Source organism: Fusarium fujikuroi, chromosome FFUJ_chr08 (genome assembly GCF_900079805.1).
Source record: "Fusarium fujikuroi IMI 58289 draft genome, chromosome FFUJ_chr08".
Taxonomy (NCBI): Eukaryota; Fungi; Ascomycota; class Sordariomycetes; order Hypocreales; family Nectriaceae; genus Fusarium; species Fusarium fujikuroi.
In genome coordinates this window covers 293-1,072,699 of record NC_036629.1, presented here as the reverse complement: position 1 = coordinate 1,072,699, position 1,072,407 = coordinate 293, and the positions used below count along the sequence as shown (strand labels likewise).

Here is a 1,072,407-nt window from a genome sequence, read left to right as displayed (position 1 = left end):
GCTTCCACCATCACCGCTTTTGGGGTATCAACTTTCTGCCACGAAGCCAACGGGAGGGTCTGATTCAAGAATACAGGGAGCTCAGTGTATGAATTCAACTCTGAGCTCAAGACCGCACCTTGAATGTAACCAAAACGTCCACCGGAATGCTCATCGATGGCCAAGATTCAAGATTATAGGCGAAACGCTGCCCATCCCGTAGACATTTGTATGCAGGAAATAAGAAATAAGAAATAGATATAGTTCAAAAAACAAAAATGCATAACGCGCTTATCATCAACTTTGTCATCTCTCATAAGAAAAAAAAAATCATCAGTAAATGTAGTCGTCCATGGCAAAGGACGGATCATATGGTGCATGGTTTCCAGAATATCCACGATGATGTGAGTCAGAACGACTGGGGGTGTGTGGTCGGTAAGGGAGAGCCTTCTGTTCTACTCGGCTGCGGACATCTTCAAGCTGGTAGTAACTGCTAGCACGGTCGCTGCCAACTCTAGAGCTGCCGGTAGGTCTTGAAAATGTGATCTCGCCTCCATCGCCGCACTCAATCTCAGCACCCGACACTCGCACGACAGCCGAGCCTGACACTTTGATCGTGACATTGTCAGTGTCGCTTGAAGAAGAACGAGTGAGACCAGTGGTGTTGCTTCGCTTATACTCGCTATCATCATGGCTGCCGCTACTTCGACTGCTCCCGCCGCCAAGCCGAGGGTTGCTAGCTTTGCGTAGGGTTTCAGCAGTCAATGGCATGGCGGGACCGCCATTGATGTCGTCCTGGTATCGCATGGCGTCCAGGTACTTATCCTCATCCAAACTGACACCTCCACCACCAAGTGAACGATCTTCGTAGTAGGAATCTCGTCGAGTTCGGGCAGGCACAATGTCGATTCCACGCTGTTCATATGCAACAGAGCCTCGTCGAGTGCGAGCGGGTACAAGATCAGCACCATGATGCTCATAGGCGACAGAACTGCGTCGAGTACGGGCCAAAGCTGTACGACGATCGAAATTGGCTTCAGGAGAGTCCGCAAAAAGGCCGGGACTGTCATTGTAGTCTTCATCGTCATAGCCTTGATCAACGAACCCAACGCGGCTACGACCCGAAGGCGGTGGCCGCGAGGGAGTCCTCGTCTTTTGCCTTGTCAATGACTGAGGAGGGGGGCGGAATGGAGTGGTTGGAGGAGGCATCGCAGACTTGGGTCGTGGGATGCTGTCAGGAGGAGGCATACGCCGGCGATCCTCGTCATTCTGTTGAGGCCTCTTGGAGCGAGAGGCACGTCTAATGAGACGGGGATCAGGCTGTTCCTCCTCCTCAAAGTCATCCTGAGGATACCCAACGTTTGATGGTGAAGGCTGCTGTTGACGGAAACCCATGGATGAAGCTGGCCGCTCAAAACGGTTTCTGAGGTGGGCGCTGGCCTGCTGCGAAGGCATATCAAAGAACCCAGGTGTTCCAGCACCTGGGCCAGGCGAAGGCGGAACGCCGACCACTGAGGGAGACTGTCCTCCAGGGAAGTAAGGTGGTGGCGGGAATGATCCGACGGGGAAAGAAGGTTGAGAAGCTTGGGCATGGTGCCAGCCAGCATTGGAAATTGGGGGAGCGGTTTGTCCAGGGTAATAGCTATGAGGTCGAGTCTGAGCACGGGGGCGCATGCCAGAGACGGCAGGCTGCTGGACACCGTAACAGGAGGGATCCTCGACACGACCTCGGCGATATTGTTGAACAACAGGCTCAGTCTTGGTGTGAGTAAGTGATGTTGGGCGAGGTCTTCTCACAGGCTTGGGCTCACGTTCCTTGGGTGGTTTGGCTTCGGCTCGGACCCTCCGTTGTTGCTGCTCAGCAGCTTCCTTCTGCTTGCGCTCTTTACGACGTCGATCTTTGTCGCGCTGTTCGCGAGCTTCACGTTCGTAGTCTCGGCGGGGACGCTCTTCCCTGCGAGGGGGCTCTTCATCAGAGAGCCCTTCACTGGGAGGAGAAACGTGTCGCCTGCTGGAATATCTCCTGGTTTCACCTCGAGACTTTCCTGTGTTGGGACGTTCCTTAGGTGGACTAGCGGGGCCAGGAGCTTCAGAGACAGCATAGCGACGGGTGGATTGGATGCCCTCGAGGACAGAGCTGCCGGAATCCTCCTCGGCATCCTCGACGTAGCAGACGTGGTTGGACATGGTGTAGTTAGAAGATCGGAGAAACTTGAGAGCGAATTCGGCTCGAAAAAGAGTCAATTCGATGAGGGGGTTCCACGGGATCGAACAGGGACCACGCTAGGTGGGACGGCACAGTGAATGGATGAGATCGCAACTCCAGGCGGTGAGAGCGCCAGTGGCGTTGATGTTGATGGTATCTGCGATCGCGAACGCAATGCTTTAACGTCCCCTTTCGTGAAACCTAACAAGCGACATGTGAAGGAAGTCGAATTCGTTGACCAAGACAGCTGCAGCCGAAAAAAGTCGTGAGTAAAATGTCGCTGGTGAGTTGGATACAGAAGGCGGTGACGATAGTGGCATACACCAGGGCGCTTTTCGATGGAGACGCTAGTAGCGACGGATATGTAATGTTCGATGATTGGTAGATGCTGGTGCTATAATGTTGATCGAGGAGAATATAATGCTCGACTGGAAGCGAGAGCAGAGCGAGGAGGAATCGAAGAAATATGTTTGTTTTAAAAAGACAATATATCAAACTGTCGTGGGAGAAAGACAAGACAAGAAGGAGGGGAGGAGGGGGGAGAAGCGATGGGCATGGATGGACGGGATGGTCTGTTTTTAATAAAAGTGCCCAGGTGGTGGTAATTTCAGGGCCTGGGGGGGTTCAGCATTTTCTGAAGCAGACCTACCTCGGAGTGTGGGGGGTGTGTAGGTATTCAGATCCATCTGTTACCGGTAGTTTTAGTTGTAATGTAGCACTATTACCGCCCAGGGCGGACAAGCAGCCACAGGACGTTGTGGCCGTTGACGTTTTGATAGAATGAGCCAGTGATGAGAGGCTATTTGATTTAAGCCCAACGAGGAGTCATGTGGACAACACGAATTGGATCGTACCATGGACGACTCGACACCTCGAGCTTGAGGTGATAGAAAACTCTACACAATTGACAGAGAAGGAGGAGGGAAATGAGAAAGAATGAGAGAGCGCAGGTGTGTGGATGGGCGTGTGAGTAAACCCACCTCAAGGTGCGACTCTAGAGGAAGCAAGGGAGGATCTCGTCAGTGAAAAGGGAGGGGTGGCTCTACACCACGGGACGATGGACGATCAATCAAGCGACTCAACGCTGGAGCCAGCACAGCAATGGAACTGCACACTGCAGTCAGTCAAATCAAATCAAATCAACCACGTCAAGTCGCTGAGAGCAATGACGAAGGCACTGACACAAAAGCAGAACAAGACGCAGATAGAGATTGGTTGTCGTCTGTTTTTACTCGTCCGTTTTACCCAAAATATCTTGATTCATCAGCACCAGAAAAAGTCAGCCAGTGAGACAGAGACAGACGCAGACACTCGCTCGCTCGCTCACTCGACCCTCGTTCATCCAGCAACGGATCACTACGTGCACTATTATTAACACAGCAGCCACAAACATAGACATCCGTCCGTTCGTTCATGCTTCCCGCCTCTTGCTTCCCGACTCATGTACGGATAGTGAGTGTCAATGACTCCTGAATGCGCTGTATTGTATTCGTCAGCATCTTTGTCTCTCACTCACCATGGACACTTCAGAGGTGGCAGGGGAGCCTTGAGGTGAGGGTCTCTCGCTCCGGCCCGCCTCACTCAATGCGTTGGCAGTTGGCATTTTCTCCTGCTCAGCTAAGCAACATAGTTGCCCCAGATTCTCTTTTCCACTCCAAATTCCCGTCTACCATTCCCTTCTGAATATTGAAAAACTCAAAATACCATGGAAAACAATCATGCCAGAAATTGAAGAGGTGGGGGTGGCTACTGTATTCAAACCCAGGGTCCTCACTTTTGCTGTTGTGCTTTGCTGGTCGTGGTGCTGAATGGAATGGATTATGGAGCCATCCCGCTCACGGCCACCAACAAGCAAGCGAGCTGGATGATGGAGTTTTCACTATCCGTAAGCTTCGAGTCACTCTCAAGACTAGGTATGCTGGGGTATGCCTGTATTGATTCAACGGCCAAAACGATTGTCAGTCGATATGGTCTTTCGGATGGAAAATCTCTTCTTTCTAGTCTTGCCGATTATTCTTAGCCGTTTATATGATCACGATATTGAAACTACAAGCGCATTATCGATGATGGCCAAAGGTGACCAGCCACCAAGCCCCCAAGATCTGGCTCATTTTCACCGACTTCAGCCATCAATTCAGAACAATCCATGTCAGGATTACACATGGATCCTGTTAACTCATTGAATTGTCATGTGAGTTGTCCCAAATTGAGAAACATTCGCGATACAAAAAACCAGCAAACAATCGATAAGCCATACACATACTCATCATCAAGTGAGGCGGTTAATCACTGGCTCGCTGTCGATAAAAGCTGCCCGCTAACTTAGACGCTTTCCAATCCCGAATCCTAGCGACCCAGAAACCCGACCCAGCCCTCGCCGCCGAGAATGGATCTGATCTGTCGACACGACCCCAGATGGTGCCCTGAAAGCCCGCATTTGAGGGATTGTTGAGAGACTTTCCAGCGGGCCTGGGTGTTATCTTACAGGGAATGCCTTTGCATGACTGGCGCCAGTCCCAAGCAGTCAGGCCCAACTGTGGATCTTGTTCAGAGCCTTTGATCCAACGATTCTTTTCGAATCTTCCTCGCCTTCGCTGTCTGCCAGTCACCAACGATATCCGGTGCCAAAACCCGCATTACACACCTGAACGAGGCTGATGACACACCCCTCCCAGAAGAAGAAGAGAAGGATTGTGGGTCGCCCTCGAGGAATTGTAGTTTCTTACCAGTGAACAGAACTGCTTTGAATGCTGCGCTCGGCACTGTAATGGCCATGTTGAGATAAATCACGGCTGGCTACAGATTTTGCTCCATCCAATACCTCGAGGGAACAAGAAGAAGCGTAACAGGTTTGTTCGCCGTTAGATGGACCGTTCCCGATAGGTGACAGGTAAATGACAGGCCTGAATCTCAACCGCTCTTCTAGGCAGATCGGGCTTGTGCACACATGGCACAAGGGCTCGACGAGGTAGGACAAGATACACAGAGTAGGATAGCCATGCCGAGCTCGCCAAACGGCTGTGCCTCTGCGAAGTCAATCATGAATATTGAACCCTCGTACTACAGAGCTGAGAGACGCCTGATTATCCTCAAGAGGCGCGTAAAACGCCATCACGATTTCTCATGTCTCCGTTGATCTACGCCTCCACCAAAGTGCCGTGTTTAGCCCGCCTCCGGAGCCTTCTTCACCTTCGTGCCTAACTGGGCGTAGACCTTTGCCCAAGCTGGCTCAACTCCTTTGCTCGGGTACCAACAATGAACCCGATCTACACCAAGTTAATGCCAGACGTGAGTGCAGCGCGGGGTACACGTGGGATATCGAAGCACCGCTGCTAAGCCTGGTCGTGACAAGCTGTCTACCATCCATGTCTGGGGCTTGTGACTGGTTGTCGCGATTGAATTGAGGCTCCGAGCTTGGCCGTCTAAGTTTTGAGGTTATTGTAAAGTTGACTCATAGCAGGAGCAAGAATGTGCTTTGTTTACTTGCGACAGTGCCTCTTCATTTCTTTAGGATTCCTCCTCAGAAGATAAAGAAAGAAATTGCTCAAGTGTGCTGTCACTTGTTTCATCGCGCTTGCGGCGCTGACGCTTCTATTTGACAGGTGCAATAGGTAGATAGCTTTGCCGCAATGACCATCCATGCTTGATGCTTGCACGGGCCCGGTGCCCAACCTCCAGCGGCCATATACAATGGCCTCGGAGTCTTTCCATGACCAAGTTCGGGCGGTTAGTCCCGCGCTCGGCGATGCTGCCGCCAATTCATCCCCTGCTGATTTCTGGCGATCCGGTCCAGCCTCCGTTCAAGCATCGTGTCGCACGATTCGTCACGGCATGAATACGTGTCCAACACAGCTTCCTGTCCGGCTTGGAATTGGTGGGTCTACTTCCGAGCCCGGAGTGAGCGACTCCACTCTCTCCGGCTTCACCTCCTTGTCCTTCCGCGCCCAGGCCGGAGATTGGCCTCCGCTTTCTCCGTCCTACCATCGACGAACAACAGGCACAAGATTGCTTCAAACATGTCATGTGAGTTGTTTTTGTTTCATACTCAACCCTAAATTCGGACGGTGGCTTCGAGAACAACAACACGTCCATGCAATTGTGACTCCGTCGCCATTTATGCTGTATCCGATTACCAAGCAGCCAGCGCTGTAGGGCAACTTACATCGAGGAATTCTAATACCGTAGTGATCGGTGACATCTCTATCAGCTGACTTCGATGAGTCGCAATCGAGGAGGAACACGCTTAATTCTTATTCGATCTACCTGTCTAACAATCGATATCTGTCGTCTCTGTCCACGCCCCTGCACGGCCATCACCTTGCACCCTCTAACCTCATGCTTACCCTTTCCTTTGCACATTCGCCCACCAACTTTCCCTGCCGATGTCTCGGATTTTAGACCACGATGCAATATTCGGTCAACTCGAGGTAGTTGATTGGCTTCTTGTCTGCTTAAACATGCCACGCTGACAGTTTGTGTTTCCCAAGATCTCTGGAACTGCTACGAGCTCGCTGCTGTGTTGCCCTCGCTCTGTCTTGACAGGCACAAAGACGATTAAGCATCTCCAGTTGTGAATTGCCGGGTTTGAAGCTGCTGCTCGCTAAGCCAGACGGGGATGCCTTTCAGCCAGGGTTCTCTCGGATGGCTTGCCTTGGCTTTTAGATTGTGTGGGGATAGGCTAGACGTGCATCCAAGGCATTGACGCAGCTCTACAGGGCCGTCAGCCGGCATGATTAGTTCACGATTCCGGCCATTCACTGAGGTTATGTCTAATCATGTGTGGTTACCATCAAAATATGCGTTTATGAATGCGGCTCCCGGTGGCCAGTTGAGACAGTTCTGTACAGATCATGTGGAAGCAACTTGACAGGTAGCGTATCGTGAATCTCAAGGCATCTCGTATACTGATGACTACCAGTTCTCCGTTTTCTCAACGAGTCAGACTAGTTCTGAACAACATTGGGTAGTGCAACTATATTAGTATTGTTGTTATGGATGACAAGCATACTTGCAACCATCAAAGGCACAGGCATCTGGTGCTAGAGCTCGGCCAGGTCTTCCTAGTATCTTATTCCTGGGGCCGCGTATAACGGCTCGCCTTGAATATCTTCAAGAACACACTTGAGACAACAATAGCTCCTTGTGGTTGCATATCGCTGCATGAAATCCCAGGTTGCATAGCACCGCTTGAAGATCAGTGGAGGCGACCGCTTCTTTGCCAAATCTACTGTTTTCGACTTGTGATCAAGTTAGTACACTCAGAGAACGACGGTATCTATCGTGTCCCCGAACTCAACCGTCGGTGCTGCTAGCCATCACAACGTGAAGTTGGAGAGCGCCCCAAACCCCTCTTCTCCTCCACCATCTTCCACACACCGCTTTTTGCGTTTTGCCCCTCAATCAATGCAAACATGGGGACCATATTCGTTTTTGCCGAGCAGAGCCTCATCTTCCGAAGGTTCCCATCTCGGACATGGCTCATTGGCATGGTGTCTCGCCCAGGCAGCCAGCCACGGTTACGTTGTTATGTCATTGATAGGTCGGTTTCCGAAGTTCGGCCAAGAAGATGTAAGTCTGCGATAGCGAGATGCGTATTACTCGCCGAGTTGCTATCTGTGCTTGGTGATGATCAACACCGTGATATCTATGGTTATGCATGTTTCCCGTTCTGCTAGCTTGCATGGCACTGCGGTTGAAAGGATGAATGTGAGAACGGGTAGCTACCCAATCGTATCAGCTGCAGTCGATGCAGTGGCTCTGCGATCGATGGCGTGGGATTCGAATGGTGGTGCTCCATCTCGTCATACATTGAGGGCGAGTTGCATGCTCACGGTGGCTGTTGACGGGCTTGTATAGCCGCTAGAGAATTGATGTGCAAAGATAACAGTCGAGGGCTCTTCATCCGACTATCAGTAATCAGATATGTTTCAAGTGTCTGTCAAATACCAAACTACAACGTGGGACACTTCTTAGTGTATGAGTATTCCAAAGACCACGACAACGGTGCTCAACTAATGTTTTGTTGGCATGTATGCAGTGAAGCCAGCGCCACAGCATCCTCATCAAACAAACATACATGCACCATAACGAAGTATTTAGCTATTAACACTCTGTAATTGTCTGAAGAAGCATATGTCAACTTATCACAGACTGCACTCACGTTGGGCACAGTACCACCCTGTGCCCGATCAAACCACAATGTCAATGTCTGACACGACAGGTCGGTGATCGGAAACACGAACGCCATCATCAAATACATTCGCTAGAACCCCAAAAGTCTTGACATGAGCTGTTCTCGGCTCTTGGATGAACAGGAAGTCGATACGCGAGGGTTCCCACCCCTCCCCGAAGCTCGTGTACGTCGTTTCGTTGCCGTAATGTTTATGCTTGGGCACCAGGTCCGACACGTCAGAGATGCCTGACCCAGACGCCGTGATTGTCTTGTACGCGCCATCCTCGGGCTCGCTGTTGAAGTCGCCGCCGATGAGTACGGCTGACGCCTTCTTGTCACCTGCTTGGCCCCATTCTTTGGCGAACTTGATGAGCAGCTCAGCACTGTGTTGGCGGGCCTTGACGCCGATGTGGTCGAAATGCGTGCTGAATACTACGACACGGGTACCCGTGACTCGGTGTTCGAATTCCCCCATCGTGACAATCCGGTTCAGGACTGCATCCCAACCGCGAGAGGGCTTCTCGGGTGTCTTGCTCAGCCATCGGACCTCTTTGCGTATGTTCTTCCATACATCGTTGCGATAGAAAATAGGAGAAAACTCTCCGTCCTCGGGTTTCTCTCCGCGTCCACGGCCAACATGTCTCCAATGAGAGCCCAGATCCTCCTGGATCTCGTTGACCTGGTGGTTGAGACATTCCTGGAGGCAAATGAAGGGGCTCTCATGGCCGGCGGTGACGAAGTTCAATTGATTGATGAGTTTGGGCCGGCGCACATTCCAGGGTTTCTCATTATGTTCACGATTGTTTGTTGCGTAACGAACGTTGAAGGTGAGGATACGCAGAGGCATTCTCTGGTGCTTGTTGAGGACTTCCATTCTCAGAGATGCGGTCGAGGGAATGTCGAGTTGAGTCATTGTGGGGTTTACAGTGATGATATTGGATGGAGGCTTATTAAGAAGTGTTACTCGTTCAGGAATCGAGGGAAAGATACGTGATATCTAGGAGTTTTAGGCCTGGGAGGACAAAGACGAAGCTGTCGCGATACTGAATGTTTACCATGAGCGTCGTAAGTCGGGTCCGAGCGGACCTATCCAATGAGGTCATCACGTGGGGATACGTGCTGCGATAGGCATGGCGTCTACAGATAGTCCGTATTTACCCCAGATTTGATGCCGCAGGGGTCCACAGCCACCAATTCTTCTGTCACTGATATTAAGCTTGGTGCGTTGATGTTTTCAAACCATGGCCATACTCTGGCCCCTCTTTTTTCTTTTCTTTTTCCCCCGAGGTTCTATATCATTCTTCTTCGATTTGCGACCTTTCATTAGCCAATACCTCTCCTTTCTGTGGCTAAATCGGACTTGCTAATGGAGATTGGAGGACTGCACTCCATAAAAGGAAAATCATCCAGTGCACTCAGGGTTATACAATTACAATATTTTTTAGCATGCTTGGTTCTATCGAATCTCGAGGGGAGTTCGGTGTGGGTCACCGTAAATCGGACAACACGCGAGTGTTGCTCGGGGAGCATGAGGCTATCGTTTTCCCTCATTATGTATATTAGGTTGTTCGCGTATAGGTAACCTTGTGTCAAATCTCAATGGTATCGCCAAAGTGTCACAGTAATACAGTGACATTTAACCAGGCACTTCCAATATTGTGCCCTCATTTCACTTGACCTCGGTGTCAAATACTTGAAAGGAACGGCGATTGATGTACGAATCATGGCCGATGTTACAAAAGCAACCTTCATGTAAAAGGTTTGCAAAAGCTTCTCGAAAAAGTACCTAAATCATCTGGCCATATCACGGTAACCAATTTTATTGTATAAGCAGTAATTCTTAACATAGGGAGAAGTTATCTTGTAAGGCTAGCCTCGTCAGACGAATCATTGGTAGCATCACCATCATTTTTATTGTGTCCTGTTATTTACTATTCGGCATGTCTGCTTCACAAGGCGCATACAAAACTCAGCACTTTGACTTATTCAATGGCCTACTGTGATTCATTATTGGTCGATACGGTGAAATGTTTGTATGGTCCAGTGTTGTGTGATGAAAAGCGTAAAGCTGGATACAGTACGCATCCATACATGAATGACACATCCAAAAACTGACCATTTGGATGGAAATGCAACATCTATTCAGCGTTGTGCTCTTATAATACAAGCAGATCTGTCTATAACTGTTGAATAGGACTTACGATAATCACTCAAGCTCGATGACCTGTCGTTGTCTTGAAGATCACCACCCTATACTAACCTCGTGGGCTTTGGCTTCATCGCGATCATGGCACATGAACTCCATGACCACATCTTAACAGTCCATCATACTAATATGACCGCTAAATAGCCATTTGCTCAGAACTTATAGCTTTTGATCTAGTTGTAAATAAAACAATTGCGAGATGCCTATGATACTACACTTATCCTTACTCTTACTCTACATAACTTATATTGCCAGTAAGTGACAAACGTCATTATCCAGCCTGAGTAATTAATGACTTATACAAATTTTGATCTCCTTCACTCTTCTGGTTTAAATGATGCCATGCCTCATCATTCTATGATTCGAATAACCTGACATGTCAAATTGCTATTGTTCAATAGTTTAAAGCCTCACACCACATGATTAAGATTGAACTGGATGTCGTGTTGAACTAATTCAAGCATATTTGAAAGTGTGGCATACAGATTTCCTGGCGATGATCAATCGTTGATCCTTAGTTTGTTCCGTCTTGGCACGGCGAAGCGCCATCTTGTCCATGGGCACACATTCATGGATTCTTAGTTTCACATATAAAGCTCACTTCGCTATTGATACCTCTGCTGTAAAGTGTAATCAGAGATAGGCTATGGGGACCCTCCTCTTTACCTAGGGCAGGTCAAGGACTCAAGGATGGCAGTCATGGGTGGTTATTACACATAAGGGTTAGAGATTCCGCTTATGATGCCGTCGAATAGGTGTTCACAGAAGTAAATATCTGTAATATGCAGAGCTATTACACCAAATACGGGCAATATCGTAATGCCCAATGGTTTATCTAGCCTTAAGAAGCAGAACTGAAGGCGTTTAAGCTGATGCAGTAGGGTATAGTCTTGTAATACAATTTCGGTCACAATCCCTACAAAGTGGAGTAGCTGTACGCCATTCCCGTATACAAGCAGCATTCAGTTGAGATCTATCACTAAAACGATAGCGAGTGGCTCGTTCAGAAACCATCGGAGCCAGCATAACTGGAGGTTTATCTCCCACTATCACGAAAGAGCTGTCAATCGAGTCCTAATCCCAGTCCAAGCGCCAATGTCATAAACAAACACTACACAAAGGCAACCTACTATTTTGAAATTATACTTCGACTACGATATCTGTTGTTTCAAGATAAAACTTGCTATAGAGACAGAATTATTATGGAAATGGTCCATAGCTCGAGGCCTTCATTTACACATCGACGAACATATCGCCATAAAAGGCGAATTACGGTCAGAGTCAGCTGTGTCACCACAAGGGCCTGCAAGCTTATCTTCGCTTATGGCATGGTCCAGGCGGTAGCCAGCCATAATTGATAGACCTTGATAACAAGTCAACTGCGGCTGAGATTAAGTGTGGCCTCCGAGAAATAGTGGATCATAACCGGGAGGGTCTCGGGGTCTAGACCCATAATTGCGGCCCGTGGTCGGGGTCTTCAACCTGAAAGGGCATATTCTTCGGTGGGTGGGCGTTTCAACTATTGCTTCTAGTCAAAGTTTGCTTGCAAGTATGTTTTTAATTAGTTACGGGACGCATCGACTCCGTTCGGAACGGCACATGCCCACTTGAATCCAGGTCTAACGAGAACAGACAAGGTCCCACATTATCATGCCGGGCTGAACTTGAAGTGATGATTCATGGCTTGGTACCATGTGGTCTCAGAACTGAAGAATCTACACGATAATGACGACCAAGTTTTGTAATGTTGCGAGAAGAATAGTGGGAGATAACCTCTTATCGCCGCGTGTCTATCAACTAGGAAGTATAAAAAAAAAGGCGGGCCTAGGCCTGTTGGTGGCTGGAGGGCATGGGTGAGGTGATCATAAGACCAGGGAGGACCACCAGATTGGATCAAAGCAGGATTGGACATTCGAGAATCTGGGGGAGGCTAGAGAAGGCTAGAGGGGCTGGCTGGGCTTTTGCTGATGGGACAATTGGAAATCCCTCTTTTCTTTTCGAGGCAGCCTACAGAGGACAGGCGCCCGCTCACCACACCCTTTTCTCACTCATGGCATCTCCGGACTTGCGTACTAATCCACGTAATCGTTGATGATCGTCGCAAGGGTCCAACATGAACATGGGGGAAATGCCCGCAACTTGTGGCTGTAAATATTGATAACTTGAATCAATAGAGGCGGTCCTCGTTTTTGACTCATCACTCTCACCTCACAACCGCGTATTACTTAACTCCGTCCTTGGCCGATGCAACCCCTCCAATTCGCGACGCCCAGCTTTCAACTTGATTGCCCTGCAAGTCCATGGAGAAGAAAAGTTGGCAGTAAAACAGTAGAAAGCCCCGCGTGCTTGACACCCGACTCAAGCGTGATGGCCCAAATATGGAGTCTTTGCGGATACGCTATCCAAGCTGCAAGGCACCATGCACAACAGACAGGTCCGGATGGCCTCAGTGCGATCGATCTTGCAGGAAATGCCCGATCGTGAATTTGAATCATTGTTAGTTCCTAAGGAGCTCAGCATGACTCCCTCGCCATAGTCCGGTAAGGCCGGTGGAGCTGAGAGAGACGTGAAGGCACAGTCAGATGAGATGAAATGGCCTAGTTGGTGGTGTCGACCATGTCTCACTTGATATAGCATTCTCCGGAGAGTGTCACCGCCCCCGCGACCGAGTTTGTCAAAGGAAATACCATCGCAAATGTCCATGACCAAGCCAACCTCCATGTTCTTGTGAGCGAATGAGATGCCATAATTCAAGCCGACTATGGAGGCATCTCACCATCCTTTTTGTTTCTGTCGATCACGGCAGATCGAGTTGGCTGCCCTTTTGTCGTTTTTACTGGCGGCTGCAGCGCTAGACCGTGGACCCTATGTGCATTGGAACCTGTTTATCACTACCAACTCGAGCCCGTGGCATCCAATGTTGTAGCCCAAAGAGCTGATTTATCGTCAGCCACCAACTTCTCTCAGCTCGTTTCTCTTGATTATCAACCCGCTAACTCAACCCATGACTTCCATTTTCAGACCGGGCGCCTCCCGATTATCCTATCGACGGGCCGCGTGGCGTCGTGCGCGCGAGACTCTACAGGTTCGTATTCATCTTGGCTGAATAGCTTCACGTGCGAAGATAGGCAGCTCCGCCTATTGGAGGCCGATGACCACCCATAGTGCTCAGAGTCCTCTGCCTACCACTCACAAGGCCCTCGGGGCTTACAAGAATTCCATGATATGACTGGGAGATGGTCCGCTTTGGAGATACAGCCCTGTTTTGGGTGTGGGTTCTTGCAGCCCTTTCTTCCTTGGCCCTATTTCGATGCCTTGAAAGGTACCGCACGGCTGATGCCTGTGTCTCAGATATTATGTGTGCAGTAGGCTATGGATTGGAATGTGAGCTCGTGAGGAGGCTTGTTTATCTGCCTGACTGACTGCTATATAGTTGAGGCGTGCTCGCCCGTTCATTGTAATGCCTCTCTGAGTCCTATACCGCCGGCCTTCTTCGTGTTCTGTTCAGTCCTCTTACACAAAGCACAAAGAAATACTTCTGCCTGCGGTGAGTGACTCCAAAGGGTCTTCCATGGAAAAGACGTCAGGGCATCCACTTCCCAGCCTTAAGACAACCGGTCTTTGTTTCGCCTGGTTCATACCTGTTTTTAACACCAAATCGCGGTGAAGCTTTCTAGCACCCACCCACTTCACTTACAAAGAGATCCCTGCATACATATATAGCTCGCAGGCCTCAGTAGACCCTTTGATCAAATCAACTTTACTTCACTTAACTCGAAATTCATTCTTACGAATCTCCACTATGCCGACCGAGTCTGAGATGCGGTCTCGTCGAGACTCTTGGCCACCTACCCAGATGCGCCTCAAGCCTACCCTCTCTACCAAGAACCGACCACTTCCATCTCTTGATGATATCGATGATGACCCTCTTACCTACTTTCTTACACCAGCTCCTCTTCTTGACGACGATGATATGGACGACGTCTTGCTAGACTTTGACGCGGGTATTGAGGATGCCAGTTCTCCTCGACCCTTTGTCCGCAGTGTAAGTCCATCAACACTCGATGGACTACGCAAGCCTGGTCTGCGTCCCATGTCACCTGATACCAGCTCTGAGATCTCAGAGTCCAACAACGAGGATGATTATGATGACGATGATGAGGACTATGTCAGCTTCTCACCCAGCAAGCACGGAGGACTCCTCTCTCTTAGGGACCTCTTTGCCAACAGCCGACCACCAGTCCGACCCAAGAGCCCTGCTTTCAACCAGTCGACCAACAACTCTCTCCTCTCACCTACTGCCCTCTCAAGCAGCCCAAAGCTACGTGGACGATCCAGGGGACGTGGACGCCACGGAGCCAGCTCTCGAGGGCACTCAGTAACACGCCGCCCAGGACAACTATGGCGGGAACCAAGCCCCGATGTGTGGTCTATTGAGGAAGAGACGGAGGAGGAGATGATGAGTGAGGTTGGAAGCAGTGTTGGTGCCCGCAGTGACACCAGCGATGATGAGGCTGAGAGTAAGAGGCGAAAGGGGAAGAAGGCCAAGTCGAACAAGAAGGTTCGCTTCGTCTTGCCTGCTCAGGAAGTTTAAGGGAGGTTGGATGGATACTGCATAACTCGGCGTTCAGGTCTGCATCTCTTTCATATTGATTTCTTATAGCATCACCGGGGGTTGTATCTGCATAGGCGGCGCTGGCTAGCATGGAGGGAGTGGTGGATCAAGAGTAATAATGGCTGGTCCAAGGAGGATACCTATTTTTCTGGCTTGCATTTATCGGGTGCATTCATTGGAGGAATATTGAAGCTGGGACACATAGCTGGCAGGCATTTTGCACACCATAGTTACATTTCTTCAGGAGCAATCCGCTTTCGATACCTATTTGGATTTGCAGGATCTCGCGATAAATTGACTTTAGTTTAAACAAACGATTTTCCTTGTGGTTTCTTTGAAGTTATAGTGGCTCGTGATACAGAGCGTCCGATCATGTGAGACAAAGACTGGTGATCAACGGTAAGCGTGCTGGCCTCGTAACTGACTGCTGATTGTGTCGCTAGGAAGACTACCTAAGGACGTAACCTCCCGTCTGAAAGAGTCACCAGGTACAACACTTAGGAAATAGTACGCTAAAATAGAATAAGAAAGGCCATCAGTGGCACGTTAAGTCTAATTAAAAACCCATACCAAGAACTTCCTTTGTCCTCCTTAGAGACATGGTGGTGATTACAAAGAGGTCGAATCATCTGGGGCTAACCTCTAAAGATACTGTACTCAAAAAGATGTCGTGATACCCACCCAACCAAAAGACATGTACACTAAAGTTCTCTCGAGAGTTTGCTCACCACAAGTCAGTAGGCAATACTCTTGTTAAGTGTTTAGATCTTTATCCCTCAGGGTAATCTAAACGTGGCAGACTGCTAGTTTTCCTCGATTGATACCGAACCATTTTAGGCGTATGAAAAGTTTATGCGAAGTAGATTAAGGCAAGTTTCGGCCTTTCCCAGACCTTCAGGATAATATATCCAGAGATTCATTCTGTTTTGGCATTGGTAGTCGATGAATCTAGCAAATATTCTCGTCACTGTGGCATATGGACCAGGACTTAACTCAATCTCCACACATAATTCGACTAAATGTGCCCTTTACTAGCCATAGAAACTGATACAACTTGGGTCTCGAGACGATAATATAGATATGATATTACTATGTACTGTAATTCGGGACAGGCACGCCGGGATCCCGACATTCATTCCTCTTTGTGTGATTGTTCATGTCGCTTCACACGACGTGACCACACAAATACGTAGATCATTCGCTTATATGCTTTCTATAGATTTACCAACCTATTAGCATGCTGCAACGGTAGTTTTCAATTTTGATTTAGATTAATCTATGCGTTTTCGACGATGTTCTTACCCCAATTGCATTTGATACAGGGTAAGTATCCCATGGCCCGTAGCGAGAGAACAGCCTGGCTACATGGCAAAGTTATCCAGGGCTTTCGGGCTCGTACAACTTAGCCCTTCAGTTGAAGGGATAGGAAATAGCAGCTTAGACAGTCTTGGGGTTGACTAAGCCAACATCTAGACCAGGTTCTTGGAACAACAACTGTCTATGGAAGCTGAAAATCATCGACAAGGTATGCGGGACCGTGAACGTTGAGATCTCGGCACGGTATTCGAGCGCCACGATTCCATAGAGTTCCAGGGTCAGTCATGAAACATCAATCGTTGATACCGAATATTGTGGGTCGATAAAAAGCGGTATACGAGGGTACTTGGCAAACAATCAAGGGCTCATGCTCTTCGCTTGCAAGCACGGGTGCAATCCTTGTTTTGTTTATTACTGGGCAGAGAGTAGCGAACCAGAACGGGATCAGATTCAAGGATGAATGGATGCCCAACGACATACCAGTACATAAGCAGGCTTGCCGCGTGTAACTGGACTTGTCCGCAGCCACGAAAAGTCTAAATGCATAAAAAACTTGGATGTTCGATACTGGCTTCAAGTCAATGGCTGAAACACATATGGCTGCAGCAGAAACCCATATTGGATGGCCTGCCTTTTGCTCTCGCTTGGGTGGTTGTCGTCAGCAACGAAGACAAGGCCGGACGGCGCATTGATACTAGCAGGTGTTTGGCCAAGAGAATGGAGGGTCACCCATGTCGACGTTGTGTTGTCCATTCTTGATATGCGTAATATGGTGGTAACGCAGCAGTCTTTGAGTCATCTATGGGATTCCAGATCTCGATATGCTGTCCAGCAGTCTTGGTGTAGTTATATGCTTGCTTGGCTGGCAAAAGCAAAGGCGAGGGGATAAATATAGAAGCATGAGACATCTCAACTCACAAAAAAGAAGCTTATCGAAGATCTTTCCACGTCGAGCCAGGAAAAGCGGCAGTCGGTTGGAGAAAATTGGCCGAGATACAGTAGCACCGGGAGATCGGGTTCAGCCAGGCTCGGGAGGCTTGGACTTTGTTATAGTGGGCTTGATTGACTCTGAAGAGGAGCTAGCCTATCACGCAACAGCCACCCGCCATATCCCACTCATCTGCAGCCATGGCCTTAAATGATTGACCCACTAAAGCACTGGAAGTGTCCCCTGTCAGTCGAGCGCCACATCCCTCTATCCCTGACCCTGATAGGTGGGATGGTCTCAGATGTTGTTTACACTGAGTTCTAGTGTGGATCCCATTTGGTTACTGGGACACCCGCACCTCAATAATGACCAAGTCCAAGGTCAACGACGCAACCTCCAAAAGGTCCCTCCAACGGCTTGAGACGTGGATGGCACAACAGTCTTAATCTTGCGGTGCGTTTCGCTTTTGGAGAACCCTCCACTTCCTATCATTTACACGAGGCTTTTGCCATTGTCTTTGTAATCACAAACCTTTTCGTTCTCCAGCATTTCGTTTCGCCCACCATCCAATTCATTCGTTCGTTCTTCTTGTTCAGTTGCATGTGCAACCTCCAACGGCAACTCCGCCCTCCCGCTGCTTCTCCAAAGCTTCCTGCAAAGCTTCCCGGACGGTCCGATAGCACATTTCAACGACGCATAATCGATTCGAACGGTAAATCGTCGCCAGCCATCAAGAGAGCGAGTTCGGCCTCGACTGGGACCCCACCGCTTCTCTGCTACTACAGCTGCACAGCATGTTACCGACCTTCAGGTATGAGTCTGACGTGCTCTCCCGTCTCCAGCGCATCGCACAATCATGTTTCCCCACCCCAACTGGGTTGCAAAAATAAGCTCACCAGTTTTGTCTTTTTAGGTAGCTGAGATCATGTCATCATCAAACCCCGCCTCTCCAGAGGAAGCAGTAGACGAAGCAGTGCTAGATCCTGAGCCTGAGCCCGAGACTCCTCTGAAGCCTTCCACACAAGACGAGAATGATGGAAAGGAAACGCCCAAGTCAGCGCCGCCAGTGGCACATCGTGGGCGACCGCGTGCCAAGTCGACCAGAGAGCCTACACTCCTCCATGACTTCCTCCTGGGCCGGCCCTCAGCCTCGCGACAGGCTGCCGAGCGTCAACGGCGAATGAGCTTGGAAGCAGTCAAGGCCGAATTGCGCCATGAAATGAAGCAGTCCCAAGTCAAGCGCATTCAACCCCCGAACGGTGTCCGAGATCGGGTCAAGAAATGGCAAAAGGCCAATGCTGCTGCTATGGAGAATACCCCTGACGACGCAGCGACAGAGCCCCCTGATATCGCGTTTGAAGATGAGGAGTTCCAGAGTGTAACAGAGGAGGATCGAGTTCGCATCAAAATGAGAAAGAAACTCAAGCGACCCAGCAACAAGACCAAGGAAAGTCTGGCCACAGGAGATGAGGCTACACCTGATGAAACACCGATGACACCTACACCGGCAGCAGCGAAACCACCGCCTAAGAAACGTGTTGTTAGCGACGAACATTGGCGGAAAAATCGTAAACATATACCAAAGAAGACCTCGCCTGCCAAAACACCTGCTCCAGCCAAAATACCGAAAGATTTTGTTTTGCGCACCGCCGCTAATCCTCGCGTCGCAAGCAGAGTCAAAGCATGGGCGGAAATGGTCGAGATTCCAGATCCACCTGCACCCAGAAGTCATAAGTCTTCCAAGTCGGTCGGAGCGAAACCGTGGACGGATGATACTGACAGCGAGTTCATGAGTGACAGCGAATTTACAGTAAGCAATGTCACTAGCAGTCGGTTCACAAAAGCGCGATCCGCCAAATCAACACCAGGACCTGATGATGGCATTCGCGTTAAACCAATCCGAAGGGGACGGAATAATGATGATGGTATTCGTGTGAAAGCCGTCAGGACAACACTTACGGACGACGAAGGAATCAGAGTTAGACCTATGAGCGATATCTCGTCCAACGCCGGAACTTCAGTGCGCACGGCAAGACTGCGGCTCAAATCTGCTCCTAGCTCGCGGAGACCTAGTATGAGTTCCGTGAAACGGGAAATGAAGAAGTCGCAGTCAGATAAATCCAAGATCGAAGTCATCGAGGATGCTTCGGAGGTATCGACAAACAAGTTTATCGAGGTCATTGAGGATGACTCGGAACTGTCTAAAACAACAAAGACAACCGACAAGTCAGGTTTATCTGGGACTGTTCCAATTGAAGTTGTGGAAGACGATTCGGCAATTGACACTCCTACCAAGAAGAGAAGCGTATCAGCACATAAGTCAAAACCTCGATCAAAGAGTTATCAGCCTCCCACGACAAAACAGAAGGGCAAAGAGACGTGGGTGCCCGAAGAAGAATCTGCAATGGAGCCCTCTCAACTCGACGGCTCAGATTTGTCTTCAAGTATTCTGGCAAAGTCAATAGCGGACATCCCTGGAGAAATCCCCTGGGGCAACTCTGCATTCACTGAACTTGATCTGCCACTGCGAGCGCGTGGAGGACCTCTTCGAAGTCGACCCATTCGCCCTGCTCGCCCTGCCAAGCCTGAAAGAAATACCAGCTTCAAGTCCATGCCCAAAGTCTTCAAAAAGGTGGTGGAAGGCGCCAACAAGATAATTCATGAGATGAACGAGCATCCTCCCCCAAGAGATACTGTTCCAAACAACCCTCGGAGCATTGAAAAGTGGCTCAACACAACGGTTGACCCCTTCGTTGAGGAGCCCAAGGCTGAGCCAGCTACAACACCTCTGAGTGAGCATGTCCCAGATAAGCCATCATCCCCTGAGACGATCAAGAGTCATCGCCGCTCGTCTCGCACCGAAAAACGAAGGGTGTCGTCCTCAACTATGAGTAAACCAGATACAGCCGACAGAACTGTATCGAGCGAAAAGTTGCCTCTTTCGCCGGAGTCCGTGAAGGAACGCGCCAAAGAGAAACCTACACCATCGCCTGTACCAAAACCCGGGCCTGTCAAAGAACCTGCCAAGGAGCCGTCCCCAGAGCCTGGGCCACCGAAGAAGTCAACCCCAAAACCTAAACCGGAGCCCGAGCCTGAAGCACAGCCCGAACCGGCTGCTGTGAAAGAGCCTGCACCAGAAGAGGTCTCGCCTCTTTCCTCACTAGCTCCGTCGCCGGAGCCTGAAGCCAAGACGAAACCAAAGCGGCAAGATACAAAGGCTCCAACCAAAGCTCCGGGCGGTTTGGGCCTCAAGAGAACCAAAGCAACACGAACTACATCTTCACCTGTCAAGTCGAGTCCCAAGAATTCGCTCTTTGGGATGCTCAAGGAAGCCTTTACTGGAGAATCAGGCAATTCTCTTCCCAAGGTGAAGCCTTATCAGAGTCGAGAGGAACGACCTTATGATGATGAGCCCGAATCCATGTATACCGATTCCAGATACAGTGATTCGCGTTATGATGACTCAAAATACGAAGGGTCAAAATATGATGATTATCACCATGAAGAGTCTCATTATGATGACGAGCTTACATACGATGACTCAACTGAAAACTGGACTGAAACAGAACTGTCAAAGACTGGAAGGCCGAGAACTGTGAGATCCCCGTCTCCCTTGGAAGAAAAGAAGAAGCCCCAAAGCCCAGAGCAACCACGGGAACCGACTCGGGAACCGGCGCGAGAACCAGAACAAAATCGTGATGACCGATCGGCTTTGCCGTCAGCACGTATGGCGGGCCCTCGTCTTCCACCGCCAACTCGAGGTCAATATGAGTTGTCTACAATTCTTTCTGAGGAAGCTTCCAGCGCTGTCGAATCGGATCTTACCACTGATGTCACGCAATCCACTCTTACGCAATCCACTGGCGTAACGAAAGAGACCAGACGTTCGAACTCTCGCTCGAATTCCAAGAGCCAAGGATCTGGGCTCAAGCGACGGCTTACTCGTCACTCTGATCTCGTCTCAGTCCTCTCGCTACCTGATGACAAGAACGTCCCCAGTGCTATCACAAGTAACCGCTCAAGACCCAGTATGCGGAAGAGCCGGGGTGGGGCCACAGATGTGACAAATGACGACTTGCTCAAAGAATTTACCGAAGATGAGAGTCTCTATCTTAGAGAGTTGAAGACACTGGTCGACGGTGTTATCCCAGTCCTACTATCACAGGTCGTCAATGGCGACAATGCTACTGATCTGTTCGGCACTAGCAACCCAGTGACCAAAGCTGATGCTCTCTCGAAGTCTGTGGTGAACATGGGTGTTGCCCTAGAGAAACTTCGCATGGCTCACCGTAAGGCTCCCATTCATGATATTCGTCGACTGGCTTCCTGGGGCCATGGTGTCGTACCCATCTACCATAAGTATCTCGATGCCTGGAGGCTGGGTTTCCAGGATCTCGTCGTCAATCTTGCCCCCGCCGCTGGATCCCCAGAAGATGAGGATTCTCTTGTCGGTGCCATGCCCAGGAATGAGTCTGGGGATATTGTTGATGCTACAGGAGAGCGTGTTGATGTGGCGCACCTTCTCAAGAGACCCCTCCTCCGACTCAAGCAAATCACAAAATTCTTTAAGTGTGTCGACTCTATTCTTGGGACTAATGATACTTATGATCTCCTGAGTGACTTTGAGGACCTTCAAGAAAAGGCTCGCCGTCGACATCGAGAAGAAATGGCTCGATTGACTGACGAAGACGCTATCAACACCGATACAACCAGATCGCGAGACCTTCGAACACTTGCTCCAATGGAGGCTGTGTACATTGAGCCTTCACGACAAGTCAGCGCCAAGGACTTCTTCTCTCTCGACTTGGCACATTCCAATGGTCAGCGCCTTGAGTGCCAGATTGAGTTGGTACACCGAGATAACCAGCGTTATCCTGAAGATAAGGGTGATATCCTGATCCGCGAAAATGGGGTCAAGGGTCGATCATACCTTCTATTCCCTCCTGTACCTATTGAGTTGATCTCAGCCAGGACAGGAGACGGCAACTTTGACATGGTTGTTATGATCCGAGGAACGCACAACGACAGGCCATGGCACGAGCTACTCACACTCACCACTGACAACGAAGACCAAATCTTGGACTGGCTAGATATCCTTCCAGTTTCACCTGTTCCTCCAAGAGAGCCAGAGCCAAGTATAATTGACGATGAAGAGCCATACTCACAATCTCGGATGCCTGATGTCCCAGTTGGCGTTCGAGGGTCCTCTCGCAAGTACTCTGCCCAATCTCTTCGGAACTCACACTCTCGCCGCTCATCTGCTGCTGAGTCTCCTCCAGCCAGCCCGACTACACCGAAGCGAGCGCTGCCAGCCAGATACCGCCCGCGATCAGCATCTCCAGTAACTCCTCCTCCTATCAAGTCGCCCGATCAGTACGATCTGCAGAGGACACCAACACAATACGACTATGGATATGAGGACAGACCAATGACATCGCAGAGCATGCAACCTGATCCCCTCAACATACGCAAGAGCCCAAGTAGTTCATCCTACAGAGACGATGGCGCGCCGCCACCCCCAGCTCATCGAACTTTCAGTCCCAGCCCTAGTCAGCAAGCTCCTTCGAAGCCAAGATTTTCCAAGCCACCACCCCTTGAGCCTCCTAACAGCAGCCGTGTCAAGCGCCGTACCTCATCTCCTCTCAAGCACGAATACCTACCTTCAGACCAGTCATCAATTTCTGGCACGGATATCACGGGCAGCTACGAAAACACCGAGGATGACTACACCGAATCAGACTACAGCTATGATTCCTCGGACGACGATATCGAGAGCGTTGATCTTCCAGAGACTGAGCTAGGAGTTAGTATCAGAGATGAAGACCCAGCTCGAGACATTATTAGAGAGGAGTTGGAACATCAACTTGAGACACTTGAAGAGGAAGGATCTCTTCACGACTACCACCAACGACATGAACTCCATGAATCCGTCGTATCTGGCTCAATTGATAGCCTGGCTCCATCAAACTCCGCCTCCCAGGCTGGCCTCCACGGACAAAAGGTCGCCCCGGAAGACAATGCCACAAGATATGTGGCTACTATTTCCAGATGGTCCGACAAGGGGATGTGGAAGGATATTTCTGGAGGCAACCTTGAAGTTATCGTCACTCCAGGCTTAATCGAGGCATATGTCGTACATAGCGGAGCTGAGCAAGGAGATAAGCCCATGCTCGCACTCGACCTCACCCCACTCGTGCTCATCCGTCAGAGCACAGCTCTCGACCTTGAAATCCGCTCGTCAGTCCGATCCGACTGCCAGCTTGCCAGCTCACACGGTGGAGGAAACTTCCGCTTCCGGTGCCACAACGGACCTGACTGCTATAACCTTTACATGTCAGTTCACCACGCTCGTCTCAACAACCAAAAGTTCATTGAGCTTGAGAATGAAGCACGGTTCAGAAGCTTTGGTGAACACAAGCCACCTCCCGATAACGATGACACAAGCAGTCGGCGAAGAAGCTGGTTCGGCCGTAAGAACAGCTACCGTGGTTCAGTTCGTGCGCCTGCCCAATCTCACGATGGTGCAAGCACTACTCCCTCATCTACTCTCTCCGCGTCAAGCTTCCTCAAGAGACTCACTGGTCGCGGGCTTCCTTTCAGTCTGGCTCGCTCCTCTGTTAACCGAAACAGCCGCTATGGTGGCACCAATACTCCTGGATCCTCATCTTATGGCGGCAACACACCTCGCTCGCCTTCCATCAGTGTTGAGAACAGCGGCCGCGGCCCCGCAAGCTTTGGTACTGAAGACCTCAAGATCCGCCTACATCTTCTCGTCGCAGCCGCCAAGTGGGAGGATTTTGGCAACTGCAGACTATCCATTCGACGACCTCCTCCAGGCTGGCGCCAGGCTCTTCGTGCCGACCACGGTCTGGAGAAACGTGTCACGGTCACCACGATTCCACGCAAGGACTCGGAGCAGCCAAAGATCTTGTTAGACGCAGTCCTGGGCAGTGGATGCTTCACAGCCATGGGTAGCCGTGGTATTGTATGCGGTGTCTGGGAGGAGATGAAGGGCAGCAATGGCGTTGTCGGCGTTGTTCCGGCTACGGGCCCTACAGGTGGCAACGTCAAGAAGTGGTGCTTCCAGTGCGCCAGCGTTGCAGAGGCAAGCTGGGTTCTGAGGCTTGTCCACCAGGAGGTCATGACAATCTGAGCGACTCTGCTGCCATCCCCTTCAACCGTTTATACCTTCTCTTGTATTTGATCACAAGCACATTCACAATCTGGCTCATCCCCAGACTCATTACATTAGTCAGTTTTCCTATTTTGATATCCCGGTGTTGCTCAGCACACCATCATCTTTACATTTGTTCTTATTACTCTCGATGCATGGCATACGGCGAGACCTAACGATACCACATTTCTTCAAACCTTTTAATACGATTGTATATACCAATCTCGTTTCTGCGTTCACGCATCTAGACATGGGCGGATGGCGTCTGGATGACAAAGGTCTGGGCTACTGGAGAAGTCTTGGGCCGGGAGGAGTACATCAGCATGCATTTTGCAAACCATCATGAGGAGGACGTTTGAGGTTTTGTTTTCGGTGAATATAGTAGGGGAGCGAAGAGAGAAGCATATAGTGGATGGCAATTGAATCATATTTGCACGACTCTGTCCGATGCGAACTGTTCAAGAAATTGAAAGTTATTGTCAACACCAGATTCAGGGCTGCTTGCGACCACTTCTGCCGAAATCATCATGGACCCCAATACTGTGAAAGAATGATATAGAATAAACCATGAAAATGAGTTCAAGACTCAAACGTAGTATTTAGTCGACCAAAACAACTCCGTTCCCCATCCCGAGACTATATAATGCCGTCGTTAACTCTGTTTGCTGTTGTATGCAATGTGAGGTGGGATATTTTAATTGTTATACAAGAAACCCCATGTTCAAACATGCTCCTTGATGTGGTCCCATGACCCGTCGTTTTTCAAAACGAAAAAGGGCCACACCGTTCTATAGACGCGTGGTAGCTAATCATCCCAAAACACGAATACAATAACTTCAGAAGGGGGACTTTGCCCCGTAAATGTAGAGTGTCGTAAGCTCATGAAATGGGAGTGATAGGTTGAGGTTTACCGCCATCGACGATAATCTGTTGGTGTATCCGGGCAGCTATGTCTCCGTACTCGAGACGTTTCCAAGTCTTGATACGAGCCTCGTTTGTATCGACTTCAAACAAGCGTACTCGGCGATGGTAACCACCGTAGCCGGCGTATCCGCCGAAGCCAGAACCACCAGCGTAGCACATCCACATGGCTGGGGCCTTGTTTTCGCCTTCACCCATCAGAGATAGGGAGCAGTAGTCATTGCAGTGATCACTAAAATATGAATGAGTATTTTTCAAGACAAGATAGAAATCCAAAACTTACTGTCCTGCGCTGACCATAAGGACACCCTGCTCTACAAGGGCATCGCGGAAGCCAGAGTTATATATTGGGGCAGTGACTCCTTCTTTCCAGTCGCCAACACGGGGTAGTTCCGGGTTAGCATACTCTGTCAAGGGAATATGGATGAAAGCGATGTCCATGTGGCGGCCAGTGAACTCATTGTGATTCTTCTTGAGACCAGCAGTAGTCTTCTTGAACCATTCTATTTGGTTAGGTTTAACCCAGTCGTAACCAGGAAAGTTGCGTTCATCGGGCGTGTAGGCGTGTGTATCGAGAAGATAGATGGTCAGAGCAGAATGATCCGTCTTTCCACGGGCCAGGACTTCGATATAGTAATTCCCAACACCCTCGATATCAGCTGGCCCAGCAATGGAAAGGGAATAAGGAAGAGTCTCCATAATGGCCATCTGAGCCTCGCGAGACATGGTTTGTTCGTCATCGTGGTTACCGAAAATGGCGGCGTAAGGGATCTTGCGCTCAATCAGTAGCGAGATGATCTTGAACATGGCCTAGATGATGTTAGAGGCGAACACTATAGTGTTAAGCCGGGCAACACTCACAGTAGGTGCATCTGGTGCTGTGTCACCGTTAACTTGGTCGCCACTCAAGATTACCAGATCGGGCTTTTCGTCGTCAAGGACTCGGCTAACAAAGTCCAGCGTCCTGGGATCGGCCTCGCATTTACCACCGTTGTAAGAATCGGGAACTGCCTCACGACAAACGCCAACTCCTGTACTTAGATGCAAATCACCGATCTGCATAATCTTGTATCGACCATCACTGTTGATCCTGGGCGTTGGCTTCTTAACCTCTCGTGGAGGACCTCGGCGCACGCTTAGCTGGACAGAGAGAAGGCTACCGCCCGTGTTGAGGAGCAAAGGTGTTCCCGTCACAGCATATCCATCTCTTGCCTCAACAGCATCATCTCCGAAAAGAACATCAAGATCCGTCACCGCCTGCTTCGAATCGCTGGCTTTCTTCTTGGCTGAGCGCTTGATCCAGATACCTGATGGACGAGATTCCCATGAGTCGTCCGTTTCTCCCTTGGGTTGAGGTTGGAGCCTGCCGACCGCGACATCCACAACAACACGATCGTCCGCAGTAAGATCCCCCTCATGCTTTCGCATGATGTACATGTATGCGCTCGTTGTCCATGTCTTGCCGAGATAGAGCTCCTTATCGATTCGGTGCCATTCTTTGCCGAGGTCGCATGAGGAGAAGGGGTTAACGCTCGAGCAAGTGACTATTGTGACATCGGTGACGACCAGTCCGGGGTGATGGGAGGGCATATAACTGTGGATCGAATTGGGGAGGACACGATAATTGCGGTCGAGAAATGCGATGACTAGAAAGGTGAAAATAGCAGCGCCAGCAAGCTGAGCAGCTGTTCGAACCTAGTGATGAGAATATGGTTAGTCAACAGCCTCCTCTGGATCAATACTGATCATGAATTTACAAAGAACGGCCACATACAATTCTTCGAGTCATGATGTGTTAATTGTGGGAGGATAACGGGCTGACAAGAATCGCTCTGAATGTATCCAAGTCTAATATTCAGGCCACTTCAAGTATGAACGGCCAGATAACAACGTTCGAAACGGGCATTCGGGAGTTTAATGGCAGGCCGAACTTTTCGCATCTTCTAAGGGGTCGGATCGGGGGTGCTATTGCATGATTCGTGGGGCCAAGTCGGTAATGGATATGATGGGAATAATGCGCGCGAGTCTCTCGGGCAGGTTGAAGCTATTGCAACGGTTGCGAGGGTGTTGTCTGCAAGTTGAGAGGTGATGGTTATAAATGTCGATATGAATTGAATCAGTGGTGATGATGCGATCGACAGACAAATCGTGGGGACGGGAGGGGACAGTCCGTTCGTGTTAACACTAACAATGTTGGTAGTTGTTGATGGAACAAGTGGCAAGGCAGAACTATTATACGAGAGAAGAAGTAGCGAGATAGGCAGAGTCAAGCAAAGCAAAGCACCTGACATTCACCGCAGCAGGGGAAAGAAGGAACCAAGCTATTCCGCACCTTCCTGACCGTAAAAAGGGCCAAAAGCCAAGAAATCATTCAATTGTGATACTCGATCTTTCCCCTGGCGAACCGTCAAAAAAAAAAAGGGTACTCTACCTAGGTAAGTAGGTAGGTACTTACCTACCTAATGGTACCCAGTCCATGAAGTGTGGAGCGCCCGGTTAAGGATCCGGATCTCGGGTTACAGGGGAGTATTTAAGTTGGTGGCTCTTGAATTTCTACATAATCTTTTACTTGAATATGGCTATTGCCATTTCTCTATGTTGATGATTCATTAATAGAAATGTATCAGGACGGCCGTTCATCTTGCAAATGCCTCTACTTGCATAGCTCTCCTGCGAGCACACCTGAAAATAACAGGCGTGCTCAGCTGTACAGGCCATTCTGGGGTTACATCAATAGATACACTCTCGATATGGCCACGTGAGGTGAGGCCCTCGATTACCATCCAATACTGGGATCATGTGGCATCCTAAGCAGCCCTTTCTCTGGCTGGTATTTGTCGTTGCAGGCCAGTCTATGATGCTGCAGAATGTGCGATACAACCCTCCACTGCTTGAGGTGCCGTTGCTCCATGAGTCGACTTGCATAAGTGAGGGTGTGATTGTCTCCGGCGTATCCTGCAATGTAATGAGACCTGATGATGCCAACGAATGTGTAGTCTAGGTACTAAGTAGAGGGACGAAGAGCTCTAAAAGCGGACAACAAGAGCTTTGTCGAGCTTCTTTCAGAGCTTCGCGGCCCGTGCACATCTCCCTGTGAACAGAGGCAAACACCGTTAAGCCAATAGAAAGCAAGATTGGTTTCATAATAGAGGCATCATTGGATATGGTACACGTTCAGTGAGATAATTGAAGTCTGATTCAGCGAGTCAAACACAAGAATCCATACCTTAGGTAGGCAGTCTTCAATATCGAGTCTCCCATTTATTGATTTCTTTGTTGGTTGGAGATAAGATAAAGAGTTTACCCTTGGCTGATTCTAGGGGATGACGCTTGTATCACTGTGGGTCGCTCCTATCCATTCTTTGTTTGAGGCGCGTACCTTGCTTCGCCCTCGTCCGCTCCATCGAAGCAACTCAAGCCTTTTCTCTTCTTTCATCAAAGCATCGCAGTCCAAGTCGCACTAATCGCATAACTAGCCGCGCTTCTTCTCCGATCCTGAAAAGTCTCCTAATCATTACTTAACGCGCTTCAATTGACTTGCGCAATATGGCCGAATATTCGTCACTCAAGGTGCCTGAGCTGAAGAAGTTGCTGGCCGAGAAGGGCCTGCCTCAGACGGGCAACAAGGCAGATCTTATTGCAAGGCTCCAAGAGAACGATCGAACCTCCGAAACCGTTGAGAAGCCCGGTACGTGACTCCATCAGATCTGCGATACAACCTCTCGCGCGTCGCATCGCATCGACAACATCGGCTAATTGGATCCTTCACAGCTGAGAACAAGGAGGATGAAATCAGCTACAGTGATGACGAGGCTCCTGCTGCACCGGCCGCTGCCGCTCCTGTAGCCGCCTCTGAGCCTGTTACTGAGGTTCCTTCCACCGAGGCTGCACCCGCCGAGGCTGACAAGGCCGAAGAGACGACAGCAGAGAAGCCCGCCGAGACAGCGGAGGCTCCTGCTGAGCCTGAGAAGTCTTATGCCATCGGTTTACAGTCCACCGCTGCTGATGACGAAGCCAAGAAGCGTGCCGAGCGTGCCAAGCGGTTCGGTATTGAGGAGGACGAGGACGCCAAGAAGCGCGCCGACCGTGCGAAGCGATTTGGTCTCGACGAAAAGGAGCTTGCTACTACTCTTGACTCAGCACTCCCAGAGCGCTCGCGAAAACGAGGTCGGGACCGCACCACTGAAGGTGAAGGAAACCGCCCTGGAAAGCGACAAAGCCTGGACCGAAGAAACGGTGGTGGCGGTCGACGACGCGGTCGTGGTGGTCGAGACGGCGGTCGTGATGGTGGCGCTCGAAAGGACAAGACGTCTACCAGAAGTGGTATTCTTGATGACCCAACAGAGAAGGCCAAGGCAGAGAAGCGTGCTGCTAGGTTCGCTGGGAACTAGTAGTTCTCATCATAACCAATACGACATGGAATTTGGCAAGTAAAAAGGTTTCAAATTGAGGATAGGCTGAAACTGGGCGGAGCAGGCAGACTTACGTGAATGGACCATTTCTACTTGTACAACATTTTTATTTTCATATTCAGGCGCAGACTATCAAGGATAAATGAATAAAGAGGAAATCGGCGTCTTTGGTTCGACCAATGCCCACTATCAATCAGAATCTTGAGGTCCATGGTAAGTTCTCTGTCTCCAGATCTAACCAGTTGTGATGAGCAGCCTTGGTAGCAGTCCCGAAGAAGACGACCTGAAGAAAGACAGCTGAATGGAAGAGCAATAAAAATCGTCAATCTGCGGTTTCTCAGACGGCTAGTCTTTGCATGTAGCTTGAACTGGCCGATATCGACCCAAGCGTCCAAGTATTCAGCTGTCTGATGGCATAACGCTCCTCTGTGAGAGCTCGGGGCCGTGAGGAAAAGCACAAAGGCTCGTCCGATCATACTTCGTCAATAGACACCTTACCCCTATCTTGATGTTGTGCGAACACGGTGGCCTTGTGTAGAGCAAGAGTCTACTAGGATCATCCTTCACGGTGGAAGGAATCCGCACGATCCGAATGGTTACACTTCAACTAAGGAGAAGCGGATCTTCAAGATTTTGCATCTTGTCAGACAGGAAGGGGCTCGATTAACTTTTGACTACTTTCTGTTAGTCTGGCCGCCGGAACGGCAAAGAGACTGGACTGTTCGGATACGAGCCGTAGATGGAGCCAAGCTGACTTGAAGCTTGACATGCATATCCACTAGCACTCAACACCATGACCTTGCCTAGGTCCCACTACATATACGGCGGAATTGAGCTTCCATCACGGGGAGGCCTTCCTTTGACTCTAGCTCCCGTGAGACTTGTGCGCTGTTGCACGACTGCCGGTGCTGCGGTCCTGGTCCTGCGATGCCCCTATCCTTTGAGGGCCACTTGTAGTGCAACTTACTTTTCTCCTTGTGGGCGGTTGAACTAAGAGGCTCTCATTGGGGAGTGGGAAACAACAGAAGAATTTTCAGTCCTCTTTCAGGAAAAGGCGCATCTCTGGTAACAGCTGAGAAGTTACAGCTAGTGGGCGAAAGCCGGGCAAGTGGGAGACCACGCTATCCAAGTTCAGCGTTGATGCTTCATATTGGACAGTCCGGCATGAGCGTCATATCTGCAGCAAAGCACGAGACTCTGTTTATCAGCCCTGCCAACATTCAGGGATGATCCGAGTACTGGCGATTCGTAGATATCTGCAGCCATTGAGCAGATCGACGTTAAAGATGAGTATAGGAGAAGGGGCACACCTTGATCGGAAGAATGACATGTCTGGCCAGCACTTCGGACCAAGGAAACACATTGTGAATGGCTCGAAAACGTCTGGAACCAACGAGAAACAAATACTCGCGGCTGCGCTAATCCCGCAATCCCAAAAGGGCTCATGGCTTCTTCAACGACGCAAGCCACGATCTCCGTTCTCGGACGATAGTTGCAGTCTCCGAAAGGACCCGGACAAAACGTGCAGTGGCTGCCATGCCTCAATGGCCAGTATTGGTGAGATGATGAGTAGAATAAAAGACACTATAAAGAAGAAGGAAGCGAGATAGGACCATCATCACCAACAGCTTTGATCGTGTGGTTGTCAACATTCCCAGACGCTAAGCTCGAGCCAAGTCTCAGACAACAAGCCAATCAAGGGGGCAAAACCCTTGCTCTCGCGATAAAGCAGCCCTGGTCGCCGAGCCGTCTGGCGGCTATGGTTGGTAGAGGCGTCTAATCAATTGGACCACTCCGACTCCAGCGACTCCAGTTGCCGTTGGACGCTTAGAGCCCATCGTTGTGCTCGAGTGTGTAGCCAGGCCCCGCTCGATCATCGCAAGCGAAGAAATGGCTTCACAACCGAGAGTGCTGGGCTTGCGCATCGTTTCACATCACGGGCTGGCAAATATTGCAGTTTGATGAGTTGTCAATGAGGCAAAGCTGCACATCGGGGCATTTGCATGCATTCACCGCTGCCCAAAGTAGAGAGTACTTTGATCTCGAATTCGAGTGACTTTGCAAGGGACAAGACAAGCATCACAGATGGCACCTCATTCGCTCGGCCGACTGACAAGCCACATGGACAGGGGGGACCTGGCCTGAGTAAGGCTTGAGGCTTCACCTCTGCCGGAGTGGCCAGCCACGAGCGATCTGCCACGTCAGTGAAGGCATCTCAACTCCTAGAAATCAGGGTCACCAGCCTCAAGGATCTGAGAACCTGTGGCGGATATGGGGAATTTTTTGCTGTGGCGGAGCTACATGCTGCATATGGGATGCCTCTCTTGTAGCCACTTTTGGAAACATGTTCCCCAAATCATGCCGGTCCTGCAGCAAGATCTAAGACTGATCCAGGTACGGCATGCAAACTAATGCCATAATTCATGGACAATCGGCGAGATGTCGACGTCAAGACGCGTTTGCCGCCTTGCCAGCGCATTAATGATTCTCGCCTTGCCACTATCCAAGCTGGACCGACTTGCACTACGACGTAGTCTTTCAGCTAGCCAAGCTTGCTCTAGAGACTGGGCCGAGGGCCTAGCCGCACACACCGATCTGGGTCCTATTTGGAGGCTCTAGAGGCTCAAACTCTCACCGAACGTTTGGGACCTGACCTCGTGATAAGGCTGCCAGCACGTATGAGATTCCAGAGAATGCCTTGTGTCTTGGAATGACGTCGAAAACACCAGGATCGTGCGTTTCTTATCGACTGCCGACCGTTTTGCCTGGGCTTGCTTTTTTGGTCTCGTGGTGTCTTATCTTGTCCAAAGTGCCTGTCACGAGACTAACAATGCATAGCGGTGAACTTTGGCTGTCTGCCTTAGTACCTATGTACGTTGGCCAATACGTAGGCCTATATCGCGCAATCGCCCTTCGCTTCGCTCGTGACTGAGCGATCTGTTCGACTAACAAGTTTTTGCTGTTGCTGGATACCAACTTTGAGCTCCCTCTTCGCCATCGCCTCTACCGAATTATAGTACCCCATGCCAATAGTTAAGTGCAGGGGTCTGAGCAAGACATAGTTTTTGCAGCGAGGATTGGCGAACGATGAGACGCATTGTGGATTAGTCGTTCACTCACCATAGACTTTTTGCAAGGAAAAGAAGACATGCAGGAGAGAGGGCTATCATTATCCTGGGGTCCATTCTGACGGGTCGTGGAATGAAACGAGAGGGTGCGAGTGCGCGTGATTCATTGGCAGAAAATCTTTGAACAGCAACCAATGGTATCGATGAGTCCTTTGGCGATTGACACTCCTGGGCGCTTTGCGTTGGGATTTTTAACGAATAGGAGGGAGGGCGAGAGACGAGACGTTCGTGTTCACGGGACAAAGCAAATTCGTAGAGCGGGATAAGGCGGGACGGGGATGGCTCTGAACGTTAAGGCTGTAGTTGTGAGTCCTGTCCTGAGTGTTGAGTATCATGCTCTAGCATCGTGAGAGTCGTGCACACTGCTGCTGCTGCTGCTGCTGCTGCTGCTATCCCAACATTCTCGCGTCTAGCATAGACGCCGCAAAGAATGGCCCCATAAAGACAGACTCCTCTCATGATGCTATTCTTGTACCAACTTGGCCGCTACCTTGGCTGCAGATGCAACTCATGCAGCTGGTCTGGGGCTTGGTGTTTGACCGACAGGGTGTATTTCGCCCCAGAATCTCTCACCCCCGGTCAGCGACTAACGACAACCAAGTCCTGTCACTGAAGGAGTTGATTTGAGGCCTTGGACTTCAAGTCATATTGCGAAAATGGAAAAAGGAGATATACAATTCGAGATGAATACTGTCAGATCATCCTACGAAGGATCCGATAATGATAGGCTTTCCCCAATGCGGGGCGATTTTATAACGGGACTCGCCCGTTGGGACGGTAAAAGCTTACCCTGAATTCTAAAAATGTGAACGCCAGCTCCACTCATCGCTGGATATGAAGGTCCATGCAGCACTACAGTCAGTCAAAGTTTTGTTATTACTCGCAAACGTGATTACTGTACTCGATGAGACCAGACGAGACGAGACGAGACGATAGGTGCCTGGTGTTTGCTTACGCTCATTATATTGATTAACGTATTTGGAAGGTGAGGCTGGCTGTGGGCAAGACATTCCAGAGACATGCAGACCAGATCAACCTGTGGGAGAGGAACAAAGTGAGACATTTGATATGCATGTCTAAGACATGCATATGCAACCAACGACGTTGAATACCTATTTGTGCTGAAGAACAAGAACAAGAAAAAGGCACAAGCGCCGTCATGTTTCTACCTCGGAGTCACGGACAGTATCCTACTCCCATCGAGATGGTAATACCCTGCTCCAAACTCTCAATGTCTTCACACCCACGGCTCTGTCCTTCGGCTCCGGACATAGATTCGTGACCCCTGACTATTGGAAATCGAGACGTCAAGAGAAAAGATAATCAGTCACTGGGAATACCATTCCTGCCCCCCCTCCATCACACAGCTTCATCATCTCCAACTCCAAAACGGGACGCAACCACCAAATGTCAGGACTATATACCCTGCACCCGCATCAGTTCTTGGTCAGGCTTTTTTCTTATGAGAGAGGTATTAGACCATGATTCGATGTTATCTTTTTGCTGATAACATTTTATCTTTCCATATCTGTGCCCTCCCTCTTATTGTTTACCCACCCTTTTGTCTCTCCTCCAACTTTGCCGTGTTATAGAGATCCAAGATTGGTCCATGATGAGCGGCCATCGGCCCATCCCTTTCTGGTCCACTCTACTAACTACTAACTACTTATTAACTAATGTCAACGGTCCAGCCCAGCCCAGTTCAAGGTTAACCAGTCGTTTAAAGATATCCTTCTCTCACGTTTCCGTCTCTGTCTCTCTCTTTGTGAAGCCCCACTATGGATAGCCCACACCAAGGGTCCTTCAAGGCGACCAGGGTTGGGAGTGCAAATCGCTACAAGGGTGTGATGCCCAATCACTGCGTCAAGATGCCATGAGGGCTTTCTCATAGGATAATATGGATATGCACCCCGAAGGAGGGAACGCGGCGCAGTAGTACGCTTGAGTTAATGTGCTCCGCAGCGATGGATACTACAGCTGCAGCAGTATTTTCTCTCGCTGACCAAACGGATGAGTCGAACTCGGGGGAGGGTTTTATCGCATCGCATCGCATTGCATGGGCGGACTCCACGCCCGAGATGCGATGCCTGGCAGGGCGATGCCTGCAACCTCCCACTCCCAGTCCCCGGCCAGACCAGGATTAGGAGAAACGCCACAGTCAGAGTCCTCCATCCTCTCTCTCCTCTACCAAGCATGTACCTCTGCCCATCCCTCAATGTATTCATGTACCAGATGTCGTCGTCCACTCATGATGATGGCCCCAGAAAGGTCGTCCATTGCCTAAATACTACCTCTTCCTAGTTATATGCTCCCGTTTCCGTCTCGGCCCTCCCCGCTGCTACCATCTCCTCTTTGACTTCCACTACTTACAGTACTTACTTTTCTTACCTTATCACATCTATACCCATTCGTTCGCTCTCTAGTGTTGCCACTGTCTTGTGTCTCCTTGTCTATTGCATTGTCTCTTCATCTCTTAAACTTCTTCAAGTCATCTAATTACCCTTTCCCTCTTCCTTGTCCTGTCTCACTTCCTCCACTTACACTCCAACCTTGAACGACACTACTACTGTACTAAAGCCCGCACCTCAAACACTCATCACATCAACCGAAGCGCCAGCTCTACCGTCCGTCAACCAAACTTTTAGACGCGGGTTCATCCCACAGCCCACACCATCACCCAACGAACTAGGCCTCTTCGAGCTGATAAATTTACCCACACCAATTCTTAGAGCAACGAATCCCCTCCACACTAATAACGACGACTCTACCTCGCTCTCCCGATTCACGGTCTCGGTTACTTTTCTTTCTTTTTTGACTTTCATATATATCGTACACCTACTCAGAATCTTCCCGGCGAAATATGGGATTAAGTATACGAAATCGATCCTGAAGAAGGTTGGAAGATGGAATCTTACAGATTGGGGTCTGGTATCCCGACCAGGCCCTCGGAGCCGTCTCGCATAAGACGGCCTGGTCCGGGAATGACAATGGGAACTGAACCTGGAGTTATCTCGAATGCTCCAAAGCCACTCAACAGATCAGGAAGGAGGGAAGAGATTCCACGGCCATTACCGAAGCCCTCTTCCATCTCACGTCCATCAGCAAGGCCCCCTCAACCTTCTACTACTCGACGACCGTCAATTCCTCAACCTGTACCACGACCTAGCCTTAATCAGCAGGCCCAATCGTGGGGTTCTTCTTCTACTTCAGCATCCACACGATCAACTGTCAACCATCGTGGAGGTTCCGGATCGTCATCGTCAGCCCAGTCTATGGACAACCCAAGGTCTAACCCAAACGTTCTGCGCAGGAAGAAGTCATCGTTATCTGGTGATGTCAAGACAACACGGACTGGCTCATCCCGGACAGACTCTTCTTCTTCTTCATCCCAGCACAAGCGCCAAGGCTCACTCGACCCTGCTTTCGGCTTCCATCTGGATAGAGAACTTACCAGCAGCCCTGCTGAGATTCAAATTGCTGAGGTTGTAGAGGTAAAGAAACCGTCCAAGTCACCAGTGATCTACCCCGAACTGGACCGCTATCGCAACATTCGACGTCCGTCTGACAGCTCGGATCACCGCATTGAGGTTCCGTTCCGGTTAGCGACACACGATCTCCCACCTCCAACTCCAGCCAGCCTACTGTTTTCTGGAACTAGTGGAAGCCCATCTACTAGGTTCTCCGAGTCACCTGGACCAGGTTCCTATAGTCGCGACACCACGCCAACCTCAATTGCTTCTCAGTCTCCTGGTCTTGTTGCACCTCTTCGCACTCAAAACAAGAACCGGCTACAAAGCCCCATCCTCAACAGACCTCCTGTGACACGAAGAGCTGGTGGAAGTTTCCCCAACGAGGTTGATGCCATCACCGTTGATCCTCATGGTCTTGCAGCTGTTAGAGAATCTCTGACTTCATCCTCGTCGAACTCCACCGTTCGAGAAGCCACCATCAAGAAGAAGACCAAGAACCTGCCTCCTCCCCCACCCAGTCCTCCACCACGAAAGTCATCACAATACTTTCGTGAGGAGACATCCTTGCCAAAGTCGGTGCGTAAGGTATCAAGACCTGTTCTGCGCTCCCCTTCCCCTGAGAGAAGTGCCCAATCCTCCGCCTCCCCAAGAGCTGTACCCCCGTCACGACCCAGCAGAGATGGCACCCCCGACATGCAATCTCAACTGTTCAACCCCATGCCAGTCATCCATAGCAATCTTTCCACCCAATCCCTCCCATCAACCGAAAGACGCGGAAGTGAATCTGCGAATACAACAGCTTTGTCCCCCCCAAAGCCACAGTACACTCATGGAGGCCGAACAGCATCAACTTCACAACTCCCCATCAGAGGCGAATTGTACGCTCAACCGGCAGCCAAGGCAACAGCCGAACCGAAGAAGGGCAAGGGCCTCGAGCCACCTCGAATGACACGCACACCGAGCCCTAACGTGGCAACCCCCTCTATCTCACGCTTCCCGTTCTTTAGTCGTAAGAAGCACGCCAACGGAGCACAAGCTGAGAAGAATGAGAAGGAAAAGAAGACTCTCCGCAAGGGCCCTGTAGCTGGCACAGGCCATGAAGGTTATGGACGCATTGGTGCTTCCAAGAGACGCAGTGGAAGTATCAGCAATATGACGCGCAACTCTCCTGGTAGTCAGACAACTCAGGAACCCCGTTCTAGCAATGATTCCTTCTTTGCAGACCGGGTCAACCCGGTGGTCATCGCTGGAGGTGCGGTTATCGAGAATAGAAATGCAAGCTCTGAAATCTCTCGGAGTGTTAGCTCCCAGAGCTTGGCGACCCAGGAGTCAAGATTTGGAAGCACGCAGTCATTGGCAGCATCTCAAGACCAGCCTCGAAACACTTTGTGGCCATCGCCCATGTTACGCACTCCACACCCAGCCTTTGGTGCTCGCCGCCCCTCCGAGAGCAGCGATTCTGAAGGCCCTACAATGAAGTCGACTTTGGCTTTCCGAAGATCTGTACATCGACTCCGATCTTCGCCTGATGACCCCCTGAAGCTGCCTCAGCCCATTAACACGTCAGGCTATGCATCTTCGCCCATGACAAGCTTTGATACTAGCGTCATGTCTGATGAGTCCCACTTCGAACTGCAACGGGAGATCTCCCACGAAGCCAAGTCTTCCCACCCTGCGCCCAAGAAGCTTGTCAAGAGGCCGCGGTCTCCTCGAAAGTGGAATTTGTTTGGAAGATCAACCCAGACGCAGCAGCCCAAGCAGAGCGAGAAAGTCTCGGCCACTGTCAAACCAGTGGAGAAGAAACCCCTTGCCTTTTACGCTATGATGGATTCTTCAGAACAAGAGGACAGCGAGCCCATGGACATTCAAGATGTTTTGAGGTTTGCCGAGGTTTATGGAAAGTCGCCTAGTGTTGGTGGTACTCCTGAGCTTTCGCAAGGCACACCAGAGATGCGGTCGTCGACCAATTCCCCAGTGCGACCTGCAGAGCCAACTCAACTCCCAAGGCGGGAGAGCGTCGAGATGAAGACCAAGCCTCGGCTGCCTGTACCCCAGCAGACTTTGATGTCCAAGAAGCCTACTTTACAGCCTCCGTCAACGAGCACTACTGCTAGCCGACGAAGCCGACTTCCTCAAGTTGGAAGAATCCCCAAGGTTGTGAGTAACCGTACTGAACATGTGTCGCCTATGAGCTTTTCTAGGCCTTTCAGAGCTAGCATGCAGTTGGCACCTGAGAACCTTGAGGTCTATGATCCGGAATCAATTGCCAAAGGGCCTTCACCTTCGAGGCCCTCGACTCCTGTTCCTGATCTGACTACCGATGGTTCAACAGCCGGAAGTACCAACAACCTCTCATCTAGAGACTCTAACCCTCCTGCTTTGAGCCGTGTTGAAAAGGAGTTTTTGGCCTTTTCGCCTCGCAAGGACTCCGAGGGAACCATTGGTACATCTAGCTCAAGCTGTTCTGGCATTCTTGCTTTCTCTGGGTCTACTGCCGTAATCCCACAGCCTTATGACCCCCCCGCAGAAGATGAGGTGTGGGATGAGTATGATGATCTCCTTGGAGAAGATGCTGGCAAAGCACTTCCCTCGGCAACTTCTTCACGAGGCACACCGTTTCATCTTGAGACTTACGAGTCGAAGCTGGCTAGCAAGGAGAAGCCCTTGGAGTCGCCGACGGTTGTCTTCGATAAGAAGGCAAGCCGACAATCCAAGGCAACAACCATCTCCAGCACTTGCAGTGCTGACATGACTGAACGCCTTCGGGCGGCTTTCCAACCTCACCCAAGCCCCAGCACTCCCTTCTCAGTCTCCAAGTTTGTTTCGGGATACGAGGACCGCAACACCAACACTGAGGTTCCTGCGGCTGGTGAGGTATCTCGACGAAGCAGTCGATCTTCCCGCAAGACGAGACGATCTGATGCCAGCTCCTCTTCCGAGGATGGGTCACCACTTGCACAAGTAAATCTCAGAGTTGGTTCAATGACGGTGAGCAAGTGGCTTACCTTCGGGCATGTTCTCTTCAGTGACGTTCGCCATGAACTGGTTCCTGTTGAGGGATCACTGAAGAGGCACTCAATCCTCGTAATTGATGGCCTTGGTAACGATGACTGGTCATTCTACGCTGCGGAAACATACCCAGCTGCTACCTTCTTTAACCTGTCTCCTCGCGCTCCCCTTCCTGAAGAACTCAAGAGTTCATCTTCGAGCTTCCCTCTCAGCCCTCCAAACCACCACCAGATCCAATACGTCTCTCACCTCGACAAGTTTCCGTTCGCCCCTCAGAGCTTTACGGCTGTTGTCTATCGCTTCCCTGTCGCAGCTCCTGAAGCATACTACCGCAGCATTCTCACCGAAGCTCGCCGTGTGTTGAAGCCAGGAGGCTTCATCGAGCTCTCTATTCTCGATGTTGACCTAAACAACATGGGCAACCGGGGCCGGCGTACAGTCCGCCGTCTCAAAGAGAGGATCAATGAGAAGACGCCTGATACTAGTCTCGGATCAACCGCGGATCTCATTGTTCGCCTCCTTGGCAAGGTTGGTTTCACTACCATTAAGGCCGCACGAGTGGGTGTGCCCGTGGCAAGTTCCGTCACTCGCTCAGACAGTAAGGCCGACAAGGGCAAAGCTATTACTGAGAAGAAGAAGGACCCGCCAAGTCTATCCGAGATGATGAGCGACAACAGCCCCTTGGCAGACGAGGGCATCACCAAGATGGTCAGTCGGGTTGGCCGATGGTGGTACACACGGTGCTACGAAAACGCAGCTGGGAACCCCTCTGGAAAGAGCCTCTGGAGCGATAAGTCTCTACTCTCTGAAGCTGAAGAGCTCGGTACAAGCCTGAAGCTCATGGTCTGCTGCGCTCGAGCTCCTCTTGAGCGCATCACCAGTGTTTAAGCACTTAACACAACACATCATTTTCTTCCTCTACTTTTCCTTATCGGTCACAACATTGCGCAAGATACGCAAGTTTAATTGGAAAGCATTACAGGTTGGAAGATTCCATGCGGCGCAAGCCCATTCCTCAGAAAAGAGGCTATACCACAAGATTGAGCCACGGAAAGCAATCTTTATTTCATTTCGTTCCTCTACAGCAGAGGCATAAGTTCTCTGTTACTTATTTGATTAATCTTCGGTGCCGCAGGTCGGGTTAGACCACGCACTGGATGCACTGGTATTCCAAACTACGGGGTCATTTTTTGGGGATTTTTAATATGGGGGAAATGCTGGACATTGCACTCCGCAGAATTTGGAAAAGGAGTGCAAAGAATTGGGGAAAAAAGAAAGACGGGATAGGGATGATTATGAAATCTTGATGATTGAATGTGAGGAGGGGATATGACTTGATATTTGAGCATGTTGCATAGAGATACCCATTCATGCTTTGAGGAGCCAGAACGAGATAGCAAGCGGCATTACTGTTCTTACACTCTTATTACATCCGTTACTTCGTCTATTGTTTGCTTTATAAATGTCCGGGCTCTATAGGTTTAAAAGTCTACTATACAGATTGTATTGTACAATATTTATAGATTGGTACGAGATTCATGAACATCATTCAGTCTTCGTTAGCTCAGCATCCGCCGTGCCCCCAACTTGAGTAGTTTCTTCACTTTCTGGGCTGCCTTCAGCTTCAGAGGCTCCCTTATTCTCGAATCCACACTCAACTTCAGAAGAACTCTCCTGTGTAGAAGACTCAACTTGTGAGCGTATCTGATCAACTGGCCATCGCCTGAGAACAGCAACAAACCCACCACCAGTGACTCGCTCACCCACCTTTGGTCGCATCACTTGCACTGCAGCGCCTTCAGGGTTTTCTCTAGGGATAACGGTTTTGACATCCCACTCCTTGCCACCGCCAGTATCAAGAACACCGTCAGCCGTTGTCGAAACCTCGAGCTCAATGACCCTCTCGGGGCGCATGGGCTGGCCTGTGCGAGCAACCCAAGTTTGGAAGTCGGCGATTTGGCTAATGGAGGGCGTGAAGATGACAAGAAGGCCGTTAGGGTGGAGGGCCTGAATAACCTGGGAAGCGTGGTCGTGAGCGGAAGGGAGGTCGAGAATTGCATGAGCAAGGAAAGGCTGGTTGTCCGTCTCAGCAAGACGGGATGAGATATACTCATCTACGGAGCCGACATGAAAGTCTATAGTAGGGAAGTACAAAGAGCGGCGGAAGTGGCGAATCAGTTTATGTGCTGCACGCGAGTGTTTAACGTTCCGGTCAAGGGTATGCAACACGGCGCGACGGCTGGACCGGTAAGAGTCGAGGGCAGCCTGGTCCTTGTCGGCGAGATCAAGACCAAACCCATCGGTCCTGTAGCGTGCCGTGCAGAGGGTGTTTCGCAGGCTTGGAGGTACAGCTGGATTCGCTGCATGAAGAGCACGAGCGAGGTGTAGCGTCAAGCTCCCCATTCCAGTACCAGCCTCAAATATCTCAAACGGCTGGGTTGGATGATTGGGATCTACGTCGTGTGCCTCTTCACCAGGCCGGGGAAGGTTTAAATCGAGGAGCGACACGATGGTATTCGCATGGTGGGGATAGATCTAAGAATCAATTCCATATCAGTAATATTTATCGAGCGCGCTTGGCACTGTATCGTACCGGTGTGGCTTGTCGAGGGCTGTTAATGATGTATGAAGCCAAGGTCGGCTCGTGAAGAGTGACAGGACGTCCGGAGCTATCATTCAGAACATCAAGCACCTGACGACCAATGAGTTCGGATGAACCAATCGAGGCACCATAACCAAGTCTTATTTTCGTATCGGCGCGAAGAGGGGACGTAAGATGCCATTTGGGAGCTTTGGTACCCTGTTGGCGCAGGAAGAGAACGTCATTCTCTGGGGCCGTGGGGTTAGCATCCATGATGAGACTTCGGGAGGGCGAAGGCGGGAATTTACTTACCTTGGATTGTGCGCGATGAAGAGTAGAATCGTCTCAGGGGGGTAGAAGAGATGCCCACGAGGGCTGAAGGGTGGGATAGGCGCATGATAGGGTCTTGAGCTGTGCAGAGGTTGCCATGATGAGGATTTGTAGAGGATTTCGTTTTGGGCCGGGGATAGCTCGGAAATAATTCGCAGGGATCATGGCTGCGGCGCCCATTGAACCACAGAATTGAAAGGTATAGATACTCAGTAATGTTGTTGGAACACATTGTGTAAAACATAGAATTTATGTTGTGTTAGTAGATAACTGTTGTAGATAAATGTCTATTTGTATTACCTGATTTCACTACCAAGGTATCGACTTGTAATTTTGGCCCAGGGTATCGCCTTCCCTCGTTGTGGAGGGGATTGTTCATATCCTTCTTTGCTTCCTTCCAACCTTAGGTCTCTCAAACCTTCGCGCCTGCCTTGCACCTTCTCCATGTAAACCCCTTCATTTCTCTTTAGAGCGCCGTCATTTTGAAGACTCCCCAAACTCCGCCATCATCCAACCTCGTCTTGTCTCATCAATACCCGGCGCGTCAGTTACTATTATACAATGGGGGATGTCATATCATAATCGACCAAAACCAAAATGTTCAAGCACGTTTCCCCCAAATCCTGCTGTGCTGTGCCGTGCTGGCTAACGCAAAACCCAAAGAACAAACGCCGGTCCATGAGACGTTAAAACCCACAAAGAAGATATGCTTGCTCGGTACCAGACTCCAGGCTGTGTACTCATCAATGGGATCATGATCGAATCCAAAGTTATCGGTGCCAAGATATGTACATATACTGGCGACACGTGTAGTAGTATATCGTGCAGTCGTTGAAGCCGCCTTCGTCACCAATACTTGTTGAAAACACCGGCTTCATCGAATTACATGCGTCGGATCCTGATACTACGCATCAGGACCAAGAACAATAAACGATCTGAGATCCTGCTCAGATGAACGAATATTTTGAGCTCGACATTTGCTGCCCCATCGCGGCCGCCCACGAGTCCTGTGCTTGGAGCTGTTGTGGGCGTTGCTGCTGTGGCTGCCGATGCTGATATTGCTGCTGGCGTTGCTGGTGCTGATGAGGAATATGTTCTGGTGCATGCTCCGTGGTATGGAAGTCCTCCTCGAAGTACACGACAACGCGAACCCCGACATGTTCTTCGAGGAATTGAACACCAGAATCGTATCGACGCCGACAACGCTTCGTCCAAGGATCGACCTTGACGGGACTATGATAGCAGAACATGTTCGGTTGCTGGCTACGAATAGGGAACAGAAGTCCCATGCCCCTCAGGTGATGCCAGAGGTCGATCGTTGCTTGCTTAGTCGCATCAGCTTGAGGGTGCGCCGCGAACATCAACTGGACAATTGTATATCGCAGAACGAGAACATCGACGCTTTCAGGACCTAGTCGTTGCTCCATTTGTCGCTGCAGCAGTCGCAGTTCTCCCACCAATTTCTCCAGTCGCTCTTGGTTCACATGATTATAAAACATGGCTAGGTCAACCCATGTTCGAGCCACATAAGGATGTTTGCGACCATAAATGGCCTCCAGCTCCTCAGCGATGGTTGGAATGCTTCCCCACAGCAGTTCCGATAGTGTGCCTGGTCCATGCTTCTGTTGCACCTCATATAAGCAGGAGAAGATCTGCCGGAGGGGATGTGACCTCTCGAAGTTAGTCGTCGAGTAAGCCGCTAGATACTTGCAGAGTGCCGTCATCATTCCTGGATCGCGATGAACCATACCCAGAAGCAACTCCTTGATTCCCTGAGGAGAAAGCTTCTTCAGATCTGATTCAAGCTGTTGGAAAGCCTTCATCAGAAAATGGCCACCCTGATCGTGGTCCTTCATCTCGAAATAGTGGTTAGCCTCGAGAAGAAGATCACTTGAACCCGCCCCCCACACCATGATAGTTTGCCATCCAATTTGGGCGTCAGTCTCGACTTCGAATTGTCGACATTGCAAGAATGCTTTTCTCATGTTGCTGATGATGATTTCCTGAGCCCGAAGGAGATCCGGTGATTGGAGATACCCTGGTGTTGGAGGCGGAGTTGGTGTTCTGCATCTGATATGTGCCGGCAAATCGGCAGGCAGTTCGAAATCAACCAAGTCGTACTCGGTAACACCCTTTCTCTTCAAGTAGGTGCCCAGGTTGACAACCTTGCCGTTACGAACGAATTCGGACACCTTACCCTCAGCGTCACGCTGGAATTTCATGGACAGCAGACGCTTTACTTCCTCTTCGGTATTGTTCTTCACAAAACCCCATTGCGAGAATCGAGTCTTGTACATTTTTGGCCTACAAAGGATGAGTTATGGCACTCAGTGGGAGATGAATAAGGACTTACGTTGCCTGGAAGCCATACTGGTCGGCCATGACAGACATGACCTCTTTAAGTGGTTTCCTTTCCTCAAGATACAGTTTACGGATTGTGTGCTTGAAGGATTCCCATGCCTCAGCCGGAACCTGTTCTCTTGAAGGACGACTTCCTGCTTGAGATCGTTGAGATACGGAAGTTCTTCGTTCATTCTAAGAAGAGTTAGCAATAGGTCATATCGATCTGAATTTCATGAAACATACCGGAGGCAGCATGGAGGAGGTAGAGGCTTGAGAAAGTTGTGGTGTAGAGGGTTCCTGTTTAATAGGAGGGCTAAAAGGTCCTGGTGTAGACATTGATGATCGGGAGGGTTGTCGAACAGGCCTGGGTGGTTTGACAGGAGGCTTCGCTGGGGCTTTGCCTTTAGCATTAAAGGTGGAATTGGTATTGAAATCCAAGACCAGCTGGCTTCCGGCGTTCATCACTGGTTTAGGTGTAGAGGGGATCGGGGGTTTTGCGAAATAGCCGGAGTTTGAGGAAGTACTGCTGCCTTGTGGTTGATCCAAGGAGGGTTTAGAAGTCATTGGTACTGGTGGCCGCCATATAGCAAATCCAGGTGTACCCGGCACACCTGGGGTAACTGGGCCGGGTGAGGTGATTTTGGCGTTCATGTTAGAATTTGGCATCATTGAAGGCCCAGCCATGGATGCTGTCTCCATCGGGGTCGTCACTCTATTGTTGTTGACCATGAAACTGTTCATACTCCCGAAAGGACCGGACGGCGAACCCACACCTGGACTGTGGACTGGTATATCATGAAATCCGCCAAAAGCGAGGGCGGGCGGCGGGCTAACGATTGGACTGGTGACTCTTGAATGACCACTCAAGAGTCCATAGTTGGGCTCTGCAGGACTGGCAAGAGGACTTGTAACGATAGGCGAGGTGACACTGAAGTTTCCGAACGGCGAGGAAACAGGAGGCTCTTGATGTACTGGGCTTGTTACGACGTTCGATGGTCTTGGAGGTAGAGGGGGCGCAAAAGATTTGTTCTCGAAATGCGCAACCAGGCGTCCAACGCCACCTCCTCCACCATGCGAAGAGCTCATGTTATCGAGTTCGACATCTTGAGATATGGGGTCGTGTTGATCGAATCGCAAGTCATATTCTGCCGATGGAGTTGGCGCCCAATCCATGCTGGATGAGTCGCCATAGGATGCGCCGCCATCGTGATATGATTGCGAATTTCCCGTCGAGAAACTATTTGTGTTGTTATTGTTCATGGTGAACCTGTGCCAGCCTTGGTCGGCGAAACCATACGACGGATCCTCATTGTTGTCGGAAGGGCGAGGCCCGCCTGCTGAATGGTTGAACATGTCGCCGGTGATGCCCAGGCCGGACGTGAGAGGCCCGGTCCGCTGGCTGAAAGGCAGTCAATGACGGACTGAGGCGAGTCGAAGGCCTCGGCTGTGTCCTCAGTCGCCAATGCGAGAATTCATCACTCGTTAATGTGGCGAGCGGGAGAGCTCAGATGGAGGTTCAAGAACGGGAGGATGAATAGGCGGGCAGAAACGCCCATGACTATCGGTACGTATAATAATAAGGAAGAACGCTCGAACGGACGGTACAGGCAAGAGCGAGCAGAACCAGATCAAGAACGACAACCCAGCGGACACTACCAGGACTGGGGTGTCTGCCGCCTGTAGGACAGTGCAGTGAGTCGCACCAAAGCAATGGCCTGCTAACGTTATCGTTCCCCAGACTTGACGCAGCAGCTAGACAAGATATGGGCGATGCTGTGATAGGACCATCAATACAATGGGAGCCAGAAAAAAGACGGGGAATGTCCACGGCCAGAACGCCAAGTAATGCGCGTGAGAGAGCGCCAGCAAAAGTTCCCTCGCCAAAGTTTCCCAGAAAGGCAACCCAATATGTTGTCTAGAGGAGGCTGGAGTGGGCTCTTTGAGGGAGATAAGAGGGAAACAGACATATCCTCGGTTCAGCAGTTCCGAGGGTTTATGGTTAAAACCAAACACGGTCAAAATCATCCAGGCACAGCTAAAACATGGCAGCAATGACTCTCAAAACCAACAACTCGAGTTACCAGGCAGTGCAGAGGCGACAAGAGAGAGAACGACCTCAAGAGGACGAATTATGAATTGGAGATTCAGCAGCACAGAGAAAGAAGGGCCGATAAGGCTGCACTAGAAACTTAGGAAGACAACGCCATCGCTGGGGTCGATGATACTCAACCAGTGAGATGAAAGCTTTCAGGGGTGCGCTTGTGAGAGCATGCGACCAAACGGCCCAAAGCAGAAGGTGGACAAGACGGAGACACCACCCTAACTTAGAAGCACCAATCATGTTAACTCGATACGGCTCTGGGGGCTCGTACCGACAGGGCAATCTGCCGAGGGGATGAGCATTCCAGCGTGTTATCCTGTGTTTATGCTCTGAGAACATTGAGTTCTGAGATATTCCAGAAGGCTTCGTTATCTTGGTTTTCTCTCTCAGCTCAGCTGAATCAAAGGCACCACGAGAGACAAGACGCAACTCTATTCCCCTGATATTGTCAGGTGCTGCAGGAGTGACAACACGATCGGCACGGCACATTCGGCGGATAAGAAGAAATGGGAATGGTTTCGGAGAAGCCTGGGATGGACTTGAACTTGGAAACTTTACTGGCTGTCCGATCGCTTCGGCCGTGGCGCACGCCACTGTCTGTTCGACCTGCTGTTTCTGAGGCCACACCGTGAGTTGGTTTGAGTGGCTAGTGACGAAGTTTGCAGGCGTTGTCACCCTGGAAGGATTGCTGCTTGAGCGCGAATCAGGGTACCGAGACACAGGCTCTGTTGCGAAGCTCAGTATCTCGACGCGAAGGAGCTCTATCGATCTTCAGTCAGTCTACTCCAATTGAATGAGGAGACTGCCCTTGGACAGTGGTTAATCTTGCAAATTAAGGAAGACACAATGTTGTGGGGGAGCGAGAGCCGTGCTTCTTACTGGCTCTGTAGCCAAGCCGGCTCCCGCCGATAGCCTAGAAATGAGCCTTCAAGGCTTTCCTGTCGTCCACATGGCGCCGTTGTCTTAGAAGTCTCGTTTTCCCGTAATTTGTTCCGAAGAGAAGGAAATTCCGAATGTTCATAAGAGGACTAACAACGCCTTACTGAACCCGAATAACGCAAGATCAACCTTGGGAAGTGTCGCTCGCTTGGATGATTCGACAACTGCAAAGTTTAGAGAGAAGTCATTTTGTCAGTTGTGATTGATTGTTCGTTTTTACGAGAGGGTGCGAATGGGCTGAAAATGGAACGTTCCATGTTGGCTGGAGCCATGACATGCCATGCCACACAGCCCCTGGTCCGGCAACGGCTCCCATAAGTCGAAATGAACTCGGCCGAGAGAGCGGCCGAGTTATCTCGAAGAACTGATGCGTGTCGTTGGAAGACAACGAGTTGCTTATTATTCTATGCAATACTCTTCAAAATATCACACGGATATGACCGTCAATGCAATTCATCAGAAGAGCAAGTCTTTGTCTCTAATTCAGGTTGCTATGATAGCGTCTGTTCTGTGCCCGAGTGTCCTGGGGATATGACCCAAGATAGCATAGTCAAGCCCATGCTTGCCTTGCCTCGCCTTGCCTTGCCTTGCATGTGCGTTGCTCGCTCGATGCCGGCACCCCCTGTCCCCTGCTCCCATTGAACGACGGAGATCATGCCGCAACTCCATCTCGCACGATCCAGTAAGCTCGTCATCGGGTCCCTGAAAGCAGTCACTGGAGTTTACTCCATAATATCACTCCAGACGTCGTGATGCTATTACGAGATTTACGGCGTCTTTCTCAGGGGTCCAATTGAAGCAGATTGATGAAGAGCAAGCCGCTGCCAAGTCTGAGATCAGCAGTAGGGTCAAGCCACATTGAACACGGTAATCTGGTCCGCGTCCGCCGCGACTCTAGCTAAATGCCCCGAGACATAGTCTGCGGCCCAGTCGGTTCATATCGCTGGATGTGGCACCACGTCTGACAACGTCTACAGCTAGCCTGCTTGAGGTCCCCCCTAAGTGTTCCATCCGTCCTTCTTTTCTTCCTTTCGAAGGACAGTGATAAGGGGGAAATTCAAGGCAGCAAGGGGGAGCTGAGTTCCTGTGCTGATACTGAACTGTGTGTTCATTGGATGGCTCCTAGTAGATTGAATCGACTCATGACTTCATGGTTCGTTGTCAGTTGTCCCCAGCAGATAAAAATAGCCACATCAATGGCCGGGCTTTGCAGATCTCTTAGCTGATACAGAGTACTCCGTACATACAGAGGGGCTCCAGCTGATAAGACAAATGTGACCTTGTGTTAAGCGACTGGTCAGTCATCAACGAGGGGGAACAACCCCCCCGAACAGGAGTTGGGCGTAAATATAAGCATATTTTGTAATGGGAGTTTGAGGCGTTAACTTAAAGCCATCAGTGAGTGGCATTACGACCCGAGATATGCTGTGCAGTGCAGTCGAACCTTGAGTCAAATTAACCTCTGCAAGAAACAATAAACGGGCCGGTAACTCTATCAACGTTGGCCGTTGTCAGACTCAGCCCATGAATGAAGAGTAGCATGTGACCAAGATAACTGAACATACATAGTAATTACCCTGTACTGTATGGGGGAATAGCTACAGAGCATTTTTTGAAAGCATGGAGAAGCTAGACATGTCTACGGGGAAGACAAACTAACTGGGCCTTTTGCGTTTTCAGAGACTGTTGTTCTTTTTGCAAGATGTGGAAGATAATAGAATGTTCATTGTTTGTATACCTTGAGAAGGTATTCTTGCACAGAATGACGTCGGTGGAATCAGACGATGCTGATAAGAATACGACAAATGGCTTTTCAATGCGACAAATACACAGCATTCAGACGAGAGGGGGTTCACGCAGCAACTGCCTCAAGTCGTGCTTTGGAAACCATCACCATATGCATTGCCTCATAAATGCGTAGCCACTCTTACCAAAGTGTATGTTATTCTAGACACAAGTCTGCGTAGTTGAAGCCGCGTAGGAACAAGTAAAGATTACCTTGTTGAGGGTTTCTCACAGATGAAAAGATCGCATTTGACATTTGGCACCAGAACATAACAGAGTATAAAAACACCTTTCTATCCATTTTGGTATAACCTTTTTCTACTCCTGAAAGCCTACGAGTGGTATGGTTTAATGTAAAAACGAAGAAACAAAGTGGGTAATCGAAGAATAAGAAGACAAGAAAGGATGTCAAGATAGAACGAACCGAACCCAAGACAGCCAAAGCACAAATGCCAAAACACAAACAAATGCTAGAATTACACAACCGAACCGCATCATACTAATACCCTGAAACAACACCTTCCGTCATTCTTCCTAGTTTGATCAATCCGTTACCCATGTGCCCCTTTGTCCCGTCATGTAGTCGTATAAAGATTCGTAGAAGGGGCGCGCAATAGATTGTAATGTAGTTGTAAGGGAGCCGCCGGCGTGTTGGCAGCAGCGCAACCGATGGTTTAAAAAACATCGAGTTGGTTATGGGCAATATTCGAGAACAGACCTCTGGTCCAAGTTGAATGAAGTCAAGATACTTGCTGTGACTTTAAAGTCGCACAAGTGAATGTCAGGAAACTTCCTCGCCGTCCTTCTCTTCGCGGAAACGTATTCCGCCTTCGACATTGATAGCACCCTGAACCCAGGGGGTCTTGGCCACCTTATCGACGGTCCAACGACCCCTGGCTCGCCTTAGCAACCCTTCTGTGATCTCCATAGCACCTAGGAGACCCTTCTGCTTGAACTTGGCTTCGTCGCCATCGTGATCAGTGTCATCGCCGTAGTATTCTACCCATTTCCATTCGACTCTCGCGATGCGGTGGCTAGTGCGACTGCGCATGCGATGCGCTTCACTCATACCTGGGTGAGGATCAAAGGGAAGTCGAGCCTCAAGAAGAGCGTACAGAAGAACACCGAGTGACCAAGCATCGGTTGCTCGTCCATCATAAGGTTGTCCCATGATGACCTCGGGAGCTGCATAGTCTTCTGATCCACATCGAGTTTCCAGTTTCTCATCATCGGCGATGCGTCTCGAAAGGCCCAGATCACTCAGAATTACCACTGAGTAAGGGTAGGTAGCCCAGTCGATCGATGGGTCGGCAAGCTCAGAAGGGGTGAGGTTGACGAGGACATTCTCGAGTTTGATATCTCGGTGAACAATTCTCCTTTCGTGGAGATAGCTTACAGCACCAACCATTTCGGCAAATATTCTTCGCAATAGAGGCTCCTTGAGCACGCCACGATGACTGGTCGCGATATCAAACATATCACCTCCAGGGCAATAGCTCAAGACAAGGATGGCCCGAGTAGGCTCAATGCTCCAAGCTTTTAGGTCGACAAGTGAGGGGTGGTGGATCGAAAGCATGATTTCAAGTTCACGTTTTAAACTCATCTCAACACGTTCCTCGCTGGCGCCACCCTTTGGACCATGCTCGCAGACCTTCACGGCAACTAAAGTCTTACGGTCAAGGCTTTGTTCCGGTTTTGGTGTCAGCCTTCCGTGGTCAACTTCGAATGAGTCTTCGTCGGGTTCAGTCTGGCTTGTAGCCAGCATGACCCTACTGAAGGTTCCCTGACCAAGCATCCGCAGGGCCCTCCATCGGCGCCGCTTCTTATCATTGCGTCCATTTGCTTCGAAATATTCGAATTGGGGTGCTTTGGGCTTGCCGGCGCCATCAGCAGAGTCTCGCGAAGACTCGCTTGGTGGAGGAGTTGGTGGCTGGACCACCGAAGGGGTAAGTCCCCGCGATTCTGCAAGGTTAAGCTCTCTTCGAAGCTGCGGTTCATGGGACCTTGCTGAAGCCTCGGCATTGGGTCGTACTGAAACGGATATTTGTCTCTTAGGAATACCCATAGGATCAGGAACGTATTCGCTCACGCTTCGGTTTCGTGTATGCTGTCGTGGCTGCTGGTTAGAAGGCGATTGTGTATGAACATGGTCGCCAGGCTCGAGGGTTGAATAGATTTTACGTTTGGCACCATTGGAAAGTGCTGCATCAATCGATTCACCTGTACTCGTAACCAGAACAGAGCCCTCTCCTACGCTTTTGAGGCGCTGTTGGGGAGGTGACGCAGAACCTGCGCTCAGCCTCTTCCAGGGTCCTGGGGAATCACCCGACATGAGCGGGCTTGGAAGAGGCGTCATATCCCCCATGGCAGAAATAATAGGACTAGGTACCAAACTGCTTGTGCCGCTGGCAGAACCAAGACTGTTAGTCAAGGCAGCTTTCAAACTTGGTGTCCGGGAGATGGGATGAAGGCTGTTGGACGAAGCCCTGTGGTTCAACGTCAACGAGCCGCGGGATGAACCACTGCCATTCCCGTTGCTGTTATTAAATGATTCACGGCGGTCTGGGGTTACGGGACGTGCAGCAAAGTCAGTTGAGATACGCAAGGATCCCACAGGACTGACGGAGCGTCTTGGAATAGCCGGTGATCCAATGGACAGTGTATTGGATTGTGGTTGCGGGAGTTCGCCCTCTTGTATGGAAATCGGTGCTATTGTATCCGCACGGAAATGAGCAAGCGGCGGCGTTGTGACAGAGACATCAGGAAGCGTGAAGGACGACAAGGGACTGGTGGATAATGTAGCGTAGGCGTGGTCGTGCCGACGGGAAGTTGGTGTAAGGGAGGCCCCAGCACGAGAAGGTGTATGTGCAGGAACTGGTATGGGACGAGAAGTTGAGCGAAGGGAGGTATCACGGCCTCTAAAAGAGTTGTTTCCTGTATCTTGAGAGTTGTCGTCGAGGGGCAGGGCCGTCGCAGTTCGGGGGGCGTGGGGCGTGTTCATGGCTCCGCGCTGTCGGGTCGTCGGAGTCGCTTAGAACCAGATTAAGGTCTAGCGAATTTGTAGGAGGGGGAAGGTTGAGCAATCGTCGTTTGTTTAGATCGCGAGACTGTTGAATTGGCTGTCAGCCTGCTGCGAATGAGATGAGTACGAAAATGGAATTGGCTAAGTCGCTGTATTCCGAAATTCAGGTGGGGTGACGAGTGTTGATATTCAGAGACAATGCAATTATGAGATCTTGAAGACCTTAGGAACGTACCTTGGCGCAAGGGAAACTCTGGGGGAATGAGAATGCGTCAAGGGAGCACGGTGCTAAGGAATGGGCTTGGCGATGCTAGTTGAGGGAGCGTTGATCGAGTTGAAGGAGTCCAAGGGGTTCGTTTATAAGGACGAGGAGAACGGCGGAAGGAAGAGGAAGAAATTGGCCAAAGGCTCTTCTATAACGCGAACATGAGAGGCGATTCGAAACGTCGTTCAGAGGAGGGAGGGTGAATGTGTCGACAGTGTCGCTTAAACAGAGCGAGAACAGGAGAAAGAGAAGAACAGAAAAGAAAGAAGAGGAGAAGTCAAAGGAGTCGAGATCGACGTGAACAGCCAAGATTTGGGTGGTTGATCGTTCGTGGGTCCGCACAGCACAGCACAGAACAGTACTACAGCAGTAGCATGGAAGGCCAGGCCTCTGAGCTTTGAATTGTGAGAAGCAAAAGACAAGCTCCCTAAGAGAAGGGATGGATGTCAGAAAACTGAAGAGCTGATCATGGGTGACAGAAACATCTGGGCAATGTCTGTGATAAAATAGGAGATGTTGATGACTGCCTTACCTGATTATTTTAGCCCCCTAATCCGAGGTCTTGGGTCTTTTGCACTCCGAGGGGCACCGCACTTGGAGGGCGTGACTGCCACTAGCTTCAAGGACTAGCTAGCCTCCACTAGCACAAGTGCAGGTGCGATGTGCTAGGTTAGCACCACCTAGAGATTGACCGGGGATCGGAGCGGGTCCTTCCTGTCTCTCGTTTGTCCCGTCTCTGTGACTCCTTCTGTCTGAACTCGTCTCGCTGTGTCGTCTTTTGTTCTTTTCTCGACTGTTTGTGTTTGAACTCGCTTTTAGATCAATCAGCTTCCCTTCTCCTTGTATTTTTCTTCCTAGAGTTCTACCTCATTGGGAGGGACTGACCTTGTTTATCACCGCGGGAGTTCATCTACTGGGCTCTGCTCGAAGCTTTAGCAGCGGGTGAGGAAAACTGGGGCCGTCACAGTGATAAGTCGATAGTAGCTTTAGGTAACCCTGCAGGGTTGAGCGCTTCCAAAGTTACTTGCACACGCTGGAATTCTTATTGCTAGGTAGATGGTAGGATGGATGTGCTCTGTTCGGAGACGAGTAGGAAAAGGAGGGGTTCGAGGTCGGGATTAAGTTAGATTTGCGTTGAAATCGGGTCCAGGTAAACTTTGTTTTGCTGAGTCGTTGACGCTCGTTGATGTTGTGCAGGCGATGGTGTACAATTGAAGTGACGGCACCTTTAATGAGGTGCAGGGAGCTACAGATACCTAAGTATGCGGCAACGGTAACTGTAGCAGTAGCAGTGGCCAAGACACACTCGAGAGCTGGGGAACCAGGACAATTGGTCTCGTGCAGGAACGTCAAATATTGCAATACGGTCACTTTTACGGATATGGTATGTTGTTGGGCGTGGCGTGGTGAAATTGGAGGTCACGCTGAGCTGAGCCGGGAGTGCATGGACTTGTAATTTCCTGGGTAGAAGATTTTGTCCTAGGGTCAAAGATTTCCCTCAATTGAAGATGCAAATTGAATGCAGATAAGGTAAGAAACAAAAGATCCGGTGGAAACAGAAGGTCAAAAAGGACTCTGCATCCCGTGTTGGAATGAGGAATGAATGGGTGGATGATTCATGAAATTGGTGTGGAGGTTGATGATATTAACGTTACGATATCTTAGATACCACCACCCAACAAATAAGCCAAATGCCCAACCACATGGAAGCGTTGACAGCTGACAGACTACACGAGTATATCATCTATAACACGAGCCTCAATATTAATTATTCCGTATTCTACTTATTCTGTGATTACTTCCACTAATTAGCAAGGACTATACGAGGGGGGGGATTACGGGAATTCAGTAGAGTTAGGCAATTAAGTTTAGGTCCCAAACAAATCCAACTTTCCGGGGAGGCAAGCTCAGACAGATCTGATAGCGAACTAATTGACTCACTTGAGACAGTGAACCCAGACGCAAATTACAGAGCATTTGTGATACTAATACAGTACACTTCAGTACTTTACCTTCAACTTACAGGGGCTTATCTGCAAAGTAACGTTTGGCGCTGTGTTGCTTCGTTACACCTGCATGCATTGCCCCATATTTCCTCGACCTTTGCTGTCTCTTTGTGGCATCCCGAGAGAGGGAACCAGGATTCAACATAAGCGAAACACAGATGGTCGCGCAGTAACGATGGTGACAAAAAGCGCCGGCTTCAGTTTTATGTGTATCACCCACCTGTCGCTTATGCATTACTTGCATTGGATCCTTTTGCTCTTGTATCGACGCTGGTATCAGGCAAACATTAAACCCTCACCAAAACACTCACCAAAACACTCTCTGGTCTCTCTCTCTTTCTATCTTGAAGCTCTCCAACTCTCTCCACTCTCAATCCCCACTGCCACGCCGCCCTATCCCACTGCCGCTGCAGAGAGCCCACCAAGGCGGCCACTAAGAGCCCTATAATCGCCCACCCGCTCCATTCCTACGCATTCCTGCGATCGTCCCTTGATTCCATTGCAAACTGGTCCCCTCACCCCTTGTCACTTTTTGTTCTGTCATGACGTCGATAACTGTAACTCCATGAGTCGTCACATGTACCGCTCTTCTATGTCATCGCCCGATCCCTCCGCTCCGGGCCACCGGTCTCTCGACTGCCGAAACCCTCCGGGTCCTTCGGCGTCCGTGAAATACTACCCTCGCCTCACTCACCGTGAGTAAACTCCACGAAATGTTCGCTTTGCCAAGTCTTGGTACACTCCGACCAACAACGCCTTTGATGTCACCCAAGGAAGCGTCTCAAATGAGTAAGACGATTGATTGCACCATGAACGAACATACTTGAATGCCGTGCCGCGCCGTAGATCCTTTCCGACCACTCGCGTCACCGAGCACACATCCATCATTTTTCGGTTCGAGCTTCGTTCACGCCTCCGAAATTCGTTACCCTTGGATCTGATCCTCTGCCTCGACCACATGGTCCATCCGCTGACATTATTGGCTTACTTGCAACGACACTACTTATAACTCTACTGACCATCTCAATGACAAATTATACCAGGCGCTGAAACACCGTGGTATCCGTCTGAAAAGGTTCAATACGGTTTTGGATAGGCCTTTATCCAATCGTCAGGGGACGCTATCACTTGCATATCTGTATGTTGAAGTTGGGACCACACTGTAAGTCAGCTTTATCGTGAGATGGAGGCAACTAGCCAGGGAACAACACATTTCACAGAATTGTTTCTGCTAGGCGGCATTCCATAAAGCTTACGCTCATTACATACTCTCTTGGACACTATTACACTACACTTATAAATGTCTGCCTCAGCATAAGACATAATAGGATAGATGTCTTATAAAAAAATACAAAAGATCTAGCTAGGCAAGGACAGGCAGGTAGAAAATCTCTATTTTATAATTATAAGGTAAATTATTAATTAAATTAATTAATTACTTTTTAGGCTTATTAAATTTCTCTTATTAATTAATAGTGATTAATAACTTTCGATATTGATAAATAAATATAAAAAAATTGTTATTATTATTATTAAAACAAGACAAAAGAGAAACTCCGGTACAGGGAATCGAACCCTGGGCTCCGCGGTTCTAATCCCTCAAGTTATGAGAGCGCGAAATGTTAGCCACTACACCATACCGGACATTTTTGAAAAATACAGCTGTAATTAGTCTATATGTGTATTGTTCAATAGTGGTTGAACTAGGTATTGACAGTTGGCTTGCAAAGAAGACGCTTAGACTAGAGTAATCGCTTCCATCAGGGCCTTTTCTACAATTATACTAGAATACTCGTGTTTATTAAAGTACTGTATAAGCTCTCTCATTACCTCTCAGAGGCACAACAACTTGTGTCTTACTCGAGATAGAGACTACGAGGTCGATGTTTCTGGCATATAGACTTCTCCTCATGCCGCTACTGTCGAGGTGCTACTACACTGAGCCAATGGCTTTGAAAAGGTCGCTGCTTACTGAACATATACGGTATACAGATAAATTGTCGTCATATCTCACTTCTGAATCCATTGCGTTGTTGCCTGCCTGCATTGTTCGTCAAGCATCCCCAAGAAGACCGGAAGCATGCAACCCAACACTCACAAGCATATGCCACAACGAACTCGACAACACAACAAAGAGCGATGTTCAACGGCCACTAATGCAGGGGTATTTTATTCAAGACATGCTGCCGTCAATGGCCACACAGTTGAGGTTGTTACCTCGCTGCAAACGCCAGACCTTATCCCCCGCGCAAAACATGATGCTACTCTGCCCTTACCTATTTAATATCATGAAAGAGAGAGTCAATAACAATAAAATAAGCTTTTATAAGATGGATCAAGTCTTTACAGATAGATGATAAGGTCCCGCTTCCCTAGACTGATGTACACAGCCCCGGGAGGTCGCCAGTTGTGGCCTCGAAAAATGATACCGCTTTCGTCCAAGATGCCCACCAGCTAGTCTTCTAGACTGATCCTTCTGTCAATCATCTGGATTCTCAGTACGAGCAGAGATTTTCCTCTTTGTCTCTTGAATTCATGCCTGATAGTGTCTTCGTTGTAATAAAATGTTTAGTCGTAAAAGCGTTAAACCCCCAAAAATCATCGCTCAATATATATACGCAAAGTCATATTTCATATCGTGTAGAACCCCCCTGTATGATGAAACACAATGCAGTAAGCAGATGCTGCAGGCATCATGTCAATCCCAAGGTAGGCATCGCACTACCGTGCCCATCCTCACTCCAGTGCCAATCAGACACTTGCTGAGCTTCCCAGCTGTAACTATCCCCCGGACTCACGGCCGCAGCGCAGGATTCAGGCAGATTTGCAAAGGTGCCAGTCTCCCTGGCAAAGTCTGATAATCGTGTGAGTCGTAGCTCATGCACCTGGGCTGCCTCGTCAGCCTCTCCGCTTTTGCGCAGCGCAGACTCGAGGTTTGCGAGACATGTGAGATGGATCCTCTCGTCGCCTTGGCTGGCGGTTATGAGGCGAGATGCTTCGCGGAAACAGTTGATTGCCAAGGAGAAGTCGCCCATTTGATAGCCGTAGTTGCCTAGTTGAATGTTCATACCGGCTTGTTGTTCTTCGTTCAGGTCCCAATCTTTTAGTGTTTGAAGACACTGCATTGCCTCTTCGATCTTGCCCTCGGCTGTTTTCGCATTGCACATGATGCCTGTTTGTAAGATTGCAAGTTCGCGGAGCCAAGGATGTCGTAATTGCGTGGCTTCTGCCCGTGTTCTGTATTGTGTAGCGACACTAAGTGACTCTGCTGTTTGGCCATGATGGACAAGGCAATCGATGTGATCGCAGTACAAAATTGTGGTCAGGGAGTTGGCGAACCCAATTCGCTCCTCAAAGAGGGGTACGAGAGAAGAGTAAAGCCTTGTGGAGAGTTCATAATGATCGGAGAAGTCCTGAGACCCAATAATTTTCCAGATCCGTGTCACCGGGTGATCGTGACCCAGTACAATAGGAACCAAGCCAGCGAGGTAGTTCATGACAATGTGAAGAAGGTCTTCCTTGTGAAAGCGATGGAGATACCACAAGAGGAAAGCTGTGCGTACTGCGAAGACTGGGCTCTCGGAGGCGATTATCTCCTTGAGCGACTCAAATGCTGGAGTGAGGAGAGTGCTTATTGAGATCTCGTCTTTTCTCATCATTGACCTGTTGACAAGACCAAAGCTGGCGACCACACGTTCAAACAGCTCAACGCTTCGGTCGCCAGGCCTTAGGCTGACACAGTCACCGTTATATTCATGGTTCCATATTCCATTGGTGAAAGAGGTATCGAAGTAATCCCTGAATAGATTGAGAACCTGTTCGACGTTGGAAATCTCCTTCGGTGGTGGCAACGAGTGACGACTCGGTGTTGGTGAGGGTGTTCGACATTGGACCTCGAGAGTCGTCTGGATGCTGGGCACAACACCCGCTCTGAAGCGCGCCACAAGGCCCGGATTCCGTCGGATGTATCTGTTTATGTTATCCAGATCGACTGGTTGGCCACGAATGGTAAACTCTGATATCTTTCCCTGCGCCTCACGTTCGGTCCTTAGGATAAGAATGGCGAGAACCTCATCACTCTTGAGCTTCTTATCAAGACCCCACTTCCAAATCCTCGATTTGTACATCTTGACACTGCAAAAAGAGTCAACACTCGAGACTTTAAGGAAGAGACGAAGAGGTTTACACACGTTGCAGTGAAGCCATGCTCACGCTCGAGGACTTCCATGACCTCTTTGAGCGGGCGCTTCTCTTCCTGGTAGAGCTTCGTGATTGCTGGGCGTATCTTCTCCCATTCCGAGCTGGGAATACGTCTTCCGGGTGCGCAGCGAGGGAAGCTCATATCGGTGTCGTCAGAGTCACCGGGTGACGTGCGACGCCGAGCGGAGAAGACGCTCGAGGTAGCCATCATAGCATTTCTGGTGGGTTACGGTCTGCGGTGGTAAGGCTGACTGAGGAAAGGATGTGGTGCTGACGCGGCAGTTGTGAATGAGTAATTGTTAACGGAGCGAGGTCCCATATGAAGATTTATGGGTGAGAGGATGAGGAAAGACGTCACATTAAAGATGAAGATGAAGCCGAGCGAGTAGAAATGGATTTAAGGCAGATAATTAATTAATGTTCAAGGTTTGACATGTTCAGGCCCAAACCCTGTCTGTTAATCCCCTCTCATCAGCGCAGCGCAGCGCAGCGCGGCACGGCACAGACTGGATGAGGCAGCCTTGAGGGATCACCCCAGTCTGTTCCATTCAGCCCAGCCCCGTAGGGCCAGTGAGAGTGTGACAGTACCCTACCTACTGACGGCGTAAGGTAAGACGATTTCAACATGGTGTCTTCCCCCTCCTAGAACTTATTTAGCGATATCTCACCTTGCATATGTGCTAATGTACTGTATTATCCATGCCAAATGCGTTTCTAGGGTGGGGGCCATTTCCTCGAGTCATCCATGTCGTAGGGAACCCAGAGTCACAAGTCATGGGATACCTACCTCGACGGATGGATGATGTGAGTATGCCTTGCGATAATCTTAGTCCTGGTGTCTTGTGCTTATCTATCGGCTCATTTTTGTTTTGTCAAATTCCTTCATTTATATAAGATAAATACGCATTTATTGCCATCATGGTAAATCATGTTAGTCTTTTGACATTCTACCTAGTAACATTTGTTGGTTTCCATCTCCTCTTCAGCCCTACAGAAATGAAAGCCACCTACCGCCCGCCCCTGTAAATGTACGTGCCCCATAAGCGCCCGGCTATCTCCACTTCTTCGGGAGCGAGAGGCGCTCTAGCAGCCGTTGCTCCCTCCTGTCGCATTCATCAGGGACCGACACCCACCTCTCAGCCCTCGGTCGAGTGGTCTAGATCTGGCAATCACTGCCTCTAGCTAACTGATTACGGAGACAGATCGATAGACAAAGGGTTCTTTGTCAGTGGAGGCCTGAAGAGCAGCATGTTTTGCATCAAGCTAAGATATCTACCTACGTCAACAAGCATCTACTAGACAGTTCTAACAAAGCTCAATCTTAGTAGGCATGAATAGTTGACAACGGGTAGATCTAAGCCTCGCGATGGCGATATACGTCACTACACAGAGGTACATGTTATAAGACTACACTTAGAATTATGCAGCAAAATGCTGCACGCTTATTGCAGTACCTACTCCCAAAGCTCATCAACCAGCAGCAAAACAAAAAGGAGCCGATCTATACTTCCGTGCAACGCATAACTCAGTACCATTCCGTGCAGTACAAAGAATATACCAAAAATGCACCCGCTGTGTTCTGAGGTCTGTTAAGGGAAGGGGGGATTGGTAATTATACAGGATGAAAAGTCGGGTCAAGGACTGAGTGGACTCTCTAAAAGTTTAGAAACGAGCGCATAATGGTGTTTGGAAGTTTTTACGTCTATGTGAAAGTTAATCACCGGACATCCACTGAGGCAAGAGGAATATGATGGCATCGCTTGTTTCTTCGCCTTCATCACAACTATGTTCCCTAATTACTCGAGGCCCATGAGTCTGTTTAACACCATTTCAGTGCGCAGTAGCGGTAATTGATCTATTATTTCGAGACCTATTATCTACTTAGATATGGTGTCGTATCTTGTAACTGAGAATTGGGCTGCTTCAGTTGTAGTGTTTGTATTAGCAATGCATAAGCTTGAGAACTTTGAACGTAACTTCTATTTCGGAGGTTTATGTTCGTTTATTTTCTCAAAAATGAAAGTTAAATGGTCATAAGAAATGCCCACCAAAAGTATATTCTTGTCGATATCACCTCCATCTTTTAACTTAGGTATTGGAACTATTGGACGTCTTTCAGGTAACAAATAGGGCACTGCTGTTTGACTCCGCGACTGAACCAATCAATACTAGGCTCCCGTCCATCTCGAGATACCACAGCAGGCTCGTTTCTCATTCGACGTTGCCACCATCCTCGTCTCGTCGGGAGATACCTACAGCAGTCCAGGCACCAACTCCATGCCCTACTTGGTCGACCACGGGCGTCCCTTGGCCGAAACCTTCGGAGTAAGTCGCCCATGTTCAAACATGAACATAAAACTACAGAGGTTGAAGAGTCTGGTCCATTCCAAGTAGCCATGTGCGATTCACGGAGAGGTACAGAAAGGCCGCACAGTCGCGAAGTGGCGAGTAAACTTTTGCAGGTCATCGCTAACATGATCTTGTCCACCTGTGGCGCTTGGTCGAAGATCATGGTGACAACCTCAGGAGGCAGCTTGGATAGAAGAGCTGAGCCTGAAATGTTCTCAACAGCAACCTGAAAGGATGAGTCGCTAATATACAATGGTTGGTTGAGGCTCGTCCACACTGTTGAGGGGACTCTGAATTGAGTTGTAGAGAAACAGGTCTTGGGTGCCGATGATCCAGGCCTTCTTCTGAGCTGAACCGGCATGGCTCAAGCTATGTGCAGGGCGTATGATGCAATATGTGTTGTTGATAAGCATGATACTTTACTTGTGAATGACGGGGAATTGGAACAATAGGTAGCTCCAACTGAGGTCATCGACTACCTCTTGAAGAGCATAGTGACAGGTCATTCAAGTACAAAATCGTTTCCGTTTTCGCGCTGAATATAATTTTAAATGACTTGATTATTGTAGATATTAATTGAATGTTTGAACGCTTGGGTTTTAAGAACAAAACCTTCTTTGTTAGTTAATTACATTGTTTGATTGATGGAGCCAAGTAAATCGTGGGCTTGTGCGCCAAAATCACCCGGGGAACACCTCGCGCGCTTCTGATTGGGCTGCTGGCTCTTAATTGCCAGCTCCACCCCGCGACGCCAGACGCGTAAAGTCGCGTCTCCCTCTCTATGCCTTTTGCTAACCAATTCCACTCCTTGTCCAATTTCCACTCCATCGATACAGACATTCAACAGACGGCGAAATCATGTTGCGGCAAGACTTTAACCGAATTGATCCCAAGAGGCGAAATGTCGTTGACCATCGCAAGAAGCAATTCGCGGCGCCTACATACAAAGATCTCGACTATCCCCATCGTCTCAACTTTTACACAGATCCTCCCACTGCGGATATCACCCTCGAGCAGTTTGAGCAATGGGCCATCGACAGACTTCGAGGTAGGCTACGGAAAATTGTGATAGTGGGCGTATCTAATACTCGGTAGTTCTCGCTGAACTCGAAGCATGCTCGTTCCGCAACAAGACTCCTGCCGAGACTGCAACACACATGAAGCCCATCCTCAAGAAGCACCTCCACCTCGAGGCCAACAGCTCAGGCTCCAAGAAGATCTTTGAGCAACGCCAAAAAGACCACTACAGTCATTTCATCCTCCGACTTGCGTTCTCGTCTACTGAAGATCTGCGCCGTCGCTTCACACGTGTCGAGACGATGCTTTTCCGCCTGCGACTCAATGATGACGATCTCGCCGAGCGATCTGCCTTTGTCAAGACTCTTGGCCTAGACTGGTGTGAAGACGTAACAGATGAGGATAGGAGGGAGTATGCTGCGGAGCTGGCTGCCTTTGCTAGCAACCGAAAGAGCGAGAATGACGACGATACATGGTTCAAGGTAGACTGGGAACGGGTTCCCGAGCTAATTGAGAGCCGAAGAGTGTTTTTGAAGGCCGGAAAGGCGTTTGTACCGGGCCGAGAACAGGCTGGTATGGTGGTTTCGGAGTTCAGCTCGCGACTGGAGCGACAACTTGAGGTACAGCAACTCAAAACCTGTTGCCAAGATCTGAACTGACAGCCCGTAGTTGACTGCCCGTGCTCTTCCTCGACTTGACGAGGACGACCGACTCACACCAATCCTCAACCATCTTTCCAAGAACTTCATCACCCCCGACGCATCCTACATTTCCAGCACCGCCGCTGTGCCCGGCGCCGAGATCAGCGCTGCCAACATCGACAACTTATCACAACACTTCCCAGCCTGCATGTCTCACTTGCACCGCTCACTACGCCGAGACGCTCATCTCAAACACTATGGTCGGCTACAGTACTCTCTCTTTCTCAAGGGGATTGGTCTCAACCTGGAGGAGTGTCTTGTGTTCTGGAGAAAGAGCTTCCACAAGATCACAGATGATAAGTTCAACAAGGAGTACAGATATAATATTCGTCACGTTTATGGTGATGTCGGTGGTGATTCCAACCGAAGAGGTGGTGGTTACAGTCCATTCAGTTGTCAGAAGATCCTCACCGAGCATCCTCCTGGTCCTGGTGAGGCCCACGGATGCCCATATCGGCATTTCAACATGGAGAACCTCTCAGCACTTGTTCAAGCTATGGGTGTTAATGATCGCTCTGTTGTTCAGGGCGTTAAAGAGGATAAGGATAAGCAAAAGTTCCACATGGCGTGCAATCGGTAAGTCTATGCTCATTCCTCGAACAGCCTATGTACTAATTGCGATCACAGTGTATTTGAGCATCTGCACAAGCAAGAGATCAAGAAGGCCAAGGATGAGGGTGTCATGACACAACAACAGCTCGAGACCATTGTCCACCCCAACGAGTACTTCAAGCGCAGTTTCCTGCTGAAAAATCTCGGAAGGGAGACGGATGTTAAAATGGAGGGCTGATTGCTTTACGGTCGTTGATTTACGGAAACATGATGTTCGCATATGAGACGTTTGCATGTCTGACTTTGTAATTATGGGCTGTAGGAACTGGGAGTAAGGCGTTGGAATAGCCTTGGTGTGAGCATGCATGAAAACACCTGGGTATGTGCTCGAGAAGACAATCTTGGCAATCAGAAATCGAATATTCTTAGAAGCAGCAAAGAAGCTTCGCCCCGTTGACCGCCGGTGCACACAACAGCCCTATAATGCTCAAAATAAGTCGAGTTACATGTACACCACAACCTCACCGTTTCGCTCATCGTAAGGGTTTTCTGACCTTCATGTACATCATCCTCACACACCTTAGTCTATTCCCGCTTGGTGACCGTTTCGCCAAAAGAACCCATGCCAAAAACCGCAAAAGCAAACCGTTTAGCAGTTTTTTCCCTCACAGGCGACGTCACGCACCCATGTCAGTGTTGTTTTTTATAGACCGCCCTGTTTTTGGGTCTGCTCGATAACGTAACGTCGGTGTCGTGGTGGCCTGCACGATGAGGTCAGAGGACGGGATGACGAAAGGGGGGTGGGTCATTTTGGAGTGAGGGCATTCGCAGGGTCTCTGCGGGAAGATGCATGTTTTGATGGTGTGTACGTGTCTGCGCAAGGGAATTGCACGGAAGGGAGAAAGAATCCCTTTAATCCATGTTCTTGTTGTTCTGTTTCTAAATACGTGTTTGTTTTTGCTATTTTTGAGTTTGGGATCTCGGGGGTCTTGAGCCTCAAATGGAGAATATCTGATCTTTTGTGATGATCTCCCGTGTGTTTAGTTCTCCACCAGAAAAACCCATGAGGTCCATTTCTTTTTTTTATTCTCCCCTTCCCACATTCAGGGCCATGGTTTAAGCACTCTTCTCTGGATTCTTTTTTTTTCATTTCGGTGTGGCTCTTGTCACCGCTCTGACCTTGTTAATAAAGGGAGCGGAGAAAACCCTTGACGCATGAGAAAACGTCATCCCTTGCGGCACTCGAGGTGAAGCTAACTCGCGCTGGAGTTGGCGCGCGGGGACCCTATGACATCTGGCTGCATAGCTCACGGGCGCAACCGTTTTCTGGTTAGATGGGTGAATGTGTATGGACCTGTCGGGGGTGTGTAAGACGGGTTAAGGAAAGACAAAGAAAAAAGCGCTCATTTGCTGCATGGGAAGACTGAGAATTGAGGACGGTGATAACATCGCGACGTTGCTGTGCATGGTGGTTCGATAATTAGACGGTTAAATCGGCATTAAGACGGAACTGCTCATAGTCTACTCCGTACGGAATCAACAAAAGTGTTATTTCCTTCGGACGGATCGGCCTCGGGATGTTTGTTGCTATAACCTTCAGATCCGTCGATGCCGCTTTTGCTTTAAACGGACGACATGCCGAGCGAACGCCTTGAATGAAGGTTCGGGGGGGGGGGGGTCGGATCTAGACCGGTGAGTTGAGTCTCACTATCTATCACGGATGAGAAGAACTCCGACGTTGATTGTCTTGTAGCCTTGTCAGAATGATCAATTGTCTCTGAGTATTGCTACTATCTTCTAAGACAAAGTGACATTCAGTGCATTCTACTCCCCGACTCCACCACTTGATCCAACGCAAGGCAAGACAAGGGGAACGTTCATTCTTTGTCTCACGTCTAATGCCAAGAAAAGGAAGAGGTCAGTGACATGACAGCCTCATAATTGCTGCATGTCAGCTTTTGGAGCGGGCGATACGATACCTAGATAGACCAGCAGGCTGGAACATGTTTTTCTCACTTCCATTTCCATTTCTGTATGTCGTAAAATACCTACCTACCCTGGCTTCACTGCAACCCCTGCGCGCCGATGAGGTGCTATTTCGAGCTTGGTCAAGAACGGGACTGAAACCCTGGACTGCAAGTTGAGCAAGGAAACGCAAGGCACACGAGCAGGAAATAAAGCTTGGCACGGGGACTTTGAAAAGGTGCGGTGCCTATCTTGGACCTGTAAGATAATAGTTAGTGCAGCTGCGAGGTCCTGAATCGCAGAGGAATCAAGAAATGGCCATTTCGAGCAATTCGTAGTCTCGGACTGTTAACCTTCCGGCATTTGAACCCGTCAAGCCACCGCCGCCATCTTATTTCCTTTATTTTTCGCTGCTGCCTTTGACGGAGCCGAGGATGGCGAGCGAGCGGGGAGTCGGGCTGCTCTTAAACAGAGTCTTGAGGAGTCTAGACCTGCATCTCCTCTATTTGAAGGATAACGGCAGATGCAGCTACACAAGCCAATGTTACATTCCAGTCCACTCCAGTCGACTACCGTAGCACTTTTGTAGACGCACGCATCCCCTCAACTGCCGCCCCAAAGTCAAAAGCTCTGTCTGTTGATGTTCCTCTCAATCTGCTACTGGCGCGTTGTGCGGCAGGAGGACAAGTCGTACATTAGCTCCTCCATGGTTATGTGCTTTTTTAGATCACATCCATCGTGTGGCTGGGATGTTCTGAAATGCCTATAACAGTTAAGCTCTTGGCTTGCAAGGCTTGCAGAAGCGTGACAACGGTGCTGGGTAACTTGCAGTTAGGCTATGAGCTATCTTGGTACCTTTTGCGGATAGTCCACGGCACTCAAGACTCCACTGTTTGCATCTGAGGTGCCGCACGCGAACTGACATTGACTTTTGATGGTTGGTTGGGCAAAACCTAAGCTGTGCAGTCGACAGCTGAAAGCTCCGGCTACGGTTTGTAAGGGCGAGCACAAGTGCAAGTGTGACTGAACTGATTGAGTTTCAAGTGTCATCGTGACACGGGTATAGGTAGATATTACATAGAGTTTATGCAATGATCGCAAGCCAATCTGCATGTGAGTGCGGCACCACTGCACTATTGGATCGATTGGTCTTGGCCTTGTTCTCAGGGCACTCATATCCATGTCACGTCGCGTCGTCGTAATCTCGACGCATCTCCGAGACGGCTCTAGACCACGACGAGTGGGACAGTGGGAATAGCCTCAAAAGAGAACGAGGCGGGAAGTAGAGGTAGGGGGAAAAATGCAGCTGCAGCTGCGGGTACGGGTGCAAGATATTGAATGGAACTTGATGACTCCACTAAATCTGCAGAAATAAGCAGGTAAACCGAAATAGTGGAGTTGCTCTGGGCTCTGTTAAAAACCCTAACCGAGGAGAATTGCCAAAGCCGGCATAAAACCTGGAGTGACAGGCGGAGAAGAGCAGAAAGGGGGAGGCGAAAAAGGAAAAGGACAGGTCTCAGAGTCTCAGAATAAAGTGAAATGAGTCGAAGCGAGACCGCCATGTCTCCATTCCCAACTCCGCTCTCATTCCTATCGATGAAGCCAGACTCAGACTCAGATTATGAGAACGGAGCTCTCTCTCTGGTCTGCATCAAGAGAAATGATTACGGAGAAGTTGGGGAGCGAGCCAAGACGTCAGCGGCTGGTATGTGACCTTTCGGCAGCCAGCATCGAGTCTGGAGTTGAAATTCCTCTTGGACAGTCTCTGATTGGTTCTGAGAGAGGGAGGGTAAAAATGGCAATCACCGTTTGGGAACGAAATAGCCAATGGCAGTGTTTCCGACCCTGGTCGGATGTAAATACGTGCTAGCAATGCGAGAGACGGCACGTAGCGCCGAGGACTGCTGCTGTAGCCTGTAGTTAGATAGGCACTGGGACTGTGAGAGGTCAGGTCAGGCGTCAATGACCACCAACTGACTACATGACCAACATGCAAGACACAGATGAGATTGGTGTGAGAGCACAATGCACGAGACACAATGATATGACGTGATATGATATGATATGGTAATTTTTGATAAATTGTTTAGGCAAGTATATAGATAAAATAGCCTGCCCATGAAGCTCAAGCCATGCCAGGCACCAGGCCGTGGTCTTGCGTGTATCTACCACGATGAAGAGAATCGAACAAGTAAAGCATTCAAATAACCCCAAAAATATCCGAAAGCGCGCGGCGGCAATAAACAGGGTATCCGTGGGTATACAAGAAGAAGAAGAAAACTGATAGTGTGACAAATGTTGTATATCCTATCCCAAAGAAAACTCCATACATGAAGGTCGTCGTCAAATACACAAAATGGTGGTCATGAAAATTGAGAAGACAGCGCCTCAGGGGTATCCATAACGCATGAGGCAGTGAATGCAGTCTTTCTCTTTTTGGAGGGGTTGATCACTCGCAGGCTGGGCTGGGCTGGGCTGAGCTGAGCCGAGCCTGACAAGTGCTGATCCGGAAGCTGACGGGGTACCCATACATTGATGCCGGACATGCCGCACCCAATCACTCGAATGCCCTGAACCTCAAAAAGATGGGAATTGGTCCCTGAGATTTGCAGGTGCTGAAAGGATGGGGTTTGACGGTATCGTTGGGGTTTGCTTCGGTTGTTGTTAAGAGGGTGCCAATTTAGGTCGTCCTCGCATGTTGATGTAGATGATCAACTATGCTCTTATGGCGATATATGGCTTTGCTCTTGGTGTTGATTGGGTATGCCAAATGCAAGAAATGGCTGGCTGACCCTAATGGCGGGAGGGGGATGTATTCATGCGGCACACTGGGGGGTTAAGAGCCGGATATCATATTTCCTTTGCGCCGAAAAGGTGGTTGTTGTGTGTTGGCTGGCTGGCTGGAAGAATCATTGAATGCTTTGGGGATTAACCGTCCATGTCGCAATGTGATTTGTTTCCCTCCACCAAGAAAGGAAAAAAAAAGCTGAAAGTAGTTGTGTGTTACTCGTGTTCAGGCCTTTAATTGTTGTGTGTTGGTTGATTCATTTATTTGTAGCCGACCATCTTTGCACAGCGTTCGCAGTAGTAGAGGTTGTGTGCGATGCGAACCATTCCCATGGTGCTGACGTCGTCGGTGGAAGTAGCCTCAACTGAGCGAGCGCATCGCATGCAGCGAAGAACCTCGACAGAGGCGATGGGGAGGGCGATTGAGTCCATGCTGTATCTGTGTCCTGAGCTGGAAGAGTCTGAGTCGGAGCCTGAAGAAGGTGTTGATGATGTTGAGCTTGTTGAACCAAAGTGGTGACTTGAAGGTCTGGCAGACATGATGATGGAGACGAGGTTGGTGAGGGCAGACAGGGCGGGTTATAATATAGATAAATTCTGAGGTGAGGTGATGTACCGCAAGGGTCAGGGCAAGGAATAAGAGGAAGAAAAAGAAGCTAAAGCCCTTTTTTTCTGTTTGTTTCAAGTGGATGGGGATGTGCTGGCGCCTTGGTAATGTAATTGCTATGCTGCTTTGTGCTCGCTCTTGCTTGAATGCTTCGCCCTCAAGGGGGACTGTGCTGGTTAAGAAGGATTGAAGACCGACCAGGGGCCTAGTCTCTTGAACTCTGGAGCCTTGAAAACAGGCCCGTCCGGGGGAGGGGGGTGTATCTTGTGTTTTGTCTTGACCTGTCTGAGCCTGAACGGGACTGGGCACTGGGGACCAGGGAGGGCTACGCTACGCACGCTACGTCGTGTACGTAGACGACAGACAGAGACAGATACGGTACGGTATGGGCGGACGGTACAGCTTGGAACTGTAGCACAGGTGGCTGAGGCTTAGTCCGGTCGATTGCAGCTGGGACGGACGAGTAGAAGGGGGCCCCTTGTGTGTTTATTTGAGTGTACAATCAATCAATCAATCGCTATCACTGAGAGAGCCTAGAATGTATTAGGTTATTGTATTGTATCGTATAGAGTCGTATCGAGTCGAGTCGTATCGTGAAATTCGTTTCATAAAAGGGATGGAGGTTCTGGTTCCAAGGCGCTTTTCTGGGGGGTGAGCAGGCCTTTTTATCAAAATGGCTTTATTCTTTTTCTTGAACCTGCTAGCAATTGGACGCAACACACACACGCACCAGAAGAGAAACAGGGCAGTCTCAGTATGTGGTTCTTGGGGGCTACGTAGGTTTTCCCCCTTGGTTGGTCTCCTTTAGCTGTTGATGCTGCTGCTGCTGCGGATCGACGATTTAACTGCTCATCCATGGAGGTGTCTTGCAAGACGGAGTGTCGCGGAGTAAAGATCGGCAGCGGGTCGAAGAGAAACAGCAGCAAGACATTGTGCCAAGCCCAAGACGAGCAAAACGGAGCATCCAAGTCCAAGCACACGCCCCTCTTCAAGGCACCAGCATTCAATTCGATTCAATTTGAGTCCTGGAAAAAGATACGTATATACATACTTTGCAACTGCGGCGGATGCCAGCATTAGACATAGCTGAGCTGTTATCTAACACTGCTCTCGGTGAGGGATAATTGTCTCAGCAACCACCAACTCTCGAGCTGTTGAGCCTTGGCTTGAAACTTGGCGTTCAATCAGTGTTCGACGGAGCAAGCTCAGGTTCAGTTCAGGCCCAGAGTCAAAAACGGAGGAGGCAGGGGAGTGAGAGGAGGGGCGTGGCTTGGCTCGAACCCAATACCAGAACAGGCCTGGCCGATGCAACGTCAGGTCTTGGGTCCTGACCAGGCGAAACCCGTCCATCTCCATCTTGTCCGTTTAGTTTACCTTTACCCCTGTCGAATTTCCTGAGATGCTCCGTTTTCTTTTGTGTTGGGCTTATGCGATCTATCGGGGCTTACGGATCACCACCAAAAATCTCGATACTTTTTTGTTTTGGCTTGTGATTGACCTGGCGGGTCGGGTCATGTTGGTGAGGCATCACGCTGTGTCTAATTGATTAACCGACTGTAGCTACGGAACTGTCCAGAATTTATCCTCTTACCATTCCCTGCAGCGCCCGAGATTTAACCTCACGCCCAAATTCATCCCGTTGTGAGGCTGGCTGATGTCTCGGATATGCCTGTATGTGCTGTACCTCTTACAGAACTGTAGGTAATATTCTCACGGCACGGGAGGAACCAGCTCAAAACTGCTTACGACGACAACGCGGCACAGCTTCAGAGACAAAAAGGTACAGCGCAACATATTCATGCATTGTTTTCTTTTTGGCAGCAATCTACGTATCTACCGCTGCCTTGTTTAACCCGGGCACGAAAAAGGAACAAAAATGCAAATGAAGATAAAGCTTGTTGCATCAGATGTCTTGTTGTCAATCGTTGCTCCGGGCTCCCGTAACGGGGGTCTTCCTTGCACAGTGGGAGCTTCCTGCAAATTAGATTGTAGAGTCTCATGTTTATGAAGCTTCTAGCTTCAGGGCCCAAAAGTCTGTGCAAAAAGACCCTGTGCCTGTGCTGGATGTACGGAGTATCACTCTAGCTTTTCACCTTCTACAGCTTGGACCAAGATGAGTTGTCCAGTGTTGCTCTGGCAAGATGACTCAAATGTACGGTAGACAGACGGTAGTACGACAATTCAACATGGTCCGCCTCATGAAATTGAGTTCACCGTTAAAATAACCCCGGATCGGCCAGCTCAGCCCAGCAAGGGCACAAAGCCACAGGGATCAATTAGGTAGTAAAAAGGACAAGGACATATCGAGCTGACTGTGTGCGCCCGTCTTCCGCGGGTGCCTGCTGCCTCTTGTCTCAACTGAATGTCCAAGTGACGGGCTTTTCGGCTTGTACGGCATGCCATGCCATGGTGATTGATAATGGATGGCGGCGCTTGAGCCGCGCCGAAAGGCCGCGCAATTGATACAATAAGCATCCATGACATCTGTCACATTTGAACAATGGCGTTCGCGTCGGGCGGCATGTACATTGCAATAGGTAGATGCGATGCAGTAATCAACCCTTGTTGTGCGACCAACATTATATGAAGGGCGGGCCTTTGGATGGAGTCTTGAATCCTAGGGCGGGTTTCACGCATATCGCGGGATCCGATGAGAGAGTTTGATTCTTTTCTCCATGCGCGGTCAACGCATGAATAACTTTGAGAGAAACAATCGGTATTATTGTTTCTCAACACATGAAAGAGTCGCTATTGGGCGCCCGCCAAGCTTCCATTGTGACAGGATTGTAATTTGCAAAGTTTTGTCCTCGTATGGAAAGGCGCTATTGGATGGCTGTCACTTACAAGCCTCAAACCTGATGCAACGTAGACAGCCCAGCATCACAGAACAGAACAACAGAGCCGCCCGCGACTACGGGCACCACCACGATCTAAGCACCGGGGTGATCCAATATCCACAGGGAGGAAGATGAGCAGAATGCTATGTGCGGATACAGCGCAGCACACCGCGTACCCGGGGATTCGGGTCGTTCAGTACTCAGGGCTGCAACGCTGGTCTTACGGCGGGCTCCAGTATTTTGAGGTTGAGCTTGAAAGGATGATACTCCATACAGACAGAAGAGATGATGGACCCCTAATAATTCTTTTTGAGGGCTGACTCTGACCGAGAGCGAGAGCGAGAACCCTGTCCTTGCATGATGAGCCTGAACCGTTGGATTGGGCTCTGGGCTAGCGTTTAGTGTACCCAGAAATAGAGCATTGTTGAAATGTGTAAATTGGCGCGTTGGGCTTGACAGTGAAAAGTCCGCTGCAGAAAATACAATGCTGTAGAGTTAAGTTTCATGATGTTCATGACCGCTTCTTCTTCCTCTTCTTTGCTGTCTCTTGTCTGTGGATCGTGTTGGGATGAATTGCTATTTCGGGTGCATCTTCCCGCCATTTGGCTTCTTTACAGGGCCCCTTGCCGTGACTCACAAGGGACCTTGCGAAGCCGTGTTGTTAACATGCAACTGAGCGAGGTGAAGAGGATGGCTAAAGAGATATCACAGTAAGCGGTAAACGGAGTTAGCGAACGGAGATCTTGGCAGGGCATTCCGTTCCGGCGTTTGGAGTCAGCCTTCAAAACAGTCCTAGCGCCATCGGCCACTCCTTTGATGACACAGCCAATTTCCGATCTTCAGGGCACAGAGACGAGAACCTTGGTCGGGGCCATTAGAACAGGATCGAAGGACATGAAGCTTCGGTTTTTTACTGTCTTGTTCTGTTTCTCCTGTCCCATGACCCAGATCCCACTAGTCGGAGATGATTCCGTTTCAATGACGATATGTCGTCGATTCGGTTCACGGGATGTGGGTAGAGTCCAGAGCATTCTAACGAGATATCTGAATGTTCTGGACGGGAATAACGACAGACGACTGGCTCTGGAGCTGTCACTCTGCTGATATGTACAAGTATGCCTTTTTGTTGAGCATGAAAAAGAAAGACATGGCATTGCATGGACACATTGCAACGGCCCTGAGCAATCTCGATGTCGTCCGTTACGGCTTCATTGGATTGGTCCTCAAAGTTGCAACGTGCTTTGCCAAGACCTTGAAACAGAGTGTCAATCAGCATTCACGTTCACGCTATCACACCCGGCCGAGTCGTGCCAGTCACATCCGGCACGGCACTCGAGACAGGCAAAAGCACCCCCATGAATCCGACTGCCATGGGCATCGTACTCTAGCATGCAATCGACATCGCGAGCTTCCTTCACAAGCACCGGAGCGTCTCCGTCGGCCTTGTTCTTGTCTAGGCTGTCTGCATGACCCCGTTGACGATGGGCAATACCCTGCATCTCATCATGATCCCTAAAAGCGAAATTGGTGACAGGGTCTGACTTATTCCCGATCGCAGTAAATTATCGTCGCCTAGCCAGCAGTTCCGAACATCGAGAACGCACTTGTGGTATTTGATGGAGCTGTGAATAACCGTCTGAATGATGCAATGTCCATAGCACGCGCGTAATTCATACCTCGAAACATGACACAAAGGAAGCGCTTATCGCAAAACTGACGTCGACAGCTACGCAGCACCCACGTGCGATCGAAACCCTCTCGATGCCCGGAACCAGACTTACATACTCATCGGATCAGCGAGTGAAACTGGAGACGTAGTTGATTGATCGTCGGATTGCCGGGACTGGGCTTGGGCGGGAACGCTTATCAGAACCCGCGATCGTCTATCATTTTTTTATTTTTTGCCTTTCGATGGTCCCGATGAGAAGTTGGAAGGAGGATAAATATGTGGGGTTTTAGACTAACGTACCTTGCGTACGTAGGTAGGGAGGATCCTGATTGATTCATCGAAAGATTATCAGCCAAGTCAGCTCAGGTGTGGGATGAGAATCTGTTTGATCTTCGTTACAGAGGAATTAATCATCGAGATGTGTTTTAAGTAGACTGGTTGAGTCGAGTCGAGTCGTAGATCAAGACACACTGACTGCATTTGTCTCATCCCGATCGATCACCAATACGAGTGGCGTCGCTCCGTTCAGCCCTTTGAAGAAACCGTTTTAAACTGGCAAGACTGGGTTGATGGGTCAGTCTCGAGTTTGAGATAGATAGAGCCATCCATATCATCCGGACACAAAACGGCCGCCATTCAGTGGTGGTTTTGAGCAAATGCCCATGGCCGTGCCGCCCACAATTCCACGACTAGATTACCAATTGCCCATGATATGGTATGGCATGGCGCGACACACAACAAACCCCCCCTCTGAGTTAGTCGTAATATCATCGAATGGAAACTCCCTCAGCGTGTTGCTTAGTTAGTGTAGAACTGTAGATGGGAAATGTTCCTGGGAGCTAGGCAAGACCCTTTGTTGTAGATCGATCTGGAACACGCTCTAAAAACCCGCCCTCATCAAGTGATGGAGCCACATCGAGATGGCGACGCCACCGGCTGAGATGCTCTACCAAACCTTCGATGGGCGTCCGTTTTCGTTATAAACAGTCATAGAGTGCTCCCGTTCGGAGCTGCTCCTGGGAACCAATGGCCAGGCCTCTTTGCACAGATATCGAGATCCTTGCTTTTTCCCACATCGACATACATATCCATATTCAAAGACAATTCTCGATCTCGCAGAATGAAAGATGGAGGAATGGAAATGTACATACACTCAGAGTAGCCTCGCCTCATCAATGCTGCAAGGGGATCGAGACGGAGATTCTCTAAATCGGGGATATGGATGACCCATTTCTTAATTCCCACCCCACGCCCTTTCCCCTCTGCTCCGTTTTCTCATTTTGCCTGTACTAGAGTAGGACAGAACCTTACGCGTGTCTGTTTTATCTGATGCGATAATGGCATCCGATGCATGCGCTGCGTTGCGTTGCTTTGCGATGCCGCGGCATTCTAACTCCTCCCATCTCCCATGGAGCCCGATGCATGGCGCTGTAATTAAGCTCCCCGACGGATGCGACGGATCAGTGTCTTCTTTGTCAGACGATCACGAATTGCTTGGCAAGCCGTGTCATGTCTAAAATCACTAACTGTCTCTAGCACTGGTCTTGAGGTTACTGCTGACTGATGGTGCTTTTTTTTTTCGTTGTTGTTTTCCGCTTGAATTGCTATTTCCGTCAAAAACGAGGAAATAATGCCGCTCACCATTTTAAAGTCAGAGTCAGAGTCAGACTGTTAGACTCAAGAGTCTAGAACACTGGCTTGGCAGGGTCGCCTTATTCTTGACCTTTCTCACTGGCGTTTTGAACTGGGGGTGGGCCCCAAAAGGTCCCTGAAAGCTGAAGTTTGATGAATGATCGACCCGCTTGGACATCCATCCAATGCTGAGCAACGTGTGTTTTGCATATCATTAAATTACAAAGCCATCCCAGCCAAACCATTCTAAGCAGTACACCTGTCACAGCCACGATCTTCTGACGAAGCCTTTTCTCTTCTATCCCTTCAAACCCCAGCAAGCGCTGACAAGAGCAAGACGGTGTTGCATTGCAGGACTGCAGTCCCATGCGGGCTAGAATTCGTCTTGGCGGTCTTCTGCGGGAAATTGCATGGCACTCAAGCGAGACGACGGAACCGTATTCCAGAATACGCCATCTTGCAGAGCTTGGATCTCAAAATGGACTTTCAAGCCACAGGCCCCAGTGATCCCAAGGCTGAAGAATTATGGAGCGGTGAATCCCTTTTTTTTGTCCTCACAAATTAAGGGTCCTTTTGAAAGGGTCCGTCTGGTCTTGCTTATCACACGAGGGAGGCTCTAGATCTGGGCCAGAAGCTCGGCCAATGTGACTGATATGTTTCGGCCTGACTCTAGAAAAACGTCCGTGGTCTGTGTTAGGTTCCTTGATGCGGCAATGGGTGCCTGTGCTTGATGCATTGTAACTGAGCACTATGCAGCTGATTGCTTTCGACCAGATTGCATCCCGGGTACTGTACTCACGGAAAACCTCGATGTTTTGAGTAAGCGAGTGTTTCCGCGTGATAAACCCTCAGGCATTGGTCATGTAATTTTATCAGTTATTCCATTTGACTCTTTTCTATCAGATCATGATGGAGTTCGGGCATGCCGATGCGGATCAGGCAGGGCTTGGCTTTATTGATTTTCAGGGCAGAGTCGCAGAGGGCAAGCCAACAAAGACATTTGAATCGGTGCTTTTACTGTAGCCTCAGCGTTTCTAGACCATGCTGCTATTCTTGTCTGGCCATTGACCTAAAGTGTTGTGTTCTGGCCAGTCGATAGACTCAATACTACGCCCCCCGGAAAAGACCGTTATCGATCTCCCGGCATTCATACAACGTTGCTTCAATTAAGCCCTTTTCCGCTCCTGCCGGGCTCCGAGCGTTCCTGGCTAATTCGAGAACATGTCCATCAATACGACGATACTGTACCCCAGCGTGCACTATGCCATTCTCTACTTCGGGGTCTCTCAATCGCCCTTCTCCGTTGCGCCCTGTCGTAGAACCAATAGCGAAGCGCAGTGGCACAGGAAACCTTCGCACAGCCATGGAGTCCTATTGGGTAGATTGGTTCTCAAGAGGGTGGGAACTCGTCGGGAATACCCAAGATCAGCACAGCGACGTTCTAGACCCTTTGGATCCATGGGTTGCGTGTCCTCGTGCCCTGAGCCACAGTTCTTGGCTTCGTAGGCTCTGCTCCGTTGGTCTAGAACGTGTTACGAGTGCTACTGTGGCGCCCTCTTTTTGCGGATGCGACGGGAGGGTAACTGACTTATAGCATAACGGTTTTGTTGTGAAGCCCGAGAGATCAGAATGACACGATAATGACAGGGGAGGGGGGCAAGTTGCCATGCGACGCGGGCGGTTAAAACGGCGTTTGTGATTGAGGTCACGCGTAGCCTGGCGCGAGTTAGTTTTTGTGTCTTGGGCGTTTAAGGCTGCGCAGAAATGACTGATTGCTCAATCTTGTGACCTTGGATCGTCCAGGGTATGTGTTTCGAGAGATGCTGTCGTGGCTGGGTTGGGTGGTTGTACTGATGCAGGGTCTTTGTCTCACACCCTATTCTTGCCCTGATATTGATGATTTGAGTTTGTTAGGACTTTGGTGTCTCGGTTTGTCTAACGGCGCGGTTGGTTACTGGCATTGGTTTGGTGTTGGGCCTTGTCTGCGAGTATCAGGCTGTCAAGGGCATGCATGGTCATTGATGAGACCATGGAATAGTTCCGTAAGATACGGTGCCAAACGCAGCAACGCGACATGAATAGATATTGTTTACATCTACAATACATACATATCTCCATGACTTACAAGTCAAGACGCTGGTGGCCGTCGCTCGCCAGCTGCCGAGCGAACGTCGATCATCTCCGTCTGGGGCAAGTCTGACTAGTTACCCTACGGCATTGCTCAGGTACCAGGGGCAAACCTGGAAGCTCTTTGTTCCTAGAAACCTGTTTTAACTAGTAAATGTTTTATACATAAATATTGCCACTGCCCGTAATTTTCTGATCTATGTTCGCCGTTGTATAGGACTGCTTGCTCCAGCGCTTCACTGTCAGGTGTTGAAGCGGCTGAGGGGGCATGGAAGGGCTGCTAAGATGCAGCAATCTCAGTGGTTGGTTGCTCTCTTGCAGCGCTGCCTGACGCATTACGTGGACATGCACTCAATCTCACTACCTCAACACTGCAACTCAATCACAATTATCTACAGTAAAATATCATCAGCATGAGTAAGGAAATGGATCTCATTGATACCATGTCCATGGCTTCCACTGTCGATGGCCAAGGCACGCCTACACACACAACGACAACCGAAACCTGCAGAGATTACACTGAATCCGTTCCCTACCCCGGAGCCATCTTCATCATTCGCCATCGCGACTCTGGCAAAGTCATCACAATCGTCAACGGCGACCTCCGACTTTGTGAGGGCTTCAACCCGAGAGGAGGCTTCCACTGGGAGTGTATCGAACGAGATAGATGGCTGGGCTTCCGAAACTGTGTTTCTGGGACTATCATCGGCCACAACGAGAGGAAGAAGTTCATCGCCCGAGTCGATAAGCATCAGTCGCATGAGTACTTTACACTTCGGCCAAGTCCACAGGGTGGCTATGAGCTTTTGATGAGACATGGCCAGGAGTTGTGGAGTATGGCTGTTGGAGATGATGGGAGTGAGTTGGTTGAAGTGAGAGGTGAAGGTGCTCTGTGGGACTTTCTCAAGACTTGATGGTGTTTATCTTTGGACCTGACGGAATACTTTTGTCTTATTTATGGTGTAGTGCCTCTGAGCTCTGACACATAGCCGCGAATACCGCCCTTTTCCTCATCGGAGAGAGATATCTGGAAATACTTCTCAAGAGCTTCTACACGCTCCCCTTCTGAGTTGCAAGTGGTGATGATCTGTGTCTTTCCGCCCAGATTCTCTTTAACAACCCCATTCACGAGCATTCTCTTTCCATAAATCTCCATCTCCCCTTCGAAGCTCGCCTCAATCTCCACAGGCCGAAGCAGAAACTTGATAGTCAATACATTGCGTGGCTGATGGCTATCTGGATGAGTGTTGATCCACCAGTTTACGACATCCCAATCCAAGGCAAAGAACTCGATGCCCGGAAACGAGTAGAAAGAGGTCCACTCTTTGTCTTGGCCGTTTCGATACTGATAGATCCAGAGTTTGGTCTCTTCTGTCTTGTGGACTTGATGAGGTATCCAATCTCTCTTGAGTCGGATTTGCTGGGTTCCAAGGTTCTTGTGTACTAAACCGTCAACGAGTGACATTGGCATCGTGGCGCCGTCACCTCCGAATGCTACATCGGAATGATATTTGCTACCATCCGGGAAAGTGATGATATTCACGATATGGTTCCTTAGTGTCTGGTCAGCGTTTGATTCATATTGCCAAACAGCTTAGGATGTCTAAAATGAACATGAGGTTATCTCTCCATTGAAAACTTTGTTTCTAGTTCCTCGATGGGTAGATTTGACTTCTTCGTCTGATCCCAACAGCTGAGATACAGTAGGCTACTTACCAGCCTGGATAGTCCCCTCTTGGAACACCTTCGAGTCTTCCTCGGGTTCGTACCCCAGCAGTATATGCATCGAACCCTATAGCCCGAAGAATGTGGTTGTACAAGATCGCAATTTCCATACAGAAACCGCCGCGGCCACGTCTATCTATCACCATCTTTCGAAAAAGATGTTGAGGATCGACGTCGATACTATGAGTGGCATTATAGTGCAGAGATAGGTTTTCATATGGGAACGTAGCGAGCGAGTGAGTGTGCAAGGCTTTCAAGAGCATCAAAGAAGGCCGGAGGTCTCCTCGCAGCCCTTTGGGAAGATCGATATAATCGAAGAACTGTGAAAGTTGCTCTTGACTATATGCGGAAGCCATTTTGTGAGACAATGTAGTTGGTAAAGACTTGCTATTGTTAAGATGATTCCAGTGCTTCTTTTAAAGCTAAAGTTGGCGGTGAGTCATTTCTGGTCCGACTTGATGCCGTGCTTCTGCTACACCAAACGCTTGCCAGGATGCCTTGAAAACCCAATTGGCCGCAAGACCTTTCCAGAATATTGAAAGTTTCCTGGACAACCGATACTGGCTCCTTTCTGTCAGTAAAACTCAATTCGAGCTGGCTGAGCTCCGTCCTAATCCTCTCAACTTCTTGGCCAGTCTGAAATTGATCCTAGATGCATCAAGGAAAGCATTTACGGTTCTTACATGCCTCTTATGTCCCAGGCCATGCTCTCTCTACCCATGAGAAAATAGTAGGTGAAAATTATGATCGACGTGGCACTTGTACTATAACTTGAACTCCGTTTTCAGAAGTAGATCTATCATAGATTCAATGATTTTGAAATCGACGCACGAGTTACAGACACTTCAGGAAAAATGAAAAGAGTTCCCGTAGTTCTTGAAAGCTTTGCAATTTGATTACGTTTCGTCCAGCCTCACTAGTAGTTTAGATATCTAACTCATGAAATAAACATTTCTAATATGTTGCTTCACATTCAGTCCTTCGCTCATTGTTCAATGACCGAAGACTCGATCTGAAATGCTCACGGAGTAAGAGTCCAGATGCTATCTCGTTCAACGTCTAAGTTTTTTGAACGACCAGCTTCAGCGTGAAGTGGCTCTAGGATATATATGGCCCTTGCAGATGATATATCCCGTTGCGTCACCCGTGCAACCAGTACCAGCGCCACATACTTAATATCTGTCTTTAGCGACCTAGTTTCGTCGAACTGCTCAACTTGATTCTCAGGTTCCCATAGCCAAACGAAAGACCTGTCTGAGTCTCTAGATTGAAATGCATGGTAATCAACACAGAGGAATGCATCTGATAGTAAGACTTTGGATCCAGCTCTATCAACTTGAATGGTGATGAAGCGGCCCTTTAGAGGTTTCGAATCACCGTACACTGCGATGCCCGAGGTAATGCGAAACTGTCCTTGACTCTTGATTTGACGTTGGACATGGAATTTAAGTCATGCCAGTTTCCACCTGCTCATTGAATACCGACCAGTCAAGATCTTTCGAATGGGAGATCACATGGCCAAAATCTGATAGGCTATAGCTACTGAAAACTATAACTTGCTCCTGTCATCGTGCACCGGATTGTGATTTCTAGCGCTCCTTTGGCATTTCGGCTTTGTTGATAGCGCTTCATACCTAAGCTGATTCGACGAGCAGCAAAGTCCTCTTCTGTCAAATCAGCTTGTACCGCATTATACATAAGACCTACATCAGTTCTACTCATTCGATATCTCTGTAGACCTAGATCAGGGTCCACGGTTGGGGTGATGATCAGGGATGCTTCAAAGTATGAGATGGATCTAGGATCTTGAATTGCTGTGCAATGATATCTGGCTAGACTAAGCCGCATCTTGTTCTTCTTGAGGTTACCATTGAGAGAACTTGCGCCGTTAGTAATCATTCAGTGAAGACGGGCCAATGGTGGCGCGCTCATAAAGAGCGCATAGTGTCGTACAGAAGGAGGTGAGATAGAGACCAGGGATAACCTTTCAGCCGGCCTGTTTGTGCTGCAGAGTACTGAAACGAGTTGGAAAAAGTAACGTCTATATAAGACGTGGCAAGGGAGACAAAATGCTCAATAAATTTTGCTACACAATTACTGCTGGATATTGGCCTCCACCTCGATCTCAACGATCATGCCAGGAATACCCAACTCCGTAACACCCACACAAGTCCAAGTTGGCTGATGGTCAGGCATCCACTTGCGAAACTGCTCAACCATGAGGTCAAAAGAGCCTGAGAGGGAGATGTGATAGCTTCTGACGGAGTGAACGTCTGTCCAACCCCTTGCGCCAACGTCTTTGAGGTTCTTCTCAACGTTCTTGAACGCAAGGTCAATTTGACCCTTGAGATCTTCTTTGTCGATGTTGCCTTCACTATCCCATCCTCCTTGGCCGGAGCATTTGATGGTGTTGCCGATGCGGACAGCTTGTGAGTAGGAGTATTCTTTGTTGTTGGTCTTTCCGACACCTTCGTAGTTGTAGTAGGTGAGATGAGACATGACGAAAGTCTATTTGTATAAGGCACCGAGATCAGACTGATAGGGAAGTTGGAGGCTTACGTAGAGATGGGGATTTGTGGCTGAGTGGTATAGATCTTTGAACAGTCGCTGTGCTTGATGCTCGTATCAGAGGCACAGTTACCCTTATGTACTACACGACATGATACGCAATCACCACCACCCAAGATCTTGGCGCATGGCCATGATGATCACAGAACCTATCATGAAGATTTCATCTCGGCCACCTCGTCATGCTACAATGACCGAGTGGTCACCCAACATTCCTATTCCAGTTTGACTCCCTCGCTCTTGGGAGCTGTATCTTACTTCCCCCGCAAAATTGCCCAGAAACATCCCAGATGCAGTATGAGATAAGACCTGCCTGGGGATTGCAAGAGGCCCAAAAAGTTACCCAAAGGAGAATAGCCCAGTTCCCCCGCATCGCGGCGTTGTAGATATCGTTAGTGTTCCTCCTCATTCTGGCCTGAATACTTTCCTGACTTGAACTGGGACATGATGAGAGACTGCATGAGGAAAGGTTTGGGGCCAATTGAAGCGTTATCAGCTGAATGTGCAGCGGAATTGTCATGATTGAGGGAACCCCGCAAACAGTGGATGGGCGCGATGGTGTCTTAGTTGTTGTTAGTTCATTGGGTGTATGAGTTCCGAGGACAGTCGCTGTCTTTTGATGCGTCGCACTCATTATAAAAGATGATACCCCATCCTTCGTCATTGTAATACCTTATTCTACATACAGACTCCTCTCGTCCAGTCTTCCCCGCCTGCGTCTCTTGCATATCTCACAATGGCATCAACTACGTCAATCACATTGCCCAACGGCAAGAAGTACGACCAACCCACTGGTCTCTTCATCAACAACGAGTATGTTGCTGCTTCAGGCGATGAGTTCACAGTGACAAATCCAGTGTAAGCTCCCAGCAGCCCCCAACTCTCCAATTGAACGGGAACTCACACGTCTCAGCACCGAGGAAGAGGTCATCAAGCTCAAGGGAGCTTCAAAAGAAGACGTCGACAAGGCCGTTCAAGTTGCGCGCAAAGCCTTTGAAGGTGAATGGTCAGAGCTCGCTGCTGTGGACCGCGGCGCGTTCCTCTACAAGCTTGCTGATCTCATTGATCGCGACCGTGAGCTCATCGCCGCTATTGACGCCTTTGACAATGGCAAGGTACGTATCCATGCTCCTCAGCCCAATTGCATCGCTGACACTGTCGCTAGCCTTTCAGCACTTGTCTCGCTGGCGATCTCGACGAGTCGTACAATGTCTTCCGATACTACGCTGGCGCCGCCGACAAGATCAGCGGCAAGACAATTGAGACATCTCCCGCCAAGCTCGCATATGTTCTCCAAGAGCCTCTTGGCGTCTGTGGACAGATCATCCCGTGGAACTTCCCTTTCATGATGCTCGCTTGGAAGGTCGCGCCAGCGCTGGCATGCGGTAACACAGTCATCCTCAAGCCTGCCGAGCAGACACCTCTGTCTGCTTTATACTTCGGTAACCTTGTCAAGGAGGCTGGCCTCCCTGCTGGCGTTGTCAATGTGCTGCCTGGTCTTGGTCCCCAGACTGGAAAGGCTATTGCTGGACACATGGACATTGACAAGGTTGCGTTCACAGGCAGCACCAATACTGGCAGGGCCATAATGAAGGATGCCGCGAACAACCTCAAGAACATCACGCTTGAGTGTGGTGGCAAGAGTCCTTCAATTGTCTTTGCGGATGCAGAGCTGGAACAGGCTGTTAAGTGGTGCCACTTTGGAATCATGGACAACAAGGGAGAGGTGAGTTTCATAGCCCAGAAAACAGCGGCATGGATACTGACAGTATGTCTCAGGTCTGCACATCCACCTCGAGAATCTACGTGCACGAGGACATCTACGACAAGTTCCTTGAGAAGTTCGTCGCTGTCACAAAGGAGAATGACAAGCTCGGCTCTCCCTTTGAAGAAGCAACAGTCCAAGGTCCTCAAGTCTCCAAGACCCAATTCGATCGAGTTATCTCATATATTGAGGAGGGACGCAAGTCTGGTGCTAGACTCCTATATGGTGGCAGCAAGCACGGGGACAAGGGCTACTATCTCCAGCCAACAGTCTTTGCAGACGTAAGTTTCCGCTCCAACATTACCAAAAGGTATTCTGAGTCAAGTAACAGACTACCGAGGACATGAAGATCATGAAGGAAGAGATCTTTGGTCCCGTTGTCTCCATCGCCAAGTTCTCGACAGACGAGGAAGCTATCGCCAAGGCTAACGATACATCCTACGGTCTTGCAGCTGCTCTATTCACCGAGAAGATCTCGCGGGCACACAAGGTCGCTCGCAAACTTCAGGCTGGCATGGTTTGGATCAACTCATCTGGCGATTCACACTTTGGTATCCCCTTTGGCGGATACAAGTCTTCTGGAATTGGTCGTGAATTGGGACAGTATGCGCTAGATGCCTACACTCAATCCAAGGCTATCCATGTGAACCTGGGATTTGAGCTGTAGGGGAATCTGTGTAGAGAATTTGATACGAGATACCCATAATGATATCATATATTACATGACTGATTGCTAGGTTCTGTTGACTACTTAGTGAGTGACTATTCTCCAGCTCGGTTATCTTCCGATGGATCCCCAACATATTTAGTTGGTATCTGAGAGAATGCGACCTTGGGCTCCTTATCAGCGCCCTTATCTTAAACACCCAGCCCCAAAAACAGGCAAGTCAGTGACTCGGAGAGTCTCAATCGCGCCGATGACCGGAGTCGGCATTATACTACCTTGTAACTAACAGCGCGAGACGAGCCAACACTCGGGTTCTGTTTCCTCTTTATCGCATCCGAGCCCCATGACCAGGTTTCGGACCGCCTTATCGGGCGCGCGATCTCCGCTTTATCATCGAAGCATGTAACCTAATTCGTTGGAAGCTTGTCAGTGGAGAATGACTACAAGCAAAAGGGCGTCCAGAAGATACCTGATAATATCGGCATTCGTGTCTCGTTGCCCGAAATGCTAGATATAAATGATAGTTTTCAGGCTTATCTGAGTTATACTCTAGATATGATAAGCCCAGTAACACATCTGAATTTAACATACTGCTCCTTACCGCGCGAATAGTCTCCCTTCTACACCAACAATATACCACAGTCACAATGACAGTCACAGACCCAGTCAGTCCAGATGCTATCAGGGCCATGTTTGCCTCTGCCCTTTCGAGCATGTATCGACGTGAAGTTCCCCAATACGGCACACTGCTCAAGCTTGTATCCGATATCAATCACCAAAAACATCAACCCATGGAGCCCCGTATCGAGGTTGAACGCCATGGAGCTATCAGACTTGGAACACCCGAAGAACTAGCAATGATGCGGCGATTATTCGCTGTGATGGGAATGCATCCTGTTGGCTACTACGACCTCACTGTCGCCAATCTCCTCACGCAACGTGCTTTCGACCTCTGACACAGGAAGCACTGGCATACAACCCTTTTCGGGTATTCACATCTTTATTGCGGCTTGAACTCATCGAGGACGAGACACTTCGGACCCAGGCTGCCGATGTTTTGCGAAAACGCAACATCTTTACAGGTCGATGTGTGGAATTGATCAAAATATTCGAATCACAAAAGTCTTTTTCCGAAGAGGTATCAAAAGAATTCATAAAAGAAGCCCTCGAAACATTTCGATGGCACAAAACATCAACAGTTGACATGAAAACATACAAAGCTCTTCGAGAAGCACATCCCTTGATCGCAGACGTCGTCTGTTTCAAAGGACCTCACATCAACCATCTCACGCCACGGGTCCTCGACATCGAAACAGCACAAGTTGAAATGCTTCGATATGGCCTCCAAGCCAAAGACGCTATAGAAGGACCTCCGCCAAGACTTTTCCCTATCCTCCTTCGCCAAACAAGTTTCTTAGCCCTTGATGAAGCGATTGCCTTTTCAGAAGGAGAAGAAACTGGAGGAAGCCACAAGGCGAGATTTGGAGAGATTGAGCAGCGGGGAATGGCCTTGACGCCCAAGGGAAGACGTCTATACGATGATCTTATCAACGAGTGGCGAGGGTCTGTGGCCGAGCTCACGTCTGATGCTAAATCTGGCTCGAAGGAGCAAATTCTTGCAAAGATTTTCCAGAAGTTCCCAGATGACTTGGAAACCATTCGAAAAGAGAATCTTGCATACTTCACATACAGTCCTGTTTCTCAGCTACCAATAGACCTCGATGCGAGCATCGACAGTCTTGTCAGCTCCGGGGCCGTTAAGGCTGAGCCGATTACATATGAGGATTTCTTGCCTGTCAGTGCAGCTGGAATCTTTCATTCAAATCTAGGAGAAGATGGCGGGTTGAGCCATGTCACAGAAGCGGATCAAGAGTCTTTCGAGAAGAGTCTTGGATGTCAGGTTAAGAGGGAATTTGAGTTGTACAGTGAAATGCAGGAAGTGTCGATTCAAGGATGTTTGGAGAGGTAATGGGTTATGAATGATGATTCTGGTTAATTTAGCGACTTATGGAAGGTAATAATGATATGAATATGGCTGTTCGATCTCAAAGAGTAGCTCTCGGAGTATATTGATATAGTTATCCAATGGTACAAATCATTCGATAAGGCTGATCGAGGTTAGATCTTTGCTGAAGACCCCCTTGAGTTCGAACTCTTAGCATCGACCTCGATTTCCAGCCTCATACCCGGCAGGGCCAACTTCGCAACGCCCAACACAACACCTCCAGGTCGGTTGTTAGGAATTCGCTTCTTAAGAGCCTCAGCTAGAGGAGATAGTGTGGCGTCAATATCGGTATGATAGCTGCGTATGTAGTAGACGTCTTCCCATCCACGAAGACCAGCTGCTTTGAGAACATCATCGACGTTTTGAATTGTCTGTTCAGTTTCCTTAGTGACGTCGGTGTATATTTCGCCTTTAGAATTCCAGCCGCCTTGGCCTGAGATTTTGAAGTGGCCGTTGCCGAGATCTACGGCTTGGGAGTAATGGACGGCGTCGGAGAGGGTTTGGGTGAAGCCGGGAGGAGTGGTGTATTTTACTGAGGACATATTGCAGGGATAAGAGCAGAGATATATTGAGGATTGTGAAATTTGAATTGATGTAACCGCGAAACCCTTGACTATTGTCGGAAGAAGGTAGTCTGAAACTTGCCCTGTCGTTCAAATGAGGTCGTCATAAGTTTATATACGCCCAGATCAGATAACGTTGAAATTAATACAGCCCTTTTCAATTAATAATTCAGGGCGCTTTTATTACAGCTCTTACACAGTAATTGTACGCTTGAGGACTTGTTATTGGTCTCGGCCCTCGGCCGGCTTGGATAACCGTGCATGCCGTGTCCGTGGCCCCAGCTTAGAAAGCTAAAAAGCAATATCTATCGACGGAAGCAGTAATTATGAGAGAGAAATTAGGTTGTTTATATTTAGTGTCTGCAAAGCCTATACTTGAAGCCGGCAAAGAGGTGCTTCAGACTCCGTAGCTCAACTCAGGATGAAGCTGTTGCCAGTACAGTCAAGTCTGGGCCTTTCTGGATGGTACCATCAACTATGTCCTCGACTAGTGTGAAAGAACACATGGAAATTTGGTCTCTTTTATAAACAGAAATTTGTACCAGCCAAGTGCTACAAATGACTTGTAATGATGGTGGTGAAATCTCATGCAGCCATGCTTCGTGTGTCGAAATTCAGATCTCGAGGTTGAGGTTGGGATGGGGCAACTGATTCAACTAGTCTATCTACGTATCTGTGCTAGTGAATCTACAAAACTAGCTCGAGAAGGATACTAGTAACCAAAGCAGTAAACACCGTCAAAAGCCCGCCTTTGCTACCAGCGAATGCTTGTGCACCATTATTATCCTTTCCACCTCCGTTGCTTTGACCAGAGGCCTCTCCAGTGCTAGATGGCACTAAGGCACCTTCTGTCCCAGTACCTGTTGCATCCATACCTGGATCGGTCGTTTTGCTGGGTATCGCGGTCAAGCTCGTGGTAGGTTTCACAACAGCCTCAGCAAGACTGCTGCGGGCCTTTTTGACATCCAAACCACAAAGCTTCGGTTTCGGTGAGGCGTCTTCGGCAAGAATGGGACAGCCAACCGTATGGTTGCGTTCAACCTTCACCGCAGTTCCCCCAATAGCGCAGCCATCGTACTCTGCGATAGCCTTGTGTGCAGTCTTTGCGCCAGGGCGAAGAGTAAAAGTTACATTGCCAGATCTTTCGAACTGATTGTTCTTCAAGAGGATACTGCCGTCTTTGCGTGGCTCGCAGACAGTGGTCCACCGCAAATCCCACTTGAGGATACAAGAATCTTCTTCGCCACGCCAGTACTGAAACTGGTCACCCTCGTCAGCATCAGCGATGGCTTTGCTCGTGTTGAGAAAGTAATAAGGCTCCGAGTCAGGTAAAAAGTCTAAGTATAGTCGACCGATGCCGAATAGAGTATATGCACAGTTAAGTTCCCAGTTGAGTGTGCCGCTGAAGGTGGTCAACACTGGGGCGTTTTGAAGGCCGAAGATGACGGGAAATGGGGCTTCGGCGGCGTATGTATCTTCCCTAGGAAACACGATGTCGACTTCGCCGATGGCGGGGAACGAAACAACATCTTCGTCGGAGGCAGCTGCCAGGACTGCGAGACCTAGGCTGATGAATGTCGACGAAAAGGCACGCATCTCAACGTCGCCGGATCAATAGAGCAAATAAGCTTGAATGAATAAACATCCACTTCCACTATTCACTGGGAGATAAGGAGGTACTTAAGCTTCTTGTGGGATCACGAGCGATAAAATGACCTAGTCAACCCTTTTCGAGCATGGATCCATCCCTGTTCATTGCATTCAAACCAGCACGATTTAGGGATCAGCTGAAAACCATGAAACAAGTCGGGCGTCTCGATTTTAATTGCGAAGGGCAATCTACGCCAATCATCCATGAAGTTATATTCGTCACAGGCACTTAGTCAGGAAAACGTGGCCATTTAATTGAGTTGCGAAAAATAGAAGGTACTCCTTCCTGGATCGTGAATCACGGTGTATGACTAATAACCTTATCTTCAACCTTATATCGAGTGTAAGTCGAGCTAATGAATTGCTGGACCGATACACCAATGACAATGGGTTCCTTGGCTTGAATTTCCCAAGGAATTTGCTGTGGTGATGAAGCATGCTGATTGCTGAAGATAGATGACACTGGAATACGGTACCATTCGTAGTCTTGCAAAAACTGCAGAGCTAGGTTGTTAGACCAGAATTTGATCGTCAGAAATGTCGAATAACCACTGGCAACGTGGCGGAGTGGTTAACGCGATTGACTCGAAGCGGTTTAAAAGACCCTGGCAATCAATTTCCTTCGGGAGCGCATGTTCGAATCATGCCGTTGTCGTTTCTTTTTTATTTCTTCTAGTATTTCTAGTTCCTGAGAGCACCACCACCACTGTAGGCTTGTTTGAGCGTAGAGATTAAATGCGATTATCTGAAATGGCCTAAATATTTCTCTCTTTACTTAACCATGATAGTGTCTGGCCGGTAGGGTCGGTGTCCTTCATCCGGCATCTTACATCCGGCAGGTCGCACAACAAACACCGATGTTCTGGGCAGGCTGATGTCGGAAGAAGTCGAAGACGCGAAAAGCGAGAATCTCGTGCGAACGCAAGAAAGACTTGTGCTTTGATAGCTTAGATCTTGTTTCTCGGACTGTCATCGAATGCGTAATCAACTCTTCTAAAAGTACTCTGGGATTGACGTTTATTGTCACTGGTTAGTCACCATGAGCATACAACGACTTGGTCTTGGTGCCATGAGAGGTAAAACACCTGAAACTAGAAGTGTAATCGCAATAGCTTTGTTGAAGCTCCTCAATAGGCATTGAACGACCGGGAGTCTTCATCAACCAGAGCGTCCCGAAGTTGGCTTTGGCCCGTCTGTTGTCCCAACAAGCAAGGTGAGTTCTCAATTTCAACTCCCTCCTGGTTTCTCTCTAACTCCCTTCAGATCTTCTTACAGAGAACGCCCAGAGATTGTTCACACGAGCCAGAAAGAAGCTCACGACATTCTTGTCAAACAACGCCTCAACCGCCCCGTCACTCCAAACCTCACAATCTACAAGGTTGGACAAGTCTGGTTCAGTGCATCAGCATGGACTCGAATAACAGGCCTTGCTGTAGGTGGTACAGCTTACCTGACCCTGTGCGCCCATGCTGTAGCTCCTTATCTTGGAATAGGATTTGACTCTGCTGCTTTGGTGTCGGCTTTTGGAGCGTTGCCTTTTGCTACCAAGGCCGCAATCAAATTTGGACTGCTAGGGTTTCCGTTCGCATATCATTTTATCAATGGTATTCGACACTTGGTGTTTGATCTGGGATTTGGATACAAGAAGGCGCAGTTTAAGAAGTCAGAGGCAGCTACGTGGATACTGAGTATTCTTGGTGGTCTTGTCTTGGCCTTCTGGATCTAGATGTTTAGCTATTTCACGATCGAGGATCAATTCGACGTCCATTAACTATTGATAAATAGCATTGTAGAGCCATTCCTATTCTCATCATCCATTCATCTGGTGGCAAGTGGCGTGGAGTTTGATCAACAAAAACGGTTTCTTTCTATGAGCTATAAACAGTTATGCAAAATTCTATATAGACAATGAACTTAGTTCCAGACCAAGCAGGCACTTCTCCAACAAATCGCAGATCGCTTGCCCAGACTCATCACAACATCTGCTAACTTCCCAGCGTCGTCGGGAAACTCGGGTATATCGGTAACACGGTATTCTAGCAGTATCCACTCCCATGGATCCAACCGGTCGCACCCCGGATTTAATTCACCGTAGGATTCTCTTACTCGTCAATCTTGGCCGGAGGTGTGCCTCCAGGAGCAGCACCAGAAGGAGCAGATCCGCCCATACCGCCACCGGAGTTCTCGTTGGCAACGCCTCCCTCCTTGTAGTAGTAGGCAGCCGGAGACACGGAGCTAGACTGGGTGGAGTTGATGCCGAAAGCAAGCCAAGCGAAAAGACCGTCGCTGATGCTGTCACCGAGAAGAGTGTACTCCATGAAGGGGTCAACACCATCGGTCTGTGTCTCTTCGCTCAGAATACCATCATCTTCGTTGAGGGTGAGTTCCTGGGTGTTGGAAGCATAAGGCTCGAGAGTTTCGACTTGCGAGATGAGGTCTTGGTCGAAGAAGGCTTGTCCAACATGGCTGGCGTAGTTGTCTCGGCCGAGGGTCTGGTTGGCGAGGAGAGTCGCGTTGGCATGGACCATGACGTGGATATGAGTAGCACGGCTGGTGTAGTGACCGGGGAAGATGGACTCGAACTGAGCAACACCATCAGAGTCGGTCTTCTGAATACCTCGAAGCCAAGTCTGGTCAATGTTGGTCTCATCAGAGCTATCGCCATTGCCGTTGGCAACGATACCAGAGTACACGCCAGTGGAGTTGCAGTGCCACATCTCCAGGTAGACATCGGGGACAGGGTCGCAGGTTTCGACGTCAATAACCTGGTAGTCGAGGACGATGTTGAGACCCTCTTGATCTTCAATGATGTTCTCACGAACGTATTCGCCGGCCACATCTGGATTATTTTAGCTAATGTCCCTGAAACAAAGAGGAAACGGAATTTACTTACAGTAAGGACCCTGAGTAACCTCGGGAGTCAAAACACAAGAGTTGATGCTGGCAAACAGAACCGAAGGGGCAGTGCAAGGGCTGAAGCCTTGAGAAGTCTTGTTGTGAGAAGTGTTCAGGGCGGTATCAGCATCGCGCTTCTTCAAGCTTCGCTTCTGGCGAGCCTTGTTAATCTGAGCCGAACGACGAGCGATGTTGCGAGCCTCAATACCACGAGCTCGAAGCTTGGGGGCGCAGTGGGCGAGGGAGGATCGCTTGACAGAATTGAGAAACTCGCGACGTTCGGCGGCCTCGTGAGCAATATCATGTCCTGGATGGGCCGAGGCGATGCTAGCCGCGAGGGCGAAGCTGGTGAGGAGGCTCTTGAAAGAAGGCATGTTGATGATTTCCAATGATAGTTTGTATTTGGGTAGAGAACGGTCTGGAAGAGGCTGATGCGAGTGATGAGGATATCGAGATTGTGATTAAATTGCAGAAAGTCATTCTTTATATCTATTGTAAGCTCCGAATCCACCGCCTCTCGACCTCAACAACAACCCACATACCGAGTGGCGCTGAGGCTGCATATTCGCATTGTCGAGAGGCGCATGGACACGCTGTGACGCGTTAATGTTACGGAAAACAACCAAACGGTCAATTTCTCCGAATAAAGCTGCCAAGCTAAGAATGAAGCATAGACGGCACCTAAAAAGCACTGCCGAGGTCGAGTTTAGGGCCAGCCTATAGCGGAGAATGTAAAACGAGTCAGGCAAAAGAGGTGACGACGATTGGCTCGCGAACGCGCAGCTCAATGGAGGACACCCGTGTTGTGGGGGCTCGTCGGGAGGTGGGAGCCCACATCGCGAGAGATCTTCACGATGTCATCTCAAAAGTCGAGATGGGGAAATGCGTGTGCGTATGTCGTATTTGAAATTGGGGTTTCTCATTGGTTGGAGGTTTGAAGGGTGTTTTCAAGCTTATACTCAAGTGGACGTAGTGGTTTTCTAGACTGATGCTGCACGTTTCAAGACTACTACGAGCAGGTGATAGGTGCTCGTAGACCGGGACAGGTTTCAATAGCTTCATAGATTCATGCGCAAGCCTAAGTTTTTGTATCTATGCACTGTCGTCACTTTATCATGGAAGTTGAGAGTAGAGTTAGAGCATTTCCGTGGCTTTCTAGGTCGTCTCCCGACCTATCATCAGATACACCAAGAAGGCATAGCCATCATGCTCTCGCATTATAGGATGTTGTTTTACTTACTCAGATACTTTTGCCGTTTTGATTTACGTGACTGTTATCGACAAGCAAGAGGCACCCTTTGCAATAGGTATCTTGAAGTTGAAAGTAATGCCCTTCCGACGCGCTGTTTGGGATAATTTACGGACCCCTATGGACTTTTTGTCGTGGTTAACTTCCTTTGGGTACAGTTTCCCAGACTTTTGGCCTGATTTTGCCAACTTTGGCTATAAAAGCGACCTTAATAAATGGGCGAAACACCCAGATATGAAGCGCACGATAGGCGGATGTCTTGGCCACTTTATGTTGAATTAAAGCCATTTGCGAAAGAGCAACTTATCAACGATGCATCAGAGTGTAGGAGCTATCCATTGGTAAAAGATAATACTTGTAGGATTTACGATCAATGCCCCCGACCAGTGAATCCATCAAGCCTCCGAGAAATGATCCTTCTCCAGGGTAGCCTTAAACTGAAGCCAGGGTTATGCTGTTCATTTATATTCCTATGTAATCCCCCCCACTTGCTGATATCGATTACAATAATGCGACATAAGGATGGCCAAGAACTTTAAGATGCCAGATAGGGCTGTCACAAACTCAATTCACTTAACTTTACTGGAGCCCTGTGCATTCAGGACATTGAACGAGTATACACTTATACCTCTCATACTTGTCAGATTCCAATCATCTAGACTCTAGAAAAGTCCCTTGGTGCAACACCCCGCTAGAACAAGGCCAAGCCAAATCCCACCCATTTGGCTACTGCACTGGAACTTTCCAGATGCGGCCTCTTGGATGGTTTTCCACAGACAATTCTTGCATCCTGCACCGCTTCAGTTCTAGTCCAGAGCTGCGAATGAGCCGCATTCTAGTCTGCCATTCATTACCCGCTTGTTGGGCCTTATCCGAGCTGTTGGCTCGTCTAGCCATGGTCCGGCCGAGAACGTGTTGTGGCGCTTGAGTTGACCCAGCGTGCCGGTCCGCCATCGCATTGGTACATAAGTAAGATTAGGGCGGTGTCTTTATGCATTTTATGCTGCAAGTCCCGGCGTGTTTTTGCGGGATTAACTAATCGTCGATTGGGTGTTGAGATGCAGGGGTAGCGATACGAAGGGGAGCGCCATCCTTTGTGTATCACCATCGCCAACAACCTTGCTACTGACCAGCTGCCTGAACCTCGCTGTATTATTGGATGTCCCGCTGGCCAGCGGGAGCATTCCAGAAGAACAATTCTCGTCGCACAGTCTTGACTCTGCGTTCACAATCCGCAAATGGGATCTGTGGTCTCCAAGTACAGAGTAGGTAACTTACCTTATCGCAAGCCACCAATTGTGTTGCCGGTTACGCGGGGAACGACCAAAAAACGCCGAACTATGGAATGGGGTGGCTTCTTGGCCCCTTGGGGTACGGAGTACTCTGTACAGTAGCATTCGTTGATCGGACCCCGGACATTATCGCTTGTGCTAATTTGCGACGAGGCAGGGTAGGCTGTCAGCTGTGCATGATCCCCTCTCCCACGAGGCTCAGACCCTTCTGAGACACTTCGGTTAGAGAAGATGGCAAATTAAAATCGCATTCGCGGACGTGACTAGAGAGTTCTCAGTCAAGCGGGTGAAACTATTCAATGGTGGAATACCCGCACCATCTGCAGCGGATCTACAGCCGAGTCCCCAGAAATCAGATCTAGTTAGTGGTACGAAGCCTGAAGCGAGGCCAAACTTGATGGTGCCTGATAAACTTTGGGGCTACGAGACTAGCGCATCTGCAGACCTCAGATCACCTTGGGCCTAGAACTAGTCAAAGCCAATATGTGATTACACATGCGAGAGACATGGCTTGCTCAGATTCCTCTTAAAGCCGCGTCTCCATCCCCATCCCGCGCTCCCTCTGCCGCTGTTTCTGAGACTCTCCATCTTATTCTGCGTTCCACGTGTTTTCGCTTTCGAGTATCTACCGCAAAAAATGGCGATCAACGAAGTCGACAAGTATCTGTGGCTGGCATACTGCAAGGCTGTGCAGAATGCTGTCGGTGGTCTGCCTGGACATAAGCCTGCTTTGTTCTTCACAAAGCATGCGCAAAAGGCACCAGTCGCATCACAAGATATCGACCCGGCCTATACGAACTACGGAATCAACAACATCATCAACAATTTCTTACAAACTAATGATCTCTTCTATGATCCGGCTCATCACAAAACCTATACTCAATGTTTGCTCGAGTAAGCACCTCGTCACCATACAGTGCGCATGAACTGACCAAGATTAGATATCTGATGACAGTCAAGATTGTACGTGAATTACATGTGCAACAAATTGCTTCTTCTAATAAGTCATAGGGTGAGGGTGATCAAGTCCGGGTAACGATGATGGGCCGAACCCTGGCAAGTGCACTTGACCAGGCCTTGCGCGAGAGGGATCGTGCCCTGGAGACCTTTGAAAAAGAAGAAGGCTACGGCCTCACGGGCGAGCAAGACTTTTCTCAATGGTGGCCATCGCATGCTCCTGCATACTCGGCAGCCAAGCAAAAGGTTGAGGCCGCAGCCGCAGACTATCAGGCTACGCTCCTCAGCATAGGCGGACCAACTGCTAGTTCGCTAGCCAGAGATTTCAATCGAATCGTCAAGGCCCTGATCGGCGGGCAGTCAGTCCCAGGGTGAGATATCATCTTCCGAAGCATTTTGGCCGATTTCTGAATCCTAACCTTGTTAGCATCACGATGCCTGCTTGTCACGCCTCAGCTGACATCACCCGTGAACTTCTTGAGAGAGACAGAACACCGCACGCCATCACATATGTCCCTGAATGGATGTCTCTTCAGTACACTGCCCAAGTTGAACACTGGATGAACGGCGTTGGCGACGGTGACTCTTCTACTCAGATCAACGTTGCTGATGGTAGAGAGATCAACGAATCCGACTTTGGCCATGCGTCCACAGACGCATTCTCCTATGGACCGTGGTTGTCTTTCTCTACCGGCAAAGGAAGTACCAACGAGAAGGGTGTGTCTTTCGGTTCTATGGACACCGATACTAACCTCGACGTGCAATTCTCGTATGATGAAATTCAAACCATTTGTGTTCCGGCTGGTGATTGGTAAGTTGTGCTTGTCCAACAAGATTCGTGTATGCTCATATCATCCTAGGAACGTTCCTAGCCCGGGACGACGCTATCAGTTGTCAGACACCGCCTCTGAAGAGTCCCGCAACCTTGCCTTCCCAGACTATCTCGTCGTCGTGAGGAACCTCGGCTTCAAGGTCTACATCCGAGATTACAAGGTTGCGGGACAGATCGACAACTTGTTTGAGGAAGCCAAGTCTTCTGGTGGTTCTGTCAGAGTTTTCGGTATTCCTGCTACGCCGGGTGGCAGCCCGGATAAGGCTACTGAGGAGAATGCCCATATCGCCGAGTGGGATCTCGGCGCTGGCATGCTTTCAATCAGGCCGACTACTGATGCCGGGTTTGCTTCTGTTGTGGCTCTTGTTGGTGAGCTGAACATCAGTTGACTCGTGTCGGGGCGAGTGTAGTCTTGGTTGCTGTTGTCTGGATTGTTTCACAATCATTAAGTCACTCAACAATGAAATGCATTTGTCCTGGATATCCATAGAACTCCATCAGTATCACTAGCAAGACATTAAGTCTTCTTTCAGAGAGCAAGTATGTAACAAGCCCTAAGATATATATATATACTTTCTCAAAGTTTATTATAGTTAATAATTAATAAATGTCTTAAATCCTAAGTGTCTTAGCCTATGCAAGGCCCCCACTCGCAAAAGGCATTGGGATTCACAACAGCAGAGATGCAAGGATTATATATATATAGAAAGACAAAAAGAACATCGACAACGGCAGGATTCGAACCTGCGCTCCCGAAGGAAACAGCTTAACGGTGATTCGAGGCTGTCGCGATAACCACTCCGCCACGTTGCCTAGACCTGATCGATGATATTTCCGTCACAAAGAGCTGCCATCACAGCGCGAGGTCACACAGGATATACTTAAATTAACAGAAAGATTATCGTTTGTTAAACAAAGTCATTCATGCCGAAATTAAAGTGGTTTGTCTGCCGCTCAAAGATGATATTTGCATAGTAGTAGTAAGAAGATCTACTAATTAAGATCATGTGACAGGCTGAATCCCGGGGCTATTAATAGAAACGTCGTTATCACTCGGCCAAACAGCGTCTGGAAGTACTTATGCCATTGCTTGGTTACCTTGAAGGCACCAAGAAGTTATCGCACTGTTGGTGGTGGGAAAGAAAGCTTCATTCGTGTCGATGCGAGATCACTACCTCTGGACCGTTGCCTGCATGATGGATGTGCTCGATGCGCATGAGCAGACTCGGTGGCCCAAACAGGAACTTCTTTGTGTTGTTTGTCCAAACTTTACGAGGGTTGGTGGTGATGATGATGATAACTGAACACCACCTCAGAGAACGGCGGAAGCGTCTTGGTATGCGCTAGTCGGAAAGAACATACATGAACACTGCATTTGTTTGTCTATAGACATACCATTTTGGGCAAAGGTTGTCGGTTCAATAGAGGGCCAAGTTGAACACCCTGGCTCAAACTTCCATTCAGAAGGGAGCCCCTCATTCTGGCAACATGGAAAATCATTTTTAGCAATGGAGCCGGTTGGCACGCCGGAGTCTCATGACTACATCAATAGCCGCATCAGGGACAACAAAGGCCAAAAAGAACAACCAAACTCAAAACGGTGGCTAAAGCATGTGCTGCCACAAATTGAGTTGGTTGTTTGTTTGAACAGTGAGCGGGTGTAAGATTGATCTCGGAATATGTTTACTGTATGAAGCTCAATCGTATGAGTATGAAATCAACACTTAAACCCACTACGATCCCAATCCTTACCACTCATTATCAAAACAACTCGAACCAAGATTTAACAAACAACTCAAGCAACTACTCATACACAAAGACATCAAGCATCATGTCCACTTCCCAAGATATCAACAATTTCCAATCACCATCAACCCCTCGACTCCCAATGGACGACCCCCAGATCACCCAGAAACCAGCCAATGGAGACATCAAGAAAGATGAAAATCATGTTGCAAAGGACGACATCAAGAAGCACACTGTCAAGGAATCTATCAAGGCTTTTCTGCAACGGAAGCAGCATCATGCGAGTGAGCGGTTGGCCGATCAAGTCAAGCACGATGTCGACTACGCTCAAACCCTCCTCACTAAGTCGAGAGATTTGGTTGCAAAGCATGATGGCATGCTTACCTGGATTTGCGGCACAATCTCCGAAATCCAGGACAATCTTGCCAGGTTTAACGGCTGTATCCCGATCCAGAATAATACAGGTGTAACTCTAAAGCGAAGTAAGAGACGGTGGGAAGAGCACAGTCGGGTTCTTGAAGCTAACCATTCTTCTCTCATGGCTGCTATTAATGTCATGCACCAACTCACGTTGACGCAGAGGAAGTCAGAGCCAGCATGGAGCAGTATGCCTCCGTCAGACTAGCTCTGATAAGCGAAGACCTACGGTGGAGGATGAGGTGGTTTACCGCCTGCGATTTTTAACTGGATCGTCCATTTTCTTGTCGTGTGCTTGCTCTCAAGGAGCGTATCATCTGCTTTTTCTCTTGTTCTTTTTGTTAGTTTCTTGCTTCTGCGTAGGATTAGCTTCGGCATGTCCAAGGCACTAGAGCTTTTCGTGCCCTGAAGAAAAGGGAAACATCCCGGATAGCACTCAGGTGGCATGAAGGAGTGGGAGATATGGTACTGGTTAATAGAAAGTTTCTGTCACTCGTTAATGTATTTTGCAACTCAAAACTAGACTGAACAGGATGTGGTTGTGACATGTTAGCCTCGGCCCGCCCCTACCGCAAGCCTCTTCTTTTCTCCCGCGACATTGGCTTCGGGTAGCACGCCTTCACCACAAGAAAAGCGTCAATAGTGAATTCACATCTGACCACTGGCCTTCATTCTATGTATTCAAGGTCAGTAAGCCAGCAGCTAGGCTCTGGTATATGAAAAGGCTCTTGTACATGGAAAAGCAGTACCGTGCCATCTTTAGCCACTCACTCCAGCGTTACCTAGTACTATGCAGTGAACTACACTACAGCGTTTAATCATGACCACTGGTGCAGTGGTTCAATTAAGATGGAGCTCGAGCCAAGACACCTAGTTCGCATGGTTCTGACCGGTTCTGACCATCCAAAACGGCGGATCATATACAACCTAATAAATGACTACACTATCATTCCATCCGTAAATTTGACCCAGCCAGCCAGCCCATTGATCCATGGTAGGCTCCAGCTGTGTTCCGCGGAACAAAATCAATCATCGGCTAAACGCTTGGACTTAAGGAAAAAGCGAAAAGAACAACACCAAAAGCTTCCGGTTCAGGTTTCCGCGTTTTACGGTTGCTATTTATGGCAGGGGTTCGTATCTTAGGTACCTTTTGATAAATTAGGTATACTTGGAACCTGACCGTAAACCTCGCTGATCAGAAGTACCCAACAACCGGCGGCCTAAGTGGCCCAGAGATGACTCTACCGCCTTGCTGTCCATTCGGCGTCAAGAGTGGCGTCTGGTGACCTACCGTAGCCTGGGGGCCTAGGTATTGTCGTCAGCTCATGCGTAGAAGAAAGCGATAGACTGCCGTTTTGAACATCGCCTTTAGGACCTGTCACTTGGCAGCCTGGGCGGTAATCCCCGTGGCAATTAGCCACTCTGTGAGCAACCCAGGGCCAGAATAGATGTTTTTCAACCACAGCGAGGTCTCAAATACTTCATGAAGAACATGATAAGCGTAGAAAAAGGGGTAGGATTTGCCACCATTTGTTAAACCTTTGGCCGAAACCACCATATCCTTTTACGTAGAGTTTGTCCCGCATTGCAGAGGCGTGATGTCCATTCTGATAACATGGCAGTGGCTTCTGCGATGGACATGGGATAGTTTCACCGGTTTTGTCTGGAGTTTCCAAATGAAGCCATAATACTAATGGCTGTCTTTATTTCTTTGTCCTTTGGCCACGCCGGCTGAGCTTCAAGCCAAAGCTAAACAGACGAAACTACGCTTAGAGCTGTGTTGTAAGGAGCACCTAGCTACGAATTGCCTGTCACTGGATGGTTAAAATGACTGGAATCTGCACTCTGACGATACCTTAAGGATAAGACCCCCCTCGCCAGTCTCTTCTTGTCAACCTCGACCCAATCTAACATCGCTTGCCCGACCCAGCTGGCAGAGTACTCTATACCATCATCATAACCACAACAGAAACCACCAACCACAATGTCAGGAGCCGAAGCCGCGCTTCCCATCGCCTGGGAGGTGTTGAAATTGACCAAAGCTCTGGTAGACATTGGGCTCTCTGCTAGCGACTTGAAGCAGGATGCCCAGGCGTGCGCAAGGCTGGTTGAGCTAATCAAGCATGACCTTCAATATGTCAAGAGGCTGAGAACATCTCTTTTCACTTTGGCTTCCGAGCACGATGACACTCTGGCCTGGATCAACGGCACAATCGACAGAACGGAAGCAGCCCTCGAGGAATACTCCAAGAATGTACCCAAGGAAGACATCGAAAAGGCAACTCTACGCACCCTCGTACAAAAGCTGCAAGATCAGAAACAATGGGAGGAGTGGGGTAAGACTCTTGGGGCCAGCCATTCATCTCTCGTCGCTGCGATCAATGTCATCCATCGAATTAAGCCGGGAAACGCGGCTGAAGTGACCAAGGAAAAGAAAGATCCGACACGGGCTTGCAGCATGCCTCCCAGAAGCTTGAAGCCCAAGTCAAAGGAGCTCCCATGAACGGAAGGGCAAGCCGGACTTGGCAATTGACAGGCTTGGGGGGGTTGTCAGCCCAGGATGGACTGAACGCTGGATGTTTGGTCAGTTGTCATGTATTTTGGTCAGATGGACCTTCTATTTTCCATCCATTTCCCGTCAACGGAGGTTTCGTCTTGGTCTATGTCACACAGAACGGGAAGAGTTTCAGTTGGGATTGCAGCATAGGCGGATGAGGCGGAGTCTTTTACGGACACTGTAATTTATCGAATGTGTTTTGCGACCGCAACCAGCCTACACAAATGCTTTTCCAATAAGCTCTAATTGCCTGAGCGCACGGTTCAAAGTCCTTCATCTAAGCCCAGCCCCTTCGTTTGTACGACACTCACAGTGCTTGGTGCAACACGTCTTTGGCACATGACAGTTGCCAACGGCGACTAACACATGATAACGCCGGCTGTGGCCCGCAAATTAAACCGTATGTTGTTGCATGAAGGATATACGTGGCGTACAGCCCCTTGACTCCGTGTACAGTCAAAGGCTGCAGGCGGTAATGTTCGCTCTGGGGTGACTGCTCTCCATGTTGCTTGACACCCGAAAATGACTGGATTATCTGTTACACTTCTGTTCTTGTACAAAGGGAATAAATTGGTTCGCAATAATTAGCTGAATACAAACTGTTGCAACAGATATCAGAAGTACTAAGTTCTCTCTGCAGATAAAGCTCGCAACTCCTCACGCGTCCAGATTCGGCCTCTTTAGTTTGGCTTAGGACGTGGCAAAATCTCACGCTCCACGATGCGAGCCCCCGGGGGGCCGTTGTACACGGTAGGAGGCCTGGTCCATTTGACCTGGCCATTCCACATGAACCTGATCCTAGGAGCAACGAGACGACCTGGGTCCGAATCCCAGTCGGCTTCCCACACAGAGGGTTGCCCGAAGAAGATTAGAGCACAGTTGGCTGCCTTGCCGAATATGCCGCTCAAATTCCTTTTTAAATCAGCACCTGAACGGCCACGAGCATCGAGGAGCTCCACATTCAGGACTTCAGCGACTTCAGAAGCCATAGAACCAATCCTCTCTCGCCGCGGGTCATCCTTATCGAGACTGGTCGCGGGTATGTATACCATTTTGTACCGACACATGAGCATCATGAACAGAATCTCTCTCCAGACCGAGATACAGTCCTCCCCTGAGATTATGTCAGTAGAGTCCACCGCAGCAGCGATATGAATATCGAACTTACTGTGCTCGAATTGCCGATGAGGGATGAACTGAAAACATGTCGAGACCTCAGGCGGCAACAGACAGTCTTCAACATTGCAGTCTGGATTCATTCGTCTGTACAGCAGTCGGATGAGGAAGTTCCATATGGCGTAGTATCGAGTGTCTCGATCGCATATCAACTCTGACCACGTGTCACCTTCGGGAGGGTTCCCGGCAAGGCGGGCAAGTTCATCGTCATTGAAAGAGGACCTCTCGATGGTTGGCACTGACGTGGTATGGACATTTCCGTGGCCATAAATAAGATTATCGCAAAAGCCTTCGATCAGGCACTCGAACCCAACATTCTCCTCGATTTCTTCGGGCCCCCAGACAGGTATAACACGGTGAGCCAACTCCCTGTGTGACTCCGTGATAGGATTTGGATTCATCTGACTGCGGATAACCTGGGTCTCTGGGACTTGCTGAGGAGTAGGAACATTCGTAGCTGCAGCCTTTTGTTTGGTAGAGGTTTCAGCAACATCAGGGTTGCGATTATTGCTTAGCCAAGAGAAGAAAGAGGCTCCACGTACAGTCCCTTTCAGAGCTAGGACGATGATTGCGACGACGAGGGAAATCGTGCAGATCCCAACAGCCCAGCCGATAAAGAACGACTCAACAAATGAACAAGCCATAGCTGCAGGAACAACTGATGTGAGATCTCAGTATGAACTATATGGAGTTGTTCCGGTGGTTGAAAGAAGAGGAGAGTTGAAAAACCCAAGCAAGAGAGGGATGGGCGGCCATAAGTGGAACTGGCAATTGGGTACTTAAGTCCAACTTGACAAACCAACAACAATACTCCACTGGCTCAAGAATGATCATCCCGTGAGTGAGCAAACATGTTTTTGGGCAAAGGAGTCATCTCAGTTGGTGGAGCAATGTGGCTGGCTTGGCATGAGTCTGGGCCTGCGCCAGGACCAGCTCGCCCTGTCGGGCTTAAGTCTATTGCCGTGTGACACAGCCCCAGTAATAACTCATTTATGATACCTTCTAAATGAAAGTGGGAAATGATGAAAGCGGGTGTAATGGTAGGAGGGACGGGATGGGACAGGATGGGACGGCACGCCGCTTGAATTGTGTATTCCTTGACTCAGCGGTGTAGAACACGCAGCACCGCGTCAAGAATTTCACTGTCCCCCTTAATTGTGGTAGAGGGCATTAATCGTTTCTCTTCCTCCTCCTTGCTCCATCTTCAATATTCCTCAGCCAAAATTGACCAATAAGCCGGAATTATGGCAGAAGATCTCGTTGTCGGGATTGATGTTGGAATGAGCGGTATGTGATCTGGTCCACCCCGACTAAAAGTCTGAATAACCACAGCGATAATGTGGGCTTCTGACCAAGACCACATTGAAAGGTACCGGTGTTGCGTACAGACGCAAAGGGTATGCCAAAGTGACTACCCTGGGATGGGGCAACGATATGAAGGATCCGAAAACGCCCACGCGTGTCTTTTACAATGTCCACCATCAGCCGCCGAAGCTTGTTGGATGGGGAATGGAGGTCCCCAACGACTCTGTCGATCATCCTCAACTAAAAGAATGGTTTAAAGTCGACCTTGGAGCAGTTAATGCTGATAGGGTTGAAGTTAAAAGGATTTATAAAGACTTTCTGACCTCTTTGTTTCGCGAACTAAGCACACAGCGGTTTACACCCGCTTTGCTAGGAGGCAAACAGTTCGAAGAGACCAGGGTTTTATTCCTTTTTAGTGTGCCCGCCCTATGGGACCCGGCTGTTGTCCATGATTTTACGCAGCTCGTTCGTGAATCTGGCTTCGAAAAGGAGGGCCTTCGCAGCGTTAGAGTCACCATGACAGAGCCCCAAGCGGTCGCTGCATATGAGATTTGTGTACCAAATCCTTCTTACCAACTCAAGGTCAGTGAGCCGAGGCCTTCAGGAACACCACAACTCATATGTACCTCACAGAACGGGCAAAATGTTTTGATCGTTGATGCTGGCGGTGGAACCACTGTAACTTTGCCCCTGCAGATGTGTTGACATTGCTAGCGCTAACCTCTGAAGGATTTCTGCCTCTTGAAGATGGACGGTAGCTATGAGAAACCGCCCCAAGCCATGGAACTGGCACCACCAGCAGGTAAGGCAGTCCCCTCTCTCCCTTAGTGGCATGAGCCAACCTTTTTAGCCTGTGCAACTGGCTCTACGTATATCGACCGAGGTTTTGAGGAAATGGTGACGACCTATCTTCAGGATAAGCGTGATTCTTTGGTAAGAGACATTGAGGATGTCAGTTGGGACATGCGAAACAGCAACCTATTCCACACGAGAAAACACGGATTTGACTCCGATACCTGGGACGACTTGAAATTCAAGATTCCTTCCAAGAACAGCGCTGTCGCTTCCTTTGTTCTGACTAGGTAAACTTCTGTCATGCCAAATCAAAGTTGAAATATGTTTCTCATTAGGTTTAGTGAATCTCTCGGTTCTTTGTTCGACCGCCAGATTGATGAAATCACCCAAAGAATTGGGCTTTTTGTCGGAGCATTCCAAACAGACAGCGAGACCGACTACAAAAACCGTCTTGTAAGTCACAAAACAGTCCAAATTTCCGTGACTGAGAGTTGTCTCTGATTACGCAGGACTATATTATCCTCGCCGGTGGACTTGGAAGCTCCCGCTATGTTCTACACAAGATAGAAGAATTTATCGCCAAATCGCAGTTCAAAATTGCAGCGAACCCCAAAGTCGTCATGTCAGCTGCTCCTCGACTGGCTGTTTGCATGGGCCTGGTCTACAATGCGGGCCGTAACCCAGAGCTTTTCCCACGACGCTTCAATCGAGTCTCAATCGGCGTGGCGTCGCAGCCATTGACAGGTGAAATTAAGCAGCGTCGCTTGCGCAATTTCCTTAAACGAGCATTCCTGCGCGTCCCCAAGGGCCAGAAGGATGGGGGAGAAGTGGAGTGGGTTCTCGTCAAGGTAAAATTCCACCATTGAGATTGATGTCATCGGGCTGCCTTTGCTGACGTGACGATACAAGGGGGAACTTGTCCCTGACCGAGTCGCCGTTCATGAACAAACAGCGTACTTCAGTGCGGATTTGCCATCCGACAAGCGGATCTGGGACCTCGCGGTTCTCCACAGCTTCGAGAGCGACATCGACCGGTTGACGCTTAGAGGTAAGCCTCTGACCCCTGATGGCGCATGTTAGATACTAACATACACAGATAACTGTCGCGTCTATTCAGTCCTCAGAGTGAATTTGTCGCATATTGGCGTACCTGAGAAGACTGGGACAGGAGACGCCCTAGCAAGACTCAATCTGGCTCCAAAGCCCAAAGTTCCGATCAAATTTGACCTTCGGATAGAAGTCGGACTAGCCACTGCCGAAATTCATTGCAGTATGAGTATCAGCCCATAGTAAAGAATAAGCTTGACACTGACACATAACTAGCTGATAAGAAGGGGCGGCTTTGCAGCGAACCCATGAGTATCGAGATAGACCAAGTATCTGAAAGCCTTCCATCCACCGGCCAGAGTGCCGTGTATGAATTGAGCTAGGTAAGATTGAAGACATTTGAATCAAGCTCGGCTAACGACTGCTAACTTGGTCAACAGAGGTCGTCTTTGAGAATGTGATGAGTCGGCACACATCGTAGGATTCCATTTGTGGTAATTGTCACGGTCCGTTTTATCATTCGTCGCTTATTCTTCACCGAAGATGCCTTTGTGGAAAGTATGTAGCTGGACACAAAACGGAACAATGTATTTGCTGCCTTTGTATTCTGGACCACGCGAACCTCTTTAATGTCAAGTCCATCGCCTAGCACATTTGATATCACTATGGTAGGTAGTTCTCACAGAGGAAAAGATAGTATGTAAGACTATATCCCAGTTAGTATTGGCCATTCTGCTATTGAGGTCACTCACAAGATCATGCCAAGCCACCCCAGCATATTCAGACTCGCTCTTCCCATAGTGCTCAAATCCAAGTCTCTGGTAGTACGGAACAAGACGGTCATACGTCAAGATAGATATGCGATCCGCAGAATTGAGTGACTTTGTTCTCTGGATATAAACGCGCATGATAGCCTTGCCCAGACCGGCCCTCTGGTAATCGGGTGCGACAGCAAGAGCATGGAGAGCAATCGTTCGTCCATTCTTGTTGTGACCCACGGCGTAGTCACCTTGGGGATCTTCCTTCCAGTTGCGGGGGTAGTCCATATCTTCATCTTTGACGGGTTTGTTGGCTGTTTTGGTAGAGATAACATGTGCGAGAAGCACGTCGTCGTCAGATGTCGATTCCTCCACGAACGGGATGTCATGAGGAATGGGAGACGGCAAGCTGGTGCCAGCACGAAGAAATAGGCCAATGCATATCTCGGGACAGACTGTTAAGCGATACTCAATCTAGATCGAGGTTAGATTCCAACCTCGGGTCTGTTATGGATCTCACCACCTTTTCACGAGTGGCGGCCTCGGCGGGAGGAAACGCGGCAGTTTCAACGGCCAGTGACCGCTCTAGGTCATTGATGTTGAGTTGCCGAGCATAGAGGGACATTTTGAAATAGAGTCAAGTAGTGGTGTATGATTGGCTCAACGTCGATAGGGATTGACTTTACTATAAATATCTATCCAAGGATGAATCATGAGAAACCTTGATGACAACGACAACGACAACGACAACGGCGACAAGGCGGGGTTGGGTGGGGCTGCAGAGTTAAACCATGGAAGGGCGCGCATTGAAAATGACAGTCTAAACTAACAAGGTACCTAGTCTAAACTAGACTGACTTGGCTCTGTCTCCATTCAATCCTGATCATGAGGGGCTGCCTCTACTGTAGCTATCTCCAGACCACGCCTTGGTTATGCTATGCATAAAAATGCATCGAACAGTTGAGGAGGACATCAATACGATACAGTTCAATCTCATTGTACAATCCAATTCACAACTAAACTAGGTAGATTTAGTGCATATATCGCCAGGTTACAGCCTTGTCCCCCTTGGCGGAAAGTTCCTCCTCAGAGATGGTCTCATGTTCACCAGCTGCCATTCTCCTATCACGACTCTTGTTGATGCGGCTATAGCTGAATATCAAGATGAGAGCCGCTATAATACCCCCGCCAATGAAACCCAGTTCCAAGGCGTGACCCAAAATGTAGCGAGGCCCATCCTTTTGTCGGTAAAAGTTCGACGCCATGGCCTAAGTTTGTTAACGAGAAGAGCCATGCTACCGGGAAAGGGTTATACCTACACCGCCGAGATTTCCAACTCCAATCTGAATGGCCATTCCAACACTGCGTTTGTAACTTCCTGACAAATTGTTGGCCAGCCAAGTGATAACTCCTGGGAACGCAGGGTAGATGGCGCACGCTGCGATGAAGACACCGGCGTAGACAACCTTGGGGTTGTGGGTAGAAATACACCTGAGATTGTTAGTATGCACTGGAGCAATGTGACTTTATGGACAACTTGCATCGTAAAGCCAACAACCATGACGCAGAGGAAAGACACAATGAATGGACTTCTCTTGCCAACTCGATCTGATGTCCAAGCGACAATCACAGCTAGGATAGCTGCAGTGATGTAAATAGGAACAGTCATAAGCTGGGCCTTGCTAGAACTATAGCCAAGGTTTCGAATGATGGTGGGCAAGAAAAGACTGATTCCGTAGAGTGGACAGACAATCTGCCATGGTCAGCAGTACTCATGCCATAGCAGCTCATACCTTGACTTACACCCCAGTAAACAAAGATGTTGACCCAAATCTGCCAGTCCTTAAACGCCGCCCAAATATACTCCCACTTGAACTCGTCGGCCTGTGCAACACGAGACTGACTCTGACCCGCAGCCTTCTGCTGACCCTGATACTTGAGCCTGAACACGACGAAAGCGCGCTCCTCTTCAGTCAAGAAGCTTGCAGTCTCAGGGAAGTCGTAAAGTGCCCAGAAGGCAAATATGGCAACAAGAACGGTAACGATTCCCTCGAGGATGAAGATCCAGCGCCATCCTTCAAGGCCACCAACACCATCCATCTTTGCGATACCAAAGGCCAGTAGACCACTGAAAGCACCAGCGATGGAAGCTGCAGAGAAGAAGAGGGCTTGTCGGAATTGGATTTCGTGACGACAATACCACATTGTGAGGTAGTACTTAAAACAGGTTAGTTTCCCGGCAAATATTTGAGAAGAGGCGCAGACGTACAGCGACACCAGGGAAGAGACCGGCCTCAGTGACACCAAGAAAAATGCGCGCAATGAGAAGACCGTGGTAGTTTTGAACAATGCCCATGAGTGTCATCACGATACCCCATGCAATCATGATGGTAGGAAGCCAAACGCTTGGGCGGAGCTTCTTGAGCAGGAGATTCGACGGGACTTCGAAGGCGGCGTATGTAAAGAAGAAGACGGTGAGACACCAGTTGTATTGGTCCGGGCTCATCTTGAGATCTTCCTGGAGACCCTCGATCTTTGCGTTTCCGATGTTTCCTCCTGTGGTTGCATGCTTAGTTGGGCGTCATAGCGAGGGCTGTGGTAAACTCACGGTCGAGAAAAGAGAGGAGGTAAAGGAGTGCGAGCATGGGGATCAATCGCATGTCCATCTGAGAGTCTTTCCTTAGTGATAAACTAGTAAGTATCGGTGACCAGAACAAACCTTGCGAAGAATCTTCTTCTCATCAAGATGAGAAAATGACTCGAGGGTTGTACCAGGTGCCGTAGCCATAGCGTCGATACGATCGACCTGCCCTCTACCAGCAGCCTCGGCCTCAAAGACCTCAGCCTTCTCATTTGGGGGAGTAGAAAAAGAAGCCATGATGATGACGAAGAATGTCTGTGTCTCTGATTTGGAAATGGCCAGAAAAGATGGGACGATCAGCGAACTTAAGTATGTCGCGTCACCCTTGTCTTCCCCATGATTTCCCCGCAATGTCTAATGTTGCTGATCTTGAGTGAAGGGATCGTAAGAGGCTTGCGAGGAACGCAAGCAACGGTAGATGGAGACGGGGGAGGGGGCGGACGGTAGAGGGCGGGAAACGCTTATCTGGAATAAGGAACTGAGAGACAGGCCATGGTCAGCAACGGATCCGATGGTTATGTAGAATGAGCGAGTCATTCTTGGTCATGCATGGTTCAATTGTGGGATACGAATCTCAGATCCATCTGTCACAACAGTGAGATGCTATCCTATTGCTCTTCATCCTGTACGAGCCTCTCTTGTTATTGGCGATTTCTCGTTGTTTCAACTTCCAGCTCTTCACTCCAAGATGGGGTTTCTGCAATGCAAAAGCTTGTACGTCATAGCAAAGAGTGTCATGGCCTCGGTTCCGAAGATCCCTGTCAACACAATGGCTCCCTTTTCTCTGCAGCGATCAGCGTTACCTAACAGAATGTGGCGGCGCCCGTCACAAACAAGCCAGACGAAGGAAGTTCAAGGAACAAGAGTTTCTCCAAAATTAAACTTTCAACCGTGTTTTCACCTTCTCCGCCTTTTACCAATCGAGCTCTGAAGAAATCATCTCCAAAGTGGTAAGAAACAAGACCATTGACCCCGTCAAAACGGTCTAACCTTGAATGTCAACCCCATACTAAACTGAACTGAACTGAACTGAACTGGGGGATCTACATTACCCCGCATCATCTGATGAAAGACTTCCCTGTTCTCTCTTCCAAATAAAGTGGACTCTCTTCATTCCCAACAAACATCGACCGGATCCGAGATTCACTCCTGAATCGCGAATTGCTACCACTGCAACGCTCACCTGTAGATTATAGTGGATCCGAGATGCCAGCGGGTCTCGTTACACGTCGTACTCAGTTCTCCAGCTGCGACGAATGTCGTAGGTCGCGTGTGGCTTGTGATGCCCAGAGCAGCGAAGGCACTTCTTCGTGTACACGCTGTCGGAACCGTCACCACGCGTGTACCTTTAAGGTATGTGATTATGGTTCCAGCCTTGCCGAGAGATGATTAAGGCCTTGCACAGTGGCTTCAGAATGCCAAGACGAGCAACGGAGGCGCAAAGCGTAGGTCTCGTCGAGGAACAATTCGACCTACAAGTGACACATCATCAACACGCGGCAGTCGAGTCACGAATACTTCCCATGAGTCGGGATTTGATCCAGGTTTTGTAAATGACCTAGGCCATGATATCTACAGAGATAGCCCAACCGTAACGGCAATGCCCGAGTCAGCATCTTTGCCATGGTGTCCAAGTCCGATAACAAATTCAGAAGAGGACTCTAGATGGCTTGATACTCTGTACAGAGAAGGCTTCGAGGCGGTCTTTGGCTCTTGGATGGGAAGATATGCTTGCCCTTTCTTGTACGTATCAGCCAAGAGTATCTACCGCTTATACTTACATGAGCAGGTTCGGTCACAACCTAGCAGACAAATACGTCAGCATATCTGATCTTTGTCGCCATCTCGACGGGTGTATAGTAGATACTGGAAACAGCCAGCTAGTCGGTCGAAGCAGAGACATTGAACAGTCTCTCCAGAGCACCATCTCAGCATTTGCAGCACGATGGCTCCCTGTTACATCCCCAGAGCCAAACTCCAACGAGGATCACTGCAGTCTTGTCCAGACTCTATGGAGGCATGCTAGAAGAGACATGCTACGTGTCATCAATAGACCGGCTTATCGGTCAATGCTATCTCTGCTTCTCTTCGCTCTCACGCCGATACCAGAAGGCATCTCAGAGGACGAAGAGACAGATGGGATTTCCGGTCAGGCTTGTGTTCATGCAGCCTTGCAGCAGATACAAACATTACGTGCACGTCAGAGAAACCTACAATTCAGCGGTTCCAAAGTTTCTCCATCTCTCAAGTCCCAAGCTATTGTCACAACACCAGAGTCGATCGAGACATCAGGCTTCATAAACGCCGAAAGTACGGTATACTGGGCTGCTTTGACATTCGACACCTCTGCATCTCTGACCCTCAACTGTCGCTCCCTCCTATCTTCAGGTCTTTTCGGCTTCGAGTCTGAACTCCCATGGCGTCTCGTCAAAACTTGTGCCAAGATGTTCGACGAGAACGCCCGCCAGTGGAAGCAAGGGAGCTCGGACATGACAGATGAAAGGGCGAACCAGATCATTGCTGCTGGGGCCTCTTGGAAGCTACTTGGATGGAAAGTCACTGCCATTTTCAAAGAAGCTCTGAGAGATGGTCATGAGGAGGCAGAAGTTCGGAGAGCATACCTGGCCGTAGTCGACTCTGTGAAACAATTTGGCATCATTTATCGTCCGCTTCTGGATGAGTGCCATAAACGCATGCCTTTTCTTGGGCAGCAGACAAAACTTCGATGGTGTAAGCTTGAGTGTTACTGCAAACAAAACCTCTGCTGACTACCCGTGCAGTTTCTCTCATGCTTCACTACCATCTCAGCATCCTGATGCTAGTAGACATCATCGAAGCCACGGACCGTCAAGACCTGCTATCAGATATAACCGACATATGCATCGATGCTGAGAACACGGTTATGAACACTCTAGCATTCGGCTTGCACAACACATTCACATTAAAACGACCTCTTGATACAATTGAGGGTGATGGTTTGAGTAGGAGGCAAACGGTATTCACAGTACCGATCGTGTCTATTGATCCATATCCGCACCATGCCGTCGCTGGGGTGCAGTTACTGAGGAAAGCCATTGATCGCGATTTCGGCATTGGAAAAATCACCGAAGAAACTTACCAGAGTTTATTGTCCACGTTGGAGAGGACGTTGAGGCATTTGCCGCAGAGCTCAAAGTCTGTGCGGGCAGCGATAGCAAAGTTCTCAACGGCGGCGAATGATAGTGCACATCCTAGTACTTTAGTCTAAATACAAAGCATTCCTATCGGCTGAATTAAAATGCGTGATTCAAATACTACGTCCGATTGCAGAAGGTGGTTGGGTTTGAAGTATGGACTTGGCGCTGTAAGTTTCCGCGATGCGGAATAAGGAAACAAATTACCCCAACTCAAGCGAACTCAGCCACTGACCTCAGAGTTCATTCTCGGCTGCAATTATCCTGATTTTGTCTCGGATCCGATGACGCTGGTGAGGTCGAAATGCAGTGGAGATATTCGCCACTCACTAAGTTAGTGAGTGTCTGGGGTATCATGGACCGGATCCGAAATGATGACGATCCATCAGAGAAAGATCTGCTGGAACATCTATTTCCATGCTTCTATTTCAACTTCTTCTCCTCAATCGGATAGATTCAAGTTTCCAAACATATTCATTCTCCTAATATTGTCAACATGGTTCTGACATCAGCTTCAAGGACGTCGGTCACTTTGATCGGAGCGGGTACGCAAGGAAGACGACTTGCGTTCATGGTATGTGTCGCCTCAATAATTATCTTGTCTTTCATGAATTCTTTGCCAATGCCATTGCCTCAGTGGTCGAGTAGAGGAAACGATGTCCATCTGGTCGACGGCCAAGAGGCACAACTTCAAGCTAGCATCAAAGCCATTGAGGAGTTTCGACAAAGTGCTAGTAACAGAAATGCTTCTTGGGGTAAAATCATCACGCATTCTCCCGAAAGCTTACGCGAGGCTCTTCAAGCTGCTTGGTTAGTGGTCGAGGTAAGCAACTCTGATATCACAAATGGCCAAATGCTGACTGAAAAGTGTGTACCTGAGCAAATCGAGCTCAAGACGAAGGTCATCTCAGAGCTTGATGCACTTGCTCCGCGAGATACTATCATTGCGTCAAACTCGAGTAGTTATTCCTGTTCGGAGATATTGAAGGGTCTTAACCTGAGAAATGAGACGCGTTTTCTGAGCGCTCATTCTTGTAAGTGTTCGACAGCTGGCAAAATACCCATACTGACTCAAATGATGTAGACTGGCCACCTGAGACACCCGGTAAGAGTCATACGTAAGACGAACTACAAACTGCGTTACTAACAAAGACTAGAAATCGAGATCATGGGCCATGAAACAACCAATCCTTCATACATCACACTGATGATGGAGCAATGCAAAGCCCACGGATTCTCACCGTTTCATGTGAAGTCACCCTCAATGGGATACATCTACAACAGGTAAGCTCTTGTAAAATTCGCTTTCTACGATATCTAATCCAATTCCATCAGGATATGGGCAGCCATCAAGAGAGAAGCCCTCCTGGCAGCCTCAGAAGGCGCTGCAACACCAGAAGAGATCGACAATATTTTCAAAGGAGTATTGAAAACACCCAAAGGGCCCTTCGAGCAGATGGATGTCGTTGGTTTAGATGTCGTCCTGGATATCGAGCAGCATTATGCGGATGCGAGAGGAAACATCCCGAGTGCGCCGCGAGAATATCTTCAGAAGTTTTTGGAGGAAGGTAATCTAGGCGTTAAGAGCGGGCGAGGATTTTATGATTATGGTAAATCTTAGATGGGTTAGAAGTACAATAGTTTTCGATATTTCGGAGTAACAAAGTTGTCTAAATCCATGCAAGGGTGCATAACGCCGAGCCGGCCACTTTACCCGAGAAGAAGAGAAACTAGGAAGCATTCCTCCGAGCAAACAAATCCAAAAGCCCGAACTTGGCAATACATAAGAGGACATCTATAGGGCCAGGTTGTAAAAGCCACGGCGGCTTGGTAGCATTTGCTGAATGCAGGGGAACGCCACAGGGGTAGCGAATACCACCCTCAAGGTTTTCGCGGGGAAAGGGTTGCATCAGCCCGTGGTCTCTTTCGGGATGGTAAATGGCATGATGCGCCACAGATGCTGGGGTATGACAGCATGTGCCAAGAACCAGTTGGCACTTTTCTTGACGATATGTTGTTTAGGGTTACATCCAGAACTGCTTGAGGAAGATGTCCCGGCAAGCGAGCTTATCACGGGGAACGGAGTGAACCCGTGGGTCTGGAACTTGAACGAGCTTCGCTTGAACGCTTACCCGGTGCCAAGAGACGGTTGCACGGTCATACCACCATACCCTGTTGCTAAGTGCCTCTCCAAAGTTAGCCGTATGAGACCCAAGACCCCGTCTTTGGTAGTATTGGTGTTACGGAAGATGCGGGTGAAGATCTTAGGGAAACGATGATGAACTACTGGGGTCCTGACATAACCCAGAAGACGATCACAGATAGAACTCAATGGACAGCATTAAATTCTATTTGTCTAATAATAAAAACGCTTAGCGGACGAAGACAAATACGTGCTATGTACAAGATATCATTCTGCTATTTTCTACAGGTAGACATAGCAGAATGGTCCGGAAAGTGTGCTCATCAGATCCTTGATCTGTCGCTCAGGTCCAACCCAACCAATATTGACATAGTCATCAAGTGTAGTCTCAGCACTGGGAGGCATGTTGAGGAAAGTGTTTGTGCCCTGCACGGCATTCTTGCCGTTGACACGCTCCTTGGGGTTAAGCATCTGCCAGATCCACCAGACACGGTCAATCATGGAGTGGTGCAGGTAGAAAGCAGGGTCACCGGGAGAAGTGAAGACATCTCGACCGGGATCACCGCCGAGAGAATAGTGGCCCCCTCCGTGGATACCAATGTCACCAGTGCCGGGAACACCCTGCATCTGCATCTGGAAGTCCAGAACAGTCTTGGGCTTGAGAATGTTGTTAAGAACAGATGTAGCGTTAGCGAAACGCTTGTTGACGGCGTCGCTGAGATCACGCTTCAAGCAGCGAGGGTTGTAGTCCAGAGGGTTGGGGTTGGCAGCGACACCGCCGCCGGGAAGGTCAAGAGCGGCAGGGCCCAGATTGACCTTCATGTCCTTGAAAGGACCGGACTTGACGCAGCCGCCACCAGAGCCAGCGGGAAGGTAGACGGGGGGGAGACCACTTGAGGCACCGAGGATAATATCGGGCTCGTTAGGGATGAATTCACCGTCACCAGAGAGGGACAAGTCACTGCCATCGAAGACAGGGGACTTGTTGAGGCCGCTGAGGGCAGTTAGAGCCCAGTCCCAGTACTACCAGAATATTAGTGAGAGTAGTTTGTAGTATGGTGAGTTTACTTACAGGCTGAGTTCCCTTATAGCCACACTCATTTCGAAGAGCCTCCTCATACAACCAAGTGAAGTATCGGTGCCATGTGAGGAAGTTGCCAGTGTAGTGGATCGTCTGAGTCTGGTTCAGATGAACAGCGACCCAGTCATCGAAGCGAGTCTTAGCACCAGCGGCGAAAGACGCAGGAGACTTGGAAGGCTTGGACTGGAGACACTTGACAGCGTCAATGTAAGACTTCTTCTCTGTCTTGGAGAGGGTGCCCCTGTAACAGATGTCAGAGAAGATGCTACTAGAAAAGGACGGGCCAGCTTACCATTCTCGTCGAACACGGACATTGCTCCAGTTGCAGGTGCTGGCACGCTTGGTCTTATCCCCAGCGAGGTCCTGGGCAGTCTCATATGCAGCAGCAGCGAGATCAGCGAGCTCATCGAGGTTGGTGACCTCGGGTGCAGAGGAGTCAACGGTGGTGGCTTGGGGGGCGGCCAAAACACCAGCGGCGTTAAGGGCCAGGAGGGAGATGAAACCAGCACGCATGATGGCAACCTTGACAAGAGAAAGAAGGGACGACAAGAAAGGGCAGGGATCTTCTTTGCAGCACCGGTATTTGGCTTGGAGGACCAGTGAGTGAAGACTGTCTTGGATGCAGAAATGTGATGAGCTATATACTACTGTATCATCCCCTTGGACATTTCCCCTTCTCCTGCATTTCAAGGTCAAGGATTACCACGCATAATCGTTCAGGGCCAGCCCATGGACCTTGACCTAGGGCCCCTCGATTAGGGTGAGTATGCTTACATCTCTAATGGGAATCTACCCCCGACGCGAAGGCAGGGCCATTGACTATACACCCTAGAACCAACGGCAGAAGAGAACTTTTATGTGGACTCGTAAAAGCCCGTCTCTTGTTGCCGAGGGGGAGGGGTTCGGTTCGTTCGGCCAGATGAGTTATAGCTTAGATCTAATCCGATTTAGGGACCCATCAGCGGGTTTGCATTAGTAGTGGAATTGCAGGGGTTGAACCAACTACGCCACCGGACGATTGTTAGTTCAGGGGAATAGAGTGCTTACGGCGGTAGGTCTTGTCTCGCGAAATGCATGATTCTGCAGCTGAAGCCATGAACCAACGTTCTTGTCACATTCCAGAGCCCTGGGTTTTCAGGAGAGTATACGATGCTGGAGTAATAGCGTAGGTGAGCGCTAGATTGACGCTGTGACGCTGGGAAGAACTAGGGTTGATGATCCGGAACAGTTCCGTGCTAAGATGAGTGGAGTTTTGGGATCCATAACATCTCGGACACGAACATTGACATTCCCGTTAGTGACGGGACCAAAGATTCGTGCTTTGACTACTGTGCTTTTCTCCGGCGACTAGACTAGTAAAATATTGTTGCTGATCGTTATGTCGATCTCCCTCGCGAATCACTCGATGTCACCCAGATGTTTCACTTGGAGAACAATGATAACCCACCCATTTTCGATCGCGGAGTTGCATCCGAGTACATGATCAAATAGGCAAGATCATGCAGTAGAGATTCATATCACACATATAATATATCCATCCTCAGGTCGAGATAATTATCCTCGCTCACCTCGTCAGGTGGGCCGCCAAGACCTGCACCGCATTGGTCGCTACGGATATTACTCGACCTTCTCTATTAGCCTCGGCTATAACCTGAAAGCAGAACAAGAGCGAGACCTGAGCGTTTCATAAGTCCTTTATCCAGAGGACCTGCAGATGTATCAATCCAATCCTGGTAAGGCCAATCACCTCCGGCCAGGGTCAGACTCCCCGTTAGGGAACTCGTATGATACACCTGAACGCCGTAGTCACAGTGGCAATGCAAGGGTCTTCTTTAGAGCAAGAATATTTGTAGAATCTTTGATTAGACTTGCTAGTCCAGCTGCGCCAAAGCAATGGCAGATGGCCTCTAGTGGACTCGCAGCCGAGGCAATATGCATACTCTTTGACTTGATCTCCTGGTCGGTGGAAATTTTGTGTTCTAGCTCGTTAAACACCCTGTAGAAAACGTGGTGCACTCGACGTAAAGGATCGAGAGACAAACCCCCTGGTTGCCCCCTCTCTCATGTGTGTTTCTTTTCTTATTATCCTGCCCCTTCTCCATCGTCCCAAGTTCTTGGGTCTTTGTACATCCTTCCCTCGGCCATCATGGATCCTCAGGTTAAGCTCCCTTCTAATCCCGACGAGAATGGAGCGGTCGATATTCTTGCTTCTACGGTTCTGGTGATCACCTTGGCGACTAGTGTTGTTTTGGCTCGCGTTTACGTGCGCTTGTTTATGATTCGCAACCTGGGCTGGGATGTAAGTTGCGCCAACACCTAGTCTCGTTTATTTCTCCCTTCCTTCACTCTTCCGGTCCCTGAATTCGTCTAATCGCCTACACTTAGGATGCCTTCATGATATTCACCATCGCACTCTCCTGGGCAGGCCAAGGCGTAATCTTTGCACAGCTTGCTTATGGTGGTGGAAAGCACATTGGCGATGTTGACCCAGATGTCTACATGACAGGAATGAAGTTGAACTTCATAAGTCAGCCCATTTTCTTGATAGCAATTTGCGTAGTCAAATTGTCCGTCGGGTGTGCCCTGCTTCGAATTGCGTCTACCAAGTTCTACAAATGGTTGATCCTGTCTATCATGATCTTTATGTCTATCTACACGATTGGATGTTTCTTTGTAAGTCGTGCATCTTCGACGACCTTTGGTTCAATAACTAATACTCTCTGCTGTAGACTGTCATCTTTCAATGTACAGACATCCGTGTCCTCTGGGATCCAACCGTTCCATCGAAATGCTGGTCACAAAAGACATTACAATCACTGTCGTACACGAACTCCGCGTTCAATATCTTGACTGATCTCCTCTTCGCTATTATCATTCCAACACCCATGCTTTGGAAACTCAACGTGCACTTCCGCACACGAGTAACTCTTATTGGAATTCTCAGTCTCGGTGTCTTTGCCTGTGCAGCTGCCTTTACCAAGCTTGGATACGTCACCAATTACGGCAAGCTTGGTGACTGGCTATGGGACTCTCGCAATATCACAATCTGGACCAGCGTTGAGCTCAACGTCGGTATCATCGCAGGCAGTCTACCATGTCTGCGGCCGTTGTTCCGAAGATTCCTTGGCAGCACCTATGGCAAGAATTCCAAGAAGACGCCAACAACAGGCAATACAAATTATGGTCGCGGTACTCTACGAAGCGGTACCATGCGCAGTGGCAAAAACTGGCACGTCTTGTCCAGTGGTAAAAGGGGTGATGATGAGACAAGCAGTCAAAAGGCCATCAATATTGGTCAACAGGAGTATGAGCTTCGAGATAGGATAGCGAGTCCCTCTGGAGTGATGAATAGGACGACAGTGCAGACAGAGATTGAGGGTAGGTCAAGTGATGAGAGTGCTGGCAATGCAGGATACAGGGGCCAGTTTCAAAGTGGTATCACAAAGACTATGATAACGACAGTCGAAGTTACCAAGACGGACTCTTCGCCGAGTCGATGATTTTTCTTTTCTATTTCCAATATCCTTCCCTTATTAATTACGCATAACTAGCGACAAATGTCATATCATGGTTTTTTAAATGGCGAGTGACTGTGAGAGTTTGCTTTATAGAGATTAGAGAATGCTTGTTTCCCGGGCTTCAAAAACTAGAATATGTCGCTCTTGAAGTTTGTTCTTTGCTCCTTCTATGTGTTTTATCAGGGCTCTACTCTAACTGATGAGTAATCATTTGCTGAAGCCATTGAAAACTATTCCAAGCCAATTACATCTGCTTTGCCTTTACCTTTGAGCAATCTTCCTATCCTCCACCTTATCGTTGACTTTCCCTCTTCCTCCTCTGGTGTAACCGATCCCTCCTCTACTAGAGTTGGCATGGCAACTTTCAAGTCCCTTCTGGGCTCGAGACGCTCCAACGACTGGAAATAATCATCCCACGGGCAATCTTCCCATGATAGCTCCCCATCCTCCAAAAGCCGGAGGAGATCATGAATTCCAGGCCCCAGAGCTGAAACTGTTTGGTCTTTTCTGTTCAGCGCTGCTGCTTTGAACCGTTGAAGTGAGCTTGAGCCTGACACTTGAGAAGACCGTGAAGACCGAGACGCCAAGGATCTTGCCAGAGTAGGGTTTCCATTCAACTCGTTCAGGTATATATGATGGGCAGATAGAGATGTTCTTAGATAAGAAGAGATACTAGAAGACCCGAAAGACGGGGGATAAAGGGCCTCTCCGACACGCATGATGGTATCTCTCTGGTCAGTAGAGGCTAGCTGCTCGTGCTGCTGTATCAGCCAGTCCAGAAACTCGTTATCAGTCGATGCACGCCGAGCTTTTCTGGGAATTTCTTTCAGAGCTGTCATCTCCTTTGATGTAGTAGAAGTAGGAGTTGATGGACGGCTGCGTCTAGTGGCCAAGACTGATTCGAGTGCTTCCATCTGATGTGCCTGAACTTCTCTAGCGAGGACACTTTTGCGAGCAGATGGTGGACACCATGAGTAATGCTCAACAAATTGGGTGGCAAACTCCCTTTTGGCATGTCCTGGTGTGAATGAGTTATCATAAAGAAGCGCTGGTATAATCTCACAATAGAGTGACACGTCTGAGGGCTGAAGTCCGAGTGAACCATTGTTGGTTTCAGAGACAAGAAGCGACCTTTGAACGATGATCCTACTCATAATCATCAAAAAGTGTGTCGCGGAAATCGTAGGAAGGCTTTGGCCCCAGGGAAGAGGAGATTCACGTTCCAGTTGGATGTGTTTCCAAAAGTGGGTAAATAGGAAACTCGATTTCCTCCAAAGATACATTGGCCTCTTTTGAAGAGCAAAATCACTCATCTTGGTCGGGTTCATTCCTTCAAGCCTCTCTCTGTCATAGCCTGGGAAGGGCTTTGGACATTGAGTATCTCTCAGCGTGCGCCAACAATGTGTAAGGCAACGCTCGATATCCGATGCGAACAATTTGTTGTCCCATTCGAGTGAGTTCAGCAGACCCTCTGGAATAACATGATGTTTCCGTTCTTGAAAATTGAGCAATGTCCAAAGGTCTATCGATTCTGGGCCAAGTGTGTCGAAAGCCTTTGTGAAGTTTCTGGCTTTGTCAAGATGTTTCTGTTCAAGACTGGTATCTCCACTATGCGCATAAATCTGCGCGAGATGGCGGTGGAATAGGAAGGACCGCATGGGACTCATCTCAACGCCATCGGAAGGGTAAGGGTTATGTTCTTCTCCAATCAGAGGGTCCTTGCTCCTCTTGAGCTCAGACTCCATCATCACCCTTACGATCTCACAAGATCTTTGTTTCTTGGCAGTCCTTGCCATATCGAGCATCCTGGCGCGTCGCTGTTTGGCCGAAGGCGTTTTGTATTGAAAAGGAATCGAGATCTTGAGGTAGTAGCCGAAAGCTTTGGTGTAGCGATAGCAACAAGAAAGGTATTCTGCCGACAGCTTGTCATCGTACGTGTACTGACAGCGTGGACTCGATTGTGCAGTCAATGGGGTAAAAACGAAATCTGAATCAGTAGAGAGATTGATTGGTGTGTCAGATGAGGTTTCTGCAGTGTAGTCGCCTGACTCGCTTCTGGGTTTCGGTCGCTTCACTGGACGACGAGGAAGAGGTGAGGATGGGCCGTGGGCTGTGATATCACTCCTGCGACTGGTGGAGCTTGTGCCGCTTCGGGGGCGTTTGCTTGACTCATTTATAAATATGAGACCTTGATCCATAGAGTGATCCACGGTGGTCGAGCACGATACATCGTTACTGGTAATTTCGCTAGGCGTGCTTTGACTGGTCGTCTCATTCGGCGTAGATTGAACAGAGAGACCCCCTCGAGGCTGCTTGTGAAAACCCCAGCGTCTCGTTGCTTTTGAGAATTGATCTCGGCTACAGACAACAACGTCAGAAGAGAAATTATATGGAGAACGACATACTCACGATATGGTGAAACTCAAATTTACTTGTAGGTAGTCGATAACCTGGTCTCGAGTATAATTCTGGGTCAAGTATAGATCGCCAATTAGATCTTTGTGCTCGTCCACTGCGTTGTCTGACAGCCCAGCAGCTCGGGGAGGACGGCTGTGGATAAAGGATAGCTCTCGTGGAATCATTATTGTATGACTAGGGAAACAAGCTATAAGTCTTGCAACGGGTACCCGCAGAGACTGGCTCTTGATGGGCAAAAGGTTAGAGTTACACTACACATCTGAATATGAAGTACTACCCAAGGGTAAATTAAGCTTACAGTCGTCCATTCCAGATACTATCCTCTTGCCTCAACAAAAAGCAATCAATCAACACGTCATTTCCCGCTAGTGGCATGTAGTCTAAGATTGGAGTGACCCTTGTCTTTGGCCATTAATTGGACACGAGGCCATGGCATTGTTGTGCTTTCAAACCCCCCGAATTGAACTAAGCCAAATATGGTAACTCCAAACTTTTGTCTCGAGTTTCTGCTTGGCCGTTGACAATGTTGATGAATGTGGCTTGGAAACGTCTTCAGCGGTTCATCTCAGCTCAGTGACAGTTGGCCAAAGTGGCAAACCGCACACCATGCCGTATCAGGTAATTCCAATGAAGCGTTGTCGCCTTTTTGACGGCCTTTTTTTTTTTTCTGTAAACAAGCCCCAGGTATTCAGGGGAAACACCTCGTAATCTGATTACTCGGGTCGATCAGCAGGACGAGCTCCTGCGCCTCTATCACATTTCGTCTCATTTTCCAGGAACTGAAGCTTGGAATTTCCGGATCTGGATCCTACCCAATATCATATGAGCTGGTGCTTGAGTAAGACAGAGACTGTGATGAGGCAGCCTAGTTTGGGGACAACCTATCAACCATCAATAGATCTCTTTGCCGCCTGATGGCCAAAGTTTGTTCTTTCCAGAATTGGCAATACCAAAGATCATGACAGGTGTATGAGCAGCGTTAGGGCTGCATTGTGGTTTCGTAACCAAGCGTAGGTGAGAGAGAGGCCTATAATCTAAAGAGTGGCTTCATGACATACTAGTTTCAATTGTTCACTATATAAGATGCCCATTCTTAAGACAAGCCTGAATAGAACTCTAGAAATTATCTTCTACTACTTGAGCCATTAAGACTACGAGTTTCTTATCAAATACACATCTTCGATTACGCCTTTTCTTTCAAAATGGCTCTAGATCCCATCAAGCACAACCATAAAAAAGCCCAGGATATCATGGTTGCCCATGCTGGTGCATGGACGCAAGAGGCCAACTCGTCTCCTTCGAAAAGTGTGGTATGTCTACGTAGTCTAATACGCAAGTCCTTTACTGACTGTGAAGATTTCTAAGATTGAGGAAAGGATCGAGGCGTCTAAGAAAACCTCTGGTAAGAAGGAGTGAGTCCTTCTACTTATGATCCGGAGTGCTTGAAGTTACGCCTTTTCTCGGAATGTCATTCGAAACTTGAAAAGGCTTCGTGTCTGCTTTGTTGCAAGTTTACGAGGATTGGTTTAAATCATTTACCCAGCACCAGCCTTGCAATAATTATAAATCATTGCTTAGATACTCCTACCTCTATCAAGACATAAATAATACGAATTGCGAGTGGTCATCTACTCTCAGTCATGAAGAATTTTAACATAGCTTAAAGTGTTGTACGCAATTTGAGAACAGTTGCAAGTTGGTAGAGAGGCATGCTAGATGACAAGACAAGGACTTTAGGGTAGAACAAAATGGGTCTACCTAAGTAAGCCTGTTACAAGTATATAACAGTAAGCCTAGGTATGTTCAACTATAATATAATTGCAGAGCACAAGACCACGGCGGGTTAATCACTTCACCCAATGTTAGAGCTGACTGATGAGTATGTTTTCGCCTACCCTGCACTTTATAGAACGAACCAATCAGAGACTTAACAATAAGGGTATGTTATTCTTGCAAGAAAGCAATATCCTGAACACTATCCTTAGGAATACCAATCTCCATCTTATCAATATCAATTAGAATTACTTCTCCTATCATCACCTCATCCTCTCCTTTTCGACCCCCCTTTAAACCCATGATCCGATTCTAGAACAGGGGTGTCCCTTTATCTCGCAGCCTTATCTGCCGAGAAATACGGGACAATGGAACCTAAAAATACGCCTCATGCCAGTTTTCCTAAGCTATTATTTACCGCTTCTGGTCTAGCCCATCATTTGATCAATTTCCCCCGCAACGCGGAGGCGGAGGCTCATTACCCGCTGATTGGGCGCCCGTCGCGAGTAAGTTAGCGACCAACGCGCGCGATAAGACCAACGTCCAGCTTTTTATATCAGGTCTGGTCTGGGGTAAAAGCTTAAACCTCGTCTCTGTTCCCTTTCGTCTGTACTCTACCGCAATTGACAGCAGCAAGTATGGCGAGCGGTGCACCGGCCCAGGAGGGTCACCTCCAGAAGAGGTTCTCAAAGATCACCATGATTGGCATGGCTTTTGCCATTCTCAAGTAAGGAGAACGGTGCCGTCGCGTCACATGAAAGTCGCAGACTAATTGAATGCAGTACATGGATTTCTCTTGCTGGATCAATAGGTCTAGTAATGCCGTCTGGTGGCTCTGTTAGTTTCGTCTATGGTTTTATTTTCTGCGTTCTTTGCAATATTTGCTTGGCTGCAAGTGTTGGAGAACTGGCCTCTCTATATCCTACAGCTGGAGGACAGTATCACTATTCCTTTGCCCTTTCATCCAAGAAATGGAAGAGTATCAATGTAAGATTTATGAAGACCGCCTTCTATGCATACCGCTAATTCTAACAGAGCTTCCTCGTCGGATGGACAAATATTGCTGGCTGGTTGACTCTCAACACAACTGCGGCCTACTTCGGAGGTATATAACTAACATCACCGACAAAACAATTGCTTACATACTATAGCTCGATTCCTCGCTGCGGCTGCTGTCGTTGGCTCTGGAGGTAGCTACGAAATTACCCAGTGGAGTACGTATTTGATGTTCGTCGCCGTGTCCATCGTTGGCGTGTTCCTCAACATCTTTGGCTATCCCATCCTGAACCGATGGAACGAAGGCGCTTGTAAGTCGAGCTACAGATGTGCCTCCATTTAAATTGACCTTTCTTAGTGTACTGGTCTTTGCTCAGCGTCGTCGTCATCAGTATCGTCCTTCTAGCTACCTCTCCAAAGACTGACGCAGAGTTCGTCTTCACCAACTTCTCCAATACCACTGGATGGAGTGATGGCACGGCTTGGATGCTTGGACTGTTACAGTCAGCTCTGAGCTTCATTGGGTAAGTAGTGCACTGACTCCTACCAGGCATAGCTGACATGCTGAAGTTGGGATGCTGTGGCACATATGACTGAAGAAATGCCTCGACCATCCAAGGATGCCCCCCAAGCCATGGTTGCCGCAGTCTTGGTAGGAGGCGTTACGTAAGTTTTGACCAACCCTCTAAAAGTCTCCGCCTAACTGTCCTCAGCGGAATATTCTTCATCATCGTCATGCTATTCTGCTTCGTCGACCTTGATCTGCTGCTCGCATCGCCTACACAAAGCCCTCTTACAGAGATGATACTGCAAGCAACCAACAGCCGAGCTGCTGCAACCGTACTCACTGTTGCCGTTGCCCTGTGTTTCGTCAACGGTGCCAATGGCTGTGTTACTTCCGGCAGTCGTCTTATCTGGGCTATGGCACGAGACGGTGGTACTCCTTTTTCCAGATAGTAAGCATCCTATCTCCATTCCTGTACAAACATGGTTAACTTTTGAAGTCTCTCGCATCTTCACCCCAAACTCAATGTTCCTGTTCGAGCTATTGTCGTGCAGGCTATATTCAATCTTCTCTTCGGACTTCTTTACCTGGGTATGTTTCTCTTCTGAACCATTTGCTTCTTACCACTAATGTACCGAAAGGCCCCGAGGTTGCTTTCAATGCTTATATTGCAAGCTGCACACTATTCCTCAATCTCTCATACGCAGCCCCTGTGCTTATCCTTCTGATTCGAGGTCGACATATGGTGCTTTCGCAGCCCCCTGAGTTTTCTCTTGGCCGTGTCAAAGGCTACATCGCGAACTACACAGCCGTCATTTTTGTGGCTGTAACCTCTATTGTAAGTATCTCACTTTGGCGGATTTGAGACCTGATGCTGATGTATTTTTAACAGTTCTTTTGCTTCCCTCCTGCAATTCCCGTCAATGTATCAACCATGAGTAAGTCACTCCAGGCAAACAAGTTGGCTACAAGCTAACAGCTTTAGACTATGTGATTGCAGTATTGGGCATTTTCGTCGTGTTTGTAGCGGCTCTTTGGCTGGGAAAGAGAAAATCTTATGAGGGACCTAAGCTTGAGTGCATTCTGGGGGAAGAATTGCCCGTGACAGATACAGTGTCACAGAGGGGCCCTAAAGAAATTTCCTCTAGCTCAACCTCGAAGCACGATGAATAAGCGTACTTCGCGGGATTACTGTATAGCGATGCTAGGATAGTGGGTAGCGATTTGATGTATTGGTATTGGTTTAGTTAAAGAGCGTGGGATTTTGTCATTCTATTAAAAGCTGTATCTTTCTCGAGGTTATTGCGACATGGACAGACTGTAATAATTTACCAATTTATTTATGAGACATCAAATGACTCCCCATCGGCCTAATGTTTAGTGATAGGAACGCAACAAGCGACGCCTCGGTCTTCAATGGAGTAATTATCAGCAACCTTGTCCACAAGCGATTGCATCTACGGAGAAGTTGAATTTCTAAGTACTAGATCTCTTGTCTGTGTATGGCTGCTTGGTTACATGCGAGAGGGGTTGAGATAGAACTGCACAATCTGACATTAAGTTACTAAGTAAGTATCAAGTATTACATCCTATAGCCTCGCGACCGTGTTCTTGAGGTAACCATAATGCCAATCATCCCTGGCCAAGTCCTGTCGGATCTGGTAATTACGTTCCGCAATGTCCACCGTCTTCATATCGACATCCAAGATACGCATAGCCTCCTCGCCATCGGTAAAGCTCCCAGGCACCGTTCCAACAATAGGGAGTGCAACTTGACTACAGCCAAAGAACCCCTCTCCCGCCGGTCCACCGGCATTGCAATAAATAACAGCGGCAGTGTTCTCGAATGCCCTGGTTACTAGAGCAGACTGTATAAACATCCTCTCGCAGTCGGCGTTATATGCAAGACCATCTTTGCACATATCAAGCGCCGTCCAGTATGAAGGGATTATAATGATCTTGGCGCCCGCCAGAACGAGCTGTCTGAAGGCTTCTGGGAAGGCAAGGTCCCAGCAGACGAGGATACCGACTCGGCCGAGAGGGGTGTCGATGACTTGATGGGGATTGGGGGCAGTGTAATCATCTTTGGATATGTTCTTAGCATGATCGACAAATGATGTTAAAGTGTGTCTCTCTGGTATCCAGAGGTTCGTCTTTGTGTAAGTGCCAAGGAGGTTTCCGTTATGATCGATGAAGTCCGACGTATTTAACAGCGTGGGTCTGGCATCAGCATTTTGTTGATCATCGGATTGGGGGGCCTGGGAAACAAATGTGCCAGCGCAAATGTTAATATGAAGCTCGGCGGCGAGGTCTTGGTATTTCTTTCGGTATTTACCAGCGTCCGCAGGGGAGAGTGCGAAAGATGGCTCTTCGGGGACCCATCCCGTAAGATGGTATTCTGGCAGTACCGCTAGTGCAGCACCCTGATCAGCAGCGATGCGGATCTGCTCGGCAGCATGTGCAAAGTTATGTTCAGCATCAAGGGGCTGTTTAGCATATAAGTGTCAGTCAAATAAAGGGATCATATGTTGGTGACTGACCTTTGGCTTCATCTGTACAAGAGCCACCTTGAATGAAGGACTTGGTATAGTAACAGCCATGATTGATAAGATTTCGATGCTGGAGCAACATCAAAGCGTGGGCTCCCTTGGTAAAAGATAGGTGAAGTGAAACCTGAGCCCCTCGGCAAACATGTCTTCAGATAACTAAGGCCAGGTGACAGTGGCCGTGATCCTGTGCCGTAGCCATAGCATAGCATTTGCTTAGGACTTCCGTTTATGGTATTGAATTCCTTCTCTAATTAGTACCGAGTTTGGTAAGGATTGGTGGAGCATCGTGAGTCTCGGGAACGATATGCGAAGGCGATTTCCTTGGGAATATTTTCCATTGCTTCGGATCGGATGTGAAATGAGATGGACAAGATAAGAGAAGCAATTCTTGATCAGTGAGTGTATGCTTTTAGTAATATTATCATGAGACAGGTTTGCTTGGGAAAGCCGAGATGTCTTGGAGACTTAGGGGGACGGATATATCTAGGCTAAGTTCCACTTTAGAACTAGTAGTTCATCGGGAAACATATATGCTGTTTTCTTGTCCCCTGGGTCGCCAAACCAACCCGTTACTCATAGACAGCATTATTAGGAACTAGTTCATAGCATTACAGTACACAATGGTTTACACGCTGGAATGTTACCTCGAGGCTGAAGCCGAGTCCCATATCCGGACACTAGTATCGTCACGTGATGGGAGCCCCTCTTAACTCCACATCACTCCATCTATCTGCACCTTGCCATCTCCACTCATCAACGCGGATACATCCAAACGGGTCGTCATGCTGTCCTCATCATATGCACCAGCACCAAAAACAATCACCAGATCGCGCACTGGCTGTGCCGTCTGCAAATCCAAGAGAGTATGGCTACCCCTCCCGCTCATCCGAGCCCTGCCTGACCCCTAAATAGCTCAAGTGCGATGAGTCCAAGCCCGCGTGTTCGCGCTGTGTGAGACTAGGTATCCCATGTCCTGGGTATCAAAAGCCGCTTCGATGGAAAGCTGGTTCCAAGTCTCCAAAGGATGTTGTGGAAACACCTAGGAGTGATGTCACTGCTGAGCCGCAGCCGAGCTCGGCATACGTGCCTTATCAGACTCAGCCGGCTGAGCAGTTCGTCAACAATTTCTATGACCCAGAACTTATGGATCAACTCAACGAGGCTATGAATCCCGGATGTGTCGATACGCAAGGCCAGGAAACACTAGATACAGCTTTGCCTCTCATGCAATTCCCGGATGACGTGTTACAGCTATATCCGGAACAGGCTCTTGGACAGACACCTGATACCATAGGCCAAGGGTCCACTGATGAGAGACTTTGGCCTGTCGCTACCATTAATCCGACACAGCAGTATCCACCAGCGCAAGCGACCTCACAAGCCTTGACTAGACATGAGCCTCAAAACCAAACCGTCGAGACTGTTGGTGAGATGCCTTTGGCGCATGCCCTTCAGGACTATTCGTCTGTCTTGGTAGAGTACTATTTCAAGGAAGTTTGCGGAATGATGTCTTGCTATGACAGTTCAATGAACCCATACCGAACTACCATCTCGAATATGTGGTCTGGATCTCAATCACTTTACTACATCACGCAAAGCATGGCAGCTGCTTGTCTATCCGAAGTATCGCCGAATTTCACACCAATCGGTCGCCAGCTTCGAGATCAAGCCATGATCTGTTTATCACGAGAAGCCAAGATTTCTCAACTTGAGACTTCATCTTTACTAGCTTTAGTCATGTTGGGGATGAGCCTTTCGTGGCATGATCCCGGTAGTCTTGGCCAAATGCAATTCGAAGTTCTATCTCGAATGGTTCAGTCCGCCGAAGCACGTGGCGACGCTCTTGCAATTGCCGACAAGAAGAAGGAATTCTTCTTCTATAACTCGCTTGTTTACTGGAAAATGCTGCTTTCCTTTGTCACGGACGTGGATTCAAGCACAAGACATGTTCAGCCTCAACCAGTACCTCCAGAATGTTTTGACTTGCAAGAACCGCGTATGCCTCACCCGCAGACAGGAATTGGCATCGAAGTTCAAGAGCTCGTCGCCAAAGTAGGAAGTCTTGTACGAAAGGAACGAAAGAGGATCCGTTCCCGGCGATTTGTTTCTCAGGAGGATATCCAGCGTGCTCAAGAAGCCATGATTGCCTCGGAACAGCTGCATTCTGAGTTGTGCGCAATTCGGCTACCCACAGAGAACGATATTGTCGATGCTGGTGACGACATGACTCCAGCTAACCATCTGGTCAGCATTGCTGAAGCTTATAGATGTACGGGCTTGCTTCAGTTGTATCGCAACTTTCCGGATCTTCTGGGACCTTACATACAATCTGGAAGCCCAAACAACCAGGCATTTCAGTCAGGATCTCCAGATGCTGCGAGCAGCTACCCTGATGATAGAACATTGGCAGATACGTGGCTGACTTGTCTAGCCCTGCACGTGCTGGACCTGGTCAAGGATATCCCGACTACGTCTAGAAGCCGGTCTATTCAACCACTGCTGTTCGTGAGTATCTGCAGCGAGATGTCTTTGAATAGATCATACTGCGGGATTTCGAATCTGCAGCAACCTCCCGTGGCAAGCATCGCGACTAGTACAAGGTTCAGAGCGCCTCTGGCTGGTCTTGATGTATTGCAAGCCAGAAAGACTATCATTTCACGTCTTTCTGCCTTTGAAAATATTTTAGCGGCAAAGCCTATTCGTCAGATGCTGACGCTTGTCAAGAAGACGTGGTCTTGCATGGACGAGGAGAAGCAGGATGTGTATTGGATGGACGTCATGATGGAGAATGGCTATGAGACTTTGATGGGATAGAATTTGCAGGTTGCGATTAGTTGTGACTTACATAATGATGATGTTTCGGGCTAATAGAGGCGCGACGGTATTATAATTGAACTTTGTTTATATCCAGAGTCGTAATTGTAATTGTTGATCGCGTGCGACAAAGTTTATGGAAGTTAGTGATGTCGTATTACGAGTGTCATTCACGTGGATCTACATACCCGCAACCTTAACTTATTGTTAACCTTAGATGTAGCCCAAACTCTACAACGCGCCTCACGACACATGGTACTCGAATCAATCATTCGCAAACGTCTAATATTCAAATCTAGACCCGTGAGAGTTTCCGCCACAGAGATCATATCGCGTACGACTATACTGTTCGCAGGTAATGAGTCGCAACATGAGTATCCCACCAGCACCATCTTATCGTCGTAAACAATGCAGCGAATCACGCAGAGGCAGTGGGATGAAAGGGATCAATAGTTTCTGAGGGATTTAGACCCTGCAGTAAGTGACTATTATAGATTCATTACTAACTATGGTCTGTTGGTGTCCACTTGTCTGTTTGGGGGCAAGCATCCGCTGGGCTTAGCCATTTCCAGGCGATGCAGCCGCCGGAATCACCACGATCTGCTGTAGTCCCTGCACCATGGAATTCGGTCTTCTGACCCTCTTTGGGCATGGAATATTACAGTGGTGTTCTAGCCGAACTCTCCGCTGGGAGACACCATGTTAGCTTGTAGTGCAGGGACCATTGAGTAATGTAGTACTTATACCAATGTTACGTCGCTCACGTCAGGCTCAATTGAAGGGGATCACCATCATCGACATCTTCAATCATGGCTCGTGGTCTTCTCATTCTCTGCGTCAGCGCACTCCTCGCTACGGCGAGCGCTGTAAAACCCGTCGTCAAGCCCGCAGATGTGGTCTTTGTCAATGGCGAGATCTACACCATGTGTCCGTCCAACGGACATGCACAAGCTCTCGCTGTGCGTGGTGGGAGGATTGAGTACGTCGGCAGCAAGAAATCCGCCGACAAGTACATTGGAAAGAACACAAAGGTCATCGATCTCAAGGGAAAGATGGCCATGCCTGGTCTTGTCGATTCGCACATGCATGTTCTCTCTGGTGGCCTGTTTCTTCTCAAGTGCGATCTGAGCTACCAGACACTGCCAATTGAGGATGTGATAGAGCACATCCAGGGCTGCATTGATGGCGAGACTGGCAAGAGGGATGATGATTGGCTTGAGGTTGTCAACATGGACTATGCTGGTCTTGTTGAGAAGAGCGGAAATGTTGGAAAGAAGCAGCTTGACAAGCTCAACACCAAGCGTCCCATCATCATCCGATCCAGCGACTACCATACCGTCCTCGCCAATTCGCGCGCCCTCGAGCTCTCCGACATCGACTCCAGCACCAAGGACCCCTCCGATGGCAAGATTGTTCGTCTTCCTGGTAGCCAGGAGCCCTCGGGCGCTCTCTCAGATGGCGCCTCTGCCCTCCTCGCTGGCCCTCCTCCTCCCACCGCCGAGGAGAACGTCCAGGCTGGTCGCGCAGCTCTCAAGCTTCTCCGTGAGGCTGGTATCACTACCTTCCAGGAAGCCGCTGCTGGTGAGGAGCATCACACTCTCTTCAGCACCATCAAGGCCGAGGATGGTCTCTCTGCGCGCGCGTACTTCGACTACCGCATTGAAGCACCCAAGTCAGTTGATGGTGTTCCTGCGCTCGTCAAGGACGTCGTCAAGAAGCTGACTCCTTGGCACGACAACAAGGCCATTGGCCCCAAGCCTACACTCAAGTGGCAGGCGATCAAGGCTTTCATCGACGGTGTCATCACATATCCTGCCAACACCGCTGCTCTGATTGATCCCTACTGGGCGCCCGTCAACAGCTCCAACCTCGATGGCAAATGGGCTCCCGATAAGAAGTCTCTCAATAACCCTTACTGGAACCCTGCTGTTCTCACCAAGACCCTCGAGCTTCTCTTCCTTGCCGGCTTTGACGCTCAATTGCACGTCGACGGTGATCTTGCTGTCCGTGTCGGTCTTAATGCTGCTGAGTCGTTCCGCAAGAAGTACCCCAGCAAGGATTTCCGCCTCGGCCTCGCTCACGATGAGTTGTCGCACGAGAAGGACTGGCCTCGCTTTGCTAAGCTCAAGGTTGATCCCATTGTCAGTTACCAGTGGGCGCAGCTCAGCTCATTCTACATCCCCAACACGTTCAAGTCTCTCGCCGACTACCGCAAGGACAATCTTCAGGCTTGGGCCGAGATTGAGAAGGCGGGTCGACCTCTTGTTTATGGAAGCGATTGGCCTGTAAGTATCGCCACTTTTCGCATCTGAGACATGTCTAACAGAAACAGATTGATCCTCTCGATGAGTTCCTCGCACTCAAGGTCGCCGTCACACGCTCCGGTGATCCTCAGAACCCCAACTCCCCCGCATCCCAAGGCCCTCCCTTTGACGGAAAGTTTCCCGGCAACGGAATCTCCCGCACATCTGCTCTTCAATCCATCACCATCAACGGCGCCCGTTTCCTCCGCGCCGACAAGCAGATCGGCTCTCTCGAGGTAGGCAAGCTCGCAGACATTATTATCCTCGAAAACAACTTCTTCAAGGTCCCCGAGTCCAAACTCGGCCGCCAGAAGGTTCTGCTTACCATGGTCGGCGGTGAGGTGGTTTATGTGGCTGACGGGCAGAACTTTGGCGTCAAGGCCAAGTTCCCTAACGATGACAAGGCCAGCGCTAAGCTCGCCCGTCGAACTATCGGCGGCTTCAACGCCAACGCGTTGTCAGAGAGAGCCAAGGCCGATGCGGCCAAGCTTCGAAAGCGCGGCACTTGCGTTCATAAGCATTAGGCCCGGGTTGGGCAGATGGGCTGATAGGGGATGTATACGAGTCACTCCATTACATATAGAACTTTTAATAATTGAAGCAATATACAATATGAACTGATGTGCTGATACAAAGCGTAACGATAGTCTTGTTGGCTGCAGAGTCTCGAAGAACAAAGCAAACACAAGATCGAGTCAGCCCCCTGGTTCCGCTGCACAAGCTATCGGCTGACTGCAACCGATCACAAGGATTCCTCTGCAGAACCAACAGGTACGCGAAATGGTTGCTCTCGTTTATGCTCGTTTAAGACTTCGGGCCTATCGGGGGTACGGGGAGACTGTTGGTGCGCATGCGATTGTCAGCCAATATTAACAAGCTAGACAAGGAGGACCCGGCACATATCTGCATCAACGGGTAGGATCCGCTGCATCCGCCTATCGGTCTATTCCAGTTCTGGAATACACCAACGCGGAATTTCACGACATTTGTAGGTGATGACAGCCCAGAAGTGAGCCGGCAATATTGCAACTGTGAGCAAGGGGTAGGGACTTCTGGTTAGACCATCTGTTCGTTTTAGTCGGAAAAAGACCAACAAGAGTTCCAATGATGAGACATTGTCCGTGGGGACTTTGCAAAATGGCCCTTTTGCCTAGACAAAGAGTGCCCCCTCTCATGATATTACTTTGCTGATTGGAGTTGCTCTTCAGCTCTGTTGGTTATGTGCTTTTTCGCTTCAGTTGTGGCTAGATCTACGACTCATGCAGATTCTTGGCAATAAACGTGGATGATCGACTGATATCACATCACATCAGGTCGACCGTCGATCCTTTTCTCGTCCCGACTCAGCTCAGCCCTACTCATCCTTCGGAATGAAGGCTCTTCGATCTCTAGGTTCCGCCGCAAGTCTGGACTAAAGCCAATGGTGCGACTTTCTCCCACTGAACAAACAGGGCTTGATGATTAGATGATATTGTGTTGAACTCGCGGCGGAACGAGATTCCAGTTCAAGTGAAGTGGCCCTTAGCGTGAACTCTAAAATGTTCAGCCTGAAGCCTCTAGCGGCGCCACTTGATAAGCTTACAGTCAAGCTCAAAAGAAGGGGGGAATTTCCGTTAGGTCCACGATTGCCGGGGTTAGCCTTGGGCTGAGCTATCGCCAGCATTATTTAGGGTTTTCATCGTCAGTGTCCCCCAGCAACTTTCGTGACGATCATTCTGCGTTTTCGTCTACTCTGTTACATTGCATTGCATGGTCCGAACCGGAAGCATAAACGCTCTTTATATGCTTGCTTTTTGTTTTGTTTTGTTTCTGTTTAATGCTGTAGTTTCGTCTGGAGTCTCACAATGGTCCCTGCGCCGTCGGGCGCCGCTGTGCTGGTAAGTCTCCCCTAGAACCCCCTAAATTAACCCATCGAATTAGCCTCTAACCGGTGGCACCACTTTAGGCAGTGAACTTCAGCCTTGTTGCGCTGGCTGCTGCCATCATCGGTGCTCGAATCTACCTGCGACTCGTCATACAGAAACAGAAGCTCGTCGCTGCAGATTGGGTACGGGTTGCAGCATGGATATCGGCTTTTGTTACGGCGTCGTTCGACATTATTTACATGAAGGAGGATGTGTTGAAGCCCGAGATCAACTACACCCTTGTTAATTGGGATGTCCCACCAGAGAAGCTATCAAGAGTGCTGCGGGTGAGTATCGTCCTCACGAATCGAAACAACATAAAGCTGATGATATTGCAGTACATGTGGGCCAGTGTCATTCCCTTCTTCGTGACCTTCTACCTCTGCAAGGCATCACTTCTCGTCGTATACCTCCAGCTGTTCCCACCGTTCATGACTAAGAGAAGGATCATTCTTTGGAGTGTAGTTGCCTATTGTGCATGCGCATTGATCGTGTCACTATGCTTGCAGCTATTCCTCTGTTTTCCGATTAAACGAAACTGGTACGCCGTATAACTCGTCCTTCATCAACCCTTCTAACCCACATGCAGGTCGATCTTGGGACCGGAGCCATTCTGTGACGATTTTGCCTTGGTCACTACATTTCAGGTTGCTTGGACGCTGCACTTTGTCGGAAGTCTCTTGCGTAAGTCCCGTGGCCTTTCAGGTGATGTCCAAGGTAGACTAACAGTTGTACAGTCTTTGCTCTGCCATGGCTCGTTCTGTATAAGCTCAACATGCGAAAGAGAGTCAAGATCGGTGTCTACTGCGTATTCCTTCTCGGAATAATCGACATTGCATTCTCGCTCACGCGCTTCTTGACAATTCAACTCACAAATGTCGGAGACTTCCGTTCCATTACAACGATTGGTGAGTTGTATCACTGTTCCAGGAAAGCTCATCTAACAAACGCTAGAACTTTGGAGTGGCCTAGATGTTTTCATCGGCCTGATCATCGCCTGCCTTCCGGCTCTCCGACCGTATCTTCGTAAAAAGGGCTCCAAGTACGATTACAACTACAACACATCCGGCCGACCAAACAACTCGTCTGGCGCACCAGTTCGCAGAGCAGCACAAAGTGGCTTCGAAGAAATCGACGAAACACCATCTCTGGAAGGCGACCCCGGTCCTGGGCCATGGACAGGATCACATTCGCCGGAGCTCACGGCAGGTTGGAGTGATAAGAAGAGCAACAGAAGCGATATCGAGCTTGTTAGTCTCGATGTAACGGCCAAGGATAGGACGATTGTATAAAATGAGATCATGTACATAGAAATCAACTAATAGCATCGTTGAACCCATGTTTAATTTGCAGACTTGAAATTCAGGGTGAGCTAAAATCTGCGAGTGAGAGACAAGAACGATGTTCGGTTAAAATGCAGGGGGGGAAGCATAAATTATCCAGAATCGACCAACATCCTTCACCCCCTGTGAAGGAATGCATTGGTTTGTCTTGGCAGTCATGGATATTGACTCGTAGGGCGGCCGTCCTCTGACAGATGATGCGATTGGTTAGGATAACAGAGAATGAGACGATGTAAAGAGAAGAGAAGACAAGTTGGAAACAGAAGACTGCACATATATTTCGCGGGTTTTAGTTATTAGAATCATATGTTAAAGATCGCAGTTTATGAATTGCGCTTATGGTTGAGGGCGCGTGTACTTTGCTCTACTACGGCATCTCACATGTTCCATTCCCTTATTCCCGAGCCGAATCGGGGAATTAAAATCCCGACATATCTAAACCTGCTTCCACAACAGACAATCAGAATGCAACCGACATCATCATCAGCAAAATGGAAGCTTCACTTCCATACCACGAGCCTTCTATAACTGTCATAGCCATTCTGTCAAGCTTTCTTCTTCTTTTGAGTTTAATTAATTATGGCCTCGATAAAATAGCTTATTGCGGTCTAATCGGCCAAATAGCGCTAGGCATAGCTTGGGGAACACCAGGTGCAAAATGGCTCTCACGGGAGGTTGAGGATGCTATAGTGCAGCTTGGATACCTTGGGCTCATCCTTCTTGTCTTTGAAGGTAAATGAAGTCCTCTTGATGCATAGACTGTTATTCTGATTTTTGTTCTAGGCGGTCTATCAACATCTTTTAGATCTCTCAAGGCTAATCTTGGTCTTTCATCCATCGTGGCCACGACTGGAATTGCTCTTCCAATCGGCCTCTCTTTTGCAGTTATGCCCATGCTTAATGCAACCTCATTGCAAGCCTTTGCCGCTGGTGCTGCCTTGTGCTCTACCAGTCTCGGTACGACGTTCACTATCCTAGGCACAAGCGGTCTTTCTGCAACGCGTCTCGGTGTTGTTTTGACCAGTGCTGCCATGATGGATGATGTCATAGGCCTAATCATGGTCCAGGTTATCTCAAACCTCGGTGGTGATACCTTTGATGCCATCACAGTCGTCAGACCTGTCGTCGTTTCTCTTGGTTTTGCTATCATCATTCCTGTTCTTTGCAGATTCATCGTTTTACCGCTTACTATTCGACTCAAGGCTTTCCGAAACGCGAATCCGACTTCTAGAATTTCAAATGTTTTTGCTATGAGCCAGACTGCTTTTGTCATCCATACTGGATACCTCCTCGGGATAGTCATTAGTGCGACTTTTGCAGGCACCTCAAGTCTCTTGGCTGCTTACATAGCTGGTGCAACTATCAGTTGGTGGGATTCCGATGTTCCTCATCTCGAAACTCGAGAGATCAGCGCCAATGCCACTGAAGCTACGGGAGAAAGTGTGATTACCGAAGAGTTGGCAACCCAGGACCCAGCTCCAGATAGTAACGTTCTCCCAAAGGTCATGGAAGGCGGTTCAGGTGCCGAGATCTTTCATCATTACTACGACCCTGCCCTTCAACACATTCTAAAGCCTTTCTTTTTCGTAAGTTCCCAACTCTTAATCCATTCCAAACAAATCTGACTTGGACCAGGCCTCTATTGGATTTTCCGTCCCCATCACAAAACTATTCACAGGTCCCATCGTATGGCGTGGCGTGATCTACTCTATCCTTATGATAATTGCTAAGCTTGCCTGCGGTCTTTGGCTTATGTCTTTCACGAATCCATTCCGGGCCCTTGTACAGCTTTCTCATAAGCTTACACCCAAGCTCAAAAGATCCTCTAAAGGATTGGTGCCTGGTGCTCAATGCGCAGAGAACTCATCGCCCAGCGATGGCGCTGGTGCCGCACAGGAAGGAGAAGGACGCGATGCTGTCCCTTTGGAACCCGTCACTGACGCAGATACGTCTCAGGTGCCTCCGCAAGTACGTAACTCGACACCTAAACCTGAAAAGGCTTTGTCTCTGTATCCAGCATGTATCGTTGGTATTGGCATGGTAGCTCGAGGTGAGATCGGATATTTGATCTCGGCACTGGCTGAAAGCAAAGGTATCTTTGGCGCAACGGCGGGTGGCCAGTCCTCAGATATCTTTCTGATCGTTACCTGGGCTATTACGCTCTGTACAATCATTGGGCCTATATATGTGGGATTGATCGTGAACAGAGTTAGAAAACTAGAGAATGGGAGTCTAAAGGAAAAGGGCGAAGGAAAGAAGAACGTTCTCGGGGCCTGGGGAGTGAGCTAGAGTTCTCGCGACCTGACCTCTGTAGTGAAAAGGATTTCACTTTATATATAGATGCATTCGAAGCATGGTGTTTAGGCTGTAGACCTGCATTCATGGCGTTATGGCTCGCTCAAACTCGGGGCATTATCCGTGAGGAAAGAGATTTATCGGCGCAATATCATTGACAGCATTTCACGGTGTACAGGACACCCAAATATAGTGAAATCATTCCTCATCTGCTAGTTTCAAGTGCCAAAACTAGGTGTTCTCTATCAATCCTGAGTAAAACCGCTATAGCGAAACGCGAGCAGACTGTGATGCGCCAACGCTCAGCGCCTCCTGACTCAAATCCACCCAAGGCGATGATTCTCGGGATCCAGCCACTGGCGTTTGATTTGAGCTTTGTCTCATTTTGTTCAGCGCTTGGAATCCACCTCTGATACTATCTGCCTCGTATCCTTTGACCCTCAAGACGCTGGTTGCAACTCGAGCACTATCACCATCGTAACATGTGAGAAGAACTCTTCTTCCGCTAAGAAGAGATTGTACTTCTGCTCCGGGAGCCTTGAAAGCACCTTCGAGGTTCTTCCATAGTGATTCCAATAGCTTGGCATCGGAGAATGGACTTGGGGTGCCGTCGTGTACAAAAGGCATATTGACCGCGCCTGGTAGATGGAACATGCTGAAATCGTCAGGTTGGCGTAGATCGATTATTGTAGTGTCCTGTTTAGATCTCAGAATGCTCTGTAAGTCAACGGTGTTGACAGATCCAATCTTTGGGTCGGCAAGAACCATGTCGAGTAGTGCTCCTCGGTCTACATCGAAGAATGCATCGAGGGCTTCTGATGCTGATCTTTCCCACTTCTCGTCGTATCGATACAAGTCGACTTTCAGAAGGTCCTGTACCGATGTTAGCTTGTTGGTAGTAAGACCTCAATATCACCTACCTCATTCTTGATAGAGGGGAAATAGCTCTCTCCAAGTTTGTCAAAGTACTCATTGATGTACTGGTATGGTAGGTCACAGCACAAGAACACACAGTTAATAGTTCCATCTGGTCCAGCCAGATCTGTGAGAGTACCTTCAGTCTTGCGCTTCTCTATAAGCTGATACAGACCCTTAAGGTTGAAACCAGAAGACGGCCCACAGACGATGCCGTTTCGGCAGAGATCTAAAGACAAGGAGAAAGAGTTGTGAGAGTCGACTTCTTCAATATGATCGACTGCCCGCTTCCAGGGGAACTGGACGGGGGCCATAAGAGCGAAGGATCGAGGGCCAGGGACTCGGTCACCGGGAGCTGTGCAAACTCTGAGTCATAGTTAGTATTGGTGGATGTTATCATGTGAATATTGGGTTTACTGACCCAAGTCGATATACTGTAGGCTTTGCGTCTTTGAAGTATGTGCCAAGTCCAGTCATAGTACCTATCTCTCATGAGTTAACAAAATCGATAAGGGAGCATGTTGGCGTACCTGAGGTTCCCATGCCAGCACAGATGACGTTGATTTCCGGTAACTGCTTATAGATTTGCGGGCCCGTCCACTTGACATGGGCATTCCAGTTCTGTGCTAATGTTAGCACTGGCTTCTCCTTGCGAATGACCAGAGACCTACAAGATCGTTTTCATATTGGTTTGGGTTGATGACAGCTGCATCTGATTCTTGTGCAAGTCTCTGAGCTGCTCTGATACCACCGCGTTCGTCAAGTGGCTCTGGCTGGGATGGGCCACCGAATAGTGTACTATAGGTACAAAGGGTTAGAGAAACCCTGTCCTGATAACAATGGGTGATCTGGTAACTTACATATCAATACCAAAGAACTGCATCAGCCTAAGCTTAGTGGAGCTCGTCTTGTTACTTAGGAATGCTCGAACGTCATCGACACCATGAATAGCTCGTGAAATCAATGACATCGACAGGACAGTCGATCCTGAGCTGTATTCAACCACCGCCTTGGTCTTGCCGGGTACTACACAATTTTGAAGAAGGTTCAGAGCTATCTACCAGTAAGCCGAGCATGGAAAATCCAGAATAAGACTACGTACCGGGCATCGCTTTGACGTTGTTCGCAGGATGCATAGTCATCATCTTGGCATAGATACGCACTCCATCTTGGCGATATGGATTAAGCGACTCCGGAATCTCAACAAGCGGTAGTGGCGGTGCTGATTCTGGATCGAAGTACTTCTGGATCGAGTCCTGTCCCTTGTACACGTTGAGAGGGTTGGGGCTGGCCATGTTGGAATAAGGTTATGGCTTGGAGACTGCAGAAGTAGAACTAACGGATCTTCTGGGTGCAAGCTCACTATATAAACCAGTGATCGTACGTCGCAGGCTTACTAGAGTTTTCGAACTGATCATTGGGCGGCAGCAGGCTTTGATCTGCCTCTGCATGAAGCGTGGGATGTCTGGCCGAACAACGCATCTTTTGCTCAAGTGTAACGGTATACCAATCAGAAGACCTGATATCCACAAGACTGCATGAGTCGTTTCTTGAGATCTTCGGCAGATCCAGTGACCATCGTGGATGGAGAAAATGGGGGTCACCAAGTGAAGTTACTCCAAAGGGAAGCTCGTTGAAGTGTTTTACTTGAATTTTCCTACTGATCGACAGATTTTCATCTCTAAATGGATTTGATCTGACGAATTGCTAATAGAGCTGCTTTAGTAAAGTAGGTCATTAAGGTTCTTGATGCTTGTTTCGATGATGCATTGGGGACTTGAGGTGGCGCATACCAGAAATTGACCATCAGGGTGGTGCTATTCATGGGATAGCATGCATATGTGCAAGATAATTGGTCAGATATTTCTCCCACAAGGAACTTTTACTCCTTCTCTTGAGTGTGGTTTGCAATAGCCTCGGTTATTCCCGCAAGCTTGTATCAGCCTTGGAGGAAAAGGACCCTGATAGATTTCCATCTACGCGGCTCAAGGTGGAGATGCTTAATATTATCCATAATTTGACTACTTCTAGAAACACCTTGATAGATTTTGTTTTGGCTCTTGTTTTCTTCTCCAAAATTTTGGTAATGCTCTTGTTTTTATTTCGCGAAGAAGCCTTTGTTATTGAGAGTGACCTGTGAGAAAGTCTGTTCAGCATCGTGAAAGCCTCAAGAGTCATCAATGAGCATGTTTCTCGCGAATTTTCGCAAACATGCTCAATTAGCTCGTATGAGAGAGTATAGTGGCGTGTTGAGAGCCGTATTTAGTCCGGATTGCAACATCATTTTGTGCAAAACCCGCGCTGTTGCAACCTGAGTTGCCGATCCCTAGCCCTAGCGATGACACCTTCGCGCCAGTTTAAGAGCCAATCGCACCAGACTTTCTTAGTCTACGACACTTTAATTTAATTAAGAGCCATTTAAAACGATAAAAGGGGCAATAATGGCTCAAGGTACACGACACGGTAGTTGACCGGTAGTCGAAGCGGTGTACGGGGGAAATAACCTTGTTTCAGCCAAAAGGGTTGCGCAATGTCGATCCCTGAGCAAGTTTGAGGGAGGTTGAACGCTGCCACAAAGAGACTCGCCAAGGTGGCTTCCATTCTGCCAACAGGATTAAAGGAACTCCCACTGCATTCTCGTCCACCTCGGCACTTAGACGGTGGGTTCGTCGCAACACCATACACAATGGCCGAAAATCGTGAACAAGACGCCAACGCGGTCATGAGCCGCCGCGATATGGGCTCAGCGAACACTATTGTTGTCGATTCAGGGGACAATGAAAAGGCCCACGAGTTCAATGAGCAGACAAACTATGTGCCAAAGCGAGCCATCATTACAGTAAGTCCCAAACAACAATGAGGACGATATGCTAATTGGATCAATAGATATTTCTCGCATGCGCAAGTGTAGATTTACTGGCGTTGATGGACCAGACTATGCTGGCAACCAGTTTATACATCATCGGAAATGCTTTGGGATCAACAGCCCAGGTCTCGTGGATAGCAAGCGGATATTTCATGTGAGCATCATCAGTACCGGCGCGGGACTATGCTAACAATACCAGAACTTCAACGGTCGGGCAGCTCATGTATGGGAGACTATCCGATATCTGGTCTCGTAAGATCATCCTACTACTAGGCCTCGCAATATTCTTTGTCGGATCACTGGCCTCATCCCTGGCGCGGTCTGTTTTGCAACTCACGATCTTCCGAGCCTTTACAGGTATTGGAGGAGGTGGACTTATGACTGTGGCGCAGCTCATAGTGAGCGACGTCGTCCCTCTTCGAGAGAGGGGGAAGTATCAAGGAATATTAGTGAGTTCGTTATAATCAAGGCTTGTATCATCAAGACTAACAATATTCCAAGGGTGCCGTCGTTGCTCTCGCAAATGGCATAGGCCCTGTCATCGGAGGTGCACTCTCGTCGAGTTCTGCGGACTCATGGCGATGGATCTTTAGGATGCAACTACCACTGACGCTTTTGACTACGCTTTGCGTACTGTTCTTCATGCCATTGAAGAAAGTCGAAGGAGACTGGAGACTGTGAGTCCCAGCAGGAAATGCCAGGCTCCCAACTGACGTAATGAATAGCAAGCTGAAAGCTGTTGACTTTCTGGGCATATTCCTTGCCTTAGCTGGAATGACCGTCGTTATTCTTGGATTGACCTGGGGAGGAAAAGAGTATTCCTGGAATTCCGCTCAGGTTATCGCAACATTGGTAGTGGGCACGGCTGCATCCGTTGCTTTCATGCTCTGGCAGTGGAAAGGCCCTCAATATCCATTGATACCATGTAAGAAGCTCCATGGTACAACATAAAACGTTCTCTGACATAGACTTAGTGCACATCTTCAAGTCGAAGATCGTCAACGGCGCATGCCTCACCATGGCTATCAACGGTTGGAACTTTGTCATGCAAGTTTACTATATCCCTTCTTTCTACCAACTCGTCTACGGCTACTCCGCCACCAAATCAGGAGTAATGCTTCTCCCCATCACACTGCTCCAGACAGCCAGTAGCACTTTTTCTGGACTCATTGTGCACTGGGTCGGTCGGTACCGTGAGTGTATCCTGTTTGGCTGGTTATGCTGGGCGATCGGTCTTGGCTTGATGTCAACTCTTGATGAGAATACGGGTGTTGGGAAACAAATTGGTTATTCGGTACTTATTGGAGTGGGTGTTGGTAATACGCTGCAGCCGTGAGTTGAAATTGTGGCCTCCAGATGGGCTTGACTGACTGTGATAGTGCACTCATTGCTACGCAAGCTGGCGTCGAGAGGCGTGATATGGCTGTTGTCACATCATTCCGCAAGTAAGTGACAAGGTCACAACGTAATCTGGAGATAAATCTGACCAAACATGATAGTTTTGTGAGAAACTTGGGAGCAACATTAGGACTTGCAGTTTGTGGGACAGTTCTGTATGTCGAGTCAAGAAATATTCTAACTAATATTCGCTAACGTTCCTTTAGGAACAACGTCTTAGCAGGCTCTCTATCCTCCCTAAACCTGAACGGACATGACTCAAAGACATTGCTCGGAAACCCTCAAACATTTCTAGATACAGTCTCACCAAGCGAAGCTGAAAGAATCCGCTCGGTTCTCATCCCAGCTTACAGACAAGGATTTCGCATAATATTCCTTATAGGCGCAGGCGTCGCAAGCCTTGCATTTGTGCTGGCGTTTTTTCTAATGCCACAGGTTGATCTCACTCGGCCGGATGACTCTCGGCTCAAGGAGGAAGGCCGTAAGGCTTATGAGAAGACAGAGAAAAACGAGGTGTAGTGGCTGTGATGATTGTGACTACATCTTGCGGAAGTATGTTATCTTCCGGGTTTTATAGACAAGGGAATTCCAATGAGTGTTTGAAAAAGAAACATCCAGGCCTGGTCAGCTGTAAACAGTTTGATTCTTCATTTTATCACAGCTACTGTATAACATATAATCATTGAAGAATTACTGCCTCTCCACCCAGCTTTGAATCAGACCTACTCTAGTTTCTGGGTACTCGACTAGAGACACGCTGTCACCCTCCAGTCTGGTATTTGCATGTGCAACATGTAATTCATGAATCAAAGCACCCAATGCAAACCGACCGACTGTTTCAATATTCTCCTTCGATATTACTATCTTGACGGGTTTGGGTTCTTCTATGTCGTGTTGAATGGTTGCAAAACCATGGCCAGCATTCAAGAAGCACTTTAAGAGTCCGAAACGGGCCTGTTCATGGACCTGTCGCTATTTCTACATCTGGTCAGCAATAGGCAAGCCGATTCATTTCTACACGAACCTTCATTCCAGGATTGTAGGACAAGAGACTACGGAGCCCCATACACGCAATGGAAAGATATCCACAATAAACCACTATGCTCAATCAGCCATGGGTGCTCAACGAGGTTTTTGATGGCAGGGCCCTGGCATCTTGGATCTCAACCGCGTGTGGTTCAACCCTGAAATTGGTCCTCGGCACGTCAGCAGAGACATTACCCGTTATCTCATACGGCTTGGTATCTTCCCACAGGGCCATCGGCGCGAGATAGTTCACAGTCGACTTGATAGCCATGGAGAAGTTAGGGCTAGTGCGTTGATTTGGGTGACATGTGACAGAGTTTCGACGTTTGACAATGAGAGTTGGAGTCTGGGCAGTTTGGGGAATGCCTTTAGTTTATACCACAAGAGCAAGTGACAACAAAGCATGCGGGAGAGCTAAAGGTGGTGCTATGAAAGCGTGTAAAGTAATTACATAAATCCCTTGTTATCAAATAATGAGGCACTCTTTTAGTTCTAGGCCTAATACAGTCAAATTTCACGTTTTCCTGGTATTTAAACTCGGTCAGACTGGCTGCCCGCTCCCGGTCAATCAGAGGGATTCCCCGATTTTCTCTGCTTTGTGAAGCGGCAACTGGATGTCAGACGAGACAATTGGAGGGACCTGGTCTCGAATCAAACAAGCCTGCTCAAAAGCATGAGCAGCTGCGATGAGGTTTGAGTCCGCCCATCGACGACCGATAAATAATCCACCAGAGCTTACCAGAATCAGCGACTTTCTACAAGAAGTTAATCTGAGAAGAATACTCACGGAACATTTGGCCCAGTCGTCGCAAGTCCGCTAGACTTGCGATGTGCAATGGGGTGGTCCTTTGGATAGTACCCCAGAGGAACGCCGATCGTAGGGCAACCTCCAACACTAGCACTTGTATCAATCGAGGGAGCTAAAATAAGATTGAACTCTGTGCGATCCAGAAGCTAGGCAACCTGCTTCCCAATGTTGTTTCGCAGTACTATCGAGCCTGCAAACTCTGGGGAGTCTGGCACTTACTTCAGGTCCAGTTCCTCGCATTTTAGCCACTCATCCATTCCCCAGTCGTCAGGCCGTTCTTCTGGATTCTCTAGAGTGTATTTAATCACATCTTCAAGTGTGTGAAGAGACTTTGGGTTGCTCTCGTAGCATGAAAGTGACTTTCTCATATATTGTGATAACATCAGTTCTGGGTATCATCAAAGATGGAATGCAAACATACTTTCGTGAATGGAAACTCGCAATCCAAAGGTCCAGTCTATATCTTCTGAGGAGGTGTAATTACTGTTGAACTCCGAAAAGCGGACATTATCAACAATGGTATCTCCCTGGGCTCTCATTATCGGGAGAGCCTTATCGAGAGCAGTGACCACAACCTCATCATTGGGAAAGAGATGGCGCGGAATCTAAATCCGCTGTTAGTTCTCAGCCCAAAAGGTTTACTCTTGGACTACATGCAGCAATTCCCTTGCCTTCAAGACCACTCTTTGTGCAGGCATGAGCAAAATTTGTATCCTGTCCAAGTTTTCTCGTATTCGAGTCATCCCGAGGATCAGAGATAGTAAAGGGATCATTGGGATCGGTGCCTAAGCGTTCTAGAGCGTGATCATTAGAGTATCGAAAGTCATCTATCACATACCGGCAATCGCTATGAGTACAGTTGCTGCGTCTTGAACGGTTCGAGCGAGGACACCAACAGTGTCTTGCCATTCGCTGACAAGATGGGCCCCATGCCGGGAAGGAAGCCCAACTGTGGGCTTGATGCTAATGACAGCGGACTTCTGGGCAGGGGAGTTCAGGGCTCCTGATGTCTGCCATTTTTAGTTTAGATGGTTGCTTGCGGATACAATGAAGACTGGTCTTGACCTCTGTACCTAGAGCTGCTGCTGCCAGGCCTAGGCACGCAGCGATAGCGTTTCCTGAGGAAGAACCTGAAGGATCCTGGTCTTGATGATAAGGCGCCAGGCACTGGCCTCCGACACCTGATCAACCTCCAGAAGCACGCCCTGGAGATCTATAATTCGCCCATTCTGCGGGTTGGTCTTGCCTAAAAGAACAGGAAACGATGGCAGGTTACCTCCACAAGTTCAGTGACTGTGAAATTTCCTTGTTCTAGTCCCGCTAGAAGTTACGCAATGGTTGCTTCCTCAAGCCTGATTGCCCTTGTTGTAGGGCTTGTTTTCCACAAGCCGCTTACCCAGATGAACGTCAAAGCCACAGCCTGTATGAGGTTCGATGTTAGCATAGCGAGTACTATGGCCATACCAGAAGTGATGTAAATGGTCCCATGGAGGGCCTTGGGCTTTAGAAAGCAGGAATTGATGATGAAATTAAGATTGGGGAGGGGGTGAAATAATGTCACCAAGGCAAGCATGTAGGTATCTACCTGGAGACTCATATGAATGTGTTGATATAAAATGCAGAATTGCCACCACGTTTTCTCTCTCGACGATACAATCTTTGCACTGAATTACTGAGACTGACAACCTTGGGATGCTCTTCGATAGATCTGCGTCAGATCGTTAGCCCAGAGGACTGAGAGTGATGGTACTATGGCAATATTCAATGGGCGCTAGGGGCTCGCGATGAAGGCTTCTGAATCCACAAGGAATGTCTCGAGCGCCGTCAGAAACTCTTTGGCGGCAACAGCCATTACACAACGGGTCTATCCTTGTATAAAGCTGGAAGCCTTGCCTTCGAGCTCGCTCAGTTGGATTATGTGCAGGAACAGCTGACTGAGGCAGAGGAAACATTTTCCGAGTATCGTGATGACCCTGAGTTATGGCCAAGAACCCTTCTCAAGCTTGGTCAAGTATTGTTGCGAATTGCATATCGCGATGGCAACCAGACTTTGGAGACGAAAGGGGAGGTAAAGCGGTCACAGAGCCTCAATGAAGCGAGGAAAGTGTTGAAAGACGAGTCGTTTCAAGCCAAATATGACGATGAGCTAGACTCCCTTGTACGACAGGTTTATCGATAGACACCATAGGTCTTTGTTTGAAATTGTTCAGGATTCATTGAACAGTCACTGCTGACCGTTTATCAGCTCTCCCCACATGATTGAAAATGCAGTGAGCCTTTGAATCACACTCCCCAAGCCATCCATCTCAAGCCGCCCTTACTTCGATACAGTGAGCTTCATCAACGTGGCAGTGTATATGCCTAAGGTACCGTCTTCTCGCGTTCCACCCATCAGTGTCATGTCGATAGAGAAGTCGTCGATACTTCGAAAGCCAAATTTCTCATACCAACTCAAGGATTCAGGTGTAGATACGGCATATATATCAAATCTTTGCTCTATGGCATACTCCTTTCCCCATTTAACATGTTGTGAGCCAGCTCCAGAGCTTTGATAATTTGGGTGAGTGGCTACGAGGGAAAGATCTGTGTGGCATTGATGGCTGGACATCTTTTCTGAGTTGGTGCTAAATTTGACGAACACAGACATGCTTTATCCCTAACTTTTCTCTTCTTCAATTTGTCAATTCCTTCATAGAAGGCTTTGGTCGCGTCAACATTCATGTCTTGAGACGAAAGCTCTTCGGGTGGATTAAAGGCGAAAGTCGCCCACCAAGCATCAAAGGCCTTGTCATGATCCCATGTATACCAACGTTCAAATGACAAGATTTTACCATCTTCAGTGACTGCTTTGATGTACCTGACATGGGGCGGGTGGAAACGTAGTTCTTTGTCTTCGATTGATACAATCAATGCATCTGTGGTCATGCCAGAAGGATATATCAGTTGCTCAATTCGAGTTGTTGGGAGTATAGCTTCGAATTGGATACTTGACGTAATTTCCAAATCAGAGATCAAAGCTGTATAAAGTGTGGTATACATGGCTTGAAATTTAAATGCAGGATGAGAATAGAAAGGCGATCTTCACAGCAGAAGATGACATGTTAAGTTACATAAAACACGTAATAATTGAGGTGGATAAATATGCAAGTAGACAGACTTAATATGCAATAATGCCTTTCTTTTGAAGGCTTCTAGATATATCATTTGTGTACGCATCTTACAGGGGACTCATCGGCTGGAAACTGTCTTCCCTGTGGTGCTCACTCCATGCTCAACATCAAGACTAAGGGCGAGCTTGGCAACTCTTAATCGTTTTTTTATAGCTTTTAACCACCATACAGAATCTGGGTACCTCTGCATCTCTCATCATTCTGACAGGGGGCGGTACAGTAACGGGCTGTACGGTGCATAACTGTTGAGCTGAAATGGAGCTCAACGCAACACAAACGGTCAAAAGTGTGGTCGTGCCGCACTCAAAGGAGCAAAGAGCAACTTGTCGTATTTCACTTTTATTTCTCAGGGTGATGTTGCGCGTACCATTTGCCTTGGAGTCCCATTTGACAGCCGCGGTCAGTCAACATGGTGTGCCGTATACCACTAGCGGCCCTCTCCCGAAAGCTCTCTGCACCAATAATATATCATCTTGACTCGTTCGTCCCACTATCTAAAGTGTATAACCCCTGGTAATATCAAGATAATCCGTTTTATGGTCATTATGTCGGATCCCTCCCACATTTTTAGGATATGCGGCTATTATGACGATCATTTTACAGTTTGACTAGCGAATGGCCCAATCATCTCTATCGGAGGGACAAAGCCCAAGGTTATACTATTGGTTACTCTAAAGATCATGCTGTAGGGGCAAGACTTTCATGCACTCTTCGGAGAAAAGACTGGGGTTGATATGCGGTCGTTGGCATGTTTCGGAGATGTTGAAATGATGACGGAGCGAGTAAGTGGCCAATTATGGGGTTTGAGGTCTCACATAAGTCCCTGCGGTCGGAAGGGGAAGTTGTCAGATTGTGTTGATATACCTCACATCCACCGAGCCGGGTATTTGTTTGACTTGATGTAGTTTCCCCAATATTCTCCGGAACAGATACCTTTTAGGGTAGAAAACATTAATCTTCCTCGAACTACGACTCCCGATAGTTGAGTCAATGGCTGGTTTGAGCCAAGGCCATCAACGTGCTCTCCTCCCTGCCACCGAATTTTCCCCTGCCCCTATACCCCGCGTCGTCCTCCCGCGCTACCCCAGAGTTGGCGTCACGACTGCCTGTGAAACCTGTCGAAAGCGAAAGATCAGGGTTAGTATCTCAGATCCGCGTACAAACTGGTATCTAACCGTTCATAGTGCAGTGGGAATCGACCAAGCTGTAAAGGCTGCATCCGCGCTGGGTCAGACTGCAACTATGCGCCCGTAAATAAAGATCACGAGTTACGGCAACGCTATGAGCATCTGCACACTGAAAAGACGGAATATAAAAGGCTTGTCGACTTGCTACGGTTACGAGACCACAAAGAAGCGGATGTCATTCTTGATATGCTACGCCAAAACACGAGCGTACACGAGGTTCTTCGTCAAGTTGAACACGGTGATATGCTGTGCGAACTGTCCCATGTGTCTGAAGACAGGTATACTACGTTATTTCTTATTTCTTGATCCCGTGGATTCCCCGAATTTTCTTGCCATGTGTAGAGGAAGGAACCTGTAACTGACCTGAGCTCAGAGCATGTAATGACTCGAGCTGGTTGCGGACTATCGACAGCCGTCGCCCGCTGTCAGCTGATAGCGACTGAGCCAGCTTCTCGAATACCCTTCCCAGACTTTGCCTTCAGCCATCTCAACAGGGCCCATCCTTTTGCATTGCTGCATTATCTCAGCTTCATCGCATGAAACTCTCCGAAAAGGGCAGAACGACAACTGGCAATCAAGTTTTTCTATTCAGGATGAAATATTCGGACAAATTTCAGTGAATGGTCTACTGAGATAGCTAGCTTACAAGGCGACGTATGGACTATGGCGGGCTTGCTAGAGACTTATAATCAACATCTTGGCCCGATACTGGTATCACCTTTGTGCTAAATTAGGCTCAAACTGCGAATCATTAGCAGCTAAGAAAAAAAGAACCATTTTTATAATGCTGAAGCTTTTTGCGATTATCAAAGCTAGTCTTGGGATTAACAGAATATAAATTCTGCTGTAAAGTCTAACCGTCCAAACGTTGTTAGATTGGGCACTGTCAGCAAACTCATGAAGAAGAAACTTATGCTTCGGTCCCTGTGCTTGGATCAACGACTTTATGGAGGTCTGTTTTTATACTTTGACGTGTATGCTAGGTCATTCTGTCGCTTACACCAAGTTTTGATGGTCGTTTGGTGTCCGGGGCCGAGAGTGGGGCCGGATCCGGCACCAATTCCGTTGTCCAGATACGCATTCATCTTGGGGAACCGAAAACCCGACGGTTGCACTGAAGACTGCAAAACAGCAATGATGGCTCTAAAAGTCTGTTACATATCGTTATAGTTTTGGCGCTAGTGGCAACACAGCGTACCGTTGAGGAATTAATCTGGTGAGCAGCTCAGGAACAAAATTCCGTGAAAAAGTTGTCTTCCTCCTCAGCCAATCAAAAGAGAGACCTAACGGGCAGTCTTGGGGCTCAGAGCAATGACATCAATGACCCTGGGCCTGGCCTGACAGTTCACTCAAAGTGCCGACGCTGATAACGATTTGCCAGCTAAGGCAATCTCATATCATCAGAGTAAGAGAGATAGTCCTTCAACATCATAAATAAAGCAATCGATACAGCAACAACTGGAGCATTTCCCCATGGAGAATTCGGAGACGGACTGATTACAAAGACTGTTGTAACAATCGCGCAATAATATCCCCCACCCAAAGACCGGCCACCCCTACAGACTGGCTACCTTAGCCAAAACATTAAAAACCTAATATTATAATTAATTAATAAATTATTATAATACTATATTTTTTATATTAAATAAAACTTTAATTAATAAATATTTATATAGAAATTAATATAAAGATCTTTAAGTTTTAATTTCTTAATTTTATTTACTATTCTTTTTAATTATAAAGTTTTCTATATCTATTTATAAGCTTTCTTTATTGCTAGAATCTTTATAAACTTTATATTTAGGTTATAAATAACTTTTTTATATTATTTTAATTAATTTTCTTTATTTTCTTACTATAAAATACTTATTTTTCTATTTTATTATTTAATATTAAAGTTATAACAGTTTAATTAACTATTAATCTTTTTAAAAAGTAGCCTAATAGTTAGATTTTATATTATAAAAGCTAGGATTTAGCTTAAAGCTTACTAAAGCTATATAGATAAATAAAAAGTCTTTAAGAGACTTAAATCCTACTCTTTTACTAGTAAATTTACTATAATAGTAAGAGAAGGTATTTTTATAACTATTAGGTTTATTAAGACCTTTATTAGGTTTATAGGCTACAGTTTAGTGGCTTTAAAGCCAGTAATTATATTAGACTTTATAATAGTTTCTTTTTAAGCTTTATTATAAGTATATAGAAATATAATCTTGCTAATATAACTGTTATTAAAGATAGAAGTAAGATCTAAAAGAAGATAATAATATACCCTCTTTAGAGAATTAAAAACTATAATATTTAATAGCTAAAGGATATAGGAAATATAAGTAAAAAGAAATAATAAATATATATTATTATTATAATATTTCTAGAGGAAATCTTCTATAATATAACTTCTATAGCTATTAAGAATAAAAAGTTAGGATTTATTCTTTTTCTTAAGTTATATTAATAGAATAAAGACTTTTTTTAATTAAATTAATATTAATTTATTACTTATCTAGCCTTTATTACTATATATAAATTTTTAGTCTTTTAGGAAATTTAAATTCTTAAGGAAATATTATTATTAGACTGTTTTCCTCTTAAAAATAACTATAAGTTTTAAGACCTTTCTGGTTATTAAGATATACTTAAGAATTATAATTTAAATATAAGAACTAGGCTAATAAATAAGTATTAACTTCTTTAATTAATAATTAAAAAATAGATTATTTATTTCTATTCTTTTTATTATTTTAACTTTATTAATATTATATCTATTTTCTTACTTAATTAGGTATATTATTAGTATTATAAGAAATATAAAGAATGCCTTTATTAATTTAGAAAAAGCTCTATAATATTAATTAAAGTTAATTTTTTTACCTTTTAATATTTTAATATTAGGATTTTATTTTAAAAAGCCCTATAATTAGTTCTTTTTAATACCTTTTAGGAAGCTATTATAGATAGTAATCTTACTAATAAACTCTTTAACTTACTAATATAATATAGGATATCTTAAATTAACTTAAATAATAATTTAGTCTTAAAGACTTTTTTCTTAAGTATTAAAGAGCTTTTAGTAAGGTTTTTAGGCTTCTTTTAGTATTATATTTCCTTTAATCTAACCTTAAAGCATAAAACAGTTAATATTATAAGCTTTAATTACTTTATTTATTAATATATTATTTATAACTATCTAAAGTGTAATATTTATATCTTTTTTAGTAAAAGAAGGCATTCTAAATTAATTAGCATTAGTTTAAAATTAATTAGAATTAAATTAATAGAGTTATAACTATTTAAAGTATATATAAATTGGGTAGCTGGGTTAAGAATGAGGTGGCCAGTTGTTAAACCCACTAAGATAAGAGGCAGTGCGTTATCTGATAAGGAACCTCATTTCCCTATAGAGAAGGTTATGTGACTAAATTACCCCGCTTTTCAAGTTAGCCAGAATAGCAAAAATAACCTCAATCAAGCACCAATTCAATCAGCGGTTCAACAATTAAGAGTCTCAGAGTCGTACACAACTGTACAGCTGTAACTACCAATAACGAGTCGCTAATCGACAAAACGAACCGCTTTCGAAAGAAACCAATAACATCTATCCAACATGCCTCCATCGACCGGAAAAGGATACCTTCTAAATGGACCCGCTGACTGGGACTCCTTTGAGCAATCATACATTATGAAAGTCTCCGCTGAACGCGTCTACGAACTGGGAAGGCTCAATACCCCTGCTCAGTTCATAGACAAAAGGATCACAGAGCCAAGGAGGCCTGAGTTCAGCGACTACCTCGCGCGAGAGCAAAACGAAGCTCGTTCCCGCTCCACGAATTCCTCTCAGTCTACAGTCAGATCGTCGGATCCAGCCACATCGTACGTCGAACTTGTGCCTGAGGATCAAGAGGCATACAAGGCATCGATGGCAATATATAAGAGCGATCTTGATAGATATAATAAGCAAGCGGATGGAATCAGGAATGTCCTTAATTGGATGATTGAAAAGATCAATCCACACTACGTCGAAACATGCTCCCCTGCGATGAACGAATCCACACAGCATGACAATATTTCGATGTTCTATACGAACCTGAAAGCTGCGTGTGGGATCGACGATGCGCTAAGGAGAAAACAAGCTCGAAAACAAGTATTTTGAGCTGCTAAAATTGGCTTCAAACAGTCGAACCAACTGGGAAGATTGGATTACCTCATGGGAAAAGGCAATGAGAATTGCAAAGCTCAGAGGGGTCGCAGAAGCACAACACTCAAATACATGGTTTGAGGATCTACAGCAGAATCTGGATGTTCAATTTAGGATATTCTTGCGAATTGAACAAGGACAGAATAAGGATGCAATTGAAGCAGGCACCTACCTTCCGCTAACTTTCTCTGCACAATTTCGCCAGGAAATTCAATCAATGAAGAGGAGAAGCGATCGCAATCCTAGAAATCAGGTGGCAAAAGGGAGCTTCAAAACCACGTTTCAAGACTCCTCCCCAGAAATAAGGAAGCGAAGCAGATCATCAACGGGAGAAACCAAGATAAGCCCAGGCAGAGAAGGATCAGCAAAACGACCTCGGGCTTCTATAGAGTTAGAATTGTGTATATTATGCGAGAAGAAGCACAAGAACGCCAACACGACATCTTGCTGGGTGGCGTTCCCTGAGAAGGCCCCAAAGAAATACCCTACATCACAACGTCAGCTTGATCTCTGGGAACAACGGCTTGAGGACAAGAAGGAAGTTCGAGAACTGTTTGAGAAACTCCAGCAGGAGAAACAAGACTCAAAAGAGAAGTCGGATTGACTATCGAGGTTTCAGCCAGTGATCTCAGAGAAGACAGCTGCATTCATGATAAAGAGCAGCGATTACCCGTTACAAACCTCGGCCATACTGGACTCAGGTACTACAATACATATCTTTTCAACAGTGCCAAAAGGTTCAAGAAACTAGGGATCGCAACAGCAGGGGATGGCGTCTTTGCAGGGTCAAGATGGCTACCAATCCTAGGATATGGGGAAGTACAACTAGAAGTATGCAACCTGGAAAATGAGCCTCAAAAGCTCGTTTTGAAGGGCGTTGCATACTGTCCAGAAATGGGCACTAACCTTATATCCCTGAGGAGGTTACGCCAAATTGGGTACTGGTGGGACCAGCGCAATAACTCAGATGTGATCAGACACATAGGTGGTCAGGCACTATGCAAATTAATGCTTAAACACGACCAATATGTAATGAGTTACATTCCCAAAACCGGGAAACAAGCCGCGTTTCCAACTAGGCACCTGCAATACAACTCATGGACTGCGAAAAAGCCAAACAACGCAAGGGCCATGACATGGCATCGCCGATTAGGACACCCAGGCCCTCGAAGTCTTGAACACCTTGTGAATCATACCATAGGAGCGAGAATCAAGGGACCGTCTACAATCGAATGTGACGTATGCGGATTGGGAAAGATGAAGAGGCAAGAGAGACGCGAACCTCGGATACGAAACTCGAATCCAGGAGAGAGAGTCTCAATTGACTTTCACGACTATCCTCCAGGATTACACCAGTACTCGTCATGCGGAATAATTACAGATCGTCAATCAGGTCTCTGTTGGGACTATTATTTCACCAATCGATATGATGAGAACCTTCTGTCAATGCTAAAACACTTTACCCAGATGCTTGAAACAATGTACAACATCAAACTACGAATCATCGAAACAGATAACGAGCTGCGAAAAGGCGGATTGACCCGCGCATGGCTCGAAAACAAGGGTATCCAAGTGGAAGAAAGTGCACCACGCACACAACAACAGAACGGCTCTGGCGAGCGTTCTGGGGGGGTATGAAAGAAAAAGTGCGGTTACTCATTATCGACAGCAAATTACCCTCTGGCCTATGGCCTGAAATTATGCGCACCGCAGTCTATCTCCTGAATCGAACCCCAAAACAAGGACTTCAATGGAAGACTCCGTACGAAAGCTTCTTTTCTGCGATTCAAAGCTCGCAAAACTACATCCAACCTCGTATTGGGCATATGAAAATGATTGGATGCAAAGCCTTTGCGATGACAAAGTCAGCTCAGCAGAAGGATAAACGCCTACAATCAAGAACAAACCCAAAAGCGTGGATCGGATACCTTGTGGGATATAACTCACAAAACATCTTTCGGATCTGGAACCCCCTGACTAATAAGATATATATCACTAGAGATGCTATCTTTAATGAGGAAGAATTCTTCAGCGCTAACGAGTTACAGGTGACAGAAACGATCGGGGAAGAAACCCTAGAAGAATTACAAGTGAGATTGCAATCACTTATGAACACTGAGCAAATCGATCAGGTCTTGGAACCTGTTCAGGGCCCAGACGAGCTTGAAAGCCAAGAATCGACTCTCGAAAATCTGATTGACGACTTGCCTACAGAAGAGGCAGAGCCAACAGAGGATCAAGAAGACGATGGTACAAAGTACACTCAAGCTCGATTCGAGCTCTTACCTACTCCTCCAGAAAGCCCATTTTCAAGCTTCTTAGCACAAATTGGAATACAGTCACCTGCAAGAAAAGAAGGACTTGACGTGGACCTGAAAATCCTCAATCAAGCCTTCAACGCCGGAACAATGGCTGTACCAATTGCAAAGCAAGAAGGAAAGCTGATAACAAAGGCAACGAGGAGCAGATACATCCGCGGAAGACTGAAGCCCAGATGGGAAGCGCAAAAGAGCCATATGAACCTCGTTCCAGACAAGGAGAGACTCCATCGGAGGAATCTGCCACCGGCTCCAAGCTCTTTTGGAAGTCTCACCGGTCACCGGTTCGAGGAGGAGTTCAAACAAGCGCAAAAGGACCATCTGGAGAGTCATAAGCAGATGCGATCATGGTCAGAGATTTCGAGGCTTGATCCCCGAATTGGAGACTCGCAAGTACTTGACTGTATGTGGGTCTTCACATATAAGTTTGACAAACATGGGTACCTGCGAAAATGCAAGGCAAGGCTTGTAGTTCGAGGAGACCAACAGTATAAGTCAAGCACAGATGATACATATGCTGCTACCCTTGCTGGAAAGTCATTCAGGACGCTTATAGCAATTGCTGCAAAATATGACCTAGAGCTCCTGCAGTACGATGCAGTGAATGCGTTTGTAAATGCAAAACTGCAAAGCAATGTATTCATGAAGCTGCCACCCGGTTACCGGAGTGGTGAGAAACAGGATCGAATACTGCTCCTACACAAAGCACTTTACGGTCTGCGCATCGCACCTCTTTTGTGGCAAATGGACCTCGGAGATACCCTCGAGGCTCAAGGCTGGAATCAAGTCCCAAATGAACCATGTTGCTATCGGAAGGAGAATATCCTTATGTTCTTCTACGTAGACGACATACGTATTTGCATATAAGAGAGAAGATGAGAAGAGTGCCTCTCAGGCTATTGAGCAACTCCAACGAAAGTATACACTTACTGGAGGAAAAGAGCTTCAATGGTTCCTTGGAATGGAAATCATTCGAGATCGAAGCTCAAGGCACATCTGGGTAACTCAAATCTCATACGTGGAAAAGATATGCGAACAGAGCACTTCAAAAACGCCAAACGCGTCTCCAATGTCAAAAGAAGAACTCCTCCCTAATGAAGGCACCGCCAGCTACAAGACAACTGCCTGGTATCGAAGGGCCATAGGGTCACTGCTCTACGCCAGTGTAATTACTCGGCCGGACATCGCATTTGCAGTATCAAGACTGGCACGTTTTATGACCAACCCAAGCGAAAAACATGTGGAGGCGGTGAACCGAGTTTTCAATTACCTAAACGACACTCGTTTCTATGCATTGGAGTTTGGTCCCGGAGAGGGGTTCGACGTTCACAGTGACGCATCTTTTGCAGACAATTCCCTAGACCGCAAAAGCTCTCAAGGCTATGCAATGAAACTCTTCGGAGGTCTAATAGGATGGCGAGCCAATAAACAAGACACTGTAACGACATCAACAACTGAAGCGGAGCTATTGGCACTCTCACAAGCAGCAAAGGAAGGTCTATTTCAGAAAAGGCTCCTCCAAGGACTACAACTCGAGCTGCCAATTGACCAAATGCACCTCGTCCTCTGCTCAAAAACTCGACAGATCGATCTCCAGCTGTTTTGTGACAATAAACAAACGATCGGCCTCTTGAAGAATCCACTACAAAAATTAAAGACGAAACTGAAGCATGTGGATGTACACAACCATTGGCTGCGCGAACAACTAAAACAAAAGACCCTATCTCTTCAGTATAAACAAAGTTCAGAATTGATTGCAGACGGGATGACCAAAGCACTCCAGGGCCACTCACAAAAGGAAAGCTGCAAGCAATTTGGACTTGTGAATATTGAAGAGAAAATCCGAATGAGGAGAGAAAAGGTTACTGCGGAAAGAACGATTGAGGAAATCCTAGAGGAGTTGAAAATTTAGGAAAACAAGAGTCCTCTTAGGAAAATGAAGGTCCTTTTCGGGAAACGAAACTCATTTTCGGGAAACGACACTTCTTACAGAAGACTGACAGAGTAACCACAACGTCACAAATTTACCTTGAAGGAAATAGACTGTCTCAAGTTTTACAAAAATTCACAAGTTCACAAAGAAAGGAAATGAGAGGCATTTCCCCGAAAAGACGTTCAATTCATGAAATGCCCGAAGGCAATACCTACGGCGCCTAGCGCCGCGACGAAAACGAGCCCCGAAACACAAAAACGAAACGCTTAACCCAAGTTCACCCCCGCCTCGCGAAGGCGAATGTCGTGCTTATCAGGAAAGGTGTTGTCGGCGATACCATCGAGGATAACCTTAGCCGCAATGCGGCGCTTCTCCTTGATCTTCTGCTCGTCCTACAAAATCACCTAAGTCAGAAAGAGTCTCAAAAGTAGAAAACAAAGCGCCAGCTTACTTTTTCAAGGTCCTTGGTAGGACCGGGGTGGGCGCGGCAGTAGTCGAGAAAGTAGAGAGCGACAGGCAAGGCAGGCTTGGGACTATACAAATAAGTTAGGAAAACGAGAGTCAAAACCAGGAAACAAGACTCGTACATCTTCTTGCAGGAGCCACCCTCAACGCAACGCTCGTAGCGACGTTGCCCAGGAACAGCATAACAAATCCCATCGCTGCGACCACCGGTCGCACTGTTCAAGCAAGGAAGGCAGGGCGGAAATCTCTCAACAGCATCGCTAGCACTAATTCGCAAGTCGTAACCTGAAAACAAAGCTCGAAAACTTCACTTGTTTTGCTGCGGCAGCAGCAGCCTTCTGCTTCTTCTCGCGGGCCTTACGGAGCTTGCGAGACGAGGGACCACGGCGACGACGACTAAATCAAATGTTTAGCACCTCGAAACCATGAAACGAACTGCGTTGATACTTACGGAGGTGCGTTTTCATCTCTCTCCTCCTCAGAGGACGAGGGAGGGTCGGAGAGCTCCGACGAACCTTCGTGGATCGTCAGGCATCGCGAACGGAGCACGGAGAAGAAAAGCGACGACGGGAGAATATATATCTGGAAATGCTGCTCAAAAGTCAGTAACGAGGCTCCTTTCAAAGAAAGCAAAATGGCGAAGCGCAAGCGCAGCGCGCGCGCAGATATCACATACCGATTGATGGTGGTGAAGCTTGAAGAGAAAAGAAGAGAAGGAAATTCACAACAAGAGATAAGATTCATTTCTACGAGCTGCATTTGCTTACTAAGGCAATGAATCATGGGGCAACAGTATGGTTATTATTCTCTGAGCTGCCAGTGCCAGACACCGCCAGCCTGAATCACCATCAAACCTCATTTTCAAAATTCTGGAGATTCATCTGGGAAACCTACCGACCAAGACTCAAAGTGGAATGACCGGCTACGAGTACATGATAACGAAAGGACACCTCATTTTCTTAAAACGACTCTCATTTTCCTAAAACGAGTATCGTTTTCAGGAAGGGACCTTTGTTTTCCTCCAAAGACTACTCGTTTTCATTCTAATTAAACGCAACTTCAGATCAGCCAAATTTGGCAAATCTGGGGGGGTATGTTAAACCCACTAAGATAAGAGGCAGTGCGTTATCTGATAAGGAACCTCATTTCCCTATAGAGAAGGTTATGTGACTAAATTACCCCGCTTTTCAAGTTAGCCAGAATAGCAAAAATAACCTCAATCAAGCACCAATTCAATCAGCGGTTCAACACCAGTCTGTGGGGGTGGCCGGTCTTTGGGTGGGGGACGTTATGCCTTGGTCCAATGTGGGTTCAACCTCTACCGACGTCGGATTACCAAGCCAAATTCAGCTGTACAATGAATAATCCATCCAATCCCCAGAAAAGGGAACCCCTCACTATGCCGTAGCTCTACAGATGTAGTATTTGTAACCTCATATCATCATATAAAGTGCCATTCCCCTCATCCAAGCTCAATCCTCGTATCTACACACTATCAATTAATGACATCGCGCATCACCCAATTGGGAAAACAACTCTTCACAATGGCTCAAAAGACCAAGACCGACATCACCCTCTACACCACCAACACGCCCAATGGCATCAAACCCTCTATCCTGCTCGAGGAGCTGAACCTCGAGTACAAGGTATTCAATCTCTCACTCTCCACACTTATGAGTACCACTAACAGTCTCAGGTGTATCCCATCAAGATGACCGAGAATGAGCAGAAGGAGGAGTGGTTCCTCAAGATCAACCCCAACGGTCGCATCCCTGCTCTCACTGACACTCTCGACGGCAAGCAGATCCGCGTTTTTGAGAGTGGTGCTATGTTGCAGTACCTCGTTGATCGCTACGATAAGGATCACAAGCTTTCGTTCCCTCATGGGTCTGCTGAGCATTGGGAGATGACCAGCTGGGTGAGTTTTCGCATTCGTACGTACAGTCAGATCATTGCTAACAGCTCGCAGCTCATGTGGCAGATGGGTGGCCTCGGTCCCATGCAGGGTCAAGCCAACCACTTCAAGCGCATGTTCTCACTCATCCATTCCATGGTACTATACTGACATATGCAGGCTACGCTCCTGAGAAGATTGAGTACGGCATCAACCGCTACACCAACGAGACCCGTCGTCTCTACCGCACCCTCGACACTCATCTCGCCCAGACAGAATCCGGCTACATCGTTGGCGACAAAGTCACCATCGCGGACATTTCCATCTGGGGCTGGGTCTCCAGCGCAAGTGAGTCTCACATCTCCCCTGCATCATCACCGTTCTCTAACACCCAACAGAATGGGCTGGCGTTGATCTCTCCGAGTTTCCCCACCTTGAGAAGTGGCTCTACAAGCTCCTCGAGCGTCCTGGTTTCGAGGCTGGTCGTCATGTTCCTACGCGCCACACAGCGTTTGAGCTGGCCAAGCTGAGTGAGGAAGAGCTTGAGGCTAAGGCTAGTGCGTCCAAGGCTTGGGTTCAGGCTGGTATGAAGGACGATGCCAAGAAATAAATAATGACAGCATAAATGAAGCGTAATACATTCTGTTTTGACTATCTCCCGACGTATCTGGAACTATCTTACTTCTTCACAACAGCCAGCTGGCTTCGGACTGGCACGTTCTCCTCCCTACCAACTTCGGGGAATCCCTCGACTTTGACACCCTTGCGGAAGATAACACAATGCGTCGAGCCTCCAAAGTGAAACATTCCCGTCTCCTGTCCTTTCTTGACGTGCTGTCCCTCCTTAACGGTAATCTCACATGTACTAACCTCATCCATACCAATACCAACGAACGCAATGAGTCCAATTGCCGGCTCATCAGCCTCGATCAGAATAATAGCCCTCGTCGCCAACGCACTCAGATATCCCTGACTCTGCGATAATCCCGCTGACGAGATCTCTGTGGATCCAGGTTCGCCTACACCTTCGAATAGAGGCTCGCTGAAATACGTACCGTCTTGGACGAAGGCACGCACAACCTTACCAGAGACGGGAGTGTGCCAGCGGTGATAGGAGAGGGCGGACAGGAAGGCTTGGTAAATCGTTCCGCCGGCGAATTTCTCAGCGAGAGGATCATGAGCCAGCATGTCGAGGATAGAATAAGGTTGGCCCTTGGCGAAGAAACGATCGCGAAGTTTCACGTCGCGTTCGATGTTGTAGACGCGTGATTCGCAACAGTTGGCGATGACGAGGTCGTCATCTGGTGAAGCGACGGGACGGGCACTGTCGCGAACCTTGCGAGTGAAAAAGTCTACCAATGTGAGCTATGGTTCATGGTGGTGAGGTTTTTGGCTTACCATCCCAGGACTTGAAGCCGTAGTATTTGGCTGATGGATCACACTCAAAGACCTCCTCAAACTTGAAGTTCGTTTTGTTGGGCTTGTTGGCGACCTCGACGAGGTCATTCAGACCTACTGGGCCGAACCAGCCTTGTTTGTGATCTCCAAGAACCTTGGCAGATTCAGGCGTCTATCTGTCGTCAGTATGACTCTCTCGATAAGTCATGTGGATCAACATACCAGGAGGAACTTGCCCCAGTGGTTGAGAACCTTCTTCAGCATCCGATTCACATCAGGGTCCAAAAACGCGGCATAACCACTATCTCACTCGTCAGAAATAACCTCTCAATCCCGTATCTCATTACACTCACCTAGGCGTTCCCATAGGATAGTCAAAGATGGCACAAAGCGGCACACCTACCATGCCCACACTCTCCGCCGCATCCGTCCACTCTGGCGCTGTGCTAAAAATGTGATTGAGCACCTGCAGCATATGCTCATAGTCTCTCAACTGAGGTGTTCCAGTAGGATCATTCTGATAAGGGTGTTTCTGGGGGATCTCCTCAAACATCTGGATGAAGTACATGTACACGCGGGGCGTCTTCTCGATGAAGTCCTTGAACTCTTGGAGAACGGGGGTGAGCTCTTTAGGGTTCTCATCGGCGTGCTTTGTGACGCGGCGCATGTACTCTCTGTGCACGCGATGGTCGGCGGGAAGCCATGCTCCAGGTCTGTAGTTGTTAGCACACGGTGATGCTGTGGTTTAGAATGTAGGTCCTACTTGTGAATCCGGTGCTTGGCGGGGATTTTATGATGATCTCCGTGTTGATGAACCATTGTCACTGATGCTATCTTGCACTGAAGCAAGTGTAAACATGTAAATGAATTCTAAATGCCAAGAAAGGTCCCATGAGATCTCCCGATCTATATATAAATACCCCATAGTATACCCAAACCCGGATCGAACTCGCTCACACACTCTCTCTACGTCAGCATCTCGATGATGCAAACTAACAAGCCAAACTCCACACGCGGGCATTACCGCATCGCATTAGATCCGAATTACCCGTTTCTGGAATGCCGTTATCCGTACGCAATTCCCTGATAATTCTTCGTTTTAATAATGAGAACTGCATGAATTCACGCGAAATTTAATGTGCCGATTTCCCGATTGAAACGCGTACAGCCGAAAGGTAATGATGACGTTGTGGGCTTTTTTGAGACCGGGTTTTCCGAAAAAGCTTCAGAGCTGAGGGGTAACTTGGTGATATTGGGGTGATGTCTCATTAGAATAACTTGTTTCGATGTGGAATACCTGATATTCAGCTCGAGATACTCAATCTTCATGCCAGACACAAACCTTTGCAACATCGTGACGAGCAATTGTTCAAGGTTTCTTGGCACATACCTCTGAACGCTCAAAGCAACAATAAGAGCGTGAGGTCATTCACAAAAACGACACAGTATCTAATAATTTAACGTCTTGTTATTGATTCACTCAACTTCGCTCTCCAAAAACCTCTAATAACAAGATAAATGAGCAGGTTCCAGTCGCTAGAACCAACTTACGCCAGTATCACCCAGACTCTCGCTCACTCAGTCAGAGCGCCCACCACGAGGCCCATCAAGTCTATCATCCCACTCCAGTTCATGTCCCCTCCTCCTTTGGCAAGAATATAACAAGAAGTACCATTTTAACGGCAAAACCACTCAACTATCAAAACGCAAAACAAGAAGCTCGAACGCCGATAATTAAATACAAATAATGAAGGACTCCGGGGAAGACGTGTATCTCTCACATCACCAGATCTCAGACAGCCTACCGCTTGAGCCTGTCAGGTCGGTGAATGCTTGACCTTTCCGCGAGTGAAGTGGTGTCAAGGTGACAAGGTCGCTATCTTTTGGTCCGGATGGGGTGGAACGGATCGCTAAAGTTGTGACAAAGGGAATGGCAGTTGCGTCGCTAAAGAGATAGCAGGCTGAGTTGGTATGATACGATTTAACACAATGGCTGAATGCAAGCAGATTGTAAAGGAAATTCGTTACGTCGTAAGTGTTATCAGACACGTAGGGAAGGGAATGGGTATCCTCGATATCGTGGTTCCGTCGACCATGGGCAGGCTGGGTGAAGACTAAGTCTTTACATGACCACACAGCATCCGCAGCCTCCCTTGCTGTCGTCTTCAGCAGCCTGTGGTTGTTGCGGGTGTTGCTGTACTGGTCGTTCAGTAGACGGTTCCGGCTTCGATTGTTCTTGCGCTTGCGCTTGGGGTGCGTTGGGTGCATTGGGCGAAAGAGGTGTTCTTGGGCTTGGAAGTGGGCTGTTCTGGGGCTTGTCCGAGATCTTGGGCATAGTAGAATATCCGCCAGCGCGTTGAGTTGGACTCTTTGTAGGCTCCAGCTTGAGTGGCCACTCGCCTTCTGGTGGTGATGCTTCTCGTTGCTTCTCGTCGGTCTCCTCAGACTTCTCTACCTGATCGGCTTGATCCGGCTTGCCGAACTCGTTGTCGTTCAGCGGTCGGAAATCTTTGTCATAGACATCTCCAAACTTTCCTTCCTTCTCCCACTTCTCCTGTTGTAGGCGTCGGGCGACAGTTGGGAGGAGTTGCTGATCAGGAGGGAGTCGAGGATCGGGCTTGTACGAGTTGATCATCCACGGGGGATCGCCTTCAGGTGCCTTGTTTCCTGGTGACAATTCCCCAGATCGGGTCGAAGGTCGAGTCGAGATACTATTTCCAATAGAGCCAGACCTCGTCTTTGGTCGTCCCGTAGCTGCCGTGCCGGTCTTGGAGGGACCAGACGTCTTTCTTGGGCCAGTCGTGGCCTTCTTGGGCGAAGTATCGGTGGCGGTTCGTTTCGGTGCGGGTAAACTATTGTTGTGGTTGCTATTGACCGACATAGCGTCGAATCCCTTCATCATGTGCGCGCTTCCAGGTCGAGTCTTTTCATTTGTCAAATTCCGTTCATCGTCGGGGCTCTCGCTCGTTTTCCTCGATGCTCGCTCGAAACGATCAACAGATATGGGCGCTGGACTAACCTTGGCAACAGGAATGCGAGAGCCTCCTTTGTGGCTGTTTGAAGTGAAATAGGCATTGCTTTCCTCCTCCGCAATCTCTTCTGGAGTACGTAAATCCCACGATTCGCCTGCGATCTCGGGGTTTCGTCCTTCGACAGCTGTCGAGTTCTTTCGGGATCTAGGGCCATTTTCCGACGCGTCAGTACCACGGCGCATAGCGCTGCGGCTTCGGTCCCGTCGTTGCTTGCTGTGGTTGCGGGTTCTCGGAACAAATATGCCAGCAGCTTGAAGCTCTTCACTCTCTATCCTTGCCAGTTTGTCGCGGTGAATCCACTTGGAGCCTTCATCAACAACTACTACTTCTCGATCGATAGGTACCGCATTGCGGCTGTATTCGTCTTCAGTTTGAGGGCCGAAGGTTTGTCCCCAAGAGTTACCGTTCAAAGCCGGGGTAGTTTTGGATTCACTGATGTAGCGCGCTCCCGCTCCGTCAACAGAGTTGTGGAGTTTGGCACTCGAAAGGTTATCGTGGGAGTTCACTTTTCGGCCAACTCGGTCCATGCCCGAGTGGTAAGAGTTCGAGTTACCGTTTTGGGTAGTAAAATGGTTCTTTTGAGGATAGTCATGGTTCGTGCCAGCGTTCATGTCATTATCAAAATCCTGCCAAATCATCAGCAATCTCGCCCTGACAAAAATTGGGGTAGCGGCCATCATGTGGCAACTCCCGTGCTTCGTACCTCCTTCTGGGGCATGTTGTATCCCCACGAGTCTGAATGACCATGACTGCTGCGAGGCGGAGTAATGTTCTCGGTTGAGGTCGGTGCGGGTGCCATTGTGGCCATATTGATGGCGCCCGCGACCTCTCGAAATAAGAGACTTGAGGATGCGTGGAGGGCGGCAAACGAATGGCGTTTGTTCTGAGATGTTGATGATCGAAAGTGGAATGATGTCGTTGTCAATGCTACCTGAATTTGGAGTAGCAACTATTGATTAAAGGAGAGGTATTGTTCATAGACGCAAGCGGCGGTGCGTATGCGGGTCGGGATAAGTAACGAAGGATCCGGTAATAAAGGGGCGGTTTAGATGGCGAAGAGAAGTCGCTAAGATAACTTTTGGTGGATGGAATAACGGGATAGACTTTGGGTCAGCCAACAATCAAGATATCGTCGTCACAGAGATATCATGGCTGGGACGATGAAGGCGCGTCGGGCTCCGAGAGAGCTGTGCAGAGAAGAGAGGGTAGAACAAGAAGACAAAGAAAGATGATCCATGGGAGATTTCCCTGAGGGGGGCTGGTTGGTTAGGCTGGCAGATTGAAATTGGCACTGTGTTGGCGGGCAGCACCTGGATGAAGCCTGCACCTGCGCCTGCACGGCCCCTCAGCCGGGCTAGATCCCCTGCAAGCCCCCCTGTACGGAATCAGCGAGCTCTAAGTGGGCTTTGACGGAAATACAGTTGTGATTTGACAAGGACAGGAAGAAGGAAAGCTCATGTGGCTACGGAGTAGGTTCAGATGGGATATGAGTTTGAATGATGGAGAGACATTTCCTACGAGGCAGGTTAGAGCTTGTTTGTGGGTGACTTGGAGAGGTGCACACAAATCTAGAACCATTCTCCAATACGAGCGAGGAGACATGATTACGCCACGCATGCACGCTTCATGTACAATCAATACAGACCATCCATTGATATCCATAGCATTGACAAAAGAAAAGCTCAGATAAAAGCATTCGTTCAATTATAGAAGACCCCCAGGCCATCATACATACAGTCTGCGGTAAGCCCGCCTCAGGGAGAAAGAAAACACCGGACCCTCATATAAGGTGTCAAAACAAACTCAGCAAAAGATATCCTGAATTTATGCAAATTTGCCCAAGTCTTTTTGTCATTTAGGATCAAGGTCCTGAGTTTTCTTTTCTCCCCTAGGCCCTGTCCCCTTAGTTGCCGCCGCCGGTTGTTTCATTCTGATTGCTCAATGGGCAAAAGGGAGAAGCTCGCGAGTGGAAGGGGAATAAATCAACGTTTCCCCTGATGAGAATAAGCCGCGCCAGGGTTGAGGAAGCCACTGACAGGGGCTCATTTGATGAGACCGGGTCTTTTGTTGCTTTTTCCACACCTGTGAAGCAAGGAATTGCTTGGTCACGCATCATGCGCTACAAACGAATCTCAACGTTGGGAATAGGCACGGATACACGCTTGTAACAAATTATCGAGCCCTCTTGTTATTATAATTCATCTGATATGGGGAGAAATCGGCCTCTCCTAACTCAATGAGTTGATACCGAGATTAGCTTCCCTCCAAAGCCTGGCCCGTTGCGCTGGGAATGGAACGTTGTCAGCTGGCCCTGTCGATGAATTGACAGGGAATGTATTAGCACCTACGAATCAATGCCTTGTGAAAGCTTTAAGTTTCTCATTAAGTACAAGGGGGGAAGAAGCAACGAAAACAACAATAACTGCCAAACGTCTCAATCTCCGTCCAATCCCCAAAGATGAAGTCATTGCGAGAGAACAAAGAATAAAAGCAAGAAAATGACAAGCAATGCCTAGGTACCTTAGACGAGACGGGAAGAAGTTGGCCGCCACAAGGTGAAGAGGTTGCCATTTAGGGTCCTTTTAGTGCTTCTAGTGCTCATTAGCGGGACACTGTCTGTGCACTGTACTCTGCTTTTGAGACGGTCCCACAGAACTCAACGGCACTTGTTTCTCCAACATCTCGGTTCATTATCGCAGCCTCCGTCACTATTAAAATTACGTAGCATTCTTTTTCCTTGCTGGCACCATCATCCCTTGTTGATTCCTGCGGCGTTGTCTGTGCTTTGACGTTGACAGTTACGGAGGTTCGTCTCAAAAGTCTTTGCCGAAGAAGACTGTGGCTAAGAGACCCACCTTTGATAAGATACCAGAAATACATCTAGCGAGATAATAGATGCTGATTCTAATTAAATTATAGCAGTTTTAACCAGTAAAATACTTAAAGATTCTCCCTAAATGCCCTATAACTATAGGGGTTTAATAGGGCAGTCCCTCTGTAAGCTGTCTTATCTCTTGTATACCTCTGTACCTGACAGGGATTAGCAATTGTGGCGTAAGTTATCTTAGGCAAATACTTTTGAGACGAACCTCCGTATCCGCTGCGATAATACTCTTCAGCCTTGATTTGGTGTTGAGTAGTGAGAGAGAGCCTCCATTCATTGATCCACCATCATCTGCGCTGCATCCTGCACATCATCCTCGCATTCCCGGGCACAAGCGAGACGTTGAACCTCAATTCAACTCAGGGACGACAAAGAAACTTCAAAGCGTGCTTTGGACGGACGCTCCCGTCTCGGAGCTACACTAATCTCCCCTGCAATTGGAATCTCAACAACTTGACATGGGTTTGTCTTCCATTTTCTCAAAGGGACCGAGAATTTGTCTTAGACAACTCCGCAATCGCATGGCTGATGGTCTCCATCAAAACTCATTCCTCACAACTCACAAACGCTAGCATTTACACTTTCGGTTCCTGAGTTTAGACAAAGTCAACCAAATCCTTGGGTTCAGTTCAACGTTGGAGTAAACGATTTCCATTTCCGTCGACGCCATGGCAGCTGTCGTGAGGAGAAGGACCAGAATTGTGTGTATCTCAGATACCCACAATTGCCAGGTCAAGCTCCCAAAGGGTGATGTTCTCATTCACGCTGGAGATTTGACCAACCAAGGGAGTCACGCAGAGGTCTGTAGTACTGGCCCATATGCTCCTGATGGTCATACAAAGCACCGAGGCTGATCTCTTTTCAGCTTGCCAAGACAGTTGCTTGGTTGGAGAAGCAGGACTTTGAGGCCAAAATCGTCATTGCTGGTATGCCTCCTCATGGGACAGTGTAGCAGCCTCTAACTGTGACCATCAGGAAATCATGACCTCACTCTAGACCCAAAGTTCTACGCTGAGCATGGTCTCTACTTTCACAACAAGAATCCGCAGTCTCATGACGAGTGTCTACAGCTGTTCACGTCTTCGCCTTCGATAACGTACCTCTCTCACGAATCAACCACTGTCCGCCTCAAATCTTCATCGGGGCCGCGTACGCAATTCAAAGTCTTTGGATCGCCATACTCTCCACGTTTCGGGTTATGGGCGTTTTACTATGATGCTCCTCAGAATCCCAGCCACTGGTCAGATCTGACGTCGCTTTGGCAGTCTATACCGCTTGACGCAGATATTGTGGTGACGCACACGCCAGCAAGGACGCATTGCGATGAGACGGATGAGCGTCGCGCTACCGGCTGTGAAGCTCTTCGACAGGCGCTTTGGCGAGTGAGACCACAGCTTGCTGTCTGTGGCCACATTCATGACGGAAGAGGTGCTGAGAGAGTGAGGTGGGATCTCAGCTGTCGAAATGTCGCCTATCAAGAAGAGAGTGTCGAACGCTGGCAAGACCCTGGCGAAGGCAACAACAAAACTTGCCTCATAGATCTGACAGGGAAGAAGGCCCCGTCTCTTGCTAACGATGGCTCCCATCCTGGTCGATATGGGTCAAGTATGAGAGAGCCTGACGTAACGGACGTCCGTCATTTCGTTGACTTATCAGAGAGCTCTCCATACACCTTAGGATCTGGCCCAGCTGATATACACGTCTCTCATGGCACTATCGGGTTGGGAGGGGATCCCGCCTCGCCACGGAGCGACCAGGCAGCTCTCGCTGGGAGGATGGGACGTCGAGAGACGTGTGTGGTGAACGCAGCGATCATGAAGAGTCGGTATCCCCACATAGGAGGGAAACAGTTCAACAAGCCCATCGTAGTAGACCTGGATCTCCCCATCTGGGAGGACGAGAGCCATATCGAAGCCCCGTGATTCGCTCTCGGCTTACCCTAGACTCAGGCTCGTGTTGATGCCCAACGAACCACGTTGGGAAAAGAGAGATGGCCTCAAAGAAAGACGAAGCGAGAGCTTTCTTGATAAGTTTATTGCAGACGGTTGTGGGCTACTGATATGTTTACTACGCTGTGACGCACCATCTGCATTATGCTGGATCGGGATGCAATTGATCGATGTGGTGGTATTCGTCGTGAACCAACATTGGGTAGCTTGGAGTCGTAGTCGGATCCAACGGATGAACTGTAATGCAGTCGTAGTACATGAACGTGGTCCCAATGGTTATTCGAGGTGCAGAGGGGTGAGAGCTAATTGAACCTTCAATCGAGTTAAAACCTTGTTCTCATCAATGTATTACAATGTCGCGTCATGTCTTTGCCATGTAGTGACTCGTCTGTAGATGGCTACCCTAGACTTGAGCTGAAGCCCACGATCAACTCTTAGACTTCAAGGAACAGGTCCCCAACATCAGGGGATGATCAACTGCATGAGCCAGTCACATACCTTTCCCACCAATGCTAAAGCTAGCATCTACTAGATCTTGCGGTGAAGCCATTCCCCTCCCATTGAGACGCCAAGGAGACAAAGAAATCTCATCCCTTGGGACATGAAACAAGACCAGTCCGACGATAATCCTCCGCGTGCCTATAGCATTGACATCAATCAAAACCCTTCAAGGCACAATCATGGTCGTCCGAGTTACAGAATCGAAAAAGGGATCCAATCCAAACAAACAAATAAACCAATTGAGCCTGATGCTGCAGGGAGCCAACGGGGCTCCGCCAAGAGGGGCGCCATATCCTCACATTTCATTCCTGCTCACCGCAAGTCTTTGTCGTGATACCCTCAGCCCAATAGCGTGGCTTGGGAGCCCCGTGTTTTTTCTATCTTGGGAGCGGCGAAGCCAAGCATTCTTGTCTCTTTTGAGCCTGAAGCCTGAAGACTTTACAAGAGCTAGATCAGGTACGGTAGTTCAACCCCGCGTTTACCGCTCGGGAAGAAGCAAAAGAATTTAAAACATGGCAGACGATGATCTGTCTAGGTACAGGCCCTTGAGGCATTTGACCGACGCGGGTGCAGGCGGGATGTTCCCTGGAGTTTGGGAGGTCGTTAACTAGACGCGTGCGAGGGGTCATGACATCGCCAATCGCGGGATCGCCAAAGGGTATCGGTATCGATCGAGCTGTAGAGTTGGTGTCAGATGGATCAAGTTTACAATAACTAAGGTATACTATGTAGAACATTCTTGGGCTCACATGGTGGATATCGTCAATGATCCAGCTTTGTCTCTTCAAAACTTGGAAACCTGATCTTGACACAACAAAAAAAGCCGGATCCAAGAATTTGACGTCTGGTTAAGAGCACACCCACGTGGTGCCTTACCCTCCATCGCAAGCTACCGAACAACGTCAAGGAACTCGTGCCGGGCCACACGCTTGGATTTTCTGGCCCTAACGTCAACCGTATGATCGTGGTACGTCTTGTATGTCATTGCGCTTGAGGGACGAGAACGACGGCGTGTCTCGCAATGACTGTCGTGGAACGGGAATTCAATGTTTGTATTCTCTGAAGCTTCAGAGGCAGAACTCTTCTAGAACCTTGCTGCCACTCAGGTTTCATCTCTCACTCAGCTTGTAGCTCTACGCAGCAAGCAGCGGCAAAGAGGTACTTTGGCGCTTCATCCCAGGGATAAGCCTAGAAGCCCAGGCCTGTGATCCCCAAAAGCCACATGCTGCGATCAGATTCAAGCACCGGCCTTGCCTCGAGACGGCTAGATAGCTCTCGTGAGGAGGGTCCTCTATCAATCGTTGCCGTCTGCTATACCTATCAGAGACGTGCACGCTCCACGCTCTTTACTCAGTTGGGAAGCAACCCCCTGGACAAAACTGTCGATGATCTTCCCTGACTTTCGCTCGTTCTGGCGGTGGCCCTGGGTTGGCTTTGTCTTTCCCCAGGTTGGTCTTCTGTTTGTTCAGATGTTCAGATGCCCGGCTGTAACCTGGCCAGATACGGAGACCTGAAGAGTCTTACGCGTGCTGAGCTGATCCTGATCTTACTGACATATGGAGGAATGTGTGATTTAGCCTAGAGCTGAACAGTCCATTTGGGAAAAAGCCCTCATTCAGAGACAGAGATGCTTATCTTGATTGGTCGGCGTATCACAGAGATGTGATCAGATGCAGAGCCCGTTGGCGGCCCCGCCCTCTCCCGAGATGGGGGAGAACTATCCAATCACGTACTAGACATCAGGCCTTCTTTTTCTGTCCTTGTTCAGCCCAACGGCTTCTGGGCCATGACGCTGATGACCACGAGTCTCTGATCTGGGGGAGCATCTGACTATTTGATCGTTCATCGGGAACGGAAAGAACATCATTAACTTTTGTAGTGGAAACAAGGTGATTTGTGGTTCGTTCACTCATCACAGCTCGTCACACAGGCGCTTATGAGTGGGAAAAAATAGGCGGGATGTGATGGATTTTGCAGCACCATAGGACTCGAGTCTTCTCTTGGATGGTGTCATGCAGAGAAACAGAATGCCCCTCACCACCATCTTTGGACATTTCCTCCCTGGTTAATTGGTCTTTGTCAGCTTGTGTCCACTGCCTCTCTGCAGGTCCATCTCCTATCGGATGAGGAGACCATAGAGAAGCCTTCTGCAGGAATGCTCGTGTGTCTGGCCGGTGTAGCATCGCATCATGATACTGCTCATGAAGCTATCACTCCACATGCGCTTCACCCGCCGTGGTTTGCTCATCGTGGGGGTATCTCACTAACTGTGGAGGCATCTCTCAGCGTTTCTTAACCCTTCACCGAGTATCTCGCTCTCTAATTCATCATTGTTTATTATCATGAGCCTCCAGGACATTGATCAAAAAGCCATAGCAACGAGATTCTTTTTCCACAGAGAGCGGGCTGCAGGGGGTGAAGCGAGACTCTAAGAACATCGTGCAACTTGGAAATGCAGGCCTCGTGATGCCATGGCCTGCGCCCACTACCACTATCCGGCACCACAAGGGGTCTCTATTCAGGGATGTCTGCTGCAGCAGGTCGCCTATTGCACTAGATTGATGAATAGAATCGCGCGCTACCAGAATTACAAACCCATCTTGGAGATGGTCTCCGTACCTTGCTGGAGCTTCTAGCTGCATCGTTTGATCAAGCGAGCTGAGCATCAAGCTAAAAAGCTCATGGGATGCTGTCGCTATAGTGATTACGTGCAAGTTTCTTGAAGCAATTGACCGCCGCATGTATTCTCCGAATATCACCAGGGGCACAGCTAGGGAGCTTGGCTTGTTCTTAGCTCCAGAGCTGTTGAGAGCTCAGGACGTCGATCCCTGGAGCTCTACACACCGAGTAATTGATCGACGATCTAAGTTTTTGTTCTCGTGGTGGGGGAATCATTTGCACTTCATGCCATCGTTCTCGGTGCAGGCATGATGCTGTCTTGCAATTCATGCCCAGATGGCCTCAGCGGTGTTCAGCCCAACAAGGAGCAAGCCAGTCAGCCCATAGATGTTGGTGATCCAATGGGATGGGGTGAGAGAACTTATCGACGGTTGAAAAGTGATAGGTCGTTGTTTGGGCTATGTATGTTTGCACTTTGGTCGTCCAATCTGAGAGAGGCTCAACACACACAGTAGCTTCACTTTGGTGTCGAGTTTGCCCTAGCATCGGTCCATTCTACTCTACTCTGCTTAGCCTCATGGAGACAGTTTTCAATCGTTAGATATTCAGCCTCGCTTCAAATGCTGAAATAGAAAATATCGTTCTCGCTCAGCACCGCCTCGTGTAAGCTATTCATTCAGCTGGCTTAGATACAGCTTTTGGTTGCTAAATTAGAGACGACACGCCAGTCATCAGCCTCACCGCCTCTGGCTTCGTCCCGCTCCCTCCCGCTGCCGTTCCCCTCCCGCTGGGCATCTTTCAGCTACCGATCGGGCTCCGTGATGACCGTCCGTCGTCTGCAGTTAGAGGACCCGTTTCATCACGGGGTTTGATGAACGCCTGAGGCGTATCATGGGAACCGATGTTGCTTTTGCTGGGCCGATTGCATTGTCAGGATGTTCCTGGGCTGATACTTACAGACAAAGAAAGTTTACGGAGTCGTCGGATTGAGCAATGAACGAGCCAACTTTGTAGTGACATCTCCACTCGGACCCTGAATTGACGATGGATGGATGATCTGGTGAGACCCGGAGCATCGGATGCCTCACCTCATCATACATGAACATTGTGGCTCATTCTTACGACGTTCGCACAAGCTATTCATCAGCTTTCATCAGCTACCGCGGGCTCCGAGGTAGTAGATTCACGTTGGATCTGAAGAGATTGATTCAGTTGAAGGGTCTTACTCGCCACTACCAGCCACTTCGATTAAAGAGGTACCTTGGTTGTATGCTTTATGCAACCGAAAAATCAGGTACCGAATTTTCGTACACCACTACGGAATCGCCTTCTACTAAGACTGATTGATTGATTATTCAAGGGGAACTACGGATGGATTCTTTCGGACATGGAGATTACTCAAATCCTGTAATTGATTGATCTAAAATCCGACACCGAATCTGACCCTGCATCCTTGAGAAGATGATCATAATCATGCTCAATCCGTTATTCGTTCTTCGGCTCACACTGATTTATCGCGCTCCGCGGCCGATTTCTCAGCCATTTCGCGCAGCGAAACAGTGACGCGGTACTTGAGCGATAACCTGACTCACCATACCTGGTACACTTAGCTCCGTAGACCTCGCCACTGAGACGCATGTACCTCGACGTGTCTCGACTCGTAAGACCGCGTACCTCTTGCAAACCGCGCCACAAGCCCACTTGTCATTGAATCAGGTCTGCCAGCGAGCCATTTCAGTGCAAAGGGGCCTAGGAGGCCGTACAATTGACCACTAACGGCCGGCGGACCTCTCACTAACCCGGTATACGTGCGGGCTGCCAGCAATTCCCGTCTGCTCTTGGCTGGACCGGGACTGGGACTCTCAGAGGCATTCGATGCCCTTCCATTGCCGGCTTTTCTAGCAGGATTCTCCATCGCTGCTACGCTACGCTATTCGCCCGAGGCCGCATTGCAGAGAGAAATCCCTTACCAAGCATTTCGCTCCGGCGTGTCAGTTCACTTGGAGAAGCTAGTCAGCTCATGATAAATCGCCATCGCCGCGTTCTCGAAAGGGGGCTAAGGGGGCGAGTTTTAAACCCCTGAAGTCTCTTTCAAGTCTCTTTACGGGCTTTAGAATCACAATTAAAGTAAAATCAACTCGCCACGTTCCTGATTCTTTGCCTTTTGGAGCAAGGGACGGAATCCCCTCACCCAATTGTTTTCCAACCTTCCATCGCAACTCGATTCTGCTCACTCCACCAAGAGATACGTACCATCGTTGCTCAAACAGGAACCTCAGGCAGGAAGTTCTTGGCACAGAAGAGGTACTTCCAGTTACAGCTTAGAAAACACCCAACCACCTCGTTACAAATACACGCCTCGCGAGTCAATCCATTTGTCTTGATTAGTAGACTTCAACTTGTCTGATTGACTCTTTTTTAAAACCAAGCTATTCAGAGTATTTCGGTCAAATTCATCAGACCAAGTGACTCTTCGAGTCCCATAACCAAGTCACGGCTCACAAACTCCACCACAGCGAGACCAGACCACGACGGGACCGACTCCATCTGAAAGAGGGACCAACAAGTACCTACCTACGCATCTACGGCCGCTTACACTCTACAGCACCCCTCGGGGGACCACCTTGGACCAGCAGCGACCACTCGCAGCAGCTCAGGGCCACGCACCACCAGACGACACAGGTGGACCGCTCTGACCGGCACCCCCAAAAACCAAAGGCGACCCTCCAGCAAGCCTGTCGTGGACCCCCTACTACCTGGCGTCTGATCGTCAACTCTTGTCTCTCTGTCCGCCGTCCTCTCACTATCGACCCTTGTACCAACGAATCACTCTCCCCTGTCGCTAGCCACGCTTTTGCCCGTGACCTCATCTGGCTCTTGTTCTTCAATAGTCAATACCCCAACGACTGCTGGTCTCCTTCTCCCGCATTGTTCCTCTGTTCCACTGTGGACGTGAACAACCAAACAACACCACCAAATACTCACATCGTCACTTTCTCTCGTGTTCAGCAGCCGGCTGCTCACGTAAATAAATTCTTCCTTTTCTTTCCCCCCTCGCCTGCCAACTCTGGTCATTCGTTTGATCCAGTACTACACTTGCAAGTATAGAGTACAAGTTTCTGCCTGGCTCTACGGTACCCTGCAAATCCGAGCACCCACTCACCTTGCTCTGGCGACGAGACTCACAAATACACCAACAACAACACCGCCCCCAAAGCCCAGACCACCTATCCTGCGACCGCCTCCTATCGCTGGACAACAACACCAATCCGGAGAATTCCCAACTTGGCCTAATATACATACAGCCATCCAGCCCTGCCTTATCCCTTGACAGCCTCACCAAGATCCGCCAAAGCCTCGCCCTTCCGACGACCTTCGGATCGATGCAATAACAGCCTCACGATTACCATTTGTTAACCTATATACCCGACTTCAGCCCAACCGGTAGTCGAAAGCAATTCGCCCAACATGTCTACATCAACTCCTGACCCTTACGAAATCTTGGGTGTTGCCAAGGATGCGCAACTGCCCGAGATTCGATCTGCGCACCGAAAGCTCGTTCTCAAGTGTCATCCTGACAAGGTTCAAGACCCAACATTAAAGGCCCAGAAGCAGGACGAGTTTCAAAGGGTTCAGACCGCCTACGAATTATTGGCCGACGAAAAGGCGCGAAAACGCTATGATGATCAGGCCCGGTTAGCAGAACTCCGCGAGCAGATGCGGGCAAAGGCTGCTGCGAGCGCATCAAGTCGCCCTTCTGCTTCAGCCACCGCGAGCCCCTCATCAAGTCGACCTACACCTACATCTACAACATATAAATACGAAATTCGCACTAATGACCGCACATACAAGACGGACCGACAGCCATCGCCCGTCAGAGGTTATTCCTCTTATTCTCGTTCTTACGAGGATGAGCATCCTCGCGCTGCTGATATATTCGAGGGAGTTCGAACTGTGAGAAGGGAAAAGTCTTATCAAGATAAGACCACAAAGCGCGAAGAGAGGGAGAGGGAGAAAGAGTTGGAACGAGCGCGAGAGAAGGAGTATGCTCGAGAACTCCGTGAGAAGGAGCGTGAGCGTGAGCGACGAAGAAGAGCCGACGAAGCCATTCGCCGTGCTGAGAAGGAGAACAAGGAGGCCGAGAAGGAAGCGCGACGTGCTGAGAAGAAGAGTCGCGATAAATCCCGCAAGCGAGATACTGAGGAGAAGAAGCGACATAAGCAGCCTTACATTGAGACCTTTGATGGCGAGCCCATCTCATCAAAGTCCGAGAAGAAGAAGTCCAGCAAGAAGCACGATGAGCGACGTGAGCGTGATCGGTCATCACATCGCGAGGAGGTCCCTCCCACGACAAGCTCAATGCACCCGCCACCCATTCCCGTGGAATACCAGGATAAGACCAACGCTGCACTCAACTACATCCAGGCCTCTAGAAGTAAAGGCTCATACGCTTCTCGACACATGGTTCAACCTCCCGCTCCTACCCCCCCTCCCGTCAGCTCTCCTTTCGCTGCTCCGGCTGATGATGACGATGCCCGTCGATCATCCGCCAAACCTAGACGCGGATCCACCGGCGAGAAGGCTTACAAGCCTGAGGTTGTCGATGATCCTATCGAGGCCACTCCTCCTACTGCTCGTCCTCATATGCAAAAGTCAGCCACAGCTACTGGCGCACCCACCACATCTCCTCCCAGACGGACGAATACTATGCCCAATGAGGGTTACAGTCGCCACGTTCCAGGCATCTCTCGAGCTCAAACCTTCAGTGGCGCGTATCCTGAGCCCGACCTCCGCGGCCGTGGCCGCACAAGGATGCAAGCTCAGGTCCCTGAGAGTGATGACGAGGATGAGTATGAACGTTACCGACGCGAACGGGAGCGTAAATCTCACCGCAGCAGCAAGAAGCACCGCTCTCCTGAGTCGCGTGGCGAACATGTGATGCAGTACCGAGTTAATGAAGGAGGCCGTACAACGCTACAAAACTCATACTCACGCGCCACCCCAGCCGAGGAAGCTTACGCATATTACCCCAGCCAACCCGGTATTCGCATTGTTGAGCGTCCCTCCATGCCTTCTCGCGATGCTAGCTACTCTGGTGGCTACTACCCCTCGAAGGTCAAGACTTCAAGTTACGGCGATGTGCAATTTAGCGAGTACCCATACCGCAACGAAGCCTATGCTGCCTAGACAGCTAAGTCGACTTCCCAGTGGATCGCACTCGGTCTTCATTTCACGGCGTTTGACGCATGTATTCCACCATATCTGGTTTTATTTATCCTCTCAGCCTTGGCATTGATATTTGTTGTTCTATTGTTTCATACACCTGACGAAACGAAACATGTCTTATGAAATACGAAATTTACCTCGATCGCAGAAAGGCGATTCGGGATGCGGGATGAACGGCGTGATGGGCAGTGTGGATGTTTTTGTTGTTTACTTTTACCATTAGCTCCCGGCATCTGGAAGGGATTAGGATCACAGTGGAAACCCAAGTTTGCATAATAGACTGTGTGTTCTTGGCTTTGTCGCCGTGTGGTCTTTGTGACCTCAGGGCCAAATCATTGTACGTCGTTTGGAGTGCGACATGCATGGCATCGGAAGGGATGGCTCTCAGTATTTTCTTTTTCTTACATATCATCATCGGCGTTGGGGATACCACACTCGCTCTGGATTCTCAGTTACTCGGGCTGAACGAGACATAGCAGATAGAGATGAAGCAGGCTGATACATGGCCTGGCTTGGTTAGAAATGAAGCTAATCCGCCTCACACTCTAATGTTCCTTGTGACTTGACGTGAATGTTACCTTGACCAAGCCTTATGGGAGCAAGGATTCTGGAGATCTGAAACTGGGTTGCACACAATGAATATTATTATTGTTGAATTGCAGGATTCATTTCATTGGATTCGGTCAGACTTAGACTGAGATTCCTGGCCCCAGCTTCGCTTGACCTTTGGAGCAAATAACCCCATCCATGGACGCAAACCACGTCTCATGACGGCTTCTCATAAGTCAAGCCTTGTCTTCAACCTAACCTATAGTCATGAAATGATCCACCAATGCAAAGCCATTGGTAGCATTGTCGACCCAGTCATACCCGCCGCCTCTGACAGCCTTTTGGCTGAGTTGAGACATGTGAAGTCCTCAGACTCACAGTGGCGACTTACAAGAAGGGGCACAAGCTGACAGTATTTCCGTGCCGTGAATTAATTAACGGTAATGATTGACTGTTTGTGATATCGCCACCAGCTTGAACGGGCGAGATCCGATACGTCAGGCCGCATGTTGAGTCATATGTCAAACGTCCTGAGCTGCAATGGGGCGTCGGTGAGAGCTATTGTCCCCGTCGAGGCGGCCAGTATCCGAACAATACCCCATCAGTCTACCTCAATAACAGATGCGGGTACTTGACCCAAACAAATGTACGCATCGGGGATAGATATGCGTGAAAAAAATGCAGTTGAGGCGGGATCGCGTTTGCTTGCCGAGACCTTGACGAGATCTTGACGAGAGAGAACCTCTCTGGGGAAATTTCCCCGAGTGATCAAGCGTCGACGGGATCTATTTTGAGTCTGGTACATGGATCGAGGGGACACGGTTTCGGAGTATTACAGAAGTGTGGAAATGGCACGCCGAGTCTCGAGTCCCGATGATGTAGGTACGCCTAAGAAAGTTGTTTGGCAGGATGAAGCTGGATAACGGTGCCGCGGAGGCATCCGGTGGACGGAGAGATGCATGGATAAGGGAACTGTGGTATCGGGACTGCGACTTACCGCTGAATATGGCATAATTAGGCCTTTGCTCCGGCGTCGTTCCGTTTACTTCCCCGAGAGAATGGCCGGAGAGTGTGTCATTGCGAGGCATTAACGGGAAGCGTTGTGAAACTGATGCCTGATATGAGGAGACGAGGGCCTATGTGATTGAGATATTGTAAAACGATGGCTGGATCGGCATCTCTGGCGATGTTGTGATGCCTGATCAGAGTGTCGAGTGAGTTGAGGTTGGCTATCTGTGGCAGCGAGACATCAGGCGAACGGACAGGCACACCGAGGAAGAGGCTGTTACCTTTGCATTCGAGCTACGAGTATTCAGTGCAAGTGATTTCTTATCTCGTATATAGACCTGAGCCCTTATTTATTTAGGAGAAAGGATTGTGATTGACACTGTCACGATGCCAAATGACTGGTGTTGACTCGGCGTTAGCTTTAGGAGAGGCAAATGACTCTCGAGTGACAATAAAACTCGGCTCGCAATAATTCAAGACTCTAATTGAGTACTGGGAGTATTCAGGTAAAACAAGTCTAGAGTGAATGTACAGTTGTGCATTGGTGATGTGTCTAGAACATCAGCAAACGCAAGTTATCATGCACGAAGCCGTGCCCGAGCTCAACATGCGGATCGTGCACATCATATTGGCTACTTTTCACACGTTGACGGATGCGCACGAGTAGTCTTTTCGGAGCAATATATATTGACCCGTAACGTGTATGTATCAGAGCATTCTTCCCGTTGTGACGGAGACAATGTCCATCTTCCGCAATTACTATGCCACAAACTAATCACTACCCGACCACCGACATCCGTATCTTTAGGAGTTGATGGACTTGGAATGAATTGTTATTCCAATCCCGTAAATCGAGTATACATACCGGATATTCATCTTCTTCCTTTCATTCTTCTCTTCAACTATCATAGTGCGGCCCCCCCTGGCCGTGCTGCTTTGTGTTATATTTGGGCCGTGAGGGGGCGGCCCAAGGAGCGCGTCAGATCAATTAGTGTAGCACTCTCTACATTCTTTGCAATGTTTATGGTATTGCATTGGTATGTACTTCATATTGAATGCGGTCAGCGCGACAACTGCCTAACAAAGAATGTCGGGAGTAGGAGGAACATGAGCAAGAGCTATGAACCCAACGGGCCCAAAGAACCCTTGGACCTGGAGGGCCGTATTTTTAGGCATGCTCAGACAGAAAACCAATTTGACGACGGTGTCCAAACCGCACCAACCCTCGATGGTATGGTCACTCTGAACACTTCGCCAAACACCAGAAGAAGGTACAGCATGAGTGTCAAGATTGCGGCAACAGATCACACGCGCCGGCAATTTGCGAACACATATCATCAAGTCCCACATGTGGGCTGGGCGAGCACAGTCTTGCTCACCTGCTCTGGTATGTGTAGGTATGCCCTCGGTCGCCAGTCTCATGAAGATAGTGGTCACATCAATGGGGTCTTTGACCCAACCGTTGACAAAGCCGTGAACTTGATAGACTCGGAAATGACTGTGGCCAGGGAACTGACAGAGGACTTCGTGACGGTGAGTAGTCTCCAGGCCGGATGGAAGTGAACCTCACTGATATGAGGATTTTGAGGTCATCGTGGCTGGAGTGGGAACAGGGTCCAATATCCTGCAAGCGACAGGCACGGTACCTGATCCTTCATCCTCGACAGACCATTTACATGCCGCAAGGCACGATCCGCTAATTCTTCCGCGAGCAGAGCGACCCGCCCCTGATCACAGGTGGGTTTGGCCTAGTGACACCCTGTTACATCGAGTTGAACATTCTGGATGATACTGGTCGTTATCGACCTTGAGTGGCGGCGTCACATGACATGGCCTACCAGCTGGTATAAAAGTCATCCGAACGAACAGCTTGTTTGTAGTCTCGGACTGCAAATGAGGTTAAGGCTTCGGATGTCCTGTCAGCTCGTTGGCTGTACGTGTCCCACTCAGCGCCATAGAACTGTCTCACTATGCATGTCGTCTCGCAATACACCATGATGATAACGTCAATCGCAAGAGCGACGTCACATCATTCTTCGAGATGAGTCTGGGTCAGATCCGGACGACAGGAGTACGAACTATACACTCTAGTGCTGATTCGACGAGCATGATGGTCCACAGTCGCCTTTCAGACCTCCATTGATAAGTACCAGTGTCGAAACCTGGAGTACCCGTTACCCCTCATGGGGAGCCCCGAGCCCCCTTCGTCAGTTCGAGAAGCATCAAGACGAACAGCTTGTTTGCCATGCAAATGAGGTTATCGTTCTTGGTGTCCCATTTCTAGACGATGCGTTGACCTCTCCATATCGCACCAGGTCGTTAGAGTGCTTTGAAGTCAGTGAAAACAGTTTGAAGGCGAGTAAAGGACATCAGTGTCCTCTCGCCATGATGGAAACTGCTGAGACAACTCCGTCAAGCGTGATTTCACCGTAGTAAGCTCTTTGAACTCGAGGAGTCCAAAGCTTATAACGGATCACTACTTCAGCCATCTCAATTGATGAGCTTGGCAGGGCAAGAGAGACTACAGTCATCCGTTCGTTCAATGTCCAGCTTTTCCACGCCCTTGCAGATCAGCTTCAATGTCTGCTGGCTGCCGCACCATTAGTGACATCTACGCAGCTGTAGGGTATCGCTATAACATACAAGTATTATCATGATCAATCTTTGGAGTTGAGCAGTCGGATTCCGGGCGTCGCTGTCTCAAACCCGGCGACGCTCGAAGACGACCTTGAGCCCGATCGATACTGCAACGACCAGGGCGAACTGCAGCGTTATGAGTGCTAGAATAAGCCATCTCAAGAGAGAACGTGCCCAGTAAAATGCTACGCCTAAGACCTAGGAGGAGGATCCGGATAAGGAAAAGCCCAAAAGGGAGGAGCTAGACTCTCAAATTCAGGCTAACCATGGCAGACTTGACGAGATCGCCGAAGATGGTGAAGACGAGGAAAAGGAACAGGCTTTAAGCTTAAACTATATCATTACAGAAGGACTTGTCGTGGCAGATGCAAGGCCTGCGTATCGGCATGATCTATCAAAGTTTGTCGAGGTGTCAATTTATGGCCTGCGCTCAGCAAGTCAGCTGCAGAAGAGAGAGCAGCAAAAGAGAAGGCTGCAAGACATCAAAGTATGGATTCGCCGTAAGGGAGATACCATGAGACTATGGGCTGTTACTAGAAAACATTGGTGAGTTGACAGCTGCGATATAGCGGTTCGTCATGCTTACCTGCTAATATCTCCATCATCTCAGGAATTCCTGCGAAGTCTCACTATCACGAGACGTCAAAGCCTCCAAACCCGGATCTCCCAGGATCGCAAGTCAGTCTCAACTCTGCAAATCACATAAAACGCTACATGCATATCTATGTCAGCAAATTGGCTTCCTACAGATCCGAAAACTGCAGTTCCCTCACTTTCTTGTGACGCTCGTTTTTGCCACAAGCTCCCAGGGTATTTAGCAGTTTCGATAAAAGTCTTGTCTGTGGTTAGAGATGTGTGAGATTAGTCGAATAGCGTTTTCGACGACCATTCAAGTCCAGAGTATATTCCCAGAGGAGACACAGAGCACGGCCTTTCCAGCCTGACCTCCGAAAAGAGATGGTTGGGATAGCTGCTGATGCAGTCCCCGAACACTCTTCGTGCCCCCATCACGCTCGAGGATACCTTAATGACGGGGATGATGCTTTAGTGTAGCTCCCACCTGCTCTGTATTATCAAAAGTACGAAAGCGCAGGTCAAAGATCGCGAGTTGATCAATGAAACAATGGCGAGGCGGGTTCTCTCTAAAACTAAGAGTTTTCCCAAGCAGCAGAACCTGAACTTCCAAACCATACAGGAAGCCCAACGCGGCACCCAAGACGAGAAATTGACACCTTTAAGTTCCTGACATCACATTTACAATAGGTCAATGGCATTCATACCTCAACCCCCGACCTACCACTTGCGAATCGAGCACCACGGGCTTCCCTGAAACTTTGAAAGGTCCAGAGCCCAGCTGTGGAGGCAGCGGGCCTTCCTAGGATAAGGCCTCCTCCGGAAAGTACCATATCATGGCTTAACATGAATAGGACTCAGTGGATCAGGGAATGTCTACAGCGGTATTGTCTACGTGCTCCGTGAGGAGTCGGTTGGCCGCAACTTCGCCATCCTTTATTGATTTCTGACCAATGCCAGCAGACAAAACGAGACGATTATCCCTACAGTACCAGAGTCATTTTCGCTTGAGATCTGTGACACGTGGCCGTCCTATATGCTCCGCGATGAAATCTCATTGGAGTTTGTAATGGGAACAGCTAGAAAAGCTCAAGGACATTAGGTGACGGCGCACGCTGGCTAACCTTGATATCTGGACCTCTACAGCTTCTTGCAATGACAATCACACCATTCATGTTCTGGCGCCTGGGTAATAAGACCATTGCGCTTCGAATAATTCTCCTCAGATCCATGAACATATCCTCTCTCTGTGGCAACAGCTACATCACGAACACATATAACTACTACTCTCTTCGGTTGTAGTCAATGCTCGGACATTTCTCCAGGGTTGTTGACCTCTACGTGCGAGCTTCTGTTCGCCATATCACCTTGGCTAGTCTGTCTCGGTATCGCCATTGAAAACGATCTTTACTCACTGGTCAAGTGTATAGAAGGGTATGATGCACCTAGAAATACATGTGGTGTCTTCTATACGGAAGAACACATTGGTAATAGTGAATGATTTCAATCAGCGTCCCGGGATATCATTCAGAAGCCTGAAATCTGGCAGACACCGGCACTCCACTAGAGGAAGCTCGTCACGACCCAACATTGAGATTGGCGTCTCCAAACCAGATCATGACGCCGTCTGCCGCAGGCTAGACCACGTTGCGACATGTTTACTACTAGCACGAGACCCATAGAACTGTCAACTGCCAGCGTGGTGAGAAACAGAGAGACGGTAAAACATGAGAGGGTATCATGAGCATAAAAGGTGCCGAAGAGCCCAATCGATTGGCTTGTAGTTCTCGTCGCAGTCAAATTCGCACCACAAGAGAGCGAACGGATATTCTCTCACATAATTATCCTCAGGGCGAGCTAGGCCTACACGTTGCGAGGGTGTGATATGCATCCACGCGACAGACGGTTTGGGAAACAAAGGGAAGATGAACCCCTCACCCCTGCACAGGAGTGATAACTTTGCCATTCAATGCAATTTGATGTTCTTCTCAGATCGATAGTAGCCTGAGGTGGCCAGTGCCGGGGCATATCTACAGATACAAGCAAACGATGACACTGCACGAGTGGATTGAAGTGAAGGCCCAGATGCACGAGGGAAAGGCCATCTTTTTTCAACAGATTCCTGTCTAAACCTCAATAGTGCCGAAGCTTTGCGTTGCTAACCTTCGAGAATGAAAAGAGTATCTGCTGCCTCGCTTCAGGAAGTTCGTTGACGGCTCCGACCCAGCACATGACGTTTCGCTTCAACCTAGTGGCGATGACTTTCCCTCCACAGAGGTATGAGTGTGAGGTCCAATTCTCGTAACTTCGTATGTCATCATCGAGGACTGTTCGACGATTCTTGCTGTCAACTTCGACACGGAAGGCAGGATGGAGCCATGTTGCCTTGGCAGGCCGCCCACTGTCAGTCACGGCAACATTGTCCACCGAGGCCCCTTGATCATAACATCTGTCTAATCACACACGAAAAAAACGCGATTTGGTCGATCATGGAGTCAAGTCAGAATATTCACGAAACATTGACGAACAGAGCTACATGTTCATGCTTTGGGCCTTTGTGTTGGACCCCAGCCTTGCCCTCTTCAACTTGTCACTCCCCCGCAATCTGGCGGCCAAGACCGATTATAACACATCAAACATCAATTGGAAGCTGAGAGAAACCACAAAGAATACTACAGAAAGGATTGTGTCCTTTCTAGGGTTGGGTCTGCACCCAAATAAGACAGCACGTTGAGGCATATCGCGCTGGTTTATCGCACCAGGTAATGTACTGGCTATCAAGAATGAGAAATCATTCCCGGAAAAGTTCCAGCCTATGTAAGACCTACTCTACCGGAATGCTACCAAGTGTACCCTTTCCAGTTTGGCCGTGAAGAACGTTGGGATAGCACCCCCTGAGACCATGTTGCAGTGAACTTGTGAATTCCTGGTGCAAGAGCTGGCTCGCCCAGAATCGCACGATGGAGATGAATGTGAACCTAATCACCTGTGAATTGATGTAAGCCGAGTTACTTATAGATGTTGGGCCTTGGTTCATCTTGGAATCCATATTGCAAAAGTAATAGGCTACCAAGAATGCGCAGTCACCCAATTGACTATCTCAAGAGCTGCTTCGCCAGTGACAGATCGAAGTGCCAACTGAGGACTTGATGAAAATTGGTTAGAGAATAGCCAAGCCATCAGCTTGTCCCCATTGACATGAGGGGATGGATTCTGATTCTGCATGCCAATGCTTAATCCAGAAGTCAGGCTAGCCGCGACAGACATGGTCAATATTTCTCAAGCCACATAGGCTCTTAAATCCAATATTATTCACTATATAGTGGCACGAACAAAAGTCCCTTTGCGACAGCGCCCAATTGAGCACGGGGGCGTACTCTCCACCCTATTCCATTCAGGTAGATGCAATCGAAGCCGATCTAGAACGAGCAGAAACTCAGTCGCATGCTTCTAAAGTTGGGCAAATCCAGAGTCCCAATGGGAGTGCACTGATCAGCATTTGCCTCTTATTTTTTTTTTTTTTTTTTTTAATTTCAGTGTACGAGGCTACCTGGACAAGAGCTGATCAGTTCTTCCAGCCGAGGCTGGTCAACACGCCTGTTCCAGATGTGTTACCTCTCCAGGCGGCTGTTAGGACATAAGGTATGACCGGTGGGTATTTATGATCCGGGGATGTGCCTTGTCTCCGAGGCTCAGTAGCCAAGAGAGTCCACCGCTGGCCGAGACATGAAACCTGTTCTCAAGGCCGCTTTGCAGGTCGATTTCGTATGGGACGGGCGGGGTGATGGAATTCTCACTGTTTTATGACGGTCTCCAACAGAGCTCAGTAGAGATTGAGCACTATTGGAATAGGTATCTGAGTGTAACGGAGACTGGAATGAAGTTGAAGACTCAAATGAGTATCATGAAATGACTTCGTCGTCTGAAGGACCATGGCCAAAAAAAAAAAAACATATACGCTCAGTAGAAGCGCGATATAGCGTCGTCCCCATTGCAGAGGCGTTAAACGGAATGCTTTACTGATATGGCAATCTTCGGGGTCGCCAAAAGCATGTACCACTTCAACAAAAGGTTTATGAGATGATACATTCGGTGCGGGAATTCCAACTATCCTTCAGATAAATAATCTGTTCAAATCCTCCTCATTCTACAAGTGAAAATGAGGGAGATGGGGCAATGCCTCGGATTCGAGTCGACGCCCTTTTAGAGGCTTGAGCATAATACTTTCGGGCATGCTGCAATAGAAGTGCAAGGGAGAGGGAGAACACCACTGACTTGAGGCTGCACTTCCCAACGGTGATGGCGGCTAAAGGTGCCAAATGAGGCCTGTTGGATCTCATATGAGTCCGAGCTTCAACAACAATATTCCTTTTGAGAATTGCTTCCTACAGCTTTAAAAGGAACATCCAACCATTTCCAGGTTTTATAGAGACCATACTCAACGAGCTCGTCGAGATCTGAGCCATGAGGTGAGGACTATAACTTCAAATGGGGTAATGAGCCATTACCTCTGCCACAGTAGCAAAAAGGATTGCAGCCTAGGCCCGTCATTTCATGAGCTGGCTCATGTCACATTAGCCAGTTAGTACGGCGGCTTTTTTCGACAGCAGCACAAGCACTATTGTTCTTCCTGATACGCGACTGGGAAGAAGAAGGGTGAAGCGTTGGCTCGCAACACATAAACCCGCCAAAGCATCGCTCTCCTCCTCTAAGCCCCAACTGCGCAAGGTCGGCGCCGGCGTTGGCATCGAATTTAACATCATCAATCAGCAGAGCTAGTAGGTTATTCGAAAGAAGCTGCTCTCGCGGCTGGATAATACCGTTATGCGCCTGAATCTACCGGGTCGCTATGATGCTGCAGTAAAATGCAAGCCAAAAACATGCCTTCCGCTGTCTTCAACTTGGAGCTCCCAAGACTTGGTGACTCACACAGCCAAATCCAGTCAGTTAAAACTCTCCTCGTAGCCTCGAGCCCTCTTGCTCCTCCAAATTGTCCCAGTAACCCAGCAGTATAGCACAGCGCAGCCACCGCTCACCCCTGAGTCATCGAGTGCTGCCTGAACTGTATTTTTGAGAGGCGCATTTTGAGTTGATAGACCTGATAGCTGATGCATAGATATGACAAAGTAGCCTATTATCTTTCTGTATATGTTTTGAGTTTTTATGTGTTGCCAGTAAAGTTTTGTGGTTATTGCTTTATGAGCCATCTTTTCAGTGTAGCCATCGTCTATGAAAGCTCTACCCATCACATCTGCAACAGATTCTTGCCATTGTTTCCCTAGATCGTCACAGACCTTTCCTCCACAATGTCTACTGCAGCCCCTCCCGACGCGCGAAGGACAGGCCTTTTAGGCCTTCCTTTGGAGCTGCGCGACCAAATCTATTACTACTACTTCAAAGCAGATGGCGGCTACGTCTCGGATGGCGATGAGAAGCGCCATCATTCAGTGTGATTTCACCCTTGAGCAGCCTTGGCAGTGGGGAAAAAACTACAATGAGTCCGGAGTATCGGGCATCTTAGATGTAGAGGAGTTATGCATCTCGAGCTTGGACTTTGGGTCTGACGACGACCTTCACGCCACTACCAATCTGCTTGATTGGGAAAGGGTCCAAAAGGATTGCTTTGAAATTGAAGAGCTTTCGGGAGATGTTTTTGCAGAGCCTTTTGACGGTCGCTACCAGGTATGAGGGATACCTAGGCAGTCAGTGGCATGTATTGTTCAGTCGAGGTGGTTGGAAAGTCTTCTGGGTCATAGCATGTTTATATTCTCTGTCCTCACACGTGTAATCTTTCTTGGATTGACACTATGCTTTGCACTGTTCCCCAAGTTCAGTATGCATGATCAACTTGTTGTCTCAGCAGCTTGCCATGATGCTTTCTTTGACGACTAACCATACATTTGTCGCTCTTACATGTCTTTAGTGGTAGATCAATACATAGCCCAACATTGTGATCAATGGAAAACGCTTCCACTTGAGGCTCGCAAGAGGTGCATCAGCTTTGATTCGCAAAACCCCTGTTATCTCCTCCAAACCGCGCCAGTGCTGTGTTAAAGGGGAAAATACCACTACGATGGTCTCCGTGTAATGTCGAAAAAACGCACGTCAAATTATGAAAGAACAAATCAATTGCAAGTCGTCAATCCTGATTTTCGCAAGCGTACCAAAACTAGCAACGCTTGCTTGCGGCGACTTGTTGTTTGACATCAATAATCTTGGCATTCGTTTGGGCATCAGCTCTGCCATCAGCTATGCTTTTTAGCTTTAGATGTATGTTTTCATAGCGGCTGTGACCTTTGAGGATCGAACTAACATGAGCGAAGATGTCACATAGTTACATAGAATAGGTATAGATCACCGGCTGGTTCCTTAACTCCTTTATCTCAACCTCCTTTACGACTATCACCCAAGCGACGGCTTGTATATACAGAGATACTGGCTCTCTTCAACCCAAGTTGATTGTAGCCTGCTCTTCGGGAAGTGAGGCCAATGTCAACATTCAAGAAGTGGAGTCTGAGTTCTTGTAACGATAAGGCATTGGCGTTAGTATTCGTCGACGCACGTTGTCTTCGAAACCGGTTTCCGGACTCTCACTTTGCTCTTGGCGTACCATGGCTCTTTAACCCTCTATATACCCATGACATAGCCGTTACACGATATTTGGACTCGAAGAGCATACAGTAAGCACTTCCAATAGAAGTATAGAAACAGGTTACTGTGACCGCTTAACGTGCTCACTTTTTGCCCACACCCCACGCAGGTGAACAAACCCCGAATCTGCTTTAGACTGAGTCACTGTTACTGCAATTCGCAATCATACTCCAAGATCATTGCTTGGCATTATCGCGATATGATTGGAGTCATGGCATTCTCTGTCTCGTCCGGCGTTTTAGTCGTTTTCCAGCAGATCGAGGACTGTTCTACTGAAGAACTACCTGAGACGGCTAAGACCGGCAAGTGGAAGCTTCGTGAGGCGTTCACGACCGCTTCGAAGAACATGAAACCTCGGAATCTTGGCTCAACTGATGCGAACCAGAGGTCACAACACACCATTGGAAAGATAAAGTTGACGCCAAAAGCAGAGACTACAATAACGACGCCAACATAGAGCCAAAGAAGAAGAACCCTCATAGCTACATAAGACTGATTCGGCTACAAAGGAGTTGGCTCCGGCTGCTTGTAGGTCCTTTTCAAGATATCAACCAGGTTTTGGGTACTCAAGAGTATGTCATGAGCAATAGGGGGTCACATAGCTTTCAGTTTCAAGTTCTGTGTGTTTCTGTTCTCTATTTCTTCATACGTCCCCAAGTGAGAGATTTGAAGGCATGTTAGTCTGGGAGGCCGACCATCATATGACGTTGCCCCTCACAAATATATGCAAAGGCCTCCAAACCTGCCAATGAGAAGCCATCCACGACTCATCCGTAAACTCGCCATCGATCAGCATAAATACCCAGTGCTTCTTCACTTTTTTCCTTCCCTCTCTTCTTCTTTTTCTTCTTCATCATCATCATCATCATCGAATTCGTTTTTGTGCTTTCGAGACCTGGTGTCCCGATAATAATTCCACGTGTTAGCACCGCCAGAAAACCCGCGGTCTGCCTGACAACAGGATGAGTAGCTACAGCTGTTGTTGGTTGGACCGCGGGTTTTCTGGCGGTGCTAGCGATCCTACAAACTCATCACGCATGATACTTGGTACCTGTCATGCGTGATGAGCTTGTAGGGCCTGCGCGCGAACGTGAGTTACTGCCAGGAATCTTTCAAGAGGAAGTCTAACATACGTTTCAGGCTGTATCCCCTAGCACACCAATTTTGGCTGGATCTTGAAGACCTACAGTCCCGCCATTGTGTTGCCACGACACATGCACCTGTAGATCTTCAAGATCCAGCCAGATGCCCGGAATGTGTATCAGCAACGCGCGCGATCGAACGCTCTCAAAAGGAGTTGTTTCATTGTTGTGTATTGCTTTTTCACTTTTTGCTTGGGTACGTCGGCTTCTTGCTCCCCTCGATGCGGCAGTGGACTTACAGTATCAGCCAACACGATTAATGGACCCGGATATGTCGTAAAAAGGTGTCCTATTACTTTCCTCCTTCGAAATCTTCTTCATCATAAAAAACCTCTAATTCTCGAATTGCCAACATATATCTCCTGGGCGTAGCCACTGGTGGCAGGCCCCGTACAACCCGACAGACAATGGAAGCTCGGGTCCCCGACGATGATTTGCTCTTCATGAGTGAAGAAGACTTCGTCGTAGACTTTGCAAGCCATGACCTGGATAACTTGCCATGGAATGCTCCATATAATACGAATGACGCAGCGTTTGCCGACGTACACCAGGGAACAGCCTTTGCAGATGCAATCGATTCAGTCAATACGAACTCATTTGGCATTTACTCCAATCATACCAATCCAATTTTATACAACACTCAAGAGCTACCAGCTCTAGATACTACTTATCTTGATATCTTACCTACGAACTGGGACTTCATGATGATGCCCACTGATCCCATCACTACTACCATTGCTGGTTCTATAACAACCACAGAGCAATCCGATTATTCCACTACCTACACAAATTCTTCCTCCCCGACGACTCAAAGCAGTCCAACAGGACTGTCACAATCACAAATATCCGACCCCTTATCGGCAAAAAATGCCGAAAACGCATCAAGCACATCAACCAGAAGACGAAGAACGAAGATGAAACCAGGCACTAGACCCTGTGACTTGAAGTAAGCCATCCTTACCAGATTTACATCAGTAATTCGCCCATACTAAAACTTCCTTCAAGAAGACAGAAGCGAAAAGAAGATAAGCCTGAGAAGTGTCACATCTGCGGAAAGGGGCACCAGTGGAGGCGCGATCTGGAGAGGCACTATTGGAGTAACCACCCAGACGAGGCAGTCAAGATGGGCCTTATTCGAAGCGAATCCAAATGTAGGCACTGTGGAGAGTATTTTGCGAGACGAGATCATCTGAAAAGGCATTTAAAGAGGAAGCATGGGGGTAGTTGAGCGTGTGAGCTGTTGGGTAAACCTACTAAGCTGTAGTCTCCTTTGTCATGAGTTTTAGTTTCCTTGTTTGCAATGAATAAGTACAAATGAACCTAGATGCTCTGTATAAGTGAGGTGCACAGCCAGCCCAAACAAGATTGTATATGTTCCTTCGGTGGTACAAGTCCTGTTAGTGAGGAGGCCAGTCTAAACTTAGGATCCCGGTCCTAACTTACAACAAGACTTAGGTAAATGAGTACAATCTTAGAAACGCTTTTTAATACCCTGGCTTCTTGCCTTGAAGTTGTTCTAGATTAAATAACTGCCTCCTCTTTAGTCACGCTCTTTTTACTTCTCGACTCCAACATCACAACAGCATCTCCCATAAATCCATGGCCGAAGGCAAAAGAGAAAGAACGCATACAACGTAGTCGACAAAAGACCCCAGAACAGCAAAAGATAAAAAAACTCCGGTACAGGGAATCGAACCCTGGGCTCCGCGGTACTGATCCCTCAGCTGAAGATGAGAGCGCGAAATGTTAGCCACTACACCATACCGGATGCAATTGCTTGAAAACGGAGCTCCAGTTGGTCTCTATGATTGCCATACAGCGAAGTGCAGCACTTACTCTTGACCCACCATGAATGGCAGGGTTACTTCCTCATTGTCATTATCATTGTTCTTCTTTAAAATAATAGGGGTTTTTTGCGTTGTGCGTGATAGAACAGCCTAGGTAAGCTGTGCCAAAGTCAGGTTGACAGTGACAGTGACAGTGACACAAGCCCATCAGTCACCCAGCAACGACCCTGGCGTACACAAACTGCCTTCTCCTTCTTGCTCTCCTCCTTCATGATGACCCCTCTTTCTCCGGTCACAACAGCAAACACAGCATCTTGTTTCATTTTATTCAAGTGAACTAGGCTGTTGAAAGGCTACTAGGGGACGGTAGTTTTGGAAGATATCGTATTCCTCGGCATCGCTTAAAGCTATAAAGCACATATACGTCCACCCCCTTGCATACTCTCACACAAACGCAGACTTCCGCGCTCGTGTCAACAACCTGTGCGACAATGTCTTCTACAAGTGAAGACACTCCTTCTATCATGTCACTCGATGACGAGCCTCTTTACCGAGCACCTGAAGGCTATTATGTCGGCGACGAGTGCCCAAATGAAGAGGAGCAGTTCACTTTCACTTGTCCCTACATTCACTGCGATGGCTGGATCTTTGCCTCTGCCGAAGAGTGCTAGAAGCACGACAAGAACTGGCACCAAGGTCCCTACGCGTGCGGGCAATGTCATGTGAACTTTGCTGCTTGGCCTGCACTCCAGCGACATGCAGAGGCAAGTGCGCATAACACCCAGTGGATTTGTGAGGATGAAGACTGCGAGATGGTCGGAGAAGCTTTTGACACAAATACCCTCTTTTGCGAGCATGTTCGAAACTCAAGTGGCCACAAACACTTGTTTGTGGATGAGATTGCAGATGATAACGACTCGGTTTTCACACCATCTCTCAACTCTGGTCACCAGAGCGCAGAAGATGATGTTTTTGGGCCCTTCGAACCAGATGGAAATATCTGTAACGAGCCCTGTTGTCGACATTACGGTACGGACTACAAGTGCAAGTCTGAGTTCAACCGTCACGCAGACACAGGTGCTCATCGAACTGCCGCGAATCTGAACAAAGTCTTGCTCTCGGGCATCCCAACTACCTCCGCGCTCCAGGCCGAGCAGGAAGGTCTTCGTTCATTCCGCTGCACTTCCCGCCGCTGCCACCGACACGGGGAAGTCTTTAGTACGGCAAAATCATTTTTCAACCACCTGAAAGACGAAGAACATCGTGATGGATGGTATGTCAAATTCGACGACGACGACCTCAATTACAGTAGCGATAGAGATGTCTTGCCCGGAATTCAGTTCTATGCCGGCGGCAAAAAGGGCAGATGCGTCAACGAGAAATGCCCCCGGTTTCGTTTCCAGTTTGACTCTTATGCCGCTATGAAGCAGCATAGCAGATCACTCGGTCACGCCCGGGCGGAAGAATACATGGGGTTTACAGACGCGGACGAATCAGGCGAAGAAGTCTGGAAGAAGAGCGCGGTACACGGCATGGAGGTTGCGGAGGATGGATTACTCTGGAAATGCACCAAGCAAGGCTGCAAGAAGTTCAATGTTGTCATCAAAGGGCTTGGAAATGCCAAGAGTCACTACAACTCTGATACTCACCTCATGGCTGCGGAGGAGGTCGCCACTTCATCTGATGAGTCCGTCGAACATATCGAAGGCATGGAGTCCTTGAAAGACGGCGACGGCTGGAGATGCCTCAAGCGCGGTTGCCGGAAATTCAACAAACTATTCTCGCATCTGGGCAATGCCAAGAAGCACGCCAGCGGTGACAGCCATGCCTTAGCCGAGGAGCCTGACTCTGCAGATGAGAATCTCGACGGGTTGGAGTACTCAATGGAGGAAGGTGTCTGGACCTGCGTTAAACCTGGCTGCAAGCGAATGAACTCCACCTACCAGCATCTGGCCAGCGCCCGAAAACACGCCAATGCTAACTTTCATGCTCTGGCTGAGGAACCTGCGGAGGAAATCGTGGAGGACATCGAGGGCATGATGGTTCTGGATGGGGTGAATGCTTACATGTGCATCAAGTTCGGCTGCAAAGGCTCAGGCAAAACCTACTCCAACGTCCGCTCAGCCAAGTTGCATGCGAACGCTAGACCTCACATGACGGCTGGCGAGGTTTCAGCTTTCATGCCCAGTCAGTTCAACATGGACTTGTTTGCAACCCCGACGCGAACTCCGAGGAACCTACTGCTCACGCCCATGGAGACTGAGGAGTCGACCATTGTTGTCACCCCGGGGAGCCCTTCTGCTGGTCGTGGAAGCAACCCTGCGGGCCATGCAACAGGCGCACGAAGCAATGCCTCTGCTCGGACTGCGAAGGCGATTCGACTACGAGGGCCTTCGATTAATAAGCAGGAAGAGCTTGAGAGAAAAAATCGAGAACTAGAAAGTCGTGTCGCCAAGCTAGAGATGCAGATTGGCCAGGTTCTTGGTTTGCAGAGTCCTCAAATCCAGAACAATGCGCACTATGAGAACTCTCAGATTCATCAGAGTTCCCAGATTCATCAGGGTCCCGAGATTCACCAGAGTTCCCGGGTATATCAGAGTGCAGAGTTGTTTCAGCAGATGCCTGAGGCTCCTCAGACTTCTGAGACTACATGCGCGCGTGTTGAAGGTTTATTCAAGTTCGTGCGGCCAGCGTACCGTCCTAAGATGTCAATGCCCGTTGACGAGGATGAACTGTGAGAGGTGTTATTGTTGAAATTACAGAAGGATGACGGAATGCTCTCAAGTGAATGAGATGGCATGTCGAAGGGAAAACCTGTTGAAGGAAACCCCTGATGAAGGGAAAGGAAGGTCGATGTTTCATGTTGTCATTTTACAGGACTGGTCGGGAAGTGTTGAAAATAATTGCTTTTAGATACTGGCTGTGCGTAAGGGTCTAGATACAAGACATGATCGAGAATCAAATCTATGCGAGTTCTGTCCCATTTTATCAGAAATGCCCATTTCCAGTCTTCCCGCGAAATACCAGTCTCAGCTTCGTGCTGAGAAATATGCGCTTCTGTCGCACTCCCGGTGTCTTCAAGACAGTCCTCAATCCTCGCCGCTCCCATTTCAGTCCTTTGCTTCCAATTGTTCGTCGTCGCTAGCCGTGAGTGACAAGACCTCCATGTCATCCGCCACATCCTCCAGTGTCATCTCCTGGTCCTCCTCAAAAAGCTCTCCGGTGCAGATGAGTCGACCTCCAACAACCTCAAGATCGATCGCTCCATCAGTTCCAAAGTAGTGTTCGTAGGACTCTTGATCGATAGCCAACTCCATCTGCGGAAGGTCTCGGACCTCGTCCTCGTCTTCGGCGAAGTAAACCTCGAGGTCAACGATGGAGTGCTGGGCTGGGACACCCATGACTTGAGCTCCGTGGAAAATGTTTGGTTCTTCGTCATTCGAATCATCTGAATCATACAAGGGTTCCGGGTTGAAAATGCTGGATGCTTCAATCTCGTCGTTGACGAGATTATTGTCATTTCCATGAACCGCAAACTCCATCTCGGAATCACTGTCGGAGTCGGTACTTTCGGCATCATCTGTGACCATGGGCGTGTCGTTGTCAGAGTCCTCGGTGTTGATGTTGACAAGAGTTCCCTCAGAAATGTCTGTATCGTCATGGATGCTGCCCTCAAGAGAACTGTGGTGTTCATCCTCTTCGTTATGTTCGAGCAGAAACGGGATCGCTTCTTCCGCTGCAGCACCCTAAACTGGCAGCAAGTTCAGTCCGATCTGAATGTCCTCCAGCGCAATACCAAGACCTCGCGCTTCCTCCAGCTTGCGGTTGCTCTTCTGGATGAGATCCCTGCGCACCATACTGCTAGCCTCCTGCGCTTCGAGAAGATTCAACGCATCTTCTTGAAGAGCATCGTGCAGAGACCCTGTAAAGGGGTTCCAAGTGCGGCCACTCCATGTAGCAAGGCAGTCGTCTCCGATAGAGATGTCGTTGAGGGTGATGCCCTTCTGTTTCGCTTCCTCGAGGCGGCGGTTGGAGTTGTAGAAGACGTGGTTTTTGAAGTCTGCGCTCATCAGATTAAGGAGCACGATTTCCGTTAATCGCTGAGTGACATTTTGTACAAATTCGGCAGACAATGAGGTGCTCATGTTGTGATGGGAGGGCGAGAGCGCTCCAAGTTGAGGTTTTGTGGATGTAAAGAAGAAGCTACTAGCTGCGAGAAGAGATAAGAAGAGATGTGGGTTAGCGCCTGGGTTGAAGAAATGCGATTTCGGTATTGATTTGGCGGGTTGTGGTGCGGTGATGAGGATAGAGATGAAGGTAGGTAGGTTCAAGATTGAAGATTGAAGATGGAGGTTGAGCTATTGAAAGAAGAGGTAAGTGAATCACGGCCGATCCAATATTCCAGAAGGACAGCCGCCAACTGTCTCTTGTCTCTGCATGATTGCAGCATAAATATCCATCCAGAAACTTCACAATGCAATTGTTACCATCATGGGTTCGGCAGACACAGTTGGAAGATTTATTATCAATTCAGTTGATCTTCAGATGATCTACGGTCTCCCTGCATATGTAACTTTGGGACCTCGACCTTTGGCCCTATGGAAGTTGAAGCGCAGATTCCTCCGTGCCATCTATAGCAGTTTTTCAGCCTCGTCCAGTCCTTCATCTCAGGTATGCCTTTCGTTCTGAAGGCTCGTTTTCGCCGCGAGGTTCGCCTCGTGGTAGAGTCTCTTCGCGAGCTGTTATCGTCGTTGCAACAGCTCCTCTTCGGAACTCTTTTTCATTTGTTGTTCATTTGTCGGTTTGTCTTCCTTTCCCCATCAACTTTCCCTCACTGAATGTCGCCCATCTCAACCTCCTCGGCCTTCTCGCCCTCACCCTCAACCTCCGGCGCATCTATTCAAGTCAGCACTCTGTTACTGACCTTCCAAGCAGACAACTTACCCTTCATCTCCGCCTCTCCCTCAGCTTCCATCTTTCTCTTCATAGCGTGCGCCAGTCTCTTCTCTATCTTGCGCGCCTTCTTGGCGCTCACCTTGGCTCTAGGTCCGCTCGTAGGCAAAAGCCCTGGCCTGGCGCCTCGTGTAGTATCGGCCTTTGCGACCTTATCCTTGGGTGCTTGTGATCGCTTGCGTCGCTCTTTGCGGGCGCTTGAAGCGCGCGCCGCAAGGCGGTTCTTGGAAGGGCCGTTGGGGTTGCCGACGGAAGGCATTGTGACTGTATGTGTTGGTTTTGGTGATGGAAGTTCTGCGTTAAGAGGCTCTCAACTTTTTTTTTACTGGGGTCGAAAAACTCGGTGGAGGTTCGGTAAGGAATGCGCTAAAGTGAGCCCCGCCGCGGGGATCGGCAGAGCTGCATGTTCCAGAACGCCTCCTCCAGAGACTCAACACGAGGAGACAAAATGTTATTCATGAATCCCAATCAATTGCGCCTCGAATGTCTAAGTAATACAATTCTGAAAATGCCGCTTCCCATGCCATCAAGTAGTCATTTAAACATCATACACATGCCATAAAATGACGCCAGATACCCCTATGAACAGTCTAGGTATGCACCATCCCCTCCCCAAATGTACGTCTCACAAGAGATCATATGTCCTCCCCTAAGCACGAGTCTGTTGGTTTCGTCCAACAGTAGCTGCGCTGTCTTCGCTGTTGGGTCCGAGCATTCTTCGACTAGGATCGTCATCGTCATCGCTCATCAACCCATCTAACTCGAATTCTTGGGCATCCCGCAGTTGACCGTCTTCCACCGCGAGCCCGTTGGCATAGTGGTTGTTGCCGAGCTCCTTGGTGTCCAGTACAGGGTGAGCAAGGCGGTCCCAGAGACCAATGAGCATATTGACGAAGAGGAACATGATCGAGGCGAGCGAGTAGGTAATAAGGATGTACGAAACGTGGTCCATAGCGGAGCCAGCCACAAGATTCATTTGCTCCTCTGTAGCGCCCATGAAAAGGAAGCCAGCGGCATACATGAACTGCAAGTGTTAGCTTAAGTTTTATTGTGAAATGCGGGCTGACTTACAAAAACTGGAACAAACTGGAAACTGTTGGCAGTTCGGCCATCTTCTGAGATGGAGTGAGCATCCCTGAGCACAAAAGCAATCTCAATGATACGAGTAATACCCACGACCATAAGGGTGTAGCCAAACATTGTATGCGTAGCTGCACTGACCATCAGCTCCTGAGGATGGGCAGACATGGCCCAGCCTGTAATGAAAATAACGAAGCCGGGGATGAAGTTGCGCTTGGGGTTTCCGTCGCGGTCCTTGCTCAGCCAGATACCAGCCAAACCAGCACACCACCAGATGATTCCCATTGTCGTATGTTGCCAATCGTTCTTGACCCAGTCGGTTCCCCAGCGATGCTCGGTAAATGTGTTAACGCAGCCCCATGCAGCAATCGCAACGCTATCGTAGAACTCCTGCGAGCGACCATGTCGTCGGATCCAGAGCTGGCCAACAACGAGGATAATGGTGAGAACAATTCCGTAGGCGATGAAAGCACCACCCATAATGAAATGAGCGGCGCATTGTCCAGTATGATCTCCCTGGCAAAAGCCAAGAGCTGTGATTCCACCAAAGATCATCTGCGTCCATGACAGGACTGGCATGAGCTTGCCGATGAAAGAATGACACGGGCGGATCAGCTTTCGAATTCTGCCATTGATGCCTTTCTCCCAATGTCCTTTGAGGTATAGTCCAAGAACAACCTGCGCGGCAAGGAGAAGCTGAAGAATGTGCGCAAATTTGCCATGAACGTGATTGGGAATGAACTCGCGGCCCTTATGCGCATGACCAAGGAAGAAGCCAAGAATGGCGAGAATGGTGCCAACGGCTTGGGTCGGAACGTGCCATCGATTCTTGGTCATCTAGTGGATGTCAGTGTGGTGCCAAGGCTGAGTAGGTTTGTTTACTTACACCCAAAACCATACCGACAGGGAAGATAACGCCGTACGCTAACATCTGAATGAAGATGTGAATCCATAATACCGTATCCTACTACTCGTCAGCCGCTGGTCCAGATTTCCAGGCCTGTTAAACGCACTAAGGGTTCCAAAGAGACTGTTTCGCCCTCAGGAATATGGCTTGCATCGTGGTCGTGGGCTTGCACAGCTGTGACGAGAAGCGCAACTGTCGCAACCTTGGATAGTGAAGGCGCCGCAATGGCCTTCGACTTATAACCGCCAATCATGGCCGTATCGTCCTCGGATTTCCGTCAATATCACGATTCAATGTCTCCGTGCAAATTGTGAGCAATCGCAGTTTCGGCTCCGTTCTTCCCGCCGTAACAACCGTCGGTGGGGGATCGTCGATGTCTAGCGGCGTCCAAATTATTCAATTGTAAGCAGCAATCGCTGGGGGATCGTGGCTCGATAAGCGAGTAGATAGCGAGATGTCGAGAGCGAAGCAAACAAAGGACTGCGTTTGTACTACGAGGCGGAATAAAACTCCTCTAGGGAGACCAAAGGTGACGAGGAAGAAGGAGATGAGGAAATTGGGCAAACTCAAAAGTTGTTTCCTGGTGTCGGTTCAAGTAAAAAGGCCGCCAACCTCTCCCACTTCCCACCTCGGGCCCTCCATACTTGAGGTTCCAGGGGGCTCCATCGATTGAGGGCGTCATTCCGGAGCATTCGGCAGCCTGTCATTACACAAAGCGCGATGGTGATTGGTTGCTTTTGATATCAGGCGTGGTGCTTTCCCACTAATTCCTGCAGCGCCAGGGGGGTTGCCGGAGCTTTATTGTCCGCTAATAGAGCAACGTGCGTCGACTGGGTCCGATATACCCGAATCCAAGAATGCCATGTTTGCAACCAAGTCTTGGTCCTCTTGGAGTCTGAAGTCAAGTGTTTTCATGAGCAGCTTATTAGACATATAGTCGCCCATTAACCAAAATATAAACAGAAGTCCTTGAAAATGCAGCTCATGCATTGGCCTCACCATCTCGTAGTAACGGGAATATACTGACTCTGGTAGATGAAGGCCATCGCTTGTTCGATGGTTGGAGTCGTCCCCAAGAATTAGAAGTCTTGGCATTAATGGACTCGAAGCTGATCACTGATTTATTGGACTCCATTTTACAAGTGCTGTGTTTAGATGTCCGTATATCCGTCCAATTCTTCTCTTAGCATCCACCAGTACGATACTACCTTGCCGTAGCTACCTACCCTAGGTGAGGTAGGTAGCTAGGGGAGGAAAGAAAACTTAGGGCCTTGATCTTAGATGACAAAAAGATTTAGATAGCTTAGTACAAATTTAGCCCAAGTTAAGGGTATCTTTTGCTGGGTTTATTAGACTCGGAACATGAAGTTCAATCGTCAATGGATTTGTATTGTGTAGCAAAGGTTTTGAAGGGTTGTTTCACCTGTAGTTTTATCAGGATGACCGGGAAGATAATGGTTCCTTTCTTAAACCTTCCAGCAACATTGTATGTACCACTCAGGCCAATCCCATCTATCGTGATCCCGACTCCAGCTTTGCTTCCTTCTCCTTCAGTATTTCCTTGGCCTTTCCCCAGAGCTCTGCCTCCATATCCCTCTCAACTCTTGTCCCTCGACTGTTCAGCCAACCTGCTCCGATGATGCCCACAGCTCCCACTCCGTTAGGCGTCGGTTGTGGGATAATGGGACCCGTCTTATTCAGACGAGGCGGTGGAGCAAGACTGATGATATTGGCTTCTTCGAGTGCCATGACCTGGCGTTTGATCTTGACGTCGACGGTGTGAAGGGCCCTGAAGAACTGATCTGTCGCAGAGGCGAAGGCTTCTTTTTGTGTACCAGGATCTAGTGATGGCTTCGTAGGTTCAGTTGATGGATCCACGCTCTGGTCGGTTTCTGTGGCTTTTGGTATTGTGAGTGCGTTGAGTGCTGTGGCAGTGTGTTTCATGAGCTGGATGATTTGTTGGTCGATGGCGTTGAGCTGGCGGATGTTCTCTTCAATAGTGAATGGCTCATTGCGTGATGATTCGGCACCAGCCATCTCGACATCATTTGGAGAAGCCATGACTGTGGCCCGCACTTTGAGAGCTATTCGTGGAAGTGCGATGAAGTTGACGATGCTGTGTCTTTGGATTTATGCTCAAACCCTCAATTTAACACAAGGCTCAGCTGGAACAAAGGGTTGTGATGGTTCAGTCCAAGAAAATACACAGGAGAGATAATCAGGCATTCAATCTTCAAAATCGCCCTACTTTGATGCAAGCAGATGAATGAAACCTAAGGGAGTTCTCTGTGATAATGAAGCTGAAGTGAGTTGAAGTGCAACCAAAACGGATCTCATTGAATGAAAGATCAAGTGAGAGGTACGTACCCGTCGTCACTGGCAGATGGCGGTGGCGGCCCGTGCGTGCATGCTCAATCAATTGTTTCAACAGCAGCACGATGAATTAGGAGGAACGATGGGAGAAGGCTCCCAAGATGCGAAACAACAAAAGAGAATTAATTATTGGACCTAAGTAGCTTGGATATTGTTGTGTGTGCCACCCTCTTATTGTCTCGCAGAGTTCAATATCATATTGCGCCGCTTAATCATCGGTTAACCTCCCGGCGCGCTCTGCTAAGCTTTGGCGCGTTTGATCATCCACGATTCACTTTAACTTTCAGCATTATTGAATCAAGGTTACAACTCACACAAACCTTGGGATCTCATCGTCTTCTTAGCTACAATCATTCTTCTTCGAACCATCTTAATTCACAGATAAAACCGACCCCAACTCTTTCGAATATCCGATAAAGAAGGACACTGCCACAGACTGGCGGTTTGTGACCTCTCATCTCATCACCTTGAAGAGCGACAGGAGCTGGTCCCCATCTGCAAGACACAGCTGGGTTATGACATATCGCTGAGGGACACTCGCTCTCTGTTCCAGCGTGTGGCGTAGATAGGCTGGCTCGAACACCTAGGCTCCAATCCAAACTCGCCTTCTTCTCTCACAGTCACTGCCCTTCACTATGTCTGGGCCAGCACAAACATCAGGCGCACCTCAAGCGCCAGGCTATCAAGGACCTGCACCAACACCCCCAGCTCCAACACACGCAGCAGCAACCGCCGCGACGGGCCAAAGTGGCTCATCTGGAGGCCCAATGTCGAATCAAAACCTCAACCAGATTGTAAGTCACTCTCTACTTGTTTGTTTGATGAATCTCCATGGTCGTCTCATTCCATTACACCACCAACATAACGGCGACCATTATATCATCTGCCCCTTAGCACTTTCCATGACAACACATATCAAGCATCGCCCATACTGCACATTGGCTTCATGTATCCTGTCTAGGGTGCTTATCTCAACTTCTCTTCATCTTGAGCCGCAGTAACGCAGGCCATCATACATCCATTACAAACACATATATTTGATCAGCTCGCGCACCATAATTATCATGGAACCTCCGCCGAAATGTGCAAACACTGAACTCAATGCACAGGTCACGGACTACTTGCTCAAAAGGGGGTTCAACCGAACCGAAGAGGTGTTTCGTCAGGAATCCAAACATCTCGGCCCCGATGGCAAGCCTATCTATCAACTGGCCAACCTCGGCCCCAAAAAGTACCAACGAGCCTTTGGACTTCTACGTGAGTGGGTCGAGAACAACTTGGACATATACAAGGTATGCCGTGGTGACCATCTTACTGTTTCCTTTGCTAACAACCCCAGTTCGAACTGTCCAAGCTGCTATGGCCCGTCTTCGTCTATTCTTTCCTGGAACTTGTCCAGCATGCCTACACTGAAGATGCTAAGGCTTTCCTCAGAGACATCGGGCCCAACTTCCAGCCGGTACACGCGGATGATCTCAAGACCCTTGGTACCATTACACTACCACAGCACATAAACGAGAACCCCATGACAAAGCTGTATCGGGAAAACAAGTACCGAATCCCCCTGAACCAACATGCCAGCGGTGATCTTTTTAACTTTCTGGAGCGTGAGTCTGATCAGGGTGGTTCCGTGATTCGCCAAGTCCTGGCAACCTACTGCCAGATTGATTCTACAGCTCGTGGACCTATTACCCCCTTCAGTTTCGAAGCTGTTTACAGAAGGTCAAGGAACATGGAGATAGAGAGCATAGATACTAACGAAGGTATCCCGGGCGTCAATATTGGCTTGTCGAACAAGGACGTTCTCGACCCAACTGCTCCCCTGAAGCTTGGACCACTTCCTATGGATGCCGACCTGCGCGACGATGTGCGAGCTGAGCTTGAGGAAGAGGAGCGACGAATTCCGCCCCCTCCCGGAAAAACATCGCTAGTGGATGAGTTCGACCAAAAAATCAAACGTGAGGAGAGTGCAGATGCCCCAAGCAGAGCAGAGTTACCCTTACCACCCTCAAGGCCGAGGGACATTATGCTAGAAATGCAAAAGCTTCGAGAGAATCGCGACCGTTTCAAGATCGACGGTGCGACGGGGGGCGTGGGAGTCCCTATCAGCGCATGCATGTTTACATTCCATAACACACTTGGAAGGTGAGTTTTGACAGCCCCGTGGGAACCGCTGATACTAACAAACTTCAGTGTTGCATGTATGGACTTCTCCAACGATGGACAATTAGTGGCAGCTGGTACCACGGAATCTTACATTCGTGTTTGGTCGCTGGATGGTAAAGCCTTACCCACGATGAACGCGCACGAGAAAGAAGCCAAGTTCAACAGCCGCAAATTGATCGGACATTCCGGACCCGTTTACGACGTGTCCTTCTCCGATGCTGTTTCTGGCCCTCCGCAGAAGCTCTTTGGCGACGAAGGGAAGTCGAACCCTGCCATGGACACGAGACCGAAGCTGCTGCTATCTGCATCTGCGGATGGCCAGATTCGTCTGTGGTCACTAGAGTCTTGGAGTTGCCTGTGTCTTTACAAGTCCCACGATGGACCTGCTTTCAGGACACTCTGGGGTCCCCATGGACACTATTTCATCAGTGGAGGATACGACAAAGCTGTTCGACTGTGGATGCAAGATCATGCTTCCCCTCAACGATTGTTGGTTGGGCATGACACGTCCATCTCAGCACTTGCATGGCACCCTAATGGCCTCTATGTCTTCTCCGCCTCTGACGAGACTGACAAGTCGATCCGTATGTGGTCTGTCGTAACTGGCGGTTGTGTCCGCGTGTTCACAGGCCACAACGAATATATCACCGCCTTGGAGTGCGCGCCAAATGGCAAGATCCTAGCAAGTGCCGATTGTGCAGGTAACATCTTCTTTTGGGACCTTGCGAAGGGAACACGCATCAAGCGGTCACGTGGCCACGGTAAGGGCGGAATTTGGTCACTCAGCTTCAGCGTTGAATCCAACGTGCTTGCTTCTGGTGGTCAAGATGGCACAGTCCGACTCTGGGATGTCGAGCTGCCTTCTGATCCCCAAAAGGCGAGCCAGCAACAGACAGGTCTCGATACGACAGCAACAGGGGCTGATGGCACAAGCGCAGGAGGCACTGCTGGTGAAGCTTCTCGCGTGACAGCCGGAGCTTCAGGACCAGCGGGTACCAGTGGCACCACCGGAACTCATAAGAAAAAGAATAAGGAGGTGATGATCACTCCCGATCAGATCAGCGCGTTCCCGACGAAGAAGACACCAGTGATGAAGGTCAAGTTTACACGGATGAACTTGGTAATTGTAGGCGGCTGTTACGACCCCGAACGTTAGGAGCGGGAGGCAGTCGACCCAGTTGCTCGCGAGAAACGGCGAAGGCAACAATTTGCCGCTAAGTTTGGAATAGATTTGGGGCTGACGGCGAGACCTCGCAAATAGTCGACGATGAAACTGGGCCAGACAATCAGGAGAGGCGCAATGGGCTACCTTCGTATAGCAGTCATGATCATAGGTATTAAGAATATACAGCGAGGGCAGGATGATTCCGATCGAGACTAGATAAAGAGACTGGTTTCAGTGAACAGGCTGGAATAGAGAGCAGTCCACAGGAAATCGTGTTGGGGCTGATGTCATTCTTTGCAACAGAGCATGGATGTCCTATAGTAATAGAATCTGAGTAATAACCACGGAATACTGTAACGATATGGCCATATTTAATTACTGGTTGTATGTGTGAGCATTCTATGGTAGGTAAGTACCTAGGCAGTCTAGGGGAGGAAAGAAAACTTAGAACCTTAATCTTAAGTAATAAAAAGATTTAGGGAAAGTTATATAAATTTAGGATATTTTTATTAAGCTTAAGATATCTTTTATTAGGTTTATTTTAATACCTGCTAATAATATCTGGTGTTTTCTTGCTCCCTAAGGGCAGTCTTTGGAGGAGTGTAAGTTGAAGCTGGCTGATATAACAATACGTACCTGCCTGGGGAAGAGTGGGGCCGTCTCCGCTGACGTCCGCATGCTCCCCAAGCTTCCAACCTCTACCTCTCAAGCCCATTCTATCAACCTCGACGACTTTAAATCCCAACAGAGTAGCGTCTCGCGATCGCATTAATTAGATATGGACGTCGAAGAATCGCCTTGGGCCGACTCATCACAGGCCGCATCGCAACAGGCATCGCAGCCTGAAACCGCGGCCTCGCAATCGTCCAATCCAGCTCCCTCCGCTTCCTCGTCGGCCCCTCGTCCATCGAGAGGACCTCGTCGCCTGGTCGCTCAACCCACACGTCTCGAAGCTGTCGATGATCCTCTCGGTCCTCTCGGCGCCGCCACCGAAGACAATGGCCCTGCCCAGGATGCCCCTCCGGTGCCTCCGCAAAAGGAGCAGATGGTAATTCGTACCACCATGCCGCAGCCCCAGCAGCAGCGACGACCTGCGGATCCTCACCATATCGACGATGACGAGAACGATGGGCCAAAAGCTCCTCGCGCACCTCCTCCCGTTGAGGCTGCCCAGCCCAGTGCCGTTAGGAGCAGCAATCAGCCGAGCGTTAGTGTTGAGCAGGCTGCCAAGCCGACGTTCCAGATTACGGTTGGAGATCCTCACAAAGTTGGCGATCTGACAAGTTCTCACATCGTCTATTCCGTTCGAACCAAGGTATGAAGAGTCGGTGTCCAATTAACTCAATCAAACACTTACGCAGAGAAACAGACCACTTCCAAAGGATACAAACAGCCCGAGTTCGAAGTCAAGCGCCGATATCGCGATTTCCTCTGGCTTTACACAACTCTCCATGGCAACAACCCTGGAATTGTGGTTCCACCTCCTCCTGAGAAGCAGGCTGTCGGTCGCTTCGACAGCAATTTTGTTGAGAGCCGACGAGCTGCTCTTGAGAAGATGCTTAATAAGACCGCGATACACCCTACGCTCCAGCACGATCCCGATCTGAAGCTTTTCTTGGAAAGTGAAACTTTCAATGTGGACGTTAAGCACAAGGAGAGGCGGGAACCCATTCCTACCGAGAGCAAGGGTGTGCTTGGGTCTCTGGGTATCAACGTCGGAGGCGGAAACAAGTTTGTGGAACAGGATGACTGGTTCCATGATCGCAAGGTCTATCTCGATGCTCTCGAGAATCAGCTCAAGGGACTTCTCAAGGCTATGGAGACCATGGTCGGCCAACGTAAGATGATGGCCGAGGCAGCTGGGGATTTCTCAGCTTCCCTCCACGCACTCTCCACCGTTGAATTGTCACCCTCACTATCAGGCCCTCTTGATGCTCTTTCCGAGCTCCAGCTTACTATCCGAGATGTGTACGACCGCCAGGCCCAGCAAGATGTTCTGACATTCGGCATTATTCTTGAGGAGTACATTCGCCTCATCGGTTCAGTTAAGCAGGCTTTTGGCCAGCGACAAAAGGCGTTCTATTCATGGCATGCTGCGGAATCGGAACTACAGAAGAAGAAGGCCACACAGGACAAGCTTTTGAGACAAGGAAAGAGTCAGCAAGACAGACTCAACCAGATGAGCGCTGAAGTGGGCGAGTCAGAGCGCAAGGTTCACCAAGCCAGACTTCTTTTCGAGGATATGGGCCGGTTGATGAGGAGCGAGCTTGATCGATTCGAGAAGGAGAAGGTGGAAGACTTCAAGAGTGGTGTTGAGACATTCCTTGAAAGCGCAGTTGAGGCGCAAAAGGAGGTGAGTACAGTGGAAGCGGTGAAGATGGAAGCTTGCTAACCTGTCACAGCTTATTGAGAAGTGGGAGACATTCTTGATGCAGCTTGACGCCGAGGACGATGAGTCAGTATTTTATAGACCACCAGTATATCAGCAGCAACAGCAGCAAAAGGGAGGCGATACTGCTGTTGACCGCGCTCGAGCGAGGATAGACGAAGACTCGGACTAGATGGACCGGGCGTCGGTTTCCCCTACGCATCTTGGCGGTTCTATCTGGTAGCGATGAGGTTGAGCTCCTGATAGGAGGAAGAATTATATTCACGTCCACAGCGATGTTTGACTATTGATCAGTTCCGAGAATCGGAGACACGTGTTTTTTATATCTTACAAGCCTCGGGGAGCTTTATAGCTGTTGTACATATCGAACCGCCCCTCATACTTCCAATTCTCGGATGCCCTCAATAGTAATTTATACAAGACTCATTTTCACCCACAAACTGACAATGGGTTGTGGTTTTTGTGGGGCTGTTCTTCCTCTATTATATCATTGATTACTTTCTCTTCTTTGCCTGCTTCTTGGGTCCCGAATCCCTCATAGCGTTCGCATCTTGTGTCGGCGCATATCCAGCGATAAGATCCGCGTAACCTTCGTCAGCTGCCTCAGCAGTGCCTTCGCCCTCCTCAGCATGAGAAGCATCATAGGCACGGCCGTAACGTTCTCGGAAAGCAGCCAATTTACCAGCCTCATCAAGCTCGACGTTCTTGAGTGACTTCTCAGATGGCTGCCACAGCAATGTGTTGCGTGTATCCTTTGTAGCGCGGTAAATGGGCAGTGGTGAAGTTGTTCGCATGGTGTATGCGGAGCCGTCGGATAGGGTGACGAGCTGAGTGAATGTGTATGGTCGGCGTGGTCGAGGAATGAATGTGGCATGACGGACTTGGCCGAGGGAGAGGCGGGTTGGTGAGCATGATGTTGAGAGTGTTGTTCGTAGAGGCGAGAGAGTCGCCGGCGACACTGAGAACTTAGCCATTGTGAATTTGAAGCGCTACTAAGAGCGAGGCCGGAAAAGACGAATTGATGGCCCTGGCAGCGATTGACGACCTAGATTGGTGGTGAAGGTTCGAATAGGTAGGCTTGAAGTCGATCGGTAAAATTTAGGATGCGAGGTCCGAGTGCGGGTACACCAAGCATGGCCTTCAGGGGGCAAGAAAACACCGGACCTAAATTTAATATGACAAAATAAACTTGGTAAGAGGTATCCTAAGTTCATATTAAACTTAGAATTAACTTATACTAACTGACCTAGGTCTTTTTGTCATCTAGGGTTAAGGTCCTAAGTTTTCATTCCTCCTGGGTTCGGGATCTTATCGATAAGAAAATGATCGTTCTTCGTCATTTCTAGACCGGCTCGGCCTCCGACTGCGAACAAGTGAAATAAAAAGGCGCCTTTTTACACAAGGCGATTTCACGTCCTCTTTGCGGTTTATTCGAGGCTATTTTCAGTGCATTTGTTGATAATGCGCTGTGGTGGTCAATGAAGAGCTCCCGAGCGTTGCGCAATGGCGCTGCGACAGTACTTGTCATGACGAGAGGCGGGACCAGAGGATTCAGTTCTTTGCGGAATACTGGGTGCCTCCAGCCTTCAATAAGAGGAATGGATGTTTGTGGAATATACATGGCTTCGATGTCAGGGTCTCGTTCGTCGCAATCGGCGCTACATCGTGAGTGGTTCTGCCATGGCCTGTTACTCTAGCTAATGCTATACTGTAGATAGAAGAAATCACACAACTGCGACTGCAACTACATGGCATACATCCCCAGCCAAACCTCCGACCGTCCAGCCAACGAAACAAGTCCCTCTCTCCGAACAGCTACGCTCTATCATGCGTCTCCTCCCCCACAGTGTCGTTGTCTGTACATCAAACCAACCTGGCGATGGCCCTCGCGCCATGACGATGTCGTCTTTTACATCATTGACACTCGCACCTACACCTCTCGTCACATTCAACATTGCCACGCCGAGCAGAACTCTAGATGCTATAAGAGCAAGCGGTGGTTTCAACGTACACGTCTTGTCAGGGGATGAACGAGGCGCAAATGTTGCGAGTCACTTCACAAGAGGCAATTTTGGAGGGAATGCATTTAAGGGACTGGAATATACCCAAGAAGATGACGAAGCGCCCATACTAAAAGAGGACGGTGTCATGTTTGCTCTTCGGTGTAGGGTACTCCAAGATGCGCCAGAGGGAGGACTCTTGAGAGTGAGAGATCATGTCATCGTGGTGGGAGAGGTAGTAGAGATGGTGAGGGTTGGGGAAGAGGAGGATGAGGATTTTGGGCTTGTCTATGCGGACAGAAAGTATAGAGAGGTCGGAGTAGTGTTGGAGATGTAAGTGATAGGGATTGTATCAAAAGCTGGATAGTGTATAGTACCCTGTATAACATGAGAATTCAAGGCTTGGCGAAGAACACAGGGTTGCCGTGGTTCTCGAAGGTTCACGATAAATGATAACAAATTACGGATAATCTGGAATAGAAACGAGCGATTTCATGCTGTTGGATTGTGTGTAAGTTTGGCTTCTGGCTTGATGTTTGAGGTGGATATCATGGTCACTTGATGCTCGATTGGCAAACCGCCAAAGAACAAACCAGAAGAATCACAAACAATATCCAATTTTAGCAGTTAAGCTGCCTACAGTTTGCCCAAGACTAATGGGTGCTGAGTATATTGCTTATCTCAGACAATCTAACTGCCTTTCGATCAACCTCGGCATGAAACATTTGTTACTTGTACAGGGACTCAGCCTTGCTCTCAATAATTGCATGTCATTGGTTTACACAAATTACAAAAGGGCTCAGCACAGCTACGCTTTGAACTTCGCCTGGGCTACTGGCAGATGGGTAGGCCTCAATTGAAACAGGTGGCCGTCGTAAGCAATGCCCAGGCAGCACACGCAACAGTCGATTTCTGTGGCTAGAAGATTCGATTCGATCGAGGGGTTGTTACTTTCGCTGGGGTAAGAAAGCGGAAGCGGTGGGACTCTGAAATGGAAAGCCTAGGAACTTGAACAAGGGTCTTTTTCAGCCTCGAATGAGGGGTCACTCAAAGATCCCTCCATGGCGATAAGGCTCTGGAGCAATTTGTCTACGCTAACAATGAATGGAGGTTTGCCGTCACGATTGAGTTTCTGTATGATTCATGTAGATCAATGAAATCTCTGTTTTTCACAATCACAGTGGCTCATTGTTTGACTCGGATAGCCTGATGGGGTTTGTGGTACCTTAATTCGCAAGAGATAGACATTTGGGGCGATGCACGTCGAGCTTGTGAAGGGCAACGTGGAAAGAGTCTAGCAAACAATGGCCAATCACACGAGCCTGATCCGATCCATTCATCTTGCCTCCCTCCTGGTCCATTTGTGCTTTTTTGGGGTAAGCAATGTTTGTATCTGCTCTGAGAACAAGAAAAACTCGAGGCTTTAGAGGAGATGCCAAAATAAACTCAGTAAAGAGTCTCCTAAGCTTAGCCTAAGTTACCTAAAGATTTTCGTCGCTTAGGATCGAGAAGCCTAAGGTTTATTGCGTCCCTTAGGCTCCTTAGGCTGACACGGCGGGCAAGATCGTTGGCAGACCGCAAAGGTGCAGGCGGAATCAGAGGCAAACTGAGCAGTGTTGGCCACCTCTTGCCGCCGTTGCTGGGCAAGGCCAGCAGGCAAGGTACGATGGAGCTAGCGGAAGGCGGGGGAGGGAGCTGTAGCGGCGCTAGGTAGGTGGGCTCTTCCACTTTGGCCCGTAGAATCTCATGGAACCCTTCACAATGGCGGCGGGCAGAAGCAGATGGAAGGAGGGGCCGACCGCGCCTACATATTATATTTTTCTTGCACCTACCTCTTCAACCTTCCTTTCCCTCCAAACCATTTTTCTTCCTTTTTTTCTCTCACATAGTCACGATTCCTTTGATACCCGACAAAATGTCTGAGACCTTCGAGTTCCAAGCTGAGATCTCTCAGCTTCTCTCCCTTATTATCAACACCGTCTACTCCAACAAGGAGATTTTCCTGCGAGAGCTTGTCTCCAACGCCTCAGATGCCCTAGACAAGATCCGATACAAGGCCCTTTCGGACCCTAGCCAGCTCGACTCTGGCAAGGACCTCCGAATTGACATCATTCCTGACAAGGCCAACAAGACCCTTACCATCCGGGATACCGGTATTGGTATGACCAAGGCTGTAAGTTGATCTGTCTATCAGATGCATATGCCACATACAGTACTAACATCATGCAGGACCTTGTCAACAACCTGGGTACTATCGCCCGATCCGGTACCAAGCAGTTCATGGAGGCCCTGACTGCTGGTGCTGATGTTTCCATGATTGGTCAGTTCGGTGTCGGTTTCTACTCTGCCTACCTCGTTGCCGACCAGGTCCGTGTCATCTCCAAGAACAACGATGACGAGCAGTACGTCTGGGAGTCCTCCGCTGGTGGTACTTTCTCCATCACTGAGGACACCGAGGGTGAGCCCCTCGGCCGTGGTACCGCTATCATCCTCCACCTCAAGGACGAGCAGACCGAGTACCTGAACGAGAGCAAGATCAAGGAGGTCATCAAGAAGCACTCCGAGTTCATCTCATACCCCATCTACCTCCACGTCGAGAAGGAGACCGAGAAGGAGGTCCCCGATGAGGAGGGCGAGGAGGTCACCGAGGAGGGTGATGACAAGAAGCCCAAGATCGAGGAGGTTGATGACGATGAGGAGGAGAAGAAGCCCAAGACCAAGAAGATCAAGGAGACCAAGATTGAGGAGGAGGAGCTCAACAAGCAGAAGCCCATCTGGACTCGCAACCCCCAGGACATCTCTCAAGAGGAGTATGCTTCTTTCTACAAGTCCCTTTCCAACGACTGGGAGGACCACCTCGCTGTCAAGCACTTCTCCGTTGAGGGTCAGCTCGAGTTCCGCGCTATTCTCTTCGTTCCCAAGCGCGCCCCCTTCGATCTCTTCGAGACCAAGAAGACCAAGAACAACATCAAGCTCTACGTCCGACGTGTCTTCATCACTGACGACGCTACCGACCTCATCCCTGAGTGGCTTGGCTTCGTAAAGGGTGTTGTCGACTCTGAGGATCTCCCCCTCAACCTGTCTCGTGAGACTCTTCAGCAGAACAAGATCATGAAGGTCATCAAGAAGAACATCGTCAAGAAGTCTCTTGAGCTCTTCCAGGAGATCGCTGAGGACAAGGAGCAGTTCGACAAGTTCTACAGCGCCTTCTCCAAGAACCTCAAGCTTGGTATCCACGAGGACTCCCAGAACCGCTCTATCCTCGCCAAGCTCCTCCGATTCAACTCCACCAAGTCTGGTGATGAGCTTACCTCCCTCTCCGACTACGTCACCCGCATGCCTGAGCACCAGAACAACATGTACTACATCACTGGTGAGTCCATCAAGGCTGTCTCTAAGTCTCCCTTCCTGGACGCTCTCCGCGAGAAGGGCTTCGAGGTTCTCTTCCTCGTTGACCCCATTGATGAGTACGCCATGACTCAGCTCAAGGAGTTCGAGGGCAAGAAGCTCGTCGACATCACCAAGGACTTCGAGCTTGAGGAGACCGAGGATGAGAAGAAGGCCCGTGAGACTGAGGAGAAGGAATACGAGAGCCTCGCCAAGGCCCTCAAGAATGTTCTCGGCGACAAGGTTGAGAAGGTTGTCGTCTCTCACAAGCTCGGCACCTCTCCTTGCGCTATCCGAACTGGCCAGTTCGGTTGGTCCGCCAACATGGAGCGTATCATGAAGGCCCAGGCTCTCCGTGACACTTCCATGTCCAGCTACATGTCTTCCAAGAAGACCTTCGAGATCTCCCCCAAGTCCCCTATCGTCCAGGAGCTCAAGAAGAAGGTTGAGACTGACGGCGAGAACGACCGCACTGTCAAGTCCATCGTCCAGCTTCTCTTCGAGACCTCTCTCCTTGTCTCTGGCTTCACCATTGACGAGCCCGCTGGTTTCGCCGACCGCATCCACAAGCTTGTCCAGCTTGGCCTCAACATTGAGGAGGATGACTCTGCCCCTGCTGAGGCTGATGCCGCCACCGATGCTCCTGCCGCCGCCACTGGTGACAGCGCCATGGAGGAGGTTGACTAAATGACCACGCACGCTAAACGGGATACCATAAAAAGTCAATGGAGTTGAAGGGTTTCGGTTTTTATGAGCAACATGGTCTTTTTTCTGTCTTCTGGTTTTTATGCGGGCTTATCGGATTTGAGCAGCCGCTTATTCTGCCATAATTCATTCCCCAGTCTTGAAAGGAGGACGGGGTGTAACTCTAGTTAGCTCTATGATTACGAGAGAGATGAAGTAGACGCGAAATGGAAATGGTATAGAACAATGTTGTCCTCGTCCTTAATGTGATGTCAATGTGTGAATTTATCGTAAATGACAAGATTCAGGTAGCTTAGTATAAGTTTAGAGTATATTTTGCTGAGCCAACTTAACTTAGTACAGGTTGAAGATATGTTTTACTGAGTTTCTTTAATTTAGTACCGGTTTAGGATATATTTTGCTGAATTTATTTCACACCCTGTATCAAGGTCTGATGTTTTGCTCACTGAGGACAGGTTACGCATTGAGGCAATGACTCAATCAAATTTACTATGGGGGTATATAATCTATCTTTGTAGGATGTCGAAGTAGTCCATTCCCTCTTGTACCTAGTCCGTTCCTCGTTTCCAATTCTAAAAGCCCATATGTACAGGATCGCAAGACGGAACTGAGATGGGGTATGTATCTAAAGTTGGTGTTGTACAGATGTTACATGCGATAAAGCGCTCAGTATGACCAGCATACTCTTCTAGAGCCTGGGCTGACTACACGAGAACGTAGAGAGCGCAGATCTGTGAAGTTGTTAGTTGCAGTTTGACATGATTGTTGGGGATTGCGACATACCATGCTGAGACCGAGAACCATTGATGCCCAGAAACAGACATTGTTCAGGGTCTTCTTACCACGGACCCATCGCGTACGTTGGAGCATCACGATGGGTAGTTGAAGCATCTGACACACAAAGCCGTAACCACGGAGCTTCTTGGTGATGCATGCCATGACGATCTCATGGCCAATAGCAGAGATGAGGAATGTCAACGCTGTGGCAGCTCCTCTGCCAATGCGAGGCCGAGAGGCGCTGTAGACATGACGACGAAGGAAACTATACACAGGGATGTTCCACTCGCGCGAGAACTCCATCCAGTCGGTTGAGTTCCACCAGTCAGAGTAGAAATGCCTATCAGCAAAGCAAGTGATCTCAGCGAATGCACCGAGGACATATTCGAAGATGACAAGGAAAACAAGGAGGAACGTAAGCATGAAGGGGAAGAGAAGCCACGAGATAGTCTCTGCCAGAATGAGAGACTTCTCCGAAAGCGATGATACTGCGGGAACGGCATCGAGGCGCTCTGAGGCATCGATAAGAACGGGAAGAATGAAATCTTCTGAGATGATTGTTAAGAGAAAGATGCAACCAAAAGTGGCAATGATCTTGGAAATGAGAGAAATCCAGTTGATTCGGGACATTCGAGGATATTCGATCTCATAGCAGAGTGTTGGACAGAGGAGATAGTCGATGTAGTTGGACCATGTGAGGTTGTTTGGATATGTGACGTTGCCAATGGGACTCGTAAGCTCACGGGCAAGATCCTCTCGCAACTCATCGACTTCGTCGGCACTGTTGTTACCGCTCGCGACAGGACTAGGTACCAAAAGGTTGTTGTTAACAGCATCCACCTCCTCGTTGCTCTTGTTTCCATCACTGTTGCTGCGTTTGGCTTGCTGTCGCTTCTTGCTACGGTTTCGACGACGCTTCTTGCTACCGGAAGCAGTAGCCTCGCCGTTAGCGACACTATCGGTGGATGGATATTGGTAGGCTGGTCGTCGATCGTGGGGCGAGAAGGGGTTGTCCAGAGCGTACAGTCGCTTCTCCGTCTGCGACAAATGTCCGTTGTAGAAGGCGTACGAGTGCATCTTCATCAGTAGTACCATGGTATGCAAGAGAAAGAAAACCTGCGACGTCCAGGTCCATTCAAAGTGAAAGGGCACAATGATCCAAAGCGAAAGCCAAGCGACCTGGTAGATGCTCTGAATAGCTATTCCACCCTTATCCCAAGACAAAAAGCTACCGGGCTTTGCACTTCGAGCTGCACGGTTCAATGGCAGACTGACAGCTGTCGTTGCGACCATAAGGAAATCGGCAATGGCAAGATGCCAGAGCTTGACTGTGAAGAGACCCCATATTTGCACTCTCAGAGGGAACCCAGTATCTTTGAGGTTGCGTAGCATTGAGGTGATGCCCATAATGGCGAGGCCAATCCAGAAGAGGTTGAAGAAGCCATGGAAGTCTCGGTAATCGCTTTCGGGGTCAAAATGACTAACACGCGATGCGAACTCGATCGTGGGAAATATACGGCGACGTTGCTCTGCGCGGGTTTGCTTTCGAACTGTCGAGAGGACTTTAACGGATGGAGGCGCATTCTCTGGGACAGGCGTGGAACGACCGCTGTACACAATTAGCTTGAGCGGATGGTTTGGAGGTTCAATCATACCTAGTCAACCCACTGGCAGTTCCTGTGCTCAAATTATCGGGCATGAGATGTCCTTCGCTATCTTCTGCTGTTGACATGCGAAGAACCTCCGAGACTTGTGAATGTTTGGGTTTGCGCGGTCGAGGGCGTATAACGTGGTCATGATCGCCAGCGTGACCATTCCCATTGGGAAGAGGATCTATTGAAGAGCTCATATTCGTAGATATGTGTAGTATATATTCGTATGATCGTCGTAGATGTCGTGGTAAATGGTGAGGATTTGTTCGACCTCGCCTTGGAGAGGAAGATAGAGTTTCGGCAGTAGTTGTCAACTCGGCGCCCGCGGAAGAAGACGAAACAATCGGAAACAGAAAGCGACAAAAATAGACGTGTCAAGTCGTGACGTTTTAGTCTGAGAATGTGAGACACGACAGCAAATGCCCTAAAGTGGTCTTGTCTTGAGCTGTCGCAGCTTCGTAGTCGACAAGACGATATGATAAGGCAAGGCAGAGAGGGGAGATAAGAAGAGGAGGGAGAGAATGCGGGTATAACCCTGAAATAAGGAGCGGAAGGGAAGTGAACGACGTAGGAGGAGCCAAGAGCTCTCGACTTGTTTCTTGTTTTCTTGTGGATGTAAGGTCGGTACTCAAATATGGTGCTACTGTACGGATGGATTCAGTGGTCAGCGGTTCTGGGGGCCGAATTGATGACAGCTCTTTAGGTAGCCTTTTTTAGGTGAATTGAACCCCTAACTCCAACTACAATAAAATGACGTAACGTCCATTCAGTGGATCGTCGGGTCCTTCGTCATTTCTGCGCGCACTTCACCTCAACCCTTACTCAATTTTCCAGGCTACAGTACAATACGATTATACGTACGTTATACTCGTATAGCAATCATTCCTAGGCAGAATTATTCAATGCGAATACTCTTATTGTTTAGTTGCTTGTTCAACCAATCAAGTCTATCCCTACTAGGCTTACCTGGCCTAACTGGACTGGAGACTGTCCGCGTATCACGTATCGTCATCCACCCTCGGTTTTCGCATTCGCGAGTCGTATCCTTTCTCGTTATTCGCCAAGAGCTCGCTTCTAGGGTTGACGCTGACTGGTTTGACATTCTTTTTGGATCATGATCCTTGTCATGGAGCTTGCCCCTCGTTCAGATGTTTCTTCATTCATCCATTATGTTGATGTTTTCCCTCTGTTCTGAGATATCAATATGGAGATGAGACTGGCTTACAGCATAACAACGTCAACTTATCAACCTCCATAGACTTACAACTTCTGGCAGCTGCCATTCTTCAGAACGCCCATTGCTCGAAACAGGATCATGCCTACGCTGAGCATCGCCACCGTATGCTTATCCGCCCTATGGAGAGTTTCCTCTCCCCAAATGATCAGTCCAAATTTTGATGCACATACTAAGTTAGATGTGCAAGCAGATTCCTGAAACCATATTCCAAAGGTCTTGAGACTGCTGAATGAGACGCCTCGTCTTACTACTATGCTGCATTCGAACAGAGTCAAAGTGACCACTTCTCTAGATTACACCTTTGGACCCTATCACAGCAAAACCAATAACACTCCTCACAGTATCGTGACCCAAACCTATGTACTTTAGCTTTAATACACAAAAGTTTACTTTGAAGAGCTTCTCCCCCAAATACTGGATTTTCCAGCTTGTCCTCTTGTTTCCTCCTTCATTACCTTCTCATCATGGCTAACCAAACAACCCAACATCACAAAATGAGGCTTCGCAGCTCAGGCTGCCTCGGGTGGTCGTATCTACCACAAGAGGTTCGTCGCAACATTCTAAACACGATAGTCGATCAGAGAAACCCTCGCTGGTCTGCTTTGGCCTCGGTTTCTAAAGAGTGGCAAAGCGTTATCGGAACGAGAAACATGGCCAAGTTGAAACTCCGACCATCGTGTCTAGAGGATTTTGAGCGAGCCGTGGTCCGACAGAGAGACCTTGTAAGGCATATCTATCTCAATATTGAGCTGGCAGAATACAAATGCACTGTTTGTAAGAGGGAGGAGCCAGTCAGCATACATTCGAAGAACATGACTCTTCTGGCTTCTGCGGTTAAAAGGATTCTGATAATTCTCAGTACTTGGGAAACGACAGGCCCCTTGACGTTGGAACTCAACGCGGCGTCTGCTAGTGATTCGAAGCACTGCTTTAAGAACTTTCGTTTCAACGACGAGCACGATGCTCCTGATGCCCGAGACCCAGTCATCCCCTCGGAAACAACGCATAGTGACTGGCACGACCCCAAGCATGGCTGGGAAAATGGTGTTCAGGTGCATCCTCCGTCTTTCGACGCAATGCAGCGGTTGTTTGGACTTGTCGACCTGGCTTACTCTTCGCTCGCTGTTCCCAAGGTCAACGCAATTACCTGTTTGATGATCCGTCGACAATTCCGCCATTGCTTCATACCTCGTCAACTTGACTCAATCCTGTCCAAATTGGATCGCCTGACGGATATAGTTTATGAACCATGGCTCCTAGACTATACAGATACCAGACTCCAAGGCCGTTATGAGCATCGAGGATCAAGTAAGTGAATCTTCTCATACTGGAAGCCTCTCTGGCCCGAAACGGCAGTTATGCTAATTAACTTGACCATAGAGCATCCGGGAGTGATCGGCATGCCTCTGCCCAGAACACTCGAAAGATTGACCCTATTCCGGGATTTCAAACAATGTCTTACACAAAGTGTTCACAAAGATCCAGTTTTCATTTTTGCCCGCGACTACCCAGGATACATGTCGATGGACAATACCCTTGGCAACAGTGAGAACCTCGCCCGAACGAGTCTGAGGCTCAGGGAACTAGCTGTTTCATTCATTATCGATGCAATAAACTTTTTCAGAGCTTGCAAGAGAGTGTGGGTGTGGAACGACCTGCAATCCCTATCCCTAACATCAAATCTTATCCTGCAAGATGGAAAAGAAAAGAAGCAGCGCATCGATGAACTTCTTATAGCCGCAGCCAAGCTCGTACTGCGAATGCCGAACCTGACTACCATGGTACTCTGGAATGGAGGGACGGGGAGAGCTTGTGCATTCATATACACCAGGGCAAAGCACTACGCGCATATTACCTGGCGAGGAACTTGGGACTTGGAGATCAGCCAACAAGTCTTGCAGGTATGGGAGGATGTTGCTAAGCTCCATTCGTTGGAGCTCAGAGCCAAGCATGAGCGGCTTCGGGAGACCATTAGATCTCATGGAGACGCCATTTTCCATCTCAACTTGCCTTGCCAGGTTATTGAGCCTACGTCGCTCTGGCAAATCCGGATGGAGGACGCGCAGGGACTTTAAAGTGTGTCCTTAGTACTTGAGGATGGAAATTTGCTCTTTATTTGGGGAGATGGTGAGGTTACGTTGGAGAAGATACCTTTCTTCAGAGTGCAAGAAAGCATCCGGCACCTTGGATCGAGGTAATATAAAGGTCTACTCAACTTGCCTCAATCTCCATTTTATTGGGATAGTCGTCCTAAGCTTTTGTCTCTTCTGGCCAGTGTTACAGGATATTTAGCACTCTTGGCGGTATCACAGCATCAAGATATGGCCTTCCAAATCATCAATTCAACTACTTTCATTAGCTCTTTCTTTCATCCCTCAACTGTTCATTCTCGTTCCATCATTGTAGCAAAACATCTCCCTCCGTCTTCATGTCAAGAATATCCTTTTCCCTATTTCCGTCCGCTTCGTAAACACAATTCGCGGATCCCATTTCCCTTGCCCTTCTTGCTCACTTCGAGCTCAGAGCCGCCAAAGCTTCATAATGTTTCTGGAACTCAATCATCTTATCGATAACCGCTTGGTTGTTTTGCGCGTCCATGAACTTCCGTAGCGAACGTAGGGACATGTCAGCCCATTGCCTGCGCTGGGTCTCATCTTTCGTCCTCTGCGCATTCATAACAGCCCTCTCGAAGGAGGCCATGGGGAGAACGTATCCGGGACAACTTGGTGGGTCGTCCTCTTGGGTTTGGATTCCGACCAGACGGTTCATCGCAGACTGGATCACTTTGTGTACAGAAGTCTGCCCGGAAGGTGTCTGGGTTGATTGCAGAAGCACCATGGGATTCCTTGAGCTTGCGCTCTCCCAGTACTTGATTTTATCCCGATCTTCAATGAAAGTATTGATTGCCTAGATCAAGCTTTCATTTATGACGGATGCATGAAGCTGCGGGCGCGAGTTGGCCAGCTTTTGCTGGACAACGCCCCATGCGATATGGGACTGCTGAGGCCTGTTTCTGAGACTGTTCAAAACTGTAGTGAGTGTTATCAGCGAATTCCTAGGGTCGCTGTTTGCCGCTTTCTGGATCATATATATTCTTCCTGTGTCGATCTGCTTCGTCAAAACTTCAGGCGGCATTCCGTAAAAGAATGGAAGCCCGTCAAACCCCTCGCGGAGCCTGACCCTCCCTAGGAGGCCTAGGTACTTGATCCAAGCGAGACGACACTCCTTTTGATATAGAAAGTACGAGTTCTGTTCTGATGACTGTTTTTGAGGGATGGCATCTGGTAGTAGAGCTTGCTCTCTTTTTACCAAAGGAGGAGGTATGCCTGCTAGACTATTTATTAGTTTAGGTATAGAAGAAAGCATTTAACTTACCTGTTGGTGGTGAGCCACCAGTCAAGTCAATGGACTGGGAAGACATATTGAAGTCTTAGGTGTGTTGCTTTTGAAAGAGGGTTAAGGTCGTTAAGTTGGTAGAATTCTCTGTGTGTTGAGATGTGTTTGTTGAGATATGTGAGGTGTAGAGGAAAGAAGGAAAAAGAAGTGGAAGAAGCGAATAAACACGGGCTTTTAAAATACCTCTATCCTAAACTTATCCTAAATTTATCCTAAGACCTATCTGACTAAGGCATACAACACAGTCCTTGGGCAACTTGAAAGGTATTGATGCACTTACATATAACTGTGAATGAATCACTGTTATCCAAGACCAACTCCAAATTAAATTGCCTACTACCTATATGTAAACTCAGCTGCTATTTCTTCGGCGCCCTTTATATCTCCTTGGATCGCCTGTCAGTGGTAACTTATCGACCAACGCACTTTACATCCTTGAATGATACATCCCCAACCGAGGCATCTCATATAAATTTCTTAATGAGTTTACAGTCTATCTCGTTCATTCACAGGACAGGTGTCTGCTGCTAGTAAGTCTTCCAAATGGCCTTTAGAGCACGGATCTTTGGTCCCAGGCCTTATTCGCCTCTGCCCTAAGTCCTTTTCTAGGTAATCTGATGACAATGTCATGGAAAAGATCGACGAGTCCAGTGTCTCAGTCTCGAGCAGGCAAAGACCCTGCTGAGCCGCTTACAGCTTCTTCGACATACCGGAGCTAGTGCTTCGAGGTCTAATCTGTTGACTAAGCCGCTCAGCTTCAGAGTTGTCGTTACATCCATTCAGGCGTTTAGTTGCGCCTGACCACGAATATGTATCCTGGGTTTCGTCGGTTCCACCATCATCTCCTTCTTGAATACTTCAATTTTTTCATCAAGCCTCTTCTCAAGACTCGCTGTTGCATTTGTCCTTATCGAAGGACTTCTGGATAGTTGTTGCAAAGCGATATTCGGACAAGTCCTCATACACAGCGCACATCCCATCCAGCGCCGGCTGTACTTGTGGCATCGCATGAAGGCCTTGTTTTTCATTTCCTCGCTGAACATCTTATTTATAGGACGAGATACCCACTGTTCAATTTGAGGAAGAAGGCTCTCCTGATTGAACCCTCAATGGCCGAGTTCCCGGTTAAGGTCACCCACCGGCTTACATCTTCTGGCACTGATTCAGCCAGCGGCGACGGATCTAGCCAGCGTTTCAGACCCCTGTATTATAAGCAGCATCATCCGGTATGGTGTAGTGGCTAACATTTCGCGCTCTCATAACCTGAGAGATCACGTACCGCGGAGCCCAGGGTTCGATTCCCTGTACCGGAGTCTCTTTTTGCTGTTTCCAGCAAGCTCGTCTTGGTGGGTGATAGTGTCAGAGGCCAGCGTCATGATCTAACTCTCTTTATTGATAGATAGCAATGATTCTGGTATGTGTGATCGAAGGAGATGGTAAGAGCCTGGTTGGCAATTGATGTTGTCGATATACACTGGATCGAGCAACAGACGGAGGAGCAGGCAGGTATGTCATGGGCAAGAAATAAGAGAGACTCTGTAGGTGAATCTCGCAATTACCTGTGAGGGGAACCTGCCGTTCTGAGCAGCGATGTTTCGGAGCGGATGAATTGAGTTCTTACCCCACTAGGCAACTCCGGACTCAATTCCAACTTCAACGTCACCACCATCAAGGACAGCTCATGCTGTTCTACCTCCCCTGTCCAAATGGGCTGAGAGGTTGACAGCAGTCTTCGCTGTCGCTCTACAACTCCGTTTAGACGCAAACATGGTATTCACCCCGACGAACAACTTGCAAGCGATATGCAAAACGTATCCGCGACGACCTGGTTGTACTCGCCTGCATGGTCTCCCTTGTTTATATAAGAGTCATTCTGGAAATTGCGTTCAACTCTGTCTTTCAATCTTGAGTTCTGTAGAGAAGGAACTCGTCTCTAAACTCGCCTCACAACGCCTGGCATTCAGCGCGCAGCATGAACAATGTTAGTCTTCTTGCTGTATTGACAGCAGCAAGCAGAATCTGCGTCCCACGACATTACTGAGCTGCAGGAGGCGGTGTTCCTCAGTCGACGTGGAATGCTGAGTTTATATACACTTGAACTTTCTCCTAAAATATACGGCATGTACGTCTATCACTGCGACATGAGATATTACAGCGTTGGTAGGGGCGACATATCTGTATCCTTAGATGTCTATGCCTGCGTTTCTTTATTCTCCTCCTATTTATTCCCCCTGCCCTTTCGTCGCTCCTTATCCCGATAATCCCTTTTCTACGAGCAAGTGCATAGACCAAATAAGGCCTGTCTGTGGCCAGATCTGTCTTTTGCTTTCTGAACAAGTGTGTCAGATAATACCTACACTACCTCCACTTTCACCACAGTTCTTCACACCCATGGCCAAAAAGATATCCCTCTTTCGCATCGCTGTAGGGACATCTCTCCAGGGAAGCAAAAAATCTAGGTCTCCGGTACAGGGAATCGAACCCTGGGCTCCGCGGAATTGATCCCTCAGGTTATGAGAGCGCGAAATGTTAGCCACTACACCATACCGGATGATGATTCGTTGAAGTTTCGGTCTCCAATCAGGCGAGAACAGCATGGTGTGCTGGGCTAGACGTAACGACTTGGTGTCATCTTCGTTGGCAGCTGGCACTCACGTCTCTGCTGGACTTAAGTGCAACATGCAGTTATCTGTCATCACATGCAAAGTTTCATGTGGATATTGGGCAGTTGCAGATAGTCACGTCCATGTGGGTGACACGCACAAGTTGTTACTCCTGAGATCCTGTTTCCGGTCAGGAGAGGTTGTCCCCTCATGATACAGGAGGGAGACTACATGAAAAGAGATTCATCTGACTTGTTTTTATTCTTGCTGGTCTTATCATTTGCGAGCTTGATATCATGCTCGCAGGAGGTGCCCTGGCCATGAACGATATCGGCAACTCACAGCATGTCTGTCTTTGGTCCGCAGAGCATGATTTCCTTGCGGTCATTCAACTGACACACATGCCCATCTGGTCTCAGCTGTAAGACTTCTAAAATTGGGGCAACGCGTTGTTCCCCTTGATTGAGCGATCGGTGATCAACGAGTGACAACGGGGAGGTCTGCTAGGTAAGCTCTCAGAAAGCTCAACACAACACGAATGGTGGAACACGTGAAGATGTATAACAGAGAGTGACATTATTTGAAGAGTTATATGTGCACCGCATTCACAGCCGTTGGCAGGCCCATATTGGTTACGTAGGTTAGTATAGGAGAGGAGACAGAATAACCCTGGGATAAGAGCTTGACTTGGGAAACAATAGCAACACCAGACCAGAGAACTATCTACACACAGCCAACCGCACCACTATCGCAAACAACCAATCCCGGTAATAAAGTGTTCTCTCTTTTAGTAGTTGTTATTTTCAGTATGTAATTCGCCCACACCCATCCTATTGCAGGCCCTCTCATTCTTGTTTCCTCAAGTTCATCCATCATCACCAAGTTTAGCCAACACAACCCTCAGACAATCCCATCTCTTGCCTCTGCTTTATTATGCCAGCATTACAAAAATAAATTATCAAACATAAGCAGCCAGCAGCAACAAGCCAGGTAAACAGCAACAGTCTGCTCATGGCTCCAGCACCCAAACCACCAGGTCTCCTCCATCTATCCTCATCAATTGCAGCAATCAATCAGCATCAGCAAAATAAAATTATCAACGCCAGCAAAAGATAATGACTCCGGTACAGGGAATCGAACCCTGGGCTCCGCGGTACTGATCCCTCAGCTTCGAAGATGAGAGCGCGAAATGTTAGCCACTACACCATACCGGATGACGAGGCTTGTGATTGCTGGAGTGGCCAGCCCTATTGCGAGTCATGCACACAGCACTGAGAGAAACGCCGACACACACACGACAGACACATATACTTTGTTACCCTCCGTCTATAGTAATAATACATGCCTTTGTTCCAAGACGATGCTTTGCTGCCCTGCTATAATTTATCGGCATTTTCACTTCCAACTCCCCCTATTGACGGTTCCTTCGCCATGACAACAGAAAAATGAAAAAAGTAACGTAGCAGATACATGAATAACTCCCTTCGTCTTCCCGTGAGCCCATGTGGCTCTAAAGTCTTGCGTTTGATATTACAAGCGTTGCTAGTTAACGCTGTCGACCTCCCTTACTCCATCATACCATCAGCAATCGCTAACCTTTGCTTCGCCGTCTTGGCTCGCTTTGTCCCCTTTCTACCCTTCTTGCCTTTGCTATCACTGTCACCAGGTGTGGCTGCGGTAGCTGGTGTTGCTGTACCAGATACGCCTTTGGAACCATCATCAAAGTTGCCCTCGCCTGATATGTGTTAGCTCGGAATCCACGAGTAAAGTTAGACTGTTTTGTTCACCTTCATGATACATCTCATCCAGACTAGCCGTGTTCTCGGCCTTACGTCGCTTGCCGCCCTTCTTCTTTTGCTGCTTCTCAAGCTCGCCTGACTCGAGGAGCTCTTTTTCACGGCGCTCGATCATCTCAGCTTGCTCATCATCGGCAAGCCACATAGCAATATCACGGTTGCGGTTCTCGGGAGCACGACGGCCTGAGAAATCAACGCTTGCACCGCCACCTTGGATGACGACACGTTGAACCTCTTCCTTCTGCATCGCTCTCTTACGGATGCGCTCTTCGATTGTGCCGCGCGTGATGAGACGATAGACTGTGACCTGCTTGGTCTGACCCAGACGATGTGCTCGATCCATGGCTTGCGAATCGATGGTGGGGTTCCAATCGGAGTCGTAGAAGATGACAGTATCGGCGGATGTAAGGTTGATACCAAGACCACCAGCACGAGTAGACAGAAGGAAGATGAAAATCTCGGGACGAGTCTGAAAGTCGTGCACGGTGTCTCGTCGATCCTCCAGCTTGGTAGAACCATCAAGTCGACAGTACTTGTAGTTGCGGTAAGTCAAGTACTCTTCCATCATATCGATCATGCGAGTCATCTGGAAGTAGAGAAGTACACGGTGGCCCTCGCTCTTAAGCTTAAACAGCAATTCATCAAGCTTAGCCAGCTTGCCACTGTCAGTAACGAAGCGCCGCATAGAAGGTACAGAGATGTTGGTGAAGCCCTTCTTCTCATGATCAGGCTTAGGCAGCATCTCGCGAGTGGGCCATAACTCCATGGGAAGCTTCTTCTCCACGAGAGCCTTCTCCTCAAAGAAGGTAGGGCCATAGAGAATCTTGCGGATTGGTGCGTTAAACAAGGCTTCGCTACGTTCGGCCTCAGAGCCCCAACTGCGGCAAGACACCTGGATTGGAGGTGCTGAAGCGCGAGGTCTACCAGCAGGTTCCAGACGGCCAAGACCAGACTCGTTGTAGTCTGATTGAGCGACATTCATCAACTGGGTCAAGACACCTTCGCTGGTAATGTCGGCTAGAGGCTTTCGGTTCTGTCGCGCCTGAATCTGGAAAAGGGCATGGGCGGGAGTGTAGTTCTTATCCTCAGTATCAGTGTAGGCCACATTCATGTATCCAAGTCTGTCGCGTTTCTGAAGCTCTTTGGCAGCTCGGACAATCAAGCTTTGGTGCGTGGCCTCATAAGCCTCGTAGGGAGAAGTGTCAGCAAACCTAAGCCACGAGAATGCCTTTGATCCATCACAGCTCTCGCGGATGTAGTCTGGGCTCCAGACATTCATCATGTGGTTCAATGCCTGGTTCTTCCAGCCTGCAACTTGACTATCCGGGCCCGCCTTGTTGATTCGGCCTCCCTTTCTCCAGATGAGGCGGGGGAGCTCGTATTCGATCAAGTTGCGACTTGAGTAACCCACGGCAACTTCGCTACCCTCACGGACAAACGATGCGGTCTCAGCAAAGTAGGCGCAAGCAAATGGCGAATTGACCTCGGCGCGCTCAAAGAGATCAGGATGGTTACAGACCTTTCGGAACTGCATGACCAAGTTCATCAGTGTGCCCGAATCCTGGTCGTCACCCATGGTAGCCTTTTCGACGAGATCCATAATGTTAATCTGGTTTCGAAGATTACTGTAATACGCGCGTTGTCTGTAAGTGAGATCACAGAAGATGTCCATCTCAATCTTGTCACCAAGCTCCTTCTGCACATGCTTCTTGACACGACGAAGCATGAAAGGTTTGAGAATCATGTGCAGACGCTTGAGCTGGTCCTCATTGAGCTTGGTATTACTCTGTGCGTGAGACTCAATATCCTTTGAGAACCATTCGCTGAACTCGTCGTGTGAGTCGAAGAGCGACGGCATGATGAAATGCAGAAGAGCCCAAAGTTCTTGCATGTTGTTCTGGATGGGTGTACCAGTGAGAAGCAAGCGGTTTCGGCAGTGGAAGTTGAGCAATGCCTTCCATCGAGAACTTTGAGAACTTTTGATGGCTTGGGCTTCATCAAGAATCATGTATTGCCATCTCATCTTCTGGAAGTAGGCCACATCAGAGACAACCAGCTGATACGAAGTAACACAAACGTGGAAAGGAGCGTCTTTTCGGTATGTCGTATGCTTACGATCCCAGAACTTTCGGAGAACTTTTCGATCGTTGGCGCCACCCCAGTAGGGGAGAATCTTGAATTCGGGGACGAACTTGGCGATTTCCTGCTGCCAGTTGTGTAGAGTAGAAGCAGGAGCGACAACAAGGAAGGGGCCCCAAATATCGTGCTTCTCAGCAAGGTAAGCCATGACGGAGATGGACTGTACAGTCTTTCCGAGACCCATTTCATCTGCCAAAATACCGTTGATACCCTGCTCATATAAATTGACAAGCCAGTTGAGGCCCTTGAGCTGGTATTCCTTGAGTTGGGCATTGATAAGCTTCGGTTGTTCGATCTCGACGTCGCCCAGGCCTGTGGGGTTCTGGAAGTTCATCTCGCCCTCTTCATCCATGTCAAGACCCTGGTTGTTGAAGTCACGGGCCTTCTTCTGGGCCTCGGCGATGGCATTCTGAGCGTTGGCCATAGCAGCAGCACGGAGAGCCTCTTCGCTGCCCTCCTCGAAGTCAAGGTTCTCAAAGTTGGTAACCTTGCCAGTGACTGGTCCTGTCGGCTCGTCGATATCGAGTTTCTGCTGGTCAATCTGGTGGGCGTCCTTGGCTACATCCGGGTTGTCGGTACTTCGTTCTACCTCATCAGTCTTAATCTTCTTGCCGATGAAGTGAGAGTACAGCTCAGTCTGCGAGATAAGGAAGTTAAGCTTTCTCTTTTGACGGGCAGCTTCACGGTCGGCTTCTTCTTTTCGGGCATTCTCGATCTCCTGCTTCTCAGCAGCCTTGCGGAGATCTCGTTCTTCTCGCTCGTTACGCTTCCAAAAGCCCATCATGTCACGCATAACACGCTTTGCACGAGCTTGGAGATCTTTGGTGCCCTTATTTGTCCGTAATTGCCAGCGCTTTGCTTCCTTCGATGCCAAGATGGCTGTCTTTTTAAGATTTGAGGCTTTTGTAGCATAAGAGTCCACAGCAAGCTTGAAGGTCTTGTTGACATCTTTGCGAGCCATGTCTCGCCAAATCTGGTCGTAAATCTGGTTGTAACCCTTGGACATGAACCGTTTCTCGTTGTCGGGGATGTCGTCGACCTTCTCCTTGTCTTTGTCTTTGCTCTTCTTGCTTTTCTTCTCGACAGGCTCGTCTTCGGTCTTATCGCCGTCGTCCTTGTCTTTCTCATTCTCAGCAGAAGGATCTTTCTTGGTTTTCTTGATCTTGATCCGAACGCGGTTCTCTTCTTTGGTTGGTAGCTCCTCTCCGGCATCAAGAGCAGCTTGAGCGGCTTCAGCAGAATCCTTTTCGGCTTGCTTTTGCTCCTTCGACTTTTTGAGGCGAGGTCCGCTACGGCCCTTGCCCTTTCGCTTGCCAGATGGTGTGCCGGCTTCCCCAGATTCCACATCAGAAGCCTGGAATGAAGACATGGTGCCACCCTCCAGGTTAAGCTCCAAATTACGGGCAGGACCCTTGATACCCTTTTGGAGAATGAGTTTCGTCTGCTGTGCCTTCTTACTGGCGCGTTCAGCATCTCGAAGATGTTTCTGCCGTTCGGTTTCGTCTTCAGCAGCCTCGGCGCGAGCCAGAGCTGCTTCTTTCTGCTCCATGGTAACAGCCATTGACTTCTCACGTCGTCGCTTGCGCTGCATATCCTTCTTACGCTCCTTTTCGGCGTAGACTTCTTGTTCGCGGACCTCATGGAGTGCTTCATCATAAAACACGTCGTCGTAGCGTCGTTTACCAAGCTCTGCATGGAGTACGAGCTTCTTGCCGGTTGAAGTCGCAAAGGCGGCGCGCCGGGAGAGACCATGTTCCAGGTCGAGTTGATTCATTACGCGTCGTCGCTTCTGAGCTCGCTCTTTGTATTGCTGCTGATCAAATTCATCCGGTTCCAGGTTTGAAGCCCTGTTGTCAATCTGTGTCTCGGCGCTCTGAATCTTCTTCTCCATCTCTGCTGACCAAGTTTTTGGCTTAGGGAGGCCATTTGCTTGTCGCTTAGCGGGAAGTCGAGGTGTTGGTGATTCCTTCTTAATCGATAGTCTGCGGCCATTCTTAGGCGTAGCGGCATCTCGAATATCAGAAGCACGGCCCTTTGTCGACTTTCGACCTCCTCGCTTCTTGGCAGGAGGCTCTCTTTCTTTGTCTCTACCAGGGAAAGGTTCAGGCTCAGTCTCGACATCTTTTTCAACCTCTGTGTCGTGATCGACTTCGGGCTCTAGGGAGCGTTTTGTCTGTTTTGGTTCCCGCGAGTCGCGCTTCGGTTCTCGATCACGTCTGGGATCTCGCTCTTGCTTGATATCAAGTTCGGCTTCTCGTGAAATTAAAGGCGATTGTTCTTTGGGTTTTCGAGCGGGCTCAGAGCTGGAAAGGATGCTGTCAAAAGACATCGGGTTTGCCCTTGATGTCTGCAATGGTATTAGTACAAATGAACATTCTGTATATTGGTTAGCACCTACGCTTGCCGGTGCCGGCTTTGGTGGTGATGGAGCTGCAAGATCAGACTTGTAAGGTGTAAGGGCAGAAGCCCCGTTAGTAGAAGTCATGTTGGCCGTAGCACCATGTCTCGCACTTGGAGAAGCTAGTAGAGATTGTCGCCCCGGAGGGCTGAGAGAACCAGCTGGAGGATTCTGATGCGAATGCGATGCTGGACTTCGCGGTCGACTATATGATGGACCTCGTGGAGATGTGTAAGAGCCGTTGTAATAAGAAGGAGTACTTTGTTCGGCAGATTGCGAATAAGGGTACGGGTCGCGAGCCTATTGTGTAAGAAGAGAAAAATTAGCTCCACGCCAGCAAGCTTTGTGGTTGTTTCGGTCTTGGTCGGAGCAGAGGGAGGTTGTGCGACGGAGTTAAGGGTGATGATGAAATTAAAAGGTGTTGCGATAGTGACAGTTTGATGGGAAATTAAGCTTGATAAGCGTAAGGGAAGAGAGCAGGCATTGATGGCCTGGACGTGATGGGTGAAGATCTCGATGATCAAGATAGAATTGAAGGATGATGATGATGGGGAAGAGGAAAATCAAGGGACGTCGGGTGCAATCAATGAAATCGAGTCCGGGCGAGACGAGACGAGAGTCAAAGACAAAAAAAGAGTGGATTTGCCCCCCTTACCTTTGGAGTGCCAACCGGGGGCGCGTTGGCGTTGGCGTTGGCGTTGTGCCAGGAGGCTCCAGGCGTCGCCGCGTCAGAAACTCGACGTTCCTTTGTTGTATCAGTTGTAGGGTCGTAAAAACCTCGCGATGCAGGTTTGGTTTCACGCGGTATATAAATGTCGTGGTTCGACCCGGGAGGGTAGTATGCAACAGGAGGGTGCAGCGGCGACACGGGCGGAGGACCAGCAGGCGGTTGTGCTGGAGGTTGGCGATGATGCTGCTGCTGATGAAGTCCTGCTGCTGACGATCCGGGTGATGATGAGTTGAGGCCTACAGGAGGTGGAAGTGATGGAGCGACGGGGCCGCCGGGTGCGCCCGTGGACGATGGCATGTAGGGATTGGGCAATGCTGGACGAGGCGGGGAGTGAAGGGAATGGCCGGCACTTGGAGTGTTTTGATGGCTGTGGCTATGACTATGGCTATGGCCGTTGGGAGATGTAAAGGGAGGAGGACGGTATTCTGACTTGGGTGAGCGCAGACTAAAGGTGGAGTGCTGATGCACATTCGCGCCGCCTGCATTCGATGAGGCTGTCGCCGGTTCTCCCACTATAGGCCCAGGTCCAGCTGAGTCACCGTCACGCCTATTGTTGTGGTGATGGTGATGATGGTGGTGATGATGATGGTGATGCGGACGGGAGTCTCGGTCATCATCTCCACCATCTTCTCTCTGTGGTGGCCGCTGCAGCACCGAGGAGTTATAGCCGTTCTGATCCATGGTGATTGATGGTCTAGCGCCTGAATGGCAGACAGAACAAAGCTAAACACCCGAGAGAGCAGGGAATGTGTTATAGTCGGACGGCCGGTGGTAATCAAGCTTGAGAACCCATGTGCTCGACAAGCAACGATGCGACGACGGTTTTTGGGGGGAAGTTAATGTGTCCGGTAAAAGATGCGCAGTCGATCAAACAGAGTTTCGCGATGCGCACGCGAGGCTGTGAGAGGAATCGTTACGTTGCGTTGTGTTGCAGGCTGAGTTGCGATGCGATGCGATTCGCAAGTCGCGATCGGTGATGCAGCGAACTGCGACAGAGGTACGTGTGGGATGAAAACGATGGACAGTGATGGATCGCGACAATGTCAGGTCTAGGTTGAGCCCCAATCCAAGGCAAGTCGAAAGAGGATGCCCTGGCTGGGGGGCAAAGTGTTTTGGTGTGGAGGTGTTGGTAGCGTGGCGCTGGGATACGGCGATGCAAGCGGCAGTCGAGATGGGGGAAGGGGATGCGAGACAGGGTTACTATACTGAAGTTTGGATGTTTACTGAGTCTCGAGAGATATGGGAGTTTTATAGGGGGGTAAGGGCCAATGGATTGACGAACAAAGCTACAGTAAAGTGTAAGAACAGCCGCGGGGGAAGGGATTATGACAATGTGAACAGTAAAGAGAATCAGAAGGATCGGGGAACAACAAAGTGGAGTGGAGTTTGTTCTAGAGCTGGAGGTTAACCAAAATGAGGTGGTGATGGCGGGAGCTGGAGTGACAGCCCCAGCCCAGTCAATCAACACTCAAGCAAGGTACGGATACCCGGTAAGGCAAAGCGAGCCCAGGCGAACCGAGTTTATAGTGATCCAATGGTTCAAGCAAAAGATAGGAGTGCTTGCTGAGGATAATTACAGCGTCTGTCTGCATTAATCAGGGCACATTCTGTGATGAACAATGACGACGGCGGTGGTGTGGGCGGCAGTGGAGAAAACAAAGCCTATTGACACAGCGGGAGAGACAACCAGGAAGAGAAGAGACAAGAGGAGGTGATGCAGAAGCTGATCGAGGCACGGCGATGGAATCGAGGAGCTGCACCAACGGGGGGGTTCTAGGGGGTTTGACGTGCTAAAATACCACCACTGAAATGAGAGTTGCTTGCACAACAAGATCGAGTCAACGATGAAGCAATCAGAGCGATTTTTTTTGTAATTGTGTATCACCGACCCGACCGAGGCACGATTCCCTAAAGAGGAATTGGCGATAGGTTCAATATGAATTTGGGGTTACAAGTCAGCACCTATCTATGGTCTGCCAGGTGTTGAGTCACTGAATGTGACAGTGTCCAGCTGCATCTGGAGCGTTGATCTGGCTGTTGTCTAAAAACCCTCATAGGAATCACGGCAAAATTCAAGTGCGTGCGTGCGTGTGAATACAGCTCCATCCAAATCAAGGCACACGCGAACACGATGTTCACTCAGATTCCGCGTCAGACTCGTTTCTCACTCTATTTTTTCAGGTCCCAAGTCTCGTTCCCCTGTCCCGTTGGCCCCCGTCCGATGTGGGTCTGACTCAACGCTAAACTCTACAGCGTTAACCCAGTTTTGGGTTCCCCATCAGCCCATCCCCAGTCACCGGCAGCGGGGATAGATTCCGGAGATCGCTTCGAGATGATATGTCTGTCATTTTGTGTAGGGTAGGGGAGAGGAATGCACATACATAGTAGGCGTTGGATAACCACATCATTCAGTATTACGATAATGCGCTTGTTTGTATTGATCTGCTGATGTAAAAAATACTTTGGCACAGCACTTACTTGGGTTTCTTTGACGACTACTGTCGGTAAGGCAAGCGTTGTAAGGCTGCAGTTAACTATTTAGCCGGCTTATTCTCAGCCTTGACGGTCTCGTCAAAAAACACCAACAGCAGATAGATAGCACTGGATTATGATGCAGACGAAACGGACTTACAAAGCCCTACTTTGATGTGAACACAAAAATAAGGAATCAAGTTTATTCTCAACACCATGGATGCTCACTTATTGACCACAGCTTTACCCATATGCGTTAACAGCCTTACGTCGGCCTCGAGTCTCGCCGAGTCTCGAATCACAAGCATCACACCTTCAAATAATATATATATATATTTTTTTAGCGAATATAAAAATCACACATATGCAAATAATTGTTATGGAATCCATTTATTCGTACTCAAGGCTTAAACAGCCAGACCTAAAGAAAAAGAAAATCTATCTGTGAACATTTCCACATCTTCATGAACGCTTCCGGGCCTCTCTACTGAGGCCATGCCCATGCGTCCTGTAGCGTCGTCCGTCGTGGCCGTCTCATTCCATCATAAGGTATCAAGTATCCTGATGGTCTAGCCACCCGCGCCGCCGCCGCTTTAAACCCATGAAAATACCCACATGACTGCCAATGGCAATCTCATCAACTTTTGTGGATTGAATATCCTCTCCTAGGGGGCAATAAAGCACCGAACCTTGATTTAGGGTGCCAAAATCAACCTAGTGAAGAGTCCCCTAAGTTTAGGCTATATTTACCTAAGCACTTTCATCGCTTAGGGTCAAGGTCCTTGAGTTTTCTTTGCTCCCCTAGCCTCTATAGTCAATTTCCTTTCATGCATTCGTGCCAGATAAAATCAAAATTCGTAAACTTTTCCGCCTTAGCATTAGACTGCTCCGGCGCTGATCATCTTCTTTCGGAGGTAGTTCTTGTACTCGGAGATGGAACCGTCCCATGTACGGATAGTCTGGTTCTCGCAGACGAGAATCTGCTTGGCAATCTTGTCGAGCAATCTATTATCGTTAGTCATCGTTCATCAGAAAAAATACAATGGTGCTTACCGGAAATCGTGAGAAACCACGATAACACCTCCGCTGAAGGCGTTGATGGCATCTGCCAAACTGTCGATGGTAGGAATATCCAGACCGTTGGTAGGCTCGTCAAGAAGCAACATGTTGGGGCTCTCAATGGCCAACAGAGCAAACACGATACGACTCTTCTGACCCTCAGACAGAGTGCCCATCAAGGCAGTCTGGGAGTCACCGCTGAGACCGTATTTGCCGAGCTGCTGACGCCAGTACTGGTAATCCTGTGACTTCTCAGCGTACTTGTCGCGAACGAAGTCGAGAGCAGACTTCGTCAAGTCAAGCTGCTCAGAACTGTGCTGAGAGTAGAGACCGAGCTTCAAGTGAGTGTGTCGGGTAACAACACCACCGGTGGGAGAAAGCTTGCCAGTCATGAGGCGGAGCAGAGTAGACTTGCCCACACCGTTGGGACCGACAAGGGCAGTTCGGGAGTCCATATCGAAACCAAGGTCGAGGTTGCGGTACAGATCATCCTCAGGCTTGCCAGAGTAAGAGAAGGTGACGTTATCGAATGACAGGACGGGAGGAGGGAGCTTATCAACATCGGCGAAACGGAAAGTGAAGACACGGTCCTGCTCGACAGGCTGGATGAAACCATCGGCCTCCATCTTGTCGAGAATCTTCTGTCGGGACTTGGCCTGTCGGACCAAGTTGGCGTAGGTACCAGCGCTAGCAATGAACTTCTTGATGTGAACAATTTCATCCTGCTGCTTCTGGTAGGCCTTCATCTGGTTGGTCTCGTTCTCGGTTCGAGTCTTGCTGTAAGAGTCGTAGTTACCACCATAGTAGATGAGCTGCTTGCCTCGCATGTCAATCATGTTGGAGCAGACACCGTTGAGGAAATCCATAGAGTGGGATACAAGGACAAGAGTTCGCTCCCACTTCTTGAGGTACTCCTCGAGCCACACACAGGCCTCCAAATCCAAATGGGCAGTGGGGTCATCGAGAAGGAGAACGGATGGCTTGACAAAGAGGGCCTTGGCAAGGGCGACACGCATACGCCAACCACCAGACATGTCCTTGGTCTTCTTGTGGATAGTCTTCTTGTTGAAACCGAGACCAGTCAGGATAAGGGAAGCACGGGTAGCGAATGTTGAGGGATCAAGCTTGTCCATGTGCTGTAAAATGTTAGTTTGGTACATTGGCACTATTGTGTATTGACTCACCTCGTAAAGATCAAGGAGAACAGGGCTCTCAGGGCCCTCGTCCTCGAGAAGCTTCTCAGCCTGGTGGTCGAGACGCTCCAGCTCCAGCTCAGCTTCTCGGACGACCCACTCAAGGGCACCGAGGTCACTGGGAGGAGCACCCTCGTTGAGAAGGTAGAGATCGAGGTGCTCAGGGATGGGGTACTCGCGGGCGGCGATGGCCTTGAGGAAAGTAGACTTTCCGCAACCGTTCTCACCGAGAAGACCGTATCGTCGACCGTAGGTGAGCTCTAGGGTGGAATCGGTGATAAGGACTCGACCGTGGAAGACCAGAGAGGTACTGGTGATCTTGACGTCCTTGCTGGTTTGAGTAGAGGCGAGGACACCGGTGGTGACACGGTCGGAGATACCGTGTTTGTCCATCTGCTCAGCGAGACGCTTCACCTCGTCGAGCTTTGCGCCTGAAGTCGCGGGAGCATCATCGTCCTTGATGGGGTTGCCGTGGGCGTCGAGCTCAGGCTCCTCAGTCTTCTTGCCCTTCTTACCCTTGAGCTTGCCCTCGGCAGCCTTCTTGGCAAGACGCTTCTCCTTGGATGAAGAGGGGGCCATAATGAAGATGTGTGTAGGAAAGGGGAAAAAAAAGACCGCGGGGTTGAAAGAACGGAAACTGTCGGCGGGGTGAGGATGTCCGTCTGAGAAATCAAGTCCAAACCGGGGTATATGAGTTGGTTTGGAAAATGACCGTTCGATGAAGAGGGAGGAAGAAGAGAGTGAGAGAGATGGAAAAGTTGAGTTGACCTGACCGACAAAGAAAAACCAGCCAAGCAAATAACAATGAGTGTGGCGGTTCCAGTCAGTTCCCGGTTCAACTTCTACAGTGGTTGTGTCCAGAGGAAGGCGGGGTGAATTTTTAATTTGGTGGGGCATACAGATTTTTTGACTGACGACAGAGTCAGGCACCAACTAAGGCATCAAGATGTATTATTTCCGATAAGCTGCGATTGTAATGAGTCCAATTTATAGAATATTCTTGATAACTGAGGTGGTACGCAAGGGAACCAACTTGCTCAGACTCTATTCTCAACTTGTTCTGCGCTTTTTGCGGTAAACTGCTGTTATCTTTCTCTATCAAACCCCAAATTTTAATATTTTTTTTCTGACCTGACGTCATCAATCCGCCCAATATGATTGGCTGTTGAGTTTCAGGATTTTCACACTGCCCGCCATCTTCTTCTTGTGCAGGCAACCTTGAAGGACGGCGAATCCGTGGCTTTGCATACAAACTCACAATTCTCGATTGGATGTATTGACTCGGACTTACCGGTCGAGTTTCTGAAAACCTACGAGTCAACTTTGCCTCTTTGCAGGAACTCACCACTATCTGAGGCGTTATCACCTGAAGATGAGACTGCCGCCTGTTGCGCCTGCAAATAGCACTTGGCTCAATCCTTGTGCTCGTGTATCAGGCATTTACACTGTCTGCAATCGAACTTGTAACTGATCATGATGAACTGAAGCTGATGCTCGCCTCGTTCGATGTAATGCTGCACACTTTTGATGCCACAGAGAGGGAAATAGCTCGATAGCCAAGCGACTACGTCCAAGTCTGCGAAGTTTGGTAGATATCCTCGGCATGATACCTCTAAAATCATGGCGATGTCATGTAGAATGAGTTCCTTTTCACAAACCATTACTTGGGCGACTTTTGGTCATTAACTAGATTGTGTAACAGACATAGGCCACTCTTAATTTCATAAAGTCATTTCATCATTGAACAGCCGCTATAGTATAGATATGATGATCTCCCAAATTAAGAGGAGGCCTCGTTTTTAAGAGCATCGAAAGGAGTCTTGCCCTCAAGCTCACTCTGCTTAGGGCCAGCATCCCGGCCAGCGGCAGTCTGGTTCTGTTGGAACTGTTGCTCAGCAAGTCTGCTAGGATCATCCTGGCTACCAGGCTCAGACTCCAAAGCCTTCTTGAGGCCATCCTTGGTGTTGGAATAGTCAATTCCCTCCTTCAGGTTCTTACCATGAGGACCAGATTCCTTGATATACTGATTGTCGACATAGCTGGGAGCGGTGCCGGCCAGAGACTTGGGAGCAGAGTCACTGGACTGTGAGGCAGTTCCGGAAGACTTGGAAGCAGAGCTGGAGGATTTGGCCTTGGCCTTGGAGTCAGAGCCGAAGCTGGGAGCAGAAGAGGTTTCGGTGTTGCGGCCAGCGCTGGTGTTCTCGGATCCGGAGGTGGGTTGGTTCTCGCCGTGGATGCCCTCGTTGGAGGCGAACTCGCCGCCCTCCTTCAAGGACTCGGCAGCGAGAGACTCATTGGGGACTGTGCCAGCACCTTCCTCCTTTACGGGAGCGTTCTGGCCGAGATCGACCTGATCTGTTAGTTCTGGTATAACCCGAGGCTTGCCAATGCTTACCTTTTGACCGTGGCTGGGGTTCTTGGTAGACATGATGTTTGATGTGTTGATGGAAAGATGAATGCGTTCACTTGATTTAATGGATTGGTATATAGAATATGATTGATGCAGATGCCAAAAGGTTCTTAAGCTCTTTGATATATACAGAGGATAGGCTCCATGACATCATGGTGGTGTTTCTTCACTAACGCCTCTAAGACTAAACATGACGCCAAATTACATCATGAAAGGCCCTAGCCACGAGGATTTGACCTGTAAAACAAGCAAAACAATATAAACCAAGGAGTTTCCCTCAATAAGCGAATGGGTTGGAAAGTTCCACGACAAAGCTTCCCCATAGACATCGAGATCTGAGCTGTAGGTGCCCGAGCCTCACCATGTTGGGTGTAAGACAGCTGCATCGCAACATCACACAGACGATGAGTGACGCTAAAATGGACGGTAGAAGAGGAGAAACTTTATATTTATAGAAAACCCGCCCTTACTGGTATTTCACTTTTGTGACAGCGGCATGTCGGTGTAGGTTGAACTTGATGTGTCTGGACGCCAGTCTAAAAGAGCATCTTGTCAGATGACATCAACAACACCAAAAGTCTTCCATGCAAGATGCCGGGAACCCTGCCTGTCTTTGAGATCTGAACTGGAGCTCCGGAGCTTTTGCACCTGGTTTCATTATTCCCCGGTGCATGGGAGACTATATATTGGCCACTCATGCATGTCTGTGTAATGCAGAACGTGGAGAATAGTCTTGGCATGATGAACTCCGAGCTTCACTTACTCTTATGAACTGAACGCACTCTATATCTAAAAGGAAGTTGAAGAAATAGAGCTTGTCTTCTAGATAGACCCGCATTGTGTTCTAATCCTAAATTGAAGTTCCGAGAATTGAAACACCGCTCGATGTCATAAAACAGGCTTATTCATTCACTTATATCGCTTGCGACACGGTAAGTGGAGACGGTATCAGATTGTGATACTTCGGTTTCGACAGGCGAAGCACGAGACCTTTCTTTTTGTGCTTATCTGTTTGTGCAGTACCATCTCTTGATAGATTATTATTCTTGAAATACGCAATTGAGAATAGATAATTGCTTTCTTTTCCAAATTAGCCGTACAACCTCTGTATAAGTGCGACCAGGCACCGATGTGATAATGATAAAGAATAGACTTCATGTAGCATTCAAGCGCGAGAACACATTGAGACAGTGTTTACCTTCCCTCTATTCATCTGATCTACCGCAACATGAGATTATAAGGTAGATTCACCATCCACCATCATGTAGGTATAACCTGCGCTACGAAGAGACGACTAAATTATCACCAACTCTCGACGAAAAGCGGATGTTGACGATCTAATAACAAGCAATTGCCTGTGAGTTGCCATGGTCACCTAAGAGGTGGACTTCGCATGATTGTTGTGACTCTCTCATTCGGTTCTGCCTATTACGACTTTCTTCTGTCTTGAGAGAACAACCAAGAGTACTAGGCCTTCTTCAGCAAAATGGCAGAAACATGTATTTACATTGTATCAGTGTAAGTTTTAAAATTGCACAATATGTCATGTGCAATTGAAGGCGCATCCATCGCGATATCATGTGATAGGAGTCGAGTGACACCTTGTTCGAACATGGCAAGTAGTGAGAGGCTTCACGCGAGGTTGACAGTTTCGGAATGATTAGTGGGTGAATCAAACGTATGGTGCATCGCATTAGGTCATTTCACTACCTTATGGAGGAACACTCAACAGCTGGGTACCTGAGCCATTGTCAATGATGGAACATCTCAGCCTCATACTCTTATCATCTGACACAAGACTTGAGTAAAATGGGTAATGATAAGTCACTTGCGGAAATAGATAACATGTCTTGATAGCGGGAAGTCTGCAGTAAATACATCTATCAAGGTTCGTTCTCATATATGACGAACTTAACGATCGTTACCAGGATCTGACGGTGCCAAGACGCGTGTAAGAGCAGAGTCATTCCTTACGTTCTTAAGGCTGAGTCTGCAGGAAATCACACGAAAAGAAGGGGAAGTTCATTTGCTCAGAAGCATGATCTATTTCCTTGTCTATCTTGCTACTGTATTCAATGGTCTTGGTGCGTTCTGCTCTTTGACCTTGTTACCAGCATCAGCATCCATCCTGCTACCACCACTTTAACGGTCCGCATTAAAGCAAGTTTGTTCTTCACACAGACAGACAACCACCACGAAACACTTTGTGATATTGAGCAAGATCTTCGCAAGGCTCTATTGCCAAGCCATGAGCCAAGGCTGAGATTTCATAGGCGTGACGCAAGTATGAAAGAAACTCAGCCGCGAAGGGTGATATTTGCCACCCTACAGCCGACCGAGACGGTGATTAAGTCGCATGATCGGCCAGTGTGGGACCCATTCAGCGGCGCCGGACCTTTTGGTGCATATGAGAGGTCAAATGTTGACGGCTCGTTGAGTTGAATGGCAAGTAATGGAAGATTTGATGCAATAATTGAGCAGGTGAAGTGTAATTAGAGTCATCGGTCTGGCATGCGCCTCACGAGGTTGACAACTATCAGATCGCCCTACGCTAAGGAGAATTATTTAAACAGGGCGAGGTCTCTAGCAAGGGCTCTGGGAATAGAAAACTTTCGGAACACGCAATTCACTTGAATCAAGTCCACAAATAATTAAAAATAACAACACATACGATAAACAATACGGATAACGATGCCGGGAGAACTCGTGTACCACGACGGCCACTATCACCGGACTTCGGCAGACCGGCCGGAACAACGGCATAACCAAAAACGCCCTCAACATGGATTGTTACAAAAGACTCACGATGCCTGGGGGCGAGTCCTTTATGGCGTTGGTAGCGTCTATTACAAGATTCGAGGACAATGAAGGATGGAATATGATGACGACGCATATACGAGAGAGGAATGGAATCGATGATCCAGAAGAATGACTGCAACTCGACCCGCCATCAACAGAACCGAACTCCACTGTTGATGTCCCGTCTATCCATCAACAACGCGATCAAGCTTCGAGTTGTCGTCTGAACCACTATATATGATGATGATAGACAGGTCACAGCGCTGATCAAAGAGAAATAACAAAGAACCCGACCAAAAATACCACAGTCAAGCTCATGCCAGAACGCAAGCTGGGTCAGGGATGGATATTATGGGCTCCATAGATGTACACAGGCGTCTATGCTCTGCTTTGCATTGGTTTCAGAGTACGATAGGTGGAGGGACCAACCAGGAAACAGGAGTGAGAGATACAGTGTCCCTGATAGGAATGACACGCGCCACTGAAAGGATTGACGAACCCTTTGAGACAAAGATACCAACCGGGCCGAGCGTACACATCCCGGAAGGGAAATCGAAATCAACGCAACACGAACACACGTAAGCTCTTTGTTCGACCCGTTGCACGCACCCAATTCACCCGCCGCTGTTGTCAGTCAACTTCCGAAAATTGTGAGCCAAGACGACAAGACATAGGCATTTAATATCATAATATTGCAATTCCGTATTCATCATGCCAAGTGAACGCGGTCAAGTCGTAGACAATGAGTCCCACCGCAAGCGACTCGAGACAATTTCCCGAGTGTCATTCAATGTCGTATACATGCTCAAGGCGAGATGCAGAATCAATGGCGGCTCAGACCAAACCCAGGTGAGACCCCTGATGTTTTGTCGTAGAACGGATATCCGGTGGAGATTGTCCCCTATTCTGTACAGTGCAATCTCGTGACGCACTAACAAACCATGCACCAGGCGAGGCCAAGCTTTTGCTAAGGCGAGATAGAGCTACGGTGTGCATTGACTCCAAGCACTATACCACCGTCAACAAGATGAGATCCCTCTGCAGCAACCCCTGATTGGCCACGGATGGCGCCGGACAAGACCAAAACAAGCTTCAATCTCTGAACTGCGCCTCGCAATCGACAGGGGTTCTTTGTCCCGTGGTTGGTTCATTTGTCAATCCTCGAGGGGATCTGCTTGTTTTCGGGGACCGACCTCTTCACCGTAGCAGGCACAGTGCCGCTCTTCCACTACAACACAGCCGCTGCCAACCCCTTGCCCGTACAATTAGCGGCTTGGGCAACTGAAGCTCAGGGGGGGGAGGGGGCCACTCCAGAAGCCCAGGGATGGTCCCGTAGCTAGACTGCTTTAGTGTCACTGCTAGCCACCCCATGCATTCCATTTTCCATTTACTTTTCAAATCGCCCCATCCCTCGAATTCCATCTTCCTTCTCTCCTCCTTCATCAAACCTTCGCTAACCTTTAATTCTTCAACGCCGTTTTTTCTTATCGGTTCTCGTTACTTTGAGGCCGATTTTTAACTTTTCCCGACACTCATTTACAAACGCTCTTGCTACTCGATCCGATCGCCTCTCTTCGGGCTCACTCGTCGCGAACTAAGGAAAAAGGGGTTTCAGCATTCCAACAACACTTTAGGCGCTGAATAAAACCATCGCCTCATTCTAGTCATTCATTACTCTCTGTTCTTTTTACTTGCCGTTTGATACACAACACAATGAAGTTTTCCGCTGCCATTGTCGCCGCGGCGGCCACGGCTGCCAGCGCCAAGCTGGAGCCTATCACCATGAAGGTATGCGCCATCCGTCAGGGTATCGCGATTCTATATTGACAATTCCCAGGGATCCAAGCTCTTCTACTCCAACGGAACCCAGTTCTTCATGAAGGGTGTTGCTTACCAACAGGATACTGCCGCCGCCGGTCAGACCAACACCAAGGAGACCAAGTACATCGATCCCCTCGCCGATGAAGATGCTTGCAAGCGTGATATCCCTCTCCTTAAGCAGCTCGGTACCAACATCATCCGAACTTACGCCATCAACCCTAAAGCCGACCACTCGGCCTGCATGAAGCTGCTCGACGATGCTGGAATCTACGTCATCTCTGATCTTTCTGAGCCCAGCGTCTCGATCAACCGTGATGACCCCAAGTGGGATGTTCAGCTGTATGAGCGCTACATCGGAGTCGTCGATGAGCTTGGTCAGTACGACAACGTTGTCGGTTTCTTTGCCGGTAACGAAGTCTCCAACAACGTCTCCAATACACAGGCTTCTGCTTTCGTCAAGGCCGCCGTCCGTGACACCAAGAAGCACATCAAGAGCAAGTTCTCTCGCTGGCTCGGTGTCGGTTACGCCTCCAACGACGATGTCGATATTCGTGAGCAGATTGCCGACTACTTCAACTGCGGTGAGGACGACTCCCGCATTGACTACTGGGGTTACAACATCTACTCTTGGTGCGGTAAGAGCAGCATGGAGGACTCTGGCTACACTGACCAGGCCAAGTTCTTTGAGAACTACTCTGTTCCTGTCTTCTTCGCTGAGTATGGTTGCAACGAGCCCGATGGTGCTGCTGGCCGTATTTTCGACGAGACCACCGCCTTGTACGGCGAGAAGGTCATGACTGAAGTCTTCAGCGGTGGTATCGTCTACATGTACTTCCAGGAGGCCAACGACTACGGTCTTGTCAAGATCAACAAGAACGATGATGCTGTCAAGCTCAAGGACTTTTCCCAGCTCCAGAGCAAGGTCAACGCCGCCAAGCCTTCCGGTGTCGAGGAGGACAGCTACAAGCCCACTGGCAAGGCCGCCACCTGCCCTGAGCAGTCCAAGAACTGGCAGGCCAACAGCGTCCTTCCCCCTGTCCCCGACTCCTCTCTCTGCGACTGCATGGTCAAGAGCCGAAGCTGTGTCCCTGCTGATAACCTGAAGTCCAAGGACATTACCGACATCTTTGGCTACATCTGCGGCCAGGACAAGAAGATCTGCAGTGCTATCACCGCCAACGCCACTGCCGGTATCTATGGTGCCTACAGCATGTGCTCTGACGAGGACAAGCTTGCTTACATCCTCGACGCCTACTACGTCTCCCAGAAGTCTGCTGCTGATGCCTGTGACTTCAAGGGCAAGGCCACCACCCAGAAGGCCGAGAGCCAGTCCTCTTGCTCGTCTGCTCTCGCCTCTGCCAGCAAGATCAACGAGGAGGTTGCCACTGCTACCCACGCCGTCGCCTCTGAATCCACCGGTGGTTCCAACAGCAGCAGCGAGGACGACGAGAACTTTGGTCTCCAGGCTGCCTCCATCGCCCGCGTCTTCTCCCTCGGTGACTTTGCCGTCGGCGCCTACATGGCCGTCGCCGGTATTGTCGGTGCCGGTATGGTCCTTCTGTAAAAAGGAGGTTCTTGGATGGGCCGATCTTGGTATGATTAAAGTTTCTTGCGGTGGCTTTTTAGGAACGTGCGCTTTTTACTAGTTGTGTTTTTTCCCTTTTGTGTATCTAGCATCGCCGGTGTTGCATGGCTTGTGATTAGAACGAGATAGATGTCTAATGCCATCTTGCGCGATTGCTATGCCAGTCTGTGAAGCGTTTGGGTGAAAATTATACATTCGTAATGTAATAGACTACCTTGATCTTGACTCGGGTGAGAATATGTCGTGCACATGGAGCCGTTCTCAACTTTGTGACTCAGTAGATGGTATGGTTCGGGCTCAGTAAATCACCCTTCTCTCAACGTCGAGCTTCTCAATGCATACTGGAATTATACTGACCATGTATCTGTACCGTCGAGACCAATACCGTGTTAAAGGCGTTTGAATGCCTAGCCGCAGTTTGCTACGGCAAGAGCACATCAAAGGGTTAGGAATTCAAGGCTTATGCTAGGTTTAGCCAACGATAAGTTCATCATAAGGTTTAGAATAATTGTAAAATTTAGAATAAGTTTATTATAAGGCTTTGGATATATTGTCATTCACACTGGTGGAAACAATTCCTTGAGTGACGGCGAATTAATCAACTACCCAACCGTGCAACTACTTCGAAAAACCGACAAAGGCATCGAGGCAGGATACGGAACGACTCTGCTTGAAGGCCGTGCTGGATTGTGCCAAGTGCCGCGAGAAAGCATTCAACTTGGAGCTTTCCTCACAGGGCCTGACAGGGTGGTGGGTTTGGTGCAAGATGCGATAACCCCTCCGCGACTACTATTCAGAAGCATATTCAAGGATTTCGACTGCTACATTCACGAACTGGAGTCCCCGTACTCGAGAAATATCTGGATCAGAACAAAGGCCCCCCCAACTGTCGGAATACCCGCCATCTGGAGCTTCCGAACACAGCGCCAGCTGATGCTTGATACCCGTCGTTCTCAACAACGCCGTCACCCGCGGGTCCAGTTCTTCGATACTCAGTGGAGTGAAGATTCAAAGATCAGTCTTTTTGAGGCATAAGTTCCACTAGAAAGTACTCCTCTCGAGGATGGGTCCGTTGTCAACGTTATTATCGAGATCACAATTGACCCTAAAGTCGAGCATCCTCACTCAGCCCCCTGGAGAACATTCTTTGACTCCCAGGAGTATAGCCTTTACCTGTTGGAGCCAAGCATTTCGCGTTGGGATACGTATCGAGTTCCAAGAGGGAGGGGTTTGGAAACACATGTACCTCCACTCTGCTCGATAATGTCCTGTTTTATCGCTGCACAAGTCGCTGAAAGTCGAAGACTTGGGCAATGAACTCAATCACATAGATCTTTGCTGGCTCTATTGCATGAAAACGCTTGCGACACTATTGAACTGGCGATGGAAGTCGGAGAACAACCCCGTCAGAGATAACCTCACCTAAGCCGTTTGGGCTCCTTATCGCATCAGGCTCCTCAGCATCGACTTCGACTTTCACAATCAGCGTCTTGTTATTGATGAACCACAGTCGGTGGAAATGGAATGCCCTTGGCTTCTGATCCTTCAAGAGACTTGAATGAGTTCCAATGGGAGTTCGACGAACAGGGACTCGGCAAGTCGTCAGGAGAGGTGTGTTCTTTGTTTGGTAGGTATTTCCTCCCTATCCAGTGTAATAAGAAAAGGGTGCAGAGGATGGAAATAAAGTGATCCAAGGCAGCCCGAGTTTATACTAAGTATCCTAAACTTCATAATAAAATATCCTAAACTTATCATTGCCCCCGTGTTTTCTGCCTGCGATGTTTTTTGGTTGGTCGGGCTGTCCATTAATAGGTAGTGGTCGACGGCCCCGCCCGGGCGTCTTCCAGCAAATAGTCATTTTCCTGCTAGGGCACACACGATGAGACCACTGGCTGCAAGTTTTTACCTCTTGCTGCAAAATTTCTTTACCTTCAAACATTCTCTACCTGGAATGCTGGTTTATGATGTTTGGCGTTCTCACCAGGCCTGCGTTGCGCACTGGTTGTTGCGAAACCTGGCTTGAAGTGAACGTCAAGACGACCGACAATGACAAAGGAGTTGAATTCTCACTTCATCTTGAATTGCCAGGAGAGGAAGTTTGTCACTCGAGACGGGCGATACATTGAGTGGTTTCCACTGCACAAGGGAAAGTGTGAGTGCCCAGAGCGCGTTCTACCACATATTGGGCCACCAAGTGGAATCTGCAAAGAGGGGAACTTGATAATAACACAGGTTATCGAGTTTCATGTATTATTTGCTCAGTTCCAGTTGGTTGGCCATGTGCAGCGCTGGAGTTGGATTGTTATGCTTTGAGGAGCAGGCAGGGTATATAGTTTGCAGATAAACACAAGCTCTCGCCAGCGGGCAACCGCTGGCACATTGGTCTATGTTAGTACACCCCCGGTTGACTTTGCATTTCCCTGCAAAGCTCGTCAGTTCGACTTATACTAATACCTCAGCAGTGAAACGATACAGAGAAGATTAGCATGGCCCCTGCACTAAGGATGACACGCTCAATCAAAGAGAAGCTACCAATTTTTTTCGTCTTTTTTACTATTAGTTATGTTTTATTATTATCGAGCTCTTGGTTTCGTGTTGTGGTGTTATGTGATGAATATCCTTGACCGTGTCTTCTCGCTCCGTATTGGGAAAATTCTATTTTTGGAACCACATCCTATTGGCCGGCCAAAAGTGGACCCTACTTTCACGCGTGCTCATTTAAGCATAAGTTGCGCTGGTATTGGGAAGCTGCACTGAAGCTCACGATCACCGATAATGCAGAAATATAATTGCGAATGGCTCTGTTCTCTTAAAACCAATACCCCAAAATCTGTTAATATGGAATTAATTCCCTGCGCTCGTCTTGCTACTCGAACCGTGATGCCTTGCACTGCTCTCAGTCAACGCCGCATACAGAACGGTTACTCGAGAATGCAATAGAGCGCGCCTTCCGGTTTTGTCTTTTCAGATCGATGGCGATAAGGCTTAGCAGCCGTTGAGATCTTCAGATGTTGGCCCCACGGGGTCTCTCCTCAAGCATGGAGATAGTTGAAAGATAAAGGCAAGAACCGATGTCAAGGAGAATGGTAGAACCTCAAGGCCATACCAGGCAGACGCATGCTTTACTTGAGTCGGCCAAAAGGGCCATTCTTTTCTTACAAGACATTTTCATATTGGTGCGCGACTACAGTAAGCACAGCCAGCCCTATCTCGAGAATGAAGCAAAGCGTTTGAATAAACGTCTTTCTAGAACAATAGACGAGAGTTGCGGCGCAGCGACGGATTTGTGAAGCCGTACACGTTCTCCAGGTGACAGATCTGAAAGCCAACTATCCCAGGTCTAGAAGTCGAATAGCAATCTTTTGTCCATTCAAGACAACGCCTCGGTCCCGAAAACATTCTCACAGTAAACAATTCACCTGCGCCCTGCCATATTGATCATTCCTCCAACGCCATCTCTTCAGCTGCCCACGCTAAAAAGCATGCTTACTCTGCAAGCTGAACGAAAACCCATCCAAACTCCGCAGAACAGAACAGACCCATTCGGACACGGAGACGATGCTTACATTTAACGGGGACTAGGACTCGGGACGATAAATGAGTGGCGCAGGGTGCGCCATACTCCCAGCTGAATACCCAAACAGACAGAACGAAGCCTTGTGGCGGTCTATTAAAAATAGACTAGGAAGCCGTTAGGCAGATTGGCGCGAACAGTTGTACAACGGTAGGATTTTCACGATGGAGTTGAAACGTACGAGTTGGCGCTTCGAGGGGATTCTTGAGAAGGGATCTACACCAAATTCCTGATCTCTTTATTCTCATTTGATAATGCTATCAAAAAAATAAATAAAAGAAAAAGCGACAGGCCTGCAGATAATTGTTTCCCGCTGACAGGTCCCGCCGTCAGCACAGCCTGTGGAACTACTGGTATAAGCAACGCCTTCAGCGCTAGCCCAAGTTCCGCCCAGCCACGATGCAGGACTCGGGTATGTTGGTCTTCAGGAACAAACTGCATATAAGGGCTGGAAGATGTCCAGAAAGATCTTCCAGCCCTATCACCCATACTCACAATAATCATGATCCCTTCAATTCTATTAGCCCTCGCTGGGGTTAGTTTCGCAGCCCTTGAGCCTAGACAGGTGATGCACCAGGCTCGAAACCAACCGTCTTTTATTTCATCGCGAGATCTTTCTGAAGCTGAAAGCGAGCCTTGCAAGTTCATAAGCCAGGCTTATGTGGAAGCTGAACCCGAGCCTGGCAAGCCTGTTATTCTGGCCATTCCTCCCTCTGTTGGTATTGCTTGTCTCAAGTCTGTTCCTCTGGATAAGAAGCGAGACCTCGAGTTGCTTGACTACCTCGAACCTCTGATTGGGTTTCAGAGTACGCTTGAGATTCTTGCTGATCCGCCGAAAGAGTATCTGTTTCCAGGTGTGGATGTTCTTGGGGGGTTTGATACGATTAGAAGCAAGTTGGAGAACAACAAGTACAAGACTCAATATGAAGTCATGACAGATCTGCGAAGCCTTGTAAGTTTTCCCAAGTCTTTGTACAATGATGTACTTACGATAATAGTTTGCCGCCGCAAATGATGGTCACTTTGACTATCCTCCCGCTCTTCTCAATGCCTTCTATTACGTCCGACGAGGCGTCGAGTTCGAATCTGTATCCGCCAACGGTCTTCGACTGCCATACATCTTCCATGTCATCGATACCAGTCGTGGCAACCAAGGCCTTCTCGACTACAACCCTTCAGCTGTCAAGTCCATTGATGGTACCCCAATCGCTGAGTGGCTCGAGGAGGACGCTTCTTTCGCGACATCAAACAGTCAGGATCCTGATGCTCAGTACAACGGCCTCTTTGCATCTATTCCTCGCAGTGCCGTTGGATCGTCTAGCAGCACACTCTTCACCCAGTTTGAGATTCCCGATACATATACCATCGAATTCCACAACGGTAGCACGTTGGAGATTGTCAACCAATTGGTCGTCCCTGCTACTGTTGACCTTTCTGGTATCGAGTCTGGCGAGGATTTTCACTACTACGTCGAAATCACTCCCACAAACACCACCACCGAAGAACCTTCTGCCAATGAGCGTCGTTCAACGCAAGAGACTGATGATGATCTTCCTGGCTACCCCAAGCCTCTCGTTAAACAATCTAGTAACGCTGTCTCTGCATATCTTCTCAACGGTGAAGACTACAAGGACACTGCTGTTCTCTCCATCTTGAGCTTTTTGCCTATCGGTATCGACATTAGCAACCCCCCTGCCGACTTTAGCATGACCAAGTTCATTCTTGAGGGACAAGCTGTCATCCTTCAGCTCATCAAGGCGGCCAAGGCTACTGGTCGTGACAAGCTCATCATCGACATGTCTGCCAACGGCGGTGGTTCAGTTATTCTCGCCCACTCCATCTATCGCCTTTTGTTTCCGGAGGGAGAGTTCACTGGCTGGGATCGATACCGCGCCAACCCTGCTCTTGAAGCTGCCTCCGAGGTTGACTATGATAACCTCGTCAAGTCCCTGATCACTAGATCTGAGTATTATCCCGTCGCTCCTGGTCACAAATACCTCGAGACAGGCAAGGAGTTTTATGGTCCCTACACCGTAAAGGGCCAGAACGTCACTGCAGCTTTCCAGACCGACAAGACTGTTCCCTGGGATGAGAGCATTCCTGCTTATATCAATGGCTTCGACCCCGAGAGGAAGCCTTTGGTTGCAGAAGCTCCCTGGAAGCCTGAGAACATTATTATTGTGACTGATGGCATTTGTGCCTCGGCCTGTGGTATCCTGACTGGTCTTCTCACCCGTAACCACGGCATCCGCACACTCGCACTTGGCGGTCGTCCTCTCAACCAAGCCATGCAAGCCATGGGCGGCGTCAAGGGAACTCTCCTCAACTTCAACGCTGACATCACCAGCGCAATCGCCAATGTTCGCGCCAACGCAAAGACCGACAAGGAGACGGCTGCTATCCTCAGCGACGCATCGTCCTCATTCCCCAGCTCGCAGAACCCACCTCTTCTTCCCCTCCCCGCAGGCGGTGTCGGCAAGGTCAACTCGCTGAACGGCTACACTGAGGATAACCTCGAGGGATACCCTGTGCACTTTAGGTATGAGGCTGCCAACTGTCGTCTGTTTTATACGCAGCGCATGATGGCTTCACCTATCGAGTCGTGGAGACGTGCTAGAGGTGTTGCATGGAATAATGAGCCTTGTGTGTCAGGCTCAACGACGAATAGCGATGGTACTATTGGCGATAAGACTCTCACGTATGACTCTCGAGTTCGCAGTCGCGCGAGTGGAATCAAGGGGCCTGGAGAGTTGAAGAAGTGATGATTCATTCATGGTAAACGGCGTTTGTATAGATGGTGACAAACTTAGCATGCGATGGAGTTGATTGTGTTTTACCTATAGATTATAATGGGCATACCAATATTTTATGTTTTATCTTATTATTTTGTGTCTTATTCAGTTTTGATGAGTGTCTGTGGCTTGCATCGTGAAGGTTTACGATCCCGATCGATTAAGCATGCATGCCATGACGTCAGACAACTCCAAGCAGGCACTGGCACGCGACAACCACAAGCTAGGCTCTGTCCTACGTATGCTCTTCCTCCTCTTCTCTCCATTTCTCTTCTTGACCTAATAATTAATTCTCTTGCGACGTTCTTTTTGCAAAGACAATATCTTTAACCCGAGGTCGTCATGCCTCTCCTCCCTAGAGTCAACTCGGCCGCGGCCAACAGGTCCCAGACCAAGAAGCAAAAGTTTAAGACGTTTATGCGACAATGGTTTCTTGTCAACTGGCGCGATTTACTTACCATGGCCGTAGTTGGAGCTGTGTCTTTTGGCGTATGTTTCTTCTCTGTGGTTTTGATCGTTGCTAATTTGTTAGATCTATCATTCTCCTGTCATCATCACACGAACGTTTCCCATCACCTTCAATGCGACCTCTGGAGATATTGTCTACCCGCAATGGGCGTACCCTGATCGCGGTTGGATTCTTCCCTCGTGGCTATCAGGTCTGATATCCATCGCTATACCTATCATTACCTATATCGTCGCCCAATTCCGGATCAAATCGGCCTGGGATGCGAGCAACGCCATCATTGGAACGAACTGGTCCGTCATTCTGGCGTCTCTCTTCCAGGTCACTCTCAAACAATTGGTCGGCGGTTTCAGACCTTACTTTCTCGACGTTTGTATGCCAGATATCTCTCTCGCTAAAACGCACAACAAGACTGGCTTGAATGGAGTTGGTTTCTACCAAATCATGTACACCACCGAAATCTGCACGCAGCCTGACAAGTCGAGGATCCAAAATGCCATCACTTCGTTCCCAAGCGGACACACGACAGCCGCTTTCGCCGGATTCGGATTCCTCTTCCTATGGCTCAACGCCAAACTCAAGGTCTGGGCAGACCACAAGCCCGCCTTCTGGAAACTCTTCCTCACATTCCTACCTCTCCTCGGAGCAGTCCTCATCGCTGGTTCACTCACCATTGACGCTGCGCACAACTGGTACGACATTCTAGGAGGTGGATTCATCGGCACGATCATGGCATTCGCATCATATCGGTCAACCTATGCTAGTGTCTGGGACTGGCGCTTCAACCACCTCCCACTTCAAGAGACGGAGGCTTTCCGGTATGGATTCGACGGGGACGTGGACTATGCTGCTCAGACCATATCTATGGCTGCTGGATGGGGAGGCAAGAAGGTTAGGTTGCCTGAAAGCGCGAGTGCCCCTGCTATCAGCTCCGAGTCTACGCTTCGAAGTGGCGCTGAGGAGATAGAGAACCTGGATGCGAATACTAGAAGGAAGCGAAGGGGACCGGTTGGAGATGAGGCTGTCTAATGAGGGGGCGTGGATGTACACAGGAATATTCGTAGTTGGAGTTGGAGCTTGACATAGATTTGCATATCGATCATAACGGTAATGGCAAATTTGGCAAGAATATATTTCTTCGACCTCGGCTAAGGATCCATCGATGCAAAACTAGTCTTGATGAGTTAACAACCAACGTTCGATCTGGTTGCTCTGTCTGCTCGACTTCTCTGCCGGAAACCCCGGAAACTTTGAGGAGACCTTTCTGCAATTCATATCGATTCCAAAAAAACATAATTCCAACTATACAATCTCTTTATACATATCGGATTGAATGAAAACATAATGATCAAATGCTTCGGAGAACTATTACAAGACCTAGGAGAAGAAAACTATTACCTAGGCCCAGATTGACAAAAAGCAACACCCAGTAAGCAAACATGCATGACCCCAAAAACTAGTATCCTGACGCAGCAAGCCTGGCCTTCTCCTCGTCCACAATCTTCTCCTCGTCGTCCTTCTTCACAACTTCATAGTCAGGAAGATCCTCCTTCACATCACGAGGAGTGACCACAGGCTGTGTTTGCTCTCGAGTCTCTTGCGCCTGAGGTTCATCGGTGTATCTCTCCTGCTTCTCAGATAAGATGCCATCCCCAGGAGGAGGGATCTGCCCAACTGCTTGCACAACAGTTTGGTTATAGTCAGTTCGGCCTTGGAGAGCCTGAAGAACCTCAAACAGTGGTTTGCCTGCCATAGGCCAAGCAACATCGCCGCATAAAATCTTCTCTGCCGTTATACCACGCTCATTATAGAAAGTAGCATTGGCATCTCCTCGCGTCACAACGATAGTACCGTCGATTTGAACACCCATCCACAAACCGCGGCTCTTCATGTAACTCCATATAGGTCGAGCAGTCTTGCTGAGCGCAGCCTCAACACTACCACCTGTTCCGATAGGTCCCAAAGCAACTGAGCCCTCGGCGCCGAATGACAACCGAGGTTTTGTGAAGGCAGCGACTTGCTCTGGGGTGTTGAGTACACAGACGCAGTCATAAACATCGAGTCCAAAGACGAAGCCAGCTCCGAGACTGCTTACGATGAAGGAGGAGGGAGGAGACCATGTACCGTCTGAGCGACGGGCGATGACTACGCCGGAGCCCCCTGAGAGAGAGTTATGACCTGCACCAGCACGAATGACGTTGAATATGGCGAGGCCGGCAGCGCTTTGGAGGACTGAAGGTGGAATTTTGACCATTGACTTGCGTGTAAGACCGGTTGGGTGGAGGGGTCCTTTTTCAGTGGGCGATGTAGAGGAGTTGAGGTCTAGATTTGTAAGTAAGGTGCTTTTTAGGATGTTTGTATAGACTTACTCGTGAAGGAGTGAAGGATACGGGCAGCCTTGCTGCATTCCTTGTCCATGGTAGAAGGCCACCATCCCTCGGCACCAAACAAATTGGCGGCCTTGTTCAATGGCGAACCAGCCTTGGCGCTGATCTTGTGGAACCTCTCGCCAGCTGTGGGCTTAGCGGTAGCAGACACATCGCGATCTTGAGGTTGGGGTTGGGGTTGTTGATACTCTGTGCTATTAGGCTGGATAGAGTAAGAGGGAAGTTGACCGGCTTGCTTAAGAGGATCAACGTCCTCGATGAACTTGTTGGATGTAGAGTAAAGAGTCATTGTGATGATTATCCGAAGTATACAAACGGTAGGTGAGTGAAAGTGACTGTATAAAAAGTGAAGATTGCTGATAGAATGGTTCTAATACACTCGGCCAGGCACTATTCATCCTTATATGTCCTTGCTCGCTGTATTATCCCGATTCCACACATCTCGCATTCTCTTAAGCCTACGCAATCCCGTCCAACCAAACAGTGTATTGCTGTTGCCTCCAGGCGCAGTAAACGCGGCCGCCTAGCTAAGATGGATGTGTAGTGCGTGGACTGAGGCGCAGCGTCGCCGCACGAGACGCGAGACAAGAGCGAATGACGATCGACCATGAGGAAGGAGTGACAGCTCAATCAAAGAGACGAGACTATATCCAGATAGAGTTCAGTTTCGTCAACGAACACCATAGGTGCAAAGCTTTCTTGGCTCAGTTGGTTAGAGCGTTGGTCTCATATCTGTATAGAGTGACTTAGCTTTAAGCTAGGGTTATCCAAAGGTCGTGAGTTCGAACCTCACAGAGAGCATTCTTTTTTGCTGATGGTGTTGTGAAGTTGTTGGAACCATTATGACCGGGCCCACTGTTTAAGCTTTACCGTGCGAGTGGGTTAAGCGGTGGCATATAAAGTGGGTCTAGACACTTGAGTGCCAATCAAAAGCATGGACCTTAGCCTTATACAGTCTCGATACATTATAATACTGTACCACCCATAACAATAGGCTTCGCTTCCATTGTACCTCACAATAGTTTACCAGTAGCTTTTTTATTATTTTATTTACTAGTCAACACGCTCGGCCAGCAATATGTACATGCGTATTTGCAAGGGGCAGACAGGCAAAAGCGTCGATTCTTGTAAATAAACAGGAGCGTCTAGCCAGAAGGTTTCCCTATATCCCTTCGATGACTCTTTGATGCTCTTGTGATCAAGAGGTGCCTTCAGAGTTTACGATCTTGCTAGTATCATCAAATTGTGAGTTTTTATTGCTTCCATCGAGCGCAAATGAAATTACTCATTATATATCAGTTCCTCCATTCTTGAAGAGTTTGGTTGGAGAACATAATCACCTAATACATGCTTCAATTTCGATTCAACAGCTTGACATCGATATCATGTAAAAAGCAATACCGGTCTTGGAACATTGTATTCAGCAATGATCCCTGGAACGAAGGGGTTCTACATACGGTACACCACCGTCAGCCGATCTCAGTCTATAGACACTCGACAATGCTTTGTATTGTGACCAGACATCTAGGGCAGGTGAAGAAAAGCCTGGCGCATACCAAACAACTCTGGTGGTTATAGCAAGACCATTGGCTATTGGCCTTGTCTAATGCTCCAGTTCAAGAATTCCATGGTTGTATCACATATGATACAGAAGGCACAACATCGCCCAACTAGTCACAACATTAACAATTACAGACGATAGAAATGAAGGGGGCAGCGGCGTCGTTCACCTAATATTGACACCTTGGGGCTCCTACACCCTCGAACAGTGTTAGGAGTGAACGGGCCGGATAGCAAACGCAACGATCGATGCAGATGGTACGACACCGGTTCACCGAAGTCAGGTCTATATGACCACCGGATCATGAAGAAGCTAGCGCAAGTCGTAGCCTATATGCACACGAGCGGTCAATCAAGCACAATGATATCAAGCCTGACAACATCTTGCTCCATGAACGGAATTCGCCAGACATCCGCCCTCTTGTTACTGATGGTGTGAGCGAGGTATTCGTCCGTGGAGTTTCAACCAAATTCGACGACTGCTCGTATATCTTACTAGATCCAGAGCAAGTCGCACATCTGGAGAGAAACCTCCGTGCCGATACATGGCAACTTGGATGCTGCTTTGCTCTGGTGCTCGGTGTAGCAATGAGAGGTACAGCTGGACGAGATGAGCTGTGAAAGAGCTTTTGCAGGACAAAGGATCGACGTTCGAGTCAAATTGCTTCAGAGTACGAGCACTCCAAGAAGAGTCTCAAGGCCTTGTGTGACGAGGGCTCATCTAAAGGCGAGGCTTTGAGCAACCAGCTGGCGTATGAGCTTGTATCAGGCATGTTGGACAAGAACCATGAAACAAGGCTGGAGATTCACCAAGTCTTGTCACAGATTGACCAGTTTGTTGCTCAGATGAATACAGCTGTAGTGGGAGATGTTGATATGAGCTACTTGTGAGGAACTGGAAGGCAGTGGATGGTTATATAGCGTTTGGATAACTCGGAGGAGCAGTTTCTAAATTTCTACGGGCAGGACTCGGATTGGTTGGGCGTCAAACGGTAATCTTGAAATGTCAAAAAGACCATAATTAAATATCAATTCGACTAATCTTTACACATCCCGTCGTTACAGTTGATGCATCGGCAGAATAATGATATCGTAGGCCAAGCAAGTGTAACATCTGATTGGCCGCTCCGTACCTCACTCCCCAGATCCCAATTGCCGTGTGTAGTGGGTACGTACCCAGCACATCCCCCACGTCATCTCAAAGGGAAGCTGACCTCAACCTCCCTGAAGAGGTATCTCAAGCACCTCCCATAATGACAATTGTACCACAAACACCATAAGCCAACTCCAACCATCCACGCTCCTTTCTCACTCCGCCCATCGCAGCAATGGCTCCCGCCGCTACAAACTCTTACAGCGAGACTGCTCGTGACAACGCATCAGGCTTCATCGCCTACGCGCGGAGCTCCGTGGATCGTGTTGTCCCGCCTAATTCTCGACAGAAAGCTTATGACAATACTGCTTCTTTTGCTTCATCGCGACCTATTCTCTTTGTACGTTTTCTCTCACCGCCTATCAACCATCACTAACAAGACAGTCCTTTATTGTATCACAACTTCTTCTCTCTTTCCTCCCTCTTCTGATCTTCCTCACATTCTCCCTCTCAACCATCGTGTTCGCCCTTGGTGCAGCAATCGTCTTTGCTCTTTTCTGGATTGGCGTTGCCCTTCTTGTTCTCGTGCCTGCACTGCTCGTCACTTCGTCCATTGCCGTCCTCGTCTGGGGCTGGGCCATTGGCAGCTTCATCATTGCACGATGGCTGTACAACCATTCGCCTGTTGGAGTGCAGAACAATGAGGTTGTGAAGAAGGAGAACGGCAATTAGTTTTACGCCTACACCGTCTGCCAGCTTGGTATTAGAAGCAACAACTGGGATCCTCATGATATGTCTGCATTTTGGGATCCGTGCATGGGTTATGGAGGATATCGGGATGGACAATAAAGTATCGGTTTGGTATGGAGTTTGTTTTGTGCACTGATCAAGGCCTAATGGTAATGGAGGCGGGATACGACCCGTTCACAAAAATTGCAGAAGCATTGCGCTGTCAACATGTAACATTACACTGAACATCAAGTCCTAGGCTATTGACAGCCTCAGCATCAACCCTAGTACAAAACGTTCCGCTCAAAGTGGCTGTTAAACCTCTATTTCTCATTAATAACCGAGACCCATCTATCTGTCCCAATCGCTCATGTACAAGTGCTTTACAGATACAGACCCTCTGGCTCACCCTCCTGCTTTGTACGGAGTACTCTCTCACGCGCTGATCGGAAGTCCGCCATTTGCACCCGCATTCGTCGTTCTCGGAGAGCGAGCAGACCGGCTTCGGAGCAGATGGCCTTGATATCGGCACCTGAAAGGTCGTCCTTTTGAGAGATGAATTCCTCAAGGTCGACATCATCGTTGAGGTTCATCTTTGAAGTGTGAAGGGTAAAGATCTTGCGCTTGGTGTTCTGGTCGGGGTTCTCGAAGAGAATCTTTCGATCGATACGCCCAGGTCGGATCAGAGCAGGATCCAGGGTATCAATCTTGTTTGTGGCCATGATGACCTTGACGTCTCCACGGTCATCGAAACCATCAAGCTGGTTGAGAAGCTCCAGCATAGTTCGCTGGACTTCACGCTCACCACCTGATGTTGAGTCGTATCGCTTCGTACCAATGGCATCGATTTCGTCGATAAAGACGATAGAAGGAGCGTTCTCACCAGCAACCTGACAGTGTTAGTAACAATCAAACACAAAAAAGAGACCACATACCTGGAAAAGCTGTCGCACAAGTCGGGGACCGTCACCAAGATACTTCTGAATAAGCTCACTACCCACGATACGTAGGAAAGTGGCGGAGGTCTGGTTGGCGACGGCCTTGGCCAGCAATGTCTTTCCAGTACCGGGAGCACCGTAGAGAATGACACCCTTGGGAGGCTTGATACCCATCTCCTCGTAAAGCTCCGGATGGAGCAGTGGCAACTCTACTGATTCTCTGACTTCCTGAATTTGCTGCTCCAGACCACCAATATCGGCGTATGACTCGGTAGGAGCTTTGTCGAGCTTCATGACACTGACGATAGGATCGGCATCATCTGTGAGCACGCCAACGATACTGACACTCTTATGGTGCAACAGAACACTGGCGCCAGGCTCTAGCAAGTCCTTGTCGACGAAGCTCATGATGCTAACGTAGTACTCAGGACCAGTAGTACTACTGACGATCGCATGATCATCATCGATCAACTCCTCTAGAGTTCCAACACCCATGGGGCTTCCTCGCATGTCATCGACACGGCCACGCTCGTCTGCTAATCGATCGACATCGGCATCCGTGCCAGCAGATTGACCCTCCTTGGCTGCCTTGGCCTTGCGTAGGCGTTCCTGGTTCTCGACGTACTCCTCCTCGAGCAAGAGATGATCGTGGATTCGCTGCATTCGCAAAAGTCGGAGCTTGCATCGGCTGGTAGGGTAGACGGCGGGAAGTTTCTGAGCGGCGCTGGTGCCGCCAGCCTTTCTCTTCTTGCGACCGACTCGTGTGGTAGGTCGAGGCGGAGGTTCGTACTTGGGCTTATCCTTCTATTGGGCTGTTAGAGTGCGAATGGAGGCTCCGGGCGGGTTTCTTGCCTTCTTGTCCTTCTCATCGCGTCCCCCTTCTCCCATGCCGGATTGACCTTGACCCTAGATAACGTCAATAGCTGTTAAGCTGCAGTATGACAGAAGTGTTTACCATTTTGTCAGGATCAGCTCTGGGAGCTATAGGTTATGTGATATGTGTTGTTTAGCGTGGCAGTGGTTTCAATGAGGTGAGTCGTGATGGTGGATGTGATTTGACGTGGAGGAGAGAGGTCGAGGCTCCCAAGCTTAGTGATGATGAAAGCGACCGCCAGGCGCCAGGGAAACACGACAGCAGCTCCAGCCTAGTCACGTGTATCACCAAGCTTAGTCACGTGCAGCTTCAAACATCAACATGAATGCAGGATGTCGGAATCGAGAGACAAAATGTTATTTGAACTTATAAAAACTAAAGTTTTGCATTGCGAGCTCCAATTACTTCTTACCATGTCCCTTCGTCTGTTTGGGGTGGATGTCAACATCTCATAGAAATGTCGCTATTGATAAACTCAACAAAAGCTATTCTACACCTACCTTAAGTTACTAAACTTATACTGAGTTGCCTAAATCTTTTTGGCATTTAGGATTGAGGTCCCGAGAATCCTTTCCTCCCCTAGGCGTGCAAACAAGTGAAGAAGGCTTCATATATTATCGTCAAGTATCGCCACCACCTATCTTGTGTCATTTATCGTGACCTACAACCCATATGAAGTGCAGACCCCGTACCCAGTCTATGTTAAGTTGGTAAAACAAACCGATGCAAACTCCCCATACCATGCTTAAAGAAATTGTGTTTCAGATCGCCCTTCCTTCTCTTGGTCCTCCATAGTCCACATTAGTTTTCGTGCAGTAGTCTGGAAACGACATCCCCCATGTAAGCCTCTTCCAGTTCGTAGTCTCGGCCTCCATTGCGATCTATGCCGAAGTGAATGAAGGCCTCGACAACATCATCCAATGCGAAGCCCATGTTCACGAAACGTTCGACAAGGTCTCTGTTGTATCCAGAAAGTCTACCTCATGTTAGCTAAATTCTCTCCATCTCCATATTTGACGTACCGAGCAACATCATCCTTGACCGGAGCAGCTGCGACGTCGTTTTGGTATTTAGTGACGTCAACGTCTTGTCGTGGAGCACCCGCGTATTTGACAGCCCATTCATGGGCCATGAGAGCGAAGCGCTTGGGGTCTTCTATCATCATCTTTGCAACCTCGGCATCTTGCGGGTCCTTGGGGTTTGGGCACTCGAGAAGCATTCGAAGGGAGAGAAGAGCAGTCTTGATGGTCTGGACGGGAGACCAGTTGGAGCTGAGAGTGTCGAGACAGATAGCGCCCTGAAAGCTGAGTTAATATCTTGAATTTCTTTCTTGCCATAGTCCGCCTCTTGCTGGCTGTCGCCAATCCATCAAGTTGACTGTTCTTGGGCACCATGTCCACTATTTTGAAGAAAGTTGACCTACCGTCTGACTGCTGATATTTGGATGCCAGATCTTGGTGTCAAATCTTATCATTGGCGCCTTGAAAGGATACTGATCCGGGATTTGTATGTCGACTGTGAAAGTGCCTCCAGCATAAGGGGTGTCGGGCGGCGCAGGGAATGTTCCTTTGAGATGCTTCAAGTCGTTGTTGACGAGAGTCGCGTTGACGCCTGAGTCGTCATGATCGGCTTCGATGTCCCTGAGCTCCTTGGCTACACGCCGGTCCCGAGACATGATGGTGATACTCTTGGAAGAAGCGGTGATGGAAGAGTCGAGGTTATTGAATAGAGCTGAATTAAAAAGGAGAATGGTTGGATCGACTGAGGAGACAAGAGATAACTTTGGGCCGTAAGACAGGCCTTCTGCAGGTCAGGTCGTGTCTTGTGCAGGCAAGGCAGGCTATTCGGTTGGTGATATTGGACGGAGAGGGAGGGGTCCTTGGATTTTGTCAGGCTGTGGCGTAGCTTAGAAGAAGGTGGCCGACGTCACTCCACTGAGAGACCGCTAAGAGTTAGCGTCCTGCGGGGGGTGTTACTCTTGGGTTGCAGTGTCCGGTTCAAAAATAGAATATCATGGATCAAGTCTGTGAAGAATGGTTGGATAGAAGTTCAATGTTCGTTTGTCTAAGTGCTTCAATGGAAGAGTAGGCGGTTGAACAATGCTGCTTTATGTGTATATCAGAAAAACTTTGTTTATTAAAAACTTTCTCTGACCAGCTGGCATTATTGCCTGGTTGACAGCCGAGGTGTTTTCAACCACCTCACTTTAGAGCTTATTCAATTTTGTAGAGCTCTGATTGCTTGGAGTTAAGAGGAGTATAGACTGAAGCTAATCATGTCATATGGGCTTTACTATTCACTTTCGATTTTCTCAGATGAAATTCTGGTCGTAAGAGCTAGCGCTTTCAAGGACTTCGAGGCCAACTTTAAACATTGGCTTAAATGGAAGTTTCTTTCAGTCTGCTCATCAAGGTCCAGTCCTTTTCGAATTTTCAACTTTGAACTATATGTCGACATCCTATGTCAAGGTCTCACGCCTACAAATTTCTCGTACAATTACACTGTCACATGTGCATGATCCAGCATGATAATATAGCTTGAAACACTTTTCGACATTAGATGGTTCATGTTGTAATGTGACATTGTTGGCGCATTGCGTGCTGAGGGTTATGGCACACTCGCCTGCGGAAAAGGAACACCAAAAGGCCTTTCCACAATCTAGCCTGCGCGCCAGCCAGACCATCCTTGCTCTATCAGGTACGTACGAAGAAATCATGCAGTATGATGCAAATAGCCCTCCATGAGCGAGTCCCCGGTCAATGAACTGGACTCTACCGACTCACTCCCCGACTCACACGTCTTGTCTCCTAAGGGTGAACCAAATAGTAGACGTATCTTAGTTAAAAAATTATAGCAGATCGCGGCGGACGAACTCGTTGTAGAGAGCCTTGCCCAGACCAGCGGGAGAGCGCTCGACAATGACACCAGCGTCCTCGAGAGCCTTGATCTTGGTGTCGGCACCACCCTTACCACCTGAAACGATAGCACCGGCGTGACCCATTCGTCGACCGGGAGGAGCAGAGATACCAGCGATGAAGCTGACAACGGGCTTACCGCCGTTGACAGTGTTGGCCTGCTTGAGGAACTCGGCGGCATCCTCCTCGGCAGAACCACCAATCTCACCAATCATGATGATACCGTCGGTGTCGGGGTCCTCAGTGAAGACCTTGAGGCAGTCGATGAAGTTGGTACCGGAGAAGGGGTCACCACCAATTCCGACAACGAGAGACTGACCAAGACCGGCCTGGGTGGTCTGGTTGACGGCCTCGTAGGTGAGGGTACCGGAACGAGAGACGATACCGATGCGGCCGCGCTTGTGGATGAAGCCAGGCATGATACCGATCTTGCACTGTTCGGGAGCAATGATACCGGGGCAGTTGGGTCCGACGAGACGGGTCTTGCTTTGGGTCTTGAGCATGTCGGTGATGCGAACCATGTCTAAGTGGGTCCCTTGTTAGAAACCTTCAAAACGTTCCATCGACGTTGCAAAAACCTACCGTGCTGGGGGATACCCTCAGTGATGCAGACAACGAGGGGGATCTCGGCCTCGAGGGCCTCCTCGATACCGGCGGCGGCCAGAGGAGGACTGAGAAAAATTGTTAGGGGTCGTTTTCGTTGGGGTGTGGTTGATTAGACGTACGGGACGAAGAGACCAGTAGCAGTGGCACCAGTCTCCTTGACGGCTTCACCAACGTTCTTGAAGACAGGGAGGCCGAGGTGAGTCTGACCAGCCTTCTTGGGGTTTGTTCCACCGACGACCTTGGTGCCTGTTTGTCGAGAGTCAGTTTTTGTCACATGTATCATCGTGACATCGATATAGCGAGGACCGTACCGTATTCGATAGCTTGTTGAGCGTGGAAACTACGTCATTCGTTAATTTTATATGCCCTCTCGAAATTCAAGAATTGCGCCAACTCACGTTCCCTGCTTTCCGGTGAAGCCCTGGTAGATGACCTTGGTGTCGGCGTTGATGCGCAGGTTGTTGATGGTCTGGGCATACTGCGACGAAGAATAGGCTCGACGGCCAACGTTTTGCAGCGCCGAGGCGCGAGTTGCTCTGGCGAAGGACTGCATGATGTCGGGGGGGTGGAGGGGAGAGGGAGTGAGAGAGAAAAAGAAATGTCGCTGTTTGTTGCAACGTCTAGAGGATTAACTTGAGGTTTTGGAATTGGAAGGGAAAAACCGTCGATACCAGGAGCTTTCGGGAGGTTCGTGGTTTCGTTCGTATCAAGATTATCCCGTGGCCAGGATTCAACGGCCTAAGCCCAAATGGGTCGACACACGCACTTTCCTCTCAAGGTCAGTTGGTGCTTGACCTTGCGCTACGGGTGGTCTCGGAGTCAGTATGCCGAGTGAGGGAGGACGGGAGATAGATGATCCGGGGTGAGAAGTAAAGGAGAGCCACTCACAAGAGCGCGTGGAGAATCTGTCGTGGTGAGCGTTTTGAGATACGGTTAATCGCGGGTTCTCGGTGAGGGCGAGACGACGGGAAGATGCGTCATTGGACGTGATGAGGACCTGAGACCCTCTTTTTGCTTCGGACTTATATCTCCAATGTTTGCATCTCCTCGAGTTTACGTTTAAAATCGCGGACATTGACAACCTGATCCCGTGGGAACGCAACATGTTACATTTGCAATTATTCAAAATGAGTGAATTCTATCTACTTATGATCAAAGAGCGGCTACAGTCAGCTCCTATCCAAGGCAATAATATCCAAGATGGACATCATTCTCCCATTCCTCATTTGTTACTCAGCAATTGAGCGGTAACATACAACTCCGAGGAGGCATCTTGAACAAAATCAGTTGATACCTCGGCCCCGGTAAAGATTATCGGCTGGTATAATACATCACCGGACCATCCATTCCCTGTCGCTCATACTCATCCAATTGAAGTCACTGCATCGCATGACGTTTCAGTTCATCGCGTGCATCTCCAAGGAAGAGCGGCATTTCCAATCGAGTCGTCTTAGTAGACGCTCTTGACGTCCCAGCCGACAGCCATCACCCTGGCAGCAAGGAAACAGGCGAGTGCCAGCACATACGACAGCCCATCAAATACAATGAGAGCAGTCCAGCCAGTGTCACCCTTGCCGCCAGCCTCGAGAATGGCACCAGCAATGGGCAAGCTGCTGAGGGTTCCAAAGCTAGCTACCATAAAAGCCGTCGAGATGAATCGTCCATAGTCGCGAGGATCGCAGAGCTGACCTACGCAAACTGGTGTGAGTCCAAGGTTACTACCACTTGCAAAACCAAACACGACAGCGAATGCGATGATCATAGCCTTGGAGTCTCCAGCTGGCAGCCAGAGAGCAAAGACCGATATGATGCAGAGTCCAAGCGTCAGTAGAATGACATTAAACCGCCCGATCTTGTCGGCCAAAAGACCGGGGAGAAAACGACCGAGCAATGAACCTGCATTGAGGATCGAAATCAGGGTGTAAGAGCTGTTGGCGTCGCCAGAGTGTCGTCCGGCATAAGACACGATGTACGTCAATGGCACGAAGAGTCCCCATTCCATAAAGAAGATTCCACATGCCGAAAATGTAAATTTCAGGTCTTTGAAGATGCTAAAGTCTGGCCAGACCGAGGACACCTTGTTTGATCGCGGGAGACGCGAGCGCATGAAGAGCGTGGCGGGAACGGTGAGTCCGAGGATGATGAAGCCCAGGATACGGGTCGTCCATGCAAAGCCAACGCTGGGAAGAAGTTTCTGTAGAAAGATGGGAAAGATGATGCCGCCGATTGATCCTGCAGTCATTGCAACTCCAGTTGCAAGACCTCGTTTCTGGTCGAACCAATGGGCAATAGATGCATAACACGGTGAATTGAGAAGGGCGCCTCCAAGGCCACCCACAACCGAGTATGAAAGAAGAATCTGGTAGAATTCCTCGCAAACGCTAAGAATGAACAAACTTGTCGCAATGAGTATACCTCCAGAGGCAACAATGAGTCGAGGACCGTATTTGTCAAAAACAGGCCCGACTTGGATACCGACAAGAAAGACGAGAAAGAGATAAAGACTGAAGATCCAGCCGATCTGCGAGGACGAGTAATCACGAAGCTGGTTCTCGGAAAAGTACGACTCAAAAACAGCAGAGGTGTTGATGAGGCCGTAGATCGAAAACATTCCACAAAAGGACCCAAAGACTACAAGCCAGGCCTGGAGTCCGCCCTCTGGAAATTCGAGGTTCGCTTCACTGTCGTCGGTGCTGGCTTCGCCGGGGTACGCTACACCTCCGGTCTCGAGGCCCGCATTGTCCGGGACCGGGACGGCATCGCCACGGGGGACATCGGGGTTAGTTTTGGGTATGGCCTGCTTTTCGTGCTGGTTTTTTAGGCAGCTGTCCTCTGCATTGTGTTCGTTAAATGTCATGTGTCAAAAACACGGTAGATCACAAAAAAGGGTCAGTTTTTCAATGCCTCAGGGTGTGAAGAGTGTAGTAGACATGAGATAACCGCTATGGATGGGGTTGAGATGGGTTGAGGGAAAGGTTAGTGGGGAGGAGGAGGAAGAATTTATAATCCCGGAAATAGGATCCGAATCGGTTAATAATTTGCATGTTCAATACTTGACAGTTGGGGTTGGGCGCTATTATTAACAAATGTCATGTTAGTGTTCGGTTCAAGGGCGCGGATGTGCAGGGCTTGGCATCAACTGTGAGTTCTATGACTCAATTACCACTGTCATGTTCTATCACAGACAAGTTATTCACTCCCTGTATTCCAATGCTCCATTTAATTGGACCTCAGAACATGGAATTGTTTCCAGTGATCAATTGAGAATCCTCGGTGGGACTCGGTCTCGTCTATCGGCAGTTATCCACATCGGATCCAAAGCCGCTCCGCATTTTGACACTGGGGATTTCACTTAAGCTTATTTCCTTGCACTGATGTTTAGTAACAGTGGTGATGCCTGTGAGATTGAGGATTCGCTTAGTTTGGCTCCAATTCTTTGTGTTGTGATGTCAGTGTGGGCTAACGACACTGACATCCACAAGTCGGCATCTTGTTCCGAGTACACTAACTACACCAACTCAAGGAGTAACCTGGATCAGATTGAAGACGATTTACAGAGATTTGATTGACGAATCAACATTATTCCCTCAATTTATATCTCTCCTCTGTCTCGTATGTGTGGTCATCACTGGTGATAAACAGCAATCATGCATCTGTCAGGTTATACTCCCAAGATATCGGAACAATTGGTTGAGGGCAGCATGTGGAACATCAGATAAAGGCCAAGAAAGCTATAATTTATACGTTCATCACTTTTCACGAACCTAAGGATGACGGCGAGTTGGCGTTGTGGCTTCATACACTGAAACAGTGACTCTCTACCACCAACAGATTGAACCTGGATGTGTGTGCTACATGACTCCGCGACTTTTGTTCAGATCTCCTTCCATAATTCATCTTTTATGGAGAGAACTGAGTACCGGGGAGCCAAGAAAAGCAAAATAGAAGCCATACATGATGAATCCTCTACAGCCAACAATCACCCACCTGTCGTCAACATCATATGCCCATCTATTATCTATAAATGCTAAACTAAATCCAAGCGCCAGATTAACATTTTACTTCAACTCAAAGCCCATTACTCTTGCATGAAAAGACACTGCTCACTTGTCCTGCACGGAATTGATCTATGATACCCTGCACACTGACGTATGTACCCAGCGTGAGGTACAAGGCACCAGTCAACATGATGACAACATTCAGAGCCACTGAAAGAGCGTCAAAAATGGGATTTCGTTTCCTTCCAACCTTACGATCTGCATTGCGCATGCGGAAATAGGCCAAAGCCCAGAAGATGAAGCCGAACCAGCAGTTAAACAGTGACGACATGACTGACAGCACTGAGAGTGTGTTAGCAATAATCCATGAGTTGAGGGTAGTCACTTACACGAAGAGAAGAATGGAATAATCTCAGCTATAAAGAATGAGGCGGCCCAGCTGATCAGCAACACCAATCCCCACCAGAACCAGCCCTTGAATGTGTGCGATGTGAGATGCTCGGAGTCCTTAAACATTCTGAAGAAGACAAATCGCCCTGTGACACTTGCATACAGGCACCCGACAAAGATAATGGTTGGAACCATGAAAGAATACGAGACCTTCTTGTAGGTATCAGTGAGGACGCCGAATGCCGGTGTGACCATGTACTGGTTGCCCGTGTAAACGTAGATGACAGACCCGACAACGCTGAATGTAACAATCTCAGCCATGGTGCAAGCCCACAATGCCTTGGGAAAGTCTCTGTTCTTTTGTCAGAATGGTCACGGCTGCATCGAATGACATAGCAACTTACCTCGGATCACGCATCTCAGCGATGAAGCTGGGAATTGTAGTCTGGCCAATAAATGTGTAGCTCATGTTCATGAAAGCCGACATGCCAGTAACGAGTGTCGTGGTCTTTGGTGTCCAGATTGAGATTATAGGTTCACCCATCTCAGGATAACCGGCGGGTTTACCCTGAGCGCCTGCAAATGCCGTTGCTAGGATGACGGAAATGAAGGTAAAAAACGTCGAGGCAAAGCCAAGCTTTGACAGCATGCTAAAGGTGCGAGGAAGCGACCCGATCCAGCTGATCACCGTGACTACTGCAGCGAATGCAACGGTTCTGCAGCCTGATATAGAGTCGGCCTCGGTCATTGTGTTGAGGTAGATTGCGCCGACCAAGACATGCAGAGCTTGGATAAAGGTATTGTTCAGGACAAACATAACTGCTGTCCACCACCACGCCCATCTCTTATTCCACCAGATCATCTGCCCAATGTCGCACACATCTCTAACCTCCGGATGGCGTAGACAAAACTCCCAGAGCACAAGACTCGTGTACAGAACAAGCCCAGCAATAACAGCCGTCAAGATCAGCCCAGGCACTAGACCCAGAAGACTATACGACCAAGGGAAACTCATAATAGAGAGCACAATATACTCGCTAAAGAGCAGCCCTGCAGTCTTTTGCCAAGAACATGTCCTGTACTGAATAGCATTTCCCGCTTCGGAAGCGACTTGCTTGTCGACGAGGTCCTCAGCTGCGGTGCTTTCGCTTTCGGACACATGCGCCAAGTGCTCGGCGAGGGGTTCGATTCGCGGGCCAATTGTGACGTTGGGCCCTCCGAAGGCTGATGCGAGCCAAGGCCGTCTGCTTGGCGTGCGGGATGTTTGAAGCTCTGAGTCTTCTAGTGTCGATGTTTTGTCCATGATAATGTACGCGCTATCACTGATCAATGCAGGCAGAAATTTGCAGAATGCTACAGTGGAGGAGTAGGATGTGAGAGAAGACAATGATGAGAATAATCACTCAAAGTAAAGAAACGGCTGGAGTAAAGTACCCGTCCAGGAAAGAGAGGCAGCAACGGTAGTACCAGACCTTGGACACTAACACAAGGAAGGCCGATCTGCAGTGAGCAAACTCCCCGACGGTGCATGATGAGGCGTCGGGTACATCGCAACAGGGAATGTCCTTGGCGATCAACGCTACCACCATTCAAACGGCATATGTGCTGATTGGTCCTGGTCCTGGTCCTGGGGCTGCGGAGATACCCTCACATCGGACACGGCGTCCCCAGCCATGCTCGATATGTACTGTAGCAATGTGCTCAGCCAGTGCGGCACTGCGATTGATAGATTGACTCCATCGCCTCTGGTGAAGCAGATGTGTATCTGTGGCATCCATCTCTCTCCTTCAGCAGGCAGGTCTTCTTCCAGCATGACGATGTGGCGGTGGGTAGCATGGGGGACTTAAAACTCACCGCAGATCGTATTAATTCTTGAAATCACGCAATGCACCAGTCGTCATTATTAAAAGTTCCTGCCACTCTTATTGCACAGACCGTAAGTGGGTGTGCAAGCTAGTGGGTTTGGGTTTTAAGCTTACTGCCCATAAGCTTGTTTTCCAGCACTCAGCTTCTACTGGTCAATCAACGGAAATAGGCCGGCGCCGCCGACACCAAACCTCATAGCAACCGAAGATCCTATTGCATGACAACCTATTGGGCGATATCTCTCCCAAGCTCGATGAATCAATTTGATCAATACATTTTATGATAGTATTGATGTAGAAATGCAGTAGCTTTTGTAGATTATCGAAACTTTACAAATAATCGCATTAGGGTATCACTAGCGGTCTATCAGACGATGCTCTCCGGTCAATGACCTGAAACTATCCCTGGAATAGGAAGGATACCATCACCCATATCGACTGAAATTACCTATGTAATCTCTTTCAATGCTATGGCACATAGTGGCTTGGTGCCTCTCATATCGAAGTCTACTGTCTTACACAAGATACCCTGCACGTCTAGCCTTCTTGAAGCACATTCTGGTGAGAGTATAGATCTTGGCCGATGAAGTGGTGATAATAGATAGACCTATATCGAGGTATACTTTGTCATCACATACACCCGTTTTCATTTAGGCATTCTAATCTCATTCAGTGTGTTGGCCTGATATACGCCGTCAATGTCATGACATTAACTCGCACGCGTTCGTTACGTTATATTTAGTCATCCTTGACATCCGAAATTTTGAATCCTCCAGGCACCAGCTTCTGGAAAACCTGCTCAGGATCATACTTGGCTGCCGCATCCTTCATCTTCCTAATGTTCTCAGCACCGTAACTACCAAGAGGATCCTGACTCTTATCCGCATAATTCAAATAAGTCCACTCAAGATTGCCCCCCTCGATAGTAGCAGCAAACTCTTGCACGTCCTTAATCCAAGCTTGGACCTTTGGTCGTGCAAAAGCCTCCTGCTCAGCAGTCTGTGCCATGACGACAGCGAGAAAAAGAATGCCGTTGGTCTTGTGACGGTCCATACCCATGATGTTGCCGCCTGCTTCAATGCCGCGTTGACCGAAGAGTGTAGGGAGGGGCTGGAAGAGACATTGAGTGATGAAGTTACCGTCAGGGATGAATGCCTTGAGTTCTTCAACAAGTTTGTCATGAAGTTCTGACGCTTTAGAGATGATTCGGGTATCGTTCTTGAAGCAACATGTGAACCAAGTGTCACTGAGAGGTTAGCTGGAAAGTGACGAGATAAATGAATCGACTTACTAGAAATTGGCGGGGATGTTGTACTCGAAAGCCATTTCGGTTAGAGTAGTGTTCTTGACAGTGCTCATGATCTCAGGAAGAGCTAGCCACTTCTCATATGCCGGAGGCTTCTCAATCCCTTCCATGTTGGCATATAGAGTAGCGATGACGACATCTTTGAAATCAGGCATATGCGTAAAAATGGTGACAAGATTGCTGTGAATATCATTGGGAACATTATCCGTGAAAGAGGAGAGAGCCTCAATGGCACCAGGGATGACCTGCTTGGGGAAGAAAGTCATTCCACCCCAGACCTTATCAGACTTGATAGCCTTCATCGTGAATCTGGTGACGATACCAAAGTTGTTGGATCCACCCTTGAGTACGCGGTACAAGTCGGTGTTGTTCTTCTCATCGGCGGTGATGATATCACCGTTAGCAAGAACAACTTGGTATGACACAACATTGTCACACCCAAAGCCTTGCCGAGCTGTGAAGAAAGCATTGCCACCTCCGAGAAGAAGACCTGCAACACCAACATTACCTTCACGGCCTCCAGCAACAGCACGGCCATGCTTGCTCAGCTCAGCATAAACCTCTCGCCATCGACAACCAGGTCCAATATCAGCTGTATCAGTAGCAGCATCAAAAGACACATGGTTCAGATGAACAAGATCTATAGTAACACCGCCCTCAATATTGTTCGACCCAGCCCAGTTTGTATGTCCACCACTGCGAACAGCAAACATCTGCCCAGCAGAAACAAGAGCCTTCACCACGGAAGCGACTTCTTCAGGGGTACGAGGCTGGACGATACAAGCGGGCTTAATCTTGGCACTGTTGGACCAGTATGACTCTTGGCGAGCCGAGAACTCGGCATCTGTAGGTGTGAGGATACGAGCCTCGAGACCAGCTGCAATGAGCCTTTCAGCCTGAGGGATCGACGGTTGAGGAGTAAGGGTAGTCATGATTGGATGCTTGTGGGCAAAGAAGAAACGAGAGGGAATTGAGTTTCTGACGCTTCTGAGGGGCACAAAATTAAGGCTGTCTATGTATGTGACTGAAGCTGATAGACTGTCGGAGTCCTGTTGTTCTCCATGGGGAATAGACAGATATCCAGGGTCCTGGTACCTGGCACTGTTTCGTAAATCATTTGCTCCTTTAGTGGGAGAAACCCTTTGACGTTACATTCTCCTGACACTTGCATCATGCTTGACAGGACTAATCAATGGGGCTGAAGAAGCCAAAAAGCAAGGGTCCTGGGATGGTCTCTTCCTGCACGAAAACAAAGACCTTGGTAAGGCATCTCGCTACCATGCTATTGGAAGAGGAGGTTGATAGCGTCCGGAACTAGAGAATCCGTTTCATCTTACGAGATAGCCATCTTCGGGCCCAATTACGAAAACTTGAAATTGTGAAGCTATTGAAGTTGGGCCTGAATATTCTGGTCGGAATTTTGGTACTCTCCGAAGCTAAGGTCTCGGATCCGCACCATGAATCCTTCGTTGAATTCGGATTTGATAACCCTGCTCCCCGGCAGCTGCCAAGAGGTTTCTGCAGGCTGACAGACAGAGAAATCCTTGTACGCTTGAAGAAAAAGGCTGATATCCGGATTCTTCTTCTAGATTCCTCAAGCTTCTCAAGTTTTCGTCGACCTGTTATCCAAGCAATCATATAATGGTACAACCAAATTTCAGCTGTCAAATCATATTTTCGTACATATGAACAGTATCAACGGGCTATCCCTAGCGTACCCGCGGGCACCGAGAGGTCGGAATGCCGTCTCAATAGCCGTCTTCATCACGGAAAAGTTCGAACAGGGGTGTATATGTCAACGTCTACTGACTCAGAGTAACACCCACAGAAACAGAGTTTGGACTATGTATGAAAGACGCTGATCTCTTCTAACCGATATCCAAGGGTTTTAATCCTTACAGTCGTTTCTTTTCTCTCTCCTCAGGAGTGGGTCGTATATCCGATATAGGATGTAGTAATATGCATGCAGGTAATCCGTACCAACTTAATTGAATGAACGTAGAGGCTGTGTATTTCTACGAATCTAATATTTTTCGTTCTTCGTTCCTGCATGTGATTTCGCATTGATACCTTCTTGCTACGTACTTCTTTGTTAGTTGCTTCACTTCACAATGGCTGCTGTCGTGAATGGCGTCCCCGTCGCTATACCACCACCTGAGGGTTATAAAGTCGATTTCGATAACCCACAACGGAACAGTGTTACTGCAGCATATTGGCTTTATGGAGTTGGGAATTTCTTGACTGTCTTATTCATTGCACAGAGAGTATATGTTAGAAGTTTTATACACAAGACAATACGAATAGAGGATGGTAAGTCACGTTGACCCCCTTACTTCGTACGCCTTCGCTAATATTCTTGAAGCATGTTTAGGCGTAGCATATGTGAGCAACATCACCCAAGACGTCGTGTCTTGCATCGAAAAAACTGACCGATGCAGGTGTTTTCTGTAGTACTTCAGACCCTGATACTAAGTCAGTGCCCAAGACACGCTCAGACCTACTAGACTAACGTGCTCGAGCGTCTAGGGGACTTTATCCGCGGCATAATGGGCACCCACGGCTGGGAGATGCCAATAACCAAGTTCGCCCAGTTCGCGCGAGCCCTCTACCTCCTACCAATCCTCTACAACCCCGTCCAATGCGGCGCAAAGATGGCTTTGCTTCTCGTCTACCGTCGGCTTGCACCACAAAAGTGGTTTCATGTCACAATCTGGGCTACGTCGTTTGTGGTGATTGGCTCCTCGATTGCGATAACGTTTACGACAATCTTCCCGTGCAAACCTGTTCGAGCGGGCTGGGACATCACAATCACCGATAAGAAGTGCATCGATCGACCAGCTGTTTACCAGGCTACGGCTATAATGGGTGCGATTACAGATGCCATGGTGCTTGCGGTGCCGATACCTGTTGTTATACCACTGCAGATTTCGAGAAGACAAAAGATTGGATTGATTTGCTTCTTTGGTGTTGGTGGAGTGTAAGCAAACATTCTCAGGCAACAAGGGCAAGCTAACAACACCAGTACTGTCTTCACATCAATCATGAGACTGATTGCGTTGATTCGGTCCATGGGTAACGTTGACCAATCCTGGGGTGGTGGTCCTGTTCTTCTTTGGATGTAAGTTTCCTCTTCCTGTCTAACATCTCCTCTGACAATTCCAGCTTCGCCGAAGCCAACCTCTCCATCATTTGCGCAACTCTCACGACAGTCAAACCATTCATCAAACACATCTCGCCAAGGATTCTCGGCTCCTCATACGGAGCGTCAAAGGCAGGCATGTCAAACCCAAGCGCACCACCAACCATCGGAGCAATCTCCAGTGGCGGTATGCCCAGACATGACCACTATGAACGATTTGACGATGGGCCGATGTATCCATTGCAGACTGTTACCAAGGCAGAGGCATCAAAGGGTCACGAGAATAAGAATGGAGGATCACACTCAGCCACACGGCCAATGTCAAGAGATAGTCAGGGAGATTCCGACTCTGAAAAGGCAATTCTGCAGACGCGTACTACGACAGTGACATATTCTTAGAGCGGTTCTGTTGGCGTGTTGGAAGATTAAGATCATGACAGACATCAAGGCATAGATAAAATAATATGAGGCTAGAGTGAACTTGTCTCAACTTTCAAGTTCTCGTGTCGTTTCCAAAATGGTAATGGCTGAAAACATGATGCTTGTACAAATAGTTGTATTAAAAACTGATAATTTATAAAAAAGCCTCAAACATTGAGCTCTAAAGTAAAGGTAAGTTCTGCAAACCAGATTTGATTTTGGTGAGCCTGTGGTTCATGTTGTCGATGCTGCTCCGTTGGATAAGAGCAGATGCGTTTTCTAACGATTGTGTTTTGCTGAGTTGCAGCTAAAGCACCCAGGTTATATTTATGAGGTCCTTATGGAGCAAGAGAATACCAGACCTTGATATAAGGGTTCAAAATAAGTTTAGCAAAAGGTATGCTAAATTACCTCAATATTTTGTAATTTAGTATCAAAGTCCTAGGTTTTCTTCCCCTAGGAGGGTTGCCTTCAGACTTAGATTTTGCGTTAGACAAACAAGCAAGTGATGGTGTATTGCCGTTTGTTGTGTTATAAACTGATGTGCGTTGCGCTGGCCAGGAAAGCATAACAAACACTGATTTATTTAACTATAAATGCTCTCTAAAATCCAGGTAAAGATGTAAGTTCTCCATTCCTTATCCTCCCCAAATAACTCAATCTTCACATTCTCACTAGAATACACCACACAGCTCACCTGTTCGCCATCATGGACCCCTTTGAGGCTAACTACCGAGCCGCTATAGAAAAGCACCTAGATGAACCACCTCTGTTCCGCTTAGTTGGTAATACCGCCGTGTTCAAATCCTTGCTGCAAGAGCCCGAGCATCGCGCTCAACTCAAGCACACTGACATCGGCCATGACTGCCTGAACCGTGCCATCATTCAGGGCAACAAGGAGAGCGTCAAAGCTCTTGTTGAGCTTCCTCTTTCTGAATTTGACTGGATCAGTCAGTTGTTCTCTACCCCTGTCTCGTCTACTTGAAATTCTGATGATCTTTAGGCCATCCTGTGGCATCCCTCAAGGCCATGGGCCACCTGCACACAGCTGCCAGACTCGGCCGCTTTGATGTCTTCAAGATCTTGGCCGACACTGGAAATGCTGACATTGGCGGACGAGACCCCTTTGGGATGACTCCACTGCATCATGCAAGCGAAACTGGCTCCAAGGCAATTGTTGAGTATCTGTTGGAAGGAGGTGTCAAGCCTGATGAGAAGGACGTGAAAGGCCGGACTCCTCTCTCCTGTGCAGCCGAGAAAGGAAATAAAGAAGTCGTCAAGGCTCTTCTTTACGTCGAAGGCGTGGAATCTGACTCGAAGGACCTTCGAGGTAAAAGCCCCTTCTACTATGCTGTTCTCGCCGGCAAAGACGAGACGGCGGACATCTTAAAGACTTTGGGCAGTGTTGATCATAGCGTCGAAGCAAAGGCAAAGGTGGATCGAATGATTTATGATAGTCAGCGTCCATAGTTCATGAGAGGGCCTGGGGGGTTCAATAAGAATGCGGGGAAATAGATTGCATGCTAGGGGAGGAAAGAAAACTTAGGACCTCAATCTGAAGTGATAAAAAGACTTAGGTAACTTCGCATAAGTTTAGGATATCTTTTAGTAACTTTATTTCAATACCTGATATTGAGGTCTAATACTTTCTTGCTCTCAAGGATAAGGTCTGATTGTATGGGGTTAATAAAGGAACGCGAAGACCATGGTGATTCCTCAATTAGATCGCCTCCTTCATATACTGTATACGTCAACTTAGCTTCTACCATTAGTGGTAAAAGGATCCTCATTAGTGACCTCGCCCACCATAGTATATCTATTAAATTGTTTGCGAAGGGGCTGTCAATGAATTCTCGGAAAGCTGAGGTTAAGATCTCTGTTATATGAGCTAGAGGATGAGGAAAATCTTCTGATGACTATATTAATATCGAAGAGAGCCATATGGACCTGTCACCACGCCTATTCCTCCTTTCACTCCCCAGAAGGGGCCTTGATTTCTGTGCCAACAGGAAGTGGCTCGCCCAGATCAATCATATCACCCTTCCAACTAAGCGGTTGAATAAGCGTCTTTCTCGAGGGACCACAACGATCTTCCGCGTTGAGATTAGCATGGAAGACATTCCAATCCTCTGTACCATCAGGACTCTTGAAGAATGCGTTATGCGCAGGTCCATAAAGTCCATTTTTCGTCTCGAAGATGGGATCAGGTAACTTGGTCCAAGAGTCTGCGCTAAGCGGATCAGAACCTTTTGTGAATTTCATGGCACCAAGTTTGTAGGCGGGTGTGTTGCAGGAGTCAGCAGCGTAGACTACATAAGTTGTTCCAGCCGGGGAGATAATTCCATAAGGTCCTTCAAGAACGGGCGAATCGGACTTCTCCCACTCGAATTCCGGGTGTGCGATCATTGTGGCGTTGCCGCATGTTGTGGGTGATAGAAGTTTGGCGATCCAAAGAGAGGCACCATCAGGGCTCTTGGGTCCTTCGACGGAAGAGAACTGAGCGACTATTAGAGCAGGAGTTTGGTAAGGGCTGTAAGATACTTACAAGGAAATACTCGGTGCCTTCAATCTCAAAGATGGTCTGAAGCCATCATTAGTCATAAGTCTTTCCAAGATCATGCCTTGACTTACGGCATCAAGCATCCCAGCATTGAAGTTAGGAGGAATGATTGCATCCAGCATCTCATAATCCGCCGACAACGGATTCTCCTTGCCACCTTTAAGAACGTATACTCTCAAAGTTGGCAGCATAACACCCCAATTGCCCTCGTCACATATACTTGCTGAGAAGTACACGTACCAGGTATCACCAACTTTGTGCATCTCAGGAGCCCAGAAGTTGCACGCTCTAGTAGCATTGGACCTGTCAGACCAAATGAGTTGGGACTCGGCGGTCTTAAGGCCTTCGATGGTTGGGGCTTTGGTGATGCTGACGTTGGTCCATGTTGTCGAGGTTAGATAGTACCTAAAAGTAAGTTCAGTATATAATATGCAAGCACTGGTTAGAGGAGGAGTCTCACATTCCATCTTGATAGACGATATGAGGGTCACTTCCTGTTCTTATTGGATTGGTAAACCCAAGAGCGAAGCTTGAGCATAAACCAAGAACTGAAGTGATTACCGACAAGACAAGCATCGTAGGAGCGAACTTTGTTGACAGAGTTCCAAATAACAGAGAAACTGCATTCCATCGTTGATTCTTACTGTCTTTTATACTTCGTTCAACCACCGATCATTTCCTAAAAAAGAGCCCGTTCTTAGGGTAAATCAACACTATGGAGCTCTCGTATATATTGCAGCAAATGATCTGATGCCTATGCAGACCTCCATATAGCAAGTAGCATATACAGCTCCCTATTTGCTCGGTTACCATAAGGTTACCTTGCTGAGAACGGACCGCGGGGTATGTGAGGGGCGGCTACATGATTTAAGCTTGATCGTCATGCTTAAAGAGGGGATCGACAAGTTGTTCACTTTATCCATGCGCTCCAATAGCCTGAGTTCGGACTGGAGTTTAGCTCCTGATTCCTACTCTCCATGCTGATGTCACTCACGAGCAACTTGGGATTAGGCTGCGATATCCAAAGCATGATCACAAGCCTTATCATCCGGTATGGTGTAGTGGCTAACATTTCGCGCTCTCATCTTCAGCTGAGGGATCAATACCGCGGAGCCCAGGGTTCGATTCCCTGTACCGGAGTTCCCTTTGATCTTTTTGCAAATTGTATATACCTCCACTAAGAAATTGTCAACTACCTAGTCAATGATGAGGTGAAGAGAGCATCTTCTTTTGCTGGACATGTGCTGTGAGAATATTATGAGAAATAAATAGGTTATGTTAATACAGTACAGGGAAGCTTAAAATTGTTATTAAGTCCATCCTGCCTGTATTCAATAGCCAAGGAGCTAAACGTAGGTAGCTAAGATATCAGCAACTAGGAATCATTCCTGTCATGTTATGCACAAATCCTCCGTGGTATCATGCCTGTTCCGCAAGCAACGTCAGAAACGCTTTCAATAAACCTTCCATAATATCAAAGACATTCATGGTCATCATCTGCTAGTATCCACCACATAACGGCCAGCAACGTTGCCTGCAATCATCATATCATAGACTTTCTGGAGTTCTGACAACCCGACAATCCTAGGTTCCGTGTTAGTCTTGCCCGTGATTGCACGTAATGGATATACTTACTTATATGGTGCCTTGATGAGGCCTTGTCTATAAAACTCAATGGCTTCAGCCGTGTCCTGTCGGTTACCGACATAGCTGCCCTTGATGTTGATTTCACTATTATATCTCATTAATGCGTGTTCCGCGAATAGGGTTTGTTCCACTTACCGAACTACAGTGTCAAAAACAGGAGCCTTGACGAAAGCATTGGCTGGTAAACCAACACAGACAATGGTGCCCTTGCTCTTGACATACTGACTAGCTTGTTGGAATGGCTTCTCACTGGCTGCAAGAAGCAGAACAGCATCAGGGCCAAGGCCACCTGTAGCGTTCTTGATCTCTCGAACGATATCCGTCGATGTCTTGAAGTCAACGAATACATCAGCACCAAGCTCAGTGCAGACCTTGCGCTTCTCGTCTCCACCGTCAAGAGCGGTCACTCGCAGACCCATAGCCTTGGCATATTGAATAGCGAAAGTGCCAAGACCGCCTCCAGCGCCAGCAATAACGACACTTTGTCCTGGTCGAACGCCGGAGGACTTGAGAGCCTTGTAGACTGTAAGTCCAGCACACAGAATAGGTGCTACGCCAGCGAGGTCGCAGTCCTTGGGAATTCGCGCGACATGAGCAGCTTTTCCAACGGCATATTGTTGAAACGAGCCATCAACAGTATAGCCTGACAGGGAGGCTTCTGAGCAAAGTGATTCGTTGGACTGTCGACACTGCTCGCAGCTCATGCAGGAGCCGTGAAGCCACTTCAGGCCAACATGGTCACCGATTTCGACATCCTTAACGAGCTCTCCTCGTGCTACTACAATACCAGCACCTTCGTGACCGCCAACAAGGGGCATCTTCGATTCAAGTGGCCAGTCACCATTGACTGCGTGAAGATCTGTGTGGCAGACCCCACTATACTTGACATTGATCAGAACCTCATCTGAGCCAGGTGTTGGAACAGGGATCTTTTTATATTGGACAGCTGTTTGCGTCAGAGCCTCTTCTTCATTCCATAAGAGATTATAGCTAGCTTACCTCCACCTCGTTCTTCCAAGACCTGTGCCCATTGTTCGTTAGGAATGACGGGGCTAGCAGCTGTAGCGTAAGCGGCAGTCTTGCCGAGGCTACTGTTAGCACTGAAGCTTGTGGTGATGTTTCCGGCGCTAGCGCGACTGTTAGGGTTATGCCGGGCGCATGATTGTCCTGCTGAAGTTGCACAGCTTGCGCAGGGTGTTCGTTGACTGGAAGAAAAGTTTCGACGGGTCGTTTGAATCTGAGCTGTTGCTGAACGTGCGAGAAGTGCCGTGTTTCGCGTGGCTAGCCTTCCTGTTCGGAGGATGCCAGTTCGCATCACGTTGCTTGACGATAGCATTGTAATCTTGCTGTAGAGTAATTGTATGTGCTGTAATTGGGTATAATATGGTGTATTGCAATTGGGTGAGTCAAAGCTTGGATGTATAGCAGCGACATGCACCAACTTATAACAGAAGCGTCTGTCAGCCCATAATGATAATTCTGTGGTGCCACGGAGCATCAACCGGTTCTGGATATTGCTTTTGATCAGATCATATTCAGTCAAACTCTAAAACGGACCCAAACTACCGGAGATGGTGTAAAGTCGTGGGCCTGTGAGTTACTGTGAGCCGCGCTACGATATACCTTTATCCGCGGAGATGCGGCAGAGCCAGGTGACCCCGTGGGGTCTACGCCCACTGTAGAAACCGTTCAAGCCGGTCTCATGTACTGAGCCATGTGCTTTGCGCAATCCCCGCAGTGGAAACATCTTACCATTCCGCAAAGAGTGAGCCGATTCTTTTCTGACGTTGTAGTGATGGGTTCCAGTTCCATTGCTGAGCCGCCAACAGACGCCGACGTCCACCAATGGGTCTGAGGGAGTAAGCATATCTGACCTCCCGGGGCCCTATGGAGAAGGTGACACAACCCCCAAAGACCCCAAAGGATGTGCTAGGCATGTCTGCTGTTTGACCCCAATTACAGGGCTAGAAATATCCCGAATTATCCGCGATTGCTCTGTAAACAGCGAGAGGCATTTGTATTTCTACGCGCACCAATGCCAGAGATATAGAGCTGGTGATCTCTGCATGTCGAAGGGTAACAATTGAAGGATCCAAAAAGCAATAAATCCCAACAGTGACAGCTGCAGCGTTGCAGTCGCGTAGTTATACCGAGAAGAACGTGAAAGCGAGCCTGGAAATTGAGTTCCTTCCATCTTGATCCACTGCGGAGCCTTTCCCACGTGTCCCGTGCCGTGCCTGGGCTACGAAAGCCGCATTCGCAATCCGCAATTTGTATCGCACTCAAGTACTGGAATTATGACTCCGAATTCTAGAACCCCGCCAACATCAGGAGATTTGGGCCTTTACGTCACGCGAGGCTGTCACTGAATCGACGTTTCTTTTCGATCAAGTCTCCGAGGTTCGGAAAACGTTTACTCATAAGCTTTTGCCGTTGGTATGCGGAGGGACAATGGCCTTCAGTGGTAGGGAGAAACTCGATTGAGTTTGTGAAGCTGTGAGTTTCAGAGGCCACTCTAATTCCAACCAAGATTGTCTTGCCTCGCGAATCCGAATTCGGTCGCAAGTAAGATCATGCTGGGCCTGAGAGATTCGAGCCACAGTAATAGGTACTATCTATACATTATTACATATTTAATATCTTGAACAATCTGAGGAGGACCATGATCGTTCACGGGACATTTGCCAAATTCTTGGTCCAATTCTTCAGCCCAAACGACACCATTGGTCACTGACAATAGCCTCTCCAGTTCCCAGGTCACGAATCAAAGAAGCCACGTCCAGAAAAGAAAAAAAGACCTCATAAATACTAACAATAGCATATCGTGAGAAATACGAGCCCGATGCATTCGTGTTGGTTTGGATCATGTTTCAGCCACTCTCGATAGGCAGCCCTATACTAAGATCCTGCATGACGACGCATATGCACAAGCTCGCTATTCTTAATCGACTATCTAGAGAAATATGATGTTAGGCAGACAATGGTCCCCTGCTAACACTATGTCATCGCTCCCAGAAAAGGCCAGGTCCATGTTTCGAGTGAGCGTGGCGCAGCGAATACGAAGACTCCCGTGATCTGACCAGTAGTGCTCAATATCCCTGCCCGTCAATTCAGTACTGTGGTTGGCTTGAGCAACGTTAAAAATAGCTGTCTTACTGAGCTACATAGGCCTCTATACATATGAACCATGGGTAGCAGTATAAGCATGTGTCATTGTTGAAGCTTTAGTATAATTACACCTACGGGAATGTTTCATATTAATTGTATCAGCATTTCCCTTGATTTATTCTAATGATCATGAGCGACACAACTAGCATCACCATTGCCGCTGCCCGACTTGTTGGAATAACAGACGAAGCAATACGATTCTTTCAGCAACTTGATATAAATACCAACTTTGTCTCGAAACGGGTACAGCAGCTTGAGAGCTTTTCAAGATTAGCGAAGGATATTGAGCTGAAACCTTCAGCTGATGACCATAACGACGAAGAACAATTCGGTCTGACAAAACAGATCTTAGTTTACTGCTACAAACTCATCAGCAGAATCCTCTCTCGACTTGAGTGGGTTGATAATGGCGGTAGACACACTTCTACTCAGCAAGGACTACTTGGAGTCTATGCTGAGCTGAATAATCGCGAAGTAAAGGCTCTATTTGGAGATCTACATAGAGAGCAGCTTTGTCTCGTAGCTTTTCGAGAATCAAGGTATGTGCCCTTTCGAAATATCTAGTTAGGTCTTGATCTAATTATTAAAAGGTTTAGACCACTCTCTTGGGCTTCAGAGTCTGATGGTCGTTCTTTGGAATATTCTCATACTTTCAAAGATCGCGAGAAAGAGTTCTTGAACCTTTTATTCGTCACAGATCCCTGGGAAGACCGTGCATCCCTTGTATCATCAAAAGGGCCAATAGTCAAAGAAACATGTACGTGGATTACTGAAGCATCCGCATACAGGTCATGGCTCTCAGGCTCCGATGATTCCTGGGGTCTTTATATCCAGGGCGGCGAAGGTCACGGCAAGACTATGTTGGCGATTTACCTAACTGAGCAACTGGAAAAACTCGCTGCTTGTATATCAACCGACACAGTCTTATACTTCTTCTGCAACCACGGAAATATCAACGCCAACTCTGCCGCAGCTGTTCTTCGTGGTTTTATCTGGCAGCTTTGCAGATTACGTCCAGAGCTTTTACATCACGGGCTCAAGAGGACTGTATCGGCCGACAAAGGGAACATTGCGTTAGCGACCAACTCAGTCGAAACTCTTTGGCAAATATTCACTGCCATGGTTCAGGATCCTAACACAGGAACTGTTACATGTGTTGTTGATGGGCTTGACGAATGTGATGAACTGTCGATCAAATCACTAACGGATAGGTTCATGGAACTGCTATCTTCGGAAAACCAAGGTTATCGAAAGTTCCGGATCCTTCTGACCAGTCGCCATCCATGCCAGCAGGACAATCTTTCGACTGGGTTTTCATTGATATGCCTAGACTCAGATGCACGCAAGTACAACGCTCAAGATGTACATCGTTTGATCGATCATCGTGTTTCGAATATCGCACTTGATCATGGCTGGTCTCAAGACTTTCAAGAACAGATGAACAAGAGCCTCACAAAAAGGGCTGGGAGCTCGTTCCTCTGGGCGAGCTTAGCGGTTTCTGGACTCAAAGGGCAAGACGAAGGTACTGCAGCACAGTATCTTGAAGATCTTGCTGGAGACATTGAAGCCGTCTATGAAAGATCTCTGCTGGCCATTCCGCTAGAATTTCGCCAAAAAGCACGATCACTCTTGATCTGGGTAGCCTTGGCATATCATCCGCTGAGCCTTGAGGAATTAAGCACTCTCACCAGCGATGAATTTTCAACGCCAGATACTGCTTTGATAAACCTGAAAGCTTGTTTAAGTTATTGCGGGACTCTTATTATGACAAAGACCGAGATAAGAAGACTTGGCTCTGGATATGAAGCCATAGAAACCGTTCAGTTCTCCCACCGATCAGCGAAAGATTATTTGCTTCAACCTTACGTTCTTCGAACCCCAAACGACACCGATTCTGACTTCGACTTCTTTCAAATCATCCCAGACAACGGCCATGAGATTCTCGCCTCTCGCTCTTTGGAAATCATGGAGGAAGGCCTCAAGGTAGAGGCTGAAAGGGATACTTCTGTGGAGTATGCTCATATTTTACCTTATGCCTCAAGATTTTGGTTCAAACACCTCCAAGAATGTCCCGAAAAACTTTGCAATGAGACCTTGGCCAAAAGAGCGTTGAGTTTCCTAACTCGAAAGCATGAGAAGCGAAGACTCTGGTTCTCTTATCTATCCAAACTGAGACACGGGCGGGGACATATATCGACCATTCCCTCGACAGCATCCGAGCATCATGACACGATTGCGGGGCTTGAATATATCAATGGAAGTGCTGTTATATTCTTCGAACACCCAAAAGACACGACTTCCGCAACTCAGCTCCAAGCACTCCAATTGGCATGTCTGCTTGGTATTACTGCCATAGTTAGAAAGATTGTCGTTAGCGCAAGCATTTTATCCTGTATAGGACAAGCCGACATTCGTTCGCTTTACAGTTACTCTCGAACGAGACCAAGGAGAGAGGATCGATTGATAAGGGTCCAAAGAGGTGGAGTGCTACAACTGAGCACGGCAGAGATCGTGGCTATGACGCCTATTGAACTTGCGATCCTCGGCGGCCATCAAAAAGTTGCTTCGCTATTGCTCGACCGCTATCCTCGACGCAGAATATGGCAGGATCCATCATTTGCTTTGGCTACTGCTATTAGTCGCTGCGATGAATATCTGGTCACGCTACTAGTAGAGGCTGGCGCCCCAAGGATCAGAGCCTCTCGGCAGCTAGAAGGACCTATCTGCACTGCTGTGGTCAACCGAAGGCTTGATGTAGTCAAGTTTCTTTGTTGCTCTGAAGCCAAGATATGGGCGCAACCCAATTCGAAGTTGGATGAAGTAACACGAGCTTTATTGTGTCTTTCCAGTGATGCCGATTCAAGCACACTCGATGGAATGGTCTTTATTCAGTATGCAAAAGTTTTACTCTGCGGGGATGCATCTCCAGATGGTTCCAACCTGTATGGGGAAACCCGTGGCTTCAGGTACTGGAAACGGGCTGTTTTGGAATATCTACACAGACATGGCATCACCCTACAGAACTTGGGACCATATCCCAATAGAGAGACCCCTCTTATGGTGTTCATCTCTTCAATAGCTAGAAGCAGCCCATTTCCTGACCCAGTAGAGACTGTTCAGTTCCTCTTGGACTCTGGAGCATCTGTCAACCAAACAGATCTGAAAGGTTGGACTGCATTGCATCACGTTGCCAACCAAATTGCTCTGGGCAGAGCGAAGAAGACTTACGAAACTGAAGATGACGCAGAAGAATATAAACTTTATAAAATCGCGAATTTTCTTATAGCAGCTGGTATTGATCAAGAGTTGGAGGACAGAGAGAAGCGCAGAGCCGCTGATATCCTGCGCGTGGTGGGAGCGCCAATCTGGAATAGAAATATCTCGGAGTATGAATCATTTTTGAGGAGGGAACCACTAAGTAGAATGTCACTAACATAGATAACTTGACACATAGTTTCTAATATCTCATGCAGAGCAGGCTTTATTTGATATGACTGAGACCATAAGTAATGGATGTGGTCGTCGTTATAAACTTACCACTTTATTACCATTTATCAACTTGACTGGAAAGTTTCAGTATACATCTTGTTATTTTTTCACCTATTCCACAAAGAATCGAGGGGTTTGATATTGGCGTTCTTGACGTCTACTGTCAAAGGGGGTTGTTGAAATTGCGAGAAACCAAGAAGGGGATCGATTGGGCCCGTAATGGCAGCTTATATAAATAAAAAAGTTTGATAGTTCACTCTAGCGCGGATGCTATATTGGTTTGCAATTCCCACCGATTATTACATTCTCTAAAAGAAACTCCATCATCTAAATAGTGACCTAGAGGGAAAATTGTAAATTAGGATAAAAAAGATTTTAAGGAATAATAGCAACGCCGTTTTCCTTGATCCACCCTCGCTCAGATAGAATTGAACATATGATACACCAAGTCTTCCAATTCTGCGGTGCGTGACACGATACCCAGTGACTTATGCAACCCAGACTGACGGCCGTATTTCGAGCTTGATCAGCTTGGGTGGGCTGATAGAACTGGCACGATGACAGCGCAGAATTTAGTTCGCAGGTATGCAAACGGCGTTTATACAAAGGCACAAGTTGATCAGCCCATCAAGACACAGGTCTGTGTATTCGGCACAGTTGTCAGCAGTAGAGCATGAATAACCTTCAACCACAGCGGTGGTCGTGGTGCTTGCGGCCTCGGTAGTGGTAGACTCTTCAGCGATGGCCGTAGTGGTGGTAGGGATGTCGGTAGTGGTAGACTCTTCGATGACAGCGGTAGTGGTAGACTCATCAACAAGAGCGGTGGTGGTAGTAGACTCATCAACGATGGCCGTGGTAGTGGTGGGAATATTGGTTGTCTCGGTCTCTGTGGCGCTCTCGATGGTAGTGGATGTGAGATCGGTAGTACTGTCAACAACAGTTGCGGTTGAGGTGACCTCAGTAGTGGTTCCGGCTAGAGTTGTCGACGGACGGCAGGGGCCGGCATTTACAGCAGCAGCAAAGAGTGCCAGAGCACGTAGAACGTTGGAAGACAGCATCATGACTAGTTAAAACGAATGACAGTCAAAACGACAGAAAAGAGTGAATGAGTGAGAATATGGAAGAATCAACTAAGGAAAAATGGTAGGAAAGTCGGGTTATTTACCTCTTTCCCCTGACTGTTGTTAGACTGTGTATTGGCTCTACATCTAATCAAATCGTGCATGTCACTAGTGAATACTATTGAAGTGGCGTTAGGCGCCATCGCGAATTTGCTTTTGCGCTGGCAGGGCTGATCACTCACGCCACACACTAAAAGCTCAGCTAAACGTGGAGCGCGGTTGAACAAAATTGCAAAAGAATAAGAATGCAAAAGAATAATGATTTCTCCGGTACAGGGAATCGAACCCTGGGCTCCGCGGTACTAATCCCTCAGATTATGAGAGCGCGAAATGTTAGCCACTACACCATACCGGATGTTGCTGCTTATGATCAGGGGCCTCGTATTTTGTGAAATGTTTGCCGAGCTCGACTTGCTCGTCACGATACCAGGAGTTGGTTTCTGAAGTCTGGGTAATATCAAACAGTGGCCTGCTGCCAGCTGCCAGCTGCATGTTTCGAGGCTCACTCTCAGTTTTTTTCTATAAAATGCAGTCCAAAGTCAATGCAAATCAAGGTTCTAGCTTGTGCCAACTATATATCATACCCCAATCACTGTTCAAGTCTTCGTTGTAAAGGTAAAAGCCCCATGGCCTTAAACAAGGCTGACGGCAAGAGGGGGCATCAAACCCTAATTAGATGGATCATGGTGATACAATTTTATGTCCAAGTTGCTTCGATCAGTTAGAATTAAGTATATTTCACTCCAAGCAAAAGACCAGATAAACTGACAAATTACATTACTCTATATCTAATAAAAAGCTTTCTAAAATATTATCTAGGGCTTTGGAAAGAGGTCCTTGTACTGCAACAAAGCCTCCTGATACGGAATCGGCTTCCTACCCGTCAACTTCTCAACATTGTCATTCATCTCAGCCATGAACCCAGTCGCAACCATCTCTCCACAGCACAAAAGATCGCCAATACACAACTTCATGGGCAACTTTGAGAAGTCACCAAAGAAGTCCGTGGGCAACCCATGATCCAGCCACCAACTCTTCAACTCCTCATCAGGAAGATCGACAATTTCTCCCTTGTACCCTGTTTGCTCGCACATCCACTTGAAAACCTCCTCGTTGGTGACGGCTTTGGGACCTGTGATCTCGTACACTTTGTTAGGTTCGCCGCGGCCTAGGAGCAGAGCGGCGAGGACGTTGCCGCAGTCTTCGCGGGCAACGTATGCGCCTGCTTTGCCGTGTGTGTTGACGAGCCAGCGATCACCGCAGAACTTCCACGAGGGTGCAAAGAGAGTTGGGATGTTATCCGCGTACAGGTAATTCCGCTGGATATTGTACTCTAAACCAGAAGCATAGATGATCTTCTCGATAAAGTGGTGATCTCTGGGAAGGAAAGGAATATCCTCCTCATTCTCAGCCTCTATACCAGCCCCACAGAACGAAGTGTAGCAAACTCTCTTGACACCACATGCTTTGGCAGCGTCAACGACAGTTTGGGCCTGACGACGTCGACCTTCACCGAAGAGCCAAGTTGAGATGAGAGACACAGCTTCAGCGCCTTGAAAAGCCGCCTTGAGACTCTCGATGTCATCGTAGGTGGCAGTTACGACTTTTGCGCCTTTGTCGGTCCATGATTTGCGGAGGTCAGCGGGGATAGCTTCGTCTTTGTATGTGGTGAAGACGAGTTCATCGCCGGGCTTGGCGATTTCTGTGGCGAAGCTTGCTGCGATGCGGCCGAGATTGCCGTCTGCGCCTGTGAGAACGTACTTTGGCATTGTAATAGATTGAATGACTTATAGCTAAATGTAGTACAGAACATGCAGCCCTCTGCCCTGGAGCTGAAGGTCTTTCTTTTATACGTAATCAGTATCTCCATATATTCTTCGGTCATACCATATGCAACATGAGATGTTACACCGGGCGATGAATTCCAAAAGAAGTCCTGTAATTCCGAGCTTGGCCGATCACATCAGATCCGGACCCAGCGCGGCGGTAGGGCTCCGCCACTAGTCAATAACATCAGGTCATGTCTAGAAGCGACATCTCGTGTTTCTGAAGACTAAAGAATTTTGACCGTGTAACTTTTCTATCACCAGATAAAACATGCAATTGGCGCATGTCTCCGATCTCCTTGACACGTGCTATCTATGGAACTGTAACACATATGCTTGGTTATCCCACGCTTAAGTGATGTACCATGTTTCGCAAACATCATACCGATTGAACCTAGCGGGGCATCGAATACCAAGTTCCCGGCGGGATAGATTCCGCTCCGGGTGGGATATGTCGCTTAGAGCATCGGTGAACTTAATTTATCTACCAATTATTCATTTCTTGACCATGGAATTCGTCACGTTGTTGAGATCGACGGACTATTCGAGGTATTGCATCCCAAGTCGGCCGATGGGTTGATGACTTTCATCTTCACCGCCATGGCTGATGCCACGCAAAGGGTGGATGCTCTGGTTCTACTGGTACCTTGATAGATCAGATCATGAACTGAAAACTTCTCCATTCCGTTGTTGTCTTCATCAGCTAGCCTCCACTTTCTTATCTGACCAATTGTTCAGTGTATCCAGATCTATTCAACTCTGCCCATGTTAACGAAACCTTGAGCAGCTAAATGATGAACATCCCCATCTCCTTCGAGTCCCTCTCATGATTCCAGCCCTGGGTCATATAATTCGTGATAAATCCGACCCTCTGATAAACATTTTCAAACTTCTGAACCTCTTCGGGCTGCTTCTTTAAAATCGTATCATCTGCTTTGACCAACACCATCGCCGCATCGTCATCCCAAGCATTTCTCGTGCTCATTCTTGTCGAAAATCTGAGGCAGAATAGCTCATTATTCTTCAGGTTTCGCAGTCTCCAAAGGCTATCCGGCCTGTCAAATGGTTTTCTTGTATCATACCCTGGTTTTTCTAACCAAACCATATTTCCATCGATGGAAAAGGTTATAGGCATGACACGGCCGGTGAGAAAGATGTACCCAGAGTCCACGGCTCCAAACTGGTTGTGCCCGCTAAGAGGGCATGCTGTACGATCAAAATCTACGGTCACAAAGAACTTGTCAAACTCAAAGCTCTCAACTCCCCATGTCACACCACGATGAACGCTGAGCCAGCTCCAGCTCGGTGCAATGTACTCTGGTTCCTCACCCGAGTCTTTTTCATCTGGCATCCAGCGTAAATTGTTGAGCAGATCCCTCTCCCAAAGACCTGCGAGGTATCTTCCTGTAAGTTTATTAGACCACTCAGTAGCCAATCCTGCAACGGCTGGAAGACCATCGGTTCGCTTGGTAATATTCTTTTGGGAATACTGAACAATCAAGTCTCGCCAAAGTTCATGATGCTCTATGAACTCTTTGACCTCTCCTTGTAGAGGAGCTGCGGGATTGGTAGATGAGCCTCGGTAGCTCTTTGTTCCGGTGATGAATTTGTGTCCTGTCTTCATGATTCGACGAGCAGGTACCAGTGGGTCATTCTCATGTTTCTCCAGAGCACCGCACTCGCACTCCATTGAAGATAGACAGTCGAAGATCATCTCACTCTTGGTGTAGTGGAGAATTCGAGTTGCCAAGAGCCTTTCCTGGAAACACCAAGCCCTTGTCATCAAAGGATAATCATAGACCTCAGAGACCGTGGTTCCAACAATAGGATTTGATGATCCTTTGGAGCCGTTGGGGTCTGTGTTCCAACCAAAGACTGCATGCTTCACCACCTTTCGTCCATAGATCTCAAATGGCATTCCGTCGGGACATGTTCCGGAAACTGTGACGAAAGGCTCTCTTTGAAATAGACAGCCACCAGCCCCATCAGCGGATCCAGTGGCCGCTAGTACAAGCTCTGCACCGTTATAGATGGACGCCATCTTCGCTGCTTCGATTTCCCAGTCTTGCTTGTCATCTTGAACGATGCAAAGAGAGTCTATCCAGACATATCGAATGCCCAACTCTCTCGAGATGATAACAGCATCTTGGAATGTTTTGGCGAAGCGGTCGAACGGAATGTTTTGCTTCCACTGGTCAAGAGTTGCCTTTGTCGAGATCAAGTGCTGAGTCTTTCCCCAGCAATGAGATAACGCAATATATGGTTCTGTAATCTGCTGCGTGGCGTCATCGTGAACAAAGATATGGATTCCGTCGTTGGTATCAGGCCCTATATCTATGACTCGCTTTGGCAGCTGCGGGTTTGATGAAGCCTCGCCTTCTGTGCAGATTGTGTGAGTATGTTTGCAGGTTTTGATCCAGCTTTTGACCCTGTCGAAAGATGACTTGGAAGTTGGATCTGGCTCGATATGGCTTGCATGTCCACCAATTTCAGCAGGAAGACTCCAGTCAGGGCGTTCAACGTTCATCGATGAGCCAATAGTTGGCCATGGGCAGGGCGAACCTATATGTGTGAGCTATCGCTCTAGACAGTGAATTGCGTGTCTTACCAGGGAGGGTGTATATCTCGAAGCTCTCAAGAACGTCTCCATCCGTGCTTCCGCCGCCGGATGAAAACATGTCAAAGTCGTCAGGAGGGCTCCCACGGATAAGCTTCATCCTTAAGACGTTCCCCTTACAGAAGACAATGTCCAGCCATAGCTCAGGATCACTGGGATCCACTGATCCTTTGGTCAACTTCTTCAAAGTCTCTTGGAGAAGGAAACAAGAAGGGCAACCTCCAGCTACTGTCCCAGGAATATCAGGCAGATAGACGCTGATCTGCCACGAAGCATAGTCGATGCGACCTTGCCCTGCCCAAGTAGGAGCTTCATCTAGATTACCAGCCGTAGCCGCTCTGCCTGCGTTGATGGAACCAGAATTTTCGTGCATAGCTATACCAGCCAGAGGAACAGCAGTGGCAGTCGAACCTCCGTATAGATTCCAGCATGTTCGGCAAAGTTTCGGGTCTTTTCGAATATCATCTTCAGTATCCCCGGTTGGGTATGGTGCTCGCTTGAGGTTGAGTGAGGCCATTGTAAGCTAACCCCGCAGTGAGGGTCGTCGTGTAGTAATTGCGTATAATCAAAAGCAAGATTTGCTCAACATAACAATCGTTGAATGGCTTGGTGATATGATCTGACTACGAAGAGACTAGTTCTGAAACGAGTTTGAGGGTCTTTTGTTTTATCTCACTTGCTTGGGTCCTGAGGTCATGTGATGCATCAGATAGCCAATCTGACCGATGCAGGAGGGTCAGCAACATTGATGAACACATACGGCGCTTTTATTCTTCGCGATATGGCCTGACCTATGCAGACTACGCTTTTCTGGTCTCAATTATCAAGCTTGTCCCAGGTTCAGTAGCACAGATGAGGTCTAATTCAGAGTAAAGCACTAGCTGTTGGGGCTCTTTGTTTGGATGTACGAATTGATATATAGAGCAAAAGAAATTTCGAACTAAGTAACCGAGATACAGCGAGCTTTGCAGAAGAGAAGCCTCAAGATGTCAGTGCAGAAGAGATTACAGAGCAAGAAGAAAAAACACAGTATCAATAACCGAATTCAAACGTTGCAGGGGAAGTTGGTCATGTCATCCCGACTATTGCCGTACCATAGGTAGTAGTTCTCAATGATTTCATCCATAGTGCAAATAGGGATGTTGAAGACACCAGGAGCCTCGATACCACTACCAGCGAGGCTATCAAGGACCTCTCGGCTAGGCTCATCTCCAAGATCAACCTTGAAGCCGTTTTTACCACCATTAGCAGCCTTTGAATTGAGAGACCTATAAATTCAGTAAGGTATTGTTTTTCGGGAGTATATGAAGGAAGCTTACCCAATAATGACGTTATCGAGTGAGATGTCAGTGAACTTCTTGTCCTTCAAAGACTGCCATCCAGGAGGAAGAGCAAAGCCACCACAGTCAGAGTCGCCAGACTTGCTGTCACAATTGGTGTTACGATCGCGACCACCAAGGAGCCAATAGGACTTCCCATTGAAGCAGAAACGGCCGTCCTTCAAAGCACCATCATCAATCCAGTGCTGGTACATAGTCGTGAAAGTAGCTTCCTTATTCCAGCCAGGATCTTTGTCGCAAGCAACATCAGACTCTGCGATGAAGGGAATGATGACATCGGGAGAGTACTGCCATGCCATAGGGATCAAAAAGGCGTTAACGGCGCGCTTGACTTGCTTGGCGTGGTCGCCACGGTCGAGGAGCCAGTTGTCGCCGAACATGGAGGCATCAGAAATCATGGCACCGAGTTGATTGTAGCCGTCTTCGGAACCGCCAAAGAGCCATTTTTGGGTTGCGAGGACGCCGTCCTTCCAGCCTTCAGTGAGGCCTTGCATTTGAGCAGTGAGGCCGTTCTGGACTCCAAGCTGGTCTTGGCTGTCTCAATTATTAGTTGAGTAACTAGATGGGATGGTGAAACGTACGCTCTGCCGTTGAGGATGTCCTTGGTGAGTGTCAAAGAGTTCTTGACAAGATCATTGGTAGTATCCTTCAGCGTTCCAGCATTAGTGCCATCACTGAACTTGGGGCCGATCACTGTTCATCGTCAGTCCGTGTCCATCAATATGAGAAGAACAACATACGCTTGTTCCAAGCAGGGCCCATAACAATACCCCAAGCCATCAAAGCAATATCGATGAGAATAGCAGTAGCAAGACCTCCCTCCTTGGGAGGGACCTTGCCAAACTCTGAGGCAATGGTGCCAATGTCGTTATCACGAACGGCATCGCCAACAGCGTTCCAAATGTTGGAGTGCATCTTGCCATTGTTAGTAGATTGAGCTGCCGAGGTCTTGAAAGGGACTCACAGCAAAGATGTTCTCAAAGGAGTGGAGAATAAAGTAGCCAGCAGGAACACTAGTAGAGTGGCACTGGAGGTTGAGATCTTCACATCCACTGCCTTCGTCACTGAATGTCTCGCAGAACATGTCTTGAGGGCCGTGAAAGAAGTTGGAAACCTACAGATATCAGCCACAATACCTCTTTATGTTTCACCTGGAAACTCACATTATTAGAAAAGTGCTTCTGCTCACGCCCACCAGTGATGTTCATCTTCCATCCTTCAATAACAGCACTCCAAGCATCACCAGCATCGACATTCTTCCAGCGATCAGGTCCATATAGAGTATGGTCCTTGACCCCATCAGCCTCGCAGCTCACTGAACGCCAGTCATTGGTATCCTCAGCAGGGATGGGTGCCTCGAAGGGGACTGTAGCGGTGGGCTGTGAGACATCCTCAGCTTGTTTCACCTCTGGAACAGGAGTGATTTCAGTGGCTGGTGCATCTTGACGCTTGAAAGCGTTAGGAGGAAGAACTGGGGGGACCAAAGCGTGCTTGGGGAAAATTGCATGATTGTTTGCGGGATGGGCTGTGCCAGTGGAGGAGAGAGAAAGGAGGACCGAAATGGTAAGAAGAAGAGGTTGTATCCAGCGTGCCATTTTGGAGTCGGCTTTTTAGTAGGTTGCTTCTTATCTGATCTCGCTTTACTCAACATCATCTTCATCATGGAGTTCTCGAGCTATTATATACTCTTATCATCACTATTTTCTCAACCCATAATATCGAAGGATCAGCAGATCAAATTCAAAAGTAAGCCCTAGATGGGCGTCATGCAACCGTTGAATTTACTCTTGAATCCTTCTGAGCTTCCTCAGCCTCACTCGGTGTTGATATTCAAAATCATCTTGGTCCTGAATAATCCTTCTCGCTAATCTAGTGCCCGTCTCTTGGCGAGTTCACCAGTTAGAAGCACAGATGAAGGCACGTAGTGGTAGGGGTATGTTTTGACTTAACACAGGGGCCCAGACTTTGTTTATTAGTCCCTGCTTCATAAGGAATTCCGTTTGGGTTAGAGATAGAGCTTGGGAGATCATTTGCATGGGAATCCCTGTTTGAACGATTAGGGTGAGGCAGTCTTGAAGATCCTACTTTCAAGTACTTGTGTATTAGCCTGCGTCTTGCATTACACTTTTGACAGCATCATGCGCATCCTCCAATCTAGATAGTGCGATCTTGGTTGAATTCGCTTGAAAGAAAAGTGCAACGTCTCTTGGTTTTGCACTGGGGCCCGTAAAATCAGGAACCCTACACTCCATTTCAACTCATCATCAACCGTGGAGGGTTTCGCCGTCCAATATTGGAGAATTTAATGGCGACAGTGCTAAATTAAGATCACTTTAGCTTGAGCTCTCGGATATTTAGTGTTTATGCATAACAAGAATCAGGATTAGTTGCAAACTTATATCACAGGTTCCCTGGCGTAACTCTTCTCAGCCCTGCGAATAAGCAGCTTACATGCCAATCCTTCAGGAAAGTTATCCCATATTACGGATAGAAGATAAGTAATGGATATTCCCCGTTTTAGTGACCGAGTCGAGCAAGCCTAGTCCTTTTTCAGGGTCTAAACCTCAATTTATTCAAGAATAACAGACTTGTGAGTTGTATGTGAAGGATTCCCGATCCTCTAAAGCATGATTAACTGATCATAAATTCCTCAAAAGGTATTTAATGGAATTGAACTCGGATGGTTTGTTTCAGATTCTTCGAAGGATCTGAGGCTGATATAAACGTGGCCCACGTGCTTCATCGAGTGGTCTTGGCTCTAGGGACCCCACTGCCATTGTAGGGACATGGTCTTAAAGAGGGATATCATCAAAAAGACCTTGCCGTTCTCAGGATAGTGGCTTAATCCTAAACGATGAAGAGACTTAGGCAAGTTCAGTATAAACTTAGACGCACTTTAGATTCTTAGGCAGTGATTTTGATAACACTTTAGAGTCAGAGGATCACTTGCTCTCCAAGTTCATATCTAGCACAACTCAGCTGCTCAAGTAACAAAAATAGGTTTGCCGCTTAAGTATAGTTCGAAATAATAAATAGCTGCCAGTGTTGTGTTTCCCCCTAAACCATCCCGAACCAGGGGTGACCCAAGATATCCTCCGCACTTATGCGTCCTACATACACGAAAATCTTTCTCAAAAGATCATATAGCATATCCGCTTCTCGAGTTGATATTCTTGGCAATGCTTTTAGGTTATCCTCCACATCACTATTTCCTGGCAGGTAGGCGAACCACCCTACTCCCCCGTCTTCTGGGAGGTAGGTACCGTTAATTTTGAATGCAGATGGCTTCCAAACCCGATTGGCGTAGTGTCGCGGGTATGGTCTTTTAGTATTGTCATGTACGGCGGCCAGACAATCTATGTCTTGAGGATCATAGTTGATGATGGAAGAAATATCGTCGTTTAGCCACTCGCAGCTTTTGGGAAGCGATCTATCTTCATCTTGGACAATAAATGGCGCTGCTGGCGTTGACTCATTCTCATTCACTTGGGTTGGTTCGTCCCAGATATCGCAGATCCATTGCTTCAGCGAGTGAATCTCATCAGATACTTCCCTTGCACGGCCCGCAGCTTCATCTGATGTCGGCCGCCCCTCTTCGTCGTAAAAGGGCTCTTCCCAAGAATTTGGTAGTTCTCCAAAATACTTCAAACACTCTGTAATGAGATGTGCTGCGCAATCGACATGATAGGGGAACAGTGAGATGCCTGAACGCATGTTGAGAATCGTGACACCCAGTGCCCAAACATCACTTGCTGGGCTGGCTGGCTTCCCTACAGCTACCTCAGGCGCCAGAAATTCAGGCAGGGGCTCACTTGTCCTCGGTGACGAAATTTCGAACGCGTGATCAAACCCAATAAGGCTTACTTCGTTCAGCAGAATATCCTCGCCACTTGACATGAAATCGAGAAAGCCGACAATATAGCGAGGAGCTTCCGGACCTGGGATCCTGCCAGACTCGGTCTTCAATTCGTCAATTTTGGGCTGCCCAAGCAGTCGATAAATTCCTTGGTCGTTGAGATGGTCCAGATTCCGAATTCGCAGCAGTAGGTTTCCTGGTCGAATGTTCCCATGGCATATGCCATGGGCATGCAAATCCCTTAAAATCTCTGTTGCTTGGTAGGCGAGTGCTTGAACAAAGTGTGGCTTCATCCTGCTGTTCATATAATTCGACAAAGAATGCAAACTTGGACCACAGAAGGGAAGAACCAAGCAGAGATGACGGCCATTGGGACCATCAATGTGGAAGTATCGCGTACAGGTAATGAACCGAGGATCTCCTGCTTCTTGGTCGTGTTGAGTCAGAATGGTGAGGCACTTGGTTATGTTCTCTTCGATGCTTGACGGTTGGTCGGCCATCAGGATCCTAAGAGCTACCCAACTCCAACTCGAAGAATCGCGCGCCAGCCATATCATAGAGGTATCACCAGCACCAATCTTATGGACGATACGATAACGGCCGCCATCATAGAGATCGCCGAGATGAACAGGATGGTACCCTCCTACTCCGTACATGGGATATTCGGAGTTGATTTGTGGCGATTGGAAATCATCTGGGAAATCAGGATCTGTTTCGAGATTAAGACTGGTATCCGATAAGGAACACATTTCTATACTTTGCAGTATGGAATAGAATCGAAATCAAGCTTTTGGACGAAGGAGAATGCTGGCGTAGAATAAGTTGAAGAGAGAAAAAGGCGACTTGGGAAGGTCCCTTATATATGCAACTACTCACAGGAGCTGCGCCAGTATGAGGAGGTTCGCTAACGGTCACATGCATCTTTATTACGGAAATTTCCATTCAAAACTTATCGAATGGGAAATCAGTATGTTTATCAATATCGAGTCTTTGTGTACGGCGGCACGGCCTGCCTCTTGCCTAAAGCTTGAGCCAATTGAGATCTTTTAATGCGTTGACTCTATAAGTTTGAGGGAATCCCAAACTATCCGTCAATTGGCACCCGGTGTGGGCCCCGAAGTCTGGTGATAATTAACCTTTTTGAACTGCATTTCTCAGAGTCAAACCCTGACTTTAGGTCGATGTTGAAGATGAAGGGTCCACGTGACCTTGGCTTTGACAATTGCCCATCTCCGCATTGGGTGGGGAAAACTCTCAGCCCCACCACGATTTTTCCATCTGAAGCTTCTTTTGGAGGGGCAAAGATCGATAACTCATTCCCATCCATGTCATTTTGACTGACACACAAAGTCAGCCTTCTACAACCACTTCAACAGTCCCTCGCTACACAAACCGACATCCTCAATAATTCTAGTCTTCTCGAAAGACCACAACCATCAACATGGCCACCGCCACCATGACCGTGACGGCCGCGCCGATCAAGAAGAAGCCCGACATGGCTCCCGAGAGCGAGCGCTTCCTGCGATGCTGCGCCGACGTCGCGAATGCTCTCATCGAAGACCACGAAGCCAGCAAGGCTGGCCGAGCCACACGCGATATCAACCTCAATTCTCTGCGAAACAAACTCGCCAAGAAGCACAAGCTCCAGAACATCCCACCTTTGACCGCCATCATCGCCTCCATTCCCGAACACTACAAGAAATACATTTTGCCAAAGCTCATTGCGAAGCCCATTCGAACGTCTTCTGGTATTGCTGTTGTCGCTGTCATGTGCAAGCCCCATCGATGTCCCCATATTGCTTATACTGGCAACATTTGTGTTTATTGCCCTGGAGGTCCCGATTCCGACTTCGAGTACAGCACACAGTCTTATACTGGCTATGAACCTACCTCGATGCGAGCGATTCGTGCACGATACGATCCTTTTGAGCAGGCTCGAGGACGTGTTGACCAGCTCAAGTCTCTTGGCCATTCTGTCGACAAAGTTGAGTACATCATCATGGGAGGAACTTTCATGTCTCTTTCTGAGTCATACCGCGAGGAGTTTATTGCTCAGCTTCACAATGCTCTTAGTGGATATCAAACGACCAATGTTGATGAGGCCGTGGAGGCTGGCGAGATGAGCAACATCAAGTGTGTCGGAATTACAATCGAGACACGACCTGATTATTGTCTGCAGCCTCATCTTTCCGACATGTTGCGATATGGCTGCACACGACTTGAGGTTGGAGTGCAGTCATTGTATGAGGATGTCGCGCGAGACTCCAACCGAGGACACACAGTCGCCGCAGTCGCAGAGACGTTCTGCCTCGCGAAGGACGCTGGTTACAAGGTTGTTAGCCACATGATGCCTGATTTGCCAAACGTTGGCATGGAGCGCGATATCGATCAGTTCAGGGAGTACTTTGAGAATCCTGCTTTCCGAACCGACGGCCTCAAGATTTATCCCACCCTGGTCATTCGAGGTACAGGTCTGTACGAACTGTGGAGGACAGGGCGATACCAGAATTACACCCCCAATGGCCTGATCGACCTCATCGCGAGAATCATGGCTCTCATTCCTCCTTGGACCCGTATCTACCGTGTTCAGCGCGACATTCCCATGCCCCTGGTCACATCTGGAGTCGAGAATGGTAACCTACGCGAACTGGCACTTGCTCGAATGAAGGACTTTGGAACAACCTGCCGAGATGTACGGACACGAGAAGTTGGAGTGAATGAGATCAAGAACAAGATACGACCTAACCAAATTGAGCTGGTTCGACGAGATTACGTCGCCAACGGCGGTTGGGAGACTTTCCTGGCCTATGAGGACCCCAAGCAAGACATCCTTGTTGCTCTACTTCGATTGCGAAAGTGTACCGAGAAGTACACGTACCGAGAGGAGCTTACAGGCCAGCCTACAAGTATGGTGCGAGAGCTTCACGTTTACGGGACAGCTGTACCAGTTCACGCTCGCGATCCCCGCAAGTTCCAGCACCAGGGTTTCGGTACCCTTCTGATGGAGGAGGCTGAGAGGATTGCGATTGAGGAGCACGGCAGCGACAAGATCAGTGTTATTTCTGGTGTTGGAGTGAGAAGCTACTACAAGAAGCTTGGCTTCTGGTTGGATGGTCCTTACATGAGCAAGTGGCTGGACGGACGTGAGCAGCCTGAGTAAGGACGAGCTCCAGGATAATGAATAGCATGAAGGATGAGACTGGAAATACCTCACGGCAGGGGATACTGCATTTATAGACGGCGTATTTGGGTGGGAAATGAAAAATTAACGATATTTTGATCATTTTGTGTTTTCTTGCCTCTTGATTGCTCTACGGGATCGAGTGAGTTATGGTAGACAACCTCTAAATGCTTGTGAGTTCTCACACCAACTTAGGTTCACAAGCAATCTACTCATAAGTAAAGTACATAAGTTCATTGCAGTTGGTCTTTTTTATCCTATTCAACCGTAGTCAGCCTGCAACAAGCTCTGCAATCTCAAGTCACCTGCGCTGTTCATGAGGATGCCTCAGATCTCGGGACCTGCTGGCCAAGATCATCGTCACCTGCAGCACCCGATTGGTCCACGTCGCTTAGTCACCAGCTCATCGAGTCCCAAAGCCGACGTCAACCTGCTTTCCCTCACAGGCTCCCTCCCCAATCTCATCTTTCTCTCAACATGACTCCCTCAACGCCATGAACAATCGTCGAAATGACGTCCCGGACTATGGAACCGGAATCCTCCCGGCGTTACCTCCCGACGTCAACGTTGTGCTTCCAGACCGTGATCCTAGAAGCAATGCCGCAACTGCCGCTTCAGCAGCTGGTGTTCGTGCCTTAAGCACTCAACTCATCGCTTTCTACTTTCGTGCTCCTGCCAAGGCTTTCTTTAGAACGCGTGTGGATTATCTGGCTTATGCGAGGACTATTCACCAGGCGCAGACGGAGCTTATGATGAAAGCTGCTGCGAATGATCCTTCTGCTTCTCGACTCAATGTGTTTATGCGACAGAGTTGGTTGTTGCTGAGAAGCACGACACCTGGAGTTTTGACGTCTGCTATTAGACACCAGGGATGGGGAATTATACCGAATCAGATTTTACCGCCTCTCATTGCGAATGTTGGTGTTGGAGCGGTGCTGTACACGAGTTATCTCCAAATTTTAGGAAGACTCCATGAAGAGAGCGGACAAGCGCGGAAGAGAGTGTATCCACCACCTCATCCGATGCATACCTTCACTGCTGGATTGCTTGCAGGCGCACTCCAGAGTGTTGTGGCTGCACCCTTAGACGCCATCCAAGCACGGTACGACCATCGGGATCTGATGCCAAACGATGGCAGTGGGAAACCCCGGAGCATGTGGGCTTTTAGCGCAGAGAAGCTTCGCGACATTGGACTCAGGGGTATCTTTGCAGGATGGGGTCTGTCGCTCGCGAAAGACAGTCTGGGAAGCGCTATATTCTTTAGTACGTTCGAGTACGTCAAGGCTCAAGGCTACTATCGCTTCGTTACGTGGTACTACGGTGGTCTGGCTGAGGACATCGTTGATGTGCTTGCCATGAAGCGTCCTACGCATGAACACCAACAAGAAGAAGGCATGAGGCTCATTCGACCTCATTATGCCCTTGAGCCCATGTTCCTTCTTCTTGGTGGTATCAGCGCTTCGTTTACACAGCAGGTCTTACTGCATCCCTTGACACACTTCCAAGTCAAACACTGGGATCATCTTGAAGACCTCGACGAAAAAGCCGCCAAACTTCGTGCTTCCCGAGTCGCAAACCCCGAAAAGCCACGTCGACGATGGAGGATGCTGCGAGCCTACTACCACGCATACCAAGAATCGCTAGCCGTATGTCGAGGAGAGGCAGCGGCCGAAGGGCTGACCTTAACGAAATGGCTTTATCGAGGATTTTGGTGGAATGCGATACGGCAGGTTCCTAGCACGAGTGCGGGACTGATCATCTTTGAGCTGATACGGCGCAAGTACGGCCTTGGGCAGGAAGAAGTGAGAATTACAAAGGATGGGTATGACATTCTGCTTCACTAGAGGCTGGGTTGGTGTGATGGCGTTGGTGGATAGACTCGTCTCCTCATTGTTTTGGGCCTGTATAGAAAGATCAGGAAGTATATAGAAACGACAGATACCTCTCTACATTGTTCATAAGCGTCACATTGTCTTTTCTGGGACGTGATCATTCAGGATTTTTGTATCTTTGAAACGCTCTTTCTAGTCTACATCATGACGAACTATCCCAAATCTAACACTCAACGGAACATAATACATCAGTAGTCGAGGCATTTATGGATACTCTTTTCAACTTCTTCTTCCTCCTATTGACAATCGTCAATATTCCATCGTGATTCTTCTTGTGGCTGTTTGTGTTGTCCTTCCTCTGCCTCTAAAAGCCACTCACTCCTGTCGGTGATCTTGCTCCCTTTCGAGGCGGGAATAATCGGTGCCAAGTGAGAAGTGCTCAATCGAGCCAGAGACAGGATACTTCTCGAACCAGCCATCATACCAAAACGGAGATTGAAAGTCGTACCTTTCCCAGAAAAGCTCCGATTGCTCTTCCACGGCCGCAAGCTGGAAAAGCAGCTGCATGGAGTATCTATCGTCACTACGAGGAAGGCATAAGGCTGATCCCTGAATCCCAAGATAATCAGGCGTTGAGAATCCGAGGAGGCCTTCGTTCAAATCCCTTAGTTTCTTTCGATCCTCAATCCCGTGGTCGAAAAAAGTTCCCTCGAACCGCTGCAATTCTACCAACTCTAGGAATCTCCTTACATCGATATCATGGGGGCCCTGTAAGGTTTCAGCAATATCCGCGGGATTTTCATCTCCTGGAATCTGGATTTGGTTGGCACTCCATCCCTCTTCGAGAGTTCGCGCTCGAAGCTTTAACTCGTGGAGCCAAAATGCTTGCTGGGCTCTAGCAAACAAATTTGGTTCAATAGGGTTACCATCAAGATCTGTAGGTTGCTTACCAGGCGGGTTCCGAATGATAGCTTGCAACATTCGACGGCGGATCATATTAACAAGAAATAGAATCACATCTCTTGTGCTGGCCGTAGAGTACAGATAAAACATTTTAAACCAGTAGTATTCCGGGTTGTTGACTGAGGCGAAGATGAAGGCAAGTTGGTTGACTTGATCCGCTAATTCAAGAAACTCGTGGAGTCTCTTCCCGTTGCTCAAGACTTCGGTGAGATACCCAGCGATGTTCCACGACTCAGTCAATGTGATGGTGCGTCTATATAGGAGGTTTCTGTAGTCGTTCCCAGGAGGCGATGTTGTGTTGAAAGGGAACCGCATGACGTTGATGGTGGTGAGGGCCAGGTCCATGTTGCAAAGATGTATATAATTTCTGAGCGTCTCCTGCAGGAGAACTGTGGTTCCGCTCCCTGTCTCGGAACTGATGCGCTCCACCAAATCATTGATGTATTTGGAGCGTGGGCTTTCCTCCCGAAAGCTCTTGATGAAGCTGTGGGGAGTTGTCCAGGAGAATCCAAAGAACTGAGACATCTTGTTTACCGAGAAGATGACTCGAAAGCGGTGGTCGCTGATTTGGTCGTTGATTCTGTGTATGTAATCAAGGTTGAAGAAATAGGGCAAGATTACCAGCGCAAGTACCAAACAACAGAGACCCCAGTTTGGAAGTACTCAGGGAACCGTCAGATGGACTGAAGTTGGTGATGAAGTTGGCTGATGGTCGACTGCATGCTCTGCAAGTATATATATCCCAGTGATCTGAGGATACGTTGCAAGTGTTCAAGTTGAGACATCGTGAACTGCAAACAGACTTCGTCGAGGTTGTCAGTCTCGTGAACGTGAAGACATGTCCTGTACACTGAAGTGCATCTTCCCACGGCTCATGAGCCCTCTGAGGACCTCTGCCTAAGTTCCGTTGGTGTTCTTGCCCAAAGACAAGCCATACTGATCAATGAGCTCGGCTGTGCTCTTTTGAGGTTGGTTGTTGAATAGAGTTGCCGGTTCAATATATATGTATATGTGTTCCCGAAATCAGGTCAATCATCTCCAACAGGAAACGCTATCCATCAGTATTCGTGCCATCTTCTCAACCTTCTTGTCATCATAATACCGCCTAAAGAGGAGCGGGTGAAGATTGTCTCAGTTGGGTGCGTATATAGAGTAGAGACGAGGTTTGCCTGCATAGCTGCGAGGCGTCTAATACTTTAAGGACATCAGCCATGGACTACCTCAGCCTTGTGAGGGTCCAAAGTTGGGCGTGAGGTAGGAACCATGCCGACTGACGATGACACCAAAAGAAACTGGTGTTGTTTGGGACCAATATTAGTATTTAGTATATTTGTGTTCGTTGGAACACATCAAAGTGGCTAAGAAGTTGAGTGAATATATGACATCGAGAACAAAGAACCACGTGAATGAGATATTACATCATCTAGGTTGGGTGGATATTGGGCTCAAACGCCATGTAAAGCCTCCGTAGTCAAGTGGCATGCTCTTATTTGTGCTGCATTGAATGGGCGTAATGGTGATGCGGTCTGCGGCCATCCGCTTTCGACCAGGGTGGCTTGTAGGTTGCACAAGACACAAGCTCACTCGTTGGTTCTGACTGACATCATATGACATAGCCATGCCGTGCAAGGCAAACAAATGATGCAGGTAGGCAGAAAGATAAGAAGGGTGGCCCATAGCTTCATGATACTCCTGGGAGATAACAGAAGCCAAAGCAAGAAACCGCCCATGGCTCACGTAAGAGGACACATCACAGAGGGAACAAAAACAAGAACATTGTGAATCAATTCCTACAATTCCACCTAATATGCTTCCCCTTTCTCCGCTGCCTGTGTACATACCGCTAACATCCCCCCACCGACCGTCCCCCTGCCCCCAAGAGCCGTTGCAAGATTCCTCAAAACTCCATGACGCAAAACCAAAATAACTACATCCAGGTGTACGTATCGACGTATTTTCCTCATGCGAGGATTTGGGGTTCGGGTCCCAGCCCTCCCGTCTGCGGATATCAACCGCGTGACCCGGGGCCGAAGTCCGGTTCACGATCGGGGAGGTGCTTCTTATCCTTCCGGCCCTTGATCACAAACTCAGACATGATCTGGATGTGATCTGCAGGGAAGTGCCAGTAAGGGAAAGCGGGAATTCGCTTCAGGTATTCGGGGTCGGGGGGTCCAAGAAGGTCTACTACCTCCAGAGTATTCGTAGAGTACCAGATGTAATCAATCACATCGGCAAATCCAGGCGTATAGTTGGTAAATGGCATTGCATCGGCGGTGTTTTTGAGGTGGTGGTAGGCGTCTTTAAGGCTGAAAGGGTGTTCAATACCGTCTCGCGTGAAGCTGCCGTACTGGAAGCTGCTCAGTTCTAAGTGGTCGGGTGGTACACGTCCCATAGACATCAACTCATACACTGAAGAGTCTTCTGTAGAGTTGAAATCACCGCAGACCAGCAGAGGAATTTCGGTATTGGTGCGATACTCTTGGCTCGGGCCTGGCTCAGCTTGGGGCACAGGTACCTCGTCGTCGCCCATCGGTAGCACAATCATCTTCTTATCCTTGACAGCTGGCCACCTCGCGTACTTCTCCGCAAGCTTCGTAACATGTTCCATAAGGATACCAGTTTGGATAACCTTGACATCGGCCAAGGCAGAGTCCCACGTGAGATGGGCGTTGACCAGGATAATTCGAGCTCCGGTGAGACGAGACTCAAAGAAGCAAATAACAGCAATATTGTCCTTAGGCATCACACGGTTGAACACATCGTGCTGGTTTTTCATGTCGGGTCGGTTGATGGCAATTGTTGCGAATTCGATAAGCTGCTTGTCAAGAAGAATGAACTTGCTCTGCTTGTAAAAGACTGCACAACCGTCAACGGACTGCGCATCCTTCTCCGACATGGTCTTGGCTCGTGACTTGGGCCAGTGAACTCCTTTGTAGTCCATCTGAGCAAGTTCCGGGCTAAGATCCTCCTTGAAAGCATCTGTTGATACCTCCTGAAGAGCAAGGAAATCCGCATCCCTGATTCGGAGTTCTTCCAGGATACATCCTTTGCGATACTCCCAGTCGAGGGCGCGGGTGGGTGTATAACCGTAAGTCTGGGGTGTCGCATATTTGTCGCAAAGAATGTTCCACGAGAAAACCTTGATCCTCTCCAGACTAGGTGACACGTCCTCTTGTATAACGATGGACATTCGGGGTGTGGGAGGAATAGGCACTGTAACTGTTAGCATAAATCGTTGCCAGGTGTGCCATTGACTTACTAGGAGTATTTTCCTTCAGCGTATGTATGAGACTCTTTGTACCCTCCTCCATGATTTTATGTTTCACGTCCGCGTCCAATGGGTTGCCCTCGATGCCGAGCATCTCCAGAAGGTGCAGTGATCCAAGTTCGTTCGGTAATGTTTGGATGTTATTATTGAAAAGTAACAGGTTCTTGAGATAAGTGCACATTCCGATCTCGGGGGGAATTTCGATTATCTGATTGAAGGAGGCGTCAAGGTGGCGCAATGCTCGTAGTTCTCCAATCGCGTTTGGTAGTCGTGTCAGTTTATTGGAGGCGATAAAGAGCTCGTTCAAAAACTTATACTTGAAGAGCTCAGGAGCCAAGTTTCGCAACCCCTGCCCACTCATATCCAGATTGTGCCAGTCCTGCCGTGTTGCCTCCTTCTCAATAGCCAAGGGTCGTCTCCTATCAACACCATCGTCTTCGTCGTCCGGGTGGGCACGTTGGCTAGCTGATGGTGGGGGACCAATTCCTCTGTTTTCCGACGCTCTGAGCCTAGCATAGTAGTGCGGTTGTTGTTGATCGGTCATAGCAGAATGCGCTCGTTCAGCATCTTTGTGCATTCGCAATTGCTCCTGCCACATCTCGTTCGGAGGTGGCTGTCCTCGGTTTCCTGCAGAATGACCATTCTGAAGCGCATTGGGGTTGAAGGGACTCGAGTTAGAAAGCACACCTGGAGTAAAGGTTGAGTGATGGCCTAGGCCATTAGCGTTGGGCATTCCATGGTCGTGTTGAAGTCCTTGGTGGTGTTGCGTTTGAGAAGGGTGTTGATGTTGGGTATGCTGATAGTTGTATAGCAAGTTCGGGATGCCTCGCCCGGCGCCGTTGAGCCGAGCATGTTGACCCTGCCCGGAGTGTTGAGGATACATTCCGGTAGGTATTTGTGATGTGATTATGATGGTTATAGTCTCAGGGGTGGAGGTCTAGGAAGTTGCGCCGGCGAGCAGCACGGCGGTAGATATCGCTGATCGGCAGTCGTGATGGAGGGAAGTGAATATAGCAAATCGCTGGAGAAGCTCATCGGCCGTCGTATATAGCCTCGACTTTTGACTTTGATAGGGTTCGCGTAACAGCGGGGAAATGTTGGTTGGCGACGAAGCTCGAAACTTCACCCAAGGTTCCAAAAGAGAGAAAGCAAAGATAGCTCGCGTTTACGCATCAGCCTACAGCTGTCACCGGAACAATTGTCGTTGCTTTTGGCTCGGATGGAGAACGTCGGTTCGTCGGCAGGTCAATAGCTCATCGAGAGGTGTCGTTGCGACAGTCCCAGGAGATCTGTGGTGGCTTGATAGCGATGAAAGGTTAAATTTTTTGAGTCACGATCGATTTTATCGAAGCGACAAAGTTTTTCTTGTAGAAGCAGAAGTGCAGAGTGTATGTGAGTCAAGAAATACTGCAAAGGTAATGATTAGTTAAAGCTTTGAAAGAAGGGCATCATGGGAGGGGGATCCAAGCTTTAGCGACACGTTGCGCTGTCATTGCTAGCTTCTGCGGGGCCAACGTACCTGTAAAGAGCGATCGCAACAATGTAGATATTCACTGAAAAATATCAACTGATACTTGAACAGAAGAAAAGTGGCCGATGGCAGAGGGAGCGCATGGATATGACTGTGATGCTGGCCGTGATGCTGCGATGAACGGAATTGCAGCCCAGAAGCGGGCGTCTAATCACGTGCACCTGCTCCGCATTCTGATGGCTCGTGCGAGGAGAGTCAGAATCGACTATCACGTGCAGCCTCTCTATAATTGCGCGACACACCTTGAACGACGATTCAGCCTTGCAAGGTCAGGCCGCATCAGGTCGACGATAGTTGCATGTTCTTGTACCATTGTGAGACAAGGCACGTTCGCGAAATATGCTTGCGTTGCTCATGTTCAACGCAAGTTTGCATCTTTTCTGGCAGAATCCTCTCTGAGCAATCGTATGTTTGCAGCATCATGTGCACATATGGAGTTCATCAGGGGACTGAGACCTACCACAGATTGAGTTCAACCTCTATGATCACGATGCAATTACTAGCGTGTTTTTGAGCCTCAACGTAGGGCTGTCAATTGGCTCGAAGTGCCGCAGTGCATGTTCCCATGAGGCCAGGATATACATATGCACATGTACATTTATGGACAGCTGGTGCTCGAACCACAGGAGACAACATGTGTTATCAGTATGCTCCAGGAACAGCATCAATCAACTCGTTGCGGACACCAGTAAACGCGGCTGTAGCCAGGAGGACACAGCCAGCCCTTAAAGTGACGCCATTGATCAGGTCTCATCTCGCAAAACGCCATCGCTCCGACAGCCCTGTTGTTTGGCGTCCCACGGGTTCAATGGTTCCGTCCACTAACACGGACCGCGCGCAGCCTCGGAGAGAGTCAAGATGGGCCGATGAATGTATTGGAAGCACCACCATCGGGAAAGGGAACAATCATGGGCTCAAATCAACCAACTGAATTCTGGCTCATGTATCACGTTACCAAGACTTGAATCGAAGAGGCAATCACTTCAGCTTAAACCGGTATGGGCATCCAATGTTATGCCATTCGGCCGAGAATAGGACCGTTGTACAATATTCCTCTTCGGGTAGCGCTCCTGTCACAGAAATGTCTCGTTTGAACTTTGAACAGCCTATCCGTTCCAAGACGGGAGAAGATCGCAAACTTGACTCCATGGCTAACTCGGCAATCATTCATGCGAGCAACCCATGCGATTGGTACGTTTACACTCACTGAAACGTGAACATTGGAGACTATGTTTACGCTGTCAGATTCAGATGCAAGTTGAAATTGGGAGTTGAATCCTCCCGACATGGTACATGGATGATAATGCAGCAGTGCAGGACCTAGCAAGTGCATGAGAGTCGAGAAAGTTTAGGTGAGCTGCGGCCTGCAGAAATCACAGGTTAGAGAGCCACTGTTCCCTGTCTAACCCACCACAAGAAACCTCGGACCGCCAAGGTCAGGCTGGAACGGAAGCTGCTAATTCGATAAGCGTCAATAAAACATCAGGCAAAAGCTCTAATGTGCGGGGGATGGCCAACCGAAGCGCGCCGCTCCACACCCCAGACAGTTGGGAACTGGGGAAATGCTGCCTTTTGGCCCGAGCAAGCGTGAAAGCGTGAAGCATGAAGGATGGGGATGGCCGTATATAGAAAGTCACCGCTGCCGCCATTGCAGGCGAAGTTTGCTGTTTATTACTTGTTTGCTTCACTGCTTGTCTGACCTGAAACTGCTGTGCTGCACATGCACAGTACAGGACATGCAGTTTGCTCTCTTTCCTAGATCTCGAAACAGATCAATCCACTTGTGCTCGATCTCGACGCAACTATCCGAATTGCTGTTTGGTGAGAGTTTATCAACTATACCGACTCTGGGAACTCTACGCGTCCCTGCGGCGCTACCCGTCACCTTTTGATAAGGACAAACGGCTATCACATCACATAGCAGGGACTGTTTGTTGCCAGCCAGCGAACGCCATCATAGAAAAACTGGTTGCACCAGCGGATCCAAGGTCGCGCCAGCACAGACGCCTTATCCACCAAATTTGAGCATAAAAGCCATCGACGGCATAGAGATAATGACGTTGGCTCCTGCTTGTTAGGCAGTCAGTCAGGCACAATCACGAAACCAACCAGCAGCTTATGAAGGGTCCACGCACGACCAACAACGTTTGATATCACAGTTGCAAACGGTTTCGGCACTCGATATACGCATCCATCCACATCCGCATCCACATTTGCTTCCCACCCATCAGGTTTGCGCGAATTACGGATAGTATCTTCAGCGTAACGCTGGCCGATGAACGAACCCTGCTCTTCGATTTAGGCGACACCTCTGATCAGTCAAGCGTCAACAAAAGGGCCAAGCAACCAAGGGCCTTCTGCTACTGTTGCTTCTACTGCCCCTGCATGGTCCGGGACGCAATCCGGCAACCACCCGGACTTGATAACCCAGTTCCGCGGGCCAGAGAAGGGTTCTAGAAGGGCCAAAGGTGCTACCGACCGGGGGCCAGGAGATTTGCTGTAGGTACCGTTTGGCCTACCATCACGGGTCGTTGGACTTTGTGTGTGGTTTAGTTCAGTTCGGTTCGTCAGTTGAGCAGCAAGTGTGTTTGCTAGCGGCGGTGGAACTGGAACACGCCCGGGCAGTTACTTTACCTAGTGGCACCCCTGTTAGACTACTCAGCACCCCTTACCCTTCCCCATTCACCAAAGTTATCCACCGGAAAGCTTACGCCAAAGAGTATAGTATAGCGGCATAGCCAACAATGTCTGAATGGAGCGGATTTTACTACGCTTCTGCCAACCCCTTACCCACCTTCGGTCGCCGTGCAAAGGCTGCTGAAAAGGAGCGGCAGCACCCTGAAACTCCTCCTCGATCCAATTCGGATTCACACGACATTGCCCCAAACTCCAGCCGCGTAAGACGTCCTTTTCGCCATACGAGGACGTCTAGTGGGAGTCAGGGTAGTCGTTCTTCGCACGACTCGTCGCTTGTGCATTCCACAACCAGCCCCAATACCAAAAACGGCCCCGCCCTGGCACAGGACGACGCTCATTACTCGCACTCAAAACTGTTATCATCTGACTCGCGCCAACAATCTTCGAAGCCAGTGACGACTACGACCACGACTGCCTCGACCTCCAACAAACATCTACCTAGCAAGAGTCTCACCAGCGGAGGTACATCGCCGTTACACTCGCCTGTTGTCTTCAATCGGCCTGTGTACGTCGACAAGACTCGACAGCGCGATCCTCGTCGTCAATCTTCCGCTGCGACCCCAACAACAACCTCATTCGATCTGAAAAATGTCACCATGTACTCTCAGTTGGATGCAGGCAACAAACTCATGTCAGGGACGACGAAGCAGGTAAACCTCGACTTTCCTCGAACAGACTCGGTCTCCTCTACAAGTGGCAACACAACTGTCTCGACACAAACCATGACCTCGACAGACCACTCCAACTCTGACCCCGCGACAAAGCCCTTCGTCGTTAAAAATGGCCGCACCTACTACAATGACCCTACGTCGGCGTACCCTCTTCCCACCGACCTCGCTGAGCTCCATCGCCAGAGCCTGCGGACTCTGTTGATGATCCAGGTATATGGCGCACCCGTCTACACACCTTTCATCCGAAACAACCCCCCGCAGCGGGTGTTGGAGGTTGGATGTGGTACAGGATTTTGGAGTATGATGTGCCACAGATACTACAAGGAGCGAGGCCACAACGGTATTCACTTCACCGGCATTGACATCGCCCCCCTGGCCCCTGGCAGCCCTGGATCCCCTGCCGAGCTGTGCAAGCCAGACAAGGACATGAAATGGAGATTTGTTCAGCACGATCTTCGACATCTCCCATGGCCCTTTGCTGACGAAGAGTTTGATCTGATTATGGTCAAAGATACGTGCCTGATGGTTCCGAGTCATGTTTACCAACTTTTTGTGGAGGAGTATCTTCGCATGCTCAAGCCTGGAGGAGTGATGGAGATATGGGACAGTGACCCAACTTTCCGCATGCTTCGACCTCATGTTCCAAGCGCAATGCCCGGATCAGAAGAAGCAGAAGAACACGAGGCTGCCCTTGATCTAGGTGCCTATCTCATGACTTCCAAAACACCCCTTTCCGCGCCATTGAACTCTTTCTTGGTTGAGTATAATACCTGGCTGTCAAGGACTCTGGAAGGACGACAGCTTTCACCTGTGCCGTGTTCTCTCATTGGGGCCTTCCTCCACGCTGAAGCAGAGGTGCTTATGGACATCAAGACAAAACGTCTAGCTATCCCCTTGAGTGAAGTCCGATGGGAGCGCGAAGGCGTCGGCGGTGTTGTCACTAAGGATGGCAAGTCGTACGTGGAGATGAAGGCCAAGTCAACACCGCACCAGAAGGTCGAAAAGAAGACCTTGACACCGGGACAATCTGCGCTTCGCAAGACGGCGCTTTTGACAGTTGCACAGCAAGTGTCGGCACTGGAACCTATCATCAGAGAAGCGAGCGGCAAGAGCCAGGATGAGTGGGATGCGTGGGTAGCTAAGATGATGGCAGATCTGATGAGCGAGAGCGGGACAAGTTGGGGAGAATGTTTGGAGTTGGGAGTGTGGTCATCAAGAAAGAGACTACGCAAGGAGTAAGCTCCGGGGTCACTGTGGTCATTTTATCGCAAAAGCAAAGATGATCTTCCCACGTGGATTATGACGAATGGCTCAACATCTATGTCTCATGATAGATGCAAGACTGGAATGCTTCCCTGACACAATAACTACACACACCCTGGACCTCAACGTCCCAAAGAACCTCTATCAGCATCTTATACATGCACAACATACCCCCTTTCCCCTTTACGCGTTGGCGTCATATCGTTTTCTCAATGTGCGATACCTTTTCAAGTAGTACCTATACCCATATGATTAGTAAAAAGCAGGTTGACGGATAATGGTTGGGATATCAGGATAATGTAGCTTTTGGGATAAATGAACTTATTGGCATGAACTGGAGTGTTTGTGACTGGTGCATTGTGATGTAATGGGATGGCCTGCGTCGATGTGTCATGTTTGACGATACACGGTGATACTGGTGGCATACAACATAAACAATCAATCATACCCGAATATGATTTGCAAGTTGTCTCACGAGGTGACCGACGCAATCTCAACGAACAAAAACTTACAAGGCCTCAATTTCTGTCGTATAGGTTAGCCGACGTCATCAACTCACTTGGTTCAAAAACATACCCTTTTTGACATACTCAGCTTGGGCAATTCCCTGGCGGATCTTATTCTCATCACGTTCTCCAGCTTTGGAGATGAAGGCCTTATGAAGACGAGGCCGAAAGTAGTCAAAGCCGAGGGGATACTCTCTTCCCATATACAGAAGCTCTATCATATCACGGTCAGGACATGCCCCGTATGACAGCTCCAAGGCTTGGACAGACCTTTATATATGGCGATGACCTGCCGTCTTAATTGCGGATTCAAGCTCATATTAACTGTGTTTGTGTATAGATCACGGTCTCATACAGCCGCGGAATACCGATGCGGATGATGTATGATGCTGCCGCGGCCATGTCCATACTGTGGCGTCGACCCCCCACCTCAGCCTCGCTGTAGCTTCAGCCACGAAATTTCCCATTCAGCTTCTACATTACGCCATCGTCAACAGTATTTGAAGATTTCGATCCACGCCCTCGCGATCCCTCGAGTCGAGGCTCCTTGCTCACATCCCGGGTCTGGCTCGGAAGGTAACCGTCATGTCAGTGAGAGCCCGCAATGCTCTAAGAGGCTCCCGAGCACTCCTCAGACCGCCGAGCCATGCGCCTTACAGGACCATGATAAAAAAAGAGCCGGAGCAGATGCAGAAGCCAAAGGGAAAGCGAACAACAAGGCCCTGGCCAAGTGGTGTAATGCTGCCAGCAGCCAAAGTAGCACGTCCGATACCTGCAGACCCAAGTGCCAAGTATGCCATTATACAAATCCCGAATACCTCCACAGCGTTTTCAGAATGGCCGACGCTCAACAAGTTCAAACCAGCGCTGCAACCACGAACAAGTGGAACTATACCTCCTGGTACAAGCGCAGGCGTTCAGGCAACAGTCGATCCCGATATGGAGATGGCGATTCTTCCTTACTTGTATAACGATCTCGGCGTGCTGATCTTTGAAGGCCCGCAGTGGGAGCAGGTCAGGATTATGTCAAATATCCTGCAGAGCGTTGAATGTGAAGAGTGTAGACTGCCGAAAAGAGATTGGACTATGGGCAGCGCATTGTTCGAGGTGAAGTATGACAAGTGGAACGTATATCGTATAAAGTTGAATCCAAGAAAGCACATCGAGACCACGTATCAGAAAGGCGTATGTAAATATTCTGAAGTGGTAAAACACAGAATGCTAATTCCACGTAGAGAAAGAAACACAGCATAACACCTAATGGACTGTATAGCCTTACCAATATTGCACTCGAGAAATGGGAGGCGGATGGGATAGGAGGACCCGTCCCTCTTAAAACTGTGCCTGGTTCTATCGAGATGCATATTGTGAACCACATTGACGGCCCAGGGCTAGCGAATGTAAGTCTCTCATCGTAGCCCACCTGATCTCAGGCTGATGTTTTGCTTATAGGATACCATCAATGGGTCGTATCTACCACAACTGCATGCCTACGTTGCGACCGGGATTAGGGACAGCACAATCTACATGAGCATCGAGTTTCATACCGTTGGCACAAGACGCTTGGTCGGCGTCACGAACCTCAAACTCAGGCCGACCTTCGAAATCCCATCCGCCAAAGGCACGGCCAAGGAGCCCCCTCAAGGGGTTGATAGACACACCGATTTCGACCAAAAGTCCGCCTCCGTCGAGGGACAGATGAAGGCCGGTAGGAAAGGAGATACTTATTCCATAAAGCAAGCACTTCAGCCTCCACCAACCCATGCCAGCAGCATAGAATCTCTGCGGGAGCTCTATGACAAGCTTGTACCAAGTGGTACACACCGAAACAGCGAGATATATAGACGAGCAATGTTCAAGGTATACGAACTGGAGTTCAAACTCTGGGCGCAGAGGAAGAGGAATATTGGGAAGGAAGGAAAGAAAGGATGAGCGAAGGATTAAAATCTTTACTAAGAGGCACAAGAAAATGTTGAGTGCCGTAGCTCAGATAGAAGAAAAGTATCTAGATGTTGATAGAGAAGCTTAGCACGGTACATAGGACGAGAGGCAGTTACGTGGGATGAGTATTAGGGGTGAGTATTAAGGGGTTTCACGTGTTGACATGAATAAAGACCATGGCGATTTTCCGGTAGGTTTGCAGCAATATCACACTATGAACACCTTTTCCGGGGAATATTCTTTGCTGCGGCGAATCGATATTTCGCAATATCTACAGCATCTTGGGGGAAGGACTGGTAACTAATCACTGAACTCACCTTCTAAAAGTACCGTGTCGTATTCTTGGCCAGAGTAGCCTATTTTCAAGGGGCGTGAGATAGACCAAGCCCAATACTTTTGCATGGCTGAAAGCACGTTGGTTGAGAATGGCAACGAATGAAGCCTGCCGCGCCCTAATCGAACATCAACAGCAAAACCGAGATAGCTTCGGTCATACGAGCAAGCCTCAGGGCACAAGAAAAGCTTTTGAAGTTGAATCAGGCTACCACCATAAACTGGTCTAAAATCCTCATAAGACATACTAAGTTTACCTAAGTCATTTCATCACTTAGACAAGAGGTCCTAAGTTTTGTTGCCCCCGCTTGCAAGTTGTGGACTGCAACAAGCATCAAGGCATCAACTGATGGCCTCATTGTATGCAAGTTAAGTGATGAGAAAGACAATTTCGTTGTTAGAGGCTGCTTGCATGGCTCATGCTATAAGTGTGTCCCGTCTTGATTGGCATCATGGATGGCAGATGAGACGAATAAAAAGGATTGAGTACACCCGGCACCATCGGAAAGCTTCTGAGCCTGGCAAACCCCCGAACATATGATACCAGTAAACCAAACCAGAGCAGGCAAGTTGTCACAAGCCACACCAACAGGTATCGAACTTGTACCTGATAGACATTAGACACGAGACGTGCAAACAGATCGGGTTGCCTGTTTAGGCAGTCATCTCAAGTCATACCATCCCCAAGCAGGACTGTCCCTCGTTATCGCTCTCCGAAGCCATTTGTGGTGGTTTTCGCGTCAATCATTCACCCCGGAAAGAAAACAACGCATCGGAAGCACAACCGGAAAGTGTGATATCGGAAGATATCACAGCATATCATGCCCTGCAACATTACAGCACCAGCGATTCTTTCCGTCCAGACAGGGCTGGCTTCGAGTGGCGCCCGTCATGCAGCAGCACGGGGCATCCCGCATGAAAAAAAGAGTCGAAGCTCCAAAGCTTCCCCCGCCTAGAACAGGGTCCAGAGTATCATAGCTTGTGAGTTAGTTTTTGAGTATTCAGCTTCATCAGATGTATAAGCCAGACTGCCAGAGAAGTCTTGAACTTGATATCAGACCACTGTGACCACTCATAGTAAAACTGGCACTCAGACCACCTACAAAGATTCCTTATCCGTAGAGGCCGGTTCTTTATCCGCTCACCGTCATTTGACACCACCCCATGGTCTAGCACACGAAACAGAGTGCACAGAAAGCTGATATGCAAGGCTTGCAGGCGCAATTTGATAGGGCGAGCCGAAAACAAGTGCGAGAAGTGCCGACGGGGGCGGCGGCACCCAAACAGATCCCCCTCATCGATAGGGATCAAAGCCAAGACCTGAAGGTGGTGCTTCGATTTGCTAGCGGGGTAGCGATCATCACTTGCGTCGTGGAGACTCCTCAGGAGCTGTTGTTGTTGTGAAGAGTTTGTATGGTTTGTGTGGTTGGGGAAGCAATGAGTTGCCATGATCCCTCATTTGTTCTCCTCACTTTGCAAAAATGATCCACGAACAAACACAAGGATCCCATGAGAGAAGCACTCCTAACGCTTTTATCACGCAATTCACGGCTTATGGCTGGATGGTGTTTAGTAACGGACTCGCATAAGCATGCGTGAGCACGGCCGTTTGAGTCGTGGCGGACGATCACTGTGCGATGATCTATTCGTAAAAACAAAACCTATGCGGGACGATCGGCGCTCTTAGTCGTCAACTGACGAAAGAATAAGGAGGGGGTTTTTGCTGTTGTTTTTATGCGACAGCTTCATTTTTGTGTGTGCTTGTGTGGAGCTTATCAAAGTTTCTGAGCCTGTAGCGTGTTACAGGGAATAGCTTGCAAAATTGAGCAGCCTTGACGATGTAACCATGAGCTTGGAAGTTGAAATTTGGTGCACTCCATCGGTGATTGTCCACATCGAGACGAGGCTCTTTGTTGATGGTTGCAAAGACAAAAAGCGGGACGTGAAATTAGAGCGAAAACGGGCCAAGAAAAACTGCCGAAAGTGAAAAAATGGACTGAGTCTAATGACTCAAGTACCGTCCCGGGGAGTCGATCAGCCACGGTGAGTCGGGAATTAATTTGTTGTTTTAGGCGCTGGATTCCAGATAAAGTTCCTGGGTCATGTTGCATGATTTGCGGCTGGTGGAATGTGTTGTCTCATCGTTGTGAGGTTAATCGTGATGTCGACTCTCGAGAGGAATAAACAAAAAACTTCATCTCAAAAAGACTGGTTGTTTCATCACGACTCAAGACCAAATATTTCAGCTTCCTTGTCCTTGTCCGCGTCCGTGCAGTTGATGGCCCTAGGAACAATCCATGTCATCCTAAATTCTGTCCCCCTTGAGCCAGCTCAGGGCCTTTCCCACAACGGGCAGGCCATGGCGCTCACGACGTCAGAAGCAGTAAATTCTCTTTTTTCCAAGGCCACTGTACCCGAAGGCCATTCGGCCGTCGCTCCCTAGACACACCTTGATCCGACCGAGGTGAGATTGGGGGGCGACAATCCCAAAGCTTAACATCTGGGGCATGATTCGTTCATCTTGTTTCTGGCATGTGCCTACGCATCGGAGTCTACCGAGCATTTCACCGTCTTGCGCAATTGCTGATGATGGATCCTCTTGATGAGGCTGGAATTGTTAAGTGTTTTCTTGCATTGCGGAGAAGCCCTAGAATCGGCAGAGCCGGGGTGTGCCCTGGCCAATGCCTGGCAGAGCGTGTAAGCGATGGCGTGCCCACGCGAATGTTACATTGTTGATGTTATATCGAGATGTGAGTGAAGAAATCGGGCACATGGGACCTAACCAGGCGTGACGAGAAACAGGCTATATAACGCAGTATTAAGAGACTGTGACAGAAACAAGATGAGACCCTGCAAAGAAACGTCAACGCAGCAACACAGCCAGGCATTGTGTTGTCAATCAAATCGACCTGAAGAATGGTCTTGTGACGAATGTGGACAAAGATTTTGGTCCCTGCCAATTATTTCCCGTCCTTTCCATCGCCTCGTCTCATCTGCTATGCTAAAAACAGGGTTCACACAGTGGGAGGCACGGAGTGTTTCATGGTGGAGCATGTGACTCCCCAATAGATCAGTTGTTTTTACTTGAGAAAAACCACTTTCAGCGCGAAGAGGGCGCTATTTACAGAATGCGCTGAATCTGGTATCTCGATTCTCTCTATCAGGATCTTTTGTTCTTAAAGGCTGAAGGCATCGTGCTGGAAAGTGGCATTAGACACTGACATTCATCCTCGGCTGCTGATCGTCATCGTCTGTGGGCAAGACTCAGCCATTGAGCGCAGTCTAGCGCCTCAAACTGACCATCTCAACCTTGTTCCTGAGTACCTGATCCGCTGGCATTCAACGAGCCAAAATCGACCAGAAACGGAATTTAACTATGAGTGATCGATCCACTTGCAAGAGCCCAGATGATCGTACGTAGCCTTAGCGATTCAAGCCTCGAGATCTATCGCAGATTTACATCGTCAACGGCTTCATATACTCCGTATTTTCAGCAAAAACCTGCATCCCCAACTCAAAACTTCAGCTTGACGCGCCTTTAGCGCGCACTCCACTAGAATAAGCTGACCCCAACTGCCCCAGTTCCGCACTCCAACGGGGATCCATCTCTTGTGCAGCTCGCAAACCATCCATTGGCACTCAAAGGTTGGAGCCCTACTGAGATCGTGCGAGCCACTAGGACTACAGTGGACTCTAGCATCCAACAGCGTCAGAAACAGCCGCGTTGGCTTGTTGTTGGCACAGTGCGAGTCCCCTCTCCCCGCTATTCCCGTTCCCATCTGTCCATCGTCTTTGCGTTCTGCCACTCCATTCCTTATTCTCTATTCCTTTCTGTTTCCTTTTCAATCCAATCCAATCCAACCCTGGGCTTTGACAGCCAAAAAATCTCCCACCTCCACCACCTGACTTCAACCAACAGTCAACCCTACCTTGCCTTGCCTTGTCTTTTTTCCTTACTTACCTTATCTTACCAACTATCCACTTGACAACATCCCACTGTAAATCATCTTGTAACCGATCAAAACTACCTCCTTGCAACGCTCATTACTTGCTTTCTGCGGCCCTCCGGCCGATCTTGGCAGGTTTTGCTTTGTTGCATTTTGACGATAGTTCGTTCCCCTCTTGTCGTCGCCCTTATCAGTTTGATCATAGCCTTTGTCGCCCGTGTTTTCTTTTGCCGACCGTTTTCAATTCGAATGCACATGTCGACCACGAACCTTCTTGTCGCAACGGCACGCCTCCCAACTCTACTACATATTATTCCGAGACCCGATACTTTACCCGTCCCCTCGTGTTAAAATCGACCGAGACGCCATAACGCTCGAGTCGCCAACTCTTTGCACCAAGCCCTTGTCCCTGAAAGGCTTGTCCCGGCTGCCGGCCCTGTTCCCGAGTGGTTCCTGGGTTCGTCAGACTGTGGCAGCAAGACAAGTCGTTGCGCATGCCTCGCGCTCCAGGTTCGAGTAAGCGACAGCAAGGCGCCGCCAGTCATCGCGACAATCGCCATGAGAATGGGCTTGTAGGTTCTGCCAAGCGTTCCTCTGACAAGAAGGGCTCGGGCCTGCTCGACAACTCTCTTCGCCGATCTGACCAAGGTACTGCTGGTGCTGCTGGACAGTCGACGCCCGTCAATGGTCACGCCAACAGCCCCTACAAGCAGTGCGTCTATGATGCCTCCAATGACTCCCGTACCGACGACCTCCGCCGTTCCTCTCTTGACGCCGTCTCCGAGATGTCGTCCGACTCGTCCAACGCCAACGGCCTCAGTGGTGTCGAAGCTGGCCACCGCCAGATCGATGTCAATGCCATGAAGAACGCTGATGTCCACCGCGACTCAGGCCCGTTCGACCTCGCAACCACGGTTCTCAAGTCTCTCCCTATGCAGGACACACTCGCTATTCTCATCATTCTTATGCACGTCCCTTCGCTCTCGCTTACCGTTATATACACCATCTTCACGTTCCTTACCTTTGTTCCTCCCGTCGCCACCAGTTCGGGAATGAGCATCAACCTTGCCGAGATTTTCGACGGCAATTCGACCATGCCTTCTCTCGTAACTGTCTTGTGTGTTGACTTCTTCTTCCTTCTGATATGGCTCTTTCTGTGGGGTCCAATCCAGGATGCTATCCTGGATTTTGCCAAGCCAGTCATTGCCATCACTCTGGGAGGGGGGACGAGTGCGAGGGATGGAACATCGAGAGGCCTAACCACATGTTTTATGTGGGTGATAGGTCACCACCTACTCAGGGGAACCAAAGCTCACTGGGGTCGTGTGGCTCGACACATACCAGAGCACTGGCGGTTGCCCCAAGTTTTCAATAACCCAGTCGATTCTGCTTCTAGCGCATACGATAAGATGTCTGCCTACGGATGGATTCGAAGTGTTCTCGCCATTCATATTTTAACCCAAGGAATTGTGCGATATATCCGAGAATGGTATCTCAGACGCGAAAAAGCCAACGCTTCTGTTGGTGCGAGCGATCCTGAGGCCGGAAAGCCACCAAGTGTGATCAGCGATACGGCTAATGAAGGAGGCTTCGCGACGCCTGATACTGAAGCAGGCTTGAATTCGACATCCACTGTACCTACAAGCAAAAAAAGAAGAAAGCAAAGCACTCAAGTTCGTTTACAGCAACCACTATGGGCGGCATTGGCGAGCACCAAGATTGTTGTGGTGAAGGAGTACGAGTTATCCCATGCGGCCTCTGAGTCTGCTGGCACTAATGCTACCGACATTCACAATCTTGGTAATGCTCCATTCAACAATCAACCCAACCAAATTTGGATATCCTACATTGGTAGCGATGAAGTTTGTTTTAACACTAGCCATTTTCCCGAAATCGACGACGACGAGCCGCGTTCAGTTGAATCTTCAGGCGAAGATTCAAGACCAGCTAATATCGACACCTCGAAGCCATTTTACGTCAGAGTTAACAACGCTGTTTGGCAGCCCACTCGCATGTTTCCGATCGAGGAGTCCCCAGGAGAATCTCACGAGGGAGTTCGATGGACTGGTGACATCTACGGACTCAGGCCTGCTTCCAAGTATGTCTGTGAGTTTGTGGATAGCCAGACTGATGAGGTTTTGTTTTCAACCAGCATCCGAACCGTCCAGGCCACTCAGCGGGAAGCGGATGGTGTTCCGCCTCCCGTTGCTAACGGACAGCGCTCCCTCCACCCGGATTCGCCTGCCCTGACTCTTAGGACATCGATTGCCGCAGTCGAAGCCAAACTTAGCGAGGAGAGGTCCCGCCTCAAGACTCTACGAAAGGAGTACAAGAACCGCGCCAACGCTCTCAAAAAGGACAACGAGTTGACGGATAATCAACTCTCTTCGGCTGGAAACCATGACGAAAAGTACCGACAAAAGATTCGTCAGCAAGAGACCCAGAAAGCCCAGGCAGAGCGTGATACCCAGCAACTGGCTGATCAGCTCAAGAACTTCGACACTGCACCTGAACTCGGCGAACGTAAAAAGAAGGTCGAGAAGCAGTACAGTAGTGAGAAGAAGGTTTTTGAGGCAGCTCAGAAGGCTTTCAAGGAGTTCAAGTCAGGACTGGAGAAGGAGATCAAGGCCAAGGAAGTCGAGAAGTCGAACCTCAACACCCGCCGTAACAAAGTGGCGACTCGAATTGCTAAGGTTGAGAACGAGCTTGCCAACATCACCGACGCCAACAACCGCGGTCTCGATGAGGCAGAACGACGAAACCAGGAGCGTTCCATTTGGCAGGGTCATGTTGCTGGTATCGAAGCGAACTACAACGAGCGACTGGCTCATGTTCGTGCGAACAATGCCAACAAGAGTGAGGAGATTCGACACCTGCAAATGCAGCTGCAGAGTTTCCACGAGTACATCAACTCGAATGGCATGTCTTACGATATGATGCCTCCTCTTGACGCAGGACACTCCCACCTTGGCCCGCCTTTCCAGCTTACGACTTCCAGTACTTGGAACCCCGATCCTACGGCTCCTCCTCACTACCCAACTGGTCTCTGGTCCGCCTCTGATAACGTCCTCCCTTCGGCATCGGCTCCCACTCTCCCGTCCATGTCTCCTTGGCAACCTCCCCCCACTGCGCCTCCCTTCGAACCCCGCATGACTCGCTCTCGTGGACGTAGTTCCAGCATGCTCAGCAACGTCAGCGGTTTCACGCAGTCGAGCGGCGAGGAGTACGCGTCGCCGCCCATGGACTCTCACCGGGTTAAGCACATCTGGGCAAGTCGCACCAGGGCCAGCGGTGGCGGTAGCAGCGGCAGCGGCAGCAATGGTGATCCGACGAGCCCCAGGTGAGCGAGCGGTCGAGTTTGGCTGGGCGATGCATGGCTGTGATGGAAGGACAGCGGTTGTTTGGTTCGATTTCGACAGGCTAGGCTGTTGGATAGCGTTTGCAGTGAATAAAAGTAGTGCCATTGTTAAATGTTTGTCTATTGAATGGTGATGTCTCTGTGTCTTATACTCTTGACCATGTCCCTCTCATCCCCAAGTGGGGACTTAAGCGCAAGTGCGTCCATTGGCAGGCTTCGGAACAGACACAGTTATCGGGGCCCACGGCTGTTCAAGAACAAACTACAGCAACCACATCACATCACATCATGATCTTCAAGTATTCAAGTGTTTGTTCAAAGTCGCAGCGCGCTTATGTTCATTCAGCTACTCTTCGTATATCTCAACCCAATAAGCCAAGTTATGACCAAATTGAAGTTCTCACATCATTGTTGCGTACATATCCATCCTCCAAGATCATCACTGAGTATCTGAGACGCCCAATTCTCCAAGCTTCTTCTCAGCCGCCTCACACATGTCTGGGTGGACGACGTCCTCGACTGCGGCAAGTCGACGCATGATGCTGGCCACGTCGGCCTTGAGCTGCGCGTTGGCATCCTTCTCCTCTCTGAGGGCGATCGCCTGCTTAAGGACGGCAGAGTTCTGCCTCTTTCATCTGCTCCTTGAGCTTGGCATTCTCATCCGACACCTTGTCGATCAACTCGGACATTATACCCTACTTGCTGCCCAAGTTCATCAACTACAGGGGAAGTGATTGTTAGCATACATGGCTTCAAGGGTTCAAGAGAATGTACTTACGCGGTCGTTGATACGGCTCCACTTGTCACTGTCGACCCTAGCCATATCGTCAAGCTCATCGGAGAACGCGTCAAGCCTTTTCTTGCAGTAGGCGTGGAGCTTTTCCTTGACACTCGGTAACTCTTCCTCGATCTTGTCAACAACAGGCTCCAGCTCGGAAATCTGGGCACCGGCTATGGTGATCAGTTCGCTGTTATCTTCGATATCCTCCTGTTGTTGGTCGAGGCGTGCCTTCATGGCGGCGATTTCGCGAGAGGCGTCGAACTCTTTAAGGGTTTCCTGCTTATCACATCCGTCAGCCAAGGGTTCCAAAGCTGAGTATGTCTGCACCTCGATATGCACTTTGAAACCTCTGGTGCCACGACCACTGAACCCTGCTTTCCAGTTCCAGAGCAACCAATTGACCATCTGGACAGGCTCCACATGATATGCCCAAGACGCAACTTAAAGGCAAGGCGGACTGTACTCCCGAGGTATACTGGTACGAGGCCGCGGTCCCCAAAGTCAAAGATGTGCCCAGGCTAAGCCTGGAGATATCAACCCAATGTTTCGACGGAAAAAACAGCTCCCTACGGGGGGCCCGAATTACTCTCCCAAGAAACAACAGTGCCCACAAGGGGCATGAATTACGCTTCAAGCCGAACTGGATACCTTGGTGTTTGACTTTGAGAGCCTGGAAGCGACCCAAACTGCAGCCCAAGCTAAGCTTGGAGATGCTCACATGAGCACCTGGATCAACAGTCTGGGGCCCAACATCCAAGGTCGTGGCATCTGAGAACAGACGCGATGACCTGGGGCGTTATGTCGGGGTGCTTTGATGCTCCTGGCTCGCATGCGGGGAAGAGGGGGCAACAAGAGGAGTGCAGTCAAGGGTGGATGAGAAAAGAAAGCAGACATACCTGATCGAGAGGAGTCTCCGAGTTCGCCATATCTATGTCGGTCTATGGCGTTCAGTGAGACATTGTAGCTATTGCGGGTTTCGATCAATAGAGTACCGATATCCGCGCTTGAAGCATGTTGCGCTCCTGTAAAGTGAGCTTTGTCTTCTTGGCCATGATGAACGATCACCACAAGGATAAAGGAAGAGATAGAGGTTAAAGAAGAAGCAGAGGTTTTGGCTGAAGTTGACCTCTGTAGAAGTGAGGGGATGATGAAGGAAGAAGAGAAGGGAGGAAGAGAGGGGAGAGAAGAGAGAATTTATAGGCAGCAGAGGGAGGGGCTGGTTACAAGAAGCGCACATTGAATCACAGTGGCCGTCTTCTATTGTTCTCTATTCTGCATTTAGCTGCAGTGCTGATTGGGTAGAAGGTTGTGAGAAAGGTGAATGCCGTTTGGCGATGACAGCTGGCAGCAGCTGGCAGCAACTTGAAGTGGCATCTGGCAGTGCATTGCCAGTGTCATCCATTACCGCACTCTATCCCGTGTAATAACAGCTTCTCTTGGTTTCCTTGACCTTCTGTTGATTCTGTCTTAACTACGTAGGTATTCATTCTGTCTCTTTACACCTCAAGATCCTTGCCAAAACCCCAAGTGTTTAACCTTTGCTCTATACCCCTGACATCAACACTTAACATCAAGGTCCGAACTTTGTCGCCAATATGGCCCGCACGCGACCGAGTGCCCAGCGCCGACGCAAGATGCGAAAGAACACAGAAAGCTTCGACAAGCGATCGCGAAGCAAGAACACAAAGAGACTGAAGCTACCGCCGAAGCTGCCGCCAGTTCAGCTCAGGCTTCGACCATCGAAAATATCACTGAGGCTGCCACCGAAGCGGCCACCAATGCTTCAGCTTCTGATGCTAAAGACACGACTGGTGAAACGGAGACTCCTCGTTGCAAGCATCGTCATCTTCCTGTTAGTCTTCTCCCTTTACTTTTTCCGTCTTGGTTGAGCTTACATGCCCATAGGATCGTCACTACTATTATCGCGATGAAAAGTTTGACCGCCGCTTTCTTGCCCTTGATCGGCGTATCTATGAATGACTTGATGACAATATTGCAAAGGGACGTGCTGCCATGGACACAGATTATCGTTCCCACAATAATGTCCTGCGCCGTACCAGAGAACGTCTAGCAAGACACGAACAGGAAATTCAGCGCACACTTCGGCTGGGATTGAGATCCATGGAACTAGAAGTCAAACACCTCAAATGGAGAGTGGACGAGATACAACAGGAAAACCAGACTCTCCGGGATGAAATTGAGCATGAACGTCGCCGCAGTCGCCGCATGATGCTTGAGCTATACGAGTCTTCGGATTCCCAAGAGACTGATCATTCAGACTGATGCTGCAGAAGATGGTGGGAGATGTTTTGGGGGTGCTTGTCAGAATGAGTGATAGCGCCAGCCGCCATGCATGGGAGACCAAAGCAGGCCAAGGCAGTTCACAGTGTATGGCAGTCAGCATAAGTCGAGAGATGGCTGAGATGTCTCTGATGCTCTACATTGACTTTAACTCCTATCAGTATTCCCATATGATGTAATCGTCCTCCTTGGTTGTGCTGAATATCGTGAGCTTCGGCCTCCCCATTTCCCCTTCTGGCTGGCAGTACAAAGAAGAGCCTGACGTTAGGATAAATTAAAAGGCTGTTGATCCCCACCTCGTGAGGTCTTGTCTAAACCAAGCTGATGATTCAGTTTTTGAGCTGGAGTTGTATTTTGATTTACGATATGCTGCTTGATCGAACAGTCATGTGTTTGCCAACACAAACACGTATGTGACATTCGTTCAAAGACCTATTCATCAGAAAACAGAAAAGATAGACACAGCAAGTGAAATGTCAGCCAAATGATCTGCCTGTGAACTTCTGCTAACTAAGATGAACTATCTGCAGAGTAAAAGAGATGAGTCTTTTCAAAATAGGGGTCACAACTACCCTGAACCAGCAGCCACACTCACCTCAGCCACACCTAGCGCCACATGCCCACTCAGATGTCCCTGGCCCCAGGAGACAACAGCTCTCAACACTTCAACTTACAAGGACCTGTGCGGTGCCGTTATGTGGTCAAGGTGACCTTTATTCCCTAGTTATAGTCGCCGGGAGATGACTCCAATATCGTCATGGATTTCGTGAGTATCTCATCGCCATCTGCCACTGCAACCACGACACACAACTAATTGCTCTCCATACAGTGGTCGCGCTTATTGAGCCCTCTCTCGTCTGGGGGCACCCGCAAGGACCTGGGACATGATCCTGCGAAACGACTTCACCGGTTCGAGAAGCAATATAGCCTCTTACTCGTGAGGACCAGCAAACCAGCCCATGCCGGCGACAAGCACTAACCAGAGTAGTCTGCTTGGAGAGCATCATCCAACCTATCTCGAGACAGCGACGCCGCCGAGACCCTCGAAATCCGCCTTCAGGAACTCACCAACATCCTAAGCGACGAGAGCCGAAGACCGTTACCGCATCCATGTATTCAATACTGCTCGCTCAAGCAAATCTACGTGCCCATTGGAAAGATCGCTACGACTTCGTACAATGAGTGGATCATTAAGGAGGCCGTCCTCTTCTTTGCGACCTTGATCGAGAGCGAGGAGGAAGCGTTTGTTGAGAACCAGACCTTTTCCGCTAGCCTGACGAACCTTCTTGTACGAATTACTGGCATCAACAGCGTGCGCCTGGGCCTAGATACCGAGTCTCGTGTCGTCGAGCTAGCATTTAACATCACAACCAAGATTCGGCTGGACCCGAGTATTCTACCAGCATGGTTCAAGACACACCGCGGCGTGGCGCTTCAGAACAGGGAGAAGGATGAGAACGCCCGCGATGCGTTCATTGGACGGACACAAAAGGCCGACTTCCCCCTCTTTTATATTCTCATGGACTATATCCATCATGAGGGTAAGGTGGGCGACTTTGCGCGAACAGGACTGCTCTACATCATCGAAGCTGCATCGAGTTCGGGACCGTTGGAACAATGGATTGTCGAAAGTGACCTATCAACTTTGATGGCGACAGGCCTTGGCGCTTTGTACAGCCAGCTCAGTCGCAAACTGGTCGTTGACCATCTTCCTCATAACCTACCCCCTATTCTCGCCTTCTCCGATTACGAACATCCTACATCCAACTACGAAGTCATCAGCTCATGCTCGCCCGAGTTCCAATCTCACCTTGAAACCTTCTTATCACATCTATTATTTTGGCAAGACGTCTTGAACCACTGTCGGTCTGTAGAGGTCAAGTCGACTCTGCTGGAGCACTTCCAAGTTATTTTCCTTCAACAGTTATTGTGAGTTCCTAGCGACTCTCGTCCCGATCTACGCTAACAGTTTAGATACCCCTCACTACTTGAGTCCTCTGATATCGACGGAGGCTCGTCTGTGGCTGTTTTGACTTATCTTCGCCGTATCCTGGAATCACTCGATCATCCTGACATGATCAACCTCATCCTTCATTACCTCCTCGCACTCCCCGATAACATCGCTTCCGCCCGTCCTAGCTCAAGCTCGTCTGCCAGCAAGGCCCGCAAAAGAAAGTCGATGGACCTGGCCACGATGTTGGCAGAAAGGGCAGAACCCGCTGCTACGCCCCTACTCTTCAACCTGGTTGATCTCGTTCTCGCATGCTTGAGATCGCGGAATCAACAAACAATTCATGTTACCTTACAACTGGTGTCAGCTATTCTTAAGAGACACCACCGATATGCTATCGTCACTCTGCTGAGAACTGATAATGTTCCTATTCAGAATGCCACTAGAACAGTAGGCGCTCAAGAGCAAGAGGTTGAATTCATTATGTCATTGGCGGGAACAATAGGAGGTGAAGATGACTTCGATGAGGTCTATCAACTTGTCCTTCGAGATACCATGTCTAGGCTTGAAGCACATCCTTGCTCCCTCAAGCTCGTCGCGCCCAGGGCATCTACGAGTAACCAGAGGCTGCCCGACAGTCTTCCTGGAGCGCCTAAAGAGGTTGCAGATCACACTCTGCGACCTGATGACCCTCTTCTCAACTCACTACTGGACCTCCTGGAGACATTCTTCGTAAATCAAGTCGAGACGAACTTGTCCGTCACTGAGACACTTGTTGACTTGGCGGTTTGCGGTTTTATGAAGATCGAAGGATGGTTGGCACGAAGCCCAACCTCCTATACATATGATGAGGTTGAGAAGACGAGACGTAAGTCTACAGAGGATGAAGATGGAGAGAGTGAAGATGATGAAGATTTTGAAGATCTGCCATCGCCAACCCCAGAACAAAAACAGCTACAAGCCATGGAACAATGCCGCCAACGGCCGCAATGGTCGCAGGCCTCTTTACCACGTGTTTTCAACGTTCTCAGAAGACTTGAAGAGCAGGTGGCTGCCTACAGAAGGAGTATTCCCCGATTTGACGAGTTGGTGCAACAACGGCGTGACGCCTTCAGGACTGCGGATGCAATGTTACACCACGCGGGTCCTACACCCAGGCCGACCCCCATCAGCGAAGATCCTCCAGATCGACCAAGCTTTGAAGAGGTATCGCGCAACGCATCACCCTCCCGACCGTCGGCACTGGAAGGATTGGCGCATCGTCTCCTGTCCGAATTGGGAACGCCGAGCCGTGCCAGCAGCCCGCGAGGACGCAAAGAGCTGGGTCGTAGCTCTGGAAGTGGTAACGCGACACCTGGAAAGTCTGTGCTTAGTTCCAAGGAAGCGTCTCATAGTAGGGGGCGAGGCACTCCTGGACGTAGCCACTCTCCACCAAGAACGCTCGAGACTATCGATTCGGCGCAGAAGGCCAGGGAAGAAGTGCTTGCTCGACAGATGGCAGAATTTGCGGCCATGGACCAAACTATCCTCTCTAAGAAGGTGGGATTGCCAGATGTCAAGGTTGAGCCTATTCCTCTCAAATTTGACAAGAAGCCAATGCCTGAGCCTGTAGAGAATGAAGCTGCGGCGGCGGAGGAGGGGCATACTGAGCAGGCTCCCTCTGAAGCTGATGAGGACCAGTTTGAGGATACTGTGACTGATCTTACCGAGCAATTACCTGTGGAGGCGAAGGATGAGGATGATGCGAAGACGGAAGATACGGAGACTGATCTTTCTGACGCTGAGACTGCGCCTGAAGTTGCGGAACCGATGGAACCGGTCGAGTCAGAGGTTGAAGGCACCACCTCGGCTGATGCTGAAGAAGGCGAACCTGCAAAGGAAGTGGAAGTCGATGAACCTGAGCCCAGTGAGTCCGAGTTTCACGACCCCGAGACCAAGGAAGACGAACCGGAGGAACCCAAGATTGCGACACCTCAACGAGAGACTCGAAATATGGATACGCCAGAGCCCGAAACTCCTCAACCCAGAGAAGCAAGGGAGAACACAACTACTGTTTCAGTGTCGCACGTCGTGACCAATGTCATCATCCTACAATCCTTCCTTTTTGAGCTGGCTGCCCTTATTCAAGTCAGAGCAGGTCTATTTGATGAGGTGCGGTTCGTATAGCGTGGGAATTTGGACGCGAGGTGCATTTGATCGAAAGAACTTTCTTACGAGTCATGAAAGATGGCATGGGCTTTACTTATAGATGGGAGAGGGATTGTTCTTATATTATAGATACCATGATCGCAGCTTTGTGTCTGGTCAAACGTGACATTTTTGGGGGTTGTGGATCGTAACTTCGTGTATTCATGTGAACCCAACGCCGGCTATATGTATATATCTATGCAATGTAATCATTAATTTCATGTCATCGTTTCATCCCATTCTATCCACCGTCTTATGACTCCGTCGACGGCCTTGATTCCTTCTCTCGTGGCCTCCACCTCGAACCACTCACGATGCTCTCTCCCACAAGCATCGCATTTCTCGGCGTCTTTCTTGAGACCCATGCCCGCTAGTTCGATGTGAACTAAGCGTTCTACTCGGTGCACATGCTGCGTCATATGGGGAACCACGCCAGATGATTCCTGCGATCCAGGGAGATAAGGGTAGTATCGCAGAATCTCAACTTCATGACCACACTGGCGCTGCCATTGATTCAAACGTCGCTGTACATTTGCTGCGCGACCGATTTTAAGAAGCATGGTGTTCTTTGATGTTGATGGATCAGCGGCTGCGAAACTTGAAACAGCGTTACTAGCGCTTCGAGATCGCGGTGCCCGATTCGGTGACGGTGGAGAGAGAAGCGAGCGCGCGGCGTCGACAGGAGCAGCTGACGACTGGGATGTAGGTGTGAGCCAGAACATGTAGATGAAACCAGGTTCCTCCGAAGCGCCAAAGGGACGAGCTAGTTCGGCCATAAGCGCTGAGGCGGTCTGGGTGTCTATAGTGTCGGGAATGAAGTCTTTGATCTGCGCTGTCTGCGAGCCAGTGGATTTGCGCGAGCGTCGAGAGTTTTTGGCGGAAGAGTTGTTTTGCGATGCGGTGAGGTGTTGTTTTGAAGTGCGCTTGGGCGGTACCGAAGCTGATGTTTTCTGGACTGGACGAGGTTGAGGTCGTGAAGGCTGGGACTCCTGGACATCTTGCAGAGGCACTGAGAAGCAGCAACACAGAAGAGACTGCTTGGGCTGCGGTTTCGGTCTCGGCGCGCTCTGCTTTCGCCCTTCAGTATCTCTCCTATATTTCTTTTTCTCCTGCAAATCCATCAATCCCAACCTATCCGCAAGCGTATCCAAACTCGTTCGTCCTTCCAAGATCGGCGTCGAAGTAGCCCTAGGTCCCGGACTCGAATGCGCCGACATATTCGCCTGCTCCCGATGCTGCCAGCAGTAGAGACTCTCATCACGAGGGTCTGGAGTAACAGGTCTTCCGCGCTTGTCAGTCTTGGGCGCTGTCTGATGAACGGCGCGACGGCACGGGCGGCCATTGGAGGTTAATCCACGACATGTTCCGTTTACGGCTTTTGAGTCGGAGCGGTTGAGGTAGGACTCGGGGGTGTTTGCGACAAAGGGCATTGTATTTTGGTAAAAGGCGGTGGGTAGGGATACAAGGGAATGAATGACGAGAGGAACAAAGAGAGAGAGAGAGTCTGTTTGTTGGTTGTTGGTTATGGGCGATTTATTTAAACGAGGGAGGGAATTGGGCCGTGAAACAGGGAAGGAAGGACCCTGATCAGGAGTTGGAAAATGAACTGGGGTTTCTTGTTTTTGGACATCTTGGCTTGGCTTCCATGGCTGAAGTGGTTGATATTCTTAGACTATTAGTGGTTGGTGAGCGAGGCTGACATGACGGGTGATGGAGAAGGGAGTGGGTGAGGTTGATGTGGCTGTGCGTGGCTGTGTTGCAGGCTTAGGCTGAATGAATGAGGCAGCCTTTTGTGGCTAAATATTACGATGGAAAGATATTGTAGCAAGTGAGTATTTGATGTTTGTTCGTACATTTGTCTCGGTAGAAGTGATTTGGTGTTGACGATGATGGTGTGGTGTTGTGTTGTGTTGGTAGTGTAGTTACCCATGCCAATCAATGCCGTTTCAAGTTGGGTGAAGAGACGCTTTTATATCCGTCAGCGAACCCATGATTTAACGGACAAATAATAACCTCCCAGTAATCGAATTGAGCTATCCAATCAACTCTTCAAGGTCTTGACAATTTAGGCGTCTGAACATACTCATGCGAAGCTGGGTAGGTATCTTGCTGCTGATATGGAGGAGTATGAGAGACAGAATCATGCACGGCAAAACGGCAAGAGAAGCGAAGATGGAGTTCCACGGTTTCAAGGTCCAGGGGGCGCTATGAGAATAAACGCTCTTATACATTCTGATTTGAAAGATCGCAACGCCATGTCGCCAACGCCTCCTTGATTGCATGCTTGAAGTTAAATTGCACAGTGCTGGCCCATCCCTCATCCGCAGACATGATACCAACTCCAAATTAAAAAAAGAGAACCCTTACAAAATTGACGCCAGAATGATGATAATGGCTGACCACCTGAGCTAACCCACCATGTTTCTTATCCCCGCCCAGGCGCCAGGACGCAACTCATCCACCTTGATGGCCCTGGATCTGCAGCCACAAGCCATAGAGGTTCCTCACTACAGCGATGGAGAAGGCGACGATGGACAAGACGTTTCCTCAGGTGCTTCTTGGCTCATGAAATTGAAGCCGACGATGCCTTCAGCAACGATCTCGTCTCCAGACGCCAGCCTTGAGTACACTGAAACACGTCTTCCTATGATCCCATCACCGCCAACCTCAAGTGATAATGGCCCTTGAAGTGGCAACTCGACGTATTCGCGAGACGTCGGAGGTGTTTGGAGGCAAAATTGGCGGAAGAGTCCACATTCGCTGGCGTTTCTCGTCAAGTCACCACTAGAGCTTCTTGAAGTTAATATCGGACTGTTGGGAAGCAGAAGTATGAGACTCACTGAATTACAACGTATAAGTCGGAGAAGCCCTTCATACTGCACTCTTCACCTGGTGTGAGTCTTGCGTGTGTTGCTCTTGAGCTCGAAGGACTTCCGGGAGTGTGAAAAGCGAGGTCACCGCAAATATTGGATGAGATAGAGTTGTTGGGAGGATTGAGAGCGGCGAGAGCGCCGCCTCGAGGTCTGTTTGTGTTTTCTGGGCCGCACATGGTGATGTCGATGGCTTGGTGAGTGTAAATGCACTGGTGGAACTTGGTGATGCAGAGATTAAATGTTCAAGATCAGAATATAAGACGAAGAGAAATAGTTCATTAAGAACAAATATAACCATTACAAGATATACTCACTACTAGCTGGTAGTCTGAAACTCGCCGTATCTCTCTCGAAGTCTCTCATCCAAGTCCAAGCCATAGACAAGAACCAATCACTGAGTCGCAAGACCTAGCGTCGTTCCCAATTGGGCAACCTTTACAGGCGACAAGGTTCTGAGGTGTTAGCGAGTATGAGCAAGTTTGCGCAATAATTAGTGCGACTCTCTTCTCCATCAACAACACAGCAAGCAAACACCTTGATGAACTCGAGTCCCCGGAATACGTACCAACCAACTACCGAGGAAGCACGCAACAAGAAGATATTATTAATTGCTAGCTCTGACGCAATCGCTCTCCATCATGTTCTTCTCTCGGATCCCGCTTCTACCCCTCTTCTTCTTTGTCTCAACTTCCTCGTCGTCGTCTGAACCTGATCTTGCTTCTGATCATAATCAAGCTTATACTACTCTTCCTGATAATATCCAGTCGTTTTCTGCCATGTCTGTTGGTACTTACTCTCTTCCGGCGTTGCCGTACGCCTACGATGTGAGCTCCCCGCTGTGATATCTATCGTGAAAGTATGACAAGTTGACCATGACAAAAGGCCCTTGAGCCTAGCATCTCTGCTCAAATCATGGAGCTACACCATAGCAAACATCACCAAGCCTACGTGACAAACCTCAACGCCGCGCTAAAGAACTACGCAACCGCTACTTCAACCAACGACATCGCCGGCCAGATCGCCCTGCAATCAGCCATCAAGTTCAACGGCGGCGGTCACATCAACCACTCTCTCTTCTGGGAGAATCTTAGCCCTTCTAGCTCTACTGACTCCAAGCCCGAGAGTGCTCCTACACTTAGCGCTGAGATCTCAAAGACGTGGGGTAGCATTCAGGCTTTCCAGGAGGCATTCAAGAAGACACTTCTGGGATTGCAGGGTAGTGGATGGGGATGGCTTGTTAAGGATACGCACGGCCTTCGTATTGTTACGACAAAGGATCAGGATCCTGTTGTTGGAGGAGAGGTTCCTATTTTTGGTGTTGATATGTGGGAGCATGCCTACTACCTCCAGGTACGCTTTACTTCCAACGAGCCAAGAAAACGGCTAATACTGTGACAGTATCTTAACGGCAAGGCTGCCTACGTTGACAACATCTGGAACGTCATCAACTGGAAGACTGCTGAGGCTCGATTCACTGGCACCCGCGAGGACGCCTTCAAAGTCCTCCGCGCCTCCATCTAACCAACGATGATATCAAAAAGGACACAAAGCTATTGTGATCAGCATACTCATCCCGTAGAATTAGCACAAACAATAGAAAAAAGCCCTCAGTCTCAAGACTTTCCTCTCAATATGCAGTGAAACCTCCAAACACCATGGCAACGTGCTCTACTCGTGACACTCAGTCTCGGGTGGCTACCCATGCATCTGACTCGTGCAGCAGGACGCCGTGTTCTGTCTATCTCTGTTATAATTCTGACCGCCAAAGCCCGTTTTCCTCAGCCCGTTGCGTTCTGTGCAATTTCACCAAGGAATATGCAGGCTGCCGTATGCATGTCTATGTATGCCACACGTCTAAATGCGCACACACACCAAACGAAAAGCGGTCTGAGGCAACCTGTCGTGAAATCACTGTGACACCATGAATGCAAGTTACAGTGCCGCTGTATCTCGGTACAAGCTTTTCTTGTGTATTTCCGGATCTGCTTTGTTCAGCTGTAAGTATGAAGCTTGTGTCTTGTCTGTGTTACAGCATCCATGCACGGGTGAGCTTCTCGTTCCCGCACGATGGGAAGTTGAGATCGATTTGCATCAAGAACTTTTGCAGAAGATGGTAAAGTCTTGTATTATACGTTGTCGCTGGATGTGACAGTGAGACGTTATACTGATTCACCCGCTTCACTCTGCCAACTCACATAATCCCAAATCTATCCGCCACTTTTGACCTCACGGGAACTACAAACGGGCTGAAGCATCAGAAACCGTAACGACTCCCGTCGCCACGGTACGGTCCCTTCAGCAAACAAGCAAACAAAACCATCCAACACAATGGCATTGCCAGAACCCGAAGTCAGTCAACCAACGGAACGGATAGAATAATCTCCTAGACGGCTAGACGAAACATGCAGCGCGGATAGACACATCTCCTTAATAATAGCATCGCGGTCTTTCCGGTACCACGGCATGGATGCGGCATCAGGGGGTTGGTAAACTCGTGCGAGGCCTCATTGAGAGGTATAAAGAGTCGAGATGAAGCAAGACTTTGAGGAGATAGAAAATCCTCAGAGTGAGACCACTGGAAATTATCTGTCGCTTCTTGTCATTCGTTCTTTTCTGTTAAACTCATTTGCCGTATTCTCAATACAGTCGCTTCTGGAATCTTCGCCTTTCCGAACATGTCTTTCCTCGCTCGCCTCACCCTCGTGGTGCTCTGGTAAGTGTTTCTTGTTGTCTCTCGGCTGGGATGGATACTGACTAGTACAGGGCACTGGCTGTGTATGCACAGGAGACTGTGACTGTGACAGAGACATCTACTGTCACTGACACCGTCACCAGCTGTCCCTCCGCTGGCTTGAGATTCTATCCTCGTGCTGAGGCTACAGTGGCTGAGTGTGCTCCCTCCTGCTACACTACCGTCTCTCAGTGTACTTCTACCCAGTACCTTGGCACTTCTTCCGGCATTGAGCTTCCGACTGGTTCTTCGGTTATCCTGTCTGAGTCCGAGACTCTCACCAACGTCATCTCCCTTCCTACTGTTTCTATCCCTTCTACCAGCATCTTCGCCAACACTTCTGCTTCCTACACCTCTATCCCTGAGACTTCCAGTGTCGTCTCCCAGCCGGATGTGTCCATTGGGTCAAGTGCTCTCGCCGGAGGGACTTCATCTGAGCTGGAGTCTACCGTGTACGGATACTCAACCAGCACTGCCACTTTGGAGGCGACTTCCGAGATCGTCAGCAACCTGGAGACCATACCTACCTTTGCCCCGAGTGTTGACTCTTCTGCTCTTGCACCTGGCACTACTCAGTTCCCGCAGGGCGAAGAGTCTACAACAATCTCTGAGGTCACAACTGAACAGGTTTCTGAGTCTGCTCCCTCCGATACAGTGTCGATCTCAACTGAGGGCTTGAGCACCGAGACTTACGTCTCTCAGCAAGGCAGCTCTACCCTCTCCGAAGACACTGGCGCTTCTACTATCCCTGAAGGAGTCTCAACGACTACACTCAAGTCAGTTATCACCAGTCAGGTCACACTTACGGAGAGCATCTCGACTGTTTACAATGCCTCTGCGGGGGTATCCACATCTGAGGAGGTCACTGAGGCCATCGACACATCCACCTCAGCTGGCGGTGCTAGTACTGAGACAGGACAAAGCCCTGCTTCAACTAAGGATGTGAGCTCAGGCGTATCCGTTCCTACTGCTGGGTCCACAGCTGCTGGAGTGTCTACTCTCACAAATGAAGCTGAGATTTCCACCACTGCACCATGCACGTCGACCAAGCACACTCACATCTACGACAACACCACCATCATTCACAGCACCGCCGATCAAAGCGTTGACTCTTCTGCTTTGGCTGGATCCTTCACGTCGGCTTCTTCCCTCGCATCTGAGTATACCTCTGCCACATCCGAAGTGATCGAGCAGACTACAGCTCCTAGTGCCGAGACATCAGAGGGTCAAGCTGGAGTGTCCACTTCCGAATATCTTGCGAGTACTACCAAGACAGCTGTTGGAGCCCAGACTACTCTTCCTACTGAGTTCATCCCCATCGAGTCCACCACTGCTCAAACAGACTCTGAGATCGCCACTCCCTCACAACCCATCGAAACACCACTGCCTTCTGCAGAGTCAACCGGTCCTCAAGGCTACGACTTCGGACCCAGCTCCAACGACGGGTGGCCCTCCGCTTCTTTTGCCTCGACCGCTGATGCGGCAACTGGCTTCACCACTCTCCTTACTACAAGCAAGGCCACCGAGGAGTCTTCTACCACTACTGGTGTCAAGGAACCCAAGTATGAGCCACCTGCTTACGAGCCTCCTTCGTACCGTGAGCCAGGTTATGTTCGTAAGCGATGGGGTTTCTAGTGGTGAGGAGATGTAATAGCATTTTATGCTTTCTTTTTCTTTCTTTCTTTTGAATGACTTGATGTCTTTCTACTTATTTGATTGGGCATTTATTTGTTTGGGAGACTTACCTTGGTATTGGCATTTGATGGGGGTAGATAATTGATAGAAAATACAACGGGGTGGTTTTACAAGTGTTCCTTGCCGTGAAAGAAGTTCGTCCCTGCATGAAACCCTCGACGTGCTGTGTAATGAGTGATAGACTCCTCTATGATCCATTAAAAGTACTCGATATGTCCACAGATGATGAATATCTATCTTACGCCATGCATATTCACTCCAGCATCCAATTCATCATCCAAAGACTTATAGTATCGCTACGCAACCTCCCAATCCATCGGTTCAACCATCCACTCCCACTCATCATCCCCCTGAACCTCTCCCATGCTCATATGTTCATCTCCATCATCCCACTGTCTCTGTATCGCCTCCTGCATCCTCCCTGACGCAATACCATACCCAATCTCCAACCCTCCCAAGATCTGTCCAACAAGCCACGTCAGATCATACATCTTCAGCGGCGGCGTTTCCTTGCCCTCAGCAACGTCCTTCCAACGATTCCGAAGCTCTTTCGCCTTACGAAGGGCTTGGTTCACTTCGCCTCTCCCTAGCGCCTCGTGGACGGGACAATCTGGCATTTCCAGCTCCGTGAGCACATTTTCGTGATATGTGTGATTTCCCGTTTTGTATGAGTTTCCGCGCGAGACAGATATACCGAAAACCATGAGGAGAAGAACAAGCGCTTGTTCGATCCATGCGTAAAACTCATGAAAGTCAACTTTAAAATTCCGCTCCGCGTCTGTGACCAAGAACCCAAATTCCTCTGGATTTAACGCGCGGTGGTACGAAGTCTGTAGATCGATGTACTTCCACCGTAAACGCTGACAGGCTTGTTCGAAGCGGTGAAAAGCCTGGGTTGGGTTCAAGCGCGTAGTCGATGTTGTTATCGAAACCGGGTTTCTTGGAGGGGCTGAGGAGGGTGGGGGGCGTGAAGGTTGAGAGGATGCGCGTACAGGCTGTGAAGATGAGCGCGTTGAAGGAGCCGAGTTTACGAGGCGGGAGCGTCCGTTTATGGCCCAGATTGAGTCTTGAAGACCCGTTGGTGCTTTGGACATATCGATTTTCGGTGCCGAAGAAGATATGATGCTGATTTGTGAGGGTGAGGAATTGCCATGAGCGAGATGCCGCGTGAGTGAATGTAAAGCAGATGAGCGCAGAAGCGCACAATTGGAGCTTTCAATTGTTCGAACAGCTTCCCCAGATTCTCTTAGGCTCATATGCCCACCCGTGGAGGGCTACTCTCTCAACTCGTTCCGCGAAGCCGAATGTCACAATGAAAGGCACTAGCCCGTGAATTTCATAACCACCAACTCAATGTATGCGTCTCAGGTGCGATTTAGAATGACAAACTGTTGGTTAGCTCTATAAATTATATGCTGTGGCGAACAAAGGAATGAATGAGATTATGAATGAACGTGAAAGTGCAAGATGAAAGAGAACAACTCTCAACTCAATCCGTGGTTGACGGCATGGGATTCGTAGTGCCTGATTGGCCAATCCATCGGCGGTTAACGGTTGGCTGCACCAAACAAACGCCCTGAAACAACACCAAGAAATCATCACCAACACGAAACATACTTCTTGTTAGTAATCATCATAGATCCATGTCGTAACCATATCTGTATTGATATATACAATCTCCACGTATCGACACAGCTAGCTCAACCAGCTTCCACTGCCAATCCCATGTCCAGAAATCAATCAATGGCCTTGCTCGCCTAACAAACTCATCATAAGCTGGCCATGCAACTAAGTAAGGCGACAGCACTCAATCATATATGCACCCCAACTCCCTGCTCTGGATGCTCTGTTCCAGACGCTATCCTGATGACCCAACTCAAAAGCAACAGAATAAACACAACTCCATTATTGACGTCCGGCCTCCTTGTTCGTTCGTGATCGACAGTTTATACAACGGCCCTGCCTATGTAGAATCGCGAACCTTCTTGGTGGCCTTGGCTGTACCAATATGAGTGTTGTGCACCTAGTCCTGTCAACGTTGCGTTTACGAAACCTGGGAAGATTAGACATACCTTTGTTGCAAATCGAAGACTCGTCAATGTTTCCTTCAAGTGCTGCTCAAGAGGCGACACCATGACAAACATCAGGGTCTTGCTGTTGCCGCCCAAACTGTACTGCAGCAAGTGTGTCAACTTGGAGTTGCGGTATGGAATGTGCCCTGAACCTCGACCAAGGGCCTCAATGACATCGCCAAGACAGCTGAGACTCTTGTTGATGTTTTGTGTCTCCTTCATACGGTCGCCCTCGGCCTGTGAATGCTTGAGACGCTCGGAACCAGCCAAATCGACCAGGTTGAGCGTACCTTCGCAGCGCTCCCCTGTAGCTGGGTTCTCTCCGATGAGCTTCAGGATGAAGATACTGTGAGAACGAGATGATCGCTCGTTGGCCTTGGTGGCAGCCACTGATCGATTGTTCTGCGCCTCTTCAAGCATCGTCTCCACACTTGATGGGCTGTCGAGACGGACTGATGTGCAGTTTGTGATGGTTGTCTGCTTGCGAGCTTCGTCATGCCGAATCTCGAGCCTCTTCGCCGATCGCTCATTTGGCGTCAACAGGTCGTTGAGCTCCTCGTTGTACACTTCAACAAATGAACCCTCCATTGTGTACTCCCAAGACTTCTCCTTGAGCTTGGTAATGGTGTCGTAGATCATGTGGGTGGCACGAGGTATCATACCGTCGTTTGAGGACATAGTGTGTGTCTTTCCTGATCCAGTTTGACCATAACAGAAGATACAAACATTGTATCCGTCAAGGGCACTCTGGACAAGCTGAGAAATCTCACCAAAGATCTCCTGGTTCTGAGTGCCAGGAACGAAAACCCGATCAAACTCGAAGGGGTAGTTCTTTCGTGTGATCTGTCCCAAACTACTCTTCTCCTCAGGGCCGGCCAGAACAATTTCAGCAGATGTCTTGTCATCGGGGAACAACATCTTGGCCTCCTCGCCCTCACCATTTCCAAGTGCAGGTCGCACACGACACATAACTCGGATGTTGCCCTTGAGCTCCTGGTACTTGTTGAAAAGTACTCGGCGTTCCGTCTCCTCCTTGATGAGTTTGTGTTGGGCCTCTTCTGCAATGCGCAGAGCTTCTTGGAGACGCGCTTCCATGCTGGAAAAGGAGTCGGATTGTGCCTTGCTGTCAGATTCCAGAAATTCGACGTGCGATTTTAGTGAGTTGATCTTGGCCTCGAGAGTTGTGTTGGCTGCTGATAGTTCGGCGATATTGGTCTGCAGGCTGTTCTTCAATGTACGCTCCCGCTCCAAGTCTCCTCGAAGGCCTTCCACTTGAGAGTTGACTTCTTGAAGTTCCCGGTCCTTCCTCTGGATAGCTACTCCCATGTCTTGATGCTCATTGCCCATTCGAAGTCGTAGTTCCTGGATTTCGCGGTCCTTCTTCTGTCGCTCTTCGGCCAGCTCTTGATGGTACATTCTTGTCAGACTTTCGATCTTTTGCTCATGGTCTTTCGTCTCTTGCTCTTTCAGTCGGTCCAGTTCCCTTCGAAGCTCGTCGACTGCTGTTCTGTGCTGTCTCGACATATCGTCGATCTTTTCTCGGTGCTTTCGTTCCAGGTCATCCACTTGTCGTTGGTATTCCCACTTCTGTTTTTCCATCTCATGTCGGATTTGACGTCCCTCTTCTCTTGCTGCGTCAAGATCGGACTTGAGTGCGTCGTTCCTCAGGTCGAGTTTCTCTCTGTCACCCTCCAACTCTTGCACTGTAGTCCTGATTAGTAGCTGGACATCCCAACCCACGATACTACCTACCTCGCTTCTTGGCAAGTTCAAGAGCATCGTCTTGTCCCTTTCGCTCGCTCAGGGTGGTATTTACCATCTCCTTGAGCTCTTTGAATTGAGACTCCATATCAACTACTCGGCCATCGACGTCCCAGGCTACATATGATGTTAGATTAGAATCTTTGTTCAAAAACGACTTGCTAGGAGAGGTGTTCTTGACAGGCGATGTGAATTTTTTGACTGGCGATAAAGACAAGGACTCTTCAAATTCATTGAGCTTCCTTTTGACTCTCTCGTTGCTCGGTGGCTTCAGAGGGACTGCCTAAGGCCGCTCTGACGAAGTCTGTCGAGAGGTTGAAGCTGACATGGTATTCGGGTCATCTCTACCACGGCGCTTGCATGGAATATTAGAAATATGTGAGGTGGTTGAAGATTGTGAAGACTGTCGTATTAAGGGTCGGGAAATCGCTTGACTTCCAGCAGGGATTTCGTCTTCAAGACTCATTTCAAGGAATTTTGAAGTCAGAGAACTATCTCTGATTGTTGGCAATGTTGCAAATGACTGTGAGGTTCTGATCTTTTTGTAGGGAAGTGTGGTGATAGGTTGAGATGTATCTTGCGAAAGTGTCGTCGTACCATTGTTGGTTGGAGCTTCGTATCGGTCTTCTTCGCGGAGAGCATGGGCCGTTCGCGGCCGAGGCGCTTGACTCTTCGATCGAGCATGGCCAGGACGTCCGTTCACGCCGTTGACTCCGTTAACTCCATTGATTCGTGATGTGGCTGTCGGAGCACCGTTTCGAGCTGCCTGGTTTCTGCTGAAGACATTGGAAGATGCGCCGTATCGTGACTGGGTGGCCGAGGGTTGCTTGAGCTAGGGAGAATTAGCAGCTGTCATGCGATTGTAATGTCCAGCAGAAACAAGCCCTCTAATAACGAGGGTGCAGAGGATCTTGACTCACCCCGGAGGACATTCCGGCCAAACTCTGGGGCCTCATATTTGACCTAACACCGGCCGCGGCGGGAACATGCGATGTCGGCTTTGAAGGATATTCGAGGGCGCGATCAGAAAGAGGTTTACGCTTCGGGTCGGATTGCGATGCTGCTTTATGTCAGAGAGAACCACCATGAGTGCTCGTTGTGCATACCTGGTTGAGGAATCTCTCGCTTCAAATTCTTCAGAGCCGACAACGAACTTGCTGTCGACGCAATGCGGGCATTATGTTGCGATTCGCTCCATTCCGTGAGTCCACCCCCCGCAGCCCCTATTGACATCGACATCGACGGTGCCGGCAGTCGACTAATCTTGGAGCTCCTAAATGTCTACACCCAAGAATCATCAGCTTCTGAAACATGAGGGCACTAGGTAAACAACGTACCGGATTCTCCTCCATGGTGAAAACAATGCGCCCAAACACAGGGACCAGGATATGGAAAACAAGGAGCAGTGAAGCACCCGTATAAACGGCGGTAGCAGGAGGCGTTGCGGATATGCGAAGGATAAAAAAAGAGTAGCGTAGAAAGCAAAATGGTATCAGTACACGCTTTGTCTCTAGCTCATGGGGAGCTACGTGATATTATGGTTGGTTTCGTGAAGAGCCTGATGCGGGATAGCTCGGTTGGAGATTGGCGATTCGAAGCGTTGACTTGTTTATGTAAACACGTTGCCGGGGCAATGGGTCCGAGTCGCATCTGGAGATACCCCACCAGCCAATGAGCCGTGTTGCAACATGAGAGGTAAGATAATGCGCTTGACAGAATGCGACCCTGCTAAAGAATATTATTGATCAATTGGCAATACTATTGTGCAGCGACTTCTTCCTCTTATCGTAGTGGCTGTAGCATTCTGGCACATACATCATGCTGCAAACAATGCCAAAACGTCTCCAACGCTTCACGCCAGGGCTTGAATTTAATTGTGTTGAAGTGCCGATAAGTTTCTCGTCAGAAATGACTGGGCGCATGCATGCACTGGCAATTCAGATGTATCTTGAGCTCGTAGGATATTCATATTGAGAAAGTTCAATCCAAGAGGCCAACCCTCTAAGCTCTTGGTCTTGGGACAAAGCTCAGAAGAGATGTATAAGTAGAGAACTGGGCTCCCAATGAAGCTACTTCCAAGAAGACCCGTACAAATAGGTCAATCACGATTGCAATTGACAAGGAGATTTTGTCCTTGATTCTATACAGTTAGCATATCGCTTTCAGACCATGGAAGATATGACGGAGCCGAAAATATCGGGCTCCGAACTCGTCGGAGCTTTGAAGGATGCCAAGTCATCACTCCACCATAAACTCAAGCTTCTTCTGTTACCAGTAATTGATCCTAGTCACCCACCCTTTTATTTGTGAGAAATGACATGGCAGTCCATTGAGGTAGAAGTTACAAGACGGTTAAAACAGATCAGTTAATCATTGAATTCTCTTGCCAGAGACATATCGAGCCGTGTAACAATACCTAAGATCTAACCATAAAACGTCGCCGTCTCGCTGACTCAGCGCACAACGTTTCGCGAGAACAAGCCAACCTAACGTGGGGGCCACATATTAACATTCACATTCACATGTCACCCTCGATCTATGACATGACGTTCAATAGATGCGCTGTCGCAGAACCTGACCTCGCAACGCCGTCTCATTAGTCCTCGCTACGATATTCCGGATCGCCTTCATCATACGTCGCTGGCAACATAACATAAAGAGATAGCTCCCAAGCTCTTCCATGTCTCGATAGCTTTACCCCTCCGCTTGTCCTCTTTGTCCTTGTCTTACACACGATCACCAACAATATGGAAAAATACAGCCAATTTCGCGACAGAGGTAGAGTCTCCCACGGATTAATAATATTCACATGCTAATCATTCTTAGCAACGGGCATTGCGCCGTTTCTTCCCGTTTCGACGCCCGTATCAGCGCTTGCGACATTCACACACGCCGCTCTTTTCCTCTTCCGCCTCCCATTCTTCATCGCTTACTTCCTCGGCTACTTCCTCTTCTTCCACTTCCTCCCGCTGCCAGTTATCTTTCGAAAGGTTGCACTATGGGGATTGATGGCCATACCGGGAATATGGTGGGTTGACCTTCAGCTCGACGGTGTCAAACGTGGCACCCTTGCCGACCAACCCCGCGAGCGTTTCCCGCACCCTGGCTCAGTTATCGCTGCCAACTTCTCGAGCCCTATCGATGCTATCTACCTCGCTGCTATCTTCGACCCAATCTTCACCATTTCGTACCCCGATACTCGCAAGGTCCAGCGTGTGAGCTTGCTGGGTGCTGTGCTGGCAGCTCTCTCGCCTGTGAAGACTGGCCCCCCTAAAAATGCGAAATTAGTCGAGATCAAGGATCTTCTAGACAGCAACCCTGGACAGATCATTGCTGTTTTCCCCGAATGTGGTACCACCAATGGCAAGGCTATTCTGCCTTTCAGCCCGAGTATCCTTCAGACTCCTGCCGACGTCCATATCTTCCCTGTTAGCATTCGATACACGCCCTCCGACATCACGACACCAGTGCCTGGAAAGTGGTTCCGCTTCTTGTGGGATCTCCTCTCTCGACCAACGACGTGTATTCGTGTGCGCATTGCTGAAGGCCAGATCAACACCTCTGCCGCCAAGACGAACGGTGTAACACCTTCCTCATCCGAGCTACGCAACCGCAGTGATGCTAGTTCCAGTGTCTCCCCAGACGAGCAGCGTGTTCTTGATCGAGTAGGCGAGGCACTCGCCAGACTAAGCCGTGTCAAGCGGGTTGGCCTTACCATGAAGGATAAGGCAGCTTTCGTGGACGCTTTGAACGGAAAGAAATAAATACTTATGGAAGAGCTGGAAGATCTAGGGCTGATATGATCAGTAGAGTATTGCTTCCTTTGAAGTGAAGTTGCGTTTGGAGTTCGCATTGCAAGGAGCTATTGGAGGTCATTCTGTTCTGTCGGCCTAATACCCACAATCATTCGTGGATTTGCGTTTTGTTCTTGGGGTTGGTCTTTTTCTGGTTGTTTCAAGATGCGCATTCTAAGTTATAGCTTGTTAGGTAGACTTGTCAGCCCAGAGCATTTTCACGTATTAGCGAGGAGGCACTTTGAAAGCATTAAGAACGAAAAAAAAACACATTGGGATATAAGTTCTGACCCAGAAAAATCTAAATTCGCCTTTTCCCACCCATTAAACAGGAATTACATCGTTACTTTGACAATTCTTTTGGCTTTCGTGAGCCTTTTTTTTAGTTCTTGAGACCACTGTCGGTGACACAACCCTCACTGGCGTTCCTCACAAGCTGAGCGTACTTGCTCAGTGTACCCTTGGTGTATCGAGGGGCGGGAGCCTTCCAGGCCTTGCGACGTCGGGCAACCTCCTCCTCAGGGACGACAAGATCGATAGCACGGGTCTCGGCGTCGATGACGATGGTATCACCGTCCTCAACGAGAGCGATGGGACCACCCTCCATAGCCTCAGGGACGATGTGACCAATGATGAAACCGTGAGAACCGCCAGAGAAGCGACCGTCAGTGAGAAGAGCAACGTCCTTTCCGAGACCAGCGCCCATGATGGCAGAGGAAGGCTTCAACATCTCAGGCATACCGGGACCACCCTTGGGACCGTCATATCGGATGATGACGACGGTCTTCTCCCCCTTCTTGATCTCACCAGCCTCGAGGCTGGCAATGAAATCGGGCTCAGAGTCGTAGACGCGAGCCTTGCCCTCGAATCGGAGACCCTCCTTACCAGTGATCTTACCGACACAGCCGCCAGGGGCGAGAGAACCACGGAGGATCTGGATGTGACCGGTGGGCTTGATGGGGTTGCTCAGGGGTCGGATGATGGTCTGGTCTTCGGGGAAGCCGGGCATGTTCTCAACGTTCTGCTTCATGGTCTTACCAGTGACGGTGATACCAGAACCATCAATGATACCCTCCTTGAGCAGGAACTTGAGAAGAGCGGGAGTACCGCCAATCTTGTGCATATCGGCCATGACCCACTTTCCAGAGGGCTTCAGGTCGGCAAGGAAGGGAGTGCGGTCGGAAACCTTCTGGAAGTCCTCAATGTCGAGCTTGATACCGACAGAGTCGGCAATGGCGATAAGGTGCAGGACGGCGTTGGTGCTGCCACCGAGGATGGTTGTGACGATCATGGCGTTCTCGAAGGCCTGGCGGGTCATGATGTCGCGAGGTCGAATGTCCTCCTTGAGAATGTTGCGAATAGCAGGTCCAACGCTCTCGCACTCAGACTTCTTGCTAGGATCCTCAGCAGGGCTGCTGCTGCTACCGGGAAGAGTGAGACCAAGAGTCTCAAGGGCGGTGGCCATGGTGTTGGCAGTGTACATGCCACCACAGGCACCACCACCAGGGCAGGCGTTTCGGATAATGTCGAATCGCTGCTCCTCGGTGATCTCGCCGGTGATGTATTGGCCGTAGGCCTGGAAAGCGGAAACGATATCGATGGACTCGCCCTGCTTGGTGCAGCCGGGACGAATGGTACCACCGTAGACCATGATACTGGGACGGTTGACACGGCCCATTGCAATGGCGACACCGGGCATGTTCTTGTCGCAGCCAGGCAAGCTGATGTTTCCGTCATACCACTGACCATTCATGACAGTCTCAATACTATCGGCGATAATCTCTCGGCTCTGGAGCGAGTATCGCATACCAGTTGTACCCATGGAAATACCATCAGAGACACCAATGGTGTTGAATCGGTAGGGAATAAGACCAGCCTTGGCGACGGACTCCTTGACGATGGCGGAGAGGTCCATGAGGTGCATGTTACAAGGGTTGCCCTCGTACCAAACGGACGAGATACCAACCTGAGCCTTGTTCATGTCATCCTCTGAGAGACCAGTGGCGTAGAGCATAGCCTGGGATGCGCCCTGGGCCTTGGGCTGGGTGATGTTGGCGGAGACCTTGTTGATCTTGTCATCGGCGCGGAGGGCAGAGGCGGAGAAGAAGCGGCTGTAACGAGTCAGTATTCAGAAGATAATTGAGCTTCCAATTGATTGTTTGAGATGGAATAACTCACCCATTGCTTCTCGCAGAGAGGGGGAAAGCTCCCACAGCTCTAGACCTCAACAACGACCTAGAAAGCATAATGACGACGTCTAATCTTTTTCACGTGCGAAGGAGAAAAGAAAAAAAACGTCAATTGAAGCTTCAACCACAAACTCAAAATGGGTAAGAAGAAGAGTCCGACGCCTGAGTAAAAGCGGTGGGATGAGGTTGTGAACTTTTTCTGGCTTGCGATGTCGGCTGTGGTTTTGTTTCCCAAAATTTAGTCCCTGTGATCTTCCCTGTGACTGGAGAGGCGAGGGGAGACGTCCCCAGCCCAGGGTGTGAAGAGCTCCCCGCATGACAATTGGAGTGTTTTGATTGGCTGGGTGTCCTCATGGAGATGGTTCTTCGGGGGAGGTGCTTCAAGTCCGGAGGAGGCTTAAGCGTTGGAGTCCACTTTGAATAGAGTTATCCACTGAACTCGTCTGATCGAAGCTACGGATGCAATGTAAGATCATCCATGATGCCGAGGATCCGGCCTCTTCGTGCGAGTCTGTGTGATTACATTTGGATGTTGTTTTTGTCTTAAATTCAGGTTCTCGATGTTGAGTAGAGAATACATGGTACTGTCGTTCTTGTCAACAGCTCAGAGCGACACCGGCGGATCATACAGATCCCTGCTGTGTCATTGGAGTGTTCATGTTCTGGATGTATCTTCATGATTTCTATGACTTTTGTACTCTCTAATTCTATCGAGTCTCATTCATGTTCTAATAACCATCAGTGCCAACCCGCATAAACAGCCGAGCCACTTACCATGTCTTCGTCTAAATCTTCAACGTCAGATCTTGACCTTCTCGTCTGACTGGACGCTCAACCGTCCAAGGCAACCCACTCCAAATCATCTAGTGCCTTCTTCATCTTCGTCGAAATATCCTCAATAAACTCAAACTTGAAAACCTCGTAGTGATGTCCCTCAATATCCACCACATCAGCGAAAAAGTCCTTGTCGTACATATCCCACCCCAGATTCCGCTCCTCACGGCTCCAGTCCACAAGATCCGTCCCGTCCGCCGAGGGCACGGCCTTCTTGGCCCGGAGGAGACTAATCCGGGGCCGACGTCCTGCCTCCCAGACCGGAGGTGTCCAAGCTTGAATCATACGGCGAGCATCGGCCATAGCTAGATCCGCGAGAATCTGGTTCTTGTTCTTTCCCTCCTTGGAGTCTTCGCTGGGCATCTTGCGCTTTTCACTAGAGAACCTGTGTGGGTAGATTGTGTCGACCATGAGAATTCCGATGACGTCGATGTTGGAATTTTCAAGCTGCTTTGCGATTTCGAGACTCAAGTGGCCGCCCATGCTCCATCCGCCAAGAAGAAGTCGGATCTTTCCAGCTGCGTTGCGACGTCTGGGAAAGTCAGGCTTTTCGACAGTTTCTTTGATCCAGCCAGTGTAGAGACGGGCCATGTCGCTGAGACCGCCGTCGAAAGGCTCGCCGCTATGAAATTTGGGGTTGTAGATGCCATAGACTGGACGACGGAGAGGTTCTAAGCAGTGGTATGAGAATGTGGTGCCGCCGCCATCGTGGATGAGAAAGACTGGGACAGCTTCGCCGGTCTGCCAGTCCGCAGGCTGGACTATTTCAGGGTTTGTGTCCATGGTCGATGTCCAATGCTGATTTGATCCTCTGAGTTGCAAGTTTGGTCGTGCTTGGTTCTTGAGTTGTGCTTGGTGAGTGAGAGTAAGAACTTCGCTAAGCGTGATCCTTATCTAGGAAGGTATGCTGAGATCAAATCCTGCAAAAGATCAAATGCTGAGCAAGAATTCGCTCAAATGGGATCAAAAAAGTATTCTTCAAAAATAAATGCAAAGAACAAACGGATATCTAACAGCTCCGATACACGGGTACCGAACAAATAATCACAGCGTTGTGCTACCGAGTCTAACTCGTATCGGATCTTTGACCTTCGGAGTCTATCGGCGGCGGTGACACCTGGCGCCATCGGCAATTGCGGGGCCGGGCCGTGATTGGAGGCCGGCCGGACAAACATCATATCTCATGCGGCAGACAATACAATTCATCTTGATGTTCATTCATGGTATCTCATTTCTATTTTACAGTCCTTAGTATTGCTTCCCCTCAATGGGCCCAATTTGAGGCAACGCCAAGTATCCTTGCAGTCTCCAAAGAAGCAAATGCAGAGCTCGCATGCTTCCACTTCTGAAGTTCTTCAATACCAAAATCTCATGGTCTCGGAATACCTGTGACTTCTCTCTCAACCTCTCAAGCTCTTCTTCTCCTAGTAAGTATCGCAGATCATGAACTGCCATCTTACCGCCATAAGAAGCATCTGCTATATCAAGAGTCGCATAACTGTTCATGTCCTTCATATCCTCCTTCGGAATATAAAGAATTGCTCCACCTCCTGGGATGTTCTTCGCCTCTTCCCAGCTGGCAACAGACCTTATGAATTTGTTTGGTGCCCATAAACCTTCCCTGCAAGAGCGTGTGATGAGTGTATCAACAGCCACCCGTCGCATCATCCCAAGAAGTACATCGCCCATGTCTGCTCGGAAAATCTTTCGTTCGACATCATGTTCAAGGTGTGCCATACCTTGGTGGGAATTCATCTTTTTTTGATAACCCCTGCTACCTTTCCTTCCATTGACTCCTCCGATCATATCGATTACACTTTTGCGCGCGAGAGTGTAGGCGACAATGCGTGCTCGTCGTTCTATCAGTCCCTCGTCCGTTTCCACATCCTCAGCGTCTACTTCTGTGCTTGCCTCAGCTTCGACACCTGCGTCTCCTGGTATTGCTTGGGTCGACGTTGTTTGGGATTTTGTAGCCATTTTTTCGATTTCGATTTGTACGAGTCCGATCTGCCTCCGCACTCGTTCAATGCCCTTCCATATTGATTTCAAGTCATTGGACTCCATCTCCACCTCTCGCTCTTCTCTTTTCGGCTTGACTCTTAAGAAAGAAAATGGGCCTGGTGCCCACCATTGGCTCTTCTCCTCAGGATCTGGGTGCTCGACCAATTCGAAGTCCTGCAAGAAGTATCTAGGTAGGCAAGCGTTCGTGTTCTTGCACCATCTTGTCGGACCCATCAATGCTTCAGCGTATGGGTTATTTGATAGCTTCTTCCGAAATTGTCCTGATATGGCCGTGGGCATCGCTTTCTTCGTACGTCGCCTCGCCTGCATGAACTTGTAGTCCATCACGGGAGATATCGGTAATTTTCCAGCATCTGTGTCTACAGTCTTGTCCTCAGGATGGATTCTCGCCCGTTTGCCGCTCGCCATTCGATCAAGTTCCGATTCGATCTGGTTCAAAAGGGCCTTTTTGCTCAATTCGGATTTGTCGTAAGAAAGCCATCGTTTTTGGCAATTAATCGGTGAGCCAAACGTTCTAATATGGCCAGCGCAGGCCTTTGTGTATCTCTTCATGGTGCTCGTGGTGTTATAACGAACTCATTGTTGACTTGTAATGCTATGCTTGTCGCAAAGCGTTCGATGAACAGCTAAATTTCTCCCGTAGTCGGATTCTTATCGATAAGAGCCCCAGCTTCGTAGCTTCCATCCCCCCACCACTTCCGCCCGGCCCCGGTCCGTAAACTTACATCACCGTTCACATCCATTCGCGATCATGTTTCTGCGGCCAAGAATGTTGCGCGTGCTGCGCGGCGTGTCGCAACAACATGTGAGAGCTTTTGGCTTCTCCAGTTCTCCCGGAAACTCGCCAATGTCACCAAGGAGCAACATTCCCATGCCCTACATCGAGGAGTCGTCGGTAAGCTGCCTGAGTCCAGTTTGTTGCATGCGCGCAGCTAACAATTCCAGGCTGCCGGAAGAAAAACATGTTCGTTTGAATTGGTATCGCAAATGGTTCAAGAAGCTGATGGGTTATAGGGGATATCTTTTCCAAGCTCCTACAGGTAAGGAAGGACAAGCTCTAGCCATCGAGTTATCGTTACTAATAGTTCTAGGAACGCATCGTCGTCCTGAATGGTGAAGTTAACGACTACATGTCTGCTTCGATCGTGTCACAGCTGCTTTGGCTCGAGTCCGATACCCCAGATAAGCCGATCACGATGTACATCAACTCTCCTGGTGGTTCCGTCACCTCAGGTACGTTCGCCCGATAACCAATTTACAATCGAGGCTCACAAGGGGCACAGGAATGGCGATCTACGATACCATGACATACATCAAGTCACCAGTGTCAACAGTGTGTGTCGGCGGCGCTGCGTCAATGGCTGCAATCCTCCTCGCAGGAGGTGAAGCGGGCAAGCGATTCTCTCTTCCCCACAGCTCGATTATGATCCATCAACCGCTGGGTGGCACTCGAGGCCAAGCATCCGATATCATGATTTACGCAAACCAGATCCAGAAGACACGAGAACAATCGAATAGAATCATGCAGTACCATCTCAATAAGGCAAAAGGTCATGAAAAGTATTCTCTTGAGGAGATTAATGATCTGATGGAACGGGATAAATACTTGTCTCCTGAGGAGGCTTTAGAACTCGGCGTTATCGACGAGATTTTGACAAAGAGATCCGAGTCAGAGCAAGAAAAGAAGGAGAAGGATGACAAGCAGGGAGGAGGTGATACACCTCAGGCGAGTTGACTTGGTCATTTGGGGTGAAGATGTATATTGTCCCAAACAAGCGTCTATGAAATACATTGTCGAGTTTGCTTTGAACAGGACATTCTGGAAATTGGCCCATAGTCAGACTCTGTTTCCATGCTCTTAAGAGCAACACATCATTATTGGATCATCGCAATAACCCTGGGGAGAAAAGTTCACAGTGCAGGGTAGCTTCACTGCGTGCGCCCTTGTTGGGAGAAACCTCACCCATAGATACTACTGTATCTTGTCTCAAATGCAAAAGGAATAATTCTATGATATCTTGCTGAAGATGACATCATGGCTATTGTGCTTCTCGGCGTAGTGCATAGCGGCTGCGGAGGAAGTTCACTTTACATAACGTTTCCAAAGTGGAGAGTATGGTTTCCTGTGGAGCGTGGTCAACAAAGCAAATGTTAACTAGATTTGCCAGCAGATGTTCAGTCACTACTAGAGATCGCCACCAGGTTGGTCAAGGCTTGTGTTGTTCAACTTTGGGTCATCAAAGAAAAGCCAAAGTTTATGAGAGATTCGAGAACCAAGTTTCATGCTATGTACTAACTGTCCATCCACTTATGGATCTTGTGTGGCAGCATCCTCCAACAATCTTTGTACGTAGAATCGTAGATACAGTTTCAAAATATATACTCTTCAAAAAAGTCTCGAACCCATTGGATTAGTTGTGGTCAATGCGGAAGACCGCAACATCGTGTGTCTGCAAGTTGGCCGAGACAGTCTTGCCCTTTCCTTTGGCACCAGTCAGAAGCTCAGTCCACGAGTACTCCATATCCTTCAGTCCTGGAACGTCCTTGAGGTTCAGCTGAGTGTTCAAGTTGCCCTTGCTAGCGACGATGGCGACAACTGTTCCGGTTGAGATGGGGCCGGACCAGTAAGGGTAGATCTCGCCGCTTCCCTTGGTGGGTGTGTTGGGAGGAGTAAAAGGCACAGCAGGCTTGGACAGCGAGTCTTGGTTAACGGCGAGAAGGCCCTGGAGCATAGTTAGCAGGTGTTAGGAGGGGCCAGGGAAATGGTTGTAGATACCTTGTTCGTGATCAACTTGACCTCATCGCTGTTAAGCTTGGTCATGTCTGTTCCAAGAATGATAGGAGACTTGGTGATACACCAGATGGCAAAGTGAGTGCGCTCCTCAGCAGGAGTAAGAGCACCGTTGGCAAGGATCTATGTTTTGGTCAGCCCCATACTCACTCTCAGCCGAGGTAAGGTCAAGACTCACCATCATATCGAGATCGTTGTAGTGGCCTGGTACAGTGTACTTCAGGATAGGTGCCGCCTGGTTAGCAATACGGACAACATCCGCCCATTTGCCCCAGTTGTCCTGGCTCATTCGCCACATGTGTCCGACCTGAGCACCCCAAGTCCAAACCTCATCATAACCCCAGTTGCAAAGCGAATAGAGAATGTCCCTTCCTGTAGCCCGAAGGAGATCCCTCATCTTCTCATATCGAGGCTTAGAGCTGGGAGCTTGGTTGTTGGGACATGTCTGAATATCAGCAGCGTTGCCTGTGTTGCAGGGTGTGTAACAGTTGTCGTACTTCCAGTAGTCGACACCCCAGCTAGCAAGAAGATTTGCGTCTTGCTGCTCGTGGCCTTGACTTCCAGGATAACCTGCGCAAGTCTTGACTCCACCGTCACCGTAAAGACCGAACTTGAGACCCATTGCGTGAATCTCATCGGCTACTGGCTTGATACCTCTTGGCCATTTTGCAGGGTCAGGGACGAGGTTGCCCTTGGAATCTCGCTGCTTTGTAGACCAGCAGTCATCAATGTTGACGTATTGGTATCCGGCGTCCTTGAGACCCAGACTGATGAAGGTCTTGGCTGTAGCAAGGGCAACTTTCTCACTGGCTGCGTTACATTGTCCTTGATTCTGGAGGTACTGTTAGTGACGAACAGATGGACAGGTATACTCGAGAGGAATTCACCCAGCCGTTCCAGCCAAGAGCAGGAAGCTTGCCAACTTCACGAGTTTGAAGATGGTTTCGTGAAGGGACGGCCGTGGCTAATCCGGCGAGGGCCACGACACCGAGAGATTGGGTATTGAAGAACATTGTAAAGATACTAGAGCTGTTGAGTATGTACAAGATATCAACTGGAGAGGAATTGGAAACACGATTCTTATATACACTTAACCCTTGTTCATGATCGTCTAATTCCGGTACGGCACTTCATGATGCTTGAGCTGCCGGCTAATAAGACAACTGCTGGTTAAAGTCGTATAAGTCGATGCCTCCACAAAAACAAAGTCCGGGGAAAGTCTCAGATCGGAATTGATCAACAAATCACACGACGTCCAACTCGTACTAATTGGTGCGGCTCATCGCCAACTCCCGTTTTCCCCAGATGGAAAAATGCACTTCTTTTTACCGCTTCAGCGCTGGTGATCCACCGAGGATCAAGCCGAGTACTACCTTCCTCTGCGTCGCGTATTTGGGGTCGTTCGATGAATTGACCAAAGTGAGGTTGATGATTGAACTTGCGGGCCAATCGGAGGTGTAGCTAGTATTTCCTGACTGGGTTGAGGATTAGCGAAACGCTTTGGTGACCCTTTCATAAGCGGACCAAACATGATGTAAACTCAAACAACCTTGTTGAAACAGACGATTCAATGCGTTTTTTCTCAGGTCAGATGAACTGCCACTACCTGGCATGTTTCTTCTTAATTGAGATGTGGGCAGGGTAGTCGGGATGAACGTGCCGGTTGAGTGGTGCGGATCTTGGGTAAACAGAAACACGCAGCTGATGATATTCGGACCGACATTAAAGCTGAAGTGCGGAAGAGATACAGAAAGAATACATTCTTGGGACCCTGGTGGCGATCGTTATGATCAACAGAGGCATAGGCTAGAGAAGAGGTGAAGACGAAGCTACCAGGTGAGGAAGAGATCTCAAGCTCGAGACACTTTACCAAGAGTATCAGCCGATCAAATAATCGAATCTTTCAACCGAACCGGCTGAAATCGTTGCTCAGGCTAGCTGGGAGCGAGTCAGAGAGGCAAATTACAGGAAAGGGAGATATGCGGTTTCGAAACATACTCATGGATAGTCTAAAGTATACGAGGTATGTCGAGTCTCAGGTAACTCATAACGAACCGAAGGGCCTGTGGAGAATAGACGAACTGGCTAAGTCGGCAATCGTTCTTATCATGACAGAATGAATTATCATTTGTGACTGACTTGGACAATGATAACAATCAGTCATCTCACAATGTCTTCAGCTAATTATTCATGATTTTATTTCCTAATCAGGCAATTAGACAGCTACTCCAAGCCTCAGTAGTCAGGTCTAGCCTCTCATGGTGTTTTCCGACCAGCTCGGCATTCAAAATTGTTCCTGACGTCAGATTCGAGACTGTTCCTGTTGAACCCCACCAAAAAAAAGTAGCCCCGCGTACCCCTCCGCTTCCATGATGGCGGATTAGACCTTTAAATAATTGCTCCCTAAAGATCTTCAAGATCGATCAGCAGAAGACTTATCCTCCCTCCTCTTCATATCTCGGTGGTGAGAAAGATAGCAGAATGGAGCACGACACCAAGACCCGTATGTGCTTCTCGACTCTCCCTTCGAACGCGACTGACTCCGCCGACAGCCCAATACAAAACGAGCGATCCTACCTCGTTCGCGAGTGAATCCGTCAAGAGGCGATGGCCTGTCATTCTTGTAAGACGTCTGGATGTGTCGCTCACGAGGCACTCTCTAACTCTGAATTAGACCCAGGGAATTGACGATGTCTACCGCGCCGTTACCAAGACCAGCGACCCCGAGAAACTAGCGGAGGGCAAGAAGATTATCGAGCAACTCGCCAATCTGAAGTACGAGGTCGAGCATGACCGAAAGCTCAGGTACGATATACTTATATCGCGCACAGAAAAACGCCACGGCTGACTGTGTAGTCCCCTCCCCGACGATGGATTCACGGAAGAGATCGAGACATATAACAAGGAGCTCGAGGCTCTTGGCCCCGATGCTCACTGGTACGATGTACCATGGTTGTTCTCCGAATGCTACCTATACAGGTAAGTCCATGCGACAATGACTATCTGCGTGCGCCGCTCACAATATTTAGACGCATCGCGGCCATATTCCGCATGACCGAACACTGGAGATCCTACGATCTTTTCGCCCGACAGAAGATGGACACCTTCCGATCATCAAGACCCGCCGTTCTCGAGCTCGCTAGCAACTATAGACAATTAGTCGAGCAGCTCCGTGCTGATAAGGACTCAACACATGATCCCAAGGCCGAGAAGACTCTGTTCCAGGAGATGTTCGAGATTTGCCTGTGGGGAAACGCTACAGACTTGTCACTACTCACAAACTTGACCTATGAGGATATCCAGAAACTCCAGGGCTCTGAGGCTCGTAAGGCGGCCGAGAAGAACATCCTCGTCAACGATCTCCCTAAGGCGTTTGATATCCTTAAGAAAGCGCAGGCTGAGGGCAAGAAGGAGCGCCGCGTTGATATCGTCCTCGACAATGCTGGCTTTGAGTTGTATGTCGATATGATTCTGGCTGGGTACCTTCTCTCAGCTGGTCTCGCCACACAAGTCGTCCTACGACCCAAGTCCATCCCCTGGTTCGTCTCCGACGTTGTGCCCAGCGACTTCAGCGGCTTGTTGAACGCTGTTGCCAACCCCCGCGCTCTTTATGACACACCATCAGAGGATGAGGAACTTCAGGGCAAGAAGCCTGAGCCCCTATCTGAGGAGGGCGAGAAGGACCTTAAGTTCCTATTCCAGGAGTGGGCTACGTTCCACGCTGAGGGACAGCTTATGCTCCGACCTAACCGGTACTGGACTTACGGCGGTAGCTTCTGGCGATTACCGGCTGAGAACCCTGAGTTGCACGAGGAGCTCAAGGAAGCCGAACTTGTCATCTTCAAGGGCGACCTGAACTACCGCAAGCTCGTCGCTGATGTAAGTAACCTCCATCTTGTTTGAAACCAACCCTGACTTGTGACAGGCTGCTTGGCCCGCTACCACACCTTTTATCGAGGCCCTCGGCCCCATGGGTCCCTCTTCAGGCGTCAACATCTTATCCTTGCGAACATGCAAGGCCGATGTTGTCGTTGGTCTTCCGGAGGGCAAGGATGAGGAGTTGAAGCAACTTGAGGGTGGCGGTGGTGATTCTGGTGCTCGAAAGTGGGCGTGGAACGGAAAATGGGCTGTTGTGAACCTGTCTCAGGGTCATTAGAGGGGGCAAGCAGGGATACATTTTGTTGATATGATGATAGATGTTTAGACGTACAAAAGATATAATAGAAAACATATACCAATTTTCTAAGATGATGTCCGATTACTGCTTTCAAGTTGGGGTACTGGCAAACTCCCAGGCTTCTGTTTCTGTCCTTCTTTGAGTTTCCCTCTTTTTTAGTCAACACGCACATGTTTGAGAGCTGTTTGTGATCAGATGACACCAGAGATAGAGATCAAATTGAAAATGACGAAAGAAGCCTATTCTGAGCAACGTTTTACGAACAAGACAGAACTCCGTTCCTTACCCATGATCAACCACCAAGAGGATCATAGACCCGTGCTAACAAGCCCTTTTTCGATAGCAGACATGGCGCCGAGAAATACGCAACGCAACAGTATTTCTATGCTGACTTCTCCTCAACCTCGGCTTTCTTCTTGTCCTTCTCTGCTTCCTCTGAGGCCTTTCGCTCTCGCTTCGCTTCTATCTGTGCGACGATGTCGGCGTGGATAGAGCCGGGCGTACGAGCACCATTATTGCGAACACGATCCTGTTGGAACCCCTTAGCCTTTCGTCTCCAAATCTTGAGACTATAATACCTGATCGAGCGCAAGACGTCCATCGTTACAAGTCGGGCATACTTCCGCGGTGGGTCGCGCGGCAAAGCACTCGTGTTTAGAAACCAGGGACTGAGGAGCTTGAGAAGTATGATGTTAGTTGAATGACTAAATGTATCGCTGAAGGAGACGAACGGTTTGATGTGCCTTGAAGGGGGCCTTCGCTTCTGGTAGTTGGGGAAGAAGCTTCCCACTGGTTAAGCACTTCTTGAGTAGGCATGACGAACGACTTGAGGTGTTTCAATCTTTTTAGAATAAGTTTTCAGAAATGGAGGGTTGTATTGGTATACGAGGATAATAGGTAGTAGAGTTAAGAAGATCAAATTATAGCGAAACGAAAAGGTCAAGTGATTTTAACTGTCCACATGAAGCCTGACGTCATATAGATGCACATTGAGTTGTAGAATCATGTGTGAGATTTTAAATTCATCGCTGTTGTATTTGTGCGACAGAAAGAACGAGTCGCAAAGGTTGTTATTGGGTTTCGTTGAGCTCGGTGTAAGTCAAGCTGCTCCATGTAGACATGTCATTCAGAAGTGGTCACAAACTAATACTAAGTTGGTGTTATCACTATAGGCTCTTTAATAGAACTATCAGTAAAATTGAACATTCTACCAGTGATTGTTGATATTAACAGAATCCTTTTCTATAACCAACCCGTTTCTGAGCCCAGAGATATCAAGTCTACCGTTGGTCTGTCCCGACAGTTCGGGCCTCACCCGCCAAGGGTGTCAGAATTGACTTAGCCGATCCACCCACTGTCATCAAACTTGTCACTTGATGTGAAAGAGGGGGGAATTGGTTCAAAAATGTGCGGAGAGATCATTGATAAGTTATAATGTGTTGGTAGTCTGAATTCATCTCACCTTATGAACACAAACAAATACATGAGCTATTTATTCGTGGAGAAGATATACTTGAAGAGCACCTTCTTTTTATTACCCCAGATGTAGACGCGGGTTCCTGATCTTCTGGAAGGCGCCCCGCAAATGCAAATGTAAACGCAAACGGAGCTCTTCCGCGTCAGGTGACGGGTTTAGGTTCCTCATCTTGCATTATACATCAACTTTAATTGACCTAACCAACCATTGTAGCATCATCTATCGTTTATAACTTCAGCAGCGAGACGCTACAATGGACATGAACAGTGGACGGCCTCTCATTCCTCGCCTTCCAAGCGGTGTATCTCCTCAAAATCACAGCCCATCAAATACAAGACCTGCGACCTCGGCGCGACGACAGATCCGCTCACGCGAGGGTTGTTTAACATGCAAGTATGTATGAACCAAGCGTCAATAGATGCAGCATCTAATCAACTCGAAGGAGGAGAAAAGTCAAATGTGATGAGCAAAGACCACGATGCTCTCATTGCGAGAGACTGAATATGGAGTGCAAATGGCGACCCCAGCAGCGATCAGGAGTTCAAAGGAGACAAGCGCCTTCCACTGAAGTACCTGATCAATCTATCGAGCAGCACCTATCACCAAATTTCGACACATCACCGGGGAGCTCAGTATTCCAACCAGGAAACGCAGTTGATGAAGTCTTCGATTACGCAAGTTTCATGTGGGACTACGGTGACTTTTGGCAAAACGCTTCGCCAGAGACACAGCAGAACCAGGGGCTGGAAGCAAATATGTTGGTAAGATGAAACTATTGACTACATCCCTGCGGGCAGTACTGACACGAAAAGGCGGCCCAATCGCAGATCACATTCCCCGACAGGACAGCATTTACGACACCACTTTCAGCGCCCTCACTGACACAGAGCAATGGTAGTCGGGACCATGATACGACGGATGCAAGTACTAAGTTGATGGAATTCTTCGCAAACTCCGTCAACCCCCCTATCATCGCTGAAGTCGAGACTCAGAAGAAGTGGGTGTCCATGCGACAAGCTGTAGTCGAAATGGCAAGCATTTCTCCCATGGTACGACACGCGATCATGGCCTTCTCGAATTTACTTCTTTCTCGACGCGATGGAAACTGGACTATGAGCGACGAGGATCACTATCAGCGAGGCGTTACTGAGGTCGCGAGTCATGATGGCACTCCAATGTCGGAACACAGCCCTGCGCGCGAATACCTTCTCGCAGCATTATTCTTTCTCAGCTATATCGATATCTTGGAGAGTCGTCTCGATGCTGCGCACTCAAATCTCAAGCGCGCATATACGCTCTTCCAAAGTAGTGATAAGCACGGCCTAACAGCAGTAGAGAAGCAGCTGCTTCTTTGGATTCGACTTCTCGATGGTCGGGCGGTAACGGCTGGTGGCTCTGGTCTTTTCCTCACCAAAGACGACGAAGTTCTTTTGGTAGAAGCATCACCCGCGAGTTTCGATGGTGAGCTTGAAGAAGTTTCGAAAGATCCCACTGATGACATCGAGGACGTATTGTTCCAAGTGTTGTATCAGCCTGGCGTTGTGTTCTACCAAAAAGTCCAAAGCTTCATGGGGAGGATATCAAAGATAGACCCCTGGCATCGTTCTCGAGGGACGGTCGAAGACGAAATCGAAGTCATGAACATCGGTACGGTCATAGCGGCGGATTTGCGAACTCTATACGAACACCGTCCACCATTGATGGATTTTGCTGTGGCAGGCAAGCTCAAGGAGCCTCACGTCTCGAAGCATCTAGCTTTTGTCATCACGCGAGCATTTCGAACGTACCTCTCGAACTATTACGCTAGCAAAGTCCACCTTCACCGCGTTGCCTACAAGAACCTTCCCCTGACGAAGGAAGCGTCCGAGGCATTAGACCAGATTCGAAATCTCGCTAGACAAATTGTGGCGGACTTGGACCCTGAGGATACTCTTCCCGTCAACATGCTATGGCCGCTGCTGATGCTAGGAGTCGAAGAGCAAGACGCCAACGAAAAGGCGTGGATAAAGACTCAAATTCTCAGAATGGAAAAGGTTGCTGGCAACGCGCGCATCACGGCGCAAGTGTTGGAAGAGGTTCAAGCTCGACAAGACGCTGCCAAGGCACGAATGGATATCCGGGCCGTAATGCATGCCGTTTTCAACTCATGCTTTGCCATTGTCTGAGTTGTTTGGGACATGGTCGGCTTGTAACGGCTTGCTCCTTGGACAAGCACGGAACATCGCCAATGAATTACCACCAATGGTCGCTCACCAACCTTTCTGCAACTCCAACTACCATTTAGCTAGCTTCGCATATGCATCCGACAGATCGGGACAAACTAGTTCCCATGGCTCATGCCACTAATATCATGCGACTTGGCATGCATAGCTTCTCTAGCTTCTCTTCTCTTGTTCTTCAACAGTTCGAGTTGACGCTCGGCTCGATGCCCCACCCACACTCGTCGAGCCGATCGGATGTGGCTGTCTCCAACTTCCCCGCATGATGCTAAAGTGGATGAAGCTGGGGATGGGTCTTAGCACTTGGACGAACCGACAAACCATCATGGTCATGAATTGCATCGATCCCCGCATGGGACGTGGCATGATACCCGTGGATCCGATGGGGGCAGAAAGAATATCTCCACAATATCGGAGTGTGGAACAAAACCCTCTCCATTGATCTTGAGACGATTGATCATCTTTGTTCTGATCTTGTTCTTCATTCTTCATTCAAACATCTTGTGATCTGAACAAGCAGTATCCCAGCATCTAATCTCAATTATTCACAATGGGTTCAATCGCGACAACGAGCAAGCCATTCCCTGGCGGAATTCACGTTCCCTCTCTGACTTGGTTTGCCAATAATGCCAACCAAGAGATCGACTGGGACGTTCAGAAGAAGCACATCGAGTTCTTAATAAGCTCTGGTCTTGACGGAAGTATGTTCAGACGAATGAATCACATGAATCAAATTAACAAACTGCAGTCGTTATTGCTGGAACGAACGGAGAGGCCGTCACACTCTCAGCCGCCGAAAAGTCACAGCTCATCCGAACCACTCGAGAGATCGCAGTCTCCCTTGGCCGTCCCGATATCACAATCACACTGGGCACCTCATCACAAACCACACGAGATGCCATTAACGAGACAAAGCTCGCTAAGGAAGCTGGCGCCGACTTTGTCCTTGTTCTCACTCCCAGCTACTTCCACTTTGCCATGACACAAGATGCCATCGTGGCTTTCTTCGAAGAGCTCGCCGAGGCGAGCCCTGTTCCCGTCGTCATCTACAACTTCCCTGGTGTTGTCGCTGGCCTTGACGTCAACTCAGAGATGCTCGAGCGTCTGGGCCAGCACCCCAACATTGTTGGCGTGAAGTTGACATGTGGTGGCATCGCAAAGGTTGCTCGCATAGCAGCTCAGTTTAAGCCCGAGGAGTTCTTTGCTCTTGCTGGACAGAGCGACTGGCTCGTTCCCGCTCTCTCTGTCGGAGGCACAGGCACCATCACCGGTGTCGCGAACTTGTATCCCAAGACCTGTCTGCAGATCTACGATCTGTATAAGGCTGGTAAGACAAAGGAGGCTGAGGCTGCACAGCTTGAGTTGGCAAAGATGGAATGGGGATTTGCCAAGGGCGGTATCAACGGTACCAAGTGGGTTGTTGCTAAGCTCCGAGGATATCCTCTCGAGAGCTGCCACTGCAGACGACCTTATCCTAAGTATAGTGATGAGAGTAAGCAAGAGTGGATTCACAAGGTTGTTGAGCCTCTGTCGGCTGTTGAGAAGGGCCTTGGCAAGAGGGCAGAGAATATCTAGAGGGTGTTTTGGAGATGATACAATGCAATTTGACGTAAAGGGCATATGAAAGAAAGAATTCAAGAATATTCAAGTACATTTTCATACCAAATTTCAATAGTAAACCATCAGATGGTATACTCTACTACCTAGCCTTATGGACCCCACAACAATACAAACAGCAAACACTATCATGGCAATTGCGAGTCTTGGTGTCATTGAGACTTCATACTTCGCGAATTCGACTATCTCATACACACGTGATGCTCTTTGACTCTCATTTTCTTCTGTCTATTCTCATTACCGGATCTTGTTCCGGATCAAAGGGTCGGGAATGTTAGTCTGGTATTCATCATGAACATTCCGCTATGAACCGAGCTGCGAGCCGGTTGTCAACCATCAGACCATAGTCAATTCAGCTAAGAACCATTCTCTGACTGATAATGAATCTATTCCGGCATTAGTTTTCGCTCAAACATGGAACAAGGTCATACGATGCCTTGGAAAATTCGGTACATCCTTCGCCTAAATTACCAATCTTGTTAGCCAAGTATCCCCGCATGACCAAGGGACCAATCGCCTCTCGCCATCGCATCGGCTCGCGTGTCGGATGCTTCTCCAAACAAAACCTCAACTGACTCATGATGAACTACCACAACCCCTGTCACTTCTTTATTCCTCATGCGAAACGAGTTGGAATGACCTCACCCTCGCCTTCTCCACACCCATCCCCGGATTATTATTCTGCTTTCCCCACGCCCCCCGGATTGACGATGGGATAAGCTATATATCCGAAGGGGCCTTCCTGCGGGGGATAAAGGATTTACATGCACATTACCTTTCATTGCGACTTGACTTGACTTGACTCTACAGACAAAGTAAATTTGAGAAGCTCAAGATTAGACAATATGGGTGGCTTTCGCGCTGTGGAAGATAGGCCTACGCCAAAGGAGGTGTACAATTGGCGATTGTACACTGAGGCTGCCGTTATTGCTACGGGATCATTGCTGTAAGTTTACTCACTGAAACGAGAAGTTTGAGTATTGACAATTATAGGTTCGGTTATGACTCTGCTTTTATCGGCACTACCATTGCTCGCGATAGCTTCAAACGTGACTTCAACATCAAGCCTGAGGACTCGGCTGATATCTCGAGTAACATCACTGCTACCTTCCAAGCTGGTGCTTTCTTCGGTGCCATCATTTGCTTTTTGAGTATGTTTTTCATCTCCTGGACCACGGGCAATTGCTGACAGATTTGAAGTTACTGAGAAGATTGGTCGCAAGTGGGCTCTCCAGGCCAACGTTGTCGTGTTCCTCATCGGTGCTATTCTCATGACTGCTGCTACTCACCAATTGTCTTATATCTGTAAGCCACTCTTCAACCCATCTCAGTCTCTGTCTAACATCTCCAGACGCCGGCCGCGCTCTCACCGGTATCGCATGCGGTGCCATCACCGCCACAGTCCCCAGCTACATCGCCGAGCTCTCCATCGTCTCCATCCGCGGTATTCTTACCGGTCTCTTCGAAGTCACATACCAAACCGGTTCTCTGATCGGCTTCTGGATCAATTATGGCATCAACCAGAACATGAACCCTTCCTCCGCTGCAGCATGGCGAGTCCCCATGGCTGTGCAGATCGCCCCCGCTGCTATCCTCTTCATTGGTGGCTTCTTCCTTCATGAGAGTCCGTTGTGGTTGATGCGCAAGAATCGTGAGGAGGATGCTACCAAGGCGCTTGAGAGTCTGAGACAGATTCCTCGTGATCACAAGTGTAAGTTTTATTCGCCTAGGGGAAGAGCTTGGTGCTAATTGTGGAATAGATCTTCAGGAGGATCTTGATATGATCCGAAAGCGTCTTGTGGATGAAGCCTTCGTTGCTAGCAGGTTTGGTACCGGACCCTGGGCTCTTTTCCGAGGTGCTGTATCTGAACTTACCCGCAAGGGAATGCGAAACCGTGTTCTGCTTGTTTTCTGCTCTTTTGCTCTGCAGAACATGTCTGGTGCTGCTGGTAAGTTGACCAACACATTTCTACATAACACTGCTGACGATTAATAGCTATCAACTATTACTCACCCACCCTTTTCGGTTCTCTTGGTATTAGCGATGTTGCCCTCTACACTGGTATCTATGGTCTTGTCAAGGGTATGTTCAACTTCTTCCGGTGCTAAGCCCTTACTGACTCTTGTGTAGCTGTCGCATCTATCATCTTCTATGGTGCTCTCATTGACATGTGGGGACGACGTAACCCTACCATCATCTCATCTGCCATGTGCTCTGTCTGTCTCTGGATCGTAGGAGCTTATGTCAAAATTGGACACCCCGCTACTATCATTGCTGAGGGCAAGGAGCTTTCTCCTTCGACTGCCGCTGGTGGTAAGGCTGCTACCGCTATGATCATGATTTACTCTGTCTTGTAAGTTCTCCCACTGAATGTGATGAATACAGCATTCTGAATTTTATAGCTGGTCCTTTGGTCTCAACGGTATCCCCTGGATTGTCTCAGCTGAGATCTTCCCCGGTGCTCTCCGAACCTTGACTGGTACATACGCAGCCTGTGTTCAATGGTAAGTCACTTTCACACTCCTCCTAAAGATCAATAACTAACAATTACAGGCTCACCCAATTCGCCATCACCAAGGCTCTTCCCTACATCTTCAAGTCCTTCGGCTACGGAACGTGGTTCTTCTTCGCATGCTGGATGATCACCGCCACCATCTGGGCCTTCTTCTTCCTCCCCGAGACAAAGGGAAAGACCCTCGAAGAGATGGATGTTATGTTTGGCTACGTTCACGATCGCGCTCCAAGTGAACAGGACGATATGGTCAAGGCTGGTGCGAGATCCTCTGTGACCGAGCACAAGGAAGAAAATGTTTAAATAGGGGTGACCCAGGTATATACACTCTACTCGAAATCTAAACCAGAGGGATATCTCCCCCGTTGGCAATAAATCCACAAGGGCCGTTACTAATCGTCGTTCCCCTCCTGACATCTGGTGAAGTGATGAATGATGAATTGAAGTTGCTGTTGGGATTGCAGGAGTTTGCAATTACCAATTCGCAGCCGCCGGGGAAGTTGGACCAGATGCAGTTTCGGGTTTGATGGCATGCTACGCAGCATTCATATGCATTCCGTGCTGGAATTCCCACTTGGATCTGATTCTGTGAACCGCCGTAGTTGATGTTCCAGATGAAATGTCCTCCGTTGGCTGAATTGATGAGATTATTCGCTTGACATGCAGCATACGTCGTTGCAGTAGCTAGAGTGGTGGTCGCAAAGAATGTCGTATTCCGATCGATAGGCCTCGTGGTCCAAGTCCAAGTCGAGGTAGTCGTCGCAGTAATGACATTCTCCACGGTCGTCATCACAGTTGTACGCTCAGTCCTCGTACTAGTAACGGTAGTAGTAACTGTCGTAGTGACAGTGAACACACTTACGCTCTGGGTCACAGTTATAGTAGGGAACGGCGGACGACATCCAGCCGGTGTAACAGTTTGGGTGGTCAGCGTGAAGATGGTAGTGTTGCAGACAACATCTCGGATATCTGGCCAGCATCTCTTTTCCAGGTCCGGTTTAGCAGTCGGTACTAACTTGTCACCGCCACGTTTGTCGCGGCGTCTAGGAACGTAGCCTGGTTCGGAGGCGATGGGGACGAAGCCTGATGTAGCAGGAATAGTTGAGGTGCGTCGAATGGTGGCTGTCAATGTCATGGTGCTTGTTAACGTGACAGTATTAGTGGCTTCTTCTGTGTCGGTGGTGGTAGCTACACGTTGTCAGAATCATAGTCCTCTTGAGGGGGCTTTTGGCTCACCATTGATCGTGACAGTGGACGTCGCGGTGACACGCAGAGTAGAGACCACAGTTGAGTTGACAGTCCGAGTTAAAGATACGGCTGAGGTGGTACCGAAAACAGAGACTGTCTCTGTAGGACAGATGGTTACGGTGCGGTTCAGCGTTAATTGAATGGTGTTCGATATCGTAGTGGGAGGTGTAGGAGAAGCTGTAGGGAAGGGGCCGCATCCTCGCTGAGTCACACATGTTCCTGTAGTGAATACATTTTGGGCAATTGCCACACCGATCAGGGTGTGAATTAGTAGTAAGAGGTGCATCGTGATATCTTGTTATGTTTAGGCTGGCATGTTTGGGTTTCCAAGAGACAAGGAGAAAGGGGGCGATCTAAGAACGTTATAAGGAGAGTCCCTCCAACATTGATCTCCCCTCAATTCACAGTTTGTATTCCATGTCTTCGAGTCATACAGAGAAGTGATGATGCATGAGTGCTCACGATGGCGCCTTGATTTGCAACATGAAGCATGAGGCTTCAGTGATAAGGTCAATCGCTGTACAAGTAATCTTGTGCGCCTACTTTAGGTACAGGCTTGTTTAGTTTTCAGAATCTCATTTTCTGGCCAGTTTTATAAGTTTTCAAAAAGGTTAAGCATAAAATGTGATAGAGTTGTCGGATTGAAAGAAAATACATCCGTCTTACAGTTGAAGTCGCAGCCGCAATGTGGAGCGCCACTCTCTACAAACAAGCCATATAGACCTCGAAAGGTGCTCCCATTGAATTACCAACTGCTTTTGAACTATTTACACTTCACGGCATGAAAGGCTATCCACGCAGAGAAATAGCAGCGTGCATAGTCCATAGCTACGTGGCCAAGAGGAATGATGCATCTCAAGCACTGCCAGCAGTGATGGACAATGAATCTATCACAGCGTCAAAAGCACGAAAAAAGCCTTCCTTTGTTATGGCGGCGTTTCCGTACCTATTTTGGGTATCTTCAACCTCAGCACCGGTAAACCGTTGGTACCCCTGCCAAGAGAACAAAGAACAAAGAACAAAGAAGCGACTCATTGCTGAAACGGGCATCTGAACGCTTACAATTGAAGCTGTTAGTTGGGCGTTTGTTTCATGTTCCAGAAACAGTCTAAAGAAAGAAACTGTGGCGTTATTAAAGGTATGAGGATTGCAGAACATATAAGCAGAATCACTCATATATAGATGTATAAAAATCACCTCTACAATCTTGTTCAAGAAGCAAGCACTAAAAGAAATACTGAAATTCAATCGCAATATTATTTCTCAGGCCCAATGTCTCGCGATATGGAACGGGTCACGTACAACTATACCTCAGTTCCGCAATACCAACATCAGCACTCTCAACGAACAATGCAGACTGTAACCCCAACTTCGTTAACTCAACAAGCATCCTACGCTCCCTCATACACTGATAGGCCTTCAAATCCTATCACAGCATCCAATTATAAAGGACGAACTCAATATAACACACTTTCACCGTCGCCATACTCAACTATGGGGCGACAAGAAACATGGATGGGAAGCGTGGGCTTCACGGATCGCTTCACTAGAGACAGCATGGGTTATGGACGAGCAACACCAGACACAACCGTGGCTTATGAGCCTGAACCTTTGGAACCTCTTTTTGGCATGGCGCAGCCTTTGCCGCGACTGCCGAGTCCCGATATTCAGCAACCCACAGCACGCTCAAGACATAGACGTGGAGATAAGACATGGTCCCGCAAGCAATCACATTCAGGATACATTGAAGTGCCAAGGAGGGTTGTTCACAATGGGAAGGAGACTGTAGTCACGAAAACGATATATTACAATCGAAGCTACGGAGGGTATTGGCACAGTCGACCATAAGACAGCACAGAAACCCTTTCGAGAAGTTGTATTCATGACCAGCATATAGACATAAGCGGGTATAGATCTCATAGACACATAATTCATAACTCATCTCAGCAATTCGCTGTCTTTTCGTGTCCCTGTACCTCAACGAGGTTGACCTCATGACCTCTCTGGGCTTCAACGAACGGCTGCTTCTTCCAATGCCGTGCAGGGATACCATCCCGGAAGAAGCCGTTTATCTCCTCCATACTGCGGCCCGTAACTTCGCCGACGCAGAAGTATACGTAGGACAGCGTGACGAAGCATAGACCTGTGTACACGAAGCCTGTCTTGGGACCGAGATTGGCAGAGTAGTAGAGGTATGGTAGGGTGAAGACTGTAGCCCAGACCGTGACCCAGAAAGAAGCGACGGCGACGGCGTAGATTTTGTTTCGGTTTCTTCCAACAGCCATTTCAGAAGCCTAAGTAGAATGTATTAGAAGGAGAGCACTGGTGACAGGGTGAAACACTTACAATAGTCCAGCCAAGAGGACCCCAAGCAAAGTTGAATGCTACAATCTCAATAATCACAAAACTGATAATCACCTTCCCAACAGTTTGGCTCGGAGTTCCTCCTGGGATACCCAAGCACCCAACGACAAAGATAGACACAGTCATGATCCCCGTGGTGATGAGCAAGAGAGGTCGTCGCGGAATCTTGTTAGCCAGCAACACCGCCGCGAGGACGACAAAGACTTGAATGATGAACACGATAAGGGTCATAAGAAATGGATCTTTGAGTCCAATTGCTTTGGAGAAGATGGTGCCGAAGTAGTAGAACCATTGGATGCCGTTGATCTGCTGGGCGATCAGGGCGCCGGCGCTGTAGATCACCTTGCGACGTTCAATTGGATCTGTGATTAGTTGAATCCATGCGCTTTCAATTTCACTAGAACTTTCCTTTTCGAGATCTTCTTCGATATTCTGCATCACGGGTTTGGCGTCGTAGTGCTTGTCTTCATGGTGAAGTAAGCGGAGAGATCGCATCGCTTTGTCATGATGCCCACGGCGGAGCAACCAGCGCGGCGATTCCGGAAGCCATGTAATCCCAAGAAATAGAATCAATGGGAAGATGAGTTGAAATCCAATCGGAAATCGATAAGCAAAACTCGTGTCGTTGTGGATCACACTCCTGTTGATGCCAGCAGCGATGATCTGTGAGACAGACAAAACGAGCTGCCAGCACATGAGAAGGGGGCTTCTCAGAGACTCCGGCGCTATTTCCTACAAGTAGGCGAGCGATCAATAACTAAGGCCAATCGTACATGATCAATCGGAGAATTTAAAAACTTACTCCCATGTACAAAGGCGAAGTTACGGAAAAGGTTCCCACCCCAAACCCGGATACGGCTCTACCGGCGGTGATAAGAGCACGGCTCGAAGTCGTCGATAGCTGCATTACAACACCAACTACCACGGCAACGGAGCCGGTGAAGAGCGAGCCCTTTCGGCCGAATAGATCGTTCAACGGTGCTGCTAACAACGATCCCACTAACTCGCCCACATTGATCATGCTCGTCATGACAGCTAGGTTCTGGGGCGAGATGTGGAATTCGCCATCGTCACCCCGCGTTCCAAAGTCGCGAACAAAGACATCTTGACAGTCAGCTCAGCTATACGAGGAATACTTTCTACAACTGAAAGAGACATACCGAGAGTCGAAACTCCGGTAAAGTATACGCCCTCGTAGCCGTACAGACAAGCTCCGAGGGCAGCGAAGCCGCAGCACAGCCAGACGTAGGGATACTTGACGACGAAGCTTTTCGGCATGTTCCTTCTTTCTCCGCGGGACGGATGGCCGCGCGTTAAGTCGAGTTTACAGGGCTGAAGGGGAGGGGGTAGCGAGGGAGGGAGGTTTGACCACTTCGGTTCTCTTCAGCGGTAACGGCTTCTGGGTCTAGCTCTGTTTTGGAATAAGATATGGTATGGGGAAGAAATTATCGGTGATACCGTGCAAGTGGATACGATGATATTAAAACAGTCGATGGACGGGAGTTCAAGTTAACGTTACAGTTGTGACAAGGCTCAGGATACAGGGCCAAGCCTCAGCGTGAGGAGTAGTATCACGAGTTGCTTGCTCACTCATTCACTCACGCACTCGATCACTCAGTAACTTCCCATCTCTCAAGCCCCCCTTTTCTCTACTCCAAGAGGCCCATTGCTTCTGGAACCTTGCTCCGAGCTCGCTTAGAAGAAGCTCCCCCCAAGGCCCAAGGCTCTCCGACGATTGGGCTCAGATAGAAACCCAAGCTAACCCATCAAAAGTTAGGATCATCGAAATAAAGTTTCACCCGAGTCATGAGGCTTTACCTGTTGAGGAAGCGCCGCGCCATCTTGATGCCGGGGCTTTTCTCAAAAGGGACCATTCGGGAAACGTGGGTGCGAAAAAAACAGGAGCACGGTTGCATTCTGTGATTATCATTCTTTTTTTAAACCAAGAGGTTCATTCCAGTTCACTCTTTGTTCTTCCCACTTCCCACTCTTTCCTTGCGAGGAAGACGCCTTGACCATCAGATCCGTCGATGGAGTCTTGAAGGGTGAAAGCTTCGACCATTCGGCTGCTGTAGTGTAGGTAGGTAGAGCTATCACTCCCTAACCCAAGGCAAGGCAAGGTACCATTGGATTGAGAACGCCAAGAAAGGTTGTCTCCGAAATGGATATAATTAGACGTTGCTTCACTTTATTTCGTTCGCAGTCAACTAACAGACAGCTCCAACCTGGATAATCATCACTACCACTACCACTACCACTACCACCAAATACTCTACAGCACTCGCTCTCAACACCACGACTATGCGATCAATACTCCCTGTCCCAACTCCACCTCCCGAATCATGTCCCTACTCTCGCGAATCACACTACCAAGCTTCCGCCGATGTCATTCCTCTGCTCATTGACGATACATACCACGTCTTCCATCTCAACACCCCGCCAGCCACAAAGCACCACCCAGAGCGTCTAAGAGCAACATGGTCCCGGCTCCGATCAACAAATCTTATCGAATGGGAGCGTGATCCAGAACCTGTCTTGTCGCCTGGTGAATCCACCTCTGATCCAGATGCCGATGGTGCTTGGACGGGATGTGCAGTGCTTGATCTAGATCAGCACATGAACATCTTTTACACGGGGTATAACCTGTCGCAAAATGGTCGTCAGACGATACTGCGTGCCAAAGCAAAAGATCTCCATGGTACGAGGTTTGAGAAAGATGCAACGCCAGTCACAATTCATCCCGAAGGACTCGATAAGTATGAGGACATTGACTTTCGAGATCCCTTTGTCTTTTATAACCGTGCCGAAGGTCGATATTGGATGCTTGTAGCTACTCGACTAGCCAATGGCCCGTATTGGAGTCGCGGATGCATCGCGTTGTTAACATCGCCGGATCTCGAAGCCTGGACCGTTGCGCCTGAACCTCTATACGCCCCCAACGACGTCTTCTGCCCCGAATGTCCAGAGATCTTCACACTGCCCAACGGAAAGTGGTATCTTGTGTACTCGCGCTTCCACGCCCCGAATGCAGGAACAGTATATCGCATCGCTGACACGCCATACGGGCCATTCCGCGTGCCAAGAGACGGATCTCATGGCCGGCTCGACGGTCGCCGTTGGTACGCAGCCAAGTCCTGCCCTAAAGCGGGAGATCCCGACAAGAGGATCAGCTTTGGCTGGATTGGAGACTACGCCGACGATGAGAAGAAGTGGCTTTGGGGAGGTGATCTTGGTGTCACTAGAGTTATGTGGGCAGACACAAACGCTTGTCTGCGCATTGATGCCTCTCAAGAATTCAGGAGTTACATATGGCGATGCTCCAAGCCTGTTTCGCCGAGCAATGCTGCTCCAAGCTTATATCTCTGCTCCCTCGGCACAACAGCGACTCATTTCCCTGAGCTGGGTTCTGCGGAGTGGAAGAAGGATCTCATGGTAGACTTCAAGGTCGCAGCTTGTGATGCGCATACTTTTGGCGTCATGCTCCAGACCGACAGCTCAGGTAAAGGCCATCGTCTCCAGTTTAACCCTCAGGGAAACGGCTTCTTCTCCGTCGCCCTCATCACCGACTTTCCACCCCTCGACGACTTCTGGGCAGACCAGTATCGCATTTATATCCCCCGACCTGTCGACGGTCCCGAGTTAGTACGACACGATAACGTCAGTCTCGTCGATGGAGTCTTCCTCTTTTTGAGGGGTCAGCTCGTCGAGGTCTTCTGCGGAGGCCGAGCGCTGAGTTTCCGACTACCTATACCGCCCAACTGGGCCAGCGGCGAGCGAGACGGTGTGCGCAGATTGGGATGGTTTGTGGAAGATGGTATGGTTGATTTAGTTGATATTAATATGCGGCATTCGAGGAGCTACAAGGACAACTCAGTTGAGTCTGACAATGGCCTCGAAGATGCCGACTGATTTCTTCTATTTACCTTTCCGCCGCATTCCTTCTCATTCGCGGCCCCTTCACCCAAGATCTCTCTGCGGCATCATAGGATTTGGCTGAATGACCAAACCGCTGAGGAGATCATAAGGCCCCGACGCGCCCGCATAAGGCCCCGACGCGCCCGCAGCGAGATCCCAGTCGCCAAAATCAGTATATTCATAAACATCAGCACCATAATTGCCCATCATCGGGCTAACTTTATCATTAAGCGGCTCGTTCAGATTAACCGCGAGCGAATGCTCCAGCCCGCGCAATATAGCCCCTTTCAGTCGATTAACGGCATATTGCATCGGTTGATGGCTTTTGCTCATCATGCGAAGGTTCCAGAGATACGAGTTCAAGGTTTCCTGCCAGAAATGTCGCTCCTGCGATGATAACGAAGTGACGAGAAGTAATGTGGTGAAGGAGCCGAGGAGCGAGAAGAGGTAGGGTGACGTGAAGTACCAGAACGCCTCGAGATGATCAGGTCGCAAGCTTATGACAAAAGATATGGCGCTCTGGGCTGTCTGAAGCGCAATCTGTCGAATGCTGGAGAGGACTCGATCATCCGAGCATCGCGGTGGGAGTGCTGTAGAGCGTATTAAGCGGCGCAGCAGGGTCATTACCACGCCGTAGTAGGAGAAGTGCAGGTATCCGTGGAAGCACAGCTTGCGCTGGTAAATAACGTTCATCTGCAGTGTCGGCGGAATGCTATGGTACCAATTCGTCAACATCTCGAAGAGCGGCCGGGCTTTTTCCCACAGAATAACAGTATCTTGCTCACGACAGGTCCGCGCTGTGTAGAAGCTGGAGTAGACAACGGATAGAATCTGCGTCAACCGCACCATCTGTATAAACTGCGTCATGCCAGTCGCAGCGATAGATCGCCGGTCATCGTCAGAGCCAGACACAGAAACAGAACTAGAAACCGATCCAGAAGCGGACGCCGAAGCTGCGTGGCCTTCGCTGTCGAAATCAGAAAAATCGCCCGGTGTAAGATCGCCCACTGTCCAGTCATCGTCGTGAATATGCACAGGACGTCCGTAAGCCAATGCGGTCCAGCGATCCTGCATGAATAGCGCCCAGCTGAGCCGCTTGCGAACATTTCTCTCCCATTGCGGAATAGTCCAGTTGCTCGCATCAAGGTGAAGCCCAAGACATTGGCCGATCGCAAGCGCCTGGCAGGTGAGTCCCCATTGGAACGTGTGGTCCGGGTTGAGGGGGTCCTCGGGCTGGCACTGCAGCAGGAGGAGGGCGGCCTGGATGGAACTGAGCTTTGGGCGGTGATAAGATGCTGGTATGGCAGACCGTAGCATCCTGCGGAGGAGGGCGGCGTCAGGGGGGTTTCTGATGGAGAGCTCAGGGTCGTAGGTCCACCAGCGAATGGCGGACAGGTAGATGGCTCCGAGGAGGGCGGCGGGAATGCGTCGGTATGACTGGCTGTAGGCAAGGGTAAAGGGGTCCTTGGAGAGGATGGGATAGCATGGTTGTACGTGTCTCCAGAAGAGCTCAACAAGACTTGGGCCGTGAGGACGAACACAGCTCTCGATAGCGTCAACTTGAGAAAATGTCGGATCGCCTTCAACTGCTTTTTCGTCACGAGCCATATGAAATGTCAAGGGATACTCCTGACCGTCATCTCTCTCCAGCACGCGTCGAATAGCATGCGTGTCGAGACTAAACTCGTGAGTCTGAGGATCGTAGGGTCGATGTCGCATTAGTATAGGCTCCATATCGCTCCCAAGACCATAAAGCTCTGCAAACCGCGTAGACGAGCATCCCATAGTGCGGTCCAGGGGACCAAGCTCAGGGACCATGACAGAGGGCGGAGCGAGAGGAATGCCGCTATCAGCAGAAGCTCTGGTCTCAGCAGGAGATAAAAATGCCTGGACCGAGGGGACAGAGTGAACAGACTGGACAGACTGGACATCGTCTCGCGACGTTTTCCGGCTCTGGCTCATGCTCCGCGCTGACGTCTGGCTCTGGTCCTCATGGCCGACATCGTCCTGTTGTTGCAGGGAGATTGTTGTATTTGAGTTTGGGCCGGAAATACCACTACTGCCACTACCGCTGGCGACCTGGCGCTCCGGAGGATCATGCTGAAAAGTACACGGCGTGGCTCTCAGCTGGCAGTGGACGCAGTTATCGTCGCCGTCCTTTGTAACGCAGCGAGTCTTGCGCTTCCGACAGGCGTCACAGGGACGAAGACTGCGACGCTGTCGCTTGCGGGCGTTGTTCTGATAGTCCTGGGGTGTGATGATTTCCATTTGTCGAGGACGAAGGGTGAAGTTCTGCCATGTCCTGGTTGGAGAAGACGAAGAAGCTAAGAAGTAAAGGTGAGGTGAAGTGAAGTGAAGTGAAGTGAAGTGGTGTAAGTTGTAAGTAAGCTTCTCTCTTTCTATCTCGGTGTTAAGAACCTAGAATCCACTCCCCGCTTGTACTTATTTCCCTGTCGTGTCCGTGTCTCAAGCTATTGCAGAGGTCTTGGGTCTTGGTATGGTCTTACGCAAGGCAGGGGGAAAAAAGAGGATTACATATACAACAAACAGGAACAATAGTAAGAGAGAAAACAACACACGACTACCGATCTTCGGTCCTTGCTTACTCGGCTCTTGGCCCTCGAACAAGCTCTCTTGGCACTAGGCTGTGTCGATAGACGAGTGACATTGAACACTACTGCCAGAGTTGTATGTATGTACAGTGAACTCGGCTCTAACGGTTTTGTCGCAGGATGGTGGTGGTGATGATCGTTTAATACAAGACAAGACAAGTTCGTCAGCCTCAAAGTCAAGTTTCAGCTCAGGATCAGGGTTTCTGACACAGACAACGCTGAATCAGCCTGTTTCTCTCAAAAGCCTTTTTCGTTTTTCTCTTGTTTATTACTTTTACGGTAGTTGTCTCGAGTGGCTGTTTTTTGTTTCATCGAATGGCGTTTTGGCTGCCACGCGCCATTTTAAGCAGATGACGGCGGTGGAGGAAAAGAGTGTAGTAGGTAGGTCACGGCCACGGCCACGGCCACTTCGCTCGTGTTGTATCCCTGTCTGCAAGGTCTGCAACGGGACAAGCTGGTTGACCTGTCGCCTGTCGCCCGGGGCCTGGGCTTGCTGGGCTGCGTGTCTCTCCCCGTGCAGAAAGCAAGTCTGCAGCAAATAAAATAGAGTTGGGCCCGTCTTTCTGGCCCATGCAACGCCCTCCCTGCGGCTTGCACACTAAGAAGGGGATCAAAGACAAAGGACCATGGCAGGCATGGAACCTGGCGCTGCTCCCTCGTACCCAAGAACCAAGACCGGCGCCGTCTCCTTTCTTTAGGTTAGTTAGCACTCGCTGGAACTCAGAAACTGGCTTTTTGCTTTTTGTTGCACCAGTTCCGTGGGCTCGGGAGTTGGGGTATGCCCAATGGTCGTTAGTGGTGGTGCAGTGGTAGTCTAGGGGGGCGCAGGTGCCGTTGCCGCCGAGTCTTGGCAAGAGGGCGACCCTGAAAGTCTGATTTGATTACTTTCCTTGGCTGTTGATGACGTAGAATAAAGGGATTCTTCCCCTTTGGTCCTTTTCGGATTCAACCGTCATGACCTCATCCTCCCAGAGCCTATCAAGCCTCTCAAGCCTCTCAAACCTCTCTGTCTGTCAACATCTCAAATGTCAGATACGCAGACAAAATCCTAGATAGAGTTGTATTGCCAAGATTCATACCACTTCGCCTCTCAGCCCGACAATCGTGGTCTATGCGTGGCTTATGTAGTATCATGCCAAGAACCTGCATCCGCACGAATGGGCCAAGCTATGATTAACAAGAAATCAAAAGAGAAATTCAAATCTTGCAGATCATTTTTCCCTCATCCATATGCTTGCTAGTAGACCCTTGACCGCACATCAGTGGGCTCGGGCTTATCTCGACCCTGAGGCCTGGGAACTGGCATGCAACCAAACCTAAACCGCAAATATTATCGCAATATCCATACTCCCAACAACGCTATTTCCACAAGCCCTTTTTTCGCTGTCCCTAATTAATTGAAACTAAGACCAACAACTTGAACTCACGCCATTCTGATATCTAACGCTTACCCTGTTCCATGCCAGTTTCTCTTGAAACAAGTTCTAGTACCCAGTCTCGACCACCTTCAGGCCATTCGCCCAAGCTTGACTAGGTCAGATCTTGGAGTGCAGCACACTCAATCGGCATGTGTTTGATTAGTTCCCTCGGAGCAGCCTCTCCAATGCGCTGAAATGGTCACGTACTCCATCTTCGGGCTTGCAATTGCCATAGTGGCGTTTCGATTGGCCCCAACTCCCGGCTGAGGGATGGATTCCTTGTCGATTCTTTCGAAGATCTTTGAGGCTGTGGTCGATAAGTGTCCTAAATGCAGACTCACAGTGATCACAGCCAACTGCAGAAGCAACTCCAGCCACTGTCATCACGCAGTTACATCAGCCAGTGATGCTAAGGAACTCCCGGTCCGATAGCTCACTGGCCAAGCCCTCATGAAGATCGATGCAACAACATATCAACGAGCAAATAGCAATTCTCCGGCCCTGTTCCTACCCACATCCCCGTTGAAAATCACCTCAGCGAATCGGTATTAACCCAGCTGCATATATCACCAGCACAGACCCTTAAACTACACTACCGTTGTGTTGATCCAACTTCAAAAGAACCCTCTTCACTAGCCTCATCAAGTTAGGGAGAAGCCGTTTGGTCTGTCACATCTCAGGCCAGCGAATACATGTGCAACGGCTTCGGAGGGGGACCTGTGATCGAAGGAAGAGTGCAGCCGCCCGGCTGCCTTTTTCCCGTTTTTCTTAACAGCCTGCGCGCCGTTCCGTGGTAATCTGCGGCTAAGGGGCTCGTGATCACCCTCGCTCGGACGTTTGGTTATTTCAACTAATGCTGCAGCATGGCTGAGGCGCCGTCTGGGCCGGAGGACAGGGACAGAAGTGGTTTTTCGAAAGGTTAACTTACTAACGGTTCTTGGTGTATGCCTATCTCTTGGCAGGCGAAATGAATTCATTCCATGTAATCACTTTGTTGTGAAGTTACTGTCAGAGAGCTATCTTGAAGTTCGTATTCTTGGATTTGCTCTTAAATACTGACTATTTTAGATCTCCTACTTAGCTGGTTTACCAGATATGTGTCTTGAACCATAAGTAGACGGTCCTTGAGGGCTACAGATGTAATATTGGGCATTTTGACTTTGTTGACATGCCTTAGGACCCTGTATTCAGAGTGCTCTAGGCAATAAGGAATATGCCCGCTTGAAATTTCGGTGATATTCCGCCGTTGTGAAACCTCGGCATTACTTTTGAGGTACAGTCTCTGGGCTTCTGTTTCCCTTCGTATACTTGTTAGCAATTGTCAGATACAAAGTGCTTTTATCATGAGGATAATCTCCACGAAGTTGCCGATAAGCGGATGATGAACAGGGGTATTCTACTAAGTTGTCGGTCACAAGAGGCCTCCTTCTTATTAATAGAGCACGGAAATAAGTGATCGACTGAGTGACGTGGAGATCTTTACAATAGTGTCAAGTTTTCGATGATCTTTTCAAAGGATTATGGTACCTCCTGACGAGACCATGATGTCGATGGAGCTGGTACAGGGTAAGCAACTTCGAGAAACGACGGTGGTCAGCCACAACTCCACTAAAGCTCTACGCCATCCGCTAACTCACCGAAGCGCACTGGTGGGCTTCTAGCCTAACCGCCCCAACACTACGAAAGCCGGCATATATCGGGAATTTATACGAGTTGCATGAAGTTTTGATACAAACGCCTCTTTTTCTTTTTATATAGAACATCGTGACGTGTTGAGTCGTGTAGTTGCGCCGGCGAAAAGCTCTGGTAGCGCACCCAGTTCTTCCTAGATCTCCACCACCCGAGACACCAGCGAAGAAAGCACTGCAAACTTATGCTGGTAAATGGATACCAACGACGATAGCATCGAATATCAGACGAATAACTAGAACCTAGCGTCGATAAACGACGGGCACGTTGCTCCGGAGGCCGCCTAAGCAACAAAGCATAGTAATCAACATATCGATCCTCTCACAAGTCAATTCAGCGCATTGACTGTCTTGATCAGCATTTTTACTAGCGATGTTGTGCAGCATAGAGACTAGACCAGAATAGGCATCTCGATATTGCATCCCAGAGCGTGACATGGGTGGAGGAAAGTGTATCAAGGAGCTAATTGGCAAGATATGTTGGGTCGCTGAAATGGGCAATTCATCAAAGGCCCGAAAGCCTGTGGCGATTCGATTAGCACATCCAGTCAGCGAGTGAGTGATTGCTCGCATCAAGTCCGCGAATGTCGGAGGCGAAGACGGCGTTAGCCATGGGGGGTTAGGGGGTTTTAAGCTTAAAGACTAAAAACTGAACCGCCCCCAGAATATCAATCAAGATGATCAATCCTCAATGATCCACGACCGAGTCACGCTGTGAAGCAGGAAATGTAACCCACCTGTCATTTACTGCATTACAGGGACGTTGATCAGCTGAACGATAGATAACACGCTTGATTGACAGATAATTAGCCTTCCTGCTCACGGGCGAGTTACCTCTCCAAAACCGTTTGACCGACGCTATAAAGCCAAACCTTGCCCATCAGCATCTGTCGGACAAACCCGCCCAAGAACCTATTCTTATCATGGCGAACTCCGTCTTGGCTGATACAGACAATCTATAGCCTCTACACGTTTCTACATAGTGATAGATAATACGATAGCTACACTATAGCTGACAAGGAAGGAGAAGGAGATTGAGTGAAGATATTCCCTCGGCTGGCCACTCACGTTGCCCACGTGTGTCTTGGCGATCCTTTCTCATGGAACCTTTGCGCGACCCCAAGTCTTTGATCGGCCGGGGCCGTTGTCGAAATAAAGAGGGCGACGGGCCTGTTTTCTCATCATGCTGAATTTGTCCATGTTCACCCCTTCTCTGCGCGTAAGGTCCACATCATGAAGTCGTCAATTACTCTGGGTGCTCTCGCTCTAGCGGGCTTGGTCTCTGCTGAGGATGTCCTGTACAGCAAGCGATTGACCAAGCGATTCGTCGATGATGATGGGCACTATAACATGTGTATGTGATCAATTGTCTTCTGGGCGATTCAATTGACTGATTTACGTAGCTTTCTTTCACGTCAACGACGTCCACGCGCATCTCGACGAATTCGCAAAGTCGGGCACTGACTGCGTGGATCCCAAGAAGGGCTGCTTCGGTGGTTACGCGCGCATAAAGCACACAGTCGATGGGCTTCGAAAAGATCACCCTGATAATCTGTGGCTCAATGCAGGTGATGAGTTCCAAGGCACGCTGTTCTACTCGTTCTACGGTCCGTCCAAGATTGCCGAGAACCTTAACACCTTGAAGTTCGATGCCATGACGCTTGGTAACCATGAGTGGGATGGCGGCGACGAGGAGCTTGGCGAGTTTCTCCAGAACCTGACGTTCCCCGTCGTCTCGTGCAATGTCAAGAGTGAATACGAGGGACTGAACAAGACGATCAAGAATTACCAGATCTTCAAGGAGCATGACCTGGCTGTTATCGGCGTCACCACTGATACCACGCCTGGCATCTCGAAAGTCGGAAACAAGACTACCTTCCTTGACCCCATCACTGAAGTGCAAAAGTCTGTCTGGGAGATCCGAAACACGACTGACATCAACCGCATTGTCGCCCTCACCCACATTGGCTACGATGTCGACAAGGAACTTGCCGCAAAGACCGAGGGTCTGTCCCTCATCATCGGCGGTCACAGCCACACTCTTCTCGGCGACATGGAAAAGGCGGAGGGCGACTATCCCACGATAGTCAAGGACATCAACGGAGACGAAGTCTTTATTGTCACTGCCTACCGATGGGGTGAATATCTCGGCTCAATCGATCTAACTTTCGACAAGGACGGCAAAGCCCTCGAATACCACGGTGCTCCTATCCACCTCACCAACCAGACCGAGATGGACAAGGCTCTCAACAAGACTATTAAGGGGTGGCGCGCTCCTTTTGAGGAGTTCGCTGCTGAGGTTGTCGGAAACACAAAGGCTGAGCTTGACCAGTCAACTTGCCAACAGGGAGACTGTCTTCTCGGCCAAGTCATGGCTGACGCAATGCTCGAGTACCGTCTTAACCAGAGCCGCAACGACGACGACAAGCCCGCTTTTGCATTCATCAACGCCGGCGGAGTTCGCGCCACCATCGACGAGGGAAACATCACCCGCGGTGAAGTTCTCACTTCGTTCCCCTTCGGCAACGCAATCGTGGAGCTCACTTTCACCGGCGCTGAGCTCAAGGAAGTTTTCGAAGGAGCAGTAACAGGCGTTAACCAAAAGAACAAGAAGGAAATCACATCGTGGTTCCAGGTTTCGAAGGGTCTGAAGATCGAGTACAACCCCGACAACAAGAACGGCTCAAAGCTCGTCAACGCAACTCTCAACGGTGAAGCTTTCGAAGATAAGACAAAGTATCGCGTCGTCACTCTCGATTTCCTTGCTGGAGGCGGTGACAACTTCTTCAGTATCGATGCTAAGAACCTGGCTACTCTCGATTCGCAGGATGAGGTTCTCATTGGGTATCTTGATGCGCATAACCCTCTTGATCCTAAACTGGAGGAGCGTGTTGTTGAGACGAATGCCACGAGCAGTGAGGACGCTGAGCAGGGTGAGGCAAAGGGCAAGGGCGGAAGTGCAGGAGGAGATGGGAATGCGGCCAGTGGTGTTCACGCCTCGATCTTGAGTGCTGTGTTCGGTGTCGCGATGGTTCTGTTCACGATGTAAACGGTAGAAATGCAATTTGTATATATAGATGACTTACAGTAGACTAATCAATAGTCTCTCAGTAATTTGTTCCAACTGATCAACAGTTGTTCGACCTATGTGTCAGTAGTTTTACCAGGTATATTCACCTCATCCTCCAGTGTTCAAGCCCGCACACGCAGGAACGTCTCATAGTTCATCTGCATCTCATCCCCATCTCCATGGACCAAATAACCCTCCTCCAACCAGTCTATCTCCCTCCTCTCAAGACGAGTTTTAACCACCAACAAAATGATAAACACAACTGGAACCAAAAGCCACAGTACAAGCAGCACGGCAAGAATACCCAGGTATACCGGGACGGCGTATTCAGGATGACCCATGTTCGCAACGAGGAACAATATCTTCTAGTATGGGAGTAACGTCATGGTGGGCAGAGCTGGGTTTTTGTGCAAATTGGTGAAAGGAGACAAGCCCTTTGTTCGATGGCGGTGGGAGGCCAAGTGTTCGGGTGGGAGTACACATTGTGCGATGGTCACTGCCATGAACAAGAGACACGGCGTTGTCAAAGAGTGACACTATCCAGAATATGACTTGGGAGGACGAACAATTTGTGATGTGACAAGGAGGGCTTTGTCTCTTGCGAACATGTCACCGAGATGAGTGTGAGATTGATCAGGTCAAGCTGTTTGAAAGACAAGAGACGTGGAAAATGGACGTTATTAGGCTAGACTGAAACAAATACATAGAAACAGAACAAACTCATCCTGGCATTTGACATTCATTCATGTATCCACCCATCTTAGTAAGTATAGCGGAAATCGGCAGAAGCGCCCTCCTGGAATATTTGTCAGTGATATTGTCATGTCAGCACGAGGGGGCTTACTCACATCATGGGCCTCCAACACCTTCTCACCCCGATCGGCCTTGGCATTCTGCCTCTTGAAATCCAAGTCACAGAGACAGACGAGGATGACAGTGACGAGACAGCAGGCGATGCAAGCCCACATACCAGGCTTGTACCCCGTGAGCTTGTCCTGCTCGCGGAACACCAGACTGCCCGCAATACCGCCAAAACCACCAAAGCCGACGAGAGTAGCGCTGCAGAAAGCTCGCTTCCACTGACCGCGGATGTTGTTGGCCTGGAAGGACATGGCAGTTGGGATGTTGCTGTTGGCACCGGCGGTGACGAGGAAGACACCGAAGTAGCGGACATTGGCACTCTCAGCCCAACCCATGATGGGGAGTCCGATGAGACAGAGAAGCATGTTGAAGAGGATCATGGGGCCTCGGACGTGATACTTGTCACCGACCCAAGCAGTTGCGAACATGACGATACCGGCAAAAGCATAGGGAGGCGCAACGAGACACTGAGCTGCTCCGACGCTGAAACCCATGTTTCCGACGAGGATGATGGGGAGGGTGTAAGCAAGAGCGTAGCTGATGGTGGTGGTATCGAAGAAGATCATAGCATAGGCCCAAACCTTCCAGTCGGCACCGCCTCGAATGAACTTGCTGAACTGGAAGGGAGGAACCTCAGTGTCGCCACGATCACGGCGGATACGATCGACGACCCATTGGCGCTCACGGCTACCGAGGAACGACCACGTCTTGCGCTTGGAGTCGGGGAAGTCGACGAGGAGCCAGTATCCAGCAATACCGAGGGCGATTGTGAGAGTACCTTCGATGATGCAAATCCAGCGCCAGCCAGTGAGATTCTCTCGACCGTTGAGTTGCATGAGCTACAGTGCGTGAGTAAGAGTGAGACGTGGGTTCGGGGGTGAGACGTACACCATAGGCGAGAATACCAGAGAAAGCAGAAGCGACGCAACCAAGAAGATAGAAGACAGAGTATCGCTTTCCAACCTCATCTAAGATTATGTATTAGTGCTGATTTGCTTGAAGCAGTCAAGATACTCACATCGAGTGTACCATGTGCTGAGAAGATAGACACAGCTGGGGAAGAAACCAGCCTCGAAGAAACCAAGAACCGCTCGGAGAGCTGCAAGCTGAGGGAACTTCTTGACGAATCCCATACCAACCATGACAGCACCCCACATCATAGTGATGAGAGCCAGATGAATACGGGGACCGATTTTGCGGATGAGGACAGTCGAAGGTGGCTGAAAGATGACGTAGGGGATGAAGAAGACCAAGTTGGCGATGTTCTACCACGATTGTCAGTTGATTGTTGCTCTCCAAAATGAAGAGACCAAGACTTACGTATCGGAAGCCAGTGAGTTGCAGTTCAACACTCATGCCCGCAATGTTGGCAGCACTCATATTGGTTCGATCCATAAGCGAAACACAATACATGGCACCAACAGTCACGACGAGTCGACGATCAATTCGTCGAATGATGCTGCGCTGCTCCTCCTGCGTGAAGCCATGGTCGTGATCGATCTCAGAGCTGACCTTGCTAGGAGCCTGATCGAGATGATTGAACTCGGCCTGCTTCTCGACGCCGTCGTCACCATTGGTAGTTCGATCCATGGTTGGTTGCGTAGATCTGAAAGGTGGTGATGAAGTTCAAGTTTGGGTGGGAGTAGGTTGAAAAAGGAGGAGGGAAAAAGAAGAAGAAGTAGAAGTTCCTGTTACACAGTTTCCAGGAGGAGAAAAAGTGCTGGGCAGTGGCCCCCTTTTGAGAAGGAGAGGGAAAAAGGTGGACTTGACAGTGCAGAATGTGAGAGAAAACCAGGTCCAGGCTCTGGTTCCACGGAAGATGCAAGCTATTCTGTGCTTGTCTTGCCCCCGAGTCTTTTCTTTCTGTGCCTCGCTGCTGTTTTTGTCTCCAGTTTATTTCTGGTCTTTTTTTCGTCCACGATCATCGCCCTCTTATATATACGCATTTTCTCTCCCCTTCCCCTCCCCCCATTCTATGGGGTCATACATTTCGATATCGAACCAATCCTACTGAACCTCGGGTGGCGGTCAATGCCAAGCAGAAAGTCACATAAAGAGCACACCCCTTGGTCTTGGCCTTGGTCTTTGGGAACAGAGCTTGTTCGACTCGTTTACGCCAGCTTCCCCCGCAAGATCTACCGTCGCTTGCTCCACCAAGAAATCTGGGGTGTGGACATGGGAAAAGACGACTTTGCGGGGTAGGTAGGTAGGCTGGGTATTGCGGTATAGCTGCTACGCCCGGAGGATTGCCTGTTTTGGGGCGAGATGCGATGGAGGGCTTGTCACTGAGGGTCCCCCCAGTGCATCATCAGCAGGACAAGAAAGATTGAGAGGGCTTGCCATAGTACGGTCTTGGCTGTTTGTGCGGTAGCCCGCTTTCAGGTCAAGTGTGATTGAGTTTTACAGGCTCCCTTGTCTTTGGGAAAACGGAGAAATTTGGGAATTAAAGTGTGTGGTCTTTGGCCGTGGAATTCGATCGTTACACTACCGCCTTGTGTGTTGCATGGGTTGAGCCTCGAAGCGAGCATTGGCAATGGATCCATTGCTTGCATTATCATGTAGCATTGACGAGTGACCAACGTAGCTCAACTCATCTGGTATACATAAGTACGCTGTCCTACTATTGACAGTATTGCTAGGAAACACAAAGAGGTCGGACCATCGCTCTCTCACTTACGCCAGTAAGGCTCCCCTCCCTACCTTACCGCAAGCCACACCTCCTTTTTTAAATCAGATAGAGTAAATCGTGTCCTGGTCAGTCTAATTCCGTCGCCGATGCCTAAAACAACACCTTAACTTAATTATTCTCCTCTCGACACACTCGATTCAACGCTACTCAGTCCTCCCCCGCGTTCTCCCCCACCCCCGCATCGACTCTCACCTCCCGAACCAATAACGGCTCATAGAGCGACCTTGGATGCCGAGGCTCCTCTCCAATTTCGACTCTAGAGGTCAAGCTTAAGTTCCAAACTTGAATTCCTAGCCTCTCGTTGGGCGCTTCCGCGGCGACGCTAATTTATGGTTGTTTTGACCTGGACTCATCGCTGAGCTGTCACCGTCGAGGGCTTGCAGTAGAGTAGACACACAGACAGACAATATCCAGGGTTAGCTTCGTTGAAGCAGTGATTTCTTTTTGTGGCAATCCTTGCGGGTCGTTGGCTTGGCTGTCGGCACGCACCGAAAGATATCCAGTGATATCCTTTCGCAGTTCTAGATTCCAGTAGTCAAAATGTGTCATTCAACGCTTTGCCATATACCATACTCTAGCTGAACCATCAAGAATGCCCATATCTCGGACACTGCCCGAATCCTTACACGCGTCATCTCATCATGTCGTATCCTTCTCTCTCATGTCCCGTCCCAGACCAGTTTGCGCCTCGGTATCTCACCCACACCGTAAACATTACCAAAAAAGATCAAATCCAAGCCAGAACGTACGTCCCGTCCACACCTTCAGTATCTCGTCTTGTACCCTGTCTGATTCATCGAAGGATTTGTGCAACCTTCAACGTTCATGCAATCATCCAGTTCATTTTACCTGCGGCGGCCAAGCACCGAGTCCTATAATCTTATTTGCTTGTTCCTGACCGAGCCTCGGCTCACGTTCAACGAAACGCGGATGACACAGTCGAGAAGGACTTCTTGATGTTGTGCCAGATTAACGCAGCGGTACCAACAACCGCACAGATCTGAAGAATCTCCCAGGGCTTTCGAGTCTTGACCTCGGTCTCGATGTAGTCGATCTTGCTACCAGCCATACGGGGGAATCGACCGGTTGTCAGGTACTCTTCCATGAGCGCATCCTTCTTGTACCACTCCTCACGCAACCAGAGCTCAAAGGCCTTCTGGTCGTGAAGGGGCATATCGCTGATTTTGAAGCGGCGCCAGTGGAAGTTGACCGACTTAGGGGCCCGACCTTGAAAGTAGGTGCTCACCAAACCAAAATATTCCTCACCGAATCCACCTCGGCTAGACGCGTCCGTCAGTCGACAGTTACAATGCTGTGTAACGGGGCTTCGGGTTACAACTTACGGAATTCCCTCATATGCGACCGTGCAGTCGTAGACGTAGTCAATGCTTCCCTTGAGCTCATTCAGGCAAAAGAACATGCCAGTACTTCGTGGAAGCATGACATGGTCTGGATCCTTAAGGTCGTTCTTGGCAGCCCAGCCAGCCGACTTTCTACGCCCATTATTGGAAAGATTCGTGCCTTCGGGGAACAAGAGCAGCCACATGGGGTCCATATACGACTTTCCATTGGGATCAACCTTGCGTTGCTTGAGTTTGTTGAGGCGGTAGGCCAAACGGGGCTGATCCGAGGCCATCTTTCGCGACATGAAGATGAATCCGTAGAAGCGCATTCCCCATCCAATGAAAGGGATGTGCTTGAGGGATTCCTTGAGGATGATGTAGATATGCCCATGCATGCCAGGAGAATTAGCGTAAGCAATCCACCAGAGATATAGCCAGTCAGTATAGATCTGCGCAAGTGTCAGTTTCCATCAACCTCTTAAAAAGCAAACTACCGTACTTGATGGTTGGCAATCATCACCAAACGCTCAGGGAACTCGAACTGAACTCCTCCATCGGGCCGCAGCTTGATCTGACCGGCGACCGACTCGTCACCGCTGATTCGAATGGTGGTCGGGCCCCAGATTTGGGTCATGGAAGTTGTCGTAAGACAAAAAGATTGTTTCGTCATAGCCATGTAAGCGTAGTACCAGTCACGATTGACGAAGTACAGGGGAGAGCCGATAAGTTGGGTGAAGAAAATGCTACCGTCATGTTAGTTGCCTGTACCTGACGAGGGACTCTGCGTTCATACATCAAGCAACATGTGTTGAAGTATAGGGCGAACAAGGAGCCGCGCACAATCTGCATCAGAGCTCCATAGCTTTCTTTTCCCGAAGGATGCTCCTCCTTTGGTTTGGGCTTCTGCTTCTCTGCTAAAGACTTCTCAGCGAGACCAGCAAGCAGCTCTGGCGAAGGGATCACCGTCTCCGGTGGGCCATCGGTTTTGGTGTCAGCCATGGCGGCGTCTCTGTTCGTTTGTGTTGTCTATCAGATGATGTTGTATTTTCTTTACGAGGTATCACGTCAATCAAAACTGAATAAACGAAGAGGCGCCTTCAGGACTGTTATATCTCGTGTCTGCCTTGTCCACGCCGTTGGAGCTAAGAGAATGCGAGGGGTCGCGTGGCACAGTCTACACAGTCAGAGACAGGAACCGAGTTAGACCTCCGACCTCGTGGCGTAGAGATAACGAGAGGAAAGAGAGTCTATCGAAGCTCAAGATGAAGAAATCTGACGAGGCTGCGAGACATTGTGCATGTGATTCAAGGTCAAAAGTCCAAGGTTACCTTAAGCTCAGCTCGAGCTTACCTTGTTGCTCTGACGTGCCTGCTTGTGGTTAGCTGTTAGCGCAGGTGACATCAGGCGGATGCGTCGGAGGGGGGATGTCCTATGACGCCTAAAGACGGTGCACGGTGGTTCACAGATGCCGATCAGATTTGGCCAATGGGAAGCTACGAATATGAGATCACTTGGCATAAAGCTGTTGGATCTGCGTTTATAGGAGCTATCTCGGGAGAGATAAGACACTTTGACAGGTCATACACGGATTTCAGCTGATCAAGGACTTCTTCCCCCAAGCCTTTAAAGTTTAAGGTCGATATTCAGGGTCTTGACAATGTGAAATGGTCCCTTGCAGCGAAAATCTTTCTTTTTCGTTCTCAAGTCGAATGTTGGAACAGGAAGGCGGTGAACATCAGCCCACCTCTAGCTCCTCAGTACATTCTGCCAAAGCCATTGCAAAGCCGCATGGGGCATCGCAGTAGGTCCCGTCTTCGGCGTCATCTGTAGGCAAATTTAATCAGCCTCGACGGTTTCTTTTCTTTTCACATGCCATGCCGAATTCCTGGTACCATGTCTAGAAGGTCCCTCTTACGAGGCCTGACCCTCTTGAGGCCCAATAGCAATCAACTACCGACATGCCGCTTTTTGACTCGGCCATCCACATTCACTCTGGCACCACAAACATGCCGTCTTCTATCAACAACCTCGACCCATCAAACATCCGAGATTCGCAGCATCGCAGAACTCCCGAATAGAATAAGCCCACGCTATCTCCAGAGCACAAAGCCCGGATCGTCGCTATTATCACTGAACTGGCCCAAACCCCCTCGAAATCTCCTTATCATCCACAAGCTCTACTCAGATGCCGTCGTCGAGGCTGTCGTCAAATTCTCGACCTACCTCCATAATGAATATCCAGAAGTCAGCCTCGTGTTCGAGCCACGCATTGCCCAATCGTTAAAAGATCGTCTCGATTTTCCCATTTATGCTTCAGACTCTCGATCCAATATGGCAGACAAGATTGACATCATTGCGACCTTCGGGGGCGATGGTACTGTCCTACGAGCTGCAAGTCTCTACAAGCTCCATGGCTCTGTCCCTCCAATTCTATCGTTCAATATGGGAACACTAGGCTTCCTTGGGGAGTGGGATTTCAGAGAGTACAAAAAAGCTTGGAGGGAGACGTTTATGAGTGGCAGTGACGTCGCTACCCGTGAGGCCAACTACCCTCGAGGTGATTGGGACAAGACAAGTCCAGTGTCATACACAGCATGGGAAAGGCATAGGGGTAAAAGCATGGGAGCCCAACGAGCATCGAAGGTGTTACTCCGTCACCGCATCAAGGCTGATGTGTTTGATCCGTCTGGCAACAATATCAATCATTGGTTGTCAGATACTTTGTCAAGCGAGGCAAAGACAGGTGCGAAGGCGCTAGCGGTGCCTCACGAGCCATCACCATCACTGAGAGCTATCAACGAGATCTCGGTGCATCGGGGTTCTCATCCCCATCTAGCTATCATTGATATCTACCAGAATGGTCACTTTCTTACAGAAACCACTGCTGATGGTATCTTGATCAGCACCCCTACAGGCTCAACGGCATACAGTCTAAGTGCAGGTGGTCCAATTGTTCATCCACTTGTCAAGTCGCTCCTCATTACACCCATCAGTCCTTGCAGTCTAAGCTTCCGATCCCTGGTGCTCCCGCTAGACACCAAGGTCACCCTACGAATGAGTCGCAAGAACCGTGGCCGTGAGCTTGACCTGAGTATTGATGGCAAGAGGTGTGCGGGAGTGTCGCCAGGGACAGAGATTCGGGTAGAAGGCGAGTTCGTTGGACGAGCTGGTCCTGGGGAGGAGTGGCATGGCGGTGTACCATGTATGATCAGGACTGAGGATGATGATCCTTGGGTGGGTGGCTTGACTGGCCTACTCAAGTTCAATCATCCTTTTGGACGAGAACCTGGTGGAGACGATTATGCCGATTAGGCAGTGGATGTGATATGCCTATATATGGATGCACATATTGGCGATTATTTGATACCCATACGTTTGGATAATAATGAAGTCATGAGGAGAGCTGGCAATATTAGGGTGCGATAAGAATTCGAAATGCTTCTACAAGCAAGATTATAAGGCTACCAATAAGCATATAGACAACTTTGAACCAATACCAAAGTAGGTCACCGACTTGTTGTTACTCCATACGTGGTGTTCCGTAACACAGATGCAATTCGGGGTCCCTGTTGAACTGCTTTCGCTGAGCTTCCAACACGAGATGGGAATAAGATGAGGACAGGCTTAGGGCTGAAACTCGCAGCCAATTGCAGTAAGATGGCGCGCAGCAGTAAGCGGCGTATGCTTCAAAACTCCGGATCGGCCGAGTAGTGAAGCCATGGGCGGTCCGCGAACATGGATTCAAGCCACTCAGCGTGAGCAACTACCCTTTTCAGAGGCGACGGTAATTCAAGATGGATTCACTGCGCGCTGACAGATGGCAGTGCATAAAACGAAGCAGAAGATCTTTGTCTATGGTCCACAACAGCTGACAAGTGGCTCAGTTACGTGGCAGAACAATGCATATCTGTCTTACGGATGTTTAGCGAGAACTCCTTCAAAACAATACGAGTATCTAAGCGCTCTTGTGATCATATTCCATGTGAAGAAGCATCAGAAAAGAGCCGCCAAGCCGTCTTGGCTCTCTCTGAGATTAGCAACGGCGGTTTGAGCTGGGCGGGTTCCCTTTAATTTCGCCGCCAGGGGTTTTCCTCAAACGTTCCGAGTGCTTGTGGATCGGGATATTTTGATGGCCCATGATCAGCCGACTCTAGTTGTTTGATGTTCCATTGTAATGTCATTGGGGGTCTTATATTCCGCGGATCTCAATACTCAGCCTTTGGTGATCTTCTTATTACTCTACTGAGGACTTGCTATGACAATAGGAGTCTGAGGTGAGGTCATTGTTTGAGGCGGCGCGCGGTTGGACTTGTTGAAATCATGCAGCGGGTGTTCCTGGAACGGCTTTAAGGCTTGTTAGTGGCTGGGTGATGCAGGGGATGTTAGCGGGTGGTGGGCAGTAACTTAAACAAAGAGGTCGTTCATGTCACATGTATTGAACTCGATACAAGGGCAACGGGAATTATCATACGCGAGTTGACCTTGAAACACGATTATTCAAACAATTATCACTGATGATGGATTGACTGTTCGCCACAATCCCTCCTCCGTTCCGCGGAGCATCTCTAAAATAGAAACAGAACGCAGTAAGTACAGTGTCACACAGCCTGTGTCATTGCATCAGACCGATACAGCTCAGAGAGGCGGCGCAGGGCTGGGCGAATTCTTGGCAACGAGGCAGAGGCAGAGGCAGAGGGAGAATGAAGGCCAACGCCTGTAAGAAAATGGTGGCCCTTGGCTGATTGATGACTGACGGAATGAGAGAGAGGGAGAGAAAGACAAGCTTAAGTGTTACTCTTAAATATCTAATACGAACCTTGAACTCTTTTCTCTTACTCTATTTCAATCCATACCTTGCCTCGCCTTGCCCTGGCTGAACCCAAAAGCACGGATCCAAACCGTTGACGATACTGCCAATTAATTAAACTGACCACCCCACACTGAATCCTTTCCTTTCCTTTCTTCTACATACCCTTCTTATACCCAGCGGCATCACAACCTCGACCTCGTGTTTCTTGGTTTTTCTTTATTCCCTTATTTTCTCTTCATTTCTTCTATTTTCGGGGCCAGTTTCTTCTTATTTGCATATTGACTCTTTGGCATTTATTCATCTTGGACCACCCTTTCTTCGGTCCGATCACCAATTCATCGATACAACAAACAGCAACAACTCGAATTGTTCGCTTCCATTCCTTCCGAGGCTGTGAATAGCTTCCGCCTTCTTATCGCTCATTTATCCGCCCGAGGCCGTTGCCATGGCCATTTCTTCGGGCCTCGCCCTTTTGCTGGCTGCCAGTGCCGCATTGAATCCCGTCACTGCTGCGCCTTCGAGTAAGTCGACACTCTTCGCGACCGCGCATATCGTCGAGCGCATGGAAGCTGGTGTGGCGCGGTCGCATAGATTTTCCTACCTAGATCTTGGGGTCGCGGATCGGAGCTAACGTGATCCAATCGCAGTTGACGACGCTTTTGTCGCCATCTCCAATTCAGATTTCTCTCCCCGATCAGTATCAAAACGAGGCACGCCTCAAGCCCCCGATGGCTACGTACCCTCCAAAGTCGATTGCCCCAGTACACGACCGACGATCCGAAATGGCTCTTCAATCTCGAGCATGGAGCGCGACTGGATCCCGAAGCGTCGCAACGAAACCATAGCCCCTATGCGAACCCTTTTGAAGCGTCTAGCGATTCCCGGTTTCGACAGCGAGGAGTACCTCAAAGATGCTGAGACAGATCCTACTGCCCTTCCAAATATTGGTATTGCTATCTCTGGAGGTGGCTACCGCGCTATGCTTTGCGGTGCTGGCGCGCTGGCAGCTTGGGATATTCGTTCTGATGGAAGCGACAAGGATGGAAATCTTGGTGGACTTCTACAAAGTGCGACATATCTTTCTGGTCTCTCCGGCGGTGGATGGCTTGTGGGCAGTTTGATGATGAACAACTTTACTTCTGTCCAGGAGAGCGTGAACTATCCCGGAATTTGGCAGTTGGAGAATTCGATCCTTGAGGGCCCTGAGAGTTACTCTCTTCTCCAGTACTACAATACTATTTTCGACGCTGTCTCCGATAAGAAGGATGCTGGTTATGAACGATCTCTGACGGATTACTGGGGCCGCATGCTGTCGTACCAGCTGATTAACGCTACGGATGGTGGCCCTGCATATACATGGTCTTCCCTTGCCGACGATCCTGACTTCTCTGAGGGCAAGGCCCCTATGCCAATCATCGTTGCGGATGGTCGTGCGCCAAACGAGACTATTATCAGTCTTAACGCGACCAACTTCGAGTTCACCCCCTGGGAGCTTGGATCTTACGACCCCGTTCTCCAAGGCTTCGTTCCTCTCAAGTACGTCGGTTCCGAGTTCGACAACGGCAAGCTACCCAAGGACAAGTCCTGCATTGCTGGTTTTGACAACGCTGGCTTTGTCATGGGAACTTCTAGCAGTCTTTTCAACCAGATCGTTCTGTATCTCAATGAAGACGACAACAACTACGTTCCTGACGGTGTTCCGGATATCGCCGTCGAGGCCGTAACCTCTGTTCTCAAAGCTATTGGCTCTGACAACAACGACATTGCTGACTGGACTCCTAACCCCTTCAAGGGCTGGAACGATGAACATAACCTGAGCGCCGATTCCGAGCGACTCACCCTCGTCGATGGCGGTGAAGACCTTCAGAACATCCCTTACTATCCTCACATCCGAAAAGACCGTGAGGTCGATGTCGTCTTCTCCTTCGACTCTTCCGCCGACACTGACTACGGCTGGCCCAATGGTGCATCTCCCATCGCCACCTACGAGCGCTCTCTGACCAACATCTCAGAGGGCTCATCATTCCCCTCTGTCCCTGGTAAGAACACATTCCTCAACCTGGGCCTCAACACCCGCCCAACCTTCTTCGGCTGCAACGCAACCAACATGACCGACCCCTCACCCCTCATCGTCTACATCCCCAACTACCCCTACGTCTACTCCTCCAATATCTCCACCTTCCAAATGAGCATCAACACCTCCGAGCTCTCCGCCATCATCGAGAACGGCTACGCTGTAGCCACCATGCTCAACGGCACGCGCGACAAGGACTGGCCCATCTGCGTTGGCTGCGCAATGCTCTCTCGTAGCTTCGACCGCACAAACACCACTGTTCCTGATAAGTGTCAGGAATGCTTCACGAATTACTGCTGGAACGGAACTCTTGATGAACGAGAGCCGAGCGAGTATAACCCTACTTTCATCGGCGAGCAGATCGAGGTGGAAAGCTCAGCGTCAAAGGCCAGCAGTGCTTTTATCGCCATTGGAGCTATTGCAGGATTTATGCTCGCCATTTAAAAAATGAATGAAAAGTAGAGGAAAAGATTGCATATATACATTTGATTATGGGGGTAACGCATTGGAGTTTTGTTCTATCTGAAGCGCCGTGATCTTGAGGACATGGATTCATGAGGAAGTTTATATAGGGGTTGGATAGATGATGAGTTGGAGACTCGTCTTATTATTTACTCGAAATTCTCCATGTTAGCATGATCTTGTGAAGTTTATTGTGACATTGAGCATTCGGTATGCGGCCTACCAGGCTTGCAATTTGTAGGCACAATAATACGAGGGCCTTCTTGAATAGACTGCACTCGTGTGAAGCTCATTAAGGATCATCAGCAACGGTGCTCCATATAGACTACGCACGAGCTGCATACTTGTTGTCTGCTCCCGCGGGCAATGTTAACTAGGCGATAACTACTATTCCACCATTGATCAGGCTTCAGGCTTTTTCGTGCAGGTAGATTCTCAGACCACTTCTTACGGCATGGCATATGCGCAAAGGCACAGGTTCTTGCAATCCATAACTTTTCCTTCATTAAATCATTACATATCCCCAACTGCTCTAAGCAAAAGTGACATCCTTGCCAGTCTTGGCACTCTCAAAAACACCTTCAATAATTTGCAAAACATCCCTCGCCTCAGATGCCTTCACAGGAACATCCTCCTCCTTTCCACTCTCAACAGCCTTACCAAGCTGAGCATAGAAAGCCTTGTAGGTAGGCGTCTCGATGGATGAAATAGTCTGTTCCTTGGCCTTCTCGTTGTCATCAACGACAACCAACTTATACCGAGCAGGGTCCTCCTTTCCAAAGTCCGCATCAGTAGCCTTCGCACCAGCCTTGAGCGCATCTTCTTGTGTGTCGAGACCGAGCTTGCGGAAACTTCCCTTTGTGCCGCGGACCCAGAAGCGAGGCTGCTCGAGTTCGGCGCTGAGGACGCTGATGCGGATGTTGACGAGGAGACCGTCGGGGTAGGTCAACTCTGCTGACACACCGTCTGGGTTCTCAAAGTCGAACTTGCCTTCTCGTTGAGAGAGAAGACGGCCATGGACGGACTGAGGCTTGCCGAAAAGAACGTAGGCTTGATCAATGAGATGGGTTCCCAGGTCGTATAGAGCGCTTCCACCTTGAGAAAGGGGGAGGTCCAACTTCCAGTTCTTGGAGGGCACAAGACGATAACGATCAAAGTGGTTATCGAACTGAACGATACGTCCAAGGGTGCCCTCAGAGATAATCTTCTTGAGGGTAACAAAGTCAGCATCCCACCGTCTGTTCTGATAAACAATAAGGAGCTTTCCGTTCTTCTTGGCAATCTCAATAAGCTTATCGGCCTCAGCAGAGGTAGGAACAAAAGGCTTCTCAGTCAAGACATGCTTCCCAGCCTCGAGAGCAGCTTTGGTGAGCTCAAAGTGGTTGTTGGGGGGAGTGCTGATGACGACAAGATCGACTGCAGAGTCGGCGAAGAGATCCTTGTAGTCTGTGTAGTGCTTGATATCAGGGTAGTCAGCAGGTGCTGAGTTGCCCTCTTTGGGAGAGCGCTGAACGATTGCGTGGAGTTTGAACTGGGGAGTTTGAGTGAGGAAGGGGATGTGGAAGATTTTGGCAGACATGCTATTGCTGTCAGCTGATGGTATCACGAAGAGGTTGATGGAACTTACCCATAACCCACGACACCAACGTTGAATGTTTTCCCGCTCATATTGACTAACTGATTGTATTTAACTTGATGCTTATTTCTGAAGAATATTTCTCACAGCGAATGGTCTTGACTTTTATAAGTTACGAGGTAAGTTCTCACCATTTCTCCAAGAGCCTCCACAAGATGGAATTCCGTCATGGGTGCGGAGTCGTTCCCCACGGATGCTTCGCCATTCTTGGAGACTCCGGGCGAGCTGAGCGCCACGATTGGTAGGATACAGTGGATTTGGCCGAGAAAGTCGGAGATGTAGTGAAGGTCCAAGCGAGGAAGTGCTGTTTTCTTAGTCAGTGGCTCAACCTTTTATATCGATTAGCAGCTATTCACAAGACGAGAACATTTGTAATCTGAAATGGCGTTGTATGAGTCTCCTTTTGTTGAAGAGATTTCGTGATGTTGCGGAATGTCCGTTTTGGGTAGTCTTGGAACATGATGAGCTGATGTACACTGGTCGGTCCGAACACGGTCTATCGGCATCTTATCATGATAAGAACTGATACTGATATGTATGTAAAGCGGTTGGAATAGACGCCGAAGATTACGGGCCCGTTCCTCATGGTATGGCTCCGTGCCGGACTCGACATTTCTGCATCTCGCGTGCCGATGTGGAGCCCCGGACAACGCCTCAAAGTCCGGCCAACAACCGAACCGCGAAGTCCAAAACACCAAATTATAAAAAGTCACGATATATCAGATAGAATAGAATAGCAGCTCCTCAAGCAATTCATCAATAATAATGGCATTCAACAAAGCCTCACAATTCACCATCTTTCGTGGCCCTGGAAAGCCAACCGCTTTTCCATGGTCCCCCTTCGTCATCAAACTCGAAGCTCGTCTTCGCTTCGCCGGCGTGTCCTACAGGGTAGCCGAAGGATCGCCGAAAACTGCACCACGAGGAAAGATCCCGTACATTGAAGCTGAAGGCGAGACTTTGAGCGATTCGACGTTCATTATCAAACGCTTTATCGACGAGAGTCTAATTCCTGATCTTAATGCAAGCTTGACGCCTGTTCAGAAAGCACAGGATCTTGCATTCAGAGCTCTTTTGGAGGAAAAGGTTTACTTTTACGGTACTCGCGAGAAATGGTGCGATAATTATTATACCATGCGCTCCAGCATTTTTGCTTCTATGCCATGGCTTCTACAAGTTGTTATAGGATATTTGGCAGCTCGTGCAAATGCAAGGACTGCGTATGGGCAAGGAACAGGCCGTTTGGCAGATGAAGAAGTTAACGAGTTGAGAGAGGAAGTGTGGGAGAGCATTGAGGCTTTACTGGCGGAGGCGAGGATGCGGAAGAAGGGTGATGGACCGTTTTGGGCTCTTGGTGGTGATAAGCCTACAGAGGTTGATGCGACGATCTTTGGGTTCATTGCTTCATCGTTGATTTGCGAAGCGTGAGTTGCTCTGTTGTTGAGATTGGGGTTATACTAATAGCATTTTCAGAGCTCCGACTTCAGCGGCTATAATGAGGAAGCATTCGAGTTTGATGGAGTACGCCGGGAGGATTCATGAGAGGTATTTTCCTGATTATGAACGATGGGATTGAGAGTTGAAGAGCGGGAGGTATGGGACCTGGATCCTTTGGTGTGTAGAATAAGCAAATTTGGCAGTTCATTGCAGATAGATCTCAACTACCTAGATTCATCCCCCAAGAATCAGGGTGCATGCCAACAACTCCCATCATGAGTTCCTGCATGAAATCTCCAAAAACTTGTAAATCATCTCTAGCACCGTCAGCCAAGTTGCTCCAATCCTACCTTGCGTCACAGCATGTTTCATCCCCATATTCTGGAATACCAAAATTCGACGTCAGATTATCTTTTCCATGAAACTGAACCTCAATGAAGCTTGGAAAAGTTCAACAAATGACGTTTGTCCAAGTTTCTGAGCCCTTTTCCTACCCGCCAAGATGCAGGGGTTCGAGGGTGATTGGTGGTAAATACCCTCTAGCGAATCAAGCAAGACGGGAACTCCCCGTGCATGTTGGCGATGATTCCCTTACTCTCAGGAACAAGTCAACTTCAGCGTGATATACAATAGTAGGCAGCTTCATATGCTTCAATTGATCTTCAGCCTCGGTATATGTACAACAATCCTTTGAAACTCTAAGTTATGGCTCAGCCTTCTCCTTACATTTATTAACGGAGATTCGCCGTGTCTCGAAAAGTTCACCAAGCAAGGCAGATCTACCAACCAACACGACCTGTAGAGTATGTGGGCATGCAAACCCGAGCTGAGATGGTTGCATACGGCTATTTTAATCGCTGCAAAATCAGAACCTCGTCTGCCCCTGGAAACTACGCCGCACAACGGCTCACTGAGGGTGTGGTGTCGGTCGTCACCGTCGTCTCACGGTGCAGGAGGTGGGCATATAGGTGACGATGCATAAGGGCATTATGAAGATTCAGATCTCTTGTGCTACCTGCATTTGTTTATGTGGATTTATTCAGCTCAGCTCACATAAGTTTAATCAGATCTTGAATCTCATGATTTTTAATAGGAAATGCTACCGCGACGGTTCGTCTTTCATGCATGTTCGCCAAGTCGGCAGCGGCGGATATTGTCCACAATTATAGCGATCAGACCATTTCGATTCCCTTCCCGCCTAAGAAAGATCCCGCTAAACGACATCTTCTCCAGATTCTCTGCTCAGCTCCTCCAGTACTGTACCCATCACTCCCTACCTACCAACTAACCAACCAACCAACATAATTTAGGGTAATTACTACTGTGTGCTGTAGAGCCTGCTAGAAGACTCGGACACTTCCGTTGCCTCGCATGTGAGCCTCGGCGTGGCGGTCGAAAAGAGCGGTTAATTCGAGCGCATTTGTCCAGTGTAGGAAGGCAGTTGGTCAAGATCCCTGCAAGCCTGACAGGGTCCCCTTTTATTCCCGGCTACAGGGGGTGCTAGTGGGTGTAGAATGTGAGATGCGGGGGAGTTTTGGGACACCGTGCACTGGAGAGGTCGAGTTCTGATGAGTAAGAGAGAGGAAGAGAAATCAGGCATTGACTTTGAGAGAGCTGCCAAAAGGCAGAGGAGCTAACTAGCGGTCCATTTGTTGTCTAGGAATAGATCGTAGCATGTTAAAGTCTTGTAGACTTAAAGATAGTAGAAATAGTGGTCAATTGGCCTGCCATCAACTCAACTCTAGTCACAACTGTCAACCCATTAGCATCTTTTGTTCCTGCATCATTGGCGTCAATGGTTGGTTGCCTCATCATCAAACCTGTTTTCCTTTGCCTCTCTTTTCCCTCTTTTTATTTAGTTCTTCCTCTTCGGCTTTGCCGCTCAAGTCGGGCCTAGTTCCAAGCTCCCCCATCAATCGGCCCTCGGAATCAGTACCCTTGCAGTCCAGCATGTGACTTGGCCAAGTCCAAGTTCAAAGTCCCCGTTGAAGGATTCTCCTAATGGCGTCAACTCGCTGCAACTGTTACAGTACATATTTTCTCTTCTCCAATGTCAGGCATTGAAGCTTTGTTTTACCCCGGAGATCGTAATAATAAATCTCAATGAGAGAAAAAAAAGGGGAGCATTGTCCAATATCCGGGGGTGGATCGAAATCTCCAGCTTTTTGCTCTCTTCTGATGGACTAGACAGTTCTTTTTCGAGGTCAATCTCCGAAAAGTTCATTCTCAGAGCCTGGGAGGAGTCTAGAGAGAACTTCACATGTCCTAGCGCTAGACCCGTCTCCGCATCTCGCCCCAGACTTTGGCAACCACCCCTCGTCGATCTACTCGGCCGTGTGTATCGAATCCGGAAGCCCGCCCCGCTCTCACAGCGGCATAACAAAAGCTCTTACACGCCCTGAGTTGGTCAGTTACCACAGCAAGAATAGAAACCCCCTCCCTGGTAAGAGTTCCCTGTCCTTCTTTCGACCTCCCATTCGCCCACTTCAGCTTCCGGCTCGTCGCATCGTATCCCGACCCCCCTTCCCCCCGAGTTCACAGTCCACTCACACTAGACTCCAGAAAGGACGAGGATCAGAATCAAGAACAAGAAGTTGACCTGCAAGTCTGCAGGAAAAGAGGCTGGTTTTCCCTGTAGTGGTTAACGGGCAACGGCACCGTCACGCTCTAACCAAGTCGAGCTGACTTGTTGATTGAGATTCCTTTTCCAACCTTCACATACATAAAGCCTCTTCTCATCCATCTCTCAGGCTTCCTTCTTTCTTCTCCTCCTCATCCACTCGCTTCCATTGGACCAATTCAGCATCAGCTTCAGCCTTGCCTCTCTACACTCGTTGTGTCTTCTCGCATATCAACAAGTTTATCAACTTAAAAGACAACCAAGAACAACCTTCAAGATGAAGTACTCTTTCGCTATTGCTGCCCTCGCCACCGCCGTCTCGGCTCAGTCCCTCAGCGACGTCCCCAAGTGCGCTATTCCCTGCCTTGACGACGCTATCACCAGCAAGACCAAGTGTGAGACCACCGATCTCGCCTGCGTCTGCAAGAGCTTCGACGATGTCCGAAGCGCCGCTACTGGTTGTGTGATCACCAAGTGTGGTTCCGACGTTGCCATCAGTAAGTTCCTACTCACAAATACATGACACAAGACATTCGTATACTGACTCACCACAGACGAGGTTCTCCCTGCTACCGAGAAGCTCTGCTCCGGCGGCAGCGGCTCCGGCTCCGGCTCCGCCGAGGAGTCATCCAAGGCCGACACCACCAAGGTCGAGACCTCCACCAAGGTTGTCGTCACCACCAGCGCCGTCGAGACCACTGCTGTCGAGACCACCGCCGTCGAGACCACCTCTGTCCCTCCTGTCGTTGAGAGCAAGACCACCGCTGTTCCCCCCGTCATCGAGACTCCCACCACCAAGTCCGAGGCTGCCGGCGGTGCCACCAGCACTCCCGCTCCCTCAGGTGTCGGCGAGAACAGCGCTGCTGGCCTCAAGGGTCTCGGCGCCATGGCCATGGCTGCCCTCATGGCCCTTGCTCTGTAAATGGAGTCAATTATGAGCGCCAATTCCTCATTGTGAGAAACTACTCAGTTTACACGTGAGGTGACAGGCATTGTTACGAGCTGAAAGGAAAGTAACGAGGAGGAATGGAATATGTGTACATGGGAATTGGATTCGGATTTGTGATTGGAATCACGGGTTAATAATTAATGGTCTTGAACCACCAGAATATAGCAAATATACCAGTGACACTTGTCTCACTTTTCTGCCCTCAAGTGATCGTGAACCGAAAGCGATGAATCAATAAACTGAGACAGTCAGAATCATACCACCAAAATCGTGATCAAAATCCTCATCATCCGAGTAAACACTCACCTAGAAGTAGACCTAGCAAAACATGACTAGTCATCTCCAAGTGAAAAAAGTGGTCGACGTCTGTCGCCGTTTCTGGCACAACCGGCGCCCGAAAACCTTACGCGGCCTCATGCGGGGAGTGCTGCAAGCGATGTCACGCCGTAAATAGACAAGGCCAACCATTTCATTATGTGGCTGATTATATAGTTTCGATCGAGATCCAATGGAAATCATTTCTATTATGCATAAGATCGTGGCAAACTTGTCTAGTCTTTTGGGAGTCAGCTTCGTGATGTTCAGTTATGGGCCAATGCTCACTGTACACGTCTATTGTTGTTTGTCAAATGGCCCTTGAACAAAGGGACTGGGCCTCGTATTCTTGACCCAGGTTTGTTTCACCTCGTTTCACTTCTTGGCTGCTTCGATCTCTTCGACCCAACCGCAGACTCTCCTTGCAACTTCTAAGCTCGCATCTAAACTTGTTAGCAACCGCCACAAACTTTTCGATGGTCAACTTACCCTCTCTCGTGCAAAACGCGTGAGGGATATCCCCTTCATCCTGCACAATCCTCGCTTTATCTCCTCTCTTCTCCACGATGCCGTCTCTCTCGTCATCATGAATCCAGTGATCTTTCTTGGCATAGAACAAAAAGAACTTTGGGACTCCATTATCCTCTCCTGCCGTGTCCCATAGATCGTCGTTCCACTTCTCCTCAGTTATCATCTCCAGTTCCGTCAATCCCAGATGAACCGCCTGCAACACGCCATCTCTGCTCTTCAACCATCGCGCAGTGATGTCTGCGCTCGCAGGTGTAAAGGCCAGAAGGCGCTGAACGATCCATGTAACGCTTGCAACACTTAGAAGGCCGAGAAGAAGACGTGCAAGTAGGCAAGCTGCGGTGTCGAGGAAGGGAATGAATCGACGCAACAACTCGAACTGCACACCATTGGATGATCGAGCGAGGTGCGTAAGCGTCGGACATATCAGAAATCCATGTCGAAGCTTCAAGTGCGGCGCTCGCTCCGGATTCTTCATATGACGATGGAAGATCTCAACAGTGATGAATGACCCAACAGAATGGCCCATGAGAATCACAAAGTCGTACCCTTTTCCTTTGGCCGCAACGATTTCGTACATACCCTCAATCTGTCCCTCCAAATCCCAGGGTTTGTTTTTTGAGCTGAATGGTTCATGATCATCGTCGCTGAAGCCGAGCAAGTTTGTGCCGTAAATATCGTAAGCAGTGTCTGTCTCGATCTTGTCTAAAAGGCCGCGTACATGACTGAGGAAGTCGGTGTAGTAGTCGATGAGGCCTGGGTTACCACAGATGTAGTGGATGAGGGCTTTCTGTTGAACGTTTCCAGAGCGTTCTGAGGGCAGCCATGTTTGAGATGCCATTCCACGTTGCTGAGTTTTGTGAATGCTGAAGTGAAGTTGTGATATTCAAGATAAGGGATGACGAAATCCATTGGCGGAGTTTTCGACCAACCCGAGCTACCCGGTAGCTAGATAACGAAACTGAATAACGTGAAAACCTCCACAGCGCTGGATTGACTGGTGTCTAATTCCTTGTACATTTATGTCTTGAGATGACTTCTAGTCAAAAAGTCTGGTGTCAAATAATGTTTGCCGTGGCATTGCCGTACCAAAGCTCACTCACACACCCTTGAGGCCATTTAGCATATTCGACAGTCATATTCGTTATGGCACTCAGGTTACTCAATCATTAAACAACAGGCCAAGCCAAACCAAACCAATGCATCAAATCAGTCCCAAACTCCAACCCATGGCTAGCACCACGCCTTGAAACCTTACTCAGGAGCCACTCTAGAAATGCTTCAGCCAAATCTTGCAGGTTCCGGTCATGCTCGTGTACTATCTATCCTCCCTCAGACTTTATGAGTCTTACGAACTTCTACAAGTCCAACATTCTTCTTGGTGACTGCCGCCCAAGTCGGCATATACTTGAGAAGCTCATCAAGAGCAGGGATTGTTCCAGGCGTGTTGGCATCACTGTAAGCACAGCTGACAGTGACTTCAAGACGATCAACTGCTTGTTCCGCTGACCGCACCCTTAATTCATGGCCCCCCTGGGACTCGACTTCCTTTTGAGTCGTGTCGTCCAGAACAGAAAGGGTATTCGCCTCGTTCAGATACAAGTTCAATGTCCAGGGCCGATCTCGATCGCGGCGCCAGAGCTGGACGCTGCTGAAACCCTCTGAAGGGAACTTTCCAAAACGAGGGTCTCTTGGGCTTGCACCATCCACGGCGAATCCATAGATGGGTCGTGATGTGCGAACATAGCAAAGCCTTGAGTCAATGGCATCAATTCGAAGTCGTGCTTTGCTACCATCGCTGCCATATATCGTCTCGACTGAGATCAAATCATCAGGAGTTTTATTCCTGTACAGTCTGGGTGTCAACGACGAGGCGTCGTACTGGCAATCCGAAAGATCACGTCCAACAGCTGGCTGACACTTGATCTCTTGGCCCAGAGTGCTCGGCAGGGTGCTGATGACAGATCGTGCATATTCCTCGAGTCCTACAATAGACACCGTGTTGGTACCGTTATCCAAGTCGATCACTTGCTGGAAGTAAAACTTGAAACGGTTACTATCGGAAAACGGGAATGCGATTAGGTTGTAGATGAAGGTGCCAGCGAAAACACACAAGAGGAACAGCGGAATATGATGAGTAACACGGTGGACGAAAGGCGTGAGTGGGAGCAACAAGAAAATGCTCAAAATGCCCAATGACAAGACAGGAACAAGGAGGCTACCTCCGTCAGTACCTGTCATCTGAGTAGCAGACATAACAACCAGGCCAATGTTTCCAAACAGAATCACCGGTACGGGAGCCAGAAAGAGGAACTGGAGAATCCAGGTCCACGTAGGAAGGCGTCCAGACCAACTCTGCTCATGCTCGAAAGGCTGGTATCGTCGCATACTAGGCGGAGAGGGTGAGTTTTCAGCAACCGAACGGCGGTAGGTGTTGGCAAACGAAGTCGGGGCGTTGGACCCGTATCCCGATTCACCGGCTCTAAGCGGCGTAGTCTCGGTAGCATCCTCAGATCTGTCCTCGTCATCCTCCGCTTCAGCATGAGCAGGCTCACTCTCTGTCTGCTGTCTCGATTCTTGCTCAGTGTCACGGCTAGAAACATCACGCGCCTGATGTGCGTCGTGAAGCTGCATTGCAAAGTCGTGCTTCCCCAGCAACGCGAACTGCTCCAAGAGAGAAATGAGCAAGGCGAGGAAAATGGCAGATTGGAAGAAAACGGTTGCATAAAGGGCACCAATATGCATACGGTCCTCTGCCACAGCACACACAACTTGTACACCCCAGCCAAGAGCAAAGAGCCACATCAAAACGAAGCCTCGATGAAGTGCACTGGGGCGAACAAAACTGGCTCCACGCATGATGAGCCAAAACGAGAAGTAAAAGATGGAAAGAGTCATAGACCACCTGGGAGACATTAGTTTCTGATATATCAACAGAGAGAAAAAGCCACTAACACAGCGTACCCGCTGCTGTAAATAATCAGCGGATTGAACTTAGCAATCAGAAGAGTAGATGCAATAGTTAGTGCTCCAGCGAAAGCGAGGGCAAATGGAAAGCGGAAGAACCCCTTCCATCCGCCCAACACAACTGGGTCATCGTTAATGTCGTGATGCATCTTGATGTCTCTAGAAAAGAAGTAGTATTTATCCTTGCGAGCCAAGATGTACGTGAAAGCAATGAGGATCAGCGGCGTGGCGACGAGAAGTGTTAGAGACCATGCAAAGAGTCCTCTAAGCGCGAACACGGCCCACGCAGCACCAAAGATATCGAACCAGACACCCTCAGCTTGCTTGCCATTCTGAGCAAGATCAGAGTTGCCATCGGAACGGTCGCCATTGAAGATGGTGCCGGTCGTCTTCGATAGGTGCTCAGTCGACGCGAGAGCAGCTGAGAACATGTGCCAAATGCTGTTAACAGATGTGTGTCGTGTATCGTCTTGGTTGGTATGGTACCGAGCGCGAGGCTCATAGAAAGCAATGTCAAGTCCTCTTTGTCCATAGGCATCTGCGAAGATCTCGTAATCGGTTGCGCTCTTGATCACACCTCTCTCGAAAGCATTAGCAGCAACAACGGATCCCAGCGGATGAGGGCTCTTGGAGTAAGCCTTGGCAGCCTGCAAGTCAGTGGTACGGAAAAGCAGCGCACGGCCTCCAGCTCCAGCGCCTTCAAGGTTGACGAATGTGTGAATGAATAGCAACAAGGGACTGTAGCCGAAGGCTCTGGCACCGAGAAGCCCATCCTCTTCGGCGTTGTTGAAGAGCAGAACGATGCCGTTCTTGGGTTGACGTCCCTTGAGTGTAAAGTAGCTCAAGAGCTGGAGCATCGACACGCAGGACATACCATCGTCGGTGGCACCATAACCGGTGGAAACGCTGAAACATTGTCAGTCAAAGAAACGCAAAGTTTTGTCAATCACTTACGAATCGAAGTGGCAGTTGACAAGAACACCGCCCTCGCCACGGAACTTCTTGTACTTGGATTCATCACGCCACCATTCGCCCTCAGGGTCGTTTTTGCCGTGGATATAGACATAGTAATTGTTGCCCTCAAAGTACTGTCCCAGCCATGTTCCTTTGGAGATATTAGAGCCCATGCGCCGAGCAGTGTTGTAAGTCCAGGAAACGTTAGAAGTTCTGTCATCGAAGAGCGTTGCTCCACGAGGCTTATCTTGAGCTGATACAGGCGAATCTTGGTTCTCCAGAGAAGACGTTCTACTCATGTTAACGATGTGCGTATGAGAGAGCGACGGAGACTCACCTTGAGTGCCAAACTACACCACCAATCGTTTCGGTGGTATACGACATATCATTGCGATCGAGAATTTCCTTGGTGCGGTTAATGAGTAACTCGCGTACTCGGTCATTTTCGTGACTGTTGTAGGGATGATAGGCGCGAGTAATGGTTTGTAGATCGAGCCATGCCTCGGTCAAATTGAGGCCCTGATACAGCGACCGATCAGCCGGAGCTGAAGGAACAGTTTCGTGAACCCAAATGAGAGGAATAAACAGAGCGAGATATATAACAGTCGTCCAGAACGACACAGGCCCTGGCCGGAAGGCAAGAGGATTCTTAGCCCTCATGATGAGATGATGATTTGGTTTGAATTGGAGCTGAGGTAATCTTAGGTGACGCGCCCACGTCAGTGCGTCGCGGAGTGGAAAAGAATTCTAAGGTAGGTGAAAAGTATATGACGATTAAAGCTGTAGGATCATGGTCAGGTCTCGAATCAACGCGTAGTAGTGCAGAGGCTGAGAATCACGAAGAAAAGAGCCAAGAGGATGGAAGACAAGACAAGACAAGGCAGTTGAGGGAGAGTGAGTACGAGACGGGAGAGGGATCTAGTTAGATCAGATGACCCTCGTCATGAAAATGAAACAAGAAGGCACTGCACAAGACACCTCAAGAACGCGACTTCCTCAGCGCGTCGTAGTCACCTCACTCGAGTGCACCAAAAACCGAAAATATTGTCGAGTACCAAAACGAGATGAAGTTTGTAGAACTTGATGAGCCAAGATGAGGCAACTGTTGCTGATTGCGTAGCTTCCATTCCCTTGTCACATGGCCCAAGCTCCCTGATCTGGGAGGTAAAAAGATACGTACAATGACGCCAGAACCACTGCAATGCGGGGTCTACGCATGTATGAGCTGCATTAAATGAGTTTACGTGCATAAACAGGCCTCGGGGAGCGAGAACACATACGACCTTGATAGGGTATTAAAATGAGCCCAGCAATAGGTATCCTAAACTTGTACCAAGTTACCTTAGTCTTTCTGTCATTTAGGATCAAGGTCCTGAGTTGTCTTTCCTCCCCTAGACAGGGCATTTCACAGTTGGAGACAGTCTTCAGAAAGATCACAGCGATAGGAGACACAGATCATAAATAAAACGACTCAATTATCAAGTACAAATTGCCTACGCGATTAGTTCCTTGCTTTTAGTGAATTATCTCGCAAAACACAAGCTGAACATCAAAGCTCGTTCATATAAAGCAATAAAACGCAGTCTCATATTGCAGTCAGTGGTTAGTTCGCTGCCACGTTAGAAACGATCGCTTATCCTCCGTTGTCGGTGTCCGGTTATACATCGATTCTTAAACTATAGTTGAGGTTTAAAGCTGTGTCAGAAAGCCCCCAAAACCAACCAGCCTCGTTAGTCTGCTCATTTAAGCACCCGGAGGCGGGGGAGGCGGAGGCTGATCACTGGGAGGTGGTGGCGGGGCATCTCCAGAAGGCGGCGGAGGAGGAGGTGCAGCGCCGGCATATTGCTGAATAAAGGCGTTAATGTCTCCCAGGCCTGGGGGAGCACCAGGAGGAGCAGGAGGCGCACTGCCAGGGGCACCAAGACCAGGAGGAGCTCCCATTCCGGGAGCAGCACCGTAGGCACCATAGCCAGGATAACTAGCATACCCACCCTGAGTTCCAGGAGCCTGTTGTGCCCAGGGAGCAGCGGCACCTGAAGCACCTGCGTAAGCCTGTCCGTAGTAGCTGTCACCAGCGTTACCGCCTTGATGATCGTCGTTGCGACTACCGCGATCTCTAGCCCAGGGAGCTGCCGATCCACCTTCGTTAGAATCCTGGTTGCGGCTGCGCCATGGTGCAGGTCCACCAGTAGGGCCTCGCTGCCAAGGCTTCGCGTCTCCGTTGTTCTGAGCGCCAGGGCCGGCCTCGATACGCGCAGGAGCTCCAGAAGACCCTCCACCAAGCTCTTGCATAAGTTGCTAATGTGTGTTAGTATTGTATAAGTAGGGAGAAACAGCGGATTCTTACCTCGTATTCACGGTCAACATCATCTCCGCCACCGATACGACCAGCAGGGCGAGCAGCAGCATCGTTGTTGCGCCAGCTAGCACCACGCTGTCGGTCGGGACAATCGCGAGCCATATGACCAGCGTTGCCACAAACGCGACAGATAATGCTCGCAGTGAAGTTTTGCTTCTCAGGGCAGTCGTACTTGCGATGTCCGATCTTACCACAGTTCTGGCAAGCCTGGTTCTCGTCGTCTCGGAGGGTACCGTTGAGGGCAGCGAGTTCTCGGAGCTGGTTACGCTTGAGTTCGTTCTGGCCTTCAGGAATAGACGCAGCCTGGACTGTGTTAGTATAGATCTTATGGGGCTTGAGGGCAGACTTACAGTCTCAATGACGTTGTGGATGAGCTTCTTGGCCTTGTTGACCTTTTCTTCGGTATCGGCCATGATGAGACAGTGCAAATCTTCTTCCTGGTTGCTTGCGTGCGCGGCATCAGACCGACCCTTACCCTCCTTTACGGAGCCCTTGCCACGAATGGCGATCTTGGCACCTGAGTCTCCCTCCATTTTCTTCAGAGTGTTACCTCGAGGTCCGATAAGTAAACCAACTTTAGTACGAGAGAGCTAGTGTTAGTGTCTGATTCGCAAAGATTAGATGAACGTGTAAGGGTTAGTCCATTCGATGAAGGACCAGGCCTCAAACACCACCGGTTGTGATGGTGAGTCTGATCAAACTCCAAAAGGAAAACAAAAACAGGGGATAATTTTGGTAAGTAGGGTTAAAGGGTTAGCAATCATACTGAAGTTAATTTCCGGATAATCGTTAACAGGAACATAGACCTTCTCCTGAGTCTTAGTAGGTCTACGGTAATCCTGTGGCGGGTGGTAGTTAGGAATGGTCTTCATGGCCTTCTCGATGAGCTTGTGGCGCTCATCTTCAAGCTTCTTTCGGTATCGGTACTCTCGTGTATTGATACGTCGACCGTGGTTATCGTACTGAGGAGCGGGAGAAGGAGATCTGTCATGAGTTAGCATTGCATGGATATATCGACGAAGAAAAACTTACCGATCGCCGTCAGCTGGGACGACATCATCGATGCGAAGCTTCTGGGAGATTTCCTCGATACGCAAATGCAGTGTGTAGGCCTCAAGCTGCTCACTTGTCATGTTGGACAAGATAGCAGTGGGCAAGCCCATGAGGCCAGCCGCTTTGTTCTCGGATGCATCACCCCATCTGTTTCGCTTCTTTCGTCGTCGAGGTCCATCAGCGTCGCCGCGAGGCTCGGGATCGCGTCCACGCTTCAAGTCGCGATCGACTCCAGCGTTGCCATTAAACTCCTCCTCCTCATCTCCAAAGCGACGCTTCCCGAGAGGGATGTTGTTGGAACCGGTGATCCCTTGGCTTCTCCACGACATTTTCGAGCGATACGCGATCAAACTTCTGATGCGCTGAGAAAAAGGTATTGATGGTCCAGAAAAAGAGCTGGACTTTCGTTGTGGATGTCAAAAGTTCAGAGTGGGTGCCTTGGTGCTTTCAAATGATATGGGGCGATTTGACGGCGGGTCGGTGAAACACTCAGCCGGAGACCCACGTGACTTACCTGAATCAGTTGAAGACGAGACTAGGTACCTTAGCAATGTGGGCGAAGGTAATGAAGAGGTCTTATATGACAGTGAACAATTAAAGTTTTTCTGGGAAAGGTATAACAACGGCGTAAGCTTTGCGGTTATCTTGAATAACATATTTATTTTGCTGCTATGAACTGTAAAATAAAGCTTCAATCCTGGTAGGTTGGATGCCTTGATCTTTCTATTGAGATACCCAGACAAGGTTATCGACAGTTCCAGGCCACAGCGTCCTGCAATGACGGCCGGAAAACCACCCATGCGTGAGTTTAATAGCATCGGAGTGAATAAAAGAGGATTGATCAAAGTCTATATCTGAAACCGACAACCTGCCAATCCGTCACATCTGATTCAGGGTCCGAGAAATCTCGATGCCCCTGAACATCCCCTCGTACAACACCCCCTGAGCCAGCACTTCCAACGATACCCTCTTCTCTTGTTCGTCTTGCATTCAAACCTTTGAGATAGGTTCTTAAGCATACAGCACAGACGGTAGCCAAGCTGTAACAGACAGTGATAGCCTTGAATGCGGTCTCATACAATGGGTCCTCAGACTCCAGGAAGAAATGCGGACCTGCCATATTTCCAACACAATATGTGATGAACAGCATGGCCGTTATGGTCATCTTCTTGGTAACGCCTCGATAATTCGATTGTACAAGTGCCATGCTGAGAGGCATTGCTGCAGATCCGCTCGAGAGGAGGAAGTAGGCAAAAAGATGGATGCTGTGAGGCACATTGTCTCGTTTGTAAATGATTGCACTGCCAATAACACATGGCATGATAACAAAGACGATCAAAATGCAGTTCAACGTACGGAATCGGCCAGCCAGGTATCCGCTTCCTGATATGATACCTGCTGATAGAAGTGAGTAAGGTATGTTGATGAGTGTGGATTGCAAATTCGTGAATCCGAAAGACTCGACCACGATATTCGCAAAGCTTTGTGATCCGCCGTTCGGAATCTGCGTGAATAGCTCGATGCCCACGATGAACCAAGACTTGGGGTCAATCAAGCACTCACGGACCTGGTCCCATTTCCAATTCGTATGTTCAGTCGCACCAGTACCAGAAGATTCTACACGCTGTGCCGCGATCCTTCTCTCCTTAGGCGTGAGGAAAGGAGCTTTAGAAATGCTGTCTGGAAGAAGAAAAAACAAAGGTATTGCCCACATAAAAGTCGTGGTGCCCAAGATGATGTACATCCACCTCCAAGGTCGTATCGATGCTCCATCGACGTGACCAACTGCAAATGCAAGGAGACTGGCTACCAAGCCTCCAACAGAGTTCCCAGAAAACCAGATTCCAACACGAGTCGGCATCTCATCGCGCGTATACCAAGTTGAAGTCAGAAACATGAAACCGGGCGTCATCGTAGCCTCTGCGACGCCCAGGAGAAATCGTGTGACCAAAAGGCCGCCGAAGTTATGGCACGCCGCAGTGAGTGCAACGACCAAGCCCCAAAATAGTGTGTTTACTGTGAGATATTTCCCAGTTGGCAGATGTGTAACGAGAACAGTGGTTGGATATGTCCATAGGAGATAACCTAGGTAAAAGACGCTGCCAACCCAGCTGTATTGCTGGCCTTTGAGATGCTGCAACAATGTCAGTGTTGCAGGTCTGAGATCAAATGGTGGACATACAGTATCCTCTCTAAGTCCAAAAACAGCAGCACTGGATAGGATGACCTTGTCCATGAAATTTAACACATAGCTTATGAACAGTAATGGAATGATGGCTCTGTCAATCTTGGCCAATACTTTGTTTGCCTCTTCATCGTCGAGAGTGTTATCTGGAGTCAACAGGGTACTGCCGGACGTAGCAGAATGTCTGTGACTATGTAAGAGCGGAAGGTTTGGATTGTTGTCATCTCTATGCTCTGTGAAGTCGTCTGGTTGACCGTCAAGCGATGATGAAGCATCTCTTCTGTTGGAGGTGTTGGTTGAACATGGCTCATTCATCTCTGCTCTTGCAAGATGGAATGATAACTGAGAAGAGACACGCGCCGGGTTAATCTACTTCCGTAGCTTCATTGGCATTGGATTTTTAAGGTTCAATTGTTTCTGAGAAATGATGACTCTTGTGTGAACAGAAAGTTAAGTCGTGGTCGAAAGATAACAGCCAAGCTGGAAGGTGCGAATAGCTCCTTGATACTGTGTTGAGCACGGACAGGTCTAAGTGGCCCAAAATCGCATCAATGATCGCCGCGATCAGTCAAAGCAAGTATGAACATGTTTCTGAAATTGATGAGAATAGTTTGGTTAAACTTCCAGTTCAAATGATGCCTGCTCATAAATTTCCACAAATCGCAGTGTCATGCTATCCTCTTCCTTGGCTATTTCATATCAGGCTGTCGACACACCTCGGGGTCTAGGAGTGGTGCGTCGCATTTCCTGACTCTCGCTGGTGGCTGTCGAAAAGTCAACCTCGCCTGCCTGGTCTGATTCCCGCGCCTCATTGACAATGCCCAAGTGTGCTTCCTGATGATCTTTGCTGAGATGATGCGCTTTCATAAAGAAACTGAGCAACAAACCAATACCGGAGAATGCAGTATACTGTCGAAAATCAGTATGAAAAAAGAATTAGGAATCGGTCGGTTTCCGTACCATTATCCACATCTTGTCTAGAGCATTGAAGAATGCTGTCCTCACGACAAGCTGCGACTCTGTCGGTAAGGTCTTGATCAGATCAACGCTCGCAGACGCAGACGCACCATTGAACAACCTGGCTAGGTCGGGACCCAGACTATCTTCAAGAGTCTGATATTCGCCTTTCATTCCGTTCTGGAAAAGTATCCCGCCAATGACAACGGATATCCCTGAGGCCAGTGTTCGGATAAAGCCCATCGCCGTGGTCGCGGCCGCAACGTCCTTATGCGGCACAACAGCCTGAACAGACAACAAGGGACCTTCAAAGTTCAAGCCAACCCCAATTCCTGTTAGGATCTGGAAAGAGATCAATTTTGCCCAGTTCATGTCAATGTCCAGGTTGATCATCAGGCCCATTCCCAGTGTCATGATCATCAACCCGACACGAGAGACAAGAAGATACTTGCCACTGAACTGGATGTAGGCCCCAGTAAGAGCAGCAGAAATTGAGATGGGTAAGATGAAAGGGAGAAGTAACACACCCGAGCGCAGTGGGCTCGCTAGGAGAACTGCTTGAAAGTATAACGGGAGGTAATAGGCAACACCGAGAAACACAAACGCATGGAAGAATGTGACGGCGTATGCTGAAGAGGATGAACAGGTCTTGAAGAGATGTACTGGCAGAACAGGAAACTCTGCCAACTTCCACTCATTCCATATGAACAACACGCCGGTGACCACACCAAAGACTATGAGGGACACCACTGTTGCAGAATTCCATGGCTCGTACACGCCGCCAAGATAAAGACCAAGCAGCAACATCAAAGTCCCCCCTATGATAAGAAAGCTGCCGGGCCAGTCGACGGCTTTCAGGCCTGCCCAAACAGGGGTGTTGGGAGAGGGGAGTTTGAGGGTGAAGAATAAGAGAACAAAGACTGCAGCGGTGATTGGTACTATGGATATCAGCTATAGCTCGAAAGATTTGTTGGTGAAACTTACAGTTGATCCAAAAACACCATCTCCAACTGGACACTGTTAGTAAGAATACCGAACAACATACACGGACTTACTTCAATCGATCCGTAAGTGCGCCTCCAAGTACAGGACCAATGCCAGACGCAACGGCCCAGACAATCGATGTCAGTCCATAGTATAGCCCCCGGTCCCGTTGTGAGAACATATCGCTGATACAGATATTCACCAGCGTTTGCATCCCAGCAGCGCCCAATCCTTGAATGGCCCGCCCAGCGATAAAGACCGCCAGGTCATCAACCAGAGCACAAATAAGGCTACCCGCAAAGAATATGACATTGGCGACGAGTAATATGGGTTTTCTACCCCAGATATCGGAAATCTTGCCCCAGGGTGGTGTCGAGGCAGTGTGGGCGAGGACAAAAGATGTGCCTATCCAAGTATAACCCGAATCAGATGCAAAATGGGCGGCGATGGTTGGAAGTGCCGTTGACACAATTGTCAATTCAAGTGCGGCGAGGAAGACACAGGCGCAGAGTGAGGACATGACTGTTGCGATCTGAAGCAGAGTCTTGTTCGAATTGGTCCTCTGGATGCCGTGTTCATCGGAGCTGGAAGCGTCATGGCTGTTACCTAAATTGGAGACCGGCGTTTCTCGAACAGGGAGATTTTGATTGCGAACTTGGTATGCCGCTAAGCCTCTGTCGTTGATGCCGTCAAGTTGTGTAATTGGCATGGCTGGCCCAGGGGCCTGGGAGGTTGTTTGTGACATTGTAGTCATAAAAGTCGCACATTGCAGATTATCTTCGGGTATGAGCCACAGGAGGCGAAGAAAGGGTATTTATATAACAAGAACTCCCTAAAATATGACATTGTTTCCGTCGTGACGTTTCTGCTAAGGCCGTGGCTCGTTTCCTGTCAAAGGACCCTTGCCCATGGTGTTGCTCGTAGTGGATCCTCTCTGAATGCGATCGCATTCGAGGCTCCACCAGGATGGACGGGATAATATCTGGGGTAAGCGTACTCCCACCTCAAGGGTCCTTGGTGCTTCGCTTCACATCTTTATCCTCACAAGCTGCGTCGCCAGGCTTTAGCATCTTACAGGCTCGTTCTCATTAACCTTTTCTTTTTCCCCTTCCCGACACGATGAACCTTGGCTACAACATCAGCCTCCCATGTTCAGTGATGCCGCCACACCTTTATCCCATGTCAACAGGATGCGCTAGGCGATGCGACCCCCAAGAGAACTGACTGGCTGGGTACATCACGTGTGAGGCTTCATGCGTGATAACACCAAGTCCTACATCTCAGGTTCCTGCCATAGGCTATCTCCCGGTATCAGATACTGTCGCCTCATTCACAAGAACCAAGCCAGCTCGTCCAGTATGTCAGACAACAAATCTGATGTCAGAACTTTACAACCTCATACTCTCTGCTCCCGCTGTACATCTTTCTGGGAGAGTACAACATGCCTCAGATTCCGACCTGAGGTCCTTCTCAGCGGCGGAGAAGGCGTCCCATCGATGCCACAGCATCTTCTCTTCTCTCCCAGCCGCACCGATATTCTATCTGCTGCTTCGCGAGGCTGCCACTTCTGCTCCATTATCGTTGGAGCCGTTGTAGGATGCACCGGAGATCATGGTGATCGACAGTTTTCTGGTGACCAGAATGGCCCTATCTACATCTCAATAGCAATGTTGGACACAGATGCTGGTACCTTTCTCCTTACGTTGTTTTCCTGCGAAGAGTCAAGGATCTTTAGCCATGATCAAATACTCAGCGATTATACTTTGCAAATACGCCCAGTCACAGGTATTACTTATTGCGCCCTTGAAATCTCAGGGCTAATCTATGGTAGAGAGCCTTGGGGGCATAAAACCTGGCAATCAACACCTTTTATCGACGCTACAGTCTACGACCTATTCCGATGCAACTGCCAACTTCATCCGATCTTGGATTACTGAATGCCAGAGTACTCATATCCTGTGCGGCGACGATCTTTTGAGCCTGATTCTTGGTTCCACAGAAACAAAGGCACGACCCCAGCGTTTGCTAGATCTTTTGGCTTTCCAGAATGTCGAGAAAATACGGATTATCGAGGACAATAATGACCACACCAAAGAATACTGTGCCCTGAGTTACAGCTGGGGATTCAGTAAGCCCTATGTCATGACATCCTCTAATCTGGCGGCGTTTCAAAAAGAAATTCACGTCAAAGATTTGCCGAAATTACTACAAGACTCTATTCAAGTGGTTAGGGGTCTCGGGTTTAGGTATCTATGGATCGATGCCCTTTGCATCATGCAAGATGGGAGTCAATCCTCTGTAGCGTCGGACGACTGGGTTGACCAGGCAGGCAAGATGAACGACATCTTCGGGAACGCAGCTGTCACCATCGCGGCAGCCGAATGCTTTGATGGCAACTCAAGCATGATCGTGCCACGAAATCCGTTGAGCCAGCTATCTTGTCGCCTGGACGCGAGCACGAATCTCTACTATGAAGTCGTTCCGCCATGCACTCCACACTGTTTGTTGCACCCTTTCGATAAAGCGCGCTTTCACCTCGATACCAGAGCGTGGGTTTTTCAGGAGCGAATATTGTCGTCTCGGACTGTGCACTTGACTCGTAACTTCGTTCATCTCGAGTGTAGGACTGAGCTCCGTTGCGGAGCTATGGGAGGATCTGACGCATGCTATCACAGCGGCGCTATTGCCAAAGCAGATTATCAAGTTCTGTTTTCCATGTTTGGACCCTACGGGCTTGATGATTCTGCCCACGACGCATTTCTCTCCTTCTGGCATGAGCTCGTCAGGAAGTACTCGACAACGAATCTGAGCCGCAAGTCAGACTTATTGGTTGCTCTGGCTGGTCTTGCAAAGCAAGTTCAGATCAAATCACAACTCACCTGGTCATTTGGGCTGTGGCAGGAGCATCTACTCCGGGATTTGCTATGGTATGTCAGGGGAGGAAGAGGCACACCTTGTCATGAGAGGTCGCCGACTTGGTCTTGGGCCAGCATTGATGTACAAGGACCGCAGATCATTTATGAGCCTGCCACACAAGTTTCCCTTCTCGCGGACATCATCGGTCTGCCTGATGCAACAGACTTTGTAGGCCGTGGTCTACTGGTAGATGCAACGAAACATTACGTCAAGGTTTCAGGATTATTACGGCCTGGTGCTCCGGATTCGTTAAAATATGGTCAGAATTCTGCTTCTAGAATGCACAAAGATATTTGTGTCCATAGGAATTGCCAAGGGATACGACATATCCACCGCCAATGCCCATTTCATCCAGACTACGACCTCCCAAACAACATCGAGTTGTACAGCTTCCTCATAGCTTGCGCTTCCGGAGCCCAACAAAGGATGGGCTCTTCTCAAAGTTTAGATACGCATGTGGGGATCGTTCTGACGCCTGCCCCAGAACATGAACGTCGATACAGACGCGTTGGCTATTTCCACATTGACATTCAGGAGACAGATGATGATGATCAAGTAATACCGTGGATTCTGGAGAGCTCCAATTTTGTTGAAATAGAGGTAATCTAGCAGAACCTGACAAATCTCACCCGAGGCAGTGTAAAATATTCCTGATATACCCCTGTTGTTCTGTCACTCGACTTACACGCCTACTTGTTGGCTCGAACCATATCAGTGCTTCATTCAATGACTCATCAACATATCGAGATGCTTCCTGCAAGTGTCGTAAACAAGTCTCTCGATCATGGCGCGTGATCTCAAAGCGCATCTGCTCTATTCTGCCTAGGCCCTCTAGAGCAGCGTAGCGCAGCTTGGCCCTTGGGAAACCACTGAGCTGTTCAGCCCGTTCCAAAGCCATCCTGTAGTACGACTGTGCGCCGTCTAGATCACCACCATCTAGGTGATCATCTGCGACATTGGTGACAGTCCAGACAACGTTTCGTGCGGATGGTCCATAGAACGATTCTTGGTTCCGCAAAAGCTGAGCTCGGCGGTATCCACCTTCAATACGGTCTCGACCGTGGTAAAGGCAGTCACAGAGTCGCTCCTCGATATACAGGCAATGCCAGGTGTGGGGGGACTTATCGGAGAATACTGCCAATGCAGCCCGAAGACTCGAGATAGCCGTGCACTGCAGTAGCGCAGGTGGCAATAAGGAGAGGGACACCAAGAATTGGATAAGAGGGGAGGGTGTCCGCAAAGACGAAGCCATCGCCGCCGAATACCGGAGCAGGCATGTCAATACTTCTTGTGCATTGCACGCCGAGAGCTCACACACGATGGCTAACAGTTGAGCAAGACTCATTGGATGGCAGTCAGAAAGAAGAGGCTGAACAAGGTCAAAAGCTTGATGGAAGTGTGGAAATGCCCCTGGACCTCCACGTATCATCTGTGCTAGACCTTCTTGCATGCGGTTCCCGAAACGCCCGTGTATCGTGAACTGATGAACCTCTGGCTCTGAGTGGATGTCATGGCTGAGGTAAACTCCGCAGTAGTCAGTTAGACTGGCAGCTGCCTTTTGCTCGAGAGTGAATATGGGCGTGGGGATATCCCCAGGAGACATGGACATGGCCACGCTGCTGGCTGAAGATAGCGCAGCGATTGTTGAATTACCCTCGCTCGTACCCTCCACAGGACTATCTCCCTCCTGAAGAAGCCTGACAGGTGGCTCTTCCTGGGACACTGCAGCTGAGCGACACCAATGAATTGGGTTCTGTATGCCCTTCCGTCTGAAGTATCGCAGTATCTCATGCAACGGAACATGGCGTCCTCGGATCACAAACCAGGGTTCCGGGACTGGCCACGACGCAGGGTCTGGATCGAGTAAGCGAAGAGCCGCAACCATGCCGTGGAACTGGTTATTTCTTTGCAGGTTCCATTGGCTGATTCTAGCCCTGATCATGCGCGTGTTGACCCTGTATCCTAGCGATTTCAAATGATCCCTGACCTCTGCCATAGAAAGCCTGCGATTGTGGTAGAGCTCTTTGACGAGGGGCCGCAGGCGCGACCAGTCCTCGCTTGATGGTATCGTAAGAACCGATTGGGGACTTAAGAGGGGATCCATTAGGGCGACTGATTTGGGAATGAAGGTATGCATGCAGAGTCTGTGGGGGACCGAGATTTGGATATATATGCATGGGCGTTTTGTAGTTCGTATATTGGCGTCCCGTTGAATGGGATAGATCACACCATGGCTGTCAAACGTCCAGCCCTTCCCATACCATTCCGTGTCTTGAGAAGTGAGGGGCTCAAGGGCCTTTCAGCACTTGGAACCCCTCTCATGTTAGCGATATGCAGGTTTAGCGATCCAAACGTCCGAGCAACTTTGTCACGACGCATTAGTCTGATAGCTTATTGGATACCGCTCAAAGTGCACATTTGCGAGGAGGCATTCTTGTAGTAAATATGCCTACGCTAACCACGTGAAGGCAGCCTTGTTCTAGTGTAGGACTTACCTGGCAATTGCAGCAGTTGAAATCAGCCCATTTGGGGCCTGAAACTTGAGGAACAGGGAAGAAGATGGAGGGTTCAGCTCGTGCGGCTGAGTTGCGGTAGCATGTAAGTTATAGCATCTACCCAATCAGCGTTAACGAGAAGGTCACTATTGATCTACTTATTGATTTTCAACCTAGTTTATCAGAGTTCAAGCTCAATTGGTGTGGTGCTTTACGAAGAATGCAAGCACTGTAATTCTTCAGGCACAAGAACGCACAGTAGGGGCCAAAAACGATCGAATGAGTGTTTTAGACTTAGCGAAAATGACAGAGTGTCTTCCGGTGCAGATAGATGAAAAGATGAGAACAGCAGACTATAGTGATTAAAGTCAAGCTTCAAACGAAGTCCAGTCCTTCCGACTACATCACCACACAACTATCCGTCACAGCATCAACAATCTCCTCCACGATCCCACCACTATCCCCATCGTCACTATCACCATACCCAGAGAATCTTGTGTGAACTTCAGAGTCATGAATTGGCTGATTTGTAGTTGTGTCGACGTAGCTGGCGCCATTGTTGTAGTCAACACCAACTGTGTGGTTGTCACCTGTTGTAAGCTCAGGTTTGTCGATGCTGGTGGGATATTCGACCTTTGGAGGAGGAGGAGGAGTTTCTGAAGACATTTTTGACTTGGGTGAATGGCAAGTGATGTGAAATGCTTGCGAGGCTAAAACAGATGGATTTTTCAGCTAAAGGTTTTAAGTTATCGAGTCAAGTCTGCCGTAGAAAGCCTGGGGGCGTTCGTGATGGAGAGAGGATCAAGAATATATACAATACCTTACCCCATGACTTACACGGGAATACGGGGGAGACTAGTAGTCTATGAACGCGCCCAAAGTGCTCGGGCAAAGGCACAGTTATGCCTGATCTCCGCTCTAAATAGGATAGCTTTCACTCTAAAGAAGCTTTCAGCCTGAAACATGGTAGCTAATGCACGGGCATTGTTTGTTAGTTGGTCATGCGTGGGCGTTCTGTCAAACTAGCGGTTTTAGAGGCCATATATCTGATAGTCTTCATTAGTACTGATGACGTATCAAGCGATACAACAAAACAACTGCTCCAAAAACGTCGCTCTTTCAGCCTCGCTTATGCATGGGCTTTCTGTAATTATTTGGCGTCTCTGGGGGCAGCTATCACCCAAACGATGCAACCATCTCACAGACCTACCCTTGCGTTGTGAAATAACCATATCAGCAAGCATACTGACCAGAGACTCTAGAGCTATGAGTGGGCTACATCTCTATGAATTATGTTGGAATCGCAGTATTGTGGTTGTACGCGGAAAAGTGTCTGGATTCAGCCTCGCATGATTTGATCCCAGAGGTGAATTATATATACTTGAGATTGCCTCTCCAAAAAGGGGACTCATCTGGCTCAAACAAGAGCACAAATGGTCAACTCACACAATTTTTATGCCTGCTTCCCAAACCCTCCAACTTCATCGTGATATCTCTGGCTGAGGTACTGGCAGACACATCTCTGATCATCCTACCCATCCACCCCCCCCCCCCCTTCAAGACATTATCTATAAAAAGAAAAATTCAACATGGTCTTCCACCTCATCCCAGCCCTCGCAGTTGCAGGCGTCAAGTATGTGATCAAAGAAGCAACTGATGCCCCGACCTGTGGTAAATGCGGTAGGGAGAAGATGAAGATGTGGGCGGGTTTCCGCATCATCTTCCTTTGTGAGGATTGCGAAAACGGGATGGAAGTCAAGCTGGGCTTGAAAGCTGTTCAGATCGCGACTTTTGGCGTAAGTGAATTCTCTTGGATCTCGTTCCAATTTGTGATATGCTAATGTTGGCTTGTAGTTGGCGAATTGATACCCATTGCTATGATTGAAGTGGTGTTTATTCTACCTCGACGCAACCGTGTGCTATGATGTTTCATCAATTGGACTTGCGTTTTGCAGGAGAATGAACAGAGAATCATGTGCAGCTTTATATGAGAGTGTTTGGACAAGCGATTAGCGATATGTATGATGAAGCATTGGCGGATGATGATGAATGAGAGCCCGCAGGAATCACTCTTTTATATAGCGGTTAATAACGAAATAAAAATTAAACACATGCTGGATTCAATTGAAAGTTCTAAATCCTTACCTTTTACTTCCTTTTTTTTGTCACTCTCCAGAATGAGGCAGGATTTTTTATTTGCATATGGCTATGAACCTGCGGCATCGAGACGCTCAGTTTTGAGAACTCAACTACGGGTCTCAATTGGTATTAACTCTTTTAAAAACTATATAGTAAATATTTCTTGACAGCGCTCTAATGCAATCCTTTTAATAGAATTATTTATGCTCTATACGACATTCGAGGCTTTTGGCTTGTTTTATTACAGTGCAACTGCCAGTCCATGTCTGTACGTATCCTCTGAGGTTCGTTTCAAGTAAGCATTGCCCAGGCAGCAAGAAAACTCCCTAGGTGCCAAAAACACTCAATCCGAGGCCCACGAAATTCACGCCAGTCTATACTAGATATTTTTGTCATCTCAAATAAAAGCCCTACGTTTTCTTGCCTCCTTCGCGCTGAAACAGCCTGCAGTTGCAGTTGGAGGTACCCAAGAATGCCTCCTTGAGAGCCTCGTCAGGCGATGCCAATCATCAGCCTCATTGCAAGTCCCATCCTCAACTTTTTAGTTTCAATACAGAATCATCAATCCTTGCACCATTTTATCCTGATATTTTTCTTACACAATGCGGCTTTTGAATGTCGTCGACGAACGACTCGAGAGCTTCTTTGGCGATGAGAATGAGATCCCACCCTATGGGATCCTGTCGCATCGGTGGGGAAAAGACGAAATCACCTTTCAGGACTTAACACAAGGGTCACTACAGGACTTGCAGGGTCGTCAGTCATTCTCAAAGATCTGGGATCTTCTTGACCGAGCCGACAAAGATGGTTTGTCCTATGTCTGGATCGACACATGCTGCATCGACAAGACGAGCAGCGCAGAGCTCTCAGAGGCCATCAACTCCATGTTCAGATGGTATCAGCAGTCAGAAAAGTGCTATGTCTATCTCGACGATTTCGACACTTCTTCCAACAGCAAGATTATTCATTACGATCAGTCTGAAAGATATGTTGTCCTCAATGAATCAGAGACTTCTTTCTTCGATAGTCTTTGGTTTACCAGAGGATGGACCTTGCAGGAGCTCATAGCACCGCGAAATGTTGAGTTTTACGACAAGAACTGGGTTAGCTTTGGCTCGAGAGATGTCGCACTTCTCGATCGTATTTGCAAAAGAACTGGAATTTGGCCGCAGTTGTTTCGAGAACCCCGATGTGCATGCCCAAGTGAGAGAGTGCATTCTATCTTTACAGTTCGCGACGGTATCTGTGCTGGATGTCAAGGACTTGACACCCTCCCCCAGACCTTAGACTCGTTCGCCGTCTCCATCAAGATGAGCTGGGCATCGTCCCGTATCACGACGCGCAAGGAAGATGCGGCCTATTGTCTCCTCGGCCTCTTCAACCTAAACATGCCATTGCTATATGGCGAAGGTGACAAGGCATTCCTCCGTCTTCAAGAGGCCATCGTCCGGCAGTCGAAAGACCAGTCAGTCCTGCTATGGCGCGCTCGGCCTGATGTTGCACCTCAAGGGTTTGCACCTGGCTGTTTGGCTCCTTCATCCAGCGCCTTCAAAGAACCAGTTCACATTCTTGGCCGCCGGGTCTTCAACAGGGTTGACAAGAAGTATGAGGCTAATTTCCTCGGAAATCTGGCTACAATGGAGATCACTGACACCGCTATACGCACCAGCCTGTGGATTTGCCCTTGCAAGGTAGTGCCTGACGGGACGCAAGCTGCTTCCCGAAATCTCTGGCTGGGTATCATGCATCTCGCATACGATGATGATTACCTTGTGCGACCTGCCTTGCTGCTAGAGTATATGGGAACTGTCAATATGTATCGAAGAGTCTACCATCAGCATATTGTTCCCATCAATCCCAGGATAACTCAAGGTTCGTTCATTGTAGAGTCATCGGTTGGGGAAGTCGATCGGCGTCTGTCGTTCACGCCATCTCTTGACGAGGCCACCAAGAAGGACATCAGCATTCTGCTTCAGCAGAGCCCAATCAACGCAACGGCCGGCCCTTCTCCTGAAGAGGGCCCTGAGACTGGGCCGGTGTATTTCGTTCTGGATAAGCAGAAGCTGGACTTTACCATGGACAGCGGAGGCAGTCACCCTCCTTTCAGCCGTTACCAAGGTCGCGCCACCCAGATACCATCACGCTGGGTTTTTCAAAGGTGCCAGCACAGAGGAGAGGGTGAGAGATATTTTGGCGGCATTCACTTTGTTAATTTTTTGCTCGAGGTCCCGGCAAGATCAAACTTGAATCAAGGGCCAAATCGACAAGGTGCTGACCGATTTGCGTATGCAGCTGTCATATGGGGTATACATCGCGAAGTGCTCAAAGGGAGAACCGATCCGTCTCCGTGGCATCTGTGGTGCCGAGTCTTTGATCTTCACAGCTTCATAGAACACGCCCGGACTTCGAGTGACGATTTACAGCCAAATCAGCTGTATGGTGAGATTGACGGCCTCAGTGCAGGCGAGATCCAGAGGCGCATGAAGAACCAGCGGTCGCGGCTCTGCCTAGCCGAGTATGAGAAGCTCGAGATTCCACAAGCATCGGGTCCGAAGGCACTGTTGTTCCCTTCTTCTTACGGCGACAACTGGGCGGAAGACGGTATGGCTGATGGCGGGAGGCATTTGGCAGCCAAGGTTGCGTTGGTTGAGGGACTGGGTCGGAGGGTTTTTGAGCTGCACATCAAGATCACAGGTAGTCAAAACACAGAAGCATCAATACAGTAAGTAGGCCTCGAGGAGCAAGAAAACACAAGACCTTCATATAGGGTGCCAAAATAAATCCAGTAAAAGATATCCTAAACTTAGTGTAGATATTCTAAGTGTATATAAAGTTACCTAAGTCTTTTTGTCATTCAGGATCACGGTCTCGAGTTTTCTTTCCTCCCCTAAGTAGGTCACAAAGGAGGTCTCATGGATCATTAGTGCATATAGGCTTCTCTAAGCATAAACTTAGATAATGTCATCACTAATCTAGAGGATACCAGAGAACTCTACCTAACTGACACAAATATTTAGACAGAAGTAACACAATTCATGATAACTTTAACAGAGTCTTTGACAATGTTGTCCAAGTAATTTTCGTCTCTAATCATCAGTCTAAAGTCCTCCAACCCCGACGGGGCCGAACATGTACTTGACCTCCACCACCAAAACCCACCAACTAATACACCCTTTCAACACAGCCTCTCCGTCACGTCATCCCTATTTCAAAGTCTCAAAGCCCAAATCCCAACTCGTGCAATTCGCAATTTCACATACCCTATCCTAATCTTCGCCCCAGACAATGCAAATGCAATCATCGAGTCACCCAGCCATAGGGTTACCCCCCATTGCCGCCGACTCGACTGATCCCAGTTAGCAAAGCTGCATTCAGCTGCACCTCCATCCAATGTCCTCGCTCTTTAGAGTCATCCTTGGCTGTATGTCACTGATTGGTTAGCGCTTGACGAATGGCGGTTGGTTTACAGGGGTGCAGCAGCTTTCGCTTCTTTAGTGAGGTTCGCTAAGGGCTTTCTTATCTGCGGGACAGAATAACTCAACCACTGTTGTCGTGTTTACAGGTGATGGCTGTGCTGGTTATACTGACGGCGGACAGTTCGACAGGGGAATGATCGACCGGGCTGAGAAGGCCCCGCTGCGCAAAGCACTCAATGAGAGCTGTTGCTAAGAATATCCTTCCTCGGCCTGGGTCTGGGTCATGTGTGAGTGACCTTTCTCATGATTCTCGCCATCTTCTTCACTCTTTGTTTACTGTTACTTTTCTCACGTTCCTCGATGGCCGTGTAAATAAACCCTCCTACTCGCGCCTGAAACCCCTCCCCCCACGACACGATGGCCTTTTGGCTTTTTGGTAGCACGAAGCCCAAGAAGTCGAGCAAGAAGTCCAAGAAGGGCACGAAGACCAATAAAACGATAGCTTCTTCTAAGCCCAAGATAACAGATCCTCCTAATGTCTTTCGTCCTGCGAGACCGCAGATTGAACCGCCGCCTTATCCTGGAAATGGGCGTCCGGCGTTGAGACCTGCTCTTCCGTATAATCAGCACCATGCATCTCAATCACAGCCTCACTTCCACCCCGCTGGCTATCTCCCAGCACCGCCGGGCTTCAGCACTCAACCGGTGGTGATCAACAATCACTATCACCTCGGATCGCAGCAATCGCACCCCAACTTGTCTGCGTTTACACCACCGCATCATCTGGCCACGACAAACTCACACCAAACTCTCTCATCGTCGTTGAACCGTTTCACAGGCTCAATGGTGAATCTGGCCAAGGAATCAATTCCACCGCAGCTCTACGACGATGGGCTATCGGCTTGGCATGGATGTGCGCAGATTGCTCAGTCGACGAATGCGCTGTATGATCGGTTCAACGATATCATGACGCTTATTGATCACGAGAAGGTTCAGGGCAATGAGAGTACGCTCTTCAACTGCGCTGTCACAGATCAGGAGCCAAAGACGGATCAAGTCGACAAAGGCATGGGAAAGGTGAAGAACAAGGAAAAGTCCTCATGCAATGTTGCTGCGTCTGTCGTGTCGGGCAATTATTTCTCCAAAGTCGAGCAATACGCAAACTCCAAGCTTCCGCTAACACTACCACCACTATCTCTGTATGTATAGTCTCCAAGCTTCAATTCTTTACTAATAAGAGTAGGCACATGCCAACATGGCCCCTCCTTTGTCTTGCAGCTCAGTACTCCCAGCGCGTCTACGAAAGACCTCGCGGCACCGAACGAGACGCCCACGTCTCATCCGACTGGCTCGCTGGTCCCAGACAGACCTGCATCAAGTCCGTATCCATGGACGACATGAACACCATCGTCTTCGCTATCCGCGGTACAGCAAGTTTCATGGATTGGGCCGTTAATCTCAATTCTGCACCTATCAGCCCGCTCAACTTCCTCGACGATCCCGGAAACTTGTGCCACGCGGGCTTTCTCTCCGTCGCTAAGAAGATGGTTCGCCCGGTGGCCGCAAGGTTGAGACAGCTTCTTCAAGACGATCCCAAACGCTCGACGTTCAGTCTTTTGATCACGGGGCATTCGGCTGGTGGTGCTATTGCGGCGTTGCTATACTCGCACATGGTAGCCCAGACGAACGCGGCAGAGAGTGAACTCAACGTCTTAACAAATTGCTTCAAGAGAATACATTGCGTTACATTCGGTGCACCACCAGTGTCTCTCCTCCCATTGGCAAAGCCCGAGACTCATGCGCTCAGAAAGAGCATCTTCCTGAGCTTTGTCAACGAAGGAGATCCCGTTGTCCGCGCCGACAAAGCCTACGTCAAAAGTCTTCTTGACTTACTCGCTTCACCACCACCATCACAACGAAAAGACCCAAAGAAATCACGCAAGAAACCAACATGGAACGTCCCCCCATGCACGCTGAGCAACGCAGGCCGTATCGTGGTGCTACGCTCAGGGGACCTCGACGCCAAGCCCAAAGATCGCAAGACGGTGCGAGAGCGTCTCGACGAGGGAGTTGTAGCAGTGACGTGCTCTGAGGAGAGGTTGAGGAGTGTTATTTGGGGAGATCCCGTATGCCATCTAATGAGTCTCTATGCTGCGAGGATAGAGGTGCTAGCTGTGCGGTCTGTGACTGCGAGACGTTAGCATTGATGAGAGTTGGGAATTTGGTCACGAAATTATGAATGAACGGGGTTGACTTTGGCGTTACGATACCTACAGTGCGAAAACAAAGATAACAGCAAAATACCCAGAATTTACAATTAAATCTATACAATCACAAACGAAGTAGCCAAACTAATGCTCATGCGAAACTGGTTCAGTGCACAATGCGAGAAGTTCAAAATAAACTGAATAGAGTAAAGTTTTGATTCATAATTCTATAACCACAAAGTGAAGAATGTGCATAACACCATCAATGTAAAATTTTCCATAGCATAATATTTGTTTTCAGGAATCCCCGATCCAACTCACTTGACCACATAACAAGCATAATAAGATCTTCATCCCTTATCTTGTAAGGATAGATGATCCAAAACTCCAAAGCGCCAACCTCCGGTTTCCATTCGATCCGCAGACAGAAACTTGCTCGCAAGATGAATACAATGCAAGGTCCAAGAGGCGCTGTATTGTGCGCCCATGTCATAGTAATTCCAGAGAAGAGAACGAAAAAATGCATACAAGGCTTGCCCAGGCATTTCGACCGAGGCAGCATGTTTTCAATTTTGGTGTGGTTATCGCATTGAAAAGTCCATGTCAGACATTGACCCCATTTGCGACAAGGGGGTTTGGTTTTGCATCTGATAGCTGTTCTGCCGCTGCGGTTGTTGTATACCATATATCGAGTTTATTGTTGGGTTCATGGTTGAACTGTTGACATTCTGGTTCTGTAGACCCTGCAAGGGCGGTTGACTTCCAACCCGTTGTTGGTGTTGTATATTGCTCAGTGGATTGGGCTGAGAGGCTGTGAATGAATTCATGCCCATTTCAGACATGTCAAAACCGCCCATGCCCACGTTAGCAACATTGTAGTCGATACCAGGGGACATGACATTAGCAGGTGAGCCAACAAATGCCGAAGCAATGTCACTACCTGGCTGCGTGCCAGGGGGTGTACCATTCGAGTAATTGGAGTTGGGAATTGTGTCAGGACTACTGCCACTCAAATCGTACTTGGTCTCGTTCTCATCGACGACCATGCCTTGGTTGAAGTCGTTCATTTGTGGCATGCTAGCCATGCCGGCATTACCAAAGCCGTCGAAGATGTCAGCAGACATATGGAAAGAGCCGTTCTCTGGGGCGTTTCGCAGCTGTGGGTCGGCCAGACGTGGAAGAATCTCGTTGACCTTGGCCAACAAGAGAGGAGTGAATGCAAAGTCGCCATTTCGGGCAGGGTCGAGAGAGGCGTAGAGATCCCGGAGCCACTGGTGAGGGCCCACGGCCAATGGATGTCGATCCGAGGGCATGTTAGCCAAATAGGTAGTCAAGTTGAGACAAATTTCGAATAGTTTGGGGAACTGTGAAATTGTTAGACGCGTGTTATTCGAACATGGCATATAATACATACCAGGCAGGACTTAGCAAGCTCAAGTGGCTGGCCCGCAAATGAAGAAGCCATCTTGCTGGTCATTTGACGCGCCAGATCGCTATGGTATTGATTTTGGTTGTTGTTAAGCTGCCAAATTGCATTGTTGAGAAATTGTTGACTGGCCATGTAGGCAGTGTCGGGGTGGTAGGGGTTCGTCGCTTGCCACTCCTTGAGGTGATTCTTGAGACCAGTAATTTGATGGCAGTCGAGATGGTCGCAACCCTTTCTCCAAGCGGCCAGGAAAGAGTCGTCCATAGGTCGGAAGATGTTGCACATGATGAAAAAGGTTTGAAGCTCAGGATACAAGGCATCATTGGGGTCGTCGTGCATCTGGCTAGGTGCGATTGTCGCATAAAGGGACAAGGGTCGACGGCGGTTGAAAAAGTAGACGCGCTCAGTGGCGAACAAGAACCAGAAAAATCGGCGTCTTCGGACAGCCTCAGCTTGAGAGAACTGGGAATAGTTTTCTTCCTTGTCCATGTTTGCAAGGAGAGCCATAGTTGTGGCCTCTCGTAGGTAGTACCACGCTCTGTCTGGTCCGTCGATAATCTTGATACAGGAGTAGATGAAAATGTTGGTGACCATAATGTTGAAGTTTGGTGTCTCAAAATAGTCAGAGCCCTTTCGAACGCGCAGGCACTCCTCAAGAAGCAAACTGCTTGCGGCGATGTTGGCGCCGGGGTGGTTCTGAAGGCTGAAGGACTCTTCTGCCGATGAAGCTGGCAGCATCATACCAGGCTGAAGTACTACATATGCACAGAGAGCTGCAAACAGGCAGTACCTGTCACGGCCAACTTCCATATTTAGCATCATATGTTCGATTTGGTTTTGGTCGAGGAAAGGAAGTGTGGAGTAAGCATTTTCGAAGTAGTAGTTGACACAAGCCTTGATCAGGTCGTTGGACAACATGCCAGCTGTAGGGTTGAGAGCAGGAATGGTAGTGTCAACAGTTTGTCCAGCGAGTCTGTTTTGCACCTTAGCAGCAAGACTGGCCTGGCGTTGGTTGTCTCTCAATTCGGTGATGACTTTTGCGCGAGAACCCTTGGGACCCTTCTTCTGAGGAATAGCGAGATATGTGCATTCGATACCAGCAGTTGCACAGTTGCGACAAGTGATACCACTATCACACTTGACCTTGCGACGATGGCAGCCATCGCAGGCCCTCTTTACGGCGGTCATTGCTGATTTTGATGCCGTTGACATTGTGCGTTTCCTTGTCAGTATCAAAGAAAGTTATCAACGGCCGAGGCGGGTCGTCGGGGCAGGCGACGACAAGAACGATTAACTTCCTGAGACGATGATACCAAGGAAGTACGATAAGCTCGAGGGTCGTTGAGACTAGAGAGTCGAGCTCGGGGGTATTTAGATTATGATATCGCGGGGGAGACGAAATGGCAAGCAGCCAGCAAGCCAAAAGTCTGGGGATTTTGCGGGGGACCGCGATAAGAGGTGTCGTCGAAGGTATATTCGGGGCGACTTGGTAGTCGGTCGACCGGGTGGGCGGGGGAATATGGGAGATTGGAAGGGCTGGCTTGATTCCAGGAGACGAGGTGCAGGTGTTATTCGGCCCTTTCGCCTTGGACCATAATGCGGGGGGTTGTTCCGGGCGACCAGGAGTCAAAATTGCAGAAAACTTTGATGTTGGACAGGTTGATTAAGGGGTCGTAAATCTGCGGTATATCGAATTCGTTTGGTGTTTTGTTTTTTTGGCTGATTGTATGAGGAGGAAAAGGGAAAGTGTGGATAGAAGAGAGAGATCAGGTCAGGGAAGGGATGGGAAGACGAGAAGAGAAGATGAGGTGAGAAGCGGGTTTGGCAAGAGAAGGAGATTTCGAGGGAAGACCGGGGGTGGGCAAGCAAACTGCAGCCAGAGCGAGACGGAAGACTCTCTGACGCTGGGGTGGGACGAGAGGAACACAAGAGGAGGATGAGTAAAGTACTTGGCCACCAAAACTTTGCTGGAGAGTGACCTTGAGATCCAGTTTTTACTCGTACCACCCGTCTTGAAGAGGCCAAGGAACAAGCAGCCAACCGAACTGGCGAACGGGCGACGGAGCTAAAAGGGGACTAGCCAGCAGAGAAATTAGCAGGCATGGACAGTGCAGTAGCCCAGAGAGTACATACCCGATGGGACAGTGCAACTTGGTTTAGCGACCTATAGTTTGAACGGGGGTGGAGACCGCCCAGGCTTGGAGCATTTCAACAAGGTTGGCCGAGAGCGTTACTTATAGGCAAATCTTGGGGAGAAAATGGCCGACTGAGCGTCAGTATTAATAGTCAAGTGAAGTGAGGGGCTGTCTGGCTTCGACCTCAGCGTATACTGAGATTGAGTTATGGCTTGCAACAGACTCGTTGAAGTGAGGGGAAACCCATCAACAACGATACAGACAAAGTTCCTCGAGGCAGCCTCCTTCTCATAGCCACCGAAATAAACACTGTGCCACGTCGACGTCTGTTTAGACCACGCTAAAGCCCCAGCTTCACAGTGCGATTCCACTCCAGAATGAGATCTCCCTCTCTTGGCAAACTCTCTACAGAGACAGGCTACAGGTAGGACTCGCCCGCCCTCAAGAGTAGGTGAAGCCTAACAGAAGACACATCGATCGACGATTGGGTACCTTCTCATGCACCAAGAGTTCGCGCGGCAAACAGGTTCTCTTCATGTACGTCGGTCCGACGATGTTATCGAATATCACGCGTTGAGCGTTCACGTTATTCGGCTTGCTCCGATCACGTTCTCGGGGCAAAAAAGACAACACGGTTCTTCGCTAGCTGGGAAGAGCTAAGAGAGAAAAAAACGTAGGGAAAAAGTCAATTGCTTGGTTATCAAAAACTCCGCTGCCAGATCTCGCTGTTCGAGATGTCAGATCATCCGTTGTTTGCTCATCGGGTGCAGCAGCAGCAGCAGCGCATTTCGCGTTTAGAAACTCAGGCCCCGAAAATAACTCTCTAACGTTATGCCCCCCGGTGTGACAAGTGTCTGTCTCCCTGCGATGATCGAAATACTGAATCAACTCGTCATCGTCAATAGTGACTGTTTTGGGCATAAACGCCGCTTGCTTGGATTCCCATCTCCGTGATTGTCCATGTTCCCGCGACGACCTCCCCGAAAAACGACCAGGTTTGCTTTCACATACATATTTCCGCATACTCGGAATTGAATGTCTCATATGCATCCATGTCTCATTGCAACGAATGCAACGCCCCGCTGTTCAGCCAGGGATGAGAACAAGACTTTTGATCTCCACAAATTGCTTCCATGGAAGGGCATCGTGATGATTCAGGACACGGAAGAATGTCTTTTTGGGAGAGGTGCCACTTTGAGCCTCATGATCTCATGGTATCTCGTATGAGTTCTGCAGAAGGGTCCATTGATATGGATCGTTTATCGATGTTGACCTGTAACTGGAAGTCAAATACCATGCCAAATCATGCTGTGTTCCACTTTACGATGCAGCGTATTAAAATCCATGTTGCGCATCGCGAAGCATTGACTTTACATCCATGCATGATACGATTCAGACTCGTTATGAATCACGTTGCTTCTTGCAATGTAACAGAAGAAATCTATTATAACAGTGTTCAAATCTATACAAGTTTTACCGCTTTCTTCCCACGTTGACTGAAGATCGTACCAGTCCCACTCGCTTCAAAACACTGGCTCCATCAGCTCTCGATGTCCATATCAATCCCGAATCCGTCCCGCTCCTAGCCCGCTTCTCCATATATCTCTCAATGGGCATGCTTAGGACGAACAGGTGAGAGTGAGTATCGTCGGTCTCTGTCATCTCTGCCCTCGGGCTGGCTCTCCAGCGCATATCCATCCTGGCTGACAATTCGCTTCCTGTCCATCTCGTGGTTGATCACGCGGCTGGGATGGAACACGTTGAGGGAAACCACAACGAGACTCATGAGGAGGGCATCGAAGATGTAGATGAAGTACTCCTTCGATTGGAGCTCGCTGTCCTTGCCCATGACGTACTCGGCGACACGGAAGACGGATCGGACCATAATGAACAAACTGGCTGAGTAAAGCACGAAGAGGAGCTTCTTCCAAGGCGTTGTGATCTCTTGAGACTTTTGTGTAGGGTTGCGGTTGATGCGGAGGTGGAAGACAAGAGTGACGATCATGAAGAAGCCGAAGAAAATGATCTGAATGCCTAGGCCACCGACGATGATGTTCTCACCTCGCTTGACAGCGCTCTTAGTTTTCGCTGTTGCAAGCATACCACCACCTTTGAATGTTAGTAACGTGAAGTTTAACGGCTTTGGAGTACGTACCAGCACTTTGTGCAAGGAAGGACATGACATCTCCAGCAACAAAGACCTTCGTCAACCATCGGGGGCTAATGATGGAAAGGTCGCCAGCATCGAGAAGTCGAATGAGACGGCCGAGTACCATGTAAATCGATGCGGCGAGGAGGGCTGGACCGAGCAGCAAGAGAAGAGACTGGATGATGTAGGGGTTCTTGGTGAAGTCTGGTGCTTCTTGCGCTGATAGAGCTCGACCGACGTAGCCTACACACTCAACTGAAGACAATGTTAGTAAATCAACGATGCGTAGAAATTGTCGGCCACGTACAAAGACATCCGATCAAGAACGGAATAAAGTACCATGTTCGTGATCGAACAAGCTGGTATGTGTGTAATAATGCAGAAAGACCGAAGACAACAATAAATATGACAGCTGCCACCATATTTGGGTTATAGTTGTAGAAGATATAGCCCGCCATGGTGAATTATTCTTGGTTGTCGACTTATTGAGGCGCTCAGTCACGTTGGTGAGGTCAAGTTTTGGTGTTTCGTTGTTAAATGTCAAACAAACGAATGCCAAAGCCAATGAGTTGAGTAGAAGCTCGAGAATTTCTTGGCTTTCTTGAAGAGATTATATACATATCTTTACGTGTAAACAACATTTCCCAAGCAGACCCTTTCTATGAACGCATATAAAATTGTTGACGCTCTATACGCGGAGGTGGGTTATACGTGAAGAATCTAGATCTGAATAGCGTAGATCTCGAGAATGTGGGGCGGGATATACGCGTATATGGCAGATCACCACAACGACAACGACAATTATAACTACGAGCTAAGCCCTAAGCCTTACAGTTTCTTTTTGACGCGCGGTTAAGCTTTGATGTCGGTTTCGGAAGATATCCAGATTGGAGATGCTTCTTTAGTGCGAGTCGTTGTCCAAGGGGCTGAGTGAGCCATGTGGTATTTTAGTCTACCGTTCGGCATGAAGCTGCCGAGAGGAGACGCTTTGAATGTTGGGAGAAAACGGTCTCGAAGTGTAATTGATGCATAACGTCTAGCTTACAGTTCACGAGGAGATTGGTCAAAGATGATGAGTCTATCAGAGATTGTTGGCCTTTGTTGCCTGCCTCGAGCTGTAACTACAGCAGCCAAGGATCCTGCCAGTCTCTCTAATGGCTCACTTGACTCTTTACTTGTATGCAAAGGATGATCATCCATATCATGATGAGACATGCATCAAGCTGCACGCACAGGCAGTGTCTCTTCAAGCTGCGAGGCATTGACTTTCACGCTACGGGTATGCTTCTTTTTCGCGTCCGAAACCGAGACAGTTTTCTTATCGATAATCACCATCTTCATTGTCAATGCCCCTGACGACCATGAACTCAACTCTGCACTTTTACCCTGCCAAGAACTCCGCGTAACACAAGATCTTTTGCATTAAAGTTTGCGGCGCAGCTGTCATCTCGCTTGAAACAAGAGCACCTGTGCGGCTGTGTCACGTACCAGCTCGACCTCACATCCGGGGTAACAAAGCTTGCGCGTTGTAGGGCGTACAAGCTCGTCTGTGTCTTTCTTTTCGTGTCCCAGCGTTGAGGCGGAGTTGTTTCTGAAAGGAGGCGCTCCCAATGAGGATTATGCTCCAGCCGCATCATGCGTTCGTTGTTAAGTTTGCAGTGAGGGGTTTGGCGAAGTCACATCAGCGCCATGTCTTCAGACAAAGAGGGGAAACCCGTTCTTTGATCGCAAACTAGGTACGGGAATATCTGTTCCCCTCAATTATGACATGATCTGTGGTTTATGGCTTTCCCGATGCTCGCTTAATTGGCGACAGATTGGTTGAGTTTGTTCTACTGAACGGACTCCTGGTGCCACGTCGCTCATTTGAAGCTCAAGAATCAGATCATCCAGGCTCTGTGATCAGAGTGACGGTATGTCAACCATGATTGTTTTTTCACGGAACAAGTGTACGACCACTGACTTCATGTCATTCACAGCAAGATAATGCGGAAGGCATTCAACTTGATTCCATCAAGGGTTACCCTTCATGGTAATTCGTGACAGGAGTTATTTCCAGTCGTGTTTCCGTAGACGGTGTCAAATACCGAGGCATACCGATGGTGTCCGGACGGTGTGCTCCCGCAACCCGGGGCGACGCTCCGGGTCAGCACAGCAAACACAGCAAACACAGCAAACACAGCAAACACAGCAAACACAGTGTGGCATGCCAACCAATACTCAACTGCCTAAGCCAGTCTGCCGCGCACTGTATACTTGGATCAAAACTGCAAGGTCTGTGGCCTCATCGTGCAGTAGCTGCCGGACAGGCCGTGCCTAGCGGCTTTCTCGAAGGAACTTGGAACGCTCGTCGTGTGCTTTTCAGTGGGTTTGCATGAATCGCGGTGGTTCCGCTACTAAAGCACAAACGTCGATCAAAGTCCCCTGTTTTTCTGCTTTCAATTTCGTCGCGGTTTACTGAATGAACTGTCAGTCCTGAAACTCGAAATGAACAGTTAATTGCTCAATTTCCAAAACAGCGCATCTACCACCCCCATCAGGTCTTTAGACTTAACTGAACCTGGAGAAACACGGTTCGGGCTAAGGCACAGGGAACCCCAGACTAGACCTGAAGGAGCCTCGTGTGCACAAGGTCGGTCCGAAAGGGCCAGCTTGGTCAAGATGGTGGGCAAGGCTGAGAAGAGGCGCTGTCGTTCGAGGGAGGTGATTGGTTGATTAGGGTAACGAGTTGCGTTGCGGCTTGGCGTTTTGGTGATGTTGTCCTTGTCCTTGTTGAGCGGTGACGCAGCCACGAAATTGCCGTGTTTGAGTGAACACGACGTCGGATGCTCAGCCATCATCTGTCTATTTCTCGTATGTCAGATCATCAACAGTAACTCTGCAATGCGAGATTGGTTCTGGGGACAGTTGCAGTCTGTCATGTGTCAAAGTACCGTCCCACTGGCACGGCGATGCAACGTCGCATTAATGCTACACAAATGTCAGGTGTTTGTTTTGTTGAGCACCATTCTTAGTCAGCCAGTCAGCCACTATCTCGACGCCTACCCTAAACACTCGTATATTGCATCAGCATTTGTTTTGAGGTTCTTTGCTATTGACCTCGTATCATCATTGCGGGATTCAGTTCTTACGAGAAGATCGGCCAGTAGTTCTTCCTAACACGAGTCTGGCTCACCAACACACCTTGGAGTGTTATTGAGAGCATTGCGACTTTCACCATCGGTTATCTCCATCGTATGGGAAAACAGTCAAATTACTCTACACGAGCAACAACAGAGCCCAAACATAGTTGGTCGATCAGTGGAGCTAGTTCCCTCGCTTAAGGCTCATTCTTCTCCATACCAGTCTAGACTCGCGATGATATGATGCTCCGATCCTTCCATAAAAACTATCGGACCTCGCCAAGAGCAGCAAAGGTTTTCCTTTCGAAGGATTCAAGGGGCTCCATAGAAACAAGCTATTGGAGCCAGTGGATTCTCAAAGACAGTCGAAAGACTGGAACTGCAGTCTCGTGAGGAAGCCTCTAGGGTAAGTTGATCAAGAGGGCTGATGGAGCGCCTCTCTTCACATGCAACATACCTTAGGATAGCCCAATCTGGCGTGATGCTTTACAAATATCTACTAGCTTCATTGAGGAGGCTTCTTATCAGTACGAATACTTGCCATTTTCAGCCATTCCATTACAAACTGGCCAGTCATCGATGAGCGGCGCAGGATCGACGTCCACGGCCCCACAACTGCCGCTCGACTACTGGAGTTTCTGCCGACCTCCTGTCTCCAAATAGGCTGCTGTATGCTTGTCAATGGCGTCGGTACTTGCCGAGAGCTGAAGACGAACAAGGATGATATCATGCCTTCGTATAAGCCCAGCCTCGACGGTTGACTGTTGAGTCTGGGGGATGGCTTACAGCGTTCTATCCAGCCACTTCTTCCCCAGTGCTTGAGGCTTTGTTGTTGTACGATTAAGGTTCCATTTAAGGTAGGAGGAGGCTTGTTTGATAGACGGGAATAATACGAGAATGCTCTAATGGAGTGGACGAAACTTCCCGGTGGCCTGACTTGCTTCACCACAGGGCTGAACTGGCTGCAAGCGATGTGCATATCAACCAGATTGGGGAAGTAATATGGCTGCCTAGATTAGAACAACATCACTGAACTTTACTCTGAACGTTGATTCGAGGCTTCAGATGCCGTGTATGCATATCTGGTTTAACACGAGAGTATAAGGCCACAGCGGAAAGTCCCTGAGTGTTGTTGCCTTCATGCAGGTGCTTATCGAACGCCTGTCTCACGACATTTCATTATCCAAACACCACTTACTATACACAGTGTCACTTAGACATAAGTTCCCAAGAGAAGCAGTCTTCGACAAGTGAGATTTGTGGATATTGTCCCTGAAAGTGCGCGGACTGCCGCTCCACAAATTGCTGTGAGTGATTTCGCATGTCATGGCCATTCAAGAAGCTTTCATGATTCTCAAAGTCAACTCTACTCGTATTCATCTCTTCATCAGCATTACTAAGTGATTTGTAATACTCGCATCTCGTCTGATACCCAGCTACTGTTGACTCTCGCATGCAGAGTTTGGGCAATTATATCACTAGATGACACTCTTCAATCCCCCGTAGATCATCTATGTCGAAGAATTAATAAAATTAGATTGTGACTTCAGGGTATTAGAAGTAAAATTGGGCATGATGGATTTCGAGAAAAGGCGATGTTCTACGAGGAATGAAGTGGTATCTACTCCCAAGCTGACGCCGACCCTGGACTGGAAACGAGAAGGGTCACCAAGGAATGGAAAGAAAGTAATAGTTCTGCTAAATGAATAAGATATTTTATGTTTCGGTAATTGTAATAGGCGTTGCTCAGTTGCTAAGGCAAACCTCTATGCTAGATCACTATGTGTAGGCGAGACCGCTATCAGGAAGCAATGTCAGCCGCTCCCAACTTCGCTCCAATTTCACTCCTACGAACAAAGAATATAGAGGTAAAACATTAATCAAGGAGGTATATGGTCCCGTTTTCATCGTATGTATTAGCGGGACGAAAGCTGGGTTGAACCAAGAGGACAAAGCAGCATGAGACACTACGATGCTATTGAGGGGGGAAGAGAGATCAGATCAGCTCGCGAATAGGAACTGTTCCATAACTCTCAGACCTCCTAATTCCCGTTTAGACCCGGTGGTCAGGTGTGATGAGAATGGCTGATGCTACTTCAAGCTTGCAGAGACCCCTGGACAGTTTCCCCAGAACCAACAGCCGTGGCGCTCAATCCCCATAGACATGTCACATTTATCTTCACCATGTCTTATCCAGTGTGGTGTCGCATGTCATGCAGGTAAGACATGGAGTTCCGGCATCTGTTTCGGGCGGGAATCTCAGATTTGGAGGTCATCCCGACGGGTGCGAGTAACAGTTTCTACGACTTCAGATGAGAGATGGGGGACCAGGCTATCCTAGGAGAGAAAAACAAAAGAGCCATGGGACTTATACATATTGTAGTAGCTTGTATGAAGTCCAGGAGGCTGATGTGCCCCCTGGGAGCGAACCCTTGTCGAATTTGGTCAGGATCTGGTCAAGCCTTTACGGAGATCTGGCAGCAATATGCCCGATATGATCTGTCATGCATAATTTAGGCTGCTGATCGCATATTTGAGAACGGAAAGATCTAGCGGCATTCCAGAATATTCTTCCCGTACATTGCCACTGGCCTCTGAAGGTTGGGCCTTGATGGACTTCAACATCATCATGAATCAACCTCTTTCCTTACCACCACTTCCCCTGTGTTCCCCCATCAAATCCTTACTGAAAAGCTTGAACGCTAACACTAACTACCCATTGTTTTCTGAGCATTTGTAAACGAGTTAAATGGCGGTGTGCACCCCAGACCTGGTCTTCAGGCAACTTGTACCGACATCAACGTTGCACTCCCAATCATGGAACCATTCCAAGCTACCATGGAAGAACCTCAATACTGCCGTCGGTCAGATTAACATATCGCAAACTCCGTTTGGAGAACAGTCCAAGTGGTGCAGACCGTTCGATCAAGTCACACTGCAGTCGCACCAGATGCCGTTACCCCTATTCGTACAACACCCAACCGCATCACCAGTACCACAGAACCAGCAGGGGCCATAATTGGTTGGTCTACGAATATGCCACAGCAGCTTTGACAGAACCTGCAGTGATATGCCTGCATATTCGCAGCACCCGTGTGAAGAGACGGCAAACATGCAATGCTCAACGTTTGATAAGAACTCCAAGTCTTGAGTGCCTCCCGAGCCCGGCATAGCGACGCTGTGTGAGGGGATTATGTTTCTACTTAAGGAGCCCTGCGGCTTGCTAGGGGGTTTGTAATGTCTCTTGATGAGGAGACGGAGGATATACTCTGAATAACTGAACCTGATTCACTCTTTACAGTGGCTTTTACTGCACCATGGGTATGCTTCGCCTCTTTTTTGTTATCCTGGTCGCAGGGGCCTATGTTGCTGTGGCCCAGCAGCAGCCTTTTCATGCTTCTAGAAATGCTGTTTTGTCGGTGGATATACTTCCTTCGCTTCCAGAGTCTTTCAATCCTATTCCAACCACGGTCGTGACTGTGGACTGTCTTTTCTGTTCTTCAACAGACGGTGGGGAGGTCTCGTCTTCCACTCGGTTTGACACTACGATATATACACAGATATTCAGCATTGGGACCGAGTTCTCTGAGCCGTCTGCACCCTCTGAACCGTCAGGTATTGTATCTGCAGAGGCCTCTGGCACGGTAATATGTGCACCGCATTGTCAAACCTTTGTGACTGCTCCTTGGTATGATGCCTTCTTTCTTCGATGTAGAAGCTATACTAACTATAGATAGGAAGAGTGGTGAATCAAAGGTTGCCCCTCTTACTCCCGTCCCAGTGGCAACCTCATGCATCACGATATTCAACACTCCTATTCCTATTCCCCTTCCCACAACAGATATGTGGACTCCAGTTGTACCCTCGCCTTCTCTATCAACATCGACGTCGTGCTCAACTACGGAGACGGACTTGTCTCCTTGGACATGGCATATGCCTGGGCCTTCCCTATCGACAGAACTAGCTTCGAGCGGCCTAGGAATACCTCCATGGACATCGGCAGCAACGGAGGAGGCGACAGTTATTACTGAATCGACATCAGGCGTTACAGTAGTCCTACCTAGCGGCACAGAGATAACACCAACGTGGTCATTCGTGTCGGTTCAGACATCTCCAGCTACGGAAGTATCAGCGTCGACATGGACATCAACGTCAACGCTGACTGAAGAGATTCCTGTCTCAGAACCATGTACAACAGAGATCACGGTTACAATGACCAAGACCTTCTACGAGACATGGGAGTCCAAGACACTTCAGATAGCCACGCTATCTCGTACGATATCAACCACCATCGAAACAGTGATAGTGGAAGCGTACTCTACGGCGACAGGAGAGGTTGTGGTCGAAGGCACGAAGACGGAGTTAACAACCGTCGAGGCTGTTAGTTCGGGTGTAGACTGTTCGGAGGCTGGAAAATGTTGCGCGGCTTGTTCAGCTACCGTAGAGTCTATTGGAGTTGAGATGACGACCTCAACTCTCGTGGGAACATACACGACTGTCGAGGAGTATGTGTCTTCTGCTGGTGGCTCTTGGGTGCCAGCCGAGTCTCCCTCCGGGACTGCAGTCGCCCCTGGCACGGAGGGCTCGATTCCCTCTACCTCAGAGACATTTACAGAGACAACAACCATATCTGGATCGTACGCTGAGTCGGAGACAGCCGGTCCAACGTCTGTTCAGACTGCGGGAGCCGCCCATGTGACGGCAGCTGTGGGAATAGGGGCTATTTTCGGTCTAATGGGTTTGTTGGCTTGATTCCGTCAAGCAACTGAGGAGCGGAGAATGGGAGGAGAACACGCTTGGATACTGAATCATGTTAATGGACTAGAGAGTTTGGCGCGTCAACAGTTGATGGTTGCATAATGGGCTAGTGTTTTTTTGAGTGAGGACTGCTGATGTACCATGATAGTTTTGGGATAGCAAACACAGAGTTAGGTCCACAGACGTGTCCATCTTGACTCAAAGAGTCCGGAAAAGATCAGCCGATAGTGATGCAAGCGCTCAGGAAGACAAATGTGCAGCGCTTCGTTATCAAAAGGTCCATCCTCGTCTAGACCCTGTCACTTGTTTGCAAAGTTGTCTAGACATGGCTGGCTGAGGAACTTCATGGCACCAGTCACATCTCGTCAGGCTTGACAGCAGACGGCAACGACTAGAACGATGCGTGGGGCATGGTTTGGAGGTTGTGCGGTAGTTGCGGTGGCTGGGATGGCCTCAAAGTGATCTCTACTATGCGAGCCAGCACATTCATTGTCTCGATGCACTAGAGTAGCAAATCACGCATGCCTGCCTAATTCGGCAGTGTTGATTCAATGATATGAGCGTGTTCTTTGCTTCTTCTCGTTCTCCTTCGTGTCATCGTAAAGTATCCCTCCATTGCCGCCGAGCCCACCTCGCCCTATACATCCTGTTGACGCAAGAGTCTATCAGGTATCTTCAAAGTACTCGTAAAGAATCTGTATACACCCTAAGCCACGAGGTCCAAGGTGTATCCTGGAGCCGGCAACCGGGTAGCTTCCCTGATGCAAGTGTTTGCCCCGGGGTCCCCGAATCGATTGATCAGAACCTCGAGACGAGACCCCAGTTAGTTGAAAGATTTTGATGTCAAGAGAGATTAAGACCCATTTGTTCCAAGTCGCAGTTTTATCCGAAGTGGAGGAATGTGCCAAGTGATCAACAAGGCATTCAAATCCGTCACAAAGAGCAGGCATTATGGGACAACTCAACGCACATCTTCAATGCTGAGTAGATAATATGCCTACCATGGGATCATGGAATGTTCTGAGCCTTTCACTTCACGTACTTGCACAAAAGCCACCCCAGTCATGATCGGCCGACGAGTGACATAGTTCTGATATATGGGCGCTTGATGAAGTAAACTCTACGCCAGCACTAAAACGGGCTATTCTGGCACATGGCCACCACTGCCGACTCTAAACGCGTGAACTAAAATGGATATTGTTTAATTGGTTTGCCCAATATTTTGGTGCCGGCCGATAGCAAAAAGATCAATTGTGGGGGTAATGGTCATGAAAACCCGGAACAGGCGAACAGTGGCTTGACCATCAGCACATCTGGCGGCTGAGTCTCACTGCCTACGTTGTACAGCATAAGAAGATCGTGGGATGTCTGAGATGGAAAGAGAGAAGAAGGCTAAAGGGGACTATTCACCGGGTTTCACTGTCGCATTCCCGGGCCAAGGCGGAACCTCTGCTCTGCCGTGGAGGAAGCATCTCGCAATTGGCAATCCATACCGGTGAGAGGAAAGAAAGGACCAATGGCAGTTTCTGGCTTCAACGCCAGTTTGAGTTGGGGTTGCAGTTGACCAAGACAGTGCACATTGATGCCATCTGCGTTAAACAGTGATCAACCACATTGAGCTAGTTCTCTGACATTAGCCCCTCCAACTACTAACAGAATAAGACTAACAAACTGGAGAGATGATCATGCACGCCATAGTTACAGACGAACTAACGGATCATTATTCCTAGCGAACAATAGCTCGACAGGGACACCCCTGAGTGCGGAAGGATTGCCGTCTTGTCATTGTTTGTTGAGCGCTTAGGTCAAGAAGCCTAATCCTAGAGCACACAGTGTATTGTTGAAAGTAGGAAGCTAGATAAGTCAGGACCAGGCTGCGGAACTGGACAGTTGAAGGTGTTCGGGGGCCGGAGGACAGAGAAGCTGCGATGATCATTGGTCCGGATGTGAAGCAGCATTTACGAGCGTGCGGTTGCACAATGCAGACAATGCAGTGATGATATACCGATGTTCAAAAGCGAACTGGAGAAAGGCTTTAGTCTGTGGCTGTCGCGGCTGTGAGTTTTAAGCCGGAAGCCTCAAAACCCTCCCCCTAATTCTGTACACACAGCTCCGAGGAGATGAAAAGGAGTGTTACTAAGATACAACTCTTCTTATTTCCCTTGTTAATAAAATGTAAGTTTATTTAAGAGATTTAACTCTGCAAGATTGACCCTGGGCTCCCGGCCCAACAGCCATCAAGATCTCAGCAACCCCTGATATCACTGACATGACAAGATCTCGTCACCATGCCGCCATGCCACGGTAAGGCGTAGGATGATCACACACACAGTGGATCGTTATCTCGGCACGTATTTACGGTTACTAACGACAAACTATTCTGGCCGGGCGTGATCCAGGTACCCGCGACATATCTTAGCGCTCGCTAACAAGGACCGGAAGTTTGATGTCGTGCAGCCGAGGCCAGGACTAAGATCCTTAGTTTGATATGGATCAGCCTTGTTTCTGGTGATGTTTTTCCAGTGAGTATTAGCGAGAACTAGTCGAGAAACGTTGTGTAAATGACAGCTTCCCGCTTAATTGCCGAGATGATTTGGCCCTGACGTGAGATCATTCGGGGGGACTTGAAGATCCAAGAGAGCCTCTTCACAGCGTCAAAGTTTGGCTGAAGATGTTTCTGAGACCACTGTAGCTGAAATTGACGAGTTTTGCCAACTAAGAGATACTAGGCCTCGCAGAAGGTGCCATCCCAGCGCATCACCACCCCTTTCAGCAGCCGCCATGCCTCCATAAGGCAATCTTCTCGTCACAGCGGCCCCACGACTCGCCCAACCAACACTGGCGATGTCAGAGATAACAGGGAAGCATCGAGTTTGGCCAACAAAGATGGATACAAGCCGTGTACTTCTGTCTCGAGGACTGACCTCCACAACTCGAGGCAGTGTGACAACTCACGAGTGTACTCCGGGGAGACTTCCGGAGAACAAACACTCAGGAAAGTGCACAAGTTTGCTCTTGGCGGCTATTCAGTCTAAGAGAGACGGAATGGGCCTCGTAAATCGTGGGATGTGGGATATGCTGTCCTCGAAGTCGGCCGGTCAGGAGAGAAGTTGAGTTGAGGATACAAATAGTCCGCTCTGTTGACTCGAAAGTGAAGTTACACTCGACGAAAACCGAGAGAACTCGAGAAGTTTATACCAAAATTCTATCTATTTTCTACCCTTACCTAGTAAAATTTTGTTTCACTCCCAGCAATGGCAACTCTCAGGGGCACTACTCAGGACTATGCAACTACACTGCATCGCTCTGAAAACGATGGCGTTCTTGGTGTAAACTCTGAACTCCTCAGGGAATCACCTATCAAGAACTCCAACTCCTCCAACGCCGCACTGACTGGTCCCCTAGTCTGGTCCGGAGGAGACTTTCAGGGGGACCAAGCTTACACTCTCCGTCTTAGCGGCGAGGAAGCTAAGGAAGTCGACAGCGCCCTCACTAGTTTCAAAAGTTAGATCTCCTACTACGTATGACTCGGGAAGTAAATGTTTGCTAACGGATGAAACTAACTAGCTCTTGGGCTTGACGGCGACGAAGTCTCCCCTGACAACTTCCCCCTCCCAAACCTGTCTCGCAGTCTACGAGCGAGCGCCGAGACTCTCCATCTCGGAAGAGGCTTTGTTGTCATTCGTGGCATCGATGGCGAGAAATACTCTGTTGAAGATAGTGTTACTATCTTCTTGGGTGTAGCTGGCTACATTGCTGACAAACGCGGGCTCCAAGACCGCAAGGGTAACATGCTATGTACGTTTCCGGAAATCTGAACCTTGAACAGCTCCCAAGTCCCTCGACTACTATTGCTTAAGAACCATCGGTTTTGTCTAACGCTTTCAGCTCATGTAACCGACTCGAAGCAATGGAAGACTCCTACCGACGCGCGTCATGGTATTCATACCAATGGGTCTCTGGTATGTTATATCAACTCCACGAAAATAATACTCTACTCACTAGTTCTAGCCTTTCCACACTGACATGGGATGTGACATCCTATCCCTTCAAGTTCGAGACAGCGCCAACAAGGGGGGATATACCTATCTCAGTTCAGCCTGGACTGTCTTCAACGACCTGCTCAACCGGGAGCCAGAGGTCGTCAAGACACTCCTGACTCCCAACTGGCCTGTCCAGCTGTAAGAAAACTACACCCTCTGTTCATTGAAACATAGCTAACAAATTGTCTCAAACAGATCGGGCCGTAAGGCTTCATACTATCTCGCCCCTGTCTTGACATTCCATGATGGCAAACTCCTCGCGAGCCTCGACCCGCATCGCCTCGGGCCGCACCCGAGCATGACGAACTCCAATATTCCCTCTCTTTCAGAAGCTCAAATCCATGCTCTTGAAGCTGTCTCAGAGGCTGCTTCTCGTGTTGAGCTGCAGTTAAAGCTCGAGACAGGAGATCTCCTGTTCTTCAACAACCTCGCCCTCGTCCACCGCCGAGACGCTTACACTGACGACGAGAACTCGTCTCGTCACATGGTTAGACTCTGGCTTCGTAATCAGAAATACGGATGGGCGATTCCTAACGGCATGCTTCCTCCTTGGGAGGCTGCCTATGGGGAGAACCGCAAGATCAAGGCTAGACACTACCCTATTGTGCCCATGGTAGAGTACCCTGTCCAGAAGTACACTACCAGCTCTGCAGCCTTTATGATCGAGGACTCTGAGACTTCAGACGAGGAGTGATGGTTCTCCGACTACTCCACGCTTTTTTATTTTGTCTCTGTTCTGAGACCTCCAGTCATTTCCGAGTCATGACATGTTTTGGTTTATCAAGAGTTTTGAGAGTCTATCTACTGTCGTTTCCTTCGAAACAGCCTACTATAGGTCACTATGCAGGACTACATACTAGCTATTAGTCGCTCATTGGAGAATACAACCAACATCCTGCAATACTTTTTGTTATCTCGAGAAATCTTGTCACGTGTTGGTGTCATGTGAGAATTGGAGATAAAAACCCTCTGTTGGTTGTTCCCCTTCCAACTCTCTTCCACATTCCTGTCTTTTGCTTCCATTCGTCTTTCCACAAGTTCTCGTATTTGTCTTCAGAGCTTTATGTCTGTTTAAGACAACCGTTGACGGAACGTTCCTCTCACCATACCAAGGCATGCTCCCATCTACCACTATATAATCAAACTCCTCTGGAATGGCATGGCACGACGGCACCAGAGTAGGAGATTATCACCTATGGCGTCCTCTGGCTATGACGCCAATACCATATCCCTGCCCTTGTACTTGTGTCAGCCGAACTACAGCCTCTAATAAGCCTGCCTGGAAACTCTCGGAGCGATGCAACATCAACCGTTGCCTTTCCGACGAACAACAAATTATCTCGATGACAAGAAAGTACTGAAGCCAGAATCGAGGCCTCTCGGCAGACCAAACCTACTAAAGAAGTGATAAGCACGGGAATGGCTTGAAGTTTGTATTAGCCCCAAGCTAGCCGTTATCCCTGTGTGAGAACAGACGGCAAGATCATTTCCTTTCCCTTGCTGAAATCTGACAGTTAGAAAAGTGAAGGCTCTAGGTGACACCAGCAGAAGCAAATCTCACGATCCTTTCCACTTTGGAGAGAAACCCGACTCTTTGCGAGATTACATAGTTCCTTTTCAGTATCCTCCTCGTCCCAGCCTTCGTCTCCATCAACTGCCGAAGTGAATCACAAACATGACCTGTTCCAAGCCCGCAGATCTCGACTCCTATACACGTATGTAACATCGTGGATATCGTCGACAAGAAACAGCCGGTTGCGGGCCGTGCTGACGTTCTGGTTCGATGTCTCGGCACAATCTCTTGAGATTGACGACCCTACTGGCCCCTGTTATGTCATGGGATATCTCAATACCCGTGTCTCAGACATTCGATCACGCCCTTTAATTATCCACTTTCGCGTTGTTTGAATTTCTCCGGTCACGAACTTGCGATTGATCGTCAAGCTGTCAAATTTTCTACCCCATGATATGTCTCAGCGCTTTCAAGTGAGAATTCGAACCTGGTCGTACTCTGAAAATGGAACCCCCACGAATGGGGGATTTGCTTGGGTGGCTCTGAGGATGTGATTGTGTTTGATATTGTTCATGAAATCTCCAATTGCCTTTTGTGTTCCACGAATGTGGCTTTCCTCTCATCTTGCAGCTACAGACACACACTCAATGCCCATTTAAACTTTGGTAGTGCCTGATAAGACCAGCTGCTCGTATAGCTAGTATGACGTTGCTCCGTCCGTCTCTGGAGAAGGCTATTTCGAATAGCCTCCTGTCACAATCCATGACCTCTCGGCACGGGTCATGCGTAGTGCGTGCCAGATGAACCCACAGTATGTGCCAACTGACCACTCAGGTCGACCGGCGAGGACAGAAGACGAGCTTTATGGGTCCGTAAAGACCCCTTGCCGTGTCTCTGATTGGCTAAACATTTTGAACAGGGATACAAGTCCAATCCAATCCTTACTAGGGACGATCAATCCTCGCTGCAAATCTCGACGCTTGAACCATAACCCACACGAGTTGGTCTAAACACCAGAAGACATGAGTTTTGTAAAACTTCACATTTGTGAGAAGAAAATGGTGGAATTTATACTGATTTGTTGGGATTTTGGATTGTTGCTCAAGATGATAAGCTGCAGCTGTGAGCAAGGATTATCTCAAGGATGTCTCACACAACGGCCAGGGACTGGTAGACGTCGACGCCCCTGCATCCCCCTTCAGACCAGGTTTCGAGGGCAACGAGTGGGTGATTCCAGGGCACGTTCCCTCAGGGAGGCTGCAATCTTGCCTCCTGCGTTGTCACTTCACCACCTCTGCCGAGCTGTCGTGTGACTCGAGTTTGTGCTTCACAAGCCAGCGGTATCCCCAATATCGGGCATATCGGTAAAGGACGTGCATGCGATCGACAACTTTGTCGGCACGGGACCTTGCGCTTCGTGGGTCTTGGAACCCAGGTGCCAGAATGGAGAAATTTACTCGTCCAGCTGAGATCCACGTAAGTGAGAAAGGATGAAGATGAACGAACCAGACTCCACCAGCTCAGCTCAGTTGTCGGGCCTCAATTCGTGTAACGTTTTGCAATAAGGATGCCTACCAGCTTCGGCAATTTTGCTCGTCAGGAACAACGCCTAAAGGCACCCCTGTGAGAATTGTGCAGTAGGCCCTGTTGGTGGGTGTCGGTTCGATGCTGTGTAACTGAAGGGACCCCGTTTCCAAGCCATGGATTCATTTGACCCTGTCTAAATATTTTGGGTACTTTCTTCTAACAGGTCGATCCAGAGAACTCGGAAGCGGCAGAATACGGGCACGGGCGCTGGGCCGAAACGAAAACGTCACTGCTTGAGCTTGAACCAACAGCAACTTGATACTGGTGAGTGTTGGTTCGACAGCGGCACTGACACAGTTCTAACGGTTACGCAGCTAATGAAGATCGTGTGTCGGGAACAGTGTCCAAGCCTGGGCGTGCAAACCGGCAGGATCCAAGCTCTTCGTCACAGTCCAGCGTATCGCCAGACTTTGATCAGCAACCTGGACACCCCAGGTCAGACAATACCACTTCTAGTGGCACTTACACAGGGGGTGTGTATCCTGGTGGGAGTGCCAATATTGTGAACGTTCAGGGCCTGGGGAGTCCTCCTCAGGAGCTTTCATCACCCGAACTTCCTCTCTCAATATCATCTGGACAAGCAAATCCACGCCATGGAAGTCACGGTACCCCTCTGCATACGACAATCTCATCCGGACACGGATTAAGCCCCGAGAGTTCAGCTCCAGACTCCGATTGCAGCTCCGGTCCCAGCTCTAGCGAGTCCTCGGGTCCTGCTTCTGGACAACCTTTGAGTCAGACACTCCAGAGCCAGCCCCCACCAGAAGTATCTCTTCTGGACAAAGGTACTTGTTCTCATACTTCTTCAAATGGACAAGCCTCTTGTTCAGTCAATGGCAACCAGTTAATCTCTCCACCTGGTGACGATGCGGGTCACTTACAGACGGACAGGACAGAGCTAGGGCTGGACTTTCCCTTGGGGAGGGGTGCGGAAGATGTACCTGGCTCTTTATTCTCTCCGGATACGCTGGGAGACTCCCCGAGTCAAGAAGTCCAAGCTCAGGTTGGCCTCGGTCGGAACTCTGATGATGACGACGACTCAGATCACTCAGACACCCTTGACCAGTTAGAGAATGATCTCAATGACTTGCTGTCTCTCGACCCCGGAAGGCCCGTCACTGGTTCGCGCTCAAGAGATGAGGCCATTGCTAGCAGATTTCAAGATGAGGATTCGGATCTTGAAGTTTGGGCGGTTGCTGAAGATGTCCCTGCACCGGGTACAGGCCATGATAATGTTAGCCGCCCAGGAACCCCCCCAAATGGCATTCGACGCGTCCTCGCCACTGCGCACTCCCCAGAACCCATTCATTCCTTTGAAACAAGCGATGAAGACGACACTGAAAGTGTTGGCGGCACATGTTGCAGTTTCAATGGGAGCAGTGGAGTAGATGATGATGAACGGATTGTCCAGCCGGAAGATCGAGAAGGTAATGAAGAGTCCGATGTAGACAATGATCTTCTTGGACAATTAGACGAAATTGTAGGCGATCACTCGGATTCGGACTGCTTCGAGACACATGCTGGTCCCTCGGCCGTGTCCAGTCGGGAGCACCGTATTCAGTCATCTTCAGACAACGATGATTCAGATGAAGAGGCCAGTCCTCAGAACGAGTCAAGCGACGACGAGGAGGTGTCGGAAGAAGAGATTGGGTATATCTCGGACGCTCGCGACACTAATGTTGAAATCGAGGACGAAACAGGGTCGCCTACTCTGGATATTCCATCATCTTCAACAAACAGCATCGTTTCTCCAAGCGAAACAACTAGCTCTGGAAAACGTCCCCTCACATTGGAGGAACATGAGGTTGTACGGTTCACACGAGAGATCAGCGCCTGTGTTCGTTGTCGGTTCCAGAAAATCAAAGTACACATTCATTCCCTCTCCTGCAATTGGTCACACTAACATGAAATGAACAGTGCCTTATAGACGAGCAGAATCCAGAAGGACAATGCAAAACATGCAAGAATGTCTCCAAGTCGTCGCCAAAGACAATCCATCGCGTTCCATGCTTGCGACTCCGAATTGCAGACGTCGTTCTCTATCGAAGCGGCGGGCTCAAACTCACGAGACGCTGGGCGGGCATCGAAATGCGAGATATTGGGGATCGACTCGATACAGTTGCTGTCACGATTGAAGTCTCACAGAATCTTTGTGGTAAACCTCTTCGCATGAACGTTGTGCGATTCAGACCCATCGATGGGGACGTGACTGCCCGATACTGGACTGACGGCCTTCTCGGGAAGGAGACGTTCAAGAAGAAGGAACTGGCCAACTACTGCCTGGAAAACATCTACGACACGGCCGAAAGCGTTCGACAATACACAATTGACAATGCTCTCCCAGCCTTTTATCACACTATCCAAGAGGAGAGTGAATCAGAAGCTGGACAAGGGCCCATCATCAGAACGTACCTCACGGCCATGGCTCGCTATTTGGACCTCCACGTATGCCAATTGAGTCCCGACACGAGCCTTGCCTTACGCTGACTCCTTCTCAGAATGAACATAAATCCAGCGGGAGTCTCTCGAGGGACGATGAAAAAGAGCTTGAGATATTTGGCAACCTTTTTATCCTCTGGTGCGCCATCCGTAAGTGCTCCTCTTGACCCCTATCGCAATTGCGTCCCACTCTAATCCCGCCCAGAGCACACTGTAGGCTCTCTCTACATCGAAGGCAAAGAAACTCTAGGCATGCTCCCCGAAACCGAAGACAAATCCTACCCTCTTTACGGCAAGGTGTCTGTCCCTCGCATGGTAGTCGCCCAATTTGACACCCTCAATTACAATGAGGTCCTCGAGCGGTACAAGGAGAAGCTCCTACGCGACATCGATTGGCTATTCAGCCAGGACAAGAATCGATGGTGGTTCACAATCTACCTCGTCGTCTTCATACTACTACGCGAAGCGAGTCGCATGACAGCAGATCGGTACCGGCATGCGAGAGCAAACTATGGATCAAGTGTATGGCGACCTCGACCCTCAAAGGACGTAGCTAATGTAACAGTTGCGATACTCGATCCCAGACTTTGTCGAGGGACTCCATGTCAGCTGCAATAATATTCTCATCCACTGGCATTACTACAACTACGATCAGTGGCCGACTACTCGGTCGTCAGGCCTCACTAATGGTGAACGAAGAAATGACCACTTTGAGACTCTGGCACCCAAGGATCGGCGCCTCGTGAAACAGAATCTCAAGGACCCAGCGGTAAAGAAACATCTTCTGGTATGGAAACAATACAAGAGGGATAATGGAAAAGGTCTGTGGTGCAAAAACTCCACCATACAGCATATTAGTGCTAACCGACTGTGTAGTTCCAAAGATTGCTCTCCAACACGACGCCGGATCCATTCGCTACGCAGGAGAACAGGACAAGTACGATTGGGACCATTCTTTGTATTGGGTATCGCAAATGTTTGAGAAGAAGTGGTGCCCGCATCCGACGTATACGAGAGAGCCAGAACCTGAGTCAACGTTCATGTCCGTCACGACGGCGGCTGTCGCTGCGGCCGGCTAAGGGCGAACCGAACCGAACACTCGGCGAGAACATACGATACGAGGCTTGAATCAATAAAATAACGACCGTTACGAATCTTTTGCCATATGAATTTTAGTATTATCAGCAGTTGAAGAGCTTCCAATGGTGGAAGGGTTGGAAAAACGGTACAACGCCCAGGATCGATAGACGCATGAGGGCTCGAATAAACATACACTTTTACACCAAGACCATAATAGAGTATTCTAAGCAGCTTTTATTCTATGCAAGCGATACGCTGATCCATGTCTAGATCCAATCGGAAAATCCGCTGACTCCAAACCTCTCCTCTGTTTCCTGTAGTATCGCCGCTCCTAAGCTCGCTGTGGTTCCTGATGTTCCTGATGTTCCTGATGTTCCCGTACGCCAAACCAACTCAAAACAAAAATCTGGTGCCATCTACGCGTGGTCAAGGTCTCTTAAATCTGTGTCGGTGTCTTGTGGTGTCCTATTCTATCCCCCGAACCAACCAAAAGATTCCCACCACTTTCTACCAAGACGCATTCTGTGATGGATGGAACGGCATGGGAATTCTCTGCTTTGGGGGAGGAGGCATTCCCCAATTGTCCTCCGGGTCAACCCAGCCCTCGTCTACATTGGTCACGAAGCGCAGAGAACTTCCGAGGCCTTTGGTCCGCAGTCGAAGCGGCGAGTTGCAGGGATAGGTGTACAGGACATCTCTCCTCAGGTTCTTGGCAATATCGATCTCCATGATATTGCAAGTCAGAAAATCACAGAAGTGGGAAACATCGTCGATACGACGCTTCAGCTCAATGAGATGGCCGGCAGTGACGCAAGGGTAGAGACCGAGGTTGATGAGGTTGTACCGCCTGACGGCCGCGTCGTGTGTACGTATATCTCCGAGTCGTGCCCGGAGAGGTCTGGGTGCGCGAGTGTGGTAAAAGATACTCCAAATCTCAAAGGCTTTGTCGAAGAACTTTTTGTACTCATCCGCCCAAGTCGGGGGAGTATCATGGAGGGTACTTGGTCGCCTATAAATAGGGACGTGAATGTTGTTGGGCCGGACGGCTTGGTCTTCCACCTCCCCGACAGAGTCGGCGCCTGCCTCCCTGCCTTCCTGATCCGCTGTACTGTTTGCGTTGCTGGAAGAGGCAGCCATTTCGTTATTGTAGGGAGCACCGGGCGTGTTCGTGAGCCATTTCGGGCTATTGCCCTCTAGGTTGTCATCTGTGTTGGTGCCCTCGGTGATGGTGCCTTGGGTGTTGTTTGGTGACGGGGGGTCGACGTCCATGGATCCACCCAAAGACTGACCGCTATGTCCCTCTCTTCTTCCGGGATCATTTGTAAGAAAGCTGTTGGTAGTTACCGAACTCTCTGCTGTCGTGGTGCTGGTGGTAGAAGCCTGAGCTTGAGTGGAAGCGCTAGGTAAAGCTGCAGCAAGGGCCTTCATGTCATGATCAAAGGTCTCATCCACGGCGATCTCAGCATCGGCTAGGTTGGCGTTTCCGGCGTGCTCGTCAGATCTAGTGTGGTCTTGCGAGTCAACGGCGTCTGCCTCATCCACGGCTGTAGCGCTTGCTGCAGCTTGGGCATCCCAGGGGTCCTCGTCATCGTTCTCTTGTTCTTGGTCAGACTCGTGCTCGGTGGTAGCTTCGCTATCACCATCCGAACCATGCTCCCACGAGTCCGAGCCTGCTTCATCATCATCAGTGTCCTACTCCGATGAGATGTTGCGGAGACTCTCGGCCTCATCAGGGGTTATCGGAGGAAGTTGGACGAAAGAGGCGTAAATGCGAATGTCTTCAGATGAAGCATATGGAATAGCTTGATTTCGAATACCAAGGAGAAAATCAAGCTGCTTGTGCCCATTTCTAAGGGCAGCTCGTCGAACAGGTTCCGGCATCTTGGCCGTGTCATGGAACCTCAGTTCCCATAGCGACATGATGAAAAACAGGCCACAGTTATCTTTGAATGTGTCTGGAGCAAGGTTAAACACTTCTCGTCGAGCAAGAAGGGATCACAAATACCTGATCAACGAGAGAAGGCGGCAATGAGACTGTCGGAGCTAAAAGTTGCGAAAGTAATACGTTCAAAAATATAGAGAACAAAACTATGTTCTAGCAGATTATCTTCGTCTTTTTTTTTTTTTTTTGATATTTTTGTTTTGAAGAAAAGGAAAAAGCAAAGTTGGAGGGGGGAGCTGGGATGTGAGAGTTTTTGTGGGAGGAGAAGAGCGAAGTTGCAAACGGATGGAAGATCGAGCTTACGTTTATAGCCCCGCGGAGCAACAAAAGGGCAGAAGCACTGATTCGCAAGCTATCGATAAGATACAGATGACTACACGCCCAGAAGTGGTCACGGGAGCCAGCAAACACTTATTGTAAGCGAGTTGCTGGGCATCTGGGAAAGAGTAGATGAGTTCCTGAATGTGATGCCAACGCCAGTGACAAACGGCAAAGGATAATGTAAAACGGCATGACAAACGAAGAGCAGAACTTCTATTGCCTACAGAGCGTGTTCTTTGGGGCTATACAGGCACAATGGCACGCTTGGGGGCTTGGTGCTCCTGGAGGGGGGACATGGCAGTGCCGTAGCGGGAGTGGGAGCAAAGGCCTGGAGCAGCCACTTCGCCTTTATCACCTCAACAGTCACTAAACCATTTCGATTTCTAGAAAATCAGTGAAATGAATATGATGCTAGTCATGGGATATCAATTTAGTCTTAGTAATCGCAATATATGGTGCTGTTCTGCCAGTGGGGAAGAAACTGCAGCAAAAGTAGCTAGAATCTGCGCTGCAAAGAGCCTAAAGACTGCATATCAACTGTACAATGTCCATTAATCTTTGTTGTTCACACGTTCAACGTCATTACTGTTCAAGCCACATCCTCTAATCCCTTTGTTGTATCCCTGTTCACCCCTAAAGAATACATCGAAACAAAGCTAAGCTGGTATAATACTCAAAAAGACCAAAGACCAGATATACTAACCCTCCCGTGAACCTCAGATGCTCCACGATATCTTGCGATTCCTCCGCTTCTAGCTTCCCTCATCCCGCCGTATAAACATCTCCACGACAGTCCGCGCTCGATCCCTCGACCCCTTTTCCTTTTCGTCTACACGACAGACCAAAGGTCCTACTATCTCGGCATATCTACGTTCACGCATCTTGCGCTTCTTGGTGTCTTCATCCTCTGCGTTGCCGCGGCGGAAGCTCAGACGGCGGGAGAGACCGCCTTTTGGCTCGTTCGTCACGGGGGTGAGTTCTGATGCAGCGCGGGAGAGCGTAGCTGTGAGGAAGACGAATGCAATGTTGTGGTTGGGTGCTGATGAGAGAATGTCCAGGATCTGTGTCTTGGTGTCGGACCAAGCGGTCATGGGTAGGGATGCTACGTTGGGCAATGATGTTGCGATCTTGGCCCAGAGTTGAGTAGGGATCAGACCGTCCGTGAGAGACTCGAGGAAGAGTAGCAGGATGGATGAGACGGCTTCTAACTTGAACGACGCAGGCCATTCCAATGGAAGCGCATCAAGAAGAGAAGCATCATTGTCCAAGGCAGATACAAGCTTGACCTTTGCATCCTGCATATCTGTCTCTCCAACCCTCCACGTCGACGCCTCAAGGGGCCATCCAGGATCCCGTGGCAGCACTTCCTCCTCAAGCATTGTTGATTCAGCCAGACTTCGTTCAACAAGCGTCTGTACCACCTCAGTAAGCTTGAAGAGCTCCTTCGGCGCTGAGCAATAAATATCCGAGTCGTAAGCAATCGCCCCCTTGAGACCCGTCTTCTCGACAAACTTTCTGATACCACCGTCAGGGATTCTTATCAATTCTGCGATGGAGCGCCCTACACAAGACGGTTGCCAGATTCCGCGCACGGGAATGAAGTGGTCCCGGCCGTCCTCTATGCGAAGAACCAGGACCTCTTCGATCTTTGCACGGGCTTCGTTCAATGCCCGGATGTGAGAAATGGCCGAGACTTGGAGCTCCAGTAATACCAATGCTGTTTCTCCTGGGTCGAGTGTGACTGTTTCACCCAACGGCTCTTGAGACTCTTCATCTGCTGACAAGAATGTGGTCTTCAGCCATACAGGGATAGCATCGTCACCGTCTTCTGTCGACGGCTTCGTCACGAATGAGAATGTCGCTGGTACACTGCCAGTATTTGCAACCGTAAGATGCCGGATCTGCTTTTCGAGTGGTGAAACCTTTCCAAAATCGACGATATTCTCTTCATTGCCATCACTGCCTTCCACGACAACCGTAATGCCCGGTCGGCCTTCATTCTCAGCCCTGTCTAGTTCACGCGCCACGTCAGCGTGGATCTTTGCCTTGAGCTCCGGTACAACAGCGTCATAGTCGAGCGTGAAGATAGAAGTAATGGGCTTATGATCAGACGATGTGATGCGCTGATGCGAGGCGTAAATCTCCAAGTGTATGCGGTCACGGAAGCCCTCCTTTGTAACGAGCTCCTCGGCTTCAGGGTCATCATTATCCTCGTACTCATCATATCCCAAAGTGTCAGTTGATGACATTGGATCCTCCCCGTCAGCGTCGGGGTCATAACTAAACAGCACGTCCTCGTCTTCTTCGAGCCCTCTGGACTTCATCTCTGCATCTTTCTTCTTCGCCTGTTCCTCATCTTTAATCTTTGTTTCATAATCTTGTTTATCTTTTCGTGTCCTAAATAAGATACGGTCACACCAGCTTGGAGCTCGTTGCTTCTCGCTTGTGTCAAAAAGGCCAACTGTACCAATATCATATTTGTATGTTGGTAGAAAGGTAATTGACCCTTCTTGCCAGCCATCATGGAAAGCTTTTCGTTGTTTGATAACTCTTCGTAATTGATCATGTGGTAACAATGAATCGATGGTGGCCTGTAGAGAAGTGGGATCCTGGCTTGGATCTTCGGGGAAATCGTCAGGGTCTGGTAGATCGCTCGCAGTATCAAAGCTCTCTTCCCGCGAATGTAGCGATACTCTCGTAGAAGACTCATCATCGCTGTCCGAAGTCTTCATGACAATAACACCTCGCTCATCAAGAGGCTTCGAGTCCTCGTCTGCACCATATTCACCTCTAGCATGCAGCGTGAGCAGTCGTCGGATATCGTCGCCAGGTAGTCCATCCAGTCGAAAGTTCAAGTCTCCGAACCAAAATGCAAGATCTTCATCTCCAATCTTTTCGCCCTCATCTTCCTCAACGCCTGAGTGAACGATTGGGTCGAACTGAGTGCGTGAGAGAACCTGACCGACATCCCAACATCGCCGGTCCAGATACGAAGAGCCAGCACCACTAGCCAAGTGGCTATTTATAAAAACCATGCGAGTTGTTTCGCCAAGCAGCAATCGCGTCGTCACGGCCCCCTTGTTTCCAAAATAGCCTAGCAGGCCCGTACCAACTTGTTTGGTACTGACGTTGCTAATAGTTGGTGCAATTTCGGGAGAAGCATAAACCAGCAACAACAAGCCAGTCATTTGTTCGGCAGTGATAAGTTCGTAACCTTTAGGCAATGCTGCTTCCAATGCCGCTTTCCATTTGTCCATAACACTTGTGTCCGTATATACTGCTCGATTCATATACTCCTTGGTCGTGTTGAGGTCTACAATTTCCTGGAGTCCCAGCACATAAAGACCAATATCACCCCCGGCAGTCAAATGCGGTTTCGAACTGCCATTGTCCTTGTCATCCGTCTCCACGGCACTATTTTGTGAGAGATTCAGTGACGTCAATTGTTGATCCAAGCCTTCGCCGTCTGTGAACCAGGTTGCGAGGTCTTTATCAGTACCCGTGCACGCAGCAACGTTCCACGTCCCGATCTTGACCTTTAGGCTGTGTGGACGCACGAACTCGGATCGTCGGGCATGAACAGCTTTAGCTAGAGACTGAGGCGTCGTCGTGGTGGGATCCCCCAGTTCAGAACCAGGGGACTGGTCATTTTCGTCGGCCATGGACGCCGTTACTACAGTATTGGACGAGAGGGACGAGTTATATACACGGCGCCGTCTCGAGATATCGCGGGGAGGTCGATTTGTAGTTCTCTAGATCATGACTTCGAACAACCTAGCTCTACCGTAGGCGCAAGGCAACGCAACGCAAGGGATATTTTGGTCGTGTGAGCACCAAAAGAATGTTGAGCTAATTAGAACAAGGGATAAAAAGGGAGATAAACCTCAGCTTAAACGTATGACGTCGAGCTGCTACCGTAGTCTAAAATGGTGGTGTAGAAACCTTAGGAGGGTCCGGCTCAGCGCCCCGCGGCAGCGTCATCTTGCGCGTTATCGATAAGCTCAGCAGCGCCCAAGCATTCACACTCGTGCCTCTCAAAGAGTAAACTTCAATCTGCATACCACAACCAACTGTCGATCACACGATCATCTTCTGGGGGTCCTGATATCATACTTACATGACCCATCGGCCTTGATCTATCATTTGTGACAAGACTATTTTCAACTAGCGATCACGTCTCCACATACATATCGGGCCCAACATCAAACAACAACAATAATTATCATGAGCCGCCAAACACCACGAAAGGCTCGCCATAGCCGTCAGCCGTCAAACCGTATCCCCGCCGTTTCAGACTATGAATCCGATGCCGCTGCCATACATGCCGACTATGCGCCACCACCTCCACGCACTAATACTGAGCTTAATCTTTCTGTCCTCCAACGTTACCTCCCCTCCATCCATACTATCCTCAGTATAGCCGCCAACGCTGTCATCTACACATTCAACAGCGCTTCAGAAAGCTGGGAGAAATCGGGAGTCGAAGGGACCATGTTTGTCTGCGCGCAGAGTCCACTTCCTGAGGATCCAGGTCAGCGACCACGAGCCTGCGTGTTTGTTCTCAACAGACGAGGACTTGACAACGTGATCGTGGACCTTTCGCGGGTCACACATGCAGAGGTGTCTGGGGAGCTCGTCATTATGAAGGTCGAGGGCGAATGGCAGGAGGGTGACAAGGTACTGGGAGTGTGGATTCACAACGATAAGGACGAAACACGAGAAGTAAACGCTGCCATAATCCAGGAAGCTTGGAAAATTGCACGGTCGGCAGGTCCAGTTGAGACACAGGGTCCCGAGGCTGGTCCAGCTATGCAGGCGATGGGTAAGAGGTTGAGTCTGAGTGATTTGTTCGGCTCAGGAAATGGTCTCAATATTGGACACTAGGTGTCGTCCAAGATGCATCAGAAACCTGAGGCTGAGGAATCGCAGAGCGAGACATCTAAGGATTCAAAGAGATCTGAGGCCTCGACGAGATCTGTGGGATCCAAGAAGTCGGGGGTCCCAGTCAGACCTGGGGGGTCACGGGGGTCGAAAAGGCCAGGAAAACGAGGGAAGACATCTATGCCTACGGAAGGAAAGGTATTTGAGGACTCCGATACAGAGAAAAGCGAATCTGAGAAGTCAAAGCCAGCAGAGTTGGAGCGGGTGAAGACGGTTTCTCATATTCCAGAGTCTGAGAAGTCTGAGTCTCCGGGGTCGGAGTCCGAAGTTGATACAGAGTAGAGCTCCCACGATATGCAACTACTTTTCGGTCTCGGGATTATGGGGATGTAATCAGCCGCTCCAGCTTCAGCGTTTACATGGTCACAGGCTAGAGCAGTCCCAATAGTTAGTGCTTGCACAGTTTTTGCCCGAGAGGCAGGGCACAGAAGCCCAATAATGTAGAATTACAGCGGTCTGCACACAAGCATGCCTTTCCATAAGCCCGCAATGGACTATGTCTATTTGTGCATGATATTCATGACGTTAGCAAGTATCTACAAGCAGAAAGCACCTATACGCCGTTCCCCCCAACCAGAATAAGTTGTAGAAGCCAACCCAAAGGCTAGACCGTGCCACTGATGCTCAACTCCCGAATCTCCTGCAACACCTGCTCCACTCTGGCGTCTAGTTGTCCCTCGGCATACTGATCTCTGGTGTCAGCATCCAGGTACTGCTGTACTTGCGCCATGCGCGAATACGCCTCTGCGCAGAAACGCAGCTGAATCTTGACGAGAGCTTCGAAAGTGGGGTCGAGGTACGGCACTCGGAGATCGATAAGTTGGGGTAGCTCGGTGCTGAGTTGCTCGTTCAGCTGTTCGTAGGCAGCCTTGGCCATCTCCATCTCCTTCTCAGTCCGTGGCAGCTTCGTGGCGTCCTTGTCGGGCTTCTCGGCGAGGCGCTTCACCTTTGCGCGGAGGGCATCGTAGTCGAGCAGTTTGTGAGCGCGCTTCTTAATCGCCTCGTTGACGTCGGGGAAGTAGGCGCAGAACCGTGTGATGGGGTCGAGAACGGTTGTTCGGTAGGGGCCATCGAGGGCTTTGATGGTTTCGGCGTCTAGATCTTCGACTGCCTGCTTGTAACTTCTGCTGACACCGTCTTTCGCGCCTGAGTCGCCGTAGAAAGCATCTATCGTCTCGGCGATTCGCATTTGCGATGCGGTCATGGCTGGGATCGGGTTTTAGTATCGAGCTTCATGTGGCGCAGATCATGAGCGTACCTCTCAGGGAGTCGAGATATCCCTTTGATTCCTTTTGTAGTCGCAAAGCAGCAGCTTCCATTGTCTTGAATCGTCTGTTTCTGTTAGATGTTGTGATCGAATGCCATTTATCTGCAATTGCTGACCTCTCTTCGACTTCGTAATCACGGTCATTCGTCTTTTCCACATGCCCTGCAACTCAATCAGCTCCATACTAGAATGTTTCATCCGAAGCGCATACCCGTCTTCATCATCACCTGCGTCGTCGCGCGATTGACATTCTTCTTAAACCCTGCTTCATATTAGACCCCTCTGCTCGGGATTGCGGGGTGATGGCTGTCCTACCCGCCCACGACATATTGAAAGAATTGCTGGTAGAAAATGAATTAACTGGTTTCGTTTATGTGTGTAATTCGACGAAACGGCTCAAATACGCTCGAGGGTATATCGTTGTAAAGTTGCACAGGAGTTGGAAGGCAATAAACATGGAAGTTGGGGATAGAGTGACGACAAAACTGGAGCTCAGCCACACTAGTCTGCAGTGCCTGACAGCCCAATCGGCTGATCGACGTCAGTGATGGGGCTGTGTTAAGCTCTACAATTCGATGCACGTGATTGCGCGTGGAGGCCTGAGTTGAATCCGGAGGAAAGAATTTGATCTACGTTTAGATATTGGATACCGCGTCAGGATGTTCAATCCCCGCTTTCTCGTTGTCAGTCTGGGCAATCCCTTGCCCAAATACGAAAGTCTACATTCTGCCGGTCATTTCGCTCTCAATGGCCTTGCTCAAGTCTTGCGTCAACCCTCTTTTCGAGAGGTGACTTTCGGAAATCAGACATGCCTGGTATCTCAAGGTCCAAAATACACCTTGGTTCAATCGCCTACTCTGATGAACATTTCCGGACGTTTTGTTGCAAAAGTGTGGAAAGAAATGACCAATCAACATGACCCCTCATCACTCAGTCTAGTGATTGTTCACGATGAACTCGAAAAGGACTTGGGCATTGTGCGGCTCACGGCGTGGGACCGCAGTCACAAAGGCCACAATGGTATCAAAAGTGTCAAGGGATCTCTTTCACAAAATAAGTACCCAACGTCGCCGTTTGTACGAATTGCCGTTGGGATTGGAAGACCAGCCGAGAGAGACCCCGAGACCGTTAGCCGTTACGTCCTTGATCGGATATCAAACGACAAAAGGAGAATTCTAGAAGAAGAAGCGCCATGGAAAGTTGCCGAGTGCCTTGTTGAGCTGGAAAAAGAATGGAAGGCTGAGCTCAAGACATGATTCGACCGCCTGGACAGGGTCCTACCAACTGCGACGATGCAACACCGGAATCCGGGTGCGCCAGTAATAGCATTTTGTCTCAAGAAAAGCAAAATACATTTGCAGCCTGGAACGGTTCCCTTACAGCTCTGTTTCCAGACCAACGTTGAAGCAGGTCACGAGCCATCAAAATGGACATTAGTTGTCTACGGTCAAGTATGGCATATCATGCATCAAAGACATTTGTCCAATCATGGCAAAATACTATCAACAAAGATACCCAACTGAGATACCTGAGTTCCACGTCCGTTTACGTGACCACGCATGCACCAAAATCCGATTCTGCGCTCCATTATCAACCCGCTCAACTGCGCCGGACTCAATTATGAGTTACGAGTCTCCCGAATTGCACATCCGTCGCATATTTGCCGAGTGTCTTACCTGAAGGTATGCAGAGATCCCTTATCTTGCGCTAAAGACGCCACAGGCGACCTAGCTCACAACCGGCACTCCAACTTCTCTAAGTTCCTTATCTATGCCAAGGGTATGGGCAATTTTGCACAATTCGACTTGTCCAATGGCCTTTGGATCGTACCATCACATGAAGCTGGTTATCGCGTCGTGGTGTATTCTGATATCACATCTTGGAGCTGAAATGAGCTGAAACTGTTACGAAATGCCTAGTTTGGCGGTGTCCTCATTGTCTGATAAGGCATGCAATGCAAGAGTGTTGGTAAGCACTGCAATCCGGTTGTTCCCATGGCCTGCTCGTTCGCGGGAAATGATTCAGTAATTGCCGTTCGGGTCAAAGAACAATCGTCTGAGTGCGAGCCGATGGATATCTCAAGCGGTTGACGATGGTTGCAAAGGTCGATACCAAGAAACTTCAGACAGAGTCGTTGAAGATGTTCAATGTCGAAGTGAGCTCAGGCCTCGAGAATCTGTCAACTTGTAGTGGACGCAGGTCCAGCTTATATACACATGGTCCCTGATCATATCTATCGTCGTAAGCGGGCGACTCGCATACTGACGCGCGCAACAGAGGCTCAATCTAGGGCGTTGCGGGCGCAAAAGCATCTTTGACAGTTGAGAATCCGGGGGAACGATGTCAATCACATCAATTCTTGGCCACTTGAAGACCGTGTGCCCATGTGGACTTGATATGCTTATTTTCTCCATGTCCATCACCAGATCTTTGGGAATGGAACACAACCATATTCTACGTGACACCGGTGATCCTTTGACCCGAGAGGAGGTTCAGTACCTCGCACAACACAGTCAGACACACAAAGTTTCAACAATAAGCAGCCTCGAACAGACAGCAACTTCACGCCAAATTTGGCTCCAACGCTCACGCTTTGAGCGTGTCTATCTTTATCAAGTATCGGCCGAGCTACACGACACTCAGACTCCTAGAGACAAGGGTCCTGGTTATTGTCCGGGGTCTCAACGCTAGACGCTCCACCGAAGCTGCCAAGAGATAAGGAAACGTCCAATCAGACATGCTCTATTCGACCTCCTTCAACGGTTCGACCTGGAATTCGGCAACCTTGAGGACAATGTCAGATAAGAACTCTGGCCGGTTATGCGGCGCGTCTGGGGAAGCGCAATATTGAGTGCATGTCGCACAAGAGGGTGTCGAGGCTTCATTATGCTTGAAACTTTCTCGCCATGTAACTCTGGTCTTGGGACACATTCCGACGTGTCAGAGTCAACACATCAAGAGCTTAAAATGCTTAAAATAAGTCTAACAATAGCGAATCAGCATGGCATACTCAGCACTAGAACTTCCATTGCGGCCGTCCGGATATACATAGAAATCCTCTGATTCCTCAGTAAGCATGGCCGGGATACACTGCCGATATCGACAGCAATTTCCCCTCCCGGCGTGCATCAAAGGAGTCAAATGCCTACAATTAGGCCAAGAGATATTCATTGCGGGCCAACTGCCAAGCAGAGGTTGCAATCCGGAGGTCCTATAGGGATATTGGTGCTTATCAGCACAGCCTATTTAAGCTTGGGTGTGGCGTCTATCCTAATACAACCGGATCGGAATGCTAAGTGTGATAAGCAGCGATGGGTGTGCCAGACTCAGGAACAGCCATACAGGGGACCGTTTACACAACCACGACTTCATTTCTGGCGCAAACGAGTTGTGTCAAGTCAACGTCAACGCATTGTTACAGGAAGCTTATCATGAACAAAGTCTTGGAATCGTGGAGGATCATCATCTAGTTCAGCTTGGCACCTGAGCATCAACACCCGTGTGACATCTCCGTGTCCAAATACGGGTTCACCAAAGTCCAAACCGAACATGTGGTGGAGTATCCTTCCTATTGCTGCTTAAGCTACGGGCGTCTTATCAAGTATCCCCCACACTTATGTGCCATACCCTCCCCCTGGCACCACGTTCGTTATGTCCTGGTCGCCGTCGTCGCAAGCTCAGTGAGTCAAAACATATTTAGCCCTGTGGCCCCGGGTTCTTCATCCTTTCGAACCACTCCATTCTTCCCAGCTTAAGTTGAAGCTGAAAAGGGTTCGACCGGCGCAAAGGTTTGGATCAAAGAATCCGCGTCTCAAAGCGCAGTCTCGTCAAGATGACCACTCCTTACAATGGCACCACTGATCATGCCGACTATGGCTACTCAACCCATGTGCATGATCTCAACATCTTCTACGACGTAGGTTTTCCAGATGCACCTCACTGTGTGATGCTGTCTAACAATGTCTAGACGGGCAACTTGACGTTCCTCGCCGTCAGCGCCGTCCTTGTGCTTCTCATGATTCCCGGCGTCGGCTTCTTCTACAGTGGTCTCGCTCGTCGCAAGTCTGCTCTGACGCTCATTCTGTTGTCGATGATTTCAGTTGCGGTCATCAGTTTCCAGTGGTTCTTCTGGGGATACTCCTTGACCTTCTCGCGAACTGGAAACTCATTCCTCGGTGACTTGACCCAGTTTGGTCTCATGGACACCCTCGCTCAGCCCAATGGCTCTTCCGCTCTCCCTGACATTCTCTTTTGTCTGTACCAGGGCATGTTCGCTGCCATTACGTGAGTGCCCCTCCAGAACTTGAGAGTCCATTGTCCTAACATCACCAGTCCTGCCCTTGCCATTGGTTGCGTTGCTGATCGAGGTCGCATCCTCCCCGCCATCGTCTTCATGTTCCTTTGGTCCACCATCGTCTACGATCCCATCGCCTACTGGACCTGGAACGCCAACGGCTGGCTCTTCAACCTTCCCAGCTACGACTTTGCTGGAGGTGGTCCCGTTCACGTCTCTTCAGGAACCTGCGCGCTCGCCTACTCCCTTATGCTCGGCAAGCGTACCGGCTACTCCAACAACAACGGTCTTCCTTACCGCCCTCACAACGTCACCCACGTTGTTCTCGGCACGGTCTTCCTCTGGGTCGGCTGGTTCGGCTTCAACGGAGGTTCTGCTCTCGCCATGAACATCCGCGCCGTCATGGCATGCTACGTGACCAACCTGGCTGCCTCATGCGGTGCCATTGCCTGGATCCTCCTCGATTACCGTCTCGAGAAGAAGTGGAGCACCATTGGCTTCTGCTCCGGTGCCATTTCTGGTCTCGTTGCCATCACTCCTGCCGCTGGTTTCGTGAAGCCCTGGGCTGCCGTCATTATCGGAATCTGCGGTGGTATCTTCTGCAACTTCGCCACCAAGGTCAAGTTCCTCATCAACGTTGACGACAGTCTTGATATCTTTGCCATCCACGGAATTGGTGGTATGGTTGGTAACATCCTTACCGGTATCTTTGGAACGTACGTCTCCCTATTTCTCTCATCTAAAATGACACCTGCTAACTCACAAAAGCAAAACCATTGCCGCTCTCGACGGTGGAGAGTACGACCCTATTGGTTGGGTTGACGGTCACTTTGTTCAGCTGGGTTACCAAATCGCTGGTACTCTTGCCGTCTTCGCTTGGTCCTTTACCCTCACTTGCATTCTCCTTTTCCTTCTCAACCTCATCCCTGGCCTCTCCCTTCGTGTCTCCCCAGAGGAGGAGGAGCTCGGCACTGATGATGGCCAGCTGGGCGAGTTTGCCTATGACTATGTTGAGATGACTCGACACATGGCTGACAGCACACATCCTCATTCTGATGCTAGTGCCCGAACAAGTCAGGAGAAGGTCTAAAGGTCGAGATTAGTGAAATATGGGCGGTTCAAATTGTCAGAGTGGAAGATGCGTGTTGTGTATCTTGAGCGTCACTCGCTTCTAAGTTTAGAGTTAAATATACCCTTTTGTAATGCCTCCTGAAGCTGTTCATACCGCGTTGACAGGTCCACTGTAAGCACAAACAGGCATGAACATATCACTTCTCACTACTAATTCGAGAATGGTTCTCGCATAATGATGAATAAGCATATAGACCCATTGGCCGTTGATATTTGATTGTCATAAATTACAAACCCTACAAACCGTTTCCTCAGGGGTCCTTTATACTCCTATCAAGGGCTTAAAACCAAAGCACGTGAGTTCTCATTGTCATGCCTCCTGCTTCCTTCTTTGTCCTGTGGTATCTTGGTCTTTGCCGTCAAAAGTCGTTCGTCGCCGAAAATCACGGCATGCTAAACACAAAACTCCATATACACTCCTGTGTCCTCTAGCCATTGCGTACGTGAGCGAAAGCGTGTATAATCTAATGCTGGTGGCTGTTAGTTATGTCTCTCGATGTGGTTGAGTAGCCTTACCATGAACAGGGAAGTGAACAACGAAAAGAATCCGGTGGTGTCATTTCTAGAGCTAAATCAAAGTGTCGGTCATTCAGTTCATGGCGTCAGATTGGTCACCGTTCTCTTGAGGTCGGTGGATAGTTGCAGTGCTTGCGCCGGTCGAGGGTTCCCCGTTCCCTGGATGCCCATGTCCAAGAGGTGCTGCGCTCGCTTGGCTAGTGGTATGCTGTGGTAATCCGCCTTCTAGTATGTTGTTAATGCTGTTCTGAATAAAAGCTGGCCCAAGCAATCCTGGTTCCTGTCGTGCGAGTGACGATGAAGGCAGGAAGCGGGCGAATGTCGGAAAGAATGGAGGGAGCTGACCTGTTGGGACACTAGGAGGTGGAGGCGGCACGGGAATAGCTTGTTGAAATCCGTGGTTCATAAGAGCGTTGGGATTTATCGTTCCGTTGCCGTTGGCCGGATTCTGTGCCTGGGCATCCACGACCATCTCGCTGCCATCCAGACCTTCGAAATCGTTGTCGTCGTCAACCATCTCATCGTCGGCTCCATCTCCGGCAGTGGCTGTTGGCTGCAATACGGAAGTGCGTTGCCGTTGTCCGGGGTAGACTGCTGTTCGATTCCAGCTGTGCATGTCCCATAGTTCCTCGAATTGTGGTGAAGTGTTGAGGAAGTCACGGAACTTGGACACCATAGTGCCGGAAAAGACACAAAACACATCTCGCTGGTGTTGAGTGAACTCTGTCATCAGGTCAGCAGCAGTAAACACGAATTTATGATAAACATACCCGGGGGTGCTTGTCGACAGTATGGCTGGAAGTCGTCACGCTGGAAAGCGGCAACTCCAGTCAAACTCAAGTGGGTCAATCGAGGGCATGAGTTGAGCAACTTCATGATACTCTGTGAAATGTCAGTAATGGCAATCCTAGAAACAAGGGGTGACGAACCTTGAGGGTAAGGTTGACACAGTAGCTCAGATGGACACGCTCGAGACTCGAAGCGTAGTACTCATTGCCAACGAGCATGCCACTGGCATCTCGTCGTACTCTTGGGCGAAATGCGGCTTCTGCGAGATGAAAAACTGAGTCATCCGTGATGGAGCTACATTTCACAAGTCCAATACGCTTCAGCTTGGGCAACAGAGCAAGACGCTTCACACTCTCGTCTGTCAAGTTGACACAGCAGCCCAGATCGATGTATCGAATGCGGTTGCAGTTCTGGACTAATCTCTTGACACCTTCGTCGGTGATATTGCCACAGTGACCCAGATGCACGTAATGCAGGTTCTTACCAAGCTTTGAGATAGCATTAACGGCTACATCAGTGATGTTTCGGCACTTGGCAAGAACAAGGTTGCGAAGACGAGGTGCGACATCAATAATCTTCTGCACAGCAGCATCTGTCAAACGCACGCAGGATGTCAGGTCGAGAATGCGGAGATGTTCAAATAGTCGTCCATGGGGTAGAGTCAGGAAAGCATCGTCATCGATTAGTTCGCAGCTTGCTAGCCGTAGCTCTCGGAGACAGTTGCCCTTGACCATAAGAGAAGTTATAGGGCCGTTACCAATGCGATTGCACTGGTGGAGGTCGATCTCGAGGATGTTGGGACAGTTTTCGGCGAAGGCGTGGATAGCGTCGTCTTGGAGCTGGCTACATTCATTCAACTTCAGCTGCATTGAGTTAGCCAACATCCAAACATACAAAATTTCATCGTCAACTTACTCTCTTAATATAGCGACAGCTTGTTGCCAAGTTGATCATGCTCTCGTTGGAGACATTCTCGCAGCCAGAAATGTTGAGTCCTTGGAGGCGACTGCAGTTCTTGGCGATGGTGTTGATAGACTGCTCGGTAATGTTCTTGTCGTTGGAAATGTCGAGTGCCAGCAACGAGGTGCTATTCTCCACAAGGGCGATAAGTCCGGAATCGGTGAGGTTGCGACAATTCGTAAGTGTCAAACGTTCCACCCGACTACAGACTGCGAGCGGCATAACACTCCCATCGCTGATTTTGTCAGCAAGGGCGGCGAGATTGAGCCTCTTGATAAAGTCGCGATATCTGAAAGACGGTGTCTCGAGCTGCAGCGTTTGGCAAATGCTGCCGTGGTTCTTCCAGCTCGTACACGCTGGTCGATGCCAGAGTTGATCTACTGTGTTTCTAGCCCAGCGTTTGCAAACAAGCATACAGTGGAACAGATCCGAGGTGGAACTCAATTTGGCAAACACGCTGATGAGGATCTCGTTTGGCAACCGATGGACGGGCGGTTGGCAAGCATCTTCGACCTGCATATCTTGAAAGTTGGGGACTCCGATGCTTGACTGGGAGTCATTGGCTCCAAGAAAGAAATCGGACTCTTCGTTATCGGCGGGCGCGGGGGAAGTTGACGAGGATGACGATCGAGAGTCTTCCTGCTCGTCGGCGGTTGCAGGACTCTGCCGAGAGGCAGGGCCAGCGGCAGCAGCGGCCATATTGTCGGTGTTGAGGGAGGAGCGCTTCAGATGGAAACGCAAACACGATCAAAGAGGCGCTTTCAGGGTGGCTTTTTCGGTGTTTGGGCAGGATTCAGGCGGAGTTCAGGGATCACAAGGGTGATTCTGAAGCAGAGGTAGCGGTAGCGGTAGCGGTAGCGGATGACTGTTTATCGTAGGGCCAGCAACAGCGGATATGTGCAGGTAAGCAGCGTGCAATCGGAAAATGCGTGGATAAGAATACAGGTCAAAAAGGTCCTTTTCATACCCGAAGGGCGTGTTTCGCGACTGCGATGAAGGGTGATGATGTTTTGGCGCTGGGAGTTTGTTGGCTTTGCTTTGTTGGTAAGGTAATAAGTTAAGGCAGGGCAGCCAAATGGGGCGGAGGTTTTTGGGTGCTGGGCTCCAGTCTTGCCAGTGCCAGGGTCAGGTTGGGCGCGGCTGCGGTACTTAAAAAGCAAGGAAGACAGCACTGATGACACAGCCAAATGATGAGGAAGCACAAGTATCCACGAGGAAGAGGGGATGGACCAGAGACATGGATCGAAGAGGCGTTTGTGTTTATTTTGCTGGTTTCAGCCGCGTCCCCTGTAAAAGTGCCGCTGTCGTGCGCTACGATGGCCCTTTTTTACAAGCGCTGAGCTTGAGACTGAACCCGATAGAGAATGGATTGGGTGAGCCCAGGCCAGTTGATCCCCCAGCCTAGAATCTGGATCTCCTCCTACGTCGTAGTCGGGCGGGATGTCCGTGGTGGGGTTTCTTTGGTATGGCAGGACTGGTTAGGTCAGGGGTTTGCGGTCTGCGGGTCTTTGTTTTGCTCTTGATCTTGGTCTTGTTCTTGTTGATGATGATGACGATGCGTGAGTTGGTGGAGTCAGGTTCAATGCGAGGAATGATTGATGTTTCAGTAAACCGCGTGCCTGGTTCACGCCTCAGTCAACATGTCTTTCTGGTCTGTCTGTCTATCTGTCGTTGCTGCGGGGAAGATGACTGACATGGGATCAGGTACATGAAGGAGGTGTGATCAATGTTCTGATTTGAGGTTCAAAGGTTGAAAGGACGAATCAATACCCGCCGTGCAGGTGGCTTGAGCCATTAATAGACTACGCGACGACAAATGGATATGAAGATGCAAGTAAACGCATATACTGTATCTGTGACAAGGATAGAAAATAATGCAGGTCTTTTCTGCTACGTTTGCATGATAGGAAGAGCGATTAGGTTCGTCTACGACTCCATTTTGATGATTGAGTTTCACATGACACAAAAGTCACGTTGATACACGTTTCAACTGGAAGTTATCATATAGAAGCTTGGAGCGAGGCGTTAGAGCTATTGTATTGGATAACTGTCCAAAGAATTCAGTATTTGACAACTGACACAGATCTTCTGACCATCCCACTCCCATGATATCTCATCGCATTTGAAGCATCTCGATCCTCTAAAATCCAAGGTACAGGGTAAGACCCCTCACGATGGCATCGCTGACGTAGATGGATTTGATCTTGGCGATGTATTTTGTGGGTCCCCGCAAGCATTGGATTTCCTCGGATTAGGTTTACCCGTATGTTCCGTATGGTAAGGTACTCTTCCACGTACCTGAACTAGCAACTCAGACCATCACCAAGCTCATTTTCTTGGTGTAGTTGATTGAGGAGATTGTTCTTTTAATTTGCTAGTCATTGGTCTGTTCGACATTACTTCGCGAGCGCCACGATGCTCCGTCCCTCAACTCTCCGCCCTGCGCTTCGCGCATCAGCCCACACAAGATGCGCCATCGCTCGAACAACCCGAAGGACTCTTTTCTCCCAGCGATCGAGCCGTCTGACCGATGACCTCGATGTTAACCAGCTCAATTCGAAGCGACGAGATTACGAACAGAATCGCACTGCTTTTCTAGCTGCTGGTGCCATTGCCGGCATTGTTTCCTTCGTCTACACAGCATGGAAGTTGAAGAAGGCCATTGAGGCCCAAGGGGAAAAAGAGAAGGCTGCTATCAAATGCGATACGGAAGTTCCGACAGAGATCTTCAAGACCGAGGCGGGCGAGAAGCGAAAAGTGGTTATTCACGATGAAGATGGAAATGAGGTTGTTCCTACAGGCAACAAGACCGTCAAATTGTTCCCTCGAAGGTTAGAAGTTGAGGATGCCGGAGTAGCAGGCGACGCCGCTGGCCCAATTGCTGCCGCTGTAACAGACAAGCATGGTACAGAGTTTACACTAGTTGGGCTGGGAACAAGGACAGTGACCTTCCTTGGCATCGAGGTGTATGTGGTGGGCTTCTATGTTGCTACCCAGGATATCGAGAAGCTCCAGCATTATCTGGTCAAGAAGATTAACCCTCTAGCCACAACACTGATACCTTCTGAGAAGGAGGATCTGCGCAAGGCTCTCCAGGATCCTGTCGAGGGCGAAGAGACATGGAACTCGATTCTGAAGGACGCTGGATGCCGCTCAGCATTCCGCATCACCCCTGTTCGAGATACTGACTTCCCTCATATGCGCGACGGCCTTGTGAGAGCTGTTCAAGCTCGCTCATCACATAATCCGGAGTACAACGATGAGACATTTGGAAATGCCATGAGGCATTTCAAGATCTTGTTCCAACGAGGTCTTGTAGCAAAGAAGAACGAACTGCTTCTTGTCCGAGATGCTGCTGGAAAGCTGACCATCACTTACACTGATGGCACTCGCAAGGAGTCTGTCAAGTCCACGCTGGGAACTGTCGAGGATGAGCGACTTTCAAGGCTGCTGTGGCTCAACTACCTCTCTGGTAAGAAGGTTGCGTCAGAGGAGGCCAGGAAGAACATCATCAATGGCGTCATGGAGTTTGTTGAAAGACCTGTTGGCACTGTTGCCACCCAGGTTTTGTGAGAGGGCCAAACCACAGCAAAAGGATGTACATTACGGGAATTAAGCCATGTATCACTAGGCACAAGCCAGCAAGTCATTGTAAAGGGTCATGAATTCAACTCATCTGGGTCATCCACCCATCTTGTAATACCGTCTAATCTTCAGGTGCAACCGATATCTATATGCCGCATACGGTCTACAAAAACATGCCTAGAGCTTGGAACTGAAGCATCATGTGCCCTTAGCCCAACGTGTCCAACATTTGTTTTGATGTTTCTTACGCCTTCAGGGCACCGGCCTCCTTGAGCAGGGAAGCAAGCTTTCCACCAGACTTTAAGCTCTGAACGTCAGAGTTGCCGCCAATGTGCTGCTGCTTGATGTAGACATTGGGAACAGTGCGCTGGCCAGAGATTTGCTCAAGAGCGTCCTGGAGGGCAGAACCGTCGGCTACAAGGCGTTAGAGACTTTTATTTGATACAATACTTGAGAACTGTAAAACTTACAAACTTCGTCAAGCTCGAGAAGCTCGTACTCAGCGTTGAGCTCATCCAGAGTCTTCTTGGTCTGCTTGCAGTAAGGGCAGTAAGACTTGGAGAAGACAACTACGAGGGGTCATTAGCAGGGGTCCCAGCGCGGGGCACAAAACAGAGAGATAACGTACCAACAGAGTTGTTGTCGATGAGCTGCTGAACCTTGGTAGATGCTTGAGTCATTGTGCCTGGGCTTGTTGCGCGAGTGAAGAATGATCTAAAGAAATTCATAGAGGAGAGTGAGATGGCTTTGATGTAGGAGAATGGAAAGTGGGGTGGAGGTATTTATTCTACGTCAGATAGAGGTTGATTTGGCTGTACTGGGCTGTAATACTGGGCTGTGAAAGGCGACTTTGCTTTGTCATGGGCGTTTGAGTGGAATTAATTCGGCGACCATGAAAAATGCGATGATGCAATGTGCTAGGTTTTCGGGATTAGGTAATCATGCTTTTTGGAATCATTGTGTTGAAGTGGTTCATTCATCACCGCCTCGGCTGTACTGCTGAATATTGGTGATATATTTGTCAGAGTGTAATCACTTACAGACATAATAAAAATAGGACGTGATGATTCCAGTTGGTGTTTTGACTTGTTCAGTCATCATCTTGTGTAAGTGCTTATGCTGCGTGAGACGAGCAACTACCGTTGAATCCTTGCATATATAAGCCGAAGGATCCCTCAGCATGGAACGTGCTAACAGTATCTGAGCCCAAAAGAACTTTTAGGTGGTTTGATTTTTTTCGTTAGACGCTCTGTTCATACTGAAGCTCTTGATAACCTATCAACTTGATGATAATTTGGGTAGGGTAAGTGAAGCCAATCGTGTAAACAGATGCAGTCTGAAAATATTTGAGTTGAAAGGGCGCCGAGTAATTGGACGTACCCTAAACTTATGTAAACTTATGCGAAGTTACTTAACCTTTCCATTGTTTAGGATCGAGACACCAAAGAACTATAATGAGATTAAGTTCATTTCGGTCTGTACTTATTAGATCTTAAGCTTCTTTATAGGTAGTCTTGGGCTACAGCCTCCTCGAGCAATCAGAGTCTACGGTGGTCCATCGGTTCTACTAGTCATGATAACATCGTCAAACCTCCACTCAAGAGGGGCCGGAGCTTTAAGCAACAATCGTCTGACAACGGACCGTGACTTAGCTTACGGGTTTCTAACTCCAGTTCTTTTTGATCATTGGTTCTGACTTTGTATCAAATGATCTAAGACAGGTCTGAGGTGGCTCTGGATATACCCACCATGAAAACACTGACAAACTTCATGATGTAGCCTAGTACCTGACCTGGCTTTGCTTTTTTCCAACAAGATGTCAAAGGTTTACGATAATGGCTTGAACACAACTGATGCTGTTTTCATCGCAAAAGTTCCAGTTATTGGTTTTCAATATACTCAGATATCTGCATATAGCTTCAAAGTTGGAGTTCAAGAGACATCCTACAACATCAACTCTTAGCGCCTGGAGACCCCTTAATTACCTACCATATCCCGCTAGAACAGTCTGACACATTCCCCCAGGTTTCAATTGCCAATTGTCAGGCCATGAACCTGGAAGAGGCGTTGTCATTCCCCCGTGCGGCTCTTGGCTGAGATTAAACCAGCAGAGGGGTCCAGATCATCAAAATTTAGAAACCAAATCTGGCCTCTCTCCCTTTTGTGAGACTTGCTAGACTTTTTTTTTCTCACCATCCATCATCAACTGCGACACAAGCACAGGCGCAACGACGCACAAGCTAAAAGAACCAAAATCTACAGCGCATATTTCTTGCATTCGATTTGTTTCTTGGGGCGACTCTTGTACATGTACTTTGCTGTACTCCGCCCCCATCTCCACCAATCGCTGGTCTCACGTCTGCAGTTTTCAGGTATCCCCTAAGCTGCCCGGTTTCTTGCATTGCGTCGCCCCCCGTCATCATCAACTCACGAGTCGGTACCGGTACCTACGCTTGGCTGCAAGAAGGAACAGAAGAAGAGAGAGACGCTGTCCATCTGGGCTGCACCGACGCCTAAGCCCCTCACCAGTGGCACCGCAAATAGAGCCCAGCCCGAGACACCCGTTTGCCCAGTCTCGCCTTGTATCACCAGAGTCACTTGATCTGACCTCCCCCACTACCAACTCGCCTCGTCGCGCAAAGACGAGACAGGTTAGATACATACCTTCTAGCCTCTGTCGCTCGCTGTCGACTATCACTAGGAAGACCCTGGCCTCGTTGATCGTCGCCTTCTGCTGCCATTTGCAAGCCTCGCAAGCTTCTTGTTCGTCGTGCAGCGTAGCCCACCTGGCTCTGTCCTGCTGCTTGCTCATCGCTCCACATCAGCCCACGGGTCGATCACAAGAGAACCACCAGTACCAGTCGCTCAGCTTCATCGCCGACCGCCCTGTCTTTTTGACCTCCTCCTGTTCGGACCTTGGTTTGGGTCAATTGCTGCAACCCGTATTCCCATTTGCCTCTAGGGTGTCCTTTTTTGGACCACCTTAGAAAACGTCGAACAAGGTGGATTCCGCCCAAGAAATCGTGGCATCTCCCGGTGCCTTACAAAACGTCACGTCCTACCTCAACGGGGCGCTGGCTAACCTCTCGTCTGCTTTTCAAGATTCGAGCGGATACATATCTGACACTCTCGGCGTACCTCCTACCGTTGTCTACAGCAGCCTCGCCGTCCTGCTCGCCGTCCCATTAACAATGTCGAGATACGGCTGGTCCATCGGCCGCGAACAAATTTCGCCCTACAGTTCTATGCCCAGCGGCGTCCCAGCTGTCACCGACGACGATTTTAGCTACATCACATCTCAAGATCTTGATGGCGTCACTGAGGAACGATACTATCCCAGATCTCACTCGACTGCACCCCCACCAGCTCCAGAAGACGATGTCCTCCTTATCAAGAATCGCGGCATCACATATCCCGCTCACTTTCCCGCATATGCGATTGGAGATGGAAAGTTGCGGGTGATAGATGTCAAGGACCGTGTTGGTCTGATGATGGAACTTCCTGAGCGAGGAACATCACGCATCAAGCTTCTCTACAAGGGAAAGCAACTCAAGGATCCCATGGCGCCAGTACGAGACTACGGTGTCAAGAACAACAGCGAATTGATGGCGGTCATGCCCGAGATTAATGATGTCAGCAGTGGCTCAGAAGAGGAGATGGTGATTGTCGATGCTCCTAGAGAAGACAGGAAGACTCGCCGCCGCAAGAAGAAGCGCGATAAGAAGAAGGGCATCACCAGTGATGGTGACTCCTTGTCAGGCAGCCCCCGAGACAGCGCCTCTACTTTCGACCACCCCAGATCACCTCCAGCACCACCCACATCGTCGGGCGCAACCAGCGGACCCATGAAGGTTCTTGACGATCTTGCCGTTGAGTACCAAATTAAGTGGCTGCCTTTGTGCTCCGATTACATTGCGTCGCCACCTTCAGACCCCAAGAAGCGAGAGGAAGATCACCGAAAACTTTCCGAGAGCATCATGATGCACATTATGTTGAAACTGGACGGCGTCGAGGCTGAAGGCATGCCCGAAGTCAGAGCGCGAAGGAAGGAATTGGTGAGACAGGTCCAAAAGACATTGAAGGATCTTGATATTGCAAAGGAATCTTAAGCCCACGGTTACGCGATGGCGTTGATGTTGAGTGGAAAAGATTGTCTGGTTTGAGTGCAGGCGTTACAGGGAATAATCCATTATTCGACTACCTTACCATTGCTCTTGATATAGAACAAGCTGTACAATAGATTCAAGCGTTGCCTTGACCATGATGACCACCATAGACAGCATTGAGCAAATTGGCACATTTAATTTGGAATATTGAGTATCACCATGTGCATAGATCCCTGTCATGACTTATGATGTAAACCCCCAGTGATGGTGCCAGTGTCATGTCTTGGAACAGCCCGATCTCTATCATCACGTGCGAACCATTCTACGAACCGACGCCCAAAAACTGCATGATTTCCAGTGGGCGAGACGGCAATTCCTCGGCTCAACCCGCTAGGGCTAACAGACCTAAGCGGGAAGGAGTCGCTCGCGGTGAAAGGTTGCCTTTGCCCTAATAGGCTAGCGCGGTTTGCTCAGAAGGCACAACGAGCCCTCAAGCGGTCCTTGGATTTTTCGCCCGTCAATCACTATCGCGACCACTTGCACCCAACATTCGAGGGACGACTAACCCCAGCAGCACAGCAAAATAACAAATCTTCGCCGACCGGTTTGAGGATTTGAGCTGCCCTTCTTTCCTTTTCTTTAATTCCCCCCCCAGAAAAGACGGTTACGATGTCGAGCTTCGAGCAAGTTGTGAGTACCGACTGAAACAACATCCATTCACAATTCATATTGTGACTTGAGGCAAAAGACGAGCTGCGGGCAGCTGGGAAGCATTGGGCATGGGATTGGGGATGCTTTGGGATCTCAGTCATCAGCGTCTGCTGGTGCTGTGAACGCCGCTCGTCGTTTGCTTCACATGGAAATATTGGTCTTGAAGATGCATTTCGCTGACCGTTGTGTGCGTTTAACAGGTCGTCATCGATGGCAAGGGCCACCTCCTTGGCCGACTCGCCTCCATTGTCGCCAAGCAGCTCCTGAGCGGCCAGAAGATTGTTATTGTCCGCTGCGAGGCTCTTAACATCTCTGGCGAGTTCTTCCGTGCGAAGCGTATGTACACCCCACGACACCAATCCGATCTGTGGCCGAGCATCGTCAACACCAAAACGATGCCACTCCTAGGAACACCAAGCTGATTATGCCAACAGTCAAGTACCACGCCCACCTCCGAAAGATCACCCGTTACAACCCCACCCGCGGTGGTGAGTCGAAACCGTACCTACACACTTGACCACAGTCATTGACTCGATACAGGTCCCTTCCACTTCCGCGCTCCCTCCCGAATCTTCTACAAGGCTGTCCGTGGCATGATCCCCCACAAGACCGCCCGTGGTGCCGCCGCTCTCGAGCGCCTCAAGGTCTTCGAGGGTGTCCCCCCTCCCTACGACAAGACCAAGAAGGTCGTCGTTCCCCAGGCTCTCCGTGTTCTCCGTCTCCAGCCCGGCCGCAAGTTCTGCACTGTCGGTCGTCTGTCCAGCGAGGTTGGCTGGAAGTACGAGGACGTCGTTGCTCGGTATGTTTTGGTGTACTGTGTGTGACTTGAATATGACTAACTGTACCCAGATTGGAGGAGCGAAGAAAGGCCAAGGGCGCTGCTTTCTACGAGCGCAAGAAGATCGCTGCCCGACAACTGGCTGATGCGAAGAAGAACGCTTCTGTCAAGGAGGAGACCGCAAAGGCCCTTGCCAACTACGGCTACTAAGCTGGCCAAATCCCTCGACATGGGATCTTGCCGGTCTAGGTAAACTTGGCAACGTCTATCATTTCTCGTGCGTTTCATTAGAATGGCGCGGCGGTTCAACAAAGGGATTTACTTGATTTGCTGAGTGATGGCAAGGGTGGCTCGAGGAGTAGATGTCGATTCCCCCCAAAAAGAATGTTCTAAATGAAAAAAAAACCCCTCCCCGATCGTCGAACCACATTTGCACTGCCCTCACAAGAAGGAATTGAAGCACAAGAGACCGACAATCAACAACACCATGATGATGACCGAGACTTTGTGTGTGGAGACTCTTTCGACCCTTGGGCTCTGTGATGAGGTTTCGATGATTGAATAGGGATGTTTTTTTCTCGTTAATGGGCGTTTGAAGGGTTCTGGAACTTGGTGTCTTTCTCCCGTTGATTATCCAAGGACGCCAGAGTTCGGCGGACGGGTTTTATGAGTGATGGCGATTTGGAGGTGATCTTGTTACGCTTCCCAAACGGGGACAGGGTCTCGCATTTGCACAATAGGAGTAGAAAAGGAAAGGCTCTTGTTTGATCAATTCGTTTTACATGTGAATGTGTATTTGAAGTTGACGTCAGTGTCCTGTGCTTCATGTCATTGTGTAAGCTGATAATGTACGCCGATAACTTTACTTGTTCGCTCATGCGGACAAATTAGAACTCTTGTGGTAGGTCATATCGGCCGTAGGAATAGCGCCTGGTAGGTATTTTCAGCCCAGCAGTTCTGACAGCTTGCTAATATACAAGTGTCCCTGTAACTCAACAACCATTATATGAGACCAGGAACGGTATGACATACTGCATATTTTTTCAGACATATTCGCATCTTGAAAAAGATAACACAAGTAAAACAATACCTAGGATGAGCATATAAAAAACATTCAAAGATTTTCTAAGCTGCTTTTTACATACACTTCCATCGACGTGTATGGTATGAATAGTGGTGACTCTGAGGGGTGTCATGTGCTGATAAGATAAGCATTTTGTGAGGTGTCCTGAACAGCACCTCAATCCATAAGGTACACCCAGCTACACATAGCCTTTTACTGCCAGCTCACACTCCCAACCGGTCACTCTTTTTAACAATCCACGTTCATAAAAACCCATAATAAGGCATTTCGCAAAGAAAACAAAACAAAAAATCACCGCCACAATGTCGGACCTCACACATTTCGATCTCCTCCCCCTCCAGATGGACCCTCAATCCAAGGCCATTAGCTCTCAACAACCATCGCGCACACTCAACGCCGAGCTCGAAGCCCTCAACACCCTCCACCGCTCTCTCCTCAACGTCGATTCACCCACAGGCGCACCCCCTCCCCCCGTGCCCGTTAACCCCAAGCGCACCGCTCAAGTGACCAAGCTTCGCGACTCTGGCAACGCCGAGTACCGCAAGGGCAAATACCCTGAGGCGATCAAGTACTACACCCTCGGCTTCCAAATGGCCATGCAGCGACCCATGTGGGAGCCCTCTCAGCTGGTGCGAGAGGAGATCAGCGGAATTCTGGCGAACCGAGCACAGGCGCACATGGCAATGCAGAACTGGGCCGAGGGCGCTGTGGATGCTCATGCGAGTGTCGAGGCGCGCTGGGTAGGAAATGCAAAGGCTTGGTGGAGAAGGGGAAGGTGCTTAGCTGAGATGGGAAGACTGGAGGAGGCGAGGGATTGGGTCAGGAGAGGACTTGAGGTTGAGGGTGAAGAAGGAGAGTTGGTGCAGTTGTTGAAGGATCTCGAGGAGAGGATTGAGAAGCAGGAGGCATGAATGGCCTGAGCTGTTGATTACGATTTGAGTTTGAGGCGGCTTGGGATGAAGAGGGGTGGGATTGAGTTGTCAGTTCACCCGAGACATGAGTTGACTACGAGACCTGGGGCCAAGATGGAATGGGTCGCTGTTAGAGATGCCAGCAACACTGGCATGTGGAATGTCTTTTACATCAAGGTAATGCTTTGTTCAGTAATGGTTGCTATAGGAGTTTTGTTATTATCACTGCAAACACGTTTCATGGACTCACAAAACCCCGAGGTTCATTTGGCCAAGTCTTTTGTTCCCATACCATCCCATTACTTCACAACAGAAACATAGTCACAATAATGAGTTGGCGACTCGTCGGCATTTACTATAGCTCGTGTGAAAAACATGGCATCACAAATGCACCCAATGTAATCATACACTTCCAATTCCTCCGCCCCGTACTCGCTGCGCCCGGGAAACGATATAAGGCAAAAAGTGAAACAGCTCCCTTTATCCATGCCCTGATGATCACTTTCCTCCATGCGTTGCTTGCCATTCCTGCGTATCTTGACCAATGAATTTCCATCGCAGCATACCATTAGAGTAAAAAGCAGAATAAAGAGACATAAAGAAAAGAATGAGAAGAAAATGAAGTCCACAAGAGCTGATCGTAGTCCAGATTCTTCCCGCATGCCGTGTGTATTCGTGAAAAAAGAGCCGTGGGTTGATGGGCTTCGCGAGTATAATTAGGGGGGGATGAGGCTGAGTTTGAGGCTCGTATTTCCATCCAATTTCCCCCTGAGGTTGATCATGGCGCAGTGTTTCATTCCTTTGCGGAAAAAGTGATAGAACCAAGGCGTTGCTGAGGAAATCAAGACCAGAAAGACCAGATGATTTATATCGATAATAAAAAATAAAAGAAGAATTCTCGTTTGCGTGTGGGGGTATCTTATTCGCAAGACATTTTGCTTTGTTTGTTGGGTTTGGTGGGTTGTCTCTTCTTCTTTTGTCTGGGTCTACTCCTTTTCGCTGAGCTTCTCGTTGAGGCTCTGGCCACGAGGTCGCATGACAGCGTCCTGGCCGCTCATTCTTCGGTCCAGAGCGCGCTCAAGCTTAGCACCGAGGGCGAGCTTGCTCATGGTGTCTGTCTTCTCGTCGGTGAGGGTGACGCGCTGGGAGGAGAGAGCCTTGTTCTCCATGCGGTCGAGGCCGGTAGCGATGTCGCGGATCTCGGCGTGAGCAGAGTCGGTTGTCCCGACGGTGGGAGACAGCGAAGGAGCCATGCTGTAGGTGCTGAAGCGGACCGAGTTGCGGTTCTTGGAGGTAGAGTCAGCGGGTTGGTCCTTTTCCTTGGTGGCTTGACGGTTGTGGTTGGGCTGGGTGTGAGCGTGCGACGAGACCCACGGCTTAGCCATGATGGGAGATGGATGAGGTTGAAGTAGTTTTCAAAGGAAAAGAGACGAGACGACGGACGAGGAATAAGAATGCTGGGCTGAGGGACGTGTGAGGCGACAGGGGAATGTATCAAGGTGGAAGTGATGTGCACTGCGAACAAAGACGGATGACGAGCAAGGTAGTATGGGCTGAACCAAGCGGCCGGAGAGGCAGAGATGTCACATTTCAGTTGAAAGACAAGACAAGCCTGACAAAGTGAGTGGTGACAAGACGAGAGCATCCGCATCTGCATCCGCATCCGCATCCATTCTCTCTGCTCACTCATCCGGCCCGTTCGTCCCCATCACTCATCACTCTCAAAGTGGGCAGACACCAAACTAGAGGCGGAACTAGACGGGACAAGTCCCAAGCCTTTGAACAGGGGGGGACAAAGGGACTGTGGTGTAATCCATACGCAATAGAGAGATAGACAGAAGGAAAAGAAGATCCGAGCGGTCATAACATACCGAAGGGGCCATGATGGGCCGGGAAGAGTCCAAGGAAGCAGGCATGGTGATGTTTGATGCGACGGTGGGTTGCGGGTACTATAGGTGATATATGAAACCGCGTAAGAGGGGGTGAGGTTTCGAAGAAGAGGAGAAGAGAGACGAAGCCAGAGAGAGAGAGACTGAGAGAGGATGAGAAAGTGGGCTGGCTAGACGTAATAGTTGATAGGTAGTCAAAGACGGGACGGAGCTACTATATGTAAAGGCAACCAAGTTAATTTAAATTGACTGCGCTTTGTCGTCGATTATATTAGCGTCCGTGTCTCTTTTCCTCTCTTGACGACTCTTCGGTGGTTTTTTTTTCCCTTTCAAAAGGGTCAAAAATTGAGAAAAGAAGAAACAGATTATGAAAGGGACAATCAAGATGGAGACAGATCTAAAAAAGAGAGGGAAAAAAGGGCAAGGGGGAGGGACCAGAGGGGAGAAGAGAGGAGATTTGGAGATTAAAGCAGAAAAGAGGTACAGGCACCACAAGGTCCAGGCACAAGTCTCAGTGGCTGCTGGAGGGGGGAGGCTTACAGGGGGTGTGGTACCCGAGGTACCTTACAAGAACGCTAGGGAATTGGAAGTTGGTTTTTTTAGGCGGTTGGATCTCCCCGTTAGAGGGGGCCTAGACTGCACTGGACGAAAGTGAAATAAATATGGCATGATGATGAAGAATCGAATGAAAATGATGCAAAAAAACACAGACACTCTTTTCATTTTCATCTATTAGACTGCGATGGTAGCTTGAAGCGCCGTTTCATAACATCCAAGGATCAGGCCACGGACGATGGAGTCACTGAAGAAACTGCCCCTGGAACCGGTCCCGCCCTGTAAAACACAAGGGTCGAATGGAGTCGTACAGAATACCCCAGGCCCAACCCTCCACCTGAAATTCATGTATGGTCTGCATTTGAACTCGTGGCCACCAGGTTAATGTTTCCCTGGGCCTCAGGGGAGGGGGGGGGGGCGAAAAATGCTACGTGAGGTAAAACACCAAAGAGAATAGGTAGGTAACTCACGGAAATCTGGACAATCTTGCACTGGAATGTGTTGATCTAGATGCATCCATCACAGACGCCAGCTCACGTGGAAGCCACGCGATGGGATTGGATGACGATGACGAGTGGCTTGGAGGTTGTCGATGCCTTCAGAGAGATAATCAAGCCTGGTTCGTCATTTCCACATGGGAAGGGGAAGGGATGGGATGGGCGATGTCGATCATACATACATATCACACGTGGTTTTGTTGGTTACGACTGTCACATTTGGGAGGGTGGTATTCACTGACGATAGCACATCTCGTATTGCTGTAGCCTGGCAGCCCATTCCGATATCACACGCCAGAATATGCATCTCGAGCAGTCGTCACAGTTGTACTGTCAGACTTAATCTTCACTGCCCGTTGCAAAGAAAGTTTGTCGGTTCGAGATCCGAGGACTTACGTTAGTCTACCAAGTTGAAGATTTGAGATCCAAATTCATCTCGGTCGGTCTGAGGCGTGGTCGGAGGTGCCGTTGACTAAGTTAGGTGAATGGCACTTGTTTAGGACGGGACGGTAGTAGGACTCTTGATTGATTGATGTGGCGTTGACTATTTTGGTGTTGACATTCATTATCCATGCATCATAATCGGGTGGATATGAGTGACGATGCTTCAAGATGGAGGAACTGAACACGACGATCATAGCTGAATGAAGTATCTTATCGACATGTCTTGAGAAGTCAAAGTCATAAAGACCGACGATTCCGACTTAAATATCTAGGTATTGATTGTCAGGCCTCAAATACCAACTCAATCTAGTATCGCCAGACCCGTCGACTCATGTTTCAGCCCAAAACCCAAAAAGACTTTTGCAGATCATCATCAACCCTTGTCTCGCCTCGTGTCGTCTCAGTCCAGTTCTTCACCAGGAACGATAAAAAACGGTGCATGACGGACGGGAACCGGATGCTTCTTTCGCACGTGGCCTTTGGCTCTTCCGAGAGGGCAGGGCAGGGCCATTCTATTCTGGACAAAAAGAGCCGATAGCTTCCCCTCGCTTGGACGCATCTCGGGCCGCAGGGTGGACTGATTTGGGCATGGCTGTGGCTTGGCCTGAAAGTTTATTCGACTTTGTGTGAGCGGAGCTGAGATTGCTTTGAGCTTGGTGACAGCAAGAGATGGATATCTGACTACATCATGATGTGATTGATGCTGCAGTTAAGAGTATAGATAGATAGATAGATAGATAGATAGATAGATAGACAGATTGTGATAAAAAGAGTGAATCCCAAGTCTATTGTAATAAGCTGTCGGGACTGGAACACGACGCTCTGCTGATACAGAAACAGAAAACAATGACACTCAACTACCAGATGCACACAAATACCAATACCAGTATCAATAACCACTCATCGCTTACTCTTGTGTCTCTTCTTGCTCGACTTGGCCTTGCCCGACGTGTACTCCATCCCAACCTTATATCCCGAGCTTGCGGAACTCGACTTTGACGTCGACGGCGACGGCGTAGACTCTTCCCCGGACGCAGGAAGCGAAAAGGCTGATCCGCGACGATGAGATTTGGTGGCGCTGCTGTACCCGAACTTGCGCGACGCTGACCCCTTGCGGATCTCAGAAAAGGTCATCTCAGGCGAAGCATCACGGCTCGAGCCTGAATGTGTCAGTTCTATACTCACTCACAAATCAGATATTGGCCAGGGGAGGGAGACTTACCGTATTGAACACACTTGCTGCAACAGCCGTGATCACAAGTTGTCTCAACTGACTCGACCGAGAAGGACTCGGGGTTCATGGTCATTCTGCTCATGGGCATCGTGCACCATCCTTGAGTGTTTGGACCCTGCTGGCACGAGCAGCACGTCCAGCTCCCGCCTTTGCTCTTGAACTCGCAGTTCTGGAGCGGGCAGTCGGACGTCGTGGGCTGGGCTGCCGCGAACGATATGTTGCTACACGGCGTCTCATAACCCGTCTCGAGATCGATGAGCGCCGACGGGCAGTAGTGCCAGTTGATGGATGTGTGGGCGCAGGGATGGTGTCGAGGATGTCCGTGGCACATTGTGACTGTCTTTTGTTCCTGAGAATAGAAGCACTTGGTCTGAGGGTTTCCTCCTGGTCTGATAGCTTCATCTTGGGGCCTATTTATACGCCAACGGACCAGGCTGACTAGACAGATCGACCTCTTTGGAACCGCAGGCCTAGTTCCTCCCCGTCAGCGAAGCAATTCTCATATTCAGAGACCAAGAGATGCACATCTCGAGTCCATCCATACAATTTTCACGCTCTGGGTTCAGGCGCCTGCAGCAGCGCAGCCCCATCGATCGTGTCCTCGAGTGCAGTATCATCGGGAGTGTGCGTTGCATTTCCATGATCAAGTCTCCGATGAGGCAGAGACATGAAAAATTTCATGGCCCAATGTCTCGGGGTGTGATCTGATGGGGTCTTGTGTAACGGGGCTCGAGGCCATTTATAGGACGCCACAGGTAGAAGCCGGGTAACAAGGCTGTCGTAGAGGGGAATAGTGTGGTCGCACAGCATTGAGATTGTGAGATCGATGGTGATGAGATGTGATAAACCCGGTACTCGGGCTTTACGATTACTGATCTGGTGTGGATGAGAGTGACGACGGCATTGGTGTAAGAGCATGATGATCGAGTGTGCCGGATATCTATTGGTAATAGATGAGGCTGGTCTGGCAGGGAGACCTTGGCACCAAGTACTCGGTCGACGGGGGAGCACATTCACACCTACAACCCATACAAAGGCACAGGATCTTGTGTTTCTACCAACCCAGCGCGATCGAGGCATCCCACCCGTCCCTGTTCACATCTCGATTTAGACCCCTGGTGGTCTAATGCAGGCAGACATGATCTGGTGAAACAGAACATATCAGCCTCGGGAGGACTTGACGAGAAGCCAATGGTCACGAGGCAAGTCTCCGAGTTGATGCGGATATGAACTGATTTACTGGGATGATGCCTGTTGACTTGAGGATGGGAGCCGAAGGGGCATCGTGGAGGAGATCGTGACGTGAACATGACAGAGAGTCTCACTTGGGCGGAGCTATGAGAGCAGAGTGGTAAACGTGTTGACAACTATTCTCCAAAGAAACGACCTTGCTCCGGAAACGACTCATGATTCACCATCCCAAGGGTATCTTCCTCCTCGCATCACATACCAAGTTAGGAGAAATAATCTCTAGAGGCAATACACGACTTGCAGCAGATATGCTCGCACCGATACGTGCCCCCCTCGCCAATCATGACACAACTGCACCGCCCACCAACATTCCACGTCTTGCCGCACCAGCAGCAGTCCCAGGCCTGGTTCTTGGCCTCAAAGGGGCAGTCGGCGAGTGGACACTTGGGCAGCGTGTAGCCCGACGGCGGAGGGTATGGGATGGTCTGCTTGGTCGTGTTGCTGCAGGGGCGGCGGCGAGAGAGGCCGACTGGACAGTAACTTATGTGTGTTGAGACATGCTCGCATGCGAGACGGAAAGTGATTCGATGGCACATGATGCTTGAGTTTCTGTACGAGTTTTCGACTTGGGCATGTAGCTGTTGACATTGCTTTGTTGTTATGGCGAGCTTGTTCTCACATCTTGCAGCAGAAGCAAAATGAAAAGCTCAAGAGATCATGGGTGTTTATGTATCCCAAATATCTTCCAGCTTTTCCCGATCTATCTCTCAACCGGCTCTCCTTACCCTTTCATCAAGATGCCATCAGCGCAACTCCAACCGCGATAGAACCCGAGGGCGGACATGGCTGCAAAATCTCAAAGGACTCATGAGTATCGGTGCCAGGCGGGCGGAGTTAGGAGCTCGGAACTATGTATGGCAAGTCGGCTTGGGGTTGTAGTATAGCTGACGAGTGTGATTCCACCATGACTGCGAGTTTGTGATATATCGTAAGAGGAGAAAGTATCTCCTCGGTCATATCATGACAAGGCGACCTCGGAATGTACCGTACTGTGAAACCTCAATCGGTTATTGATACTCGTGCCGAAAGTGCTACTCAGCCGTCTCTTCGATCCCATGATCTTCTCTTCTGCAGAAGTTCATCGATGCCTCCTCTGTCGTGAATCACCGAGATTGGCGACATGACGATCAAATCTGCATGTAGTCAGCAAGCCAAAGAAAAAAAACCAACAATAAATGTGATAATTATAGACCTGCCGGAATGGAAACGCCATGAGGTGTAGCCTGCATGAATTCGCACATGTGGCTTCTTGAGCTACACCTGCAGACGTCCACAGCGTCGGACTATATGCAGCTGAGACATCAGCTGCAACTCAAATCCCATGAGGAGGCCGATATTCTTCGGCCTCAAGGTCTCGTCTCTTCAAGTTTTGTCGGCTGTGCAGTTCTCGCAAACCTGGTGCGTGCAGTACATCCTTACATCTGCAGATCGAGCATTGTAGCACTGGTAACCAAAGTTCTCCCGTCTTCCACACATGCAGCACTTCCACTGCCCGTTAAGATCAGCGAGACGACATGCTCCAGAGCGACAGTCTGGATCAATTAGACACTGGCTCATAGTACATGGGTCGCTGGGGTCTCCCCGGGGAGAGCTGGTCGAGACGCTGCCACATGGTGCGAGGGGCCGGCTGGTGACGGGATCGTAGTAAGCAGCAGCACAATACGAGTAGTAGTAGTTCAGGCCTGTTGGGCGGTAACAAGGGGGCACATGGTGGTAGTGGAGGTAGTGGGCGATACACATTGCTGTGGTACACATGTATGTCTCGGGAGGGCGCTTCAGCTGCTGGGAATACGATCGAGTAGAAGGGATTTGGCTGCGTGATCGGGAGGCGAGAGTGTTGATGGAAGAAGGAATGTGACGTGATCTGTAGAGCAGAGCAGAGCAGGATCAGGCTGGACTTGGAAGCGAGGTGCTGGTGAATGATATCACAGTCTATGTAGGTCGTTATTGGTCAGGACAGAACGGATATGCAGGTCTAGACGAGATGTATGCGTGATCGATATGACCAGTAGTGTTTCCACCAGATGAGTAATAATAGAAGAGCGTGACGGAAGGCCATCCATTGAAGAAGATGGAAGTCTTTTGTATAAGAGACACGGCCAAGGACGGACTGCTATCAACACGTGCAAACAGTGGACTGATTGATGAACCACTTGATGTCTAACAACACTCAACCCCGGACAAACTCAAATTCAAACTGAGACGAGAGGACGGGCCTCTTTATGCGTTCCTCAATCGTATCACGAGCCAGGCCAACTGCAGGTCCCGACCGTCGCTTATACAAGATACCATCCCATAGGGCTGAAGGAGGCATGCCGCTTTTTTTCAGCACTGACCAGCAGGACCAATTAGACCAGACCGAAAGCCCTCCCGCGAACGGTGGAACATTGCTTAAACAGTCATGGTGCGACGAATCTTAATCCAAGAGGCTGTAAGCGAGGTCCCAGCGTAACTAATGGCCCAGTTGTTCGGCGTTGAAGTTAGACGCGAGGGTTTTCCGCAAATAGGAGTGATCAACTCTATCAGAGGAAAATGACCCCATTGATGCCCAAGAGTGACACGACCACTAACTTAACTAAATTAGATTAAATTGGCTAGTTTCACAAGGTGATCCTCGTGGAAATCTCGTGGCGTTTAACATTTTCTCGGTCACCAGGAGCAATTGCTCCCCCATCAACCTTTTTTAATATTGTTTCGCAGTGGTATCGTTCCTAGCGGTCAATACTATCAGCCGATGTAACTATATGCCGCGGAAATGCAAGATTTATTTAAACCCCGTAGACCAAAGTGCTCTCTAGCTCGGGGCGGAACTAGCAAGACCCAGATGCTCGTTTGGGGGGGGGGGGGGGGGGGGTCTTACTCAGGTCTCACTAAACACATGGCTTTCTCGTGGTTGTGTTGCCCTGACCATGTTGGTTGGGCACGGGAATTTCTGGATCAGCGTGGGTTTACAGTCGGGGACAGGGCCAATCAAGCAGATCGAATCCCGATATAGGTGTGTGGTCAATTCCGCAGCTGGGAGATATTGGCTTGAGGGCGGGGAACTGTTTGGCAGATAGATAGATGTGTTAACTAGTCAGCGCTTATATATCGAGACTAAATATCCGTCGGAGCATATAAAAATGGAGTTGGGTGAGTTATGACGTTTGCCTTGGCAAGTGTCTGGTCTAGAACGGAGTTCAGAAGTGTAGTCCTTACTATCAGGTCTATGTGAATGACTACCTGTCGATCACGCAATGAATTAAAGAGGAAGGTATAGAGATAGTATCGATAATCAGTGGATATCACTTCTGAGCAAGTTGGACTAAGGGCGCAGAGCTAGTTGCTGAGGCTGAATATTGCTACCGTCTGTATCACATCCAGCCTCATGGCCACGATACACAACCGCAATTCTAGAACATCAACCACGCGATTCCGAGGACCGTAGGATCGTGATTAGTTATCTGAGGACACTCGAGGCTCCGAGGAATGGTCTGATGTTCGCCAATGGCTGAGTTCCTCCGACCACGTTTCAACATGTTGACTCAACACTACATCCTCGCACAAGCTCAAACATCAGTGAAATATACCTCATCAACAGCGCCGCAAGAGATATTTATTCACCAAGCAAGGGTATTATCGCATTCTATGCTACTACGAGCGACGTTCCGCGGCACCCTCCCACCGGAGTCCACCGGCTCCCACCTCCGGCTCCCCGGGGACGCCCAAGCGAAGTCTGATCATCAAGACAAGGATATCCTGTAACTGCCGTTCCAATGAGGGAGAAGTACGGCTGTGCCTCCCGATATCTTTTTCGTTCCTCGGAAGCTGATAGAACTTGCCAGCGAGTTTGTTTTCATTCGAGGTAGGGACATTGACTGGAAGCGGCTCATCTGGCCTTAACAGCTAGCAGAGCTGAAGAAAGATAGAACACAAGATCAAACACACAGGCTCATGGTCCTCGGTGCAATATGAGTGGTGTATTTGGCAGGTTACAAACGTATTCAACAACTCATCGGTTCTACAGACCTCGCGTCATCTATCTTGTCCAACACATCCGGATACTTGAGACGTTGGCGAACCAGATCAGGAAGGTGTTATCAACACTCATGCGTCGTCTCTTTTGTTACATACTGACAAGCCAGAGACACGCGATCCCCTGACTGTTGCTAATAGTCACTCATCTACTTCCAACTCTTGGTCAATTGGCTTAAAATGAACCTCGCCGATTCTGAGGATCTAGATGGAACTCACGAACGACTGTATAGGGGTGCCGCTTTGACCTGGAACCACAGATATCGTGGCCGGGCAAGAGGATTGTGAGGAGGGATCATAGACAAGAGACGATCGAGGTAGCCGTAACACCAAGAACAAGATCCGGGGAAACATACAGGTCCAGTTTAGGTCTGCCGACGGCCTCGGCAGCTTTCAAGGACTTGGAAGTCGACTCGTCGGAGAACCACCGCTAGTAGGCTGTGTCGATCTCAAATACTTCACATTGCAACAGGCATGATTGGACCACTCACACAACGCTTGAAGCACGACGAGCAAGCACAGACTCGGTTACTCGAAGGAGAGGAACGTGGCTTGATCACTCAGGAGAGGAGGGACAGGGACCGAGGCTGCTGCGACATTCCCAGGTTCCTCAAAATCTTACCGGTACTGCAATATGTTGTGATGATTGTATGGCTAAGAGCGGCAAAAATACAAATACGTATCGTCAACACACTTGGTAGTAAGCGCTGATAAGATTGAAGTTGCTGACATCTCATCTCACGATCCAACATCCCGCAGTCTTGGTGTGTAGGGTACCAAACACAAATATCCTCGGCACACGTAATACTTTTCGTTCAGTAGTTGCATTTAAGAGGCTTCATTTGTCGAGACTCAAAATCTCAGATCAGCCTTGACACATTTCTGCCCATTCATGTCATTTACTCTGTTAGCGCTGAGACTGGCTGACGTGATATATAACGGTTGGTGGTCAGAACACCGATCAATACAAATAGAGCGAGAGATTCTTATATCGCATGAATGTAGACAATTGCTCCCCGCAAGCTTTGCATAGTTGTGCGTCGGAATGGCTTTCAAACACTTTGGGAATCTCCCGCTGGAGTTGCAGATGAAGATATGGCAGACTTACACGCATCCCGGACCAGCTATGCACATCTTTGACGTCTGTTTTCCATCATGGAAGGGCGATGAACGCGCTGAAAGAGCTTTCGAGACGCTGAGGAAGGACAAGGCAGGAGAAGCCAAGCTCGATAACTACAAAAAGATGGTATTTCTCGACCGTCTGGAGAATGTCAGGCCGAAAGCTGCATTTGACCCAAGCGTGTACCACGCAACAGCCACATCAAGACTGATCAGTCGTCTCGCCGAACAAACCGTCAGAGAGATAGAGGCAAGACAGGCTATGAACGAGATCCATCTCCCCGGCAGAGCCCAAAAGGTCTCCATCCCTGCATCCGACATCCTCATGCTTCGCTTCCGAGAGGAGCCGTCCGACCACAACGACCTCGCTACGGAAACACTCCTCGTACCACCGCCAATCAAAGACATCCTCGAGAACCAATGGTCACCGGAAATAGCCACGGCATTACAGAATGCGAAGAAGGTCGCAATCGACGTTTCCGAAACGTGGGCGACAGGGTTGTATGGCGAGCTAGGGCTTGAAGAGGTTGCATTCTTCGCTTGTACGATCCAGAAGGGTCTGGAGGTGTTGTACCTCGTGGATGAGTGCACGGGGAGGTGTAAGCAGTGTGGTAGACAGAACGTCAAGATGAGTGAGATACGAAAGCCAGATGCTCTCTGGAAAGGTCTGCGGACGAAGAATACAGAAGATCAGGAGAGACCGGGAGATATCGTGCATGCAGTCTCGAGACGTTACGTCGAAGCGCGGAACCTTTCGGCGCTGGGATGGGAAGAGGAACATCCATCGTACATTTTCGCATGCCTGATCGATACTGCGATCAAGAGTCAACAAGAGGGCGCAGATAGAGGAAAGTTTCAAGGTGTCAGAGTCTTGGTAGTTGAAGATGAGTGATCACGAAGGGACAGAAATAGGATAATGGTTTGATGCTAAAGAAACCGCCCGCTCGACTTTTGCCGGGATATACCATAACGCCGTACATGTTCTACCACTTATATGCATTTAAAATCTGTCCTGTTAGCTGTGTATGCCAATCAGAATAGGAGAACTCACCTTATTTCGTATGATCCTGCTCTCGTCATGTACCGCACCCACTTGACGCTCGAATAATTACTCTTCTCAAACACCTTGAGATATCGCACTAACAGTCCTGAACTCGTAAACATGAGCAAGCTAAAGTTCATGCTCAGCGGTGGTCGACTCCACGCCCGCTGGTTCGTCATGCTCGTCAAGATAGCCTCGGCGCTGAGGACGTACTCGCTCTGACCGGTGAAGCGACCGATCTTCCACACGATGTTGTTCTCGCTAGGCTCGTACTTGGCCTTGCCCTGCGTGCAGCGCTCGGTGATCTTTGCGGTGTTCAGAGGCGTGGGGATCTTGACGACGACGTTTGTGGCGAAGAGCTTGGAGCCGAAGTTGGCCTTGACACCGATACTGTATTCCACCTTTGAGCGACCGACTTCGTTGACGATGGCGTGTACCTTGAACGGAAGGTTGACGTTTTCAGTTGCACGATATCGCATGAGCTCGAATTCACCGTCGGGAGGAACGAAGCTGATGATACGGTCGGCGTCGAATTTACCCAGCTTGACACACTGGTGGAATTGACAATCCTCAAGAGTAACACTACCAGCAGCTGCCTTTGTCGCCTTGGTACCCATCTTATTTCCGCTTGGGAGGCTCAGCAAGCCATCGTTATCGAGAAGTAGACGATCGTTGAGGCCAAATTTACACTCGGGCGTGCCGGAAAGGTAAGCGCGCATAATAATCTGGCCCGTAACGTCTGCGCGCAGGACAGCGCCGGTAGCGGACATGAGCAGGTTGACGTCCTCGATCACGTCGACGAAAGCCTCATTCTTACGGTACTTTACGTCTGCCTTGCGCCAGGAGAGGGCTCCGGTGGCTTGCATCGTGATCTTGGAGGTGTTTTCAGGGCGGGTCTCGGACTTGACGCCTTCGGTGGTGATGTACATCTTGAGGGTGTCGGTTTCTGTATTTTGAGGGTAGCCAAAGTCGATAATTTCTAAGAATGTCAGCGTTGTTATAGAGAGTGTGTGTAGTAGAACATACCGTCTAGGAGCTCATATACCAAGACAAAGTTATTCTTGACAGCCTCCTCATCAAACTTGCCAAAGTAACCCTTGCCCAGCTGAATCAGCCTGTAGAGGAACTCAAACACAAGAGCGGCATTGGCATTGCTCTTTGTGATGGCGACGAGGTAGATGTTCTCATGCTTGACATGGCTGAACGTTGTGCTTCCGAGGGTGAGGATTGGCGATCGAACTTGGGCGTTGGAGATGACCTGGATGCGAAAGACGTCTGCGAGGCGAGGACGACAGTCGTTCCGGAAGGCGCGGAAGATAAGGTTCTCGCCCTTTTGGTTGAAGACCAGAACGCCTGACAACATGGTCGCGATTTGAGGGTGTTTGGGTTGGGGTGATGGAAAGTCTGTCGGAGCGCCATGGGAAGATAGGAGGTGCCGTGGTGGGGGATTCTGCCGGGGAGCTTGAAGGCGGTGAGCGAGTCGTGGAGATTACTAAAGCCGCGGTTCATTGAGATGAGTGTCAATTGAATGTGAGATACAGCGTTGTTTGCTTAATGATGCATTTTGTTTATTTCAATTGATTTCATCTTTATTGCGCTGTTTGTCGCCGTTGGCGTGTGTTTGCTGCGCAGTGATTGACCCGCTGTGTCCCATTGATGAACTGTGAATGAGCCCACTGAAAGTTGCGGAACAGCGCCTCAACTTTGTTTGAACCGTTGACTTAACAATAACTACATCTTGGTTAGCAGTACCGTCATTCGCCTTTTGATCAAAGCTGTACCTTGGATGTAGCTCTACTGGATAATTCACCCGGATTCCACAACCTTGTATAAAGTGGATTGCTTGGCATCGCCAAAGCTCTCAGCGTCATCAGCTGCGCCGCCCAAGGAAACATAACTTTAGACAAGGATGCCAAAATAAACCTGGCAAAGATTTACCTAAACTTTAGCTAGGCTGCCTAAATACTTTTGTCATCTATAATCGAGGTCCTGACGTTTCTTACATCAACTGGCCGCCAACTTTCTCATCTCATCTTCACCTCTCCCCGTTTATAGCTCAACCTTAACACAATATAATTAACTCCATCTTTTAATAAAAAGTAATTATAATGACAGACGCGACAGAGTTCCCGCAATCTTTTGTCCGACCATGGAAAGAGCTGCTCCAATCGCGACGCGACGAGCAAGAAGATGACTTTCCAAGCTACTACGTCAATAATATCGACTCCCTCATCACCACCAGTTCACCCAAGACATTATATGTTGGAACAGGCCACTCCATATACACGCGCGCTCTTCTGCCAGCAATTCTCAGCGCCAAGCACTCGGTTCAATTGATCACCTGCTACTGGGCTGCTTCACCGTCTCTGGATGCCATCCGCGACACATTCGAGAAGCTTGCGAAGGCGCGTATTGAAGCCAACGTCAAAGAGCCTCTACGGATTACAATAGGCTTCTCATCATTTGGACTATTCCAGAAACTCTTCCATCCTGCATCGCGAGAGGGATATGTCTATGAGCCGTCGAAATGGCCTAAGCTGGGTCTGCCCGACCAGCAACTGCTACAGAATGCCAATATCGACCTTACGGTCAAGAGCATCTTCTTCACACCACTAAGCGTTATGCACCCCAAGTTTGTGATCGTCGACGGAAAGAGGGCCTGGGTCCCAAGCTGTAACGTCAGCTGGGAGCGATGGTTCGAAGGTTGCGTCGAGGTCGAGGGTGCCATTGTCGACCGTCTCTTGGCCTTTTATGATCGCGTTTGGGGCTGCAATGATGAACCTTCCCGACTACTTGACTCGCGAGAAGATTCGCAAATCGATCAAAGAGCACCAGATCGACTACAAGCCAACAGTGAAACATCGGCAACGCAGTCAATTGACTTCCCTGCCAGTGGCCCAGTTCCGACCATCTTTCTCCCTTCACCGCATCATCGGAACCCTCGGTTTTCCTTCTTCCCATTTCTGTCGCAGACAAATCCACCGATGACTCCCCTGAATGCAGCACTACTTACACTGTTCAGCAACGCACAGCGACGCATCACCATCCTCACTCCCAATGTCACCTCGTGGCCTGTTGTGGAGAGTCTATTGGATGCGCTTGCACGGGGAGTCGATGTTCAGATCAGAACCAGCAAGGGTATGATGCTGATCGAGCAGCTAGTCACGGCTGGCACAACGACATCCTGGTGTTTGCGCAAGTTTATTCAGAGATACAATGCTCTTGTCAATCAGCCACGATCATCGGATCCTGAAGCGCAATCGCCTGCGCCCGGCAAGCTGGAGATCTTCTACTACAAACAACTCGACGCTAGACGCGACAAAGAAGATGAACCCGTCGTCAGTCATTTCAAGATGACTCTTGTTGACGACGAGTATCTAGTGTTAGGCTCAGGCAATATGGACAGGGCAAGTTGGTGGACGAGTCAGGAAATCGGATTACTATTCTATGTCCCTGGCTTTCAGGGTCAACACCTCTGGAACGATGTCCTCGAGAAGCGCACAGAAGTCTTGTTTCAATCTGACCACCCTAAGCGATTGATCTGATCTCCCCCAAAGATCAAATCGACTACAGCTCAGCCGCCTTTATCTTCTCCCAAACGCTGACAAATGTCGATGGATCATTGGCGCCATGGAGTCGGAACCGGTCCTGAAGAACAAAGTCAGGCACACCGCTGACACCACTGTATCGCGCCTCGCCCGCAAGCTTGTCAACCTCTGGGCCACCCTCGTCGCTCTCGACAATAGCTTTCTGGAACTCATCCTCGGGGATTCCCGCCTCGACAGCCACGTTTCTCAAGGTGTCGTAGCTGGTAATGTCGTCGTTCTTCTCAAAGTACGCAGCGAAAAGGCCATCGAGCGCCTTGCTCTCGGCATCCTGGCCGTGCTTCTTGGCAAGCTGGACCAGTCGGTGCGAGTCTCTCGAATTTCCTGTCTGTCCTCCGAACTTGAAGTCTATTCCCAGGGACTCTCCGACACCCTTCAAATGCTGGTGCATCTTGACCACACGGTCTCTTCCAAACTTCTCGAGGTAGAACTTTTCCTTGGAGATGCTCGACGCAGGACCTCGGGCCCAATCGGGCGCCAGCTGGAAAGGCTTGTAGCTGATGTCGAAAGTATCATTTGAGTCGGGGTACTTCTGTTCCCACAGGCGCTGCGCAGCCTGGAGCTGTCTGCGACCGACATAGCACCAAGGGCAGACGGTGTCGGAAGTGACTGTAACTTTGAACTTTGTCATATTGATGGTGTGTAAGATGATATCTGAAGAAGTGGGACTGTATAGTGAATGGCTCGGGGCAACCCTCTTGCCTTATAACTGAAGGCCTTTGCTCGTTGTGCGACGCGATCGCATCAGCGGCTCACGTAATCAGATCGGCGCCGGCGGAAAGTTGAAACCCGCTTTTCTCGGAGTTGGTGGGATACCGAGGCCGGACTGTGGATCCTGTGTTACACGGATTGAGATTTTCTGGTTCCATTACAAAGATGTGCTACGTGCTTTGAAATGCGCTCGGAGATTGGAAATGAAGAGATTGCGAAGGATTTTCTTTGTGCTACGAACCTCGGCTCGGTGCTTTGCTGCTCCGTTGAAGGGCACGACCGTGGCGATGAAGTGAAGCATTTGCTTGACGGCCTTTCAAGAGCTCACTGTAGCGCTGCATGAGGATGACGCCAGTCTGTACTTTGTAGGGCTGAACTAAGGAGCTAGATGGGCGATCTGATGCAGGCAGGGCACCCCCAGGTTAGCCCAGTTTGTCTGGGGGCTGTTTGACTAACGAGATACGTACGTCGCGGAGGCATGCAGTCTTCGATGCTATTAATAGCAGCAGGCCCAAGTAGAGGCACTTGCGTCTTGAAAGAATCCACAATAGCATGAGCTGGACCTTGCTGATCTTAGCCGTCATGTAGTTGCCGCATGTGTTTGTGTATCACGGTAGATATGTAGAAGTATGAAGCTGAGGAGATGCCATAATTAAATACATTCAGTCACCCCGGATTCATCATGAACAACATCCGACCAACGCGTCAAAGTTCTTCAGACATCGCTTGGAACTCAAGTCCTGTAGACTGTGCCATCTCTAGGCAGCTTTCCAGTGGCCAAATACCTATCCATAGCCTTACTAGTATCACCTCCAAGATAGTGACTCGTGTGTCCAGCTCCATTCCTCGTAATGCTCACTCTATTCGTCAACTGCTCTCTCACCCCCTCGGCCCAGGTAATGCTGGTCTCAGGATCGTACACCGAAGCCGCGATCAGAATATTAGGAGCATCCTTGATACCATCTGCCAAAGGCCCCTGTGGATTCGTCAACGGTGCAGGCCAACCGATGCATGTACTCTCATAGTAATACGTCTGTGTGGCACCCCTTGTTCTTGGCGCGAATGTGACAGCGTTGATGAGCTTCTGGCGCAAGTCCACTGAAGTCTTGGACTTGTGCAACCAATCTTGACATCCGATGGCAAGGTAACTATATGGGGAACCGCTCGGATCATTGACGACTTTACCACTGGGAGTTGAAGTCGACAGCGCAGTGGCGTTACCCTTGCTAGCTTGAAGAATAGCGTCTCCGAGAGCAGCCCACGTAGACCCTGAGCCAAAGTCCAGATCAACAAAGGTAAGAAGCTCTTGTGCATTGTATCGAATTTCTTCACCGGTCACGTCAGAGCGACATGTCCCGTTGCAGCCAGGTGCAGGAATGGCCTTAGAATCAGCGCGAGCGAGAGTTTCATCCCAGATGCGGCTGGCGTTCTTCCCGTGAAGAGCGCATGTTGAGTTCTTATCGCACCATTTGAAGAATTGGTCGAGGACAGTCTCGTAGGCGGTAGCTTCAGCGAGGAGGGTTGCTATCTCGGACTGGGAGTGGTCCACGTTTGCGTCGAGAGCCATGCGGCCCACTGATTTTGGGAATAGAGATGCATATGTTGCCCCGAGGAGTGTACCGTATGAGAGACCGAGGTAGTTGAATTTTTCAAGGCCAAGAGCTTTGCGTACGACTTCATGGTCCTTTGCAACATGGACAGAGTCGAGATGTTTGATAAGAGGACCAGTGAGATTGGCACAGCTCTCACCCACGCTTCGACTGTAGTTGAACAGCGCATCGTATTCTTCATCTGTAGTGACGAAAGTCTTGACCCGTTTATTGAAGGCCTTGGGATCGCATTTTACAGGACTGCTCACACCAACACCACGGGGATCGAGACCGATGATATCGTAGGTATCACGAAGCTCATCCGAGAAAGAGATCGCCGGGACGTATGGTGATCCAGCGACGGTGACGGCTCCAGAGGCACCAGGTCCACCAGTGTTGAAGAACAGAACACCATGTTTTTCGCCTTTGCCAGTATGGTTCAAGCGGGTGAAGACCAGCTCAACTGTATCGTCTCCCTTGGCAGACGTAGAATTCCCACTTTGGTATGCAAGAGGGACATTGATCTTTCCACAGTCAACACCCGGTGGAATTCCAGTCGGACATTCTCCCCAGCTTATCTTCGGGGCAGAAGATTTCGTCGCCGCAGCGTCAACAAACTGCAACAGTCCAAAAAGGACAAAAGGTGTCAAAAGCGCCATCTCGGACCATTGAGCATGAAAAAATTGGTCTGAGAAGAAGAGGGCATGATGAGTTGTTATATGTCCCCCTCAATGAGGCTGCATCGTGCTGACTGCCGAAAGTTAATTGGAGCCGTGTGTTCCGTGGGCGGGAGATGAATGGACTAGCTAGTGCTGACTGCTACCACAGACGTCATTGATGTACAGAAATGGAACTATTGACCCGGATGGTCGGAATCGCATTCGTTTTGATAGGCTTGGACGTATTTGTTTACGAGGGATTGGCTTTGGCGCGGTTGAGGGTGGGGATGGTGATGGGGAGGTTGGGGTTGCGCTTAGCATAGACGCGGTCGTTCGATAGTCTGATATAAGTCGTTTTAGTATAGTCTACTATATAACTAACTATTTCTTAGAGATTAAATGTCTCGTATTCTTCAATTGCCTTGACCAATCATCTAATATGTATGCTGTACGTAGATAGAATTCTTTATCATGCAGCCTCAACTGGGAGAGCATGGTTGTGTACTATTTGTCAAACGCGGGTAGTGCTGCAAAATGAAACTTTCAGTAGACAATAACTATATATCTGAATAATGCGAGAAGTGATGCTGGGACTGGTGTCTACCTTGTGCTCGATTGAGGACGATATCTGTAAGCTCGTTTTCGTGTCTTGTGACATTGCCAGTGAATATGTTTTGCAACGAACTGCTGTGCCGTTCAACCTACCGGGCTGCAATTGTGACTCTCTTGATGATAGGTTGATATGCGTGTGCACAGGCTCTTCAGTAATGAATCGTGCCACTGAGAATTCATGAGCTACAGGAACGATTGAATCAAGCACATTGACCAAGTGAGAGGTAATGCACGCTGCTTCACCGATTCTGAAAATTTGAGCATAAAGGTATTCATTGTAGGATGAAGCGACGGTATGAGAGCCATTGGCCGTTGATGTGCCGAGTTCCAAGCTGGTAGACCGTAGTTCCAGGGGTGAAACTTGTAGCAGCCGTAACTCGATCTACGATGGGTTCATCTCTTATTTGATACTTCTATGATCGAGATTGACACCCCAATATGCATTTGAAACGAATTTTCGAATGTTCGAAGCATTGGCGAAGCATGTGTCTTCTTTGGCATCCGGTTTATCTCATAAACCGCCTCACCCAAATTAAGGAGCATCAAGGACCGAGTCAAAGAACAGCGCCACGACGAGGCAATTTGGCACTCAGGGGTTCCAAAATCCGATTGACCGTATCTCAAGCCATTTGCCATCAGTTTTGTCAATTCTATAAGAGCAAAAAAGGAGATGCCTGTACTTGTGCTTGCGCCCCCTTCGGAAGCCATTCACAGCAAAAAAAGGTTCGCAAAGCACTGGGCATGCCTACTAATCCCCCCTGAACGCTGAGCGAACAGGATTTACCCCCGAGTTGACCCAGGGGACAATTACCGTGTCTGCATCTCCCACCCAGACAGAGCGAGCCGGAGTCGAACCGGCGGACTTTGGATCCACGTTGCCAGACGGTTCACCATGCTTTAACCACCCAGCCACCGCTCCGGTAATTGTTGGAAACAGTGTCTGTGTTTTTGGTTTATAAAGGTATTGACAGTCATGTCGTGGGGAAAGTGGTGGAGTACGCTTGGTGTTGCGGTAGTTGCTCCTTCCTGCGTTGAGAACTGGGAAAAGGAGCGCCGACAGGGGAAGGAACGAGAGGGGCGCGGTGAATGTGCCACCTGTGGCTGACAAGACCAGTACTAGCAGTGCTTCTCACCATGTGCTGAAAACGTTTCAGCAGAGCTGCCTAAAAAGCAGCGCGAAAAAATAAAAGAGGAGTGAGTTTTGATGTGGCCGAAGAAAAATGGTGCGCGAGATATCTTGGGGTTTCACGTGACCCAGTCAGTCCACGGGAGATCGCCGCCAAGCGGGGCGGAGGATGGCTCTAGTGGCACGTCTCCAACTTCATGCCTCTGCGCTAATAGACAGATATGGGTGTGTGTTGAGCTTGGTTGTAAAAGACTGAAATCAGAAGACTGCTAAGTGAAACAAGTATTCAGGCTAATTGAGCCAGTCCTGCGGTGTGGATTAGCCAATGTAAGGAGAGAACACATCTGCTACTACCAGCTCGCCTTTGGCGACCAGAACAAGAAGACACCTTCTGTAGCTGGGGAATTGGACAGTGATGGTAAAAGGATCACTGGTGCAGGGAGTTGAACAGAGTGACTGGAGGTAAGGTTTTTTTTTCAGTGGGGAGCAAGGAGCAAAAACAAAAAATACACAATGTTCACCGTGACCATTAGGCCACGGCTAGCATGGTGAACCGTCTGGCAGACAAGGGCTTACTGCATGACCTGAACTATAAGACAGCACCCTGAAAAAATTCCGAGAAAACAAGAAGACTTTTCGAACCAGTGGTCTGCAGGATAGAGTTCCTCATGAGGGTCCGACAAAATTTAAAAAAGAACACAATGAATCACCGTGACCGTCAGGCCACGGCTAGCATGGTGAACCGTCTGGCAGACAGCATCACATAGCGTAACACTCTTTAAAAGGCATTCTTGGGCAGCACAAGCTGCCCTGAACAAAAATTGTGAACCACAGTCCTCGAACCTGAGTTCTAAAAGAAAGTTTCATCCTTTGACTTTTCTCAAAAAATGAACACAATGTGCACCGTGACCATCAGGCCACGGCGAGCATGGTGAACCGTCTGGCAGACAACACCTTACCAGTAATATTGACTATAGCTTGTCACCATCGTTTGAACCTCCACGACACCCAGGATTTTATGTAGTTCTCACCCAGAAGCTGGAGAATAAAGTTCGAGCGCATAATAGGGAAAAAAAGTACACAATGTTCACCGTGACCATTAGGCCACAGTTAGCATGGTGAACCGTCTGGCAGACAACATGTATAGACGCAACTTGGTCTATAACTCCTCTGCCAGAATTGTTCATCTGCATCCCCACACAACCAGGAGGTTTCAAACCAAGAAACAAGAAACAGAGTTTCGGCAACCAGCAAAAAGTACACAATGTTCGCCATGACCGTCAGGCCACAGCTAGCATGGTGAAGCGTAGCAGATGATATGTATGGACGCAACTCGGCCTATACCACATCTGATTGAATGGCATATGTACAAAACCACGAATATTGGGTATCGAACTTGTGCAATATTTGATAGAGTTTCCCCCATCGGCCAAAAAAGACACAGTGTTTCACCGTGACCGTCAGGCCACAGTTAGCATGGCGAAGCGTCGGCAGACAACTACTCATTGCATAACCTGACCTATAACATGCTGAACTAAGTTGAGGTGCCTTGGGACTAAACCGCTGCAGCCAATTTTCTAACTTGAAAGCAAGAGAACAGACTTTCGCTATGTAGAAAAATAAAAAGACATGTTCGCTATGACCATTACGCCATGACTTGCATGGTGAAGCGTCGCCAGACATTCGACTCAAAGTTCTCAGACCTTATACAACTATTGCAAGTACTACTGCCATAGAGACATTTCATCTACTATGTGCAAGAGCCAAAGCCATCAACAAATTCCTATTCAGCCAGAGCTACGGGGCATCAAAAAGAGATTTGAGCATCTATAATACTGAAGAATGGTATGATAAATCGCACTCGAACTGTAGTGAAACTGTAAAAAAAGACTAAAAAATATATTCAGGATGGTTGCCATGGCCCATTGGGCCACAGCGCGCATGGTGAAACGAAGCAGCTATTGGGGTCTTAGATACTGGACCTTATAAAACTGTTACAGATTCTCATAGGTGTAAGTAGGGATGATTGCCCCTTTCATCGCTGTGCATATGGATACAGGATGGGATACACCGTCGGCAAGTTTACAAAGCCATGTTGCAGAGATGGCAGAGTGAAGCACTAATACAGTCAATGCCGAAGAGCCATGTCCATGTTGGAACTTTGCGACTACGTCCCAAATGCTGCTCATTGCACCCGACTCTCGGTCGCCACTCTGAGTTGAGAATTGCCATAAAGGAGTCACATTTTAATGCAATCATATGACTGCGGCTTCTCACGAAGGGTTAGAGATCAATAAACTGATCATATTTATATCTTCATTTTGAGGGCTACCTCGTAGGTATTCTCGGACAACAGAGGCATTGGATACAGGTGGATGGCATGGTGTGGACAACGAGGACGCGAAGAGTGCCTGGGAAGGAGCCTGGGGGCTGTCACTCGCTGGAGTCTATTATCTCAGTGATGTTCGAATTGAACTTCTCCTCAGAAAATCGACCACACGAGAACATGGGAGCCAGTAAAAAGCGCATTGTCTCCATCATCGCGGACGAAAACACCGCTCGTCAAGACGCCTGAGCCTGAAGACCACTACAAATGCCACAGCAAGCCAGATGCACATCTCTACCAGGAAACCCACCTCGCAAGCCCGACGACCTGCTCGCAAAGTCCCATGAAGACCCTCGCAACCCAACGGAGCACCGAGCTTCAACAGACTCATCATCAACATCTCGTGCGATACCGCAATGCTCACGAGGGAAGGAGCAACGAATCACGGCGCACAAATCCTTCGTCAAATTGCTGACGCAAAAGAGGGCCGGATCTGGTGTTATCGCTCGGGAGTCGTGCGGGCGAGACGGCTTGGAGACTCACGATTGACCCAAACACCCGGGATTGGTTCAACATCAAACTCGATCAATTGGCCCTGAGTCAAACATTGTTGCTGGTGCAGTGCGCCGATCCTACCCCTTCGATGTGCCGGACGATCTTCTTAAGGAAGCCCTGGGGGCAAAATCATCGAAATTTACCAGAAGAAAGCTCTTCGACTCTGGAACTATGTGAACACGATTGCACTACCTATGCCCCTGATCTGTATCTATGTGACAAGGGGAAGGAAGTTTGCATTCACTTCAACTCCCAGCAAAAATTGTCTACTGAAAGCGCACAAGAAAAAGCCCCGACGACAAGACCTCCAAGAACATAATAGAGAGGAGGCAACCCGTCAACAGGCATCCATCATAAAGTGCTTGGTGTGAGCGAGTTAGGAGAGCCAATTAGAATGGCCAACGTCCACGTCACGAATCTTCCGGAGCCAAGAGGCATCAGTTGGTATAAAAGAGAGTTCTTTGTGAACCAGGATACCAGTGGCGCTCAAGCCGTCCCTACTGGCTGGGGTTATATGTTTCGGTAAACCTGGCAAAGCTTACCTTAAGGTACCTCAAGAATATGTAGTGAGGGGAGTGGCAGAACCTTGTTTCTCCTATATACTTTAGGCAAAAAGCACGAGGAGGATCCAACACAGATGATTATCGCAATAGTTAGGCACCAGCTTTTGTCTCTTGTATGGAGTAGAAATTAGCCTATTTAATTTATCTTATACTGGGCCTTTAAAGAGACCTTGAGATCTTACCAATGAAGTCAGAATACTGCAAAGCTCACTAGCAGGCTTATGGTAGCAGAAGGGACATGTAGCAAAAGATCACTGTTTATGGCATAGATAACAAGAGTGAAATTGAGATGTGCTTGTGGCTCCTTGTGAGATTTCTGGACAGTTTCTCGGCATATGGTGTTTCGCCCATGTCACCAAGGATCCTAGGTGGCATCGGAATATCGCTTTCGTCTTCCGATCATCCGAAATTTTACAGCGGTATTGAAAGAAAGGTTGGACCAATAGGTGGCATTTATCACTGCCTTATTGTCTCTTTGCGCAAGCCCATAAGCTGACTTGATGTGTCAAGATGGTATCCTTCCCGACAAGCCATCAGCTGACACCGATTCTTTGTCCTCATTCAACCGATCTCTCAACTCGGACAATCTATTACGTATCCGTATTTTCCTCTGCATAAGAAGTAAGGTTCAAAGTGAGACAGGGCAGGTCTGGAATGGTCCTTGCAGATCATAGCGCAAAGCGGCCCAAAATGAGGCGTCTTGCCCTGAAACCGCGTGTCTAAAATTGGAAGTCATGTCTCTGGCATGGATCACCTCTGGGCATGCCTTTTCAGCTGAGGCTTTCTTAAGTGCAGTGAGGATGCCACTGCGTCATGGCTTGTACTATTGAAGAAATTATACGAGGTGGCGTTCGTTTCCTCGTGGTACTGTAATCACGGTTAAGTGAAGCGGGTGAACGCATCCTAGGCTAATTCAAATGGAATAAGCTTATTGAGAAACTTATAACTGCCGGCTTCCCCGCAAGCATATTGAGTGATCATCAATTCCACTTTTACCACTTCACAATGTTGTTTCAGAATATCCTCATCGCCGCTTCCATCGGCCTCGCAGCCGCATCTCAGTCCTCGGGGCAAGGATGTGGTCGCAAGATCGCACCCTGTCCCGAAGATACCACCTGCAAGCCAACTCTTGACAACTGCAAAGACCTCAACAAATGCTCAGGCATGTGTTACTTCAAGAACCAATATCAAACCTGTGGAGGCTTCCGCGCCACGCCTCCTCCGCCCTGCAAGAAGGGAACCCACTGTGTTGATGACCCTCGAACCCCCGGGGACTGCGGCATGGCTTGTGATAAGCCTGGCATCTGTGCGCCCAAGAAACCGCACACATGCGGAGGAATTATCGGAAAGGAATGCCCCAAGGGTCTGTACTGTTACGATGATCCGTCGGATGATTGTAATCCTAAGAAGGGCGGGAATGATTGCTCTGGAATTTGCCTGTAGGGAGCAGCTTTGAGGGTACACTCATGCATGACCCGACTCACATCATTTACGACGGTCGAAAGTGTATTGATGAATACAACGAATTATGGAAAGGATGGGCTGATAACTTTATGCATGACTGATCTGATGTGTTAAATCTTGACAACTGAACCGCCAATTAAATAGAGATTCACATGTATTCGAGGGAACGTTACAATTACAATTCCATGGCCTCAAAATATTCTCACGTGTTCAATTTGGGGAATCACGAGCTGAAACACCATCAGCTGTAGAAACGGGTGATCGCCGTGCATGAAATCCGCCCCGTAATGCGTTTCAAAACATTGGTGTCAAACATGTAATTTAAACAAATGTCCAAGCTCTACCAATTGTTTCTTGAGCTGGAAATCCTTCCAATTTGATGGCTTTTTGCGAAACGAGATTGGATGATTTAATTGAAGAATTGACCAATGATCGTAAATCCTCTTCAATGCCAAACACGGGATGTTTCATAAACGCGGCTCTAGATTAATTGCTTCGGGAAAATGATTGCGATCAACGCAAGGGCTTCTATTCATCTATATACGATCCGGAAAATATGCTGGAGAATTGTGTCAAGTTGTACACACTTTTACAGTAATTGCCAAAACGCTGCAGCAACACCAACAGCAGCATAGAAGTTGGGTCCTGCGGAATTGGCGACGTTGGAACCGTCGGTCAGAGACGGAGTTGCAGTAGCAGTATCGGCAGTTCCAGTAATCGTGACAACAGAGTCATCGCTAGTCTGATCAGCCGTCGCTTCAGCTGCACTGCCCGATGCGTCGTTCGTTTCTTTCGGCTTGCTGACCGTGGTCTTGATCGAGGTCGCGGTTGTTTCACCAGCAGATGACTCAGAAGTGACCTCAGAGGTCTTGTCACTTGAAGTCTCCTCAACCTTGGATTCCGTCTTGGCCTCTGTAGTGGTAGTCGGCACCTCATCTGTTATCTTTCCAGCCTCGGTGGTTGGTTTCACCTCGTTGCTAGCACTGGAAGTTGGGGTATCGACAGCCGTAGTCTCATCAGTCTTGGGAGATCCCCCAGAGCCTCCGAGATCAATAGGCTTCCCAAGTTCTGAATATCGTCAGCATAGCATTCATCGACAAGCTGCTATACGTACTTCCGCAAAGCTCATTTGCCCAAGCCATAGCCCCAGCTTTCTCATCGGCGCAAGTCTTGTCAGCGCATTGCACAAAGTTGCTCTGCAGCGTAGGCATTGTGCAGAAGCAGAGATAGTTCGTCGCCTCTTTGCATCCCGCGGGAGGACCATTCGTGATGAGTCCTTGGAAGCAGTCAATCTGTCGCGTGATTAGCATTAGAGAGTCCTAAGATGGCGAGTTTCATACGGCACATGTAGAGTCAGCTGCGATGGCTACCGAGGCCATGAAAAGTACCAGGTGAATGGAAGTAGGTCTTTTCATTATTGCTGATTTGAAGGACGTATCTTGGTGACGATGTTGAAATTTTCGGAAAAGCGATGAAGGAGGACGTCTGATGATGTATGTATGAGGTATAAATATCGAATGATGCCCCTGCCCTTAGCCGTGTTTCAAGATCGTCTATGCAAGACCTTGGTCGATCCTACGTTTCATCCCTCGGCCCCTTGTCAAACTCACTGAAACAACCCCCTCCCAGAACAAAATGGGGTTCTAACTGGTGATTGGATGTCAGTTGGCTCAGTGGAAGATCAAGGACTATCTGTATGTGATGTCTTATCTTATCAAACTATGATAATATTGACTCTGCCGCATGATGTTGGATGCAATGCAATAAATGATGTTCAGACTATCTTCAATATTGAATTTAGGGAACATGATATGGATTGGAGATTTTGATTAATAGTTAATGCCTCAGCCGGGGGCACGTAAGTAGAGAGTCAAAAGAGCGACTACCAGTGCTCTGGTCCAATCTCGACAGTGTTGATGTCAACGCCGTCCTTGAACCAACGATCCTCTTCACTGATCTTGACATTGTTTCCGCTCATCTGCCTCTTCTTCATCAGACCATTCTCATCGAAAGTCCAGTCCTCAAGTCCGTAGCATCGCCACCACTGACCATCATCATCGCGAAACTCATACCAGAACTGCACGGCGATCTGCGAGCGTCAGAATGAGATCTTCCTTCAAGAATCCAGAAAAGCCGTGGTGACAGAGCTTCATCTCAGAGAGTTGGCTCACCTTATTGTCATCAAAAGCAAAAAGCTCCTTGCGCAATTTATAGTCGTGTTCTCGATTCCATTTATCCGTCAAGAATTTCTCAATTTGGTCACGACCCTTGATGAAGGTATCTCGGTTACGTCAGATCGAGTCAGGCGTGTAAGCCATCTTGACCTTTGCTGGATCTCTTGAACAGAACGTGAGTCATATGTTTGCTTACGAGTGGAGGGGATCTTACTGGGTGTTCCATCCATCTTGGGCGGCTTTGACTTTTACGTGAGCAGTCTCTCTGGTGTAAGGAGGGAAAGGGGGACGTTGTTCAGCCATGTTGTTGATTGAAGAGATCCGAATGAGTAATGGAGGTACTGATATGTAGTTGAAGAGGTGAGACATAAGCTTTATACTATCTGAGGAGACGATATGCGGCAAAAGCGGGGTTTATTGCGGCGCGCTGACTGCGGCGTTCTTGGTGATGACCTGGATGTCAATCCTGAATAATTGATTACGCGTGCATTATAGAACCCTTAGTCAAACTAGATGCCGAGAATCCGAGCGAAGCTAGAGAGAAATGACTCATGGGCGTTTTCTTTGTTGTAGTCGAAAGAACGAGCTTTTGATATATATGCCTCAAATTGATTCGGCTCGTATTTCTGTTATGTACTGTCATAGGTTCAAGATATCCTAAGTTTGACTTCCACCCTGAAGACCGTTGAGAAACTATAACTGTGCTCGTATAGCTTTCACTTCCACAATGCACTATTGGCTGATAGAAATATATTTTGACGTGATAAGTAAGGGGAACCTCTCCGGGCAAGGAAGGTAAGTAATTGCCAGAGAATGAATATCAGATGGGAGATTCAAAGGCAGTCCTAGAAATAAGATCAATAGTCGGAGGGTTGTAAGTCGTTACCAGTCCAGGAGGACAAGCTAGATTATCTATGGTAATATAAGGTCTCAGCCACAAGTCTCAACTGTAAATAATAGAACAGCTTCACCCGAGGTGACCAGACCGAAAGACTCTGAACCATCCAGGGTTGGTGCTCTTGCTTCGTTACTCTGGAACATGCATCTTTCGACCGTGAAATTAGTCTGGCACACAGCTAGCCTATCCCAGCTTCAATTGTATCCTATAGCTTGTATAGAAGGACTATGTGCCCAGCCTATCCAGCAATCTCAGCTTGTTTCTAGAAATACACTATTGCATCGGAATGTCCCTGAATTCAATCAGCTGTTACCTATTCAATCTTCAGACTTGAGAGTAGCTCAAGAGTACGCCCAAATCTTAGTTTCTTTTACTATACCAGCACGATTCGCTCAATTTTCGAGTTCTGGTGGCTTGATTCCGCGAATTGCCCTTTAAACATGAACCCATCAAGGAAAACCTCCCCTTTCACTCCATATTGGAGCGTACCATCCGTGCTAGGAGACAGTAAAAGAGGGGTACTACAGCCCCCAATGAGCCAAATTTCATCACCAATCGCAGCACCCTCTCGACCAAGGCCCATGTAACCATTGGAAGTGATGAACGGATCCCAAGATACCAGGCGCTTCATTCTGATAAACGCCTTTTGTCCGGGCCCTATGCCACTGCTTTTGAGCTTGAACCCGTACGCTTCAAGCCGCTTACACAATGCTGAGCCACTGCACCAGTTGTAGAAAATTGTTGGAATGTCGTCAGGCGAGGGGACGGGCTCCAGGTAAATCCCATCTAGACTCAAAGTTCGGATGAAGGCTTCTGCTCGACTGACGGCATCTGCATACGGTGCAGGTTCCTCCACTGGAGTCATCCAGAAATCTAGATACTGTTGGTACAGTTTTGAGTTGGCATTTGAGAAGTCAGAGGCTCTATCGCGAGGACAGAAATCAGCTATTGAACTGATCCTATCAATCAAGACTCCCGAGACCGTCAGCTGATCTCCCTCAAAGAGAGGTTTGAAAGGAACTGCTTCAGAGGCATTAAAAAAGCTCTCCTCATGGCCGATATGGCTGAGACCCAAGCAACGCCTCAGCCTCTGTGAGTGCCAGTTGGGCACCCAAGAAGGGCCTGCGAAAGGACGCAAGACTGGGTTTCCAGGTGATCCAGAGCAGATGTTATCGCGTTGCTCAGGAGCACAGAGGCCAAGAAACTCCAAATTACAATGGATATCTGCATGTAAGATAGCTGAACGCTTGTAGACCTCCTCGGGCTCGAGATCGTACCGAACTGAAGTTGCATCAGCCTCCCGGGGGTTGCAAACACCCAGTAACGAATAGACCTGATCGTGGGCAAAAGTTGCTCGGGTGAAACGGAGATGCTCCATCAGCCAGAAAAGACCAAACTGATTCTGATCTGTTTCTAATGCCTGCCTGAGCTCTCTCAACACTCTCACAGGCCGTACTTCGCCCGTGTTTCCACGCTTGAGCTTTTTTATTGGCCGTGGCCGTGCAAGTAACGACTTAACAGCCATGTCGACGCCCCGGAACACATCATCCATGGAGATTGAGTCCGACCCGCAGAGAAAGATGGCGGTCTTTGGGAGCACGGATTCCTGAATCACCCATCGTCGATGAAACCACTCGCAACCAAGCAGGCGTTGAATTGCATCCCAGCCCATAGGATCAAACGGGATCTCGTTGTCTGTGTGATGTGAACTGAGTCGACGCAAATACTGGAATGCATAGCGCAAATAGCTGTCGTATTCATGGATCCAGACGACCACGGACCTCGCTTTTGAGTAGATATCCCGCATCAGCGGAATCTGCAACGCCTTCTCATTATTATCCAGCTGATCGATGCAGATCATGTCAATCCACATCGGCAACCTCTCATTGCCTTCAAAGATTTGCGGCAAGGTTTCAGGTATATGGCAGAGCATGTTGACGAGAAAGGATTCCAGATTGAGAGAAATAGGTAGGTTCTTGACTCCACAGCCTGACTCAAGGGACATAGCCCGGTCTGCTTTCTTGTCTCCCCAGACATGCGAAACGGAGACGAATGCAGGCGCACTGGCTATGCTGAATCTTCGTACACGGCCACTGAGGCCCCCTGAAGCAGTTGCCGGAAGAAGATCGAGCAGCCGTATCTCATGCGCTGGCTCGCGAAGGCAGTAATAGTGGCTAGAGTCCATTTCGACGGCGAGTTCTGGAACGCGAGTGTTTGGGTCGAGATGACAAGGCTGTCAATATCCCCTCCCTGTTGACCCTTGTCTTATATTCGGAATTACTCGTTCCGGCGCCTGTCTATCCAATCGAAGATGCAGATGATTCTGCCGCCGGCCACGCTGCACTTCGTACCCGTTTCAACCCTGTGGTCACTTTCACCAGGATCTGTGTTGAGGTCCAAGTTAAAAACCTGTCTATACGACGAGTTCCAGCGTCGGCAAATTTTCAGCATCTCGGATGAGCTCAAGGATCTGTATTTCTAGGCAAGAGAATCACATCTTTTCATACTGCCTCGGCTTGACTTCAGCTCCTAACCGACTTGCATCTTACATCCTAGTCAGCCACATGAGACGAGAAGTCTCATTGGCTATGTGTAAAGCCAAGAATCGTCAGCGCCTAATCGCGGGGAATATGCACCTTTCATCTAGGTCCTTTTCAAGCGAGCCCATCTCAAGTCCACCATCCATGCTCATCATCAGCCTCTATCAATCAGGCCCATAAGTCGGATACAACATGAAAGAACTTGATCCTGCGCTATACACCATAGCATGGATCGCGCCCTTGCAGACCGAGGCTCAGGCAGCTCGTCAAATGCTTGATAATCTTCACGATGGAAGATTCTCTACCAGTCGAGGCGATGACTATATCTTCTCGGCAGGTGACATCAACGGCCATAATATAGTCATCGCAACCTTACCAGCCGGACAAGAATATGGAACCGGTTCAGCCGCTTCCCTTGCTAGCCAAATCAAAAAGTTCTTCACTAACCTCTGGTTTGGGCTCCTCGTTGGAGTTGTGGCAGGTCTCCCAAATCTACGAAAGACACCACCAATTGATATACGGCTTGGCGATGTGCTTGTTGGATTACCCGAAGGAGATAGTGCAGGAATAGTCGCATACGATCTGGGAAAGGAGACAACAGAGAGCTTTCAGCTTCTAAGATCTGGCCAAGTCCTGGCGAATACGGAGACAGTCGTCAGATCAGCTATTGGCAGCATCAAGATCAAGGCTCCGTATGACACTGATATCTTTCCCCCATTTTACGATAGTGTCAAAGACAAAGAACACTCAAGAGGTACATTTGCAGATCCTGGCCAGGAAAGGGATATTTTCTATGACATTGGTGATGATGGTGTTGATAGCCCCGTCCAAAGGTTACAACGGCCTACTGATAGGCGAACTCGCGTATGGTACGGTTCTATTGGATCTGGGGACCATATGATAGAAAGTACTCTCAGGCGCAATGAGATGAGAGACCGCTATGGCGTGATTGGTTTAGAGATGGCGGCTGCAGGGATAATGAATCGCATACCTGTTGGTGTGATCAGAGGCGTTTGCGACTATGCCGACCAGCACAAGAATACTGAATGGCAGCCTTATGCAGCTGCCATGGCTGCAGCTTATGCGAAAGCAGTAATCTATGAGTTTGGATGGGGCAAGGCAGCGTCAAGCTCCGGTAAGCAACTTGCCTCACCTTATTACATCTGCTCATAGGTTCGATAGATGTAGCAAAGCAAGAGATTTTCAGCACCATTCTATCTGATCGTCCACCAATTACAGACCGTTTCCTTGGGAGAGAAGCTGGGATTTTCGAAAAGGGATGGTTCTTTGCGGAATACCAGGGTCAGACAAAACACAACTAGCTCGTGAGTATGTTTCCCAGCGAAATGGAAAGTTTTGCGCGATCTTATGGATTGCTGCATCCTTAGACGAAAGTACAGGGGAGTCCTTTTCACTTCATTGAGCCGTAGTGAAACGAAATTCGGGTCTAGGGTACGTAGTGAGAACATTTTACTGCATCTGTTTCTTAGAGATTGGCTTCGGATAAAGCCCGAGAAGAACTGGCTGATTGTGATTGTCAATGCTGCTGGACTTATCCTGAGTAGACGCCTTTTGACCCCCTTTAAGGACATGAAGTATGGATCTCTATGCGTTATTTCTATAAATAAAGTCACAGTGAGAGATCTGCAGCTCGAATAAATCATTGTTGGGAAACTGGAACCTTTGGCGCCGCCATCACTTCTTTTGTGGAAAGGTCACAAGAACAATACAGCACAAGAAGAATATGACAAGTTTTCAAAGCTCCTCTATATCGTTATACTTGATGACCTTAGGTTGCCAACCCGTAAGCAGATGAAAGCTGGATCACTGGTAGGTCAGGAACCTCTGGAGCCAACATACTCTACCCCATTCAACGATGTAAAGCACTTTGGCCAAGTAAGTTACTTTTCTGTGATTATTATAAAGGCACAAGGAGAGCCACTGATAATTACGCCTGTCATATTTGTCGTTAGAGTATATATTGGCTCCCCTCCTTTCAGACTATTAATTAACCTTTCAGGTCATTGTAGGCGGATCACGTCCGGATTCGAGTCAATCAGAAACACGGATCCTGGAGACGATTGAAGGGTTTTAGATCACAATAGTTGATTGTAGAACTGCTTAAAGGAATGATTTCTTCGTAGAGAGTATGGTTTGTGTGTCATCACCCATACACAACATGACAACATTCTGTGTTTGCCCAGACGCAGACATTTTCATAGATTTTCTTGCATGGGATATGAATATGGTACTTCTTACAAAGACATCTATGTATGCAAGAGAGGTCTATGGCAGAAGCAAAGACGAAGTGTAACACAGGGATGGTATACTCGAGGAAAGATGGAATCAACCGATTCAGGGTCGAAACAAGCCTCAATACTGGGAGGCTAGCCAAAAGACAGCATGCAACTCAAGGGCATAAAAGGGCCCATTAGGTTTGTAATCAGGCACGGATGTGAGCATCTCATGAAATTATGATTCTACTATTGATCCTTAGGTTAGACCACCACCCTACAGCAATTAGCCCACCATGGAAGGTTACTAGGAACATGGTATCTTTGGGAAGTCAAGACTGAATCACGCATGCGAATAAATTGAAGATGAAAAGATAGTTGTGACATATCACAGCAGACAAATTCCAGTCCATTCATAGCCTCAGGCAGTATTACCCCATCATGTCTTATCTAAACTGCGTCTCTTCCCAACCTGACCTCCTTGACAGAGATACCTTGATGTCCCCAGCCGGTTTAAGAGATGTTAACGGAAGTTTTGATCTATCCATCTGGGGAACATTGAAGGTTTTCGTGGTTGAAGCCATATCAAAACCAAGCAGAACGCTTCCCGCAAAGGTCAGGACTTCATAAGATGCAAAGTGACGGCCAGGGCAGAGAGTGTTGCCACCGCCAAAGGGTCTGAATGCGGCAGCCCTTCGGGTCTTCTGCTCCTTGGTAAGGACCTTTGAGTTCAGAAATCTTGTGTGGTCAAAGACATCCGCGTCCGCACCCCAGGTCGTTGGATCAGCGTGGATGAAAGCTGTTGGCATCTGGACTTGAGCTCCTTTCTTCAAGAGCCAGCGGTCCTGGATCAGAGTGTCTTCGTTGGTGTACCGCACTGTCGCAATACCACTCGTCATTCGGAGGACTTCATCGTAAGTTGACATGAAGACTGGGCACTTCTCACGAATAGTGGTGTAGTCGAGAGATATGACCCCAGAAGAAGAGTCTTCAAGGGTTGTTTCAAGTTCTGATCGAATCTCTTTCAGCAGATCAGGCCTGGACAAGATCGATATCAACAGCCAGAATGTCGTGGGAATGGTGTTTCCAACAATGGCAAGGATGCTGCCAAGTAGAGCGCGGGCATTATTCTCATTACTCAAACCCCGTCGGATGCCTAGACCAGAAAGTTCCTTGATGAACGAGCAAGCAGTGTCCAGACCGTCGTCCTCAAGATACTTCAGGAATGCATCGACGAGCTCTTTACGAGTCTTTTGTGCTGTGGAGTGCTTCTTTGGGCTCAAGAACCAAGGGACGCCAAGGAGAAGCACCTTGATATTGGCCTCCCAGGCCCTGTGAATGTCAGTACACACTATCCTGTACTCGCCTGAGGGCAGCTTACCAAAATGTTGAGTTGAGAGATGGATCAAGAGTGAAAGGGTCCTTCTCGCCAAAGCAAGCAGAGTTGTTTGTTCTCATGAACAGGTCTTGAATCCAAGCATAGAGATCGATTGTCTGACTTGACGGGAGCTCATTGACGATGTTGAGAAGTTTAGCACGAATGAGTGTGCACAGTTCATCGAGAGATTCTGTACCGGGAAGTAGTGATGCCTTTTGAACTCTATGGATCTCACCATACATGCCGTTCTCAGTATGAGCATCGCGAAAGATGAGTTCAATACCGGCCTCGTCGAATCCCATCATTCGACGAAACGCCGGGATCATAGCTGGGCTGAATGACAAGGAAGTTGTGTTGCGCTGAACAGCTTGTACAAGTTCTGGAGATGTCACGATGTAGTTCTTTTGTCCCGACATGTCAATCGTGAAGATTGGGTGCGGTTGTTGAGCGCTGATGAGTTTAGTGATGGTTGGTGAGAGCGACACGAGGCTTACCTGACGAGATCAAAGTATCGCAAGCCATGCTTCAGGAGTCCGTAGATGTGACTGAAGTACGGGACAGTCTCTTTGACATATGGTGGCTCTCTCGTGTCGGGTTTCTTTCTGGTGGCTAAGGCGACGATGGCTACCACTACGCAGCAGACCACCCCAATGGTGAGGTTGCTCAGAGCCATTGTACTCGGCAAGTCCTTTCAGTCTACCCTATGCCAGAGTGCAGATTTTCTGGAGCGAAGTGTCGCTGCTTTGCGTGGGGATTGCTCAGATACCGATACCTCGACAACAAAAGACCGAGAGAGCTGCAGTACCAGTTCCACGTTCAGTCACACTAGATGTGTCGTTTCTAATTCCGTTCAACTAATCAAGCATGAGGGAGTAAGCGCTGTCATATCCGTCCGTGTCATAGGTAAGTGGATGTTATCATGCCCCCATCCAAACCCTTGACAAACAAGTCCTTGACCTCCACCAGCGACATTCCGAAGACCAAGGGGCGCAACAATGACAGCTAAGCCTCCTTGGTAGCGGAAGTCGGCTCCGCAAACTCAGAGCTACCAACACAGGTTATGGAGTCTTATCCATCACGGGCGTGTGCTTACAATGAGCAGGGATGCTTCGGCTATCTAGCCAAGACAAGGGTAGGGATTACAGTTGCATCAAAGGATCGGGACCCTCTCTAGCTTCTACCGTTGAGATTTTCACGGGTGGCTTTTCCCAATTGTCCGATGCAAGGACTAGCGCCAGTGGGTTCTTCGGCTCATGCGGCTTATCTCAGAAAATAGACCAGTTTCTTCTCGAAACTGTTTCCGGTTCAGTGTTAGTCGTTGCTGGGATGCCTGGTGTTGAGCGTCACGAAATGGCTCACAGCGATGAAGCCTGTATAGGCGTTTCATCAGCCCCAGTGACAGCTCAACAATTCTCGTACGAGTATCAGCTATACTGCCATTAGAGCCAACAGCCACCCAGCAGACCTAACAGCCGTTCTACAGGTTCTATAGTCTTGGAGCTTCTGTATGCCCTCGTTCTGCTGGGAACAATGGCTTGCCGACTCTACCTTCACCCGCTGATCATATCGACAGCGCAGCAATTCTTCTTCATTTACATCGCGGGCTTCACATCTCGCACATCAATTCTACGACCAATTGGGTTCATTATCTTTCTCATCTCGACATTCGTTGCGCTCGCTACGTTTGAGGACTTTGTCGAACCGCCAGGATGGGTTTCAAGAGCTATCATCTCTGCATTTCCGCAAATCTCACTGACGTATTTTGAGCGCATGATTGTGCGTAAAATTGCATACGTTGAGGATCGCGAAAAGAAAGACCAAGAGCCGCAATTTAGGTTCGCGGAATTTCGCAAGCGATATGTCTTTGGACAAGAGGTTGCATCCTCGATGAGAGGATTGGGTACGCCTTGGGAGATCAGGAACATTCACCACTTTGACTCTCAAGATCCGACATACGTGCCTGCTGCTACACCATTTGTGTGTATAAATCTTCTCAAAGTACTTCTCTGCTATTTTGTCCACAAAATGTGCATCACGACGCAGTTGAGTCTCGATCAGCAGTACATGGCTCGAAACTACGTGCCCATCTTTCGCCGTGTTAGCGAAGTGACACTGGCAGAGCTACAAGTTCGGTACATCGCAACCGTCACAACAGTCGTGTCAATTTTCTGCTTCATCCAAGGCGGATACTCTCTCGCCTCCGCAGCATCAGTAACAATGAATCCGAAGGCTGTCAAAGATTGGCGACCGATTTTCGGTGAATTGACAGAGTCTTACTGTCTCCGACAATTCTGGTCGTAAGTTTTTCAGCGTGTTTTAGTGGACCATCGCTAATTTTTCAGCACGTTTTGGCACCAAGGGCTGCAGAATAATCTTCGAGGCACTGCGACGTGGATTGTCAAGAACATTTTTCGCATGAAGTCTTATTCACTTCCATCACGGTATTTGAAGATTCTTCTTGCTTTTGCATTATCAGGCTTGGTTCACGTCCCAAGTGACATGGGCAGCGCGGTGTCTGCAAAGGACAGCGGAGCGATCCAGTTCTTTAGCACGCAGTTGATCGGGTTGATGCTGGAGGATATGCTTGGTGACTTGTTTCTTCCTCTTTGGAAGTACAAGTTTACTAAAATATTGACGAGACTTGCTGGTTACCTTTGGGTTATTTCTTTTCTTGCTTGGTCTGGACCTGTTCGGTGGTTTCCTGTCATTTTACAACAGCGCCCGGAAACGGAACTGATAAGGCTCAGTGCTTTCAAGCCGATGGCTAAGGTCATGAGCTGTTGGTAAGATAGATTACTTTAGTAGAATGTTCAATGAATAGCATCCAGTTAAGCACTGCACCTTAGCTCTAAACTAGACACTGGCCATCGTTATGAACGATGTTCGAGCTTTTGAAATAATATAATTGTAATTATAAAGCACGTAAATACAGCCGTATCGTAGATAATACCCTCAGCGTCATGCGGTCTTCGAATTTGTGGCAGTACCTGTTGGTGCACTGGTGCTGAAACAAGCGAAAATTAGTGTTTTCAGTGGTTTATCGGCTCTAAATTTAGTGCTAGCCCACTGTAAACGTATACTTAACAGTTCTCATGCTTGCTCCAACCTTCATCTCCTTATCATCACGGCTCTTCAGACAACATGATATCACCTCTTTACGCCATCGGAGGACTGCTACTGGCATACATTGGCCTGAGCACACTACAGCTGCTTTATAACTACAAAAAAGCCAAATATATCGGCCTTCCCGTTCTCATCACGCCAATTGATCCATCTGTAGGTTTTGCTTCCCTCAAAAATGCAATCTAGCTAATGCCTTTAGAATGTCCCATATTTGCTTTGTAGCAGTTTCTTAGAGCCTTTTCTCAGAAAAGTCTTACCATTTGGTCTTGGAAATTTTGTGGAATACAACAGTCGAGACTGGAATTATGAGCAGATCCATGATCTTCAAGAACGAATTGGCGACACCTTCATCATCGTCAGCCCAAAGCAGATCCGCGTGTTCACAGGTAACGCAAAGGCTTCTGACGATCTTTGTCGCCGACGCAGAGACTTTGTGAAAGCTGTTGCTCTCTACAAACCACTTGAGATCTTTGGCCGCAATGTTGTAACAACTGAAGGGGACGATTGGGTGCGACATAGAAGGATCACGACACCGCCCTTCAATGAGAGGAACAGCGCGCTTGTTTGGGACGAGTCCAAGAGGCAAGCTACCGACATGCTCAAGATGTGGGCATCAAACCCGAAAGGCGTCGTGAATCCCCAGAGCGACACTATGGTTCTGGCCCTCCATGTCCTCACTGCTGCTGGGTTTGGCAGAAGTTACACGTTCGGCAGCGGTTTGGAGAGTGCATTAGAGAACCACAGTCTCACATATCGCGATTCTCTCAGTCTCATTCTCGGCAATCTCTTCACTGCTGTGTTTACAGCGACACTCAATCTTCCCACATGGATGCTGCCCTCCAAGTTCAACCAGGTTCAAGATGCTGTGGTCAACTTTCGACAGTACATGGCTGAGATGGTCGCCGAAGAGCGCGAGGCTATGGACGCCGGTGCTGAAGAACAGGACAACCTCATGAGCATTCTTGTACGAGCATCTGAGAACCAGAACAAAGAGGGCAAAGCGACTCGTCATTTGACAGACTCTGAGATTTATGGCAATTTGTTCAGCTATAACCTCGCTGGCCACGAAACAACATCCAACACTCTTGCTTACGCGACAATCCTCCTCGCAGCGAATCCCGAATGGCAGAAATGGGCAGCGGAAGAGGTCGATCAAGTCACGGCTGGAGTCGACTTGAAGGACCTTGACTACGAAACATATTATCCCCAATTGAAGCGCGTTCTCGCAATCATGGTACGTCAACCACAGGTCGATTGATCATCACTAACATCACCAGCACGAAACATTACGATTATTCGGCGCAGCAAGGGCAGTTCCCAAAACAACACTCGTGGACCAAACCCTCAAAGTCAACGGCACATCATACACAATCCCCAGAAACACCTTCGTCGGCGTCAACCTGGCAGGCCTACACACATCCTCCGCCTCATGGGGCGACAACGCGCTCCAATGGCTCCCCAGCCGCTGGATCACGGCCGACGACAAGCTCGCTCCCATGCCAACAGGCGCTTTCCTCCCCTGGGCGGCAGGCCCACGAGTGTGCCCCGGCAAGAAATTCTCGCAGGTAGAGTTCGTAGCCGTCATGGCGTGTCTCCTCAAGGACTACACCGTGGAGCCTGATGCAGAAGGTGACCACCCCAAGGAGGCGGCGTCAAGGGCCCTCATGGAAGAGGCGAAGCAGTCTAGTTTCAATTTCCTGCTCAAGGTGAAGCACCCTGAGAAGATCAAGCTGCGGTGTGTGCGCAGAGTCTAGTTTAGCGTAGAGGGTAAATGACAAGGACGTGTTTTAGCGGATGTTAGGTCATATGTAGGGCTACAGGGCTTGAGTGGAGGTTACATCAATGCTACGCGTTCCAGAATGAATCCTTTCATTTGGGTAGAGTGCACTGACTAGACTGACTTTTTGTCTCCGCAAAGTCCCGGGCCTAAAACAGGATCCGTAAGCCACGATAATCCTTGGTGTTTGGCCCGCTATCTCACTGCTACGTGTCAGGCAAAGCATGATTTTATCACAAACAGATTCAGAATCTTAATAGATTGACCCACTCGTGACAAATTACTACTTGGTTTCTGACTTTACAGCATAGCCTGGTTGCCAGTGGAGGAATTAGGTGAGATTCTAAATCGCTTTCATCCCTCCTAGGAAGTTTGCAGTCAGCAATTCTGCGGCCAAAATGCCGCTGCATCCGTTCCTGTTAACGCGACTTACAAGTCCCTAGGTAATCCTGAAGCTACACGCCCTGTAGGGGAAAATTAGTGAAGACATCATGGGGGGGCAAGAGATAAACAAAGATCGCTTCCTCCAGCTTAACCATTCAAGGCACAGGCCACTATCACAAGCGCCCCAAAAGCTGAGCAAAGCAAAAAAGTCACCAGAAAGACTCACTAGTCGTTTCACCGATGATACCAAGGCCTCACGTAATGGTAGGCGTGTGGATAACGTCCACCGAGCTGACAGTCATGAATCCGTAAAGTCCCATATCCCAGCAATTAGGAACCTGTTGGTCGGTAGGCTAGACAGTAGCTCTATTTATGGAGTCCAAGAGCATTCCTTGCATGATAATATCCGGGCCGGTGTTTGACAGCGGATATTCACAAGTGACAATTTTCTTTTATCACGTTGCGAGAATGCCTTCTCTGAGAATGCCATCGAGAGTTTTGAAGGACATGTTCGATTTCGATATGATGAATGCTCCTTTGTTCAACGTCTCGGCGAGTAGTATTGCCCTGGTGGCGGTATTATTATTGCTTTCGACGCATTGTATCACTACGATTCGGTATTCGATACAGCGGTTTTATGATCGTCGATACAAGGGAAAAGAGCCCTCGACGCTTCCATATGTTCTACCAGGGGTTGGTTCAGCACTGAGTCTGATCAGAAATCCCCATGGATTCTTCAATTCCATTGTGTACGTTTATTCATCCCTATTACACTACTTCGCTAACATTTCTTAGCCAGAAAGTCGACAATGGTGAACCCATTCGCATGCGTCTAGGCAACGTCCACGCCTATCTCATCCACGGCACAAGAAACGTTCAACAAGTCTTTCGATGTTCAAAAGAACTTACATTTGAAGAGTTTGCTCTCCGAGTAGCTCAAAAGGTTAAGCGTCTTCCTGCCAAAGATGCTGCGTTAGTGGCAAAGGATATCTCAGGGTCATCAAGATTGCCGTTAACCGAGACCCGTGAGGAAGATCGTATATGGAGAAGATTTCATGAGATCTATGAGTCCCACCTCATTGGCGCTAATGCCGTGTCTGCCCTAACAGAGTTGTTCATCAATACTATGATTGATGAACTCAGTACTGTTGGCACTCAGGGACCCATTGAGATTGGCATTGATGAGTTTATGAAGCATCATATGTTTCGAGCCTCTACCATTGCTCTCGCCGGTCGAAAGGTCTTTGACATTGATCCCAATTTCGCAGATGTATTTTGGGATTACGATGAAGATTTCATGTCTTTGCTCTACGGCATTCCCAAGTTTCTCTGCCGCAAAGGCTCCAATGCTAGGGACAAGTGCTTGGAGACTGTGAAAGGCTATCTCGACCAAGGTTGGCAGAACCTAGATTGGAGAGCTTGTCACGAAAAAAACCCTGATTGGGAATCAAATTTTGGATCCAAGCTTGTTCGTGAAAGGGAAGTTGCCATGGAGAAATATGGCATTGGTCTTGACGGAAGAGCTTCTTTTCAAATGGGCCTTATCTGGAGTATTAACTCTAATGCTATCCCAATGACATCTTGGATCATTATTGAGATTCTTCGTCGACCAGAGATTTTCAAACAGATACGAGAAGAAGTTCCTGCAGTCTTCGACAAGGACACCAAGCAAGTCGACATAGTAGCACTCAAGAAATTGCCACTACTCAACTCAGTATACTTTGAGTGTCTTCGTCTACGATCATCAGTGTTTGTGGTCCGCAAACTACGAAACTCGATCGAACTAGATGGCTACACCCTGAAAGAGGGCAATCTCGTTCTTGCACCATCATACCTTGCCCACAACGCCCCAGAAGTATGGTCATCATCTACGCATCCCCCAGAAGAATTTTGGCCAGAGCGCTTCATCAGGAAAGGCAACTCTGGGATCTCAGCGGGCAATTATTTCCCCTACGGAGGCGGCGCAGCAATGTGTCCAGGGCGGAACTACGCTAAGCAGGAGATTCTGTCAGCGGTTGTTTTATTCTTTGCACACTTTGAGATTGAGCCGTTGCGGTTTGTGGATCGTGATGGGAAGACGTCGGATAGAGGGCCTGAAGTTGGACATGAAGCAAGGGGTGTTGCAAGGGTTGATAGAGATTTACTTGTCAAATTACGGCGCGTTTAGGATACCATGAGTCAATTACTAGGATCACTTTTCGAAGATGATGAAATGACGTAAACTCGATTTTGTAAAGTTTAATGACCAACAATAAGGTTGTGAAGTCTAATCTATCGTATGAACTGCTTGATCACAGAGAAGGAAACCAATTGATCTCCAGGCTTTACGACTCTTGCAGCGGGATAGGCCCATGATGGGGTCATCAAGTACATGTAACAGATAACCCAAAAGTACCCAAACCGCCTTGACCAGGTTCCCTGCATACATCGAAAAACATGCTGAACTCCGTCCTCACACATAATCACCAGCGCTGTTGTGAGAAAATAGTTGATAACGTTAGTCTCCTTTGCAGATATCCCTAGCGCTCTATCGGCGGGGAAATGCATAGCCCCAGAAATAAAGAAGCATACGATAAGTTTGCAGTAACGGGAAACAAGACCCTTTGGCATGTGAAGAATCCCATGGACAAGGAAGTTTGAAAGGGAGGTGAGGTGACGTCGTAGCGTCTGATGCCAGAAATTACCCCAGAAGCGCCTAACGCTGTAAGCCTCCGAGAGACGATCCCAGATTGGGGGTAGCATTTCGACCGGGTACAGGGTTAGGCTGAGATATAGAAGTGAAAAAGTACTGTTGATAAGATGAATGACGCAGAACGTGTTGAGCCAGAAGCCAAAGGTGGCAAAGAAGCGAAATGTTGCCTCTTCGGAAGTAATTTGGCCGATGCGTGTCACCAAGTGTTCCTTCTGGGGAGATATCATGTTGGGATCCGGGGATGGTTGGGCGGCAAAGACATCGAGGATGAGATAGCTGACGATGGCATTCCTTGCATGTCTTGCAATTTCCTGGCTACGGGACGGTACGAGAGAGGGTGTATGGCTAGACCAGGGAGGAATTTGAGATATCTGTTCCCTCGTACCAACACCACGCATGTTCCAAAGATTGCTGACCCCAAAGGACGCACGCTTCGTAAAGGATGACGATGGAACCTCGAAAGACAACCTGCTCAGGCAGAGATCGTCAAACGTCTTCAAGCATTGAATCCACATTCCTGTAGACAGCAACGCCACATGGAGACGACTAGGCAATGCATCGAGAATGGCCTGATTGAAGAACCAGGTAAGCAGAGCGACAACCGCTGCAATAGCAGGTCGAACAAGGTTTGCGGAATCCGTGAAACCGAGAGCCCAGGCTGTAAGGCCCTGGGACGCCAATGCAAGGTAGAGTGCAACGAGAGCGGTCATGTTGATGAGTGAGGCAAGAAAGTTACAGCATCAATCAGCATGAACGTGGAGATATCTACAACAGCGTCAAAGCTCTAACACAGCCCGTAGAGTAACATTGCCATTCAGTGCCGCGCGCGTGCAAAACTCAATCAACCCTGTGAAGAAGTCTCGGTCAGTGATGGTCCGAAACCAAAAACCCATTCAGGCTTCACCGCACGATATCCCGCACGGAAAAATACGGTTTCATCTTAAATGGAGTTTTGCTTAAATCTCACATTCACTTACAACTCCAGTACCCGAAGGATCGCCCACATGCCGGTTTACAACCCCTGCAATCGCGATTAGCGGCTCCGCCTGACGTGAGATTAAACAGCATGGGGTGCATATACGCGACCAATCGAATCTCTACTCAGACGACGGCCGGCAATGAGAAGCATGTACGTGGCGCAGTTTCTTTTTCTTCTATTCAACCAACTCGACTCAAGTTTCAGACGCAAACTTTGACCACGCCAAGGATCCTGTGTAATACAGACCAACAAACAAACACAGCCAGACCAACGATCCAAGACCCATAGCGACTCGCTTCACGTTTCTAAGAAAAGCAGCTTCGTTGACACGTGGAAACGGCTGACCCTCTGGAACAGGCCTGTCCAGAAATCGCGCCAGGGGCTCCCATCCCATACTCGGTTGGTACTCGAGCAATTGCCCGGCGGGCACAATATCGTGAACCCATTGGTTATGCTTATGGTACAGTTCCTCCGAGGGGACTTGCTCGAGGTTGAATTTCTCAGCGTAGTATTTTGACCAGGCTACGATAAGGTCACTGGAGTGAATCACGCCGGGGATCCAGTAGCCTAAGATGCGGTACCACTTTGAGCGGAGGTCGATACCCAGGCCGTAGTAAGACGCGAGCCAGACCTGTGGGTTGTTGCGGACGGAGAGGATGACCTAAAATTGTAAGTAAGCTTCAATTGAGAGAAGATGATTCGTACCTTTGCGTTGGGGTAGATTGTCAGCATGTCATCGACAAGAGCGCTAGCAGGCGGTTCAAAGACAGCTTCGAAGCCATCATACAGCTTCTTCAACGCCTTGAGTCTCTCATTGCGGTCTTGGATCGCTAGTACTCTTGCACTTTCTTTGACGCGAGAGATTGGCGCTGGAGGGTCTCCAAGGTGAAAACAAGGAGTCACACCAAGAATCTCGAGACCTTTCTTGAGACTTGTGGTAGATGTGCGCGGAAGACCGGCCTGAGACGTTAGTAATTGACATCCACGGTGAGGAGAAACGTACGACTATGATGTTTACGTCTGAAGTTGCTGACATTGTGATGGTGGGCCGAATGTTCCTTGCAGAGCATGAGATTGGAAGAAGTATCTATAGATGTTTTTCGCTGGCCGTGAATGTCACAGCGTCTGATGGAAGCTAGCTATGGAGCAGAGCTAGAGGCATAATTCCTGCAGACGCCCCGTGGTGGAGCAGCGGATGCGGTTGTGGCGTGGCCGATTGTTTTGAGGGTGAAGCTAACGTTGGCTAAATTTAAACTAAACTAGCGATGTTTCGGCCAGGGCTGGTGGTGAAGTACGTACTCATCTTAGGGTAGGAGGTTTCTTTCTGGATTTGCCGTTGTCGTGAAAGTATTCTCAGCAACAATCGTGATGTCGTTTTATCTGTTTGTGGCCGTCTTTCTGGCGATTGTTTATCTGGCTCAGTATAGAAGTTCCCCGAGGCTACCGTCGAGTCTTCCTAGACTTAAGCGGGATTCATATCTGCCTTTCAAATTGCAATGGGCTTATCTCACGGATTGCCGACAGCTTTTTCTCGAAGCATATGGAACAGTATGTAACTTTCAGAAACAATGAGCCAAACTAATAGTTGCAGTTCACCAAACATGGCAAAGCCTGCGTATTGCCTAGCATGGGCTTCAAAGATGAAGTCCATCTAGCACATCACCATACCCAATGGGCCGCTTCTCAGCCCGATGCTGTGCTCAGCCCAATTGAAGGATTTCGAGAAATCGACAAGGGAGATTGGAATTCCGGTCATGCCAGTTATATCCAAGATCCATGGCAGAGTATCGTTATCAAGAAGGAGATGGGCCGTTTTCTTGAGATACTAGCTGCTGCGGTTGATGACGAGCTTCAGTATGCAATTCCTGAGTATATTAAGCCTGGGGCTAGTGATGAGGTTGATGTTTATGAGGCTATGAAGTGGATTGTCGCTCAAGTCTCGAGTCGGTTTACTGTCGGCCTTCCTCTTTGTGAGTCCTACAAGATTTTGTTCGACGTCAGCTAATTTTCAAGGCCGCGATAAGGAGTATCTGAAAGATTCGCTGGCGTTTGCAGACTTGTTCATCTTGAACTCTGGACTTTTGATATACACTCCGTCGCTTCTCAAACCGCTGATCGGATTTCTTGTTACTTTGCCAACACGGTACAGACGATGGAAGATTCAAAGGCATATTCAGCCTCTCTATGAGGAGAGAACCAAAAGGCTACTGAATCCTGGGCTCTGCGAGAAGAGCGAAGAACCAACCGACAATCTACAGATGATGATGCGGTATGCCACCAGCAAGCATGGTAGTCAAGTATCACCGTCTCAGATCTCCGATCGACTTTGTCTTGCAAACCTTGCCTCTTTCCATCAGACTGCGGTTGCTATCAGTAATGCTTTGATCAACATCGCAGCCTCAGATGCCGAGTTCAACACGATTGCAGTTATTCGGAAGGAGATAGCAGACGTCCTTGCAGAGAGCAATGGTGTCTTTGACAAATCATCGGTTTCCAAAATGATTCAAACAGACAGCATTCTGAGAGAATCAATGCGAACACATGGCTTTGGAAACAGAGCTATGATTCGAAAGATTGTTGTGCCAGGTGGTCTCAAGACTCCAGATGGTCATACTCTGCCTAACGGCTCGACCCTGTCGATCCTCTCGTACCCTGTTCATCAGGACCCTGATATCTACGAGAACCCTGACAAGTTCTACCCTTTCAGATTCTCCAATATGAGGACCGGGCCCGATGGTAAAGACGCTAATCCAACGTTGTCATTTGTATCTACCTCTTCAACTTATCTTCCTTTTGGACATGGAAAACATGCCTGCCCTGGACGATTTCTGGTGGATTTTGAGATGAAGATGATATTGTATCATGTTTTGAACCGGTTTGATATTGAACTGCTTCCTGAGCATAATGGAGTTCGGCCGGAGAGTCAGTGGGTTACAGAAGCTGTTATGCCGCCTGTTAGTGTCAAGCTACGATTTAGGAAGAGAGGATTCTCTTAGTGTACCATAGTCCATAGAACATGATTTACAATATCAAGATGTCAATTTGATCTCGTGCCCCCCAATTTAGTGCAGCGTCCACTGAAGATACGCTCTTAAGCGCCTGTAAGCCAATCAAATAGTGACAGTGCACGAAACAAGGCCCCTGCACAAAGCTCAAGTGGGTAAGCCTGCACATAAAATACCCAGCTCCGTGAGATTTCCTCCTCATCCACATCATTCTCACAATGGCACGAATTGCTGTTTTTCTGTCGTATTACCGGCCCTGGGCCATTTGTGCGCTTTCTTTTGCGATCTACACGCAAATAATCTATGATAAGAATTATTCTATTCGGTATGCTCCGTTTTATATGGGGAAGTATTTGCTGGCGTTCTTGGGTGTTTGGGCGTTCTACTTGGTATTTCTGTACCATCGGTTCTTTAGTCCTTTGAGGCGCGTGCCACAGCCAAAGGTATGTAGCAGAAGATAGGGATCAGAATATGACTGACTGTGGCAGGGCGCGAGCTTTATCAGTGGACATTGGGCAGAGTCTGTCAGTCAGCCTGCTGGCTTGCCGTTCAGACATTGGTCAAGGACAATTGAAAACAATGGATTAATCAGATACAAGTGAGTGGATTCCTTTATATAAGTGCTGTACTGACCAGGCAGGCATTTATTCAACCAGGAAAGGCTCGTTGTCACAAGCCCGGAAGGTCTCAAAGAGGTGCTCGGTCAGAACAGCTATGACTACGTCAAGCCTCATCTCCTCCGCGCAATGGTCGGCAAGATCTTGGGCTATGGACTGCTCCTATCAGAGGGAGATGTACACAAGGTATGTTTATCCATCCTGCATGAGACCCAAACTGACTTCTCAGATGCAAAGGAAGAACTTGATGCCGGCATTCAGTTTTCGTCACATCAAAGAACTATATCCTGTCTTCTGGAGCAAAGCACAGGAGCTAGTCCACGGAATCGAGAAAGAACTCAAAGAAGAGTCAACTTCAGAGATCGACATTGTCGACTGGGCGAGTCGAGCCTCTATGGACATCATCGGTTCTGCAGGCATGGGTCACGAGTTCAAGTCTCTTGCAGATCCCAGCATTGAAGACACCATGAAGATGTATGGATCAATGGTCAAGCAGAGTCGTGGTGCCAAGCTCTTGACGGTTCTTCAGCTTGTTCTTCCCTCTATTATCACGGATTACCTGCCCTTTCAGAGAAACATGGGCGTCTTGGCAGCTTCTAACGCAGCGAGAAAGACATCCCAACGACTTATCAATGCGAAGAAGGTACAGATGGCAGCCAAGGAGAAGTTATCGCCTGATATCATCTCTACGGCGCTCGAGTCTGGTCATTTCACAGATGAGGGACTCGTTGATACTATGATGACCTTTTTGGCTGCTGGGCACGAGACCAGTGCTGCAGCGTTGACTTGGACAATCTTTCTTTTGGCCAAGAATCATGACATTCAGGACCGTCTTCGAGAGGAGATTCGGCAGAATGTTGATGGGCTTACAGACGAAGTTGACGCCAAAAAACTCGATGGCCTCTCTTATCTCCACGCAGTCTGCCAAGAATCACTCAGGATCTACGCACCCATCCCCTTCACCGTCCGCGATGCCCTCAAGGACACTCAAATCCTCGGAACGTTCGTCCCCAAAGGAACAATAGTAGTTTTATGTCCATGGGCCATCAACAGAGCCCACGAACTCTGGGGCCCTGATGCAGACGATTTCAACCCTGAGCGATGGATGGCACCTGGTCAAGCCAACTCAGGCGGTGCAAAGAGCAATTACGCATTCTTGACATTCCTGCACGGTCCTCGAGGCTGCATCGGTCAGAAATTCTCACTGGCTGAGCTCATGGCTCTCACAGGCGCTTTGGTAGGGAGATACAGGTTTGACATTGACAAGGACTACGAGGTACGGGATATCACGGATGGGATTGTGGCGAAGCCTAGTAAGGGACTCAAGGTCCGTGTGGAGGAAGTCCAGGGCTGGTGAACATAGATCAGGTAGTGTGTGAATAGAGTCTTATTAGCCACCTGGGCTTTATCAAGGGTTTCCGCCCTGCACATCAGGTAGCAAAAGTATAATTCTCGTATTCATCTGCATAGCAAAGCCAAGACTGCGTGACGAGAAATGTCTCATAAGACGGCATTTGTTGGCGCCCAGCTTCTCAGTGACACAGCCAACAAAGGGGTCAGCGACATGTCAGAAAGCTAATCTCTGCCACTTTTTACGTGGTCATAGCAAGGATGTCGTCCCCATACTTGTTCCCACACCGTAAGATCTAACGTCGCGCCCTATCCCTGTCAGCCCCGATAACAGGCTCCATGCTTGTAATCTAAGCGGATAAAACACGACTCGGTGTTGGGTCAGCGAATGACTCGGAAAACAGCTTTGACTCTGAGTGACTTGTTGGTCCTGAGGACTGTTGCAGATCCGTCTCCGCAGCGCCCTTCTGGCAGACTCTGGGGTTCGAGTTTTCGCTCTTCTTCAGACCATAAGCTTTGTCGTATTCTTCATTCTTCATCCAAGCCATCATGTCGATAGCAGATGGTTCCTACGCTCGCGGCGACCTCCTAAACGGTTGTAAAGACCTTATTCCAGGCCTTAAAAATGCCTACGGTTATGTTCCCAGCCTGGCAGCTGGAATCGTCTTTTGTCTCATCTTTGCCGCTACGGGGATTTATCACATCGTTCGATCGTTCCAGAAGCGCAAAGCCACTTCGTACCTACTAGCCATTTCTTCGTACATCGAACTCATCGGCTGGATCGGTCGAACATGGTCGTCGAAATGCGCATACAACAAGATTGCCTTCCTCCTTCAGATCACTACCCTCGTCGTCGCTCCCATCTTTGTCGCTGCCGCCATCTACGTCACGCTGGGATACCTCATCAAGGCGGTCGGACCTCAGTACTCTGTCATCAAGCCCAAGCTTTACCTCTGGATCTTCCTCGTCGTTGATGTCCTGGCTCTTCTGATCCAGGCCGGCGGTGGCGGTCTTGCTTCGGGGGCAGCCAACAAGGGCAAAGACACCAAGCCAGGCGCCAACCTGATGGTTGCTGGTATCATCTTCCAACTAGTCAGCATGACTGGCTTTTGCATTCTCTTTGCAATTTTTGTTTTGAGAACACGAGGTCTGGAACTCGCCAAGGGTCAGTGCTTCGTCATCTACGCCACCATCATATCCGTCGTGTTTGTCTACATCCGATGCATCTACCGAACGGTTGAACTCCTTGAGGGTTGGAATGGGAAGTTGATGAAGACTGAGGGATACTTTATTGGTCTTGATGGTGTTTGCATTGCAGTTGCCATTCTGATCTTTTGTATCTTTGATCCAGCTGTGCTGCTCGATCATGATAAGCAGCCCGAGCTTTCCTTCAACGAGCTCAACACTGTTTCTACAAAGTGATGCCTTCATGGAGTCGCGAATACTGATTGGCATTATTGCATGGGGAATGGCCAGCTGAAAGCGCATCCTGTTGCTGGAAGTTTTAGTTCATAATAAACGTATCTTGCTTATCGCCTGATCCAAATTGCAGAGTCGTTAAGAATGGCCTCATATTCTCTTTCATGCTAGTCAATAGTGTGCAATAGTGTACTTCAAGTGAGGGTACTGTTTGGTATTGTCACAATACTGGCGGCTGATCATATGTGAAGAAACCGTCGAGTTCTAGCTCTAGTTCACATACTTACTCCTTTTTGAGCCTCACCCAGGCGAAGAGCCCGTCAGATCAATAACAGTATCTTTTTATTCGCTATCTTTTTCATCGACTGAATCGTTGCTATTATGGACAGGAGACTCTGGATTGTAGCCTGGATAACCTAGGACCCGCGTAAGGGGTTACTGTTTTGAACTGTTAAGCACATCCATCAGGTACTCCGCCGTATTTTCCTCGCGCCGAGGCTCCTCTGCCACATGCTCTTCCTGCATTCCTGAATTCTCAGAGCTAACAGACCCAAAAAGCGAATCGAGGTTCTCTGCTATATCTTCTTCCTGTATTCTTAGAGCTTCAGAGCTAACAGAGACATGAGGCGAATCGGGGTGCTGTGCCACATATTCTTCCTGTATTCCTGCGACATCAGAGCTAACAGAGCCCAAAGGCGAATCGAGGGACATGCTAAATTCATTCTTCGGAGAATATTCTTCAAGTTGAAACTGGGGAGTATCGAAACTCTGCTGGCCTATCGAGCTCACCGGTGTGCCAAGACGCTCTATAGGTGTCATGCTAGGTTGAGGCGAGTCATTGGGAAGTTTCGGGTGACCTAGAGCTCCATGATCAGGGAGCTGTGGACGGGGGGTCTGCAGTTGTGGTGCATGCCGAGTAACATGTTGCTTTCCGAAAGCAGCGATGTGAGAATGAGCAGCTCGTGGCATAGCCTGCTGAGGTTGTACGCGCTGCTGTTGAGACTGAGTCTCATTTTGAGGGGACTGAAGGCTGGGGTCCTGTCGTGGTATTTGCTGGGAATTCGTATCTTGTTGACCTTGATATTCGCCAGAGCAGAACTGTGTATTGGGATGTGGTGCTGGCGCTGGCCTTGAGACGTCCTGTTGCGAGGTTTCAGGTCCGTCTTCACCACTACTCTTGTAAGTCGCGTATATGGTTTCAAGAACAACACGCTGACTGCCAGCTTGCACCAAATCCAGCCAGACGGTTCGAGTCTTTGCTTCAAGATAAGGAATCGCGATCTCCACAAGGTGTGTCCTTGGCCTTTCCATGTTCGGGTATAAGTATTCCTAAACTTTGTACCATACTGTCTCGGGAATTTGACCCTTAGTGTTCCCCAGGCACTTAGCCATCTCGAAATTAAGCAGAATACCGGATTCTCCTGCACGAGTTTTGACGCATTGTGGGTGGTTATGTTGGGTATTCAGTCTATCCTCGTTGATTTCTTGACGGCATATTGGGCAAGTCCAAGGAACCTGGTCGGCGCGGGCGGCCCTGTGTTCCGATCTGAGATGTTCCAACCAATCCGACAACGTGCTGAGTGGTCGGTTGGCACATGAGTGGAACTTGATGCTATCGTATTTGTGAAAGGGACATTCCAAGTAGCTTGGGGGGCTCGTAATAGGGGGAAATCTGGGTTGGTTGAGAGGCGCCATGGGAGCGTTCATAAGATGTAACAATTCTGTGGTGTGTATTCTGAAGCAATGATGATGAAAAAGAAGAAATGCCGAAGGAGATCCTGGCAATGCAGGGGTAGGATTTGTTTTGTTGCCAGAGGCCAAGACAGGGTCCTTCCTGAACATGGATGACAGAGGAGGAAGAGGAAAGAGAAAAACTGGCGGGTGTTCGCTCACGCCAAAGGAAGGAACTGAGAGACGAGAACATCGAGATGAACTGTAGAGTAAACAGGGTCCTTAAGAGAGATCCTTGGAGGTATCCCTCGATGCAATGCTCTTACGAAACTTGGAGGTTTGACGGAATCTTGAAATACTCTACTAACAATTATCGCCTTGGAGAAATGCATTGGAATGAGAGAATGCGCAGATTTCACAATATGCCAGTTGTAAAAGTTACACATCTAGATCACTATCATCTGTTGCCTCTAACTTGTACCGGCCCAATACAACGATCATCTCAACCAAAAGAAACTGGCAGCATGGCGTCTCAAACAGTAGCTTTGATCTCCCCAGATTGACCATTTGTCTCCTCAGTAGTTATACGGTGAAGCGGCTGATCGGCTTCGTCGCTGCAGTCCATTCTCATGATGTCCATAATCATCGGCGGATTGGTCAGTGACATTGCCACCGCTTGCTAAATGCCTGTTTGCTTGCCAGTAAATGATGAGCAGAGAAATAACAGCCGACAGAGCAATAGACATCAATACTGCTATGATTGTCCATCCGCGATGGTAGTACGGCAAATCGTCTGACCGAAATAGCTGTCCACCAACAATGCCGGCGCAATTAGCCGCCATGATGAATATAGCCTAGAGTATTAGAAGCTGGTTAGTTGGAACTCATGCAATTCCACTCCTGCAAAGATCTTGGGGCGCATTGACTCACCATGCGGATCGCTCGTTTTTCGGGGCAGCTAGCGTTGATGGACAACCTGGAACCATTGACAGAATCTACAGTTTTGACTCTTAGTACGAAAATCCCACGGCTAAACAGGCCAAAGTGCTAGACTTACGCCACCAACTGCAGGTTGCCGTGCCCATGGTCACGATCCCAAACTTCAAACCCGCACTCGAGCTGTCAGGCAATGCACGGAATGCAACCATGAATGTCCACTGGCAGAATACGCCAAATAGTACTACAAAACCACGTCGGCCGGTCCTGTCACTATCATTTGATGTTCGTCAGTATATCTATCTGACACGAGGGGGCGGGGACTAACGCGACAAATGCTGCAATGATGATAAGGCATACTGAGATCCATTGGCCGACCGAAACGAGTGCGTTTGCTTGTAAGCGTCCATATCCAAATGAACCGATGATAGTTGGGGCGTACAACCAGAGAGCTGTCGTGGGTGCGAGACCACAGATCGTAAGTAGCACATGTAGTAGGACCTTTGGGTCTTTGATCTGTGAACGCAAATATGTTAGCCTCTGTGGATAGAAGTACAACCATGGACGGGTCCATCATCCCGTATTATGAGTGCCAGTAAATTACTCACAGTGGAAAGAATATGTAAGCCCGTGATATGTCGGCTTCGAGCTGTGCGTGTATCGTTGTCCAAGCAAGCAGCAAAAGAAGAACTTCTTAAGTAGCGGCAAGTAAAGCGGTGCCAAGTTACGATATATCTAGTCTGTATTGCGTGACACAGATAAGGTACGTGCTTAACTTAAGATCACCTATTTTACAGTAAACGTCTATAATGCTCTTCAGCGTTTGCACGCCCACCAGCAGAAGCCCCAGGGTAGTTGTGTGGTCTCTAGAACCGGGCATCCAAAGGACGAAGCGGCCAGCTCCGTTTAGATAAGAAGGTGAGAGGTTGTTTTCAACATAGATAGGTCAATATAGGGAGGTTAATACAACACTTTCTGATCATGAGAAGAGACGAAACATGCAGCGGACGAGTTTACCATCTCACCCGAGAATGCTACCGCCAAGATCCACGCTACCCCAATCTTTGGCTCAGCTAATTCTCCACCACAGCTGAGAGCTCATTCTAATTGGAAGATTGAAGTGAATACGGTCCCAATGAAGTGGATGAAAGTGGAGAGGCGGTTGAGATTGACAACTCACCCGCTGGTGAAGTAAAAGACAACGGCAAGGAATTGGACCGATAAACAGGAAACGATGCAGTCTCCCTGCTTTCTGCAAGTTCGCAATTCTGGTCCCAAATGATGAAAACTTTTGGGACTTTGATCGACCCCATTTTCAGGTGCCTTACTCAGTCTCTGAAAGACATATTTCTCTAATCCTTGCTCACCTCGCCTCCTTTTCACTAACCTCCCTTATACCCTTCCAAGCAACTCGTCTGGGCTAAGATCGAGTAGCAAGGCTTGAGAAACGCCGAAGCTTGAACATTGCGATCACTCTCAGGTCCTATCATGATGCTTGCACTCGCAGTAGCGGCTATTGCTGCATTTTCTTTCCCTGTGGCAGCAGATGGGAGATATTGAAGTCAACCAGATCTATCTCCCCCAACACTCAACATAACAATGCCTTGTGGCGGCAATTGCTCTGAAGGCTATCTCTTTGTTGCTCCTATCTAATTGCAAGATTTCGATATGATTGACTTTCTCAGGTCTCGAACTTTGTCATTCAATCATAAATATTTTTATCACTGCCTGAAAGCTCATAATCGTCCGCTGAACTTTAACACTTATTCGAAGCGTCAATACAGGAGCCTCACCACGCTCTGAGTTCTCCTTATTGAACCAACATTCAAGAAATCCTTTGCATCGTTTAATTACCAGTTATGTTGAGTTGCATCTGACAGAAGCTGTAGATAAGCGCCCCAATTCTGTTTGTGCGTTTATGGGCATCGAGCGGGCGAGTTTAAAACCCGCCCGCTCCCAACCTTGTCCATTTTTACTTTCCAATTTCTTATCCATACTCAGTTTGAATCGATTTTACTTATCTTGGTACTAAGCATATCTTCATGGGGAAGCGTATCCCCCAAAGCTGAGAAGTCTTATAGAATTGTCGCACAAGGAGATCTGCCGTCAACAGCTATGGCTTCCAACTTTACAGACTCAGCTATGATGGCTATTATAGACACCGATGTCGGTATGATATACTATGGCTTCTTTTTTAAACCCAAACAACACTAACCCTTTGTGGCATACAAGTGGCGACGACATGGTAGGGCTTTTGATGGCCATGGCCGCAGCTCCCAGCATAATGCAAGTCATTGCGATTACAACAGTGTTTGGGAACGTCAACGTGGAGAAGTCTCTGAGGAATGTTGTAGCTATGTTCCACATCCTTTGGAAAGAAATGGCTTGGCGAAAGGGCAAAGACAAAAGCTTTTCCTACGGAGCATTTCAAAGCTTCAAACCGGTTGTGTCGCTGGGATCGGGTCATGCGCTAGGCCAGCCAGTTGTAGTTAAAACGAATGGACGTCCATGTAGGTAGCCACATCAGCATCAGATGATTACCAGTTGGCAAGGCGTGTTTCAAGCTAATGAGATATTCTAGACGGTCAAGACGGTTTATGGAACTTCCATGCTTTGGTAAGCTTATCCCGGTCGACTTCTTCGTCATTCATTCTCTAACATTTGCTCAAGTATCCGGAGTTCACACCTGACGACTCTTGGAAATCGCTCTTTGATCAAAGCGTTCCCCCTCCAGATAAGCAGCCCGAGTTTTATCAGTACTTCAATGCCTCGCGCGCGCCATCTCACCTCGATATTCTTCGTATTCTTAGGGACGAGCCCGCAAACACCATCACCCTCATTGCTCTTGGCCCTCTCACAAACATGGCTCTGGCCGCTGCAGAAGACCCAGAGACCTTTTTGCGCGCTAAGGAGCTTCTGATTATGGGTGGTGCTATATCTGTACCAGGCAACATATCGCCCGTACCGGAAGCCAATGCATACAATGATGCAGCGGCAGCCGCGCGAACGTATACCCTGACTAGCGAAAACCTGGCATCTACATTTCCAACAACTGATTTCAGCAAAGTACCGCTCACAGCTTACCCAGATCGAAGCAGTTGAATGTTCCAATCTTTCCCATGGACCTTACAAAAAGTCACTGCATCACCTACAATACCTTCCTTCATACAGTAAGCCCCTAGCTGATGCTGGGAGCCCTCTCTCAACGCTGGCTTATACCTTTATGGAAGGCATTCTTGACAAGTGTGATAAAGACTGCATCTTTCTGGAAGGCACCAATGAAGAGTGTATCACCCTACACGGTCCCGTACCCGTCCGGTATGCGCTCGAAAAGGACTTCTGGAACATATCAGCGCCTAGTGGCCTCTTCGTGGAGAGCTTGGGGCAATGGGCGAAGGGGATGCAAGTTGAGTACCAGATTAACATGACAGATCCTTTCGATTAACTTAAGTCTGAAATCTTTATTAAATAATCCAGTTCTAATGTTCTAGTGTAAACCTATATCACGCTTCAGGTGCTGCAATGGAAAGGATCAACTAGTCATATGCTTTGGCGAGTCATCCAATATCTCGCAGACTTGGGAACGTAGAGTTTGTCGCAGTGCACCGTCCGGAATAATTGGGCACCAAAGATAGACTGTTGGGTACCAAGCGAAGAAACAAATTTGGCTGATCGCATTCTAGGTACTCATCACCTGGATCGAAGGGAAGTTCTAATAGGCTTTAGAGCTAGTGAGGCCATCATTCACAAAACATACAGAACATCACGAAAAGCCACAAACTATATGGCGTTAATGGGATGACTGCTCGTGAATGTTCAGGCATTGAGTGATGAATGTACCCCAAAAGGTCTTCCAGGAGGTTTCAAGTTGATTCAATGCACGGTTGGCCATGGCCTTGGGTACAAATGAGGCCAGTTGAGCATAAGACATTGCTTATATCCAGATGGCTTGAAACACCTCTTTCGGGGATCATCCGCCTTGGAGGGTTCCTCAGTACTCCACGTGTGCATAGATTACAGCTTCGAGTTCCGTATTTGCAAGAGTCGCTAGTCCTAAGCAATTGGACGTGTAAGCGATTCTCATTTAACGCCGGCTGACCTTTTTGGGCCTTCCATGGAAGCGTTGAAAGAAGGCCTCAAACCTGCATTTCTGCACGACATACTGGCATGAAGCAACCCCTCCCGAGAGGGTGAGTGCGTCATTTCAACCCAACTGCCAAGTACAAATGGTGGATAATGATATCCACGCAACACCAGCTCCGCATTTGCGTAGCTCAATACGGTCCTGTAGTCATGATGATTTCCATTCCAATTGACATTCATTCCAGTGAGCAGATAGCCGACTCCAGAAACAGCTGATAGCTAAGGTAAAGTTCCTGAAGAACGGATTGCATTTCAACCTCTATTTAGCCTCTTTCAACCATCTGGTCGCCAATCGAAAGTTCCGGTGTAAGCTTTCCGCGATTGCGTACCTAGCTCGTGATGGCACGAGAATGACCCAACGTTATTGGCTCAAGTCACACAGGTGGCGTCTGAGCTGCGTATTATTGCATGACAACCTACTCGAAAGTCAGCGTGATTGGTTAAATCTCAAGAATCTACACAATTGTGCTGTGTATTTCAACAAAGGAGCCAGACGACCAAGCTGAGAGTTTGAGGCCAAGTATAATAGGGACATCACTTAGCCACGCAATGAGAGTATCGAAATATTTGCAAAAGTCTTTCATGATGTTTCTCTGCGGACTGAACCAATTATCTATATTTTCCCAGCAGTTCAAGCCCTGTACACGAAGACATACAACAGAAATGACAGAAACAAAGTTCCACAAGCCTCCAACAAGTCAGACGGCTTCCCAACCCAATGGCAGTCCAACCCCCTCATTGGATGCCAGAGAGGTCAAGCAAGTCAACACTGGCCAATGTGATCCCTGGGCTGATCATCAACCTAATGCGCCTATACCCGGATGTGTCGCACCCTTGTCCCCCGGACATGACATGGGCTCTCCACGTTTATCTCTAGAAGACACAGAAGATGGGGATGCCGTTGATGATATCCAACCGTGGGAAAAAGAGCTTGCAGCGGGCGAGTGGTTTCGGACCCTGGTACTGGAGCTCACGACATACACGTTTGAAAAGTTCAGGATTTGGAAGGAAAGGTTGGAACGCATCTCACCAATAAAGGATGAAATCAGTTTCTCAGAACGCTTCGGACCTTCATTTGTACAACCAGCGACGCACACACAGACAGGTGATGAGTATGACCTCATCAGAGAGGGATTGGTGTCGTCATCCTGTCCAAGTTCCTCGGCAGTATTTTTATATCTCGCTTGTCCCTTTTATGTTTATGATCATGAACAATGTCGAGAGTGTCTGCTTACAGGCGATCTTCGAAATATCGAGGATCTGGTCGAGCATTTGTTCCAGTGTCATTCACGCCTATTATACTGCCCGCACTGTTACGAGACTTTTGAAAGTCAAATCAGCCGCGATGATCACGTTTTGGAGGAAAAGTGCCAGAAGCGCGTTCCGAGCCAGATATTTGGGCTATCAGAGAGTCAGAAGGTGAAGTTGTTTGATGTTGACATAGAATCTCAATGTATCGATCAACAGGCACTTTGGTTTCGAATTTGGTCTATTGTATTTCCCGATACAATGGAGCCTCAGTCATGGCTTCTAGATCGAGACCCCGGGTTGAGCATCTCCATGATGCGTGACTTCTGGAACTCTAATGGACTTAAATATATTGCACAGTTTCTGGAAGATCGGAGAATATCACAAGAGAATTCCACAAAGCTTACCGATATGCTGTACCAAAGGGTTCTGAAGGACCTATTGACTGGCGTCATGAACGAGCGGACATGTTCCTGGACTGCGCTTGCTCCGGGGTGACTGAGCTTGGGGCTGGCTGTCACAATAACGAAGTATATAGTTTCTCTAAATTACGTCAAAAATAAATGCACTTTTACTGTCTAATTCCACAAGGTTCTTTTCAAGCCCTGGAGTTCCCGTTTTCATTCTAGTAACAACCTTCAAGTGGATATAGTTGGGAAGTGAAACCGTGGCGGCGAGATGCACCCATGTAGAGTATGGGGAAACGCTCAACTAGCATTTTAGCATGGTACAAGACTATGCAAGAGTCAGAAATTACCGCTACGGCAACTGGTATTCAGGATCTTAATTTTAACAGGCATGATGTGAGATGGCCATCAACTAGAAGAGTTGTAACCTAAGTTCGTTACTGTATATGTTTGGATTGCGTATCTAACTGGGAGTACTACATTGTCCTGTAATTCTGGAATATAATGAAAGTTTTGCCTAGACGTGACTGAGCCATATTAAAGCTCAAGATGCCCATCTTACAAACGAGTCCAAACCGGTAGTTGTCCATATTAGATGCTTCTCGTCACAATACCCCGTCAGAAACATGCCCGAGATGCCGGCCAGCATGAAAGGAATGACGAACCCCCTACTGTAGCCACCAAACCAATGATGCATCTCAGAATATTCAATCTGCTTCAAACTTCGCCATCCTCCAGAGTGACGAATACCTCTTCAGATTGTGTGATATACGTTTCATCAAGCACTTAGTCAAACATGTCAGGCATCTGAGCTGAATGGAGATCGTCTTCTGTGAACGCAAAGTTCTCCATAGAAGCTTGATGTGCCACAACATTCTCCATTGAAGTAATGGAATTTGGGCCTATAGAATGCCAATTTGTTTCATCTTCAGGATGGTGCACTGAGAGATTCATAAACGGGCATCCAACCTGCTGATTCTGATAATCAGGGAGCATACTGTAGTTGAAGATGCTATTGGATGTGTCGAGACTGGCTGAATAAGGCCAGTCTTGCATTGGGTTATAAGAATCATTGTTGTTCTTGATAGTGCTGAACCCCGGAGGCTTGCAATCATGCTCCGACTTTCCTTCGTCTCTTAGTTTTGTCGCCGTATATTCAATGCTCTCAGATCTCTCAGCCGGATTTCTTTCAGGAGACTTCTTCTCTTTTTGTTCAAAGCAATCTTCGACTTTCGCAAGGATTTCGAACAGCAGCGGGCGCAATTGAGTAGCGCAAGGTACATTCTGTGTTTCCCTCAAACTAGAGATAATACCCTGCTCTTCGCTCTTCCATATCCCGCGGATGATTCCTGTTATCTCCTTGAAAACACCATCTTGATAGGGATTCAGCGAAAGCCCGAGCTTCCCAAATAGTATCCTAGATATTTCATGCCACTGTCGTTCAGGAGAGGAACTTCTATCAACGCGGTCCTTGAGTGCTTGTTGCGCAACAGGTGAAACGCCATAGTTGTTATTGCACTCAGTAATCGGACAAGACTTTAATAGTACATGCTCCTCATATGTATTCGATGATACGAAGCCCTCGAAGCATCTGGTGCACGAGTAATTGAAGGTATGCCGCCTTTTCAAATGTTGCTTGACATCTGATATTCGAAGCATCTTCAGGTTAAGACAATCAAGATAGCGTTCGGGTTCCTTTCTGTAGTAGGGACACGCAAATGTCTCAAGCCTCTTATCGGTATCGGTTGTCACGGAGGTACGACTCCTTTTATGAGGTGCCTTGGTGTCATCGGCCCTTCTTTTTGAATTCGAAGTCTTGTCTTTGACCTTGTCATCTGAAAAGGTCGAATATTTTTGATGTCCTTCATTACAAAGCTTCTCTTGGCTGTTATCTTTTGGGAGCAAGGCAGGCTTTGATTCCATCGTCCCTATATCCTCCAAATACTTTCCCCTCGTGGATGAAGCTGTTCTTTGCTGAAGACCTTCTTCATCGTGGAGGAGTTCTACTTCTGTTGTTTCCATATGAGCTTCCCGAGGAGGATACAACCCAGAGGCCAGATATCGTGTATCGTAAACTTCTGTCCTCTCATTGTGATATGTAAATTGTCAGCTTTCTTGAGTGTGTAGAGGGGCGGCATTTGTCATACATCGACCCTGGCAATCATCCTTTGGTGGGTTAAGGGCTTGTACATGATACCCGTGCGGGTCTTTGATATCAATGGCAGTTCCCACAATCTCATAAGATTGTTGAGATTCCTGACCATTGGATTGTATGTTCAATCCATAAGGCGACGAAGTTGTGCTAGCCAGTCCCCTATCCTTCGCTGCGGTGGCAGTAGCAAAGATGTCATAGGGGGTCCCATTCGAATGCCCTACGAACACCTTCGGCTTTAAGGCATTGCTCTGGCCAATTTTCATCGCGCGACCCTCCAAAGTCTCAAACGATATCACAGTCGGGTGTCCGTACTGGAGAACTGGGGAAGGCTCGGTCTGAAATACTGTAAGCCATAAATCTTGTTAATTCGTGGTACAACTTCAAGTCTCTTGAGGTTTTGAAAATTGCTCAGTGGTCTGTTTCAAGCAAGTTTAAGGGTTGGGGGATTGCACATATCAAGGCAACGGGGGACCGCCTCCTGGACATGGCCAATTTGATACGAACACGGGAGGGGTGTGAAAGCATGCGCGCAAAGTGCAGACAACGAGGCAGATTAGTGAGAGGCAATTGAATGGGCCATCGGTATGTTGCCTTAACTGTGTCTTGATAGCTGGTGATGCCTGCATCGTGCAACACAATCGTTCATGGCATTGGATGTCAAATAATAATAATATTATAGCCTCAACACGTATGGTTGATATTCTGTGAGTATCTAATTCAGGGCTTCTAGTCGCTAATGCTAAAAAGGCACGCTTCAAAATCACAAAAGTTGGTACATTTTTAATCTCCTTCAAATATTCATGGCACCAGATATTCGCCTTGGTCTGCCTTAAAGTTTTTGTCTTAATAGATTCGTTATCGCTTGATGTTGGGTCGTGAGGCTGTGCAATGGTGCCAGTCTGGCAAGCAGCCTGCCTTGGAGGTCAAGCCCTTCATCCGACAGCCACTCCTGAATACGCTCATCGTATCCTTGGCGCTCAGTTGACTGATTCGAATCGCTGAATTTGCGGTTCAGTCAGCGAACAGGGTTTGGGATAATGGATACTTGGAACAAACCTCGTTGAAGATGTGATCGAGGAGGGCATGCTGAACCAGGCAGTGACTTTATGACGAGTTTACAGCCGGATGTTTTTTTTTATGATTGAAAAGCTCTGTCAAACGTATAAATAGCTAATATTTTCGGTCCCAAGCGCCATCCTCCGCAACGGCGGATACCATGACATGATACTATACACAACCGCGTACTCGAACTTTTGCACAATTCCTCACAATGCCCAGTCGCAGCACAGCCAGCAGGACTCGACCAGGTAGCTCCAATTCTGGCCAATGCGAACCACATATGCGAACACCTCGGGCCTGGCGGTTAGGTGAAACTGAGTCAGTGGCGGCGAATGAGAGTTGACGTCGTGTCTCACAACCGCAATAGTGGGATTCTGCATCGAATGAGAGCCTAGGACAGAGATTCTACTGCAGTAAGTATTCCACATTTGCGTACGGAGACCACGCAAATGTGAGGAGGCCTCTGCGACGAATGTGATTTACGAATGAGATTAACCCCCTGCAGCAGCGGGACACAAGAGATGATCTCACCCTTCCGCATCCGCGTAGGACAAGACGCACCTGTGGATGGCACGACTGATCCAAGACACACTGCGGTTTTTTGGCACTTGTATTTCCAGTTGTAGTCCACCTTCTTGTCCCCCGAAGCCGAAAAACAAGGTTATCGGTGAGACGAATAACGGTTATGTGTCACAATGCTATTCCTCTTTCGATCATTAGAAACTTTAAAGACAGTTACTTGCAGGCATTTTTCTCAAGGTAGAAGAGAAATATGCCTAACAGGCTAATTCGCGGGGCTTCATATCCGCCATTGTGGGAGCTCTCTTGGATAACTGCGCGTATGTGTAGTAGAGAGCCTGCTTCGCGATGGAACGACAACAGAGCCTCAAGATGCATACACCGTTGTGTAAGAGGCAGACTACTGCCTTATTATAAGTTCGCAGGCTTCTGTCGGTTCGCTCAAGGGCCTCAGCAAGGACAGACGCCCATGTTACATATCTGAGTTTTCAAGCATTGTCTCATCGCCCTGAGTTCCACAAAGACACAACATAATTTTCCCGAGACTTTAGCCTTCGCTTAGCTGTCCCCTTTTTCAACCATGGTTTCTCAGCTACACTATGACCACTTACCTTCTACGGATGCACCCTGGGCAAGTTTGGTCTCCAATTCCATGTTGCCAAGGGTTCGATGGCGTCGTTTAAGACAAAAATTTTCACGACATCGATTGCAAAAAGCGGTTCGCATGAATACGTCGTCAACAACTGTGGAGAGCAGCGATACCAATCTCAAGTACAGGGCAGTATTCCCGCAGCGACGTCCAGGGCCCTCGCGGGCAGGTACCCGTTGGTTTGGTGGGGTCAACAGGTCACCGCCACTAATCTTTCGGCCCGCAAAGTTTCTCCGCAAGCTTATTCCCCAACCAGCCACTCCAACCCATGGTCATTACAAGACCCATGGAAACGCCAGTCACAGAGTTGCTTCAAAAAAGGTCGTCAAGTCTGGACACAAAGGAAAGGGTACGGGGAAAGACTCCCAGAAATCTGGCCCTAGTAGTGGAGGCAAAGGCGGAAAAGGCAAAGGGGGCAACAACTCACAACCGCCACCAAATGGCTACCGATTTCCTCCTCTTCTTGACGACACCCGACCTCCAAAGACTTTTGGATGCCCCTTCTACATATCAGACCCATTGCAGTTCCATGATTGCAGCAGTCTTCGTCTACGTCGATCTAGTGATGTCTCCCAACACCTCATGCGGAGCCATCTGCTGCGGACGATGAGGTTCGTCAGACGTCGTGACACTGAGTCCACCGAGAGGGCCGAATCCGAAGAGAGCATGCAACAGGATGGAACCTGCGTCAATCCCAATGGTATTAGACTCTACCATCAACTGTGCCGCATGGAGTTCAATGGTCCCAACGCTGAGGAAAGCCTGCAAGACCACTGCAATAACACGATGTGTTATAAAGCAGGTATTGAGGAGACCGGTGTGATGCTCCCTGCAGAGTTCAGAGCCCTCATAGCTGCACGCGATAGCGTTCCTGGCGGTGTAGCCAAGTGGTATGCTATGTGGGCAGTATGTTTCCCGCCTCTGATTACAACAAGATTCAGAACTGTTCCAGCGTCGCCATATGTCGAAACGACTGTCCCTCGCGAGCTTGGAGAGTATACAATTCGCCAGGCCCTAAGCAACAGGTTGATGGGGGACCAAAGTCTCGTCACTGATCAGATCGTCAACCAAATCTACCTTGGCGACACCCAAACCGATTTCGAGGTGCAACAAACAGTCCAAGATCAGCAGCAAGAGCGGGATTTGGAGCTGCAACGGGCCGACTACGAGGCTTTTTATCAACAAGCCTCATCTCAGCAAGCCGAGGACTGGATCTGGGATAGCCTTCCTCCCAACCAACATGGCGGGCCTCAGTAGTCCAGTTGCTATACCTGCCAGTCCGGTTAATTCTTTTCATGTACTACTTTGGAGCATGTGGCGTTTTTGTTTCTTGAGATAGATATACCTTGGAGTTTTATTCTTTTACAACTTTAGACCTGATGTCGAAGCTTCCTGCTTGGGCCTGCTCGAGCCACGTGTAGGGAGTGCCCAAGGAGCAAAGCAACCTCTGATTTTGAACTAGGTAGCCGAAAATAGATAACCTGAGTCCCATCAAGTCTACCCCTAAGCTATACAATTCTTATCCTGGTCTAGGTCTTTTTGTTCTTTAGAGTAAAGACCCTAGTTCTTCTTGCCTCTACTCAGGTGGGATTCTATCGCGCTTGAGGATATTCGACACCTAAACAGTGCGGTAGGATTGATATTATAGGCTACTGCTTATCAAGAAACGTATGGGACGTGACGCCGAGCGCCAAACAAACATGTCAAACCATCATCACGCCACTAACCCCTGTCCTGACAAGGATCTCCCTCAGGGCAGAATGACGACACTGGGCAAAATGTGAGATGACTTTTGGATCATGTGGATTTGAACTTCCGGGGTTTCCCCGTACTCAGCTTATGGAAATCAGCAGCTTTTAGCGATCAGGCCACAGCTTCGTAGCAGCACCATTCGAGTTTATGCTCGCGAACGCCCGTGATCTCAGCGCACAAGACCAATTTATCGGGATCAACCGGATTAATTGAGGATAAAAGGGAATTGAACTGCAAGTTTTAAATAGCATTCATCACAATTGACTACTCATCAATTAAACACTACTCGATTACTAAGTTACTGGATATTTACTATTGTTGGATAAACGCAACCAATAATCATGACAACCAATTCATTCGGCTCAGCGCTTCCCCGCTTCGATTTCCCCCGCCAACCCGCTGCCCCCAAATTGACGGCCCAAGCGGCTCGCGCATTCCCCACTGTCGCCATTGTCGCTACAGCTGGTAGGTCTCAGATCCAACCCCAACTTCAGTTGACAGATACTAACCTCGCACAGCGGCTTATTACTATACATATTACTATGCCCCCAGACGGGAATATCACATGTATACACATTCTTCGATACAAAACAGCTCGATGTTCCAGAGCACAAAGAGTACAAAGCCCAGGGCGGAGATAACGCCTTCGGAACGGATGGAGGAGATAGGGTTGTGGTGGACGGCGTATTGAACGAAAAGTAACCATAACAGAGGAAATGCTTCGCTTGTCTTCATAAAGGGGCAGGCCTCCTTCAGAAACATTGACAGACCTCAGCGTGAGCCCCGAAAATGGCATTGCCAGGTCTGTCTTAATATGAGTACCTATTATTTAACATGTAATGAAAGTTAACATAATATGAACTCCAATCTCATATCGGACTCGGTGCTAGACCTTAAGACCCTAGAGGAGTGGACTGATACAAATAGGATCGATAGCAACTGCATGAAAGATAAGGAGAGTTATAAGAGCGTTGCTAAATGCGATTTGAAGTCCACATACCCTTATATTCTAAACAGTCTATCGAAAGAGATTCCAATTGCTTTCAAGGTCTACAGAAAGACTCTCAGGGGATATGATGATACGGGATAGAGCTAGACTGATAATTCTACATCTTATTCAGATGGCTTCAAGTAATCTTTTGGTTCCGTCGAGGAGGACATGAAGGCAGCTCGAGACATCTACACGAAAGTCAAGTCCGATGATGGCAAAATATACACAAACTTTGAGTGAACTTCGCCAAACAAAAAATGCTCTGGCCCCTGCACTGATGTTGAGCTTCGTAATCCCGCCAAAGCACCTAGGGCTACAAATAGGCACTTCATCACGAATAAGATGCGTGATTAAAACGGCTTCTACGAGGTTCTTCTTCCGAACCATGGAATTGAGAAGAGCTGGCTGGAAAGACTGCGTGGGCCACGGCATCTGTATCTGTTCTAACAGGCTACTCACTCATGATGTTGATGAGAATGAACCTAACAGGCCTACTGCCGGTCCGCCGCGCCCTTGCGAGGCACACGCAGGTTTCAATATGCACAAGAACTACCCGCGCCGCATCCAAGATTCTAGCAAGATCGATGTTCCTAACCCCAAGTCCATCATCGATAAGGCTATTCCAAAGACTGACGAGCTTGCCGAACTTGTCAGCAAGTTGTACACTGACGTGCTGAATGAGGACCTCGACGCTTGTAGGGACTGTGCAGTCACAGCGCTCAACATGCCTGTCTTTATTCTGTAGGATACCATTGAGACCATCAAGAAGGCCAGCCAGATTGGCGAAAAGCAAAAGGGAACTAGGACACATGAACTGGTCTTCAGTATTCTCAGTATCGCCTTCACAGTCACTCCCTTCGCCGAGTCAGCGGCGTCAGCTCTTGGTGGCGCAGCGATGATTTCCCGGGCGGCACTGATAATCGGTGAGGCTGGTAGCTCTGCCCTTAGCATCGTCGACATCGTGAAATTTCGAGGGCTTGCTCCTTTTTCTATTCTCGGTATGCCAATTGTCCCAAGGTGATGAAGGTCGAGGGGCCCAGGAAGACATTCAAGGATGCCGCCGATGCTCGATGGGCTCTGAAGGGCAACAAGCTTGAAGCCTTTTCCCCAGAGTTCCGGAGCAAGGACGAGATTGTACAGAGTCTTCTGAAGAAGAGCGAGTCATGCTCTATCGCTAAAACATGTTTGCTAAGTAAGCGTGATTGTAAATGTCCACCAAGTATGTAGCAGCAGATAGCCTTCGCTCATGACCAAATTGCGCATGATTTCGAAAGAATGACAAGACGCAATCTTGAGCCACTGCGTTAAGAGTGGTTCTGTCATATTACACCGCTTGTTAGGTACACATGAGTTCAATAAAGCACCGCGTTTCTCATTCTTGTTCCTTAAATAATTCCCCTCTCCATATTCGCCATCATGCTGATCGAGGAACTCGAGAGCCTGCGGGACAGCATCCGCTCACTGAAACTGGACATGTTGCGAGCTACCATACGTGGAGAATCAGTCCCTGAGGTCTTCCCCCATGAACTGACATACAAGTGTCTCGTATCCGGAATTCGACATCATGATGGCTTTGCTGATGAAATCAGAGGCAAATCGGGACATCATTCCATCGAAAGAGCTTTTAACGCTAGGAATATCATGAGTGGCCGAGTTCCTGTGATGGAGAAGCCAGAAGACATCCCGTATTGCTTCTGGAACCCTGATGTTCCCGGTCAAGACATTCTGCGGCGACTCTTGGAGGACCATCCTACAGTTTTGATGCGTTACCAAGTTGGCCGTGCTTGTGCGGTTGGAGGTCATGTGGAGCTCTACAAGGAGCTCGATATTCTTCCTGATGTCTCCATCGCGGAAGAGGCTCGGGACAATTTACCTGTCTCGCAGGAAATTTACGAACTAGTGATGGATGCACCGATCCTCTACCAGGTCATGGACGATTACAATCTCTGTCTGTTCGACAAGCCTCAGGTCGGAGCCTGCCTCAACGGAGGCACCTGCGTGCGGTCGACGCTGGATGAGAGACAACCAATTCACTACGAAATATTCCCTCCGCCATTTGATATCACCGAAGACTGGTGTCTCGGAGCTAGTGGAAAGCGTTTGGAAGAAAGACCCATCCCAACCAACACCCTTAGTCTCCTCTACACCCCATTGCCACGGCATTTACCCACCGTTGACAAGGATATACTCATTCTCATGGCTGCTTATACTGGAAATATCGACCGCTACGCCCGACTACGAAGGCCTCGCACTATTAATGGTGAGATGCAGTGCATAGTCCGTGGTATCTACCACAACACCTTCTTTGCCAGGTGGTGCTATAACCAGCCACACCTAGCTGTGCTCCGAAAGTTTGTCCATGCACGATTCATTATGAACGACGACCTCACCTGGTTCAACCATAACCAGCCAATTTCAAAGGACGACCTGCCGCGCGTCATCTGGTACCCCCAGCACGTAGATCCAACAACCTACATAGAGCTATTGCGCCTCTTGCCTGAATTAAAGCAAATGGTCGCTCAAGCACTTGTTGTATGCAACGAACCAAATGACTTCTTATGTCTTGAGTCAGAACTCACGCCTGAGATATACGGAGAGATCACAAACGGGGTTCGCTCACCACTGTTGCGTGAGTTCATCGATCAGCGGGTGACGTATGAAGAGGAGGAGAAGCTAGCAGACTGGACAGAACTTTTACATGATTGCCATGATATAGCGCCTTACGATCACTTAGTGTCAAAGGAAATGAAGCCTCATTTCACACGTGCTCTTGAAGAGCTCACTCTTGACGACGTTGGTTTCGAGAACAGAAGAGCCTACCCGCCGGATGTGAAGGACGCTAGGGACTTGATGCGGTACATTTCAGCGTTTCCCCATAAACCTAGGGATCATTATCGAGAGGAGCAGGAAAGGGATATATGAAGAGCGAGAGCACGGGAGAGTGAGAGTCCGAAGGCTGAAACACTGCAAGGTGATACTTAAAAGTGATCATCAGTCTTCGACTTCTACCATATGTAGGGTTCCAATTAGTCTTCAAACAGCGGAATATCTAAGAGTTCGGTTACTGTTGTATCCAAGACTCTCGCGGACTACTTCAACAGAGACCATGCTTTATTTTGAGCTACAGGCCTCTGGCAATTGCGGATCAACATCAGATATTGGCCATCTGATGTTAGGCTGAATTTTCACGCGGGTCTCGGTTTGTGATATCTCGCCATCGCCGGCATTTGACGTGGTGGAGCAGACACAGAAGATGGTGGATGACTTGAATGGCAAGATCAAGGCCAGCTACAAGAAATCCTTCCAGGGTATTATGGAGGCAGCCAAGCATTACAACCATACAGTTACCAAGAAGACTGGCTAATGTTGGGAAGTTACGCTGTTTATTAACCTCGACTCTCAGCACCATCCAGCTACTCAGCCGCGCTTTCGATACTTTATGACTGCACTGCATATAGTGGCAAGATTCTGTCTTTTTGAATAGGTGCAGTCCTGGTAGCTTATTGTCAATAGTGCAGATCATGGAAATAACGTCTAGCTAACTCTCTTCTAATGTTTTGGGCGCCATCTAACATAATGCAGCCGCCATGTATCTTAACCATGCTGTTGTTAGAGCGAATCAATATCTATTGCCAATTACCAATTCTCCATAACTCCCTTGAAATTTCAAATACCCATCATGAATCATGATTAAACCCCCAAAACCTCAATTACATTCATAACCCCGATGCCTTTTCTATTTTTTTTATTTTTTTGCTTGGCCGGCTGCCCCGCTTCTCACTTCTAAAAGCAGGAAACTCAGGAACCTCAGAAGTAAATATGTTCAAAGGAAGAATAATACATGATGCCGTTAAAACTCAGAGCTTTAATCATTCAGGGCCGCGAAAGTTGTTCTGGTTCCAGGTATCATTGGGAAATGATGGATTTTGTGGCGTTACTGGCATGAATGGTTGTATAAAACTACGGTCGGATCACCAAGGCTGTGGAATAATGGCGTGGTGGTGGATATTTGCGGGATTCTCTCGCTCTAATTGACTCATAATCCTGTCAAGACAATGTCGCAGCCTCATTTTTGCCATCATATTTAATTACTCCTGCCAGCAGTATTTTATTATCGCTCAATGTCAAGTTTCATAAGTCATTAGTGATAATATGAGTGCTTCGTTCGCCCAATCCTGTATGGTGACCCCCTTTTTTTTCTGCAACGCCCGTACGCATTGTTTATCCGCTCCACTCCTCGCTCTCGTACGTTAAAACCCAAAATGTAGGGAACATAATCCCGATGAAACAAGAGTTGCAAGAATAGATATGGTTCGCACTGTAGTTAGCGGGTGCCGTTGTAATTGTTGGTGCCCCAATCATCACTAGCAAAAGTATGGTTCTGTGCCGCCGTTGTGACGGGTTGCATGAGTCCAGGGTCGTGCCACCCTGTCCTTGTCATTCCCAAACCAGTTGGTGCAGGATTTGGGATGTCACTTGTAGCATAACCCAGATTTCCAATATTATGTGGCATATCCCAGGGATCGGTAAAGAAATTGAAAAGCACGCTCGAGTCTTGTGTATCCGTATAATCCGGGGTTTGGGGTGCCAAAACTTGTAGAGGGTCATGGTTGGGGTGGCGAATCTCATTGGCAGAGCCTTGGTACAGCATTTGTGGCTGGCTACCATCACCAATTGAAGCAACAGTATCCGTGATTTCTGCTCCATTATACTGGGATGGGGTAGACTCTCTCGGAAAACATGCAGTCCAGATCTTCTTCCACTTCTCGTGATCCCCCGACACGGCAGCGACTGCGAGCTTGAGCTTCTGAAACTCTCCTGGTAGCAAAACTCCTGTCTGCGCAATGCTTTGTGCAACGCAGCCTGTATTCTTATGGCTATCCCATCTATTATCAGCGCCAGGGCCATAGAACTCGATCCGACATATCGGGCAGTAAATCACTATTTCATCCGGGTCCGTTGTCGTTCTTGGGACTGTCGGATTGTCGTTCGTAGATTGGCCGGTTCCTTGTGCACCCAGTGTAACATGGTTCAATACATGGCATCGACCAATATGTTGAGTAACATAACTGATGGAAGTGATACGGAGTCCTTTGCATGGACAATAACGGTCTGGCTGGGCTTTGTAGAATGGGCAGAGAAACCTTTTACGGTCGGCAGAGTCCTCAGGCCAAGGAAAACGTGGTCCATCTTTTTCTTTGCGGCGTTTACGACGTTTGCGATGTTTGTCTTTCCCCTCTTTATCATCACTACCTCTATCATTCTGAGTTTTGTCGGAGTTTTTGCTTCCCCTGCATTGCTTTTTGCAGGTGCTGTCAGCTGGAGACTTGCCAGGGCTTCCTGGGGGACGTTTTTGACTAGGGCCGCCTTTAGTTGCCCCGCGATGATCGCTGCTGAAGGTGCCAATCCTTAGCTTAGGTACTGGATCTATTAGGAACGGGACGCGCAGGGATAGCCCAAGAGTACCAAGATAGCCCCTATGCAGGCTGAGAACTAATCACTTGCAGTCAATAACAGTTTCAGCACAGCCGGAGTTTAGACAAGCTATATGTACCGTTTTGCTGAATGTGCAGTCTCGCCCGAGACAAGATGTTTGCTTTAGGGTAACTTGAGTTGCACAGGAGGACCAGGGAGTTACAAGTCCTACCCCGGGCCTCATGGTGAATTGACCGGTCATCGTCGTTTCCGATTAGCGAGGTAGCAGCACATGGTTGCTTGGCGTCAATGTCTTTGACATCGGGCTCGTTTCGTTTGTGTCTATGAAAATGTAAGAGGCGTTTGGTGAAACGCTTGTGCGAACCTGAGCAGGTCGATCCATCGCTGTCGTTGGTATTGAGCCTCCAGTGGCGGGGCAATAGAATTGCAGAAAGCATCGTGCCGCTGCTATGGGGAATCACGGCGTCAATACAGAACGCCGCGTTTCATCCCCTTGATCCTGACGAGCATAAAGCTCTTAATTGTGACTTGACGTGATTGTGAATTTAAACAAAGGCTGATTGTTTTTCAAGAGTTACGTTGTTCGGCTATTGGTTTTGTTCTTATACATTAAGTACGTGGCTCGTCCACGATTGTGCAGCCGTTCGCATCGCATAAACATCCATTGGTCTCGACAGCAGGCAGACTGCCGCAGAGCCTCATCACACTGGTGTGCATGCTGGAGAAAACAGCAGACTCATTACATTTAGCCAGATCTTTGTGATGTGCGTACACACCCTGGCCCGTTTCAACGTACTGCAACGGGCCCTAGAAGGGTTTAAATTAAGAAAAGATATGATCTCATGGTGATTAAGGTTCAGTAGATCTGATGCCAAGTATTCAACAAAGGCGGTAAGCCATAGTAAACAGGCGGCTTGATCCCACGAATGTGGAAGATTAGGCGCTATTTTCGAGAAAAATGGGGGTTTGTGAGTGTTTACTGCACAAATGTGTAAGACTTAGGGGGTTGGCAACCTGAATGCAGGAGGCCTCAATTTGAAGATGACCTGATCCATCCTCCACAGATGTGGAAGTTGCGGGGAAATATTGGGCTCCCAATCCACGATTGTGGAAGATTATCTACTGATTGGAGGAATTGAAGATTGTGATTGGCTGAAGGTGAAACTAAGCTAGATCTCGGGCCAACAGTTGCTGCATCATCCGAATCAGCCTTGGTAAATAAGTGGTGTGCCAAAGGTACATGTACATCAAGAGCTTCAACATTTGAGAAGACATTGTTCATTGATCTATGTTCAATTCATCAGACTCACGATAGTGGAAGACGGCTATGGCTCATCACCGCTGTGAAGCTGAGCAGACACGATTGTGGAGGAGAATTTGGCTATAGTATATAATTCCGGTTCAAACTCTGGTAGTTGAAACTCAATCTTTTAAGAATGGACACAAGATCATCGACCATGCTCTCCACCATACAATATTCGAGAAGGTATTTGATCCACACCGATTTCTGTTGAAGAAGGACGCCTTAAGTAACTAAATGTACCTGCAGGAAATCGAGGCAACCATGTTCAGACAAGCAATACGATGCCCGTATCAAAGACTGGATGTTGGACTCGGGCCTCGACATTCAGCAAAGGCTGCTTACAGGGGTTTGCAGCCAACAAGAACCACCATCTTCACCGCCACAGCCCCCAACTCCTTCAAAGTCAGGCCTCCCCAAAAGAAAGGGTCTTGAAGCAAAGCTTTAAGGCTTATCAAAGTGCGATGCTTCGGGAAGCATGACTATTTGTGCAAATGCGGTGGGTGGCCCAACCATCATATCAACGTGAAAGTGCAATAGTAATAATAGTACTCCGTACTTTGTCCAAACAACATGTTATCAGTCTTGATTGTGTTAGTTGTACCTCGATGTACCAGGCGCAGCAAATGCATGCCCCTTGCCTGACGTAGTCGTGCACTAAGCGGGGAGATCCCCACTGAAAGTTGAAATTGGAATGGTATAGCTGCCTTATCCCCCACGACCCAGAATGCCCTCCAGAATGCCCTGGTTGCCTTGTGATTATTTCTTTGATCACTGAAGGACTCCACCAAAGCAATCGCGTAAATTCTCCTCTATCTGGGTCGAGCGGTTCAAGTTGAAATCAATGTCAGTCATGTCCCTTTGCAATCCGTAATGGTTGGAAAATACAGAGTCGTAGTCTCTTCGCATGATCGGGCTATGCGCGCAATCTGGTTCTCCGGCTGGCGAAAAGTAAAGACGCGATGCTAACCCTATGAGATTTAGGATATGCTGCTTCGATGCTGTCATGCAGACTCGGTGGCACCGTCTCCTCAGAGGGATGAAAACATCCATTTGGGCAGTGACCATATCGAGACAGTGAAGTCCGTAGGTCTGATTGACAGGAATTCGAAGCAAACGGAAAAGGACGGACACAGACAAGCCAGGTCTTCAATACGTAATGTAGCAAAAGGGAAGGAGAAGGGGCTATCTAGCCTCGGTACACGAGCACTCGAATACCGTACGACCAAGGATATTAAACCAAGACCACCAGTCCCTAGTAAGTGAAGCCCTTGGCGTAGAGCAAGCCGCTGGAGATCGACATTGACACTATCCAGAGAATCAAGTACAGTTTATAGATGATCAGAAGAATGACTCTCCTGAGCGACAGGCAAGGAGACTCCTATCTCCGGGAGAAGCAAGCTCTCGGCGTACGTCCTTACCAAACAACTTGCTCCCTTCAGCAGAGAAGAGCTGTTCAGTAGCAAGTTATTCACCTGACTACGGAATAGCACAAAATGTCTTTCCCGGTGGTTTAACAGGTGCGCACCTACACTCTGACGCAAATCATACACCACGGCAAGAGAAAAAGGGAAATGAGCAGAAATTTCCTCCTTCAGGGGCTCGAACTTCGGGAAAGTCTACAAAAAGACCTGCCGAGAGCAGCAGCATACCTCACAAGAAGAGCCGTCGAGCAAAAAGCCACAACGATCTTGAGGAAGCTGATGGCGATGACGATGATCGACATGGCAGCGGTGAAGACAAGAAGGAAGAGAAATTTGCCTGTCCGTTTTACAGAAAAGATCCAGTGCGTTTCCTTGAGTGCATGAATCTCAGATTGGTTTCTATATCAATCGTCAAACAGCACCTGAAAAGACGACATGCTGCCAGTCCGGGTCCAGACAGCTCTGGATACCAGGAAAGCTTTGCTCTGTCAACAGTGTCAAGGAACCATATCACGAAAGCGAGCCATGCACAGGGTAAAGCAGAGGACATTGATAGCATCCCCCCTGATAAGCTGGAGGCTCTGAAGCTTCGCTCAGATAGACGCATATCATCCACGGATCAGTGGCATGAGATTTGGGTGCTTCTATTTGGGGAGTCGGATATTACACCGAAGCCGCTTTTGGACGGTGTAGTGAAGGAAATGACGGGTATTATTCGTGATATCTGGAGTAAAGATGGTAACCAGATTGTGTTGAAGCATATCCAGGCACAAGGATTTCCGAGAGCTCCGCATGAACTGTTATCATTGCTGCCTGATTTTCTCGACGCTGTTGAGGATCGATTCGAGAAAAAGCCTGTTGGGGTGAATGTGAACCAACAGATTGCCGTCACCCAAGAGCCTGCAAGCAAAACGATGACAAAAAGGCTAGGCGATCGACACCAGAGCTCTTTGAATCCTTTCAAAACTCCCTATTACATGCCCGAGATGTCTATATACACTCCTATATCACCTTCAGCTTCTTTCATGAGAGATTCATCGACGCCAATATTTGGTGTTGAGGAGGACTTTGAGGATCCTTTCCGAGTCCTCCATCATATGGCTCCTTTTCCTAACTACAACCCTGTCTTACCTTCAGCTTCTCTTCCCAGACATATATCTCCGACGCCAATATTCGACATTGAAAATTCCGATGATCGTCTTCAAATTCCCTATCATATGTCTCATTTGTCGAACTACACCCATGTCCCAACTTCGGCTTTTCTTACCAGAGACTTTCCAACCTCAACATTCGATGTTGAGAATTCTGATGATCTCCAGCCAGTTGGGGGGGTCCTCGACTCACAGGGCATACCCTGCGCATACCCCTACTACCTGCCAAGTATACCCGGAACCGATCAACTTTAGGGGCACGGCGGTTTCAGACTGCGATCCATGGGGTCCTATTAGGCGGCTTGCTGCGGTAAAGCTGGAAAAGGTTGAAGCCCAGCAACATTGCTTGAAACTCCAGTATAACTACCGTGATAACTGCGCATGGGATTAGGAACCTGGTTTTGGGCTACCTTCTATATATAAATGAGCTCTTCCAGTTGGCATTTGAACCTAAGCAGAAAATTTACAAGAAGCAAATGTATAGATGTACCGGCTGAGCTCACCTTCAAACTGCGTTAATTTGTGAATCAGTTCAGTTAGATCATCGGCATATGTGAAGTTTCTTTTACCTACCAACGGAAGTCGATGGAAAGCGTATTCGAAGTAGATTCCCCTGCTTTGAGGAGAATACAACGAAGCATTCAAACTTGATAGAATTATATATAGCAGGTTTAATAGAGAGGTGGCAGAAAAAAGCACTGTTTGCCCTAAAGAAAAGTAAAACAGTTAGAATAAGTTAATACAGCAACTATGTAGGTAAATGCCCTTGGAGAATGTAAATATACATCTTGTTCTATTCTGTTTTAAAAAGTACCAATACTATATAAGATATTAAGCCAAGGTTGAGAACATGAGCCTGAATTTAACTTATAAGGTCTTACTTAGGACAGTATAAACTGGGAATTTCCCACATTGTAACTAAGTGGCCAAACCTAAATATTAGCATTCATAGGCACCTGTATAACACTAATAGCCTATAAAAACAAAAGATTTGTATGAAGAAAGAAGTTAAATACTTATTTTATAAATCAAAGATATAGTTAACACATAATTAATATAATTCTGTATTAGTATTAAAAAAGTTATTGAATAAAGGCTATGATTAAAAGTTAACTAACTACACTTAAAAGTAATGTAAAACTCACCCCTATTATATGTCGATTATATCCATAGCTCTTCTCTATGTCAGCAATGTTTTAAAATAGTGCTCATGGCTTGTTTAATTTTCCTATTTGCTGCTTATAGAAGTCTTGGCAAGTATCCAAGTTAAACTTAGGATATGCCCCGAGATGTGTGAAAATGTGGATAGAGAGCTCATAAGGCACTAGATCTTACTGTAGAATGTCAAGCTCTGTGAGAACTGTAATAGATTCGTATTAGACCGCAATCGAAGGAATATAAAATGAAATCTAGCAAAATCCACAATGAGTATACAGAACAACTTCACAGTGTGACATGTTGAATATATGTCACCAATCTTCCATAATCCCGCCGTATTCGTTCATAGACTTATCCTTCAGAAGTCAGAGAACTTAAGCAACCATCATGAAATAGAACCCAATCCATCAAGCTCTCTAGTGCAGTATGACAAATGGTCTTGTATATTGCGCTGTTCTCATCCGTAGGTACGTCCTTAGCGGTGAGAAACTGAGAGACAACTCTTTCACCGCTGCCAGCCCAAAAATCCCTGACCATAGAAGCTTTTAGCCCAATTTTATCGTCTAGGTATGGGGATCGAGGCTGCTCTGAATCTGGGAAGAGTGTGGACCAGATGCAGCGCCATCGTCTTACTTCGCCTAGATAATACCGATCCCGCTTTATCAACTTGGCTTTTTGACTTTCGGTGAGCCCCTCCAGTATTTGTTGATTGTTCATCTTGCAACGATTCTCCAAGACGTGATCATCTCGACCAATCAGTGTTTTGAAGGTCTTTCGGCATGTAGGACAATATAGTGGTCTGTTATGATGCCGCAAGAGATGGCTGATCAATGTCTCGATTGAGTCGAAGTCATTTTTGACGAGACATTGCTGATATCTCTGAGGCGCACTGACGAAGAAAGGGCAAGCAAGGTGAAAGAAAGCCTTTTTGCGCTCTGGGCTGGAGATCACAACGAACTCTTCTTCATTATCCTCTTCTTCCTCGGCTCGTGGAAAACCTGACTCGCACTGTAATACCTTGCACCGCTTTCGTGGAGGCATATTGACCTCTGCTGGTGCGGTGCATTCTATCCCTTCCCTCCAGGAGGCGAACTTGTCTCTTAAGAGCTGTTTCAAATCCTTTGTAAGCGCTAAAGACAGCTGATTACCGAGAAGGCTGTTGTGTTGAGCGACAATCCCTTCATCCGCGCTAGTGGTTTCACCGTCGTCATCGCTTGAGCAATGTTCACTTCTTGATGGAAGAGATATAACTTGATGGCATCCAGGGCTTCTGCACTGTCGTTCAAGGGCAGATATTGACCGACCCGCTCTGCCCCGTTTCACCCCAATGATGCTTGGTAGTGTCACTTGCCTAGGGAAGCACTTCAAGAGTAATTTGCGAGGTCTTTGTGTTGCCTTGATGGACATTGTCGCTATCCTGTAACAAGCACGCTACTGTTCTTTCGGACAGATGCAACGAAATGAAAAGATTGTATAAGTGTCTGCTGTGAAGGCTATAATGAAACCTGGGGTCCAAAGAAGGGGGACGGAGGGGTCCTCACTGTTGATACCAAGAATTCACTCGGGCGAACGGTGAGCTGTAATATAGCCCGGCTGACAGCCTGATTTGACGTCGTATGAAAGTTTCATAACAGCGGTTTTCATGACTTTGAAACAGCCAATAAAAATGTCTTTTTCGAAACTTTGCAGCATGACAATCTAAGCTAGTCATGCATTTAGCCGCCAATGAACTGCAATGATGCGCTAGCTTTCAGCCTGTGCCGAAAAGGTAGCTTACGTCTTCCAATTAATTTGAAGCCCATGGAAGAACTAAAGTTCGATTCTGGGATGTAGACTGTGTACATGTCACAAGTAGAACACTTTATGGTATGCTGAATGAAACATGCGCAATGGTGTATCACAAGCCTCCAATATCATCCTGCCACGACTGTGGACGCGATCTGATTTACAACTGCCGCATTGCCCTTCCGGTCGCACCACAAGCATTAGACGAATCTAACAACTGTTATGTAACTTGAAATTTATTTCATGCACAGCCGAGATCCAAAACGAATGATTGGCATCGGTTCTGGTCATACACGTCCTGCCGATGACGACTGGGCCACGAATGACCACGTTTTGAGGCACTCTTTGGTCTCTTTTTGCATCACCCTCGACGCTGCTTTATGCCAGGTCGAAGAATCCGACCTGGTCAGCCAGCAACTGCGGACAATAAGCAAGATAACTTCGACAGCAGCCATATGAGTCTCGAAAGACTCATGCCTTACGAGATATATCATTCCAATTGATTTCTCTGCTTGTGAGGCAGTGGAACAATTGAAAGACATGCACATACCTAAGTCCACTGGGTCTCCTTAGTCAAAAATCACAAAGCATGATGCAGACCACGAGAACGTATGCGAGAATCGCCTGAGACTATCTTCTTGCTTTTCCTTTTGTACCTCTAAAGCTGCCTCAAGATCCTGCTATTATCAGTGCCATTCTCATTGTAACTCTTGAATCTGCGAATCTACGGCCGCTCCATGAAGCTCAGGCTCCATCTGTTACCATTGGCCCTTGAAAGTGGCTCTGTCTCTATTAAAATGGCCCCTGATGAAAGACAAATTCAACGAGTTGATGAGACGCCGGCTTCTGGAACCCACCGTTGTTACTTTATTGCAGAGTAGGACTTCCTTGAGCTCGGGTAATATGCGAACCTGACTACGGCAAAGAAAGGACCTGTCTCGACCCTTTTCCTGATGACCAGAACGAAACAAATCAGCTGGACTGATTCTCTCAACCTCTCCATGATACCGCTTACTCTGCTCACTGTGATCAATGAAATCACTCACGACCTTTCTTACAGTTGCAAGCGGACTTATAAGAGTCAAACAATAGCTTACTTTGATCAATCACATTCGGAACGCCGCTTACGTAAATATTGTTATGAACGTGATCAGGCATTGGTCCTTTTAGGCAATCATGAGGCTCTCGTGATAGGGTTCTCCCGCTGAAGTAAGCCTCAGAGTGGCATTCTAACAACTTTGAACGTTGTATTGGTTGCTCAGCTTTTAGCTCTGGCAGCTATTGAATGGTGGCGGTGAAGCCGCATGGCTGAAGAAATGTGACTGCATATCATCACATTCTTTCACCTTTTATCTAAGCAAGGTTAAATAGAGGCTCAGTTCCAGAGAGTCTACTTTTCTTGCCCAAATCAACGCATCCAATCTTCAATTGCACACTTCTAGCACATCAACTTACCAACCAACCTGCAATTAGATATAAACAGGAAATAGCCATGGGTCTCGATCGCACAGACCTTTACGGAGACAAGCTTGCGGAACTTGTCACCCAGAACGTTTCAAACCCACTTCCAGCTGAAAATGCAATTAATGCTCGACTAGCTAGCATTGATGGAACTGGTACTGCCATCTTGGCCAGCAAGATCAAGACGGCCTCCAACGATTTTGGAGGCTTCGCCCTAGTTCTTCAGGACGATGCAAAGTACAATGACTTTTACTGGCTCCAATTCATTACACGACAGCTTGTTGTCAATAATGTTGCCAAAACCGGCAACCTCGTCAATAAAGCAACTACTCCCGCGTACCAGCTGGTAAACGCTACGGGAGAGGTCACAGACTTCTCCACCGGCGCTGGGGCAGCAAAATGGAACACCTGCTGGGGTGTTGACTCTGCCCTCACCAAGGGTTTCTTCGCTGACACGTACGAGTACGCAAAGTCAGACGCCCACAAGATAACAGCCATTCTTGACCCTCCGAGCGTTCTGATGGGCAAAATCCCTGGAAGTCTCAAAAAGGAATACAAAGATGCTCCAGACGGTCTGGTTAATATGAAGACTGAGCTGGGAGATGGTCAGGGAATCTCCCGCGCCTACTTCTCTGACTACCTCTTGAAGAAGGTCGATGGGGACAGATATCGTATCTTTGCCCGTTTTGACTTGACTTTGACTTGGAACGCAAGAGAGGCGGACAAGAAGAATTTTACACTCAACACTTTGGCCTCTACTGAGACCAACACTTTACTGGCTTGCCACATGGCTGCTCTTCAACATGTTACGACTCCAGGCAAAGAAGGCGATGCACCAGATGATTCTTTCCGAGACTTCCGCAACAAGATCATTTAGTCAACAGGCAGGGAGAGCTATAGTGATGGCAGGTACTAGCCAATTTTCACAGAGCAGAGAGAGCGATCATCGTGGGTGGTAGTGCATGTATTTGAAACTTCTATACTACTAGATGCTAATTTGGGTGCGATTTCCTCCACTCCTCATGAACCTTCTGCACGAACAGTCCATACGAGCTGTCGCTATTCGGAACGAACTTGTTCCTATGCCCATCCTTATCCTTCCAATAAAATGCCTCATCATGAACCCTATCATCATCGTCAAACTGATAGCACTGAAGAGTGATACAGACAGTGTCCGAGGTATTCTCCAGTTGGTGCACCTGATACTGGTCCTTGCCCAACCAAGTAACCTTGCCTTCTTCAAGATTCACCGGGTTTCCAATAAGTTGTGACGGACTTCCTTCCTCGACCTTGTCAAACCAGGATACTTGGATCTTTCCATAGAGAACTCTGATGACTGCTGAGGCGTCGCCGTGTTGATGAATGGGTGACTTGTGACCTGGGGGCCAAATCTCCATGACGTAGGGAATACCGGGAGAGTCGGCCTGCTGGTGTTAGTTGTAGTCGAGATAAATAAGGAGAACATACCAGATTATCACCGACCGTGATACGAAGATAGGTCTCGGTTGGATCTTTAAAGGTGTCCTTGTTCTTAAGGATGGCACCACAGTACTTGTTCTCATCCTTGCAACTCTCGTCAACAGCTTCAGGAAGCTTCGGGAACGAATTCGGTCTCGCTGTGATCTTAGGTCCAGAAATATTATGGTACAGCTTCTGACAGGCCTTGGGCAGATTGGCAAACGTCATGGCTGTCATGTTCTCCAGTATCTCGAGCGTCATCTCCGACTCGGGGATAACTACGGGTGGGAGATCAACAGTAACAGGCTGCGGCTTGTACTTGATGTCTTTGCTGGAGATCGGAGATTCATCCTGCTCAACTTCGGTGGAAACGAGGTTATCCATCCAGGCAGCATTCTTCTTCTCGAACTGGATCTCCATAAAGGTCATGGAATTGTTGATCAGAGATTGCCCATACCGGATGCGAGCGTTGCTCCTGTCAACAGAGATCCAATAGGTAGCTTGCTTCGTCAACGTATCAAGCAAAGCTGAGACTTTTCCTTTCGGAAACATGACAAGGTCGTAGGACTTGCTCCTGTCCTCGCCAGGCTTAAACGTGAGCTTTTCTTTATACGCGACAAACTTGTCAGCATCTTTTTCTTTCTTCGAGAGAATGCAGTCAGTCTTGGTGATTTCAAGTTTCAGAGTCGGCTGTTCCTTTCGCTTTTCAGGGCGAATGATGAATGTAACACTTTCTTTGGGGGAATCAGCTTTGGCGGCAATGGTACCAAGACCTCCCACAGCAAAGTCAATCCCGACAGGAATAGTCCTCCAGGAAGACGAGATTGAGGATAGAAGATTGGCGGGTTTGAAGGGGCTGATTTGGGGTTGAGCGTCAAGTTCAACAGGGATCTTCTCCTGGGGTTCCCAAAAGGGATCAGCGAAGTGGGACGGATCGGCCATGGTAAAGAAGTGATGATGAATCTCGAGACTGAATGGATGAGGAGACCTGTTGTTTCTCAGTGAAGGAACTTCTCTGTATAAATAATTGTTCGTCGAATCCCGCTTTGACCTCAAAAACTTGATATATCAGTTGATAGACGGCCAAATCGCCTATCGCATCTGTTGAATTCGTCATCCAAGACAATCCACTCAGTTGCAGGAGACTAGTGGCCTTCAGCTAGCCACAAGGACTCTTTTTGGGAAAAGATCACAGAAACAGTCGGTCTGGAGCGCACAAGTTTCCTTTTCGAGGTGATTCAGGTCTCGCAAGATGCTTGAGTGCGGGGGTGCAGAGACATTTGCCGCTTTGGCATCGGGACGACATACAGTAACCAGGTGCCCAACACCGTGCCAAAACTATCCAAAATCGATTGGGATATTCTAATTTTGCTGCAGTTGAGCATCTCCTTTGCTTATCGTTAATAGCGGGCTTTATAAATCCGAGTGACACTGCCGTACTACCTAGTACTTCCCTGTTCAATACCCATGAACTGTTTCACAAGACTACATCCTTTATGGAACTAGATCTGCAGTCAAAGATTGATGGGGGACTGATTCAACTCTCGCATTGGGCCTAAGCGGTTCATAACTGCATACATGTCTCAGGATAGCAGGCCTCATTCCAGATAGTCTCAGTTCACATGATTACAGGAAGGTCAATGTGAGTTTCGTTTATTTGACGAGTTAGTGATGATTCTAACTGCACGGTAGTAACCTCTGTTTACTTTTGAGGAGCTCTTGCCAAGATAGTACCATACTTGGAGTACGTGTTGTTGGATGAAGCAACGAAATCCTCAACTCTGAGCCCCGCCTTAGGCTGGAACACACAAATGACATCCGATCCTCCAAACTGGAAGTACGAAATCTCTTGTCCCTTCTGCAGTCTATCACCCTTCTGAACTGTTATCTTAACGGATGATACCTGTGCCATACCAATGGGAAGAACAGCAACCTTGCCCAGAACGGGGTTGTCGATGATGATCATGCCCCGGGTCTGCAAGAATTGATATCCAGGTGTATCAGGAGCGTCTGGACCGCACATGACACGCATGGGCTCACACTTGGAGTTGACTTCCATGTACGCAGCACCTTGAATGTTCTTTGCTTCAAGGACCTCGCCAGCGACAGGAGCATGCTGACGGTGATAATTGAAGGTGTTGAGGAAGGCGTGCATCCACACACCACCATGGAACTCATCTGCGTATTCACTTCCCTGAAGAAGAGACGAGATGGTCCAGGGGAGATTCTTGATCATGACCACTCCGTCAGACTCAATGTTGACAATATTCTGGTTGGCAACCGAATTGTCATACGTGCAGTCGGCTGGGTACACAATAACACGGTCGTTCTCTGGCTCTGTGATAGGTCGCATGCCAGGCTTAAGATGGCGAGAGAAGAACTGGTTAAAGGTACGGAAACCGCCCTCAGGAACCAGAGCTTCGTCGTAGTTGTACTTGGGAGAGTTCTTTTGACTGAAACTCTCAAGAGACTCTTTCGTGAGTGAGGCAGGCGAGTCCATGAACAGTCCAATAAGCTGAGCATATACGACTATCCATGAGGAGAGCCAGGTGAGTGGCTGACCGACCTGATCAGGCGAGATGGAAGTCTGCAAGTCCGCCAGAGGAGGTTGGTCGATGATGAAGTAGAACATGCAGAGAATATCGTAGATATCTTTTCCCTCATAGTTCTCATGAGGAACCCATTTGAGGAGATCGTTGGCAAAGTCTAGGAAGGATCGGGCATCGCTGATATGCAGCTTGTCCATGAACTGAGGAATCTGCTGGTATGCCAAGTGGACTGCTTCATCTAGAGCACCAGGCATGATGGCCTCAAGATAGCCCGTGAGGACGATGATGACGGGATTGTAGGTGACTGGTTTCTCGCCAAGTTCAGGCAAGGGGATGAGGCCCACAAGACCTTTGCGGATATTGTGGAGGGGGCCCTTGGGGGGAGGAGGTGGCTGGAAGCCGATCTCAGTATCGGGGGCAGTGGGAAGGCCAGAAGGCATGATGATTGTTTTCAAGTGAGATGTTTGAAGTGAAGTGGTGGATGAAGATGAGTCTGGCTATCTGTCGACATGAGCGCCCTCACATTTATACACATCGGTTTGCTCTCCTCCTCTACTCAACTCTACATATGTCGACAGTGCCTGTTCACTCATTCCTCTTTCCTTTCCATCTACAGACTTCAATCGGTCCTTTACCCCTCACTTGGCAACATCAGAAGCAATTGCTTGCGCAACACGATGATGTGCTGTCAAATTATTCGTCAATTCCCCTTCGGCAAGTCTATCATGTCTCACAACCCCGCGTTCGTGCATCGAAACCCCTCCTCAGTCAACAGGAGCTGAATCTGTTCTGCATCTACTGACCCTGAGTTGATTGGTCGGTAGTTGTTTTCTCAATGAGATCGAAACCTGCAGCTAGTCCAGGAGCCGCTGAGGGGGAGGATCAAGACCGGAGTTGACTTGAGTTGCAGCATGTGCTTCAGCCTCACTTATGCCGCTCTTCGTGTGAAGTCCATCTGGAAACAATGCCATTGGGCTACTCCCCTTATCTCTTCTCTCTTGTCGTACTCACCGAGTCTTGGTTACGACTGAGCTGCCTCTTCTGGAGAAACAGACATGCTGTGAATGCAATGTATGTCGCACATTCGAGCGGGCTCCAATAGGCAAAGAATTGCAGCGATTCGATGCTGTCGGGAGCTTTTTTTAGGAGATTAGCGGTCGGATGGATCGGGCCGCATCCATGTCTCACTGGTCTTTTCTACTTTAGCCAGGAACTTGACCTTGGGCAGCAAGAACGCTCGTTACTTTAGTAGAAGAGGCTGAAGTAGGCTCAGTAAGAACCCCTCAAGCTTTCGGTAAATTTACCTAAACACTTTCGTAGTTTTATGGTCAAGGTCCTTTGGCTTAATGTCTGCCTGTTCTTGATTCGTAGACGTTTATATGCAAGGCAAAATTTTCTTTTCAACGAAGCAACATGATGATTGACTGAGGGGTCATGTAGAGGACCATGTTCTTATCTCCTCTATGTTTCAGTAAGCCTTCACCGCCATTGACAATGCCAAGAACCAACGCACTCTTGAGGTGAGTTCCTAAACGCGGTTTTTCAATCAACAAGTTGTTCCAAAATGAGAGACCCAGAGTATTGTAGAGTTCAGCTACACACGTGAAACTAAGCATACCTCCGGTCCCATCTCAGCTTCGGGCCGTTCAGCTCCGTCGTCAACGCAATCTTCCCAATCTCTCGCTCTGGATAAACATCACAAATCCGAACCTTGACATCTTTGATCATTTCAAGTCTGTTAGAACCACTTTCTCCACTTCCTTCTTGAGAGACATCTACGAATTGAGAATCTCTCGTCAGCCCGGCAACACTATCCAGGAAATCCGGGGCTCTTATACGCTGACGAACAACGATATTGGCAACGGCGCAAATCATCAGTACTACGGTTGATAGTACTGTCGTTATGAACCATGGCTTATTCAGCTTGTATATGTCCCTGTCAAATTCTGTCCATGTCGCTGTGGTATTCTGCCAGAGCACTGGCCCGCCATCGAGTGATAACCCCTTTCCCCCAGTCAACACATTCACTTCATAGGTCGACATCGTGATGGTATTGAGGACAGTTGCAAGTCTTCTTTCAATGATCTCCGGGGGGAGAGAAGTGAAGCAGCCTAGTTTGTTCGTGGTCTCTGGGTCATCCATGTAGCCTCCGCGAATTCGCTGGAAGACTCCAAGGGGGTCCCTCAGATATATCTCAAGGGTGCTGGGCTCCGATGCATGATGGCTTGCGCCTGTAAATGGCAGTTCTCGCAGAATTCCTGGCCCTAACCTCCAGCTTGAGAGTGCTGTCAAGTTTCCCTTGACCGGGTATGATGGAGTGTGCCTAGCCTGTTTGGCCTGACATACGAGGTCAGCATCGACCGTAGCTCTAATACAGCCGATTTGCATGTCGATATACGAGGTGCTGATGTCGCAAATTCTGAGCATTTCCGTAGTATGGTATGCAGCGTCAGTGCATCCGCCTCCCATCACAAGCTGCAACTTTGACTGTGGTTCCATGTCGAATGTTGCTGAGAAATGCTCCGCGAGCGTGGAAGTGTTTGGGAAGTCGAACCAGATGTTTGGGTATCCCATGTTAGGTGCCGCTTGACCCATGTATTGGTACCTTAAAGGAACGCTTGACCTGGTGTTGTGATACCATAGCGACGTTGAACCGTTTCTGGCCCATTCGCTTCCATTGAAGGCATTTCCGCAGGAAAGTGTCTGATAATTGAAGTGAACTATCATACTTGAGTTTCCTAGTCTTTCAAATGAGCCACCTCTGATTGGATGTCCAATCAGTGAAGCATAAGGAACGATTTCATCTTGAGGAACAGATACCCAAGCATGAGGGTCGTCACTCTCGTATCCTGGTAGGAGTTCCAGAAAAGGGATTCGCACGTTTCTCCATAGATCTCTACGTCCACTGCGAGATGCTTCCCACTTACCCCCAAGGTCAGTGATTGTCTCATTGTAGTGTGGGCTACTCGTATTGGCGTGGGAAACCAGGATATCCTGAGTCGAAAACGAGGTAGAAAGAATAGTCCTCATATCTGAAATAAGGGATGCTCCAGCTGATGCTCCGAAGAATACACTCGCCCCAGCGCGGTAGTACTGGAAGACTTGACTTCTGTTATTCCCAAGGTAGTACGTCGCTGGCGTCTTTGTGGAAATAGGATTTGGCTGGAGACCCAATGAGCGGAGGGCGGCTTGACCTCCTAAAGGGCTCAAGGACCACATCGTAATGATACCAATGGCCCAACTACCAATCCATCCCATCGTGAGGATGTTCTTCAGGGCAGAAGCCGTAGTCTGACTGGTTAAGAGGAACTCTAGGGAACCTAACTTCGATCCTCTTTCAGCACGGAAGAGCGCGATGGATTTTAGTAATGGTCCCAGAACAGCAGCGAAAAGAATTGGCCACAAGGTGGAAGCAACGCTTAGAACTTCTAGTACCCCGTCGCCAAATGAGCTCTGTTTCTTCCCGTGCAAGTGAGCCATCATGGCAAGGATGACTATTGCCTGGTGAGCGTCTTTGCTTCTCTGACTCATATAACTTACCTGGATATGCGATAGGGATGAGAAGAAGTAGCACAGCTAAGCCCACTCTCCTGCTCCAGGACGGCGAAGATTGTCGAAGTGGCTTTCCAACACCAGAGGAATGAAGGACCGGAGTCTTTCCAGATTCCCGCGATGCAGTCGATGAGATGAGGCTTCTCAGCTCCAGCCGCGCAGCTTCATCCATGGTGCAAGTATCTGTAAGATAATGAGAATTTTGAAGATTCCTGTATCCTGCACCTAATTGGGGGCCCTTTGTATTTAAGCCTCCACTGTAGTACCAGTCACTAGGATTCGAATCTGAGAGACAATAATACCTGTGGAAGCTTCACGCAAAGCTGGTGGCTTTTTGCCTTGCTTATTCTTTCCATCCTGAAATTCTCATCTCTAGAGGGTCACATTCTCAAGAGACATACGTCCAGCTGCATAGCTGTCTTTAGTTTTGGTTGGTCAGGTTTCTCATGTGTGTTACACAAAAGGATGAAACTATCCGAGTATGACCTCCATGTGACAACCGGTGGACGTCGTTGATCAAAAAGGCCACAGCCTGCCTTAAGAGCTGAAAACCACATGCAAGAGTCTCAAGGCAGCCGGTGTCCATACCAACGAGGGCGCAAATCGAAACGGTTACAAATATACAGAGTGAGATCATTTGGCGATATCTTTGTGATTCGAGAGCGGCCAAGTATGTTTGAGATTGATGCAGCGAACTCAGCCCTACCTCATAAAGTCAACATCAACGTCATGCTGAAAGTCAATCAACGACTCATCCTCAGGGGGCAAGAAAACACCGGACCTTATTATAGGATATCAAAATAAACCAAGCAAAGCTTCCCCTAAGTTTAGGCTAGATTTACCTAAGTATTTTCATCATTTAGGGTCAAGGTCCTGAGTTTTCTTTCCTCCCTTCGGTCAAGTTATCGATAGCGTCCAACGGGTACGGGATTCCGCTAGCTCAGTGATCATCCCTGCGAGATAAGCACTAAGCCTCCGATAGCCCTGTAACGAACCACCAATCGCCAATCCAGCGGCGGGTCAGGCCTTTTTTGGTCCGCGATGTCTCCAAAAACTTGGCACTCTCAATGCAAGATTCCCAATTCTTTACTCAAAGCCACGGATCGACGATGCTCATGGAGCAGCGAGAACGAAAACTACAGTAGAAGATCAGAACTAATCAAATGTTTTTCGGTCATTTAACGGTCAAAGTGGCGGGGATCGGCAGCTGAAACGAAAGCGCCTCGAAAGGATCAAGCTAAGAACCAGGGTCTCCCCAGCTTACGTATCTTGTTTAATGTGCCCTCGGACTCCAAATGCGAGCCGTGTCTTGTCTCGTCTCATCTTTTTAATTCAATCCAAATCTCATCTTGTCACAGCCTCAATTCCTCACAGCCTCGTCCGCGCCCATCAAAATGTCGACCGTATCGCCAGAAACAACAAACGCGGATGTGATCTCGCCTCCAAAATACACAGCAAACGCTGAATCCCCCCGCGACGAGAAAATCGCAATTGAGTACGCCACGCTGCAGTACACTACCCCCAAATTTCACGCGACGCTGACAAGTGAACTAGACAACCTAAAGTCGACGACGAAAACCTCCCCGAAGTCGTTACCGAGCAGACCAGCCCAGCGCAAATGAGTCCTCCCACCGCAAGCGACTATCGTCCCGTTTCGACTGTTTCTCCTGCGCCGGAAAGTACATTGAACTGGGACGGTACACAATCGCCGCCGATCCTGCAGCATCCTGCTCTTGCGCAGCAACAGTACGCGGGGCATCAGTCGATGGCCATTCCAGCGCAGCAGGTTCCCCCGGGAGAAACTGTTACGCCGTTGCATTTGCTGGCTGACCAGCCTGATATGATGGATTGTCCGTTTTGTCAGCGCCGCGCTGAGACAAAGGTCAAGAAATCTGCTTCTTCAATGACACAGTACGTTTACTCCCCAACTGATCATAAGTGAGGTATCTAATTGAGATGTAGTATTTATGCGACTGCTCTTTTCTTCACGACTCTTTTCGGTGTTATCTTCCCTTACGCATGTCACTGCGCGCCAAACATCAGCCATTTCTGCAAGAACTGCGGTCGCAAAGTCGCATTCAAGGAGCGCGGTAGTGAGATGGAAGCACTGGGCACGCCAGATCATCTGAGGGAGGTCTCAAAGTATCCAGCTGCTCCGCCGAAGCAGAAATGAGCAGCTACGGGGGCGGGTGTGAGGCGTTGGCAGCGATCTATTGTCTAATCTAATGTTGTGGCTCTTCTTCCGCGAGGAGAGGTGCTGTCTCGGGTGTCGTTTTGTCTTTCTTCATCCCGTAGGATGCGACTGTGTAGATACCGAAAATACCCATGAATGTACTGAATGCGAATGCGAGGATGCCCTTGAGCGTGAAGCTGTGACTGTCAGTGATGTCGCGTGAGGCATTGGGGAGACGTACCCTTCTGGAAGACGTGGTGGAGGGACATTTTCGCCGGTGAGATCGAGAAGATCAGTGTTTCCTGCTGCGTTGCCGACAGTAGGAATGTTACCGGCTTTGCATGCGTCGAGGTGATTCTGGGGAAGCTTCAGTGAAACTTGTAGGGCGAGGGGATCTTCAACGAATGTTGCGATCAACCCGGAGGTGACGTGCCATTCGATATGGCAGTGGAACAGCCAAACACCTGACGATTAGCTTGGTTCAACACTCCATCGGGAGACATACCTGGGTTATCAGCCTTGAATCTCAGCACCACATTGCCATTCCCATTTACAACCACTGTATCTCGTCTCATCGGTGTCTCCGCAAACTCCACGGATCCATCAAAGTCACCGGCGTCATCATCACTTCGATACAACACCTGAAAATGATGACCATGCAAGTGAAACGGGTGTCGTCCATCATCTCGGTTGTTAATCACCAACTGCACAATCTCATCCTTCTCCAACACAAAGCTGTGCGTGTACGTTCCATAGATCTGAGGATTCGTTGCTTGCTTCCCACTCGTCAACGCGGTGTAAAGCGTCGGAACCTTGGGAGCTCGGTAGGTGATGTTGTTGAAGAAGGCGTAGTTTGCGCCATCTCGAAGGTTATCCATGATGACATCAAGCTCGATGCTTCTGCTTGGTTCAGGAAGTCTAGCCATTTCGTCGTACGGCACAAGATCCATATCATCATAAGGATCAAAGTCGTAGACGACGGACGGCTTGGGAAGTGGCTTTTCGTCATCGTATACAAGCCATCCTGTGACGTTCCAGTTGAGATCATCGGGGAGAATGTCAAAGAGATCCTAAACAGTCAGACATGTAAATCAAAGAGTGGCAAACTTACAGTATCCATGCTCGCAACAATAGGAAAGTTGGCAGATGAATCCTCCTTCGTTGTGACCAACACACTGCATCGCTGCCCAGCAGATAAATAAACCATATTCGCTTGAGCCGGCTTCGTGTAGGCACCATCAACCTCCACGATCGTCATGTTATGTCCCTCAATCCAGAAATATTGTCCCGCAAAGGCACCGATATTCGCCAATCTCAAAAAGTACGTCTTGCCTATTTGGACGGGTACTTTGAAATCTTGAGTTTCGTTCATGAGAGCTGCTTGAGGGACAGGCTCTGCACCAGTTGGGTTTCCTTTCCTCATAAACTCAGGAATCAACGTCTGCATTTGATCGTAATACCAATCTGAGATGGTCATGACAAGCTCTTCATCGTATTTTCCTTTCAAAGGTGACTTTGGGTCGTGGATGATGAGAGGACCTCGAAGTCCATCAGGGTATTGACTCTCAGTATGTGAGTGGTACCAATATGTGCCCGGTTGAGTGATCTTTCAAGTCAGTATATCCTCGGTATAGAGAGACAAGAGACATACCGTAAAGTTGTAGAGAAACGACTCCCCGGGCTGAATAGGACACTGCGTAACCTGCGACGGCCCGTCCATATGATTCGATCCATTCATAAAAAGCCCATGAAAATGCAAACTCGTAGACTGATTCCCCAGATTATTCCTCACATTGACCAAAACCGTATCCCCAACACTCGCTTCAATCCTCGGTATTGGCCACTCCCCATTAATCCCTATCGTGGACCTCTCAAACGCGCCATCTGGATTCGCCCTGACCCAATCAACAGAAAAGTCATAAGACACCGTCGCAGCTAAAGCCGCCGGCAACAGAGCCAACCGCGAGATCCTCATGTTGACTGGGGATGCAAAGGTTGGAGGAGGGATTGGGGGAAAGTGGATCTTATCAATCAGATAATCCGACGTCGGACGAAGAGAAAAATGTCATGTTATGCGCGGTTATTTAAGATTTAGGGCTTCTCTTTGGACAGAATTTTCTTAGCCTCGTTTGATTCGACGGTCATACGATCAATTGTGGACATCGTGTGACCCTTTAGTCTCAAGCGGCCGAGGCAGAGACGAGCTTGGCAAGCGGTTATCGGAAATTCTGTTATCTGATCTTTCTGATCTTTCATCGTCAAAAACATCGTCAAAAATGCTCGATTTATTCTCCGTGCCCGTCTTCGTCGTCGTCTTTCGGGAGACCCTCGAGACTGCTATCATCGTCTCGGTGCTGCTGGCCTTTCTGAAACAGACGCTCGATGGATCTCAGCGCGATGCTGGTATTTATAAGACCTTGCGCACACAGGTACATATTTGAACTGAGTCAATTTAGAGTGCAATGGCTGATTCTGTAGGTCTGGCTGGGAACGGCCTTGGGTCTTGCGTTGTGTCTCATCGGCTCTGGTGTAATCATCGGGATATTTTACATTCTTGGTAACGATACCTGGGCTGATCATGAGTATTACTACGAAGGAGTGTTTTCGCTCATTTCGGCTGTCATCATCACCATCATGGGCGGTGCGCTATTGCGTGTGGGTAAGATGGAGGATAAATGGAGGGCGAAATTGGCAAAGGCCATTGAGACACCAGTAACTGCGCAAGGAAAACGAGCGTGGTTGGTCAATCTCTTTGAGAAGTACGCCATGTTCGTGTTGCCCTTCATCACTGTTCTTCGTGAAGGTATCGAGGGCATCGTCTTTGTCGCTGGTGTCTCATTTTCTGCACCCGCTTCTGCCGTTCCTCTCCCCGTCATCATGGGATTGACGCTGGGCGGCCTTGTCGGATATGCTCTCTACCGGTAAGTCAGTCGATCAATCGGCAAACGTGTCTAACATCTCAGGGGTGGTTCATCTGCGAAACTGCAATATTTCCTCGTCGCTTCGACATGTCTTCTCTACCTCGTAGCAGCAGGTCTGTTCTCCCGCGCAATCTGGCTCTTTGAGCAACAGCAGTGGAACAAGGTTGTCGGCGGTGATGCCGCGGAACTCGGAGATGGTCCTGGATCATACGATATCGACCGGAGTATCTGGCACGTCAACGTGAGTAGCCTCCTCAGCCTTGCGAACCCAACTGACAACCCAGTGCTGCAATCCTCAGCTCAACGGTGGCGGAGGCTGGGCTATTCTGAATGCTGTTGTCGGATGGAACAATTCCGCTACGTATGGATCTGTGCTTGCCTACAACCTGTACTGGGTTTTTGTGATTGCGCAATTTTCGCTCATGTCGTTCAAAGAGGATCACGGACATTACCCATTGCTCAAGGAGGAGGGCACAAGGACTGATTAATGTGTTGTTTGTTCCAGTAAATACATATCCATCGTGTGCGCCCAGATACTCTCTACATGTCCTTTTGGCTGTCTTCGCCGAAGCGTGCGCCTTGTCAAGTGTAAATAGTCCACAATCGCTTCAATCGCTTCACCCTCTTCGCCAACTGTTTTCCCCGCCCTCCCCAATTGTTCCTCAGTCGTCGTATCGCGGCTTCTTGCGAGGTCGTCCGGGTCCACGTGCAGTCTTGCGCTTCTCAGCAGAAGCGCCGCTAGCCAACTGCTTAGCCTCAAACTTCTCCAGCTCGCCCGGTGCGATCAATCGCAGCTTCTCCTCGTTCTCCCAGGTAGAGTCGTTTTGCTTGTAGCCGACCCACTGGACCTCATAGCTGGTCTTCTTTCTGCCAGCGGCGGGGATACACTTGAGGATCTTGAAGACGTGGTAGACGTCCAGCTGGGTCGCCTCCTCTCGGCCTCCGAGCTTATCCCAATACTTGTAGACCAGCGTGGGCACCTGCTCTTGGAGACTCCATTCTGACTCCCAGGTGGTCTCGCCGCCTTCCCATTTGACTTTGATATCGACGGTCGAGTTGTCGGGGTCGACACGATGCTCAATGAACTCGTCAATGGCCACATCTTCCTTAAAACCGGGATTGGCGGGTTTAGGCGCATCGCCGTTGACTTCAACACCGTTCACCTCGTCTCCATTGAGCTTGTCGCCGTTCTTCTCGAGGCTCTTCTCGGCGGGTTCGGCAGGGGAATCGGAGATGACGGGTGCAGATTTCTTCGCGGGGGTCTCTGTCTTAGGGGTGCTGACTTTGGGGGTTCCGCGTGGAGTGCCAGCCTTGGGTGTGCCAACTCGGGATGAAGTTCGTGGGGTTGCGCCCCGAGGAGTATTTCCACGAGGAGTTCCGGTTCTCAAAGCAGGAGAAGCCTTGGTGGTGTCGGGCTTCTCGCGATGGGCCAAGCCATCTTCCTTGGAAGGGCTCTCTGCAGTCATAGCGTCTCGGGTCTTTAACGGGGAAGCTGGAAAGTCGTAGGGATCTGGATTGTGAGCGGAAGCAGCGACATGCGAAGGGGAGAAATACCTTTGTTGGGTGATACCATGACTCTGCAGCGAAAACCACGATAGTCGCGATGACTTTGCGATTGTTCGCGTTGAGTTGTGTTCAGCGGTTGTGGTATTGCGTCACTGTGGTTAGATGCTGGTCGCAAGTTGAGCTGAGCGTGGGCGCGTTGACCGGCAACGCGTTGATATGGGGCTGTGACGCCACAATCAGCCACCACGTTTGCTGACTATATATCGGCAATTGATGCGGCTGCAGATAAAGACATAAAGAGAGTTTGCAAGGTGAAAGAGCTGATCTGAGTGTTGTCCTTTATGCCTAGAAATGGCTCGTGTGACTGATTCACCGATCGTTGAAGAGATCGGCATGCAATTAGAACCGCTACGGGCCATGCCGCTTGTCATGACTATGCCGTCATGGTCAACAGCACACTGTGCCTGTCAATTAACTCGCAAGATTGCTTGTTCTTATTGGCGGTTTTATAGTTGGCATTTAGTGAATGGTGCTGGTGTGAACAATTGACATGATGCGACGCATAGAGATCAATTGAAGAGTCTACGGTGTGTTTCGGCACGCTCGGCATGCACACAGGCTCAATGAGCCAAGGTGCAAGCATCTCATGGTACGTGCCTAAGGACTCATTCGCCGACCTTCTAGCTACTCTTTCATCGCGAGTGAACGACACATCTGCTGCTATGCTGACCCACGTGGGTGGTGGCTGATGCTCATATCATGAGACTGAGCTGCAACAGACCATCACCCTGTTTCTGATCCGGTGTCTTTCCAATATACCGCAAAACAGGCCCATGCACTAGGACTCTACATTAATTTGAATCATCCCAGAATATGAGATCTTTGAATGTGCCGGTGTTACAATGTTGGCACTCAAGTCTTGCCCATGTGTCATGATGGCTTTCATGTGTCCCGCCAAACGCCTGAGTCAGCTTCATCTCAGACAAATGCCAATGGACCCCTTTCCAACTGCTTTCCATCTTAACATTAGCTTCGAGAACGGTAAGTCCATGCGACTGAACAACTTAGAACACTGCCTCTCATACAGGGGTGTAGTTTGAAGAACGGAGGCCAAGCCATGATGAGCTTTTTATTTCTTGGTATGATGTCTACAGTGTCAACAAGAAGCCACTGATGAGCCGATCACTCTCTGAAGCCTGGAATTTCTTAGTTGAAACAACTTCTGCAGTGCATAGGTTCAAATCGCTTTTGTACTTAGTGCAGGCTATGCTCTTGGCTCAGTTTAGTTCTCAACTTCTCAACAGTCAAGCCGCCAAGCACCCCACTCATGAGTTCTTGGGTTTCTGTTGGTTTCTTAAATTAATACTGTCTAGCACATAAGAGGCTTTAGTTCTCCTGGAGATGCATATTCATTGAGTTGAGTTGTGTATAAACCAAATAAAGGTATGTGATACGGTGTGTACTGGAGAGCCAAAAGTTGACATTTAGATTATAAGTCCAGTAAATACTAATAAAATAACAAATGCCAACAAATTTAGGAGCTTGGAAAGCAAAGTAAAGAGAGGATATTAAAGGTAATATGTTAAACCAGCACAAAGAACTCAAAAGAGCGGACCGAACAGTGTTATGCAGTTGCTTGATGGCATTGGAACAAAAGGTGAGAGTTCGTCCTTCACACAGAATCACGAATCCAAAAGCCTTTGTACCATAAATATGAGCACAATCCCAATAGCATGTTAATAAAATCTTTTGAAGATTCATATGGCTCTATAACTCCAATGAATATAGATATGCTCTCCGGTATGTCAAAATAAACCTCAGCTGCAGGGTAGTAACATCAATACATATGTACATGCAACCACTCAGCGAAAAGGAATTGTAAAAACCTACCACTAGTGAGGAAGACCTTAAACGCCATCGGGACAAGTAGCCGGAAGATCATGCTAGGTTAATAGCCGCCAGGCAAACTAACGCCACCCGCATCGTCAAGGATACAGTAGTGTCGTTCTCGATCGTACTCCTCAGTGGGGAGATGTGCGATATTGGACACGAGATCATGTAAGTCTTACTCTATCCAACTGCTGACCGTGGGATTCTCGATCTATGATCGGTATTTCCCTCCTTTGGCGATGACTCTATTTGGTGGCTGTATTGCAAATGATCGTCTCTATGATCTGAGTTCCAGATCGCCTTGGCAAACAACATTCACGGGCAACAAATACAGAATAGGCAGTTGATATCTGACATATTTCATCCTTCTCACAGTTCTTCACGTGAAACCCGGTTCAAAGCGTGCAAAAGCGAGCAAAAATATTAAGTTAAGGGACAATCCCTTGGCTCAGGCACGTCATCGGCCAGCACCCAACAACAAGTTAGCTTCAACACAAGCAAACCAATAGCCCAGCAATTCACTACACAGCCAAGAAGTAATAAAAAAAAAATTCTTGAACTTTTGTTCAAGCTATTGTAGATCAGGCAGGTGAGCTTACTTGACGTGGTCTGAGGCGACGATGGTGATATTATCGCAGCTCCCGTGTGGCGAGCAGGGATCTTCGGGGAGTACGGCCTTACAGGCTGAAAGGGATTGAGTTTATTATTGTTGATTTAACTGTCTTTGGAAGTATGTGTGTTCATCACGCAATGCCTCGGGGAGTCACACGAGGCGGTGCTCCCTGGTGCTGGTCAGGATGAGCGTGGGATGTAATTTTCTTGACAAGCAACCACTTCCATCGATCCTTGATGCATACGCACCCGGCCTTCCGATCGTATACCTCATACACAAATATCCACAGCTTAAATTGGAAGGTAGTTAAAACAAAGACCTAAATTGAGCCTCAACAAGCCGCAATTCCACGAGCCTGGATCCTTATACAAGCGGCGCGATGCCCGGGGAGACTTTTTCTCACCCATGCCCAGAGTGGACCAACTGCGCATCTTGCCCAAACCTCATTGGCCAGCTGGAAATAAGCGTGCGATCACCTCAGATCGCGTCATCGTCCTAGTCACTCTAAAAACACCAAGCAGATATTTTCATGACACATTAGCTGCCCACCAAGAGCTTCACCCCATCCACTGCCCCGTCGTGATTGGCGGCTCACCGAGTGGCACGATTCAAGGATCGTGCCGTTCTGGCGGCCTTCTAGACTTTTGGGTCCGCTGCGTGGTGGACCACCCAAGCTTTTTCTAATTTTTTGCCTTCCCATGGGGAATGAGGATAGGTATGGGGGAGGTATTAAAGGGGATGGGGGATCCCCCTTTTGGTTGGAGGTGGTTCATCAGAGATTGGGTTTTTGTACTGAGTTGGAATCATGAGTAACGACGATCTCAAGGGTCTTGAGCCCAAGGCTAACAAGACTAACTATGTCGGTTCAGACAGTGAAGAGGGTATGTCTACAATGACAATTGTGCATGAGAGTCTTGCTAACTCCACAGGTCGTCTTCATGTTGCCGCCGAAAATAAGCGCCAGATCGGTGTTCTGAGCGCCTCTATGCTCATCTTCAACCGTGTCATTGGAACCGGTATCTTTGCCACACCCGGCTCTATCCTCGCTCTCCTCGGCAGTCCAGGTCTCGCGCTCATCATCTGGGTCGTTGGCTCCATCATCGCCGCCGCTGGTACAGCCGTCTACCTCGAATGGGGAACCGGTATTCCCAAGAACGGCGGTGAGAAGAACTACCTCGAATTCATCTACCGCAAGCCCAAGTTCCTCGTCACTGGCATCTACGCTTCATACATCATTCTCATGGGCTGGGCTTCTGGCAACTCTGTCGTTTTCGGAGAGTACATCCTGCATGCTGCCAACAAGGAGGTCGACCGTTGGAACCAGCGTGGTATTGGTCTGGCTTGCATCACGACTGCATTCATCATCCACGGAACTGCTCTTAAATGGGGCCTTCGTCTTCAGAATGCTCTTGGTATCATCAAGCTCATCATCGTCTTTATCATGATCATCTGCGGTTTCGTCGCTCTTGGTGGTCATCTCAAGACTGATGAGAAGCCCAACAACTTCAGTAATGCCTTTGAGGGTACTACCGGTAGCGCTTATGGTGTTGTCACTGCTCTGTACAACGTCATCTGGAGTTTTGTCGGTTACAGCAACGCCAACTATGCCCTCAGCGAAACCCGCAACCCCGTGCGAACCCTCAAGATCGCCGCTCCCACCGCCATCATCTCTGTCTCGATCATCTACATCCTCGTCAACATCGCCTACTTCGCCGCCGTCTCCAAGGCTGAGATCATTGCCTCTGAGCGCCTCGTCGCTGCTTCGCTCTTCCGTAATGTCATGGGCCCTGCTGCCGAGCGCGCCATGTCCGTCTTTGTCGCACTGTCTGCCTTTGGAAACGTCCTCAGTGTCATCTTCTCTCAGGGTCGTCTCGTCCAGGAACTCGGTCGCGAGGGTATTCTGCCCTTCTCTCGCCTCTGGGCTAGCAACCGACCTTTCAACGCTCCTCTCGCTGGCCTCTTTGAGCACTGGGTCATTTGCGTTATTGTCATTCTTGCACCCCCTCCTGGAGATGCCTACAACTTCATCCTCAAGTATGTATCTGCCTCAACTCTGTCTGTCCATGTCGCTAACCAATCAGCCTTATCTCTTATCCTCTTGCGATCGTCAACACCTTTGTCGCTGGTGGTCTCGTCCACCTCTACCTCCACGGCGCAAAGTACAACTGGAACCCTCCGATCAAGGCGACTCTCCCTGTCACCGTCTTCTTCCTTCTCAGCAACATGTATCTGGTGATCGCACCATTTATCGCTCCTGACGATCCCAGCCAGAACCAGTACAAGAGCATGCCGTACTACATCCACTGCGTCGTCGGTATCGCCATCTTGGTTGCTGGCGCCATCTACTGGCTCATCTGGGCAGTCATTCTTCCCAAGATTGGCGGTTATAAGCTTGTTCGCGAGGTTCATGTTGATGAGATTGATGGCTGGGAGTCTAACCGCTTCCATCGGGAACCTATTAACAAATAATTGTAATTGCTTTGAGTTGTCAGCGTCTTTAGACTAGATTAATACCCAAATTGCTGCTTGTTCAAATCAACAATTGACTTTCACTTGTGATCTTCGTGGTCCACAGTTAACCGTGATGCTGCATGCAATCGAACCATGACTAAGAATAGAGTACAGTACCTAACTGAAGGTCTGTCGAGCTCAGGGTGTCGTGTATGACTTTATTGAGAATGCTTTGGACATCTTTTGGGTACCCTGTAATGTTTCAGCTGTGTGGAATCAACTATGATCCGGTGGCTTCAAACAATCGCGAAAACACCAAGCACCGCGTTCCAATCGACCGAGAATACCACGTTCATCCAGATCCAATTCTTCCTCACACCCGAAACCCGATCTCACTACCGTATTCAGGGTCCGACCCGCTCGAGCTCATCGGTGCCAGTTCTCCCGCCGAAAATGACGTCTCTGCGGTCCTACTTCTACCCCCGATCGTGGCACCCTCGGAACCACAATTACCCCCGATACTCTTCTTTAAACATATCACAAGTCGCAATCATGACTACACCAGACAAAACATCACAGCAATCATGTCGAAGCTACTAAGACTACGGGCGAGACCTCTCACATGGGGAAGCAGCTTCACAGCGCGCCAATTCAGCACAACAAGGCCTGCGCTGGCGGTGCGAGGAGGATCAAAGCTATTCAAAGATGCGGATGCTGCGGTTGCAGACATCAAGAGTGGTTCAACCCTGTTGAGTTCGGGCTTTGGACTCTGTGGTGTCGCGGATACATTGATTGGAGCGCTGAACAGAAGAGGGCGCGATTCTCTCAATTCGCTGACTGCTGTGTCGAACAATGCTGGCGTTGAAGGCAAAGGCGGTTTGGCGACGCTCACAAGCGCTGGTCAAGTCGATCGCCTGATTCTGTCATACCTCGGAAACAACAAAGTGTTGGAGAAGAAGTACTTGACGGGCGAATTGGCTATAGAGCTTTGTCCCCAAGGAACATTAGCTGAGCGCATTCGTGCTGCAGGCGCTGGCATTCCTGCATTCTTCACACCAACTGCAGCTCGTACGTTGTCCGTCAATTGATTGAGCGAAGCTAACTGGCTAGACACTCTGCTACAGGATGGAGAAATCCCCGTGCGACTGGACAAGTCAGGCGCCGTTGTGGAAAAAGGTCGAAAGCGAGAAACACGCGAATTCAACGGTCGGACGTTCCTCATGGAGACAGCGATTGAAGGCGATGTCGCTATCATCCGAGCTTGGAAGGCCGACAAGGAAGGAAACTGTGTATTCCGGTATGTCTACTCCGCTGGCTCCTCAATCGGTGCTAACAAGTCAGATACGCAACAAAAGCATTCGGACCCATCATGGCCAAGGCCGCGAAACTCACAATCGTCGAAGCCGAAAACATTGTCGAAGTTGGCGCAATCGACCCCAACGACGTTGATCTCCCCGGAATCTTTGTCGACCGAATCGTTCCATCAACAGCCGAGAAGAATATCGAGGTTCTCAAGTTGAGAGAGGAGGGATCGGATGGACCACCCAAAGCTACGAATGAAGCGCAAGAGCGACGAAACCGTATCGCCAGACGAGCGTCCAAGGAATTGAAGCCCGGTTACTATGTGAATCTGGGTGTTGGCATTCCTACACTGGCTGTTTCTTTCCTCCCTGCCGATTCGACGGTGCACATCCAGTCTGAGAACGGTATTCTTGGAATGGGTGCTTATCCAACAAAGGACGAAGTTGATCCGTAAGTTAATCGTCTCTGTTTGAAGCGTCGCTAAAAAATTAGTGATATCATCAACGCTGGTAAAGAAACAGTAACCCTTGTCCCCGGCGCATCCGTCTTTGACTCCGCCGAGTCATTCGGCATGATCCGCGGCGGTCACGTCGACGTCTCAATCCTCGGTGTAAGTTCCCCAAACCTCTCTCATCTCACTCACTAACAGTCCCAGGCCCTTCAAGTCAGTGCAGTCGGCGATTTGGCCAACTACATGATCCCTGGCAAAGTCTTCAAGGGCATGGGCGGCGCAATGGATCTTGTTGCCAACCCCGACAACACTAAGATCGTCGTCGCCACCGAACACTGCGCCAAGGATGGCTCATCCAAGATCAAGCAGCAGTGCACGCTGCCACTAACAGGCGCACGTGTAGTAAGCACCATCATCACGGATCTGTGTGTGTTTGAGGTAGATCGCGAGCAGGGTACTCTTGCGCTTACAGAACTTGCGCCGGGGGTTAGTGTGGAAGAGGTTAGGAGTAAGACGGATGCGGACTTTTCGGTGGTGGATGATTTGAAGCAGATGGAGTGATACCAAATAAAATGAACTTTTGTGTAATGATGATCCATGGATGGACTTTTGTGTGGTGAGTGGAACTTTTGGAGATTCGTCATTGAACCCTGGTGGCTTGGAATAAAGTTGGGCTCCGCTGCGGGGAATAGATTAAGGTTACGAGTCTATTTGGGACGATCGGCAGGGCGGGTTGAACGGTTTTGCGCCATTGATACCTTGTTATAGCGAACGTGACCGCCAGTGCAGATGGGGAAGGTCCTGTTTAATTTGCTGATCATCTTCTGCGGTGCTCAAAAGTTTGCCCGATGTTACTGTTGCCAAGAATGAGGAGGTGGTTTATATAGCAGTGTTGGGCTGCAGGTAGTTCAATCGACACGCATCAATCATGAGGTACTCTATCGTTTCTCTTCTCACCCTCGCCTTGGGCGCACTCGCTGTTCCCAAGACTGAGATCAAGTCTTATGATGGCTATAAAGTCTTCCGTGTAAACACCCACGGAAAAGCCGCCATTAAAGAGAAGCTCACTCCAGTGACTTTCGATGAGTGGGAGCATGGCTACCAACACGTCGACATTGTCGTCGCGCCCAATGACATCAGCGCCTTTGAGAGTTTGAAGCTTGACTACACCACTCTGCACGAGAACCTCGGCACTTCAATCACGGGTGAGAGCGTCTCGCGCAAGAAGTGGAAGCGTCAGGCAGATGATGATTCATGGTTCGATGAGTTTCACAACTATGAGGATCACATTGACTACTTCCGCGACTTGCAGGCGCAGTTCCCAAACAACTCAAAGCTCGTGTCGTCGGGCAAGTCGTACCAGAAGAGGAACATTTATGGTCTTCATCTTTGGGGTGATGATGGTCCAGGTAAGCCTGCAGTGCTTTACCATGGAACTGTTCATGCCCGTGAATGGATCTCAGGCCCTGTAAGTTTGTTGCTGCCTCATTGACGTTCGTGGCTGACCGTTAGACCCTCGAATACATCACCCTCCAGCTCGTCAAGGGCTTCAAGAGCGGGGATGAAGATGTCCAGACTTATCTGAACAAATACGACTTTTACATCTTTCCCTTTGTCAATCCCGACGGCTTTGTAAGTTCTGCACTCACATTAACGGACTAAGCTAATTGTTAGGTCTACTCTACCACCGCTGATCGTCTCTGGCGAAAGAACCGCCAACCTCCTCCCGCCACCGCAGCCAATCAATCATGCTACGGTCGCGATATCAACCGTAACTGGGAATTCGGCTGGGACTCCAACAAGCGCGGTGCCTCCACGGATCCCTGCTCTCAAGTCTATCGCGGTGAGAAGCCCGCCGACACCCCAGAGAACCAGGGTCTCGATAAATTCGTCCGTCAGCTCCGCGACACGGTGGGCATTGCGCTATACATCGACTGGCACAGCTACGGGCAGTACATCCTCTCTCCTTTCGGATACAAGGAGGACCTGTACGCCCCTGAGCTTGGAAAGTGGACAAAGGCTGCCGCGTTGGTTAGTGAGGCTATTCGCGAGAGCACAGATGACCACACAACGTATACTTTTGGTCCTAGCGGTGCTGTCTTGTATGTGACTACTGGCGCTGCGCCTGATCATGTTTATAGTGTTGGAGGGGCCAAGTTCTCGTATACTATTGAGCAGCGTGATACTGGTGAGAATGGTTTTGTTCTTCCGCCTGAGCAGATCCGACCGAATGCTGAGGAGCAGTGGGCGGGTCAGAAGGTGCTATTGTCGCTGTTGGATGAGACGTTCTTTGATGGAAAGGGACCTGCTCTTTACCAGGGGCAGACCTAGATGGGGATGGAGATATTCTTTCTTGTATATAGTTCATAAGCCAGTTGAAGTGGCGGGGGGCATCTCAACGTTGCACCCTTTCGTCGTTGAACTCTATCGCCATTCCGAGATCACGCCGTTGCAAATAGCTTCATCGCATGAACTCAATTGTTTAGTATCAAATTGTACGTCTATTGTCTATCACAGCTTCGAATCTCTACCCGGCGCAAAGCTGCTTCCACCGATTGCCTCAACAATCTTATCCACTGTGTTCAAGATCCAATGCCCACCCTCATCACTAGCCAAATACTGCACAGCCTCTTCACTCTCCCCATCCTGATCATTCTTATACGTCCCATCCTCAAGCGCTTTTCTCAATCCAAACACATGCGACAAAACCTGCGGTCCAACACCAGTCTGCGCACGTAGACAAGAAATAGCAATCATGGAAGAATGAACCCGCCCGAGACTAGCAAGGGTATCGCGCTGCGAAGCAGGAGGATCGGAGAGAAGAGCAGAGTAGTGACTGCTGAGAATATAAACGGGCAGATCGGGATGCGCAAGCGCCAGCTTCTCGAAGAGCTTATCTTCGTACGGCCTGTAGATCGAATCCCATAGTCCGCGACCGCGCGCTAACGCCTCGTCGATGTTTTGCGACGTCGGTTGTCGGCTTGGTTTTGTGGAGAGTTTGGATGTTACTTCTTCGGGGAGCGATGCGTGGAATGCATTTAGGGAATTGATCGTTCGTGGGATGCCGTTGAAGCTGATGCATTTGAGGCCGACTTCTCGGATGAACTCGGCATTCTGGACAGCCGAGTTGGGATCTTTTGCGGACGCGACGCGATGAAGGACGGGTAATGAATCGGGCGAGTTGAGGGTAAACGTAGCAGCAGCCTAGATTGTCAGTATACAAAATCAATTGATGCGCCAGTTGTGCAAGACGTACAGAGACCGTTAGCCACGACTTTGGGCCGAGGTTCCTAATCGCAGCATCATTTGCGATGGCCTCATACAACTCCTGGACCTGTTTCGGCGCAGGACGAGGACCTGGCTTTGCGAACGGCGCATTGATAAGCGCTTTCAGCGACGTAGATAGTTTCGACATGTCTGCTTGTTTCTCGTTTGACATTGTGTTCTTCTGCCGAGGATGCACTGACGCTTTTGTGACAATGACGATGATGGGCGGGAGTCAGAGTTGGAGACCGAGAGATGGTCCCGCTTTTTCTACGGGGTTCAGAATGGATGAGCGGGCGGAGCTAGATTTGGATGCCGAGAGCTGGTGTAAGTGTACAAAACAATGAGATGGAAGGGAGATGTGAGGAGTAGATCATAGTGTGTTTGGATAGAATATCGTCGAAATGAGCTCTGACAAGAAGAAGGAGCCTTTTTGGCTTGGGTATGTCTATTCGTGAGAGGCGCGAATACGGCTGACTGTTTGTAGTGGTGCTGCAGCTTGCATGGCTGTTTGCTTCAGTATGTCTTCATCAGTAATTCGGAGCTTGACTAACATGTGAAGCCCACCCTCTGGACCAAACGAAATAGTGCGTTTCCCAGTCGCACTTATATCCCCAGGCTGACCAGTTAGTCGCATGCAGGTTCTCAAAAGCAATGCCTCCATGCTCAATGTCTTATACCGCTTCGCCGCACGAGATGGTAAGCTCCCCATCCTGTATACCGTCCACCCACTAATTATCAGGCATCCCATCACTTTGGAACGGCCTATCAGCTTCCATCCTCCGCCAAGGAACATACTCAACCGCCCGTTTCGGCTTTCACACTTACTTCTCAGATAAACTGAGAGGATACACAGGCAAGAAGCTCTCAGTTGCGCAGAACATCGCTTGTGCTGGTGTAGCTGGCGGTGTAGCTGGTTTAGTTGGCAACCCAGCTGAAGTTGTTCTTGTCCGTATGTGTGCAGATGGTGCGAAGGCTCCTGCGCAGCAATTCGGATATGCTCATGCTTTTGATGCGCTGGCGAGGGTGTATAGTGAAGAGGGGATGAGGGCGTTCTGGAAGGGGATCGCTCCGAATATTGCGAGGAGTGCTTTGATGAGTGAGTTGCATGCTTCATTAGTGGACTTTGCTAATAAGTGCAGATGTTTCTCAGATTGCTACGTAAGTTCACTGCTTCTGTGGGTGACTCAACTAACAACTCAGATACGCCTCCGCCAAACAATACCTCGTCAGCAACGGTTTTGGAGATGATACAAAAACACATGCTATTTCGTCTTTAGCTGCCGGAACAATGGCTACGACTCTATGTGCTCCCGCAGACGTCCTCAAGAGTAGAATGCAATCTAGCGCTGGAAAAGAAGGCCTGGCACAAGTCCTAGGCACAGGTTTGAGAGAAGAAGGTCTACGATTTCTCATGAGAGGCTGGACACCCGCTTGGCTAAGACTTACGTACGTTCCTCGCATCTCGTGTTGATTTAAGCTGACCATTCAGACCGCATACTGTTTTGACTTTTGTCTTTATGGAGAAGCTTCGACAGCTTACGTCGATAGATTGGCTCAGTGGAATTAGTGCAGCTGAAAAGGAAACCCTTCGCTGAGCCTTGAGGAATGAGTTCTGGACTTGAGTGTGATTGATTTGAGCAAGTAACTTGTTTGTTGATTTATGTAGCAATTATATACCAACTTCAGGCCAGTAAAGCCATTCGAAATTCGTCATGTCCTCCCATGATAATCCCCCAAACGAAGGTTCGAAATCGTTTCCTGGCTGATTCAGCGCCTGAACGATCTGATCATCCGACATTGCTGAGAACTGTAAAGGTTCAGGCCATAACGCTTGCTGATCCAAAAAGGTCGGGGTCGTGATAGGTGCTTCATTAACGATTGGCATTCTCGGGTCCGAGATACCATCTCCCGTCGCTGCCCTTCTCACGATCTGCTTGAGATATTTCCCATACTTGATGGAAAGGCCATTGCGGTGCCGTGTGACTTTTCCGATCCTTTCGAGCACTGTGGCTGTTTCGTCGATGAGGTTGCGGACGCTTGGGGCTAGGGCTGAGCCACCGGTTGCGTAGGAACTTAGTGTGAGAGCGAAGCAGGCTGCGAAGGATATCATGATGGCTGTGTTGTTTGGCATGGACTGGAGTTGGGATTCGCCCTGGATTGCAGCTCGCATGACGTTGAGGGCGGATGAAAGACCAGCTGTGTGGAAGAAACGGCGGACTTCGAGGGGGGCTGTTGGATGGTTTATTACTCCGCCGTAGATAGACAATCGGGTATGTGTGACGAGAATCTCGACGTAAGGAGGAAGACGGCGGTCTAATGGTTAGCATGGTTCTTGTCACGGGTCTCTAGAACTTACCTGGTCCTTTTCCGATTGATACACCCCATTCCGTGTACCACTGGTCGAAAAACCGTTCAATCGACCCTTGGATTCTGCTACTGTTAGCTGCGTCCCTGATTTTGGTGGCGTACGTACGACTGCGCGATTAATGATCCATCACTAGACGCCATCTGAGATCCATCACAAAGAGCCCGAACCGTCGCAAAAAGCGCATCTAAATCTCTTCTCAGCACCGCCATGGAAACAAGATGGCCGTCAAGAGGATCAGCATATTCGGAACGATGCCAATTATCACAATCTTTCAAAGACCTTGTCATCGGCACCGAAAACGGACGCCCTCTAGCCAAAGACATTCCTCGCTCAAGAACAAACAACGATAGCCAGCATCGTTCGCGGTTTCGGAGAAACAGCCGTCCTTTTTCTGACCATGGATCGATCTCAGGGAATCCATCCATTGCGAGAGCAGCTCTCGGGTCGAGACAATCGCCCCTTGCTAGACCGATGCCAGACCCTGAACCGACCATTTCCGGTGAGATGAGACTCTTGTGAAGTGATAGATCCGTAGCAACTGTGTTGGCGATCGAGATATAAGTGCATGTCTCATCATCAGTTGAGTGCTGTCCCGGAAACATCCATGGTATATTGACCATGAAAGCAAGCACGATTTCAACCGATCTGTATCGATTTACCATTACTCTATGCGCAAGAGTTCTAGCGTGATTCGATAATCGTTTTGAGAGAGCTGCTGCTGATGGCATGAAGAGTGCAGAGGCAGCCATGATAGACGTGTAAAGAAACGCTGATCTCGAACGCGTGAATTCAACGGTGTATATCCTCGGATCAAGACCCCATCGTGTATGCGCAAGGTTCCGATGAAAACTACGCGGTTAGTACGCGCCACACATAAAGTAACAAACTCACAAGTTGAATAGCTTATCCGCTTCCTCCTCAGATACAAGTCCCAGAGAAACAGGATCTACATCAGGTCCAACATCGAGATGGACTTGCGCCGGCGCAAAGAATGCTTGAATTTCATCCTCCGTTTGACCCTGTGTACTAGCCGTATGCGCCTGTATTGGAGAGTTCCCATGTCGCGACTCAGGCGATGGCTGAATATACGATGCCCTCGCAAGAAGCTGCAGCGGATTCTCTGCATCGTCAATAGCAAGACTCTGTTGTGTTCTCTGAATAAAATCAGGCATCGCTACAGGGTCTTGCTCCTCCTCCTCTTCCGAATACGCATCTTCATCGCCATCACCGCTGACACTGTACCCACGAGTAGTCGCGTGTTCAGGCGTATTCGCATTGCTGAGCAATTCCTGCAAATGGTTCAGAATCCTGTCATCTTCGGGATTCTTCTGCGACGCTGATCTGGCGCGTTTGACAGCCTGGTCAATCTGATACAGCGCCTTATCCAACCCCGTTCGTTTACTGACAAGTCAGCATGAACAGACAATATGTGGGGGAATCTTACTTCTTTATACCCTTTTGCCGTCCGGGGTGATAAGCGGGACGCACACACTCGCAGTCAAGCTGTATGCATCTCCTGCATCGTTCCTGGTGCGGTTTCCAGTCGCATTTGATCTTTGAGCGGCGGCATACGAGACAGGCTGCTTGTCTGGGACGCGGCGAATCACCAGACTCGAGCGGGGATGTCTGGCTCTGAGAGTCAGAATTCCGCCCCGCCATGATAAACAAAAAAAAGAGTCGGAGGTTGATCTGTTACCGACGATGGGAAGCGTCGATGAGGTGATGAGAAACAAAGTTGGGTAACGGGGGAGAATGGGGGAGTTGGAGAGGCGGAGACGTTTCCGACTTGAGACTCGAGTCAGGCCGTCGGAAAGATACATGATTGGTCAGTATTTAAGCTTCCGATATTGACTCGCGAGCGGAGATGCCTGCATGTATCGTCAACGGTTTCACTAATACTCATGATTAAGATTATGCATAGTTATCGATAAGGTATATTATAGTACTTGCAGATGCCCATCATCCACAGAGAGCCAGATATCATGTCGCCATCGACCCTGTCGAGCACGAAATGAACGGACAATCGCAAAAAGTGGAAATGGCCACTGACTATATCGTCGGGCAACTTGCGATTCTAGCCTGATTCGGAAGAGTTGAGCACCAACCTTGTTCCAATCCACAATTGATACTCCATTGATGAAAATCTTGTAAGAGAATGGCGATATGAGAGGGGCTTATAAGAGGTGAGGGTTGGAAACATTTCTGAATTGAGTTTGTCTTTGACTTTGGATGTCTGCTTGTCAAAATGTCGTCCAACGCTGTCATCGAATCGGGCAGCGATAAAGATGTCAAGGATGTCACTGAACAGAGCATCGAGCAGTCTAAGCCTGTATCTCGGTTTACACGATGGTATCGCAGTCCTTTATTCAATGTCATAGTCGTTGGTTTAATCTCCTTCACTCAACCAGGAATCTGGAATGCCCTCAACAGTATGTCTACCGTCTTTTCACTTTCCATCGCTGACAATTCTAGATACCGGCGCTGGGGGTCAGCAGGAACCATACCTTGTCAATGGCGCCAACTCGCTCACTTTTGGCATCATGGTTTTCGGGTGTTCCATCTTTAGTATCCTGGCCAATAAGATCGGTCTGAAATGGGTTCTTGTTATCGGCACCCTTGGATATGCACCGTATTCTGCGGCACTTTACACCAATAACAGATATGGTGTTGAGTGGTTTGTTCTGTTTGGTGGCGCTACCTGCGGTATTGCTGCTTCTGCGCTTTGGGCTTCGGAGGGTGCTATCGCTCTGGGATATGGTGATGTCAAGGATCGTGGAAAGTTCAGTAAGTGATATCTTCTGGTCGCAAAGTCACGGTACTAACTCTTGCAGCTGGAATTTGGCTTGGTCTTCGTGAGCTCGGTCAACTCATTGGCTCTTCCATTCAACTCTCACTCAATGTCGAGTCTGGAAAGAGAGGTCGTGTTGGATACACCACTTATCTCGTCCTCATCGCTCTTCAATGCCTCGGTCTTCCTCTCGCCCTTCTCATCTCACCTCCCAACAAAGTCATACGGCCCGATGGCTCCAAGCTGCCTCACACCCAAACCAACAAGAGCATCAAAGAACAGTGCAGACGATGGGGCGCTCTCATCAAGCGCAAGCAATTCTTCCTCTTGATTCCTATTCTCGTTGGCTTCAACTGGAACAGCACGTACCTGGGTATTTATCTCGTCAACTACTTTTCTGTCCGAGCTCGTGCTTTGGCTTCACTGACTTCGGGTATTGCTGCTACCGCTGCCAATATCTTCTGGGGTTGGTTCTTCGACCTCAAGTACTTTAGCCGACCCCAGCTTGCTAGGATTACCTGGGTGTTCTTGGCCGTTACCATGACTGCTCTATTTGGTTGGCAGTTTGCTATGGAGTTGGAGTATCGTAGCGCCAACCCTGCTGTCACTCTCGACTGGGACCTCCCTGGCTTCGGTCGTGGATTTGCCGTGCAAGTTCTTCTTCGGTAAGTTCACATCTACCTACATATGAGAAACAAGTGCTAACATATCAGATTCATGAACGAATCTCATTACATGTTTGTGTACTGGATCATTGGAACTTTCTTCGAGGACGTAGAGACCCTGACTCTCGCTGTTGGCTTGGTCCGATCTTTCGAGTCTCTTGGTTCATGCTTGGCATTTGGTGTTGGTGCTGCCAAGGTTCCATCTCTCACCAACCTCATCGTTGCCTTTGTCATGTTCTGCATCTCTCTCCCTTCAACATCCTTTGCTGTTTTTCTTGTCCCTGAGCGCCCGGCAAATCATGTGCTTGACAAGGATAACGAGTCTGAGGAATAGATTATACTTCATATCTAGGATTTAAATAACATTTGGACTCTCCCATTGTACATTATGAGCCCCCAGTCTTCTAACCCGCACCTAATTGACGGTGGATCCGATCGATCGTGATCACGATGCAGGGTCGCGGCACAAGGTCTTGCGGGATGAATGAGGAAGTCGTTTAATTACAAGCCCGTCCAGAAGAGGAAGCTGGCAGTCTCCAAAACATCGCCAGGAAGCCAAGAAAACAAATATACTTGCCAAGCAAGCTGCGCCGCTATATCCTAAGAGTTGGGTCACAGGCCGCATAGGGCTGAAATCTAAGCACGTGAGACGGCGGCCATGTGAAGCTTTCGTAATAACTAATCGCTGTACGCAACTAAATCTAATTTAGCGACGAAATCATGACCTCCTCCGAATCCCTATACCGTATTGTCCCATTCTTGAACGCTCGAACCAGTCCTCGCACCTTGTGCTGCAAAGGAGTAATCTTTCTCAACTTCAGAAACTTTCGAACTAGCTGAGCAGCGATGGCGAAAGCCCCCGAAGCAGCACCGATCTTGAAAAGGAAAGACAGGTCGCCTAGCGAGGTGGCGTATGGCAAGGTGAAGCAAAATGCCGTCCTATGCCTGTAAGCGACGAACCGAACAGGGCCATGATACATACCATGCAACAATGAGTGGAGATATAGACTTGCTATAGGGCCGCTCCTGTTGTTTGATCTGTCCAAGAATGTCGTCGAGCTTGATGAGATCATGTATAGCGTTGGTTTGTGAGAGTCTGGCACTCTGACCTGCTTCAGATCCTCGGAGTGGAAGAGGTCTGGCATAAAGTCCAGGAAGGTCTTCATGGTTCTCTTCATGTCCGATATATTCGAAATACTTTCTCAGGTGGCCATTCAAAGATTCTCTGCAAGTTTCAAACTGCCGAAACACATCACTGCCATGGTCGATATTTGAAACTTGTGATAGTGGCTGGAAGGTGATGGCTGCTCCCTCAATATAAGGGCTGACCATGATTTCATAGACTTTTTGAATGTTTCTCGATCTCTGATTTACTTTCGGACTTGTTCTCGGCGGAAACAGAAGTGAAAGCGTTTCTTTTAGATACGACTCGTTGCAAGCATGAACTGAGAATGACCAGAAACCAACAGGGACGTATGCGTGTTGATTGGCTGTATAAAGAACAATAGCTCGTTTAGATTCAAAATCAGGTTGAATTTGATATTATTCTCAAGACAATAAAAAGTGGCGTCAAACTAGTCGCAGAAGTACGGCTTGTGCGCGACATCACCAAGGTTATGGTCGTATGAAATTCGAGAAACTTAAGGAAATCGTCTGCAAGATTCTACTCGGATAAGATCCACGTAATTTGAGACTTTTTTCCTCTGTAGCTTTTGAATCACGATAACCTCTGTGGCTGAGATGGGCTGGGCTGATAAGTTACCCTCCACAACCACTATGGCTCAAGCAACAAAGACATGATAAGTCTGTGCATTTAATGGATCGCGTGCATTGACCCGACTATGCGCCTGGTCCCAAGCTCTACAGGAATTTAAACTGAATAGAAGTGCACAGCATTTAAGAATATGTTCATTAGTTCTGCTATAAGGTATCAATCAACTATGGCTACAAAGACCTATCGCTCGGACTTTCAGACCTCATCTGAGTCGTAACTTGCGTCTTGTTAAACTTGCTCTCCCCATTAACAAGACTCTGCTCATCATTCTCACTATACTGCACATGAAACGTCCTCTGCAACTCAATACCTCCATGCTCAGGCGTATGTATGGAATCACCTGTATGAGAAGGTAACTCCACCCGAGCACGACTTCGACTCATGATATGTGATTTCCGTCCATAATGCTCTCCGTAATTGTTGTATTTGCTCGAATCGTAGGATGAGCCTCCAAGAGAGGGGAACAGACGGACGAGAATGACTCGTAGAGCCGGCATGGATGCGCAGATGATACCGACGTTGATTTCAACGGTTGACCAGATGGAGATGTCGGTTTGGTCGTATGTCGGATTGTGAGATGAGCCGAGATCGACGAGGAATTGGAGACGAATGATGCTCACGACGGTGACGCTGAAAAGTTAGCTAAGCTCGTTGAAATTGGCGGATGACTTACAAGGTTCCCACGATGAACATGGCAGCGACACCAATCTTCTTTTTCCAATGCAGCTTGAGCTTTCGGAGATACCACAATGGAACTGCAAGCATCCATACATCCACAGCAACACTGATAGATGCATTGGCCCAGCCGATGGCAGTTGAGTTCATGCTTATACTGTTAGCCAAGTCCGGCAATCACACATTCACAATGCCAACATACCATGTTCCCTTGTGCTCTCCATCCCAGTTCAACCAGAAATAGCTCACAGGTGTACACTGAAACGCCGCCAAAAACATAAACAAAACACCAAAAACACTATTGAAAATAATAGTCCCCCAGAGCAGCTTTTGCGCATTCCCCGGGAAGATCCTCAGGTAAAAGAACAACAACGACGTCTTGAGCAGCGAAACCTGCGCAAAGTAGAATATCTCCAGCAACCAAAAGTAAAACCCAAACTTTGTGATGTCATCAAATTCTAGCGTCCAGATATCGCGGCCTTCTCCGTGGCCGGCGGTTCCGTGGATGTTCATGGCGGTGGAGGGCATGCCGATGAAGAGCGTGAGCACGATGAAGAGGTCGTCGAGGCCGAGTTCGGTCTTGGTGTAGAAGAATTTGGACCAGAGACGCAGGGCGGTTGCGACGCCGGATATCACGCCGAGGACGATTGTGACGTTGATGAAGATGGGGGTCTTGTTTCGCACGGGGACTTCGCAGTAGGTGTATGTCATGTTGAGCGTTGCTATTGATGTTAGAGACAGGTGATGCTAGAAGAGGGTCAACGTACTCAGACTATCTCTGACGTGACATGCTTGGGCGGCGCATGCCTCTGCTGTTTGGATAATGACTTGAGTTGAGCACACGCACTTCACGTCGGTCGAGTTGCAGTCCGACTTTTTGATGGCATCTTCATAACAAGGAGCCTACAACATTAGCACAAACAACCCAATTGAGGGACAAAACTCACTGCACAGGCAGGCAGATTGGTCAACAACTCTTTGGTTGCATCCGCTGCCGCTGCCAGGGGCACAAAGGCCACCAGAAAAGGCACAATCCACTTCATATTGATCGACAAACGTTTTACAAGGAGGACGACCCGCGTGTGCGGACCCCAGGGGGATATTTAACAGATTTGCTTTGGGGCAGAAGTAGGGGTTCTCTCTTTTAAACCTTGACCTTACAGTCATCGTCTCAAGGGATCAGCGCAACCCCACTGCGTTCGTCCCGTCAATTTGGAAGCAAGTTAAAACATGGATGATCCGGATTCTTCCAGATACAGCGTCACATCGCCTACAGGTTTGTGTTCCCTGCAGGGGCTAATAGCTCTAGTGTATTAATTGGCGCAAGCTCAGGTTTGTTTAGAGTATCTCGTAACTTGGACTGTCACTAGGCGGTACAGTAATTTAGTTTGGGCTGAAATATCAGGTACCGCACTAATCGGCATGGGACTGCCGGGCATCGGTAGCCTCCTTTTTTTGTGGTGAGAAAGAGACCGGAGTTTCAAGTCGTGGGTGAGGTCCCAATTCTGGAAGGTGTCTCATGGGTTAGTGTAAGCAAAAGATCCTTGACAATCAAATCAATCAATCAGCTTGGCATGTGCCAACGGCCCGATCCCTGTCTCGCCAAGGATTGGTTGGGCTGTAGACGAAGATCATCTCGAGATTTGGCTTAAATGTGAGAATGGAAATGATCAGCATAATGACTCTTGGAGGCGCTCAACTTCGAGTCAGCCAAATGCATGATTTTTGCAACGGAACCATTCCGTAACCAAAGGACGCCCCCTTTGTTCCGAGTTCTTGTGCTTCATCAGAACTCAAGTCAGCCTGATAAAACTCGGGTTAGCTTGGTCCGATGCTACCCCAGGTTTCAGCTCAACGCGGCAATTCAACCGAAGACGAGGAAATTTCCAAAAGCTTATCAGAAGAAGCAAATGTTATCCCAATCGCCCGGTTGACGGTCTATTCTCACATGCAATTTAATAGCTTCGGACGATTGAACAGAATGGGTTCGCTCCTGGGAAACAAGGTTCTCGTACTATCGTAGCGTTTTGCGGAGGTGACCCATTTCCATCCTCGCCTCGGTGAAGCTATTGGAACTACGGAGTAGAAGCTAGACCTGTCCAGACCGCTAGCCTTGTACATATTGATAGGTAGCTAGTCATGATCCTAGGGCTGTTACATCAACGGTCACTAAGGAATCTGGCAGAAAGCGTTCTGTCATCGATGGAGTAGTTGACTTGGCAATGATTAATGCTCTCTCCACTTGGTAGTCATCATTGGACTATAATTATGTTACTTCGCCCGTGGTTTGTTGGCTTTAATTGTTTTGTAGGCCTCCATCGACATGGATTGCTTGCATATTACCCTTGTCATCGTTAGAAATGCAACCTCGACTGATGCACTGTTCATCCCTGATTGTTTGACAACGTGTTCTAGATTGCTTGCAGGTGTTCCATGTGGTCACAACCCCTGCGTCTGTCAGTGGCCATGAAGCAGATCTGGTATGCTTCTCGCGTGGCCTTGACACATTGCGCAAAGTGTTCGCTGTTATTCCACCTTTGAAGCTAGACTCAGTGATCTGCCGAAAGCTTTGGCCTCATAAAAACGCAGATTGTTCCTTTATGAGGTATCTTGTCCGGGTGGGTAAGAAGCATATCGCCGCGGGTAGCAGATCTAACGAGTCTGGATGTGTCTTTGGTTGCATTGAAGATTGACGCAGTGCAGCACATGACATTGTCGTTTCAATGCAACGATAAGGATGCCCGTTCCAGTGATTGAGTCATGAAGGCGATGAACGTCGTTGCATTGAACAGGATCCAAGCTCGACTTCAAAATCGTCAAGAATTGAGCAATAGTCACCGGTGAATCTGCGAGTTTTACAGGGACTATTAATAAACCCATACGCGTACTTGACAGCTGCATTCCGATTCGTCGTATAGTCGGTCTAGTGAATTGATACCATGGGGGATAGTCCGTTATCATCCACCTAATTACTCTGTCCACAATGGCCGTATTCCACCAAATCCCGTAGACTGTGCATTGTTCTTCATTCCGTTAAGCTTAATTTCTTACAGCCTAATCTCGAATATCCCGTCGAGAACATAGCTTCCGCCCAGACTTTTGACAGATGCCAAAGGCCTCAATCCATCCTCTTAGATAACTTCGATGCTACTCTTGCTCCAGGGCGGCTGCTCGCATACAGCGGATATTTGGGCTTCGTTTTAAGATAATGGCCTTGATAAACTGACCTTGTTATTTTGGGTTTTGTGCCATGTCTTCCCTCAACCAATTTTTTGTTTAATTGGGGGATCTGTGTTTGTTGAGCTGTTTAGGCTGTATTTTATGAATTCGTGTGTTGAAACCATTGGAATCATCCCTTGCGCCCTATAATGGTGCATGACTTCTCAGCTTCCTTACTAAATTTTCTCTTTGTAAGACCAGTTTAAATCATCTAATCTGCCACTAATACTCGCTGCTTTGCTGTAAAAGTGACTCCGTATCATTCTCCAGGCAGGAGGTATAACTGCTCCTTTAAAGGTGGTTGTAAACTATTACAGATAATTTCAGATGGAGATACTAACTCAAGTACCAAGTCTCGTAAGCATATAATCATAATATGCCTCTAGGTATTGTCAAGGGTGCTTATACCCAGCCGGACAAAGCGGACTTGGTTGTGTCAACACCGGAAGCCTCCCCGGCCGCCACGTGGGTCCCGATCGTGGGGAAGCGCCGATGCTTGGGTTCCGGGTAGGTATCGCGTTTTATCATTGATTTCCGTTATCGATTATCGTGCAACGCGCGTGAGTGAATAAAAGAATACTTCAGTTGCTGGAAGAGCTCGTCAAATGTGGTGAAAATTGCTTCATTGACCTACCCTAAAGATGAAATAATGACGTCAGGTGGAATCGTTACTTCATGCATCAACAGCTCAATGGCATCACAGCATCGCCCAGTTTTCACATCCAATACACTACATACACTTAAACCATTCACAATGTCTCCAACACCGCTCTCTTCTCTTCGCGTCTCCAAACACCTCATCCCATCTCACAATCTACTTCCCAATTGCAGCATCCACCAAAAGCCCCTCCTTCACTACCACGCCGCCTTCAAGCCCCCCATAACCGCATCACAGATCGAAGCGCACCTAAACTCAATTGACGTGGTAATACCACAGTGGCGCTACACAATGTACTCCCAAACACACTTCCACAGCACGACCCACGAGGTCCTCTGCATAAGCCACGGCAGAGCCCGCTTATGCTTTGGTGGCGAGGATAATGAGGGGAGGGTTGAGCCGGTGGTGGAAACGGGCGATGTTGTTATTGTGCCTGCGGGAGTGGGGCATCGGCTGCTGGAGGATCTGGACGGTGGGTTTGAGATGGTCGGGAGTTATCCGAAGGGCTGTGACTGGGATATGTGCTATGGGAAGAAGGGCGAGGGGGAAAAGGTGGAAGCTATTGAGAACGTGGAGTGGTTTAAGAAAGATCCTATCTACGGGGATCAAGGGCCTGCCACGGAGGTTTGAGCGAGTCACTGTGGCATGTGCCGTGGCTTCGGGAACAACGAGACTTAAACTTTCACTGCAAGGTACAAGTCATGGGTCAAATCATATATTCAATCCATCATTACTATCGTCCATTAATCCATACTATGCACATAACCATTAACCATTAATCCGACCAAGCTTAGAAGTTCATGACAAGGGCGGCACCACCGAAAAGGGCACCGAGCGCAATGGCAGCAGTGGCCTGGGCAGCGCCTTCAGTGGAGGTCGAAGGCGACAGGCCAGTGGCCGCAGCGGTGTTTGTGTTCTCGGGAACACCCGATGTGAAGGGGATGTCGCTGACGGAGCTGGCGCCGGAGAAAGCGGCCTCCTGAGTGCTGGCAGTAGGGTTGGCGGTGGCAGAGGGCTTGTCGGGATTGAGGACACTGAAGATGTTAGTTGGGTTTGTGGAAGTGGATGAGTGACTTACGCATCAATGACATGGACGACACCGTTGGCGATGAGGACATCAGGGACAATGACCTTGGCCTCATTGACAAAGACAGTACCGTTGTGAATAACAATGTTGAGCTTCTCACCCTCAGAAGTGGTAAGAGTACCGTTCTTGAGAGTAGAGCTGTAGCCAAGAGTGTTGTTGACAACGTGGTACTTGAGAATGCTCTCAAGGTCAGACTCGCTCAAGTTGGAGAGGACAGAACCAATGTTGGCAAAGGCGCTGTTGCTGGGAGCAAAGACAGTGATGTTCTTCTCATTGGTGAGGTTTGTGACGAGCTTGGACTCGGTGAGAGCGCCAGCGACGGCGGAGAGGTTGGCGGCAATGGCCGTGTCGGAAAGGTTCTTGGGAACGGCGAGGACCTTGTTGATGATGTGGATGACACCACCAGTGAAGTTGAGGTCCTGAGTGTGTTAGTGAATGCTGTGATTGATCAATTGGATGACTTACAGCCTTGGTGACATTGGATTGTTGACGGAAACCACTGTAGAAGCTGACAGTATCGCCCATGGCCATGGCCTCGACACGCTGTCCACCGGTGACATTGGCATATGTCGCGTTGTTGAGGAGCGTGGGGACAAAAGCGGGTGTTTCGCTGATGTTGCTGGCATAGTAGGTACCGTTCAGAACGTGGTACTGAAGGATAGCAGCGACGGAGCTGGGATCATTCTCGACCATGCGGGCGACAGCGGTGTCATTGAGTAGGTCCTTGATGGCATCGTTGCTTGGGGCCAAGATGGTGACATTCCTGAGACGGCCAAGGTCTCTGAGAAGACTGGGCTGGGCACGAAGAAGGCCTACATGGTCAGCTTGCATCGACAGATGAGATACAGTAACATACCGCTGAGCTCAGAGAGGGTAGAGTTCTCAGACTCAAGAGCAGCAGTGAGGTTGACACGGCTCTGGGCAGTGGCATAGCCCGAGAGGGCAAGGGCGACAAGAGACTGCAGCTTCATTTTGATGATGGACTAGACAGAGTTAATCTTGGATAAACAACACAGCGCAATTCCACAAACACGGGGGGGAGCACAGCTTAAGAACTCCTCGAGAGACAAGCTCGTTAGCTCTCACGGCAGCATCCTGGCCAATTGGTAAAGCTTCGCCCAGCACGACCCCCCCTCGCGAGACCAGACTCAAAACAGAGTCAATGACATAGACCAAGAGCTCAGGCGTCATCAATGGCCAGAATGGTGAAGTGCTACTCAGCCCACGCCAAGGCTCTTGGGTCTGAGACGAGGTCAAGGGTTGGAAAAGCTCTGCTTCTGTCGTGGCTTGCCGTGTGCCGAAAGCCGGGGGAAGCTGTTGTCTCCGGGAGTTGCAGTTTGGAGTCGCACCATAGCAGAGACGTGCATTCAATTGGACAACGCGAGAGATTCCATTTGCTATGTAACTAGTTCTGCCTCGTATTGAACCTGAGAAAAGCCTGTTTGTTGTATCGGTTCCAGGCGCTGGAGGCCACCGAACTGCGTAACAGACAACCTACACAGTTCAATAGCTTCATTCTCCCGCTGGTAATATCCGCAAAATCTCATTGGGCTTGGAGTCGATCCGGACTAGGCTGCAAGCTTCTTCAGCCCGGATCCCCACACTCCACAGCCGATCGGGTATCGTGATATCGTCATAGATATTTATTAAGGTATCGCAAGAGCACAATTTTCAGCACAGCCGACTTTTGTTTTGACTGATCCTCACTCAATTGAAGACGCTGCCAAGGCGCTCGGCACTGCTAGCGTGGCATTCCAGCTGTTTCATAGGGTGATGAAGAGCTCCCTTGGACTGTAAACCGGCCAATGCAACGCCGGGGGACAAAAGGGATGTTGGTCAGCTCATGCATCGGTCAAAAATGGCCGGACATGGTTCAGAGTCCAGACTGTCGCAGAGTTTGGCAAAATTGTTGGCAGATGCCGATTGGTTTGGTCGTTGGGTGAATGGATTGTTCACCAATTGACGGGCCAACTCAGAGAGGAGGTCCAAATGGATCGGCGCTTTCCAGTTTCACTCTCTTTGTCTCTCGGAGATCATCCCCAAATACTGTGCCGTCCTCGTTGGCTGCCGCCTTCTTTTCTTTGTTCATAACCTGTTCTCGTCTCGCTCGTTGAAGATTGACCAGGTCCGCTCGATCGGGATCACGACATTTCTGCAGTTTCTTTCGAAGTGGTTTCATCGCTTTGACGATTTCGGGCTGCTCCTGTTAGTCTGGTCCGGGCAACAAGCCAAACTTAAACGTACCGTTCCCCAGTACTCGGTCATTCTCTCGGGAGGTTCCTCTTCAAGCATCTTGCGGCAGCCGTCTACAGCTCCTAGAATCTTGTCTCGCATGTTTGCAAATGCCGATTCCTGGCTAGCATTGCCGCCTTGACCAGGAGTCGGGATCAAAGTGTCGAGCAGTCCATGATCTACCATGGAAAGCGCCGCCATCATGATTTGACTCGGCGCATAATGGAAATATGCGTCTGTCAACAAAGGACTGAACTTGAGAATGTCTCGAGCGCGGGCATGCGCCTTATTGATTCGCGTCTCTTCATCTGGTAGCTTCCTTCTCAACTCCAGGATAGCACCCTCGAGCGCTCTGAACGGATGTCGCACATCAAAAGCAAAGCGGATTCCCTGGCAGAGAAGAAACTCTCCCGCCAGAATCTGCTCGCCGGTTGTCTTTGGGAATTTATCCGAAAAGGCATTGAGTTTGTAGAAGAAACCTTCAGCCTTGCATCCAAAGAAGAGTGATGTTTTGAGGAGTTCGGTCGCAGGGTAGGTCATGACCGAGTTGGTCACGTAGAACCGTCGCAGAAAGATAGCGGCCGTCGCTCGAATCTCGGTAGGAAGCTCGCAGAATGTAGCCGCGCGAATAAGCTCGACGGTGAAGAACTTGACGAGGCGTATCTCTTCGTCGGGAGTGAGGAAATCGGGCGGAGGATCTGTCGCAAGTCGAGGAGCGATCTGTTCTCGGGCGAGGGAGTTTGTTTTTGCGCGCAATTCTTGAAGGTTCGCCGGCGTGAACGACCAGAGCCGATATTGGCTCGACTGCCTGTAGCGCTCGTCCTCCGTCGCCATTTTGTTGTTGTGAATGATGATGCAGAGCAGATGCGCCGTGATGGAGCTGCATAGATACCACTTATTTTGGATGTCACGTGACCTTATCTTATCGGATGATCGTCAGGGACCGCACCTCATTAAAATAGCCTCATTCAAGCTCAATTCAATCAATTACAGACGCATTCGCGTGTAGACTCTATTGTCCAAATCAAATCCAAACGCCAGCCAGATATCAAATTTACCAATTTACTCATACATCCATCAATATCCCAAGTTCTCCCTTCTTGTAGGAGGAGGAGGCGGGGGCTTCTTGGCTCGGTTGGGAGGGGGAGGCGGTGGCTTCTTTCCGAGAGCCAGGCCGCTTGTGCTTCGGCTTAGACTTCCATAGCTAGTCGCAGGGCTGGCAGCGCGGTGTTCCCAGTCAGGGCTGCCGCTTCTGCTTGTTGAAACATCGTCAGAGAATACATCATCGTGGCGTCCGTATGAACCGCTGTCAGTAGCAACGCGAGCAAGGGGAGCACCTGGAACTCTGAGATTGGCCAGTGGTGTAGCTGTAGATGAGGAGCGGCCTTCAAATGTTGAGGCGCGTCCAATCGGGGGTCGTGCAGGTTGGGGAGGGGGAGGCGCAAGACGGCTTCCGGGGGAACGGTTGGGAATGCGAGCAGGTTCTTGTTCAGCCTCTGGCTCCTCGTAGACCGCCTGATGGCGAGGCTCTTGCCAAGAACGAGCGGTGTTTGATCGGCTTCGACCGATCTTGGGAGCACTGGTAGGCGAAGACGCAGCTCCAGCCCAGTTCTGGCGAACACGACGCAACTCTTCGGCGCAGCGCTCATGGTAATCGAGCTCAGCGTCGAGGAATTGGGTCAGGGATGTAATGTTGTCCACCTCGGATTCCTTGATGTCCTGCATACGACGAAGGACATCCTCGCTGGTCTCCTCAAATTTGGCCTTGTTCATGCGAACTTCTTCTTCGATGCGGAAATCGTCGCGGCGGGCCTTTTGCAGCTTGTTGGTGCTGGCGTCGTAGGCGAGACGGCGGTTCTCAAGCTTCTTGCGGGCGTTCTACTCTTGTTAGCAGGCGTATAGTCAAGCAATCGAGTAACATACCTGGTACTCTCGCATCATTGCCAGACTCCTCTCGAGGTTGTCCAGCCAAGTGGCATTGGCGCAGTCTACGTAGGAATCTTGGATGCCACCAATGCGCTCGTTGGCGCGACCCAAGGACAACAGGCAGTTTCCGAACTCGGACTCTTGCTCGAAATCCTCGCCATGGGTAGCCATTGTACGGCCAAGAGCCGCCATGGGAGTGCCGCGCTCTTTGTTATCCAGAAGCTCGTTGCGTTGAGACAACCATTTAACGTAGCCGCTCATTGATCGTTGCATGCGCTCCATGCCTGGGGTCGTTAGCCGTCGAAAAGTTAATGATGCACGGGGAACAAACCGTCTTGACGGAGAGCCATTTCGGTCTCTAGGTTCTTGAACTCATCAGAATGAGCCGTTCGGGCTTCACCACCCATCCTTTCACCAGCCCATTGAAAGGCTCGGTCAATCTTCTTTGTGAAATGCATATTGACTCGTTCGGTATCGTAATGTCGGATCCAGTCCGATAGTTATTCGCGGGGTCGTCTGGCGCCGTCGCTACAATGCAAAAGTATAACGAGGGACAGAGGCAAGTTGTAGAAGTAAAAGAAAGAATCTTGAGAGCGAGAGACGGGGTAATGAATGATTGCAGAGGACGAACAAGGGGTAGAAGAGGGATGGGATGCTGGGGTGGCGAACAGTTGGGGCGTCTGATGGAAAAGGGCACGACCTTGAAGGTCTTGACTGAACAAACCAAACCAATCCTTGACTGGTTCTGGTGATGCGACCTCAAGCCCGTTGGGAGTGAGCGTCTTCAGGGGTGCTTGTAGTGGTGTGGAGGTGAGGTTGGGGAGCCCAGCCCCGAGCTTTAAGGGAAAGCCCCCTGAAAAGTCCCAAGCTACAGTGCGTTGCAGTAGTTTAGCTTATCTTATCGCCCTGCAGAGGGCAGTGAACTCAACTCAGCGGGGACCGAAAGTCTCAGGAATTGCATTCATTTTTATGAAACAGCGCCCGAGCAAACAAAGCGAATTATTGAAACAGCAATTACAGGTGACGTTTATTATTGAGTCTGTGGAATCCATATCCCGTCTGACCAGGAGAGACGTGGTGCCATGGGCAGGCGATGGGAAAGCCAAGAATGGCATGAGAAATGAAATGCTGAGGCGAATCGACCCCAAGATTCGGTCGAGGCAATTTTAGATTATAACCTACGGGCACTTGACTGAACTCTCTTGGCTGGACTGGCCAGACTGGCTGGGCGCTTCAGACATGGCGCGGCTAGAAAATTGATCTGTGGACCATTCGATCTGGAGCATCGTGTAGAGATGACACGGTGACTGTATCGCGCTGACGTATTGTACAGTCAGAGTTTCTGAAAATAGGACAGGACAATCGCTACAAGACGACGTACGTGATGTAGAGAGTCTGTACCCGGAGCGAGCCTGAGCGAGATGGATCCAATCCTGATACGAGTACGGATCAAATCTGTAACCCACGTACTGGCGTCTTGGTGGCCCGTGTCTCCTATGGCCCCTGAGACAACGGCGCCAATAGCCTGCGGTACCGCTACACTAACAACGGGAACTGTCTCCGGCTGGGAAAGCCAAGTTGGTGATCCCCACCACGAGATAGCGAAATGGAACCTACGCCGTTGACTTCTTTATCTGGAGGTTAAGGACAAGGGTAGATAGATAAGTTGATTGAATGTTGCGTACAGAGTATATAGACCGCTATAGTTCACGGATTGTCCGTCAAATCAATCAAGATGCCGTGCATCATGTCGTTGACCGCGACTTGAACTAAGGTAGAGAAGAAAACTCTGAAAGTTTCTTTAAGCATACCATTCTCCATAAACTAACCTTACTAAAAAGGTTCGTCGTTGGGACAGTCGACACCACCATTTGGACTCCTTCTCCCTCTCCTTCTCTCTCTGTCCGTCAATACCACCCACGGCTGATCTTAACAGCAGTGTCGGCCCGTCCAACCCATCACCAACCTCACACCTTTTTCTTTCTCACGTTACCCTCGCGTGCCCTCTCCGACCCCGCTTCAAAGGTACAGTAAGAGCCGCAGGGCAGGAAAGTGATCGACCAGGTTCGACTCTATCGTTATCTCGTTCTAGAAGACCCCAACCTCCAGCCTCGTTGGGAATAGTTAGAACTGTGCGTCGCCTAAAAAGGGCCTCGCCCCCCTCATTCTTTACCCGCTCCACTATATACGGGGGGAGCACCCAGACCATTCCTCCAACTCTCCACCAACGAGCTTGCGTAATACTTCACGGGAGGAGGGGGGAAAAAAGCACGCAAGATATTGGATTTCAACCCGGATACTGTGTGGTCTGTTACATTGAAGGGTACGACGACGATAGAAAAGCTTTTCCACTTGCCGATCTCCTTCCCATGCTTTCGTCTGACACCAAGAAAAAGCTTGGCCTTGGGATTCATGCGCTAAAGATACCGTAGACTCTTCTGGCTCAGACTTCCCCAGAATTCTAAGGGAGGCCCGATTTGGCGCGCGCCAGTAGGTGTTATTGGATGATCCATATTTTCCTTGAGGCAGTGCTATTTTTGCAATGATCTTCATTCATTGCGATCCGCGCTGGTGAAACGTACATGTGCGCCATTTGAGACAATTGCGTGGCACAAGTGATGTGATCTGTAGGGTATGGACGTCTCGATTTTAAGGGTTGAGCAAGGGTGATACCATGATTGACGTCTGTCAGCATCCCTTGTCTCATCTGGAAGGTCCCTTAACCAGTTGAATCTGTAACTCGGTAGTTCGGTAAGAATGGCTAGTGAAGGGTCTGTCTGTCAACATCAATGTCGGCGTTTAATGCTATGTACTCGTCGGGTACATCATGACACTCTCATCCGTCCAGCCACTCCTCAGTATATACACTTTCCGCAATATCCGCACTCTTGATCACACGCAGCATAATCGCTGTCACTGTCACTATCCGATTGCGCCGCCATCAACTCTTCCTCGCGCTCCGAGTCCTCCGGATCCTTCTTCTCACTCCCCAACCAAGCCTCCCATTGCTTCCTGACAGGTTCAGACAAGACGTCACCCGCATCCGACAGCTGTTTGCGGATCTCGAGAGAATCGCTGTTGGACCATACGATCTCCAACTTACCATCCTTTGACGCGTGGGCCTTGTCAATTATGAGGCGCAGGAGTGCAGCGAGACGCTTGAGCGATGGCTGGTTGAGATCCTGCCATTCGGTGATGTCGGCTTTGACATTCTTGATCTCAATGTTGGAGTCTCTGAAGAGACCTCTCTCGTGGTAGGCGAGTAGGAATTGCGTGACTTGAGCGATCCACAAGCGTGGAAGTTGTTCGCCTAGGTGATCCTTTTCACGAGCCATGATCGATCGCGTCTTCAAGTCGAAGATGCTGCTTTGAGGGACGGGTTCACCTCCCTCTGACACTTTGAGTTTGCCAGTGCCGTTTGACAGTGATTCAGTGATGCCGAGACTTTCCAAATCGTTGAAAGTGTATCCCTTCATGGTCTTGGCGACAGGACTGGACGAAGTGTACCCATCGCCTTCGAAGCGGACCATGAGATCAAGACCACCGAATTGATACGAAAGGATTCGCTGATGGGAGGTCGAGCGCTTGACCGAAGAGTCCCATGTGGTGTATGCCTCTGGGAATGTATGCCCGAATCCTCGTACGCCTTCAATCTTCTCGCGAGGCGAATTCTCTCTGCGAATGAGATGGACAGTGTCGCCGACCCTTTCAACGAGAATGCGAAACGAACGATCCAGATCAACACCTCGAGCAAAGCGCAGGAGGTTCCCGATCGTGCTTCCGCATGCAACGATGTTGACAGGGCTAGGGCTGGGATTCATCTTCATAACAGAGACAATAGCAGGCTCAAGTGGATGTTTGGGGTAAGCTGCTGCGTTGACATCGCGATAATACTCGCCAGCGTCACCAGGTAATTTATTTGGGCCCTTGATAGGCGTCCATCTTGGAGGTTGACCTGTACATGTTAGACGTGCTGTTTTTTTCGAGTGGCTCACATACCTGGGATGATGATCTCGGGAGAAGATGAGCTGATCCAGTTGTAGGATGCGACTACTTTGGCGTTCTCAATTTTCACGTGGTCACCATCGCTTTTGAGGCTATCTTGGGTAATGCGCTCAATTACATCTCCGAGTGGAGGTGCTGGCGACGGAGTCACAGGCGCGGGTGCCCGCCATGCGCGCGAGCTTGCTTGACGGCGTCCGTACATCATGAAGTGAGTTTTATGAATGAGAAATAAATGAGAATGTTATGTTAGGTATGATTGATAGACTGGAGCTCGCGAAGATTGGATGAATGAGGCTGATGAGCTGCTGGAAAATGAAAACAGACACCTTATATGTTCTCAAATACCATTCCCTTCTTCTGCGTAGCACCAGGAGGCCTACCAGACAATCAATGGGAATATGCCACAGTGTTTGCCTAATCGCTGCATTAATTAATTACACTTTGCCCATCCTTTGTTGGTTGCGACGATGTTGGCCTGTTTCCCGGCCTGCTGGGCTGTGAAAAATGGGCAGGCATTCTTCACACGTCTCTCAACCAGGGTGCCGAAAACAAACTATCCAACTTGCAAAAGTACTTCAAGTTTGTATGAAGAACTGTACAAATGTCTATGTATTCTTCCCATTTTAATTGAAGTCTTGCTGTACTGCACCGGAGTTGACTGCCAGTCGATGTCTCCGCCGTGAGCTGTGGGAGGCCGACCAAAACAACTCAGAGCCTGATTGACAGCGAATTAAATGTCTTTTTCAATGTCGCATCACACGGTAGGCTTTGTCGGCCCCATGCATTCTGTTGGCCGTCGTGGCGATGCTGGTTGGGTGAAGTCAAGGCAGACAGACAGACAGCTTCATTCACAGTACAAATGGAGGCTGCACTCACTCACTCACTTTCTCAGTGGTATCGTATCCCTCTAAGATCATCAGTTTTAATTCCATCAGAGAATTCATCATCCTGATCATCTTATCTCGGCATCATCACTATCGCTGCCATGGTTCTAGTACAAGACGCATCTGGCTCTCGAGCCGCAAAGCTCATCAAGACCTTCTGGGCCGTCATCAAAGGCGAACAGCAAATCATCAATGCACACTCCGCAAAGTTATTTGCACAAGCTTGTGAGATCTACAGGAGCAAGAACTCGCCTGTCAAATTTGTCGAGGTCCTGATCTCGAACCCTGCCGGCATCGCGGCGTTGGAGAGAGTAGTCCGCGTCGACTTGACTTTTAGCTTCATAAACACCACTGCCTTGCCGTTTCTCCTAACGCTATCGGATGAGGGCGTCGCTTCTCTCAGCAATGGTGGATTCCTTCGCCAGATGCTGACGGCTATTCTGGAGCCGGTGACCTTTTGGACTGCTGCCGTGGGCGCTTACCATAATGACAAACTCGACAATGTCGGGCTTGAGGCATTTGCCTGGCTGTGCCTACAGATTGTCTCTGATCAAACGAGCTTTGGAATCCATAAACAAGCAGTCAAAGAATTGATGGACAGCAAGTCTCTTCTCAAATCGCAGTCGCCCGAGGTGAGAAAGACCGCATACCGCATCGATAAGATCATCAAGATCTTTGCCCAACCCGAAATTGCATCCAACGGAGTCACTCCTGGAGGACGTCACGACAATGATCATGCCAACTTTCGCGATATCTCAATTTATCCGACCTCTGAAGAACTTCTGTCGACCGATCCTCCGTATCTCCAGCGACTGGGGGAGGTTTTTGATAAGCCAATGGAGACCCGAAGTCAGAGCTACCGTGACTGGCTCTTCCGTCTCCTTCGCGAGGACATGCTCTCTGAGCTTCGCGAAGATCTTCAAGTCGCGATGAGTCAGAAGAAGGGCAAGCGCCGTCCTGTTGCTTTGGCGCAATTGAGACTGGTTGGCATCAATACCGACCATGACATTGAGACCAAGCACATCCCGCCATATGCTCTCTACTTCGCGTGCCAGCAGGGCATTAATTTTCCGCCTAAAGTATCAGAAAGCGGGAAGAAGGCGTTTATAGAAGAGTCCAAGAATTTTATGAAACAAGATTCTTTCGGTGCGCTCTGTTGCAACGGCTCCATCATCGCATTCGGGTCGCTTGTCAGAGACGTCGCCAATCTCCTCAAGACACCACCCATCATCGGTATCAAGTTTAGCGATGGCTCAGGTCTCGAGAAGGCGATAGCAGCCCTCCAAGGCCCTTTCAAGGATAAAGTCAAGTTCTTTATCGTAGACACGGCTACCTTTGCCTATGAGCCGATTCTCCAGCGATTGAAGACCATCGCCGAGTTCCCACTCGAAGCTCAATTGATCGATGCGGAGCAACCTGCTCAGGATGGACCGAGATCAACGTCATTGGACGCCCTGCCACATCAGCTCCGTGCTGCTTTGGACTCGGGGCGTAAAATCAAGATGCCTCCAGGTTTGAAGCTGAAAAAAGACATCTATTTACAGGGCGCTCAGCTGAGATCGTTCATTCATGGCATCAGCAGCAACCTGGCTCTCATTCAAGGCCCACCTGGTACAGGAAAGTCATTCTTGGGCGCACTCATTCTCTTGACTATCCTACGATTGAGCAAGTCGCGTATCCTTGTTCTGAGCTATACGAACCACGCCCTTGACCAGTTTTTGGAGGATCTGATGGACATTGGCATCAGCTCAGATCAAATGGTTCGTCTGGGCTCCAAGTTTACTGAAGCCACCAAACCCACTCTTCTGAGAGAATACGACGGTCAAAAGAGGTATTGGTTGAAGCCGGAGGAGAGAAATATCCTCAATTCACTTCGCGTCAATGAAACAAATCTCAGCGCGGAGCTTCAAGAATGCAGCAGAAAGCTCGCTGCACGAGAGGCTCATCCGGCCGATATCCTGGAACACCTGGAGCTTTCCGAAAATTTCAGCATCGCATGGGAAGCTTTTCAAGTGCCAGAAGACGACGGGTTCAAGATGGTTGGTTCGGATGGTAAAACAATTGAACCGGCCGATGTTTACAAATTTTGGCTGGGCGGCGGTGATGTCAATCGTCTCGGACACCTCAGCGCATCTCTCGACCCGAGAACCCGTACCGTTTGGAATGCGCCGCTCGCTGTGAGAAAGCAATGTCATTATGAGTGGTCTCAAATGGTTCGTGAGGAACAGAGCGCCCGTTTCGTTGAACTGAGCCAGCGATTCAGTGATGTGAGGACCGAGATCAAGAGTATCCTTGACGAGCGCGGACGAAGAGTTCTCCAGGATAAACAAATCATCGCATGCACAACAACCGCGGCAGCAATGTACCAGTCAATCATTGAAACCGCCAATCCCGACGTCATCTTGGTTGAAGAAGCGGGAGAAATTCTCGAAGCGCATATTATTACAGCCATGAGTGCTTCAGTCAAGCAGCTCATACTCATCGGAGATCACAAGCAGCTCAGGCCAAAGGTCGGCAATTATTTGTTGACGAAGGAAAAAGGCGAAGGCTACGATCTGAACGTGTCGCTCTTCGAAAGACTTGTTATCCAGGGTCGCCATTTCACAGCCCTTGAAGAGCAGCACCGCAGTCATCCAGATATCTCACAATACCCTCGCATGCTAGCCTATCCCGAACTAAAGGACATGCCATCAACTTCAGACCGCCAGCCGATCCGAGGATTGAAGAGTCGAGTTACATTTGTTCATCATGAACGACCGGAGGATACCATGGACGATGTCGCTGAGCGCCGGGACCCTACTGCCAAAGCCAGCAAAAAAAACCTTCACGAGGCTATGATGGTTCTCCGAATGGTGCGGTACCTATCGCAGAATGGATACAAGACTGAGAACATGGTTGTTCTCACGCCATATCTGGGCCAATTATTCCTTTTGAAGGAGACTCTTCGGAAGGAAATGGATCCCTGGCTAAATGATGTTGACAACCATGACCTGGTGCGTGCGGGACTGGTCACCCAGGCGGCAGCCAAAGTGAACAAGAAGCCGCTGCGTCTCTCAACAATTGGTAAGTCAACCGACAGTCCCCATGAATTAAATGCTGACAATATAGATAACTATCAAGGAGAAGAATGCGATATCGTCATCGTCTCACTAACACGCAGCAACGTATCGGGAGACATTGGATTTCTGTACGCTCGCGAACGACTAGTCGTCCTTCTATCACGAGCCAGAAACGGCATGATTCTCTTTGGAAACATGGAGACATTCATGAAAAGCAAGAAGGGCGGTAAAATGTGGACGCAGTATTTCGATGCGCTGAAGATGAATAATTCCATATTCGATGGAGTGCCTATCCATTGCGAGCGCCACCCTGAGACGTCCATGTTGTTGAAGCTGCCGGAAGACTTTGATAAGAAGTGTCCCGATGGAGGATGTGCCGAACCCTGGTAAGTCTAACTCTGCCCTTTTTTTTCTTTGGTATCGCACTTGTTATAACATCTCTAACCTCTCTAGTAACGCCCCGTTGAGTTGCGGCAAGCACAAGTGTCAGCGACGCTGCCATAGAGTGCAGGACCACTCAAAGATCCAATGCTTTGCCAAAGTCGACAGAAAGTGCGATAAAGGCCATACGACGAAGGCCCCATGCGGAAATAAGACCAAAGTCTGCGCGACCTGCATCAAAGAGGAGGAAGAAAATCAGCGACGTATCGAACGCAAACTCGAACTCGAACGACAGCGCCAGGAGGATGATGAGAGGCGTATCAGACGTGATCTCGAATTGGAACGGAAACGCCAAAAGCTCCAAGACAATTATCGCCTGCAGTTACAACAGATTGAAGATGAGATTGACCATCGCCGTCGAACTATGAAGTACGAGTCTGAAGAGAAGAAGCATGCGGACGAGCTCAAACAAAGGAAGGAGGAGCTTGAGTCTCTTCGACAAGCTGAAAGCAACAAGAAGAAGATGAAGGCAAACCAGAAAACCAGTCCACCGCCTCAGGCTGCTCCTCAGTTCGATGCTATCTCCAGTGCAGCCAAAGAGTGGAAGAACATGAAAGAGGTTGAAGGTGCACGCGACGCTGCCCTGGATAAGCTGATGGGAATGATCGGTCTAGAGTCTGTGAAAGACCAGATACTGTCGATCAAGTCCACGGTCGACACCAAGATACGTCAAGGGTTCTCTCTTGGTGATGAGAGATGGAGTTGCTCACTACTAGGCAATCCAGGTACAGGTAAGTGCATCAGAGACACAAGCAGCACAATGAATGACTCCAACTGACTTCTCTACAGGCAAGACGACAGTGGCCAGAATATTTGCCGAATTCCTCACAACAATCGGCGCAATTGCAGGAAGCTGCTTCAAGGAAGTCACTGGCTCTAAACTCGCCAACATGGGAGTCACTGGCTGTGAGAAGCTCATTGAGGATGTCAACAACAACGGTGGCGGATGTGTATTTATCGACGAAGCATACCAGCTGTCATCTGGCAACAGTCCCGGCGGCAAGGCTGTACTAGATTATCTCCTGGCAGAGGTCGAGAACCTGAGAGGAAAGGTCGTGTTTGTCTTGGCAGGATATAGCAAGGAGATGGAGTCGTTCTTCTCTCACAATCCGGGCATTCCCAGTCGATTTCCCATTGAGATGAAGTTTGAGGACTACACAGATAAAGAACTTCTCCAGATTCTCCAGCTACAGATCCATCGCAAGTTCGACGGTAGAATGGCTGTTGAGCAAGGAAGCGATGGACTATTCTGCCGGATTGCCGTACGCCGGGTCGGTCATGGTCGTGGAAAGAATGGGTTCGGTAATGCGCGCGCCATAGAAAACTGCCTTCAGAAGATCAGCCAACGACAATCAGCACGTCTGAGAAGGGAACGCCGAGCCGGCAAGAAGCCAAATGATTTGCTCCTCACTCAAGAAGACATCATTGGGCCAGAACCTTCCGAGGCATTGCTGAACAGCAAGGCTTACCGAGAGCTCAAAGCCCTGATCGGATTGCAGGAAGTCAAAGATGCACTTGGTGTGCTCATGGACACCTTGAGAACAAACTTCGAGCGTGAGCTTGCAGAGCAGCCTCTAGTAGAGTTCTCGCTCAACAAGGTATTCTTGGGATCGCCCGGCACTGGGAAGACTACTGTGGCAAAGCTCTACGGAGAGATCCTCAAAGATCTGGGACTTCTTTCGAATGGAGAGGTCGTCACTAAGAACCCGGCTGATTTTGTCGGGGCTGCTCTTGGGCAGTCAGAGGCCCAGACCAAGGGTATCCTCGCCGCCACCGTCGGAAAAGTTCTTCTGATTGACGAAGCATACGGACTCTATGGAGGAGGAGGCGTAAATGGCTCGGTCGCTGATCCCTACAAGGCGGCTGTTATCGACACCATCGTCGCAGAGGTTCAAAGCGTACCAGGCGAAGACCGATGTGTCCTACTACTTGGCTACAAGGAGCAGATGGAGGAGATGTTCCAGAACGTCAATCCTGGTCTCAGTCGACGCTTTCCCATCTCGTCTGCCTTTGTCTTTGAAGACTTTGATGATGTTGCTCTGGCAAAGATTCTGGACCTCAAGCTGGGCAAGTCGGGCTTCAAGGCAACAGTCAAGGCCAAGGTTGTCGCACTGGATGTCCTGCGTCGTGCCAGAAACCGCCCGAATTTTGGAAACGCTGGTGAGATCAACATTCTACTGGGAAGAGCTATGGCCAGCCACCAAAAGCGTGTTTCATCCGGACACGTTAAGAAGCATGGGACCTTGGAGCCCATTGACTTTGATCAGGACTTTGACCGCGCTGAAAAGGGTGATACCGACGTCAAGAAACTGTTTGAGGGCGATGTTGGGCGTGAGCATCTTATATCGATCCTTCGAGGGTACCAGATCCGCGTGCGTCAGGCCAAGCAACTGGAAATTGACCCGGAAATCCCCTTCAACTTCCTGTTCCGCGGCCCACCTGGTACAGGAAAGACTACAGCTGCGCGCAAGATGGGCCAGGTGTACTATGATCTGGGCTTCTTGGCTAGCACAGAGGTCATTGAGGTTTCTGCTACTGAGCTCATCGGCCAGTACGTTGGACATACTGGGCCTAAAGTGCAGCAGCTCCTTGACAAAGCTTTGGGGCGGGTCCTTTTCATCGATGAAGCGTATCGACTGGCTTCCGACAGTTCGTTTGCCAGAGAGGCAGTTGATGAGCTTGTGGATTGCGTCACGAAGCCAAAGTATCATGGCAAGCTTATAATTATCCTTGCTGGCTACGTGCAGGACATCAATACTCTGCTGGGCATTAACCCCGGAATGTCTAGTCGGTTCCCGGAAAGCATTGACTTTGACCCTCTCACTCCTGCTAGCTGCATTGAGCTCATGACCAGTCAATTACAAGCCAGCAGATCCAAGCTCAACGGAAAGATACCAGTGGATCTGTCATGTTTGGAGCGTCCTGAAAAGGAATTCTTGACAGAGCTGACTCATAAGTTCAAGGAACTGGCGAAACAGGATAGCTGGGCAAATGCGAGAGATGTCAAAGAACTTGCCAAGAAGATATTTCACAAGTTTGACCTATCTTCTAAGAGCCTGACGCTTACCGAGGAGCTCATTCGCAGCACTATAGACGACATGGTGGCGGAGCGTCGAGGTCGAATGACTGACAAGAAGCCTACTGCTGCGAGTGAGATCGCTAAAGCACTCAATGCTACACCCAATTTCACACCACCTGCAACGACAACCAACGTCACCACACTTACTGAGGAAAAGGAGGAGGAGGAGCCAGAAGACGAGCTCCCAGCCATCACTGTTCCCCAAGGTATACGAGACGCCGGGGTAAGCGATGAAGTTTGGGAACAGCTCCAAAAGGACAAAGAGCAGGAAGCCAAAGATGAAGAGGAAATTCGCCGACTCAAAAAGGCCCAGCAGAATGCAAGTGACGCTGATAGAGAGAAGCTCGTTCGTCGGATTCTGGCTGAGGAGGAGAAACGGAAGAAGATTGAGGCGAGGAAGGCAAAGTTGATGACGATGGGAGTTTGCCTGCTGGATTTAACTGGATTAAACAGGGTGGTGGGTATAGATGCGCTGGAGGGGCGCATTGGATGTCGGATGGAGATGTTGATAATTTGTAGGTATGTACAGCCACCAAGATTGAATGACCAGCCAGCTACCATTGCTATATTTTCAACCCTCTGTTCCCTTGTGCACTGCAATTGGTGAGATTCTCACCGCTGTGTGGCTGTGGCTGCAGCAGTCCGCCAGTCATTGGTAAGAAACGACATGCACGGGCGCTTAGCAAGCCAAGAATCATGCGATGGAGACAAGGCGTACTCCGTATAGAGACCGCCAAGGCAGTTTCAAGCACTTGGTTTGCAAAAACAAATTCATACCCAAGCTACGTTTCTCATCCATTCATCTGCTATTCACTCTGGCTCTCTATCTTTTCAATTGCATTAAGGCCACACTAGTTTGGAGTGTTGTTTGCATCCTATACGACGCACAGAAAGCGACAAGTTAACTCAAATCACTACAATGTCAGGTGACAATGGAGGAGTGGCGGCTCAGGCTGACATCTTAGGGATTCCGGGAGCCGCATTGAACACCATCGGCTTTGCCCAAGGACTCCTTCGCGCCGTTTCAGCTGACAATGCTAACCCCAATGCCGTCATACAAGTTCAGCAAATCGGGTCCTGCTTTCAATCCAACGGTCCTTGGGCCGCAAAGATTCCAGACCTTCTGTCGAGAGCATCCTGTGTTAGACTTGAGAGGCTTTCTGCTTGGGTTGGATGGGCAAAAGACGACACCCCGGCTTTCATGAGTCAGACTACCGGTGGGCAAACTGCAGCTCTACTATGCTGCGCCCTCGGGAGCCTTTACTCGAAAAGCCGTTGCGGGCTATTGCTCTACGATCTTTGTCGAGATATCTTACCTGCAGATCGGCAGTTGTCCTCACCAACTCAATTGGGTGATGTTTGTATGCTGCTAGAACGAAAATCAGCATGCCTAGGTTTTGGAAACCATTTGGCCCTCCAAGTCACTCGGCTGAGGCAATGCTTCTTCGAAGCTGGCTTAGACGTGCCACGAGACTTGGCCGACACCCCAACAGAGGAGGATCTTAACCATTTCTTATCCGGGGTCTGCAGTGCCCTTCAAGATGAGAGTTTGGTTCTACAAGTGTCTGGAACAAGATGTGTAGGAACACTACTGGCCTTGACGCTAGCAATGTGTCCCGAAGATGTTTCAGTGCGAATCAATAGAGAAGTCCTTATGAGCGGACTCAGGGACAACATTATCTTCTCGGTCACTACCGAAGATGGCTCTTCAACACAGATTCATCTTGAAACTAAACTGGAAATCAAGAAGGCCGGGTTCCTAAAACGTCATATAATCACAGAGAGTCAACACATACACAACCAAGAACTACGCTTTGTATGTGATGGCATCTTGTCGAGCCAGCTAGATATTTCCCTTTCTATGGCCGGCGTAGAATCATCTCAGCTTCTGAAACTTGCTATATCGAACTTTGTCGCATCTATAGCGATGGAGCCTGCTACGGATTGCTTAAGCTCGAAAGCTGCTTATGGGCTAGGAGACTGTTTCCCGACCCAAGGATTTAGGGTCATTTTAGGGCCCACATATCGACAAACAATTTCCCAGCGCTTAGAGAAAGTGCTATGTTGCCCTTCTGATACTTTGCAGAGCCCCAAAGAGGCATTCAACCGACTTCAGAATACCCTTTGAGTCGTTCTACCTCTCAAAAACTGCACATGTTCTTTTTGCATTATTGGAGAGATATGGGACGTGACTCTTCATCCGAAAGCCAATGCGAACGCTTTTATGTCATGGGTACATTGTCCAGTTTCCAGGCTTTGGAGGGATGTAGCCCAAATAACGCAGGCATCGCTACCATTTCTCTTCTTACAATACAGTCTCAACACTTCGTTGAGATCCCACGTTGGAGATGATATATACCCTTATCTCATTGAACTTATCTGGTCTCGATTTAATGAGGCTCACGACCATGAATATAAGAGGATTATGCCGAGTTGGCTGCATAACCAAATTGTCCGTCTTGTTGGAAGAGTAAGGCTATTTGCCGGCGAAGATGCCACACAAGCAATCTGCAACAGCTCAGGTGCTTCTACTATTTACACCGCTACTCTTGAGGTCCCTGAGATCTCTAGCCCATGGGTAGTGCAGTATCAATTAGTCGATGGAAGGCTGCATTACCAGGCCGACAGTTATGACTTTATAATTCCAGTGATGCCAGGCAACAAAGCAGCGAAGGCGCTGACTAGGCCGAAAGCAAAAAGGTCCATCTCCAAGGGCGTGATGACCGTTCCATCAGGACTTGGCGAACACAGCAGCCTTATTATGACATTGCGCCCAGCTTTGATGCAAGGACATCAGGCGCTTTTACTCCGGTGTCAGATCACGCAAGGCAATAGTACGACGGAGGTCAATTTTCTCGACATGCACTTGGGACTGATGAGTCTTAATCCGGCCGACAGTTGTGATCACGACCTTTCGACACCATTCGATCCAAGGAAGCACAACTTGATTGTCAAAGCTACTTCTGTAATGGAACCAGCGGTATCAGGAAAGTCTTCGATCGGAGTAACGTTGACGCATCGGAATAAAGAATCCCAGTTTCTCTGCTGTTCTGAGACCGTACCTCAGCTTTATCAAGGCGATTGCTGTTTACCATGTGCTGTTGCTCAGGCTATACGAGAGAATTGTAAAGTCGTTATTGGTGGATCGCCTGGCATGTATCTTATCTGTTGCTAAAGACGTAGGATAAATACTGTATGTAGAAGCATGAGTTAATAATGAGTTATAGCTTCTTTTCTTTTCTTTTCTTTTCTTTCACTTACTATATATAATAGCATAAGTACTATACTTTCACTCCTTAACTTCTAAGTTAACCCTATAAACTTAGTGTTTTATATTTTATAAGACATTTAAAGTAACGAGGCTTTTTATATCCTCGTTAATATTAGGGTAATATATAACCAATTTTCATTCAGTTCTCAGACCTTTTCTGGAATAGACTGTCGGTCTATTGATATGTATGCTTGTAGGTTCTATAAACTTCCTGCCATGCCGCGTAGTATCTCATAGAGCGCCCAAGCCCCTGGGTCTGGCACCTGCTGCTCACTAGCCTCACCAACATACAAAGCCCTTCCAAGTTTCGGTCTCAGATATCGTGTAGCCTCTGCCTTTTCCTTCGCCTTCACAACCGCAGCCTCAAAACTCTTGTTCCTCACAAACTCATCTGAAAATGGCAGAAGAACATCCATCACGGTGCGGTCTCCCTCTCTTGCTGTCGTGCAGGTCTTGAGAGACTCGACAGCAATATGAAGGGCTTCAGCATATATCTCTGCAGTTACATCCTTAACTGCTCCCTGATCTGCGAGTTGGCGCTTGAGGGCGTTGTTGAGAGCTGTGAGGAGAATTCCAAATATGGCGCCGAGTGTGCCGCCCATATCGTCAACGGTGTCGGTGATTGCTTCGAGGAACGACACAACAGAGCCTGGAGCAGCAATTCTCTCATCAAGTTTTCTAATCACGGACTCACACAGGCCCTTGACTGCTTCGCCGCAGTCTCCATCGCCCATCATCATATCCCACTCGGTGAGTTTTGGCTCAGCGAGGATGGCCTTCTCACAAGCTGACCTGATGCATCTCTCAAGCAACGATGGATCCATTGAGTCGTACTGTTTGGTGGTAGCAACCGACTTTTCTCCATTTGTATGACCATTTTGCTTTCCTTCGTTACTGGGAACAAGCTTCTGTGATGGTCTGACAAGGTTCGGCCAGGATACAGCTGTTGTGGGTCGGTCAAAAAGCTCGAGTAATGTTCCGGTTGTTGAGTTGCAAAGTCTTGCAGAGGCTGATAGATTACAGAGTGAGACTGAGAAGCCTGGTGCATTCAAAGAGGTCTCAAAAGACCCCGAAAGACATCTGACTGGTTTAATAGACCATGTCGAAGCAAGCTGCTGTTGAACTTCGTCAACCAATGCACCAAGCTCCAGATTTGAAAGACCACCGTAATTGTTCACAAGCAGTAATGTCTCATCATCTTGGGCGAACTTGCAGAACCCTCGTTCTGGATCACTGTGGTCACATAGTAGCTTCAAACAAGACTCTATGACGCTTTCAACAGTCGGGAAAGGAGAAACCAGTTGTTGGCCGGGTTCATTGTGGATGCCGGCTCCGATAACGCAAATGTCATCGGCGATCTTCTGGTATTGCCGACCTGGCACGTGGCAGTGATCAAGCGATGATCCGATCGAGACAGTGTTGTCGTTGACTGCTCGACCTAAGTTTACGCACTGTTCAAAAAACCAGTCCTCGGCAGCGGCAGCACAGAGAACTTTCATCGCTATTGAGCATTAGCAGGACGCATAATCCGTGACTTGGGACCCACTTACTAAAGACATGACCAGGCATGCCTCTTCTTCCTACTCGTTCCGATCTGCTCCTCCCAATAGAAACATCATCCGTCGCTGGAAGTACCAGATAATCTTCCCCCGACCCGGCGGCCTTTGCTTTCTCGGCAGCAAGGCCAAAGTGAAGACGATCTCCAGTGTAGTTTGTGATGAGAAAAATGGTCCCCTTGGTAGACGGTGCCAGCTTCTTGGCGGCCAGGATTTGCTTGGTGCTCGGTGAGGCAAAGATATCACCACATGCTACTGCAGAGAGCAGGCCTTCGCCGACGAAACCACTCCAGGAGGGCTCATGGCCTGAACCGCCACCGCTGATGATGGCGACTTTCGAGGGGTCGTGATATTGGTTGGCTACTACACGTTCGGGCTCGTTCAAGATGAGATGGGGATTGGCTGTTACAAGAGACCTGAGTGCTCGAGGTACTAAGGAATTTGCAGCTGCTTCTGAGAAATAATGTTTTGTCGACATGATGGCAATAAGGTAATTGATCGGCGGCAAAAAAAAAAAGCAACACTGGTATAGTGAGAAACACAGTAGAATAAGAGTTCAATTGATAGAGCCGATATATAATTCAAATAGCTATTGGTATTGATACAAGCTGCACCTCGTGACGCCTCTTTCAACCTTTTTCCCAAGTAATTCAATACCCAGTCATGTCATCTGCAGGTTAACATATTGAAACATGACCGCGAGACGCAACTTGTCAAATTAGCTTAACAAGGTTCCCCGCAGTTTGGAGCAACCTCGCTTAGGGACGCTCCAAGTGGTGAAAGAGTTTAGGTGAGTTTGATGCAGTTTAGTGGGCTTTGGGCTTTTGGGCTATGCTGTAGCTTTGGCTAAACCGCGGCAATAGAGCTCCCTTCTGCAAATCGTATGCTTTAGTCCTGTTCTGCCGACCTTCGTCTCGCGTCACTCCACGCAACACCATCTCCAATGGACCGAGATGAAGGCGATCAAACGCGGCTGAGGAAGAGACCGCGCAAGTCCCGCAGTCGAGGGTTGCGTACGAGAACTGGCTGGTCAGTGCATGTCTCCTGATGCGCGATATGATCATTTCGGTCTGATAGATACAGTTTGACATGTCGCAAGCGACACAAGAAATGCGATGGTGAGAGCGATCTTTCACGTTGCCCCCAAACCCGCTAATGGGCTATACCAGAGAGACGTCCAGTCTGCGGACCCTGCACGATTAGATCTCGCGATTGTGTCTACCCCGAAACGCAGTCTTCCTTGACAAGCGTTGATGACTCGGAAACGCAATCAGGGGACCAATTATTCCTCGGTGACCAAGGATCTCCACCAGAACTTGATCTACCAGACTCACACAGCAGCCTCACCACTGACCCTGGCCCCAACATACAGCCGTCCCTGTCTGCGAACCATGTCTCACTCATCGGCGTGGCCGCCCAGCCACTACCTACCTCTACCTGGTCACCGGATTCAGCCTTCTGGACTGCCGATTTTGCTTCGATACGATGGCTTGACCTTCTCGCCAATGATGCCGCACAAGCAGATAGCGGCTTCTCACTTGCGCCGACTCCAGCCTTGAGAGAAGGTGAAGAAAGACCTCCAGACATTGGAAGCCTTCAAGCCCGTTTATCTCAAGTTGCCCAGGTCGAGCCTACCGGCTGGAAAGCTGGAGTGAGCCCAGCAACTTTATCGCCTCATGATGCTGTTCTTCTTCGTCACTTTGCAGAGAAGTGTGCTTTATGGTTGGACCTCTTTCATCCCCAGAGGCTATTCTCTACATATGTTATCAGACTGGCTCTGAAAGACCCGGGACTGCTTCATGCCATTCTGGCCCTTGCTGCACGTCATCGCTCCAAATTACCCAGTTCCAGCGACCGCACCGTAACGGACAACGAGTCGATCCGGCATTACTATGAAACACTTCACTATGTGCAAGAAGCACTCGGCTATACAAGCTACACCAACTCGGAGGAGCTTCTAGCCACGGCCATTGTTATCTCCTCTTACGAAATGCTCGATGAGTCAGATGGGCGGGGAAACTGGCAGAGACATCTCAAGGGCGTCTTCTGGATACAGAGATCTCAAGAGGTCCATGGCGGTTCTGGCGGTCTTCGCCAAGCTGTTTGGTGGGCTTGGCTCCGGCAGGATATTTGGGCCGCATTCCGAGAAAAGAGGCCTTGTCTCAGTTTCTGGGTCCCAGTTCAAGACCTCAGCGAGCTTGACCAGCATGACTTGGCAGAGAGAGCTATATATCTCCTCTCACAGGCTGTGAATTACTATGCCCATTCTCACGCTGCGGTATCCGGCTCAACACCAAATCGGCTGGCACCAGTGGACTTGGGCCGTGCCAGAATTGACATCTTGAACAAGATAGAAAAGCTCAAGACTCACCTTGGCGAGCAATACCAGCCCCTTCCATCACCCTCTGGAATCGTTGATATCTTCAAAGGGATTTGGATACACCCACCAGAATTTGGAGCTGCCTTGCAGGCACTTGCGTTTGCACAAATATTAATAGCACTTCACAGTCCAATACCCGCTGGGTTTAATGGGTATCTAAGAATGCAAAAGACACTCACGCAGTCTGTAGACACCATATGCGGAATAGCCATGGAATTGGAGGACGAAGCATGTCAGATTGTATCAGCCCAGTGTCTTTACGGTGCCGGTCTTTGTCTGCAGGATGCTGATAAGCGTGAGAAAGTCATTTCTTTGATGGAAGCGTGTGAGGCTCGAGTAAATTGGGTTCCCATGAAGATGTGGAGAGATGATCTGAGGACGGAATGGGCCAAGGCAGATCAAGAAGGAAGTCAAGAAGCGTTCTGAAAACACAAGAGTGAGCCGGCAAAGGTAGCCTCATAATTTATAAGAATCACCCAACTACGGTATAGCTAAGCCTTCCCTGAAGAACCGCAGACATCCATTTGCCATTCTGTTAGTTTCTGGGCTTTCTCCACGCCCTCTTCCATCAATGTCGTCAAGTTGATTTTCGATGCTTGCTCCTGGATGTGAATAAGGTAATCGTCCAAGACAAGCTTGTTCACGTTGACCTTGGAAACACCGCCCTTGATACAGGCCTTCATAATATCTTCAGGAAAGTCGTTGGTCCCATGGAGGACAACTCTCACGCGTCCGTTGACTCTGGACCGTATCATCTCCAGCCTAAAGCTTTGTCAGACCTGATGTAATGACTAGCAAAGTTCACTTACCGATCAAACTCGAGAACAGGACCTCTTTTGCCATACTCTCCATGGACGTTGCCAAATGCAGGAGCAAGGAAATCGATACCCGTCGCGATGAAATCCTCCACCTGCTCTGAGGTGGTCAGAGCTCCCTCCAGATCAGCTGTATCCGCAATCCCATCCTCTCCCCCTTCAATTCTCCCCGGTTCAGCCTCCGTAGCAATTCCACGAGCATGGCAGTACTCCACTAACTCTTTAGTCTTGGCCAGATTCTCCTCCATCTCATAGTGGCTCATGTCAACCATGATGCTGTCAAATGGGAGAGAATCCGCCGCATGTCGAATAATTGCTTCATCCTGAGCATGATCTAAATGGATCGCGATCGGAACTGAAGCATTGCGCGCTGCGTGTGCTGCGGCATGGATGAGGAGCCCGGAAGAGAACGTGATGGCCCAAGGAAATACTTGAATGATGAGTGGACTGCGCTTGGCTTCGGCGGCTCGTACAAAGGCAAGAATGTGTTCGATGTTGTAAGCTATTGGTGCAACGACTCCATAGCCTCCATCCTCAGCTGCTTTGAGGATCTGGCAGGTCTTGTTGTTTTGCGGTTCCCAAGTGGAAGTCATTTTTGCCATGTGTATCTGTCAAGTCGAATGCAGTCTCTGTTTCTATACTGATTAAAAGTATAAGCAAGATTGTATACCCGGTCAGGATCTGCTTGAATCAATCACCCATGGCGCACTGCTATTAATCCTTGTACCAACCCCCAAGTGTCCCCCGCACATTCGCGCCTCGAGGTAATTCGGCAGCCAAGACTAACCCAATTCAAGCTAGCACTGCTTGTCCGAACCTTGTCGACTTTGGCATCTTGACCTCGAAGCGCGGTACCTGCATTGCAACTATGATTCGCTTCCGGGCGCGTCCGAGGAAAAGGCACTGGAATAGCATAAAGTACACAACAAAGGCAGAGACAAAGTCGTTTGGCTATCACTATCAAACATCGAGATTTACATTACCTCCCAGTAATTTCTTTACCCCATTATACAATGCCATCCGGACTTCGGATAGTCATCGGTGGGGACGACGCCGGCTTCCCCTACAAGTCCATCATCACCCAACAACTCCTCACAGATCCCCGAGTCTCTTCCGTTGTCGACGCTGGTCCCTCATCAGAGGAAGACAAAACTGCCTACTCACACTTTGCCATCGCCGCAGCTGAGAAAGTTGCAAAGGGCGAAGCCGACAGAGCTTTGTTGATTTGCGGCACCGGCCTTGGTGTTGCCATAGCCGCCAACAAAGTCCGTGGTATCAGAGCTGTGACAGCACACGATAGCTTCTCTGTCGAGCGTTCGGTCTTGAGTAATAACGCCCAGGTCCTATGTTTGGGACAGCGTGTTGTGGGCATTGAGCTTGCTAAGAGACTTGTAAAAGAATGGCTGGGTTATCAGTTTGATCCCGTAAGTATCTCTGCCCTGCTCTTTGAAGGCTTGTTTTATTAATTCTGTTCTAGAACTCGTCATCTGCTGCCAAGGTTAAGATAATTGAGGATTACGACAAAGAACAACTTATAGCAGCGCCAGTAGTTGCTGCATAGGACGGTAGATAGAAGTAGACACCAAATACAACATCTTTTATTTAATGACTTTTACTCGTTTATCACCTTCTCACGTCTCTCTAAAAGCTCGGCTAAACTGTAAAATACTCTGCATGATTCTTTGAAGCCCTTTACACAATGTTTTATGTTGTTTGCTCTCGTTTCCGCAGTTTGAATTTGCGTTAGACATGTCGATAGTTCTATACAGTGGTTCTGGGCATGAAGGCAAAAAAGCGTTTTATTTAATACTGACAGGGATCAATATAAGAATTTCGCTTCGTTGAAGCTGCGACTTACCCCTTGTTGGCCATTCCAGGGCTATTCAAGTTAGTAGTGATAAGGCGAGCACTCTATTACCAGGTCCATGAGTAAGCAAACATATACGACTTATGAACTTTCCAGATGCAATCAAATCTATTGAACAAGCACAGATTTCTATAGAAAGATCTTTCAACTACCAAGCGCCAACAATGCCCGCGATCGGGATATCAATTCCTGTTGTATAAGTCGCTGTCTCACTCAGCAGGTAAACATATGCACCTCCAAGCTCCTGCGGTAGCGCCAGACGGGGCATGCCACCGTAGTACTTCATCTTGGTATCCCAATCAGGCGCTGTTTCAACATAATATGTGAGAGCAGTTTTGACGAAACCAGGGGAAATACTGTTCACTCGGATGCCGTACTGCGACCATTCCATGGCAAGAGTGTGCGTCATGTTTCGCACTGCGCCCTTGGTTGCGCCGTAAGGAGCTGATGGGGCAGCCTGTATAAAGTTAATGGGGGAAGTATTTCTAGGGAGTTTGGGAATAATTACTCTGTTTGGGCGGTAAGATGTCATGCTGGCTGTAAACACAATGCTGCCCTTGCAGCCAAGCTTGATAAACGCGCGCGCAGCAGCCGTTGCACAATTCCAGGCCCCAAATACATTCAAACGGAACAGCTTCTCAACCTGCTCAGCAGTAAAGTCCAAGGCAGGTTGATGCTTTGTGGCACCAGCGTTGGCGACCATTCCATCGAAGCGGCCCTTCTCAGCGATGATGGCATCTATCGCGGAAGTTACACTCTCTTCGTTCGTCACATCACACTTCTGGAAACCCAGTTTTCCCGGGAAGCGTTTGAGCAGAGCTGCAAAGGGTTCTGAAGGTTCAGTGACGTCGAGGCTGTAGACAAAAGCAGCGTCATTCACAAGACAGACCTCGGCGATACCAAGACCAATGCCTTGATTGGCACCGGTGACTTTTGTTATTAGCATTCATCATATCTGCGCAGGGTATTGACACGAGTAACATACTGGCAATGACCTTGTCTTGTAGGCTCACCTTGTAGTCATGGTTGGGGCCAGGCATTGTGCTCAGAGGCCCGTGTCCATTGGTGGCGCCGTTTGTACCGTTAGCGGTACCGTTGGAGGTACCGTTTGTGTTTTGGGGGCCACTCGTCATTGTGTTGTGTTATTTTAACAAGAAACTCGAAGTGAGTGAACTTATGCTGAAAAAGGAAGATGGAGATTCAAAAAGTCAAGTTAAACATATGTTAAATATTGGATTCAAGACGCCTCCCCACAGAAGTATTCTGCAAGCACATCGCACCACAATAAGCCAAGGAGCTCAACATCGGCACTATGGCGTGACATCCCGGTCGCTGTACTGCGTCTCGCGGCCTCGGTAACCCCTAAGCGCGGTTTAGTTACCCCAATAGCGTCGTCCCTTGCGTTCAGCTCGCGTAGGGGCAGAAGCTAAATTAGTCTTGGCCAAAATCTGGGGTCTCCACGATTCTAGAACAGCTGATTCCTGAACTTGGAGCTAAGAGAAAACCTCTCTCGTTTGAAAACATGCCAATCTCCAAGATACGAAGGTGAACTGTGCAGTGAGAGGTATGGCATGTATTCTATTTAAGTATCACTCGTATCTTTCATCTCAACTGCTTCACTACCACCATCAGTCATTGTTCGTCATCAGTCATCTTTAGACGCGTCAATTATTCATCCCTTGCTCGACATCATGGATAAGGTAGAGCACAAACAGTCCTTTGAGCATGAGGATAATATCATCGACCCAAAGGAAGACTCTATGGCGAATGAAGAATATGTACCCGATACTGAGGAAGAGAAGAAGCTCGTTCGCAAGATCGACCTCTTCATTCTCCCCATGATGTGGTTCATGTACCTCATGTCATACATGGACAGAACCAAGTCAGTATACTCCCTTTCACATACACTAGAGTCTAGTTAACCTTTCAACAGTATCGGAAATGCCAGAATCGCCGGAATGGACAAGGACCTTAACCTCGACTCCAACAAATATTCCATTGTCCTTGTCGTCTTCTTCGTTGGCTACGTCGTCTTCGAAGTTCCCTCCAACATGATCCTCACACGAACGCGTCCGAGTCGATATCTCCCCGGCATCATGTTTGTCTGGGGCGGCGTCACAGTCGCAATGGCTTTCACGCGCACTTATGAACATATGATCGGGTTCAGAATCCTCATGGGTGTCCTTGAGTCTGGATTTGCTCCTGGCGTGCTTCTGCTTCTCTCCTCCTGGTATAAGAGTGAGGAGCAGAGCAAGAGATTCGCCGTGTATATCTCTGCTGCTATCCTCTCCGGTGCATTTGGTGGTCTCTTGGCTGGTTCTATCACTAGTGGTCTCGATGGTGCACACGGCAAGGCTGGTTGGAGGTGGTTGTTTGTTGTTGAAGGCGCTGCCACTATGGGTGTCGCTGTTATTGCGTATTTTGTTCTTCCTGACTTCCCAGCAAACACTTCGAGGCTCAAATTCAGCCAGGCACAGATTGATCTTGCCATTCGAAGACTGCAGCACGACAGACCACAGGTTCACTCTGAAGACGAATCGAAACTGGGTCATTGGCAGGCCTTTAAACTCAGCATGACTAACTGGCGCACTTGGCTCTTTGTTGTTGGTTACATGGTAAGTCATCGACCACCTTGTTTCTGAGTCTTTTACTGACTGTGGACTTCCTTAGGCAATTGTTGGCTCTTCAACTCTCTCCTACTTTTACCCCACTCTCGTCAAAGGTCTCGGTTATGAATCCACGGCAGCTCAGTACATGACCATACCCATCTTTGGCGTCGCATTTGTAGTCACCGCCCTCACAGGCTACTTCGCCGATAAGAACAGCAAATGGCGAGGTGTTATACTGTGCGCTTGGATGAGCATCGCCATGCTTTGCGCCATCATCATCTGCGTCGTCTACAACTTCAAAGCACGCTACGCTCTCCTCGTCATCATGGCTGCAGCACTCTGGGCCTCAAATGGCTTGTCGCTGTCTTACGCCTCAATTACCTTTGGCTCCATGCCTACTGAGACAAGAGCTATTTCTCTGGCGTTTGTCAATGCAATGGGTAACCTGGCGCAGATCTATGGCGCCTACTTGTTCCCAGCATCGGAGAAGCCAAAGTACCTCAAGGGATTTGGAGTCATCAGCGGGCTGTGCTTCACTGGAGCTGTATCATATATCCTCTTGCATGTCTTTCTCCAAGGCAAGAAACGGGCTTGAGTGATGACATTACCTACAAGGATATGTAATGTACTTTTAGTTACAGTTAGTTAGGTGGAGGTGATGCTAGTTATGGATTATACAGTATTGTCTCTAGAAAACCCCACTGAGTACCAGTAGTCCCGAATCTGGATGTAAACTGAGAAAGGGTATACAAAGACTTAGGACAGTTCTGCAACCTTCTCACGAAAGATGCGTTCCGCTCGCTGCCAAACCCCTTCAGTATCCCGACGGTCTAGAGTCAACAGACTTGGCAGAAGCAGTGAGGAATACTCATCGCTCGACTCACGCGCAACCATGGTAGGAAGATGATCGATGGCGATGATGCGCAGCTCAGGGCCATCGATGTGCTCAGAAGCAGGAACAGTGGGGTTCTCGAACGAACTGTAGCTATAGTATACTGGAATGGGATTGTTCTCGCTAATGGGGCCGCAGCTGACGTCGCAGATGACCCGAAGTCGTCTGTCAAGTGCTGAGAGAGCTTTGAAAGTTGTGAATGGCGGGATTTTGTTGGAGCCTAGGTATACGCAGTTCACAAAGATGTCAGACGAAGCAACCTCAGGAAATGGGCCACCCTTGCTCGTTTCAGCGATGTCCCATTTCAGAATGTCAGTGACACCGATAGCCTCAGCTGCTGCGATGGCACCTTTGCCGCCGCAGCGGCCCAGGCAACCGATAACGATCAGTCGAGGATGCGCACCATCGTTAGCGGAACGTGCAGCGTCGACCTTGCCCTTGACAAGTTCAGTCAAAGCAGAGGCAGAGTCGACGACGGGAACCGGTCCTTGGGGTACGCCGGGGTTGAGCAGTTGATGAGCCCAGGATAAGAGCGCCAGCACAGTTCCAGCAAACCCAGCCCAGTATCCGAATGCAGCCACTCGTCTTCCGTCTTCATCTGTGAGGAACTCCAAGTCATACAGCAAGCCACCTGCGTTTGAGAAGCGAGACAGCTCAGTAGCCCAACCAGTTTGCTTTTTGTATACGTGAGCAAAATGAATGTAGGTATGCGGCAATGGTGCTGGATACGATCAGTAAGCAGAAGAGCATTGCAAATTGATGAACATACTTCCATCAGCTTCAATCTCCTTCAATCCCAGGATAATGTCGCCCTTGGGTGCATTGACCCAAGAGCCAGTAGGCACAATCTCAGCTCCGACAGCTCTGAACTCATCGATCTTGTAGATACGGTCAGGAGACTCTTCCACTCGAACTACGTAGCCAGCGTCGAGCAAAGCCTTGGCAGTCGAGGGTGACACTTCTTTGTTAGATGAAGGGATTGTCAGAGTAGTTTAAAGGTTTCAACATGGAGAGCGACGCTCTAGCGGCTTTGTCTCAGACCGGAGATGGATTGTGACCGGCGACATGTTTGTGATTCTATGGAGAAAGTTTGGATTTGGAAAGCAATGCGGTTACAGTTCGTTATTTGTACTTGAGACCTGTCCTTGGCTTAGAGCTTATACTCTACGCAGATCAATGACTTTGCCGGATGATTGTGGGTCTGTATAGGGTGAGTCATGGACCACTCCAATTAAGGAGCAAAATGTGTAACTTTGGCACTCTTATATTGTTTAAAAACTCTTTCATCATTGTTTTCAAACTGATAAAAAATATGATATAAGATTAAGCAATTTCAAATCTAGTCGAGCATAGCATGCTTCAAGTTATACATGATGCAGATGGTGATGCACCGTAGCCAAAAATTGTCGAGACCCCAGCCTCAAAAACACGCATAACCCCCCTCAAAACATCCCAAGTCAGATTCCCTAATCCCTCTTGACAGGAATCTTTCGGTACCTAACCGTCTCAACGCCAGAGTCATCAAACGTCCTATCCGCAACAACCTTGTATCCTCCAATCCTGGGAAGTATCTTTGTCCAGAAGCTCCAGTAGACACCACCAAGGATCAAAACACCAACACCAACGACAGGGAACACGTAGTATGGGTATCCATCGGCGTTCCAGTCGCCGTCGGGTGGGATGAAAGGCACCAAGGCGAGGAAGATGTTGGCGAGGAGGTAGATTATGGATATGGGGAGATATGTGTGCCAAGGTGATGACCAGTTCTCGGATTTCTTGTAGTGCAGGTATATCAAGCCCGCTGTGACGAAGCCGTTGATCCAGGAGCCGGGGTATGTGTACCTGAATTGTCAGCCTTGTATATGGAGCGCCGAGGAAGAGTAACTTACAGGTTGACGATAAAGTTATAAGCTGGTCCAGCAGGCGGAGCAAGAAGCACAACAACCGTAACAATCCAGTGAAGAAAAAGCTAAATCGTCAGCCTCACTCTCTGCAAACAGAATCATAACTTACCGCAGAAGCCGGTGCATTAAACGGCTTATTCGACGCCCAGAACCGACTAAACGGCAACATTCCCTCCTTGGCCAACTCCTGATTCAACCTCGCATGCGCAAACGAAACAGCAAGCACATTCCCAAGGTTACTCAACGCCACAAAAGCAGGAAGACTCCGCGCCGCAGCGCTCTCCCCAAAGATGTTACGGAAAAAGAGCCCTGCGACGATAACTTCGGACTTGGCGAGGTCTGATTTGGGTATAGCTGCAAAGTACGCTACGTTGGCGAGGACGTATAGAATTGTGACGCCGCCAATGGCTATAGGCGCTGCGATGGCGAGGGTTTTCTTGGGGTGCTTGAGTTCGCTTACCACGTAGTTTGCGTTTTCCCAGCCCTTGTAGCTGTAGATGATATTCAGAAGGGCGTTGGAGTAAGCGTATGCGCCGCCGCCACCGTAGCCGTCTCCATCTTCGATTCTGAACGCGTTGTCAAAGTTGTGAGGGTTGGGCACGCGGCGATGACCTGCGAGGGCGGCAAAGCCTGAAAAGACGATGAAGAGAAGAATGACGACTTTGAAGACGCCAAGGACGTTGAAGAGACGAATACCCCACTTTGGGGTTACACTGTGCATCAAGACGGCAAAGGTCACGCACGTCACTGCGATGCCGCGGGCTTCCCATCCATCGGGTGTTTCTCGCCCGGACGCAAAGAGGATATAGCGCCCGAAAGCAAGGGAGTTACCAGAGGAAAAGCCAAGCAGAATCATCTGCGAAGCGAGAACGCATGTCGCTAGATATCGAGGACGGCGATAAACGCGCTCGAGATAATTCTTCTCACCTCCAGATCGTGGAATAGCTAAGCCGAATTCGAGAAAGACGCTTAGACCGCAAAAGGTGAGGAAACCGCCTATCACCCAAAGCATGAGGGATATGCCGACGGAGCCAGTAGCTGCAAAGATACTCGACGGCGTTGAAAAGACTTAAGGTCAGCGACGTCGACTCATAAAATAGGAAACTTACTTCCTGTGCCAATCATCTTATTCAGAATCAGAAAAACAGCACCCGTGATACCAATTTTTCGATCCTCACTGTACGCAAAGTTCTGCGCGTCGATGGTACTCCCATTATCAGGTCTTTCATCACTGATGTCATTGTGTCTCAAGCCATCAAAGGCCTGGGGTTCTTTCCGGTCCGCCATTGCTGCTGCACAAACAAAACATGAGAATTACGTGCATCTTATAACAACGAGAATGAGGCGCAGATCGATGTCGACATTTAACCCTGGTGACACGGAATATGCAGTGAGTTACTCAAAACGGCAGGTCGTGAGATTTACGCCCGTTGCTGCGGCACACAAAAATAAGCTCATAAGCATAAGACAAGGTTTCAAGGGTGCCGATCCCACGACGTGGGGTGTGCGGATACGGATAATATGCAGTGTCATTAAAGTATCTAAAAGAGTCTAGAAGCAAAAGATGTGATCGCTCATCTTGGCAGAAGCCCCAGGCTGCTCAAAGCCAAGGTTGCCAAGCGACGTCTTTGCCGCCTTTACCATCCCCGGCGGGCCACACAGCATGATCTTGGACTCTGCGCCTGGCGCGGGGAACTTTTCCTCCATAAGCTCCTGTGTAGCGTATCCCGTGCCATAAGCCCAATTTTCCGGCGCCTTTTCTACGACGTAGTACAGACGGAAATTCTGTGGGTACCGACGCGCAAAAGTCTCGAGTTCGTCGCGCAGAAGAATATCTTGTTCTGAGCGGTTCGCGTAAATGAGACTAACCTGCGTCAAGTCGCGATCGTCTTCGCAAATAGCGCGGATTATCTGAAACATGGGCGTTATTCCCGTTCCGCCGGCGAGCATGCCTATTCGTTTGCAGAGACCGTTCTTATAGCGCATTGCGCCCTTGGGACCGCGGAAGGAAACCTCATCGCCGAGGGAGAGGTTGGCGAGGTATTTTCCTGTCAAGAGACCGTCGGGGTAGCATTTGATGACGAGCTCGAGTCTGCCGAGATCGTTGTTGTTGGAGATGGGGGTGTATGAGCGGTTGACGATCTTGCCGTCGATCTCAGCTTTAATGGCGAGATGCTGGCCTGTTGGGAGACCGAGGACTGTTGTGGGTGTTGGGAGGCTGAAGACAAGACGATAGACGTTGGGGGCGATTAATTCCTTCTCGGTTAGGGGGAGAGCGTGGTATGTTGTTGGGTCGAGCCAGCCTCGTTGGATGAGGGGGTTGACTTTTGTGACCTTTGGCATTTTCTTGTGAGGAGCGTAGCTCATGAAGCCGCCCTCTTCAAAGTGAAGATGCTTGGAGAGTTTCTTGGCGGTGATTGTACCAGCGACGGTGAAGAGTGCTGAAGCAATCAAGAAACCTTCTAGAAAGCCAGGTCCTGAGCTGCTGGTTTTGAGCTTGGGTAGTGAGTTTAGCATCTCGGGGTTCAATCGGTATGCTTGAAGTGCAACAGCGCCGACAGAAATAGCAGCTGTAGCTGTGAGTGCCGTTGAAGTGAAGTTACTCCCAGCAACAGCCTTTGGCACTGTCTTTTTGAGCGTCACAGCTTTAGGCGCGCCTCGTACAGGTGCACCACTGTATGTCCCAATGAGATACTCCTCCATAATCTCAAACGCATCTTCAGAATGACCTGCATTGTCAAACTCCACCGTCGAATCCTTTCCAGCGACTTCGATTAGAACATCCGCACCACCAGGATGATCCTCAATATATTTCGTAACATCATAGACTAAACCGTCAGAAAGATCTCACCGCCAAAACCAAAAAAAGACATACCTTTTCCGTTAATGATTGTCCAACAATCATCACGAGTGCTGTGAGCAGCCACTTCCTTAGCAGTAAACGAAGCCATTTTCTCTAACCGTACAGAAAAACAATTACGGAGCGCAGGCGCGTTATATGAAGGCAATCAAATACCACCTCGAGGATTGGCCAGGTAATTTCCTCATCTGGTCAAGCCGAGGCTCCAAGGTCTTTTCTCGGCCGACTGTGGGTCCGGAACGGCCGAGAGACCGTGCTTGCTCCGTTTCATGATTTCACCAACTTTGAAAGGATATAAACCCGATCAAACATGGATACAAGGTTGCATTGACCGAGGCACGGAATTCGGTGTCAATGGATCCGTAAATGCCGTCGGATTTGTTCTTCATGCTTGAGTGTGCCAAAAGACACGATAAGCTGCCAGGATCTGTACCAATAAAAGCTGCCATGACTCAAATGCGTTATTTCCATACGAATAAGCTAATTTAGTCAAATCATCGATACCCGTCCAATAGTGCAAGCCACACCGAAACTTAAGTACTCACCGGCGTACAGCGGAGATTTTATGCGCCACCGAATCATCCCGTCCATGCGTCAAAATCTTCACCCCTATCCATATCCATATCCATCCATATCTACCGACAGATTGCAAGGTTTGGAGATCCACTCGAGATTGAGGCTCTGAGCCTCGGCTCATTTAACGTCGGTGGTCTATATAGACAGACACTCCGTAGCAGCCTGTCATTTGTTAGACAATTCTCAGCATTCATCATGGCTACTAAACGCTTCCATCTTATGGGTGAAAACCCTTCCACTGCCCAAGAAATTGAGATCCCTACGTCATTAGATGAGCAAGGTCTTCAACATTTGGTGGCGTCGCATTTTGCAATTGTTGATCCATCTGGTAAGTCGATTCGCCGACCAAAGTGACGTCGCTAATTTTTAGGCATTGGCTTTGTCACCGAGTCTGATGCTTTGACGACTGTTGCAGACGTCCTCGCCGCTGATGACATTTCCATCACCATCGATGGAAAAGCTGTCCGTGAGATTCCAGGTCCAAAAGGTCTGCCTCTTGTAGGCAACTATTTTGAAGTCTACCCTGACCATCTCGGTAACCACCAACGGTTATTCGACAAATATGGCCCTCTCTTCAAGACCACCAACATGGGCAGCACTATTTATCACACAAATGATCCCAAGCTGGCCAATATTGTTTTCGGCGAGACAGACTTTTTCTCAAAGCGCATCATCGAAGGCCACCCTCTGTTTCCCATCAAGAACAAGGAGGCTGGTGTTTTCCTTGGTGACACTGATACAGAAGAGTGGAAAGAGGTACATAAGTTTCTGCCTCCTGCTCTTGGTCCCAAGGCTGTGCGACACTATGCCCCTACCATGCAAAAGACTGTTGAAGATGCGTTCAAGGTCTTTGACGAACTCGATGAGCGTGACGAGGCTTGGAATGTGTATCCCTACATGTTGAAGCTTGGATCCCAGGCTGTCGGCAAGTTGGTGCTCGGCATGGACTTCCAACACTTTACCTCTCCTGATGCACGACCTCATGCGATGGTGATGAGAATTGCGCAATCTCTGGAACTCAACAAGAAAATTACCTCCATGGGCAGCTGGTACAAGAACCTCCCATTCGGTGATCCCCAACGTCTTCGTGACGCTCGTGCTCACATGGAGCTGATGATGAAGGAGTCTGTCGAGAACGCTTCCAAGGGTGAGGGCGACTTGGAATTGCAAGATGCTGCCGTCCAAGCCGAGAACATGGTCGATTATGTCCTTCGTGCTAGCGACAGCAAGGGCAACAAGCTTCCTCGTGAGCGCATCATGGAGCCTCTTGTTGTCGCCACTGGTGCCGGTTTCACAACGACGAGTTCTCTTCTGTCATGGCTGCTGTACGGCCTTGTTGCCTACCCCGGCATGCAAGAGAGACTTCTCCAAGAGATGGTCGACAATGGCTTCGATGAGAACACCCAAATCACTGCCGACCTGACCAACAAACTTACCTTCCTTGACAAGTATATCAAGGAGACACAACGACGACACAACCCTTCATACCAACCTGCACGAACAGCATCCGTCGACATGATTCTCCCTGGTGGCTATAAGCTTCCCAAGGACTCTATCGTCATTCCCGCTCTTCATCACATTCACAACAACACCAAGATTTGGGACAACCCAGCTCTGTTTGATCCCGATCGATGGGACACTGAGCGTGTCAAGAACCGCCCCAACGCTTCATACATTCCTTTCGCCACTGGACCTCGTATGTGCGTTGGTTTCAACTTTGCTCTCCAAGAAGTCAAGGTCTTCCTCCCCAAGTTGGTGTATCGATACAAATTCAGTCTTGCACAAGATGGACCTGTTGAGTATGATCCAATGTTTCAACTGATTCGACCAAACAACCTGTATGTGAGGGCAGAGCGAAGGATAAAGTGGCCTTCAAAGAGAGATTAAATTGGGACATGGATAGACAAAAGTATAATAGATTTAATGTACAATAGATGAGATGAGATGTATATAAACATTGATATGCATGTGAGTAGATTGGTGTCATCCCCGCAGCACCTTCAAAGCTGAGTCTTGGACGAGTAGCTCCCTTGGGTCGCCAGTCTCGATGACTCGTCCATCCTTCATGACAACAGCGAGATCAAAGTCTGTCACATAATCGAGACGATGTGTGACTTCAATAACTGTTCGCCCTTGCATAACCTCTCGAATGATATGCCGTACGTCTTTGTCGGTAGTGTTATCAACACTGCTGGTTGGTTCATCAAGTAGCACGATATTTGAGTGTGAGAGCAAGGCTCGTGCGAGACAAAACAATTGGCGCTGGCCGACGGAAAAGCCAAGTTCGCTGAGATCAGCATCGAGTCCGCCGCGAGTGTCAATGGTTGCCCATAGGGTAGTCTTTTTCAGAGCTTCAATAAGGATTTCATCCGCTTGAATGAGTGCTTCTGGGTCGAGATTCTGTCGTACTGTACCTGTGAGGCTTACAGGATCTTGAGGGATAGTTGTGATCTGGGATCGGATGTGTTGACGCGGTATTGATGCTAGGTCTTTGCCGTCGATATGAATGCTTCCTGATTGTAGCTCGAGTAAACGAAGAATCGAAAGCATAAATGATGATTTGCCACTGAGATGTCAGCTAGCTCATCAAATCATCAATTGGGTTTGGAAATTACCTTCCAGTACGTCCACATACGCAGACCTTTTGCCCAGCTTCAATCGCAAGCGAAACATCGCGAAGAACAGGTTGAGATTCGTCACTAGACTGTTAGCGGAAACCCCAAGAGCAGGCACTCACATACCTGTATGATGCGGTCACTTCATCAAACACGATTCTACCACCAGGCCAGTTGTCTGGGACCTCAGTTTCACCCGACTTGTTCTCGTTTGGGGTATCGCTGATGAAGGACTTCAGCCGGGCAATAGCTCCGAGTGAAGTCTCGAGAGTCGTCCACTGATCAATCACTGTTGTTAGTGTCAGATTCAACCCTAGCAGGTTCACCATGGCGAGCCCAATCGCGCCCTCACTAGTGGTGCCAGGAATCCTCAGAGCAATTGTGACCAGGAGGATGGCCATTCCAGCGACGAAGAGGTCGAGTACCAGTTCCAACCATCGCTGAATACAAAACATTAGGTAGAAGGGTTTTTGCGACGTGTTCAGCATGCGGAAGCTTTCGGCGAGAAAGTCGTTTGTCCATCCGAATGAGCGGATTGTTGCGAGTCCAGCCGTGATCTCTGTGAATTGTGTGTAGAGCGGTGTTTTGGCTTCGAGGTCCAGGAGTCGCATTTGACGAGATGTGCGCAGGTAGTACTTTTGGATGAGATACAGAGCCAAGATTGAAATGGGGAGAAATGCGCCAAAGTAACTCGCTCCGGAGGCCACCACACCAACCTGAACAAGACACCTCAGGGTCACTGGGAGGGTTAGCAGAGTCTCTCAATGAGGAAGCACGTACAATCCAGTGTCAGGTAGAACGCTAGCGGGAGAGACATATCGATGAGTGTCATGTCCTGGCTGAACCTACACAGATCAGTAAAGACTTTGGAACCGGCCATTGACCTACCTGTTCAAAATGCTGCCGCTTTCTGTTGATGTAAAGAAATGTAATGGGGCCCTGCCGAACCAAGTTAAATACGGACACCTTGATTACTGACGAGTCCAATACAAGACGGCGTACGTACCTGCAAACAGAGTTCAAAAGCTGCTCATGGAGATTGATTGATGATTTTTTGACGCCGACAATGAGAAAGTAACTAAAAGTCAGCAAGGCACCTTTTTAGGTGATTCACTTACTCAATGTTCAAAAGTGCCAGGGCCATTGAAGCAACGACTAGCCCTATATAACCTCCAGCATAGTGAGCATCCTTCGAGCCCTCACCTTTCTCCGTCCAAATTCGTAACCAGATTTCTACATCGTTAGCTTCATCGAAGTGGCGCGCACAATACTCACGAGGCATGGCTTCAAGAACGGCGCCAATCACTGAAGTTGGAAAGATGATGCTAATCACTTTCCAACCCATTGACTTGACATATATCTTGTAGCAATCTGTATCCCCAGTCTTCCGAGCTAAGTCGATTTCCCTCTTCGGAGTAAGCTTGACTATATCTTTCTGTACAAGCTGCTGAGTTTCGATTGGTGCGATAGTGTTTAGAGTTTCGGTGGCTTCAAGTTGAGAGTATTGAACTTGGTTGCGAGTGATTCGGCCTTCTTCAATTACGGAAACAAAGTCCGCGAATGGCAAATAGTGAACTAAACTGTTAGAAAAGCTTCAAATCGGGAGAGATCATACCGTTACTGGTTACCAACACAACGGTGCTTGACCGAAGCAGCCCTTCAGCCCCCAGAAGGCGATGGAACACTGCATCAGCAGTCGTTTTATCAAGGCTGCTAAAGACATCATCAAGTACGATGAGCTTCTTTCGCGAGTACACAGCTCTTGCAAGAGCAACCCGCTGCTTTTGGCCTCCACTCAACGCCACTCCACCAGAACCAACAATTGTCTCTTGGCCTTGGGGCAGTTGATGGAGATCCTCTTCCAAAGCGCAAGCATGAAGGACTGTCGACAGCCACTTGTCGTCCATCGGCGAAAGCCCAACGACGTTTTCTCGAATTGTGGTGTTGCGGAGCCATGGTACCTGGTCGCAATACGCAAGAGAGTCCTGGGTCTTGACCGTCCCCTCCGATGGTATAAGTTCACCGATGATCGTTCTCAAGAGTGATGACTTTCCGCAGCCCACCCTGCCTACGAGCATGTTTAGTGTCCCGGGCGAGATTTGGAGGTTGATATTGGTGAGCAAAGAATTTCCGTCGGGTGTCTGAATGCTGACGTTCTGTATAGTGACGGCATCAACATCGACAGCCTCCTTGGCAGCAAGCTGCTCATCCAGGAGCAGAAAAGCTTGAATCCTGCCACTTCCCCCGACAACACCTGCGATCTGCATCAAAGAGACGAGAATCATGACCAGGGGCTGAGTCACAACAGAAATCAGGGACAGTGATGTGAACGCTTCTGCGACACTTAGGCCTCCATCTGCTTTGGTCCAGTAAATTGCAGACATGATGACAACCACCGGAGTCAACTGGGCAGATATCATGGCTGGATAGTTAGCGATGTAAGTAAATCATGAAGCAACTTACCGAGGGCATTGAAGTAGACGAGCAACCATCGGAACTTGGCAGACACTTTGAGCTCATGGACTCTGAGGCCCTGGACCATTTTGAGAAAGAAATCTGTCAGGCCCATCATTTTGATGCCTTTCATCTGATTGAGCATGCTTGATGTTTCACCGACTCGCTTCTGAACAGCTTCATTCCACTTCACTGTCGCTGGTTCCATGGCTGGAGAGATGACGCCACTGACAATCGTTGTGACTTGACGGTTAGCTTGGTCAAACGAGGGATGGAGTACTCACTGACGGTTGGGACCAGCACAAGCAAGCTAGGCTTGCCAACTTGACGATAAAGCAGATAAATTCCCACAGGAAGCTCCAGCATGTTTGCCCACATATCATGGACCGAGGCTCCAGCAGCAACAATCGTCTCCACGTCCGCCGTCATGAGTGTAACAGGTGCAGAGTCTTTGATGGACGTGGTCTTGAGTTTGAGTGTCTTCTTGAATATCAACGACACAAGTCCACCTCTGTACATAGTCACCAGCTGGTAAGACATGTGTTTGTGCCAGGCACCAGAAATGGCAAGGCCAATGTAGATGAGGACTGTTGCTCCGATGAGCCCGCTGGAAGTTTGGACCGACATTTCCTTTTTGCTGACGAGCACGATAACGGATTGGATAAGGAAGGGTTGCGCAAAGTTGAAGCCGCTGTGAAGGAGTCGAGGGATGATGCCGGCAGCAAATTGCCACTTGTAAGCGAGGAAGGTGGATTTTAAGAGACTGGGCTGGCCACTATTGCGGGCTGTGACTGTTAGACCTCCACAACAACAAGATTTGGGATAGATCGGAGAGTTTTGGCTACCTCGTTCCCATTGTTTCTCCAGCGGTGTGGATACATGGTCTGTGTCGAACTTTGAGTCTATCGCCTGTAAGTCTTCGGTCTCGAGAATAGTGCGATGGCCTTGCAGGAAGAGTCCATTCAACCACCAGAAGAAGCTCCTATTGACCACTCCAGATGCTGTCTCCTGTATCTTTTCCTTGTCACTGAGTGGCGATTTCGGTGTTTCTTCCAAGATCAAGAGGATCGTCTTGATCACAAACGAGGCAGTGAAAACACTTGCAATACTGTGCATCGATCGTATCCAAAAAGTTCGGACGAGGGCAATGTCGAGGATGATGGTTATGACGAGAAATGCTCCGATCAACTTGGATGGCTTCCTGGAGTTTAGGTGTTCAACAAACGACAGAGCGGCAAGCGCAAATGATTCGATCAATCCAAGGACGGGCTCGGCGATTGCTGTTTTTGTTGAGTTTTGTCGGCACCAGAGGACAAGCAAAGCGGTTTGGAGGCAGGCATAAATGGCAATAATGGCCTGATTCGTTAGCACATGAAGTAAAAAGGACTGGTTGCTTACCATTTTTGCCCATAGCAAAGGTTTAGATTTGGTGGCCCTCTCATTGCTCCATAGCACATATAGTCTCAGCGGCACAAGCAAGATGAACAGACCAGTCGGGAGAAGAGACAAAATACTTTGCTCAAAAAGGATGGTAAAGTCGAGAACGCCCGCTCTCTGCGGGCCAAAAATGTTGTCCGCACTCATGGTATGAGTCTTTCATAATCTCGAGAAGTCGCATGTTGTTGCGTCTCTCCTGGTTATATACCATGAAGCTGAAGGAAGACGCGCAGCGCTCCAAGGCACCTGAACAGGTTTAGCGCGGAGTCATGATTGCTGATGGTGGGGCCATACGGAATACGCAGTACGGGGTACGAGTTAAGCTTGGTGCTGACCTACTAAGATCGTCATGCGATCGATAATATCATCAGCGCGGCTCATCTTGATTCCGTCTAACAGCAGAGGTACAATATCAATATCACCATACTTCGAGGTGCCATAGTATCTGCGGGTACCGTCTGTGACATTCCTTCTTTCATCGATCGGCAGGAGGGGACGGAACCGAGAATTGTGGAGAACTTGAGGTGCTGCGCAGCAGAAATTCAGTGGTCGGTACCCACTAATGCCCTGTAGTCGGACTGCTGTTTTTCGGAGGAGCAAGCCTCCCAAGACTCATACATCGCAAGAGTGGTGAGGTTACAGGACACAACTGGCAGAATGCCCGCCTTGAGAGAGGGTCCAATTCCGGCAGCCCTTAAACGCAGACATGGACATCAACAATCGATGTTTGCACCTTCGGTTGCCTCGACCTTCAGTCAATCAATCAATGCGATTGTGCCCGCCATCTTAAACCAGAATGAGTACGACTGTGCCAACAGGTCTCCCATCAGTTTTTACAAACGACAATAGTCAACAGCGACAATTGACAGCAGTTTCCATTGATTTCAGTCTACTTTGTGGCGGCTGGATTGGTGACAAACCTTTTGTACAGGAACCAACTGGCATTGAGATCACGCTAATCGTCTGCTAGGACACCACCCTCACTTGAAATCATATAAATGCTTGTGAATGCGCTCCACTCTCAGTCTATTTTTAAATGGAATTTGACATGACTATACAATCAGGTTATTCACAACTAAAAGTGATGTGTCTTGAGCCATCAACTAAAATCATCACAAAGTAACTTCAAGTAGGATTGAAAGGTTTACTGTGACCAAGAAAGATGGGATAGACTATCGTCCGGCAAGCATCGTCAGTGATATCGAAGAAAGTCCAGGCATGTCACAGTGATGCGCAAATGGGGACAGAACAAAGATTTGCCCAGGTTCCACTACAGTCATAAAGTCATTGACGGAAACGTCTAGGTTCTTGTGATTTGAATGCACAAGCCGTACACTAATATGGAAACTCATGTCTGTCAACTCGGAAACAGTGTATGAAATGAAGTGCAACATAAACCCATTCTTTCATTTTACAAACATGACAAAACAAATAAGCAATAACCCCCCCCTCCGACGTCATTTGCAGCCCCAGTACATCTGTAAGACGAACACCTTTTGGTGGATCAACGTGGAGCAGGTCGTGTTCTTATCCCCCGAGCAGCTCTGAGTGAACTTTCATGATGATCATGGTGTGTTGTTCTCAAACTCCGAAACAGGTGAGCATTGTTGTAGAGGCTAGGGGAGGAAAGAAAACACAGGACCTTGACCCTAAGCGATAGAAATACTTAGGTCAATCTAGCCTAAATTTAGGGGGCTCTCCAGGAAGTTTATTTTAACACCCTACAGTACGGATAAGGTTTGCTATTTTCTTGCCCACCTAGTATGTACCTTCAGAGGTGGATCTGACCGAGCGGGCAGGAGGTGTGAGTGGGTCCGGCTCTTCCGTTTCCCCTCGTTTAAGTAAGTACCTTGCCTCGGGGAGCAAGAAAACACTGGACCTCGATATGGGGTATTAAAATAAACTCAGCAAAAGGTATCCTAAACTTTGGCTAAACTTAGGCTAGTTTACATAAGTCTTTTTGTCACTTAGGACTAAGCCCCTGAGTTTTCTTTCCTCCCTAGCCTTTGTATGGACCCTTTGAGATGGATCCCTCCAGGGACCTACGGTAGGGGAAGGATGTTTGAGTGGGTCTGGTTCATCCCTCCAGGTCCCCCCGGTGCAAGTACCTAAGTACCTTTCGAGGTGCCGTGACGTTGGTGGTTTCCATGGTCTGTCCCAGCTCCTGCTATGAGATGGTCAATCCTCGCCCCGCCATCCCACGGTTCGGCGCCAACGGCCACGAGAAAGACCACAACCTAAGTTTTTGATCGATGATGCCCTCAACTTCTGCCACTAAATTAGTTGCACTTTTCGCTTTTCCTTCTCGCCGGCTCCGTCTCGGTTCGCGCGAAAGTTATAAGGAGAACATGGCGCCCCTTAATGCGGACGAGTACGAAAAGTACAGGCGAGAGATCAGGTCACTGAAAGCTAAGCTTGGGATCATGCCTACCGCAGTGCAGCGGCACAGCCAACACATGACGCCCCCCCCGACGCGGACGAGTACGAAAAGTACAGGCAAGAGATCGAGTCACTGAAAGCTGGCACCCCCCGATGCAGACAAGAGAGGAGCCAAACCCACCCACAGGCACCTACCTCCCGTCCCGGTCGAATCCATCCAGAAAGGTACAAAGGTACAAAGGGGGGGAAGGAAGAGCCAAGCGATCCACACCGCCCGTCCCTCCCGCTTCCCGCCGGTCAGGTCCTCCTCATCTCAAACTTAAGGTATATCAGGGTGCTTACCGGGCAAGGAGAAGACGCCCCAGGCGGAAGCCAAGGAAACCATTTCCACCGTGTAAGGTGCCACGGAACAAATCTAAGTGAGCCGAATTCTCACCAGATCATCCCTGAAATCCACTGCGATAACTCGGCTTCGACAACCCGCCTACAAACGAAGGATATCAAGCTCGCTCCGAGAGAGCCGAGTTCTCACCAGATCATCCCTGAAATCCATTGCGATGACTCAACTTCAACTTCAACAACCCGACTACAAACGAAGGATGCCAGGCTCATTCCGAGAGAGCCGAGTTCTCACCAGATCATCCCTGAAATCCACTCCGATGGCTCAATTTACTCTGATCTACCCGACTCCGACTTTGAATGTGATAAGGTTGAGGGGTCAAAAGAGGCTTCAGCCTCCTGGCCAAGTTAGTTGGACCTTTCACTTTTCCTTCTCGCCGACTCCTTGAGTTAACAGACCCCACATCTGATGGCTTACATCGCGCGCCTTACGCATCCCGACTCGAGCAAAAGTCATAAGGAGAACATGGCGCCCCCTGACGCGAACGAGTACGAGAAGTATAGGCAAGTCACTGGAAGCTGAGATTAGGAGGATCCTACCCACCGCAGCACAGCGATACACGCAGCACATGCCGCCCCCCGACGCGGACGAGTACAGGCGAGAGACGAGAGATCGAGTCACTGAAAGCTGAGATTGGGAGGGATCCTGCCCCCCGATGCGGGCGAGTATGAGAAGTACAGGCGAGAGATCGAGTCATTGAAAGCTGAGATTGGGATCATCCCTACCAGCGACTACCGCCTTTAAGGCCAAGCTTCAGCCCCAGCGAATGCAATCAGCAGCCGTTTCCCCGACTCTGAAATACAAGAAACGCTTGTGAGCTTTCTGCCCTGCCGTAGCCCAAGGCCGAGCCCGTGGAGAGCCTTGCCTCCTCACTTGAGTTGCTTGACCGGTGGCGAAGTACAGGCATGAAGCAATCAACAACGCAAAGGTCTAGCAGACTTTTGTGTGCACGTACGACTCAAACACAACATGTATTACCTATCAATCACAGAAGAACAAACCGAAGCAAAAAGAATCCCAGAGACACATTTATCCTACTGCCTGAAATTCTTAACTATAAGAACCCCCGTCCCTTCCCACCCATCACCGCCTTCATCCGGCATCTCACCACATCTTAACACTTACTCATACACTGCCCTCGCACCGGCCTATGCAGGTAGCAACCGCTCAGAAACGTTTGGTTGAGATGTCTGACCAGCTCAGCAAGAAACATCAAGAACGAGTGCATGATATTGAAGGCGAAAACAAGCGACTTCGCGATGACTAAAAGATGGAGGTCCGAAGCATTCGAGCCGACCTTGAGCAAGAGCGCTAGACCGCAGGTGAAATGGGGAAGTATTAACGGCCTTGAGTCCGAAATTGGTGGGCTCTGTGACATGCCCAATGGTAGATCATTGAGGATCAAGTAAGTACGTCCTGTCCTTTCCTAAGCCTTTTGCTGTGCGTCGACATTCAGAACTGACAAGATCAATAGTAACCATGAAAGAGGTGACAACCAAGCGACACAGTAGTCGTTTATGTATCATACCGGCGATTCTTCTATACACTATACAATGCCATGGATATGGCCAGGTGGACGCTCTACTTGTGAACAGACCAACAGGTAGTAGGTAATCGTACTTCAGCCGTCGTCCCTTCTCTGATGTCCCTCCCTCATCGCTCATCGCTCATCGCTCATCCTCACACTGAGCTATTGACCCGGTATTTGTCCCACTCTATACATATGGTGACATGGCTGAGCCTCTGGCACGTAACTTGAAAGATGAGACTGGAGAACAAATAACAACGAGAGATTTGCCACATATATATTATAACTATGAGCTCGAGATAGAACCTCACTTTGTTCGCACCCTGAGACTCCCTAAAGGTATGACTTCGCCTTTCCCCCTCAACCACTTCCCATTTGTATGTAATCCTGTTGAATTACTCCATCTGATCCCTTTCCTTCATCAGGTATGAGCGTGCCATGCCCTGGCCACGATGCTTTGGAGAAGAAGTGGAGTCTGGAAGGCCAGGTGGATGGCGACCATGTGCTTTTGTATTGCCCTGCTGATGATGTAGTGCCAGATTGAGTGGGCACGATGAACAGACACGTGTCACCACAGAACAACAAATGCCAACCATCAACATCTCTCACCATCATTTGGCAGGATGATATCGCAAGAGTAACAGTCAATCTCTGTCTCGAATTTTCTCTCCTCGGTCGCTCGTTGCTGTCCAGGTCGGTCACGATGCCGCTGATGATGAACCAGACAACTTCTGGCCTGAACCTGTACCGGATCTCAAGCGTATTGCTGTCTTCAGTGACAAGGCACACAGGGGATGGCATCTGGAAACCCAGCTGGCGATAGAGTCATGAATTCTATGATGCCTTCTGATATTCATCCCGGGGCTATGATATATTATAGGACTAAAGATGGCATCTACGATGCATCTCTCACTGCCTCGTTCATCTCCGATGCCCAAATTGTCTCTCAACGTTTCAAGGCTATCAGTCGCACAGCATGTTTTTGCCTTCGTGTCGCCGATACTCACGAATACGTTCTGCCAAAACACGCCCCATGGGCCTGTCAGGCCAATTTGTCGTCTTTATTTTGAGCTAGAATGAGGGGATGTAGTCTGCAGCCTGTGGCCCCCGGGTAGTGAAGAAGGCACTCGTGTTGGAGGAGGTGAATGGTTGACCATCGTCTGCGACCGCCCTCATGAAGAGCAAGCTGTCACTGCCATTATTAGCCAGCCCGAAATCACGCTGGTAAGTCAAAACCAGGATACCCTTAGCAATCCACTGACCGTCTTCCTACAGACATCGAAGGGCCTGCCATAAAGCAATACTATCACCAAAGTGAAGGGATTCAAAGCCCGTGTACACAAGAGGGTTCAAAAGCTCATATATTTTGCCCACAATCCTCTCAGTCACTATACCTACCATATCAACATGATCATGTCAGCCCTTCGACCTGTGATCAAGTAGACGCAGAGGTAGCAGTACCTCAAAAGTTCTCTCAGGGGCTGTCGTCATTGCATCTTTGATGTTTACTGTGGGATCAATCGCTACAAAATACCCTCCCAATCCGAACTCAATTTTGCCGACGACGATGAATATCGCGCCGACGACAATGAGAATGATGACTGAACCGAAGACGCCGAAGCCAAGAGCGAACAAGAGCCTAGGCTACGGTCCATGACACAGAGCCGCAAGTGGCGGGCTACAGGGTCTCCTCCCGCAGCTCCTGTCGATGGGTCGCAGGGCGGACAACACAACTCGCTATTCCAAGCTCTCAATCTTCGCCATCATATGAGTGATTCGACAAGAGCTGTCCATTTTTTCCGCCGGTTGATATGCGCATCTACGAGCTCGAGAAAAGCGACATTAAACTAGGGCGAGTGATACCAAATGAGTTAACGAACAAACCCAAGGCCGCTCCCAAAACCCAACAGAATTGAGAAAGGAGACAACCAAGGCAAAAAAGCTCAGCAAGGCGAAAGTGAAGTCGATCAGCGAAGTGAGGCCAGTCCAGAAGGGAGGTAGTTGACGGTGGCGGGCTCCCAGAGCAACATGTTCCTCCGCATCCCTCTTCTGCCCGATGATAGGCACTTCCTATTGGCTCCCCCCCTCGCCGCATTACTTCTCTCCCTCAAGTCACGGGTCCCTTGTGGAGTGACTCGATCAATTCTAAGACGGATGCACAGCATACCTCTCGGAAGCTCTGAGGCGGATGTTCGCAGGGATATACCGGCACTCCCCCTTCCAACTGCCGCACCTCCGTACCCCTTCACTGCCCATGCAAAAGCCTATGCAGGCAGTAACAAGATGTCTAACCAGCTGAGCAAGAAACATCAAGACATACACTGCCCTTGAAACAGACAAATGGAAGAAGTCCCAGAATGTCCCCAAGAATAAAGGCAAGGACAAGGATGACAACAAGCAGCCAACAAGTCATACTGGGTCGCAGAGTGGATAACACAACTCGTCAGCCCGAAATGCACGGATTGGCGATCTAACGGATACCAGCCATCGTAACACTCTGGTCTTTCAGACTCAAAGTTCACGGGATGTTATCGGCCAACAACAGACTGAAGAGGGACACAAAGGAATATTTTCGGCACCCGCACGAGACACAAGGTCACTTATCGAAATGGCGAATGATAACCGGAAAAAGATGAACACCCAGAATGACCCCAAGAATAAAGGCAAGGACAAGGCCGATAACCAGCAGCCAACAAGTCTTACTGGGTCGCAGACTGAAGACGGACACACCGGCCAGTCCGCAGGGTATCAGATGTCCGTGACGACCGACGTTGGAGGCAAAACCACGTTTCGCTTTTCCGCTGCTACGGCCCGGGGTGCGCACGAAGCCGTGAATAAGGATTCGACGTATATGGTGTCACAACAGTCGAATACAGGACCATCTGCAAGGTCATCGACAATCCCTGGCAGACCTACGCGCCTCACACGCGAGTAGAGACAAAGTGGTGGACGCGCTCGTAAAGATGCTCGACATGGCTAATAAAGAGATTGAGCGGTTGCCGGAGAGCCAAGCCAAGGAAAACACACCCGAAGACAATCGATCTCTAAACAAACTCACTCAGAATTACCACTTCGATACAGGCCATGCCCGTTTCTACCCCAACGCCAGTACCAAGCCTAAATAAGTCTGACCGTGAGCTATCGAGTATAACGGGCCGTTTTTGTCGTTATTTTGTTTAGTGCAAGGGCACATGTCAATGATGGATCATGGAGCTACGCGGAGGTTGGGTGGCAGAGCGTGCTTCTCAAGGAATGTGTCTCCTCTAAACTATAATATCCACCGCTCTGCAAATAACCACATGGTCGAGCAGTTCGACCAAATGCTCGATAATCCCGGAAAATGTCAGCCTGTTTTGTTACGCCCGTCTCTTCTTTTGCTAGTCATCGTGTAGATTCGTGCGTCGAAAGTGTCTCGTCGCTTCCCAGCTCGTGTCCGGCGTGGCTGAAACGGGGGCAAGGTTTTGAAAGGAACGATCGAGAAAATCAGCATTACATAAGGGTGACGGAACGTTTCTTTTCACGATATAGGCCAGTGTGATTTTAAACAGGAAGGAGGGCCAGCCACATCCACCGAGGCCAGGTAGACCTAAGGGCTCAAAACGGCACCGACGGGTTTGGTCCCTCCATTGGCGCCAGCAGCTTCAAGAGTAGCGAGGAGACAGCCGAGATCGACAAGTTCATGAAGTCTGACTGGGAAGGGCATGAAAGTCGAAGACGAAAGGAGTTGACCAATGTTACATATAAGAGCGCAAATATCACAATTGCGAGGGACCTTCACGTCGATCTATATATCATAAATCCAAGCAAGACTTTTAATAGGGTTCCAAGTTGCACAACAGACGGCCGCGATGATGGAAGACACCTAAGATGGATGTTGAAAGTGTGACGGTTGTCCCCCCGACCTGGGGGTAAACATGCCGTTGGGAAGACGCCTCATCAGCACCCATCACCAATTCAACACTTATATAGTCGTATTTCAATATGGACTCTCTGAAATTGAGCGACTGGGTATCGGCTAACTCAGCCGGCGACACCAGCTTTGGTCATTACAAGTATGAAACGAGCAACCTACCCACAGCGAATATGTGGTATGAGATTCTCGTCACCCTTTGCCAGCCAGAGTAGATCTTCCGACGAGGTCACCGGGGCATCGATCACAAATTGTATATTGACATTCACTTATTCTTCATCGTAGAAGAAATAAAGCTCTCTTGCACGGGTCGGTACTTTTCAGGAGGCGGGCCAAAGAATGAGCAGGCAACCTTAATGAAAGATCTCAATCAGGAGACTAAGCCATATTCAGGGGAGGCACAAAGCCTGGCGGATAAACTTGGAAGGGGTGTGTTCTTGGTGCTATTCCAAAGGATTATCCAGTCTACAGACGGCCGGGCAAAGGAACCCATGAAACCTGAGTTGGAAGCACTCAAAGGTCGAAGCCGAAAGGGATTGACCTATATCACCTATGCGAGGCCAACGATCACACTTGCTAAGAACGACAACCAATATGCAAAGTGAAAGAACTAATATCCATCGAAGACAGTGAGTAATTGCAGGTTACGCCCCCGAGCTCCTTTTCCAGGTACAATAGAAGGGGAGCTGCAGGTCGCGGAGAGATGGGAACGACGGGACTTGTAGTTGTTTGAGCACTTGAAGTTCAGTTCGTTGATAAGACGAATCAGGTCTGTCTTTTTGTTAATTACCTTTGCTTGGCTGAACTAAAGCCGAAGTGTGTCGAGACTTGTATGCTGTTTTAGAAAATTGTACAGAACAAAAGTTGTTGATGATCTGCCACTCCCTCCTCGAGGTGATCGTATTGATGACACGCTACCTTCCATTGTGCCTACCGATACACGAAAGCTGTTCATCTCAACCACCAACAACGGAATTGCGCCTCCAAACCTTATCAAGATACTGATGTCTTAAGTTCCGGCTGGGTTACATCATGCCACACCCCAGACTTATCGAATCGTATGCGCCGTGGTTGAGATGCCTGTGAAATGTAGAAAGAGTGACCGGGATGGTAGGCTCTACGTACCCGAGGCCGGTGGGATGCTGTAACGGAAGTGGCGAGTGTGGACTTGAACAATAATGACGGGCATCCACGACCATCATCCCATAAAGCTTGTAGAAAATGTCGTATTTATTCAACACCCTGACTTTCGAAGATGACTGACTGGCCGATGTTCATTCCATGAAGCTTGCGGAGAGTATCATACTTCTTGTTGTCAAGGTTGCAGTATTCTCATTGGCATGGCGCTTGGCCGGGTTCTGTATGTAATTTCGGCAAACCCGTTGTCGAAGATGACTGACTGGCCCATGGTCATCAGCTGACAGACTCGCAGAAGATTTCGCACTTGGCGTTGCCAAGTCTGTGATATCCTCGTCGACGTGTTGCTCGGTCGGGTCTGCATGAACTTTCGGCAACATCGATGCCGAGGATGACTGACTGGCCGATGGTCGTCAGTCCATAAAGCTTGCAGAGAGGATCGTACTTGCTGTTGTGAGGCATGCGGTGTCTTCATCGTCGTAGTGATCGGTCGGGTCTGCATGAACTTTCGGCAAATGACCTGCCGACGATGACTGACTGGCCGATGTTCATCATCGGTTCATAAAGCTTGCAAAGAAGGTCGTACTTGGTGTTGCCATGTCTGCATTGTCTTCGCCGGCCTGGTGCTTGTTCGAGTTTTGTATGAGCGTTCAGAAACCCCGCTGTCGAAGATGACTGACTGGGTAATGGTAGTCGGGGCATAAAGGTCGCAGAGAATGTCGTACTAATTGTTCTCAAGTCTCTGAGCTGTCTTTATTCATTTAAGCTCTCAGCTACAAGGAGTCTCGTAGTGGTTGGTCGGGCTCTGCATGAACTTTCGGCAAATGGGTTTCACCTCATTCAATACAGTAGCCGGCTTCGGGCGAGAAATACCTCGCGCTTCGCAGATGTCCCATCGCTCGCCCTCCAATCACTGTCGCCAAATGTGCTTCCTGATTTGGCTTCTTCCAAGATCCATACGATGTCTTCGTCAAGCGCTCCCCAACAAGGGCTCTTGCCACAGCCTCTGGTGAGTCAAACTCACACTCATCTTTCTTAGCAGTGTCTCTGGATACGCAGGCTAGGCCAAACGCTCGTCCTCTAATCGCTGTCGTTGGATACGTGTTTCAAGACGTTGGGACACAGGATATTCTTATCGTGTTTCGGCGAACGAAGGGGGGACCACTTCTTCTGCTTGCCAATTTCTGGACCGGCCGCGAGTCGGGTTCTCACAAAGATTAACTGGTTTGGTATGCCGGCTTTGAATGGCAGGGTCGGGAATGCTACACATGAGGCGGACTGCCTGATTCTTAGCTGTCAATATCTCACGGTGGGGAAATTCGCTGTACCATTCAGATGAGAGCCAGTGCTGACCTTGACCCGCCGCGCTGCAGTTGAGAAGTGGCAGGTGTATATTGAGACGACGTTAATGAGTATCATCATGTGCTTGTTTGGCGCAGAGTTGTCTGTCTGGTCGGGAAGTCGGGTGGGGTGGGTCTTGTAACATGCATCAACCATCCAGGTCAATTACCACCCCCTCTCACCCCATTCACCAGTGGAGCTCGCCTTAAGCATGCCAATAATAACTTAGTTACCTTACGTTAGTGAGCTTGAGGTAGGTGCTTGTAACGACCAAACGGTCCACTTATATGCCTCCTCACCACAACAGCAGCATCCGCACTCAGGCAAACTCTTATTTTTTACTTCTTGCGACACGTCACTGAGTTGCAACATTTTCGTACGCCATAAAGGCTTGGATTGTCATCATGAGCAACCAAAACAATGACCTTCCCCAGTTCCGGGGCTATGATCGACACCAAGATTTACACCCCAACAAGCGTCCGGAGAGGATCGAGTGCGTTGGATGCGGCTCTGACGAGCACAGCTTCAGTAGCTGCTTGAAGGTCGGTGATGATGTGATGATGAGGGGTTGCCCGCGCTGCAACAACCTCAGCCACAACGCCAGCAACTGTCGAGCCGTCAAGACAGACAAGGAGAGGTTCATTTGGTTCGTCAACAGGCGAGGCGGTATGCCAAGCTTCTTAGATTTCGACACGTGGTTCCGTCTTGCGTCTGCCGAGGGCAGCCTCACAGTTCATGACCGCTCTCCGTGGACCGCTGAGTTCGCAAAGTTCGTTGCTGATGACATCGAGCAACTTCAGGATGATCTAGACTCCCTCACTCTTGGGGTCGATTTCAAACTCCCGGAGGATCGAAAGCTTTTGGGATGGCGTGCTGTTGAGATGTACCGTCAGCGACGTGCGAGAGAAGAGAACGTCATCCTTGACGGCGTCGTCACGAACAAGAAGAGGGCTGCGATGATTGTAGCTGGTGACTCTTACCCAGCTGGAGAATCCCAGAACGCTCCAGATGCCTCGCCAGACACTATCACCATTTCCAGACACTAACTGCGATGGTGTCTCACCAGGCTATGTCTTGATAGGTACAATGCAAGTTGGCGACTAGACGGTGGCGACGATTCTCGTTGATGCCTGTCAGTGTGTCAGTCGAATGTGCATTCTAAGACGGAGACCTTTCTTTGCACGAGCACTGACTACGTTCCGCCTACCGGAATATGCTCTCAGCCACAGGTCTCGACACGAGCACCGACAGCGGTGGACACGGAGTGATTCTGGCGCGTTGGCAAGAGCACGGAGGTCGAAGTTCCTGGGACGAGTCGAGGCACCAAATGGAAAATTTAGATATGATGGAATTCAACTTCTGTTGCTGCTTCATTGGGTGTCTGCTTCTACGGAGAATGTGAATGTCTGGCTTACCCCTTGACCTTGATGATTTGTGATGTGACGAATTTTCTCATGATCTGCCACTAAGTGCTCCCTGCTGATTTAGTCTCCCAACCACTAATCTCAACAACAGATAACACACCGTCTGCACAAGCTCATGCGAAAGTTACAGGCCGACTTCAATCACAATGAGAAACTTCATTACCGCTGTCGTGCAAGATTCCCAGTCACTTCTGACAGCCATTTCTTGTTTGAATTTGCTTGTGGCATGTACTTGTAAGCTGTGAGTATGATGTCACTTGTCACCAATGCTACGGACAAATCCATCGGGGAATAGAACGAAGACCCTCTAGTCCAAAGCCGTAAGATATTCAAAGACATGTGCTATAGAGTAGCAGGCTTTATATTGGATAATCTCGACACCTAGATCTCGTGTTCCACTGTTTTATTACTCTCTTCTGTAATCCGACTCGAATGCACTGGCTAATCCCCGGTAATCAATTCCCGTGTCACTTCCTACTCCCAGTGTTGTATGACCCTTTAATTCTCCACGCCTTCCATGTGGAAGAGCATCGCGCGCGCTGGCAATAGACCTCAATACATCAAGACTCTCAGAATACTGGTTCCCGACCCGACTGATCAGTCAGTTCATATCCATCCATTCATCCATGGAAAGGTCGCTAACTGAAACAGTTTGTGAACCCTTTCCAATCAAATCTTTTGCCACTGTGTCTACCTTGACGATCCCACTTTCTACCGAACATTGAAGAATCCGAGGCACAGCCTGTCCCTCGATGAACAACTCACCATCTCCGACTCGGCGTGGCGCCTCATAAACCAACCCTCACTCCTCGGTTACCAAACTCGGATCTCCGGACTGTCGACCCAGCTCAAGGCAATAGCTTCACCTGCTTGCCAGTCTGTTATTGAGAAGAAGAAAGGATGAGATAAGTCACGACATTGGAGGCTCTCAACCGAGTGAACATCTGTTTGGTCAATTAGTCAGAGCGACTACCAGGAAAGCTGCGTCGGAAGAGGATCAGTCAAAAAGCGAAGACCTCAAATTCAGTGTCAAGGAAGTCACATTCATGCCATCGCACTCCGTCTTGTGGTTTCTAGAAAGCCCAATCTCTACTTAGCTACCTCACTAGCATCATCATTGCTTTACTGGCCATGAAACTGGTTACAGTGGTAAAAGGGTAACTAGACGCCCTTCAAACCACACGGCATCCGTTCTTTGTTCGTGGTCAAGAGCCCGATTCCACTGCAGCTCCGATTTGCCTGTTTAACTCAGATCAACACCACAATCCACGCAATGGCCACCAAGATCATGTCACTTGGATACTCTTCGTGGACGGTAGCACCGTCCCGAAGACAAGACGAAAGCAAATTCTCTCATGAACAGCACCTTCAACCTTTAGACACATTCCAGCCTCATCATCGACGAATCGGCCCTAGGTCTCACTGGGAACTTTACTGATGCTGATCCGGACAACACGCAAGCCGCGAATGCGATGACAGCATCGAAAATATCCGAAAGGCCACTCGGACAGATTATGCTCTTCCGTTTGCCTAGCAAAGAGGGAGGGACTTGGGACATGCTCGTCGACCTCAAGCCGCCAATCGACGTCGGACGAGAGGTAATTACGTCATTCAAAATTGCTTCGATTTTACCAGCCAGTCACGGATGGATTCTGCTTGGAAGAGGACTTTGCCCCAGAAATCATCCTGAACTTTATAAGCTGTTTTAATAATTAATCCTCACCGTTGCCCTGTCTCCGGCCACAATCCCCTGTCCCTTCATTCGCTGTACATCCAAATCCTCTCCGTACAGACACAAGATTTTCATTGCCGTGAATGAGCTTGATGAGTGAGCATAAATATGGACTCATGAATCCCCTTGTCTGCTCCCACGCCCATCTCTTTCACTGGGCGTAAAGGAGCGTATTTTCTGGGTCTTATTATTATACTCATCCTCATCGTTATCCACATCGTCATCCCCCTCGCCATCCCTCTTCATCTGCTCCTACGCCCATCTCTTTCGCTGGGCGTAAAGGAGCGCATTTTCGAGTTTTATTGTTATACGTGTCATCCTCGTCATCGCCCGTTCTTATCTCCCCTCGTCTGCTCCCACGCTCGTCTTTTCACTGGGCGTAAAAGAGAGCGTTTTCCGAGTCATTTTCTTATACTCGTCCTCCTCGTCATCGCCTGTTCTTATCTCCCCTCGTCTGCTCCCACGCCCGTCTTTTCACTGGGCGTAAAGGAGCGCATTTTCCGAGTCATTTTCTTATGCCCATCCCCTTTGCTGCCACCCACCTTTATCCCCCTTCGTCTGCTCCCACGTCCATCTTGTTTTCGCTAGGTGTAAAGGAGCACATCAGACGATCCGTGTTCCTAGGCTTATTCCCGGACCCTGCTCCCGCCCTCATCTCTCTGTCTGCTCACCACCCCGTCGCCCTTCGTTCGTTTCATCGTAGCTTGTATTTGTTGTAGTGCTTGAGCGGCTGGCCGGCCTGCATTTGTTGTTGTGCTCGAGCAGCTGGCCGGCCTTGACTGGTTTGAAGTTCTGATGTGGAGTCATGCTGGTATCGCAGATTGGCGTACAAAGTCCTTCCAGAGTATTATAAGGAATCTCAAACACGCGCCTTTGGGTCACTCCTGGTTCTTGTTGATCTATGACCTTGGAGCCGTGGTAGTGGCAATTCTGCAGATGGTCAGTATTCAACACTCGCTTTCAGCAGGGCATTTGGCGACCGCAATCATGTGTGTAGACTTACAAAGTGTTCCGCGCTATGCCTCCTCAGAAGAAGATCATGACAACGCCATGAACTTATCATTGACATGGAGTGATATAATTTGCTGGGTTCCATGGAACTGTCGTTGGGGAGTAAGGAGGGGCAGCGGTGGGGAGGCGAGCCTGGTTGATCAGAGGCTGTGGTGGGTGCCCTCGTCGAGGAGCGCTTGACTAATGCATCATACGCTCGACTAGAAATGCCGCACTTTGTTCCTGATGAGGACCGAGTGTTGGGGAGTTTCCTTTTGGTGTGAGGTTAAAATGAGGTGGATAACAAAGTCTGGGAAACTTGTCTTGATCAGCGAGATCATGAGAGACGTGGTAAAACTACGTCATCGCCAAGGTGAGGCAACCGCGAGGCTCCGTTTACGCACAGCAATTGGACGGAGCGCAACTGCTCACCTGTGGGCTTAAAGCAGAAAAGAGATATCAGATAGTCTCTGCAAGCTTTGTGAATTGACGTCAGTCATGCTCAGCAGCGGGGATGTCAAACAAGTACGACATTCTTTGCAAGCTATATGAGTTGACAAGCACCGACCAGTCAGTCTTCTTCGACAGGGTTAAATCTACGAGTACTTTTAATTAAAAGGTTAGCGATATGTGAATATTTCGAGTCGTGATGTGTGTAGCCGCAACAATCAACCTCGTCCATTCAGCATTACAGCTGTTGACAGCAAGGTGTCCAACGTCCCTATGCTTGTAGACTTTCTTTCTATTGTCATTTAATTATGGTATCGTGACTGAGTGCATTTTATTTGCCAAAGTGTCCCCTCTTACTGTAGATCATCGATCGGGAATCAATGCTAGGGAGCGGTTGCCACATTACGCCACCCGATAATGCTTAAGTCAGCACGTAGACCACATCACCAACAAAACCCAAATAGCCTCAGCGGCTAAGTTGATTGAGGTCTTTCTCTGATTGCCAGCGACCTATGGGCCTTTGACAGATTGCAATTGGCAAGTCCCTGCGTTGCTTGACTGAGCCAAGTCTGGCCTGGTGTATTTCATCGTTCAGGCATGCATGTTCACATGGGAAATCGCGTGACGAATATAAGATGACGTTTGTGGTGATGAGACGCAACCAACTGCAATAGAAAAGTACTTCAAAACGGGGCATAGCATGTATCATTGTTTCCTAGACTGTCTAAATACAAAGGTCCCGTTGACAATTGACTACGTCCGATTGACGCGTAGTCTGGGTTTTTAAGTCCAAAGCCAGCGTTTGATTTTTGCGTCATATCCCAAGCCTTTCCGGTAAAACTGTTCTGAGATGAAGATTAGGAAGAGGGTGAGATTGCGTCGGAGGGGGAAGACGACGATGACTCGTCTGTCGTTCCCGCAGGCCTGTCGAACCTTCGTAATGCCGCGAGAAACACACGACGCTCGAACCGACGCTTTATTTAGGTCAAGTCTGAGTTGAGGTGTGGTATAGTATGATAGTATGAAGAATACGCAATCATAATTGCTCTCTGAAATACCTGACTCAAATACGTGATATGTCTCCAAATAAATGATCGTGAACAACTAGATTTCAATGCCTACTCCTTGCTGTGATTCGATAGGTGCAACTACTTCAACTTGCGTACGATGTCATGGAAGTGACTGCATCCAGTCACATCAGATTTGACCGTCTTAATTACGTTTAATATTTTATTCACATTCACTCTGGTAACATCCCAAATCATATCTAAAAGATCTTTTATTGTAGTGTACTTTATAACGATTATACTGAACCCCAATATACATCAGTACTTATCTCCTCATTCTCGGCTGGATCATTGACGTGAGATAAAAAGTCTGTGAGGTCAGCGCCACCAGTATGTAACGAACTCCAGTCAGCCACAATGGACGCAGGAATCCACGTCCAATCGCGAATCCTCACTGTGTTCCGATTTGATGTACGCTCCATATCTGAGTATATGCCAAACAGTGAGCATGTCTCTTCAAGCCTTTCGGCAGCCTTCGTTGTCCAGGCGTTAACACCGTCATCGACTACCTGAGTTCCAGTTGCTAGATCAATGACACATCTGTTGGAGTCCATGGTCTTGGTCAACTGGAAAATGTAGGCGTGCAGAAGATGTCGCTGCAGTTGAAGTGACTCGCACTTGTCAAGGTCGCAGAACTTTGACGTTGAGTATGGGAGGCCTACAACGGCCGAAATACTCCTAGTCAGCTCTTCCATCTTTGACCAAGAAGGCAAATGAATGTGAACACCCGTGACAGGGAACTGGATCCATTCCTGGGACACTGGAAGAGGTCGAGAGTATCTGAGGGCATTGACAGCATCTGCCCAGAGATTTAGCACTGTCCAGGTTGTTCCAAATACCCGACATTGTGAAGATGAACCATGCTTCACACTCATCATTTTGCAATTCTCTCGTCCCATGATGGTACCTCCGTCAGGGAACTTTACGAAGTTTTCAACACCAACAGAGGTCAAGGCGGCCCAACGGATCTTTGTCAATGCCACAGAATCACTTATACAAGGAAGTGCGACAAGGATGGCAAGTCTATGGTCGTATCCGACGAGTGGTAGAAGCTTGCGTACCAACGGCTCAGCTAGTTGATTGGCATTCGCTACTTGCAACTGTATTGCAACACGACGCGACATTGTCTTGAAGACGTCCCTTTCCATTGGGGATACGAAAAAGCAAGACGCAACGTCTGCATCCAACTCCCATTGCTTGAATGCCCTCACAGCAGCTAAAAAGCCACCAGCTTGAGCATTACAAACACTCAGGCGCCTTGGGGCTCGTCCAGCGCAGACATATTCATCTACAGTCCGTCCAGGAATGTAAAGGGTGACAGATTTCGGAACCTTGGCAGTTCGGAAAGCCACCGAGACTTGTTCCTCACGCTCTACTGCACTTATCGAGACGTTCAAGTGAGTAATCTGGCGCGTAACACTGTCATAGACCCTCATGTGTCGAATGGGGTCAAGGATAACATGAATATCTTCATGCTCCAGTGGCAGAGGCATTCTGACTTCTGGAAATGCAATGGCGAACAGCCGCCAGCGAAGAGTGTTTTCGACTGTCGAAGTTTTGAAACCATAACTGTTAGTTGTAGTTTCCTATGAGTTGTTAGTTCGTCGCATTTGGGACATTGAAGAGGATTAACTTACCATGGGTGCCGGCATATCGATCATTGAAGGGGAGTAGACAACAAGCTGCTCCTCAAGTCCTCTCCGGACAAAGCGAGTGTATTGAGAGAGCCAATCACGGTCTCGGGTGTCAACAACTACTTGCTTTGCTCGGCGCATGTCTTCGTCAATCTCACTCGGTACAGTCAGTCGCTGCACAGGCCTCTTGTTGAACCATTCTGATAAGTGAGACAGAGCTCGAGGCATCTCATCAGTGGAGGCTGTGAGCAATCGAACACATGATTGAACAGCTCTGGCAGTGCACTTTACGAAATGCATTACCGCGATTAACGCAAGTGCGCACTCACTCGACATATCATCGTTCAAGTGAAATACAACAACCAAGTCATCTAGCACAGCAGAGTCGGTCCAGCTGTCGGAATCAAATCTTTGATCATGACAGAACTCGATGAACTCGGCATATGCATAGAGATCAGCCATCTGAAGGGCATGGAGACCTGGAGCTGTCGCGCATGTTTGAGCCAACGTCTTCATGAGTGGCGACCCAACGAATATGACCTGCACGCCAGGACGCACGATAGATCGAAAGATCAACGCAAGAATACGCTCGTCAGAGGGAGTATTCTTGGGTAGGATAGCATGTCCAAGTGAGAGATCCAAAGACTCATCAGCTTGGGTTGGTAGTAGCCATTCTTCAATAGACTCCATATTGAAAATGCTAGGTGTTGATGAAAAGTGGGCAAGAAGAAATAAAGAGTAAGAGAATGAGAAGAAATAAAGAGTAAAAGAATGAAAAGAAATAGAAAATTAAGAAAGTAAAGAAAAAAGTAAAGAAAAAGAATATTAAATAAATATAGATTATACTATAATAACTAAATTACTAAAAGATTTTAAATAATTATAATATTAAATAATTTTAAAATTTATAAATAAATAAAAAACACTTTAAGAATGACTTTTTTAATATTCATATTAAAATAATAATCACTTTGTCTTGCACCGCGTAGACACATTTGACCTGTTACTAGTGCAGATGCCTTGTTGTAATACCATGTTCACAGAACCCATGTTGCGATCAATCGATGCATTTCGGATAAATTGACCAACAATTCGAACTACATGTTCCATGGCCAATGTTGAGTAGGGCTTTTGGCTGTGTTGATGCTTGCGCTCCTGACCTGATCAACCAAAGTTACGTGTGACGCATCATCAGGTGTAAGCACTCAATGTTCATAAAAAATAAAGAATGGAATGTTGTTTCGCCAACCAGATCTATCTACCCTGCACTTCGCCTTCATGGTCTTGGGACTGTCACCCCTATCCCACTCAAACATCTCAGGTCGCTTTTCGGCATCCTTACCCAGCCGCCACAGAATCTCGCCGGTATCGGTATCGCCAGTCAACCATGCGGGGGCATGCTCGAGCCCGACCTTCCGGCAGACAGACACTCGGTGGGTAGTCAGCATTTTTCATGTTGCGTTTGTTCCACAAGTCTCGTTTCTTACCCCAAGCAATCGCCAAATCCACGGTTCACGCTCAATCGCTTGATGCTTACGACTCCTTCACACACTGACTTTACTCATCAACGGCGACCGTTTTTCCCGAGGTTTTTGGCTATCCTCAAGCCACCACGATAACGTCGCTTTCCACGTACGATGTAATCATCTGTCAGCATATCAACCATCTAACTACTCTCAGGCACTCGGTCGAAGAATCACGATCCAGATGTTGACTACATCATTCCCTTCAAGGGCCAGTGGCACCTGGCTCATTTGGCTCCTGGTATCGGAAAGACGTTCGAGAGTCACAACCAAGTGTACAGTACGCGGGTACTTCTGATAGTCTTGGCGCCCATTGACCTAAGGAACAGGCTACGCGCTCACCTCAAACGACCTTCTTTTCACCGATTCGTGGATTCCTCTTGCTGGCGATATCTCAGGGGCCGCCAAGGGGCGTAAGCTTGTTCGGAGCTACCTCATACTTCTCATTATTCATCTCCATATTTGTGAGTTCTTGAGACAACATTACCTTCTCTCGACTACCAGTGAGTACGCTGCGTCTCAGACATGATGCCTCCTCGAACTGGTCTACACTTGTTCCCTCGGCAAGGCCACTACGCTTCCTCATTCTCAGCCAAGGGACCGGTCATGATAAACCGCGTTTGTTCTACGTCAGCAATGCATCCATCCACAAAGGGTTGGCCATCATACTCGTCGCCCAGATCTAGCACCCATTCGTCGCAACCGCTGATTCGCTACTCTGTGTATTTTTATCGGTGGTACACTGAAACTAACCATGTCGATAGGCATCACTGCATCACTTTCGCTCATGACCGCCGCACGTCCTTCTTGAGTTTTGCAAACGACAATGCCACCTCACTAAGATGCGCAGTCATTTGTGTATATCCCGCATCCAATGGCCAGTCAACTCTTTGTTTCGAAATCGGAGTAGATATCCCCCCGGACAATCGCGCGGTGCCGCCATGATGCATCCAGGTCCTTCCGTTCATGTGACCTCGTCGTTTACATTCACGCAAAGCGGGTAACAATGCTTAGCTGCATTCTATCTGCACGTGAGCGAGAAGGAATCGCTACCAGATTAACGACATTGATCGCCACGATTGAGATTATGCCTACAGCGGCGTGCCTGGCTCCTCAATGGCATACAGCTCAGGGGTTTCGGAAGGCAATTCAGAGACTTCGAGAGGTGCTTTCAAACGGAAGGCGCAGGGAAGGTGGGTGAGTTTAGAGAAACACCTCCCTAGAGCACCACTTGAGAAGTTGGTTCCAATGCCAAAAGCCATCAGCGACCTACGACACTGGGCTCCAACTTGGCTATTGATCCTTTTTGTCGCCACTGGGGTATTACCAAAAGGTAAAAGCCAAACTTACTGATCTTATTTACATAACAGACTCCGGTTTGTCGACACTCGTCGCTTCTTCAACTGCCTCAACTCCAAATGATCCCATCGCTGAAGCTCAACATTACAGCATGCAGCCTGTAACGCTGCCCACTTTGGAAAGAATCGTCCCAAGCAAGCTTTACGAATCAGCAGGAGGATCATTGTATATAGGCAGCAATGTATTCCAATGACGCAAACGCTAATTATAACGGGACTTCCAGGTTTTCCTTATGCAACTGTGATGCCAACCACAGTCCGAGCAACATTCATCAGATGAGCAATGGTTACGATTACCCTCGTTACAAGTTAGCAACCATCCAATGTCATATAATACCTCCTGAACAACACAAAAGAAAAGACTACTCCCCCCAACCGATCTCAAGCAAACGGGCTCAAAGACTAGGCGACAAGATGGCTTGAGTCGTCCCCCAGAGGTAACTTCAGTTTCTCAGCTCATATTTCCACATGGGACACATTCAAAGACAAATGATTGCCCACTTCATCACCCATCTCTCGTACCATTCCGCCACTAGAGTCTGACAAACGAGTAAGGCCTCCACAAATATTTGGTCGAAACGTGCGACGGTTTCAAAGAACCTCAAACATCTTGTCATCAGCCCACCCATTGAACCACGCCGATGGCTCTTGACAGCTCAACTCTCCTGTTCCGCTGACTTGCCAAACCACGTTTCCCGACACGGCTGATGTCGGTAATCTCTCTAAGGAGTGGATGTCTGTTGCGCTCTCCTCTAGTCTGAAGGGAGCGCAGTCCGCGTTCAAATTTCCAATCAAATCAGAAAACCAAACAAGGATCCCCGAGCGAGCAACATCACCTTCGATTACAGTTTCCACAAGCATGAGAGCCAGCTGAAACATATGAATACCCGGGCGGAGCTGGGCGGATTACACCAGCTTCCGACTCGATAGCAAGAGAGCTGGTGGCGATTGCGAATGACCAAACATCCCCGCCCTGAGCGACTTGCATCCCATGCCCATCAGCAAGTGCAATGGCGCCTGTTTATGCACTGTGCAAATAACGGGGATGTTCCCAACACAGAGACCTCCCATCCGACAGTCTAGGGCATCGTCGACGTTGTTCTCGGTCGGGTTCAGCATGGACTTTACCTCCTCCAATAGGGTGACCGAAACCATTACGGTCGGCGGCCAGGATCTTGTACGTCCATACAAATATCAGACTGATCGATTTCCGCATCACTAGCCGCCTCAACCTAGCGCTAGTTGGTGATCAGCTTGCTTTCGTCTCATGAAGGCGAATTGAAAGTCCCGACCGCTCGAAACAGGATCAGAGAGCTCTGCAGGCTTTTCAGCAGATCGTCACTGTTGATGGTATCACAATGAACAAGACGGTACCGATGATGCTCATTGATGACTCCTAGTCAATCGAGTAAGCAAAGATGAAGCGCCTTGTCCACTCGGTCACCGCCAACAGTGGATGCAGAGCGATTACACTGTGCTGGTAGCTCAAGGTTGCCGAGAGGCTTAGTGATGCTGTCACAGTTCACGCAGGCTGCGGTTTTAAGATCGCGCAGAGCAGCGTCATTGGGTAGAGAGATTCGATAGCCTGAGGAATTAAAATGTAGTCACTACTACGATCAATGCCAGATTCTGCCGTGACTGTGACTTTCCCCTTAATATTGGTCGCTCGTGGTGTCTCTCCTACTTTACGCAATGTTTAGTCCCCGGGATACAGATAATTATTCTTTTTAACGGCGATACATATCACGGCTAGACTATGCAGTCACTCAACGGTCGCACATGTTGTCTTCTCAAGTTCGGTCATATAGTCAGAGCTCCCACTATTGACTAATCGGAAAGTTCCTCCTCCAGCTCCTGAACTATCTCAAGATCCATGCCATTCGCACAGTATGGCAATTCTGGCCAAGCCACCAGCCCCCATGATGCCTCATCACCATGTGGTACCTGATTCACCGCTAGCCACTCAGCCCAGGCTCGCTCAACCTGGCGCACGAGTCTAGGAGGGCCTTCGTCTCTGCCGCGGATTTCGAATCTTGGCTCGACCGTACCAGCAGGTCGAAGTCCAAGATAAGCCCTGCTAAAGCCGGCCGGTAAAGGGACTTCTCTCAGTTCGGGACCGACAGACCTGAACGGAACAGTGAACTCAAGTAGGCCGAATCTTTCCACTGGAAACACGGCCTGCAAGACCTGTTGCATTATGTCAAAATGACCTTGTGCAATGACGGCACGGACAGCAATGTTGCTGTTCGCCATGACATTATACACTCCATCACCGCAATGGTTGTCCACGTAAATCGCCATCGCGGAACCCAAGGGGCTCATGATTCCGATCAGTCGTAGCTCTCCAACGAGTTCCAGCCCGAGAGCCTCTGGAATCGACTGGGGCTCTGCATCTGGTGTGCTTGCCGAAGACTCTTGTTCAACGATTTCACCCGCAGAAGGGAGCACCTCGGAAGCGCCGTTCACGGCAGCTTCGTCGGCGATAACGACCTCAGTCTCCGCACGAGAGGGGGGAGTTTCAGAGGGGTCGACCATACTTTGGTCTTGATTGGAAGTATCTTCGCTCATCTTCTTTCGCGGTCGTGGCTCAAGTGACAGCTCTTGACGCACTCGTGGGTTGGCGAAATGAAAATGGTGGAAGTGTGTGAGGAGGGGAAGATATTTTACAAAAGTGAGTCCCGACGAAATGCCAAGATGGGTAGGGATAAAAATTCAGCATTCAAAACAAGATAACTCTCCACTAGACACAAATCTTCAATACCGAAGAACAACAAATATGTCAAGAAGCAGAAGGATGGACAAAAAGCACAACAATCAAAAGGGGATATTCTATAGCCGTACAGCATTCTCGATTATAGTAAAATGTCACTACTCAGAATTTAGTGGTTACAGGTAGACACACAGAGGCAAGGGACACAAGGGAATAAATGTAGGCAAGGTAGTTTATTTCCTACTCTCAGGCTGCCAATGAACGGGTCACAGTTCGAAATACACAACCTTCTTCTCTGGTGCTTTGTCCAGATCTACCCAAACCTTGGGGCAATCGTTATTGTGCTTTTCGCAGACGTTATTCGGAAGAGGCTGCACGTTGTCAGTTTTGCAGACGTCAATAAAGCAACGCCACTGTTCATCGTCCACTCCATGCACGAACGACGTCAAGCGTCCAGCACTACCAGTCAGAAGCAGCTGTGAGGCCAACTCGTTGACAAATGCTTGTCCTGCTGATGCCGCAATGGGGTAAACATCGAGTTCCATGACCTGCAATGCCATGTCGTGGAGGATCTTGGTTATCTCATTTGCTTCGAAGGGTGCCTTGATTCGCTGCTTCAACCACACAATCTCCTCCATATGCACCCTCTCTTCTTCTTCAGCTTCCTGTTCATGCGTCTTGAGTTCTTTCTCCAGGTCAGCGAGTTCTTCCAATTTCAGGTTATGCTGATGATTCAAGCGAGACAACTCGTTTTCCGCAGCCTCGAGTTGATCAGCTGCTGCCTTCAGGTCAATCTTTGACTTCGTCTCACGATTGTTCAAGTTCACCAACGTCCTTTGATGAGACGAAGCTTCCTTCGAAAGGGTTTGTCGCAAAGATTCCTCTCTTGCCTGGCATAGTTCTTCTCGGGCTTTGAGCTGACCCTCGTGAGATGATGACTGCTGCTGTAGCAGTCGGTTGATGGCTTCCTTGTCATTGCAGTTGGTGATCAAGGTTTCCACCTTTTCCGAAAGGTGTCTGATCTCTTGGTCTTTAGCATCCAGCTTGATCTTGAACTCCTGTTGGAGCTGCTCAAAAGCCTTGTCACTCAATAGCCTCTCAATGCGATCGCTTGTTGACTGTGCAGCCTGACGCATTGTTGTTTGGCAATCCTCAAGATACTCTTTGAACAGTGCCCGCTGCTTCGCAACAGACTCCTGATACTCATGGCTCTTGATAGCCCTGTTCTCGCATTCGGCTATCTTGATCTCGAGCCTATTGACGGCAAGGTCCAACTGGCCTGTTAACGTCGAAGTCAGCGTGATCTCAGTCGGCTTTTCAGCCAACCCTTGCTCAATCTGACCAAGCCGCGCTTGTACCTTACCGAAGGATGAATCAATAGCCTTTTCAGCTTTCGATAACTGGGCATTATCGACTTGAGCTTGATCATCAAGTTTGGTCAAAATGGCCTGCTTCGCCTCAAGTAGACCATCAGCTGTTGAGTGAGCAGCGAAGCCATTTTGGATCATCTGAATGGTTCTATTCCAGGCACCTTCAGACTCTGTTTTGCTTTTATCGATCGTGTCCTCCATAGTCTGTGTACTTGTGGCAACCTGTTCAACTCTGTCCTGGATAGACATCAACTTCGACGACTGTGCCTCGAGGGCATTTTTGATGTCGTTGAGACCTTGACGCGTTCTGTCCCGAATAGAATTGACCAGACCATCGGCGGCTTCCGTTGCTTGATCCAGTGCAGTTCGAACTCCCTTGATTCCTTGTTTCGTGTCAGTGCATGAAGAGTTGAGCTGGACCAGAAACTCTTCCTTCGCTGCAACAAGGTCAGATCGAACACCATTGAGATCTTCGCGCGCCATGGCACCCGAGGTCTCGATCTTCGACAGGGTGTCTTTCTTGTTCAGCTCAATAGCTTGCCGCAAGTGCCCTATTTCTTCAGTCGTTGTGACGCCGGCAGCCTTGATCTCCGTGATTGTGTCCGCGGCGGTCTGCTTGCCTTCATCGGTCGTCAACAGCCGTTTCACGGCATCTGCGAGTACTGCACAGATAGCCTCCTGGAGGTCTACCTTGAGTCTCCTTAGCTTCTCATCCACTGCGTCTCCATTAGCAGTTATCCTATCACGAACCGAGCCATCAATCTGTTCAATGCTCGGAATGGTTTGCGTGTGTGAGTTGAGCAGTGTCTCGAACTGAGCCACCAGGCCATTGACGCTTCCGTCGACCTTCTCACCCAATGCTTTTGTCGCCCTTTGAGTCAGGGTCTCCATGAATGTTCCACGAGGGATATCCTCAATAGCTTGCTCGATGAGTTCCAGTTTCCCCTGGAGGACCGGGCATATGTCGTCAACCTTTTGGATGATCAACCGCTGATTCGGACCAAAGTCCCTTCTGCGAGCTTCATAGTCTTTCTTGGACTTATCAGCCTGTTGCTTGGCGTCTTCAGCCTCTTGTCTGGCGTTTTCCATGCCAGACTGCGTGGCCTTGGCAACCCGCGCCATTGCCGCAAGGATGGCGGGATCGCTCTCGCCACTGGCCATTCTCTCGTTGAAGATATCAAAGGCTTCCATTTCAATCTCGTCTTGTTCTGTCGGGCGATATACTCGGAAAGTGCTGAATTAGAAGATGTGTTGTGAAATGCTTGACTCCTGCTTGCTGCATCATGCAGCCGATTCGGTCTTCATTGGATGTGGCCCGAAGATTTACCGACGGATCAATTTGGGCAAGGTAGGTAGTTTCACGTAGCATGCGATGATAGATGACACGAATGAGATGATAGATAACACAGATGGCAGGAATTCATTAGTTTAGCAAGGTATCGTTTCATTAGACAATTACAGAATAATATAAGCTAATCTTTGTGCGCTTTTCATACATAATTCCCTCATTCATCTCGGCACTTGCGCCGACCTTCGCGATTTTTTCGACATGTCAATGTCCGCGCTTATTCTCGTCTGCCTTTTTGCAGTCATCGAAGAACTTGTTGAGAAAAGCGAAGGTTGGATTGTCTTGAGGAAGTGTGCCGATTTCTGGAATTTCAGGATCAAATTCTACACGCCCGGCGCGAAAATAGAATAGCATGAATTCGCCATCTATCTTGTCTTCGAGACTCCATCGCTTTCCTCTACCAGTATAAGAACAGGGCGAGATCTCTTCACCAAGAAATTTGTATGTTCTGATACGCTCTTTGTCTGTCGCTAGCGACACCGAAGCAATCAACGTGTACAGACATAGATTGGGCAATGGAAGAGGCGCCGAGGCATCGATGTCGTCTATGTAGTAAACAGGGACACGGAAATTCTGGAGTTCCGAGAATGGAAAGGGTTCTAGGTCTTTGCGTGTTTTGTAATGCACACGGATGACTGCAGGCTCAGCGCAAAGCTTCAATATCTGTTTGTCGCGTTTCTCCAGAAGCTTGAAAGGTGTTTCCATGAACTTTTTGAAACTCCTGTTTGGCTTCTGGGCACGGTCGACCACCATAGTGCTTATGTCAACCATCGTCGCAGCCGGATTCGGGCCCATATCTGCGCTCTCCCATTGAGCACCATGCTGCCTTATTAAGCACTCTCGGTACAAGAAGTGCGCATTATCAAGCCAAAAGGTCTCTTTCATGAGAGGCGAATTGATCAGACTAAGAAAGCTGGTCTCAGGTTGTCTCGAATGATGTGAATTGAGCAGTTTCAGGATATGCTGCTTCGAATGCGCCCATGCGATCTTCTCCTCGTCAGATTCGATATATGCCCAGGCCAGAGCAAGGAGCGGATTTCTTTGCTCGACGTCTTTGCGTTTCTCTTTGTCGAAATAACGCGGTAGCATTTGACTGTAGATCCAACGAATCAACACAATCAGACAGTCTAGGCCGCTGGTCTCGAGATCTTGGGGACTCGAGTCGAATTGTGCACCGGGAGGGGAGTACAATTGTAGATTGCGACGAATAGTTGCCCGGTCTTCAACAGGATCAAAAGCGTCGCGGAGATCTTCGCCGACTTGCTCCATAGTTGCTGTGATGTAGGAAGAACGCCGAATTGTGTGGATAATGAAAATGGGGGGAAACGTTACATAATAAGAGATCTAGCTGATCCAAAAGTCGTCTGGCTAAACTGCAGGTAAATTTAAATTAAATAATTTAAACTACATTTTATAACTTTATATAATATATACTGCATTTATTACTATAGTATATTTTTTATTTTAAAATTTAAAGCTTTAAAATTATTATATATAGAATATTAAAAAATAAAATATAAATAAAAAGTGTATAGTCTTTTTAATATAAATATTTAAAAGTAAATAATTAAAAAGTATATAACCTTTTTTTTAAAAATATTAAAAAGTATATAATTAAAAAGTATATAATATTACTATAAAAAAAATTAAAAAGTATATAATTAAAAAGTATATAATCTTCTAAATAAAATTATTTAAAAGTATATAATTAAAAAGTATATAACTTTCTCTTTAAAAATATTAAAAAGTATATAATTAAAAAGTATATAATCTTATTATTAAAAATATTATTATATAAAGTCTAAACTATTATAATAGCCTTAAGTTAAAAAAAGAAATTTAATATTTTAATATTAAATAGCCCTTTATGTTTAATAGGCGTGTTTTATATTATAGTAATGTTAATGCTTTTGGTATTAAGGCTTGTTCCCTTGGGAATGAGGGCTCCTTTATGTGAAAGCAATATAAATAGGACTTTCTACATTGGTATTTTTACAGAGATCACCCCTTAATTAATTATGCCATTTATTGACGTCAAAGCTTACAATTCAATATAAACCGAGGCGCTACGGGACAAAAGCACAGTCATAATTTCACATCTCGCGAAACTAATCACATCTATGGGCATGTCATTTGAAGTACCAGTGTAGAAGTGGCAATGTGCTTGTAACTATTCGTCCTATCAAGCTTTCCATAGTTTTGTAATTGCTTCTCTATCCTTCTGCTCTCGGGCCGGGCGTTCCTTGCGCCAACGGACAACCCCCGTCGAAGAACCAATAGACCCAACCCTCGAGGAAGGTCGGTACGGGTTCAAAGGCTTCAGCTTCAGTGGTTTGGGGCGCGAATCATCTGTCTGCAGAGAGGCGGAGCCAGGGCTTTCCAATGTTGCGAGCGGTTGATCCGGATCGTGGCGACCATCTGTTTCGCTGGCAAGGTCTCTGGGCGGTGTTGACCGCAGTGGCTCAACGAATGATGGTTCTTCCAGCGTCAACACATTGATATCTGAGTGCCGATTGATCTCAGAACCGGCGTTCTCCTCCTTGGCCGACTCTGAGTGAAGGTTGTCATTCTGTGGTGTCTCCAGATCTTCGCCCATATCATGATCTCTTCTCGGGACAGGACTGCTAAAGTGGTCATCGAAAGCGCCGCCGCAGCCGGTGTTATAACCACCATCATCGAAATCGTACGTAACACCGCCGTGGTCATCGTTGTGGCCACCATCATCAGACTGATCTTTCTCGCCGTTGGGTGATGTGGGGGGGTCATTGTCGACACCCTGGTTGCTGGCCGTGCTGGCTCTGACATCCATCAGCGGTTCGGTGTCAGTCATGGCTTCATCCTGCAAGTCGTCAAATTCGTCACGTCTCGATTGTGGCAATGCTGGGATAGTGACAACAACCATCGGATGTTGACTGCCGCCATTGAGGCCTCGATCGCAATGAATGTGGCGCTTCTCTTGGAGCCACGCTCGTCTCATGAGATTCGGGAAATCAGCCATCTTAATCACGTTCCTATTGATCTGTTTCAATTCCTTGAAGGCAGCAAAGGAAGTCTCTGTGCTTAGTCTGGTAAATCTGAGGATTGCTTCCTTGATGATTCCCAGATCTGCTATCGTGACACCGTAGACATCATATCCATCTTCAAATTGCTGGGATGTGTCCCAGCGCACTTCACGGCCACCGCGTTTGGCTCTGTCGGATACAACGTCTGCGATCGCCATGAGGAAATTCGAGAGGTCACAGTGAACGACCTCAGGACCTGTAGCACGGATGTACTTATGGAATTTGTGAACAGATGTCGGCAATGGTCCCAAGTATGACCGCATCTCTGTTCTCAGTCGAACAGTTGGGCCGCCCTCGATCATCGTTGTCGGGGCCTGCCAGCGCCTTCGGTCATCTGTTCGGCAGATGACAGTGTATTGGAGTATGGTGACCAATACGTCGATGTCTCGCTTCCATATGCGGTGAGTTAAGATGTCTGTAAACTCGCGACAGAAGCCTTGATCCCAGGCCACCTTTGACGTTGCATCTGTGATCCTTGAAGGCAGATAGCATAAGCCTCGACGAGGTGACAAGATGTCAAATGGAGACCGCTGGCAGACTGAAAGACACATTTTCCAGAACGTCAATTGTCTGCTATGGCTCCCTGCGTTCAGTCGAGAGATTGCGAACTTCTCCGCGGATCCGTCATACCTTAGGGCGCGCTCATCTGCATGAGTCCAGTTTGCGTCAAAGGTAGGCGCGTCTGGACCAACATATGACAACGCCCGAGCAAGTGTTATCATTGGCCTCTCATAAGTAATATAGGTCAATTCCTTTCGGCTTAGACCTCGGAGTGCTTCCGACACAGGCTTCATGGGCTTTCCCGCCTGGGCCGTCTGTTGGTTCGATGCCGTTATGTCTGTGGGAGCCGCTGAGGGCGCTTCAGGGGCGTCTTGGGTTTCTTGGGCTGCTTTGGGCTTATTCTTTGATCCCTTGGGCCTGCCTGCCTTTCGCTTCGTCTTTGGAGGGGGTGGAGGAGATGTAGGAGAAGCTGGTGCAGGACGCTTACGACCGCTTCTCATAATCCGCCCATTCCTTCGCGTCTGTAGCAAAGATGCTGCAAGACGGGGACGGGGCCGTATCTGATGATCTTCGTCGATATCATCTTCCTCTTGATCGTCCTCAGAGGCATCAAGGTTGTCGGTCTCGAAATCTTGATCCTCCTCAGAGCGATCATGGTACTCATCGTCGTCGGATCGGGAAGGCATCGTTCTGTTGTGGACTAATAGATTAGTTAAGTCCGTTATCGTTTGAGAGAATTATCTTACAGTCTGTTGTTGGAACTTGGATCCTCAGAGGTTATCTCGTGCGATGACTTGTGTGGGTTGTGTTGACTTTCTGTTGATGTGGGGCAGAATGGGAGGCGTTGAAGGCCTGAGCCGCAGCTCGGACCAGCAGTAGGTCTAGACATTGTCACTCTACTTCTTCGTTCAGGAAATTTGAATGCCCTTATGGCTGCGGATAGGAGGTTCAGCACCTGTATATAGCAGAATTTGTTTAAAGACTCTATTAGACTCCAGTCCGAGATAAATGCACGGGAATATATTCGAAGCAAAAGCTCGGTGCTGTTCGCTCAACCTCCTGGAAGGGTCGTCCACGTTTGTGACGAGAGCTTGTGTGCAGAACATCGTCACACATGTGATTGCTGTCGAGCCCATCAAAGGCGAAGGGCTACCTAACATCGAGATATCATATCCTATTATTCACCCCAAGACCGTCACAATATTCTAGACTCCAGACAATGACAAAGACCATATGTTACAGCATATCACGCACATCACAGTTAAAGAAACATTTAAAGTAGAGATGACGACAGTTCAATTGATCAGACTCGATGACTATTCCACTCGACTACCCACTCGTACTACCTCAGGTCATCACAGTTCAGTGGTATAGCTCTTGGCGCGGATGCCCCTCTTCGTGGCCTCGGCCTGTGCTTCGCGCAGGATCAACTTCTGGCGAGCAAACTCCTCTTCATCATCATCGTCGTCATCGCTGTCAACCTCATCCCAGGGTTGGAGTTGCGACGCATCATGCTGCTCCTTTGCAAGCGCCAGGTATTCAGACTCAGGCTCGGGAGAAGGCTCAGGAGAAGGCTCGTCCTCGACTGCTGTAGTAGTCGCAGATGGCTCCTCGGTCTCAGGAGCGGTAACAACTTGGCCGTTGTCCGCCATGTCGACATCTTTGTTGACCTTCTCAGGCTCATCGACTCGTGTCTCAGGCACCAAAGAAGCATTCAGAAATGCCGCGGCAGCTTTCTGAAGTTCGGACAAAGGGGCTACCTTTGATCGCGCCTCAGCCAATGCCTTCTCCTTCTCCTGTCTCTCGAGCCCCTCGTGATAGGCCAACACAGCTGGCCAGCCCTTCACACTGGGGTCGACAGGCAGCTTCGCGCCTCCGGGGCCATTTTTATCGACCCTGCGCTGGATCTCGTTGATGCGGCCGGCGATAGACTTGGTGAACTCAGGGGTCCACGGGTAGCGATGATATGCCTCTTTGCTTTGGGCATGCTTTCTAACAAGCGGATACCAAGCCTTGACGTTCAAGAAGCTTGGCATGTTGCGTCGATCGTAGACAAAATGACGCAGTCTCAGAAGCTTGTTGTCCTTGAGAGCTGGGTGAGGACAGTTGCCGGCACTATGATCCATAGTGTTGCAGAACGGGCAGCCCTTCATGTACCCGTCTGCGCCAGCCTTGAGGCATACAGCCAGAGTGTGCTTGTCTGACTTGCACCCAACGCAGCGGATCCGTTCCTCGGAGTGGTCGTCGGGTGGGCCTTGGTCTTGACCACTAGCCTGACCAGAGCTTTGCTGGTCCCCATGCTGGAGGAACGCAGCTCGTCTAGCCTGTCTGGCGGCTGTCCTTGCTTCAAACTCGGCTTCCTCATCGCGGTCTAGTGTGAGCCGCTTCCTCTTGCAGTTCTTAGCCATGAAGTCGGCCTTACTGGTCAAAGTAAGGGCGCCGACGATGACTTCATCCTCCTTCTGTACCTGGGCAATAGCATCCACGGCTTCATGCGCACCACTCGGCGTATTAGCGGAGAAGCCAATCGTGGTTTTGCCCACAAAGTCGGTCGACACGGCCATCTCATTCTCCACGAACCGGCCGGTCAGTCCGTCTGTTAGGGCCAGGTGCTTTTGCCCGATCGCGTCCTGTGAAGTGGCAAACCTCAGAGCGTTGCGAGGGCGGATCCTCATCACACTGTCATTTCTGGGCTTAGTGGTTGACGAGTTGTGCTGTCCGCTCTGCGACCCAGCACGTCTCGCCAACTGCTTGTCGTCGTCCTTGCCCTTACCCTTATTCTTGGGGTCATTTTGGGTCTTCTTGTTCTTGTTGTTGTCGTCGGCCATTTTGATAAATGACCTTGTGTCTCACGCGGATGTCGAAAGTATTTCTTTGTGTCGTAGAAATGCCGTGCGCGTGAGTGTGAATGTTGTTGTGAAGTGATTCCTCTCGCGAGCTACGAGTAACGCTAGCCGATAACAAAGTGGGTGGGGCAGAGCCGCTTGCTCCACTTCATAGGTACGACGAAGGTTCAGGTTCCAAAGAAAAATACATTTACTACCTGTGTGCCAAATCTGTCTATCTTTTTACTCAAACATAACTTAGCTATGGAATATAGTATTCTTTGCGGAAGGGAAACTGAGCCCATTAATTCCAGGCTGTTTGTAATTGCGAATGAAGGTCGAGAGATGTCGCGTTGCCGACCTTGGGACGAGGCTGGTAGAGACAATGACGACGACCAAGTTCTGTCTGCTTATTCAAGCTCATAACCACAAGTAACGAAGCACCGAAAGAGTTCCTGGACGTCAAGACAAGCTCGTGGGTCACGTAAACATGGCGCATCATATCATGTTAGACAATTGGTCAAGCTACATAAAGTTTGAACGATATCTCCACTTAGAACTGGTCGTTCCTTCCCATCCTGCTGTGCCATTAACGCAATAACAAGCACCATATAAGGAACAGACATAATCCCCTGGTAATCCTTGCCTATTGCTTCATCGCGGTGACACAGCCTTTGTCACCCATGGACAGCCAGTTTCGAACGTGTGTTTATGCACAATGTGTATAGAGGAAATGAAAACGTTGTATGACGCGGAATGACTCGCCCTTCAAAGCGAGGGATTCGCCACCTTGTAGGACAGAGAGTTCGAGGCTCGAAAGCAGGTTAGCGCTCTGTGGTCGAGTGCGATAAGTCTCTTTTTGTGGTGACCCCGTGTAAGTTACAGAGCTCTTATGAACAGGGCAAGAGGCATACGGGCTCGTGATGAAATCTCATGATCTTTGTCGAGGATTGCAAGTCCATTGGGAGAGAGTGTCAGTCGATTGGAACCAACGTAGGCTCAACACTTACAACCCGAATGTATGGGCAATGACGAAGAAAATCTGAGGATTATGCTCGAGAGACGTCATCGAATGTGCCTCATTTCAACACAAAAACAGGTTCAGCATCATGTTTCGCGAAGCCAAGTGCATCATGTGGGTGGAGCAGGGGTGTCACCGGTAAAGGTTCGGGTAAAAATAAACATTGTTCACAGGTTCTGTTGAGATAGTGGTACCTCAGGCCCCCACATCCCTCTTGGTAGCCTGCGCACCTTAGGGCCCCAGCTAGCTAGCTTCCTCATACACACACCTCACATCTCTACGAGCCACACCCTTCACAACAGGTTCATCAATCATCATCAAAATATCGACGATATAATTTCCGATCACAACACTACAGCATGGACACTCCTTACTTGCACCAATGGCTGACTGACACCTCGACCGACATAATTGCTCTTGGTCATTTCCACTATGAAGGAAGCGTCGTTGACACGTCAGAGCCGTGGCGGGAGATCTTTGAGAGTTTGATCAGCCACGAAGCTCCCGACTCCCTTGTCGTGATATCACCAAATGTCGAACATCGTCGTGATACCATAGACAGAGGTTTCGAAAAGTCTGGCCAAAGCGTCACCAGTTTTAGAATGTTCAGCTACGCAGCCTGGACTGATTATGTCATTCAACGCTGGTCAGCTACTACTGGCCCAACATTGAAGGGCTACTCGATGGTGATTATCGATTTGGATCCTTCAATGACGATAGAATGCGCCATGGCATTGTTGGTCACTACGCATTTTGTCATGGACACGGCGGAAGACAGCATGACGAGACTGTTCACAGTTTCATGCACCGACGTGGACCACGCTTTCGAGAGGCTGGCCGACCATTTGGAGTTGACACAACCGATGTCCTTTCATATCGAGGACACCTCAGATACAAAGTCTGAAGATGAACAAACCATATACTGCAAATCTTTATCTGAACTCTCCGAGCGATTCAGTGAGCGGATTGAAGGTTGCGAGGGAAATCACATTGTCCTTGTCTACAATTCAGAGGCCGCGGCATATGCTTTGCTTGATGAGTCTTGGAAGTCTATCGCATACGAAAGGCTAATTCTCGTCAGGAATGCCGAACGGGATGTGTTTCGTGGAGACGAGGAACGTATTCTTGTATCTCTCCTTGATGGATCTCGTCCTCGATTGCCGCTTTCTGGGTACAGGCACATTCACATGGTGGTTCAGCCGATGGTTCAGAGAACGAGCTTCGACCTATCTGTTGGTCAAACGACGAGGTTCTGTCAGCTACTCTCCGTCGAAGAACGAATTGAGCTCAGATCCGTTTTCCGTCGACTCGAGGATCGCCCCTTGTCTGCGACCCTTTACGTGATAGGAGAAGAAGAGAAGGAAGACGAATGGTGGGAGACAGGGCCCGTGATCCGGCGCAAGGATGTTTGGAATCGCAACCTGGGAGCGTTCATGACCCTCGTCGCATCGCTGGAGGGTAGGGTTGATACTGCCGCCGCCGCCGAGTGCTTTGTTCCCGAGGGATGGATGGGGATATATGTCACAATGGAATATCGCTTGAAAGCTCACGGTATCCTCAAATGGAACACGGATGAGCGATTGATTTTGGGTCTGGAGGTTCGCGAGCTCGCAGTCTTTCGCGCAGTCCTTCCGTTTGTTGGGTACGACTACCGACTGGCGTACTTTATTGCACAAGGATCCCAGACCGGCAGTGACGCTCTTCTTGAGACCAAGATTCAGCTGGCTGCTGTGGTCAACAGCGGAGGTGTCGCCATGTTCGACTTTCATGTGGTTCTGCCAGACTCTATCGACACTATGCAGGATCTCATCGACGCCTGCATTGGATACAGTAAGCCACTCTCCAACCAGGGAAGCATATGGCTTGCGCTTGGTCTCTGGAAGCGTCTTGCCGATCATACCGACAACTTCGAAAATGCTGCACCTGACGGACGTATCCAGTTCCCGGGCAAGCTTTCCCTGACAGCGGACAGGTTGGGATGCATCAAGGCTCAAAATTCCTTGTTTCAGATGTCATCTGCTCTGAAAGAATGCGGCATCCATACCACACAAAAGCAGGGTGGCGACGAAGCCATGCTCTCGGAGAGTGATTGTCACGACATCCAGTCTCATCTGTTCAGGGCATATCTTTCCCAGTTGGCTTCGTGCTGTAGAGACATATCCAGTGGTGGCTCTATTGACTTTCTAGACATCTCATCCAAGCGAAAGGTCCTCGGGCTTACAGATTTGGGAGATGATATGATTGATCTTGGCAATATCCCGAACGATGCGCCGGCTTTTGGAGTATACCATGGTCTCCGTCGATACAATAACGGGGGCCTCGAATTCCAAGATTTCACGTTTATCCCCTCAAGACTCGTGAACGATTGGGTGTGGGAATTTCGGGATAGAGTGGGAGACCCAACGTACGGGATTGAGAACATGCTCAGAGTTGAGTGTGGCCTGAGGCGCAACTACGACGGGCTTAGGGATGAGGTATGGAATCCAAAGGATCAGTAGATATTCTACAAGAATGCACTTCATTTGTAACAAGAAACTTCCCCGTGATATCCAAGGCCGAGATGATCATGTAGGCATAATCAGTTAAATAAAAGTAAATGGTCTGAGGTAGTCCCTCGTGTCTTGCTTGTTGCCCTTATTTGGCTTCTTAAACTTCCTCGCCTTTTGCCCTTACATTTTGGCTATCGCTAGGCCTTTCGCGCAGCCACTGGTCGCCTTTTGCCGGTTCATCAGATAAGGCTCATTAACCAGCTGCAGTCAAATCATTCACTGTGGCAAAGTACCGTCACCCCATGCCAGATAAATGAATGATTCCGATGTTACGCCCCACTTCTTTTATGAACCAGGTTGATATGGTAGCCGCGTCTTTTCAATTTCTCAGACTTCAGCTTTCCACACGCACACACACGACACACACACACACGCACAAACGCACACGCACACACACACAACACTATCGGCAATAGCGACAATGTCGGAAAGCATTTCATACAAGGATATGTTGTCCCCCTTTTCCGAAGGGCGGTTTCCTCAGGCCGATGCACCTGTGGACCCGATGAAGACAACATCGCGACGGGCGGAGCTGAAGCGGTTCATGCGCTGGTTTGCGCCCTTTTGGAAGGGCAAGATCAACGAACAGTGGCACGTCGCCGAGCAGAAAGTCTGTGAGGATTTTGCGCGCTCGGACCATAAATCCATCAGCCAACCTTGGTTTGAGTATGAGGTAGACAGGGTTGTCTACTCGCATTTCATCAAACTGGTCGAGGAAAACTTCAAGCAATTCTTGAAGTGCGATATTGCAGGCTGGCCTTGGCCAGAGATCTCTGCTAAAGACGTGACTACACAGCAGGACATGAAGTCAGCTGTGTATGAACGGTACCTGAAGAAGCAAAAGGTCGCAGCGATCGCGGCTCAGAAGAATGAGTCTGCCATGGAGGGCGTAGAGGGACCTGCTGCTGAGACCCCATCAGTGGCCAGCAAACTCAACCCTGCAGCTCCAGCTTTCGATCCGACCGCTGAGGCTGACACCTCTGAGCAGGCTCAGACTCAAGCTGTCGGTCGGGGTGAGCTTCGTCGTCGAAAGGAGCAAAAGACCAAGGGCCTTCATGACTCCATGTTTTCTCATCCTCGTGGTCAACAAGCTACTCGTGGCCGTGGAGCTCCTCGTGGTCGCGGAGGTCGCCAGCCCAGGGTTCACCGTGAGCCTTCGCCAGAAGATGAGTACGAATGGAAGGAGGACGATCAGCAGCCATCTGATCAGAACAACCAGAGTCTGGGCTCATCTGGCCCACAGGTCACTGAGGTGGCTCAGCAGGATGCGGGTACGACGAGTCCGCTTTTTGCGGTTGACACTCTTGCTCTCACCAAAAAGGGCATAGAGTCTTCTTCGTTTGCCCCGGCAGTCAACGGCCCTCCTCCGATGATCACGAACGAGACAATGTTGGAGAACATGTCAAACAACGGCTCGGACCATCAGAAACGAAAGCGAGTCTGGGAGACGGTCTATGGAAACACGGCTATTCGGGAACCAATCGTCGGGCCTTTCGAGATGAAGATCCCGGATTGCATCCCGACACAGGTGTACATCAGCGAGGAACGATTGGCCAAGGCCAATAATTCCTATCTGAGAGATGTTCAGATCACCTTCGATCGACAGGATCGAAGGTTGACTGTCGGATTCGCTGCGAAGCAGGGTCCTGGCTCCTTTCCATCTCGTATGGAAATTGTCAACATTTGGCAAGCTGTCAAGCAGTGGATGCAGGAGGTATGCTCTGAGATCCCGTCATGTCTCGACGATGTCATCTACCGAGTGCTGAGAAAGTCCACCACCATCTCCGACGAAGCCTACCTGCACTCTTATGGTCATTTCAGGGATGCCGCCAACATCATGCCAGCGCGCCTCAATGAGATTGGACGGCAGCTTCCAGCCTTGCGCGAGCAACTTCGTCCGTTGTTGAGTGCTGACTTCGCCCGCACACGTGCTGGTATCGAACAATGGCTGAACAACAAACCCAGGCCCTACCGTGAGATCCGTGCCGCCACCGCCGAATGGTTGATGACCTGCAGGTCCGAAGACGAGGCTAATGTCATTGGGTGGTGCGATTGGGCAAAGAAACATATTCAGACAGCGCAAGGTGAGGAGGGTACTGAGCTGAAGTAAATTGAAATGGTTTCGACAATTGTCATCTCTTGTCTGTCATTGTGATTTGCATGTTTTTTGTGACTTGTGATATGTGACTTGTGATATGTGACTTGTGATATGTGACTTGTGACTTGTGACTTGGCGTATCATCATGGAAACTTGACTACTTTCAGGACTCTTAACATTAATTGTGTCTTTTCATAATTCTACGACATATTTCTCAGGTGACTTGCAATTGCCGAAATATATAACCACTTCAAATTGAACCTTAGCCTCACATGTCACCATCTACTACTCTTTGCTATCCACCGTCCTCTGCCCGAGCCTCAGTTGTGCCAATTTCACCAAGAGCTCTTTCTGCTTTCTTCGCTTGTCAAGCTTCTCGATCTGCTCCTGTAGTTCGTCCTTCTTCGCTATCATGACTCTCTCGATACTCTGGAATGTATCACCCTTGTAGTCGGAGCCGTTGGCAACAAGGTTGTCGGCTTCTGTGATAAGCCCTTCAGCCTTATTATCGACATAGTCGAGCGTGTCTAAGAATTCCGCACGTTGATTGAGCTCTGCGGCGGTGGCCTCCAGGTTCTGCTTCATCGTATCCTGATGGCCAAAGAGCAGCTCGGCAGACTTCTCCAACACACTCAAAGTGCCTGCAGGCTTCGAGAACCCCGTTCCTCCCGCCTCGACAGCATTGAACCCGTGCTGGTAAACGAAGGAGCATGCGACGGTGGTGATCAACCGCTCTGCTACAGGCAGTGGAATTCCCTCCCATGTTCTAACGACAACTTGTACACTCAGCTCCACATTGAGATCTAGTGCCGATAGAATGTTGACAACAAGGCATAAGGGCTTATTAACATTCAAAAGACCACCACGCGAGTGTAGCTTGTACTTGCTTGTCCTCTCGCGCAAGTCTATTGAGCATCCAACGTAAAGTGGACTCTGAAGCTGGCGAACCTTTCCTGCGGGATCCAATTGCCGATCGCACCGTCGTTCAAATGAAGAGATCACACCTTCTATCTTTGAGAACTCTCCATCGCTCTGGATTGATTGTGGAGAGGGCATCGAATCTGGCCTGATATTGTAGCCCCCTTGCCAGTCCACAGTTGACACCCATTTCACGAGCTCTTTGTCGGCAGAGTTCAGAGTGCCCTGTGCTTGATTTGCTCTGCAAAGGCGAGCCCCCTTTACATATCGCCGAAGACCATCGATCAGTCTCTCCGTCTCGATGATGTTAAGAAATTTGCCATCCTTCAGTGAGCGCCTCAGGCCAATTACGTAGATCCCTGGGACCTTACCCTCGAGCTCTGCAGGCATCTGTAACCACTTGGATTGCTTCGCCGCAGCCGTATAGGCCACAGTGCCTGAGACGATAGCTTGTAACGCCGTTCGATCAATGCTATGCAAAAGAAAGACCATCCGCTAGCCAGTGCTTCCATCTGCATCGATTGTCCTTGTAGTCTCATTGACAGAGAATCTGTTGGCACGCAGTACCGGGTCCTTTTTGAGTGCATCTGAAAGGAATGGTAGGTGTACACAGAACTCGTAAATTGACATGGGCGACGCAAGCGCTCGAATCATGTCCTTCTGCAATGCGCCTCCTGGCATGGGCATCTCAGCGGATGCTGTCGATGTGCTGAGAGGCGATGACATTATTGATGTAGATGAGAGAAATTTAATTAAGTTTGAGTTTAAAATAAGGACTGTAATACTTACGTAAAGATTATAATAAAACATATTATAATACTTTAATATTAAGAAAAGTGTTTCTATTATAAATAGCTTTATAAATATAATATCTTAAATATATACATAATTTTAAAATATATAAGTAAAAAGTATATAATTAATATATAGTAAGTATTAAAAAGTATATAGTTAAAAAGTATATAACTTATATATAATAAATATTAAAAAGTATATAGTTATAAAGTATATAACTTATATATAATAAATACTAAAAAGTATATAGTTAAAAAGTATATAACTTATATATAATAAATATTAAAAAGTATATAGTTAAAAGGTATATAACTTATATATAATAAATATTAAAAAGTATATAATTAAAATGTATATAACTTATATATAGTAAATATTATAATTAATATATATATATATATTTTAATATATTATATATTATATATTAAGATTATTATAAGCTTTAAAGTTTTACTTTAAAATAACTTTTTTAATAATAATTAATTAATATATATTTTCTTAAGCCTTTTAGTTAAAATAACTCCTTTATAAATAAACTCTAGGTAGTATTATAACTAATAACCTTAACGGTTTTTATACTTTTTCTTTATTGCTATAACACGATTTATTAAACCGTGCCTGGTATTCTTGCACATACAAAGGGTTTGTACCTAAGCACGTGCGTCCACCCCGGATTCTTTCCATTGGATGTTAGCGCCTTTTCTCTCCTTCTCACTTGCGGAAAACTCCTGATATAACCTTAGCAACTATTTGCAGCTCAACACATCGCACAAAACGCATCACTATGAGCAAGCAATCGACTATCGGAGGTCAGCCCGGCGGCTGGTCAGTCTTTGGGCCTGCTATAAAGAACAAAGCAGACAAAGTCAAAGAAATCATGGGCAAGCTGAGCGACTCCCTTGACAAGGTACGTAGAGGTCCAGTGAGTACTGCTACTGAAGCAGGTTTCACTCCCGAGAATGTTGAGAAGGCCAAGGGATGGCGCACTGATGTAGACGCGAGCGAGGCCCAGCTGAATGCTCAGATACGCGAGCACGCCCGATTGGACGAGACATTGCGAGATTTGAGAGATCAGCTTCGTCAGTATGACTCCACACTGACGGCTGTACGAGGGCTTGGTGATGGGGATGATGAAACATCCCAAGAGCTTGCTGCTGAGACTCTTGGATGGCTTATCCAAGAGCTTCCTCGAGTAAGAATTTTCGTGGAGGCCATGGGTCATGAAATGACCCCTGCATTAGAGCAGGCCATTTCGAGGCTCAATGCTGGCGATCAGAATGATCCTCTGACCGCTAGAATGAGCCAGGTCGCAACTCAGGGGCCAAGTCGTGATGAGCTCATCGGACAGATCGACAGGTTAGAGACTGAGTTGCGTTCCGCTCAGGACCAGGCCAAAGCGAAAAGCGTCGTCATCACATCCATGGCTGAAAAAGAGCTAGAGATGAAAGATAATCTCGAATTTTTGAAGCGAAATGAGGTTGCTCTCCGTAAGAAGACCGAAGAAGAGGTCGGAATGGCACTTGAGTCGAAGCGGGAAGCTGAGTCAAGTGAAAGTCGGCAGAGGGCAGAGCTTCGTGAGGTAAAGCAGCAAATTGAAGTGATTGAATCACAGCTGAAGGAAAGGGATGACATGCTACAGAGCCGGGAAAGCCAAATCAAAGAGTTTGAGGATGAGCGACGCCTCGAGAAGGAGCTTAAGGCTGTGAATGACAAGCATACGAGAGAATTGGAGGCTCAAGTTCGGCAACTTGAGATAACCGCCAAAACTTGCCAGTCATCGCGAGATATACTCGCGTCTCAGCTCGATACTCTCCGAAAGGAGCTCGAAGCCAAAGAAGCCAACATTCGCCATCTGAATGCTCAGGTTACCGGCGACAGGGAGAAGCTTGTCAAACAAGAGGACCTGGTCAAGGGTCAACAGCTCTTAATTGAAGAGCGAGACAGCGCACTTTCTGATGCCGGATATTATCGGAAGCTCGCTGACTCGAGAAAGGCTTCGTCAGATGGCTGGATGAACGGTTGCCAGGAACGCGACAGGGCAATCCTCAGACTTGATAACAAGGTTGCGGATCTCGGGCAACAGTTGAATGCGGCAAGGTCCGAAGCGGCAACATCGCAAAGAGCAAGAGATAATGCGTTGGTTGAGCTTCGTGATGCCAAAAACACGATCCGAGAACAAGGCCAATCTATTGACAGTCTCCAGAAGTCTTCTAATGCGTACTACAATGAAGTGAAAGAGGTTGCAAAACTGAACTTCAAACTGAGGGAAGACATCAACAAACGGGACTCGACTTTGTCGAGGCAGAGGGTTGAGTTGTCTTCTAAAGATGATAAAATCCGAGAGCAAGATAGGTCGATCAAGCGACTGGCCGAACTGAACAAGGACTTGAAGAATCGATTGGACACTTCAGAGGTCAAGGTCGATGATCTGACCACTTCGAATGAGAGGCTGAAAGGCCAAGTCAAGTCTTTGACGAAGCAGGCGACGCAATCCAAGAACCGGGGTGACAAGTACAAGTCAGCTCTGATTGTCGCGAAGCAGGCTGCGGAGAATATGGCTACATCGGTGATGACCCAGTGTCCTCCAGGTATCATGGATCGCATCGACTGGAGCTGTGATTTAGTGATGGCTCTACACACTCAGAATCCATGGAAGATCCAAGAGACCTGGTCCAAAGATCCAGTGTTAGCAGTGGGTGAGAGGACAGAGAGTCTTACTGTCTTACTACTTCACGTCGTGGCTTCAGTTGAATCCAGATCGCTCACCGATATGGTCAGCTGTTTAGCAGCGATCCAAATAAGGTTGGATGAAGAATCTAGATGCATCATCCCAGTTTTGAGACAGTTTCTCGATGCGGTTTCAGTCTGTATTGAGCTTGAGGGGACCCATGCCTTCCAGATCTTCCTGCTCCTCCAGATCGCTGAGAGGATTGGGAGAGCATGGCCTGTGGTAAAGGATGCGGTCAATGAATTGACTCACCGCGGCGGGCGTCATGAGCTGACCTCTTCCATTTCTCGATCTATCGCATCGTGGCAGGGGCGGCAGCGATTGGGTTCCTTGGGCTGCGAAACGGCCCTTGAGCATCAGGACTGGACCCTCGTTGGGTTCTTCAGGAACCCTAATGGTATCCTGTTGCTTGGGGACTCCGAGCTTCGATGGGCTGATCACGACTTTGTGGAGATCAATCACAATGGCATCACTGTCGACATCACTGTCGGCGAAGGGGAAGATGAGATTGAGTTTGAAGTTGAAGGCCGGAACTGGAATTGGTGGGTGGAGCATATTCTGTAGAAAAATACGAAGTGTTCTGAGCAGAGTTGCACATATGTTTCATTCTTAATACTAAAACTCATGGTGAAGTGTACATCTAGTAACAGTGTCTTTCCTTACTACTGAACTGGCAATGGAGCTTGTTTGTTCCACACAAGTCCACCACGCTGCTGGACTCCCAGAACGTACTGAAGCAGACTGTTCATCTGACCCTCTCCCCATCCTTTGACCATCGCCGCCCACGACTGCACAACCCCCCAAACTTCAAGCAGAATCTCTCGTACAGGTACCACGGGGTTGACTTGCGCAGATTCCACAATAGTCACAAAGACCCTCTTCTTCGTAGCGTTCATCTTGACAACGATGCAAGGCGGAAGAAGCTCTTTGATGGCCGCCAGGTCTTTAGACACGTACCACTCCAGCGGAACCTTGGGTTCAACTTCGAAAGGACCGGCCGCGTTGCATTCGTTGAAAGGCTTGCTGATGGTGAGATTCCAGAGAGCGTTTCGTATGTCAAAGTCGGTGTCAACGATAAGCGGTTCGCCGATGTTTTGAAGGGGAGCTGGTGAAGTGACGATGAATTTGCTGTTGGGATCGGCGGCGCGGGCTGCAGCTGCTGCGTCGGCTTGCGCTTTGAGTTGTGCATTCATTCGTGCAATCCCCTCATCTTGCACCATTCGTGACTGGCAGTATCTCTCATATATGCCGTTCGGTTCTTCGCCTTGCGCAAGGACAGAGGGATACTTGACATGCGCCCAAGGCCACTCCGGGGCATCATCGCCAAGCGGATCAACTAAGTTCAAACAGTCAGCGCAGTCCCCTAGTATAACAAAACACGATAGAACGCACAGCACATCTTCCACATGATGCGCTCGCACATCAGCCCAAACCAAGGCGACGGCGTCGCTCGCACACCAGTCGCGTAAAGCTCCTGACACACTCTCTTGATAGCCGCTCTGCCATACTCGGTGATGATGTGGCTGATCTCGGGTCGCATGAAGGCGATGAAATCTGTGATGTGGCGACGGCGAACACCAGGCTGCTCAAGGTCCTCGGGGGTAGGGACTTGCCCGGCGTAGCGCTGGCCGGTGCTTGCTTCGAAGGGGCGTCTGCGCGGTGAGCACTCGAGGTAGTTTTTCTGCGCCATCGCAGTGCTAAATGGTTTAATTGATGTCTGCGGCTTGTTTGAGCATGAGATCTCTTTTTCCCATCGGAGTGGTGGGTACTCCAAGGCCGTGGTGTGGTTACACAGAGCGGGTTGCTGCAGGAGGAAATTTGGGAGATGTCCTGGGTCTGCGCTCTGTTTGGACTTTGCTCCGCTGGTTTATCCTACAAACTGAGTTTTTAGGCACTAAGTCCAAGCAAACAGTGTGATTACCAGCCAAATTGTTCACCCTCTGGTTGTTCGCTCACAGTGGGAGGCTTCAAACTCCCCACCCCCTCGTAAATTATCATCTCAGTGACGTCGTCGATTCTTGCAACTCAGTGTTTTTCGGCACTCTATGGGTAACTCAACAGAGAATTTATACAAGCAAAAGCAAATGAATTCACAAGATCGCCACAGAGCAGCCACCTTAGGCTGAGCTCAGGCATGCCGGGAGGACGGTGCAACGGTTGCCTTTTGGTAACCTCTGACCCAAACGTCGGATGTACAGCCCATTAGAGTTAAATCTCGCTAGCACTTAACTTTACCGACCACGTTTGCATCTCACAGTCGTTTCCCCCACTGTGCTGCCCTTTTCCGTAGTGCAAACCTGTTTTTCACGTAACGCAACGTCCGCCATCATGTTTCACACGCTGCCACAGTCCCACCTTGTCTTGCGTGCGCTCAAGAAGCAGCAGAAATTTCGGATCTAGACAGAGGGGACGAAGAAAATGTCATCGAAAAGTGCCCTGAAATTCGGAGAGTTTTGCCCAAGTCTTTTCGTTCTTGAGGGTTCAGGCTCTCAGGTTTACTTGAGTCCGTACCGTGCAGGTACAATGAGCCGTGAGTATAATATCCCTTCTGATGCCCGTTATCCAGCACTCCATCTTCATCTCCTCCGTACTAATTTCTACTTTCTACATCACAGCTGATTGCAAGTCAATCCTTATTCTTCAATCCCGCTACCTCAATCTTTCTCATCCTCAGTGCAGATACATTCACCCGCAACCATGAGCAACAGAGACTACATCAACGTCACCCCCGGCACCTTCACCATCGAAGACATGCTCCGCCAAATGAGCCGCCCCATCATCTTCAACCAGAACGGCCTCATGCTTCCCGGCGACGCCAGCACCCTCAAGAAAGTCCCCGAGCTCAAGGCCATCGGCATCACCGGCGGCGGAGTGCTCTGCGGCCTCCGTTTCGAGAGCCCCTCGGGCGAGACGGGCAACATGGTCGCCCCCTCCAACCTCGCCGAGAACGCCATCATATACCAGGGCGACGACGCCGGCGAACGACCTGCCATCGAAGGCTCAGGGCTTTTACGCCGCAGCCACACCAAGATTGGCAGTATGCCTCTCCGCATTACCAACAAGGGTCGCATGGAAGGCAAGTTGCCTGATGGGTATCGCAGAGTTGAACTGAAGCTGAGCTTTGTTGAGAAGAGTGACATTAATGTTCGGCATGGGGAGGGTATCCAGATTGCTACTTGTGCGGATGAGAAGGAAAAGGTGAACATTTTGTTCCCCTGGGATGATGATATCCTTGGGGAAGACAATACCAAGGCGCTAATGTTTGAGGAGGTCGTTGATGGTGGTGAAGGTACAGGTGCCTGCTGGATTCTGGAACGCGGAATGGAGTGATCTGCGTTCCAGGTCCACAGCATCACGCTGGTAGCTTGAGTTGTATTGCGCTTATCGAACGCTGTGACTGCAGTTTTCAGATACTAAACTGATCGCTTTGTGGCTTATCCTTGATTATTAAACCTCAGATTTTGTCCTGAACGTGAGGCACTTTGGTGGTTAACTAAATCTTTGCTCCTCTTCAGCTGTTCTCAAGCTACATTGATGCTGTCCGTAGAACTTATCAATATCAAAGCATTTAGTCACAAAGTAGTAACCCTGGCGTGGGAAGATGTCCCGGCTGCAAGTCCATGTGTCGACGGTGAAATGATCTGACTCTCATCATAAGTGCCTCTAGAGACGACCAACTCATGTTGAGCTGGAAGACCATTCACACAATATCAGGGGGCAGTCAAGGGAGGGGGGGTCTTAAATTGAGCAATCTAGGGGTCAACAGTCCATTTCCACTGGCTCATCCAGATTTCCAGACTTGACCTATTCAGCTACAGGTGGTATCAAGTATCCAACTTTACAAAAGTGCCAATACCCAATTCATCCACTCTCTCACACATCTACTACTGGTGAGATCAAACAGCTATGCTGGTAGCATCAACAAGAATATCCAAATCTCAACCAATTCAGGGTTTCCAAAAGCCAGTCAGCACTGAACCACGTCAGTGCCTCCAAGAGAATCAGCCTCAAGCTCCTGCACAAACTCCAACGACATCCCACCCTCACAATACGGCATACGCGGCCACACCATCAGCGCAACATCACACTTATTCTCAGGAAGCGCACCGTTCTTGTTCTTCCAAGCCTCAAAGATCCTATTATATCGCTTAACCAACTTCGGGGGACACTCCGCATCTCTAGCCAACTTGTGCACAACCGTACCCTTTGGCTTGAGCCCCAAGAAGCAGCGTCGGAAACCAAGAGGAAGTTTCAGCTGTCTGAGGGCAGCGGTGTTTGCAACACGGAAGGGGAGGTTGAAATGGAATTCTCTAACAGCCAAGCCGGGGTAGAACGTAGGCAGCTTTCGGGCAATACAGTTACCTGCAGCTCGTTCGCCCTGGAAGACAATGGCTTGGACGGCGAGGTTGGAGTGGGCCATTACGTTGCGGACGAGGTAGTCTTCGTGGGGGTTGTCGAAGTAGTAGCCAAGTGCTCTGTCTAGGGGGTCCAGAATACCGATGAGGCGAAGTTCTCCGACGCACTCGACATTGATGACTCGGGGAGCAGGAGGGATGGTTGCAACGGGTTGGGAGGTAGTGCTTGACTCGCCTTCGTTGGTGGATGGAGTAGACGAGGGCTCGTTGGTGGGTGTAATGGATGAAGACTCGTTGATGTCGGATTTGCCTGTCTCAACGATCATAGAGGACGTGTCGGAGGCCGCTTCATCGTTGGGGCTGACAGAGTTGTTGTCGGACATGATAGCGGTGAAGTCGTGATGTGTGGTGAGTGTCTTGATGTCAGTAAAGAGTTGATGCTTTGATCTGAGAAGATGAGAACTGTTGTGAAAACAGAAGTGAAGTATGACATAACAGACATTAGAGAAAGGAAGAGATCGAGGTCTAGTGTCTGAAAAGACAATGCATTGGGCTGCCACTGGTAAGTAGTGTTGATTCCATTCAAGTCTGCCACTGGTAAAGTGAACTGTGAAGTCCATCAATAATCATCCTGAACTGGCGTTGGCTGATGTTACACTGTTCGCCTGATGTTCATCTATCACTTGCTCATATTCCTGCTCCTGCTCCAATGAAGTCAATGGCTCTCGAGTGGACGGAAGACAGATCCTTTTCAATTCAAATCGCCTTGACAACTCGATGAGGCCGATCCCAAGGTTATCGGTGCTGCATTAAGCCTGCCCATTTATCCTCCTGTCCATCGCTCCATAGGATCCGAGAGAGTTTAGATAGAGAACAGAACGCATCGTTCGCCATCTGAACCCCGAACATGGAAGACACCTCTGTGAACGACTACTCAGTCCTGGGCCTCTTCCCACCCTCTTCCGCCAGTCCATCGCCATTGGGAGCAGCTCGCTTCTTACCAGCTGCGTTTGCCGTCTCCGAGTTGTTTTTTAGCTCCTCATCATCTTCTGAGTCCACCAGTTGAGTGAGACTAATGTTTCGTGGTAAGGTGCTGAGTCCTACGCGAGGAGGAACATGCGGGAAGTTATCGGCATCGATATGTGCCAGGGCACTTGAGTTGCCAGCCGCGGCTTCGCGATAGGCTTGACGACGGTGCTGTACCTCAAAGAGACCACGGAGCGAGTTGCTTATATCGATTTGAACACGGAGATGCTCGACGTCGAGATTGCGTATGGTCTCTGCCTCGCCGTCGGTGGTGCTTGTGGGGCTAGCAGCATGGGAATCGTCAGGGGCAATGCTGAGCCAGGCCCAGCAACGGTCAGCCTCGTTGCGAAGCTCGATGACAAACTGCCTATGGTCAGCTAGAAGCCAGAAATGGCGATGTCCCTACTTACTGGGTCGTTCTTGTATTCAGTGTCGCTGGTCCAGGCTCGGGATTGATGTGCGTGGAGTTCCTGGAGTAGTTGGACATGTTCATCGTACAGCTATCCAAAATCAGCTTGAACTTGAGACACAAGCAGTGGAACTCACCTTGTTGCACCCGCCGTTGCCACAATTGACGCGATTCTTGGTAGCACCTACGAAGAGATGGTTAGTTGGTGATCCCGTAGTGTGCGATCCCCCTTACTATGCATTCGCAGCGCGCACAGTGACGAGGAGCATCCATAGCAAGCAGGGAAGACAGCGCTTTGAGCGACATCTGAAGGAACCCAACGGAGGGTATTCTCCAGGCAGTGGATGCAGTGTATCCTATGTTCATCAGTGTTTAATCCTCTTCTCGATAATGACGAAAAGGCAAGTTGAACTCACATTTGGGCAACTCAGATGTCAGTACGCCCGAACACAGCGGCAAATAGATGGGTGGTGTCTGATAAACACCAAAGATGGTCGCCTGAACAAGTAACAGGTCTCGGGCTATTGGCAGATTAGTATAGAACAAGTTGAGACTGAGAGCGGATCGATGAAGGGTGTTGCGGCTGGTCGTTGTACGTACAAAGCAAAGGAGGGTGGTGTTGAGGAGAGATTGAAGATAGAAGATTCCAAAGACCGAGAACGCAGAGATCTCAGGCTCTCCTTCAGCCTTGCAAAGGCTCGCGCTCCTGACACTCAGGGACAATCATCAACAGCCAGGGATATCAACCGGCAATGATCAGATCTTGATACACTTGACGGGTCTGGTTCTGGGAGCAAGAATATGAGATAAAGGGGCAGTTATTGATGGCCGAACAGTGTAAATGGGTGCAAACACCAGTTCAGGATGACTGCCGATCGAGTTCTCAGAAGACCGAAAGCAATCAATTATCTTCCGAAACCCCAACCCCGCTACGATGAATTTGTGGTATCCTTTATTAAGCTTAAGATGTCTTATATTGAGCTTAGGACGTCTTATGATAAGTTTGGTTGCGATGTGTTGGGGGCAACGACTCTGCTGTGCTCGCAACTTGAGATTAATTGATCGCTAGACTAGGAACTGCTTGGTACCATGGCCATGTTGCCGAAAAGTATCCGAGTCTAGCCCAGCCATGATTTGTCACTCACAAGACAAAGACAACAAAAGCGCCTTGGTCCTCGTGGCAAACCTCCCAAACATCGGTGCGACTCATCTCGTTTCAATACGGTTGCGTCCCTTGTGCAATGTCTCCAGCAACCATATACCGCTCCTTTAGTTGAGTGTGCCATCGGTCTTGACGTCGCGGGCGATCAATTCAGAGGAAGCGAGTTCGGCGTCGCCTTCTCTACACCCCAACTCTCTCTTCCCATTATCTCTATTGGGCGACTTGACCATCTTGTGGATGGAGTCGAGCTTCTGTTCCATCAATTCGGTCTCTCTTTTTAGTTCCCGGTACGTACTAAGAGCCATCTTCTCGTTGTCGTCGAGTCTCTTCTCGAGGCCGGAAATTTCAGGGGTGCGGTTAAGGGGCGTAAACTCGGCCTCTCGAAAGCGGGCCTGTATTCAACAAGCTCTTGTTTTTCTGTTTCGGGAAAACCAAGTACTTACAAGCCGTTCAGCCAAGAGTTCAAATTCATCGTCATTACGCTCTGCGGCAAAAAGAGTTTCCTGTTCCTCCACGCTCTTTTTGGTCGGGTAGATAACCTGGTCGGCGGGAAGGTGACCCCCCAAGACAAAGACAACTGGTCTCGGTAGTGGCGGAGAGACATGTGATCAGGCTTTCAGATAATTGCCAGGAAAAACCAGGCTGGATAGCTGTGTTCCTGGATGCCAAACTCAAGTCCCCGCAGGCTGGACAAATACTGATGTCGATCGCAGCGTTTGCGCTTGTGAGCCCTAGTTCGTGACGAACAAATGTTGCAGGGTTGTTAGCGGGAGAGACACTCAAGTTTTCTGTGACCCTGGGAAAGCTCTCCTTGAGCGTGAAGATGACTCTCCGCATGATGGGGTTCTGATAGTGCGCGCTCTGAAGGGATCGGTCCATTTCGCCTTGAAAACGGTGCGCAGCATCGGGATATGTCTTTGGATAAGCTCCAAACATTGTTGACATTCTTTGATATAAGAATAAGTCAGTAAGCAATCAACTCTAAGTGAAATAACATGCCTCTTGGTTGCCTCGCTGGTTGTGTGCGGTAATGTTGAAGAATGGGAGTGAGAGGTGGAAGAGATGATTCATGAATGAAGATGTACCAGTGAATAGTAACTGTCACGGTTAAAGTGGAGCTGGTTGGCTTGCCCTTGTGTTACTCCATGACCTGAGCTTGTCGGGAATTTCGTGCTCCCACAACCCCACCCAACTTTTCTCTGCGAGGGTCAGATGCCAAACAAACAACTCCTGGACTACAACATGGACGATCTCAACGACCCGGCTAGACGTCTGAAAGACGCCGACATGATCAACACGGCAAAGAAGGCCGATGAGATGGCCCAAAAGGAGATTGCGCATCCCGCACAGGCTGCTTCGTCTACCATCGATGCCGCGGCTCCATGCTCTGCTCAAGGTATTGTCTTCTGTCTCTGATGCCTACCAGTTTCTGACATATGGCAGTGCTCGAAAGGCCTATACTTGCTTGCTTCGAGCACCCTATCACAGGGGCGAGACTCATGGGTGTAGTTGGCCCTGATGGTTTACCTCTCCATACCAACAACGCCATTTCGCTGCCTGTCAGATCAGAACCCTCGAGCTCTGTTGAAGGTCATTTCTATCCGTGTCCAGCTGAAGCCGTCTTGCTAACATCATGATAGAAGTCAATCGAAGTCAGGGAGAAGCTCTGGCTACAATCGGCAACATCGGAGGGAGACGAGCAATGGGTTTTACCTGTTCTTCTGCGGCGGCTGCCAAAGCTATCGCCGACTTCGCTGCACGAAACTTGTCTGTTTTTCAACAGCGCTCTTCGGCTTGTGGTAACTGTGGTAGTGTTCGTCACTTGTTGGCCGAATGTCTTCTTGCTGGCCGTCACGGCGTAGTGGAGGGCTGCGCATTCCATAACAACAAAGACCACAACACCGACCAGTGCCCAGAGTTCATCAATGCTGGCCTCTCTTTCAAGGTCCGTCTCTTGGTCACCTCACGGGGTCGCCTTCCACCTCTCGCCACAGGAGACGCATGGTATCCTCTGGCCGCAGAATGGAATACCCAGAACCCAGATGATTTGATCCAGATGTACCCTTGGACCACCGAACTCACCAGATCGCTTTCCTCTGCTTGCCCCGCCCTCCAGGAAGTCTTCGACGATCATCGGGACTACGACAAGCTTCCCATCGATCCTGCCACGAAGGACTGGTCTGCGGTTCAGTCGTCGTTCGCTACTTCCACCACTATCTGATATCATGCCCCTACAATCGAGTGTGGTATTCAAGCAGCCTTCAGTGCGGCTATTGAACGACTCAATGGCAATGCGGCATATGGAAGTAGAGTTGAGGGCAACAAGGAGAGATGAAGGAAACTGGGATGTCCAGCGAACATGGGGTGGCAGCCTTGTCGTATAGTTTTCAGAATGATAGTTCCATAAATGAAGATCACCATCCTGGAGTCCACAGCCACCAGCCACCGTAATCGCCCTCTTGGACGCGTGCGAGTCATGATTGAGACTATTAATTTTTAACTTTAAACCGGCATGAAATCAGCCACGTTCACTGGTCAGAGTCAGAACATGTAACGGCTTGAGGATGTATCGAAAGCCAATGTATCTCACATGAAGGTCACTTCAACTCGAACACTCAATATCCAGTTCCCAATATTCTCAATTGTCTTATCTTGTCTCATATCACATAAAAGTCTATCAATCTATACCATATACATCTTCCCCCGAGAAATCAATCAGCGTGGCTTCATTCGCCACAAACTCCTCTTCCCAAGCAGACTTCTCCGAATGTCGTCTTTCCAAACCACGTTTTGATATCGGGAGTCTATCGCGCAGTGCGTCTTGTTTCGTGTCCTTCGTTAAATCGCCTGCCTTGGTCGTCATCCCTCGCTCGGCAGAGTTGATCTTTGTCGTCAGGCCTGGTTCAGCGTAGGTCGGCATTCCTGGTGGAGGGCTGCTCTTGCTGTCGGCTAGGCCTTCTCTTGCGTGGTAGGATTCTCCCTGTGTGTAGGCCGGTGAGGGTTCGTCGTCTTCGTCGTCGAGGATCTTGGCGGGTCGTAGTTTGTCGGATTTTGTGGTGATGGTTGTGTCTGGTACACGTTCACTGACCCGTCAGCCTGCTGTCACTGAACACTCGGAGTGGGCAACTTACCTGTTTACACGCCAGTACGGCGAGGCTTCTAACAGTTCCAAATCCACAATGCCCTCCGCATCCAAAATCTTGGGGACTACGTGTTCGCGACCAACGGGTATGTTCAAAATACTCCTTACAAGGCTGACTGCCTGTTCTGGCACAGAGCCAGTGACGTTCGTCTCGGGGTCCGTCATGATCCACTCGAGCAGCCGACGCGGGAGCACTGTCTGTTTCAGGATTTCCCAATTCTCGTCGTCGGCGTACACGGTGAAGCCGACTGTGTCTTTGATGTCGAGGCCGCCCATGGGGTTGACGGCGGTGATGAAGGCGCTGCCGGAGCGGTAGATCAGTTGTGATTGGAAGCCCGACGCGAGGCGGACTTCGGAGTGTTCGAGGGTTTCGCGGAGCCAGGATGTTGCTTTTGGCGTGGATGTTCGGGGGCTTTTGAAATGAACGGCGATGCTGGGGAGGTCAGTGCTGGAAAGGGAGGTTGGGGGGGTGTACGTACCGGAGAAGTTGGTCGGCTTTTGAGGAGAGCTCGTAGGGGAGTTCGATTGATTTGAAGTTCTCATCGGCTGGTCCTTGGTCCTCCACGTGTTTTGAGAGGTACCGTGAGTCGAGGCCAGCCCATACGAGCAGGTTGTCAAGCATCCAAACAGTCTTAGGATCAAAATCCAACAGATTCAGTTTCCCTGTAAAGGCCTCCTTCAAGTTCTGTCGATCTGCAACTGAAAACTCCATCGTCGAAGCACACAACAACACGCCATCCGCCGTCGATACAGGAAAGACGTTACTCCTTGCGAACCGCTCTTTGTCGAAGATGTGGCCAAACTCTGGTATCCGTTGACTCACGGCGACGAGAAGACCTCTGGCTGTGTTGTCGCGCGAACAATCGGGACTCAATGATGAGACGTTCATGAGGGTGTCGAATATCAGACCGGAGTCGTTCTGTTTCACGTCGAGAAAGTTGACGAAGAAGTCGTGGAGCTCGGGGTAGTGTTTGCTCAGGTCGTTGATTTCGGGGCTCTCGAGTTTCGGTGACCATGTACAGTCGGCGGCGTTGAGCCATGTCACGGCTTCACCCGGTGCGATGGCGATGATGGCCTTTTCAGCGAACGCGAGTCTTTTCATGTTAGCAGTGAGATATCATGAGTCGAAGTTACTCACTTGAGATCAGCAGCGTCGTCCGGCGAGAGATCCAGTCTCATCTTATCCAACGCCCGATACAACTCATCCGTCAACCAAAGGTCCGCAGGGTCGAGTTCCGCATCAAAGTCGCGCTTCTCCAAGACATCGACGATCGTCCGGTAGCTCGCATTCTGAAGTCGTAGCGTCTGTGTGTAAAACTCTCGTAATGACACGAGCTCCGACTTGCTGGCGTCCCAATCTGACGGCACAGGAAAGACGGGTGACTTTGAGAGTGTGCTGGATATCTCGCATGTATCTTCCAACAAGCATTCGCTGAGCGGTCTCCATATTGGGTGGATATAGACTAGCTGCTCCTTCTCAAACGTGTTCCTGGTCGCGTGAGCATATCATCATGAATTTGATGAGTGTACATACCTGACTTTTTGTTGACTCGCTGCGGGATCTTTGGAGTCTTCACACTCTGCTTGTATCCGAAGGTAGAGTTCCAGAATGCGACGGGGAAATTCAACTGTTGACGCTTTCGTTCTTCGTATCCGTACCAACATCTCGAGAAAGAAATCTAGATCATCGTGATACTTGGCAAACGCCCTGAGACACCTCCACTGACCGAACCCCCCCTCAGATCGTATGGGCGGATCAAGTCTGAGAAACGGAAAGGGCTCTCCTTCCAGCATATATCGATTCCGGAGGTAGTGCAGCTTGGGCAGCGGGATATACGAGTTCCCCAGGGGTCTGAACTTTCCATCCTGGCAGAGCACGCGGATGGCCTTGATGTCGAACATGGAGTCTGGGTTCTCCTTGGCGTAGATCTTGTCCCTCTTCCAGGCCTGCTGGAGATAGTTGAGGAACTCCTCCGGATGCTGCTTGCTCATCTCGATGCATTTGGGCGCTACGGAGCGACCCCGCTCGCTGAACTCGAAGAGCCGGGGCTCTGAGGCTCCGAAGCCTCCATAGCTCCTGGAAGAAGTGCTGCTGGTGTCTCCACGATCGCCACGCAGTAATTGCATCGGAAACGAGTGGTGTGTTTTGTTATTTTCGTCAAGGTGAAGGGGACTCCCCAGATTTAGAGATCTGGAGTCGGGTTGCAAGCAGACTCACTCACTCACCGACAAGAGCCTTTGACGTGGCATTCAGTGGGGACCGTTACAGGGGGGGAGGGCGGAAAAGACTAAATTCCGATGCCCCAGCCACCAATCACAATGTCGCCCTGCTCAATTTTCGTCGCCTTATCGTGGAATGGTCTCCGCATCAGCAGCAAATGTTGTTGTCAATTCTGCCAAATCGCTCAGACGCGGAGAGAAAGACGTGACTTTGGCTTTCGCTACGTCATTTCCGTAAAAATCATGATTGGTTTCGCCCCTGACTTACCCTGTAACTCTGTAAAGCAAATTTGTCAGCCTCTATGATATGATATTTGCAGCGGACATGGAATCTGATTCAAATTTCTTCAATCTTGACAGAACTTTAAATATTTTTTCTTGAAGGATCAGCAGGAGACAGGGGACTCTAGCGTTTGACTAGGGTAGATCCGGGACACCACTAGTCAAGACAAGCTTTGGTGTAGGGTGAGTAACGGTTTTATGAGATCGCCAGGCTCAATTGCGAAGAGACTCACGAGCAAGGCCTGAGTGAGTTAAAGATAAGTGAAAAAGCTTTGTATGAGTTTTCTTCGCGTAATTGTCTCATTTTGCTCTCAAAACAGGATGGACGGGATGAGTGTGATGAGATTGTCATTCCATCTCTTCAACACAAATTGTCATCTATCATTTATAATGATTGCTTAACTACAGAAAATAGGAGACAAAAATTGACGATTCCCAGCCATCAATAAACCAACAAGGGGAAGGTCAAACACAATTACCTTCGCAACACGAACGAATCAATCACTCTTATTTTATTTCATCTCCTTCTGCGTCACGAGGATAAATTATTCGCCATTTCACTTCATGTTACCCGATGACCTGACCGTACCTTGACCGACGTTTAGCCATTCCGGCCCGTCGTCGCGGTTGATCTCTCACATGCTTACTACCAAATCAGGAGATACCGTAAGCACGCTTAACCAGCTTAAGCTTAGATCTCCACAACCACTTGGCGTGTCAATCCGAAAGTGGTAGAAGCGCCAATTGGGCTGTGCCAACTTCCCCCGACAGCCTCGAATATAAACATCACTCACTCCCCATCTTCAACCTTCACTCGTCACGGTTTCATCAATGGCGACAGTTACGCAGATCGATACGAGGTCAGAGACTTTTGAGCTTCGGAGCTCACCCATCCCGACGCGGGAGGTAGTCGATGAAACTGAACCTCCGCATTCATTGAAACCAAGTATCGCCGAACTACTCAAGATTATCAGCGCTGGATTCAGTTTCTTTGTCGCTGGCGTCAATGACGGAAGTATCGGTGCTTTAGTCCCTCACATCATTCGAGACTACAATGTCACAACGGCGATTGTCTCATCAGTGTGAGCAGCCATCTCCCCAACCCAGCTCAACTCTTACTGACGATGACAGTTACGGCGCGAACTTTATGGGTTGGTTCTTTGGCGCCTTCTCCAACACTCACCTTTGCCAAGTCCTCGACCTCGGATCGATGCTCACGCTGGGCGCCGTTCTGCAAGTCATCGCGCACGCGCTCCGGTCATGGAAGCCACCATTTCCGCTCTTCACCATTACATTCTGGCTCGCGAGCCTGGGTCAAGCATACCAAGATACACACGGGAACACATATGTCTCTGGAGTGAAGGGCTCTCATCGGTGGCTGGCGTTCATTCACGCGATGTACATGGCTGGATGTCTTGTCGGACCTTTCGTCGCGACGGGTGTTGCTTCTGCGGGGAGTACGTCGAGATGGTACTTGTTCTACACATTTCCACTCGGTATTGGTGTTCTGAATGTCGCTTTCGTGGTATACGCGTTTTGGGATACTCTGAGATTGAAGAGAAAGCAGCCGTCGACTGAACGAACCCTCGAGGCTGATGAGTTGCCTGCATCTAAAAATGATGATGCATTCTCGTTGATCAAGGACACTTTGAAGAACAAAAACGTCTGGCTCATCAGCCTTTTCTTCTTCTTCTTCCTCGGCGCGACTCTCACTGCTAGTGGGTGGGTTGTCGAATACCTGGTCGAGGTTCGTAACGGCGACATCAATCAGATGGGTTTTGTACCAGCTGGTTTCAGTGGAGGATCGTTGCTTGGGAGACTGTTTCTTGTGGAACCTACCCATCGATTCGGGGTTCGCCCCATGATATTTGCTTTCACGATCCTCAGCATCGGATTGCAAGTTCTGTTCTGGCTGTGAGTGTTGCGTCTTGACATTGAAGAACGAGCTGACACTTGCAGGGTTCCCAACATTATCGCCGCTTCCATCGCCATCAGTCTGCTCGGCTTCTTCATGGGACCATACTTTGCTACAGTGAGTTAGCTCTCGACCCTCAAAGTACTCAGCTAATGAGACTAGGGCATCTCTGTCGGCTCGAAACTGTTCAATCCTCGTATTCAATCAACAGCTTTGGCATTTGTCTTTGTTTTCGCGCAGCTCGGAGGCTGTTTATTCCCAATCATCACTGGTCTTGTCGCCGCCAGCGCTGGAGTGTCAGTTCTTCAGCCTGTTCTTTGCGCGCTTCTAGTTGCCACGAGTGTCTCTTGGTTGTTTGTCCCGATGCCGAAGCAAGGTGACAATCCGACACTGCACCGAGAGTAATGGAGCTTGTTGCGTCCTGAAGGAAGCAGAGTACTCGGCTGCATTGCATGCTGAGTGAGGATGATGGGGAGGGTTTGGATTTCATGAGGGAGAGGATCACGATGAGCTCAGAAAGCTGAGACAGACGAAGGAGATCATCACACATGGGCTCGTAGTTGATTGGGCTTGTGAAGGAGCATGAACCATCATTGAGGGACTTGTTTTTTGTCTTCAATATCATGCCCTCTTCTTTAATCAGTACATCTATGGCTACATGAATTTGTTCAATCGCATCCCTTCTGACAGAGTATGTCCATGACAAGTTTGATTCTTTCTCCGCTACTCGATTCTTTCGCTGTTTCTATGAAATGACTGCGATACTCAAAGGCTATAAAAGAGGATGACGAAATAAGGTTGGCGCTTGATGAAGATATTTTTGTTGATCATGGTTGGTATGGTCGGTCCATCCTGTCGAAGAGAATTCGGAGCATCTCTACTCGAACCTTCCCATTGTCATCTTTGGGCAAGTTGATGGGATAGAAATAATCGTTTTCCTTCCAAAAAGCGTGTTAGCCAATTCCAAACCCAGAAGACGCAGCTTACCAAAAGCCAATCCTGTTCTACAACAGTACATCGATCCATGTACTGGTAGTCAAAAGTCTCAATCCTGTGATACACAACCCACTGCCAATCTGTCCCAAGAGCGCTGCGGGGAAAAAGAAAGACGGGATTGTTCTCCAGCGTGAGGTACTGACGTTGATGGCAAGAAACATCTTTGATCCCAGCGTGGTGAACGAAACCTTTGGCGATGGCTTTGCGGATCTTGACGTGGTAGTCTTTGTCATGCGGGGTTAAAAATGAGATTTCAGAGACGCCAAGTTTTTCTTTGCACCATTGGATCAACTTCTGTCGCAGCTCCAAGGCCTCTTCTAGTGACGCCGCAACAGGAATGTTTCGTGACACCAGATTGCCAACTCTTCTGTTGACATATTGCGCTTCCTGTGTAAGTAGGCGTACAGAGCGTTGAGCTCTGACAAATGATCCGACAAGGGGTCCATGAATTGTTCGTGTAACACGTCGGCTGCATGTAGTGTCTCGGGTGGTATCAGGCAGATGCTCTTTACGCTCACGAGAGCAGCGATGTCGATGAGTTCAGATAGGCAGCCAAGCTTGATGGCCTCCTCGAATGCGTTGTGCCAGACGAGATCGATGGGAAGCGTGAAGGCGGCTGTGCCAGATGGAGTGATGGTTCCGTTTTCATCGATAAGATTCCTGCGTACGATAATTAGAAGAGAATTGGGAAAACAATGTGCGAATGCTTACATGGCTCTGAGGTCCTCGAGCCCACGGAGGTAGACTTCCTCACGCCGAGGATTGAGGAAGTCGAAAGTACCGACAGATTTAATCCCTGCACTCTTTAAAGCAAAAATGGCCGTTGTGAAACAGTCTTGGTTGATGGTACTACGTCTCTTTGGTCTCAGACTCCCATCCGTCTGCTGACCCAGATCTTGACGCACCCAGTTTTGAGAGGCAAAAAAGATCACCTCGCCACGATCCTGCAGTATGCAGTCATCTTGAGAACAGATGATAGACGACCGTGGATCATGGCTCTGCAGCATCCAACTCCTGGCGGTACCCTGGCAGATCTACAGAAACGCATCAAAACAACCAAGCCAGTTGATGGACTCCTTGCCCGCTCGGTGAAGGATCTTCATAGTTTCGCTCGAATGGCGAATGGTTTCAGGGAAGCGTCTGTATTGTCCGACCTCATGTCGTCTCTCGAACACACCATCGAACGCCCTGCTACACCTGAGAACGGAACTAGAAATCACTTGGATGTCCCTCTGTATCATGTCACAGCCGCCGATATACTGTGAAGCATGGCACTTTAAGGAGCGGAGAATCGCTGACTCTATGGGTCGAATTTGGTACTTCATCTTTCGCGGAAAACCGCCAGTCTAGGGATACTCCAGGGTCTCGGCATAAAGTGCATACAATGTACAGGAGCGAGGACGTTGTAGTCACTATTCTGAACTCTTGCGTCCGATTCCACGATGCGATCCTGCCTCTTTACCCCAGCAGAAGTGTGGTCATATCTTTCTCCATGTAAGCCGTTGAGTTCCAGATCTAAAGCTGATGAGAACTGCCTTCAGTTCCTTCCAGCAGAGTGTGGTCATATCATTTGATCCTTGCTAGGTCCGTATATACTACAAGACGAACATGATCAGGGAAGCAGAGAGTTCAGAGGGACAAAGAGGAGAGAGACCGGGAAGGATAAGTACCGCATCTCGAGGAACGAATGAACGGTAGTTTTAACATCCTGTTCAACTAGCTACCATAGAAGTTCCCCCACAAAATATCGCTCGTGCGACATGAATGTTTGAAACCAACTGCCCATGTCTTTGCACTTTCCAACAACAATGAAAGACACTTACGATTTCAATTCTTGACGGTGCATCTTTCCATGGCGACTAATACGGGGAAATATACAAGGTTGGCAAGGTAAACAAGACAGTAGGAATGGTAAATGAAGTGTACACTGGGGGTAGTGCGGCATGGTTGGCACGAGTTGGCAGGCAAAAAAGTACCGATATTACCGGAGCGTTTCCCCGAAATATGAATGAAGCTAGCCTTGCTTTGAGTTTGGAGGGGCCAATTCGCAGCGACAGGGCTCCCGCGTCTAAGTCTTATTCGGTATTCTGGTTGGGACCAGAGAAGAGCGAAGAGGAAAGGGACAAATAGAGGCTCCCCCATCTTCATTTACATCATCAGCTCATTTTTCTTTCACATATTTCCTTTCTTTCATCCTCGCCGTCTTCTGCCGACAAACTCTGGTCCTCATCCTCACCGCCCGAAATGGACGAGCCCATGGCACTCATCATCGACCCCCCCCTCTCCCCTCTCCCCTCTCCCCACACGTCCAACTCGTCGTCTCATTCATTTCTCCCCTTCTGCTCCACAGTAAAGTTTGACCTTGCATCATCATTCACGCCCGCCATGGATCCGCGTGTGGCCCTATTGATCTCGACCCCGAATGCCAACATGTACACCTCGGACACAGAAGCAAGGTTTGCTTTTCTGTTCAAGATGTGCATGCGAAAGTGTGGAAAGAATCCGTTGTGTTTCTTCTCCCCCGTCAATGGTATCCGTGCCGAAACGGAAGAGCCGATCTGGAGTCGCGCTTTCTCTTTCGGACTCATTCGCCTTATGTCGCATCCCTTTTTTGAGTTTGATGGCACTGATAGCCTCATTCTCATTCTCCAGTTTGCTGTCATCTGTCGTACTGATGACAGACGGCCTTGGAAGATGCCCCCGCTTCCAGAAGTCGACGCGCTCAAGCGTCTTTGTTCTACCATGGAGTTGTGCTCAGGACCCCTGACATCTCCCATCTCTGAGATTTTCACAAAGGATTGCACGAAAGAAAGTCCTCCTCGCTGCCCCAAAGCTTGCCTTGAAGCTGAAATCCCCTACGACCGCAGATTGTGCGAAAGGTCCTCGTACTACCTGCAAGATCCGAAGCACCTGGTCTTTCTGATGCTACAGATCGCCAAGGTCGTTGATGACCATCCTAAACCGACTGCTCCACATGTCACAAAGGAACGTGGCTTTGATGTGTACAGTGTCACCACTGTTGATCTTCACAACATCCGCGATGCACTTGACACCATGGAGCTTCACTACGGTGAAGGCAGCGAAGCCGGCGAGTTCACAATTCCGACCAATTTGATCCTGGAGAAATATCTAGCTTCCAGTGGAATTGAGAATGATGTTCCTCATGGCACAGAGCAATTGCTAGACTTCATTGTCCGATCAACCGTGAGGAGAGAGCGAGAGATTTTCAATGCTGTTACATATCGGAATCAGCAATGAACGCTGCATCTGATTTGTACCTGCATTGTCGCAGTGTCAGGTCCTGGCCAAAGTGGCTAAGAGATTATTTGAGGATTAAAACACTTCTTAGTTAGTTTGACCATAGATAATCTACAAAGGCACATTCCTCGATATTTTTCTGTCCTTCGATTCGGCGATGAATTTCCGTGTTTCTGTGATATCGATGACTGTGACTCCCCAACTCTTCCAGATCATAATGTACAATAACTAACCTTCAATAAACCAACTTTTTATAAATTACCTACCAGTTACCCAGCCATTTTGACATATCCATCATACATGTCCAGGTTCCTCTGAGTGATGTCGTTTGTCATGGATTTGATAAATGCTTGACTTTGTTTTTGGTGACAGAGTAATGGAGAAAAGAGTTGCTGATTACGAGAAGGAGTATAAGTTGTGATGCGCCGCTCAGATAAGAAAAGACCAACCCTCCTTGGAGGGCACTGCCAACTCTGCCCTGCTTTTCTTTACCCTCGCCGGGTGCCGCACAGACCATGCAACTGTTCCTTAGGCCCCGCTTTGTGATCTCTCGTGTTGCCTCTTCTCCAACTCCAGTTCAAGCCTCAACAACAACAATGTCAGTATCTCCAGTAGCCTCCTCCCGTGGCCGCACGATAACGCGCGATATAACATCGGATAGCTGCTAACCTTGCCAAAGATCGACTGTTTGTTCCATCTCTTTATTTCATCGCCGCCGACACCATGTGAGTCCCTATTCTTGGTATTCGCCCCCAACCCCGTGTTGTCACTGACCACTTCAGGCGTCCTGGTCTCTACAGCTGTGAGCCATGTCTCAGAAAGGCCATGGACTGGTATCCCAGTGACTCAGATCCCATAATGATCCCAAAGATCTGCATCGACGAGGAGGGCTGTAAGTTGCACAAACTTCTCACCCTTCACTCCCATTCTTGCGCTAACGCTGGACAGTCAACAGAGAGGACTTTCACTGCAATGTCTGTGATGCTGACATGGAGAAGGAGCACGGGGCTTGCGAGGGCGTTAGTTTGACTCGTGCTCATTGCTACAGCTTGAGTGCTAATGGAATCGCAGGGCACTCAGCGCATGGGAAGTCTGCTGAAACGCTACATCAAGCACATCAAGGCCAATCGCCGCGTCACAAAGGAGGCGTACGTTTCCAACCCAAAGACCATCCGGCTTTTCAGAAAGGCTAGTCGCGCTATCGCATCGTACTCGAACAGAACTGCTGCCGACTCTACGAAGGACCATCACGACGAACACAAGTGTGCCGATGCCACCGAGACGCTCTCATGCTTGATCGACATCAAGAACAGTCTGCGCATCATCGCCCAGTGCGCTCTCCATATCAGTGGACTGGAAGCTGGTATCCCCGACGAACCTGAGATGCCTGCCCGCTGCGATGCCGATATGACGCTTGTGGAGCGTCTCGGCGACTTCAATTTGGATGAGCTTGAGGATGAGGAGAATTAAAGTTGGCTTCTACAACTACGTGGTATCGCTTGATCGAAGGGGGGTGTAGTCATTGAGATAGTGTCGTGGTATATCATGGGAGCAATTGCTATTTGACAGCATGTTGACAATTGACCACCGGGTAATTCACAGGGCCCCCATTGCTTGGTCATGATGAGTTTGTGATGCTCTGTCCATTCCGGCATTCGATTCTCGGTCGTGCCAAGACACTCCGAAGTTCTTAAACCGTCGTATATATCACTGAGTTCACAAGCCAACTGGGGGCAGCTATATCAATTAATACTGCGTTCTCTCTCCTAATTTAAGCTCTCGGCCACATGTCTCAACTGCAAATAACATGTCTAGCCCACAACTTCCACCAATCGTCTCAAACGACAAACACGCAAGACGCAAATAATCGAGAATCAGAGTCCCTGCATGACCAAATAACCCCCGATCAATCATATTCCTCTAATTGGTAGTTGAGGCGGCCAAACAGCAAAAGGCTTGCCATGTCATGGGTGAACTCCACTAGCGCAGAGGCGGTATTCACGAGACACAAGAGGGTCACTTCAGAAGCACTGGCGAACTGACTGGCTGGCCGTCTATGTGGCTTCTATAGGTATGTGTTCCTCGGGCAGCAGCCTCGTGGATCGCGACTGCATGACTAGAAGTCTGCTTGTCCAGAGTGGTAAGCTCGAACAAAGGCGGAGCGATGTAGGCAATGAAGAAAAAAGCTGAAATGAAAAACACGATTGAGGCAACTGCCGCAACCAAGATCACGTTCACGATATCCCAAAACGACTTCGACTGCTTGTGGGGCGCCTGCTTGTCACCCAGGTTTTGTTGTGTAGCCTGGAGATCCTGAGCCTCACTCCGCAGACGGTGCTGTGGGTGCGCCATAATGAAGGCGGCATGAGCTTTCGGTGAAGTTGACCACGAGGGAAGCACAAGCCCACATCCTTGGAGCCGGGGGAGCTGCCTACATGTTATCAGCCAAAGCCTTTTCGATCTTGGGACGTGGCAGTCTTACTACTGAAAAGCAGAACGGGGGAAGGGCGCCGCCAAATCTTCTCTCCTTCAAGAAGGATTGCGGCTGTGTGAGGGGTTACGACCTCTGCCGAATGTCAGCTGAGGTTTGCATTTGAAGTATGTCGATATGCACTTACCTTCGAAGACAACAGGACGAGCCACAGGAGTCATCACGTTCTTGGAGTCGACGTCGCTCTCGGTGACAGGCTTCTCAGGCTATACAGGAATGTATCAGCAAATTATCGCAACATGGTAAATGAAGTGGTTAATATTCATACAGTCTTCTAACGAGAAGCATAAGTGGGGCTGGCTGCCCAGACCGGGAGAGCGAGGGCGATGTCAGCGCGTCTTGGAAGGTTGAGGTACAGTGTCGAGTTCCGTGACACTGGGTAATATACAGGGCCTCCATTGCTGCAGTGAACCAACAGAACTGTGGAGACCCTGTCATTTTCCACCAATCGTCTTACACACCATACACAAGACAAACTTAAATCTTGGACCTCTCCTGCACACATTGTGAATTTGATGCGCGAAGCCCATCCACAGATACAGTTACTTATCTCTTGAGAGAATTGGCTTCTTCATATTTCTTTCCCACTGTTTGCAGCACATTGACACTTCACTGTCAGCCGTTGGTGACGGCTCCAAGCACTGTTCCTTCACTGTAGAAATGTGGGGACTATGGCGCACTGTCTTTGTTGTTTACCTTGATCCTTAGCGCACTCAGTGCCCTGGCGTACGGTCATTCAATCATCTGTGCACCAGTTAATCAGGCAGCATCAATTCACCTCAAGACTGCTGTCGGTTACCAAAAGCTGGGCCATATGGCCAGCAAGTATTTCTTGCAATAGCTAAGAGTCTCGCATCTTTTCCTCTTCGCACCCACCTTTTCATCTTGCTCTCATCTTAACCATCGTTCACAAGCGGACCACAAAATCGACACGATGAGCAACGAAGAGACCCAAAGTGCCCCTGTCGACGACCAGACCCAGGTTACCCCTGCAGATGACCAAGAACCTACATTATATCACATGGGCCTACCCGGACCCTTCTTAGTAGTCGGCCAGTCGCTCCGCCTCGTGGGCGCCATCGATGAGCAAGGGAACTTCAGGAGCCTGGCTTTGCAAACCTGCTACGGGCTACCAAGCCATCAACAGAAGGTCAGTTTACATGACTTAGAGGATGGTACTCAACAGATCGTTCTTATCAAAGGGAGTGACGAGGCCTTGAAGATGCTTTTGCTTGCTTATGAAGCTGCAGCAGGATTCTGCCGCGATGCGCGGCTTCGGTTCCTGGAGTACGAAGTGGTTGTGGACGATGGACGAATGGATAGCTCTTGAGTCAGTATTATGGGTAAGGTTATAGAATGCTCCTCAAAGATATTGCTGACTGTTTCAGTGATTCATGCCCCCTGCCGCCGTTCTCTACCGGCCCCCCTTTTGTCGACGCTATCATGGAGTGAGTTCATGTACAGAGAACCGACGAAAATACGCTGCACTTCTGGTAACACGTAAAGGACACAAGGACGGTGGTGGGCATACATCTGGATCGGGGTTAAGTACATGTATTGATGGACATCAGCTGGACGTCACGATTGCCTTGTTCGTGGTACATTCATTATTGCTTGTCACTATGGTTTGATCTGTCTTTTGGGTAACTTAGTGAGCGAAATAATTGAAAGACTCCGGACTTATCTCCTAAAAGTGTTTGAGAATATGCAAGGTGAGACAACACAGCATAGGCTTGACATCTCAGGTTCCCCATCAAGATTTCGAGACTTCAAGTGACTGGCCTGTCCATGTTTCTGCCCATGAATCTACGCTAGGGTGATAAAAGCGAGATATGGAATTAGATTGAGAGCAATGTAACACAGTGGAGTTATTTGCTGCCACAAAGTAGCCTACGCGACACCCTGCATGCCATGGACCCAAGATCTAGAAAGCCTGGATATAGCCAGCCATTCACCCATCATTTCAAGCTTAGTTCTACTTCCTAACCCTTTCTTGAGAGTATAAGGCTAATCGAAAATGCTATTCACAGAACGGTTGTCGGCATTCTGCCAAGATCATTGCGGGGACGGTCGAAACCCAAACCTCGGGCTCCAAACGTTTCATCCTCACTTAAGCGACGACGTCAACACAAACAGGCTAAATCAACGTTTCGCATCGTTTCGTCTTTAGTTTTCGAGCCAATCACACTTTAGTCAATTGCAACCATGTTTCTAAGCTTCAAACGGTTCCTATTAATAGTAGAAACGGAACAGTTTCAGTGGCGATGAGACGGAGCTGTGCGCTGGAAACAGAAGAGCTTCAGACGAGATGGGTTCTTGAGTGTTTAAGCGAGTGTTTCTTGAGTACAGATGGGGACGCGAAACAGTCGCGTGCTGGAATTAGAAATCAGGTGGGTGGTAGAGGCCTGGCTTTTGGCCCCTCTCGAGGTTCAAAGGTTTGAGACTATTCTTGTATTTCTTGGCTTCACTGAAGTGAAGACTATAAGTAAGTCTTGAACTGTCTTCTATCGTCTTGCGCACTTTCATCATCTCATACTCAGTATTCATCCAGCAACATTATCTGCATCATTCAAAAGTTCATTTCTTGATACCCAGTACGAACACTTCCCCAAAATGCCCTTTGTTCGAAACATTCACAACCGACGAACAACACGTCAAAGACACATCAACCCTCATAGAATCCTCGCCACCAGCCTCCTCCTTCCAGCGCTCGCTCTAGCCGATGACGAACCTACGTCCTCAACAGACCAAGTCTCCGAACCTTTCGTCGACCAAGTAACGGGTCTCACAATGGAGCGCTTCTTTGGTGTCCGAACCTCCTTCACATTTGCCCTCGCCTTGCCCGACACCGCACCTGCAAACGGAACAGCCGGGTCCTTCATCGGACAACTACAATTTCCGTTAGCCAACGGTGAAGGATGGGGAGCGGCTGGTTTAACGGGAGATATGGAAGGAAACTTCATCCTCGCTGCATGGCCTGACGGAAAAGGAGGAGTCATGGCGTCGTTTCGACAAGCGATCGAGGAGGACAACCCAGCGGAAGTCAAAGGAAACTTTAAAGTAAGGCCGATACCAGATGGAGTCTCAGTCAACGAGACGTCGTTGCTGTACACATTCCTTTGTGAGAGCTGTCTCGACAGTACACTCGGCCTCGGTCCCGAAGCTGCTGTTGGTAATGCGGTTATGGGCTGGGCGCTGTCTGAGAGGCCTCCGAGGGGAGACCCCTCAAACCCTGGTGCGTTCCTTGGCTTCCATGAGAGGGGCTTCGGGCCTTTCACTGCGCGTCTGGCGCAAGCCAAAACAGCCGGCTTTGATGCCGTTGCAGCTAAGGCACTCGCTCCAGTAGGCGACTCTGGAAGCGCTGTGGCGACAGTACCCAACGCGTTTCTGGACGGAGGCAGTGATGATGAGGATAGCGGTGATGAGGGAGCTGGAACAGGAATCGGAGTCGGAGGTGGCAATGATGTTGATAGTGACTCTGGCGATGAGTCGGGGGATGAAGACGATGACTAGATGAAAGAAAGAGTAGTCAGCGTCTGTATTGATTTTAACATTATACAACATTGTTTGAACTGGCGTCTATAAATAGTCCATTGCAAAACAAACTGCCAATCGCAAACAGGAAAGACTACGGAGTATATACTTCGTGGTTTCTGGGGGTAAGTGATTTATCTACCGAGTCAGCATGGACTAGACAAAGTAGGCTAGATCAAAGCTGTCTCCGCTGACAATCCACCCATAAAGTCAGACTAATAAAATCCATCGGATTAAAACCCCACCGCTCCGCCCAAGTTTTGTTTCTCAATTTCCCTTAGCTTTCAATCAATCTTATGCAGCATTTCTAAGAAACCCACGCGTAGTCATTTTGCATCGGCTGTATTAACTGACATGGATCACGCTGACGAATACTCATTTGTTGGCGCAGTCAGCGTATGGGGCGTCCTTTTACTTACATTTGCTGCGACACTCGTGTTTGTGCCAAAAGATGGTACTCTCCTTCGTGTTGGAGCGACTATAGCGCTGGCCTGCCTCCAATGCGCCTTCTACACAGCGGTCGTGGATACGTCTATTACTCCCGCCCAGAAATCTGATATCTGTCTCCTTAGTTGGGGTTTCTTTATGAACAGCACGGAGCAAATCCTCATTTCGCAAATTCATACCGCAGATCTACTCACAAAGAGAGAAAAGGATGGCCATGACTATGTCGGCACTACAATGCTTCTTTTTCGGGGCACACGCATGTATTTCAACCTGCGGCGCGTTGGGGTACGAGGCGAGATCTCAATGAAGCGCCGAAAGACAATAACACGAGCTCGTCTCCTGTGTGCCAAAGGAGCAGAGGTTCTCGCGATGTATTTGATTATGGATGCGGCAATGAGTGCACCGCCTCCAGAGAATCATCTGATCACGAGAGAGAAACAGACGCTTTCCAAGTTATCGACCCCATCACTAGAGGACCTAGGGTTTCGATTATTCGGCACACTCGGGTACTGGCTGGTAACATACGTCTGCAATCGACTTAATCATGCTTGCGCAGCTGTCGTATCTCTATCAATTGGCTTAAGCCAGCCAGAAGACTGGCCGCATCTCAATGGGTCAATAAGCGCCTGTTACACTGTTCGTGGTTTCTGGGGGTAAGTGATTTATCTACCGAGTCAGCATGGGTATATGCTAAAATATTTTGAAGAAAGTTTTGGCATCAGCTCTATCGCAAGACATTCACTGGTTTGGGAGATTTTGTTCCGGATAGACTCCTTTGCCTCCGTCGTGGTACTCTGCTCTCGCGGTACACACGGCTTTTCCTTACTTTCTTAGCGTCTGGTCTGATGCATCACTGCATAGGTCATTTGTATTCATTTGCTGCCGATGAGAGGTTTGCCAGTGAATGGTTCTATGTTCTACAGGCCGTGGGGATTGCGTTCGAAGATGCCGTGCAGGCCATGACTGCTCATATTCATATTCCGATATCAATACGTCGGGTAGTAGGGTATCTATGGGTTCTGATGTTTTTATCGTGGTCGACACCAATATGTTCATATCCTTCTATGCGCGTAGGAGATATTGGGCAAATGGTTCCTTTCAGTGTGGTAGACCACTTTGTAAAGTCATAGAACAGACAATCTAGCTTTTTATCAAGCTCAGGAGTTTGTAGTCCAAGGCATAAATTTTAACTGTCTACAGGAAGAAGGTTCTTGAGTACTTGCAAACAAAACAAATAATTGACTTAAAAAGAGAACAATGTCAAAAAAGTAATAAATCGTCCAAGATACCTCGGAGTTTGATTCCACCCCCCGAACAAGAAGCCATTCCGCCTTGAAAATGAACCTGTTTCCGGTTGAGAATGCGTTGTGGCGAAGTGTCTCCTTAGAGCGATCTTGGCCTCCCTGGAAAACATTGTTACTAGTATCCTATCAAGGAGTGAAGCTACCGCCCATGTTGATATATCAGTTGTTCAAAAGCCTCTCCATACGCTCTTTGATCTCCTTGCCTGTCTTTACCTGAAGAATGCAGAGACGTCTTCGTTAAAGGTAACAAGGTAACATCCAGCATTTCTCGTAGATGGACCCAAAGAATGTTGGTGGACATTTGTTCCGCCACTTGTGGTCGAATGTCCCAGGGTTCGCGGGCGGGTTTGTCCAAGATCGCTCTGAGTAGATTGAACTCAGCACGACTCCAGAAGGTCTCCCAGATCAAGTCAGAGTTGCAAAGGTTCTCGAACTGGAGCTTGGGATCGCTGAGCTGGCGGGACCAAAAAGATTCAGAACGTTTTGCTTGACCTCTACCCAAGCGGGTCTCGCGTCCCGATCAAGGTCAAACCAGGCCAGGGAAAGAATGGGATTGCAAGCCTCCATAGCCAAGTGGTCTTCGTCTGGGGAAGGGTAATACTGACCATGGGAAGGTAGATGTAACGAATGAGGACAATCAGGGACTCCAAACCTGTGCTATCATACTGAATCTCTGAGAGGTGGGTTGCTGGTGGGAGACCTGTGGCTGAGAGCTTGATCCGGCCGAGAGAAGATAGTGAAAGGCAATCGACAGAAATGCAGCACACATTTGACAACTTTGAAGAAACCTTACGCGAGGCTGGAATGTCTCACTACAATCTCTCACGACGATCTCTTTAAGACAAAGATCTTGAAATCACACAACTTCGGGAAGAATACGAGGCGAAACTCAAAGCCAAAGATGAAGAGATAATCGCCCTCAAAGAATCTGTTAACGACTTGCGAGTAAGCTGTCGAGACAAAGACGCGATCATCACCAAGACCATTGAGACGAACAAACGTCAACTCGAAGAACAAGCCAAACATTTCGAGACAAAACAAGAGGCCATGCGTTTATCAATGGCTGAGCAGAAGACGGACACAGACCGAGGACTACAAACCAAGAAAGCCAAGCTTGAACTGCAACTCCGCCAAGCCGACCATGAGATTGAACTCGGAAGAGAAGAACGTCAGAGGCTATCGGAACAGGTCGGACAATATTCTCGGACGATCGGAAATCTCCGAAGGACCACCGGTGTGCTCTCCAAGGATAACAAAGAGCTCTAGAGACACAAAACAAACTCCTGGCGATCGAAAAGCGCATCGACTCTAATGAAATCTCGGCAATGCTATACAAGCTGTCATTGGAGACCAGTCGCTTCAGAATCTCCCCATTTCTGGGGGCTCAGGGATGGAGCCTTTTTGCTCAGGTGTTGAATGCTATTTTTGAAGCGGGAAGCACAAACAGGTTGCGGACATTCGTCTATAATGTGAATGATGAAAGGATGCGCTGCTTTCCTTCGGTTTGCACCATGAACGAGTTCCCTGAGGCGTTGACCTCTGGAATTTGCCAAGTGCATGATGATGAATGCCCAAAGATCAGAGTCGCTGTGGAGGAAGATTGTTTACGGAGAACGGTGTATTTCGATCAGTAGTGTGCAATGCCAGACTAAGGCACTTTGTGGTAGCGGTTCAAAGTTTTGAGGTTCAGAGATAGCGATGCAGGCTGCAGACAGTATCTTGTCTTTGCGTCTCGTTTCTCCCTTCAATCAGCCCATAGCATAAAGGTTCATTTATCATATTTTCTCAAGAAGCTTTTGATCTAGAACCGTGAGCTTACCCGATCGATGGCGTTGTAGCTTCCTCGGTAAGAGATTATACTCACTGTTTGGCATCTGCTCAGATATGGGATGCATATGATATGGAAACAAGGCAATACCCCACGATTGCACTTGTATTCCCGCATCAGATGTAGATGGCTAGAGCTTGTTTGACGTGACTGGCCTTGTTTCTCACGTTAATGGACACAATGTAATCAGTTATCTCAGAGAGCAATTATATATTCTTGACGCTATCATCCTATACCACAACTCACCTCAGAATCAAATGCCAGTCGAGCGTCTCTCAGACGCATAAGATGATGACCCTATCGTAATGAGAGAAGGACAGGTGCTCCCTCATGGCCTTAATCCTCCCCGGCAATTTCACTCTCTTCGTCATCCCCATTCTCGCTCTCACTCACATTCTCGTTCTCGGGTCGCTCTCTTCTTCCAGTGTTTTAGGATCGACATCTAAGGCACCGTCTTCCGGAAAATAGCAGGTTCCAACAAGGCCAGGGTAGACAGGGAGTCCGCTAAGCCGAGGGGCAATGCCCTCTCTCCGCTGGGTGGTGACTTCGCCACCATGTCGTACCTCGGTCGCTGCAATTGCCCCCTCGCTGCCTGCGGAGGTCACATCGCCAGCCTGGCCATATTGCCAGTATCCATATCGACATCACCCTCCTGCTTGCCTCTGCGATTCACCGGACGCTTGCCACGCTTGCCACTTCGAGTCGCAACCCAAGCACGCCCTGACGGCTCACCAGTTGTCTGTCGTCGCCCTCCGTCTTGAGGGGGGCGAAATTCCAAAGCTCTAGGGTTGAGTTTGGAGCTGGTCAACACTCGTCTCTCAGTAGCAGGTCCCTCAACATTCCCCATCTCGTTCGTGTCTTGCGCGAGTGTCGACTTTTCGACAGGATTGCTCTTTTGAGCTTGAGACTCCTGTCTCTTCAGGTACTCGACGTATACAGACGAGTTCTTGTCCTGCTGCGATTTCAGGTACTTGTCGGTAATGTCCTCCCAAGGCAAGCCCGGAACATCGCGATCGAAGAACGCCTTGAACGTCGCAAAGAAGTGAAGGTATACAATTCTATCAACCTGGTACTCGAACCAGGGCTCACTGACAGACATGTACCTCTCAGATGCAAGATTCTCACAGATCTTGCTCTCGGCTTTCTTCCACTCCACGTCGATGAATTTGCTGAAGGATGGCATAACCCGCACAATGTATTTCCCCAGGTGTGAGCGTCGTGAGGCCGTTTCTAAAGGCTTGAGAGGCGCGTCGTACAGTGGGAATCGTCCATTGTCGAACGGGGGCTTGAGGTCTTTGTATGACCTGATTCTGTCCATCGTGTAGATCGCTGAGTGTGTCGTGATGAGTTTGAAAAGAGGAATGAGACCAAGGTAATATTGTGTCTTGATGTGTTTTGAGTTCGGATGTCACCAAGGGTCTCACGTTTTACTTTGATGAAGGAAGTGAGATGTGAAATGAGTGTTGAGGATCGCAAACGATTTCACTTCAAAAATGGTGGGTGACACGAGAGTGGCTGCCCCACTTTTACACATTCACTCGCTCTCCGCGCTCTGCCTGCATGAGAGATTTCTTCCCAACAACATTCACGCTCTTGCCGACGCTCTCTTTCCAACACAATACAACATTAACAACACTTAAGTGCGATACACAGTCAAACCCGAAATGACTAATACCGATGACAAGAAGAAGACCCAAAAGGACCCTAACAGCAAGCGCAAGGGCAAAGATGACGACAAGCACTTGACGAATCGTGCTGGGGCGCAGAGTGGACAGCAGAACCCTTCAGCTCGTGGTGATGAAACTGGCTCTGGTCTCGCCATAAAACATCCGGCAAAGCCTCGTCGTTCGGCGACCTTGCCCGCCAACGTGAGCGCGCTTGGGTCGTCCGTGGACAAGATCGGCCAGACTGATATGTCTTTCGTGAAACAGAATACCGGCGCACCGATCAACAACGAAATGGGGATTACTCGCGGTATACCGGTAGACGTGCCTGGCTTTGGTTTGCCAGATCCTTCGGCTTCAGCCTTTTCCAGGTTACTGATCCGGCAGGTCAGCTCTCGGGACCTGGCGAGGTACTGACAACCGCGTTTCGGGGCGCTCAACCAAGCAATTTTGTCCAAGAGGGCTCAAAGCAGAAGTTTGTTGGAATAACTTCGACGCCGGAATCGCGGTTACTCGACGACTCGCGAAAGACGATATTGGCCCAACGGAGCTCTGTTCAACAAAAGAATGACGCCGAGGCCGAGAATGGTGGTCAAGACCAAGGCTATCGTCCTCGAAAGCGCCAGAGGCGACCGTTTTGCGTTGGGTGCAAGTCCGATCAGCATTATATCGACAGATGTCTAAAGGCCAGCGACAACGGACTCATGAAAGGCTGCCCAGTATGCAACACCTTAGAGCATAGTGCCGAGGATTGCAATAGCCCGAGGGTCCTGGATGACGTAGACAGGACGTGTGAATTTGTCTACCGACGTCGCAACATGCCTAGCTTCTTGACCTTCGAGAGCTGGTATGACCTTGTTAGGGACAATGCCAGCCCTGCGCCTACAAATATGGATCGGTTCCCGTGGACCCCTGAGTTCACCAAGTCCATTTCTGCAGCCATCGATGATCTTCAGCAAAAGGTGAACGATTTGGGTCTTGAAGATGCTAAGCTGCCTGTGGATCCCAGCGTCAACGGGTGGACCGCTGTGAAGGGCCATTTCAACGAGAAGGCTCCTACGGCAACGATGGATCAATCTGAAGAACCCGAGCTTCCCTTGTTAGCTGGCCCAGGGGGCAATTAAGGTGTCAATCTGACTGGCAGCACAATGACCGAGGAGGCTCCTGCCCAAGTCGAAAGCCAGTCTGGAGTTGCTCCTGTACCCGAACAAGAGCCTGTCACTGCTCCCACGGATGAGCCTAGTCTCTTTGCAGTCGCAAAGAAACAACAAGAAAATTCGCGTCGCCGACCTTGGGACGAAGATAGTGAAGTTGAAGATGATGAAGTCGACAGCGATGACGATGAAGCGAACAGACGAAAGATGCAGAGAATGCGGAGAGCTGAGCGTAGCGAGATGGTCCTCCGAGCGAGCAGCCATACTCCTGGAGAATAAAGGTCTGACTATTGGTCATGGGATGGATTGTTAGGGAAGTAGACATCATAATGTCGAGTCAATTGAACCGTCGTCATCCAAAATTAATTGGCTCCTTGACCCTTGAGCTCCGTGACACTTTGGGAAGTTTTGGTAACGAATGTATTGCATGACCCATGGTTGTGATTTTTGGTGTGCGGTGTTATTTCTCGTAATTGCAAGTCTTACATAACATGTAGTCAATACAATGGCCTTGGACACGCTATTAAAGGTAATTACATTAATCTACGCGGTGAATTCAACATGACAAGATTCCCTGTCTTAGTGTACATGATGTTGCACTGTGAGGTCCAGGAGCGACCAGTTCCAAGTGGAGATGCTGTTCAAACCTTATCTAGCTCAACCAATCGTCTTACATGGAACTATACGCTTTACTCCTGTGGCCCACGAGTTTGTATTGACGTTCCAGAAACTCTTTCCGGCCTTGTATTTGAAGCAGCCGTTTTTGGGGTGCTGAGTCGGATCATTATTCAGCGTGCCTGAAATAAATGGTGATTTATGTAAAATCATGAATGGACATAGGCGATGTAAGCCACTTATATCACTGTGTGATAGGGTTAGCCTCCGGGCCATAACGGTAAAGAACACCAAAAAAGCGTGTGGGCAAATACTCTTTGCCCTTACTGTCCACTTAGTTTACGAGTTTCTGATATTTTGACTGAAAGATACTATTATTGCTTTAGTTAAATTGATAAATTTTAAGACTAGCATTGTGTATCAATGCCTGTATATTTACCTTTGAATCCCTCTGACTTCTCTAAGTCTGGTCCCTTTCGTCGCAAGTCACCGGGAAAGGAAAGTCTGCTTTGAAAGTAACTGAGGGAACGATGTTCAAAGGATGCAACAGTAGTGACTGATTTCCTGTAATACTGGGATTAGATTGGCAGAATGACGTGCGCTAGGAACCCAATATAGCATCAAATTCCTACTTACGGTCATCCCCTTCATGACCAGTTCCTCTAGCCGGTCTTGATGGGATTGTGTCATTCAACGAAGGCTCGACTGGCATCTAGGTATCGACTTGGAGAAGCGGGATGCTTTCTGAAGCAGTCGGTTTCGCTTCAGGTAAACCAGAACTCCTCATCTGCTCGAGTCCAAACCATGTCGGTGACTTTGTTGTATCATTGAATCCGGCCGGATCTCCATCGTGGCTTGACCTTTTTGTGTTATATTGGGTCAGGTGAAGTGTGAGAGGAAGAACGAGATTCTTAATACACTAGCTGGCCAGCAAGCGCGCAGTGAATCAGTGAGAGGCACCTCAGTGCCACGGCCCAGCCATTTATCGTTTTCTACCAATTAAACTCGCTGTCCGGCAGCCAAAGCTTAACGGAATAATTTCTCCCGATGCCTGAGCTTGCTTTTGTTCCGTGCTCTCTTCTGATTCTGAACTCCTCCTATTCACATCCTCAATCTTCAACCACGAGCACCACCCACCTCTCAGCGCACTCGGAACAGCGCGCAACCGTAATGTCTTTCGTCCTATAGGTAAACGCCAAGGCAGATTCCATGTCGCTGGCCCAGTGAGGGTCTCATCCACATCCTCCCGCCGCCCTCATGTGCGAGCATATCTCACCTACATGTTCCCCGACCTAGGACACACCCTTGACAAGCGGTGGGCGGCTGCGAGTCGAGATGTTTGCCGCGCAAATTTCGCCAAAGGGATAACAAAGATTCAAGCTCCTTTGTTCAACTTTCTCGTGGATCGTGAGGTTTGGGAAGACTACTGTGAGTTGCCTTGTGGTGAGGCTTTGTCGTTACTAACCATCCTTCAGTCACCGACATCAAGTCCCAGGCGGCGCACGAGTCTCTGGTCAAAACACCGCGATGGCCATTCAGAATCACACCGGAAATGATGCAAGACAGCCACCCTTCATCACGCGAGTACGCCGTGTACCTGAACAATTCGAAAAGGGAGAAGCGCAAGACAGACACGAGAGAGGCTAGGATACCCGAAATCAGCTCAAACATTGTTTATTCCAGAGAATCCTCATTCGATGTCCCGCAGGTTCCGTTGCCCACTTTGGACCCAGATACTGAGGTCTTATCGGCTGGCACTCTTGACTCAGTCGAGCAATCTTCTTCAACCGCTCCATCCGAAATTGACGCCAAAACACTGATGAGCTCCCTGCCACGAAACTCATCTGAACAACAACGACGACAGGACCTTTGGAAACTTGCAGATGGAGAAAGTACTTTCAAACCCCCTATCATCGACCCCTTTCAAATGAAGTTGCCAAAGTTCGCCCCTTTGAGCTCGTTCGTCACTGGCTCAGACTTCGAAGACCTGAAAATAATCGCGACGGACTTTCTCCCTAGAGGTTTGACTCTCAAGGTCGAAGCTACAACAAATGACAGCAAGGACGCGGATTTCGACGAAGTTCTCACATTGGGGTTCGCCAAGGGTTGTGGGGACAAACTGTATGATCGGGTTGAGCTCGTGAGGTTCTGGAGCTACATGACGGAGTGGCTATCCAAGGTCTACCATGGAGAACCAACGACACTTTGTGAGCATTTTCTTGAGGCGGTGATGTCGCCAAACCGCAAGCTCGAACCTGTTTCTGCCAAGTTGGACGATTTGCACTCCATGCATCGCCGGCTGTGCGGGAATGAAGAGTAGAGCGATTGGTGGGCAGGATTAAGGATGATAGCACAAGCGTCGAAACATGGATGTAGCTGAAGCTCTGCACCTAGACAAATTTAATCTTGAGTCCTTGGCATCTGCCGGCGAATGATCTGTGTGTCCTACTAAAAGCGCAAATAAAAGTACCCTCACTCTTCATCATAACCAGCCGGGCGACAGCTTCCTGCAATGGGGCCACAAAGTCCTCTGCTGATTGAAATGTGCATTCGCCTGTTTGTCACCATGAGTAAATGTGATCATACTTATCTTGACTCCACTACATCTCACTCATGTCATCCACGAGAGGAAGCAAGAGGCATTGACTCGTTAAATCACTTAATTCAAGTTGACCTACAGAACTCTGATCACAAACCTTATCTACTATTTCAGAAGATTGAGCGAACGGAGCCGGGCTTTGGCTTCGAACATCTCCCAGTGCATTTACATCGGACTCAATTTTAATGGAGTCTGCAAACCAATTGTGCCCTACATAGGTGCTGAACCTCATCTGTGTCACCAGGATGCACCCCAAGCCCTTAAGGGAACTACTCATCGTGAAAGCTTCAGGGTAAAAGCTTATATTGAAGAAAAAAATACCGTGTTCTTATTTGTTACCTGTGTTTGCAGCCTAAAGGTCAACCTTATAGGTCCCCATACTTAAGGGAGCTACAATGACAGTTATTTAAACTGTATCGAATATCCTTAAGTAAGTTATGAGAGGAGGTTTCCACAGACGTTCTAACCTTCCTTACGAGTTAATATAAGTTATGCAATAGAAGCTAGGTCAGGCAGCAAATGAAGGGTATGCAAGGAGGAGTGAGGGAGGTCTCACACTGAAAGACGCTAAGGATCCCCTTCTTTAGTTCTCCCGCAGTGATTTAAGTCGAAGTAAGCATGGCCTACCACTTGTGAAGTTGGGAGCTCAGACAGACTAAGTTTCAAAGTCAGTCAGTACAGCCGATGTCTTCTTGTAGCTTGCTCATGACTTCACGCCAGAGCACGGGGGGTTGGATGTCAATCACCAACTGGAGGGCAGGCATTAAGCGCTTGGTAACCTCAAGGTTCTTCTCATGCTTGGACCAGGAGAGAGGAACAATATGGCGGACGTGAGGATTACTGGCACCGGTAACCACAATGTAGTTGTCGTCGAGCTCCAGGCACTCCTTTCGGAGAACCTCATCTCGACCGATCACAGCGCCGTTTTTCTTGTGGCCACAAAACTGACCATGGAAGGGTTTGGGATTCCGTTGAGTGGATTGTTCCCATCAGATGCTGCGCGTCGTCCACTGGCGTGTGATTTGCTGGATCATCCAGGCTTTGTGACGGAGCCCTGGGGAGTGACACGGTGGTACGCTTTCCTTTTAGCGATGGCCGTCTTTGTGGAGGCATTGACCTGGGACTGTTTCAGGAAATTTGATCTTATATGCGGTGTTTTGAAGGACTAATACTTATTAGCATGGACGTTGTTCAACATTGACTTTGACTTGGACCTACACCACCCGGTTGCATTGTATAAACTGTTGCTCAAGGATTTGAAGGTGCCAGGTGCGTCGGGAAGAAACTTTTTGAGGCCTTGCAATTTGTCGAGCGGCATTTTGATCAGATATGAAAACTCCAGTGCGGTAAGGTCATGCTTTTGGGGGCTGCAAAAAATCTGTAACTCTGCATGGACACTGTCGATGAGCGCAAGTCGAAGTTTGTAGTCATCAACTGGGATGAGGCCTCTACGAAGTTGAGGTCGCGTCGAAGACGGAAAGGTTTGTTCCAGCCCGTGCGTAGCCATCGATGTCGCTGTTGGGACCATTGAACTTTGGCTGAGGGATTTGAAGGGACCATCGTGTTGTTTGCTGTTGAGACTTGTCGTAAAGCGTAAATATGTTCTGAGAACTTAGCTGAGTTGGTAGCAGTGGTGGTGTGATGTGAAAGAAGTCAAGAATTTGGGTGCGAAGGCTCTTTACGGGTGGGGTTGACTGCGGCCGGGGCTATGTAATAACTCGCCGATTTCCCCAGGAGCCAAAGTCTTCCGTTCGCTTGCGCCGTGGAGGTGGTGTACCACTCACTGTGCCATCCTCAGGATTTAGCAGCTGAAGCAATCTGTGAGCCTTTCAAATGATACCCTGTTGTTCGCCTTCTTCGGGCTCTTATAATCCTTCCTCCCAGTATTTCACACCCTTCTTTCCACTTTCCCGGGACACAGAGTCGTCGTCGATAAGGGGTTCACCTGACAGGGCAGCGGCACAGATGGTGTACCACTGGAGCTTGATCACATGCTCAAACAAGCTGCGGTGTTCTGTAACTTGTCATCTTTGGGTTCGGGTGCTTGATGGAGCAGGATCGAGGGTGCCATCTTGTGGGGGGGTCCTGGGGCTCCTCCAGCAGCATTAGGGGTGCGAGGGCTACGACCAGGAATGGAAGGACTGCTGTCATGATGTGGTTTGGTGATCCTTCCATCTGAAACAACGCGTGATGAGAGCTCCCTTGGGGGTAAGGGCGGCGTGCAGGGTGATATCAAAGTCTTCCCTACCCGCCGGTCTCGACACCAAACCGAAGGGCCTGAGAGTTGAAATGACGCTCGATAACAACAGCCGCAAGGTGTGGATGTGCCGTATAGCAAATCAATTTGTCTACGAAGGTACCTTGTCCCGTAGATAGACTGGAATACGGTCCGAGATCCTCTCAAAGTCTTCTCGGGACCTGGACCCAAGGTCGCCGCTCAATTGCGGCTGTCGCTCCCCTGAGTGGATGCCTTCCTCTCTTCAAGCTGGTCCTCGAGAATCTGAACGGTTTCTTCACTGTTACGGCCCGCGACGTGAAGCCTGTTGATTTCACCATCTGTCGCGCGGCGCTTGGTCGCATGCTTGGTTCGTGTTTTGGCAGTCTTGAACGTTTGACATGCGCATGCCGTCGTGAAAGCGCTTTGATTTGGTCTTGGAGTTAGCCTTGTCGGCTTCGGATAGAGGAGATCCTATTTGTTGTACTTTTCGTGGAACCTTTTGTTGCAGAGCTTGTCTATCGGTTGGTTCTAGTCATCACACAGCTAGGTCTTATACTAGAGGTTCGGGGCTAGCAGATTGTGATCAGGATCCCAGATCTAACTCGTTGTGATGTTGTGACGATGTGGCAATATGGGGAAAGGAGGAAGCGATAAAGTCAAGATGTGAGGATTTGTGCTGGGTGGTGAGCGGGGAAGGCCAGTTGTGATTCTTCAAGAGGGTAAAGGTATGCAGAATGTAAGAGTGCGTTCTGTATAGTCGAACACGATAAAGACCCAGATGCCCCCAACGGGTTTTCTCTTTTTCCACAGTAAGCCTCTCTCTCGTCTCACTTCCGGCTTGTTCCTTCTTCCTCCAACCCTCACCCTTCACAATCTCACCACCCTCAGAAATCAAGTCATGATAAAGACCATCTCATATATAATCGACCCAGACGGCAATATCGAGCTCATTCTGAGAGCCGAATTCTCACCAGATTATACCTAAAATTTACTCTGATTGACCGCTACTGGCATTCAGGAGGTTGAAGAGGATCATGAGCTTGAAGAAGACGTCGGCGTAGAGACGATGATTACTCAACTCGCACTGATCTCCTCGATCCAGACTTCGACAACCCACCTGCGATTAGCCGTTACACCATTTTCAACGAGCTCTACACTAATTCAAAGACCGCCACTGGCACTCTGGAAGTTGAAGAGGATCATGAGCTCGAAGAAGTCGGCTTGGACAGACATGTTGTTCCATCTGTCGGATAAGGGACGACCGCTGATGCGGGACTGTCTTTCATTCGGTTCGTGCACAGGTTGAGTGTCTGACCTGATCCCGTCGACGGAGTGGGCGAAGAATACGGAAAGATCGTCGGGAAAATTTAAGCGTCGACTCTTTCGTTTGTTCGTCGCTTCTTACTCGGTGACTCTCGATGTTGTCAGATCAATTATCAACACAACGCAAGAGACATGCGGCAGACTAAGGCCAACTTACTCGATTCTCAATGAGCCGTCATTGTATATGTATCATATGTGCTTTCAACGAGATGTTGCTGTCTTTAAACGTTGACACGAGGGCATCGTGCTGTATTGTATGGGAGGGAATGTCGAGACAACCAGCAACACGTTGTAGACTGAACGAAGGGTGATCTACACCGTAGCACAAGAGTTCAGAATATGACTTTCGCGACGAGCAATATTCCAAGATTGCTCACGAGCATCCTGGCCCGGATGCTGAAAATGTTATATGCATTATTCCATCGATTCGGTCTTCCTTTGCTGTCCTTTGCGCGTGATAAGAAGCTGTTTCTCAGGATCAGCGAGTTTCTTCTTGATGCTTGCGCCTAAGGTCGTGTGAGTAGGGGCCGGTGGGTCGAATGAGCAAGAAGTAAACTGTCTTCAATGAGCTTCTGTTCTTCTATTTTAGTAAAATCAACTACTTACAAGCTCATAGAGGCTCTTTTCATTGCTCTCAGACTTGACTTCCACCTTGAGTTCGGGCTCATCGTGAGTAGCAGGGACAGACTCTGCAATAAAAAGTCATTCCTGCTCCACCACACTCCTGTCCGTTGGATACGTAACTTGATCAGCGGGGAAAGGGACATCCGAAGGGGTGAATGGCCTCAAGATCAGGCCCGCGGACACAGGCGAGGAAGTTCTATTTGTTCCCTACGCTTTATCCAATAACACTTTGTAGACTGAACAAAGGGTGATGTCCGCTGCAACGCACGCGTTCAGAAGGCCAACTTCGAGATGAACAATGTTCCAAGTTTGCTCGCGAGAAATACTGGCATCCTGACCGGGATGCTGAGAATGTCATGTGCTTTCTTGACCCTGAAAGCGAGGTCGCGAGGAGAGGAATTGGAGTCCAAGACCATCACGGTGAATGGTTGCTTTGTTGTGTCGCCGTGGGGTATGGTGTAGATGGGGTTGAGGGGGTTGAAGGGGTTGCAATGCACCGGAGTTTGCAATTGGAACGTTTTCCAGATTCATCAGCGGAGACAGCCTGATCGGAGGCCTTGTGGCTCGTTATCTCGCCGTGGCGGATAGGGAAACGTCCGCGAAGCACAACATAAAGTGCTCCTGGATCGATGACCACATCAGAGTTTGCTTAACACATGAGGTGTGGCGGAGGGTTTGGGACAGATGCAAATAGCGCCGCAGCTTCATGCTTTAGTCCTCTTCATCACCTTGGCATTGTGAGCTGTTGACCGTGTACTGAGGGTGGACGGCCCAGGGTTTGAGAAATGCCCAACAACGACAATAAGCGGGCGCAGAAGGAGACTAAGAACGAGGGCAAGGGCAGGAATGACGACAAGCAGTGGATGAACTGTGCCAGGTCGCAGAGCAGATAGCATGACTCGCTAGCTCAGGGTTTGAGCAATAGCGTCGAGTGCGGCGATGTTGCTGACTTGGTTGTAGTAAATAAGACCGGCAGTGGCGTGCTGGGATGTTTGTTAGCGTAAACCGTGACGCAACAGACCTTCAGTACCTTTTGCATAGTGTTTTCCGAGAGGGCAACTGTCTATTGTATCAATGCGGCTTCGCGTCGGGTTCGATACAAGCCAACAGTAGGGGACACTCGCGTTTTTTGATTAGAGAGGGGAGAAGACGGATTCAGGAGCACGGAGGAGACGGACCGACGCTCAATCCGTTGATGGCAGCATAATCTGCGTGGCGACGCGGCGTAGGTTACCGCACTGAGGGCATAGGGTTCCTGTCAGTTTCCCGCCTCGCATCCTGTTGAGTTCTCTTCGAGGCCTCCTTGCCCCCGTCGACATTCCCCCAGTTCTTTCCCAAAAGACAAATGGTGCGGGTTGCAGAGAACAAGTGGCGCAATGTACAAGATGCCATTTGCGTGCTGTGCTCATCGCGGCCACAATCAACGATTCCCACATTTGTGGTCCACGGGAAAGGGAGGAGGCAGGGGCGCTGCTAGGAAGGAACTCAATATCTCGAAGTAGGTAGGTGCTCTTCACGCCTTGTAAGGTGCGTCCCAGCGGCACGATTGAGGTGGCGACAGGAACGATTCTTTTCGCCGCCATGTGAGCGGGATCACCCATGATAGCGGCATGATGGGGGCGAGGGGACGGCGGCCGGATTGATGGTGAGAGGAGATCTGGCGGGGAGCTAAGTGAGAAAGGGTCAGATTGCACAGGCGGGTATGAAATGAATACCAACGTGGGAAGAAGGGGAATAAACATGCTGCATTGAGGTACGCAACTCAAAAAGCGCGATGATCAGGCAGGGTCCAAGAGCCGCGAAAGAAGAAACTTGAGTTGAGAAAATGATCAGTACGTTGAAATCGATGGACAGATGCCACGGAAGGAACCGAAGTGGGGGAGGCACGGCTAGAATTTGGGCCAGGTGGCCCTGACGAAACCGGTCCAGACAGTGCAAGTATCAGGAAGATGCATTACACACGGTGGCCCCTCAGTTTTAGGGCCATGGAGCAGATCACACTGCATCTAAGGTTGGGGCGATATGAACTGTGTCGAGTATCTTCAGGATTAGCTTACAGCCGCCAGTGTCGTCATACTCCTGGTTTATTTTGGGGCCCTCTACAATTGACGTAGCAATCGTTAATGCCATGCTGTGAACCCCGATTTCGAACTCAGCACACACTCTGTGCATCTCATTGTATTCCTCAGGCAAAGTGTTTGCTGGTGGCCCGAACAAACCTTATCACTTTGACATTATAAGCGCAGTTACAGTTTATCAATTACTGCCACATATAACGTCTTCCAATACTTATTTAATCGCACTCCATTCATCTAAAACCAGTGCTAATTGACCTACAATACCAATTACCCCAATAAGATCCCCCGAGTCCCCAACACACGTAACATACGTTACACATCTATCAACATGGCCACCTGACGACACAGCGAATCAATTTGTACTACCATTCTTTATGTCCAAGGCCGATCATAACCGATCGATGGATAGGTCCCTCCCAGGCCACAGCTTAGTAAAAACCACTTGAGAGGGCCTGTTGCTCTTCATTATCTCGAGGCAGGTTGGGTGTGCATGTTGGAACATCCCAGTACTCATGGTTTAGACTCACATGTCGAAGCGCCGGACCTGGAATATATGTCCAGTCGTCGAGATACAGGTTGGGCATTGCGAATTCTCTGGACATTCCATGGAAAACACCCATGATACATTCAATGTCATCGTCGCACGAGCCATCTTCCTCGATGAAGTTGCTGTAGTCATTGCCGTCAAATGCCCATGGGGGTAGCGTGACACAAAAGTTGTCTTGGGGCTCCCTGGTGCTTGCACCTAGTTGGTGAACAATCTTCCCGTCAGACAATTTCCTCGTTTCCACGATCTGATGAATGTAAGCCCACGCGAGATATTTCTGGATCTCGCTACATTCGGAGCCGGTCATCTCTTCGGTCTCAGCAAGGAAGTCCGGCAGGACAGCGATGAATGAGGAGATGAAGGTATTTGACAATGCGGTAAGAGCCCGCTGGACGGAATTGAAAGCGTCCAAATTCATGGTCACTGAAGTCCCGGGGATTCAAACCTCGTTTGAGTCAGTCATGTTGTGGTCTCTGACTATCGTTGCGCCATGTTTCCACAAGCCCACGGCAAGCCACATGCTCCCTGTATGTGCGAGCGGCCAGGTCCAACCATGACACGCCGCAACGAGTGAGTCTCTGTATTCCTCATTTGACATAGTACCTCGGTGGGGGAAGTTGAAGAGCCTGTCAATGCCCACAGTTAAGATTGCGGCGAGTTTAAGCTTTACTTTGAATACCTTATCAGACTCTGTAGGTCGTGCAAGACAGTGAGGCGATAGTTAAAATCGAGAATTGGCAGAAGCTGTTGAACAATGTGTGCTCTGGCGTTGATCGAATCTCCAAGTGAATTGAAGACTCCACTCTCTTCTGCGGATGCAGGACCCTCGTCGTCGCTGCCTTTGGCTACATAGCGAGCAACATACTGATATAAGAACCCCCATTGAATTATTTTCACGGTTGACTTTTGCTGCTCTGTGGAAAAGAAACATGAGATGGTACTGAGGACGTCGGTTTCCCCAGTCCATAAGAAAAACAAGAGACAGCAAGAAGCCGGGAGCATGTTCATTGCAAATCTTGAGACACCGTTCGGACGCCCCGGACTCAAGAAAGTTGTCGACAGTTACTTCATCGCAGTACACCGCCACTCGAAATGGTGGATTGACTGTGCGAAAGGCCAATGATACCTGCTCGCGTCGTTCTTCCTGAGACGTAAGCAATCTCACCCGCGTCAGTTGCTCGGTATGCGGATCGAAGATGGTTTGTTCGCGGAAGGTGCTGATACAAAGATGAATTTGTCCAAAACCATCGAGGCGAGAAGGCATGCGATATCCTGGCGGGAGTTGAAGAATGATACATCCTTTTTTGTCGGTTACCACGTTGTATTTGTTCTTGTCGACTTGCTTGGGTTCATGAATAGGGATGTCTCGGTGGGGAATTCTTTCCAGGTTCTTCAATCGGTCATTAAGCGAATGATCTTTCTCAATTCGCTGAGTTAATCCTTGATTATCTTCGGGTAAGTCCCTGATCCATTTCCATGGGGAGTAACAGACAATGATCTGTTCCTCCGGTTCGTCTTTTAAATCACGGTCCAAGGCGCTGATCATGTCACCATCCGTCTAGAATGGGACATATACCTTGTACATGGCTCGGCGCTCCTCCATTGTCTCTTCGGGGACCTCGAAGGTGAACTTTCTGATGCTTTTGTGACCATAGTGACGTATCAACCGCTTCAGCGAATCTGGAAGAGGAGCGTTCGACACAATGATGACTCGCACAGGCGTGGCATAACTGATGTCGGTGGCCCAGTGGACGGTCTCGAGTATGGCGAGCGCGCATTCGGCACTCATGAGGGGGTCGACGTATAGGAGAACAGTCTGTGGCCGGTCCTCGTCAAACTTCCATGCTTTGGCCTTCTCCCTATCATCTTCCGACTGTCGTGGAGAAATCTCGAGAACTCTTGGAAAGTGGCCGTGTAGGCAAACTCCTTCAATGTCTTTGGCGAGTTCACTTCATCCCATGGGAGTGTGGCGATGTCAGTCTGAGTATCCGGTCCGACGACCCAGACTCTGGCGTGGCTCTGTCTGCAAGCTGCCCCGAGTACAGTGCCCCATACGTGCTGGTCAGACCCGTATCTGAGGTCAATTTCGACATGGGCGAATGCAATATCTCGCCGGTACTTGCTGCCTTGCGCCTCGGGAGCAATCCAATTCTGAATGGACTCCATGGTTGCGGTAATCTGTGAGCGCTGTTGAAAAGGGAAACTGATGGCGCCAGTGTTGATGGCGATTAAAATACGACGAGTGTTCTTCGGTCGTTGCCGAGAGGCATAAATAATGCTGGCAGTCCCTGGTTGAGATTCTGAAAAGAATGAGATAGAAAGGTTTATTTTTTGGTGGTGAATGAAATGGCAGGGTCGGGTAAACAGTGGTAAGGTCGGCGTTGCGGGTTTACCCCACTAAAATAGATAGGCCTATCAACTCAGAATCTTGAAAGTTCCTCTGTGGTACGGTTGAGGGGTCAAAAGAGGCTCCAGCCTCGAGGTCATAAAGGTAAAGAACACCAAAAAAACATACGGGCAAAATACTCGTCGCCCTCACTATTGCCTAGGACTCGTAATACTCAATCCTGCACAAATGGGCTGATCGGCGCTAGCTAACATGCGTGCCCCGTCTTAGCGCCATAGCCTCATTGTCTCAGTTCAGGTTGCGCATGATATCTGATATCACTATTTCTCATCGTCGTAACGTCGTAAGAGCCGCGTTTCATCATTCTTACTCTCCAGTTCCAGTGAGCTAGTACTGTCTTCATCTTGATTCGACTCAGCCATTTTGTAGACTATCAATGCGTAAGCAAGTGCGACAAGATCTACTGTCATCCCAGCTCCTATTTATTTAAGTTTTCGGTTTCGGTTTCGGTAACGGTTTCCAGCGATGGACTAAATTTAGCGTCTTTCGACATCCCTCAAGTATAACCCATATTTTCCCTTTCTTGGATCTTTCTCTTTCTTTGATATAGGTTCAAACCGACCTGCATATTCATCAGTTCATTTTGCTCAAGTCGCTTGATATGGCGGCCTTTACACTTCCGGATCCTCCGTCGGCGAACAAGACCAATCTCGCCATCGCAGAATTGGTCCTTTACATAATTCTTTTCATTCCGGTGGTACCGCTCGTTTGGAAACATGGCAAGGCTGGAATGACCTGCTGGCCAATCTTCTTATCCTACTTTCCGCTTCGGTTCGTCGCGGATGGATACCAGATTGCCAAGCGCAATGATCCCGAGATTCCCAATGCGGTCATTATCATGACCACTGCTGGAAGCATTGCCTGTCTCTCGCTGACTATAATTGGGTTGATCTATGAAGTGTAAGCAGGAGTGCTATCAAACTCAAACATGTAACTAATTGAGAGCGGCATCCAGGAACGTCATACTTCCACTGCCTCCAAAACGATGGACTGAACGAATCCTCCTCGCCGTTACTCATCTCTCCATCACCGCTGGCATCACGCTGTCAACTTATGGAGGAGCCCCCAAGTTCGGAGCCCCTGGTGGTGTCCTCTCACAGCATCTCAACCAGATCGGCACCTGCATGATGTTATTCGTCATGATATTCGGCGTAGGATGGTGGCTCTGGTGGACGGGAAAACGCGTCACCGCCATGAAGTCGCACCCCAACTTCATCCCCGCGAGATTCCTGCTTCTCACAGCTTGCGCGGCGTTTCCGTTCCAGCTTGTCCGGCTTGGCTACACCTTGACGTACTCCTTCACCCCGTACTCGAGTTTGGATCCAGTTTCTGGAACCTTTGCTACTAGGCTGGTGCTTATGTTTGGTATGCAAATGATTGTTGCTGTGATTGTTACTGTGGGTGGCTGGCGCGGAACTGGTGCTGTGCCAAATTCTGCACAGAGTGGCAGGCGCCAGGGATTTGGAAGTGTCGCGAACCCATGGGTATGAATCCAGAAGACTTTGTTTTATATTCTACTTGCTATGCTTATAAAACGTCCGAGTCGTAGGCTAGATGCGGTACCTATAGTCAAGATTTGTGGTTATGAACCTAGATTGGGACAGAGAATTGTGAAATATAGGGAAGTTTTGCTCTAATAAGTTTGGTGATTCCACGTACTTCGCCCTGTAGGTCAAGGGAATGTGAGCGTTGAGGGCGAAGCTTTCCGCAACCAAGTCCGTCCGGTATGGTGTAGTGGCTAACATTTCGCGCTCTCATAACCTGAGAGATCGGTACCGCGGAGCCCAGGGTTCGATTCCCTGTACCGGAGTTTTCTTTTGGCGACATACCTAATTAAACTTTTGGCATTCTCTAAGAACCCATACAGGCATTTTCTTTACCTTTTGCTTGTGCTTCTGGTATGTCTTTTATATTTATGCTATTTAAAAAAAGCTGCCTGAATGCAAACAGTAGTGACGACACTGAGACAGGTCGACTTGGTTAAATATCGCACTCACCCATAGCCCAAAATTGCACCAAGCCCTCACCTCTCTTCAATCCTTTGATACATACTATTAACTTGTATCCTAATTTCCAATCCATTGAGTCGTCCACTCCTCCCCCTTTGGCTCGGCTATAACAACTCGATAGAATTCCTCAAGTGTGTAACGTTCAAACTCCTCTGCAGTGAGACTCTGCAACTTGGCGAAGTGAGGATATCCGCCCATGAGAAGATGAATGACATATCAGTGTTGTTTTATCCCATCCCTGTGTAGGAATTCCTTTACTCGTAGAGCTGACACGTCCTGTGTCCAAGTTCCAGGTCTCTCGACGGGTTTTGGCTGCCGGGATCGAAGAGAGTCACCAAGTAGGGTTATTCAACCTCGATATCTTTTGAGCATAGCACACATGAAGGTCCAGGGATATTTCTCAACTGGAGCCCCAGGGTGATAAAGAAATGGTCTTTTAAACCGTTTCTTTGCATGATTCAAAGTGCTGAAAAGGAATTCGGTTCGGTAGTAAAATATATTGCAATAACAATCAAGTCTCAGAAAGTCCTCGATAAATGTGAACTTGGCTTGCCACGGGACGTCTTCCAGCAAACGCTTGCTGCCAACCTTCTCCTGATAGGTGTCAAAGGCACGACAAAGCTCCGGTACTAGATTCTGAGCCATTTCTAGAACTACGAGAGCCGGGTAGTTTTCAGTGGGTTGCTTGGGATATTCCTGTGATATGACGGAGTCCAGTGCAGGTTTGAGCTTTTCTTCCAGTTCTGAGACTGTCAAGTCCTTGTATTCGGCGCGAATAGCGCGGAGGTCCATGGTGATTGCAGCAAAAGGCAGAAGAGATTTGTCTACATAGAACTTGAGCAGGTCTTGCACATGATGCCCCAAAAGAGAGGACCGGTGTCTTTGGAAGACGGATAGTAGAGCAGGTGAGGCGGAGATAAGATGTCGCAAGTCCTGGAGGGGGTTCGGTCGAGTATTTCGATTCTTAGTTTAGGGGCCAGGGCCGAGAAGAAATCGGCGCAGCCTTGATGCTGCAAAGTTTGTAGGGAGGTCATTTTTGTTGTGGAGGAGTAGAGTATGCCAAGGGAACTTGTGTGTTCTCTTTGGTTTAAATATGTCTCGTTTCTTGCGAAAGATGAACTTATACTCATGAGGGATCAGGCCGGCTTTTTTCCAGGGCTCGTCTGTACCTATGGTTTATTTGCCTAAGAAATTCCGTATTGTATCAAGATTGAACACTTGCTTCAAAATCGTAGCGGTTCTGGCAGCTGCTAATCTCTAGAGCTCTATGGCAATTCAAACTATCATCAAACTACCAATGCCAACATCCAAGGCCATTTAGCATAGCCCCGTGAAGGTTTCTATATGGCAACCAGGCGATCTATTTCTCATCCCTACCAGGCACAGGAACAGCTATGGCCATTCACACTGTACCTTCATCCTACTCTTAACTTCAATTCCTCCAGAGAGTGAAATGTCGATTAAGGTTATTGCAATGACTCTTGTCGGCTGCCCATGCTTCACAAGCTGTTAGGTTTGATACAACGAGTTCCTCGAATTCCTCCTCCACGGTACTCAAAAGGGTCTCATCGGAAAGCTGTTCCAAGAAAGCAAGTTTTGGATAGCCCTGGAGGACGAGGCGATGCTTAAAATATGCACCCTGCATCGCACTACGGTTCCGAAAGTCAATTTTAGTCATTGCTGCAAGGACCTCTTTCCATGCCCCCTTTGGCCATGCAATCCCTCGAGAGCCGCGTGTAGTCGATTTAACACTGGAAATGACTTTTCCATATCTGCGACTGAGTCTACCCAGGATCATATAGGGATACCACCTCAGAATTTTGTCATCGAATTTAGGAAACTCGGGAAATGTGTTCAAGAAGGCATCCTTGATTCCAGCACGTTCCTTAAAAAGGTCCTGACCTTTGTGATGAAATATATTCCGGTAGCAATCGAATCTTAGGAAACCGTCGCTGAATGCTTTCCTTATACCCAAGGGGGCCTTGTCCGGCCAGAGCGAACCCGGGCTCCGATGTCGAAATACGGCTTTTTCTTCTTCTTCTTCCTCCAACAGGCCGGGTTCTATGAAAGTATCAGTGATCTCGGGCAGGAGTTCTTGGGCTGCCATGACCATTTTGAGGGTAATGACGCCCATTTCCTCTGTCGATTTGGCGTTTAACCGCAATATGTACTCCGGAACAGGCCCGACCACCTTTTCCAGGACCGGGACAGTATCTCCGTCGTGCTTAGAATGCAGTTCACGGAGATGCATAGCTGATGCTGCTAGGTGAAACGATGAGATGTCGGTATAGCTAAGATGAAGGTCATGCAGGTATGGTCTTAGAATATACTGGCCATTGCTTTGCAAGGGCCTTAACAGCATGGGCGAAGACACGGTGGCAGACTTAATGTCTTGGAGGGAAAGGTACTGCAGTATCTGAATGTTGATCTCGGGCTGGATTGCAGAGAAAGGATCTGGCCATACTTGATAGCCTGATGCCGGTGAGGAAGCCATGTTGCGATTCGAGATGATCGCGGTGGTAGTTTGGATGTCAGGTCTGATCGATCTCTAATGAGATCGATGAAGAAGATATAAAGGGACCAGAGAAAAGGACAGAGCCTGTTATACTTATACTTAAGGGGCGGCGATTGTATGACGCGCGACAAAATTTGTGGGAAGCTTAAATGCATGACAAAAGTAGAGCTATATGATACAAATTACGTGATTGTTGGCAAGGGATTAAGGCTTTCAACACCCACAATCATATTGCCATCTTGACAATTGGACAGTGTTAGAGACTTGAGTTTCTTTGCACATTTGATTTGCCCTACACGTGGCCTTACTGAAGCCATAAACCATATGTCTGAGTGGCCTCGGTATTGAAATTGGTCCCCATAGGCTAATTTCAAATGATTCAAGACTCTTGGTGGAAAGGCGTTCCAGAACACTTACCCTACGGTACGAAGCGCAGGTATTTTAAAGCCGCGGTCATTGGTCAGTCGATACCGACAGTCTGGTTCACGCTAAAAGCTCGCACCAATCAAGAGCAGCATCATCATGAGGCTTTGTCCAAATTGGTAATTAGTGCGAGCTCTTGGATTAGGCAGCCCGTCCAGATAAAGTCATTAAATCACGCAATTGACCTGCCATTATGGAGTGGCTGCCCAGCCGTCGTAAGCCAGTAGCTTGCAGGAATTACAGTGATAAAGGCTGCAAGGTCCGAAATGCTGACCATGCCACTGAGCAAGGAGACTCTATTAGATACCATACGATGATCGCCAATTCTTCCCTGTGGACGCAGATGTACTCTTTCAAACCCCCAGAAAACTAAGTTTAGTAGCGGCGTGATATCACCAAATCCTTGCATAGTGGAGTCTTGACGACCAATAGTCAGCTGTAATCACACCGGAACCGCCATCCCTTGTCGACACCCTCAAGGGTCAGGCAATGGTGCATCACATGAACATCTTGTCCTGTGTGTCATATGTACGTACAGCCGATGGCCATTTGTTACATCCTTTCCCTAAAAGGGACGGTTTCTAGACAGTACCATTGAAAATGGAGAATGGGGGAACGCATTCAAGTGGGACTCTGCCCTTACTTTACGTGCGCAATGTCTGTTATCTCGGTTTGGAGTCCTCTCGGTGTACTTAAATAGATCTGACCCATGTCTCCAGGCGTAATACTGTTGGCTTGCTGGTCGGGCTACCAATCAATCCGGTTGGGCGATGCTGTAGGATGGTGGTATAAGGCAGCCACACCACGGTCCTAGTAAGCAGGGATATACACAGAGAGCCAATATTAATAACCAGCATAACCTCACAGTTATACAGTTACCCCTCTTTGTCGATTTCCTTCTTTCGCTTCCCAGAAGACTCAGAAATCAGTATGAGTGCAGTTGCTGATGCAGCGGTTACTAAATCGGAGGCTCTCAGGGCACATTTTCTGCAATGGACCGTTGACATCAGTAAAGTCAAGAGCCCTGAGGAGGAATACAAACAAAAACGTCAAATGTTGCGGCATAAATTCGACAATGAGCTTCGCCAACTGGTGCAGCATTCGCCTGATCAGATTGAGTACACCAGGCGGTCAGATGCGATGCTGCAACATGCCGGCGAGCTTAAAGAACTAGAGATCCAGTTCAGGAGGTCAGTCGCTCTACAGGAACAGCAATTTGACGAACGACTAGAGGCAGCACACAGGAGGCTAGCTTGTGGTCTGTTCCAGGCATTGGGGGATACTCTATGGGATCATTCGGTTTCGACTGCATTAAACCAGTGTTTACAACCTAAAAGACCAAAAGCCGACGACGGTGGTGCAGAGGAATGCAGCGAGGTGCTTGAAAAACGAAATGGTGCGGAACAAAATCCCGACGAGACAATCGACCTGGAAAGGGACTATACCCAGGGCTTGCGCCAAGTTGCAGACTACCCGGGGCCGCAGGACCAAATCACAGCATACGATCAACCTTCCGCAGAGACAGTAGACCATCTCTTCAGCACGGCGCGGGACCAGTAACAATCTTCAGCTCCCCAGGTATCTCTTGGCCAGGAAACAGAGCCAGAAGCACAGATAAACCGAGCCATGGAAGCCACAGAGGGAAATAAGTCCCAGGCGACTCGGACCTCAGTCTCAGCTCCAACTCCAGATGCGAGCCGGTCGTCTGATTCTAACAGTCGGTTAGCTGAGAACTCGAATCTCACAACTATACCAATCTCGCCGATGAGCTTGAACCAAACTGGGGGAGCAACCCACCGAGATACAAGGCAGACATCAAATGGGGCGGATCAATCAGCGCATACTATTCCAGTGGCACATAATCAGAACAACACATCCCCTGGTCAACTGCCAATGGCCCCTCTTGTCGCTCACCTTCGTGCCCCGTTAAAAAGGGTCTTAGCAGAAGCATCCGATCAACAACAGAAACGGAAAAGGCTGCACATCAACTCCCCTGATCCACCCGAAGAACGTGCCATCAAGTTTGACCAAGTTTTCCAGAACGGAGACGCCCAAATCAAGTACATCATCATTCAGCATCCCCCGGATTTCGGAAACTGGTACATCCTAGAGTGCAGGGAACACGGCAAACACTTTCACAAGGACCCAGTCAGGGATGCTGCCCGGCATTTAATAAGCCAAGACCATGGGCTGAACGGAGACCACTCCTTTGTCATCAAGATGCTTGGAACACGCGTTCTACACTGCAATGATGCATTGGCCTCGATGAACCACAGGATAGCAAGACAATCGTTTCCGCAGGCCGCAAATGTCACACCTCAGCGGGTAACTCAAGGGAGGCGGATGTTGCCAGAGGACTATCAAGCCCAGGGCTGTGAAGTTATTCCTGTTGCTGGCGAGATATACTCTTCAAAGTCGGCCACACAGGGCTATACGTATCCAGTTCTTGTTCTCCCATGGAAAGCCTTTGATCACGTTCCACGGATGAGACAGCTACTGAATAGCACTCCCTCATGCTACGTCTTTGATAAGAAAGTTGACCAGTATCCTCGAGGTTGGGCTGAGGGTTACGAAGATGGCGGTGTCATGCTCACAAATAGATCTTATCCTGTTGTTTACTTTGACAAGGAAGACTTCCCTGACCAATGTAATTTTGGTTGGGTGCCTCTGACAAGCTTCAAAGTTTACGATCCTGATCATACTAGCGTTGATCACTCCAGGGTTGTCAACCGATATCTCCGAAGGAAGGACCCTTGATTGGTAGTCGACTATCGTTACTCGACACATAAACGTAACGCCATACCGGATAGGACTGATAGGGAGGATATACACATGGGTGACTATACGGAACAAAGAAACGACACAACGTCTGTTTCCCGAAGGGATCTTACAGGGTCGTCCCGTTTCCAAGTGCAAGAGCCTAGGACAGCTCTTGGCTCGATGGCACGACTCGAGTATCCCTTCGTGAGTGGAGAATCAGAAAGGGTGGGAAAAGCAGTGCCCGGAATCATGGACCCTGCAACTGCTTCGATTACAAAACAACCGATCGTCAATGTCGTAGAGCTGGGAGAGATACATGTCGAGAGCGCTTGCAACAGGCCAGTAGAAAGCTAGAAACTACATATAGTGTATAATGTCTACGTGAATAATCCTTGAGTTCGTTTTTTAAACACTGCTCGTGTATCGTACAGAGTTTACGTACTATTCATACAGCTTCAAATACCCCATCAGCGTCGCCCACGAAGCCGCTGATAAGTCACCACCAAGCCACAAATTCCCATCCCCATCCCGTCCCATATTAATCCCAACAGAGACTGGAAATATAATAGGCGTAAGCTTTCCCATATGGTAATAGTTTGGCCTAGCAGGTGCCCCCCTCCCCCCAACAACCGCAGGTCCAAAATCAGTCTTATCCAAGAATCCCGACTTAGCCCAGTTAGACGACATAATCATTGTACTTGTCGTATCACCCACGATAGGCGGGTTTCCACCTTCGATCATGGACACATAAGCTGCCTTGGCTGCAGCCTTGATTTGTCCTTCGGTCAAGTACTCAACGACGGCTTGGCGGGAAAGCATGGCGACTTTTCCGAGGGGAAGATCCTGGGCGTCTCTAACGGGACAGTAGAAAAATGCTCCACAGGGCGCATTTTGGACGTATGCTGAATCAGGAAGGAAAATGTTTTTGAGACGATCGCGGGGGTTGACGGCGATGAGGGTGACGATGGCTCGACCTCTGCCCATACTCTTAGCAACAGAGCGGTTGCATAGGGCCAGGATGACATCATTCTCCGAAACAAATGGTTTGCTGCCGTCGGTAGTTTTCTCAAGTGAAATTTCACTCCTGGCTTCGGCTACTATAGCATTGATAGCCTTGGCTGGCACACGCAGCATTCGAGACTCGAGGGGATACATCCACCCGTCATAAGCTGCCCTAAGAGCCCAGACCACAAGCCTCCAACCCGAAAGAAGAGACCCGTCGGTTTTTGACTTCTCCGTGGTTTCAGCTCGGTACAGGCCAGCCATAACATCATTGTATCCTGGAAATTTAGCAACTTGTTCAGGCTTTCCAGCTAGGATTGAACACCAAGCTTCAAGAACCGATGACAATCCGCCTAGATCAGTGGTCATATGCATAAAGGTAAGTGAGACCAGCGTACCGTCTTGGAATGTGGCAACGTGTAGAGAGAATTGTGGTGCATCGGTGGAGTAAAAGTCCTCGAATGACGTTGGTGCACCAGGACCTATACCGACGGATTGGAAGTCAGCTGGATTTGGAAAGAAGGCAATTCCACTATTAATAGGTATGATCTTTCCGTAATTGCTTATTCTTATATATTAAACTTGACAATAAGCTAAAGAAGGCAAGACCAAAAGCTAGAGTGGACAGGATGAGTCTCTAGAGATGAACAGTAGAGTTTCTAGTGGATGTTATTGTAATATGTATTAAAATAGTGAATAGAAGTAATTGGGTTGATGCATGGGGTTATATCGAAAATCCACATGAGCCGGGTATTCTCTGTGGATCAGGGATGGGGTGATTTGAGTTGGCCGGGTACTGCCGTGGGCGATATGATCAGATCCGTTCACAGCGGCTGTGGACAACAGAAGCCACATGTTGACCAAAGCGTAGCTCGTAGCTAAATTCTTGTTATTAGTTTAAGTAAATCGTGGAAACTGTTGCGCTTTAATCATGCTGATCACTTCCGACTGCGGAATTAATGATCATAGCATTGGCCGACAATCTGGCAGTAGTTTAATTAAAGAGGTCTAGATAGTGATGCAATGGCGGCCAAGACGCGCAGTGATAGGATTCGATGTCGCGGAAAGCCATGAGAACCTAAAGTATGAGCTAAACCAGGTTTCGGGACGCGTGGTGCTTCTGCTAGTGTCAGTTTCAATCCAATTTTCGCACTGATACGAAAACATGGACGTGACCCGCCTTGTTTGATGAAGCTTTGCCACTTACCGAACCTAAGATATTAGCGTATGGTGGTTGCTATTATGTAAAGTTTGGAACTTCGGTAAACCACTGGTGAGAGTGCTCGTAAAATAGCAGCGTTTCATATTCAATTGCCCAGACATCATTAATCACACATCAGAGTCCATAAACAAAACAAGGGTCTGTGTCTGTAAACTTGCGGTCTTTCTATCTATAATATTCTGCTAAAAACCCAATCACCACTTCTATGCCTGTTAATATAGAGTTGAAATCAGTCAGCTTTTCTGGCTCTGCCTACCTGCATTCTGGTGCTTTGTTCTATATCTATCCATAATATCGTCTCGTTTTTTGCAGTGCCCTAATCCCAGCTCTTTCCTTTCGCCCAAGAAGCCATTTCCAATCCCTGTAATGTACCACTGAAGAAGCATCGCTTAGTATAGTGACACCGGATTGTTAGCGTCAGATCAATGAAACACACTAGCATCCCATCCCATTAGGACCCGTTTTCTGTTAAGGCATCTTTATCACCTATTATAGTTTAGCTTGCGACGTGCAGCTCACAATCCTTAAGTATTGGTGGTCGGATTCGCTGCCGTGCCTGTTGACTCGGACTGGCAGCTACATTGACCAACCTCGGAATAAGCTGGACAAGAATTGACTAGACAGTGAGGCATCTGAAAAATAAACAATCTCTTCGACAGGACTTATGCACCGACTCTGGATGCACTTCCAGCCCTCTCTAACTTCACTGACTTCTGGTCCTGGTTCTTTCTCTTTCCAAGATAGATCTGGAAGACCATGCCAGGCAAGGAATTTTAGAGATCAGCGACAAAAACGCTCTATAATTTTCTTTGTCATGATGACGGATGCAAAGGATAATTAAACTTGTTTTGTATTACGAGGTTCTAGTATTAAGCTTCTTTCATATGCATGTGTATCTAGATTGCAAGTGTTACTCTTATCAAACTCTACCATGCTGGAAGATATCCACTGCTGAATGTGTGGATCTTCTGGCAGCTGATATGGAGTTTGAAAATTTTGTAGCTGTCTTATGATCTTTGCAGTCTTGAGACACTTCGAAAAGTGTATGTAGACCTGTCCAGATGCCAGTTCACTTTGTAGGTCCGGGTCTACTAACGGGTGAGCCGTATCTACAAAGACCAGATCAGTTAGGTACATCCCAAGGAAGGGCAGGCATGGAAGTTTTGAACATCTCAGCGATGTCCGAAGGCATTTGAAGTTGTGCGAAGGACTAACAAGACCCTTTAATGCTTCCAGGTCGTGTAGAGCCGAGGGTGATACTGAATTCCACGTTTGATGAAGCCGAGCGATAGAGCTATGTCCAAGACCAGACAGAAGGGCGACCAGCCCATCGTAATTGCGAAGATTAGAGCACTCTTGTGCAATTTTGATCCATTGCTCGATTATGTGACCACGTCTGGTCTTTGCCCGACATTGGAGGATAGTCTCAATCACAACATATGAGAGTCGATTCGTGAAGTGTATCATTGCCCTAACGTTGGGTGCGGAGTCAGCAGTAGTACTCATCCACCCACTGCCCACAAGTTCGGTTGGCTTTATGGAGCAAAAGAGGCCCATCTGGTTGACGATTAGCTGGTGGGCAAATGATATAGAGTTGAAGGCAAGGACGTCGGACGACTGCATGCTGGTCCCCAGCCTTTTCCACCTAAATCGTATTGTGCGGCTTAGCTGAGTTCGATGCCCCATAGCCTTTGTGGGAACCACGTCGTCAACAACACATGTAGCCTCACTAGTGACTAGTGTTGGGCAAGGCTTGTGCATTGTGTGACCACGCACGCGCTGAATCGATACCATGAGCCTTTGGCTAAGGACCGGATAGGTTGAAGAGAGGCTGGATGCAAACGAAGCAATCCTCTCGATAACAACCTTATCAACGCAGGAACACCAATACAACTCAAGCCATTTCAAAAAAATATCGCCAACTCTTAACTGAATCTTGTTCGGGGTAGAAGAGTTTGAGCTGATGTGGAATCGATCAATGAGTTGTTTTGCTAGTCCTTCGGGCGTACAGAATAATCTGAACGAAAGATAAAATGCATGCTTGAATCTCGTGTCGCAAATGGACCGTTGAGAAGTGAGATACTCCACGAACCCATTGAGGGTACCACCAATAACCTCCAGGTTTTCATCGAAAATAAGCTTTGGTGGGATTTCGGGAGAAGAAAGCGACTCAAAAGAGTTCCTTTGTGTGGATCCCTTTGATGATTGAAGTTCCTCGTTGAAGTCGTGTTGTACACCCTCAGCTCGATTGCCTGCTGTGTCTGGAAAAGCGGAATTGGTAAATGGGGTTTTGCAGCGATTTGGCCCGTGATGTAATCTCGAGAAGTTAATTCGTCGTTCATCCTGGACAGGGCTCAGCACTTCATCATCTGTTCTGTAAGCGCCATGTGGCTCGCAGGCTTGAGAACGTGCCATGCGAGGATGGACATGGCGTTCCTTTTGAAGCAGTCCCCCACTTGCGTGACAGTGGCTGCTTGATCCTTTGAATAACTCGTTTTGTGATAATTTCTGACTTGCGCTATAGAAATCGATAGAATTGTATGTTGATCTGTCATCGAAGTGCTCTGCCGATGTGTAGTGTACGGAACACTGCCCTAAACTTGTAGAGCGTGTTGGGGATATATGGAAATCTGAAATCGGTCTCTCAAGGTCGCTCAACATATGACTCTTGGAAGCCATGCCCATAGATACTGAGACTTGTCGATACAGTTGGCATTCTTCGCCAATTTGTTGTAAAATGTCATGTGTCTTCCATGATAGCTTACTTGCCCCTCGGATAAGGGTCATCGCAGAGGAAAAGACAGGTTCAAGGTCGAAAGATATACGTAAGGGAGGGTCATTAAGGTCACGACTGCTCCCTTGCGTATGTATGGTAGACACTAAAGACTGTGCTGCCTTTCTCACGCCTCCGATCAAAATTTGTGCTGCCTGATGGGTGATTTCGAGGCGCTGCAGCGTATTCTCCACGATAAAGACAAAATCTTTGCTTCGGGCAGCCGACTGTTCTATAACAAGCGAAAGGTCTTGGTATGACTGAGATTTGACGAAAAGACGCCCGACAAGGCGTCCGACAGCGGAAAGGAGTTTGTCATAACTGTCTTCAATATCATATATGGTCTGATAGATTTCGTTTTCCAGGGGATAGACAAGGGATCGCTTCGCTTCTTGTTCTTGGTGTGAGCGAGAAATTGATAATTTCTTGAGAATAGGGTGTAGCGTATGGGCTGAGGAGGACATGTTGTGTGTTCTAGCGACTCATAGTAGGAATTTGCAAGATGGCCAGAGTTACTTTATGAAACGCGTTCCACACTTGAGATGAAAACGCGTCATTGTTAAATGTTCGTCTTAGCGTTCTTTGTCTTTCGTATTCTTAGTTTCTGAATTTACCTTTATCTATCTACCTGAGCCGTAAAACAGTTAGTCCTTGGGTTGTTACGCTCGGACCTGGCTAGTTGCACACATTCACCCCTGAAATTTCCACTCAATCGATATGACCTACCTGATGCGCACCACTCAAAGCGACCAAGCCTAGGTTAGTCCGGTGACGACGACGAAGCTTTGACTTCATTGACCCCTGGGAATCTAGAACTCCAATCACAAGTTAGGTAAACTTTAAAAGGCGTGATGTGTGAACCGCAGGTCAAAGCGCATGCCATTCACAAGGAGGGTCGGCGAATTTGAACTGTCCTTACCAGATGGGAAAAGTTTTGTTTCACCACCACAGTTCATCTCTCAGAAAGGTGGTTGGTTGCATGTAGAAAAACGAAACTGTTTTGGTAATTGAAGTAAGTAACTCAAGGCTGAATGAAAAGTATCTAGGAAACGCGGAATGGTGCTGGACAACTAGAAGTACGCGTATGCAACTCGCTGTAAGCCACATATGTCATGTTAATTATATACCTAGTTCCGTTCTGGGTTACTGATTGGTCGGCGGAAATCCCACAGTTGTAAACAACTTCAGTCTCTCTATCAAGTGAATAACCTGTTGCTTGCTATTTAATGACTAAAATCAGATACCAGAAACTACTGCTAATAATCATTCTTAGAAAGGCTACCTCAAAAGGTGCTTATGTTTGTCGCAGGTACATGGAGAATCTACGTCGGCCCGTATTAACAGACCAAGATTCATGAATTAGTCATTTAGCCTGTGAATGTTAGTATGTGCTTCTACTTGAAAATACTGTACATGGTCATCGAAGCTTCATGGTGGGAAAGAGCGTGCTACGACTACGGCTTGTCTCTTACTTTCTGGACTAACCCGCAACGGTCTAGAAGCTGAAGATCTCTCGCGGTTTGGCCTCAATAGGCATACAATGATGCTACGAAAAATACCAACTAGAACATTTTAAGCTTTATCTTGGCATTGCCATCTATAAAAGCTAGGTATGGTTTGCTGGCTACGGAGATTAGACTACAGCTTCTGCCAGGTTCCTTATGTACCCCTTGCAATATGACCAAAAAAGGTAGGTAAGTCTGTTAGGGTGATGAGGTATTTTGAGAATCCTGGAGGGTTCAAAGGTTCTGCTGATAAGATAGTGATAGAGCTACTGGGGTTATTGCTAGGGGCAGTATTAGATGGTAGGCTCTAGGGTGATCAAATAGTTCATCGAGTCGAGCTTCTCATGGAAACACTATAGAGTCATCCCCAACCTTTCTTGCACAGGTTTGCTAAGACATGTCACGATGTTCCAGCAGAGTTGGTGCATCAATCAATTACTCGATAATAAGCTATATACTTAACAAGACTCAAAAAGACAGGAAATGAAATGCGACCAACAAAAGTATTACATGTTAGCCCGGATTATACGCTCCACGGGAAGTTCCTGGGACTTTCCACACCCTTACAATCAGTATACCAGTCCATCATATACCTTCAAGGGGTATTCTTCTGACTAAGAGCTTCCCTAACTTCGTCGTTACGCTCGTAAGCTCTGTGTCGCAAGTTCTTGATGCGAGCGTCTGGATCGAATGTGTTTAGGAGAATATAAGCAACCTCTTCTCCATTCTTAGGAGCCTTCGTGAACCACTTTGGATAGAGGGGGCTGCCCTCTCCAGGGTCTTGAAGACTTTTTTCTTCCACGTTCAGAACAGAATGTGGGTATACGAACCATGATGTCCTGCTAACGAAGAGCACCTTTGGCTTTCCACCCGTGATAGATGCCAGGAGTTTGTTGTAAAGAGTTTGGAAATCGTATCTTCCAGGAATGGTCTTTGCGTCTGATGGCATGTAGAGCCATTGTCCGAGTTTCTTTTCAATCTTGTCTGCTAGTTTCTTTCCATGTTCCTTCCTATAGTTGCATTGCGCAAGCTCCACGAGGATGAACTCCGAAGAGGAATTATGCTCTTCGAGGAACTCTTTGATCTGATCGAGCAGCTCGTCCAGAATCAAGAACTGAGCTCATCGGATCATCTGGGTGGCGGGATCATGCCAGTTTACCCTGCTCTTATCATTGCCACATTGAGATTGGTCTCAGGCGAGTCAATGTGCTTGATGGACAAATGAAAGCTGAGAAAAAGGCTGGTATGTGATATGAGAACAAGCTTTCTAGCCGCAACTGAGCTGCAGCCTCTCCTGGATTATCACCATGATAATTAAGCTACAGGTGAATGCCCAAACTCAAAAGTAACAGATGACCACCGTTCGATGATTGCTCTGCCTTATTCTTAGTGAAACTATCTAATTACATCCTTTGAAGTGCGTAATGGGTTGCATAACATCAGAACGCATCCGATTGGAGACTAAGTAACCATCAGCCAGCCACAAACAGGAGCGGCCCGCTACCCGTTCTCTTTTTTGAAAGCTAAAGTTAAAGGTCCGGTCAGTGTGAGTGCGGAGTAAGAGATTTCAGATCGACCTCAATGAAACCTCTGGGACTGTACCGTTGTAGACTTGTAGTCCCAATTGTCAAAGGCAATAAAGGCTGCATCATCAGTATACAGCATTTGTCCAGACACAGATCGTGACGTAACGTCTGGAATCTAGTTGCGTCTGGAAAAGAATCAAAGCCGGAGTTCTCTCATAGTTTAGGCAGCTCCGAGCACTAAGATTAAATTAAAGAAGATCTTCCAAACCGGAGCTTCACCGATTTCGTTCCTGGACTTTGTTTCTGTGATTGAACCATTTTCAACAAGAAAATAAGTCACCTCAAGACTCGGTGTAACAGCGAAGACAAAATAGTGTAACAAGAGTCACCCAAGCTTCCAGTTCAATGAATGGCAAGGGTTGCTAAGAGTCTTCGCTTTGGACAACCCAGACTTGACAATGCAACGCGTATTACTCGCCACAGAAGAGGTTATCAAGTTGTAGCTCCGTGGTATAGTTCTCGAGTCAGCCGTGAGAGCGAGGCTAATCGTAGATATCGCTCGTTCAAACACAGGAGCCTGGTGAAGGCTGGACCCCTAGGGTCTTGTTTAATTTATACCCTAATTCGCAGTAGCCTTAGACAGCAAGTATGTGACTCAAGACGCGAATGCGTAACCATAAACTTTCAGATGGATTTCTAGCAAAGGGATAGTTAGGGGAATCTACACTGTGCGCGATAAGACATGCTGTGAGAAAAACCAGCTTCCTCTGCCGAAAGACCTATAAAGACCATGGATTCTCATATAAGTTAGAGCAACAGATTTTAGGAAGCAGTTGTTTGTATTGCTAGCCTAGATTCTGAAAAATACCACAGAAACGATACCTGCGTCCAGAAAGATGAACCAGAGCCTATGAGACTGATCATTCCTTGTCCTTCTTTGCCTTCTTGCGGCACTTCTTGCAATTATTTCCCGTGCTTTCGCTGTCTATGACCTCAGCCGTTTTCCCGCAGCCTTCGAATTTTTGTCCTGCCTTAGGACAGAAAGTTTCAATGATATGTGTGTCCATTTCGTCATTGCAAGTGCCGCATTTGTCGACTAGAATGGTTTTGATACACATTGTGTATTTACGTGGTTGCTTTCGAGTATAGAGTGTTGTAAAGATGGTTTTGTACCTTGGAATGATGGGTTGTTGCGTGGAATGGGAAAAGAGTGACTTGAGGGTGGGAAGCGGTTCCTTTATATAGAGAGAGAAAGGGCATTGATGCTAAGTGAATACAGTGATTGTACGAGGGAGGGAGGAGTCAACAGCAGGTTTACAGAGCAATACAAGATACTGATTCATGCAGAGAGCCATGACAGTAACTCACAGCCACTCCTTGCTCTTCTGGTTCTGCTTCTTTTCACACTTCTTCCGTGGCTGCTGCGATTGCCAGTGACAACCAGGTTGGCATTCACTCCACAAGCTTCCCAATTGCCCCTCTACTGGAGACAGCAACACTGACGTATCACGTGCGTCTTTAGCCTGCACTCGTCACAGGTATCTATTAAGGAATATGCTGCAGGTTATACAAACGTAAGAGTCAAATACCAAATGCGTAGATTCTTGTGTAATCATATGAAAGCTCAAGAAACTATCAGTGTCAACATTATGTTGAGTCAGATGCGGTTACCTGGTGGACTAAACGCCCTGGTTGTTTCGTAGTCCATATTAGCCCCTGGGACGGCACAAGGAGGAAATCCTTGACACATTCTTGTCTATCCAGACTTTTATTATCGCTACGTTGTATTTTACTTTTTGACCAACTAATATCTGGAAGCCTGCACCAACTGTGCCCTTATCGATTTCGCCATTCTGGGCATACTCGGTAAGACTGTTTGTGGTTTACGATGAGACCAACATCGCAACAACGTGAAGCTCTAGTTGTGTTTTCTAATCTGTTGCTCCCAGCCTCTGCCCTTCTGCGAATCTTGTCTCCTTATAGCATCAGCCAGAGCCGCAAAGTCACTTCCCCAGATGCTGCTAGCCACACTCTTATCTAAAACGCAGATAAAGTGGTTTGCCTTGATGCGATTGTAATTCTTCCGGATCCAGCTTTGCAATCTCGTCTGCCTGACAGTAATTCCTGTGCACACGAGTAGTAATATAAATGGAGTGTCTCCCCAGTGTTGAAGCTCTCTGGCTTCAGCTTCTCGCGTAGCACTCTTCAGATTCTTATGCCAGTTGCAATCTAACAACGTTTCCATCGCATCCTCAAAGCGGGCTCCTCGGCCAGTCTTGATCTATTTACAGTGTATGTGAGAACATGCTTTCAATTTGCCTTGGGAAAGTGGTATTGAGAGCTCTTACCTGAGATATAATGACAAACTTATTTACTTGGCCGATAGGTCTCGTTTGACGCACGCTGTGCGTTGCAGAGTCCATCAACTGCTTCTGCAGTAAAAACACCAGATCTGGACCGGCGTTTATATTGGGAAACATGAAGGTAGGTGTAGATACTTGGTCACCTGATCGTTGTTGTTTCAACCAGTCCCAGATCGTACCTGGTGTTTCATACCTGAAGGCTTTCTGCGATTCAGGCAGCGAAAAGTCGCTTATCCTTATCACGGAGCTCAGCTTGAACATCTGCTGGGTGTTCGAATCGATGGCAATAGATTCTGACAGATATTTCAATAAGGTTTCTCGATGGGAGGACCTTTCCAGGAGACTTGGTTGGCCAGCTTGATCAAAGAGTTGACGTCGGAGTAAACGGTCGAATGACTACAACCACATAAATTAGCATGTTGACCATAATACTTTGATGCTGGGATGTCTTGCCATTGCAACGAACCACTCGGTAGCCTTACCAAGCATTGCTCGAACTTCATAATCATCTTGGGTATGGACAAGCCATTCCAACATGAGATCTTGATAGTCGTCTCCCCCTTCCGTTCGAAGATATTCCATCACCGCTCGAACAGCTATCGGCTCGGAAAATGTATACCTTATGATGTCTCCGTCTTTCTGGACTAATGCAAATCCGTAGGTCACTAACTGTGCAAAGTTCGGTTTGACAAAGATGGAAGGGGAGCTCATCATCTCTGCTCTGATTCCAGCACGAAACAACTCTTGAACTAATTGTTCCTTCCCAGCTGATTTCATTTTGCGAATTTGAGCTTTGAGAGCATCGATGACTGCTGCTATCGTTCTGCTTTCTGCCTCCTCGATGATCATTTGTATTTCTGAAAGAGTCGATCCTGGGGCGGTCAAACGCGGATAAAGCATCATCAACTCCTCAATGTAGACCGTTGACCATCGATATCGTCCACGCTGACCAATACTGTGCAACTTGATCATATTTCGGACGTGCAGGTTTCTCAGACCAATGTGTAAAGTCGCTGCTATTCCACTCAGCGATGTATTGGGAGTTGCCACTCGCGAAAATATGTTCTGCATGATGGAAGACATTTCCTCTATAGCAATATTCCCATGCTCGGCCAGTAATTCTAGCAATGAAAGACCCAAACTATCTGCTCCTGGTACTGTATCGGCCTTGAGGAGTTGGACGAGACTCAGAGTAACAAGCGAAGCAACAGCTTCTGAATCTCGATTCTCAAGAAGCTCTTCTAGCTGCACTCGTGGGATATCAGTGGAAATCTTGTCGCTCTCCATCAAGCAATGAGCCTGCATGACCAGGACCAGAAACTCTTGCATCGTAGGAACCCCCAATGGTCTCCGTGCCCATGCCTCAATTGAATCGAAATCAACCTCAGATGACTCAAACGGCAAAGGGCGACCACTGCGGCTCAAAAGGGGTAAGCTTGACCAAGTTACAGTTTCCTTTACACCTCGGAAGGTTCTGAATTCTTTGAGGATATCAGTCGTATGTTTCTCGTAGAGCGCCCAAAAGTCTGCGTCAGATGCAATTAGTTGAAATGTATCGTCAATGCGATTACTGTCCCATTTCTTCATTGCTTCTCCGCCCTCAACCCATGCGTCTGAAGAGTAGGTGGCAAGCTTTTCTTTAAGTACTTCCAGGCGAAGTGATGTTCCCGAGATCACCAGGATAGGGTCTATATATGGCATCGCATCACTGGTTTGCAATGATCTTGTATCACTCTCCTGATCTTCCATATGATCATCACCGAGTTCTTCCGTGTTAGGGCCAGCCAATGGTACAACATACATTAATGTGAGTGTTGCATAGAAGTGACTGAGCATCGAGGAAGACTGAGGATCGTCGAAAGTAAGTTGTGCTTCATCGAAACAGTGATACAACGAGCCTTTAAACAACTGGTCGGAATGTTTACTGAGAAAGCTGTAGCATTTGTGTACGATGAAGGCCGGTATTTCTGCCCAAACGTAGACATATTCATCCCACCATAGGTATCGGTCTGCCGACAGCCTGAAAAGTCTATACAAGGCATCGAACGGATCGCAGTTGTCACAGGATATCTGCAGCCAGAGCCATTGTCTTGGTGTTGGAGAAGGGTACCTACGCAAAAATTCGTAAAGAAGAGCAACACGCGCGACGATAAGAGGCCGGAAGACATTGATGTTTTTGGAAATCCACTCTGGAATCATCTCTGGATGATCCTCAAACATGGTATAAGTGTCTCTTGATGCCGACTATCGTTTCGTATCTATAATGTCCATGCCTTCATGGCATTTACCATCAGTCCTTGATAGTTCCGCTTTTGGGGCCAGATTTGGGGCAAGAAGATAAAATCCCCACTGCTTTTGCAATAATTCAAATATCTGTCGTGTTTTACCGGTGCCGGCAGACGAGAAAAGGACGTGAACGGAACGAGGCGTTTCTCTGCTCTCACTTCGGCCAAAGACTTGATCTTTCTCTATGCGATCCAACAGCGATGATTCTACATCTCCTAATATATCCAAGTTTGGAATCGCAGGGACTGCACAGTCTAGGTAGACCCATGCAATATTCTTCCATTGTTCTTCAATGTAGACCATGAGACCGAATTCAAGAGGGTACATGTGATTGTTCTGTTTCATTGGCTTCAAAGTCCAGAATGCTCCTATCAATCTTATGTCAGTATCAGGCATTTTCAGAGTCGTGTCCAAGCTCTGGACATAACTTACCATAATGGTGTCCCAAAAGGTAATGCATGTAGGTCTCCATCGTAGTTGCGATAGTGCGATGCGCTAGATCTTGATCTCGTTTGGGCCATCTGCTGAGTGCAACCAATAGTTCAACAAGACTCATTTCTTTGTGGTAGCGAATGTGTGTTGTGTTAAATGCCTCATCATGGTATATTGCCCAAAATGCGCTTCTTGGATTTGATACAAATTCCAGGAGGCCTGTGTAGTCACCGGGGTTCATGCCCTCAGCTTCCCATAGCGCTCTTGCCATTTCAAAATCTTGCGAAGTGTCAGAGGCATAGAGTCTTGCTTGGTAGAACGACTTGTCATTTAGTAGATATGGCAAAAGAGGGTCGATGTTATGGGCACGTTTGGTGGGCATCTCATATGGAATGAGATCATAGTAGTGGATACGCTGTTTATAGCGGGCTTTGAAGAACTCGAGGCATTTTGCTCTGTGTCTCTGACGTATGTCGTTCATTGCGTAGCCGTTATCTCGGTGATACAGCTACAAAAGCAAATATCTTGAGTTAATATTGACTTGGCTCAACATGCGGGGTTATGGATAAGACCAGGGTGAAATTGTCTGTTGGTTCTGTCTGTTTTTCAAATTGCTGTCTCATCACGTGCGTACTCACGTGCTTAAATGGACGGCTTACATGGAGCATGGGTATTATATATATGCTCTTCCTACAACTTATACTGCTCGGGAAATATAATTCATGTAGCAATGAACACCACTTCGGGCAGCGAAGACAGGTCGCTAGGCAAACAGCGAGCTGAATGAGCTGCCGTTCCCATAACGAGTGCATATTCTAGAGCCTTTTCGGGTAGGGGCTTTCATGGTGCAAATTGATGATTCAGTATAATTTCAACTGTTGGCAGCCTTTGCATCAGCTCTCTTAGTCACTAAGCGCTCGTAGTTGCATCTCCAGAGATAATGTGGCAAAGCCACTTATCTCAATTTGCCTGGCAGACTTAGGCTCAACGTATGACACTATAAGTCTTCTCCAGCGACATGGGATCTCGTATGTGTAAGCCGCTACACAGGCTTCACTAGCGTCGCCCATCTATTGACCTGTAATCCTTCTAGAACCTTACTCCCAGCTATGTTACCAATCCTTCCTGGCCTTATACCTACAGATTTTTAACAATTGCTTCTCATGTTGATGCTGAGATAGAAAGTGCGCTACGAGTCCCATTCTTTGGGGCCGATGCAAATTCCAAGGCCACTATTCATAAAACACGGGTTGTTGATTTTCAACTCCTCATACCAAGTGAAATAAATCCGCTTATGACTCCAACTGTCGCAAGCCACATGGCTTAGTACGGTCGCCTCTTGTGGTCTTAGTTGCTGGTCAAGCCTGGAAACCTGAACAGAGTATTTCGCTCTTATAAGCTCCTCTCCTTAATGGAATGAAGTGGCTAGTTCTCTGGCCTTTCCATCACTGCCTGCTGAAGATTAACGTGTTTTGCCCAACCCCTCGCAGTGCCATCTTGCTTCTCACCCTCCAAGCCATTCGGGCACTAAACATTGATCATGCTCCCGAAACGGGACATCTTCGGAACTCACCAGCGAGAGTAACAGGGGCCCTATTGGGGGTGATTTGCCCATTAAACTTACTCCTTGGGAATGGCCCTGGACTGGGCCCACGAGCAGAATCAGAAGACTTCGGGTTCTCCATCACCATCGCTCCTGATTCAACTTGCGGCTATGTTAATAGAGACAAAGAGACGCCAGTGACCTGCCTTGATACCTTAGTTATTTATGCTCTTGGGCGGTTGCATGTGGACCACAGATTTACATTGCCTACCTCCAGTCTTTAGAAGCAGTTAACTCAACACTGTGTAGAGATGCCTGCCAGAGCAATGCTATCAACCTTCTATGGCAAGCGTCTCTTTCCAAAGCCCATGGCGCTAATGTGAATTCCCAATATCAACTCCGACCAGCACTTCTGTCGCGCGTATATCTACCCCAGTGGCATCTTTGATTACAGATGTCTATCAACCACGGTTGAGAAGCTCGAGCATGTCATATTTACTTACGACGGACAGAAAAGCCCAAAGTTCCGTATAGTGACTCTCGCTGATGATGTATCGGAAGCTTTGGGAGAACCCGTTGAAAGGAAAGGCTACTGGAAGCCCAGGTGCTGTCATCGTCCAGATGATACCTCAGCCGCCCACTGAATCCACCACCTCTTCCAAATCCCCTAGCTCGAGTAACAAGTCCACCCCCGTCGGCGCTATTGTTGAAGGTGTTGTGGGCGATGTTTCTGTTCTATGCGTCGATCGGACTTGGTGTCTTCATTTTCATTCGACGCTGGAGGAATATTAAGCATCAGGGAGGCATAGCAGCGACCAGCCAACCCATTACTGCCCACCCGATGAAACGTAATCAGTACCCATGTCATCCCCAGAATCAAGGGGGTGTTCCACTCTACACCAATGTCAGCATGGTCTACCGTCAGCCACAGGATACATGCTTGTCAATGATGACAGTGCCTGCCTTCCCCTATAAACAAAATGGACGTGGGGGAGGGCTTGGACATTTCCTCCAACCGTTCAAAGCCCTGCTCCGGCTTATAAAATGGCGGGAAGCGACACTCGTGAGCCTGAGCCAGTCTATGAGTTGGGCGTTGATTCATCAGAGAGGAAGTAGCAGCCGAAATCGAGGACACAGAAAAGTTATCGAAAGCAGAAATACCCTTGTAAATAGTATATGTATAATTCGTACAACCGGTAAAACCTCCAGTCTTTATTGTATGCTAGTAGCCCTCTAGTAGGACAGCCCCCATCCTTTTTACTGTCAGGAACTCGGAACTAGTGCTGAGATGCAAATGCATCAGCATAAATATCCATATCGGCTACAAAGCCACTGAGTCTAAAAGGTTCCCAACCCAACAACTGCTTGGCACGATCAGACGAACCTCGAAAGCTAGTCCCCATCGCTTCCGCGAACAAATCATTCCCAGAGCCAACCAACTCACAGCGTCCCTTGAATTCCCAGTGCGAAGCCAGAGCCGCGAAGATTTCCGACATGCTCTCTTGGCTGGTCACAAGGTCAAATACAGGATAGACTGAGCTGCTGTTGATAAGAGAAAGCCTCTCTATAGCTTTCTGGAAACCAGTGGCGACATCACTAACGTTAACAAGCCCGGGCTGAGAGTCAACGCTCAATGGGATCTGGATCGTGTCAAAGGATCCATCTCGGGTAGCCTGGAGGAGCGGAAGCATGAAGGTGGTCCAAATTGTACTCTCGCCACCGTAGATGAGCGCAGGACGTAGAACAGCCACGTCCAGGACGTCAGAAGCAGCGAGAACAGCGTTCTCATGCGCGACGCGCCATGCGACAAGCGGTGCAGGTGGTGTCGTGGCCTCTGGTCCAACAATATCAAGATCATTGACTAGTTTGTCACTCGATCCATGGACCCAAGTTCCTGAGCAGTAAATAAAGCCAAGCTTTGGGGCATGCGTGAGCCCTGCAGACTTTGCCTTGTTCATACGTTCTTGGCCGATCGCCTTCACATCAGCAAGGAACTTTGCAGACTCTTGATTTGCTCCAGATACATCAACAACTATGTCGATATTGAAGTTGCGGATAGCATTGAGGTAAGATTCTGGCTGATTGATAGGGTCGGGGCAGATGACTGGAGTGACTTCGGCGACGGCTAGGGACTTGGCTTTGGCTTCATGGCGGGCGATGCCGTAGACTCTGTGTTGGCCGCTATTGACGAGGACGTTGCAGATTCTGCTTCCGAGGTAGCCAGTGGCGCCGATGATGAGGACTTTGGGCATTTTGAACGATGGATTTCTTGTTTCTTTCTTGCAGAAACTGGAGTTATGGTTTGTTGATAGTGATTATTGTGCGTGCTGAATGCGATTCAACACTTTTGGACTCGACTGTTGTTCCCTCTTATACTGCATCACTTTTGTCGTCAAACGGAATTTATCATCGGACGTATCAATTGTATTATTCCCAAAGAGGTTCCTTTCGGAATAGTGCTGGTGTTTCAATGAAATCAAGCCACCGGAGATAATCGGACGGCGGTACTAACGGAACTAAGAATTACCGCAGCTGGAAATCCGGTCACGGAATTAAGCCATCTCAAACCTAGACAAGAACTGCTCCTCAACCTCCCCAAATAACATGTCCCATAGTGAAGAAAATTGCAATTTCAGATTATCGCGTTCTTCTTCAGTCCAAACCCTACCACCACGAGACCAGCGCATCGTCTCTTTTGCATAAGGTATAGGTTGATCGTAGGTGAGAGTCATGAACGGCCCTGGTACGCGGGGTCAGTACCACGACGGGATCGATTGGAATGCACTTACAACGTCCAGCAGGAAGACCCAGACTCTCGTAGCATCGAGGCTCGATCTCGGTCATTCTTTTCTCGATCCAACCGTGAAACTGACGAAAGCCTTCGATTGCCAGAGATGATATCCGAACAGAATAGAATCTGAGGATGAAGTTGTCATGTTTCCAGATCAGGTCCACGACTGGAACTCGGATAAGTCGTCCATCTAGACTGGTTGAAGTGCCGACCTCGACGCATCCTTGTGTGGTTAGATGTTAATTTAGGGACAATGTTGCATGGGTAACTCACTGTCAAAGTCGACGTCTGGTGGTCCTAGCCCAAGTCTCTGTGTCACAAGTCTCAAGAAAAGACCAATCTTCTGAAAGTCAGGCGTGTACATGATCAACCGTGTCCTATAGCGATCAGAAGTGCTTCCCGCATCATTTCGTTGAACTCACGCTACCAAAGACCCCTCCAACTCCCAATTATGCAACGCTCCATTCTCGCGCAAAAATACATAGCACGCCAGCGCTGCTTTCCTGGTAGAACGCGTGGCAACTTTGTTGATTTCAGTGTCAAGCGCTGTGAATGACTTCTCCTTGATACCTTGTAATGCGTGGTCCAAGACCGTGTTGCCGCTAGCTTCCGTATTCCACGGAATGTTCTTATTGGAAAAGTGTCGTCGTGCATGGTCTTTGATCATTTGCAAAGCTGTCTTGTTGGACCAGTATGCTGCAATATGTAAAGAGGTTCGACCTCTTTCATCAGCGATGCGGAAGATGTCATCAAAAGATGGGTACTTCGCTAGAAGCATTTTTGTGATCTGATGACATGCAAGGTCATACGAGTCACGAGCTTGGAAGGTTAGCGGTGTCTTCATAGGTATGTGGACACTTACATCCTGAAAAGCCTTCGATAGCTGTCCGTAGTAAAGTCTTCCCCGTTGGTGTAGTCACATACTCAGGAAGTGGATCAAGATTGAGGAGGTAATGGATATGCTCGATCGGTACCAAACCATCCGCAACAGCGAGTGAAACCAGGTAACCCCCGAATGTCACCCAGCTACTATCTCGATTCATCTTGTAGTCATGCTTCAGAGAGTACTTAACCCGTAGACTCTCTGCCAGCTTGCGCTCATCATCGTACCCTTCAACAAGAAGCTGAGCAAAGACCGTGAGTCCAGAGTTGCACTGCCCCTCCAATATCTCTGTCATACTCTTCCCCTGTCGCCTATCCGAGGGAAACTCTTCAAGTGTCTTGATAAGCTCTGGCAGGATCTTGGGGAAGTAGTGCGCTGCAAAGTGAAGTGCATTCCGCCCTCCCCTCTCCTTGGTGAGGATATCCGCCCCTTGTCTGACAAAAGCACGTACAGCCTCAATATCTCTCCTCTCAATGGCGACATGTAGAAACAGTCTCGGCAAATTCCACGAAGGATCGTCAATAACAGTATCTGGAAAGACTTTCAGAAACGCATCGACGAAGAAGCCTGACCCTCTGAAAGTGCACATTGTCAAGAATGGATCTGTCGGTTGCTTCTTATCTACACGTCGTCGCTCAATCATCACCGAGCGGGCGTCCTCATCAGCCAGAAGAGAGATGACAGTCTCCAACTTGTCTTTGTACCCTTTGCCTCCGACGCACATACAGTAGAAGCGTGTTCTTCGGAAAAGAACGCTAAGTGCCTGAGCCTTGGCATCGCTGAGTTGATGTTGCGCTGATAGGCCTGAAATAGCCACCAAAGCCTTAGAAGCGGCTAGCATCTTCCGTAGAAGATCAACGTCAAGCTGTTGCGCTGCATGCGCAATCGCGGTGTTGAAATTTAAGAAACCATCCCATTCTTGGACTTGTCTCGTAGGATCTGCACCATACTCCAGCAGAAGCTCAGTCGCCACTCCTTGAGAATAATCCCACGCTGCAAATGTAGTGTGCAGTGGAGTTGCCCCATTCTTCATAGTGACATTTATATCAAGACCGGCTGATAAGGCAATGTCGAATATCTCCTCGCAGTGCTCACGTTTCGAGAACTGTGTGAGGGAGTGAAGAATCGTAGCACCGTGCAGGGGCTCACGTATGGTTGGATCAGCACCGTTATCTATGAGGAGTTTTGCCATGTCGAAGTGGCCGCAGTGGCAGCTTAGAAGTAGTGGTGCCCAGCCGTGAGTGTTGCCGTATGCGTTGACGTCAGCACCAAGTTCAGTCAGAGCACGCACCATGACAAGATCGTTCTTACAAGCTGCAATCTGAAGCAGCGTAAAACCATCTTTGTTGCAGTAGCTGAGACAGTCAAGTCGAGCAACTTCTTCTTTGAACTCGTCTGTCTTTGCGAGATCTATATTTTCCTTTCCTGCATCTCTGAGGCATGCCAGTTGATCAAAGTCGAATACTGGAGTGTCCATATTTGGCTTCTCCTTCAAGAACAAAGGACTGTTGCAGTGAAGGAGAAACATATTCGGAAATCTGCGCCCAGTTGCGAGATATGCTTCAAACTTCTCTGGCCATTTGCTAGTCCAGATCTTCCCGAGGATTTGATTCGTTGAGAGGTGCTTAGGGACTAGATGGTCGAATAGTGTCCCCTGGGCAAGGCCGAATGTCTTGGTCCCATATGACTCAACCTTGCTTAGCAATTCACCTGCACTGTCTGGTGGTGGAGCGGTGTCGCATGCATCAAAGATACTAAGGATGACGGACAGGGCTTCCGGGTTCTCCATGATGGCTGCTGTTGTAATATGTTCCAGACCCTTCTCTATCGATGGCTCGACAAGCTGTCCATTGAGGTATGCCCCAGCCAGGTGAAGTGGTGCGGCAGAGTCTTGTACACCCCCCGACTCAACGCTCTCCCTCATATCTCGAAAGACTTCTTCTTGGGCCACTCTCGGGATGAGAGATACGTTCAATGTGTGCTCGAATGCGAACTGACAGGTTAGTCATGTCAATCATGGAGCGTCATACTTACATCAGGGACTTTGGCTATGGCTCCATCGAAGATCTCTTCCATTCGAGAGATGAAGCCTTCACTATCCTGAGTATCTTCGTCAGGCTTCCAGTTCTTCTTAAACTTCTTGAGACTAGCCGGCTTGAGGCTGTGGTCGTCAAAGCATGTTGCGAGCATTTTCTCGAACTCTGGGTTGTTGATCTTGATGGATACTACTTCATCAAGCATTTGTCGAAGTTGTATCAACATTTCGTCCTGGTCGATTTCGTTTGTCTGTGAGTCAGTCATCAGTCGTCATTTAGCCATTCATAGGATCAAGAGTTAAGCCTTCTTACCAATCCTGAATGTTTCTTCTCCAGCGCAGCCAGTGCGCCCCTGCAATGTCAGCATCTCATCAACGAGAGGAAAAGCCACCTACTTGTACCCGTCCGCAGCAGGTCGCAGATCTTTGAACCACTCTAAAGGAATAGTTGCCTTTCCAGTGTGCAATTGCTGCATGAGCCCCAGGAACAAGTAGCTTTGTATCGCGGATAATGACACCCTCTCTGAGGGTGAAGGTGCGCAAGTTCCCTCGAGAAAAGCGTACACGAACTCTTCTTGTAGTTCCGTAAGAGGTGTTTTCTTCTTGATGTTCTCTATAAGCACTTCGACTGCTGAGCCTGACTGGTCTGGGGTTTTCTTCTTAATCTCCAAAACATCTCCTGGACTCAGTGACTCAAAGGGCGTGCAACCGTTCATAAAGATGCTAGCAGTCAGTAATCCAAGGGAGTATATGTCCGTCTTGTGAAGATCCTCTAATCTGATCGGCTCTTCTGCGTCGAGCTCGGGTGCCATCCATGGAAGACTACCGACTCTCGCTTGAAACATATTCTCAGACTTATAATCATCGAGGATCACCGCATATCCAAAGTCGCATAGCTTAGCCCGGATAGGCGGAAGACCAGTTTTGTCGAGGAGGTCATGTTGGTGTTCGTCAAAGCCAGAAGTGAAAACGAGCACATTAGTTGGCTTCAGATCAGCATGGACGATGCCGTGAGCGTGGAGAAACTGAAGCGCGCGACCAATGTTCATGGATATTGCCAACTGGGGCTTGAAGTCGGCTTTGTTGGAAGCGAGATACTCTGCTAGAGTGCCCTCATCAGCAGCCTCAAGCAAGACTTGCGGCCAGAACCGGCCAACGCTAGGTGACTCGCTCCACGAAATGGCCAGCATCGAAACAATGAAATCACATTGCCGAATCGTCTCATTTGATAGGACCCGTATCTCGTTAATAGCAGCAGCAAGCTGAGGCGAGTCACTGGCGACTCCTTGAGCGGTAACAATCTTTTTTGTCACGTATCGTCTGAACTTTTGACTATCTTTCGCTTTCTGGATCCAGTCGCGTACTCCTGGCGTCGCATTGATAAAGTCCTCATCTGCATCGAGGCTGAGTTCTTCAGCTGATGCAAACACCGCGAATGAAGCGCCTGCACCGGCTGAGAGAATATTCATGCTGGCGATGACATTGTTCTGGGCGCTGAGGACAGGGACATCGAGGGCGACGGCGACAGCCAGGAATTCAGCTTGGCCTTTTACTGCGTATGTCTTGTCGGGGCGGCTGATGAGTTCCGTCGCCGAAAAAGGTGCGGAATACGTCGAAACCGATTGAAAATCGCCCATTTTGACGACAGATGAACTTCAGGGAGCCCACTTGAAGATCCGTCGCGAGGTGGCTTCTTATTTCACGCATGCCTCGGACTGTGAGGCTGATTTCCTCGCTAGGCTGAAACCAGATTGTAACATATCTCAGCCATGTCTCGGTCTAGACCAATAGATTTCTGTCTCTGCTCACACAGCTTACGAAACTGCTGCATAAATTTCAGCTTGGGCCGTAAAAAGAGGGGTTCTGGCGCTATTGATTATCTGCATTGGCTTATCAGGGTCTAGATCACCGGTCAAGTCTTCAAACCTGCTTCTCTCGCAACCTCTTCCTTTCAACCCATTTCTACACGTTGAAATGTCTGGACTTGAGATTCCAGCTTTTATTATCGGCCTTGGAGGCCTGATCTCTGTTTTTGAAAAGGGGTTTGAAGTATGGCGCGTTATTCGAAGAGCCGATGATTTTGGGGATGATGTTGCGGACTGGATGTGCAAGTTGGAGATGGAGTTCTTTCGCTTTCAGACGTGGTGGACTGCTTTGGAACATCTTACAATCACGAAAAAATCGTCGCATTCTGTCCTCAATGTGCCGCTTCAATCTTCGCCTTTGCAGGTCACACTGGATAAGCAGTTCGGCAAACCGATAATCGACGCTGCGACAAGCGTCTTGAGGCTACTTGAGAAGATTGAGGGGATTCTCCAACGAAACGGCGTCTTGGTGGTTATGCAAGCAGAACCAGTCGTGACAGACCAAGGCGCAGATCTTGAAGAAGCTACTGCGAAATCGAAACAACGACTCAAGCGGTTCGCTAGTGATCTTTTGAAGCATACACCATGGACAACTCGGATCAAACACAGCACAAGCCCATGGAAAGAAGACTCTGACAAAACAGCACTCGATGATTCACTAGAGTCCATTATTTACTGGAACAACACTCTCTACAGTATAATACCCCAGAATATTCGGGACAGTATCCTCGAGCTTGGGATTGCCGGCTACGCTTTGGACTCGCCAGAAAACACCAAAGACATCGTCAACTTGTCCAATGATCGCAACGGAACATTGAGCCAAAGCGCTAAGCTAATGTCGATACGACAGCGCTTCAAAGATGGCGTGGTCTTGAGTGCTGACATGGATGCTATCCTCCAGCAAATGGAGCTCAAAGAAGCTGCATTCGAGGGTCTTGTCGCAGCGGATATCTTCAAGGGATGCCAATACACTATCTCTCAGTACACATCGGAAAACGGCCAGATTTCTCGAGTCATGATTGAATGGATCCCCATACCAAGAGATTTTGATGCTTATAAGCTGGCTCACTCTCGGGTGGCACGGATCTTGTACACGTTACAGGAGATCGGAACATTCCCAGCAATACAGTCTCTGCCAGCTCTTGGATTCGTTGAGTTCGGGGGCGCAAGATCTTTTGGTATTGTTTCAACTTTGCCTCGCAGTCTTAGATCCTCTACAAAAGTCTATACACTTTACGATATGTTATCGGGAGGTCAGAAGTCGGCGGCGGCGGCGGGTAGCAAATCAGCTTCGCGAGTGCAGCATGCGCTTCCCAGTCTCAACCAGCGCCTCCAGCTTGCGTCAAAACTTGTGATGGGGTTCTACACCTTTCTCTTGACTCGATGGCATCACGAGCGGTTCAATTCTCTGCATATCGCATTCCTGATAGATGAGACGGACACAAAGTCAAGGGCACTTGATCTCAGTCAACCTATCATTGGAGGCTTCGCAATCTCTCGACCAGATTCACCCACTGAGCTATCTATCTCAGCGTCAGTTGAAGACACCGAAATTGTTTACCTTCACCCCGACATACGTAAGCGTCTCAAATCTGGAGCCAAACAGACTGGCAACGAACAGCGCTTTCAGCGCGTCCATGACATTTACGCTGTTGGACTATTACTAGCTGAGATTGGCTATTGGCGACCCATCGCAAAGGTCGCTGAGTCTGGAGCAAAAGGCTCAAAAGCAGACTCCATATCACCCGAGCAGTTTAAGGAAGCCGTTATCAAGAAGTGTAAATCAGACCTGGCCTTTTTTGCCGGCGAGACTTACAGGGATATCACGCTGCGATGCTTACTGGCTGGTGAGTCCGGCGGGGTTCAGGCAGAAAATGATGCAGCTGGTTTAAACAATCTGTATTGGGATGTTGGAATCAATCTGATGACAAGTTAGACATTATAGAGTGAGAGGCTATTTCACACTGCTTGTCTACTTGGCTGTGAAGATATCCAGGTGGTTGGGGAGGCAGCCGAGTCAAGTCCGAGGGATCTGACAGCGAATGCTATCCACTTACAGGGGCTGAGCTAGGCAGAACGCCCTCCGCCTGCACTAAAATAGGCACACGATGCATGTCTTGGCGGAAGGATTCATAGTGCTGAGATTATAAAGATGAGGGCAAAGATACGATAATTGTCACCAAAAGTAACAGATCGCACTTGAACAGCGCAGTTTCAATTTGCTATCATGGCTTCTATCAATGCGCCTCCAATGGATTTCACCAACGCCTCATACACAAATCTTCCATCAACAGCCTCAATTCGTCTGCTGTCATTCATCAAAAGACCACGCCAGCTTTCACCTCCTTCAATTCTAGGTGAACCTCTGCTGGAAATCACCCTAGAAACAGTCGACATAAACGAGGCCCCAGACTTTGATCTCATCTCTTCAACATGGGGCAATCCGGACAGTGCTGATCCAGGCGATATTGATGAATACGGGCCTATGCATCTTTATCCCGTCACCATTAACGGAAAGCTGATGTTTCTCCCGAAAAACACTTATGAAGCTCTCAAGATGGCTCAAAAGGTCAATGATCCCGTGGAGCGACGGAATGAACTCTTCTTGGAGACAGAGTTGATGACAGCGGTGGAAAACAACCTTGGACCCAAGGTTCAACAGTTGTTGGAACAAGGTGCACATATCCATGCGCAGGATTGTTTTGGCAAGACGGCGATTCATCACGCAGCACAACTTGGTCATTTCGACATCATCAACTTGCTTCTCGACTACGGCGCTAGTATGAAAGTAATTGACTCATATGGTAAAACGCCAATGGACTACATCACATACACAAAGCCAAAGGACTGGGAAAACGTCGAGGATATTGCGTACAAGATGCAAAAGACGCCAGCGGAGAGAGAGCTCGTTCCTCTTCCTGAAATTATCAGAGTCGGGAGACCGATGTGGATTGATGCAATTTGCATCGATCAGAGCAATTCGGAGGAGCAGTTAAATCATGCTTCTTCGATTGCGCAGATTTACTGCCGTGCTAACTCTGTCATCGCATGGGTTGGAGTTCAGAACGAGGAAACGAAACGTGCACCAGATGCCATTCTATCAATTCTTCGAGCTGATGGCAAAGACCCAGATGAAATCATGTCCGATGAAAGTGCTTCCACCACAAATCCTGGATGTTCATACATCCCTTCTAGTGAGGAAAAGTCGTCTATCGTCAGGTTTTTAAGGCGATCTTGGTTTGAACGGGAAGATCTGATGCACGAAGTCGCTTTCGGGAGAGCAATCACTGTTTACTGCGGCATGGACGCGCTTCCATTCTCATCTATAATGCAGTTTCTCAGACGAGAAGCATACAGTGGGACTTATCTGCCTTCTGACCTCCAAGTTTGGTCTTTGCTTGGAAGTTCAGGTTCGAAGAAACGAAGTTCACTGGGCTCGAGATCAACGAGGAAAAAGGTTCGACGAGATTCGATTGCTGGATGATTTGCTTGGTTTAGAGTCTGCCAGTCCGAGTCTCCTACTATCATTCCTTCTGTCAAATTTCAAACCTTAGGAAGGTCCTATCCTACAAGTAACGAACTTACTATCTTATTATTGTTATCAGTCCGTAACCTTGTCCTAAATCGAAAACTCGTAAGCAAACGCGGTAGCGTTTGTAGGTGGGTTGACAGAAAGTGTTAGCTGTGGTTTGAAGTTAGCTCAGCCATTAAACTCGAAGAAGGAAACCCATATAAAGCAGCGCTTAATAAGAGAGGCTACTCACCGTATCGGCCGAATAAGTATACTTCTTCTCCCCCAGATCAATAGGCCCGTCAACCTTTCCATTCGGTCCAGCCCAGTCGAATCGATATGTTCGCACCTTGACTGTCCCCTTCTTGGGTAGTTCTACTGCTCCCAGGCCGCTGACTTCAATGCTATACTTTTCTTGAACGGTTCTGGTGCCGGCTAAAATCTTGATTTTATGGCCTTCCTTAGTCGCAAAGACATCAAACTTCGAATCCGATGACGCTTTCGTCAAAAATCTCTGTCCTGTCATAGCTGCATAGTATTTATATACCTGCCATTCGCCATTGGGGTAGTAAGTTCCCTCAGAGGTACCGGTGCTGCTGTAAATCAAGTTGCCCATCCAGTTATGCAGATCAGATCCACTGCCCCAGTTAGCGCGTCAGAGGGAGGTTATGACGCTCTAGTTGAGAGAGGTAGTAGACGGAGTTGGCCGGATTTTGCTCGTCGAGTGCAGCGTACTCATTAACATCCACTGGCTTCTCAGGAACGCCGTACTGCGCCCGCAAGGTAGTAAAATCAGGGATTGTAGTATCAGGCTCACGTTCCCAAGCACCAATCTGATGCCAGGAGAAACGATCGGGAACCGTTTTGTTGCCTGATACTGATTGTAGCCAGGTATGCCATTTGTCATCGGTCAGGATGGGAGAATGTGCCATAGCTGGCCCGCTGAGAAGGGTTCCGGGAAGTGCTTTTCTAATTAGACCAGTCAGCTCATTGTAAAGTCATGTGCGTCAGTGAGAATCACTCACCGAAGGAGCTTTGTCGCGCGATTGTAATACTCGAGAAACTGAGGCCAGGAGCGATCCCAAAAGATGTCAATATCAGGCTCATTCCAAACATCAATCACGAGACCGTCGAGCATGTTATGGGCCTTCAAGTCAGATACAAGCTGGTTCCAGAACAACTCCATCTCAGTCCAGTTACCGTTGTCACCAGGAAACGGAGAGTTTGAGCCCTGTCCGCCATCTGCACCCCAAAGATCGTGAGGCAGCAAGATAAAATCAGCGTTATACTTGCGCGTGGTGCGGTAGTTGGATAAGGTTGAGTTGAAGCGGCCGAGGTATCCTTCATAGCCGCCTCTGGCCCAACCTAGCGATGGAATTTGAGCACCGCCGCCGCGATTTGCGTTGAACTTGATGTCAGTTACTAAGTAATCTGGGATCGAAGTGTCGACATGAGTCCCGTTATCAGGCCAACCGTAGATGAAGCCTGAGCCAAGGGCTTGTGCTGGTCCATGGCTTTTAGACAAGTCGACAGTTGCTGTGCCTTGTACCTGTGCAGCAACGTTGGTGACTATAGCTAGCACCAAGGTGGTGAAAGTGGCGTGACACATCTCAGACAACAAATTTGCTCAAGTCCTGATTAGAGTTAAAACTAAACTTTCTAGTCATTCCATCTGATGCAACTAGGGGCACGTTGCGAGCTACTTATCAATTCCCTTGCAAAGTTGGCTCTATGCCATCACAAGGTACAGAGATAGTACCATCTCCCCGCCGGGACGCAGATCCCCGGCAGGAGCTCCTAAACAGGTAATTCCTTGTTGAAGAGTATAAGAACGAAGTGCCGATGGAGCTTGCTCCGGTGGGACAGGCTAAACACATCATGCAAGTTTGAAAGTATGCTTAAATCTAAAGGTGGTGTCTCGGCCTACCCCGGAAGCCTTGAATTAGAGATACTACGTCTATTCAAGCTTTTTTGAGTATTTACCTCGACTTTTTTAGTGTTTGCCAACCTTAAATCTGCTTAGGACAGGACACCTAACATGAAACTCTTGCGGGCCGGATGTTAATGAATTTAAACAAGATCTGACTTCTTGGCAGATTGTAAAGACCTGCTAGAAGTCATCCGGCTAAAGAACATGGTACTTCTCGAAAGAAATCAGGTTACTTGGGAAGATTGCCTTGCTGTTTAGCAATACCGAGTCAGATGATACTGGCAATGGCTGGGATTCCCCGCATGATCTACTTCATGCCGTGCATGCGCGCCTATTGGAAACCCTGCTCTAAAGACTTGGCATGAGCATTGAACCGGCGTGATTAACGGATATCAAGATTGACCACAAGATATCAGGGTACTATTGGTAAGAGACAGCAGTCGTTTCTTGTGCGCTTGTTGGCATAAGTTGGTTGTTTTATTGTTTATAATCACTGTGTAGTGCAAATTTCACTTCACTCATGTTTTACCTTATTGTTCAGCCATTTCAGCTTCTGGGTGGCAGGCACGTTCTTTGAGTGATAAATAATTTAGAAAGTAGACATAATTATATAATTATATAATTATTAAATGGTAAACCTAATACTTGATATCCATTTAAGGAAGTAATAAGTTCTATAAGTTTATTTCCTATAGTGTTCGGTTGCTGTAGGGTAGCGAGCAGGGAATGCCAGGAAGACAAACGGCTTTTCATCTCCCTAAATCAAGTAGGCTGTTTCACCCGCCTCACTTTGCAACGTAGTTTACTTTTTTTCATTATAATATATTAATAGAACGGTCAGCTTTCAGCTCAATGAGTCTTGGCCATGAGATTGATAGAATTCCAGACGGGTACATAGCAGAATTACAAATTCAAGCTGCCTGCTTTACGCCAGTTTGCTAGGCACGATTGAGAAATTGATGGAATATTGATTAGGATAACAAGTAATTGCCAATCTCAAAAACTTGCTATTCTATGTTTTATGTTTGCTCAGTGGTCATCACAACCCGCGTCTGCTTCAAGATGTATTTCTGACTATCCGCATCATCAATACTCTGCCTGACTTTATCGTCGTTTCCAAAACCCACTCGTGTTGTCATTCCCGATCGAAAGTCATTCAGCTCCAAACTTGACTTTTGGTTGTTAGAAACAATCCGAGTATGTTTGTTTCCTGAGATATGAGGTGGGTTCATTCGACTTGAGATTCCGTTGGAGCCGGTGTTGCTGGCATAGGTGCTGCGGAACACGGGGAGGTTGAGAAGTGGACGCAGGGCAGGCATTGAGCCGGCGATGATTCCAATGCCCTCTTCGACAATGGACCATAGGCCGATTGCGCCGGTACTGTACATGAATTCTTCGGGGTTGTTGTAGAGTGTGAGATAGCCGAGTCGGACGACGGTTGCGCAGCTGGCACTACAAGATGTTAGTTTTGTCACCAAGATCATATGTCTGACTTACAAAGCACCAAGTCCAAGCATAACAATGACCGGGAGCTTGACCCTGTTCTTCATCTGGATATTCCACAGCAAGAGACCAGGAAGAATAGCCAGCGTCCAGTCTACGACGATCGAGACAGCAGAAAAGAAGAACCCGACGCTGCTGTTAAGCTTGGTATTGCAGTAGCCGTGTGTCGTTTCTCCCCAAAGTGTTGTAATCGGATGGCAAACGTTCGCAGTGGCGAGGATGAAGATGATGGCGGTGATGACGGTCATGCCGATGAGACCCCATAGAGTCCAGACGAATCGACGGCGTGAATCGCAAATTCGGAGCATGGTGACGCAAATGCTGGATTTGATCGGTACGGAGCAAGCGGAGTAGAAGAACTGGGCGATGAAGAAGAGCTGCGATGTGATGCGTTAGCAACTGCACGATGGCTATCGGAGCAACACGTACCTTTGTTCCCATCATAACATCCTTTGTTTCAATAGCATCTCGATGCTGACCAGCTCCGTGGAAACAGCACGTAATAACCAGCGCAGCCGTAACCGTATACAGAATCTGTCTCTCGTCAGTCGCAGTCTTCAAATCCCACCTGAATACATACCAAACCCGCAAACATAAGCCAATCGTCCAAACCTAGATTATTTTTCCATCTTCGAACTCCAAGACGCGCACTCAGAAAGATCCACGATAGTGTGAGCATCACAACAGTGATCCATAGAAGGGGCACGCCCTCACCGGCTACTGGAGCCATGTTGGTGATTCAAGGCGAATGATAGAAAAGGGCAATAAACAAAGGAACAAACAGCAAGGCCAGGGACGATTTCGAGATCTGTATCTGCCAGATTTAATATCGAACGGCATAACCAACGTCCCGGAAATTTTGGGCCGGCACCCATGCTCATAGCCCCTCAGGAAAACCGGCATACGCAGCATGCAACTCCGTTGTGACATAAACAGTCCGAAGAGGCCCACTAGAATATTCCTTGTCACTGTTCAATTATTTCTCGTGTTGTTTCCGAGACTCGTTCATATTCATATACCCCAGCTAGCGTACCGGTTCAAACATAGGGGGCCAATTAGAAAACGGGTCCTAGCAGCGAACTAAGAGATGACGGACTCGAATCAACGGCTGTCTCAAAAGTTTTAGTCCAATATTTGCGGAGCATTTTGACCGCGAATGACTCCGAGGCTGAGGATATTGGCTGCTTTTTCTGGAACGTCCACTTTATCCCCGGGCGGCCCGTTGGTCCTAGTGTCTTGGTCAGCCTCATATTAGATTGTGTTTTGGTCTGCGGATGATCTACTGGTGTCCGAAGCCAAGAGATAGTCATGTTCAAAGCGTAGATATGGAATGATAGAAAAAGGTATGCATGTGAAGACATCTCTCGTTCTGGATGTCTCGCTCGTAACGGATTGTTACATCAGTGCCGATCAGATCCTTCTGCAGAGATCCATTTCCGACAGAACCAACACCCCGGGCGACCTTCTCCGGTTATTTCACCAAGAGAACCAGTGGCAAATGAGCATTACAAAACACGTGATCGCGTACATGCCCAGCAAATATGGATACTAGCATACTAGCATGGATGTAAGATCTAGTCCTCGACCAGACTCGGGACTACAGAGCAGAAACAAGAGTTTACCCACCAACGGTTAATGCAAGATGAGAACTCGTACGACTTGCGGGAGTTGCTGTGGATTCCCCGGTTCCACCAAGGACCCTGAACCGGTGTGGACGAATTCCGATGTAACTTTTCGTATTTTAGTCAGTGCCACTGCTGCTCCTGTCGAGTTTCTTCTCACCGCGTCTTTCTGCTTCTTCACGTTTCAAGATAAAAAAAAAACATGGCTGAATTTACTATCGACGATCAAAAGCTGGAGGCCCTCAAGGGCAAGGTTGTCATCGTAACAGGTTTGTAACCCCCTAAGCGACCAGCGGAATACGAGCTAACAATAAATCCTTGATAGGAGGATCTTCCGGTATTGGTTTATCCACTGTTGACTTGCTTTTGTCGCTTGGCGCCTCGGTAGTCAGTGGCGATGTGCAGCCTCCCCCGGAGGAGCACAAGGGATCATTTACCTTTGTCAAGACTGATGTTTCAGTCTGGGGTGATTTGATTGCGCTTTTCAAGAAGGCTAAGGAGGTTTATGGTCGTATTGACCATGTTTTCGCGAATGCTGGTGTTGGACCTAGGACGGATTACTTGGCTACTGAGGTTGATGAGAATGGGGACTTGAAGGAGCCTTCGCACCAGCTTCTTGACATTAGCTTGAAGGGAGTCATCAACACTTCGACGCTGGCTATTAACTATCTGAGACAACAACCTGAGGGAGGTAGCATTCTCATCAGTGGCTCAACAACCGGTCTTCAGCGTGTCCGAGCGGTGGATTACTGTAAGTTACTGAATCCCTACGTCATCGTGTTTTACTAACATCCCAGCTACCGCCAAACACGGTGTCCTGGGCTGGGGACGCGGTCTCGTCCCCCTGCTGGCCGCTGCTCAACTTCCCATCCGCGTTAATACACTCGCCCCGAGCTGGACAGACAGCAGTGTCTTGCCGTCACTGAAGGCTCTTCTTGACGCCATCAACGTTGAGCTTCAGCCTGCTTCTGTTGTCGCTCGTTGCGCCGCTTTCCTTATGGCTGATTCGTCAAAGAATGGACAGCTCGTGCATATTGAGCGTGGAAAGTACGCTGAGATTGATGAGGCTGTTTTGTTGCCGACTTTTGGAAAGATTAAGAGCGATGATTATCCTTGGGAGGACGATGTTTTGGACCGTCTCTCAAAGCTGGGTTAAGCAGATTAACGCTTCTTTAAGTATTTTAGAGCCAGTTATGTCAATTTATTACATTGCAAGCCTCTATAGATGTCAAATATGAAAAGTGAAATCAGCTCAAGGATCCTCACATCTTGCCTTGCTTCCTGTATTTATCCACCCTATTCAAAATTTCCTGGCAATCGTCCCATATTCTGCGCCGATTTTGCAGTCCAAGCAATGTTTTCCAGTTCTTGGCCAGCTCTACTTGAAGACGCAGCCAGTCCGTTTCACCTTTGCCAAGTAGCTTGACTGGATGAGGAGTTGCACTAATGTTAGCTCCGTGTTCAATCTCTCTCTCAATCTCAGCTTGAGTTGTTGTGGCCCAGAAGGAGATAGGCAATGACGACCATGCCTCGTACAACCAAGGAGTTTCTCGAACTGTCACCTCGTACAATACGGGGTTCGGCAGATGCAAAAATACGCGAGAGGTAAGTCTGAGGTTGGCTAGGTCCTTGAAACTGAGATGGATGAGAATCTCACGGATCATTTCGCTAGGAAGCCTTGAGAATGGGTCGGAAGGGGTTGGTTCCGTTGATATCGTGGTTCCAGAAAGGCTAGACTCATTCTCAAGGGTGTGTTCCACGCTCTGTGTCGACTGAAGAAGATCGTCCAATCCAGGAACAAAGCAAGGGTTGGCCACTAGGAATTCGCCTCCACGCTCATGACTCCACCACTGCTCCGCAGCCTCTTTAACAGCAGGATGACGAGGAAAACCATGGAAATCTTCGTACTCCGGTTCAAGACGCCACCATTGCATCAAACACTCCACATCGACAGTTCCATACCGATATAAAGTGGCTCGCTTGAATATCTCGAAGCAGGTCGGATGGAAGGGCATGCAGTACTCGCCCGCATCTTCAGCATCCCAAATAACGTTCTCAGCTCTGACATCGCTCATGCCATGACGCGAGGGAGAAACAGACGGCCAACCCATATCTCTACTGGGCATGTCGTCCGACAAACCGCTGACGAAGAATTTGCCCAAAGCTTCAAAGTCTTGGTCGTCTCTCTCAGGCTGCCAGTCGTCTTCCTTTGGAACAAGACACTGGGATGTTTGACAGTGTTTCATAGCCTCTGCAGAGATGTGATTTCCGTTATAGGCTCCGTTGTACTGGCATTCTGGTCCAGCGATGTGTTCCCATTCATCATCTGGCGTGTCTGACGTCCATCCATCATCGGACGAATCTTCCGGGTCCATTTTCGGTGGGATATACTTGACTGGTTCCGATGACGCAGTTCCAGGTTCTTGGACCCCATCTCTCTTCACGTAGTAGCATCCCCACCGGCCGTGACTGTTTTCAGGGTTGACCGCAAGGCTATGGCCCCAGGCTGCGCTTCGAGGTTCTTTGTGTGTTCGAGAGCGGCTGATATTGAAACTGACGCCACAAATATGGCAAAGAACTTCAGAATAGCCCATAATGCTTTACTCTAGGAGGTTTAAAAGTTCAAGATGTTGTGCGCGGACAAATTACGACAGAACGGTGAATGGTGTTTTAAAGACCGCTAGTGCTGATTTAGGCAGCAGGCCCCGCATGTCACTTGTTAGCCTACGTAGTAGGTATGGTAAAGAATAGGCTTCTAGAAGCAAGCCCGATTGAAGTCCGAAACAGTTGGTTATCTACCTAGTCTTGGGCTGAATTGAGGAACAAAACATTTATATCAAAAGCAGCAATACTCCTAGCGCCTTTTTCAAACAGGCACCCGAGAAATCCAGAAGCCATGACGATCCAGCCACAAGGGCACAACGCCATCAACCTTGCATAACCGCCACGCCAAGACGCGGAAGCCAGATCTCTCAATCTCGCCAAAGTCAGGCTTCAGACGCTCAAACACCACAGAGGGCGACAATGCAGCGCGATCCTCAAAAGTGGTCTCTTCTTTGTTGTCAATCATATCGCAGATCATTTGGTTACGTATGCAAAGAACCTCTATATCCCCAGCAAGAACGTCTCCAGGTTGGAGAAATTGCAGCCATCGCCAGTCGTAGAACATTCCAGCTTCAAGCTCGTTGAAGCTGTAGATGTACTGCGGCTTGCATTCGCGGCGGAGGTAGAGACTGCAGACAACATTCCTGATACCGCGGTTAGCGTCAAGAATAAAATCTGTGAGAATGGAGTGTTTGATTGAGAGGTTGGGATGCGGGTTTGCCTTGATTCTACCAGCGCGCAACTTGGGGTTGAGTTCAAGAATAGTCCCAGCTATCTCGGGATTCTCGTGCCGTCTGAAACGGTAAGCCATCATGATTTCGTTCTCCTTTTGCTGCTTCGGGAGCGCAGCAGTGCTTGTATAATAAAGCTGCTTGTTCCTTTCGATCATCCCACGTTTTTCAAGGTCATCTAGCAATGATTCGAACTCAAGGGCCAAGCTATAAGTATCTTCAGGCGGGGCAGGATTGACTTTGTTGAGCAAGACTGAAGACCATGAGTCGTTTACCGTATCCTGGAGCCCAAAGTTCCACTTCATGACACGAATCCCATTCTCCAGAGCTTTGGTTCGTCGTTGAATCTCACCTTGTTTGCGAGCCGCAGGCCAATAATCGATGAAAGGGTATTCAAGAATCTCTCCTTCCTCCAGCGATTCCGAGACCGATAAGAAAGACCTCGCATCATATTCGAGGTTGTCATTCAAGCCAAACCTGCGGGCTAAAGATCCGCTACCTAACTTGAGAGCATGGACTTCGTATTCCAGTGCCTGGAGTCGATCTTGAATTTCCGCATTGTGGCGAGTCACGGTACGCAGTTCCATTGTTGAAGAGAGTGCTTGGTGAACCTGCTGTTGAACCTGATTTTACTAGTACTATTAGTGATGGGATTGCTGGTATTGGAGCTGCCTGATGGTCAATCTGCCTAGATGTGGGGGCAATGTTTAGGTTCTTATAGACCATTTGCTTCGGCAGGGTGCATAGCGCTTATGCCATGCTGAACATCAGTATCAGAACATTCAGCGGACAATCGTGAACAGCACGGAGAGACTGGCAAATGAAGGATGGAGGAACAACAATTAAATATGAACATTGGAGTAGACTTGAGGTCTGAAAGAGATGATGAACAACATCTAATTCGAGGGTTTCTTGTCAAGTGTAGTGCTAGTGCTGACTGTTAGGTATTCTCATGCGATACATAAAGGCCTCCCTCGAATTTTCCGGTCGATACGCCACACAGCTACGTAAACATGGTAGCTAAAGCCCGTATGCCAGCTCGCGATCGGAATGTGAGATAAGCATGCTGCAGCTAAAGGCTTTCCTTGCTCCATTTGCCCCTACCTCTGATCCTCTTTCCCCAGACAAAGAACAGATAGGGAACAGGAATCAACGCCGCAGCGATACAACCAAAGACGGTTGTTCCCCAGTTCACTCCAAGTTTGTGGTACATGGGGATGATAAACAAAGGAAATGCACCCGAGAACATGGATCGCATAAAGGTATTAGCTGCAACTGCACTTGCGCTGTATTGAGTGAACGTGTCGATGAGGTAGCCCAGTGCAGATTGGAAGATGGTTGTGAAGCCAAGACCTGTCAAAGCGATGCCGATGATTGATGGCCAATAGTTGATGCGAGGAGATGAGGTCCCTGGTACTTTTAGCTTTGAAGTCTTGTGGCAGCCAATGTAACTTACATGCGAAGAGGAACTGTCCGGCCGCAAAGACGATTCCACCGACCATCATCGGAGGCAATCTCGCTTCCGGAACAGCTCTGTATCCATTCTCCACAAGTCTCCTGCGATAGTACTTGTTGTTATAGATATTGACTGCTGCTGCAACGAGAATGCCAATCAACAGAGCGATGAAAGGCAAGGTGCCAACCACTGGTCCCCATTGGCGCACTTCCTGGTACTCGATGGAAAAGCTTTCGAGGTTCGCATAGAGAATTCCTGGACTTGATGAGCATTGGCGTGGAATGACTGGCAAGACGGCTTACCATAGACGAACGAGGCGTATAGCGACATGAGAAAACAGATTGGTGTTGCCATCATTTGGAAGGGGCGGATGAAGTACTTCTGGTACAGCTCTTTGAAGGACACGTCCCATTCCTCATGCTGTGGCACAGTCAGTTCCGAAAGATCCGCTTCAGTGTCCGACCTACCTTAGCATGCAGCGCCCAATCTTGCGTTCGCAGTCTCAGCTTATGAGCTTTCCTCGCCAACAAAATAGGTGCGTAGCTCTCATCAATCACCAAAAGATCAACCCCAAGCTGGACCATCATGACAATACCAGTCAGGTACTCAGTCCACCTCCAGCCTAGACGACTCGAGCACAGCGCTCCGCCAATTATAGGACCCAATGTCGGGCCGCCAACAATAGTAACTCCGTACGCGACAATCGCGTTACCAAGTTGATGAGGGGCCCATATATCCGCCATGACACCTCCGGTAATCGTGACAGGCGCGCTGCCAAAGAGACCTGAGAACTGTTTGGATGTCTTTTGCTGTAGCTGTACCGAACGAGAATACGGCGGCGATAAAGTAGGGCTGTCTGGGTCAGTCATTGCATCTTAACAGTGGAGTGCTAACGCACAATAAGGATAAGCCACTTCCGACCGTAAAGCTCACTCAGCGGTCCCCATACCAAAGGTCCAAGACCGAATCCAAAAACAAGCAAACTTGTCGCTGCAGCGGATGTCTCAGTGTTGACGTTGAACTCGGCAGAAATGGGTTCAATGGCAGCAGCGAAGATGGCAGAGGCCAAAGTGATCCAGCAAGTCGTGAGACCATAAGAAATGGTGGTGAGGAACTTTTTGCGGAAGGGCCAGTTCATTGGGTTGTAGGGATCATCCGGACCGTCAAAGGTCACGAGATGGTCTGGGTATTGATCATCGATTGCAGGTTTGTGGTCTTCTCGGTCTGAGGCCATTTCGGGTGTGATGGTAACTTGATCGCTCATGTTCACTCTTGATCTTAAGTTTGAGAATAGTGAAGTATTCAGAAATTGCTGGTCTCCTCTGGCTTTTATTTAAGCTCCTCATTTCTTTGGTCAGGCAAGGGATTGGCAATCAGTTGCCTCCCTCTTATGCGACGGCCGGTGCCGAGTCGACACCTGAGGTCCAACCCCTATTATGAGCCAAACAACGGAACCTCGTCAGTGGCACCGATCGATATTTCCATGCCGAGCCCGATCATGTCGGGACCGCATCTAAAGCCCGGAAGCTGGAAAAGGTACCTCTGCTCACTGATTGGACCAATTTGGGATGCGAGTGTAAGCCGGAGACGCATAAGCTTACCCGTCTCCGCCTGGCCCGTGCTATCGATGTTAGCGTGCCACTAAGATAAGGTTCATGACAGAGGTCGCTGATACAGGCACTGAATGTTGCTTCATCACCTCAGCCTTTACATTCTAATTCTCTCAACAATTCAAGGGCCAGTCATGGCATCTTCAATCTCAGGAGACTCCTCTCCGAGGGTTCAGACAACTTCATCCAATACTGAAACAGCAAAAATGAGTTCTTCCTTGGACTCTCCCGTTCTAACTCCATCGACTCCGTCTGATCCACTTCCTCTACGAAGCTGCACCTTTTGCCGCCAGCGGAAAGTCAAATGCGATCGTCAAAAACCCTGCTCTAACTGCATTCGCGCCAATAACGACTGTTCATATCCCGCTGGTCGTGGTAGAGCTGCGAAGAAGTCTACTCAAACGCTGGATGCTCCTCTTGTGGATCGGCTCCAAAAATTGGAGAACATCATCAAGCAACTTACTAGCCAGGTCGATGCCACAGCAAATGCTCTTCCATCTAGTAGTGGTACAGATGGAGAAAGTGTATCGACACCCGGTGGCACGAGGAATAACCCGTCCGGAGTGGACAATCCTGCTCCTGATGCTTCCATCGATCAGCAACTTGGCCGTCTGATGATAGATGATAGCAAGAGCTACTACGTCAGTAACATTATATGGGCCAACTTAGGAAATGAAGTTAGTACCAGCACCGTTGCCCATCTATCAAAGTCGCTAAGTCTTTTGCTCTTTAGATCGAAGAATTGCGCGACATGCTACACGACCCTCTGTCTGAAGACGATGTCGACAATCCTCTCGATGCATCTGGGCCCATACCAGAGGTAACCTCTCCTCTTGGAACGAGCGCTTCAATTCTTGGATTCCAATCCCTCTGTCATTCTCTTCTCACCTACCACCCGCCTATGCACCTATCAGTCACTCTCTTGAACATCTTCATCGAGAATGTCCTTCCACTGGTGCATATCTTTCACATGCCCACCACAGAACAGTGGTTTTGGGACTCCGTCGTCTCTCTCGAGACACTCGACAGAAACTCAGAAGCCTTGCTATTTGCCATCTACTACTCATCTGTCATCAGCATGGATGAAGGCCAGTGCATGGGCGTCCTCGGGGAGTCGCGTTCTACTTCGCTAAACAAGTTCCGCTTTGCAGTCGAGCAAGCTATGGCGCGCGCCAACTTGCTGAACACGCAGAGCCTCGTTCTTCTCCAGACTGCTGTCCTATTCCTCTCAGGTCTACGAAACGAAGACGACTCTAGAACGACATGGTCTTTGACATCACTGATTTTTCACATCGCCCAAGCCATGGGCCTGCATCGTGACGGAACAACCTTTGGGCTCAAACCATTCGATATCGAACTACGGCGACGACTCTGGTGGCACATTTGTCTACTGGACATGCGCTCTTCTGAGTTTCACGGCTATGAGCCTATAGTGCGAGGCGACATGTTTGACACAAAGCTTCCCCTCAACATCAATGATAGCGATATCACCCCCCATATGACGGAATCTCCTAAGGAGCATGAAGGATACACTCAAATGACGTTCTGTCTTATCCGTTGCGAGGTGATGAACGCGGGTTGGAAGGTTGGATATGCATCACCGACTCCAAGCTCGACAGCCACTGCAGCACGAGGTGATGGGGAACTAATTGTCCAAGAGCTCAAGAGCCGATTAGAGGAACGCTATCTACGTTACTGTGATGAATCCGTGACATTCATGCTGTTTACATCGAAGGTCGCCCAACTCATCGTTGCCCGCACAGGGCTCATCGTTGGCTTCCCAAGGAAGCAAAGGGAAGCATACACCTCGACCGTCATCCGAGATCAACTGTTTTCCACCTCAATGGAGGTTCTCGAACTTTCAAGTTTTATCTTGACAAACACCAGTATTTCGAAGTGGACGTGGCACTCTAAAGCGCATATCCAGTGGCATGCAGCCATCTTTGTCCTTTCTGAAATCTCATCTCGTCCGGCGTCTGCGGAATGCGACCAAGCATGGCAGTATATTAACACGGTTCATAATCGATGGGGCATGAACGAAAGAGGTAAGAGAGGGAACCTCTGGAGGCCGATTCAGAGACTCATGGTTAAGGCTCGTTATGTAAGGGAGATGCAACAACTAGATCCGGGTTTTCATCTTCCTAGAAGAATGGCTATGACTGATGCGACGCCCGTACAACCTGGAAGTGCTGGATCCCAGCAGGAAACTCAAGATTCATATGGTATGCCTGACATGGCGAGTCCGAACGCGTATATGGACTGGATGCTGGGAGATCTTGGTATAGACCTGTACGGTGGAACGATGAATGGACCTAGCTGGGGCTAGGACAAACATGTGTACTAGAATTCAGACTCAACTCCACATCAACTAATCTACATAATTCAATTCCCATTTCCGCTCTTTATACACCAGCACTGACATCAACCAAAATCTTGACATGATTGTCCTTATCATTGATAAGCGTCTGAAACCCCTCTTCAACAACCTTATCCATCTTGATAACCTTTGTAATCATCCCTTCAGGCGTAATCTTGCCATTCGACAACGCCTCAATGACTTCTTCAAAGTCACCAAGGGCATACGTGGCGCTAAACCAAGTTAGAATTGCTTCAATGACGACATCGACGACTTACCATCCGACGTATGATCGTTCACGGAACACGATCTGATTCATGTTCAATTGAGCCCTCTTTTCCCAAACGGCGATATTGACGAGTACTGCTCTGGCCTTGAGGCAATCGAAAGCTGCATCAATTGCATGTTGAGATCCAGCTGCATCGAAACCGACGTCTGCGCCTAGACCGTCGGTCAATTTCTTGACTTCAGCCACGATGTCGTCTTTGGTGGGGTCGAAAACATGATGAGCGCCAAACTTCTTTGCAAACTCTCTTCGCTTCGAGCTGACCTCGCTGAGAATAATGTTCTTGCATCCTCTGCCAATCAACGCCTGAACAACAGCCAGTCCAATCGGTCCACCGCCAACAACAAACGCGGAATCACCTTCTTGGTATGGCGATATCTTGATAGCATGCCATCCAACAGCCAGCGGTTCAACAAGCGCTCCAACCTCAAGCGAAACATTATCAGGCAACTTCTTCACAGCATCCTGCGGAACAACTGTTGTCTCACAGAGACCGCCTCCCCAGCCACTTAACCCGATAAACCCATTCTTATCACAACAATTGACTAGCCCGCGCTTGCAGGAGCGGCACTCATTATCATAGATAATCGGCTGAACACAAACGCGATCTCCTTTCTGGAGGCGGGTAACTTCACTCCCAACTTCTTCAACAATGCCACTGAACTCATGACCCAGAGTGAGGGGCGATGTTTCCCCGGTGATGCCGTGCGGGGTGCCGGGCTTGGGGATGAGATTGTTGCCACCGAGATACTCGTGGACGTCTGTCCCGCAGATTCCGCAGAACTTGGGGGAGATGCGGACCGAGTTTGAGTTGAGGGATGGGAGGGGTACGTCTTCAAGCCGGACATCCTGCTGTCCGTGGAAACGCACTGCTTTCATTGACATGATGGAGATTTACACAGTAGTGCCAACAATAGTGATGGGAAGAAGAGAGGGGTTGTATCTTGAAGAAACGTTGCTTTTATAACACCCTCAGCTGATGTAGAACGTGACAACCTTCCCCTCATTGTACGTGTTTCCAGAGATAGTAATGCGAAGTCACAAAGTCACTTACAAGCCTAACGTGATGGGATGATCGGATTACCTGATGCGGATTAGGTTAGTGTTAAGATTGAACAGGGGGGAAGTTTCCACGAATGAGGAGCAGCGTGGGGATGCGGGGGAGACTGGGCGAGTACCGACCAACATGAGATCGTGATCAGCGAGGACTTGAAGTGGTCTGCTGCATTGAGTCTCGCCATAGATCAGCATATATATGGAAGTGGCAAGTGCAGTAAATGGTATGGCCGAATTTAGAATTGCAGATATGATCTGTGTTCTCACTCTACTGATGTTCATCTTACTCATCCATATACGCTGCCATTTTATCACCAAACAGCACGTACAAACGTACACTTCTCATAATAATTACATAGAACATACTAAAGCTTTGCAAAAACATAAAGATATGAATTGTATCTATCGGTGATTCAGTCGGGCCTAACTTGTTTGGTAACCTGAGTTCTGTTGATCAATTGTGGAATGTAGGGTATTCGGCTGCTCAATATCAATACAGCAGCACAATTTATGTGTCTTCATCCTCCTCCTTCTCCTTCTTGATATCAATTCTCTTCTTAGAATTATCATCCTATTCATTTTCCTCGCCCTTCTCTTCCTCTTTCTGCTCCCCTTGTACGCTCTTTACCTCATTGTCCTTTAATTTATCTTCATCCTTCTTGCCCTTCTTAATATTGATTTTCTCACGGTTATGATCATACTCCTCCCTTCCATCCTTCTTAGGGTTAAATTCAGGAACATGTTTTCCCGCTGCCTTATGCAAACCCTTCGAAAAGTGTTTATCGGCTAAATGAAATCTCGCCTTTCCATAGTTATATTTTAATAACTTGTGCCTGAACTTTGGGGTAGGGAACCTATCCCAGCCAACTAGGTCTACGATAACCCACTTCCAGTAACGGTTCTTAACGTTTTTTACGTCCTTGTACTTGGCAAACCGAAGGCCATCGGTTGTCATTGGCCTCTTGTAATACACTATCAGAGGGTGACCATCTTGCAGTAGCGGGTTGTCCCGGTGGTGATACTTTCCGTGCACAGAGCCTACAACGCGTCGGAGGGTGTCATTTCTGACAAAGACCACTACGTTCCCCTAATCGTGCCTGTGGCCACTGGTCGTGTCACCCGTTCTATGAGCTTCAAAGTAGTAGTCGTACCTTGATCCAGTCAATTGCAACTCCCGGGCATCGTGTGAGGTTGGGACTTACATGTATGCCCACCAACCATTATTGCAGCGCTTCCTTGTGTAGACGTTTGCATTGTCAAGCCGGGATTTATCCCGGCAGTCCTTTGCGAGGAGGCCATCCAATTCGGAGAGGCCTTTGTCTACCGTCCCATCCCTATCGATAGCTGCGGTGTGGTAGCAACTGTCCCTATCAAGGTCGAGGGCTGGCTGGAATCGCAGACTATGTTCATCGGCATTCGTATCTAGTTTCCGCAACAGAAGACGAGGAAATAGCCGCTCAGGATTTGAGGTTTTGGTGGGGAATGCCGAAGCCGTGGATAATATAAGGGTGGAGAATAGTACAGATGGAATATGCATCTGGATTTCCGACGGGGGGCTGGGTCAGATTTTAGAGTGGTATTAATGGAAACGGCTCGGATTGACATTGGGCCAGAGCCAGGCACTATATACCTGTGTAATAAGTCAGTCTTTAGGCGGTGATATGGTTCATTTTTCTGCCTCATTCAGTACTGGCGTGCAGTATTTGGCCTGATTAGTGACAGAAGAGGTCAATAAGGCATCATTGACCAGGAAGACTTGAGTGTCACCCGCCACTGCAGACACTTTACATTCATTTCGTCGGCCATTTCAACTTCCCGCAGGATAGATGTAAGCCACTCTGTCAAAGTTAAGAGTAAGTAACTAATCAGAACCCCCACGGACGTTAGATGATAGCGCAAGTCAATTGACGCCTACTCTCTCACTCTGTTTTTCCGTACCAACGATTCTCAGCTAAAGCCGGGAAATTACAGCCACTGACGGCACTAATGTAGCCAATTAAATTGCTGCATGTTTAACGCCCAGGGGCTTTGCATGCTGAATTCGTTTAGCTGAACCGTCAACTTGGGTCTGGCGTTGCACTAAAAACCTCACTATTGACTGTAGCACTCGTTAGCCTGTTGACATTTTTGAGGCCCCTTTCCAAATGCCGATTTCACGATAATAAAAGGATGCAAAAGACCCGCCTAATCTTGTTTTTCTCATTGTTTCGCTTGTACTCACTTTAGTCACTCTTTATTTGCGACAATGCGATCTGTCATTCATTTGCAAGTGGTGTTCGGCTTATTGGCCATTGGCTCTGCCATCGCAAGCCCTTGCAAGCCTCGTGAGTATTTTTTGATGGAACAGTTAATTGATTGAGTACTGAAATCTGATTAGTCTCAGCCTCAACAACTTCTGCTACCACTTCTGTTGCGACAATATCCACTACTGTCACTTCAGATGCTTCCACTGAAACTTCCGTCTCCACTTCTTTTGCATCCACCACTGAAGATGAAGGCGCCACTTCTTCCACAGTAGTTGAGTTCTCTACTGAGACATATGCCTCTTCTACTGAGACATCTGCTTCATCGGCTGAAACATCGGAGTCATCTATCACCGTTGAGACGTCTGCAGCCTCAGCCACCGCGACTGACACTACCGAGACTACAACTGCTGAGCCAACCACCACCGGTGTCACCACGACCGTCGCTGAGACAACCTCATCCGCAGCCATCCCTACCTTCACAATGTTTGCTTCCGGCTCAAACGCCGTCGCAGGCAGGAGTCTTCAAACTTACAACCGCGACGGCGCTGTCGCTGTATTCGATCCCGCCACTGAGGACGATAATCCTTCCGTCCGATCATACTCTATCGACTCTCAAGGCAGGATCGTGAATGACCTTGGCTGGTTTCTCTGTGGATACTACGGTGCAACCAACGAGGAACCCAACAGACCCGCGACGGTTGTGACCTGCCATAGCGAGACTCCCCTGCAGAAGGCTTTCCTGACTTGCGAGTTGTCTGGTCCTTTTGGGATCGAGTGCTCGGTCCCGGCCCTGTCTTGTGTGTCGAGTGGATCTTCCAGTATCGGTCCGACGTGTATACCTACTACGGGTACTTGGAGCTTGAACTCTGTCGGTGTTCGGGCGTTTGGTCACACCTGGCTGATTGGAGGCAGCGATACCCCGGCTACTTATGAACGTATGACCATGAGCATCCGGGAGGTCTGAGAGTTGGAGGTAGAATTTAGTGGAGAGATCCTATAATATATATAAATATATTAGTGACTATATTGATATTTCTAATAAAGTATATTTATCTATACTTAAATAATTTAATATGAAATTAAGCTTGAGTTCTTACTTAATTCTTAGAAATATAGACCTTTCTTTTCTAAAAAAGTAGAATACTCTAGCTAACTACTTCTATTAGACTGCATCCCATGTTGTTTCCATTTTCCCCCTATCTCTAGAGGAAACTTGATTTTCTATCCTCACTACCACGTCAGTCATTACCGTGATACCTTTGCTGTCCACATGCCGAAGCTCTACAGATTCTGCCGTCCCATCACCGCCTGTGACAATAGCTCTTGCGCTCGCGCCATCACTCCCAGGGTCGGTGTCAGCTACATGGGGCTGCCTGATGTATTGACTTGCACCAGGCCGAGTTCCGGTCCGAGTTCCTCGAGCCGTTGTTTTGTCTGTACTATATAAGTGACTTTGGAGACCGACCTGGTAGGAAACGAGGCGAATCAGAGGCTGTAGAGCAGGGAAGCTACCGCACCAGAGTCCCACGTGTAATTCAATCGACACCCAAATAGCAACTCGGCCCATTTTGTAAGTCCTGTATAGAAAAGGTCAGTGGGAGCAAAAGAGCCTGGGGAGTTAACTAACGTGTCAACGCCAAAGTCGGTCGTCATCATGAAGCCAAGTCGAATAATGCCAACCACGATGGCAACTAAGCCAACACAGAAGACTAGAATAACCTTTATAGCCTGAGAACCGAATCTCATGTTCTTGTAAATGACCCAGATTGGAATTCCAAATAGCGCGGCGTCGATAAAAATCCCGATGATACTATGTGCCCAAAGCATATGAGCCTCCACCTTCTGGCTGACACAATTTCTATTCTGCTTCATGCGATCGAATAGGTCCCTGGGGTAGTATTAGATGGCAAACTGACAACTGATAGAAAATGGCAAACGTACGCGATAGGTCTACATTCTAGAAGGAAGAAGAGTAATGGTGCCAGAGTTGTCAAAATGATAATAGCGCCAATGCCCCATAACCATCGCATGAATGCACCTATGGGCGGGTCAACTGTCAGGTCGTACAAGCAGTGCAGAGGATGAAAAACGTACTATCTCGGCGAAGACGCGGAATGAAAGCCAAAATTGACAGACGAATGAAGCAGAGCGCCGGGAAAAACAGCATTTGTTCGACAGGTAGAAGCTTGGGTTTTTCTATTAGCCTGGGACAAAAAACGAACCGGTCTGATGGGTATGGATTCGGCGCGTACAGTGAAAAAAGCTTTTAGCTGTGCGGGAGTGAGTGTACTCATTGTAGAGCCTGATCCGTTTTGTACTTGGGCAATTTCGATGGAGGAAACAGCGACAGTCAGTGCCTAAGCAATACGCATGTCAACGTTGTTGCAATGGGAAAAGTTTCACGGGGAGTCTCACGAAGCCAAGTAATGCCAAAAAGTCGTCAACACCAAAAGCCCTGGTCATGAAGCAACGAGCGTACAGACGAGCGATCATGATAAGAGATGAGAATACAGTAAGACATATATTCAGGCGTAGGATGTCAGGCCCCTGAGACCTAGCATCGTTGCCCGAACCGCTCGCCATCTTCGATATTGGCGCGATGCAGCAGCAACAGATCACGTAGTTGGTGGGTCAAAGAGGTGACAGTGTGTCATAGATGGCGTGCAGGACTTTTAAGGGGCCAGAGAACGCCATCTTATCACCTCAAATCCGTAAGGGAATAGTCAAATATCTGCAGCCACGATTTAAACGAGGCAAGTTGATCTTTTAGCAGTTGCATGCAAGAGGAATTAACGGCATCCTCCCCATACACACATGGACAATTTTGATCTAGCGGGGCAACCCAGCCAATCAGTATTTAGATAGTTCGATCGGAATGTGGAGAGCTTCCCCGGGACCACATTCTCCTGACTAGCGTGAACTTCCGCTTACTGTGGAGACGAGTAGCTTGAAACCTCGGGTGACAATGGCGTCGTGATAGGATCGGAAGCATTGCATTCAGGCTTGGTTGAGCTTTTGAGTTTGTGTGGCGCTTGTTCTAGTCAGCATCTCGACTCAGTGGAGATTGCCATCAACCTGGAAATGGTGCCAAAGGCTTGCGATATTGTGGGGGATCCGATCAGCACCAATGCCTGGTCAGCCTTCATCCGGGGCAGCGGCCCTGATGCCGCTGGGAACCAACTTCGCAGTTAGCTTAGCAACGGAGCAGAGACACGCGCAATAGCCTTCAGCGTCTCGTTCCCAAGCGGGTTTAAGACCTCTGACCGATGTTGGAGAATGTCGGAGATTATGCAAATAATGAGATACAGCTCTGCAGCTAAAAACACTAAAGCTATTGCATTTTTATATTTATAGAGCGCAAGGTCAAAAGGAAAGCGCTTGTTTAAGGGGGCCTTTCTGGGGATGCATCGTTCACTGCCACCCCTGAAGCTAGACCCGATGGTGGCTAGACTAGGGTACAATACGAAGTGCATCCCTGTTTTTCTTTTAGCTTAGTGGCTATTGTTGTAGTGGTTTAGGCGGTAGACATAATGACTGTACAGCTTGGTTTGGTGTTTAAATAGTCGGATCGCGTCCACCACATACATAAATATGGTCATAGACTGAACCATTTGGCCTTAAAAATCGGGATTACAGCGTCGCGGTACCAGGAATATCACATGCAGGAAAGTCGCTTACGCATAGTGCTCAATACGACTCAGATCTTCAGAACGATTACTACGTTAGTATATCTCCCAACCCATTTGAGTGCAAAAAGAGACCCCCAGGTGATACTGTGAGTAAAGATCTTGATTGACGTCTTGGAAACCCTGATGTGGCTTTATCCGAGTCTATCGAGGGGACGTGTCTACAACCCTTGCTAAGACTCGGCTTCACACTAACATGACCAAGAGAGCCAAAGGTTGATACTATTTCAGTATGTCTAGACATCATATACATAGTGATGCGAATATAATAATGTTCAAGAATATTACAATTATACCCTGCATGGCATTGAACCTTCAGGCGATCCCCATCGGTCCCGCGCCCGAGTCATTCACAAACCCTCCCAACTATCAAGACAGCTCGCTAAACAGTCGACCACGATAAATCTCTGCTCTTGCAGCCTCTAATTGGCGCAGGTATACTTGATGCCACTGTCCCATCCTGCTCTGTCCGTCTGGGTGACGGCACCCTCGTCAGGGACGGCCTTGAAGCATGCTCCAGTCGAACGAATGCGGGAGAAGCCGGCGCATTCATCATCTTCGGCGCAGAACGAGGCGCACTCAAGAATGTCATTGGAGAATCCCGCGAGCTGCAACCAATCGAGCGAGACATCGCACAACACCTCTGAGTCACCCGCGCATTGCTCAGCAGTTGAAGGACATGTAGGATCGGCTGATGCCAAGGTGGTTGTCGTTGTTGCCGCTTCGGTGGTAGTGGTTTCAGCGGTGGTTGTGATGACGGTACTGCTGGGTTCGGAGCTTTGACCGCACGTTCCCTTGACACCAGATGCCCAGCCAGTAAAGTCTACGGCACCAATTGACTGGGTAGTGACGATGAAGCAATTGTGGGAGGTCTCCGAATATGTGAAAGCTTTACAAGAAGTGTCAGAGTTACATTGCTGGGCACATTCGTTCAGATCAGCGACAGTGGTAGGGCTGTTCAGTCCTCCGAGGAGCACATTGCATTGAATCTCCATGGTACCAAGGCACTGGTCTACCTCTGAGGGGCAAGTGACAACGGGACCGGCAGCAGCTGTCGTTGTGGTTGCGGCCTCGGTAGTGGTGTCTGCATTCGACGTAGTGAAAGAAGTGAGGAAAGTAGTGGGTTTCGACTCGGTTGTGCTGACATCGGCAGAGGTGGCGCTGGAATCCGTCTCAGTAGTAGACTCGGCAACGGTCGTTTCGGCGGTGGTGGTTTCAGCCAGAGTAGAAGACTCGATGGGTGCCGTGTCTGAGGCGGTGCCACTGGGAGTTGTCTCTGTAGTAGACTCCACAAGGCTCGTTTGGGTGGTGGTATCAGCGAGAGTGGTCGTAGACTCGACGAGAGTGGCTGAGCTGGAAGCGGCTGATAAGGCAGTGTCGCTGGAAGCAGTCTCAGTAGCAGACTCGGTAAGGCTCGTTTCCATGGTGGTATCAGCCAGAGTAGTAGTTGACGCGATCACGGTGTCGCTGGCGCTGGCGGAAACGGTGCTGCTGGGCACCGATACGATGGAGCTTGAACGGCTTTCGGGCTTGCATTTTCCAGCAGACGCAATGCCGACCGCAGCGGAGAGCATAAGAAAGGAACGAATGGCGACCATGATGAAGGTCAGAAAACAAGACAGATGGTAAAGATCGGACGTCAAATAATTGACAATATTGGGATGAGAGAGAAAGAAATCTGGACCTAGGAATCAATCGAGGGATTTGCTATTTATGAAATGCTTGTTTTCTTGGTGGGGCTGTCTCCTGAGAGAAATTCATTTCTTTCTCGACCTAAAGCTGAAAATGGCTTGAGGCTATTGATGATTAGAGCGACATTCGGTTACAGAATTGAATAGCGTCGATTAGCGGCGCAATAGTTTGTTTACTAACGACAATTGTAACATTAAGCTTGTTAATTTTCTCTTAACCAATACCAAATATTATTTTCGTATTTATTGCTCGTGATAACTAACCTGCTTCACCTTGTTGTGAATTGGCACATCCAAAGCTGAGTTGGTGTAGTTATGACGCTATGTGCATGGCTATCGTATGGCGTGCACCCAGGCATTTTAACAAGCCCAACCAAAACAAATGACATCTTGAGAGCGAGTACAATGTACTGATTTCCGTAGCTGCTCATTCATTCAGGACTCGACAATTGGCATGTAAATTCATTTGGGGGGATTAAATTGTTTATCGCTGGGGATACGTCACATACCCGGAGCCGGTGCGTACTTTGCGCCCCGATGTCCGACCTGAGAGGCCTATAAAACCGTTCCCCGCCTCGATAGAACCCATGGTTGTAGAGTAGCACACTAAACCAGAGCAGATATATTTACAGTCCTATCAGCCATGACGTCGGAGACATCAGAACCGCGAGATGTCACGTTTCGAAATTACACTACCGACCAAGCTTCCGATTACGCTGCGGGACGACTTGGATACACCGACGCTCTTATCGGCTTCATCCTGAACTATCACAGATCTACCAATGGGGAGACTGGATGTGTATTGGATGTTGGCTGTGGACCAGGGACTGCGACTCAAAAGCTAGCGCCGCATTTTGATCTAGCTTACGGCGTTGATCCAGGAGAAAGCATGATAAAAACAGCTACTACCCTTGGTGGAAAGGCTCGCACCGGCGATCCAATTGCGTACCATTTGAGCACGGCAGAAGATATTGACAAAATTGATGGCATTCCTCATTCCTCTGTCGATATGATAACAGCTGCGACTGCGGTATATATGCCTTTCTCAACCAAATTGTATCCACTAACAGTCACCAGGCTCACTGGTTCGATATGCCGAGATTCTGGGCTGCAGCAGCCAAAGTATTGAAACCAGGAGGAACTGTGGCGATATGGACTGTTTTCAGACAACAGGGTATGCAGAAGCCCTTCTCTGACGGCTCATACATGCTCACCGAGATCGTGTAGGCTCATTCAACAATAACACCGAACTTCAATCCATCTTTAATGAGTTTATGGATGCTCTTACCCCGTACTCAACCGCAGGTACTCACCTCACTCAAAACGGCTATGTCGATCTGCCTATGCCTTGGATTGATCTCGATACTTCCGAGTTTTACGATCAGCAGGTGTCTGCCCGCCATATCCTCACTGCTGAAGATGGCTTCGTTCCTAATGCAGGTAGAAAGGAAAGTAATCAGGGAAGACATGATGAGCCTGTGAATAAGCAAGTCCAAAGGATAGAGAGATTAGTGGGAACATTCGGTTCACTAAGTCGTTGGCAGAAAGAGAATCGCGATTTCGTGGGGACAGAAAAGGATCCCGCTCGGATCCTGATGAGCAAGGTTCGCAAAGTGTTGGAACAGAGTGGAGAGCCAATCGAGCTGACGGCTTTGGCGGCCAGGATGGCTGTTGCACTGATTTTGGTCAAGAGGAAGTGAACTATTGCCTCGCAGCTCATTATAGACAAAGCAACGGCATAAAAGCTTCCATGTTATTGTCTATTGTGGTTAGAAAGACTCTCAATAATAGCCCTCTATTATGGTCTTAGTGTCAGTATCCTTGCGACCAAACATTAGTTATTGGTCTCCCTGATAGGTCCTGTATACCCATGCCTCCCCTTCCACAGCCAGTAGATACCTAGTAGCAAGGTCGAGCCACCCCAAACTAGACAGGCATAGTTCATATTATTAGCAGTAACAGGCAAGGAGAATGGCAAGCAGTAAATAACAAAGGCAATCACCATATACGCGCTCGCAATAGCGTTGACCACTAACCCCAGCTTTCTGCCCATTCGTATCGGCCCATATACAACGTTTCTTCTTCCTGTAAGAAGGTGAGGCAGGATCGCCGCGGTATAGGCCGATGAAGACATGAGTACGTATGAGCCAATAATAGCGTTAAAGGCCGTCTTGCTTGCCACGTAAATGCATCCCATCAAGGTGACGAGCACAGCCGAGGCCATGGTTGCATTGATAGGTGCGTCGAACCTCAAGTTGAAGTTGGAAAAGACCGATGGCCACGGTGTTGCTCCATCGCGGCTCAATGCCCACAATGTTCGTCCACAGGTGATGTAAAGACCAACGATGGTCAATCCGATGCATATCTGCATAAGAATGAGGAGGCAGATCGTCCCGTTAGCTGAGCCAGTGGCTTGAAGATAAATCTCAGCAAGCGGGAACTGGCTCGCGAAGATCCTGTCGTAGCTGTGGATGGAATACATGAGAGCAATCAGATACGAGAAGCCGGTGACAAAGCCTGTGATAACCTGAAGACCCATCGCAACAGGCACGTTTCTCTGCGGACGTGATATTTCCTCAGCCAGGTGGCTTACAGCTGCAGGACATCCAACACTATAAGCGCCGTTTAGCATACCACCAAGGAATACTATAATGTTGGGGTATCCGAGGTCAGCTTGCCACTCCAACCACACAAAGGACGAGGTTGCATGACCACTTCCACCGCTTCGAAGAGGTACAGCTACAAGAACCACAATTGTGATGAGTAGGCCTATCAGGAGCCAGTAGATGCCGAATTGGTTGAGAAGAGGCATTGCTCGGCCCGCGTAGCAGACCGAGAAGCAGGCGAGCCAGGTGGAGATAACAAATACAACAAAAACATGAACTTCTTTGACGATGTAGTCGGGATGCTTCAGGACATAGATCTGGATGATGCTGTTGCTCCATATCGCAGCCATACTTGCAGCTCCGCAGATCCAGGCAAGATAATTCCACCAGCCGGCGAAAAAGCCGACAACTCGGCCATATCGTTTGCCTGGTGTGATAGAAGCCCAGTAGTATACGCCTGCGCTGGAGGGCATAGCACTAGCGAGCTCGGCGAGGGATGCGGCGACGAAGAAGTAGAAGAAGGATACAACGATGAACTCGTAAAGAACACCTGTAGCTATGTCAGTTGCCGTGAGTCTATAACGCGGGTGGTATGCAATGTACCTGGAGATCCGCCATTGAAGATAGCAACTTGGATTGAACCGCCAGAGGCTGGCCAGACAACTCCAATGATGATGCCTAGACCTGTGAGAGAGAGCAGTCCGAAGCTCACTGGTACCTCCTGCGTATGCTCTGCGACGACGGAGCAGCCATCATGGTTGTCTGAGGTAGTTGTGCTGTCGGGGTGTTTCTTTCCAGGAGATTTGTTCTCTTCCATTGTAACCGATGTTGTAAAATGATGGATTGAACTGAGAATGATAAGTTGAGAAAGCAGTAGTTACAAATAGTACACCGCCAAGCGTCTTATGGGAAGCTTGTCGGCTATTCAAAGCATGGTCTTATCTATAGCCTTATTATGAGGCCTATACAGATGCCTCGCAATGGTAGGACAGGGGTACAATCACAGCGATAAAGGACCTCAACGATTCCAGGCACATACCATGGTCTAGGTCTCTCATGTCTAAGTTGGCATGATTCTAAAGCTACGTCTAGCCAGGAATTACTAGTATAGTATTGGCCTTATCTATTGCCGACATATCGAACCATGCTTCCCCGGCGAAAGGACCCCCAATGCCAGTCCGACGCGGGGAAGTTCACTGATGGTTGGTTGTTGATATAACGACCCCGAGGGTAGATCTTAACCGCCCCGTCTTTCCAAATTAGGCTACCAAACTCGAAGCTTAATCGGGTTCCAGCGAGAAAGGGCAGTGGTTATAGAGGACATCTGACGTAACTGAGCAGGGAGGTATATTCCTTCTCCCCTCTTTGCCAGCATTTCTACGGCTCAAGTGTATTTGAAGGCACTTTGCCGGTCAACAGAACACTTACCTGACTGCTCGCTTGTCAGCATCACTACGCTCTGAAAATGTCTCGCCAGGTCTCATCGTCAACTTTTCTTGGCCTCGAGAGCTGCCATGTGTTTGTTACTGGAGCGGCCGGAGGGGTCGGCGGAGCTGTCGTCAAAGAATTTCTGGGTAGGCTTTCGATCAGCGAGCATCAAATCCGTTCACTCAAGCTAATATTTGCGATCAGCCAACGGGTGCCGTGTCACTTCTTTCGATAGGAACCCAATGGACATCGAGAGCCTGTCAATCTCAGAGGAGCAGAAGACGAGACTGCATCATATTTCGGGCGATTTGAGAACCGAAGCATCCATTGCGCAGGCCTTTCAAGAATCTAGCAAAAGATTTGGCCCTGTTCAAATTCTCATCGCCAATGCTGGCATCACAGACGAGAGCAGTCATCCATCGATCTGGGATATTGACACCGAGAGATGGGATGCAGTCTACTCCGTCAACGTCCGAGGAACCTTTCTCACCATCAAGCACTTCCTTCGCTCCGTGAAGCAAGCGCAAGAAGAATCTGGCAAGGAGCTAGACAACGTCGCCATTGTAGTCACCGGCTCCGAAACAGGCGTCTTTGGCCAGGCTGGTCACGCTGAATATGCATCAGGCAAAGCAGGTCTTCAATATGGACTTGTCAAAACCGTCAAGAACGAGATTGTTAAGCTCAATTCTAAAGGACGTATCAATGCTGTTGCGCCTGGGTGGATCAACACCCCATTGATTGGAGACCGGCTAGATGACCCCAAGGAGAGATGGGCTGAGGCAGAAGCGACTGTTGCTCTCCGCAAGATTGCTGAGCCCAGTGATGCAGCTCGTTGCATGGCGTTTTTGGCGTCTCATAGAGCTGCGGGCCATATCACGGGACAGTGTATATCTTTAGATGGAGGACAGGAGGGGCGCTTGCTATGGAGAGAGACGCAAGATGAGCTTCAGACTAAAGCCGCCAACGACTCTTTGACTCATAGAGTGACCTTACCAACCCCTTCAAGTCCTCCTCAGAAACGTCGAAGGTTGAGAATTTGTCTCTCTGTTGACTTTGACGCGGTCTCAGGGCTGATCGGAACGGGCCATGTTCCAGAGAACAAACTAGCCGACTACTCAGCTGCCCACTTTGGCGGCAACGTTGGTGTCGATAGACTATTGAGGGTATTCGACAAACATGGCATATCGCAGCAAGTTTCATGGTTCATTCCAGGCCACTCGATGGAAAGCTACCCCAAACAGACCCAGGCTATTATTGCAAGCGGCGCTGAGATTGGCCTCCATGGCTATAGTCACGAGGGCGCATACTCCTTGTCTGAGCAACAAGAACGTGACATACTGGTGAAGTGCATCGAACTAGCCACTTCGCTCTGCCAGGGCAAGAAGCCTGTTGGATACCGAGCTCCCTTGTATGAGATCAGGGAGTCAACAGTCCGTCTGTTGGAGGAACACGGGTTCCTCTACGACGCTAGTCTCAATTCCCACGACAGTCTGCCTTACTTCCTCCCCAGGACATTCGCAGAAGGCAAGCCGGCAATTCCAGACTACAGTCAACCTGCTAGTACATGGATGAGGCCAATAGCTTTGACGGAGCAACCCGAGCCTGGATCGCAGGAGGCAGAAACGTCCCTTGTAGAAATTCCCGGTAGTTGGTACACTGAAGACGCTACCCCTCTATGCTACTACCCCCACTCAGCAACGACCCAAGGCTACGTGAGTACCGATGTCATTGAGAAAATGTGGTTGGATCGGTTCGAATGGCTATGGGAGAATGAGAGCTTTGTGGATGAAGGACCTGGTGCTGGATACGGATCTATCTTCCCGCTTATTCTGCATCCTGAGTGCGCTGGTAGATCTCATGTTATTGGCATGATTGATAAGTTTGTCGCCAAACTCAAGGCAAAGGCGGCTAGCGCTGCCGAAGGGGAGATTACTTTTGAGTGTATGGCGGACATAGCGAAGGCTTGGAAGGCAAGGAGGGCTAGCTAATAGATCCGGTAACGCAGCATTGGGAATGAACTTGCAATGTTATTTTGTCTGTGATTATGCGCGACTCTCTTGTGGCACTTTGGCCCACGTTCAAACTGACTTGTACGCGAAGACCCTTAGGTCATCTTTTCAAGATACTCTGCTAAGTCTCAACGATTGACTGTGAAGGTATATAGTTTCTTGCAGTTCTTGCCGACTGTCCGGGGGCACATCTATGACATATTGGGCTATCAAGCATCACCACAAGGCATCACCATTCTGGTTCCAGAAAAGCCTTCCACTCTTCCCGCCGTTCAGCCTCACATTCTGACCAGTAACTGAAGGAGACCACTTCTCACTCGCCAGCACAAGACACATCTTGGCAATACCCTCGACATCTACCGCCTTCTTCTGAGCGACCGTCGCCTCGGACTCAATCCACCGGAGCGCACCAGAGCTGTCCTCTTCGCACTCTGTACTGAATCTCTTGGTGTCAACAGCTCCAGGGGAAATAGAATTGACTCTTGCCGATGGGTGGATGCGTGCAGCGTCTGGTGCTAGGGATAGGACGAGACCGAATTGCACTGCAGCTTTACTTGCTGCGTAGTCTGGGTTGCCGGCGACTCCAAAATCTCCAGCCTCTGAGCCGATAATTATCAACGAGATATTCTTTTTTTCTCCCTCCGGTGGTATTGTTGCTGACGAATGCGAGCCATTCACGCCGTTCGTTTTGGTGCTGCTTTTTTTAACCATGTTCTCCACGTGTTGGAGCCATAACTTTGCCGTTATAAATGTTCCGGTTGTATTCTATAAGATATTTAGAAACACTTCTCACAGAGGAATAATGACTGGAACGTACTACATCAAGAGTTCTGCGAAATTGGCTAGTCGACATCTTCGTTATAGATGAATGATGCTCAATGAAGCTGAGATCAACTGCGGCTGCGCAGACACAGAGTGTAGGAGTCGCTTTGAACCGTTCCTCGACGCTCATCCATGCGGCACTCATGCCCTCCTCATCGGTGGTATCGACAGCAATCCAGAAGAGGTTCTGGTGTTGCTTCACAAACTTGGACTTGTCAATATCGAAGCCCCCAACGAAACAGCCAGCGCTAAGAAATGCCTCGACGATGACCTGGCCTATCTGCCCTCCTGCACCTGTTACCACCACTACATCGCCTTGGAGACCTAGTCCAAGATCCATTATGAGTGTCGTGTTGAGTCTCTAACGTGAAAATGAGGGGACGTGTGAGGTTAGCCACAATGATAAGCGTTCGTTTAGTTGATGCAACTCGTTTGCCAATGACACGTTCGTCTGCTGCTGGTTGAAGATATGCGTCACGCCAAGTAGAAGGGGCGCCTGGCTAGTCGGTCATGGGCGTCGTCTCGCTCGTATCTGCTATCTTTTCAGCTCATGCAAATTGATCAGCTTGGACCTCCAACGACTCACTTGACCTTGAAGTATTCGCCTAATGCGCAGACTAGCTTCGTTTTGCCAAGTAAGACTTGTGATGGGTTTCACAGGGATCGCGAGGAAGCAGGGCTTGGACCGCTTACGCTACTGGAAATGCGGGACCGCCCAGGATAGCTTGAAAGGGTAATTCTCATGGCGATCCGATTTTGTGGTCTGTTGGCTCATCAGGTGGCAACAATCTAGGCCAGAGACCTCCTGCGGCACTCAGCATGCTTCAAGGGTACTGAACATGATAAGCTGCCGTAAGTCTGGTTTAGTGTTGTTACGGTTCAAGTCATGTTCGCCAGGGTCCTCAAAGATAATGCCTACCCTGCAACGCTCTCTCCAATAGCCGTTTCTTCGTTCTCACTAGCTCATAATTCCAGGCAGCAGGCCTCCAGTATGCTTATATAGCAATGGGTAATTAGAGTTTCCCTAAGACACCGTTTTGTGGAAAATACCTACCTAATATCATGAAGTAAATAGCGATATGACACAGGAGAAAAGCGCATACCTGCTACCCAGAATCTCATCCATCAACTTGTTAATGAGGAACGCGGGGTTATGACCGAAAATTATCGGGGTTTTGGTAGCTTTACTGCAGCACTAATAGAGTCTCGAACAGCTTGCAGAGTCTACACACTCAGCCACGGCGGGATTATGGCATTACGGCTGATTTTGAAATATCTCGTAGGCCAGTGGACATTCTATACTTAGCACTAACAGAGTCTCGAACTATTTACGCATGAAGCCACAGTAAGGTTTAAAGAGATCTAGACGCCAGAAAGGATTTCTAACCATAAGCATAAAGCTTATATAATTAGTGATGTCTGGTACGGAGTATAGATAAGTATAAAGGATAGATTGTCCTTATCTTCATAGATCCTAATAATGTATCTTCTTTCTATCTATTTCAACAAAAGGCTTTCAAGGCAAACAAAATGATATCAGACGAATTTGACGACGGTCTCAAAACAACACATGATGTACTCAAGACTGCATCCGTTAATACACCAGGGCTATATCTCCCTGATGAGAATATTAATTCGGACAATGTCGACGAAGTGGCCAAGGTTGTTATCTGCTCGGCTCTGAGCGACGTGCCTATTATTGGCTCATTGCTCTCGGGCTTGCTGGATGCCTTCTGGCCAGGCGGCTCAGATATTTGGGACAGTATCAAGGGCAAGGTGGAAGCTCTTGTGGACGAAAAGATCCAACAGCATGATGCCACTATGATGAGGCAGAAACTTCACGGTATCTATCTCGTACTCAAGAACTGGACGGACCAACCTCCAACTAGCCAGGCCAAGAACTTTCACTCGACGCTTACCTTTCTATGCCTCGAGGCGCCTTCATTTATCGAGAACGAATCACCTTGGTACTGCCTCCCCTTCATCATTCCCTTTGGAACGCTGTACATCTCTGCCCTCTGGATTCGCTGCAGATACTGCATGGAGATCGACGGTACGGATTCGTCAAAGGCCAAATACGAAAAGAATCTTGCAAAGGCAATCAAGGATTTTAAAGCTGCAGTCGCCAACGCAAGAACTCAATGCGTCGAGAAGAGGAAGAAGGAAATCACCCATGAAGAATGGAAATATATGAACGGGTCTACATACCATGAGGTGGAGGATAAGCGTGCCAATTCCAAACTTAGCATTTCATCGGATTGGGTTCTATCCGATACGAGCAAAGCCAAATTGTACGAGCAACTCAAATATGATATCGATACCCAATATGGAGTGGAACTGGACAAAATCCTTGCACCTACTCGTCTCTGGGAGCGATACAACCCTGGCTATGTAGGCCAAATCCAATACTACCAGCACCTGGAGTATCCCCGATGGCTTTGGAGTGGTATCAGGCCGGAAACAACGCGCTTCGATGCGAGTTCGTTCTATAAGACTGGGCGGAAGCTCAGCCGGATTGTCTGTTACCACACTGAGAGTGGTGGAACTAGGAAAGTTGTTGGCTTGCAGTTGCACTACGGTGACGATCACTTTGATATCGGGGGAAAGCAGGGTACATGTGTTTCCATGGATATTGGACGCGATGAAGAAGTCGTCAATGTACACGCCACGGTTTCAAAGACGAATAATACTCTGCAAACTATACAGTTCACCAAGGCGCGGCAAACTTTCGACAACAAAGGGCATGCAAAGTTCGACAATTATTCGAGTATCGGGAATGTTAAACAAATAGTTATGCCTGTGGGGATGGGGTTTTTGGATTCACTTGCGTTTCTTGCTGCGCAGGCTAACACTGACGCGCTTGACTTTGTCCATGATAGTGCAACCACAGAGCCACATCCTACAAGCATGATTGGGGCATCTGGATGGTCTCACGATGACAAAGATGAAGGGTTCATTGGTTTATTTCAGCCTGTCTTTGGATGTTGGGAAACCGTGGCGCGGGATGGAGGGTCTACTTGGTCACTGAATGATCCTCGTCTGTAACCGACCGTTATCCACGAAATACTGCGGTAGATGTGTTATTCGCATTCGGGACTTGTGGGTGAGAGCGTGAATCAGCAGGGAAAACTTAGTTCGCGAAACACAGATCAGGATAGCTGTCCTCGTTCAGTCCATTGTTGGATATTGTGTCAGATTGACACGTATCTCTCTCCATTATTATTTTCGTGGTGACCCTCACATACCTATAGCTCATCCTTACTAGCCTTGTCCGACCTTCCCAGATCCTGCAACCCTCTCTTGACCATGGACGTCAAAATCTCATAAACTACCTGCGCAGCCGCGAAGGTCGTCTCTTCACCCGCCCCTTGATAAATAGGGGAGACTTCCACTACATCAGCGCCAACTAAGTTCAGACCCTCGATGCCTCTAAGGATGTTTATGAACTCCCTGGTAGACCAACCTCCAGGCTCAGGCGTGCCTGTTCCTGGAGCAAAAGCTGGGTCGAGGACGTCAATATCCACCGACAAGTATACCAAGTTCTCAGTGCCTAGAATCTTCATTATACCATCGATTATACCCTGTGTACCAATTTTGTCGATATCATCAGCTGAAAAACGAATCCAGTTCTGTGCAGTGTCGTCTTCATTATCTTGGATGCCTGTGAGCCGTGTTCGCAAGCCTGCGTGGACTGAAGGGTGAGATGACGAGTTGGAGAGAAGTCCTTCTTGGTTGGCTAGCCAGAACATGGATCCATGGTTGAAAGGTGTTGTTCCCCAGTAGGACGGATATGCGTGAGGGTTCCATGTGTCAAGATGGGCTACAGGTATACGTCAGCAAGTAATAATGATATCAGACTGGGATTCTTTACCATCGAAATGAAGGACTTGGATCTCACGATCTCCGTACACCTTCTTCAGCGCCCGGAGGGCAGGCAAAGTCAAGCTATGATCGCCACCAAGCGTGAACAACTTGGGCTTCGAGGAAATAGACGACACGGTTCTGCGCATTCCCAATTGCTCCAGGGCCTGCGTCATCTGCTTCTGGGCTATATCATTATCGATAGGTGTTATAGGAATATCTCCGCAGTCCACGATCTTGGCCCAGTTTTGATATGGATTAATGTCTGCTCGGGGATTGTAGCCGCGGAGCGAGTGCTGACGACCTGACGCGTGACGAATACTTCGTGGACCGAATCGTGCGCCGGGTCTATACGTCACAGCGGTGTCAAATGGCGCGCCGATGATAGCGATGTCATAGGGCTCGGTGGGCTCTGTAAGGCATTTGACATGATTGAGGTGCGCGAACGTGCCAATGCCGCCGAATGCCCACTATCTGATTGTCAGTCACAATAATTAGGGGAATATCAGAAGAGATAACTTACATCGAAGCCCCATTTGGCTTCGAGTTCGGCCAACTCCTCAGCAGTCCATTTCTTGTCGTCGTGATGGTGGTTGCACCCAAGCGTCAGCCCAGCGAAGGGGAGAACTGGGAGTAGATGGTTGAATCTCATTTTCGTTGACCGATACCGCTTACTTGAGCCTTTGCTATTTCCTCTAAAATAACAAGGGTCTTATTTATGGTTAACAAAGGCAAGTATCTTCTTTACCCACCGTTGAAACGACCACCCGACTCGATAAGCATGTGAGTTGCGACTGGATGACTCGTATAGCGGAGCACGATCGTAACGACCTACTAAAAGAGGATATTCCAGGCTAGTCGCCCTCTGTCTCCACTGAAGAACCGATCCGTGACAGGACCTTACAGAACTTCTTTGTGTCACAATCTGTACCCGTTATGGTTAGATTAAGCGATAGAGGCATCTGTCAATTGAGGCATTTCGCATTCCCCTTGCGAAAATACTGACTGATAATTACTGTTCATCTTTGGCATCGGATTCGATGCCCATTATGCCATAAAAGTCTCCCAGTTATTCTGCATCATCACATCCATCCAGTACGCAGGTCGTCCTGCACTCCCAGAACGATTATCTGTCTCGGCCCAAGTCGCTTCAACAATGTCAATGCACCGCTGAATTGGGTTCTTGGGGAGAGAGTGCAAAAGCAGCTGGAGTCGACCCCTCAGAAATCCCCGCGCCCGATGCACATCAGCCGCCACCAGAGCTAACGAGTTCCCCAAGCCCGCCATGCTCTGCGCAGGAGCTGACACTTCGACAACTGGAATTGTAAGTCCACTGCAGACTGCGACGATCAAAAATGGATGAAAGTCCTTGGTCCCAGATTCAGCAGGTATCGAGCGCAGGACTTCGACGGCTTTAAGCGTGAACTGTCTTAGCCGTTCCTCCGCTTCATGCGCAGATACTTCAGAGACATCAGTCCCAGAATTCGAGTTCTGCAGTTTCATCCTTGAAACAAGAGTATCAGGAAAGACATGATACAGCTGAATAAGGCCAGCAAAGCGATAAACTTCTGCTAGCGCTGTGAGATGCCAGGTCGGTGTTTGTGAGTCTCCCGTCTGCACTATAGCGGACTCTAACGGAACTTGTAGGTTGGTGAGAAACATCTCTAATTCCGCTGCTTCGTCAACCTCGCGATGTGCCTCCAAGATAAATTCGCGTGTGAGGAATTGCTTGGATATGGCGCGACGGCGGTTTCTTCTGACCAAGCGACCGACTCTTGCGAGAGTAGTATGGATCTCATGAGCAACTCCAGTTACAGGATGGGGGATCTGGACCACGGGGAATATTGATCCAGGTCCTGGTAGAGGATCAGTCGGTCTGATCGAGTTAGAAACCATTCAGTCGTAATTACCAGGTGAACTTACAACAGCGGTAGATGCGGTAAGTCAAAAACATCAGTCTCATCGCTATCGACCACGAAGGCCAAGAACATTTCCCAGCAAGCCAAAGTATTTTCAAAAAAGGCTTGGCTATGACCTGTCGGTGACATACGCCCCGAAGTCTTGAGACTCTGTACATATTTCTTAAGCCGGGGGAAGTACTCGGAACCAGTATCGTTAACATCGAACCAACTAGCTGTTCCACCAATCATGAACAACGCAATAAGCGCCTGTTCATGAATTGCAGAGTCATCAAGGTCATTAAGAAGTCGGATAGCTTTTTGTCGAAAGTACAGTCCGGTATTCAGCAACTGAGGATAAACGTTAGAGAGAAACGACGCAGCCATACTCTGCAGTGTACAGTACATCAGCTCCGAGGATGTCCATACTCGAGAGACTGTTGACCGAAATGGGTTCATTTCGCTGTCGTATAGCGCGAGTATAGCGGCTGTGTCTTTGAAGTAGTACTCCACGAGAATAGTACTGTAATCGTTCAAAGGTCGATCGACAACTGTAGAAGTGTAAGGCTGTGGTGACTCCGCCACCTGCACTGGTTGAGATGGCATGCTTTGCGGTCGGTTCGTGTCTAGTGATCTAGGAATCGGTAAAGATGCTATAGGCGTTGCCGAAATCTCACTATTTTGGGGTAATGGCTCCCTTGGGCTCAACCCCGCCGTCTCAGTCGTAGGACCAAAGTCGTCTGCCATTTGCAGCAGTTCTGGCGTTTGGATTGATGTCGTAGTAGCATTCGTTATGAGATCGGATGACACGAGTTCCGGCATTATATTTCCAAACGCTTCATCGATCCAGCCGTCGCCACCGTGGCTGGGAGAAAGGGCATGATTTCCATCCACAGCAGTAGTATTAAATATCCAAGAGAAATTTGAATCCAGGAGGGTAGCTTCCGGCTGATCTGTAATGGTAGAGTGCCTGGCTGTCAAAGGCTGTAGATTCTGTCTCGTATGTGTTGTTCGCTTTTGGGCTCTGTTATCAGGACGTGCTTGGTGTTTTTGCGACCATCTCAGGCGGATAATGGGTCCAGAACAATTCATGTCGAGGCGGGTGCATCTTCCGCAAGACGGCCAAGTTTCATCGCACTTCAACTGTCATGATGAATCTGTCAGCGCATTTGTGCATTGTCGTCAAGTGTATCGTCACTGTATTTACCCTTTGGGACTTGCATGCGGCGCATCCACTGCGCGATCGAGCCCCAGTGGGCATTTTGCGTCTGGATCCGGATGTCAACTGTTGCTAATTGATTTGACAATGCTCGATCATCGCGAAAAGAATCATGGTATGAGAGTATGTAGGAGCATGGTCAGAGCTGGCTTTGTGGGGAAGGGCAAGCTAAATATGTCCGGGTTCGGGGTGACATTGGTCCCTGACTCAAGCCATTTAGCGTGCTCATACTTACGCTCCAGTATCCCAGTCGCTCTGACCCACGCTATAACACAGCGAAGCCAATGAGTAGCCAGGAGTCTATCTTGCTATCAAGACAAGATAACGAGGAGCGGAACAGATAATGTTGAATAAATCCATCACTAAGGTAGAGCTAAAATAGAGCCTACCATAATTAATCGACGGCAGACTATCCGGCAAGTGATTGTCGCATTTCGACGCTTACATGAATAAATAGACAAGCTATGGCATGGGAACCATGGCCAACAGCTTCCATTGAGACCAGTGCCAGCCAGTAGCCTATAATGTTGAGACATGTAAAAGGTTTCAACCCCCGGTTCAAAGGTAAAGAACGTAGGATACTACTGACAACAAGGTTGAATTAAAGCTAATTAGTTCGTTGCTGGGTCTAGCAATTGCATAATTGACAGAGACGTTCCATGATTCTCCATCAATACTTGAAGCCAAACGGTCCAAACATCGTTGGATCCAATTTAGCCCAGAACAACTCAAGACTTTGCTGCAGGACTTCAAGGTGCCGCATCTTGTAACGCGACCTACTGAGAAATTTCACAGGCTTTCTGTGATAGAACTCGTCGGTAAGTGAAGATCCAGCGACGTGTGAGGCGCGTGATGTGAGCCATCAGCTGTGGGGTCTATCAACTCAAAATAACACTCTAGTCAGAGTGAGATTCACAAGCTGGCCAAAGAGTTTCGATTCGGTCTTGTTGAGCAGCATATAGAGGGGCGCAGTCTGTACAGAGATGAGAATGCAGAAGTTCATTGCATCCCTTTTGCGATGCCAGCAAATGTGAGTTCGTCGTGTCACTCTGATGAGCCAGTCTGACCATGCCTAGCTTGAGCCGGAACAGCTGAAGGAAGTGGACCAATTCATGCAGCTTCTTTCCGAGTATGCTGACAAATGTGACACCGGCAATCCTTCTGACGGACCAGACGCAAGGCACCCTGATTCTATCACCGTTGCGGACTTCGTTGCAGGATTTAATGATCCTGGTGCTTCAGCCCTCATCAACAGCATCACGCGCAGTCTACTTACCGTAGAGAGCGATTAACCCAGCGCCCTGTTCTTTCTCGACATATTGAAATCAGGTACCGGTCTGAAGAATGTTATATCTGATTTTCAAGACGGAGCCCAGTATCTTCGTAATCAACAGGGTAAGCTTTGCCAACGATTTGGCTGGGATTTGACTGACGATATGGATAAATAATCAATAATTTTGTGATCGCCTTGCTGCTGGTCTTAAGGCAGGAAGCGCGAAGCTCTCAAGCGCGGTGAAGGCCATCACGCAGAAAGAGGGCGGGGCCTGCAAATTTTAGACTATTGATGGCGATGTCTACAGAGCAGACAAAGTTATCGTTTCTGTGCCAACACCATTTTACCCTCTCATCCAGTTCGAGACAAGTCTTCCACCAGCCAAAAAGGCACTCGACGAGTCTGCCAAGTCAGGATATTACACCAAAACGGTCCTTGTATACGCAGAGCCATGGTGGCACTCCGCAGGTCTCTCAGGCGTATATAGTTCCGCCAACGGGCCAGTCGTCTTCACGCACGACACTTGCGTTCCTCAAGATGGTCAATACAGCATAAATTGCTTTCACGCTGGCGATCCAGGGTGGAAGTGGTCAAGACTGCCAGCTGAAGAACGTAAGAAAATTGTTTTGCAAGATATCCGCACTACATTTGGCACTATTGTGGATACTATACCTAAACCTATCAATGCTATTGATAAAGATTGGACAACAAAGGATCCTTGGGCTCAAGGTGGACCTGGTCCTGTTTGGAGACCTGGATTCTTGGCGGGTGAGTCTGGAAAGACTATTACTGAGCCCTTTTGGAACATTCATTTTGTTGAGACGGAGACGGCTTCGGTTTGGAGAGGGTACATGGATGGCGCTGTGAGATCGGGCATTCGGGGAGGGAGGTCAGGAAGTTGTGGCGCAACTCAAAATCTCGACATAGTTCATTTCAGAACTTGAGGGTTCGAAACCAATCTAGCGGAGACACTTGATAATATCAATGATCGAATCACGTTTCCCATTTCCTCTGAAGCACCAGCAGATCATGACATCGAGGGCCTGGATGAGGTTCTCCGAGATATAATTGCCGCTTTTTAGCAACTTCGCCAGCTAGCAACGCTACCTGGCACGTTCACCTCATTACTAATCCGATGTTCGAAAGGCGCAGAGAGGTTACTGAAATATGTATTATGTACACTCAAGCGCCAACAGTCAGCCACATGCATGAGGTTATACCCTTCAGTGACTTGCAAGGGTGCCCGTGCGGGCCTATCAGCTCCATCCTCTTGCATATAATTGGGGGCCTCAAAAATCAGGTGGTGGCTGTGCCTCTAAGATATGCAGATTCCCCTCTTCCTCCGCTTTTTCACTCGAAATCTCACTTCGATTTGATCATTTCGCACCAAATGCTACAACTCCAACACGTCCTAATCTTCTTGCAACGTGTGCAAAAGACCTCTGTCTGCCCATATCATTGAATAGCGCTCCGGCGCAAAGCGCCCACACGTTCTCAGTGCTCGATCCACCCTGGCATCATGGCTCATCAGCCTCAGAAACGACGCTTGACCTTGAGGCCTGATCCAGACCATATAGGGCACAAGTCGCAGAAAATATCTCGTGCTTCGTATGAACAATATACGATCGCCTGGATCTGTGCACTACCAAAGGAATTGACTGCAGCTCGAGCTGTGCTGGATAATGTCCACGAACCGTTGCCCAAGCAGAAAAACGACACCAACTCGTATATACTTGGCAGCATAGGGTGCCACAACATCGCTATTGCGTGTTTGCCAACTAATGAGTATGGAACAAACAATGCGGTAAACGTGTTGACTAATCTTACCCGCACGTTCACATCGATTTATCTTAGTCTCATGGTAGGGATTGGCGGCGGAGTCCCGGGTGAAGACTTTGACATTCGTTTAGGCGATATTGTTGTTGGTACCCGCGTGGTGCAGCACGATCTTGGCAAGATAATTGAAAGAGGACAAATTCATCATACTGCAGTCCCGAGGACTTTGGCTCATCTGATTGGCAAAGCTTTATCTCTTCTACAAGCGGAGCATCAACCGTATAGCAGTCGGATTCCCGTCATATTAGAAAAGAATTTCAGAGAGTATCCAGCGTACACCCGTCCAACTACAGCAGACCGTCTCTTCTCTCCAGAATATCGACACGACTCTCAAGCACAAAGCTGCAATGAATGCAGCGCTTCAGCGCTGGTAAAGAGAAGCGACCGGAGTACAGATAACCCACATATCTATTACGGTACCATTGCCTCCGGCAATCAAGTTATAAAAGATTCGACAGTTCGCGATAAGGTCGCCCAGGACCTTAATGCCATTTGTTTCGAAATGGAAGCGGCTGGCCTGAATGATATCTGTCCCTCTTTGTCGGTACGGGGAATATGTGATTATTCTGACTCTCACAAGAGCAAGGAATGGCAGGAATATGCTGCTGCCACCGCAGCCGCTTTCGCAAGGGAATTCCTAGAAAAGCTTCCTCCTACGGAGGAAATCCCCACAGGAACACCAAAGAGTGCTCAGCATGACTATTGGCTTCAAAACGAAAAGTACAACAAGTGTCTGCGTGATCTGCGCGAGACTGATCCTCGTGATGACAAGAGCCGTATCGAAGAAACAAAAGGCGGGCTTCTCGAAGATGCGTACCTATGGATTCTTGAAAATGACAAATTTCAAGAATGGTACAACGCCACACAGAGTCAGCTTCTTTGGATCAAAGGCGACCCCGGAAAGGGTAAAACAATGCTACTATGTGGACTCATCAATGAGCTTAAGAAAGAACACAGGAGTCTCTTATCATACTTCTTTTGCCAAGCTACTGAAGCACGATTAAGTAACGCGACAGCCGTGCTCCGTGGTCTGATCTACCTTCTTGTGGTTCAACATCCTCCTCTTGTCTCTTACATCGACGAGAAGTATGATCATGCGGGGAAGCAGCTGTTTGAAGATGGGAATGCATGGCAAGCTCTATCCAAGATCTTCAAGTCCATGCTTGAGGACCCGATACTAGATGACGTGCTCCTGATTGTTGATGCTGTTGATGAGTGTACAACAGACCAAGAGAAGCTCCTTGACTTGATAATCAAGTCTAGTAATGTCAAGTGGATCGTGACAAGCCGTAACTGGCCGGAAATCGAACAGGCCTTAGACCTTTCCACGCAGAAAGTCAGGATACATCTTGAGTTAAATCAAGACTCAGTATCCAAGGCCGTTGAAGCATTCATTGATTGGAAGGTGGAGAAGTTGGCTAACCAGAAGCAATACGACTCGAAGCTCAAAAGCGACGTGATGAGCTACTTGGTTGAGAATGCTGAGGGCACGTTCCTATGGGTCGCTTTAGTTTGTCAGGGACTCTCAGATAACAAGGTGTTGCGCAAGCGTCACACACGCCTCAAGCTGGAAGAGTTCCCAAAGGGACTTGACCCGCTGTACGAAAGAATGATGGATTATATCTCCTCTTTACAAGATGCAGAGATATGTAGAGAGATACTGGCTCTTGCTTCTGTCGTGTATCAACCAGTCACCTTGACTGAATTGAGAACTCTTCTAGGGTCACAGTATGAGGATGAAGATGATGACCTGTCAGAAGTTATCGAGTGTTGTGGTTCTTTCCTAACACTTCGAGGTGATGCTATCTATTTCCTGCATCAGTCGGCCAAAGACTTCTTGGTCCAAAAGGCGGTAGACGTGATTTCACCGTTAGGTCTTGCGTATCAACATGGGGTGATCTTGGAGAGGTCATTGCAGGCACTTTCAAAGACTCTGAGACGTGATATGTGCCAACTTGGCCGTCCAGGGTTTAATATCAACGATATCTCAGCGAATGTTCTCAAGCGACTGGATCCCATTCGATACTCTTGCATTTATTGGGTAGATCATCTCCGCGACTCCGAGCCCACCGGGCTTGACAACAATTTGAGAAATGGTGGTGATATCCACGTGTTTATTCAGAAGAAATATCCATACTGGCTAGAAGCTCTCAGTCTCTTGAGTAGCACAGTGGAAGGAGTCAAGGCCATGTATAAGCTCGAGGGGCTGGCTACTGTGGGTTACTCAGAGCATATCTTGGAGACAATCTAACAATCATACATAGAGTTCCAATGCACCAGCCCCAGTGACGAAGCTGCTCCAAGATGCGCGCCGTTTTATCCTCACCCATAGGCGAGCGATCGAGACTGCCCCGCTGCAAGCCTATGCCTCAGCACTAGTCTTTAGTCCAGAATGTAGCCTCGTTCGGCAGCTATTCAAGCACGAAGAGCCAGATTGGATAACTCTGAAGCCCAAGATGGATAATAACTGGGATAATTGTCTACAAACACTTGAAGGTCATGACCGTGCGGTTTTTTCAGTAGCTGTCTCACCAGATAACCAGCTAATTGCATCAGGTGGATGGGACGAGAAAGTCAAAATATGGGAGTTAGAAACAGGCCTGTGTCGACATACTCTTGAGGGCCATTATCATGACATCCATTCCCTCATCTTTCTACCTGATGGAGAAACTCTTGCATCGGCTTCGAGAACTATAAAGATATGGGACACGAAAACAGGATTGTGTCTACAGACACTAGAGGATCACGACGAAGATGTGAGCTCATTGGCTTCCTCTCCGGATGGCCAGCATCTCGTTTCGGGGTCAAATGATTCGACAATCAAGATCTGGAGTTGGAAAACGGGAGAATGTGTCAAGACTCTTGAAGACCACTCTGGCGAGGTTACTTCAATGGCCTTCTCACCAGACAACCAGTGTCTTGTGTCAGGATCGACTGATGGTACGGTTAAGATCTGGGACATGAAATCATTCTCATGCCTACAGACGCTACAGGCTTACAATGATAACGTCATGTCAGTTGCCTTCTCTCCAGACGGTAAACGTCTTGCTTCAGTCTTGCGCGAAAATGGGATCAAAATCTGGGACTCGGCGACAGGCTCTGAACTTCCGATAGTGGAAAGCCCCTGGACTTCCGGGCTTACAATAGCATTCTCAGCTGATAGTGAACATGTCGCTTTGGGTACTTCCGAATCCATGATCAAACTCTTCGATGCAGAAACCGGCTCAGTCCTGCAAACTCTAAAAGGCTTTGATGGCCCAGTAGAATCTGTGGCCTTTACGGCTGATGGGCAGCATCTTATATCAGGTTCAGGTGATGGCTCCGTAAGGATCTGGGCTGCATCAATCGACACAAACCCGCTACCATTTGAATATCACGATCAGAGCGTGCAGTCTATTGCCATTTCGGCAGATGGCTTGCGAGTCGTATCAGGTTCCAGCGATACTACAGTCAAGATCTGGGATGCCGAAACAGGTGTATGCCTACAGACACTTGAAGGCCACCGCGGGGTAATAAACTTGGTGACCTTCTCAGCGAATAGCAATCGCCTAGCTTCATGCTCAGGTGATTACACAATTAAAGTCTGGGATACTATAGCTGGTACATGCCTCTACACGCTCAAGGACGTTGGGTGGGTACATTTAGCGGCCTTCTCAGCAGACCATCAATGTCTTGTAGCAAGTTCAAAGTCAAGCACAGTCAAGATCTGGAACGCAGAAACGGGTAAATGCTTGCATACCTTTGAGCATAATAATAGAGTGGCCTCAATGGCCCTCTCAGTTGACAGTAGGTGTCTCGCAACCGGTTCGCACGACGGGATGATTAGGATTTGGAAGATAAGAGATCAGGGCTTCAAATTTCTACAGGGACGACATGCCCGGTCAATATCATCATTAGCTTTCTCTGTGGATTCCCAGTATCTTGCATCAGGCTCGTACGACGCAAAGGTTAACATCTGGGATTCAGAACGGTGCACCTGCCTGTACACAATCAACATCGGGATAACCCTCCATCACCTATCTTTTGATTTATGGACAAACTCTCAGCTCCACACGGACATCGGTACTCTGTACTTAGTAGTACCAAACTCAACGCCGAAGGTTAACTCCGACTTACTTGGAATAAATACCATGCCAGCTTCTGATCGATCCAGTCGCTGTATTCATGTTAATGGGGAATGGATTGTGAAACATGGTGAGAACGTACTCTGGCTCCCTCCCAGTTATCGTCCTACAGTTTCAGCTGTCTTTAGATCAACCGTGGCCACCGGCCATGATTCAGGTCGCGTACTAATAATGAGGTTCTCTGGAGATGGAGATGATAAGTCGTGTTAATAGCCCGACTGAGCTTAGATAGTCCTCAACTACTTTAAGGCTCGACTTCCTGACTTGTTTATGACACCGAAAAACAGCATCACGGGCTTTATGTGGCTAGATACCCTAGGTATATATGTAATGCGTAATTTCCAAATTGTGAGCTAGATGTGTTATTGTCAGTTGAAACTTGTGGCTCAGAGCTTAAACCAGTAGAGAGCACACGGAAGTTCCTTCACGTAGCCGATACGGCAAATGCCACAAGAGATCTGACATTTTGCAACTAAATAAATGACTTCAGTCGCTTGGACCTATAGGCGCTCCTCAATCTTATGCCATTGTGTTGTATAACTATAGAATAAGATGGAAATGACGATAGAACAAAAGATCATCACGAAACGGAGCAAGCTCCAGATCGAACTTCACTCGTCGTTTCTCATCTACCTGTGCTCCATCGTGCGATATTGATAGAGGTTCTTCGATATCTGGGGCCTCGAGGCAGTTGCCAATAGCACTATCCTCAGGAAGCCATAGTGTTGGTTTCGTAAGCCATGTCTCTGGAGGCTGATAACAACTTGACCCGTACAAAGCCATGAACTCATCTTCGGTATGATATGGCGAAACATCATACTGAAAGTCCTCGAATGCCGCTGTGCGAAACCAACTTCCACACATACGATGTTTGGCTTTCTTCCCGGTGTTCCAAAGACACTTATTGAAAGTTGATGGTCGAAGATCTCTCAGACTCCCTGTTGAAGTAGCAACGTTTGAAGATCCATATTGGTCCATGCCTCCAGCTACAGTATCTTCGCCCGGCTGTAGTCTCTTAGATGCGCCGTCATGATCGAGCGTGCTGAAGCTATCAATTCGAGGACTCATAGCTTTTCGTAGGGACAGGTGTATGAAAAGTGTAAAAATAGCCAGCAACACGAGAAGAGAAAACTGACCCCACGCGCGGTATCTGAGAAGCAGCAGAATAAGATAAGCTTGCGCTAAATAAAGCCCCAATAGTATATGCATTATTGCTCGAGGGTAAAATAGTCCAGTCGTATCCAGACTTTCGGTATCATATATATGGACCAAGGTATACTTATAAACGAAGTATACAAATCCGAGACCTATCAGTGCGAAGACAAGGACGAGCGGTGCAATGCAAGCATAGCTCATGGCTGTGGAACGTTAGTGATATCTGATATTTTTGTTGCTTGAGATACTTGCCGATGACCCCAACAGTTGTCATGACTGGATAGACACTGCCCCAATGGACTACATTGAGTTCAAAAGCCCGCTCGTAAGTCGTTCGAGGTGTCCCGGGACGTTTGCTTCGAGTCATGTTGAGGAATAGCTGCCATAGCTGAATGAGCTCAGTGGCACCAGCCGAGAGGCACCGAACCAAGATATATGACATATACAGGATAGAAGCCTTGGGCACCTGTTGATTTAAGTAAGGGATGTTGCTGAAAAACCCAACGGGCGTAGGTCGGATCATTGGGCCCAGAAAGATTTGTAGTGTTTGGAAGATGAAGTATCTTTTGTGAACAAAGTGCTCGATAGCGGTCAGAGTAGGGACTCCTGCGAGCTTGGCACATACTCTCATGAGAAATGGGACAAATTCGAGTAAGGCCCACATGAGGAGGGCTCGTCCCAAGCCAGATATGGCATTGACCACCAGTTGAGGGAGCTCTGAAACACCAGGCACTGTGCTTACCATTGGTGAAGATGTCACGAACTCCACAAAAGCAATCGGCATGATCCAGACGATAACACATCCGCCGATCAAAATCGTCACCACGAATTCTCGTAGAAGACGCTCCCACCATTTCATTCTTAGACAGCTCCAGACAATTTCCCCAGGTTTGACTCCAATGACTTGTCGGCACATTTGAAATGGTTGATGCTGGTGAATTGATTGAAATGCGGCCTGGGCATTAGCAAAGGAGTCGAATTCGATGAATGCTGCATTCAGGTGCTTTCCTTGACCATCGCGGTATTCTTGGCGTAATTTGTCAATTCGTTGGTTGAGGATGTGCAACTCCGATCGAGTAGACTTGACTTTCCCGGTTGCAGAGCCGGGCGGCTCAGAAGTAAAGGTGGGACGTTCGTTGATTGAGATTTGCACTTCGTTAGACTGAATATCGACGTCTTTCATCGTTGGAGCTGTCTTTTGGAAAAGTTTGACCTTCTCCACATCAGGCTCATTAGATCGTGCTCGTCTCATCCAGTTGAAATTAGGGAGACTGAACAGTAGTCGAGCTGGCCTTCCGCGGTTGCTTTCATTGATCAGGGCAACTTCTTCGTCTTGTAATTGCTGCGCTCTTTTCTCCCTTTTCTTGACTAGTTTTTTCAATCGCCGTGAGGCTCGAGGTATCCAACATTGAACGAACGAATGGCCAAACAGCTTTTGGAATACTTTTTCATTCAGACACTGTTCAGGAATGGAGCTTATAAGGATAGTTCTGGATGTTTTTCGCTCGTAGTAGCCTGATTGTGAGAGGTAGGAATGCCGTAAGTTGATGTAGTAAAGGTGTTCCCGCCATAAGATATATAGGACAAAGACTGGCATCTAACGTTAGTCAAACCCGTCAGGCTAGATATGATAAGAAACTCGCCAGTAAAAACCCAGGATATAACGACATGAGCAAAGAGATGATCGGGGTTCTCCAGATTCATTATGGTCAAAGAATTAAGAAGTGGTAAGTCTGAGCCTGTCGCGTGTATTGGAAGTATGATTGGCCAAGTGAGGACAATGCCAACGAAGCAGATAAGACATAGAACTCTTAGATATCGCAGAAACAGAAACCCATCTAGAGAGCATTTCGTAAGAACGTAGGAGTCTGGGGCACGGAAGGAGGAGATCCAGCCACTTGGTAGTGCAAAAGTAGAAGACCTATTATAGTAAGAATAAATTCCTCGGGGTTTCCAGGGGGTTCCTTACGTATATAATGGATTGATGCTCTTTGGGGAGTATATTCTCGGTAAGCGTCGACGAAGCATAACAAATAAAATTAAACACAATATCGTGTAGATAATTGTAGGGCCAGCAGCTATGAGCAGAGGGCCAACAGGGCTCCTTAGCAACGCGGGGAGGGAAGACCTCAGCGTGCCCCCTTGAGCTCCGTCTGTCACTCTCTCTCTGGCTTCTCCTACCCGAACATCGCTGCCCTCGGAACGAAGCTATTATATCGTCAGTACTGAATTTAAAGCTGTTACTCCTTGAGCCAACCTACTTCAGACATTCTGCTAGCTGTGCCGAAAGATTTGTCTTGAACAATGACAAATAAGCCAGTTTCATAAAGAACGTGGCGAAGAGAATTATTATATAAAGAGAAAAGCTTTCTGTCATTTTCCGTCCTCGTATTTTCGGCCCTGATTACACCTGCCAAGCCAGTGTCAGCTTAATCCTGGTGTTCCAGTGGTCAGATCATTGCAAGGAGATTTGACCCCCGCATAGCTGAAAGCTGCATCGGCTGTCAGCACAGCCGCAGATCGACGAGCCAGTCAAAACTTGAAAGTGCCTCAATGATGCAATCGAAGCGAAGATCTCGGATGTTCTTCCGTGACACATCGTGTTTAGTGAAACAGTGTCACAGATGCCTGGGTAACTGTGACAGGGCGTTCGCTCCGCGAAGAAAAGATTATCAGAAGGCTCGGATATTATCTCAGTTTACTTTTTAACACTGACTGGGGTAAACGTTCGCTAATCGGGCGTAGGTGACGCTCCATTCTAATGCGTCATTTCGCCAGTTCTGGTCAACAGAGTGATTAAAGTAAGGATGGCTGCGATGTTTCACAAAGCTATATAATGTTCTACAAGGCTACGTATTCAAAGAGTACCTCCGTTCCCCACTAAGAACGTGATCCGATAACTGCTTTGTCCACTCTGTCCAAAGGCATTCGAGGGTCATACACTTCGATGCAGATAAGAACAGAGTTTATTCCTATGTTGACTAATGCAATCACCTGGCATTCATTTTTGTCCTTTTTAATACTCATATCCTTATCTTCAGAGTAACGCGACGGCCTGATGAAAATGATGGCAATCACAACAGTTCAGTTGGTTCTTACATATAAGTCTTTCAATAGCTCCAGCCTGCACGAAAGTGAGCAACAATTGTTTTTCCGGATTCCGCTTCCAATCACTATCAGGAACTCTGCACAGATTCGGTCCTAGGCATCAGCCCGCCGCTTCTACATCCACCCCCGCAAGTCGCAACCATGACTACGCAGGATTCTGAGACCATCGATACCACAGCCTCATCTTCCATCTGGGGCGACTTCGTAGACTCAGACGGTGAATGTGACGTTGAAGATGCATGTGAACCCGTCGACCGATATGAAGAAGGACTTTACCTTCCCATTTGCATCGGTGAGGTTGTCGCAGACAGATATCGAATCGAGCACAAGCTAGGCCATGGAGGATTCTCGACTGTCTGGATGGCCCACGATATGGATCAGGGGAAAGATGTCGCCCTCAAGATCATGACAGCGAACTTCGAGGGTGAACGAGAATTTCTTAGGCAGAATGAGATTATCAATTGTGTATCGGACACCTCACGTCTACTGATATACCAAGACGCATTCTTGTTACCCGGCGCAGGGAGAAATCCCCATCGAGTCCTTGTTTTCCCTCTCAAGGGCCCCAATCTGAGAGATTACGCCCGGGAGACTTCTACAATTATGCGCAGATCAGCCTCAACAGCTACTCCAAGCACTTAAAGCACTGCATGACGGTGGAATGGTGCATCGAGGTTGGTCCCGTCTCCTCAACGCTAATATCCGCGGAAACTGACCATTCTCGACAGACCTCAACAGTGCCAATGTGATGTTTGGTCTTTCCTCGTTCGAGCCTGGTGCAGATATATCCACCAAGTATCAGATTCTTGGTCGCCCTCAGAAAATGGAATTGCCCACGGGCCCAGAGATGTGGAAGAAGGGTCAATTGGTGGCACCAACGTCTCCAAAGGACAGCTTTGTTGTTCAAGATACCATAACTCTGGGAGACTTTGGTCTGACTATCCGGTCTGGCACTGAAGTAGACTTCAAGCTTCAGGGAACTATCGGATACTGCGCGCCTGAGCTAATGCACGGTATAAACCCGACTTTTGCTTCTGATATGTGGAGCTACACGTGTATCTTCGCTGAGCTCTACCTGAAGTGGCCTCTCTTCGGTCCTGGATTTTTCGGTGGTGGACTTCGCTTCATAGTTGGACTGCTCATCAGAGTGTTGGGCCCTATGCCTTTGTCTTGGAAAGGCCTGTACGAAGGTGGTGGAGAACCAGAGGACAGCTGGTACGATCAAAGCAGAGTTCCGGAGCCTGTAATGTCTTTGGAGTCGCGGGTAACGAAATCTAGGGATACCCTTGAGCCTGCGGAGCAACAGCTCGTGCTCTCAATATTGCGAAGAGGCTTTTCTTATCTGCCTGAGGAACGGCTGAGTGCAGGAGAACTTCTGGAGGACGCATCATTCAAGGCGCTTATGGAGATGTACGGACTTTAGAAAACGCAAGCAGTAATAGGATGCTCATCGTTTGTTCCTATTCCAAGCTCATCCCAGATTGGTTTATGCAAGCCAGATCAATGACTCGCTGCTCCTCGGCCATCGTAGCGACGGGTTTTGCGAACTGCCGAGAACGGCGCCGGGTGAACCCGCACAAGCTTATCTATAAATAGCGACACGCAAAAATTGGGTCGGAGGACGGAGAATTTGCAAACGTCTTAAAGCTTGGCTTGAGCCAAGAAAACCGAAGGTTTGGAACACAAAACTGGCACGCATTCGGCCTAATAAAAATGACCGTGCTTGCCTGCAAGCGACAAAATGACTGCCAGGAGCATGCTTGAACGGACATCTCTCGTGGGAGAATATGCAAAAAACCATTGATGCTTAATCTTGCTAGCAGTGACATGGCAGCGCTCGTGATTTGAGGCTATTGTAATGTACCCTGCTAGCTGGTACTAATATTCCGTGTCCCACCAAATTTCTGCAATCTACCCTAAGCTGAAGATTTGCGGAGCAATCATTCTTGCAACCATACTTTCAGTAACAATCAGGCTATAAGGTTAATTATGACTTTGACTTTCCAAGCGAGCTCGATACGAGGACGGCGATTTGTAGTCCTAATCTGGCATGTTCTCCATGTTCGATATCACAGTGAGAAATTCCAGTGACCTCGCGATGTTACGATTGTGGAGTCGATGAAACTTTATGCTCGCAGAGAGAAACCGGAACAAATGTACCGAGGAGATATACAGTAAACGAATGGAACCATATCGTTCATGTTCTATCGATATAGGCCTGATGGTATTATCACCGATGCATAAATGAGAAGACACCGTTGACGTTCCAGACGATGGTTTGACGATTGCGTTGAATGGTGACATTTCATCGTAGAGCACCTGAGATCTAATAGCTGCATCTATAAAATACCACTCTACGTTACACTGTTCCTCGCCTAGCCTTCGCCCACAAACTCTCCTCTTCGGTTGAACGCAAGGGACTTGAGGCCCAAGTTCTACGGAGGTCCATACCAAAAGTCTTTGCCCAAGATAACTTACGCCACAATCACTAATCCCTGTCAGGTACATAGATATACAAGAGATAAGAGACTCCCAGGGAGGATGCCCTATAATAGCCCTATAACTACAGGTTATCTAGAGGGCTTATTAAAATAAATTACTGACTGTAATTGCTATAGTTTAATTGTAATTAGTGAGTGTAATTTCGCTAGATGTACCTCTGGTATCTTATCAAAGGTGGGTCCATAAGCCACAGTCATCTTAGGCAAAGACTTTTGGTATGGACCTCCGTAGAACCTTTATTGATCCAATGCCAGAACAGCATCCAACTGCCGATCACTACCAAACAAAAATCAACGATATGAGACAGATTTAACTTTAGCATTACGTGACCAAAAAGCAAAAAACCTAAACTCTTGTTAAAACAGACCACAAAGTCGGCGCCATTAATGTCCGTGAGTCCGATGGCTTGAATTCCCTGTTAGTTCTGTGCATAAGTGAAAACCTTCTTGTCTCCCCCTCCCATCAACACGGCTCACCCATCCTTGCACAATGCAACCCCTGAATTGCTTCCGTCGGGTGGTATTTGATCTGAGTGGTCAGCTTCCTCCGCGGTTACCGGGACGTTCCATTTATCGCAATCCGTATTCCGGATCATCCCATGAGACGTGAGGTGCATGTCGCTTAGGGTGTACGAGATCGATTGGTTCTGAAGCGAAGGAGTCGAGATTTACGTGCTAACTTGATCAATGCTCTTGACCGAGGACTTTGTTTTCTCTTAGTCAGGTTTAACATGTGCCGAACCCACAGCGCTGAATGCTTAATTTTGCTTGACGGGCCTTTTATATACAGCTTCTAGAAGTGAACTAGACGACTCCATAGATTAGCAACGGAATCGTAAGCTTGGACAGAATGTCACTACTGTGGGATAAGATTGACACTGACAGGTCTGCTATTCCCTGCTAGGCAGCCGCGTCGGCCGCGGAAAAAATGCAAGGGTGCGAAATCTACAGGGCTGTTAGTAATAAAGTTTAAGCAGTGTAAACTCTGATTACAGGAGGTAGCATGTTAATTCGAGCCCAATATATTTCTCTGGGGAAACTCGTCTCGGTTAAACACGTGAAACACAACCGACACTCGTAATAAAGTGTATATACAATGCATTACAGACATTCTCAACAAGCAAGTGACGGGAGAAGAGAAAAGGTGTTGTAATGGCCCCTGTAGCTGACATGGTTCGATGAATGGAGGGTACCGAAACGCGGCTGACCTCCCTGTTACGCGGTCACGAAAGGGGCAAAGGATCGGCAGTTGAGGTCGAGACTTTTGAAGAGCCCTTGATTGGTTTCCGGACCCCAGATCGACATAATCCGCCGCACGGCTGTTGATCCCGACCCCCCACTCAGCGAAGGATTTACCCATCTTGGCTCAGTGATCCCACCCAAAGTCCGAAAAATCATGAGATAGCGCAAGGATTGGCCCTGAAATGAAAGAAAGCCTCAACGGCTTAAAGCAAAGTAAATCTCCGGGTCTGGTGCACTGAGGGAACTTTAATGCAGGGGGTATATCAAAGGATGAGATCCTGTGAGCTACCAGCCAACACTGTTGCGTGTCCTGGAATTGACCTGTAAGTTTAACGTGGCATGAACAAAGAGGACTCGGTGGTTTCTTATCGAGTCCTGATATGCCCGCTTGAGATAAGTTGTCTCCCGAAACACATGTCTTATACGCGAGGTCGGGGAAAAAAACAAGGGAGTGCATGGTCCCAGTCGCATCATTGCGTTAATTAGATATCAGTGAGAAGCTTTATCACCCTAATCCACCCCATTCCTCAAGCTTGTGGCTTTGCTTTCATGTGTTTGATCTGTAATTCATCAATTCCTCACAAATCGTCGAGATGCTTTTGCCTCGTGAGCATGAGACGCCGTTTAACAAGGCGCCTGTTATTCGGGCGCTGTCGATGATTCTCATGATTGTTACTATGTTCTCGGTGTTTATTCGTGTTCTTACGCGGATTGCTACGATGAGGAGATTGCGATGGTCGAGTCTGTTCAAGTCGGATGACATCCTGATCTTTGTGTCGATGGTGAGAAATTAAGCTTTGGTCGCTGATGATCTTGACACTGACATTTTAGATCTTTGTCATTGCTCAATCGGCCGTCGTTTATTCACAAGGTGCGAATGGGATGGGGAAACTTGATGTGTCGTCTGGGCAAACAACGTTGATTCTGAAGGTGAGTTCAACAGTAAATGTTTGCAACTGGTCTGACGGTATCAGGACCAACTCGTATCCGACATTCTCTTTTATCTGGCATTAGCATTTTCGAAGATCTCAGCCACGACGACCGTTGCAAATATGTCACCACTATCTCACAGGCGAATACTGCCGATCCAAATCATCATTGTAGGCTGGGCCGTTTCTGCGATATTTGTACGGGCATTCGCATGCTCATTACCGTCATCTTGGGACTACATCAACGGTTCATGTGTCGATCTGGTGGCTTTCTGGGCATACGTCGATGCTGTCAACGTTATTACCGATCTTTTCATCACCGGTGTCACCATCGAGATCCTCGTGCACCTGCAGATGCCAATTGGCACAAAAGCAATGGTGGTTGGTGTTTTTGGTTCACGCATTCTGTAAGTCATCTACGCCACGCATCCACACAAACTAACAAAATCTCAGGATGATCCCTCCCGCCGTGTCTCACATCTACTTCTTCAAGCAAGCCCTCGAATCATCCACGCCGATCTTCACAATGTGGAAGCCCACCATCATCGTACAAGTGACCCAGTGCATCGGTATCACCACCACCTGCATCCCCTTCTGGTGGCGCTTCCTCAAGAGTCTCGAGTCAGGCCAGATGGGCGCAGGGGACATATTCGGCGCCCTCAGCAAAAGCAACAATAGCAAAAGCGGCGGGACGACCAGAGGAACGGGGAACAAGTCTAGGTCCAACCACACGCTGACGTCGGGGTCGCAGGCTTTCGAGCTGACGAGCAGGCAGGGGGATGTGAAAAAGTTTGCGCATATTGTGACGGATCATGGCAAGGGAGGAGGTTCGTGGGATGCAGCGCGGCAGAATAGCCAGGAGGCCCTTGTTGATCCTGCTGCTGGGGTTGCTCATTGAACCACTCGGATCTTAATTGCGGTAGGTACCGGTATATTTCTCTTTAGCAATGAATAATGCTGCCCTTGGGCGCGGGCCGAACCCTTGTAAATAAAGTGGGATGGTTTAAATGGTGTGGCGCAATGCTTGTCCCTAGCGTACCTGGTGAAGATAACAAGGGTCAAAGACCTCAGTCCACTCTCGTTCGTAGTTTCATCCTACGATATGCATGTCTCATGCAAGTTGGAATACCTCCCCTACTCGGCTGTAGCGCCAACAGGTGGTTCTCCTCGCGTTCCACCTGTACCGTTACCACGAGCGATAATACCGTCAGGGATAGGATATGCAAGTTCGCCGAACTGTTTGTCATATCTGATAGGCATGGGAGGGTTGTATTTAACTTTTTGCCTGCAGACGGAGTTCCTTTTTAAACTTTCCCCAACTCCCCTCCCCATCTTGAGGGTCATTTATTCGCAGCGCAGACTGCAGACTTTCTTTTTTATCAATTCCGACCCATTTTGACGACGATCAATATGGCTACTCAGTACGAACTCAACGATATGCCTGCGGCAAAACATCCCCGATCCACGGTCGAAGATGCTTCGGTATCGAGTGATCAAGATCACATGGACAATGCGCAATTGGCGAAGCTGGGAAAGAAATCAGTCCTCAAGGTATGCGAGACCAATTGATCCTGCTGAAACCCAATTGACACAATGTAGAGAAACTTTGGAGGATGGACAATTCTAGGCTTCAGCTGCGCTGTCCTCGTCACCTGGGAGGGAACCCTCATGAACTTCGCTCCCGGTCTCAGCAACGGCGGCAGCGCGGGTCTCATCTACGGCTACATCTTCGTATGGGTCGGCGTCCTCAGCTCCTTCGCGTGTCTCTGCGAACTCGTCTCGATCGCCCCGATGGCTGCTGGCCAGTACCACTGGGTTGCCATGCTTGCGCCTCCACGATATGCGAAATATCTTAGCTACATCACGGGATGGATGAACCTGGCTGGGTGGCAGGGAACGTCTGCTGCTGCGGGTTTTCTTACAGCTACTATGATTCAGGGCCTGGTTATCTTTACCACGCCGTCTTATGACGCGAAAACATGGCATGGTAGTTTGATGATCTGGGCTTGTGTCCTGGTCGCCATCATTATTAACACTGTTGTCAGCGCTTTGCTTCCGATTCTAGAGGGAATGATCTTGATCCTGCATCTTATCGGCTTCTTTGCTATTCTCATCACTCTTCTTGTCTTTCGCGATAATGATAATGGCACTGAAGTGTTTACTGAGTGGCGCAACTCGGGCAATTGGCCTACTCAAGGTCTGTCATGGTTTGTTGGACTGTTGGGCTGTGTCTTCTCATTCACGGGTAAGTCTTGATCTCGCATCAATTATTCACTCAACTAACGCGCACCAGGTGTCGACTGCTCCTTTCACGTAAGAGCCATTGCTGTCAATCGATGTGTATGTCACTAACCGTTTCGCAGATGTGTGAAGAAGTCAGAAACCCTTCCTTAATCGTGCCCCGCTCCATCATGGGTAGTATCACCATCAACGGTCTTCTCGGCTTCGGTATGGTCATCGCTATGCTCTACTCCGCAACCGACATCGACGCAGCCATTGAGACACCAACTGGTTACCCCTTCATGGAGATCTTTTATCAAGCCACTGGCTCAAAGGGCGGAACCGCCGGAATGGTCTCGCTAATTATCGTCATGACCCTCTCTGCAACCGTTGGTGTTATTGCTTCGACATCGCGTATGCTCTGGGCCTTTGCTCGTGATAATGCTTTGCCTTTCTCACCTATTCTCTCAAGGGTATGCTTAAATATTCGCTCATTTGTAACAATCTCTAATAAACTCCAGGTCGAAAGCCGCACCAACATGCCTGTCTGGTCCATCACCGTCACTTGTCTCATCTCTTGCATCATCGGCCTCATCAACCTCGGCTCTTCAATTGTCTACAACGCCATCATCTCAGTCGCCATCTCCGGCCTATACGCATCATACTTCATGCCCGCCATCCTTCTTCTATACCGTCGCTGTGATAAGAACTATCAAATCCGAAACATTCACGGCGACGGACAAATTCTCGAATGGGGTCCTTGGCATCTCAAGGGGATGTTTGGCATCATCAACAACACCTTTGCTTGCATGTTTATCACTATTGTCTGGTTCTTCAGTCTTTGGCCTCCTCAAACTCCTGTCGATGCTAAGAGCATGAACTATGCTTCTCTGATGACTGGCGGAATTGGTGTTTTGGCCACCATTTACTATTTCCTTCGTGCTAACAAGGTCTACGTGGGGCCCAAGAAGGAGATTTAAATAGACACAATGTGCATGGAGCCTGACAACTGCTCCGATTCTATCATTATCTAATAGCTCTATAGCAAAAGTTTGTCCAGACTGAGATTATAACATACATCATTTCCAAGGCATGATGGTCAGTTCGGGCCATAACTTGATCCAGCGCTGGACTTTCTTGTGGTATGTCTCTTCTGTCATGATCAACTGGTTCGGGCGCACCGTGAGTCTGAACATATCCGAGAACCCCCATGGCGCAAAGATATCCCATTCACCGTCCTCTCTCAATCGAACGCCGATAAGCGCAGTGTTGGTCCCCCAGGTAGTCATAGATGCCTCGCTGGAACGATGTTGAGGGCACGGTTTGCCAAACTTCTTCTCATACCAGAGATGCACGCGTGCTTGATTGCGGATCTCAACTTCAGTAGGAATATCCGCAAAGATCTTCTTTCCCGCCTGGATAACCGCATCTTCAGCCTCCCACGATAGATCTGAGTCGTCAAAGTAGATCAAGTCGTAGTCGTTAATTCCAAGTTCTGGGTCGCGGTTGGTAACGACGTTCCAGACGGTTTGCGTGAGTGCACCAGCGGCGAGGTACCAATTGGGGAGCTTCATTTCAGCCGCGCGCGATAAAACGGTCATGAGTGTTTTGTTGCATTCTATTGCTTGACGAAATCGAGCGGTTTGCTCATTGATTGGAAGGAGAGCGGCGTCCATTTCGTTCGTGGAGTTGGGGTTAATGAGATGAGAAGGTTGAAAAGTTCACGCTTGATCACGGCTCAAACACAAGACAATGGCACGTGACATGCATCATCCTGCATCGCCATTAGGCAGCAAACTGGGACTGAGATGAAGTGTTCAGAAAGTAATACCAAGGTCAAATTATAATATTTATATCTAATGCGATCTATACGGAGCCTCTAGCTTAAGGAAGGCTGACTAACAGGTCACGAAGCTTCGGGTACTTGGGTGAGCCCATTCCCGAGACCGGATCCCATCCCTTGGCCGCCTTGAACCCCGCCGTGTCGCAGCCAGGGTTGGAACCTTGGGTGATCTATCAACATTAGTAAAATGCTCGTTCTTTAGTAAATAATGCCACCTACATCAGTAAAGACTTCAGGATGCTGATATAAAATCTGGTTCAAGAACCCAATTGGTTTCTTCCCCGCCAGCAATCGCTCATCATTGATTCTGTTAATCATGGCAGCGAACATTGGTGTAGCAGCGCTTGTTCCTCCACTAATTGTAGTCTTGCCGTCTTGGAGGAAAGTAACATTTGCTCCCAGAAGCGCAACATCAGGAATGGCGCGTCCGGAAATGTTGTACGTTCCCTTGGGGTAGTGAGGGTTGTTGGCAGCGAGATAATCAGCGACAGCCTTGCGCTGGTAGGCTGGCTGTGCATTCATGTTACTGAAACCACCTAGAATATCTTAGTAAAACTCTTAACATTCCTAAGCACACTTACCTCCAGAGTAGAAGTTATGCTTGGGATCGAAGACGGCAACCTCGTTGGTTCTGCTGCCAGTGAAGTTGACCTGTGTCGCTCCAACTGCGGTGACGTACGGACAAGACCCTGGGAAGAGACTGTTGAAAGCTTCCTTCTTTGCATCGTAAGGGTTCACAGTACATTGCGTAGCGCCTTGCACTCCACGATCTCCAGAAGCTACAAGAACGCTAACACCGCTGAGGGCCAACTTCATCCACTCGTGACACTGGCGCTGGATATAACGACGAGGGAGAGTCTGCTCGTCAATCGCGAAAGAGATCGAAACGACGTTTGTAACCTTGTACTTGCCGCACATAGCAGGGCCCTGGAAGCCACCAAAGACGGGGAACGTGGGATCAAGATCAGGATCATCACCGCCGTCATACTTGCAGTAGCTTGCATCAACAGCGTCGAGGAAGTCATTTGCAAGACCTCCCTTGTTGTTATAAGGGGTTTGGAACATTGTGACGGTCTGGGGGTAAACAATGGGATATGACATTTCGATGTCGAGTAACTCTTCGCCTTCGATGGGCACACCTTCTGCTTCGGCGCCGTTGATGCTATTGACCTTAGGTTTTGTTCCCTTGGGAATGAAGGGAGCGTGCTTTGCCCAGAATTGATTGAGATCAGCAGGTTGATAAGGGTCGCCGTATCCGAACAGACCCATGGAGTTATTCTTCGCGGCCTTGGTTCCAAGAGGAATGCCATAGAGCTCTGATATCGCCAGTTAGTAACGAGCGGTGGACATTTGCTCTTGACTTACTTCGGATACAAGCTGGAGTCCAGCTTTCGCTGCAGTTGCGCAGATCATCTGCAACTGGGAGTTTGTATGGAGGTGGCAGGGTATCGAGAACAGGCTTGACTGCACGGCTGCGCTTGGTCTTGCCAGTCTTTTGAGATTGAGCCAAAGTAATAAACTCAACATCGTCTTCAATTGCAGATGGAACTGCGTGGTCGGCAGGTTCGAGACGAAGTTCACCAGTCGCATCGTTGTGCATAACATGGACGCCAGCTCCGAGCATTTTTCCAAGCTTCTTGACTGGAGCAGAGAACTCTAGAACAGCAGCTGCCTTCTTAAGATGCACAGAAGACAAGTCAATTCCTGCATCTTCGAGCCATTGCAGGACATTTTTCTGTGAACTGTCTCTCGGTTTGAACAAGTCTTGCTGAAATATAGTGAGAATGAGAGTAACTGGCAGAAGATTGAATAAGGACGTACGACTTCCCTGAGCTCAAGATAGTGCCCAAACTTCTCTGAATTGGGATCCGAGATATCCATCAGTAAAGCTTCAGCTTCCGCAAGCTTAGGCTGATGAAACGCGACAGCAGCGCGAACCACTTCGTCTCCCGACAAGGCTTTCCATTGTGATTGAGGAAGGGCACTAGCGATCTGCGCGCCCAGAAGCGCGACAACTGTTGCGTAACAATGCATTGCTTTATGACCTTGCAGCAACACTTCGTCGCCAAGAGATCTATAAGTTGAAGACGGGTCTTGGCAGGTTAGAAATCACGAAAGCAAAAGGGGAAACATTTTGTAGTCTGGTGAAATCGGCTAGAACGGTCGGGCCCAGTTCCTGGTTTCAAAACCTCGTATTTGAGCCGGAACTAATTTTAGATGGTTCTCGTGATCGTAAAAAGCATAGCGTTGATGATAACAGACTAGTTAACCTATAGTGGCCGCAAATGGAAAGATCAGTCGACTTTTCTCTGCTATGGCCTCGTATTTCTACACGATCCTCACTTAAGTCGAGGTCAATGCGTAAGACTTTTCGGGTCAGGTAAATCAATAACCATTTACAGTTTTAGTAGATAAATAATTCAGTCATTTGAGAAGAAAGAGCTTAGAAAGTTATGAAGGTCTTCTTAATTTGAATAATCGATTACATAGACTAAACTCCTCTCAAATTCGACTGCGAATAATCGACCGACCTACAAAGTTTACTATCGAATTAGGTAAGGTAATGGGCTGATGATGAACACTCTGTGGGCTAAAACAGGACTGTGAATGAATCTAGTAACAGGTGCAGAGCCAATCAGATAAAGCCATCACTGCAATGCGGCACTGGACTGTCATCGCGAGCTCTTTCTAGGTTTCGCATGTCGATCTGAAAATGGGTTCGATTTACGTTCGGCCCTTTCTATGCCGAGACTTCCAGAATGCTTCTGTAATGCCCCCAACAGACAAGGTTATACGCGGGGAAGCTGGTCTTTCTTTTAGCCTAATATGCGGATATAGTATATTCATTGTATACGCTATGTCAATAGTGTATTTGCCATTTGTCGTTTAATGAACTTCCAAGTTGCAGTTCTGAGTCCAATCAATGTCGGCCAATGGTTCGGCCAGCAGCTAAATGTTCAGCGATCTTCTTAGCCAAGATTTGGTGAAACGCTTGTGTTGGATGAGCGCCGTCGATATACATGTACTCCGACGCGTTGTGCTCACAGTTATCAGACTTAAAGTCAGGTGTAATCGTGCCACTATAATTATTAGACTGGATGCCATCAAAATACCGAGTAGAGTGTCTTACCTCTTGTAGTCTGCACAGAACCCCGTGCTCTTGTACACCGCAGTCTCAGGAAATTGAGCCGGATCTTCGGTTACAGCAGTGATCAACGGTACAATGTCAAACAAGAAAAAGGTACTATGAGACAATTTGCGGTCGAGCTGGTTCAAGAGTTTTTGAAGCTGATTGTTCCAGTTCTCAGATGCTGCCTTGAGAGTTGGTGCAATGGGCTTTGGAACGTTGTTTGGGAATAGAGACTGCGGCGGGGTCGAGATGAACAGGAACTGGCGAGCGCCGAGGCTGTGTAGGTCAGTTGTGAGCTCGTCTAGGCGATCCATGATCTTGATGACCGTCTCATTCTGGTCAGCGTCATTGATGGTACGGTATATGTCGTTGATTCCGATAAAGACTGTATACAGCGTACGCTTTGGTGGAAAGAAGTTCGGCTGTTGCTGCTGTAAATAAGCGTCAAATCTGTGAACCTGAGTAACCACGTCATTGGGTCCAGTCTTGACAATGTTGACATCAGTGACAGCGCCTCCAACAGCCATGTTATATAGCAACACGGATGACTGATTATACTGTGTTGTCAAGTACATTGGCCACATTTTCCCATTGGAGCTTGTTTTTCCGGTATTTCCGAATGGGTTGGTTATGGAAGGTTGAGCTCCAGACGTATTAAATCGAGTGTCTGTCCATGAATCGCCGCTAATTATATAGTCAGACATAGGTGAGAGTTACAGGTGTCACTAGCTTACAAAGACACGATCTTGTTAATCTTGGCAAAGTAAAACTTCTTTGGAGAATGTTTGTCCGCTGATGGTGCCGCCGTTGCTACATGTAGCATACTGACGAGGGAAACCAAGGTGAATAGCTTCATTTTGGAGGCAGAATTGACAACAATGAGACAAGACAGTGTCCAGAGGTCTGCAAAGCTTAGAACAGACCCGGAGCTCCGTAGAACTTATAATAGGAAGACATTTCTTGAATCTCGGTGGTCGATCCCCCGAAGACCAGATTGGCATATTTCCAGAACGCGGAACATTTTGGGGGTGAATGGTGCTAACCCTACATCCGGGCTAGGGTGGTCATTAAGCAAAAAACTAATTAATCAGATACCATGTGTAGGGATGTCGATTATACTTATATATACAGGTGAGTCCAGTGGCTGGGAGTTTATATTCGCCTTACAGCAATTTACTAATGACAGCATAAAGACTCACAATTCAAGGCCTCTGTCGGTCAGTAAATAAGGTGCCCTGAGTTCCTGACTAGGGCAGCGTTAGTGGGAAATTTAGTGAGCGTTGGTGGAGTTCAGCGGGAAGTATGCCGGACCAAAGGAATCAACAGTCAAGACGGCGATCTCAACTCAATTGGAGCCTCAAATGGTCGGTACGATATTCAGTCTCCAAAATAAACGGAGATTAGATAAAGCCCATCGTGGAGCCACGAAAACTAACGGTGACACGGTCATTAATGTCTCTGATAACTCACTTTGATAGGCCTCAACGATAACGGTTATCGGCCCCGCCAACACTGATAAGCCGTCACAAGACACTCTCCGTGGTAGAGTGCGGGGTAATTGTCGGTCTGTCCCGAACGGAGGCGACCGCTCTTTGCTCCTATATCGGGAAGGTTTCCGCCTCACCATATCATTCTATCCCTTCTTTGTTTCTTCCATCTACCAACAACAACTATCTCAAAAATGCCTTCGACTTCAATCTACCAGTCTGTCATTTATCCCGGCAACCACGAGAAGTTGGACAAGCCAAAGGACACACAGAATTTCATCGACAACAAGCTCGTCTCCTCAAAGACATCGTCATGGATCGAAGTTCATGACCCTGCGACCAACAATGTCATCACGCGTGTTCCTGAGAGTACCAACGATGAGCTGCAAGAAGCAGTCAAGTCAGCCAAGGCTGCGTTTCCGGGATGGAAGAGGACGAGCATTATCAAGCGCCAGCAAATAATGTTTAAGCTGACGCACTTGATCCGCGAGCATATGGATAACCTTGCGACAAGCATTGTCACTGAGCAAGGAAAGACTTTTGCTGATGCCAAGGGCGATGTTCTTCGTGGACTGCAGGTTTGTGAGACTGCTTGTGGAATCACGACTCAGCTCGGCGGGGAAGTCCTCGAGGTTGCCAAGGACATGGAAACACGCTCCTACCGAAACCCATTGGGTGTTGTCGCGGCCATCTGCCCTTTCAACTTCCCAGCTATGATCCCGCTGTGGTCTCTTCCTGTAGCGACCGTCACAGGAAACTGCATAATCGTCAAGCCGTCGGAACGCGATCCGGGTGCTGCTATGATGATCGCTGAGCTCTGTAGAGAAGCTGGCTTTCCACCAGGTGTCGTCAACGTCGTCCATGGATCAAAGGACACAGTCAACTTCCTTCTTGACGAACCTGAGATTCAAGCTATTTCCTTCGTAGGATCCAACAAGGCTGGAGAGTATATCTACCAACGAGGATCAGCCAACGGCAAACGCGTGCAAGCGAATCTTGGAGCAAAGAACCATGCTCTTCTGAGCCCAGATGCTAACAAGGATCATGCCCTTGATTCAATTGCCGGAGCTGCTTTTGGTGCTGCTGGACAGCGATGCATGGCGTTGAGTGTTTTGGTTACTCTCGGAGACGCAAAGCAATGGTTGCCTGATCTCGTCGCAAAGGCGAAGAACCATATTGCTGGCAGTGGCTTTGACTCAAAGTCGGATTTTGGACCTTTGATCACTCCTCAGAGTCGCGATCGCTGCAATGCCCTGATCACAAGTGCCGAGAAGGAGGGTGCTAAGATTCTACTTGACGGGCGAGGATACAAGCCTGATGGCTTCCCTGATGGCAACTGGGTGAGTCATCTATGATTATTAGACTACTGACTGCTAACATGATACAGGTCGGTCCTACAGTCATCTCCGGCGTCCGCCCCGACATGGAATGCTACAAAGAAGAAATCTTCGGCCCCGTCCTCCTCTGTATGGAAGAAGAAACACTCAAAGACGGCATCGATCTCATCAACTCCAACGCCTGGGGTAACGGAGCCGTCATCTTCACAGACTCAGGAGCCAAGGCTTCTCTCTTCCAACAAGAAATCGATGCTGGACAGGTTGGCATTAACGTACCGATCCCTGTTCCTTTGCCTATGTTTTCTTTCACCGGAAACAAGCGTAGTGTGGCTGGAACTGGTCTTGCCAACTTTTATGGAAAGGATGGATTGAGGTTTTATACGCAGTGGAAGACTGTGACTTCGCTTTGGAGGGCGGATGAGGCGAGCACGGGGGAGAAGTTGACGAGCATGCCTACCAATTCTTAGATGCACTTTAGTGGCTTTTCTGTGCAGACGGTGATTAGCTAGACTTTAATCAAATACTTTCCAAGAAATACATGGGTTATTCATGATGCGCAAGTTTGAAGCAACAGGGAATGCTGAGGAGCCTGAAGAGCTGAAACTACCCCTGTACGTGGCTGCATACTCATTGCATAGCATTGGCTCGGAAGTCGGAGCATCCGTGAGTGCAGGGATAATTGAGGCCATCTTGTCAGCAGCCACCCTCCCCTCAACGTTTTCCCTCCATTTCCTTCACAACAACATGAATTGGTCGAACTTGGTTGAACGATAATTTGCCTAGCTACTCTAAGACCAGCAATATGGCTCGAAATCACCCTGAGGATCCCTTCCAGCGTCGGACTATCGTTCATAAGTCTCCTTACGCAATGAAAGTGCAGATAATTGGCGCCATACATGGACAATTAAGTGCAAGAACAGCAGAGCCAGCCACGCTATTGGTATTTTCATTCAGGTTTTTACCTCACAGGAGGAATCTCCGGATAAGATCAGTAAACATCACCGTCAGATTCTCCGGAGATGTTAGCTGTCCAGCTATCTCTACCATGGCGCCCGATGGCCAGCTCCATGTAGTAAGTTAGCACCCGACGTGAACCCGTATCCTGCGCTGAAGGTCTGGCTCTCCAAAGGTCGAGAACCCCATTAATGAACCAACGGTGAATGCCGACGCTGCGGTTGCCATTATTGGTGTCACAGGCCAGCAGGGAGGGGAAAACGCCTTGCTTGAGAGAACGCCGAGTGTTGTGCTCACTGGCCACGAACTCGAAACAAACATTGTTAAATGGACTATCATGGAAGACCCGATTGTCAAAGCAGGTGTTCCGCTGTATTTGCAGACGGCCGTTTTACTTTCACGAAGATCCAACGACGTCTTCGAGGCCAAAGTCAACATCAAAGCTGATGCTTCCAGGTTCTCACTTATGAGCCCACCAGATCATTCCGTGACCTTTGATCCAGAGGAATCTCCTCTGATACCTAATGAACTGACAGGCCTGGATCTGCATGACCTCAAGTCGGTTGATCTCTCCCAGCTTTGCAAAATACGAAACGTCTTTGACATAGAGGACATTCCGCCGTGGGAAACCGTTGACCGGACTGTCAGAGACCTTGTTAGAAAGGATAAAGTAGTGGATGACCAGGCCGAACATAAAGTGGCGGATGACAAGGCCAAATCATGGTTCATAGATCTCTGGGACAACAATACCGTTGCTGATGCACCGGACATATTGCCCAAGTCATTGGGCCGAGGCGAGTTGGCAAACTACTTTTCCTGGATATCTGAGACACCGGTATGGCATTGGTCTGCCGTGATACTATGATCTTATTACTGATTCTATTAGAATGATGATGCTCCAGCACCTGTCGAACTAGCGGATCTAGGGGGAGAACAGGCACAGCAATTGTCGAGACCTACTTCTTTCTGCAATTTGATGTATGCTCTTCGAAATTATAGCTCCGTCTCCAATACTGATATAGTAAATATAGTGCAAGGCAGTCAAGTGAGAGTGGGCTTACAACATTCGACAAGTTAAAAAACCTCCTCAACGAACCTCGTGTCGAGCTATTGTCTGGCTTTTTCGAACTCCCCGTCGATTTCGAAATCACTCGACGTCATGACCGTGGAGGATATCAAGTGTTGAATGACAAGGAGGGCAACAAGACTTCCAAACGTGAGTAACCTTTTTGAGCATCACATTGCGAACTGTCACTAATCAAAGTACAGTTTACATCATCCAGACGCCATTCTATAGTACAGGCTTCTGGTCATTGATTCTTTACTCCGTAATCGATAGTGGTGTTGCGCGAGACCGAAGCAAGTCATCTGGTATCGTTCATGCTGATGCTGGCGTTGATCTAAGAGGAATTTTCGGCGGCGTCCGTGACATTGCTGCCAAACAGGGCCACCATCGAACTCTGCTACCAGTACAACTATTCAAATCCCACTACCAAGCTACTTTCTCGGCTTTCAACTCTATTCAAGAAGAAGTTGAAAAGGTAGATAAGGAGCTTCTGCGGCAGCTCGAAGAAGAGGGCAGGCTAGATGATGCAAGTAAGCTATACCGGAGATTGAGTATGAGATTGCATGAGTGCAGCATGAAGCTTGCTGAACTTCGCCGACGTCGAATGTTTGAGAAGGAGTTTGGTGCTGGACTGCAAGAAGATCTAGAAAACGACAGTATGCTGAAACTAGTGGTCCAGACATACTCTAAAATGTCTGAAAGCAGGGACTCAGACATCGAGAGTCTACCTGAAAAGATTGAGAGTCAACGAAATGTTGTAAGTGTTACTATATAATTCTAGTGAGTCTCTTAGCCGATACATAATGTCAGTTATACAATTTAATCACGCAGCACGATAGTTATCTACAAGCTAGGCTGGCTCGAGAATCACTCCGAGACTCCAAAGCTATGAAGACTCTGTCAATCTTGACGATTCTTTTTCTACCTGGAGCTTTCATCGCCACAATCTTCTCTACGAACATGTTCGACTTTAAATACAAGAACCAGCAAGTGAGGATTTATTTTGCGATTGTTATTCCTCTTACCGCGGTCCTGATGATCTGCTGGGTTCTCTGGTTGAAGAATACACCTGAAAGTTGCGATGCAGAATCCGGGTTCAGATATCGGCCAGTCAAGAATATGAACTGGCCGAAGGAGGGAAAGGAAGACTGATAGGTAGATGCAAGATAGGCTAGAAATAATTATATTCAAGGAATCCTCCTAGGCATGTAATTATCCCGCTCTTGGTGTGACTGTCCAACTCTGAGCCTCGAATACTAAATCTCCACTCTTGCGTAGTGCCTCCGGATCGATGAATACCCTCAAGCCAACTTGGCCTGACTCCAAGCCGTGTACTCGAAACAGGATATAGACCTTCCGACGTTGTGTATCAGTATTGACGCTTTCGCCAAACAACTGCATCTAGAATCCTGTTAGTGGGCATCTGGAACCACAGGGACTGAAGATATTACTCGTGCATATTGATGTTTACTCATGTAGAATGGCGTGTCGAGACGTGCCGATGTTGTGGTCTTGACTTCGATGTAGTACTCCGGTCGCTCCTTTCTCCAACTCTCCTCGAGATACCCTTTTTCAATCAGATAACTGGTAAATGTTCCTGTCACGTCGTCAAAGAAGAGGTCTCCTTGCTCTATCCCGTACCAACTACCAAGAGAGTTATAGTCAGGGTGTATACTGGCATGATGTCTGACGGTACTTTGCCAATTGTCTCGAGACCACCCCGGAAGAGCATGGGGAATGGTTAAAAGCAACTCAAAGACCTACAATTATTGTCTCAGCCATAAAGCACCATTGTATGAGATAAACACACTTACATATAACTCGCCAGCGGCACCGACCATTCGCTGCCACTCTGTCTGATCTCCGACATAGAATCTGAATAGTCCAGAGCGAGCAGTGCTCTCTGCAAGACTTTGTGAGATTGCAGCCATATCAAAGACCGAGTTCTTGTGCGGAAAAGTCGAGATGCGTGCGACGTTGACAGCTTGAATAAGCAAGGCTTGGTATGGGGTAGTGGCGTCCCGGATGACTTGAGCAGCGCTTACAGCAGGGACAGGAGATCTGATAACTGCATGCGGTGATGGAGAAGGGGAGGGGACACCGTTGTCTCGTCGCCTCTCTGGTGTCCGTGGTGGTTCCGGGGTATCATCTTGCAACACACCCGCCTCAGATATTCCATAATGCTGAAGGATGCGCCTAGCATTAGAAGACTTGGCTCGGAGAATACTGGTAGTAATTATCACCGCTTGAGGATCGACAGCGTGTAACGGACAATCTAAAAGTTGAGCAGCTAACATCCGCGGAAACTCAGTTGCCATGCAGAAATCCCGATCGTCGTCATCTTGCGGAATGTAAAACCGCCATTTGGCGAATAGGGCCGATTTAAAGTGCATTCCACTTTTCGCAAGCGGTACTTTGATCGTCTTGAAGCCATGATACAAAGTAATGCTGGTCTTTATGTCCGGATGACGAAAGACTTCTACCTTACGTATCGTATCTTGAAGGTTGTAGTTTCTTACCGTAGGCTTGCCATCGCCGAAGTGTGAAGAGATCCTATTTATCTTATTAGCTTGCAAATAGGGTAATTGACAAGTTGTGTGACGAACATGGCAAGTGCGGCGGCTTTGCTGGCGATATCATGGGCCAGAACCTTATCCTCAACGCCTTGAGATTCATCAACCGACGTCTTTTCCGTTACGAGCTTTGAGAGGTATCTTTCAGTTAAGCGCAACCACTCAATGACTGGCCTGAGACGATAGACCTCCTCAACAGAGAAGTCGAGAAAGTTGGCATTTTCCTTCAGAGCGGCTGCGTACATAGGTCTGTCATTTATACAGAAGTCCCCCAGTACATTCATAGGCTGAACTTCTCCTGACGGCAGCTTGACCGGAAAGACGCGGCAATCTCGTATCTTATCTGCATAGACACTCGATGGTACTGTGTCTGCAGCCAGGGTATCAAGGAGAGACCAAAGAAGCTTCTTGAGGTCTGGAATAGGCTGGGCGGTGTTTCCGACATCCAGGAAGTTCTGATACACGAGGGAAGCACTCAACTTGGGAACCTCGAGGAATGATACGAAAAGGGATGACATATCTGGATAGAGATATTCCAGACTGATCTCGTCCCCGCTCGGGCATTCACTATAAAAGACACATTCTGGGACTTTGTACCACTTCTTGGCCTCTTGGCCAGGTAGATAAATGAGGGGGGAATCTCGAAATGCTTGCCTACAACTTCGTCAGTAACATCTCTGATGGAAAGCGACGGGTTGGGAATCCTGGTTCTTACTTGATGATAAGCGTGTTGATCTCATTGAGGTTCTCCGTCTGTGCCTGGAGGATCTTGTACAGTTCCTTGGTCACCACTGAGTAGTCTTTCGTCTGATCCGGCGAACGAGCTAAGTGACGCAGCTCACTGAGTGCGTCGTGTTCGGTTATGTCGCGAACAGAAAGAGTCTGGCAAAAGAAGTCTTCCAAGTTTTTGCGATCTGCAAGCTCCATCCCGGCCATCACTGGGGACCACAGAGATCGCAGAGGATTGTAGACATTAATGCCCTCAGGCGCAGCCCATAGGCATGCGGACTTATTCACCCAGTGTTGCCCGCGAGTAGATTCCTTCTCATCTGCTTGTCTGAGCGGCGTACAAAGAATACACTTGTTGTTGCTGAAGAAGTTTCTGCTCTGGTTAATACGCTTTATTAGTAAGGCTGGGAACTCTAACTTACCTAATCTGTGTTTGAACCGCGAAGGTAGCGCTCAAAGAGCCATCGGGAACCTGGGAATGAAGCTTGAGATACAAGTCAATAACAGCTAGTGAAATCTCACTTGTTATTTCCATAGTCGCTTTAGAAATAGAGCCCAACATCGCCAGAGTGAACTTAGTGTCGTCTTCAGTCCCTATACCACAATGGTTTGCCAAGTCGAGCCATGCAGGAACATCATCTTCTTTCACAGGCTCGTCAAGTTTAAGAAACGGCATGCTGTCCACTGACGCAAATCTCTTCTCACAGCTCTCTAGCAGTTTTGGCAGCGGGAGCAGAGTCTCCTCCAAGGGATGTCGCAAACCATCAGTGCAGAGAAACTCCATTCTTCGCATAAGAGCGGTTCCCTTCTTATCATCAACCCACTGCTTCTTAACTTCTGGCTTTTGAAAATTCAGCATGAGTCTATGAAGCGTAAGCCCTGGGTAGGCTTTGACGAGATATTTATACTCTGGCGAGTAAGTCTTGTCGGCTTCTGCAGGCGGATCTCGCATGGAGAATAGTTGAATCTTTTCTTCACAGTAGATAATATGATAGAGCCATTGGATCCATGGTTTCTCATTGCCATCTGATGGGGTCGGTGGATCTTCAAGATAGGCTGGATGCAGGAGGGATACATCTGGCGGCTCAAGCCCACCTGGGAATGGGGGATTGAGAATTTTCCATGGGGCCACTGGCCCTTCGCCGGGGAGATAGACATATTCCTTTTTCGGACGCTTGATGCGTAGCTTTTGGTCAAAGACAACCATGATTTCTTGCTCCTCCTTGTTGATGAAGTCCTTCGGCTCCATTCGGTAGAGATAGACAAGATGCTTTCTTGACTTGGCCACATCAAGCTTAGCCACTTCAGCGGGATCTTTGTACATCCTAATAATCTTCTCACGGACCTGTTGAGCAGCAAGAGTCTTTGGTCCAAACACATTATAAAGTTTGCGACAATCCGGATTCGCTGCGGCTGCCGGTAGCAGAATTGGGAAACCCAGATCTTCAGGGATAAGAATGCTGTCGATCATGTTGTCATAAAACTCTTCGTTCTTTCCGTCCTTAGTGACACTCTTCAAGTCCCCTGAAGCAAGTGGGATGAGTTTCAAGCAGAGAATGACGTTCTTCCAGTTGGATTGTGTGTCAGTCCATAGCTTCAAGACGAGACGTGCCAGTCTAGCATGCCAATCTTCATCTCGCTCCTCAAAAGTTCTCGTCTTCCACTCAGCACGCCCGGTGAAAGCTTGCAACCTCAATATGACCTCCGAGTTCGGCATGTACGTGAGTCCATATTGACTGAGAATATCGAGGTCCTGGGGCTCATATCGCGAAGACAAGTACAGCTCTTGTTGTAGATCAGGCAAAAGCGGCGCGCCATGTTGGTCCAGTTGATCCTCGGAAAGGCGCTTGAGATAGGATATCTTGGAGAAAGCGCCAAATAACTGATTTGAACGCAAAAGTGGTATGTCAGAGATTTTGGATCCTAAGGTTTTAGTTAATCCGAGCCAGAATGGATCGATAGTGTTTCGATTCAACTGGGGAAGGAAACGCATCCATTTGTGTTCTGTGCCAGGCTTTTTACAGATGTCTTGGATCGCCGTTACGACTGCTTCCTCAACTGCTGTCTTGATTTTTGCGTTTCTCTCTGAGAAACTCATAAGTTTCTGTCTCGCCGCATCGGTAACGAAGTCGGAGTGAATAAGAAACTAGGTATACTGATCAGCTGGGCATCCAAGCCGTATGGACAAATATACTGACGCTCAGCCCAGTCTCAGAGAGTGGCATAGACGCATATGCTTTTTGGATTTCGACAATTGGCTCGCCTTTATCATCCACAGGAAAGGCTAGTACGACTTCTGCGCTGGAAGGATTTGCTGAAGAATCTGGAGCTGATTTTCGGTTCGGGTTGCCAGGCAAACCTGTTGCCGTTGATCTGTAGACGAGATAGCGATTCCACGTCTTGAGCTGAGTCGGGCCGAGTTTCTTCGTCGTTGCAATTCGAGTTCCAGAGCCGAATAAGTCTCTATCGAGAAGCACGTCCTTCGAGCGCTGAACTTTGTTGTCGTCACCTAGTACCGTAATCTTCAGTGACCGCAGATTCTTCATGAAGAGTAACACACTATCTGGTGTATCCCAGATCTGACTAATGAAGCTACTCCGTAGAAATTCTCTGTTCTGCTCCTTGAGAAACAATATGATCCTTGTCCGGTTTCCGAAGAGACCGCCATACGCCTCATGATCCTTCACATGGCCGGGAAGAACGGGTAGTTCGATCCAGTGGGGTCTCACCATTCCAATACCAGAATCGCCGTCCTCGTGCTGAAGGTAGAATGAGAAAGGCCCAGATTCTATCTGAACCTTGGAAGCGATAGTGAAAACCGACTTGAAACCTACATCCGGCTGTCCGATGTAGCCTGACGTGCCAGCCTTGGTAGACTTGCCGAAATCGCAGAGAGCTTTGACGTTGCTCTCTGTGAAACCGTCTTCATTACTGCCTATAATAACCATATCTGGAGTAACGATGAACTGAACACCTGGACTCGCGCAAGCGGCCTTTGCGCGGGTGTATTGGTTGTCATCCGCATTCTGGAGCAGCTCAAACGCAACATTGATGTTCCCCGCAGCTAACTTCTGTACGAGCCTAGAGGGAGATTAGATGCGAAGAGGATCTTACTGTGACGACTTACTCTGTAGCGGCGGCATGAGACTTGGAATTACTCTTCAATGCTTCCTCCACCACTCGGCGTATATCGGGTGGCATGGCATCCAGCTTTGCTGCCTCGATGTAGCCATGGCCGACAGCAATCTTCTCTATAAGCTGCTGCGCTTCGTCACGGGCTTGGGTCCCAAAAATGGCGCTCATTGCGATTCCATACGTTTTCCAAGATATACTAAAGGTAAAATGGTGGAAGAAAGTCAAGACTGTGGAGGGCGGGAGCTAAGATTTAGTCAGGTAGCTCAAGCCTCGGCGCATGATCATACCAATCAGGCCATCTCCTGTCTGCCTTGAGCAACTTCATCGGTGAATTGGCAGCCGTTGTGATTGCCTATCAAGGCGCAGTAGTGTATGACTCCAGATGGGTTAGTGTCAAGCAGGGATGTTTTCAGCTCTCGTTCAATTCCCAGGGTCTGTAACAGCCACTTTCTGCAGGTGTCTGCTCTAGCCTCTGGGCGACGCGTTAAGACTGGCTAAATTCGAGGATCGGCATTGTCTGGTGCTCCGTTGAGCGCGTAGCCAGCTCATCTCATTGGCGCTGATTCCGAGAGCCGTCCATTGTTATCGAGGGGGTTTATGGAGTTATTAGCTGTAAACGGACCCATGAGTCCATGACCGTTGAATTATCCATGGGATTATAGATTCTCCGCTTGCTGATTCAAGCACCCAAACCAGTATTCTAGCTGGTGTTAACTTGCTCCAATAGTCTCAGCCTAATCCCGCGCAACAGCAGCGATTGAAGGTCCAGACTACTCCAATGTTCCGTACCTGCGATAGTGCTTTACTCTGCATTTTATGATTTTGGCTGGCCAATCGAGATTGGATATGGCTGTCTTAGGTGCTCCAGTCTTCCGTAACAACAGGTGGTCCTATCGACCTTTTTAGGTGGCTTTCTTTCCTATTTCTCATTAAATTAGGGACTGTCTTTTGTCAATACTCCTTCTCACACTGCATCACTCTGCTTCAAAATAGCTCTCAATTAATACTCTCAAAATGGACACAGCGGCCATGAGCTCGCGTCTAAGACGACTTGCCAAAGAACTTCAAGATTGTCAGGATACCGGCGTTAATTTGCAGCCATGCAACCCAGATGATTTAGCTCATCTCGAGGCTTCCCTGTCAATTCCACCAGATACACCTTTCTTCGGAGGCACTTATACCATCAACGTATTGGTCCCTGATGACTATCCATTTGCGAAGCCGTCAATGAGGTTTAATCAAAAGATATATAATCCGAATGTGAATCCTGATACGGTGCGATATACACCACGCGGGGCACAAGATAGCCTCTGTAAGTTAATCGAACTGACGATGCTAGGGTGAAATTGCACCAGGTGCTCTCGGCTCATGGGACCCAACCAACACTATAAAGGCAACATTGGCTACAATAGCTAAGCTACTGCAGCATCCCGACTCGCGATACCCTCTTAATAGTGAAGCAGACCTGCAGTCTCGGGAGACCCCGTCTCTCTTCAAAGAAAGGGCACAGGAGTGGGCTGTAAAGTACGCAGGAGCCCCAACTACAGAAACTGATAGGTTTGTTTCTCAAGTGCCTCTGCCTTTTATTTCATGGACCAGCACCACTGACCACCATTAGTGCTAGTTACGGGGGGTACAACCGCAATCTGATCAACTAGTTTGTTGCCCTGGGATATGATAAAGACGCCGTGGTAAAGGCGTTTGAGTACGTCGGAATTGATCGCAATAATGGCGAAGACTATACTCTTGAGGAAGCTTATCAAGGCGATATTCTGGCAAAACTCTCTGACGGTAATAGCGGCATGCACCTTCTGTTTACTTTTGAAATTTAAGAAACTCTACTTTCATTCTAAATCGAAATACGCCTTGAGTCAGCTGCACCTGCAATTCTGACTTCGTCTTTCAGATGCAAGAACCAGTCCCAGAGGAAGGCCAACAGCAATTGAATCCTTTAACTCAAGGCCGGTTACATCGGAAAACCAAATTAATCACTTTATAGCAGTAGTAAAAAGTAACTTTCTCGGCTAAAATTATACTTCGTATTAGGAGCCTACAGTGGGGGGGAAAGTATTTACAGCTATACTCTATATAGGTAGATAGAAGCTACAGAGTAGTAAGGAGCAGATAGTCAGGTCTTAATATCTTCCTTTTATTATGCTAAAATAAGATATTAACAGTAACATCATACAACCCAGTAAATATAAGCTTAATTGACATATTAGCCAGAGAGCCTAGTCCCTATTGATACAACTAATACGTCTGCAAATACTTACTGCCCTTCATAATGCAAAAATGCCGATACAAACTCTGACTCTGCCCAGGCTGCTCACCGCACCGCAAACAATACAGGCCTTAAATATTAATCGGCGTCAAGTTGCTGTTTACGGATTAGCTTTAAAGTATACTCTACTTGCAGGTGGGTCAATAAAGATGCTGATTATCACTTGATTAATAAATCGTCTGGCTTTCTTCTCGTACTGATAGATTAACAAGACCCACTGCCGCTAGGTACACGAAACCGCCGGTATACCCAGATGGCCGGTGCGGAAAGTGGGCAAATTCTGTTAACTGCCGTAAACTTTAAATCGGACAAACACGAGGCGGTCTACGGAGTAGAGCGTAGGGGCTCTCCATAGCTTCCTCTTGTATAAAGCCAAGGAAAGGTCCTCCTTGATGTGATTCTCTTCACCTTTCCTCATAACCCTTTTGCATCAGTCAGCATCATGCAGTTTACCTCTTCTCTCTTCCTCATTGCCCACATGGCTGCTGGAGCTCTTGCTCTTAGTGGAGATGGCGCTGCGTGTCAGTTGAACATCGAGTGTCTTAGCGGATACTGCATGCCTCGTACAGGCTCAGACAAATACGTATGCTGGGGCCAGCGTCATAAGGGAGGTCAGTATAATCTTTACATCTAACATCCCCCACCCAAAGACCGGCCACCCCCACAGACTGGCCACCTCGGCCAAAACACCAAAAACCTAATATCATAATTAATTAATAAATTATTATAACACTACATTTTTTATATTAAATAAAACTTCAGTCAGTAAATATTTATATAGAAATTAATATAAAGATCCTTAAGTTTTAATTTCTTAACCTTATTTACTATTCTTTTTAGTTATAAAGTTTTCTATATCTATTTATAAGCTTTTTTTATTACTAGAATCTTTATAAACTTTACATTTAAGTTATAAATAACTTTTTTATATTATTTTAGTTAATTTTCTTTATTTTCTTACTATAAAATACTTATTTCTCTATTTTATTACTTAATATTAAAGTTATAACAGTTTAATTAACTACTAATCTTCTTAAAAAGCAGCCTAACAGTTAGATCTTATATTATAGAAGCTAAAACTTAGCCTAAAGCTTACTAAAGCTATATAAATAAATAAGAAGTCTTTAGGAAACTTAAATCCTGCTCTTTTGCCAGTAAATTTACTGTAATAGCAGGAAAAGGTATCTCTATAACTATTAGGTTTATTAGGACCTTTACCAGGTTTATAGGCTACAGTCTAGTAGCTTTAAAGCTAGTAATTGCATTAAACTTTATAATAGCTTCTCTTTAAGCCTTATTATAAATATATAAAAATATAATCTTATTAATATAACTATTATTAAAAATAAAAATAAGATTTAAAAGAAAATAATAATATGCCCTCTTTAGAGAACTAAAAACTGTAATATTTAGTAGCTAAAAGATATAGGAAGTATAAGTAAAAAGAAATAATAGATATATATTATTATTATAATATTCTTAAAGGAAATCTTCTATAATATAACTTCTATAGCTATTAAAAATAAGAAATTAAGGTTTATTTTTCTTTTTAGGCTATATTAATAAAATAAAGACTTTTTTTAATTAAATTAATATTAATTTATTACTTATCTAGCCCTTATTATTATATATAAATTCCTAGTCTTTTAGGAAGTCTAAATTCTTAGGGAAATATTATTATTAGACTGTTTTCCCCTTAAAAATAACTATAGGTCTTAAGACCTTTCTAATTACTAAAATATACTTAAGAATTATAATTTAGGCATAAAAACCAGGCTAATAAATAAATACTAACTTCTTTAATTAATAACTAAAGAATAGATTATTCATTCCTATTCCTTTTATTATTTTAACTTTATTAATATTATATCTATTTCTCTACTTAACTAGATATATTACTGGCATTATAAGGAATATAAAGAATACCTTTATTAATTTAAAAGAAGCTCTATAATATTAGTTAGAGTTAATTTTCTTACCTTTTAATATCTTAATATTAGGATTTTATCCTAAAAAGCCTTATAATTAGTTCTTTTTAATGCCTTTTAGGAAGCTATTATAGATAGCAATCTTATTAATAAACTTTCTAACTTATTAATATAATATAGGGTATTCTAGATTAGCTTAAATAATAATCCAGTCTTAAAGACTCTTTTCTTAAATATTAAAGAGCTTTTAGTAAGGTTTTTAGGCTTCTTTTAGTATTATATTTCCTTTAATCTAACCTTAAAGTATAGAATAGTTAATACTATAAGCTTTAGTTACTTTATTTATTAATATACTATCTATAACTATCTAAAATACAGTACTTATATCTTTTTTAGTAAAAAAAGGCATTCTAAATTAATTAGTATTAGTTTAAAATTAATTAGAATTAAATTAATGGAGTTATAACTGTTTAAAGTATATACAAATTGGGTGGCTGGGTTAAAAATAAGGTGGCCAGTCTGTGGGGGTGGCCGGTCTTTGGGTGGGGGACGTTACTGTCAACTTCACAATGGGAAGCCACTAACACAAACTACTTTTGCTAGACTGGTGCAACGTCAACTATAGCGGAACAGTGTGCAACAACGGACTGAAGTGTGTTTCTCACCAGGGTAAGTTGCGTTTATGGGCTACAGCCTTCCTACATACAAGATAAACTGCCGTAGATGCTAATATTGCTCTAGGAAGCTGGTTCCTTGGCAAATGCACTTAAAGTTAGATGGTCCTAGCTAGATGGGTTAGCAATAGTAGTACATATACTCGTCTCTAAACATTGCGGGGTTGCATTTGGTGGCGCACTGTCACGCCGGGTGATTCCCCTCCATGTCTATACATCTTGCATCGGACAAATATTCACTGTCTATTGATGATGGCGGTTTAAACTTTATTTGGCACATCTCAACTGGCAAACATATAAATAAACAAATAAACAACGAATGCGCGGTGCGTAATTGTGTCACGTCAACACGTGACCCCAGCAACGCCATTTGAGTTGAAAAACAAAGCAGAAACCTTCTTTTTGTGCCCTCAGTAGGGTCAACCATTATTGCAATACTGTCACTCTGTGCGAACAGCAGCCGTCCCGTATGTGACGATGGTGTCGCAGAACCTCTACCTCTCTTACAAGAGAGACACAAAATACTTGTTGTACTGGATGATCAACGTGTCCAATCGTCTCCTCAGATCCACCAATGGAGAGGCTCAATCGGCCGCCTCTGTCAACACGACAGGTCAAACCACGGTGAATGGCCTGATTTCCATGTCGACTCTCATTTCGCAGCACAAGGAGCCTGTACCGAATGTCATCTATTGGCTTTTCGAGTCCATCATTCAGGCGAGATCTCTCGTTAGCACTACGTTTCAGGAGCTTATGGGGCCTGATTCGGACGAGGAACTCAAACGAAGTAACGAGAGTCACCGACATTTCATAAACACCCTCCACAGTGCTTTCAGGATTCTTGGCGGCGAAGAATGGGAAAAGACGAGCGCTACGACCAGTGATGATACTGAGGATGTTAAACAGATCCTGTTCGCCAACAAATTCCAAGAACTGAGTGTCGACAAAGAAGAGTCGAGCGATGAAGAGGACGATGTCGTTCAGCCACATTCACCAGTCGCTGCAAGAAAGGTCTCACGAAAGCCAAAGGGCAAGGGCAAAAAGGCGAGAAAATACAAGAAGCCAAAGAAGGGCAAGAAACAGGACACGCTAGACCCCGCGACTGACGAAATACCTATTGAGAGCATTCGCATCATCGAGGATAGTGGCGAGGTCGGTCTTGTCACAGACTATCTACTCGCTGTCTACTCAACCGTCAAAGAATGGGCGGCCCTTCGCGCTTACAACCAAAGTCTCTGGAAGGAGGTCGCATACGAAGGTCTCAACAGCGCTGTTGCAGGAGCGGTAAGCAACTTGACGATCTCCATGGTCAAGCGCACCAACGCGGCGATATTTGTCGACTTTCCCGGTCACGACACTTACAAAATCATCATGAACACCATCACTCGAGGTAACATGGAGAGAGCACAGGAGAATTTCAGACTGGCCCTCTTCGCGGTGGGCCCAGACGGCGAACATCAAAGTCGGAAGGAGACAGCCGTCGATATCAAAGAGCAGTTCCTCATCCACGCGTATCAGGATCTGAGGGATTTTGTTCTTGATTTTCAGGCCAATCGTACTGGGAAGCCGACAAAAGCCATGCAGGCAAAGCTCGTCAAGTGGGATCCAAATTTCAATCTCGAACGGGCTACGAATGAGGAGCGAGTCCACTGGCGTCGCTGCTACACCATAAAATGGCTCTACGATCTTGTCAACGTGTTCTCTTCTGTTGTCGTTCAGAGAAACACGGTCAGAGGAGAGAAGCATGTCTACGAAGATGTGGACTGGTCTGCCAACGGTCCTTGGGGCGTCCACCGAGTCCTCTTCGGCCTGGAAGAGTTCGCAGGCGACATCACAAACATGGCCATGAAGAAGCCCGGCACCGACATCACCAAGATGATTTATCCTCACCACGTTTTCCAGATGCAGTGCATCGTCGACTCGTTCACTGTCTCCCGCGGTTGGACTTTAAGTGCTCTGTACGGCCATATGCTTGAAGCGCCAGCAAAGAAGGGTCGTGCCAGACGAGACGTGGACCTCTTTCTCGATCGACAGAACAAGCGCGTGTTTGCTGGGTACTGCCAGACAGTCGATCTACTCAAACAGATTCTGGAGAAGGATGGTAAGATGGAGCAGCATAAAGACTTTTTCGAGATCATTAAGATCGCTCAGCTTGATTTTGTCGACTTTCTTGGAGAGCACAAGTACACGACTGGGCTCGATACTATACCGCCGTCACGCTTTGCAGACCATGATGCGAATGGCCTACAAGAGTATTCGCCGTTCCTTTGTGGAGTTGGTCTTGAAGAAGGTCTAGAGATAGCTTACAGACTTGGAATATTCCTCTGGGAAAGTATGCCCGAGCCAACGCTGATGATCCACCTTCACAATGCTGTTGTGCAGAAGGGCTATCTCTCTCGACCTATTGGACTCTGCGCTACACTAGAAGATCTCTTCAAGCATACGTTCTTCGCACAGGGTCACAAGCCGACATCGGGTTTTGTGGATGCTCTGCTCGCCAGTGTTGGACAGCCAGGGTCCAGACAGGCTCAGGCGCAGAGACAGGCGATTCGGTATAGAAGAAGATATGCCGAGAACATTCATCAGCTCTTCGACTTGGAGATCAACCATATTTTCAAGAGACACTCTATGCTCACCACTTGTCGCCGGGCGGGTTGGGATCTCGAGGCCATTCCCGATGAGGAGCTTCAATTTGGCAGCATGTTGTTCTTTGAGCGCCTCAGTCGAGCAAAGCTTCTTAGCGAGAACAAACTGGAGTACACTGTCCTTGTTCGGAAGGCAAGAGCAGTTGGAATGACCGACGAGGAAATCATTGACGCAACAAACAAACTGTCTTCCATTGCGAACAATACACTCGAGGTACCTAATGAGGTCTTGAACAAGTACGCACCAGAAGGTTTTCAGATCCCTCCACAGGCTAGATCAGAAGTCCTCGACGGCCGCGACATTCTCGACCTGGCGAAATTCGACATTCTCTCTGACGTAGCAGGAATCGCACCAATTTCGAGCCTCAACTATCTCGGCGTCACCTGTTGGCTCCTCATCACGTTTGGGCGTATAGAGGAACAACTGAAAGAAGCTGGAAATCCTGTGTACTTTGAAGCATATGAGGGATCTGGGCCTTGGAAGCTGGAGAAGAGAGTTGCTCTCGCGTTGCTTGCGCTGAAGGGGGATAATGAGGAGTCTTTGAGAATTGTGGCTGATACTTTGAATGAAGCTCGTTCTGGATTCATGGATTTCATCTACTGGGAGGATTTGGAGACGGAGCCGAGAGAAAGAGAATCGCATCACGTGGATCCTAGCGTTGGAAACGAGTGCACTGTCATGTAGAGTGGTTTGGGTCTGTTGGGACAAAAGAGTGATGATTTGGTTTTCACAAGCTAACTAGAGATTTTGGTCTTATAAGGGACAAAGACATTCCCAACCCAAAGAATAGCACAGACTCGTACAGGCTGTTGACCACCGCTTCAATATTGTGTTCGGCTGAATGACAACAGCCTCTGTGCATCATCGGCCCACGAGATCTTCCAGTCAAGATCGCATGCCTGACATTCAAATGCGATCAAGCCGAGATCGCGATATCAGCACAAGTCAAGTAAACCTGAGGAGTCTGGAACGAGTTCCATTTGAATGACAGAAGGGTATGGTTCGAGACATAGTCCGGGATCTTGATCTTGCCGGACACAGTATAACCACCAGCAATAGAGGTATAGCACGAGTTAATCGGCGCATCGTCAACACCACGGCAACCCTTGCCATCCGAGTTACCATCGAAAGACTTGCAAGTGAACCAATCGTTGCGGTGACACGGCTGATCAGCTGAACAGTCAGGACTGTAACCACACTCCTGGCCATTAACGTCAGTGCAGGGAAGAAGACCTTCCTCGAAGCAATCTTCGGCAGCTTGCTTCTCAGCTTCGGTGGGGATGTAGTCTGCGTCAAGGAATTTGTCGACAATGTCTTGGTCTTGACAGATGCGGTAGGCGTACATGCCTCCATGGTCGCCGTTGTTATCAACGCACCACTGGACATCGACGACTTGGCCGGGCTTGTAGGTGGCGATGGGCTCTTTGCCCCAGTTGGCTCCGGGCCGGTTGTAGTCGACGCTGACTCGGGCGTTGTAGCCGCATGGACCAGATCGTCCGACTTTGGCGGCGTCAAGGTCTGGCCAGGCAGTAACAGGCTCGAGGATGGTGCACTCGGGGCATGTATCTGGGCCGGCCTGTCGCTTGTTAACTGGAGTCATAGAGATAGAATGGGAATGTTTACCTCAGCGTTGAGACCGGTTCGGCTCATGGGCTTACTAAGGTAGCCGTGACCATACACAAGTGTGCACATGGAGGCAAGTTGAAGAGCTTGAAGGGTGAACATGTTGATGGCTTATAGATCTTGTAATCTTTATTCCAGTGGCTTGTCTGAAGATGTCAAAACCGTGGCACTTAGTGAGGCCATCTGTGCTTCTTATACACGATTTGCCCCTGCTCTCTCACAAATCTTTCGTCGCTTGTAAGGAAGATCGTTTCCATTTTCTGTCGTTCCGAACTTTTCGCCTGATCATAGGACTCACAGGTGTTTGAAGCCATCCCGATCATTGCCGTCACCCTCGGCCATTAAGCGGAACATTCACTTCTTAGAGGACGGTTGTTCCACCTATAATGTTTCTCCAAGCCCTGTCAACTGATGTCAAGAGAAGCCCTCCGGTTCCTGACTATAATATGTATTACTCACTCTTCGGCGCTTCTTCCAGCCCAGCACTGGAAAACAGACATATCGTGACAAGTTTGACACCAAGTAATTTTTTGGAAACTAAGCCAAATACTCATTAGAGAGAGCAGAAAGGGTAGCATCGATCAGCCACGGCCCGAATGTATGCATAACAAGGACAAATGCCAAGACTCACCCGCATAGACTCATCGGATGTGACCGTTTTGGGGTCGTCAGACCTGAATATCGGGCGGAGACTCCGCCTGAACCTGGGGATTTCGGAGACTTTCCGCTACCCCAGTATGATCTGCATAACCCATGATCAGACTTCCGCGAGTGTTAAATACGAAGAGCCGGACACCTAACGAGAGAAGTAAATGAAGCCGAGCCGTTACACTAGCTATGACCTTGCTGACAGGAAATGCAAGCTCTTACGGCTCACCCTCACGCAAACAGTCCCGTATAAGATTGCCAACAGCCTATCCCCAAAGAGTCTTATTTAACGATGTTATTTTAAAACATTAGAGTATTTAAGAAGGTTTCTAGGTCTATGCACCACGGCTCCTACCGAGTACCCCGCGTTCTTTGTCGATCACCATGGGGCGGCGACATGTCGGTCACTCTTTAATATTCGGCCCTCACTCGGTGATCTAACCATATGTGTTCATCTAGAGTTGTCTGATCTACCGAAATAGTAACTCGTTTGAAACAGCTACGATATACCATTCGAGTCGGATTATTCGTACTGAGAAGGCTGTCCAGAGACGTTGCATCAGCCATTCATGAAGTGGCTGAGTAGCTACTTTCGTCAGATCATACGAAGAACTATTATGGCGATACACATAGCAATATCTGTCCTTTAAAGTTGATGAAACTCACCAGATTCATGCTCAACCCATTTTCTCCCATGCCCTACACCCCTATTTGTTATCTTGGGCAAATACAGTTCCCCAGGAGCGTTCTTCCGAAGAGATTATTACAATGCCTCGCCAACTGTACCTTATCGCAATAGGAGTCTCATTAATTCGGCAGCAGTCCCATCCAGTCCTAAACATTAGCGAACCCTTTCGCTCACTTCGTCTACAAGATGCTCCAAGTCCATACTGTCATATGGACTCGGGTGGCCTCCTCAGCCCTTCTACTGCCATACAGAAGAAATACTACAGTACATATCTTATACAAGAGGGCTATAGTTATAGGCAATTATTATTGATCGTTGTCTGACAGTGTTCGTTTGCCTTTACTAATATTTCTCACAGATGACTCACCAGAAGTGCCGAACTGGCGCATCTAAAGGACCGCGATGCATCTTGACCACGACGCGTGATATTGAATATCAGATCAATCGTCGCATTCCGCATCAAATTGATATCTGTAAGTTAAAGGACATATCGTCCATGGGGTCGTTGCGGTTCAGATAGACTTTGAGTAAGTATCCTACCTCCTCGAAAACACGGAAGGAGCGCAAGCGAAACCCACGTGTCGTCACCAAATCAGGTAATTGTCCCAAAAGGGAAAGTTTTTCACGAGGCTTGAGTTTCTGTGCTCGCAAGATATCAAGCGGTGAGCCAATTATGTCAGTATCAAGATACCGAGAGTCCTTGACACTGCCAAGTCTTGGTGTTGAGGCAGGGTTTAACTTGGCGAACATATGACATCATGGCCAAGGCTCAGACCATCGCCACTCTGCGCAGCCAAAAGACAGGCGACACGTACAAAAGAAAAGTAGCTATTCCAAGGAAACCCTTGACATTCTGAAACGCATCCTAGAACCTTAAAAAATATGTTTCAATCCTGTTTTTCCAGCTGTCAATCACGTATTAAAGCGCTCCCGCTTGAATGAGGGTTTCACAGCATACCAGACTCTCTTATCCAAAATGCGCCAATCAACTTTGTACCCATTTTTATGCCTCTGGGGGCTTGCTGAGAGCATTGACCTCTCATCAAAACGCGGCCTCGCATACCATGGAGATGACCATAAATCGGATAACGAGCTCCTGATCTCAAATAATTCCGAGATCGCATGGTATTACACCTGGTCTCTTTGGCCAAACGGTCAAATCAGCAGTTCCTTACCATTTGTACCATTAATTCACGGGCTCGACGATGCATCGGATTCTGAGCTTGAGTCGCGACTAAATGGGCTTCCCGAATCATCTACGCACCTCCTCACATTCAACGAGCCAGATGGCGAAACGGACACCGGCGGAAGCGCGATATCTGCCAAAGATGCAGCACGCGCTTACATAGAGCACATCGTCCCTCTCAGGAAAGCAAAGCGCAAGTGGTCAATCAGTCATCCCAGCGTCACCGGCTCACCACGCGGTCTTGAATGGCTACGCGACTTTAATGAATCCTGCTACGACATTGACGACGATGGGTGTCCTACAGATTTCGTCGCTGTGCATTGGTACGGCGACGCCGGCGGCCTTAAAAATTGGCTTGGAAGTTTGCGCGAGTTTTACAACGAGACGGCGCCTGACGCACGGTTCTGGATTACGGAAATGGCTCTACCGAAAGAGGATGACGATGCGACGTTGGCTATGATGAATGAGAGTCTTCCTTATCTTGATAATAATGATGATGTGCAGGCCTATGCATGGTTTGGAGCATTTAGAAAAGATGATGCGAATGAATGGACTGGGGATAGTGTATCGCTTTTTGATGATGATGGGGGTTTGACGAAGCTGGGTGCGGAGTATTTGGGTGGTGAGAAGAAGGGATTTGAGGAGGGGATGTCCGGGGACTCGGGGGGCAGTTTCCATGCACCTTCGTTGGGTATCATGCTGGTCATGATCCTTATCTCACTTATTTCATTGTGGTAAAGTAGACGAGTATACATGATAGACGATAGATAGTGATACCATTTATTAAATTGCGTTGAGAATGATGAGAAGCTGGAGAAGTCACAATTTCGTGTGCGATTTACTCTCTAAATTCGGCCGTAGATGTGGATCCAATTTCGCCCAGAACAGGAGAGATCGGAGCGTGTGACAGCTCCGAGTGGTGGAGCAATACATGCCGTCTCCACAGCGTTGTCTGAATTTGAAGGGAAGATTCAAGTCGAGGACTTCTACATAAGTTCTGTGCGGCCAGACTTCAAGACCTTGGTATACAGATTTCTCTTCCTCACAAAATGGTCTAGCATGTCAATGCCGAGTTATTCGATTAGCTACTGAGACATTTTCGCACAAAGGAAAACTCGCGGCGATGCTATATCAGGTTCAGAAATCGCCAAGTTCATGTAGCTACCGTGAAAGATTCTTATCGCCTGTTACTGAGACTCACCGTAATCAAAGCTACCCTGTATAACCGTTGGAGCGAACCAGCCGATGTGAGACAGATGGAGACCGTTGAGCATTCCCATCCAGTTCGTCCCAACAAGATGGAACCCAATCATTCAACACCAATTTCCATCTGATGGTCCCAGAGCCACGTTTTTATGCCGCCTTGGAGTCACTAAGCCTTGGTTCCTGAACTTAGGCGGCCGTGCCCGTACAGACGATCTTACTTTGCATGTCTCACGGATGATCATCACAAGTTCGTAGGTAGCATCACGAAATGTAACATGGAATTCTGCACGTTGACTCTAGGGTATCATTGCAGAGGCAATGACGTCAGACCTCTCATAAGTTCCCAAACCCCCTGCAATAACATTTCCCCAACCTCGTGTTATTGTTCCCCGACTTTTCAGATTCATAATCTTTACAAATCCTCCGTACATTTTAATCGAATCCAATCAGCCTGTAACATATAGCCATGTCGGTTATACATCACATAAATTGCATCTCGAGCTTCAAATTAGCTTGTCAACTGATTGGAGGGGCTGTGAAGCTGTCACCCGTCGCATAATTACCGCTTACCACCAGCCTTGTCTCGGCCAATACCTCGGCGGGATACGGCTGCCGAACCTGTAGAAATCCCATGAACGTGCAAACAGCCTGAATTTCCCCCGCACGACGATCCCAATCCAGACTCGCACAACTATGTCAAGAACAGAGTTCGCTAAGATTACCCGACCCAGGCGCACCAATGACACACGCGCGGAGAACCTGGGGAAGCTTCTTAGCTCCAAAACTACCCCAGGATCGCGGATCAAATGGCAAGTTCCTGGATGACGATGACAGCCGCACCAGTCATTGAACTTGAAAGTTCATCAGACGATCACTAAACGAGACCCTGAGATCCTTCAATTGGAGAGGGGTTTTGTTGGTGGAAGTTTGCTGCGCGAAAAAACAAGAGATCGTCGGGTTTTCTATAAAAGCTTGGGGTTTTCGCTCTTTCTTGCTGGGCCAGTCTCCACCTTGATCATCCGCAATCATGTTCTTCAAGGCTGTCGTTGCTGCTCTCATCCCACTGGCCCTTGCGACCAAAGGCAAGGGCCCCGACAAGGATGGCAAATACTGGATCAAGGGAGATGGCATCAAGGCCGCCTTCATTCCCTATGGCGCCTCCATCACCAATCTTCTGATCGATGACCAGTACGGCATCTCCCGAGATATCGTTGCTGGCTTCGACAATGCTACGCACTATAGCATTGACGAGTCTCACCCCCATCTTGGCGGTGTTCCCGGAAGATACGCCAACCGTATTCGCAACAGCACGTTCGAGATTGACGGCAAGAAGTATCATGTCACGCCCAACGACAACCCTACGCCTGAGTCGCCCAAGGGCGCTGATACTCTCCACGGCGGACCTGATGGCTGGGACTACCGCAACTTCACTGTTGTGTCGTACACCGACTCCAGCATCACCTTCTCCATCGTTGACCCTGATGGCAAGGAGGGTTTCCCCGGAGAGGTTGTCTCCTACGTCACCTACACCCTGACCGGCATGGACTGGGATTTCAAGATTGTTGCTCTTGCAACCACCAAGAAGACCCCTATCATGCTTACCAGCCATACCTACTGGAACCTTGACGGCTTCTCCAACAACGAGACAAGCACCATTTCCAACCATACCCTTTACATGCCCTACGGTGGCCAGCGTGTTGCGACCGATAACATTCTCATCCCTACTGGTGATATCATTCCCAACAAGAAGGGATCTGTGAATGATTTCTGGAGCAAGCCCAAGATGATTGGTGACCAAGCCAACAACAAGGATTTGGAGAACAACTGCGGTTTCAACTGCACAGGATATGGTTAGTTTCTCATTTCACAAGATCTATAACATCGCTAACAATCTCAGACACCTGCTACAGCGTCAACCGTGGCCAGCTTGGTAACTTTGACTGGCGAACTGAGGGTCCCGTGGCCACTATCTCCTCCGCCTGGTCTGGCATCCAGCTCGACATCTACACTGATCAGGACGCCTTCCAATTCTACAGCTGCACTCAGCAGAAGGGCACCATGCCTCTCAAGAAGACTCAGGGCCTGAAGGATAACAAGGACTTCCCCCGAATTATCCCCAAGTATGGATGCATGGTCGTTGAGGTTCAGGACTACATTGACGGCATCAACAACCCTGAGTGGCAGCGACTTGAGAAGCAGCTCTATGAGCCTGGTGGCAACCCTTATGTTCTTCAGGCGAAGTACCGCTTCAGCCTGAAGGGCAAGGAGTAGTTTATAGATGCAGGATTGAGTAGTTGAAGTAATTCATAATATTTGAGCGGCTTGCTGTTTGTGAAATGAAGTGGCAATGGAAGTTTGACTGCGATGTCTTATGATACTCCATACCTCTAAAGGCGTTGTAGTATGAGAGTTTCTCAGTAGCGGGCTTGTCATTAATGGTCAGGCGAACAGGGCCTACTGCCGTTTAGCCTCGTCACAGAGACCTCATATTAGAAGAGCACAGATACCCATATCCTCCATTGATTGCCTTGCACTCCAAAGTCTACTTGGGTCTCGCCGTCGTTGCTTCCATGCATTTTGCATCACTTTATAAACCGTACCACAATTTGTGAAGCCTGCCTCAGCATGGTCCATGAGCTTCGTCAACAAATCGTCAAAGAACTGCTCATTAGGAGGAAGCGCCATGGAACCGGCAATGCATAGAGGCCATGGCGTTGCTCGAAGAGATATATGTGGAGGTAGGCTGTCCAATACTTGGATGACTCGTGATACGGCACCATGAGGGTCTGGTGAACTGATGTTGTGTTCTAAAGCAAGAGTGTATAGTTGGACGAGTGCTGCAGTTGCAAAGAGGTGGGTTACGGAGCGATTGGTAAGTGTCAACTGCTAGGACGATTAGTAAACATTGCTTGTGGCCTTGAAAAGGGGTACGGACCGTCGATCCATCATCTAATGCCGCTTCTAATCCGTTATTGATGCGTTTGTCCAAGTCATCGATGGAAACTTGTAAAGACTCGTTGTCCATAGTCATAGCCTTGGAATCTAGGGCCATCATATCACCGATCGCGACCATGATGCAGTTCGAGCAGCCCATAACCCTCGACATGTCAATCTTTCCAGCGTCTAGCCAGTCGTGATATGGTAGCCTCGGTGAAGTCCCCGTAGACAGTGGCGCGAGTATATCGATCCAGACAAGGTTCGAGAGAATAAACTTTTGCGCAATATTCATGCCTCGCTGGAAGTCAAAGTCTGGGCTCGATGGATCGGACGCGTCGAATTGAAAGTCGGAGGAAGTCAGGTTCTGGATAACGGATACGAGGGCGTTGAAGTGCGCTTGCCAGTTGTTTGTACCACCTTGGAAGACCTATGTTGAGTTGGAAAAGAGTCGTATATGTGTATGTTGTAATCTTACCTCGAAGGAGATCAAGAACATGCCCCCAGCAAGGAATTTGAGCCATTCCTCGATGTTGTCGGCAGAAGCACCGACGTCTCGATGGCGGACGACATGTCGGAGTTCTTGAAGTGCTTTGGTATGATATTGCAACAGTTCGTCTTCTTGGTTCTCCGTATGATAGGGTGAGAAGGTATGTTGATGAAAGGCGGAAAGCGTCAAAGCTGCGTTTCGAAGAGGTGCATCTGTTTGGTGGTCAGAGTGAGCATCTTCACGAGGGATATTTCATACTTCTTTCAAGAAGGAAGAAGAGCCATCCCCTCCCTCCTTGATCTGGTGCATCGACGTAGAAAGCATACTGGATGGGAAAGATGTAGTCGAGGTAATGAACCAGATACTGCGCCTCTCGAAAGATGATGTTTGTAGTTGATGAGCCCGCTGGACGTTGAGTTATTTCGCCTCTGGGTCGAGAAGTGGCTTTCGCACGCGAAGCTTGTGCTGCTTGAGCTGTTGACCGAGCAAGTTGGCGGTTCTGAATGGTCTTGACGCGTCGGAAATTCTCCTTGACTGCAATTTTGATCCGCCGAAGCTCTTCTTGCAGTAACTGATCATTGCTCATCCATTCTGGAGGATCGAGGTCGTATCCATGGCAAGTAATACTTCGAGTACTGCACTCTTTGCACTCTGGGGATGACTCGTCACATCTTCTGTGCCGGATGCGACATGTCCAACAGCCCCTGCGTCCTCGGGGCATGATCTGTTGTTGTGTTGTGGGGTTTGTCAAGCTCGGAATTGAACGTGCAAGGTGGGAAATCAAGCGAGGGGAAAAGAAGTGGATTCAATGCCGCTTTAATGGCCTGTTCAGTGGATTGACTAAACCACTCAGGGCGCTGGTTGCACTAAAGCGATGAAACTAGCGCTGTTGAGCACGACCGACAGCAACGAATAAATGGCTGGACCTTTCCTAACAAAACTTGAGTCTATTCCTTGACACATGGCGATTTATGGTAGGTAATTGCATTTCCAGTGTAATCAGTCGATGGAGCTCCGATTTTCGGAGGCCACTAATCCCTAACTGTTGGTCTAGGTGCTGAACCAGCTGCTGAACCAAGACGGAGAATCCGGTCTAATGATGCATTTGGCTTTTATCTCATACAAGTGAATCAACATAGTTCATTCATTGCCGACGGTAAGCTATCTATTATGGGACGAAGCTATGTACCAATCTCCGTACCCAGGAATAATGACAAAGTCTTAAGCCACATTGCAGGAGAAAGGCCTGCCAACACTGCCTCCATTGAACTTGGCAATCTGCAGTTACATTAGTTACCGTAAAATGGGAATTCTTCAGCAAACTTACAATCTGGTCAATGCTGGCATAGGTGCCGGCGACAAAGACAAAGAAACCGACGATAAATACAATGCAGTTACATACAGCACGCTTGACATTGTGCTTATCATACCAATTGCCCTCCTTGAGAAGGAAGAACCACATAATGGGAGGGATCCAGAACGAAAAGCCCGAAATGAAGAGGGCTGCACAGATCCCCAGCAGTTCGGAGAAAAATGGGATAGCTTCTGCGATAACCCACGAAAGGAAGATCACAAAGGCAACAACAGCCAACCAAGTAATCCAGCCTTTGCGGGTATTGATGAACCGTGTAATAGAGTTCTTGTAAAGTCGACCGTGGATAAATCTGCAAGCGACCGTGGCGTTGATTGAGCCTGAGATATAGATGACGGGCAAGGCAATGCCGAACGCGACTTTCGACACCAACGGGCTGGCGGATAACAAGGCGGGGGACTGAACTTCCTGGCCAACGAATGCATAGATTACTGATCCCGTGATGGTATATAAAATTATTTCTGTAAGGCCCAGAGTGACGATGGATTTTGTGAAATCAGCAGGCGTATGCATTTCGGACATGAAGGAAAATTGGGCTGCTGCAAATGCATATGAGAAGACAATATTGGAGACCGCTGTGAGTGCCTGAGTGAAGCTAAGGTCGTCCTGTGGCCACGCTGACCAAGTAGAAGATGCGAAACCACCTGGGGCGTCTGACCTCTGAATCCCAGTCGCGATCATGGTGATACCGATCGCAAGGATGATGGAGATAAAGTCGATGTAACCGAGGATCGCAATCTCAGTGAATGAAGGTGGAATCGCAAGGACCATAAGGATAACAGCAGAGATGACCCCAAAGGCGAGGGTACACACGCTGCTGCCCGTGATCTTGACAAGGGCAATGGTGCCGGTTAAGCAGTGGGAGCCAGTAGCCAAGATCAACAGGCCCAAAAAGACAACGGCGAAGAGTTTATCACCAAAGCCTCCCATCAAAAGCCTCCCAGCATCGACATAATGATCCACGTCAGGATATTTCAGCTTGACAAGACCGACCATGTAACTAGCATACATAGCGATTAGCCCGATTCCAATGCAGGATATAACGCCAGCGACCATTCCGAGGGTAGCGAAAGCTCCGGGGAGACTGAGACTGCCGAGGGCAATGGCCTGTACGATGAGGACGACGGTAAGGCGTTTCCAACCCAGGCGTTGGAAATGAGCTGTGCCTTGAATGGTCTTTTCTTTCTCGAGGTCGGTTTGAAACATCTGCGCTGTGGCTTCGCTGAAGGATGCTTGACGGTGGATGCCATCTTGTTTTTCACCTGCGACGATGATGTCGGAGTCGTTTGTGGTTTTGGAATGACTCATTATGAACGAGCAAAGATCTAACAAGGGAAATGATTTGGGAAGAGAAGGTTGAGGAAGTGACAGGCCTGACCTGGGGAGAATGATGTCTATATATCCTCGACAAGCCAAGCTTATCCAATTCCATGGGCCGATAACCCCGTGGGGAAGAGCGTTAAGCTGCGTGAGATCCACACGAAAAGGGTTTTCCGATCATGTCGACAGTTACTGTTAGGAATTGCCGAGTGCCATGACTGGTTGACGAATTCCCAGTTTGATGAGTGGGCTATGGACCAATTCCCAGTTTGAGTGGGTTATCGAACAACCAATTCTAGGTCCTTGAGCCGTTGCTTTCCGACCCAGTTTTTGGCGGGCTATGATACGGAGGGCGGGATAGTTAGTGCGTGCTTGGTGCTGTAGGGCGTAGTTTGAACAAATGTCAGGCATGATGCTTGAAGCGAGCTGTTGACTCTGCCTTGTATATGAGACGCTTCGCATACTCAACAGTATAGATACGAATTTGTCAATGCATTCGTAAACCAGACAAGAATACTCTATCTTCTTCACCTTGTATCAATTACCTGATATCCTGGACAGTGAGATGATATCCACCCTCTCGGTCTTGAGGAATCTACGGTATGACTAATAATCTGCAACTTTAATTCCGCACTAAGATCAGATACGCTCGGAAATGGGGAAACTGGGGATCATTCACATCCACTGGTTCATGTCATCCGTCTGAAAGAGTAGCAGCAGTAGTGACGAGGCAATGTCCTTGTAACACATATATCTTGTGAAGTGTTTTCGCCATGCGGGGCCCCGCGATGACACTTGCCACGCACTGCGGATCCAGCGTGGCTAGTCGACTTGAACTGATGCCTGGTTTAATGGATGACCTGTCGTTGACGTTAGTTAACGGAAATGAGTTGCACTCCCAGTCACAGCCGAATGTTGCTTACCCAGGCTTGTTAGCCGTATTGGCTGTTAAGTTTTAGGAAATGAAGTGGCCGCCATAAATTTGGCCATTGGCACAAGACACGGTTTCGTTGTCATGTAGGTGCAGACATGGAGCCACTTCTGTCGTATTAATTGATTAAAGAGAGATAACAATAGAACCAAGCGACAATAACATATGGGGAATTATCGGGAGGGTGAACATTGCTGACCTGCTCTATTTTCCGCTTCTCAAATGCCACTCACTTCAGCTACCCTGTGCACTTGTTTGGTGTTTTGGGGAGGACGGACATTCTTGTGATTATTTCCAGTCGGCCTTGCAACTTGGCCAATAAGAGCACTGTTGCATGCAATTCATTTCGCTTCAATGGCGACTCTGGGCTTAGCCCATGCACTATTGAGAAACTATTGGCATTAGCTTACGATGCCAACGTAGTTACTCCTATTTCCTTTGCGCCGTTAGATAGATTTCTTTCTCTTTTGTCTCATTTCTTCCCAATCAATTAATTTTCTTTAAACGGCTTGAAGCCACTTGATCTGCCAAGATGCGATTTTCTGCGTTGTCGTTGTCCATCTTTCTTGGTGCCGTTTCAGCGGGTCCTTGCCGACCCTCTAGCGTCGAGAGCAGCTCTGAAACCACTGAAATTATTGGTGTGACGACAATCGAGTCGCTCTCGTCAACTTTGGCAGCGACTGTGTCAACCGAGCCAGCTGACGCGACAACGACAACGGCTGCCATCACATCTATCCTCGAGACTACGACAGAATCAAGCGCGGTTGCTGCTACCACTACTGCTGCTGCTAGCATATGCGTTGCACCAGCCGCCTTGACATGCTGCCAAACTGTTGGAACCCCAACCAATCCCGTCATCAGCCTTCTTCTGGGGTTGCTTGGTATTGTGGTTCAAGATCCTAACACTGTCCTCGGAGCAACATGTATGTGCTCCTTCACTACTTTCCCGTTTGGTGGTCTAATATTTCCTTTCAGGCTCATCTATTACTAATCCCGCAGCTTGTCCTGCCATAGCAGTTTGCTGTAAAGATAACAGCCATGTAAGCATTGATTCCTACTAATGTCTACTAATGTCTACTGAATGATATTGACTTGTGTTATTACAGGGCGGCCTTATTTCTATCGGTTGTTCGCGAGTTTAGGGATATACTAAGATCTGTTCGACAAAAATATAGATTGATTCTGTGTGAGATGACTTTGTTTCGTATTACTAAATAGGAATTCATTAATAGCTAGACGGGTAATAGTCTCTAGCACCATAAAGGTAGCATTTATATATATAGATAAATTAAAGCGTGATATAATATTATCTAGTATATAATAGTGCCTCTAAATAAGACTAGCCTGAATAGATATCCCAACTGACTTTCTGATTTCAAATTATCAGGGTTGTAACGACACCTGAAAACGCAGGAAACCACAGTCTAAAGGTATGCAGAGCAAGCCTGGTGAGTTATGGCTAAGACCAGCAACATATGACCTGTCTGACCGTCACCATGGAACAATGTTAATTACAATTTCCCTTGCGTGCATATTGTCTCCCAGGCCTTCTTAGCTAAGTACTTTCATCGCTGTGGGCCATATTGGGTCGCTCGGAGTTGGTAATCTAGTTGTGTTGAGGAACCTGCAACTAATAACCTGCGACTCTAATTCCGCATGAAGATTAGGCACACTCGGAAATTGGGAGACATTGAGGATTCTCTTTGCCGCCTGAGCGGGGGAACTAATAGCCAAGTCGAGGTAGTGCTGCGAGTGCTAATTGGACAACTGTTTATCTTCTCATTTCGGTATATTTAAATCTCACAGTGCATTACCTGAGAAACCAATGGATGACAATTAGGGTCGAGAATCAGTGGAGCGGTACCTGTGAAGCATCGTGAGCTCCATATCAGGTCAAGACCCATAAGAGATAGGTAGGTGTACTGTCGACTGCCTCCCTGGGAGGTTCCACTATAGCTCAGGGCAAGCTATCGTAAGAGAAACAAGCAATACGCTAGCCCGCACGAAAGACGAGAAGCTAGGCTAATGGCGGAGAAATGCAGGGGAAATGCAAGGGCCGCACCGAGAGAGATCTGACTTGCGGCATGGACAGTAGCTCTTTCGGTACTCACTCGCGTGATAGTACACTTGTAAGTTCATACTAGCCGTGTTCCGCCCGGCGCCACAAGATCTGATCTGATTTGCATTACGTCGTGCAAAACCTTATCCTCAATCTCGACCAAGCCTAGTACTGTCTTCAACTTAAGTGGCTTTATTGTTTTCATACCGCGCACATTCAGTGACAGGGAGACATGTCTTGGTCTTTGTTCATCTAGGCCAATTAACATAATGCTTACAGGAGTGATGCTTTCTATATAGATATTGCCAGATTTGAATGAAGTTGACCAGTAAGAACAGACAAGTCCCTCCAGACTCGATCAAGTATCAGATCACAGGTCTCTTCTTTTATGCCAATTATGTATTTTAAAAAGGGGTAGAAATGATCTCCTAGACTAGACCCAGAGTAGAATACCACTGAGTGATATTGCATTCCTTCGATCTGTTGTTTGCAATTGAGACTTGTGGCTGAAAGCTTATATCCCCAATGGGAGTTTAGCATTCCATTTATACCACTGCCCTGATATAAGACAGCCACATCAAAGACACTTAGAACTTACTAGCCCAAACTGTAACAAATAAGATCATTTCTTGCTGCGGCAAAGAGATTGCCGAGCTAGCCGAGGACATGGTTGCTCAGCACTCCTGGATCGGGTCGGACACTGCACGCGGTCTCGAATCTTTTCGCAAGCACCGGAACCGCACTAAAGAGCCTACCGAAGCTTCACCCATTCTTACTGTCGATGAGAATGATCAAGGTGGATGAACTAAAATAAAATAAGTTCTGCCGATGGTGCCTCATGATCAAAGCTAGATTTCAGATTGGTCTCAGGCCTGCTCCTTCACATTGTGCTATTTATTTATTTCCTTGTTCCATTCCTTTCTTCCAGCATTTTGCTTCACCAACTGAAAATCCATTCATTTTCGTCACTATTCAGCCAATTGACAAGCTTCTTTTCCCCTACGCTCCTTCATCATGTCGCGTCGCCGCATGGTGGGCTTCTCAGCCCTGGCCTTCTTAGGCTCAGGATCCGATGCAACATTGATAGGCAAGCGGGCCATTCAGACACAGCCCATCGAGATAATTGACGGATCAAATACCTTGTACGACACTTTGACAAGGTATGACGTGTAGGGATTTCTCACCGGCCTTCTTTAGCTAATGTCTGCAGTACATTTCTCCTTCAAAGTGATGATTCCTACGTTCCCCCTACCCTCTATGGACATGGTGAACCAAACACGACATACAACATTCCCCTCGCGGACCGTCAGCCATCATGTGGGACTGTCATGGTAGAGAGCCATGTAACTATTTTATCATCGACTGACCGTATGATATCTGCGCCTGAGACAACCACTCTGCCTACCCAAAATCCATGCGACATAGTAACCGTGATCGTCAGAATGCAAGGCTACAGGAAAGGCGATACAAAGGCACCTGTCTCCCAAGCTCCGGCCTTGACTTCATCTCCATCCGAGTCCGAAAGCTCAGCCGTTAATTCAGATCCTACAGCAATTGACCAAGATACTGAGAGTACTGCTGTTCCTACGATCCAGACTTCTGCCCAGGATGGCCCTGCCACTTCTTCAGGTTCTACAGTAGTGGGCCAGGACACTAGTAGCTTTCCTGCACCTATGAATAAGATTCTTGCTCAGGACGGCTCCACCACTGCTTCAGATCCTACAGTGCCATGGACTACAATGACCACTCAAGGAACTGGTACTGCAACTATGACCAGCACGCAATCTCCAACTAGACCTGGTGACACAGGAACGGTTTGGGTCATGGCCCCCAGGTCTCAAATGACCTCGGATACCCCGATTGACTACACCACCATCACGAGCACTGGTACCGGCACCGAAACTGGTACTTACACCATCACTGAGTCCCCGTCAGGATCTGGTCCTGGTACGGTGGTGATTGTGGTACCGAGCTCGTTAGCTCAATACGTTACCGTGACATCCTATGATAGCTCGATCACAGCTGTTGCCACGAGTACAATAACTCCCAGTGCTCCTGGCGGAACTGGTACTGTTGTTATCTATAACCCATACGAATGGGAGACCGTCACATCTTATGATCCTACCGCCCCATCTGACCATGCAACAACTATGTGGCCTTCTGCGTCTGGTCATGTCGGTACAGTAGTCATGTATATGGCATACAAATGGGTGACAGTCAGCTCTTATGACGCAACAATCTCAGCTGCATCTACAAAGACTATATCACCACCCTCTCCAGACCAAACAGGTACCGTGGTAATATACCAGCCAGATCCATGGGTTACAGTCACTTCCTATGGAAGTGTCATGGCAGCGTCAATAAATACTGTGTATCCAACTGCTCCAGGCGCAACGGGCACCGTTGTTGTATATAAGGCCTATCAATGGATGACCGTCACCTCTCACGATCCAAGAATCGCAGCCCCGTCCACAACCACTCTACCACCAGATCCTGGAGCGCAGACAGGCACTGTGATGGTATATGAACCTTACAAATGGACTACCATCACGTCTTATGGACAATATACAGCTGACTCTACATCTACCATATCTCCAACTGCCCCAGATGCAACAGGCACTGTTATCGTGTACCAGACTTATCAGTGGACGACCGTCACCTCCTTTGGAGAATTTACAGCTACATCGACATCTACAATATCCCCTTCCACCCCAGGTCAAACGGGCACTGTAGTGATCTTTGATCCACAGCCATATACGACTGTGACTTCATTTGGCGATTTTGCAGCTGCATCGACATCTACCATAGCTCCATCTGCACCAGGTCAAACTGGCACCGTATTGGTATTTGATCCACAGCCATATGTAACTGTTACTTCGTACGGAGGCTATACGACTGAATCCAGAACTACCATGACTCCATCTATCCCGGGTCAAACTGGCACCGTGGTGGTCTTTGATCCACAGCCATACACGACCGTTACTTCATACGGAGGTGTTACGGCTGAATCCACAACGACAATAGCTCCATCTATCCCGGGAGAGACAGGCACCGTGATAGTCTTCAACTCGCAGCCATATTCGACCATCACGTCGTATGGCGCCGTCTCAATTGCCACCACGTACACCTCGCCTCCCCCGTCTCCTGGCCAGACAGGTATCGTTTTGGTTATTATGCAACAACCTTATACGACCGTTACTTCGTATGGAGGCGTTACAGCTGAATCAACTACAACAATCGCTCCATCTGCTCCTGGGGAAACAGGTACTGTCGTTATCTTTGATCCGCAGTTGTACGTGACTACCACGAGATATGGAAGTGTCACAGCTGCCTCGACAACAACCCAAAGCGGTGATGGGTCCAGCCCAACTCTTACCGTGCTGGTAGATCTCCCCCAGCCTTACACTACATTCACTAGTTATGGCGCTTTCACCGCAGCCACCACTAGAACATACCCGCCCTCTGTTGCAGGGCAGGTCGGAACTGTAGAAGTCGATCTCCCCCAACCTTATACAACCGTCACGAGCTACAAAGATGGTCTGACTACAGCTGAGACTACAACATACTCACCCGATGTTCAAGGAAAGTTTGCCACTGTCGAGGTTGATATGCCTCAGTCCTACACGACAGTCACAAGCTATATTCCAGGCCTCGCAGGCCCGGCATCTACAACCTTACCGGCGTCTAATCCAGGTGATGTGATGACTGTAGTCGTTGGTCTCCCTCAGCCCTACACAACTATAACGACCTATATCGATGATCTCACTGCGCCTGTAACTACGACAAACCAGCCCGCTAATCCCGGAGATCCTGTCACGGTTATTATTGAGAGCCCATTGGGACATACGACGATTACAACTTATGTTGATGGCTTAACTGCTCCTATCACCACGACCAATCAACCTGCTAATCCAGGAGATCCGGCCACTGTTGTCATCGAGAGCCCTCTGGCATATACAACTATCACGACGTATGTTGATAGTCTGACTGCACCCCAGACTATGACAAGTCAACCGGCCGGTCCTGGGGATCCTGCTACGGTTATTATTGAGAGCCCGTTGGGACATACAACTGTGACGACTTATGTTGACGGCTTAACTGCTCCTGTGACCACAACCAACCAGCCTGCGAATCCTGGGGATCCTGCAACTGTTATCATTGAGAGCCCTCTGGTATACACAACTATCACAACCTATGTCGATGGCCTGACTGCTCCTCTGACTACGACCAACCAACCGGCTAATCCCGGAGATCCTGCCACTGTTCTTGTGGAGAGTCCGCAGGCATACACGACTGTCACTAGTTATGGCTCTTGGACTCAACCTCTTACTACAACATTGTCACCTACTGGCCCTGGAGGCGTGGCTACTGTTCTTATCGAGAGTCCTCAGCCATACACGACTGTAACTAGTTACGGTCCCTACCCATCAGCTATGACAACCACTCATGAACCGGCATATCCAGGTGGCGTTGCTAGTGTTGTAGTAGAGGTGCCCCAAAGATATACGACTGTGACCAGCTATGGCCCCTACCCAGCAGCAACAACCACTACCATGGCTCCTGTATCTCAGGGCGGTGTAGCGACTGTAGTTGTGGAATCACCCCAGCCTTATACGACTGTGACCAACTATGGCAGCTTTACAGCAGCATCAACCACCACAATGTTACCGGCGTACCAAGGCGGTGTAGCTACTGTCGTCGTGGATTTGCCTCAGTCCTACACAACTACTACAAGCTGGGGTACCTTCACAGCCACTAGTACCACTACCATATCCCCAACATCTCCGGGCGGCGTTGCTACTGTTGTTGTTCAACGACCCCAGTCCTATACGACCACCACAACCTGGGGCACCTTCACAGCAACTGGAACGACTACCATATCCCCAACATCTCCTGGAGGCGTTGCTACAGTGGTTATGCAGAAACCCCAGCCATACACCACAGTAACTAGCTATACCACTGTTGTCTCAAGCGCCAGCACATCCACTGGGACTCCCGCTTCCGCCGGGCAGACTGCCACCGTGGTGGTCGTCGCTCCCGCAGTTGGAACCAAGGCTGCAGATCAAACATGTAACAACGGTGGTCTGGAATACGCTATCTATACCAACTCGTACTACAACTCTGATCCGCCTAACTACTCTTCCCTCAACGTAGCGTACTTTGGTACAGCTACACCCACTTACACTGGTATCACAAGTTCTATAGGCATTACAGAACCAGGAGGAGTAAAGGCAGGAAACTCGGGTCCCGCCCAGGTTATCTATCCTGGTTCGCCAAGTCAGACATGGCAGTATAAGGCTGTTAACCATCGGGCATACTTATATGCGCCTATCAATGGTACTTACTCTGTTGTTGTCCCATACTCCGACGAGGTTACACTGGTTTGGTTCGGCAATAAGGCGTTATCATCGTGGACACGTGCCAATGCAGATCTGGACCAGAACTACTCATCAGGGCCTTCCAGCTCCAAGACTTTCAATATACAGCTGACAGCGGGCACTTATACGCCATTCCGGGTTTTCTGGGCTAATGCTCAAGGAGACTATTCCATGATAGTTACTGTCACAGCTCCGGACGGTACTGTCATCGTCAATGGCTCTGGATCATCGAGCAAATACTTTGTTAGATTTGCTTGTGACTCTAGTACACCTTCTTATCCTGCATTTGGAAAGGGCGGTTAATGTTATCACTCTCTCTTGTTACCTTTTTTCCTTGCTGTCTTGTATAAGTAGTTGAGTACAAATTGATTTCAGATATATCACCCTGAACCGCGCAACGCTTCTAATAAACGATAACGTAGGAGTGCTTTGAGATCTTGGGATGACTAGTGAACGAACACAAAAGCTGACAGGTGAAGTCTTTGGCAGTAAGAAGGTGGAAGAAGTCAACTTAACTGGGGATATAATGCTTATTATATCGTCGAAAAAGCAAGCACGTACTGTATATCCAATCCATTGGACCGATAAGCCCGTGGAGAAGAGCGTCAACACGCGAGAGCTCCACGCGATAAGAACATTCCAATCACATCGTCAATTGCCAAGCTCGGTGACTGATCGGCCAATTCCCAGTTTGAGCGGTTATACAACAACCGAGCTTGGGCTCTTAAGCCACTGTTTTCCGATCCAGTGTTTAGCGACGTGGTATGAAGGGCGAGATACTTAGTGCGTGCTTGCTGCTGTAGGGCTTTAGGTCAGTATCAACATCAGACACGCTCGGAAATGGGGAAACTGGGGATTCCATTCGTTGGGGCCTGAGCGGGGAACAAACGGTCGAGTCGGTGCTTTATCTCTGGGAATGCTAATTGGCCAAAAGGCCAAACCAACGACTTTATTATGGGGGGCAATGGGGATCGCACACTGGGAAGGAAGCTCGGAATTCAATTGGGGTAGAGGAGATCAGACGACACTGATAATACGACTCTCTACCCTCAAACATCGCAACGCTTTCAGATATTTTCTTTCTCTTTTGATCTCACAGCCTTATAACTCTTCAAAGATTGCATCGCCTGTCGCTTAGCCCCCAAGACAATGGCCAAAACATTATTCGTCAACGGCCGCATCCTGTCCAAGACAGAGACAGGCCTCAATGGCAACGCCCATTTCTCAGACTGCATGCTCATCCAAGACGACAAGATCGTCGTAGTCGGGTCTCGTGATGATATCCCCCAGAATTTGGGTTCAGACATTCAAGTGCGCGATCTTGATCAGCGTGTCGTCCTCCCCAGCTTCATTGATGGCCATATGCATCTCCTCCTACTCGGTCAGTCCCTTCGAAAGCTTGATCTGTCACGATGTACTTCACTTGAAGACATCCGATCATGTATCAAAAAGTACGCTGCCGAGAATCCAGACACACCGACTATCCTTTGCAAAGGATGGAGGCATTACATGACGCCCGGCGGAGTTACGGCTGCCATGCTGGATGATCTCGATCCTCGGCCTATCTTTGTCGATGCGGGCTCTTTGCACTCTTGCTGGTGTAATACTGCGGCTCTGAAAGAGCTTGAGGTTCAAGACATGCCAGATCCAGCCGGCGGCAAGATTTATCGTGACGCAGATGGAAAGCCATCTGGCCTTTTAGATGAAGGCGCCATGATGTCCATCAGTGAGTGCACCGCTGCCATCACCGTTTTGGACCGACTGACTAACCGCACTGTACAGTTTGGCCATTTCAAGCAAAGTCATCTCCCAAGCATGAACGAATAGAGGCGATCCGCGCTGCCGTAAAAGAGTATAACGCAGCTGGCTACACTGGCGCAGTAGAAATGGCCATGGACGAAGAAGCATGGGACGCTCTAGTCACACTCAAAGAAACAGAACCCAATCTGTCGCTACGGATAGCAGCTCACTGGCTCATCAAACCAACCGCCAACCTTGAACAAAACTCAAAGCAAGTGCAGCGAGCAATTGAGCTGAGCAAGTTGTACAACTCGTCAACAAGTCCTGAACTTCGACTTGTTGGAATCAAGGTCATCACTGATGGTATTGTCGACGCATGCACTGCCTACCTGTCTGAACCGTATACCACTGCAGGAAGCCCGCCGCCAATCTGGGAGCCTGACTTCCTGGAGCCCGTGGTCAGAGAGGCTGATGCTGGTGGCTTGCAAGTCGCCTTACATGCTATTGGCGATGGGGCTGTGAGAATGGCTATAAATGCTATTGAGAAACACGCTACACCAGGCCGAAGGCATAGAATTGAGCACTTGGAGCTTGTTTCCCCAGAAGACTCCAAGAGGCTTGGAAGACTTGGTTTGACAGCATCCATACAACCGATTCATGCTGACCCAACAGCGTTGACAATGTGGCCTGAACTCATTGGAGAAGAGCGATATGAAAGAGCCTTTGCGTACCGTGAGTTTGCTGATGCAGGTGCCTTAATGGCGATTGGTACTGATAGCCCTACGTCACCATGGTCGCCTATGCATAACTTCCATGTTGCTATCAACCGCCAGTCCTCTAAAAGCCCAGAGAATCCCAAGATAGTACACGAGCACTTTAGGTTAGGGCTTTGCGAGACGTTTGTCGCGGCGACAGAAGGTGCAGCTAGAAGCGTGTTTGCTGAAGATCGTGTTGGAAGCTTGACGCCTGGGAAACTGGCTGACTTTATTGTTGTTGATATGGAATGGGATCCTAAGACGCTGCTGAAAGCTGAGGTGAAGGAGACCTGGTTTGGTGGATCCCGGGTATTCTAAGTAGATTCCAAGATCATCAAGACTATGCCTTCATAACTCAGTGGCATGCATACGGTTGTAAAGATTATAACTTGTCCGATAAATTGTGTTCGCAATGGTCTTTCATTTCATTCAACTTGCCTCGGGCGGCTTGTCCGTACAAAGTCTATGAATAGGCTTCCAGTCCACAGATCAGACTATCAAAGACTTCTTATCCTTCAGCAATCTACTGCAAAGGATTAACATGCCTCCGAAGAAAACAGTCAGCCCAGCCCAAACCCAAGCTGCCGTATAGCTCATGCTCCTTCGCAAGGCCCCTCCTACAGGCGGACCGAATAGCAGCGCAACAGACATGACCGAGAAGGCCATACCAAATCTGGTTCCGATTCTTCGAGGATCGCTAGTCAGCCTGACAAAAATGGTCGGCTGAAGAGCGAAGAAGGAACCCGTGAAAAAGCCTTGGCTGATGACGGTAACAAGCAATCGTGGAGTTCTAGTTGCTGAGATGAGACACAGACTTGTCGTGGCAAGTAAGACTGCTGCACTGATGATAGTGTTCATAGGTCCAAGAGTTTGTGCGAGAAAAGCTGGTAGGATGCGGCCAAAGATTGAGCTGCTGTTCAGAATTGCAAGCAGATTCCCTGCAAGATCGGTCGACGCGATTCTTTTGTCTAGAGCGTAGCTTTGGACGTAAACGAACGGCGTGTACATGCCTAAAAAGACAGAGAAACACCCAGCCACGAAGAGAACATACGGCCAGTCTGTGAAAGCCGTCTTGTCAAGGAGTTGCCTTCGCTGAGCTGGCCCACTGGGGTTCGGCCCTGGGCGAAGCACGAGGTTGGAAAACAGGAGTAGAACCAACAGCAGCAAAGCCATAGCCCTCGTCGCCCAGGGCAAGCTTGTCTGCGCATTGAGCTCCCGTATCATAATTGGGAGAAGAACACTGGCATCACGTCAGAGAGATAGCAACGGGGATGAACAGTCTTGTCTTACCCTCCAAGTCCACTACCGCAAGCTGCGAGTCCATTGACCAAGGGCAATTTTGTAGTAAACCATAGCGAAGTAATAGCAACACTCAAGATCGATAGACAACCGGCGCCAATACCAATCATGAGGCCTTGAGTGAGAAGGTACTGCCAGTACTTTTGACTCAGACTTTGAAGTACAGTTCCGATGACGATGAAGGTAGAGCCGACAACCAGAAGGTGTCGAAAGTAGCCAGAATCATAGATCGGGCCAACTATGAACCCTGAGAAGACCATCAAAAATGTCTGCAGAGAGCCGATGACTGATATCTGGAACGGTGTATGATTTGACAGTTCGTCGCGCTCATAGATGGTTTGAAAGCTTCCAAAGCTTGCGATCAGCCCTGCAATTTGTCAGTATCCGCCTGGTGTGTATTGGTGATATTACCTACCCCAAGTACAAAAGTAGAGGCAAAACGAGCCCGCAACCTGCAGCCATGCGAGTAACCCGCCATTTGGAATAGGCTTTGGTGATGCATCATCGACCGAAAAACTGCTTTCGGCGAGAGGGTTATCATCGGCTATGTCTTTGGCAGTATCCATTGCTGGTAGGAAGCATTGATGAAGGTCCTCGACTTACAAGCTGAACAACATACCTAATTGAAGGAGAGATAGGCCGAGATACAACCGCCATGCTTATCAATCTCTATTTCTCTGACAACGCTTTTGCTAGGATAGCCCGTTCTAGGAATTTTCCCGCTTTCCTAATGTGGTGATAGACCACGGCACTTCTCCCCACAGTGGATCTCGATGAAAAAGATAAAACCCAACATCAGCAGATCAAGGCGCAATGCAAATTGTCTGGGCCACTCCTGAACGCGTACTCTCCCCTTAAGCCGAGTATTTGTAATAATCACATGAAGAACAATATTTATCCCACTTACCAAAACCGCGTTTTGACCACAAATTCCTTGGCCACTCTCCATGGAACCTTTGCATGATTTTCGCATGTCATTCTTCCAACTTGGTCAAACATCCGAGGACTGCCTAGCTAGGAAGGTGGTAAATGATTTTTAAAAAAATCCTGGTCTCGATTAAGCAACCCGGGGAATACCGCGACTAAGGCGGTGATGCGGCGAAGCAGGCAAGATTGAGTTCATGTGGGCTTAGTGCCGGCATGGCATAATGCATGCATGACCAAGAGTGGTAATTCCTTACGATTAGCCTTGCAGATAGGACAGAACTGTAGATCCTGTACGGAGATAGTGATTTTGGTGGTGAGGATGTTGGGGGCTTTAGCAAAGGTACATTGGGGGTTGAAAATTTGATCAATATGGTAAGAGGCTAAGTCTGGGAGAGAACGAATAGGACAAAAGTCGAAATGCTGTTCAAGTCAGAATCAGGATAACGACAAGAGAGTCAATGAAAAAGAAAATTTCACCAAAGTCACGAATTACAAGCAGGATTGAGCGTGATGTAATGGAAAGTCTAGTATATCGAACTATGAAAACACATAATTTACACCCAAGATCTACCCTACATCCTATCGAGACTTTACAAAGTAAGAATCCAAGTATTCTTTCCAAGCCTCGTCCTCGAAAGTGCCAACATATCCGACATACATATCCGGCCGAACAATCACAATAGCCGAGTCCTCGTTCTTGCACCAATCAGCAGTGAAGTCCTTGTCGCCATCCCTGTTTTGGTGACATTCGACGATCCCATCAGTCGACCCATTGGGCAGGATAGTATAAACGGGAGCCGAGGCGGAAATCGCCGCAAGTCGTCTTCCGATAGCCAGGACGATGAAGTCCCCATAAGAGACATTTTCGTAGAGTCGCGAGGTTTTACCGGAAGATCCAGTCATTGCCACATCGGGACAGCGATATCCAGGTTTCCAGATACCAAGTTCCGTACCCTGGATGAGCGGAGTGGCGAACTCGCTGTAGTTGACACCCATGCCTTGCTGCGTTAGTTGGTGATATGTAACTGTGATGGTGGACGTACCTGTGATGAAGCCGGCATTTCGTTCGATTGTGGAGACGTATTTCTTGGCTGTATGGATGGTGTCCCTGACTAGTGCTGCAGCTACTCCGATGACTTGAGCGGCTGTGGATCTACGCTCGATGTCGTAGCTACGTAGGATGTCGTCTCTTGCTTTGGTGGTAAGGTTGGATGGGCGAGCGAGAGCTGATAGACGCCAAGCTAGGGCGAAGGCATCGGAGACACCCGTGTTTAAGCCTTGTCCGCCGTTGACTGAATGAACGTGAGCAGCGTCTCCGGCCAAGATGATTCTTCCGTGGCCTTCCTTGGAGATGAATGTTCCAGCGAGTCGTTCCTTAACTGGAGTATTGTTAGTAACGAAACTGTAGCTCTTTAATGCGAGAAATACCATGGAATGTGCTGAACCATTCAGTCTTTGTAAACTCTACTCGATAAGGAGCAAGATGTTCTTTGATAGACTCTTCAGCCAGCTGTTGCGTAATCTCGCCCTTTAGAAGAACATAAAAGCGAGACATTCCTCGCTCTCTTGGAATCCACGCAACTCGAGACTCCCCATCAAGCTCAAACGTAATAATCTCAGGACAAACAGGAAAATCAGTATCCAAAAAGGTATCAAGAACAGCCCAGGTCATCTCAGGTTTGGTACCAGTGAAAGTAATACCCAGCGTGTTTCTGACGAAGGATCGTGCACCGTCAGCACCAACAGCATATTTGCTGCGAACCTTTCGCCCCGAACTACTCATGACGGTGACAGCGTCTTCATCTTCAGTGATGCTGATAACGTGCTCGTTGTAGCTAACTGCATCTCCCAGACGAGCGCGCATCACCTGTTCGACGACAAGTTGTCCGATCATGAGAAAGTTCTTGTGGAAGGCATGTTCGATACCAACCCACCAAGCGTTTTGACGGGATTTGAAATCGCCCGCTTTGAAGGTAGAGCTCGCTACTGCCATTAGACCATGTCTTTGGTGGGTTTAGGTCTGCTTACTGTTGCATTTGAGACCATCAGGCAAAAGCTCATCGAGGATGCCAGCCACCTCAAAGTACTGCTGAGTACGAGCATTGAGTGCATCAGCACGACCAAGCTCTAAACTACAGGGCTTCTCATCTGTAAACTCGTTAGAATTGCTTCTCACAACTCTGGCTCTGGTGCATCTTACCTAGGACACGAACGGAGATACCCAATGGTTGTAGGAGAAGAGCAACAAAGAGTCCAGTAGGACCGCCACCAACGATAGTAACATCAACTTGCTCCATGATTTTGAGTATCTGTAAGTCACTTTGAATTGAATGTTTAACTTTGGAGTTCTTAATATTAAAGCTCTATGTAATTGGCGGGAAAGGCCTAGATAAATCACCAACTCGACTTCTACCCAAGCTCTCCATCGACCTACCTATCTCGGCATCGTCAAACCACCTCATCAATTCAAGGATATAAAAAATCGAAATGTCTCATCTGAATAACCATATCCTAGTTTGTTACACCATCCCAAAGGCCCGAAGAATTATTCAACGACGGGGAACTCTAATCTTGGCCGGGTGGGATATAGCCGAACGGGATAGCCGCGCGGGATGCCGATCATCACCACGGACCGTCTCCCCCCATGCGAAAATCCAAGCTTTTAGCCCCAGCCCCGACTAGCATTTCTTCCATAAGGGACTACAATGACGAAAGGTGTGGCTTGGCTTCCAGATTGATACCTTCTACTCTAGGATTTCACATCCGTGCAAGCTGACAGGGGAGGGTTGGATAATTTTATGAGCTTCCTCATGAAGCCATTTTGTGTCATGCCTGGTCCTCGGATTAGGCGATGTGTGACGAGGGTAATTGTTTTGCCACGCAATTGGGCGGTTGTACGATGGCCCACTGCTGAGACGACTCGGTGTTTTTCGCAAATTGTCTTAGTAAACCGAAAATGGGACTATGAGCTGGAGCATGTATGTAACTTGTAGTTCACATGTTGATAGCAGATAGTAGACTGCAAGATTTATATCCTCTTATCTCCCTGACATATCATTCATCTCATCAAGTTCAACAGCCACTCTCGTTTCATACAAACAAACACTCACCAGCGATCACTACTCTTTCATTCTGCAATGGCTGTATCCAGTCTTCGTCCCGTGATCCCTTTCCCTTTTGGGACTGCTGTTCACAATGTCTCTGCTGAACCATTGACTACTGGTGTCGATAGGGCGGCTCTTGAGACATCAAGCAAAATTCTCGATATCATCGGGAGATATCGCATGAAACAAGACGACAACCTCTACTCACATTCCGATGAGTCAACTCTCAAATTCATCGCCCTCATCTACACACATGTAAAGGCCGGCAAACCGGTCCCTATGTGCCTACCGGCTTTCCCTTTCAAGTCGCCAAATTCAACATCGAAGACATTGGGAAAACTTCCTGATAAGGGTGAAGAAATTGCCCTTGCTCATCTGAACGGACTCTGCAGCGCTATTGGCGATGTATATGCGCCAGGGGCTAGACTTACTATCATTTCTGATGGATTAGTATATAATGGTGAGAAGAGCTCTCTCATGTGCAAAACCCGAGCTAAACATAGTAGACCTTCTTGGTGTCCCAGATAGAGATGTCTGGGCCTACGGCGAGACTCTCCGCTCCATGGCAGCAGAGAAAGAATTCCACAATATCTCCTTCGCGCGTCTTCGCGATCTTGTTGAGATCGATCTACCGAAGGACCTTGAGGAGATGACCTATGTTGGCAACGCATCAAACTTTCGACGCGCACTTCTCAACACCTTCAGCAAGCCCGGATGGAGTTGGGATGACGTACGCCAATCAGACGATCAGTGCATGACTTATCGCGGATATATCAAGTTTCTTCAGACAGACTTGGAAACGGTTTACCCAGTTGATGAGAATCGCAGCAAGTCAAAGTACAAGAGAGGCATTGAGTATATCGCGAAGCAGATGATGGCTCGCGGAGATGTAAGTGGAAAACCGTCCTGATTCAAGGTAAATTGTGTGCTCAGTACTGACGTTGCAGGCCTTCGCAAATGCTGTTCGACAAAAGTACTCTGATCATGTTCGCCTATCAATCCACCCCTCCACCGGCGCTGTCAAGCTTTCTATCAGCCTATTGCCAACCGAGCAACTGTACACCACGCCCTGGCATTGCAGCGTGGCTTACAGACTGGACGGTACTATCAGAACCGGCATGCGATCTGAGTTCGACAAGGACGCAAGTCTCGAACTAGTCTACGACAACGGACGGCCTTCGCATTACCGAGAGAAGTCACCATTGCTGTCATGGGCCGAGGACAAGGGCGGCATCGTGGTCGATCCTATGTATCCCGCTGGTCTGATCATTCGTCCTGCCAATGGAGCTGGCTCCCTGGCGCTCGACGATATCGACACGAAGAAAGTTCGCGCCTTGTCAGAGATCAACTCACCTGTTGTCCTCAAGGGTTTTGTCAAGAAGCCCAATCGCGACCGCTTCATTGACTTCAGCCACCGTTTTGGAACCCCGCTACCCTGGAAGTTTGGGCTTTTGCTTGAAGTCAAGGATCGAGGTCAGGATGCTCGAGGCCTGAACAATGTGCTCTCGGCAGAGCCTATGCCGTTCCATTATGATGGTTTGTTCAAAGTCGTCAAGCAGACCGATGAGAATGGGAATGAGAAGACAGTTTCAACTCCTCCCCAGTAAGTGCCATTTCTGACGATGAGGATAAGCAAGCGACTGACCGTAGGTTAGGTTCCAACTATTCCAAGGCGCAACCTCCTCACCAAGAGATACCGGCTTCACTCTTTTCTCTTCTTCAACCCTGTTCTTCAAGTATCTCCCATCGTGGCTCAAGAAGGACATCTCCCAGCTCACCTGGAGTGTATCAACATCAGCATTCGACAACACCGTCCTGAGAGGTCTACCTCTAGCTATTGACCATCCTACGACTGGCAAGCCATGCCTTCGATACCACGAGCCTTGGCCCCAGTCCAAGACGCGATTCGATGCTTCTGATGTTACGATTGATGGACTCGAGGCTACTGAGAGTGCTGCTGTCTGCGAAACTATTGACTCGGTTCTTTATGATCGCCGCGTTGCCCTGTACTATGCCTGGGATAAGGGCGATATTTTGGTTAGCGATAACATCTTGATGATGCATACCAGGAGTGATTTCACTGCGGGCGTTGATCGTGAGCTGTGGCGAATTCACTTTGACTAGTGCTGTTATCGTTTGGGTCGGCAGGTCTGATTATGTTTTGTTTTTGCGAATTTGAAGGTTTCATATAGATTATTTCCGCAATAGATTGTTTTTGATACTCACAGCCCATTGGTCCCGCTTTGACTACTAGTTCTTATCTCAGTGATCTTGTGATTCATCCCGGGAATCCCGTCCGGAGATATCTCGGTCGGCATCCACATCCGACTCGGATAGACTACCGACCAAACCTTATGGCAGCTATATCAAGGATAAGATCGCGGGGTAGCCCTGTTCATGGTAAACTCAGTTATCTCTTCAATCATCATGGCTCAAGTCAAGCAATACCATCTACTGCCAACGGATCTGATTCCGAACTCACCAAGACCGCTTTTACACTACAAGAATGTCTTAGCCAAACGCCCGAATAGCTCCAAGTGCGACCCCGCCGAGGTTTGGGATACGTTTACCAAGAATGGCTGGGACGTCCAGTGGATATTCCGATACCCGAACACGCAACTGTCACATTTCCACTCTGAGGCTCACGAATGCATGGCTGTTCTCTCAGGCACTGCAACAATCCGCTTTGGTGTCGGTGATACGTCAGAGGATCTTCAAGAGAATACATACGGATCAGCCTGGGAAGAAGGCGGAATTTTGTTGGAGGCTGAAGCAGGAGATGTTTTTGTCATTCCTGCTGGTGTAGCGCACAAGACTCACAACACGAAACCGGCAGCCGAGTTCAAGCTGCTGTCACCAGGGGTTGGACATGGCATTGAGGCTGACGACCCGAAGAAGGCGTTATCCGAGATTGAACTGGATGGATATACTATGATGGGGGCTTATAACGGCGGCGAATGGGATTTCGTGAAGAGTGGTGGAGATTATGGTAAATCATGGAGGGTCCCCAAGCCGAAAAGGGATCCTGTGTTTGGGGAGGCAGAAGAAGGACTTGTCAAGACTTGGCCTGGAGGGGATACTGAGGTTGATTTGGAGATTGTTCAGGTGGAGAACCGAGAATACAAGTCAAAGATGTAGCTCATCGCTGTTCCAGTAGTAGAACAGGATCAGCCATAAGAGATTTCGGTCTCGCATCATTAGATTCTCTGTAGGAAAGTTCTGAGATCAAGAGTCACCAAATGAGGGACAATTTGAGTCAAGGTAGGTTCAATAAATATATATAAACATATTAGAAACGGAAACGACCTAGTCACTCCCCAACTCTAGTCATATCATAATCCATCTATCTCGTATTCGCGTAGTAGAATTACAAAGGGAGGATCCATTATCCCTTAGTCCTGGACACCAGTAGGGGTGTTGCAGAGGATGCCTTGGTCAAGCTGTGATGGTCAGTAATATGTCAAGTGAATGGATTGGTCAGACGTACGATAGGCAGAACACAGCATCGAGCTCGCTGGCCAATGGCAGAGCAAACAGCACTGAAGTCAGTGGCGTTGGCAGGGGCCTCGGGAGCTATTCATGTCAGTCTTTGCCTTAATATGGACATGCTTGAACTTACGGTTTCCGCAGTCAAGGTCGGCAACTCCAAGGACATCAGTAGCACAGCATTGAGAAGTGCCGTAGAGACCAGAGCAAGGGATGTAAGCCTGGCGCTTCTCCTCAGTGGGGAGAGCAGAGACGGCGGTAGCCAGGAGGGCAACGATAGCGAGTGAGAACTGCATGATGAATTGAGTGACTGAGTAGATGATAGAATGATATGAAGCTTGGGGATGTGGATGCAGATTCAAATTGATCTGTTAACAATCCCCATATTTATACAAAATCCAAACTATAGATCCCATAAATCATTAAGATCATCGTCACTAAAGTAAATAACCTCAACGTCATTATCTCACAACAAATCTCCAATGAATACCACGTTTAAAGCCGTTGACGTTTCCGATGGCGAGATCCCTGACCTATATCATCTATATATTGAGTTGAAACCGGTTGTAGCGTTACAACGGCCGGGCGGTTTACAGCTCTGCAGGGATCTAACGCATAAACGTGTCGCGACGATCGCTCGATGAATTGGCACCGCTGATTCGCTGGACCGTCGGAGGAAACACTCAAAGGAATACCCGACTACCGAAACGATCACACCGTTAATTTTAGAAGGCTAATTTGAGGCGAATTTGGAAACAAGTTGGTTGCTGGACCGATGTCATGACCTGTTGGGAGAAAGTAATTGGTCAGGCTGGTTCCTGTGAGGCCTCATTGGTGTACGGCAAAGTTCCACGACCGTTATTGATCGTCTGAATCCTGCTCCTATCAGCTTCTTCAGCTTGGAGTTTGTTGGGGCTGGCGTAACGACGTGGCAAATCATGAATGTGCAGATTGTTTCTCATACTGTTCCTGCAGAAAGTGGACCTTTCTCGCCGAGGACTTGATCCGGCTTCCGACCCTGGTAAGTGAGCATAAACTTGATTGAGATGAGATATCCGAAACCTATATCCGATCCGATTATATAGGTGGCTTGAATTAGGTAGCGGATTAAGTCTCCCGAATAAGATAATGACATCAACCATCATGATGATCTGATAGACGTTGTGACTATTGCTTGCGTATCTTTATGGAGTGAATGAGGAATCAAGGAAGCTCATTGAAGAAACCAACACGTCGCAAGACAATCTGTTTTTGGAATCCCTGCTGGAATCCCTCCTATTTTGTCAATGGTAGTTGACTCTAGGCTTCAGCTCACTTCGGTGATGATGCATCGAGCTCCTTGCTTCCCTCAGCCGAAAACGAAGCCTCTCGCCTCCGTCATCGCACAAGTCACCATGCTCGTCGAAAACCAGCTCAATGCGTTCCTTGACGTCTCCAGATAACCCTACACCCCTCAGAATATCGCCCTCATCAGGTCTATGTCCCGCCAAAACACTGATGAGGCCAAAACCCCCAGATACAGGCGACGAACAAAATACGATGCGTACAATAAGAAGTACCAGACCGACAGTAGGCTGAGCTAGCAGAACAATAGCAAGTAGAGGAGACCTTTTTAGTACCGTGACAGTCTTCCAAGCTTTATCAGGCCGATAGTACTCGAATCGTTCACGATCTTTAGGATCCAAGTCGTTGACTGGCGAGCCAATGCCACAGAAGGCGGCCAGTCGAGACCAAAGAAGAGATGACACCACAGCCGTGAACTTTATCTGAGCTGCTTCATCCAGATTGGCCGTAAGCAAGTCACTGACAAAGTCGCTGAGCAAGTACCTGGCATCATTCAAATGAAGATGTCTACAGCCATCCGGGAATCCTTCCACAAAACTTTCACCGCAGCTGCCCTCGATAAGGTTGACCGAATTGGCAGCAATCTTCGACTTCCCGTGACAGTTAAGCCGTTGGCTTGTGAACTCGAGTGCCTCATTTTGAAACCTTTCCTTTGAGGGTTCAATCTTCCTAAGCTCTTTCGAATGCCCGACATGCGGTGTAAGGAGGACGAAGAACTGGTCCACTTGACCTTGAGGCCATAGGGTCGACAGCCACTTCTCCTCTTTATAAAGAGATATGTTCTGTGGCGCATCGTCATCACTTGATTCAAAAAGGTTGTTCCACCACGGATCGTTATTGCGCTGCTTGTCAGCTTCGTGGTCGAGATGCCAAGCTAAGCCAAAGACGTCAGCAGACACGGTGTATGACTGTTGGCCCTGAAGCTCAGCCCTTATGCTCTTGACGTAAGATGGACTTGGTCCGTCCAACATGGCAACTCTTATGGTATAATCCTTGAGTAGGAGCATATCGAAACCAAAGGGTTGTGGTTGAGGGGGTAACTTGGTCACATTGTTAAACATGAAGAGGATCGTAGCGTTGACCATGAGAGAAGCTCCAGAGGCAAAGTTGGCAATTCCGACAGGGCCAGTGATACCATATTGGCCGCCGCTGGCATGCACTTCATTTGTGACCTTTCCACCAACAAAGCTCTTGTAACTAACGCTAAGAAGTAATGGGAACGCAAGAGATGCAGAGAGAAGCAGTGTCCATCGTTGACTCCCCCGTCGCCCGTTCAGAAGGCTTCCCAGAATACTCTTCTTAATAATGGAATCGTCATTTTGCAACAGACTTGCCCATCGTGTCTCAAGTTGCAAGAAGACAATCGTTGACAATTTGGCGGTGCAGAAGTCCATGAGCGAAAGCATCAAGCCAACGACGATAAGCTGGTACTTTTGCTGTAGGGTTGCTGCAGTGGCTGGATGAAAACAACAGATGAGACCAGCGATACTACAGCAAAAGCTCAATACCAGTGCTGCGATCTCTGACAAGTCGCAAAGTCGTCTCTGGGTGGGTGTGCCAAGTCCGCGGTGTTCATGGCTAGTCTTGAATGGCTCGTAAGCAGATACATCATCGCTCGGCCTAATTTTATGGCGCGAGGGCAAATGAGGGAAGGTATCCATTTAGCAAGATTTATGCTACAAGCCTCAGTGGTTGACCGGCGTCTGTAGAAATTAAGAGGCTAAAGGAAAGCTAGGTTGAGAAATTGAAATGGGAGCAGAAGGAATCTACGGAAGCAAGATATCGAGATGAAATGCGGCTGACAATGCTGATAATTTATTCCCAGAGTAAATATCGCTCAAAACACTACCCAGAGCGTTGATCCGACCAATAATATCAGAGTGTTGAGTCTGGTCATATCATTATTGCTTCTGCAACCCTTTGAAATGATCCTTTACAAATGCGTGGTATCGTCACCAATCAAAGTGCAGCACGATATCGGCCAGACACCAACAATACTCTGATGCGCCATGATCAAAATCAGGCTCGAAAAAGAAATACCACCTGTCATGCTTTACGGGTTCATAGAATGAGGTTTCGGGTAGATGCAAAGTAAGTATTATTCGAGAGCTTAATTATAAAATGGATGAGCAATTTTGCTAGTCCGGGGACGATACCAAGTCCCTCCTGACCAGTTGTCGCAAGTGGCGAAGGCTCTGGAGCCTGACTTTTAACCTGCAATTGTGAAAGTGGCTGCATAGCTGAGAACAAAGTGGTTGCTCTTAAAAGCGACATGTGATAAAACAAACCAGGCTCCCCGCTATTTATCCGCAATGTCCAAGAAGCCCAGCATCGCTGCGAGTACTTGACAATGTTAGTTTTCTTCTCAAAAAGTATTGAGTCTTAATTAGACAAGACTTACAAGCGCCAGCAGTGACGATATATGAAGCTGTACCCCAAGCAGTCTGTATCGTTGCCAAATCGGTCCACGCCTTTGAATTGAGCCATACACCAATTGCCAAGCTTAGCAATACTGGAACAAGTACTACTATCGAGATGCGAGTAACAGACCAGTCTAGAACCAGCTCAAGGCCATATTCACCTTCGAGTATGTCAAGTCTCTTATTGTTCAGGGTGCAATGTATCCAGTCTGACCAGGCTAAGGAAATATGTCGAGGAACATGCCATTTTCTGTAGGTACTCATGAACAGCTGCAAGTCGCCGACTCCATTGTCATCGAGGTTGACACGTGTATGCGCTCCTGTATCTGCATCGCACTGTTTCATCAACATGGGTTGAAACCTACCAATTACTGAGGACTAACCTTGTAAAGTCTAAACCCTTTCAAATGTTTTAGCGACAAAAGAGTCCCTCTCATTCCACGTAGTCGGAATGTCACCCAGCGAACCTTGGAAAAGAGCTCTTCCGGTTTATCGACAAACACAACTCTCTCCTTTGGATTAGGATAGCCGCGGAGAAACAAGCCCAGCACGACGTATGTTGGCTGTATGCGTGACTCAAACTCAATAGCTGAGGTGCGCGCGACGCCGAAAATAGGTGTCGAAAAGCTCGTCTTCCATTCAATTCTCTCCGCTTGCGCCTGTCGTACATCTTGCTGTGTGGGTGAATTCTCCTCATCTGCAGCTCCATGCTCTTCATCACATCGTGGTATCGGGTTCAGTGGAAACATAACCTCTCGATAAGCCTTAGGGTATGGAAATGTCGCGGTTTCGTTGATCTCATAGTTGGAGCTCAATTGCGGCACTCCCTGGGCTGCGGGAGGCTGTAAAAAGGACTGGCTCTTAACATTCCACTGATGCCGAAGTGATCGGATGCATGGAGTTCGCTGTTCTAGAAGACCATTGTAGTCGAGATGCCCTAGGCCGTATGAGAAGTAAGCATGCCAGGCTGTAGTGGGGATGGGTCCGGCGGGTGCTGGCTGGGACAGGGACACGGGCGCATCGTTAATAGGCAGCGCCATTTTAAATAGCAACATGCAAATGGCTATGGATATGTTGCTTGACTCAATGATTATCTGAGAAAATTGTGAGAATGAACCCCGCGTAACAAGAGTTGAAAATGAGGGCCATTCGATCTTCAGCCGCAAGCCACCACGAGCCCTCCAATGAGACGAGACGCTGAAGTTCCGTAGCGCTGAAAGCTCTCCGATTAGACCAATCATCACGCGCCGCTGACAATCACCCAATGTACGCAGGCATAAGGGCAATGATAATATTACGCTAAGTTTAGAAAACCAATACCTGATTGTAATTGGAACTATTTTGTGCTTAATCAAGATGAGATGAGCCGGGCAAGTCTTTAAAGACCGGCTGACGATTGCGGTTGAACTACAAGTATGTTAGTAAAGTTCCCTCGCAACATAAGACACAGCTTACCCTGACGCCCTCTGTGACGTTCATAACAAGGGCCTCTTGTGAGAATAAAATGAAGGGTTTATTCAAGTCGACGCTGGACTGGGCATCCTTCTCAAACTGTGCCTGGGCCTTCCTTACCAGCGGAACCGATTCAGGGCCGGCAAGGAATAGTTTGTAGACAAGTGCGTATTGGGGCATATTTGCGCCGCCAAAATAAGAATTCAAGTCGAACTGGTCAGAAACAGTGCCGACGTTGCAAATTAGCCCCCAGACTTCATCCTGGCAGTAAGAGTTGATTGCGTCAACTAAGCGAGGGGTCACCGTCTGCTCCAGGCTCTCTCCGTCCTTTTTGTCATCTGGCGTGGAAATGAAGTACATAGCAACTGTAGAGTCGCCTGAATTCATAGCACCCGATACCCCCGCGGCCCGCTTTCTTGCCGCCTGTGTTTCCAGTGGAATGGTCTTCTCATATGCCATGAGAACAACACTCGTTTCGAAATCTGCAAAGAAAGGTCCATCTGGTGCGATGGTTGTTTTCACATAGTCGCTAGAGAAGCATTTCTGGACATGGTCCCAGTCTCGAAAGAAGAGTTCTGTGGTATCGTCTCTTCCAACCCAGTTGTGATTGGCATTCAAAGGACCACCAGGACGCGATCCAAAGGCCGAGTCAAAGACCTGGGTCTGTATGTATTTACTATGTATGAGCTTAGCAACGTCGCCTGACTGAAAGGATTGCAGTGGGCAGTCGACATACTAAGGTTTCTGATCCTTATCTTCTATGGCATCAGAGAGGCTTCCGTGGATTCGGAATCGATGATCAAAGAACTCCTTTCGTGTCATGTTAGGCTTACGCCTGCCAGCAGCAATTTGTTTAATATGGGGCATCATGTCTTTTGTTTGGACGCCAGATGAGGTGATGATTCGGTGTGATGGTGGATGATTTCTAAGCTATGTTCTTGGTGAAACCAGTGTAGCTTATTTACGGGAAGAGGTTGAAGAAGGAATTTTACGAGCTAGCTTTATGTAATTGTTCACGGCCAAGTCTTCAGCTGGCTTCGGATGAGGCGGATGGAAATTGAGACTGACACGAGATTTACAAGGTGGAGCCGACGAACATATCCCCGAGTGAAACAACGGTAAGGGTGTCTGCCGTGAAGGAGTTTCGAAGTTTAGCTACAAGAATGAGAACGTGGAGCCGATAACCGTTGGCCAATGAAGGCATGATATTAAGGTCCCTGCGCTAAGAGACAGTAAGAAATACATGCTAGTTGTACAACTGTAGTACATCTGATGAAGTGGATAGAGCCAGATGATTGCACGGAAGTTGAGATTTGGGATGGAAGGTTTAGCTATGCAGGATGTGAGAAGAAGATCTCAAGTTAAGAGCTTGTAAGTAAAAAATCAAACTAACTTAGCCTCTTAGGTGACATAGGTCACCAACTTCTTATGTACAGTTCCACTTTCTAGCTTATCCAGCCCTTCTTGAATTTCTTGAAGCCCATTGAGAGCTTCAAATTCTAATGGTGTGATCTGCCCACTTCCCAACCGGTCATCGAGGCCCCCCCAAAACCACCTACCAAGCTCAACAGCAGCCACAGAGGGCTGGCCTGCCATTGTCTTCCCCACGATCTCACCACTGTAAACTGAATTTAGTTGTACGCCATCAATAGCTGCGCCCGTATACTTAATTGCAGTAGCTACTGTTGCTGGCTTCTGGCAGCAGTCCACGATCTGTGAAATGGTTTCCTCCGTGACAACAGTATCAAACGCGAGACGTAGATCGGGTGCGACGGATTTGATCTTGGTGATGAGGTCTGGATCCGAGCTCGCAAAAGCATAGTCGGCACCTCTGGCTTGTGCCTGGGCTGTAGTTTCATTGCTTGATGTGACTGCAACCACACTATAGCCAGAGATCTTTGCAAGCTGAACGGCAAGCTTACCTACCCCTCCGTTGGCACCCTGGGGAATAATTAGTTTTTTCAGCAGGTGATAGACAACTACATGTACTTACCCAGATAAGGACGTGAGTGGAAGCGACGTTGCGTCTGTCAGTAACCTTCGCCAAAGCCAAGCCAAGGTAGAGGCCGCAAGCAGCCGTACAGAGGCTGAATGGAAGGGTAGATAGTCCAAGCACCGGTATCTCAGATTTTATCTGGAAACATGATCAGCGCCGCTGTCTTCAGCACCCTACGGACCTCTTCGTTCATGACAAGTCTATGATGACTTACTTTACAGCAAGAGTCCTCCTGAACCAATGCATGAGTTTGATAGGAACATCCGTCGCTGTACCCGACTGTTCCAATGCTCACAATGAGGTCACCCTCTTGGAACCGCCGGGACTCTCCAGGGTTAACAACATGCCCAACTATATCCATGCCGAGGACTGAACACAGTCGGAGACTTATTAGATGACATTGGTAGAAATCTCAGTTGAGGCTAAACGTACCATGAGGGAAAGATGGAATGAACAAATTTTTCTTGATCCTCTTCCAGTCCAAGTGATTCAGAGATGTTGCCAATACTTTGACTTGGATCTGAGTAGGTCCAGGAGGAGCCGGGTCATAGGCCTCCAGCTGCAAGCGTCCAAATGGAGCAGCTAGAACAAGCCGCTTAGCCATGATGAATGATGTGATAGAAGGGTGGAAATTTGGTCCAAAATTGATACGAGGGATATCTTTGAATGTCGAGACTGGGCTTTCCAATCTTTATCGAAAGGGCCATCTCGCATGTACTTCAAGTCCGTCTGATCACGATCAACACTGGGGCTGCTAAATTGGTAATGCGCACTTCGTGCAGACTGGTGACCCCAGAGGTATAGGGAAGTGGAGAGTACGGGCCCGGGATCTCAGCGTCGGCATGTGGAGGCAGGACTCCGGCTCAAAGAAGGCGCAACTTGGTAAGCCATGATTTGAAAATGGGCATATTATGATAGTATGGTAGCATTTCCGAATGTTAAACAAAAATAACAAGTCCAATCATTTCAAATCGCCAGAGGTTGAAACAAACCTTGATCATGGCTAAACAGAAGAGTCCCCTTGACGTGGTTATAATTGGTGCCGGGCTCGCCGGACTTTTAACCGCACGAGTACTACGCGAAAAGCATAACGTCAAAGTATACGAGCGGTCATCTACACCAATCGAGGTCGGTGCCGCTATTAATGTCGGTCCAAATGGTGTTCGGATCCTCGACACTCTTGGTTTCGACCGTTCAAAAGCTGGATCGCTTCCTGTTGGGGCTACCAAGGTCTTCACCAAGGACGGCCATCTGCAATTGGATGAGAAAAATAGTTATGTGGAGAAATACGGCGCTGACTGGCTTTTTCAACATCGGGCGGATCTCAGAGGCGAGTTTCTGCGGTTGGCGACTGAAGATACTGCCATTTCTGGAATACCAGGGAGACCGGCTGAGGTGCTTTGGGATCAGAAGGTCATCGATATCGATCCAGAAGAGGGTCGTATCACACTTTCATCGGGTGAACAGGTCAAAGCAGATAAGTAATTCAAACATTGCCTAATTGAGCTAGTCGACTGACTCGCGACAGCTGCGGATGGCATCAAGTCCATGGTGAGGCCTTATGTAGTTGGTGATGCTGCGTTCCAGACAGCGAGGCCATCTGGCCTATCAGCCTTTCGTTTCACGCTGGAGCTTGACGACATCAAAGCAGCTCTCAAGGAACTACCAGACATTCTACAAGCTGATCAGCCTACATGCTTGTCTATGGTGTACTCTTTTGACAGCACCATGCGATCTGTTGTCATGTATCCCTGCCGGAACTTTGAGCTTTTCAACTTTGTGTGTATTGTTCCAGATAGCAGCCTCAAGGAGAAGACAACAGAATCTTGGACGGCCTCTGGAGATAAGGAAGAGCTCATGTCACTATTCTCAGACTTTCCCTCTTGGGTGCACGATTATTTCCGGTACGACTAATCTGCATCACCCACCCTACTCCAGAGATACGCACTAACTTTAACAACAGAATCGTAAAGAATATCAAACTCTGGCAGCTTCGAGACCAGGACCCGTTACCAACTTACATTCGCGGCCGGACGGTTCTGATTGGCGATGCGGCCCATGCCATGACGCCTCACCAAGGACAGGGCGGAACACAGGCTGTTGAAGACGCAGAGGGCTTCAGACTGTTTCTCCAGAATCGTATTACTAGAGAGCATGTTCCTGAGCTGTTGAAAGACTTTGATTCCGTCCGCAGACCACGTGCAAGCCAGATCCAGAACAATACCAGAAAGGCCAAGAACAAAAGGACTGCGGAGGAGGTTTATATGTTTGAGAAGATAAACTGGACCTACGGTGGAATCATGGAAGAGCTAAAGGCTGTCAAAGAAAGGGGCAGCAACTACACAAAGAAGTCTGAGTCCGCTGGGACTATCAAGGCACTGTAGCTTTGGGAATAGTTGCACGGACATAATGGCCAGACTAAACTTAACTGTTTCAATTCTGCATGCACTGCCTCACCCTCGGTTTAAAGGGCCTCACAGACCTCTTCCTCTATCACTCCGCACGCGGTACTTTCTATCACGAGTTGTCAACCACTAGACCAACTTGCATTAATCCGACATTGCTGTAACATTGAAATATCGACTATGCCTTAAAAGGGAGGAAATATCTTTCAGCTGGGTGGGTCAGGGTGTAGGTCCCCTGCCATAACCTGGGCTTTTCTCCAAATCCAGAGCCAACATGCATATTTGAGAACCAACATGCAGAACTTGAAACCAATACAGATAAGTGCAAATCGGCAACTGAAATTACGAAGAGGGCACTGCCCCCCAGATTTCTTTCGCAATTTCTTTCCTTCTTCTGTCTTGGCGATTTTGCTCATATGTCAATCGGTGCTTCAACAAGATGTTGTTTAATGCTTTCTTACTCGGCCTTTTTCTAGCGACCAGACCATTTCTAGTCTTCGGCGGTACCTCCGTTATTCATGCTGGTAACACGCCTGATGACTTTGTGTACAACACACTGAGTCTCGCTCCGAGAAACCCCACCCGCCCTGGCCGACAGCCAAAAGACTCGAAGCAGAAAAACAGCACGTCTCTAGACACAAGTTGGGTCAATGCTGTTCTTTTCGCGTACACGGGGTGCGTTTATCCCTACCAGCCCATTGAACCATTAGCATCAAGTCCTGACTATGTTGATATGTGCAGTGAGCAAGAGCTGGGTTCCAAGCAAGGCAACACTTCAGTTTCCGCCAGCATCGAAATCACTTGCGCGACATGCTATATCAAAGGGACCGCCACCACAGAGTTCATATATGACCGCGAATTCAATATCAGCCGCGCTTTTAGCAATTTTACCAACCAAGTCAGACGCGAGATCGACAGCCTTGCAGACCAAACGGCCGATTACATAGAGAATTACATCGATACGGTGGCAGATAATCTGGATGACGGATTTGACTTGGACGATTTCGACCTACCGCCATTGGACTACAACTTGAATGTTGACATACCCGAAATTCCAGAGTTCCGACTTCAGTTCCAATTCGATGGCGTGGAAGTATACATGTTGATCGACACGGTCCTCTCGGCTGGTGCCACCTATACTCTGAACTTGTATACGTCTACTACACCTGCAGGCTTCGCTGTTCGAGACAATCTGGAAGTTGGTGTGATCTTCGCCATTGACCTCATCCTGTCTGTAGAAGGAGAGATCAACATCAGTAGTGGGTTCCATCTCAGACTGGATGATGGTGTTTTGTTTGACATTGCCATCTTCTCAAAGGAAATTTCAAGTCTTACGATGCAAGTGTTGTTTCTGTGACGATGTCTTGATATAAACTAACAGAAGGTCAATAGAAATGGTGGCGACTTCGAATTTCTGCCAGTCACTCTCGAGAGTGCCGGTGTTGTGTTCAAAGCTGTTCTACGTGTCGGTGTAAAAGCAGGCTTTGAAATAGCATCGCCTGAAGTGTCTATTGCTGGGAAGACGATCTTTAACGTTGGCGGAGGTGTCGAAGTGGGAGTATTTGCCAACATTGCCGAGTTAATCACCAACGTCACTCTTTCCACAGATGAAGACGACGACTGCAGCCTTCGCGTTGAGGAAGTCTATCAAATAGCTGTTGGCGCTGCTGCTGGAGCTTCGGTTGCTATTGATGATATGACATGGGGACCAGTGCCCGAAACGGAGATTCCTGTCTTCTACACTACGCTGGGACATGCTTGTGCCAGTCAACGAAGCAGCGATGCTTCGTTATCCGTCACGACGTCCCCGGCACTGCAGGTGAGAGAGAAGAACGATGACGAAGTTGAGATGGAGACGACAACAATATCCACCAAAGCGACATTCGTTGTTGTGGCATGTCAATCAGAAGGATTAGTCAATTGTCCGATGTCGCTTCAGACAACGTCGAAGTACACCACTACACGGACACATGTCACCGTTGTTCCAACTGACAGCGATGCCGATTTCCCCGAATCCGTAAGCCATACTGTTACGAGCTTGATTCCATTCGGAAATGGCGCAAAGAAGTTGGTAACAATGTCTGGAGTTCCGTCTTCTTATGTTCCGCCAACCACGACGACTTCAGCTAAAGAAAATGGCAAAAATGATGATCCAAATGGCACATCGAATGGGAAATCTGGCGGAGTTTCCAAAAGTGTCATTATTGGTGTCAGCGTCGGCCTTGGGGTGCCCTTTCTGCTGGGAGTGATTGCTGTAATTTGGTAAGTGAAATACGTTGCCGTTGTTGCAAGAGTAATCTTCAGGTTACAGTGGCCAATATCTCTTCTTATGGCTCTCATTTGCTAACCGTTCTTATCTGCTAGGTTTTTGAGAAAGAAGAGACTCTCTGCCGCTGGAACATCGCTGGCTCCCGTTGAAATCGTCGAGTCGATGTTGCCGTCTTCAAAGAGTCATGGTATTTTAGTACATGAGCAGAGGGATCCGTAATTGCTCTCCGTGAAGTAGATCTATTCGATTTAGTCAATCTTTCTGTACAAGTCTGATACTGGGCTTTAAGAAGTTAAGGGAGCATTAGTGTTTATAGATAATGATAAAGATGATCTTTTGCAATTGAAATTTCTATGCTTTAAATCTTGGGGTCCCTATGGTATAATCCTGTAGAGACTGAAATAAAGGCCTCTGCTTTAGTTAAGTTAGATGCCGATTTCGCCCTTTTTACTATCCTTTAATACTCTAAACTAGAGGCATATAGCTGCCACTAGTTATATAAGGGAGTAAGATATTTCAAGGCTTATTTAATAGTTATTTAGTTTAAGCTAGAGAACATTTATACTAGAATATATATAGCACTGTTCACTAAACAGAAGGCACAACTCGTAAATACTGGTGCAAGTGTTTTCTCCAAGCCCACAGTCAGAAACAGGTACACAGACCTGGTGGACCCCAATTCACAGACTTTCCGGACTTCGGACATCATCAAAGTCCGGATACGAAATCACATCCGAAAATGGAAATCTCTTCTTGCCGCGCGCGAAAGATAATGAATAAAAAATGACTTGACAGTTATGGGTTAGTCTCTATGTGGTGTTCTCCATCTTCATGACTCCTTACATATACCATGGGTGCATAACTACAACAACCCGTCTCAGATGCCAGGAACTACCACTAAGGAAACGGCATCAGAGCCTACCAATTTCTTTCTCAGTCTTTAGTTCCACACTTATATCCCTTTCTACGCAACCCACTTACGCAATGCCTTCGTCAAATCCATCAACACTAATCCTCCAATGTGGGCGACACGGTTCATTGCGACGACTTGAAGTGGCTCCCTCTCGCCCCAAAAATCTGGATCAAACTCATTAAACTCACACCTGAGACTGGTGCTTATACAGTCATGATCATAGCTGAGCCTGGGGGTGTTCTCCCTCACCATCGCCATGTCAAGACCGCCGAAATCTATATCTTGAAGGGAAAGGGTGATCATCTGCAGGCTGGGCACTTTGAGAAAGAGGATTACATTTCGGAACACGAGGGTGCGCGACACGATCCGCTTGTTTTTGAGGTGGAGATGGAGATGTTGATGATCAGTGAGGGAGCGTCGGTGTTTGTGGATGATCATGGAAATGATCTTTATGAGATGGACATTCCAATGCTTCAGAATCTTGCGGCTTCGGTGGCATAATCTTCTACAAACTTAGATGAAGACCTCGCTTTGGCTAATATAATCGTTAACTGCACTTTCCGACGATCATTCAGGTCTTTCAAATGCAATAATCAGCGTACTCCAGGTTAAGCGGGAGTGGCTTAGATTCTGTATGCGGTGAATACACAGTAAGACTAAATCTTGTAAGAACTTGAGTAGTCGCTACGGCTTCGTAGTGAAGTCCGGTGTTAACATGCTGATGCTATTAAATACGATTACATACGATTACAGACTACAATTGTAAGACGGCTCGGCTCACCAGGGTCTGGCAAGAACCTCAGGAGACTTTCCTATACCGTCGTATGACTGTGATTTCCACTGCGAGAAAAGCTATATTACACCTCGTTTCACGAACCCCACACCTGCTTCACAAGCCTCGTAGGAGCGGCTAATGCATAGCGGATATACGGATATAGATTGGATTTGCTCTTAGTGTCGGATACACCCTCCGCTCGGTTTTCTATCAATTTCCGACCAAGTCCGGTCCCCAAGTGAATTACGAAAACTCAATTGTATTATTGGTTACGATAGAAATTCAAAGTCCGCAACGACGTCTGCATTGGGGTCGGATTGAGCAGCTCCAGTCGGCATGTAGTGTGCCACCTCCGAACCTGTGCCCAAGAATAGTCAGATCATAAGCGGGATTTCCCAAGAATAAAATAAATTTATAGGAATAAATATAATTCTTTCTCATTCGATCAATATCATTTCAACTAGAAGTCGTTACAGAACAACTGTTCTCTTATCTCGAATCATGGTGCATGTTGTTGCTGTGGCTGGTGGTCAAGGAGATGTCGGCAAGACAACTGTCGAGGTTCTCAGCCAGAATCAGCAAAACCGGGTTCTGGTTCTATCTCGCAATGTAGGTGATAATAGCTCCCTCTAAATTCATGTGTTAACCTCGTTAAGAAGCTGGATGATGAGTCCACGATTTACGTAGACTACAACGATGTATCTCATATCCGCGATGCCATTGAGAAGCACAACGCGGTAGTCGTTATCTCGTGTCTGAATGTTATCAGTCCGGAAGCAAGTCAGGCAGAGGTCAATTTGGCTCGTGCCAGTGGCTCCTTTAGTAGAACCCGCAGGTTCATAGCTAGCCAGTGGTCCATTCCAACACCCCAAGGGTGAGACACTCAACTATCTCTCCAGTCGCTCGAGCCTAACGTTTTGACTAGATCGCCTCTACCCAACTTCGTAGCTGCAACCATGGCCGTCCTTTCGCAAACGAAACTTGAGTACACCGTCGTCTCCAATGGGCATTTCTCTGACTATTATGGATATCCTAAAGTCAAGACTGATCTCAAACACGCTGATTTTCTCATCGACACAGCCAACAAGGCAGCTGCTGTCCCAGGCTCTGGAGAGAATAAAATCGTTTTCACGTACAGCTTCCAGGTTCCACGTTTCGTGGATGCTTTGGCGAACACGGACAAGAAATGGCCAAAGAATAGTGTCGTCATCGGTGAGAAGATTACGACGAACGAGATTGTTGCCATTGCTGAACATGTAAGAGGTAAGTCAAAGAGTATCCATTTTCGTGTCCTGTCTAATGTAGCGTTACTTAGGGGAACGATTCTCAGTCGTCCATGACGATATAAACAAATTGAGGTCTCTGCAGGTCACCCAACTTCCATCACATGTCGAGGCTTACAAGTTCTTTTCTAAGCCTATGCTGCAGACCCTGTATGCCGCTATATGCCTTTGGATCCTTCAAGATCATTTTGACTTGCCCTACGAAGGGTCGCTCAATCAGATGTTTCCCCATATTGAGTTAACATCAGTAAAGGAATCAATTAATGAGGCATGGAAAGCCCAAGAGGTTTATTCTCACATGCATTGGATGTAGAAGTTCCAGATGCCCTGGTCGAGAGCTTGGAACAGCTAATCGCGTGTGCGCATCAGTCCCATGTGCTGAGGAGAGGGCAGGCACTTTTTCCGGGCATCTCCTGCTAATACTAAGCCAAATCCCGTCAATCAAAGAGTTTGCCAACTTTTCAAGGTCAGCTGATGAATCGCCTAAGTTGTCACAATATATATAAGACACTAACATCAGGTTGATCCGCGAGCTAAAGAAAAAGAAATGTTTAGGCAGCTGTAGCATGTTTTTTTTACACTGAACTCGTCCTCATATGAGAATTATGCAGCGCCTTGTTTCCATCCGTTGTCAATTAGGAACTGAATAGCTTTCTTGTTGCCTCTTTCCATTGCGATATCAAGCGGCGTCCTTGAATGATTATCCAGAGCATTAATATCCGCTCCTTTCCTTATTAGTATAGCGAGGTCCTCCGTTCCCGGCTGACGAGAACGCGCAACAGCAACGTGTAATGGCGTCTTGCCTGTGCGATTGCGAGCATTGAAGTCTACCCCAGGCTGGTCAGCGAACATTGACAGAGCCCACGAGGACGCATATCGTGCCAAAAGGTGCAAAGGTGTGTCGCCATCATTGTCGTTGCCATTGATGTCGACCCCGCAGCTAGTGACTAGCTGTAATATGCCGCCGAAGTAAAAGTTGTGGTCTGCCCAACGTGCGAAGGTATGAAGGCACGTTTGGCCAGTTTTGGTGCGAGCATCAGCCTTTGCCCCATTTTCCAGAAGAAACCGGAGAGTCATTGGCTCTGCATTTCGTCTGTTCATCGCCCCGTGGATACAGGTTTCACCTAAATAATCTTGAGCCGCTGTATCCGCTCCTTTTCTAATCAAGAACCCTATCTCAGTGATAGAGGCCCTTTCCGCGGCCCAGAGAAGAGGTGTCCGGCCAATATCATCCCTGGCTTCTATATCTGCTCCGTAGCTTAGGAGTGATTCTATTGTCGCCCGAGATCCTTCCTTTCGTGCAACAAGATGAAGAGGTGTCCTACCTCGATTGTCTTTCGCCTCAACATTTGCCTTTCTCTTCAAGAGGAGCTTCACCACCTTCTCGTGGCCTTTTTCGGCAGCTAGACAGAGTATAGGCGTGTCTTTAAGGCCACGTGTATCAAGATCTGCCCCCGCGTCGAGCAGGAACTCAACCAGTTCCGCCTGGCCGTTGCTTGATGCAAGCCAAATGGCACTTTCGTTCTTATATCTTTGATGAATGTCCGCACCGTGGTCAACCAGCCATCTCGCTATATCGATGTGGCCATTTTTTGACGCAAGCATCAGAAGTGAGTATGCCTCTCCAACCGTATTCACAGGCTGAGCATCTCTCTCAACAAGAACCCTTGCGATTCCAAAGTGGCCATTCTCGCAGGCCCAAGAAAGTGGGGTTCTGCAGAGGCCGACAGTATTTGTGTTGGGCGATAGCCCTTCTGTTATATCCATCCCGTCATAGAGCGCGGAGGGTAAACGCAGAAGAGCAAGGACGCTGGCTTTGTCCCCTTTCGCCATGGCAGCTATGAGCGGATATACATATCTGTCATATTTTGATGGGATGTCAATGTCAGCATCATTCTTTAGTATGCTCTGAATGAGTAATGAATGTCCTCTATCCGCCAGTATATATAGCAGCTGAGCAGTCAGGCGATATCTATAGCCCCAAAACTCCTCAAACGCGTTGATGACCGCTTTCCAAGCAAAAGTCTGGAAGCTTTCCAAGAATGTTTTTTGGTCAGCAGCATTTACTGCAAAGTTAGAGTGATGTAGAACGAACTGGCTAGCGTATTGAAGGAAAGGGTACGCCTTAGTGTCCTCTGCAACCTTATGCACGAAAGTACTCCAATATTCGGTTTTGAGCTTTTGCTTCTCAATAAAAAGTTCGAAGTAGGAATAGCAGCACATTTTCAACCTTTCATGGCCTGCACTCTCCCAATCTGGTCCAAGTTCCGGCCATAGCTCCTGAAGACCCTTGTCCTTAATAAGGAAGTCGCGAACTGACTCGTGTATGAATTGAACTCTTGGCTGCTTGACTTTTGTGATCTCGGCCAAGCCCTTAGATGAACTGATAACACAACGGGCAAAGCAGTCCTCGGAGTCCTCCGTGTCCACTGCGGGTATTTCAGGGTCTGCTAGTCCCTCCAAATACAGCCCTGACCAGATCGCGTGATAGTATTCGTCTGACTTTAATGGTCGTTGGCTGAGTAAGATCCAAAGAAGAGACAGTTGGAGTTCCTCCATGTTGCCATCGTCTCGTTTCAGCAGGTCCTTGAACAGATCGCTCAGGCCACTAGGCAGCTGTTCAAGTCGTCTCCTCACAGCAAGGCGCCCTCGGCAATTCTCTTTGTTCATTATGTCGACCACGAGGACAACCCAGAGGAATACCCCGGCTCCTTTCTCAAGCATCTTCTCTTGAAGCTCTGCTAGGAGTGGTCTGTCTTTGATTCGAAGATTAGACTTGATATAACTCTGGAGATCACTGGCATGTCCCGTTTGATCCTCGAGGATGACACGAATGCCGTATTTTATATCGATGTAGGGGTAGTGACGACTGGAGAAACAGACGCGGAGATCAATGCTGTCTTCAGTGCATTGCTCAGCCAAGTCTTCGAAGTACTCAACTAGGTCCATAACTTGCTGTTCGTCGCATTCGTCAAGAGCATCGATGAAGCATCTGAATGATCTTTGGCCAAGCTTGGCGACTGCGGCACGGAGCAGGTCTTTGAGAACGTTCAATGGAGGGCAACCATCTTGGTTTCGAGGCAAAAGATCAGGGTCATCCAAGACGGATTCGAGGTCTGGAAATCCATGTAAGAGCTGCAAAATTAATGATCGGTACATCCCCGAGACAGCCTTTTCCAACATCTCTCCACGGGCGTTAAAGAAGAAGGAAGCGGTAAGGCTCTGGTGCTTGCGGTCCTTTTTCCTCGACTCCAGGTAAATGAACTTCATGATAGTAGACTTTCCAGCACCAGGCTTTCCTCTGATCCACAAGAAGCCACGATGTTCTGGTATTTGTAGCGGGTCTATCCATGAAAGGTAATCGGAATGCTTGAGAAACCATCGGCAGGTTTTGGAGTGCGCGGCTGTGATAATAGACTTGCGAACATCGATCTCCTTGAAGTTCAAAGATTTGAGTATCTTTTCGTGGCGCTTGGACACCATGTTGTGCTCAGCTAGAGGAAATTAGCTCTTAAAGGGATACCATGGCGACGTGGAATTACTTACAATGCGGTTGATAGTGGCCAACATACGATGGCTGGAAGTCTCCTCTCCATAGTTCCAAGAACTCATATGCATAGGCTGCTGCAGTTGCCGCAGCATATCTCTGCCACTCTTTTGATTTGTGAGAGTCCGAATAGTCGCAGATGCCACGAATAGGCAGGCAAGACATGATATCCATCAGGCCAGCAGCCTCCATCTCAAAGCAAAGCACATCTAGCTCTCGAGCGATCTCATCACGAACAGTCGAGTCTTTCATGACAGTATTTGCCGAGCCAATACTTCCATAGTGAATGACCGGGTCTGTGGACGGCCTGACTTTTCTCGCCTCTAACTTCGACGAGTCACAATTCTCACAAGATGAGAACGCATTCGGATGATGATAAGACTGCTGAAAGAGACGATCCGGCTCGGTTGGGCGGGAATAAGCGGCGTAGCTCCCCATCTTCTCCCTCAAAATCGAAGGAACTCGGCTCCCACGAAGCTCATGTCGAGATCTCAGATTCGAGATGACCGATCGGATGGAAGAGTCGGGTATTTTTGGGTCTGCTGTCCGCTGGAACCCGTCGCTGAGTGTTTTCCCCATGTCGTACTGCATGACTCGCACTCCAATAACAATGTCCCCAAGCCGTATATCAGCTTTGAGCGGCACTCCGCCACCAATGCCTACCATCAATCCGATTTCAATGTTGGGGAATGTTCGTCTCATATGACTCAGCACACTCGCCGCATTATTTAGTCCGTATTGAGCTGCCGGTAAGCAAGCTATGGCCACATTGTGATTTTGGACGCTCCCCAGGACATAAGAATTCGTGTCGTTAGCTTGCCGTGGACAGTCAGCGTGCTCCTCGTCGAGCATAGCGCGGGCTGCAGCCATCTCTATGTGTAATGCACATATCCAGGCAACTGTATAGCGGTCATGGGTGGCCTCATTCTCAACCTGGTGGAAGCCAGTCTTGCGTCGTTTTGCATGGTCAGGCAGCGCGCCATCGTCACAGTGAGACAGGCGCCGCCGCTCCATTTTGACACGATTCACTCAGGCTGGGGTTGGCTGGAGTTGGCTCCGTGGCTTGTCAACACTGATGAGGCCTTCGACGAGGGTTTCCAAGCACTCTTTGAAGAGAGATGGCTGCCTCCCACGAATGCAAGATGATGCTGAGGGGAAATTTCAAATCAGGCTGTGCAAATCAACGTGCATCAGCTGCAATTCAGCCTCACCAAGGACTTGGTGACATGATCCCTGCTCACGTCACGTGCGCTTCACCAGTCTAGAATAACATGAATTACAAAAAATTCTGAGACGCAAAAGTGGTCTAATTATCAGGCATAAATCTCAATTATAATTTCAATGAGTTTATTTTGGAAAGGAAGTCTTGTTTCCTCTACTTAGCCTTAGCTGAATGCGCCGAACAATTTCTCGCATTGGAGAGTTCATAGCCATAGCTGGTCTACCTGTTAAGCCACGAAACCCCCGGTCGCTGCATCCCTTGCCAAGCTACCAGTGAAATTATGTAAGGAGTTTCTGTCAGTATAACCCAAGGTTCAAACTCAAGTCGTGAAATAATTTATTTGTTTTGTCTATGGTTATTAGTCACGTGTAACTTGAGACAACATAACTCGGAATGCGAGGAAATGAGGGGCACAACGGCTATACCAGTAAAGCTTAAGAGACTGCACTCATACGATGTTTCCTTTCACGCGACTCAGAGTTTAAATTATCTGTCTGAACTCAATTACCACTAGCCTCATCACTAAATAAGCTTACACCTAAGCCTAGGCTCTGTAGAATCAATTTTCGCTCAGAGGCTTCAATTGTTATTGGTTGGGAATCAGCACTTATCTCAGCCCTCATTCCTCGCTAAGCATTAGCTGGCATACCCGTTTTTACAGTGTTGTACCCAGTGGTCAAGACAGCGTAATTTAAGAACCAGTATGCCTCCCAATTCAATTCGAGATCAACGTCATTAGACTATATACCTCATAATTGACATTTCTTGCCTTTTCAGTATGCATGTTGCATCTCTGCTAGCTACCGCTCTTCTTGTTGCTGTGCCAGGCTCTTGTGCACTTACTCACGATTGCGGCTGCAAGGCTCCTCTCGTTCGTAAAGAATGGTAAGCAACACCGACGCTGCACAAAGAAGAGACCTTCTGACTTCTTCTCCCTTCGGACTGTTAACAAGACTGGCTTTGTCTGTAGGAGAACATTAAGTACCAAAGAGAAGCATGACTATATCGGTGCAGTCAAGTGCCTCGCGACGAAGCCCTCACAGACTGGAAACATCTACGCCGGCGCCAAGTCCCGTTACGACGATTTTCAAGTCAGCCATATCGTGAATACTGACTTTATCCACTACGTTGTAAGTTGTCGCCCGCTTTCGCATCTCTTTGAGATGTATCTGCTGACCTAGCTTCACAGGGGTTCTTCCAAGCGTATGATCATCGCCATATCATTCTAATGTCAGGAGCTAAAGAGAAACAGATGGCATCGGATGTTCATAGCCCAGTATGAGAAGGATCTTCGAGATCTCTGTTGCTATAGTGGTGGTCAACCGTACTGGGGTATGTCTATCTCAACAGGATATTTACGACAGCTAATGACCTGAGCCTAGACTGGACACTTGACTCTAACTCTATGGAGGACTTCGAAAGTTCTCCCATCTTTGACGCAGAGACAGGCTTCGGAGGTAACGGCGTTTTCATCGATATCAGTGGCTGGACAAACGTCACTCGGCAGGTCTCCGGCAGGACAGGAGGAGGTATGCCATGACACTTTTTCGGGACTGGGAAGCGCTAACGTGAAACAGGCTGTGTCACCGATGGTCCATTTGCCAAGGGACAGTTTGAAGTGCATGCAGGTCCAGGTTTGTCGCTATGAGCGCCTTTAAAGCAACCGACTAACTGTACAAGACAACTCAACTGCTTACAAACCACGTTGCCTGGCACGCGACATCTCTGTTGAATATGGCATCTCAAAGCTCAACCAAACCGTAGTCGACGGGACCCTCGAAGCCAAAGACTTCTTCGAATTCGACCAGCGCGTCCAAGGCGGCGTCAGCTCTGAATCTCAAGGATATCACGGTGGTGGCCATCTTGCCATTGGCGGTAGCCTTGGCGAGATGGGCGACATGTATTCTTCGCCTGGCGATCCTATCTTCTGGCTGCATCACACCAACGTTGACCGACTCTGGGATATATGGCAGCGACTGGATTGGCCTGCTAGGAAGAGCGATATCAGCGGTCCTGATACTCAATATGCGTATCCGTATGATTTCTTTGGGGATAAGGCGTATAAGAACATCACTCTTGCTTACGTGATGGACTTTGGCAATTTGCTTCCTGATAGGCGATACGTCACGGTTGAGGAGGCTATGGACACTCGGCGACTGTGCTACACCTATGAGTAATGGTCAAAGATGGCATGGAGACATATTGTAATGCTTGTTGATTATATTTGAAAACATTAACTATTACAGAATAAAATGTAAAGTACTGTGAAGTGAGCTCATGTAGACATCAAAGCTTATGTCATAGAGCCTGCAGCATTATATCGTGAAATAATAATCCCCGCTTAGTTCTTCTTTCCGCAAGCAACAGGGAAAGCCTGGCCCTCAAAGTCGTGAGTCTTAGTACCACTGGGAGTAGTAACAGAGAACTCGAACGCGGAAACAGCATTCTTGTTACCCATGACATTGCGAACAGGGTAGTGGCGTCCAGCGATGAGATCAACGTGGCCGCACTGAGTAGGGTTGTTGAAGTGATATCCAGTAGCAGTGAGGACAAGAGCAGGAGCGTTGGGGTCAGTCTCGCCAGTTCCGCACTCGAAAGCATTGCCCTGGCCGAAGTAAAGAGTGTTGGCGTTGTCAGCAGTAACGCAGAGCTCGTAGGTTCCAGTCTCGGGAGCCTGGTAGTAACCGGTGTAAACGAGGGTGAAGTTGTTGCCGTCAACCTTGATACCACCAGCGAGAGTGCGGTGGTAGCCGATGTACCAGGCCTTTCCAGCGTAGGCGGAATCAGGGAAGATCTGGGCGTAGCCGGCAAGATCTTGCATGTAGTCCTGGGCGAAGTACGTCTCGCTTGTAACCGAGGAGTCGAGGGGAGTGAGATCATCGGTGATGTAGTATGAGGGAGGAACAGACATCTCGTCGTTACCGTAGCCGCGCTCGAAGACGTTCTTGTAGTAGTCGACGTTGAAGCCGGCGGCTTGGCATCCGGGCTCGATGGCGCAGGGGGTAGGGACTGGGACGTTAGTGGTAGCGGATGTAGCGCTGGTCTCGACGGCAGCGGTCGTAGTGGGGACCTTGATCTCGGTTGAGGTGGGCTCGTCTGTGCTGAGAGTCTCAATAGGAGTCTCCACAGTGCTGGTCTCAGCAGTAGTGGTGGGCTGAGGGATAGCTACAGTGCTTGAGAGTTGTTAGTGGGTATTGCTGAAAGGGTCGGATTAATGTCTTACCTGCTGGCGCTCTTGATGACAACTGTGCTGGAGATGACAGAAGCGGGAGGGTGAGGCTTGCAGGGGCCTGCTTGGGCGAGGCCGATAACGCCACTGAGGGCAATGAGGGTCTGAGAAGCTCGCATTGTGAATGGTGATTGAAAGAGTGTATTGAGATAACGAATGACGTTCACTAAAAGTGAGTAAAGAGCGAATACTGCAAAAGAGTGCGATAAAACAAGAGACTGAGCGATAAAGACCGATGACCAAACAAAAGAAATCACCGGAACCTTGTTCCATTTATACGATCTCGTCTCATCGTCTGTTTCCTTCACGCTTCGACTACTATCATCCCATATAGCGTCTCTTATCCCGTTTCATTTCAGCAACCCCTGCAACGGGGAGCCAAAGTCAGGTCAGAACCCCGCTGTTGTTCTAGCGCAGCCACCGTTTTCTCCGTCGTCTAGGCCGTCACCACCCCATTCGACGGTGAATCCTCGTATTACTGTTAAATTGGGTGGAACTGTTTTCCACGTGGAAAGCTGAAACACGACGGCGGGAGGTGACATTTTCAACTCCACTGGATGCTCGATAAGCGGACGTCGCTTTGCTACTGGCCGAGCTGGTCGCCGGGTTTAGCGAGCCGGGTACCTGAATGCTACGGGGGTCCTTAGTGGAGCGGTTTTATAGGGTAGGGAAGATCTCAAAGGGGGAAGCGTTATTCCGTCGCGTGCGATTTACTTACCTATTGCGTGGTATAGCAGTTCCCTTGCATAGTTATAGCTCAGTTGATAATTATCTATGAGGACGAATGGGACTTATAATAAACGTAGCAGAACTCCATAAACATTATAAGCGATCCGATAACGATGTTTTGCTGTTCATGCCCCGCAACGCTCGGTCATTCGTCGCTCGGCGCGCCGCCGTTCTTCCGTCTTCCAGGCCGACAGTGGGTGAACTGCACGAACCCTCTCAACGTTTGGTGACGCTAGACATTTAGACTCCGGTGGGAGATAATTGCCAAGATGTTGCTTCTGAAAAGTTCGCCCACATCCCGTTCTCGTTTCCATCGACAAAGGGCCCCTGTTTTCGGATCAAATGTGCCGACCCACGCGAAGAAGACTTGATCCGGGACAAGGTTGTTTCTATCAAAATGCCGTTGGCTGACCATCGATTGAAAAAGCTTCCACAATACAATGACTTACATCTCGTATCTAGTACCAATCCATCTTAACAAAGAATATTATTCCCAGCTCGCGACAATAAACATCTACTGTAAAAAGGATAACGTCTGATTCCGTACCTGTGCATAGGTATTTCAAAACGTTCATGGTTAACGTACTAATTAGCAGATTCATTTAGGTACTTGATCTACTTTAGGGTAGCTCGGGACTACGCACGGAACTGGTACAACGTTTAAGCGCACCAATCAATTGCAATGAGGTCACCCAGAACTGGAGATCTATTTATATCACAGAACAGCGTCCTTATCTGACCTAAACATGCTTTGCGATAAGGCTGGACTGCGTACAGTTACAGGCTCAGAAGACGAGAAATCGCGACAGGGCAGATAAGATCAAATACAGAACTGAATAAGGTCCTTGTTTAGTAATACCTGAATGTGGTCAGATTATGAATCAAATGCTATGGACGCTAAGAAACACTTTTATTGTGCCATTGCATGGCTTGTACATGGACCCAAGACCCTTTTGATACATTGTCAACCTACTGTGGGCGAAGTGCAGTCCTCTCGGACTCGCTCTATCGTCCTTGGATATACTGCCTTACGGTCTTGCCCCAGAACGCCGCTGGGACTGCCATAGCTCCCATGACAAACATCAAGACAAAAATGAGGATAGTTGGCTGTAAAATATGGCCCTCCTGAACCCAAGGTGATATAGCAGTTCCAATCCTGAAACCGAATATATTTCTAGTGAATAACTGAACTGCGAGTGCCGCTGCTGCCCATCGCGGGAAAGCCTCGGTGATCCAGAGAGTGAAGGCGACGTTGCCGGTGAGATAGCTTATGATGCTGATTGCCGAGGTGATGTAGATCTAGACTGAAGGCCACTTGTTGACAAGGGCGAGACCATTGAGAAGGACGCTTGTGAGACCGGTAATGACAGGGATGGAAAACAGAGCCAGGTAGACTTCGGCATGGCGGATACCGCCTTTGCGAAAAGTATAGCATCGCGTGAACCAGGAAGCGAATGGTCCTGTGAGGGGGAATGCGAGTAGAGAGCTAATGATACCCGCGACACCAAGCAAGGCATTAATGCATCTTATTTGGTCATCGCCGAACGTGTGGATCAGCGCAGATGGCTGGGTAAGGTTGAGGAAGATGATACCACTAAGGATGATGCCGGTAAGTAGAGAGACCTAAAAGGTTAGAGGGTTAAGGATGCATAGAAATATCTGTCCATATGTTGCAAGCATAGACTCCTACTTGGTCCCAGGTGCTCGCGATACCTTTAAGTGAGACCATATTGACCAAGAAGAAGGTAAATCAGGGAGAGGCTTGTCGTTTCTGATAAGCTTGATCTTATCCCAACCTCTATAGACCTCAACCTTCTTAGAGCTGCTCTGAACCAGGACTCGACTATCGAGTGTGACGGGAGGTCGGAGGAAGTATGTCTCGGGGACACAGAAGAGAATTAAAAGGAAGGCAAGGATGCAAGGTGCAACCCAGACTTTGTATACACATCGCTAGGTTAATGCCGTATCGGTTGTAAAAGGGAGGATTAACAGAGCGAGTTTGATGAGGGCTGAGCCTGTGCACCAGAATAGTGAGAGTGCACTAGGGCGTTCGTGAATAAATGTCGCGTTGATGAGGATGAGGATGAACTGGGATAGTTAGTAAGGCCTGTGGCTGGGTGGATATCCGTTGACTTACCATCCCGGTCGCTGATCTAGCTGCGAGGCCTTGTAAGCTGAGGGCGGCAATCAATTGGCAGAATGATCTAGTGTAGCCAGCCCAGAGAGTCGAAAGAGTTGTCAACACAGCGGCGCTAATAACAATAGGTCGTCGTCCAACTGCCGTCGATAGCGGAATGCCGATCAGGTACCCCAAGCCAGTGAAGAGAGTCATGGCCGACGATAAAGACTGCACTCCAAAAGGACCTATAGGCTAAACTTAATTAGCATTACCTTAAAGGTTAAGACCTACGAAATGCTTTACCTTGTTCTTGAACTCCTCCCAATTGCCTGGAGTAACAGCCCCGGCAGATTCAGCTCAAATGACGCAGCTATCGAAAAGCACTGCAGTGCCAAAAACCCTATTAGCCTCTTGGACTACGACCACGTCAGCGGATCGCGGTACGATTTACTCGGAATCGGCAATTTCAGCACGCGCCTATTGGAAGAGACGAAGAAAACACTGCCAGCAGTGGGAACAGACTCGCGCTTCGCCGCACCGATCGAACTCGCCCTTGACTCCATGACGAACTAAAATGCACGTTAAAGAGAAAATACAGGCTGATGGAGAGCCAAGAGATCACGACCCTAGGGGGAAAACTGGACCTTTATTCTATTCTACCCTAAGAAAGCTTATAGCAAACAAACTTTCGGTTCGACAGAGGGTTAGTTTTATCTAGGCTTAAAACAATTAGGTTCTAACATCGGATACAGGGAAACCGGCCACCCCCAGAAACCGGCCACCCGCTTTTCAACCTAACCACCTAATTTATAATATCTTAATTAATTTATAACTCTACTAATTTTAATTATATAGATTTATAAATAGTATTAATTAATTCAAAATAATAAAATTTACTAAAAAAGATATATATACCACTCTTTAGATAGTTTTAGAAGGAGTTTCTATAAATAAAGCTACAGTAGCTTATAGTATAAACCGTTTAACACTCTAAGCCTATATTAAAGGGGCCATAACACTAAAAGAAGCTTATAAACTTAAATAAAAGCTCTTAGCTATTTAGAAAAGAAGTCTAAGAGATTAAATTATAGTCTAAACTAACCTAAGATATCCTATATTGCATTAATAGGTCTAACACTTTATAAGCCAGATTGTAATATATAATAGCTTCCTAGAAGGCATTAGAAAACACTAATTAAAAGCTTTTCTAAATAGAAATAAAAAAGTAAAGACTTTACCTAATAAGTATATAGATTTTAAGAGGTTTAATAGAGCTTTTATTAAACTTATTAAGGCCTTTTTTATATTATTATTAATACCTGCAGTTTAAATAATTAAGTAGAAAAATAGATATAATATTAATAAAGTTAAAATAATAGAAAAGATAAGACTAAACGGTTTATTCTTTAAGTTAAAAGATAAGAAATTAGTACTTATTTATTAGCCTGGTTTAAGGTCTTAGATTACAATCCTTAAGTATATCTTAGTAATAGGGAAGGTCTTAAGACCTTTAGTAATCTTTAAAGGGAAAACAGTCTAATAATAGTATTTTCTAGAGAATTTAGACTTTCTAAAAGCCTAGGAATTTACTAGCAGTAAGAAAGGCTAGATAAATAACTATATAGCACTTATTTAGCTTAAAATAGTATTTATTCTATTAATAAAGCCTAAAAACCTAAAAGAACCCTATCTTCTTATCCTTAATAGTTATAGAAGTTATATAACTAAAGACTTTTTATTTAAGTGTTATAATAATACTATATTTATACTTTTCCTTTTAGTATACTTTTTTTATATCCTTTAGCTGCTAGATATTGCAGTCTTTAGACTGTTAAAGAGGGCATATAGGAAATTCCTTTTAGATCTTACTTCTATTGCTAATTTAAGCTATATTAGCAAGATTACCTTCTTATATACTTATAATAAAGCTTAAAAAGAAGCTATTATAAAGTTAAATGCCCTAGCTGGCTAGAAAGTAACTAGACTATAGCCAGTTAATCTAGTAAAGGTCTTAATAAACCTAATAATTACTTAGATTCCTAAAATACTAACTCCTATTATTATAGCTATTTTCCCGGTAAAAGGAAAGAATTCCTATCTTCTAATAATGCCTCAATTATTTATATAGCTTTATTAGGTCCTCTAAGCCGTCTTAAGTATTATCTCTAATAACCTGGCTGTTAGGCTGCTTTTCTATAAGATTAGCAATTAATTAAATAGTTATAACTTCCTTATTAAATACTAAAAAAGAGAAATTATAATAATGCAGTTAGAACAAGAAGAATATTTACCAAAAAAGAGGAAGAAAGTTATATATAATAGAAACGCTAAGTTTATAAAGGTTCTAGCAATTTTAAAGGCTTATAAATAAATATAAAAAGTATTATAACTAAAAAGAATATTAAAATATATCTAAAAAATAAAATTTAAAGATCTTTATATTTAGTTTTATTTAAATATTTACTAATATAAATTTTATTTAATTAAAAAAATATAGTAGTAGTTAATTAATTACGTTTCTAATAATATCTTATTTTTAGTGTTTTATAGAGGGTGGCCGGTTTCTAGAGGTGGCCGGTTTCCCCGTATCTGACGTTAATGCCCGTTAGGCTAATCGCAATTTGCTTAGCAGGCGTGTTTAGGCGTTAGACGCTAAAGAGCGGAGGGTATTTATTGGTAGTGTTTTATATTTAAGTTTATTAGAAACCAGGGGCTTCCTGATTCCAAACCGAGGGGCCAATGGGAAAGGTTCCTGCGTCAATTGCCGAAGAGTCTAAGTCGACAACAGCATGTCATGAATTAATAATTATTGGCTTAGAAAGGAAGGACGTTGCGTTTCAGTGCCGAAGCCACAAAAGCTAATTTTGCAGTTAAGTTCAACGGGCACTAAGGGAAGTCAATTAATACTCCGGTTAACTTTTGTAATTACAATGCGTCGTCATCAATTTTCGTATCTCAATGACTGAACATAATGAATAAGAGAGAATGAAGTTATGGATTTGAGTTTGGGTTGCGACGTGGGCATGTTTCCCCCAGTGCCGATCACAGCAAAGATTTGCATCAAGGTACAAAGCCGAGCGCGACAGATAAAACGGAGATTATCCGCTATATGTTTCGTATCGCGCACCAATCAGCAGTCAAAAGTGTGATTTATAATCTAGCCGCACTTCTCAAACTTGAGCACGAGACTGTGCACTTGGAGCGTGCGGTACGCGTATCAGCCTCGTTTACGGCAACCCGGATGTTCCGTAGTCCAAATAACTTTAAATATATTCCATTAACGATACTATCTCTTTACTTTTGTTCACGCGTCAATAAGGTGATAACCTCCTGCATAAAAGCTTCTGGCAGCTCGAGCCAAATCCTCACTATTCAGCCGGATGCTCTCCTCCAAGGACGTGAAACCAGGTTCGCCCAGCGCCTGCAAAAGTTGAATGCATCTAAGCCTCGGCTATTCGATATCTGCTAGATAACGCATGGCCTGAAAGTCTTTGACAAAAGTCCTGTCAGGGTTCTGCGCCCGTAGAATAGCTAAGATTTGGTCTAGGTTCCATGTTTCTGCCCAAGGGAAGATCCTTTCCCCTTGTACATCTGGCAACAAAGTGGCCGCAACGTGAAGCTTCGCATCATCTTGAACATCGATAAAATATTCTGCATAGGTCAGTTATGCTTCTTGACATAATTCATGTTCATGTAACTTACGAGGTGACGCATTGGTCAGTGACTCGAGAGCAGTGCCACTCCATAGTGTCCTGATGAATCCTGATGTTGAAGGGTATCCCTGATGCTTCCAATCCAAGCTCTTGCCAAAGTTTGTGCTAGGAAGTACTGTCACTGTTAGCGATGCCATCGAATAATTGATACGGACAGCCTACCTGTGTTGACCACCAGATCTGAACGACGCGTCATATCGTTATGATAAAAGCCCCAAACGGCTCGCTCCGCCTCAACCTTGCTAGCGGCATACGCAACATACCATTCAGGTGCCGAGGCTGAGTTCTGTAGGATTACAAGTGCCTTATCGTTCCAGGTATTCGAGTCCACTATAACCGGCACTTCTGCTTCGGGAAAGACTGCCGCGGTTGAAGAGCTGGTGTACACAAAGCGCTTCACACTTGGCTCATCGTTAGCTGCTTTCAGAGCGTTCAGGGCACTAGCGATGGCGTCGGGTATCATGGTCCCGGTGCCGGAGTTGAGGCCTAATGGGGAAGCGACGTGAACTACTGCTGCAACGCCTTTAGGAACGTTAGTGCGTGGCAATGAGACTGTTTTTTGCCAATTTCGCTTACCTCTTATTGCTTTGTCAAAAGCATGAGGAGAACTCAAATCAGCGATTGACCAGAGTGAGAAGTTATCTTTGCTGTACTGCTGATGGAACAAGTCTTTTATCCATGCCGCCTTGGTAGCATCGCGGGCTGTTCCTCGGACTTGGTATCCGCGTTGTAGAAATTCGTTGGCGACGTGGGAGCCGATGAAACCGTTTACACCAGTGACTAGAATGGTAGATCCCTTTGGGATGGTGAATGAGGGATTAAGAATTGGTGACATTCTGAGTCTTTTTGATACTGATATTACTGATATTCGATGATACCGAACATGTTAACAGTGGATGAGAATCTTTTATAACATCGTGCGCACAATTGAGGATATCCCGAATGATGAAATCCACTAGATTCGGGATTCAGTGGATTACCGAGACCAATTTTGGCGTTGGAATGGCGTGCTTACACCTCATTCATATGACCTTCACCCAATCATACCTGGCCAGTGTTTCCTATTCGGGCTTGGTGTAAGCCAGCTCCAGATCTCGGATATCCGATGCTTGTCCGCGTCATATACAGTTAACAACTATAATTGCAGAACGTCAATGGTGGAGGTGGACTACATAATGTTTGACGATATGTGCAGTATCAATTCATAATCTATTTACATGAAACTGGACTATTGATGTTTGGACTGGCACTCCTCTCGGGGATGTCGTTGATTGATGACCTGCCACTTAAAGTGTAGTAGCAAAGCCCAGCTCATAAGCAAAGCCAAGGCAGATCTTGGAAAACTCAAGAACATGGCCGAAGTTGACGGTGTCAATAGTATCAGTGGTGCCGTGGATATAAGGGCTGCTGTTGTCGAAAGTAGACTCGAAAGCCATAGCCGAGGGGAAACCCTGGCGGGTAGCGGAGGCATGGTCAGAGCACCCATATCCGCACTTGGAGTCAACGGTAGGGAGCTTGGAGTACTAGTCATAGTTAGTCAAAGCCATGAAATTTGGAGACCAAGACTTACAGCAGCGACAACCTTCTTGAGAAAGGTAGTAAGGCCAGCATCGACGTTGTCGGTGAGAATGCCAACGACTTCGGTGGTACCGGGCTTGACGTAGCCTGTCATGTCCTGGTTGAGCATGGCCTTGACCTGGCGGCCGTCCTGCTTGTACTTCTGGAAGATAGCACCACTTCCGAGAAGACCGCCCTCCTCACCGGCGTACCAGTGGAACTCAATGGTGTTGGGGGCCTGGCCGGTTGAAACGCGAGAGTCGGTCAGCAGGACGCGGAAGGCCTCAAGGATGGTGACCGTTCCAGAGCCATCGTCGTCTGAAAACATTAGTGACTGCACATATAAAATGGAGGATAAGACTCACCAGCACCAGGAGACCTTCCAGTATCCGGGCTTCGGAGGTTGATAGAATCCTGGTGAGCACCAACGACAATAGTGGCATCGCTCTTTCCGGCAATGGTAGCAATAATGCTAGGCTGACGGAACGAGTGAGTGAACTTCTCAACCTTGACGTTCTTGGCGCCACTGGCAGTGATGATAGACTGAATCTGTCCAAACAGCCACTCAGCTGACTGTTGGCCGTAGGTGGACTTGTAGTATCTGTTCTGGAACTTGATGAACTCTGTCAGAGTGCTGCGCAGGTTTGTCTGGCTCAGCTTGGGAATGAGAGCATTGACGGCAGATGTCTGTGCAACGGCGCTGGGGAAACTGGCGAGGAACCGGAGGCTGAAGCCGGGCTCATCAAGGTCGGTGACATCGATGAAGGTTTTGTGTTCCTGTGATGGTCAGACTCGGTGAGAGATTGTGCGAGGACATGAAACGTACAGCTCTCAGTGCCCACTTTTCCTTTTCGGTGACCATGCGGACATCACCAGGTGCAAGCTCGATCTTGTAAAGAGGCTCAGCGCCCTTGCGGGGGTCAATAGCCGCGGCGTTTGACAGCCCGATGAGGGTTGCAAGAGCAAGAGTAGCACGCATGATGAGAGTTAACCAAAGTCTGTGATTTGAAGCTGTAGTGACTTGAGAGCTTGGCTAAACATCAACGTCGATCACGGAAATACCAACTTATATAGAAAACAGCGATCTTCCTCCGAAGGCTACGTTAGGAAGGAGCTGTAACACAGCCCATCAATCGTCACAACACTATTTGCTCCGTGACCTTTCGCGGCAGGAGATATATTACACCATACCGCCTATCACAGTTCATAAGTTCCGGTCCCTCAGATTAAGCATAACTGCGACTTGACCTTCCAGAATCAAACGTTATGCCGTTGACGCAAGGTTGCATTTGGACGGGCCGCTTGTGCATCGGCATTGCTCTTTGTGGCAGGTCGCTAACGCTAGAGGGGGACTTTGTGAATTCTTGGCGCTGGAGCGGGGTTGTGACCTTGGCTTGGAGAGTATCTGAGCGGTAAGTGAGGGTTGTGAGTGGTTGATAGGTTTAGACTTAATTGATATGGGGAGACGAAAGAGGAAGCTTAAATTCTATTGTTCCTCGTGTAGATTATAGCGCAGATAGTATCGTGTTGACAATCATTTTTGGGTCTTGCTTGAAGTGGACTTTCGTGCTGATTCTAGAGGTCTCACTACTTCCATAAACAGAGACAAAAGATCTTCAGGCCTATACGAGTCACTGGATCAGGATGATCATATGTTGATCCCGGTTTACACATAATCTGCCAACGTAAGGCTCAACGTGGTTTACTTTCGTTGTCCAGTATTGGTTTCCCCCCAGGACATTCGCCACGGTCTCGATTGATAGTGTAGATTAGATAATCCAATTGGCCCTTAATATGTAGGAACTGCAATAGTAGCCGACTAAAATCAAGATTACAATAAAACGTAGAACAAGCTAAGTACTATACCATATCATAGAGCGAGCTCTATCACCAAGGACCTACATTGAATATCCTGTCTTTTCCACCGCTGTCCTATAAGCCTTCCTTTCCTTGATATTCGCCAGCCATTTACTGATTAGTGGCCAATCCTGACTTTCCGTTCCCAGCTTCATGGCAAAAATGCACTCGATGCTAAAGCCCATCATGATATCTGCAGCAGTAAGACCTGTCCCGACAATGAATTGGCCCTTGGTAGGGCCTGATTCAAGTTCCGCTTCGAACCACTGCATTGCCTCGTGCACCCTTGGCGCAATCGCAGCCTCCAGCCCTGAAACATATTGTGCAGCCTCTTTTGGCATTCCCATACGGGCCATGATAATCTATTGGCGTTAGCGCATCACCTCAGAACATTGCAATGATAAGTAAGAAAAACTAACCGGAACAGCATTCATCATGAAAGTACCCTCGGAAGCTTGAATCCATTCCCGAACACTTGCTCTAGCATATGTTTCCTGAGGCAACAGCCGTGACGCAGAGTCATATGATTCGATGAGATACCTGGAACAATTAGTAAGCAAACGATCACCAAGCTTCAAGAGTGAACGATATATTTACTTACTCCACGATAGCACCACTTTCTTGGATTACCAGATCCCCATCCTGAATAACAGGACTACTTCCAAGGCGAGTTGGAATCTTAGCTTTGAACTCTGGCGGCGCTAGCCCATTGGCTGCCCTTGGCGAGGTGACCAATTTGTACGAAATATCCAGCTCTTCCAGGAGCCAGGCGATTCGGATCGCTCGGCTCGCGTTGAGGAAGTAAAGAGTGATATCTGGCTGCTTGGAAGACATTGTAAAATGTATGATCGATTGTAATTTTTGATAATCAATGGCTTGAGGCAATGCTGATTGCTGGTAGGCTTGGGAACATAGAGAAAGGATATCTGAGAGGAAGAGATCATATATGCATTCAATGATTCGGCTTGCGGCAGGACTATTTACCTCAGAAGTCCGAAATATCCGTCGTTAATCGGGATGATTACGCTTGTCCACCATAAGTCGGACTGTCAACCACGCGACTGCTCCACTGGTGACGCAGTATTCCAGGGATAATCTCATAAATATGGATGCGGATGACTAATGCCTCCTCGCAGTGTAATTGCCCCTCTCTTATAGCCTGTAGTAGCATGTACGGCTGAGCCTAACCGAGTGTCAGAAGGTACAGGCAGAGCAGCTGGAATTCGTGTTCTTGTTGTTAATTTTACGCTTAATAGCTATATGTAGGCTTGCAGACAAAGCGCTGCGCTGTGTGTATGACCTTGACTTATTTCGCATCTTTATAGCGGCTGCGCTAAGCAAAAGCAAAAGCTTCTGCAGAAGTTGTTGGCTGTTATGACGTATGTCTGCCGTAGCTAGTGTATTTTGGCCTTTAAAGCTGTGTTAATTCCAAGCACAAATTTAGAGGCTTGCCCAACCGATTGTATGAGAATATGCTGCCTTGTAAATCAAAGAATAACATAGGATGGAGACATAGGATGATCATATCGCATGTTGGCAGCAGTCCTGACACAGCATGGTATACACTCCCCCTGGCGCAATATGGGCGGAGGATCCCTCCATGCTCTGTTGACCAGAAGTCCAACGCATCTCGCCAAAGGATTGCCCGCAAGCCTACGTACGTAGACTTTCGGCGGAAGGTCTTCAGGCATAGACCCTTCTCCGTCTGCGACTGACACGTTGCAATTAATCTGATTCATCCCAGGACAATTGCGGTGAGTGCACGAGACTAGTCCTGAGTTCTCGATGATTTCTTTGAGCATGGTATATGCCCCAACTCGACAAGTTCCAGCAAAACTGAGAAAATGAAGGTCAACAAGCAAGCCGCTCGTAGACTCTTCAACACACAGCTTAACGTTCAGATCAGAGCTCCCTGTGTCCATGCTGAGTGTAGAAATCGACATATTACCACGCAGCTTCTCCGTAATGCGAGCCTGGTAATTGACCTTATACTCAGCGGTTCTCTGGTGTAACATGTTGTCTCGCGGGTCAAGATGTAAGAGGTTATTATGCATCGTGCTAGTTTTGTCTGCGATGAATGAATACTTCCTACCCGCTTTCGTCTGAATGATTCCAGGTACAACATGTAGGGTCATGATATCCTCCGGTCGATCTGACACTTCCCGCAAGATGTCAAAATAGAAGCAGATTCCCCCTACGGAAGTGGCGCTAAGTGCCTGGCACCCCTGGAGAGGGTAATGGCTGTTTGTATACAGAAATTGCGCTGTATGGTATATTGAAGCAAGGTCGAGACGTTCTACGAGATTAGAACAGCGGGCTCTATTATGCCTAGCGATTCTAAATCTCTCTCCGAAACTTGAGTCAGCCATAGCCTCGCGGGAGTGAAGTTGATATATGAATATTAAGCCAGAGTGGTAAGGCTTGAGATCTGCGTGAATTTGAAGAGCTGAAACATTCCAGGTAAGAAAAATAATGGTTTCGGCCAATGTACCAAGGCAATAACTCCATGAGTCCTCGGAGTTGGAACATCGGTAGCACTTGCAGAAACCAGTCAAGTTCTCGTATGCTCTGTCATATGCCTTAACAGAATCGTCAACGGACATGTTCATGTTGCGGCGAATGTAGGGAAACAGGCGGGAAAGCTCAGGAAACAACGAGGTGACGGAATTCGCAAATCCAATCCCATATTGACTTTGCCGGAAACCAAACCAACTGATCCCGTCTTCACCATCCGATATGCTGCTGGTTTCCGAGTTGGTCAAGCCTTGGAAGACGAGTGCGGCAGCCCCGATTAACAGTCCAAAGTCCTCCTTCGCCTTCAGAAGCTGCCCGATGGGTTCCCCAAACGTCGTTGAAAGACAACGGCCCCACTGGATGGTGCCAGACATAACGGTATCAAACCGCTGCTCAGGGCTTGACATGACGTTGTCAATCGAGTTGATGAAGTATTCAGTGCTGCTGACCTGGACCTGGGGGGACTGTGCCGTTTCGTATATGACCAGCAGACGAATTGAGTCATAGTTGGTTGTGGACTTGTAGATCGTAGCATAGTCGGCACTTCGAATCTCGACCTCCAAACCGAGGAAGTAGAAGCCAATAGCAGCGATCCATCCGCAAGAGCGACCACCCGTAAGTGTTACCGAACTCAGCACACCCGAGGAAACACGGGCGACAGCGAGCAAGGCTTTAGCGACATCTGCAGCCTCGTCTGCGTAAGTCTCGCTCACGTGATGACGATGGAATGCCATGAACTGCTCCGCGATGCATGCAAAGGTCGTCGACCTCAGAGTTCCGGAACAGGCTTCTACCAGATTAATCCATTGACTAGCAGAAGGTCTTAGATCCTCCGGGGCGTCGCAAGCATCGGCCAATCTGATCAGTATCTCGGCGCAGGCCTTTGGAGTATGGATTTCAGAAAGACACGCACAAAGTGTCAGGCATGTCAGCCCTTTGTGGGTCTCTGCCAGGACTCGGACTATGTGCTTGATGCCGAATCCAAACCAGATGGCGTCTCCGATAGCAGAGAAGCTCTTCAGTTCGCCAAGTGCCTTGATGAGACGTTCATGTCCGGTGGTAGACAATCGGAAAAGCGACGACATTTCCTGACCCACGACGATCGTGAGGGGAGAAATATCGGCGGCTGTAACGCGTGCGAGAATAGAGATGGGCACGGAAACGGACATTCTGGCGATTTGGACCCAGTCAATAGAGCCTTGCTGCTCAAACGGGCCCCCGGCGACAACCGCAGACGAAAGGGTGAGAGTATTTGCCATAGTCGATATTTGTCCAATATTGAAGCAGATGGAGTTTGTCAAACTTTTCTTACAGGTACTGTACTACTACTGCTACTGACAGGTTGAGTTGGCACTGAAGTTAAATGGGCTTGGTGTAATCAGAAATGGACAAGACATCATCAGATGATGAGACGACCGTGGCGGCAACAAAGAATTATGAATTGGAAATGTATTTTCAACCTGTTCTATGATATGGCAAGTTCTGATTGGTTTAGATTTAAATTATGCCGTTACACATCATCACCCGGTAAGCACTAACACGATTGTAATTCCTATCATAGGTCACTGTGGAGAAGATGGAGAGAATACCAGGACGCCTTGCATGCGGCTGAGCGTCTGGCTGCCTAACACTCTCACCCCGCTTTTTGAAATCTATCATTGTCTTATGGACCGCAGCTTTCTTCCGACCTTTCATGCAGAGTTGAGAAAGTATTGTTAACACGAGTCCCATCTGGCGTTAATCAAATGGTTTAGCCATCTTGGACTACAGCTATCGGGTGTAGGGATTGCAGAATGGGCTATGCGATGTACTTGAGCTGTGACTTGGACGACCGAGGCTAGCTATGATATACAGCCCGGTAACTAGCAAACTTCCATCCACCCAAAGCAGTCCTTTCTACAGTCACGCGCGGTCCGTCACCCCCATTTCTCTCTTGGAACATATGATCTACCTTTTCCACTGCAACCTCCCCTTTATCAGCCTCGAAATGCGCCGCAACGAGCGCAGTAATGCCGAGTCTCGCTTGTACGTCTCCAACATCACTGCTTGAGGCCAAAAATGCCCGAACTGTAAGAAACAGTCCAAGTATCACAAGTAGCAAATTGGCAACCAGTAGACATGCAAGGGGTCCCTTGGGAATCTTAGCTACCAGCTTTGAGGATCGTGACTGAGCCTCTTCGGCTGGCGCAGAGAGTAAAGCTCCTCCGATTGCACCCATGACGGTTCGACTGTACGTTTCCGCAAATTTGTCGGCTACCTCTTGTGCCGTGTCGCTCTGCCAAACGTCAAGACTTGTTTGTTGGAGGACATATGAATCGCCGACGTGAGTATATCCTTGAGTCCCCATCACAATATTGGTAGTAGATGCATTGCTCGGCGAGTATGAAAAAGATTTGACGGATCCGTTTATCGAAGTGTATCGCCAGTCAAGGACTTTAGTACTACAAAGTAATGCGAAAAGAGTTGATCCGTGGAGACCGCTGGCTATGTCAGGGTCGTCTATCAGACCTCTGTTGGGATTGCGGCCCAGATTCTGATTGACGCTAACAATGGCGGTAAAATAGTATGGATTTGGCAGCGATACCAGGGATGAAGAGTTCTTCTTCATTGATGAATCGGTGAAATAAGTGAGAACCATTGAATTTACTAGAGTGGTCGGTATAACTCCCTGGACCGGGCCAAAGTCGCAATTATAGCTAGCCTGGGGGCCAATAATGCCGTCTTCACTTATGCAATGCTTTGTGACAACCTTGCATTGGGAGGAAGCTCCGAAAGATGACGCCGTATAGTCTAGGTTGGCATTTTGGTTGGTTTGTCGAAGACCAACGAAAGCGTAGCTTTTGCCTGTAGAGTCAGCGACCTGCTGCACCATATTTGTACTGGAGACGTTGGCGAGGAGCTCGAGTGATGGTTCGCTATTGATCAGAAAGGTATTTGCTGCCGCACTGTTGAGAGTACAGCCGCCTTTGAAGGTAGTGTTGATGTTTGTGCAGTTCTCGTTGAACATGAAGCTACCGCTGTCGAATGTTGTGGGCGAAAACTGGGTGAGAAGAACTGTCTTGGTCACAAAATGCAACCATGTATCCGTCGCAAACACCAACATGCTTGACTGGCTCAGTCTCATTCATAACCGGTACAGTATTGGCTACTTACCTGAGAAGTGAGGCCAGGGCTAGCATCCAGGTCATGAAAGTTAATGGCTGTGTCATTGGCGCCCTCTTCCTTTTGGAGGTAAACAAATAGGTTACACAACTCCATAAGGCGCTTAAAGAGGCATTGCTCATGATGCGAAGAATGAGGGCATACTGCCGTGGAGTCGGCTGTCGGGTTCGATCGCCGCTCTGACTCGCCTGAATCAATGTCCTAGACACGGGAAATGAGACCAGAGTCAGAAGAAAAGGCAGAATGAGTGGCGCCATAGTACTAGACCACGACGCGACGATTATCAGAGTGGTGGCAGGGAAGTCAACATAGATAACATTGGAATCTGCAGATGCTGCAGATTGGAAAGTAGGTGAGTTGGGATTTTTTGGGATAACTTGGTAGTGAAAGACTAGGCCGAGAAGTAAACCAGAGAAGGCAATGAGAGGAATAGACGATATTATGCATGCGAGCCAAATTTCCCTGACGACCCCACGGATTCGGGCGGTGGGATTTGGAACCTCAGTGGTAGGCGTAGGTATTGTTGGTTGGTATGTATAATGAGGTTCAGGCTCTTGGCCATAGTGATTAGAGGACTTCATGATTGCAGGTAGTGCGGTGAGGCGCAGAAGCAACCTTGAAATTGATTGTGGATGAATGCTTGCATTTATTTGTCTTGCAATATTATCTTGAGGCAATTGGGTGGTGTCCTCGTATTTCTTTTTCCTTCTTTCGACTGAGTCTGGATTGTGAAATGGCTTCAGTGGCTGTCGATAGTCTCGCAGCCTGCTTGCAGCCTTGCCAGGGTTGAAAATCGAGAATTGGTCGCTGTGAGACAATAAATTCGCGAGGCTTGATGCTACCCTCCAATAGAAACTAGTGGAAATGGCCTGCTGTACTCCTTAGTGTCATTGGATCGGCAGTCAGCCCAGACACTGCGCACAGAGCCCTCATGATCAGATATTGGTTAAAGGTGGGTGACATTGACATCCTCCCCCCAGGCTACCGATTCACCTGAGCGAAGATTAAGCAGACAAACGTGGTCATTCAACACCTCTTCACTCCCAGCTCCCACTGTAGAACAACAATAGCACCTAAATTTGCGTGACTCTCAAACTAGCTTGGCACGGTCTAGAGACTCATTATTTGATTTATGCATATATGTTAAATTCGCGGGCATAAGCTTACCGGTCAGTCGTAGCTGAATGCAAGGGTTGACAGAGCTGAATCAGGGATTGAGCAGTGGACAAATCGGGAGCCTTCTTCTGTAGCAAGGCTAGCCATTATCAGTAAGACTGGCATTTGCCGTCCGCCACCAGAACCTCAGAGGGCGAAATTTGTTGGACAAGTGCTAGCTGGACGAACATATCACTTACAGCGGCGGCCGATGTGGCCCTTCTATCACCGGGTCGTAGGACTAGATCTATGTCTTTCGTAAAGGTTGTCAATTGCTTTGAGTATTATACCTTAGCGGCCAACTGATCGCTTGGTAACATATAGTAGAAAAAGAGTACTATCAGGCCCCAAATAATTAATAGAAGCCTGAGAACATTCGTCTGTAGAGCAGTATAAATTCTATTATTCTACACTCATATCTTCTGGATTGTATGTTGGCGGGAGGGGCTTTATACACACTGCCAAAGTATCTAGTTTATAGATAAAAACAGCGGATTGATGTGTCAGTTCACAATGCTCTAGGACCTAGATGACTTTTCTGTGTCCCCAACACCAATCTTACTTTTTCCCGGCAAACTAATAAAATCACCTCGAGGAATGGAACCACGGACAACGTTTGCATGATGGTTGATAGGTTGACCGACTTGCGGATTACTTAACAATGTCAGTAACAAGATGTATTTAGACCGTGATGCAACTGACCCGTTGTATTGCAAACTGCAGACCAGATCGCCTTGCGCGTTCATGACGGGGTCCTTGAAGAAGAAAACACCGGATGCCGGAAGCGTGAACTTTTCCTGTCCCTGTAGGCAGTTGCGAATAGAGTTAATATACCACTCGAAGTTTCTGCCAGCGGCCTTGTAACCTTTCTCGAAGCCCTGCCTGAAGTTTGCTAGAAACTCATAGTTTCCCTGAAAGGATGTGGTGGGTTGGTCAATGTCCACCTGGAATTGCAAGCCGCCATCCGTGACCTCTTGCATCTGGAATGTAACGGTCCATTTGGTTTCAGCTATGATACTGGGGATGGAGTGCTTGATTAGCGTCCAAACTTAGAGCTTTATATAACTACCAAGTTCTTTGTGGTGATATAAAGTCTCAGACACGTCTCGGAACTGGCTCTGTATATCGCCATAGAGAACTTGGTTTTTTTTCCCTCACCCGTAACAGACTTACTTCTTTTTAATATTTGGGTCGAATGAGCTAGGGTCGATTGTAAACTCAAATCTGGTCCATTGACGGCCTTCGTATACAATAGTGTTGGAGCCGGCAGTTGTGTAGGCTCTAGCGAGAGTCATTGCTGAATTATCCGTTAGTGGTTACAGATGGACAAACGGAGAGTCGGCTACCTACTATCTCCACTCATCCAAATCTCCACTGTTCCCTTGTGGGTGTAATCACGCAGTGAAGGCTCACGCCATTGCGTGTCCTGGTATCTCCAGACCTTGGAGCCTTTGGCAGGTGTACCTGTATAGGCATCAAAGAAATCTTTGGCACTTTGCGGCCAGTCTTTCCCGACGGAGAATTCTTGCTGTTTCAAAGCATATGTGGTCGAATCTTTGCTGGCGTCTTCGTGCCCGACGAAATATGTAGCAGTAACTTCCCAGTCGTAAGTGAAAAAGTGGTAATCTGCCCAGCATGTGACTTGGTCTATGTTCATAGACATGATGCGATTGATGGCTGGCAGCTTTTGATTGACGAAGGATTCCATGAAATTTGCGGAAGACAGGATAAAGGTCCCGAACTTGGATGGCGAGTCTGTTCCAGGCTTTCGGCCGTCTGTCCAGTTACCCATGCGTGTATCAAGTACCGCACCTCGCTCCGAGTCCGGGGGCGGTGTGTTTTGTCCTACAGTCTCAAGGTATAGCAAGTAGTTCAACCGGCCGTTACCGTTGAGACCTGGTGGAGCACTGGTGTTGGTCTCGGGATCTGTCCAGGGATAGGTCATGTAACGGACATTGTTTACTTCGAACGTGGCACGCTGGCTAGCTAGCTAGAGTATTAGTCACTGCCTGTTGTTCAGTATGGGAACAAAAGGACAAGGGTCCTACCCTTGGGGGCGATCACTGCGAAGCCCATCGATAGCAAGTTCGAATGCATCAAATTACGTGAAATATTTCCGAAACAAAACTCCAGGGTCCTTTGTTAGTCGGGGTGCAGGTCAGTATAGCTTCGAGAGGTCCCAAGCTTCCATCCAGGTGGGCGGTGTTGCTTGCCATCCTGGTCTATCATCCAGTCATTCTCCCCCCACTCACCGAACTCCTAAGACCCATCTCCCCAAGCCATGCTCTCCAGATCCAGCAAGAACTCCATTATAGAATGGTCAGGCTTTCCCTTTGCGGCACTGCGATCAAGAACTGCCTTGCCGCGAGGTGTCGTTTTGTCCAACGCCACGAACCCTGATGATTAGCGACTGAACAGCAAGTGATGGACATCTCTTGGACCTACCAACGTCAATTGAACTGTGACATGCCATTCTTCGATTTCAAGAAGTAGCTTTTCGGTGATAGGCTCACCCGTGTCGTCATCCATCTTGATGAAACGCCTGATCTGTGCTTTACCCGACTTCATCCACATACGAAACTTGACGGAACGAACATTGGAGTAGTCTGGCTGAACAATGACACAAGGCTCGCCAAAGATGACATTCTTGACCCAATTATTTGTGTCAAGATCAGAACGACGTAGCTATCTGGTTTCGGAACAACAAAGACGAGCTGGGGTATATCCGTACTAAGGCTGATAGTGTGGCAGAAGCTTCAGTTTGTTCCCTTCTATTATCCCCCGGCTTGTCCAGTTCCTTCTCAGCGGCCATTACCGCACCGCATAGTTATACTGGTCAGGCAGTCCGACAAATGGTGGTTTCCAACGATCAATCCGGGAATCTCATGCTGATTGAACAAACGGCTGACATTGGACTCTGGCGAAAGACGCCATTTTACCAACCCTCGTCGAACGAACCAACGCCTCTAAAGAGCTACACAATAACTATGAAGGCCAAGGACGACAAAGGCAACAGTTTATCTTCAGGAAGCGTCCGTGTCTCGGCATCCTCATCGATCAGCATAATCCTCAACGGGCGGAATCATCTCCTCACCACTGTACCAATGTGGTTGGATTGCGATCCGGCGGGCAATCTCGACTTCATTATTCCAAGTGATAGTCTTGGCTCACAGAAGCTGATTATTGATCAAGTAAGGTGTGACCAAGGCAACCAAGTTCTGGGAGTCTTTCATGGCGCCCGAGATCGCCAAGCTTGGCGCTGCCATGAGCCAACTCGGTCAGGACATAACTATTCTGTTCATGAAGAACGGTTCAATCAACGGTGACGACATCATCAAGGTTTCCAAGAGCATTGTCAAGGCAGGAATCGCATCCGTAAGGGCCATAGTGATAGGCCTATTAAGACTTGTCAAGGTCTTCGTTCAGAAGCTTTCCGAACTGGGCAATGCCGAGATAAACATCCCTATTGTCTCTTGGGTGTACAAGAAAAGTAAGTGGTGGTCATGCATTGACGCTTTTCGACGCAGTCTCCCTGATCATTGCTATCCCAACAACTATCTTCGCAAAACTCATAACTGGAAAAGCCCCGCCGACTTTCGCCAGCATGGATGCCAAACTCATCGAGGGCCTCATTGAGGGAAAGGGTGTGCCTGACAGCACGAAAACTGACTGGACAATCTTCTGCGGCGAGGTCGTTGTTGGCATCACGTTGACGTCAGGCGCTGTTAGTCTGATCAAGCTACTCTACAAAAGTGCTACTCAGGGACTGGACGATGTCCTCGACGAGCTGGATGAAGGACCTTCGTCTCTCTTTGACGTCTTTGGCATTGTTGTTGATATCATAGGTTCGTTGATGGCAATACCTGAACAGAATGATATGCCCCGGGCTGCGTACCGAAATGCAGTAAGTACCTTTGAATTAGTATCAGCGAAACCAAACTCCTAATCATGCAACCCAGATAAGCGCTATATCCTGCTTCCGAGGCTTTTACCATACATTTGCCTTCTTCGTCAAAGGAAAAAGCTCGGTGGAGAAGGTTGTCCTGGTTCTGGATCTCTTGACAGTCTTTGCCAATCTCGGCCTCTCCATCGCTGTTGGCGTTGAGGAAACAAAGGCAGCGGATTCATGGGAAGGTTATGATAAAGATGCAACAGAAACAGGATTCATAACCTCGGGGCTCAACACATTGGCGGGTGTTGCTTACTTCACTGCGTTTTTCTTCAAAACGAACCCGGGGATCTCGTCTGCAAGCGCAGCTGTGATGGTCGGGACGGTGGCGGCGGGAGCTGCGCTTGAGGGTATGGTCTTCAAGTTGCAATACGACAAAAGTAGGAAGATAGCACTCCCTAGCCCGCTTCCATTTTAAGTGCCAGTAGTCTCGGAGTAATGATCTTTTGTAAATCATCACCTATAGATCTGGAGACGATATTCCTTCTGGAGCGTTCTCTTTTCTTTCTCAGGTTAGGTCCAGCAATAGAAATAGGTTACATTCTCTTTTCCCCTACTGTCAGCCTTACATGAGACCATTAAGCCTTTAACCCTTGAGATAGAGGCCTAAACACCAAGGCCCCTACAGTAGGCCAGTATGATAGGAGTCAATATTAGAGAAGGTTTATCTAGCTTGCGTGTGATAAGACTTTCCCAATCCCTCTAAGCTAGTGTATAAAGTGCATTATCTCGATGGTATCTGGCAATAATTCAGGCAAGCAAGCTGAGACTAAATAATTATTAAACAAGTCTTTATTCCCTTACGAAAATGGTTTCAGCTATCTACTTCTACAGAGCCTTACCATTGGTGATTACCTTACAGTCGTTCAATCGCTGCATGCCGTCAACAAAGGTCAGCTAAGCAACCTGTGTTAGAGCCGACACTGCTACGGTTCATAAACAGAAGGACAGAAGTAGACTTGATTGATGGAGTCCATAAGAAAAATGATATTGTCTGATGATGACAATTGTGATCTATTCAGCTATCCTGCGTCGTTGGGTGATCAGATGATGGTGGTGACAAGAGCAAAATGTTGACCTGGATTTGTATTTTCAACCTGTTGACCTGTTCTATGACATGCCAAGCTCTGACTGGTACAAAGACGCATTCCGCCGTTACACAGAAACACGGCTCTGGGTTTCTTATCAGAGGTTATTGTAGAAAAGAGATTGAGACGGTATCCGTAGGGCACTTTGTATGCGGCTGAGCGTGCGGCTGTATGAATCTAAGCCGCTTCTAATTTATTTACTATACCGAGACCTTCGATCCAAATGGCTGAAGAGCCTGCCGACTGGCTTTTCGGGCATCCATCCTTTCAAAGTACGCCACCACGTTTTTGCGCCCAGGGCTCAGGACCCACTGAGCGACTTGCATAACCATCATCTTGAGCAGTCCATAAAAATGGATGTCGGCAGCTGAGAACCGTGAACCACATAGATATTCCTTGCCTTCAAGTTGATCGTCGAGGAGGTTTAGGAACTGGTTGATGGTGACCTTTTGGACTACGCGAGCCTCAGGTGTCGGGATTCGGTTGCCCTTGTAGAAGTCAATGGTGTCAGGGTCGTTCCGATACCAGGAAATAATAGGCTGAGCCAGTTCGAGATCCATCCTCCGAAGCCACATACGGGTCTCAGCACGCTCGAGCGCCGTGTCGCCGAACAGGGATTTCCCTCCCTTGGCGACCTCGTCGAGATATTCGCATATCGCGGTGATTTCGGTCAAGATGAAACCACCTATGTCTAGGGCTGGTACTTCGCCTCGTGGATTCAGGCTACGATATGCGAGCCGTCGGTTCTCTAGGTTCATAATGTCAATGGTCTGAACGTCGAACTCTAGGCCGCCACGCTCGAGAACGAATAGGCGGACGGCAAACGGATTTGGAGCTTGTGCGTCGTAGAGTTTCATGATTGGGAGATGTATCAGAGTTTGAGGGTGAAAAGTGCGAATAGACTTGCAGACAGATGGAGATCTGGGGTGAGCTGTTGCAGAGACAACAAGGTAAAGAATTGGAATTGAGTCCAAAGGTGTTCCGATTTTATATAGTTTTTTCCCCTCGGTTACAGGAAATAGTCGCCATTAAACTGTTCTTCAGTAGCACGTAAGGACTTTCGTAGTAAATGGTGTTAAGGTGCTTACATCCGGGAGGTGGATAAAGTTGGAACTGACGTGCATTAGTGCAACCACCAGGAAATGCTCATGTAACCCGAAAATTACCTGCGTCGTCTTGGAGGTACTAGCCTTATCACCGAAGGGTAATGGGAAATGAACATACCGTTCTAAAAAGTTTGCATGCATGCATAAGGATAGCCATCGTGCAATGTAGAGGGCTAAGCGTCAAACGGTCCAAGTCCAAGTGGCAATCCAACATGAGATTGTCCACGTGAGCAATTTTCTTCCACCAATTCCAGTAATATTTCCCATAGTTGTTTGTGGAACACCATAATTAACTTAGAAATAACGATCCAATGTAGGGAGAAGAATTCGTCGAATGCTATTTTAGGCTTGGCGGTGACATTCTCAAGGACTTGTATCGATTATGTAAAAAGTCCGCAATGGCTCGACTCTCAACTTCCTCGGCATCGATCTCCAATCCGTCCCCGAGCCTAAGCTCCTTGTGGGTCCATTTCTGGTCGTTGCGACTGGAACTTGAAGATACTTTATAAAGAGTATGATCTCATTGGTTTTAGTAAGTAAGTTGGAAGGCGTAGAATACATATTTGCGTTGAATTCCAATTTAGTATGAGTGATACTCCAAGTGTTTCGTAAGCTTAGCTAAAAGCCAATGACGCTAATTAGGACGGAGATATGTGTGTTAATTCTACTCAAGTGTTGTCATGCAGGCTGCTAACTATCCAGTGGCTAAGAAGTCAAAGCCTTCATGCCATCAACAAAGGTCAAGCCAGCAGCCTTAGCCCACCTAGGGTCAATAGCCCCGAGGTGAATATGCGGCGAGTCATCCATATCAGTATCGAACGTCTCCTTAACAAGCCCATCGCCAAGATACAAGAATCGGTTTGCGCTCTTCTTCCCACTGGCAGCATACTTGATATCATAGTCCTCCCAACGGACCTTGCTCAAGGCTCTGACAAACTGCAGTGTTATGCCAGGCCAAATGACATTCACTCGACCTTTCAACGGTCCAGACTGTGCCTTGTACCAAGCTGGGCAGTCCCATGACCAAGCGCAGCCTTTCAACCATGTCTGAGCATGTTCCACGAAGTCGTCCATAGCTTCTTGCTTGGGTACTACGCTGATGATATTGTGCTCCATCTGCAGCTTCTGGATGACTTGGACTACGTAGTTGGCGACTGCGTCCATGGGTCCGATGAGAGATCCGTTGGCAGAGGGCCAGTAGGCGCCGGTACTGCCGTGGAAGTAATTCGGGAACTGCGCCAAAGCGACCGACATGTAACTGTCTGGACTCTGTTTAAGGAACTTGGATATGAGGAGGCCGTTTGGCCCGATGACCTCAAATCGTGGGATAAGGTCGACATTGAAACCTGGTTTTGGTCAGAATGATGATCAGTTCTTCTCTGAACAGACCTACCAGTTGCACAGACTACGGCGTCTACCTTTCGTTCAACGCCATCTGTATCCACAACACCGTCTTCGGTAAGTTTTGCCACGCCTTTGAAGACGACCTCGACATTCTGCTCTTGGATTGCATTGATGAAAGGGTCACCTGGAGTGATGCGACGACATCCGGGAACAAATTCAGGAGTAAAGCCTGGAAGCCAATTAGCATGTAGCCAAATCCAATGTTCCCTTAAACTCACCCTGGAGAAGCCTGGGGTCCTTGATCTTAATCTTCATTTGATCGTAGAAAAACTTGATGGCATTTCTCTGGTGATCAGTGCCGCTGTAGAAATTTGGGAAGAGGTCATTGAGACGCCTCTCGATGCTCTTACCATGGGCCTGAAGCTTCGAAGGATTCTTTTTGAACTCCTCCTGGTCTTCTGGTGAGTCTTTCAATAAAGTTAGTATTCAAGACTTGAGCATCGAATGTAACCTGGACGTACATTCTGGGCTAAACTCATCACCTGCGAGTCCAGGTGCGAACCAAACTGGAGTGCGAGAGAAGACAGTCATCTTGGAAACATGAGGCTGCCATATGTCAACAACGCTTAAGCGTTCAACGGAAACGCTAGAGACTTACTTGCATACTAGGCACTACCTGTACTGCTGAGGCACCGCTGCCAATTACAGAAACGGTCTTGTTCTTCCACGCCTCTTGGTCGAATTGGTCATCCCATTCAGCAGTGTGAAGCAACTGAAACATCCGTAAGTACAAACAATCAACACACGCAGTCTGTCAACTCACCGTTCCTTTGAATTTATCGAGGCCCTGAACATTGGGCCACTGATAGACATGTTGACTTCCAGCGTTGTTCACCAAAATCTCTGCATCTTGGTGATATTCCCGATTCTCGCCATTTGTTAGCTCCTCCCGCACAAAGACGCGCCAGAATCCCTCTTCATGCCACTCGGCCTTCAGAACTCTGGTATGAAACTTGATATACTTGTCTAGATCAAATGTGGTGGCGCATTTCTGGAGGTACTTCTGGATATCTTGACCTCTTTGCTCAGTCAGTATCAGCAGCGTCCGCATGAGTTTTCTAACTTACGGGCTAAGAAACCGGGGCCAGTCTGGGTTTGGTGCAAAGCTGTATTGATAAACGTGAGATGGGACATCGCAGGCAACTCCAGGATATCTGTTGTGGTTCCAGACGCCTCCGAGCTTACTACTCTTTTCGAATACGGTGAGGTCGAAGTTCTCGCACTTGTTGGAGATCCAGTATGCGAGATTGATGCCGAAGAGGCCAGCACCTATGTTGATAACCCGAATCTTACGATTGACTGGCAGGATATCTGTCAGCATGAATGGTATCGAAATAACCATAGGAGAAAGGTCGGGACTGACGTGGGTCACCAAAAGTTTTGTCCGAGATCTTGTAGTCTGGATTATAATTCTGATAGAACTGACTCCACACTTTGGCCTGAGTCAGCCTGTTGGCCAACTCTTGTGAATCAAGGATATCAGGGCTCATGGTTATGAAAGATAGTACTAAGTGTGGCGTTCTAAGATAAGGATGATGTCTTTTGCTTCAGCTAAATGGTCTCTGAAGCTGTATTATACACACTGATACCGATCTTTTCTGATACAATGCATGTCTAAGAAACGCTTGTTAGACATTCAGGCAAACGGTCCGCGGGTTCCATTGTGGCCGGAAACTTGGGAAAGCTCGGAACTTCCATCTTGCAAGAGATGGAGAGCGGCTTATCCGACGGATCGAGCCCTAACATGACGGCTTCTCCCTGTTTACAAAGTCTGTATCGCCCATTCGGAAATCGGGATCAGACTACCGATGCCAAAGATTTCAAACAGATCAAGATTCAGAGATGAGCAGACCGGAGATGAACCTGGTCCAAAGCAAAACGTGTCGTAAGCGGGGGATCAGCAAGCTCGGAGGCTAGCCAAATACAACCTGGTCAGGCTCGGAACTACCGAACCCCATACCCCACAGTTGCCTACCCCAGACTTGAGACTTCATAGGTTTTTTTCGGGTTGCGATACAGGACATGCCTTACATAAAAGAGTTCCAGGTGGAATGTAGACTATTATGTTCTAGAGGAGAGTATATGATTATCTAAGTGCTTCTGTCACAATTCAGACTCTCGTAACTCACTTGAAAATGTAAGAAGCCCATCAAGTATGATGAGCTAGCGGTTGATACCCGTACTTACTATACATAACCAGGTCGCCCAAGTATATACTTCACGGAGACTATGTGTCCCCGTATTCAATCACCACCGCCCATACATTACTCGAAAAAGGCCTTGCCTGGGAATACAAACATATCGACATTCTTAAATTCAAAACTCGGGTGCGTGGAACCACGAATTGTGTGGACATGGCTAGCCTGCATCATGCTGATCGGCTGATAAGACTCCTGAACACCGTAAACTACACCCTTTCGGCAAAGTGCCGATCTTGGACGTACTAAATGACCAAGGCGAGAGAATCCTACGAATCTGCGGTACGAACCTGACCCTCCCTTCAGAGCTCATGCCACTCACTAAAGTTATACAGAGAGCCGCGCGATTGCCCGGTATATCGCTGCCGTGTATTCTGACCACGGAAACCCGTTAATGCCGGATATCTCCGATGCAGAGGCCATGGCTTCATTTGAAGAAGCTGCCTCGATGGAGGTTTGTTATTTCTCCACTACAGCGTGGAAGTACTGCGGGGATATCATCATCAAACCGTAAGCCAACCTACTTTTCGTATCGTCTGTCACTGATCGCATTGCTAACTATTGCTTTAAATAGGATACTGGGTATACCCAGAGTAGAGGAAAAGGCATTGCAAGATATTTGGAATGAGTTAAATGGCGCCCTGAAGGCTATGGACGGGATATTGTCTGGCCGTGGTTATCTCGGTGGCAAAGAATTCACCCTGGTCGACATCTGGACCATGCCTTGGGTGTCTCAGCTGATTGATTTGAAGGGACTTGACATATTCTTCGCTGAGTTGCCGCATCTGCGAAACTGGTGGGAGAGAGTGAGCTTGAGGCCGGCATGGAAGGAAGCATGTGCACTAATGGATGGAGCGATGGAAGTGATGAGGCAGAATGCAGCAAACGGATGGGAGTTGTAAAGTCAGTCGTAAGAGTTATCTACATAGTTTCGTCACTGTTGGCTGCTAGGAACCGAGCCGAGTTAGCAAGACCTGAACTAGAAAGATTTCTGATTTACTCGAATCATTCGTGCCAGGTTCTTCTATCTAGTGAGAGCTGGACCACTAAAACGGAGCTACCCCTTGGACTGCGGAACTCTTAGCTCTTATGGGGTCCAAGACTAGAGAACGCGGGGTTGGTTGCCCACGTGATCCAAGGTAATTGTCCTGCTAACTCGCTTCATAACTGCGATGCAACCCCCCGACCTACCTTAACTCTAAACAACTAAAATTTAGAACTGTCATGTCACTGCCAACTGACACCAGAAATGATGCACAGGATACCCAACGAATCACCCGAGGCGGGCACCGAAAGCGCAACGAATACGCTCTGGTCGCCTGGTATTTTCCTAGCCCTCCATCTATTCATTCAGGATGCTGATACGTGCACTACAGTATGCTATGCAAGTCTCGAAAGGTTAAATGTGACGGCCAATGGCCCTGCCAACGCTGTACCAAACGAGGCGTCGAGTGTTTCTACCCACGTCGCGGCAACATACCCAGCATGAGCCCCATGCCCACAGAAACAAGCTTGTTAGAATTCAGATCAAATGTCCAGAAAGAAATGATCTAATCAATTATTTTCGGCAGAGAGATGCAATACTCCCCATCAACTGAGGATGGAGCCACGCCTCGTATGTCGGCCACTTCCGGGACCGCTGCCTTGAATGAAACACCTCATGTACCTGCGCAGACCGGTAATAATCTAGGCGCCTCTCTACAGAGTCCTGCAGCTACCGACAGATCACCCACGGCCCGACGTTCAAGTTTTGTTGAGACTTTCAGCTTAGCAAGGTCATGCCTTGAAGCTAATGGCATCGTCGATGAAGCCGAGAAGGACGTCCAAAGTTCACCGAGCAAACCATGTTTGACTCTAGAACAATGCCTTGCTTCGGCGAGTGAAGACTGCTTGGAATCGGTTCTAGACCTCGGCTACGAAAGAGCGCGACAAGTCTTCATTAAATTTGCGGAGAGCATTTATCCGATTTACCCGTGTGTTGATATCCAATCGACAGAACAGGTCTTGGATGCAGTCTTTAGGCGTTCAGCGGGTCTTACATCACCGCCTGCTTCGACCACCCTGACTAAGATAGATATTCTCAAAGCTCTTTTGGGACTCACCCTCCTTATTGAGGATGATATGACAAGCCCTCTGGCACGGCACCTTCAACGCTATGTCGATTGGTCAGTGGAGAAGGTCGTTATGGGCAGAGACCCTACTATTGACGATGTTACCATGGCTGCCCTAATGGTGAGACATCCAATCTGACCAGACAGCTTCAAAACTAACAGCTTGCGAACAAAAGAGCCTATATTTCTTCCACAAATCCGAACATACGAAGGCGTGGCGACTCACCAGTCTAGCGTCGAGAATATGTTTCGAACTTTGTCTTCATCAAGCTCCAGAGGAAGCGCAGAAGGCTGTTGAAATTTCTGGTTCGTTCTCTCCACGAATGTTATTCTGCTGTGTATACGTACTAGACCGGACGTTTTCTTTCGCAACGGACCTTCCCCATACCACCAAGGACGAAGACATAGACGAAAGGTGCTTTGATCTTGTAAGTTATAGTCGACCTTGAACCCGTAAGCCTATAACCTCTGACCCATAGCAAGGGTATCTCGTCTCCATTCCTAGTCGTGAACATGGAATATACGCGCCTCAATTCGGAGATACTAGGACTGTTGAAGTCTTCGACCAAGAGCGCTGCAGAAAGTCGACAACAAAAGGAGTACCTTGATTACAAGATACAACGGCTACGCGATCAATTCCGGGACCTTACGGCAGCCTCACGATCTACAACCCTACCTAGCAACCCTTGGGATCCCCTCCAGAACGAAGTTCTTATGAATGACTTGGAAACCTTTCTAGAGATACGGATCTGTCACTCTCGAATACTACTACGAAAGCCTCTCCTCCGCTCGTACAAAGGCGATCGCGAGAAGACAGCAGCCGCGGCAGTCTGTATGCAATGCGCCAAAGCCACCATATTTCTGTGCTCCGGCGTGATCAACAAGGCGGTCCCGTTAAAGTGTCTTCGAAGCTCATACGAATACTTTACCGTGTCGTCACTGGCTATAATCCTGCTGGTCGTTTCTCAAGACCCAGAAACCTACGGGCCAGAGAGCAGAGACGCATTTCAAGAAGCGATCAGGATACTTCAAGTATCCAAGTGTCGAAACTTTGCTTGTGGGAATTTGTCCTTTACTTTTGAGCAACTCCTCCGGATCGGGGAGCGACTTCACATGCCGAAAGATAGCAATACGCCGATATTACAAGACTTTGGAGATATTGACATGGGGCAGCTGTTGGATGATTCACAATGTGCTCGATCAGGTAAGTTGATGACGTCCCAAAGCGTGATAGAAGATGAACTAAACGGTGACTAGGCGATCTGCAGACTCTGGGTGACAATATCTTCGGGCTATTTGGGATGAACGGAAACTGGCCTGCCAATAATAGCTACTTCTGAGATACATATGACAGGGTCGCTATGACCTAGGAGAAAATCTATGTCCAATACAATCTAAAGCAGGTGCTTGATAACAACCTTGGTCAAGCTTACCTTTCCCTCATTCACGTCCTTGATAGCCTGTATACCCTCCTTAGCTCCCTCCACAATCTTGATATTGGGAATTCTGAATAACGTCCCGTAGTTTTTCACAGCCCAAACAACCGCTCTCTCTAGCCGAGCCTCCCATACGGGATTTGCCTTATTTCCACCTGGAAACTCGAACGGGACAGGGTTGTCGGTTTCCCTGGAAGCAAAAACCATTCTCCATCGTGGGGGCTTACTGAACTGGGGCAGAGTACTGATGAATGTGACATCTGGTGCTGTAGCGATTGCCTCGCACTGCTGAATGGTACCAGGACTGCCTGCTTTGCACACAGTGTCTAGGACATATTTGATTGTGACACCAGTATCCTCGCATACAGCCCTGACAGCGCCAACGACATCCGGATCTCGATAGTCAAAGCACTTTGTTGCACCGAGCTCGAGGAGTGCTTCGTGGTTGGAAGGTGAAGCGGTCGTGAAAATCCATTTCACTCCCATAGCCTTTGCGAGCTGTATCGCAGCACTCCCGACGCTACTGGCACCGCCCCAAACCAACAGGGCGCCAGTGGGAGGTGGTCCCAAGACGTTTATAGCAGGAAAAGGGATCTCGAAATGATTCATCAACGCGTCTGCTGCTGAGCGCACCATGATACTGATGGCAGCGGCATCTGGTCGGGGGAGTTGAGCTGGTAATTTTGCTGACATCAGGTTTGACTCTAGAATGACATAGTCTTGGTGACCGCCATGGTATCCTGGCTTTGAGCGGCCGGGATGGTTGGATCCAAAGACGACGTCCCCCACTGCGTAGCGACTAGATCTTCCTGCTTCGATGACAGTGCCGCAGATTTCATACCCGCATACGTTGTTCTTCATGCCCAGATCTTTAGGATGATTGAGATCAGCTGGGTTGATGCCTGAGTACTCGACCTTGACCAGGGCTTGGCCGTCCTTAGGATGGTAAGTTTCTAGTATGTCGCGAATAGAGAGATCGCAGGAATCGTCGACAAAGATGCATTTGTTCATGTTGACTTTGGTTCCATGAGCTTCGTTGTTGTTCTGTCGTTTGTGTCTTTCTAACACTGAGGTACGAGATACGGATATCAAATTACTACTTTGTGGGTTAAATTTATCCGTAGATCTAGTCGATGATCCCGAGACTGCATCGAGTGACGACTGGAACTGTTGAGCCCCTATTTGGAACCTCGGAACTTCCGAAACGTCCCCGTTTCCCCTCGGCCAAACCGAGGTAAACCCGAAATTGAACTCAGAGCAATACTTTCCAAGTGTCAACATGCTGCCTTTTGTCTCTGCGGATTTCCCGCTGGAAGACGCGAAAATATGTCGATCTTTATGAGTGAATGCGTGGCAGCATAAGCTGCACGAAGGTATGTCACAGCCTTCGAGAGCAAATTCGGAACTTCTTCCGTGAAAGCTAAGAATTGTTTCTACGCAAACCTTTTTTAGCAAGTACGTGCTGTAACAGCCATTCAGATGGTCCGGCACAGTAATCACAGAAGAGCGATTTTTGACATAAACGGCCATACAGCCGACTGACCTTATCTGTCAGCACAATCTCTATTCAATCAGCAACACATACCCACCTAGATCTCAACCACCTCCTTTAGCTTCAGCTCTCTGTAAAATTATACTATCCCAAAATGGCGCCTTACTTAGCTCCCGAATGGCTAGAGGTCAGACTCCGCACATCGTAGAAGCATCAACGAAACTGACCCGTCGCAGGTCGAGAAGGAGCTTGGTGGCCGCCTTGTCCTCGGCGGGACCATGGAGAATTATCGAGCTGGTGGAGAAGCTATTGGGAAGTACATCAAAGCTCATCTGCCTCCTCCCCGAGACAATGGACTTGAAGTTGGTAAGTGCACAACTCGTCAAAGCCTCCATTCAACTTATAGGATTCAGCGGACGAGACAATCAACGACACTGTTGCTGTTCGTATCTACAAGCCGAAAGACACCAAGGAAGCCCTGCCAGTTGGCGTTTTCTGTCATGGAGGCGGCTTCTCTGACGGATCTATTAATATGGAAGATGGCCTGTGTAGACTGATTGCATCCATGTATCCTTGCATAATCGTCTCCATTGAGTACCGTCTTACACCAGCAGTCGATATAGAGGTTGTATTCCAGGATGCCTTTGATGGGTTTTCATGGGTAGATTACCTTTTCCCCCGACTATACAAAGTAGTTCCAACTCCCGGCCGCAGACTTACGAAAACGCGACCAAGCTGGGAGGAGACCAGAAGCGTGTCTTTATGCTTGGTAGCTCTTGCGGCGGTACACTCTCCCTTGCCACAGCCCATAAGCTCATTGAACTTGGACGAGAGGGACAGCTCAAAGGAGTCATCAACATGGCGGGAGGTACAGTTCATGAAGCCAATGTGCCAAAGCATCTCCAGCATCTCATGAAGTCTATGGAAGAGAACGCCACAGATGTCCCCATCATTGACGGGCAGACAGCCAAAATGATCAACGGTACGTTACGAGAAGCGCTGAGGTTACGCAGCAGCTACTAATGACGAACGCAGCATCGACTGGACTCGACAAGCATGTCAATGATGAGTGGCTGTTTCCCCTCCTCTCATCGCACCTCGGCAAGTTTCCGCGGACCTACCTCGTGGCCTGCGGAGCGGACCCTCTGAGAGATGACAACGTAGCCATGGAGCATGAACTTCGTAGCAAAGGGGTCAAGGTCAAGCTCGACATGTACGAGGGGCTGCCCCATGTTTTCTGGATGTTTCCGACGCTGAGTGCAACGAACATGTTCCTTGGGAATCTTATGGCTGGTATCAAATTTATCTTGGAGTAGACTTCCAGTTCTTGTGTTCAGCTGGGTATCAATATTAGTGTGAGCAGATAGTGATGAAATAAACGGATAGGTTTATGCAAATGCAAGGTTGCACGATATGAGACTTGATGAAGTAGAAGAGTCGGTGGAAGTGGCACGTTAACATGGCTTATGAGCGCAATGCTGAATCATCAAGATACTGCCGCAAGACGGGCTGAACCCTATGCATGTTGCAAAAAGCTATGACAAGCCTTGAACTGCTCTAAGCTCAAGTCTCTGCGGGATTTGCCATGGTCAAATCGGAACCAAAGAGGCACTTCCGCATACACCGCCACGTCTAAGATATATAAAGGTTCATTACCGATATAGGAGAACTACTGGTATCTGCCGGGGGAGCCGAGTGGGCCACCGGGTGGCGTTTGCGGCACTGCACGGCCAGGAACGTAGCTCGGAAAATGCGGGGTATAGCAGCGGGAGTACTAAGATGTATACTCGTAATGCCTAGAGAGGGATTGTATCTGTTATTACGATTGACCTATAACAACTTGTTGGTCGTGACGTGTCCCAGCTGTTCCGACCCAAAGTAGGAAACCCTATTGCGATCGTCCGGACTTGAAGGTAAGTAGCACCGTCGTATTGAGTAGCAATCCCCAAAGAGTCTGGCAGCCAGAAGCGAGATCCAAGCGGAATTCCCGAAAACTGCCTGCACTTATGTGACTACAAGGTGCAGGGCCATCCATACCCGGATCCCCAGGTCGGAATCTAGATAAAAATTCCGATCCAGGCTGGGGATTCGTGGCTTAAGCATTAGTGCTGACACTACCCCGAATTTTCCTACATTGCTAGTCTCTGAGACCAAGCCAGCCTCTTGATAAAAGTCTACGCAAATCCCGACTTTAAATTCAGATCACCAACCAGCTACATCAACCTTTCGTGGCCCGTCTTCTTCTCATACCCCTTGTTACAGCACGCCAACAGACGTGCTCCGCCCTTACTACCCAGCGCCAGTTGGCACATTTCGAGTATTTGTTTCTGCTTGTAGACCTAATTCGCTCTCACTTTGCCAACACAAAGCTGGCAGAGACCCTCGAGCACAGCATGGCGACCTCCTATGAGAGCGGTTTGTACCGAAAAGATGGCCCGATGGTGAGTTCTTCTATGCCACAACACTGTGGCCTGACAGTCAACTACTTGTTGGTTCTTATTGAACGTCGTCTACTTCATCCGTCCAATCCGTAAACCCAGTCTCTTATCATATGCAATGATCTAAGTGTAGCGCTGACAAAGGTCCATCTCTAGTCATGGCCACTATGGTGGCGGCTCATCATGATGGGTAATCTATCTTTCTTCGTCACGATGGGCCAAGTTTTGGGTGCTTCCATCCCACCTATGCTTGTTCCCCTGGTGGAGGACATGCATGTGAGCAGCACCAAGATCTCTCAGCTTGCGAGCTGGGGAAGTCTTTGCATTGGCCTCGGAGTAAGTAATATGATCCTACCCAGTAACTCGTTTGAGTTCCGTCGACGCTGAACAGTTTCTGGATTGTTAGAATATCTGGGCTCTCCCAACCGTCGCATACATCGGCAGTCGTTACACCATCCTCATCGGTCTCGCGATATTCACGGCCGGCTTCTTCTGGCAGGCCAAAGCGCAGTCTTACGAATCTCTACTCGCAGCTCGTGTCATTGGTGGTTTGGGCGGTGGTGTTGTGGAGGCACTAGGTCCAGTTGTCGTGGTACTTCTATTTCCACGCGAGTACATCGCCAGAGCGATGAGCGTATACTCATGGGCTTTGGGAGGAGGCTCCGTCTTCGGTCCTCTGATCACCGGATACGCTGTTGATAATCTGGGCAGTTGGAGATATCCGAACTACATATTCGGTGGCATCTGTGCTCTCAACCTTTTTACCATGATTTTGATGTTTCCCGAGCCTCTCACCAACATTCGCGTTCCTGGCGACCCAGAGCCTTCCGATATTGTCATCGAGTCAGCTGGTGAAGAACAAGTCGGCGAGCCAAAGGAGCCCATGGAAGAGGTTGGGAATGCTCAGCAATATGAGACTCGCCCTGCTTCAGTGACCACATTCGAGCCATGCAAGCCCGGTGCACTCTGGTTCAGACGATCATTCTTTCTCACCCTAAAGCACAATCAGCCACCGCCAAACTTCTTCTATCTTGTTGTGGAACCATTCAAAATACTCGTTTCTCCTGCTGTCATCATCACAGTCCTTTTGTTCGGTATCTCAATCGCTGGAACCATAGCTACTTCGATCATTGTTTCCATCACCTTCTCCCAGCCCCCATGGCTTTGGACATCCGGCCAGGTTGGTCTCTACAATGTTGCCCCCCTCTTGGGTTTGATAGCTGGTATGCCTTTCGGTGGTGCTGGAGCAGATTGGCTTGCTGAAAGACATTTGCGACGCCATGGAGAGTTCAAGCCTGAGTCAGTTCTGCCGATTCTTTTGCCATTCGCCATCGCAACGCCGATAGCTACGACGCTCATAGGTGTTGGCTTTCAGCGCGGCTGGCACTGGGCTGTCGTTGGACTGTTCTGGGCTATTCTTAACGCCAATCTCACCGGAGGTTGCAACATTATGATCTCTTACTGCACTGAGAGCTACCCCAAGAAGGCAATTCAGATTGGTGTCGTGGTTAATATTATCAAGAATGCCATTGGTTTTGGCGTATCCTATAGTACTCTGGATTGGTGGATGAAGGATAAGTACTTCATGTTCTTGGCTATTGCTATGATTATCTTTTTGCTTTTCATTGCGACCATTCCGTTGTGGATTAGCGGACCGAGAATTACGCGCAAGACTAAGACATGGGTCAGATATGAGGAGGAGTAGCGTGTTATCCTGATAGTCGAGTCCCGTGAGCTTGGAAGTAGTGTCCCGTCACATATCAGTATAAAGTAACATTCAGGAAGACGATCACAATAATTATTCAACAGCTCTCCTAGCTATTTGCTTTGACTACGCATAATAGCTTGGCGGTGACACCGGCAGCGACGAGAACTTTATCAATTCAGACTTACTGCAGAGGCACAGGATTGGCCCCGTGACAGTCATATCTATCCCGGAAGAGACGAGAGAGGAGCGCACCCGACATATTAAACAAGGTCAAGTTTACCTCGGCAGAGGAGATTAAACTTTCTTAGCCCAAGCCTAATATCACCGAAAATTTCAGAAATCAAGGCTGTTGCTTATGGAAGCCGTTTACACAGTGCAGCTATACTAATGCCAAGTTGTCTTTCTTCTCTCTGGGTTAATCTGCTTCCTTCTCTTCCCGGGCGTTCCAGTCCAAGAATAAAATCCTTCCAGCCGTGACGAAATGGTGGTTCAGCTGGGCGCCACTTCAGGGATATTAAGAGGTGATAGCGGTCAAACACGGGGCACAGATATGTCTCTCGCACAGTTCACTCAAAATGGATGTTTTGAGACCTCGCCAGTGCTATCTTACCATTTAGGGAAGTGATTAGCGTCGTGTTGGACTAGATTTCTCCGCTTTTCAACCTCGTTGCGAGTTGAGGCGCTCATGTTTCCGGGTGATGCATTATCACTTCAATAGTCGCAGATGTAGTGAACGCCACTAATACCACCCTGCTGAGAAGGTACTGTCATACTGGAAACTCCCACTGGAGTATTATTTACAACTGAATTGTCTTTAGAAATAGCACTACTTGATGTAGGGAGATATCGTAAGGTATTCTTAGATATCAGTTTAATCAGACTATTGGTCTGTAATTGGATAGATAAAGTTTGTATAATGAGTAGATTGGTCACACCGAGCATTCCAGCTTTAACTGAAAGAGCCTTATTTTCTTCAATTGAAGGTGGCGGTTGGTTTTACCTTATCAAGCTACCTAAATCACACAGTAGATCGAATCTGACCAATCAGAAAGGGCTAGGTTGCTCACAGCACGAGATAAAGCCATCTTTTTTCAGCTAAACGCCACATATTGTTTCAATCCACTAAAGCCAGCCACAACTAGCCAATGTCTTAGACAACTGACCATTGAGACGTAAGTGCAGGAATATTCATCTTGAAACGTTTTTCTTTTCATAAGAATTACTGTCTGCTACACCAGAAGAAAACAAACTATCTCCCCCTTTTTCCTTACTCCCCCCTTAATTACTCTGGCAAGAATGACCAAGCAAAATCTAGGCGAGAACAACGGACTTCTCAATCCCGACAACGATGTGAGGAGGGCCGTTGTTGACGATACCACGCGAGGCTCAAAGACTGATGACTGGAAGGTCAGTCTCATAGCTGGTGCGTCTGCCTGTATCGCCGTTCTTATTGTCAATCTTGGCGTCACCATCTGGTCAACCTTGACACTCGAGGGTAATCAGGATGACAAAAAAACCAGTCGAAGAATCATCTACGAAGGCTCATGCTCGACAACCCGTGAATTAAGTATCGCCATCCATCTTGTCATTAACGTTTTCGGTTCGATCCTTCTTGCAGCCAGCAATTATGGTATGCAATGCCTGTCGGCACCAACTAGGGCTGATGTCGATAGAGCCCACACGCGCCAAACATGGGTTGATATCGGGATTCCCAGTTTCCATAACCTACGAAAAGTAGCCAGAAGTAGAGCTATACTTTGGTGGCTGCTAGTATTCTCTTCATTACCACTGCACCTCTTGTAAGTCTACTGATACTGGCGTAGAGATATTAAGGACTGATGATACTTAGATTTAACTCGGTAGTCTTTTCGTCCTTAACAACCTACGACTATGAAGTCTTCACTGTGGACAAGAAGCTCCGACTGCTCAGCAAACGGGGCGGAGAATTTTTTGCAGATTCTTATGATTTGAACCGATTCAAGTCAAGAAACATGAACACCAGCAAGCTCGATAACCTTACCGCCTTAGAGTGCATCAACGAGTACGGTGTAGCTTTCCTGACAAGAAGGAGTGACTTATTGGTTGTTGTCGATACTTCACAGTCTGGAGTATCAAAAAGAGCCCTTGATGCACAGCCAGCCGCACTTCACAACGTTCGACGAGCTACCTGCCCCGAAGTAGACTATGACTGGATTTGTCCTGAAGTCAGTTGCGATGTCCCATGCCGCCTCCAATTGCCTCAAGTAAGACGCCAATCTGATAATTGGAGGCCATGGGATAATCGGGTTGAATATTGCCTTAGCCAACCAGCACCACAAAGATGCCGACTGAACTTTGATGTCTACCTTGCGGCAATTATACTTGGGGTCAACTTTATCAAGGCAATTACACTGGCATTCATCGCACTACGACCTCCGAAGGAACCGCTATTTATCCTTGGAGATGCCATTCAGTCATTTTTGACGGTTCCCGATGAGAATTCTCGCGGAAACTGCTTAGCGTCGGCGCGTACCGCCCGGGCCGGTCAATTCACTCGACCTTGCACTATGCACACGAAGCGTAGAAGACGTGGAGTTGCAGTTACTGGAAGGCGTTGGTTCTTCAGTTTTGCCATGTAAGATATCCAGCCGCGGATAGTTGAGCCTGTGCTAATGCTTTCAATCTAGGTACGGAGTAGCATTCGGTGTCAGCTGTTTCCTCCTGGCATGGGGTATTCGAGAGCTTCCAGGACCCCATGATATTAAAAGCCTGTGGGATCTGGGATTTGGAGCTGCAACTGAGCTTACTATAATAACTGGATTTGGCTGGGAGGATGAGGGTGACGAGAGTCTCTTCTGGAACGTCCTTGTTTCCAACCTTCCTCAGCTGGTTTTCTCACTTTTGTACTTTCAGTACAATGGCCTGTTTACTTGCATGGCTGCGGCGAAGGAATGGAGTGACTTCGGCCGCAAGAGAAATCCACTGCGGGTTTCCTCTAACCCAAGAGGTCAGCAGCGCTCTCGCTACTTTCTCCAACTTCCATATCGCTTTAGCATCCCACTTCTCCTCGTCTCCATCCTAATGCACTGGATGTTATCGCAAAGCATCTTCATCGTTGCCGTTGAAACACGCGATATCATGAGGCCAGACTACTGGGATTGGTCACTCTTGACCTGTGGGTATTCTCCAATTGCTATCATCTTCGTTATAGTTACATCCATTTTCATGGCTACGGCGGTGATGATAACTGCATGCCGTCGTCTACCGACTGCTATGCCTGTAGCTGCAAGTTGCAGTCTGGCGATTTCAGCTGCTTGTCACCAGCCAGACGGTATCCCATCACCAGAAGCATCGTTATTTCCACTTCAATGGGGTGTAATGTGGTGTCAAAGAGAAGGATTTAGTCGGGAGCTTACGGACCATTGCGGATTCTCTCATCATGCAGTAGAGGTGCCACAAGATGGAAGGCTGTACTTTTAGTAAAGATTACCCCTTATATCCTTGAGGCCTTTGATGCTGCTTACACAGAGCTTGCTGTGCGATTAAAATATTCTTTTCAGTGTGAAGAGTAGGTAGACATACTGGACAAGTCTGAGAAGGAGATTCTAGTGTTCAGCGCGTTGAAAAGGAATATTTGCATTGGAGGTTTGGGCATTGATATTCAAGGTTTAATTATCTCTTGTTGGATGACTGAATGGGACCAGAATCATGCCAGTCCAGTGTACCGGACGGTTCACACCCTTATATAGCGACATCGCGATGACTATCACCTTGGTTCGCCTTGGTCTTGGTGGTGCGGGCTATTGCTCCTATCCCTCATGAGGGAGCCAAGACGCTTGAGGCGGATTCATTCCCGGGCGATCTACGTCGATTATTGGAGCTTAAGTCTGCCTTGCCTATTTTTGTTCCCGAGTCACCGGTAGTATACCAATTTACATACACTTGATGCGCGTTTAGTCAGATCTTCCTATGACGTTTCTGGCTTGCTAAGCATTTCATTCCATTTGACTAAGACAGCTGTAGCGAATCTGCGAGGGTATCATATAGAACTATCTTCTCTCGGCCGGATTAAGCTCTCAGCCACAGGTCTCAGCGGCAAATAACACTTCTAGCTCACAACTTAGACATTATGTCTGACCAATTGCTACAGCATAAGGCTGATAAGAGGAAAACCTAGATGATGACTCTTTGGCCGGCCTTGGAGGCGTATAAGAACGTGCCTCCAATCCGTCGGCCAAGGAAGGTTAGCTCAACACTACAAACACCCCTGATCTTCAAGGGGCGAAGGTTCGGGGAAATCGGAAGGTTGTGGCGGTATTGAGTTTATGAGTCAGTCACAAGGTTAGAAAATACACTTCAGGTTTAACACAATGGTAGCGAATCTGCATTATGACGGATGACTGTAAACTCCGAGACTATAAGTACAATATAAGCAGATAACATAACTCCTCCGATCGAAGGATCAAACTTATCGCCATACCACACGGTTATTGTGATTGCTAGCGTGGAGCCCCAGAGGACAAATAGCTCAGGGACGTCGATGTTGCCCCCATCAAAATTCCCCGAGGTATCAACCATAACAATACCCAGGAAAAGCGACAGGAGGAAGACATTACTCCCCACAGTATTAGCCACAAGAATTCCTACATGGCCCCGGTTCCCGCTCAGGACAGCAATAAATTTCTCCGGCCGTGTGGTAGCGATAGCAAGAACGACAACACCGAACACAATGTAAGATATACCAATAGCGTCTGTTATGTTGATGGCGGCGTGAGAGAGAACATATCCCAACAGGCAGATGGCTAAGGAGTCAAGCACTAGAAACCCGAGTTAGAACAAGTAAACACAGAGAGTATACCCTAGAACCCCTATCAAATTCAACGTGCGAGCCCGTGGGACGGAATAAGAGTCCCAGTGAAAAGGCCCCAAGGATATTCGAGATGGCTGACCCGATGATATTTCCTACTGCCAGCGAGGGTCGACCCTGCGCAAGCGAAGCAATAACGACAACAAGCTGCGATGAAATCAACTTAGGAATATAGACGTGAACAGGTGGGTTTAAGCGGTACCTTTTCCCGCTCTGCACCGGCAGTGAGCAGAGCAATCACCGTGTCAGGAATTCCTGTCCGATGGGCAACGATGGCGAGGGAAAACGGAAAGGGCAAAGAGATTCGCGGTAGAGATGAGATCAGTGATGTTGGCGTCATAGGTGAATGAATGCGGGGCAATTCCATCATTTGAATGTCCCCCAAAGTCTTCACCCTAGATAGGCCTAGTTAGAGTAGCTACATATGCTCTATGCTGATTTAAGCTGTCAGCCACAAGTCTCACTATACCTTGAACCAGCTTTTAAACTCCCCAGGTACGTAAAAAGAACAATGATTCAAGGTAAATACCACTCTCTACCATACAATCTCATCCCGCTGAAGCAAACAACGCACTATCCATAAGCGACTCAAATAAGAATAACACTGATTCAAGAGCTGATGAGAAACTGGTAGTAAAAATTGAAATAAGAAATATATTATAGCACTGGCTCATGATGGTGATGGAGATACGATTCTTATTGCATTTGCCTACCCGGAAGAACAATTGATATCTAAAATTAGGTGCTCGTTGGACCTGCATTACCCCTGAAAAAACAGCAGGGTCTATGGAGAGACTATTGAATCTGCTAGCTACATCTGCTCAAGTAGCGCGCCCTAAAGCCAATAGTTCCAGCTCGGTTGGCTGTCAGCTCTTGAGGAAGCCTAACACGATAATAAAGAGAACAATTCGCTCTTTTGCTTCTTCTAATTTCTTTCTCTTTGCTTGCCACTTGTCAGTCACTCGTTTTTAATTCCAGTCGTTCTTTTTTAGTCTGTTCGCGATGCGTGTTACTACTACCTTTGGCTCTCTAATCTTGGGCGCGGGCCTCTGCGCCGCTCGCGTAAGTGCCCTGGAACGCCCCCTGACGCCCCAAGTGGAAGCTTACAGTTTTAGGCTTGCGCCCCTCATCCTCGGCCGACAACGACATCGTCATTCAGCAGCGAAATTGGCACTACAACGGCTGGAGGCGCCGCCACAACGACTACTTCTCAAGAGGCTCTAAGTATTACCGACTCGACGTCAAGCATTGAGTCCTCGGTCACTGTGGAGACTTCTACAGCCGACTCCGCCACTACAGAGCATGAAACAACTACTTCCAGCTTGACTTCCCAAGAGGCCTCGAGTGTTACTGAGTCTCAGACCAGCGTTGAATCTTCTGCCACCACGACCGATGGCATTAGCTCTTTTACTACCATGCTCACAACCACGACTGCTGTCACTTCGCAAGAGACCGAGACCTCTACAACCGTCGACGAAGCCACGAGCACTACAGCCGAAGCCACTACGACTACAGCTGGTCCTCCCGTGATTACTAACCTCGCCGTGAATGGTGGTTTCGAAGACGAGACCATCGATCCTTGGGTTGTAGAAGGAGCCTCTCCGGCAGTCTACCGTAGCCAGTTTTGGTGCGCCGAGGGCAGCAAGTGTCTGTACGTATTATCAAAACTTGAAAACCTCAAGGATGCATACTAATTTCTCATAGGCAATTGCCTGGAAACTTTGCCAATTCCGCCAAGGTTTGCCAGAGCGTCGCAGTCGAGGCGGGCTTTGAGTATACTTTCAAAGCGCAGGTCCTCCAGAACTGCATCAAAGAGTATGGCTCAAACATACTGGTCTGCGATGACAACATCAATACCACTGAACTGTCCATTGATGGGGTATATGACTCCGGTAATCATGGCATTGTTGGGTATAATACCTACAACGACTTTTCTTACACCTTCTCATATACCGGCCCGAGCATTGACTCTACTGATCTTTGCATCACGATCACGCAGAACCAAGGCCTCGGCCCTGTCTTTTACCTCGACGGCGTTTCTTTCACGCGTGGACAGGCTGTGCCTATTCCTGACCCTACGGAGTAAGGGTTAATAATAACATTCAACATTGACCAGGCTACATGGGTTTATTTCTCTTAGAGGTATGAAGGCACCTTTGGTCAGCAGTATGAAGTTGGCTAAGCTCCTGCACGTTATGTTACGTCGCGCTTAATACCAGTTACCTAGACTTCTTACACAGTGTACTGGCTTTTTTCTTCACAATTTCGGTAAACAAATTTAATAGAAGATATATATTTATCGATGAAACCCAAACTATTGTAAACGTACTTCCATGCCACTGTTATCTTCCGGCAGATACCGCGGCAAGAGACGTTAGAGATCCAGCTTAGGTGGGAGCGAGACTGTAGGAATTAATAGCCTTTCCTAAAGATGATGTGGTTGCCAAATTGATAAAATAACAAGGCCTGATTGACAGTTGGAGATTGGGACTTGTTTGATTTTGTTTTATTTTAATTTCTTAGTATTTAGTTGCGATAACCTTTCTTGAGCAGGCTTGATTTTGCCTGGGACATAACGGCAAATCGACGGCAAACAGCTGGATACACACGGCACTTTTAGAAACCAGAAATGTATCAGTGTATCCTCGTCTTCTTCCGGCTGAACCGGGGCATTACCATAGCTTCGCAGGACTCAAAGACCGATGCGTTGCGGGGACGGAAGCTTATGGTGTATCGTTGCTCCAAATTTACTCTTCCCCATCACGCATAGCATTCTTATAATCATCCTCAGACCCAAAACCAAGTGTCTCGGTGCGTTTTAAATAGGGCGAGTAATCGTCGTCGTCCTCAAAGTCTTTGGGGTCAAGATCCCAGATTGCTTCTATCATCCAAATGAGCCACTCGGGTGGAGGAGGCCATCTGCGGAAATACTCAATTCGCTGCTTTTCGTCGAGCTTCTCTTTTTGTTGCTCCCACCAAGTCCAATACATCATGATATAAGATTCACCAGCACCCATGCGCCACCCGATGCTGTATGGATGTTGTTTTGGAAACATGAACCAGGGTGGAGGAACTGCTCCGTGTTGCTCAACCAACTTGGCAATTTCATTTTGCTGCTCTGCAGAGGCGCTCATTATCTGTCAGTAGGGTAGAGAATAGGCCCAAGCAATATGTTAGAGGTGCGGCTCATAAGAATTGTGATATGTGTATCGCAATGTTGGCTGCGTTTGGAAGAGTAATAGGTCGGGAATAGTTTCTTATTCTTTTCGTGCGGGGTATTCCATCCTGATGTAGTCATTCCTTAGGATGATTCGACCCGGAAGGCTATTTTTCCGGCCGAAATGGAACGCGGCGCTGACTTCAAGGCGTTCCTCGTAAAAACGCGGAGCTGGTGTCAGAGTAGGATAAAAGTAGACAAGTTCTGCATCTGATCGCTGCCAGAGTGTCACTAACATAACCATTTATAGGTCTTATTAGCCATAAATATATCTTCTAGCTTTTATACCCCCGCCAAAGGTAAGACAGCGATACCACCAACAGATGCTTCAAGGCTCAATACACTCCTTATTGAATAAGCTGACCCATAATTATTGCATCCGTCATATAGTCAATCTTGAGTGTACAGCCGTTCTTATACTCAACCTAGCCGCACTTCTTATAAGACCCGTCTTTATGAGTCATCTGGTATCTCTTCCACATATCATAGCCCTTCATCTTACAGCTCTCACCTTCGAGAAAGACACCACAGCCAATCCCGGCAGACTTACCGCAACAGTTTCCATTAACATGGTCCTTCCTAGTTACAGATTATTGATACTCCTGTGTAATGTCACCTTTGGTTTCAACTTACTCTGTGCTAATGAACGCTTATCTCGGAAATAGGGAACCGGATATCAAGAATCCTTGGTTGATAGCGGAAAAGCGTGATAAGAATGAATGTGTCGTTATTGAATTTCGCGACTTTGTGAATTTCTTTATCCACCTCAGGCGTACAAGACTTCGTTAATCGGTTCTGGCCAGAGGTATTCTGAGTTTATAGGTCATTTAGTTACGCACCATTTCATGTTCCAATGTGTCACATCAACATTAAAGAGACATCATATATCAGCGACCTTATTTCTAAACCTGCGTCTTTGTCTTACTATAGTCCCGTCATGATATGCACTTCTGTGCTATTAGTCCCAGTTTCGCTCTTCCGAATCCCTACTAAGTCCAGTCTCCCATTGCGCGTCCACTCGGTGACCATGAACTCGTACATGCCGAGAGTGTCAAGGAGTGGTATTTCCGCGTGCAGCATAAAGTCCTGGTAGGTCGAAGCACCAGAGAGCACATGCAATAGAGAGTAGCGATTGCTATCGTTGCTCTTCCATACCACAACCAGATCTGGGCAGCCGTCAGCGTTCCAATCTGCGACGGCAAAGTCGAACGCATCATCAGTTTCATGCAAGCAAGTGCCTGTTTGTAGAATGAATTTCTGGAAGCCTGACGCCCCGGAAAGTACGTGCACTTCGGTGCTGTTGGTGCCCGTGCTAGATTTCTTGATGGCGAATAAGTCGGGCTTCCTGCCAGCGTTCCATCTCCCCATTGAGAAGGCCCACGTATCGTCAGTCTCGTGCAGCGCGGTCCCGGTATGTAGAATGATGTCTTGGAAATTAGAAGCGCCTGAAAGGATACAGACCTCGGTGGTCTTGGTATCGGTGCTGCCTTTCTTGATGACGACGAGATCCAAAGTCTTGTCACCGTCCCAGTCTGCCAAGGCGAAATCATATTGTGTCGTCGTTGTCACTGGCACGCCAATTACTGTTTCTGAGATGTATGTCCTGAATAGTGAAGCTCCAGAAAAGACGCTGAGTTCAATCATGCTGCTAGTAGTGTCTCTCGACTTGACAGCGACCAAGTCTGGACAGCCATCTCTGTTCATATCTCCCATAAGGAATCTGAACCTCTCGTCGGTCTCGTGCAATGCTGTACCCCTCTGCAAGATGAAATGAAAACCTTCAGACCCAAAGTTCCTTGCAGACTCTTGAATCACTCTTTGAAGTCGAATGAATGCATTTCTCCGTCCCTCTCCGTATACAAGCGGCATATGTACGCCAAAGACTCCCAGTAAGGAGTATGCAGCGTCCTCCTCACGTTTGGTTTCACGGCCTCTTGCCCATGACATTCGCTCCTCGAAACCAAATCGAGAAAGAGGGCTTCCTTGCAGAGCTTCCGTATTAATTCCCGTGATATCTTCGATCTCCTGTATCATCGATTCTCTGTCTCCAAGTCGTTCACCTTCCAGGGAATAAAATTCGACACATGACGGCGCAACGAGCTCTTGAAGCGTCCAGCCTCGAGTAAACCAACGGCTCTGTCTGAACGCTGTCTCCCACGTCTGATGAGGGAACAGGGAGCTTCCGACGGAACCGTTGATTGACACATCGGAGAGGTAGACGTAGCACTTATCTGCGTCGCGGTACCAGTGGTACATGGAATTAATTGCCTCAGAAAGCTCTGCGCTGCTTGTTTTATCGATACAGCAGGTATCTATCCAGAAGAACTGGATGTTATCATTTGCACTTTGCTTCTCGCAGAACCGAAGCTTCTGATAGCCAAGCTTGTTCTTCCCTTTACCCTCAACCATGTCTTGAAAGGTCACCTCTTCAGAGTCCTTTCCCCAAGTGTGCGAAAGAATGGTATAGGGCGGAATGTAATCGCCAACAAAATCAGCTAGGCGCAGTTCGCCATCATTGGCAACCGTAAGAAGACGCATAATAGTTCTTAGAGGGCTGTAGATTCAGGAGTAGGTCAATGAGATGGCAAGGTTCAGATAAAAGAAGGCTGAGGCCCAGGCTGCAGGATCTATCTCTGCTGACATCCTGGGTAGATAAGTGCATATTTCCTGACATGTCAGCGGCATAAGTGCATACCTGCTTATATCACTGCTTCGAAGTGCATAGTCCTTCATAAGTGCATAATTTTGTTTCGATATACACTACTCAATAGGTAGTTCGGATTAACGCAGTAAATACTCCTCTTTAGCCATTACCCTACTGATTTCACCTCACTGTGCCAAGGAGCAAAGGCTTGGCAACTTTTATGAATTGAAGTATGTTGAAAGCATTCCTTATCACTACTTCTACTACAGCTTGTACTGGTATAGGGGGCTCTTCTCGCCCATGATCTCGAGTTCCTCCTCTGTGTACTTGCTTCGAACCTCAGCCTCGCTGATCTTCGACCGTTTCTTGTTGATCATGACTAAAGCAGTCTCGAGGGTAACAGCGGCCAAGATTCCTGCCACGGCGAATCCAAGCGATGCACCATATCCCGTCGTGTATTTAGGCTTCTCCTTGTCGATATAGATGTAGCTGCCATAGATACCACCAATAGTACCCGCGCAGGTAACAAAGCCAATGCTGATGGCGCGCTTCGTCGGGTTGAGATTATTGTCGATATTCCAGGCACTGGTACCCGGCAAGATGGGATACATGCCAGCGCAAGCGAGACAGACTGCGAAATAGCACACTCCGAGGTTCTGAACGATAAACTCGGCCTTCGTCATGAGGATAGAGAAGGCAATGATGATGCAAAGCTGAGGACCAACGATGAAGGGCATTCTCCACTTATGCTTATCAGCAAATCGAGCGAGGAGGTACGACGAGATAGCTCCGCAGAGATAAGGAGGAATAGTCATGAGTTGGGCGTTGCTGGATGTGAAGCCCATTCCCTTGACTATAGAGGGCATGGAGAACTTGAGACCGTAGTTGGGCGCGGCATTGGACCAGGACATGATCACGAGGAGATATGCCTTCCAGTCCTTGAGAACCTCGAACAAAGCTCCCTTGTCGAACGTCTTCTCGCGGTATTCGCCTGAATTGGTGACTCTTCGCGAAGCTTGGCGCAAAACGAGATATCGCTTCTCTTCGTCGGTGAGCCAGTAGGAGAGAGTTGGTGAATCGATGAGTAAGAACCATGTAGCGAAGGACATGACGATTGTAAAGATTCCCTCGATGAAGAAGATCCATCTCCACCCAGTCTGGCCACCAATTCCGTCCATTTTAGCGATGGCGTAAGCGAAGAGGCCGGAGAAAGCACCTCCAGTGGCGGCGGAAGTATATAGAATTGCGACTCGGGTTTGCGTCTCGTGGGGGAGGTACCATTTCGAGATGATGAGGATAGCGCCGGGGAAGAAGCCAGCCCTGGTGATGTTAGCAGATACAAGGTATAAAGGCGGGTGAGTACACACTCAAAGAGACCAAGGAGGATACGAATGGCGCAGAGTTGGCCAAAGTTGTGAATCAGACCAGTGCAGACCACCACGATACCCCAGATGAACATGATGGTAGCCATGTACTGAGAAGGCTTCGCGAACTTGTTGAGAATCATATTGCTAGGAACCTCGGCGAGGATATCTGCCCAAATTAGAATTGTCCGATATCACTCCAGGGCTGGACATACAAGGAATAAAGTAGATTGAGAGCGCAATGTTGTACTGCTCTCCATTCATACCAAGATCCGGGAGCATCCCCTCGATCTTGGCGTTTCCGATATTCGCTTTGTCGATATACGTGACGAGGTAGAGAATAGCCAGCATCGGCATGAGTCGCCACTGAACAAGTCAGATCTTGTCTGCGCAGAATGAAGCCAATCAACTTACATCAATCTTTGCCAAGACCTTCTTCTTCTTCTCCTCAGGAAAGTTGGCAACAAACTCCATGTCCTCAGCGGACAAACCACCATTAGTAGCCGCAGTGTTGGCGTGATCGAGATGAGAGGCAATAGCCTCGACATCCTTCTCATCCGAGATAGAGTTCCTCAGAGCCATGATCACAAACAGAAATTTGCAAGTGTTGAAGGTGCTGTTTGATCCTGGTGATTAGAGTATCACTGGATTGACGAGTTTTCAATATCGGGGATATCAAGTCCTTTTTATGGGATTAAAACTTGGCATGGGGAGTGAATGCGGGGTATGGGGTATCGAATCTGGGGGAGAAGGACTAGCGCGTTTAGAGTTCTGAATGAGTCGTGCTTGGAGACGCACTGATAGTGTTGGATTGGAGGGGAGGATTAGCTGGCCAGTAGGAGGGAAGACCGAGGGAGATGGCCGCCCGCTTGGTGATATCTGTGCCACCCAAGACATCATCGAAAGATGATTGCAGCATCAGTGCAGGAAATGTGATCATGTCGGTGTCGGTTATTTGGCCGATTATTGTGCTGTTCACTAATGTTTCTTTCGCGATGGCTTGTGATCTTACCATAAGCGTTTAGGGAACAAATGCGAAAGACAGACCATGTTCATAATGAGATGGCGATGAGCTACTGCATCGTGATCGGTCAACTGCAATAGACTCTAACGGCCAGGCCGCCTCGTTAAACAGGTTCACCGAGCCTGAGTTTGTTTTGAAGATATCTACAGGCAGGGGAGTTACGCGTATGCCTGTTCACGGTGCGTGCCGTTGTCTCACCACTGAGCTTGGATCCAGACAAGGTCTGGGCCCAGGGATTGTCACATCAGGCGTGCATCGATAAGAATTACTCACGACAGCTAACCAGGAGTGATAAAACAGTAAATTTCTTTTGTTCAGGGATCCAACAACTATGGCAATAATACACAGTCTATGGCATCCTCAATTGCTTCTCAGCATCCGCCAGAACACTCAGTGTCTTGACCGTCCACTCCTTAGCCTTATCATCGAGTGGCTGATACGGTTTCCTCATATGCCACGCTGTCTCATTATCCAGCCCAATCTCCTTACCCAAGAAATGCCACGCCCCATACTTGGTATTGCTAATACCCTTCTTACACGCCCACTCAGCGTGAGCGACCAGTCCTTGAAGCTTATTCGCCTCGTCAATCTTGCCCGCCTTCCACAAGTCATAGACTCCCGCTGTACTCGACGGGAAAATGTTACCCATCCCTGTAACGCAACCGCTTCCGCCACTGTGCAGCGTGGGGAGGAGATAATCGCTACTTCCACCATAAACACCGAATTGCTCATGGGAGAATAGCGCTGTTAATCGAGCGAGCTTTCCAACGTTTCCGCAGGTCAACTTCACCGCTACGATATTCGGCTCAGAAGCCAAGGTAGCTAGTTGATCAGAGTCTAGATCAATGCCAGATGTAACAGCGGGGAAGTTGTAAATAACAATGGGTATCGGTGAAGCAGCCGCAACCTCTTTAAAGTACGATACTATAGCTTGGCTGGGTAGTGCCTTCGGCCAGTAATTCGGCGGCAGAAGCAGCCCAAAGCCAGCACCCGCCTCCGCGGCATCTTTGGCGTTCTGGATCGTCTCTTGTGTGGACTGTGCTGAGATGCCTGCCACAATGGGGTAGTCAGGTCCACCGGCTGCAGAAGCGGCCTGTACGGCTGTCTTGATGATGGCTTTGCGCTCTTCTCGCGAGAGGAGAACTAGTTCGCCATTCGTGCCGAGATAGACAAGACCATGCATGCCTGCCTTGATCAGGGCTTGACATTGGGTGTGCATTGCTTCATGGTCTACTTGTTGAGTTGGGTCGTCTGCTTTGTAGAGTGTGACGACGGGGGTGTAGACTCCTTTGGGGAGGGGCTTTGCCTTTGCTTGGATAGTGCTGCGCTCCATTTTGACGACTTGACTAGTGAATGATAGAGAACTGATTGTGTAGTGAAGACTTGCTTGATGCAGTAATCGTCTATGCTATCTCCGAGCTCTTAAGTGCACCAAAACTCCAAGGCCCAATGCGGGGTTGAACGCCCGGAGACATTCCCGGGGGCAAAAACAGCCAATGGGAGGGTTCTCCGTGACCCATCCCGATAGTTGGCATTTCCGGGCTGTACACAGCTTGTGGAGATAGTAAATTGCAGCGTTGGTGTTTAGCTTATTTTCAAGGTCTACAGCTTGTTTTGTTCTCGGAGGTTCAGTCAACACTATCGGCAATCATGGAGACATCAATTGAGACGAGAAGAGTGTCTTTGAACGACTTGAAACAGCATAACACCGCGAGTGACTGCTGGATAGCTGTCCATTCCAAGGTCTGGGATATTACACATTTTATTAATGAGCATCCTGGTGGTCCAGAAGGTATGTTGAGCAATCTTGGGGGTTGTGGCGAGACTAATCGTGATGGGTAGTGCTGCTGAATCTCGCTGGTTCTGATGCCACGGAACTCTACAATGATGTCCACGCGCCTGATATCATCGAAGACCTTCCAAGTGAGAAATTAATCGGCCTCCTCGAGGAATCTGCAATTACTCGACCGATCCCTAAAATTACCGATATCGATCCCGTACCGCCCCCAGCATCACGAACACAAACGAACGAAGCCCTGTCGACACCAAAAACCAAAACAATCCCACCAATAGACGCGATATTGAGCGCTCCAGACTATGAAAAGGCAGCGCGAGATTCGCTCTCCGCCAAAACATGGGCGTTTTACTCGTCTGCTGCAACGGACCTTGTCACCTACGGGAAGAATAAGGAGCTGGTGCGGAGAGTCATGATCAGGCCTAGGATCTTGAGGAATGTTTCGCAGGTGAACTACAAGGCCAGTATTCTCGGTTTCGATAGTAGTGCGCCCTTCTTTATTTCTCCTGCTGCTATGGCAAGGCTTGCGCATCCCGATGGAGAGCTGGCGCTTAGTCGGGCTGCGGCCAACGAGGGCATCATCCAATGTGTAAGCAACCCCGTGGATCAATACTCAAAGCTCTCTAATAATGATGCATCATAGATCTCAAGTAATGCCTCTTTCTCGCTAAAGTCAATCGTCAAAGCCGCTCCACCAACACAGCCTTTTTTCTTCCAGCTATACGTCAACTCCAACCACGAAAAGACCATCGAGCTACTCAAGACCGTAGGTGATCTTGGCGTCAAAGCAATTTTTGTAACGGTCGATGCGCCAGTACCTGGCAAGCGTGAGGCAGATGAGAGAGCTGCGCAGGAACAAACTGTCAAGTCGGCGATCAGTGGCGGTGAGAGCAGTAAGGATAAGAAGGGGAGTGGGTTTGGGCGTCTTATGGCGCAGTATATTGACAAGTCGCTGTGTTGGGATGACTTAGCTTGGATACGCGAGGCTTGCGGAGGATTGCCGATTGTGTTGAAGGGTGTTCAGACTGCGGAAGACGTTATTAAGGCGGCGGAGTATGGTGTTGAGGGTGTGTTGTTGAGTAACCATGGTGGACGATCGTTGGATGGGTCAGTGATTTCTTCTTTCAGTCACAAACTAAAGCTAATGTTTCCCAGTGCCCAAGCCAGTATTCTAGTCCTACTGGAACTACGGAAGAACTGCCCAGAAGTCTTTGATCAGCTGGAAGTCTACATCGACGGCGGTTTCGACCGGGGTTCAGACATCTTGAAGGCCATCGCCCTTGGAGCAACAGCAGTTGGTATTGGTCGGCCATTCCTATACTCGCTTATCCACGGCCAAGACGGTGCAGAACATCTCTGTCACAGTAAGTTCTCCTGTCTAAATTGCAGCGGCCAAGCTAACAAATCACAGTTCTTAAAGATGAGCTTGAGACTTCGATGCGTCTCTGCGGCATCACGTCGCTGAGTGAAGCGAGACCTAGCTTGGTGAATACGTTGGATGTTGATCATATGGTGGTTGGTAATGCGTACACGCGTCTCTTGTCGAAGTTATAGAGGGCTTTCGTAACTGAGAACAATTTGATAGCGCATAGATGTACTCGCCAAGTAGCATACGTAACCAATATTCTCGGCAAATCTTTCACTCTTGTTCCATGCTTTGACTCCTATTTCTAAAGCCTCAAATTGGCCTTGGCCTTACACAGACATTAGCTATTGCACCATTGTGGACCAGTTCCCAGCTCACGGCGTATCACTTGTATGGCTGACGACTCGAGTGCGATTAAAAAGATCTGGAACTATTAACAAGGTACGACACTTCCGCAGCCAACACTCGGATACGTGTACATTATCTTGCACGTCGGTCAGAACGGGCAAGCCGAGCATCCGTACACGGCTTGTTCTCCAGTCAATCATCACGTCACATAAACTTTCACTGCTATTGCAGCATAAATGTATTGATAGACTAATTCTTGGCAATCTTTGCATGGAACGCCTTGACAGCATCCAACGCCTTTCCATCGGCCTCAAGTCCAAGACCATAAGCCCTAGATACATCGAATTTCGCTGGCCAACTATTTACAATAGCCTCAATAGCCGGATCTCTCTTCTCTTCAATCTGCGCCAGCGCCTTCTCACCACCAACCTCCTTCAGAGCGTCCAATATCTCCTGCACGGTGACAGTGATGCCCGGCAGGTTGACCACTCTCGAGTCGCCGAACTTCTCCTTTGGAACGTCTTTGATCTTAATGAGGTTCTTGATAACTGTAGCAGGACTACAGACCCATAGCTCGAGGTCTCTGCTAACGGGTAGAATGTTGGGGACTCCCTGGAGAGACTCTCGGACAATGCCTGATGCAAAGCTTGATGCAGCTGCTGATGGTGCGCCTGGACGGACAATAACAGTGGGTAATCGAACGATACGTCCGTCGAGAAGACCACGACGAGAGTAATCATTTATCAAAAGCTCTACAAGCAATTTCTGAATGCCGTATGAACTCTTAGGCTGAGGAAGTGTGCCAAACTCTGTCACTAGATCTGTCTGACCGTAGATGGCGCACGAGCTAGCGAATACCACCTTCGTACCAGGGTATTCAGTTCGTAGCACGTCAAGGATACTTCGCACCGAGTCAACGTTGATCTTGAGTCCTAGATCTAGATTGGCTTCTGCACCACCGGACATGAGACCATGAAGGATGTATACGTGACTGAAACGGTTGGATAGCAGGGATGTAACAGCTGATGGGTCTGTTAGGTCTGCTTTGAGGGATGTGACCTGGTGATCTGCTCCTGAGGGAATGGGGGGTGTGATGATGTCGGTGAGAGTGAAGAGAGCGTTGGGCATGTCTTTGAGGAGACATGTGATGAGTTCTTGGCCGATGAAGCCACCGGCTCCGGTTATGAGAACATGATCTTTTGTTTGTGTCATGATGAGTATTTTTGTAAGGAAGTATTATGTACGCGTTGACTGTTTCTTGGAGTGCTCCCAGATACTGTAGTGCAAGTGGATATTATGTCTTGACCCTAAATATGCCCTTCTTTTTAACAACATTCTGACGTTGGCAATCTTTTGCATCGTCGCTCTTGATCCATTGTTTACACCTGATCTAGTTACCCTAGTGGCAAGCACTGAATGCATGGTCCGCTTGGTGCCCTCATGGGGCGGCGGTCAGAAATCCTACTGGTTGGGTGGAGGCACGCGGATATTGCACCAGTCTCGACCGGAAACCAGACCGAGCCAGCGCTGAAACGTTGAGTGCAAAATCGCAGCGAGTAACTAGAATTGGCCTTAGACCAATCTCAGATATGAGACAAAGCCGCGGAATGGTTACCTTCTAACGTAGGGTAAACAGGCTGGACTGGAGATGAGGCTTAGGGCATTAACAATGTATAACATTAAGATATAGAGGTGTACAAACAGGCGTAAAATTATGGTTTATCAGTAGAGACATAAAGTTATCCAATCCTATTTACTATGTTATGGAAATTATAAGAGAGGCACAATACCTTCACATCCTATTAGACAAGAGAGGCGTATGTGTAAAGCGCATGATGTGAGCTATAGGGTCTATCAACACAAAGTACAATAGAGGCGTACAAATCCCTTTAACTACGGTCTCTGCAGACACTACGTATAACAAGACTATCAGGTGATTTATATAATTCAGATCTATTTCTTAAGTGGAGCTAACCCATCCATCAACATCATGAATCCTCACATATTTAATATGCTGCCGATGCCAAGTATACGCCACATGCGCAACATCCCTATCCCCATCCTTTTCAATATAAATACTCGGATAACTCAATTCCCTATTCTCCTGTCCCGAAGAACTATTTGTCCCACAAAACCCATCTCCATCTTCAAGCACACGCTCTCTCCACGTCAGCCCCTCATCCTCCGAAACTCCAAGCGTCAACGTCTTTCTCGGCGTTCCCCAAATCGCATCCTTTCCTGTCTTGGTGACCTGATTGGGTCGCTTATCATCCTCAGGCGTGATGTCATCGTATAAGCCTTGTCTCTTGAGGGTATCGGCTGAGGCGTTGGATCTGTTGAAGACGATGGCGATATGGCCTGATGATAAGCGGGCTGCACAGATACCGCTGTTAGGGTTTGGGAGGGTTGTTGCTTTTGGTGTTTCCCAGTCGATGCCGTTTTTGGATGTTGAGCGGTAGACATTGTCTGCCCAGCGGCTGCGGTAGAATGCTACCCAAGATGATGAGCCAGATGCTGGGGGGAGGATGTTCATGTGGACTGAGCCGACGCTATCTGGTGCTTGCTTCTCCTTCCAAGTTGCGCCATTATCACCTGAGTAGAGAACGCCGGAGATATCGTCACTTCCAATCCATCTATGGCCAGGTTCTGTGCGACAGTAGAAAACTGGCAAGATCCAGGTACCGTCTCCATTAATGACAATGGGTTGTCTGATAAAGATGCCAGTCACGTCAGGCAGTAGCCGACTAGGCTCAGACCAAGTACGACCCTGGTCAGACGATGTGCGCTTCAGGATATAAGCGCCATCCTGATTACCCGCGTCTTGCGAAGTGTGAAGCAACCAGATATCCCCATTATTAGGTGCTCTGAACAAGACTGGATTTTGACAACTTCTATTCTCATCAAACGAGATCTTCTGCGGGGTAGTCCAAGACGATGAACCAGGCTCTAATCGAGACAGCCAGATGCTGATGTCAGGCAGTCCTTCTTGTGAACCACCAAACCACGTACAGAGCACAGTCTTGTCAGGGAGTTGCAACAAATTTGAAGCGTGCGATTGAACTGTCGCTGAAGGAATAGGAATAGTCTGAATATTTGGTGCCATGATGACTTGCGGGTATTGGGCTGATTGTTGATGCTGCAATGGGTCTTGTCTTTGGTGGTTTAAAACATCACCTCTTCAACATAGAATTTGTCTGCTTCCCCACGATCTCAGCGGATATTAGCCCGAACCTACACCCACTACGAATGACTCGCTGACCAATTGGAAGGATGGCCGATTGAATGGCGTTGGAGGTGAGGGGTTGATGATCTCGGTGGAATAATGCGGGGAAGGAAATGTTCGGCGATATCAGCGTTGGCGAGGTCGGCATGAAGATGACCCGTTGCCTCGAGCCGGGTAAGCAAATTTCCAACAGAGTAATGGCATAAAAGCGGCATTTAAAAACATAACAGAAACACCAGTTCAATAGTCACATCATCATCTCGTACCATCCTCACAAGTGCCTTCAGAATGGAATACGTTAGGTAAGCACCTCCACCGCCAGCCAGTCCTCTGCTAACAGCCCAGACTCGGCAACACAGGCCTCAAAATCTCAAAGGTCATCCTCGGCTGCATGACCTTTGGCTCAAGCTCATGGCAAGGCTCACCCTGGGTTCTCGACGAGGAAGATGGCCTGAAGCTTCTCAAAGCTGCTTATGACCAGGGCATCAACACCTGGGATACAGCTGATACGTACTCCAATGGCGAGTCAGAGGTCATCATTGGCAAGGCGTTGAAGAAGTTCAACATTCCTCGTCAAAAGGTCGTTATTTTGTCAAAGATCTTTAACCCAGTTATGGATGATGGTACAAGGCCTGCTAGTATCAATGATGGGCCGCTTGTGAATCAGATGGGGTTGAGTAGGAAGCATGTTTTCCATGCTGTTGATAAGTGTCTTGAACGTCTTGGAACCGATTACATTGGTAAGTCTGTCTTCCTTGATAAAGCAAGCGACATACTGACAGTACAGATGTCCTTCAAATCCACCGTCTAGATCGTGAAACACCCCCGGAAGAGATCATGCGCGCTCTACACGACGTCGTTCAATCTGGCAAAGTCCGCTACATCGGTGCCTCATCAATGTACACGTGGGAATTCGCCCGTCTCCAATATATCGCCCAATCCAAAGGCTGGACACCCTTCATCTCCATGCAACCCTTCTACAACCTCCTGTACCGCGAAGAGGAACGAGAAATGCTCCCCTTTTGTGAAGCCACAGGTGTCGGCGTCATTCCCTGGAGTCCCATCGCACGTGGTCTTCTCGCAAAGCCTTTGTCGAGCAAGAATGATGAGGCGAATCAGTCGATTAGGAGTCAGAGTGATAAGAAGACGGAAACGTGGTTTGCAGATGCGAATTTGGAGATTGTAAATCGGGTTGAGAAAGTTGCTGCTGATAAGGGGATTAGTATGGCCCTTGTTGCCACAGCATGGGTGCTGCAAAAGGGGTGTTATCCGATTTTGGGGCTGAATTCTGAAAAGAGAATTAAGGAGTCGGTGGAGGCGCTGAATGTCAAGTTTACAAAGGAGGAGTTGGAGTATTTGGAGAGCGAATACCGGCCAAGGAATATCCAAGGCATGTAGGCTTATGGTTTGGATAAAGACCATATAAATATTTGGGATAAATGCATAGATGGGAATCATTTCGCTTCCATCAGTTGCACAGGACGCATTGGAAACAGCAACCGCCAATTTAAATCAGCATATTGACTAGGCATTAACTGTACCCGAAAGGACAGGGATACTTATACTGACTCGTCAATTCTGTCGATATGATATAATAAGCCAGTCCAAAAGGTCTCGTCAGGCGCCAAATACTCAATAAAATAGATCTGACCCTAGGCTCACGAAGCTGGCGTTGCCAACCATACCCAGCTTACCGACGGCGATAGGCCCAAGAATGAGTCTCGGGTAGACCAAGTCACGGCCAATGACGACGTTTTCGGTCTTTACCGAAGACAAGAAGGCACAGGGCTGCGATTCATCACTTGTGGAGATTCAGAGGAGATAGACCGTGCTTCCACGGACAATGCTGTCCGTGACTTGGTTAACCAATGTGGCAATGGTCGTCAGGTTCAGTCTGGTCACCACATCTATTCTGTCAGAGGCAACGTGGCAGTATTATACTGCAACTATGTCACCATCGCCAACTCACCTCCTCCTTTTGGGGTATGGGGCACGCCCCAGGCTTGCTACGGCGACAGAGTCTGGAACATTATTGTCGGTGACATCAGCGGGAACTGCGGCTCGTTCAAGCCTGGCTGGAGCGAGGACGTTTGCTTTAAGCAGAAGAATTCTGTTGGGTACCACGAAGTCGGGGGGGATAGGAACTTCTGTGGCGAGGGGTACTTTCAAGGCTCTTTGAAGTTCTTGGTCATTTTGGAGAGGCGGTCAGATTTATTAGTGGGAACTGATGGAAGGTCCAACGAAAGCCGCGGGCTTCTTGTGCCGTTGGGTGAATAATCTGTTAAGCCTGAATGAATAGTGAGAGCGAAAGTCTATAAGGCAGACCGAGCGATGGTCTAGATTAGTTATAATATAGATGGAATCACTTCTCTCATACCAGTTCACAACCTATTCATGGCTATCCTAAGTGTGTACAGAGGGTCAAGAATAATGCTAAAGTTTCAGAGTATTTTACGAGGCCAAATTAGGTAGTGAGATACTGAAGTAGTAGGGGACTTTTAAGTTCCGTTCCATATTTCAACATTTAGATAATCTTTGAAGATCCTTCTGTGTTTGGAAAGATAGCCATTGACTGCATGTACCCATCGACATCAAGAAACGAAGGGTCAAAGCCAAAGATGGGTGATAGCCCAAAGGTCGTATCCCATGTTGGCATTGTGTTCCCATCAATCCCAGTGAACATATCGGGATTAGTGTTGTAGACATCTTCAAGACCTTGAGTGGTCTCATTTCCAGGCATCATCGATGAAATAGCATTCTGCACTTTATCCTGCACTCCATGCGAGGTCAATAGACTAGTCACAGTCTCCAGTCCTCTAATCATAAGATTCGCCAAATGCCACTTCCCCATGGACAAAGACCGAAAATGGCTGATTAGTCGAGTAATCTGATCCAGGGCTTGATCGCGTCTGAACAGGTTATCTCCGTATTTATGTGACACTTTGGCGAGGAACATGGCTGCGAATGCTGTCATGGAGAGAAGATAAGATGGGATCCCGACGATGCTGGTGGAGAGATCAGGGTCGGTGAGGAGGATGTCGATGATGGCGGATGCGGAAGTTACTGCCATTGAGGCTGTGTCGAGGAAGTGGCTGGGTATTTGGTTTGATTGGCCGCGAAAGACGTGGGAGTAGAGGTATAGCTGGGCGAGGTGGAAGTGGAAGAGAGCGCCTTTTCGTGGGAATGCTCCAATATTGGGATGGCCCTCTGCATCTTGTTAGCCCTGTATGTGTAAGAATGAAGCTAGAGACATACCGGGGAGCCGATCCGTCCACTTCGTGATCCACTGATCAAGCTGTCGACGATAGTGTCCAATTTGACCCAGATACAATCTAGGAATCTCCTCTCCTTTATCGGGGCCGAATAATCGTCGTATGTTCCGCAAGATACCCATCAATTCGACCTGACTCATGAGTCTTTCATCCTGGTCCGTAGCCAGCGGACAGTTGAGAATGCCTTCCCAGTCTTGCGTAAGCCAGTCGTCCTGGATAATAGCCGGCCTGTCATATAGAATAGCAAGGTGCTGGTCGCAGATATAAAGAATAGACCAGATACGCGCAGAGTCCATGGCTTCTTCGGATTGGTCCTTTATGGCTAGACTGTAACTGTTGTGGATATTGCATTCTGCAGCTCTTCTGATCGCATGACCTGATAATGTCCAGGATAAGTCACTCAGCCAATATGAGGCGATACTGAGAGCTCGGAAATAGTCTCTGTCGCCTTGTCGTTGCAGCATCGACTTTTCAGTCAATCGACGAAGTTCTGAATTGCAAATGCCATACACTTTATCAGCTGCGGGATCGTGAAGCGCTGCTATGGTCAGCGTGGCTGCGCATAGAATTGACGACTTTCGGCGGAGCTGCTCAAGGGTTTTGTAGGGGCATCCAATAGAGTAGATGAACCCGTCTAAACGATCTCGATAAACACAAAACAGCCGCTCAGCGTCAGTTAGTGAGATCTGTCCTTGAGAGATAAAATCATTGATGGCTTGACTTGGATTCTCATTCCCACTTCCCGGCGATCGAAGCGCTCTCATTCTAGTAAGAGTGTAGAGAGAATGGATAGGAGCGTGAGGAAGTCTATCATCTTCGGGCGTGAGTTTCGGTGAGTTGTCACACGATGGACCATAGTTGTCCTCCAGTTGAAGGGTTGTCGACTCTTGTGGTGGTGGTGCTGATGAATCTTTTCGCTTATTCATTCGTGATGTTTGTAATGGCGGTAATTCTGGTAAGCCCATTATACTTCTCATCTCCTTGACTGCTGTGTACATCTGGTCGAGATCTGATAGCATGGCTTCGGATAGCCTGATATAGTCAGCGAATTCTCACTATTATTAACTGTGTACATACTCTGTCTTCTCATCGATGATGGTCTGCAAATTCTTGCTCACGGCGCAGTTGCTCAGCTTCTTCTCTTTACACCGTCGACATGGTGGTCCAGCATCGTCCATAAAGCATTTGATCTAGATACGTCAGTCAATTCTTTGAATGAACCAGTGGGTGTCACGGTACCTTGTGCTTCCGACATGTTGTGCATGCCCTGATATGTCTCGAGATATGAGCAACGGGATGCTCCGAACTGGAAGTTATCGCCACTCGTTTCGGCGGAGGCTATCACTGATCAGCGCCCATGCAACCTGCAGATCAATTGCATAAAATCTCACCACACTCCCTTCGTACTCTTGCGTCGCAGTACTTCCGTTCCGTTTTGACATCTTGACTCTGTCGTCGACTTTTTCTAGCGGTTAATAATGACCCAAAACAAGTCCAAGTTACGCGGACTCAAAACGCGGGGGGAGTTAGTCAGCCAACATGACTCCTTTAACTAGAGCGAATATGGTAGGGATCTGTCGCTGGGGAAATGCGGGGGTTCACGGGGATATCGTTAGTCCGCGTTCCTGTCCGAACGAAACATACTAATAAATACAAGAATTAATTCGCTTTAAAATACTAAATAAGTCTTCAAGGTTTAAATTTTCTATCAATTATATATACCCTTTAAGAAAAAAAGACAAACTGAAGATCGTTAATTTAATAAGTTAATTACCCGCCCGACTGACAAGGGCCACCAGCTATTCGCTGCTGTCTTGTCGGATGCCATCAGAAAAATGGAAAACGTCTTCCAACAGCTATTGGATAACGGTGAAAATAATTCCTAAGGAGGCGGAAGCACATATGAGAAGCTGGCCGGCAGCGAAACCTCGCATCGAGCACAAGAAGGACTTACCACTGACCAATGACATAGGCCACATACTTAGAGATAAAAGAAAGATAGGCTTGATGATTATAATATAAAGCTAATAAAGGAAATATAAATAGTTTACTTTGAAAGCTTCTGGATGCAGGATGCGACTGCATCAGGCACATTAATAAAAGGACTATGTCCAGCATTAATCTCTTCAGTGTTAATGTCAACACCTTTGGCAGTCTCCTCCACCATCATTTTCTGAATGTGAATAGGGATTGCAGCATCCAAAGAGCAGTAAATATATGTAGTCGACACTTGTCGCCACCCTTCGTTCGTAAGGGGTGTATGGAAAACCTGGTAGCTATGTGGCTTCAGGGTCGGGACGACTGCCGCGACTTGTTCGGGAGACAGGTCATTATAGAAGATTTTCTCCGGAGTCGATGCTTCGACAGAAAGCCTGTCCTCCGCAATATCCCACCACGGGAGGTCTTGGCCCCCGAAGGCAGCGATAAGTGACTTGTCTTTCGGGATGATGAATGAGCAGCAGAGAACAAAGTGCTCAACAGCGCCGCCAGACCCAAAAGCGCCGATGGCTTCCGCTGAAGGGATGCCACCGTACGAGTGAGCGACGAGGATGACCTTTTGACCTTTAGAGGCAGCTTGCGATACAGCCTGTTGGATGGCTTTGACGTCGGCGGTGAAATCGGTAATGGACGGATCTGCACCGACAGAAGGAAGGTCTACGTAGTCGACATTGAACCCGGCCTGTTCGAGGATGTCGCCAACCGCTTTGAAGACTGAGGCTGGATGCCATGCACCAGGCACAAAAATGACACAGAAAGATGTAGGACTCATTATAGGTATATAATAAAAGCTATCAATGGTAAAAGGTTGGAAAAGGAAGATAAAGGGTTGGCAGTTAAGGCGGGGAGTCACCGAGAAGATATACCCTGAATTCCCTTATCAAGAATGGGTCTGGGCCGAGAATCGACAGCTATCTTCAGTCTGTATATTGAGCTGTTGGCAATATTCCGAGGTAAGTCGGGTAATGGTTAAATAAGTGTCGGGTAATGATTTAGTGTTATGTTGGGTACTCCAATATGGTTTAGTATTAGATACAGATGGGACACATACCTGCCTATTATAAAAAGAAATAGAAAAACAAAGGATGCATGTCGACTGGGCCGCCAATTTTAGGCTGTACGGACCTAATAGGGGACTTACAGGTCTGAGGATGATTTTTGCGCGCATTTCGGGATCAATCTTGGCCTACAGCCCAGGTCCACTAAAGTCTCTGGCCAGGTTTTATGATGTCACTGATGGCGACTAGACTCTCCGCAACGCTGACTTACTGACGCTCTAAGCCCTGGTCCGCTACAAACAGAAAAAGATTGGAGACATCTATCCTCGCCTGCCCTGGCTGCAGCACGCCAGAGATTGTCTACGAACATGAGGCAATCAATAGTAAATACAATACGCTGCCTGATTCGCGGACCATGTTCAAGAGCTGGTGACTCCAGTCTGATGGCAGCGTCGTGTTTCCCCCGTTTGCCCCGTTCCGAAGTGAGATTGATAATGCCAAATCTCCGGTAACATTCTCTCCCTCTAACATGTTTAGGCTTAACGAGGATGACGCCTATGACGAGGATGGTGAAGAGGTCCAGACAATGTGATTCAAGTTGACAAGTTCTTGAGGGTAAATGATGACTCCCTTCTGACCATCTAAGCCAGCTTACTTAGTGGCATAACGAGTTATATAATTAAGTCTAGATTAGATTATTTTCATTACTATTTTTGATAGATATTACATGTCAGCCTGCTGAATGACATTGAACTTCACTGCTAGGCATTCTGTCTCCAGTGGACTTTCAGCGCTTGGCCGGATTAGAATGGCTGGTGGGGCTCCAAGTAGTCAATAGGAATGAAGACCGATAGACACGGACCAGCTCGCGGATGTCGGATAAGAACCTGGTGCAACTGTCGGCTACCCTAAACTGAATCGGAAGACAATGATTATTTATCTCAATTGGCATCTACACCACTGCCTCTCAAGGACGATAAGCATCATAACTACCATCACTCCTCCATAATGGCACAGACTAATACACTTGTCTTGGCTGACGCCCTCTCATCGTTGCCCCAAGTCCCAACTTCTCATCAACAACTCCGCACTCAAACACGCTCCAATATCAAAAACCCCTCTTCACCAGCTCCAGTGCTAGTTATCCTCGATGATGACCCAACAGGAACACAAACATGTCACGACATCACTATCCTAACAGTCTGGGATGTCCAAAACCTAGTGTCGACATTAAAGCAGGTCGGGACAGGCAATGGCTTCTTCATCCTCACCAATTCACGTGCCCTTCATCCCCAGCAAGCACGTGATCTCATGATCGAGATCTGTACCAATTTAAAGACGGCCGCTCAAGAGACAAACCTCTCGTACGAAATTGTGCTACGCGGTGATTCTATCTTGAGAGGTCACTTCCCGCTGGAGCCTGAGGCCGTGGAGCATGTGAATGGCGCGTTTGACGCGTGGATTCTGTGCCCGTTCTTCCTCCAGGGCGGACGATACACCATAAACGATATCCACTACGTTCATGAGGGTGATCAGCTCATCCCTGCAGCTGACACGCCTTTCGCGAAAGATGCTACTTTTGGATATAAGAGCTCCAATCTTCGCGACTACGTTGTGGAGAAGTCCAAGGGGAAAATCCCGCATGACAATATCGACTCCATTGATCTGGAGACTATCCGTGTTGGCGGTCCCGATGCAGTTTTAAAAAAGATCATGCAGCTTCCAACGCGAAACGACACCCCTGTTGTGCTGGTCATCAACGCGGCAGCTGATGAGGACATCGACGTTGTCGTCACTGCTCTTCTCCAAGCGTCGCAGCAAGGAAAGAAGTTCCTGTACCGAACAGGTGCTGCTTTTGTCTCAGCACGTCTAGGTATCTCATCCATCCCGCCACTCTCAGCAGGACAGCTCGGGTTATCCAAAAGTGTTGGTGGTCTTATCATCGCGGGTTCATATGTACCCAAAACCACCGCGCAATTGGACTCTCTGGTTCAAAAGTCGGGAAGTAACCTGACGACGATTACGCTCAACGTAAAAGCGCTCCTCAAATCCGACGAGGCCGCGAAAGAAGATGTCGCAAAGGCAATTGACCTTGCATCACAGCACATCAGGAACGGGCAGGACGTTCTAGTCATGACAAGCCGGGAGCTCATCGTTGGCAAAGACGAAATTGAGAGTTTGGATATTGGCTCAAAGATTGCGCTGGCACTGGTGTCGTTCTTGCAGGGACTAGAACAGAAGCCTCGATACATTATCGCCAAGGGCGGAATTACATCTTCGGACATGGCGACGAAAGGATTGAGGATGAAGCGTGCCCTTATTGTTGGCCAAGCTGCACCTGGAGTTCCGATGTGGCGATGCGATGAGCCAGAGTCGAAGTGGCCAGGGCTAAACTATGTTGTTTTCCCTGGAAATGTTGGGCACAATGATAGTTTGTATGAGGTCGTGAGGCAGTGGAGAGAGATTGAGTAGGGTAACCATCACTTAAAAAAACACAGTGTGTCACTACAATCTTATGGAACGCATATATTATATCGCATGACCTATTCTAATCTTGGTGCTCTCCTCACTATCGCTACTTCATCCCCATCGCTCTGAGAAGAGCTATCATCCCTCGTAGTAGCCATCGTGAATGTTTCGTTTTTGTGGACATATATCCCACCGTCAACTTGGCCACTGTGATGGACATCATCAAGAGGGATGCGATCAGGAACCATAATAGCCCGAGGCGTCAATGCTGAGCCTTGGCCCCGACGACGCTGGGCACTTCCACTGCCGTAATCGGCGGGATCAGATCTACCACTCCTCGACGTCGCGTACTTCTTGATGCCTCGGGTAAGCAAGCCCTTGAGTGCCGGTAACGAGCCGACAACAAGAGCTGTTGCTGTTTCCACGGCGCCCCAAATAGCTAAGCCCACGAGATCGACCTGGTTTCCAACGATGACTTTTGTCATGCGAACAACGGCGACGCAGATGATGATTATACCCAGCGAAAACGCAATTCCGAGTCCAATCTTCTTCTTCCTATCGAGTTGTAAAGAGGGTAGTACTGCGATCGGGAGCGCCATGATCATGAGGTCCGTGACGACGTCGACGGTTGTTGAGAAGACGACATTAAAGGTCTGTCTCCATTGTTCTTGTGGGGAATCGCAACTGCCTGCGAGAAGTCAGCACATGATCAAAAGACGGGGAGCGTGAGCTGGTTGACATACCATGGAAGTAGTCGGAAGGCGGGCTGCAAGTAAGGACACTGCAGATGATGCACACGATGAGCGCTAAGGCTGCAAATACTGAGACTCCGTACCAACACCGACGGATGACTGGAAACGGCTGCACCAGTGTGTAGAACAAGGCCAGAAAGCTCGCTTTTACAGACCAGAGGATGATCCAGAACATCTTGATGACTGGGAACTGCCACCGAGTGATTTGGTTGCGATGGAACTCAAGCTCCTTCGGATCATAGGCTATGCGACCAGCCTGGAGGTGAGTCATATACCACAGAGATTCCATCTGCTCTGTCTGCAGTATAGCCATGGTGAGGGCACAGAGCCACGCCCATGTAATCCAGTAGTCATCTGCAAGAAAGCGTCGGTTCTGGTGCCATCGCACAAAGAGTCGTAGCGATACAAAGAGGGTCGCGATGGTGAAGCATGTCCAGACGATTATGACGAGTCCTTGGCGGTTCACCGAGCTCGCAGAGCCTGTGAGGGGAGCATCTGGGTCTGGCGGCGGAGGTGTCGACATGATGATGTCTTGGGTAGTGGCTTGCATGATGCATTTTGGGGATCCATAAGGCTACTGATATAGAGGAGCAGGAGTCCGTCGCATGGCGGCGATAAATGTATTGGCTCAGTAGTGATTGGACGTCGACAAAGACAGGCAAGGTTTAAACAATAGGACATCACGGCACAGCCGCATCACATCACACTGCATGTGAAACAAAAGAGATTTGTTCAAGGGGAAAATCTCTACTGGTTCTGTACATCGATGCAAATCGCTGATCGGATCTGATAGTCACAGAAGGCAATGCGATAGAGGTGAAGCGCCGAATTGGGGATATCTGTGGTCGATAGCTGAGTTTAAGAGCGGGATATTTTGTATTCTCCCTTTTTCTTTCGGCAAATAAATGGTTCTTGCGAGGTCAAGACGGCAATTGATCATTTCCGTACGAATTGGCCATCACAAGCATGAAATGCGAGGTACCTGCAGAGCTGACAGGGAACGTGAGACATTAGCATCGGTCCAATGACATTGTCTGCTTATTGTTAGTTCGACAAGCGAGAGAAGACAAGGGAGACAACAACTGCTCGCCTCCCTTCGTAATTGCTTTTCCATCGATCCACTTTGTCTCACAGAACTCAAGGGATTCTTAGCCACATTGCAGATCCTGCCGCTTACGATAAGCCCTACCGTCGTTTGCCGTGATTTACATTAATTGAAACGCCGAGTTTGGGGCAAGATGGCGGTTAGTCCCGCATCGGACTTCCTATAATGGACTCAGTTCCTATTTGGGACGAAGGGAGGAAAGACATGTCTCATGTTCAGCTGGTGTGGAGTGAGAGCACTGATCACGCACGCATGAGTCTAAGATTTGGAATGGAAGCTGATGATGCTAGGGAAAGATAGAGTTCGTGATGGACTTGGGAGAAGGTCATGATTGCAACCAGGACGAATGCAGGGAGGGAACTTGGTGTCAGCATGATCCATAAGCAATACGAGTCAATTTGAGCATGGCTTAGCCATCTGGTGGTTCCAGACTGTTGGGCCCACGAAAGCTCAATACAATGCAAATGTGCATGTATGATGCGTAGATGCCCACTCAGTAAATGATGACTCACAATTGATGGTCCATTCGTCGAATCTGATTTGTAGATAAGGTACATCTAGTCTCTAGTCCTGCATCGTTACCGCATAACCGCATATCAAGGGCTCCTGGTGCCTGCATGATATTTGCGTGCATGCATATATGCATCCACCAACAAACAGTCCAGACTCTTCAATACCTGTCCCAAATCCACTAGTTTGGTCAGAAATCGAGAACACATAAGGTCACTAAGGTTGCACGACTTAGCAGTGGCAAATCGACGCATTACAAAAAATAATGTTCTGCATAGATTAAGACTTGATGAGAGCCACTTAGTTGCATTCTCCTCTGTACATACTTACAAATACTTTAACTTACTTTTCCTGGTCCATCGATCAGCATGTATCCCGGGTTTCTTTTTCTACTCCTCGCGGTACTTGCCGTTTGTACAGGAGCGATTGGTTCAGCACCAAGATGCAAATGCGTATGCATTCGAAATCCAACCTATCATATACAATTCAGCTAACGGTTCAAGATTCCCGGTCAATCCTGCTGGCCCTCTTCTGCAGAATGGAAAGCCTTCAACAAAAAGATCGGCGGTGGTCTTATCAAGACTGAGCCAATCGCGCAGTCATGCTACCCCGGTCCGGAGAAGGATCTGAAGCACTGCGCTTACGTGAACAAAATGTGGTCGGATCAAGATTTCCAGTCATCGAATCCTATCGGGAGACCTTATCCATACAACATCACCTGTGCGCCGGTGGATTACGCTACAGGTAAAAAGCCTACGACTTGCAGTCTTGGATCTTTGCCTGTTTACGCTGTTAATGCTACTACACTGTCACAAATCCGAAGTACGATTGCTTATGCGCGTGAGAGGAATATCAGGCTTGTTGTTACCGGAACAGGCCATGATCTCCTCGGTCGCTCCGATGGGTTTGGTGGTCTTGAGCTTTGGCTTCATCAGTTCAAGAATGGTATTGATTTTCAGAAGATTTACAAATCTGAAAACCAGTGCAACAAGTCTAGATGGAGGGGCAGTGCTATCAAGATTGATGGTAATTACCAATGGCGCGATGTTTACAAGGTTGCTGAAGCGAATAATGTCATCGCAGTTGGTGGTGGCTCTCTTACGCCGGGAGCGATTGGCGGGTGGGCTTCTGGCGGTGGCCATGGACCTGCGACGAGGAACTACGGTCTTGGCGCTGATCAGATTCTTGAGGCAGAAGTGATGCTGGCTGATGGAAGAGTCGTCATCGCCAATCACTGCGAGAACACGGATCTCTTCCGCTCCATGCGCGGTGGCGGTCCAGGCTATGGTATCACTTTGAGCAGCACCATCAAAGCTCATCCGAACGTCAAGACAGTCACAGCTCATCATCTCCAGATCACACCGCTGGAGAAGACAAAGAAAAATGCAGATCTCCTTGACGCTGTGTCTGTTCTGCTGCAGTCGCTTCCTGATCTCAACGACGCTGGCTTTGCTGGCTACGGTTACTGGTTCCGAAACTACCCGACTGCCTTTATTGGAAACGCTACATCTGGTTACTCACACGGCTTTTGGACAATCGGTAAGTGCCGTGAAGAGGCCGAGGCTGCCTGGGCTCCCATGGGAAAGGTCTTGTCGAAGTTTGAAGATAAGCTCTACATTAACGAGAGCTGGGCTACATACGACAATTACTGGTCATTTTACCACGCCGAGTCAGGGCTTTATGATCCCACGGGTGACACTTCAGTTCTCACTTCGCGATTAATCGACCGTCAGAGCGTCAAGAGTTTCGGCAAAGTTCGAAACGCCGTCGAAGTCATGAGCGGCAAGCCTCATGAGTTCGGCACAAGCGTTATTCTTCTCACGTCTGGAGGCCAAGTCTTCAAGGACGCTTCAGACAAGACAAGTGGCCTGCTCCCCGCGTGGCGAAAATCACACTACGTTCTCGTCTCGAGCACGGGTATTTCTCGTACCGGAAACATGACTGAGCGCAAAGCAGCGAATGACGACGTCACGTTTGTCAAAGGTGCCGCGGCGAAGAAGTTGGCTCCTAATACTGGTGGTTACATGAATGAGGGTGATCGCAATGATCCTGATTGGAAGAAGACGTTCTATGGAAGTTTGTATGGTGAGCACCTTAAGACGAAGAGGAAGTATGATCCTTGTCATGTTTTCTACTGTCCTACTTGTGTTGGCTCTGAGGAGTGGGTGGAGAGATCTGATGGGCCTTTATGTAGAGTTGCGTAGATAATAGACAGGATCTAGTCTTCAGTATATAGCCTATTGTATTTAGTCTATTCAACGATGCTTCTGAGTCGTGTCTCCGGTGGATCCCACACAATATCCTGAATGCTAAGCCTCTGCCTCGCTGGAACGTTGACGCTTCCACTCACCGAACTAATCTCGATGTTCTCCTCATTCTTGTACAAAAGCATCGGCATCGTCTGGTGATACTCCGCTAATGTGAACATGTCATGATGTCCTTCCGCGCGGGGATTTAACGCGTCCATTGCTCGCGTGCTGATAGCTTCGTAAAGAACTTTTGCGTCCTCGACTGTCCCGGCGTGGAATAGGCCAACGCCCAAGCTTGCTACTTTGAGGGGATCCCCGTCACCGTGGGGAGTGAATGGGTTGCCGACGTTGTTGACTGATAAGCAAGCATTGATTCCGTAGTCCTGAATGAGCTTGGGGACCATGATTGTACCGCATGGCCGACTGAGTGGTTCGCTCTGTTCTGAACCATCAGAGCCATGTCGGCCCATCATGTATAGATCGCTAGTTGGCAATCCGACGAAGTGGATCGGTAATCTTGTCTCTCTCAGCTTCTGTGACAGTTTGACGAGATCATCATGTCTAGCCAGAGTAAGTCTCGTAGCATGCCCAAAAACAACAGTCGGAGCGCCGGGGTATGTAGGCCAATTAAGACGCTCGAGCTCTTCAATGACATGGTCAAAAACTAACATGTGGGTTCCATCGCCCTGTAAGTTGAATTCGATGTGAAAGTCGAGATGTTTCCCATGTTTCAATGCCGTCTCAATAGCCCACCGAATATTCTGATTCTGTGCCTCAAGGTCAGATTCCACGTATGGAGTACTTCCAATTACCTCAATATCCGAACCGAACTGTCCAAGCGCTTTCTCAAACATTGCTCGGTTCGCCTCTCCCTTCTCCGTCGAGAATATGGGGTCCTGTGCAAAAGGGCAGATTTGCACTGTCAAAAAGTCCTCGAACTCCTTCTTTAACCGCAGTCCCACCTCCAGAGCTTTAAGTTCGGTGACGGAATCAACCTCAACAAAGGCTCTCATAAATGTAACGCCCTGTTTATAACTTGTGGCTATAAGCTGAGAGCCTCGTAAGTACAAGTCCTCCTCGGTGTAGCGCTTCTTCGCTTCAGCTGTATTGGCCAAGGCTTCTTGAAATCCTCCTGTTTTGGGGGCTAGATCAGAGTAGTCTGGATGATTGGAGGATCTTGGGTGGTTGCAGGTGAGGAGATATGGTTTATCGAGATGGATATGAGGATGGCAGAGTGAGGGAAGCATTACGCTTGGTGTTGTCTTGTCGGCGGATGGTTCCATGGAGGTAACTACTCCTTCGTCTATGCGGATGTCCCATTGTGTTGAAGAGTCTTGGAACGGAAGAATGATGTTTTTGAAGTCCATATCGAATCAAATCCAGATCCCATACGTTGGATTTTAAGAGAATAAACTCGCGAAGATCGTGAACCCAGTGACAGTGTCATTGATTCCCCTCATCTCGAGTTTGAACCAATCAAGTCGGAATCTGGATGAATATGAGTTTAGGGTAAATATTTATCCGACCTCCACCACTGTAAGTTATGCTTTCATAATAGCATTTATGAATTGCATGGATAAATATAAATATCCTGATGAATTGACGTCGGCTTCCAAAACCAATTGCTAAAATGCTTTAAAGTCAGGTTTCTTATTTGCGCGGATAAACTCAACGTCATAACCAAGTTTATTATCCAAACGATCTCCAATTCTGGGGAATCTGGGCTGATCCTCCGCACAAACGATGACGATCTTGACTCAAAGGGGTATCTTTCGGCAGTCTCCCATCATCAAGTCCAACCTCTCCCCCACAAACTCCAATTCAAGATCGGCCCGAAGTCGAGATCATCACGAGTGGCTACATATTGGGATTCTCGAATTTTCCTTGTGACTTCGTAACTTTTGAACTGATGATCTTTCTCTGGGGATTTATAAACATGTCGGATCCCGCGGATTAAACCCCTCGGATTTGACTTTCGTTTAAACAACTTTTGCTAGGGTCAAGATGGTGCTTGTTACATTGAAGGACATTACGACGACGGCAGTTCTGTTCTGCCAGGCCATTTCGGCTCTCGCGGAGAGCTCAGATCGTAAGCCTTCATCTTCATTATTCTCATACTGAACAAGATTAACATGTCTGTAGCAATTCACGTCGACGGCACCTCCTTCGCCCTCAACGGCGATAACGTCTCATACCGGTTCCACGTCGACAACACCACCGGAGACCTTATCAACGACCACTACGGCGGCCCCGTTGCCGAAGATGGAATCACCGCTGAGATCGGCCCCATCCAAGGCTGGGTCAACTTGATCGGCCGTGTCCGACGCGAATTCCCCGACCACGGCAGAGGAGACTTCCGCATCCCAGCGTTCCAGCTCCAACAAGCCAGCGGCACGACCGTCACCGACTTTCGCTACAAATCTCACGAGGTTGTGCAGGGAAAACCTGGATTACCTGGTCTTCCGTCGACGTTTGGCGAGGCTGATGATGTGTCGACTTTGGTGGTGCGTATGTACGACAATTATAGCTCTATTGCTGTTGATCTGTCGTATTCGATATTTCCGAAGTATGATGCTGTTGTGCGGAGTGTGAACATCACGAATCGTGGGAATGCGACGGTGAATTTGAAAAAGGTTTCGAGTTGGAGTGTTGATTTACAGCAGGATAATCTGGATCTTATTGAGATTAGGGGCGATTGGGCTCGTGAGGGCATGCGCGTGCGTCGAAAGGTTGACTTTGGAACTCAAGGGTGAGCATCATTTCGGTGAAGCAATTACACAGACTGCTAACGGCATTGTAGATTCCAAAGCTCTACTGGCTATTCGTCTCATCTTCACAACCCGTTCCTCGCTCTCGTTTCATCAACGACTACCGAAACGCAAGGCGAAGCTTGGGGCTTCTCCCTGGTGTACACCGGCTCCTTCGCCGTTGATGTCGAGAAGAGCTCACAGGGCCTCAGCCGCGCCATTCTCGGTGTCAATCCTCTCGACTTCTTGTGGCCGCTAAAACCCGGTCAAACCTTCACCACTCCCGAGGTCGTCTCCGTCTTCTCAAACAAAGGTGTCGGCGGCATGTCCAGACAATTTCACCGCCTGTACAGAAAGCATTTGATGAAGAGTAAATATGCAGAAGAGACACGTCCTGTTCTTCTTAACAGCTGGGAGGGCTTGGGTTTCGAAATCAACGAGACTGCCATTGAGAAGATTGCCAAACAATCTGCCGACCTTGGTATCAAACTGTTCGTCATGGATGACGGTTGGTTCGGCAACAAGTACCCGCGAGTTAACGATTCAGCTGGTCTTGGAGATTGGCAGCCTAATAAGGAACGCTTCCCTGACGGGTTGACTCCTCTGGTTGAAAATGTCACGGACTTGAGAATCGCTAATGCTTCCGATGATCTTAAGTTCGGTATCTGGTTCGAGCCCGAAATGGTGAACCCAAAATCAGACTTGTACGACAAGCACCCCGACTGGGCGATCCACGCAGGCTCCTATCCCCGAACTGAGACGCGTAACCAGTTGGTTCTCAATGTAGCTCTGCCCGAGGTCCAAGAGTTCATCATCAACTCCGTTTCCAAGATCCTCCGCGAATCACCGATTTCCTACGTCAAGTGGGATAATAACCGTGGAATCCACGAGACGCCTGATCCTACTCTCAACTACAAGTATATGCTTGGTCTTTATCACGTCTTTGAGACTTTGACGAGTCGCTTCCCTGATGTTCTGTGGGAAGGCTGTGCTTCAGGCGGTGGTCGGTTTGATCCCGGTGTTCTTCAGTGGTTCCCTCAGATTTGGACGTCGGATGATACAGATGCGGTTGAGCGTATCGCTATCCAGTTCGGCACGTCACTTGCGTACCCTCCATCTGCCATGGGAGCTCATCTATCGCATGTGCCTAATGGAAATACCCAGAGAATAACGTCCGTCAAGTTCAGAGCCCATGTTGCAATGATGGGCGGCTCCTTTGGCGTCGAACTTGACCCAAGCGATCTTGAGCCTGAAGAGAGGGAACAGATTCCTGGTCTCATTGAACTTTCTGAAAAGATTAACCCCATCATCATCACCGGCGACTTTTATAGACTTGCATTGCCTGAGGAAACTAACTACCCAGCTGGGCAGTTCATTTCTGAGGATGGCAAGAAAGTTGTCCTTTTTGCGTTCCAGACGAGGGCGACTATCAATAATTCTTGGCCTTGGTTCCGACTTCAAGGTTTGGATGCAAGTGCCAAGTACAGGGTGGACAATAACCAGACGGTTTCTGGTTCGACGCTGATGAACATGGGCATTCAATTGACGTTTGAGGGGGATTATGATAGCCAGGTTTTGATGATAGAGAAGCAATAGTTCGGATGGCTAAGCTATGGATGACATACTGTAAATAGCGCTTCAAATACAAGATTCGCTCAGATCTCAACGTCGACGCAAGACATAAATAACTCGAACTGTTCATCCAACGCGTCAAAACACACAAGCAAGCTTTCACCAAGATAATTCATCGATCACCGACAACCTTGCATCGTCACCCTCCCGTAAGTCCCCAGAAACCCAGGGCTTGCATCAAAATAAGCTAGGTAGCTCAATTGTGTGGCAGCTGCGCATTGATAAGCTGATGCAATTGGCGTAGAGTGTCAACACTCATTGTGACGTTGACCATCTCGGAACCTTCGAGGCCATTGGAAGTAGCCACGTCGGGGTTTGGATAGTACCAGCACGCGATGGCAATAATAGCATAGATGACCTGCGAATGTCAGTCATTAGAATCCTAACAAGTTGGTCTTGACTTACTACGAGGAGTGCACCCTCAAGCCAGTTGGACTCTCCATCACGAAGGAAGTTTCCAACCACCAAGATGGACAAGACAAGAAGAACAATCATGAAGATCTCAAAGTTCAGGTCCATGGGCTTTCCAATGGCCCAGCCGACAAGAACGACGAGGGGACCGTTGAACAGGGCAGTTTGGATGGATGGTCCGAGACAGTGGTACAGGGCGACGTTAATGACGCCATCTACTCAGGCTATTAGCAGAGATTCATTCGTGATTGGAGTATTTCGCTCACCATATGCTTCATCAATCGCTGTCAAGTGTTCAGCAGCCTTCTCAACAAAAGGCAATAGAATAAGACCCAAGAACTGATCGGGCACTCCACTCTCGACAACATGCTCAATCTTCTCGACGAGGAAGATCAGAAGAGCAGTCACAAAAGCAAGAGCAATCAATATAGCAACAATAGCCTCGGTCATGGTAAACTTGGGCTTCTCCATATCGGCCTCGCGATCAGCATCCCGATGCTCATCCATCTCAATAACCTCATCGAAGATACTATGCTGGCTACTGGCCTGATACCAGATGTAGAAGAAAAACGCGATAATCAGTGCAATAGACGTTGCCTGACTGATGCGAAGAACATCATCTTGGAGTTTACCCTCTGTGAACTTCTCGTGCAGAACTCGGAAGCCTGGAAAGTCGGGTACAACCTCGGCTTTGAGGGCGGAGTAGAAGGCGCTGGGGATGAGGAGACCAAATGCTGCGACGAGTAGGAGTCCAGTACCGACTTCTGAGACAATGGCGTGGAACTTCTGGCTGGCTTGCTTGAGGCCACCAACGAAGAAACAGAGGCCGAGACAGAGGAGAAGATTGGTCAGGATGCTGCCGAGGATCGCGGCTTGGATGATGGGGATGAGATTGCCTTCATCACCGTTATCTTCAGGAGAGTTGACCTCGTGCTTCGAAAGCAAGACAATGAAGAGGATAATCTCAATGATAGATCCAAACGTCGTCTCGATGAGAATACCAGCTACCTTGGGCAACTTCCGCGCAAACTCTTGTCCAGCGAAGCCAAGCAGATTGGCAGTTGGAATGACGGCAATATACGCGGTAGCAAATTTCCAGAGGTGCAGACCAGGGAAGAACTGAAGGACGATAGCGATGGGGACAAACGGCCAGAGGATGTTTACCCATTTCGACGCGGTGCAAGAACTTCGCCAGAGAACAGCGAGGAAATGACGAGGATGAAAACCGCTTCTCCCGCTTTCTCCCTCGTGGGCGATGTGACTCGAGATCTGCGGCAGAAGCGGGGTTGATTCATCTCTGTGGCCATTGCCATGGCCGGGGAGGATGTTGCTCGCCATTATCGCGAGTCAGAGTAACAAGCAAGCAAGCAAACAAACAAACACTGAATAAAGAATAAGCTTAAATAAAGTAAGAGTGCAAATAGGCTTTGGGAGGAGGGAGAGCCAAGAAATAAAAACAGAAAGGACGATCAAAGGGGCTGGGATCGTTATAACGTGACGCTGGTGGTTGCGGTGGTGGCGCAGTGATATCCAATCACGACGCCGTGATGAGACACATTGACAGGGGCTCACAGCAGGGATCGGAACTCTAAACAAAGCTTGTTTTGCTGACGTTGGCTCTCAGGGTTCTAGACTCTTGCTGAAGCATAACCCCGCAGAGTAAGTTCTGATCTGATCTGGCTTTTTCAAGGGAGGGCTCGATGAGGTTAATGACATGGAGAGCCAGTTATCGTGTACCACAAACGCTATGCTCTCACAGTGAAAGTCTACCGAGCTAAGATGACTCCCGACTTATCGATAATGAAACCATCTCTCAAAACAGGCTTAGCCATGTCTCACAGCCCCGACACGGAATGACCCCCTCGATACTAGCGCGCACAAGAGTCCCCCAGACTAAAAAATACAAGCATACCCTCCCAAAAACACCCGCGATCCCGTCATCGGCAGTCCTATTTTTTTGACAGCAGCACCAACGAATGAGAAACGCGTCTCCCCGCACTCACCCTCACCGATTCTCACCGATGGGAGAGGCGTTTCATTCTCGCCTTACCGAGAAGCTACCTATTATGTAAAATGGTAATACGCTTTTTAGTGTGTTGGTCACGGCTACGACGGACCACATTGCTATTGCGCGAGGGACTTGGTATAGTTATCGTTATGTAAATTTTACATACAGTATACTTTTGTGGGTGGAAAAGTCTGAACTCATGTGATGAAAATTCACCAATTGCCAATTTCTCTTGCTAGTCTATATAACTATTCGACTTTTTCCTACAGATACAATTTTATAGTCATTCTCTGCTCGATCTTGTACGATATCCTACGTTCTCGATTTCGACTAGTCTCTGAGAAAGTTTCACTACAGCATCTCCATCGTGATTGGACAGATCCGTTTTCGTCCAGCTTGATCCAAATAGCTTGGCTTACGACATCTCCCGCGAGCCGACCACATAATGCCTTCAGCGGTGAGAACTAATTTTTCTCCTCCTCCATCAAAGCAGCTCAAGCCCATACCCTTCCGTCCGATGAAGTCCCCTATTCCCGACTATCTCAACCGGGTGCTGGAGAATGCACGGCCCATAGAAGATGGCAAGCCCGCCAGTTACATCGAGACGCTGGCAAAGGCGGACACGTCAAAGATAGCTGTGGCGCTGGCGATGGTGGATGGTCAGATCTACTCTGCTGGCGATGACGATGTTGAGTTTTCGATGCAGTCTATTTCGAAGGCGTTTGTGTACGCTTTGGCGATTGAGGATGCGGGGTTGGATAAGGTGCTCGAGAAGATTGGCGTGGAACCCTCGGGAGACGCGTTTAACAGTTTGTCGCTGGAGCGAGGGAGTAACAGACCTATGAACCCAATGATCAACGCGGGAGCCATCACAGCACACTCTCTCATTGGAGGACCAGACTGGACAGCAGAGCAACGATCAGACCGCATCCTTAAAGCTATGTCGAAGCTAGCAGGTCGTCAATTGCGCGTCTGCGAAGAAGTTTACGAGGCTGAATTACGAGACGCCAACCGAAACATGGGAATTGGTTATATGCTGAAAGCAGCGGGTATCATCACTGGCGACGCGCAGCAGATTGTCCAAGGATATATCCGCCAATGCGCTATTAACGTCAATGTTCGAGACTTGGCGACCATGGCTGCTACGCTCTGCAACGCGGGCTGTCACCCTGCGACGGGGGAGAAGATCATTCCTCAAGACAGCGTGCGGCAGATCCTCTCCGTCATGACGACTTGTGGCATGTACGATGCTGCAGGCGACTGGGTATCGCGAATTGGCATCCCCGCCAAGAGTGGAGTTGCCGGTGGTATCATCGGTGCTCTGCCCGGTCAAATGGGTATCGCTGTGTTTTCACCCAAGCTTGATTCACGGGGAAACAGTGTTCGCGGTGTCGCCATCTGCGAGCAATTATCCAGCGACATGGGTCTTCACATGATGGACGTCAGCCAGATCGCCCAAGCAACCGTCCGCGTATCAGTCGCGACCATCCTCCCCGGCGACAACGAGCCGCACCACACAAACTGCAACAAAGAAGTAATCATCTTCAGTCTCCGCGGTGTAGTGCGCTTTGGCGGTTCAGAGCGCTTAACCCGCGCCATCACACGAGAACTCGGCGATCCGAACCCCGATGATCCCGGGTCTGGACGAAGTCGCTTCGTGTGCGCTGTGGTGTTCTCGTTCCGCGATGTGTTTTCGTTTAATTCGGTGGCGCAGAAGATTATTCAGGCGGATATCACGCGGTTGCTGCTGGATGGGAGGACGGTTGTTGTCATAGACCCCGTGGGTGTTTTGGAGATGGAGACGAAGCGGGCGGGTAGCAACCTCAAGATTGTGGACAATGAGACTGCTGCGAGGGATTATATTGGAGGAATTGGATGCCATACTGTTTCGAAGAATGATGAATGGTGATTTGGCGCGTTTAAAGATAAGAACGAAAATAATACTTATGAACCCAGTTGTATCGATATGTACTTGCATAGACTGAAATGACTTCCATTCCTATACTATAACTAGACAATGGTTCACTTACCAATACTGATATGTATAGAAGTCGTCTTCAGCTGTTTGAATGCAATATCTAGCTTGCAACTGCCCTCGTATATCGTCAGGTCGTGGTATTGTCATCCTTACCAGCAGTAATGAAGTTTGACCTTGTGCCCATCAGGGTAGTAACAATGACGTATCAGGGGTATTAATAAGCCCCATCATTAAAATAGAGAACGCGCAATTGAAGTAATCATTCCTTGCAAGGCTGGATCCGAGTCCGAGGCAGGGTCCGTGATTAGCCTCTACAGACGGAACCCGCGGAGCCAGCGGCACAATCCCCACTTCTGAATCCTATTGAGCTGCCTCGTATAAATAGACCAGTCTACTGAAGACGAAGCTCAAACAGCACTGAGAACCCATTGAACAGCATTCAATTACCGTGAGACAGATATGCCACGAATCATTCATCTTGTGCGTCACGGCCAAGCCGTTCATAACCTCTGCGAAGCAAATAACGTTCTTCCCGACACCGTCCTCACGCCTTTGGGACAAGAGCAAGCTAAAGGCCTGATCTCCAAATGCCCTGAACTTGCCAATGTCGACCTGATCGTGTCATCGCCACTGCGACGAACTCTCCAAACGACCCTTCTGGCATTTTCTTCGCAATTAGAGCGCGGCTTACAGGTCGTGGCCTTGCCGGAAGTACAGGAAGTCAGCGACATGAACTGCGATACGGGCAGCGATCTCAACGTGATAAAGGCCGAGTTCCAACAGCAGCCTGTGGATTTCAGTCTTGTTGAGCCAGGCTGGCAAATAAAGGTATGCAATACAATCTCACGTCAAGCTTAATCAGTGGGACTGAATTAATTATGTGTTAGGATGGTAAATGGGCCCCAGTTGTTGGCAGCGTTTTAGAGAGGGCCCGGGCTGCACGGCAATGGCTGAGCGAAAGACCCGAGTCAGAAATTGTGGTCGTTACTCATGGTTGCTTTTTGCATTTCTTCACGGACGATTGGGTCAACTCTGTGAACCCTGATGGTATGTTGCTGCCCAACATTTAGCTGCCTGGGTACTAACAATAACAGGTACGGATTGGGCTAATGCAGAAGTTCGCTCCTATACGATTTCACATGACGAGCGCGAAGGGCCAGTTTTATGTGAGACTAGGGAGTCCAGAGAGAGGCGTGGAGTCGAGCCAGTTGCTACGACGAGAGAAGAACAATTAGAGCTACGACAGGCTGCTTTGAAGGCAGCACTTGAATGGGGGCTCATACGGCCATGATAGGTCTTGTTTATGGCATAGATACCAGCAGGAAGAAAATAGTTCTCGAATATAGGCTGCTATTTACTTCAACTTTGACCATAGCAAAATACTCAATTCATACTATCTGGCATATACTACTTCCAGTATATCCATTATGTAGATGAGATAGGCTTCTTGGACATGGTCGCAACGAACGCCGCCAGCGCAGCCTCGGGCTGGTAGGCTGGGACTTCATGTCCGGCACCATAGACACGCAGCCAGCTCAGGTTTCCAGAAGTCTTAAACTCTCCGTATTTCTTTCCACCGACGGTGAATGACTGAAGAGGAGCTGAGACGAATGATTGCGGAGCGATTGAGTTGAGGGCTCTGTAGTTACCCATCCAGTTGCAGATCCAGTCTAGATTTGTTAGGTTAACGAGTTTTGGAGGATAGGAGACAGGTTTGCTTACCAGCATCGCCGGCCCAGATGAGAACTTGGATCTTTGAATCAATAACTTGCGACAGTGTCGGCAAGAATGATCGCCCCCCTGTGAAATTCGTTAGCCATAATCATGTATAAAGGCGGAAAACATACTGTCACCACTAGCAATAAACTTGTTGTACGATTCATCGCCGCATTCCTGGTAATCAGACTGCGCACCAATCGCCTTCATCACAGACGCAGATGTGAGATAGGTAGAGTAAGTCGAGGGAGGGAAAGGATCATTGCTCGACGCCCGGATATCGTAGACATCAAAGTCTGCCAGATTCTCCAGTGGCCTTTCAATAGCAGAGCTGCAGACGTCGTCTGCGTTGCCGCACGCAGCATCGTTGCCTGTAAGACCAGGGCATTTGGCAAATGCAGGGACACACTTCTGGTTATATGTGTTGAGGTACTTGCTGTACTGAGTTGGTGTGATGAGCTTGCGGTAGGTGTTATTAGCGGCGTAGTCGATGTAATCTCTGTACTGGTTGCCTAAATATTCATGTCAGCATTGCAACTAGATCTCCGGATGTGAGATAGCTTACCAGGATCAATCCATCCGTTGTTGATGCCCAGGGCTACAAGGTTGATCTTCTCGCCCTTGATCTTTCCAGCATCGATAGCAGCGTTCTGCTGCTCAAAGTAAAACGCAAACTCAGGACCATAATGACCTCCATAAGACTCGGTGAAAAGACCAAAGTCACGGTTTTCGTACTCGGGAAACTGAGCGTAGAAAGCCTGGAGAAGATTCCAGACTCGAGGCGCAGCAGCGAGAGTCGATACAGCATCGTCGGTGCCGTAGCTAAAACCAGTGGCAATGGGTTGATCAACATATAGCTATAACCGTCAGTGAATTGTACTTGTGTGGAGCGGGTGACTGTACCATGTTGGCAAAGGTGTTCCACGAGTTGGGGTTCAGAGTAGGCTTGGACCCGCCGTTGTTAAAGGTACAAGGCCCATTTTCCTGAAACAAGCCGATCATGGAACTACAGCCAGGACCACCATTGAGCCAGAGGGCCAGTGGAGCTGTTTTGGCGTTCTTGCGGGACTCGAAGAACCAAAAGAACATGTTCATGTTGGTGCCTGATCATGACCTCTGTTAGACAGGAAATATGAGTATTCAATGAAGCACTTACCGACAGAGAAATAGCCAGAGTGCTGGTTCACACCAGGCGTCGTCTCGCATATTCCAGAGTTGGAGACAATCTTGGTCTTGGAACCGGTGGCAGCATGCTCGAAGACCTTGTACTTGATACCGCCGTCTTCTTGCAAGTACCTCTTGTCGAGGCTGGCTGCGGGTGTACAGCTGCCTTGGCCGACAAGGGCAAGTGCCGTGAGGACATTCAGCAGAGCTGTCTTCATGATCATTGACGATATGAACTTGAATGGAAGAACGGTGGTTGTACAAGATAAATACTGCCAAGACGGGAGGATGAGACTAGGTATATATAGATCTAGGTGGTCTCGATCGGGCGCTACTATAGGCACGGATAGCCCGCATTCCATAACTACTGCGCTTCACTATAGCCGTATACGATGCCAGTCGAACTTAATGGAATTATCTTATCGCGGCGAAAGATTAATGCCACCTTCCTGATTAAAGGGGGAGACCTTTTGTGAATATCAAAGGTTCCTGATGATCCGGAGGTAGGATTAGCCAATACAGCGCGGGAGTCATGCGACAGTGGGCAGTGGATACTGTCGATCTCTGGGCCATCCCGGCCCCGTGAAACAAGGCATTGTCTTGCTTACATTGCCCAGGCACAATCACAAGGCAGACAAACATCCTCCCCTTGAGACAAAGCTTCAACCGCCGCGTAAATATCAAAATTCACACTCTCCCGCATTATTCATTTCGGTGCATGCTGCGTCAGACAGATTGAGTTGCAGAAGCCCATCTTATCAAGCCTCATGGCGACCTTCCAGAACAAGCGATCTCCCGAGCCACGAGATCTAGGTTTCGGCACTTTTTAGCCGTTAATCTGGTGACGCTCACTTGCCGAATATCCGAGCTCGAGTGCTATGATTGGCGCACCAGCTTATCGAGAATTCATGCTTAGAATTAATTTTCTCACTAACTAAAGCCCGATGTCGCAATGGTATGCAAAGATATCGTATTGGTTGACTAGCTGCAGCTGCTTGGAGCATTAAACTTGTGTGTATTTCCGCCTATAGATTGACCACAGGTTCCTGGTTGAGAGGTCGGACTAACATTAGTTGTTGATGTGATATTATAATGACACAGCAGACGCTTGTCTGACGTAAAGGACAGAGATTAATAGATAGACTAACAATGCGCCCATAAATTGCGCTAATGTGCTACAAGTTTTATGTTCAACTATTTAGCTGTTGCACAATGTTTTATTATAGCTGTACCAGAACGTGCAATGCTTCTGGACAGATGGAATGTATGTGATTGATGATAGTCAAGGCGAAGGGTCTCCTGGTCATGAGTAAGTACTATACCTAGCCTCGTATTGCTGTATTGCGGTATCTGACTTGATAACCTTTAGTTTGTATCTGAAGGATTTCAATAGTGCAGCTCATTATTTCAAACTTATCACTGGCTGCGATACTGTTCAAAACCTCTAGACTTATTTATGTATTGCATTCGAGTTGGAGAGGGTGTATGTCGAGTGGTAAAAGACCCGGGGGTATTGAGACACACAGTATGCAAACCTGGACTACATTACTATGTTAATTAAGGGTAGTAAGAACCTCGTGAGCTGGAGCACTAGTATGAAGTCGACGGAAAGACACATCCCGGAGTTAGCATGGATATTAAATAAGACGACCATAATCGTACCAGAGACAGCAGAATCTTTCATCTTCTTCGTCATCAAGCGTTTTGAGACTCGCGAGTTGACGCAGGATACATCAATATCAGTTTGCGCTCCAGGCCGACCCGAGGTACAGTATCTCAAACCCGATTTCAGAACATTTATTGTCTATTTAAAACACCACCACAACTATATAAAGTAAGGGAATGGATATCTGGTTGAGCAGTACTCCCCCTTGTTAGAAAGTAATATAATTCCTTTTAAAGGTATTCTCTGTCAAAGTACAGTTTCTTATCTCCACTGAGTCGCGCTCACTAAGAGTCTCCAACTGTGATGGAAATCTCATTACCATACCCCTCTGAGGGCGCACCAACCTGAGCGGCCAAATGAGACGGGACTGGCTGGTTTCTCAGAAGAGCAACTCCATTAGCCACGACAGTAACAAGCTTGTTCCGGGAAGTAGGGTTCGAGAATTTCAGGCCGTTGCAGACGTAGGTGTAAACATTATGACCTCCTTGTCTCACCCACTTTCCAACCATGATGAATGAGATAGTGACTCCAGCTATAAGCATGGGTTGAGGATCCGCAACGCCGTAGGGAACATGAATGCCTTCAAGACGCCTCTCAAGGCTGACGACACCTCGTTCTTGGACATTTGACCTGGCAACTCTGTGAATTGTCAGCTTGACAAGGAGTGAGAAAAGGCTGCGACATACTTGATTGATCCAACGTCTGTACCGTCAATCTTGCTGTATTTAACATCTCCAATGGAAGGATGTTTGGTGTCTTCTTTGACATCGCGTTCAACTGGCTTGGTGGTGAGCGCCAGAGCAAGGGAGACAAAACCGAGAAGGGTGAAGAATTTCATGTTGGAAGTTTGAAAGCAAGGGGATTTGGATGTATTGCTTGGAGATGGCGGTAACAGATGGATAGTATCTGAAATAGAACTCGGAGTACTGGGTTCGCACTTTTATAATCGCGGAAGTTTATAGAGTTTCATTAATATTATAATTTTTATTAAGTCCCCACACCGTTACAGCCAATGGCATAAAGATTAAAAGTTCCCGGCCCGAACCCACATATTAAACTTTAAACCCTGGTATTACGAATGTCCCACTTGACACTGTTTGTGTATAGTCTCCTTGCCCGTGCGTGAGAAACTGTCGGCAGTTAATTGAAAGCAAGTATGAAAATCATCAATCAGAGTTCAGTCTTTCTAAACCATTGTGGTCTTGGTGTTTGTATATCATGCATGCTCGGCAGTTGTTATATTACTCTGTATAGTTAACTGCCTAGTGTTTCTAAGGTATGTTATTATTGGCTAATATCAGCTACTGAAGCCCGGAACAAGAAATACGAGGCTATGAATAAATATTGTAAAGAAGTAAAAGTAGTTTGACGTTAAGTCTAGTATAATTGCTATACGGGCAAGTGAAGAAGGACACTAGATTGAGGTGGAAAAACTACAACGCAGCAAAAAAACCACCATGTGCCCCACCCTTAACTCCAGCCTTGAACGTTTAGGACTGGATGTTGATTGAAATCGCGTCGCCTGGGTTGATTCCGCCAAGTGGATCATAGTTAACGGTATGATGAGCGGCGATGTTCAAATTTGCAGCGTCCAAAACCGTGCCTACCTCGCGAAGTGACACCTGAGCAGGATTTGCACCAGTATTGGTAATTTGGAAGATAAGATCGCCAGCGGCATCAACAATGGCTTTGACTATAACAGCACCGATATTCTGTATCACAGTGCCGACGTGGTTTGGTATGTTCATCCTTCTGTTGGCGTTGAACCGCTTCTCAAGCGTATCGCCGGGAAGGGTATCCAGGCTAGTTGCATTGTCATATTAGGGGCTTTAGCTTCATTGTGTGGTAGTTGCTAACATACCTGATGGGGTCCAGCTCAGTTCGCTTTTCCAGAGTCAGGCCACTGCTACCTGGTGCCAGGGATGAAGGGGAACCAGAAGGAATCGGAGTGGCCGAAGCTAGCAGAACCATACTGCCGAGGCCAATAAGAGCAGGCTTCATTTTGATGTCGTTTCAGAGAAATAATGATTGAGTGTAAAAGATGGTGAGAGTCAGTATAGGAATTGTACGAAAGACCAGCCCTTTAAAAGCACGGATGTAGATGGGCTTAGACACCTTTCGTTGTCTGCTATATTCCAGAACGTAAACAAGCTTTCCATTGTGGATACTTCTACGTAACTAAAGTCGGCAGACTGCTGCCGAAAAGGATGAAGGATTTGCGTAGGAATTAACCCACAAATTAAAATCACCTATGATAATCCTTTACCCGAAAGACGTTGAATGACTTCTCCACCTTCAGCCCCGTATAAACCAAAGCTTGAGCTTCATATAGAAAGTCAAAATACACACTTACAATCTGCCGACAGAGTGAATGAGGCAAGGAAACAATAATGACCTGCCATGATAGGTATAGAGCCTGGTCTTAATGTAGTCACTGATGCTTTATGCTCAATTGATGTGGGCATATATGCATCCACAAAAACTCGGATACATGGAACCACGGTGGCGGAGATGACTGGAAAACTTTCTCTATCAATCCGGACATTCGGAAGTTTGGCAGTGGCTGGCGGTCGAGTGTCGATCAAGACTTGGAACAACTGGTCTGCGAGGCCTGTAGTACTACTTTGCAACCATAGAGCATATCCAGTGTTCTTAGCTCAATGAACAAAAGACACTGGCAACTATGATGAAGCATGTAGACATTAAATACCACTTACCTACACTGATGGCCAGCTACAGAGCGTGATAGTAGGAGTCTTGCAGCAAGACATGGAGCATCAAGACTGGCTGCACGCTGTCCAGCTACGGCCTTCCTACGTGGCCAGTAAACCCTTCCCTGTCCCACTTGGTCTTATTTGGAACTTTGGCTTGATGCTTGAACTCTACTTTTGAGGCGAGACGAAGCGGCAGTTCTTTTCGAAAAGACTTTGTTGAAACTCCTGGATCCATCATCACGAGAGCGACCCATCTCGCTTACCGCTCTTCAACAAGTCCCGATAGAATCACGGCAAAGATGTTCGGATAACGTTTTCTCAGTGTACAGTAGTAGGTATCTATGTATAAATATGTCCTTCTGCATTGCCCTCTCTCTTATTCGATTCAAATCAGTTCAACCAAGACATCATCACTCTTCAACTCTTCGCTTTATTGCACTCTTTACCACTCAAGACTACTTTCAGTCCTTCCATTAAACACCTTCACCATGCGTTTCGCCATCACCCTTCTTCCCTTCATCCTGCCCGTCTTGGCCAGTGACCACAAGCAATGCGACTGCCAGATCAACAATGGCGACGGTTGGAAGTACGATTGGCAGCTTACATTCAATGTCTGCGTCGACAATTACGAAAAGACCGTAAGCTCTACTATTCTCCACAATCTGATGGTATACTAATTTCGTTCGAAAGGCTGAATACGATAACGGTGCTGGCCGAGTAAGTACTATAACAACGCCCTTTAAAGCATCTCCGACTGACTTCAATGTGACAGTGCATTGCCAACCCTCACACGAGACTCGATGGCGACCGCTTCTACCAGAACTGCAAGGACTTAGCTAAGAAAGGATGGTACCCTGTTGTGAATGGCGCTGTCGACACAACTCAGGCCAAGATTTATGCTAAGCAAGGAGGCTCTGGCTGCTATAACTAGAAGGAGGTTTCGGTTGCTGCGAACTGAGCTTTGATCTTTCAAGATAGGGGTTTTTTGCCCGATGGTTTTCCCCTGCAATAGGCAGTCTTGGCGCCTTCGGCATATAGATCATTGACTTTAGGCTTAATAATTAAAACATTTCCTTTTAACAACTTAAGTCACTGATAAAACATTCTTTGAATAGTTATCGGCGAATACCATATACTAATCTGCTAAAATAGAATAGCAGGTCCTACTGAAGTAACTCCAGTATTCTCTTTGCCCACATTTCCGGCTTAAGCACATATCCTAGATGACCGCCGGGAATCCTCAGAACTTCCTTATCTGTATGCATAGCGAGTGCCTTCATTACGCCCATAGCTGGTCCATCGCCGCTGTCCTCACCCACAGCGAGGATCAATTTCTCTTTCACATTGGAAAGGGCTTCAACATCAACCGGAGCACTGGTATACTGTCTCAGCTCAAATTCGAACCAAAAGAGGGAATTTGCACGGATGTCGTCGCCACGTTTTGCATCCATGCAGGATTGCATCAAGCTCGTCTCAGGGCCCTTGGACAGGCCCGCGGAGAAGACCTCCATGGCGGTGCTGGGGCCATGAGCTCGATATGTGTCGTAGATGTGATTGATCAGGCCATGTGCCTGCAGTTGTAGCTCTTCTGGAAGAACGGAGAAGGCCGGGGGCTCATGTGCAATGAGCGTTGTCACACACTCGGGATGACTGGCGAGCAACTGTTGGGCAACGACGGCTCCGGACGAGGTTCCGAAGACAGCCGCAGTCCCGGTGCGAGAAAGGTGCACGATCAGTCGTTGGGCATCGTCAGCGTCAGTCTGCAGACGCTGTTGGAAGTCTTGCTTGCCATCGAGAAAGCTTTGCGAGTATCCGCGGCGGTCCCAGCATACAACGGTGAAGTGAGCGGCGAGAAATTGGGCGGAGGAGTGGAAGACGCTGCCCCGGCCGTCGGCACCGGGTATAACGATGAGAAGGGGACCGTCTGAGCCGAACGTCTCGTAGTGGAGAACGGCGCCGGGAACATTAAGCTGAGGCATATTGGCAACAAGAGAGTGAGAAGGATGGGAAGAGACGCAGAGGGCACTGGTAGATGCCTCTAGCAATCATCAGCCCGCCCATAATATATCTCAATTTCTCAAATACGGCAAACTCCCCGAGGACGTCGGGGAGATAAATCATTATCCACATAACTAAAACTTGGGTCTGCGGAGCATCGGGGAGATAACCAACGGTTTCCATTGGCGGGAGTAATCTCCTTCTATTTTCTTTTTTCCTAGCCTCTCAAAGTCTATCGGCCCTGGGCCGGCAATTGACACGTAGAAGCAGCTAAGCCTACTTTAGTTTAGCAAAGGCAAATACCGCTCTTAGTTCAATTGTTAGACACCCTACACTCCATTGCGATACCCTTTGCGTTTCTCAATACATTCAACTCTATAAGTACAACAAGCCATCAAGTTGGGGTATCCAAAGGTCCCCACCAAGATCGATATTGTCGAAAAGACCTGCTTGCTCAGGCAACCTCAAGTGGCCGTCACTTTGACCCCCAAGAGGGTCATAAGGCCCCTGTTCTGCTTTCAGTTAGTGGTTTCTCATCGATATGGAACAATGTCGCGCCAAAGGCAGAGGTTCAAAGTATGGAAACTTACCGTATTCTGGGTCCCTATTTTCATTTTCGACTGTTTGGAGGAACTTGCACAGCTTTGTTCGAGTTTCTGAAACGCCTTCCGCACGCCACTGATGTGCATCGAGAATCTCAAAGGCTTTTGTAATAGAGTCTGCATGCGACGGAGGGGGATCTGCTGGATCTCTAGGCAGAGCAGATGATGCTATTAGTACTGTCGTCGCCGAGAGGGTGACAAACATGGCATGGATGCTTATGACCTTTGAAGACGACTGCAGGTTTGTGTGTAGGATGTCCAGTGAAGTTACCGCACTCTGTATGCAGATGTGCCATGCTTCTTTGCGAACTGCGTGTTCGAGGCGTGACGGTGAGGTGCTTGGATATTGACGTGCCAACACCTGACGGGCTGCTGGAAGGAGATTTGTGCGCAGGACTAGTAATCTGACATAGAGCAGCCTGTAAATTGTAAGTTCGACTGGCTTAATAGAGTCCCATGATTGTATACCACCTTAAATTCACTACCTCAGCCTGGTAGTGGATAACCTTTTCCCTTGCGGAACTTGCTGCCTGCCCGCTCTTATACTTCAGATGCTCTGGAAGGTTGTCTTCGATCTCAGTAAGACGTTCGTTAAGCTGAAGTATCTTCATCAGTTCCGGCATCTGTAGTGCCTTAGAGAACGAGGCAGCATTGACTTCACGAACTCCAGCTACAACATCGAAAATCTTCATAGACACTGCCAAGGCATCCAACAATGAGGGCGTTGCCGCCGGCTGACAGCCCTCTCCTTCTTCAAGGAGATATTCGTCATCTATCATCTGAGGTAATGGACATGTATTATCATGAATCAGTACACTGTTCCATCCAAACAGTGCAGACATCAACCTGAGGCGCTTAGTGGTGCTAGTGCCCTGCAGAAGAACAAATACCTTTGCATTGTCAAGCATAAATGCCAAACTCGTCTCCCCATCTCGCGCTGTAATTGGCTCGTTGTATCATGATCAGCCCGATGCAAGTCTATCGTCTGTGCGACCTGTATCGCCATCGCCAACGTGTTGCAATATCGGTGTGAGTATTTTGTGAAGCTTAAATAATTGCCTGTCAAAAGAAGATACTGGACAACCTCGATACTTGGTCTGTCAAGTGAATCGAGTGGAAGGATGCTACGACTGCGTTCGTAAAAGGTTTCGGCTGTTGATAATATGAGACTTGGTTCTGTATTTGAGCTGTTGAGGCAGCCTAAAGCAAAAACGATGTTTAAACTTGCTGCAAAGGTAGTATCCAGAGCCTGGTCATTAGATGGTGACTCCCAGACACGAAGGTATCTCGCTTTGAAGCTCGGCATGTGCAGCACAGGAAACATAGGGTACACCAATCTTTCATAACATTCGATAAAGTCATCTGCAACCTCTCTTGAGGGTAAAACGACTTGACTCATGTTCATACCGGCGAATGAAGTAGCACGATCATTTGGATTGCCTGGCTGAGTTTGTATATCGCTGCCTCCCGTAGGTGCAGTTTGGGTGACAGATGAGATAAACCGCAGTGTTGGATTGTCCACGATCGACGACCGGGCATTACCATGACGCGGCAGCGGAGAGGGAGTACCTGTAGCAACGTGGAATGAACCTGTAAAATTGCTTGGCAGACTCTCTAACGCCTGTACCCGCGCTTCAAGATCTGCCATCTTGGACAGAATATCGCTGGATAGCACGACATTGGGTTCATTGTACTCGCAGGCCGTGTTTTTGGACTGGCAAGATGAACACGTCGGGCGCCGGCCGTCGCATCGAGTCTTTTTAGATCGACAGAGCTTGCAAGACTCGGCAATGCGATGTCGCTTGCGGGGGCGAGGCTGATCTTGGGTAGATGATGACATGATTCGCCGTGATGAGTTTTGCTCGGGGCCATACGCGGGTGGCGGATGAATGATGACGGAGGAGTCTTGTCTGCCCTGGTTGAGCCAAAGTTCCTAGCGAGGAACGTGGTAGTCTAGAACCTCCGGGTGATCCGTCAGCAAATTCTGTCACTTTCGGACCTTTCCCCGGTTACTGATAAGATAAGCTCGTCAGACTGGAGCGTTGAAATGAGAGTCCAGCCGGATTGGGCTAGCCGCTTCGGATTATTCCGCGAAAGTCCTAACCTGTAGACCACCAACTTGTATGGTATAAACATGATACGAAGAGCCCAGCTTGCAGATTATAAAAGCCTTTGTCGCTGGTCCCAGTATCTATTCCACTTCATAACACATTTCATAACATTATTCATTTCATCACTACATTCTCACACTACTCAAAATTGTCCAACATGTCTCATATTCCTCGTATTGATACGCACCACCACATCATTCCGCCTCAGATTGCTGGTAAGTAAGTTCCTGAACTTGATACTAGTAACGTACTGATTCCTCTTTGTAATAGGAATTGGAGCTGGTATGAAGGGCATGAAAGCTCCGTCCTGGAGCGTTGAAGCCGATAAAGTCTTCAACAAAGAATGCAACATCGCTTCAGCGGTTTATTCCGTCAGTACGCCTGGTGTTCTTCATATCTCTGATCCACAAGAAAGTGCCAGAGTCGCCCGAGAAATGAACGAGTACTGTGCTCGGCTTCGAGATGAAGACCCTAGCGGTGCAAGTGGCTTTTTCGCTACTGTTCCTTCCCTCGAGCATACCGACCTAGTTCTTGAAGAACTGCGTTATGCATTCGATGTCCTGAAAGCAGATGGAGTCACTCTATTCACTAGTTATGCTACCCCTGAGGGCTATCTTGGACACTCTGAATATGTACCGATTTGGGAGGAACTTAATGGCCGCAAGACTATTGCCTTCGTTCACCCAGCGAACAACGCGGCTTCAGTCTACTTCAATGAGCGATTGCCGATGCCAGCATTTGACTGGCCTCATGAGACAGGCCGCACAGCTATGGACCTGATTCTAAACAGACGTCTTCAGCAATTCCCAAACGTCAAGATCATCCTCTCGCACGGCGGTGGTACACTTGCCGCACTTGTCCGCCGAGCTACTATTATAGAACTTCCGGAGTTTGGGGGTATCATGAGCGCTGATGATATCATGAGCCAAGCGAAGCAATTCTACTTTGACACTGCGCTGGCTGGAGGCCCAGAAATGTTTCCTTTGATCTACAACTTCGCTAAGCCAGGCCATTTGCTGTTCGGCAGTGATTTCCCTCATGCTACAGTGGGTGTCAGCAAGGGCTTTACCAAGTTTGTCGATGAATTTGAGATGGATGAGGAGGAGAAAAGGGAAATCTACTATGGCGCCGCTCTCAAGCTGTTCCCTCGCCTTGTAGGCAAAGTTGAGATTTAAGACTGTTATGGATGCTGTATATGTAACTTTCGCTAATAAATCATCTTTTTCTATACCACCAGGGGCCAAAAACGAAAGAATTAAGTAAAAGAACAGAACAGCAACGAAGGTTGTAAGAAGGCTGGTTGCTGGTCTAGGTAGACTCAAATAGCGCAGAACCAGGCGCCGCAACGTTTTAAACCCTGATAGAACGAAAGTAAGGATGGGACCGGCGGATTCAATACTGATGGTAGAACACATAAGTCAGTCGAGCTTTCAGACTTTAAAATGTCACATGGTTTCACTCACCCAAGGCTCTCCCTCATGACACTGTCGAGCTCGGACCCGATAACTTTTCTCAACAGTATTCGCATTCTTTTAGTAAGCCTTGGAAATATGCCGTCAACATATACTCGCACGTATCTGTCATTCGCCTCGGTTGGAAGTGCCACGTTTGCTTCGTAGCGTAGGGTTTAATCACGAAGCTCAGTGGCACAGCGCTTCCATCTTTCAAACCTGTTGAGCTTGATGGAAAGTTTTTGAAAGGGATCTCCATATCTTGGCCCCAATTCCTATATCATCAACCGGGAGACCGGCGTAGAGAAATATTTGGGCGAAAAGGCAAGAGTTACTCCTCATTTGTGGAAGCTTATCAATGAAATACTCTGAAACAGTTATGTTATAGTCCCCAACGCTTTTACAAACGACGAGGCCAAGCAAGCGAACACAGGGCTACAACGTCTTGCGTCTAGCCCGGAGGCCGGCCCCGCAGTGTCTGGAGGCGGTAATAGGTTTAAAGGGCTGAGAGCGAATCGTATCTACGTTCTGCTCAATAAATCCAGAGTGTTTGACAAATTCCTACTCTATCCTGGCATTCTAGGTCTCAATGAATATTTTCTGGGTCAAGGCTTTCTTTTGAATGCATCCCATAGCATAAATATCCAACCGGGAGAAGCCCCCAAACACTTCATCACGATGATGGCTTTATCACATCACCACTTCCACATCGCCCTTTTGGAACAGTATGTACTTTGCCCCATTTTGAATTTTACAAAAGAGCTTTTGCAATATCTATTATGTAAGCAGCTGCCAGGCTGGCATTATAATAAGAGGCTGGGGTGGCGGTTCAGGCAGGTCAGCCCTCGAGATTATTGCAACATTGTCAGTAAAGAGAAATGAGATTGATTGCACAGTATCACGTAAACTGGCGTAAACTTGCAAGCTGGAAATTACGATTATATGTATTACAGGAAGCGGGAGCTCGCCTTCTCATAGGCGTCTGGAGATATCTAACCAGATATGCTAATATCCGAGATGATCAGGTTGCCGGGCCTTATCAAGGCGAAGCTATTACCCTACACTATCACGACTTACTGCGTGGGATAGACAGATACTCAAAGCATTTGGAGATAACAAAGAACACGCCCTCTCGGATGTAAAGACGACGATAGGCAACGATAGAAAAAAACTAGGCTTCGGTAATATCAACCCTTTCGCTGCAGTTTATGATAGCCAAGCTCTGCTCGCGCCTTGCCAAGTGTAGCTCCGCCAGCAATCATTTCTCTAATACGTTCCTCACTTTTGTCAATCCAGTGTGCGACCTCAGCTACCTCACGAGCTCGTTCCCGTGGAACAATTACCACACCATTGGCATCTGCAACAACGATATCTCGAGGATTAACGTGCACCCTGCCGATCCCGACTGGCTCGTTAACACTCGCCACTTCCATCCTGTCCTTGGCTGTCCTCATCCAGCGCCCAGCCGTAAACATGGGGTAATTGTCAGCAATGGCACGGTTCACGTCGCGGCATACGCCGTCAATGACAGTACCAGAAATGCCTCGAATACCAGCATATTGGGTCATGATGTCGCCCCAAACAGTACAGTCTGTGCGGCCCCCGTTATCAATAAGGATGACATCGCCTTGAGATACGTCGTCAATCCAATCGCCAACTCCTTTTGGCGGGCCAGTACTTGTCGCTGGCACATAACGTACAGTAAAGGCCGGCCCAACAGTGACCTTTTCGTAATTGGACAAGGGCATAATGTTCAACGCTTGACCTGGCAAACCCAGCTTGTCAAGGGCGTCCGAGACGGCAGGCGTGTCTGTGGTGGCGAACAGTCCAACCAATTCTTTGTCTTCGACGCTTGCTTGCTTGATGTCGTTTACGGCATCAATCTCAGGGACAGGGAGGCCGTCTTGGATAGATTGAACCGTCAGGCTCTGGCGATAGTAAATACTCTCGGCAGTCTCGATGACCTTGTTAATGTTTTTGGTGGATATGAAAACAGTCCCGGAGCTATCGGCAATGACATAGTCGTTCTGATCGACCGTAAGGCCCCGTAATTGAATTGGAGTTCCAGAGCTGACTTGCGCTAATTGGCAGTGTCCACTGACCATTCCACGACCATAGACTGGATACTCGGCCTCTCGTAAGTCGCGGTGGTCTCGGAGCATGCCGTCAATGATGACACCTCTGAAGTGGTCCGATTTCAGTCCATTTTCAATGACATTGTCGTAGCACGAGATGCCGTTGATACCTCCCGAGATGACGAGAACGCGGGGGTCTGACGTTCCGTTCGTGGCTGACTTGGAAGGATGGAGTGAAGCAGAAGTACCCGGCTTGACGGCAAATTCCACTGTGCTAACGAGTCCAACAACCTTGGGGCACTCCCACAGTGGTCGCAAGCCGTAGAGAGCTCCATTCAGTTTGAGGAGGTCCAAGGCATCCGACACTGTGTTGGTGTCGAGTGCTGAAAGCCTTTCCAGAATGCTGCGTTCACCCATTGTGGTCTGTGCTGAAGCATGAGTGATGTGCGAGTCTAGAAGATTTAACAATACACTCAATCCTGCTGGGATCTTAAATATCCCCAACGGCAGTAAGTTATTTGGAGTGAAACGGCGCAAGATGCGTTGTCAGGGAGTGAACATACTTGCTGAAACTCAGGCTCAGCAGTTGCACGCGGTCTAGACATATGAGACATGGGGTACTCAGCATTTTCGATAACGAGGCCAACAAGTTACCGCCGAGAGACACACCGCCTCTGTGAAAGCAGCAGTGTCGTGCAGGTCAGCCTATGCTAGAAAGCCCAGAAATACTTGACTGCTCAAAAAAGTACAACAACACCTGCTTCCATAGCACACGCCGATTGGTACACGTTGATCAAATTCCAATTCCGGACCAGTGTCTCAGCCAGCCTAAAGCCGGATCCATGGGCCGCCTCCAGGCGATTTGCATGCCTTGTTAGGGCTTATGAAATCTAGACTCGGTTGTCTCGGACAATGCAGGGAAGAGTCCCCGACTCCCCGCAATATCTCCACTCTGTGTCACAATCAACAAGCATCTTCCTGATCCGATGGGCCAATCTTTCTTCGACAAACTCATCGATCACATCTGGACACACTTTCATTGGAACTATATTGCGCAATTCTGGACCTCTTCCTTGCTCTAGTCCAGAAATAGTTAATAACCATCTACAAGGCGGAGTTAATGCAAGACAAATCGTAATGCAATGATAAGCTAACATGAAACACTTTTCTGCTCTGGGAGAATCTCGCATATACATGCAATGTACTAAAGACGGCTCGTCATATGCTAAAAGCGGCTCGTCATAAGCTAAGAGCGGCTCGCAATAAGCTAACAGCAGCTCGCAGGGCTAAGCATAGCCCATATAGCATTATGTCCGATAAGGACTTAGCATCTCAATCCCTGTCCTTAAAGTAATTTATTGCAGTATTTTCATAACTTTACTTATCTATCTATAATTATTTTAAATGACATTCAGTAAAAGTATTATAATTACCGTAATGTTAGCTATAGAGCAAGGAATCAAACTGCCTTAAGAAACAATTTTAAGGTACTAGCTTTAATCTTAGATTTAATTACATGTAATAGAATCTCAATTTGCATTTCAAGTTCTCTGACGTATCCTGAATGTCTAATCAGACTCCGATGGATACCCTGCTGGCTACTTCAGTGGCTACCCCATTGGCTCTACCGCTAACTTTGCGGTTAGGTCTTCCGTTAGTTCCCCCATTAGTAACCTCGTTGGTCATCCCCAGAGTCTTCTTTACATCAGCAAGATCCTTCCGATGACTCTTCATTATAGACAGAACATCTACACTAGTCATAACCAGCTTGAAATGTCTCAGCCAGTCCGCGTCATCAGGGGTTAGCCTGAAGGCAGGTATCATAAGCTGAATCCCAGTTCTCTTAGATGTAGCTATCAGTTTCTCTACAGCCTCATAGAAACTGGACTCATCGACTCGTCCATCATGGTTGCGGACTGGAAGGCCAAGGGTGACCTTGAGGTCAGAAACCCCAAGCATGAGCGCGTTAACGCCGGGGGTCGCCGCGATGGCATCAAGATTGTCGACGGCAATCTTTGGCTTTGTCAGTGATTTCACAATTTCCTGGAATATCGACTCTTACAGTGCTCTCGATCTGACAGATAACGGAGATGTTCCTGTCGGCAATTTTCTCCGACGTCCAGCCATCTGGAGCAAGATTGGTTATCCCATCAAGCAAAGCAATAGGGGAAACCGATCTCATTCCGCCGTCATAGGCGTGCCGTACCTTGTAGACGGCCGCCGCTGCTTGCTCAGGTGTATCAATCTGAGGAAAGACTATGCCAGCCGCGCCTTATGAAAGCAGTCAGAATGGGTGGATGCCTCATCTACTGCGACGATGATACATACCTGCATCCAAAGCGTACGCTAACAAATCCGAGTCAGGGCTTGGAATACGGACAAGCGCACAAGTTTTGCCTTCGCTTGCGAAATTGATTGTTTGTATGATAGAAACCAGATTCTCTGGGTTGGTTGCCCTACGACACTGTGTTAGGCCTCGACTTAGACGCTGTGCGTGAGCCGAACTTACACATGCAGAGTGTCCACGAAAACGAAATCAAAGCCTAGAACAGCTACTGTTCGGGCCATAGATGTATGCGGGATTCCAAGCATGGCACCGAACAAATGCGCTGGCCCCTTGCTTGGCCCCTCATGATTGACCGCGCCGATGGCGGCGTTTAGGTTGGGGGGCTGAAATAGAGAGAGGGCTCTGTAACGGTCCATGGTGAAATTTTGGAGCAAAGACTTGGAAGAATGGGTTAATCAGCACTCGTCTATGCACTTCTCGACGTGGAAATGTCTATCTCATTATATATATGTGTATAAATCAACAACGTCTGTGTTTTTGGTGCATCTTGATATGAGGAATATGTACATGTATCGTTCCACTCTTTTCGTTTGCAGGAGATGAAGATCCAGGATACCTAGCAAGGTTTAACTAGGCATGTAAAACAAGGTTGCTAGGCCTCAGTAGTACGTATATTTGCTTTCAAATTTGGTGGCGCGGGTGTGGTGAACCATGTCTCAGGTGAAGCGCAAGGGAAGAGTCAAATTCCGATGGAGAGAGTTTGGGTTTCTCTTCCAGCCTTCGAGTCTCTCTGCATTGATCGTGAGTCTCACCCAGCCAACCCATGCGCCAACTAAGTAAGGGGTAACGTTTTAGAAGAAGAACTGTACATAGCGGGCAGTGACTATCAAAGAAGATTATGCAGCTTTGTGAATTGGCAAACTTTTCTCTCTTATCTCATCCAAGCCCATTAGTTGCTTCTGGATAGGTGTGCCAGTAGAAAGTTTTAGAAAAGGCTTAAAACGCCTCTATGCCGGCATGTGAAGTGGTACAAAAGTACTGGCTGAGAGGTGTATGTATCTATCTTAGGTAGAACTAATGAATATCCTGAGATTATACGCAGGAAACAACGCCACGATGACGACACAGCGGTGACGGCAGTTAGATCACTGCCCAATCAGTTAGTGACACGATAGAAAAAAGCTCTTTGTTGCTAGGTAAGAGGTTGAAAATCAAGGCAAATAAAGACATACATGCCTAATAATTGTCCCGTTATACATTCAAAAAACAATTTCATGCACGAAGTATGAACCCTACCGGTAATCGCTTGGGAAACTAAGCAACGTAGCAATGGACGGAGGAGTCATTCCCGTCCTTGCCAAACCCTGGTCCGTGGCGTGCTATGCATTCCAATCTAGCGCACATGCAAACCACCTTGGATCTACCGTCTGTAGATAAGAGCAAAGGTGAGTGGCCTCGGGAGCTGATTTGAGTGCATGCCTAGTTAAGTGGGTTGCAAAAAAACCGGGATTCTTATAAAACTAGTCAGAAATAAACGACCAGCTAGCTGTGAGAAATGCTAATATAGAAGACTGAGTATTTATGTTGCCTACCCTGCTGGTATATAACGAATCCCTAATTTTTTGCAACCCGCCTGCTAGTGCCCCAAGCTCCGTGTTGAGATGCTTGGATACTACGTACTCACTCTTGACCGCTGTCGATCACTTAGACAGGATTTGGAACACATGTATGCTTTCGTCCGGCCGATTGGTTACCCATATCATAGGACTTTTGAGGCCTGACGCGATATGCCAAGCATTCCGAATCCTTGCTTTCAGCTGGGAGATCTTTACCAAATAGATGTATTCCTCACCGCCCTCAATAGGCGTCATTGCAAACGAAAATTTACGGATTTACTGCATGTTTAGATTCGAACATGGCTTGGCTACTAAGTAGCGACATTACAATTCAAGAGTGTAACTCGGGTTGCAAAGTCTATTCGACTCTATTCTCTTACCAAACTATTCATCATTTTCTTCGCCAACCACCTCTGCTACGCTAAGATGGTCACGCACGTAGCGGTGCTCGACGATTATCACGGTCTTGCGTCTTCGCATTTTGCCAGGCTGGACCCTCCACAATATGCCATCCAGTATTTTCCAGCAACATTGCGACCGTACAACCACCCGGACACAACGCAGGCTGAGAAAGATGAACTGGTTCAAAGACTGGAGCCATTCCAAGTTCTCGGTAATCATTACCCCATCGGCTCTCACGCTGTCTCCTGCTGACATCTCTTATCTCCAGCAACCATGAGAGAGAGAACCCCATTCCCCAAAGAATTGATTGACCGTCTTCCTCGACTCAAACTGATTCTCAATGGCGGTCGTCACAATAAGGCGATTGACATGGATGCTTGCCGGTCACGAAACATTCTAGTCACAGGGAACGATGCCAAGATGGCTACTGTTTCTACCCTGGAACACATAATCACATTGATTCTCGCTGCTTGCCGCGATATTGCGGCTAACGACACGGCTGTAAAGACAGGAAAATGGCAGACAAGCCTCGTTACTGGCGTTACAGGCAAAACCCTTGGCGTCGCCGGCCTTGGACGGCTAGGCAGCTCTGTTGCTCGAGTCATGAATATAGCCTTTGGCATGAAGATTATCTGCTGGAGCTCCAATCTGACCCAGAGTACTGCTGATGAACAAGCCAAGGCCCAGGGATTACCCGTCAATGGCCCAGACGGCGAGAAAACGTTTAAGTCTGTGAGTCGAGAAGAGCTATTCTCGTCTTCTGATATAGTGAGTGTGCATCTGCTTTTGTCAGACCGCACACGCGGCTTGATCACATCGGAGGACCTGTCGAGAATGAAATCTTCGGCATTCTTCATAAACACCTCCCGTGGACCTTTGGTCGTTGAAAATGATTTGCTGGAGATCCTCAAAGCAGGAAGAATCCGAGGAACTGCGTTGGACGTGTTCAACATAGAGCCTTTGCCGGCGAACAGTGAGTGGCGAGATACGACTTGGGGCACCAGCGGAAAGAGTCGTGTGATTCTGACACCGCACATCGCATACGTGGAAGAGCAAGTCATGAATGAATTTTATGAGCATCAGGTCATGGAGTTAGATAGATGGTCGAAGGGAGAGCCACTGAGTAATATTATTAGTTAGTCCTGGAGTTAATAAGTTCTCCGGGGTCATATAGGATTCCAAACACAGGCCTCGGTTGCACACAACACTTGTTTAGATAGGTGGCCATCATACCATGGTGTAACTCCATAACCTGAAACTTGAGCCATTAACATCGTGGACATCGATAGTAATCCAAGCACAAGGAAAATACTTTATGCTTGATTACACGAAACTCCTTAGGTAGGTTGAAGCAGTGACATGGATTGGTGGTGTCTGCCTAATTCAGAATTTCAACTACTTCAGCTCTTCCTGCATAATTCCATCTCAATGTTTGGTAGCCTTCTCCTAATCTTACATTGAACTAAAACAAAAAGGCCTTTCACCTAATTCCATTACTGTATTGATTACTACAAAGTGATGAGCCAAGTGCTTCATTTAAAGCACCATTTAAAAGGTAGCCCCATTATGATGTAGAGTTTTTGATTCTGACTAGTTGCTCACTGACCTTTAGCACTAGGCAACATTCGAAGCTACAGTATGACATCCAAGCTTTTCACCATATATTTCACATCCTGTCCATCCTTGAGTGCAGCATGTGTCTCTTGACCAATGAGATGCAGACCAAGGCCAATATAGCCCAACAAGACATCATGACCCATACTACCCGGAATGATTCCATGAATGAGTCCATCACTCCATGCCACCAACCTTCCGGAAGGTGGTTTATCTCTTCTAAACCATCCAGGATACGTTTGATCTCCTCAGGTCCTCCTGACTCCTCTCCAAAGATCTCCCACAGCATCCTTTTTAGTGTGCTCTGGTAGGCTGCAGATGCCATGGTTATGCCAACAGTGCCACCTACGCTCCTAGCCAAAACTGTAATATACATTAGCATCTGGCGATGGGTAAGGCTAGTTAGTACTTACAAACAGCAGATGTGACAAGAGCTTGCTGCGAGTGATTGACAGCTGCAAGACATGACACAGTTGCGATGGTCAATACCGTGCTGAAACCCCCACCAACAAAGAACAAGGCGACAGAAGTCAGATATTTCGGACTGTTGCCGTCTTGTAGGGTTAGTAAGACGGTGCCCAGAATCAAGACCACGGCACCCATGATCCCAAATGGTCTATACCTCCCGGTCCACGCCATGGCATATCCTGTTCCTAAAGCACCAATCGAGCCACCCAATGGTGACGGTAGGAACTTGAGGCCAGCAGTTGTGGCAGAGTCGCCGAGTACCTGGAGGTAGAGAGGCACATAGAACGTAGCTGCCATAAGAAGCATGGAGATGAAAAGGCTGGCTCCGCATGCAGAGAGAACTGTACGGTCCTGAAAGAGGGCTACAGGTATAATAGGTTGCTTCGCCTTTCCCTCCCACCAGATAAAGCCGGCGAAGCAAATCATCGAAAGTGGGATTGTCGTAAGGGGTAGGGGGTGGATCCATGGTACTGTGTTGCCTCCTGTGTTCAAACCAAGAAGTAGCAGTATCAAGAATGAACAAGTAAAAAAGACTCCAGGGAAGTCAATTCGAGCAAGGTAAGCCTTATCAGACTGCTTGGGCGGCACCTTGACTAATATCCATATGATGGGTATAATCGACAATGAAGGTGGTACTTGGACCAGGAAGGCAAGTCTCCAACCGACATCGGTGCGGTCATGGAACAATCCACCGATAACAGCTCCAATCATAGCGCCTACACCATACCATAAGTTGGCGATACCTTGCATAATGCCTCTTTTGCGCAGCGGCGTAAGATCAGAGGTCAGGAACGTAGCAATACTAATCATTCCACCGCCTCCGACACCTGCAATAACACGCCCGATAATCATAGTATAATGATTAGTTGCGCAGCCACAGACCAAGTTGCCAAGAGCAAATAAGAGGTTACTCAAGACAAGACCAAGGCGTCGTCCGAAGATATCTGTCAGACGACCAGCAATAGGCTGAGTAGCTGCATTTGAAATGAGGTATGCTGTGGCGAGCCAAGAGAGCAGGCTAAGCGAGTTAAACTCGCTAGAGATAGAAGCTGAGAGGGTTGCAATGACAGTTGAGTCCAATGCGCCTAGGAAGATCCCGATCCATGCAGTGGTCATGATGAGGATTAGTCGTCCCAGTGGCGGCTCTTCGATGACGACAGTCCTCTCTTCTTCATCTTGTTGTTTTGCACAATAATCGCAGTGTGAATAGTCCTGCTCGTCATCCAGCAGCGGGGTTCTCTCGGTGGGGAGGTGAGAACTATGGATTGAATTCATATGGGGTTCAGGTGCCATAATGCTTCTTTGGGTCGTTGAGTACTTTGACGTGTGTACCGTACTGCTGGTGATAGAGATGATGTTTAAGATGCTGACCAGATAGCTTAGGAGGGTGACCTTTTATGACATCTTATTTCGTTTGCCATGTATGTCGACTCATATCAACATTGCGCAACGCGGCTGGAAAGTGGGCAGCGGAGATTGGTTACTCACTGATCAATACACATGCTGCATATCCCTTGCATAATACTTGCGTCGATGGTGATCGCCATCGGGGGGCAGATTGGGTCCCCGACCAGGTGTGTGGTATGCGTGAGAAAGAGTACAACCTCTTGACTTTTCTCGCGTAATATTGGCCAAGACATTAGTTCCAAGCGGCAGTTGATTGATGGCTAGCTGAGCTGATAATGATCGGAATACCGATTGCCGCTTTGATCCCTGCAAGACACCCTTTTGAGGTTGATCCTAAGACACTTCGTGAGCCGCTGTGGGTACTGCTGATTCTGATGTCGGGTTGGAAATGCATACGCCTTTGAGCCAAAAGTCCCCCCCTAGCTTACGCCCCAACTGACCCAAATAGGCAACGCTCGACATTTCCCGCCCGTAAAGAAAGTGGATATCCACTAGATATAATAAAATCAAGGTGCAGAGGGATGGAGCGTTACCACCGGCCGGCAGGTTGGCGCCCGCTTAAAACATAGAACACAGTATTGGGAGAGGCTGAACGATGTCCCGCCTCGGCTGGTTGGCATGCTTGGATATCAGGTCGGGGCTCCTTTTGTAGGGTATATAGATGGGATTAGCCCTAGAAAGGCCGTAGAACAGAAGATGAGGATAAAGCAAGCGGTCAATAGGTACTACATTAAGCTTTAAACTAGATACAGAAGCGGAATTTTGGACTATTATGACTTCAGAAGAAACCTTCGCAATATCTGTCATGCAGCTTGGATCCTGGAATATGCTGAGCTTGTCAACTTATGTTAGATATAAGCTTTGCCTAGAACGAACTGTCTAGCGACTCGTCTGGTATGAGATTTGCAAATGGCATCTGAAGAGCAGAAAACAATCCCACAGATGCAACATCAAAGCCTAAAGACGCAGACTTATCCAGCCATTCTGATGTCTCAATCCCCTGAGGTTCTCGCAGGCAGTCAGCTGCAGATGTGGAACCTTGCGAATCTATTTCATCTTTTTGGAGTGACTTCTCCACCATGATCCTCGCGCGGTCAAATAGCTTGTACGCCGCATTTACCGACATATAGTACTTTCGCATCTCGTCCAGAGGATGTAAGTAATCGTCTGGGCAAACTTTATCGGATCTTCTGCCATCATGCAATTAATGGTATGGGTCGCATGAGCGGCTGCAGTCCGAAGCTTGCTTTTTGCAAGCGCTTTCCAAGATCCCTGTTCATCATCTGGAGCTACCTCTGGTGCTTCGTGGAGGAATGGCCTATACAGCTATGATAGCTGCGCTGCGAATACTGTTTAGCCAATATCTGTCTATGACGCTAGGGGCCATACTGAGTGTGAAGCCGGTATTGATATGCATGAGAAGCCAGTACTGCACTCTGGTCATTGCGCTTAAAGATAACCGAGGCAGTCGCCTTGATAAGCAGTAGCTAGAGCTTAACGGATATTCCTATAAAAGGCATAATGGCTCAACAGACTGAAGACAGGCCAATTAATACATAAGGAACCAGAAGTAGAGAACGGCATTGCTTATCCTATATATAGATTTTAAGATATAGAATAGGAGATAGAGCATTTAAAATAATAAAGAATTTTAAGGATGTCTTTAGGGTCTTGGGCTATTACATACTACCTGAATAAACTGTTAAATGTAAGCATAAAGGTTATATATTAATCATTTATATTTAGCAACTCCTGTGAGAACTCTATTAATTAGGACACTAATATAGGGTAAAATTCTAGAGTCATTCTCTAACACGACCAGACGAGTCGAATATACAGCCTCTACTAAAGAGGTTCTAATACGTATTTTAACATATTTAGCTGCCTTATGTCGGCAGATTTAACTCCTTAAAGTGACTTCACAAACCATGAAGCTGCAATGACTTGATATAAGGCTAAGGTCTGGTATTAAATATAAAGATTGCATATAAATGCCACTATTATGACATTTTGGCTGTAACATTTTAATAGAAGAATTATGAAGTCGATCTGTATTGAATCAAGTATAGAAAACTCTCCTCGGCGTAATAACCTATCTTCACTCGGCGCAATGTGGGGCAGGGCTTCCAAGATATGTGCAATACGGCAGAGACGAGAACCGACCGTGTTATAGCAGCGTACTTCTAGGTCTAAAGTACTTACTTATAAAGGCATATTAGGTCAACTCATTGTCAAGATATTGGCCATTTCCAACATTGATTGGTAACCAAAGCTTGCAATATGTCAACGGCATACTTCAACCATTTTCAGCATGCTAGTAACTATTGAATTCCCAGCTTTCTATTCATCACTGCCCTTCAAGGATATTATCACTTCTCAAGTGCCAGAAGACTCGCCTGTCGCTACCAAGGTTCTTATTTTAGCCTTCAACCGTCCTGATAAGCATAGTGCTGTCACCGAGAATCTTCTCACAGAGCTTGAGACAGCCTACCGACTTATTGATCAAGACGAGCGAGTTCGGGCTGTTGTTCTGACTGGTGCAGGGAGGGCCTTCTGTGTGGGAGGAGATCTCCAGACTGGCTTTTCTGGGCTGTTAGCTCATCAAGCGAGTCGAGAGTCCATCGATAGATATAGAGACCAGTATATGACCGCTCAATAATTGAACTATACGAACGCTAAAACGATCTTGCAGGGGAGGTAAAATTGCTCTGGCAATAGCAAGCTGCACTAAACCCACTGTTGTCGGCATCAATGGTCATGTAGCCAACTTCGGGTTCACCATAACCTTCCCTGCCACCATCCGTGTAGCCTGGGCTAGAGCAAAAGTCGCTCAACCTTTCGCACGTCTGGGTTTCAGCCTCGAGTCGTACAGTGCCTATTTCCTTCCACGGTTAGTTAGACTTGCCCAGGCAATGCATATTACCACCACCGGTGATACCTTCGTCAGTCCTTTATTCTCAAAGCTCCTTTTGACTCTATAAGAAACTCTATCGTACCTTGTCGAGCTTACCTCCAGTATTGCAGGGAGTGGATCACTTAACAGTGCTAAGCTTATCAGAGACATGCTGGTATGTAAATCCGAGACCCAGAAGAAATGTATACGTTGGAGTCAAAGGTTTTCATCTCACTTGTGGATTCCAAGGATAATATGACAGGCATTAGAAGTGTTACGAAGAAACAACATCCAGACTTCAGTGGGACATTCAATCGAAAGGCTGTGCCTTTCTGGCCTTAGTGGGATGCCGACGAGAACGAGCTTTCAAGTTCAAAACTTTGAGTCCTTCGCCAAATTATTCAAGATAGAATCATCACTACTGTTCTGTTTCATTCACGTACTCTGTTACATAAGGAGTAATGGGGGCTGCTGATCAAATCGATCGCCCAAATTAGGTTGTTCCTTATGCACATAATTGAGAATGAAAAACACATCCTCGAAAGGATTGGTCCATTCCTTTAACAGTGAAGCTGCCCTGATGCTACATCCTTGTAGCCCAGATGATAAGTGCCAGCGACAAAACCGCGGCATCATGAGTTAGGCATACATATACCATTCTGACACAATCTCTAACTTCACAATATCCAGAGTACTGACTCATTGCAGCGACCTCACTGACTGTCTCTCCAACTCCCACCATATATGTTGGGCATCTCTAGCGTCTAGTCCTCCCCCTAGATTGCCTCCCAAGCTCTCTCGATGATGCTGTCTGCATCTTTTCGTTAAATGATTCGACCCCAGCCATAAAAGAGCCGGTCAGCACCGGAATCGCTGGGCGTGCTCAGTGTCAAGTTGATACCGCTTCCATGGAGCTTCTGTATAGAGTACCAGTCATCAGTTTGGCCTGCGGTGACCTTGCCACCAACTGCCGGCCAATAGGTCGAGCCAATTTTGAGCTCGCGCATGGAATCGGTCAAGGCGCGAATATATCGAACAAAGTTATTCGTGCTATTGGCGTCGCTATAATTGAGACCGGTGTCCATTGGTGCACCGAACTCGGTTGTGACTGCGCGAGAAGCGCAATTACCCAGCCCGCTTTTGTAGGCCTGAACCCAGCCGTTGTAATCTTTCGCGCCGGTGAAAAAGGTGTAGACATGGTAAGACAGCAAGGTCCCATCCAAACGGCTGTCGTCACAGACGGGCTGAAGATTCTGGCAATAACCCGTGCCGCCTATGAGGATTCGCCCCTTGGGCAGCGATGAGTGTCTGGCGACCCAGTTGGCAGCTACGTTGGTCCACTGAGCGGCGCTATAGCCGTGCGGTTCGTTCATGGGTTCGAAATAGATGAGGCTATTGCTGTTGTACTGGCCTACCACAGCGTCCCACATAGTGTTCCAGGCGTTCAAGTCGACGATCTTGCCTCCCGAAGCTGCGCCGTCTTCCCAGTAACCCAAGATCACCTTGACGTTGTGATCAGTGGCGGAATCGATCACTCCAGTGTAGGCATCCCACCAGGTAGAATTGACCGTGATTGTGTTGACTGGCAATCGGATGGTGTTAATGCCGAGATTGTCCTTGAGACCGGTGTAGATAGCGTCGGCCTTGGTTCGGACGGTATCATAGTCATCGGACTTGTCTAGACCGCGGAGGACTAGTGGACCTTTCACGAAGTTGTCTCCAAGGACAGCCCAATTGACCCCCTGAAAATTGCTGGTGTCGGCACTGACCAATAGTCCGCCGGCCAATGCGGCCAGAAAACCAGTCTTTAGGATACTCGGCATGGTATTGATTTTATGTCGGCTGTATATGAAGTTGCTAGGGTGGTTTGATGTTTCAAGTTGCTTGTGGAATGACTTCTCCTGTAGAGTTATCAAGTCGTTATTATAGATTTCCCTGACTTATATACAACGAGTTGAACCCTCAATGAAGGGGCTGGGCATGGGGTCTCTGGACACCGATACTCTAGCGCCGGACCGATGTTTAATGAATAACCCGATAGATAGGCCGTTCATGTGCAACAGCAATCTCCCGAATGATGGTAGTCTGATCTGAGCAGCTACCTTGGGCACCCTATGCAGCATGCTGTGGTGAGGCACTGCTTGGGTTCGGTTCTAGTCGAGCCGAGTGTAATTCCTTGTAGCGGTGGCGAACTAACTGCCAATTGGCGCCACGCTTGTTGGACCAGGGTCCTTTACCCCAGAATCTCCCAAAAAGGTTGCCACTGGCCCATTTATCCTCGTTTATGCGGGGAAATGGTCCCCAGATTACGAAATTACTCCAGAGAAGGGCGGGGAATCAGGAGAAGATTGCTCATATTGCATCGGGGGCGACTTCGACCGATGCTGGCGATGTGGATTGTTCGATTTCCCGAGCCTATCAGAATCAATGTCCCTTTTTCGGCAGCAGCATTCATTATTCCGGTAGCTACTAAGCCATTCGCTCAAACCACGTAATGTTGAGTGTACGTCTACCCAGTGTTGTACTACGCCAGTGTGTCGCCATTGACGCCGTTCTATGGCGTAATGAGTCGCCGTAACAGGAAAACCTTTCTCTGCCTACTCGCAGTATGGACGCTTACATATCCTGCCTCGCTCGAGGACGTGGAGCACATGACCGCATTGGAGACGATAGCCAGCACATGGCTCCAGATCTGGTCGTGGCTATCGCTCAGCGAAGTGTGGCGTCGGTTCGCCTTGAGCTCTGTTAATAACGTCCGGTACTATTCGATCTTGCAGCTATTTGCCGCGCAGCTGTGCTCCTGTGTCCGCCCCCGCAGGGTGGAAACGCGACTTGCCGCAATTATATATGTTGAGTTCTGTTATTTTATTAGATATTAACCTATATAAAGAAGTTTATTCTAAGTTTAAAATAGGGAGATGTCAGCATGTGAAGTCCGATCGTATGAGATAGGCCGATAGCGATGCCGTTCTAGTGCCAGGGACCCAGGCGATCTTCAGCATCTGCATAGAAATGTCCCATGAGAAAGACTGTTTGAATCAATGTAATTTTGTTCTTCTCATAGTCTGCATCGTACAATGTCTGTACGCCATGTCAGTCAGTTAAGCGTATCGGGGACCAGGAGAGAATACCTTTGCTCGCTGAAAGGCATTACGTTTGAACGTAAGAGGATATTGGAAGAGGTTGATCAAAAACAGACTATCCTCAACAAACTGACAAGTCAGTGTGTATGTCTTCCTCCGAAGTAACAGCGAACTTACAGTTGCCACGCACATAAAGACTGACCACAGAAGTAGTAAACAGAGTTGGCCTTTACTATAGGCATTGAAGAATTCTTGAGGATCGAGGACCGGTTCGAAGGAATGACAATAATGAAAGTAAGCTTTAATGAGAGCTTCTTGGAGTGGTTGGGGAGGCAAGGTAAAGCAACCTATCCATCGGAGAAACTCGATTTCCTCTGGTTGGAGGGACTCTAACGAAGGCATGGCAACAAAAGAATAATTGCTATCTGTCAATCTTTAGAGTTTGCAAATATCTATCACAAAAGCCAGTCCTCTTTTATCACCTACGATTTGTCAACATAAGAGGCTATCAGGCTTGATACATGGACTTCTATGCGTACCTGGGTAGAAAGGCACTCAATTATCATCACTCTCATACTCTTCAAGAGTCTCGGCCCATGCAGATATGACATTTGCAATTGGTGGGGTTTGAACTTCATCGTGGTCCTCACTCTATATTATTTCATCAACTTCGGCATCAAGTGCTACAGTGATCTTGCCCTCATCGGTGTCCTGGTCGACAACGATAGTGTCCTGATTAGAAGTAGCAGATAAAGCATTGTGGACTTGCTGCGAGTGGTCCGGGGATAAATCACTGGGCCCATCAGTCATCGAGCCCCAACGAGATGGGTTGCTCTCTCTCACTGGGCCGGGGGTATCCCAGTGGGGCTCTCGCTCTGCGAATTGCGGAGCTGTGTTGCCGAAGGAGTATGTCCCGAGGACATAGAAATATCCTGCCTTCCCGGATCAGACATCTCAGGCAAGATATCGGTATTTCTGTGTAAGTCAGCTATGCATACCGCCAGATCTGGAGATAAGGTAAACTAGCCGTTGCCGCTTATGGGTCTTGATCTCGCATTGTGTTAAACCTGAAGTATATTTTCTAACCTTATAACTGACTTATAAACTCAATACCGCTATAACCTTCCGATTTCCCTAAACCTTTATCTTAGCCTAATAGTACTAGTATATATATTATTATAAAACTTTCTTTAAGTTAAGCTTTTCTTATATATTAATATTTCTTAATAAACCTAATAGCTATATAATATATCTATCTATTTTAGTAAATTGCCTTTTATGCTTTAAATATATATATAATTTAAGCCTTATATTACTAAATTTACTATATAGCTATATTAAATCTTTTTAGTTTCTTTAGCTTATTTAATATCTTTTTTTTTTATTAAATAACTTTAATAACCTCTCTAGAGAATTTACTACTAGTTATTATATAAATAATAGTTATATAGTTAAATAAAATAAGCTTAATAAGGAATTTATTATTAAATTTATAAAAATCCTATAAATAAATTATATCTTAAACTTTATTAAAATATAAATTAAAATCTTTAAGAAAAATTATATTATAGGCTATTATTACTTAAAGTATTATAATAGCTTTATTAATATAATTTTAAATATATATTTAGTTAAAATTTTATTAATTAAAGATTAATCTTATTAAAACTATTATTTTAAAGATTAAAAAAAACTTTAGATTTTATATATCTCTAAAGCTAATTAAAGAGTTATTATTTAGGTTTTCCTCTTATTAGCCTTATATTATAGCAATTAATTAAATATTTTAATATAATATTTAAGTTATAAGCTAGAAGTATTATTTACTGCTAAGACCTATAGCTAAGAGCTTAATCCGGCCAAGAGAAGATAAGGTCTTAATCTCATAGAGAATGTTGTCTACAGCGCAGTTGGCACAAGGGGGGCCAGACAATATAATAGTGCACCTGACCTTACGACTATTGTAAGCTATATGTGCCCGCTTATAGGGTCTGCCACTATTCGGCGGCATCGCACAAGTTATCTATTATTCAGACTCTCTAAAGGTAAATAACAGTAAAGACCTAAATAGCGCTTAGAAATAGTCAAGGTAGTTTAATTTAATAAGCAGTTACTAAAGCTTAATAAATATCTTTATTAATGGCATAATGGCTTAATAGACTAAAAAGTAATTAATTAATATATAAAAAAGTACCTATATAAAAACAATATTAATAAAGACAGCAATTTAAGGTAAAACTTAAGAGTTAAAGTTATTAATAAGATTAAAGAAGTTAACTATATAGTCTTTATTAAAAAGGTTTTAATACCTATATTAATATATTTAATAGGCTTATTTTAAAAAATTTAACATTTTAAAGTGGCTTTATAAGCAATAAAGTAATAAAAGCTTAATTGTAATAATGCCTTAGTGATAAGGCTGACCGGCCTCTTACTACGTGATCTCGGGACCCCCTTAAGTCTATTATAAAAACCCCTTAAATAGAAATCCTACTTCCTTAAGCTTTAGTTAATATAATACTATTATACCTACCTAGCTATTACCTATCCACTATAATAATTCTAAAGTTTCTACCTAAATTACCTAGATATAATAGTAAATCTATAAAGAACCACTATAGCTAGCGCAGAACCTAATAAGCTATTAGTAAATCCTCTAGAAATTAATAGTAATTTTACCTAAAATAGCAATAGAAAATCCTCCTAAATAGTAACCTATATAGCCAGTTATATTACCTATACTATATATATTAATGCCCTAAAAGTTAGAATTAAGCAGCTAGAAAAAGAACTTGCCCTTTAATAATAATAGAATAAGTTAGAATAATACTTTAGGGAGAATAGAGGTAAATTATAAAACCCCCTTAAAACCTAAAGAAGGAATAGACTACCTATATAACTACTTAACTTTAATACTAAAGACCTACTATAAATAAGTAATAATACCTTAATAAGGCAATAATAAGCAGGAAATAGCTTTACTTCTAGCAGTAATAGAGAAGTAAAAGCTAAGAATATTATTACCCTTAAATACCTAATTACCTTCTAAAAATAAGATAAATAGTTAGATAATATAGACTAGAGCTTTAAGGAAGCCTAAAAATAATACTATATTAATAAAAGCTATATCCTATTTGCCTATAATAATATAGCACTAAATATAAGGCTTATATAGTTAGGTTATTTAAATAAATAGATAGAAAAAAGAAGAGAAGACTTAAAGAGAGATTAGGAAGTATTTAAGGAATAGTCCCTTACCCTTATAGAAAATAGAGGAAATTGCTAGATACTTATAACTATATAACTAAAAAGCGCCTAATAATAACCTAGCCAATCCCCCTAAGACTTCTATAAGTATCTTATCTCTATTAAAGATTACCTTCTCTATAAGCTTAATATAGCTATAAGAGTTTATTAATATTATATTAAACTTTTATCTATACTCTAGAATACTATAGCCTTTTAGGAAAGTATTAGTCTCCCTAAAACTAAAGAAAAACTTATCTAGTTAATATAATAACTCTAGGATGCTTTAAACTAAAAGAATAAATATATAGAAAACCTGCCAAATTCCCTATTACCTAAGAAAAAACCTTACTAACCTTAAGAACTGCCTAAATTATACTTATATTAATAACCTTAAGAAAATAACTAAAATTACTTTCCTATTACTAACCTAAAAGAAAAAGAAAAAGACTTAAGTTCTATAAAATGCTATAATTATTATAAGAAAGGTTACTATTTAAGAAATTGCCTTAAACCTAAAAGGATAAACTAAATAAAGAAATTAAAAAACTAAATATAACTAAAAATATAGATTAATTTCTAGTTAATACCTTTAAGATAACCCTAATTTATAACTAAAATAGACTCTAAATCCACTTTAAAAAGAGGATCTTAATTACAGTAAAGGCTTAAGGCTATAAGACTATTAAAGTATAGGCTTGCCTTAATTATAGTGTAAAAATAGATACTATTAGTAAAACCTTTATAAGATCTTAGAGATTCTAATAACTAAAAGATATTAATATCCCCCTTTAAAAAGTAGATAATACCTAACTATAAACTATAAAATACTAGAAAATTGTGATGGTTGTGGGTTTCAAACAGGAAATTAGTCCATACTAGGTTTTTATGTTTGCAGAAATGTAGGGCGTGTATACTAAGCTTAGCTTAGTTATCACGTCTCTTAATGATTAAGTAATGCAGGTCAGGCTTATTAATATAAAGAAGTTTTATTAATAGCTGGTGAGCTAAGTTCTATCTACTGCTAAATGAATGTATATATATACTGTGGTATATATAAGTTAAATGTGGTCAGTTTGACTTTATTTGTGTCTGTTCGTTATGCAAGTCGAATGGCATGCGTTCGACTGTTACAGGGTAGGTAGCTTTTGATTGGTGAAAAATAGTAGGGGTGCATGTGCACGTGCGTAAGACTGTGTTGGGTCGTAACAAAAATAACCTTAATTTTAACAGATTACTAAAGATAAATATATAAAACTATATAAAGCCTAATAGGTATTAATAAATAGGACTAGAATAAACTAATACTTCTCTTTATTACTACTTTAAAAGACCTCTAAATTATAGTAGACTTTAAGATAAAGAAATAATAATTTAAAGGGCACTATAGAGGCCTTAAACTCCTTAAACTTTACCAGTTCTTAAAGAAAACCTATAATAGAGCTAAAATCTTTACTATTACTATTATTAAGGAACCTTACTTACTCTCTAGTAAGGAACCCTAGAAACCCAACTAACTTAAAGGCATCTCTTATAAACTAAAAGCTTATATTAAGGTCTTTAGCTATAATAAGGCAGTAAGAATACCTAACTTTAAGAAGATAGACTATATTATTAACCTAATTAAAGGGAAGGAACCCCTATATAGCCCTATCTATTCCCTTTTATAGGCAGAACTTAAGGAACTTTAAAAGTATATCTAAAAGAATCTAAAAACTAAATAAATTTGCCTATCTAAAAGCCTAGCTAGATTTTCTATCCTTTTTATCCCTAAAAAGGATAGAGGTCTCTGCCTCTATATAGATTACTATAGCTTAAATGCTATTACTATTAAGAATTATTACCCTTTACCTCTAATTTTAGAGATTATAGATTGTATCTAAAGGGTAAAGTACTTCTCTAAAATTAATATTAAGGATATATATTATTAGATTTATATTTAAAAAGGGGATAAATAGAAGACTGCCTTTTAAACCTATTACAGTTACTTTAAGTATATAGTAATGCTATTTAGACTAGCTAATATACCTACTATATTTTAATATTATATCTATTAGGCCCTTTAGGGTCTTATAGATATAATCTATATTATCTATCTAGATAATATCCTAATATTCTTAAAGATAAAAGAAAAGTATACTAAATACCTTAAATAAATCTTAAAATAAATAAAAGATGCCAAATTATATATAAAACCCTTAAAATACTTCTTTTACTAAAATAAAGTAGAGTTCCTTAGCTTTATCTTAACTATAGAGGGTATTAAGATAGACCTGGCAAGGATTTACACTATTCTTAAATAGCCTAAACCTACTACCTATAGAGAAATTTAGGTATTTTTAGGATTCTATAACTTCTATAGGCAGTTTATTTATAGATACTTTAAGGTTACCGCTTCCCTTATAGCCCTTATAAAAGGAAGCTAAAACGGAAAGAAACCAGAGAGTATAAGGTTAAATAACTAGAAAAGACAGTCATTTTAGGCCCTTATTGCCAAGTTTAGAAAGGCCCTAGTTTTATAACACTTCAATCCTAAGAGATATATCTATATTAAGATAGATATATTAAATTATATTATAGTAAGAATCCTCTCCTAACTAGATAATAAAAGGAGATATTACTTAATTACCTTTTAGTTATAAAAGTTTAATAACCCTAAAAGAAGATATAGTACCTCTAATTAGGAGATAATAGCAATTATAGAGTTATTTAAGTACTGGTAGTATTACCTTAAAGGCTTCCTAAAATAGATAAAGGTCTTAAATAACTACTAAAATCTTTAATTATTTATAAAAAACACTAAATTAAATAAGAAATAAGTATAATAATGCTTATATCTAATAACCTATAACTTTATAATTAAGTATAGAAAGGAATCTATAAATCCTATTAATGCCCCCTTAAGACCTCTAAAAATTAAAAGAGAGAAATATTAAAAGCCAGACTTAATTAAATCCTTAAGGAATAAGATAGCTAAGGTATAAGTAATAATAAAAGGTTAAAAGCTAAAAAAAAGGTTAAGTAAAAGGCTTATAGAGAGAGTAAATCTACCTTAAACCTTAGGTAAGTTAGAGGTAAATAAAATATCTTTAGGTATTAAAGATAACCTAGCCTTACTGCTAAGTAATGCAGATATTATAGGCTAGAAACCTAATCTAAATATATAATCTTAAGAGATATTAGGATTATCTATAGTAATTCCTAATAAAATAGTAAATTAATCCTTATATTAAAAAAAACCCCTAAAGGATAATATATTAAAGCCCCTAATTAAGATAATTAGACTAATATAATTAAGGGATAAGATAATACCTAGCTAAAAGGATAAAATATTTAAAGTAAATTATAAAAAAGGATCCTAAAAGTAAAAAGTAAAAGATAACCTCCTTTATTTTAAGGATAGGCTTTATATACTATTAAAACTTAACCTTAAAAAGGAGATACTAAAACTATATTATAATAACCCCCTAGCAGGGCACTTTAGCATTAAGAGAACCTAAAAGCTAATCTAGAGAAAACTCTATTAAGAAGGCCTAAAAACTAATATAAAATAGTATATATCTATATACTGTATTTACTAAAAGACAGTATCTAAGAGATACTAACCTTATAGAAAGCTTAAAAGCCTATTAATTCTATTATACCCCTTTAAGGAGGTCTTAATAGATTTTATTATAAGATTGCCACTAATACTCTTTAAAGGTCAATAAGTTAATATAATTCTAGTAATAGTTAATAAACTTATAAAATTTATATAATTCCTACCTATCTTTACTAAAATTACTATATCTAAACTGGCTAAACTCTTCTATAAGGAGATTAAACTGTAATTTAGAGCCCTAAAAGGTATTATCTTTAATAGAGGCTTTATATTTATAAATGCATTTTAATTAGAATTATATTATTACTTAAGAATTAAGTAGAAACTGTTAATAGCTTTTTACCTTTAAATTAATAGATAGATAGAAAGGATAAACTAAATTCTTAGATATTACTTATATTACTTTATTAAAGATAATTAAAATATCTAGCTAAAATTCCTATAAACAGCCCAGTTTACTTATAACTTAGGGGTTAATACTACAATAAATATAACCCTAAATAGGGCCCTTATAGGTTTTAACTTAAAATTTTATATTACTGCTAAAGATATTAGCTTAAAGGGGAGAGTCTTAAAAATTAAATATAAAATCCAAAAGCTACAGAAATTATAAAATAAGCTTATAATATATTAATAAAATATAACTAAAAGGCAGGTTAAATACTTTAACTTAAAGCACTAAGAAATAAACTTTAAATAAAGATAACTAATTATACTCTTAACTAAAAACCTAAAGCTTAAAGGAGAGAAAAAAAAGCTAGCTTTAAGATTTATTAGCCTATTTAGAATTACTAAATATATTAAACTATAAGTATACTGCCTAGCCCTATTAAACCAATATATAAGAATATATAATATCTTTTATATAAGCCTCCTTAAAGTATATTAAATATATAACTAAAAGGATAATAATTCCCTATTAATACTAAACCTTAAAAAAGAGGATAATTAATAAGAAGTTAAATAAATTAAAGATAAAAAGGAGATATATAAAGAATTATACTACCTTATAAAATAGAAAAAATAGCTAGCTAAATATAATTAATAGGTTATTGCTATAGATATAGAGAATGCCCTATAAGTTATTACTACCTAGAAAAAGTCCTAAATAAAGCAAAAGGGCAAGAGATTAAAGTTATAAGTAGGGATAACCTTAAAAAAGAGAGAATATTTAAGAAAAGAGCTATAATTAAAGCTAAAAGGCTTAAGCTATAAAAACGCTATTAAGAAAACTAAGTAACTATAAACTATAAATAAATCTCCCCCTATTTTAACCTAAAACTACTAAGTAAGACTGCAATAATTATAACACTAAAAAGCTATCCCTTAAGTTAACTTATCTTCCTTTACAGTATAAGCCCTATATAAACTATTAGAACGTTTAGGCAGTATACTTTAAGAGCTAAAGTTATTAAAAGGAGGTTAACTATACTTCTAAGAGATTAAAAAGAGATATATAACTACTGTAATAAAAGGTTAAAAACTCTCTGCAGGTAAGGCAGGTCTAAATATAATAGAAGGCCATATAGAGAGAGAATAATAAGGAGGGGGTAAAGTTATAGCCTTTACCTTAATAAAGATTAAAGAGGTAAGCATAATAGACACCTAGAGATATTAGTAAAAGTTTAAACCTAATATAAAGCTAAAGGCAGGGATTTAGGCAATAATATTAAAGTTATTATAGAGGTTACTAGTAAGACCTAAATATATAAGATAGTAGAAAGTGTTAATAATAGCCTGCTAGGCTATATACCTCTTATTATTTTTCTTTAAGTATAAAACCTATAAATCCTTAAATATAGCCTAGATCTCCTTACTGGCATTACTTTAAAAAGATAGATATATTTTAGCGTAAATATAGCAGTAAGTTATAACAGCTTAGGCATATAAAAAGGTAACTTCCTATATTATAATTTTATTAGCTAATATAATAAAAGAGATAAAAAAAAGAATTTATAAGTAGCTTTTTAATATTAATAAAGTAAAAGTTAGTAATATAAGTAATCTCTAAGTATAAAAAGGCTTTTAATAATTAGTAAAAGGTATAGATAAGTTCTATATAGGTATTATAATAAAGTTTAAAACAGTTTTTCTTATCTATAAAAAGAATAGCCTTATAGATAAAGTTAAAGGTATAGTAAATATCTATTTAGTCTCCCTTAATTATAGCTATAAAACTATAAGGAAGTTAGTTAAATTAGTAATAAAAGGTAATAAAGGAGAAATATATAAGTAGTAGTTATACTTATATTTATTGCACTTTTTATAGCGTAAGGCACTAAAGTTAATAAAAATACACTTAATGTTATAAAAGTAATATAAATTCTATATAACCTTAAGGTCTATAAAAATAGCTACTAACTAATTACAGTATTTATAAATATAATAAATATATACATTCTTAAATATAGTAAAGCTAGGAAGATAATAGGAAACCTACAGCTTAGAACTAGAGGCTATAAGGGATAGAAAATAGGCATACTTACTATTAGATATTATAGCAATAAATATAGGGAAGTTAAGGTAGAGTTAAAAAATAAAAGATTAATTAAAGACTAAAACAAAAGAGGTATAGGCTATAGATAAAAAGTAAGGATAAGAGGCATATAAGCTAATAAGATTATATAAAATAAAAAGAAAAAAAAGAAAGAGAGAAGCTTAAATTAAAAAGAGGATTAAATACCTATAGATAAGGCAAAAATAGAAGCCTGCAGAAGCCTAAAGAATTAAGGGCATAGCCTATAATTCACAGGCCTAATGTACATACGTTTTTAAGGGCATCTCAATAAGGCTATAGAGAACAATCTAATAGTTTACATAAGGGAAATGCCATAAATATAACCTTTTACTGCCATAATATCTAACTTTACTATAAAAAGCCAATAAAAGGTAGCTATAAAATAGAGAGATATTAATAACTCTATAACTCTATTATAATTATATCTAGCTAAAGATAGCTACCTAAAAAGGGGAGGATAATTATAATAACGCCTTAGTAATAAGGCTAACTGGCCTCCTACTATATAATTTCAAGACCCCCTTAAGTCTATTATAAAAACCCCTTAAATAGAAATCCTGCTTTCTTAAGCTTTAGTTAATATAATACTATTATGCCTACCTAGCTATTACCTATCCACTATAACATTAATATAAAATTAAGGTCTGCTATAATATATAAATTACTTATAAAAGCCATTACTATAATATTCTAGCTATAATATTATAATATAAAGAATTATAAAGTCAGTCTATTTAGGTTATTAAGTGCAGAACTATACTTAATAAAATAACCTATCTTCTCTTAATATATTATAAGGCAGGGCATCTATTCCTTAAACACTTCTAGTATATAGTTATTAGATTAGGAGAATAAAATAATCGCTTATATTTAGGTAAAACCTCAGTAAGATGCCAGAAGTTAAGGGATTTAAATATAGAATTTCCCCTCTTCTAGAAGAAAGATAATATATAAGTTTTTTTTAATAATTAAGAATCTTATTTATAAGAAAAACTACTATAAGTATAACTAAAAAGGAAAGCCTAATACTTACTAAAGATATTTAAAATAATAACTAATTAAATAATTAAACTTAAATCTAGTAATAAGTAGATTAGCTAGTATAAGGCCCTAAAGGTTAAATTAAAGAATAAGGATTTATAGGCCTATATTAACCTAATGGCATTTAATAAGCCTACCCTTAAGGTAGTTATATCTATACCTCTTAATATATTAGCAGTAAGACAGTAAAGCACTATAGCTGCTAAAGCAGTAATTACTATAGAAATATTATCTTTATTAATATAAAAGATAGCTATATAAAAAGTTAATCCCCTTATTATTAAACTAAATAGAAATTATATTAAATATAAAATATAGACTTAATAAATACTGTATTTTATAGAGAAAGATTACTAAATAGTTACTATAATAAAGGTAATATATAAGATATATTTAAAGAACTATAAGGACTTAAAGAGAAGAATATCTATTATTTAAGATTAGGTATTAAATATAGTAAATAAAAAGATTATAAGGTACTATTTTTTAGAAAATAATACTTTAATAAAATAAGTTTAGTCTCTTTATAATAAGTTCTCTTTAATATAAATAAAGTAAAAGTAAAAGGCTTACTAAATATATAGAGAAGTCTTAATAAAACCTATATACTAAAGATATATAACCTATAAAGGAGTAAGTAACTGGCTTAAGTAATAGAAGACCTTAATTAATAAAGCCTAAGATATAGGCCTATAAGAGGCTAAAGAGGCAGATTAGTAGTTTCCTAATCTTATTATAGCTTTAAGGTTAACCTCACTAAAGTTATAGGTAAATGCCTATAGTATTACTTAAATAAATTAGATTTAGTTTAATACTCTATTTATTAATATAGTAATAGCAGATATTTAGCTAGTATTAGTATTACTGCTAGATATATAGAAAGCTAAAGTAAGCTATAGAGCCTTTCTGTGACGGTTGTGGTTTTAAACAGGAAAACTAGTCCGTACTAGGTTTATGTTTGCAGAAACGTAAGGCATATATACTAAGCTTAGCTTAGTGTCACATCTCTTAATAATTAAGTAATACGTATTAGGCTTATTAATATAAAGAAGTTTTATTAATAGCTAATAAGCTAAGTTCTATCTACTGCTAAAGGAGTGTGTATATATATTGTGGTATATGTAAGTCGAACGTAATTGGTTCGACTCTATTTGTAATTATTCGTTATGTAGGTCGAATGGCATGCATTTGACTGTTATAGGGTAGGTAGCTTCTAATTGGCGAGAAATAGTGGGGGTGTATATGCACGTGCATAAGACTGTGTTGGGTCGTAACACTTTCTAGTTAAATAAGGGAAAGAGGCTAGAGAAGATTAAAATACCCTAAAGAAGTCTAGGCAAAAGGAGTAAAAAGGAAAGAAATATCTTTATTAAAGACCTAATAAAAATAAGGCAGAAAGATATAAAGTATATAGATTAAGGCATACCTTATTAAACTGTTTTTATATTTTCTTTAAAAAGGCTTATATTAAATTTAAATTAATATAGGCTCTTGCTAACTAGGCATAAAGAAGGATAAATAAAAATAAGAAAGGTATAGCTAATTAAATTAAAAAGCTAAAACTAAAAGGATTAGCTTAATTATATTTAATTAGCTTTATTTAGTTAAATATAGGCCTAATAGTAATTAACTATTACCCCTTAAATAAAAGTGTATTATTAGATTTAGAAGTAACTATATATATATTTAGTGATATAAAGTAAATAAAAAACCTTAAGGCAGTAGCCCTTAGGGACTTCTTTTAGTTAAGAGTAATATAGATCTTAATAAAGAGATATAATAAAGTGTAAATTAAACTTAAGTTAAGTAATAATATATTAAAAATACTATAACTTTATAATATAGCCTTATATATTATATTAGCTATAAACTTAATATTATTTATTAAGCTAAGAAAATAAAGAATTTAATAGGATATAAGCCTAAAAAATAATTATTTATAGCATTTAAATAGAAGTAAACTTAATAAGGTCTTAAAGATTAAAGGGCAATAAGTGCTTAAATATAAGCATTTTCCTTAAGACCTAAAACTAATATAAGCTAGACTAGCAATAAATATATTTCCTATTTCTTTAAAATGGCATATATATATAATATAGACTAAAAGAAAGCTATTAAGAGGTAATACCTTAATATAATACCTAAAGTTAGGCCACTTAGGGCTAGAGGCTCTTTAATACCTAGCCATATCTATAAAAGAAGTATAGATAAAGTTAAAAATTCTAATAGAAATATAGTAAATAACTACAGTTAACTATAATATATATAAAGTGGCAAAAGCTTATTAATTAATATACTATATTCCTTAAGAGTTAGTTTAAGTTATAAGTCTAGAAAATTAAATAGCTATAGACTTCTACCCTATATTACTAAAATATATAGGCTATAGTTTAATATAAATATTTATAGATAGAATATTAAGGTTTACTTAAGACTATTATATAATTAATTAAATAACCTTTACTATCCTTTTAGTATTAAAAGGCTTTTTAAATATAATAGAAGTATAGTACTTTAAGAAAGTAAAGGTAATTAAATGTAATAATAAGATTATAATAACCTATCTATAAGTATATATTAAGATAGTTTAGTAAGGAATATAATATAAACTATCTGCTTTAAATATATAGGCTTAAAATAGTAATATAAAAAGAGTAATTACAGTTATTATTTAGAAAAGTAAGGCAATAAAGGCAGGTATAAAAATTCTAAAATACCTTTAGCCTAAATTAATAAAGGTAGCTATCTATCTCTATAACTATATACTATTAATTTAGAGATAGTATAAATTACTATATAAGATATTTCACTTAAAGTATATAGCTAAGCAGTTAGTAAAACCAAACCTATTATACCTTAAAGTATATAGATATAAAGCGTTTATATTAATAAAGGATATATAACTATAATATAATAAATTATATTATTAAACCCCTAAAGGGTAAATTAAATACCTAATAGAATATATATTAAGTAATTTCTATAGGATTTAAAACCTATTAAATAAGGAGGTATTCTTAATGCAGGATATTACCTTTAATAAATATCAGTACTTTAATAAAAATATAGTAACCCTTTAAGATAACCTATAGGCTAAAGACCTAATAGTAATAAAGAAATAAATTAAGGAATTAATCTTATTTTAATAAACTTAGCCTAATTTATAGTAAATATATCTAGTAAATAAAAAACTAAATAAAATTACTAATAAAAATATAAAATTTATAAGCCTTAAAGCTAATAACTTAATAAAGGCAGATAAGAAATTAAAACTATATACTTAATTTAGATTTAAGCTATTATTAATATTCTTAAAATTACCTCTATTAGGTTTCTTCTATATAATAGAAAATAATCTAAAGGTAAAGAGAGGTAATAAGCCAGTAAGTAAAACCCTTACTAAAATATAAGTAAGAAATTATATTCTATTTAATATAGTATTTCTAGTAGGGATACTGCAGTATAAAATATATATAGGTACCTAATAGAAGACTTAAGGTTATAAAAGTTAAGAGAATTTAACTAGCTCTAAAAACTTACTAAAAAGAAGAAGCTTACCTTAGCCTTTAAACCAATTTAGTGCAGAAAAGCAAGAGGCCTAAAGAGATAAAATAAGCTCTATACTAAATAAGAAAAAAAGGCCTTATATTAGTATATATTAAAAGCTTCTAAAGAGGCTCTTTAATTTATATATTAATATAAAGAGTTATCTATACTGAAATGCAATCTAGAAGGCAGAAGAAATTTATTTAAAAAGCTATAAACTCTTTTAATTATAGATAGAAGTAGCTAAGATTATAGTAAAGGGTTATTAAATACTTAAATATTACTAAATATATATCTATAAGTTAAATAAATATAAAAGATTCCTAAAAATTAAGGTAAGATTAATAGTTTAAGGAAACTAATAGGTAAAGGATAGTTAAGATATATATATAGCTATATTAGCTAAAATATCTTTTAGGGTTTTAATAGTAATTATAACTAAATTTAATTATAAAATACTTTAATATAATATAGTTAATATATTTATATAATTAATATTAAATAAAGATATATATATAGAAATGCTAATAGGTTATTAAAAACCCGGTATAGTCCTTAAGCTATAAAAGGCATTATATAGACTCTAAAGGTTACCTCTTTTATAGTAAAAACACTTTAAGAAAGGTCTATTATATATAGGATTTTACTAAATACTTAATAAGGACTGTTATTAGGTTTAAGGCAATATAGTATTTTTCTTCTATATAGATAACTGCATTCTTTATTACCTAAAGAAATAAAAAGAAAAAGCAAAAGATTTAATAAAGAAGTTATAAGAGATATATTATATTAAAGGAGGTAAGACCCTATAATAGTTTTTAGGTATTAAGGTTATAAGGGATAGACTAAACCGTTATTTATAGCTCTCTTAAGCTATATATATTAATAAAATGTAATAATTACTTCTAGACCTCTTATTAAAATATAAAGCAGTTATCTTAATAATATAAAAAGAGTTATTATTATATACTAAATTATTAAGCCTAAAAAGCATAAATAGTTACTAATAGAAAGTAAGTACTATTATATATACTATAGTAATAACTTACCTAGATATTACCTTTATAGCTAGCTAATTAATAAGATTTAACTAAAGCCTAGAACTATAATATTATAAGGCAGTAAATAGAGTATTATAGTATTTTACCTAAATTAAGGACTTAGCCTTTTAATTTAAAAGTAATAATAACTTTACTGTTAATAGGTTACTTATAGCCTTAAATATAAGCTTTATTAATAACTTAATAGACCGTTAAAGCTTATAAGCCTTTATTATATAACTATTTAGAGAAGTAATAAGCTAGTAAATAAATAAGTAAGATACTGTAATAACATCTACTATAAAGGCAGAATTACTTGCCCTATTACAGGCAGCTAAAGAGGCTATCTTTATAAGCTGGCTTATATCTTTATTATAAGTTAATTTAGAAAATAAGATCTCTTAGTAAGGCCTTATTAAGCCACTAAAGGTAACTATTTAATGCAATAACTTATAAACTATTTAACTAGTTAAAGAGGAATTAATTGAGCTATATATAAAGCTATAATATATATAAATCTATAACTATTAATTAAGATAAAAAGTAGTAAATAGGATAGTAAATATAATATATACCTTATTAACTTAATTAATAGCTAATAGCCTAATTAAGAACCTTATTAATAAGAAATTTTAAAATTTTCTTAAGTAATTAAGGCTTACTAAAATTATAGTAATTAAATAGTAAATAGAAATTATTTTAGATTAAGTTATATAATAAAATAAATACCTAAAAGATTTAATTTAAATTTATTATCCCTAAAAAACCACTAAAATACAAAAAGGGTAAAGCCTTAATAAATACTTATATAACTAATGCTAACTATATAATAAAGACTAAAAAACTAAAAACCCCTAGCTAAATTACTTAAAGATATAGAGAGGCTTAATGGCGCCTTAGCAATAGGTAGGAGTAAACTGGCTAAAATAACTAATAGAAATAATATCAGTAAAAGTAACTAAAATATTAAGAATAGAGTTATTTAAATACTTATTAAGTAAAGTATAAAGAGCTGGCTTAACTTTAAATGCAGATAGAAGTTTATTATAGGTCTCTTTGCCCTTAATAGGGATATCCTTATAGGTATTTAGGTAAAAGATTGCTAAATAAAGGCAGGTTATAGTAGAGATATTATAGGCATAAAGAGGCATTATAAAGGTAACCTAAATAGATATTTCCTTAAGAGTAAGTTTAATACTACCCTAAAAATAGATTAGTTAAGAAGTTAAAAAAGCCTTAATAAAAAATATATAGAAATAAGGCACTAAAGTGCCTAAAGGTCTTAAAGAGATATAATATTTTAAGACTAAATTATAGCAGCTAAAGTGCTATTACTACTAAAGGTAAGGTTATATATACAGTTAGTAACTACTTATTAAGCTATACTATAAGACTTAATTGCAATATAGGCCTGCTAGACTTAAGTAAGATTAAGTTTCTTATTAGTAAAATAATCCTAAAGGCACTTAATTGCTAGATAATAAGCCTAAACTGCACTAAAGTATTTATAAAGAATTAATAAAATATTAATAAAGACCTAATAATTAAGGTAAAGAAATATATATAAAGCCACACTTCTTTTAGTTATTAATATAAAAAATATAATACTTTAGTAAAAGGCTAATATAGTATTAAAAAGAGAGATTATAATAGATATTATAAATATAGTAAAAATATAAAATCTTACTAAAGGACTAATTAATTAGCTAAACCTTTAGATTATAAATAAACTTTTAGAAAATATTTATATAAAAGTTAATATAAAATATAATAATAAAATTATTAAAAATTATAATTAAAGAATTTTAAAGATAAGTAAATAAGATATTAATAAGAGCTTACTAAAGATTAATAATTTTAATAAGGCAGAAAAATATAAATACTAAAATCTAATTACTAAAATAATATAAGTATAGACTACCTTATAACAGTCTACCAATATCTCGCTAAAGTAATATAATATAATACTTAAATCTTTAAGATTAGTATATTACTATTAGAATTATTATATACTAAAGAGAGGTATTAAATTAAGAGAATAAAATAATTACTTATATTTAGGTAAAACCTTAGCAAGATACTAGAAGTTAAGGGATTTAAATATAGAATTTCCTCTCTTCTAGAAGAAAGATAATATATAAGTTTTTTTTAATAATAGTAAGCTATATATATTATAAGAGAAATAAAAACTAATTATATTATTTTTTTTTTCCCCTTATTATTAGCCTTATAAGGCTATTAAGCTTTTAACTTTATATATAAAGGCTTAAATAATAAGGCCTCTATAGTAGGCCTATATCTTAAAGGTTAAAATTATATAAAGTTTATCTGCCTTAATAGTATAATTACTGTCTTAATTAAGCAGTATTAATATTACTTACCCCTTAATAGCTATATTAGCCTTCTTTCTTTACCCTCTTTAAAAGATCTTAAATTAACCTTTTTAATATATTAAATTAAATCTATTATACTTTTAAAGTGCATTCCCTAACCTAACTATTAATTATAATTATTAATATTAATTATAGTTACTATTATAATACTATATAATAGCCTATAGGCTAATTAAGCCTATTATATAACTAATTATAACCTTATTAATATAATTAAATTAATACTAATAAAAGCTATAGGCTATAAATACTATAAGCTTTATATAATAGTTATAGCTATTAAGAAAAACTTTTTATTAAAGAATTAATCTAGCCTAATTAAAATAGCTATTTTTAATTATATCTTAATTAATATAATTAATTATATAGATTTAGATATTCTATTTTATATAATATCTCTAAATTAGCTAGCTAAAGAGCTATTATAACTAAAAGACCTAAAAGAAGCTATAAGGTAAGGCAGAACCTTAATAACTAATTAGACTACCTTTCTAGCTGCCTTTTTAGGTAACTTAGCCGCCTATAAAGAGTAGCTATAGAATATAATTATTAAGGCTAAATGTATACTTAGCTTCCTCCTGCTTATATAGGGGTTAAGGATATATATCTGCAAATAGAGTTCTAGGATAAATGCGGGGTAATAGCGGGGTTCTATAAAGGAATTAGGTTAACTTTTATATAAATTAGTCAGTAAAAGTTAAATTAACCTAAAGTTAATAATAACTTTATTAATTAAATATATATACCCAGGCATATAACTAATTAACCTTATGTTTAAAAGCTGCAGTTAAAGTAATATTAGTAAAGAAGCAGTGGTTTGAACTGGGGCAGGCTATTATATAACTAATTATAATTTTATTATATAAATAAAATTAATATTAAATTAAATTAAAAATAAAGATTATTATAAAATCTATATAATAACTATAATTATTATAAAGAACTTTTTATTAAAAAGCTTATTTAACTTAATTAAAATAGCTATTTTTAATTATACTTTAATTAACTTAATTAATTATATAAATTAAACTAGCTTAAGTTATTAAGTCTATTTAGTTTAGCTAGCTAAAAAGCTATTTAAATTAAAAAACTAAAAAGGGCTATTAAGAAAGGCTTGCCTTTTAATATAAAAAAGGTAGCTTTTCTAGCTGTATTAATAGACTTAGCTTTATATAAAAAGTAATTTATTAATATAATTATTAAGGCTAAATATATATATTATATCCTTCTAGTTATATAAAATCAATATATAGACCAGACTGGTTATAGTTTAAGACTATAAAAGTAAAGAAATAATACATCTATAAATAGAGTTTTACTGTAAATAAAGGCAGGGTAATAGCAGGGTTTAAAGGTTTAAAGGAATTAGGTTTACTTTATTATTTTATATAAGTTAGTTAGTAAAAGCCAAATTAACCTCTACTAATTAAATATATATATAAGGGCATATAACTAATTAACCTTATTCCTAAAAACTGTAGAAAAAGTAATATCAGTAAAGAAGCAGTGGCTTAAACTGGGGATAATTAAATTATATTAATATATATATAATATATATTTTAGCTATTTATCTATTAAGATATATAAGCCTAATAACTTTATATAAAGATTAAATATAAAACATTATTTAGAAACTCAAATTGATTTGGAAGGACATATAGTCGAAATGTTATCTACTAACAGAAAAAGAACCTAACCACTATTGTCACAGTTTGTGCAGTAGTCCATGACGACACTGCATGAGTTGGACAGGCGGATATGTCCACAAATCCAAATATCATCGTTCGTCTTGGCATTCTCGCGAGCTGCAATGATATCACTGCCCTTCATTCCAATACCGTAGTCATCGCACTCAAACTTAGCAATACAAGCAGCTTGACCAAACGAGGCAGCCATCAGGATGCCCTTGTTGGACCGACTGTATCGCGTCGTGTAACCCTTGTACACAGTATCGGCATCGAATTCATTGATAGCCCGATCACAAGCCTCACCCAGTCCCTTCTTTGACAAGCTATCAGCTGTTCCACACTGTCCGCTACCGTCGTTGTCAACAGCAGTTTGAGTTGGTACAGGTGTAGAAACGGTTGATGGCACACCATAGCCGCGTGTCGCTGTGACATGGACAGTATACGCCATAAAGTACTCAAGGGTATAAGCTGAGTAGACGAGAACTGTGCCGTCGTTGGTCTCAGTGAAAGGAGTCTGCACCGGGGCTTGGGTAGCTGGGGCCTCGGTCACGGGGACGACTGGGGACGGATACGACGTGTAGTCCTCGCAGCTGTTGTCGATCAGGGAGGCTGAAGTGACGTATTGCTTGCCAGAGACTGTGGTACTGCATTGACAGTATGGCTTGTCGACACGAGGTCCGCCGTAGATCACGCAAGGGTAGTAAGTGCGGACTTCCTCACTGGTTGTTGCTGCATCAGACGTGACACCAGATGTAATAGCTCCGGACGAGGCTCTGGTCGTAGTGATAAAGGTGCTTGGGGTGGAGGTCGTCAAGGCAGGCTCAGACTGAGTTGTAGTAGCCTCTTTGGTCTTGTCCTGGCTAGTAGTTGTTCCTGCAGCCTCGGTGGACTTCTCTTCAGCAGTGGTTGTTCCAGTAGCCTCAGTAGTCTTCTCATCTGTAGTATGTGATGCTGAAGTCTCGGCAGCAGAGGTGGCATCAGCTGTCGTAGCAGCATTGTCTGTAGAAGTGGGAGCGGCTGAAGAGGCACCAGTGGAGCCACCGCGGACCAAGCACTTGCTGGCAGGCTCCTCGTCGGCACGCTTGTAAAGACCTGCAGCAGGGGTAGCAGCAGGTGTTGTCTCAGGAAGGGCAATAGGGTCAGGGAAGACGAGGAACTTGTGTGAAGTCACAAGTTGGTCCTCGACCCAGAGTCTCCATCGGCCCATGAACTGGCCCGTCATGTCGCCATCCGAGCCAAAGACGATTTCCTCGAGCATATCATACTCGACGATGGCACGACCCCACGTTCCGTACTGCTCCTTAGATTCTACCTCACCAACTCGTGTGTAACCGAGAACGGAATAATCAGATCCAGGAACAATACCCGACACTGCAGTCGCCAAGTAGTTTGCACGCGCCTCGTAGCGCAGAGAAGTGGTGACGCCAATGCTACGATCATAGGCGGTGGTGAAAGGAGTCACAACGAAAACCCTGGGGTGAAACATGGAATGCAGTACGCCGGGGAGCTCGTCGGTACCAACGTAACCAGCAATGCTTTCGGCGTTGGCGTCAATAGTGCCATCACGAAGCGCGTTGAAAGTGGTTGCTTGGAAATCGGCATCAGGCGTCGGGTTCCCGAAACTGTCGATGAAGACAGGGTTCTCCCAGATGTGAGACACATAGACACCCAAGTCAGACACGACAATAACCGAGGTGCAGCCATAGATGCCGTTGACTCCAGCAGAGCCTTTACCAGCGAAAGGGGGGGCGCCAAACCAGTGTCCAGCTGTGGCTCCAGTCTGATCGACCCAAATGGGAGTGAGGGAGGCAACGTAGAAAGGATTGGGAGACATATCATCGTTGAATGCTCGGACTCCCAGCTCCATATCGCGCTTAGAGGGTGAAGATACAGACTCGGCCCGGGCAGTAGGAGCAGTAAAGGGATCGTCACCGAAGTCAATGGGCTTGGAAGGGTCCGTAGGGAGTGGACCGTCAATAGTGGTCGTTGAGAGGTCATTACAGTTGACTTCGCCAGCAGCGCTGCCCATCTGTCCTCCTTTCGACCCTCCAGACCCAATAGGACAAGAACCACCACCGCTACCACCACCGCAACTATCGGCACCACATGGTACTTGAAGGCCAGTTGTCGTGGTAGTGGCTTCAGTGGTAGACGACTCCTCCGTTGACGTAGGGGCTTCAGTGGTTGTAGGAGCCTCTGTAGTAGATTCCTTCTTTGTTGTCTCCTCTTGCTTGGTGGACTCTTCCTTACTTTGCTCCTCTTGGCTCTGATTCTCCTCATCTTCCTCAGTCAGATCGTCGTTCTGGCTCTGTACTTGAGGGACAACACTAGTGACGGCAGGCACGTTACCAGCAATGATGCTACCCGAGATGTTGGTTAGGTCCTGTGCCATACAAGCGAGCTTGTTAATGATATCGCCAATAGGTCCAAGCAAACCGCGCTTCTTGTTGCAGCCAACATCGGGCTTGCCGCCCAAAGACACGATAACAGCGATGATGTCATCGTGAGTGTCCTCGACCTCCTTGTTAGTTTCATCGGTGAGAGACTCAGGGTCTTCAGTCCATTTGTTGATGACGGGGATAAGGGCGGCGACCTGCGATGAGACGGAGGAAACAGCTGACGTGGCCACCTCAGGAGCGGCCGTTGTTTGGGCTGGGGGCTGGGTGATTACAGGCTCGCCGTCATCCTTACTAGTTGGCTTGGATTCGTCGGAGGTAGGCTCAGGCTCTTGGTGCTGTGTAGTGGTCTGAGGAGGGTGCTCTGCAGCTGTTGTTGTAGTGTCCTGTACGGGCACCTGAGCAGTGGTAGTCTCAGCGGGCGGGACACCAGTGGTGGTACTCTCAATGATTGACTGTTGCTCAGTCGTGCTATCTGACAGAGGGTTGTTGGTCTCGGTGGTCACACCAGGAACAGCGTCCGATGTTGTTGTAGGCACAGCGGGTAACTGAACGTCCGTAGTGGTGTCCTGACCAACAGGCTCTTGTGAGGAACCAGGGGTCTGGATGATGGGCTGGTTGGTGGTATCAACTACAGGAAGCCATGTGCTGGTAGGGTTAACCGGAGGCGGCAGCTCCGTTGTTGTATCTTGGATGGGAGGTAGCTGTTGTGAGGTTGTATCCTCAATGATAGGCTGTCCAGTGGTTGTGTCTTGAACATTGGGTTGAGTTGTACCCTCTTGTGTAAGGGGCTGAGTGGTATCAATGACAGGCGCAGGACCTGTAGTTGTGTCTTGGACAACAGGTGGTGCCTGGGAAGTAGGAGCCTGGATAACATCTTGGGATGTTGTTGTATCTTGAATGACAGGAGCCGGTTGAGTAGTTGGCTGCGGGTTCTCCTCAATTGCTTCCGATGTAGACTGAGGAACAACGACAGCATTGGTAGTAGTAGGGACAAGGTCAATAGGAATTTCGGTGGACGAATCGATCACCGGTGGAATGAAGGCTTCAGAGGTAGTGGTAGTAGCAGGCGCGGCTTCAGGAACCGGGTTTTGAGCGATTGCACGGAATGGCAGCACCGCCACGGCAAAGAATGTGGCACGCATCTTGGCGTAAACGAATGACCAAAAAAGAATGAAGGAATATTCCAAGCCTACAAAAGATAAGTAGAGAATTCATGCCACGAGGTGGGCTTTCTTTATCAACTGTTGGCTGACAAAACCAGCGTCGATCAGAATATGCCCTTCCATTGCTGCCCACTGTTTATGTGATTGGGAGTTACAGACAGGTACAGCCCTAAGCCCATGTGCATTAGTGCTGACGCCTGCTATAATTAATACTGGCGCCAAGCTACCAGTAATGGCGTTCATTGGTTACAGTACGCAAAACCCCTGAAGGCTGCCGCGACTAGCAGATCCTTCTGTGTTTCAGAAAAATGCTCCTCAACGTCAAGATAAACGATAAACACGTCTCCAGAAACAGAGAATAGGAAGCTTATTCAGTTGCATACACAGGATATTGCAATTGCCTCAAAGTTCAATAGACTCCTTTTCTCTATTGTAATAACCAGTCTATTATATTAAATAGAATTAAGATTAAAATGCAAAAACTCATTTTTTACGTAAAGGAACATGCTGATAAATGGATACTGGCATTGAGATCCTATATCATGTTTTTAATCAGCTAAACAACTGCCGTCTCACCTAAGCCTGGTCTCCAGCCCCCAAACTCTAGGGCCAAGACAGTAGAGATCATGTACCGGCTACAGAATCCTACCGGCTAGGCCGGCCCATAAGCCATCCGTCCCATCCCTGCTCTATCCTTGCTAATTTTAACCAGATCAAGGCTGACTCTTGGGCTGCGCAATAACGCAAGATTGCAATCAGCAATTCTGCAATCTTGTCAGCATATTCATGCATGCATAGGCAGGTTTCCAAACAATCGACATGAAGCAGATCCACATTGTAATTTAAATCCCGATCCTTATGGGATCCTATGTAACGCTGACTCCTAGCACCTGTTGCATTTCATCGCTCGACCTAAACTTGGCGTAGTCTCTGGCACTGCCATACTGGCCCTTCAGATCGGGATCTGCGCCCCGGCTCAACAGCCACTTGACTCTCTCAACAGCACCGGCCATGACGGCATTTACGATAGGGTATTGCGCTGTCATGTGCTGTGTCTCAAGCTTGCCATTTACATCCGCGCCATGCTCTACAAGCAGTGCCATAATGGGTATTCTGGAGTTGTCAAACTCAGCACTGGGTTGAACAAGTCCTGCATGAGGAATAGAGCCGGCTGGACAAGCTCCTGCAGCATAAAATAATCCCAATCCGTTGCTGGTCATCTTGGCTCCGCCATTGAGAAGCTTCTGCACTAGTTTAACAGTCCCCTGTGAGGCTGCTAATCTGAGAGCTTGGTCTGGATCTCCTTCGGGACCGCCAATGTTCGGGTCTGCGCCATGCTCCAGAAACCAGTCAAGCAAAGGTTCGTTGTTTGTTTGAATGAGTCTTGGAAGGAGACGCTCTGGTGAATTGACTGTCCAGCCATGTTCAGTAAGGAGCTGAAATAGGGCCATTTGTTGATCTGCTGGAGCTCTGAGAATAGTTTCTGGAGTTTTTTGCGAAATTGGTGTTCCAGACTGGAGAAGATAGCGTGCAATTTCGACCTTGCCGTTGTTTATGGCATCAAGTAAGCCATGGTGAAGGAAGAGTGGCGAGTGAGTTTGAGACTTAACAATTGACTCGAGAGTAGATAAATCACCTTCTCGGCAAGCACATAGAAATTTGACAAAGTCCGGGACATTAACTCCTCTTCCAGTGAGAATATGTATGTCGTTTGGATCAGTGGCGGGAATGTCGTTGTAAGGTTGGCCTTTCCCCATCTGCTGGTATCCCGTCTGACTCCCGGCTCCCATTTGCTGTGCAGTTTGTTGTTGCATCGCTGCCTGCTTCTGCGCCCTCGCAATCGCATGCATCTGCAGCTGCCGTCTTGTTTGTTGCTCTTCGAGCGATAGGGGTTGAGGGGTCTGTCCCGCTTGTGATGACATCTTGCTTTGTTGCTCTTTGATGTTTGCTTTGTTGACATGACTTGGAAGCTGAGCTGTGCTGGGTATAAATAGAGGGGCGAACTCTGCTGACATAATGGCTATTATTAGCCCCGCAAAACCGCATGTCTGTCGATGAGGAGACCCAAGCAGTCAAGGACAGATATTTTAATATTGCATCAGTTTTGGGATCCGGTAAAAGATAATTACAAGGCGTCCTTTTCTGACTATATGGCTTTAAAAGCCGCCTTGACAAGTTGCAATGCTGGGAAGAGCGACGGTGGAGGCTGGTCAAGTTGAAGATTTCTTATCAACGTGGCAAGTCTCATGAAGTGACATGACTGCTACAAGCAGTACTACTTCTGCCCTAAATACACCTCTATTTATCTGTCTCCAATTCCACGTCCTTGACTTTGACATCAGCTGGCACAACCTCAGCGTCGTCACCGTCAAAGATAAATGCCATCTGTTCCGGAGTACGGCCTTTAGTCTCAGGATAGAAAAAGTAGGCGACAACAAAGAAGGCGACAAGAAAAACGATAAAGACAAAGTAGAATTTCCAGCCAATGCTTCCCAACGCAATAGGGTTCACGAACATGTTGAAAATAGCGGCCAAAATGCCAGAGATCCACATCACGGTGAAGCCTCTGGATCGAAGGCGATATGGCCAGATCTCAACAGGATATGAGATCACGAGTGGTGTTCTGTATCAATATTAGCTCTGCTGTTGCCGCTCAATATATGCACCAAAGGGTCTTACAGGGCAATATCATAACCGGCAAAGAAGATAAAAAGCATGGGTATGACAGCAATTCCAACAGCACTGTTTCCGGTGCTTGCAAAAGAACCGGATAATCCAGTGATGACAATGTAGCTGACTAACATGGTCCCGGCAGAAGTAAGGAATAGAGGTCGTCGTCCAAGCCTTTCGACAGATACTGCGGCGCCAACAGCCCATAGGAGGTTCCAGACCTGAAGACAGGCAGAGATGAGTGTCTGGTTGGTGACGCTAGTTATACCGACAGTTTGGAGAACTAGAGCGAGGTAGTATGAGACCACGCCGTTACCGCTCCATTGACTGAAGACTCCGAGGGTGACCGAGATGAGAAGCCTCCATCTATTGCCCTTTGTCTTAAGCATATCAGTATAACTGGTGCTAGAATGAGCCTGTTGTTCTGCTTTAATGGTGTCGATAATCTCCTCGGTCTCAAGCTCAACGAGTGGGGCATTCATATTTCCTCCGGCGTGATGTTTTGCAACGACTTGCTTGGCGTCCTCAATCCGGTCCACAGAAGCAAGCCATCGAGGAGACTCCGGCGCCATCAATAGTCCAGGAAAGGCCAAAGCCGGGAGCAGGATCTGAAGTAGAGATGGAAGACGCCAATCCCAAGAGCTTGCATAGTTCCTAGTTCCGAAGGTCACCCATGCCGAAGCAAGGCTGCCAATGTAGAAGCCACATTGAAAGCAAGAAGCAGCAATAGCCCTATGGGCCGGGAAGGCAATCTCGTTGATAAGCAGTGGCGCGCAGCTGGTGTACCACCCTGCGCCAGCACCGAGTAGTCCACGAGCGGCGATAAATGCGGCAGGGTTATGGGCAGCGGTTTGAAGAGCAGTGCCAGCGATAAGGAACAAATAGCCCGCGTAAAGGCCTGACTTGCGGCCGTATTTATTGGACGTCCAAGCAGCGAGGAAGAAGGCGATACCGTTCATGGTCCAGTAGATGGCGTTGATGAAACCGAGCCAAGCCCCTCTAGGCATTTCCATGAAAGTGTTCCAATTGGGGAGAGCTTGCAGACCATTCATCAGAGATCCATCATATCCATTGGCTGAGGCTGTTGACATCAAATTAATCCCAGATACTGCTAGGAGAGGTTGATTCGACTTACAGAACATGACCAGGGACAAGATGATAAAGTTAAGTCGCAGGAGATGGGTCTGTCGATACCACGGTTTGTTGGAAGCCGTAACTGAGCCCAGCTGGTAATCGACAGCGTTTTCAGCCTTAGCTGGAGAGTCTTTGGCACCCATGGTGTCTGAATTTACAGTAAATGGTTTATAAAGATATATTTGCAGACAAAAGACTTGAGTGTTCTGCTCTAGGTATAGGAATCTCTTTAAGTTATATACAGTCTTATCTTGGACTCCTGGCCTGTTACTAGGTAGGGGTAAGTCTGGGGAAGAAACTGGGATGGCCAATAGAGAGTACGGGGATTATCTGGGGTTACTCTAGCGGCGGCTCATTCAGCTCCGCGCTTGATAAAAGACTGCACCTCACATGCCTATCTAGCTTATGCCGATTTCGAGGCCGGCCCCAGTGTCAATTGGTGTCGTGGCGGAGAAACAGGTGGGAAAATAGACGATAGTGATTAGGCGAGGGGCCGGGGCGATCCGGATGGGGAAAAGCTTGCGGCGGAGGCGGAGAATTACCAGAACAAGAATGGCTCAGGGCCATGACCCGAGCACGAGTCTTTACTAAAGTCAAGGGCAAGAAAGAGATTAGAATTAGCATTAAGACTTATGCTCTTATCACTCTAAAACACTCTTATTGAGTTATGGTATTCTGCGACTCTTGTTTTAATTTAAGTTATGAAGAATATCAGCTTGATACCTATAGTACTGCAGAAAACTTTCGGGCTAGAGCCGACTAATTAACAAGCCTTATATACACAGATTGAGAGTGCTCCTACAGCACTCTAACAACGCTGTTAAAGCGCAGCTTGACGAACGAGTATGCAGTGTCTATAACTTTAGTAACTGGACGAAAGCCTTAAGGATACCTGAGAATACACTAGAGAGAGAGCCAAGCTACCCCTAAGACTATGCACTTTTGTGATAAGCAGAATCTAAATCTTTTTGTCCTCCTTGAAAGATAACAAGCTCTTTTATTTTTGAAATATAGAGTAACTGCAGTAAGTAAGTAATGTAATAATTAGCCCTTTCTGAAGGGGGGGCAATACGTCTCTCCTTTTAATATATTATTAATTTCAAGTCTTTAATAATAAAACTTAATACCCAATTCTATCTCAGTGCTTGGTTTTGTGAATATCTATCTCTATAGTCTGAATTGAGTTGGCTCTATGCCTTTATCTGTTGGCTGCCTTATTGGGTTGGCAGCTCGGGGACATGGCCGGATAAGAAGCCGAAGAGGGGACGCGACACGCTACTGGGTACGTTGGTTCCATTTTCGCAACAACAAGCTCGCGTTGAATTATTTATTTACTCTAGAATACATACCCATGGCTGACACAAGCGACAAGGCGCCATTCAGTCCTGGAGCCAGACCCTTGTCGCCGAGGGTGGTCACGCGTCAAGCTTGCGATAATTGCCGCATTCGGAAACGAAAATGTAGCTTCGGGTCGGACAAAGGAATCCGCTGGGCCACTGTTCCATGTGCGCCAAAACCAGGTACAAGATGCCGAAATTGCATCAAAGCAGATTCTCAGTGCACGTTTCTACTACCTTCAAAGGCTCGTGGTCCAAAGACGAGGAGGAATCTCCATCATAATGCCGCACAACACTCCGTGTCACCGGAAAATAGCCTCAACCTCGATTCTGAGCTAGTCAACCAACTTAGTCCCTTCACCACCGAGTCATCGCCCTCAACTGGCATCACTGCGTATGCGACTGATATCTTATTCCCTCGAGAGCTCGTTCGATTCATCCTCAGCGACTACGTAACCTATGTTTACCCACTGATCCCAGTAATTCATCAGCCAACATTCCAGCTCGATTTCGACAGCGACCGCGACATGCACGACGTCGATTTCCTCGCCTTGATCATCTCCCTGTGTGCCGTCACAGTCAGTCTTTTACCCAGCAGATTCAAGACTTATAGGAGCTTTTCGAGCCCTCTGCCATTTGAAACACGCACTGAGATGGCAGACCAGTGTCACAAGCTCAATCAGAGTTTTCGAGATACGACATATTTCGATACAGTCAGCCATCAAAAGTGGGCAAGCACGTTTCTGCTAGGTGTCGCATTTCATCAAACGGTCAACAACAATCTTTGGCGTATGCTGGAGGTTGAGTCAATGCAGCTGCTGCGTTTACTAGAAGTGCAGCATCTTTCAAGTTATAGTGGCCTTGACGCCGTAGAGATTCAGCTCCGGAAGAAGGCTTTCTGGTTAATGTTCTACGGCTACGTTCATCAGATGTATAACTTGCGGAACGAGCGACTAATGTTTCTCGATCCCGCAACCTTGAGTGATTTAGACATTGAAGGGCTTATGCCCTACGCTGTGGATGATGAATTCATTTCCTGCACCGGCGTACTTACCTGCCCCGAAGATGTCTCCTCGAAGTCCTTGACTGCCGGTTTCAACATTCATTCTCGAGTTTTTGCCGCTGCTGTTATATCTCCACGTCTCACGACTCATCCAGCACCTGACCTCTGTCACCCGAAGGATCCAGTATCACGGCTTGATTCTCTCAAGAATCGATTGCATCATCTCAAGTATATGCTTGATACCATTGTACCTGCTTATCGACCCTGGCTTCCAAGGACTCACAACCCAGACCCAGAAGGGGGCACTGACGTGGTAAATGTCCAACGAGAAGCCATTCGGGTTAATATACATGTAACACACTTATGGCTGCAAAGTGTTCTACTGGACCAAATCGATTTGCTTGCCGGTGAGAAGCACTTATCTTCTCTGGTTACACCATCATTAGTAACTTCCTCACTCACACCCACTTCTCGTCTTCAAATACTGAATCCTGTTTTGTGGGATGAACGGGAACATATCTGTCGGCAACTTCTCCACTTCCTGCATTCTATGTCTCATTCTGGTTTAGAATCAAATGGCATTTCTTTAGTCAGTATATTCATTTCCCCTCAATTATCTCAAACGAGCCAGGAGAGTGCGGCACAAGCCCAGTAAGCTGACATTTATGCCTTGCTTTGAATATAGGTATATAAAGTTCGAGACGTTGCTGTCTCGCTCCTGGCTTGCCCAGACGATCCTACAAAACAGCGCACGCAACGAGCAAACGAGTTTTTACGCGAATTCTCCAGTCTCCTGTCTGTCCTTGACGTAAGCGAGAAAATCAATTCGCTAACATTACAAAGTTGGATTGATACTAGTCGCAATAAGGACGTTATGCCGCTTTAAAAAGTTATGGTTCCTTACAGCAAGAGACTATATATATATTATCCATATTGGCATATTATTCATTAATAGTTTATAAGTTTGTCGGAAGCAATCCCCCAGAACACAATGCCGGTAATGGCTACCCTACCGCATGCTCATAACTCTACAGGCGTTGCAGAAGTCGGAAGCAAAGATGCAAGGGTAACAGACCCTGCACAAATTGCCTCAGATCAGGTGATCAATGTATGGCAACGGAGCCAGCATCTCGCACTCTTGTTGAGAGGCACTATGTGCACGCTCTCGAAGAACGAGTAGCTGGGTTGAGAAACAGAACCCTGAACACAACATTGATCACCTTGCCTCCAACCACGCTCAACTCAATGGACAGCCTGTGGCGACTATCAATGTCTCAAGAGAGCATGCCTCAGTTTCTCCAGCAAGTCAACCTCACTTGCATTCCGTCGCTCGCAGGACCCATTCGAATCGTGCAACAGCATCATGGATTGGCTGGTCATGTTCTCATTCGAGCTTTCACCCTCAGTGTCAGACACCATGATAACGGCAAAGCTCTACGTAAATATCGATGACGAAGACATCGAGACGGTGGCTGCGCAGACAGCGGCTGACGAGGAGTTACCGGACTCAACTAAATATACGTCTGTATCGTCTGCCTTTCATATCTTACAGTGTCGCCGTATACAGTCTGAGGTTTTTGGATATACCCTCCACTGGAAGTACAAATCCCGGTATGAGGATTCGTTGGAATGGAGACTGCAGATCCTCAATGAGTTGGAAAGCTGCAAGGCACGTGTCCAAAACTTTACAGATCCCTAGTCCAAAGGCCATACTTCACAGCGCTGGCTTGCGATGATATATCATTATGCGCTATTGACCCTTTAGCGTCCAACCATGGATAATGTTCTGGGACCTGCTGGAGATTGGTCCATTCAAGCCGGTTCCTAAGCCGGTTCCCAAGCCTGCCTCATATTTCGAAAGTCTCAAATGGACCGACAGATTGCTCAGGCATGACTTGGTGTAGGTCACAACTCTAACCAGTGATCATGTGGCAACTTTGCTCTTGGTCCAGTTCACAGTCCGGTGTGACAATCCTGTACTGTTGCTGGGCGACACCGCCAGAATATCGAACTGAGAGCTATTATTCTCCCGATGTATCCGATGCTCTCAGGGCATGCTCCAGTATACTGGCATTGTTATCCGATCTTTGGCCAAAAGCCGAATGTCTTCGAGGCGTTTTTGAACTGCTAGCCAGGGAAGTGCCCCTCGTTGATCGTCCAAATCGACCACCGACGCGAATATCGGATGCCTCAGCTTCTGTCATCAAGGAGAAGCTTTCGCAGTTGAGATCCCTAATTTTAAATCGTTCAGTAATAAGGATGATTACAGAAATGGCGACAAATGACGTTCCACGAATACGCGGAGATCAGACACCTCATCATCTTGTATCGCGATGGCCAACACCAGCACCAGCAGGACCTGTACGTGAGAGGTCGGCACCGATAGGAATGAACCCACAGCCGCTGCACTTGTGGTTCGATTTGCCGTTTAGTGCGCAGCCTGTTTATGGCGAAGGAGAAGTAGGAGATAACTCGACCCTCAAACCAGAGAAGCTTTTCGCCTTCTCTGGTATATTTGATCTGGGCTAGTGGGCCTGAATTCCTTTATGCAGCTGTGATCATATAGGCCAGGCATGGTGTGTCCTTTTGAGACTTATTAGCAGCCTGAAGTTAAAGCTTATACATAATTCTTAATAACCACAAATGCTAGTGTCTTATCAATAAGCCTAAGAGCTTGAGTATAGGTAAGCAGTGCTAACTCGATTAACTCACCCTGAACTAGTCTTGATATAAGTAAGCAGGCTTTTGAGACTGAAGTTGAAGGTAGTTATGTATCTCTTTGATATCATACTAAACGTAGCCTCGGCTAAATCATGGAACGGCCCCCAATTGGGTTTAGTGGAGCAGCATTTGACGCTGAAATACGGAGTACAGAGCAACGACCAAAATCCATTCTGACTCCATCATTACCTCATTAATCATGCCGATGTCAATGCCATGCCAGCTCCCCCTTTCGAAAAAGTCTCGAATCCAATAATCGATCGCCATGCGACCCTCAACGGCGTGTTTGAACTGTAGAAGCTCTAAGCGCAGATGCGATCGGGCAGCTAGCTCGGCAGCATGTTCCCAGTGTGTTCAGCGAAACTTGCAATGTCCAACTACTATCACCAGGTCCCAACTTTCAAGAGCATCAGGTGTTCGAGATTCTCCGCGATCTATTCAGTCGTTCCACACACAAGACGAGACGATGTACTTGGTAGACCTTTACTTTCGCTTTATTCATGACTCCCCTCACAGCCTCTTCCATGAGCCCACCTTTAAAGCCAGTGTTGCAGAAGGTACAGTGTCCAAACCTGTTCTCCTTGCTATGCTAGGTTTGTCTGCAAGGTACGTCATATTTTCCAGTTTCGCTTATCAGAACCCACGTAACAGCTCTGATTCCAGGTTTGCTACAGAGTCTGGTATTGTTGCTCGTGGGCCAATGTATCGCGCTCAAGCGACTGCAGCATTAAAGGAAGATTTAGAACATATCTGTATCGAGAACATCCAGGCTTGTATCCTCGTTGGCAACAACTTCTTCGGTGAAGGAGACGCAGATGCTGAGTCCCTGTATTTTGGCTAGTCCTTGGCTCTGAGTCTCTTTTGAAGCTTATCTAACTGTCAACCAGGACTTGCAAGTCGAATGACTCAAATCCTGAAGTTGGGTGAGATTGAAGAAGGTGATGACGGTGTAATGCGAGAAGTCAAGAGACGTATATTTTGGACGTGCTTCATTATCGACACTTGGGCTAGTGGAGGTTCTAACCTATCACCGCAGTTCAGATGGCGAACCAAACAACCTCGAGGACCACTCGACGAATACATGTTCTACAGCATGAGATCGGGAGATGGAGACGTCGCAGACTTGGATTGGAAGCCTGGATTGTGGGCTCATATGGTCAGATTGGTTGGGTTATATGCTGAGATACAGAACCTCCAGCAAGAACTCGCGAATGGGGTTGAGTGGAACGAATCCTTTATCGATGAGTCAGTACAACGACTTGAAGCTGAGCTCGGGGCTTTCGAGGAGGGTTTGGGTCCTGAATTGATGTTCTCAAGGGAAAATCTGATTCCTTTCGTCAGGCGTGGCTTAGGGCGCGTCTTCATTGCCTTTCATCTGGGCTATCATCATTACTATACGCTTTTATTTTACCAATACCTCGACCATCGTCGACCACCGACAAGAAACGGCCGCAAGTACGCTAGCTCCTGCAAAGCGCATGCTGCCATTGTATGCGACGTTCTCAAGGCCTCCCGAGAGGTCCCCGGAGCCGAAGCGCTCTACAACATCGTGGGACATGTGACAATCGTGTCCTCGTCAGTGTTGTTGCACACATATCTATTCGGAGAGTCTCATGAGCTTGAGGAGTCAAGAGACCGGCTAAGTTCAAACCTCGAATCCTTGGTACAACTGAGAAATTACTGGCCCAGCGTGGAGATGATGGTAAGTTCATTTCCCGTGTTCCTCGACGACTTCTCACCAGATGTAGATCAAACGACTGGTTGTCTTTCAAAAGAATTGCATTCAATCAATGAATGCAGAATCTTACCGATTCGACAGGTGGATGGTCAAGTTCCTCATTGCTCACGCACTTACTCTTGAAGACAAGGTGGATGATAGCTGGTCAGCTGCCAGCGTGGATGCAACAAACGGAGATGCCCATCTAGAACGAGGTCGTATCACTCAAGCCATGATTATGGATATACAAAATTACGATACAGAGACATGATGAGTTACTAGACAGGCTTGTTTTTCTAGATGAGCATCGTGCCATCCGTCAGGCAATGAGCAAATCCTGTATGGTGACGCGACACCACGCGACGCGACACTGTTGTCAATGGGGTGAACGGATTAGGGTGTCAGATTAGTAAGAGAAGGCCGTGTAAACAGCCGAAGTTGACGGGGAACTTAAAAAGACGATGGCCAATCAGAGCAAACCAAAGCCGTAGCATTTGCTTGTCCAATCAAATTGCGTCAAAGCCGGAGCTAGCTGACACCCTCATCACTTAGCCCGAGATCCCTGCTTTGCCAAACGCGATACGACACCACGAGTTGGGGCAGCCAATATCGCATGAACAGGGTAAAAACAGTACATGACGGAACAAGGAGAAGTCTTGCATCTGGAGCCGAGGTCGATTACTGGTTCTTATTGCAGTATAGGGCAAGTTTTGAGCAATCAATTGTGGAATGATCGTCGGTGTTATATGCCTTAAAACCTAAACATAAATGCTTACCCTGTAGAAAGAAATTTATTTTTTGGTTAACTGCATTCATGAGATTCGATATGCATTACAAATAGGACAAAAGCTAAATGAAAACATTTAATTGTAAACAAACTTCAAGATATACCTAAAGTCCTAAATAGATCTAATTATAACAAGGTATAGCCGTGAATTAAGAGCGACGACATGCTAAAACAGCTGATGCCTGTCTACACCATTGAAATCTGCTTTCCACAGATCACATCAAACATCCTTAACATTATCCTTCAATCCATTCTCAATGGCATAAGCCTCTTCAGCCCGACGCTCAGCAAGAGTGACATACGCGCGGAATTGGCGTGTAGGCACCTTGTTCATGAAAAGCTCGTCCAGCTCCTCGTAACTTCGCATCCGAGTCTCGGGCACAAAGAAGAATGCCAGAACAGCAAAGATAACCATGAAAGCACCATATACAAAGCCAATCTTTGCCTTGAGATTGCCATAACCAGGGTTGAACATGTAGGGTGCGACAAACGACCACATGGTGTTGACGGCGGAAGAGACAGAGATGGAAATGGCAAGGGTCTTGGTTCGCAGGACAGACGTGGGGATCTCTCCTGCAAGGGTGTACACGGTCGATCCAACACCGACATTGTAGAAGAAGTTATACATGGTATAGAAACCAACAGAGGCCGTGACAGCAGCGGTGGTGTTGACTGAACCAGAAATTCCCATACAAATGAGAAGCAGAGAGAGGCCAATGCATCCTGCGAGGTACATGGGTCGACGGCCATAAAAGTCGCCAACAAGGAAAGCGATAGTGGCACCGGACATGGAGAGAATTTGAGCGCCAATCTGGATCTCGAAGGACTTCTTGTCGCTGATTCCAAGGTACTGGTACATGAGAGCACCATAATTGGAGACAAACCCAAGACCGGACATGGGTTCAGAAAGGAACACCATAATGGCGATGAGAGACCGTCGAAGGTTGGTGCCCTTGAAGCAATCAAGGTATGAGCCAAGATTTTTCGAGTCAGCTTCTTCGAGGGTCAACTTGATACGTTCAAGATGGCCAGAGGCGTCCTCAGGGTCCGAGTACATGCGCTCAAGGGCCATGCGCGCCTTTTCCATCTTGCCCTTGCGGACCAGATAGACAGGACTCTCGGGCATGAAGAGCTGCCCGATCAGGGCGACACCAGCAAAACCCCATTGGGCAACGATGAGGGACTGCCAGGACCAGTTGGAATCCCACTGGGAGCTGAAGTTGGAGAGGATGGCCGAGATGAAGGGACCAATGCATTGAGCAAGGTTACAGAATCCGATGGTGGTAGATCGAATGGCCAGTGGCGAGACATCAGCTACGTATGCCGTGCAAAGGTTCTGGAAAGCGCCAATGGCGACAAAGTTGACCATCTTGCCAGCGAAGAACATTTCGATCGATGTAGACGCGAACTCAACGCCAACAGATCCAATGTTGATGGCAGCTGCAATCAGAATGACCGGTTTGAAGCCGATCAGATCGGCAAAGTATGATGAGGCCCAGGCTCCAAAGATGGCAGCACCGTTGGAGCCTCCGCTAAGCGCAGATTGCCAGCTCGTCTCGATAAAGTATGAACCGTCGTCGAGTTGTTTTCCGAATCGTTCTTTGAACACGGGAATACTGATCACAGAACCGGAAGACTGGTTCTCGAAGCCGCGGACGATCAGAGTCCAGAGCATGACTCCGATCCACAGGAGAAGCCATGGGTCTCGTCGGAGGGTCTGGAGGTAGGTTCGGCTGTGCTCTTGGTGCTGAATGGCGTGGCCGCGTGTATGGTCTGGAGAGACGTGAAGGGTCTTGGAGTCTGATCGCTCAACGTGAGCGGTTGATTCAGGCTTCTCCATTGGGAGGCAGGATGATGACTAGAGACAAAAAATATGGTATGAGGGCCAAGAGACAGACAGTGGATCTTGCGGAGAGTGACTGAGAATGGATATCAGCGACAGAAGACGATGCATCTTATATAACAAAGAGAGCGTTGTCAATAGCATCGCGGTACAAAGATCCCCGGATGGAAAAGCTTCTCCAACCTGCTGGTACACCAAAGTGCGGGGCCCCAGATGGGGAGAAAAAGTGAAGGGTGGACTGAGACAAGGGTCTAGACCAGAAAGAGGAGGCAATCGCAATCCAATGGCGATTCGTCAAACCCGGCCTCACTACGCTAGCGCCGGCTTTGAGTGAGTTTCATTGGTGACGCGGAAATGGTTCGGTAGACCAAGCAGGAATTTGACTCGTGATCCAGGTCTTGATTCGGTTGCTGATCCGCCGAATTGAATGCATGAATGTCAGGAAGGATCATCGGATCGTGCGATGAACCTGGCTGTCCATGGGCAACGTTGACTAGAGTAATGAGGCGTTGAACGAATTCGGTATACGAGGGGTTTCTCGCGAGATAATACACCGAACAAGACACTACTTACATCCCAGACCATTCAATGACACGGCGTTGCCGACATGAAGACGTACACCATGCATGGTTCTGTGAAGGAACGTGGTAGACTTGTAATCTTACATGGCGAATGGCGAATGCTGGAGTTGAAGTCGGCCCAGTATCAGATTGATTTAGCTAAGTCTCTATACCATTCGAAGCTTGTGCCTTCAGCTCTTCTTCTCTCCGAAAATCCTCAACGATCTTAGCCAAGATAAACTTAGTCTCCTTCACTGGCCACTCTCCTTGCTTCTTGTGATCTACTGTGAATGACCACTTTCCTGGCCCAACAACTTCAGTGTTCTGAGCACTATTTTCACTCGGCAGCACAACTTCCATGGTCGTGCTTGGTGGCACCTCTACATCTACTCGAAGAACCTGCTTCTCGGTATCATTGCCCTGAATCCTCCATGAGCTTGATACCTTGCCGTACGGCGTGAGATGTGACGCAGACGCCCAAGTAAAATCGCCTCCCACAACAGGTTCAACCCTCGACCTCTTCCATCCTGCCTCAAGCCGCTGCAGGCCGGCAAGTCGTTCAACCATGAACTTGGCGATCGCCCCGTAAGCGTAGTGATTGAAGCTGGTCATCTCGCCAGGGTTGATTGATCCATCTGGCAGCATACTGTCCCAGCGTTCCCAAGTCGTAGTCGCCCCCATCGAGATAGCATATAACCACGAGGGGCATTTCTCATTGAGAAGCATGGAATAAGCGACGTTGCTGTGGCCGGTCAAGGTGAGGGCTTCGCAGACAAAGGGTGTACCAGCAAAGCCAGTACCAATGCGGAAAGCATTTCTTCGAACAATCTCTGCAAGTCGCGACCCGGCTCGTGATAGCTGGTCCTTGTTGAGAAGCTTAAAGCAGATGGCCAACGAGTACGCAGTTTGTGTGTCTGATACGAGGCGACCGCTCGGGGAGACGTATTCTTGGGTGAACTCTGCTCGCGCATTGTCGGCCCACAATCTGTAGAATAAATGATCTTTGGTCTTGCCAAGAACACCGCAGACGCTTGTCATGATGTCAAGAGAGTTGATCAAAAATGCGTTGGCTACCAGTGGAGGATCAGTCGTAGCTTTGGCAGCATCATCTGGAGGAGCGCTTGGGTCAAGCCAGTCCTAGAAGCGTCAGCAAAAGTGGCAAAGATGCGTCAAGAAAGACTTACAGAGAGCTGATCGGCGTTGAAATCCCAAAGATGAGTGCAACTATCCTTGTTCTTGGGGATGACCTTGAACCACGTTTCCATGGACTCGAACTGATCAGCCAAGATAGCAGGATCAGCCGTTTCTTCATACAGCGCCCAAGGAGCCAAGACGACCACATCATGCCAGATGGCACAAGGCCAAACAGGACCCCAGATCCTGCATTTGTCAAGAATGTTTGGCGATACCATTGGAGGCACTCCTCCCTGTCGTTGCTGGTCAAACCATACACCCTTGAGCCAGTCTCGGAGAATTGGGTAACAGCCGTAGATATAAGTGGCTGTTGGTGCAAACAAGGCCAAGTCGCCAGTCCAGCCAAGTCGCTCATCGCGCTGCGGGCAGTCGGTCGGAATGGAGAGGAAGTTATCTCGCATGCTCCAGCGGACATTGCTGAATAATTGGTTCAGCTTGTCATTAGAGCATGTAAAGGTTCCCTGTTCTTCCATATCGGTATGACAGACAATAGCCTCGAGGGCAGCGACTACATCTTGGTCTTCTGAAGGCCAGTTGTCAATTTGAACGTGACGGAAGCCATGGTATGTGAATCGAGGCTCGTATACCTCGGGTTCAGCATCTCCTCGGAGTGTGTAGACATCGGTGGCGTCACAGACGCGTAGAGGTCTAACACCTAGTTCTCCATTCTCGAGGACCTCGGCATGCTTAAGCGTGACTTCATGACCACGTTGTCCTCGAACAGCTTTGATACGAACGTAACCCACTAGGTTCTGACCGAAATCGAGGATGGTCTTGCCAGTTGGTGTTGTGATCTTGGAAACTGGCTTCAATGTCTCAATTCGTCTGACCGGTTCACGATAACCGGCTGTCAAGTTGATCTTCTCGGATATAAATGGCAACGCAACAGCACCCTCCCAATGTCCAGCGACGTGCTCGTGAGAAGACCAGCCAGGCAACTCAACGGTTGCATCGTACTTTTCGCCATTGTAAATCTCTGCCAGGCGGATGGGGCCTTGCGCTACCATCCAGTCATCGTCAGTTGTAATGACGTGCGAAGAGCCGTCGGAATACTGTAATTCGAGCTGTGCGAGGAGGCTTGTGCGCGTGCCATATCTGTTGCGTATACCGCCATCAAAACTCAACCGGCCAGTGAACCAACCTTCAGCAAGACGGACACCCAGGCAATTGTCTCTGCTGTCAACAAGGTCGGTAACATCGTAGGTCTGATACGTTAACTCGTTGTCGTAGCAGCTCCAACCAGGCGCGAGGAAATAATCGCCGACGCGACGGCCATTAATCTCTGCCTCATAAATGCCCTGTGCAGTTATGTAGAGACGAGCTGATGCAATGTCAGAGTTCAGCGTAAATGCTTTGCGAAAGAGATCCTCTGGCTTCGGCTTATCATTGTCCTTCTCCGACCAAGGAGCCGAAATGAATTTGCCTTTCCAGTCATTTCGGTTGAGTAGGCCCGCCTCCAGCCAAGCCCGCTTGCTCCAATCGGAAAATGATGTTTCTCCCTTGCCACGAACTCGGATACAAACCGTGTATCTTTGACGAGAAGCGATAGACTCTTCAGCTGGCCAGGGGACTAAATGGGACTCTGAGGATTCCACCTGAGAAGTGCAGACAACATGGCTTTCCTGGCCGCTGACTTTCTCCAGGCGCAGTTCATAAGCTTGCTGCTCAAAACCTGGAGGGGCGTTGCTCAGACGCCAGGAAATGCGTGGTTTGTGCTCATGGATGCCCAAAGTATTGGGGCGGCGATAATGCTCAAAACGAACATCAACAACTTGCAAAAACATAATGACAGATATTTGGGTTCTAAAGAAAAGACGCAATCCTTTCAAATGTGATAAGCTGCGGAGGCCCCTTGACTACCACTTTTTATACCTACAGCGCAGGATGCCCTAAAGGCAGAGGCTCCAGACCCCCCAGAGTGATGAGTGGAGGCAGTGGGGTTCAGGCAGTTTCTCCAATTTTTACTTGGCCGATCCTTCACGAGAGGATCGGTACAAGCTAGCCCGAGTTTGGAGGGGGTGCATTTATCTATGGCCTGCCGCCGGATTACCCGTGTTTCTACCTATTGACTCTCAATGGTCGCCTTCCAGGAGCAGAGAGATGCAAGCCAGATGCCGCACAGCATGGAGACAAGCGTTTGGCCTTGGTTCAAGCCAAACTCGTTCGCCAGCCACCTGGCCACTGTACCCCCGACAATTCCCATCCACACCACAAAAAAGCCTGTCTCAAACCACTTTTTCCGACTACTATCCTTCTTGGAAATCTCCGTGCTCGCTCTCATTGCCGTTCCCCACGTATCAGCCGTCATTGTCACCAAACTCCAGATGTGTATTGCTGGCAGAGGGATATTATAGAAGAACATGCCTGGCACAACATACCAGCACAAGGCCAGCCTCAACCTATCCGGATTGCGCAAGATATTGTAGATTGTCGTAATGCCGATTCGAAGAAAGAGGTCCGGGTAGCTGAAGTAAAGCAGCTTGTGCGATGTGAGGAAGTATGAGAGCACGGCCACCGCCACAACTAGAGGTCCAAATTCACGTCTGGCTGCTGCGAAGAACGCCATTGGATGAGACATGCCATAGACACGAGGGATAAGAAGAGATTCGATATGCGTGGCTCGGGCCCAGCGGACTTGCTGTCGCAACCAGCGTGTCACTGTAGTCGGCGTCTCAGTGGCGGTAAGGACGTCAGAGGCAAAGACAACGCCCCAGCCGCGAACGAGAAGGTTGGTCGTAAGGTGACGGTCCTCATTAACAATCTAGCACCAGATTAACATTGTTCTCGAGCCTTGTACCTTGTAACGTACCATTCGCTTGCCAAACACCTTTTGCATATACCACGGCATAAGAATGGACGACAGAGCTGATAGTCGAAAGGCAGTGCAAGGCCCGCTTTGGCAGTCACTTGTTGCAGTACAAGCGGGCGTAGACCGGGTCAGATATAGCTCGGCCCAGTAGACCGTGGCAGCCAGGCGTGTTACTACCGTATCATCGCCGTTGTGAACTGTCAATCCTGAGCTGGCACCGCCGATAGTAGAATCTCCCGCAATGGTACTGATGGTCCTCTCAAGGGTGTCCTCCAGCACTATGGTGTCAGAATCTGACGACCACATGAACTCAATGCCGAGCATCTCCGCAATAACAAGCGAGAAGATGAAAGTAGTAAACATTATTCCCTTCTTGTGCATGTGTTGTTGTACAAGACATATATGTCTAATGCCGTCTGGCTCGTCGATCAAGCAGCCCTGTTGATCAAGTATAACTCGTGCAATACTCATGCACTGCTGGATCACTGCCTTGTTGCTTTCGCTTTCGTTGATCTCCCGCCCCTTCTCATGTTGAATTGCTAAATGTTTATTATAGAGTTGTTCAGCTATATTGCCCAAAGGTTCCTTTATGTGGATGATCCGAGACTGAGAAGGATAGACCTGTCTTCTTATTAGTAACGCTGATTGGAGAGTAGAACTGCCTCAATGTAACAAGACCTTCTCAAACACGTCTACCATGTCTCCATCTTCTGCATCGCTACCATCAATGCCGACCAACATAAAAGCTTGACCGTGAGCTGCCTTGTAACTTTCAAGAGCTCGCGTGAACAATGCAGGGTCTTCCCGATACCCAACCACAGCCGATAAGCAGTCGAGCTTTGTGACAGTTTCCTTCATCATAAAGCCGAGATTTTGTCTCTTGAGATTATTCTCCCTTTGAAAAGTTGAATAGAAGGATATACGACGTCGTTCATTGGCAAAGCGATTGCATTCGGTGAGTATAATGCCGAAGAGGATATCTATTGTCATTGGGTACAGTGTTTGAATTGTAGCCAAGTAGAAAGCTGGGATAATCATCAGACATCCGGTGAAATTGAGAAGCTGTTTTAGTATCGACAGATGTCGTCCTTGGGAGACATTGGTAAACGCCATCTGGGTTCTGCTGTCGATGCTCTCAACGGTACCCATTGTGTACAATAAGGAATGGCCTAGAGTTGGAAAGAGAGCAGAAACGACAGGCACATTGAAGAAGGAAAAAACGAGTGTATAGATAATGGCAGATTAATGCCGAGAGCTATAAAGTTTCGAAGGTCGCAATCGGTGGATATGCTCGTATAATAGATTTTGTTTACGACGCAGTTACGTATACGAACCCCACTGCATAAGTCAGGATTTTAGCCCATTATGCCGCAAATAAGATGAGAAACAGACAAAAGGTCCCACGTTTCATTTGACTAGAAACTCAAAAGGTTGTAGAAGTGATTTACGATTGGTTGGTTCCAGTACTACTAATGTTCCAGGGTCCTTATAATGTAGCGGTGTCAAATGTTAGGGTGAGTAAGAGTAGGTCTGTCCATCTCTTTGAGGAAACTGGAGTGAATATCATTAGCAAGGGGGTAGAGGGTAGATGTCCACAATACGGGTCGTTTTCTCGACTTTTTACCCATTAAGCGGAAGTATTACGACGCTCTGCAAGGGCGTTATAAACTTTAACTTGCCCTAAACATGAAACAGGATATTCTGATGATAGCCGCTGTTTCCGACGTTTCCCTATCTATCCCATATTGGACTGTCATCTCGGCTCCTCACCCTAAATCCTCTAAATATATCCATATGCACTCTGACTAGCACTTCACGCTATCCATCTAATTCTTTCGCTCACAAAGCAGCTGCCATCGTCTTCTATACCTTCCCATTCCACAGGGATGATGTTCACTACTTACAGGGACAACCGAATTCTCCCAGTTTTCATTATCGCCACATGTCTAGTGCTGTACTACTCCCTTCTCAATTCATCCGTGGAAAGGTTTGGTGCAAGGAGACTTCCCGTGAATTCACAATCTGAGCCGGCAACACAGTTGGTTTTGGAGCCCTCCCACCAAAGTCAGCAAACGCAGCCTGGTGGTCATGGAAAACTAGAGGGCCATGATGTTCTCTTGATCTTGAAGACTGGTGGGACATCGATGTACCACCGTCTGCTCATTCACTTGGTCACCAGTCTTTCACCAGAGCGAGTCAACCCGGAAAACGTTGTGATATACTCGGATTATGAAGAGACGATGGGCAACTTTACAACCATTGATGTTCTCAAAAACATGACGGAAGCCACCAAGTCGCATCCAGATTTCGACGTCTACCATGCGGTGCCTCAGTACGTTAAGAATAATGTCTACATTGAGCATGCTAATATAGAAGGCGACCATGAAGGTCCTGTGGGCGGCTGGGTAATTGACAAGTATAAGTTTCTGCCCATTATGGACCACGCCGGCAAGAACTGGCCCCACGCACGCTGGTATGTCTTCATGGAGGACGATGCATATATCTTCCTGCCTAATGTACTGGACTATCTGTCATCCTTTGACTGGAAGGCACCACATTACCTTGGCAGCTCAGCCTTCATCGCCAACGTGACTTTCGCACATGGAGGTTCTGGCTTCGCGCTCTCACGGGGTGCGTGGGAGATGTCGTTCGGGAAGAACCCGCGGCTCGTTGAGGACTTTGCCGAATACACCCGTCAGCACGGCTGTGGCGATCACATCCTGGGACGTGCACTGAACAAATATGGAATCCGTTTCGGGGAAAATGGCGGTGACGAGAAGTTCACTTGGGGGTTCAATGCGGTGGTGCACTGGAAGTTCGGTTTCAGGAGTGAGAACTGGTGCAAGCCTCTTTTGTCGTGGCACAAGGCGCACAGCAGGGATATAGCGAGATACTACGAGCTGGAGAAGAACTGGAACTTCAAAGTTAGTCAGATCCCTACCACGTGAAATTGGATGAAACCTGTCGTGCTGACACCAAAACAGAGGCCCATGCTATTCAAAGATTTCTTCAAGAAGATCATCGCTCCAGATTTGGGCAAGAGACGAGAATGGTGGGACAATATGTCCAGTCTCTTCGCTATTACTTCTGCCAACACGAATTCACCTCCTGCTCCGCAGTCCAAGTACAATCGCAGTCTTTGGGCCAACGCCTGGAAGTCTGTGGATGCGTGCGAAGCAGCTTGTAAGTCGTGGGTCGAGTGTATGCAGTGGAGCTACTATGATGACTTGTGCCGTATGGACGACAAGCTAATTATGGGGTCTGGATTTGCACCTGGCATGTTTCAGAGGAAGACAAGACTGCTGATTACGAGTGGGTGGCTACTACATAGAATCAAGAATTGGGAGTGCAACTAGATTCCCAGAGCCATGAATACATTCCAAGAGGTGGACTGGATAGTTTAAGATCAGCATAGAAATTAAAGTGCTGCAATCTACCTAGACGGTTGACCTTCTAGACCACTGTGCCGCTCAGCAAGGAAAGTTGTGTCGAAGACTCTCGTGATCAACTCGGCCATCCTGTTGGGTGATAACTTCTGCCTGACATCGAGGTCCATGTTCATGCACGACAGACCCTCTACTTCAGCACGAATTGAGCGAGCAAGGCCGTGAAACATGGACATTTCAGGCTTTAGAGCACTTGCCAAAAGACTTCCCCTTGTAACCCAAAGAGCACCAGCCGATTCTTGTGTGAGACGCTGCAAGAGAGATAATTCTTCTGATGAAAGGCTGACCAAAACTGACTGGCCAAGCTCTGAGAGAACTATGCAGACGTGGCCGCGAATGTCTCTCTTGGTCAACTTGAGGAATGTGCAAATTTCAGTGGGTAGCCCATGCTCCTCGGTGGCCGTTATAGTAGCTCCCACCACCTCGTTGGCATTAGCAGCTTCAGAGACAGGACGGACAATAGTAATCTGGGAGAACTCTGGTGCGTGGTGGTTTTCTTTTGCCGGTGTAGCGATATCCTTGAGCGACTCAATCATCATATTGGCACCCTTTTCGTCGGGGCTGGCATAGGCGAGATTCCAAAAGGCGTCCGGCAGAGAAAAATCCAGCTCAGCCATTGTATCTACTAGTGGAGATGGCAGCAGAGGTTAAGCATGGTCGACCAATATCAGTTTGCCGTTGCGTCTGAGAACCTTGCGGATGTACGCCAAGGTTTGATTGATAATTTAAGCCATATAAATCAGGTTACCTAGACAACGGCCACCACCCTAGACAACAGATGTTAAAGAACACCTCCTAAATTATGTGATGAAGGTGCTGGACTGGGCGTATATTGTCATAGCGTTGAACCTGAGTGAGTCTGGTGTGCATAAGCATATTCGGAGTATGGATCAGAGGGAGAAAACTTGATGAGGACTTGAAGATCGCCGTCTGCAAGGGTACATGACAGAGGAATGAAATGGCCAGAGATTGCTGCAAACCTTGAGCAGCAAATCATTCTGTGGCACTGCATTAGGCCTTTTCAAAAGTTTAGAGATCGAACTAAATTTCAGCTCATTATAGATTACAGTGAAAGAGCTGCCTGAAGTGTGTGGTTTCGTAGACATATGTCCATGTCACAAAAGTGCAATGTCCTCCACTGGCACGGTAGCAATAATTTGTAGTGCAATCTTAGTAGGTAGCTGGTAGTATTGATAGCCTCCCTCCATCAAGCAATTGTATACAACCATTCACATAGGCTCCTGCCTTGCTCGTCAGGAACAGAGCTTGACCTGCTATATCCTCCTCTGTTCCACTTCTTTCCAGAGGGCAAGTCTCATTGGACAGATTGCCTTCAAGCCGAGGATTGCTTCCTTTCATCCAGGGCATATTTTCAGTCATCTCACTGGGAAAGAAGCCTGGAGCAATGGCATTGCACCTAATTTTGTAGGGCGCAAAGCATGTAGACAACTGCTTCACCAGGTGCGTTGCCGCAGCCTTAGACGCACTGTAAGCGAAGCCCGCTGCAGGCCTCCGTGAGAAGGCCGAGATGGACGTCGTGATAATCACTTGGCTAGAGGGGAGGCCAGTTCTGTCACGGCTTGCGTTACCCTTGGCCAACAGGTCAAGAAAGGCAACCACAGTGTAGAACGCAGCAGTGACATTTAGGTTCATCGTCTGCGTAAAGTCCTCCATAGGGACGTCCCATAGCGCCTCACGCAGCTTGTCCAAACTAGGGGTCTCGCCGCCCGAGAATAACTTCGCGACATTGGGTCCCATCATGCCGGAATTTGCAATGAGAACATTGATGTGTCCCTCGCGCTGGTGTACTTGCTCGACTGCAGCTGCCAGAGAGTCCTTGGAGCTGACATCGGCAACGATAGGATAGATTCTTCCGTGAACCGCACTGCTTGCTATGTTTCTCAGCTTCTCCTCTCGGCGGCCGAGCACATAGACAGCACGAGCGCCATTGGCCTTGATCGTTTATTAGCACCGTAGGTCTCGCGGACTTAAAATGAGATAGAATGTAGCATACTTCTAAAGCTTGAGCAATCGTGGCCCCAAGGCCTGAACCTCCTCCAGTAATAACAGCCACAGTGTCTTGGACGGAGAACAAGTTGATGATGCCAAGGTGGGAAGCCATGTTGAAGCGTTGTACTTGTATCAAGCCGATTAATTATCATAGCAGCTTACACAGCTTTTTAAAGGGGTAAAATATAGAAGAGGCAGGAGTCTAGAGTTATTATAACTGCAGATAAGCTAAATAACAAGCGGTAAAATGTGTGGGTTACTCTATACTCTATAAGGATAGCTCAATATATTACAAATCAATTCATACATTATAAATCAGTTCAATCATTACAAATCAATTTATATATAATAAATTAACTCATGCAAGGCGCGCGATATAAATCATTAGCTGTAAGGTCTACTAACTCAAAATAATACTCTTATTAAAGTACAAACTCATTCATACATTGCAGATATCGCACAACAGGGAGCTAAAGTAAAGCACCTTATAAGTGCGGCATAGGGAAGTATAACAAAAAGGCCACCACCACAATTAGAGGTCCAAACTCACGTTTGGCTGCCGCAGGGAACGTCATAAGGTAAGCACGTGGCATAGGCGCGAGATATAAGAAGAGAATCGATATGCGTGGCTCAGGCCCTGCAATACATTCCAACAACAACAACCATCTAAAACTAACAGAAAGAAACATCTACCTAAGAATTAAAAAAGAAAATACAAACTATAGCCACTAATCCAAAGCCTGCGCCTCACACATCTTGCAATACATGCCGCCTTACGCAATCAACTCTTAATGCATTCCCACTTCCCTAATCTTCCCGGCATAAAAGACGCAAATCGTATCTGCATCTTTAATTGTGCTAAGCCTGTAAGCAACGGCAATCGTGATTCTCTTGCTGTCCATAGTAGCCTTAGATAACGCATCCTATATAATCTTCTCGCTTTCTGTATCAAGCGCTAATATCGCCTCGTCAAGAAGCAGCACTTTCAGATCGCAAATAAGTATACTTATAATAGCAATGCATTACCGCTAGCCACCAGACAGCTAGGTACCATAAGAACCAACAGGAGTAGAAAGACCCTCAGGCAGAGATAACACAAAATCCCAGCCATTAGCAGCTCGCAACGCCAACTCGATCTCCTTATCGCTAACCGTTCCTATGGCACTCAAGGAAATTGTATCGTCAGGGGGTTCATCAACACCCAACGCAATATTCTCGCGGATCGAACCTTAAAGCAATACGGGTTCTTGTTAAACAAGTCCTACAATACGACAATGCAGTCAAGGGTTAAGAGAAGTCAAACAGGTCGAGTCAATATCAATTGAGCCTGTTATGGGGTCGTAAAACCGTTCAAGTAAAGCGATTATTATAGATTTGCCGCAACCAGATGCTCCAACAAAAGCAACAAACTGACCCTTTATCTACATAGAAATGATTAGCCGTAAGAACAAAGCGGCAAAGCATGCTACTTACATTAACATTTATGCCTCTGAGGATGCGCATCTCGGGTCGAAGAGGGTAAGAAGAGTGCACATCACGGATGTTCACCATATCGCCAGATTCAGGGCCGTTTCCACGGTTTTCATCTATTTCCCTTACCGACGGCTGAAGGTCCTGAAGCCAAAAGATATAGTTGGCCGCATTAATGCCTTTAGTGACGCTAGTCGAATATTGGAAAAGTTAGGCAGCCGACTGGCCACAGAAGAAGACGCCTAAGAAGGCAACGAAAAAAGCATATATGCTAATCTGGTCAAATGATAAAAGGTAGCAACCGTACCAAAAGCCAAGGGCCATAAACCAGTATTCGATAGACTGTGTAAAGGCGAAACAGATCATCATGGCCAACACAGGTCGCTTAGAGCCAGCCAATGCGAGATCCAGCTCGTGGGAGTATCTAGACAGCACCGAATTCTCAATAGCGAGAGACGAAACAGTCCGGATAGAATTTATCGCTTCGGAAGCAATAGAAGCACTGAGTGAAAGGAGCCTCGACGTCTCGCGATCCAGTTTAGCATCGAACCGGATTTTAAGATAACCGGCAGTAACCAAAGGGGGAAGGCCACTGCAGGTAACTACCAAGCCAAGTCTCCAGCTATACACAATAGCTAAGACGCTATAGGCAGTGATGTTGAAGACGGCGACAAGGATAAGGCCAACGTTGTAGCCCATAAGTTCAAGGACAGCCTGTGGGTTTGAGTCTATTTGACTGATCAGTGCTCCGGTGGTATTCTCTTCTCGATCAAAGAACTGCAAATCCTGTCGAAGGATGCTCTCAAGAATAGATTTGCGGAACTTGTGACTCAAATTATGAGCAACAACGTTTGTGGCGTATCCTAAAGCGAAGTAGGCAACGAAACACCCGCAGGCAAAGACGATGAACATTTTGGCATAGAAGTTGCCTTGAAGCTCTATCTCAGATCCTGTGAGAGAGAAGACCTCAACGATATTGGCAATAAGAATGGCCAGGCCGGGAAAGGTCGCGCCTGCGAGATGTTAGTAACCGAAGGGGGTTGGCAGAACCAGAGTTAGAAGGCCACTTACCTGCCACGATGCACGCCATCAGGATGACAATAAATGCCAACCTCAGCTCAGGCGTCTGGCCAACGATCCGAATAATGACAGAGATGACACCGCGCTGCTCATGCTGATCATATCCACCTAGATCCTTGCTTCCATCGACATCGCTTTGGTGGGAGGTCTCATGCCGAGTCAAAGTTCTGCTCGGTTCAATAGACATCGGGACGTGATCTAGGGGTTCAGATTGGTCCGTAATGTCTCCAGACTCGTCGCTCTGTGCTGTGAGGTTCTGAATCTGCACGAGTCGAGCATAGGTACCGCCACACATGGTCAGAGACTGATGAGTACCTTGTTCGACGATGCGTCCTTTCATCATGACGATGATGTTGTCGGCCTTCTGGATAGTAGCAAGCTTGTGAGCGATAACAATTGTCGTGCGACCCTTAGAGACCGTATCTAGCGCCTTTTGAACAATACCTTCAGCTTCAGGATCAAGTGCACTTGTAGCCTCGTCCAGAAGAAGGACCTTGGGCTTGGAAATAATACTGCGCGCAATAGCAATACGTTGTTTCTGGCCACCAGAGAGCAGGCACCCATGCTCGCCAACCTGGGTATTATATCCATTAGGTAGCTTAGAGATGAACTCATGGGCAAACGCCAGCTTAGCAGCTTCTTCGACATGGTGCATCTGCTCTTCTACTGGCGCATCTTCCCATGCAGTGCCAGTTAGGCCAGATCGAATGTTATCGAAGATGGTTCCTTGGAATAGGACTGGCTCTTGCTGCACTAAACGGACATTGGTTCGGAGCCAGTTCAGATTCAGCTGATCGATTGGGCAGCCATCTAACGAAATCGTGCCGGACTCAGGATTATACCAGCGCTCAAGAAGACCGATGACAGTGCTTTTTCCGGATCCAGATTGACCCTACAAAAGACAGTTAGACACACTTCCATATCGGCGACTTTTTGAACTCACAACAAGGGCAGTAGTTTTTCCAGCAGGAAACTTGACGGAGTAGTTGTCAAGGACTGCGATACCGGGTCGGGTTGGATAGGCGAAAGTAACATTGTCGACAGAAATTTCTCCTATCGTCTCTGATGGTATTTTACCGGTACTGTCGAATGAATCAATCTCGGACTCGCGGTCGATTAGGTCAAAGAGTTTCGCCGCAGCAACAGATGCCCGGGTAAAGTCGACGGAATATGGCGCAAGCATTGTGAGGCTGGTGGCGGCGATGATAACAGAGAGGATAACACTTGATTGTTAGCGGGTAACTTGGCCAACCTGTGCGAGAGCTACTTACGTGAAGATTTCTCCAGGCTGGTCTATCTCACCTTTAGAAAACATTCGGATACCCTGCCAGAGAGCAAGACCGTAGCCCAGGTAGACAATGCAATAGTCGGCTGAAAGCAAGGTGCCAAAATGAGGCGAGATTTTGATACCAACGTGGTGGGCATCGGTCAAGTAGGTGTTGAATTTGCGGACTAGCCTGTCGCGCATCTCAAACGCTCGATTGTACGGGCGCTTGATAAAATGTTTTCTGCGAATGAGTTGGCTTGGGAATGGATTTCTAAGATATTGGTTTCATGGCCTGCCATGATACCAGCCGCAGCTCCGTTGATAATGAGCGTCGCGGGTGCTATGCAGAGACAAATGAGTGTTAGTTTCCATTGGAATATAAACGCGATGATAAATGCTGTCACCAAGGTAGACATGCCCTGGAACAAGAGACCCAACTTTTCACTTATTCCACCTTGTATCAAGCGGCCGTTGGAAGAAGTCTGGGCTGCGATGGAGCCGCTGGTGCCGAGATCGAAGAATGCGACTTCTTGGCTGAGCGCATCTCTGAGGTATGCGTGTCGAATATTTCGAGTTACGCGGTACGCCGCGTAGGTCAGAAGCGTATTGTAGGCGTACGATAGTACGAATCGGCCGATGCCAAGGTAAACAAAATAAAGAGCAAGCGTTGCGGTTTCGTCGCGGACATGGGAAGGCGATGTCTTTGCGGACGCAAAATCGATAACGACAGTGATGAACCTCCCGAAAATGAGATTCTGAAGGGCAATACCTGCGCCGGAGCAAACTGCCGCAAAGATGGCGACAGCTTGCATTGAATGCTCGAATATACCGCCGAATTTGAAAATTCTAGCATAGGGCCACGTTTGAGGCTCCTTTTCGGTTGTGGAGGTGGTATCAAGAGGCCCATCGTTCTGGCCCGTCTTGTCTTGCTTTTCTTTGGAACCCATGCTGTCAGCGGTTGGCGATAATGCGGCCTGGCATGGGCTTTGAAGTATGGGATTGCTGGTAAGGAACGACTTTTGTTGAAAGCTCAGAGAGGGCGGCGGCGAATCATTTTATTCTCAAGGACAATCCGTCTTGCAAAAGGTGCGCCCTGACCCATTTTCGCGCAGATTCTTATTCATGCGACCACTCAAGCTGACGCTGTGATCGACACCTCAGCCAAACAGCTCACAGGGATCAGCTGGATCTACCAGTTCCTCCCGTTTCAACGGTTCACAGACATGTATCTCGACGTCTACTTCAATGACAATCATTCTGAAGCCAAGTTCACCACTGTCAATGCCGGCCTTTATTCACTATTTTGGGACTACAGTTTCCACGTCGTCGGACAGGAAAGGGACGAATATGTCGCTCATGCTCATTTGTGTCGCGACAACCTTGAGACTGTACTATCAAGCCTGCCATTGCATTTGCCTGCAAACTCTGACACCATTCCTGCTCTTCTTTTTGGTGTAAATGGCCTCTTCAATCAATCATGTATTCATGTGCTGACCACTTTAAATTCCAGGCCTCCTATGCCATTGAACTCTCGAAACCTTCTCTTTCATGGACCTTATCAGCTAAAGGATCGGAACTTTGCCAGACGCTGAGCTATCACAGGCTTGCATCGATGAAAAATGATAAACAGGAAGATTTCGAATACAAACAGTTTCTGTTTTGGAGCATCTACTTCATTGACAAGAGCCTGTCTCTGCGTCTAGGACGGCCCTCAACAATTCCTGATTGGGATATCACAGTACCACAGCCATCGACTAACGATACTATATCTGAGGCGGTTCTAGCCTACTTCGCTATATCTATCGAGACGGCGCCATGTCAAGGCAATATTTATGAGATGCTATATACCCCCAATTCCATGGCACAGCCCGACCAGGTAAAGCAGTCTCGGGTCGAGGCCTTGGTGTCTGATTTGCAGAACCTGGATGCAAAGATCTGGGAAACCAATGTAGGTCAGCGCCAACAAGCAAATGAGCGACTAAGTTCCTAACATAGACGGAAGGAAAAATGGTTCAACGAAGCAAAGAAGGAGTCCGGTGAGGATTTAATAAACTTCTTTCACATTTCAGACAAGGTCCTCCGCCTATCCCTCCTCACACTTGTTCACCGAGCCGCACCACCCATAACAGGCTCTACCACGACCTTCAACTATAACTGTGTTGCCGCCGCAACAGCAACTTTACAGAAACATGAAGAATGCGTCGCGCATATGCACAGGAGCGCAACACCTTACCTTTCGACTTACATACATTGGTAAGCAACGGAATATATATTCATGTTTCTTGGTCATTTTCATTGTCCGTTCTGGTTAAGCACTGACAAATCCAGGACACTTTTATTTGCTCCCTTTATTCCGTTTATCGTCATGTTCTGCCATGTTATCGAAAGTCAGAATGAGGCGGATCTGACCCGCCTCCAAGACTTTGCTACTTCCATCGAGTCTGCATCTTCTGTTTCTGAGCCCGCCGCTAAGATACAACGCCTCTTCCAGGTTCTCTGCACAATTGCTGTGGATTATGTGAAGTTTCGCCATTCGACAATGCTAGTGGGCGGGTGTCAAGATAGCTCAAAGATATATGATTATCTAGACGCGCTAGGATTCGCCTCTACCAGTGGTGGCATCTCCAGCCTAAAAGATCATCTCCTCACTCAGGATGATGGCAGCGATAGAGAAGTTGAAAAAGAAGGTGGAACAACAGGTCTAGATACGTTGAACGGTGATCTGCGAGCGATGAATCCGATGATGTGGACGGCGAATAGCGCAGAATTAGAGGAATGGCTGGGAAATAATCACTTTATGACAGGGTTGATATAGATGCACAGTATAAAAGGACTTGTGTTGATAGATGGTGGGCTCGAGCCTATTGAAATGCCAATGGGTTTGTCTATCTTTGTACTACCTTTATGCAAACTGAAGAAATTGGGGTAGATCAGATTGTACAGGGTGGTGCACCCTAGATAGCGCAGGCAGCTAATAACAACACCATTGATTCGAAGAACTCAAGGTACTTGTCGAGATAGCATATGGCCATAAGATTTAGCCTGTAAAGTCACTCCTCGAGCGGGTGCAGGATATCAGCAACGATATCAGTCATTCGATATCGCCAATTCAGGGAAATGCAGGTTGATGAGAACAAGTCACTTGGCACTTTGGTGAGCATCGAAAGAAATTCGCGTCGGGAGGTGATCGGAATTCACCAAAGACATCAGTGCCAATTCCCGAGGGTGACGTCAAAATCGAGAAGGACAATAGTAGCGTGGTTCACAAACACGCCACGTGTACTCCCTTAGTCCCCGGAATTCACCTTGTAAGCCCCATACTCCGCCCGATATCGTGGTCGATCACGGCATATCGGCGATACTTTGGCCGACGTCTCTATTCGGCCACTGCCAACTGTAACATAGTCGCTGATTTTGAACCAATTGGCGCCGATGTATCGATTACATGTCCAAATAATTTCTCCTTTATAGACGACGATATCGAATACTGCATCTGCGAACTTAGCCATTTCCCCGCAGGCTAGGAGGCGGCAAAGCAGCACGGCAACCCTTGAGCCCCCACTGATCATCTGTGATTGCATAACTGAGGAGGACGGGGCCTTCTGTGACGAGACATATAAAACCCCATTGCCCGACAGTTAGGCTCTTGGTTCACATATAAGTTTCAAAGTATTTTCTTCCAAGACCATAATACCTTAACCATGACGTATCTTTCCAGCATCTCCGCAACAAACTTCACAATTGCTGTGAGCACGGTACTCATTCTATCACTTTTCATAACCTGTGTCAGGCGCTACTGGAGACTCCGGCATATACCTGGACCCTTCATCGCATCTTATACAGACCTTTGGGCAGCGATAAGTGTTTGGCGCGGCAAATACTATCATGACACGGTCACCCAATGGCACGCTAAGTACGGTCCTGTTGTGCGAGCAGGTCCTAACCGTGTTTCATTCGCCGATCCAAATGCTATCCCGGATATATACGGCACTTCGCTGATTTATTCGAAAGTAATTTGATCCTTCCAATGACCACTGGCTCGAGTAATATGCTGATTATCTGCTGCAGTCCGACTCCTACCGTCCCATGGAGGTTATGGCTAAGGGTGACACAATGCAGAGCATCATCACTATTCGTGACGAGAAACGCGTTACAGGTATCAAGCGGCAAATTGCTGGTGGGTTTTCACAGTCTCAGTGGCTCAAGCAAGAAGATCAGATGGACGCAACGATCAGTGCCCTCTTGGCCCAGCTTTACAAGAAGCCCACAGGCATGGATATCCCCTTGCGCAATTGGCTGAGCTTCTGGATGTTCGATACCTTGACCTCTCTGGCGTTCAGCAAAACCCGCGGGTACTTGCAGGCTGGTGTAGACACGGACAAGGTCTTTCCCAGCGCGGCTGGACGATTCAAACATTGGAGAACGTGGGCACTAGCACCGCAATTAGAATCGCTGCTGCTGAAGAACTGGTTCATGCAAAGAGCGAAAACGACTTCGACTCCCATCGCAGAGCTGGCGATAGAAAGGGTACAAGATCGAACTGCAGAGGAAAAGAACGCGACAGGGAGAGATCTCCTTGCAAGATATCTGGCTGCTAGTCAGGCCGCGCCCGATGTAATTGGCATGAAAGACGTGATTGCTCTGACTATCACGACTATTCATGCAGGATCGGAGAGCACGGCTGTCATTACAGCGATGGCACTCAGTATGGTACTCGGAAGCAAAAACTCAGAGTTATTTCGGAAGTTAGAGAAGGAGATTTTGGATGCATATCTCCCCGTTGGTGAAAATGGCGCAATCGCCTTTAAAGACGTGGAGCATCTGCCGTATCTGGATGCGGTGGTGAGGGAGACACTGTAAGTTAACACTTCTCTGGCCATAACAGACTACCTCTGGCTAACTTCAGCTCTCCAGCCGATGGTCGGTCAACCCCAATGTCAACTCCAGAACCGTCAACACGCCTGGCGGCGTCACCATATGCGATACCTTTATACCAGAAGGCACAGACGTCATGGTATCCTCTCACGACATCAAGAACTGCACTTGGATGTTCGGTGCTGATGCTAGTGTTTACAACCCTGAGCGTTGGATGCACATTGACGAGCAGAAGCGCCGTGACATGGAACGCTCAGCAATGGGCTTCAGTTGGGGGCGAAGAATCTGTATGGGACAACATTTGGCGAGGATCCTTATAAAGAAGCTGCTTGCTAGCTTAATTATTGCTTTTGAGGTTAGTTGCTTTGGTAAGCTATATGGCATTGCGGCTGACTTTAGTGAATAGATCGAGCCTATAAAGGCGGGAGAAACGGGCAAGTGGGATGGAAACACTATTGGTTTTAATTTGCAGGTGAAATTGACTTCAAGAAAAGTGTCAGAAAATAAAGCTTGAAATTGGATGTATAACTATAGCTATAGACTGTTTAATGCGTATAGCTTCATATCATTCTTTATAGTATTTTAATTAATAAGTTTTGTCACTGCATGTCATGCTGCCTTTTGGTTCGATCAAGGACGTGATAGATACAATGTAAGATGAGATCACATTATCCAGAGTGCTACCCTCTGACTTTCCTGCTGCGTGGAACGGAAATCCGCTGGCGATACCCGTCCCGATCCACCAAACTCGAGGGGCTAACGATGATGACTGTGACTCTGCGATCTCCTTGACGATCGGGTCGACACACGCCGTCCAGAGCCAACTCAGAAACTGTTCGTCATACAGATCTTTGTCGCTCTCTATGTGCTGTTCCTCTAAAACCTGAGACTTTCTTATATGACCGAAAGCTTTCGAATATTTGTCAAGAAATAGGTTCCCAACGCATGTTGCCTTTGGTAAGTTGAGGGACCTGATTCCTTTTCCAGACTGTAGGATAATGATCGCATCACTGCTGAGGGGAGTGATATTTACTATCACGATTGACCCATCAGTGACTCCCTTGACTAAGTCGTGTAGGTTTGGCAATGTAAGAAAGTTTTGAAAGTTTGGTAGGTTTCTAATCAGCGCGAGTTCAAATTCATAGTCGTGGGCAAAGTCCTGAGCTTCTGGCACAATCCGATCTTGTATAGTGACTTGGTTCACGGTATCCACGGGTTGGGCGGCTGCAGATCGTAACTGGTCAAAACGTTCTGCCGACCTCTTACTCTGTTGTTCTAGAAGAGGTAGTTTGTTTCGATACTTAATCAAATGGTATAGGATGATTTCACAGCTGAATTCAATACTCAGAAGCGCTTCCTGCGTTTTTCCAACAAGAAGCGATAGAGAGCACGCTTCGGCTGCGAACCTCGACATTTGTTGGATGGCGTGCTGCTGATCCTGGCGTGCGATATTTGGATGACAGGCCATTGGTAGTAACTGAAATGCCTTTTGAGTAAGGGAATTTGCTTCTTCTAGCCTTCCGTGAAACTTGAAGATACGGATAGCATCTCTCGCTGCCTCAATTCCAAGTAATGGATGTGCAATGCTGTTTACATGCAAACTTCTACCGATGTAGGCGCGAGATGCCATAATCTCAGCCTGTTCAGGATCATTCTCATCCCAGGTGAGCTCCAACTGTCGAAATAGCATGATCCCAAGGTTGGTTAGGAATCTCAGTTGATTAAAATTCTCCTTGTCCAACAGACTACTGGCGAGCTCTGTCTTTTCGATTGCTTCTTGAAGATCATTCGTATCTCCGTTTCTTTCATAGCGTCGTAAAAGCCAGGCCCCGAGGTTTGCTACTCTAGCTGGTAACTCGGGATGACCTTCAGGAGTGGCGGAAATGGCGTCCTTTGATAATGGTATTCCAACTGTGAGAATATCTGGATTCTCTTGCACTTGGTATTTCTTGAATAGGGTCCTGGCGAACTCATCGAGAGGGTTGGCTCGGTCCTCGATATCATTTGGAACAAAAGGCAAAACCTGTCTTGAGTATGACGCTGCCATTTCTATATCGCCCAAGTTTCCCGATTTCTCATATAAGTGTAGTGTTATGGTACGCAGTATGAACGGTAGCCTCACTCGTAGTGCTTCATGTTCGGCATTGCTGGGCTCTTCAAAGAAAACTTGCCAGCAGATAGTGATGGCTGCTCTGAGGTCCTCAGGGTCGTTCGTCTCTTCGTAACGACATGGGACATCTGAACCTATGGATTCATCTATAATGACCACGTACCAGAGAGATGCTTCATTGGGAATATGCAAGGAGCGAAATAGCAGCATCTTATGGCGTAACGATTTCCGAAGGTCATCCGTGTTTCCAGTTTGCTGATACCGAGTGATTAGTAAGTCTGCTAGCTTTTCAAGGGACTCTTTTCCAGCGTCGTTTTTCTCTGGCTCTGTCGGCATGTTCTTGGTGGCTTCTAAGATGTCCTGGTCAAGATTTTCCATATTGATTGCTTAGTGGCCCCAGCGACTGTTATTGGTTTCGAGTAATGGATATTGCTTAGAAGGTCTTAATATTGCGGGGTAAGCCCAGACCGTTTTATATCCTAGGTTAAGTTCTGTGCCGCTTATCGACATGGTCTCAATGCCAAATGACGTACCACCACTGGGGAAAACCTGAAGAAGAGGCTAGGAGGCTTGGCGCTTACTCTTACAAAGCAGTTTGCGAGTCGTGCGTCGAATATATGCCATGGAGCTATTACGATGGCTTGTGCCGTTTGGACGACAAGCCAAAGCTTATGGGGTCTGGATTTGCACCTGCCATGTTCCAGAGGAAAACGAGACTGATTATTACGATTGGTTGGCTATTGCATCGAATCACGGATTGGGAGTGCAAATAAACGGTGAAACCATGGATGCACTCGCTAGAAGAGGCATAAATCCTTTAACATTAATATACCGGTTCAAGAATAGCAGTCTTCCTAGACTGTCAACAGGTCTTCGCGGCTCTTAGTTCTGCTGCCAGTGAAGTCTTTAGCGGAAAGTTAAAAGCGATCCACTGCTCAACAGAGCTACCTCCGGACCTATCATTGTCGGCTGGTGATCTCTTCTTGAGAGCATGACCAATTTTGGGAAGCTCCAGCAAGTCAAAGGAAGTCGGCTGAGACGTGACCAAGACCTTGAGAGTATCACAGCACTCTTCAATGCCCTTCTTTCTCAGCTCATCGGGTACCATGGTTCTGAACTTCTTGGTAAAGCTGCCCGTCATGAACCTTTCATTCTGGTTGTATGGGGGAACCACTACGTAGCTGCCACAATATATATCCTCAATTTGCCAAAGAGGGCCAAGGTCAAGGATATACAGGTACAAAACTTTGGTTCCGTGGTTCTGAAGTTTGAGCTCGAACATAGCTCCCTTGCCTGCATCTTGTTCAACGTCGACCAGAAGATCTGGGCCAAAGCGATCCCCCGCTCGTACAATATTGATGTCGAACGATGTTCGGAAATCCTCTTCCACAAATGGATTTGAAAGGCTCTTGACAACCTCGTATCGAGCTAAATGCTCCAGAACTGCAACCACATCATCTGCAGTTGATGTGTTTTGGGACAATGACGGGAGGTTCATCACTTCTTCACCATTTCGCGTCAGAATCTTGTACTTGTTGCCGATAGCTTCAACGTGGAACCAGCATTCCAATCCGTGCTCGCCAGCGTGGGTCATACCATATCTTGTTAAAGCCTCTGGCCAGGTACTCTGGGGAGATATCGTATCGCTGAAAGAAACTGAGAACTTGCCAAGAGCTCGCCTCGTTTGTGGTTCAGCAACCCAGTCATTCTCAGATGTCGCAGCCATGGCATCAACCAGTTGTAACCTGCTTGTCAAAGGGCCAGCTCTTTCAACCATCGTTTTCATAAGGTTTGCATGAAAGGCCTCGTTATTCTCAAGCACACTGGAGGGATACAGAATGAACTCATCGCCGTCGGATACTCCATGAGCATGACCCGCCTGCAATGCAAAATGCTGGCCATTTCTCACAACAAGTACCGTAGATCGTGAGTTCGTAATATTGTTCTCACCAAAGAATCCCTGGTCTTTGTTCCCATACAATGCAGGATTTTGCTGAACTGAGTGAGCACGGAATTTGGAGCTGAGACGGTAGAAGATGTTCTTGTGCTTGCGATTCAACCCGCCATCTCTTAGGCTCAGGTTCAGAAAATGGGACAAAGCGCCATGGGACTGTTCTTTGTGGATTATCTCGCCCGCCTCTTCATGAGGACCACAAGCTGCAAGAAGTGCATAGCCATTTGGGTTTATCAACCAGCTTGGCAGCATAGATATATCGCGATAACCTGAGTTAGGTGTTTCCTCATCTTGCTCTGACAAGTCTTTGTCGGCGAAGTACGCAGATGCCAGGTCTGGATCAATTCGAAGGAATCGAATATCGCGACGGTCCAGGCGATAGATACTTGCTGCGAAACAGCAGTCAAGAACTAGAGTGACAACCAGACCCTTCAACACCATTGCATTCAGAGAAACTGCTAGCCTGTACCCTCCAAGTGGCCTCACTTCGTTTCCATTCTCACCACCAAGAAGGGCTAGAGCCAAGTCTCCAGTATGCTGGTTGGAGAATGCCTTAGCAGTGGGAGCGATGCGGGTGCCATGGCCAGAGTAATGGATATAGATGTAATCTCCAGGCTGAGCCGCAGACGTAAGATCTCTGAATGCCTTGATTACATTGTCATCAGTTGGCAAGCTAGCAGGATCTTCAACTGGCCCTGTGATGCTGCTATCAGAGCTTTGCGTAGCTGTCAAGGTCTGGATATTGATGTGAAAAGGTTGCTGTTCCAGTAATGATCTGATTTGTTGCGTGTCTCGTACACAACCCTTCAGCGACGAATTGTATTTCTCAGGATAAGCGTCGATGCCAATTAGGATAGCATGATGCTTTGGCGAAACAAACTTCTTTTCGGCCATTGTTTTTGATGGTCTGGAGCTTGATTTGTGACGTTATTCACTGGGTCTGACTTATCGTAAGTCTTATCGTGAGGGGTAACGCAGAATATGTATGTGATTGGTCTTACTACGGTGACTCTTATGCATATGCATTGTTGTTTCAATGTACTTTGCCTTTTGGCTGCCTTACACTGCCCCAAATGCATTTCTGCCTGAAAAGCCACACAAAATGATGTGAGGAATCATGGGCCCCAGCAATGCGTGCTTATCATTGCTTTTCCCGCGGCGCTCATTCAACAGGCCTCCAGCTCATCCACATCAATGTCCGCATTGTTTCTGAATGGGTTCCCATCGGTATGACAAAGCGTGCATTGTCCGGAAACTGGGGCTGTCGCAACAAGATACGGGCCCTCTCGGGACCCATCCGTGTTCAGCAGATAGACACTATCCCCTACTTTAAGGCTTGGTGCCTGCACAGCCTGATTCAGTACAAGAGCTTCAGCGAGTCAAGTGACAGTAATTACGTACATTTTCGTATGTCGAGACAAATGGTCGCTTGCCGCCCGAGGTGTACTCAGGCGATTCGTTCTTTCTGGGAGTGACCAGCATTAGCTTACCTCCAAGTTCATAGTTTCAACCACTTACTGCTGGTCGTCAGACATCTTGAGGTGACGCTAGTGGAATTGCGAGAAATGGAGAAATGGAATAACGACAAAACAGTGGGTATTGACCTTATGTATGTTGCCCGCCTGGCCTCGACTTGCATGTGCACGTGGGGTCACTCAATTGGATACCTCCAGAGCCTGCTCAATGATAAAGTAACCGGCATTTCCCTGAAAGTGGCTTGTAAAGTCCTAGAGTCCTGCACGAGTTCACTCTGTGTGCTAACAATCCCACCTTGACGACACCATGACGGGTCAGCCCATTCTTCCTCTTTCGGCAACTCCGTCGCAATTATCCAAACCACCAACAGGAAAAAGTAAAATGTCTTTCCCGTGAGAAGTGCATGATCATCTAACCCCCATTCTAGTTGAAGATTTCAGACCAGGGTACCCAAGATTTACAGCCCTTATCGCATCGCATAGCCCTTTTTTTATCTTTCGGCGCTTTAACAGACTCAGAGCACGGCTATTGCTCCTAAAACAAGATCAATTATCTATTCTAGAGAACGAACTCGACCAAATAGACCAACAGGAAAAGGCACCGATCTTTCTTGGTAAGAGTCGCATTGATAGAAATGTTGAAAGGCTATCAGTCATGTCAAGGATAGAGTCCGCACTGGTTGATTATGGTATGGACCTTCTTGACTAGCGTATCTGTTCTGCTGACGATATCGCAGATAGCTTCATAGATAAGACAAATCTAGCACTCACTCTTAGCGATGCGGAATCTCGTGATGTGCAAAGCCTCAGGAATTGGGTTGATGGGAACGGGTGTTTGGCTGCGAACGAGACTTCTTATCTTGAACACGATCGTGACCTCGTCTCACTGGTACCAACAATTGATAACGCAGTTAAGAGGTTTGAGAGTTGGATAGAAGAGCGCCTTGTACAGTTTCTGCCCAAGTTCCGAGAGGTATGCCACTTCCGCATCACACAAGATATCTATACTAATAGATGTAGAGTAATCGATATGTTTCTTCCGACCCGAACGTCCATATATACAACGGTCCTTTTGTGAGTCGTGTTGCCAAAGGGCTACTAATATGCTTGGTGACTCTACTCTTGTTACTGCCAATTGTTGTCTGTAACGTCGTGTCGACAGCTGCGGTGCGGATTTTCATTGTCATGATGTCGACTATCGTTTACCTTTTGGTTCTTTCTGGATTAACGAGGGCGAAAACTACCGAACTTGTAGTGGCTGGTACAACGTAAGTGCGAACCCTTTGGCGTAACTATACCGTGCTAACATAAAGCCTCAGATATGCTACAGTTCTTATTGTATTTGTTTCAGGGACTAGTGATAAAGTACCTTGATGAATGGGGCATTCTGTAGTGCGATCGAGGTTTTATCAGCGCAAATGGATTGAGTGGATCATTCGTCCGTGAAGTTCATATTACGGCTACAGTCTCTTTTTAGGGTGATCCCTAAACCTTGGCCTCTGGATCCATGTTTGCTGCCGCCTCTTTACAAGGCTCCCCCACGCTCGATACAATCTGACCATTAGCTGAATAGCAATACACATCCCGATAAACTCCTTCTAGTCCCTGTGGAGGTGTAGCCAAAATCTGGTGATAGAGAGTCACCTCCCCAGTAACCATCTGGGGCTCAGAAGACGACTCGTTGAAATAGACAGTATTGCGCTGACACTTGTTGGTGTTGAGAAGCTGGGGGATGTTCAATAGTGAGTGAAAAGTGTGGGCTGTATAAGGGGAACTGTCTGTTATTTTGAACGACATGTCGAATGCTTCAGCGTAGATTCCAGGCCCAGAGATAGTATTTGGTAGAAGGAAGGGCTTCACTTGTATACTATTGAAACCATTGGGGAGAGCCCTCGCAGCTGATGTATCGGGAGAAAATGTCGCCGGGAATATGGTGGTCCCTTCAAAGGGAGAAACACCTGAGGCTACACTAGGCACGATGGCCTGGAGCGGTTGGCCATTAGTCCCACCAATGTAATAGTTGACTGGAACGCCGATGGGGGTTTGTCCGTCCTTTGTGACGTCAACAAAAGGCACAATGAGAGAGCCTTGCATGAGAGAGTCTATCTGCAGCGGGACAAGGTTCAGTGCCGTCATGCGAATATCCTTATTATAGCCAGCTTGGACAATGAGTGGGTGTTTTCCAGTAGGGAAAGAAGGCAAAATGTCAGTGTCGATGTCCAAGGGATTATACCCAGTGATGGTCTTGACAAGTGTTTTGCTGATGGGAACAAGGCAGTATGCTGGAAACTTTGTCAGTAGATTGCAACAATGTTTAGAATAGCTTGCTCTATACGTACTGGTATTAGCTGACATTGTCCTGTTGGCTGGATTGTACCTTGCAAGGGTATTGGGGTCAGCCTGAGCCCAACAAAGAGGCATTAGGAGACCGAAAATGGGAAGAATGGATACGAATTTCATGGTTAACTTGTGCCGTGTAAAGATTGTGGAAAGAACCGATGCGCAAACTTAGTCGAGTCTTATAAATAGCTCTGAGTGAGTAGTAACTTATACCATTTTTAGGTTGGCTTCGAAGGATGCATAAGGCTGATGGCCATGCCCAATGCAACCTTCTTCCGGCGAACTGTGACAATATTGCGGTAAATAAATCGAGACTTAGGTGAGACATACGCCTTGTTTGCAGTATTGATGCCAATAAAATTGACTGGGCGATTCTCGATCATGGCTGGTATTTCGATTATCGGGGGCAAGGACAGCCAGCCGCCGATCGCAACGAAGTACTCATCTGCAGGGCTGAGCTACCAGTACTGCCATAAATAGGGTTATGTCCTCAACAGCAATGATCCGGTGGCTTGCTACAAAGCTAGCAAGACACAAGCAAGCTTCGCTATTCAATCACGGCTACACGTCACTGGATTCGTCCAAAGCTGCATACGCGGCATTTGAGACATACTAGAGGATATCGTATCGCCCATTGGGCGGCCGCACGGACAAGTCCCACTCATAATCCCAGTTCTGATTCGGAAGATGGACGTTCCGCAGCATGTCTTATATATTTGGACTCCACGATTGGAAGTGCAAGTAAGCCTCCCCGTCATATGTATCAGCAGCTGACAGATTGTTGAGCGCCTCGCCTGGTGACAGCGTCTCAACTGTGAGACATAAAGGCTTGCACTCACAAAGTTTCGGAACTCTCAGCCAATGATAATAATTATGGTTTCAGCTCAGCTTATGCACGGTATTGGAGAGTCTTTCATCTCCAAAGACTTGGCACGGGTTATCCATTATGGTCAGACCTTCGGCGAAGGACGGTGCAGCTGATACCTGTTGTAATCATTTATCGATCTTAGTTATGGAGTCGAGTAAGGGATGTTTTTCAGTTGTGGGTTATCAATTTATGAAAACATGAGCATAACTAAACATCAGACCCCATAGTGAATATACGGAATCCATGGCGGATAAACAGGCTCCTCGTCGCAAGTTACAATATCCCTCGAAAACCCGACAAGACCTCTCCCTCCAAACTCATCGCCATCGCCCGTCTGATTTTCACCAGCTCTTACCTGTAAGCTTCCACTTATCCGGTGATGAGTCCCAGCCATAGTCAAGCAGCGATCTCGAAGCCCTTTGGAAGCTTCATGAAGTCCACGAGAGACCGCTTCATCTGCCATGCCATTTTGCATCATTCCTTCGTATGTGATCCTAGCCATGTCTACACAGATTTCATCCTTGACTTCCCATAAAGTCCCAATGACATGGCGAAAGCCAGCTGTATGAAACCCATTTATGAGGTGGATTCCTTCGTCCGCCAGGTCATTATGATCAATACGGCCCGTCCCACAGGCAGATAGATAAGCAAGAAAAGGGGAGCGGCTCTGCAGATTTACGTCTAACAGGTCCAACACCGTTAAGCATTTTCCCCTTTCTCCATCTAAACAGAGATAGCTTCCGATTGCATCTTCAGGATCTGTGCGGGCATGACCTGCGAAGTGGAATATCCCGCATTCCAGCAGGCTTGATAGAATGTTATCCCTGCTTGGGTCAGGCTCATCTGGCTCGATAAACATTGACTTGCATATACCACGGATAGCTGCTATTTCTGCGGTTGCGAAGGGGAGTTTCGAGCTCCCAGGAGTGGCTTCCATTGCAACGAGCAGTGCATTTGTCTGGGTCGTAGCCGAAGTAGGTCGCTTCCTACTACGGATGATTGATTGTATGGAGCCATGATAAGAGGAGATGACTCTATCAATGACGGTCTCGGAAGATCCTTTCAAGTGGTAGCCGGCAGCGTGAATAGGAAATTTGTTCAGAAGTCCTGTCATGATCCACCAAACATGAGGCCAATCTCCCTCAGGAGGGGATTTATCAAATCCCAACGTGTTCAATACAGGATTTGCAACACAGTCCCATAGCCATTGAAGAGATTCATCACTTTTGAATGTGCCGTTTTTGACATACTCAATCATGTCGCGGCGGTCAAAGTCAGTCAGAGGCACAGACGTGATCTGGTGGCTCTCGACCAAGATCGCATCGCAACGTAGCATGCTCGTGTTGATAATAACGATAGAGCCACGCTCCGCCGCAAATCGGATCTCAGATTCTGAGGGAGGTAGCAGAAAGGTCTCAAAGCCTGATTGCTGCCGGATTTCTCCAAGCAAACTTTCAAATTCATCGCCTGCCTCGTGACGTCGACTCTCGTCAACATTCCATTCAGGATCCTCGGTATCCAGCGTCTTTCCTGACGAAGTAGAGGCCGAGAGCTGTTCGCGAAGCAAAACAAACTTGCTTGCTAGATCAGGGCATTGCTGTTCCAAGGCATTTATATCCGCACGTATCTCATCCAGAGATAGAGCAAATATGCCACGACCCTTCTCTAAAAGACTCAATGCCACCAACGGGTCTTGATCCAGATGGAGTGCTAGACCAGCCGCCTCAGATGACACGCCGCCTATCTTAAGCAAAAGGTCCTGCTTGTCGGAGCTCTCCAGTGACCGTACAGCCATTTGCGGGATGAGATCCACAACGTATTTGGCGTCTTCGTAAGCTTTCTCCATGTTTCGCTGGACCATGCAAACTGAGATTAGTTTCACACCCGCCTCGATGCGCGTTACGATTGGCGATTGTGTTTGAAAGAGAGCAGCTCTGTAGAACAACTCTGTTCGCTGAAGATCTTCGGGTGACTCTGTCTCTCCGTATCGCTTTGCAAAGAACAATGCGATCAGCGACATGGTATCAGCCTGTTGTGGATGGTTTGGCCCTAGAGCAAGCAGTGCTTGCTGAGTCAAGCCAATAACCTCGTCGAGATCTTCGAGATCTTCCGTCATCTGATATTTTCTCTGCATGATGGCTCCCAAGTCATGTAGCCGCGCCGGCCACTCAACGTGTTCCTTAGGGGTAGCTTCTTTGGCCTCTTGGCCCATTTTCACACATTCCTCGAGGTGTTCCAAGGAGCCTGTGCTATCGAAACGAGCAATGAGACAAGCTGTCAGGTTTCCAAGACGTATGTGCCTCAGAGCATTGCTGGCCGGTGTCAAGTCCACTGAACCTCTTGCCAATGCAGTTGCTGTGTCAAGGTCCAGCCGGTCTCCAGTTCTCTGATACAATGTCAGAAGGTATCCCGACAAATTGCAAGCACGCGTTGCCCAATCATCAGAACCCTCTTCAGTCTGTTCAAACGCCACCGTCGCTATCCTGATAGCTTCTGAGAGATCACCCAGGGCTCCAGTCCTTGCATACCTATCACTGAGGCCGACAGCTAAGCCTGCAAGTCGCGTTACCCTTTCTGGATCATCGATGGAAGTTGCATCAATAGCCTATCTCGAAAACACGATATGTTGATTGAGGTCATCCATGACACCGTTAAGGACATATCGATCTGAAAAGCTACCAGCGAGTAAATGCAGTAATGTACTGCGGGACGGGTTGTTCTCTGGGCATGATTCGAGTATTCTTTGAGCCATCTCAACGGCCTCTTCCGAAGCAAAGATAGACCCTGTTCGCTTGTTTTGGGTACGAAGCCGGACCACAAGGTCGATCGTAAGGTCTATAGCTTCTGGATCATTCTCTGCTGTGTCTCCGAGTGCTCTTCTCGCCAGCTCAATGGCCTCCTCCAGATCTGGCAGTGATCCTGTAAGGTTATGTCGAGCATAGATGCTATCTCCGAGGTCCGTCAACCATTGGGGCCAAGATGGGTCCACTTCTTTCGATTGAGCAACACACTGCCTGAAAATTTGAATAGCCTCATCAAGGTCTCTTGGGTCTCCCATGAAGTCGAACTTATGAAGCAGCAAACGACCCAGACTATTTAAGTACTTTGCAGCCATCGGGCTGTCATTGGGGATGATCTCAACTGCTTCTCGAGCAACCAAAAGAGCCTGTTCAGGGTTTTGTTCTCCATTTGAAGCCACATAATGCTGGCGAAGAAGACTGCTGAGCTCATAAAGGTGACTAGAACGTTCAGAATTCCCTTCTGGCCTGTTGTAAACAGCCTGTCGGAGCGACATAACGTACTGTTCCATGTCACTGCCACTATTGGAGTAGCTGGAATCGGTGAAAGGGCTTTCTGGCATTTTTCTTCTGCGATAATGAAAAGTATCAGTATCATCAGAAATTTATCCTATGGCCAAAAAGTCTTCTGACGATGGATGTGAGACTTGCAAGAGGTCTAAAATTCGCTTTTTTGCAATGACATTACATGCCTCCTTCCTTTCCAGGCATTCATCATAAGACACAATTATTATTTGACCTAAATAGTACTTCATCAGGAGGGAACAACTGGGCAGCAATGCATAACGCATACACTCATGTTGCGAAGCTGGGCTTGAAAATGGCAAAGTAATTGGCTCTAGGGTATTATGACGACAGCTTACGTTCCCTCATCCTAGACATGGGGATTGCTGCCTAATCTCTCTATAAGAGGTATAAGCAAAGATTTTATATAATGACTTCCTGGATATACAAGATACTTCTTACAGCTTGGGAATGGGTTTAAGGGGCTTCGAATTGGACAAGATTAATAACCTAGATTGAGGTTAGCAAATTGCTTAACTTCCGATAAAGAGAAGAGTGTTAAGATAAGGATAAGTGGATTAACACGGATTATAGAGCTCCCGGAGACCGCTGCTATCCTTGTCCGGAAGACATCCCGAAGCACCTCTTTGCGGAGCCCGGGCCCACAGTTGGATCCTAGGCTGGCCTGTTTGTCCGTCCGTCCCGGCCCGCGCCGCTTTGTCGCATACCTATTCTCCCTGGCTGCTCTTGCTTCCGCTAAAATCTATCCCTAATCATCCAACCACTACAATGTTCTGGTGTTCTGGATCTACATACAGCATACTTAGAGTTTAACTCTAATTGCATTCTTATATAGGAAAAGGGTTTTAGTTTTTAGAAGTATATAGGTGATAGTATGTATTGCGACTTGGCCACGGCGCAAAGCCCGAACCGATGTCTAGTCAGAGTAAGGACATCATAACACAACCAATCCACAGTGTGCCAGACCGCATTCCCCATCGTGCGGACGATGGCCCGTACTCGGTGTGACTCGGCAGGTTCCATTGGGGTATTACTTCAAAGAGATCCATATCCCAATTTAAAATAGGATTGGCGAGATAGAACGTAAATGCATCGTTTCCCAATTCGACATTGCCGAGGATTGCAGCGAACTCGGCTAAGGATCACTTAGGCAAGTGGCAGTCAGTAAAGAAAAGATAAGACCGATAACGATTTCGATCCAGTTTCGAGGTAACAATCCGATCCTTTATTACTAAAGATTCCCACTTTACCGGTGACTGGCCGATGCACTACCCTGGTTTATATACGATTCTGAGATAATCACACTACTATATGCGTGATCTCTCAACTGAGTTAAGTGGGAACAGAACTCGTCTATGCAGTAAGACGGAAGTTTCCTTTGGAATTAATAGCTTTCACAATGGAACTGGTTTCTGTGATTGGAGGGAATTTTTGCTGTAGTACTTGCCTATCTAACTTAGCAAGGTCTTTTTGTATTGGCCCCACTATGGAAGTAGCACCTTCTGAGACCGACGTCAACAGGTATTTACGCCAAAGGAAAAGTAAGACAGGGCATATGAATAGACTAGTAGGTAAGAATACGAGAAGTCCATCCTTATACGCCCTGTAAAATAAGCGAATTGCGAGGGGGCCAATCGCAACATAGCCGAGGGTCACTCTATGCATCGTCCAGCATGTCACCTTGCGGCGAGTGAAGTCTCTTCACCTTGTGAGATTTAGGATTATACAGTCATGCTTCGGGTATAAAGAGGCGAGTTTACCCTCCTGTTCCAACTAATGTATCAACAGCCCAGGCACAACTTCAAAGCATTAAGCCCACATTCTTCTAAACGCTACAAGCCTATCTCAATATTCAAATCCCAGACACTTCCTGTCTCCAAAGATTATCAACATGGTCGCCACAAAGTTCCTCATCATGGCCATGGCCGCTGCTGTCACGGCCACCCCAGTGGCATCAGCCCCTAAAGCTGAGTCCACTGCGTGGTCACCTCTCAACATCGAAGACAAGATCGATTGGGACGGTGTTGACAAGAAGGCATTCAAAGACCCAGCCAACTGGAATAACACTGCCTCAGCTGGTACCACCAAGAGACCTGCTGACTCTATGGTTATTCTGGCTGGACCTTGTGACCAGGGCACTTGCCCTGACTATAACGCGGCATTCGACCTGGTGTACACCTTCACCGCCGTGCCTGTTCCTCCCAGCAACCCCGGTGACCCTCCCCTGACAATCTTCTCATCCAACTCCGACATTCGAGTCAACGACTGCAATAACTGCCAGCGCACCAAAGTCGGCAGCAGTCTCGGTGGCACTGTTGCTGGCGGTTGCTTGGATTTCACCTCGTGTGGCCGCCCTCAAACAATTTGCGTTGACCCGGGCAAGTACCGTGCCCATCGCATCTGGAAGGATAAGAATGTCAAGACGTGCTACAACATGAAGGTTGAGAATTTAGGAGGTTGTGGATTTGTTAAATCTCGCATTGTCCTACACCCTAATGGTGAGACCGCTTGCAACTGGTAGAGGGTGTCTCGCCAATGGCGAAAGATGCCCCGAGAAACTGTATAATCTTCTTACTATCTTTAAGACAACATTTTGCACAAGAGGGTTGGCGAGGGATATTATGGGGGGAGCTATTGTGCATAAAACTAGCGGTAACCTTAACCTGACTGACACAAGAGTAACAGCTTCGTTCATCAATAAAGTCAATCCTCTAAGGTCTAAGACAGCAGTATTCTCTCTAAAGTACTAGATCTCACAGTAGCATTGGAGTGGCAGGCTGATAGATTCCCATAGTCAGTGCTAGATGCAGTCCAAAGTATCTATATCAAATCAAAGAGTCCGGACAACTGCCCGGGGCCAGTCAACACTTTAAAGCGCGCCGCGTTAGTAGCAGCACTATATGGCAAGTGCTTTATGCTGACCGAAACTGTCTTATTTGGCCAGGAAGCAAGGCCTCAAACCCCACCCCGGCACTGTTGATCACCCCTAGTTTTGCACTTGGCGGTTGGCCATTATGATTACAAAATTCATAGGTTTGAATCTACTCATCAGATCACGTGTAAGAAGGCTAATTCAAAAAGTATCTACTTTGAGAGTAAGGACTGCATTAAGAGTTGAGACTTGCGTAGGTAACATTGCCTGCCATAATCTTGAGGTCACTGGCCTAAACAACTTCTTGAGTGGCTTCGTTTGCCCCATGAGTGACGTTACCCAGCTTCCTCTGTTTGCGCCATTCCTCAGCGTAGCTAACGCCGAAGCCATGTTCGAAGACGACGCGGATCTCCTCCAAGGTCATTCCAGCAGCCTCTGGATAGCAGAAGAAGACGAAGAGAAGGCCAATAAACGACAATGCTGCGTAGAAGCCAAAGGTGCCGGACGGGGAGATTCCACGCATCATTGACAAGAAGGTAGATGATACTATGATATTGGGACCCCAATTGCACATGTTGATCATCATTGTACCCATAGCACGGACTTCCATAGGTAGGAACTCGTTGGCTTGCCAGGGCACACATCCAAGGCCGGCCGCGTAGCTAGCGACGAACAGAATCATAGAGACAAGAACAACAATAGCAGGCCATCCAACTCTATCATCCGTGAGCTCCAGAGTCTGCCGATCAATAGGTATCTTGGTGAATACACCGGCTGCCACTAAGAGAAAGACAGGCATTCCCCACATGGTCCAGAGCAAGAGTCTGCGACGGCCAACTCTGTCAATAAGGAAGATGGAAGCAAAAGTAAAGATCCAGTTGGTGGCGGTTACTATTGTACCAACCGCGATCGGGTTGTCGAAACCGACAATCTGAAAGAGGGTACTCGAGTAATACATCATCGTATTGAAGCCACAGAGTTGCTGAGTAGCCATGAGACCACACGCAACTATAGCAGCTCGGCGGTTAGCAGGAACAGTTACAAGACTCTTGAGAGACTGGCGAACTGAGATCTCTTCGTTGAGAGCCTTTGCTTGTGTGACACCGTATTGTATATCGGTCATCATCTGAGCGACTTGGGTCTCGTTGGCCGTCGGATACATTCGTTGCAAGACTCGAAGGCACTCGTCCGATCGACTATGAAAGCACAGTTGGCGAGGTGACTCGGGACACCAAAACAAAAGAATTCCAAGCAGAATGGACGGGAGTCCTCCCAACCCTACCATATATCGCCAGCCATGAGGGACTTTGTAGAAGGCTGCGTCGAAAGCATAGGCGAGAAGGGAACCGGTCGCTAGGAAAACCATGTCGATCGAGATCATTCGGCCGCGGTACTTGGCGGGTGCTATTTCCGCGATATAGAGAGGAATAATCTGCCTGATTGTCAGTAACAGGAAGCCTGTATGATACACGGGCCAGAAGAACATACCATAGATGCTGAGCCAACACCAAGTCCAACAAGGACTCGGCCAACACACATTTGGACCAACGAGTATGAAGCAGCCTGCACAACAGCGCCGATAGTGAAGAGCACCGAGGCAAACCAGATAGCAGGCTTTCGTCCATACTTGTCGGCGGTGATTCCTGCAATGATGGCCCCGATAAACGCACCAGCAGCGCAAAGCGCAGTGATGAGCTCTTTGTTACTGGGGGTAAGGAGACGACCATCAAGGTCATCTCCAAGAACGACGAGAACACCAGAAATGACTCCAGTGTCGTAGCCAAATAGCATGCCACCGATAGCAGTTGCTACAACGCACAGGTTGAGGAAAAGACCAGGAGCAGAGTCTTCGATGAAGTCCTGTCCTCCTTTGGTGTCATTTTCGACGTGACTGACTTGCGTCTGAGATGACTCCAAGACTTCGTCGTTCTTTGCCATCTTGTAGAGAGGAGGTAGATTGAATTAAGAGTGTGATGGAGCTGATGCTGGATGAGCGAGTGGAAGTGATGATCTCTACCTTTTTATAATTTTGTGTCAGAGTTGAGGGCGGCCATATTGAGGTATGAATCGACCATCGGAGATCCCCAGGACTAGCAGCCTGTGTCTAGACCACTACTGACTGTCTCACTGGCCAATGAGCGTTCATGGAAATGGTTCTCGGATCAGAGCGTGGCCAAACCTTGATTCTGGGGTAGAAGCGGAGAACCAGCACATTCCCCTCTCCCCATGGGGTTGAGGTAGACGAGCCAGATTAGCGTGAAGGGAATCATGCCCGGCAGTCCGTGGTCGAAAGACTTCGAAGGGTTGGGAAAGTGTATCCGTTGCTGAGGTAATTACTGTGTAGGGTAACTAAGCCATGACTCGTGATCCTTGCTCCACACATCATCCTGTACTGGGCAAGTCTATCCGTGTTGATGGCTAGTCTCTCCGCTGCTTCTGACCCGCTTTTCGGTGGGAGGATTGATGACGCTGGGAATAGCAAGTCGATGCTGAATCTGGGCAATCTTTTCCGCACCAAGCCCGCTATTCCAGACTTGCAACAAACAGCCAACTTCAAATCGCAGGAAAGACGGCCGTGTCCAAAGACAACGTTATCCACCAACAAGATGCAGATGTGGAGAGACTATGAAGGCTATGGAAAGTCATCCGGGGAACCTACCTCTGCTAGGTTTTAGTCAGTTGCATAAGATTAATATAAATGCAAGTTCAGTGCCTCCTCAATTCTTCTCAACCATCAACCATCAACCATCGGCCTCTCATTCTTATACTCTCCCAATTACCATGGCACCTCAGAAGCTCAAGATCGCTGCCGCTGGCCTCGGCCGTATGGGCAAGCGTCATGCCATCAACTTTCTCAATCGAACACCACGCGCAGAGCTCGTCGCTGCCTTCACCCCCGATCCCACCGAGATGGCCTGGGCCAAGGTCAATCTCGAGCCTCATGGAGTAAAGCTTTACGATGATTATCAAAAGATGATTGAACAGGAAGGTCTTCAGGCCGTTGTAATCGGCACAGCTACCTCTGTTCATGCCGAGGAGGCTATACAAGCTATGCAGAAGGACCTCCACGTTCTCTGTGAGAAACCTCTATCTACGAGCATTGAAGTGGTGAGTATTCTTGTTGCAAATGTTCATATTGCCCAGCCTAATTGCCTCAGTGTCGTCAAGTAGTTGCCGAAGCCAAGAAGCGACCTCACTTGAAGGTCATGTGCGGCTTTTCCCGCCGCTTCGACGACTCCTATCGCGATGCCTTCAGCAAGGCCCAACAGGGTGCCATCGGCCGACCCACCATCATCCGCAGCCAGACCTGTGATAAACACGACCCCTCAGGCTTCTTCGTCGAGTACGCTGCTTGGTCCGGCGGTGTTTTCGTTGACATGTCTGTGCATGACATCGATCTGACTCTCTGGTTCTTCGGCGATGAAGTCATTCCCAAAAGCGTTTCAGCCCACGGTGTTCGTGCCGTGCAGCCTGACTTGGGCAAGTACAACGACTACGATAACGCTGTTGGAATTGTCGAGTTTTGGGGCGGCAAGATTGCGTACTACTACTGCTCTCGAATGATGGCCCACGGACAGGAGGATACGACAGAGGTTATTGGAACAGAGGGAAAGCTGACAGTCAACGGAAACCCCCAGTCCAACCTTGTTAATTACTATCACTCCGGCGGTATTACCCGCGAGGTGCCGGCTCACTATTATGGCCGCTTTGAGATGGCCTTTGTACAGGAGGCGAATGAGTTTGCCGAGGCTTGCTTGGATAACAAACCTCTGCCCCTCAAGCTAACAAACGCTGTGAGAGCTGTTGAGATAGGTGCTGCCCTGCAAGAGGCTCTTGTGAGTGGAAAGCAAATCAGGTTCGATGAGATTGGACGTCGCATTGAGGAGCCTAAGCTGTGATACGTTGTGGATTTGGGAGAAAATATATGAATAGGTGTTAGTTATGGTTAAATATCAGTCCTCATTCGAGTCTTGCGTCCACTGTTGCTGCAATGATGAACTCAATGACTCTGTTTGCCAACCAGTCTTCTGTTGTATGTGTCGCAAGAAGTCGAGGACCATATCTTGGTCCATCCTATCGGTAAAGACGCTACCCCCTGCCGAAAGTGTTAGAAATAGAAACGGTCGCGCTGTCGAAGATTGTGACGAACAAATGGATAATGAATGTCGAGCTGTGAACAAAGCATTCTCTGCTTTTGCATGAGAGCTTGCCAATGCTATCACCTGGAGAAGGTGGCTTCGAATCGTTCGCTACGTCAGTCAGTAATGTTAACCATGAGGATGACGATCAATATCCAACCTCGACCTTCTTGCTCTCTCGGATCTGCTCAAAGACCGAGTCTGTAGCGATAGGGAAAGACATGGCCAGAACAATCTTGGCGATATGATAGTATTGCAAGCCCACGGCTAATGACATTGATCAGCATTAGTCCGATCGCCTCTGATGCGACCTACAATGAAAAGGTGAAAGGACCCAAATAATAGGCAATGAATTCCCTCCATCCTTATTCCTGGCACTTTCTAGGATTGGGTTGAAAGCAGCCGGTTTGGAGTCAAACCAACCATCAACTTCTAGTCGAATGTTCACCAAGCTCTCATTAGAGATAGCTGAATCGGATGGGTAGATGGAACCCAGAGATCGCGCAAGAAGGTAAACCATCTTGTTTGCGTAGGCTGCGTCGTCAGTGCGTCGAAAGATATCAGATTGGAGGTAGTTCTCAAGGTTTGATCTCAAAGGCCGCAATCTTGTTAGTGATACATAGATGTCTTGTCGTAGACATAGCCATGCTGCAGCCTCACCGAGACCGCCATTGAAGTCAAACTCTGACATCGAGTTCACGATCCTGGATGTTCCTGTCAGGTGCATTTCCATATCTTCCGCTAATAAGATGTCAGCATCAAACTAAAGAAGGATAATAATAAGCCTTCATACTCACCGTCCATCTCTTCGTACTGCCGTAGTATAGCGATGGCGGCAAGGGTTTCCTCGTCAATATGTCCACTCGCTTTGTCAACCGCTTCTATCAAGACACTCAGACAAGAATTATAGTATTCCAACGCTTCAGTCGAAGTATCTGCCTTATCTCGATTCAGGTGACGCGAAGAGAAGGAAAAAACTGCATAACGCAGCACAGGAAAGTACAACGACCGGCGGGGAACTTCCAGCTCAAAGTGGCGATGCACGTCTGTTGCATCAGCCCATAAAGCCATGTTTTCAGTAAAGTTCTTGATGAGCTCGGCCTCGCGTGCTGTGAACTGCATTGGTGGCCGGGAATATGGAGAATCTGGGGAGCGAACAAGTTCAGAGCTATATCGAAGGTGTCGAGTCAATTGACTACTCGCAGGAGAGTTTGCAAAGTCGTGATGACTGATGTCCGGCATTGGCGATATGGTATGAACTATTTGTGAAGGCGGTGATACGTGCGCAGCTTCAGACGACGGTTGGCCCGGTTTTGCGAGATCAGGATCAATCGACAAGTCTTGAGCTAAACACATACTGAATTGTTAGCATACTCCAAACCGATATGTTGTTGTGCTCACTCTTCTTGCTCCTGACTCTCATAGTCCTGTGATACTCGATCCGTCTCGTCGACGTATTCCACTTGAGCCGTCAGCTTTGTCGCAAGATGTTTCTGCACTGCCTACAAAACTTTGCCGGTCGAACCCACGTTTGATCGGAGGAGAAGGCATATCCAGTTGACGGGCCAAGGCCTGGTCGAAACCGAATCTGCAGAGCGCGCTCACAGTCAATACCTGCCTTCAAGCATGCTGAGCATGATGGAAGTTCTTTATCGCCTTGAATCAATTAGATAAATCCGGAAAAGCCTGATCAGAACCTACATCGTACATGGCGCACTGCTCCTGTTAGCAATTTCTCTCAATACAGCGACAAGCATTACGTACCTCTACACGCAGTACTGTCTAGATTAGCGGTTATCTAGAACTTTGCATACCAAACCTACCATCCAATTGCCACGCGACTATTGTTCCTTTGTAATGGCTTTTCTGTCTCCATTACTGTCTTCCTGTAGCGAATGATAAGTGAATTAAGAGGTAAAACTCCAGCGAAGGGAACTAAGAACTAAGCTATGTCACGTGATAGACTGGCGGCATCGCGTTTCTGGAATCGTATTAGCCATGCTCTAGTTGTTCTTAATTACATAGTCGTTCTCGTCCCCTGGCAATGCGTATTTGAAACTGGGCATCAGAGCAAATCTTTCCCGATTTATTGCATACGCTGGTCATCCTGATACCGTGCCTAAACACAGGGTTAATCCTCCCTATTTCCTTGCAGTTATATAATACTACAGGTAATACCGAAAGTTTGTATTTTCAAAATCCGTCTCATCAGTCGCCTCCATGACAATAGCAGGCATCGCATCTCTCTGTGGCGACTCGGCATCAATATATACCCCCTGACCTTTGTCGCGCCTCGAGTTCTCCCAAGCTAGATATAGTCTACAGGCAAGAATGAGGCCAATAAGGATGCAAAAAATGGCAAATAAAGCGGTGAAAGCCGTCTAGAGGAAAACACGGAATAAAGTCAGCTATCAAGAAGTCTAGAGAGGGAGATAACCTTTTCTTACGCCGTATTTGGGTGCCTCTGTTGGAATAAAAGAATTGTGGACCAGTAATATTGCCTGCACAGTATCCGAGGAAGAACACGCCGTTGACTGTGGACTTCTTGGTAAATCTAGCAACGTTGCTTAATATGAGACTCAGCATCATTGGGAATACGTTAGCGCACGAGGCGCATAGGATGAGCCCTATATAGCTTTTAGCATTGTCTGTTGCTGGTAGCTGGCGGACGAGGATCGTGCCTACTAGCGAAAGGGCCGAGGCGCATGCAGCGACAATGCAACGGGATTTGCGGAATCTCTTAGTAAGCCAGGCGGAAAGGAGGACGACGATTACATTATAAACAGCCAGAGGCATCCCAAGGAGGAGTGACTGTCTGGAATCGAAGTTTAAGCCTTTAATGATCAAAGAGCTAAACTACACAAGTCAAATCTAGGTTAATAGGATCCCGATGCATCGTATGAATAAAGGGCTCAACGCATAACTTACGTTAGCAATCACACTATTGCTGAGAGACACTGTAGCAATGACGAAAAACTGAAACCACGTCTTGGGATCCATCATTGCCTCGAGGAACTGTATATTTAACTACCTATTCGTTTTAAAACTTCATTAAGCCACCTAAGGCCTAAGTATTATTTACAGACAATTTATTATAAATTAGCCATTAAAATAAGTAATCTTACTTTAGTTTTTATACTTAATTATTTAATATTAAGCTAAATAGCTAATTAGCTAAAATCTATACTAACTTTATATTTAAAGTTAATTAATACAGTATATAATTAGCTTAAAATACTAAAGTTAATCTTAATTATAAATACTTAAATTACTTTTTAACTCTTTAATTTATTACTTAACTCTTTAATTTACTACTTAACTCTTTAATTTACTACTTAACTCTTTAACTTACTACTTAACTCTTTAATTTACTGCTAGACTCTTTAACTTACTACTTAACTCTTTAATTTACTATAGCCTACCTTTTAACTTATTATAGCCTATCTTTTAATTTACTATAAGCTAACTCTTTAATTTACTGTAATTAACCTTTTATTATAAATATTCTATAATAAAAATACTTTTAAAATTTACTTACTTTATATTAAACTTTAAATACCTTTAATGCCTATTATAGTAGTTATATAAAGATATAACCTATACTATTTAACTTATTGCACTTTAAGCTATTTATTAAGCTACTTTTTAAAAAATACATATAAAATAGTTTTATAGTTTAATAGCTATAAGTTAATTTTTTTATTTACCTATATAAATAAATATTATAGAAAATAAAAAGTAGCCTATAAGGCAGTTTTAGTATATAGCTTATTAAAACGGTCTTAAAGGGTATATAAAAAGGGATTACTAATATTAATTAAGGTATTTAAGGCCTTATAGCTACTTCCCAGTTTCTTAACTACCTATATTATATAGATATAATAATTTATAAATAGAATTAACTAGAGATATAATATTAAGTAATACTAATTATACTAAATAGAAAATAACTCCCTTTAGGATAGCTATATATAATTTAGTAGTATTTAGTGGCCTATTCCTTTAGCTATTCTATTAAGTAAGTAAGTAGATTACTAAAGACCTAATGGCATCCCTCGCGTCGTTTGGCAACTGACGAACTAATTTTAGTGGGAAATAAAAGAATGCTAGCATAATATAGGGCAACTAACGAACTAAATCTAGGGTAACCGATAAACTCCAGTTTGCCTATAAGACGTAATACAATCTTTATAAAAACTTATAAGTATATAAATTTCGACAATAAGATTATAATAAAGTGTTTTTTTTATTGTAAAAGTGCTTTTATTACTGGCTTTAATTATAGATATTAGATTTAATGTAAGTCTATTGGTAAGGGTAGCCTGTATGTAGCACCTAATTAAGAGCTTGCCTTAACTGCTGCATAGAGATATAGCAGTTGCACTTATATTAGCTTTTATTAACAAAAGAAAAGTAAGTTTACCTTGGAAGTAGGTAAAAGGGGTTTAAGCTGCTGTTAATTTTAGAAAAGATAGTCTCTAATTTATTCTTACATTTCTATTAATATTAAGTTAGTATAATGGAATATTTTAACTATATAAATAACCTATGCCTTCTGTGCTATAGGTTATATAAGTATATGGTTATATATAGAAGAATCTAGGTATATCTTTGCAGTAAACTATATAGACTTATAAAGAAGGATATTAATAAAGTCAAGTTATAGGCTAAAGCACTTAACCTTATTAAAAGTAATAAGGAGATATTAGCTCTATCGCTTATACTAAATACTAATTAACCGATTAAAGCACTTAGCAAGCCTAAAAGCAGAGGGTTTTAATGTATCTTTATTACAGAATGCCGGACTGTAAGTACAAACCTAAGATAAAGAAATAAATACCTCTAGAAAGTGCATAGGGTTAAGCTAGACCTAAGGCCTGGCCTACAGAAAGTTAATACTATTAAAGTAGATATAGGCTTAATATACTGGAGAGATAGTATATTCTATTAATAGCTCTTTGCTAAAGGCCTATATAGCAAATACTTTAAGGTAGCAAGAGGTTATAATTTAAAGAGTCTAGGTGCTAAGCAGGCAAGGGAAGATATAGCTACTCAATAAGCTACTTAAGTCTTTTAGGTAAGGTCTAAAGAGGCCTGAAAGAAGAAGATAGAGACTATTAAAGAGATAGGTAACTTAGCTGCATTAAACTTGTGGCTTTATTAACTAGGATTGACTACCTACTTAAAAGACTTTAGCAACAGGAAATAATATTTAAAGGGCCTTATATCGTTAAAGTATATTATAAAGCCAGATAATCCTACAGCTAAGAATAACGCTAAGCTTTAGTATATATATATAGCTATTAGGCGCCTTATTTAGAAAGCTGCTAGTGTAACCAGGCCAAGTATAGTCTTGTAAAATATGCTATTTGAAGTGAATTACAAAGAATTGCATAAAGAATGCAGTATGCCCTTTTACTTCCAGTTTAAGCGATAGACTTAGGAAAAGTATATTGCCATCTGTCTTTAATTCTTTGCCTATATAGTTTGGGCTATTTCTTGCGAGGATATCTCGGACCGGCTACTATTTAAGCTAACTGAGAGCTAAGATACTGCTTTCAATATAATAATAGATTATACAATAGAACTTATCGATATCGATAATAAAGTTAAGCCTATACTGACATTATTACAGATTACTAAATTATATTAATAGCTTAAGGATACTGCCCTTACATTTTATATCTCTATTTTTAATTATTTTACTAAAGTTACCAAATATAATAGCATTCTTATTAGTTTCTTAACTATTTTAAGTATCTAAGATAATAAAATATAGGAGAGTTTTGCAAATTTTACCCCCAAACTGTTAGCTATTATAGCAATCTTTTAAGTATTTCTTATTAAGTATATAGTTAATAAAAGGGCTTTATATATCTAGCAGAAAGTAGAGTAAGGGCAGGCCAGATAAGAGGCTAAAGATAAAAGCCTAGGTCACTTTAAAATTATATTTAAGATAATATATCGGTTTCTAGTTAGCAGCGCTAAAGGCTGGGATACTACACTAATACAATTTATTATTTAGCTTTATAATTACGGTATAGCAGCTAGCAGTTAGCAGGCTATACCAGGTTTAGTCAGTTAGGATAATAAAAAGGCAATATATAAGGGCATTTAGGTCAGTATTTTTAGTATCCAGTCTATACTACAGACTGCTCTACTACAAGCCAAGGCACTGCTATATAGGCATCTATTTTTATATAATAAGTATAAAAATTAGTTACCTCTTAAACTTAGATTGCTATAGATCCTGTAAGATAAGCTTATTAATAATACAGTAGATGCCAGTATAGGCCATTTATTTATAAATAACCTTTTTTAGCTAATGCTAGAAAGTAATAGCTAGGTATTCTATAAAGTGTAGACTAATACAGTTTTATAAAAAGCCTGGTTTAAAGGGGAATCTAGAGATAAGCCTAAGATTCTTAAAAAGAAAGCTTGGCATTATGGCAAGTACTTAAAAGAATTTCTTAAATATCTGCTATTTATAATATATCTAAGTAATAGGCAAGCTGCCTGGTTATTAGAGCTGCTTACCTTACGGCATAGAAATACCGCTAATGGAGGGATATGAAATATCCTCTATAAGTGTAGAGTTATTATGCTTATAGCTGGATACTATAAAGGATTCTTAAAAACCGAGCGACTTAAGATTATATACTGTTTCCTGCCGCATAAAGTTAATATATTAGTTATTTATTATTTATAGCTTATGCTGCCATTCTAGGAAGATATATAGGTAAATGCTTAGGATAAGACTGAGTTATCTTCTAACTTCTGGGCTCTAGAAGAAACCCTTAATGACTTAAATGGCGATAATAGGAAAGATAGATATAGAACTGGCAGCGATAGAAGTAATAATAAGGAGGATATATGTGGGCATCCTTAAAGATTAATAAAAGCCAAGCCGTAATATCTAGGCCCTGGCCTATATTAAATATCTATATATATAACCCGCATATTACGCTAAATAAGCCTCAAAAGTTATTAAGGTGGACTTACTATTAGTAGCTAGAGATATCTTTTTATTGCAATTATATAATACTATTTCCATAATGGCACTACTGCTTATATATCTCTTATCAGAGAAGCTAATAAAGGTTATAGTAGTAATAGTAATAGCAATATAGAATAGGATAGTATCTAGGATGTATAGGCTTGTTATAGCTCTTTGACTGTAGGGTTGGTATATGGCAGGCTTATTATAGAAGGGTGTTTTAAGATGAATGAATAATGTATTAACTTCTGGTTCATTAGCGAAGAGTAGTATTAGCTGCTTGGTTTCCTGTCTGCTATTAATAGGTTTAGAGAGCTTCTTATATCAGGGCATAAACGGAAGATGCTATTATTATATTATAAAGTAATAAGAGACCTACAGTTAAGGTAATAGAAGACCTTTAGGTAAGTTAATATTAATTAGGAGCTTAGTTGCCTATATAGAGATTATATCTGGTTTTATAGTAAGTAGTAAGAAGCAGTTAATGCAATTATAATGAATAAAAGTCCTGTAGTTGTGATTATAGGGATAGATACTAGAAAGAGTCTCTACTTTATGCTACCTGCAGCCAGCTGTCCTGATGGGCTTACTATGGTAATTATCCTGCTTATATCTCTTTAAGGTAATATAATAGATTAGTGCCAGAAGCTTAAGATATTATATACTAAATAGAGAAGTAATAGGGTACCTAGAGATATATTAATTGTATTTATAATACTAGAGTTAGCTATAATAAAGCGCTTTTTAGACTTTCTAGAGTTACGGCAGGTTATAGCTAAAGTAGACCGGATTGTTATTAATAAATGCTATATAATTATAGAAGGAAGCCTATCTTTTTGGCCTAAGCTATATAAGCTAGGTACCCTTATGTTAGTTAGGGTTTAAATAATCTATCTTATTGCAATACTACTGCCGGCAGATAAACTAGCATTCTTCAGTCTAATTAACATATGGCATAAAGATATTATTATAATCCAGGCAAGAATAATATATAGTAATATGGCTTATAGTATTAGGTCAGTCCTAGCCTTAACTGCTAAGAAAGCAGTTACTGCTATTATCAAGCAGGTAAGGGTAACGGTCAACTAGAAGCTAGAAGAGTACCTATAGCCAGCTAAGATTATTATCTACTGCCAGTAAGTAAAGGCTATAGAATATCTAGCCGTAAAGCTAGGTTGCAATACTTATTATCGAGAGATTAATATGCGAGATAGAAAGGCAGAATAGCTTAAGTTTTAGATAAGTAGTATAAAGCATAAGTAATATAGAGATAGAAGAGTAATTATAGCAATAAATATATTTAGTCTTAGCATTAATATACCTAATATTTAAGCGGTAGTATATATAGAGATACTATATAGGATAGCTAACTATATACAGTAAAGCAGGTATACAGGCAGAGATAGATAATGTAGTAAGGCTATTATTATCTGGCTGGATATATAAGGTAGCTCTAGGAGGCTATAGCTACTAGTATTTAAGTATACTGCTATAGATAATTATATAAGTGGCAATATATGCCAGCATGTAGTACTTAATTTAGTTATAGATAGCTAAAATAACTAAAAGTGCTATAGAGAGGGCAAAGAACTATATAATATCTGCTAATACTATATAGATAAAGAAAAAAGAGAGAACGAAGATAGTATAATAGAAGATAGAGAGGAAGGTAATATATAGCAATAGAAGCTAGAGGTGGAATATATTTGGTATTATGCTATGACCCTAGTAGCCTAAAAGCATTAAGACTTTTTAGACTATAAAAAGAAGCTTGCAGATTAAGTCCTTAAGGGTTGCCTATTCTATAAGTGGCAGGGTTTAGATAATAATAAGATATATTTAGGGTTATGTTATAATGAAGTAATAGAAATAGGTAGGCAGGTATAGGAGGCATATAAGCTTGCTATTAGTATAGAAAAGTATATGCAGAGAAGTAAGGTAGTAGAGAATTTTAGTTACTATTTAGGATATTTTATACTACAGGAATTATATAATGGCTAGAAAGAGAACTGTAAGGAGGGTGGCTGGAAATAGGTTATAAATGGCAAGTGCTAATATGAGGGGGTTATGATATCTATTATTGCCTGGGTATAGATATATTTACCTGGTGAAAGTAAAGGGCTATATAGTTGGCTTAGATTTTCTGATAGGGATAAGTAGATAGATAAGGAAAGAAAGGAATAGGTTTAGAGATGGATAGATAGAAGGGTAGTTTAGGGAGGTATAGAGGCGTTACAAATATGTCAAGTTTTTAATAAGATAATAGAGTAGTAAGGCAAGAAAACTATAATCTAATATATAGTAACTAATAAACTTTAGCTTACCTATAGGGCAGTATAGGGATATATCTAGTCTTTAATAGAATGA

General features: G+C 48.0%; 411 protein-coding genes and 12 non-coding genes; 192 read left to right on the top strand and 231 right to left on the bottom strand.

Annotated features, from left to right (window-relative positions):
• Positions 1-312: 312 nt before the first annotated feature.
• Positions 313-2,166, bottom strand: FFUJ_12161 (uncharacterized protein; the record flags this gene model as incomplete). The annotated part of the gene is made up of 1 exon (XM_023581734.1): positions 313-2,166. The coding sequence occupies one exon, from the start codon at positions 2,164-2,166 to the stop codon at positions 313-315; it is 1,854 nt and encodes a 617-aa protein (XP_023434386.1).
• Positions 2,167-8,373: 6,207 nt separating this feature from the next.
• FFUJ_12160 (related to endonuclease/exonuclease/phosphatase family protein) lies at positions 8,374-9,270 on the bottom strand (the record flags this gene model as incomplete). Its single annotated transcript, XM_023581733.1, has 1 exon — positions 8,374-9,270. One exon carries the CDS (start codon positions 9,268-9,270, stop codon positions 8,374-8,376), a length of 897 nt encoding a protein of 298 aa, XP_023434385.1.
• A 5,095-nt stretch (positions 9,271-14,365) lies between these two features.
• On the top strand, positions 14,366-15,157 carry FFUJ_12159 (uncharacterized protein; the record flags this gene model as incomplete). The annotated part of the gene is made up of 1 exon (XM_023581732.1): positions 14,366-15,157. One exon carries the CDS (start codon positions 14,366-14,368, stop codon positions 15,155-15,157), a length of 792 nt encoding a protein of 263 aa, XP_023434384.1.
• Positions 15,158-18,348: 3,191 nt separating this feature from the next.
• FFUJ_12158 (uncharacterized protein) lies at positions 18,349-24,576 on the top strand (the record flags this gene model as incomplete). Its single annotated transcript, XM_023581731.1, has 1 exon — positions 18,349-24,576. One exon carries the CDS (start codon positions 18,349-18,351, stop codon positions 24,574-24,576), a length of 6,228 nt encoding a protein of 2,075 aa, XP_023434383.1.
• Positions 24,577-25,476: 900 nt separating this feature from the next.
• Positions 25,477-27,307, bottom strand: FFUJ_12157 (putative phosphoprotein phosphatase DCR2; the record flags this gene model as incomplete). XM_023581730.1 has 4 exons in its annotated part: positions 25,477-25,750; positions 25,802-26,328; positions 26,380-27,213; positions 27,293-27,307. The coding sequence occupies 4 exons, from the start codon at positions 27,305-27,307 to the stop codon at positions 25,477-25,479; spliced, it is 1,650 nt and encodes a 549-aa protein (XP_023435152.1).
• A 1,757-nt stretch (positions 27,308-29,064) lies between these two features.
• Positions 29,065-29,909, top strand: FFUJ_12156 (uncharacterized protein; the record flags this gene model as incomplete). XM_023581729.1 has 2 exons in its annotated part: positions 29,065-29,206; positions 29,290-29,909. 2 exons carry the CDS (start codon positions 29,065-29,067, stop codon positions 29,907-29,909), a joined length of 762 nt encoding a protein of 253 aa, XP_023434382.1.
• Positions 29,910-36,045: 6,136 nt separating this feature from the next.
• Positions 36,046-40,425, top strand: FFUJ_12155 (uncharacterized protein; the record flags this gene model as incomplete). The annotated part of the gene is made up of 1 exon (XM_023581727.1): positions 36,046-40,425. The coding sequence occupies one exon, from the start codon at positions 36,046-36,048 to the stop codon at positions 40,423-40,425; it is 4,380 nt and encodes a 1,459-aa protein (XP_023434381.1).
• Positions 40,426-41,082: 657 nt separating this feature from the next.
• FFUJ_12154 (uncharacterized protein) lies at positions 41,083-42,680 on the bottom strand (the record flags this gene model as incomplete). XM_023581726.1 has 3 exons in its annotated part: positions 41,083-42,072; positions 42,131-42,366; positions 42,431-42,680. 3 exons carry the CDS (start codon positions 42,678-42,680, stop codon positions 41,083-41,085), a joined length of 1,476 nt encoding a protein of 491 aa, XP_023434380.1.
• A 715-nt stretch (positions 42,681-43,395) lies between these two features.
• Positions 43,396-46,144, bottom strand: FFUJ_12153 (uncharacterized protein; the record flags this gene model as incomplete). XM_023581725.1 has 3 exons in its annotated part: positions 43,396-44,752; positions 44,802-44,983; positions 45,035-46,144. The coding sequence occupies 3 exons, from the start codon at positions 46,142-46,144 to the stop codon at positions 43,396-43,398; spliced, it is 2,649 nt and encodes an 882-aa protein (XP_023434379.1).
• Positions 46,145-50,397: 4,253 nt separating this feature from the next.
• FFUJ_12152 (serine/threonine protein kinase DUN1-like protein) lies at positions 50,398-52,617 on the bottom strand (the record flags this gene model as incomplete). Its single annotated transcript, XM_023581724.1, has 1 exon — positions 50,398-52,617. The coding sequence occupies one exon, from the start codon at positions 52,615-52,617 to the stop codon at positions 50,398-50,400; it is 2,220 nt and encodes a 739-aa protein (XP_023434378.1).
• A 3,845-nt stretch (positions 52,618-56,462) lies between these two features.
• tRNA lies at positions 56,463-56,552 on the bottom strand. The gene has a single exon. It is a non-coding gene (tRNA).
• Positions 56,553-57,602: 1,050 nt separating this feature from the next.
• Positions 57,603-59,317, bottom strand: FFUJ_12151 (uncharacterized protein; the record flags this gene model as incomplete). XM_023581723.1 has 2 exons in its annotated part: positions 57,603-59,043; positions 59,100-59,317. The coding sequence occupies 2 exons, from the start codon at positions 59,315-59,317 to the stop codon at positions 57,603-57,605; spliced, it is 1,659 nt and encodes a 552-aa protein (XP_023434377.1).
• Positions 59,318-61,391: 2,074 nt separating this feature from the next.
• On the bottom strand, positions 61,392-61,871 carry FFUJ_12150 (uncharacterized protein; the record flags this gene model as incomplete). XM_023581722.1 has 3 exons in its annotated part: positions 61,392-61,427; positions 61,472-61,684; positions 61,734-61,871. 3 exons carry the CDS (start codon positions 61,869-61,871, stop codon positions 61,392-61,394), a joined length of 387 nt encoding a protein of 128 aa, XP_023434376.1.
• Positions 61,872-62,316: 445 nt separating this feature from the next.
• FFUJ_12149 (related to DNA primase large chain) lies at positions 62,317-63,966 on the top strand (the record flags this gene model as incomplete). XM_023581721.1 has 4 exons in its annotated part: positions 62,317-62,506; positions 62,554-63,095; positions 63,145-63,752; positions 63,804-63,966. The coding sequence occupies 4 exons, from the start codon at positions 62,317-62,319 to the stop codon at positions 63,964-63,966; spliced, it is 1,503 nt and encodes a 500-aa protein (XP_023434375.1).
• A 3,287-nt stretch (positions 63,967-67,253) lies between these two features.
• FFUJ_12148 (uncharacterized protein) lies at positions 67,254-67,472 on the top strand (the record flags this gene model as incomplete). XM_023581720.1 has 2 exons in its annotated part: positions 67,254-67,398; positions 67,456-67,472. 2 exons carry the CDS (start codon positions 67,254-67,256, stop codon positions 67,470-67,472), a joined length of 162 nt encoding a protein of 53 aa, XP_023434374.1.
• A 1,269-nt stretch (positions 67,473-68,741) lies between these two features.
• FFUJ_12147 (uncharacterized protein) lies at positions 68,742-69,020 on the bottom strand (the record flags this gene model as incomplete). Its single annotated transcript, XM_023581719.1, has 1 exon — positions 68,742-69,020. One exon carries the CDS (start codon positions 69,018-69,020, stop codon positions 68,742-68,744), a length of 279 nt encoding a protein of 92 aa, XP_023434373.1.
• An 8,745-nt stretch (positions 69,021-77,765) lies between these two features.
• On the top strand, positions 77,766-78,266 carry FFUJ_12146 (uncharacterized protein; the record flags this gene model as incomplete). The annotated part of the gene is made up of 1 exon (XM_023581718.1): positions 77,766-78,266. The coding sequence occupies one exon, from the start codon at positions 77,766-77,768 to the stop codon at positions 78,264-78,266; it is 501 nt and encodes a 166-aa protein (XP_023434372.1).
• A 41-nt stretch (positions 78,267-78,307) lies between these two features.
• Positions 78,308-79,433, bottom strand: FFUJ_12145 (related to arylamine N-acetyltransferase; the record flags this gene model as incomplete). XM_023581716.1 has 2 exons in its annotated part: positions 78,308-78,905; positions 79,069-79,433. 2 exons carry the CDS (start codon positions 79,431-79,433, stop codon positions 78,308-78,310), a joined length of 963 nt encoding a protein of 320 aa, XP_023434371.1.
• A 1,738-nt stretch (positions 79,434-81,171) lies between these two features.
• Positions 81,172-81,576, bottom strand: FFUJ_12144 (related to L-PSP endoribonuclease family protein; the record flags this gene model as incomplete). The annotated part of the gene is made up of 1 exon (XM_023581715.1): positions 81,172-81,576. The coding sequence occupies one exon, from the start codon at positions 81,574-81,576 to the stop codon at positions 81,172-81,174; it is 405 nt and encodes a 134-aa protein (XP_023434370.1).
• An 805-nt stretch (positions 81,577-82,381) lies between these two features.
• Positions 82,382-84,077, top strand: FFUJ_12143 (probable aldehyde dehydrogenase; the record flags this gene model as incomplete). XM_023581714.1 has 5 exons in its annotated part: positions 82,382-82,503; positions 82,559-82,760; positions 82,811-83,371; positions 83,425-83,691; positions 83,742-84,077. The coding sequence occupies 5 exons, from the start codon at positions 82,382-82,384 to the stop codon at positions 84,075-84,077; spliced, it is 1,488 nt and encodes a 495-aa protein (XP_023434369.1).
• Positions 84,078-84,724: 647 nt separating this feature from the next.
• Positions 84,725-86,046, top strand: FFUJ_12142 (uncharacterized protein; the record flags this gene model as incomplete). XM_023581713.1 has 2 exons in its annotated part: positions 84,725-85,016; positions 85,043-86,046. 2 exons carry the CDS (start codon positions 84,725-84,727, stop codon positions 86,044-86,046), a joined length of 1,296 nt encoding a protein of 431 aa, XP_023434368.1.
• A 149-nt stretch (positions 86,047-86,195) lies between these two features.
• On the bottom strand, positions 86,196-86,624 carry FFUJ_12141 (uncharacterized protein; the record flags this gene model as incomplete). Its single annotated transcript, XM_023581712.1, has 1 exon — positions 86,196-86,624. The coding sequence occupies one exon, from the start codon at positions 86,622-86,624 to the stop codon at positions 86,196-86,198; it is 429 nt and encodes a 142-aa protein (XP_023434367.1).
• A 708-nt stretch (positions 86,625-87,332) lies between these two features.
• On the bottom strand, positions 87,333-88,241 carry FFUJ_12140 (uncharacterized protein; the record flags this gene model as incomplete). The annotated part of the gene is made up of 1 exon (XM_023581711.1): positions 87,333-88,241. One exon carries the CDS (start codon positions 88,239-88,241, stop codon positions 87,333-87,335), a length of 909 nt encoding a protein of 302 aa, XP_023434366.1.
• Positions 88,242-88,847: 606 nt separating this feature from the next.
• On the top strand, positions 88,848-88,949 carry tRNA. The gene has a single exon. It is a non-coding gene (tRNA).
• Positions 88,950-89,334: 385 nt separating this feature from the next.
• FFUJ_12139 (related to cytochrome b-large subunit) lies at positions 89,335-90,021 on the top strand (the record flags this gene model as incomplete). XM_023581710.1 has 3 exons in its annotated part: positions 89,335-89,371; positions 89,430-89,508; positions 89,559-90,021. The coding sequence occupies 3 exons, from the start codon at positions 89,335-89,337 to the stop codon at positions 90,019-90,021; spliced, it is 579 nt and encodes a 192-aa protein (XP_023434365.1).
• A 376-nt stretch (positions 90,022-90,397) lies between these two features.
• Positions 90,398-91,564, bottom strand: FFUJ_12138 (related to protocatechuate 3,4-dioxygenase beta subunit; the record flags this gene model as incomplete). XM_023581709.1 has 2 exons in its annotated part: positions 90,398-91,134; positions 91,189-91,564. The coding sequence occupies 2 exons, from the start codon at positions 91,562-91,564 to the stop codon at positions 90,398-90,400; spliced, it is 1,113 nt and encodes a 370-aa protein (XP_023434364.1).
• Positions 91,565-94,368: 2,804 nt separating this feature from the next.
• On the top strand, positions 94,369-95,909 carry FFUJ_12137 (uncharacterized protein; the record flags this gene model as incomplete). XM_023581708.1 has 5 exons in its annotated part: positions 94,369-94,625; positions 94,673-94,694; positions 94,743-95,059; positions 95,116-95,499; positions 95,549-95,909. 5 exons carry the CDS (start codon positions 94,369-94,371, stop codon positions 95,907-95,909), a joined length of 1,341 nt encoding a protein of 446 aa, XP_023434363.1.
• A 333-nt stretch (positions 95,910-96,242) lies between these two features.
• On the bottom strand, positions 96,243-96,332 carry tRNA. The gene has a single exon. It is a non-coding gene (tRNA).
• A 1,019-nt stretch (positions 96,333-97,351) lies between these two features.
• FFUJ_12136 (uncharacterized protein) lies at positions 97,352-97,891 on the top strand (the record flags this gene model as incomplete). Its single annotated transcript, XM_023581707.1, has 1 exon — positions 97,352-97,891. One exon carries the CDS (start codon positions 97,352-97,354, stop codon positions 97,889-97,891), a length of 540 nt encoding a protein of 179 aa, XP_023434362.1.
• A 1,776-nt stretch (positions 97,892-99,667) lies between these two features.
• Positions 99,668-100,186, top strand: FFUJ_12135 (uncharacterized protein; the record flags this gene model as incomplete). The annotated part of the gene is made up of 1 exon (XM_023581705.1): positions 99,668-100,186. One exon carries the CDS (start codon positions 99,668-99,670, stop codon positions 100,184-100,186), a length of 519 nt encoding a protein of 172 aa, XP_023434361.1.
• A 734-nt stretch (positions 100,187-100,920) lies between these two features.
• FFUJ_12134 (uncharacterized protein) lies at positions 100,921-102,060 on the bottom strand (the record flags this gene model as incomplete). The annotated part of the gene is made up of 1 exon (XM_023581704.1): positions 100,921-102,060. One exon carries the CDS (start codon positions 102,058-102,060, stop codon positions 100,921-100,923), a length of 1,140 nt encoding a protein of 379 aa, XP_023434360.1.
• Positions 102,061-102,660: 600 nt separating this feature from the next.
• Positions 102,661-105,016, top strand: FFUJ_12133 (uncharacterized protein; the record flags this gene model as incomplete). XM_023581703.1 has 11 exons in its annotated part: positions 102,661-102,703; positions 102,786-103,303; positions 103,355-103,399; positions 103,451-103,523; positions 103,572-103,803; positions 103,858-103,969; positions 104,026-104,364; positions 104,426-104,564; positions 104,613-104,786; positions 104,840-104,930; positions 105,004-105,016. 11 exons carry the CDS (start codon positions 102,661-102,663, stop codon positions 105,014-105,016), a joined length of 1,779 nt encoding a protein of 592 aa, XP_023435151.1.
• Positions 105,017-105,242: 226 nt separating this feature from the next.
• On the bottom strand, positions 105,243-105,946 carry FFUJ_12132 (related to acetyltransferase; the record flags this gene model as incomplete). XM_023581702.1 has 3 exons in its annotated part: positions 105,243-105,269; positions 105,316-105,795; positions 105,842-105,946. The coding sequence occupies 3 exons, from the start codon at positions 105,944-105,946 to the stop codon at positions 105,243-105,245; spliced, it is 612 nt and encodes a 203-aa protein (XP_023434359.1).
• A 406-nt stretch (positions 105,947-106,352) lies between these two features.
• On the bottom strand, positions 106,353-108,199 carry FFUJ_12131 (related to putative tartrate transporter; the record flags this gene model as incomplete). XM_023581701.1 has 7 exons in its annotated part: positions 106,353-106,589; positions 106,641-106,812; positions 106,899-107,074; positions 107,125-107,538; positions 107,591-107,877; positions 107,930-107,987; positions 108,041-108,199. The coding sequence occupies 7 exons, from the start codon at positions 108,197-108,199 to the stop codon at positions 106,353-106,355; spliced, it is 1,503 nt and encodes a 500-aa protein (XP_023434358.1).
• Positions 108,200-109,168: 969 nt separating this feature from the next.
• On the top strand, positions 109,169-111,209 carry FFUJ_12130 (uncharacterized protein; the record flags this gene model as incomplete). XM_023581700.1 has 4 exons in its annotated part: positions 109,169-109,315; positions 109,368-109,705; positions 109,752-110,692; positions 110,743-111,209. 4 exons carry the CDS (start codon positions 109,169-109,171, stop codon positions 111,207-111,209), a joined length of 1,893 nt encoding a protein of 630 aa, XP_023434357.1.
• Positions 111,210-111,631: 422 nt separating this feature from the next.
• FFUJ_12129 (related to 3-hydroxyacyl-CoA dehydrogenase) lies at positions 111,632-112,756 on the top strand (the record flags this gene model as incomplete). XM_023581699.1 has 6 exons in its annotated part: positions 111,632-111,709; positions 111,773-111,958; positions 112,004-112,169; positions 112,220-112,240; positions 112,293-112,419; positions 112,471-112,756. The coding sequence occupies 6 exons, from the start codon at positions 111,632-111,634 to the stop codon at positions 112,754-112,756; spliced, it is 864 nt and encodes a 287-aa protein (XP_023434356.1).
• Positions 112,757-113,560: 804 nt separating this feature from the next.
• On the bottom strand, positions 113,561-114,872 carry FFUJ_12128 (related to monophenol monooxygenase (tyrosinase); the record flags this gene model as incomplete). XM_023581698.1 has 3 exons in its annotated part: positions 113,561-114,301; positions 114,351-114,600; positions 114,652-114,872. 3 exons carry the CDS (start codon positions 114,870-114,872, stop codon positions 113,561-113,563), a joined length of 1,212 nt encoding a protein of 403 aa, XP_023434355.1.
• Positions 114,873-116,505: 1,633 nt separating this feature from the next.
• On the top strand, positions 116,506-117,859 carry FFUJ_12127 (related to integral membrane protein; the record flags this gene model as incomplete). XM_023581697.1 has 3 exons in its annotated part: positions 116,506-116,658; positions 116,745-117,032; positions 117,089-117,859. 3 exons carry the CDS (start codon positions 116,506-116,508, stop codon positions 117,857-117,859), a joined length of 1,212 nt encoding a protein of 403 aa, XP_023434354.1.
• Positions 117,860-118,107: 248 nt separating this feature from the next.
• FFUJ_12126 (uncharacterized protein) lies at positions 118,108-120,459 on the bottom strand (the record flags this gene model as incomplete). XM_023581696.1 has 2 exons in its annotated part: positions 118,108-120,235; positions 120,287-120,459. 2 exons carry the CDS (start codon positions 120,457-120,459, stop codon positions 118,108-118,110), a joined length of 2,301 nt encoding a protein of 766 aa, XP_023434353.1.
• Positions 120,460-121,497: 1,038 nt separating this feature from the next.
• Positions 121,498-121,711, top strand: FFUJ_12125 (uncharacterized protein; the record flags this gene model as incomplete). XM_023581694.1 has 2 exons in its annotated part: positions 121,498-121,605; positions 121,652-121,711. 2 exons carry the CDS (start codon positions 121,498-121,500, stop codon positions 121,709-121,711), a joined length of 168 nt encoding a protein of 55 aa, XP_023434352.1.
• Positions 121,712-122,706: 995 nt separating this feature from the next.
• Positions 122,707-124,742, top strand: FFUJ_12124 (related to HNM1-Choline permease; the record flags this gene model as incomplete). XM_023581693.1 has 11 exons in its annotated part: positions 122,707-122,795; positions 122,851-123,055; positions 123,104-123,173; positions 123,220-123,375; positions 123,423-123,588; positions 123,635-123,730; positions 123,778-124,020; positions 124,069-124,160; positions 124,211-124,407; positions 124,462-124,507; positions 124,555-124,742. 11 exons carry the CDS (start codon positions 122,707-122,709, stop codon positions 124,740-124,742), a joined length of 1,548 nt encoding a protein of 515 aa, XP_023434351.1.
• A 416-nt stretch (positions 124,743-125,158) lies between these two features.
• Positions 125,159-126,169, bottom strand: FFUJ_12123 (related to NIT3 Nitrilase; the record flags this gene model as incomplete). XM_023581692.1 has 2 exons in its annotated part: positions 125,159-126,055; positions 126,110-126,169. The coding sequence occupies 2 exons, from the start codon at positions 126,167-126,169 to the stop codon at positions 125,159-125,161; spliced, it is 957 nt and encodes a 318-aa protein (XP_023434350.1).
• Positions 126,170-126,900: 731 nt separating this feature from the next.
• FFUJ_12122 (uncharacterized protein) lies at positions 126,901-128,932 on the top strand (the record flags this gene model as incomplete). XM_023581691.1 has 2 exons in its annotated part: positions 126,901-126,981; positions 127,031-128,932. The coding sequence occupies 2 exons, from the start codon at positions 126,901-126,903 to the stop codon at positions 128,930-128,932; spliced, it is 1,983 nt and encodes a 660-aa protein (XP_023435129.1).
• An 809-nt stretch (positions 128,933-129,741) lies between these two features.
• FFUJ_12121 (uncharacterized protein) lies at positions 129,742-131,759 on the top strand (the record flags this gene model as incomplete). XM_023581690.1 has 2 exons in its annotated part: positions 129,742-131,217; positions 131,265-131,759. The coding sequence occupies 2 exons, from the start codon at positions 129,742-129,744 to the stop codon at positions 131,757-131,759; spliced, it is 1,971 nt and encodes a 656-aa protein (XP_023434349.1).
• Positions 131,760-133,079: 1,320 nt separating this feature from the next.
• FFUJ_12120 (related to integral membrane protein) lies at positions 133,080-134,431 on the top strand (the record flags this gene model as incomplete). XM_023581689.1 has 6 exons in its annotated part: positions 133,080-133,112; positions 133,181-133,426; positions 133,478-133,680; positions 133,729-133,823; positions 133,877-134,047; positions 134,094-134,431. The coding sequence occupies 6 exons, from the start codon at positions 133,080-133,082 to the stop codon at positions 134,429-134,431; spliced, it is 1,086 nt and encodes a 361-aa protein (XP_023434348.1).
• A 542-nt stretch (positions 134,432-134,973) lies between these two features.
• On the top strand, positions 134,974-136,771 carry FFUJ_12119 (related to Na+/H+ antiporter; the record flags this gene model as incomplete). XM_023581688.1 has 3 exons in its annotated part: positions 134,974-135,214; positions 135,266-136,068; positions 136,118-136,771. 3 exons carry the CDS (start codon positions 134,974-134,976, stop codon positions 136,769-136,771), a joined length of 1,698 nt encoding a protein of 565 aa, XP_023434347.1.
• A 270-nt stretch (positions 136,772-137,041) lies between these two features.
• Positions 137,042-138,987, bottom strand: FFUJ_12118 (probable cysteine synthase B; the record flags this gene model as incomplete). XM_023581687.1 has 7 exons in its annotated part: positions 137,042-137,650; positions 137,698-138,058; positions 138,114-138,174; positions 138,223-138,313; positions 138,364-138,490; positions 138,553-138,745; positions 138,795-138,987. The coding sequence occupies 7 exons, from the start codon at positions 138,985-138,987 to the stop codon at positions 137,042-137,044; spliced, it is 1,635 nt and encodes a 544-aa protein (XP_023434346.1).
• A 1,391-nt stretch (positions 138,988-140,378) lies between these two features.
• Positions 140,379-142,475, top strand: FFUJ_12117 (related to tetracycline efflux protein (otrb); the record flags this gene model as incomplete). XM_023581686.1 has 9 exons in its annotated part: positions 140,379-140,531; positions 140,579-140,712; positions 140,758-141,007; positions 141,060-141,235; positions 141,284-141,483; positions 141,533-141,890; positions 141,938-142,003; positions 142,058-142,111; positions 142,163-142,475. The coding sequence occupies 9 exons, from the start codon at positions 140,379-140,381 to the stop codon at positions 142,473-142,475; spliced, it is 1,704 nt and encodes a 567-aa protein (XP_023434345.1).
• Positions 142,476-143,550: 1,075 nt separating this feature from the next.
• Positions 143,551-145,234, bottom strand: FFUJ_12116 (related to amidases; the record flags this gene model as incomplete). XM_023581685.1 has 7 exons in its annotated part: positions 143,551-143,716; positions 143,770-143,877; positions 144,010-144,079; positions 144,212-144,395; positions 144,433-144,575; positions 144,629-144,800; positions 145,187-145,234. The coding sequence occupies 7 exons, from the start codon at positions 145,232-145,234 to the stop codon at positions 143,551-143,553; spliced, it is 891 nt and encodes a 296-aa protein (XP_023434344.1).
• Positions 145,235-146,107: 873 nt separating this feature from the next.
• Positions 146,108-146,829, bottom strand: FFUJ_12115 (uncharacterized protein; the record flags this gene model as incomplete). XM_023581683.1 has 2 exons in its annotated part: positions 146,108-146,358; positions 146,436-146,829. The coding sequence occupies 2 exons, from the start codon at positions 146,827-146,829 to the stop codon at positions 146,108-146,110; spliced, it is 645 nt and encodes a 214-aa protein (XP_023434343.1).
• Positions 146,830-151,754: 4,925 nt separating this feature from the next.
• Positions 151,755-152,949, top strand: FFUJ_13725 (uncharacterized protein; the record flags this gene model as incomplete). XM_023581682.1 has 2 exons in its annotated part: positions 151,755-152,245; positions 152,325-152,949. 2 exons carry the CDS (start codon positions 151,755-151,757, stop codon positions 152,947-152,949), a joined length of 1,116 nt encoding a protein of 371 aa, XP_023435150.1.
• Positions 152,950-154,453: 1,504 nt separating this feature from the next.
• Positions 154,454-155,530, top strand: FFUJ_13726 (related to retrotransposon HobS hobase; the record flags this gene model as incomplete). Its single annotated transcript, XM_023581681.1, has 1 exon — positions 154,454-155,530. One exon carries the CDS (start codon positions 154,454-154,456, stop codon positions 155,528-155,530), a length of 1,077 nt encoding a protein of 358 aa, XP_023434342.1.
• Positions 155,531-156,862: 1,332 nt separating this feature from the next.
• On the bottom strand, positions 156,863-157,805 carry FFUJ_13727 (uncharacterized protein; the record flags this gene model as incomplete). XM_023581680.1 has 5 exons in its annotated part: positions 156,863-156,988; positions 157,048-157,129; positions 157,184-157,276; positions 157,347-157,457; positions 157,513-157,805. The coding sequence occupies 5 exons, from the start codon at positions 157,803-157,805 to the stop codon at positions 156,863-156,865; spliced, it is 705 nt and encodes a 234-aa protein (XP_023435202.1).
• An 800-nt stretch (positions 157,806-158,605) lies between these two features.
• FFUJ_13728 (related to URE2-nitrogen catabolite repression regulator) lies at positions 158,606-159,565 on the top strand (the record flags this gene model as incomplete). XM_023581679.1 has 5 exons in its annotated part: positions 158,606-158,707; positions 158,758-158,979; positions 159,031-159,067; positions 159,136-159,303; positions 159,354-159,565. The coding sequence occupies 5 exons, from the start codon at positions 158,606-158,608 to the stop codon at positions 159,563-159,565; spliced, it is 741 nt and encodes a 246-aa protein (XP_023434341.1).
• Positions 159,566-159,633: 68 nt separating this feature from the next.
• FFUJ_13729 (related to phosphatidylserine decarboxylase 2) lies at positions 159,634-161,172 on the bottom strand (the record flags this gene model as incomplete). XM_023581678.1 has 5 exons in its annotated part: positions 159,634-160,307; positions 160,354-160,525; positions 160,576-160,654; positions 160,707-161,066; positions 161,117-161,172. The coding sequence occupies 5 exons, from the start codon at positions 161,170-161,172 to the stop codon at positions 159,634-159,636; spliced, it is 1,341 nt and encodes a 446-aa protein (XP_023434340.1).
• Positions 161,173-162,475: 1,303 nt separating this feature from the next.
• FFUJ_13730 (uncharacterized protein) lies at positions 162,476-164,184 on the bottom strand (the record flags this gene model as incomplete). XM_023581677.1 has 2 exons in its annotated part: positions 162,476-164,011; positions 164,089-164,184. The coding sequence occupies 2 exons, from the start codon at positions 164,182-164,184 to the stop codon at positions 162,476-162,478; spliced, it is 1,632 nt and encodes a 543-aa protein (XP_023434339.1).
• Positions 164,185-166,937: 2,753 nt separating this feature from the next.
• Positions 166,938-168,191, top strand: FFUJ_13731 (related to phosphoesterases; the record flags this gene model as incomplete). XM_023581676.1 has 3 exons in its annotated part: positions 166,938-167,069; positions 167,135-167,195; positions 167,245-168,191. 3 exons carry the CDS (start codon positions 166,938-166,940, stop codon positions 168,189-168,191), a joined length of 1,140 nt encoding a protein of 379 aa, XP_023434338.1.
• A 6,615-nt stretch (positions 168,192-174,806) lies between these two features.
• Positions 174,807-176,525, top strand: FFUJ_13732 (uncharacterized protein; the record flags this gene model as incomplete). Its single annotated transcript, XM_023581675.1, has 1 exon — positions 174,807-176,525. The coding sequence occupies one exon, from the start codon at positions 174,807-174,809 to the stop codon at positions 176,523-176,525; it is 1,719 nt and encodes a 572-aa protein (XP_023434337.1).
• A 2,703-nt stretch (positions 176,526-179,228) lies between these two features.
• FFUJ_13733 (uncharacterized protein) lies at positions 179,229-181,576 on the top strand (the record flags this gene model as incomplete). XM_023581674.1 has 4 exons in its annotated part: positions 179,229-179,654; positions 179,710-179,858; positions 181,032-181,304; positions 181,369-181,576. The coding sequence occupies 4 exons, from the start codon at positions 179,229-179,231 to the stop codon at positions 181,574-181,576; spliced, it is 1,056 nt and encodes a 351-aa protein (XP_023434336.1).
• A 5,182-nt stretch (positions 181,577-186,758) lies between these two features.
• FFUJ_13734 (uncharacterized protein) lies at positions 186,759-188,439 on the top strand (the record flags this gene model as incomplete). XM_023581671.1 has 2 exons in its annotated part: positions 186,759-187,013; positions 188,092-188,439. 2 exons carry the CDS (start codon positions 186,759-186,761, stop codon positions 188,437-188,439), a joined length of 603 nt encoding a protein of 200 aa, XP_023434335.1.
• Positions 188,440-189,531: 1,092 nt separating this feature from the next.
• FFUJ_13735 (uncharacterized protein) lies at positions 189,532-191,582 on the top strand (the record flags this gene model as incomplete). XM_023581670.1 has 4 exons in its annotated part: positions 189,532-190,070; positions 190,130-190,275; positions 191,100-191,143; positions 191,370-191,582. 4 exons carry the CDS (start codon positions 189,532-189,534, stop codon positions 191,580-191,582), a joined length of 942 nt encoding a protein of 313 aa, XP_023434334.1.
• On the bottom strand, positions 190,799-190,891 carry tRNA. Its single transcript has one exon. It is a non-coding gene (tRNA).
• A 141-nt stretch (positions 191,583-191,723) lies between the features above and the next one.
• Positions 191,724-193,649, top strand: FFUJ_13736 (uncharacterized protein; the record flags this gene model as incomplete). The annotated part of the gene is made up of 1 exon (XM_023581669.1): positions 191,724-193,649. One exon carries the CDS (start codon positions 191,724-191,726, stop codon positions 193,647-193,649), a length of 1,926 nt encoding a protein of 641 aa, XP_023434333.1.
• Positions 193,650-194,021: 372 nt separating this feature from the next.
• FFUJ_13737 (uncharacterized protein) lies at positions 194,022-195,056 on the bottom strand (the record flags this gene model as incomplete). XM_023581668.1 has 2 exons in its annotated part: positions 194,022-194,647; positions 194,708-195,056. The coding sequence occupies 2 exons, from the start codon at positions 195,054-195,056 to the stop codon at positions 194,022-194,024; spliced, it is 975 nt and encodes a 324-aa protein (XP_023434332.1).
• Positions 195,057-195,742: 686 nt separating this feature from the next.
• FFUJ_13738 (uncharacterized protein) lies at positions 195,743-196,123 on the bottom strand (the record flags this gene model as incomplete). XM_023581667.1 has 2 exons in its annotated part: positions 195,743-195,807; positions 195,856-196,123. The coding sequence occupies 2 exons, from the start codon at positions 196,121-196,123 to the stop codon at positions 195,743-195,745; spliced, it is 333 nt and encodes a 110-aa protein (XP_023434331.1).
• Positions 196,124-196,513: 390 nt separating this feature from the next.
• Positions 196,514-198,104, bottom strand: FFUJ_13739 (related to type-III integral membrane protein, involved in copper and iron homeostasis; the record flags this gene model as incomplete). XM_023581666.1 has 4 exons in its annotated part: positions 196,514-196,888; positions 196,936-197,781; positions 197,831-197,908; positions 197,958-198,104. 4 exons carry the CDS (start codon positions 198,102-198,104, stop codon positions 196,514-196,516), a joined length of 1,446 nt encoding a protein of 481 aa, XP_023434330.1.
• A 1,259-nt stretch (positions 198,105-199,363) lies between these two features.
• FFUJ_13740 (uncharacterized protein) lies at positions 199,364-199,912 on the bottom strand (the record flags this gene model as incomplete). Its single annotated transcript, XM_023581665.1, has 1 exon — positions 199,364-199,912. One exon carries the CDS (start codon positions 199,910-199,912, stop codon positions 199,364-199,366), a length of 549 nt encoding a protein of 182 aa, XP_023434329.1.
• Positions 199,913-201,288: 1,376 nt separating this feature from the next.
• FFUJ_13741 (related to transcription initiation factor tfiid 100 kDa subunit) lies at positions 201,289-203,546 on the top strand (the record flags this gene model as incomplete). XM_023581664.1 has 3 exons in its annotated part: positions 201,289-201,516; positions 201,564-202,369; positions 202,418-203,546. 3 exons carry the CDS (start codon positions 201,289-201,291, stop codon positions 203,544-203,546), a joined length of 2,163 nt encoding a protein of 720 aa, XP_023434328.1.
• Positions 203,547-204,333: 787 nt separating this feature from the next.
• FFUJ_13742 (related to vacuolar protein sorting-associated protein VPS5) lies at positions 204,334-206,116 on the top strand (the record flags this gene model as incomplete). XM_023581663.1 has 3 exons in its annotated part: positions 204,334-204,870; positions 204,925-205,908; positions 205,958-206,116. The coding sequence occupies 3 exons, from the start codon at positions 204,334-204,336 to the stop codon at positions 206,114-206,116; spliced, it is 1,680 nt and encodes a 559-aa protein (XP_023434327.1).
• Positions 206,117-206,438: 322 nt separating this feature from the next.
• On the bottom strand, positions 206,439-206,918 carry FFUJ_13743 (related to ribosomal protein YmL36 precursor, mitochondrial; the record flags this gene model as incomplete). Its single annotated transcript, XM_023581662.1, has 1 exon — positions 206,439-206,918. One exon carries the CDS (start codon positions 206,916-206,918, stop codon positions 206,439-206,441), a length of 480 nt encoding a protein of 159 aa, XP_023434326.1.
• An 853-nt stretch (positions 206,919-207,771) lies between these two features.
• On the top strand, positions 207,772-208,281 carry FFUJ_13744 (uncharacterized protein; the record flags this gene model as incomplete). The annotated part of the gene is made up of 1 exon (XM_023581660.1): positions 207,772-208,281. One exon carries the CDS (start codon positions 207,772-207,774, stop codon positions 208,279-208,281), a length of 510 nt encoding a protein of 169 aa, XP_023434325.1.
• Positions 208,282-209,859: 1,578 nt separating this feature from the next.
• Positions 209,860-212,018, top strand: FFUJ_13745 (probable heat shock protein 80; the record flags this gene model as incomplete). XM_023581659.1 has 2 exons in its annotated part: positions 209,860-210,117; positions 210,174-212,018. The coding sequence occupies 2 exons, from the start codon at positions 209,860-209,862 to the stop codon at positions 212,016-212,018; spliced, it is 2,103 nt and encodes a 700-aa protein (XP_023434324.1).
• Positions 212,019-212,740: 722 nt separating this feature from the next.
• FFUJ_13746 (related to acyl-CoA sterol acyltransferase) lies at positions 212,741-214,662 on the bottom strand (the record flags this gene model as incomplete). XM_023581658.1 has 3 exons in its annotated part: positions 212,741-212,767; positions 212,820-214,422; positions 214,469-214,662. The coding sequence occupies 3 exons, from the start codon at positions 214,660-214,662 to the stop codon at positions 212,741-212,743; spliced, it is 1,824 nt and encodes a 607-aa protein (XP_023434323.1).
• Positions 214,663-216,166: 1,504 nt separating this feature from the next.
• Positions 216,167-217,777, top strand: FFUJ_13747 (uncharacterized protein; the record flags this gene model as incomplete). XM_023581657.1 has 2 exons in its annotated part: positions 216,167-217,010; positions 217,083-217,777. The coding sequence occupies 2 exons, from the start codon at positions 216,167-216,169 to the stop codon at positions 217,775-217,777; spliced, it is 1,539 nt and encodes a 512-aa protein (XP_023434322.1).
• Positions 217,778-218,210: 433 nt separating this feature from the next.
• On the bottom strand, positions 218,211-219,123 carry FFUJ_13748 (uncharacterized protein; the record flags this gene model as incomplete). XM_023581656.1 has 3 exons in its annotated part: positions 218,211-218,609; positions 218,634-219,031; positions 219,078-219,123. 3 exons carry the CDS (start codon positions 219,121-219,123, stop codon positions 218,211-218,213), a joined length of 843 nt encoding a protein of 280 aa, XP_023434321.1.
• A 1,196-nt stretch (positions 219,124-220,319) lies between these two features.
• tRNA lies at positions 220,320-220,410 on the top strand. The gene has a single exon. It is a non-coding gene (tRNA).
• A 1,148-nt stretch (positions 220,411-221,558) lies between these two features.
• On the bottom strand, positions 221,559-221,648 carry tRNA. Its single transcript has one exon. It is a non-coding gene (tRNA).
• A 1,171-nt stretch (positions 221,649-222,819) lies between these two features.
• Positions 222,820-222,914, bottom strand: tRNA. Its single transcript has one exon. It is a non-coding gene (tRNA).
• Positions 222,915-223,266: 352 nt separating this feature from the next.
• On the bottom strand, positions 223,267-229,445 carry FFUJ_13749 (related to DNA-dependent ATPase DOMINO B; the record flags this gene model as incomplete). XM_023581655.1 has 4 exons in its annotated part: positions 223,267-223,436; positions 223,489-227,983; positions 228,035-228,334; positions 228,690-229,445. The coding sequence occupies 4 exons, from the start codon at positions 229,443-229,445 to the stop codon at positions 223,267-223,269; spliced, it is 5,721 nt and encodes a 1,906-aa protein (XP_023434320.1).
• Positions 229,446-232,114: 2,669 nt separating this feature from the next.
• On the bottom strand, positions 232,115-234,067 carry FFUJ_13750 (probable iron inhibited ABC transporter 2; the record flags this gene model as incomplete). XM_023581654.1 has 3 exons in its annotated part: positions 232,115-232,241; positions 232,290-233,431; positions 233,480-234,067. 3 exons carry the CDS (start codon positions 234,065-234,067, stop codon positions 232,115-232,117), a joined length of 1,857 nt encoding a protein of 618 aa, XP_023434319.1.
• A 1,201-nt stretch (positions 234,068-235,268) lies between these two features.
• On the bottom strand, positions 235,269-235,916 carry FFUJ_13751 (uncharacterized protein; the record flags this gene model as incomplete). Its single annotated transcript, XM_023581653.1, has 1 exon — positions 235,269-235,916. The coding sequence occupies one exon, from the start codon at positions 235,914-235,916 to the stop codon at positions 235,269-235,271; it is 648 nt and encodes a 215-aa protein (XP_023434318.1).
• A 4,494-nt stretch (positions 235,917-240,410) lies between these two features.
• Positions 240,411-242,082, top strand: FFUJ_13752 (probable beta (1-3) glucanosyltransferase gel3p; the record flags this gene model as incomplete). XM_023581652.1 has 2 exons in its annotated part: positions 240,411-240,485; positions 240,535-242,082. The coding sequence occupies 2 exons, from the start codon at positions 240,411-240,413 to the stop codon at positions 242,080-242,082; spliced, it is 1,623 nt and encodes a 540-aa protein (XP_023434317.1).
• A 4,097-nt stretch (positions 242,083-246,179) lies between these two features.
• Positions 246,180-248,439, top strand: FFUJ_13753 (uncharacterized protein; the record flags this gene model as incomplete). XM_023581651.1 has 2 exons in its annotated part: positions 246,180-246,629; positions 246,676-248,439. 2 exons carry the CDS (start codon positions 246,180-246,182, stop codon positions 248,437-248,439), a joined length of 2,214 nt encoding a protein of 737 aa, XP_023434316.1.
• A 372-nt stretch (positions 248,440-248,811) lies between these two features.
• FFUJ_13754 (related to diacylglycerol pyrophosphate phosphatase DPP1) lies at positions 248,812-249,964 on the top strand (the record flags this gene model as incomplete). XM_023581649.1 has 2 exons in its annotated part: positions 248,812-248,958; positions 249,002-249,964. The coding sequence occupies 2 exons, from the start codon at positions 248,812-248,814 to the stop codon at positions 249,962-249,964; spliced, it is 1,110 nt and encodes a 369-aa protein (XP_023434315.1).
• A 427-nt stretch (positions 249,965-250,391) lies between these two features.
• FFUJ_13755 (uncharacterized protein) lies at positions 250,392-251,611 on the bottom strand (the record flags this gene model as incomplete). XM_023581648.1 has 2 exons in its annotated part: positions 250,392-251,257; positions 251,305-251,611. The coding sequence occupies 2 exons, from the start codon at positions 251,609-251,611 to the stop codon at positions 250,392-250,394; spliced, it is 1,173 nt and encodes a 390-aa protein (XP_023434314.1).
• Positions 251,612-252,014: 403 nt separating this feature from the next.
• Positions 252,015-252,122, top strand: tRNA. Its single transcript has one exon. It is a non-coding gene (tRNA).
• A 1,064-nt stretch (positions 252,123-253,186) lies between these two features.
• On the top strand, positions 253,187-253,773 carry FFUJ_13756 (uncharacterized protein; the record flags this gene model as incomplete). XM_023581647.1 has 3 exons in its annotated part: positions 253,187-253,229; positions 253,292-253,477; positions 253,553-253,773. 3 exons carry the CDS (start codon positions 253,187-253,189, stop codon positions 253,771-253,773), a joined length of 450 nt encoding a protein of 149 aa, XP_023434313.1.
• A 437-nt stretch (positions 253,774-254,210) lies between these two features.
• Positions 254,211-254,707, top strand: FFUJ_13757 (uncharacterized protein; the record flags this gene model as incomplete). XM_023581646.1 has 2 exons in its annotated part: positions 254,211-254,375; positions 254,420-254,707. 2 exons carry the CDS (start codon positions 254,211-254,213, stop codon positions 254,705-254,707), a joined length of 453 nt encoding a protein of 150 aa, XP_023434312.1.
• Positions 254,708-255,087: 380 nt separating this feature from the next.
• FFUJ_13758 (probable RPT2-26S proteasome regulatory subunit) lies at positions 255,088-256,600 on the bottom strand (the record flags this gene model as incomplete). XM_023581645.1 has 4 exons in its annotated part: positions 255,088-255,594; positions 255,640-256,446; positions 256,495-256,548; positions 256,598-256,600. The coding sequence occupies 4 exons, from the start codon at positions 256,598-256,600 to the stop codon at positions 255,088-255,090; spliced, it is 1,371 nt and encodes a 456-aa protein (XP_023435201.1).
• Positions 256,601-257,317: 717 nt separating this feature from the next.
• FFUJ_13759 (probable ubiquitin--protein ligase) lies at positions 257,318-258,191 on the bottom strand (the record flags this gene model as incomplete). XM_023581644.1 has 3 exons in its annotated part: positions 257,318-257,492; positions 257,539-257,813; positions 257,940-258,191. The coding sequence occupies 3 exons, from the start codon at positions 258,189-258,191 to the stop codon at positions 257,318-257,320; spliced, it is 702 nt and encodes a 233-aa protein (XP_023434311.1).
• Positions 258,192-259,364: 1,173 nt separating this feature from the next.
• FFUJ_13760 (probable atp-specific succinyl-coa synthetase alpha subunit) lies at positions 259,365-260,590 on the bottom strand (the record flags this gene model as incomplete). XM_023581643.1 has 5 exons in its annotated part: positions 259,365-259,954; positions 260,014-260,102; positions 260,157-260,283; positions 260,349-260,377; positions 260,436-260,590. The coding sequence occupies 5 exons, from the start codon at positions 260,588-260,590 to the stop codon at positions 259,365-259,367; spliced, it is 990 nt and encodes a 329-aa protein (XP_023434310.1).
• Positions 260,591-261,487: 897 nt separating this feature from the next.
• FFUJ_13761 (related to monocarboxylate transporter 2) lies at positions 261,488-262,894 on the bottom strand (the record flags this gene model as incomplete). The annotated part of the gene is made up of 1 exon (XM_023581642.1): positions 261,488-262,894. The coding sequence occupies one exon, from the start codon at positions 262,892-262,894 to the stop codon at positions 261,488-261,490; it is 1,407 nt and encodes a 468-aa protein (XP_023434309.1).
• A 1,211-nt stretch (positions 262,895-264,105) lies between these two features.
• Positions 264,106-265,728, bottom strand: FFUJ_13762 (related to neutral amino acid permease; the record flags this gene model as incomplete). XM_023581641.1 has 3 exons in its annotated part: positions 264,106-264,377; positions 264,425-264,777; positions 264,830-265,728. 3 exons carry the CDS (start codon positions 265,726-265,728, stop codon positions 264,106-264,108), a joined length of 1,524 nt encoding a protein of 507 aa, XP_023434308.1.
• A 1,300-nt stretch (positions 265,729-267,028) lies between these two features.
• On the bottom strand, positions 267,029-268,528 carry FFUJ_13763 (6-hydroxy-D-nicotine oxidase family protein; the record flags this gene model as incomplete). XM_023581640.1 has 2 exons in its annotated part: positions 267,029-267,536; positions 267,582-268,528. The coding sequence occupies 2 exons, from the start codon at positions 268,526-268,528 to the stop codon at positions 267,029-267,031; spliced, it is 1,455 nt and encodes a 484-aa protein (XP_023434307.1).
• Positions 268,529-269,707: 1,179 nt separating this feature from the next.
• FFUJ_13764 (related to integral membrane protein) lies at positions 269,708-271,134 on the top strand (the record flags this gene model as incomplete). XM_023581638.1 has 6 exons in its annotated part: positions 269,708-269,906; positions 269,959-269,978; positions 270,035-270,068; positions 270,123-270,573; positions 270,619-270,714; positions 270,759-271,134. 6 exons carry the CDS (start codon positions 269,708-269,710, stop codon positions 271,132-271,134), a joined length of 1,176 nt encoding a protein of 391 aa, XP_023434306.1.
• A 730-nt stretch (positions 271,135-271,864) lies between these two features.
• On the top strand, positions 271,865-272,625 carry FFUJ_13765 (uncharacterized protein; the record flags this gene model as incomplete). XM_023581637.1 has 2 exons in its annotated part: positions 271,865-272,105; positions 272,159-272,625. The coding sequence occupies 2 exons, from the start codon at positions 271,865-271,867 to the stop codon at positions 272,623-272,625; spliced, it is 708 nt and encodes a 235-aa protein (XP_023434305.1).
• A 501-nt stretch (positions 272,626-273,126) lies between these two features.
• FFUJ_13766 (related to alpha-L-arabinofuranosidase II precursor) lies at positions 273,127-274,291 on the bottom strand (the record flags this gene model as incomplete). XM_023581636.1 has 4 exons in its annotated part: positions 273,127-273,651; positions 273,701-273,736; positions 273,787-274,120; positions 274,176-274,291. The coding sequence occupies 4 exons, from the start codon at positions 274,289-274,291 to the stop codon at positions 273,127-273,129; spliced, it is 1,011 nt and encodes a 336-aa protein (XP_023434304.1).
• A 470-nt stretch (positions 274,292-274,761) lies between these two features.
• On the top strand, positions 274,762-274,854 carry tRNA. Its single transcript has one exon. It is a non-coding gene (tRNA).
• A 354-nt stretch (positions 274,855-275,208) lies between these two features.
• FFUJ_13767 (probable alcohol dehydrogenase I-ADH1) lies at positions 275,209-276,677 on the bottom strand (the record flags this gene model as incomplete). XM_023581635.1 has 4 exons in its annotated part: positions 275,209-275,299; positions 275,351-275,446; positions 275,498-276,308; positions 276,362-276,677. The coding sequence occupies 4 exons, from the start codon at positions 276,675-276,677 to the stop codon at positions 275,209-275,211; spliced, it is 1,314 nt and encodes a 437-aa protein (XP_023434303.1).
• A 1,982-nt stretch (positions 276,678-278,659) lies between these two features.
• On the top strand, positions 278,660-281,968 carry FFUJ_13768 (related to vegetatible incompatibility protein HET-E-1; the record flags this gene model as incomplete). XM_023581634.1 has 2 exons in its annotated part: positions 278,660-279,069; positions 279,121-281,968. The coding sequence occupies 2 exons, from the start codon at positions 278,660-278,662 to the stop codon at positions 281,966-281,968; spliced, it is 3,258 nt and encodes a 1,085-aa protein (XP_023434302.1).
• Positions 281,969-282,591: 623 nt separating this feature from the next.
• On the bottom strand, positions 282,592-283,077 carry FFUJ_13769 (uncharacterized protein; the record flags this gene model as incomplete). Its single annotated transcript, XM_023581633.1, has 1 exon — positions 282,592-283,077. The coding sequence occupies one exon, from the start codon at positions 283,075-283,077 to the stop codon at positions 282,592-282,594; it is 486 nt and encodes a 161-aa protein (XP_023434301.1).
• A 327-nt stretch (positions 283,078-283,404) lies between these two features.
• On the bottom strand, positions 283,405-283,494 carry tRNA. The gene has a single exon. It is a non-coding gene (tRNA).
• Positions 283,495-283,955: 461 nt separating this feature from the next.
• On the bottom strand, positions 283,956-284,909 carry FFUJ_13770 (uncharacterized protein; the record flags this gene model as incomplete). Its single annotated transcript, XM_023581632.1, has 1 exon — positions 283,956-284,909. The coding sequence occupies one exon, from the start codon at positions 284,907-284,909 to the stop codon at positions 283,956-283,958; it is 954 nt and encodes a 317-aa protein (XP_023434300.1).
• An 844-nt stretch (positions 284,910-285,753) lies between these two features.
• FFUJ_13771 (related to protein TOL) lies at positions 285,754-288,100 on the bottom strand (the record flags this gene model as incomplete). XM_023581631.1 has 2 exons in its annotated part: positions 285,754-287,528; positions 287,575-288,100. The coding sequence occupies 2 exons, from the start codon at positions 288,098-288,100 to the stop codon at positions 285,754-285,756; spliced, it is 2,301 nt and encodes a 766-aa protein (XP_023434299.1).
• Positions 288,101-288,628: 528 nt separating this feature from the next.
• On the bottom strand, positions 288,629-290,518 carry FFUJ_13772 (uncharacterized protein; the record flags this gene model as incomplete). XM_023581630.1 has 6 exons in its annotated part: positions 288,629-288,851; positions 288,903-289,457; positions 289,505-289,616; positions 289,664-289,838; positions 289,888-290,037; positions 290,087-290,518. 6 exons carry the CDS (start codon positions 290,516-290,518, stop codon positions 288,629-288,631), a joined length of 1,647 nt encoding a protein of 548 aa, XP_023434298.1.
• A 1,462-nt stretch (positions 290,519-291,980) lies between these two features.
• FFUJ_13773 (related to dis1-suppressing protein kinase dsk1) lies at positions 291,981-293,528 on the bottom strand (the record flags this gene model as incomplete). The annotated part of the gene is made up of 1 exon (XM_023581629.1): positions 291,981-293,528. One exon carries the CDS (start codon positions 293,526-293,528, stop codon positions 291,981-291,983), a length of 1,548 nt encoding a protein of 515 aa, XP_023434297.1.
• A 692-nt stretch (positions 293,529-294,220) lies between these two features.
• FFUJ_13774 (probable histone acetyltransferase) lies at positions 294,221-295,939 on the top strand (the record flags this gene model as incomplete). Its single annotated transcript, XM_023581627.1, has 1 exon — positions 294,221-295,939. The coding sequence occupies one exon, from the start codon at positions 294,221-294,223 to the stop codon at positions 295,937-295,939; it is 1,719 nt and encodes a 572-aa protein (XP_023434296.1).
• A 515-nt stretch (positions 295,940-296,454) lies between these two features.
• On the top strand, positions 296,455-297,804 carry FFUJ_13775 (related to mitochondrial carrier protein; the record flags this gene model as incomplete). The annotated part of the gene is made up of 1 exon (XM_023581626.1): positions 296,455-297,804. One exon carries the CDS (start codon positions 296,455-296,457, stop codon positions 297,802-297,804), a length of 1,350 nt encoding a protein of 449 aa, XP_023434295.1.
• A 363-nt stretch (positions 297,805-298,167) lies between these two features.
• FFUJ_13776 (uncharacterized protein) lies at positions 298,168-299,280 on the bottom strand (the record flags this gene model as incomplete). The annotated part of the gene is made up of 1 exon (XM_023581625.1): positions 298,168-299,280. The coding sequence occupies one exon, from the start codon at positions 299,278-299,280 to the stop codon at positions 298,168-298,170; it is 1,113 nt and encodes a 370-aa protein (XP_023434294.1).
• Positions 299,281-300,763: 1,483 nt separating this feature from the next.
• On the bottom strand, positions 300,764-302,906 carry FFUJ_13777 (related to CCR4 protein; the record flags this gene model as incomplete). XM_023581624.1 has 2 exons in its annotated part: positions 300,764-301,968; positions 302,015-302,906. 2 exons carry the CDS (start codon positions 302,904-302,906, stop codon positions 300,764-300,766), a joined length of 2,097 nt encoding a protein of 698 aa, XP_023434293.1.
• A 3,392-nt stretch (positions 302,907-306,298) lies between these two features.
• Positions 306,299-308,161, top strand: FFUJ_13778 (uncharacterized protein; the record flags this gene model as incomplete). Its single annotated transcript, XM_023581623.1, has 1 exon — positions 306,299-308,161. One exon carries the CDS (start codon positions 306,299-306,301, stop codon positions 308,159-308,161), a length of 1,863 nt encoding a protein of 620 aa, XP_023434292.1.
• Positions 308,162-308,693: 532 nt separating this feature from the next.
• On the bottom strand, positions 308,694-309,010 carry FFUJ_13779 (probable NADH-ubiquinone oxidoreductase complex 1/LYR family protein; the record flags this gene model as incomplete). XM_023581622.1 has 3 exons in its annotated part: positions 308,694-308,710; positions 308,762-308,905; positions 308,962-309,010. 3 exons carry the CDS (start codon positions 309,008-309,010, stop codon positions 308,694-308,696), a joined length of 210 nt encoding a protein of 69 aa, XP_023435149.1.
• A 266-nt stretch (positions 309,011-309,276) lies between these two features.
• Positions 309,277-310,623, top strand: FFUJ_13780 (uncharacterized protein; the record flags this gene model as incomplete). XM_023581621.1 has 3 exons in its annotated part: positions 309,277-309,876; positions 309,927-310,091; positions 310,144-310,623. 3 exons carry the CDS (start codon positions 309,277-309,279, stop codon positions 310,621-310,623), a joined length of 1,245 nt encoding a protein of 414 aa, XP_023434291.1.
• Positions 310,624-315,406: 4,783 nt separating this feature from the next.
• Positions 315,407-318,256, top strand: FFUJ_13781 (uncharacterized protein; the record flags this gene model as incomplete). Its single annotated transcript, XM_023581620.1, has 1 exon — positions 315,407-318,256. The coding sequence occupies one exon, from the start codon at positions 315,407-315,409 to the stop codon at positions 318,254-318,256; it is 2,850 nt and encodes a 949-aa protein (XP_023434290.1).
• Positions 318,257-318,709: 453 nt separating this feature from the next.
• On the bottom strand, positions 318,710-319,456 carry FFUJ_13782 (uncharacterized protein; the record flags this gene model as incomplete). XM_023581619.1 has 2 exons in its annotated part: positions 318,710-318,874; positions 319,049-319,456. 2 exons carry the CDS (start codon positions 319,454-319,456, stop codon positions 318,710-318,712), a joined length of 573 nt encoding a protein of 190 aa, XP_023434289.1.
• A 1,190-nt stretch (positions 319,457-320,646) lies between these two features.
• Positions 320,647-321,334, top strand: FFUJ_13783 (uncharacterized protein; the record flags this gene model as incomplete). XM_023581618.1 has 3 exons in its annotated part: positions 320,647-320,903; positions 320,957-321,017; positions 321,053-321,334. The coding sequence occupies 3 exons, from the start codon at positions 320,647-320,649 to the stop codon at positions 321,332-321,334; spliced, it is 600 nt and encodes a 199-aa protein (XP_023434288.1).
• A 775-nt stretch (positions 321,335-322,109) lies between these two features.
• On the top strand, positions 322,110-325,469 carry FFUJ_13784 (uncharacterized protein; the record flags this gene model as incomplete). XM_023581616.1 has 4 exons in its annotated part: positions 322,110-322,118; positions 322,182-322,289; positions 322,341-323,281; positions 323,327-325,469. The coding sequence occupies 4 exons, from the start codon at positions 322,110-322,112 to the stop codon at positions 325,467-325,469; spliced, it is 3,201 nt and encodes a 1,066-aa protein (XP_023435148.1).
• A 239-nt stretch (positions 325,470-325,708) lies between these two features.
• On the bottom strand, positions 325,709-326,920 carry FFUJ_13785 (uncharacterized protein; the record flags this gene model as incomplete). Its single annotated transcript, XM_023581615.1, has 1 exon — positions 325,709-326,920. The coding sequence occupies one exon, from the start codon at positions 326,918-326,920 to the stop codon at positions 325,709-325,711; it is 1,212 nt and encodes a 403-aa protein (XP_023434287.1).
• A 1,077-nt stretch (positions 326,921-327,997) lies between these two features.
• FFUJ_13786 (uncharacterized protein) lies at positions 327,998-328,539 on the bottom strand (the record flags this gene model as incomplete). XM_023581614.1 has 2 exons in its annotated part: positions 327,998-328,280; positions 328,331-328,539. The coding sequence occupies 2 exons, from the start codon at positions 328,537-328,539 to the stop codon at positions 327,998-328,000; spliced, it is 492 nt and encodes a 163-aa protein (XP_023434286.1).
• Positions 328,540-329,001: 462 nt separating this feature from the next.
• Positions 329,002-329,884, top strand: FFUJ_13787 (probable manganese superoxide dismutase precursor (sod-2); the record flags this gene model as incomplete). XM_023581613.1 has 3 exons in its annotated part: positions 329,002-329,187; positions 329,246-329,713; positions 329,762-329,884. The coding sequence occupies 3 exons, from the start codon at positions 329,002-329,004 to the stop codon at positions 329,882-329,884; spliced, it is 777 nt and encodes a 258-aa protein (XP_023434285.1).
• A 1,154-nt stretch (positions 329,885-331,038) lies between these two features.
• FFUJ_13788 (uncharacterized protein) lies at positions 331,039-332,729 on the top strand (the record flags this gene model as incomplete). XM_023581612.1 has 2 exons in its annotated part: positions 331,039-331,076; positions 331,127-332,729. The coding sequence occupies 2 exons, from the start codon at positions 331,039-331,041 to the stop codon at positions 332,727-332,729; spliced, it is 1,641 nt and encodes a 546-aa protein (XP_023434284.1).
• Positions 332,730-333,085: 356 nt separating this feature from the next.
• On the bottom strand, positions 333,086-333,883 carry FFUJ_13789 (uncharacterized protein; the record flags this gene model as incomplete). The annotated part of the gene is made up of 1 exon (XM_023581611.1): positions 333,086-333,883. One exon carries the CDS (start codon positions 333,881-333,883, stop codon positions 333,086-333,088), a length of 798 nt encoding a protein of 265 aa, XP_023434283.1.
• An 869-nt stretch (positions 333,884-334,752) lies between these two features.
• On the bottom strand, positions 334,753-337,855 carry FFUJ_13790 (probable kinesin-related protein KLPA; the record flags this gene model as incomplete). XM_023581610.1 has 6 exons in its annotated part: positions 334,753-334,812; positions 334,862-336,564; positions 336,614-336,739; positions 337,058-337,454; positions 337,543-337,682; positions 337,729-337,855. 6 exons carry the CDS (start codon positions 337,853-337,855, stop codon positions 334,753-334,755), a joined length of 2,553 nt encoding a protein of 850 aa, XP_023434282.1.
• A 1,514-nt stretch (positions 337,856-339,369) lies between these two features.
• FFUJ_13791 (related to vacuolar protein sorting protein Vps66) lies at positions 339,370-340,386 on the top strand (the record flags this gene model as incomplete). XM_023581609.1 has 2 exons in its annotated part: positions 339,370-339,400; positions 339,449-340,386. The coding sequence occupies 2 exons, from the start codon at positions 339,370-339,372 to the stop codon at positions 340,384-340,386; spliced, it is 969 nt and encodes a 322-aa protein (XP_023434281.1).
• Positions 340,387-340,798: 412 nt separating this feature from the next.
• FFUJ_13792 (probable dihydroxy-acid dehydratase) lies at positions 340,799-342,662 on the bottom strand (the record flags this gene model as incomplete). XM_023581608.1 has 2 exons in its annotated part: positions 340,799-342,527; positions 342,595-342,662. 2 exons carry the CDS (start codon positions 342,660-342,662, stop codon positions 340,799-340,801), a joined length of 1,797 nt encoding a protein of 598 aa, XP_023434280.1.
• A 650-nt stretch (positions 342,663-343,312) lies between these two features.
• FFUJ_13793 (related to polyketide synthase) lies at positions 343,313-344,222 on the bottom strand (the record flags this gene model as incomplete). XM_023581607.1 has 3 exons in its annotated part: positions 343,313-343,333; positions 343,380-343,390; positions 343,442-344,222. 3 exons carry the CDS (start codon positions 344,220-344,222, stop codon positions 343,313-343,315), a joined length of 813 nt encoding a protein of 270 aa, XP_023435147.1.
• Positions 344,223-344,687: 465 nt separating this feature from the next.
• On the bottom strand, positions 344,688-346,013 carry FFUJ_13794 (uncharacterized protein; the record flags this gene model as incomplete). Its single annotated transcript, XM_023581605.1, has 1 exon — positions 344,688-346,013. The coding sequence occupies one exon, from the start codon at positions 346,011-346,013 to the stop codon at positions 344,688-344,690; it is 1,326 nt and encodes a 441-aa protein (XP_023434279.1).
• A 199-nt stretch (positions 346,014-346,212) lies between these two features.
• Positions 346,213-347,196, top strand: FFUJ_13795 (related to endopeptidase Clp; the record flags this gene model as incomplete). XM_023581604.1 has 5 exons in its annotated part: positions 346,213-346,356; positions 346,407-346,425; positions 346,476-346,501; positions 346,553-346,694; positions 346,745-347,196. 5 exons carry the CDS (start codon positions 346,213-346,215, stop codon positions 347,194-347,196), a joined length of 783 nt encoding a protein of 260 aa, XP_023435146.1.
• Positions 347,197-347,872: 676 nt separating this feature from the next.
• On the bottom strand, positions 347,873-349,265 carry FFUJ_13796 (related to alpha-galactosidase precursor; the record flags this gene model as incomplete). XM_023581603.1 has 4 exons in its annotated part: positions 347,873-348,184; positions 348,238-348,375; positions 348,431-349,084; positions 349,140-349,265. 4 exons carry the CDS (start codon positions 349,263-349,265, stop codon positions 347,873-347,875), a joined length of 1,230 nt encoding a protein of 409 aa, XP_023434278.1.
• Positions 349,266-350,733: 1,468 nt separating this feature from the next.
• On the top strand, positions 350,734-352,408 carry FFUJ_13797 (related to HRT2-high level expression reduced Ty3 transposition; the record flags this gene model as incomplete). XM_023581602.1 has 6 exons in its annotated part: positions 350,734-350,755; positions 350,805-350,875; positions 350,927-351,057; positions 351,109-351,231; positions 351,282-352,131; positions 352,178-352,408. The coding sequence occupies 6 exons, from the start codon at positions 350,734-350,736 to the stop codon at positions 352,406-352,408; spliced, it is 1,428 nt and encodes a 475-aa protein (XP_023434277.1).
• Positions 352,409-352,811: 403 nt separating this feature from the next.
• On the bottom strand, positions 352,812-353,245 carry FFUJ_13798 (uncharacterized protein; the record flags this gene model as incomplete). XM_023581601.1 has 3 exons in its annotated part: positions 352,812-352,958; positions 353,008-353,105; positions 353,161-353,245. 3 exons carry the CDS (start codon positions 353,243-353,245, stop codon positions 352,812-352,814), a joined length of 330 nt encoding a protein of 109 aa, XP_023434276.1.
• A 914-nt stretch (positions 353,246-354,159) lies between these two features.
• Positions 354,160-356,071, top strand: FFUJ_13799 (uncharacterized protein; the record flags this gene model as incomplete). XM_023581600.1 has 3 exons in its annotated part: positions 354,160-354,299; positions 354,349-354,667; positions 354,719-356,071. The coding sequence occupies 3 exons, from the start codon at positions 354,160-354,162 to the stop codon at positions 356,069-356,071; spliced, it is 1,812 nt and encodes a 603-aa protein (XP_023434275.1).
• A 604-nt stretch (positions 356,072-356,675) lies between these two features.
• On the top strand, positions 356,676-357,700 carry FFUJ_13800 (related to dihydrodipicolinate synthase; the record flags this gene model as incomplete). XM_023581599.1 has 2 exons in its annotated part: positions 356,676-356,826; positions 356,874-357,700. 2 exons carry the CDS (start codon positions 356,676-356,678, stop codon positions 357,698-357,700), a joined length of 978 nt encoding a protein of 325 aa, XP_023434274.1.
• Positions 357,701-358,587: 887 nt separating this feature from the next.
• Positions 358,588-360,558, top strand: FFUJ_13801 (related to quinate transport protein; the record flags this gene model as incomplete). XM_023581598.1 has 9 exons in its annotated part: positions 358,588-358,688; positions 358,736-358,893; positions 358,943-359,047; positions 359,094-359,453; positions 359,503-359,691; positions 359,739-359,825; positions 359,874-360,096; positions 360,146-360,247; positions 360,297-360,558. 9 exons carry the CDS (start codon positions 358,588-358,590, stop codon positions 360,556-360,558), a joined length of 1,587 nt encoding a protein of 528 aa, XP_023434273.1.
• A 37-nt stretch (positions 360,559-360,595) lies between these two features.
• Positions 360,596-361,789, bottom strand: FFUJ_13802 (uncharacterized protein; the record flags this gene model as incomplete). XM_023581597.1 has 2 exons in its annotated part: positions 360,596-361,443; positions 361,492-361,789. The coding sequence occupies 2 exons, from the start codon at positions 361,787-361,789 to the stop codon at positions 360,596-360,598; spliced, it is 1,146 nt and encodes a 381-aa protein (XP_023434272.1).
• A 986-nt stretch (positions 361,790-362,775) lies between these two features.
• On the top strand, positions 362,776-363,351 carry FFUJ_13803 (uncharacterized protein; the record flags this gene model as incomplete). The annotated part of the gene is made up of 1 exon (XM_023581596.1): positions 362,776-363,351. One exon carries the CDS (start codon positions 362,776-362,778, stop codon positions 363,349-363,351), a length of 576 nt encoding a protein of 191 aa, XP_023434271.1.
• A 95-nt stretch (positions 363,352-363,446) lies between these two features.
• On the bottom strand, positions 363,447-365,145 carry FFUJ_13804 (related to HXT2-Hexose facilitator of moderately low affinity for glucose; the record flags this gene model as incomplete). XM_023581594.1 has 4 exons in its annotated part: positions 363,447-363,797; positions 363,850-364,599; positions 364,670-364,971; positions 365,028-365,145. The coding sequence occupies 4 exons, from the start codon at positions 365,143-365,145 to the stop codon at positions 363,447-363,449; spliced, it is 1,521 nt and encodes a 506-aa protein (XP_023434270.1).
• A 1,023-nt stretch (positions 365,146-366,168) lies between these two features.
• On the top strand, positions 366,169-367,776 carry FFUJ_13805 (related to raffinose invertase; the record flags this gene model as incomplete). Its single annotated transcript, XM_023581593.1, has 1 exon — positions 366,169-367,776. One exon carries the CDS (start codon positions 366,169-366,171, stop codon positions 367,774-367,776), a length of 1,608 nt encoding a protein of 535 aa, XP_023434269.1.
• Positions 367,777-367,824: 48 nt separating this feature from the next.
• On the bottom strand, positions 367,825-370,050 carry FFUJ_13806 (DAL81-transcriptional activator-like protein; the record flags this gene model as incomplete). The annotated part of the gene is made up of 1 exon (XM_023581592.1): positions 367,825-370,050. The coding sequence occupies one exon, from the start codon at positions 370,048-370,050 to the stop codon at positions 367,825-367,827; it is 2,226 nt and encodes a 741-aa protein (XP_023434268.1).
• A 4,683-nt stretch (positions 370,051-374,733) lies between these two features.
• FFUJ_13807 (related to 5`-nucleotidase precursor) lies at positions 374,734-376,549 on the top strand (the record flags this gene model as incomplete). XM_023581591.1 has 2 exons in its annotated part: positions 374,734-374,854; positions 374,904-376,549. 2 exons carry the CDS (start codon positions 374,734-374,736, stop codon positions 376,547-376,549), a joined length of 1,767 nt encoding a protein of 588 aa, XP_023434267.1.
• A 781-nt stretch (positions 376,550-377,330) lies between these two features.
• On the bottom strand, positions 377,331-379,021 carry FFUJ_13808 (related to putative tartrate transporter; the record flags this gene model as incomplete). XM_023581590.1 has 5 exons in its annotated part: positions 377,331-377,366; positions 377,419-378,270; positions 378,320-378,399; positions 378,450-378,696; positions 378,752-379,021. The coding sequence occupies 5 exons, from the start codon at positions 379,019-379,021 to the stop codon at positions 377,331-377,333; spliced, it is 1,485 nt and encodes a 494-aa protein (XP_023434266.1).
• Positions 379,022-381,036: 2,015 nt separating this feature from the next.
• Positions 381,037-382,462, bottom strand: FFUJ_13809 (related to acetyltransferase; the record flags this gene model as incomplete). XM_023581589.1 has 4 exons in its annotated part: positions 381,037-381,400; positions 381,464-381,912; positions 381,963-382,206; positions 382,257-382,462. The coding sequence occupies 4 exons, from the start codon at positions 382,460-382,462 to the stop codon at positions 381,037-381,039; spliced, it is 1,263 nt and encodes a 420-aa protein (XP_023434265.1).
• Positions 382,463-383,356: 894 nt separating this feature from the next.
• FFUJ_13810 (related to NAD kinase) lies at positions 383,357-384,775 on the top strand (the record flags this gene model as incomplete). The annotated part of the gene is made up of 1 exon (XM_023581588.1): positions 383,357-384,775. The coding sequence occupies one exon, from the start codon at positions 383,357-383,359 to the stop codon at positions 384,773-384,775; it is 1,419 nt and encodes a 472-aa protein (XP_023434264.1).
• A 1,943-nt stretch (positions 384,776-386,718) lies between these two features.
• On the top strand, positions 386,719-388,791 carry FFUJ_13811 (probable lysophospholipase; the record flags this gene model as incomplete). XM_023581587.1 has 2 exons in its annotated part: positions 386,719-386,845; positions 386,921-388,791. 2 exons carry the CDS (start codon positions 386,719-386,721, stop codon positions 388,789-388,791), a joined length of 1,998 nt encoding a protein of 665 aa, XP_023434263.1.
• A 550-nt stretch (positions 388,792-389,341) lies between these two features.
• FFUJ_13812 (related to oxidoreductase) lies at positions 389,342-390,477 on the bottom strand (the record flags this gene model as incomplete). XM_023581586.1 has 2 exons in its annotated part: positions 389,342-390,389; positions 390,437-390,477. The coding sequence occupies 2 exons, from the start codon at positions 390,475-390,477 to the stop codon at positions 389,342-389,344; spliced, it is 1,089 nt and encodes a 362-aa protein (XP_023434262.1).
• Positions 390,478-391,210: 733 nt separating this feature from the next.
• FFUJ_13813 (related to glutathione S-transferase) lies at positions 391,211-392,021 on the top strand (the record flags this gene model as incomplete). XM_023581585.1 has 2 exons in its annotated part: positions 391,211-391,869; positions 391,919-392,021. The coding sequence occupies 2 exons, from the start codon at positions 391,211-391,213 to the stop codon at positions 392,019-392,021; spliced, it is 762 nt and encodes a 253-aa protein (XP_023434261.1).
• Positions 392,022-394,779: 2,758 nt separating this feature from the next.
• On the top strand, positions 394,780-395,424 carry FFUJ_13814 (uncharacterized protein; the record flags this gene model as incomplete). XM_023581583.1 has 2 exons in its annotated part: positions 394,780-394,999; positions 395,057-395,424. 2 exons carry the CDS (start codon positions 394,780-394,782, stop codon positions 395,422-395,424), a joined length of 588 nt encoding a protein of 195 aa, XP_023434260.1.
• Positions 395,425-396,141: 717 nt separating this feature from the next.
• Positions 396,142-397,135, bottom strand: FFUJ_13815 (uncharacterized protein; the record flags this gene model as incomplete). XM_023581582.1 has 2 exons in its annotated part: positions 396,142-396,209; positions 396,256-397,135. 2 exons carry the CDS (start codon positions 397,133-397,135, stop codon positions 396,142-396,144), a joined length of 948 nt encoding a protein of 315 aa, XP_023434259.1.
• A 491-nt stretch (positions 397,136-397,626) lies between these two features.
• On the bottom strand, positions 397,627-400,875 carry FFUJ_13816 (related to aminopeptidase Y; the record flags this gene model as incomplete). XM_023581581.1 has 4 exons in its annotated part: positions 397,627-399,199; positions 399,250-400,167; positions 400,216-400,506; positions 400,553-400,875. The coding sequence occupies 4 exons, from the start codon at positions 400,873-400,875 to the stop codon at positions 397,627-397,629; spliced, it is 3,105 nt and encodes a 1,034-aa protein (XP_023434258.1).
• A 1,083-nt stretch (positions 400,876-401,958) lies between these two features.
• Positions 401,959-403,956, bottom strand: FFUJ_13817 (related to branch point bridging protein (MSL5); the record flags this gene model as incomplete). XM_023581580.1 has 5 exons in its annotated part: positions 401,959-402,513; positions 402,563-402,877; positions 402,925-403,148; positions 403,341-403,558; positions 403,607-403,956. The coding sequence occupies 5 exons, from the start codon at positions 403,954-403,956 to the stop codon at positions 401,959-401,961; spliced, it is 1,662 nt and encodes a 553-aa protein (XP_023434257.1).
• A 512-nt stretch (positions 403,957-404,468) lies between these two features.
• On the bottom strand, positions 404,469-406,127 carry FFUJ_13818 (related to permease of the major facilitator superfamily; the record flags this gene model as incomplete). XM_023581579.1 has 2 exons in its annotated part: positions 404,469-405,761; positions 405,810-406,127. The coding sequence occupies 2 exons, from the start codon at positions 406,125-406,127 to the stop codon at positions 404,469-404,471; spliced, it is 1,611 nt and encodes a 536-aa protein (XP_023434256.1).
• A 384-nt stretch (positions 406,128-406,511) lies between these two features.
• Positions 406,512-408,498, bottom strand: FFUJ_13819 (related to DHA14-like major facilitator efflux transporter (MFS transporter); the record flags this gene model as incomplete). XM_023581578.1 has 4 exons in its annotated part: positions 406,512-406,721; positions 406,773-407,707; positions 407,754-407,779; positions 407,825-408,498. The coding sequence occupies 4 exons, from the start codon at positions 408,496-408,498 to the stop codon at positions 406,512-406,514; spliced, it is 1,845 nt and encodes a 614-aa protein (XP_023434255.1).
• Positions 408,499-409,111: 613 nt separating this feature from the next.
• Positions 409,112-411,278, top strand: FFUJ_13820 (related to tol protein; the record flags this gene model as incomplete). XM_023581577.1 has 2 exons in its annotated part: positions 409,112-409,538; positions 409,585-411,278. 2 exons carry the CDS (start codon positions 409,112-409,114, stop codon positions 411,276-411,278), a joined length of 2,121 nt encoding a protein of 706 aa, XP_023434254.1.
• Positions 411,279-411,294: 16 nt separating this feature from the next.
• On the bottom strand, positions 411,295-412,773 carry FFUJ_13821 (uncharacterized protein; the record flags this gene model as incomplete). The annotated part of the gene is made up of 1 exon (XM_023581576.1): positions 411,295-412,773. The coding sequence occupies one exon, from the start codon at positions 412,771-412,773 to the stop codon at positions 411,295-411,297; it is 1,479 nt and encodes a 492-aa protein (XP_023435190.1).
• A 630-nt stretch (positions 412,774-413,403) lies between these two features.
• Positions 413,404-413,830, bottom strand: FFUJ_13822 (uncharacterized protein; the record flags this gene model as incomplete). XM_023581575.1 has 2 exons in its annotated part: positions 413,404-413,517; positions 413,573-413,830. The coding sequence occupies 2 exons, from the start codon at positions 413,828-413,830 to the stop codon at positions 413,404-413,406; spliced, it is 372 nt and encodes a 123-aa protein (XP_023434253.1).
• A 923-nt stretch (positions 413,831-414,753) lies between these two features.
• On the top strand, positions 414,754-415,030 carry FFUJ_13823 (uncharacterized protein; the record flags this gene model as incomplete). XM_023581574.1 has 2 exons in its annotated part: positions 414,754-414,960; positions 415,019-415,030. 2 exons carry the CDS (start codon positions 414,754-414,756, stop codon positions 415,028-415,030), a joined length of 219 nt encoding a protein of 72 aa, XP_023435145.1.
• Positions 415,031-415,905: 875 nt separating this feature from the next.
• Positions 415,906-418,029, top strand: FFUJ_13824 (probable beta transducin-like protein; the record flags this gene model as incomplete). Its single annotated transcript, XM_023581572.1, has 1 exon — positions 415,906-418,029. The coding sequence occupies one exon, from the start codon at positions 415,906-415,908 to the stop codon at positions 418,027-418,029; it is 2,124 nt and encodes a 707-aa protein (XP_023434252.1).
• Positions 418,030-419,136: 1,107 nt separating this feature from the next.
• On the top strand, positions 419,137-420,920 carry FFUJ_13825 (uncharacterized protein; the record flags this gene model as incomplete). XM_023581571.1 has 2 exons in its annotated part: positions 419,137-419,918; positions 419,963-420,920. The coding sequence occupies 2 exons, from the start codon at positions 419,137-419,139 to the stop codon at positions 420,918-420,920; spliced, it is 1,740 nt and encodes a 579-aa protein (XP_023434251.1).
• A 587-nt stretch (positions 420,921-421,507) lies between these two features.
• On the bottom strand, positions 421,508-423,564 carry FFUJ_13826 (related to transcription activator amyR; the record flags this gene model as incomplete). XM_023581570.1 has 2 exons in its annotated part: positions 421,508-422,290; positions 422,341-423,564. The coding sequence occupies 2 exons, from the start codon at positions 423,562-423,564 to the stop codon at positions 421,508-421,510; spliced, it is 2,007 nt and encodes a 668-aa protein (XP_023434250.1).
• Positions 423,565-426,093: 2,529 nt separating this feature from the next.
• FFUJ_13827 (related to RTM1 protein) lies at positions 426,094-427,094 on the bottom strand (the record flags this gene model as incomplete). XM_023581569.1 has 3 exons in its annotated part: positions 426,094-426,596; positions 426,643-426,891; positions 426,944-427,094. 3 exons carry the CDS (start codon positions 427,092-427,094, stop codon positions 426,094-426,096), a joined length of 903 nt encoding a protein of 300 aa, XP_023434249.1.
• Positions 427,095-433,075: 5,981 nt separating this feature from the next.
• Positions 433,076-434,510, top strand: FFUJ_13828 (uncharacterized protein; the record flags this gene model as incomplete). XM_023581568.1 has 2 exons in its annotated part: positions 433,076-433,446; positions 433,496-434,510. The coding sequence occupies 2 exons, from the start codon at positions 433,076-433,078 to the stop codon at positions 434,508-434,510; spliced, it is 1,386 nt and encodes a 461-aa protein (XP_023434248.1).
• Positions 434,511-437,770: 3,260 nt separating this feature from the next.
• FFUJ_13829 (uncharacterized protein) lies at positions 437,771-439,253 on the top strand (the record flags this gene model as incomplete). XM_023581567.1 has 5 exons in its annotated part: positions 437,771-438,020; positions 438,084-438,314; positions 438,405-438,478; positions 438,528-438,697; positions 438,755-439,253. The coding sequence occupies 5 exons, from the start codon at positions 437,771-437,773 to the stop codon at positions 439,251-439,253; spliced, it is 1,224 nt and encodes a 407-aa protein (XP_023434247.1).
• Positions 439,254-441,515: 2,262 nt separating this feature from the next.
• On the top strand, positions 441,516-445,177 carry FFUJ_13830 (uncharacterized protein; the record flags this gene model as incomplete). XM_023581566.1 has 8 exons in its annotated part: positions 441,516-441,548; positions 441,833-441,923; positions 441,974-443,523; positions 443,577-444,104; positions 444,158-444,248; positions 444,304-444,620; positions 444,664-444,919; positions 444,975-445,177. 8 exons carry the CDS (start codon positions 441,516-441,518, stop codon positions 445,175-445,177), a joined length of 3,069 nt encoding a protein of 1,022 aa, XP_023434246.1.
• Positions 445,178-445,685: 508 nt separating this feature from the next.
• Positions 445,686-447,098, bottom strand: FFUJ_13831 (uncharacterized protein; the record flags this gene model as incomplete). XM_023581565.1 has 2 exons in its annotated part: positions 445,686-446,848; positions 446,897-447,098. 2 exons carry the CDS (start codon positions 447,096-447,098, stop codon positions 445,686-445,688), a joined length of 1,365 nt encoding a protein of 454 aa, XP_023434245.1.
• A 1,095-nt stretch (positions 447,099-448,193) lies between these two features.
• Positions 448,194-451,103, bottom strand: FFUJ_13832 (related to inositol polyphosphate 5-phosphatase ocrl-1; the record flags this gene model as incomplete). The annotated part of the gene is made up of 1 exon (XM_023581564.1): positions 448,194-451,103. One exon carries the CDS (start codon positions 451,101-451,103, stop codon positions 448,194-448,196), a length of 2,910 nt encoding a protein of 969 aa, XP_023434244.1.
• A 562-nt stretch (positions 451,104-451,665) lies between these two features.
• On the top strand, positions 451,666-452,325 carry FFUJ_13833 (uncharacterized protein; the record flags this gene model as incomplete). Its single annotated transcript, XM_023581563.1, has 1 exon — positions 451,666-452,325. One exon carries the CDS (start codon positions 451,666-451,668, stop codon positions 452,323-452,325), a length of 660 nt encoding a protein of 219 aa, XP_023434243.1.
• Positions 452,326-452,986: 661 nt separating this feature from the next.
• On the bottom strand, positions 452,987-453,977 carry FFUJ_13834 (probable cytosceletal binding protein; the record flags this gene model as incomplete). XM_023581560.1 has 5 exons in its annotated part: positions 452,987-453,588; positions 453,641-453,714; positions 453,766-453,811; positions 453,861-453,911; positions 453,965-453,977. 5 exons carry the CDS (start codon positions 453,975-453,977, stop codon positions 452,987-452,989), a joined length of 786 nt encoding a protein of 261 aa, XP_023435144.1.
• A 331-nt stretch (positions 453,978-454,308) lies between these two features.
• FFUJ_13835 (related to aminoacyl-tRNA hydrolase) lies at positions 454,309-454,905 on the top strand (the record flags this gene model as incomplete). The annotated part of the gene is made up of 1 exon (XM_023581559.1): positions 454,309-454,905. The coding sequence occupies one exon, from the start codon at positions 454,309-454,311 to the stop codon at positions 454,903-454,905; it is 597 nt and encodes a 198-aa protein (XP_023434242.1).
• A 2,576-nt stretch (positions 454,906-457,481) lies between these two features.
• Positions 457,482-459,033, top strand: FFUJ_13836 (probable ammonium transporter MEPa; the record flags this gene model as incomplete). XM_023581558.1 has 4 exons in its annotated part: positions 457,482-457,565; positions 457,617-457,933; positions 457,982-458,659; positions 458,712-459,033. 4 exons carry the CDS (start codon positions 457,482-457,484, stop codon positions 459,031-459,033), a joined length of 1,401 nt encoding a protein of 466 aa, XP_023434241.1.
• A 630-nt stretch (positions 459,034-459,663) lies between these two features.
• On the bottom strand, positions 459,664-462,038 carry FFUJ_13837 (related to protein GRR1; the record flags this gene model as incomplete). XM_023581557.1 has 4 exons in its annotated part: positions 459,664-460,313; positions 460,361-460,472; positions 460,520-461,242; positions 461,295-462,038. The coding sequence occupies 4 exons, from the start codon at positions 462,036-462,038 to the stop codon at positions 459,664-459,666; spliced, it is 2,229 nt and encodes a 742-aa protein (XP_023434240.1).
• A 1,716-nt stretch (positions 462,039-463,754) lies between these two features.
• On the top strand, positions 463,755-464,912 carry FFUJ_13838 (related to FMP22 Found in Mitochondrial Proteome; the record flags this gene model as incomplete). Its single annotated transcript, XM_023581556.1, has 1 exon — positions 463,755-464,912. The coding sequence occupies one exon, from the start codon at positions 463,755-463,757 to the stop codon at positions 464,910-464,912; it is 1,158 nt and encodes a 385-aa protein (XP_023434239.1).
• Positions 464,913-465,168: 256 nt separating this feature from the next.
• Positions 465,169-465,604, bottom strand: FFUJ_13839 (probable glutaredoxin; the record flags this gene model as incomplete). XM_023581555.1 has 3 exons in its annotated part: positions 465,169-465,338; positions 465,395-465,493; positions 465,553-465,604. 3 exons carry the CDS (start codon positions 465,602-465,604, stop codon positions 465,169-465,171), a joined length of 321 nt encoding a protein of 106 aa, XP_023434238.1.
• Positions 465,605-468,115: 2,511 nt separating this feature from the next.
• On the top strand, positions 468,116-469,033 carry FFUJ_13840 (uncharacterized protein; the record flags this gene model as incomplete). The annotated part of the gene is made up of 1 exon (XM_023581554.1): positions 468,116-469,033. The coding sequence occupies one exon, from the start codon at positions 468,116-468,118 to the stop codon at positions 469,031-469,033; it is 918 nt and encodes a 305-aa protein (XP_023434237.1).
• A 666-nt stretch (positions 469,034-469,699) lies between these two features.
• On the top strand, positions 469,700-470,729 carry FFUJ_13841 (probable ribosomal protein l13a; the record flags this gene model as incomplete). XM_023581553.1 has 5 exons in its annotated part: positions 469,700-469,720; positions 469,942-470,077; positions 470,176-470,229; positions 470,282-470,540; positions 470,591-470,729. 5 exons carry the CDS (start codon positions 469,700-469,702, stop codon positions 470,727-470,729), a joined length of 609 nt encoding a protein of 202 aa, XP_023434236.1.
• Positions 470,730-471,905: 1,176 nt separating this feature from the next.
• FFUJ_13842 (related to translocation protein) lies at positions 471,906-472,514 on the top strand (the record flags this gene model as incomplete). The annotated part of the gene is made up of 1 exon (XM_023581552.1): positions 471,906-472,514. One exon carries the CDS (start codon positions 471,906-471,908, stop codon positions 472,512-472,514), a length of 609 nt encoding a protein of 202 aa, XP_023434235.1.
• A 986-nt stretch (positions 472,515-473,500) lies between these two features.
• FFUJ_13843 (uncharacterized protein) lies at positions 473,501-473,899 on the bottom strand (the record flags this gene model as incomplete). Its single annotated transcript, XM_023581551.1, has 1 exon — positions 473,501-473,899. One exon carries the CDS (start codon positions 473,897-473,899, stop codon positions 473,501-473,503), a length of 399 nt encoding a protein of 132 aa, XP_023434234.1.
• Positions 473,900-476,799: 2,900 nt separating this feature from the next.
• On the bottom strand, positions 476,800-477,464 carry FFUJ_13844 (uncharacterized protein; the record flags this gene model as incomplete). XM_023581549.1 has 2 exons in its annotated part: positions 476,800-477,059; positions 477,122-477,464. The coding sequence occupies 2 exons, from the start codon at positions 477,462-477,464 to the stop codon at positions 476,800-476,802; spliced, it is 603 nt and encodes a 200-aa protein (XP_023434233.1).
• Positions 477,465-478,632: 1,168 nt separating this feature from the next.
• On the top strand, positions 478,633-479,195 carry FFUJ_13845 (uncharacterized protein; the record flags this gene model as incomplete). XM_023581548.1 has 2 exons in its annotated part: positions 478,633-478,860; positions 479,013-479,195. 2 exons carry the CDS (start codon positions 478,633-478,635, stop codon positions 479,193-479,195), a joined length of 411 nt encoding a protein of 136 aa, XP_023434232.1.
• A 551-nt stretch (positions 479,196-479,746) lies between these two features.
• FFUJ_13846 (uncharacterized protein) lies at positions 479,747-480,124 on the bottom strand (the record flags this gene model as incomplete). Its single annotated transcript, XM_023581547.1, has 1 exon — positions 479,747-480,124. The coding sequence occupies one exon, from the start codon at positions 480,122-480,124 to the stop codon at positions 479,747-479,749; it is 378 nt and encodes a 125-aa protein (XP_023434231.1).
• A 3,319-nt stretch (positions 480,125-483,443) lies between these two features.
• FFUJ_13847 (uncharacterized protein) lies at positions 483,444-484,409 on the top strand (the record flags this gene model as incomplete). The annotated part of the gene is made up of 1 exon (XM_023581546.1): positions 483,444-484,409. The coding sequence occupies one exon, from the start codon at positions 483,444-483,446 to the stop codon at positions 484,407-484,409; it is 966 nt and encodes a 321-aa protein (XP_023434230.1).
• A 155-nt stretch (positions 484,410-484,564) lies between these two features.
• Positions 484,565-485,922, bottom strand: FFUJ_13848 (probable clathrin-associated adaptor complex medium chain; the record flags this gene model as incomplete). XM_023581545.1 has 2 exons in its annotated part: positions 484,565-485,538; positions 485,586-485,922. 2 exons carry the CDS (start codon positions 485,920-485,922, stop codon positions 484,565-484,567), a joined length of 1,311 nt encoding a protein of 436 aa, XP_023434229.1.
• Positions 485,923-486,667: 745 nt separating this feature from the next.
• Positions 486,668-488,104, top strand: FFUJ_13849 (uncharacterized protein; the record flags this gene model as incomplete). XM_023581544.1 has 2 exons in its annotated part: positions 486,668-487,147; positions 487,250-488,104. 2 exons carry the CDS (start codon positions 486,668-486,670, stop codon positions 488,102-488,104), a joined length of 1,335 nt encoding a protein of 444 aa, XP_023434228.1.
• Positions 488,105-488,126: 22 nt separating this feature from the next.
• On the bottom strand, positions 488,127-488,795 carry FFUJ_13850 (related to DSBA-like thioredoxin domain protein; the record flags this gene model as incomplete). The annotated part of the gene is made up of 1 exon (XM_023581543.1): positions 488,127-488,795. The coding sequence occupies one exon, from the start codon at positions 488,793-488,795 to the stop codon at positions 488,127-488,129; it is 669 nt and encodes a 222-aa protein (XP_023434227.1).
• An 813-nt stretch (positions 488,796-489,608) lies between these two features.
• Positions 489,609-491,123, bottom strand: FFUJ_13851 (uncharacterized protein; the record flags this gene model as incomplete). Its single annotated transcript, XM_023581542.1, has 1 exon — positions 489,609-491,123. The coding sequence occupies one exon, from the start codon at positions 491,121-491,123 to the stop codon at positions 489,609-489,611; it is 1,515 nt and encodes a 504-aa protein (XP_023434226.1).
• Positions 491,124-492,568: 1,445 nt separating this feature from the next.
• tRNA lies at positions 492,569-492,653 on the bottom strand. Its single transcript has one exon. It is a non-coding gene (tRNA).
• Positions 492,654-497,310: 4,657 nt separating this feature from the next.
• Positions 497,311-497,748, top strand: FFUJ_13852 (uncharacterized protein; the record flags this gene model as incomplete). The annotated part of the gene is made up of 1 exon (XM_023581541.1): positions 497,311-497,748. The coding sequence occupies one exon, from the start codon at positions 497,311-497,313 to the stop codon at positions 497,746-497,748; it is 438 nt and encodes a 145-aa protein (XP_023434225.1).
• A 610-nt stretch (positions 497,749-498,358) lies between these two features.
• On the bottom strand, positions 498,359-499,184 carry FFUJ_13853 (uncharacterized protein; the record flags this gene model as incomplete). XM_023581540.1 has 3 exons in its annotated part: positions 498,359-498,837; positions 498,884-499,061; positions 499,110-499,184. 3 exons carry the CDS (start codon positions 499,182-499,184, stop codon positions 498,359-498,361), a joined length of 732 nt encoding a protein of 243 aa, XP_023434224.1.
• Positions 499,185-499,651: 467 nt separating this feature from the next.
• Positions 499,652-500,173, bottom strand: FFUJ_13854 (uncharacterized protein; the record flags this gene model as incomplete). XM_023581538.1 has 3 exons in its annotated part: positions 499,652-499,858; positions 499,941-500,050; positions 500,140-500,173. The coding sequence occupies 3 exons, from the start codon at positions 500,171-500,173 to the stop codon at positions 499,652-499,654; spliced, it is 351 nt and encodes a 116-aa protein (XP_023434223.1).
• Positions 500,174-501,214: 1,041 nt separating this feature from the next.
• FFUJ_13855 (HET-6OR heterokaryon incompatibility protein (het-6OR allele)) lies at positions 501,215-503,026 on the bottom strand (the record flags this gene model as incomplete). The annotated part of the gene is made up of 1 exon (XM_023581537.1): positions 501,215-503,026. One exon carries the CDS (start codon positions 503,024-503,026, stop codon positions 501,215-501,217), a length of 1,812 nt encoding a protein of 603 aa, XP_023434222.1.
• Positions 503,027-503,573: 547 nt separating this feature from the next.
• Positions 503,574-504,703, top strand: FFUJ_13856 (related to calcium-independent phospholipase A2; the record flags this gene model as incomplete). XM_023581536.1 has 2 exons in its annotated part: positions 503,574-504,516; positions 504,564-504,703. The coding sequence occupies 2 exons, from the start codon at positions 503,574-503,576 to the stop codon at positions 504,701-504,703; spliced, it is 1,083 nt and encodes a 360-aa protein (XP_023434221.1).
• A 1,358-nt stretch (positions 504,704-506,061) lies between these two features.
• On the bottom strand, positions 506,062-507,666 carry FFUJ_13857 (related to cytochrome P450 7A1; the record flags this gene model as incomplete). XM_023581535.1 has 3 exons in its annotated part: positions 506,062-506,947; positions 506,997-507,443; positions 507,488-507,666. The coding sequence occupies 3 exons, from the start codon at positions 507,664-507,666 to the stop codon at positions 506,062-506,064; spliced, it is 1,512 nt and encodes a 503-aa protein (XP_023434220.1).
• Positions 507,667-508,523: 857 nt separating this feature from the next.
• FFUJ_13858 (trichothecene synthesis TRI7-like protein) lies at positions 508,524-509,780 on the top strand (the record flags this gene model as incomplete). XM_023581534.1 has 2 exons in its annotated part: positions 508,524-509,290; positions 509,336-509,780. 2 exons carry the CDS (start codon positions 508,524-508,526, stop codon positions 509,778-509,780), a joined length of 1,212 nt encoding a protein of 403 aa, XP_023434219.1.
• A 354-nt stretch (positions 509,781-510,134) lies between these two features.
• Positions 510,135-511,870, top strand: FFUJ_13859 (related to cytochrome P450 3A7; the record flags this gene model as incomplete). XM_023581533.1 has 3 exons in its annotated part: positions 510,135-510,269; positions 510,316-511,350; positions 511,394-511,870. 3 exons carry the CDS (start codon positions 510,135-510,137, stop codon positions 511,868-511,870), a joined length of 1,647 nt encoding a protein of 548 aa, XP_023434218.1.
• An 875-nt stretch (positions 511,871-512,745) lies between these two features.
• FFUJ_13860 (related to cytochrome P450 7B1) lies at positions 512,746-514,444 on the top strand (the record flags this gene model as incomplete). XM_023581532.1 has 2 exons in its annotated part: positions 512,746-513,026; positions 513,073-514,444. 2 exons carry the CDS (start codon positions 512,746-512,748, stop codon positions 514,442-514,444), a joined length of 1,653 nt encoding a protein of 550 aa, XP_023434217.1.
• A 104-nt stretch (positions 514,445-514,548) lies between these two features.
• Positions 514,549-515,679, bottom strand: FFUJ_13861 (trichothecene synthesis TRI7-like protein; the record flags this gene model as incomplete). Its single annotated transcript, XM_023581531.1, has 1 exon — positions 514,549-515,679. One exon carries the CDS (start codon positions 515,677-515,679, stop codon positions 514,549-514,551), a length of 1,131 nt encoding a protein of 376 aa, XP_023434216.1.
• A 462-nt stretch (positions 515,680-516,141) lies between these two features.
• On the bottom strand, positions 516,142-516,984 carry FFUJ_13862 (uncharacterized protein; the record flags this gene model as incomplete). XM_023581530.1 has 3 exons in its annotated part: positions 516,142-516,609; positions 516,654-516,908; positions 516,952-516,984. The coding sequence occupies 3 exons, from the start codon at positions 516,982-516,984 to the stop codon at positions 516,142-516,144; spliced, it is 756 nt and encodes a 251-aa protein (XP_023434215.1).
• A 332-nt stretch (positions 516,985-517,316) lies between these two features.
• On the top strand, positions 517,317-518,944 carry FFUJ_13863 (related to cytochrome P450 monooxygenase (lovA); the record flags this gene model as incomplete). XM_023581529.1 has 3 exons in its annotated part: positions 517,317-517,496; positions 517,540-517,918; positions 517,962-518,944. 3 exons carry the CDS (start codon positions 517,317-517,319, stop codon positions 518,942-518,944), a joined length of 1,542 nt encoding a protein of 513 aa, XP_023434214.1.
• A 227-nt stretch (positions 518,945-519,171) lies between these two features.
• FFUJ_13864 (related to pisatin demethylase / cytochrome P450 monooxygenase) lies at positions 519,172-520,927 on the top strand (the record flags this gene model as incomplete). XM_023581527.1 has 4 exons in its annotated part: positions 519,172-519,396; positions 519,442-519,551; positions 519,594-519,756; positions 519,800-520,927. 4 exons carry the CDS (start codon positions 519,172-519,174, stop codon positions 520,925-520,927), a joined length of 1,626 nt encoding a protein of 541 aa, XP_023434213.1.
• Positions 520,928-521,469: 542 nt separating this feature from the next.
• Positions 521,470-522,342, top strand: FFUJ_13865 (related to YER185w, Rta1p; the record flags this gene model as incomplete). Its single annotated transcript, XM_023581526.1, has 1 exon — positions 521,470-522,342. The coding sequence occupies one exon, from the start codon at positions 521,470-521,472 to the stop codon at positions 522,340-522,342; it is 873 nt and encodes a 290-aa protein (XP_023434212.1).
• A 432-nt stretch (positions 522,343-522,774) lies between these two features.
• FFUJ_13866 (uncharacterized protein) lies at positions 522,775-523,650 on the bottom strand (the record flags this gene model as incomplete). Its single annotated transcript, XM_023581525.1, has 1 exon — positions 522,775-523,650. One exon carries the CDS (start codon positions 523,648-523,650, stop codon positions 522,775-522,777), a length of 876 nt encoding a protein of 291 aa, XP_023434211.1.
• Positions 523,651-524,585: 935 nt separating this feature from the next.
• Positions 524,586-525,508, bottom strand: FFUJ_13867 (related to nicotinamide mononucleotide permease; the record flags this gene model as incomplete). XM_023581524.1 has 5 exons in its annotated part: positions 524,586-524,864; positions 524,941-525,005; positions 525,068-525,219; positions 525,275-525,462; positions 525,503-525,508. The coding sequence occupies 5 exons, from the start codon at positions 525,506-525,508 to the stop codon at positions 524,586-524,588; spliced, it is 690 nt and encodes a 229-aa protein (XP_023435143.1).
• Positions 525,509-527,209: 1,701 nt separating this feature from the next.
• FFUJ_13868 (related to inosine-uridine preferring nucleoside hydrolase) lies at positions 527,210-528,391 on the top strand (the record flags this gene model as incomplete). XM_023581523.1 has 4 exons in its annotated part: positions 527,210-527,456; positions 527,528-527,562; positions 527,617-527,954; positions 528,142-528,391. 4 exons carry the CDS (start codon positions 527,210-527,212, stop codon positions 528,389-528,391), a joined length of 870 nt encoding a protein of 289 aa, XP_023434210.1.
• Positions 528,392-529,752: 1,361 nt separating this feature from the next.
• Positions 529,753-530,835, top strand: FFUJ_13869 (uncharacterized protein; the record flags this gene model as incomplete). Its single annotated transcript, XM_023581522.1, has 1 exon — positions 529,753-530,835. The coding sequence occupies one exon, from the start codon at positions 529,753-529,755 to the stop codon at positions 530,833-530,835; it is 1,083 nt and encodes a 360-aa protein (XP_023434209.1).
• A 695-nt stretch (positions 530,836-531,530) lies between these two features.
• Positions 531,531-533,162, bottom strand: FFUJ_13870 (uncharacterized protein; the record flags this gene model as incomplete). XM_023581521.1 has 2 exons in its annotated part: positions 531,531-532,819; positions 532,892-533,162. The coding sequence occupies 2 exons, from the start codon at positions 533,160-533,162 to the stop codon at positions 531,531-531,533; spliced, it is 1,560 nt and encodes a 519-aa protein (XP_023434208.1).
• Positions 533,163-535,057: 1,895 nt separating this feature from the next.
• On the top strand, positions 535,058-536,383 carry FFUJ_13871 (uncharacterized protein; the record flags this gene model as incomplete). Its single annotated transcript, XM_023581520.1, has 1 exon — positions 535,058-536,383. One exon carries the CDS (start codon positions 535,058-535,060, stop codon positions 536,381-536,383), a length of 1,326 nt encoding a protein of 441 aa, XP_023434207.1.
• An 836-nt stretch (positions 536,384-537,219) lies between these two features.
• On the top strand, positions 537,220-537,569 carry FFUJ_13872 (uncharacterized protein; the record flags this gene model as incomplete). XM_023581519.1 has 2 exons in its annotated part: positions 537,220-537,343; positions 537,397-537,569. 2 exons carry the CDS (start codon positions 537,220-537,222, stop codon positions 537,567-537,569), a joined length of 297 nt encoding a protein of 98 aa, XP_023434206.1.
• A 685-nt stretch (positions 537,570-538,254) lies between these two features.
• Positions 538,255-539,096, top strand: FFUJ_13873 (uncharacterized protein; the record flags this gene model as incomplete). XM_023581518.1 has 3 exons in its annotated part: positions 538,255-538,518; positions 538,615-538,830; positions 538,887-539,096. 3 exons carry the CDS (start codon positions 538,255-538,257, stop codon positions 539,094-539,096), a joined length of 690 nt encoding a protein of 229 aa, XP_023434205.1.
• Positions 539,097-539,285: 189 nt separating this feature from the next.
• On the top strand, positions 539,286-540,791 carry FFUJ_13874 (uncharacterized protein; the record flags this gene model as incomplete). Its single annotated transcript, XM_023581516.1, has 1 exon — positions 539,286-540,791. The coding sequence occupies one exon, from the start codon at positions 539,286-539,288 to the stop codon at positions 540,789-540,791; it is 1,506 nt and encodes a 501-aa protein (XP_023434204.1).
• A 1,402-nt stretch (positions 540,792-542,193) lies between these two features.
• FFUJ_13875 (uncharacterized protein) lies at positions 542,194-543,742 on the bottom strand (the record flags this gene model as incomplete). XM_023581515.1 has 2 exons in its annotated part: positions 542,194-543,362; positions 543,424-543,742. The coding sequence occupies 2 exons, from the start codon at positions 543,740-543,742 to the stop codon at positions 542,194-542,196; spliced, it is 1,488 nt and encodes a 495-aa protein (XP_023434203.1).
• Positions 543,743-545,478: 1,736 nt separating this feature from the next.
• On the top strand, positions 545,479-547,435 carry FFUJ_13876 (uncharacterized protein; the record flags this gene model as incomplete). XM_023581514.1 has 3 exons in its annotated part: positions 545,479-545,556; positions 545,590-545,863; positions 545,922-547,435. The coding sequence occupies 3 exons, from the start codon at positions 545,479-545,481 to the stop codon at positions 547,433-547,435; spliced, it is 1,866 nt and encodes a 621-aa protein (XP_023434202.1).
• A 1,254-nt stretch (positions 547,436-548,689) lies between these two features.
• FFUJ_13877 (uncharacterized protein) lies at positions 548,690-549,745 on the bottom strand (the record flags this gene model as incomplete). Its single annotated transcript, XM_023581513.1, has 1 exon — positions 548,690-549,745. The coding sequence occupies one exon, from the start codon at positions 549,743-549,745 to the stop codon at positions 548,690-548,692; it is 1,056 nt and encodes a 351-aa protein (XP_023434201.1).
• A 1,870-nt stretch (positions 549,746-551,615) lies between these two features.
• Positions 551,616-552,461, top strand: FFUJ_13878 (uncharacterized protein; the record flags this gene model as incomplete). Its single annotated transcript, XM_023581512.1, has 1 exon — positions 551,616-552,461. The coding sequence occupies one exon, from the start codon at positions 551,616-551,618 to the stop codon at positions 552,459-552,461; it is 846 nt and encodes a 281-aa protein (XP_023434200.1).
• A 115-nt stretch (positions 552,462-552,576) lies between these two features.
• Positions 552,577-553,984, bottom strand: FFUJ_13879 (uncharacterized protein; the record flags this gene model as incomplete). XM_023581511.1 has 2 exons in its annotated part: positions 552,577-553,008; positions 553,052-553,984. The coding sequence occupies 2 exons, from the start codon at positions 553,982-553,984 to the stop codon at positions 552,577-552,579; spliced, it is 1,365 nt and encodes a 454-aa protein (XP_023434199.1).
• A 760-nt stretch (positions 553,985-554,744) lies between these two features.
• FFUJ_13880 (related to phosphatidylserine decarboxylase 2) lies at positions 554,745-556,031 on the bottom strand (the record flags this gene model as incomplete). Its single annotated transcript, XM_023581510.1, has 1 exon — positions 554,745-556,031. One exon carries the CDS (start codon positions 556,029-556,031, stop codon positions 554,745-554,747), a length of 1,287 nt encoding a protein of 428 aa, XP_023434198.1.
• A 1,168-nt stretch (positions 556,032-557,199) lies between these two features.
• Positions 557,200-559,315, bottom strand: FFUJ_13881 (uncharacterized protein; the record flags this gene model as incomplete). XM_023581509.1 has 2 exons in its annotated part: positions 557,200-559,085; positions 559,132-559,315. 2 exons carry the CDS (start codon positions 559,313-559,315, stop codon positions 557,200-557,202), a joined length of 2,070 nt encoding a protein of 689 aa, XP_023434197.1.
• A 1,222-nt stretch (positions 559,316-560,537) lies between these two features.
• Positions 560,538-561,316, top strand: FFUJ_13882 (uncharacterized protein; the record flags this gene model as incomplete). XM_023581508.1 has 3 exons in its annotated part: positions 560,538-560,638; positions 560,698-561,054; positions 561,106-561,316. 3 exons carry the CDS (start codon positions 560,538-560,540, stop codon positions 561,314-561,316), a joined length of 669 nt encoding a protein of 222 aa, XP_023434196.1.
• Positions 561,317-561,365: 49 nt separating this feature from the next.
• Positions 561,366-563,291, bottom strand: FFUJ_13883 (related to cell surface ferroxidase; the record flags this gene model as incomplete). XM_023581507.1 has 5 exons in its annotated part: positions 561,366-561,513; positions 561,558-561,780; positions 561,822-562,386; positions 562,428-562,922; positions 562,968-563,291. 5 exons carry the CDS (start codon positions 563,289-563,291, stop codon positions 561,366-561,368), a joined length of 1,755 nt encoding a protein of 584 aa, XP_023434195.1.
• Positions 563,292-563,592: 301 nt separating this feature from the next.
• Positions 563,593-564,725, top strand: FFUJ_13884 (related to high-affinity iron permease; the record flags this gene model as incomplete). XM_023581505.1 has 4 exons in its annotated part: positions 563,593-563,745; positions 563,795-564,237; positions 564,280-564,478; positions 564,522-564,725. 4 exons carry the CDS (start codon positions 563,593-563,595, stop codon positions 564,723-564,725), a joined length of 999 nt encoding a protein of 332 aa, XP_023434194.1.
• A 174-nt stretch (positions 564,726-564,899) lies between these two features.
• Positions 564,900-565,703, bottom strand: FFUJ_13885 (uncharacterized protein; the record flags this gene model as incomplete). Its single annotated transcript, XM_023581504.1, has 1 exon — positions 564,900-565,703. One exon carries the CDS (start codon positions 565,701-565,703, stop codon positions 564,900-564,902), a length of 804 nt encoding a protein of 267 aa, XP_023434193.1.
• A 3,348-nt stretch (positions 565,704-569,051) lies between these two features.
• FFUJ_13886 (probable MUP1-High affinity methionine permease) lies at positions 569,052-570,715 on the top strand (the record flags this gene model as incomplete). XM_023581503.1 has 3 exons in its annotated part: positions 569,052-569,127; positions 569,176-570,280; positions 570,328-570,715. 3 exons carry the CDS (start codon positions 569,052-569,054, stop codon positions 570,713-570,715), a joined length of 1,569 nt encoding a protein of 522 aa, XP_023434192.1.
• Positions 570,716-570,954: 239 nt separating this feature from the next.
• On the top strand, positions 570,955-573,011 carry FFUJ_13887 (probable succinyl-CoA 3-ketoacid-coenzyme A transferase, mitochondrial precursor; the record flags this gene model as incomplete). XM_023581502.1 has 5 exons in its annotated part: positions 570,955-571,765; positions 571,808-571,994; positions 572,039-572,449; positions 572,492-572,609; positions 572,655-573,011. 5 exons carry the CDS (start codon positions 570,955-570,957, stop codon positions 573,009-573,011), a joined length of 1,884 nt encoding a protein of 627 aa, XP_023434191.1.
• Positions 573,012-573,378: 367 nt separating this feature from the next.
• FFUJ_13888 (related to ECM14-involved in cell wall biogenesis and architecture) lies at positions 573,379-574,781 on the top strand (the record flags this gene model as incomplete). XM_023581501.1 has 3 exons in its annotated part: positions 573,379-573,918; positions 573,963-574,082; positions 574,125-574,781. 3 exons carry the CDS (start codon positions 573,379-573,381, stop codon positions 574,779-574,781), a joined length of 1,317 nt encoding a protein of 438 aa, XP_023434190.1.
• A 180-nt stretch (positions 574,782-574,961) lies between these two features.
• On the bottom strand, positions 574,962-575,889 carry FFUJ_13889 (probable conserved mitochondrial protein; the record flags this gene model as incomplete). XM_023581500.1 has 2 exons in its annotated part: positions 574,962-575,654; positions 575,707-575,889. 2 exons carry the CDS (start codon positions 575,887-575,889, stop codon positions 574,962-574,964), a joined length of 876 nt encoding a protein of 291 aa, XP_023434189.1.
• A 229-nt stretch (positions 575,890-576,118) lies between these two features.
• On the top strand, positions 576,119-577,312 carry FFUJ_13890 (probable dicarboxylate carrier protein; the record flags this gene model as incomplete). XM_023581499.1 has 8 exons in its annotated part: positions 576,119-576,156; positions 576,202-576,233; positions 576,277-576,301; positions 576,346-576,413; positions 576,457-576,813; positions 576,857-576,875; positions 576,918-577,163; positions 577,207-577,312. The coding sequence occupies 8 exons, from the start codon at positions 576,119-576,121 to the stop codon at positions 577,310-577,312; spliced, it is 891 nt and encodes a 296-aa protein (XP_023435142.1).
• Positions 577,313-577,386: 74 nt separating this feature from the next.
• FFUJ_13891 (uncharacterized protein) lies at positions 577,387-579,744 on the bottom strand (the record flags this gene model as incomplete). XM_023581498.1 has 5 exons in its annotated part: positions 577,387-578,030; positions 578,074-578,147; positions 578,191-578,934; positions 578,977-579,486; positions 579,530-579,744. 5 exons carry the CDS (start codon positions 579,742-579,744, stop codon positions 577,387-577,389), a joined length of 2,187 nt encoding a protein of 728 aa, XP_023434188.1.
• Positions 579,745-580,330: 586 nt separating this feature from the next.
• Positions 580,331-581,872, top strand: FFUJ_13892 (uncharacterized protein; the record flags this gene model as incomplete). XM_023581497.1 has 4 exons in its annotated part: positions 580,331-580,514; positions 580,558-580,869; positions 580,917-581,538; positions 581,587-581,872. The coding sequence occupies 4 exons, from the start codon at positions 580,331-580,333 to the stop codon at positions 581,870-581,872; spliced, it is 1,404 nt and encodes a 467-aa protein (XP_023434187.1).
• A 367-nt stretch (positions 581,873-582,239) lies between these two features.
• Positions 582,240-582,870, bottom strand: FFUJ_13893 (uncharacterized protein; the record flags this gene model as incomplete). XM_023581496.1 has 2 exons in its annotated part: positions 582,240-582,477; positions 582,521-582,870. 2 exons carry the CDS (start codon positions 582,868-582,870, stop codon positions 582,240-582,242), a joined length of 588 nt encoding a protein of 195 aa, XP_023434186.1.
• A 612-nt stretch (positions 582,871-583,482) lies between these two features.
• On the bottom strand, positions 583,483-585,030 carry FFUJ_13894 (related to integral membrane protein PTH11; the record flags this gene model as incomplete). XM_023581494.1 has 5 exons in its annotated part: positions 583,483-583,942; positions 583,986-584,138; positions 584,190-584,709; positions 584,755-584,890; positions 584,935-585,030. The coding sequence occupies 5 exons, from the start codon at positions 585,028-585,030 to the stop codon at positions 583,483-583,485; spliced, it is 1,365 nt and encodes a 454-aa protein (XP_023434185.1).
• A 2,930-nt stretch (positions 585,031-587,960) lies between these two features.
• FFUJ_13895 (uncharacterized protein) lies at positions 587,961-588,494 on the top strand (the record flags this gene model as incomplete). Its single annotated transcript, XM_023581493.1, has 1 exon — positions 587,961-588,494. The coding sequence occupies one exon, from the start codon at positions 587,961-587,963 to the stop codon at positions 588,492-588,494; it is 534 nt and encodes a 177-aa protein (XP_023434184.1).
• Positions 588,495-588,654: 160 nt separating this feature from the next.
• FFUJ_13896 (related to TGF beta induced protein ig-h3 precursor) lies at positions 588,655-589,922 on the bottom strand (the record flags this gene model as incomplete). XM_023581492.1 has 4 exons in its annotated part: positions 588,655-588,898; positions 588,943-589,370; positions 589,417-589,763; positions 589,808-589,922. The coding sequence occupies 4 exons, from the start codon at positions 589,920-589,922 to the stop codon at positions 588,655-588,657; spliced, it is 1,134 nt and encodes a 377-aa protein (XP_023434183.1).
• Positions 589,923-590,923: 1,001 nt separating this feature from the next.
• Positions 590,924-592,017, bottom strand: FFUJ_13897 (related to cyclin CCL1; the record flags this gene model as incomplete). XM_023581491.1 has 2 exons in its annotated part: positions 590,924-591,148; positions 591,196-592,017. The coding sequence occupies 2 exons, from the start codon at positions 592,015-592,017 to the stop codon at positions 590,924-590,926; spliced, it is 1,047 nt and encodes a 348-aa protein (XP_023434182.1).
• A 243-nt stretch (positions 592,018-592,260) lies between these two features.
• FFUJ_13898 (related to lysophosphatidic acid acyltransferase endophilin/SH3GL, involved in synaptic vesicle formation) lies at positions 592,261-593,567 on the bottom strand (the record flags this gene model as incomplete). XM_023581490.1 has 3 exons in its annotated part: positions 592,261-593,061; positions 593,107-593,393; positions 593,441-593,567. 3 exons carry the CDS (start codon positions 593,565-593,567, stop codon positions 592,261-592,263), a joined length of 1,215 nt encoding a protein of 404 aa, XP_023434181.1.
• Positions 593,568-595,964: 2,397 nt separating this feature from the next.
• FFUJ_13899 (uncharacterized protein) lies at positions 595,965-597,316 on the bottom strand (the record flags this gene model as incomplete). XM_023581489.1 has 2 exons in its annotated part: positions 595,965-597,064; positions 597,109-597,316. The coding sequence occupies 2 exons, from the start codon at positions 597,314-597,316 to the stop codon at positions 595,965-595,967; spliced, it is 1,308 nt and encodes a 435-aa protein (XP_023434180.1).
• Positions 597,317-598,099: 783 nt separating this feature from the next.
• FFUJ_13900 (related to ECM32-DNA dependent ATPase/DNA helicase B) lies at positions 598,100-605,123 on the top strand (the record flags this gene model as incomplete). XM_023581488.1 has 6 exons in its annotated part: positions 598,100-600,995; positions 601,107-601,443; positions 601,511-602,166; positions 602,224-602,229; positions 602,288-605,034; positions 605,097-605,123. 6 exons carry the CDS (start codon positions 598,100-598,102, stop codon positions 605,121-605,123), a joined length of 6,669 nt encoding a protein of 2,222 aa, XP_023435181.1.
• A 373-nt stretch (positions 605,124-605,496) lies between these two features.
• On the top strand, positions 605,497-606,705 carry FFUJ_13901 (related to beta transducin-like protein; the record flags this gene model as incomplete). The annotated part of the gene is made up of 1 exon (XM_023581487.1): positions 605,497-606,705. One exon carries the CDS (start codon positions 605,497-605,499, stop codon positions 606,703-606,705), a length of 1,209 nt encoding a protein of 402 aa, XP_023434179.1.
• Positions 606,706-608,048: 1,343 nt separating this feature from the next.
• On the bottom strand, positions 608,049-609,882 carry FFUJ_13902 (related to dihydroxyacetone kinase; the record flags this gene model as incomplete). XM_023581486.1 has 2 exons in its annotated part: positions 608,049-609,349; positions 609,399-609,882. 2 exons carry the CDS (start codon positions 609,880-609,882, stop codon positions 608,049-608,051), a joined length of 1,785 nt encoding a protein of 594 aa, XP_023434178.1.
• A 465-nt stretch (positions 609,883-610,347) lies between these two features.
• On the top strand, positions 610,348-612,210 carry FFUJ_13903 (uncharacterized protein; the record flags this gene model as incomplete). XM_023581485.1 has 3 exons in its annotated part: positions 610,348-610,433; positions 610,488-610,522; positions 610,574-612,210. 3 exons carry the CDS (start codon positions 610,348-610,350, stop codon positions 612,208-612,210), a joined length of 1,758 nt encoding a protein of 585 aa, XP_023434177.1.
• Positions 612,211-612,275: 65 nt separating this feature from the next.
• FFUJ_13904 (related to fructose-bisphosphate aldolase) lies at positions 612,276-613,192 on the bottom strand (the record flags this gene model as incomplete). XM_023581483.1 has 2 exons in its annotated part: positions 612,276-612,546; positions 612,594-613,192. The coding sequence occupies 2 exons, from the start codon at positions 613,190-613,192 to the stop codon at positions 612,276-612,278; spliced, it is 870 nt and encodes a 289-aa protein (XP_023434176.1).
• A 420-nt stretch (positions 613,193-613,612) lies between these two features.
• Positions 613,613-614,160, top strand: FFUJ_13905 (related to ribose-5-phosphate isomerase; the record flags this gene model as incomplete). XM_023581482.1 has 2 exons in its annotated part: positions 613,613-614,023; positions 614,077-614,160. 2 exons carry the CDS (start codon positions 613,613-613,615, stop codon positions 614,158-614,160), a joined length of 495 nt encoding a protein of 164 aa, XP_023434175.1.
• Positions 614,161-614,614: 454 nt separating this feature from the next.
• On the bottom strand, positions 614,615-615,599 carry FFUJ_13906 (related to D-arabinitol 2-dehydrogenase; the record flags this gene model as incomplete). XM_023581481.1 has 2 exons in its annotated part: positions 614,615-615,396; positions 615,452-615,599. 2 exons carry the CDS (start codon positions 615,597-615,599, stop codon positions 614,615-614,617), a joined length of 930 nt encoding a protein of 309 aa, XP_023434174.1.
• A 558-nt stretch (positions 615,600-616,157) lies between these two features.
• On the top strand, positions 616,158-617,670 carry FFUJ_13907 (related to allantoate permease; the record flags this gene model as incomplete). XM_023581480.1 has 3 exons in its annotated part: positions 616,158-616,348; positions 616,400-617,081; positions 617,137-617,670. The coding sequence occupies 3 exons, from the start codon at positions 616,158-616,160 to the stop codon at positions 617,668-617,670; spliced, it is 1,407 nt and encodes a 468-aa protein (XP_023434173.1).
• A 161-nt stretch (positions 617,671-617,831) lies between these two features.
• On the bottom strand, positions 617,832-619,034 carry FFUJ_13908 (probable saccharopine dehydrogenase (NAD, L-lysine-forming); the record flags this gene model as incomplete). XM_023581479.1 has 3 exons in its annotated part: positions 617,832-618,688; positions 618,737-618,925; positions 618,974-619,034. The coding sequence occupies 3 exons, from the start codon at positions 619,032-619,034 to the stop codon at positions 617,832-617,834; spliced, it is 1,107 nt and encodes a 368-aa protein (XP_023434172.1).
• A 399-nt stretch (positions 619,035-619,433) lies between these two features.
• On the bottom strand, positions 619,434-621,158 carry FFUJ_13909 (probable high affinity methionine permease; the record flags this gene model as incomplete). XM_023581478.1 has 4 exons in its annotated part: positions 619,434-619,809; positions 619,857-619,936; positions 619,981-620,939; positions 620,981-621,158. 4 exons carry the CDS (start codon positions 621,156-621,158, stop codon positions 619,434-619,436), a joined length of 1,593 nt encoding a protein of 530 aa, XP_023434171.1.
• A 264-nt stretch (positions 621,159-621,422) lies between these two features.
• Positions 621,423-622,822, bottom strand: FFUJ_13910 (probable NADH cytb-reductase; the record flags this gene model as incomplete). XM_023581477.1 has 2 exons in its annotated part: positions 621,423-622,699; positions 622,747-622,822. 2 exons carry the CDS (start codon positions 622,820-622,822, stop codon positions 621,423-621,425), a joined length of 1,353 nt encoding a protein of 450 aa, XP_023434170.1.
• A 680-nt stretch (positions 622,823-623,502) lies between these two features.
• On the top strand, positions 623,503-625,194 carry FFUJ_13911 (probable monooxygenase; the record flags this gene model as incomplete). XM_023581476.1 has 2 exons in its annotated part: positions 623,503-623,635; positions 623,678-625,194. The coding sequence occupies 2 exons, from the start codon at positions 623,503-623,505 to the stop codon at positions 625,192-625,194; spliced, it is 1,650 nt and encodes a 549-aa protein (XP_023434169.1).
• A 96-nt stretch (positions 625,195-625,290) lies between these two features.
• FFUJ_13912 (related to multidrug resistance-associated protein) lies at positions 625,291-629,960 on the bottom strand (the record flags this gene model as incomplete). XM_023581475.1 has 10 exons in its annotated part: positions 625,291-625,873; positions 625,923-626,006; positions 626,049-626,661; positions 626,703-626,767; positions 627,041-627,497; positions 627,544-628,344; positions 628,386-628,619; positions 628,661-629,161; positions 629,222-629,732; positions 629,775-629,960. The coding sequence occupies 10 exons, from the start codon at positions 629,958-629,960 to the stop codon at positions 625,291-625,293; spliced, it is 4,035 nt and encodes a 1,344-aa protein (XP_023434168.1).
• Positions 629,961-640,912: 10,952 nt separating this feature from the next.
• On the top strand, positions 640,913-641,554 carry FFUJ_13913 (uncharacterized protein; the record flags this gene model as incomplete). The annotated part of the gene is made up of 1 exon (XM_023581474.1): positions 640,913-641,554. One exon carries the CDS (start codon positions 640,913-640,915, stop codon positions 641,552-641,554), a length of 642 nt encoding a protein of 213 aa, XP_023434167.1.
• Positions 641,555-646,407: 4,853 nt separating this feature from the next.
• On the bottom strand, positions 646,408-648,495 carry FFUJ_13914 (uncharacterized protein; the record flags this gene model as incomplete). XM_023581472.1 has 2 exons in its annotated part: positions 646,408-647,757; positions 647,809-648,495. The coding sequence occupies 2 exons, from the start codon at positions 648,493-648,495 to the stop codon at positions 646,408-646,410; spliced, it is 2,037 nt and encodes a 678-aa protein (XP_023434166.1).
• Positions 648,496-649,192: 697 nt separating this feature from the next.
• FFUJ_13915 (uncharacterized protein) lies at positions 649,193-649,857 on the top strand (the record flags this gene model as incomplete). XM_023581471.1 has 3 exons in its annotated part: positions 649,193-649,238; positions 649,486-649,608; positions 649,658-649,857. The coding sequence occupies 3 exons, from the start codon at positions 649,193-649,195 to the stop codon at positions 649,855-649,857; spliced, it is 369 nt and encodes a 122-aa protein (XP_023434165.1).
• Positions 649,858-652,513: 2,656 nt separating this feature from the next.
• On the bottom strand, positions 652,514-653,254 carry FFUJ_13916 (uncharacterized protein; the record flags this gene model as incomplete). The annotated part of the gene is made up of 1 exon (XM_023581470.1): positions 652,514-653,254. One exon carries the CDS (start codon positions 653,252-653,254, stop codon positions 652,514-652,516), a length of 741 nt encoding a protein of 246 aa, XP_023434164.1.
• Positions 653,255-653,662: 408 nt separating this feature from the next.
• Positions 653,663-655,957, bottom strand: FFUJ_13917 (uncharacterized protein; the record flags this gene model as incomplete). Its single annotated transcript, XM_023581469.1, has 1 exon — positions 653,663-655,957. The coding sequence occupies one exon, from the start codon at positions 655,955-655,957 to the stop codon at positions 653,663-653,665; it is 2,295 nt and encodes a 764-aa protein (XP_023434163.1).
• Positions 655,958-656,318: 361 nt separating this feature from the next.
• On the bottom strand, positions 656,319-657,383 carry FFUJ_13918 (uncharacterized protein; the record flags this gene model as incomplete). Its single annotated transcript, XM_023581468.1, has 1 exon — positions 656,319-657,383. The coding sequence occupies one exon, from the start codon at positions 657,381-657,383 to the stop codon at positions 656,319-656,321; it is 1,065 nt and encodes a 354-aa protein (XP_023434162.1).
• A 913-nt stretch (positions 657,384-658,296) lies between these two features.
• On the bottom strand, positions 658,297-660,363 carry FFUJ_13919 (uncharacterized protein; the record flags this gene model as incomplete). Its single annotated transcript, XM_023581467.1, has 1 exon — positions 658,297-660,363. The coding sequence occupies one exon, from the start codon at positions 660,361-660,363 to the stop codon at positions 658,297-658,299; it is 2,067 nt and encodes a 688-aa protein (XP_023434161.1).
• Positions 660,364-661,032: 669 nt separating this feature from the next.
• FFUJ_13920 (uncharacterized protein) lies at positions 661,033-662,505 on the bottom strand (the record flags this gene model as incomplete). The annotated part of the gene is made up of 1 exon (XM_023581466.1): positions 661,033-662,505. The coding sequence occupies one exon, from the start codon at positions 662,503-662,505 to the stop codon at positions 661,033-661,035; it is 1,473 nt and encodes a 490-aa protein (XP_023434160.1).
• Positions 662,506-663,882: 1,377 nt separating this feature from the next.
• FFUJ_13921 (uncharacterized protein) lies at positions 663,883-666,021 on the top strand (the record flags this gene model as incomplete). The annotated part of the gene is made up of 1 exon (XM_023581465.1): positions 663,883-666,021. One exon carries the CDS (start codon positions 663,883-663,885, stop codon positions 666,019-666,021), a length of 2,139 nt encoding a protein of 712 aa, XP_023434159.1.
• Positions 666,022-666,493: 472 nt separating this feature from the next.
• Positions 666,494-668,182, top strand: FFUJ_13922 (uncharacterized protein; the record flags this gene model as incomplete). The annotated part of the gene is made up of 1 exon (XM_023581464.1): positions 666,494-668,182. The coding sequence occupies one exon, from the start codon at positions 666,494-666,496 to the stop codon at positions 668,180-668,182; it is 1,689 nt and encodes a 562-aa protein (XP_023434158.1).
• Positions 668,183-668,455: 273 nt separating this feature from the next.
• FFUJ_13923 (uncharacterized protein) lies at positions 668,456-669,814 on the bottom strand (the record flags this gene model as incomplete). XM_023581463.1 has 2 exons in its annotated part: positions 668,456-669,583; positions 669,656-669,814. The coding sequence occupies 2 exons, from the start codon at positions 669,812-669,814 to the stop codon at positions 668,456-668,458; spliced, it is 1,287 nt and encodes a 428-aa protein (XP_023434157.1).
• Positions 669,815-670,667: 853 nt separating this feature from the next.
• On the top strand, positions 670,668-673,175 carry FFUJ_13924 (uncharacterized protein; the record flags this gene model as incomplete). Its single annotated transcript, XM_023581461.1, has 1 exon — positions 670,668-673,175. One exon carries the CDS (start codon positions 670,668-670,670, stop codon positions 673,173-673,175), a length of 2,508 nt encoding a protein of 835 aa, XP_023434156.1.
• A 98-nt stretch (positions 673,176-673,273) lies between these two features.
• Positions 673,274-674,301, bottom strand: FFUJ_13925 (uncharacterized protein; the record flags this gene model as incomplete). XM_023581460.1 has 2 exons in its annotated part: positions 673,274-673,947; positions 674,004-674,301. 2 exons carry the CDS (start codon positions 674,299-674,301, stop codon positions 673,274-673,276), a joined length of 972 nt encoding a protein of 323 aa, XP_023434155.1.
• A 1,007-nt stretch (positions 674,302-675,308) lies between these two features.
• FFUJ_13926 (uncharacterized protein) lies at positions 675,309-675,941 on the top strand (the record flags this gene model as incomplete). The annotated part of the gene is made up of 1 exon (XM_023581459.1): positions 675,309-675,941. One exon carries the CDS (start codon positions 675,309-675,311, stop codon positions 675,939-675,941), a length of 633 nt encoding a protein of 210 aa, XP_023434154.1.
• Positions 675,942-676,578: 637 nt separating this feature from the next.
• On the bottom strand, positions 676,579-677,349 carry FFUJ_13927 (uncharacterized protein; the record flags this gene model as incomplete). Its single annotated transcript, XM_023581458.1, has 1 exon — positions 676,579-677,349. One exon carries the CDS (start codon positions 677,347-677,349, stop codon positions 676,579-676,581), a length of 771 nt encoding a protein of 256 aa, XP_023434153.1.
• A 547-nt stretch (positions 677,350-677,896) lies between these two features.
• FFUJ_13928 (uncharacterized protein) lies at positions 677,897-678,707 on the bottom strand (the record flags this gene model as incomplete). XM_023581457.1 has 4 exons in its annotated part: positions 677,897-678,355; positions 678,403-678,492; positions 678,539-678,585; positions 678,656-678,707. 4 exons carry the CDS (start codon positions 678,705-678,707, stop codon positions 677,897-677,899), a joined length of 648 nt encoding a protein of 215 aa, XP_023434152.1.
• Positions 678,708-679,670: 963 nt separating this feature from the next.
• On the bottom strand, positions 679,671-680,499 carry FFUJ_13929 (uncharacterized protein; the record flags this gene model as incomplete). XM_023581456.1 has 3 exons in its annotated part: positions 679,671-679,955; positions 680,007-680,140; positions 680,202-680,499. 3 exons carry the CDS (start codon positions 680,497-680,499, stop codon positions 679,671-679,673), a joined length of 717 nt encoding a protein of 238 aa, XP_023434151.1.
• A 306-nt stretch (positions 680,500-680,805) lies between these two features.
• On the top strand, positions 680,806-681,784 carry FFUJ_13930 (uncharacterized protein; the record flags this gene model as incomplete). XM_023581455.1 has 3 exons in its annotated part: positions 680,806-680,959; positions 681,007-681,153; positions 681,204-681,784. The coding sequence occupies 3 exons, from the start codon at positions 680,806-680,808 to the stop codon at positions 681,782-681,784; spliced, it is 882 nt and encodes a 293-aa protein (XP_023434150.1).
• A 456-nt stretch (positions 681,785-682,240) lies between these two features.
• On the bottom strand, positions 682,241-684,832 carry FFUJ_13931 (uncharacterized protein; the record flags this gene model as incomplete). XM_023581454.1 has 5 exons in its annotated part: positions 682,241-682,646; positions 682,695-683,138; positions 683,185-683,799; positions 683,844-684,194; positions 684,240-684,832. 5 exons carry the CDS (start codon positions 684,830-684,832, stop codon positions 682,241-682,243), a joined length of 2,409 nt encoding a protein of 802 aa, XP_023434149.1.
• Positions 684,833-686,038: 1,206 nt separating this feature from the next.
• Positions 686,039-687,527, top strand: FFUJ_13932 (related to tetracycline resistance proteins; the record flags this gene model as incomplete). XM_023581453.1 has 4 exons in its annotated part: positions 686,039-686,289; positions 686,339-687,121; positions 687,167-687,239; positions 687,285-687,527. The coding sequence occupies 4 exons, from the start codon at positions 686,039-686,041 to the stop codon at positions 687,525-687,527; spliced, it is 1,350 nt and encodes a 449-aa protein (XP_023434148.1).
• Positions 687,528-687,949: 422 nt separating this feature from the next.
• FFUJ_13933 (probable ATP dependent RNA helicase) lies at positions 687,950-689,125 on the bottom strand (the record flags this gene model as incomplete). XM_023581452.1 has 4 exons in its annotated part: positions 687,950-688,060; positions 688,110-688,485; positions 688,524-688,778; positions 688,830-689,125. 4 exons carry the CDS (start codon positions 689,123-689,125, stop codon positions 687,950-687,952), a joined length of 1,038 nt encoding a protein of 345 aa, XP_023434147.1.
• A 1,378-nt stretch (positions 689,126-690,503) lies between these two features.
• FFUJ_13934 (uncharacterized protein) lies at positions 690,504-691,376 on the top strand (the record flags this gene model as incomplete). The annotated part of the gene is made up of 1 exon (XM_023581448.1): positions 690,504-691,376. The coding sequence occupies one exon, from the start codon at positions 690,504-690,506 to the stop codon at positions 691,374-691,376; it is 873 nt and encodes a 290-aa protein (XP_023434146.1).
• Positions 691,377-691,972: 596 nt separating this feature from the next.
• Positions 691,973-692,846, top strand: FFUJ_13935 (uncharacterized protein; the record flags this gene model as incomplete). XM_023581447.1 has 5 exons in its annotated part: positions 691,973-692,000; positions 692,056-692,101; positions 692,159-692,268; positions 692,325-692,395; positions 692,448-692,846. 5 exons carry the CDS (start codon positions 691,973-691,975, stop codon positions 692,844-692,846), a joined length of 654 nt encoding a protein of 217 aa, XP_023434145.1.
• A 546-nt stretch (positions 692,847-693,392) lies between these two features.
• On the bottom strand, positions 693,393-694,266 carry FFUJ_13936 (uncharacterized protein; the record flags this gene model as incomplete). XM_023581446.1 has 5 exons in its annotated part: positions 693,393-693,713; positions 693,785-693,807; positions 693,859-693,942; positions 693,995-694,073; positions 694,147-694,266. 5 exons carry the CDS (start codon positions 694,264-694,266, stop codon positions 693,393-693,395), a joined length of 627 nt encoding a protein of 208 aa, XP_023434144.1.
• Positions 694,267-694,801: 535 nt separating this feature from the next.
• Positions 694,802-695,197, top strand: FFUJ_13937 (uncharacterized protein; the record flags this gene model as incomplete). The annotated part of the gene is made up of 1 exon (XM_023581445.1): positions 694,802-695,197. The coding sequence occupies one exon, from the start codon at positions 694,802-694,804 to the stop codon at positions 695,195-695,197; it is 396 nt and encodes a 131-aa protein (XP_023434143.1).
• A 1,283-nt stretch (positions 695,198-696,480) lies between these two features.
• On the top strand, positions 696,481-697,380 carry FFUJ_13938 (uncharacterized protein; the record flags this gene model as incomplete). Its single annotated transcript, XM_023581444.1, has 1 exon — positions 696,481-697,380. The coding sequence occupies one exon, from the start codon at positions 696,481-696,483 to the stop codon at positions 697,378-697,380; it is 900 nt and encodes a 299-aa protein (XP_023434142.1).
• Positions 697,381-697,755: 375 nt separating this feature from the next.
• On the top strand, positions 697,756-698,978 carry FFUJ_13939 (trichothecene synthesis TRI7-like protein; the record flags this gene model as incomplete). XM_023581443.1 has 2 exons in its annotated part: positions 697,756-698,501; positions 698,555-698,978. 2 exons carry the CDS (start codon positions 697,756-697,758, stop codon positions 698,976-698,978), a joined length of 1,170 nt encoding a protein of 389 aa, XP_023434141.1.
• Positions 698,979-701,581: 2,603 nt separating this feature from the next.
• On the bottom strand, positions 701,582-702,298 carry FFUJ_13940 (uncharacterized protein; the record flags this gene model as incomplete). The annotated part of the gene is made up of 1 exon (XM_023581442.1): positions 701,582-702,298. The coding sequence occupies one exon, from the start codon at positions 702,296-702,298 to the stop codon at positions 701,582-701,584; it is 717 nt and encodes a 238-aa protein (XP_023434140.1).
• A 346-nt stretch (positions 702,299-702,644) lies between these two features.
• FFUJ_13941 (uncharacterized protein) lies at positions 702,645-704,077 on the top strand (the record flags this gene model as incomplete). XM_023581441.1 has 3 exons in its annotated part: positions 702,645-702,981; positions 703,032-703,743; positions 703,789-704,077. 3 exons carry the CDS (start codon positions 702,645-702,647, stop codon positions 704,075-704,077), a joined length of 1,338 nt encoding a protein of 445 aa, XP_023434139.1.
• Positions 704,078-705,693: 1,616 nt separating this feature from the next.
• On the top strand, positions 705,694-706,733 carry FFUJ_13942 (uncharacterized protein; the record flags this gene model as incomplete). XM_023581440.1 has 2 exons in its annotated part: positions 705,694-705,841; positions 705,889-706,733. 2 exons carry the CDS (start codon positions 705,694-705,696, stop codon positions 706,731-706,733), a joined length of 993 nt encoding a protein of 330 aa, XP_023434138.1.
• Positions 706,734-707,833: 1,100 nt separating this feature from the next.
• On the top strand, positions 707,834-708,181 carry FFUJ_13943 (uncharacterized protein; the record flags this gene model as incomplete). Its single annotated transcript, XM_023581439.1, has 1 exon — positions 707,834-708,181. The coding sequence occupies one exon, from the start codon at positions 707,834-707,836 to the stop codon at positions 708,179-708,181; it is 348 nt and encodes a 115-aa protein (XP_023434137.1).
• Positions 708,182-713,683: 5,502 nt separating this feature from the next.
• On the bottom strand, positions 713,684-715,895 carry FFUJ_13944 (uncharacterized protein; the record flags this gene model as incomplete). XM_023581437.1 has 6 exons in its annotated part: positions 713,684-714,190; positions 714,248-714,428; positions 714,482-714,641; positions 714,700-715,300; positions 715,379-715,751; positions 715,810-715,895. The coding sequence occupies 6 exons, from the start codon at positions 715,893-715,895 to the stop codon at positions 713,684-713,686; spliced, it is 1,908 nt and encodes a 635-aa protein (XP_023434136.1).
• Positions 715,896-716,810: 915 nt separating this feature from the next.
• Positions 716,811-717,699, top strand: FFUJ_13945 (uncharacterized protein; the record flags this gene model as incomplete). XM_023581436.1 has 2 exons in its annotated part: positions 716,811-717,109; positions 717,165-717,699. 2 exons carry the CDS (start codon positions 716,811-716,813, stop codon positions 717,697-717,699), a joined length of 834 nt encoding a protein of 277 aa, XP_023434135.1.
• Positions 717,700-717,928: 229 nt separating this feature from the next.
• Positions 717,929-718,018, top strand: tRNA. Its single transcript has one exon. It is a non-coding gene (tRNA).
• Positions 718,019-718,566: 548 nt separating this feature from the next.
• Positions 718,567-719,010, bottom strand: FFUJ_13946 (uncharacterized protein; the record flags this gene model as incomplete). The annotated part of the gene is made up of 1 exon (XM_023581435.1): positions 718,567-719,010. One exon carries the CDS (start codon positions 719,008-719,010, stop codon positions 718,567-718,569), a length of 444 nt encoding a protein of 147 aa, XP_023434134.1.
• Positions 719,011-719,650: 640 nt separating this feature from the next.
• Positions 719,651-720,712, bottom strand: FFUJ_13947 (uncharacterized protein; the record flags this gene model as incomplete). Its single annotated transcript, XM_023581434.1, has 1 exon — positions 719,651-720,712. The coding sequence occupies one exon, from the start codon at positions 720,710-720,712 to the stop codon at positions 719,651-719,653; it is 1,062 nt and encodes a 353-aa protein (XP_023434133.1).
• Positions 720,713-722,086: 1,374 nt separating this feature from the next.
• FFUJ_13948 (uncharacterized protein) lies at positions 722,087-723,913 on the top strand (the record flags this gene model as incomplete). XM_023581433.1 has 2 exons in its annotated part: positions 722,087-722,680; positions 722,735-723,913. The coding sequence occupies 2 exons, from the start codon at positions 722,087-722,089 to the stop codon at positions 723,911-723,913; spliced, it is 1,773 nt and encodes a 590-aa protein (XP_023434132.1).
• A 444-nt stretch (positions 723,914-724,357) lies between these two features.
• Positions 724,358-725,773, bottom strand: FFUJ_13949 (uncharacterized protein; the record flags this gene model as incomplete). XM_023581432.1 has 3 exons in its annotated part: positions 724,358-724,492; positions 724,547-725,400; positions 725,716-725,773. The coding sequence occupies 3 exons, from the start codon at positions 725,771-725,773 to the stop codon at positions 724,358-724,360; spliced, it is 1,047 nt and encodes a 348-aa protein (XP_023434131.1).
• A 1,204-nt stretch (positions 725,774-726,977) lies between these two features.
• FFUJ_13950 (related to Ras guanine-nucleotide exchange protein Cdc25p) lies at positions 726,978-729,377 on the bottom strand (the record flags this gene model as incomplete). Its single annotated transcript, XM_023581431.1, has 1 exon — positions 726,978-729,377. The coding sequence occupies one exon, from the start codon at positions 729,375-729,377 to the stop codon at positions 726,978-726,980; it is 2,400 nt and encodes a 799-aa protein (XP_023434130.1).
• A 1,636-nt stretch (positions 729,378-731,013) lies between these two features.
• FFUJ_13951 (uncharacterized protein) lies at positions 731,014-731,367 on the bottom strand (the record flags this gene model as incomplete). The annotated part of the gene is made up of 1 exon (XM_023581430.1): positions 731,014-731,367. The coding sequence occupies one exon, from the start codon at positions 731,365-731,367 to the stop codon at positions 731,014-731,016; it is 354 nt and encodes a 117-aa protein (XP_023435200.1).
• A 2,495-nt stretch (positions 731,368-733,862) lies between these two features.
• Positions 733,863-737,506, bottom strand: FFUJ_13952 (uncharacterized protein; the record flags this gene model as incomplete). XM_023581429.1 is given in 6 exon segments in its annotated part: positions 733,863-734,225; positions 734,293-734,703; positions 734,740-736,417; positions 736,422-736,518; positions 736,596-736,961; positions 737,026-737,506. Coding segments are annotated over 6 exon segments (3,396 nt in total).
• A 2,339-nt stretch (positions 737,507-739,845) lies between these two features.
• FFUJ_13953 (uncharacterized protein) lies at positions 739,846-740,820 on the bottom strand (the record flags this gene model as incomplete). The annotated part of the gene is made up of 1 exon (XM_023581428.1): positions 739,846-740,820. One exon carries the CDS (start codon positions 740,818-740,820, stop codon positions 739,846-739,848), a length of 975 nt encoding a protein of 324 aa, XP_023434129.1.
• Positions 740,821-741,120: 300 nt separating this feature from the next.
• FFUJ_13954 (related to death-associated protein kinase 1) lies at positions 741,121-745,914 on the bottom strand (the record flags this gene model as incomplete). XM_023581426.1 has 8 exons in its annotated part: positions 741,121-741,308; positions 741,358-741,582; positions 741,633-741,736; positions 741,782-742,178; positions 742,222-744,235; positions 744,277-744,528; positions 744,591-744,630; positions 744,674-745,914. 8 exons carry the CDS (start codon positions 745,912-745,914, stop codon positions 741,121-741,123), a joined length of 4,461 nt encoding a protein of 1,486 aa, XP_023434128.1.
• Positions 745,915-746,251: 337 nt separating this feature from the next.
• FFUJ_13955 (uncharacterized protein) lies at positions 746,252-748,078 on the top strand (the record flags this gene model as incomplete). The annotated part of the gene is made up of 1 exon (XM_023581425.1): positions 746,252-748,078. The coding sequence occupies one exon, from the start codon at positions 746,252-746,254 to the stop codon at positions 748,076-748,078; it is 1,827 nt and encodes a 608-aa protein (XP_023434127.1).
• A 291-nt stretch (positions 748,079-748,369) lies between these two features.
• On the top strand, positions 748,370-749,626 carry FFUJ_13956 (uncharacterized protein; the record flags this gene model as incomplete). Its single annotated transcript, XM_023581424.1, has 1 exon — positions 748,370-749,626. One exon carries the CDS (start codon positions 748,370-748,372, stop codon positions 749,624-749,626), a length of 1,257 nt encoding a protein of 418 aa, XP_023434126.1.
• Positions 749,627-749,761: 135 nt separating this feature from the next.
• FFUJ_13957 (uncharacterized protein) lies at positions 749,762-751,262 on the bottom strand (the record flags this gene model as incomplete). XM_023581423.1 has 4 exons in its annotated part: positions 749,762-749,824; positions 749,907-750,291; positions 750,389-750,622; positions 750,679-751,262. The coding sequence occupies 4 exons, from the start codon at positions 751,260-751,262 to the stop codon at positions 749,762-749,764; spliced, it is 1,266 nt and encodes a 421-aa protein (XP_023434125.1).
• Positions 751,263-752,602: 1,340 nt separating this feature from the next.
• Positions 752,603-753,816, bottom strand: FFUJ_13958 (related to integral membrane protein; the record flags this gene model as incomplete). XM_023581422.1 has 4 exons in its annotated part: positions 752,603-753,035; positions 753,081-753,463; positions 753,516-753,620; positions 753,667-753,816. 4 exons carry the CDS (start codon positions 753,814-753,816, stop codon positions 752,603-752,605), a joined length of 1,071 nt encoding a protein of 356 aa, XP_023434124.1.
• A 1,094-nt stretch (positions 753,817-754,910) lies between these two features.
• FFUJ_13959 (related to levodione reductase) lies at positions 754,911-755,864 on the top strand (the record flags this gene model as incomplete). XM_023581421.1 has 3 exons in its annotated part: positions 754,911-754,977; positions 755,034-755,459; positions 755,506-755,864. 3 exons carry the CDS (start codon positions 754,911-754,913, stop codon positions 755,862-755,864), a joined length of 852 nt encoding a protein of 283 aa, XP_023434123.1.
• Positions 755,865-755,970: 106 nt separating this feature from the next.
• FFUJ_13960 (uncharacterized protein) lies at positions 755,971-757,302 on the bottom strand (the record flags this gene model as incomplete). The annotated part of the gene is made up of 1 exon (XM_023581420.1): positions 755,971-757,302. The coding sequence occupies one exon, from the start codon at positions 757,300-757,302 to the stop codon at positions 755,971-755,973; it is 1,332 nt and encodes a 443-aa protein (XP_023434122.1).
• A 272-nt stretch (positions 757,303-757,574) lies between these two features.
• Positions 757,575-758,630, bottom strand: FFUJ_13961 (uncharacterized protein; the record flags this gene model as incomplete). The annotated part of the gene is made up of 1 exon (XM_023581419.1): positions 757,575-758,630. The coding sequence occupies one exon, from the start codon at positions 758,628-758,630 to the stop codon at positions 757,575-757,577; it is 1,056 nt and encodes a 351-aa protein (XP_023434121.1).
• Positions 758,631-759,115: 485 nt separating this feature from the next.
• Positions 759,116-760,763, bottom strand: FFUJ_13962 (related to fluconazole resistance protein; the record flags this gene model as incomplete). XM_023581418.1 has 5 exons in its annotated part: positions 759,116-759,453; positions 759,500-759,754; positions 759,802-759,919; positions 759,967-760,355; positions 760,394-760,763. 5 exons carry the CDS (start codon positions 760,761-760,763, stop codon positions 759,116-759,118), a joined length of 1,470 nt encoding a protein of 489 aa, XP_023434120.1.
• Positions 760,764-761,315: 552 nt separating this feature from the next.
• On the top strand, positions 761,316-763,435 carry FFUJ_13963 (related to bikaverin cluster-transcription factor; the record flags this gene model as incomplete). XM_023581417.1 has 2 exons in its annotated part: positions 761,316-761,786; positions 761,843-763,435. The coding sequence occupies 2 exons, from the start codon at positions 761,316-761,318 to the stop codon at positions 763,433-763,435; spliced, it is 2,064 nt and encodes a 687-aa protein (XP_023434119.1).
• Positions 763,436-763,511: 76 nt separating this feature from the next.
• FFUJ_13964 (related to alcohol/sorbitol dehydrogenase) lies at positions 763,512-764,636 on the bottom strand (the record flags this gene model as incomplete). XM_023581415.1 has 2 exons in its annotated part: positions 763,512-763,698; positions 763,744-764,636. The coding sequence occupies 2 exons, from the start codon at positions 764,634-764,636 to the stop codon at positions 763,512-763,514; spliced, it is 1,080 nt and encodes a 359-aa protein (XP_023434118.1).
• Positions 764,637-765,378: 742 nt separating this feature from the next.
• FFUJ_13965 (uncharacterized protein) lies at positions 765,379-766,344 on the bottom strand (the record flags this gene model as incomplete). XM_023581414.1 has 3 exons in its annotated part: positions 765,379-765,845; positions 765,927-765,958; positions 766,010-766,344. 3 exons carry the CDS (start codon positions 766,342-766,344, stop codon positions 765,379-765,381), a joined length of 834 nt encoding a protein of 277 aa, XP_023434117.1.
• Positions 766,345-767,052: 708 nt separating this feature from the next.
• On the top strand, positions 767,053-768,017 carry FFUJ_13966 (uncharacterized protein; the record flags this gene model as incomplete). XM_023581413.1 has 2 exons in its annotated part: positions 767,053-767,131; positions 767,185-768,017. 2 exons carry the CDS (start codon positions 767,053-767,055, stop codon positions 768,015-768,017), a joined length of 912 nt encoding a protein of 303 aa, XP_023434116.1.
• Positions 768,018-768,215: 198 nt separating this feature from the next.
• On the bottom strand, positions 768,216-769,636 carry FFUJ_13967 (related to integral membrane protein; the record flags this gene model as incomplete). XM_023581412.1 has 6 exons in its annotated part: positions 768,216-768,630; positions 768,681-768,941; positions 768,995-769,091; positions 769,148-769,238; positions 769,306-769,410; positions 769,469-769,636. 6 exons carry the CDS (start codon positions 769,634-769,636, stop codon positions 768,216-768,218), a joined length of 1,137 nt encoding a protein of 378 aa, XP_023434115.1.
• Positions 769,637-771,161: 1,525 nt separating this feature from the next.
• Positions 771,162-772,337, bottom strand: FFUJ_13968 (uncharacterized protein; the record flags this gene model as incomplete). Its single annotated transcript, XM_023581411.1, has 1 exon — positions 771,162-772,337. One exon carries the CDS (start codon positions 772,335-772,337, stop codon positions 771,162-771,164), a length of 1,176 nt encoding a protein of 391 aa, XP_023434114.1.
• A 736-nt stretch (positions 772,338-773,073) lies between these two features.
• On the top strand, positions 773,074-774,130 carry FFUJ_13969 (related to trans-aconitate 3-methyltransferase; the record flags this gene model as incomplete). XM_023581410.1 has 3 exons in its annotated part: positions 773,074-773,460; positions 773,508-773,604; positions 773,658-774,130. The coding sequence occupies 3 exons, from the start codon at positions 773,074-773,076 to the stop codon at positions 774,128-774,130; spliced, it is 957 nt and encodes a 318-aa protein (XP_023434113.1).
• Positions 774,131-774,264: 134 nt separating this feature from the next.
• FFUJ_13970 (related to cholin permease) lies at positions 774,265-775,853 on the bottom strand (the record flags this gene model as incomplete). XM_023581409.1 has 2 exons in its annotated part: positions 774,265-775,586; positions 775,640-775,853. The coding sequence occupies 2 exons, from the start codon at positions 775,851-775,853 to the stop codon at positions 774,265-774,267; spliced, it is 1,536 nt and encodes a 511-aa protein (XP_023434112.1).
• A 648-nt stretch (positions 775,854-776,501) lies between these two features.
• Positions 776,502-778,452, top strand: FFUJ_13971 (related to polysaccharide deacetylase; the record flags this gene model as incomplete). XM_023581408.1 has 2 exons in its annotated part: positions 776,502-776,610; positions 776,669-778,452. The coding sequence occupies 2 exons, from the start codon at positions 776,502-776,504 to the stop codon at positions 778,450-778,452; spliced, it is 1,893 nt and encodes a 630-aa protein (XP_023434111.1).
• A 237-nt stretch (positions 778,453-778,689) lies between these two features.
• Positions 778,690-779,635, bottom strand: FFUJ_13972 (uncharacterized protein; the record flags this gene model as incomplete). XM_023581407.1 has 2 exons in its annotated part: positions 778,690-779,238; positions 779,291-779,635. The coding sequence occupies 2 exons, from the start codon at positions 779,633-779,635 to the stop codon at positions 778,690-778,692; spliced, it is 894 nt and encodes a 297-aa protein (XP_023434110.1).
• A 1,190-nt stretch (positions 779,636-780,825) lies between these two features.
• On the top strand, positions 780,826-782,340 carry FFUJ_13973 (uncharacterized protein; the record flags this gene model as incomplete). Its single annotated transcript, XM_023581406.1, has 1 exon — positions 780,826-782,340. The coding sequence occupies one exon, from the start codon at positions 780,826-780,828 to the stop codon at positions 782,338-782,340; it is 1,515 nt and encodes a 504-aa protein (XP_023434109.1).
• Positions 782,341-782,540: 200 nt separating this feature from the next.
• On the bottom strand, positions 782,541-783,808 carry FFUJ_13974 (related to agmatinase; the record flags this gene model as incomplete). XM_023581404.1 has 3 exons in its annotated part: positions 782,541-783,115; positions 783,167-783,626; positions 783,680-783,808. 3 exons carry the CDS (start codon positions 783,806-783,808, stop codon positions 782,541-782,543), a joined length of 1,164 nt encoding a protein of 387 aa, XP_023434108.1.
• A 395-nt stretch (positions 783,809-784,203) lies between these two features.
• Positions 784,204-786,146, bottom strand: FFUJ_13975 (uncharacterized protein; the record flags this gene model as incomplete). XM_023581403.1 has 2 exons in its annotated part: positions 784,204-785,032; positions 785,080-786,146. The coding sequence occupies 2 exons, from the start codon at positions 786,144-786,146 to the stop codon at positions 784,204-784,206; spliced, it is 1,896 nt and encodes a 631-aa protein (XP_023434107.1).
• A 1,145-nt stretch (positions 786,147-787,291) lies between these two features.
• On the top strand, positions 787,292-788,490 carry FFUJ_13976 (related to amine oxidase; the record flags this gene model as incomplete). XM_023581402.1 has 3 exons in its annotated part: positions 787,292-787,303; positions 787,350-787,550; positions 787,831-788,490. The coding sequence occupies 3 exons, from the start codon at positions 787,292-787,294 to the stop codon at positions 788,488-788,490; spliced, it is 873 nt and encodes a 290-aa protein (XP_023435141.1).
• Positions 788,491-789,065: 575 nt separating this feature from the next.
• FFUJ_13977 (related to vegetatible incompatibility protein HET-E-1) lies at positions 789,066-793,716 on the top strand (the record flags this gene model as incomplete). XM_023581401.1 has 2 exons in its annotated part: positions 789,066-791,597; positions 791,647-793,716. The coding sequence occupies 2 exons, from the start codon at positions 789,066-789,068 to the stop codon at positions 793,714-793,716; spliced, it is 4,602 nt and encodes a 1,533-aa protein (XP_023434106.1).
• A 330-nt stretch (positions 793,717-794,046) lies between these two features.
• FFUJ_13978 (uncharacterized protein) lies at positions 794,047-794,574 on the bottom strand (the record flags this gene model as incomplete). Its single annotated transcript, XM_023581400.1, has 1 exon — positions 794,047-794,574. One exon carries the CDS (start codon positions 794,572-794,574, stop codon positions 794,047-794,049), a length of 528 nt encoding a protein of 175 aa, XP_023434105.1.
• Positions 794,575-794,785: 211 nt separating this feature from the next.
• Positions 794,786-795,844, bottom strand: FFUJ_13979 (uncharacterized protein; the record flags this gene model as incomplete). Its single annotated transcript, XM_023581399.1, has 1 exon — positions 794,786-795,844. One exon carries the CDS (start codon positions 795,842-795,844, stop codon positions 794,786-794,788), a length of 1,059 nt encoding a protein of 352 aa, XP_023434104.1.
• A 2,066-nt stretch (positions 795,845-797,910) lies between these two features.
• Positions 797,911-799,192, top strand: FFUJ_13980 (uncharacterized protein; the record flags this gene model as incomplete). XM_023581398.1 has 2 exons in its annotated part: positions 797,911-798,193; positions 798,498-799,192. 2 exons carry the CDS (start codon positions 797,911-797,913, stop codon positions 799,190-799,192), a joined length of 978 nt encoding a protein of 325 aa, XP_023434103.1.
• A 2,913-nt stretch (positions 799,193-802,105) lies between these two features.
• FFUJ_13981 (uncharacterized protein) lies at positions 802,106-803,339 on the top strand (the record flags this gene model as incomplete). XM_023581397.1 has 4 exons in its annotated part: positions 802,106-802,294; positions 802,344-802,442; positions 802,487-802,848; positions 802,895-803,339. The coding sequence occupies 4 exons, from the start codon at positions 802,106-802,108 to the stop codon at positions 803,337-803,339; spliced, it is 1,095 nt and encodes a 364-aa protein (XP_023434102.1).
• A 512-nt stretch (positions 803,340-803,851) lies between these two features.
• On the top strand, positions 803,852-805,641 carry FFUJ_13982 (related to GABA transport protein; the record flags this gene model as incomplete). XM_023581396.1 has 5 exons in its annotated part: positions 803,852-803,992; positions 804,041-804,686; positions 804,735-804,754; positions 804,805-805,134; positions 805,183-805,641. The coding sequence occupies 5 exons, from the start codon at positions 803,852-803,854 to the stop codon at positions 805,639-805,641; spliced, it is 1,596 nt and encodes a 531-aa protein (XP_023434101.1).
• Positions 805,642-805,740: 99 nt separating this feature from the next.
• On the bottom strand, positions 805,741-806,337 carry FFUJ_13983 (uncharacterized protein; the record flags this gene model as incomplete). The annotated part of the gene is made up of 1 exon (XM_023581395.1): positions 805,741-806,337. The coding sequence occupies one exon, from the start codon at positions 806,335-806,337 to the stop codon at positions 805,741-805,743; it is 597 nt and encodes a 198-aa protein (XP_023434100.1).
• A 208-nt stretch (positions 806,338-806,545) lies between these two features.
• FFUJ_13984 (related to Tripeptidyl-peptidase I precursor) lies at positions 806,546-808,538 on the bottom strand (the record flags this gene model as incomplete). XM_023581393.1 has 5 exons in its annotated part: positions 806,546-806,674; positions 806,724-807,040; positions 807,086-807,820; positions 807,870-808,272; positions 808,326-808,538. The coding sequence occupies 5 exons, from the start codon at positions 808,536-808,538 to the stop codon at positions 806,546-806,548; spliced, it is 1,797 nt and encodes a 598-aa protein (XP_023434099.1).
• Positions 808,539-809,424: 886 nt separating this feature from the next.
• Positions 809,425-810,490, bottom strand: FFUJ_13985 (uncharacterized protein; the record flags this gene model as incomplete). XM_023581392.1 has 3 exons in its annotated part: positions 809,425-809,584; positions 809,635-810,318; positions 810,369-810,490. The coding sequence occupies 3 exons, from the start codon at positions 810,488-810,490 to the stop codon at positions 809,425-809,427; spliced, it is 966 nt and encodes a 321-aa protein (XP_023434098.1).
• Positions 810,491-811,315: 825 nt separating this feature from the next.
• FFUJ_13986 (probable methylmalonate-semialdehyde dehydrogenase (acylating)) lies at positions 811,316-812,925 on the top strand (the record flags this gene model as incomplete). XM_023581391.1 has 2 exons in its annotated part: positions 811,316-812,461; positions 812,509-812,925. 2 exons carry the CDS (start codon positions 811,316-811,318, stop codon positions 812,923-812,925), a joined length of 1,563 nt encoding a protein of 520 aa, XP_023434097.1.
• Positions 812,926-813,503: 578 nt separating this feature from the next.
• FFUJ_13987 (uncharacterized protein) lies at positions 813,504-815,630 on the top strand (the record flags this gene model as incomplete). XM_023581390.1 has 6 exons in its annotated part: positions 813,504-813,530; positions 813,588-814,247; positions 814,299-814,390; positions 814,444-814,628; positions 814,682-815,235; positions 815,289-815,630. 6 exons carry the CDS (start codon positions 813,504-813,506, stop codon positions 815,628-815,630), a joined length of 1,860 nt encoding a protein of 619 aa, XP_023434096.1.
• A 60-nt stretch (positions 815,631-815,690) lies between these two features.
• On the bottom strand, positions 815,691-821,083 carry FFUJ_13988 (uncharacterized protein; the record flags this gene model as incomplete). XM_023581389.1 has 8 exons in its annotated part: positions 815,691-815,879; positions 815,930-816,238; positions 816,293-817,031; positions 817,085-817,705; positions 817,767-818,153; positions 818,203-819,926; positions 819,979-820,861; positions 820,908-821,083. The coding sequence occupies 8 exons, from the start codon at positions 821,081-821,083 to the stop codon at positions 815,691-815,693; spliced, it is 5,028 nt and encodes a 1,675-aa protein (XP_023434095.1).
• Positions 821,084-821,929: 846 nt separating this feature from the next.
• On the top strand, positions 821,930-822,573 carry FFUJ_13989 (probable ubiquitin--protein ligase; the record flags this gene model as incomplete). XM_023581388.1 has 3 exons in its annotated part: positions 821,930-822,190; positions 822,255-822,472; positions 822,534-822,573. The coding sequence occupies 3 exons, from the start codon at positions 821,930-821,932 to the stop codon at positions 822,571-822,573; spliced, it is 519 nt and encodes a 172-aa protein (XP_023434094.1).
• A 3,702-nt stretch (positions 822,574-826,275) lies between these two features.
• FFUJ_13990 (uncharacterized protein) lies at positions 826,276-829,128 on the top strand (the record flags this gene model as incomplete). The annotated part of the gene is made up of 1 exon (XM_023581387.1): positions 826,276-829,128. One exon carries the CDS (start codon positions 826,276-826,278, stop codon positions 829,126-829,128), a length of 2,853 nt encoding a protein of 950 aa, XP_023434093.1.
• A 232-nt stretch (positions 829,129-829,360) lies between these two features.
• FFUJ_13991 (related to glucoamylase precursor) lies at positions 829,361-830,169 on the bottom strand (the record flags this gene model as incomplete). XM_023581386.1 has 2 exons in its annotated part: positions 829,361-830,020; positions 830,068-830,169. 2 exons carry the CDS (start codon positions 830,167-830,169, stop codon positions 829,361-829,363), a joined length of 762 nt encoding a protein of 253 aa, XP_023434092.1.
• A 2,210-nt stretch (positions 830,170-832,379) lies between these two features.
• Positions 832,380-833,327, top strand: FFUJ_13992 (uncharacterized protein; the record flags this gene model as incomplete). The annotated part of the gene is made up of 1 exon (XM_023581385.1): positions 832,380-833,327. One exon carries the CDS (start codon positions 832,380-832,382, stop codon positions 833,325-833,327), a length of 948 nt encoding a protein of 315 aa, XP_023434091.1.
• Positions 833,328-834,822: 1,495 nt separating this feature from the next.
• On the top strand, positions 834,823-836,066 carry FFUJ_13993 (related to aldose 1-epimerase; the record flags this gene model as incomplete). XM_023581384.1 has 2 exons in its annotated part: positions 834,823-835,645; positions 835,693-836,066. The coding sequence occupies 2 exons, from the start codon at positions 834,823-834,825 to the stop codon at positions 836,064-836,066; spliced, it is 1,197 nt and encodes a 398-aa protein (XP_023434090.1).
• A 213-nt stretch (positions 836,067-836,279) lies between these two features.
• FFUJ_13994 (related to C6 zink-finger protein PRO1A) lies at positions 836,280-837,940 on the bottom strand (the record flags this gene model as incomplete). XM_023581382.1 has 4 exons in its annotated part: positions 836,280-836,678; positions 836,731-837,159; positions 837,208-837,431; positions 837,478-837,940. 4 exons carry the CDS (start codon positions 837,938-837,940, stop codon positions 836,280-836,282), a joined length of 1,515 nt encoding a protein of 504 aa, XP_023434089.1.
• Positions 837,941-838,440: 500 nt separating this feature from the next.
• On the bottom strand, positions 838,441-839,899 carry FFUJ_13995 (probable neutral amino acid permease; the record flags this gene model as incomplete). XM_023581381.1 has 2 exons in its annotated part: positions 838,441-838,497; positions 838,547-839,899. 2 exons carry the CDS (start codon positions 839,897-839,899, stop codon positions 838,441-838,443), a joined length of 1,410 nt encoding a protein of 469 aa, XP_023434088.1.
• Positions 839,900-841,374: 1,475 nt separating this feature from the next.
• FFUJ_13996 (uncharacterized protein) lies at positions 841,375-841,903 on the top strand (the record flags this gene model as incomplete). XM_023581380.1 has 2 exons in its annotated part: positions 841,375-841,765; positions 841,818-841,903. The coding sequence occupies 2 exons, from the start codon at positions 841,375-841,377 to the stop codon at positions 841,901-841,903; spliced, it is 477 nt and encodes a 158-aa protein (XP_023434087.1).
• Positions 841,904-843,915: 2,012 nt separating this feature from the next.
• Positions 843,916-848,582, top strand: FFUJ_13997 (uncharacterized protein; the record flags this gene model as incomplete). XM_023581379.1 has 2 exons in its annotated part: positions 843,916-844,061; positions 844,112-848,582. 2 exons carry the CDS (start codon positions 843,916-843,918, stop codon positions 848,580-848,582), a joined length of 4,617 nt encoding a protein of 1,538 aa, XP_023434086.1.
• Positions 848,583-849,428: 846 nt separating this feature from the next.
• Positions 849,429-851,092, top strand: FFUJ_13998 (related to amidohydrolase family protein; the record flags this gene model as incomplete). XM_023581378.1 has 2 exons in its annotated part: positions 849,429-850,005; positions 850,062-851,092. The coding sequence occupies 2 exons, from the start codon at positions 849,429-849,431 to the stop codon at positions 851,090-851,092; spliced, it is 1,608 nt and encodes a 535-aa protein (XP_023434085.1).
• Positions 851,093-851,263: 171 nt separating this feature from the next.
• On the bottom strand, positions 851,264-852,639 carry FFUJ_13999 (related to monocarboxylate transporter; the record flags this gene model as incomplete). XM_023581377.1 has 3 exons in its annotated part: positions 851,264-852,014; positions 852,065-852,440; positions 852,489-852,639. 3 exons carry the CDS (start codon positions 852,637-852,639, stop codon positions 851,264-851,266), a joined length of 1,278 nt encoding a protein of 425 aa, XP_023434084.1.
• Positions 852,640-853,579: 940 nt separating this feature from the next.
• FFUJ_14000 (related to phenol 2-monooxygenase) lies at positions 853,580-855,297 on the bottom strand (the record flags this gene model as incomplete). XM_023581376.1 has 5 exons in its annotated part: positions 853,580-853,998; positions 854,044-854,379; positions 854,429-854,983; positions 855,029-855,148; positions 855,201-855,297. The coding sequence occupies 5 exons, from the start codon at positions 855,295-855,297 to the stop codon at positions 853,580-853,582; spliced, it is 1,527 nt and encodes a 508-aa protein (XP_023434083.1).
• An 840-nt stretch (positions 855,298-856,137) lies between these two features.
• FFUJ_14001 (related to taurine catabolism dioxygenase) lies at positions 856,138-858,228 on the top strand (the record flags this gene model as incomplete). XM_023581375.1 has 4 exons in its annotated part: positions 856,138-856,564; positions 856,611-856,993; positions 857,052-857,707; positions 857,760-858,228. The coding sequence occupies 4 exons, from the start codon at positions 856,138-856,140 to the stop codon at positions 858,226-858,228; spliced, it is 1,935 nt and encodes a 644-aa protein (XP_023434082.1).
• Positions 858,229-858,531: 303 nt separating this feature from the next.
• FFUJ_14002 (uncharacterized protein) lies at positions 858,532-859,242 on the top strand (the record flags this gene model as incomplete). Its single annotated transcript, XM_023581374.1, has 1 exon — positions 858,532-859,242. The coding sequence occupies one exon, from the start codon at positions 858,532-858,534 to the stop codon at positions 859,240-859,242; it is 711 nt and encodes a 236-aa protein (XP_023434081.1).
• Positions 859,243-859,496: 254 nt separating this feature from the next.
• On the bottom strand, positions 859,497-859,886 carry FFUJ_14003 (related to trihydrophobin precursor; the record flags this gene model as incomplete). XM_023581373.1 has 3 exons in its annotated part: positions 859,497-859,544; positions 859,592-859,677; positions 859,724-859,886. 3 exons carry the CDS (start codon positions 859,884-859,886, stop codon positions 859,497-859,499), a joined length of 297 nt encoding a protein of 98 aa, XP_023434080.1.
• Positions 859,887-860,873: 987 nt separating this feature from the next.
• Positions 860,874-862,595, bottom strand: FFUJ_14004 (uncharacterized protein; the record flags this gene model as incomplete). Its single annotated transcript, XM_023581371.1, has 1 exon — positions 860,874-862,595. The coding sequence occupies one exon, from the start codon at positions 862,593-862,595 to the stop codon at positions 860,874-860,876; it is 1,722 nt and encodes a 573-aa protein (XP_023434079.1).
• Positions 862,596-863,233: 638 nt separating this feature from the next.
• On the bottom strand, positions 863,234-864,394 carry FFUJ_14005 (uncharacterized protein; the record flags this gene model as incomplete). XM_023581370.1 has 3 exons in its annotated part: positions 863,234-863,277; positions 863,336-863,690; positions 863,738-864,394. The coding sequence occupies 3 exons, from the start codon at positions 864,392-864,394 to the stop codon at positions 863,234-863,236; spliced, it is 1,056 nt and encodes a 351-aa protein (XP_023434078.1).
• A 307-nt stretch (positions 864,395-864,701) lies between these two features.
• Positions 864,702-865,673, bottom strand: FFUJ_14006 (uncharacterized protein; the record flags this gene model as incomplete). XM_023581369.1 has 3 exons in its annotated part: positions 864,702-864,761; positions 864,810-865,482; positions 865,543-865,673. 3 exons carry the CDS (start codon positions 865,671-865,673, stop codon positions 864,702-864,704), a joined length of 864 nt encoding a protein of 287 aa, XP_023434077.1.
• A 534-nt stretch (positions 865,674-866,207) lies between these two features.
• Positions 866,208-867,406, bottom strand: FFUJ_14007 (uncharacterized protein; the record flags this gene model as incomplete). XM_023581368.1 has 4 exons in its annotated part: positions 866,208-866,747; positions 866,800-866,940; positions 867,017-867,171; positions 867,235-867,406. 4 exons carry the CDS (start codon positions 867,404-867,406, stop codon positions 866,208-866,210), a joined length of 1,008 nt encoding a protein of 335 aa, XP_023434076.1.
• A 395-nt stretch (positions 867,407-867,801) lies between these two features.
• FFUJ_14008 (related to salicylate 1-monooxygenase) lies at positions 867,802-869,186 on the top strand (the record flags this gene model as incomplete). XM_023581367.1 has 3 exons in its annotated part: positions 867,802-868,261; positions 868,331-868,706; positions 868,766-869,186. 3 exons carry the CDS (start codon positions 867,802-867,804, stop codon positions 869,184-869,186), a joined length of 1,257 nt encoding a protein of 418 aa, XP_023434075.1.
• A 460-nt stretch (positions 869,187-869,646) lies between these two features.
• FFUJ_14009 (uncharacterized protein) lies at positions 869,647-871,695 on the top strand (the record flags this gene model as incomplete). XM_023581366.1 has 3 exons in its annotated part: positions 869,647-870,549; positions 870,589-871,469; positions 871,572-871,695. The coding sequence occupies 3 exons, from the start codon at positions 869,647-869,649 to the stop codon at positions 871,693-871,695; spliced, it is 1,908 nt and encodes a 635-aa protein (XP_023434074.1).
• A 1,970-nt stretch (positions 871,696-873,665) lies between these two features.
• FFUJ_14010 (uncharacterized protein) lies at positions 873,666-874,760 on the top strand (the record flags this gene model as incomplete). XM_023581365.1 has 4 exons in its annotated part: positions 873,666-873,773; positions 873,821-874,038; positions 874,090-874,427; positions 874,480-874,760. 4 exons carry the CDS (start codon positions 873,666-873,668, stop codon positions 874,758-874,760), a joined length of 945 nt encoding a protein of 314 aa, XP_023434073.1.
• Positions 874,761-875,050: 290 nt separating this feature from the next.
• FFUJ_14011 (related to ankyrin 3) lies at positions 875,051-879,008 on the bottom strand (the record flags this gene model as incomplete). XM_023581364.1 has 2 exons in its annotated part: positions 875,051-877,941; positions 877,994-879,008. 2 exons carry the CDS (start codon positions 879,006-879,008, stop codon positions 875,051-875,053), a joined length of 3,906 nt encoding a protein of 1,301 aa, XP_023434072.1.
• Positions 879,009-879,994: 986 nt separating this feature from the next.
• On the top strand, positions 879,995-881,393 carry FFUJ_14012 (related to monophenol monooxygenase; the record flags this gene model as incomplete). XM_023581363.1 has 7 exons in its annotated part: positions 879,995-880,101; positions 880,187-880,346; positions 880,406-880,419; positions 880,469-880,548; positions 880,599-880,745; positions 880,794-880,850; positions 880,897-881,393. 7 exons carry the CDS (start codon positions 879,995-879,997, stop codon positions 881,391-881,393), a joined length of 1,062 nt encoding a protein of 353 aa, XP_023435140.1.
• Positions 881,394-881,557: 164 nt separating this feature from the next.
• FFUJ_14013 (uncharacterized protein) lies at positions 881,558-882,564 on the bottom strand (the record flags this gene model as incomplete). XM_023581362.1 has 2 exons in its annotated part: positions 881,558-882,389; positions 882,440-882,564. 2 exons carry the CDS (start codon positions 882,562-882,564, stop codon positions 881,558-881,560), a joined length of 957 nt encoding a protein of 318 aa, XP_023434071.1.
• Positions 882,565-884,473: 1,909 nt separating this feature from the next.
• Positions 884,474-885,506, bottom strand: FFUJ_14014 (uncharacterized protein; the record flags this gene model as incomplete). XM_023581360.1 has 3 exons in its annotated part: positions 884,474-884,797; positions 884,888-885,124; positions 885,312-885,506. The coding sequence occupies 3 exons, from the start codon at positions 885,504-885,506 to the stop codon at positions 884,474-884,476; spliced, it is 756 nt and encodes a 251-aa protein (XP_023434070.1).
• Positions 885,507-888,744: 3,238 nt separating this feature from the next.
• Positions 888,745-889,841, bottom strand: FFUJ_14015 (related to aldehyde reductase II; the record flags this gene model as incomplete). XM_023581359.1 has 4 exons in its annotated part: positions 888,745-888,944; positions 888,996-889,121; positions 889,169-889,528; positions 889,583-889,841. 4 exons carry the CDS (start codon positions 889,839-889,841, stop codon positions 888,745-888,747), a joined length of 945 nt encoding a protein of 314 aa, XP_023434069.1.
• Positions 889,842-890,292: 451 nt separating this feature from the next.
• FFUJ_14016 (related to bacterial leucyl aminopeptidase) lies at positions 890,293-891,542 on the bottom strand (the record flags this gene model as incomplete). XM_023581358.1 has 4 exons in its annotated part: positions 890,293-890,529; positions 890,577-890,881; positions 890,929-891,340; positions 891,390-891,542. 4 exons carry the CDS (start codon positions 891,540-891,542, stop codon positions 890,293-890,295), a joined length of 1,107 nt encoding a protein of 368 aa, XP_023434068.1.
• A 919-nt stretch (positions 891,543-892,461) lies between these two features.
• Positions 892,462-893,254, bottom strand: FFUJ_14017 (related to GTT1-glutathione S-transferase; the record flags this gene model as incomplete). XM_023581357.1 has 3 exons in its annotated part: positions 892,462-892,782; positions 892,840-892,960; positions 893,022-893,254. 3 exons carry the CDS (start codon positions 893,252-893,254, stop codon positions 892,462-892,464), a joined length of 675 nt encoding a protein of 224 aa, XP_023434067.1.
• A 653-nt stretch (positions 893,255-893,907) lies between these two features.
• On the bottom strand, positions 893,908-896,193 carry FFUJ_14018 (uncharacterized protein; the record flags this gene model as incomplete). The annotated part of the gene is made up of 1 exon (XM_023581356.1): positions 893,908-896,193. The coding sequence occupies one exon, from the start codon at positions 896,191-896,193 to the stop codon at positions 893,908-893,910; it is 2,286 nt and encodes a 761-aa protein (XP_023434066.1).
• Positions 896,194-896,771: 578 nt separating this feature from the next.
• FFUJ_14019 (uncharacterized protein) lies at positions 896,772-898,677 on the bottom strand (the record flags this gene model as incomplete). XM_023581355.1 has 2 exons in its annotated part: positions 896,772-898,038; positions 898,088-898,677. 2 exons carry the CDS (start codon positions 898,675-898,677, stop codon positions 896,772-896,774), a joined length of 1,857 nt encoding a protein of 618 aa, XP_023434065.1.
• A 1,092-nt stretch (positions 898,678-899,769) lies between these two features.
• On the bottom strand, positions 899,770-902,063 carry FFUJ_14020 (uncharacterized protein; the record flags this gene model as incomplete). XM_023581354.1 has 6 exons in its annotated part: positions 899,770-899,905; positions 899,954-900,268; positions 900,425-900,548; positions 900,602-901,241; positions 901,697-901,936; positions 901,983-902,063. 6 exons carry the CDS (start codon positions 902,061-902,063, stop codon positions 899,770-899,772), a joined length of 1,536 nt encoding a protein of 511 aa, XP_023434064.1.
• Positions 902,064-902,238: 175 nt separating this feature from the next.
• On the top strand, positions 902,239-903,618 carry FFUJ_14021 (uncharacterized protein; the record flags this gene model as incomplete). XM_023581353.1 has 4 exons in its annotated part: positions 902,239-902,404; positions 902,448-902,741; positions 902,779-903,155; positions 903,211-903,618. The coding sequence occupies 4 exons, from the start codon at positions 902,239-902,241 to the stop codon at positions 903,616-903,618; spliced, it is 1,245 nt and encodes a 414-aa protein (XP_023434063.1).
• Positions 903,619-904,488: 870 nt separating this feature from the next.
• FFUJ_14022 (uncharacterized protein) lies at positions 904,489-905,145 on the bottom strand (the record flags this gene model as incomplete). The annotated part of the gene is made up of 1 exon (XM_023581352.1): positions 904,489-905,145. One exon carries the CDS (start codon positions 905,143-905,145, stop codon positions 904,489-904,491), a length of 657 nt encoding a protein of 218 aa, XP_023434062.1.
• Positions 905,146-906,099: 954 nt separating this feature from the next.
• Positions 906,100-908,288, bottom strand: FFUJ_14023 (monooxygenase-like protein; the record flags this gene model as incomplete). XM_023581351.1 has 8 exons in its annotated part: positions 906,100-906,740; positions 906,788-906,967; positions 907,017-907,205; positions 907,260-907,344; positions 907,397-907,510; positions 907,562-907,817; positions 907,866-908,097; positions 908,162-908,288. 8 exons carry the CDS (start codon positions 908,286-908,288, stop codon positions 906,100-906,102), a joined length of 1,824 nt encoding a protein of 607 aa, XP_023434061.1.
• Positions 908,289-909,245: 957 nt separating this feature from the next.
• On the top strand, positions 909,246-912,447 carry FFUJ_14024 (uncharacterized protein; the record flags this gene model as incomplete). XM_023581349.1 has 9 exons in its annotated part: positions 909,246-909,278; positions 909,334-909,506; positions 909,571-909,802; positions 910,257-910,318; positions 910,373-910,510; positions 910,568-911,228; positions 911,284-911,535; positions 911,591-912,311; positions 912,365-912,447. The coding sequence occupies 9 exons, from the start codon at positions 909,246-909,248 to the stop codon at positions 912,445-912,447; spliced, it is 2,355 nt and encodes a 784-aa protein (XP_023434060.1).
• A 54-nt stretch (positions 912,448-912,501) lies between these two features.
• On the bottom strand, positions 912,502-913,554 carry FFUJ_14025 (related to toxD protein; the record flags this gene model as incomplete). The annotated part of the gene is made up of 1 exon (XM_023581348.1): positions 912,502-913,554. The coding sequence occupies one exon, from the start codon at positions 913,552-913,554 to the stop codon at positions 912,502-912,504; it is 1,053 nt and encodes a 350-aa protein (XP_023434059.1).
• Positions 913,555-914,189: 635 nt separating this feature from the next.
• Positions 914,190-915,351, top strand: FFUJ_14026 (related to Putative sterigmatocystin biosynthesis lipase/esterase STCI; the record flags this gene model as incomplete). XM_023581347.1 has 5 exons in its annotated part: positions 914,190-914,222; positions 914,272-914,401; positions 914,449-914,696; positions 914,750-915,017; positions 915,071-915,351. 5 exons carry the CDS (start codon positions 914,190-914,192, stop codon positions 915,349-915,351), a joined length of 960 nt encoding a protein of 319 aa, XP_023434058.1.
• A 1,335-nt stretch (positions 915,352-916,686) lies between these two features.
• Positions 916,687-918,178, top strand: FFUJ_14027 (related to HOL1 protein (member of major facilitator superfamily); the record flags this gene model as incomplete). XM_023581346.1 has 2 exons in its annotated part: positions 916,687-916,809; positions 916,880-918,178. The coding sequence occupies 2 exons, from the start codon at positions 916,687-916,689 to the stop codon at positions 918,176-918,178; spliced, it is 1,422 nt and encodes a 473-aa protein (XP_023434057.1).
• A 1,299-nt stretch (positions 918,179-919,477) lies between these two features.
• On the top strand, positions 919,478-921,640 carry FFUJ_14028 (uncharacterized protein; the record flags this gene model as incomplete). XM_023581345.1 has 3 exons in its annotated part: positions 919,478-919,980; positions 920,031-920,795; positions 920,848-921,640. 3 exons carry the CDS (start codon positions 919,478-919,480, stop codon positions 921,638-921,640), a joined length of 2,061 nt encoding a protein of 686 aa, XP_023434056.1.
• An 882-nt stretch (positions 921,641-922,522) lies between these two features.
• Positions 922,523-923,367, bottom strand: FFUJ_14029 (uncharacterized protein; the record flags this gene model as incomplete). XM_023581344.1 has 3 exons in its annotated part: positions 922,523-922,977; positions 923,027-923,174; positions 923,230-923,367. 3 exons carry the CDS (start codon positions 923,365-923,367, stop codon positions 922,523-922,525), a joined length of 741 nt encoding a protein of 246 aa, XP_023434055.1.
• Positions 923,368-924,029: 662 nt separating this feature from the next.
• Positions 924,030-925,113, top strand: FFUJ_14030 (uncharacterized protein; the record flags this gene model as incomplete). XM_023581343.1 has 3 exons in its annotated part: positions 924,030-924,089; positions 924,143-924,678; positions 924,732-925,113. 3 exons carry the CDS (start codon positions 924,030-924,032, stop codon positions 925,111-925,113), a joined length of 978 nt encoding a protein of 325 aa, XP_023434054.1.
• A 661-nt stretch (positions 925,114-925,774) lies between these two features.
• On the bottom strand, positions 925,775-926,161 carry FFUJ_14031 (uncharacterized protein; the record flags this gene model as incomplete). Its single annotated transcript, XM_023581342.1, has 1 exon — positions 925,775-926,161. The coding sequence occupies one exon, from the start codon at positions 926,159-926,161 to the stop codon at positions 925,775-925,777; it is 387 nt and encodes a 128-aa protein (XP_023434053.1).
• A 1,007-nt stretch (positions 926,162-927,168) lies between these two features.
• On the bottom strand, positions 927,169-928,782 carry FFUJ_14032 (related to beta transducin-like protein; the record flags this gene model as incomplete). Its single annotated transcript, XM_023581341.1, has 1 exon — positions 927,169-928,782. The coding sequence occupies one exon, from the start codon at positions 928,780-928,782 to the stop codon at positions 927,169-927,171; it is 1,614 nt and encodes a 537-aa protein (XP_023434052.1).
• Positions 928,783-929,151: 369 nt separating this feature from the next.
• FFUJ_14033 (related to putative tartrate transporter) lies at positions 929,152-930,834 on the bottom strand (the record flags this gene model as incomplete). XM_023581340.1 has 4 exons in its annotated part: positions 929,152-930,208; positions 930,256-930,421; positions 930,468-930,618; positions 930,667-930,834. The coding sequence occupies 4 exons, from the start codon at positions 930,832-930,834 to the stop codon at positions 929,152-929,154; spliced, it is 1,542 nt and encodes a 513-aa protein (XP_023434051.1).
• A 791-nt stretch (positions 930,835-931,625) lies between these two features.
• Positions 931,626-932,609, bottom strand: FFUJ_14034 (related to dihydrodipicolinate synthetase; the record flags this gene model as incomplete). The annotated part of the gene is made up of 1 exon (XM_023581337.1): positions 931,626-932,609. The coding sequence occupies one exon, from the start codon at positions 932,607-932,609 to the stop codon at positions 931,626-931,628; it is 984 nt and encodes a 327-aa protein (XP_023434050.1).
• Positions 932,610-932,926: 317 nt separating this feature from the next.
• FFUJ_14035 (probable CYB2-lactate dehydrogenase cytochrome b2) lies at positions 932,927-934,625 on the top strand (the record flags this gene model as incomplete). XM_023581336.1 has 5 exons in its annotated part: positions 932,927-933,068; positions 933,119-933,660; positions 933,715-934,178; positions 934,227-934,435; positions 934,483-934,625. The coding sequence occupies 5 exons, from the start codon at positions 932,927-932,929 to the stop codon at positions 934,623-934,625; spliced, it is 1,500 nt and encodes a 499-aa protein (XP_023434049.1).
• Positions 934,626-935,034: 409 nt separating this feature from the next.
• On the bottom strand, positions 935,035-935,997 carry FFUJ_14036 (related to nucleoside-diphosphate-sugar epimerase; the record flags this gene model as incomplete). Its single annotated transcript, XM_023581335.1, has 1 exon — positions 935,035-935,997. The coding sequence occupies one exon, from the start codon at positions 935,995-935,997 to the stop codon at positions 935,035-935,037; it is 963 nt and encodes a 320-aa protein (XP_023434048.1).
• A 748-nt stretch (positions 935,998-936,745) lies between these two features.
• On the bottom strand, positions 936,746-937,888 carry FFUJ_14037 (related to neuraminidase (sialidase); the record flags this gene model as incomplete). Its single annotated transcript, XM_023581334.1, has 1 exon — positions 936,746-937,888. The coding sequence occupies one exon, from the start codon at positions 937,886-937,888 to the stop codon at positions 936,746-936,748; it is 1,143 nt and encodes a 380-aa protein (XP_023434047.1).
• A 233-nt stretch (positions 937,889-938,121) lies between these two features.
• FFUJ_14038 (related to aryl-alcohol dehydrogenases) lies at positions 938,122-939,406 on the top strand (the record flags this gene model as incomplete). XM_023581333.1 has 4 exons in its annotated part: positions 938,122-938,148; positions 938,256-938,310; positions 938,368-938,748; positions 938,820-939,406. 4 exons carry the CDS (start codon positions 938,122-938,124, stop codon positions 939,404-939,406), a joined length of 1,050 nt encoding a protein of 349 aa, XP_023434046.1.
• Positions 939,407-940,532: 1,126 nt separating this feature from the next.
• On the bottom strand, positions 940,533-942,722 carry FFUJ_14039 (uncharacterized protein; the record flags this gene model as incomplete). XM_023581332.1 has 5 exons in its annotated part: positions 940,533-941,215; positions 941,264-942,312; positions 942,358-942,470; positions 942,520-942,618; positions 942,672-942,722. 5 exons carry the CDS (start codon positions 942,720-942,722, stop codon positions 940,533-940,535), a joined length of 1,995 nt encoding a protein of 664 aa, XP_023434045.1.
• Positions 942,723-943,327: 605 nt separating this feature from the next.
• FFUJ_14040 (uncharacterized protein) lies at positions 943,328-944,050 on the bottom strand (the record flags this gene model as incomplete). The annotated part of the gene is made up of 1 exon (XM_023581331.1): positions 943,328-944,050. The coding sequence occupies one exon, from the start codon at positions 944,048-944,050 to the stop codon at positions 943,328-943,330; it is 723 nt and encodes a 240-aa protein (XP_023434044.1).
• Positions 944,051-945,284: 1,234 nt separating this feature from the next.
• On the top strand, positions 945,285-946,748 carry FFUJ_14041 (related to dehydrogenase; the record flags this gene model as incomplete). The annotated part of the gene is made up of 1 exon (XM_023581330.1): positions 945,285-946,748. One exon carries the CDS (start codon positions 945,285-945,287, stop codon positions 946,746-946,748), a length of 1,464 nt encoding a protein of 487 aa, XP_023434043.1.
• A 71-nt stretch (positions 946,749-946,819) lies between these two features.
• Positions 946,820-948,020, bottom strand: FFUJ_14042 (uncharacterized protein; the record flags this gene model as incomplete). XM_023581329.1 has 2 exons in its annotated part: positions 946,820-947,433; positions 947,489-948,020. The coding sequence occupies 2 exons, from the start codon at positions 948,018-948,020 to the stop codon at positions 946,820-946,822; spliced, it is 1,146 nt and encodes a 381-aa protein (XP_023434042.1).
• A 1,460-nt stretch (positions 948,021-949,480) lies between these two features.
• Positions 949,481-951,316, top strand: FFUJ_14043 (related to isoamyl alcohol oxidase; the record flags this gene model as incomplete). XM_023581328.1 has 2 exons in its annotated part: positions 949,481-949,564; positions 949,616-951,316. 2 exons carry the CDS (start codon positions 949,481-949,483, stop codon positions 951,314-951,316), a joined length of 1,785 nt encoding a protein of 594 aa, XP_023434041.1.
• Positions 951,317-951,363: 47 nt separating this feature from the next.
• Positions 951,364-952,728, bottom strand: FFUJ_14044 (related to cytosine deaminase; the record flags this gene model as incomplete). The annotated part of the gene is made up of 1 exon (XM_023581326.1): positions 951,364-952,728. The coding sequence occupies one exon, from the start codon at positions 952,726-952,728 to the stop codon at positions 951,364-951,366; it is 1,365 nt and encodes a 454-aa protein (XP_023434040.1).
• A 637-nt stretch (positions 952,729-953,365) lies between these two features.
• FFUJ_14045 (probable alpha-galactosidase C precursor) lies at positions 953,366-955,704 on the top strand (the record flags this gene model as incomplete). XM_023581325.1 has 3 exons in its annotated part: positions 953,366-953,450; positions 953,504-954,110; positions 954,162-955,704. The coding sequence occupies 3 exons, from the start codon at positions 953,366-953,368 to the stop codon at positions 955,702-955,704; spliced, it is 2,235 nt and encodes a 744-aa protein (XP_023434039.1).
• Positions 955,705-955,936: 232 nt separating this feature from the next.
• FFUJ_14046 (related to vacuolar Ca2+/H+ antiporter) lies at positions 955,937-957,489 on the bottom strand (the record flags this gene model as incomplete). XM_023581324.1 has 3 exons in its annotated part: positions 955,937-956,098; positions 956,146-956,366; positions 956,418-957,489. The coding sequence occupies 3 exons, from the start codon at positions 957,487-957,489 to the stop codon at positions 955,937-955,939; spliced, it is 1,455 nt and encodes a 484-aa protein (XP_023434038.1).
• A 1,115-nt stretch (positions 957,490-958,604) lies between these two features.
• On the top strand, positions 958,605-960,068 carry FFUJ_14047 (related to glutaminase, kidney isoform, mitochondrial precursor; the record flags this gene model as incomplete). Its single annotated transcript, XM_023581323.1, has 1 exon — positions 958,605-960,068. One exon carries the CDS (start codon positions 958,605-958,607, stop codon positions 960,066-960,068), a length of 1,464 nt encoding a protein of 487 aa, XP_023434037.1.
• A 528-nt stretch (positions 960,069-960,596) lies between these two features.
• Positions 960,597-961,428, top strand: FFUJ_14048 (uncharacterized protein; the record flags this gene model as incomplete). XM_023581322.1 has 3 exons in its annotated part: positions 960,597-960,965; positions 961,025-961,184; positions 961,232-961,428. 3 exons carry the CDS (start codon positions 960,597-960,599, stop codon positions 961,426-961,428), a joined length of 726 nt encoding a protein of 241 aa, XP_023434036.1.
• Positions 961,429-961,562: 134 nt separating this feature from the next.
• On the bottom strand, positions 961,563-963,235 carry FFUJ_14049 (related to carboxypeptidase; the record flags this gene model as incomplete). XM_023581321.1 has 6 exons in its annotated part: positions 961,563-961,807; positions 961,860-961,937; positions 961,985-962,365; positions 962,419-962,710; positions 962,757-962,956; positions 963,010-963,235. The coding sequence occupies 6 exons, from the start codon at positions 963,233-963,235 to the stop codon at positions 961,563-961,565; spliced, it is 1,422 nt and encodes a 473-aa protein (XP_023434035.1).
• Positions 963,236-964,967: 1,732 nt separating this feature from the next.
• Positions 964,968-965,521, bottom strand: FFUJ_14050 (uncharacterized protein; the record flags this gene model as incomplete). XM_023581320.1 has 2 exons in its annotated part: positions 964,968-965,322; positions 965,370-965,521. The coding sequence occupies 2 exons, from the start codon at positions 965,519-965,521 to the stop codon at positions 964,968-964,970; spliced, it is 507 nt and encodes a 168-aa protein (XP_023434034.1).
• Positions 965,522-966,173: 652 nt separating this feature from the next.
• Positions 966,174-966,684, bottom strand: FFUJ_14051 (uncharacterized protein; the record flags this gene model as incomplete). XM_023581319.1 has 2 exons in its annotated part: positions 966,174-966,486; positions 966,545-966,684. 2 exons carry the CDS (start codon positions 966,682-966,684, stop codon positions 966,174-966,176), a joined length of 453 nt encoding a protein of 150 aa, XP_023434033.1.
• A 1,201-nt stretch (positions 966,685-967,885) lies between these two features.
• FFUJ_14052 (uncharacterized protein) lies at positions 967,886-968,328 on the top strand (the record flags this gene model as incomplete). XM_023581318.1 has 3 exons in its annotated part: positions 967,886-968,035; positions 968,088-968,114; positions 968,170-968,328. The coding sequence occupies 3 exons, from the start codon at positions 967,886-967,888 to the stop codon at positions 968,326-968,328; spliced, it is 336 nt and encodes a 111-aa protein (XP_023434032.1).
• Positions 968,329-968,560: 232 nt separating this feature from the next.
• On the bottom strand, positions 968,561-969,376 carry FFUJ_14053 (uncharacterized protein; the record flags this gene model as incomplete). The annotated part of the gene is made up of 1 exon (XM_023581317.1): positions 968,561-969,376. The coding sequence occupies one exon, from the start codon at positions 969,374-969,376 to the stop codon at positions 968,561-968,563; it is 816 nt and encodes a 271-aa protein (XP_023434031.1).
• A 394-nt stretch (positions 969,377-969,770) lies between these two features.
• On the bottom strand, positions 969,771-971,837 carry FFUJ_14054 (related to transcription activator protein acu-15; the record flags this gene model as incomplete). XM_023581315.1 has 4 exons in its annotated part: positions 969,771-969,907; positions 969,986-970,416; positions 970,466-970,813; positions 970,888-971,837. 4 exons carry the CDS (start codon positions 971,835-971,837, stop codon positions 969,771-969,773), a joined length of 1,866 nt encoding a protein of 621 aa, XP_023434030.1.
• Positions 971,838-972,265: 428 nt separating this feature from the next.
• Positions 972,266-973,283, top strand: FFUJ_14055 (uncharacterized protein; the record flags this gene model as incomplete). XM_023581314.1 has 2 exons in its annotated part: positions 972,266-972,323; positions 972,379-973,283. 2 exons carry the CDS (start codon positions 972,266-972,268, stop codon positions 973,281-973,283), a joined length of 963 nt encoding a protein of 320 aa, XP_023434029.1.
• A 1,463-nt stretch (positions 973,284-974,746) lies between these two features.
• FFUJ_14056 (probable demethylmenaquinone methyltransferase) lies at positions 974,747-976,051 on the bottom strand (the record flags this gene model as incomplete). Its single annotated transcript, XM_023581313.1, has 1 exon — positions 974,747-976,051. One exon carries the CDS (start codon positions 976,049-976,051, stop codon positions 974,747-974,749), a length of 1,305 nt encoding a protein of 434 aa, XP_023434028.1.
• Positions 976,052-977,206: 1,155 nt separating this feature from the next.
• On the bottom strand, positions 977,207-978,337 carry FFUJ_14057 (related to 2,4-dihydroxyhept-2-ene-1,7-dioic acid aldolase; the record flags this gene model as incomplete). XM_023581312.1 has 4 exons in its annotated part: positions 977,207-977,647; positions 977,697-977,905; positions 977,963-978,090; positions 978,144-978,337. The coding sequence occupies 4 exons, from the start codon at positions 978,335-978,337 to the stop codon at positions 977,207-977,209; spliced, it is 972 nt and encodes a 323-aa protein (XP_023434027.1).
• A 1,626-nt stretch (positions 978,338-979,963) lies between these two features.
• FFUJ_14058 (related to 2-hydroxyacid dehydrogenase) lies at positions 979,964-981,079 on the top strand (the record flags this gene model as incomplete). XM_023581311.1 has 2 exons in its annotated part: positions 979,964-980,150; positions 980,208-981,079. 2 exons carry the CDS (start codon positions 979,964-979,966, stop codon positions 981,077-981,079), a joined length of 1,059 nt encoding a protein of 352 aa, XP_023434026.1.
• A 526-nt stretch (positions 981,080-981,605) lies between these two features.
• Positions 981,606-983,314, bottom strand: FFUJ_14059 (related to multidrug resistance protein fnx1; the record flags this gene model as incomplete). XM_023581310.1 has 2 exons in its annotated part: positions 981,606-981,916; positions 981,967-983,314. The coding sequence occupies 2 exons, from the start codon at positions 983,312-983,314 to the stop codon at positions 981,606-981,608; spliced, it is 1,659 nt and encodes a 552-aa protein (XP_023434025.1).
• A 2,425-nt stretch (positions 983,315-985,739) lies between these two features.
• On the top strand, positions 985,740-986,087 carry FFUJ_14060 (uncharacterized protein; the record flags this gene model as incomplete). The annotated part of the gene is made up of 1 exon (XM_023581309.1): positions 985,740-986,087. One exon carries the CDS (start codon positions 985,740-985,742, stop codon positions 986,085-986,087), a length of 348 nt encoding a protein of 115 aa, XP_023434024.1.
• A 1,058-nt stretch (positions 986,088-987,145) lies between these two features.
• FFUJ_14061 (uncharacterized protein) lies at positions 987,146-988,144 on the bottom strand (the record flags this gene model as incomplete). The annotated part of the gene is made up of 1 exon (XM_023581308.1): positions 987,146-988,144. The coding sequence occupies one exon, from the start codon at positions 988,142-988,144 to the stop codon at positions 987,146-987,148; it is 999 nt and encodes a 332-aa protein (XP_023434023.1).
• Positions 988,145-989,291: 1,147 nt separating this feature from the next.
• FFUJ_14062 (uncharacterized protein) lies at positions 989,292-989,806 on the bottom strand (the record flags this gene model as incomplete). XM_023581307.1 has 3 exons in its annotated part: positions 989,292-989,402; positions 989,453-989,533; positions 989,582-989,806. The coding sequence occupies 3 exons, from the start codon at positions 989,804-989,806 to the stop codon at positions 989,292-989,294; spliced, it is 417 nt and encodes a 138-aa protein (XP_023435139.1).
• Positions 989,807-1,008,481: 18,675 nt separating this feature from the next.
• Positions 1,008,482-1,012,018, bottom strand: FFUJ_14063 (uncharacterized protein; the record flags this gene model as incomplete). Its single annotated transcript, XM_023581306.1, has 1 exon — positions 1,008,482-1,012,018. The coding sequence occupies one exon, from the start codon at positions 1,012,016-1,012,018 to the stop codon at positions 1,008,482-1,008,484; it is 3,537 nt and encodes a 1,178-aa protein (XP_023434022.1).
• Positions 1,012,019-1,012,905: 887 nt separating this feature from the next.
• FFUJ_14064 (uncharacterized protein) lies at positions 1,012,906-1,014,054 on the bottom strand (the record flags this gene model as incomplete). The annotated part of the gene is made up of 1 exon (XM_023581304.1): positions 1,012,906-1,014,054. One exon carries the CDS (start codon positions 1,014,052-1,014,054, stop codon positions 1,012,906-1,012,908), a length of 1,149 nt encoding a protein of 382 aa, XP_023434021.1.
• A 283-nt stretch (positions 1,014,055-1,014,337) lies between these two features.
• On the bottom strand, positions 1,014,338-1,015,986 carry FFUJ_14065 (related to hexose transporter protein; the record flags this gene model as incomplete). XM_023581303.1 has 3 exons in its annotated part: positions 1,014,338-1,014,662; positions 1,014,719-1,015,790; positions 1,015,845-1,015,986. 3 exons carry the CDS (start codon positions 1,015,984-1,015,986, stop codon positions 1,014,338-1,014,340), a joined length of 1,539 nt encoding a protein of 512 aa, XP_023434020.1.
• Positions 1,015,987-1,017,194: 1,208 nt separating this feature from the next.
• FFUJ_14066 (uncharacterized protein) lies at positions 1,017,195-1,018,838 on the top strand (the record flags this gene model as incomplete). Its single annotated transcript, XM_023581302.1, has 1 exon — positions 1,017,195-1,018,838. The coding sequence occupies one exon, from the start codon at positions 1,017,195-1,017,197 to the stop codon at positions 1,018,836-1,018,838; it is 1,644 nt and encodes a 547-aa protein (XP_023434019.1).
• A 1,126-nt stretch (positions 1,018,839-1,019,964) lies between these two features.
• FFUJ_14067 (uncharacterized protein) lies at positions 1,019,965-1,020,712 on the top strand (the record flags this gene model as incomplete). XM_023581301.1 has 2 exons in its annotated part: positions 1,019,965-1,020,083; positions 1,020,136-1,020,712. The coding sequence occupies 2 exons, from the start codon at positions 1,019,965-1,019,967 to the stop codon at positions 1,020,710-1,020,712; spliced, it is 696 nt and encodes a 231-aa protein (XP_023434018.1).
• A 457-nt stretch (positions 1,020,713-1,021,169) lies between these two features.
• On the top strand, positions 1,021,170-1,022,892 carry FFUJ_14068 (uncharacterized protein; the record flags this gene model as incomplete). XM_023581300.1 has 4 exons in its annotated part: positions 1,021,170-1,021,510; positions 1,021,568-1,021,704; positions 1,021,792-1,022,606; positions 1,022,653-1,022,892. The coding sequence occupies 4 exons, from the start codon at positions 1,021,170-1,021,172 to the stop codon at positions 1,022,890-1,022,892; spliced, it is 1,533 nt and encodes a 510-aa protein (XP_023434017.1).
• A 736-nt stretch (positions 1,022,893-1,023,628) lies between these two features.
• Positions 1,023,629-1,025,248, bottom strand: FFUJ_14069 (related to maltose permease; the record flags this gene model as incomplete). The annotated part of the gene is made up of 1 exon (XM_023581299.1): positions 1,023,629-1,025,248. The coding sequence occupies one exon, from the start codon at positions 1,025,246-1,025,248 to the stop codon at positions 1,023,629-1,023,631; it is 1,620 nt and encodes a 539-aa protein (XP_023434016.1).
• Positions 1,025,249-1,025,970: 722 nt separating this feature from the next.
• FFUJ_14070 (probable alfa-L-rhamnosidase) lies at positions 1,025,971-1,028,789 on the bottom strand (the record flags this gene model as incomplete). XM_023581298.1 has 2 exons in its annotated part: positions 1,025,971-1,026,948; positions 1,026,996-1,028,789. The coding sequence occupies 2 exons, from the start codon at positions 1,028,787-1,028,789 to the stop codon at positions 1,025,971-1,025,973; spliced, it is 2,772 nt and encodes a 923-aa protein (XP_023434015.1).
• A 278-nt stretch (positions 1,028,790-1,029,067) lies between these two features.
• Positions 1,029,068-1,030,963, bottom strand: FFUJ_14071 (related to chitin synthase/hyaluronan synthase (glycosyltransferases); the record flags this gene model as incomplete). XM_023581297.1 has 3 exons in its annotated part: positions 1,029,068-1,029,766; positions 1,029,815-1,030,435; positions 1,030,493-1,030,963. 3 exons carry the CDS (start codon positions 1,030,961-1,030,963, stop codon positions 1,029,068-1,029,070), a joined length of 1,791 nt encoding a protein of 596 aa, XP_023434014.1.
• A 740-nt stretch (positions 1,030,964-1,031,703) lies between these two features.
• FFUJ_14072 (uncharacterized protein) lies at positions 1,031,704-1,033,170 on the top strand (the record flags this gene model as incomplete). XM_023581296.1 has 2 exons in its annotated part: positions 1,031,704-1,032,738; positions 1,032,799-1,033,170. 2 exons carry the CDS (start codon positions 1,031,704-1,031,706, stop codon positions 1,033,168-1,033,170), a joined length of 1,407 nt encoding a protein of 468 aa, XP_023434013.1.
• A 77-nt stretch (positions 1,033,171-1,033,247) lies between these two features.
• Positions 1,033,248-1,033,877, bottom strand: FFUJ_14073 (uncharacterized protein; the record flags this gene model as incomplete). The annotated part of the gene is made up of 1 exon (XM_023581295.1): positions 1,033,248-1,033,877. The coding sequence occupies one exon, from the start codon at positions 1,033,875-1,033,877 to the stop codon at positions 1,033,248-1,033,250; it is 630 nt and encodes a 209-aa protein (XP_023434012.1).
• A 553-nt stretch (positions 1,033,878-1,034,430) lies between these two features.
• On the bottom strand, positions 1,034,431-1,035,382 carry FFUJ_14074 (related to gluconate 5-dehydrogenase; the record flags this gene model as incomplete). XM_023581293.1 has 2 exons in its annotated part: positions 1,034,431-1,035,213; positions 1,035,275-1,035,382. 2 exons carry the CDS (start codon positions 1,035,380-1,035,382, stop codon positions 1,034,431-1,034,433), a joined length of 891 nt encoding a protein of 296 aa, XP_023434011.1.
• Positions 1,035,383-1,036,550: 1,168 nt separating this feature from the next.
• Positions 1,036,551-1,040,034, bottom strand: FFUJ_14075 (related to ABC transporter; the record flags this gene model as incomplete). XM_023581292.1 has 7 exons in its annotated part: positions 1,036,551-1,036,691; positions 1,036,744-1,036,930; positions 1,037,048-1,037,753; positions 1,037,812-1,038,712; positions 1,038,764-1,039,043; positions 1,039,092-1,039,328; positions 1,039,472-1,040,034. 7 exons carry the CDS (start codon positions 1,040,032-1,040,034, stop codon positions 1,036,551-1,036,553), a joined length of 3,015 nt encoding a protein of 1,004 aa, XP_023434010.1.
• Positions 1,040,035-1,040,310: 276 nt separating this feature from the next.
• Positions 1,040,311-1,041,902, top strand: FFUJ_14076 (uncharacterized protein; the record flags this gene model as incomplete). XM_023581291.1 has 4 exons in its annotated part: positions 1,040,311-1,040,541; positions 1,040,598-1,041,035; positions 1,041,090-1,041,340; positions 1,041,416-1,041,902. 4 exons carry the CDS (start codon positions 1,040,311-1,040,313, stop codon positions 1,041,900-1,041,902), a joined length of 1,407 nt encoding a protein of 468 aa, XP_023434009.1.
• Positions 1,041,903-1,042,788: 886 nt separating this feature from the next.
• Positions 1,042,789-1,044,476, top strand: FFUJ_14077 (probable Benzoate 4-monooxygenase cytochrome P450; the record flags this gene model as incomplete). XM_023581290.1 has 4 exons in its annotated part: positions 1,042,789-1,043,097; positions 1,043,156-1,043,943; positions 1,044,002-1,044,317; positions 1,044,369-1,044,476. The coding sequence occupies 4 exons, from the start codon at positions 1,042,789-1,042,791 to the stop codon at positions 1,044,474-1,044,476; spliced, it is 1,521 nt and encodes a 506-aa protein (XP_023434008.1).
• Positions 1,044,477-1,044,548: 72 nt separating this feature from the next.
• FFUJ_14078 (uncharacterized protein) lies at positions 1,044,549-1,046,450 on the bottom strand (the record flags this gene model as incomplete). The annotated part of the gene is made up of 1 exon (XM_023581289.1): positions 1,044,549-1,046,450. One exon carries the CDS (start codon positions 1,046,448-1,046,450, stop codon positions 1,044,549-1,044,551), a length of 1,902 nt encoding a protein of 633 aa, XP_023434007.1.
• A 484-nt stretch (positions 1,046,451-1,046,934) lies between these two features.
• On the bottom strand, positions 1,046,935-1,048,920 carry FFUJ_14079 (uncharacterized protein; the record flags this gene model as incomplete). The annotated part of the gene is made up of 1 exon (XM_023581288.1): positions 1,046,935-1,048,920. The coding sequence occupies one exon, from the start codon at positions 1,048,918-1,048,920 to the stop codon at positions 1,046,935-1,046,937; it is 1,986 nt and encodes a 661-aa protein (XP_023434006.1).
• A 272-nt stretch (positions 1,048,921-1,049,192) lies between these two features.
• Positions 1,049,193-1,049,561, bottom strand: FFUJ_14080 (uncharacterized protein; the record flags this gene model as incomplete). XM_023581287.1 has 3 exons in its annotated part: positions 1,049,193-1,049,369; positions 1,049,428-1,049,491; positions 1,049,545-1,049,561. 3 exons carry the CDS (start codon positions 1,049,559-1,049,561, stop codon positions 1,049,193-1,049,195), a joined length of 258 nt encoding a protein of 85 aa, XP_023434005.1.
• A 247-nt stretch (positions 1,049,562-1,049,808) lies between these two features.
• Positions 1,049,809-1,050,859, top strand: FFUJ_14081 (uncharacterized protein; the record flags this gene model as incomplete). XM_023581286.1 has 5 exons in its annotated part: positions 1,049,809-1,049,894; positions 1,050,015-1,050,190; positions 1,050,239-1,050,474; positions 1,050,522-1,050,769; positions 1,050,853-1,050,859. 5 exons carry the CDS (start codon positions 1,049,809-1,049,811, stop codon positions 1,050,857-1,050,859), a joined length of 753 nt encoding a protein of 250 aa, XP_023435188.1.
• Positions 1,050,860-1,050,986: 127 nt separating this feature from the next.
• FFUJ_14082 (uncharacterized protein) lies at positions 1,050,987-1,051,961 on the bottom strand (the record flags this gene model as incomplete). XM_023581285.1 has 2 exons in its annotated part: positions 1,050,987-1,051,783; positions 1,051,841-1,051,961. 2 exons carry the CDS (start codon positions 1,051,959-1,051,961, stop codon positions 1,050,987-1,050,989), a joined length of 918 nt encoding a protein of 305 aa, XP_023434004.1.
• Positions 1,051,962-1,052,923: 962 nt separating this feature from the next.
• FFUJ_14083 (uncharacterized protein) lies at positions 1,052,924-1,056,070 on the bottom strand (the record flags this gene model as incomplete). XM_023581284.1 has 2 exons in its annotated part: positions 1,052,924-1,055,279; positions 1,055,328-1,056,070. The coding sequence occupies 2 exons, from the start codon at positions 1,056,068-1,056,070 to the stop codon at positions 1,052,924-1,052,926; spliced, it is 3,099 nt and encodes a 1,032-aa protein (XP_023434003.1).
• Positions 1,056,071-1,057,923: 1,853 nt separating this feature from the next.
• Positions 1,057,924-1,058,553, top strand: FFUJ_14084 (uncharacterized protein; the record flags this gene model as incomplete). Its single annotated transcript, XM_023581282.1, has 1 exon — positions 1,057,924-1,058,553. The coding sequence occupies one exon, from the start codon at positions 1,057,924-1,057,926 to the stop codon at positions 1,058,551-1,058,553; it is 630 nt and encodes a 209-aa protein (XP_023434002.1).
• Positions 1,058,554-1,059,196: 643 nt separating this feature from the next.
• On the bottom strand, positions 1,059,197-1,060,842 carry FFUJ_14085 (probable ITR1-Inositol permease; the record flags this gene model as incomplete). XM_023581281.1 has 2 exons in its annotated part: positions 1,059,197-1,060,336; positions 1,060,393-1,060,842. 2 exons carry the CDS (start codon positions 1,060,840-1,060,842, stop codon positions 1,059,197-1,059,199), a joined length of 1,590 nt encoding a protein of 529 aa, XP_023434001.1.
• Positions 1,060,843-1,061,685: 843 nt separating this feature from the next.
• On the top strand, positions 1,061,686-1,062,803 carry FFUJ_14086 (putative dehydrogenase-like protein; the record flags this gene model as incomplete). XM_023581280.1 has 2 exons in its annotated part: positions 1,061,686-1,062,012; positions 1,062,063-1,062,803. The coding sequence occupies 2 exons, from the start codon at positions 1,061,686-1,061,688 to the stop codon at positions 1,062,801-1,062,803; spliced, it is 1,068 nt and encodes a 355-aa protein (XP_023434000.1).
• Positions 1,062,804-1,062,857: 54 nt separating this feature from the next.
• FFUJ_14087 (uncharacterized protein) lies at positions 1,062,858-1,064,919 on the bottom strand (the record flags this gene model as incomplete). XM_023581279.1 has 10 exons in its annotated part: positions 1,062,858-1,063,000; positions 1,063,055-1,063,154; positions 1,063,204-1,063,310; positions 1,063,359-1,063,784; positions 1,063,841-1,064,400; positions 1,064,445-1,064,505; positions 1,064,550-1,064,699; positions 1,064,745-1,064,759; positions 1,064,808-1,064,821; positions 1,064,867-1,064,919. The coding sequence occupies 10 exons, from the start codon at positions 1,064,917-1,064,919 to the stop codon at positions 1,062,858-1,062,860; spliced, it is 1,629 nt and encodes a 542-aa protein (XP_023435138.1).
• A 289-nt stretch (positions 1,064,920-1,065,208) lies between these two features.
• On the bottom strand, positions 1,065,209-1,066,043 carry FFUJ_14088 (related to DAL5-Allantoate and ureidosuccinate permease; the record flags this gene model as incomplete). XM_023581278.1 has 3 exons in its annotated part: positions 1,065,209-1,065,351; positions 1,065,491-1,065,899; positions 1,065,972-1,066,043. 3 exons carry the CDS (start codon positions 1,066,041-1,066,043, stop codon positions 1,065,209-1,065,211), a joined length of 624 nt encoding a protein of 207 aa, XP_023433999.1.
• Positions 1,066,044-1,072,407: the final 6,364 nt, after the last annotated feature.